This window comes from Schistocerca gregaria, chromosome 4 (assembly GCF_023897955.1).
Source record: "Schistocerca gregaria isolate iqSchGreg1 chromosome 4, iqSchGreg1.2, whole genome shotgun sequence".
In the NCBI taxonomy this organism is placed as follows: Eukaryota; Metazoa; Arthropoda; class Insecta; order Orthoptera; family Acrididae; genus Schistocerca; species Schistocerca gregaria.
In genome coordinates, this window is record NC_064923.1 from 751,305,971 (window position 1) to 752,459,403 (window position 1,153,433).

The following is a 1,153,433-nucleotide window of genomic DNA, read 5'->3' on the forward strand; positions in this document are numbered from 1 at the left end:
AATACCCTCTTCATAGAAGTCTGCCGCCTGACTTGTCAACCACTGCATCACCACTGTTTTTGACTTCGTCATCGTTTTGAAGACGCTGACCACCCAGGTGTTTCTTCAAGTGCAGGAACAGATGATAGTCACTGGCCGCAAGATCGGGGCTGTACGGAGGGTGAGCTAGAGTTTTCCAAGGAAAAAATGTGATGAGATCTTGGGTCTGATTTGCCACATACGGGCGGGCATTGTTTTGCAGCCGTCCGCGGTGGTCTCGCGGTTCTAGGCGCGCAGTCCGGAACCGTGCGACTGCTACGGTCGCAGGTTCGCATCCTGCCTCGGGCATGAATGTGTGTGATGTCCTTAGGTTAGTTAGGTTTAAGTAGTTCTAAGTTCTAGGGGACTGATGACCACAGCAGTTGAGTCCCATAGTGCTCAGAGCCATTTGAACCATTTTTTGGGGGCATCTTAAACACTCACTACACAACGCAAGCAAGGAACAATCAGACTGTAATGGCGTCAGTGCGTAGATCAAGGTACAGGCTTTCATGTGAAAATAAAATTATTCGGATATCTTTGCACGTCTTTTTTAATTTCAAAACGGTACTTACTAAAACACGCCTCGTAAACTTGCTTCGATTAGAGTAGTGGTAGTGGGGGAGGCGCAGTTGAGCAAGGGGCACAGTGCATGCTATTAATTGTGTGTTGATAGGCAGGTGGAATATGCTGTAGGCGACGTATGTCCACAATCACAGCTACAGCCATCCAGCTCTACGTCAAGAAACATCTAGGCTGCTTTTCAGCAAACAGGAATACAGGATGTGGTCACACTCTAATATAAAAAATTCTTTCATAGCTTTCCATTCTACTTTGTCTATTTTTGAACTCTGGATGCCACAAATTGAAAAACACTTCATCTGTTTCGTGTTTTTTTTATTAATTTTGTAGTTGTAGGAACATTAATTTCATTAATTAAATTATTAAAAAATAAAAATAATTCTTATTGCCCATATAGTGTACTAAACATGTCTTTACCTTTACACATCCCCCTTCACAGCTTTATAAATCACTTCACATGTTTCTGGGATTATTTTGGGTAATGTGCAATGTTATATTCGTGTGCTATCTTGTAAACTATAGTAACTCTTTCCTCTGTCAAGAAATCCCAGTGTAACAATTTGCCTGTCTGCAAGTAGTATAGCAGTTCTCAAGAGAGTATTATGTCTTGTAATATGATAAGCCACTTTACAGAGAAAATACTGAAATACATTCTCATCCAGTCGTAAGTAATTTATATGTGACTTGACGTCCTTTAGTTGCAGCTCACGTAGCAAATTTTGCTGAATGCTCTTATTATCTCGACGTAATACCTATGGCTTCATCCAAGTGTGTTTCCTTTTTTTCCCGCCGCTTTTTTTCCAGATACACACACAATGCAATTGTGGTACCATACTCCGTTCATCATAAGAATAAATCTGATGTAAACAAACACAAACGCGATGATTGGTCAGAAGCCGTATTCATGTATACCGGCATTTTTACGCTCTTGGAAGTACGTCCTACTTATGTACTAGATATATTGTTACTAAGTTATGTTAAATGAATCTTTCAGATATGCAAATGTATTAACAGCCATCATTGTTTTTCTTAGTCACGCTTTAGCTGGTGTTGTTGTGGTCTAGTCCTGAGACTGGTTTGATGCAGCTCTCCATGCTACTCTATCCTGTGCAAGCTTCTTCATCTCCCAGTACCTACTGCAGCCTACATCATTCAGAATCTGCTTAGTGTAGTCATCTCTTGGTCTCCCTCTCCGATTTTTACCCTCCACGCTGCCCTCCAGTACTAAATTGGTGATCCCTTGATGCCTCAGAACATGCCCTACCAACCGATCCCTTTTTCTAGTCAAGTTGTGCCACAAACTCCTCCCCAATAATCGCCGTTGAAGTTATACGAGGGACTGTATTATAAACAGTTCAGACGCAGGTGTGCTCACATTGGAGGGCCAGCTGGGTCGGTGGCGTATATATATATGATTGCGGTTGGTGGTAAGCTGGTTCATATCTTGCCTGAGTAGTTTTTTTCTTCGTTCAATTTGAAATACCTGTATCTCGTAATTGTAAAACCAATCATCATTTTTTATGAATAATGTCTTATTTCTAATTACATATCGCACGCGAAATACCCGTTTTCTTTTCAAATATAAGTTGTTAGTTATCGATATTTTATGAAAGACTGTTAATAAATGTTGCTTAAATTAAGAAAACAAAACAATTTTATTTTTTAAGCCAAACATGTCCATTGCTTTATACCACAGATGAACGTAAGTGTCGAGCAAACATGAAAAACAATCATTTTCACAACATCAAGCACACCATACAAATGCTTCATTTTTTACATTTGCCACAGTACAATCAGATTAAGAATCCAACAGAACTGATCTGGAGCCACGTTAAGGGATTCGGCCCGAGAAATAACAAGGCTGTTAAGCTGCCAGACGTACTGGAACTAACGCACACAGCTTTTCAAGTGTCACTGCCGGTCGCTGGCGAGACGAAGAACGACACGTCGTAAACGAAGAGGAGAAAATGCGGCACCTGGTTTGCTTCGTGGATTCTGTTGTTGATTGACTCGTTCTCAACGTAGCAGATGACAATTCCAGCACTAAAACGTATTTCTCGAATTCGGATAAGGAAGGAGCTACGAGATTACCAGACGACTGACTGTAATTAATACCTTCTGTGGCGTGATAATTCTATAGTACGGTGAAATTCTTGCAGTATGCTTTTGCATCACACATAGCTCGCTCAGAAAAATTACCCAGTGTTTAAGTTAGGAATTTTCATCACTCTTGTTTGTAATTAGAATACTATGTCAGGTGAGAACGAGAGCATTTTACGTTTTCTGTCAGGTCAGCTAAGAAGCACGCTGTAGAGCTTGAGTTTTGCCAAATATTATTTCATTATCTTTAAAAACTGAATAACATTAGAAGCTATATTGTTTCTTTGTTCATCTCTTTTTACACACACACACACACACACACACACACACACACACACACACACTCACGCAAACCAAACACTACAGACGCCAAATACACTTCCAACTCACGCACCTCACCAGGCCAAACGCGCTACGAAACAAATGAATACTACAAAGCCACAACAACACGCAATGGTGGCGAAAACTCTGCCTATGTTTTGAAAAATCGGAGGAAGTGCAGTGCCAAGCGACCATAGGTCACGAAATCTACATATTCACTTCGCCAACAACATACAAGAAAGCACCACAATATCAAAACCGTAAGTTACACACGAAAAACGTGATATATACTCATTCCCGTTTGTGAATGCATAGTGAATAGAAAAATAAAAATTACGTTTTGTTATTAACAGATGAGTAGTTGTAGATTGTGTAGCAGAATAGCTACCAAAATAAATGTCCAATAGTATGTACAGTAATGCATAAATCCAGTCTTTTTCCCAATTAGCTATATATAGAACTTTGACATTATGTTGTGAACAACACATAGTGCATCAGGTCGCAACAATTATTCATTCACAAACGTAAATATTATGTACCAAAAGTTTCACTAAATGTTAATATGTAACAATAATTTTACTGTTAGAAAATAAAAAAATAACCCAGTGCTGATAGCGCAAAATGTGCTGAAACATGCCTGTGTGAAACAAAAACAGAAAACAGGTGTATTGCATAAGCCAGGCAGAATTCCTCTTGCCATTTCGTAGTGAGCACGGACATAACAAGAAGAACTACAACATCACAAGATGGTTATTTCTATGCCAAGCCAGGTATTTCCTTTGCAGCTCTTCAACAAATTCCAGAACACAACCATCAAACTTCAAAGAATCGTACTCGTCACAAAATTCAACCAACTATGTTTGGCTTATAAAATAGTACCTAACTATGTAACCATAACTGTAAACAACATGTCATCAGCAGCACAGCAGACAAAACGTAAGGCTGAAATCATGCGGAGAGAGCAAGAAAACCAGTCTTTGTATTCCAAAAAACAGGCTCTGAATATTGAACTATACAGATTCCATATAGAACTAGCAAATAACATTAAGTATGCAACATTTTATGATGAATTAATGCACAGGGTTAGGAAATACACAGATACCATAATAGGCATAAAACAGACAATCCAACAAAATAAATTCCCCAAACACCTATCAATGTCACCATCAATACAACAAACATACCTTTCACAAAAGAGTGATTACTCTAACAGGCATAAAATTGTCTGAACAAGAAAGCAGCCTATTTGAAAAGGGTCCCATATATTACATAAACACAATGGTGTCACACAGGACAGTAGAAAACATCATAACAGAAACTAAACACATCATAAAACAACAAGAACAACGAAACACACCTGAATTCATTGCAAATCTAACAAGAGAACTAGTTGCTGAGGAAATAAGAAACATAACCAAAGATAACAAATCCACCATAAAAGAGAAAACAAGAACTGCTGAAGAAAAAACACACACAAAACTACAAAACGAATAAACACAAGAAATTGCCATCATCACAAAATCCAACAAAGGTAATTCAATAGTAGTCATAAACAAACAGGAATACGTTGACAAAACATTACAATTCATCCAAAGCAACAACATCACAGAATTAAAAAAGTATCCAACAAACCGAAACCAAAGTAAGTTAGAGAAAAACCTGAAAAACTTAGAAACAATTTTCACAGAAACGCAGATTAAAAGAAGGATACAGAAAAATCACAAGGCCCTCACCCTAAAATCATTGCCTAAAGTTCACAAACCCCGAGTATCTGTGTGTCCATAGATAAACTTTACCAGAGCACCAACATACTACGTACCAAACACACACACTCTGCTACAGACAGTATACTAATAGACTGAAAACAGAAGCCTAAAGAACTCAAGTGACTTAATAGAAAAAATAAGAAATGAAAACATGCCAAACATAGCAATGCTGATTTCATTTCACATAATTTCCATGTACACCCACATCCCAACAGAAGAAACCATCAACATCATAGAAAGAAACCTTTATCTACAAGGAAAAGTACCCACAACAAACATACCAGAAAGATCAGCCATCCTCAGGCTCATTCAGAGCAAAACTACTTCACATTCAACAATAGATTTTACTCTCAACCTATGGGATCCCAAATCAGTGGCCTCCTAGCTGACATTTTCCTTAATCAGATTGAAATACAAGTCTTTGACAAAATAGTAATAACAAAACAGTACAAAATAATATATTGGTACAGATATGTAGATGACATAATTTGCTTAAGGGATAAACCGCAGCCTCAGATAAAAGAACTTCATGACAACATAAACTCCATCCATGCACAAATACAGTTCACCACTGAAACACAAACACATGAAACACTTTATTTCTTAGATCTCACCATACGGAAAATAAACAACAAACATAATTCACAATCTACAGAAAATGCACAATCACCAGCACCATTATTCATAACCAATCCAATCACCCCATAACTCACAAGTAAACCACCTTCAGATATATGCTACACAGACTGAACAAAATACCCATGAACAAACATGATTACACACAAGAACTGAACACAATGAAACAAATTGCACAGGAGAATGGATATGATGCAAAGAGAGTAGACAAAATAAACCACAAAATAAAAAACAAACGACACAACACAACACACAACAAATCAGCAGACAGTAAGCAACAAATGGTGCATAATGACTCACAACAATGAAGTCACACACGGGGTGGGTAATATACTAAAAAAAAGGCAGTCAACATAGCATACAGAGGCAACAGCACAATAAAAAGCAGACTTGGAAGAAATACCACCAACACTGACATTTACAGCCAATCCAGTATATACCAACTTACTTGCAACTGCGGTCAATCTGTGTATGTGGGCCAAACATGCAGGAATTTCAGAACAAGGTACACAGCAAGCCTCAAAGCACTGAAAAAGCAATAGCTCGCAGTGAACATTTGCAGACCATCAAATAGCACACAATCACCACCCAACAAACTGATTTACACATCCTCAAAACTATTAGCAGCTTATACCAAAAATTAACTATAGAAGAAATCTATCACATCCAAAAATCAATAGCCCAAGGAAAGAAAGTACTCAATGAATACACACACACACACACACACACACACACACACACACACACACACACACACACACACACTCAAGCAAACCAAACGCTACAGACGCCAAATACATTTCAAACTCGCACACCTCTCCCAACCAAACGCGCTACGAATCAAATGAATACTACACAGCTACAACAACACGTAATGGCGGCGAAAACTCTGCCTATGTTTTGAAAAATCGGAGAAAGTTCAGTGTCAGGCGGCCATAGGTCACGAAATCTGCCTATTCACTACACCAACAACATATGAGAAAGCACCACAATATCAGACCCATAAGTTACACACGAAAACTGTGATATATACTTATTCCTGTTTGTAAATGCATAGTGAACAGAAAAATAAAAATTATGCTTTGCTGTTTGCAGATGAGTAGTTGTAGACTGTGTATCAGAGTAGCTACCAAAATACCAATAGTATCTTGTAAGGTATGTAAACTAATACATAAATCCAGTCTTTTTCCCAATTAGCTATATATAAAACTTTGACACAATGTTATGAACAACACATAGTGCATCAGGTCATTAATACATATCTCAACTGTGAGCTATGAAGAAATGAATAATATTTTACAACAATTATTCATTCATAATTGTAAATATGTTTCGCTAAACGTTAACATATAACAATTATTATTTGCGGGGACTTCAATGTAGATTCTTTGAAAGAAGGTAATAGGAAAAATGACCTTGAAGTATTACTCGGTTCTTTCAATTTGACACCTTTTCCTGATTTTCCTACTTGGGTGGTAAAGGATAGTAGCTCACTGATAGATAACATCTTTATAGACCAAGATAAGTTTAACCAGATAAATGCTCAGCCTGTTGAGAATGGTCTTTCTGACCATGGTGCACAGCTAGTTACAGTATATGACATAGCTCCATTCAGCAGTACTAAACAGGCCTCCAAAGTAGTACGTTCAGTCAACGATTTAACAATTGCAAATTTCAGGGAAAGCCTATAGCAGTTAGACTGGGATGAAGTGTACTGTGAACCCTGATGGCAATTTAAAATATAATTTATTTCATGACATTTTTGTAAATGCATTTGAAAACTGCTTCCCCAAGAAAATAGTTAAATATACTCGTAAGAAACCTTGTAACAAACCATGGCTTACTAAGGGTATAAAAATATCTTGTAACCAGAAAAGGGAAATGTATCTGACAGCAAGAAAGAGTAGTGACCCAGAAACTATCAAACATTATAAAAACTACTGTGTTATATTAAGAAAAGTTATTAAAAAATCCAGAAGTATATGTATCATGTCTGAAATCAGCAACTCTGATAATAAAATTAAAACAATTTGGAATATTATTAAAAGAGAAACAGGTCAACCAAGAGCACAGGAAGACAGTACTACCATCAAATCGAATGTAAACTTTACGAACAAAAAGTAAGAAGTTGAAAATATTTCTAATAATCATTTTCCAAATGTTGTGGATATAGTGGGATCCAGGTGTTCATTAGAAGATGCTATGCTGTTAATGGAAGAGGCCATACCTATGCAATTTGATACAATTGAAATCTCACCCACTTTTCCCTCTGAAATTAGGAAAATAATAAACTTGCTTAAAAGCAAAAACTCACATGGAATTGATGGCATTTCCAGCAAAATACTAAAAGCTTGTTCTCAACAGATAAGTAAGATTCTCAGCCACCTGTGTAATAGCTCTTTGGAGCAGGGCATTTTCCCTGATAGACTGAAATATGCTATTGTTATACCTTTGCATAAAAAGGGGGCTATATCTGATGTCAACAATTACTGTCCAATCTCCCTTCTAACAGCTTTATCCAAAATTTTTGAGAAAGTAATGTATTCAAGAGTAGCTTCACATATCTGTAAAAATGAAGTACTAACAAAATGTCAGTTTGGTTTCCAGCAAGGTTTCTCAACAGAAAATGCTATATATGCTTTCACCAATCAAATTTTGAATGATCTGAATAACCGAACACCACCTACTGGAATTTTTTGTGATCTCTCAAAGGCTTTTGATTGTGTAAATCATGAAATTCTGCTAGACAAGCTCAAGTATTGTGGCATGAGTGGGACAATGCACAAATGGTTTAATTCGTACCTAACTGGAAGAGTGCAGAAAGTTGAAATAAGCAGTTCTCATAATATGCAAAGATCAGCACATTCCTCAAACTGGGGAACTATCAAGAATGGGGTTCCACAAGGGTCAGTCTTGGGTCCTTTGTTGTTCTTAATATATATTAATGACTTGCCATTCTATATTCATGAAGAGGCAAAGTTAGTTCTCTTTGCTGATGATACAAGTATAGTAATCACACCTGACAAACAAGAATTAACTGATGAAGTTGTCAATACTGTCTTTCAGAAAATTACTAACTGGTTCCTTGTAAACAGACTATCACTGAATTTTGATAAGACACAGTACATACAGTTCCGTACAGTGAATGGTATGATGCCATTAATAAATACAAACCTTAATCTGAAGCATATAGCTAAGGTAGAATATTCCAAATTTTTAGGTGTGTCCATTGATGAGAGATTAAATTGGAAGAAACACATTGATGATCTGCTGAAACGTTTGAGTTCAGCTACTTATGCAATAAGGGTCATTTCAAATTTTGGTGATAAACATGTTAGTAGATTAGCTTACTACGCCTATTTTCACTCATTGCTAGCATATGGCATCATATTTTGGGGTAATTCCTCACTGAGGGATGAAGTATTTATTGCGCAAAAGCGTGTAATCAGATTAATAGCTGAAGTCCACCCAAGATCATCCTGCAGACATTTATTTAAGGATCTAGGGATATTCACAGTAGCTTCTCAGTATATATACTCTCTTATGAAATTTGTTATTAACAAACAAACCCAATTCAAAAGTAATAGCAGTGTGCATAACTACAATACTAAGAGAAAGGATGATCTTCACTATTCAAGATTAAATCTAACTTTGGCACAGAAAGGGGTGAATTATACTGCCACTAAAATCTTTGGCCACTTACCAAATAGTATCAAAAGTCTGACAGATAACCAACAAGTATTTAAGAAGAAATTAAAAGAATATCTGAGTGATAACTCCTTCTACTCCATAGAGGAATTTTTAGATATAAATCAAGGGAAAAAACAAACAAACAAAAAAATTATAAAAAAATAAAATAAAAAATAAAAAACACAAAAAATAAGAAAGTTGCTATATTAACTTAAGTATGTTGTAAAATGAACTTAATTATGTCATGTATTGGAAAATTTGACTCGTTCCACATCATTGCGAAATATTGTATTCATGATCCATGGAACTAGTATTAATCTAATCTAAGCAACAATTTTACAGTTAGAAAATAAAAAATAACCCACTGAAGATAGCACAGAATGTACTGAAACATGTCTGGGTGAAACAAAACAGAAAAAAGGTGTCTTACATAAGGCAGAATTCCTCTTCCCCTGTTGAAAAATGTTGACAACAGTTTCAAACTCTTTTGAAGCTCGCATTCGGCGTTTGTATTTTGTGTTAGGAGCAACGGAAATGGATTTGCCACTTGTTACGGTGGCAGATGAGCTTTTTCTCTTTCAGAATACATGATGAAACCATACGCTGGATGACAAGAGTAAAGCAGCCAGGAAAAATGTTTAATTACCGAATATCTCGCGCTAGAATAATTCTGGAGAATTTTTTTGGAATATTGTAAGCAGTTTTTCGCTATCTTAGAACAACTATGCACATTTCAAAACAATCAGTTTCAAACAGAAGCTGGTAGCTTCAATGTGGTGGACATCCTTCAGTGTTGCCCGGTTTTCGAACTAAAAATATGGCTTGTTTTGGAAATGATGACCAAAGTAGTCGTTTTGTGGCACTGTCGGCTTTTTTTACCTAGAGGCCCTTCTGCATAAAGAATAAAATGCTTTGTGCTTGCTATTTTTTTATTGATCCCCCCCCCCCACTCCTCCCCCAAAACAAGTATTTTACCAGTTGGGCAGATACACGAATATACAGCGAACCTTCTGCTTTGGTGGTATCTTCGACTGATCCTCGTCGTCACTTCGCCTACCCGTAGTTAAGCAGATGTGCTGAATAAATACAGACAGCACACTGACCCGAAATGGAGCTACGCATCTACGCGCTAGCGACGCACTAGACGGAAGTTTCTTCATGGAAGCTTAAAACCTGACAACATGAAAAAGAGAGGTTTCACAGAAGATAAACTGGAAGTATCGATTGTGGGTTTGAATCACTGTCTTAACACAACAGTCGCGACACTCCGTCTCGTTTTTGTTATCTCCAGCGGTAGCGGCGCCCCAAGCGGCTAGCGAGCGAGGCTTCTGGTAGGATATCGAATGAACGGGAATACTTACGTTCATACTGATTTTTAACAGCTTTTTACAATAGGGGGTATATGTAGTACCATAAAAATCAACAGTAACTAAAATATTACACCACATTTCTGATTACTCAGTTTCCTAAAGGCCTTGGGAGATACGAAACGTTACATTGTGGGACAATTTACGATTTTCTTGTAACATACAGACATTTACTGAATAATATCGTTTTCCTTTAATAACAAAAATTTGTTAGTAAACAACACACTTGACCTTTTACAGGAATATGTCGTATATCTATCTAACAAAGCAGAGTTTTATTCGCTACACTTTCAGCCAGGTGAATGAATGTGTGACTCAGGAAACCTGTATGCAGTGCAAAACCTACATTTACGTATCAAATAAGCCAGCACAACTGCAGCTTAAAGGAAAACCATTCAGACGTTATAATAAATCGCCAAAACAATAAAACTGTTTCCCAACACTGGAGAAACCGATTCTACAATTGTTGCTAAGTCTGAGCCACAAATGGCAACAATCTTCAACCGCTTTTGAAGCAAGAGCAATTACATTTACAAAAAATTTTGTATATTAGATGTTGAATGAAGTGTAATGAAGGGCGAATCATTGGACCCCATTTTTAAACTCAAATTCAAATGGCTCTAAGCACTATAGGACTTAATGTTTGAGGTCATCTACTTAAACCTAACTAACCTAAGAACATCACACAAATCCATGCCCGAGGCAGGATTCGAACCTGCGACCGTAGCAGCAGCGTGGTTTCCGGACTGAAGCGCCTAGAACCGCTCGATCACAGCGGACGGCTCTATTTTTTTAAAAAGAAGTGTCAACGAAAGTGCCTATGATAATAACAACAGAGATATATATGCTTCTCATGCGTGAAATGTCTTTATATTCTCTTGCTTCCGGCGGAATAAGCTACAAATATGGACATAATTCCAAAGTATTCTTCATCAGTGAGTTGTAGTTTTATTATGTCACTGAATCAATATGATTCGGCTGTTTTTACATGTATTTCACCTTAATTCCTGTCTTGTGGTAACTTAACTAACGCATGGAACTCTAAAATATAACAACTATTCCGTTATTTAAGTATAAAATAATTAAAAGCAAACATTCTTACGACGCATATGACTGCTTTCTCACCACTTGGAATGCTAGTAACGGCTTTCGCGCCAGAGAGTGTCGTGCGTGCATTTATTAGCTGTGCTTTAAATGATACGGAAATGTTAACATAAATAAATAAAACTTCACGAAACACGAGAGCAAACATTGTCAAATCCGTCAGGTTTGTGAGATGGGCAAAATACTGGAAAATTCATAAAATACGGGAGCAGGAGAAAATATGGGTAAAATACGGGAGACCCCGTAAAATACGGAAAACCTAAGAAACCTTCTGAATCGTCTAGTACAGATTCAGCAGGTAGCGTAGACTGGCTGTGCTTTAAGAAGTATTTCATGAAAGTCGCGCAACTGACTCTGATACTGCAATGGCTGCAAATGTAGATTAATATGCATGGTCTAAAGTTGGCAGTGAGTCCCTTTCCTTTGTGATATGTCTTCCTATTGAGGTGATTCGTTTACTAAGGGAAGCAGAGTCTGATAATTTCCTGCAGATTTTCTTTTTCAAACTTACCAGTGAAACTACCATATATCATTTTAAGGCCCTGAGCCATTGATATGAATATTTACCACCACATAACTCATGGTGGACTTGGAAATGCCCAATAAAGTGAGCAGTATTACTGATTATTATTCCCATAGAGTACATATTGATATGTATTTCATTTTCTTTGCTGGCTAGGCCATTTTGACACTTAGGGGTTGATGAGCCAAAACATTTTGACCACTGCCCACCACGTCACTGATCGCCGCCTGATGACGTTGCAGCCACGTGACGCGGTAGTGTTTCGGAACTCGCCGTTCAGCGTACTTTGTTGAGCAAATGTGTTGTCTGGCCGGATAAATCGAGTGAAAATGGTCTTGTCCGGATATGCCGCCAACTAGAACAGCTGGGTTCAAACACACACCGCTCCATGGACGCTGGACGGTGACGGCAGTATTATGCTGTGGAAGACACTCACCAGGGCCTCCATAGGGCCTGAGGTAGTAATCGAAGCCACCATCACAGCTGTGGACTGCGTGAACATCATTGCGCACCACCTGCAGTTCTTCGTGCATGATGGTCTCCCGACAGCGATGGGATCTTCCAAAAGAAAACTACCCGTGTCAAAAGCCCAGGATCACGCTACAGAGGTTTGAGGAGCATGACAGTAAACTCATGTTGATGAGTTAGCGACCACATTCGCCTGATACGATCTAGGACGCCAATTTTTTTGGCTCTATAGAGGATTAGCGACTTTCAATCGCCATCTGCATGTGTTTTTTTACGCAAGAGGTAAAAGAATTAAGAGAGTAGAAATTAATTATTGACTTTTTTCCCTATTGCGAATAAACTGCTGTTGAACAGTACTGAGAAAGAGTTGGCCTATATCCGAGAAAACAAGGCGAGTGCCATCTGGCAGTGAACGATGGACACTTTAAAGAGACAGAAGAGAATTAACGATAGCTTAATTACCCATCAGTGTAGTGTTCCTTGATGTATAGTGTTAATTGATTTTGAGCTATTAACAATCATATAGAATTTCTGTGTCTGAAAAAGGCAGACGGACACTGAAAATAGTTGTTCGACGTTGTAGAGATGAGTCTTGTAATTTGATCTAGACTGGAACAAGTGTATGTTCGCGAAAGGAGATATTCTTTATGATACACACTGCAGCACATTATTTTGAAAAAAAGGTTTTTTTACGGAGAAATAAGTATAAGATTTAGGATTTGCTGTGAAAGTCGATGTGATTAATTTCGAGTCGGGGTGCCACACTGCAGCTCCGTGGGGCCAACTGCGACATTCTTCTGCAGAGAGCAAAGCTTGTCATTTTCAAGTAAGTGAAGAACAAACCGACTTCACGAGATTTGATTAGAAAAAATAACCTTTGTTGTCGCATTGGTGGTACAATACTCGTATTCAGTAAGAAAGAGTGTACTAGCTGTTGCTTTCTGTCCAGACATCCGCGTGCTTTTCGATGTTAGTGGAAATGGTTGCCTCTTAAGAGTGGCCCCGTCTCTTCGTGTGTGACGCTGGACGTGCAAACACGTTTAAACTTTAACGCATTTTTGAAGACACTCTTTCAAATTCTAAAGGTGGCAGGGGTAAAATACAGAGAGCGAAAGGCTATTTACAATTTTGTACAGAAACCAGGTGACAGTTATAGGAGTCGAGGGACATGAAAGGGAAGCAGTGGTTGGGTAGGGAGTGAGACAGTGTTGTAGTCTCTCCCCGATGTCATTCAATCTGTATATTGAGCAAGCAGTGAAGGAAACTAAAGAAAAATTCGGAGTAGGTATTAAAATCCATGGAGAAGAAATAAAAACTTTGAGGTTTGCCGATGACATCGTAATTCTGTCAGAGACAGCAAAGGACTTGGAAGAGCAGTTGAACGGAATGGACAGTGTCTTGAAAGGAGGGTATAATATGAACATCAACAAAAGCAAAACGAGGATAATGGAATGTAGTCGAATTAAGTCGAGTGATGCTGAGGGAATTAGATTAGGAAATGAGACACTTAAAGTAGTAAAGGAGTTTTGCTATTTGGGGAGCAAAATAACTGATGATGGTCGAAGTAGAGAGGATATAAAATGTAGACTGGCGATGGCAAGGAAAGCGTTTCTGAAGAAGAGAAATTTGTTAATATCGTGCATATCTTTAAGTTTCAGGAAGTCGTTTCTGAAAGTATTTGTATGGAGTGTAGCCATGTATGGAAGTGAAACATGGACGATAAATAGTTTGGACAAGAAGAGAATAGAAGCTTTCGAAATGTGGTGCTACAGAAGAATGCTGAAGATTAGATGGGTGGATCACATAACTAATGAGGAAGTATTGAATAGGATTGGGGAGAAGAGAAGTTTGTGGCACAACTTGACCAGAAGAAGGGATCGGTTCGTAGGACATATTCTGAGGCATCAAGGGATCACCAATTTTGCATTGGAGGGCAGCGTGGAGGGTAAAAATCGTAGAGGGAGACCAAGAGATGAATACACTAAGCATATTCAGAAGGATGTAGGTTGCAGTAGGTACTGGGAGATGAAGAAGCTTGCACAGGATAGAGTAGCATGGAGAGCTGCATCAAACCAGTCTCAGGACTGAAGACAACAACAACAACATAATACTACACGAAAGAAAGATACTGTTAATGAAACAGGCATCAGTGAAAGTCTGACCATCGCTGATCATTCCAGGGTGGAATTTGTACTTTCCACCAACAAAACTATATTATTTCGGATACAGGTGTTTTGGCCATTTGTACCCTGGCGTCCAAATCGTTGATTTCAATATAGTTTATTTAAAACAGTACTTCGTTCGCTTCACAGACAAGGCCGATTCATGTAGTTACTAGCATACAATCAGCTGCTGCATGTAGTAGATTTACAAGCTCCGCGTCAACAAACCACCGGCCCGCAACTTACGGGGATTGTATACCTCTGGAAACCTGCCAAGAACTTGTTGAACCCAAGCCACGTAGAAGCGCTGCTGTATGTTTTTCCAAATTTGGACAAACACACTGATAAGCACGTGGTCGTAATGTTTGGCTCCTCAGTGTAGAGGATAAGGCATAGCTTCCGTATGTTAGCGCCTAGACATAGCACCAGCCTATGAGGTGTGCTCACGGCAGTCCACCACGGAAGCATGTGACAAGTTGCCAGACGTATTTTTAAACATGGCTCTGATCTTTCTCTTTTGGCACAGGAAAATCTTACTGCCGGTTCAGTTTGTGCAACAAAGCCACTGCAATTGGACAGTCTACAGCGAAATTTTACCCATGAAATAACTGTCTTCATAATCAAGCCGACTGCTCCCCTTGTAAAACACCAAAGCCACAGATACAAACAGCGTATGGTTATTCAGTGATACTGCTTTAATGGCTAGCTCATGTTTGTTGCCTTCATTAATACACAACACGAATCTTTCAGAGGTGCTGTCACGGAATTCAGGTAATTTTTGCGTGGATTATGTTTGTAAATCAGTTCTTTCGTACAGAATGTAAAACTATCATGAGGGCGTGGTTCTGTATTTTAATTTTTGTTGTTGAAATTAATGCGCAGATGAATTTAAATGCCAACGAACATGCCAGACATTCAGTTCGCAATCTGAATTGTGATTTTCTTTTTCAGTGTTGGCAACTTGATCTGATTCGGGGGGGAGGGAGTGAAGGGGAAGGCGGTGGTGCTACAAGTACCCTCCACCACACACCGTAAATTGACTTGCGGAGTGTACAGGTGTAGATGTTACGAACTAATACTTGTATTCATAATCGCTACATGGTCAAAACGCTGGAGAACCAAATTTTATGAAAATACAGTGAAGATGATTTTTAAAAATCCTATCGCCTACCTTCCACCATGAAAGCTGGAACGCACACCAGTGAGCGTTAGAGTGCATGTTGAATACCACTGCTCTAGGTTTAGAGATATTCCCCTCTCGACCATTTCAGCTTTTGTTCAAGTTTTATGTGCAGATTCACTGAACTATGAAAGGAAAAATACATATTTCTCGCTCACAAATTTTATACGTTGATAGTACGAGCTTTAAAGTAAAGGTCAGCAAAATGCCGCGATGACATTTCAGATCTTTTGACCAAGTTTGAAGTTCTGAATTTTAGCGCATTGGTATGATGCATCTGTAAAGCTTCGCAAGATGATTCAACAAGTTGCCCTGTGTCAATTCTGATCATTATTTCTTGTTCCGAGAGGCATTCAAAGTCGTCAGTAAATTTGCCGCGGCAAAATTTCTTCCAAGTTGAAGTAGTTTGATCTCTTTACATGTCTTGTTTAGAAAGCTCTCCTTCTGTGACCTTTTAGTTTAGTGGTTCATTTGTAACACCTTAAAGTTTGATCACATCAGCGTATATATATTTTGAGGTGTTTGGTGATGAAGTTGGCGGAAAAAATTGCAGTAGATTAGATTAGATTAGATTAGATTAATACTTGTTCCATAGATCATGAATACGACACTTCGTAATGATGTGGAACGTGTCAGGTAAAATAAGCGCACTGAAAGGGAAGGCTGAACCATACTTGGCGTAACCACCATTTGAAGGTCACTCTGTTTGTATGACAACAATGGCAAATACATGGACAAATGTAATATGCCTTCAATAAAAAAAATAAAGCATTCACTATAACTGTGTGTAAATGAGTGTTGTGTAACTTCGATTTGATAAAAATTTATCGTTCTATGCTGCGTGTATGTATTACAGTGCACAGTAAAATATTTGGAAACAAGATCTTGCTGTGATACGGATGTATTTTGTTTCATTTACGGCCGCAACGTAAAAGAATAAAGGCATATACGTCAACGTAAGCGACTGTTCAGTGACTCTGGAAAAGGACATTTGCTTTTTACTTTTTCACTTTAATTTTTTATCAGCCTTCTTCTGCAAGCAGACTGGCAAACATCAGGTAAAGAGGATGGTATTGGAATAGGAAAGATGAGATCACTGTCAATAATCAAATTTTCCTCTGGAACTGGAGTCATGTACAGGGAAGGAGTTCTCTCTGCTCCCAATAGACATGTTATTGAAACGTAGCAGGAAGTAATGAGGCCTTGATAGGTCGCTGGAGGGAGTTGGCACCACCTCAATGCTGACACGGTAATAACTACATGTCTGTACACATTTGAGTAAGGACAATTGAGTTTGCAGTAAGTCTCCAGCAACAGTTATTATATTGAGGTTTCCACTGGTTAGAAAACGACAAGCTCTGTAGACCTTGTCTCTAGTAATGGCAACGAGTAATAGTTGATATTTTCTTTGAGTTGTAAACAGAGCTCTGATAGTGAGAGGTAGAACTCAAGAACCAAGAGTTGCTAGAAAGTACTGACATATAGAGCAGTGGTCGTCAAAAGTTTTTTGGCTAATACTGACATTGTGGCGTGGCGCCTCAGGCTGCATGTCTACTGAGCCTATTGTTATTTGGTAATCTACGTGAATTAGTATGTTACGATACGACAATAGACCTGCTATAGTAACTGAGGAATAAGTTGGCTGCTGGCCCGAAGTACTGACCGTTAAAAGTCGGCTCCATTCAGAACGCTTCTCGTTGACTGTTTTCTGTTTCAGGTTGTTGTGACCCGAAGCAACCTAAAGTTGCGGCTCTGTAATTGCCCAACTAAAGTGTTGTTGCATGTCTGTGTGTGGATCATTAGTTGATTAATTACGTTAACCGTACTTGTTTTTGAATCCATTATGCATTATGTGAGATATGACCAAAAATGTTTACAAAGTGTTTTGAATGTCATTTTTCTTTTATTTATTGCATTTTATTACAAAAGCCTTAATTTAATATCATATTTCTTGCTACAAACATTTACTGCATGTGAGGATGACTGTCTCTATTATGCACATTCACAAATCCATGTTACTTCCACATCCAAATTTATACCATAGCAGCTGATTGGTCGAAGTCATTCTCTTGTGGATCCTGTCTCCTGTGCAGAAAGTCAGGATCTGTCATTATTCATCCACTTGACTATGAGTGGCATGTCAGTGGTAGGTCTAGGCGTCCTGTACAGTGTGAGCCAGGGAGGACTCAGGGTGTTATGTCAATCCCTCTAACCAACAAGTTTGAAGTGCTCTGTCTCACTGGAACTGAAACTGAGCCACTGGGACTCACTTCACCTGTTTTGGGGAAACCTGTTTTGTCCGATGTCAGGAGGAGGCAAATGCAAAAGGATAGGGGCCTATTAATCACTGACAGTTCAAATGTATGGCAAATGATGGTACCTTTAGGGAAATTGCAGCAAGGCAACAGGAAAGGACAACAGGTGCACTCACTGTGTATGCCTGGGGGCCTTATTCAGCATGTTGGAGAGACTATTCCAGCAGCTGTTGAAGGAACAGTGCAGATTGTGGCACACACTGGAACAAATGATGCCGGTCATCTGGGCTCTGAGGTTGTACTTAGGTCATTCCAGCAACAGGTTGAGAAGACCAGCCCTGCATAAGAAGTTTCAGTGAAGCTCACAATTTGCAGTATTGTCCCCAGACCCGATCGTGGCCCTTTGGTTCCGAGTCAAGTGGAAGGATTGAACCAGAGACTCTGGAGGTTCTGTGACAAGGTAGGCTGTGACTTCCTGGACTTGTACTATGGGGCTGAGAACTATGGGATCCCCCTAAATGGGTCAGGTGTGCGCTACACATCAGAGGCTGCCACTCAGATAGCTGACTGTGTGTGGGGTGAACACAAGGGTTTTTTAGATTAGGTGACTCTCCGCCCAATCCATGTAACAATAGCTGTAAGAAATCCAGAAGTATCAGTGAAAGATTGAAAGAAATGCCTCCCACAAGTTAGAGCATTAAAATCCTAATAGTAAACTGCCAAAGCATTCACAACAAAGTGCCAGAGTTTGTAGCACTCATGAAAAGCGGTGAAGCTCGCATAATAGTAGGTACAGAAAGCTGATGGAAACAGTAAGAGTTTTTGGGAGAATTTAAGTGTATATTGATAGGATAGGCAAATGTGAAATGGAGGCAGTGTATTTATCAAAGTAGATAAGAAACTCAAATCGACTGAGATAGAAATTGAAGCTTCGTGTGAGATTGTTTGGATAAGACTTAGTTTGAGGGGTGGTCATAAAATGGTAATTGGATCCTTCTATGGCCCACCAGACTCATTTCCTGACATAACTGAAAACTAAATCTCAGTTCATTTGTTTGTAAGTTCGCCAAGCACACTTCAATCACTGCTAGAGACTTTAATCACCCAACAATTAATCGGGAAAAATTACAGTTTTGTTAGTGATAAGACATCCAGTGAAACAGTACTAACTGACAACTACCTAGAACAGATAGTTAGGAACCCCTCTCATGATGGAAACAGATTGGATGTAATAGCAATGTACAGACCTGACATCTTTGAAGATGTCCACAGAGAAACTTGTATCAGTGACCATGGTTGAGGAAACCGTCATTAGCGAAGTACAAAGGTCAACTAAACCAAGAAGAAAGACATACATGTTCAGTAAACTGGATAAAAAATTCAGTAGTGTCATAGATCAATGAGGAACTTGAAACTTTCAGCGCAAGGCAGGGGCATGTACAGGAACTACGGCTCAAGTTTAAAAGAATAGTTGGTCACACACTGGATGGATATGTAGCCAGCAGACCAGTCCATAATGGGAGGGAACCTTCATGGTATACAGTTACTGTGAAGAAACTTCTAAAGAAACAGAGACTACTGCATAATAGATGTAAAACAAAGTGTAGTGCTATAGATAGAGAGATGCTGAATGAAACATGTTTGGCTGTCAAGAGAGCATTGTGTGATGCCTTCAGTGACTACTGTAACAGAATATTGTCAAATGATCTTTCACAGGACCCAAAAGAAATTCTGGTTACCAAATTTAGTGTCCAGCCCCTATCGAATGAGACAGGAGCTGAAAATGTGGGTAGCAAATCAAAATCTGAAATGCTTAACTCCTTTTTCAAATGTTCCTTTACAAGGAAAAACCTGGGACAATTGCCCCAATTTAATTCTGAAAAGTTGAATAAAATAAGTATTAGTATCAGTGGTGTTGAAAAACAGCTGAAACCGTTAAAACGGAACAGACCTCCAGGCTCCCATGGAATCTCTGTCAGATACTGTACTGAATTTGCAGCTGAGTTAGCCCCTCTTATAACTATGATTTATCGTAGAGCCCTAGAATCTTAGAAAATATTCTGAGCTCAAACTTAATGAGGTATCTTGAATGGAATGACCATCTCAATGCCAACCAGCATGGATTCTGAAAACATCAATCATATGAAATCCAATTTGCACTCATCTCACACGACATACTGAAAGCTTTGGATCAAGGCAAAGTCATCATCAGATGTAGAGGCAACTTTGGTTGTGCCCCAGGGAAATGTTTATATTAGTGACCTTGCAGACAATATTAATAGCAACATGAGGATTTTTGCAGATGGTGCAGTTATTTATAATGAAGTACTATCTGAAACAAGTATCATAAATATTCAGTCAGATCTTGACAAGATTCCAGAATGGTGCAAAGATGGGCAACTTGCTTTAAATGCTCAGAAACGTAAAGTTGTGCACTTCACAGAATGAAAAAAAACATAGTATTTATAATTATAATATCAGTGAGTCACTTTTGGAATCAGCCAACTCATATAAATATCTAGGTGCAACACTCTGTAGGGAATGGAATGATCACATAGGCTCAGTCATGGGTAAAGCAGGTGGAAGACTTCAGTTTGTTGGTAGAATACTGGGGAAGTGCAATCAACACATCCAAAGAAGGGCAGCACAAATCATCACAGGTTTCTTTAATCTATTGGAGAGTGTCATAGAGATACTGAAGGGACTGAACTGGAAGACTCTTGAAGATAGATGTAAATTATCCTGTGAAAGTCTATTAACAAAGTTTCAAGAACTGGCTGAAAAAAATGGTTCAAATGGCTCTGAGCACTATGGGACTTAACTTCTGAGGTCATCAGTCCTGTAGAACTTAGAACTACTTAAACCTAACGAACCTAAGGACATCACACACATCCATACCCGAGGCAGGATTCGAACCTGTAACCGTAGCGGTCGCACAGTTCCAGACTGTAGCGCCTAGAACTGCTCGACTACTCCGGCTGGCGGGAACTGGCTGACTCTAGGAATATACTACAGTGTTTACTCTAGGAATGGGCCACAGTCTCCTATGTTTTGTTCACGTAGTGATCATGAGAATAAGATTAGAATAATTACTGCACACACAGAGGCATTCAAACAGTCATTCTTCCCCTGCTCCTTAGGTGAATGGAACAGAAAGAAACCCTAAGAACTGGTACAATGGGAAATACCTTCTGCCATGCAACTCACATTGATTTGCAGAATATAGATGTAGATGTAGTTGCTCTGCATTGTCAGTAGTGGCAGATGATAAAGATTCCCTCTTACACCGCCCATAATCCCACAGTGCCCATGTTACTTACCCTTCTACCCACTGAGATAAGTGGCCAACTTTACTTAGCTCATGGCTGAATTCACCAATGTTAATTAAAATCAGGTGTATCTTAAAACATTACTGTCTGTCAGTATTTTCGTTTGTTACAGAGCAGGAAAACTACTCCCTTGTAAAGTTACTAACATTAGTTGATGTTTTTGGATTTGGCTGTTAGTTGCTTGATGCACAATGTTATAAAATATGGCTGAGATCCATGGGCCACATAAATATTTGATTTGAGCTGCATGCACCCCTTGAGCCACAGTTTGATGACCACTGATACAGAGAGTAGTAGAGTGCACTCATTGATTTGCAAAGATATAAAGCCACTGCATGACACCTCTCTTAATGTGGTTGAACTGTTTTTCTTAAATTGAATCCTTAAGTGGTAGCACCCTTATTCACTTCTTACATAGCTAACAACTTCTCCCCTCTATTCCAAAATCACCTGTGCTAAGCATCCTGGGAATCTTTCTCCCCCTCACTCCATTGAAGACAGCTCAGTAGGCCTCAGCCCACATTGTCGTCAACATCCTGGTTGCCCCGTGCACGCCACGCCTTTGTCCAAGTGGGTGATTGGGCCTGTGCTGAGATGTGACTTAAAATTTTTTATGTCAGATGTGTGGGCTATGTTGTGTAGAGGCAATCCAGAGTAGGAACTTAGGTGACAGAATATTGGAGGAGAAGTAGGAAGGCTATCAGAATCAGTCTCTTGATTTGTGTACAGAAGGAAGATCGATGACCAGGCCTGTGAAACAGTTCAAAGGAAGCAGGAGCTGTCCTGAGACCCCAGCAGATACATGGTGAACTTGTCTGGGCCAGACACGTTGCAGGGGAGCCCAACATAGGAACAAATATTTGTAGAAGCAACTACAAGGGAAACCTGTTGAACTATAGCATCATCAACACAAAGAGTCTGGGAAATTGTTTTAAGACTCTTTGTATGACACTGTATAGTACTTCAGACATTACAGGCATCAGCACATAGGACGCTCTTCTATTGGCCAGTAAGTCATTTAGTGGGGCTAAGTCTGAACTGAGACAGTTCATTGAGAAAGTGAACGTGACATTCAAAGCAAACCAAATGGATGACAAACCATTGATATTTCAATATATCAAGTCCAAAACCATGGGAGAAGCTAGGGCAAATTTAAATCTCTGGGATATAATTAGAACCAGAGGGAGGCAATCTTGGAAGAAAATTATTCAGATAAGCTCACAGTAGACTATTACGTCTGTTGGATGTTTTAGGCCAGACAACAGCCAGGAAACCAATTGGATCATGGGAAAAAGCGAACATATGAATTATCAAAATCATTTCAGAGAGGCACTTTACAGCCCCTGTTCACTGGACTTTTTTTCTTGTTTTGATCCATACTTCGTCCTCCAAAAATATGGAAAGCAAAGAGCAAGCAGTAGAAGAGGTCCACTGTTAGAGGTATCACAATGCTTATTGGTTATAACTCTTGACCCAGTCATTTTTCGACTGGGGTATTATATGGATACCCTTCTTCATCACCCCTGAAAGTTAATAACATCATCATGGAATCACCCTGTATAAATGAGTTGGTCATTTTTTAGGTGACACAAAAAATAGTTGTATCACAGAGAACTGACTATCCACTCACATCTAGAAGTGTATAATTCTATATTGAATAAAAACTCTGTACTCCTGATTTCACAGAGGGAGGGGGGGGGGGGGGGTGAGCACCACTGACAATGCATGGGCAAGACATAAATATTGCCTTCATCATGCAATGTGGGTGAGAGTAGACAGCAAGAGAATCCAGTGAGTGAAGCTTCACGGTGTACTTAACAAGAGGTTGCATTTATGTGAGGTGAACAGCCAAACAAATTTATACCCTATGTGGCTACACTCTGCCAGGAGGTGCAGAGGTAGGTTTGTCTTGGTGTTGGGAGCAATCCCATGGTACTCCACTGACCAGTTCTCGTAAAGAGTGACTATCCATACATTTCTGTGTCCATTCCATACTTCTGTTAATTTGCGCCGGTAGACAGGCACAATAAAATAACACACACACAAAATTTCTAGCTTCTTCAGGAAAGAGGGAAGGAGAGGGAAAGACGAAAGGATGTGGGTTTTAAGGGAGAGGGTAAGGAGTCATTCCAATCCCGGGAGCGGAAAGACTTACCTTAGGGGGGAAAAGGATAGGTATATACACGCGCACACACACGTGTGTGTGTGTGTGTGTGTGTGTGTGTGTGTGTGTGTGTGTGTGTGCACACGCTAGTACATACCTACCCTTTTTTTTCCCCCCTAAGATAAGTCTTTCCGCTCCCGGGATTGGAATGACTCCTTACCCTCTCCCTTAAAACCCACATCCTTTCGTCTTTCCCTCTCCTTCCCTCTTTCCTGAAGAAGCAACCGTTGGTTGCAAAAGCTAGAAATTTTGTGTGTGTGTTTGTGTGTTATTTTATTGTGCCTGTCTACCGGCGCTTTCCCACCTGGTAAGTCTTGGAATCTTTGTTTTTAATATATTTTTCCCATGTGGAAGTTTCTTTCTATTTTATTTACTTCTGTTAATTTGATTTGACAGGATTCTGCAGACTGCAAAAGTATGATGAAATATTCAACGATCTACCAGATCAGTCTTTATATGCATTTCATTTGGGAGACAAGATGCAATTTCCCAGAAGTGTATTAAATTTAAATGAGTGTACAATAAAGGAAAGCAAACCATTCACCCATTGCTGACTGACGTGTGGCATGTAGAAACACTCAATACAATACTGTGTTTACATATGATTTTGTCCTATTGCTCTTTCCCAAGCGAAAGTACACACATTTACATTCACATGCGTAACCACACAGACTCCCAAGTGCTCAGTTCTGTGGCTGTGGCAAGACTGACAACCATCGCAATTTTTTATCATCATCAGCTTCAGCCACTTCACATGCACTGCACCAAATAAAGGTGTATTCCAAACTTTTCCATGCATTATGGTACTCAGCTACATCCACTCATGTTGCTCCTGCAAGTGTTGTAATGTTATCCATCCACATTACATTTCAGTGCAGTCTCAGATTTTTCTTATCTCTTGGAGTCCAACTTCCTTGGTCCATCTAGCATCGTTCCAGATGACCTCCAATTCATTTTAATTACAGTCAAGGTTATATCTTACACTTCAGTATGTTCCCTGATTTGTAAGTTCATTTTCCTATCTTCCTGTCTTCCCTAGAAGTTCCTATTTAAGGATGTGCTCATTGAGGGTATGCCCTTATAGAAAATATTTGCAAAATGAACTTGTATCTGACCTTATCAACAAGACAATGTCAATATGAAGAAACCAGAACATTTAATGAATACTGTGTAGTACCAAGTCAACCCAGAGCCATTGGTCATGGAATCCCAAAACTATTTCTTCATCCACCACAAAAATAATATTAGTTTGCCCTCTGGCCCCCTCTGCCCCCTGTCTCTCACTGCCAAAAGTCAAAACTAGTAATACATAGTGATTACTAACTCTCCGTTGCACTTGCATTGAAAGTTTAGTTTCGGAAACACTTTTTCATTTACCAAAAGCACTCCCTGTCATTTTTATTCTCCTGTACATTAGATCCTTATCTGAACAGAAAGCTCATGAACTGCTGCTATAATTTCATTTTTAATTTGTGCTATTTATCTATTACACTTAATGCCACTACTCATTATTAGCCCTTATATTGCTACCACATAGTGTTTCCATTGTCTACTGATAATTGTGACTGGTAATTTGTATTTAGACTGCTATGTTCAATGTAAAAGAGGCTCTTCTATTTCTGTATGTCAAGGCCCATTAAGGTTCATTCTTCAAACAAAAACAAGGAAAAAAGGTTACTTTCAAAGGAACCATCATCACATTCATGCTAAGTGCATTAGGAAAATTAAGAAAACCTAAATCTGATGTGCCAGTTAGGAATCTGAAGCACTGTCCTTCTGAATCTGAGTCTAGTATCTTACATTGCACCACACCGCTCAGTGCATTCTTTGATATTATATTTTAGGTTGTTTTTTATCAGTGGCCCCTACATTAGGCTACTGTTGATGCTGTATCAAAAGCAACAGATGTAGAGCACTTCGAAATGTCCGTACAGTAGGCCTGGGTTAACTTTCACGTTTGTTCCTAAGCTCCCCTAGAGGTACGTAACTAATCTCTGTCACACCAACAAATAGTTAGCCTAATGTCTGGTTTATCAGTTATTTTGTTTTACATATTGTTTCTTTGTTCCTCTTTATGCCGCTGAGTGTAACAGTGTTGTGGCATATAAAACACTAAAACTCATAACAGAGAAAGCTAACAAAACTCTCAAGAATGACTTCCGTTGATCAAAATGCACTAAAGCAACTCTGTAGATAATGATAACTGACTACATGAATTACAGTTAGACAAGGGAAATGTTACGTAAATCAAGCATAAACATAACCCTGTATATTACTTAAAAAGCTGGTAGCTGAATGGTCAGCACGATAGAATCTCAATCCTAAGGTCCCAGGTTCGATTCCTGGCTGAGTCAGAGATTTTCTCCGCTCAGGGACAGGGTCTTGTGTTGTCCTAATCATCATCATTTCATCACCACTGACACGCAAGTCGCCAAAGTGGCGTCAACTCGAAAGACTTGCACCAGGCGAATGGTCTACCCGGCGGGAGGCCCTAGTCACACGACAACTTAAAAAGCGCAAGATTCTCCGCTATGAATATTGGCAGCCAGCTACATTTGTGTGAACATGCAAAATACCCTAACAAAAAGAATGTCATCAGTATTATGTAGCACTGGATTTCTATGACTGAAATTATTAATATTTTTACTGTATGCATGCATTTAAGAAGTTGTAGATATTAAATACATACTTAAGAAGTCTGTATCAAACAACACTTTAGTGGTTGACTGTGTTACAGCATGGTGTGGTACACATGTTTCCACAGCTGAGTATGGGAACCAACCACCTGTCATAAAACATCGGCCAGAAGGTGTACAAATGATACCGACACAGCTGATAGCATCATTCCTTCAGGATCGTGCAGCTGAACAACACAGTCTCTGGGCCAGTCATCTGTTGGCTGTGCGGCTGAGCTCCTCCGGCCTCAACAAGCAGCATCACTGACTAGATGAAGCTGCTTATCTACAAGCCATCACTATCCCTGACAGTTCCGAACTTCGAACTGGGTGTGCTGAGGTGAGGCTGCCTGGTGGGTGGCGTCACTTGACATTCCAGCAGTCTCCGAGGAGCCTGAGTTTGACACAGGGCCTGTGCGTCTCAGAGTGCTGGCGGTACCTGGCCACTGCCTGGCTTGGCCTTAGGTCACCAAAGTGGCAAAGTGACTTACATCAGCAAAGTCACTGCCCATCGCTAGCTGCTGCTGTCTCAGCGTACCATTCGTGGCCTTGCCTGCTGCCAAATGGTCAGATCTGACATCTTGGCCACTACCATCTAACTACTGCCTGGAAGACATCATCAATTAATACAGAATGTTCCTTTTCAGTAACCATTCTTGATTCCAAGCTCTATTGGAAACTTGTATTATAACTTTCTACACACGCAACTCTGCAGCCAGAACCAACCAGGCCATCTCATAACCTCAGCTGTGGTTGAATTAAATGAGAAAATTTACTCATTATGCATTTTCAGTGATTTTGCCAAGGCCTTGTACTGGGTGGATCATAAAATTCTACAACAGAACCCAAAATTCTATGGTAATAAAGGTATTCCTCTCACAAGGTTATCTTAACAATAGAAAATGGATGGTCAAATTAACAGATGTTTTGACACGAACAAGGTTAAAATCAGAGTTAGGAAACCATCAAATATGGTGTTCCACAAGGTTTAGAGCATGGCTCGTTCCTGTTCTTGAGGTAGACAAATGATTCGTCCAGGACATTCAAGGACTGTACAGAAACAGTGGCGTTTATTGATGGTACACATATTGCTCACATGTAGAAATTCAGGTGAGTTCAAAGTGTTTACAGAAGCCTGCAATATGAATATTGGGTTAAGTTGATAACTGAACATTTTGCACAAGCATCTTTGGGCACCTAGATATTATTACACTTACGTGCCAATATATGTACTTGCTAATGATAATCTGTTATTAATAACAGGACTGAATTTAGGATGAATGATGCCATCATTTAATCAGGAGACTCATGCAAACATACTGTCATTTGGCCAGCGGACAGACTCCCATACGGACAGTACAGTAATAAGTATTCGTGGCATAAACAAACAACTGAAAGATTTGAAAGCACATAAGTCATCAGGTCTGGATGAAATACCAGTTTGGTTTTACAAAGAGTACTCTATGGCACTGGCCCCTTACCTAGCTTGCATTTATTGCAACTCTCTCATCCAGCACAAAGTCCCAAGCAATTGGAAAAAAGCACAGGTGGCTCCTGTGTATAAGAAGGGTAAAAGAATGGATCGCAAAATTATAGACCAGTATCCCTAACTTTGGTTTTCTACAGAATCCTTGAACATATTCTCAGTTTGAAAATAATAAATTATCTTGAGGCTGAGAAGCTCATGTCCCAAATCCAGCAAGGTTTCAAAAAGCATGACTCATGTGAAACTCAGCTTTCCCTTTTCTCACATGATATGTTATGAACCATGGATGAAGGGCAACAGGCAAATGCCATATTTCTAGATTTACAGAAACCATTTCACACAGTGCCCTATTGCACGCTGTTAGAGAAGGTATGAGCATATGGAATTAGTTCACAATAATGTGAGTGGCTTGAAGACTTCTTAAGTAACACAACCCAGTGTACTGTCCTCGAAGTGGAGTGTTCGTCAGAGACAAGGATGTCAACAGGAGTGTCCCATGAAGTGTGGTAGGAATGATGATGTTCTGTATATGCATAAATGACTTGGTGAACAGAGTGGGCAGCAGTCTATGTTGGTTGCTGATGATGCTGCAGTGTACAGTAAGGTGTCAAAATTGGGAATACAAGATGACTTAAAAAAAATTCTAGCTGGTGTGATGAATGGCAGCTAGCTCTAAATGTTCGAAAATGTAGGTTAATATGGATAAGTGGGAAAAACACACCTGTAATGTTCCGATACAGTATTACTAGTATACTGCTTGACACAGTCTCATTGTTTAAATATCTGGACATAATGTTGCAAAGTGATATGGAATGGGAAGAGCATATGAGGATTGTGGTAGGGAAGACAAATCGTCAACTTCAGTTTATTGGGAGCGTTTTGGAAAAGTGTGGTTCATCTGTAGAGGAGACCACATATAGAATGTTGGTGCAACCTATTCTTGAATATTGATTGATTGTTTGGGATCTGTATCTGGTTGGATTGATGGAGGACATCGAAGCAATTTGGAGATGAGCTGCTAGATTTGTTACCAGTAGGTTTGAACAACATGTAAGTGATAGGCGATGTTTCAGGAACTCAACTGGGAATCCCTAGAGAGAAGGTGATGTTCTTTTTGAGGAACACTATTGAGAAAATTTAGAGAACCAGCATTTGAAGCTGACTGACTCTACTGACACCAACATATATTGTGCATAAGGGCCATGAAGATAAGATATGAGAAATTAGGGCTCATATGGAGACATATAGATAGACCTTTTTCCCTCACTCTATTTGCAAGCGCAACATGAAAGGAAATGATTAGTAATGGTATAGGGTACCATCCACCATGCACTACCAGAAGTAAAAGTAATTTCCCTATAGATCATACATCAGATCTAAGTTTCAGAATGGAGTCTTATACTCTGGTGCAATAATCTGTAACAGGTTGCTGGTAGACATCAAGCAGAAATTGACAATCTCCTTGTGAGCAGAGATGACATGGAAGAATACCTTATTAGCCAATCTTCCTGTAATTTATGATAATATTAGAACCCAGTGACGTAAATTCCATTGAACTCTAATGTTTGTATTAAACATGTTTTAACTTTGCCAGCATATAGGTAATTGTCAGTGTTATTTGTAACGCAGCATAAATGTTTTGGTTAAAGTAGCAGAAAAATAGCAACATAGCAATTTAAGGTAAATAACTGTGCCTTTCTTCAAAGTAGCTTTTTTTCCTACTAATATAAATAGTCTAAAAGTAATTCCCATAATTATTAGTGTGAGCAGATAAGCACTATTCATAATTTGTTGTTAGCACACTTCAAAGTAGTAGTCTGCAAAGACTGTCTATGGCTTTTAATGCTCCATGATTTCAAAAATTTTACTCATTCCACATAATTGAAGACCTTCTTTGATGATGCAATTTATGGAACACCATGTACGTATGCATGAGGGGTCACTCCAAAAAACTACACACTATTTTTTTTTTAATCCATCTTTTATTCTACACGTTTGAAAGGTTTACAATGTGGAGATACATCCTTTAGGAACCATATTTTCATTTCTCCACATAATTTCCATCCCTCTAAACTGCCTTATGCCATATTGGAACCAGTGCCTGTATGCCAGCACAGTAAAATTCTGGACCAACCTATTGGAGCCACTGTTTGGCAGCGTGCACAAGGGAGTCATCATCTTCAAACCTTGTTCCACGAAGAGTGTCTTTCAGTTTGCCAAAGACATGATAGTCACATGGAGCCAGGTCAGAACTGTAAGGCGGGTGTTTCAGTGTTGTCCATCCGAGTTTTGTGATCGCTTCCATGGTTTTTTGACTGGCATGTGGCCGTGCATTGTCATGCAACAGCAAGACATCCTGCTTTTGCTGATGTGGTCAAACATCACTCAGTCGAACTTGAAGTTTCTTCAGTGTCGTCACATATGCATCAGAATTTATGGTGGTTCCACTTGGCATGATGTCCACAAGCAAGAGTCCTTCGGAATTGAAAAACACCGTAGCCATAACTTTTCCAGCAGAAGGTGTGGTTTTGAATTTTTTTTTCCTTCGGTGAATTTGCATGATGCCACTCCATTGATTGCCTCTTCGCCTCTGGTGAAAAATGATGGAGCCATGTTTCATCACCTGTCACAATTCTTCCAAGAAATTCATCTCCATCATTCTTGTACTGTTCCAAAAGTTCGCTGCATACCGTTTTTCTTGTTTCTTTGTGAGCCACTGTCAACATTCTGGGAACCCACCTGGCACAAACCTTTTTTAACGCCAACACTTTCAGTATTCTACAAGCACTTCCTTCCCCTATCCCAACGTAGTGTGACAATTTGTTCACTGTGATGCGTCTTGTCAGCAGTCACCAATTCATTAACTCTCTGCACATTGTCTGGAGTGTGTGCGGTATGAGGCCTGCTGCTGCGAGGACAATCCTCAATACTGCCGTGCCCGCTTTCATCACGTAACCTGCTTGCCCACCGACTAACTGTACTGCGATCGACAGCAGCATCTCCATACACCTTTTCAACCTCTTGTGGATGTTTTCTACTGTCTCGTTTTCACAGTACAGGAATTCTATGACAGCACGTTGCTTCTGACAAACATCAAGTATAGCAGCCATCTTGAAGATATGCTGTGTTGGCACCACTCATGGGAACAGGTTGAACTAAGTTTGAAAACAAGTGGGAAGGATGTATCTTCACACTGTAAAACTTTCATACATGCAGAATGAAAATTGTATTTTTACAAAAACAGTGTGCATTTATTTTGGAGTGACCCTTGTATGTACGTATGAATGAATGAATGAATGAATGAACGGAGACACAGTTTTATGTAGTTCAGATTTGAGAGAGTGACGATCCTTTCATTTCTGTTGTTACCCTAATCAGTATGATCAGGAAATGTGAAACATCATCATTGGCTGAGTAATTGAACCACACAAATGAAACCACTGAGAACTTCATAGTGCAAGGATAGGGAGAAAGTGTATTTTAGATGAAAACTTGGAAGATGAAATACTGTAAAATAGTGGACAAGAGATTTTCTTGGTTTATTATCAACAGACATTCTAGTGATTGCATATCAGTTAGCTGTCGAAGACACTCCGAAGCACCATTTTGCAGTTAACAAGTGATTCCATAAACCCCAGTTAATTTCACCAACATGTGCCAAAGGCTTTATACAGAGAAAATGCAGGTTCTTTTCTTGTCATCCTCAAAACAGAACAACACCAAATTAACTTTGATTCAATCAGAATATTTAAACTGAGTGAGTCACGCCCAGTGGTGTACACAACAAGTCAACAGTCACAAATGTGAGAGGCAAACAGGCAGTTTGTAAATTATTGTATAACTGATGCTGGGAATTACACATTTCCACATATACTCCTGGAAATTGAAATAAGAAGACCGTGAATTCATTGTCCCAGGAAGGGGAAACTTTATTGGCACATTCCTGGGGTCAGATACATCTCATGATCACACTGACAGAACCATAGGCACATAGACACAGGCAACAGAGCATGCACAATGTCGGCACTAGTACAGTGTATATCCACCTTTCGCAGCAATGCAGGCTGCTATTCTCCCATGCAGACGATCGTACAGATGCTGGATGTAGTCCTGTGGAACGGCTTGCCATGCCATTTCCACCTGGCGCCTCAGTTGGACCAGCGTTCGTGCTGGACGTGCAGACCGCGTGAGACGACGCTTCATCCAGTCCCAAACATGCTCAATGGGGGACAGATCCGGAGATCTTGCTGGCCAGGGTAGTTGACTTCACCTTCTAGAGCACGTTGGGTGGCACGGGATACATGCGGACGTGCATTGTCCTGTTGGAACAGCAAGTTCCCTTGCCGGTCTAGGAATGGTAGAACGATGGGTTCGATGACGGTTTGGATGTACCGTCCACTATTCAGTGTCCCCTCGACGATCACCAGAGGTGTACGGCCAGTGTAGTTCTCTCCCCACACCATGATGCCGGGTGTTGGCCCTGTTTGCCTCGGTCGTATGCAGTCCTGACTGTGGCGCTCACCTGAGCGGCGCCAAACACGCATACAACCATCATTGGCACCAAGGCCGAAGCGACTCTCATCGCTGAAGACGACACGTCTCCATTCGTCCCTCCATTCATGCCTGTCGCGACACCACTGGAGGCGGGCTGCACGATGTTGGGGCGTGAGCGGAAGACAGCCTAACGGTGTGCGGGACCGTAGCCCAGCTTCATGGAGACGGTTGCGAATGGTCCTCGCCGATACCCCAGGAGCAACAGTGTCCTCAATTTGCTGGGAAGTGGCGGTGCGGTCCTCTACGGCACTGCGTAGGATCCTACGGTCTTGGCGTGCATCCGTGCATCGCTGCGGTCCGGTCCCAGGTCGACGGGCACATGCACCTTCCGCCGACCACTGGCGACAACATCGATGTACTGTGGAGACCTCATGCCCCACGTGTTGAGCAATTCGGCGGTACGTCCACCCGGCCTCCCGCATGCCCACTATACGCCCTCGCTCAAAGTCTGTCAACTGCACATACGGTTCACGTCCACGCTGTCGCAGCATGCTACCAGTGTTAAAGACCGCAATGGAGCTCCGTATGCAACGGCAAACTGGCTGACACTGACGGCGGTGGTGCAGAAATGCTGCGCAGCTAGCGCCATTCAACGGCCAACACCGCGGTTCCTGGTGTGTCCGCTGTGGCGTGCGTGTGATCATTGCTTGTACAGCCCTCTCACAGTGTCCGGAGCAAGTATGGTGGGTCTGACACACCGGTGTCAGTGTGTTCTTTTTTCCATTTCCAGGAGTGTATATTATTTTTCAGAAAAGACACGAAACAAGAATTATGTGATGAATGTCTCCTGTGGAAATAATTGTGTGCCGTATTTCTGGTTGGACCCAACATCACTTATTTCCTCAAGGACTGTAAAATTTTATGTCAAAAGTGAAACCAACCAAAGACAAACCCATAGTTTTAATACTGAATGGATATTGCTCATATAAAAAAGAAACATGTATAGCAGCTGATTCTAATGTCATGGAAAGGAAGAGTTATTTTTGTATGCCTCTCACCCTACACTTTGCATTAGTTAGAACCCTTGGATGTGGTTTTCATAATTGTGATGAAAAAGTTGTGTTTATGGAGATGCACTCATGGACAAAAATTCACCCTTTCCTAACTCTGATTTTCTATAAATGTTGGAACATTTATAGTCAGATTGCATTTGAGAGCATCATCTTCAGAAGCCAATGTGAATAGGTTTCAGAAGATTGGTATCTTCAATTTCAATCCACTTGTTTTTGGAGCAAACGGTTGATGGCCATCCAACAGTGAACAAATCCGACTCCACATATTCTCAGCAATTGGTTGGCACGGAGCTACACTAAGCAGTGTATTGGGTGACAGGCAGTCTGTTTAGGTGAGCTGAAGACTTAGAAATGGGTGTGTCAGTGGGCTCAAATGATCACATTTGTGGTATAAGTCCACATGTTCCTAGGCCTTTCATGTAGTTCACACACAGTCAGTTGGGTTTACAACATCCAGTTATTCCAAATAAACATCGCATTTTGGTTACCATCTTGCAAGAACTGCTGAATCCACTAAGTGTATCCAGATGGGGAATGGTCACTAGAGTGTAAATCCTTCACCAATTACCACTGAGAATTAGGTGTGAAAATGAGAGTGAATAATAAGAAAATGAGGCCAGAGCAATTCTGACATGCATATTCTTCCCTCAGTTAAGGAGCCTTTTTTATGCATGTATAATGAATGATCAAGAGTTTAACTTCAGGTGCATGTTGTTAAGGAGGTCCAAAGCACATTGTGTGTCGAAGATTAAACAGACAAAAAACGTTTTAAGGAAGTTCTATGATAACAACAGTAAATGCCTCATATTGTAGGGGTTAAAGTAGTGAAAGTAAAGAAAACATCACATTATTATGGGGCCTTTAGTTCGAAGACTTGATTGATGTAGCTCTCCGTGCTACTCTATCCTGTGCAATCCTCTTTGTCTCCAAATAATTGCTGCTATCTACATTCATTTGAACCTGTCTAATCTCCAGCACTGTTCTGTGCCACCACATTTCAAAGGTTTCCAGTCTCTTATTGTCTGAACTGCTTATCATCTATATTTCACTTTTGTACAAGGCTACACTCCAGGAAAAACCTGCAGAAAAGACTTCCTAATACTTAAATTGGCATTAGATGTTAACAAATTCCTCTTTTTTCAGAAATGCTTTCATTGTTGTAGCCAGTCTGCATTTTATATCCTCTTACCCTGCCCATAATCAGTTACTATATTGTTCAAATAGCAAACCTCATTTACTACTATTAGTTTCTAATTTCCTAACCTAATCCTCTCATCATCACCTGACTCAGCTCAGTTAACTTTATTTGCTTTTGTTGATGTTAACCTCATATCCTCCTTTCACGACACTGTCTATTCCATTCAACTGCTCTTCCAAGTCCATTGCTGTCTCTGATAGAATTACGATGTCATCGGAAAACATCAAAGTTTTTATTTCTTCTATATAAACTTTAATTTCTTCATCACATTTTTCTTTGGTATACTATGGTGCTTTCTCAGTGTACAGATTGAATAAATATGGATAGGCTACAACCTTGTTGCGCTCCCTTCTCAAACACTGCTTCCTGCTCATTTCATGTTGTCTGGTTTCTGTACAAGTTGTATGTAACCTTTCTGTCCCTGTATTTTATGACTGATACCTTCAGAATGTCAAAGATTGTATTCCACTCAATATTGCCAAAAGATTTCTGTATCTATAAATGCTGTAAACATAGGTTTCCATTCCTTAACCTATCTTCTAAGATAAGCCAGAGGAAAGAATTGTCTCATGTGTTCGTACATTTCTCCAGAATGCAAACTAATCTATCCTAAGTCAGCTTCTATCAGTTTTCCCATTCTTACATGAATAATGTATGTCAGTGTTTTGCAACTATGACTTGTTAAACTGGTAGTTTGGTAATACTCAAACCTGTCAGCTGATTCTTTCTTTGAAAATGAAATTATTTCTTTCATCTTGCAGTCTGAGGGTATCTTGGCTGTCTCATACATCTTGTGCAGCAGGGGAAATAGTTTTCTCATGATGGCTCTCCCAAGGCCATCAGTAATTTTGAGAGTATGTGGTGTATTCCAGGGGCATTGTTTTGGCTTAGGTCTGAGTGCTCTGTCAAATTGTTCTTGTATTATCATATTTCCCATTTCATCATCATCTACTTCCTCTTCTCTTTCTATAATATTGCCTTCAAGTTCATCTCACCCTCTATATACTCCTTCCACTTTTCAGTCTTCCCTTCTTTGCTTAGTACTAGTTTTCCGTCTGAGCTCTTGATATTCAATACAGCTGCTTCTCTTTTCTCCAAAGGTCCCTTTAATTTTCCTTTTCTCTAGTTGTACATGCTTTTATAGCCTTGCATTTGTTATCTAGCCATTACTGGTTAGCCATTTTGAATTTCCTGTCTCATTTTTTAGACATCTGTATACTCTTTCATCTGCTTCATATGTTGTATTTTTATATTTCCCCCTTTCATCAGTTAAATTCAGTATCTCCTGTAATATCCCAGGATTTCTAATAGGGTTTGTCTTTTCACCACTTTGATTCTCTGCTGCCTTCACTATTTCATCTCTTAAAGCTGCCTATTTCATCTTCTGCTGTATTCCTTTCTGCTGTTTCAATCAAGCATTGCGTAATGCTCCCTTTGAAACTCTCAACCACCTCTGGTTCTTTCAAATTATCCAGGTCCTATTTCCTTAATTTCCTACCTTTTTACAATTTCTTCAGTTTTATATATGTATGGGCTTTCTATAGTGTTGAGTAGATGGAATAAGGTGCACGTACTGATTTCACGAAATACAAACACTTTATTAAACATGAATAGTATCATGAAATAAGATGAGTGTTAGCACAAACAGTCCAAAACAAACTAGACAAAGACCAAGAATAATACAAAAGTCATGACACATTCAGCAAAATAAAATCAGAAAAAAAGTTTCTCCTTGACAAGTCCTTCTGTTCCATAAAAAAATACCTATTACCATATTTTGTGGACTGTGAGGCGCACTTTTTTGTTCAAAAAATTGCCTTCAAAATTCAGATGCATCTTATACTCAAAATTAATATAAAAATGTCCAGTGTTTGATTTAAAATTCCTGGCGGTTTTAAAAATGGCCATGTATTTGGTACCATGCGAAACCTCTCTCTATCTGGCAACAACGGATTCAATTGACAGCAGCATTGCACCAATGTGACAAACTTGAGTTGTGTGGATTCACAAGTTTGCTATCACTGTCTCCTTCCCACCCTGCCATCACATATGCAGAACACTGTCTGACCTATGATATACCATTGCAGTCTATGGTGCCAGTGAACTTGAACTGAAAGTGGTTCATGTTATCAGTAACAGTATGACATTTTTGTTAGTAGCTAGTATCATAACAGAAAAAGTGAAAGTTTGCATATGATGTGGGCTACAAATTGAAAGTAACAGCATATATAGAAGAACATGGAAACAAAACAGCGAAGTGGCTTTTCAACCCTCCACCAACAGAAGAAACCGTTCACGATTGGTGGGCAGTTAGAGAGGAAGTGAAACAAAATGAAAGTACTAAATATGCAATAGGGGACTAAATGTAGAATGGCCAAAACTAGAAGGTGATTTATTGAAATGGATTCAAGGACATTGTAAAAATGGCTTTGGAACTAATACAGAAATGATTCAAATACATATTCATAAGCTAGCACTGCAGTTGGTTGACGCTACATGTTTATGAAGCATTGTGGACTTAGCATGCAAACCAGAAACAAAATATCTCAGGAAATTCCACAAGATTTGAAGATAAAATATTATCTTCCCATCATTTTATTATTCAACACTGAAAGGAAACCAGTGTGGAAATAAGACAAAGAGTGAATATAGATGAAACTCCTCTGATATTTGATGTGCAGAGTAACAGAACTTTTGCCATGAAAGGTGCTAAAACCACAACTGTAAAAGCAAGTGAACATGAAAAAATGCACTAGTGTTGAATCATCATTTTTAAGTGCAAGACAATGCCAAAACCTTGTGAAATACCACCAGGTGGTGTTGTTCATGCACACGTCAAGGATTCAATATGTGAGGCTGTTATGAAATTATGAATTAACAGAATGTAGGAGAGAAGGAAGGGTCCTTTATTGAAGAAAAGTTCTCTTCTTATGCTAGATCAAAGATAATATTTTATCTTCAAATCTTCTGGAATTTCCTGAGATATTTTGTTTTTGGTTTGCATGCTAAATCCACAATGCTTCATAAACATGTAGCATGAACCAACAACTGCAGTGCTAGATTATGAGCATGTATTTGAATCATTTCTGTATTAGTTCCAATGCCATTTTGACAATGTCCTTGAATCCATTTCAATAAATCATCTTCTAGTTTTGGCCATTTTACATTCATTTGAAAAATTCTGTGAAAGAGAAATTGCGACAGCGCTTGCTGTTATTCTTGGAGTACTTACTTCAAAATTGCAACCTCTTGATGTCTCGATAAATAAACCATTAAAGTGTATATGAGATAGGAATGCAACAAATGGATGATACTTGAGACCCAACATCAATTCACACCAAAGGGAGCTGTAAAATGACCTACAATCAAACAAGTGCATCAGTGGATAAAATTGAGAAACGTTATTGATAAATCTTTCATGAAGTGCGGCATAAGCAACACTCTCGATGGCAGTGAAAACCATCTTATATGTGAAGCGGGCGATGATGATGAAGAGGAAGAAGAAGAAGAAGAAAATTCAGATGGCAATTTTCAGGGATTTTAAAGGTCAGTTCGGCTTTACCAACTTTTTTTTTTTTTTTTTTCCCTGGCTCTGCAGTATAATAAAAAAATTGTAAAAATATAATTTTTAAAAAAATTGCTTAAAATTTAAGGTGCATCTTATAGACCATGAAATGTGGCAGTGTGCTGTGTAAAATGTGGCGAGTAGGACTAACTAACTCATATCTCTAAAAAAAAAAAGACTCTCATAAAAATTCAGCATGTAGCCATATTCACATTTTAATTTTCAATGTGAATGTAAAATGATCCATGGAATATGAAACTGCCTGCTTACCTACCTACCTGAAACACACAATATTCTTAGGACTCAATTTTGCATGCTCAAATAGACCTCTGCAGGTCAGTGCCGTCACAGAGACCACCCTCCAATGTGAAGCACAGGAGACAGAGTAGGTGGAAACATCACTAATCCCAAACATACTGCAGGCTGTAGTGGTCAGCCATAGTGAGAACGGGAAGATGTGCCATTGTTGTTACATCAGTTGTCATCTTTCTGTTCCTGCAGCATCCGAGCTGCTTAACATGCGGAATGGAGACAGTTGTTTGTCTGCCTTTACCCAGGATACAGAACATTTGGTCGCCACACTGTAGCACCTTGTGATCTGAATATGGGTGTTGAAGAGCTGCTCGTATTTTACCAAGCTCTTATGTACATAAATGTGCTGTATGCCATGAGGTTGGGGAGGCAGCAAACACACATGAGCTATATGTTGTTCAACCCTGATGCTAGGAAGAGGCCTGCAGGAAGCATTCGCCATACAGTATTTCAGCTAAAGACAATTTCAAATTTTTCTTATATGCAGTGCAAACTCCCAAAAAAACCCACAGTTGCACTTCAGTCCAAAACGAATTATGGAACAGCAGTGCCACCTTTAGTGTACAACACCAGCATTCACTAAACTGATGGTCTAAGGGTAGTATGCTGTAGTGTGAAAGTGTTGCACACCATGCACTTTACACAATTGTTTGAAAAGATACGACTCAAACTGATGCCCCTAGTCAATAGTAATCCATGACAGGCAACTGAAACAAGCAATCCACATGTGAATGAAGGGCAAAGCAGTATATTCAGCTGTCATCATTTAAAAGTACTGCTCAAATCTACTACATTGACCGAGCGAGGTGGCACAGCAGTAGTGCACTGGACTCGAATTCAGGAGACGATGGTTCAAACTTGCGTCCGGCGCTCCTGTTAGAGGTATTCGATGATTTCCCTAAATCGCTTCAGGCAAATGGTTTCCTTTGAAAGGACCTGGCCGACCTCCTTCCCCATCCTTGCCTAATCTAATGGGACTGATTACCTTGCTGTTTGGTCCTCTCCCCCACATATACTAACTGGCCACCGCAATGTTCTGTCATTTGTGAATATCAGAACCCACTCAACACAGCTAGTGGACCAACCGGGTCCCAATGGATGTATTGTAATCTGCCTGCAAGCATGTCAATTCTCTGTTGTGGGAGAGCATGGCGCCCTATCTTGCTGCATTGGCAGGTGAGACAGGCATGCCTCCACTTTCTGTAGTCAGCTTTAATACTCAGCCACACAAAGTGCTCAATCACTAACTTTGTGATGGGACAAATAGCACAGTAGGTGATAAATTACACAGACTTAAAAATAGTCCTGCAGCATTTGACAGAGACCAGTGGACATAATCTGTCCTGCAAGGTATCATACCACAGGAGTAAGTTAGTGTCTGGGACCTGGATATGTTCCAACTTCAGACCAGTGTCAGCGTCTTCAAAGAATGCAGATAACTCTTGATCTTGTTCCTGCTCTTTACCCAGTTCTCTGAAATCAATCGGTGCACTGATGCACAACAGGTAATCTACAACCACACTGTCTACCCTGTTCACATTTCAGTAGTAAACTGACCCGTGTAGTCCATGTTTCTGGTATGATGGGACATAGCGTTCTTACTCAGGTTGCTTATCAGGTGGACTAAAGGGTGATGGTTGGTAAAAATTGTGAAGAGACATCCCTCTATACCCTGTCTAAAGTACTTCATTGCTTCAGGTAGGACTAAATGTTTATGCTTATAGGCTCACCGTAACTGTTGGTTATCGGTCAATTTACATAAAAAGGAACACAGAGACTGTTAATGTCCGTTAATATTCTGTTGCAAAGGTGCACCAATAGCTGTCTCACTTGCATCTGCTGCATGGATAAATGGGCTGAGTTTTTGGGATAGGTCACCTGTTAAAGTTAATCATCCCCAGAGTCCTTCCGAGTTCTTGAACCACAGTAGCTCGTGGCACCTATTTAATATGCTCAACTCTCACTGCCATAAGTCTGATCCCAGCCTGGGTCACTGAATGTCTTAAGAATGTCAGTGATCTCAGTTGTAACTGACAATTGTCTTCATTCACAACAATACCTACTTTGTCCAATGTACCAAAGACCTGAAAATGATGTTCCTCATGTTGATGAGGAACATCAACCAGGAAAGCAGACCAGAAAGGAAATTTTTGAAGAGCTGGATCAATAAAGCATTGCCAGTTCTGTTCAGCATTTTTAAACTGAAGTGCTTGTGCAGGAATTCAAAGAAGCAAAAGGAGTAATTATGGCCACCTTTGAAATGTCCTCCTTAGCCATAAGTATCTTTAAATAAGCTTTTTCTCAGCCAATCACACTAAAGACCAAAGCAGCAGCCAACGAATGGGCGAAGTTCTGGATGTTTGGGATGGGTATCTCTCTGGTGAGGTTCGTGCATTCAGTGTCCTGTAGTCCTCACACATGCTATATGTTCCCACTTCTTCGAGTGTGTTGGGGAAGCCCACGGACTATCTGAGGATGTACTATACCCTTCTTTACTAATTATCTACAGCTGTTTATGCAAACTGTAATTTAGCTGGGGCCAGTCACTGCAATTTATGGAAGACAGGCGGTTTTTCAGTAGTGATTATCCTGCGAACTGTATTTGCTTTGACATCACAGTGTACATGAGTTGGAGAGGCATTAACCACAATTAAGCTGAGGGATTATCACTGAGTGCACAGACACCGACCTATAAGTGTTCCTTCAGATCTGGTTGAATGTTGTATAGAAGAACTTGTGCAGCCACCAATGATTCTAGTTGATCGGTGTGCACTTGTGGATGCTATGTACTGCCTCTCTGCACAATCAATTTGCATCCTTGTTGCCCTTACTGACCACTGCATTTACGTCCAATAGAGGTTGAATAAACATCTCCTGCTAGTACACCACCACACCATGTTGGGTTGGGTTGTTTTTGGGGAAGGAGACCAGACAGCGAGGTCATCGGTCTCATCGGTTTTAGGGAAGGACGGGGAAGAAAGTCGGCCGTGCCCTTTGAAAGGAACCATCCCGGCATTTGCCTGGAGCGATTTAGGGAAATCACGGTAAACCTAAATCAGGATGGCTGGATGCGGGATTGAACCATCGTCCTCCCGAATGCGAGTCCAATGTCTACCCACTGCGCCACCTCGCTTGGTCCCTGCTAGTATTTGAATTCTCTATTGTCCTTGGAGCTGTCTGAAGTTGTTCATCCTACTCCATAAGCTCTCCACAAGTTGCAGTTGAGATTGAAATTGGTGGATGAATGATGATTAATGTTGGTAATTGAGGAAATTCTTAATGATGATAGCAGATGTTTTAACTCTGCATGTTTGTTGCATCGATCATGCAAAGTCTCTTCTTGTAATGCTGGACAATCCCTTTTAGTGTCTATGTAACTTTTGAAGCTCATTTACTGAAGGCATTAAGGACTCTGTTTGCCAAAATGGAGATCTGTCAACAATACCTGGAATGTCTGTTTAAAAGTAGTTCTCCTCTTAAATCAGCAGACAAGTTATAATAATACAAAAAACAGTCCCAACATAAACTTTTAATGTCAGCCACCACCAAAAACCTTGTAAATGTTTTGCTGAGACTTACGCCGATGGTGCAGGTAGTGCAACCGCATGTCTTTGCAGGTTAAGCACTCACAGCCCGGAGCTGTAGCAGAGTTCATGAAGTGTGAGAACTGACAGCATTTCTCGGGATCTTGCTTATCTCAGAGCAAGAGGCTGTTAGAAAACTTTGGTTTGTACTCTTGTTGAGAATATAGAAATGGCCACTGTGTTCGGAAGTGTGAAAAAAAAAACTAGTTTGGTTTACACGCATGGGGTCTAGGTGTACTTTCTTGATCCCACAATCTGTGATGCCTACTGAAGATCCTGAGTAACATTTTGGTACGTGCACCGGGAGGTGCATTTGAGTGCAGCGGCACTAAAATATGAGTGGAACCAACACCAGTGCACACACTGTTGGTTGCTGTTGAAACACTGAGTGAATCTGGCTTTAGATGGTCCATTATTTGTAGGTGGTCATATTGAATCTTGGGAGCCAGGAGGCGTTAATATGTGGAGTGTGTGATGTGATTCACCGTATGCATTCTGGTCAGCTACCAAACACCGTGTCATAGTGCAATGTGGCTACCATAGATGTGGCTCACTGATGGCTTCTGACCAGCGAGTGTTCACGTTGTACTATGAAAACAGTGTCGGAAATCTGTAGTTTGATATCTTGCACGAGTCCTGTATTCATAATTGAGGATACGTGAATAACATGAGGCACTTTGCTCTCCCACACTGTCCATTTGTATTATGCAGCATTAACTTCAGATCCATTAAGTTCAGTAAGTGGCACCAGAACTGTTAAGGGATCCTTCCACTTAATTATTACGAGTAATTTGTATGAAAAATTATTGTTCTGTTACATAGTAATGTAGAATATTTTTCTGTGTCATTGATGACACTGAAAGTTGAAAGCATAGATTCCTATAATGGTGAACCAAGTTTGTGGTAGTTACAGCAGAAATTGTGGAAATTTGGGTAACATGCTGTACTGTTTGAACATTGCTGTAAATGTGTACTTATAGCACCAAGTACTTTAACCCAGGGGTGTTGTCCAACAAAACCCCACTGATCGACTGCAACATGGAAGATAACCTGGAAATCTTCATGTGTGACCCAGTTAGCTGGATTCCATGAGGGGGAAGGAACCTCAATAACCAGCATGACCAGGATGATTGGAATTGTAAGAGGTGTGGTCACAATGATGTAACTGTGGACAAAAATCTGACACCAGTCCAGGAAAACCTGTTTGTATTGGTCTCTTTGTTCATCTTCCATAAAGAAATCCGTACGACCTGAAGAAGGTAACAGTGTTGTGATATGTATCTTGACGCTATCTGCCCAGCTGTGGCTGGTGGATGACATAGAATTGGTAATAAAGGTAATCTCCATGTCCTTGTACATGAGTACATATGTATATGTGTATATATCTAAAAACAAAGATGATGTAACTTACCAAACGAAAGTGTTGATATGTTGATAGAGGCACTAACAAACAGACACACAAAATTCAAGCTTTCACAACCCACGGTTGCTTCATCAGGAAAGAGGGAAGGAGAGGGAAAGACGAAAGGAAGTGGGTTCTAAGGGAGAGGGTAAGGAGTCATTCCAATCCCAGCAGCGGAAAGACTTACCTTAGGGGGAAAAGGGACAGGTATACACTCGCGCGCGCGCACATACACATATCCATCCACACATATACAGACACAAGCAGACATATGTAAAGGCAAAGAGTTTGGGCAGAGATGCCAGTCAAGGCGGAAGTACAGAGGCATAGATGTTGTTGAATGACAGATGAGGTTGAGGCCTGGTGGGTAACGGGAAGAGAGGATATATTGAAGGGCAAGTTCCCATCTCTGAAGTTCAGATAGGTTGTTGTTAGTGGGAAGTATCCAGATAACCCAGACAGTGTAACACTGTGCCAAAATGTGCTGGCCATGTACCAAGGCATGTTTACCCACAGGGTGATCCCCATTACCAACAAACACTGTCTGCCTGTGTCCGTTCATGCGAATAGACAGTTTGTTGCTGGCCATTCGCACATAGGAAGCTTCACAGTGTAGGCAGGTCAGTTGGTAAATCAAGTGGGTAAGTGGGTGCTTTCACACGTGGCTCTGCCTTTGATCATGTACACCTTCCGGGTTACAGGACTGGAGTAGGTGATGGTGGGAGGGTGCATGGGATAGGTTTTACACCGGGGGCGGTTACAGGGGTAGGAGCCAGAGGGTAGGGAAGGTAGTTTGGGGATTTCATAGGGATGAACCAAGGGGTTACGAAGGTTAGGTGGACGGCGGAAAGACACTCTTGGTGGAGAGGGGAGGATTTCATGAAGGATGGATCTCATTTCAGGGCAGGATTTGAGGAAGTCATATCCCTGCTGGAGAGCCACATTCAGAGTCTGATCCAGTCCCAGAAAGTATCCTGTCACAAGTGGGGCACTTTTGGGGTTCTTCTGTGGGAGGTTCTGGGTTTGAGGGGATGAGGAAGTGGCTCTGGTTATTTGCTTCTGTACCAGGTCAGGAGGGTAGTTGCGGGATGCAAAAGCTGTTCTCAGGTTATTGGCGTAATGGTTTAGGGATTCAGGACTGGAGCAGATTCGTTTGCCACGAAGACCTAGGCTGTAGGGGAGGGACCGTTTGATATGGAATGGGTGGCAGCTGTCATAATGGAGGTACTGTTGCTTATTGGTGGGTTTGATGTGAATGGATGTGTGAAGCTGGCCATTGGACAGATGGAGGTCAGTGTCAAGGAAAGTGGCATGGGATTTGGAGTAGGACCAGGTGAATCTGATGGAACCAAAGGAGTTGAGGTCGGAGAGGAAATTCTGGAGTTGTTCTTCACTGTGAGTCCAGATCATGAAGATGTCATCAATAAATCTGTACCAAACTTTGGGTTGGCAGGCCTGGGTAACCAAGAAGGCTTCCTCTAAGCGACCCATAAATAGGTTGGCGCACAAGGGGGCCATCCTGGTAGCCATGGCTGTTCCCTTTAATTGTTGGTATGTCTGGGCTTCGAAAGAGAAGAAGTTGTGAGTCAGGATGAAGCTGGCTAAGGTAATGAGGAAAGAGGTTTTAGGTAGGGTGGCAAGTGATGGGCGTGAAAAGAAGCGCTCCATCGCAGCGAGGCCCTGGACGTGCTGAATATTTGTATATAAAGAAGTTGCATTAATGGTTACAGGGATGCTTTCCGGGGGTAACAATTGGGTAAGGATTCCAGGCGTTCGAGAAAGTGGATGGTGTCTTTGATGAAGGATGGGAGACTGCATGTAATGGGTTGAAGGTGTTGATATACGTAGGCAGAGATACATTCTGTGGGGGCTTGGTAACCAGATACAATGGAGCGGCCGGGGTGTTTGGGTTTGTGAATTTTAGGAAGTAGGTAGAAGGTAGGGGTGCTGGGTGTCAGTGGGGTCAGGAGGTTGATGGAGTCAGGTGAAAGGTTTTGTAGGGGCCCTAAGGTTCTGAGGATTCCTTGAAGCTCCGCCTGGACATCAGGAATGGGATTACCTTGGCAAACTTTGTATGTAGTGTTGTCTCACAGCTGATGCAGTCCCTCAGCCACATACTCCCGACGATCAAGTACCACGGTTGTGGAACCCTTGCCTGCCGGAAGAATGACGATGGATCGGTCAGCCTTCAGATCACGGATAGCCTGCGATTCAGCTGTGGTGATGTTGGGAGTAGGACTGCATTATAAAAATCACTCCTGATTACACACTAATTTGCCATTTAAAAACATCACATTAATACTTATTAATCATATTATACATGAAACATAATTCACACAGAAATTTGAGGAAGTTCTTGTGTAGTTTATCCAAAAAAGAATATCCTTCTGAAATATTTAGGTATATCACTGCAGAAAATGAGGTATGCAGACAATCTCCAATGCATGGAGATAACTGCAGAAGTACAATCAATTAATTCTAAAAAAACATATAAGAAAAGGCACTGTAATGATAGTTAAGTTGGGAACCTTGAATGGAACGAGTCAGGAGTGAATTTTGTTGTGCAAAATTAACTGACAGCTAAAAAAAAATCAAAATAAAATACCAAAACTTTTTAGTTTTTGCAGCTGAATATCCCTATAAATTGTCATTTCCGTATAAATAACGAATTGCAGAACTGTTAACCCTAGAACATGTAATATTATGTGCTACAGTTAGCAAATAATGTTGCGAGAATGTAAAAGGTGAACGACATGTGATGTAACTTGTTTATTGTCGAAGCGCCGTCAGAGATACAGTGAGTTATTGACTTTGAAAACTGTGGCGCGAAAAACGGACAGAAGAAGAACACTTTTACACCTTTTTTTTGATGTACAAGATATTCTCGATGAACAGTTACTCATTCTTCTCTTGTCTCTTGTAACTTGTGTCGGATGCGCATGTCTTGCAGCCGTATTATTATCATTAAAAATAATGTTATTTTAGTGTAAAGTAAAAGTGCAATACTAAAAGTGTAATACTGCATAGCGACGTGTATGTGAAAACGTCAAAGGAATTATTTTCATTACGAGAAGAGAAGTGCCAGCCAAAACGGCATCCATGTAAAATCTTTCATTACAGTGTAAGTTCATCTATTAATTGCCATAAATTCAGAGTTAAATGGAACTGGTGTATGGGCTATTTACTTAATATAGAATCTATGTCTCACTCCTTCATGAAGTTATTTAATTTTCTTTATGTTTCTGCCAAATAGAGTGTTCACAGTCACGAATTCTTTCGTCGAAATCGGACGGAAGTTGTATGCGGCGAAATATTTTCTTTGTGCCATATTCACTGGTAAATGCATAATAAACTACGGTCCCTTAGGAAATTCATGTTGAGCTATCCAAAAATAATTATATTTTGAATAGGCATTTACTCTCCAATGCAATGCAACTTCCGACTGATCAGACGATCCAACAAGAAACAGCCGCACAAGGTCGGCGTTCGTAAATATACTTCCAACACTGATTATAGCTATATGTTACAGCACAAAAGTAAACATATTGTTATAATTAGCGACTACGAACGGGGACATTTATAACTTTATGTTTATGTATACACATTACGTAAACATATCGTTATAATACTAAAGGAGGGAATATTATATTGTTACCAAACCAATGTAAATTTTTATTCAAAGGAAGTCTTAATTTATAGTTTATGTGCCAGTTAATCACAATTATGAGGTCTCCAATGGTGTGTCACATACAAAATAAGTACAAAATATCCTGTTTCACACCCTATACTGACAATAATAGATTGGTGGGAACCACGAATTGGGACCAATTGCCGTCATAAATTTTACAAGTGTTTTATACTCTAGGGTTAATGAACCAATAAATAATATCCAGTTTCATTATTTGTTTATCTAATATATTTTCTCTTAGATAAAAAGAATATTTATTCATAAAAACTGATACAATTCTCTATGCATGGAGAGCTGATTTTATACAAAAGGCATTATTTTTCACATATAATTTAAAAGTCTTGTACTAAGTGCACTTAAATAGTAATCTTTGGTAATTGTAAAACAAGTTTCAGTACAACAGAAATAAGATATAGTTGGAATAACTAGTAAAATTAAAGTTCTTCAGAAGCAATTTCTTACTTAAAATTATAAGAATATAATAATTATATTCAGTAGAATATAAAAGGAAAACACATAACATAATAATTCTGTAATATTCCAAATACATAGGTAAACCTGAGTCACAAGATGTCTTTAAACCAATATATTGGCAGTAGTTGATGGAATGTTATATTTGTATGTAAAACTGGAATTAACCTTCATGCATATACAATTCAGTTATAATACAGTGCGGCCACCTGGCCAAAAGAGAATTTTTCCAAGTTAACTACACACATTATGTGTGTGGCTATAAAAATAATTTTGGACAGGATTCTTCACTGTAATTTTAGTAATTTTGTCAGTTGGACATTATGTGAACAAGAATTGATTTACATGAATTTTACAATTTGAACATTTTGAATCCAATAACAAACAGTTTGTTGGCAGTTTTTCAGTATAATTTTTTATACCTGAAGCCTGTAGTAGTGTGTACTATTCACTCCCTCATGAAAAAATGAATACTAAGGATACAACTGCATTACTTTTATTATACATGAGTTGAACTTAGTCTCACACTCACAAAAGAATATAAAGCTGTAATGAAGGCATTCTGTGTTCAGTTTCAAATTTTTTCAGGAATCTGTAATCATAATTGGATTCCTTTTTAAATAAATACAAAACTCTGGAAATAAACGAAACACTTGCCAAAATCTATTCTGTCCAACAGACATAGCCAGTGGTCCCACATCAAACTGATATTTATTTATACAAATAAAAAAAAAATCAGTTGATAAATGAACATGTACAAAAATCACACACACACACACACACACACACACACACACACACACACACACACACACACAGAGAGAGAGAGAGAGAGAGAGAGAGAGAGAGAGAGAGAGAGAGAGATAGAGATAGATAGATCTGACAACTGAGCATCTATTTACACGCTGTGTAACAAATAACAAATATTAAGTACAGTTTAGAACTAAGTGATGAATGCGGACAATAATCACAAAAACTTTGAAACTCAATTTCTGACTATTTTCTTGGTTATCGACATAATAGTATGTAAGCTATCTGTTCAATGTCTTCATACTGCTAAATGTATTAAGCATGAAAAACATTACATGTACAGATACATGACTGCTTCCAGAGCAGAGTATATGGTCAAAAGTATTATTTTTATTGCTGCTGAGTACAAATAAAAAATAAATTATACTACAGTTCCTATCAAGCAAGTATGAAATTTAACTACATATTTGGAAAAGTTACTAACACTTACTCATTCTCTCTGGAATGCAAAACACAGCCAACAGTACCTCTTGTAAAACAACTTACTTTTCTACAATTATGCTGCAGTATTCTGTTGATGGGCTAATGCATAACATTGTTTACGTTAATCTTGGTATTTTCATGAAACATCTCCAAAAGAAAATTTCAGGCTATAAAAGAACATGTTTCCCCTAGGCATGTTTGTTTGTTAACTGCAGTCATTCCTTCATCCATACTTGTATAGTCACAGCCATTAAATTTTACAGAATATCAAACATAAAGTAATTACATGGACGGGAGGATTGTGATTTGATAGCACACACTTATAATGGCACTACTGTGGGGTTTTTGCTGTTCTTCATACAGTTTATAATAAGAAATTTTTATAGAAATGGTCCATTTCAGTTCAAAGTGCCACGGGTTCAATGTGTCTTATGTAAATAGAACAGGAAACATTTTAATTTTTTACAGGTAACATCTGACCATATTTTCAATAAAAATATCATTTCCACACCATGTATGGAATACAATCACAGTAAAAACACCATAGGAGCTAACTGTATTGTCACATTACAAATGCCAAGAAGGATGCAGCTAAGAAGACAGTTAATTCATAGCACCTCTGACATTCAATGACAACATTCTTGGCCTCTGTGTGACTGTCCACAGAAAAGAGGCACAATGTGAGTCAATCATTGACAATGCGTATTTAGAATTCAATCTCTGTGCATCATCAGACCAACAAGTCAGCAACTTTACCATCTGACAGCTGCTATCAACACTAGCAAGAACAGTTGCATACTTCTACTCTGGAATGCATGCAATTTAACGCCTCCACATGTCAGTTCTTCCTTGTGATATGTGAGCCACTGAGGAGGTTGTGATTCAGATTTGCAGTATTCTCCAATATCTTTTAGCTGTTCCTGTAATGATATGATTTTATATTACTACATCATCTGCCATAATAAAATGGTGAAGCAATATGACCCCCAGGTAACAAAAAAGTAAATTCTAATTTGATTTATCAATAGTCTTAAGACCTATTACAAAAATTGCTTAGTTCAAAACATTCCATTAGATTTTAAAATGCATATTCCAGTAACCAAGCATACACTTTAATTATAAAAATAATATAGCGTTACAACAAAGCAGATTTTGGAAGTTTATTAAAATAATTAAACATGTATTTTGTGTGAATTTCTAATCTTTCAAGTGTTTATTTCAGGACATAATGGACCAGTCTGCTGCTTCTGCCCCGTTGTGTTGACAGATACTATCACTGGTGTCAAAAATTCAATTAAGCTGCATTTTTTTTTTATAAAGTAATGCTGTATGTTCCTTGGGATTAAATAGGTTAATTCTTCTAATTACACTTTATTTAAGTTTTCTGAATTTCAAAGATGCAACAGGACTGTCTCCATATTGATAGGCAATACAATATATGTTACTGAAAGAGACATCTTCCATCTTCGGATACTCATTTCACAAGAGATGACACAGATGATTTATTCTCTTGGCGAATAGCTACCATGTTTCTCTCAGTTTAATTTGGAATAATAATGAAAGCCTAACAATTTTACTTATTTGTTTTGTACTTCTTTATTTTAATCGCACAATTAATGCCTGTGTTTTATTCAGAGTTTATTACAAGAAAATCAGTTAATTCCTGGTACTAACTTTTCACGAGTTTCCCCGATTTATTTCTGTGGTTTGATGGTATGTGTTAAGCAGAGTTGGCACCGTCAGTGCATAGATGAATTGTTTTTCAGCTATTTTCAGGAGGTTCAAATGGCTCCGAGCACTATGGGACTTAACATCTGAGGTCATCAGTCCCCTAGAACTTAGAACTACTTAAACCTAATTAACCTAAGGACATCAGACACATCCATGCCTGATAGAGGATTCGAATCTGCGACCGTAGCGGGCGCGCGGTTCCAGACTTTTCAGGAGTTCATGAAGTAATTATTCTCTACTTATGGGTCAATCAGTACATCTTGTGAGCTGGTTTGAGAATTTTATTATTTGATAATATGCCATACCAGTTCACACTTGTTGGGAGCACATTCACGCTGTTGTTAAAATGCAAATTTTATGGTAGAGTTAATCTGTTGCTGTATTTTTTTTAAATAAGTGTCCCTAGCCTAATATGTACCAGACCATCTGTATACCACACTTCATGCTTTTATTTGTGTTACAACTACCTTTGGTTAATGATGACCAAAAGTGTCTCAAATTATTGGGGTTTCCTTAGGCCATCTCTTAAAAGCTATTTCAACAGCATCAGTTCTAATTTGCAAGCCACACACAAATTTCCAGATTGCATCTATTAAATGGTTACATGGGGGCAATACAGTGGGGATGACTCAGGAGAGATCTCTCACACCATTTTCTGGAACTACAAAATATACAGCAGGAAAAGGAAGCGAAGATAGATATTTGCCCTTCAGGCACAGTTGGAGCAAGCTAGGAGAGCTGGTGAGGGTGAAGGAAGCCAGTGGTGAGGAGTTTGGTTGGGGACTGGCAGCTGATAGCAGTGCTTGCAGGAGGAGGATGCACTCTGACAATTTCGTTGTGGCACCAGCAAAAGCTTTCTGCTGAGAGTTGAGGTGAAAGGAGCATCAAGATTAGGCAGGACAAAGATATGTGCAGCAGACTCTGACCATGATTAGGAATGTCAGAAATAACACTAATGTTAGGAAGAAGAGAGTACTGCTGCTAGGTAGCAGTAATGGCAGAGGTGTAGGTTCTCTGTTACAAGAGAAGTTAGGGGAGGAGTATCAGGTCACCAGCATTTTTAAGCAGAGTGCTGGGTTGGATCAGGTGACTGAGGGTTTGGAGCCTCTGTGTAAGGATTTCACTTCCTAGCAGTTAGGAAGGGAATGAGACAGGGTTGTAGCCTCTCTCCAATGTTATTCAATCTGTATATTGAGCAAGCAGTGAAAGAAACAAAAGAAAAATTTGGAGTAGGTATTAAAATCCACAGAGAAGAAATAAAAACTTTGAGGTTCGCTGATGACATTGTAATTATGTCAGGGACAGCTAAGGACCTGGAAGGGCAGCTAAACGGAATGGATAGAGTCTTAAAAGGAGGATATAAGATGGACATCAACAAAAGCAAAACAAGGACAATGGGATGTAGTCAAATTAAGTCGGGTGATGCTGAGGGAATTAGATTAGGAAATGAGACACTTAAAGTAGTAAAGGAGTTTTGCTATTTGGGGAGCAAAATAACTGATGATGGTCGAAGTAGAGAGGATATAAAATGTAGACTGGCAATGGCAAGGAAAGCGTTTCTGAAGAAGAGAAATTTGTTAACATCGAGTATAGATTTAAGTGTCAGGAAGTCGTTTCTGAAAGTATTTGTATGGAGTATAGCCATGTATGGAAGTGAAACATGGACGATAAATAGTTTTGACAAGAAGAGAATAGAAGCTTTTGAAATGTGGTGCTGTAGAAGAAAGCTGAAGATTAGATTGGTAAATCATATAACTAATGAGGAAGTATTGAATGGGATTGGGGAGAAGAGAAGTTTGTGGCACAACTTGACTAGAAGAAGGGATTGGTTGGCTGGACATGCTCTGAGGCACCAAGGGATCACCAATTTAGTATTGGAGGGCAGCATGGAGGGTAAAAATCGTAGAGGGAGACCAAGAGATGAATACACTAAGCAGATTCAGAAAGATATAGGTTGCAAGCAGCACAACCGGCCTCTTCTCGCCTTTGCTGTAAGGCGTGTTAATGTGGAGCTGGAGATTGCGCTGATGGCTGCTGGCCAGGCACACATCACTGTGGTTTCGGTGGGGCTATCGATAGACGGGCTACACTAGTCATGGCCTACACCTCAATAGGTTTGGTAAAGGGAGGTTGACAGAGTTGATTAGTGAGTGTGTAATGGGTGGGTTTGGGGCCACAGATGGTCAGATATTTGTTATCATAGGTACAGAAATTAGGCCTTTCCTTTCTAGGATATAGCATGACTACAGGCTCCCCTTACTTAAAAGTATCTCAACCAGCTTAGGGACTTCTGCATCTTGTATGCAGAAAATAGACTGTACCATACTAGAGTTTGTGAGCACCAAAGAAATTTTCTCAGAATTACCTATTATTAATCAAAATAAGCAGTCTATTAGAAATAAAGTACACCAACTTGAAGTTGAATTACAGTCTTTGTGCAGCATGGTAGTACGCATTATGGAGCACTGGTGTAGAGATAATGAATTGTGGCATATAGTTCTATCTGATATGAATGTGGAAGTTGCTATTATAGGTCTGCTTAAATGTTATCGTCAATCTATATCAGCGGTGGCACTCATTTCAAAGCTAGAGAAGATCTGACCACAATTTGTGTAGAGACTCATTTTGAACTGTCAGTCACTAAATTAACAAAGCTAGACAAAGCCAGATACGCATAAAAAGCTGATCATTCGGTGTGTTTATCACTTACTTAGTGGCAATGTGGACACTTTCCTCAACAAATTAACTGAAGTCATCAAAAAGGGTCTCAACTCACGAAACTAGCATAATAATAGCATAACACAGGCATTGAGGATGAAATTAGTAAGAATGCCCTAACCAATTTGAGCACTTTTGGCATAATGCAAATGGTAAACATTGCTATGAGGGTTTCGTGAAGTTCAGCTACAATATTAGACAACGTATTTATGGACACTGACAGGGAAAATTGTAAAATATTTATAAGAGATCTTGGCATTTCGAGTAATTACTGTCAGTTAGTAAAGCTAAAGACAAGCAGAGTGAAACTTTCAAAACTGCAGGCCTACGAAAGGATTTTCTCAGACTGTAACATATATACGTTTTCTAGGGAATTACCAAATCAAACCCAGCATGAAGCATACATGGAAAGCACTGTAGATGCTACATTCTCCAAATTTTGCACATATTTCTGAGGTGGCATTTCCAAAAGTAGCCTTGTTTATGGCCAGAGCTAAGTAAAATAGATGGATGCTTAAATTTCTCAGTTCTTCCAAAAGCACTGCACTAATCCACAGTTCCTCGAGTGCCATCACAGGTACTGCTTGCAATGAATCTTTCAATTAGGAATTAATATACAATGCAGAAAATAAAAACAAAGTGGTGTGGGACACTATAAAACAAGAACATGGAAAATGCAGACCAAGCACAAAACATACATTTCAAAGATGGGGATAGAATAATACGAAGTCCTCAGGAACTTGCTAATTTTGTAAATGATTACTGGTACTGTGTAGAAGTTGCAGCAAAATCTTCCTAAAACACATGTAGCACTCATAATGACTTACACAGCAAGCACAATGATGATGTTTCCCACAACGAACTTGCACTGAGGCAGACATTACAACAATTAAAAATTAAGTCTGCAGGCACAGGTGAGGTTCCTGTCTCTATTCTCGAGGCGTGCATAGATAGTGTACAAGCCCCATTAACAAAAGTAATAAATGAATTCTGTATTTCAAGTGTTTTCCCAGAGCGCCTAAATCATGCACAAGTGTTGCCCTCACTAAGTTAGTTAGTTAGTTGGTTGGTTGGATGGTTAGTTAGTTACATGTTCCGTAAATCATTTTGAAGTGCTTTTTTGGCAAGGATAACTACAATTTGAATGATTCTTTTATCGAAATGGATGTGGAACAAGTCAGTTTATATGATATGTCTAAATGAATACTGCTAACATTAATGAACACTTTATCATTTTTCCCCACTGAAGACACCACAAAAGTGGTGCAATCTCTCTCTCTCTCTTTTTTTTTTTTTTTTTTTTTTACACAGGCGTTTTCTTAAATTTGTCGAGGGCTTTTGACACTAATGACCATAAAATTCTATTGAGTTAGATAGAAATTTGAGGTATAAGAGGAGCAGCGAATTAGTGGTTTCAGCCTTACTTCGAAACCAGGTTATAAAAGTGGAGATTGTTCACACATCTGCTGATGATAAATCTTTGCTGAAACAATTGTCAGACAAGGAATAAGTAAACACAGGTGTTCCTCATGGTAGTATATTCGGTCTGTTTCTGTTCTTAATATATGTCAATGACTTTCCAGACAGTGTAAGACATGAAGAAAAGGTTTTCTTTGGTTATGACATCATAACAATCACTGATAAAACATGAGAACTTTTACAGGATGAGGCATAATAAAGACTGATTTTTAAAGATTAGAGATTAGATTAGATTAGATTAATACTTGTTCCATAGATCGTGAATACGACACTTCGTAATGATGTGGAACGTGTCAGGTTAATAAAAGATGTCTGTACAAGAAATTACATTACACAAAATATTGCATGACACTAATGATTAAGTTTTTTTTTTTTTTTTTTTTTACTTAGTTTATATCTAAAAATTCAGCCAATGAGTAGAAGGAGTTGTCATCTAGAAATTCTTTTAATTTATTTTTAAATGTTAGTTGGCTATCTGTCAGGCTTTTGATGCTGTTTGGTAGGTGCCCAAAGACTTTTGTGGCAGCATAATTTACCCCTTTCTGTGCCAAAGTCAGATTTAACCCTGCATAGTGAAGATCATCCTTTCTCCTGGTGTTATAGGTATGCACACTGCTATTACTTTTGAATTGGGTTGGATTATTATCAACAAATTTCATAAGGGAATATATATACTGTGAGGTTACTGTGAGGATCCCTAGATCCTTAAATAGATGTCTGCAGGATGACCGTGGGTGGGCTCCAGCAATTATTCTGATTACACGTTTTTGTGCAATGAATACTTTTCTACTCAACGATGAATTACCCCAGAATATGATGCCATACGAAAGCAGTGAATGAAAGTAGGCATAGTAAGCTAATTTACTGAGATTCTTATCACCAAAATTTGCAATAACCCTAATAGCATACGTAGCTGAACTCAGATGTTTCAGCAGACCATCAATGTGTTGCTTCCAGTTTAACCTCTCATCAATGGACACACCTAAAAATTTTGAAAATTCTACCTTAGCTACAGACTTCTGTTCAAATTCTATATTTATTACTGGAGTTGTGGCATTTACTGTACGGAACTGTATATACTGTGTTTTATCAAAATTTAAAGAGAGTCCGTTTGCTGAGAACCACTTAATAATTTTGTGAAAAACATCATTTACAATTACATCACTTAGTTCTTGGTTTTTGGATGTTATTACTATACTTGTATCATCAGCAAAAAGAACTAACTTTGCATCTTCATCAATGTGGAATGGTAAGTCATTAATGTATATCAAGAACAGTAAAGGACCTAAGACCGAACCCTGTGGGACCCCGTGCTTGATAGCACCCCAGTTTGAGGAATCAGCTGTTGTTTTAACATTACACGAACCACTTATTTCAACTTTCTGCATTCTTCCAGTTAAGTATGAATTAAACCATTTGTGCACTGCCCCACTCAAACCATAATGATTTAGCTTATCTAAAAGAATTCCATGATTTACACAATCAAAGGCCTTTGAGAGATCACAAAAAATACCAATGGGTGATGTCCGGTTATTCAGAGCATTTAATATTTGATCAGTGAAAGCATATATAGCATTTTTTGTTGAAAAGCCTTTCTGAAAACCAAACTGACATTTTGTTAGTACTTTATTTTTACAAATATGGGAGGCTACTCTTGAATACATTACTTTCTCAAAAATTTTTGATAGAGCTGTCAGAAGAGAGATTGGGCGGTAGTTGTCGACATCCGACGTATCCCCCTTTTTATACAATGGTTTTACAATGGCATATTTCAGTCTATCAGGGAAAACACCCTGCTCCAAAGAGGTATTACATACGTGGCTGAGAATCCTACTTATCTGTGGGGAACAAGCTTTAAGTATCTTGCTGGAAATGCCATCAATTCCGTAAGAGCTTTTACTTTTCAGTGAGTTTATTATTTTACTGATTTCAGAGGGAGAGGTTGGTGGAATTACAGTTGTTTCAAACTGCGCAGGTATGGCCTCTTCTATTAATAGCCTTGCCTCTTCTAGTGAAGATCTAAATCCTATTTTCTCCACAACATTTAAAAAATGATTATTCAAAATATTTTCAATTTCTGATTGTTTGTTAGTGCACTTGTCATTCAGTTTTATTGCACTAAAGTCTTCCTGTGCTCTTTGTTGCCCTGTTTCCCTTTCAATAATATTCCAAATTGCTTTAATTTTATTATCAGAGTTACTGATCTCAGACATGATACACATGCTTCTGGACTTTTTAATAACTTTTCTTAGTACCGCACAATAGTTTTTATAATATTGAACAATTTCGGGGTCAGTACTCCCTCTTGCTGTTAGATACAGTTCTCTTTTACGGTTGCAAGATATTCTTATTCCTTTAGTTAGCCAAGGTTTTTTATATGTTTTCTTGGAATTATGTTTAACTATTTTCTTGGGAAAACAATTTTCAAATGCCCTTAAAAATGTATTGTGAAATAAGTTATATTTCAAGTTTGCATCGAGTTCCTTATACACTTCATCCCAGTCTAGCTGCTGTAGGCTTTCCCTAAAGTTTGCAATATTTATATTGTTAATTCAACGCACTGCTTTGAAAGTCTGATTTATTATACTGCATGGAGCTATGTCATGTACTGTAACAAGCTGTGCACTATGATCTGAAAGACCATTCTCAACAGGATAAGCATTTATGTCCTTAAACTTATCTTGGTCTATAAAAAAGTTATCTATCAATGTACTGCTGTTCTTTGTTATCCGAGTAGGAAAATCAATGACGGAGCTCAAATTGAAAGAACTGAGTAATACTAAAAGGTCATTCTTCCTATTACACTCTTTCAGGGAATCAACATTGAAATCCCCACAAATGATAATGAGGCTGTTGAGTAAAAATACTTTGTTAATTTTTTTTTATTTCACAATCTTAAAATACACGAGAAAGTGTTTTCTGCAATAGTAAAACATCGGTTATTTTTTGAAGATAACTCTGGTAAGACGGCGTCTGCTCGGATGCACAAGCTCCTCCAACTAGACCTTGAAGTGGCTCGGCACATTCTGTAGCATTCACAGTGGGATCTGCTCTTTCAGGGCTTCAGTTGTTTCAGGAGGGTTATCTTAGTAAACTTTGCTTTTCACATAATCCCACAAGAAAAAGTCACACGTTGTGAGGTCCAGTGAATGAGAGGGCCACGCAGTATCCCCATTTCGGGAGATCACATGATCTGGAAACAAACGATTGACAATATTCACACTTACTTGAGCAATGTGGGAGGTTGCTCCATCCTGCTAGAAAAACGTCTCATTGCTCACTTCCTGGTGTGCAAGTTGTAGAGCAAAAATGCTTTCCAACACACCTACATACCTCTGTGAAGGCACTGTTACAGTATTGCCTAGGCCATCTTCAACAAAGTACAACCCTATGATCCCTAATGAAGACACGGTGCACCACACAGTAACTTTTGCAGAGTGCAATGGTTGCTGATGCAGTTCTCTAGGATTAACGTCACTCCAAAATTGAAAGTTCTGCTTGTTCACATAACCGGAGACGTGGAAGTGGGCTTCATCGCTCATCCAAAAATGATTTACAATGTCCTTGTCTTGATTAATCGCGTCCAGAAATTCTAAGCAGAACCAGCTTCAGCTAACATAATCTGTTTCCTTACGGGTGTGAGCCATTTGGATTTTGTAGGGGTGAAAGTGCAAATCTTGGTGCAAAATTCTTCTTACTATTTTGTTTGAAATCCCAAGTGTAGTTTTCTTCTTTGTCACTGACACTGTCTGATCAAAGTTCTCAACCCACTTTTTAATCGCACAGGCAGATGGCACCGGTCGATTCTGATTAATGTTGAAGTGGTTGTGGAAAGCTGGTACGATCTCCATTTAATAAAATGCTCTTACAGTATACGCACTATGCTGTAGGGTCCAGCGCTTCATTATGACTAAGTGCTATTTTGCGCCAAAAGTTACTTGACACTATACCCTCCACCTCTTTCCGATGCAGCTCAATTCGTGTGCTTTTCAAAATAGCTTGATATTATGCCTCACCCTGTGCTAGAAAAACCCTCAAAGATATTTACAATTGGCCAGTATGTAATAAATTAATGTTGAACATATAGAAAATGAACAGCATTCATTTCAGCATAGAGAGAAATAGCAACTTTGGCATTTTAAGCACATATAGTAAATCTATAGGTTGTGAAGTAAACAGGAAGTCTTTAGGAATGAACATTGTCAGCTAACTTGGAGTGAACATACAAAGCAAAGCAAAGAAAAATGTCATCAGCATGCTACACTCTTAAGGTATTAGCGTCAGTTTGTAACAGCTGATGTGTTGCAATGACATACTATGCCTACATACTCTCAGTTCTTAGTTATAGGATTCTTTTCTGAGGATTGAAGGCACAAAACAGGGACATACAAGGAAACAGTTTTAAGAATAATAACTGTAAGTAGTAACTGGGCTCATTGTAAACAGTGTGTGTGTGTGTGTGTGTGTGTGTGTGTGTGTGTGTGTGTGTGTTATTTTATTGTGCCGCCTGTCTACCGGCGCTTTCCTGCTTGATAAGTCTTGGAATCTTTGTTTTAATATATTTTTCCCATGCGGAAGTTTCTTTCTATATATATATATATATACTCCTGGAAATTGAAATAAGAACACCGTGAATTCATTGTCCCAGGAAGGGGAAACTTTATTGATACATTCCTGGGGTCAGATACATCACATGATCACACTGACAGAACCAAGGGCACATAGACACAGGCAACAGAGCATGCACAATGTCGGCACTAGTACAGTGTATATCCACCTTTCGCAGCAGTGCAGGCTGCTATTCTCCCATGGAGACGATCGTAGAGATGCTAGATGTAGTCCTGTGGAACGGCTTGCCATGCCATTTCCACCTGGCGCCTCAGTTGGACCAGCGTTCGTGCTGGACATGCAGACCACATGAGACGACGCTTCATCCAGTCCCAAACATGCTCAATGGGGGACAGATCCGGAGATCTTGCTGGCCAGGGTAGTTGACTTACACCTTCTAGAGCACGTTGGGTGGCACGGGATACATGGGGACGTGCATTGTCCTGTTGGAACAGCAAGTTCCCTTGCCGGTTTGGATGTACCGTGCACTATTCAGTGTCCCCTCGACGATCACCAGAGGTGTACGGCCACTGTAGGAGATCGCTCCCCACACCATAATGCCGGGTGTTGGCCCTGTGTGCCTCGGTCGTATGCAGTCCTGATTGTGGCGCTCACCTGCACGGCGCCAAACACGCATACGACCATCATTGGCACCAAGGCAGAAGCGACTCTCATCGCTGAAGACGACACGTCTCCATTCGTCCCTCCATTCACGCCTGTCGCGACACCACTGGAGGCGGACTGCACAATGTTGGGGTGTGAGCGGAAGACGGCCTAACGGTGTGCGGGAGCGTAGCCCAGCTTCATGGAGACGGTTGCGAATGGTCCTCGCCGATACCCCAGGAGCAACAGTGTCCCTAATTTGCTGGGAAGTGGCGGTGCGGTCCCCTACGGCACTGCGTACGATCCTACGGTCTTGGCGTGCATCCATGCGTCGCTGCGGTCCGGCCCCAGGTCGACGGGCACGTGCACCTTCCGCCGACCACTGGCGACAACATCGATGTACTGTGGAGACCTCACGCCCCTCGTGTTAAGCAATTCGGCGGTACGTCCACCTGGCCTCCCACATGCCCACTATACGCCCTCGCTCAAAGTCCGTCAACTGCACATACGGTTCACATCCACGCTGTCGCGGCATGCTACCAGTGTTAAAGACTGCGATGGAGGTCCGTATGCCACGGCAAACTGGCTGACACTGACGGCGGTGGTGGATAAACGCTTCGCAGCTAGCGCCATTCGACGGCCAACACCACGGTTCCTGATGTGTCCGCTGTGCCGTGCGTGTGATCATTGCTTGTACAGCCCTCTCGCAGTGTCCGGAGCAAGTATGGTGGGTCTGACACACCGGTGTCAATGTGTTCTTTTTTCCATTTCCAGGAGAATATATATATATATATATATATATATATATATATATATATATATATATATATAGAAAGAAACTTCCACATGGGAAAAATATATTAAAAACAAAGATTCCAAGACTTACCAAGCGGGAAAGCGCCGGCAGACAGGCACAATGAACAAAACACACAAACGCACACACAGAATTGCTAGCTTTCGCAACCGATGGTTACTTCTTCAGGAAGGAGAGGGAAAGACGAAAGAATGTGGGTTTTAAGGGAGAGGGTAAGGAGTCATTCCAATCCCGGGAGCGGAAAGACTTACCTTAGGGGGGAAAAAGGATAGATATGTACTCGCTCGCGCCCACACACACACACACACACACACACACACACACACACACACACACACACACATATCCATCCATACATACACAGACACATATTTAAAGGCATGTGTCTGTGTATGTATGGATGGATATACGTGTGTGTGTGTGTGTGTGTGTGTGTGTGTGTGTGTGTGTGTGTGTGTGTGTGTGTGTGCGCGCGCGCGCGAGTATATACCTATCCTTTTTTCCCCTAAGGTAAGTCTTTCCGCTCCCGGGATTGGAATGACTCCTTACCCTCTCCCTTAAAACCCACATCCTTTTGTCTTTCCCTCTCCTTCGTGAAGAAGCAACTATCAGTTGCGAAAGCTAGTAATTCTGTGTGTGTGTTTGTGTGTTTTGTTCATGTGCCTGTCTGCCGGCGCTTTCCCGCTTGGTAAGTCTTGGAATCTTTGTTTTTAATATATTTTTCCCATGTGGAAGTTTCTTTCTATTTTATATATATGGGAATTCTTACTGCACTAAGTATGTATGCCAATCCATGCTGTGTATCAGGGAACACATTATTAAATACTGCACTAATACAATAGTTCTATAAATAATCATGGAACAAGAGTCAGTTTGGAGTTACGTTTTCCCATGGAAAACAAACAAAAAAAACTCAAAACAGCATTTGTATCAGGGGATAAAATTGCGTAATAAGCTGACAAAGAAAGGGAGAAAGATTACTAAAGCACTTTTCTTTAAAAAGGCAGCTACAATGTTGTTCACAAATGATGCATATTACACCATTAAAGTTTACTTAAAGGACTCAGAGTATGGATAACAATGTAAGGGGGTAGCTACAGCATGTTGTCACATTGCAGTGCATGATTATGATTCACTGCTTTCAAAAGGATCATGTCTCAAGATGTATAACACATGATAGTAATGTCTTTTGGCTTAGTTTTTCAGGTGTACATCAGTACACATTCCCATATGGAGTCTGGAACTGAGGCACAGGGCAGAGGAGCACCTTCTCAGTGGTCATTAGTGGGTATATTAGTGTGAAGTGTCAGTGAAAAGTGGAATTATGTTTCACATTGCACATGACTGGACACCCAGAAGTCATCAGCAGATGTCTAGAGAATTACCGAGTGAAGCAGTGCAGCTGTTAGGATACTGAACTACATTCAGGAGGATGGAGCTACTCTGTCCAACCATCCTGATTTGGGTTTTCCTTGGGTGTCCTAGACTGCTAAGGCAAATACTGGGATGGTTCCTTAATCAGGGTCACAGCTGACCAACTGTCCTATTCTCATAGTCTACCCTTTACATCCTCTCTAAGCATGTTTTATATGCAGTGTGTTATATTTTGGCATATTGATTGGCAGTGTATGACCTTGACAAATCCTATATCATTGTGAGATGATCCATGGACGAGTAAAGATAAATAAATAAATAAATATTAATAAATAAATTAATATATGCTTCTTCTTTCCCTTTTATGCATCCAGCACTAGGCTCTCTGTTGATTAATAAATCTGACCAACACTTGTTGAAGCAGAATGGGAGAAGTAACGGTTCATCCAATCTTCTTTAGATACTGAAAAATGTTCCTGGAACATACACACACACCAATTTTTTTTAATTGATTTTTTATTTTTATTTTTTGCATTATACTGGTTCTCAGAACTCCTGTAGATAGTCCCTTTGACTCTTCAGAGATGCCACTAAACCCACCCAAAGCTGTAAGCAACCATGCATGAGCAGGGCCTATTAGATGGGGGGGGGGGGGGGGGGGGTGGTCTGCCAGTCGATCAGCTCCAGTCATTCCACCAGAAAGGAGGTACATGGCTCGTGTTGTCTGTAGTTCAACCATGCCTAGATGGTCAATACCGCAGTTCGATTGCATCTGCATTGTTACGGAAGGGCTCTGAACAAAGGAAGTGTCCAGGTGTGTCTGAGTGAACCAAAGCGATGATGTTCGGACATGGAGGAGATACAGAGAGACAGGAACTGTCGATGACATGCCTTGCTCAGGCCATCCGAAGGCCGCAGTGGATGACGGCTACCTATAGATTATGGCTCAGAGGAACGCTGACAGCAGTGCCACCATGTTGAATAATGATTTTCATGCAGCCACAGGACATTGTGTTGTGACTCAAACTGTGCGCAAAAGGCATGATCTGCAACTTCACTCCCGATGTCCATGCCGAGGGCAATGTCCATGCTGAGGGCAATGTCCATGCCGAGGTCCATCTTTGCAACCAAGACACCATGCAGTGCAGTACAGAGGGCCCAACAACATGCCGAATGGACCGCTCAGAATTGGCATCATGTTCTCTTCACCGATGAGTGTCTTATATGCCTTCAACCAGACAAGATGAATTCCTTAGATACACTGTCCAGCAAGTGCAGCAAGGTGGAGGGTCCCTGCTGTTTTCGGGTGGCGTTATTCGGCGCCAACGTACGCCACTGGTGGTCATAGAAGGTGTCGTAATGGCTGTACGATACGTGAATGCCATCCTCCGACCGATAGTGCGATCATATCAGTAGCATATTGGCGAGGCATTCGTCTTCATGGATGATTAACGTAAAAAAGCTTCCAAAATAGAAGTTTTATTGCCCAGATCGCAGTTCATGACTGGTGGGGCAATATGACCACCAGTGAGAGAAAGCATCATCTGCTTCATATGCAAGCCATCTGCCATGATACCACCCAATCCAAATGGCTCTTCCCATGGGCACCACCTAGCCTCAGCGATGGCTATCTGGCTAGTAATCTGTCGCTCGGAGTCCCCATGTCAAGCACCAATAATGCCATCTCTGCATGGTCAGGGGCTACCACTGTCAGGTACTTGACGACCTCCTCCCCGCAGAAGGATGGCTACCATTCTGGGTTTTGGGCATACTACCTTATTAGAAAGGAAGAATGATAAGGTGGAAAGGAACAATGGTGCAACATACACAACATTGGCTGACCTTCTCTGCACAATTCACACTACTGGAAAATTTGAAAAGTGGTGGCAGGTCAAACCCAACAGTGGGGACCACATACTGATTAACGATAAGGTGTAGAGAGCTGGAAGTGAAATGGGAAACTAGAGTCCTTCTGAACTACCTGTCATCGTCTACAGTTTCAACTGCTGATGTCTGGCCTGAACGGGGATTTTTCATTGGTCCACAAATGTTATCTGATAAAATATGCTATTCCATCTATTCTGTATTTTCTCTGATCTGTTCCCAAGACTGAAGAGAGAGATACAGATTTTTCCGTTTTTGAAGCAAATCATCAGAAATTTTCCTGTGATAAGTGACAGATAGGACAAGACCCTGTACACAGTGAAGATTTTACAAATACGCATATTTCCTGTGGAATGTGGTGCTATCAGATGTTTCGCATGCTGTGGCAATGTGCCAGCTGCTTATTGACACCTAGAGCCTTTTCTACAGGCTACAAGATGCATTATTCCTATTCAGGGATATGAGTAAATCTCGGTCTACCGAAGGTTGGATGACTTGTCTGTCTGGTCTCTGGCAATGCATTTTAATGCATCCATGCTGCATTGCATCCATTCCCATTAATGCAGTCATGCATAAGAATGAAATCTGCTGGCTCACAAAATGGACTGCCTGTAATACACTTATGAAATGTTCAAGACAGACTAACTTAAAATGTATACAGGATGTTAAAAAAATGTCAAATACTTAGAGAGATGGTAGTACTCATTGGAACAAGAAAAATAAATCATATAGACATGGGTCCAGAAATGCATACTTTCTGTGATAAACACAAGTTTACAGGAGGTATTCAATGTGGCATCCATTCATGACAATGCACCCCTCTGCCCTCTGGCATAAGGAATGATGCATCCTTTGACATATACCCAGTTGTTGTACCTGCTGGCACACATTGAAGATGCGACCCTATAGTGTCCACACATTGTTGATTAGCATGGTGTAGACCAATTCCTTCAAGTGTCCCTGTCAGCGAAAGTCTAGGGGATTGAGACCTGGGGCATGAGCAGGCCATGGTATCTGTGTCCCTCAGATGCTGGAAAAGTCTACTGTTCAGCTTATCAGAGGGCAGTCTGCACTGTAGATATTTTTCATCGTAGAGGGAATGGGCTCGCAGGTTATGCCCATTTAGTAAACCATAGCAGAATATCATATCCACCATTTCACTTGTCGAATATTAGGCTTCCATTACTAACAAGTGATGGAAGGGAGAAAATGTAAATGTACTACTCCATTTGTACATACAAACAGCGCAATAACTCTAAACACCTATGTGAATCCACATTTGGAAGAAGGCAAAATACCATGATATGTAAACAGTGTTGAAAGTACTGTACAATAAGCCACAAAAACATGACAAAAAATGTAGTCTACAACGAGTTTGAACCACACAACGGACTGCAAACCACCTAATAGTAGGCAGGCCCGCCTGGTTGGCCGTGTGGTCTAAGGCACAGGTTACTGGGTGGGAAGGAGCTCCTTGTCCCCGGCACGAATCCGCCCGGCGGATGTGTGTCGAGGTCCGGTAAACCGGCCAGTCTGTGGATGGTTTTTGGCAGTTTTCCATCTGCCTCGAGAATGTGGGCTCGTTCCCCTTGTTCCGCCTCGGTTACACTATGTCGGCAGTTGCTGCGCAAACAAGTTCTCCACGTACACGTACACCACCATTACTCTACCACGCAAACATAGGGGTTACACTCGTCTGGTGCGAGACATTCCCTGGGGGGTCCATCGGGGGCCGAACTGCACAATATCCCTGGGTTCGGTGTGGGGCGGCGGAGGGGTGAAGTGGACTGTGGTAGACGTCGTGGGGTTGTGGACCACTGAGGCTGTGGCGGGGACGGAGCCTTTCCATCGTTTATCGGTCCCCGGTTAACATAGAATACAATACAATGGTAGGCAGAGTACTGGGAGTAAGACGTCACAATCCTCTCCCAACATGTATGACAGAGCTCCAATGAAACAACTGTGCCAATCAATATCCACAGCCAAGTGTTTCACATTCCTCCCTGTAAACACTTTTTTCATCTCAGAAAGTATATGGTTCCGGACCCATGTCTGTTGGACTTACTTTTCTTGTTTCAATGAGAACTACCAACTCTCAAAGTATTCGATACTTTTATCTGAACATCCTGTATAGACACCAAATGTAAACATATCTTAACAGTAATATGATACCAGGGATTTTATCAACAATATCAGTAGATCATCCAACAAAATGAATTATATCTGTTAGTTACAAACTTCAGTTGCTGGGTTTTACCTGAATTTTTTTTTACTTTAGTCCTTGTGTTTCTCATTTATTTGGGACAATAAGGCAGGCCATTAATGGTATATCAATCACAAGACATCCGAACAAATGACATTTCTTTCATATTCCATTAGATGAATTAAATTTTCTCTCATAAAGAAAATAAATACATTTTTATATAAGAGCTAATTCTTATTTGAGCAGAGCTCTCAATTTTGTACAGTCCAGTCACACATCACCAAATACAAGTGCAATAGTAAAACAACAGTTACAATGGACAAGTGGTTTATCATCATGACCAGTTCTGATGTTTAAACCTCTTCAGTGTGCGTGATGGAATATCATAACCTAAACACAAGGCTTACGTATATAAAATATTCATGTCACTGCATATTGAACCAAGTTTTGATGTACAAATCTTGTGTATATGCACAAAATTCAATGATATATATCTGAATATAATTTTACATTAATCAAACCTAGTAATGCCGATGAACTGTTTATACAGTAGATACTTCTTGTTCACTATTAATGTAATTCTACAGTTGTGGTATACCCTACTATCACAAGCAAATGAGGAACAAAATGTGTGTGTAATGTGAAATTTCTTAATGCTTACCTCACAAAGTTCTTTGCAAGAAGGGCACACAAGGGCCCCTCTATGCAACCAGCCATCTACATTTATCTGAATGGGCAATTCTTGTTTTTCATGATAACAAGTATATGTGTAATTAGACACCTGCATAAAAAAACAGTATGGTCAGTGAAACATATATGGTGTAACTTCATTCAATGTAAATATGTAATAGTTGTTACAACATTCAATGTTGATTTGAGCTCTCTGAATGTAACAATATTGTTATGCAGTGTCTGCACAAGTAAATTCAATGTAATTATTTGGTTGTTTATTAGTGGGTACAATCTGTTTTCTACTGACTCACTTTCCTTTTCATTAAACAATGGAAAATCCAGTACAGAATAACCTCTTGTACCTATCTGCAACCCAGCATCTCTGCCATGTGGAGAGTAGCAACTGTCCTTAGTGTCCTTAGTGCTTTCTTAATAACAGGTTTTTACAACACTGGCAGTAACTGAGTTTTTACCCTTGACCAGAGTCTGACCTCATCACTAGGTAGAGTGCTCTTTTCCTAGCACTGGATACTTAAATCCTTGGGGTTATACACCCCTCACCCTTGCTTCTGTCCAATTTTATCCTTGTCTGCTTCAGCGGAAAATAAGACTCAACATGCTGAATGAATATGTTTCAGAAATCATTAAATTTTTTTCCAACTACACTGATTTATACATTTCCCCCAAGCATCCTTCCCATAATTCCTCTCGAAACACTGTGACTAAGTCATTGTTCATAATTCTGTAATAGAAATTTTTGTTTTATGATCTGAACCTATTGGTCAACATATTTTATTATTAACGTTTCCATTGTAGTCACTCTTACCTCTGCAATAGTAAAAGTGCCTAAAAACAAATTGTCAATGGTCATTGCACTATATCCTTCAATTCTTGTAGGAATTTTTTCTGCAGCAAATAATCCTAACCTGGACATCAATCACTATAGGTGGTATAGATTAGTACTATGTAACAAGATCAACATTAAAATCTCCACAAGAAACGCTTCACCAATTAACTGTCACTACCTGCTTTAAGAAGCTTAAGATGTTTCCTTTGATGGCTTGTAAACTGTCTATACTCATAGCTTGTATATATTCTAATTCACCACTGTAGTATAGCATTCTAAGAGCTGTTCAACACAATACTCATTAACCTAGGACAGCACTCCTCTATTGGGTCTTAATGGTTTTACAGGAGTATGTTATTGGCTTGCACCCTTCAAGACATATCTGTTTGATGTCAGTGACTTCAATGTGATATTCTGATAAGTGCAATATACCTACTGACATTCTATCCACCTTCCGTTATCTTATGTGGCTGTTAGGGGCTCACCCATTTTGGGGCTCCTAATGTTTTGATGAGAGATATTAAATACATGTTCTTTAATATCTATGGCTTCAGCCTTGAGTATTTCATTTTATGAGAAAATAGATATTGATGTTATTTAAACTCGTTCAATGTATAGATTACACACAGTAATTCTTCATATGTTCATATTTACTCACCAATATATGCAGTCGACCACCACGACAAAGATACTGATAACAACCTGATCCCCAATGTTGCCACTGACGGACCTGTCTACATGATCGCTCTTCCCACATCTGGTCAGTGTGTTCAAAGCATTTTGAATCAGGTCCATAACTCTCTAAGGCAAAGTTCTTCTCGGGCTCTGCAAATAGTGAGCAAGCCTATCAAAAGAAAGCTCAAGCAAATGGAAACAAAATACCCTTTCTTATACCAAATATAAAAAACAATATAAATAAAAAGATTTACTCACCAAATGGTGGCAGGAGAAAACATTTAAAGGTTAGGTAAATGAGTAAGCTTTTGGAGCCAGTGGTTCATGCAGATGGATTAAAAGGGAAGGAAGAGGGATAAAGGAAATGGACTAGCAAGGTTTTTAGGAAAGGGTAGAACTCGGACAAGTCGTCCAGAACCTCAGGTTAGGAAGGCTTACCATCCAGGTTGAAAAGGAAAGACCGATAGTTGGGGACTGCACCAGATGATATTTGAAAAACTGTGAGTTTGAAAGTGGAACATATGATAATAAGCCAGCCAGAAATTACTGACAAAACATTTATGCAAGAGTTAGTAAGAGTGAAAAGATAAGTGAATTGTATGAGGAAGAGGTGGGAGCTGGGGAAAAATAGACAGTTCAGAGAATAAAAGATATGTAAAACTAAAAAGGAGTGGAGAAATCGTTACCAAAATGAAATGCTGAGACCGAATAAACTAAGATAAATTTACAGTAAGGTGGGTGGTGAGAACCAAGGACATGTTGTAACACCAGTTCTTATCTGCAGAGTTCTATGGAACTGGTGCCTAAGGAAAAAATATAGGTGGCATGTTTAGTGAAACAGGCACTGAGGTCACAATTGTCATGTTGTAGAGCGTGCTCTGCAACAAGATATTGTGTGTTGCCAGTATATACCCTATGTGTATGTCCATTCATCCTAATTGATAACTTGGTGGTAGTCATAACAGTGTAAAAGACTGAACACTGTTTACTTAACAGCTGGAACATGGCACATGTCGTTTCACAGGTGGCTCTCCCCAAGTTGCAGGGCTGGTATAGGTGCTGTTACAAGAGTGCATAGGGCAAGTCTTACTGTGGGTCTGATCACAGGCAGTCTTACAGTGGGTCTGATCACAGGCAGTAGGAGCCATACAGTAAGGAAATTAGTACAGAAGGAGCATTGGTCTGACCAAAATATTCCTGGAATCTGCAGAATTGGGGGTTGGGTGGGGGTGAGGGTGGGGGTGGGGTGGGGGGGTGGGGTGCAAAAAGCTATTCTAGGTGTGATGGGCAAAATGCCTGACAGAATGGACCTCATTTCAGGGCACGATTTTAGGAATTCATACCCTTGTTGAAGTAGCTGATTAATACACTCAAGACCAGGATAATACTGAGTGGCATTAACAGTACCAGGAATGGATGTGATGTCCCAGGAAATCTCCTCCTGAAATAGGGTGGTGGGGTAATTATGTCCAGTGAAGGGTGAGGTGAAAATGGTGGTGTATTGCTGTAAAGAATCTGCATCTAAACAGATACCTTGCCCCAAATGCCAAGGCTCTATGGGAGGGAAAATTTGACATATAAAGGATGGCAACTGTCAAAATGTAAATACTTTTGTTTGCTATTAGGTTTAATGTGAACAGCTGCAGCTGAACTTCGGTGAGGATGAAGTCAACGTAAAGGAAAGTGGGCACCGATTCGGAATAGAACAATATGAAATTCAACTGGGAGATTGTATTTAGATATTCCAAAAATTTTCACAGGTCAGTCTCAACTTGAGTCCATATGGCAAAGACATCATCAATGTATCTAAACAATACCAGCAGCTGAAGGCTCATGGATTCCAGGAAGGCTCCCTCCAAGTGACCCATGGAAAGGGTTGGCATAGGAGGGAACCATCCTGGTTCACACGGCGGTACCCCTGGTATATTTGTAATTCTGACCCTCAGTGGTAAGATCTTTGTTTGTAAGCATTAAGGCTGATGAAGGTGAGCAGGAATGACAGTATAGGTTTGGAACCGGGTGGCCAATGGTCAAAATAATGTTCAGCAGCAGACAGACCATGTCCATAGGGGATTTTGCTATAAGGGAGGCGGCATCAATAATGACAAGAAAGGTGAGCGATTGGAGTGGGATGGGCACAGATTTCAGATGATAGAGGAAATGGTTGGTGTCTTTAATATAGGAGTAAAGTTTTTGTACTACAGGTTGCAGGTGTTGATCAACTAAGCCAGGCATATGTTTGGTGGGTGCTCTGAAGCCAGATACTACGAGACGGCTATGTTAATTGGATTTGTGGATCTTAGGAAAAAGGTAAAAGCTGAGGGTGCATGGTTTGGGTCGAGTAGGAAGTTCTGTAGATTGAGGTGTTAGTCTTTGTGAGGGGCCTGAGGTTCTAAGCGGAGACTGTAGGTCAGTCTGTATCGCAGAGATGGGATATTGTGGGCAGATGTTGTACAAAGAGGTGTCTGATAGCTGGCATGGTAGATCCCTTGTCCACTGGGAGGATAAGGATGGAGTCGTCATTTTTTAGGGAATGAAGAGCATGGAGTTCTGCAGACAACAGGTTAGAATCATGGTTTGGTTTAGCTACAGTGATGACACCTTCGCCATATGGCCTCAGAGCTGTTAAAATTTTTGGAATCTCTAAATACATTCTCCCCATTATATTTCACACAGTCCTATTCTGTATCCCATCAGACTTCCCTTGATGTTGACCTGTTCCTCACCGAGGACGACTACACGTTTCTGTTCGCAGTAAACTTACTAACAAACAACACGACCAGGTGTACTGGTATGAAATGAGCGTTAAGATACAAATGTGTCGATAGGGAACATTTGTTGTGAACGAGCCTTAATTTTTTTTTTTTGTTTTGTTGGTATGGCATCTGTCAAAGATATTTAGTATACATCATGTCACGGAACAAACATCATCATATGTTTTCATCGTGTTAACAATGTCAAATTTTGTACCAGAAAGTGATGATTTGCAGAAAGCATTAGTTTCTTGTTTACATTTGAAAAAAAGTGCTGCAGAGTCGCATCGAATGCTTGTCGAGGCATATAGTGATCATGTTCTATCAGATGCAACATGCAAAAGATGATTTCAACGTGTCAGAAACAACGATTTTGATGTAAGAAATGAAGAACGTGGAAGACCACCAAAAAAGTTCGAAGACACCGAATTGAAAGCAATATTGGATGAAGATGATACTTTGAGAGTCAGAAGCAAATGGCAGAAATGCTAAATGTTGCACAATAAACCGTTTCTGACCATTTGAAAGCTATGGGAAAGATCCAAAAGTGTGGAAAATGGATACCAAATGAACTGAATGAAAGACAGATGGAAAACCGAAAAACCATTTGTCATATTTTGCTTCAAAGACATGAAAGAAAATCAATTTTGCATTGAAATGTTGCTGGCGATGAGAAATGGAATTACTTTAAGAATCCTAAACGGAAAATATCATGGGTTAATCCGAGACAACCATCAACATCGACTGCAATACCAGATTGATTCGGCAAGAAGACAGTGCTCTGCGTTTGGTGGGATCAGTAAGGTGTGGTGTATCATGAGCTTCTAAAACCCAGTGAAACTGTGAAAACTAATCGCTACAGACAGCAAATGATCAATTTGAACTACGCATTGATCGAAAAAAGACCGGAACAGGCCAGAAGACATGGCAAAGTAATTTTTTTTACACAACAATGCACCTGCACACAAAGCAAAACTGGTTGAGGATACAATCAAAACACTTGGCTACTCCACCCGCCATATTCACCAGACTTGGCCCCTTCCGACTACCATTTGTTTTCATCAATTGGCTGATGAATACTTCGATTCCTATGAAGAAGTCGAAAATTGGGCGTCAGATTGGTTTGCTTCAAAAGACGAACATTTCTATTGGCGTGGTGTCCACAAATTGCCAGAAAGGTCAAAATGTATAGAAAGCAATGGTCAGTACTTTGAATAAAATGTTTTTACTTTTCAATTCAAAATTAGTGTTTCATTTTCACAAAAAAAAAAAAAAAAAAAACGCTCATTTCGTACCGGTACGCCTGGTATTTATATTTTGACAGCTGCCAGCATTTCTAAATCAAATGTTCCCTTGCATACAGCCTCGGTATGTCTGACTTTTGCCCACCACCCCTGATTCCACAATATCCTGGTCAGACCCTATGTTCTCTCTGCGTCCATTTCTCTACCCTAAGACTTCTACCCCTGTAACCAGCTGTACTGTTAAGACTTGCTCCATGCACCTCTGATGCCTATACAAACCCTGTAACTTGCAAAACATATACTATCAAAGGGAAAGCCACCTGTGACACAACACATGTTGTGTGCCAGCTGTTATGTAAACACTGTTCGGCCTCAACAATGGTACAACTATGCCCAAGTGATTGGTTAGGATGAATGGACATAAACAGAGGGTGTATATTGGTAACACACAGTATTCTGCTGCGAAGCACACTTTACAATATGACAGTCATGACATTGGTGCCTGTTTCACAACACTTGCCATCTGAATTCTTACCCAAGACATCAGTTTCTCAGAACTCCACAGGTGGGAACTGGTGTCACAAAATATACTTGGTTCTCACCACTCACCCAGCCTTTTTTAGTTAGCTACATCTTATATTTTCTGATCTGTCTATTTTTCCCAGCCCTCCAACTCTACCTCATACAATGCCCTTAGCTTCCCACTCTAACTAACTCTGATGATTTGTTTACATTAATCTTTGTCTCCCTTATTATCCTGTCTTACACCTTTTAAGCTCTCAGGTTTTCAAATATCATCTGGTGCAGTCCCCAACAATCAGTATTTCCTTCTCATTCTGTCCAGGAAATCTACACAAACCCGGGTTTCTGAACAGCTTTTCAGAACTCTCCCCATTTCCTACACCTTGGCAGTCCTTTTCCTTCATTCCTCTTCCTTCCCCTTCAACCCTTTTGCCAGAATGAGTTACTAACTCTGAAAGCTTGCAAATTTTGTTAATCTTTATGTATGTTTTCTACTGCTGCTGCTTAACGAATACATTTTTTATCTGTCCAATTACATTCTATTTTTAAAAATTGGTTATATTTGTTGATGTGCAACATAAAAATGTAATACAACAAGCATTACATTACAAATGGTATGCTCAAATACCTGTCATATTTTATTTAAGATCAAATGACACAGATAACATTTACTTACGTGGATTGTTCTCTATATACTGGCAATGCGAACCTCTGACCACCACATTTTTAGACCTCCACGTAAATTCTTGTATGTATGGACAGTAATCTGCTAATGATACAGATCCACCATAGTAGGATACTCTCTCCTTGTCTACATGTGGTATGGAGTCAAAGTTCTGAAAGAAAAGAGATTTTGTAGCTTTTCTCCATCTGATCAACAATTTTATTGTTCGGTGCTGAAGATTATGAGTCCTTTGATACTAGTTTACATTTAAAATTAAACTTATATTCTCATATTATTTTGCAGTGATGCAGTTCACCTTCTACTAGCAAAAATTAAGCTTTCTGTTAGCTTTATGATGTACAATCAGCTTTTATAACTAACTGAAACTACTATAATTTTTATGATCTAGGGAGATGAAATTTTTCATTCCAGGAACAATAGCTTAACTGAAAATTGTTTTTGTCGGTTTAGAGACTGCTACTGAAATGGCTAGTAGAAAAAAAACAGGTTATTCAATTAAGAGAGAAAGGAAAAATACAGCAAATGTGTAAATTTTGCCATGAATATCAATTATGCCTCTAAGTAAATTGACTACATATGAGGTTTACCCGAAATGCCCCTGCTTTAGAAATTGACACAAAAATACTGGAAAGGATGCTGCAATACAGAACCAACAGTGAGAAGTGAAGTCACTATAAGACCAGGATCAGCAGTGTCAGAAACTGAAGCTGAAGCTGAAGACAGAACTGCAATGAAGGTATTTTCCCTATTATTTCATTCCTCAGTGTCCTCCATTTCCCCTTGTATATAAACTTTGGTCTCAGAGTTGGAGAACTGTTTTGCCCATCACCTATAATGTTGTCAACAACATCAGTGTTATTGCTTTCAACAAATGTGGCTTTTTTATCTATCTTATGGCTGTTGACAGTTATCTTTTTTATCTTATTCTGTTATGTAGCAGTGATGTTTTAAATCCACAACTAAGTGAACTAGTACCTTAAAACACAAGTTTCTTATCCTCGAGTAATTTCAGTATTACAACCATCTAACGTGATACAGTTCTGCCACACTGGCTGTCACTGAATGGATGAAGGTACCTTTATATTTTGCATTCAGTACTGCACTGTTCTCTATCTACACCTACACGCTACAAACAATTGTGAAGTGCTTCCCATTCTACCACCTATTATGGTTTCTTCCTGTCCCATTTGTGTATGGAGTGTGGGAAAACTGATCGCTTAAACACCTAGGTGTGTAATTAGTCAAATCTTATGTTTACAGTCTCTACAGGAATGATATGTGGTGTGGTTACAGTATATTCCTAAATTTCTCATTTAAGCTTTTATAAGCAATATTTTGTGGGATAACGTCTGTCAGTTCAAGTTGTCCAGCATTTCCATGATGCTCTCCCATGGATCAAATGAAGCTTACAGCCGATTGATCCATTTTGTGTTTCCAAAAATTGTCACACATAGTTGGTTGTGACTCATTACAGTCATAGTATACTAGTTTTTGGATTTTGTGAAGTGCACTATTTTACATATCTGAACACTTCAAACACGTTGTCAGTCTTTGCACCTCTTTGAAATCATATCGAGATTTGACAGAATACTTGTGTACCTTTTTTCAGATTGTACTTCCTTGACTGTAACTGCATAATTTGAGGTAATTACTTATATTGTCTGCCAGATCATTAATATACAGCATCAACAGTGAGGCCCCCAACAGACTTGCCTGCAGCATACCTGACGTTACTTCTGTGTGACTATACATAATACCCATGAGCCACAGCTGGAATCTGTCAACTCGTACAAAAACATGGCTACAGTACTTTGTAGGGCCATGAAATGGATGATCACATAGGCTCAGTGTGGCACTGTAAGCATCTTATCATAATGGTGTCAGCTACAAATGACAAATGAATTGCAATACAATGGCTATGGTTTTGAGTTGCACACTACGCCATCCATACTGTTCGATGCGCTTGGCTGCACAATTTGGTCGTCAACAGTTATGGCACTGTCAGTTAGGTAAGCCCGTCCAACAAGATCATACCACATTGGATGGAAAAAATCAGTTTTTTAATTGTCCTGGGGCCAAAAACCTCATAAATAGCAAAAGACATCAATTTCTAATTGTCGTGAGACTGGATGACATATTCAATATGCTGTCCACCATTTTCTGTCACAGGTTAAAATCAAGGAACATCCTGTTCCACAACAGATAAGTGTTTTTTTTCTATTTTCTTTTTTCCTCTTTTTTTTTGTTGGGGGGGGGGGGGGGAGGGGGGTCAGATTCAGAATGTGTTGCCCGATGCATGCCTGCAATTCAGTTATGTTCGCAATTGGATGGCTACACTGAGGAGAAATGGTGGCTGATAATTCTAGAAATCCTGAAATGCCCCTGCAGCACCTGCTTCACTTGTGGAGGAGCACCATCTTACATAAAAATGATCCTATCCACACTGCTGAAGGGTCAGAATGATGGTGTGTGAAAGACTCTCACAGCATTTACCAGTGATGGTACCTGAATGCCCATCTCCTTGAAGAAATATTGCCCTACTATAAATGATGACACCAGCCTGCACCATACAGTTACCTTTGCGGACTGAAGTGGCACCGGTTGATGTGTGAGCAGATTTACTGTTGCACTTCTGTGTACTGACATGTCATTTGACATGGCAAGGGGCTTTGTCTGTCCATAGAATGTTCCATGGCCATTCATTGTCCATTTACTTGTGAGCATGAAATTCCACAGCCAACATTTATTCTGCTGGCAGTTCTGCAGAAAGCAACTCCTAAAGGTGGGCGAGTTTGTATAGCTAGCAATGCAGAATGTTTTGCGGGATTTTATGCACCATGCTCGGAGGCATGTCTAATGTTCGGGTAGTTCCCCACACCTGCATGTTTGGATACCACCACTCAACCCCTCCTACAATGCTGCGGCCACATCGACACATGCTGGATCAACTACTTTCCTCCCTCTACCTCACCGCACTTCAAAAGAACCTGTCTTTTCAAATTTTTCGGTAATTTTCTCCCAGACTGTAGCAGACATCAGACCAATACTTATTTCATACTTCGAGTATCTGGAACTTCTGCAGAGCTTCTGGTGCCCAGTCACCGTTGTTTTAAAATAGCTTCATGCGATCCTTCATGGAGACAGTCACATTGGGTATTTTGGACTCAAACTGAGGGGTAGTTGTGTGCTGCGCGTCTGTTGGAATGCATATTCAGAGGCTTATAATGCAATCGATTGGTAAATTTTTCTTTAAACTTTTTAGTTCCATGACAATTTCACCCTCCGTCAGCAACATGCTGTTCAAATTTGACATCATTCTGAGCAGTGGTTCTCTTTCTACAGTGCTTTGAAAGTGGAACATTATTTATGGACATCCTGTATGTTGAGTTTCTCAAAGAGATATGACACTATCTCCTCTTTATCTAGTTTGCAGAACACGTACATTTTTTCTGTTCTTTAGTTGCCCTTTTTACTTTGGTGTTCATTGTTACTACAACTGCCTCATTATCACTGATACCACTTTCAACATGGACAACCTCAAAGAAATCAGGTCCTTATTTTACACATCTAGGACTAAATGGAGGAGCTAATCTCCAAGGTCATGGAACGTGTCAGTACATGAAATTACAACATATAAGTAATAACAGATAAAAATAAAATGTTTATGAATCCCAAAACAGACAAGCCATAAGTTTATGTGAACACGATCAATAAAACAACACAGGAATCAGCTTAATTTTTCCGGGAACTTCTCAACAAAATAGAAGGAGTAACCCATGGGGAAACTCTTCAGTTTCAATTTGAAAGTGTATGGATTACTGCCAAGATTTTTTAATTCTTGTGATAACTTACTGAAAATGGATGCAGCAGTATACTGCACACCTTTCTGCACAAGAGTCAAGGAAGTGTGATCCAAATGCAGATTGGATTTCTGCCTAGTATTAACTGAATGAAAGCTGCTAATTCTTGGAAATAAGCTGCTATTGTTAACAAGAAACAACAGTAAAATACCTGAACCTCCCATTTCTGAGCCAAAAATATCCTTTGAGATTGGGAAGACTTACCCCAAAATATAATACCACATGTCATAAGCAAATGAAAATAGGCAAACTAGACTAATTTTCATGTTGAATAATCACATACTTCAGATATCGTTCAAACAGTAAAAATGACAGTATTACGTCTTTGAACAAGATCCTGAATGTGGGGTTTCCATGACAGTTTACTAACACATACCAATTTGAAGTGTTCAGTTTCACTAATCATATACCCGTTCTGTGAAATTAAAACACTAGGTTCTGTTGAATTGTGCGCTAGAAACTGTAAAAACTGAGTCCTCCTATGATTTAGCATTGGTTTATTTTCTACAAGCCATGAACTTCTGTCATGAACTGTACTATTTGAAACAGAGCCAATGGTGCACACAACATCCTTTAATAACAAGCTAGTGTCATCAGCAAACAGAAATATCTTAGAATTACATGTACATGTAATACTAGAGGGCATATCATTTATATAAATAAGGAGCAAGAGTGGTCTCAGCAAACACCCCTGGGGCACCAAGCCATTTGAAACTGCCCCCCCCCCCCCCCCCCCCCTCAGATTCCTCTCCATAGCCACTCTCAACACTCCGAATAATGACCTTTTACTGTCTGTTGGTAAAGTAAGAGGTGAACCAATTGTGAGCTACTCCCTGTATTCCATAATGGTCCAACTTCTGGAACAATATTTTCTGATCAACACAATCAAGCGCCTTATTAAATAAAAAAAAAGATGCCTGGAATTCAAAACTTTTTGTTTAATCCATCCAGTTCCTCAACAGAAAAAAGAGAATACAGCATTTTCAGTTGTTAAACCACTTCTAAAACTGAACTGTACATTTGATAGCATATTATGTGAAATAAAATGATCAATTATCCTTACACACACAGCATTTTCAATAACTTTAGCAAACACTGATGACAGAGTAATATGTCTAAAATTGTCTACATTATCCCTTTCTCCCTTTTTATAAAGGGACTTTACTATTGAGTACTTCAGTCGTACAGGGAACTGACCATTCTTAAGGGAAAAATTATAAATATGGCTAAGTACAAGGCTAACATGTGCAGCACAGTACTTTAATATTCTGCTAGATACTCCATCATATCCATGAAAATCCTTAGTCTTTAGTGATTTAATTATTGACTCAATTTCCCCCTTATCTGTATCACAGAGAAGTATTTCAGAATCTATCTTAGAAAGGCATGTTCAAAGAGAGTTCAGGACTCTTTGTTGAAAGAAAGTTTTTATTTTCACCAGCAATGCTCAGAAAATGATGGTTAAATACTGTAAATATATCTGACATATCAGTAACAGAAATATTTTTACTATTTATATCGTCAACCTTGTGCTACTGATTATATGTTTTTAATTTTATCCTGTGAATTAGCTATTTTATTTGTGTGCCACATACTCTTTGCCTTCCTAGTAACATTTTTAAGAACATTACAATACTGTTTGTAATGGGCTACTGTAGCTTGGTTGTGACTACTAACACGTTGATATAATTCCCATTTGATCTAAATGATATCCTTACCCCACAAGTCAGCCATCCAGGCTGCCTTTTACTGGTAGTACCCTGTTTAGAACGTTCTAATGGAAACTAACTTTCAAAGAGCATGAGAAATGTGTTAACAAAAGAATTACATTTGTCATTTATGTTATCAGCACTATAAACATCTTGCCACTCTTGTTCCTTAATGAAGCTTAAAAAATTTTCTATTGCCACTATACTAGCTTTTCTACATAGTTTATGTATATATCATTTAATTGAATAAACCTTTTAGAGTTAAAATTTGTGCAACATGATCTGAAAGGAAATTACCCTTTACTAACAGAATACCCATCTAGTAATGAAGAATTAATAAAAATATTGTCTATGGCTCTACTGTTCCCTTGCACCCTTGGGAAAACCACAGTCTGCTAAGATCATATGAGTTTAAGAGATCTACCAACATCCTTTTCCTTGCACAATCATGTATAAAATTAATATTGAGTCACCAAAGATAATTAATTTTTGGTGCGTCTTATAAAGTGAACCAAGAAGCCTCTCTAGCTTGAGCAGAATGCCCTGAAGTCAGAGTTAGGGGACCTATAAATAACAACAATTACAAGTTTAGTTTCATTAAATTCAACTGCCCCTGTACCACATTCAAATAATTGTTCGTTGCAACATTGTGATATGGCTACACACTCAAATGGAATAATGTTTTTTTATGTATATGGCCTCTCCTTGTAAAGCAGCCAGCTAATCTGTATCCTCGTAAAGGAAGCCTCTGAATTGTCAAATTATTTAAGTGGTTTCTCCAATATACCAATAACGTCAGTGTCCAATACCTATAAGCAGTTCACTAAATTGATCTGTAATATCTCTTATATTTTGATGAAATATGATAATTCTTCTCTACTCGGATACCCGACCTATTTGCTGCAATTAGATCTAATATATTTTCATCAATGTAGGCTTCTGAACGGTAGCGTTTCCTGCTGGGCTTTTCCACAATGCTTCATTGACACCAGACATTCTGTCAGGAGCTGGCTCAGTGACTCTGGGCCCTTCAACACCGGCACCCCTGACCAAGTGACCGCTGCCTTCACCGTCAATACAGTTCTACCACATCAAGGAAGCGGAAATCGAGATGCTACCAGAGCCCTTGTCACCGGTACCTATTATACTACTTTTTGTGGGAATGGCTGCTGTGTATGTCCACAACTATGCCACTTCTGCCCCTACTCATCGGTTCAGGCCCGCAATTTCCTTCTGCCGCCACTGGTGTCGACTTCAACATCGGCAACGGATGTTTCAACAGTGCCCTGAAGTCCGCATTGGTAGAGTCCGTTTTCCCTAAGTGGAGAAGGATGGTATAAGCCTGTATATAATATGTGGATATGCACCATAGCACCAGACCTATGGTGCACTATACTTCGAATATTCTGCCAATGGGATCTGCGCGGGCCGGCGACCAGAGGTCACTTGCGATGGCAATGATTTGTGCACAGGGCACGGCATCCACTGCGCCGTCTACCAGAGCTCTCATCTTGATAAGTGCAGTGCAGCACACACTTGCCCATATATTCCATTCATACTTATTGTCAGCACCTGCTTTTATCCGTAACTACAGTGCATGCTTCTGTTTGAGTCTATGTTCTCAACTGTTGTTCACTTGTATGCAGAAGAAGAATAAACTTCAGTTCATTTTGGCTGTGCTATTATTTGTATCTTAAAGTATGGCACAGAAATAAATGCAGAAGATGGGAGTGAGAAGTTTAAATGAAGGAATGGTAGACTGAAGTCTAGTAGGCAGAATCAGACTATGAAGTTAATGTAGGTGTAAATGTTATGAAAGGATCTCATGAAATGTCAGCATAACCCCACTGCTAGAGAGTGCATGGAAATTTGTAAATTATTTTTTGAAGAGTGGAAGGAACAAGCAAGAGTAAGGAGCAAACAAAGTCTGAAGAAACTGCATCCCAATAGTTAAAAACGCACAATTGTCATCTAGGCACAGTTTTTGTATTTGTATTATTTGCTTGAGAGAAACTCAAAAATGTGGCACAGTTAAAAGATTTTTTTAACTTTATTTATTTATTATAGCCTGTTAATTCCTTGTGTCTCCTCAATTCTCTTTTAGATGGAATCTGGATTCCAGGAGGTTAAAAAATGACAGCATTTGTTGGCTCTAGAGATACATTCAGCCTATCTTTCAATACCCATTTTGTGTTACATTTTGCATTGGTAGAAGCATCCTCGAGATTAGTTTGAAGCAGAAAATACTACATTATACTTTTTTCTCTTTTAGTATGAACAAACTTTTGTAACAAAGTGGAGACCACATGGCTCACACACATTAAAACAATATTTTAATCAAAATATTGTAATTTGATGTGCAGCACAATTTGTCACATAAAAATGAATAAAATCTGAATCCAGTCCTACCTAGACTATGGAACATAAAGGATTTCAATAAAAATATTCAATGATACTCCATAAATGCGTTAAAAAAAGTCTCTACTGCACAAAAGAAGGGTAAAATCAGTACAAGAGAAAAACTCTAGATTAACTATTAACGGCAGTCTGATCTCAGGTTATAGATTTCTAATAACCATACTTTCACCTCCTTTTGTTTTTGTCATCCCCTTTTAATCATCCTTGATTAATCACCTGATGCAATAACTTCTATCTTTGAGACATAACAAGTTGGAATGCTTCCATCTGCTATATTTTCTACACACTGAATAACTAAATTTTTTTCTGATTTTTTTTTTGGTTTTGATACAGTAATACTGTTGTACAGGAATATGGAGTACATCCATAAATAGTTTTACAGGAAGTTCAGTTAAAAGTTACAACTAATTGAAAATTATACTATAGAAGCTAATGGAAAGACATTTTGAGTTAATAGGCAGAATACGAAGTGCTGTTACCATTAATTCCAAAGGAAAAATTTAACTCTTTCTGAAAATGTACTTTAAATTACCTGAAACTAATTAACTTACAAAATAAGTATGGACCCTCATAATTTCAACTGCTTATTTTGTCACAGTGCTTGCTCGACTCTGAACTTGATCAGTGTACTTTTGCTATTCTATTTTTTTTTCCCAAATCAGATAATACTCATTATTAACTGATCAGCCCTCTAATTAAGATTCTGAATCGTTTATCATAATGTAAAATTATTTTCAAGATTGATATAGCAAAGTTCCATATGCTTTTATAATTTACTTACTTTCAACATTGTCCATAAACCAAACAACGGTCCAAATTCATAGGCCATTCAAAGAAGCAGAAATTAACCTAGCCACTTTTCAAAACATCATGTAATTTCTAAGATCAACAAATATCTGTATGCCAATATTTAAACAGCTAACACCACCATAAAATCTCTAGTCTCGGCATGCTCTTGAACAAGTAACATCTACACATCTGAGAGTCGAGCTAATAATAGTGTAACACCTCCGTGACAGCCCGGCTTCAGTTACAAAATGAGTAATACTTATGTCAAACGAGGCTGTGACCCAGAAATAAAAGTAATAACTAGTACTCTGCAAGCCACTTATGGTGTGTGGCAGAGGGTACTTCTGGTACCACAATCTGATTCCCTGTTCCCCATTTCAATCAAGAATGATGCGTGCGAAAAATGACTGTCAGTGTGCCCCTGTATTAGCTCCAATTTTTTGAATCTTCTCATTTTAGTAATTTCACAAGACACGTGTGGGAGGAAATCTGACTCTTCCCAGAATGTACTCCCTCAGAATTTCAATAGTGATCCACTCTTTGATTCACAACACCTATCTTGTAGTGTGTCTGCCACTGGAGTTTGTTGGGCAGCTCTGCAATGCTCTCGTGTCAACTAAATGTGTCTGTGCTAAAACACGCTGCTCTTCATGGACCTTCTCTATCTATTATATTAGTCTTACATGGTAAAGGTCCCAAAGAGATTAGCAATACTCAAGAATTAGTTGAACAAGCGTTTGAGAAGCCACTTCTTTCATGGCTGAGTTACATTTCCTTAGGACTCTTCCTAAGGATCTCAGCCTAGTATCTGCTTTTCTACTATTAGTTTCGTGAGTTCATTCCACTTAAGGTCACTCTGGATGGTTAATCCTAGATATTTTATGGTAGGTACTGTTTCCAGCAATTTGTCATTGATGGTGCAGTTGCGCAGTATTGGAGTTCTTCTCCTATGTATGTCAAATATGTTCAGGATCAACTGCCACTCACTGAAAGTCCTTTTGCAAATTGCTACAGTCTTCTGATGATGTTACCTTCTTGCAAACCACTGCAGCATTTGTCAATAGCCTTAAGGAGTTTCCAACAACTTCTATTATATCATTTATATAAATTGTAAATAATAGCAGTCTGATCACATTTTATTAAAGTACTCCTGCAACTAACTTTGGATCTGTCGATTTTGTTCCTTTAAGAATGACATGTTGAGTTCTCTCTGCGTGAAGTCTTTAATACAGTTGAAAATCTGCCTAATACTCAGTAAGCTCATGTTTTTTTTCACTAAACAGCAGTGTGGTACAGTGTCAAGTGCTTTCATGAAGTTTAGGAAAATGGCATCACTCTGAGTACTGATGTAGCAGTGCTGTGGATCTCATGCAGGAACAGAGTGAGCTGAATTTTGCAAGATCCCCATTTGCAGAATCCATGTTGATTTTTACGGAGGAGATTTTCATTCTCCAAAAATATCATAATACACGGGCACAACACGTGTTTCACAATCTTACAACTTACTGATGTCAGTGACATATGCCTATAATTACATGTATCTGGTCTAGAACCCATTTTGAAAATGGTAATGACCTGCACTTTTTTTTTGCAGTCACTAGGTGCCCTTCATTACTCAGTGACCTACGCTGTACTGCTGCTAATATGGAGGCAAGTTGTTTCACATCAGCTATGTACATTTTCACAGGTATCTCATATGGTACTGACACCTTTCCCTTACTGAGTGACTGTAGTTGCTTTCCTATTTCATGATTGCTCCCCTCAATATCTACCATTTGAGTGTTCATATGATGATTGAAAGTAGGGACCAAATTATGATTCTTCTGTGATGAAACAATTTCAGAAGACCGAAGTCAGTACTTCAGCCTTCACTCTATCATCTTCCATTTTGGTGCCAGTATGGTCCTTGAATGAATAGTTACTTTTGATCTGCTTACTGATTTTATATAAGACCACACCCTCCCTCTTAGGGTTTTTAAGTCAGATTGTTTGGAAAAACTTCACTCTAACAGCTCACAAACTGTACTGCATTTGAGTTGGATCACATGGGTCATGTTATTTACTAACTCAATGACGAAGTCACATCAATGACGATGTGTTTCAATTACATCACATTGTGAATTTGCATTCAAGATGGACAACAGTGATTAACTTTGATAATGATGTACTGCTAAGATAACAATCCAATACAGCAATAGACAGTGCTGATTAGTATGAACATACTTTTACTGTGTATCTCATATAAGTGGGATGTTTTTGCTCAATCTGAAAAACAGAGCATTATTCTGGTGAAATTATTCTACCACTAATATTGTGACTTATGTTGACTGACCTTTTGCCACACTAGGCTATTGCTAATTATTTTGTTGAGAGTAAGTCTATTGCAATAAAACTGGATAGAAAAAACTGTAGACAATTGCAGTATGGAATGTTGCTGTTGTTACTGCTGTTGTGGTCTTCAGTCCAAAGGCTCGTTTGATATAGCTCTCCATGGTAATCTATCCTGTGCAAGCCACAGGTAACTGCTGCAACCTAAATCCCTCCTCATTAGTTACATGATCTACCCATCTAATCTTCAACATTATTCTGTATCATAAGATTTCAAAAGCTTTTATTCTCTTTTTATATAAACTGTTATTATCCACATTTCCCTTCAATACATGGCTACATTCCAGACAAAAATCTGCACAAAAGACTTCTTAACACTTAAATCTACATTTGATGTTAACAAATTACTCTTCTTCAAAAACGCTTTCCTAGCCATTGCCAGTCTACATTTTATATCCTCTCTACTTCGACCATCATCAGTTATTTTGCTCCCCAAATAGCAAAACTCATCTACTATTTCAATTGTCTTGTATCCCAATCTAATTCCCTCAGCATCACCTGATTTAATTCGAATACAGTCCATTATCCTCGTTTGCTTTTGTTGTTGGTCATCTCAAATCCTCCTTTCAAGACTCTGCCCATTCCATTCAACTGCTCTTCCAAGTCCTCCATTGTCTCTGACAGAAATACAATGTCATCAGCACATCTCAAAGTTTTTATTTCTTCTCCCTGGACTTTAATTCCTACTCTATATTTTTCTTTGGTTTCCTTTACTGCTTGCTCAATGTACATACTGAATAACATGTGGGTAAGCTACAACCCTGTTTACTTCGTTCTCAAATGTTTCCCTTCCATACCCTTCGACTCATAACTGTCATCTAGTTTCTGTACAAACTGTATATAACTTTTCAGTCTTTACCCGTGCTCCCTTCAGAATTTCTGAGAGAGTACTCCAGTCGACACTCAAAAGCTTCCTCTACAAAGTCTACAAACATAGGTTTGTCTTTCCTTAACCTATCTTCTAAGATAACTCATTAAGATCAGTAATGCTTGCATGTTCCTACAATTCTGTAGAATCCCAACTTATCTTCCCCAAGGTTGGTTTCTACCAGTTTTTCGATTTTTGGTAAAGAATTCATGTTCGAATTTTGCAACCATGACTTATTAAACTGATAGTACGGTAATATTCACACCTGTCAGCACCTTCTTTCTTTGGAATTGGAATTATGGTGTTCTTCTTGAAGTCTGAGGGTATTTTGCCTGTCTCATACATGTTGCACACCAGATGGAAGAGTTTGGTCGTGGCTGGACGTCCCTAGGATATTAGTGGCACTGAGGGAATTCATCTACTCCATGCGCCTTTTTTCGACTTAGATCTTTCAACAATCTGTCAAATTATTCTTGCAGTATCACGGTATCACGGCCCCTTCCATTTCTGTAATACTGCCCTCAAGTTCATCTCCCTTGTACAGACCCTCTAAATATTCCTTCCACCTTTCAGGCTCCCTTCTTTGCTTAGGACTGTCAGGCTCCCTTCTTTGCTTAGGACTGGTTTTCCATCAGTGCTCTTGATATTCATACAGCTGCTCCTCTTTTCTCCAAAAGCCTCTTTAATTTTCCTGCAGGTAGTATCAATCATTCCCCTAGTGATATAGGCTTCTAAACCTTTACATTTGTTATCTAGCCATTCCCACATAGCCATTTCACACTACCTTTTAAACCTCATTTTTTAGACATTTGCATTCACTTTTGCCAGCTTCATTGGCTGCATATTTTATGTTTTCTCATTTCACCAATTAAATGCAATATCCCTCATGTTATCCAAGGATTCCTACTAGGCCTTTTCTTTTTACTTATTTTATCCTCTGCTTCCTTCACTATTTCATCTCCCAAAAATATCCATTTGGCTTTTACTTTTCCCTTTCCCCTGTAATAGTCAACTGCGCCTCATGCCAGTCTGAAACTCTCAACCATCTCTAGTTCTTTCAATTTATCCCTGTCCCATCTTCTTAATATTCAACCTTTTTGCAATTTCTTCAGATTTTTGAAGTTCATAACCAATAAATTGTGTTCAAGAGTCCACATCTACTACTGGAAATGTCTTGCAATTTAAAATCTGCTTTGAAAATCCCTTTCTTATCATTACATAAGCAATGCGAAACCTTCGTGTCTCCAGGTTTCTTCACTTATACAACCTTCTTCCAATGATTCTTAAACCAAATGTTAGTGATGATTAAATTGTGCTCTGTGCAAATTTCAACCAGCTTCCTCTTTCATTCCTTGCCCCCAGTCTCCATTCACCAACTATTTTTCTTTTTGTTTAATTCCAGTCCCCCGTCACAATTAAATTTTTGTCTCCCTTAACTATCTGAATAATTTCTTTTATCTTATCATGTCTTTCTTCAATCTCCTCTTCTGTCAAACTAGTCAGCATATAAACTTGTTCCTGTACCTCCATTCAAAAGAGAACTTTTAATGCTGAGCTGGCCACAGACCATTAATATTTCAAAAGTGTTGTTGAAATTTACTAATTCTCAACATTACATACCGTGTGGGCTTTATTAGTGGATTAGCCTTCTCTCACTGACAATTTTCAGCCAGTCACAACATTGAGAGAAGCGAGACCAGCTGTCAAGAGCAGCAAAATAGGTGAAGTGAATTAATTACACCTTCTTCCTATTCTACCTCGACTCCACAAATGGCTTTTCTACAACAACATATTTGTGTATTGTGCTTGCTTAAGTGAAGCAAAGCTTGTCCTCAGCCTGAAGTTTGGTTTGAACACCACACTGCTTTACAGGCATGATCCTGTTGAAAGTGGTGTGCCTTTGCCTTCCTCTGACCTCTGAAACAGGCAAACTCAGCCTCTTTAATATGGAAGCTGAGTCATGGTACAACTCAGCATTTTTCACATACACAACTCACTGCCAGTGGAGCAAAGAAAAATTCTAGACTTGTTGTTGTTGTTGTTGTTGTGGTCTTCAGTCCTGAGACTGGTTTGTTGCAGCTCTCCATGCTACTCTATCCTGTGCAAGCTGCTTCATCTCCCAGTACCTACTGCATCCTACATCCTTCTGAATCTGCTTAGTGTATTCATCTCTTGGTCTCCCTCTACGATTTTTACCCTCCACACTGCCCTAAAATACTAAAGTGGTGATCCCTTGATGCCTCAGAACATGTCCTACCAACCGATCCCTTCTTCTGGTCAAGTTGTGCCACAAACTTCTCTTCTCGCCAATCCTATTCAATACCTCCTCATTAGTTACGTGATCTACCCATCTAATCTTCAGCATTCTTCTGTAGCACCACATTTCGAAAGCTTCTATTCTCTTCTTGTCCAAACTATTTATCGTCCACGTTTCACTTCCATACATGGCTACACTCCATACAAATACTTTCAGAAATGACTTCCTTACACTTAAATCTATAATCAATGTTAACAAATTTCTCTTCTTCAGAAACGCTTTCCTTGCCATTGCTAGTCTACATTTTATACCCTCTCTACTTCGACCATCATAAGTTATTTTGCTCCCCAAATAGCAAAACTCCTTTACTACTTTAAGTGTCTCATTTCTTAATCTAATTCCCTCAGCAGCACCCGACTTAATTCAACTACATTCCATTATCCTCGTTTTGCTTTTGTTGATGTTCATCTTATATCCTCCTTTCGAGGCACTATCCATTCCATTCAACTGCTCTTCCAAGTCCTTTGCTGTCTCTGACAGAATTACGATGTCATTGGCAAACCTCAAAGTTTTTATTTCTTCTCCATGGATTTTAATACCTACCCCGAATTTTTCTTTTGTTCCCTTTACTGCTTGCTCAATATACAGATTGAATAACATCGGGGAGAGGCTGCAACCCTGCCTTACTCCCTTCCCAACCACTGCTTCCGTTTCATCTCCCTCAACTCTTATAACTGCCATCTGGCTTCTGTACAAATTGTAAATAGCCTTTTGCTCCCTGTATTTTACCCCTGCCACCTTTAGAATTTGAAAGAGAGTATTCCAGTCAACATTGTCAAAAGCTTTCTCTAAGTCTACGAATGCTAGAAACGTAGGTTTGCCTTTCCTTAATCTTTCTTCTAAGGTAAGTCGTAAGGTCAGTATTGCCTCACATGTTACAAAATTTCTACGGAATTCAAACTGATCTTCCCCGAGGTTGGCTTCTACTAGTTTTTCCATTCGTCTGTAAAGAATTCATGTTAGTATTTTGCAGCTGTGGCTTATTAAACTGACAGTTCGGTAATTTTCACATCTGTCAACACCTGCTTTCTTTGGGATTGGAATTATCATATTCTTCTTGAAGTCTGCGGGTATTTCACCTGTCTCATACATCTTGTTCACCAAATGGTAGAGTTTTGTCAGGACTGGCTCTCCCAAGGCCGTCAGTAGTTCCAATGGAATGTTGTCTACTCCGGGGGCCTTGTTTCGACTCAGGTCTTTCAGTGCTCTGTCAAACTCTTCATGCAGTATCCTATCTCCCGTTTCATCTTCATCCACATCCTCTTCCATTTCCATAATATAGTCCTCAAGTACATCATCCTTGTATAGACCCTCTATATACTCCTTCCACCTTTCTGCTTTCCCTTCTTTGCTTAGAACTGGGTTTCCATCTGAGCTCTTGATGTTCATACAAATGGTTCTCTTATCTCCAAAGGTCTCTCTTAATTTTCCTGTAGGCAGTATCTATCTTAACCCTAGTGAGATAAGTCTCTACATCCTTACATTTGTCCTCTAGCCATCCCTGCTTAGCCATTTTGCACTTCCTGTCGATCTCATTTTTGAGACGTTTGTATTCCTTTTTGCGTGCTTCATTTACTGCATTTTTATATTTTCTCCTTTCATCAATTAAATTCAATATTTCTTCTGTTACCCAAGGATTTTTACTAGCCCTCGTCTTTTTACCTACTTGATTATTTGCTGCCTTCACTACTTCATCCCTCAACGCTACCCATTCTTCTTCTACTGTATTTGTTTCCGCCATTCCTGTCAATTGTTCCCTTACGCTCTCCCTGAAACTCTGTACAACATCTGGTTCTTTCAGTCTATCCAAGTCCCATCTCCTTAAGTTCCCTCCTTTTCGCAGTTTCTTCAGTTTTAATCTACAGGTTGTGGTCAGAGTCCACATCTGCCCCCGGAAATGTCTTACAATTTAAAACCTGGTTCCTAAATCTCTGTCTTACCATTATATAATCTATCTGATATCTTTTAGTATCTCCAGGGTTCTTCCATGTATACAACCTCCTTTCATGATTCTGAAACCAAGTATTAGCTATGATTAAGTTGTGCTCTGTGCAAAATTCTACAAGGCGGGTTCCTCTTTCATTTCTTAGCCCCAATCCATATTCACCTACTACGTTTCCTTCTCTCCCTTTTCCTACTGCCGAATTCCAGTCACCCATGGCTATTAAATTTTCATCACCCTTCACTATCTGAATAATTTCTTTTATTTCATCACACATTTCTTCAATTTCTTCGTCATCTGCAGAGCTAGTTGGCATATAAACTTGTACTACTGTAGTAGGTGTGGGCTTCGTGTCTATCTTGGCCACAATAATGTGTTCACTATGCTGTTTGTAGTAGCTTACCCGCATTGCTATTTTCCATTTCATTATTAAACCTACTCCTGCATTACCCCTATTTGATTTTGTGTTTATAACCCTGTATTCACCTGACCAAAAGTCTTGTTCCTCCTGCCACCGAACTTCACTAATTCCCACTATATCTAACTTTAAACTATCCATTTCCTTTTTTAAATTTTATAACCTACCTGCCCGATTAAGAGAGCTGACATTCCACGCTCCGATCTGTAGAACGCCAGTTTTCTTTCTCCTGATAACGACATCCTCCTGAGTAGTCCCCGCCCGGAGATCCGAATGGGGGACTATTTTACCTCCGGAATATTTTACCCAAGAGGATGCCATCATCATTTAATCATACAGTAAAGCTGCATGCCCTCGGGAAAAATTATGGCCGTAGTTTCCCCTTGCTTTCAGTCATTCACAGTACCAGCACAGCAAGGCCGTTTTGGTTATTGTTACAAGGCCAGATCAGTCAATCATCCAGACTGTTGCCCTTGCAGCTACTGAAAAGGCTGCTGCCCCTCTTCAGGAACCACACGTTTGTCTGGCCTCTCAACAGATACCCCTCCGTTGTGGTTGCACCTACGGTACGGCTATCTGTATTGCTGAGGCACGCAAGCCTCCCCTCCAACGGCAAGGTCCATTTTTTTGAATAACAAATATCCTTAAAACTAAAGCATGTAATCTAAGGTTGGTAATTACATTATGCAACATTTACAATCTAGATTATATAGTTTATTTTTGAAGTTGATTGTGGGTGTGTCAAGTATTATTTAGCAAATGTTATCAACATTATCAAATGGAAGATGCAAATGTTTCATACAGAGAATATAAATAAATAAATACAGAAACAAGAGCAAGATAATTGCATAGCACTCTTTACTTACTATAACATGGTGTTATTGTGAACTTTTCCATGTATTGTGCTCTTTCTTCCCCTCTTTACAAACCCAACCCACCACTCTTTCCAATCCCTCCAGCTACCATCACTAATTCAATTTTTTTTTTTTACTTTGAAATAAAACTGCTGTCTGTGAAAGACTGTCACATCAGTCACTATATTCAGAGAATGTGCACTTTGTTAGTGTTTTTGTCTAAGAGACAAATGTGAGGCAAATACACATACAAATGTAGATTGATCCTTACTCATTAGAATTCAAAATCAATTACTCGAAGAACTCCCTAAATCTTGGATGTGATTGCTTCTTATTAAGTATTTTGTCATTCACAACAAAAGTTTTTCCCCAGTCACATCCCCTAGCTTCTCTTACAAAGACTTACATAAAGTACAGCAAGAATAAATTAGTTGCTGCTTCAGTGTCTATAAGGGAAAGAAAGTTATGTCCTTCGGTGTACTTGTTCCACATTTCATAGAGAGGGTTAAGAAAGACGACATATAATATGAAAAGAATAATTACTACTCACCATATAGCATAGATGCTGAATCGCAGGTGGGCACAACAAAAAGGACTTTCAGAAAGTAAGCTTTCGGCCAATAAGGCTTTCATTGGAAATAGACAACATACATGCATGTACAAACACAAATACAACTCACACGCACATGACCACAGTCTCTGTCTGCTGAGGGGTTAAATAAGACTCATTTCTTACTACCTGTACATGAAAACTGTTGCCTGTGATGGAAGACAGCTTTTTAAATTTCTGACCATATATGAAACAGAATTCACTTGGATCAGAAAGACATAACAATGTAATTAGAAGTTACATAAATAAATTACAACTCTGTTGATTAAACATTTGTTACCTGATAGAGTTTAGGGAGTGTGTCCTGATGTTCCACAAGGTTGCACAATGCTACAGAGCTACGATCCTCAGTACATTCTGTTTCCAAGGGATCTCTCTTTACTTTGTTGCAGAAAGGATGTATTGATTCCCCTCTGGAAAAGAAAAATTAATATTCCTATGCATCTGGATGTGTCAAAAACAAATAAGTGTATCTAATATGCTAAGCTACAATATACGCATATGATATGCAGCCAGAAAATGAAATACCATTTAAACAGAGTACTACATTTAATGTGTGCTGGTATTAAAATAAGTCCTTATATAAAAGATTTAATTTTTATTACTCTTTATTGCCTCTCTTTTTTGAACAACTCATTTCCTTCCTCAGACTTATTCTAATCTGCTTCCAGTTCTTCCACTTATATAACACCATCAAGGACAAGGTCATTTGACAGGTAAGTAAGACAGATAATTCATCATTGTACGAGTATATGATGACAAATGCATATCAAATAAAACACACAGATCAGTAAAGGCTGCCCAGACAATCACATCAGTACACAATGTAACACCCCACCCCACCCTCCCTCAGTCTGGCAGCAATGCAGGTGTGTCCAGAATGAGATTTTCACTCTGCAGTGGAGAGTGCACTGATATGAAACTTCCAGGCAGATTAAAACTGTGTGCCAGACTGAGACTCGAACTCAAGACCTTTGCCTTTCACGGGCAAGTGCTGGACCAACTGAACAACTCAAGCCCGACTCGTGGCGTGTCCTCACAGCTTCAATTCTGCCAGTATTTTGTCTACTACCTTCCAAACTTCACAGAAACTCTTCTGCAAAACTTGCAGAACCAGCACTCCTGGAAGAAATAGCGCCCCTTCTTGCAATTCGACAATGCTTCTTGCACATCCTGGAGAACAAGTAAGTTCCCACTTCATCATGTCCTATTCATGTTGACTTGGGGAGATGTCTGGTGACGTTGCTGGCAAGGGTAGTTGTATGCCATGAACACCCCATTATGTCACACCAGCAACCTGTGAACACACACTGCCCTGCTGAAAAGATACATTCCTTCCTGTTGAAGGAATGGCATTAGTATGGGGATAATCGCCTGTGAAATGCAGTGAGCCACTGTTTACTTTACTCTGCAGACACACCATGGGTTGCAACTGATGGCCCTCTACACCACGAAGCCTGGGAATGGATCTGTGTTCAACCTGGAATAGGCAGATCACCAGGTGAATGCCTGAAACTCTATGCCCATCACTCACATACAGACAGAACCTACTTTCATTACTAAAGACAACAGAGTGACATTCCACTTTCCAGTTAACTCTTTCATGACGACAGAGTAACCATGTTTGGTGGTGTTGTGGTGCCAGTGGTAGCCTGGCAGAAGGTACACTTGATCTTAATCATGCTGCAAGCAAACCGTTTCCAACGGTTCCCGATGACACAGTAGGTGCGACATATGCCTGGGTTTCATCCCTGGATGTCAGTCAATGGTGCTCGCTCACTGCAACAATCTTGATACACATCTGTACTACGCAGACATCCAGAACGTTGTCTACAGGTGTAGAAATGTTCCACAGACTGCTGTTGAAAGCAGAAACACATCACTGATACACTGTGCCCAGCATGTGCACCAATTTAGCAATATATTCATCCAGATTGTTGCAGGCCCACAGTGCAACCCTGTTCAAATGGTTGAAGCTGTGCAACAAAAGTATGTACTTGTCTGTGGTGTATGGTTGTCCCGTAAAATGAATGTTGCTATATTCTTCACCTTTAAACTCAGCACATTTATTATTTGCAAAGTCAAAACAAAGGGTGCACAGACATGCCTCCTAAGTGCTATCTGAACAGCGATGACTGTGACAAATGAATCACAAACACTAAAACCCCTCTGTATGCAAATATTATATCCTGTTGTCACTGAACACAATTCTTGAGTGTGTTGAATTTTTTTCAGCATTGTAATTGTTTGACAAAGCCGCACACTATGAAGGAAAACGGGTCAATGTGTGCGAATGAGCCGACCTTAAAGCTCAAGCAGTTAGCTGACTTAACAACCACCGAGCTTTTTCCCACCGAACAATGCCACTTGATTATTTTCCGATTTCATTCACTGTCATCTATTTCTTTAATGTTGATCACTGTTTCCTGTCCATTTGCCGATTTCATTCTTTGTTTGAAATATCTCACTTCCCCTTCTGTTTTATGAATCCTTCATTCTGGCATCAAATGTATTTTGTTTGGCTAAAAATATCAGAATGCAGTTATTGGATCTGTAAGAAGGAATACAGGGGCAATTTTACAATCATAATGAAACATCACAGGGAAGTGGGAAGGATCAATCTGTGAGGATCATAATACTGAAAGAAGTGGCTTTGCAAAATCGTAAGACTTGACATTGAGGGAAAGTCAATGTGATTATGTTCCACAGAATGCAAATTCTGCCTTCAGGTAGAAGCTACAAGAGCATTTTTACAGGTTACTTTCTGCAGTATTGGTAGCAATATGACACAGCATCCACTGATACTTGGTAGTCTCTGGGAGAATTGTTCTGTAACATCAAAAAATCATTGGCCTGCTCAGAGCACTCGATTTAATACAACAGTATGCGTCCAACAGTTTTATAACTCAAACCTATCTCCAGATCACAATGGCATCCCTTCTTGTTACAGGTTTCTACAAAGAATGGACTACCACACACTTTGAATTTTTTTGTCACCTTATCACAAGTATGCTCATGGAGAGCAAGAAGTTGACAGAATGTGTGTAACAGACTACTATGTGGGATAGCTGCAGGAAAATCTTCAAACAGTAAGTCGTGAAGGTCAGCTGATAGTTGCTTACAAGGGCTAGGCCTCAGACGAGTGATAGGGCACATTCCAAGACAGCAGGGGATCACGAATTTAGTATTGGATGGAAGTGTGGCCAGTAAGCATCATAGAGGGAGACCAAGACACGAATACAGTAAGCAGATTCAGAAGGATTTAGGCTGCGGCAGTTACTCAGAGCTGCTCAGTTTTGGCAGGTTGCTTGTGCACAACCTAAGATGAAAGACTAAGATATTTTCATTCAACATCCTCCCACCATCCCCTTCTGTTTTTGATAAAACCTACCCTTATAAGTTCATGAGCCCAATCAGCAGGATCAATAGAGAATTGAAAACTGAGTTTTTTTTATCAACATGTGTAGGGTCTGCAAATTCTTATTTTCCTTGAAATTGAAGATGGAAACTTTTCCAACAGCCGCTTATGTACACACAAGGTAAGAGCTGTTCAACAAAGGCACCGCTGATGTACCAACCAAGGTGTCTGGCTGCAGAACGGAAGACCTGTGTTCAATCCCCAATTGCGTTTTGCAGATTTTTCTTTTATTTGTATTTTTTTCTGTTTCAAAATTGACAGGCATAGGAGGGTCAATAAGTTAAATAACTCAATAGGGAATAATAACAAGGTAGGTAAATAAATTTCTCCTAGAACCTGCATTACTAAAGAATTAAAATTTAACCCTGGCCAATTGACAATGTCACTTTCCCTCACTCTCTACAGTAGTTGTAATATAAACATTTGAATCAAATATACTTGTAGTACCAAGAACATTTTATGAAGGCAATCGTCCATACCTACATCATTCCTTCCAAAGATTTGAAGGAAAACAAACTATGTTTACATTTAAAAATATTTATTTTATAGAAATTATCTGAAAAATAGGTGCTGAAAGTTGATCATGAATCATGCTGTGAATCATTATTGCATCCACTCAGTTGCACAATTTGAGCTGTGTTCCCAGAAGCAAACTGTAAGTTTGAAGACTTGAAATAATGTTTTTAAGTTGGCGATAAAAATAAACATCATATGGCTAGCACACAGGTGTGTTAGTTTGGCAGTATTACTTCTACTGTGCAAGTCAGTTGACCATAGTCGTCTATAAATATGGCATTGCATACTATGGTTTTAGTTTGTCCATCTCAAGAATCCATTACTGAGACAAAACTTGCTATCAGCAATGAACGGTTTTAAAATGCTCTCAAGATATATTTTGTAACTCCCATTATTCTATTTCCCAAATTTGTAGCAAGTTAAGTTTATTTAATAAGTTTGATAAACAATTGACCTCTTCTACATGCTGAGGGCCAAATTAATCATTAGTTTCTTGCAAGCAGGGAAAACTTTAAGCAACAATTTTACAGATGCTGTGATGGAATACTGCACTGTGTATGAATGCTTTATTTTATGTACATTACCATCTGCTACACGGGTTAGTTTTTCTATCTTATGCAACAATGTGCTCATCTTCACACCAATCTTACTTGGAATTGTTTCCATACAAGAAGGCTTGAAACTTTAATTCTTCACTAATCCAAGTTGCTCAAGAAACTTATTTGCCTTCTTTGTTATAGACTTACTTACATTATTCACCCACATGTTCCAACTCGTTTCAATGTACAAAAAATTGTAGAATGTAAATGGTAATCATATACAGGGTGTTACAAAAAGGTACGGCCAAACTTTCAGGTAACATTCCTCACACACAAAGAAAGAAATTATGTTATGTGGACACGTGTCCGGAAACACTTACTTTCCATGTTGGAGCTCATTTTATTACTTCTCTTCAGATCACATTAATCATGGAATGGAAACACACAGCAACAGAATGTACCAGCGTGACTTCAAACACTTTGTGACAGGAAATGTTCAAAATGTCCTCCGTTAGCGAGAATACATGCATCCACCCTCCATCGCATGGAATCCCTGATGCGCTGATGCATCCCTGGAGAATGTCGTATTGTATCACTGTCATCCACAATACAAGCACGAATAGTCTCTACATTTGGTACCGGGGTTGCGTAGACAAGAGCTTTCAAATGCCCCCATAAATGAAAGTCAAGAGGGTTGAGGTCTGGAGAGCGTGGAGGCCATGGAATTGGTCCGCCTCTACCAATCCATCGGTCACCGAATCTGTTGTCGAGAAGTGTATGAACACTTCGACTGAAATGTGCAGGAGCTCCATCATGCACGAACCCCATGTTGGGTTGTACTTGTAAAGGCACATGTTCTAGCAGCACAGATACAGTACCCTGTATGAAATCATGATAACGTGCTCCATTGAGCGTAGGTGGAAGAACATGGGGCCCAATAAAGACATCACCAACAATGCCTGTCCAAACGTTCACAGAAAATCTTTGTTGATGATGTGATTGCAGCAAAGTCAACATTACCTTCCTTCAATTGGGCCAACTGGCGGTGAATCGAGGAAGTACAGTGCATACTGCTGAAACTAAAATGAACTCTAACATGGAAATTAAGCATTTCCAGACACATGTCCACATAACATCTTTTCTTTATTTGTGTGTGAGGAATGTTTCCTGAAAGTTTGGCCGTACCTTTTTGTAACACCCTGTACAGGTTTTCTATTTCCCACCAAGATGATTTGGTGATTACACCTGTGGCACTTTTCTTTAACAGCACACACCTTATAGATAAACTGGCAGCAGTTGAAAAAGTTTATTTCCTCAATTCCTAGAAGAATATGCATTTGCAGAACCCATATTTGATGATGAAAAATGTTAAGTTTTCAATTATCTACTGATCCCATCAATTCTGAGTTGACTGTGTGTCTTGAACTTTAGTGCTTGTTTTCTCAAAGATTGGAGGAGGGAGGGGAGCATGGAATTTCGAACCAAAATCCCTCACAGTCTTTATTTCAGGTTGTACACAAGCAACAGCCTAAATTGGTTGGCCGTGTCTGAGGCCTTCGTCTCATTTGTGGAAACTGCACAAGTACTTAAAATGACGTTTAAAAGTTTCAAAAATGTGAATTGTTTTTTTACACTCACAAATATTATGGAACAAACAGGAATTATTGAAACTATAGGTAGTGGAAGGTGATTTATTAAATACAAGGATCCAGATGTTACAATAACAAAACTATGACAACGAAACCACTGTCTTACATTTCTGTGCAGTCCAAACTAAATGCAGAATTGAGGAAAATGTTACCCCCCCGCCCCCCCCCCCCCCCCAAATACGAGCAAACAAACATGTACTTGGCTTATCTGATAAAAAATCGCAATCCTTTCCACTACTTTGTACAAATTCTGTCCAAGTGAAGGAAATTAAATGTACCATACAATGTTTATGCAATAATTTGTGGTAATTAATTTCGCCAGTTCTTTAAAAAATCACAGATGTGTAAGAGCAAGTAAAAATTTATCAAAAAATTGAAATTGGTATCTAGGTACACAGTAATCGAGCTGCTTTCTGATGTGCTACAACTACAAATTATACATTCAAAACACGCGTTTTTGAGAAATCATCCTCACCCACAAAAAATCAAATATTGATGAACATGTTCAATTAAACCAAAAACATCACAGCAGCTAAGTGGTTAAACCATAAGCTTAAATGCAGACATCTGCTTAATGACATACTTTATCACCACTGCTGTTATTGTTTAATGATTTTCTTATGAGCTGCACTTCATATCCTCACCACTGTTAAAGTGTTACTTTAGTCTTGATGAGAGAAACAGAGGTGTGAAAAAATGAGTTTACTTCCCCAGTCGATGTTACCAGCTTATTAGAAGTCTGCTCAGTGAATTTCTGTACACTGTGTAAAATGTAAAGTCGAAAGAAAGCTCAGGCGCTACAGTTTCACTTCATGCTCTCTATCACTGCTGCTAATCTTTACAATCTACAGTGTGTGGTGCAAAGTACATATACGAGTAGTTTGTGTAGTCGTTGGAATTGTATCATGTCAGATTTGAACACAAAGTCTCTAAAATGCGCAATCGCAAAATCCTTGTTCTACTTTCATGTGACATCTCTGCCACAGACCATCATCTGCACAAGGAGTATATTTCCAGCATTTCACAGAATGCTTTCATCCCTACTTGCATTTCCCTCACAGAAGGGCCACTCCCCCTCTTCACAAATCCAGTAGGCGAACTCATTTTGTGAGTGTTAGTGTGGTGTGGTGGCTGTGCTGACTATTGGGAGACTTTAACAAGTCACCAGCTAATAGCAGTTCTCTAGCCAAAAATGGGTGATGTTTCCTTGATTATGACCGAGCATATTCTTCGAGACTAAGTGTTCGAATTTAAAACGCTGAGGGTTGATATTGTTGCTGAATACGGTACATCAGAAATAAATGTAAAAAGATGAGACAGGCACAGCAATAGGTGGTGGCTTGCTTGGCCTCTTCGTTACATACTGGCTCGGTCCAGAACATTTCGCTTCAACTGTCTTGTTTTTCCATTACCGCTGCAACCTGTATCATAACTGCACAGTGAAGCTAAATGTTGCAAGTTGTGCTGGCAAGCAATCCTCTCTCACATCTTCCATCTCCACAATGGCTTAAAATATTCCCTTAATTCCACCATCACCCGTGGTGTGAACCACTTGTCTTTTGAGCCACTTATAATTTGTTCAGTCACATCAAATGACCACAGGAAGAAAACAGGACAAAGTCAAGGAAGATGCCAAGTAAGGATTTAAAACTGAGGTAAATGTTCCTAGAAAGAAATGTGAAATTGGGGAATTTTTAGCATTGGTCTTATAGATTTTTCACAGGGGCTACATATTTATGACAAAAGCAATGGGCTGGAAGCAAAGAAGGATTTAAACAGGAATATGAAGTGATACTATCTGGTGGACCTGAATGAGATACAAAGCAATTAGAATTATGATGAAGACTATGGTTACAAAGATATATGAATCATAAGCCAACTGAAATTGTTTAGAATGGGACTGACCTTGCAGACCTCTTGTCCATCCATTCCTTGCAGCTCTCAAGAGCAAATTCACAGCCGAATCCTCGACCCCAGTTTAATAGCTGTGCCACACTGTAGTTAGCTCGGTACCAACCTGTATCTTCCATCAGTGCCAGAGTGATGCGAGAATACACAGGATTCTGTGTATGTGTACCAGTCATTGCTTCATTCTGTTGAAATATTACAGAAAAATTACTTAAAATGATAATCAGGAGAACAAAAGTAGAGGAGTAAAAGAAAAGACATACTGAAGAGAAGAAGTGAGCAATTACTAAATCCTCAGTTACTAAAATCTACCAAAACTAATCATCAGAGGCAGGACCTTTTATGAGGTAAGTTGTTGATCAGAAATAACAAAGTAGTAGCAACAGTATGCAAAACTAAACAAACTTTCTTCTGCTTCAAATAATGCATTGTAATGTGCAGGCTCTGTCAAACAATTTCCAAGAATTAGAAATAATACTAGGTTCTGACGTAAATGCTGATGTTATCTGCATAACAGAGAACTGACTAGAAAAAAAGTCAATAGAAACAGTAAAAATCCCAAGTTTTCTGCTATGTAGTTCAGTTAGCATACTGTTTCTTATAGACATACACTCGATTATTGTGTGAGTAGCTGTACAATCATTGCAGTTGACTTCCATGCAGAAGACCCAGGTTTTGATTTCTGGTACTGCCACGGATGTTTCCTTGGTGGCAGGATTGGTATAGGGTGTGCTCAGCTTCACGATGCCAACTGAGGAGCTACTTGACTGAGCAGAAGCAGATCTATATCACGAAAACTGGCAATGGCTGAGAAAGCAGTGTGCCAAGCCCCTCCATGCCACATGCAATTACACCATTGATGAAGTATGACACGGTTGTCGGTCAATACTGATGAACCTACTGGGGCCTGTGAATGGAGTTTACATTTAGTTGGTAACTGCACATTATACAGACCTCTGGTAGAGACTTTAAAGGGAAAGAAGGCCACTTTTGCTTACTTTAACATTGATTTTTTAAAATCCTCAAGTTGCAGAGATGAATTACTATATGACAGGGAGTCCCAATTTAATACTCATAGTAAATACAATGACAGAAATTTCTATGAACTGCAAAACTGCAAGAGGCCATTTTTTTAATTCAAGGAACCTACTTCCATGCAATAATAAAATGCCTTGTGGAAATAGTAAAACAGTAAATAAGGGGTACAGACATGAGGTTCTGTTGGTAACCTTGAAATTATGTTCAGAAGAAGGGCCACTCATCAAAATGACGGAGTGCAGGCATCCCAGTGATGGTAATGTAACAGGCTTCTGCATCTTGTTATGATGGGAAATACAAGATGAAGTGTTCCATGAAACAGATGTAAACAGAATGTTCAATAGCTTTCATGTAACATGTAATTATTATTTTGAAATGGCCGTCCCACTTAAGCACTGCAGATTAAAACCAACTGGAAACAAACATTGGGTTACAGCTGGTATAAAAATATTCATAACAAAGAAATATTTCTCTACTCATACAAAAAAAACACAAAGTACAGTAAAATCTATCACAAAGTTATTAAGGATGCAAAAAAGAGGGGTAAGTTACTCATGAAAATTAACACACATGGGAGAGAGAATGCAGGGACTCCCCTCATGGATTCTGTGTCCACATTCACCGCCTAGAGGGTCCATTGTACAGCGGAAAGACGTGTCAAAACACACAATGAAAACATCTCATGGGTATCAGTACGCAAAGCTTTAGATCACCCTGATAACTCATAACTTTGACCTTTTCCAGGAGGAAATTGGCCACAAAAGCCAGAATAAAGGTGCCGGTATCAATGCAATTATCCTTAAAGTCTTTCTCAACATGTAGATCAAAATGAATGCCCATCCTTCAAGATTGGCCCAGAGTTCCTCATCAGTTTGAAGGATGAGGTCTCTTTGAAAAATGACTTCCTGAACCACTCTATGAAAAATCCCTGAATCATATTCAAATACTGGTGTGGAGTAATGGACACTGGGATGTCGCCATGACGATCACAGGCACGAATGGCTGCAGACTGGGTGGCAAAAGTAGTTTTAATCAATAGTGATCCCAACCACATATTACACTTCACCAAATTTGTCTTAAATAGTTTCCATGAAAAATAACGGCTGTGGCACTGAATTTGTCCACATCAGTCCTGGTGCAGGGTTAAATGATTCATTACCAACTAAAGAGATGGCCTTAGAGAAAGGGTCAGTTTTTTTGAAGATTCGTATGCTTTATGTGCAAAACATCTGCCCTTACATCACCCACTCCAGTTAGGGGCTCGACCCATGATTGACTCCCAGCTAAAACAGAGGCTGTCTGGTTTGGTGGCCATTGTCAGGAGTTCCAATGCTCCAGAATGACAAGCAACCACTCCTAAATACACACAAGGAAAGTATTTGCTCAGGTATCAAAAGTAAAGGACAACGGTGTCTAGGAAAAGATGGAAGAGGCAGTAAGGCCTTGTGCCAAAGACGTTAAGTGAGATGTTCTTCCCCCGTTAGCTCACACTACAGAGAGAAGGGGAGGAGACACCCCAAATGGGACCAAAAATGCCAGAAAAACTGAAAAATAAAAGCAAGAGGAACGAAAACCAGAAGGAATACCCGAAATCAGGAGGATAGCCAAGCTGATGCAAGTGAAGACACACAGAGAGGAAAGAGGGGGCAGAGGGGAAGGAGCAGGGACTAGGAGGGAGGCGGGGGGAGAGGGGCATGAGGAAGGGAATGCAGCCCCAAAAGGAAGAAAGTACCACAACAGCTCGGGGCCCTATGAGCACCATGCATGAACTTGCTTAAGAGCCACGAGACCCCTGGAGGTGGAGGGGGAGAGGAATTTTCCATATATCTATTACAAAAGCAGCTTTGTAACAACAGCACACATAAGAATCCTCCAATGAAATTATTGTAAATCATATACCTCAAACAGTCTCTTCTCCCAATGCGTGAGAGCAGTACCCTCTTCACCCTGGTCCTCCAGTTCTGCACCTTCTAAATCATCACAGCCAAAATGCAACCGAACTTCTTTGGCAACTCTGGGAGTTACCATAACCTGCAACTCACGCTTCACTCTACCACCATGCACAAGCCAATCCTCTCGGGTGATATTGCGAATTACTCTGTCACTCCATTGTCTTGCCTGTAACCTGAAAGTACAAAACAGTTTTAATGGCATTTCAATGCAGCAGCTTACTTGAATACCACTGCAAGCATTAAAATTGTAGTTTCAACATCATCAAGATCTACAAAATGGAATTTTCTAAATTAAAGTAAAAATGTCACTTTCTATTAAATTTCTGCATTTCTTGAAATTTATGAAACTTAATATCTACAGTTACTTGTTAACTACAAACCATCTTCACACTTTATCATTGCAGTTGTTCACTGGGGAGTTATGCAGTTTTTTCTGACACATTTTGCAGACAAAATGCAAAAACTGTACCACATGATACACAAACCCTCTCGTTTATCGAAAATATACTGTCAAGTATGTTAAATAATCTGTTACTTGTCTTGAGGTCCTCCTCTCCCTTTCCTAATGAGTATCAAGGGCAAAACCAATAAACCAATCCACAGCAGAATTTGGTCTGTCTGGATGAGCTCTTCCTAAATGTCTAAAGGCTATTGCAAATCCTGCCTGTAGGATTAGAACCACTACAGTTACAAGCAACATTGGCATGAGAAACTGCAAAGTAGCTGATACTTTTAAGACCTACAAGCTGTAAAAATTATATATAAAAATGAAGGCCATCAAGAGAGAGAGAAAATAAATTGTAACTGCACATGTTAGTGTCATTGTTCCTTCAGAGTGAACCAGTTCCATCAAATACTAAATGTGGTGTAATATTCATATTATCAAGACACACAAATTACGAAGTATGTCAAACTTTCATGCAGTAAAGGTAAACCACCAGCAGAAAACCTGAGCACTGCTAACATCAAGATATAACAAATTTTAATAATATAATGTGACTCACTCACTTCTCGTTGAGCAGTGGTTTGCCAGTTTCCAGTCTCGGAGTTAGCGGGTTGCCATCATCATCGCGGTAAAATGCATACAAACTGACAGAGAAACCCAGTGCATGAAGGATTTCGTGCTTCACTGTAGACAGAAGAATTTCTAGTTCTTGTGGTTTTGTGCTGATGCTACTGGGACACAGATTTGCATGGCCTGCAATTGGTCTGAAAAAAAGAAACAGTAATTTTCATTGAAAATATATGCTGTTGATATTAGACTACGATGTTGGTGGAAAAACATTTCCTTACACCACCTCAAGTAATTACAACGAACAAGTTATCTTTTTTGTTTCTTTTCTTCCGTGAACTGTAGTTGGCACTTAGCAAAGTTGAATCAAAGTGTCATGTAAATATGACTTAGAGAAAGATTGTTAGAATAGTCAAGTGATAGTCATCACTTTAAAAGTCTGTTAAATAACAGACGTATTCCAATGAATCTACAAAAAATAAACCAATTGATGGTGAGTGTCTCACCTGTCAAGTGCAGCTTCCTGCTGACAGTGAGCAGCATACGCAACAGTCATACCCTTGTGGCACCTCGTCGTCTCCATCGCAGACACGTAGAACACAAAGTCTGCCCCTGATATGCCTGGGCCTGGAACAGCAGCTGTGCCGTTGCCAGTCACTTTACAATCTTGTCCTGTGGCATTGCATGTACGACAAGCCTGATGGGGAAAGAAAATAATGATGATAGCATGCAATGATGTTTCACTGCAGATGTACTCTATCTTTCACAAGTTTATGATTTTAAGTGCTGATATCTCAATGAAAACACAATGCATATACTATAAATTACAAGTTACGCGTCATTAACCAAATGCTCCTACTAGGAACACTTACTTCAAGATGTTCTTCGGGTACAACAACTTCTCCACACATTGTTTTGGCTTCACACGAGTTTTTGCAGTACGGATGTGGGTCTCTCTTACGATAAAAAACTTGATTATTTTCACATTTCCTGTTAAAAAAATATGTTTCTATAGAAAATTTAAAAGAGTCATTAATTAAAATTAAAAATAGGAGTTTAATACTGCAGGAACAAATTGTAATAAGCCATTAATTAATATGTAATAACAAGTAAAGCCTTCCTATTTAAATAAAAAAGTAGGGAAAGAGCACCGATTCATCGAGAGGAGGACATAAATGATAATGAAGACTTTGCTAGGTCTTTACTCCTACATTCTGTGAGAATTTTCTTACAATCAGTACCTGAGCTATTTCTAAATAACCACACCAACTACAATGACACTTCTGGTGACATTATGTATGGAATGTAGCCTTAGAGATGGACACTATTCCATCAAACTCTACATTCATCAGTATGTGCACAGGGATTTCTGGAAAGCAGCCTACATTGAATCTGTAGTTGCAAGAGAATATAAGAGGATGCTGATTTTGTTGTTCCTCCTCTACACACTCTAAACAGAGCATGATATAGTTTGAAAAAAACATAATTCACTTGAAAGACCACTATTTGTAAATCTGTTATACTTGCTCAATAATGAAACTTTCCTCTCAGTTCACTTGATTTTAACTCAGTGTAACAAATATAAAAACAATTGAAGTGCCTCAAAATGCTGATGCTAATGTTTCCCCCCCATTCTCCCCACAGAGAACAGGACACAAGAAAACATAACATTTAAAATATAGCTCTCAGGTCTGCTTCCAGACTGTGTTATAACATTTCCACAATGTTTCATCAGGTCTCTAGCCTCACTGATGTTAGACTGCTGCCAAGCCTAATTGTCATTATTTATTCTGTGATATTTTTCTTACAGAATTACTTCTGAAAGTCATAAATGTGTTATTCTCAGCCAGATGTCAGGTAGAGTTTTGAGAGCACTGAAGGAGGGTTTCCAAGAGAGTGCAGAATCATTTACCCTGCTGCCACATACGCCTGCAGCCAGTATCCAAGGCAAAAATTGCTTCACTTTGCTGTTAGATGGACACAGTTTATAATTTTTGGTGGTAGAATGCAAGTGTTCCAGACTAGAATCCAAAAAACCATTGACAAGATTGTCCATTACGCAAATACGTACCATTTCCTTTATAGGTCAATACCAGAAGTAAGTAATTATGTCCAAAATCTTTTGACATGTAATATAATACTATATACTAAGGCAATGTATGACTAATGTATATTTATTGGGTTGATGGTTGGGTGGTTGTTGGGGGAGGAGACCAAACAGTGGGGTCATCGGTCTCATTGGATTAGGGAAGGACGGGGTAAGAAGTCAGCCATGCCCTTTCAAAGAAATCATCCCGGCATTAGCCAGGAACAATTTAGAGAAATCATGAAAAAACCTTAAATCAGGATGGCCGGATGTGGGATTGAACCATCGTCCTCGTGAATTCGTGAATGCAAGTCCAGTGTGCTAACCACTGTGCCACCTCACTTGGTAAACATATTTATACATTTAACCAGCGTGTGACAAGTGATAATCAAAACAGTTTTGAGCCATGAGGCACCCATGGGGAATACATAATGTCTCTCACTGGCACTAATTTTCATAAATGCCTTTTTCCTGAGACTAAGATCATCTTTGACAGGATGCATCAAGTTATTCAGTTTCACTGGGGCATGAAAGGCAAATTTACTGTTCTCTGTTACATACTCTTCTGAGCTGTAAGAATCACCCTAGAAGTATGGTAAGAAGTGTATGGTGATGAGTGCTTTTGAATCTCCATGCTGCCCCTTGAATTGGCCCGTTTCAGATGGAATGTGCAAGGAATTTACTTCTCTGAATACCACAATGCTTATACTTATTTTACTACACGTGGCTGGTACTTTTCCCATTCAAGCATGACAAGTGAAATTGCCTGAAGGGTATAGTGCCCCATGTTCTAAACTTTTCCTCCATTCATTTCAGCTTAAGGCATTTAAAAACCAACCCAACAGCTTGTGTGTCACTGTCAACCTTTGACTGTGACATGTAATACTTGCACTAATTTGCCCATCTTCACTCTATGAACTTCATGTAACACTGACCTCTCTGGTCACAAAAGAGGCAGTGCTGCTAAATTGAAATGCAGGCCATCTTTCTGTAATCTTATTCACTTATTACTGGTGTACTATTCTACACATCCTCCAAATTGGGATTCCTTTTAGCGTGGCTTTCTATGAGTTGCAATTTCTACAAACATTAGTGAACTTATATTTTGAGTATCTTGTTTCGAAACATACAATGTGCAATACAGTGCCAACTGTCTGCTTCATGCAAAAAAAATGATATGCTCTGATGTTATCTATCTTGAGAACACTCAACGCGCACGTCATACACTCTTCATGTGTGTTATTTTCTCATGTGACTTATTTTTCTCCTATTGAGAAACAAAGCTACATGCAGAGCATTTTGAATCCACATACTATTTCTGAGGAAATGGCAGAACATTGTTTTCACCAAATCTTTTTTGGTTGGCTATCACAGTGGGATTATGACACCCCACAATCTTGACCTGCTACATTATTTATTCCCTGCCAGACTGGGGAACACAATAGGAACAGTGGAAACATAGATTACTGTTAAAATATTAACTATTTGTTATTGTTTTGGAAACTGCAGCAAATGACAAGTCTAAATATTTGTTTCACACTCTAAATACTGTGAAACACTCACCTGTTTAGTCTTATTACATTTTCAGTCTTTCGGACCATTAGGGCTGTCTCCCAAAAATGGATGGCCTCAGGTAACACAGTGTCCTATAAAAACATAAAATGTGTTTAAGAAAACAAAAATCAGAAGCAGGCGGAACAACTGCATAGTGACCTACAATTTGTCATCAAAACCCAAGACCATGATGTTTGATTACAACCAAGCTCATACTTATTCTATTTCAAACACCCTTAACAGTTGTGGTATTATGAATATAGTTGCACAAACATTTCAAAATAAATTAATGAATTAAAAACAGATGTAGGTACACCATTCAGAACTATATTTAGAATTAAGAAGTATACAAAATTATTCTGCCTTTGCATATTTAGGCTGCTTCTTAGTACAGTTTACAAAAAGGTAAAAAAGATGAAGTATTTAGAGAATTTTGAGAAAGAAAATACAAACTGCTTAAATAAAAGAAATGCAGACTTTATCATGTGGCAAAGCTGACCTGCTATTTAAGGATCTGATTTGGAATGGGAAAATCTTCATTTTCCCTTAGGGCTATGACTGATTGTTTCCGATTCTTTGACTTATAAACAGATTATCTACTATCAATAAACGTTTGCTTGTCTAAGCTCATGGAGGTAAAACAGCTGCCTGCTGAGCAATCTCAAAAAAAAGAAAAAAAAACATTAGCCCTTATTGTGCAGTCATCTACATCTACATAAATACTCCACAAGCCACCAAATGGTGCATGGCAAGGAGTACTATGTATCACTCTACTAGTCATTTCTTTTCCTGTTCCACTCGCAATTACACGGAACACATTTTACTACCTAATAACATTGTCAATAACTGGAATATTTCTTATAATGTCTAGAATCAAAAACAACAATCACATAACAAGAAAGACCGGTCACAAGATATTTAATGTGGAATAACGTATTAATCTAAATGTTGGGAAGACACATGCGAGACTTTGATTTTTCAGATGAAGCACAACGAAGAATGATTCAGCTGAGAAAAGCATCATTTGCAACAACCTCCTTCAATCCACCCTTGAGTATTGCTCATTAGTATGTAATCCACACCAAGTTAGATTATGGGATAAAGTAGTGAAGGTTTAGGGAAGAGAGAGGCACTTTGTCACAGGTTTATTTAGTCAGAATTAAAGCATTACAGAAATGTCCAACTAAGTTCCATGGAAGAAGTCCATGCACAGCTAATGTAATGACTACCAAGATAAAAAATAGGAACATTTGAATTTGGCGTTGTACAGACACAGACAGTAGATCTTTTCACATAATGTCAGTGAATGGAATAGGTAGCATGGATATAATGCTAGCAGACAATGTACCATCCACCATGTACAGTACACTTACCTGTCAAGTACATATGCAGATGTAACTCAACATATGTTAAGTCCATTGTTAATTAGATGATTTCAGTTAATCAACCCTTGGAGTACGAGACCCATTGCACAGTGAGTGCACAGAAGTCTCTTACAAAGAGGAACAGCAGGGGCAACTGCATGATATAAAGTCTTCAAATTCCTTGCTCTTGAGTGCTTTGTTAATTGACAAATATGGTGTGTACATAAAACTGTCGGTTTTGGCAGGATGAAAAGGCTCCAGAAACATATATTTAAATATTTTCTCCACTCCAGGACCTTCAGTTCCTCCCTTATCCCCCCCCCCCCTCTCTCTCGTTACTGTACTCCCAGATTTTACATAACTGATTTTTGTATTTACTACTTCTCACCAGAAGAGCAGTACAATGAAAGTGGTGGTAGATTAACTTTGTGTGCTTTGCTAAAGCAGTACACTTCATATTCAGCATATTCACACAAGAGAGAAAAGATAAAAACTTGTCCCTATGATGCCTTAGAGTGAAGGGATAATGTTGTCTACATACAATATACATTTGGTGGCATGTAGCTGTGTTATTTTCCTTTCTTCACAAAGTGATGTGGCAGAGTAATTAAAATGCTACACTCTCATTCAGATGGACAGCAGTTCAAATATCTGTCTGGTCATCTACATGAAGGCAATGGGCTTGCTGTAGTGGATACACTGATTCCTGTCAGATCACCAAAGTTAAGTGCTGTCGGGCACGGCCGGCACTTGGATGGGTGACCATCCGGGCCGCGCCATGCGCTGTTGCCACTTAATCTCTTGATACCAATTTAGGAGCTACTCAACCAAATAGTAGCGGCTCTGGTAAAAAAAACATCATAATGGCCGGGAGAGCGGTGTGCTGTCCACACGCCTCTCCTATCTGCATCCTCAGCTGAGCATGATACGGCAGTCCTGATGGGCCACTTGTGACCTGAAGACGGAGTGCATCTACATGAAGGTTTTTGATAGTTTCCCTAAATTGCTTAAGGTAAATGCTAGAATGGTTCTCTTCAAAAGGACATGGCCTTCCCTAATCTTAGCTTGTGCTCTGTGCCTTAATCATTCTGTTACTGACAGACACTGAACACTAACGTTCCTTCCTTTTCCTTTCTTCAACAAAGAAGGTGCTGTGTATCATGACTGTTGGAAAAATTCTCTTCCAAGGATTATCAAACATTAAATGGTAGAAACAAAACCAAATAAAATTTTATGAATTTCCATCATCCTGATGGGGCACCTTGGGTTATTAAAAATATTTATTTTTCTTCAGTATCCATCACAGTTGCAATAGTAGTCATTTCTTTGTGGTGACTAATTTTGGACTAACACATACATTTTCAAACCACGGCCTTAGACGTAAGTGTAACCATATAGGTGCCATCAATGTATGTGTGAGTAATGACATATGCATTATTCCTCACTATTAACAAATACACACACAGGAAATGGTGAACCTCGTACGAGCATACAACGTGAATTCTTTCCTATCGACTGCAGCAAACTGTGCTTCTAGAACCAAAATACATTATATGCTCATGTGAGGTTATCTGTGTAATGGTTAATGGTGAGGCATAATGCATATTTGGTTACTCAAATGTACATTAGTGGGAACTGTATGATTATGCTTACGTCTAAGGCATAGTTTGAAAATGGAAATGATTGTCCAAAACTAATCATTATGAAGAAATGACTGTTATTGCAACTGTGATGAATTTGAAGCAAAATAAAGATTTCAAATAACTAGTGTTTTTAGAGCATAAGTACACATTACCACAGTGCCTGACGAAGTGAGGCACCCCGAATGCATAGTTATTTGACAGTGTAAGATTGTGCACTGTTGTGGCACAGAGATAAACTGGGTGCCTGTAAAATTTTTTAAAGGTTTTGCACAGCCAGTACTGAGCCATACCAAGACAGACTCGAGTGCCATGTCGCAACTGGTATCAGAAAAAGGAAGGAGAGCTGGTACTGAAGTATTCTGGTATACAACAGAGGCCATAGCCACACATCGTTTGGGCAAGATGTCTGAATTGCCAATTCAGTAAGATGACCTCAGAGTGGAAGGAACATAATGTCACTTTTACAGCTCTGCAAGGTGCCCCGCCAACACACAAATCTTGCTGAATAACACCTTTCAGCCTGATGACATTGTAGATATGTGCCAAGCTGAAGATGTGAAAGCCACAGTTTAATCACCAAGATGTGGTGAGAATCCTTCTGATCTTGCTGTAGCCATTACAATCGACACACAGTTCGAAGAAATCGACATTGCTACAAAAGGGCGCAATGATTGTTGAGTCTTTGTCTCCAAAGTGAAGTGTTACAGATGTGAACATAAGAGTTATCTGCAAAAGCAATGTTATCATCCAGAGTGCTACAAGCGTAGGTTAGTCGATCATACGGCATGGGAATGGGGGAGCAGGAAACAAGGAGAACAGCAACTGAAAGACCATCTATTAAACATAAATGTGAATGCATCACCCACCAGAAAGTATTCCCTGTAGAACGTTACACTGCACAGACATATGCAGACATAGAATGCTGCTTGTTAGGCTTAATACAGGGCAAGAAACTTAAGTTTTTAGTAGACTCTGATGCGCATGTTAGACTGGACCTCTTAGGCAGAAGAGACTCGTGTCTCCACAGTACAGATTGTACAGGATAACTGACGATGACAGTAAGTCATTATGGACAACACTGCTAGACTTTAGCATTGAAGCTAAGAGTATATGAAAGTATTGAGCAACTTAGAGTGTTCCCACATGTTGATGAAGGGTATTCTGCAATTCTCTGACTGTACTTCCTTGATAAACATTATACTGAAATTGATCTTTTGCGGTATGCAATTGCACTCACTGAAGCTTTCTTTCCACTGGGAAGATCAACTGGAAGCGAGGCAAAGTCGCAAGATGCACTAATCATAGAGGTGTCACCAACTTAACTGCGAACATGGATGCTAAGTGACTGGTTCTCATGATAACCTACCATTAGGTACAGCGAAGTTAGTTTGGATTCTTGTAGACAACAGTTTACTACAAGAGGGACTGTGTGTGGTAGAACCTCTAGAGTAATGAAAAATTGGATAAAATGAGTTGTTTTGGGCACAGAAGTGTGGCACATATTAGTAACATAAATGGTGAGTTCACGGTTCCTGATAGCCTAGATAATTTTGGCGTGGACGAGCTTAGTCTGCCAAAGGGCTTAAAGTTAGTCACTTTAGATGTTCTGGATAAGGAAGATATTAATAGGTCACGTGATGAAAAGGATTGCTTTTAAACTGTGAGTGGATCTGCATTCCACAAAAAAATTAATCATTTGCAAGGAGTGATTAGCACGTGATGGAAGCTTTACTATTACAATTCATAGATTTGTTTAGTATAAATGGTCTACCAGTTACATAACCTCATACACTCACAGGTAATACTACTCCAGTCAATAGGAAGCCATATCGCACACAAAAGCATCTGTAACCATTAATGGGGGAATTCGTGAATCAGCAACTGGCAGAAGAAAAAATAGAACATAGTGATAGACTATGGGGTGTAAGTGACGTCATCGTTCGCTCGTGCGCCATCTCTAACACCACGTTCAAACTCACTTAAATCTTGGTAACCTGCCACTGTAGCAGCAGTAACCGATCTAACAACTTCGCCAGACCCTTGTTTTATACAGGCGTTGCCGACCGTAGCGCCGTATTCTGCCTGTTTACACTGAAGCGCCAAAGAAACAAAGACAGATACGTAGTTACGCAGTCTACGAGCCAGGAGTGTCACATGGATTCATGGCCTATGACTGACAGCATTCGTGGGCAACGCGCTGCATTTTCAGAGAGTCCTTTGTTACCATAAATGTGTTCTTGTGTTGTGCACCACCACCGCTAACTGTTGGCCGTATTACGACATGTACCAGCATATAACAAACGAAATGACTGATATACTTCTTGTTTATGGCATACTTGCTGCATCACATTATGTGGAAAGACAGAAATCATTGGACATCCACAGCAATTGACAAAAGACTTCGACAGAACTGAAAATCGTATTTAGGAACTACATTTACCATCTGGAGTTGTTCTAAAATTTTAGTTTGTATGTACACCATCTTTTATGCTTTACACACTTTTCTACATGTACTGTCATACTTTGTGGCGGGAACGAAGTTGTTCGCGACGGCACTTATATGTAAAACATTCTCGGTATTCTTGCCGCGTCAGTTCTGGATAAAATCTCCATCTTTCGACGATTACCTCCATCGCCATCGTCAGGAGCTGACTGTCTTCACTGCTTTTTTTATACTGTTCATTTCCGCTCCTAAAGGGAGGCGGATGGGCTGCTGGAGAGCTTATTGCTCTATTGGGGCCAGAGATGAGGGTATTTCTTTTTCTTTTCTTTATTTATTTTGAACTTATTGCTAACCTACATACTAATTACAGTTTTTCTTAAATAGCATTTAGCAATATATAATTGTTTTGTTAACTTAGAGACTAATTACAATTTTTCAAGAAATAAGTAGTTACCTAGTTACTGATTTTAATAAGTGATTTCGTTTTTATTTTACTTAACCCTAACTTATAAGCTAGTAGTATTTTACTTAATGTGGAAATTGAGTTTTGATGGTATATTACAGAGGTACTTTGTACCCGTGGCCTGAGAGGGGATAGGAATGGGTTAACAATTGTGTGATTGGAGTGCTTTGATACAACTTTACAATGACTTACTTTATATTTTTATGTGGCCTCAGGTCACTATACGTGTTGAGTGATGGATTTTGTTGCGTTGTTGCTTTGTTGCTAGGGTGACAGTGGAAGCGGATTTATTTGCCGTTTTTGTTGCAACCGACTAGGTCGGGTTTATGGTGGTGGGCGGTTCGGGTTCATCGCCTGGAAGTGGGGAGGTGCACAACACAAAAACACATTTATGGTAACAAAGGACTCTCGGAAAATGCAGCGCGTTACCTTCTTGGAAGATCATCCATCGCTTCATGTGGTTTGCGCCACACACGATTCCTCCCATTGGGACGGTGCACTTGGAACAGTGATATGTCCGACCATATGACGCTACACCGTTGTTCTAGTGTCCATCCCTGGCGACTGGTGACAAACGTAAACTGTTGTGCCTGATGATGCAGGGTTCGCAGTGGCAGGCGGGTGCGTCGCCGGCTGCCATGCTCCACGAAACCATGCCTACCGGGAGATGTCCTGTGTTGAGTGGAACCGTGATTTGTTGCGATTTCGCCCTTCGGTCACTATTGACGATACACCTCAGATGGCGACGGTCGCGGTCATCGAGGGAGGCTGGACGCCCTGTAGCTCGTTCGCTGTGGACTGTGACACCCCGTATCAACCATTCACGATATCCCCTGGACCACTGCCGAAATAGAAATTCCCATCCGTCGGGCACCGACCACCATAACCTGTTCGAACGCTTCGGCTCTCACAAAGACATTGCATCTTACACAAATCACTTCACAACCACTTCTCAGAAGCTCTCCCATACACCTGCAGTTGGCACAGGGAGGCGTGTGCTGCATATACAACACACATCTGTGCCCCACTATTCCATGGCATTTGCTAAGTCGGTGTTGAGGGGTATTAAATGGCGACATGACTATAATATTTTTTATCAATGAAATTCACCAACAGCCTTGGCATAGTGGAATACCGAAACAGGTAGTCAAAATAAAATAAAATGCTTCACCAGCCGATTGGGGGCGAGGTAGTTTGTGTGTGTGTGTGTGTGTGTGTGTGTGTGTGTGTGTGTGTGTGTGTGTGTGTAAAACAGTATTTCATATGTAAAACAGTATTTCATGAAAAACGATTTCTGGCTGTAAGCTTTATCACAAAAATCGGAACTTGTGATTTTTTGTGGCTGGGGGCAGGACGCTTGGGGGTGGGGGACAATTGTATGATGGCTGAAGAGGTGCATTCTGGCACCTAAAGTTATACAGACTAACCACTGCTTCTGAGTACTGTATCAATTGCTTTGCACCTATGTTTGGTAGTGGGTGTCAGAAACGGAGACCCTCCATCGATGCTTCGATGAATGGTTGCCTTAAAAAGAGTACGTTTTGAAACATTGAGGAGGAACTCTGCACCAACATTCGCCAACTGGAGCAAGTATTGAGCATATCTCACGCTTATGCGAGGCGAGTTGTCTGTGGACAAGAGCTACATCCAGACCACCTGCAAAAGGTCTGAGAAATAGCAGTGGAGGATGAAATGAAACTGGTCAACGGTATTCTGCATTTGTGTGGCCATACTGTCTGCAGTTGCTTTACAATTCCTCAGGGTATTTTCAAATGGTTCAAATGGCTCCAAGCGCTACGGGACTTAACATCTGACGTCATCAGTCCCATTGACTTAGAACTACTTAAATCTAACTAAACTAAGGACATCACACACATCCATGCCTGAGGCAGGATTCGACCTGCGACTGTAGCAGTAGCGCGGTTCGGGACTGAAAGGCCTAGAACCGCTCGGCCACAACGGCCGGCAGGGTATTTTCATTCCGTCGTTACACCTACAAGAAAATGCATGTTTTTCTCACCAGACGCGTTTCGCTTTATTGAGGTGAAGCATCATCAGTGATCTGTAATTACATATATTTACAATTTGAGTTGTTTCTAAGATCGAAAAACAATTCATTAACAGAATGAGATTTTCACTCTACAGCGGAGTGTGCGCTGATATGAAACTTCCTTGCAGATTAAAACTGTATGCCGGACCGAGACTCGAACTCGGGGCCTTTGCCTTTCGCGGGCAAGTGCTCCACCAACTTTTTTTTTTTTACTCGCTTTCATCGATATAGTTCGTTGCGTTTGGTCGGAGCGGATGTCACAAGACATCCGTTCAAATTGATCATTGGTTCCTTGACTCAGTTTTTTATTGCAGAGAGCACGCAGCCCTCTCACCGAACACGCTGAGCTACCGTGCCGGCTACCAACTGAGCTAGCCAAGCACGACCCACGGCCCGTCCTCACAGCTTCACTTCTGCCAGTACCTCGTCTCCTACCTTCCAAACTTTACAGAAACTCTCCTGCGAACCTTGCAGAACCAGCACTCCTGAAAGGTAGGAGGTACGAAGAGAGTAGTATGAAGATCAACTAACATCAATGCCTTACGCATTCGCATAGAATTATGCCGACTGTTAATCTGGATGGTAAATTGGCTGGAAAGCTATTTACTGTGCTGCGAGAAGTCGGAGGTGCTTTGCCGCGTACGATTCTTTCTCGTGTGAGCAAGGAAGAGTGGGAAAATGGGCGTAACAGAACTACAATTACGGCACGAGCACACAGTGCTTTTTGGCAATAGCTGGTCAAAATAACTTGCTCCATTCCTGTTCGGCGTATAAAAATCATACTCCTTTAGAGCAAACTGTCCCTCCTGAAAAGTGTGCGAAATTGCAGCTCACACCACCTGGAGCCACTGGGCAGATACAGTCTCTTTTTTTTTCCCTTGGCTGTAAAACATATTGTCGCATTATGTGCAGCTCCACCTTAAAGGACAGCCAGTTTCACAATGAGCTCCACCACAGGCTGTTTCGCATTCGATCAGTTCTCATCACCCGTTACACCAGTATCATTCTATATGCATTCTTTATGAGTGGATACTTACCGGAACGTGCCACACGGTTTGCTACTCCCAAGCAGTTCGCCTTAGATGTTGATGGCGCGAACCTTTATTATCACTGTGGCGCGCAATTTTTCATTCGATGTTAATGGTGCAGGGTAACAGTTTGTTTCGAACATTTCTTGAAGGCCGACGATGTCCATTTTGTGAAGTGTGCTATATACATCTCATAGGAGGTTGAACTCTGCGCCTCGTGGACACATTTTCTGCCGCGCTCCTGATGCACACGGTGAGTGGTTAGCAGCTATTATTTTGCCCGTCGTAACTGCTACCAGGACACTTTCAAATGAGGCTTACTAAAGACTGAACTTGCGACCTCGCAGTCAAAGGGTTCCTCGTGAGTGAGAAATCGCCTGTGTAACCTTTCCTCACCAAGAATGTAGATAGTTCTCTTCTTGTCTGCCTCGTTGGTCACACTGAAACGCTTATCATTTACGGTTCTAAGCATGTGGTACGATTCATGCCGATATGACTTATCTCATGCTGTCTTCATGCAGTTGCAATTTTAATAGCGAGATCACCAGTCCCTCGGTTAAGAGGCAGTTCATTGGAGTTACTATCGTCCGCCGGGAATTTTATCGAGTCATAAAGTACGTATGAATGGTAAAATCGAAATGACCAGCGGTGTATTGTGTTCAGACAAAAAGCAGCAGATCAGTTGGGCGGTAAATCACGAATAACTGTCAGTTCCTGCAAGTAATCGCCTCTACCGTTCAACAAACAACGAGGTGACAGAAAGTCATACGATATTTCCTAATATCGTGTCGGACTTCCTTTTGCTCCGCGCAGTGTAGCAACTCGACACGGCGTGGACTCAACGACTGTTGGAAGTCCCTCGCAGAAATACTGAGCCACGCTGCCTCTATAGCCGTCCTTAGTTGCGACAGTGTTGTCAGTGCAGGATTTTGTGCTCAAACTGAGCTCTAGATTATCTTCCACGAATATTTGATGGGATTCATGTCAGGTGATCTGTGAGGGGGGGAGGGAGCGCAACCAATTCGCTCTAACTGTCTAGAATTTTCTTCACGCCAGTAGTTGTCTGGGAAAGTGACGTCCATGAATGACTGCAAATTAACTCTAAGTAGCCGAACATCCATGAGATCCAGTCCATTCCGTTCCCTGTAAACACAGCCCACACCATTATGGAGGCACCACCAGCTTGCACAGTGCCTTGTTCACAACTTGGGCCATTGGCTTTGTGGGGTGTGCGCCACACTTTAACTGTACTGTCAACTCTTACCAACTGAAATCGGCACTCATCTGACCGTGTTACGGTCTACATCTAATACATACTCCGCAATCCACCATACGGTGCGTGGCGGAGGGTACCTCGTACCACAACTAGCATCTTCCCTCCCTGTTCCACACCCAAACAGAACGAGTGAAAAATGACTGCCTATATGCCTCTGTACGAGCCCTAATCTGTCTTATCTTTGTGGTCTTTCCGCGAAATGTAAGTTGGCGGTAGTAAAGTTGTACTGCAGTCAGCCTCAAATGCTGGTTCTCTAAATTTCGTCAGCAGCGATTCACTAAAAGAAGGCCTCCTTTCCTCTAGAGACTCCCACCCGAGTTCCTGAAGCATTTCCGTAACACTCGCGTGATGATCAAATCTGCCAATAACAAATCTAGCAGTCCGCCTCTGAATTGCTTCTATGTCTCCCTCAACCCGACCTGATATGGATCCCAAATGCTCGGGCAGTACTCAAGAATAGGCCGTATTAGTGTTCTATAAGCGGTCTCCTTTACAGATGAACCACATCTCACCAAAATTCTACCAATGAACCGAAGACGACTATCCGCCTTCCCCACAACTGCCATTACATGCTTGTCCCACTTCATATCGCTCTGCAATGATACGCCCAAATATTTAATTGACGTGACTGTGTCAAGCGCTACACTGCTAATGGAGTATTCAAACATTACGGGATTCTTTTTCCTATTCATCTGCATTAATTTACATTTATCTATATTTAGAGTTAGCTGCCATTCTTTACACCAATCACAAATCCTGTCCAAGTCACCTTGTATCCTCCTACAGTCACTCAACGACGACACCTTCCCGTACACCACAGCATCATCAGACAACAGCCGCACATTGCTATCCACCCTTTCCAAAAGATCATTTATGTAGATAGAAAACAACAGCGGACCTACCACACTTCTCTGGGGCACTCCAGATGGTACCCTGACCTCCGATGAACACTCACCATCGAGGAGAACTGGGGTCATCCAGTCTTCTAGTATCCAACCGATACGGTCACGAGCCCAGGAGACGTGCTACAGGCTGTTAGCGAAGGCACTCGCTTCGTTCGTCTGCTGCCACAGCTCATTAACGACAAATTTCGCCGCACTAACCTGACGGACACGTTCGTCTTACGTCCTACATTTATTTCTGCAGTTATTTCATGCAGTGTTGCTTGTCTGTTAACACTGACAGCTCTACGCAAACGGCGCAGCTCTCGCTCGGTAATTGAAGGCCACTGCGTTGTCCGTGGCGAGAGGCAATTAATGCCGGACTTGTGGGGGGTTCTCGGCACACTGTTGACACTGTGGATCTCGGAATACTAAATTCCCTAACGATTGCCGGATGGGTGTCCATGCTTCTAGCTCCAACTACCATTCCGCGTTCAGAGTTTGTTAATTCTCGTCGTGCGACCATAACCACGTCGGAAACCTTTTCACATCAGTCTCCTGAGTAGAAATGAGAGCTCCGCCAACGCACTGCCCTTTTACGCCTTGTGCGTGCAGTACTGCCGCCGTCTGTACATGTGCATACCGCTATCCCACGACATGTCACTTCAGTGTAATACGAGAAACCAGGCTCAGCATGCCCTAACTAAGCTTTCAATAATCGCCTGCTTTATGAAGTCAACCGCGCCGTTGCACGCTGATTATCGTAGTTTCATTTTTTTTTTTCCAGTAGTCTTGCGACTGCTTTGAACTGGCCTGCCACGACTTCCTCTCCTGTGACCACCTGTTATGTCAGAATAACACCCTCGCCCTACAGCTCCAGTTATTTGTTGGTTATTTTTCCACCTCTGTCTTTCCCTAAAGTTTTTGCCCTCTACGGCTTCATTCAGTACCATGGTAGTTATTCGCTAATGTTGGAAAAGTCCTATCAACCTGTCCCTTCTTCTTGTCAGTATTTACCACATATAGCTTTCCTCGCTGACTCTGCATAGAGCCATCTCGTTTCTTATTTTACGAGACAACGTAATTTTCAGCATACATCCCAAACACTTCCTTTCTCTTATTCTGTTTCCCCGCTGTTCTTGGTTCATTTCCATTCAGTGCTGTGCTCCAGACGGATTATATCTTGCTCAAATTAAGGCCTATGTGTGATAACAGTACACTTGTTTTAGCTCTCTTCGCCGTAGATAGTATGCTTCTTACGTCCTCCTTGCTCCATCACTAGTCTATTTCTCTGCTTCCGAGGTAGCAGAATTCCTTCACTTCGTTTGCTGCTACAGGTCTTTACTTCCGCCACTGCTTCTTCGCCGTGCAGGTTGAACACTAGTCGGATAAGACAGCAACTGTGCCTTACGGAGCTTTTCATCTGACTGCTTCTGATCTGCTGACCCGTTCTTACTGTTCCCTTTTCTTGTACATATTGTATGTTACCTGACTTTACCCATAGCTACTGCCTATTTTCCTGAGAATTTCAAACAGATCGCACAATTTTACATTGTCGAATGCTTTTTCCAGATCGACAAATCCTATGCTTTGTTCATGTAACAGGGTCTTATTTACCGCCACATCACGTGAATTGTTCACAATGCTTCATATTCATTCAAGACGTGTTGCTAAAGTTTCCGAGGACTGTACCTTTAGTTAACTCTAGAGGATGTGGTTTCAGTGTAACAGAGCACCATCCCACTTGGATGAGCAAGTCCCTGAGCACTGGGAGTACAGATAACCTCACCAGTGGATTGGGTGGATGGAGAGGTCCAATCCCATGGTCAACGAGATCACAAAGTCTCACTTCTATGGTATTTTTCCTGGGTGTGGAGTCGGTTTATCCGATTCCAGCAAACATTGAAGGAGAGAGTAGTTGGTGCCGTGCTAATCGTCTGTCTCATCGCACTGTAGACAACAAGAAGAGTAGAGATACAGTGCATAATTTATGCAACATTGTAATGCAAGCACCGAGACTCGCGTTCATCACTTTGGACATATACTATGAGCTTAATTTATTGCTTTGAGGTGTAAGTTATGTCAATAAGAAACTAAATATTAGTTCCTTCTCCAAAACGTATTCAACCTAGGATTTTCTGCTATATAACTTTGATCATAAAGGTTGGAGACATACTACACAACAGGGCACAAATAGTTAGAACAAATTTTAAAACAAAGGTAATACAGAGCGTATTAAAATATACAGTACATTTACCAATCAGTTATACGCATTAAAAACAACATTGATAATCACTAAACAAACAGCTCTATTCATGACAATGGGACAAATATATACCGAACTTTTTGCCAAGAAAGGATAAACATAAAACTCAAAACAGCATTTTCTATAAGGAGTAAAACTGTACAATAAATTACCAATAGAGATTAAATACACTTCTAAGACAAACTTATTTAAAAAGGCAGTTAAGAAGTACCTATTAAGCAGTACATTATATACACTAAAGGATTACCTAGACAACAGAAAGTGAGGGTTTGGTAGGAAATGTTACAGAAATAATTAGTAATAACGGTAATAATTCATAACACTCCACACTACAATTCCACAGAATATATTTTTGTCTCTCTTTTTCCTTTTCTTGAAAAGCTTTCTCCCAAACGCTATGCAATGTATAACACTAATACTTTAGCCCCTTCCAGAGTTCAACATCTCACTTATTATAAAGGGATGTTGACTCAATTTTCTAGGCTAGCAAATGGGAATTTGTGGTGTAAAAAATGGTTCAAATGGCTCTGAGCACTATGGGACTCAACTGCTGTGGTCATTAGTCTCCTAGAACTTAGCAACCTAAGGACATCACACACATCCATGCCCGAGGCAGGATTCGAACCTGCGACCGTAGCAGTCGCACGGTTCCCGACTGCGCGCCTAGAACCGCGAGACCACCGCGGCCGGCAGTTGTGGTGCATAAAATGGTTCCCACATCAGCTGACAGTGTTTACAGTGACTGGGAGTGAGAAATGAATGAGCAGCGCAGCATTAGCCTCTTTCATTATTCAATAACTTATTTGTAAAACAGTATTGTACACTACGGGCAACCAAATTAAATAGCAAGCTATTAAAAAAACTGGCCGTGTTTTCGAGAGTGTGGAGGTTTCTACCATCATCCGACCATCCTGATTTAGGTTTTCCATGGTTTCCCTAAATTATGCCAGGCAATTGCTGGATGGTGCCTACTACGCCGAGGAGAGCCAAAGAAACTGGAACACCAGCCTAATACCGTTAAGGGCCCCGCGAGCACGCAGAAGTGCCGCAACATGACGTGGCATGGACTCCACTAGTGTCTGAAGTGGTGCTGGAGGGGATTGACACCTTAAATCGTGCACGTCTGTCCCTCAATCCGTATGAGTTCGTGTGGATAGAGATCTGTTCTGAACAGTACGTTGCAAGGCATCTCACACATGCTCCATAATGTTCATTTCTGGGCAGTCTGGTGGTCAGCGGAAGAACTTAACACTCAGAAGAGTGCTTCTGAAGCCACTCTGCAACAATTCTGGACGTGTGGGGTGTAGCATTGTCCTGCTGGAACTGCCCAAGTCCGTCGGAATTCACAAGGGACATGAACGGATGCATGTGACCAGACAGGATGGTCACGTACGTGTCACCTGTCAGAATCGTATCTAGACATACTAGGGGTCCCACATCACTCGAACTGCACGCTTACACCATTACAGGGCCTACACTAGCTTGAATAGTCCCCTGCTGACATGCAGGGTTCATGGGTCATGAGGTTGTTCGTACACGTCCATCCGCTCGACACCTTTTGAAACGAGACTCGTCCGACCAGGCAACATGTTTCCAGTCATCAACAGTTGAAAGTCTGTGTTGACTGGCCCCGGAGAGGAGTAAGCCCTGCGTCGTGCAGTGATCAAGGGTACACGAGTGGGCCTTCGGCTCCGAAAGCCAATATCGATTATGTTTCTTGAATGATTCGCACACTGACACTTGTTGATGCCCCAGCATTGAACTCTGAAGCAATCTGCGGAAGGGTTGCACTTCTGTCACGTTGAAAGATTCTCTTCAGTCATCGTTGGTCCCGTTCTTTCAGAATTTTTTTCCGGCCGCAGCGATGTCGGAGAATTGATGTTTTACCGGGTTCCTGACATTCACAGTACACTCGTGAAATGGCCGTACGGGAAAATCCTCACTTCATCGCTACCTCTGAGATGTTGTGTCCCATGGCTCGTGCGCAGACTGTAACACCACCTTCAAACTCACTTAAATCTTGATGACCTGCCGTTGTAGCAGCAGTAACCGATCTAACAACTGCGCCAGATACTTGTTATCTTATATAGTTGCCGACCGCAGCGCCGTCTTCTGCCTGTTTATATCTCTGTATTTGAATTCGCATGCCCATACCAGTTTCTTTGGCGCTTCGATGTATAAAGCCATGGCCAACTGCCTGTCCCATCCTTATCTTACTAGACTTGTCTGTGTACGTGGATTACTTTACTTTTTGTTGTTCTTAAATTGTAATGTTAAGAAATGCGATCTACTGACGAATAAAACAACTACAACTATAAAAATTACTATTTGAATCAAATACTCACATTTATTAACTCAAATTTTTCCTTGTCAAGCCTGAAAAAGAAATTAAACTCGGTTTTAATATTTTTGTTAGAAAATTGTAATCCATTTCTAATTTTAATTTCACTATTTATTTTAGTCCACTGTCAGTTATACCACGAATAAGGCAATATTGCACAAATAAGATTAATAAGATAAGGGAAACTCAGAAAAGAGTTTCTCCCGAAAACTGTTATAATGTCACCTAAAATATGTTACGTCTCTTTGAAGTTAATAACACAACAACAAAACACAGCTGAAAATGCGACATAGTGTATATCAACATTCATACCTCATTTTAAGTGCTGACTGCATACAAACGGTGAACATAAAATAATAATAGACGAAAATTTTTAAATTCCAAAATACAGCACATGCAAATTCCACAAAATCCAAGTTAACAGTAAAAACAATAATACTTAACGATAACAATGAACAATATTTTATTCTTTATATTTCTGAAGGCACACTTCTTATTCATACCATGTAATTAACGATACCTCAGATTAGACAAAGATGGCTGTGTCTAAGAAACTATTGTACTAGCCTGTTTAAGTTACTCACTTTTCGGGGAGCCAGGCTCTGTCCATCTCCTTTCCGCTTTCTATGTCAATTTCTTCCCTCCTCTCTGTCCATCACCCCTTCCCAACTCTCTCTCATCTTGAGCCTTGTTTATTGTTATTGCAAATTCAGATTCTGAAGTAGTATTGTAATCATAAGCCGTAAGGCAGAAATACAACTTCCCTGTTTGCTAACAATGTTTCTCTAAAAATATATATCCTATGTCTGTCCGAATACTCATTGGAGTATTATGCAAAAGTTTGAAGTATTCAGTTAAGAAATTTTCACGACTTTTTTGGTAATAACATTTCCCCTTTACATATTACATATTTATTTAAATATGAAATGTATTTAAAAACAGTTATATAAAAACATGCACGTACTGAAATGCAATATTGTGTCAACATTTCAAAACAACTGGTGAAGAGCATACGGAGATACATGATTTTGAACAAACGAGCATTTATGTTTTTATTTGTACCACAACTATATTCCTTCCGTGTACTGCCCGTTCAATTTTTTTTGTTTTTGTTTTTTTATTCTCCTAATGTCCATGTCATTTTAGTATCACTGTGAAGATATCTTCATGAATTACTCACACAAAGAACAAGCTGCCACTGCCGAACTGATCTTCTACGGATGCAGGGCAGCCGCTGGTTAAATATTTAACCCGGAAAATCACCAAATAATCGTGCTATTTGAGAAGTAATTTTATTTTATTTTCAAAACCAGTTTCGGCAATTCAATATGCGATCTTCAGACCCCATATGCACCTCATGTAGACATTCAAACATATCAATATTGGCATTTTGCAGTCATATCTGGCTGTCCATTTCAAGTACTGCCTCCGAAGACTTGACAACGAGTCAAGTTCTTAAGCGCTGTCGAGCTTGGCTAACACTCGGATGGATCACCGTTCGGGTCTGGTGAGGGCTGTTTGCAAAGCGGGGTTTATTCATCTCTTATGAGGCTAATTGAGAAGCTACTTAATTGAAAAGTGGCTTCGGTCACGAAAACTGGGAATGGCCAGAAGAGCTGTGTGCTGACCACATCCCCCTTCATATCTGCATCCTATGACGCATATCGGTGAGGATGTTACGGCGGTCGGTCGGTGCCGTTGGTCTATCAGAGGCCTGTTCGGACGGAGTTTAGTTTAATTACACTTTAGCTTTTATATGAAAGACATTTTTATGTATCACCGTTTCCGGGATATTGCCTCTAAATGTACGAGGGTCGGTCAAAAAGCAATGCCTCCCATTTTTTTTCTACTTAAAAAATTAAGTTAAGTGAAAAATTTGAATTTGGCGCCATTCCTCAAACCTTCTTCTGCAATCCACTGCAGTAGTAACTTTCTGTGTCAACAGGTGGCAGCACAGCAGAAGTTTGTAAGATGGCCGACATCGATGTTCGTTTGAGACAGCGTTGTGTGATTGAATTCTTGAATGCAGAAGGTGAAACGCCCATACGCATTCATGAAAGACTGAAGAAGGTGTATGGTGTTGTGACAGTGGATGTCAGCACTGTTAGACGATGGGTTCGTCGTAAGGAAGCTGAAGGGCAAACACCGTTGACTGATGAAAAGCGGAGCGGCAGGCCGGTGAGTGCAGTGACTCCACACAACATTCAGCAAGTTGATGACATCATTCGTGGTGACCGTCGGGTGACTGCAGATGAAGTGTGTCGCATTATTTCTCTTAGTAAAGGCAGTGTGATCACGATTATTAAACAATTGGGGTACTCAAAAGTTTGTGCACGGTGGGTTCCAAGAATGTTAACCGATCAGAATAAAAAGGCAAGGAAAACAATAGCCTCCCAACACTTGCAGCCCTTCCGTTTGGAGGGAGATGAGTTTCTGAAAAAAATTGTGACCGGGGACGAAACATGGGTGCATTTTTTTGAACCCGAATCAAAGAGGCAGTCAATGGAGTGGCGTCACACAAGCTCGCCGAGGAAGAAAAAATTCAAAACTGTGCGATCGGCAGGGAAAGTTATGGCAACAGTTTTCTGGGATACAGAGGGTGTGATTCTGGTTGATTTTTTGGAGCAGGGATGCACAATAAATTCTGTTCAATACGTCACAACCCTCAAAAAACTTAAAGCACGTCTTCAGCGAGTTCGCCCAACAAAATCAATGGCAGATGTTCTTCTTTTGCATGACAATGCAAGACCACACACCAGTCGTCACACCTCTGACGAGATTGTCAAAATTGGATGGGAAGTTTTGCCTCATCCCCCATACAGCCCTGAACTGGCACCATCAGACTTCCATCTGTTCGGGCCACTAAAAGAAGCTCATCGTGGGATTCATTTTGAAGATGAGGAGGCCGTCAAAACATCCGTGCGTCCATGGCTTAGGAAGCAGAGCTGTGATTTTTACCGTGCTGGGATACATGCCCTTGTTCAAAGATGGACCAAAACTGTAGAGATGGGCGGAGATTACATTGAAAAATGACAAAATGATCCTCAATGTTGTGGTTTTCAACCTATGTAATTGCAATTAAATTTCCTGACAATTAAACGTAGAAAAAAAAAAAGGAGGCATTACTTTTTGACTGACCCTCGTAATACGACAAATTACCTTTTGGACTGTTTTACCCCTTAAAAGTGATATTGGGGAAAAATGAACAAATACGGATAGCATTATTTTCATCCCTCTACGTGCCCATCAAGTTTCGACAAGATCGTGTATTTACACCTGGGAATGTTCCCTTTTAAGTACTGGGCTGTGTCGTACGTTAAATTGACAGCACTGCGACCAGGTAGTATTTTTATACAGGTTTTTATTTGCTTTACATGTTATTCCATCTGTGCTTTGGTTTGTTTCTAGATTTCTTGACAGCGCCTCAAAAGCTGAAACTGATCAACAGCAAATGAAATTGGAGATTGTAAAACACATAACATACAATTTTTTCCATTGAAAAACGCTTTGCTTTAGCTGATGACCGTCTCTGATAACTTCACACTGTGCTTCGAAAAACTGGACTCCACCGGAGCTGACTCACTTGCAAATACAACAGAAGTGACTGACATTTGGATAGGTTGCAATATCTCGATTAATGAGTAATTTCGATATGAAAATTATTGTCGATTTTGTACTCTTGATTTAAGCATCTTATTAGGCCTTTATCGTCAACACCTTTACCTTCACCTTATTTATAAGCTGATAAACATGAAGTTTCAGTTGGTATTCGCGAAACAGCATTTCTGGTATACCACCGAGTGAGGCTGTACACATTTTAGCGCGACGGACTGACATTTGCGAAGCGCGGTGTTTCGGTTGGGGAACGACATGACGCGCATATTTGGGATTCAGAACCCCTCCACGCAGAACTCACCACAGGAAGCTCGAAGTCTGCTTCATTGATGTGACTTTTTCTGGACGGTGGTGAACACCTCGTGAATGCTGGGTAGTTTCGCTCCCGTGTTCTCTGGGAATCAGCCGACAAGCAATTGCAGTTATTTTCAGTGGGACTGTTATGGGGTTGTGAACCACTGAGGGCTACCTACAGCAAGGACGAAGCCTCTCTGTCGTTTCTAGGTCCCCAGTTCCATACAGTACAATACAATGCTATACAATGGCAACGAAAAACTCCTGCACTATATACTGAGACGCTGAAATAAAATATATCCATAATCATTGCATTGGTTCCTCCTGTGCTGATGGCTAAGACACGAACTGCGACTGAACATCGAGTAAAAGTAGCGCCCTATCAAAGGCGATCACGTAGACACTTACTGTTGTATTTTACTTCGTCCGCTAAACTGGGATAATTATAGCGTAACTTTTACTCCAAAAGTAAGGAAACAACTGCAATCAAGAAGCGACTTTCCAGATACCACGTACATATCTCAGACACTTACTAAATATTGACAATTTAGAGGCTGAACGTGGGCACGTAATGTACCTGTGACGATAGTGACTCACCTGTTGTGAAAGGAACAGAGTCACGAACGTTTTCACAGTGATCTCTATTTCACGGTCCATGTGTAACATCTTGCGACGTGTTACACTATCTGATGACGTAAGTGGCTGATGTAAAGCATCCTATCCGAAAACGGCAACAGTGTAACGCACACGTTTTTTAGTATTTTCTGAAATGTGCGGCCCATTACCTGAACTGCTGGATAGAGGATGTTAATGAGCTATGAGTGGATGACTAGGACTCTTTCTTTTATTAGGAGTATGTGATCAGCCATCAACATGTTCCGGGCAGTTTTAACATTGTTAGTCATGTGACTATCGGTGCATTAAGTCGCGTATCTAATCAGGACCAGCAGAGTTTTGTTCAATTACAAAGAGGTGTGCGTCGGGACATTAATTAACCACGCACAGTGGAAGCAATGAACTGAATGCTTCTCCACAGTTTGGTGGACATAAGGACACTTTATCAAACAACTGGTGGATTTTAACACATGACAGGGCAGCTGTGACGACTGCTAATATATGCCCTTGGGGAATCGTCGCAGCATTCATTCAGGCTTGTCAGAAAAAAAACAGACTTCGCTTAAACCACGAGATACTGTATATGTACTGACATCTAGTAAGGAAGCTAATGACGATTTGTCGAGCGCCCGAAATCCATAACACCTTCTTTAATATTACTACAAAATTCCACACGTTGGCAGAATTCTAGTGCACGAAAAAAAAAATGGAAGCCACATTCCTAGATACCCTGAGAACGCAGCACTTCTGTTCAGCAAGCACTACGCTCCCCTCTGTTTTCCAGTGCCACAGCCAGCAATGCATTGCGAAACGAAGACGACATGAGTGGCGTGCGCAGTAGCCACTCGACTGCTGTACACAACACTCGCCTCTCACAGCGGTAGTCAAACCGTCGTCTCTCCGTTGCAAAACTGAGAGGGGGAAAGTATACGCGTGCGCACGCACACGCACTTTCTGCGTCAGGCGAGGAGCTCGGGAAAGCCGCCGCGCATACGTACCAGCTACGGGTTACTAGTCGCCTATATCGAGCTTTGGGACGCTTCTTCATGGACTGACAGGCGTACGTGCAAACACCGTGACGGGATCAAAGGAATACAATTACTTTTTGTTACACCAGTATATTCCAGCCTCGTGTACCTAAAATGTTTTCGTTACATGTTTGGACTCATTATCAACTCGTCATCATCACCAGTTGATCTCAATCGGTTGAGCTTCAAGGAACTGTGTGCATTATCCCGAACTGTGTGGCTCCACACAAAGATCAGGCACGGGATACCGCGCACAGTTGCCTGAAGCTGTAGTTTGAAGTGATAAAAATCATCTGATGATGACTTGGTAATAAGTCCAAATCGGTCATGATACCATCTGGCTGTCCTGAATGTGGAATATATAATAAAAAATGTACAAGACGGTCGCTTTGTTTCCACAAGACAGTATGACTGTGTAATAAAATTGATGCTACGAGGGTCGTTCAATAAGTAATGACCCACTTTTTTTCCTCAGAACATATTTATTGTTAAGAGTCAGTATTTGGCGAAAGCATACATCGACATGTCATGTCGATATCTAATTTTTTTACGTAGTCTCCACCACATTTTATGGACCTACGCCAAAGTTGTGGAAGAGCATGCATTCCCTGCTGCTAAAAGCTCTTGTCCTGCAGGTGTAGCAATGTTTTCACTGCACGACTGACACTCTCGTCATCTTCGAAGTTTGTTCCCCGTACAGAATATTTAAGCGACCCAAGGAGATGGAAGTCCGAGGGTGCCAGGTCCGGGCTGTAGGGTGGATGAGGCAATGATGTCCACCCAATTTGGCGATGTGTTCCCGGGTTCTCAGATTTGTGTGTGGGCCTGCATTATAGTAGTGTTGGAGCAAGATTTCTGCTGGATTCTTGTCCGATCGAACACGTCGGAAACGGTTCTTGAGTTTATTCAGAGTCTTCACGTATGCCTTTCAATTGATGGTTGATCCTCTTGACATCACATCCACGAGAATGACGCCATCGCAATCTCAGAAGACAGTCACCATGACTCTTCCGGCAGAGGGGGTTGTCTTGAATTTCTTCTTTTGTGGTGAATAAGGATGATGCCACTTCATGGACTGCCTCTGTTTCAGGCGCAAAGTGTTGCACCCAGCTTTCGTCTCCCGTAACGGTCTGTGACACAAAGGCCTCTCCGTCGGTCTCAAAACGCTCCAACAATTCAGATGAAATGGCCTTTCTCTGAATCATGTGGTCCGCTGTGAGCATTCGTGGAACCCATCGTGAACATCTCTCTGAATATCCGAGAGTCTCGATCATTGCGGACGCACTTCCGATGCTGACCGACAACTGCAGAGCCAATTGTCGAGTTGTGATGCGCCGTTCGGCACGAATAATGGTATCCGCACGATTCAGCATGTCTGCAGCAGTGGCTGTGAGAGGACGTCCCGAGCGTGGCTGATCACGGAGCTCTGTTTCTGCATTTCCTGAGGGTTTAATTATCTCTATCCATCGTCCGACAGTACTCGTATCAATAGCAGGATCGCCATACACTGCACACAAACGTGTGGTTGTTCACCGCGGTTTCTTTTTCTGCAGACATGAATTCAGTAACAGCACTCTGCTTCTAAGGTGAGTCGTATGTAGACGCCATTTTGACGCTGTGCTACGCTTTGCCATCTGCCAGAACGGTTCGAAACTTCACCGGCGCACACAATAAACGTCAAATGTGAAGCACCAACAAGGACGTTTGTCTATGTCTATTAATGGCTTTTTCAAAAAATGGAGGCATTGTTTGTTGAACGACCCTCGTACATGTTTAATATTATGACGGACTAACGTGTGCAGTTCGGGGTTATGAAACTGCTACTGACAAGGAATGAGTACTTAGAAAAGGTACGCCGAACCTCGATACAACGTTTTTACTGAAGGCATTAACTGAGAGTTATGTGTGGCGTGTTTATGAATCATTACGTGCCTCGCTCGCTCGATTTAAGTCCTTACTTTATTGGCATCGGATTCTGCGAGACAGCTTACTTCATTTACTGAGTCACAAGACAGTCAATTAAGAAATTTTCGACTTTCTCGACAAGAAGTGAAGAGATGCTTTGAAGTACAAGCTCTAGTGTGAGCTAAAGTACGCATATATGTCAGCGATCTGCCAATATCGAAGACACAGCAACTACCAGTGGTTAACAGATACAGCCCGTAATTGCCCACCTCAAGAAAATTATCGTGACAGCGCTGTGTAAGGCGGCACCGGCCACTAGATGCCACGGGAGGCGCGTTCGCCAGTATAGCAGAAGGAGACGGTCGGTAGACTTCAGTAACTCCACGTGGACCAGTCATTGGATGTTACCTGCGGGGAAATATGCATCAGGAAGATTCCGCCCCTTCTAAAGCTTCCCAAACCGACTGTTGGTGAATTGGCTGTGATGCGGAAACGTGAAGCAACAACCAGAGCTGCGCCAAGACCAAGCAGACGTCATTTAGAGACAGATAGGGACAGTCAATCATTGCAGAGGATGAGTGTAAAACATCGCACGAAATCGGAGGAACGAAATCACTCGTGGCTTCCAGAGTGTTACCAGCGGTCCACGTAGCAAAATGGCCGCGCGTAGGGAGTTAAGAAGGATGGGGTAAAACGGTCGCGTGGCTACTCGCAAGCCAAGCGTTTCCATTCTCAACGCTTGAGGTTGCTTAAGGCACGACACCACTAGACAGAAACCAGTGGATGGCGCTATACACTGTGACAATCCAATGGAAGGGTTTGGGTGCGGCGAATGTCTGGGGAACGTTATCTGCCGTCAAGTGTAGCGCCAACAGTGGAGAACAGAGAAGCTGGTGTTACTGCATGGAGGTGTTTTTCGTGGGTAGGGTGTGGTCCGCTTATTGTGCTTGAGAAAACGCTAAAATGAACAAATTTCGCAGCATTGTGTACTGCGTACAGTACAGTCTGGAGTCGATCAGTGTGTGTCAGCACGACAATACGACCTGTCACAAAGGAACACCTACGAGGCAATTGTTTATGGACAATAACATTGCTGAAATCGACTGGCCTCTCCAGAGCCCCGACGTGAGACCAAGTTCGGGGTCAAGTTAGAACGTTTGACTTCAATCCAGACCCCAGCGTCCAACAGCACCAACTTCTCTCATTTCGGCTCTTGAGGACGAATGGGCTGCTATTCTTCCACAGACAGTTAAACACCTCACCTCACCTCACTGAAAGTGTCCCCGGCAGAGATCAAACCGCCATAATGGCCAAAGACGGGCAAACCGCATATTAATGTCCTCAGGAGTGCGGATCTCAGCCCTTGTAAGGCAAACTGAGGAGCTACTTGATTGGGAAGCAGCGGCTCCGGTCTCTTAAACTGACATGCGGCCAGAAGAGCGGTGTGCTCACCACATGACCCTACACATCCGCATCCAGTGACGCCTGTGGGCTGAGGATGACACGGCGGCCGGTCGGTACCGTTGGACCTTCGTGGTCTGTTCGGGCGGAGTTTAGTTTTTTAACAGGTGTCCGCATACCATTCATCTGATAGTGTATGCAGTAATATTGGCAAGGACACTGTAACATTTCCCGGAAACCTTTCGTCCATTGTTAAAGATCAAATTGTAGCACAAATGTTGTAGATGCCCAAGCTAGCTCTTGCGGCCATTTTTGTAAGCGAAGATGAACGAGAAATTATTCGAGAATGAAACTTACTTATATATTCATGTTCGTTGCTAGAGCTGTGCAGGTTCACGGTTATATTCCAGCGTGTGATGCGAAGTATTGTACGTTACTCCGCGCCACGGACATTGCAAAGGAGAAGTCACATCCTTCCTTCGGCACACACCTGGCCCCCAACCTGACAGGTTCGAATTCTGCTTCGGGCATGGCTGTGTGTGCTGTCCATAGGTAAGCTAGGTTTAAGTAGTTCTAAGACAAGGGGACTGATGACCTCAAATGTTAAGTCCCATAGTGCGCAGGGCAATTTTAACCATTTAAACCCAACCTCACAACGCTCAGAATGTCCAACTGTTGTTCGGGGGGGGGGGGGGGGGGGGGGACCAACAAGCGCTTGTTCCTCTATGTATCCATGCTTGCGAATCATGTCGACGAATGCCGCCGCCCCCCCCCCCCCTCCCCCCCCCCCCAGTACAACCACAGGCACCTTTGCCTGGAAGTACCTTCCAATAGTGCCTAATTGCGGTGTTCCGCGTCTCGCATCTGAAACGGCGTAACTACCGGTGTTGTTTATTTATTGTTCTATCCTGAGACATGTAGATATCTTTCTAGAACGAACAACACAGCTATGTCACTCAAAAGTGATCCGTCAGTCTCCTACAGCAGCGAACGGTGAATCTGTCAACTTAAATTGAGCCTGCCCACCGACCAATACCCCAGAAACTTACGAAATGTTTCTGATTCTAAGCCATAACTCTGAGTCCCTGTGTCAAATCTGATACTATAGTTACGAAAGAAAGGAAGGAAGGGAGGGAGTAATGTTGGAGTTTAAAACACCGTCGATACTATGGTAATTACAGGCGTATCACACACTAAAATGGCAAGCATGCAGAATTCAACAGTCCATAACCTATTAGAGGAAATCATCACATCATGTGCCTGAAGTAATTTAGAGAATCTATTCAAAATTGGAAACTGTATGACCACCGCGGAATTTAAATCCTATTGCTCCCCAATGTGAGTCATGAGTTTCAACAGCTGCGTCATCGCACTCAGTACTTTAGTTTGGAAGCCTTTACTACGATCTGTCATTTACACACTTCTTAGGTATTAGTAGTATCGTTTCAGTCTCTCCTTCTCACTTCTTCGTTCTCTTATTTTCTTCTCTTAGTGGTATATGAGGAACGAGACATTTCCTTTTAGATATATTCTCTCGAGAGTGGAATAGTTACATAACCATTGGGCAGAACTGGTTTACAATTTTTACTCTGCAGTGCGCAGAAAGTACAGAGAAAAATCAGTCCTGCCTTATGCGCACTAGATATTATCTATAAATTAAGTTGGACTTTGCTACAATGTGCTCCGCTTTGTCAGCCTGACGATACCGTGTACTGAGAAGCAAGAACCTAGACTGTACGCCTAAATGAGATATCACTTACTGTGCTATTCTTACTGAATAACTTACGGCGATGGGTGCAGCTTTCAACCTTTAACGTGTTGCCACCAGCGCAATGAATATTTTAAGTTGTTCTCATTCGCACAGTGAAACTAGTAATAAAACAAATAGGCTCTGGGGAATGATTTATTGGAACACAAAAATATATAAAAGTCGTCTGATTAAAACTTAATGTGATTGGTTTTCGTACAATTAATATTAAATAAAATGCGTGGACATTATAATCTTCCTTTAAGGAGTTAAATTTCTCCTTATTTCAAGTCTTGTGTCACGTACCTGGTTGACATCGCGTTCACGAAATCTTGTAGAAGCAAACAGATGCTATCCACCTGTCAAAAGGTGAGCATGGGTAAATGTGTTGCAGTGTATAACGTGACACATCGTCGTGACTGAAGAAAGTTGTCAAAGTTGTCCGGGTACAGGAAACTAGTACCATATTCAGCAGCAGCGAACGAGAAAATCTCGAGAAAGCCCACCCAGTTTATCAGAGAGATATTACTTTTAGTCTCTGCGAAACGTATCTTTGACGTTCTTCAAGAGCATGGCACAAACAGAAAACTGTAGACGGAAATTTTCCAGTAGGAGAGTCTGAAGTCGCAACAGAAATTAAACGTAATTTACAGTCATATCATGGTGCAGTCTATATGGAATTGTATTCGTATTCAGGAGGAACGGAGTTCATATCCAAGTGCGACCAAGTCTTTAGTCGACCACAGTTTCGATAAATCGTTTAAAATGAACACCGGGATAGTTTCTACAAAAATGACACCATCCACGTAACAGTTGGAAATATTTTCGGAAACGTTACATACGGTATCATATTGGCGAAGGTATGTCATTGGAAAAAGACCACGGATTAACCTGTAAAAGAAATGGCGTCAGCAGCATAGAGGTGCCACCGTGAACTGACTTCTGGAATTACTGGTCGCTCCATTACTGGAGCAGGACTGGATCTAGAAATTTTGGTTCATGACACACAACGGGAATCATAAAAAATTCACTATCAACAGTTTTAATGCATAGAATAACTTCACCTTTGATCTCAGCGACCCACGAAACAGTTCGGAGTACGGTGTCCATTAAGCCTGACGGCAAAAAGCTGAGAAGTGCTGTTACATTATCGCTCCCAGAATAATTATTCCCGTCAGTTCTACTGCTTGCACATAAATCATTTGCTTATAGCTTTAATGCTCAAAGAACTACAAGTTGGAAACGGAATTTTAAAAGCGCCCGTCACGCCCTTTTAACGCGTCATCTGCAATCAAAATACAAAAGATGTGCAACAGATATTTTGGCGTGTCCGTCGATGGCCGTTGAATAATGTGGTTGTGTTCCTCGTCCACTAAATGTGGCGAACTGGGAAGTTGCGTTACTACCGATTAATTTGTTCACAGGAACTGCTGCGGCCTATGTACCCTCGTAGTTACGTGGTGAGGGACTGTGCATGTTTTTCTGTTGCTATTCTCGCTGGAGTGCGCCCTGCAATTGTGTAGGCTGCCATTTGGTGTGGGGTTGTGGCTGTTTCAGTGCGTTACCCTCCTACGATAATTTCTTGTCCGGTCAAATTTTGCTTCGTCCTCGCCATCTTCAAGAAACATAGTTTTCGCTCTTCTGTCACATTTTCTCCATTTCTATCGACTTCGAATTCAAGACCTTATGTCCTTCGAAAGCGGCTGACTTCCGGGCGGCATATTAAATTAGTTTTAACAAGGAAGTTAGGCGGTTGTAAATGCCCGTTTATATGATAAGATACTTGCGTTCTAAAGCAGCTGCGCGCCCACGTTTAGGCAGAGGACCGCCTCGTGCTTTCATTTACACGAAGCGGAACTTCGTGCGTAGGCAAGGAAGGGCTGAGCGCTAAGTTTGCGCAAGGCAAACACGCCGACGTGCTCTGTCGCGCCTCTACCTTCACCCCCGTGACGGTGCAGATCGGTATCGAGGGGTATTCCGTTCGGCGGTGGCAATGTGGGAGCCAGCTTATGGGGAAAACGGCTCTGCAGCCTGCTTAAAATACCATCAGCAACTTCTTTGGCACGGCAGCAGCAGATATTCAATATCATGTATCACTGACCAGTCGGGAAATTGACGCGAAGCTGAGAGAAGCAACTAACTGAGCAAGGCTGGCCGTGACACGGTGTTTCGTTGCGAAGGCGTTCATACTCATACACAAGTTTAAAGTATCTGTCCAAACCGGCAAGAGTACGATACCCATCAGTTTGTGATGCTTCGCGTTGGGGCCACATTTATACTACGCCAGGCTTGCCTAGCGGAAACGCCATTTGAACCAAACATTTGAACAACTACTGCTATTAGAGTAGTAGCAGATCCGCAGTAATGACGTTCAGCTGTGGTTGGGTACAGTCTGCCCAAAATAGTAAACGGCAGTTCTTAATGTAGTAATATAATCTCTTGAAAAATGGTTAGTTTTAGGGTAAATCAGGGCGATATGGTTAACAAAAAATTTGGACCTCGTAGAAGACAAGAAATTGTTTATTTGAACAAAATAAAAACACTCTCCTTTTACAAAATACATAAGTAACACATTAACAGTATCACATCCTCTTTAACGCACTACGAAAGTAAAAAAAAAAAAATACTTATTTTTATCAGTTTCACCATTTCACCCATATATGTGTGATTCATATTTTGAACAGTCTTCATGCAGCCAACGTTGGCAGCTAATACATTTGATCCAACCCTCATCCTTTTTAGTGCAACTGTGCAGTTCGCCGCACCCTACACAGCAGCACTCTTCATCATCCGCGTCGTCATCATCGTCTTGCAATTGGATATCCAGTGACGAGTCGGATTCGGTGTCAGTGGTAGACGCTTTAGGTTTCTTAGGCTGCATCTTTTTGATAATTCCTTTGGAGTCTCTTTGGTTACGGTTTTTCCTTTGGTCCTCTTTTTAGCACTTGCTCTACTCTTTACTGACTCGTTTTGTCGTTTTCTGTTTCACAGGTTGTCGATGTTTTCTGGAGAAGTCAAAACCTCAGCTAAAGCTCTGAACTTCTTCCTTGCAGATGCAACTTTATCTAGGATAGGTATCGGCGAAATATGGTCCAAGAATTTGAGGGGGTTATTTGAGATTCTTCTTTTGCCACTGTCCAGGTCATATCTGTTGCTTCTGATGAAGACTGCATGTTTTCCTGTGGATTTTCCGACCGTTGCGAACAGCCCAGTTGTGGTGAAGCTTGTATCTGTTCAAATCCCTGAACGTTATCTTTGTCTGCAGTTGCTTCTTCCGAGGGATTAGGTCTCTCCTGTCAGTGCGATCAACTTGGTCGAGGTGAAGTAGGTCTGTTTTCGTGTCGTTCGTTGTATTCCTGATGTTGAGCTGAAGCTGATGTTAAAAATGCGTATTCGGGGATGACACCAGGATTAAACGGGATGATTCCTGTGCTTCTGAACCCCGATATTGCATTCCCTGTCGTAGCTGCTTGTACCCATGCCTCTGTAAGCAGTACTCCGAACACTAGTCTGGAAATTTTTCTATTTGGATTCATTTTACTGTACGAATTGCAAGCATTGTAATAATAGGATTTCATCCGGAGCACAGAGTTATCGCAACTGTGCGGACAATCTGACCACGATTCAAGGCGGACGGATACTCTCAACGAGCGCAACCCACCCGCGGTTCCTCTCCATTTCCTGCAAGCACGCTATTCCGAGGCTGCCATAGGAGGTCGGACGTATGTGTGCATCCGCAGTGAAGAAGGTGGGTAAATTGCCATCCAGGCGAATCAGTTATATGAATGCGTGGCGCGTGTTCTTTCGGACATGTCCGAAACGACAGACACCGTGCGTTCATATAATTGGGTAGTTTTACCCACACACAACACGTGTATAGTAACATTTTTTCACAAAACTTACAGCGCAATGATCCCACGCAAACAAAAGTTTGTTCGACTCGAAGAATCCACCAAGAAATTCTGAAAATACGTATGAGAGTGTTAATAGAACGTGCTCATATCTGCACATTAAGATGACGTAACATCGGAATGGCGTCTGCTCACAGAATGAAAACGAAAATAAACGAGTTCATATACAGGATATCGTAAGATGTCTGCTTCTCTAGCGGAAAGGCACACGGAATCATCTTTACAGGGAGGTTTCAAAAGATTATTCAGCGCAGTACTGCACTGGCGAACACCCTACATTTTCTATTGTTTACGGATGAGGACTCTCTCAGCCGTTATAAACTGCTGCAACAGCCGTATCTGGAATGATGAAAACTCATGCACCGCGCTCGTTTCACGTCAGACCTCTAACGAATTCTGTATTAATTTTTGTGTTTTAGCTTTATAATATAAACTAACAGACCTTATGTCTAGTTATTGCATTTGAATAGTTCACTTGACATGTGGCGTCACCTGTTTTGGAAACTGTACGTCTTGTTAAACGTGTGACGATTCGATTTTAACACGATGGTACACCTTCAACTTCGACATTAACATGAGTGCGCATCTGAACAACCATTACCGACATCATTAAACTGGGCCATCGTGGTCACCGGATCTCGTCGGTTATGAAATTAAAACGTGGTTGGTAGGATCTCATTGTACGATATACAGTCGGAAAATTTAAGAGAGTGGGACAAAATTCTGTGCGCCGTTGTAATCAAAGTGTTAGTCTAGCGGTCGCCAGTGTTGAAAGACGGTATGAGCTTAAGTAGTTGTCGTAAGGTACATTGTTTCGGTAAAAAATTATATAGTCATTCAGACTCTTATTTCAAAATATTCCGTTTAGCTTATGGTTACCCTGTGTAAGAATACGGGCTGAAACAGCAGACTGAAAGCTGGCACTGGCCTGTACTCTCAGATGCGCCCAAACCGAGCTCCACGTCACCATCACACGGACGGAACAGGCCAATATTTCGTGGTATTCTTCACAGAGGTTTTCGGAGAGATGAAGTTCCACCAGCGCACTGGTGCACGGTCCGTCGACCAGCGAATGAGCACTGCCAGCCCCCCTCCCCTCACCAGACAGATTTTGGTGATTGCGGCCCCCCCCCCCCCTCCAGAGCTGTCGTTAGAGCGTTCTACCGCGCTCCCAGCGACATTGCATTTTAACAGTTTAGTGACCTCTCTCCCGACATGGCTTTATACTTGAATACATCTCGTAACCATAACATGAGGGAATTCTGTAAAAACAACAACAACAAGACGAAATCATCCTAAACTGAGGATGTTTTTGATTGTGAGCAGTTTGGCTTTAGAAAAAGAAACTGTACCAGAGACGTAGCTATGACGTTAAGAGAAATCACCAATCCTCCAAAGTACTTGTCAAACTATAAAAAGCGTTCGATGAAATGTGCAGAATGTTTGAAATTTTCAGGAAAGTACGTGAAAGCTATAACGGAAGAAGGGAAACATACAAAATGTATAAGAACCAAGCGTGAGCAGTTACAACGGAAGACTGAGAGAGAAATGGTCGAATTACGAAAGCGTAAGGCAAGGATGTGGTTTTTCTCCACTACTGTTCAACATGCACAGAGAGGAAGGTTCAGGTGCCGGATTAAAATCCACGTGACTACGTATCAGTGGTACGCTTTCCTGTTGCCACTGCTAACCTCGGGGAAAGTACGGAAGAATTACCCGACGTGTCGAAGAGAATTCACAATCTAATGACCGCAGAATACCAACAGAGTGTAACCACGTGTCCACAATCTAGTCACTTCCTACAGTAGGTGTAATCACATAAGCAGCCAGAATTCGCATCGGTCTCTAGTTCCTCCGAACCAGGAGAGGAATGACGGAAGATAGAAAAAGTCCTAAACCATGCCCTGGGCCATGACCAAGAATCTTATACAGAGATACAAAACTTTGTTAACAAAAATTCTTCAAATTTAAGCAAAACTGATACAGATACTGCAGAACTACAAAAGTCAAAGTTACATAATGATGACAACATCGTAGACGGTGTGGATAATCATTCATGCAGCATATCAGTCATTATAATACGCACAATGGAAGGCAGTCTCTCCCCTAACAACGGGGAAAATTATTGGTTTCCATATTCATACCCGAGTCACGTGTTGTTCTGGTTGTGACCTCTCGATTACGTCCCGTAAGTGTTCGATAGGTGGCCAGATCATTCGATCGAACTGTCTAGAATGTTCTTCAAACCGGCCGCGAATAGTTGAGGCCCACTGATATGGGGCAGTGTCATCCACAAAGATGCCGTAGTTGTTTGGGAACATGAAGTCCATGAATGGCTGCAAATGGTCTCCGAGTAGCCTGACACAACCATTTCCAGTCAATATACGGTTCGGCTGGATCAGAGGACCCAGTACATTCCATGTAAACACAGCCATCACGATTGTGGGGTATGCACAGTGTCTTGTTGACAACTCTGGTCCATGGCTTCGTGGGGTCCGCGCCACACACGGACCCTACCATCAGCTCTTACCAGCTGAAATCGGCAGTCATCTGGCCAGGCCACGATCGTCTAGGGTTCAACCGTCGTGGTCACGAGCCCAGGAGCGGCGCTCGCTGTAGGTACTGCCATGCAGTCAGCAAAGGTATTCGCGTCGGTCGTCTGTTCCCACAGCCGATTAACGACAGATTTCGTGGCACTGTGCTAACGGATACGTTGGTTGTACGTCCCACATAGATTTTTGCCGTTATTTCACTCAGTGTTGCTTGACTGTTAGCAGTGACAACTCTACGCGAACGCCGCTGGTGTCGGTCGTTAAGTGAAGGCCGTCGGCCACTGCGTTGCCCGTGATGAGAGGTAACGCCTGTAACTTGGTATTTGCGGCACGCTCTTGACACTGTGGACCTCGGTATACTGAGTGCCCTAACAATTTCCGAAATGCAATGTCCACCCATGCTTACAGCCCCAACTACCATTCCGCGATCAAAGTCTACTAATTGCCGTCGTGCGGCCGTAATCACGCCGAGAACCTTTACACGTGAATCACCTGAGTGCAGGTGACAGCCCCGCCAACGCACTGTTGTTTTGTACTTTTGCGTACGCGATGCTACTGCGCATATCGCTGTCCCATGATTTTCGTCACCTCAGTCTGACGCGTCACATCTGTCCAAGGACTAACACATTCCTCTAGCTCTGATATATTTCAACCCCACCTGTTGGCACATGCATAGTCGTTAGTCTACGAAACAGAAAAGCCTGGATTAGACAAGTGTTGTTCCAGGGGCTTCCTCCGCCTGTTGACGTGACTTTCACTCCTAGAACGTCCAAATCGTTCCGCTCCGTCACTGGCACACTCCCGCTCCGTGACTCGCACACTCCGAGTTAAACTGAGCGTCTCTCTGCGACCGGCGAGGGAGCCCGGCTCTCAGTTAAAGAGGACGGCCGGAGTCGGTTGCTCGATTTGGTGGAAGAGACCAAACAGCGAGGTCATCGGTCTCATCGGATTAGGAAAGGATGGGGACGAAAGTCGGATGTGCCATTTGAAAGCAACCATTCCGGCATTTACCTGAAGCGATTTAGGGAAATCACGGAAAACGTAAATCAGGACGGACGGGCGCGGATTTGAACCGTCGTCCTCCCGAATGCGTGTCAAGTGTGCTAACCACTACGCCACCTCGCTGGGTGAGGAAGGCCGGAGCGTACCGCCTTCCAAACGGCCAAGCCTACCAAAGCGCACTGCTGTCCAGAGCATCCTTCGGTCTGAGAACTGAAATGCCGTGTGGTTAGGGCCTCCCGTCGGGTAGACCGTTCGCATGGTGCAAGTCTTTCGACTTGAAGCCACTTCGGCGACTTGCGTGTCGATGGGGATGAATGATGATGATAAGGACAACACAACACCCGGTCTCTGAGCGGAGGAAATCTCCGACCCACCCGAGAATCGAAGCCGGGCCGTTAGGTATGACATCCTGTCGCGCTGACCACTAAGCTACCAGGGGCGGACGGTCAGAAAACTGATTGGCTGTCTGTGATCTTTATGTGCCACACGTGAATCCAAGACAATTATCAGCAGCTGAGTACTTGTTACTGCTGCTTACATTAAGCAGTCTGCCTTTGGAGCAAGAAGCAGGGGTGAAACAGCGCCGGGAATTTCTGATAGGTTGCGTGTCAGACAGCGCGTTCCGTTGTTTCCGGCCCCGGCGAGAGTTTTCCAGCGAAACGCAGGCGTGCTGCCGCTGCCGCTGTGGGGCGGCGACCCCTTGGCCGTATTCCAGTTCCGCACGTTATATGCCGCACAGTGGGTGAGCGCTGTGCACACGGCGGGGCCGGTCACGCGACCGTTTTTTATTCGGAGCAACCAGCCACGTTCCGCATCAGTTTTATGCGTAGGATGCCCTCATTGCACCTCGTTGCCGTGGCTCCCCGATATGCGCGGTATTCCAGCTAGTTCTTTTTCTCTCTTGGCAATTTGTGAGCAGTTACTTTTTATCTATTTTCCTCTCACCAGTCTTCTGATTGGTTCGCAGCAGCCCACCACAACTCCCTTTGCTGTGCGAACCTCTGCGTCTCACACTAACACCTACCCCATACCTCTAAACTTGTTTCTGCCCCTACAGTTTTTATGCCGATTGCGTCCCACACCCTTCACCCCCCACCAGTACCTCAAGTACAGCGGTTCCCAACCGGGGTCTAACTACCCCTTGAGGGGTAAAATGTAATTTTCTGAGCGATAAAAAACTAACAGATTCAACTACATTTCGGTCGCGAAACTAAATTTTTAACAGATAATTACTCTGAAGAGCCAAAGAAACTGGTAGACCAGTCTAATATCGTGTAGGGCCCCACGACGTGGCATGGACTCGACTAATGTCTGAAGTAGAGGTGGAGGGAACTGACACGATGAATCCTGCACGGCTGGGGTGGAGATCTCTTTTGAACAGCACGTTCCAAGGCATCCCAAATGCCTCTATGCACTATCGGACTTAACATCTGAGGTCATCAGTCCCCTACAACTTAGGACTACTTAAACCTAACTAATCCAATGACATCACACACATCCATGCCCGAGGCAGGATTCGAACCTGCGACAGTAGCGGACTGAATCGCCTAGAAGCGCTCGGCCACAGCGGCAGCCCGCGGCAAGGCATTCCAGATATGCCCCGTAATGTTCATGTCTGGTGAGTTTGGAGGTCGGCGGAAGTGTTTAAACTCAGAAGAGCGATCCTGGAACCACTCTGTAGCAATTCTGGGCGTGTGGGGTGCGCATTGTCCTGCTGGAATTGCCCAAGTCCGTCCGAATTAAGAATAGACATGGGTGGATGTATGTGATAAAACAGGATTCTTGCTTACGAGTCACCTGTCAGAATCGTATCTAGACGTATCAGGGGTCCGATATCATTCCAACTGCACACCATCACACCATTAAAGAGCCTCCACCATCTTTAAGATTCCCCTACTGACATGCAGGGTCCATGGATTCCATACCTGTACACGTCCATCCGCTCGATACAATTTCAAACGAGGCTCGTCCGACCAGGAAACTTGTTTCCAGCCATCAACAGTCCAATGTCGGTATTGACGCGTCCAGGCGCGGCGTGAAACTTTGTGTCGACCACTCCTCAAGGATACACAAACGGGCCTTCGGTTCCGAAAGCCCATATCGATGATGTTTCGTTGAATGGTTTGCACGCTGACACTTGTTGGTGCCCCAGCATTGATATCTGCAGCAATTTGCGGAATGATTGCACTTCCGTCACGTTAAACGATTCTGTTCAGTCCTCATTGGTCGCGTTCTTGCAGGATATTTTTCCGGCCGCAGCGATGTCGGAGATTTGACGTAATAAGTGATTCTTGAGGTTCACGGTACACTCATGAAATGGTTGTACGAGAAAATCCTCAATTTATCCCTGACTCGCAGATGCGCGTCCCATCGCTCGTGCGCCGACAATAACGCCGCGTTCAAACTCACTTTAATCTCCATAGCCGGCCGCGGTGGTCTCGCGGTTCTAGGCGCGCAGTCCGGAACCGTGCGACTGCTACGGTCGCAGGTTCGAATCCTGCCTCGGGCATGGATGTGTGTGATGTCCTTAGGTTAGTTAGGTTTAAGTAGTTCTAGGTTCTAGGGGACTAATGACCACAGCAGTTGAGTCCCATAGTGCTCAGAGCCATTTGAACCATTTTCCATAACCTACCAGTGTAGCTGAAGTAACCGTTCTGACAACTAGGCCGGACACTTTTGATCTTATATAGACGTTGCCGTTTCTTTGGCGCTTCAGTGTATCATCACTATTTCGTAAGACTGAAATACTGATTCCATAAGTTAACAATAATTATATTTTCTTTCCCAACAGGTAGCACGATGTGACTGAGGGTTGAGACTACAGCTCGTGAAATGATTGTACCAACACCTTCCTCACGTAGTCGACCCACCACAAACACACTTTTCACAACTCGTCTACTCTGACAGAAAAAAAATGTCGCAACACCAGGAAGGAGTTGTGGGGCTTAAACAAAAATTAGTAGCATCATTCCTATTCAGATTTCGAACCCGTCGCATAAGAATGGCGTTCGTAGCGCTCTTTGAGGATGCAAATCAGATTTGCTTTTCACACATACGGTTCAAACGGTTCTGAGCACTGTGGGACTTAACATCTATGAGAATCAGTCCCCTAGAACGTACAACTACTTAAACCTAACTAACCTAAGGACATCACACAACATCCAGTCATCACGAGGCAGGGAAAATCCCTGATCCCGCCGGGACTCGAACCGGGAACCCGGGCGCGGGAAGCGAGAAAGCTACCGCACGACCACGAGCTGCGGACTTCACACACACCGTAACAGTCGTGAGTGTTCGTTACCTTCGAGACTGGGCGTGGTGAGTAGTTGTTAGTCAAGAGTGGCGTTAAGGTGGCGACAAAGATGCGACTATCAACACCTCACTGAGTTTGAATGACGCCGCGAGTCACGAGGAGGTGGTTGTTCCTTTTACGGTATTACAGAAAGACGTCACAGGAATGCAGCCACTGTACCTGACTGCTCGCAGCGACGGTCACGAAAGTGTACTGTCATAAGGTGACCGGGCTCTGGACAGCCACGTGGCACTACCGAGAGGCAAGACCATCGTGCTCGGCGTATGATTAGCGCATCGTACTACGTGCGCGGCAACGATCTGAGCAGCAGTCGGCACCACACTGACACAAGAAACTGTTACAAATCTGTTACTTCAATGAGAGCTTCGAGCTAGACGTCCTGTAGGGTGGAATCCGCTGACCCCAAACACCCCACCCCCCCCCCCCACCCCTAGCAACTTTTGTAGTGTGAAGCGAAACCTCGTGGAGGGAAGGATAGAGATCTGTTGTGTTCTCTGATGAAAGTTGGTTCTGCCTCAGCGCCAGTGATGGCCGTGCGTTGGTTAGGAGGAGCCCAGTTGAGGGCCGGTAATCAAACTGTCTGGGCGTGCAACACACACTGGATCCACACCTTGAGTTATGATCTGGGGTGCGATTTCCTGTGACAGTAGCAGCACTCTCGTGGTTATCCCAAGCACCCTGACTGCAGCTTGTACGTCAATCTGGTGACTCGACTTCTTGTGGTGCCATTCATGAACAACATTCCAGGGGGAGTTTTCCAACGGGATAACATTCGCCCCTATACCGTTGTTGTAACCCAACATGCTCTGCCAGAGTGCCGACGTGTTGCCTTGACCTGCTCGATCAACAGATTTGCCACCAATGGAGAACATCCGACGCCAAGTCCAGCGTCCTCCAAAAAATTGTTCAAATGGCTCTGAGCACTATGGGACTTAACAGCTGAGATCATCAGTACCCTAGAACTTAGAACTACTTAAACCTAAGTAACCTAAGGACATCACACACTCTTCCATGCCCGTGGCAGGATTCGAACCTGCGACAGTAGTAGCAGCGCGGTTGCGGACTGAAGCGCCTAGAACCGCTCGGCCACAACGGCCGGCCCACTGTCCTCCACTAGCAACATTAGCCGTCGCTTTGTCGACGGATTAAGTGGATCAGGCATGGAACTCCATCCCACGAACTAACGTCTGACATCTGTACAACACACTGGTTTGACTCGCGCTTACATTAATCTGTGATCTTGCAATGTTAACCACTTAAATACGTTACCTAGACAAATGTATTCCCGAAATTTCATTACTCTAGATTAATTAATTATTTTTATGTTGTGATTTTCTTCCATCAGAGTATCATCATTATTTCGTAAGACTGAAAGACTGATTCCATAAGTTACGAATAATTATAATTTTTTTTTGTCAATGTGTGGCACAATGTTGCTGAGATTACAAGTAGTGAAATGAATCTATGAACATATTCCTCACGTAGTCTACCCACTGCACATGTTGTTTGCACTTGTACACTGTGTATCTATGACAGTAAAAAGAGAGAGACATACACATGACAAACGCTTAAATATCCCATATAAAGCTCCCACTGAGTTTTAGGTTATTCCCGAAACAGCCTACAAATTGCTTCATTATTCACTATAATAAACGACATAAATTACAGCGCAACAGAGCAGTAACTACGTGACGGCTACTACACTGCTATAGAGCCTACACATTGATGATATTATTATTATTATTATTATTATTATTATTATTACTGACAGTGGTAATTTGTTTCAGTTTATAAATAAGGACTCCAGTTGTCAAGTGATTCATACGCAGAAGACCCAAGTGTAGTGCACACATAAAAATTGATTTTAAATGGTGTGGATGAAGTACAGGGTGACAATTATTAAACTATATGAAATAAAATCGTCATAACTTGTGAACGGTTTGCGTAAGAACGTTCAAAATACACGGTTGGTCGCGGGCATGATGGAAATTAGTATGCGCATGGTCTGATTTAGCCCACTTTCATTTGGGTGGATTCATCAATAAGCGTAATTGGCGCATTTGGGGGATTGAGAATCCGCATTTCGCGATCGAGAAGTCTCTTCGCTCTCAATGCATGTGATGTGGTGTGGTGTGCAGTGTCCAGTCATGGAATAATCGGTGCGATACTCCTTCATGGCACGATGACTGCCGAGGGGTAGGTGAAGGTTTTGGACGATTATTTCATTTCGCCCCTGATTTCGACAAGATGCGGTTCGCGCAAGATGGAGCTCGACCCCATCGAAGCAGGAGAGTGTTTGATGTCCTGGAAGAACACTTTTGGGGACCGCCTTCTGGCTCTGGGGTGCCCAGACGCCTCTGGCATGGACCGCGATTGGCCGCCATGTTCTCCGGATCTGAACACGTGCGACTCCTTTTTGTCGGGCTATATTAAAGACAAGGTGTACAGCAATAACCCCAAAACCATTGCTGAGCTGAAAACACCTGCTGAGGAGGTCATCGACAGTATCGATGTTCCGACTCTTCAGCGGGCCACGCAGAATTTTGCTATTCGTCTGCGCCACATCATCTACAACGACGGCAGGCATATCGAAGACGTCGTAATCTAAATCCGAATATCTATAGTGTCGTTTACAAGTTGAATGAAGTATGCGCACGCCGTTGTTTGTAACTAATTTACTTTTCTTTTTCATATAGTTCAATAATTTAACCATGTAAGTGTCGCAAGGGAGATAAGTGTTTGCAGAAGCAGCATGTTTTGTAACAAGCGGCTACTCTCAATTTGGATAGTTAACATTTATTTCTGAGGAGCTGTAACTACCGGTCTCTTTTACTCATTAGTTCACGCTTTAATAAACACACACACAAAGAAGCGAAATATCATGTACTGAATAATGAAAAGGTTCAAAGAAAATTCTTTTCCATTCTGAAGTTTTATTAGGCGCTAATGTTGATGATGGTGAGGAATCGGAGGATTTGGCGCACGGGAATAGCCAATATCTGATTGTTCTTGGGAACAGCAAGTGTACAGGCAGTACAGAAGTCACGATCCACATGCTAGAGCGCTGCCGTGATTATGCGTGTTACCAACATATCAGTCTTCACTGTTCTACGTAACTGTGTTCCCAGCAGCTAATTAAAGGCGCGCGCGTGTAAGAGTACAGCCGATTTCATTACCTGGAAGATGCTATTTACAAAGCGTGAGGCGCCCACATTCAGACTTTTTGAATACCACGTTGCAATGCGAGCAAGAGAAAAAAAAAAGCGCTTTGCCATTCAACTGCGATTTGCAGGCACTTTCAGATCCAAGGATTCCTGCACCATGTGGTAAAACTGCAACTCCTTTTCATGATGCAAGTATTCTCTCTTCAGTGATCTACCAAAAGGGTCGATCTGGGCGGGAAGGTCCCTCTAAAATTATGCGATTCGCTCTGAGTATGCTAGAACAATATGAACAGCAGCGTAAGCATTTCCTCGCATCGCAAATCCACACTGTGTTAACGAGAACAAGATATCGGTATCGCAAAACAGCTGCCAACGTTCCTTCTTCCGCTGTTGTGTCTGCTGACGTCAACCTGACATCATCTCAACGAAATTCATAGAAGGATATCAAGTTCTTGACTGCAGTACATACAGTACACAAAAGCATGGGATTGACATGTTCATCTGGAGTACTTATTGAAGAGCTCTGCACTTGTCCACGATTATATTCCATAATGGCAGCACCTACTAGCAGAAAACAAGTCGTGTCACAAACACACTTGCATTGTGTTACAATTTTCCAGTGCAAGGCTTACGACCCAGGTGTTAAGGGGTAAGAGGACGTCATGCGCTAAACGAGTTGTGCAGTATGTTGTGCGTCTTTTCTAAATCCTTTTTAACGAAGCACTGGATTTGGACTTTTGTAGTTGCCCATTCATTCGGCCGACTTTCATGGCTATCCAGATGCGAGAATTATAACGAGTTTTCGGGTAAGAATGCCACATACGGTCATCGCGTGTGACATCACAACACTGCAATGGGACCTAATGACACCAGAAGATATCTAAATAGTTCTACTTCCAGGCTGAATACGAAGCTCATTCCTAAGGGGGTAAATCCCGATACAAAGTCATTTGCTGGCAATATTATGACTCTCGCTACGCCCTCGCCCGCAGTGAGAACCAGTACCACCAAAGGGTGCACAGCACCGTGTCCAGAACATAGAGAACATGCGGGAACTGTCGGCAAGAAGGATTGACCACTTCCTCTGGACGACGCGACGCCATGGGGACTTGGTTCTTGTCTGCGCAGACTATATGTGACTCTTACAGAAAGCTTAGGGCAAACGAGTAAGGGCTACGTCCAGATACTTTTTAACGTCGTTCGGGTAACACCCAGCAGCACGGAAGCGACGTGCGTCTAAGGCAACGCCACTGATCCAAAATCTGTTTCCAAAAAGGAGAAATGCAGTTACCGACGAACATAACTACACAGTTCAAACACTAGTGAACTCCAAAAGGTCGACATCTGTATTTTCCGGTAAAGGAAAGGAGAAACAAAAATTCCAACTACCGTTTATTTCAGTAGCTGACAAAAAATGCAAGGCATTTTGAACTGATACCGTTTTGATCCTACTAAATTTTCCAGTATTGTCGTTATACGTCAAAGCATCTGCAGGATAGACTGCAACCAGATCGCAATACGAACACTGTGAATTGTGTTGATTTCCGTTCTGCCGCAGAAGGTCTAGTACTGGAAGAAGTGCACTTCGTGCGGTAGATCCACGCGGCTGCCATGGCCGGTCACTTAACGTAATTACTTAACGTAATCCTGTTCACGTTTCTACGGCAACAGCGAAGAGTAGCCGCAGTTCTACGCGAGTGTTGTTTTCCGTAAGTGTCGCCAGCAGACCTTTGCACTTAGCGATTGAAAGTCTGCAGCAGGGACCGTCTCTCGCTGAATGGAGTATAGGACATGTTTGTCAAACTTAAGACGCGGGCTGGTTTACAAATCAAATGGCGAAAGGAGTGTGGTCAGTAATTCCTCAGAGAACTGGGAGTTACAATCGGACAAACAGCGATCTTTTATCGAAACAGTAATTGTAGGAGTAGTGCGGTTATTAGGGCGCTGGGCAGACAACTGGGTATGGCGTTTCACTAACAGTGCCAACCGAAACACCTGTGACTCAGATAAGACTTTCTGAACGCAAACACATTCAAAAATTTCAAGGATTCAGATGATCCAGCTTTTAAGACCACAGAAAATATACGAGGTGTTTATGCAGCACGCTGAATCGTATTTTTCGCTGGCGGAATGAAATTCTCGCCTTTGTAAATTCTTCGCGTACAAAAAGAATCCGTAATTAGTCGTGTCGCATCTTTCAACACGGGAGCTTAGAACCTTGCTCACCATGCTGGCTGCGTATACCATTTCAGAGAAAAGGTGGCGGGGAACAAAGATAGATAGAGAGAGAGAGAGAGAGAGAGAGAGAGAGAGAGAGAGAGAGATAGTATTAGTTGTAGCCCCACTGCTAAGTAAGACTCTCGAACAAAATAAAATGTTTTGCATTCGATTCATGGTGTAGTATAACACTTTTTTGCTATCTGAAGTGACTTTAAATGGTTCAAATGGCTCTGAGCACTATGGAACATAACTTCTGAAGTCATCATTCCCCTAGACGTAGAACTACTTAAACCTAACTAACCTAAGGACGTCACACACATCCATACCGAAGCAGGATTCGAACCTGCGACCGTAGCAGCAGCGCGGTTCCGGACTGAAGCGCCTACAACCGCTCGGCCACAACGGCCGGCGAAGTGACTTTAACCTGTGCTAAGAAATTGGTATGTCTCAAAACTGATTATCTACGCAATCTTCATGAAATCTGTTCAGCAATACTTGCTTTCATCCCTACTCCTCCATTAGCAGCCCGACCGGTGTTAAAAGTGAGGAATTCAAATTCACGGCTCTCTCCACAATAGGATGATTTGTAAATAACATCGACATAGAACTGTTTTCGCGATTATCAATAAATGGCTCTTTCACTCCAAGGCTATATCTGGAATGTTGTGCAAATCTTCGTTCGTAAGATCGCACAATAGTGGCACAGTGATGGAGGTAGAGAGCACTTTAGCCAAATTGCAGTATGGTTTCTGTAAAAATGGCGTGGTGGATTCCTGTCCACTATCAACATGAGACATGTTAAACTTGTTATAAACAAAGGAGTGGTCATTGAAGAAAAAAACTGTTTTCGTTACGTGTTTACGCCAGCGACACAATATGAACTACTTAATTGAAAATTTTATTTGCAATACGAATACTGTGTCGCCCAATTTTTGCAATATTCTGAATATGAGGAACCTTCTGGAGCAAAGCGTTGAGGTGAAAAAGTATTTTTACTGCGGAAAGACACTGCGAGGATGTTGCGTAAAGTTGATAACGGAATACCTTGTAGAAGCTGTTTCAAGGATTAACAACAATATTTTTCTGCATAGTTTCCAGGAGATTGTCTCGGAGGTGAGTGAACTAGAACGTGGGCGGATTGTTAGTGCACGTATGGTGGATGATTCCGTAACCAATGAAGATACGTCAACCCGTTCCTGGGAACAGGTGTTCCTAACAGTCGGTCGGATAGACAGACAGACGGAGAACAAAGCGATTATATAAGGGTTCGATTTCTACAGACTGAGGCACGAGACCCTAAAAATAGGTTCCGCACTCAAAAGAGTGGGTAATAATACGGTGTACTGGACTCCTAAATGAAACTGATCTGCTTTCAGGAGAAAAAAATGTGTTGCATTCCTTATTGAAAGCCCTCGTGCACATACACAGTAACCCAGAAGTAATTCCCACAATTATCAGTGTGGTTCAATTAGCACTAGTAATAATTTGTTGGTACTATGATTTAGAGAACTAGCCAACCTGTTGACTCATTCTACACACCTAAAGGTTCTCCCTTCATGGTAGAATTTATAAAACATGTGAATGAATAAATTAATTAATGTTGGGCTTGTCTCCAAGTTCATACTTCATGAAGCTACTCACGAATAACTAAAAATATATTCCAAAAAACCATACATGGCTACGCAAAAAAGTAGTCTAGTGTGTTAGCATTGTCTGGACCGCCTATAACAGCATCCTTGCTGGTAGCACATTAAACCGCACGGAGAAAAAGTGAAATTAAATAAAACAAAAAAGAGAGGCGACAGCAAAAAGAATGAAAAAGTAAAAGAAAGAAAGGGGACAATACTTGTGGAAGGAACGCCGCAGTTAAGTATACTAACTGGGTTACATAGAGCCCTTTCGCATATACTGTGTTTTGCTACTATTTATCTCCATACCCCACTCCTCGAAGAAAGGAAGATTAGTGATTAACAGTCCATCGCCAACGAGATCATTAGAGTCGGTGCACACGCTAGGACTAGCGCAGGATGGGACGGGAAATCTGTCGAGCTCTTTGAAAGGAAGCAACCCAGCATTCGTCTAATGCGTCTTTGGAAAACCACGGAAGACCTGAACTGGATAACGGGCAGGAGACTGGAAGTGTCGTCCTCCCGAACAACGCAACAGTCCGGTGTCTTAGCCCTTCACCATCTCGTTCGCTAGGCTCTCATAGCATGTAACATAATTGTGCCTTCTTCAAAATGAGCTACAGTTACTTGGTCGCTGGCATAGTAAAACTGGTCCGGAAAATGCACTGCGCAACAGAATTAAAAGGATCACCTGTTGCGACGCGTAAGTTTGAACTTCGGCTCAAAGATGTCTACAACTTTCCTCCGTAACGTTGCAAAAGCGTGTCGCCCTGTGACGTCCCCCTCGGTCTTGCCCCACGGTGGGAGGGTCGTCACATCCCCTCTTTACACACACTTCACGCCACCTTTTGACGCCTCTGCGGTGGAGGTCAGAACCGTGGCGCTCTGCGTTGACATCACGCAGTTTTCTTGTCGGTGGCTGAGGACAACAATTACAGACAAACCGTGTCACAGAATCGACACGAAAAGACCTTAACGGGGGACATATAGAGCCTCAGCGAAACCACCCTCTCTCTTTGGGTTTGAGTTTCGACGCATTTCGCTGTCGAAAACGACAGTTCGCAGTTCTTTGAGCAACAGGTCGACGTTCTTTACAACCTTGGGCGTCGATGACACTCCACGAACTATCCTGTCCTCCCCTGAGGGCACCGTGGCGCTGCAACCCCACTGAAGAAAGTGATCGCGCCCCTTTAACTGCAGTGCGACCGGAATTTCTGCCCTGATGTACAGGGTGGAACCACTAGCGACTATTCAAAAACACTTGCCGAAATTTGAAAGAGATCCGATACAGCAAATGGTTCTTATGCTTGTTCAGTAGTCCTGTTTCACGTTTCCTGAGGCGTTATCATGGAGGGTTGCGACATTCATACAAGCGTGAATAAAGCAGCGAAATGTCCCTCTAAGATTAGATTATACTCAGTTTTCGTTCCCTAGATCAAAAATTAAATGATTCTCGTGGGTGTGGAACAAGACAGGAAGTATACCATTAAAAACCATAATACATTTGAATATACTACTCACTACCATTATCATTTGTCAGGACATTGTAAAAATAGGTGAATACATTACAATAAACTGGAGCTGCTAATATTTACAGAATCAATACAATGTCAGAATGAAACATTGTTATGCGCTATTAATAAATTTATCATACACAAAATACCTGATCTTGACTGTTGTGACCAAGTGCTGTCAAAACTTAAGACTAACAGACATTTTTACGACAGCTGATCTAACAGTCCCTGTTAAGATATTCATTAGTAGAGCACAATGAGCTGACTATCAAAACGTCTTTCAAACTCTGTTTACACTGTGCTTTATATGAAACCAAGTTTTTAATGGTTGCTGACAATTTATTGAAAATGTGTGTTCGTCAACAGTGAACCCCTTTTTGGCCCAAAGGTATGTGATTTTAGGTCTGTTATTCCTAGTATTGACACTGTCTACTGAGCTACTGAGAGACATTACTTGCAACAAGTTTCATTAAGGAATAAAACAGTGGTCAGAATACAAAGAAACCTGAACAGGTTTCTATATGATTTTTCTGAATTTACACCACAAATGAGTCTTATTACACGCTTTTGCACTATAAACACTTTTGCTCGGTGACGATTCACCCCACAGTATGATCCCGTATGACGTAACAGAATGAAAATAAGCCAAGTATGCAGATTTTCTTTAATACTTGTTTCTCCTACATCTGACATCATTCTCACAGGAAATACATACTTGTTTAGGCGCTTCAGCAATTCTGTGAGGGCAACGACGATACTGACACCCACGTGAATGGAAGAGCAAAGGGTCCCTCTAAGACCATCCAATTCGGCAACAACTTCAGTGACCGCTCGATTTTGTTGAACACTTTAAAAATGTAGCTGTACAGAGACAACCTGTGGAAAGTCCCTGCGGTATGCAGACAGATAACCCCTTCGATGCACCTTCAATTCAGCAGGCGTGCAGGTCCCTCGCCACTGCTCGTCTCCGTACAGACACATTTTTACGGTCCTCAACGACAGCCGGCAGCTGGCACCGAGGGTGCTACCAAACCGGCTGATTTTAGACGGAGTCTTTGCCGTTTCATTTACACACGTGTCAAAGTCGCACACTGCTACTCCCCCCAAGCCGCGTCGACAGAAAGAGTGAAGAAAGGGTGCGACGACCTTCCAATGCGTGACACGTCCACGGTGGCGTTGAGCACAACTGTGGTGAAATTTGGCGCCACTGTGGCACCACTAACCCACCTTAAGCCGTCGGCACACAGACCGTGATGTCGAACGTCGACCTTGTGCGTGCCAAGTTCAACGTGCTGCTGAACGCTCAGAAATGACGCGACTTGTGCACACGGCACGTGCGCCCCAACGTGGTATACGGGATCACAACGCACACCAGCGGCAGCTGCGGGATGTTTCTAGTTCGTAAACCACACGGTTTACTAAACGGGCGCGCGTAAAACTCGCAAGTTAGCTCCATTAAAAGAGCATTTCCTCCATCGTCCACTAAAAGGAAAGTACCATGTCCAATCAATAACGACACAAGCATATAGAAGTTTCATTACAAACAGTGCGGTACAAATTTGCAGTACTTCTCCACATACAGGGTGTTTAAAAAATGACCGGTATATTTGAAACGGCAATACCAACTAAACGAGCAGCGGTAGAAATACACCGTTTGTTGCAATATGCTTGGGACAACAGTACATTTTCAGGCAGACAAACTTCCGAAATTACAGTAGTTACAATTGTCAACAACAGATGGCGCTGCGGTCTGGGAAACTCTATAGTACGATATTTTCCACATAAGCGCCATGCGTAGCAATAATATGGCGTAGTCTGTGAATGAAATTACCCGAAACCTTTGACAACGTGTCTGGCGGAATGGCTTTACATACAGATGAGATGTACTGCTTCAGCTGTTCAATTGTTTCTGGATTCTGGCGGTACACCTGGTCTTTCAAGTGTCCCCACAGAAAGAAGTCACAGGGGTTCATGTCTGGCGAATAGGGAGGCCAATCCACACCGCCTCCTGTATGTTTCGGATAGCCCAAAGCAATCACACGATCATCGAAATATTCATTCAGGAAATTAAAGACGTCGGCCGTGCGATGTGGCCGGGCACCATCTTGCATAAACCACGAGGTGTTCGCAGTGTCGTCTAAGGCAGTTTGTACCGCCACAAATTCACGAAGAATGTCCAGATAGCGTGATGCAGTAATCGTTTCGGATTTGAAAAATGGGCCAATGATTCCTTTGGAAGAAATGGCGGCCCAGACCAGTACTTTGAGGATGCAGGGAAGATGGGACTGCAACATGGCGCTTTTCGGTTCCCCATATGCGCCAGTTCTGTTTATTGACGAAGCCGTCCAGGTAAAAATAAGCTTCGTCAGTAAACCAAATGCTGCCCACATGCATATCGCCGTCATCAATCCTGTGCAGTATATCGTTAGCGAATGTCTCTCGTGCAGCAATGGTAGCGGCGCTGAGGGGTTGCCGCGTTTGAATTTTGTATGGATAGAGGTGTAAACTCTGGCGCATGAGACGATAAGTGGACGTTGGCGTCATTTGGACCGCAGCTGCAACACGGCGAACGGAAACCCGAGGCCGCTGTTGGATCACCTGCTGCACTAGCTGCGCGTTGCCCTCTGTGGTTGCCGTACGCAGTCGCCCTACCTTTCCAGCACGTTCATCCATCACATTTCCAGTCCGTTGAAATTTTTCAAACAGATCCTTTATTGTATCGCTTTTCGGTCCTTTGGTTACATTAAACCTCCGTTGAAAACTTCGTCTTGTTGGAACAACACTGTGTTCTAGGTGGTGGAATTCCAACACCAGAAAAATCCTCTGTTCTAAGGAATAAACCATGTTGTCCACAGCACACTTGCACGTTGTGAACAGCACACGCTTACAGCAGAAAGATGACGTACAGAATGGCGCACCCACAGACTGCGTTGTCTTCTATATCTTTCACATCACTTGCAGCGCCATCTGTTGTTGAAAATTGTAACTACTGTAATTTCGAAAGTTTGTCCGTCTGAAAATTTACTGTTGTCCCAAGCACATTGCAACAAACGGTGTATTTCTATCGCTGCTCGTTTAGTTTTTATTGCCGTTTCAAATATACCAGTCATTTTTTAAACACCCTGTAAGATAAACATTATTTCATCAAAATGGCTCTGAGCACTATGGGACTTAAACACCTGAGGTCATCAGTCCCGTAGAACGTAGAACTACTTAAACCTAAGTAACCTAAGGACATCACACACATCCATACCCGAGGCAGGATTCGAACCTGCGACCGTAGCGGTCGCGCAGTTCCAGACTGTAGCGCCTAGAACCGCTCGGCCACTCTGGCCGGCTTATTTTATCGTTCCCACATTTCAGTAAGGCCCCAACGTCAGTCTCACTTGATCACTGTTCCTACCCATTGGCAGAATCTTTGCAACATATGAATTACGATGCAAAAGAAAAAGGAGGAAAATACGTGTATACAAGTAGCGCAAGCTCTCCTGTAGATTAAGCCAATAGAACAAACTCAGCCCTCGAAAAAAGGTGAACTTGTATTTACATAACATCAAATATTATAGTATATACTTATACTAAGCTAATAAGAAAGTATCAGAACCTAATAAAAACGCAAATGTTAGGGAAAAAATTTTGGATGCTACTCACTACGCTAAAACAACAACAACACTGCTTGTAATAAATCATAGCATGTTACTACTTACTAAAAACTTTAATCGTAGATATGTTAATAATTGAAATTTAATTACAACAATACCAAGAACAATGGTTTTTGGGTGGATCTTCCGTGTGTCGCTGCCTTCAAATAGCATACTCTCATAATACGCAAGTTACAATAATTCTTTTGCCAAGAATATGATGTTTCTCATTAGTCTATTGGAACGGATCACACAGTTAACAATGGGTGTTCCAGTGATTCTCAATTTTCTGGTGCTCAGAAACGGCATGTATACGTATAAGCTTGAAATCAATGCCAATATGGCGCCTCACAACTCAGTGCTGAAGGGAGTTGGCGGACGTGTGACGTAGGTGGCGTTGTGCCATCTCATTGGTCAACGCTCAGACGCACGCTCAGAATATCTGACATGCCAGATATTGCTCTGCACGTTCGGAAAGACTCCCGAACGTGCTGTTGCAAGGTATGACGTCAGAAACTCGTCACGCTCAACGCTCGGTTGCACGGCCCGTGTGCCGGCGGCTGAAGGGTGAGGTAGCTGCGCGCCACGCTATTCCACCATTGCAGAGGAAGGTTGGAGGCAACTTTGGGTCAAATTTCAGACTTATGCGTGCAGTCGGAGCCAATTACGGGGTTTCGAAGAAGTGATCCTTTAATTATGTCGCACAGGGTATTTTCATGCACCTAAGACAGTCAACTCAACTTACATTACTCGCTTGTGGGAGGGATGATACAAATACGGTTGCTCATTGTAAGGTCCAGTTCCACTCTGCCCAAAGCATACAATTCTCCTTCCCACTCGCAGACTTTTTTTAACGGCGTTACCTACATATATCTTCAAGAACGTCAGAGATATGCAACAACCTTGTAGGAGCCTTGTTAACTATAATCTGTTCTGACACACGGTTACCTACTTTAACACTACGTGTATGATGATTATAAGTCTGTTTCACGAATAGACATAAATTTCAGAAACTTTTCTGTATTCCAGTGCGACCCATACTTTTTAATGGCACAGTTATAACATACGGATGCGAAGCGTGGACGCTGGAAAGGCAAAGAAAAAGAGACTGGAACCAATGGAAATGTGGATACGGAGAAGAATGACGAAAACAAGCTGGGTAGATAGAAAAAGTAATGAACAGGTCTTAAGAGAAGTGAATAAGAACAGAAGGCTGCTAAATTACATAGGAAGAAGAAAATAAAAAATAATAGGGCACATAATGAGACGCAACCAGTTCCTAAAGAATGTATTTGAAGGAAAAGTTTTAGAGAAAAAAACCAAGAGGCAGGCCAAGGGCAATGTATTTTAATAACATCAAAGAAGATATGGGGCTAAAATCGTATGAAGATTTGAAGAGGATGACAGTGGAGAGAGGGACGTGGCTAAATCGACAAGGTATAGCCTTTCGTTTATGATGATGACTCATAAGCCTTCCTCACATCAATAAATATTATGTGCTTCTCACTTCCGCAAGCTGTTACCTTTTTTTGGTAACTATTTGAGGCAGGATATAAATGTTTCGATTGATCCCTGGGCAAAGAACTGAATAGAGACAAGGGAAATATCGAAGTTGCAGGATTATTAAATTGCACTTCGTGAAAATATAAAGTAAAACCAGTTCACTTGTTTTTAAATATAACGCTCAATCTACAGTTTCTCCAAATGGAGTATCAAAAACAAGTAAAGAGCAAACATTCAATGACTATTAGGGATGTAATCGGCGATTTGGAGTATTTATTACTTGATTATTTCTGTAGCGTCCATGGGTTAAGATTATTCTGTCCTGCCGATGACTACATAAAATGTGCAGGCATAAACTAACCGGAGAGGCATTTTAATTTATCCTCATTCTCTGCTAGTATTCGCATTTTCGTTTCTTAGTAAACGTTTTGAGTTGCTGCGAAATAAAACATATAAAGACCAGAAGAGGACGCCTTTTATATGATACTAAATTGCTCTGTTCTTTAGGTCGTGGATTTCCTAATTTTCGTAGAACAAAAAGGCCTTATTCTTTGGACTACTACTCAATAGAGTTCCCACTTCACTGGCCTATGAGCAGTGGCGAGTTACATGCTTGTGGCGTGCGGCTGGAGGCAGGTTGCCTCACTGTTTACTACCGTGACTGGGAAAAGTCGATGTGGAACTTGCGGAACGGCTCACCTGGTAGCGAAGACGCATGCATAACTCTTATCGCCTGATATACTTCAACAAGATACACTATCTGATCGAAGTATCCGGACACGCTTATGTAATGTAGCACTGACCACTAGATGTCACGAAAGGCTGGCCCGCCAGTATAAAAGGAGGCGGGGTTATTGTGTTGTCAGTGACTTCGAACGTGGACTAGTCACTGGATGTCACCTGAGTAACAGATCCGTCAGAGACATTTCACCCCTTCTACAACTGCCCCAGATGACTGCTGGTTATGTGACTGTAAAGTGGGAACGCGAAGCATTAGCGACGGCTAATCAATGACCAGGCAGGCCTCACGAACTGACGAAGAACCGTTGACCATTGCGGAGGATGGCTGTAAAAAAAAAATGGCACGAAGTCAGCGGAAGGAATCAGTCGTGAGTTGCAAAGTGTTACTACCAGCCCACGTAGTACAACGGCTGTACATTGGGAGCTAAATGGAATTGCAGAACAATGGACAAACAGCTCCTGATAAGCCACATATTCAAGCACTCGGTTCTTAGCGATGCTTGATGTATTCAATTATTCAAAAACAGACTTAATCGCATTTATTATTATTATTATTATTATTATTATTATTATTATTATTATTATACCGCCAACCGGTTTCAACCTGACGTAGGGGTCATTTTCTGGGCGTTTACACTGTGAAATTATGAATATCCATGAGAAAGACTCCATTACACAACAGTTAAAATTACGTAAATTTGTAATATGTTACCATTGGTCGACTGCTGGTGGTGTCGCCCCTGTCTACGTAACGGCGGGAAACTAGGGCGTCTGATACACGCTTTACAATCCATGGCAACGGCGTCCTCATCACAAGGAGTAGAGAGCTCTGTAGTCCTTCCATATTAGCCGTTGTAGTAAATTGACTCAAATGTTTTCTACGTAAATATATTATAATACAACGGCGTCCTCATCACAAGGAGTAGAGAGCTCTGTAGTCCTTCCATATTAGCCGTTGTAGTAAATTGACTCAAATGTTTTCTACGTAAATATATTATAATACAACGGCGTCCTCATCACAAGGAGTAGAGAGCTCTGTAGTCCTTCCATATTAGCCGTTGTAGTAAATTGACTCAAATGTTTTCTACGTAAATATATTATAATACAACGGCGTCCTCATCACAAGGAGTAGAGAGCTCTGTAGTCCTTCCATATTAGCCGTTGTAGTAAATTGACTCAAATGTTTTCTACGTAAATATATTATAATACAACGGCGTCCTCATCACAAGGAGTAGAGAGCTCTGTAGTCCTTCCATATTAGCCGTTGTAGTAAATTGACTCAAATGTTTTCTACGTAAATATATTATAATACAACGGCGTCCTCATCACAAGGAGTAGAGAGCTCTGTAGTCCTTCCATATTAGCCGTTGTAGTAAATTGACTCAAATGTTTTCTACGTAAATATATTATAATACAACGGCGTCCTCATCACAAGGAGTAGAGAGCTCTGTAGTCCTTCCATATTAGCCGTTGTAGTAAATTGACTCAAATGTTTTCTACGTAAATATATTATAATACAACGGCGTCCTCATCACAAGGAGTAGAGAGCTCTGTAGTCCTTCCATATTAGCCGTTGTAGTAAATTGACTCAAATGTTTTCTACGTAAATATATTATAATACAACGGCGTCCTCATCACAAGGAGTAGAGAGCTCTGTAGTCCTTCCATATTAGCCGTTGTAGTAAATTGACTCAAATGTTTTCTACGTAAATATATTATAATACAACGGCGTCCTCATCACAAGGAGTAGAGAGCTCTGTAGTCCTTCCATATTAGCCGTTTTAGTAAATTGACTCAAATGTTTTCTACGTAAATATATTATAATACAAGACGACGCCAGTTTTTGTGTGACACAAATTGTTTTACTTTATATTATGGCACAATGTAATATACTTTTATAAATTTTACGAGTTGACTACGGAACATTTGTTATTATTTTATAATTAACACTATAATTGTAACTCTTTTTAAATGGAATGGTCCCGTTTTCTCTTATTTACTGTCACTTAAATTTATGTTAAACCAAGGTGACTACTAATTACACATAATAAAACTGTATTAAATGCCGTTGATCGCCGCTGGGGGTGTTGCCGTCTATTCACGTGACCTCAGCACGCTATTTAAGCCCAATCTCGCATAGTTTCCTGCCGTCATGTAGACAATAGCGACACCACCAGCAGTCGACCAATGGGTAACATATTTTAAATTTACGTAATTTTAGCTGTTGTGTAATGGAGACTTTCTGACGGATATTTATAATTTCAAAGTGTAAACGCCCAGAAGATGACCTCTACGTCGGGTTTATAACATCCCAGCTCTATCCACCAAATTATAACATCCCAGCTTCCTCAACCAAATTATAACGTCCCAGGACTGTCTGCGCCAAATTATAACATTTCAGCTCCTCAACACCAAATTAAAACGTCGCATTAGGAGGTGTCTGCTTCGTGCAAAAGGTCTTGAGTTCATATTGAAGACAACAAGTAATTCTTCATTACCGACGTTTATTTACAAACAGAACTGACAGACTTCACAGACTCAACAACTGACTCTCCGAGCTAACCGCACTGCATATCCCGAACTTCCGAACTGGCTACTGACAACTCATACGTGTATTAATATCTTTCCAAACAATGAGAGTCTTTGACAATGTTTTGTTTACAATACGATAGCAATTCACGACTTTAAACTAAATTAGACATTACAGAATTTTAGTACAGATTAAAGTAAGTAAAAGGATCAGTACATATAAATTCTTACAAGCATAATTTCCAAATAGATTTTATAACATTTTTCTACCAGCTTCTGGATAACCTTCACCAGATTTGTACCGATGTTTCCAGAAATATCTTGACATTTGATTCTGGATATTTCTTGAGTGATTTAGAACAACTATTTATATGTAAAATGATTTAAATCGTGTTTCAAAACGTAAATAAATCCCTTCAGAAATATTTCTTGATACAAATCGTCTTTCGAAACTAGGCCATGAAACAGCTTTCACAAGTTTTCGCATTTTTGCGATCATAATACAGAACCTCTCCATAGAAAGCTCCAGAAGTGCGCATCAAACGCTCATTTACAGATTTTCTCCTTAGCTGGTGAGTTTTTAAAAGTATCTTGTCCATATTATACGAAATAATTTAGCTCAAAACTGATAATTTATACAATTAATCAGAGCTACAGCAAACAGTGAGTCTTTCTTTTACAAAATGAAATATAATTACAAAATTGAATGAAAATAGGTTACTAACACTAATATATATTTACATTAATTCTATTTTTGTTCTTTCTGTGCAAAATGTCCTAATATTGACACAGTACAATATTTAAACATCACCAAAGTTTCCCTTTACATTTTGCATATCTGTATCGACATCCCCTAAAAGTCTACAGTATATGTCCCAATATGTCCCGTAATGTTACAGGTTGAAACCGGTTGGCGGTATAATAATAATAAATGCGATTGAGACTGTTTTTGAATAATTGATTAATCATATTAATCGCTGCTTCATCTCCACAACTATGTTGTCCAAAAATCGATGCTTGATGTGGTGTAGAGGGCGGCGCCATTGAAGAGTCGACGACTGGAAACGAGTGGTCTGGAGTGATGAATCGCGCTACACCTTGTGGCAGTCCGATGAAAATGTTCGGAAAGGTTTGGATTTGGCGTATTCCTGGAGAGCGTTGCTTGTCATCACGTATAGTGCCAACACTGAACTATGGAGGAGATGACGTTGCGGCATGGTGGTGTTTTTCGTAGTTAAGGGTGGTCCCCTTATTGCGCTTACGAAAACGCTAAATGCAGAAGGATATGAACACATTTCGCAACATTGTGTTGTGAGCATACAAGCTGTGGCTGCAGCTCAGAGCGGCAGTTTCTCGCCGCAGAGCACGTGGCTGGCGGTTGCTACAGGGCCGTGGCGATCAGCTAGCGTCTACGCGGCGTTGAAAAAACCCGACGGGAGTTGGCAGGGGCGCATATGGCCGTGTTTGCGCGCTTGGAGAAATTTATATTCCGGAGAAAAATTGTTAAAAAGAAAACTAAGAGTGATACGGAGGTGCGAGTTGGCACGCATGGACAGAAACATGTGTAAAACTAAATTATCTGGACGCGCCACAAAAATATACAGTAGTTTAAAAGTTATTGTTGTCTTGAAAATTCTAAATTTATCGAAGTTCAAAAGCTAATATCTCGGCACTGCGTTGGCCGATTAATATGAACATAGTGTCTACAGATGCGGCTAGTAGAGCTGCCTCAAGCAATCATAGCCGATTTGGCTGAATATGTACCAGTTTTGAATGAGAGGTCGGAATATGGAATTCGACTGAGAGAAACACTGTTTCTAGTCATAAATAAATTTAAAGACACGAAAGTAGTGGCAGCATTCTAAAGTTTAAAGACGTAGACGAGCAAAAAAATGGCTCTGAGCACTATGGGACTTAACATCTCTGGTCATCAGTCCCCTAGAACTTAGAACTACTTAAACCTAACTAACCTAAGGACAACACACAACACCCAGCCATCACGAGGCAAAAAAAATCCCTGATCCCGCCGGGAATCGAACCCGGGAACCCGAGCGCGGGAAGCGAGAACGCTACCGCACGACCACAAGATGCGGGCCGTAGATGAGCAAGTATCCATTTTTACTTGTTTATTTATGTTTAGTATCAAGAAATCCGGAAAAAGCAAACTCAACCCCCACAAGAACATTATTTGTGAAAAAACGGTGTTAAAGACAAAAAATTTGACTTTAAATTATTACTGCCCGGAAAATTTCCATATTTTTCAATATACACTCCTGGAAATTGAAAAAAGAACACATTGACACCGGTGTGTCAGACCCACCATACTTGCTCCGGACACTACGAGAGGGCTGTACAAGCAATGATCACACGCACGGCACAGCGGACACACCAGGAACCGCGGTGTTGGCCGTCGAATGGCGCTAGTTGCGCAGCATTTGTGCACCGCCACCGTCAGTGTCAGCCAGTTTGCCCTGGCATACGGAGCTCCATCGCAGTCTTTAACACTGGTAGCATGCCGCGACAGCGTGGACGTGAACCGTATGTGCAGTTGACGGACTTTGAGCGAGGGCGTATAGTGGGCATGCGGGAGGCCGGGTGGACGTACCGCCGAATTGCTCAACACGTGGGGCGTGAGGTCTCTACAGTACATCGATGTTGTCGCCAGTGGTCGGCGGAAGGTGCACGTGCCTGTCGACCTGGGACCGGACCGCAGCGACGCACGGATGCACGCCAAGACCGTAGGATCCTACGCAGTGCCGTAAGGGACCGCACCGCCACTTCCCAGCAAATTAGGGACATTGTTGCTCCCGGGGTATCGGCGAGGACCATTCGCAACCGTCTCCATGAAGCTGGGCTACGGTCCTGCATACCGCTAGGCCGTCTTTCGCTCAAGCCCCAACATCGTGCAGCCCTCCTCCAGTGGTGTCGCGACAGGCGTGAGTGGAGGGACGAATGGAGACGTGTCGTCTTCAGCGATGAGAGTCGCTTCTGCCTTGGTGCCAATGATGGTCGTATGCGTGTTTGGCGCCGTGCAGGTGAGCGCCACAATCAGGACTGCATACGACCGAGGCACACAGGGCCAACACCCGGCATCATGGTGTGGGGAGCGATATCCTACACTGGCCGTACACCTCTGGTGATCGTCGAGGGGACACTGAATAGTGCACAGTACATCCAAACCGTCATCGAATCCATCGTTCTACCATTCCTAGACCGGCAAGGGAACTTGCTGTTCCAACAGGACAATGCACGTCCGCATGTATCCCGTGCCACCCAACGTGCTCTAGAAGGTGTAAGTCAACTACTCTGGCCAGCAAGATCTCCGGATCTGTCCCCCATTGAGCATGCTTGGGAATGGATGAAGCGTTGTCTCACGCGGTCTGCACGTCCAGCACGAACGCTGGTCCAACTGAGGCGCCAGGTGGAAATGGCATGGCAAGCCGTTCCACAGGACTACATCCAGCATCTCTACGATCGTCTCCATGGGAGAATAGCAGCCTGCATTGCTGCGAAAGGTGGATATACACTGTACTAGTGCCGACATTGTGCATGCTCTGTTGCCTGTGTCTATGTGCCTGTGGTTCTGTCAGTGTGATCATGTGATGTATCTGACCCCAGGAATGTGTCAATAAAGTTTCCCCTTCCTGGGACAATGAATTCACGGTGTTCTTATTTCAATTTCCAGGAGTGTATGATATGTGTTTTGTGTTTATTTTAGAATATTCATAATTTTTGTCAAACATTGTTTTCAGTTAGGCAGTCGTTTCGAGGGTAGATAGGGCGGCCATCTTTGAGGGTAGTGGGTTCTGAGCGACCCTAAGAGCCGCCCATCTGTGGCTAGTAGTGGGCTGGTAGCCACGTTCGAAAGCGATCAAGTGGAGTGCAACATAGTGCAGTATGTGACTTGTGAACAGACTGTCGAGTGCCGCGATCGCAACTTATGAATTATAGTAAAGTGTTGTAGCATCAGTGCTTAAAGGCCGCCCTTACGTAAAAGCCCCTCAGACTGTATTTTAAGCGTGCAGTGAATATATTGAAGAAAAATAAACTACCTGTTCAAATCATAAATCAACGTGAGTGACTCAATATTTTAAATTTCACCGCAATACCTGCCTGCATTGTTTTGTTATATTTTATTTCAGCTTAAAAACTGAGTTTACGGCAGGTGTGAGCTGGCACCCTATGACGAAAAACGTAGCCAAACACTGAGACCAGCCACATCTCTGGGCCCCTCAATTAAGCTGAGTGTAACAAAGATATATTCGTGCCACAGCACTTGGGGGCTCGATGCAAACTGTTCAAACTTCAGTGTGTAGTGCCCAGTACCGTCGTAGTGTACTTCGTACAGTAAAGGAGCAGTTGTTCAGAGAGGATGACTGTACCAACATGACACCGCAGACTGTCACAAAGCAACAGCTGCGAGGCAGTGGTTTCCGGACAGTGACCTTCTTGAAACGGACTAGTCTGTTTAGAATCCAATGGCACACCTTTGGGACTGTGATACAACACTGTCTTCACTGCAGACCCTAGCGTCCAATACCACTGCCTTCTACCGTTTCCGCTCTTCAAGAAGAATAGGCTGCTGTTCCTCCACAGACACACAAACACTTCAATGAAACAGTCTCCAGCAGGGTTCAAGCCGCCACACAAGCGGAGGGTGGACGCACGAGATATTACTGTCAACCAATGGTTGACAGATACTTTTGATCACACTGCTTATGGCTAGTACAGAATCTGTTAGTATCGTGAATGTTAGCCAGAAGTTTCAGCACTATCAATGGTAACTGTTCTAGGCTGCTGTCAATGCAAAAAATTTACGAAATGGTAGGTGACGCTTCTTATGAGGAGCACAGGATTTTCTACGCTGTCGAAAGGAAACATCAAATACTGTTCTGCAGGAATCCGTTCTGCAAAACTGTGAGACAACTTCTACAACAATGACTGAACATGTCTACAGCAATGATTTTAAATACATTCCGTGCACTACCATTTACACCCACAGAACAAGGTTTTAGCAGTGTAAGGATAATAACAAAGTATGAAGAGTATGAAGAGAGGAAAAATCACTACTAATTGTCCATACTGATACGACAACTTCAGTATTAACGTACTTTTGTGATGTTAACGCCACACGACATTTTCACAGACAGCTGCCGCGGAGGAGGAAGAGGAGGAGGAGGAGACTCTCCTCTGTATTGTTTCATCTCGTGGATGTGATGGAGCTTTAATGCACTGGTTGTTCCTCCAGTTAGTAGCCGGGAGGCAAAGCGATACATAAACAGACCACACACGCAAACAAAGAAACAATTTATAAATGAAGGAACAAATGGTAGCACCGTAGGAAATCAGAACGAGGAGAAAAAACAATGCAAAATCACTAACAGAGTTCAGAATGTTCACATAAAGGAGGTGAGTTTGAAGTTAACGACAGGAGTTGCAGCCACCATATATTTCTTGGGAAAGATCCGTTTGTCAGAGTAGACGCTGAACAAATCACTAAGGAAAGCAGCTCTGCATTTAGTTCGGGATGTTAAGAGTACGGACTTTATAACCATACGCAAATGTAACAAATTCACTTACACGTCGTAGCCTCTCTAAGAGGTTTGAATGACAAGACCCACGGGTAGAAGCAGGAAAGTTATTTTTTCTGTTCGGCTACTGAAAAGGAAAAACTGTGAGATGGAGCATGCAAGGAGAAAATCTGTTACGAGGAATTTGGAGCAGCCGTTTTAACTGAATATACATCAACGAACAATCAAAACGAGACTCAGAATTCATTGCTGAGCAAGCTCCATCAGAGCAGGAATCACGATCTTTCCAGTATTGCGTCCGAAAGACTCAATATTGGATTGGTCACTCAAGAAAGACTAAAAGATTACCAGAGAAAGTGAAAGCAGACTTGGCAGCAACGGACGCTGAAGATTAGGTTCACAAAAATCCTCGCAGGCAGGTTTAAAGTAATAATGTTTACGAAGTAGCCTACTGTGCTGGTGACGTAACGGCCCAACCAACAGAGACCAAGAAAGTTCGGATATCGGGAACAGTTCGTGGTCCGAACGTTTCGCACAGTGGTAGGAGGGAGTGGCACGAATAACGTAGTACAAATCCTGAGTGGTGTGGGGGGGGGGGGGGGGGTGAAGGTGCGTTTGAAAGTCACTTGTGAACGTTTCCTTTGATTAAAATAAAATCCGCGGCCTCCAGCGGAAACGCATCGCTGCATAAAATTTAACGATATTAAATTTCCTACAAAAAGGTCCTGTTCATTGTTCCTGTAGGACTAAGCGAACGAGACGATATGAAAATCTCCCGCACGCTTTATGAAGGGTCGATATAGAATTACTGCGGGCTGCTTCAAACAATATTCGCAAGGGCAGCTGGATCGCCTCGTATATTTAATATTGACCAACATCACTGCAGGTCTTCACAGCCCAACACTGTTCCAAGTTCAAATATAGTAAATCTAAGCCCGTCAAACACCCGATAAAAGGAGTCCAAGTGTCGACCACTGCTAAAGTAATCAGATTTCCCACTAAACAGACTGAGTTAGAGTTCCACTCGGTACGAAATTAATCTAAGTAGGAAGCAGCCGCAGACACGAAAGATAGAAGTTCCAAGAAACTACAGGCAAAATAATTTTCCATGTTCGACACTGTGAAAGTAATCAGAGTTCCCACTGAACTACCGTGTGAACTATTTCTAAGCGCCGCGACCGTCACCTCGGAAAAAAAAGACTTCCAAGTTCTTAAACATGTGTGGCTTGATGGCTGCCCAGACCACCATAGATCCTGTCCGTGCAACTGTGTCCAACGAACTGCGAAAGAGGCAAAATTGCCACTGTCTTTTATAAGTTCGCTCCCCCCTACTTCCGGAAATTTCAAGAATTCACGTCACTCAACGTGCTTGAAAAACACGTCTTTTTTACGCCCTTCTACACAAACATCCAATCCACAAACTAGCCGTGTCATTAGAAGCAAGCTAAGAACCTGATTCGAATGGAATATTACATTTAATAATCAACCGGTACGTACTGATGAGCACTTTGATCGGTCAGTCTCTTTTGTTTGATTCATAATTGCAATTATTGTTATTAAATATCCAGTGAAAATCCTTTACAGAAACCACCTTGGCCCTATACCTAATTACACAGATCACTTTCATAGTCTATCTACACACCAACTGGATCATCTCTTTCTCCTCATTAAAATGGCGCATCGTCCTTCACTGTAAATACTATGGCTTGCGCTGCACGTGCGCAAATGTAGATAGAGAGAGATATTCCTTTGTGCGTGCTCCCGTGGTGGACATGACGCAACGTCCGGGCCTAAGACTCCTATAACCTGAGTCGAACTATCCGCCTTTTTGTCCCCAAAGTATAGGATATTCATATTTCTTACATATGAGTCACGATGTGGTTGGAGATTTTAATTACATGTATTGAAGTATTCGCCGTAAATATGGTGGCCGCTCAGCTGTGAACTGCACTAACTACTGCAAAAATAGTTTTGGCAATTTTAGATTTCCAAGTGACTTCGAACGAAGAAAAATATGGGCCATAAATTGCAGGAGACACAACTAGGAATTAGGATGTGGTGCTCAATTGTACATTGTAAATATACGTGAATAAAAGTAGCTATGAACAGCTACTGAAATATTAGTAGTTATCAAACGGTCTGCCAAATGAAACTTCCTGGCAGATTAAAACTGTGTGCCCGACCGAGACTCGAACTCGGGACCTTTGCCTTTCGCGGGCAAGCGCTCTACCATCTGAGCTACCGAAGCACGACTCACGCCCGGTACTCACAGCTTTACTTCTGCCAGTATCCGTCTCCTACCTTCCAAACTTTACAGAAGCTCTCCTGCGAAACTTGCAGAACTAGTACTCCTGAAAGAAAGGATATTGCGGAGACATGGCTTAGCCACAGCCTGGGGGATGTTTCCAGAGTGAGATTTTCACTCTGCAGCGGAGTGTGCGCTGATATGAAACTTCCTGGCAGATTAAAACTGTGTGCCCGACCGAGACTCGAACTCGGGACCTTTTCGCAGGAGAGCTTCTGTAAAGTTTGGAAGGTAGGAGACGGATACTGGCAGAAGTAAAGCTGTGAGTACCGGGCGTGAGTCGTGCTTCGGTAGCTCAGATGGTAGAGCGCTTGCCCGCGAAAGGCAAAGGTCCCGAGTTCGAGTCTCGGTCGGGCACACAGTTTTAATCTGCCAGGAAGTTTCATATCAGCGCACACTCCGCTGCAGAGTGAAAATCTCACCCTGGTCTGCCAAATATTTACAATTCTGTCCTACATATAAAGTGAACAGTGAAATCATAGCAGAGATGATGGATTACTTCAAAAACAAATGCCTAGGAAAGTGGATACTCAGTGAAAACTTGACGAGAGGTACATGAAGAAAAATGGTTCAAATGGCTCTGAGCACTATGGGACAACATCTATGGTCATTAGTCCCTAGAACTTAGAACTACTTAAACCTAACCTAACCTAAGGACATCATACCACACCCAGTCATCACGAGGCAGAGAAGGCACATGAAGAGAACAGAATAAAGCAGATGTTTATGCTTCAGTATGAACTTGCAATAAATGAGTATAAAGGGTTCTGAAAGACAGGGGTCTATTGCGTTCAGGCTACTGCAGTGGGATGTATTGTCCATGGAGGCAGTTTTCTGCATACTTGGGGAAATTATTAATAGCATACTAAATAAAGAACTAGAAATAAAGAGAACACTGACATTTTTTCAACCTATATACAGGATGAGTGACAGTAGGCTTGACAAAACATATCGTCAGGGATCTCTGGAAAAAGAAATTTACATCATGTTGAAGACCAAAAATTACAAGTGATTAGGAAAAATATAACATAAAAGCAGAAGAAGCAGCAGCAGGAAGAGAGATTTCGGAAGGAAAGTATTAAATTTATAAGAATGTGAGAAATGATGTGAAGTGTCCCGAAGAAAGAAAAAGAAACATGAGATAGGGCGAAAAGCTGGAAAAAAAGGAGCAATTAAGGAGGAACCTAAATTGTGACGTGGCCCTTGCTGGCCGAAATGGACGAGACCTACACTAGTGGAAACCCTAACAGCACCAGACAGCGTTATTTGAGGAGGTATTACGCACCATACCATCGCATTCTCTAACATGGGAAGAAGTAGCGCTGATGTAAGTTAAGAACGCTGACTCTACAATGGCAGCATAGGATCGATGTACTATCCTATGGTCTAATGTACGGGATTCCGTAATCATCAGAATACATTAGAGGTCTCGAAATGTGGGGGCGAGTGAAACGTTAAGCAGGTGTGCTTGCGACGATACCGCATCATTGGTAAAGAAAACCTGAACATTGTAAAAATGAGGTGTGCAAGATCCATTCATAGAATGCAACAGGTGAAAAACATTTTTCATTAGCATTTATAACAATAGCAATAATAATAATAATAATAATAATAATAATAATAAAGAACAAGAAAATGGTAACGATAGTAATTTGCTGATATAGCTGAATGGACAGCTAAAAACGCCTTGTGACGAAAGTCATTGTGCAGCAATACGTGAGGTGATGCTTTTAAAAGTAAAGTATGTGCCAGGTAGAGTGTTTGAACTGTGTAGCACGGACAGTGCGGTGCTATTAGAGTGTGCCTTGGTCGACGTAGCGGCTTTGTTGTGTACCACATCGCGGAGCTAAAAGAAAGTATGAGCTATTTTTCGACGCCAGTTTCCAGACAGCGGAGGAACGCAGCCAAAGATGACGTTGTTGGCGCCACCGTCATAGCACACACCACTCCAACATCAGTGCCGAGGGCAGTTTTCTCTGCCCTGTGAATCAGCTGAGCGAACGTTGTCACCGCAGAGGCGGCATGGAAAGACTACAGCTGGTAACACCGCCACGACCCAGTGTTGAAGTGAAGTAAGTACAGTGCACAGTTTCGTTTTACTGCAAGCCTTGACAATGAATTACATGTACAACTAAGATCTTTCCCAATATAATCAACTGGCTTAGCGCCCGCTGTTTCGCTCGCGCAGACTGTATGGTCTGCACAGAGGTTTTTGATTTTCTCTAATCGTTTTTTTATGTTTTCACGAACCGTAACACCACCTAAACTTTTCACTCTAATCAAGGCCATAGAAGCATGGTTTTTTCCCGAATGTACTTTTTCCCAAAAAGCGATTATGGTAGCTGCTGTCCAAGATTTTTATTAAGCATGCCTTTTGTATTCTTAAGTTATTGTTTCTATAGAAACTTTCATCCCCTAGGACAGATTTTTTTTTACACCGAACCGAGGAATGGAACGCGAATTTTCATAGATTTAGCTTCAAATTTTTTTAACATAATGAAATATTTTCTTAAGAATTTACATCTGCTATTTCATCCCCTTAGGGATTCAGTTTCCAAAAACAGTGAAAGACGTACTTTTTTAAAAAAATTTAACAAATAAGCCAAATACAAATTTTCATTGGTTTAGTTTTGAAAATGCTTTCATATTGAAATAATTTCATAAAAAGTTTAATGCCGTATTTCATTCCCTTAGATAGGTGAATTTCCGAAAAACTCAAACACGCCTTTTTCATTTCCAACCGAAAAGTCAAATACCAATTTTCATAGACGTAGCTTTAAAAGTGCTTTGAAGTTCTTTAATAGCGACTTACTTTCAAAAAACATTCGCCCACTATTTTATCCCCTCAGTGGTTGAATTTGCAAAAATACTAAGACTGGTATTATTTCATTTCTGACTGAGAAACGAAACACCAATTTCCGTAGTTCTAGGTTCAAAAATTTTAGCCTCTTAGGAATGTAATTTCGAAAACAGCGACAGAGAGAGAGAGAGAGAGAGAGAGAGAGAGAGAGAAGTCAGCAACTTATTAAAGCTTTATCACTAAAGTCGTTGATGTGTTTACTTCACAGTATTTTCTTTATATTGAGGCTGAATATTGAAATGAAACGCTCTTTGTGTAGAAAAGAAGTGGTACACACAAACCTATAGCGATGGCTGGATGGATATTGTGTGTTATACACAATTTTGTAATAGTGTGCATGAAAGTACGAGTAAAGAATTGATTTCATTTTTGATGAGAATTTTTCTTTTTGCAGTAATTTGAGGAAGCATTTATATTTTACTTTTCGTGATTGCTGGTAATTTCGAAAAAAAGTTGCTGAGTACCATGTCTTACGCTCTTTACTGAAAGGACTCTTACTTGAGAAAATGTTTCTATTTAAAATTTGTAGTTTCGTTTGCGCGCTGTCTTGGCACGGCTAACCCTCGATAAAGTAATATTTTAATTCACAGTTCAGCAGTTTTTCAAATCCCGTCGTGTCTATGATAGCGCACGTATTGTTTTATCGGCGCGGTGTAAATGTGTAAGCCCCCAAGGGTATCGATATTATTAATGGAAATGTGAATGGAGTTCAGGGCTAGAGCGGCGAGTGAATCTAAAGTGGAATTAACTAAAGTGGAATTACAATCATCGGATGACGCGCGAAATTGGAAAATGGAACTTTATGTTATTAATCCATGTAACACCATAAATTTAAACGGTGGCCAGAACAATAAATTCAGGCATTGTAAATTATCAAAAATTCAGCGCGTATTTATTAAGTGAATTATCCTAGTGTGGATACAGAGCGATTGTAAATAAGCAGTGTGAGAAAGATTACAAAAATGTCAGAATTATTACCGCAATAAAAGGCGGATATTAAATGTTTTATTCCGAAACACGTGAATCAAATGATGAAAACAAAGAATTGTCTGTAATACTGGGTATGTTGTAGTGTTCAGGACATACGGTCCGGATGCCATGTTGAACTGTAGGTGCGCTTACTACGGCAAGATTTTCGGGGTAGGTTAAGGTTCAAATGCCTCTGAGCACTATGGGACTTAACATCTGAGGTCATCAGTCCCCTAGAACTTAGAACCACTTAAACCTAACTAACCTAAGGACATCACACACATCCATGCCCAAGGCAGGATTCGAATCTGCGACCGTAGCAGCAGCGCGGTTCCGGACTGAAGCGGCTAGAACCGATCGGTCACAGCAGCCGGCGGTAGGTTAAGGACGCTCAAGTCGCGGAAGTGGCTTCCAGCAGGAAGAACTTTCTAACAGGCGGCTGAACATCCCAGACAACCACAACGCCACACTAATTTACTTTTTTTATCGCTTTCATCTTACATTTGCGTGGGAAGTAAACTCTCACCATCCTGAAGATCGGCTAGTACACCACGCTGCTTCACTAGGCGTGGTCCTACTGTTCCGTTACCTCCTCCCCCCCTCCCTCCCCCCCCTCACCGAACTTTCCAAATGACTTACCCTGCTTGCTATAGAGGGGGCTACAGTTCGACGTGGTCTCGGCGTTCTTAAGCTATTTACACCATTCTCAGAGGTGAAAGAAGTAATGCGCGACAGAAACAGCTGTATGGCCAATTAATGAACTTAACAACATACCACAAGCTTTGCAGTCTGACACCCACTGCAGCCACCCTACCGCACTGTAGGCTATCATTTCTGATTTTACCTTCGCGACTATTTCGAGAGATGTACGTATGTGTGAATATGTGATGTGTCGCCAGACTGTCCCTGTAAGGTAGCGACGCCTCTCCTTCAGCGTGTAGCACTGGAGTTCGGGGACCATTCACATTACGCTCTCTTGCTTATTCAACCTACCGGAGACGTAATGTGCCAATCTTCTTAGCAACTTCTAATTATATTCCCTCTATTATGCTACGTGGGAAGACTACCAGACTAAAAAGAACAGGTGTTTTATAAGGCACTTATTCCGTGGATGAATTAAATTTCCTCAAATTTCTTCCACACTGACCATGTACAGGGTGGTCCATTGATAGTGACCGGGCAAATATCTAATGAAATAAGCATCAAACGAAAAGACTACAAAGAACGAAAGTCGTCTAGCTTGAAGGGGGAAACCAGATGGCGCTATGGCTGGCCCACTAGATGGCTCTGCCATGGGTCAAGCTGGGCACAAACGTATAAGTACATTATGGTGAAGACTGAACTGAAATTCAAGAACATTAAAAAAAGAAGTACATGTAAATGGGATTTGACAAACCTGAAAAACGAAAATACGCTGAAGCACAATCAACTAGAAACAGACAAAAAAACAAATACACAGCGCTGCAACGACATCCAAAGCAGCTGGGAAGAAATAAAAAGTGGTATTTTAGAAGCAGCAGAATAAGTCATAGGAAAAGAAAGGACAGAGAAAAGGAAGGAATGGATCACTAACGACCTACTAAATATGATGTACGAAAGAAGGAAATTAAAAAATTCTGTGCAGAAGGAAGACCAAGAGAAATACAAGAGTCTGAAAAACAGAATCAACAGAGAGTTAAAACAAGCAAGAGAAAAATACCTTGATGATCTCTGTATTTTAGTTGAGGACAACATGAGCAAGGGAAATATCGACAAGGCATATAAATGTGTGAGACATTGCTTTGGAGACAGAAGAAACAAGTGTAGGGCTGTGATGGATGAAAATGGCAATATGTTGGATGACGATGATGAAGTTGCAAGAAGATGGAAACAATATACAAGAAAACTGAACAGCGGACCAGACCTGTCTGAAAACATCATGGAAGAAGAAACAGAAGTAGACGCACGCAACATAGGTGAACCTATATTAAAGGAAGAGTTTGAACTAGCTCTGAAAAAATTGAAAAACAAAAATCGCCTAGTATAGATAATATTCCAGCCGAACTTCTGAAATCTGGAGGAGCAAAACTGAATCAGGAGTTGTATAATCTTGTTTTAAACATGTACCAGCAGCGTAAAATTCCTACAGACTTTGAGAAAAACATTATGATCCCCATTCCAAAGAAGGCAAATGCTACAAGATGTGAAAATTATAGGACGCTGAGCCTAGTTACTCACGCCTCTAAAACATTAACCTCAATTATCCTAAAACGCATAGAACAAAAAGTCGAAGCTACACTCTCCGAAGACCAGTTTGGATTCCGGAAAGATAGAGGAACAAGAGAAGCAATATTTGCTCTAAAACTAATAATAGAGAAACGACTAGATAAGAACCTGAAAACATACATAGCTTTCGTAGACGTAGAGAAAGCCTTTGATAATGTTAAATGGGATAAGATGTTTGAGGTACTCAAAAAAGTAGGAATAGACCATAAAGATAGAAAAATTATATGGAACCTGTACAAAAACGATACAGCAGTTATCCGTGAACGGACAAAACAAGAATAGGTGCAGATACGTAAAGGTGTCGGACAAGGTTGCGCACTATCCCCTGTTATCTTTAACGTATACATTGAAGAGGCGCTGAAAAAAGTAAGGGAAAATTCACAGACAGGTGTAGTAATTCATGGCCAACGAATAGATATGATAAGATACGCCGATCATATAGCTGTCCTGGCTGAAAGTGAATATCTTGTAGTCCTACTGAATAGAATGGATAAAGTTATGGGTGAAGAATATAATATGAGAATTAATAAAGCAAAAACAAAAGTAATGGCATGCGACGAAGAAGATCAAGTAAAAGTCCAAGTTCATGTAGGCAATGAACTGCTTGAACAAGTTGATACATTTACTTATCTGGGCAGTAATATTACCAGGGATGGAAGGGGCAAGGCAGAAGTGAGAAGCAGAATAGTTCAAGCAAAGGCTGCTTTTAAGAAGAAGAAAAACATATTAACATCTAAGAGCATCAGCCTTGAAATCAGGAAAAGATTTTTGAAATCACATGTGTGGAGTGTGGCATGCTATGAATGTGAAACTTGGATTCTCTGGACAGAGCAAGACCAGAAGCTAAATTCTTTTGAAATGTGGTGCTACAGACGCATGCTCAAAATAAAATGTATCGACAAGGTCACAAACGAAGTGGTTCTGGAAAGAGCAGGTGAGAAGAGAAGCTTCTGGAGTTTCATTGTTAAAAGAAGAGTGCAATTTACAGGTCATCTATTAAGACATGCAGGACTCCTGAACACAATCATGGAGGGATATGTCGAGGGAAAAAGACCAAGAGGAAAACCACGACTGAGGTACATGGATCAAATCGTGAAAGATGTGGGATGTAACACCTACAAAGAAATGAAGAGAAAAGCTGAAAGACGCACAGAATGGAGACAAGATGCCATTGTAGCTGTTGCAAACCAATCCTTGGATTGACCACTACAGAAGAAGAAGAAGATCACGTAACATTCCGCCAGTGCGAACGGTATTTGCTTCGTGATACATTACCCATGTTAAAATGGACCGTTTACTAATTGCGGAAAAGGTCGATATCGTGTTGATGTATGGCTATTGTGATCAAAATGCCCAACGGGAGTGTGCTACGTATGTTGCTCGGTATTCTGGACGACATCATCCAAGTGTCCGAACCGTTCGCCGCATAGTTACGTTATTTAAGGAAACAGGATGTGTTCCACCACACGTGAAACGGCAACCACGACCTGCAACATATGATGACGCCAAAGTAGGTGTTTTAGCTGCTGTCGCGGCTAATCCGCACATCAGCAGCAGACAACTGCACGAGAATCGGGAATCTCAAAAACGTCTGTGTTGAGAATGCTACATCAACATCGATTGCACCCGTACCATATTTCTATGCACCAGGAATTGCATGGCGACGACTTTGAACGTCGTGTACAGTTCTGCCACTGGGCACAAGAGAAATTACAGGACGATGACAGATTTTTTGTACGCGTTCTATTTACCGACGAAGCATCATTCACCAGCAGCGGTAACGTAAAGCGGCATAATATGCACTACAGGGCAACGGAAAATCCACGATGGCTGCGACAAGTGGAACACCAGCGACGTTGGCGGGTTAATGTATGGTGCGGCATTATGGGAGGAAGGATAATTAGCCCCCATTTTATCGATGGAAATCTAAATCGTGCAATGTATGCTGATTTCCTACGTAATGTTCTACCGATGTTACTACAAGATGTTTCACTGCATGACAGAATGGCGATGTACTTCCAACATGATGGATGTCCGGCACATGGCTCGCGTGCGGTTGAAGCGGTATTGAATAGCATATTTCATGGCAGGTGGATTGGTCGTCGAAGCACCATGCCATGACCCGCACGTTCACCGGATCTGACGTGCCCGGATTTCTTTCTGTGGAGAAAGTTGAAGGATATTTGCTATCGTGATCCACCGACAACGCCTGACAACATGCGTCAGCGCATTATCGATGGCTGTGCGAACATTATGGGAGGCGAACTACTCGCTGTCGAGAGGAATGTCGTTACACATGTAGCCAAATGCATTGAGGTTGACGGACATCATTTTGAGCATTTATTACATTAATGTGGTATTTACAGGTAATCACGCTGTAACAGCAAGCGTTTTCAGAAATGATAAGTTCACGAAGGTACTTGTATCACATTGGAAAAACCGAAATAAAATGTTCAAACGCCCTACGTTCTGTATTTTAATTAAAAAAAAAACTATCTGTTACCAACTGTTGGTCTAAAATTGTGACACATATGTTTGTGGCTATTACAGCGCCATCTATCACAAAGCGAAAACAGTGGTCCAATTACAACATTCATATTTCTTTACGTTCTACACGAATATGTAATGAAAAATGGGGGTTCCTATTTTTAAAAAACGCAGTTGATATCCGTTTGACCTATAGCGGCGCCATCTAGCGGGCCAACAATAGTGCCATCTGGTTTCCCCCTTCAAGCTAAACAAGTTTCCTTCTTTGTAGTTTTCTCGTTTGACGTTTATTTCGTGAGATATTTGGCCCGGTCACGATCAATGGACCACCCTGTATATGTGGCATCTGCTTTTCCGGAGCTCGTCCCACTTATGTCGCTCCGAGTGGTTGCTACAAGATATTTTACGACTGTTATTGTTTCAAGTGATTTATTACCAATAACGTCGCCGATCCGCCCTCACTTTTTGAGAAAAATCCTGCATCAGGACACCTGGAAAATTTCCCTGTAAAATCGACGCGGTCAAAGTACTACGGTTCGTTAGAGGGATTTTCAGAGGAAAGGTCTCGACGTGTCTGATATCGTTGTACGGTTGGGTCACACGGTCACTGCATTTGGCCCTGGGAGGTTTTAGTTCAGGGAATACATAAACTATAAGGCACGTCACTCTCGACTAATGAATAGTTAAAGGAACCAACACGAGAGGGCGTCGGAAACATCTACCTTCACGGTGACCCGTAGAAGCCCGGACAGCTCGTGGAGGGCTTCCACAATATCTCATGAGTAATTTTTTAAGTGAACTGAAAACTGATCTCTTAAATAAATTTATTCCTTCCTTGCATGATTTATTTTTACTGTCCTTCAAATGGGAGACTCGTTCCAGCTGAAATGTGCAAGAGTCACGGGACACCTCTCTGCGTTTACTGAAATCTCCCTATCCGGTCCTTTGAAAACTCTCTGAAAATAAATAACCGCGATAACACGTGATAAAAAGAGACTGGTGCAAGCTGCTTCGCAGTTGCATGTCAAAGTTTCTGTTAAGTGACACTGTTAGCCTGTTGTCTTGTATAACGCTTACACCTGCCGTAAAACGGAGGTCCGAAAAAGCAAGAGAAAATGAATTTTTTCGAGGACACAGCTAAACACTTCTTTAGCATCAATGTAAGAACAGCAGTGGCTTCCTATACATGAGACTGCAGCTGAGTTTCTCCTCACAAACCACAAGTTGCAGAGAGAGAGAGAGAGAGATTTACGTGTGTATGATATCCCTCGAAAATTTCCTTCCTGCATACCTCCTCCGTGTTACCACAGGTGACGCGTCACTTATCTCATCTGTACTGAGACTGCAGCACGTGCGAGGTGCCTAGTTGCTTCCACCGCCCAGTGGGAAGCGTAAGTTCTGAATAATGTTCACCAACATGGTGTCTTCTGTATTGGTTGTCCCCTGCGCAGAAAACGGCACACAGGTCGTGAATCAGTTATATTGAGGCTGTAATAAATTCTTAGCGTGGAACTGGCATTGCATAAATAATTTAATTTTAAATTGTGTTGCTCGCTTTTGTTGGCAGAATAAGAAAAAAGTGCACGGTTATAGTCCAATTTACGGCTCACAAATAATTTCCATTCTTCACACTTTCAGAGAGAATAAACGAAATAATGAACTGCGTAGTACTATCAAACTAGCTCTCAATTACGTGTTCAAAAACCAGAGATCGCTTATTAAGTTCTTAACCGATACCGACCGCAGCAGACAATCTCTTTTGACGTCCGAGACTGGCGATCGAGTTCTCTGACCTGTCGGCAGAACCGCTTCGTCCGCCATCCAAGTTGGGCGCGACCTTAATAAGTCCGAAGTGCTTCGTCTGCCTTCACGATTCGCAATTGTTTAGCCTGCTACTGAGAGAGGCTTTTATATTAAATGCAAGTAAATTCGCTCTTTAGTTTTTCTAATATTAATGACAGAAGTTTATCATTCTGGTGCGCCACTTCCGAAAACAGCGGACAATCTCGGAGAAGGACCAAAATTTGGGCTGTCTTTCTCGCGATACAGGTACCGAATAAAAACCATCTGTCACCGTTACCTCACACCACAGTGCGCCATCTTCCCACTGCTGCCTTCTCACCTATTCTAAAAGACCTTCTTGTAGCTGCATATGACGGGTGTCAAATCAGAAATATTGTAAAATGGGAAACAGAATTACACTTTAAAAAGACTGTGTATATGATTCACTTATTACTGAAACAACAGTAACCATTTAAAGAGTGCACATTAAAGTCAAATTCTTTTCATGAAGTGCTGTATCCACCCGCTACTGAGCGTTCATTATATTAAAAAAAAATTAAAAAATGAAAAGGTGATTATTATTGCGGGTGGCTCAATCGTCAGGTGCGAGTCTCTTCAATTGTCTAGGGTAGACCTACTCCCGTTATACAGCGAGGGAAAGCGCACTTAAAATTTAACGTCGAAATCTAGCCAAGTGTCACTTCTAGCGAATCTTCCTCTCGTTCAGAGATGAAGGGTAGATATAAAAAGGGTTCAAATCGCTCTAAGCACTATGGGACTTAACATCTGAGGTCACAAGTCCCCTAGACTTAGAACTACTTAAAACTAACGACATCACACACAACCATCTCCGAGGCAGGGTTGGAAACTATTACCGTAGCAGCAGCGCAGTTCCGGACTGAAGCGCCTAGAACCGCTCAGCCACCGCGGCCGGCGGTGGATTAAAGGCTGACAAAAAAGTTCCATGGTCCGACCGAGAGTGGATCCCGTAAACCCTCGTTTTCAGACACGTGTTTTTCTCCTAGGCCGTCAGGCCCGACAAAGCGGAGATAAACGCTGCAATCAAGCGCTAGTACACTCAAGCGCCGCTGTCTGTGTTCGCCGAGCGGTTCTAGGCGCTACAGCCTGGAACCGTGCGACCGCTACGGTTGCAGTTTCGAATCCTGCCTCGGGCATGGGTGTGTGTGATGTCGTAAGGTTAGTTAGGTTTAAGTAGTTCTAAGTTCTAGGGGACTGATAACCTCAGAAGTTAAGTCCCATAGTGCTCAGAGCCAATTTTGAACTGAAGCGCCAAAGACACTGGTATACGCATCTGTATTCAAATACAGAGATATATAAACAAGCAGGATACGGCGCCGCTGTCAGCAACGCCTATATAGGACAAATACCGGCCGGAGTTGTTAGGTCGGTTACTGCTGCTAGTTTGAACGCGGTGTTATAGTCGGCGCACGAGCGATGAGTCGCGCATCTCCGAGTTACCGATGAAGTGAGGATTTTCCCGTACGACCATTTCACGAGTGTATAGTATCAGGAATCCGATAAAACATCAACTTCCCGACATCGCTACGGCCGGAAAAGACCCTGCAAGAACTGTAGTAACGACGACTGAAGGGAATCGTTCAACGTGACAGAAGTGCAACCCTTCCGCAAATTGCTTCACTGGGCGATCAACGAGAGTCAGCGCGCGAACCATTGAACGAAACACCATCGATATGAGCTTTCGGAGCCGAAGGCCCACTCGTGTACGCTTGATGAATCCACGACATGAAGCTTTACGCCTCGCCTGGACCCGTCAACACTGACATTTGACTGTCGAAGCCTGGAAACACGTTGCCTGATCGGATGAGTCTCGTTTCAAATTGTATCGAGCGTATGGAGGTGTACGGGCATGGATACAACCTCATGAATTCATCATCCTTGCATGTCAGTGGGGGACTGTTCAAGCTGGTGGAGCCTCTGTAATGGTGTGGGGCGCGTGCAGTTGGAGTGATATGGCACCCCTAGTACGTCTAGGTACGGCTCCGGCAGGTGACACGTAAGAAAGAATCCTGTCTGATCACGTGCACCCCACGCGTCCAGAATTGCTACAGAGTGGCTCCAGGAACACTCTCCAGAGGTTAAACACTTCCGCTGGTCACAAAACGCCCCAAACATGAACATTATTGAGCGTATCTGGGATGTCATGCAACGTGCTGTTCAGAAGAGATCTCGACCCCCTCGTACTCTTACGGATCTATGGACAGCCCTGCAGGATTCACGGTGTCGGTTCCTCCAGCACTGCTTCAGACATCAGTCGAGTCCTTGCTACGTCGTGTTGCGCCACTTCTGCGTGATCGCGGGGGCCCTGCACGGTATTACGCTGGTGTAGCAGTTTCTTTGGCTATTCAGTGTAAAAAGTGCGTTCACCCTATGCACAAGAAAAGTGTCTCGAAAATTACGTTGCATACCGTTAGTAAGGTCGCGAAGCAACAGGGAACTTACACGTACCTGCTGCTGGAATGCAACACGAGCAATATACGTGTGTATGTTACCCAGCCGCTTTCGTGTGGCTGACGCGGCTGTTAAGAGACGTCGTTCTCTTCATACACTCCTGGAAATGGAAAAAAGAACACATTGACACCGGTATGTCAGACCCACCATACTTGCTCCGGACACTGCGAGAGGGCTGTACAAGCAATGATCACACGCAGCGACGCACGGATGCACGCCAAGACCGTAGGATCCTACGCTGTGCCGTAGGGGACCGCACCGCCACTTCCCAGCAAATTAGGGACACTGTTGCTCCTGGGGTATCGGCGAGGACCATTCGCAACCGTCTCCATGAAGCTGGGCTACGGTCCCGCACACCGTTAGGCCGTCTTCCGCTCACGCCCCAACATCGTGCAGCCCGCCTCCAGTGGTGTCGCGACAGGCGTGGATGGAGGGACGAATGGAGACGTGTCGTCTTCAGCGATGAGAGTCGCTTCTGCCTTGGTGCCAGTGATGGTCGTATGCGTGTTTGGCGCCGTGCAGGTGCGCGCCACAATCAGGACTGCATACGACCGAGGCACACAGGGCCAACACCCGGCATCATGGTGTGGGGAGCGATCTCCTACACAGGCCGTACACCTCTGGTGATCGTCGAGGGGACACTGAATAGTGCACGATACATCAAAACCGTTATCGAACCCATCGTTCTACCATTCCTAGACCGGCAAGGGAACTTGCTGTTCCAACAGGACAATGCACGTCCGCATGTATCCCGTGCCACCCAACGTGCTCTAGAAGGTGTAAGTCAACTACCCTGGCCAGCAAGATCTCCGGATCTGTCCCCCATTGAGCATGTTTGGGACTGGATGAAGCGTCGTCTCACGCGGTCTGCACGTCCAGCACGAACGCTGGTCCAACTGATGCGCCAGGTGGAAATGGCATGGCAAGCCGTTCCACAGAACTACATCCAGCATCTCTACGATCGTCTCCATGAGAGAATAGCAGCCTGCATTGCTGCGAAAGGTGGATATACACTGTACTAGTGCCGACATTGTGCATGCTCTGTTGCCTGTGTCTATGTGCCTGTGGTTCTGTCAGTGTGATCATGTGATGTATCTGATCCCAGGAATGTGTCAATAAAGTTTCCCCTCCCTGGGACAATGAATTCACGGTGTTCTTATTTCAATTTCCAGGAGTGTATTTCCTCGCACTGCTCGTACGCAGAGAAGTGTCCACGACAGTCAGTGTAAGGAATGTCAGTTTCTAACCTCAAAAAGAGATCGACACTCTGACAAGGACAGTAAAAGGTACTCTCGTTTCTGATGTCCTGAGACTGGTTTGATGCAGCTCTCCATGCTACTCTATCCTGTGCAGTCTTCTTCGTCTCCCAGTACCTACTGCAGCCTACATCCTTCTGATAGCAGCAGCAGCAGCGCCGGCTGCTTGAATTTCTTCTCGCCTCTGCTCTCCTTAGACGGCGAGCTCATTACAGACAATTGCCAGCTCCTATTTCCCACTGGCTCTAGCTAGGACGAGGACGCCGTTCATTGAATGGTTATGCAAGTACGGTTAGCAGAGTAATACCGGAGTCGGGAGCAACAGCTGCAGTTATCGGATCCGTTGCGCAGCTTCTGAAAATCCACAGCCCACTCACTGATGCTGAAATGGCTGCCTTCGACACAGCTGCTCACGCGTAATCGCGGGCGCCCGCATAAATATATCCGAGAGCGGATGAACTGTTACTTCCTTTCCGTACATAACCTATTCGATGAGTCTGAGGACGCGGCCACGCCCAACAACTGAATCTGACAAGAAATACCAAAGTTTATTATACACAGCACACCACAAGTAAACGGTCACATTTGCAAAAGGCAGTAAGTGTCTCCCATTGTTACCCAGAAGTTCGAAATTTGGCTCAGAGGTGCCCACAACATTCCTCTGAAATGAGGCACAAGCGTGGCGCCCTGCGACTTCATCCTCGGACTCGGCTACAGCGAGGTGTCGACACATGTGGAAAAAAAAAAAAAAAAAAAAAAAAAACAGGGCCACTGGTCAGAAGTACATGTGTTACTCACTTCACAATGGCATCACGTTTCACCACAGTTCTGTCCAACTTCACCGTGCACGTGTCACACGATGGGAACTTGGTCACACGCCTTGTTACCCAAATTTGGAGGAGGTCAGGACCGCGACATCCAGCTGAAAGTATGCTGTTTACGTTTTATGTTGGTAACACCTCGTAGCGCTCTGTATGAAAATCAGTGACAGTGCTGTGTGCAGTCTGTGGCTGGTTAGCATTGTTGGAATATTCGCTATTGCAGTCTTGGGCAGTTGGCTGTTAACAGCGCGTAGCGTTGCGCAGTTGGAGGTGAGCCGCCACCAGAGGTGGATGTGGGGAGAGAGATGGTGGATTTTCGAGAGCGGACGATCTGGACGTGTTTCCACCAGACAGTAAATTTGTAAGACTGGATGTCATGGACTGATTATATATATGACTTTTGAACATTATTAAGGTAAATATATTGTTTGTTCTCTATCAAAATCTTTCATTTGCTAAGCATGCCTATCAGTAGTTAGTACCTTCCGTAGTTTGAATCTTTTATTTAGCTGGCAGTTTTGGCGATCGCTGCATTGCAGTAGTTCGAGTAACGAAGATTTTTGTGACGTAAGTGATTCATGAGAGGTATAGGTTACAGTTAGTCAGGGCCATTCTTTTGTAGGGATTATTGAAGGTCATATTGCGTTGTGCTAAAAATATTGTGTGTCACTTTAGTGTTGATCAGAATAAGTAAAGAGAGAAATGTCTGAGTGCGTTCAGTTTTGTTCAGCTGTTTGAAAATCAAATAACGTAAGGGGTTGATCGGCACAATCATTCATAAATTTTTCTAAGGGGAGATTTCACAGCTTTCAGGTCACGTGATTTTCTTATGTGTGGCCGAGGAAAGCACTTCAGACACATTGCCGCTCATACTCGACACGAAAAGATCTCAAGGGGTGGCATAAAAGCGATCAATGTAATGATCCCTTCCCTCTGGACGTTGGTACCCACACATTCAGAGGTCGAAAACGACAGTTCGCGATGCAATGAGATACAGGACGAAGTACTTGACAACTTTTGGCACTGCTGATAGTACCTGCAGTAGTCGAGAAACTGCATCATTACTCACTTTGAAACAAATTTGTGAAGTAAACTCCTGTAGTTGATAGTACAATTGGTATAATGTCAACTTTATCCTGATGCCACATGTCCTTGACTTCCTCAGCCAGTTAGATGTATTTTTTTCAATTTTTTCTCCTGTTTTCTTCTGTATATTTGTTGTATTGGGTATGGATATTTCGATTATTATTATTATTATTATTATTATTATTATTATTAGTGGCTGTGGTCAGACAAATCATTAAATACCTGAGGTCTTTCTGCCAGTTCAGAAGTAAGGAGTGCAGCAATGAAGTGATTTACAAAAGCTAAGTACAGTGCACACATTTTAACTAGGTTGATTTTAAATCAGGTTGCAGTGTCAGGTCAAGCAAATGCCGCAATGGAGAGTAGTGATGCAAGGGAGGTATCTTTTGTAACAAGTGTTTCCGTGGTAGCGAGAAAATGGGTATTTTCCTGTACGACCACTTCACGAGTGTACTGTGAATATCACGAACCCGCTAAAACATCAAATCTCCTACATCGCTGCAGCTGGAAAAAGATCCTGCAAGAACGGGACCAACGAAGTCTGAAGAGAATCTTTCAACGTGACAGAAGTGCAACCCTTCCGCAAATTGTTGCAGATATCAATGCTGGGCCATCAACGAGTGTCAGCGTGCGAACCATTCAACGAAATACCATCGACATGGGCTCCGGGAGCCGAAGGCCCACTCGTGTACCCTTGATGAGTGCACGACACGAAGGTTTCGGCCTCGCCTGGGCCCACCAACACTGACATTGGACTGTTGATGACTGGAAAGATGGTACCTAGTAGTGCGAGTCTCGTTTCAAATTGTGTCGAGCAGATAGACAACTACGGGTATGGTGACAACTTCATGGATCCTGCATGTCAGCAGAGGACTGTTCAAGCTGGTGGAGGCTCTGTAATGGTGTGGGGCGCGTGCATTTGGAGTGATACGGGACACTTGCTACGTTTAGATACGACTTTGACAGGTGAAACGTACGTAAGCATCCTATTTGATCACCTGCATCCATTCATGTCCAATGAGCATTCCGACGTACTTGAGCAACTCCAGCAGGACAATGCGAGATCTCACACATCTAGAACTGTTACAGAGTGGCTGGCTCCAGGAACATACCTCTGAGTTTTAACACTTCCGCTGACCCCCTACGAGTTCCTTCGCCAGCCATTCTAACACACACACACACACACACACACACACACACACACACACACAAAATATAATTCATATTTCATCATTTTAAAAGGTGTTTCATTCTACACTTTAGTTAGGTGCCAAACTTGCTGACAATGCCGAGGTGGGCGCGGGAGAGGGGGGTGGGGGTGTTGGGGGAGGGGGAGAGGGTAGGGGTACTAGATAATGTTTTGCTGTACTGTCAGACCCCGAGATCATGCCACAGGCGGGCTGAAAAGGCTTTGTTGCTTCGGATCCGTCGCGCTACACTTCAGAAGGGTTGTATCACGTTCATTCGTGTTGCAGGTCCACAATGTCCTCAGAGAATGTTGAATATATAAATCACATACTGCCTTACGGTATGGATACTCATCATCAGAAACCAGTTACAATAACTACCGACTCCATGACAAATGTTTTTTAAGACCAGGTTACAAAAGCTGACCGGGGATAAAATTTATGCTACCATAAAATTTAACCTATTCCATGATAAACTCGCATCATTATTTGAAACTGGCTTTCTACATAAGCTAATCAGAAAGGTCATTAACCTGCTACGCAAAAATCCATGTAGCACTAGAGGGATTAAAGTATCTTGTGACGGAAAAGAGATACATATCTGTAGGCAAGTACAATAGAGAACATGCTACAGCTGCCAACTTCCAAAACTACTCAGAATTACTCAGGAAGGTTATCAAAAGTCAAGGAACATGTACATAATGTCTGAAATCAGTAATTTTGACAACAGACTTTAGGCTATATGGAATGTACTGAAACTAGGGACATCGCTATTGAATTGAATGGAAGGGCTATAAATGATAAGTCACAGGTAACAAATATATATGTAATAGTCATTTCTTAAACATAGTAGAAAGTATTGGGACAAACAGTTCAAGAAAAAAAAATCACACCAGTATGTTGAAAAAGTAACTCTCATAAAATGCAGTCATACGAATGTGTCTGAAGTTAAAGTTCATTTGGTTTAGAGTACTGAGGATTTGTTCGTATAGAATAAGGCCGGTTTCATTACTGTAAGTAAGGTATCGCTAACTCTAGGCACGTTTCCAGGCATGTTTTTAAAACCCTATTCAAGAAAGATGATACGAGAGATGTCAATAACTACCGACTATATCATTGTTGACATCATTTTTCAAAATATTTGAGAACGTAATTAAGTATCTCATCTTAGCAACAATAATATTCTCAGTAAATCACGGGTTGGGTTTCCAAAGAGTTGTTCACTCACCAGATTTTACAAGCATGAAATAATAAAATACGGCCGGGTGGTATTTTCTGTGGCGTATGTAAGGAATTTGACTGTGTGAATCACAGTATACAGTGAATCAGTAAATTGAAGTTTTACGGAACTGATGGTATAGCCAACCAATGGATAATGTCATATCTAACTAAAGGAATGCAGAAAATTGTTCTTAGTAATATAACCAACGTAGTGCAGAGACATAATTTTGACTGGGTATAAATCACGTAAGTGGTTTCTCTAGGCACAATCGTAGGTCCACTGTTGTTCCCCATATACGTAAACGATCTTCCGTCTAATATACAACAAGCAGAATTAGTTGCTTTTGTAGATGACACTCTTTTTGTAATCAGGGGAGGGGAGGGGAGGGGACGGGGGGGGGGGGGGTTAGCAGTATCAAAAGTCGTCAACAACGCCGTCCAGTTCCTCAGCGCACTGCGAAACGTCCTCGTCCGCGGAATGTGTAGCAACTGATGCCCCAAGGGAAGAGTGAAGCGTTGCCATGTTTACCTGCGCAACAGTGCCTTCGGCAGATGCGACTTGGTCGAATTTGGCTGAAAAGTGATTGTTCCATGTAGGCTATTTTAAACTATGTGATCCACACCAAGTTTTCAGTCCAAATACTTTAACTGCACGTTGTTGTTGAATAAACTGCGGTTGACGGCCACATAGAGTCTCATTGGATAAAATTTATGCACAGATAAACAGCTAGCCACATACCAGACTCTATACATGTCCTACATCGTAAACTCTTGGAGTGCTAACGTAACACACGAAGTCATATCAAAATGAAAAATGACGTGTACAGTAAATATCTGGAAATAACACAGTCCACTGTTCAGTACTATTGCATTACTGAAGTTGGACACAGTTCTTGAGATTAATTGCAAGCTCATAGTAAGTCACTGGGAAACGGTCACTGCATCTCTGTGATGCAAAATTTAGACGAAACTCGGCACACTGTAGAAGTTGTAATTTGTATGTTGTGACTGGACGCGGAATGGAGACGCATGGGACATTCCACTTCGGAAATCATTAGGGAACTAAATATTCCGAGCTCCAAAATGCCAAGAGAGTGCCGAGAATACTAAATTTCAGGAATTACCTCTCACTACGAAAAACACACAGGTCGACGGTCTTCATTTAACGACCGACAGCCAAGCAACGCTGAGTGAAATAACCGCAGAAATCAACGTGGGACGCACGATGGACGTGTCCGGTAGGACAGTGCGGTGAAATCTGGCGTCAATGGGCTACGCCAGCAGACGACGGACGCGAGCGCCTTTCGTAACAGCGCCATGGGCTTCATGTTCCCGAACAACCATGGAATTTTTATGGATGACAGTCAGCTTTGTCACCGGGCCACAATTTTTCACGACTGGTTTGAAGGACACTCTGAACAATTCGAGCGAATGATATGGCCACCCATCGAACATTTACGGGACGTAATCGAGAGGTCAGTTAGTGCACAAAATCCTACACTGGGCAACGCTTTCGCAATTATGGACGGATATAGAGGCAGCATGGCTCAATATTTCTGTAGGGAACTTCTAACAACTTGTTGAGGCGAAGCACCGTCGAGTCGTTGCTCTACGCCGAGCAAAAGGAGGTCCGACGGGATATTAGGAGGCACCCCATGACTTCCGTCACCCAGATAGATTGCTCATCTGTGTCAGACACTAGATCTGCTTAAACAGCAAAGGGGCCAGCTATGGAAATGTTTCATTGCTACCTATAAGTGAAAACTACAGCTATTTTGGGAATGTTTTTCCCCTGTGAAAACTTTTTCAATGTTTTGCTGTAAATGTTGCATGAAGCTACTGACAACGCACTTCGAACTACCAATTGTTGATGTGTTTTGTTACTTTTGGAACCCGAGATCCTTCAGTTCTTCGAAAAATCAGGCAGATTCTTCGTAGAAACTTTGAAGTAAATACTTTAACTTTCAATTTTAATTTAAAAGTTGAACCAGTTATCTCCGAGTTTAGTTCCACCTGAGACGTAAGGGAAGAAACAAGGTACGAGCGTATCTGAAGGACAGGGTTCGAACCAACCACCTTCCTATTAGTAAAACTATCCTTAACGTTCTAGCATAAAACGTAGTATATTTGATATGGTTTGTACAATATTTAAAAGGTCTTAATTTTTGTAATTTGTTTCATATATATAAATAATTTTATTCACTGCATTTTGATTAAGTTGGTGGACTACTATTTTTACCTATACTCACTACAACAATATAGAGATGTTTCTCACGTGAATAACAACGTCTTTTCTATCTTGACAATTCGATGAAAACACCACTAGACGCTCTCAACCCATACTTGCTCAGATCTTGGCAGCTAGCGCGGAAGTATATTGTTTCTATCTGGATCCATTAATGGACGTCAACTAGGATGATGCAGGCTCACCTGAGAAACAAAGCACGGTTACGGGATCGTGTGAGCGCTGCGATAGAGTGTTTTAGCCTAATCTATTCAGAAGGCACTCACGAAGCTATTATATTCATGAAGCACCCCAGTAAGCTCCCATTACGTGGCCACATTACGTAAGGCGAGGTCTATCTCCAACAGGAATCTTAATGAGAGCGAAAGACACTTCCTATGCAAAGGAGAATGTGCGAGAGAATAGTGAATGCTCAGGTCAGTCACCAGAGCTGCTAAAAATATTCCAGGATTCCTTACCAGCGGAGGAAAAGAGAAACCAAACGAACGAGTGACACTAGTTTTTAGTAAAAACAGCAGCGGATATCAGAATGCAGATTTGTGTATAGCTCATTTACAGTAGAAGATTGAGAATACACAATTCGTTTCGGATAGCCCCATATTTAAGGGTAGAAACAAATATAATTGGTTATGAGAACAGTAGTTCTGAAATTTTTTTCTATCACTGCTGAACTGTAGAGGAAGTAAATCGCTGAAGGTGAAATTGCCTGTTGAACATCGAAAGCAATCAAAAAGATATAGCGTCACTGAAATCAATATTACTGAAAATATTGTATAGTTGAGGAAATAGGACTTTCTCGTGATATTATAGCCCCACTGTTCCATTTTTGCTCTAAAGTTGACGTACTGATTACGGTTATGATCGAAGGAGGTACCAGGTTGACAGAATTCCATACGTTATCACTAGGCTTGAGTCGTGCACTCAGCGCAAGCTGTGTACATTACACACTCCATGGTCCACCATGTGCCGGTGTTAGCCCGAGAAAATACTCCTTCCATTCTCGGCGGTAAACTGTCTCTTACATTCCATGAGAGTTTATTTTGTTTTTACTTCCGTACTTTCGTTTCAGCCGTTATTTTCCACAAATTCTACGTATACGGAATACACCGGAGTCACCACGGAATTAGAAACATTTCTGCTGTGTCGACCATAGGATCTCTCATGTTTCCTCGGCGTGATTCGGTCGAATTACAAAAAAATGGTTCAAATGACTCTGAGCACTATGGGACTTAACATCTTAGGTCATCAGTCCCCTAGAACTTAGAACTACTTAAACCTAACTAACCTAACAACATCACACACATCCATGCCCGAGGCAGGATTTGAACCTGCGATCGTAGCAGTCCCGCGGTTTCGGACTGCAGCGCCTAGAACCGCACGACCACCGCAGCCGGCGCCGAATTACAGTTTGCATGTTTACGCAATATATTTCGGTGATAGAACTATAGTCCGATTAAAATTACTTAATAGCAGACGGATATCAGTTGGTGCTACAGTGTTGTCACTTGGATCCCGGCCACCGCTCGGTTATCTATGATACACAAACACGCTGGGATACTTAACACATGCTGTTTGTTAATCTGTAACCCGGAGCATTGTTGGGAGCGGCCGCTGCGAGGTATGTGACAAACGCGAGATACTCTGTCGACAGCTCATTTTAAGTCAACAATGGGTGAACTGCAGCAGACAACGTGTTCTGTAACTCTGAATTTAAACTCATGTCCTACGCTAACAACAATCTCACAGTTGCTAATGTCTGCAGTGGCATATGCGAAGGTATAAGAGATGTTATTGAACCACGTATGGGTAAGATGCTAATAACGTAAAATTAAAACCAAGGTAAAACTCTCATCCAACATGTCACACAGGCTACTCGATAGAACTTGCTACATACTTTAGTTTGTTGGAGGGGAAGGAATAACGGCTTTATACAAACGGTTCCTAAAAAAAAAAAGTGATACATCTCACCTTCGAGGTAAGCCTTTTTATACGACGGTAAGTCAATTATTATCAGACATTTCATTATATTTTGGTTTATTTTGGTAGTACTGTCGTTTCAAGTTCATGACGCATGCTTTATTTGTGGTTATACCTTTGCAATTTTCAAACTGCTAGGTTAGTTTCGTTATTGCTGCCGTGCTGTTAATCGTGGTTGCTCCGCTATCTATGCGACCTACCATGCAAGACCTGGAATACTATCAACAGAATCCGTACCGGCCATGGCCGATGCAGGGATGCTCTCTTTAAGTGGAAGAAGCTGCCTGATCCAGCCTGTGACTGCGGGGCTCCATACCAGACTGTTCACCACATTGTCAGTGAATGCAGGATTCCAGCCTATCACGGCGCCAAAGAGGACTTCCTGCTAGCAAGTCTAGATGCAGTGCGCTGGGTTGAAGGACTGGGTATTCAGTTGTAAAGACAAACTTAAACTTTATTGTGTGTCAATATGTACATATGTATATGTAATTTAATTTCATGATATGTCTGTATTAGCCATACGCTAAGTAATAAATAATAATGTGGTCGGAAGGCGTATCAGGGGCCGAAGTTCATCACAGACTTTCGGTACAGTATGGGAACAATGTTTTGCCACAACCGAGTGTCTACGAATTCTCTGAAAAAATTCCGAAATGGTCGCACAAGTGTTACGCACGAGGAAGGAGCCAGGCGACCGTACACCGCCGCAGATGATGAAACCATTGAGCGTTCACGTGAAATGATTCTCTTAGAAAGACGATTAACTACTGACGAAGTGGCACATCGGCTGCAAATTAGTCATCCACAACAGCTTAGATTTCATAAAGTTTGCGCCAGATGGGCCCCAAAACAACTCATACAGTTGCACAAACAGACGCGCTCGGACATCTGCAAAAGACATTTGAATCGCTATGGTATCGAAGGGGACAAGTTCTTAGACAGGATCATTACTGATGACGAAACATGGATCCATCATTACGAGCCGGAGAGTAAACGGCAGAGTATGGAATGGAAACATCCAAATTCGCCGTGCAAGAAAAAGTTAATAGACCCAACCGCCCGCAGGAAAACTGATGCTTGCGGTTTTTTGGGACGCACAAGGTCCAGTGCTGGAACATTCTGGGGAAAGGGGCACAATAATAAACGGTGTACATTACAGTGAGATGCTTACTGCCAGGGTTTGCTGTCAGAAGGTGTTGTGTTGTTGCACGAAAGTACCCGTCCGCATACTGCTGCCCACACTGCTGAAACGCTCCAGGAACTCAAATTTCAAGTACTGGGTTATCCTCCATACAATCCCGATCTTGCCCCTTCTGACTGTCACTTGTTTGGCCCACTCAAACAGGCATTAAAGGGCCGTCGATTTGTCTCGGACGAAGCAGTGAAAGAAGCGGTGCGTTCCTGGCTCGCAGCTCAACCGAGAACCTTCTTTTATGTGAGCATCAGGAAGCTTGTAAAACGATGGACCAAGTGCGTTGAAACGCAAGGAGACTATGACGAAAAATGATGTTCTTGTAAGTTTCCTATTTGATTACAATAAAGTTTTATAACTCCTCTGCGGATAATAATTGAGTTACCCTCGTATTTTTAATCCGGTATTAATCCGGATGGTAAGTGCACTTGTACATCCTTATTTTTTTACTTCCAAGATAATATATCTTGATGTTCCCTTTTAATAACAATAAATACAAAAGTTGTGCCTCTTCGCTCCGTCCACGCCTGATGACGGGAAGTAATGAATTGATCTTCAGTCTCACGTCCAATGTTGATCCTTTAAATGCTTCGCCAATCTCATCAATTTTCTACCAAGCTTTTTGTTTTTCGACATTTAGTCATCTGCCTTCCTCTGTTAGTAAGGCTCTTTCTCTTCTGACCACTCCGTCGCTCACTCAGCACAATTTCAGTGGCAGGATTTGTTACAGTAGGCGGCCGCCCTGTATGTTGCCAGAACCGAAGAGGGCAGCAGGCGAAATGCACATCACGGTTCGCTGGGGCCAATGCTCGTCCGCCTGCCTTTGCACTGGTGTGTGAAACACGCTTTACACGATCGCTGCTCATTTTCGACGTGAACGAGGAATCACATGAAATGTCCAACTTTATGTGCTCCGTAAACATACGAATATTCTTGCTTGCCAATAATTTATTTACAGAGTTAGTTAGCTAGTTATTTAGTTTCGTATTCCATAAAGCAGTTTGAACGATAAATCTTAATGGTGTGGAACAATTTATTTTGCATACATATCGAAAATTCATTTTTAAACACGGCTACAATCTGAACATTGTAAGGTTTCTTGAATATTCGGAAGTGAAGTACTAGACTAACTCCTGCCCATCACCGTTTGCGCACTACATTAATAGAAATTCTTCTACGGAACAGATGGAGTTGCCAAAAAGAAACTTTTTCAGTTTGTTTTCAAATTTTACTTTGCTGCCTGTCAGACATTTTGTACCACTGTGTAAGTGATCAAAAGTTTTATTTCCTCTATTGTGCATCCCTTTTGTGCGAAAGATTACCTCATGTGGAGTGACGAATGTCATTTTTCCTTTTCGTATTGTAGTTTTGAACTGCAGTTGATTATTTTCAGTAGACTTCATGAGGAAATAAATATACTGTGGAACAGTAGTCATATATCCAACTCCTTACACAGACGTCTACAACATGATCGTGGATTAGCACCACGTACTTTTCTTATGGCACATTTTTGAACAATGAAGGTTTTCTTTCTTAAAGATGAATTACACTGAACATTACTCCATAAGACATTATTGAATGAAAATATGTCAACTTACTAATTTGTCTCTCCCCAAGTATTGCAGTGATTTTAAGTGCAAATTTGGCTGATTTGAGGCGTTAAAGGAGTTCCAAACCGTGCTTTTCCCTGTTTAAATTCTCATCAATATGGACACCTACGAATTTTAAAGTTTTGACCCTATTATTTCCCCTTGATGTGTTACAATTATTGTTGAAATACTAACCCTAGATGTGCAGAAATGAATATGGTGCCTCTTTTTAAAATTGAAGGTGAGACTATTCGCGGAAAAACAATGATACTTTTAAGGACTTTTTTTACCATTTCTTTTTATATGTATCCTTGGACTGATTACAAAAAGAGTGTCATCTACCAAAAATAAATGTGCTTGTTGTATATTAGACGGAAGATCGTTTACGTATATGGGGAACAACAGTGGACCTAAGATTGTGCCTAGAGAAACCACTTACGTGATTTATACCCAGTCAAAATTATGTCCCTGGACTATTGGTTATATTACTAAGAACAATTTTCTGCATTCCTTTAGTTAGTTATGACATTATCCATTGGTTGGCTATACCATCAGTTCCGTAAAACTTCAGTTTACTGAATCACTGTATACTGTGATTCACACAGTCAAATTCCTTACACACGCCACAGAAAATACCGCCCGGCCGTATTTTATTATTTCACGCTTGTAAAATCTGGTGAGTGAACAACTCTTTGGAAACCCAACCCGTGATTTGCTGAGAATATTATTGTTGCTAAGATGAGATACTTAATTACGTTCTCAAAAATTTTGAAAAATGATGTCAACAATGATAGAGTCGGTAGTTATTGACATCTCTCGTATCATCTTTCTTAAATTGGGTTTAAAAACATGCCTGGAAAAGTGCCTAGAGTTAGCGATACCTTACTTACAGTAATGAAACCGGCCTTATTCTATACGAACAAATCCTCAGTACTCTAAACCAAATGAACTTTAACTTCAGATACATTCGTATGACTGCATTTTATGAGAGTTACTTTTTCAACATGCTGGTGTGATTTTTTTTTTCTTGAACTGTTTGTCCCAATACTTCCTGCTATGTTTAAGAAATGACTATTAAATATATATTTGTTACCTATGACTTATCATTTATAGCCCTTCCATTCAATTCAATAGCGATGTCTCTAGTTTCAGTACATTCCATATAGCCTAAAGTCTGTTGTCAAAATTACTGATTTCAGACATTATGTACATGTTCCTTGACTTTTAATAACCTTCCTGAGTAATTCTGAGTAGTTTTGGAAGTTGGCAGCTGTAGCATGTTCTCTATTGTACTTGCCTACAGATATGTATCTCTTTTCCGTCACAAGATACTTTAATCCCTCTAGTGCTACATGGATTTTTGCGTAGCAGGTTAATGACCTTTCTGATTAGCTTATGTAGAAAGCCAGTTTCAAATAATGATGCGAGTTTATCATTGAATAGGTTAAATTTTATGGTAGCATAAATTTTATCCCAGGTCAGCTTTTGTAAGCTGGTCTTAAAAAACATTTGTCATGGAGTCAGTAGTTATTGTAACTGGTTTCTGCTGATGAGTATCCATACCGTAAGGCAGTATGTGATTTATACTACCTAACCGTGCATTTGATCAGAGAGAGCATTTGTTATTGGGTAATGTGTGACGTGGTGTCACCGAATACATCATCTAACGTGTAAAAACATAGCAATGGTCTTCGCTTGGCGTCCAGGACCTTCCTCACCGTAACATGAGAGCGAGAAGGCTCGCCGTTTTCCGAGAACGCTGGGGCCATTTAGTGACTCACTTCACACAGCGGCGCGCTTGCAGCGTGGAGCACAAGTTCAGAGAAACAGCGCCGGCTGTGTCCGCTTCAAAGATGGCCGCTCTGCATGCCAAAGGCAGAAACAAAAAGCGCGCGGAAGTGACTTCATTACACTGCTGACCCAGTTGTAGGACTCGGCCGTCAGCTGTTACTCCCTGCGGGACGAGAAGAGAAAAACAGCAAGCTGTGTCCCTGGGGTGGGGGGGACGCACCTCATAACTCTCATTTGCTTCTCGACCTGCGAGGCGCCTGCACTGCCGCACAACTCGGCGGCAGTCTTCGCGCAGGAACGGCGCAGCACGCCGACATGGCGGATAGCCGTAACTGGGTCGCGCCACTCGACTCCCACTTTAATCTTCTGCGCTTATCTCTCCACGCTTGATAATAGAGCGACGCAGCTTAATATCCGCCCCTAAATGCTGCGAACTCAGCTGGAAGGATTAGATACGTTAAAATGCAAACGCACACTGCAATGACTCCTTCTTCGCATCGCTCCTGTCACTTGTTAGGACGATATCGTTATAGACATGAGTCATCGACAAATGTCACCAGCTCACATGGACCTGAATTACAGAGCTGCATGTAGTTGTAATAGTAGGCGGCAGAGATCAGCAGTTGACGGACAGTGCTAGCAGTCGTAGTCAAAACAATGTTGTAACGTTATGTTTGACTAATATTTAATGTATTTGCATAATTATAATTGTTTTATATGTGTAGTAATAAGCAGTGTGAGTGTTGTATGAGTGAAGAAGAACAGAAGTAAATGAACATTGTTTTGTTTATTCACGAAGAACCAGTTAAACTATACAAGGGATGTACTATAATTAAATGTGCAGTCAGTTTATGGTACTAATAAATCGTGAGTAGAGCACAAATTGATTGGTAATTTCAGAAGTAGTAGTTTTATATTTGATACTTTTCTAAATTTATTTATTTATTTAACAATTGCCATTGAAAGAAATGTTTTACTATGATTGGTCATTGAAGTAAAGCGCTGGTTAGCGCGGGATAATACTGCAACCTGTCTTGCTGTTTGTGATATCAGCCAATCAGAAAAATGCAGGCTCGCGCCAATCTATGCTGGGAACAAAGCCTTTGGTGTGATCTAGGTAAGTGGGGGCTGAGGGTTCGAACTAGTAACATCTCACTGACAGTAGCTCCGACGAAAGTACTGTAAAATCGCGGAAACATGCTAATTACGAGTTCGCGAAGTAGAAGAAAGTGTATTTAAGTGATCGGTATAGTGGAAGTCGTGTGGAACTTCGGACGGAACATCAAAATTATTGCTTTTGACTGTTAGTTAAAACCGCGTGGCGTGTTGTGCGATCTAAGCCTGTAACAGGTATTACGTGTAGAGCAGAGTGCACAACATTTGAGCGAGCATTTTCATAACTAAACGATCCGGTGAATTCTATTAACTTCGGTAACAGGTGTAAATACCATAAACTGGCTACATGTGTGATTGTGGTGTGCGTGGGTAATTTACATTGTGTAGACACTTAGAACGGACTTGGCAGTATTAACTGTGATCTTTTTCGTAAAAATCCACCTGAAAATTTACATTGCCAAGTTAAAACTTTTATTTCAGTACTAACCACATCCCGTTATCGGACAATTCTGTGTATGTTGCGACTTGCAATAGACAGTAGTGGTCTAGTATTTTCTACTACAGCTTTTAGCTAGACAAATGAACATTGCTGGACACTGGCAGGGCGGTAAAAATGTCACGTGCCACGCCGCACTTCTGGCGCCACAGCCACGATAATCATCAAAGAAAGACATCGTTTCCGCCACGCTGTCAGTTTCAATAACGACTTTATCAACCTTCACTCGCCAGTTTCGAGCTGGTGCTTGTTTTGGAGTGTACCTGCAAACACGACATACTGTTTCACGTGCCCAGTGAGGATCAGTAAAGTGATCATCAAAACTGACAGGGTGATTGGAAGGTTGGTTGGTTGGTTGGTCTGTTTAAAAGAGGGGGGAAGCGACCAAACTACGAGGTCATCTGTCCCTTGTTCCCAATAAAACAATGCCACTAGTGTGAGAATAAAACGGACTAGACATTTAACACAAAATGGAAAGAAAGGGAAAACCACAAGAACGAAGGAAAGGCAACGAATACCAAAAGGAACAAAAGGCCACCAAGAAAACGCTAGACGATTACAGTGGCTGCCGACCACAAGCGTAAAAAGGAAAAGCCAGCCACTCTGCAACACATTAAAACCTCCACCCTAAAAGCACTTGGGTGGAGGACACACAGGGACAAAGGACGTGTGCTAAAACCTACATAGAAGTATAAATTGTCGCCCGACACCGAAGGTAGGGTGCTAGGAAAGGTAAAAGAGCGCCGCAGAGCGGCTAAAAGTGGGCAGTCCAGCAAGAGGTGGACGATTGTCATTTGGGAGCCACAGCGACATTGCGGTGGGTCCTCGCGACGGTGTAGCTAATCATGCGTTAGCCATGTACGGCCAATTCGGAGCCGGCAGAGGACAACTGATTCCCTGCGAGAGGCCCGCATAAAAGACTTCGACAAATTCATAGTCTCCTTAACGACACGCAGTTTGTTGTGCGTACTGTTATGCCATTCCGTCTCCCAAAGCTGGGAAACTCTGCGGCGTAAGACAGAACGCAAGTCAGCTTCGGAGATGCCCATCTCCAGAAGCGGTTTCCGCGCCGCCTGTTTGGCCAGCTTGTCGGCAAGTTCGTTGTCGGAGATTCCGACGTGTCCTGCGGTCCACACAAACACCACTGATCGGCGGGACCGTCCAGGGCAGAGAGGGACTCCTGGATGGACGCTGCCAGAGGGTGCCGAGGGTAGCACTGGTCGATAGCTCGTAGGCTGCTCAGTGAGTCAGTGCTCCGGAGAAATGACGCGCCAGGGCACGGGCGGATGTGCTTCATAGCAAGAGATATGGCCGCCAGCTCTTCAGTGGAAACACTGCAGCCATCTGGCAAGGAGTGCTGTTCAATACGTCCTCCATGAACATACGCAAAGGGTGCGTGTCCATCAGCCATCGAGCCGTCGGTGTAAACCACTTCAGAGCCCCGGAACAAGTCAAGAATCGAGAGGAAGTGACAGCGGAGAGAAGCGGCGTTAACGGAGCCCTTAGGGCCATGCAAAAGGTCCAGACGAAGCTGCGGCCGAGGCGCACACCATGGAGGGGTACGTAAACGGACCGCAAGTAGAGGTGGTAAAGGGAAGGACTCCAGATCGGACAGAAGGGACCGCACGCGAACCGCAATCGTCAGCCCCGATCTGGGCCGCCATTGTGGGGGATGGACCGCCGTGGGCGGGAAAAGTAGACAGTAATTCGGATTCTCAGGGGAACTATAAAGGTGTGCTGTATACCTGGCCAGCAGTTGCGCACATCAGATTTGCAATGGAGGGACACGAGCCTCCACCAGTACGCTGGTCAACGGACTCGTCCTAAAAGCTCCTGTCACTAATCGACCCCCACGGTGGTGCACAGCGTCGTTAAATGCAATGCTGAGGGCGCTGCCACACTCCCACAGTCAATTCGGGATTGGACAAGGGCTCTGTAGACCTGCAGCAGCGTGGAGCGATCTGTAGCCCAGTTGCTGCTGCTCAGGCAGCGGAGGCCATTGAGGTGCTGCCAACATTCCTGTTTAAGTTGACGAGGATGAGGGAGCCAAGCCAATTGAGAGTCGAAAACCAGACTTAAGAATCAATATGTCTCCACTACAGTGAGTGGATCGTTATTAAGGTAAAGTGCTGGTTCCGGATGAACGGTACGACGCCGACAGAAATGCATGACACGCTTCTTCATGGTGCAAAACTGAAAGGCGTGGGCTAGAGCCCATGACAGCGCCTTGTGGATTGCTCCCTGCAGGCGACGCTCAGCAACGCCACTACTGGAGCAGCAGTACGAAATGCAGGAGTCGACTGCGTACAGAGAAGGTGAGACGGAGGACCCAGCAGCTGCTGCTAGACCATTAATGAGCACTAAAAATAGAGAGACACTCAATACAGAGCCGTGCGGGACTCCATTCTCCTGGATATGGATGGAACTATTGGAGGCGCTAACTTGGACACGTAAAGTACGGAGCGACAGGAAGTTTTGGATAAAAATCGAGAGCGGCTCCCAGAGACCCCAACTCATACAATGTGGCAAGGATATGATGCCGCCAGATCGTGTCGTATGTGTTGGCGTCTGGAAAAGACTGTTCAGATGGCAGACTCGAGGGACACAAGATTATCAAGGGAAGAGTGACCCTGGCGGAAGCCGCGCTGACATGGAGCCAGCAGGCCACGTGACTCCAGGGCTCAACCAAACTGCTGACACACCATACGTTCCAGCAGCTTACAAACAACGTTGGTGAGGCTGATGTGCCGATAGCTACCCACATCAAGCGGGTTTTTACCGGGTTTGAGCACCGGAATGATGGTGCTCTACTGCCATTGGAGTGAAAAGACGCAATCGCACCATGTCCGGTTGAAGATGACGAGGATATGTCGCTTGTAGTCAGATGAGAGTTGTTTAATCATCTGGCTATGGATCCGACCAGGCCCAGGAGCTGTGTCGGGGCAATGTGCGAGGGCACTGAGGAGCTCCCACTCTGTAAATGGGGCGTTATAGGATTCACTGTGGCGTGTAGTGAACGAGAGGACTTTCCCTTCCAGTTCGAGAGTGCGAAGGCGGGGCTTTATTCTCCGAAGCAGGTGCTCGAGCAAAGTGCTCGGCAATCGCGTTTGCGTCGGTAGAAATACGCCATTGATGGTAACACCAGGAACACTTGTTGGGGTCTGGTACCCGAAAACATGTTTGATCTTTGCCCAGACTTGGGAAGGTGACGTATGGCACCCAGTGGTCGAGACGTATCTCGACCACCATTCCTGCTTCCGCCGTCTGATAAATTGCCGAACGCGGACACGGAGCCGTTTAAAGGCTATGAGGTGCTCCAGGGAAGGGTGCCGCTTATGCTGCTGTAGAGCGCGCCCATGCTCCTGAGTGCTTTAGCGACTTCCGGCGACCACCAAGGGACTGCCTTACACCGGGGGCATCCTAAAAGAGCGAGCGATGGCAGTTTCTGCCACAGAAACAACTGTTGTTGTCGCCTGCTCAACCATCACATCGATGTTACCGTGTGTGTGTGTGGGGGGGGGGGGGGGGGGGGAGATTCAACGGTGGCAGCAGATGTGAAAGTTTCCCAGTCCGCCTTGTTTAAAACCCATCTGGGCAGGCGTCCGTGGAACTGATGCCGGGGCAGTGACAGGAAGACGGGGAAGTGGTCACTACCACACAGGTCATCATGTGCTCTCCACCAGATGGGAGAAGTCCTGGGCTGTACATTCATAAATCAATGGCCGAGCCACACTGAAATGTGTGGCGGCCGCAGTATTTAAGAGGCAGAATTCGAACTGAGACGCCTGCAGTGTCCTTATTCTGACCGCCACAGCTTCAAGAGGAGTTTGAAGGGGGATAGTATCACCACAGTCTGAGTTCAGGGCATAAACGCAAACTCCACCTAACACTCGATTACAGTCACTACGGTTCCTGTAGTATCCCCTATAGCCACGGAGGGCAGGGGTCCGCATTGCCGGGAACCAGGTTTCCTGGAGGGCAATGCAGATAGCAGGTGTAGAGCTTAGGAGTTGCCATACTTCAGCCAGGCTGAGGATTACGTCATCGTGAAACTGGGAAGGCATCGAGCATTCAATGATGCAGAATGAAATTTTCCCTTTGCAGCTGAGTGTACGCTGATATGGCAGATTAAAACTGTGTGCCGGACCGAGACTGGTGCTTGGGTGGCTCAGTTGGTAGAGCACTTGCCCGCGAAAGGCAAAGGTCCGGAGTTGGAATCTCGGTCGGCACACAGTTTTATCTGCCAGTAAGTTTCATTCAATGAGGCAGTTTACGCCTCAGAGTCACGTGCTGCCACTGACGTATTGCCTGAGCAGTCTATATCCATTATGTCTGAGGGTCTGGCGAGATTTATTTCCTTGGAGGACGCCTGAATCTCCACCCCGTGCTCAGACTCAGATTTGTAGGTGGGGTGGGTGCCACTGCAATTTCCTTGGTCTTATGGGTCTTCTTTTTGGATTTCTCTCGCTGCTCCTTGGGTTTCTCTGGCTGGGAAGACTTCACTGACTCAGTCTCTGGGACTGAGGATGAGCGTGAAACGCTACAAGCCGCTTTTGAGCTCTTCAGTCACACGGAGTATTTTTTGCCCGGTTGAGGTGTTCGTCCATCGATTTATCCCTCTTACAAACTGGAGGTGCCTGCACTCACATCCAACCATTCTGGATTATTAGGTAAAAAACTCAGCTGGGAAATGTAAGCTTACAAGAGGGTTAAATTAGCAACTTACTAAAGGTAAAAAAAAGTTAATTTGTTTTAGTACTTTCAACCTGCTATCACTAATGAATAATTGACATCCAACATTTTTATTGTTGTTTCTCAAACACGAGCAACCTTAACAAAAATTTTGCTTTTCCAGTGACATTTCATTCAGCTTTCATTTCTGTGTCTCTGAATGGGAGCAAGAGTCTGTCTTTCAATATAACTCATTTCGTCAAGAACCTATTTATATGGTGCGTTCTGTCTGCTTTAACAGCCTCATGCGGCCTTCTCTATCGGAACAGAAAGAGAAAAATCTCGATTTATCGAATTAGGGCCTGAGCGGAAATGAGAACGTTTTTAAGTTTTCAGTATCTCTCTTTCTTTCGTTTTGAAATCAAAGGGTTAAACAGGCTGAGGGAAAGGGGTGTGTGTGTGTGTGTGTGTGTGTGTGTGTGTGTGTGTGAGTGAGAGAGAGAGAGAGAGAGAGAGAGAGAGAGAGAGAGAGAGAGAGAGAGAGACTTCGTCATTCCAATCGAAACACGTGTTGAAGTACACTCTTGATCGGTACTAGCAGTCACGCCTGTGCCAGCTTAATTAGATACCGCGAGAGCATCGCTTCGGGCTGAACTTACGAATGAATATTACGGACGAATACGGCAATGAAGTAGAGAGCTGTTGCTGCATTTAAGTGCCACGGTAGAGCCAAAACGGGGTAATTGCCATTGATTCAAAATTAATTTCACCGCTTCTACATACTGGATCGCCAATCATCGAAAACTGGTGCTTAAAAACGTGCCGTTTTTACTGCCGTGTGTGTGGCAGAATGCAATATCTTTTGCCACGGTTCTATGACTGCTTTTCCCTGCTTTACGTCTGCATTGCTTGATAATTGTTACGTGCAGAAGAAAAGTCCACTCTCCACGAAGCACAGTTCGAATTAGAAATTGTTTACATGTTTGTTAAGGAGGTACGAGGGAAAAGTTCAGCTTCAGAAGCGACTTTGTACGCTGACGGACCATAGGCGGAACGGTTCGCAGTGCTGTTTGTTATTCAGTCATCGCCACAATCGCCAGGGGCAAAGATGGAGCTACTTGCTGCGTAGACATGCCTTGTCTCCTATGGGTGCAACTATTTGTTGTCTCTGTGGATGGCAGTTTCGGACACAGGTTTCCATCCGCAGTAAAATAAACTGGAACTATCTAAAATCTCCTTGCTTTTCGGTGAACTGGAGAAAATAAACTACGGATAGAAACCCGTCATCTGTCGGGGCAACAGAACATCGTATTCGTAGTAGACATGGTATGTCTATGCAGCAGGTAGCTCCACCTTCTCCACTTGTGATAGCGGCCATCAGTCGCGATTGCTGAATAACAAACAGCACTGCGAACCGTCCCGCCTATGGTCCGTCAGCACGCAGAGTCACATTTGCTGCCGACTGGGTTGCCCAGCAGCAGGTGCTTCTGCCTAGAACTTCGACTCTACGTAGCGTCGTTCGACTACTTTTCTGGACACGGGCTCCTATCCTCAATTTATTCCTCATGACTCCCGCGACAGTTCCTCAAATTATATAACGGTGATAACGACCAAAGATCCTTTATTTCAGTGTCGATGCACACCATGCCCGATCTCTTGGCAGAATCAGGGACTGCGAGTAAGCATTTCACACGCAGATCTCGCTACGTCAGTGGGCGGTAACAGGCTGGGAATTTGGGTCGGAATGCAAGCGTGCCTTGACGACCGAGGCAGTTAAGTCGACTGCTTGAAATCCGGGTTCAAGTCTCAGAGCGGCACAAATTTTCACCTGTTGCCATTCATACATTTCCATACCCAAATGCAGCTAACTCATTAAAATCTTTGAATCTTTGACCAACAGCAACTGCCCTTGCTGTGCACTTATCACATCGCTGGCTTTTTTTGTGGTTTTAGGGCGCACAACTACAGTGGTCCTTAGCGGCCAGACTAAGTTGTGAATGCAGTGCGAGGCACAAGGTTAAAACAGCAACTAAAAGGGACAGCACTATAAAAGGTACATTAACAGACAAGGGATTAAAAGAAAACAGAATAATCAAATGTCCTTAGACAGGTTTGTCAAGTGGATAAAACGAAGAACGCGAGCACCTGCCCCTGGGTCATCCGCTAAAATGGCATCCAGAGTACATGGCAGGCCAAGATCAACGCGCAGTGTATTAAAATTCGGACAGAACGTTTTCGGACGTGGCGTACAGTCAGCAATTACCCACACGGGCAGAACGGTGCCGGCGCAGCCGTCAGCACATGGCGATGGCTGAACCGGCAGTGTCCAATTCGTAACCGGGCCAAAACGACCTCCACCCGCCGAGAAGGGCGTGAAGAGGTCGTCCAAGCCGTGGGGAGAGGTTTCAAGGCCGGAAGCTTGTTGTCAGTAAGTGTAGCCCAATCGGCAAATGACCCTGCTAAAATCAGATGAAGGCACACAACAAGAAGCTGTCCGGGCACAGCCAAGGGACCAGAGTTGAAATATCACCAACTCACCAAGCAGTGTTGATAGCCCTTTACTTCACATTGAAATAGGGACTTCTTGTTGTTTATGAAATCGAAACATACGCTGTAGCAAAACAAGGACAAGCCAGGATTACACACACACTCGTCACTTTTGCCAGAGTTATCGTTTTCTACCAAACGCCAGCCCGGAGGGCGCACCTACATTGGTCTACGAGTCTACGTGTCGGTTCGGTCACCCCCTGTGGACTGTTCCGCTGCTAGATGCGGCCCTGCTGCTGTGGCCTTAGCGGGCCACCTGGGGCCTACTTCAGCTGCTGCCAACCGGTTACCCTGGGGGCCTGCGGCTACAGCCCGGAGCAGTGCATGGGCCGAGCAGGCAAACTCCGTGCTTCCTGCCTCTGCTCGTGAGGGCAGCTGTTGCTGCTGCTGGGAGCCATCTGATCCACCCTGCAGCCACCGCACGGTTCTGTGCCCTGCATCCTCGGCTGTCGGGCACTCTCCAGTCCGCAGTACAAGCCCAACACGTGCCACAGCGGCCGGAGTTCTTGCAGGAGTGCTGCCGCCACCTGCTGCAGCGACCCGACACTGCAGGTTGTCCGACTGTGTGCGCGACCTCACAGGTCGCACACAGCTTACGTCCTCGGAGCGTCGACTTCACCGAGTATCGAAACGATCGTTCTTGTAGGTGATGAACAGTAAATGTTCTAGCAGCAAGCTTTCTATCACAACATGTCGGACGGCTACCAGGCACCCCCTGACCACTCCAGCGCTGCCCCACCCAGGGTGGTGGAATACCGGCATCCTGACGTCCAACAACTCTGTTTCACCACCCACCATAGACGTTTAACACCGCGGCCTCTACAGATTCTTCAAATTTACTTTCTACAGTGGCGGCTTCTGAAAAATGTCACTAAAGGGCTACAATGTCGACACCTATTTTGACATAGAAGATAGTAGTCGCAATTACACTGCTGGGAAAAAATTAGTACACCTGGAAAGACGATGTCGATTTTGATTGGATGACGCCATATGCCACCTGGGGTATAGTAGATGTACTAATAGTGATTTCGACTTCGTTCGCCAATAGGTGGCGTAGTGGCAGAGCTACCAGTGTGCCGTCTGTGTCTACCGTTTAACAGGGATTGCTCACAGCCAGGAGGCTCAATGCGGTGCAAACGTGTGAAGAAAGAAGGAACCACGCCACGAAGCCGCACTAAAGATTTCTACAGCCAACTGTGCGTTTTTGAGGGGATCCAATTGTGGCTCTCCGAGTGGCAGGATGATTTTTTTGGAGAACTGGCACAGTAGTGCAACGATGCTGGTATCAGTGGTCACGCAGACGAGGTTCTGGATGTCCACGAAAAACAGACGTCCGCCAAGATGGTTGAATTTTAAGGGCAGCAGTGTCAGATCGTACAGCTATCACAGCGCAGATAAGAGGGCTTCTGAGACCAGATTTGTCAACAGGAACTGTAGGAAAAGTTATCAGCGGGCTTCATTGGAAGAATCCTAAGCAAATGCAGTCCGAAAACAAAGGAAGTAGGTTACAGTACACTTGTTCGCCTACTGCTTGAATACTGCTCACCAGTGTGGGATCCGTACCAGATATGGTTGATAGAAGAGAGAGAGAAGATCCAACGGGGAGCAGCGTGCTTCGTTACAGGAGCATTTAGTAATCGCGAAAGCGTTACGAAGATTATGGATAAACTCCAGTGGAAGACTCTGCAAGAGAGACACTCAGTATCTCGGTACCGGCTTTTGTTGAAGTTTCGAGAACATACCTTCACCGAGGAGTCAAGCAGTATATTGCTCCCTCATACGTGTATCTCGCGAAGAGACCACGAGGATAAAATCAGAGAGATTAGAGCCCACACGGAGGCATACCGACAATCTTTCTTTTCATGAACAATACGAGACTGGAATACAAGGGAGAAACGATAGAAGTACTCAGGGTACCCTCCGCCACACACCGTCAGGTGGCTTGCGGAGTATGGATGTAGATGTAGCCCAGCTCCCACTCACGAGACAGCACCGACGTGCACGCCTCGAGTGGTGCCACCAGCATTAGACGATCACTTGGAAGACGAAATGGCACCCATGGTCTTTGACGACGATAAGAAATTCTGCCTGCGCGCAAGTGATGTTTGTTTGCGCGTACTGGCCTGGGATACGTTGTGCCACGCCTGCTCGACCTGTCCACGTAGTTCAGTAAGAGTAGTTCAGCGCGAGCGCTGTCTCGTGTAGTGAATTCGTCCGTGACAAAGTCGCGCCACCCCGGGCCTTATGGTCTGGTCTGCGTTAAGTCACAGCTCTCATTCACCTTTGGTGTTTCTGGAGGGGACGCTAACCGGCACTCGGTACGTGCACAATGTCGTTAGACCCGTTCTTTGGCTGTTCTTGCCACAGGAAGGTGGTGTGTTGTTCCAACAGGACAATGCTCGCCTGCACACTGGCCGCGAAACTCGACGTGCTCTGCAAGACGTGCGGTACTTCCCTGGCCAGCGCGATCTCCGGACCCGTCTCCAACCGAGCGCGTGTGGCATGTGATGGGATAAGAAGTCACCCAACAACTCTCACTGCACTACTTAAACAGGTCGAGCAGGCGTGGCACAACGTATCCATCAGCACGATCGACTAGATGCCAAAGTCGACGCATGCTTTCCGCCGGTGGAGGCTACACCACCCACTAATGTGAGTGTTCCAGCATGGGTCCATAACTGAGACCTCAGATTATTTCTAGTTTCATTCTTCCACCTACGCTCAATGGAGCACGTTATCATGATTTCATAAGGGATACTCTACCTGTGCTGCTACAACATGTGCCTTTACAAGTACGACACAACATGTGGTTCATGCACGATAGCGCTCCTGCACATTTCAGTCGATGTGTTCGTACGCTTCTCAACAACAGATTCGGTGACCGATGGATTGGTAGAGTCGGATCAATTCCATGGCCTCCACGCTCTCCTGACCTCAACCCTCTTGACCTTCATTTATGGGGGCATTTGAAAGCTCTTGTCTACGCAACGCCGGTACCAAATGTAGAGACTCTTCGTGTTCGAATTGTGGACGGCTGTGATACACCATACCCATATAAGTATAACTCTACATCACGTCTACAGTTATGTCGTGATGTCCCTCGTACCCCTGTTCCCTGCTACAACTGAGAATGGTGCGTGCAAACAACAGCCAGTTTAATTTTCTCGTCCCATCCAATTGCACGAGATGTTTTGTTCGATGAAGTCAATAAATGAGTCATATTCATCTGTTGTGACTCTCGACTGTCTGCCGAGACGCGGCTGCTCGTGGATGCTGCCATCTTTCATCTCCTTTTCCCTGCCCTTAGGGTTTCGCAAGGTTAGTGGTAGAGGACGGCTAGATCAGCCTCCCTGTCACCACCTCTTCCCTACCTTCCCTCTCCAGGGCGGAATTCGTGTATCCCATCTATCTGAACCTAATGTTGTCCAACGCGAACGTGTGAGAGAATTTTTTCGAAAAGTTTGCGCAGTGCGTAACTGAGACAGGACGTGGGTACCAGTTCACCGTTCACGTAGTCGGACGTACAGCTCACTACTCACACAGTCGGATGTAGAAATCACCTACAAAACACACACCGGCTGACCGGCTGGCCCTCGTCGTTAATCCGGTCGTCCTCAGAATGTCGAAAGTGACGTGCTAACATGTGCAGTTTAAAACTTCTAAAGTCATAAAAACCTACTATCTCGATCAGTTGTATTGTCTCCATAAACTACCTACAGCTTACCGTGAATTATGCTCCGAGTTATTCCGACATTCGAAGAGGAATTAGGTTTCTGGATGTCGATGTAGTAGGTTGCCAGATCGATCTTCAACAGTGGCTTACCTGAAACAACAGAAAACAAAACTTAGTTGCACTGAACACGGCAACGGGCCAGAATTTGATTTCTTTTGGGCTTTCTATTACCTAGCTACAATAGGTTCGGAGTTATTTTTCACTGGCCCGTACATAAGCTTCGATTATTGCCTTGAGACGATAATACACCACAAAATTACTCAATTGAAAATAGCTTCCTCTTCTGTAACTCGACGGAGAGATTTGCGTGAAAAACTTTAAAGGGGATAGATTTTTAAGGATACAATAACCTTCTTAAAAACTGTACATACTCTGCAGTTTCCAGCTGCAAGTCATACAGTAGTGCATTCGAAGATTTAACTTTTGACTCTTCTCCTGTCACTATTTTTCTGTTTTCATATACTTAAGTGAACGCTGCAAAATTTTTAATAACTTAGTATGGTGCATTTGGCTTGTGCATGCAAATTTAGTAACATTAACAAAATGCTGGTTTATGCCAGGGCACGTCCTGGAGCAACTGACTTACCAAATGGCGTGAATTGGCCATATGCCTACCATCTTTGATGTGTGTGTAAGTGGAAGCGGGTCTTCAACTCAGTATCAATACTGTCTTCAGTTAACGTTTGACTGACGCAAGTAACTAACTGACTTGTAAGGGGAATCTGCCATAGGTCGCTCTCCAATACGTTCTAAACTTCCCACGGTGAGACAAGGGTGAAAATAAAGGGACGCATTCCTGGAAACTGTTACTTCTACAAGAAGTCAGAGGCAAATTTGGTACTTGAGTCCAACAAGACATAAAACTGTTAATGGAACAGTATCACGAAGTGTACACAACAGCCACAAAATCTGTAGTGGTCACAGAGAAAAACTATCACTTTTCTGGACAAAGTTTTGCGACATTATAATGACAATGGAGTCGTTTCTCTACATTACTGACTCGTGAGGTGGGCAAATCGATCCCTCCCTATACTATGCGCCGCTTGTCGATTAAATCAGAATACCGAAGTGTTCCTTAAAAGTAATTCCATCGAAGTGAACTCCGTTCTGAGAGTCCTACGATGTATGCTGTTACCGACAGGTGAGGAATTTCACTAGCCGATTACAAAAATGGCCTGTTCTCATAGCGCAGTAAGCGGAAGACACAGATAGAAGCGTTAGATGAGTATGTGCCAAGCAAGATCGTAAGAGATGGAAAAGAGCCACCGTGGTACAACAACCGAGTTAGAAAACTGCTGCGGAAGCAAAGGGAACTTCACAGCAAACATAAACATAGCCAAAGCCTTGCAGACAAACAAAAATTACGCGAAGCGAAATGTAGTGTGAGGAGGGCTATGCGAGAGGGTTTCAATGAATTCGAAAGTAAAGTTCTATGTACTGACTTGGAAGAAAATCCTAAGAAATTTTGGTCCTATGTCAAAGCGGTAGGTGGATCAAAACAAAATGTCCAGACACTCTGTGACCAAAATGACACTGAAACAGAGGATGACAGACTAAAGGCCGAAATACTAAATGTCTTCTTCCAAAGCTGTTTCACAGAGGAAGACTGCACTGTGCTTCCTTCTCTAGATTGTCGCACAGATGACAAAATGGTAGATATCGAAATAGACGACAGAGGGATAGAGAAACAATTAAAATCGCTCAAAAGAGGAAAGGCCGCTGGTCCTGATGGGATACCAGTTCGATTTTACACAGAGTACGCGAAGGAACTTGCCCCCCTTCTTGCAGCGGTGTACCGTAGGTCTCTAGAAGAGCGAAGCGTTCCAAAGGATTGGAAAAGGGCACAGGTCATCCCCGTTTTCAAGAACGGATGTCTAACAGATGTGCAGAACTATAGACCTATATCTCTAACGTCGATCAGTTGTAGAATTTTGGAACACGTATTATGTTCGAGTATAATGTCTTTTCTGGAGACTAGAAATCTACTCTGTAGGAATCAGCATGGGTTTCGAAAAAGACGGTCGTGTGAAACCCAGCTCGCGCTATTCGTCCACGGAACTCAGAGGGCCATAGACGTGGGTTCACAGGTAGATTCCGTGTTTCTTGACTTCCGCAAGGCGTTTGACACAGTTCCGCACAGTCGTTTAATGAACAAAGTAAGAGCATACGGACTATCAGATCAATTGTGTGATTGGATTGAGGAGTTCCTAGATAACAGAACGCCGGATGTAATTCTCAATGGAGAGAAGTCTTCCGAAGTAAGAGTGATTTCAAGTGTGCCGCAGGGGAGTGTCATAGGACCGTTGCTATTCACAATATACATAAATGACCTGGTGGATGACATCGGAAGTTCACTGAGGCTTTTTGCAGATGATGCTGTGGTGTATCGAGAGGTTGCAACAATGAAAAATTGTACTGAAATGCAGGAGGATCTGCAGCGAATTGACGCATGGTGCACGGAATGGCAATTGAATCTCAATGTAGACAAGTGTAATGTGATGCGAATACATAGAAAGATAGGTCCCTTATCATTTAGCTACAAAATAGCAGGTCAGCAACTGGAAGCAGTTAATTCCATAAATTATCTGGGAGTACGCATTAGGAGTGATTTAAAATGGAATGATCATATAAAATTGATCGTCGGTAAAGCAGATGCCAGACTGAGATTCATTGGAAGAATCCTAAGGAAATGCAATCCGACAACAAAGGAAGTAGGTTACAGTACGCTTGTTCGCCCACTGCTTGAATACTGCTCAGCAGTGTGGGATCCTCACCAGATAGGGTTGATAGAAGAGATAGAGAAGATACAACGGAGAGCAGCGCGCTTCGTTACAGGATCATTTAGTAATCGCGAAAGCGTTACGGAGATGATAGATAAACTCCAGTGGAAGACTCTGCAGGAGAGACGCTCAGTAGCTCGGTACGGGCTTTTGTTAAAGCTCCGAGAACATACCTTCACCGAAGAGTCAAGCAGTATATTGCTCCCTCCTACGTATATCTCGCGAAGAGACCATGAGGATAAAATCAGAGAGATTAGAGCCCACACAGAAGCATACCGACAATCCTCCTTTCCACGTACAATAGGAGACTGGAATAGAAGGGAGAACCGATAGAGGTACTCAGGGTACCCTCCGCCACACACCGTCAGGTGGCTTGAGGAGTATGGATGTAGATGTAGATAGAAGCACACGCCTTGGTTCACAGTTAATTGCAGGCTACAACTGTCGAGAAAACGGATCGATATGGGCGGTGTGGCACGAATCGCCAGATTTGACGTAGGTAGTAGTGTTAATGAGATCGCTATCCCTATTTATACCCACACCAGAAACTTTGACTGTGGCACATGCGCCTTAGCACATTGCTCACGATTGCTTTGAATGTTTTTATGCAGCAGTGCTCGCACAGCAGCACTTTTGTTATGATGAATCGTGGTGAGTAAGTAAGCTGCTGTAGGTGCAATAGCGTCAGCTACCCTGACGCGTTTGCCCGTCAGGATAAGCACAGGTCGTGATGTGCGCCCCTCTCTCCCAAACTGTCCCAGCTTACGATGCGTCGGCATGCGCACCGACGCAGCCGAACACTGCGTACAGAAGGGGCCGTGGGCAACAGCGCGCATCTATGCGTCCTGCTACGGAAGTGGCTGTGCATTGTACAATGTTATGCGACAAATAGTGGAGAAGTGCGGATTAAACACGTTTAACACTGCATCAGCATGGTATTTATTACTTTGCCCTGAATCACATCACATACCACGTATCAACCAATAAAAGCATTTATGCAAATCGGTAAAGTTCACAAATCTGCCCAGAAGTTTCATATCAGGCTGTGGCTAAGCCGTGTCTCCGCAATATCCTTTCTTCCAGGGGTGCTAGTTCTGCAAGGTTCGCAGGAGAGTTTCTGTAAATTTTGGAAGGCAGGAGACGAGATACTGGCGGAAGTAAAGCTGTGAGGACGGGGCCTGAGTCGTGTTTGGGTAGCTCAGTTTGTACAGCACGTGCCCGCGAAAGGCAAAGGTCCCGAGTTCGAGTCTCGGTCCGGAAGTTTTAACCTCATGGGGTTTCCTACGTTATCCACTAAGTCATTTATATACTACACTCCTGGAAATTGAAATAAGAACACCGTGAATTCATTGTCCCAGGAAGGGGAAACTTTATTGACACATTCCTGGGATCAGATACATCACATGATCACACTGACAGAACCACAGGCACATAGACACAGGCAACAGAGCATGCACAATGTCGGCACTAGTACAGTGTATATCCACCTTTCGCAGCAATGCAGGCTGCTATTCTCACATGGAGACGATCGTAGAGATGCTGGATGTAGTCCTGTGGAACGGCTTGCCATGCCATTTCCACCTGGCGCCTCAGTTGGACCAGCGTTCGTGCTGGACGTGCAGACCGCGTGAGACGACGCTTCATCCAGTCCCAAACATGCTCAATGGGGGACAGATCGGGAGATCTTGCTGGCCAGGGTAGTTGATTTACACCTTCTAGAGCACGTTGGGTGGCACGGGATACATGCGGACGTGCATTGTCCTGTTGGAACGGCAAGTTCCCTTGCCGGTCTAGGAATGGTAGAACGATGGGTTCGATGACGGTTTGGATGTACCGTGCACTATTCAGTGTCCCCTCGACGATCACCAGAGGTGTACGGCCAGTGTAGGAGATCGCTCCCCACACCATGATGCCGGGTGTTGGCCCTGTGTGCCTCGGTATGCAGTCCTGTTTGTGGCGCTCACCTGCACGGCGCCAAACACGCATACGACCATCATTGGCACCAAGGCAGAAGCGACTCTCATCGCTGAAGACGACACGTCTCCATTCGTCCCTCCATTAACGCCTCTCGCGACACCACTGGAGGCGGGCTGCACGATGTTGGGGCGTGAGCGGAAGACGGCCTAACGGTGTGCGGGACCGTAGCCCAGCTTCATGGAGACGGTTGCGAATGGTCCTCGCCGATACCCCAGGAGCAACAGTGTCCCTAATTTGCTGGGAAGTGGCGGTGCGGTCCCCTACGGCACTGCGTAGGATCCTACGGTCTTGGCGTGCATCCGTGCGTCGCTGCGGTCGGGTCCCAGGTCGACGGGCACGTGCACCTTCCGCCGACCACTGGCGACAACATCGATGTACTGTGGAGACCTCACGCCCCACGTGTTGAGCAATTCGGCGGTACGTCCACCCGGCCTCCCGCATGCCCACTTTACGCCCTCGCTCAAAGTCCGTCAACTGCACATACGGTTCACGTCCACGCTGTCGCGGCATGCTACCAGTGTTAAAGACTGCGATGGAGCTCCGTATGCCACGGCAAACTGGCTGACACTGACGGCGGCGGTGCACAAATGCTGCGCAGCTAGCGCCACTCGACGGCCAACACCGCGGTTCCTGGTGTGTCCGCTGTGCCGTGCGTGTGATCATTGCTTGTACAGCCCTCTCGCAGTGTCCGCAGCAAGTATGGTGGGTCTGACACACCGGTGTCAATGTGTTCTTTTTTCCATTTCCAGGAGTGTATATATTGTGGACACAGATGGTCCTGGAACAATACCCTGAGGAACGCACGAAACTGTTTGCTTTTATGTCTGTTGATCTCCCGCCTTTAAGACTGACATACTGTTTTCTACTCGCTAGGAACTCTTGAATCAAATTACGCGTATGGTCTGTTAAACATACTCTAGTATCTTCGTCATTTGGCGACAGTGCGAAACTGTGTTATCTGTGGTTCTGCCTAAGTTCATTAGAATCTGGGTAATAGTGGAAGATGGAACGCCACAGATGGCGGCTTGGATGGTTCTAGGGTTTCGGTTTGAGTTCCTAGTAACAAGCAGCTTGGTCCGAGTGACGCTCAATGGCAAACGCCAACGTGCGGCACGTCCGGAAACGGTTTTTGCGGGGAAACACAGTGGCTCGGTGGCCGTGTTAGCTGAGTGTAAGTGCCCCTGCAGGGTCAGGGGACGCAGCCTCGTGCAGGGCTGGTATTCGCAGGAGCCGAGGTTCCGTCCACGCCGCGCTAATTTGCGGAATGCGGGCGTGTAACAGGTGCTTTGAAGAGCCGGAGCGCTGCAAGCGCCGGGAAGCCGCCTTCCTATCAACCAGGCCATCCGATACCACGGCCACACACCTTTAATTAATTTCCAGTCGACGCGACAAAGAATGTCACGTTCCGCGCGCAAGGGGCTTTCACCGGAACGGGAAAAGAAACTGCTTCAGCGGCCAATGACTTTTTCCACCACGTGTGACAGCCTAGAGTACATTAATAAAAGAAAAAAAGGTCCACAGCGATGTACCAATTGCATCTTCCACAGTCTCAAACTTTAATCGGATTATCAGCTAATCGCGACGCATATATCCCAGTATCTAGTGTCACCAGCTGCGACAGTCACGAATGTGAACAGTGGCCCAATACTGTGAAATGTTTTCTATTCCAGTCTTTGATCGCAATATCAATTCCTTTGACGATCGGTATTAGTCAGCATTGACCATCTTCAGATCTGTTTTACACCATGTCGTAATGTGATAAGGCCGTAATGCCATCGTCAAAACATATAAATAGACTCAGCACAACATCGTCACATTGATCTAAAATATGGTATAAAATAGGCCATATCGTCCACACTCATTTTGCAACTTCAGTAGCCAGTTGCAAAATGACTGTCTGGACGATGTGGCCTATTTTATACCATATTTTAGATCTATGTGACGATGCCATTACGGCCTTATCACATTAGGACTTAGTGTAGAACAGATCTGAAGATCGTCATTACTGACTGAAACCGGTTATCGTCAAAGGCATTGATATTGTGACCAAAGACTGGAATAAAAAAAAAAAAATACGTATCTGGTGCTTTTCCTACAGTGTCAGAAACTTTAAACTTATTCTAGGTATGAAGCAATATAATGTAGCACACTTTTACAAATAGCTTACACTGAGGTGGCAGCAGTCATGGCATAGCGCCGGCCGGGGTGACCGAGCGGTTCTAGGCGCTCCAGTCTGGAACCGCGCGACTGCTACGGTCGCAGGTTCGAATCCTGCCTCAGGCACGGATGTGTGTGATCGCCTTAGGTTACTTAGGTTTAAGTAGTTGTAAGTTCAAGGGGACTGATGACCTCAGAAGTTAAGTCCCATAGCGCACAGAGCCATTTAAAGTAGGGAACAGTTATCCTGAGAGATACAACTTTGACAATAATATAGCACCTTAAAATTTGATGAACACCAATTTCAGTAATTAGTGAGTATGTCATGATATAAAGGTAGAAAGAAAGAAAGGTTATTTTTAATCAGCTATCAAACATCTCAGTAACAACTGCAAATCAGTACGACGAAAGTTAACTCCAAAGTAATATGTCGGTCATTGTAAACGCGACAAAAAGGAAATGCTCAATCATGAAAATGTTAGTCGGTTGCTAGCTATGAAATCGTGAGAGAGCACCGTTTGTTACAGTACTGCAAACGGAAAGCTACGAGATTGTTTCTATTCAAAAATGTACTATTGCGTGATAGAGATGCGCGGATTTTGTTCTCAGTTATTTTGACTTGATAAATCGAACTGAAGTGATATTCTGAGAGTGCACGACGAGTTAGTGAACTTTAATTATTGGAGATATTGTTGTTGGACTCAAACTTAATCAAAGTGAACGGTTACAACGAAGAATGGACATAGTGTCGAAGACTGCAATACCTGATTAGCCTTGAGTAGGAAACATTAATACGACCATACGAAGATAATACAAATATGCCGACGGTAAGAGTTGTAACTGTCACGATCACCGAACTGAAAAGAATCTTAACTGATCTGATCCATCGGTGTGCGTGTGGTGTGATGTGATGATAATAAAGTAACTGCTAAGAAGGAACAATAAAAACTGTTCGTCAGTAATGGAAATCTCACGTGTTGGCACCATCATTAATTGAACTGTGCGGTAGCTGATGATCAAAAGTAATTAACAATGAACATTTTAATTGAAAGAGTGACTTGATGAACATTGAGCATAACAGACAATTAAAATCAGCAGCTCGCATCGCTGAGGAGACTGTGCGGACTCCCAAACGGACTTTCATACATTACGCGAGGCACAAATTCCTTTGGTGCTGTTCCACGTTATCCGACGCGGACAGCATCACTGCGCATCGCGTCTCCATTCCACCGACGTGGCTGTAGCAGTAGCGGCTCAACGTCGACAGCGACAACAAAAGGGGAGTCCCGATTTCAGTTGCTAAGAGCTCGCGCGTCCCCACGAAGCCACAGACGCAGGGTCTATAAAGTTCAAATGGCTCTGAGTAGCCACAGCCAGCCAGCCAGCGGAGAGAGCGGACGTTGTTATCACAGCGCTCGCGTGTCTTTGTGTTGTTACGGCTGGGAATACTCAGACGGCTGCTCGCGTCTCTTCTAGACCGAGCCGCCTTCGAAGATTGGAGATTGTGTACTTGGTTACCGCCCTGTCGCGATTATGCCTCCGGGCTAGCCGGATGCTAGGAAGATAGAAGAAATCACCACAATCATAAAGGATTGCAGCAAAAGATCTACAACAACAATAACCCTCACCACAGGAAGAGACACACTACCCCCACACATCCGGAACCTAATAGAGGAAAAAAGAAACACCAGAAAGAGATGGCAAAACTACAGGGACCCAGCCGACCGACGAAAATCAGAACAATTGGCCAGGAGGATCAAAAGAGAGCTCCAAAACCACCGTAGCGAGGCGTGGGAGGAAACGTTACGAGAAGCAGAAAGGAACCAAGAAAAATTCTGGAAAATTCTTAAAACTCGTAAACTAAACGAAACATCTATACAGCCGCTCCATGGGGAACGTGGAATAGTCTACGACCCCACAGACCGTGCTGAAGCACTGGCGGATTCACTAGAAAGGCAATTCCAAGCACCAGAAGCGGTAGATGACGGAAGTGATGACCACCAGGAAATGGTACTCAGAAGGGTAAACCGCATCCTAAGTGCCCCGATCAGAACATCTTTCAATCCAATAAACGCAGAAACCATATCTTATCACATCAGAAACATACATCCTAAGAAGGCATCAGGCCCAGATTCCATCAAACCACAACTACTACATCATCTACCTCCAGCAACTATCAATTATCTAACATCAATATATAATGCTTGCTTAAGACTAAACTACTTTCCCAAAACTTGGAAACAGGCCCGAATCATCACATTACCAAAGCCAAATAAGGACTTATTATTTACGCAAAACTATAGGCCAATTTCCTTGTTAGACTTCCTTGGAAAGGTTCTCGAAAAGCTCATTCAAACGGAACTGAAGAAATTCCTAAAGGATAACAACATAATCATCCCAGAACAATTCGGATTCCGCGAAGAACACAGCACCATCCACCAGGTGACCAGACTCGTCGAGCACATATGTCAGGCCAGAAACATTAGACACAGTACTGGAGCAGTCCTGCTTGACATTGAAAAAGCATTCGATAAGGTATGGCATCAAGGCCTTATCTACAAGCTCCACCAGTACAACTGCCCCAACCACATCATCCACATTATTGCTTCTTTTCTCCGCAACAGAGCATTCTATGTCCATGTACCAGGAGCGGCAAGTAACACTAGATCCATAGAGGCTGGAGTCCCGCAAGGCTCAGTGCTGGGGCCCATCCTCTACTCAATATACACAAATGATATCCCCAAACAGCTGGGAGGACACTTGTCACTATTTGCAGACGACACTGCAGTCTACCGCAGCAGTTCAAACCTGCAATATATAGTCACAAAAATAGAGCAACACCTACAATCCATCCAGAAATGGGCTAACCAATGGAAAATAACAATAAACGCGGAGAAAACCCAAGCAATACTATTCACATTCAAAAGAATACCTCCTAACCTACATATACGCTTCAGAAATAACAATCTTCCATGGTCAGACACAATAAAGTATCTAGGCATCAAGCTAGACAAGAGGTTGACATTTAGAGACCATGTTACACACATTTGTAACAAGGCTGCAGGAGCAATTTTCAGACTGTACCCAATCATCAAAGGAAACAGAATAAATATGCGCGCCAAAAAGAAAATCTTCAAAACCATCATAGAACCAGCCATCACTTACGGCTCTGAAATCTGGTCAATGGCCGCAGACACCAACATAACAAAAGTACAAAGGGTGCAGAACAAATACTTCAGAATTGCTGCTGATGCTAGCCGGTACCAGACAAACCGAGACATATACACAAATCATAACATACTCAAAATCCCGGAAATCATCCAACGAAAATCCATAAAGTTTTTCCACCAAACCACGGATTCGAACCACCCACTCATCAGAAATCTGGGACAAAATCCACCCGACCCAAGAACGAGATTTCCCATCACGACAAACACCAGAAACTACAACATACCATGATAAACAGTATACAAAACAAAAATAAAATAAAATAAAAACACCATAACACTCACTTAAGCAACAAACATCTACACACACTCAAGACCCTATCATCCCATCATTTTGTTACCCAACATAATCAGACAGAAGGCAGGGATCAAGACAGATCCGGTCCTGGGTTAAATACCCATCAGACCAGCTCTCTCTCTCTCTGAGTACTATGGGTCATCTGAGCTCATCTGTCCACTAGAACTTACAACTACTTAAACCTAACTAACCTAAGGACATCACACACATCCATGCCCGAGGCAGAATTCGAAACTGCGACCGTAGCGGTCGCGCGGTTCCAGACTGAAGCGTCTGGAACCGCTCAGCCACACCGGCCGGCCGCAGGCTCTCAACAAGGCACTGTGCAAGATGGTCGTGGCTCCGTCACGGTGTGGGCAGTGTTTACATGGAATGCACTGCGTCCTCTGGTCTGACTGAACCGACCGCTGACTGTAGATCCCTACCTCGAGGCCATCTGCGGCCATTCGTGCACTTCACGTTGCCGAACAAGGACGGAAATTTTGTGGATGACAATGCGTAATGCCACAGGACCACAGTTGTTCGCGACTGGATTGAAGGACATTCTGGACAAATCGAGCGAATGGTTTGGCCACCCAGATCGCCCGACATGAATCCCGTCGAGTATTTACGGGACATATCCGAGAGGTCAGTTCGTGCAAAAAATCTTACACTGGCAACAGTTTCGTAATTATTATGGACGGCTATATAGAGACAGCAAGGCTCAATATTCCAGGAGGGGGCTTCCAACGACTTGTTGAGTCCATGCCTCGCAGAGTTGTTGCACTTCACCGGGGAAAAGGAGGTCCGGCAGGATATTAAGGGCCGCGCGGGATTAGCTGAGCGGTCTGAAGCCGCTGCAGTCCTGCACTGTGCGGCTGGTCCCGGCGAAGGTTCGAATCCTCCCTCGGGCATGGGTGTGTGTGTGTTTGTCCTTAGGATAATTTAGGTTAAGTAGTGTGTAAGCTTGGGGACTGATGACCTTAGCAGTTAAGTCCCACAAGATTTCACGCACATTTGAACACAGGATATTAGGGGATACCCCAATATCTTTGTCACATCAGTGTATTTCTGATTTACTCGTATTGCAATGACGTCTCTTGTTTTCTCCTTGTTCTTTAACGTGCCTCTTAAGGTCGAGGCACAAGTAACCAAGTGGAAGACATTCCACAGCGCTTTCAAATAGCGGCACTCACACTTACCGACAACGGAATGTAGCGACAGGGAATGGAACGTAACCGTCGAAGACTCTCGGGGAGAGAGGTTTAATGTTGACGTTGCTGGCGGTATCGTGGCGTCCCTAACAAAAAAACAGAAGTTCACCTAATGCTGTCGCGCCTTGTTACTTCGTTTTCCTGACACTCAGGAATTTGCTCGAGGATTATGATATTTATCCTTTGAGTGTTCTAAGGGCCAAACATCTGAAAAACCCAAATCGCTAAGAATTTTGGCTATCTACGAGGGGGAGTCGGAAAATAAGTTTCCGTTGTAGACTGCGGTCAGAGTTGGGCGTGAAAGGAAAAAAAAAATAGAGAATGGGACATTAAAGATTAGACATATCTTTATTTTTCTACATAATTTCGAAGTACATTGAGACATTTGTCATACCGCTTTATAAGCTTCAAAAAGCCTTCCGGGAAAAAATCTGGGCGTTGCATACGGAAGAAGCGTTGAACGGCTTGTTTGACGTCAGCATTGCTGCCAAAGCGCTTTCCGCCGAGAGTCTTCTTCAAAGCAGGAAACAAATGGAAGCCACTTGGTGCGAGATCCGGACTGTAAGGCGGATGGTGTAGGCGCTCCCAACCAAGACTTGCAATATGGTTTTGCTTTGGCGTCGCCGTGTGCGGTCTCGCATTGTCATCCCACAGCAGAACGCCAGATCAGAGATGGCCAGCATTGATGGTTGCATCCTCCAGAAAGTCCAGCAGCAGAACTCCTTTGAAGTCCCAGAAAACGGTGAGTAGCACTTTACCTACCGACGGAGTGCTTTTGGACTTCTTTCGGACAGGTGATGACGGATGCTTCCACTCCATGGATGCGGCCTTCGATTCGGGCGTCTAATGGTGGACCCACGTTTCATGCCCCGTCACAATCCGAAACAGAAGGTCATTGCCATCTGTTTGATCGCGGTCGACCTCTACCCAATGCTGTTAGACACTGAACTCGCATTCGGGAGGACGATGGTTAAATCCCGCGTCCGGCCATCCTGATTTAGGTTTTCCGTGATTTCCCTAAATCACTCCAGGTAAATGCCGGGATTGTTCCTCTGAAAGGGCACGGTCGACTTCCTTCCCCATCCTTCCCTATTCCGATGAGACCGATGACCACGCTGTCTGGTCTCCCTCCCCACACAACCAACCAACCAACCAACCAACCAACCAACCAACCAACCAACCAACCAACCAACCAACCAACCAACCCACCCAATGCCGTACCGGTGTCTTGCACGTGCGCGTTCACCTGACGTGTCGTCTTTCGCGCATATCACACAACTCTGCCCACAGTCGACAGGGGAAACTTATTTTCCAACTACCCCTCGTACATCCTCATACATACTCTACAAACCATTCTGAAGTGCTCGGCAAAGGGTATTTAGCATTGTAGCACATGAGAGAGTTTCTTCCCGTTCCAATGGCGCATGGCGCGTGCGCGAGGAAAGACTGCTTCAGTGTCCCTTCCGTGATGCAGTTTTTGTTGTTCTGACTTCACGGTCTCCTCCCCCCCTCCCCCCCCCCCCCCATTGGAGCGGAAGTATGGACCGAGGAATAGCTCTAGATTAATACTCACTGTGGAAACACCTTCGCGGGACAATTTGCATTATCTTCAAAAGTCTACCGATTCAGGTTTTTCAACATTTTGGCAACGCTCTCCTGACAGTCAAACACTCCTGTGGCCGTTCGTGCCGCGAGTCTTTGCAAATGTTCACAATCCAGTGATCGCCCTGTTTGGCACGGCTCCCAAGCACTTTAACAATATACTGAGATGGGGCGCCTAATCATTTCGTAATCAGACTCGTTAGTCGATTGACTATATTTTCTCACTTTCAGTGAACCAAAGTCAGCCACCTGCCTTATTGTCTGAGTGCGTTTAAGCATTGCATTTCGTATTCTTATAAAGTTTTATACCCAGATATTTGTATGAGTTATCAGACCTTAGTCTGAATCACTGCCATTGCATAGATGACTTCTCTTGCGTACTTCGTGGAAGAATTAACCGGTTCGTAACTGTAAATATTGGCCTACCTCAGCGATCAATCCTGACCATCATTCTGTTTAACCTGTACACCCATGACATTCCACAAGCGAACTCCATGAAAATCTACGAGGGCTATGCCGAAAGTTTTTAGCAGCCCGTAAACCGTAAGGCGGAGGACAATGAGGTTGTTTTCATTGGAAAGAGCGATGTTTTTCGACCTCGGGACGTGCGCGCGCAGTCCCTGGGTAGCGGTGATCTCTCCCCCCCCCCCCCCTCCCCCCATGCGCAGTAAGAAAGCACAGGCAGTGCTGAGTCAGAGACGGTGCAGGATGGAGCTGTTGCACCGCGACTTTCGCGCCATAATTTTTTACCATTATAAAAAGGGGTTTAATGCCGAAGAAAGCAATTCTTCTTTGCTGCGTGTTTTTGGTGAAGCTTCCCCTTCTAGGGCCACAGTTGGAAATCGGTTTCGATTTTTCGAGGGGTCGGCAGTCAATTGAAGATGCACCTCGGTCAGCAACAGCTGTGACTCCTGAAAACATTGATGCTGTGAGGAAAATGATCAAAGAAGATCCACATCTTACATTTTGCGACATTGAAGGGACCCTAAATATTGGATCAACAGCAGCACAGACCATCGCTAATAGTCACTTAGGAGTTACTAAGAAATGTGCCCGTTGGGTGCCACATTCCTTGACAGAAAGCCAAAAGGAAGCGAGAGTGGACCGGTGTCATTTCATGCTCGAAAAATTCAATGGAGGGAAGTCCCAAGACACCTGCAATATCGTCACAGGTGATGAAACATGGGTCTACCATTATGACCCTGAAACAAAAAGACAGTCTTCTGTGTGGTTCTTTCCAAGGGAGGAACCACCCACAAAAGTTCAACGAAGTCGGAGGTCTGGAAAAAAGATGGTGGCAAGTTTTTTCATAAAGATCGGGCATCTCACCTCTGTGACCTTGGACACACGTCGTACAAACAATGCTGAATGGTACGTGAACGATTGTTTTCCAAAAGTCATCGCCACATGGAAGTCACAGCATCCAAAGTCCAAGAGTGGGCACCTTCTGCTGCATCACGACAATGCATCTGCGCACAGGGCAGCCAGAACGATGGACTTTCTGGAGAAGGAAAAAGTGCAAGTGTTACCCCATCCCCCCTATTTACCTGACCTGGCCCCCTGTGACTTCTTTCTGTTCCCTAAGACTAAGGAAAAAATTCGAGGGCAGCGATTTTCATCAGATGAAGAGGCCATTGTAGCGTTCGAGAGTGCACTAAGTGACATCCCAAAAGAAGCTTGGACTGACACATTTTCTAAGTGGTTTCAGAGAATGGAAAAATGTATACATGCTAATGGAGAGTAAATTGAAAAGTTGTAAACGCTTTTATGCAAAATAAATTTTTTTCACACATTCTGCTAAAAACTTTCGGCATAGCCCTCGTATTATGCAGACGACCTAGCATCAGTCTTTCGGAGTAGAGATCTTGTGCACTGTGAGAATATGCCGACAAGTGATCTGCTGAAACAATTATTTCCATAAACGCAGACTTAAGCCTAACCCATATAAAATTGAGGTATTGCTTTCCATCCGAATAATAAAAAGCCCAAAGAAGCTTTTTGTAATTTAGGTGGCAAACAATATACCTAGGAATCACACTGGAGCGGTCCTTGACATTCGAGCAACACTGCACTAAGTTATCTAAGTTATTTGGTTCAAGAGTAAATCTACTTCTCAAGATTGCCGGAAGCAGCTGGGGGTGCGAAGCCTGCTGCGCTCGGTCTTGTGTATTCTGCTGGAGAACATTGCGCTCCTTTGTAGGAGAACAGCACCCACACAACAAAGATCGATGCGCTGCTTAATGAAGCCACTGGAGCTATCACTGGTAGTGTTACATCTATTTCCACTCGGTAGTTACCTGCTAATGTTGCTCGTTAATATCTGAGGAGGAAAGCAACTAAGATAAACTTGCTCGCGAAAATAACTTCTCATAAGGGCTCTTTCTTGTACGACGCCCAACAAAATCCACCCACAACTCGTCTGGAATCATGCAAATTACCCTGGGTTAATCAGTGGCGGATACAGAAAAACCTCATGGAGGAAGCGCTAAAGATATCTTGAGCTACCTTTACTTTTACCGTAATAAAATATAATCAAGTCACATTCAAAGTTTAAGACAGTTTTATTTAAACTGATTATATACATATAGAAGACACTTGCTACAATTAGGACTTTTTACTTATTTGAATATTTTTACCGTGGTGCGGCAGAGTCAGCAACTGTATAATGTAATTATATTAATTTTCAACCTCCAGCTGCATGAGCAAAGAAACTTTTCCTAGGTTTCGGCTATAATAATGTAACCTTCATTGTGACATTTCTAAAAAGGCTACATTATTACAGCCGAAACCTAGGTAAAGTTTCTTTGCTTATGCAGCTGGAGGCTGAAAATTAATATAATTTTTACTTATTCATTCTTCAGTCTTAATATTTCTGCTTCTGAATGTAAACTAGCTTCCTAGTCGGCGAATAGTCCGCATTTATAACGCTACGTATCGAAGGTTCTCTTTACAACGAAACAACTGAATATTCGCGACTTTTCTCGAACACATGCCAAACAGAATAACGTATCAAGATCACTAGAATGGCTGCGACTTTTGGCTACAATGTGCCAGACAGAAATGTATAAAATGTGATGACCCGGACGCGCGTGGCACATAGGAAAGTACAACTAGTCGATAACTCGATTCAGTCGAGTCGATTGACAAACGAAACGAAAGAATAGCGTGTGGGCTGATTGGCGGGGGCGGCGTGATGACAATGCAGGCGGCCCGGGAAGGTGTGGGTGGCGGTGGGGGGAGGGCAGGGAGGGGGGCTGAATGAGAAAGTACACATTAGTTCTTTCCAAGTGACCTACAAGTGTTGACAACGCTGGAAGGACCATTCACGCAAACAGCGCTCATCTGGTACCAGTTCCATTAACGAAGGTTGAGGGATCCCAAGTGCCGAGCCAAATGTGGTCGAGGATGAATGCATCAGAAAGAGCCAAGGGCGGTGCCATTACTCTTTGAAGAAGGGGCTTTCCGTTCATTTGCTGACTGCGGAGTGGGCGAGCAAACAATAGAACAAATTGTTGAGGAGTGCCCGTTTCGAGCGTTGTTAAATTCGGTGATCTATGGATCTACATAACTCGACTCCGAGTGCTCTAGACTGCTTCTCACATTTGGACATTTTTATTTGATGGCAGATACTTTTGTCTCCTTGTAAAACCATACGATAAATAAATACTAATTGACATTGTAGTCATAGTGTTTTTCGTTTTGTGATGTGCACAATTCTACATTTATGTACAATTAAAGAAAGTCGTCAATCGTTGCACCACTTCGCAAATTACCAACATCTCATTTGATATTTCTGCTGCTTTCCGCAGATAGAACTGCATTATAGATACCGCTTCGTCTGTGGTAAATCTGAGGTTCTTGTTAATATTGTCTGACAAGTTATTAATATACGTACACCATATCCAATAAGTGCCTCATACGCTTTCCTGGGACTCGCTTGAACTTAATTCCAATTTGACCGGTTTTGCTTTGGGTATAGTGAATGATCTTTCGATAAGAATCTGCGACTGTAGTCGTTGAAGGCTTCACGCACTGCCCTCTATCTATGGCTCTGTGTTTTGTTCTTACACCAATTTATCAGAAGTCAATGTTTCTTTAGAAGTTTGTTTACAGTTACTGCATACCATCGAGGGTCTCTGTCATCATTGACGGCTCTACTGGGTACTTATGTAGCAATTTACGGACAACATTTTTTTTTTTTTTTTAATTTGAGCCACAGTTCTTATACTAGCTCCTGTCCAGTGGTAAATGTTTTGAGTTTCTCTTTGAGATGTGGCACGACTGCCACTTTATGGGACTTAGTCCATAAGCGAATTGTCCTACTTGGCTTAACTGAGCTTTGTATTTTAGTGATCAGTGTTTATACACTCCTGGAAATGGAAAAAAAGAACACATTGACACCGGTGTGTCAGACCCACCGTACTTGCTCCGGACACTGCGAGAGGGCTGTACAAGCAATGATTACACGCACGGCACAGCGGACACACCAGGAACCGCGGTGTTGGCCGTCGAATGGCGCTAGCTGCGCAGCATTTGTGCACCGCCGCCGTCAGTGTCAGCCAGTTTGCCGTGGCATACGGAGCTCCATCGCAGTCTTTAAAACTGGTAGCATGCCGCGACAGCGTGGACGTGAACCGTATGTGCAGTTGACGGACTTTGAGCGAGGGCGTATAGTGGGCATGCGGGAGGCCGGGTGTACGTACCGCCGAATTGCTCAACACGTGGGGCGTGAGGTCTCCACAGTACATCGATGTTGTCGCCAGTGGTCGGCGGAAGGTGCACGTGCCCGTCGACCTGGGACCGGACCGCAGCGACGCACGGATGCACGCCAAGACCGTAGGATCCTACGCAGTGCCGTAGGGGACCGCACCGCCACTTCCCAACAAATTAGGGACACTGTTGCTCCTGGGGTATCGGCGAGGACCATTCGCAACCGTCTCCATGAAGCTGGGCTACGGTCCCGCACACCGTTAGGCCGTCTTCCGCTCGCGCCCCAACATCGTGCAGCCCGCCTCCAGTGGTGTCGCGACAGGCGTGAATGGAGGGACGAATGGAGACGTGTCGTCTTCAGCGATGAGAGTCGCTTCTGTCTTGGTGCCAATGATGGTCGTATGCGTGTTTGGCGCCGTGCAGGTGAGCGCCACAATCAGGACTGCATACGATCGAGGCACACAGGGCCAACACCAGGCATCATGGTGTGGGGAGCGATCTCCTACACTGGCCGTACACCTCTGGTGATCGTCGAGGGGACACTGAATAGTGCATGGTACATCCAAACCGTCATCGAACCCATCGTTCTACCATTCCTAGACCGGCAAGGGAACTTGCTGTTCCAACAGGAAAATGCACGTCCGCATGTATCCCGTGTCACCCAACGTGCTCTAGAAGGTGTAAGTCAACTACCCTGGCCAGCAAGATCTCCGGATCTGTCCCCCATTCAGCATGTTTGGGACTGGATGAAGCGTCGTCCCACGCGGTCTGCACGTCCAGCACGAACGCTGGTCCAACTGAGGCGGCAGGTGGAAATGGCATGGCAAGCCGTTCCACAGGACTACATCCAGCATCTCTGCGATCGTCTCCATGGGAGAATAGCAGCCTGCATTGCTGCGAAAGGTGGATATACACTGTACTAGTGCCGACATTGTGCATGCTCTGTTGCCTGTGTCTATGTGCCTGTGGTTCTGTCAGTGTGATCATGTGATGTATCTGACCCCAGGAATGTGTCAATAAAGTTTCCCCTTCCTGGGACAATGAATTCACGGTGTTCTTATTTCAGTTTCCAGGAGTGTAGAACTGCATCATGGTCACTGGTAATAGTTTCAATATGGACATCCTCAAAGACGTCACGTCTATTTGTTGCTGTTAAGTCGAATATCTGTTCTTCACGAATTGGTTCCCTAACTATCTTTCCTAAGTAGTTTTCAGAGAACACGTTTAGTGATTTTGCAGTGAACACCCAGTGCGTAGTGGGGCGATCACACTGTTGTAGAAATAATTCAAAAGCCAAGATGGCTTAAATACTGTTTACTGGATAACCGGTTTCAACACAATAAAGGTGCCATCATCGGATCTGAATTTAGATTATCATTTATAAACCATTTGGATATAGCAATACATGAGACGGACCAGCTGATGTAAAATCACTGTCACATGACCGCCGCCCGGCTAACAACGGTCGTCATGTGTGATGCCGACCGTTGTTAGTCGAGCAGCGGTCATGTACCAAATAGTTTTATCTTGCGATTTCGGTTTTACGTATCTTATGCAAAAGAATGACCGTGAAAGCAGTTCTTTTATTTTTTGTGACAATGATTTTATTGTAAACCATCAATGAACTGTTAGGTTTTGCCTTTTCTTGTTATACAGGGTGATTCAAAAAGAATACCACAACTTTAGGAATTTAAAACTCTGCAACGACAAAAGGCAGAGCTAAGCACTACCTGTCGGCGAATTAAGGGAGCTATAAAGTTTCATTTAGTTGTACATTTGTTCGCTTGAGGCGCTGTTGACTAGGCGTCAGCGTCAGTTGATGCTAAGATGGCGACAGCTCAACAGAAAGCTTTTTGTGTTACTGAGTACGGCAGAAGTGAATCGACGACAGTTGTTCAGCGTGCATTTCGAACGAAGTATGGTGTTAAACCTCCTGATAAGATTAAAAGAACCGATTTTTGTGATTTTATCCTTGCTCAAATGGAAACAGATGAATCTTTCGTTTCAAAGATTGTGTTTAGTGATGAAGCAACTTTCCACACTAACGGGAAAGTCAACCGTCACAATGTCTGTATATGGGGCACTGAGAATCCGCGGGAAACAACTCAGTATGAACGTAACTCGCCTAAGGTGAACGTTTTCTGTGCCATTTCAGCCAATAAAGTTTTTGGTCCCTTTTTCTTCGAAGGTGCTCCTGTAACTGGACTACAGTATCTGGAGATGTTAGAGAATTGGCTGTCCCCTCAGCTCGAACAAGAAGCACAACAATTCATATTTCAGCAGGATGGAGCGCCACCACATTGGCACTTATCTGTCCGTAAATACCTGAACGTCGACTACCCGAGGCGATGGATCGGCCGCCAGGCAGCCTGTGACAGAGCACTTCATCACTGGCCTCCAAGAAGCCCTGATCTTACCCCTGCGATTTTACCTTATGGGGGTATGTTAAGGATATGGTGTTTCGGCCACCTCTCCCAGCCACCACTGATGCTTTGAAACGTGATATAACAGCAGCTATCGAAACTGTTACGCCTGATATGCTACAGAGAGTGTGGAACGAGTTGGAGTATCGGGTTGATATTGCTCGAATGTCTGGAGGGGGCCACACTGAACATCTCTGAACTTGTTTTTGAGTGAAAAAAAACCTTTTTAAATACTCTCTGTAATGATGTATAACAGAAGGTTATATTATGTTTCTTTCATTAAATACACATTTTTAAAGTTGTGGTATTCTTTTTCAATCACCCTGTATTACGCCGGCCGCGGTGGTCTCGCGGTTCTAGGCGCGCAGTCCGGAACCGCGCGACTGCTACGGTCGCAGGTTCGAATCCTGCCTCGGGCATGGGCGTGTGTGATGTCCTTAGGTTAGTTAGGTTTAAGTAGTTCTAAGTTGTAGGGGACTGATGACCACAGCAGTTGAGTCCCATAGTGCTCAGAGCCATTAGAACCATTTTGTTATATTAGGTCACAAGTTTGTTGTGGTTCCCCCGTCCTTAATCTCTTAAAGCAAGTGGAGTATTGTACTTCACTGCTACCTCACTTCGTAAAATACTTCCACACTAGGGATGGTGCCATTCTGTACTACAACTAATCTCCGACGACGACAGTGAGAAACCATCATTTGTAGACCAGACTGGGCAAGTCTTGCACACGGCACGTACACGGTAGATGGTGACAGTTGCATTATTGTCTCAGCAATTCTTATCAATTCTTACACGATATTCTTGTTGTTGGTTTTTGTCGGCATTGTTATTAAAACAGCACTGACCGTTTTTCCCCATTTTCTATAATAATGCAATATTCCAAAGGAATGCAAATTTTACAAATTACCTGTTCTATAACTAAGGTTTATTTAAAGACGCGTTACCGTAACACTACTGCTGTGACTAATTGATATTTCGTTTTTTTTACATGGCTATCAGTTAAAAAATAAAAGCACCTGTTCAATCGAGACCAAACAAATACCGAAAAATAACAGTTACTCCGAGCTTAAATACCGGTATCGGTTTTAACCGGTCGCTTTTCCCCACCTTCACTCTGGGTCCACCAAAGCGAAGTGCAGTTACGAGCTAAATTTAATACGACTTCAGTTGCGTTTAACGAATGCTGATACTGTACGCAATTAGATTCCTATCCACAACGAAGGAGTTTCATTTGTGTGAGTGAGGCAAATAGATTCATTGGAATTTTGTTGTTATCGGTGAGAGAACATGCCTTTGTTGGTCGCAGGACTGAAGTCTGCGGATTCACAGACGAAATGCATTACCGCGCAGGCGCACTACAAACAAACCCTGGTGTGCGTTCACGCTCGAGGTAAACAGTAACAAGCTAGCTACTAGGTAAACATTTCGACGACCGCTACTCCAACGAAGCAACATCCATTACATTTCGGTGTTTCCCAGTAGTCAATATTGAACATTAAAGAGCGTCGCCGCACATGTTACAGAAAATTCAAACAACCCTAACTCTGAGGTAACGTAAACACGTTTGATTTTGACCGATAGCTATTGTCACTAATTTGAGTCTTTGAGAATACGTAAAATTAAGCATCCCCACTGAACTTCGACGTGGCTGTCTTTCTTACTTTTTCTTTTAAGATAAGCTCTCTTTACTTATCATGTTAGTACCGCACAAATGCTACGTCACTGAGCCTCTGACTTTGCTACATGTAAGTGTTCTGACCTCGCGCAAAAAGCACTTAATGTAACACTCCACCAAACGTATGTTTCGTTTTACGAGTCACGTGTTAACTGAAGTTCTCAGCAGGCTCTTAGTAAATAAGAAAAAAATACCGCAATGGACTTATATACTCCCTCATTATTGCAAGTAGACGTTCTTATATACGATCGGAGCAAGAGCCATTACGTTCCGGTATTTCAAAATAGTCAGTACTGAATATTTGCAAAATGCGTCATATATGTAATCAACCCGTAACTGGTACATCTGGGTCCTAGGGACCCGAGAGAAATTTATTTTTTTCCAGCACTGCAATGTGTGCGGCTGTCCTGTGTACTCTCCCAGCATTCAGTTGGCTACCAGCTCCCACCATTGTCGTAGGTCTCTCTTTGCTAATTTTGCATCTATAAAAGCACACGGGTCCGAAGGACCCAGTTGTACCTGCAGTGAAAGTTTTTCCCCCTCAACAGCACTTGCAATATTTTGGATTTATTGTACTAGATTTCATAAAAATGAGGGGGGAGGGGGGAGACACCATCGATACTCAACGAACCAGTGGACAGTGATGGTGATACAAGCGGAAGTGACAGTGTGTTTCGTGCTCAGATCAGGTTTGGACGAGTAAAAATACTCAATTTAAGTGGTAAAAACAATAAATTATCTAAAACCTTCTGTAAATGGACGTTCATGCCACTTTTTTGACCTTCATTGACCTTCAGAGTCCTTACTATTACACATGATAGGATTCGTCTCGATAGCCGCTGTCAGAAAATAAGTACCAAACTATAGTATCCCATTTCTGTTCCTATCATACTTTCGTAATTCCGTATAGCTTACAAAATCGCTGTTCTCCGAAAATGTTGCCAAAAATTTAGAATCGCATGTACCTCTCGTAAAATTGTTTGGAAATAGTTTTCGGTGTTATGGCGCCACATTACTTCTGAGCAGTTGTTGCAAAGCTCTTAGGTATATAGTCGTCTTTAATGTACATATACTAGGAAGAGTATAATTTTCTTTCACAGATAATTCGTTAACGGTGCATTATGGCATACAGGTCTTTACTCTTATGTATCTGTAATTAGCATACATCGTTGCTGCAAGTATGACGCCAACTCAAGTGGCAGACATTCGAGCACCCCCATAGTCCTTATCTCTCCCCATATGATTATCACGCCTTCGATCTTCTCATTCAAGTGGCTCTTGAACTGATCTGACTAGGCTGACTACAAACCGTTCTAGGCAACCTGCCTTAGAAAAATCCGTAGCAGTGCCAGAAAAATCCGTAGCAGTGCCGGGCACTGAACCCGGGTATTCCACATGGCAGTCACAGACGCTGACCTGCTTATCATGACCAGCGGTCAGTTTAATAAGCGGCTTTTAAATGATCTCGTTTGGCCCAGGGAAGGAAATTCCACACTTATTCTACCGCAGAGACGTCCGAGGCGGACACCAGGAATAGAACATGGGACCTGCTCGTACTCACACAGTAACGCTGGGCGACGGTCCAAACAACAGATGACTTATCTATGATTAGAGATGGCGACCGTTTAATGTGTTCGTGAACCGGGACCTTCCTAAGTGGTTCACTTCCCTTGCATGCATTAGCTTGTTCTGGAGGAGGGCGACATAACGCTTCATCGAGTTCCTAAGAGAGCTTTCTGCTTTAGCCCATGAGGATACTGAATATTACCAGACTGCTCCACGAAGCTGCGAATCTACATCTACATGTAAACCCATACTCCGCAAGCCACCTGACGGTGTATGGCGGAGGGTGCCTTGAGTACCTCTATCGGTTCTCCCTTCTATTACAGTCTCGTACTGTTCGTGGAAAGAAAGATTGTCGGTATGCCTCTGTGTGGGCGCTAATCTCTCTGATTTTATCCTCATGGTCTCTTCGCGAGATATACGTCGGAGGGAGCAATATACTGCTTGACTCCTCGGTGGAGGCATGTTCTCGAAACTTCAACAGAAGCCCGTACCGAGCTACTGAGCGTCTCTCTTGCAGGGTCTTCCATCTCCGTAACGCTTTCGCGATTACTAAATGATCCTGTAACGAAGTGCGCTGCTCTCCGTTGGATCTTCTCTATCTCTTCTATCGACCCTATCAGGTACGGATCCTACACCGGTGAGCAGTATTCAAGCAGTGGGCGAACAAGTGCACTGTAACCTACTTGTTTTGTTTTCGAACTGCATTTCCTTCTTCCAATGAATCTGTGTGGCATCTGCTCTACCGACGATCAACTTTATATGGTCATTCCATTTTAAATCACTGCTAATGCGTACACCCAGATAATTTATGGCATTAACTGCTTCCAGTTGCTGACCTGCTATATTGTAGCTAAATGATAAAGCATCTTTGTTTCTATGTATTCGCAGCACATTACACTTGTCTACATCGAGAGTCAATTGCCGTTCTCTGCACAAGGCGTCAATTCGCTGCAGATCCTCCTGTATTTCAGTACTATTTTCCAGGAGCGGAGCGGCGAAGGATCTCGGCGGCGACTGAATGGAGTCTCCGTCGGCCGGCGGGAGGGTGGGAGTGAACTGCCGTCTGGCCCCCGGTGACTGCTCCGTGCTGCCTGCTGCCTGCTGTTGCTGTCGTCCCGGCCTCGCCCGAGGTGGCAATATCCCGGGCCCGGCGCGCCTCAGCCTCGCCAATAAGCTACGCCCCGCGCGGGACACAGGTGCCGCTCTACACGTAACATACGGCACTGCCTCCTCAGGAGGCAGGAATTCGTCTCGCAGCCTAATGGACTCTGTCTTTAAATGCAAGCGGGGATCGCTCGAAAGTCCGACGTAACAAAACTTCCCTACCGTCCGCCACGTAGCCTCTTCCTGTGCAGGCGGTTGTCTTACTCCCCCCCCCCCCTTTCAGAAACAGCGTACACTGACGGAAAAACTTGCAACAAGTAGTTCCGCGACATACAGTAAAAGTTGATAAGCGTGTTTCTACATTTGAACGATTACGTCTATCCCGATTTCGCGCCAGTCGGCTCAGAGCGGTGCTATTTGCGCCACTATGAGGATGCAGATCAGGTTTGTTTCAAATACACGCTGTAACGGTCGTGGGCGTTAGTTACCTTTGAGATTCAACGTGGTGAGCTCATGTTATTCAAGAATGTGCGGCGGCGCGGCTGTTTCCGTCCCTTTACGACGAACCTGCACCTACCTGTGAACATTGTCTCGGCATATCATCAGTAGGGAAGCCGAGCGAAACCTACTCTACTTCGACGTGAACCAGGCTCCAATTAAAGTCACTAACCTACGTTTCGAGAGAAACACGAAATGAAAGGTTGGAAATTTTTGTCCTCAATTAATATATTCTGAAACTTAGGTGAACAAGTATCACTGCCAAGCCCGTGCTAGTCTTAACACAGTCACTCATAATCCCTTTCACACACGTTAGCAAATGTATGGTGTTGCATTTCACGAAAACATAAGTTACAAAAATATTGATTGCTTTTGATTGAGAATGCTCGCCAAATGTTAAGTCTGTCAGTACCTAATGCAGTCACAGTTTTTAGCCACCGATGCTCAACACGCCACGCGGAATATATGTCTTTTCTCGTCACAAAATTCGCTTAAAAATTCCGAAATGTCTGCACACCCATCGGAATAATTATGCCGTCACTTGACAACACTTTTGATGTATGAAACACTGGTAGATCCGGCAACTTATCATTTTCATCGGAACTACTACTGCACACGTCCGATCTGTTGCACGGCTAGGCTCCGACTCCTCTCTAGAATACTCTTAAGCCTTCTCTACCAGCAGGCAAAGGCGCGCAAAGAACATTGCTTTACTATTGGTCAGTTTACTCAACAGCCAATAGCGAAACAACATTCTCCCGCGTCAATCCGCGCTTTTCATCAATAACCAACCGCAAAATAGTAAACCCAACGACTGCTCTTTTTGCCGACGTAATTATCTAATATGCTGAAGATTTGCTTATGCATAAAGTTATTTACTATTGTTATTTATACCTGAATTAACTTTCCCTTTACCATAAACTTACTTTACAAATCTATTCTACAAAAAATCCCCTTTGTCCATATCCGTACTACTTCGAAATGTTCCCACACTAAATGCTACTACATAACTCGTTAAACAGTTATCTTCATATTAACCTTAAACCACACTCACGCATCATTCATACTGCTAAAACACATTTATAACATTTCAAATACACAAGAAGACACAATAACACTTTATGAAAGTCCTAGAATAGTTTATGAAAAACATTATATTACTTCAGTGCACTCCAGTGGGCACAATCCAAACTAAAATCACAGTCCCCCTATCCAATATTGCCCTCTATCGGCTGAAACATAAACTACGTGCACGTCCGGTCTCGCGTCACCATCTGTCACTATCCAGCTCTGAGACACATCTCCCACTTAACCGCCTCCAAGGCAAGATCGTTATATGGCGCTACGCCTCAAATCCATTGAAGAAAAAGACGACGTTACCACTGAGTTTGAAGGAGGGCGCGTAATAGGGCTACGAGAAGCTGGATGTTCCGTTCCGCGACACTGCAGAAAGGCTTTGTAGAGATGTAGCCATCAGATGCCGGCAGAGATGGTCACTAGAATGTACGGCCACGTGTAGTGCCACGTGGCACTATCGCAACGGAAGACCATCGTGTTCGGCGTATGGCTCTGGCGCATCCTACTGCATCTGGGCAGCAGTTTGAGGATCACTTGCGAACACAGTGACACAACGAACGGTTAACAAATCGATTACGTAAGTAAAGCTCCAAGCCAGACCCCTGTAGCGTGCATTCCACTGACCCCACACCACCGCCATTTGCGACTTCACTGGCTTAGTTATTTCATTTTACACATCTGTTTCCGTAGGACCAAACTGACGAGCAAATCTGCATGGACATGCAACGTTTCACTAAATAAACTTACAACAGAACGGTAATATCAGATAAAATAATTTATTTAAAGACACTTTTGGAAGGTTACTTTCAACAGCCGTTAAGTAATGTATAAAATGCATATCTGAACCATTAGCTGTTTTTGTTTTACACCCAAACATCTACTGGTTTCGCTCGTGCACCATCTTCCCGGTGAAGGGTTAAACTTGTGTAAGCCACCATATTCCATTAGTCATTACTTAAAATGTGTAGTGCATGCCATGAATGTAAGTATATGACACAGGACTTTAAAAGTAAACATGCGAATACCAAATGTATACAGACCAGTACTGCTCTGTATACATTAGTATCCATACACAACACATTTTAAGTAATGACTAATGCAATATGGTGTCTTAAACCATTTTAACCCTTCAGCCGTGAAGATGGTCCAAGAGCGAAACTAGTAGATGTTTGGGTGCAATAGAAACACAACTGATGATTCAAATCTGCATTTTATACATAAAATAAAATGTTTGTGCGTCCTAAAAACATTGGAGCTGTAAGTCTATGCAAACTCAATCAACAATATATCACAGTAATCAGCTTAATTTTTCATGGAATTCCTCGACAGAATAGAAGGTGTGAGACACGAGGAAGCTCTTCAGTTTCGATTTGAAAGCGTGTGGATTACTGGGAAGGTTTTGTAATTTTTGTCGTAGCTTATTGAAAATGGTCGTGATGTTGAGTGGGGGCTCAGTGGGGGCCAGGGTGGGAGTCTGCTGTGTTTCCTGATGAAAGCTGGTTCTGCCACGGTTCCAGACACACCGGACCGACACCTGGTGTTATAGTCTGGGGTGCGATTTCGTATGACAGCAGGAGCACTGGTCATCCCACGCAACCTGACTCTAAATTTCTATGTCGATGTGGTGATTCGACCTTTTGTGCTGTCATTAATGAACAGTATTCCAGGGGGTGTTTTCCAACATGATAACGCTCAGGCTGCCACTGAGGCCGAGCGGTTCCAGGCGCTCCAGTCCGGAAACGCTCTACCGCTACGGTCGCAGGTTCGAATCCTGCCTCGGGCATGGATGTGTGTGGTGTCCTTAGGTTAGTTAGGTTTAAGTAGTTCTAAATCTAGGGGACTGATGCCCACAGATGTTAAGTCCCATAGTGCTCAGTGCCATTTGAACCACCATCTAATAACGCTCACTCACATACCGCTGTTGTAACCCAGCCTTGGCTAGCTCGATCACCAGATCTGTCTCCAATCGAGCAAATATAGGACATCATCGAACGGCATCTCCAGCGGTATTCACACCCAGCATTAAGCGGCCCTCTGTAGCCCAACCAAGTTGCGACGGGCGTGGAACACCATCTCACAAACCAACTGGCCTCTATACAGTACAGTGCAGCCTCGTTTGGATGCTTCCATTCAACACACTGGCGGTTACACCGGTTATTAATGTGCCAGCATTTCATGATTGCAACGTCTTATCTCGCACTTACTTCAACCTGTGATCTTGCAATGTAAATCACTTAAATGTGTTACCTGTTGTTGTGGTCTTCAGTCCAGAGATTGTTTTGAAGCAGCTCTCCATGCTACTCTATCCTGTGCAAGCTTCTTCATCTCCCAGTACCTACTGCAAACCTACATCCTTCTGAATCTGTTTAGTGTATTCATCTCTTGGCCTCCCTCTACGATTTTTACCCTCCACGCTGCCCTCCAATACTAAATTTGTGATCCCTTGACGCCTCACAACATCTCCTACCAACCGATCCCTTCATCTAGTCAAGTTGTGCCACAAACTTCTCTTCTCCCCAATCCTGTTCAATACTTCCTCATTAGTTATGTGATCTACCCATCTAATCTTCAGCATTCTTCTGTAGCACCACATTTCGAAAGCTTCTATTCTCTTCTTGTCTAAGCTATTTATCGTCCACGTTTCACTTCCATACAAATACTTTGAGAAACGACTTCCTGACACTTAAATCAATACTCGATGTTAACAAATTACTCTTCTTAAGAAATGCTTTCCTTGGCATTGCCAGTCTACATTTTATATCCTCTCTACTTCGACCATCATCAGTTATTTTGCTCCCCAAATAGCAAAACTCCTTTACTACTTTAAATGTGTCACTTTCTAATCTAATTCCCTCAGTATCACCCGACTTAATTCGACTAAATTCCATCATCCTCATTTTGCTTTTGTTGATGTTCATCTTATACCCTCCTTTCAAGACACTGTCCATTCCGTTCAACTGGTCTTCCAAGTCCTTTGCTGTCTCTGACAGAATTACAATGTCATCGGCGAACCTCAAAGCTTTTATTTCTTCTCCATGGATTTCAATACCTACTCCGAACTTTTCTTTTGTTTCCTTTATTGCTTGCTCAATATACAGATTGAATAACATCGGGGACAGGCTACAACCCTGTCTCACTCCCTTCCCAACGTGTTACCTAGACAAATGTATTCCCGAAATTTCATTACTCTACATTAACTATTTGTTGTTGTTGTGATTTTTTCCCGTGAGTGTATTGACAGTTGTGGCGAGTAGTTCATCTGGCTTCAACCAAACCGTTCTGTTCCTAAATTTACTTTATTTGAAAGTTAAAGTTTAACGTGGTGTCTACGACGATGTTATTCGAGGCTGGGTTCATGCTCGCATTGGCGAACGACGGGAGCAGATGTCGGCTCGGTCCTAGGCGATTCAAGAAATTCACGCAAAACCTTACACACACAATTCTGCGTATAATTGAGCATCTTTGATTCTTTGGCTTTAACAGCCACTAAATGTACAATACAGGTTAGTGACTATTTTGAAGAAATTATCTTAGCATACTGTTATGATAAACCTCAAGATATCACCTGTTCACAAAACAGATTTTGGAATAGCTTGACTTAAAAAAAAGAATACCTGAAAAAAAGAAAGAAAGCACAGATCACACCTGTTTACAAGAAGGGTAGTAGAAATGATCCACTAAACTACCGTCCAATATCCTTGAGATTCATTAGTTTGAGAATCTTATAACATAATCCGAGCTCAGATATATTGAGGTATCTAACAGAACGACCTCCTCCATTTCAACCAGCATGGATTTCCTGAAAGCCATGGATCAATGCAGTCAGGAAGATGCAGTATTTTTCGATTTCCGAAAAGCAATTGACTCTGTTCCACATCTACGCTTATCATCGAAAGTGCCACAATATTACATATCCCACGAAATATGTTACTGGACTGAGGACTTTTTGGGAGGGAGGACGCAGGATGATTTCTTGGATAGTGTGTCATCGTCAGATGTAGACGTAACTTCGGCTGTACCCGAGGGAAAAGTGTTGCGCCCTTGCGTTCGTGTTGTATATTAATCATCTTGGAGACAATGTTAATAGTAACCTCAAACGTTTCGCAGATGGTGCAGTTATAGATAATGAAGTACAGTCTGAAAGAAGCTGTCCAGTCAGACCTTCAGAACATTTCAAAGTGGTGCAGTGACTGACAATATGCTTTGTGTGTTCAACAATGTCAAATTGTGTACTTCACAAAACGAAAAAACAAATATCCTATGTCCAAAATATCACTGCGTCTTAGATGGAATCTAAATTTAGCTTATACAAAAACTTGGACACTTTGTAGGGACATGGATGGAATGATCAAACAAGTTCAGTCATGAGTAAAGCAGGTAGCAGACTCTGGTATACTGTTAGAATACTAGGTGAGTGCTCACAAATTACTCGTGCGACCCATCCTACAGTATTGCTCAAGTATGTGGGATCCGCACCAAATACTTCTAGGACTAGCAGGGGATACTGAACGTATACAGCGAAGGGCAGCACAAATAGTGGCAGGTTAGTTTGATCCGAGAGAGCGTCACCGAAGTGTTGAAATAACTGAACTGTCAGAATCTTGAAGATAGTCGGGAACTGTCCCAAGAAACTCTACTAAGAAAGTTTTAGGAACCGGTTTGAAATGATGACTGTAGGAATATACAACAACATCGTAGGTATCGCTCACATTGGGATCGTGAGGGCAAGGTTAGATTAATTACAGCATGCACAGAGGCATTCAAACGATCATTACTCCCGCGCTCCATAGGTGAATGGAACTGCAAAAAGCCGTAAAAACTAGCACAGTGGGACGTAACCTCTGCCATGCACTTCACAGGGGTTCGCAGAATATAGATGGAGGTGTAGTTAAAAATAAAGTGACACACGATGAAGTAAAGCCGTATGAGATGCATGAAGAAAAGGATGTAACAGGGAGCAGCCGATGTTCCGATACACGTTATTAAAGCTCGGGGCCCCAAGAGCTACACAAGGAACGCGAGATATTATCTATAGAATGTCCTCAGACAAAGATCCTTCTCGGAAACTGGAGCAACGCTATTATTTTCCTCTTTAACGAGACATGATACGGAAGAAATACCGGATATGAAAAGCTGTAGGCTCATTAGCCTTGAGATGCCGCCCCCTCTACGGATGGCGGAATTTAATTATTAAGGGTGGTTAGGGTAATTAAAGGATAAAAAGCCTTTGAGGCAAGAAATAACAGAAATTTGAATTTATTCATTAGAACTCAATTTTTATTATTAATTTCATGTGTAATGCGAGAGTAGATGAAAGGTACTACGTCGTAAATCTGTTTACGTGTCTGTACGAAACTATGTATCTGAGTTATTGAGACCGCAGTCGACGCTTATTAAGGTAGAGTAGTTATATCCCCCCCCCCTCCCCCCTGTCCTTATTTTAATCGCGCTTGGCCATTGTCATTGCGATTAAGCTTGAGGCCAAGACGAGTTAAGCCAGCAGTACGAAAGGAGTCTGGCGTTTTAGACAACGGCCGCGACGGCGAACTGGGAGGGCGCGATGTTCGTTGTAGGCTGAGCCAGTACGTGCACGCTCGTTTCCACAGCCTTATCTCTCTAATGTAGCCTATACGTTATTCACTAAACCCGTCGAGGTACTCACAGAAAAACATTCCATTTTAATCAGGCAAACAAAAAAGTGGGCTTTTGAAGTGAATATAACAGTATCGACCAGCTGCAAATATTGAACGAAATTACAGAATCAGAATGAAATTACAAAATCACAATCATTCATCACTCTGTCTGGAATTCACAGATTTTTAAGAAGCTTTTGGGTAATTTTTTACAAGATCTGTACTTACAGCCGTTGGAACAATGAACCACTGTTTCAACCTATGTCAGTTTAATGAATACAGATACACCAGTGCTACAGCTTTTGTAAGACCTAATATGAACAACGAGAAGTTTGGAATTCAAAGGAGTCAGGCGGAGAGATTCCCCGTCACTAGAACTAGGCTGTTCACTCCCGCAACAAGTCCTTCGACGGTTAGACTGAGAATCGAAGAAAGAAAGCGTGTTATGAAACGTATCCGAACAACCTTTCTTTACAGGATGGGATGACACCTTACTGTTTGCTTTTACTGTAGATGAACTTAACGGAGCAAGTTCAGAAGTATCTCTGAAAGTAATTATAATAAGGCAAAGGAAATGGAAGTTCTGCAAGTTAACAGTGAAGCCTTACAAACAGTTTGAAAAACGCATATCTGAGCCATCAGCTGTACACGTGTATGTTTATTCTCTAGCAGTTTCGATTGTTACAATCATCTTCATACAAGAAAAACAGAGTACACCAATGGGTCAAACATACATTTTCGTCCTCTGATGTACGCTGTTTTTGTCCTGTGAAGATGATAACAACAATCGAAACCGGTAGAGAACCAACATAGAATTGTACAGTTGATGGCACAAATGTTTGGTTTTTCATATTATGTAACAACTATAAGCAGCCACGTAAGAAAAGATATATTATAAACTGTTGGTGAGGTTTTTATTTCCAGAATGAGATTTTCACTCTACAGCGGAGTGTGCGCTGATATGAAACTTCCTGGCAGATTAAAACTGTGTGCCCGACCGAGACTCGAACTCGGGACCTTTGCCTTTCGCGGGCAAGTGCTCTACCAGGCAAAGGTCCCGAGTTCGAGTCTCGGTCGGGCACACAGTTTTAATCTGCCAGGAAGTTTCAGGTTTTTATTTATTTATTTATGTCAGTTGAAGAAAACGACTGGACAGACAGCAAAAGATATAAAAACACGAGTAAAAATGTCCTGGAGTTCATTTTAGCGTTTTAAAACCTAATATTCCAATTTGCACGAAAATAAAAGTTTACAACTATTGTATCTTACCAATTTCGACTAGTAAAAGCAAGTCATGGACTGTTAATGCGAAAACCATTCAAAATCTAAAGGCTGCTCAGGGAGAAATTACGAGAAGAGAAGAAAAAACAAATAAATGGATCACGAAAGAGCACGGAGTGCAAGCCGTGAGTGCGGCTGTGATGAACATGAAATTCAACTGGGCGACACATATGGCAGGCGAATGGACTCTGGAAGGAGTGTAGAGGGTGCCTTTATCCGACTTGGCGTGTAAAATGGCTGCTAATTCTGAAGACAGAATATTTCAAGAACGATAAGTTTGATATCAGACATCCATGCTTAGAGGACTGCAATTGGTGTACTCACCACGACACGTCACGTAGTTCTAGTTGCTATATGGAGATAAGAAATCTCCTACTCGGTCACCATCGTTGGCCAGTGTTTAGATCTGTCCTGCAACTTGCCTGCAGATGTCCCACCAGCACCCGGTGCTCGTAGTGCATGTGAAATGTGGCTGTCAGTTCGGAAATGGACAGCGAACAGTCGATCACATCGAGCGGAATGCCTTTTAGACACTCTATTTTTTACTCAGAATCGCTCGACTTACCACAGGTGTATCCAACATACAAAGCCGACCTGCGGATTTGCACAGGCGATCATTACATTCAGAAGTGAACAATTATAAATGTATAGTGCCCCATCTCCATTGTTAGGACACCTGTTCGAGACCAAAGGCGACTAGCCAAATTATGAAAGAGATTCTGTAGAACATGAAGCTTCCCTAAACCGCTTCAGGAAAATGCCGGGATGGTTCATTTCAAAGGCCACGGCCGACTACCTTCCCCAACCCCATGGGACCGATGAACATGAACCAATTAACCGAACATGAAGCTCCTTAGGTTTTATAAGAACCGGGCCAAATATAAAAGAAAATAGAATCAATAGTGAAATATCGACCAATACTGAAAAGATGATTAGCTAGAACAAAAAATATATGCGGAGACCAGAAAAGGAATTGTGTGTGTGTGTGTGTGTGTGTGTGTGTGTGTGTGTGTGTGTGTGTGTGTGTGAGTATGAAATCTTATGGGACTTAACTGCTAAGGTCATCAGTCCCTAAACTTACACACTACTTAACCTAAACACACACACCCAAATGTAAGCAGTTCAAAGCATGCTGCTAGAGTAAAACGGTCTGCCGGTCGACGTTCAGATCCCAACGGATACCTTTATTAGACACTGTCCCTGAGACTGTGAAGGTTGGTCGTGAATGGTGCTTGAACACCTCGGAAGGCAAGGTTATACCTCGAGAATGGAAGGGATCGGACGGAGGTCGGTGACTTGGAGCGGCGAACAATTCAAGAAGTCTCTATGTTGAAGACCGTTTAGGAGTGTTCAGTCGCGCGAAGTAGCACGTGTTCCTTCGCTAACAATGAAGGGATACGTAATGGATGGAGACAAGAGTGACGTCCACCTCTTGAAAAACTTCGTACAAACATTTGCGATATTCAGTCATATGCATTCATGTGGAACGAGAGATAAACGGTTATCCGAGTTGTTAGGCAGTACAGTATAACTTCCTTTATCTTATGCGAAATATTCGAGTGTTGCAGGCTCTTCCTCGAATACCTGTTCTCTGATCTGTGTTTGGACTAAACAATGGTAGGGTAGTGAATCATGGACAACGGGAAAACAGGAACAGAAGAGAATCGAAGCGTTTGGCATATGGTGGTACAGAAGAATGTTGAAAATTGAGTTGACTGAGCCGGCCGGTGTGGCCAAGCGGTTCTAGGCGCTTCAGTCCGGAACCGTGCGACCGCTAAGGTCGCAGGTTCGAATCCTGCCTCGGGCATGGATGTGTGTGATGTCCTTAGGTTAGTTAGATTTAAGTAGTTCTAAGTTCTAGGGGACTGATGACCTCAGATGTTAAGTCCCATAGTGCTCAGATCCATTTTTTGTTTTTTGAGTTGACTGATAAGATAAGGAATGATTGATAATCATTATGATAATAAGGCGTACTCAGTGACTGATACCTAAGATTACGTACCGCACTGTTGGGCAATGTTGTCACTAGAATGTGTGTGTGTGTGTGTGTGTGTGTGAGAGAGAGAGAGAGAGAGAGAGAGAGAGAGAGAGAGAGAGAGAGAGAGAGAGGGGGGGGGCAGAAAGCTACCTGTATAGCGCACGTGGTGACGTGGTATAACGTCATCCACATAATAAAGGGGCGACAAAATGGAGGGCTCTGACTGGCCCAAAACACACGGAAGTACTTTCCTGCCCTGTGTCAAGGTAACAAAGCGGCAGTCGGGAAGGACGGTAGGGGTCAGTTAATTGTGGCGCTGTTTACAGTTTTTTAAACGTAACTGTGTTTTGGATCGATACACCAGAATAGCGCCGTTGTAATCTGCGTACAGCACAGGTGGATGGTTAGAGACTGTGTTCATTTGTTTTGTAAACCAGCACAAAGGAAATTGGTAGAATTAAAAATGGCATCCCTTCAAAAATACGTGCGCCGTATTATTCGACCACTATCTCCTGCCAGTCTTCGCATCATTCTACACTGTTAAAAGCCATTCATCCAGATCATGAGTCTGGCGAAATAAATGGCTCAAATGGCTCTGAGCGCTGAGGGACTTAACATCTGAGGTCAACAGTCCCGTAGAACATAACTAAACCTAACTAGCCTAAGGGCATCACGGACATCCATGCCCGAGGCAGGATTCTAACCTGCGACCGTAGCAGTCGCGCGGTTCCGGACTGAAGCGCCTAGAACCGCTCGGCCACACCGGCCGGCTTTCACATATGCCCACAACTAGAAGTCACTTGATTTAATCGCCCCATCTTCCATGAAAATAGTGGTGTGTAGACAGTTGGGTTGCTCCAAAGCTGGACTCACGTGTTGCCCAACGACGTCCTTATAACTCCTGGATGTCAGTGTACACCTAACAGGCCTCTTAGGTGTCGTCTCCTCGAAGAGAAACAGACGAAGAGAAACGTCACACAGTCACGTAAGCTGTCTAAATGGATGTTCCTGAACAACATGTGGCGGAGTAGAGCCCCATGAACTGTTGACTAGGAGAGAGAGAATTCCCGTGACACAGCTCAAACACTGGCTGCAGAATTTGAGGCATGTGTTGCACACTTGGGTATAGCTACAGCATCTTCATCAACAGCAGCCATGGGAATGTGCCACGTCTCTCTCCCTGTTGCACCACCCAGTTCAGCTGTTTCTTCAAATTTCCTCACCACATTCTTTAGCCCATTTTGACACGGGGCCTCTTCGCAGCTGTTTCTGTCGGCTGTTTCTCCGCAATGCAACGCTGCTGCTACTGCTGCCGTTCTGATAAAAACAACATTACCAGCAGAGAACGGTCTCTCCTCTCAATAACCATTTCGTTTGGTACGAAAAACTTCAACTTTGTTAACCCTTTACACCAACAGTAACTTTACGAAAGATATAAACACGCGTCGCCAAGCGACAAGCACCATAATGACGTCAAAGCAGGGAAAACTTGACATTCTGACTGCTTATAGCGCCATATTTACACCTCTTGGCGGAAAGTGGCACTATCGTTTTTTCAGCATCTTCCGCTAGCGCACCGATTACTGAGCACACCTGCGATATTTCAGCATCCTGCGATGGATACAACCCGCAATGCAACACACTGAACACAAACAGTCTAATGAAAGCCATCCGGTATTTTAACGATGTAACTGCCTCCCGAAGCTTAAGAGTAATCTTGTTATTAGATCCTAATCGGTTCTCTCTCTCTTATGGACCACTTTACCACGTTTAAAGGTAGTTACTTCCGTGACACACAAATAGTGCCTGAGCGTTGAGGATTTCCTTATCATCATTCGGCGGCAGTACTTTTCTGCAGATAACACCATCTTCAGCAAAGAATCTGACACTGCTGCTGACTACCTGACTCTCCCATGAGAAGAGAGAAACAGCAGAGAGCGTTCGTTTGGACAGCGCCTATTTGTGTTGTGGAGAGCAACCGGCGAGTGCGGACAGCTTAAGGAGCGGCTGCGGCTGCGCCAGACACAAACAACAACACGCGGGTGCACACAGGCGGCGCTCCAGCCGGCGGCCGCCGTGCTCTGGAGGGTAAGAGGGGTTCCAGCGGCGCCGACGCCGGCGCACGAGCACGAGCACGGCGGCGACGTACCGGGCGCGTGGCTGAGGGAGTTCCCGCCCGCGGGCGGCGCTTTCTCCGCCGTTGTTCCAGGTCGCTCGTGCACACACGCCCTCATAAGCGGGCCCGGGCCCCGCTATCTGCGCCAGACACCTGCCGCTATTCTCCGCAGAGTGTACCCCGCAGCCGAGGAGCACCACTGCAGCAGCCCACGCGGTACCAACTGAAGCCTCCAACAGGAAATAAAACTACCTTAGCGTACCGCGTACACTGTCGCGTAAGCTAAGTGGTTTCATTTCTAGGGTTTCGCAACTCAATTGGTAACAGAGGAACCGTTATAGCACGTCTTTGTCGTCCGTCCGTCTCTTTCTCTCGGGAGCGACCAGGCGTACCAAGCTGAAATTTTGTCACGGTCCTTTGGAAATGTAAAAACGCGAAGCTTCTGACTCAACGCACTCAAAAGATACGACCATATTAAAATGACCTCGTGGCACTGACGACCGGTGGGCCCCATCGGCGGAAGTTCGGCAGCCGCGTTGCAAGTGTTATTTCAGGTCGACGCCACATTGGGCAACTTGCGCGTCGCTGTTAATAAAATGACGATGAGGACAACGCAACACACAGTCCACAAGCGAGCCGGGAAGCGAACATGGGCCCGCTGCATGGTAGGTAAACACGTTACCACTCACAATAAGCAGACGGACTACGACCGTATATGTTACATATTTCCATACTCACAACTCACTCGTCAAAACCTGCAAAGTGGTTCCCGTTGACCCATAATCACGAAATTTGGTAAGAGGTAAGGTTTCGCAGTATAGGTACAAAATCTGAAATTGTTAATGTGTAATTACATCACACAAAAATTTTTTTGTCGTTTGTTATCCGACTTCGAACTTGAAACTACAACGTTCTCTAAACACATTCCCTCAGCAAGAGCCGGCCAGAGCGGCCGAGCGGTTCTAGGCGCTTCAGTCCGGAACCACGCGGCTGCTACAGTCGCAGGTTCGAATCCTGCCTCGGGCAAGGATGTGTGTGATGTGCTTAGGTTAGTTATGTTTAAGTAGTTCGAAGTTTAAGGGACTGATGACCTCAGATGTTAAGTCCCATAGTACTCAGAGCTTGAACCATTTTTGAACCTCAGCAAGACTTTGCGATCGAAATTTTCATGTTTGTTTTATGCTAAAAATTTTGGGACCCAGCGAGAAATATAATATGGGCAACAAAATCTAAAACTGTATTAACATTTCAGTAATATAGGAACCAAAGCATTACGCGACCGTATCTTAAGATATTGACTGCTTACATATTTCAAATCTTTACTTGGACTCAAAAATAGAAGACCTAATGTGGGAATTATGCTATATTTTCATGAACCAGTTTGGAGAAATATTCCGAACGATTACTGAAAAACAGGTAAATGCACAGATTTTAAGAACGTGGCAAAAATAGGAATTTCGGTATGTTTGAATATGTAACAAGGGTTTTAAAACAGTACTCGAAACACTTGACAATGGAGTAATAAATATTTAAAATTTACGGTTGTATCCCGCTACAATCTTACACGTTCATTAATTACATAGGTGACTAAAGTCATGGCATAGCGATATGGACACATACAGATGGCGGCAGTATCACACCCAAGTATAAAACGGCTCTGTATTGGCGGAGCTGTCATTTGTACTCATTTGTGATTGATGTGAAAAGGTTTCCGACGTGATTACGGCAGCACGGCGGGAATTGATTAACACTGAACGCGGTATAGTAGCCGGAGCTAGACGCGTGGGACATGCCATTTCGGAAATCGCTTCTGAATTCGGTATTCCGAGGTCCACAGTGTGAAGTGTGTGCCGAGAATATCAAACTCTCACCACGGACAACACAACGGGTTCGATTCTCGGCGGGGTCAGGAATTCTCACCTGCCTCAAGATGACTGGGTGATTGTGTTGCCCTCATCATTTCATCATCATTCATAAAAGTGGCGAGATTGGACTGAGCAAAGGTTGGGAATTTGTACAGGCGCTGATAAACGCGCAGTTGAGCGCCACACGAACAAATCATCATCATCATCTACTACTACTACTACTACTACTACTACTACAACTACGGACAACGCAGTGGTCGATGGCTTTCACTGAACGACCAAGAGCAGCGGCGTTTCCGTAGAGTTGTCACTGACAACAGACAAGCAAAACTGCGTGAAATAACACCGCAAATCCGTGTGGGACCTGCGATGAACGTATTCGTTAGGACAGTGTGGCGAACTATGGTGGTAATGGGCTATGGCAACACACGACCTATTCGAGTGCCTTTGCTAAGGGCATGACGTCGCCTGCAGCGCCTCTTCTGGGCTTGCGAAGATATCGGTTGCACTAGATGACTGGAAAACGTGGCCTGGTGATATGACTGCCGATTTCAGTTGATGAGAGCTGGTGGCCGGTTTGGAGTGAGGCGCAGACCCCATGAAGCCACGGCACTGTGCAAGATGGTGGTGTTCCGTAATGGGGTGGGCTGTGTTTACATGGAGTGGACTGGGTCCTCTGGTCTGACTGACTGTATCATTGCCTGGAAATGGTTATGTTCGGCTACTAGGAGACCATTTGCAGCCATTCATGTACTTCAACTTCCCAAACGACGGAATTTTTATGGATGACAATGCGCCTATCGTTCGCGTTTGGTTTGAAGAACATCCTGGACAATTCGAGCGAATGGTTTGGCCAATCAGATCGTCCGGTACGAATCTCATCGAATATTTATGGGACATAATCGAGAGGTCAGTTCGTGCACAACATCGTACACCGGCAACACTTCCACAGCTATGGATGGCTATAGAGGCAGCATGACTCAATTACTTCTGAAGGTGACTGCCAGCGACTTGTTAAGTGCGTGTCACGTCTAGTTGCTGCATCTACCGGGCAAAAGGAGGTCCTACACGATAGTAGGAGGTATTCCATGACTTATCACCTCAGTGAAGAGGCCAAATCGAACGCAGATTTTACTGTTGTTCTTGTGTTTCTTAGATTCTGTGCAGATACTACTATCATTTAAGTACCACTGAAAGGTAGTATTTTCTCCGCCACTATTCAGTATTTCCAATAGCAGGAAACTTATCTTTCTTTCGATACTACGAAATTATCGAATACTTTGTGTCAATACCTGTTCATAACACTAACATAGGAACGTGCCTACTTATGAGGTTCTGCCATTCAGCAGAACTCAGTAACATTAGAAAGTATTGTCTCGGCGCCTCTGTCCGATGTTTAAAGTAGTCTCGTTTTACCCCTCCTATTCCGTGCGTGGACGATACAAGGATTGGAAGACAGTCCCTGCCCCTCCGCGGAAGTCCTATCTGGCCTTATTAAAACGTCGCGCTGAGATTCTGACAATCTCCCCGTCACTCTCACGTATTTAAATCGTGCAGCTTTTCTTTTTTTCTTTCTTACTTATCTCTCTCGCTAATCCAACTTGGTAATGATCCCAGATCGACAAACAATACTGTCTTGCGAGCGATATATTTCGTGTGCGAATTACACATGCTCATGAGTCTTCTAGTGAATATGAGTTTGTTATCTGCCTCCCGCAAGTGATCGTTCCGCCACAAATCGCACCCCTGAATATTTCCAGGCTACGAATGATAGCCGAACGCTCAAACAAACATTATCTGCTTTTCGGCTATTAGTAGGATTACATTATGCCAAAGGATCATAATTCTGGGACCAGGCGCAAGTGTATCTACATTTCCTACAAAATTCTGACGACATCTCTTCTCTCAGCAACAACTGCGTCGTTTGTTGCAGGTGCTACCCATCAGGTAATTTATCTTTGTGATCAACAGCAGCACCCTTAACACGTTACATGGCGTCCATAAAGTCCAGCTATGAGTTCAAATATTCATAATTTGGAAATTATTAAACATATACACCCCTGGTGTTTGTCAAAAAGGTTAGCAGCACTCACAATTTTTTCTTCCTTTACCCTTTGTTGCAGATCTGACTTGCAGTGATTCAGAACGGCGACAGATTAGAAGAAGTTGCAACGTGTCGTCTGGAGTGCAGAGTGCAAATCTGTGACAACGGTATTACTGAATTATCGACGCCAGTATGAGAGAGCCTCACCGGCAAAAACAAGCGTAATGACGTTGTTCGAAAGCTTTAAGAAACCTGTATCTCAAGCACGTGTTAACACTGGAAGCTGCATTAGAATGCAGCCCCCAGGAGTCTATTCGTCATACATCGAGAGAACTGCAAGAAGTGTTACAGAAGAGGTTACGCGTTAATAGTCCACGCATTGCAGCCAAAATGATCACCATCTGAGGTATGTATTCGAGTGTTCGATGCTGGCCTTTAAGATGCTAACAATGATTACCTGGAAAAGTGCCAGTTTTCAGATGAAGCAACGTCTCACATTTCCGAACACGTGAATCGCCACTAACATTTGAATCTGGGGGTCCGAAAACCCACACCACACACGTGAACAAATTCATAATAGCCCGAAACTTAATAGTTGGTGTGCTGTGAAGCACGATAGGCCCATTTGTTTTCGTAGATGAACTTGTAACGGAAGATGTTTACCTGGACATGCAGTAACAGTTCGTGCTACGACGGATCGGAGGGCTGCAGCCCTCCATCACCTTCCAGCATGATGGTGCAGCGCCACATTGGAGTTTGAATGTGCGGGATGTGCTGGATGGCGCATTTCCTGAGAGGTGGGTGGGTCCTGATGGTCTCGTCACAAGGCCCCCGCCCTCTCCCGACATCGTGGATCGCGTGACGATCGTCGTCATCGTCAGCAGCAGTAAACCACATTGTTATCCTTCGTGCATGAATCAGTGATGCAAACAAAACTGTTGATGTTGCACATCTGACCAGTGTATTGACAGAACTCGAGTCATGTCTTGATGTTCAACGAGTGACCCAAAAATTCCGGCGTAACGGAAACACATTTTGAGAGCTGCTAAACGTTTTACAACTAACCACAATGCTTTAGTGGTTTCCAAGTTATGATTTCCTAAAGTTTTTTGAAGGACATAGCTGTTACCCGTTTACGCGCCAAAACGGTTGTTAGTAGAATGAAATTTTCACACTACAGCGGAGTGTGCGCTAATATGAAACTTCCTGGCAGATTAAAACTGTGTGCCGGACCGAGACTCGAACTCGGGACCTTTGCCTTTCGCGGGGAAGGCAAGGCAAGGCAAAGGTCCCGAGTTCGAGTCTCGGTCCGGCACACAGTTTTAATCTGCCAGGGTGTTTCGGTTGTTAGTAGCCTGCAAACAGTACTCTGCAGCTGTGGTCTTATGCATTTGTGACTAGTGATGGGTCAACGAACATGTGCACTTACAGATTATGTTGTTTTACGATGTCTGAATACGTGTGCTCGCACTGTGTAACAACGTCACGAATATATTTAACAGTATTGACAACGACATACAAATGTGTCAGCTTACATTAAGTTGACATGGCTTAAAGCCATAATATGTAAGTAACATGGCTACATAGTTAAAATGTCTTGTGTAATCGGTACTACGTCGAGATACATAATGAATCTGTAAAATAATGTTTTAAACATTCTGTATTTTTCAGCAGCACTTGATAATGACCCAAGGCCGAAATTGCAATAGTGTAATGAAATGGTTCAAATGGCTCTGAGCACTATGGGACTTAACTTCTGAGGTCATCGGTCCCCTATAACTTAGAACTACTTAAGCCTAACTAACCTAAAGACATCACTCACATCCCTGCCCGAGGCAGGATTCGAAGCTGCGACCGTAGCGGTCGCGCGGTTAGTGAAATAAAAACTTATAACAGACACTGAAGATGTCCTTCAAAAAAAATTTTAGGACTGTGAATCCCAGCTACAACAAGTTTAAGTGATAGCAGAATTTACCGACAATCTGTATGTCGACAGTACCACCCCTTCTGACGACGCCTTTGTTAAGACGTCTAGAATCCAACTGCATATTTGCGCGGTTATTGGGGAAGCTTTTTTTTTTTGCTGTGTGGGAGAGCGGATTTCTATCGATGATTCCTGAACGTCAAGATACATGGTGTGACATAAGAGGGGAGTTCAATAAGTAATGCGAAACATTTTATTTGTCAGTCAATTTGGGTAGCAAATTGCCCAAGTTGTAGTGGGACTTCGTGGAATATTGCCGCTTTAGCTCCTATAGTTTCTGATGTCCCGATAGGTGGCGGTGCTACACTTAGCCTCCAAAATGGGGTCTGTAACAGAGGTGCGTTGCTAGCAGAGAGCTGTCACTGAGTTTCTTTTGGAGGAAAACCAGGGCAACGCAGATAGTCATACGCGCTTGCAAAATGTCTACGGAGACCTGGCAGTGAACAAAAGCACGGCTAGTCATTGGGCGAATAGTCAGTCAACATCGCAACAAGTCGCGCAAGCCTGTACGATCTCCCGCGAATACTCTCCGGAAGTATCCGGTGATCGACTGATCATAATCAAACAACTCGCTGCATAACTCGACGTCTCTGTTGGTAGTGCTGACACAGCCGTCCATAAATTGGGGCACTCAAAGGTGTGTGCCCGCTGGCTTCCTCGCCGCCAAACAGAAGACCATAAGGAGCAACGACGGACCATCTTTCCGCAATTACTTGAGCGTTGCGAGGCTGTCATGAGAATTTTTTACCTCACCTACGAAGAAAAAGTTCAACGGTTCTAAGCTGCACTCTCAGCCGTTAAAGGCGTGGCGTCGGTCTTCCGGGACGCTGAATGGGTTATTCTGTCTGATGTCCTCCCTCATGCTGCAACGATCAACTCCGAAGCGTACTGTCCTACCATCAGGAAACTGAAGAAACGACTTCAGCGTGGTCGTCGCCCCACAACAAAGCAAAAAACTGCTACTTCTCCATGACAACGCAAGACCTCATACGTTTGCGAGCGCGAGAGGAGCTCACAAACCGTCATTGGACTGTTCCTCATCGTCCAGCCTATAGCCCTGATCTCGTACCTTCCGACTTGCATCTGTTTGGCCCAATGAATTACGCACTCCGCGGGAAGCAGTACGTGGACGATGGTGAGGTGGTTGATGCAGCAAGACGTTGGTTCCGACGTCGACCAGTGCCATGGCGGCATACAGGCCCTGCCAGTAAGGTGGCGTAAGGTCGTCGCACTGATCGGAGATTATGTTGGAACATACGGTTTTGTATCCAAAAGAGTGTGTACGAATGCATGCTTTCGCGGCGATACAGATTAAAATTTCTGACAGCAGAGACGGTGGATTGCAGCTGAGTACAGCGTGGGATCCGGTGTTGAGGAAGTTTAAGCGGGCCCGGCGGTCGCGCGGCCAAAACATTACCACATACGGAGCGGGACCGAGCACCAGTGACGTCACGAGCGACGGCGCGGCTATATAAGCACGGCAGTGACAACCGCGGCTTGAAACCCGAGAATGTTTTATTAATAACATTGTGCATTGGAATCCTGAATAAAACCAACAACCTTTCAGACAAAAAAGTGTTGCATTATTCATTGAGCGCTACTCATATCACGAAAATGTTAAGAGTTTTTGTGTGTGCCGGAAAAAGCTATTGTGCCAGAGGTGGCGGTATTAAGCAGCGGTCGTGTATTGTTCTCTCCGCTAAAGTCCATTTGTTCCGCAGTTCTCATCAAAAAGCAGAGGATTCTAAAATAATCACTCTGGTTTTGTAGATCGTTGTAGTGAAACTTTCATTAGCCACGAGAAACGCCATTGCACTTGTATTTCATGTCGTGACGGATTTAATTATTCTAGGCAAACAATAAATGGCATCATATGGTGACAATAGAAATACATAATCTATTGTATTCATACTAATTATCCTGGATATTAATTCTTTTATGTTTAAAGAGAATTACTGCCTGGTGTGCCGTTTATTGCCGGTTAATGGCGAGGCGTCCAAGAACCTGCTGCTTTTGCAACAATTTAAATTAATTAACTGCTACTATTTGGAAATTCCAACGCCAACCATTAGCCAGGCAACTGAGCACGCACTGCATTACGTGCAGTTCTATACCAGCCAACAGTAAGTTAATGGGAAAGAGAGAAGCAAATGAGAGTGTCTGTTTCAAAATCATAATAGGATAAACTCTCTAAAAGCCATATTTCAGTGGCTTCAACCTGAGCTCCGCTATATACTGTCTTCTGCACCTCATGAACGAACAGAGAAATCTGCGTTTCCTACAATTAGTCTTTGCGGAAGCCACATTGGTTCCTACACACGAATTGTTCGTCTCCAGCGAAGTCGTGATAAGAGAGCACAACGTAAGTCCACAATTCGAGGAATAATTGGCGTCGCTGAAATAGGTGTTTAGTTCCTGGCGTCTCTCTTGCGAGCCTCTTTACAGGAACGACCTTCGCCCCTTTTGAGGCATGTGTGTTACGCCTCGTTGTCCACATGACCTACAGTTAATTGATGTTATATGGGGGAACAGTTCCTCCGCATATTCAATTCGTAATCTACCGAGCACAGCATCAAGTCCTATGGCCATTCATGTATCATGTGATTTCAGCTGAAATTTCAATTCTGCTCTCCCTTCTTTATATATCTCTTCTTATTGAATCGGTGTCCATTCCAAACGTAAGAACTGCCTTATAATGATATTCGGTGATAAAATATCGCAGAGTTTTGTCTTTGGGCCTTGATTTTATCATGATCAGTTTAGGTTCCATTAGGATCAACGAGTATTTGGACATGATGGGTTACCAAAATCACCTGAAAATTCTAAGCATGATCAATGAGCTACATGAAATAAATTGGTCTCAATTTCTACGCATGAAAAACGTAAATTGTCCACCTTTTGCAGGAGATGACATTAATCAACTTTTTACTTGCAAAACCACCACGAAACAAATGACAATCGACATCAAACAGAATGTCACTATCCCGTGAAAAAGTTAAAAGCATCCAAAAAAACCGAAATTGATAGTTACTATTGATTTTGGAATCACGGCGGTAATAGATAACATCAAAATTGTCTTTTTTTTCATTTGTTCCTTCTCCGATACTAGGTTCAGCTCCTAGTTGTATTTCCATTTTGAGGAAAACAGAAAAAAAGGACTGAAAGTCTGACATACTGGCGTCTTCGCTGTTGTTAGAGAGGAAGTCATAGCTTGGACGGGGTAATAAACAGGATAGAAATCGACTGTGTATTCTTCTTTAGCTGCAAGACACCTAACTTTATTGTGTCCTTTAATGAACTATGCCACCATTCCCTTGAGGTGCTTAAGAAGGAATAAAGATTATGATTCAGAGCCCCACCGACGACGAGGTTATCACAGGTGTTAGAGACGGGGGAACAGAGGCTTCGACTGCGGAAAGCAACCACTCGCGACCTACGAAAGGAGCCGTACGGGCAGTTGCGTCAAGCGTTGTACGGAAAGCACGGAAAGCTTGTGTCTGGATGGCCAGGCGGGTATTTGAGCTGATGTCTTCCAGAATGCGGTCCCAGTGTCTCACGACACCACCCTCGATGTTGTCATTGTGGTGGGTGAGTTTTCTGCTACACCCGTACGGCTAACTTCTTATTGTTTGTCGATAGTTGACAGTTGTCTGATGACGGAAAGATAAGAACCATTAACAAGAAATAATCACGAAGCGATGTTAACAGTAGTGAGCTAGGAAGAATGTTTTCATCTCAGCTCGTAAGATGTCCGCCCCCCGGTAGCTGAGTGGTCAGCGCGACAGAATGTCAATCATAAGGGACCGGGTTCCATTCTCGGCTGGGTCGCAGATTTTCTCCGCTCAGGGACTGGCTGTTGTGTTGTCCTAATCATCGTCATTTCATCCCTATCGACGCACAAGTCGCCGGAGTGGCGTCAACTCGAAAGAATTGCACCAGGCGAGCGGTCTACCCGGCGAGATGCCCTAGCCACACGACATTACATTAGCTGGTAAGATCCACACTACAAATACAAAGTACAGATTTCCATTCCTCTTCTGCCGTAGAATTTCTTTACCTGCCCTTATCGCTTCTTCCACCTCTTGTCAATGAATTATTATTGTCGGAAGTAGCAAGTTGCACCGTGGTTTGGAGCCCACGTGGAACTGAAGATCCATCTTTAACTGGTTGAGTAGCCAATTCAAAGGTAAAGGTAGGAAGGCAACCAAACCTAGAGATGCACTGCGGTGGTCCAGACCAACCTTTCCACGAACAGCGGAACAGACGTAAAAAAAAGAAGTATTCTGGAAATACCTAAGCGGCTCTAGGCGCTTCAGTCTGGAGCGGCGCGACCGCTACGGTCGCGGGTTCGAATCCTGCCTCGAGCTTGGATGTGTGTGATGTCCTTAGGTTAGTTATGTTTCAGTAGTTCTAAGTTTTAGGGGACTGATGACCTCGGCTGTTAAGTCCCATAGTGGTCAGAGTCATCTGAACCATTTTTTGAAATATCTGAAAGTCGGCATATTTTGGCAAGGAGCGAACCACCTCATTTTTATTCTCTGCAAAAAGGTGAAAGAGAAACGAGGTGGTATAGATGAAACGGCTGCAGCAAAGCAGAAATGAATGTTCTGCTCCACTGTGATAGTAATATCCCTATATTTTGTTGCTGAAGAGTTTGGCACGCAGATTTCACTGTACATCGAAATCGCCATAAATAAGAGGTGCCTTCAAGTAATGCAACACATTTTTGTCTGAAAGCGGGTTGGTTTTATTCACGGTTCCAATACACCGTATTATTCCGCACTCGTTCGGCTAGAAAACTTTATTTTTGAACATAATCTCCGTTCAATGCGACGGCCTTACGGCACCTTGTGCAGCGAGGTGTTTGTTTGTGATACGTCGATGACATGGAATGACTGCGCCTGCACTTTCCGAAATTGCAGAAGCTGTGTGCAACCGCACGTCGGACAGTTTTGCACGACCTTGTTGCGACAATGACAGACTCCATGCTCAACGAGTCACCGTGCTTTGCTTACTGCGAGGCAACTGTAAACACTCAGCAATCGCGTATGAATATGCTCTGGTTTTCCGCCAACCACACTCAGTAACAGTTCTCTTCTTGGGACGCACGTCTGCTACAGGCGCCATTTTCAAGGCCACGTATAGTGGCGCCTGCTATTGCAACTTCATGAGAGTATAAGAGGTGAAGCGGCAATATCCGACATATGTCCCACAACAAATTCCGCATTTTTTTTCCCTACCGAAATTGGATGAGAAAAAAGTGTTGCATTACTTATTGACCGCCTCTCGTATAACAAAGAATAAAGTATCAGAAGATGAAAACAAGAAGAATAGGAAGTTTATCATTCTACTAGCACGCGTCCTGCTCGTTATTTGAACTTTCTGTCCAGGGAGTAAACAAACATAGATGTCGTCTACTGTTTTCGGAACCGAGGAGCAATCAGTTGTCGTCTTCCTTTTCTTTTGTTTTTGACAAGTGCTGTTCTCTGAGCCGATTCCGTCGTCAGAGAGCGAGCTGCACGAGCAAATCACGTTTCGATAGCCTTCGCCTGTCGTATACGGGCAAGCAGCCATACGCGGGACAAGAGAGGAACTTGTCGCGCTGGGAGACGCGTGCAGGCCGCGAGTTGCGCCACAGAAAGAGTGTCGCAAACCGCAGCAGAAGCGTGTGCTGCGTGGCGCAGCAGCCAGGTGCACGGAGGAACGGCTCGGCTCGCGAGGAATGCCTCGAGACGTGGTCGGCTCAGCTCTAGGTCTCACCCCTCTGTTTCCTCTGGCTATTCTCGCACAACGAATTCGCACATACTGGATTTGGCACTAGTGTTAGTAACAATTGTAATAACACTGAACTATACAAGAAGCTAGGAACGAGAAAGGCGTCTAGAGCTAACCAGAAGGCCATAAACAGAATGCAGAAACAACTACTGGCTTACCTACCTCTGTAAGTCAGCCCTTCTTAGCGTCCTATGGCGAAGGGTTAATGTAGTGTAATTTCAGTATTTCGGAGGCCTGTGAGCTGTCAAAGACCATCTGCATGTTGGTAAGGTAGGCAAAAGTCTTCCCCCGGCGGAAACAATGTGTTAAATATTGGTCTCTGCTGAGCGCGGCAATCTGAACTGGCTGTTGAGCAGACCAGCTCGCGTTTGGGCGTATTCATTGACTTTTGCTGCCATGTAATGATGAGCCCAAGCACAATCAAAAAAATGGTTCAAATGGCTCTGAGCACCATGGGACTCACCTGCTGTGGTCATTAGTCCCCTAGAACTTAGAACTACTTAAACCTAACTAACCTAGGAACATCACACACATCCATGCCCGAGGCAGGATTCGAACCTGCGACCGTAGCAGTCGCACGGTTCCGGACTGCGCGCCTAGAACCGCGAGACCACCGCGGCCGGCCAAGCACAATCAAGTCTTTTATTGGAACATGACATTGAAACAGAATTGTATCCGTTTATGAAAGTCATGTTATCACGAAAATGGTTACAACAATGCTGATTGTGAAATAGGACATCAAATTATCTTTCCGTCACCATCCGCATCCTCTAGAAAACCCGTGCTATTGTATTTCAACAACCGAAGAGGAATACTGATTCTGTAACCGTGAGCGGGTTACAACCGCGAAGTATGAAACGTCATGACATCCATTAACTTAATGCCGTCTCAGCTTTGTCGTACAGCTTCGCAAACATCCGTTGGATAAACGCAGAACTCAGCAGTAAACAAACACTTCGTAATAGCCACCACGACAAACGGAGTCGTCACCACCCTAACTCCTGTATACAGAGAAAAGTGCTGTCAAAGAACAAAGGCATCGTTGGAATAGTTCTCATTATCCAAAGTGGTCTGAATTACTTCGAAAGTACCACTAATAACGCTCAAACTTCAAAAATAATGCAAATGACTGTAACTGTCAACAAGATCTACTGCTTGCTCAAGCCAGCCACTCGTACTGAAGTTTGTCAACCGAGCTGATACAGAAGAACGATGGAAATGCAAACTACTGCATTGGAATTTTTTCTGCCATGCTCTCGATCAACCACGCGTGGAGACCGAATGAGCAGAGAGCCGTTCCTCGAAATGACGTTTATACCCACTAACTCGCGATTTCATATTGGTTGTTTCGGACGAGGTGTTCCAAGCAACAAATCACCAGTAACTTAACCAGAAGCTCGAAGTTAACTTCAGAAGATGCGGCGCTCTATTTGAAATGATCACATCGCTTGGCCACTAAGACTACTTCAACAGACGGGATCGAACATTTTCAACACACTCCATCAAAAGATCTTTGAGAGTTCAACGCCAGGGAAAATTACAATGCCCAGAGCCTGAGTGCTCATATCTTGTAACACAAGGTGAGCGAAAGAAAACTGGTCCGGAAAATGTTTACAGTAAGACTGGCGCGGAGTTGACCGTCGTCAATGAATATCACTAAAGACACAGGAAATGGCCACCGCTGAGGTCGATGCAACGGTTTCCTCGATATATCAAACTGCGAGACACAGGGGGTGACAGCAGTAGCATGCTTTACGTTCTGTTGATGCTCTTCCAGTGTGTGAGGATTGTTTGAGTACACCTGATCCTCCAGTTAGCAACATCAATCTTCAATGGGCACATATGACCCGAGCTGATTTTTGCCCCCTAGAGCAAAACAAAAGCAAATCAATCTTGAAATTATGCAACGGCTCTTGAAAGTATTGGTGGGGATTTCTTAAGTGCAAAAGACACATCTCCTGTGGGATCACATACGCCACCATGCTGCACCAAGCATCATGTGAAGAAATGAAAAACTAAAGATCTAAGACGTCTGATTCCGCTTTCACTTCACTGGGGAACCGCCGGGACAGGTGAACACGCTAAACTTCGCCTAGACGGCTTAACTCGTGCACAACAGTAAATTTGATAGAATACAAATGCGGTTTCTTTCTGATAATGTTTCGACACGACGATCTCTTAACATCCACTTGCAGCGTTGAATTTTTGTCGAAATTTGTTCTAGCCTTCCATCTCTCGATCAATGTCTTGAGGTGTTCGAACTCTTTCCGAATAGTTTCGGGTCTTTATTCGCCCATAGCCCGTTTCGTGCAATTTTGCCGTTAAGGTTTGAACTGCACACTTTGCTGGATGTTTTTTGCTGTTTTATCGTGAGCATCATTTTGTCTTGCATTCAGCTAACCACTAAACACGTCCGCCTCTGACTCAAACGTAACGACACAATGAAGAACTTGGAACACAGAACGCAGACAGGTAACGCGAACCGGTGGAGCATCGAGATCACCGTTTGCGGCATTTTCTGCGACGGGCACTTCTCCTGTTCATCAGCAGACGTCAATTCCGGGTCAGTTTTATAAATATTTTACGGAACAGTTCTATTTTGCGCAGTCTGTATATGCCGAACGCACAGTTCTAACCCAGAGATTTGTAGAACACAATAGTTGAGATGTCGTATGAACAAAAACCACGGAAGTGCAAATCACTTTGATGTAAGTAGACCGGTTAACAGAAACATGTAGAGAACTTACTATGCAAAAAAGTCTGAAATTGTACGACCTATTCTTTCTCAACAAATCGTCAGTAGAAGGTAGGCAATATTGGAATCCGGAAAATCGTTGGAACAGTCGTAAAAGGCTTCCAAAGAGGAATAAATTCTTTTCACTATTTTTTTTATAAACGCTGTATTGCCTTGAAAATGTAACTAAGTAATAATAATAATAATAATAATAATAATATTGTATGTACAATGACGGGAAAAAATAGCAACACCAAAAATAATTAATGTCGAGTGATGAAATTTCGGGAACGGATTTGTCTGCGAAACATATTGATGTGATTAACGTAGGTACCTTACTAAACCGGTGTAGCCGCCAGATTGTTGAATACAAGCATTCTAACGTGCATGCATTGTGTTGAACGGGAACCGGATGTCAGTTTGTGGGATGGAGTTCAATGCCTGTTGCATTTGGTCTGTCAAGAGAGGGACGGTTAATACCGGTTGTGGATGATGCTGGAGTTGTCGTCCGATTGTGTCCCATATGTGATCGATTGTTGGAGTCATATCTGGTGATCGAACAGGTCAAGACAACATGTCGACACTCTGTAGAGCATGTTGGGTTACAACAGTTTGCGGGCGTGCGTTATCCTGTTGGAAAGCACCCTTTGTACTGCTGTTCATTAATGGCAGTACGAGAGGTTAGAGTAATACATTACCGTACAAATTTGCAGTCAGGGTGCGAGGGATAACCACGAGAATGTTCCTGCTGTCACACAAAATCGCACTCAATCAGTAACTCCATGTGTAAGTCCAGGGAATGTAGCACGGAGACAAGCTGCTCATAGGCCCTTGAATGGTCTCCTCCCATCAAGCACACAGGGCCACCACTGGCACCGAGGCAGAACCAGCTTTCATCACAAAAAACAACAGACCACCTCCATCCTGTCTTCCGATGAGCTCTCGCTTGAGACCACTGAAGTCGCAAATGGGACTGGTTTGGGGTAGGTGGAATGCACGCTACAAGGCGTCTGGCTCGGAGCTGTTCTGGAAGTAACCTAATTGTAACAGTTCGTTCTGCCATGCCAACTGCTGCTGAAACAGCTGCTGCAGATGCAGTGCGAAGCGCCAGTCATGCACCGAACACGGTCCCCTTCCCTCTCTGCAGTGCCACGTGACACTCCGGAGCCACGTCTTCCTGCCACCGTACATTCCCGAGACCACCGCTGACAGCAATCATGTACAGTGGCTACATTTCTGCCAAGAATTTCTGCAGCATCAGAGAAAGACATCCAGCCTCTCGCAGCCCTATCACACGGCCTAGTTCAAACTCAGCGAGGTTTCGATAATAGCGTCTTTGTCGCCTTAATGCCGTTCCTGACTAACATCGGCTCACCACGCCCAGTCTTTAAGGTGACTAACGCTCACGAGCGTTACAGCGTGTGTTTAGAGCGAACCTGATTTGCATCCTCATAGTAACGCTACTTATACGACTGTCGCGAAATTTGAAGAGACATCATCTTTCAGATGTGAAGAAGCCTACCAACTTTCGTTTATGCCACAAAACCCCTGCTTGGTGTCGCGATTAGTCCCTCGACCGTTAGGGGTAAAACCCAATGGGACTCGGGGCAAGTAAGGCTAGCAACCTGCCTCGGACCTTTGGAGGTGACGGAGTCCCACCTCTAACTGACAAACTGGGGACTCCTAAGATACGACTCGGCAAACAAATGGTAATGAGATGGGGAGCTATTAAAATTAATGGGGGCTACTCTGGGAAGAAGGTAGAGCTCGCTGAGGCTGCAAGTAAGATGGGGCTGGACGTTTTAGCTGTTAGTGACATTCGGGTAAGGGGTGAGAAAGAAGAGGAAGTGGGAGAATACAAGGTCTACCTGTCAGGAGTCAAAGCAGGAATAGCACAAAGGGGTGTAGGGCTTTACATCAGGAAAGAAATGGAACCCAGTATAGTTGCAATAAGGTATGTAAACGAACGACTGATGTGGAGAGATTTGACAGTGTCTAGCAAGAAAATTAGGGCAGTGTCAGTATATTCGCATTGTGAAGGGACAGATCAAGATAAGATTGATAGCTTTTATGAGGTACTCAGTCATGTAGTTGTTAGAGTAAAGGCCAAGGACAGTGTTCTGCTCATGGGTGATTTTAACGCCAGGACTGGAAATCGAACAGAAGGGTATGAAAAGGTTATGGGTAAATTTGGAGAGGATATGGAGGCCAACAGGAACGGGAAACAACTCTTGGATTTCTGTGTCAGTATGGGCTTAGTAATCACAAACTCCTTTTTTAAACATAAGAACATTCACAGGTATACTTGGGAAGGCAGGGGAACCAGATCTGACATTGACTATATAATAACAGATCAGGAATTCAGGATGGCTGTGAGAGACACACGTGTATTCAGGGGATTCTTTGATGACACTGATCATTATTTAATCTGCAGTGAAATTGGGATTGTGAGGCCGAAAGTGCAGGAGGTCAGGTACATATGTAGGAGGATAAGAGTGGAGAAACTTCAGGATAAGGAAATCAGGCACAAGTACATAACAGCGATCTCAGAAAGGTACCAGTTAGTTGAATGTAGTCAATTACAGTCATTGGAAAAGTAATGGAAAAGGTACAGGGACACAGTACTAGAAGTGGCTAAAGAATGTCTGGAACAGTAGTGTGTAAAAGTAGGATGAAGCAAACAGCTTGGTGGAATGACACAGTCAAGGCAGCCTGTAAAAGGAAAAAGAAGGCGTATCAAAAATGGCTACATACTAGAACTCAGGTAGACAGAGAAAGTTATGTTGAAGAAAGAAACAAAGCCAAACAGATGATTGCAGCATCCAAGAAGAAATCTTGGGAAGACTTTGGAAACAGGTTGGAGACTTTGAGTCAAGCTGCTGGAAAACCATTCTGGAGTGTAATTAGCAGTCTTCAAAAGGGAGGTAAGAAGGAAATGACAAGTATTTTGTACAGGTCAGGAAAACTGCTGGTGAATCCTGTGGATGCCTTGAGCAGATGGAGGGAATATTTTGAAGAGTTGCTCAATGTAGGTGAAAATACGATCAGCAGTGTTTCAGATTTCGAGGTAGAATGGGATAGGAATGATGATGGAAATAGGATCACATTTGAGGAAGTGGAGAAAATGGTCAATAGACTGCAGTGCAATAAAGCAGCTGAGGTGGATGAAATTAAGTCGGAACTCATCAAATACAGGGGAATGTCAGGTCTTACATGGCTACACAGGATAATTGAAATGGCCTTTGAGTCGGGACAGGCTCCATCAGACTGGACAAAAGCAGTAATCACACCAATCTTTAAACATGGAAACAGAAAAGATTGTAACAACTACAGAGATATCTCTTTAATCAGCGTTGTGGGTAAAATCTTCTCAGGTATTGTTGAAAGGAAAGTGCGAGTATTAGTTGAGGACCAACTGGATGAAAATCAGTGTGGATTTAGGCCTCTTAGAGGTTGTCAGGACCAGATCTTTAGGTTACGGCAAATAATGGAGAAGTTTTATGAGTGGAACAGGGAACTGTATTTATGCTTTATAGATCTAGAAAAGGCATATGACCGGGTTCCTAGGAGGAAGTTATTGTCTGTTCTACGAGATTATGGAATAGGAGGCAAACTTTTGCAAGCAATTAAAGGTCTTTACATGGATAGATAGACAGCAGTTAGAGTTGACGGTAAATTGAGTTCAGAGTAGTTTCAGGGGCAAGACGAGGCTGCAACCTATCTCCACTGTTGTTTATATTATTTATGGATCATATGTTGAAAACAATGGACTGGCTGGGTGAGATCAAGATATGTGAACACAAAATAAGCAGTCTTGCATATGCGGATGACTTAGTTGTGGTGGCAGATTCGATTGAAAGTTTGCAAAGTAATATTTCAGAGCTAGATCAGAAATGAAAGGACTATGGTATGAAGATTAGCATCTCAAAAACGAAAGTAATGTCATTGGGAAAGAAATATAAACGGATTGAGTGCCAAATAGGAGGAACAAAGTTAGAACAGGTGGACGGTTTCAAGTACTTAGGATGCATATTCTCACAGGATGGCAACATAGCGAAAGAACTGGAAGCGAGGTGTAGCAAAGCTAATGCAGTGAGCACTCAGCTACGATCTACTCTCTTCTGCAAGAAGGAAGTCAGTACCAAGACTAAGTTATCTGCGCACCGTTCAATCTTTCGACCAACTTTGTTGTATGGGAGCGAAAGCTGGGTGGATTCAGGTTACCTTATCAACAAGGTTGAGGTCACGGATATGAAAGTAGCTAGGATGATTGCAGGTACTAGTAGATGGGAACAATGGCTGGAGGGTGTCCACAATGAGGAAATCAAAGAAAAACTGGGAATGAACTCTATAGATGTAGCAGTCAGGGCGAACAGGCTTAGATGGTGGGGTCATGTTACACGCATGGGAGAAGCTAGGTTACCGAAGAGACTCATGGGTGCAACAGCAGAGGGTAGGAGGAGTCGGGGCAGACCAACAAGAAGGTACCTGGATTCGGTTAAGAACGATTCTGAAGTAATAGGTTTAACATCAGAAGAGGCACCAACGTTAGCACTGAATAGGGGATCATGGAGGAATTTTATAAGGGGGCTATGCTCCAGACTGAATGCTGAAAGGCATAATCAGTTTTAAACGATGATGATGAGATAAAAAAAAAAAGAAGTCAAAAACGTAATCATATTTATACAGTAATCTTTATCCGTTGGCGACACACAATGGCTTAAAATCGATCTAAAAGTAGCACATCAGATTTATCCTTATCGGAATTTAAGGAGCGGAAACGTTTAAAGCGAAGAAAATAAATAAAAAATGAATTCTTAAGATAAAATGGAAATTTACCTTATTTCGGATTTTACGTGCAAAAACAACGTTTTTTTTAGAGTAGTCTTAAGCGCGCCACGTCTACGTTCCAAACTTGTGCGAATCGGTTCAAATTTTGTAACATTGTAGACAAGCCCTTCTAACGTTGTTTCGCGAAAGCTTTATCCGTTGCCACGACACAAGCAACGAGGCTCCAAATACAATAAGGAAACCTATACCGGGTCATTCGTGGCCCGAGTCAACGAAAATCGACGTTGTTTATCCTGTCAGAAAGCACCCCCTGCAGTGCGGCTCATGAATGGCAGCACAACAGGTCGAATCACCAGACTGACGTACAGATTTGCAGTCAGCGTGCGTGGAACAACCACGAGAGTGTTCCTGCTGTCATAAGAAATCGCACCGCAGTTCAAACTCAAGGTGTAGGCCCGATGTGTGCAGCACGCAGCCAAGTTGGTTGTAGGCCATCATCTCACCTCCTCCTAACCACCACACGGTCGTCACTAGCACCAAGGTAGAACCAGCATTCATCAGAAAATACCACAAAAGTCCACTGTGCCCTCTAACGAGCTCTCGCTTGACACCATTGAAGTGTCAAATGGCGGTGGTTTGGGGACAGTGGAATGCAAGCTCGGAGATGTCCTTGAAGTAATCGATTTAAACAGTTCGTTCTGTCACCGTGACGTCTGTTGCTGCTAAGACTGCTGCTTCAAATGCAGTATGATGCGTGAGAGACATACACCGAACACGGTGGGCTTCCCTCTCGATACTGCCACGTGACACTCCAGTCCCGGTCTCCTTGAGATCGCACATCCTCGAGGTCACCGCTACCAGCAATCATGAACAGTGCCTACATTCCTGCGAAGATTTTCTGCAATATCGCCGAAGGAACATCCAGCTTCTCGTAGCCCTATTACACGACCTCGTTCAAACGCTGTGAGTTTCTGGTAATGGCGTCTTTGTCTTCTTAAAGCCATTCTTAACTAACATCAACTCACCACCTCCAGTCTCAAAGGTAATTAACACTCGCGTCCCTTACGGCGTGTATTTAAAGCAAAATATAATTTGTTTCCCCGACCCCCGGGCGGTACGTATCGCCACTCTTATGCGACTGGCGTGAAGCTTGAGTAGACTTTGTCTTTCGGACGTAGAAACACGCCTACCGTACAACTCCTCCTTGTTGATGTGATTTTTTTTTTGTTAGTGTAAATATACTTAAGAGCCAAAGAAACTGGTACACCTGCATAATGTTGTGTAGGGCCGCCGCAGGCACGCAGAAGTGCCGCAGCACGACGAGGCATGGTCTCTACTAATGTCTGAAGTAGCGCTGGAAAGAATTGACACCATGAATCCTGCACCACTGTCCATAAATGAGTAAGAATACGAGGGGGTCGAGATCTCTTTTGAAGAGCACGTTGCAAGGCGTCCCAGATATGCTCAATAATTCTCATGTGTGGGGAGAATGGAGGCCAGCAGAAGTGTTTAAACTCAGAAGGGTGTCCTGGAGGCACTATGTAGCTTGGTGGATGTGTGAGGTGTCGCGTTGTCTTCCTGGAATTGCCCGAATCCGTCGGAATGCACAATGGACACGAACTGACGCATGCGATCAGTGAGGCTGCTTACGTACGTGTCACCTGTCAGAGTCGTATCTAGGCGTATCAGGGATCCCGTATCACTCCAACTGCACACGCCCCACACCATTACAGGGTCTCCACCAGTTTCAAAAGTCCCCTGCTGACAGGTCTACGGATTCATGAGGTTGTCTCCATACCCGTACACGTGCATCCGCTCTATACAATTTGAAACGAGACTCGTCCGACCAGGCAACATGTTTCCATTCATCAACAGTCCAATGTCGGAGTCGATGGGCCCAACTGAGGCGTAATGCTTTGTGTCGTGCAGTCATCAAGGGTGCATTCGGTCCCGAAAACCCGTATCGGTGATGATATGTTGAATGGTTCTCACGCTCACACTTGTTGACAGCCCCGCACTGAAAAATGCAGCACTTCGCGGAAGGGTTGCACTTCTGTCACGCTGACCGATTCTCTTGAGTCTTCGTTCGTTCCGATCTAGCAGGATCTTTTTCCGTCCGCGGCGAAGTCGGAGATTTGATGTTTTACCGGATTACTGATATTCACGCTACACTCGTGAAATGGTCGTATGGGAAAAACTACCACTTCGTCGCTCAGACGCTATGTTCCAGCGCTCGTGCGCCGTCTGTAACACCACATTCAGACTCACTTAAATCTTAGTAACCTGCCACTGTAGCGCCATTCACTTGTGTTACACAGGCGTTGCCGACCGCAGCTCCGTATTCTGCCTGTTGACGTACCTCTGTATTTGAATACCCATCCTACACCAATTTCTTTGGCACTTCAGTGCACAAGGTAGACCGACTGCGAGTGAACTCTCACGAAACTCCGGTTTTCCAGGGGCGGCACGGCGCAGCCACACAGTGACGGTGCTGTATTCGGAAGTCTGGCGAAGAAAGTGGATACAAACATCCGTCTGGCACTTCCTGCTTCAAATACCGGACTTTCACATTCGTCCGACTGTTGCTGCGGCGGGCGGAAAAATCTGAAGGGGCTACACTTATGAGTGTAGAAAGCAAAACGGTACTACAGCCGAGTTTCGCAGGAGGAGGGAACCATTACCGTGCTCCTCGACGTTATATAACGGAAGATGAAAAGTTAGTTTTAATATAGCCTACTACGAAGCACCTGGCTATACTTGTATGTGCTATTGCTGATCTGAGGGTTCCTGCTGAGCTAAGACTGACATCGTACACGGTAACACATGGCATGATGCCTAGTTCATTAATCTGTTCAAGACCGTGTCAGAGTGAACATATGTGCTGCACATATGGTCAGTAAACTACCTCACCATATGCCGTTGTTAATCCAGCATCTGCGTAACCGACGGACCGGTTTAAATGACAGAAATACGCTGACCACACGGAGAATAGACCTACTGTCAGCTGCTCCCACGTCATAAACAGCACCGGCGGTCGTGGCAAAAGTTTAGATCTGTTGACGGTACCTCTGGATCGACGATCGCGCGGGATATGAAGTAAAGTTTAAGTTGTCCAGTCCATTAGAGGTGAAACACATCGGGGATAAGCACAAGTATAGGGATGGAATTTGGCTGTTTCTTTTTCTAAGGAAAGGTGCTGGCATTTCGCTCTAAGCAGAATAGGGGATGCATAAACAACTAGATAACTGCAGTTATCAGCGCAAGGCGAACTGTTTCCAGGCGCTATATGCGACAATCTTCAGATCCATTGTTAGAAGAGAAGAAACGAAAATCATTATCAGAAAAGGTGGATGTGTTAAATTAGCCATAAAACTGCACGAAGAACATACTGTACAATAGTTACTGCAGCCAAGTTGGTGCCACCCAACACCACTTGGCATGCTGAACGGTGTTCAAAAGATGGAGGTTAGTATAGTAACCATGCGTTGTCCGCATAGAAACGCAAAGGTATGAACAACTTACGATCCCAATGACGACTTCCAGAAGAGAATTCCTTACTGCACTGCCAGGTGAGTGGCTGTTTCTCCTGGTAACCGAGGTGACGCTGGAGATACAACCGGTAACGCGGGCACTTTCTGATAGATGAAATGAAGTTCTGAGCCGTCGCGCTTTTTGGTAACAGAAGCTTTTTGTTCTAACTATGCTACGTAATGTGTCCTCTACATTTTTCATTGAATTTGCATTGTTAATAGCAATAACGTCTCTTCTTGTGTTTGATCTATACGTTGTTCAGTGGCTATTCTGTTGTTGCTTAATTTAAGGAACTTACTTTGTATTGTCATCGTTCAATACCGTGATCTTTTGTTTGCCGGCTGGTCTTTTAGTTCGGCTGTTGTCTCTACTTTTCGGATTTCTCGCATGTATTTTCAGTAGGTACGCTCAAGCATGCGCGCCACAATGCCGGCAGTGCACCTTTACTGTATTAACGCGCGAAGTACTGTACTGTACTGTACTGTACTGTACTGTACAGTGTTCAGTGTGGCAAATGGTGAACATACAAGTGCGTCGACTTGCTGCGGTAACTGGGTAACGCTTTAATCCATTGACTTTGTCTGATAAATTTCGTTTATCTGTTTTATCAATAGCCTTGAACAGCACAGTTGATAACATATCCGTATAACGATATTTTTTAGAAAAAATATAGCTATATATACGCTATCTTTGTTTCCCGATATTCCGAGATCGAAATAGCACTATCAAATGGCGATATTTTTATTTCGCATAATATGTTTTCGCAGTTTTCAGTAAATATTTGAAACTGTTCTTTTGAAATTATAGAAGATCATAATTTTAATTTCCCTGCGTGAAGCAGTCTGACTACTTTTTCAACTTTCCTCTGACTGTGTGAGCTACTTGTCAGTGTAAGAGGCACAGAGTAGTAAAATGTTTCAAATGGCTCTGAGCACTATGTGACTTAATATCTGAGATCATCAGTCCCCTACACTTAGAACTACTTAAACCTAACTAACCTAAGGATATCACACACATCCATGCCCGAGACAGGATTCGAACCTGCGACCGTACCAGTCGCACGGTTCCGGATTGCGCGCCTAGAACCGCGAGACCACAGCGGCCGGCCACAGAGTAGTAGTCCGAATGAAACAACAAGATTTCAATTATTTATTCACGTTGCTAGTATGATGTTGAGGGATTGAAACGCCCCCTTGAAAAGAAACAGTTTAATATTTCTCAATGAATACCTCTGAAACGGCAACACACATAAGAGTGTCTCAAATAAAAGTTCAATAGTATATAATGTACCTTATAACCTAGATTTCTCGAAAAAGTTATTCGTTTCAAAATCCTTTCCCTCACTCCCACTATTATTTTTCTTTTCATTTCAACATTTGACTAAAATGCTGAACATATAGCATCCTTAAATGCACATAGTACAAAGTTTCGCTACATTAACTTTGCTACAAATAAAGTCCTGTTCATTGTTTCTGTACGAGTAATAGTTCGGCAGTAGCAAGCGAGAGAATACGAAAATCTCTCGTTTTGTTGGCCAGATACAGAACTGCGGGTTGCATAACACGACGGCGGTCCGCGCAGCTGAATCACGTGGTTTACGACTGAGTTTGGTATTAACAGTGCTATACGTTATGCTATTAGTCAAATGTCGAAATGAAAAACAAAATAGTGGATTTTTCGACAAATATGGATGTATCGTTGCAAGGACGAATCAAGCCGACAGAAATCTAATTTCATGTTTTTTTTATATATCTGTTAGCGTTTCAACGGTATTCATTCAGAAATATTAAACTCAGATTTAGTTATAGGGTGTTTCACTCACTCAATTGCCGTATTGGCATCTATACAAAAATGTGCTCTTATTTTCTCTACATTACAACATATTCAAAGCTGATCAAAACTGAAGCGTATGTATGGATAGGTCCACTTGTCAGTTGGTAAGAGTGCCGCTAACAAAAGGCGGGCATGATGGAGTCCCGATATGGGTGACGATATTAATCATTCAGCAAGTATCATTACTCATACAGGATACAATAGTTTGCCGCAGTGATGAAGACGTATTGTTAAAGTATCGTCACACAGCTGTCTCCAGACTGACTGCCCAGCTCAACTCACTCCTCATGAACAGTACTAGTACTTCTATACTGAAACGTCTCTTGTAAAATATGTATTGTCTTTTTTTTTAATTCTCACGATGAAATAATTAAACTGAAAGAGAACCGTGTCATATAATGTGTGTATAACGTCAATAACTAGATAATGAGTATTGGCTGCGATTCAAAGAATGTGTGTACGAGAAATATTAAAAAAAAATTCAAATCCCATTCAATTGTTTTTGGTAAAACTAAAGATTCCGAAGCGAGACCTTCCTCTTCTTGTAATACGCTTCAGATGTTTCCTAGAGCTATGTGTAAGTAAGCTTTGTGATTTACCTCCTTCATTGAATAATAATTTTCATACTGACAATAAATGTCTCTGTATGTCCATCTTTATACAGATGGTTGACGGACCTCGGCTGTTGAGTACAGAATGCCGAATCAAAACACCTTTAATCCGTCTAAATTTCTAAATTATTATTTTATGGGGCAACAAGTTTCGGCGATTTATTACGCCATCTTCAGGGCCCCTGACCGACGTGTAGGTATGAAGATTACCACCTCTAGTCCAGTCAAAATAGGGGCAGCATTCAGTGACTGGTATACGTAGATTTTTGACACGGCGGTCGCTTCTATCGTAGTTTCTTTTCTTTCTTGAGAGCCACTGAACTGACTTTCTTCCCGCGATAAGAGCGCTCATCAGTGTGCCGATAACCTGAAATATCAGGATTTATTGCGGAAATAATTGTGTCAGATATTTTGCTGTATGTACGAACCAAAGACGTTACTCCCTGCATAAGAAAAGCGAACATCATCATTGCATTATCGATGATTTTTTACCTCTGTTGTTCACTGTAAGATTAATGACTCCGATTTTCCTTTTTTTCTTGCTCTAATGATATACACGAAGAGAACTTCTAACTGTGAGTAGGGAACGAACTTGCAAATAAACAAGGCGACTTTCTACAGACTCTAGAACACGCAACAAGAAATCTGCCACAGCTCATATAACCACCACGACAAACACACACACACACACACACACACACACACACACACACACACAAGGGGGCACGCTTGCGCGATCCTGATTGAGATAGTGTTTCAGTATATCTCATGGGCGAAACCCGATTAGTATCCTCAGACACAGCGCGGGTATTGTAACTTTAGAGAAAAATAGGATGATGCTCAAAGAAACGGTCTCCACATCTTTTAATCAACTCCATGTCTTGCGCAGATAATTTCTAAGACAAGCTTTACACTGAAGGAGCCCTCTCTGCTACAGGCGAAAGTGACGGGCTGGAAGCTGGTTGAGCGTTACTTTCGTGGTGGGAACTGGTGGTTGTGGCCTTGGAAGCTAAGGTTATTCTCTTAACAAATTTATTAGAGAGAGAGAGAGAGAGAGAGAGAGAGAGAGAGAGAGAGAGAGAGAGAGAGAGAGAGAGCATACCGACTCGTGATTAATGAACAATTTCCGAAAAACTATGCGACATCTGATGTCCGCAACATGGCTGTTAATTGTCACTTCGAAACTGAATTCTCGCTGTCGTGCATCGGGCCGTTGCTACATCGCACTAGAAACGTTACTTACCTGCCACCGTGTCTTACCATCCAAATCCGCAATTATCCTCTAAACGCTCACGATGAGCTGTTAAGTGTGACTGTCGGTCCCTGCCGTTTCCAAAAAAATTCCATTCTGTAAGGAAGCTTGTTTTCAGCCGATAGAGTCGTCTCAGATCAAACAGTGATAACTATGTCGCTGAAAAATCGGATAAAATATAATTACTGAACCTTTAAAAAAAACAGTCTTGCTTGCAAAAATATTGTTTTAACGACGCCTTTCGCCTTTGTAGGGCATCCTCAGATCATCATAGACTGAGAGACAATCGTAGAGCTATTGTGCTGTGGAAGATCGAGCTAACCGGGGCATGTGGCTCGGATACAGTCATGACGCCAGACGCGATGGTACAACGATAGAACCACACTCACAGAACTACACACGTTTTATTAAATGGAAGGTCAGCGTTGGCCGTAATATTGATGTTTTATTGATAGCAGAATCGATTTTCGATCACATGGTGATCATCTTCAGTGCTGTACAAATTAAACTCGGAGACTTGTAACGCCGGAAATGCATATCCTCCTATTTCCATCTACTGCACTGCAATTTTTTTCCATGTTTTGTTACCTCAAGATATTACATTTCTGTGTCTTTATATATTGTAATTGTTTTACTATTTGTATATGTATGCATTTATGTCGATGTATAATTGGTTTGTTTTGTAAATATTATTTGTATTTTTACGCTGGGTCTTGCCTAGGGAATACTAATCTATCGAACGAATACATCGATAGGTCGTGTGGAGAATCAAAGTGTTTAGAATCTTTGGTAGTGTGAACTCGGCCGCGTGGAGCGCGGGCAGAGCAGAGGGAGTATGGCTGGAGGAGGGCAGTGGAGCAGGCGTGTTGTGTGACGCTCCCGCGAGTTGCTGAGCTTTCGCGGTTTGGCTGCATGTAATTGCGCGCGACTTGCTATGATCGTTTCTGACACGGTGTCGCGGACGGGAAGCATTAGCTGGCGCACATCCAGAGCCCGTTTCGCCTGGTGACAGTGTCCAGAAGAAGGCGCGCCAACATCCAGCTTCTGCAACAGCGACGGCCGACAATGGGTGACTGTCGCCACCTCCTCGATCGACGACTTCAAACCTTCAGTCAACCAACAAGGAAGACTGGAAGCATGTAAAGCTTTAGAATTGTATGGCAGACCTCAGCTACTCAAACTGTTAAATTTTTCTCACTAAATTACAGCAACGTTGCATGAACCTTAGTTACTCATTGTCCCAATTTCATTACCACAACACGCGATCTAGTGTTCCGAAATGAACCCGAGTGTCGTTGAAATTCAAACGCCAGCGTTGAAGTAATATCATTCCATTTCACTGCTTTAATTTCAAAGTTCAGTTAATGTATTCATAGCTGGCTACCGTATTTAGATTACGCAAGCACAAATTAAAAGTGCGAGTTTTGTTACCATATTTTAGCTTACCTGTGACTGCAGCTCGGCTCGGTACGTACTAAATGTTACTATTGTTAATTGTTCAGAATCATTTAATTCAAGTTCAAAGTTAAATCTCTTATTTCTAAATTGCGTAGATTCAATTAGCTTTTGAGATGATTGTTGAGGTAGCCCAAGTCTAACCTTATTTTACTGAATTTCGTAGTGCTTCAGAAACAAAATTCACTATTAATTTCAGTCACTAAATTAACTTTCAGTTTTCCGATTTTATTGTTTTCCTAAATTAAGTCAGAGTGTAGCGAAATTTATTACCTCTGACAAACTTTCAGTTTTCACACAACACGTGTCAACCTTCAGTTGCCACGCTTTTAGTGCTAATTATATGTGCAACAACCTTTCTTTTTCAGTTACTATAGTAATTGTCCATAGGACTGGCGACCGTAATTTTCCCCAAATCTCAAACGTCCATTTAACGCCAATTAATTGTTAACGTAACGACCGCACATTTACTTTCTTTATTAATTTTACCCTTTTCAAAATTAATTTCCACCAATTTCATTTGCATGTTTCCTTTCATTTAGATGTAACCCTTTCCTCCCTCTTTACCGACAGATTAACTTCGGTGACGATTGCTTTTTCCCAAATTTCCATTAGGTACATGCGGTTTAATTTTTCACTGTCAATAAGGTCGGTAAGTGAGGGGGAGGTTACACACTGGTATCAAGTTACCAGTAACAAAGACTGAGAAGCGATCACAATATTGTGATCGCTTCTCAGTCTTTTTTACTGATAAGTTAATACCGGTGTCGGAGTTTAATTTGTACAGCACTGAAGATGATGACCATGTGATCGAAAATCGATTCTGTTATCAATAAAACATCAATATTACGGCCAACGCTGACCTTCCTTTTAATTTAACATATATGGTCGCTGTGCACACAGCACTCCATGGAGTCGCCAATCAATACACTCGTTTTACTACTTCGAACATACTGCAATGAAAGAGAAGACGTCGACCATGCAACTGTGTAAGTGCGTTCCTGTAGCTGCACCACTACAACTGCCGTCATCTACAGCTAAATGCATCCTCTGCAAATCACGCTTAAGTGCCTCGCAGAGGGATCAGTTCGAACCACGTTCACAATAACTCTCTATTAGTCCAGTATCGAACAGAGCGCGGAAAAAACGAACACATGATTTCCCTTATTTTATTACGATGATCGTTTCTCCCCATGTAGGTCGGCGTCAACAAAATATTTTCGCATTCGGACGAGAAAGTTGGTGAGCGAAATTTCGCGAAAAGATTCCGCCGCAACGAAAAACGCCTTTGTTTCAATGACGTCCACCCCAAATCCTGTATCATGTACCTAACATTATATCCCCTATTTATCAATAATAAAAAACGTGATTCTACTCTCCGAACTTTCTCGCTGTACTCCGGTAATCCTATCTGGTAAGGATCCCACAAAGCGCAGCAGTACTCCAAAAAGAGGACGGACAAGCGTAGTGTAGGCAGTCTCCTTAGTAGGTCTGTTACTTTTTCTAAGTGTCCTGCCGATAAAACGCAGTCTTTGGTTAGCCTTCCCCACAACATTTTCTGTGTGTTCCTTCCAATTTAAGTTGTTGGTAATTGTAATTCCTAGATATTTAGTAGCATTTACGGCCTTTAGATTAGACTGATTTATCGTGTAACGGAAGTTTAACGGATTCCTTTTAGCGTACATGTGGATAACTACACACTTTTGATTATTTAGGGTCAATTGCCAATTTACGCACCATTCACATATCTATTCTAAATCATTTTGCAATTTGTTTTGATCTTCTGATAAGTTTACTAGACGATAAAGGACAGCATCCTCGGCGAACAACCTAAGACGGCTGCTCAGATTGTCTCCTAAATTGCTTATATAGGTAAGTAACAGCAGAGCGCCTATAACACTACCTTGGGGAACGCCAGAAATCACTTCTGTTTCACTCAATGACTTTCCGTCAATTACTACGAACTGCGACTTCTCTGATAGGAAATCACGAATCCAGTCACGTAACAAAGACGATATTCCATAAGCATGCAATTTCGTTGGAAGCCGCTTGTGTTGATTTTGGAAATCGAGAAATACGTAATCAATTTGAAATTCCTTGTCAGTAGCACTCAACACTTCATGAGCTTAAAGAGCTAGCTGTGTTTCACACGAGCGATGTCTAAACCCGTGTTGATTGTGTGTACAATAGAACGTTCTCTTCGAGGTAATTCATAATGTTCGAACACAATGCATGTTCCAAAATCCAGGTGCATATCGAAGTTAATGATATCGGCCTATAATTTAGTGGATTACTTCTACTATTTTCCTTGAATATTGGTGTGACCTGTGAAACTTTCCAGTATTTGCGTACGAATCTTTCGTCGAGCGAACGGTTGTATATCATTGTTAAGTATGGAGCAATTGCATCAGCATACTCGGAAAGGAACGTAATTGTTATACACTTTGGACCGGAAGACGTGCTTTTGTTAAGTTATTTAGGTTGCTTTACTTCTCCGAGGGTGTCTACTTCTAAGCTACTTATGTTGGTAGCTTTTCTTCATGCAAAATTCTGGGATGTCTACTTCGTCGTCTTTGGCGAAGGAATTCAGAAAGGATGTGTTTAGTAGCTCTACTTTATCAGCACTGTTGCCGATACTATTTCCATTGCTATCGCGCAGAGAAGGCATTGACTCAGTCTTGCCGCTAGCATGCTTCACATTCGACCAGAATCTCTTTGGATTTTATGCCAGGTTTCGAGACAAAGTATCGTTATGGAAACTATTGTAAGCACCTCGTGATGATGTCCGCGCTAAATTTCGAGCTTCTGTAAAAGATCGCCAATCTTTGAGATTTTGCGCTCATTTAAATCTGGCAAGCTTTTTTCGTGGTTTGTGCAACAGTGTTCTCACGAGTTTTGTGTGCCAAGGGGGGATCAGCTCCGTAGTTTGTTAATTTATTTGGTATAAATCTCTCAAATGCTGTCGATACTATTTCTTTGAATTCAAGCAACATCTGGTTTACACTTACACTGTTAATTTGGAAGGAGTGGTGATTGTCATGACTCTATCAGAGGCGACGTGTGCTCATTCCACAGCGTAATAGTTGCACGAAGGTCTCTCAATGCACGATAATCGAGGAAGCCCTACAAAGGCGAAACGCGTCATTACAGCAACATTTTCGCAACGAAGACTGTTTTATTCAAAAATAATCTTTGTACTATAGCTGTACTGGCTGGCCTGATGAAGTGGGTGATGTTTTATAGCAAAATAATCATTTCTTATAGTAATGTGAGAAGCGGAACACGCACAGTAAGGCAAGACGAAAATTATCTCTTCTCAGAGTGATAGACCAACGGGTGAAGAAACAAAAGACGGAAGGGAAAGGCCAGTAGTCTGCTAAGTGCAGAACTCAGCCGCGAGAGGAGCTAAGCGCGCTCCCTGCTTACCACTGTCGTTGCGTCACGTCGGCTTCCGCTTTTATACGAGCAGATAACTCCCCCATTGTGTGGTTCGAAACCACAAGCCGTGGGGTTGTGTTATCCGGTGACGTACAGACCATTTCTAAACTTAAGTATTTCCACTACCGTCAAGGCACGTTTTCAATACGATGAAACTACATACGAAACACTTTGCTCTTTACACACCTTGTGATTTACACCGAGGAGACAAAAGTCGTGAAATACCCCCTAATATCGTGTAGGACATCCTTTTTCCTGGCGTAGAGCAGCAAACCGACGTGGCATGGTCTCAGAAAGTCGTTCGAAGTTCCCTGCAGAAATATTGAGCCATCTACGGTCGTCCATACTTGGCGAAGTATTGCCAGTGCTAGATTTTGGGCACGAACTGACCTCTCGATTAAGTCTCATAAATGTTCGATGGCATTCATGTCGGACCATTTAGGTGGCCAAACCATTCACTCGAACGGTCGACAATGTTCTCCGAACCAATAGCGAACAATTGTGGTCTAGTGACATGGCGCATTATCATCCATAACAATTCCATGTTTTTTTGGGAACATTAAAGCTATAAATGGATGCAAATGGCCTCCAAGTAGCTGAGCACAACTATTTCCAGACAACGATCGGTTCAGTTGGACGAGAGGATTCAGCCCATTCCATGCAAGCACGTCCCACACCAGTCTATAGCCGCCACCGTTACCACCAACAGCTTGCAAAGTGCCTTTGCTGACAACCCGGCTTCTACATCTACATTAATACTCCGCAAGCCATCCAACGGTGTGTGGCGGAAGGCACTTTACGTGTCACTGTCATTACCTCCCTTTCCTGAAACTTCCTGGCAGATTAAAACTGTGTGCCCGACCATCTGAGCTACCGAAGCACGACTCACGCCCGGTTCTCATCGCTTTACTTCTGCCAGTATCTCGTCTCCTATCTTCCGAAGTTTACAGAAGCTCTCCTGCGAACCTTGCAGAACTAGCACTCCTGAAAGAAAGGATACTGCAGAGACATGGGTTAGCCACAGCCTGGGGGGATGTTTCCAGAATGAGATTTTCACTCTGCAGCGGAATGTGCGCTGATATGAAACTTCCTGGCAGATTAAAACTGTGTGCCCGACCGAGACTCGAACTCCCGAGTTCGAGTCTCGGTCGGGCACTCCCTTTCCTGTTCCAGTCGCGTATGGTTCGCGGGAAGAACGACTGCCGGGAAGCCTCCGTGCGCGCTCGAATCTCTCTAATTTTACATTCGTAATCTCCTCGGGAGGTACAAGTATGGGGAAGCAATATATTCGATACCTCATCCAGAAACGCACCCTCTCGAAACCTGGGCAGCAAGCTACACCGCGATGCAGAGCGCCTCTCTTGCAGAGTCTGCCACTTGAGTTTGCTAAACATCTCCGTAACGCTATCACGGTTACCAAATAACCCTGTGACGAAACTCGCCGCTCTTCTTTGGATCTTCTCTATCTCCTCTGTCAACCCGACCTGATGCGGATCCCACACTGATGAGCGATACTCAAGTATAGGTCGAACGAGTGTTTTGTAAGCCACCTCCTTTGTTGATGGAGTACATTTTCCAAGGACTCTCCCAATCAATCTCAACCTGGCACCCGCCTTACGAACAATTAATTTTATATGATCATTCCACTTCAAATCGTTTCGTACGCATACTCTCAGATATTTTACAAAAGTAACTGCTACCAGCGTTTGTTCCACTTCATGGGGTTTGCGACGCACTAGAACCCTACACCAGCTCTTACCAACTGAAATCTGGACTCATCTGACCAGGCCACGGTTTTCTAGAGTGCAACCGATATGGTCACGAGCTGATGAGAGGCGCTGCAGGCGATGTCGTGGGCTGTTCACGAAGGCAGTCACGTCGATCGTCTGCAGCCACAGCCTATGAACGCCACATTTCACCGCTCTGTCCTAACGGATACGTCCGTTGTGCGTCCCACATTGATTTCTGCGGTTATTTCACGCAGTATTGCCTGTCTCATAGCAATCACAACTCTAAGCAAACGCCGCTGCTCTCGGTGGTTAAGTGAAGGCCGTTGCCACTGTGTTACCCGTGGTGAGAAGATATGCCTGAAATTTGGTGCTCTCGGCACACTCTTGACACAGACGATCTCGGAATACTGAATTCCGTAACGACTTCCGAAATGGAATGTTGCATGCGTCTAGCTCCAACTACCATTCCGCGTTCAAACTCTAATTCCCGTCGTGTCGGCTATAATCACTTCTGAAACCTTTTCACCTGACTGCAAATGACATCTCCGCCGACGCACTGTCCTTTTCTACATTGTGTACACGATACGCCCTCCATTCGTAGATCTGTATTTCGCTATCCCATGACTTTTGCCGTCTCAGTACAAAGGAAAGGAGCTTCTCGTATTGATGAATCGTGAGGAGATACAACGTGCTAACTATTCATTAGTTCAAAGCCGACTTTTAATCCATTCGTATGCGTTTTCGTTCTATAAACTCTGAACTCTCCTCTCCTGTAAGCAGGGTGCCACATGTTTACCCATCTCTTGTGAAGAACTGTGATGAGAATTTGTGTCGCATACTGCAGCGTAAATTGTTCGCATAGCGTAACGAGCACCGCGCTAGTTTGAGAGACAAGTAGATAGCCAGCCAGACTATGATCGCATCCGCACGCCCTATTAATGACCGGGCAGCATCAGTGTGATTTCGGGCGGTTTCGCACGCTCGGTGAAGCAAATGCTGGGCTGGTCCCCACTTTACGTCTCAGAAAACACTATTCACAGACTGGTGGAGCACGTGGCGTCCGTATATTAGGTTACCTTCGCAACTCCACCAACAGGAAGGCCACACGGTCGCAAAATGAAATAAAACAATTTTGCTAGAACTTGGGCGCAGCGGAGTTGATGCTAGACGGGCTAAACGGTAACCAACAGAAGAATAAAGTAGTAGTTTAGTGTAGTCTGTCGTAGGACAGTGTAGCGGTAGCCTTGCGTAACGTCGCGTAGTGCGAAGTAGGCTTATGTTTGGTAATGGTTGGTAATGCACTCGAAGGCAAGGGACACGGTGAATCCTGTGGTCGCGCAGACGCTGATGTGGAATTGCAGGAAGGGGACCACTCTCCATCTGACATCTGACGCTCGCAACAACGTCCACAGTCATTTGTTCTGACCCTATAGACTTCGCGGGCAGGTGTGGGTTGCACAAATCTTTACTTATGTGGCCACTATCGAATCATAACGATACGAATACTTCAGGGACTTAATAACTGATTCCGTTTATTTGTATTTATATGACAGGCGATGAAAAAAGCGATGATGGACTCCTCTTAATTCACGAAAATAAATGCAGTTTTCGTAAGTGAACATTACCGCTGAAAACTATTCAGAACTGTTCCAGTGCGGCTGTCCAATAAAGAAGCGTGGTTGCGTGTTACAGAAAACTGAAAGCAAGTGATTTTCCCGCTTTGGTCGATTATCAGCCACAAATATAAATGTCTACATTTGGTTCGTCTCTGGAATCTACGATATGTTTCTTGATGTATTCGAAAGGATGAATACAAAAAATTATATACACAAAAATAATTATTTCCAAAGATTTTAACAACATAGATACATACTGTTTATCCAGAAATGAAAATATGGATCTTTAACAGCTGCTTACTCAATGATTGCTCTGAACTTGATGCAGACGTGGCAGCTTGTAACCCGACCGTTGGCTCTTACAATATACGCAAGCAGAAGCGATAGTGGTGGAAAAATCCCTGTGGGACGTAAGCAGGTGCAACACATGCACAGAAATCCATTGCTGACTCCGGATAAAACGAATGGGGAAAAATGCTGTTTTAACTATTTCGGGTAAAACACACATTTTGATGACCTACCATCTAGAATGTTGATGTAATGTCAGTAGAAGGTAAATGAATGAGTATGAATATGTTGGCGGCCAGGCGGATGTATAAGAGACGGAACCAGCTTTGATTATTTCTGCGGGGATCCATTATCGTGTACTATGTTTAAGCTTCCGACGGAAGCCTGCATCTTCACTGCTGAAGCCCTCGCAATTAAGGCAGCCGTTCGATATGCGGTGAATCGGTTCGACGACATCCTTATTATCACAGATTCGAGGAGTGCACTGGAAAGCCTGGGGAAGCAGCAAAGAGACCCCCAACACTAACCGTCATGTACTCGATGTCATTAAGTTACTATGTCAGTATGAAAGTCAACATCAAAGTGTCCAGTTATTATGGATCAAGGGATACACTTTTTGGCCATTAACGAGATGGCGTGGCGAAACAAATTGTGACTGATGGCCAACGTCACTACGCTTGCCTTCCACATGAAGATTTTGCTGCTCGTGCAAAGAAAAAGGTCCATCGAGAATCCGTACAAAGGAAGACGTCACGCCGCATTAAAGCCAGGTATTCCGCGACAAACTTGGTTCCCCAGACACCACATCACTAGGCACATCCGGCTGGGTCGCAGATGTTACCTTCACATCTTTATAGAATGAAAGTTCAGCCACCTCTGTGCAGCAAAGTCCACCCAGCTGACATTGCAGACTTCACGCATATGATACTAGGGTGTTCACGCTATGACAGAAAACGACGCAAGTTTCTTACTGCCTTTATCAGAGCAGGAATTCACCAATCTACATCTGTGACGGACCTGTTTGGACAGCTGTCCACAACGGTCTAAGTCATTATTGCCCGGTTTCTTCAAGAAGCAGATATCCAGTTATAAGTCAGACACAAAGGATCCAGAGTGAGAAGAGGTGATATAGGGTGTGTGTTGAGTGTGTGAATATACAAAGTGTACCGTGAAGTTTGCCTGGTATTAATGTAATCACTCGTGCCTGTGCTGTACATATGATATTGAATACCAACTGTGTAATTACTAACGCCTCTGGCTACATGGTTGACGCCAAAGGCCAATAATTTTTTTAAAAAAGTGGATGGATTGCCTTGCGCTCAGGTCATCACAGATTTTTACGTATGGCAGTCTGTGTCTTGCCACTGACCCCACAGATGTTAGTTATTACAGGAGCGAACACGTAACTTCGTGACTGGACCAAACAACAATGAAAATGTGTTTTACAGTCCGGCAGAGGCACGATGCCTGTTCCATCGCGCATGCAGTCGCGTCCAAATAGGACCGTTTAAATCATCAGCTGAGCGGGACGCAACGACACAGGGCGACTGCAGAATTAATGTCTTAATGGCGACACAGGGAAATCTCTGCTGACGCTTTCAGCGACTCACAGGTGTCGTCCTCCCCACTGATGACGGCGTCTTCCACCCGGACCAGCTCGCATCCCTCTCTGTTAATGATGGCAGCGAGTGAGGCCGATTTCCAGTTGATTTCCTGCCCTCCAGATTCGCCGGATATGAACGCTATCGATCACGTCGCGGACGTCATGCTGTGGAGCCTCCGCGCTGCAAAGAAACTGCGGGGCCAACGCACGGGTATCAGGTGTCAAGCACCTCCAGCCAAATGTCAAGGACAGCTGGGGTTCTATGTGGCCCAAAGGTGGATGATCATTTTGACAGGAATGATCAGCATAGCAAAAGGAACCAAACTCGGTATAGAACTACTATTTTGTAAAATTATCTTCGTTAGCTCCTTTCTCTAACTTCAAGATGAGAAAAATATAGCAATAAATATTTCTCAAAATATGGATTAACAGAAATCACAAAAATTGTGTGTGTGTGTGTGTGTGTGTGTGTGTGAACTCGTAAGGGACAAAACTGCTGTCATCGGTTCCTAGACTTACACAGTACTTAACGTAGTTTAAACTAACTTATGCTAAGAACCCCACACACACCCATCCCCGAGGGAGGACTCGAACCTCCGGCGGGATGGGTCGCGCAATCAGACTTTTTCTGTGTGTAGAATACAATTCGAACGTAAAGTAACTATTTCATATTTTATCCCTGGTCCATAGGCGAAGAGGACGTTACCTTAACTGATTTTTAGAAGACGTGGTTCCCGTGTTAATTTCTGAAGACTGCGAATATCGTGTGGTTGTGAATTTCGATATGTATTTTGTAACTCAGCGGGGTTAAACGTTCCATGGACGACGAGGTAATTAGATACGGATTACAAAGTCTGATGGGCGAAGGGTGGCAATGAAAATCGGCTATATCCTTTCCAAATGAACCATCGCAGCTTTTACATTTAGCGATATAGGGACACAAAGAAAAAGCTAAAAATGGATATCCGGACCGAGATTTGAACCAGCGTTCCCTCGACTGCGAGTTCCAGTGTCGAGTCACAATGCCGCACCGCCAAGTGTGACTCACAATATTGGTGCCAAGCTTCGCTCCGTATCTACGTGGACTTACGCGAAAAATAATGTCACCATCATACAGGCACGCGCCAGTTCAAAACATGTTGTCACTTATCGGAACTTTGTTTATGTTAATTTTTTATATTTTTTTCCTTGTAGAGGACACCATATACCGAGTGAGGTGGCCCAGTGGCTAGCACACTGGACTCGCATTCGGGAGGACGACGGTTCAATCCCGCGTCCGGCCATCCTGATTTAGGTTTTCCGTGATTTCCCTAAATCACTCCAGGCAAATTCCGGGATGGTTCCTTTGAAAGGGCACGGCCGACTTCCTTCCCCGTCTTTCCCTAATCCGATGAGACCGATGACCTCGCTGTCTGGTCTCCTCCCCCAAACAACCCAACCCCAACACCAGAAATTAAAATCTAGTGTAAGTCAATTGTAATAAAATTAAAAGATTAAATATTTTTTGTCCAGTGAACAGTTACACAGATGGCTTTATCATCAGCTAGCTGTAAACATACAGCTTGTACTGAGGTTTGGGCGCGTAAGTTGGTGGTCTTCCTTTTGGACATTCCCGCTGTGGTTCCCCATCGAGATAGCCCCATCGGGCAATGTAATACTTGCAATTTGAGACCACGGTCCTCAGCCTGTCGAGAGGCTTCCAGTTTGTGAAGGATTTGTTACTTCCAGCCGCAAGTTCTTTCTTCAGCTCCAGGATAGGATTTAGTGTTGCCTCTTTTCATTGTTGAAATCTCCTCTCTTCGGCGGTGATGCAGATTGGCTCTGACGTCCAAAGGAAGCTCCTTCTTGAGCGGAACAGCCTCGACTATTGTCGGTGTCCGTGTAGAGGGCGACGATTATCTGTCGTCTGCTACTTCCTCTCCACATCGGCAGCTACTTGCCACCATATACCAGATGGAGGTATCACTATGACAACGCAGATCATCCCTGCAGGCGTGGGCCTCGATCATCGTGATATGGTGCGGGATGACTCGTTTACGGACACATCGACGTGTTGCAAGTGGGCCGAATTCTTCGACACAGGCGCGGCATATATTCAGCTGCCAACTGACAGTGCAATGGCTGCTGTTCGCACCACTTGTGCGTCGGCACCCCAGTTTGCGTTGATCAGGTTACGCCCTGGCCTTTTGCTCAGTGTCTCAACAGTGCTGTTTAAATGACAGAGTTCTGTCCAAACTGACCCCTCACTATCTGCGAGTGTAGCAGTGGTCTAACGCGTGCCCTTCTCAACTCACACGGTGTCTTCTCTTGGCTTCCTTATCCCTCAGGTGGAATCTGAGAACTTGCGTCTTGGCTGCGTTCGGTTTCAGGTGGTTTTGGAGAGAGTAATCCTCCAGTATTTCAAGGCTGCTAGTTAATTTCTCCTCCACTTTCTTGAAGATGCTCCCTTGGGCAGCCACCGCCGTGCCATCAGCGTATATGAACTGTCTGCCATCGGGACGCGTTGCCCTGAGCGAGACCTTTTTTTTTTGGCTTCTCCACCCACTATTTTTGTTTCCAATAATGGTAACACAGAAGCGCCTATTCTGTAGTACACCCCACACAAATCTGGAAAATCCAAAATCGTTAGTCACCTGGTAAACCTTGTATATCAGTCTCCTGTGGTTATCCCGCGTCCGGCCATCCTGATTTAGGTTTTCCGTGGTTTTCCTAAATCGCTCCAGGCAAATGCCGGGATGATTCCTTTCAAAGGGCACGGCCGACTTCCTTCCCCGTCCTTCCCTAATCCGATGAGACCGATGACCTCGCTGTCTGCTCTCCTCCCCCCAAAACAACCAACCAACAACCAGCCAACCTGTAGTTAACAGTATCACAGGTTGCGCTGAGATCAACGGAAGCCAGCCAAGTCACCTTTCATATCCACTTTAAATTAAAAATCTGCCCAGTGCATGAGCCTCCTGGTCTAAAGTCAGTTTGTTCAGGCCTTAGCAGAAGAAGAGGGATAAATAAAATAATAGAACAGATTGCATGAATGGTGAAATATTTACTTCTCGTTAATTTCTGTCTTCTTCATCGTGAGTTCTTGGGAAATGTGGTTGTAGGAAAGATCACTTTTCGCTACTTGTTTTAGTGATTAGTTGAACTACTGGCAGAAAGTGTGTTTCTGTGCTTACTTAATGTTCTCTTTTACTTACAATCTTTCACAGTTGCCTTATAAAAATGGGGGAAAATGCTTTTCTTTTCTTATAGTGGATGCTGGACTTGAAGAGACCATACGGTCATGTAGAGAAAATGAGTCTTTAGTCATAATATACTTTCACTGTCTGCGTTGGGTACAGGGCTACGAAACACGGAAAGTTAATTTAGGAAGGGAGGGAGGGAGAGAGGGAGGGGGAATGGCGTCCTCGACGAGGACATTAACACATGGAACACGAGCTGCGGGAAGTACGGTGCAGGAGATGGTCTGCGTTCTTGTCCTTGGTATCATTTTGGCATTTTACTTACTGTTATGCGATTTAGGGAAACCGAAGAGGACCTTAATCTGCACACCCGTCTAAAGAATCACCGGTCGTACGAATGAAAGTCCAATGTGTAGCCCAGACGGCCAACACGTACGTCTGTCAAACATTAACGATTTATGGCAACCGCCACAGGCGTGTTGTTATACATTTATTTCGTTAAGACCAATTTCTATCTTCAGATCGCTTGCAGTTCAACAAAAGAAAAAAATAGGGTAAACTGGAGCGTCTTATTTTAGAATCATTAATCACTAAAATTAATGTCCAGTTGTCGTGCTCAAGATGAACAAGACTATTTTCTTGTGAACACGTGTCCCTCTCCTTTCGTCTGATGTCCTCCCTCAGAAAGGCACTCGTTTATGAGGGGCTAAAAGTATAATTACATGCACTGAAGCAGTATGTTTTGTTCATAGAAACATGTTGCTAAATCAACATAGATGGTTTACATAATCAAAACAAGAATCATCAGGAAAGATCAACCTAGGCAAATCTTATTGGTCCGAATCACAGTTTTAAACACGACTCCGAAAAACATCATGGAATCAATGAACCGCACCGCACGTACAGGGGGTGGAGAAAGGAATGGAAACACTACGGGAAATGCATGCGTGAACATCAACGCCGACGCCAGCCATGCCTTGCAGGCTGCGCTGTTTTGTCTGACCGCGAACGGCGCCTATGCGATGTGCTCGGCACTTCGCAAGCGTTAGTTGTGGTCACAACGGTGTCGTGTGCAGTTGTGACTGCATTGTGTCGGAGATAAGTGAATTAGAACGTGGGCAAATTGTAGGTGTCGTGTGGTGAGTGCTTCCGTGACCACGGCAGCCGCAGTGTTTGGTGTTTCCACAGGCACCGCATCGACGAAGACTTACACTTTTCACAATATATATCTAAATGACCTAGTAGAGTGTCTGAAGTTCCATGCGGTTTTTCGCGGATGATGCTGTAGTATACAGAGAAGTTGCAGCATTAGAAAACTGCAGCGAAATGCAGGAAGAACGGCAGCAGATAGGCACTTGGTGCAGGGAGTGGCAACTGACCATTAACATAGACAAATGTAATGTATTGCAAATACATAGAAAGAAGGATCCTTTATTGTATGATTATATGATAGCGGAACAAACACTGGTAGCAGTTACTTCTGTAAAATATCTGGGAGTATGCGTACGGAACGATTTGAAGTGGAATAATCACATAAAATTTATTGTTGGGAAGACGAGTGCCAGGTTGAGATTCATTGGGAGAGTCCTTAGAAAATGTAGTCCATCAACAAAGGAGGTGGCTTACAAAACACTCATTCGGCCTATACTTGAGTATTGCTCATCAGCGTGGGATCCGTACCAGGTCGGGTTGAGAGAGGAGATAGAGAAAATCCAAAGAAGAGCGGCGCGTTTCGTCACAGGGTTATTTGGTAAGCGTGATAGCGTTACGAAGATGTTTAGCAAACTCAAGTGGCAGACTTTGCAAGAGAGGCGCTCTGCATCGCTGTGTAGCTTGCTGTCCAGGTTTCGAGAGGGTGCGTTTCTGGATGAGGTATTGAATACATTGCTTCCCCCTACTTATACCTCCCGAGGAGATCACGAATGTAAAATTAGAGAGATTCGAGCGCGCACGGAGACTTTCCGGCAGTCGTTCTTCCCGCGAACCGTACGGGACTAGAACAGGAAAGGGAGGTAACGAGAGTGGCACGTAAAGTGCTCGCCGCCACACAACGTTGGGTGGCTTGCGGAGTATAAATGTAGATGCAGATGTAGGTACAGCACGCACGAAAAGCGGGGAAAAAATCTGCTAAGTCAGAATGCGGACGGAAGAGCGTGTGTAGTGATGGTGACGCACGGCGATGAAAAGTACTGAGAAGGAAAAGTTAATTTGGCGGGATGATTGTTGTTTCGCACTGTTTCCAACTTCTGGTCGAGCACTTTTCATGTGTTAAACGTGGTCATAACAATGTCCTGTGCAGTTGTGGGTGCATTGTGTCGGTCCAGATCTCTCTCCAGACAGTTCAAGATTCGACTGTACAAAATCCTGATCCAGCCCGTTGTTCTATATGGCTGTGAGACATGGAGTATCCGGAAACAGGACTCCATAAGCTCCTTATTTTTGAGAGAAAAGTGCTTCAGAAGATGTTCGGTCCGGTTCTGGATGCAGATACAGGGGAATGGAGGATCAGATACAGCCGAGAGCTTGAGGAACTATACCAGCTGCTCAACATAGAAGGAGCTGTCAAAGCGAAACGAATGCAGTGGGCCGGCCATGAGGCCCGGATGGAGGAACACAGATGGCCTCGGAAGCTCCTGGGTTTTACAACTACAAGAAAGAGACCGCCAGGGAGACCCAAGAAGCGTTGGAGGGATGGACTCTGTGAAGATTTAAACCAAGTGTCAATAGAAGTGAACGGATGGAGGATAGCAGCAATGGACGGAATACAGTGGCGGGGGAAACTTGTAGTTGCGTGCGACCCACTGGGCCTGACCACGTAGTAGCAGCAGTAGGTCGAGTTTACGTCCCAAGTAGGAAACTTGGCGGGGCTTGGGTGGTGATCCGGGCAGCCGTTCGTGATGTTGCAGTGCCCCACGGTTAATCTGCAAGGTCGGCGACGAGTCCCTGTTCACACAGGTCGCAATGTCCAGGACTGGTTTTGTGAGCATTAAGGATGGATTGTGGCACCTCTCCATTGAGCGGACCTGGATATTATCGAGCCTTCGTGGTGTACTTTGGACAGAGGTGTGCGCGATCGCTGACCACCTCCATCAGCATTAGCTGAACTTGGCACTATTTTTTGCATGGAGAATAGTGTAAGACTGGATACATAAAGGTTGCGTACGGCTTTCAAGGCATTCAGAAACGACTGGAAGCTTTTTTAAATGCAGCGGATTTCCAACGCCGTATCAGGCGTGGTTGTGTTTTGTGTTTGTTGTGTTCCCATATTCTTGTCTACCCCCTGCAAAAAAATTCAAATGGCTCTGAGCACTATGGGACATATCATCTGAGGTCATCAGTCCCCCAGAACTCAGAATTACTTAAACCGAAGTAAGCTAGGGATACGACACACATCCATGCCCGAGGCAGTAGTCGCGCTGTCCCGAACTGAAGCGCCTAGAACCGCTTGGCCACAGCGGCCGGCGTAACCCCTGTACCTCCGCAAATATTACGACTGTACTGTTGTGGAGTAGTGGTTCTGGGGGTGTGCAGGTGCACGTGGCGCCTTCTCTATCCCGAGTAACATTTGCGGAAGTAATGGAACTGCTGTTTTCCGCCAGTTAGTCCGCGTACTGTGTTCTGCACATTTTACATCACACGCGACCTCCACGATGCAAAGGCACAGCTGCTGGTCTGGGAAAAGCGGGTTTCTTCAGAAGCGAGGACACACTGCTCACACTTCCTTTTCATTCGTAACGACGGTAATAAGTGGCCGAGCTAAAGCTTGTAGGTGTGATTTCACCGCCATAAACACCCCCTCTTCGTTCTCTAAGAGAATTATGACTTGCACTTAACACTGCCGCTCTAAGGACGTTTGCAACCGCCTTTGACGACTCAGCGCATCGAGGCTTACTCGCTCGCTGCTGCAGGGCATTTTCCCACGCTGTTGTGTGTACCGCCAGCCAGGGCCGTCTATCCACAAGTACCTCCATGCGCACACCAGGAGACTGGCCACTCCATGTAATAAAAAAACTGGCCAGGTACGAGCAGGTCTCGCGCGCTGAGGGTTCCGTACAAACCAAATTATGTACGAGGGTTGTTCCGAAAGTAAGGAACGATCGGTCGGTCGCGAAAGGGAAACCACAGTGAAAATAGATATTGGTTTTTTTTTTTTTTTTGCACATTTAGCTACACCATCCAGATAGTTCTCTACATAGTCGCCGCTCCGCCTTAGACATTTGTCAGAACGTTATACCACATTTCCAACATCATCGTCATAGAAGTGCTTTCCGATAATTCTCTACGCTGAGAGAAACAGAGATGATACTCAGGACGAGCCAATTAGGGCTGTGTTGTGGGTGATCGAACACTTCCCATCGAAAAGGCTGCAGGATCGTCTTCACTGCCCCTGCAGAGTGCGGCTGAGAATTGCCGTGAAGAAGGAAGTGCGTGGCAGTTGTGTTAGGTGGGCTGCATTCATTAAGGCGAAGCCTCTCAGCGGGCGCTCCTACTTGGTGGGAGACATCGTTGTTCTAGGCATCTTTATTCACTCACAGTGCCCTCACAACTGAAAAGAGCGTCTTGATACGACCGACGGGCATACCAGACACACTGCCCAAAACGTCTGTGAAAAGCCTTGCCGGGTTTTCACAGTAGTTTCCATTTCGCGACCGATCGTTCCTCACCTTCCGAATAGCCCTCGTATACACACAGGACGTCCATACCGCGTATAGAGGATCTCTACGGTTTGTGCCCGATATCAAAACTGATACTGGCAAGATATTGGTCAGGGGAATTCCAAAGCTTTCGAGATTGCTTTAATTTCAAGTTTGAAGTGGAATAACGAATGACAAAAGAAATATTTTTCGTGTGATTTAATTACAAACCAACATTTTTTTCTGATTTTCTGGGTTTTCTAGCTCAATCGTTAAAAACGGAAACCTTGTAGGATCGCTTTGCTGTCTGTGTCTCTCACACTGTTAACAAACCTCTGTCTCAGGGACGGGTAGATGTCTGAAGTTAAGATTTGTGTCACGTAGTAAGGTCTACGGTCCCAAGGCGGTGTAAAAAAAATTTAAGCTTCTAAGCCAATCTCATCAAAAGATAAGGCTATTTATGTCATGTTAAACACTGTGACACTCGCAAACTACTCATGAGAACCTTCAGGGAACTTCCCATCGAGTTAGAATCATGAAATAAAATGGCTCTGAGCACTATGGGACTTAACATCTCAGGTCATCAGTCCCCTAGAACTTAGAACTACTTAAACCTAACTAACCTAAGGACATCACACACAACCATGCCCGAGGCAGGATTCGAACCTGCGACCTTAGCAGTCGCACGGTTCCGGACTGCGCGCCTAGAACCGCGAGACCACCGCGGCCGGAATCATGAAATATCTTTTGCTTATGCTTACATTGCATTCATCATCCGTCAAAAGCATAACAGAAAAATATTACAGCATGCAAACTTATAAAGTATGTTGTCATATTTTAGTAACTTAGTAAGTAAAAGATATTTTATTAAATCTTGTCACACTACATACACAGACTTCAGTTACCTGCTCGCTACCTTTTGTATGCTCTGGCTACTCTCAGGAACTATTATAGAGTTTCTGATACGGTCTTGGAATTCCCGGGACCTGTATCTTTTCAGTACCGATATCGATAAGAGGCAAAAATCATCTAGATTCTCGATTTACGGGGTGGATAGACTGTGTATATGCATTATTAAGTTTATACGCAACCCTCAATACGTGTGTTCCCTCGTACTTGCTCACTTTTTTGTTTACTTGTACTGCGAAACCTCGCTTCTAGCCAAATTTCATGATTCTACGTCAACGTGAAGTACCCCACACGTTTTGATGAGTTGCGTGTATCAAAATATACTTCATAGATGTCCGTATGTTCTGATTGCATTGACTTAAGAAAGCTAAACTAAACTCGGTCCATACAAGCGCCTGTAGGCAGCGCAGTACCGACCGACCGCCGTGTCATCCTCAGGCGAGAGGCATCTCCGGGGCATGCGGCTGCACTCCGCCCTGCCGACCGTTGTTAATTTCCGTGACCAGTCGCAGCTTCTCACTTAAGAAGCTTCTCAACTGCTCTCATAAGGGCTGAGTGCACCCCGTTTGCGAACAGGGCTCAGAGAAGACCAGGAGGGTCACTCATCCAAGTGCTATCCCAGCCCGACGGCGCTTAACTCCGGTGATGTGATGGGAACCGGTGTTACACCTGCGGCAAGGCCGTTGGCGCATTGACTTACCAGGTAACGTTTATTACACAGCCAAGTGACAATAGACCACAGTATGTGACGTCTTTTTCAACTTGTTACGTCTACCCGTTTCTGAAAAAAAAGGGGTTTTTAACAGTCGGACAGACAAATTGATCATACAACAGTTCCGTTTATAGCGAATGAGGCACGGGAGCCTAAAAAACTGACTAAAGTTTCACCGTTGGAACGTGACAGATGACGTGCGACGGCCACACAGAGCTACAGAAGAGAAACGACGAAAGAGCAGATAGAAGAACAGAAGGGAAAAAAAGTGGTCAGTGTGTCTGACTGCAATGCAGAGGAACAATTATGCGGGTTCGAGTCCGGATACTGCCTGCGATTCTTCTTTGTTCAGCAGACTGTATTAAGGTGCACACAGCTTCGTGATTCCAATTGAGGAGCTACACGAACAAGTAGCGGCTGCTCTGTCTGGACAGCGGTGTGCTGACTCACACCTTGGTGGCCACACGGCAGAGGGTGACAAGGCTGCCCGGCGCCATCCTCTGGGCCTGCTAGCGACCTCTTTTTCATTTTCTACAGCGAAGGATATTGAACTGTCATTATCGTTCAAAGGTTCACGTCATTTATAATCAAACGAGGTTAATCAGGACACCACAGCGCGACAACAGTAGCCTCATTTTCCGACTAACAAGGGAACTATCAGACCTGTTAACCACGGGTTACGACGAAGCTTAAGTATATTGTGGATGGACCTGTCTTGAGTACTTGGCTAGCGCCTTTCCATGCGGCGGCCCCTAATTTCCCAGAAAATGGCGTTTGAGTTTCGTATGTATTTCCTTATACCCATAACATTCGTTATGTTTCGGAGAAGCGAGAGCAGCGCAGTGATTGAGGTTATTGCGTACTACGCTGGAGGTTGAGGTTCAAATCCTGCCTATGCACCCCGTTTTTCAATTTCATTGTACAGAATTCAATCAAGTAGTGTACGTCATGCAAAATTCCTTAGAACAATTCATTTCCGCCTTAGTAATTTCTGTAATAAATCAGTTACTACAGCAACTGTATTTAAGTATGTATTCCGTTTGTTACAGAATAGACTACAGAATTGCCTTAATCGCTATGGCTTGGATGGCAGTAGGTTCCATTAAATGTGCGTAGTGCTTTACGCATTTGCGTGCTAGCATAGAATCCTGGGTGGTACTTGTCCTGGAAACAACCGAAACACAAATTCGCAGAGCACCACGCCCGTTTAGTGAAAACTAGTGCCATGCCGGCAATGGATTTTTTAGAAGCGATTTGGGAGAAACGCAGTTCGCTTAAATTGAAAGAGATTAATTTTGGTGGAAACCATGCGTAATTGCACATTCTTCTGAAAGCTGGAGCATTAATTTGAGGCAAAATGAAACAGTACGTTGTTGTTTCTATAGAATCTTTCCTCCAAATCATTCCACTATCAGTCCTAAGCAAGTCGGGAGCATTTTGAATTTTTTCATGAAAATTTAAACCTGTCTCTGAAAGTGAACACCGCAGATGGCCAAATCAGTACGGCCAACATTCTAGCCATGAATCTTAGCCGCTGCGCCACGCTCTCTTGGTCGACAACTGGACGAACGTTACGGCTGTAGGAGATACGCATAAAACGTCAAATCTGTTTTCCCGGAAACTACGGCCTGTCGTATGAAAGTCCGCGAGCAAAGTACTCGCGACAGGTCCCTCCGTAAAATGTCTGAGACTCGTCTCTTGGTGTCCTCTTGTTACAGAATTCTTGCAATGACGGGGTCAGTAACTGCGTGAGGTAGCCTGTTGCTCAGCGACATAATTACGACTGATGTAGCACCACTTGGGTGCCTACAACGAACGGAGCGCTCACCAGCACGGATGAGTGCCTGATCGTCTGAGGAGTGCATCGCCTGGCTATAAAGTAAAAGAAAGGAACATTAATGGTAACCAGTCAGTTGACGACAAGGTTATCGGAGCAGAACAGTGGGGAAGGAAACCAGATTCGACGTTTCCAGAGTGAGATTTTCACTCTGCAGCGGAGTGTGTGCTGATAAGAAATTTCCTGGCAGATTAAAACTGTGAGGACGGGGCGTGAGTCGAACTGGGGACCTTTGCCTTTCGCGGGCAAGTACCATCTGAGCTACCCAAGCACGACTCACGCCCCGTCCTCATAGCTTTACTTGCACCAGTACCTCGTCTGCTACCTTCCAAACTTTACAGAAGCTCTCCTGCGAGCCGAACATAACCTAAACTAACCGTAACAGGAGAGATTGAAGTTTGGAAGGTGGGAGACGAGGTATTGGGGGAAGTAAAGCTGTGAGGACGGGGCGTGAGTCGTGCTTGTGTAGCTCAGTTGGCAGAGCACTTGCCCACGAGAGGCAAAGGCCCCGAATTCGAGTCTCGATCCGGCACACAGTTTTAATCTGCCAGGAAGTTTCAGATTCGACGTTTTTAAAGGAAAAAAAAGGCGACGTTTATGCGATTTAGTGAAACCAAGTAAAATTTAAATCTACATGACCCTAGGAGGATATAACCGTCGTCCTCCCGAAATGGAGACGAGCGCCGTACGTCGGTGATTACAAACCAGACTGAGCTGATGTCATGTCGACAGCAACTCTAACTTCATGCCAAGCACGTCGCTTCCTGAACGCTGTCTTCATGCTTTAACCAGTCCCCATTGTTCACAATATCGATTCTATAAGGATGTTTACTCAAATAACAAACGTCACCTATTTTCTCTAACAAGTTACATGTAAAGTATTTGCTGCAACTAAAAAAGCTCAACATGCTACTATATATGTTAAATTAATGTAGTCATTAATCCGAAAGCTTCTAGGCGCTTCAGTCTGCGACCGCGAACCGCTACGGTCGCAGGTTCGAATCCTGCCTCGGGCATGGATGTGCGTGATGTCCTTAGGTTAGTTAGGTTTAAGTAGTTCTAAGTTTTAGGGGACTGATGACCTCGGCTGTTAAGTCCCATAGTGCTCAGAGTCATCTGAACCATTTTTTGAAATATCTGAAAGTCGGCATATTTTGGCAAGGAGCGAACCATATATTTTACTTGGTATGCACCTACTAGAAGAGCTAAGCCGTTACCTTCCTCCAAACTATCAACTAATTGAACCAGCCCGTTATAAGGGGAACCTACAGTTCAACAGTGCAACTCTCGAAACGATGCATTTACAGAGAACTATGCTACTGGATGTTACAATTAAGGTGACGATGTCACGAAGTGCTGTAGTGCGGGCTGTATAATCACAGGACGCTGAAACGTCGTAGCTATGTTCATTGACTGGTGCGCTCGCGCAGTATGCTGAAAAAATAATAGTTCCACTTTCTGCCACTTGGCGAAATATGGCGCTGTAACCACACAAATGCGACGTGTTTCCTGTTTTCACGTCAGTATGCTGGCGACGCTTGTTAATTTCCTTCGTGGAGTGACTGTCCCTGTAAGGGGTTAATAATGCTGCAATGGCTACTGAGAAGAAACATTGTGCGCTGCTCGTCAAGTTGTTTCATCAGAACAGCAGTTGTAGCAGCGCTGCACTGCGGGAATATCGCCGACAGAAACAGCGCGCAAAAGCCCCATGTCAATAAATGGTCTAAAGAATATGATCAATAAATTTTACAAAACAGTTGTATCAGGTGGCGCACCAAGGAGAGGGATACAGCCCATTCCCACGGCAGTCTCTGTAGCTATACCCAACCGCGCATGACGTGCCTCAAAAGCTGCAATCAGTGCTCGAGTTGTGTCATGAGAATTGTCTCTACCCCCTGGTCAACAATTCAAAAGATTTTGCAACGCATTTTTCCACCGCTATCCCTACAACATTCAGAATGTATAAAAGTGCCAGAATCACCGTTATCATGCATGTGATCGTACCTCCCATTTTCTTGCATACACACCACATTCCGACTGCTTACAGCGCCGTAATTTCATCTGGTGGCAGACAGTGGAACTATTATTTTTCAGCATACTCCGCGGGCACACCGATAAATGAACACACCTACGATGTTTCAGCATTTTGCAATTTATACAGCCCGCACAAAACCACTCGGAACATCGTCAGTTTAATTGTAACCACCCGGTACAAACCAAAACTAGTCGCAAATATCTTCACAACAATCTGGTATTAGCTATGCAATCTGGGGGAAAAAATGGATCACAGCGTGCTTGAAAGTTCTTGGAAAATCACAGTTTTGCAATAGGTCAAGGGCGCTGCCCTGCCGTGAGAGATCTACTCGCCGAGAACAATGAACAGCTCCTTCCTCGGAGCAATAAATTCATTTCGTTCGTTTTTGGAACAATTTGAAGTTATCAGCTGGCTCGAGAATTGCGATGACTATAGCGAGGCGCCAGCAATTTATTCGACGAGGAGACCCTGGCACAAATCCGGCGTGCTGATGCTAATGTGCCTAACGGCGAGCGTAATGCTCAGGTACCGCTCCGTGACTCAGCAGGCAGCTGTTTCAGCCCACGGTTATCTCTGCTGCGGCCTTCGCTACCTGATCGGGTTTACCAGCACCGGAATGCAGAAGGCACTTGCCTCAACCATCGACGACAAAAACATTACAAAAGAACTCAAGTTGCTCGGAAGGCACCAGCACGTATGCATTTTCAGCGTACTTGTGAAGTTCACAAACGAGAACGAACATCCCAGACTCTCAGTTCTGTATGTAAGAAATACTGTGCATCACATATACAAGTGAACACAATGAGCAGGTCTTCCTACAGTCCCAAAAGGCCTTCGACACTATATGACAATCCCCACAAGGCAAAGAGGTTAAAATTAGAAGAATCTTTCAAAGTATTTACTATCTGAAGACAAATTGTTGGAAATGACATGTTAATTAGAATCAAACGCAACCTCACCTGTGTCCTATGGAAGTACAGTAGTATGCATGAGGTATATTCTTTTCTGAGTTAAGGAGGACGTGAGGAGAATCATAAAAATAACGACGGCTTGGATTGTTTCAGCTGCAACCTCTAAAAAAATTGTTCAAATGGATCTGAGCACTATGGGACTTAACATCAGAGGTCATCAGTACCGTAGAACTTAGAACTACTTAAACCTAACCAACCTAAGGACATCACACACATCCATGCCCGAGGCAGGAATCGAACCTGCGACCGTAGCGGTTGCGCGGTTCCAGACTGAAGCGCCTAGAACCGCTCGGCCACAACGGCCGACCCGCCTCTAAAATCTCTGAGCTTGTCAAGTCAGTTTGATAACACATTTTCAGCTTTAAAAATGTGAACTGCGCTTCAGATACAAAGTGTTTTGAAAGAACTTAGGAGGGACGCAGTACAGTCATTAAGAATCGTTTACCACTGGGCAAATGAACTTCGTACGTCCCTGATGCTAAACTCAGGTTTTTTCCTTAGGTAAAAATCTACGTTACTGGTATCGTCATAGAAGACTGTCTCATGAAGCATCATAATATTTCTGAGATGGTGCACACGTCTCATATGAACAAATGCGTGTTTTCTTGAATCAACTGTTGTATTTGAAAACGGAGGTGATTGCCTTTTTTTCTTTCTTTCTTTTTTTGCTCCGAAAAACCTTTCAGAATCTTGTACCAAAACGCTGAAGGAATATCCGAAATAATTCTGGCGTCGCTGTGTGACTTCATACGACACGTGGTTTCGCTACTGTACCCGCAGCGACAAAACTAAGGTAATGGAGAGGTGACAGTGACCCGAAAATACTGATAATTGTATCAACGGAGAGATCTAATATTCTACGATAATGAGGATCTTCGAGTTCACTTTTCCCGCGAGCTGTTCTAGAGCGGAACTTGCAGATGGTTCAATGAATCCTCTGCCAGGCACTTAATTATGAATTGTAGAGCAATAATGTAGATGTACTGATTTTTTTATCACTGTTCCATATAACTTTTCTTTTTCCATGATTTGGTTCAGTACATTCTATAATTCAACTGAACCTCGAACGCTTTCGAGAAGACTTCCAGGAATAAAACAGTGTAGTTTCCCTTAAAGCATCAAATTTGGAAACAAACAAAGCTTTCGACCACGCTTTTGCCTGTACAATGTTACTGTGGGCGCGGACTTGGACTTTATACGGGATGTATAATGGCTGCCACGACCAAACAGTACACCGAAATTGCAGTGTATACCGACAGTTACGACGGGGCTAGCAGGCACATTTTCAGGTGTGCATCAGAACAGGTAGCTCGATGCAGGGCGACCGCAGCGGTTTACGCTAATCAGTTTACGTTCCGGCGAGCGCGCTGGCTGTGCAAGCGACCGCGTATCACAGGCGCCAGCGAAGTCTGCGGTAACAGGGCTGCGCCACATGGTAACTAAATTCCGCACCACTCGTTGACGTCATTATGTCATAACCCGTTGACCCTGTAGCCACGGGTAGCATTTTTCAGCTGTTTGACGTTTGCTCCTGACCAATAGGAAGCGCATGCAAGTTTGCGGTTGACCAACAGAGATAGCATTATAAAATATTTTTGAAGTTATTTATTCGCTTGGCTCACGGTGTAGTAAAAACATTTCCTGTTGGAGTCACTTCGACAGATTACGCATACTGTGTAGCTTGAAAGTATGTCACTGTGCTGCCGCTAATGTTGTTGATGATGATGATCGTCAGCGCCATCTAGGATGAGCACAGAGAGGGTGAAACTCCGTAAGTTTTCCAACAGCACCTACAAGGTTTACCACACAACCCTCCCATAACAGAAAGCGAGTTCATCATTATAGGGAAGGGACAAAAATAGTAAAACGGATTTACAAAATCAAAGAACTGCTTACCGACCGCTTTACTTAAGTTACCTAGGAGGGTGGATCCTACAGCATGCTTCACAGCACCTCTTACACGGTTTCATTCTGACTGGTTGACAGCAATGTAGCGAAAACTTTTCGATAATGCCCTATCGGATTACTTTCTTGTAACATGGATTTCTCAGGTTTTATAAATTTTTTGAGTGGCATGTTTGCTCTCAGCTCTTACAGCTTTCGTTATACTTCTTCAATTTCGGCATTTGTGCCATTTGCGAGCGTCTACAAAGCATCAGTGCAACATATTGAGGACGACGCAATATGAGACTAACAGTTTCTTAACATTCACGTGCTTACAATATTTTTTCGCACTGGATGACGCTGGGCAGAGATAATACGTAATACATACGCACATCAAAGAGCAATCAGCAATATATTACTGATCATGACATATAATCTTATAAAATTACCAAATAAGCAGCAACCAGTCGCGAAAACCATTTTTTTATTCACTTTTGCAAATCGATTTCAACTGATTAACAGCCATCATCGGTGCTACAAATACAAGAATAAAAATAATTAATAACAGTGACCAAATGAATAAATATACATAAAGCAACGTAAAACCAATTAAATGTATGTAGACGCATTAGACCGTTTAAAATGCACATACAAATGTACCTTTCAACGAATATGTGCCCTGAGTAGTAATACTATCTTAAGCAGAAGTCAAACATAAAGTGATACATAGAGAATTCACTATGAGAACGGGAAATGATTAAATCATGACATACAAAGTGAAGTAAAATATGATGATATAATACTAAAATATTTACATAAAATGGATATATTGACAAAGATTTTGTCAGCTACATCGTACAGTTATATATGCCAAAAAACGCCTGTACAAATTAGTAAAAAGCAACAAACCTAGATGAGAAGCACACCATAGAAAATTATTAAAAAAAGTTATTTACCATCTTATCGAAGAGCAAAAGTTTAATCATAATGCCAAAACGTAAAACGGTGTTGGCATCCATCTAGCGTACAGTTAATGATATTCAGAAAAATAGGATTTTTTCGGCAGATGGCGCCACATTGCTGAATGCACACGTAATGTAAACTAAGTTGAGATAAGAAAGTTACGGACAGGAACGAAACAGACGTATTAAAGAAACAAGACCAAATGCAAAAGTAAAGTGCAAGCGCACTTCATACAGGAGGAAAATTAAGACAAGATCGATAGGATGAATTAAGAACTCGGGGCTCTTACGGTGTGCTCGTATCTCATGAGACATAGATCCACACCATATGTCTGTTGGTGCAGCCGACAAGACGGCAAAAGCCCAATTAAAGGGCGTCAACGCAAACAAAGTCACAATATCATTCATATTACCAATCTATTTATCTTCCTCCCCCCCCCCCTTTCGCTCTTCCCTCCTTCAACCCCCCCCCCCCCCCCCCTCTCGTCTTTCCTTGTGTCCTATGGTTTCCATTCCCATCAAGCAAATGCTCGGCGAAGAGCTCCCAAAAATGAACTCCCTCACCGTCACCTGCTCATTTAGATGGCACATGCTAGCTGCTCTATGATGTCAAAAGATCTCCATATCCTCTAGCAAATCAAGGTAATTTCCCTTTTCCGCTCTATGTAATAACCTCACATGCGTCTCAATTCGAGGAGGTTCGTTTCATGTCCACTATTTATAATGTGGGCTACAAAATTCGACCTATCAGACGCGAACTTTCTGTCAACTGCGACATGTTCAGCGAATCTAGTTTCAATTTTTCGTCCAGTTTGACCTACGTAACATGTTATATATCAGAGTAAATGCCTAAAACAACCCAATTTTTTTTATTTAGAGGTAAAAAGCTCGCTACACAGCATTCGTTATCCAGAAAAGAAAGACTACTGAAAGGTGGTATGTCATTGGATAAAACAGCTGGGGGATGGATTGCAATCCAATTTGGTGCATAGGGCCACTGCTCTGGTCTGTACAGAACTGCTGAGCAGGGAACATGATTGCGTCCTGTGGCAATGCTGTTTGTAAACGCCTGGAAGGAGATGTGGAAATTGTGGTATCATGTATCGATGCGACCCGATGGGCGTGAGAGAGTTGTGAACAGAATTGCAAGTTTCCATCAGACAGTGAGAGTGGCCGTGCGGGGTCTGCGCGCCCGCTGGGCCACGCCTGCAGCGGCTCGGCGCCACGAGCGCCCTCTGCCGCCCCAACACAGGGCAGGAGGGCGCAGCCCGCCACCACACTCCCACCTGCAGCCCCGACACCATCCTTCGTGCTCACTTCGGAGAGCCTCATCCTTGTTGATAATTGAGCCGTGGCGCTCGTTACTGGCGCGCCAGTCTCTTGGATGTCCATTATCGATCCTTCGATGTTTCTTATCCTTGCTTGCCTTGTTGTTTTCCGCATTCGTGGGGCGAGTGGCAGTTGACGTTTGCTGGGGCTTCCTGCTGGGACGCCGCGAGGTACGAGGTGGAAGCAACCACGTATATGTGGAGTTGGTTGTACGCGGTCTTCCGGTTCAGCATGGAGCATGTGTGTTGGCTAACTGCCTGTCTGCTCTCCCGATTTTGCTCGCCGTGCCTTGCGACCGCCTAGCTTGGGTTTCTGCCTGGTGTATCGCACACGAGCCATACCGGACGTCCAGCACAAGTTAAGCAACCTTCTGTTTCTTTAAAGAAAAGGAGCAAATGTGTAAGACCTTTTTGTAACCAATTTTGGTGACCTCTTATGTGTGGCCTTCGCGTTTACACTGCCTTTGGGGAGAGCCAATTCTTTTAAATTTAAATAGTTGGGCTTCCCTGGCCTTTATAATCTTTTGGGGTTTTATTTGAATTTTCTCTTTGGGGTTCCTTCCTTGTGCTTGGTTCAATGTTTACTTGTATAGCGGGAAGTGACTCCTGGTTAAAACTCGGAGAAGGTGTTTCATGTTACTGCCGCTTCCCGCATTTGTCTTTTCAGTTTTGTGTAGTCATCCCTTCTAGCGACCAGGTGTCACTCCTCGTTGATTAATGCTGGTTTATGTGTACTTAATTTTGAATTGGCCATTTGCATTAATATTTTGGAGCGCATTATAGCACTAAGGCCATCTCATTGTATACCACCTTGTGCCCTGGTCTAGTACCTTAATTTTCAGTGGCAAGAGTTAGCTCCACTACAGGTTTTACTGAAGTGTTCCCTTAAAAATCTTGTCTTGTATACGTTTGCCCCATGTGTGTCTGGGAACACAGAGATGAGCTTTAGTGTGACTGCAGTGCTAGTCAGTTAATTTCATTTTGGCTTGGCTTCCACTCAAAAGTTTGAGTGGAGCGTAGTGTGTTTGATTTGTTATTCATTTAATTACTGTAAGTTTGATTATTTAATGGGGATCAAGACATTTAAAGACTGTTGGTATTAACTGGCCTTGTTGCGGGGTGTTGCTAATTCGTTCCAAATGGCCTACTACTTATTCAATGGCAAGGCTGTTGATTAGTTGGTTACTGTGAGTACAAATTCACACTATCTACATCTACGTCTACATTTATACTCAGCAAGCCACCCAACGGTGGGTGGCGGAGGGCACTTTACGTGCCACTGTCATTACCTCCCTTTCCGGTTCCAGTCTCGTATGGTTCGCGGGAAGAACGACTGCCGGAAAGCCTCCGTGTGCGCTCGAATCTCTATAATTTTACATTTGTGATCTCCTCGGGATGTATAAGTAGGGGGAAGCAATATACTCGATACCTCATCCAGAAACGCATATGTCTGTGTGTTCATATGTGTGAAATCTTATGGTACTTAACTGCTAAGGCCATCAGTCCCTAAGCTTACACACTACTTAACCAAAACCATCCTACGGACAAACACACAGAGCCATGCCCAAGGGAGGACTCGAACCTCCGCCGGGACCAGCCTCAAAGACCATGACTGCAGCGCCCAGACCGCTCGGCTAATCCAGCGCGGCTCCAGAAACGCACCCTCTCTGAGCCTGGACAGCAAGCTACACCGCGATGCAGAGCGCCTCTCTTGCAGAGTCTGCCACTTGAGTTTGCTAAACATCTCCGTAACGCTATCACGGTTACCAAATAACCCTGTGACGAAACGCGCCGCTCTTCTTTGGATCTTCTGTATCTCCTCCGTCAACCCAACCTGGTACCGATCCCATACTGATGAGCAATACGCAAGTATAGGTCGAACGAGTGTTTTGTAAGCCACCGGCTATGTTGATGGACTACGTTTTCTAAGGACTCTCCCAATGAATCTCAACCTGGTACCCGCCTTACAAACAATTTTATATGATCGTTCCACTTCAAAAATCGTTATTTATTTGTTACCGAAATTGTTGAAGCGTCTGTGTCGTGATTCATTCACTAGCTACGTGTTTGAGGTAAATTGATATAAACCTTACATTGCCTCCTTAATATTTGTTGCCAGCAGAAACCCTTAAGACAACTAAGTTTTGTCACTGCTTATGTTAACCTTTACTGGGAGCAATATTTAATGTAGTTATAATTTGTCTTAAAATGTGTATTTCTGTGATGTGATAAACGAGTGATAAAAGAAAAAAGCAAAGGGGCGTGGTCCTTCCCAATGTGTCCGGTTTGTAACACGTATCGATAATGATAGCTGGACTCTACTTCTGGCTGCAAACTTTGTAAGTAGTCTTATTTCGCTTTGAGATATACAAGTTGAGTAAGTCTTGTGTTTACTGAGTTAACTTTTTCGTTACTCATTTCTGCTCCTGACCCGATTTCCTACGACAACAGTTGCTGCACCGCCCTGAAGGCCATTTCTCCTTACCACTGCGTACGAAGTCGCAAAAAACAAAAACCGCTGTCAAAGAAATGATGGCCATATTCTACGACGCCGTTTAATATCATTTGTAGTTGGTTGCGATAAAGGCAATTACGCTGTGTTGTAGCAGTGCGTGTTCCTTACACGGCTCTACGCATACATTACCACCTCCTCGACAGCAGTTGCCTACTTCACATTATTTAAGCGCTCCGCTGCGGCTTCGGCTACGGCAGTCCACGAGCTGCCGCCAGCTCGGGAAATCTTCCTTCACAATGCACGCGGAGAAAAGCTACTTTGCGGCTAGCGCCAGCGCCGCGTTGCCTCGGGAAGCTTCCCAGGCGCTCGCCAGCAGCCGACTGCATTGTGTGTCGCGCTTGCGGCCAGAGACCCGGAATGCCGCCCCGGGCTTCGCTAAGCATCGCGTGAACGCAGGTCGCTCGGTCTCGACAAAAGCGGCGCGTGTGGCTTCCCGCGCAATTAATGCCGAGCAGCGGCCGTCGTGCCGTCCCCCCCCCCCCCCCCCCGAACAACAAAGCGAGTTTTTCTGACTTCACCGCACGAGAAAGCCGACGCATAACGCCACCGCAACCACCCCCCCCCCCCCCCCCCCCAACACAAACCCACTGCCAGCCACAATAGAGGCGCCGCGCCGATCACACAGCAGAGCCACGGCTGCGGCTGCGCCGCTCCACCGGCGGCACTTCCGACTTGGCCCCAGAAACGACGGGTAGGATCTGCACACCAGCATGTACACACTGACGGAAAAAATAGCAACACCGTAAAGTAATTAATGTACAGTAATGAAATTTCGGGAATACACTTGTGTAGATAACTTATTTAAGTGATTAGCGTTGCAAGATCACAGGTTAATGCAAGCGCGAGGTAAGCCTCTGAAAAGTGAAATTTTGGTATATTATTAAACTGTTAAATTGTTAAGACTTTCGTCGTCACTTGCTGACACGCTGCCTATTGGCTTCTGTCTCGGATTCTTCGGCCGACGTTCATTTGGTGATTTTACTGACGTTTCGCCAGCACGAGTGTCTGGCATTGTCAAAGCTGCACCCTCTATTGTTGGTGGTGAACTGGGTGAAGCTTTGAAAATGCCAGACACTCGCGCTGGCGAAACGTCAGTAAAATCACCAGATGAACGTCGGCCGAAGAACCCGAGACATAAGCCAACAGGCAGTTTGTCAGACTGTTGAATGTCAGCATGCAAACGTGCACGCGTCCTGTTGTTCAGGTGCCGGATGTCAGTTTGTGGTATCGAGTTCGATGCCTGTTGCACTTGGTCGGTCAATACAGGGATATTCAATGCTATATTTATTTAGCTTATGGCGCTACACACATGGTTTACAATTATTACATTATGAATTTACATGATAAAATACACTATAAAATACATGCGAAGGATACATACTCAGATAAAATATAATACATAAACACAATAAAAAGCAACATCACAGCAGATATGTTGCGTTACACAAGTCTTCAAATTCTGACGTCCAAACTGGCGATCCATTCGAGGCAGGGCGGTGTACCACACTGCCTCGGAGCCACTTTTGGATAGCGCCACTCCGCGAAGCACGGTATGTCTTAACCAGGGCGACACGCGAACAGTTTACAACCCTAGCCGTCTCGGAAATCCTTCCACCCTTGGCCCGTATGCCAGTGATCAAGCCCTTTCGGGCATCAGATAAATCGCTCTGTTTCGGCATTACGACAACGACTCAATTTTTTTAATAAAATAATTTTGGGTTTTAGGCCACGCCACTGTGAAATAGTAAATCAAACAATGGTCAACAGACTTGCTGTGGTCCTCTTGAGGACGGTGAAGTGCACTGAGACCACAGTAAGGCAGTAGACACACCGGCAGTTTAGCTCCTCTAGGGTTTTACAGTGACGCGCCTTAACACCGAAAATTATTTTATTCAAAATGATTCCGACCGCAGCAGCCCGCAAACCTATAAAAACGCACTCTTCATATACCCTTAACTGCTGGTGCTGCCACCTGCCGTTACTGCACGTTGACGTCACATGTATGTGGGCTACAGTGCAAATGTTGACGGTATGCGCTGTATGTCTTGTTCCAAACAAAATTTTTCAGTTCACTCACGACACTTTCAGTGAACAGTAACATCCAATGCAGTCATCGCGCTCCAGTTTGCATTCAGTACTGCTAGGTTCAGCCTCTTTTTCTTTTCTCGGCATTGTTACTTGTGCATTAACAGTAATACACAGCAGTCTCCATATGTTTAATACATTTATCGATGAGGAGCTGCCGGGCGCCGTGACCGAGCGGTTCTAGGCGCTTCAGTCCAGAACAGCGCAACTGCAACGGTCGCAGGTTCGACTCCTGCCTCGGGCATGGATATGTGTGATGTCCTTACGTTAGTTAGGTTTAAGTAGATCTAAGTTCTAGGGGACTGATGACCTCAGATGTTAAGTCCTATAGTGCTTAGAGCCATTTGAACCAATTTGACGAGGAGTTGGCCGATATGCAGCTCGTCTAGTGTTTCACTGAATGCAATGGAAGAGCGGCGCAACGCCGTCCCCGTCACGGTACTTTGACGTATCCACGGCGAGTCGAACAAAACTGGCCCGGAAAGTATTTATACGATTGAGCCTTGCTAATGAACAGGAGAACTACCCATCATAGAAAATCCTGTAGACCCCGATTTCGATCCACCAGTCGGTTACTGTCACATGTCCGCCGGTGGTTTCTGAGCGAAATGGAATCGGGACTTTCTGATCCTCATATTTTCATTTCTTGAAATGATACCTGCCAGGGTGTGTGTACAGATCATGCACCATTATGAATTAGAAAAGCCCCACTAGCACGAGCATTATACCGAGACTGCCCTTCGTGCACAGAGTCTGATGTCCTCTTCATAAAACACGGACTTTACACCGTACTGGTAACGCTAACCTCCATGTCCAGGAGCTGTGTGATCCATATGTGGATCAATTCTCAAAAAATGAACAATTGTATGGATATTTTAAGCAGGACAGAGCAGCAGCACACACTGGCTTCACAAATTTGTCGCGGGTGTCTGAGATGTTCGTGAGGAGGCCCACTAAGATAATCCTTACACACCGTAAGAGCTACAGCGGAACACTGAAAACTCTCCTGCAGCTGTCCCTCGGGCACAGCAACTACGCTCGTCACACAGATTGCTAAATTGAGTACAGTGCTGCATCTACGTCAACGGCGGCCATTCCCAGCATCTTGTGTTACACTCATCACCAAGTGTCAATACTGCGTCGGTCCTATTGTCAGTATTTTTTGGGCAAGTTTGATTTTGCCCAAAAGAAACGCATCTGAGGACTGTATGTGTCCCCAAATCATACCCAAAACATTATTACATTCTCGATTCCTTACTTAGAAAGAACTTAAATGCCCGACAGGCAACATAAACAAAGTGGAAACAATGATTCATCCCGTCATCTTGGTTGTTTTCATTGGACTTTGAAATCTTCAATTATCGTGTATGCCTTCCATGCGTATTTATTACTGCCTGATACCTAGATCGCATGCTCCATCCAACTCTACGGAGGTCACCCTGTCGCATCCGTTTCCACTCTTCAATGAGAGCCAATTGGAGGCCTTGGAGAGTATGCGGTGGAGCAGAATTACCGCCAATACGTCTCTCAAGCATGTCTCACATATGCACGATGTGCCTTAGGTCGCGACTCACCGGTGGCCATCCCTTTACTTCAAGATCCAGGCTTCGCGAGACATCCCCGTTGATGCCCGCCACATGGGCCCTGGCGTTAGAAGGAATTCAGGGCGACCACCGTACGTAGCAGCCTCCGCGCGGTCCAACAGGATCTGTTCGATCGTGGCGGTAAGGCGACCATGGAAACAAGATTTGGAAACCTGTCGATTTACTTGACAACATTTGGCAGGTACCGCACACCACAGATTTCTGCACAGGAACACAGCCATCACCTTGCGTCAGAGGATATCTGGAGTCGCCTGTGAATAACACGTTTAGGCTTTGACGCAGCTGCCAGTTTAAATGTCAGAGGCAGAACTGACGGAGATCTGGAAGGTGGTGTCGCGTCAAGGGGGTACTCGAACAGGATACCTGGTCGTAAAGTCCTTTCTCGTGCCAAGTTTATTAAACTGTGTCTGGATAAAAAAAATACCGCCCTTGCAACTTGCACTGCATTGAGATGTCGCATTGCAAGTACTCAGTTGAATACAACGTCCACAAATCACAACTACTGTACGTGTACCTCACTAGGAAACACTGGGACACCGGTATTCAATTCCTTCCGAGGGGTCACCTGACAGTGTATGCATATCACAGTCAACAGATGGTGAATGACTAATTGTTGCCTACTCTGAAAGCAAGGATACCATGCCATGCTATAGGGCAACAGGTACAGCCTGTATCAAAACGTTGATACTCGTGTTCCCACAATTCTTTTTAATAAGATACATAGGTATATCTGACCGAAAATATCCGGAATCCTATTAGTGGACACTAATATGGGGTAAGTCCACTCCTAGCCTTTATGATGGATTGAACTCTCCTGGGGACACTTCAAATGAGGTGTTTGGAGGAATGGCAGCGCATTCTTCGTCGAGAGTTAGAAACCAGACAAGATAGTTATGTCGGACGCTGTGGTCTGCAGCGGTCTATGTTCTAACTCTTCCCGAAGATGTTCCACTGGCTTCAGGTCGGGAGTCTGGACAGGCCAGTCCACTTCAGGAATGTTGTTGTCCACACAATCGCTCCTTTTATGGCAAGGTGGATCGTCACGCTGATACAAGCAACGGTCGTCTCCGAGCTGTTGCTCGACTGCTCGCAGCACACGGTGCTGTAAGATGTGTTCATATCCATCAGCATTCAGGGTTTTCACAACCACCTGAGTACCAATCGTTTCAACCTCCGATCACCATTTTATTAATTTTTTTAAAAGTAAGAGTGCCTTTAGCGTGAAACCACAGATGGTGTTGTAAGACAGACATATCTAGTGCTACACTGAGGTACCTCTACGATACAGCGTTCAAAGATACAGTGTACGCGGAAATTGTACGACGTGGTTACAGCAGATTTTGTTATGAGCCTTTTTTTGTACTGAGGAAGTCACTGCCGGTGAAAGTAAGAACATCTGGAGTAAATTAGAATTATATATTAATACCTTCAGTTGCTGAGGGGCGTTGATGTATATCAACTGGGACAGGTGAAAATGTGTGCCCCGATCGGGACTCGAACTCGGGATCTCCTGCTTACATGGCAGACGCTCTGTCCATCTGAGCCACCGAGGGTACAGAGGACAGTGCGACTGCAGGGACTATCTCGCGCACGCCTCCCGCGAGACCCACATTCTCACCTTGTATGTCCACATACTACTTTCGTAGTGTCCCAACCCAACACACTCATTAGTCGTGGAAGAGTTCAGGGAATGTGTGTGCATCCGGACAGAAGGAGGTCATAGTCGGTATTGCCAGAACTATGTACTTATATGGACATGGTGCCTGTTCTTTCGGACATGTCCGAAAGAACAAACACCATATCCATATAAGTAAATATCTGAAGTTATTCTATCGTAATCTGAGTTTGTACAACTGTTTTGTGAGTGGTTTCGAAATGAAAGTAGTTTTGACAGAAAATTTATTAACTTTCAGGTCAATTTTTGCTTGTTACTTCGGACTACAACTTTTTTAGGCATAATGAATTCATGGAAATTTATAAATGTCGCACTTTTTCTACGAAATGAGCGACATTACTCTCAAGTGTGTCGCAAGAAATGTTGGGTAATTGAAAACGTAGGTCCTCGCGGATCCGAAGTGAAACCAACTCCATAAAACAACTGATTATTTAGTTTTGCGGATTTATTATTGTATGTGTTGGTTACGACGGCCGGCCACGGTGGCCGAGCGGTTCTAGGCGCTTCAGCCCGGAACCGCGCGACCGCTACGGTCGCAGGTTCGAATGCTGCCTCGGGCATGGATGAGTGTGATGTCCTTAGGTTAGTTAGGTTTAAGTAGTTCTAAGTTCTAGGGGACTGATGACCTCAGACGTTAAGTCCCATAGTGCCCAGAGCCATTTAAACCATTTGCTTACTACGTTTGTTGAATTCTGCCTAGTCGGCAAATGTGGGGTGTCTAGGAAACCTGCTGTCCCGAATCGCTAGGCCTACAATTCAAAAAAAATCATGTTATGAGTTTTTAACTACGGAAAGTAAGTGACACTACTTAACTTCGAGAACTACATACACGTGATACACGTGTCGCAAGCAAATACTGACATCCGAAATGAACAATCTTCTTCAGCATAACAATTCTAAGTTTGAGCTACATAGAATGTACGAGCAAAGTAATGAGCCTTGACGCTTTTATTCAGGTCGCCAGTTTTGAAGCTTCTGTAGAACTGGGCCGCGACCAGTCGCGCGCGGCACTTACGTCCTCTTCGCAAAGACGCAGCTGCTGTCGCGTTGTCGTCCTGGAGAGGGGTGGGTCAGCGTGCAATTGGCTGACATCTTCTTCACAGCCCTCTCTGCTCTATCGTTCCCGACTGGCATCACGGCGCTTGACTTTACACCGTAACAACGGTAATAAATTTTAATTCTGTGAGAACTTTCAAAATTGTATTTGTCTTCATACGGTTGCAACTTAAAGAGTTAATCGCAGTAAGGGAACCCCATGCTCATCACGAAGAACACCCGCATACCATGACACCACTTCCTCCGTACCGTACCTCCACTGCTGGCACTAAACATTACGGCAGGTAACGTTTTCCGAACCCCAAACTCCTCCATCGGACTGCCACATAATAGAATATAGCACGAGTCGCGATTCATCTCTCTCTCTCTCTCTCTCTCTCTCTCTCTCTCTCTCTCTCTCTCACACACACACACACACACACACACACACACACACACACACACACACACACATATTCCTGGTCTGTTTCGCCTTGGGCAATAGCCTAACGAGAGATCGATATGACCATGTAGTCAGCCTCAAGCGTACTCGTGGGTGCGAGACAAAGTAGGCCAAAACGTTGACAACGGCCACAGCAAAATACCATGGCGGAACTTTGGAGATTCAGTTACAGTCCACTTGTTTTAGCGATGACGTCTAATCATGTTTAATGAATTAATTAATCAAGGTGTAACATCATTGTTACTCGATTGTCACGTGTCAACATATTTTGTAACAATTATTTTTATTAACATAATGGAATTTTAGGCTCTTTTTTATTATTTCCAGTACTCCACTTGTCCGGTAACCTGCATATGGCCCCTTTAATTACGAACGAAATAACGACGTCTATTATACTACTGTCTTTTTTTAAAGGATGTATCCTGCATATATTTATCGTGTGCCCTTAACACAATGATTTATCTTTTGCTTGTTTACATTTACAAATCCTTCAAAGCAAGAATGAAAACTGAAAGTACATTTGAGTTCATAAAAGGCATTTTGTGGACAATAATAAACGATTGGCACAGTTACATATCCCCCTCCCCCCCCCCCCTTCCCACACACACACACAGACACACATTGTATCATAATTCATGGCGTAAACGCATACAGTTGAAAGTACACGATACTAGAAGCAAAAAAGTCTCAGTAAACACAGGATCGAAAATGCATACCTCTAGAACTACGAGGAATTTTTCATCTTCGATACTGTGAAGCAAATCTCTTCTACTGCAAGCTCTTTGGTTTCCACATTTTTGGAAGTAGTAGTAGGCACCAAAACAAAAAAAATGTCCGGTAAACATGTGCTCTAAAATGCATACTTTAAGAGCTATGAACACCTGCTCATCTTCGCTACTTGGAAACAACTCTTCTAATGAACAATTGTTCATAACGTTCGGTCTGTGTTTACTGAGACTTTTTGCTTCTAGTATCGTGATCGTGTACTTTTAACTGTACGCGTTTACGCCATTAATTATGATACACCCTGTATAGGTTGGCAACAAATACAAATAGGTAAACATACCAAAGATGATGAATCACGTAATGGAGTCGCAATATTTACGCTGCGAAAAGCAGTGTACGATGAAATAGTTGTATCGAGTGACAAAAGAACAATAGTCCACCACAAAAAAGTGAGAAACATGGTGAACAGTGTGTGGAAGGCGAGAACACAAAGATGTGATTATATGCCGGTGATAAAAGTGGTAGTGCGACCTCCAGACCAGATGTGAAGAAACGCATTTCACCAAAGTATTTTTTTTTTACAAAAAATCGCGAAGTGAACTGTTTGATAATCTATAACTAACAAAACTGTATCGTTATAGATCCCACTGATGATGCCTTAGAACAAGAGAAGCCGAATAAATAAAGTAATTAGCAGCAGGAAAAGGCATTTTATTTACAAAACACGTATTTAAAAAATATAAGCTTCTGCGTCAACGCAGTCAAATATTGGTCACTTAAATAGTACAAGCTTCTGTATCAACGCAATATAAAGATTTTGGTCATTTATATCACATATTCTGATAATCGCAAACTCACTCAACAAAACATATCGCCGGCCGTTGCAACCGAGCGGTTGTAGGCGCTTCAGTCCGGAACCGCGCTGCTGCTACGGTCGCAGGTTTGAATCCTGGCCTCGAGCATGGATGTGTGTGATGTCCTTAGGTTAGTTACGTTTAAGTAGTTCTAAGTCTAGGGGACTGATGACCTCAAATGTAAGCCCCATAGTGCTTAGAGCCATTTGAACACAACCTACAGATCAGCTATTTACACACGCAGGTAAGTTTGTACGGAACACGCAAGAGCTCGCGTCGTACCCGCTTTCTGTCCCGTTTTTTCATTATGTAAAAGAAAACTACAACAAATATCAGTGTTCTTGGTCGGTACACTACTGGGTCGACTTTAAGTATTGAAATAATATTGCTATAACACACTGCTGCCGGCCGGAGTGGCCGTGCGGTTCTAGGCGCTACAGTCTGGAACCGAGCGACCGCTACGGTCGCAGGTTCGAATCCTGCCTCGGGCGTGTATTTGTGTGATGTCCTTAGATTAGTTAGGTTTAATTAGTTCTACGTTCTAGTCGACTGATGATCTCAGAAGTTAAGTCGCATAGTGCTCAGAGCCATTTGAACACACTGCTAGGGGGTTTTCAGATTCAAGTGATTGGGCTGCGTGTTCAAACTTGATATAAATTGCCGATAACTTTCAACAGATAACGTACAATTGTAAACAAAGATTTTCACGGCGCGTCCCTACTAAGACAAAGGTTCTTCGGATTCATACTGTGTGATTTCGAAGCTGTCTGCCGCATTTTGAGAAGCAGCTCGCTGACTTATTTCTCGAGAAGGATGTCGTCAGTAACAGGAGGTACAACAAACAACTGACGGTCGTCATCGTCAACATTTTCTTACCTAATTTTTCGTGTCATCATTTTACAGTGCGGTTGCTGGTTGTTACAGGTTGAGAAATATCGATACGTCAGGCATCACGTTAATAAACGAAGAACTGAGGGAAAAAAATGTTTCCGCCATAGATTGCACTTCGTGACACGCGTGCACACTGCGCTGCGGCAAATGGGGCCACGCCGCTTATCTGAGCCCTCACACAGCCTGCTCGAGCGAACTGCGGCAGAAAAGTTCCTGAATCGTAGTACTGGACCCTAACTGCGGAAAATGAAGAACATTACAGATTTTCTCCGATAATTTTTTTTTGGCTCTACATGTTGCACTTCTGGCAAATTTTTACAGAATCAGTTTCAAGTAGTTCTTTTAGGTACGAAGGCGAACAGAATGAGTGAAAAAGAGAGAAAAAGGAAGATGCAGAGACGCTAAAGCGGTACAATATAGAAACAGCGACGACGAGCATATAGTATGTGAAATCTTGGAAAATTGTCATAAATACTCGCGTTTCGTAGTGAAGTGTAAACAACGGTGTCAGAGCATTCCAATCATATTACTGAATAACGTCATTGAAGCATGTAAGTTGCACAATTTTCTCGTATTACGGTTCCAGGTGGCAAATATCGTTTGCCATCTCTGACTGATCTCGCGTATACTCGTTAGAAACGACAGGGGATTCTTACTTAGTCTCTTCATTTTTTGCTAATCTCCGCATATATCCTTATATCCTTCGGATCTTAGGGCGTACTCACAGAACAAGGGTTTAAATAAGGATTTCAGCCGTAAATAGAAATATTAAAAAAGGTAGGAAGATTTTTCTGTTTAGCAAAAGTGACAAAAAGCAGATTACAGAGTACCTGACGGCTCAACACAAAAGTTTTGTCTCAAGTGCAGATAGTGTTGAGGATCAGTGGACAAAGTTCAAAACCATGGTACAATATGCGTTAGATGAGTATGTGCCAAGCAAGATCGTAAGAGATGGAAAAGAGCCACCGTGGTACAACAACCGAGTTAGAAAACTGCTGCGGAAGCAAAGGGAACTTCACAGCAAACATAAACATAGCCAAAGCCTTGCAGACAAACAAAAATTACGCGAAGCGAAATGTAGTGTGAGGAGGGCTATGCGAGAGGCTTTCAATGAATTCGAAAGTAACGTTCTATGTACTGACTTGGCAGAAAATCCTAAGAAATTTTGGTCCTATGTCAAAGCGGTAGGTGGATCAAAACAAAATGTCCAGACACTCTGTGACCAAAATGGTACTGAAACAGAGGATGACAGACTAAAGGCCGAATTACTAAATGTCTTCTTCCAAAGCTGTTTCACAGAGGAAGACTGCACTGTGCTTCCTTCTCTAGATTGTCGCACAGTTGACAAAATGGTAGATATCGAAGTAGACGACAGAGGGATAGAGAAACAATTAAAATCGCTCAAAAGAGGAAAGGCCGCTGGTCCTGATGGGATACCAGTTCGATTTTACACAGAGTACGCGAAGGAACTTGCCCCCCTTCTTGCAGCGGTGTACCGTAGGTCTCTAGAAGAGCGAAGCGTTCCAAAGGATTGGAAAAGGGCACAGGTCATCCCCGTTCTCAAGAAGGGACGTCGAACAGATGTGCAGAACTATAGACCTATATCTCTAACGTCGATCAGTTGTAGAATTTTGGAACACGTATTATGTTCGAGTATAATGTCTTTTCTGGAGACTAGAAATCTACTCTGTAGGAATCAGCATGGGTTTCGAAAAAGACGATCGTGTGAAACCCAGCTCGCGCTATTCGTCCACGAGACTCAGAGGGCCTTAGACACGGGTTCACAGGTAGATGCCGTGTTTCTTGACTTCCGCAAGGCGTTTGACACAGTTCCCCATAGTCGTTTAATGAACAAAGTAAGAGCATACGGACTATCAGATCAATTGTGTGATTGGATTGAGGAGTTCCTAGATAACAGAACGCAGCACGTCATTCTCAATGGAGAGAAGTCTTCCGAAGTAAGAGTGATTTCAGGTGTGCCGCAGGGGAGTGTCATAGGACCGTTGCTATTCACAATATACATAAATGACCTGGTGGATGACATCGGAAGTTCACTGAGGCTTTTTGCAGATGATGCTGTGGTGTATCGAGAGGTTGCAACAATGGAAAATTGTACTGAAATGCAGGAGGATCTGCAGCGAATTGACGCATGGTGCACGGAATGGCAATTGAATCTCAATGTAGCGAAGTGTAATGTGATGCGAATACATAGAAAGATAGGTCCCTTATCATTTAGCTACAAAATAGCAGGTCAGCAACTGGAAGCAGTTAATTCCATAAATTATCTGGGAGTACGCATTAGGAGTGATTTAAAATGGAATGATCATATAAAGTTGATCGTCGGTAAAGCAGATGCCAGACTGAGATTCATTGGAAGAATCCTAAGGAAATGCAATCCGACAACAAAGGAAGTAGGTTACAGTACGCTTGTTCGCCCAATGCTTGAATACTGCTCAGCAGTGTGGGATCCGCACCAGGTAGGGTTGATAGAAGAGATAGAGAAGATACAACGGAGAGCAGCGCGCTTCGTTACAGGATCATTTAGTAATCGCGAAAGCGTTAAGAAGATGATGGATAAACTCCAGTGGAAGACTCTGCAAGAGAGACGCTCAGTAGCTCGGTACGGGCTTTTGTTGAAGTTTCGAGAACATACCTTCACCGAAGAGTCAAGCAGTATATTGCTCCCTCCTACGTATATCTCGCGAAGAGACCATGAGGATAAAATCAGAGAGATTAGAGCCCACACAGAAGCATACCGACAATCCTTCTTTCCACGTACAATAGGAGACTGGAATAGAAGGGAGAACCGATAGAGGTACTCAGGGTACCCTCCGCCACACACCGTCAGGTGGCTTGCGGAGTACGGATGTAGATGTAGATGTAGATTAACAGGCATGGCAATGTACGGCGATTATGTGAAAAGAAGTTTCGGGGCCAACGCCGTGTTACGATTTTATTTTTAAATTTTTTGCACTTTTAGGTCCCAACTGGCGAGATCCACAATTTGCTCTTACGTCATCAGAAATAGTACCGTGTCCTACACCTATTTATTCAACTAAAAAGTCACGTGTTCCCCAGTGTCGAAGGGAACTTAAGAAATGGCGAAATAAAGTCATATCTTAGGAATATGTCAAAAATACTCGTAATTTTGTTTCTATAATCCCTGAATATCGACCGTGAAATAGCGCACTGCATAGCAAATATTAATGCAATGTTGAAGCAAAATATTGATGAGACTGATCTCAAAAAGAAAATTAGTTTTTAGGCTACTGTAGGTGACTGTTGATAGACTACCAAAGTCAGTCTCACCGATTCGTTTTGTAGCGCTGTCTGCGCCAATCAGCTTGTCTACATATCCGGACTGTTACAAAATAACTTATTTTACATGCCATGCACGAACAAATGACTATGCAAGTTCGAGCGGTTCACTTAAAGTCGAACATGTTGCGAAGTGTATTGTGTGAGGAATCACACTATCGGCAGTAACGCTCACCGACTACAGATCGGCGTCATCACAGGCTACCAATTTTCTCAGATTATTGGGGACTGCGCGTAATTACGAACTGTTTACAACAGAATACGGGGAAACACTCAGACGGGCTACTAGCGCAGCTTCAACTGAGAAGCTGCAGAGGTCGCAGCGATATTGAAGCCGCACTCATGCTATCGGTCTCAGAAGTAGAGCGGTATTCACACGGTATCCCTAAAATGCTTGTGACAGGCTATGTCAACAAACAAGGCTGAATGGAGGTGAAAAAAAAAAAAAAAAAACTATTCACGCCGGCGAACTAGGGCTGTGGTTACCGTTAACGTTTCGATGACGTTCAGATAACGCTGCGATTCACGTAGGAAGTTTCAAACATCGCGATACCGCCATTGCAGTGTAGGATCTGACAGTTTGTTCGCCCGTGAAAATTGTCACTTCGGCCGATGTGTGCACACGTGCACCAAACTTTCGGGGGGCTTAAAACTTTGCAACATCACATTTTGTAAACAGGAAACAAGGAACGAATACGGTCACTATCAGGATGTTTGCAGGGCAACTTTACTTACAGATACTTACGCCGTTACCACCATAATTATTGACAGTTTCTGGAGTTAATTTTCAGTCTTTTTACAAGCAAAAATCCAATGAATATTCAAACGGAACACTCTAGTTTAGGGATTCCCAAACTTCTCCTCTGATGGAACACTTTGAAAATCTTGGTACTCTGATAGAATACCTTGTTTATTAAGAAGGTTAATAAAATTTTTAAAAAAATGAAAGAAACTAGTTTAATTCAGTGATTACATCAGTTTTAAACCATAACTAATAACATGGAAGTCGTTATAAAATTTTAAGAAACGATTGGTATCGTTAAAATGCCAAAAAACGCCATGTTATTATTAGTTTTTCGCGGAGCACTTACTCACTTCTCGTGGAACACGTTTTGGGGACACCTGCCCTAGTTAACGAGTCACGCAAATCACAAACTGTTTAAGATCACCGAGGAGGAGGTTGTAACGGCACTGCGTCATGATCCAAAACTAGAAGGCCCTGATTTCAGCGAGAAGACCGAATGGAGGTCAATTCTATCCCTCGGGAGCGTCTCTCACCCCGTGAAGAATGCCCTCTATTTCTCAGCGAAAATGAGGCGAAGGAACAGCACGAACCTCACGCTGAGGTGCGCTGGGAAAAAAACTTCAGCTCGTTCGTGTATCGCCGAGGACAGAAGTAATTTCACTGGAGACAGTATTAGTCACGCCATTCAAACAGGACACCAGTCGATTTGGAGCACTATAGGTGATGTAGAAGTGGCACTAGGTGGTCTTGGATCCTCCAACGCTGTCCGAAGCCATGGGAGAGAAGTTGTGGTCGTGTTCCAGTCGGTTGTCCGGAAACTGCGACTTCAACCTGGTCTACATGGAGACGTCAGAGAGTCGCAGAAGGAGCTGTCGTGTCTGGACGTGCCCAAGTCCGTACTGTGGACGAAGCTGCCCGATTTGTCGGTGTGTCAACGCAGACAGTCCAGCGCGTCTTCGAGGCATAGTGTACCACTCTCAGCCATGTAACACGGCGTAAGAACAGGGTTGCTAAATAGATCCGAACCGACATGGTTCGAACAGGAGTCACACCTTGTCGATCAGAATCGCTTTAAAACCCGAGAGAAATCGCTGCTATCGGCGAATTCTGGTCCGTCTCAGACACGTTCGCACCAAACATTTCGATGGTACATGGTGGATCTGGTGGTGGTGGTAGTGACACAATGGCACAGCCGCACGGCAGTAAGGCCTTTAGCGACCGTAATAAAATTTTATGAGATGAGTGTGGATGAAGGTTACAAAATTATTAAAATGTTAAAATTTAAAGATTAAAAACAGTCTTGATCGCAACTTTCTATTTTTATTGGAGTGACCGGTTTCGGTTCTATTTAAGAACCATCTTCAGACTCCGGAACGGTGGGTGGACTCCGTTGAGCAAGGTGCGCCGACCTTCGACGCTGGAATAACTGAGTCACTCCAATAAAAATAAAAAGTTGCGAACAAGAGTGTTTTTAATCTTTAAATTTTAATTTTTAAAGAACCCTGATAATTTCTTAGACTTTCCCGGCGATTTGATGACATCTCGTGGAAATCAGGTTTTCTGCCGGATATCAGCGTCTTCCAAACACGATATTTCGACGTCATTCAGGGAACACCTGATGAAGACGTCAAGTAATGACGTCGAAATATCGTGTTTGGAAGACGCTGATATCCGGCAGAAAACCCGATTTCCACGAGATGTCAACCCTGATAATTTTTTCAAAAATTTATATTAAAATGTTAATTGCAAATAGAAACGTAAAGAACGTCCTAAAACACACACGCACAAACGAAAATCTTGTTGCCAGATCTACGAGGGTAAATCAGAGAGACTTTGCCCCTATTTTTTATTAGCCAAAGTAAGGCACTTACAGGTGATGACCAATATACATCCTGTTCTACGTACTTTACATTATTTTTCCACGTAGTTCAAAAATGGCTCTGAGCACTATGGGACTTAACGTGTGAGGTCATCAGTCGCCTGAAACAAACCTAAGGACATCACAAACATCCATGCCCGAAGCAACATTCGAACCAGAATCATTAGCAGCAACTCGGTTCCTGATTGAAGCGCCTAGAACCGCTCGGCTACAGCGGCCGGCTTTTCCACGTAGTCCCCATACCGGTTCACACATCTATCCCGTCGCAGCACTAAATTTGAGGAGCCCCTGAGGTAGAATTCATCCGGCTGACTATGGAACTACTGTCGCACTGTTTGCTTGGTCTCACCGTTACTTGTGAATCGCTGTCCTGCCAGGACAATGTGGAAACCACTAGCGGCGAGGTCTGGACTGTATGGTGGGAGGTCCAGAATCTCCAGTGAAATGCCCACAGCTTTCCGGCACTTCTGATTGCCCCATGTCGTCTCGCATTGTCGTGGAGCAGAATCGCGTTGTCCACAACGAGAATCCCTCGGCGCCTTCGCAGCCCTCAGACGTGACGTTCCATCGCCAGTAACAATACGGTCCAGGAACCCTACACCCTCCTTGGAGTACCGTTCCAGATAATTCAGTGGAGACATCATTCGCTCGCCTTTCATCATGTCACCCACCGACATGAAACCTTCCCGTACCCTAAGGAACCGTGGATGTCGTAAGCACTCCCATAAGATACACCAAGCTCCCGCGAAATGGCCGTGATGTGCACACGCTGATGTGCTTTGACCACTGCATCCACGGCGGGAAATGTCGTCAGTCAGGAACGAACGCGGCCTACCCGACCACTCACTGTCAACGCAAGACTTCACGGCCTACGTCGAATTCACAACACTACTACCACACAGTTCTTAAAGTGAGACAGTTTTCCCCATATGTGCGCTGCATTTCCCTGTACATGGGCGTTCGTCCCTTGCTCCGTAGAAAACGAGTCACACTTCGCTGCTCTAACGATACGGACGTGTGGAGCAGCTGGAGCTCCGCAGGTAAGGCCGCCACGAACCACGGAAGGTTCAACGCTGGGAATGGATACGAGGTGCGACAATAAAGTAGTGAGACTGATGCGAGAAAAATGTTGCTACCGTTTTAGTCAAGTTTAGTGTTGTCGCCTTCAAAGTAGTTCCCTTCTGATTGCACACACTTTTTCTAGCGCTTCTGCCATTGACGGTAACATTTCTGAAACTCATCTTCTGTAATATCCTCCAAGACCCTCGTCACAGCTTTTTGGACATCTCATGTTGTTTGAAAATAGTGTCCCTTGACTGCCTTTTCGACTCTTGGAAATGCAAAAAAGTCGCATGGAGTGATATCTGGTGAATAAGGTGGCTGTGGTAGTACTGAAATTTGTTTTGAGGTTAAAAATTGCTGTACTGACAGAGCAGTATGGGATGGCGCATTGTCGTGATGCACAATCCAACTAGCAGCTATGTTGGCATGGACCCGAAGAACTCTTTTACAAAGTATTTCTAAAATTTCTTTGTAGTAATATTGGTTAACTGTTTCTCCAGGAGGCACCCATTCTTTATGAACAATTCCCTTGCAAACAAAGAAGCACACAAGCCTTCATTTCACTTTTGACTTTGACATGCGAGCTTTTTTTGGCCTGGCTGATCCCTTTGAGCACCATTGCGAACTTTGGCGTTTTGTCTCTGGATCGTACTGAAAAAAAAAAACAACTTTCATCACCAGTGATAACATGGCTCAAGAATTCCGGATTGATTTCCGTTTGCTCTAACAGATCGGCTGCCACATTTTTCCATGTTTCTCGCTGTTGTGGTGCGAGATATTTGGGGACCATTTTTGCACAAATCTTTCTCATACCAAGATCTTCAATTATTATTAGACGAACCGTTTCTCGATTGATGTTCAGTTCTTCTGCAATCATTTTCACGTGTAATCTTCGATCAGATCGTACGAGTTCACGCACCCTGGCCAAGTTGACATTCGTCTGTGAAGTTTATGGTCTTCATCTCCAACATTCGCTCTGCCTTCACTAAACATTTTATGCCAATGAACAACTTGAGCTCTTGACTTAACCTCCTCTCCAAAAGCCTTCTGAAGCTTACCGTAAGTTGACGTCACGTTTTCACCCAATTTAACGAAAAAAATGGCATATCGTTGCGCAATATTATGCAGTTCCATTTTCGTGACGAGACGCAAACACGTTATTACAGCACAACTCACGACTGAGCAGTTGCATCGATGTGCAGCTTGGACTAGAAGCAGCTTATGCACCGAGGTCAAAGATATTGTGCCTACGCGAACCTGCAGCGTTGCCATATCTTGCAAAGAAAATCAGTCTCATTACTTTATTGTCGCACCTCATATGTTGATTTCGCATTTACAGCCGTAATTTGAGTAAAGAAAATAGGGGTAATGACTTTCTGATTTGTCCTCGTGAAACAAAGGAAAAAGGGAAAGGGCAAGAGAAAGAATTAAAATAATATAACAGATGGCTGCAGATAGCTGACCGCTGGAATAAAAGGGATGAGCAAACTTTACTACACAGTAAAAGCTCCAGCCTACAAGCTTAGGCCAGAGTCGAGAGTCTTAACCGCTTGACAAGATTAATCTCATCCAGCTACAACAGAGGCCACGCATCCACCTAAATTTGTTTCTCCTGCTTATCAGAATATAAAATGCACTCACAAGGGAATCACCCATCGCCCCCCCCCCCCCCTCCCTCGGATTTAGTGGTAAAATGGGCCAGCGGATAGTACGTCAAAAACGAGACACAGGTCAAGCATGAAAACAAGGTGGTGTACTGAATTGCGAAAAGAAAGAAAAGAAAAAAGTAAAGGTTTAAGCTCAAGATGTGCAATATCGAACGAACTGCAAGAATCACGGCGTCGTGTTTGTCCAGTCATGGTGCTGGACTGCAAAGCAGAAGATCCAAGTACAAATCTCCCGCGTATCCCCCTGTTTTTTCACGAAATTATGAACTTTCCGTCCCATCATTGACCCATCTGTTCTCTTCCTATAGTCTTGGCAATTTTCATAATATACATTGGTTACGCAAGGGTGAGTCAAATGAAAACCTTAAGTTTTTTTTTATATTATTCATTGTGCAGAGGTGGTACAAAGTTGTATCACTTTTCAACATAATCTCCCCCACGCTCAATGAAGTCCTCCAGCGCTTACAAAGTGCATAAATTCCTTTAGACAAAAATTCTTTTTGGTGGTCCGCGCAACCACTCACGCATCGCGTGGCGTACCTTTTCATCAGAACGGAACTTCTTTCCTCCCATTGCGTCTTTGAGTGGTCCAAACATATGGAAATCACTTGGGGCAAGGTCTGGTGAGTATGGTGGATGAGGAAGACACTCAAAATGCAGGGCTGTGATAGTTGCAACTGTTGTATGGGCAGTTTGGGGCCTTGCATTGTTATGTTGCAAAAGGACACCTGCTGACAGCAATCCACGTCGCTTTGATTTGATTGCAGGCCGCGGATGACTTTTAGAAGATCTGTGTATGATGCACTGGTGACAGTGGTCCCTCTAGGCATATAATGATCCAAAATGAAGCCTTTTTCGTCCCAAAAGAGTGTCAGCATAACCTTTCCTGCTGATGGTTCTGTTCGAAACTCCTTTGGTTTTGGTGATGAGGAATGGCGCTATTCCTTGCTCGCTCTCTTCGTTTCCGGTCGGCGGAAGTGAGCCCAGGTTTCGTCCCCAGCAACGATTCTTGCAAGGAAGCCATCACCTTCTCGTTCAAAGCGCCGAATAAGTTCTTCACAAGCATCAACACGTCGTTCTCTCATTTCAGGAGTTAGCTGCCTTGGGACCCATCTTGCAGACACTTTGTAAAACTGGAGCACATCGTGCGCAATGTGGTGTGCTGACCCATGACTAATCTGTAAACATGCTGCAATGTCGTTCAGTGTCACTTGGCGACTTTCCTTCACTATGGCTTCAGCTGCTGCAATGTTCTGTGGAGTCACAACTCGTTGCGCCTGACCTGGACGAGGAGCATCTTCCAGTGAAGTCACACCATTTGCGAACTTCCTACTCCATTCGTAGACTTGCTGCTGTGAGAAACATGCCTCATCGTACTGAACCTTCAATCTTCGATTAATTTCAATAGGTTTCACACCTTCACTACGCAAAAACCGAATAACAGAACGTTGTTCTTCCCTGGTGCAAGTCGCAAGTGGGGCTGCCATCTTTATACTGATACTGCAACGGTATATGTGCATCTGCATTATGCTGCCACCTACAGGCCATTCTGTACGCTGTTTGTAGAGCGCTTACAAACTTACAGGATAACGGAGCGAAATTTCGATATGTTATTAGAAGTTTAAGGTTTTCATTTGAGTCACCCTCGTAGAATATGAGTCATGTGGTAAGAATATATTACCATCGCAAGCAAATGTGATGAACAAGCAGGCGGCACGCTGCATCGACTTCTTATAGAAATGAAAACAAAAACAAAAAATGGGTGTGCACTATATTACAACAAAGGAATTCAAGAGTCAAAACTTCCAAGACGAAACGCAGGAGCCATGACTGTGGTACTTTTGTACAACTATTAGGAGGTTCGTACGTCTGGGGTCCCTTCCTTCCCCCTCACTGTTGCAAACGGGCGTTTGACTACACCATCACACACACAAATTTCAATACAGCGAACAAATACGTTAATGACCGGACGGACAGTTCATAACTTTGTGGAAAAAATATGTGGCACGAGGGAGATTTGAACACGGATCTCGCCCTTCGCAGTCCAACACCGTGACCGCATAACCACGACGGCGTGGCTATTCAGTTTCGCTCGATGTTGCACGTCTTGAGCTTGGACCGTTCACTGATTCTATTTTCCTTCTTTTTTCGCAGTTCAGTACTACACCTTCCAGTCTTCATCCTTAATCAGCGTTCATTTCTTGACGGGAAATCCACTGAGCCATCTTACCACTAAACCTGAGAGCGATGCCACGGGGGAGTGTGGACACGTCTGTGACACGTGCGCCACAGTTATCACAGACATGGCAGCCCTCTCACCGGACTAAAATGTCACGCGTTAGGGCACGGTGTCCAGTGCGAAGGCGCGTCAGGGGTAACCGGCAGGAGGGTTGTCTGCAACTCACTGTCCTGCCGACATTCACAAATGAACTGCCTTTACAATCGGCTACCCCCGCAGAAAGCCATTACTCGGAGCGGCACACAAACCTGCAACTCTTCAATGGGCCAAAAACACACAGACTGGACAATGGCTAACTGGGGCAAGTAGCGTGCTTCGTAAGTCGCGACTTCCTCTCTTTTTACTTTATTTACGGCGCGTGGTGCACCGATGGCCCAATGAGGCGTTAACCCACAGAGTACGGAAATAGTTGTTCACTGGAGGCGGTTCTGTGATGCTTTGTGCTGTTGTTGCTCATACTGCAAATTTAGTGTATTGCAGAGTGGCTGACTCCTCCCCTTTTTTCCTTGCGGTCAGCCAGCCACTTCCATCTGCTACATTGTTTTAGCTTCCTCCATCATTTTCTTCTTGTGTTGTCCATGTTTTACTGCTCACGCACTGCTTCATTCCACGATTTGGTGTGGGTGAGCACATGTTTTTCAACGATTGTTACCCATGTTTTCCGTTCCGTTTTATATTCCTGTTCTGGGATTTTTCTTGACACCCGTCTCACTAAGTTACTGAACGGGCGCTGAAGACCTTGCTGTCGTGCGCCCAAAACCTCTCTACTACAAATTGGGCCCACACATTCCGGTTACCGTCAATATGAACTAGTATATTTATTTGATCATCATCAGTGACCAAGTGTTGCCCTTTCTTCTACATGTCTCTAAGTTGAGAGTGCTGTGGCCATTCCGCCTTTCAAGCCAAGAGTCGTGTTCGAACGGCTGCACGCAAACGTTCCTGGTTTGACAAACACTCCGACACACTATCCCACATCGAAAGGTCGGTTAAAACGCGCGATGTTAATCCCACAGAAAATGCTGGGGGCCATTTGTCACAGCGGGTGAAACGTACCAATCAAGTTCACCGCAGTGCGGCACCTGAGTACTCGGTGCAGCGCAACATTTCATTTCGTACTGCGGCTTGGCATTTTATGGTCGGCAGAGTTCTATTCAGCTCAGCAGAATTCTGATGTCAGCACTGTTTACCCTTCGATATTTGTCCGTTCTGTGAAGGACATTCACAAGTTCAGCTGATGTCTGAACAAAAAGAGGCAGTCTAGTGATCTATCGTTACAAGCCTTAAAAATGAATGGGAATGACAGACCTATGAGAGTTCTCAGTATCTATTATACCGTCGCATAAGTGATGGATACTGCGAATTTGCTATGAAATGATATTGCAATACCTCGCGGAAGGAATTTACAGATGTAGCTGACAACGAAAGAGCAAAAAATTACAACGATCGACAGACGATATTCATTGCTCTGTACACTAAGAAGCTAAATATGCTAAATACGCAGGCATGCAGCACGTGAACCGCTACGGTCGCAGGTTCGAATCCTCCCTCGGGCATGAATGTGTGTGATGTCCTTAGGTTAGTTAGGTTTAAGTAGTTCTACGTTCTACGGGACTGATGACCTCAGATGTTAAGTCCCATAGTGCTCAGAGCCACTTGAACCATTTTTGATTAGTGAGGTTGCACGCATTATTCCACTTTCAGTTGCAACAGTTTTCGATTGAACTGAAAGGGGTGAACCAACGACTCTCCAACACAGCAGGATCACCAGCCTAAAAGCTTAGGCCAAACACCAGACTCTTCACAAAATTTTAAAAGTTTGACAAGAGGGCATGTGCCCACCTAAATTTGGAGTATGGAGACTTTATATATGAGGCCTACTGCAAAATACTTTGGCAAAGTCATGGGACATTTGAAGCTCGGTATTGTTGAATTTATGAAGGAAAAGGAAGAGCATCCAGAACGGATTTCAGACTTCGCATTTTAAGTGCACTTGACTGCACCCAGCTCACAGGGTAAGATATTCCACGGCGAGAAACAACTTATTTCTGATTTCGCAGGAATACATTTAAAAATAAACTCGCCTTGTACAAGGGAAAAACTCTGCCAAACACAGTTCAGATCCCTAATAGGCTCACTAACATTAAAGAAAACGCGAAGTTTGAAGAATTCATTGTACCCCTGAGTGATTTACAAGGATATTTTTCTACACGTTTTGAGAACACTGCCAATCTTATATCTGTTTTTGAACTGTAATCGACGCCATTTATCGTTTCAGTTCAATGTGCCCCTGCGCAGGTGTAGATGTAACTGATTGACCTGCAAGGTAAGTCCCGTTTAATGACAAACCATTTTATGTTAAGACTGTCTAAATTGCTTTCCTCGGAGTTTGCAAGTCTTCATAATGAGGTTGCTATTTCGACTGACGTATTTGTGTGAAAGACTTTTTTCGATTGTGAAACTGCCGGCCGCTGTGGCCGAGCGGTTCTAGACGCTTCAGTCCGGAACCGCGCTGATGCTACGGTCGCAGGTTCGAATCCCGCCTCGGTCATGGATGTGTGTGATGTCCTTAGGTTAGTTAGGTTTAAGTAGTTCTAAATCTAGGGACTTGACAAGAAGAAGGGACCGGTTGGTAGGACATGTTCTGAGGCATCAAGGGATCATCAATTTAGTACTGGAGGGCAGCGTGGAGGGTAAAAATCGTAGAGGGAGAGCAAGAGATGAATACACTAAACAGATTCAGAAGGATGTAGGTTGCAGAAAGTATTGGGAGATGAAGAAAGTTGCACGGGATAGGGTAGCATGGAAAGCTGCATCAAACCAACCTCAGGACTGAAGACCACAACAACAACGCAAGTCTAGGGAACTGATGACTTCAGATGTTAAGTCCCATAGTGCTTCGAGCCATTTGAACCATTATATTGTGAAACTAAATGCCACGATTACATGGCAACCTAAGAGCGAAAATCTCTGAAGGTGTATGCGTCTGTCTGTATGCCGGCAGTTTGTACCAGCTAAAAATTATGTTATGTCTTCAGTGCGCCAATAATAACTAAACAACACTGAAAATGAAACTTCCTGGCAGATTAAAACTGTGTGTCCGACCGAGACTCGAACTCGGGACCTTTGCCTTTCGCGGGCAAGTGCTCTACCAACTGAGCTACCGAAGCACGACTCACGCCCGGTACTCACAGCTTTACTTCTGCCAGTACCTCGTGTCCTACCTTCCAAACTTTACAGAAGCTCTCCTGCGAGACATGCAGAACTAGCACTCCTGAAAGAAAGGATATTGCGGAGACATGGCTTAGCCACAGCCTGGGGGATGTTTCCAGAATGAGATTTTCACTCTGCAGCGGAGTGTGCGCTGATATGAAACTTCCTGGCAGATTAAAACTGTGTGCCCGACCGAGACTCGATCCGAGTTCGAGTCTCGGTCGGGCACACAGTTTTAATCTGCCAGGAAGTTTCATATCAGCGCACACTCCGCTGTAGAGTGAAAATCTCATTCTGAACACTGAAAATGTTTGTTTGTGGCCTATATTGTTGAGAAGTTTGAAATATGGAACAAAGTCATATGCAGTGCGAGTGGACTGCCATTTAAATGCGGTGCGTTCGCAGTTTTCCCCTCTCCCCATTCCAAGTCGTCGGACAGCACGGCGTGGCGACGGGGTAACGGGGGAAGTGTGCAGCGAGGCTGTGCGCCATTGCACACGTGCCAAATTCTTGGCTGTCCCTGCTCTAAGGGAACTAACCAACCATGACTGGCGTCAGCTGATCGTGACGTAGTACCTAAAGGAACCTGTTATCTCCTTGCTGCCGAATGGAGACCAGCAGCAAGCCTAAAGTTGGTCTCAGACAGTCCTAGTGTGGCGTTTCCTGGGGCTATCTAACTTCTTGTCCGATTTGCTTACTTGCTTCGGTGTTTAATGCACAGAACACCAGAGTTGGGGCTGACGTGAAACACATTTAAATGTTTCATGAAACTGAAGCTAAAGGTGTCTTGTGAAATGACATGAGCATAATGGTAAACACTGTTGTTACGAAATAGTAGTTTCCACAAAAATACGAAAAATTAGCAATGTTCGATAATGACACGAACAAGGTCACTGCGAGCTTAGGTAGATGCTACGGCAGACATGATAGTCGACCAAGATCTTCAGCCGTATGTTCATTACATACACAGAAACACAGAAATGTTATAGCAAAACTGTTCACTTGTGGTTCTTCTTCTGCGACATCCCTTGAGGGTAACAGACCAGCATCTGCAGGGAAACTGAAGGCAGCAACTCTAACCACATGTATATAGTGCTTGAATGAGAAGATTTAAAAATGCCACGAATCTGTTACTGCTTTATTCACACGCGAACCAACAGCGCAAAATTTTAATACTGTTGTTGTTGTTGTTGTTGTTGTTGTTGTTGTTGTGGTCTTCAGTCCTGAGACTGGTTTGATGCAGCTCTCCATGCTACTCTATCCTGTACAAGCTTCTTCATATCCCAGTACCTACTGCAACCTACATCCTTCTGAATCTGCTTAGTGTACTCATCTCTCGGTCTCCCTCTACGATTTTTACCCTCCACACTGCCCTCCAATGCTAAATTTGTGATCCCTTGATGCCTCAAAACATGTCCTACCAACCGATCCCTTCTTCTAGTCAAGTTGTGCCACAAACTTCTCTTCTCCCCAATCCTATTCAATACCTCCTCATTAGTTACGTGATCTATCCACCTTATCTTCAGTATTCTTCTGTAGCACCACATTTCGAAAGCTTCTATTCTCTTCTTGTCCAAACTAGTTATCGTCCATGTTTCACTTCCATACATGGCTATACTCCAAACAAATATTTTCAGAAATGACTTCCTGACACTTAAATCTATATTCGATGTTAACAAATTTCTCTTCTTCAGAAACGCTTTCCTTGCCATTGCCAGTCTACATTTTATATCCTCTCTACTTCGACCATCATCAGTTATTTTACTTCCTAAATAGCAAAACTCCTTTACTACTTTAAGTGTCTCATTTCCTAATCTAATTCCCTCAGCATCACCCGATTTAATTTGACTACATTCCATTATCCTCGTTTTGCTTTTGTTAATGTTCATCTTATATCCTCCTTTCAAGACACTGTCCATTCCGTTCAACTGCTCTTCCAAGTCCTTTGCCGTCTGTGACAGAATCAGAATGTCATCGGCGAACCTCAAAGTTTTTACTTCGTCTCCATGAATTTTAATACCTACTCCAAATTTTTCTTTTGTTTCCTTTACTGCTTGCTCAATATACAGATTGAATAACATCGGGGAGAGGCTACAACCCTGTCTCACTCCTTTCCCAACCACTGCTTCCCTTTCATGCCCCTCGACTCTTATGACTGCCATCTGGTTTCTGTACAAATTGTAAATAGCCTTTCGCTCCCTGTATTTTACCCCTGCCACGTTTAGAATTTGAAAAAGAGTATTCCAGTCAACATTGTCAAAAGCTTTCTCTAAGTCTACAAATGCTAGAAACGTAGGTTTGCCTTTTCTTAATCTTTCTTCTAAGATAAGTCGTAAGGTCAGTATTGCCTCACGTGTTCCAACATTTCGACGGAATCCAAACTGATCCTCCCCGAGGTCCGCATCTATCAGTTTTTCCATTCGTCTGTAAAGAATTCGCGTTAGTATTTTGCAGCTGTGACTTATTAAACTGATAGTTCGGTAATTTTCACATCTGTCAGCACCTGCTTTCTTTGGGATTGGAATTATTATATTCTTCTTGAAGTCTGAGGGTATTTGGCCTGTCTCATACATCTTGCTCACCAGCTGGTAGAGTTTTGTCATGACTGGCTCTCCCAAGGCCGTCAGTAGTTCTAATGGAATGTTGTCTACTCCGGGGGCCTTGTTCCGACTCAGGTCTTTCAGTGCTCTGTCAAACTCTTCACGCAATATCGTATCACCCATTTCGTCTTCATCTACATCTACATCCTCTTCCATTTCCATAATATTGTCCTCAAGTACATCACCCTTGTATAAACCTTCTATATACTCCTTCCACCTTTCTGCCTTCCCTTCTTTGCTTAGAACTGGGTTGCCATCTGAGCTCTTGATATTCATACACGTGGTTCTCTTCTCTCCAAAGGTCTCTTTAATTTTCCTGTAGGAAGTATCTATCTTACCCCTAGTGAGATAAGCCTCTACATCCTTACATTTATCCTCTAGCCATCCCTGTTTAGCCCTTTTGCACTTCCTCTCGATCTCATTTTTGAGACGTTTGTATTCCTTTTTGCCTGCTTCATTTACTGCATTTTTATATTTTCTCCTTTCATCAATTAAATTCAATATTTCTTCTGTTACCCAAGGATTTCTAGCAGCCCTCGTCTTTTTACCTACTTTATCCTCTGCTGCCTTCACTACTTCATCCCTCAGAGCTACCCATTCTTCTTCTACTGTATTTCTTTCCCCTATTCCTGTCAATTGTTCGCTTATGCTCTCCCTGAAACTCTGTACAACCTCTGGTTCTTTCAGTTTATCCAGGTCCCATCTCCTTAATTTCCCACATTTTTGCAGTTTCTTCAGTTTTAATCTACAGGTCATAACCAATAGATTGTGGTCAGAGTCCACATCTGCCCCTGGAAATGTCTTACAATTTAAAACCTGGTTTCTAAATCTCTGCCTTACCATTATATAATCTATCTGATACCTTTTAGTATCTCCAGGGTTCTTCCACGTATACAACCTTCTTTCATGATTCTTAAACCAAGTGTTACCTATGACTAAGTTGTGCTCTGTACAAAATTCTACTAGGCGGCTTCCTCTTTCATTTCTTAGCCCCAATCCATATTCACCTACTATGTTTCCTTCTCTCCCTTTACTTCACTCGAATTCCAGTCACCCATTACTATTAAATTTTCGTCTCCCTTCACTATCTGAATAATTTCTTTTATTTCATCGTACATTTCTTCAATTTCTTCGTCATCTGCAGAGCTAGTTGGCATATAAACTTGTACTACTGTAGTAGGTGTGGGCTTCGTATCTATCTTGGCCACAATAATGCGTTCACTATGCTGTTTGTAGTAGCTTACCCGCATTCCTATTTTCCTATTCATTATTAAACCTACTCCTGCATTACCCCTATTTGATTTTGTGTTTATAACCCTGTAATCACCTGACCAGAAGTCTTGTTCCTCCTGCCACCGAACTTCACTAATTCCCACTATATCTAACTTTAACCTATCCATTTCCCTTTTTAAATTTTCTAACCTACCTGCCCGATTAAGGGATCTGACATTCCACGCTCCGATCCGTAGAACGCCAGTTTTCTTTCTCCTGATAACGGCATCCTCCTGAGTAGTCCCCGCCCGGAGATCCGAATGGGGGACTATTTTACCTCCGGAATATTTTACCCAAGAGGATGCCATCATCATTTAATCATACAGTAAAGCTGCATGTCCTCGGGAAAAATTACGGCTGTAGTTTCCCCTTGCTTTCAGCCGTTCGCAATACCAGCACAGCAACGCCGTTTTGGTTAATGTTGCAAGGCCAGATCAGTCAATCATCCAGACTGTTGCCCCTGCAACTACTGAAAAGGCTGCTGCCCCTCTTCAGGAACCACACGTTTGTCTGGCCTCTCAACAGATACCCCTCCGTTGTGGTTGCACCTACGGTACGGCCATCTGTATCGCTGAGGCACGCAAGCCTCCCCACCAACGGCAAGGTCCATGGTTCAATTTTAATACTAAATTTTGTAAAAGGTAACGTTTACATGCTGGTATGTCTGTGTCTTAATGTTATGATCTGGATAAGCTCATTACTATAGCGAATTAATAGTATTGTTGCTTATATGCAGACAGCACTTCATTCTGATTCCAAACCGAATGGAGATCCTTTCGTCAATTCATCTATTGCTTCATCTGCTCAAATTAACAACCAATATGGGCTGTATCATTCCTCATTAGATCAGTGCCGATGCGACACGGCATCAAATATATTCCACGTGTGACAAGTAGTAGATGGGAAACCTTCGTTTCAGAACGTGGGAACTGTAGCAAAATCATCACAGATATGAAACTTCCTGGCAGATTAAAACTGTGTGCCCGACCGAGACTCGAACTCGGGACCTTTGCCTTTCGCGGGCAAGTGCTCTACCAACTGAGCTACCGAAGCACGACTCACGCAGAAGTAAAGCTGTGAGTACCGGGCGTGAGTCGTGCTTCGGTAGCTCAGTTGATAGAGCACTTGCCCGCGAAAGGCAAAGGTCCCGATTTCGAGTCTCGGTCGGGCGCACAGTTTTAATCTGCCAGGAAGTTTCATATCAGCGCACACTCCGCTGCAGAGTGAAAATCTCATTCTGGAAACATCCCCCAGGCTGTGGCTAAGACATGTCTCCACAGTATCCTTTCTTTCAGGAGTGCTAGTTCTGCATGTTTCGTAGAAGAGCTTCTGTAAAGTTTGGAAGGTAGGAGACGGATACTGGCAGAAGTAAAGCTGTGAGTACCGGGCGTGAGTCGTGCTTCGGTAGCTCAGTTGGTAGAGCACTTGCCCGCTAAAGGCAAAGGTCCCGAGTTCGAGTCTCGGTCGGGCGCACAGTTTTAATCTGCCAGGAAGTTTCATATCAGCGCACACTCCGCTGCAGAGTGAAAATCTCATTCTGGAAACATCCCCCAGGCTGTGGCTAAGACATGTCTCCACAGTATCCTTTCTTTCAGGAGTGCTAGTTCTGCATGTTTCGTAGAAGAGCTTCTGTAAAGTTTGGAAGGTAGGAGACGGATACTGGCAGAAGTAAAGCTGTGAGTACCGGGCGTGAGTCGTGCTTCGGTAGCTCAGTTGGTAGAGCACTTGCCCGCTAAAGGCAAAGGTCCCGAGTTCGAGTCTCGGTCGGGCGCACAGTTTTAATCTGCCAGGAAGTTTCATATCAGCGCACACTCCGCTGCAGAGTGAAAATCTCATTCTGGAAACATTCCCCAGGCTGTGGCTAAGCCATGTCTCCGCAATATCCTTTCTTTCAGGAGTGCTAGTTCTGCATGTCTCGCAGGAGAGCTTCTGTAAAGTTTGGAAGGTAGGACACGAGGTACTGGCAGAAGTAAAGCTGTGAGTACCGGGCGTGAGTCGTGCTTCGGTAGCTCAGTTGGTAAAGCACTTGCCCGCTAAAGGCAAAGGTCCCGAGTTCGAGTCTCGGTCGGGCACACAGTTTTAATCTGCCAGGAAGTTTCATATCAGCGCACACTCTGCTGCAGAGTGAAAATCTCATTCCCATCACAGATATTTTTAAGATTAATTTGGGGTGGTATCTACTGCAGACATTGATTCGTTTATCAGAAACAGCTTTAAAAATCACAGTTCCGTCCTTGTCAAACTTCTGACAAATAAAAGGGAAAGAACAATAATTTATTTCTTTAATTCTAATACTAACGCGAATTCTTTACAGACGAATGGAAAAACTGATAGATGCGGACCTCGGGGAGGATCAGTTTGGATTCCGTCGAAATGTTGGAACACGTGAGGCAATACTGACCTTACGACTTATCTTAGAAGAAAGATTAAGAAAAGGCAAACCTACGTTTCTAGCATTTGTAGACTTAGAGAAAGCTTTTGACAATGTTGACTGGAATACTCTTTTTCAAATTCTAAAGGTGGCAGGGGTAAAATACAGGGAGCGAAAGGCTATTTACAATTTGTACAGAAACCAGATGGCAGTCATAAGAGTCGAGGGGCATGAAAGGGAAGCAGTGGTTGGGAAAGGAGTGAGACAGGGTTGTAGCCTCTCCCCGATGTTATTCAATCTGTATATTGAGCAAGCAGTAAAGGAAACAAAAGAAAAATTTGGAGTAGGTATTAAAATTCATGGAGACGAAGTAAAAACTTTGAGGTTCGCCGATGACATTGTAATTCTGTCAGAGACGGCAAAGGACTTAGAAGAGCAGTTGAACGGAATGGACAGTGTCTTGAAAGGAGGATATAAGATGAACATTAACAAAAGCAAAACGAGGATAATGGAATGTAGTCAAATTAAATCGGGTGATGCTGAGGGAATTAGATTAGGAAATGAGACACTTAAAGTAGTAAAGGAGTTTTGCTATTTGGGGAGCAAAATAACTGATGATGGTAGAAGTAGAGAGGATACAAAATATAGACTGGATATGCCAAGGAAAGTATTTCTGAAGAAGAGAAATTTGTTAACTTCGAATATAGATTTATGTATCAGGAAGTCGTTTCTGAAAGTATTTGTTTGGAGTGTAGCCATGTATGGAAGTGAAACATGGACGATAACTAGTTTGGACAAGAAGAGAATAGAAGCTTTCGAAATGTGGTGCTACAGAAGAATACTGAAGATAAGGTGGATAGATCACGTAACTAATGAGGAGGTATTGAGTAGGATTGGGGAGAAGAGAAGTTTGTGGCACAACTTGACTAGAAGAAGGGATCGGTTGGTAGGACATGTTTTGAGGCATCAAGGGATCACAAATTTAGCATTGGAGGGCAGTGTGGAGGGTAAAAATCGTAGAGGGAGACCGAGAGATGAGTACACTAAGCAGATTCAGAAGGATGTAGGTTGCAGTAGGTACTGGGAGATGAAGAAGCTTGCACAGGATAGAGTAGCATGGAGAGCTGCATCAAACCAGTCTCAGGACTGAAGACCACAACAACAACAATTCTAGATGATTAGAAGCAGTACATCTCTACTGTTTTTGAAAGAAAGGAGTTTTCGTACCGCAGCTGCGTATTTTGTCGTCTCTCGCCGAGGCAGAACGCGAACGCCGGACGGCGTGAGCTTTCGTAATTAGGTATGGCACTGAAAGTCCAAACACAGGGGAACTAATTGTGAATGTCAACACACTCCGTTTTCATTCATCGCTGCAGTTATGAATGTAAACACAATCCCTCCGCGTTGTATTCACGCCTGTCTCTGCGTGAATCCAGTTAAAGCGAGCGCGACTAATAACGAAGTTCTCCGTTCCCTTCTTGTCGTAATCCGGTTAATTCACGGGCGTACTCATCCCAGCGAATACAATTTTATTAACCTTTTATCTGTTGTTCAGCGTATACGGGCTCTTTTGTAACTTTTAGTTGGAATCTCTTTAAAACTATGTGACAGCCTCAAAATTTGGAAGGCCGACAAGTTTGCTTTCACGCTGTACATTTTGTACAGCTGAAGGTGCAGAATTTGGAACCGAGAGGGGCTACGGGAAGTAAGCTTTTGCCGCATGCTGGTCCACATTTTACGAACGTTCTCTTATGAAGGCTGCGACATGTCGAGCGCAGTTATGAAACATTTAGAAGCAGCAGGTTGAAAGAAAAAACACGAAAGCAAAGTTAACGCTGACCCGGCGACGTTTCTTATGAGAGTAACCTGAGAAACTGTTGTTAGAACCTTAACGATTAGTGCTCTGGCACATCCGTCCAAAACGATGGGTAATACAGAGTTTTAATTATCATCTCAATACATAAGTAAAGCTACGTATTTGTGACGGTAGGCTTTCCCGGCTTAAACTATTGATGAAGGTTTGTCGGGTCTGCAGCCGGTTGGTAGCGTTGATATCTCGCGACGTTTCGGGAAGTCTGCCCATCTTCGCCAGAAGACGGGTAGTATGACAGTTCCCGAAACTTGGCGAGATATCAACGCTACCACCCGGCTGGAGACCCTAGAAACCTTCATCAAACTACGTATTTATTTATTTATTTATTGCTTTTTCTGCTTGCAGTTACATGTATGCTGTCGTCGTGCACACTGACTTTCCCAGCCCAATTCAGCAGGCCGCTAGTGGATCCCAGCTCACTGATAAAGAGCAGTATCGTGCGGTATTTCGTTTTCAACTTTTGAAGGGGGACAACGCCGCAACAAGTCGATGTTGAGTTGGTGTGAGAATACGGCAACAATGCGCCATTACACGACGCAGGGATTAGGTGGTGCAATGGTTCCAGCGGCGTCAAATAGGTCTAAATGACGGCGGAAGAAGTGGCAAACTATCTCTCTGTGAAGACCGATGAGAGCCCTAGTTCTCAAAGACCACCGCATCGCAATCGACGCGATAGTGAGGAAATCGAAAATTAGGTTTCAACAATCTGCTCCACACCCTGAAGCTGAGAAAGTTTACCGCCCGCCGAGTTCCACGGCTGCTCACACCTGTTCAAAAAGACCGACGGACGGCCACAGCACTGAAAATGCAGCCGCGTCAGTCTAATGCAGATGTCTTCTCCAAGCGTCTTATCGCCACTGAAGAGAACTAGGTGTACCACTACGAACCCCAACCAAAGGAGCAAAGCAAGCAGTGGAAACACGTGTCTCCACTACCGGCGAAAAAGGCGAAGTGTGTCTTTTGGGCCTGCCAGGATGTGGTGCTATCAGATTAACATTCGCAAGGGGGCAAACGATAACAGAAGTATACTATCTGGCGAGGTTACGGTAGACTGTCCTTAGGGAAAATGAACCACTTATCGGTAAACTTTTACAGCAAACCTGACTGGCATCCAGCTGCGGCCATACGGGCAACTAGCCGGTACAAACAGGGAAGCCGAACACGCGAAACACAACCACCCTCCCTCTTCCTCACGACTCCTACACAACGAGCGGCCGGTTTTACAATCAAAGTAACCTCTCTGATGACGACTTTGGCATGTTATAGGTTAACTGACGCTACAGCAGGACCAGGAAACCACCTACAGTGGCAACACCTCTGTACTAACATTTGCTAATACTCACGTAACAGTTGTCGCTATTGGCAGAAATCTGCCGGTAGCCCTACCACTCGCCCTGACTGCTGCAGAGGTTTTTTTCCGTCTGCCCTTAAATTCGCTACCCTTCAATCGCTTGGTGACTTACTGTCTCCTCGATGGGACCGTATAAGTGGGTGATCGCACCCACAGCACGGACATCGTCACAGGCACAAATCTTGTGACTCCTTTAGCGTACTAAAGCTTTCGCAGAGCTGACGGTAGAACTTACTATGTTCGGCAACATGCTAAAGTAAAAAAAATAAAAAAAAGAGTACGAGGTGGTGTTTTTGCTGCACGTCGACACGTCAGCTTATTGTGCTCAGGTAACTGCCACACATGCTCTTTTTTGGGGCTATGGAATTGTTCCCCCCCCCCAATACTCCTCGCTTGGCGCTCCTATTTCCTCGGATGAAGAAATCATTACAGCCGCGCGGGGTAGCTGCGTGGTCTAAGGCGTCTTGTCACGGTCCGGGCGGCTCTCCCCTTCGGAGGTTCGAGTCCTCCCTCGGGCATGGGGGTGTGTCCAATATCCATGACAGGCACTTCAAGAACGACGACACACTGATTTTTGACGTCGGACATTTTCTAAATAGTCGAAACGTAGGCGTCTACAAATAAGGTTTCTACCAAGTCGCCGCATTGAGGGGTGAATATGCAGAGAAGAACCAACACCGTGACCAAGTTTCATGGTCCCCAGATGGATTTTTCTGGGTAATAATTACAACACTGTGACTACCGCTCGTAGTTACGTCAGGCGTCGCAAAGCATTGTGCTTTAGGCAGCAGTAGATTTCATCGCATGTCTGAGAAGCGTCAGAAACGAGAACGAGCGCCTGCAGACCTGAATTTTCCACACACGAAGGGTCTCAGCACTACTACCAAGAAACTTTTCTTTCAGAGATAAAAAAATAATACATATTGAAGTCCATCATTTATCTTCACAGTTCCTGTGCAGTTATCATCTAGTAAATAGTCTAGGCTGTAATGGAGAAGGGCGACGTAGAAATAGCTCGTGTTCAAAGTACAAGTCCTAGACAGATACACTGAGCTCTCTTCTCGGGAGGGACTGACTTGGTTTATTCTTGATCGGATGCTCTTCCTTACGTCAGAAATGTTAGTGATCCAAATAGAGGGTAGCGTGCGTCGTGTGTCACTCGTGTCAACAAGTGTTCTGTGCGTGTTTATAGCCTAACGGTATCTCTACAGGGTGGAGACGCGGATCTAGCCGGACATTTTCCAACAGAACTGGGGAAAACCACCCAAAGAACGCCACTCAAACTGGCGGATGATCCTCAGGACGTCGTGTGGATTTCTGCTGGCCTTTCTCTCTCTCTCTCTCTCTCTCTCTCTCTCTCTCTCTCTCACTCACTCAGCCAGAGCTGTGCAATTTGCATTCCGGTCGATTTTCAGGGGAAACGACATTTAACTGTACCCTAGAAATCGGCACAGCGCTGTAAAAGAATTATGTCACCTTAACATCCAACAATGGAAGCAATGGTAAGCCCGACGCTGGACAGCCTGTGACAAATATGAAGTGGCGGTGCCTGACGGGCACATTGGTCTTGTAGCGAAAATGAGAACCTTTTATGGTAAAACATCGAAATAAAATACGAGTTTTTAGAGCTTTATGGTCACAAACCGACGCCGGGATTTACCCACTGCCATCAGTCGAATAAAAATTCTACACGAAGAAACTTATTTCACAGAGATTACAACAAAATGTGAATTTTACAACGCACTTGCACACCTTTACACAGAAATACACGCTGCAGCTTCTTTAACATTCATTCACCGTCCCGTGCGAGGACAACTCCTGAAAGTAAGCATCAGTTCCTACTTCACGGATAAAATGTCAAATTTAAAATGCCCTACTTCTCATACTCAGTATGACGACGTTTTGTAAAAAAATAGAACAAGTTACAGACAATTGTTTTGTTAAATTTTATGTTTTTAACTAAATTTCCTTTGAGAAAACTGCAAGCATTTATAGCTGATACACAAAAGTTGAATTCACACAGCTTTCGAATAAAATTCCAGAGTTGTCTTAGTCTTCATACCAAAGAAAGCTGGAATAAAATGAAGCCATTTTATCGCTTCATAATGGAAATCGCTATGTGAAGAAAGTTCTGATTGATGAAAACAAAGTGAAACTATGGTTTTTTCCCTTGATTTCAAACTGTTACAATCGCACACCTAACCTGTAAATCATGGTTGTTCTTTAGTTTTTAGAACAAAGAAAATCTATATTAATTTTTACATTTTATTTTCAAATTTACTGCAGTTGGTTTTACCCGATATATCCCCATCTCCACCAACACCACACATATTACGTCCGATAACTTTATATCGTAAAGAGTGAGCAATATAATAGGACAAATTATGAACTGTAGTGAGTGTGACGTGCTGGTTACACGAGTAATCGACTGTAACTACAAAGGTTCGGTGCTCAGTCGCCTGTAAGTTTTCCTACACCTCTGGCAATTATTTGTACATCGCAAAACGCCAAGCGGCACCGTGGTTCAGCGTCCAGTTTAAACTGAAGCCCCCAGCTGGTTAATGAAGGGAGCAGCACACCGCCTCCAATAGAACCCCTGACTGGCAAAGTACTGCAGTGAAAAGCTTACCGGCCAACTGTTATGATACCTCCTAAGTCTCTTAGCTCTTGTGCGTCTTCCTCTATCCTACTAACGATTATTACGTGCTTCGAAAAGTCACAACACTGTCGAGTTTACTTTTCATTTCCTCCATGGCCATCTTCTACGTAGTAACTTCGACAGATATAATCATACAGGTAAAGACTCACACGAGCTCTAACTGGCCTAGCAACATTTGACAAGTGGCTACTGAAAAATAACCAAGTGGTTGAGTAATAGACTTTGGCTGCAATATTCATTGTAACTGAACAAAGCGAACTGATATTCTGACTGAAACGGAAATTTTTTAAGGCGCCCTGAGCAGATTAACGCAGCAACTTCGCTCCTCGAATGCCAGGCGACTGAGTGGCATACAAGTTCGCCTACTGAACGACGACCGACTTCTGTATAAAGACGCGCGCAGTAGCTACATTACAAAATGGCAAAATACACAATAATTAGATTTTCAGCTATCACAAGACAGAAAAAATAGGTAATACAGTTACGCACTAAACAATGAAGTAATTTGGGTTAACTACAAGCTATATAACGTAAAAATGACAAAATGGTGGGTATTAGTTTCTGAAGAAAAAGTTTTAATACGCACTGAGATTTCCAAAGCTGGGCAAGAAATTTCTGAAAACCCTAATTTCCTAATGGGAATATTTCACAGGCAATCATGTTATTCTACGAAATTTATACACATTCGAAAGCAGAAAAATTGGGCTTACAAAAAAAAAGTGGAATTTTGACAGGATTACATTTTACGATTCGAACATTCTGGCATACGAAGTATTTGAATATGAATAACTTTTGACTCGCATTATTTTCAGAAAAGATGCGACGTTCTTCAGAAAACGGGAATGAGGGCTTTTAAAAATGGTAAGTAAATCCTAAAAAAAATTGGTGGAGCCCAATTTTGAGCGACTTGTGCTGTAAGTTAATTCTTGATTACTTCTTAAAATAAAAGGTTTTGCCACACGGTTTACGCCGTTACCACCGTTGACCTAAAAACTATACACTGAATAACAAAGTTCAGTGAAATACAGCACGGACAAGAGTTTAGCTATTTCAAGCATTCATGGTATATCCATTACGAATGAAAAGACGGAAACAAAAGAAAAAGAAATAGTATTCGCGTCAGGATAGAACAAGCAGGGCAATACAGCTCGCTCTCTTACATCTGTGTTCAAATCGATGTCCGGGTTCTGGACGGCTTTGGTACAAACAGTAACGCTGTGGTTACAGCTGTCACAGAAACCACATACAGGGACAGATGTTCGTATTACACAAATGTTAGACGAAGAGGTCAGGAGCTACCGTTTCATGACGGGTAAGAAAGGACGCCGGAACTTCCTGACATCTAGTTACCAAACAGAATTTTTCCTTCTCCCCACCAGGCCCATTGCCACCTGCAGCAGGGTGACAACACAGATGCGAACCTGAACCATGCGCCTAATTTCAGTTGTCTCTGATCTAGTCGTCGGCATTTCACTTCACCGCATCTCCCGAGTCAACTGAACAGTTTGGAAGAGCGTTCGCGTACTGCAGCACTCACTGGATAGCAGATCCATCAAGTGTTTTGCATAAAAACAAGTATAGAGAAGATCTCACAAGGCAGGCTTACACGGCCAGTGGGAAAATCTTCGGTTACTTTTCACATTTCATTCCCTTTTCCAGCATTCGCATCATAACTAATGGAAACTTCCCTAAAATCTTCGTCGGCTGTGTTTCGGGAACAGGACTCCAGTTTATTTACCATACGTCATCTGAATTTGATGACTAAGGATAGCGAAATTTCTTCCAGGCATATTGATAATTTTTACTTATGGACCGTCTGACAGCAACTGAATAAAACACAATTTTAGTGCCATACGCCTTTCGCCTTTATTTTCTGCAAGGCATCATCAGTGGCCTGGAATATGTACATATATTAGCTAATTAATTTAAATTTTTTGTCACTGTGCCTATAGGTTATAAGCAGTTCTGGTGGTAGGTATTTCCTATTAAGCAGTAATGTTTTGAACTGTACTTACAGGTTACGTGGACAATTTATTACATATTACGCTCCTGTTGCATTTTTGGTGGTGTTCTTGTTATGAATGCCGATCTGCGGTTTTTTCCCCCGCATTTCACAGCACTATGAAATGAATGCTTGTTTCAATGCAATGTTTTCGTTTCTGATGATATATATTTTGTGCTGTGTGTGTGTGTGTGTGTGTGTGTGTGTGTCTGTGTGTGTGTCCAGATGGTGTAGGGAAGAATTTTATGTTATCATTTTCTTTATTAAGTGTAGTAGGGAGCCTGTGCTGATGTGTGTGTGTGTTCATTTATCACATGTTTCAGGCAACTCCTTTCGGTGGTACTGCATACGAATACATGTGGTCACACTGACAGCTCGTCCTTGGAGCCATATTCAATCAATGTTTTATTTCACATACCACTGTTAACACTCGATTTTTATTATACAGGGCGACAATTATTGAAATATACGAAATAAAATCGTCATAACTTCTGAACGGTTTGCGTTACGACGTTCAAATTACATGGTTGGCGACAGTACAAGATGGGAATTAGTATTCGCAGTATGGTTTAGCGACGAAGCTCGCTTCCATTTGGATGGGTACGTCAATAAGCAAAAATGGCGTATGTGCGAGATCGAGACTCCGAATTCCGCGATCGAGAAGTCCCTTCACCCTCAACGGGTGACTGTGTGGTGTGCAGTGCACAGACACGGAATAATCGGTGCGATATTCCTTGATGGCACGGTGACTACCGAACGGTACGTGAAGGTTCTGGAAGATGATTACATCCCCATTAACCAAAACGACAATAATTTCGACGTGATGTAGTTCTTGCAAGACGCAGCTCGACCTCATCGAAGAAGGAGAGTGTCTGATGTCCTGGAGGAGCACTTTGGGGACCGCATTCTGGCTCTGGTGTGCCCAGAGGCGCCTGGTAAAGGCCTCGACTGGACGCCATATTGTCCGTATCTGAACACATGCCACTCCTTTTTGTGGGGCTGCATTAAAGACAAGGTGTACAGCAATAACGCCAAAAACCACTGCTCAGCTGAAAACAGCCATTCAGGAGGTCACCGATGTTCCGACACTTCAGCGGACCATGCACAATTTCGCTATTCGTCTGCGTCACATCCTCGCCAGTGATGGCAGGCATATCACACACGTCATAACCGAAATCCGAATGACGCCATAGTTTGTAACTAATTTACGTTTATTTTCATATACACTCCTGGAAATTGAAATAAGAACACCGTGAATTCATTGTCCCAGGAAGGGGAAACTTTATTGACACATTCCTGGGGTCAGATACATCACATGATCACACTGACAGAACCACAGGCACATAGACACAGGCAACAGAGCATGCACAATGTCGGCACTAATACAGTGTATATCCACCTTTCGCAGCAATGCAGGCTGCTATTCTCCCATGGAGACGATCGTAGAGATGCTGGAAGTAGTCCTGTGGAACGGCTTGCCATGCCATTTCCACCTGGCGCCTCAGTTGGACCAGCGTTCGTGCTGGACGTGCAGACCGCGTGAGACGACGCTTCATCCAGTCCCAAAGATGCTCAATGGGGGACAGATCCGGAGATCTTGCTGGCCAGGGTAGTTGATTTACACCTTCAAGAGCACGTTGGGTGGCACGGGATACATGCGGACGTGCATTGTCCTGTTGGAACAGCAAATTCCCTTGCCGGTCTAGGAATGGTAGAACGATGGGTTCGATGACGGTTTGGATGTACTGTGCACTATTCAGTGTCCCATCGACGATCACCAGAGGTGTACGGCCAGTGTAGGAGATCGCCGCCCACACCATGATGCCGGGTGTTGGCCCTGTGTGCCTCGGTCGTATGCAGTCCTGATTGTGGCGCTCACCTGCAAGGCGCCAAACACGCATACGACCATCATTGGCACCAAGGCAGAAGCGACTCTCATCGCTGAAGACGACACGTCTCCATTCGTCCCTCCATTCACGCCTGTCACGACACCACTGAAGGCGGGCTGCACGATGTTGGGGCGTGAGCGGAAGACGGCCTAACGGTGTGCGGGACCGTAGCCCAGCTTCATGGAGACGGTTGCGAATGGTCCTCGCCGATACCCCCGGAGCAACAGTGTCCCTAATTTGCTGGGAAGTGGCGGTGCGGTCCCCTACGGCACTGCGTAGGATCCTATGGTCTTGGCGTGCATCCGTGCGTCGCTGCGGTCTGGTCCCAGGTCGACGGGCACGTGCACCTATCGCCGACCACTGGCGACAACATCGATGTACTGTGGAGACCTCACGCCCCACGTGTTGAGCAATTCGGCGGTACGTCCACCCGGCCTCCCGCATGCCCACTATACGCCCTCGCTCAAAGTCCGTCAACTGCACATACGGTTCACGTCCACGCTGTCGCGGCATGCTACCAGTGTTAAAGACTGCGATGGAGCTCCGTATGCCACGGCAAACTGGCTGACACTGACGGCGGCGGTGCACAAATGCTGCGCAGCTAGCGCCATTCGACGGCCAACACCGCGGTTCCTGGTGTGTCCGCTGTCCCGTGCGTGTGATCATTGCTTGTACAGCCCTCTCGCAGTGTCTGGAGCAAATATGGTGGGTCTGACACACCGGTGTCAATGTGTTCTTTTTTCCATTTCCAGGAGTGTATTTAAATGATTGTCACCCTGTATGTGGATATCGTTATCTGTAACGGAGGAATCTCTTCCTGTGATGTGTTATCAATAAGTTCGGTCACTTACAACTGTTTGCAGATCGCAAGACTAATCAGCTGCCATGTCTTTCTAACTGAAGACGGCACGGTCAGCGAAACCTTCCTGCCGACATTCGCAGATCAGTGCGTTACTAAACCTCAGTCGATGCAGATGTTTGGGATAAGGACCGTGCCTAGTTAGTAGGGGCGCCATACCTCGAGCAGGGGCAATGACGCGCAGTTTGAGCCTGTACCTTGTGCTTGGGAACGTGCAGTGAACACGCCCCGCAGTGCTCCTAGTGTCTCAGTCAGGCTGCCATTCACGTAACTTCCAGGCTCGTAAAAGTCCCGTTCCTGTGATGTCGCACACATCATATTGCTCAGCCCCAACCAATACAGCGCTGCCCTGTAACGTACGGCGATATCCGTCGGACGTATCCCGAGGATTACCAGTAAACCCTCTACAGGTTTAGTGCGAAAGGCACTGGTGAGTTCGTGACGTACGCTCCGCCGAATTCGCCGCAGCATTGTTTTGTGGCTGCCTGGCCGAAAGCGCTGCGCCCAGACGTCGGCAGTCGGCAGCGAAGCGCCCTGCGACGCTGAAGACAGCTTCGTGGAATGAGCGCACCACATGCAACGGCAATTCATAGTCGGGCGTGCCAGCACGGGCAATCTCGTGCACAAGTTTAGCCGCTTTCTGAGGAACAGATTTTACGTGTTCTGGAAACTTTCCTCGTGCGGAAGAAAGCCTAAATATCTACAAACAGCGTTGCGTTTTAGAGGGAGTATTCCCTCCAGGAGTACGTATGTCGTTTTATCAACAGCTACAGTTAGTTTGTCGTCTTTGTGCCAATTCTGCATCTAAGCATTAAAACTATAAGGACTCTAAAAACAGATACCGATAACATTTTCGACAGATTTCTTGATACCTTCAGGGGCCGTTCTCTTTATTGGATGTGTAAGTGTACAACATCGGCCTTAGGCCATTTTGAAGTATTTTACGTACGACTGTTTAATTATATATTATGCCATGTACGTCCTATGACTGCATGTAAATGCTCGTAAAATAGCGAAAAATTGTTTCTAATTTATTCTGTGACAATTACATACAGTAATAAGAATAAGGACGTACATGGCATAATATACCATTAAAGAATCGTCCAGAAAATACTTGAAAATGACCAAAGGCTGAAATTGTACAACGGTACATCAAATAAAGAGAATGGTAGTTGAAGACATCAGAAATCATTCAAAACATTCATCGGAGCTGCAGGCCTTGCCGCAATGAAGCTTACAGACACCGATAAGTTGAAGCTCGTTACCGACGATGCGAGAGTGGTCTCCATCCTAGGAAACTCAGGTCGCCGGACAAAGAATTCGTCATCCCTCCTGAAAGAAGCGACTGTTACACTAGTTTCGGAGTGATGTACTTGACGCAGTAGTGGTACCAGCTGGTAAAGTGCTGCTCCACTGCTGAACGAAGTGATGACAGCGGAGTGATGTATACGTCCCAGATGGTGGTGTGGAACCGGTGCAGTTAATAGACCCGACGTGCAAACGTGACAATGGCAGAGAGAAGCTCTTGTGTTTGGAAGAGCCCGTGACCATGGTGTGAATGAAGATGTCCGATTTGTTGGGCTATCAATGGGGACTGTCCAAACAATTGCAATAAATTAATTTTTATCATTTAATTAATTACTATGCAGAGATATATGTATGTCGTTGATCTCCATGTATTGAGGTATTAATTTCGTTCTTCTCTTATATGAAACAAAGGGAAGTTCAGAAGAATCCTACTTACTTCCCACACCTCCTCATGTCTAGGTACACGTAAGGAAGCCATATTCTACATCTACATTCATACTCCGCAAGCCACCTGACGGTGCGTGGCGGAGGGTACCCTGAGTACCTCTATCGGTTCTCCCTTCTATTCCAGTCTCGTATTGTTCGTGGAAAGAAGAATTGTCGGTATGATTCTGTGTAGGGTCTAATCTCTCTGAATTTATCCTCATGGTCTCTTCGCGAGATAGACGTAGTGTGGAGCAATATACTGCTTGACTCTTCGGTGATGGTATGTTCTCGAAACTTTAACAAAAGCCCGTACCGAGCTACTGAGCGTCTCTCCTGCAGAGTCTTCCACTGGAGTTTATCTATCATCTCCGTAACGCTTTCGCGATTACTAAATGATCCTGTAACGAAGCGCGCTGCTCTCCGTTGGATCCTCTCTATCTTTTCTATTAACCCTATCTGGTACGGATCCCACACTGCTGAGCAGTATTGAAGCAGTGGGCGAACAAGCGTACTGTAACCTACTTCCTTTGTTTTCGGATTGCATTTTCTTAGGATTCTTCCAATCAATCTGTCTGGCATCTGCTTTACCGACGATCAACTTTATATGATCATTCCATTTTAAATCACTCCTAATGCCTACTCCCAGATAATTTATGGAATTAACTGCTTCCAGTTGCTGACCAGCTATTTTCTACCTAAATGATTAGGGATCTATCTTTCTATGTATTCGCAGCACATTACAGTTGTCTACATTGAGATTCAATTGCCATTCCCTGCACCATGCGTCAATTCTCTGCAGATCCTCCTGCATTTCAGTACAATTTTCTATTGTTACAACCTCTCGATACACCACAGCACCATCCGCAAAAAGCCTCAGTGAACTTCCGATGTCATCCACCAGGTCATTTATGTATACTGTGAATAGCAACGCTCCTACGACACTCCCCTGCGGCACACCTGAAATCAGTCTTACTTCGGAAGACTTCTCTCCATTGAGAACGACATGCTGCGTTCTGTTATCTAGGAACCCCTCAATCCAATCACACAATTGGTCTGATAGTCCATATGCTCTTACTTTCTTCATTACATGACTGTGGGGGAACTGTATCGAACGCCTTGCGGAAGTCGAGAAGCACGGCATCTACCTGTGAACCCGTGTCTATGGTCCTCTGAGTTTCGTGGACGAATAGCGCGAGCTGGGTTTCACACGACCGTCTTTTTCGAAACCCATGCTGATTCCTACAGACTAGATTTCTAGTCTCCAGAAAAGTCATTATACTCGAACATAATACGTGTTCCAAAATTCTACAACTGACCGACGTTAGAGATATAGATCTATAGTTCTGCACATCTGTTTGACATCCCTTCTTGAAAACGGGGATGATCTGTGCCCTTTTCCAATCCTTTGGAACGCTTCGCTCTTCTAGAGACCTACGGTACACCGCTGCAAGAAGGGGGGGCAAGTTCCTTCGTGTACTCTGTGTAAAATCGAACTGGTATCCCATCAGGACCAGCGGCCTTTCCTCTTTTGAGCGATTTTAATTGTTTCTCTAGCCCTCTGTCGTCTATTTCGATATCTACCATTTTGTCATTTGTGCGACAATCTAGAGAAGGAACTACAGTGCAGTCTTCCTCTGTGAAACAGCTTTGGAAGAAGACATTAAGTATTTCGGCCTTTAGTCTGTCATCCTCTGTTTCAGTACCATTTTGGTCACAGTGTGTCTGGACATTTTGTTTTGATCCACCTACCGCCTTGACATAAGACCAAAATTTCTTAGGATTTTCAGCCAAGTCAGTACATAGTTATGTATTTAAGTTGATTATGAATAATTATCTTGATATTGTGTTAAAATGACTATTGAATACGTACCTTAAATATCAGTTAACTGTCTGTACAAGCGTGTTACATCTTTCAGCTTTTTAATTCCGCTGGGAACCGAAAGTTCGTGATGTGACAATTATGCGCCATATGCTTATTTGCATCCTTCGTCTTAGAACCTGCAGTCTACTGTTCGTTGTTCGAAGTCCGATTATTGTTGACACATTTCATCGCACTATGCTGCATTTCAACACGGTCAACTATCACGCAACTTATATCTCTGCTATAGCGAATTCAGCGCCTGGCTTCATCACAGCGAGAAAAAATAATAGTAACACGCGCATGTGAGGATTGTGGCAGGGAAGGCTAAAGGTCGACTTCGGTTTATTGGGAGAATTTTAGGAAAGTGTGGTTCATCTGTTAAGGAGACGCATGAAGGATGCTTGTGCGACCTATTCTTGAGTATTGCTCAAGTGTTTGAGTGCCGCACCAGGTCGGATTGTAATTAGACATCAAAGCAATTCGGAGGCGAGCTGCTAGATTTGTTGCTGGTAGTTTCGATCAGCATCCAAGTGTTATAGGTATGCTTCGGGAGCTCAAGTGTGAATCCCTGGAGGGAAGAAGACACTACTGACAAAGTTACTTATAATCCGTCTTGATTGCATACGATGTGACGCAGCATGTGGGGGTTGCGGTGTGTGGACGGGTTACTCCTGTAACCGAAATTGCAGATCTGAAGATGGTTCTAAAGCAACCGAAACCGGTCATGTGAATAAACATTTTATGCAATCAAGACCGACTACAAGTAACATTGTAAAACCACTGATTCGGTTATCCCGTCAGACATTATGTCTGTTTTTGCAATCTACTGAGAAAGTTTAGAGAACTGACATTTGAAGCTGACTGCAGAACGGTCTTACTGCCGCCGACATAAATTGGTTGTACGGACACGAGAAATTAGGACTCATACGGAGGCATCTAGCTACTCGTTTTTCCCTCGCTCTATCTGCGAGTGGAACACGAAAGGAAAAGAATAGTTGTGGTAAAGGGTACCCTCCGCTACGCAATTGCTGTGGCTGTGGACTCGCTGCGTATGGCCGTGCCTGCAAGTAGGCAACCCAACAAACAGATTTGAGAAGCGGGCTGCTGCCGTTACGCCTTCTGGGGCGGCAGCAGCAGCAGCAGCCACTTCCGTGAATCGCACTTAAGTACTCACGTTTGCTGCGTCATTAACAGCGCCCATACTGAGCACCTGTAATGTGGGTTCATATCTCTGGAAGATGCTCAAACCACAGATATATTTTTTATGGTTTTTCGCACTGTCATCTAGTGACAGCCCAGAGGTATTAAAATGCTGCGCACTCTCCCGTCTTCCAAGTTCGCAACAGCTGTGTTCACAAGGCTTGACGAACAGTGAGGTACGCTACTGCTGCACCTCTACTGGCTCCCTAAATCGCCCGATTTAAACCCCTCTGACAGCGTAAGGGACTTATTAGTATTATGAATTACCTGCTACTTAGTAGCTCCACGAGATCTAACCATCAATGAGTAGTTTCAGATAGATATGACATAGCTAAAGAAACTTTTGGACTCTCTCGCTGAATTGACACGGCAGAGGTGGTATCAGCGTTCTTCTCAAGGAAGTGTCTAATTGTTGGTCTGGTGTATTTATTTGTGGGAGTATTAGTGTGCGACTGCTTTGCGGACATCAACTATGTCCTAACGCAGTGACACGTTTCTTCAAAATTAATGATTCCAGTTGCACTACACCAAAGATACACTGGAAATGTGTTCCTGTGTCCAGCAGGAAGGCGGAGTCTCTGCATATCCCCACGGAAAGTGAGGCCCAGAAATGTTTTCAGCTTGAGAAGGAAGGGTTGCAGGGCTGTGTGGAGTCCAGTTGTTCCAACTTTGAATGCGGCGACCACAGACTTAGCTTAATGAGTACACAAACTTGCAGTGTCATTCTGAAATTTTGCCACACATCGCACACGACATTTTCGCACTGTGCTTAAGAACTCAGCAGTGTAGAGCTGCTCGTCTACTACTACCACCAAATATATTGTTTTTGTTGAGACTCATCACAGCTTCAGGACGCGTTTCGATGTGATGTTTTATTTCCACTTTGGTGCATAAAATATGGCTGTTGTTGCTTTATAAGTTACTTTCGTTCTGTGGTAGATATTATTTACTCACTGTGAACAACGTACAAAGACTGGCCACAGTTTATCCCATCCCGTACGCTGTCTCAAGCAAATACCGTGTAGGCAAGCCCAGTCTCTGTTAACGTTATTCCACAATTAGTACCTGAAATGAATGTATTTTGCATATTCCTTGAGACCAATAACAATGCTGTTGCATGAATCAGGTGATAACTTCAAGTCACGGAAAGATTCGTTCGATAGGGTAGCGCTGATGGCATTTAATCTGCACATTCGTGCACAAGTATATTTACGTCACTGATGATGTATCGATTAACTGTACCCCTTCCTCCACCTCCATGAGAAAAACAAAACCTTTGGTGATGTATCCCTTATAGTTTGGTTATACTAATGGAGATTCAGCTTCAATCATTCGATGTTAAACGCGAAGTTAAACATCAGGAGACAGAAACAGAAGCGTACAGGGAATTTAGGGCGCTCAACATCGAGGTCATCAGAGGCCGTACTCAACCAATTGTAGACGAATGTGGATTTGTTTTGTGAAAAAATGCACCAAAAACGAAAAAATAAAACGAATTCCTCAGCCATCCTCTCCCTCCCTCACTCTCACACAGAATACCAAAGACTTATGTATGCTTCAAGGCACTTTGTAATTAAAAATTGCACAGACTGTAACTGCAGAATATCTAAAACAGTGTAACAGGAGACCGTGCGTGATTGAAGAATGAAAAAATATTAGACGAAGCAGTCGCCTTGTTAACACATTACAATCTTTTAACTGAGGTACTTCTGAGAAAATCGGACACAACACAAAACACGGACCACAGTCTATTGATCATCTCCTAAAATAGAGAGCGGGTGATCTGGTTGCAGCCGTCATTGTGCAACGACAACCTCTGACTACATACAGTGTGTGTGTGTGTGTGTGTGTGTGTGTGTGTGTGAGAGAGAGAGAGAGAGAGAGAGAGAGAGAGAGAGAACGAACTGGAGGTACACAACTACACGTCTTCTAGCACGCAAGCCTAGCCCTAAGACGACGGTGATTAACCGCAGCCCCATTCTCCAACCGCCACCGCGCACTCACCTGAAGACGCTGTCGTCGTAGTGGAGGACGATGCGCAGCGGCTGGTCGATGCTGCGCTTGCGCAACACGTGCGCCGGCTCCAAGTGAATCGGATTCAGGATCTGCAAAAGAAAGAGGGAAGCCGTCAGCAGCCAGCCCACGTGCCCACCACGTGCGATCCACAGCGACCTGTACGCCCTCTCCACCGGTACCACGCTGTTACAGAACCAGCCAATCTACTGACGCGCCCACTGCAAGCTACACTTTATTACAGCTACTGCTTCCGTTTATTTATTCGTTTACTTTGTGTTTTTGTGTAGGTTTCTGACAAGGGGGGGGGGGAGGGAGGGGCGGAGGCGCTACTACTGAAGGATGTTCCAGCCCGCTTTGAGAGGATGGAGGAAAAGCGTGAGATCTCGGAATCTTTCCTACCAGATGGTGGTGTTGGCGCTATTCTTCTTTAGATTGTTGTTTTTGTTGTTGTTGTGGTCTTAAGTTGAAACAATGATTTGATTCGGCTCTCCACGCAAGAGTATCCTGTCCGAGCTCCTTCATCTTCGCATAAATATTGCATCCCCAATCCATTCGAACCTGTTTATTGTATTCATGCTTTGGTCACACACGACAGAATTTTTTAACCCCCCCCCCCCCCTCTCTCTCTCTCTCTGGCAGACAGTTCCTTGCAGTACCAAACTGACGATTACTTGGTGTTTCAAGATGTGCCCTATCGACCGAAACCTCATTTTAATCAATTTCCTTTGTCGCCATTTAGATTCGGTACCACCTTATTAGTACCCGATCTACCCACCTAATCTATGGCAAGCTCCTGTAGCGCCACACTTCTAAAGCCTCAAAAAACTACTTATGCCCAAGGTAGCATTTCAAATGGCTCTGAGCACTATGGGACAATACCAGAGGTCATCAGTCCCCTAGAACTACTTAAACCTAACTAACCTAAGGACATCACTCTCATCCATGCCCGAGGCAGGATTCGGACCTGCTACCGTAGCGGTCGCGCGGTTCCAGTCTGTAGCGCCTAGAACCGCTCGGCCACTCCGAGCGGCGGTGTAAGCTGAGAATTTGGTTCTGGCTGGAGGTATGCTAGGGTAGCCTCAGAGGTTGTGGCGACCAGTGTCTGGACGGCGTAGTAGTCAGAGCATCAGCCTAGTAAGCAGGGGACCCGGGTTCGAATCTCTATACGACACAAATTTTGGACTCGCCCCCTTGGTGTAAATCAATGCCCACCGGCAGCTTTTAGTTTTGTGAAAAGTAAAACCATGTACAGAGAGAAAGCACCTCGTGGAAATTGGCCTGTTCACACAGCGAGCATTCCGCTGAGACTTGACGCACTGTAAGAAGCAATCACCTTCAGTAGAGCACTACGTGCGTGAAGATGTCAGCCTGCACAAGTTGGTTTTTCCCCGCACACACTCTTACTTTTGACAAACCTATCTATAAACTGCTGTATATTCTGCATCAAAATGCCGGCATTTCACCAGTGTTAAACTCATTTTTGAAGGTCAGAATATGTCAGTTTCAACTGCCGAAACCGGCCGTCAATAATAAATACTAATTAATGCGGCCGGGACTATAAAGAGCTTTTTCACGTTAAATATAGTTCGCTCCTTCCAGTTCAAATTCCTAAAGCTTCTACTGTCTTCTTGACTGAACTGTTTATCGCCCCCGTTTCACTTCAGTACAAGCCCTCGCTTCACGAAAATCGTCTCAGAGAGCACTTCCTGAACTTCAATTATATTTAGCGTTAACAACTCCCTGTTTCTCAGAAATGCTATTGCCGATCTGCTTCTGTATCTTCTGTACTTGGGCCGTCGATGGAACTGTTTTCGGCCATGTCTCTGGGAACGACAATGCCGCACAAGTCGAGCGCGCGAGTTGCCATTAGAGGCGGTGTCGCTACTGGTTTCTGCAGTCCTGCCGTCAAACGGCTCCACTTCCACACGTCGACCAGCTGCTTCCCTCACACACACACACACACACACACAGCCACCAGGTTCCCTTCCACTCCCCTCCTCTCCCCTCCCATCCCATCCCTCCTCTTCACTCCCCCCCCCCTCCTTCCGCTGGAGAAACAGCCCGCTGTGCGCCTTGCGGAGATCATAATTTAAATCGAACGACGCCCTAGCCCCAGACCACTGATAGAAACGAAAAAGGAAATAGAATATGAAAAAATAGAAATACGAATAGGAACCGGAACGTGAAAGCACAGCAAATCGGGTGCTGTCCTTCGCCGAAAAGAAATATGTACATAATAAAGATCAGACGTTCTCTGCTGTTATTTTTGCGGTATTTTCAACGACTGAGCATCTGCGTACAGAACAGGCCTCTTTCGGCACGCAAAGTCAGTAAATCGCAATAAACGGATTGCCTTTTTCATAACCACTACTGAAACAACGAACCCCATTTACCCTCCCGTTAAGACGCATTTTAGCTTTAATATTCTGAACCAACGAACGACAGTCTAAGTAATACATTACAGCTCTTTACGAAATGGTGGCAAAATCCAGAAGACTGATGCCTTTATCTTCTGTACTCTTAACACGTTGTTTGTGTGTCCAGTATCCGTAGTTCCGTTGTAATTAATGAATAAGCTTTTTTAGTTGCAAAGACTCCCCAAAATTATGGAAGAACTAAAGATGGATGGGAAAAGACCTAGAGGGTGCCCAAGAACACGGTGGAAAATGGGAGTGAGAATATCTGTTGAAAGGAGAGGTGTGACCTGGCAGCAAGTGGAGGAAGAAAAGTGGTGGGAGGACCGAGCCAAACGGAGAGGACTCGTCAGCTCCCAGACCCGGCAGTAGCTGGAGCGGGATTCGGATATAGATAGTTGCAAAGACGGATTTCAGAATCTGTAAACTATTTGTAGCAATATGAGACATCAAAATAACGCAAGTCAAAGGTGCGGAATTCATATTGGTCACAGCGAAGAAAAACGCAACATGCATATAAATAACAAACGAGAATAAAGTTCCGGATAAACAATTCCTGGTGGAACTTAGAACACGACTGATTAGCTACAAAACGGATACGTTATTCTGATATACAGGTAGCACAAGTGGCGCCATCAAGCAGCGGAGGAGGGAACCGAGCAAGCTGGGTTATCCGCGCCCACTCCAATACACGAAGGAGCGGAAGGAACGGGCGACGTGAAGCAATGGTTTCGACAATGAACTTGTATTCGTTGAGCAGAGGGGGCGGGCATCAAATCTGCGTCCGTCCATCCAGATTTAAGTTTTACGATATTTCTCTTCAGGTGAAACCGAGGTAGCGCAGTGGTTAACGCACTGGACTCGTATTCGGGAGGACGACTGTTTAAACCTGCGTCCGGCCATCCAGATTTAGGTTTTCCACGATTTCCTTAAATCGCTCCAAACAAAAGGCATAGCCGATTTCCTTCCCCATCCTTGACATAATTCGAGCTTGTCGACGGGACGTTAAACCCAATCTCTGTAACACTTTGCCCTGCCCGCAACGTAATAGCATACTATTTTCCTTTCCTATCGAAGTATCGAGAGTTAATGATACAATTTAACCACTGAGTCAATGAACTACGCTGCAAGTCAACGAATATGTACACCCAGGATAATGAGAGCGGCGTAGCATCATCATCTGTATTTTGTTCTACATAAGAATGCGCGCTCGTCTTTTCTTTCTCTTCTTTAGTCGCGCGCCTTTCCGACAGCATCTTACTCTATGGGACACTTATTTTCTTCCATTGTGTTCAGATGAACTGAAATTGAATTCCTGTTAGGAATTTGTTTAATTGTGCCATTATTATACCCAACTGCGATTACTGATATGATTTTACTATGAATACTTTTTTCTTTCGCTCCAGAGTAGGTCTAAGGTTATTGTAATTTCTACGTATTTCGCTGGAATACTGCAAAAACTCTTTGTTATGTTCAAAACTGTTAGATTAATGCACGAGATGTCAGATGTGTGTATAAAAGGCTTCTTTCGTTAAATAATAATTGTTTAATTTGGAATATATGCTTTCATTTCATAGTAACGATCATGAATACCCAATTTATAAATGTTACAGATTTTGCTTTACTACATTTTTTTTGTTACGTTGCCTACGCTATACCCACGAAATTAAACTAATTTATTCTGAATCTTCTCGCGGGGCGACAAGACAGTTATTTCCCCGAGATTGCAGAAACCCAAACTAAACGTTTTTCAGTACTCCACGAGATTACCGACCTTCACTTCAAACAATAAAAAAGGTAAAAAAGAGTAGAATTAACTAAGGAGTGATTTTTGTACGTAGTTGATAATACCGTGTACATTTTCTGACAAAAAAATTTCATTATCGAGACTAAGAAAGTGGCGCGCGCGCACGTGTGTGTGTGTGTGTGTGTGTGTGTGAGAGAGAGAGAGAGAGAGAGAGAGAGAGATTTAGGTTCATTTTACTTTTCCATTCAGTATATTTCCTTTTAATTATTTATTTATTTACTTATTATCTATTATTATTATCATATATCCTTACTTTCCTTCTTCACTTAGATGTACAGGGGTTGTTCGAAGAAATAAAACCAGCCACTTTCGTAATTTATGGGAATATTCATTTCAGCCCTTGGTCTGTTTTCAAGTGGCTTAACACATTCCATTAATATTTCGTCAAGTAAGTTAATCCACTATCACAGTCTTCAACCACCAACACCATTCATTATGAAAAAAAAAGTAAGGACGTTTCCTTTGATAAAACCACAGGCGACACCTTGTACCATCTGAAATCGATATTAGTGACATGTTAAACTTCGTCTCATTTTTTTTTTTTTTTTCCTCGCTCTTATAGCATCAACTGGCGTCCTCTCAAACTGACAGTTGCAGGTAATTATTGCCGTAGATGGGGAAATAATACTTACAAAAACTTAGCCATGTTTTACTGGAGGGCGCTACGGGATGTTGCGCCTGGAAATACGAACAACATTTTGAGTATCGCATTAGGCGTCTTTGTAACTGGAAGAGTTGACGGTGGCTCCAGAGACAGAACTTGCACACGAGTTAACTGTGTTGGGCCACGTGGGAGAAGGTTCCCCGATAAGCACCCGTCAACTTGCCCGCGAGACGCACACTTCGAAAAATACGGTATGAGCAGTACTGAAGGAGCAATTACACCCTTGTTGACAGCACGTAAAAGCTACGCATTCGAATGATTTTGAACCCGGAGTTCAACCAATTATCTAGCGCGGAACTGCAGACCGCGTGGTTCACGTTCCACAGTTCACACAAGCGTATGTTTATCACGTCAATAAAGAACTAAATGCTCATTTCATACCATTGTTCCTCACCTATATGACTGAACGGTTGAAACGGTGTACAATCCTAATTGCACGTTTCGTAACTAACAGATTCCAGGCCAACATAAATTTCATTTACAAGGTTCGTGCAATTATTGATATTATTGTTGTGGTCTTCAGTCCTGAGACTGGTTTGATGTATTTGATGAATTTCTAAAAATTTGATGAATTTAAAAAATCTACTCATTACGAGGCATAATTTTATGATAAAGGTTTAGCAAACGAAGAGAAGTACTACAGTGAGAAACTTTGAGTGTAGTCTTGAAGCAGCGTCAACACACTACGCTAAAATTACACATACTACTATATTCATCCAGTATTTGAAGAGAAGAGCACACAGCGATTCCCAAACAAACTTCATACATTATTTCAAACCTAATGAAATTTTTTTCTCTGACAACCCACCCACGCTCCCTCGCTTACTATATTTTCGCTTTTCACGCAATAAAACAAACTTCAGCGTAATAACACACATATTAATTTACTACTTCTTTACTACTAACTCCATTCGCTACAGATTTTACAGAGGGTATCTATCCACTTATACCACTGTGTGTACCTCCATAATATTGTTACACGACACATGGTTCAGGAGGTATTACTTCATAAAGGGTGAGATGCGTGAAAAACTAGGTTTTCTTAAAACTGGGTGCATAGGCCGAAGGAGGGGGGGGAACTAACTGGTATCAGACCATTCAGTTTAGGATCCTCAGAAAAGTGGTTAGTTCTGACCATAAAATTTTCCGACATGCTGTAACTTCACTGGTAATCTGTTCCTAAAGTGTTTCTTCTACTCGATACTTAAGTGGCCTTAGTAAGTGCTAATTTATAGCCTTGATGCTTGATGGATTATCGGCACGACTACAGTTTTGTGTGCTAAGAGTATGGCTTCCATAATTTTCGAAAGACTAACGGAAAAACCGAAGTCATTCTGCATTTTAATATTCTATTTGGACACAGTTATTTTAGCGTCTTTAGAAGATCTGCCACAGCCGTAAAAAAGGAACTGAAATAAATCAAACGTCGGGTCATCATAGTTATGATATTGTCTCGTTAGTAATCTTTCTTCTCACAGACTACATGCAGACAGCAATATTTTAACACATTTGCGACTCGGAGGTATCCTATAGCTGCCTGAAAAAAGGAAATGGAAAATGGCTGACCACTGATTAGCAGTTGCCAACTCTTAAAGGAATCTAGTGGCCACCGGGGAGTAATATCTAGATTCTGATACGTGGTGCTGGAAGCGATATAAACTACAATGAAACATTATCAGCTGAGACCGCTATGACGGTGCTACAGAGAACTGGATTCTTGAAATGTGCATCCTGTTTTCCAGCGTAGGGCGGACGTCAGGGCACGAAATCTTTAGGACTCTAATTGGCTTGAGTGACGTAATTTAGTGGCTGGGAGGCGGACCGATGATATGCTCTAGTTGTGGACTCAACTAGAGCGACGAAGGCCAAGCTTCCAGATCTAGGAACGATTCTTGCTCTGGTTTTCTGCTGTTTCACATTTGCACCACCTGTTCACTGTAATCGCTTTTGCAACATATGGTCCACCCGTTCTGTGGGTGATCCGGGCAGACTTTGGGGAATATACAGTAATCGTCAGCTAAAAGAGACAGGAAGGAAAATCACTTACTCTGGGTACTTTCGCAAAGATTACGGATGTATTCCGCTCGCAAAAGTGTTCATTAAAACAAATCATGTTACTACCAATAGGAAACAAGGAACGGGAAAAGTTGATGCCATAGAAACTGCATATGATCTGTTTAAGACGCCATTGTTTGCCTTCGTGGGAATATTGTTCAGGACATTTTGTACGCGGGATAGACATAATTAAGAAAGTTTCTAATATGTTATCATTGCCTTGACTGCGAGTATGTACAACGGATTACTAATTTTGACAAGACTAAGTTGTCACCTTCAAATCTACAGGGTACAGGTTACGAAATTTCTTCCGACCCACAACCTGTACTTTGAGGATGTGAAAATGGCAACTCAGTTCTGTCGAAACTAGTAATCCACTGTACATATATGCGATGAAGGTAAAAAAAAAAAAAACTTCTGTACAGAAACGTTCTTTAACATTGAATTAATTCACCGCTCTCCAGCCGACAATGTCAAGTAGTTATAATTTTTAATTATGTCCTGGAAAAAAGTTACGTATGTAATTTTTCGTCTGTTTGCAGGTGTATGAATGCGTAACTTTACTTTTTTCGGGGTGATGTTAAAAATTTCATGATAATACCTCATACGCAGACAAAGGCAACTCCGTGGCTTTTGGAAAGAGACAGAAATTACGTGGGGGAAGGAGATGAACAGCTGAGAAGTCTGTATTTCAGAAACTTTACATTGCAACTGCAAGCTTCTGCTTCTTTCAAAATCATTTCAGTCACTCCACTGTCCTATTTAGAAGAACTAATTTAACGGTGCGCTTTGTGTTGGTCTGAAATTATAACACCAAATAATTTATACTCACAAGAAAAAAAATTATACAAATAAAAACGTAAATGTTAGTTTGTTCGGAATCTTATATCTCTGAAAGTTCTTCATCGGTTGCTTTGAAATTTTGAAACAACGTTGCACTCGAATACGAGTCTCTTTTTATATGCCTACTAGAGCGCCATCTTACTCTAATAAACGTTTGGATGGACGTAGTCTATACATTTTTTAAAAGCATATACTATATACATGTATATATTATACACTAATAAACATTGATATAGACATAGGCTACATATTTTTTACTGAACAACAATGTACAGGTCTTCTATTAAAACGAGAAAGAAACCACGCCGTTGAATGGCCATAAGCTCCAGGAAATGCTGTGATTTTCTCTGCTCTGCTGTGATTGTGTGGTTTTGTTTTCTTCCTTCCAATCAATTTTAACTATAATCATAGGAAATTTAAGCAATTGGAAAAATTGTTTCTCCCATACATGTTGCTCTAGTATATAATTTTCAAACAAAGCTGTATAACCAACAGTATGCTGTTTTCTTTCCTTCTTCACAGAAAACACAAGTGTTGTACTTATTGCTTATTACATATCAAATTACAGTTAAGAATACTGCCATAGTCTGACATAGTCAGCCGCGATTCTCACTGCTGTGGAAACTGTTATCATCTGACAGTTGAAACGACACTAGCGCCTCTAGCAGCGAGAAAGGCAGCTGTAAGATTGTTTTTTAATTACTTTTCAAGTTAATTAACGAACTACTTATTAGATTTTTGCGTTCTGAGCCTTAGTTAATTATCAAGAGAAATGAATAAACGTGAAATAAATGTAAAAAAGGGCGAATCGCTCAGATGTAATTGCAGCTTACTCTACCGAAAGGAAGAGGACCATACATTTCCGGTTTTATCTGTTCTATTATCATAGGGACTTTGACACGTAGCAGTTTTGTATGGAGTCCAATGATTCGCACATCCTTACACTTCACTTTATAATGCTCGTATATTTTTGTAAATGGAATTATTTTTGTTTCAAAAGCGAGCATATTGAACATTGTTGCAGTCTGTGTGATTTTCCGTTCATATACAGCTGTGGTGGCCAATTTGGTACGTCAAATAATATACGTATTGCATTCTATGCATTCACGTATTTGACTGGTAGTTACTGGACAAAACTTCACGTCTTTGAGTAGACACAAAACGTCTTTCCGTAAAAGATGAGTCTTCTGAAGTTTACTATACTACCCCTTCAGTACACATCGGTATGTTAAAAGAGAACCGCGAATGAATTGTCCTCTAATGTGCCGTTTCATATCGCCCAGGTTCCTTGGGAAACCTTAGGAAGATATATGGGGTATAATTCTTTCGTTAGTGCGTACTTTCACGGCACTAGATACGCCCCCTCTTATAAAAACTACGTCGCAGAACAGTATACACGACACTATCCGTACTCATTGGAAGCAGGTCAGACATGACTTACTACTACGGAATCTGAATTTGCAATAACAGACAGAGGGGGAGGAGTAGGTGGACAGAGGATTTGACCTGCTTTTGGATGAGTCCACTGCACACGGAAATTCAGGCATCAATGATCGGAAATTTTCGTTTTACTTATGTGCCCAGTTGCTGCAACAAAACTATTGGATAGGTGATTTCACGCGTCTGTCTGCACCAGCTGACTTGTGTTAGCTTCAGATTCCTAGATGCATGAACGCTGTGATACGCAGATGAGCCACGTTAGCTGCTTCAAACAAGCATTTGCGGTAATGTAGCAGCCTATAGGAAATGTGTAAAAACTACTCACTAAAAGAAATCACCTCGTTTGCACTACGTAATTATTTAAATATGTCTAAACTAACGAAATTTGTTTTCAGTTTCCTCTTTTCATATACGTTGGCACCGTGGACTTAAAACGATTGTACTTGCTGGTACGTGACTGACACAGTAGCAATCGTTAACGCAAAGACTGTTTTAAGCTTCCTGATACACTGAAACTGTGTGTGTGTGTGTGTGTGTGTGTGTGTGTGTGTGTGTGTGTGTGTGTGTGTGTGTGTGTGTGTGACCCCGGACAGGGATTCAAACCCCAGACCTCTGACTTTCGCGGACCACGTTCTTCCCGAGTGAGCTATTCAGGCAATACGCGTGACTCGCCCCTAAAAGGTTTACTTCCGTCAGTACCTCCAAATCCAAAACTATCGTGTACACTTTGCTGGAAGAAAGAAAAAGTGATGCTTACGTCTCACGGGATAGACTAACATAACCAGTAAGATGAAGGTGAAAATATGGCGGAAGATATAATGAACTTACAAACACTGTAATGTGATACTTAAGCTTTCAGCATTGTTGAGACAAGCGAGCTTCAGACTACTTCTTCGAATGAGCACCGTGTGACTTTAAAAGAGCAGTTAAGACCATCTACCCAGTGCTATCGGCTACCGTAACAATAGTAATGAAGTTACAAAAATTGGCAGTGAATGGTGAAAAATCCAAGATGGGGGAGGGGGTGAGCACCGATTGTTGTTGTTGTTGTTGTTGTTGTTGTCACCAATTCCACGACTGATCTGATACAGCGCTCCATACTACTCTATCCCGACCATGCCTCTCCATCTAGGCACAAATACAGCAACTTCGGCCATTCGGTTCCCTATATTCCCCCTCTCCCCCTACCTACCTACCTACCTACCTACCATCACCCGAGAGACAATTTCTTGATGCCTCAGGGTGTTTCCTTTCAACTGATCTCTTCATTTTGTCACGGTCTCCCATGACTTTCTTTCCTGCCCAGTTACAGTTTCGCCAGCCGCTCTGGCCAAGCGGTTCTAGGCGCTTTATTCAGTCCGCAACGGCGCTGCTGCTACGGTCGCAGGTTCGAATCCTGCCTCGGGCATGGATGTGTGTGATGTCCTTAGGTTAGTTAAGTTTAAGTAATTCTAAGTCTAGGGGACTGATGACCACAGATGGTAAGTCCCATAGTGCTCAGAGCCATTAGATTTGAAGTTACAGTTTCATTAATTTTACGAGCTACTTATCTAATCTTCACATTTTTCTGTAGCGCCACATTTCAAAAGCTTCTATTCCCTTCTTGCCTGAATTGCTCATCGTGCACGTTTCACTACCGTACAAGGCTACGATCCAGACAAACAGATTGAGAAAGGTCTTCCTAGGAGTTAAATTTATAGCAGACGACGACAAATTTCTTTTTTTCAATACTGTTCCTCTTGCCATTGTCAGTTCACATTTTATGTCCTCTCTGCTTCGGCCATCACCAGTTATTTTGCTGCCCAAATAGAAAAACTCATCAACTGCTTTTCGAGTCTCGTTGTCTAATTTAACTCTCTCAGTACCGCCTGATTTAATTCGATTGCATCACATTAGCCTTGTTCTACTTTTGTTGATGTTCGTCTTAGTTCCATTATACATTCAAAAATATCGGAAGAATGCGTGTATGTTTTCTACAAAACCGTCACTATCGATTCTTTTACGGACTAAGAATGCCGGTACTCTTCCTACAACGTCGTCACTATCGATTCTTGTACGAACTGTGATCTGCATCGTTTACGATCCCCCAAACGACAACCTTACTGCCTTACGTATAGAGTATGACGAATAGTCTTTTGTCCATGTTTGTTTACAAATAAATGCGATTGGCATTGATCAACTAGAGTTTTTTTTTTAATTTACTTCCTATTGAGTAACAGGAAAATTTCTCGTATCTCCACATATGAATTTGAATTTTAAGCAAATACCCACGAATATGTATATACACATACACCTTATCTTTTATCAAATTCGTAAATACTTCCTTAAAAACTCAAATTTATATGCGTACGGGTAGTTAAACAGAAATTTTCCTTTTATTCGATAGAAATATGATTAAAAAATCACTGATGCTAGAACTACGGCGAAACATGGTTGGCTAAAACAAGAAAGATCTGCTGGCTCAACGCGAATCACATCCAAAAACAAATTTATTCTCAAAAATGGTTGAAATGGCTCTAAGCACTGTGGGACTTAACATCTGAGGTCATCAGTCCCCAACTACTTAAACCTAACTAACATAAGGACATCACACACATTCATGCCCGAGGCAGCATTCGAACCTGCGACCGTAGCAGCAGCCGCTCCGGACTGAAGCGCCTACAACCGCTCGACCACAGCGGCCGGCATTTATGCTCAAACACTGTTAATTATGAAACCCGAGTGGATATCACAGTTTCTAAAAGCACTCGCCTGTGTGTGTGTGTGTGTGTGTGTGTGTGTGTACACAGAGAGATCTGTTGCGTCGAGAACACGCCGTCTGCTAATACAACTGTAGCGCGCTTCCTTGCCGACACACGGTTACTCCGCTCTCGCTAAGGATATGCAGCGCATTGCCCTGGATCACCGGAACGGTACATCTCTTTTCCCAGGAGCCTGCGAGTCTCTCGCGTATTCATTCAAGCGGAGGGCATCTATCCGGAAAAGCTTTTAGAGCTCTAATTCCCGTTACAAGTTTCTTGCATTAATATTCTGTGACCGAGTCGCAATGTATCCCGAGGAGAAGCCATTCGTATTCATTCGCTGTCGGAGGGCCGAATGCAAAAAAATATCACCGCTCTTTCCGAAAAGGACAAAAAATAATTTTATCTCGGGAACGAGAACTTACAAGTACCGCACAACACAATGCGGTTCCGACATTTATACCAAAGCAAAACAACAGACAGGAGCAATTCTTTATAATTTCGTAATGGCCCCGACGATGCGATTAATTCAGTGTCTCTGTTTTAAGTGGTGTTCACCTGAGTCGCAGGAAACTGAAAACTAATTCACCACTGAGACTGCAGGTAGACGCTGCTGTAAATTTCGTGCACGAGCCGTTATGACACACACACACACACACACACACACACACACACACACACACACACACAATCGCCCGCTTTTAACAAAGCTTCGTAATGTATACAGGCTGTACACGAAAACTCTTCCAACGTACCCCAGGTGTGTAGGGAAAGTCGAAACGAACAGTTTGATGTATGACATCGTGGTCTACCAAGCCGGGAAACATCCCCAAATTTTCCTACAAAATCCAGCAAGCCACAGCGCATGCACGCAGCGCGATATTTTGAGTAACCTCTCGACCTCTGGCCGCATCGGTCCAGTCAATCTTAACCGTCTGAAGACAATTTTTTTCTCCTTAAAATAGTCTTAGAATATCAATTACACCTTGTTCTTGCACATAAAATCTATAAAATTGACGTTTGTGTAAATTTTATGTCAAAATTTTCTCAGTTCATCAGTGTAAATCAATAATTACATCGTTGTGTTTCTCTGGCTTTCTTTCTGCGACATTAATGTGGTTGTACAGGACAAGTTTAAATCGAATTGTAGACGTAATTAATTTCTGCGTAACGTTTACAAAGGAATGTTTTCTTTCATTATGCTCATGAGAAAGTTTCAATTACGAATGTTACCAAAATAAAAACAATTCAAAAATCTGTCCAAGACATGTCTGATTATACTGATGACTTGTTGGCTTGTACACTGTTATGTTTAAGGCTGTTGCAAGCCAGCGAGGACATTCCGAGATAGGAAGCCAGAGAGACAGTGCAGAGAGAAGGCAAATTTACCGACGTTTAGGTTACAACAGATAAACAGTGTAACAGTAGAGCCGTGACATTGCAGACGCTCTAGGCAAGTGTCCCATGACAGAAGCTTCACGCAGAGAATTAATTGGTAACTCCAGACAACGCGAGCACGCTACTGTTGAGCGTCACATGAGAAAACGGTCGCAAACATGCACGCCTTAGCAGGTGGTTGAACCTTGCTAGTGGCTAGGTACGACTGACGGAATGCAATTTTTTTTCCTTATTTTGATTTCATTCCCCTGCCCCATATGGGCAAGAATAAAATGTTAAACACATAAGGCGAGTAATGGGAGAAAATGGAGGTAAAAAATAGACTAACGCGGAGACGTTCATGGAGGACAGTTAAGTCACTAGAAAGTTAAAAAACAAAGTTGGCGAGTCTTCAAAACTCAGAGAAGACACTGAATGGACATGCACACGTTAAAAGTCGGCCACAGTAGTAAGAACACTCCGGAACAACATACTTAAAACCCACTCGGAACACACACGACAAAGAATAAAATTTCCAGGTGGGACCTGCCGAGGGAAAGGTCAAAGAGGATGGAAAAAGGAAGGGAGAGCAAGGGGTAGCAGGGGAGGAGATGGGATGAAGAGAGTAGGTGCGTCAGCAGGTACACGAAGAGTCAGGAGACACGTGGAGCAGGAAATGAAGAGGTAAGACAGGGTAGGAGGGAGTGCAGAGACACTGAAAGGGGGCACAACGGAGGAGGGGAATAGGAGGGGGAAGCCGCTCAGGAGGAGGGAGGGGGAGGAGAGGGAGCCCTGAGGAGGAGGCAGGAAGATGGGGTTAGAGTTGGTATGTAGGGTAGATGTCAGGGTGAAGCTCATCATCCAGGAGGGGTAGATGGTGGAAGTTGCGTTGAGAAAGAAGATGGAGGGTGTGGAGATGGAGAGAGGGTGGGACACAGCGGTAAAGGCGCGGCAACTGGCTGGGGGTGGAGAGGAAGGGAGACACCAGGGGGTGAGGGGGATCAAGGCGGCAGACAATATAGAGTGTGTGGATGTGTTCAAGGAAAAGGAGAAGGTGGGGGAAGGGGATGAGGTCGTAGAGGATGCGCGTGGGGGACGGAAGGCAGATGCGGAACGCGAAGGGGAGCGCATGGCGTTCGAGAATTTGGAGGGCTTTATAAAACCGGGGAGGGGCGGAAATCCAAGCTACGCTGGCATCACAGAGGATGGGGTGGATCAAGGATTTGTAGGTGTGAAGGATGGTGGAAGGATGCAGACCCCACGTCCGGCTGGACAGGAGTTTCAGGAGGTGGAGACAGTTGTGAGCTTTCTTTTGGATGGTAAGGAGATGGGGAGTCCAGGTGAGGTGGCGGTAGAGTGTGAGGCCAAGGTATTTGAGGGTAGGAGCGAGATTGATAGGACGGCCATAAATGGTGAGGTAGAAATCATGGAGGTGGAACGGAATCCACATGTCGACGCCCCTATATAGAACACGCGCACCAAGAAAACGCGGGCGCGGAAATCACGGATGCTCTACGATTTGCAGATAGATGGCGCCATAGTCAATCGCCCTCTAATGAAAATCACAGAGCGGCCCTCCTGCATGTGCGTTGTACGCTATGTTTACCGATAGTGCGGCCAGACGTTACTCACTACACAACCGTACTAGAACAATGTTATCGAAAAATCATTATTTTCACGTCGTGATTTAATGGCAGCAGCCGATGCAGGGTTCCAAGCTGAGGAAATCCCATATCCCTGTTGATGAGATTATCAGCTGTACGGATATGTATTGCTTCTTTAATGACGCAGTCTCAGAAAGATGACGCCAGGGATAAAACTTCCGTCTTTTCATAAATCATGCGATGTCTGACATTCAGAAAGTTTTCTGCAATTGTCGACTTCTCTGGTTGGCGTACGCGTCTATGACGCTGATGTTCATCGCAGCGTTCTTGTACTGACCGGCTGTGCGACATGTCTGGCCTCTATACGCCGCCCCATACTGACAAGGAATCTTACACACACCACGTTTCCCCAGGCCAAGATCATACTCAACCGAACCCAACAGGTTCCACAGTTTTGCAAATGGTCGAAACACTCACTCAATGTCATATCTTCCGAGGAGTCTTCCGATTCTTCACGACATGGCACCTAAATACGGCAGGAAGGTCAAAGTGGTGTGTGTCTTCGTATATTCATTCTGTTCCACGGATTGAACTCGCTTGGGCCTGAATGCATTACGCATCTGTCTTCAAAAGTTGCATCTCACTCCACAGGCTTTCAGGATCAGATACCACACGCGCTCAATGAACTAACGAATGCCGGACATTTGCCACACTTGCCCCTTCGCCAGATAGCTTGAGTAGCGACCCGTCAGGCAAGGGACGCCCTTCCTCGTACTACTTCTGTCCGCTTCCAAACCGCCGTCCCCACATCTTACTTGACATCTTGGCGAAATACAGAGCTTCTTTTCCGAAATCGAAATATTTGTAACTTTTGGGAAACAATAGCAATACCGACGATTATGTCAGAATGTAATTAGTTCTGCCAAGTATAAATATAGATCCCACTGTCTGTAGGGTAGCTTCCTGTCACGCTTACTGTATGCGATAGAAACAGTCCATCGGCTTGGGAGCAACAAGAAAGGAACGATGCAAAGACAATGCCAATGTACGCTAATCATTTCTTTTTGATCGCTGCATTTGCGCCTACTGTAATTACTACAACGGCATGCCCAAAAGATAATAAGGAAAGAAGGAATGGGAATGTTTGAAAAAAGAACGACATACTCCATATTAATTTACTCTCTAAAATCCGATATCCCTTGCGGCGAAACATTAGTTAATAAAGTGTAGAGGAACAATGTTCAAAACATGACTGAATACGTTCACTAAATAGAGATAAGAACATCTATGATTTATAAGTCATCTAAAGAGCACGTACAATTTTAAAATGCTAGAAATAAGGAAATGAAACAAGAAGCACAACTTAAGGATAAATTATGTAATGTGTGTTTCAGCTCACAAGCGACCTAGTATGGGCAGAGGATATATTCGACAACCGGAATAAATTAATAACTGGCTACTTTTACCGACCCCCAGTCTCAGATGAAACAGTTGCTGAACAGTTCAAAGAAAACTTGAGCCTCATCACAAATGGGTACACTACTCATACAATCATAGTTGGCAGTGACTTCAATCTACCTTCCGTATGCTGACAATAATACATTCAGACCCTACTGTACATAGAAAACAACTTCCGTAATTGTTCTAAATGCTTTTTTTTAAAATTATTTTGAACAATTAGTTCACGAGGCCATTCAAATTGTAAATGGTTACGAAAACACACTTGACCTCTTAGCCACAAATAATTCTAAGCATCACGACGGATACAGGGATTAAATAGTATCAATAGCACTCGAGAGATTCATACCACATAAATTAATAAGAGACGCAACTGATCCCCCATGGTACACAAAATGCGACAGAAAGCTGCTGCAGGAACACCGAAAAAGGCACGTATAATTTAGACGAATGCAAAATCTCCAAAATTGGCGAAGTTTTACTGAGGCTCGAAATTTGGTGCGGATTTCAATGCCAGATGCATTTAATAGTTTCCAAAACGAAAGTTTCTCTAGAAATGTGGCAGAAAATCCAAAGAGATTCTGGTACTACGTTAAGTAAACCAGCGGAAAGACTCAGTAAGTACCTTCACTGAGCGACAGAGATGATGATGATGATGAGGACGATGATGATGATGATGATGATGATGATGATGATGACGACGAGGGGGGGGGGGGGAGAGAGAATGGACCCAACCCTTCGGACCCAACGTCCGCACACCGAACTAACTACCGCATTGTGCCGGGTGATGACTGCTTGTGGGCTACAGCAATACATCTGCACGCATTGGCTTGCGATAGACGCTGTGTCCCAAGGTTCCATCTGTTTTCCTTCGTACCGAAACATGAAGGAAAGGTAAAGTACCATTTTTTTCCACTTCCACTGCGAAGTTTATATTCGGATAGTGCAAATTTATGTGCTGAAGGAACATAGGTAGAGTATCAAGTCCATGTGTCCATACCACAAACGTATCGTCCACATAGCGCAGAATACAAGAGGGTTTGAGACTGTAGTGGAGACTGTAGTGCTTTTTCTTCAAAGTCCTCCACGAAATAAGTGGCCACCACAGGAGACACAGGGTTTCCTTTGAATTTGCATGTCATCCGACGGCAAACCTGTGAGGACTATTTAAACATAGTCGCCGGGAAAGCTTGAACCAGATTCATTTAAATAACTGGTGTATTTCAGCCCTGTCGATGGCGTCGATGATCTCCGGGAACGCATTGTGGTTGGTTGTCAATGGATTCCGTGCACGTGTGGGATTTATGAGGGGACTTCCTGAAACCTGCCATCATGTCCGTGTGTATCATTTGCTGTCATGTATTTGTCCTCAAGCGCATATCTGCAGTTTGCTCCCTCGAGGGCTCTGTTACGAGGCGTTCATTTACACAGCTGTAAACCGTCGTATCAGGCAAACCATTGGTTGCCGGACCTAACTCTATTAGCGTTATTTGCTTGTTCGATTGTCTTTTACTTGCGCCTTTCTTTTGTACCTGTAATAGTCAAATAGTCTGCAGAAGCTCTATACAGTGCTATTTTAATTATTTCACGTACTGTCTTATGGCTCTTGTTTGTCTGATGGGCAGTTATCATGTATACTAAAAGCACGTACTGTGTGTGCACGGATCCCGTTTGGTCCATTAAGCCTTCTGGGCAGCAGTACTACTGTTTTCCTGACAATTCTTCAGTAGCAAAGTTCAGGGGCGGCGTTGAGTCCGCTGTGATTTGTCGCTGCTCGGCAGGTCTGTTCCACAGAGAGCGCCCACGTGCATTGCTCGCGTCCTTCGGGCTTCACCCACCGCATATGACCCCACGTTCCATCCCGCCCACTGAATTCATTACTCTTCTCCAGCATTAGGCGTTTAGGTATCACCCAAACCTGCCACGTTCCACAACTACCTGGATGCGGGCACGTAGTAATTAACACGGCCATAACAGCTTTGCTCTCTACGCTTCACGACAGCTACAATTTTGTCTCATACTCCCCCCCCCCCTTCTCTATCTATCTATCTCTCCCTCCCTCCCTCCCTCCACCCCCACCCCTTCAACCTTCAACTTCGTCGTTGCATGGTGCGCATTTATCAGTCAAAACTACTTTCAACGGTTATCAGGCTGTTGGCACAGGCGAAGATCAATACTGGGCTTTTAGCCGAGCAGACGTTTTCAGTGTTACGAAGGTTTCTTCTTATTACATGTGGTGGCTGTGAAATTTATATAAAATTTTATGCCTGGACCTTAATTTGTTCCTTGATACCGATATTGCCATCATCAGATCAAAGGCATTAGTTAAAAATCACTACATCGTACCACGTCGAGTATCATTATCGAACCAAGCATATGCTGTATGACGTAGTACAACACATTCATTCTTCATTTATGTGTTTGATCTGAAGATGGGAGACAGTCGAAACGTGTTATCCGTATGAGAATAAGGAAATATGATTAAAACAATAGAAGTGCATCACTATCGCAGACCTATACGAAGACTTCCTGTCTTTCAGTATCCATTATAGCTCCGAAAAGCAGTGTTCTTAAAATTATAACTTACCCATCACAGGGTAAAAGGAGGTCACGTATTCGAGTCGCGCCTGGGCAACTGCTACGGATTTTAAATGTAGCATTAGTATGTATGCCATATGTATACATCCCAGTGTCCACAGAGAACGTTAAGATAATTTTGTATCTATCCTACCAATACGTGTCAACCTGCCACATCGCCAGATCGGAAACCTCTGTACACACTGTGTACGCTTAGTGCAATTTCTGTTAGGGGTCGAAATTCTATTTGCACTGCCTCATCTGTTGCCTTGCAGGCAGCGTTAAATTCGTAAAAGCAAATAACGTAGTGTGTGTTCCGACATCAATAACAATTGCTACACCTTACCAGTCAGCCCTCTTCTGTTTCCTTATCTATGGTGTTTCAAGTTCCCGGACATAAATTTCATAAACCAAGAAGCCGCAGTTTAAAAAAACCAGAAAGCCTTTGAAGATAAGATTTTCGAGCACCATCAAAAATTCGTCGGTAGGTGAACTTAACAAGATAGTAACTGCGAAGTCGGTAGCTAGAATCTCACAAGCGGCATCTTTTTTTTTTTTTTTTTTTTTTTACTTCTGTTTAAATCCAATATTTATTAAAAAATGAAAATGTTACTTAATTATCATCCAATAAACTTAAAATAAAATTAACATTCTTTGATTCTTAGTAAGTATTTGTGTGAAATAGGAGTATTCACAATAAATGAAAACAGTAAAAATACGAAACATCAAAAAGGAAAGAAAAGATTTTTATTTGTAGAGAGTGAACAATATCATTCATGTAAACAGTTTCTCTCATTCAATAAAACGTATTTCACTTGTCTGTGGGAAATTTAAGTATTTTCGTAGGACCTGTAATTAAATTAAATGTGTTGTTTTTACTAAAAATTTATGATTAAATATGTTACTTGATAATCCATTTGTTAATGAGTACAGAATTTAAAAAACTGTGAAAATCGATGCAACTCTCAAAAATTCTCGAGAAAATCGTCACAGAAGTTTTGCGACAATGTTCACCACGTTAAAGTAAGATAACTTTTTCGACAAGCAGTGTGGCTCTCTGGCAAAACGCTCGCTTGATATGTGGGGCGGGAGGGGGGCTTTGTTTCGGTTACGGCGAAAGTGGAACTTCAAAACAAAGGTGCATGCTCTACGAGCATTTCCGTGAAGAGTAGAACACAGAGGTGGAAGAATCGGCAGCGCTCGAGGCTGGAGAACGCTGGATCGGTTTTCTTTCATTCATTCAGTCCGAATGCCTACGACATTTGCGTATATAATGCGTCTAATATGTGCTAAATAACACATTTGTCACTTTTATGAAAGATGCATGGCTTCCTATTTGTTATTACATATCGCACCCAAAAATCCAGTAATCATAGCAAACATGAATCCTTAATTACCGACCTTTAATAAACAGATTGTTAATCAAGATGATTTAAATATAAAAAATCGTTACAAATTAATTTTTTTCCGGTTTTATGTATTTCAAGCTTCACGACATGTACCTTTGTTTAAAAATTCGATTCCACTAGGAACTTAATCGTCCTCTTTCCCCACACCTCAGGCGAGCACTGGGCCACACAGCGACACTGCTTGTTGGGAAAATACGACCCTGCTTTAGAGCATTAAAGATGGTCGAACAACTCTAAAGTCGATTTTCTCGATAATTTTTTGAGAGTTGTCTCGAACTGCTTTAGGAAATTGATATTTGAATTCTGAGTTTCCCATACCATATATATACAAAAAAAATACAATTGCCGTATGGTCTTACTGCTACATGTTGGGAACGCTTTGAGGTCCATGTGCATAATTTTCTTACTGTTTACTTCGTTGACAGTCGTTGATAGCTAACTCGCTGATTATCAGTTTCCACAACCCGGTAATTTTGGAGCAATCTGCAGTTTGTTGTATGGCAGTGTCAAGCATTCCATGGTACTGGCAGTACACACGGCTAGTCAGTTTTATTCCGTGGCGGCGTGCAGCCGTCGGGATTAAATCATTTATAGACAGAGCCCAACCTACCGACGAATATATTAACAATACAACAGTACTTTACACATACCAGCGCTCCGAAATGTTCTAATTTTAAAAGGAAATTTCTCCGCGTTTTCATGTACATCTACACTTACATCAACATGATTACTCTGCAATTCACAATTAAGTGCCTGGCAGAGGGTTCATCGAACCATCTTCAAGCGCTCTACCATTGCACTCTCGAACAGCGCGCGGGTAAAACCAACATTTAAATCTTTCCTTGAGAGCTCTGATTTCTCTTATTTTATTGAGATGATCATTCCTCCCTATGTAGATGGCGCCAACAAAATATTTTCATACTCTGAAGAGAAAGTTGGTGATTGAAATTTCATGAGAAGATCGTGCCGCAACAAAAAATACCTTTTTTTTTTTAATGACAGTCACCACCATTCGTGTATCGCACCTGTCGCGCTCTCTCCCCTTTTTGGCGATAGTACAGAACGAGCTGCCATTCTCTGGACCTTTTCGATGTCCTCCGTCAGTTCTATCTGATGCGGATGCCACACCGCACATCAGTCCCCAAGAAGAAGGTGGATAAGCATAGTGTAAGCAGTCTCTTTAGCAAACTTGTTGCATTTTCTCAGTGTTTTGCCAATAAATCGTTCTCTTTGAATTGCTTTACCCACAATATTATATATGTGATCGTTTCAACTTAAGTCATGGTAACTACCGGACGAGGTGTTTCCGGAGGACGACGGTTCAATCCCGCATCCGGCCATCCAGATTTAGGTTTCCCGTGATTTCCGTAAGTCGCCTCAGGCGAATGCCGGGATGGTTCCTTTGAAAACGGCAGGACGGACTTCCTTCCCCACACTTCCCTAATCCGATGGGAGCCGTGACCTCACCGTTTGGTCCCATCCCCAAAATAAACCAACGTATTCGTAAATGTAATTCCTAAGTTACTTGAATTTACAGCCTTTAGATTTGTGTGATTTATCGTGCAACTGATATTTAGCGGGTTCCTATTGGTACTCATGTGGATTAATTCTTCATCATTTACAGTCAACTGCCACTTTTTGCACCAAAGCCATCGCGAGAGCGTTACAAATATCATAGAAAGTTTGAAGTGGGACACTCTTGCAGATAGACGGCGCGCTAAACAGAAGAGGCTGCTCACTAAATTCCGAAATCCGGTCGTCACCGAGGATGTAGAGCATATATTATTACCAACTTTCAAATCGCGCAATGATCACCATTCAAAGATAAGGGAAATTGGAGCTCGTGCCGTGGCATTCAGACAGTCGTTTTTCCCTCGCGCGATCCTTGAGAGGAACAGGGGGGTGGGGGTGTATGACTTTGGTGCGAATTGTGCCCTCTGCCACACACTGCTTGGTGGTTAGCGGAGTATATATGTAGATGTAGATACAGATATCTTGGCGGAATGGTTTTGCAGTTTTTGATCGTCTGATGACTGTATAAGAAGGCAAAAGACACCATCATCTGCAAACAGTATAAGACGGCTGTTCACATTGTCTCCTATACCGATTTTGTAGATTATAAACAACAAATGTCATATAACTCTTTCTTGGCGAACGCCTGATATAAGTCGCGTTTTATTCGCTGACTTTTCGTCAATTACTAGGGAATGGGACGTTTCGGACAGGAAATCACGAATCCAGTCGCACACCTGAGACGATAGCCCATAGGCACGGAATTTGATTTGAAGTCGTTTTTGAGGTACGGTATCAAAAGCCTTCTGCAAATCTAAAAATATGGAATCAATTTGAAATCCCCCGTCAGTAGCACACATTACTTCGTGAGAACAGAACTAGTTGTGTTTCCCAGGAACAATATTTTCTGAATTCGTGTTGGCTATTTGTCAATAAATCGTATTTTTCCAGAACTGATAATGTTGGAACACAGTACATGTTCCAAAATCCTACTCCAAATCAAATTCCTTGAGAATTGCATCGTGTTGTGTTTGGGAAATTGATGTCCGGGCACTTGACAAGGGGAGGCCACGACGTTTGGAACGCAGACATACTGCAAACTTCGCACACTCTTAGTACTCCACGGGGACAACAAAACGTGTAAGCAGTAGCGCGTACTTCTCAAGCGTTACTGAGGAAATGGCAAGATAATTTCCGTCGTCAAATGTATACCTGTGAGTTGCCATTTTTACATGGAGCGGCGCCAGCAGAGTGGTTAGCGTTCAAGCCCCGTAATTGCTAGATCGCTGGATCAAGTCCCGTTCGTCAGTTCTTTTTTTATTTTCAACGCAGCCATTTCCTTTACTATTTATATTACAATTGATATAATGGGAAACATACGTGTAATCGGATGAACTTTTAATAAATTTACAATGTTACTTGGCAGTCTACAAATTTTTACTGTCACAAATAATATAAGATTCATAACTATCGACTATTGAACGACCAAACGCATAAACTGATAATGAAAATGTATGCTTGTCCGTTATTTGATAAATCCCTTATACCTGGAAGGAGCCCGAAGCGTTTCCTCCAAGTTTTGACCGGCACAATTAATCGTCGCTATCGAAATTAGGAGTACAAGTTGTAGGATGGTGTTTTCCTAAAAACATGGAAAACAAAGTTACACTGTACCGGCTGCATTGAATAAATGCTACGTTTCCGCATACGCAAAGTCCTTTGAGGTTTTCCGTGGGGAAACAAACCTCGTTAACATTTTCAAAAACCTCTCTTTCAGCCAATAATTTGGAAGCAAACCATGAATATCGCAATATTTCATTGAATATCGGCGCTGATAATTGGTCATGCAGATCTAGCGATTGCGGGGCTTGAACGCAACCATTTTATTTTATTTTTTAAATCTCATTTTGCTCCCTCCCTTCGTTCGATGCATCTGCTTGTGGCGGACGTCGTAAGACACCCGTGTTAACCCTCTGACCGAACACGGTGAGCTAACCACTCGGCTGCCACGCTCAGGCATATATTTGAAGACCGAAATTATCTTGCGATTTTCTCAGTAACTCCTGAGAATTACGCGCTACTGCTTACACATTTTTTGTCCTCATGGAGTACTACGAGTGGACGAAGTTTGCAGGAAATCCGCGTTCCAAACGTTGTGCCCTCCCCTTGTGAGCTTCAAATACTTTAACCCTAGGACGCCCAAGCCTTTTTTTCTAACTTGGATGCCTAAGGGAGAAAAGGGGGGGCGGGGGTTCGGCGAGTCCACAGGTATTAAAAAAATTTACTGACGAAAAATTACAACTTTCGAAATGGTTTATGAATTTTAACTAAGGCATCGGTTTATAAATGTTGTTAATTGATATGAATATTGGATTGAGTGAATAAAAAATTGACATATTACAATACACAATACAGGTGTGTTCATATACAATAGACTACTCTGAGTCCTCAACTTCAAGGCAAGAGACACACTTCACAATTTTTTTCTGAATGTGTGTTACACACATGTTTATAACAGTGTCAACAATACTGTTTTGGTTTACTTAGATTGTTGTACTTCTGCTTCTTTGTTTTAGCTTTTCTGACACAAATATGGCACCGACCTTTCCCTGCAGGAGGCTGACGTGCTTCTGTTGTCAATTATTTGATTTTCTTTTGTCGAATAGTCTCCATTGATTGAACAACTTGGTCAGATAACCCTCCTGCATTAGCACTTCGTTCTTTTACCTGCAATTTCTCTAGTTCCATCCCAGCTCGCAGAAGATAAAGTTTCCGTATGTTGTGTTTCTTTTCATTCCATCTTGGATGTTGCATTGATAGCACAAATGTCGATGAGAGAGTAAAATACAGATGGAAGCCATCTCTTTCTTCCCCTCTTGCAGGTGTGCATACGCGCCATTTGATCAATGGTATCAATTCCACCTTTAGTGGAATTATAATACGCATTTATCTCTGTTTTATTCTTCTTTCCTCCAACAGTGCCTTTATCTTGGTGCATTGTTGACAACATCAGTAAGTTTTTAATTGATTTCGTTTTTGCTGTGTAGGACACCAAAATTACTGGAGGCCTACGTGTTGGGAACTGCACTAACTCACTGAAAGTTCAAAAGATAAATAACAGCTGACTGAAAACAGTCACTTCCTCTGAAAGTAAACCAAGTGTTGTGAATATATAGGATACCAAACAACAAGAAACTAACTTGCATTGTTGTAGAGATGAGAAATACGAAATCTTTCTAAGGGAAATTTTCTATAGCATGGAAGCCAAAGGGGGGGGGGGGGGGGGAGGTTGTTGGACCCATAATTTGTTTATTTTTTCTTTCAAAGCAGTAATTTTCTATAATATATATTGACCAAACGTTTCATAAAATAGCCAACAAACAATATTTCAGAGGGAATATGTAGTATGAAAGCTACTTGGGCAAAAGTAGGGGACATAAAAAATTGTGGGTTCAACGACCCCCCCCCCCCCCCCCTTAGGCGTCCTAGGGTTAAGTATGGAGAACATCTAGTGAGAGCGTATTTACCATTCGCCAACGTGCTCGGATATTTTGATCTTTCTTTCGGATGCGGCTACTGGTACAGCGGTGTTTGGAAACAGCCAGGTGACACCGTGTGGAAATGCGACAGTTGGTGGCGAGATGCGCTGCGCAGCGCTGCCGTTTCTACGAGACCTGCAGAGTACCTGGCTGCGTTGCAGGCAGAAGCGACCTCGCTTCGCCGAAAGGTCTCCGGGGCGTGATGGCGGCTGGCGGACCTTACAGAGGAGGCGTGTGCCGTGCTGTGTGCCGGCAGTACGGCGACGCCCGCCTCTGCGGCGAGGATGCGCCAGGGGCGTGGGCTCCGGCTGTCCTCTGCACGCCGCATACCGCGGCGGCTGCAGCCCCTGCCTAACGACGCTCACCTGCTTGCACGTGTTCGGACGCACTCGTCTTCAGACCACCATCGGGCACACGATCCACCCTGACCAGACACGTTTACATCTACATCTACATCTACATCTACATGACTACTCTGCAATTCACATTTAAGTGCTTGGCAGAGGGTTCATCGAACCACAATCATACTATCTCTCTACTATTCCACTCCCGAACAGCGAGCGGGAAAAACGAACACCTAAACCTTTCTGTTCGAGCTCTGATTTCTCTTATTTTATTTTGATGATCATTCCTACCTATGTAGGTTGGGCTCAACAAAATATTTTCGCATTCGGAAGAGAAAGTTAGTGACTGAAATTTCGTAAAAAGGTCTCGCCGCCACGAAAAACGTCTATGCTGTAATGACTTCCATCCCAACTCGTGTATCATATCTGCCACACTCTCTCCCCTATAACGTGATAATACAAAACGAGCTGCCCTTTTTTGCACCCTTTCGATGTCCTCCGTCAATCCCACCTGGTAAGGATCCCACACCGCGCAGCAATATTCTAACAGAGGACGAACGAGTGTAGTGTAAGCTGTCTCTTTAGTGGACTTGTTGCATCTTCTAAGTGTCCTGTCAATGAAACGCAACCTTTGGCTCGCCTTCCCGACAATATTATCTATGTGGTCCTTCCAACTGAAGTTGTTCGTAATTTTAACACCCAGGTACTTAGTTGAATTGACAGCCTTGAGAATTGTACTATTTATCGAGTAATCGAATTCCAACGGATTTCTTTTGGAACTCATGTGGATCATCTCACACTTTCCGTTATTTAGCGTCAACTGCCACCTGACACACCATACAGCAATCTTTTCTAAATCGCTTTGCAACTGATACTGGTCTTCGGATGACCTTACTAGACGGTAAATTACAGCATCATATGCGAACAATCTAAGAGAACTGCTCAGATTGTCACCCAGGTCATTTATATAGATCAGGAACAGCAGAGGTCCCAGGACGCTTCCCTGGGGAACACCTGATATCACTTCAGTTTTACTCGATGATTTGCCGTCTATTACTACGAACTGCGGCCTTCCTGACAGGATATCACGAACCCAGTCGCACAACTGAGACGATACCCCATAGCTCCGCAGCTTGATTAGAAGTCACTTGTGAGGAACGATGTCAAAAGCTTTCCGGAAATCTAGAAATACGGAATCAACTTGAGATCCCCTGTCGATAGCGGCCATTACTTCGTGCGAATAAAGAGCTAGCTGCGTTGCACAAGAGCGATGTTTTCTGAAGCCATGCTGATTACGTGTCAATAGATCGTTCCCTTCGAGGTGATTCATAATGTTTGAATACAGTATATGCTCCAAAACCCTACTGCAAACCGACGTCAATGATATAGGTCTGTAGTTAAATGGATTACTCCTACTACCCTTCTTGAACACTGGTGCGACCTGCGGGTTGTATATGAGTGCTAAGTATGGAGCTATAGTATCAGCGTAATCTGAAAGGAACCTAATCGGTATACAATCTGGACCTGAAGACTTACCCGTATCAAGCGATTTGAGTTGCTTCGCAACCCCTAAGGTATCTACTTCTAACAAACTCATGCTAGCAGATGTTCGTGTTTCAAATTCTGGAATATTCCATTCGTCTTCCCTGGTGAAGAAATTTCGGAAAACTGCGTTCAATAACTCCGCTTTAGCGGCACAGTCGTCGATAACAGTACCATCGGCACTGCGCAGCGAAGGTATTGACTGCGTCTTACCGCTTGTGTACTTTACATACGACCAGAATTTCTTCGGATTTTCTACCAAATTTCGAGACAATGTTTCGTTGTGGAACCTATTAAAGGCATCTCGCATCGATGTGGAGACAACAGCATCCACAGGGCACTTGGCGCCTACCGTGACGTCACGGCACTTGGCGCCTACCGTGACGTCACGGCGCTGGCGGCCTCCGAGGCGCTCCTGTCGCCGTCGATTTCGATCACGCCTTTGATCGTATCGATCACAGCTTCCTTCGCGCCGTGCTCGAACGCGTGGGCCTCTCGCAGGCGTCAGAAAGGGTGATCTTACCCTTAATCCACGGGGAGCGTTCCCGCATTATGATCAACGAACACCAGACTGAAGACATCACTGTTCGACGATCGGTGCGGCCCTGGCACCTGCACTGTACGGCCTCGGCAAACGACTGGAAAGCATCAGCATTCAAGACGTGAGCTGCCGGTGTGCGGCCTTCGCAGACGACTTGGTGCTCCCGGTGCGGTCGAGCGACGACATCCAAGCGACACTTCAGTGGTTGTTCCGCTACGGCGCGGTATCGGACAGCCCCGTCAACATGCGCAACACAACATACATGTTTGTCTGGAGACGCCTTCTACAGCGCCGGCCGCGGCGGCCAAGCGGTTCTAGGCGCTTCAGTCCGTAACCGCGCGACTGCTACGACCGCAGGTTCCAATCCTGCCTCGGGTATGGGCGTGTGTGATGTCCTTTGGTTACGTAGTTCTAAGTTCTAGGGGACTGATGACCTCAGATGTTGAGTCCCATAGTGCTCAGAAGCATTTGCACCGTCTACAGCCAGCAGCGATCCCCTTCAGAAAGGTTCCCTCACTGAAAGCACAGTTCGCTGAACTCCGACAGCCACATGTCGCCGACTGCTACAAAGGGCACTGGCGCTGCTCAATGACAGCAGATACCGCAATACGGACGCGTTACGTCAACACTTACCTAGCGTCCAAACTTAATTATTTCGCGCGCATTTTACCCCTAACAGCCGCCATGGCCCGCACTTTCCCGGTGGCGTACGGACAATTTGTGAGCGCCGGTCATACAGGGTGTTTCAAAAATGACCGGTATATTTGAAACGGCAATACAAACTAAACGAGCAGCGATAGAAACACAACGTTTGTTGCAATATGCTTGGGATAACAGTACATTTTCAGGCATACAAACTTTCGAAATTACAGTAGTTACAATTAACAACAGATGGCGCTGCGGTCTGGGAAACTATAGTACGATATTTTCCACATATCCACCATGCGTAACAAAAACATGGCGTAGTCAGTGAATGAAATTACCCGAAACCTTTGACAACGTGTCTGGCGGAATGGCTTCACATGCAGATCAGATGTACTGCTTCAGCTGTTCAATTGTTTCTGGATTCTGGCGGTACACCTGGTCTTTCAAGTGTCCCCACGGAAAGAAGTCACAGGGGTTCATGTCTGGCGAATTGGGAGGCCAATCCACGCCGCCTCCTGTATGTTTCGGATAGCCCAAAGCAATCACACGATCATCGAAATATTCATTCAGGAAATTAAAGACGTCGGCCGTGCGATGTGGCCGGGCACCATCTTGCATAAACCACGAGGTGTTCGCAGTGTCGTCTAAGGCAGTTTGTACCGCCACAAATTCACGAAGAATGTCCAGATAGCGTGATGCAGTAATCGTTTCGGATTTGAAAAATGGGCCAATGATTCCTTTGGAAGAAATGGCGGCCCAGACCAGTACTTTTTGAGGATGCAGGGACGATGGGACTGCAACATGGCGCTTTTCGGTTCCCCATATGCGCCAGTTCTGTTTATTGACGAAGCATTCCAGGTAAAAATAAGCTTCGTCAGTAAACCAAATGCTGCCCACATGCATATCGCCGTCATCAATCCTGTGCACTACATCGTTAGCGAATGTCTCTCGTGCAGCAATGGTAGATGCGCTGAGGGGTTGCCGCGTTTGAATTTTGTATGGCCAGAGGTGTAAACTCTGGCGCATGAGACGATACGTGGACGTTGGCGTCATTTGGACCCCAGCTGCAACACGGCGAACGGAAACCCGAGGCCGCTGTTGGATCACCCGCTGCACTAGCTGCGCGTTGCCCTCTGTGGTTGCCGTACGCAGTCGCCCTACCTTTCCAGCACGTTCATCCTTCACGTTCCCAGTCCTTTGAAATTTTTCAAACAGGTCCTTTATTGTATCGCTTTTCGGTCGTTTGGTTACATTAAATCTCCGTTGAAAACTTCGTCTTGTTGCAACAACACTGTGTTCTAGTCGGTGGAATTCCAACACCAGAAAAATCCTCTGTTCTCAGGAATAAAGCATGTTGTCCACAGCACACTTGCACGTTGTGAACAGCACACGCTTACAGCAGAAAGACGACGTACAGAATGGCGCACCTACAGACTGCGTTGTCTTCTATATCTTTCACATCACTTGCAGCGCCATCTGTTGTTGAAACTACTGTAATTTCGAAAGTTTGTCCGCCTGAAAATGTACTGTTGTCCCAAGCATATTGCAACAAACGGTGTATTTGTATCGCTGCTCGTTTAGTTTTTATTGCCGTTTCAAATATACCCGTCATTTTTGAAACACCCTGTATATTGAAAGTTCGCTACACTACATTAACGACGCCTCCACTGCCAGGGGGCCTGCGGTTGACTCACGTCCACAACCGCGCGCCGGCGCTGTACCTACGGACGATGCGGCTCGCACGGACCGCGACCAACAGCAGCTTGACGGGGACGCCGCTACAGCTCGTCGCGTCGCGAGATCTTCGTCCACCGGTCGCCGTGCGCCACGTAGCCCCGTATCTCGTCCGTATCCGCGATTTTCAGGTCGCTCTGAGTTACGTGACCGACGATCTACCGGTGACGAGGACGCAGAGCACGAGAGATTACTACCGCATCTATCAGGCACGACAACCCCGTAACAACGTCGAACAACAACACCCAATCATCCGCTGGACCAGAGTGTGGCGAGCAGCCCACACCCCATACCTGCCCACGTACGCTCGTCCCCATGGTATATGGTGGTGAACGGCAAATTAGCCACACGCCAGCACCCCCATTCCTTCCATTTGTGTCCGCACTGTACCGTCGTCGATTCGCACGTGCACCGCCTAACATGTGCTGTGACAGGCAGATGCTGGGATCTTGTACAACGTATGCTGGCGCTCCTGTTGCCACGACAGGCAGAGCCTGTCACGCCGGACGAACCCTTACACCCAGATACCACTTACTTTCCCACTACAAGAACGAACGCCGCCAACTGGTCCTGTATTACATTTTGCAAGCAGCTCCTGAAAACGCTCTGGACTTGTGGGTCCACCTGACAACGACTCATGAGGCGTTCCGCAACCATGCATTGTACCGCAAGCGATTATCGAACTGTTTAGGAGCATTATTCCAGGATCCTCCTGCCCGTCGGTGAGTTCCGAGTACTAGAAGGCACACTTAAAAATGGTTCACGGCACAAGACTGATCCTCACAGCAAACGGTTTAGACGCAGTCCCCCTTACATTCATTACGCGAAGACGGAAGCTTCTGGTGACGGTAGTAGGTATATATACAAATAAATAAATACATGGGAAACATACGTATAGATGTACACTCATAAATAAGTGAAATTGATAACTGAATTTTATCCAATCAAGTTCTTTAGATCCTATCGAACCCCTTTCCTTTGCTTGGCGCTGGGAGGGCGGGAACGGGACACTGAGGCCAGGCCTCGGAAGGCGACCCCTGTTCTCTTTGCCCCCGACCCTTCTTTCAGGCCCTGACATTTTTTTTTAAAAAAAAGCTCCCTCCTTCCGCACATCAAAGTTCCGTGGTGCGGCGCAAACTCACGCTCTCGCAACGATGGCTCGAATCCACGCACTCTTGGTGATGTCCGGTGTGTGATTATCACGCGATGCACTGCTCCATATATTAAATCGGGAACGTTTTCTGGCGGACCCAGACAAATTCTCTGCTCTACTACGAAATCAGTCTAAATAAAGGTCGCCAGACTCGCTTTGACCCGCGAGGCACGGTTAAATGTCTCACTGGCTCTGAGCACTATGCGACTTGACTTCTGAGGTCACCAGTCCCCTAGAAATTAGAACCAGTTAAACCTAACTAACTTAAGGACATCACACACATCCACGCCCGAGGCATGATTCGAACCTGCGACCGTAGCGGTCCCTCGGCTCCAGACTGCAGCGCCTAGAACCGCTCTGCCAATCCGGCCGGCTAAATGTCTCACTGCTCCAAAGTCAATACTCAAAGCAGTGTAGCTCTCCCACTCCTTTCAGGTAGACTCTGACGTCCGGACTGGAATGTGTTCACCGCCAACAGTTAAAACAGCCACTCCTGCCGATAATCACCGCCACAACGTAGCGGGGGAACAGTAACACAGAAACCTGTCATGTACGCCTGCATTCCTGGCTTCTACCGCAGTTTCGGATGCGTCGTTGAACCATTTCTTCTTCTTCTTCTTTCGTTCTATTTCTGTCAATGTTTCTGGCTGAGGCTTGAACCATTTTTTTGAAGTCAGACCGCAGGTCACCTGTAGCTTTAGTCTCACTTTCATTCATTCTCCAGATCCGGACTTCAATTTACCTGCTCGGTGCGACTTTACAACTTGGGTTACTGTCGGAGGTTCATAATCTGAACTACTACTCATTCGCAGGCTGACAACAAAATCGACCGCTTTGGAGGAGTGATTTACAGTACACCTAACGTAACACGGTGGTGCCCCCTGATCTCCGGCTACACCAAGTTCAGTCAACAGCAGCTGCACGCGAGTTTCTTTCTGACTTTTAGGCACAGAAGAAAGTAATTAACGCCAACTAACAGAAGCTGCAGGTAGGCGGGTCGCCTGGGTAGGTGGGAGACGGGCCCGAAGCTTTGATCAGCGTCTCCCGAGGCCCCTCACCTCGAATCGATGATACGCCGCACACTGCTCGCTTTTGCGAAACGCACCATCAGTGATCACGCCGAGGCAAGAACTCTATATTCACAAAGTGCACTGTTCGTTGTAGTACTGCCTATTTCCGCTGTGTACTTCAATGTATTTACGACAATTACCTTTCTGTATATTCATGCGAAGGGAGAATCAAACACTGACGCAGGGCAGAGGAACAGAATAGAAGATGAATGGGTAGCTTAAAGAAGTGAAACAGTGACGGCAGGATCGAATCAAATAGGCAAAAATATAGGGCACAGTAGAAGCTGAACTGAAGTGACGAAAGGAGAAAATATTATGAAGTAGCAAATGAAGCAAACAGAAGAGAACAGACGTAAAAAAAGGCTGACTGGAGTGTAAAATCGCGAAGCAGAAATGGCCTGAGGAGAAATGGAAAACTGTAGAAGGATGCATGAGTATGAAAAAAATACAGATGGCACGTATAGGAAAATTAAAAAGTCCTTTAGAGAAAAAAGGAACACCTGTATTATATTTCCAGCCCAGAAGGCAAGTTAGTGCCGAGTAAACAAAGAAAAAAGAAAGGAAGGAAGGGTAGATGGGAAAAAAAGCTCAAAAATGAAGCGAATACATCGAACAGCTACACAGGGGTAACGGCAGTGAAGGCATGAAGATGAGATGGGAGTTAGGATACTGCGAGAAGATTTTGATTTAATGATGTAATACCTATGTTGGAACAAGGTTCATTGTTTCCACCTGGCAAGAAAGATATATGAGACGAAATGCCGCCACTTCTCACGAAGAACGTAATAATTCCAATTTCAAAGACGCCAGCTGCTGAAGGGCGAGAATAGTACAGAACCATCACTTCAGAAAGTCATAATTGCAAACTACTGATACGAACTTTTTCCCCCTTTCGTGTCTTCACGGAGTCCTGTTCTAATCCTCTATTTTTCCTGTCATGTACACCTGTCTTCCTGGCTTCTACCGCTGTTTCGCATGCGTCGTTGAACCGTAAGTCACACAAGAATGAAAAAACGGGTAGAAGCAACATCGGTGAAAATCAGTTTGGACTTCGGAGAAATGTCGAAACACGCGCTGCAATAACGACACAAAGACTTGTCTCAGGAGACAGACTCAACAAAGCTATGTTTATAGAATTGACAGATTTATTGCAGGTTTTTGACAGCGTCGACTGCAATACTCTGAAGTTTTCGAAGTAGCAGGAGGGAAAATACAGGGAGCGAGATGTTATCTACAACTTCCACACAACCCAGGGTGCAATTCAAATACATTGACGTGTCAAATGCCTGCGATAGCGATACGCACGTATACAGATTGCGACAGCAACGCGCACTCATGGTATACAAGGGCAGTGTGTTGGCGGAGCTGTCATTTGAATTCGAGTGATTAAAGTTAACAGGTTTCCGACCTGATTATGGCCGCACGACGGGAATTAACAGACAGTGGACGCGGAACGGTAATTGCGTCTAGATCCACGAGATATTCTTAGGGAATTCGATATTCCGATATCCAATGCCTCAAGAGTGTGCAGACAGTACCAAATCTCGGACATTACCTCTCATGACGAACAATGTAGTGGCCTAGAGGCTTCACTTAACGACCGAGAGAAGCGTCGTTTGTATAGAGTTGTCAGTGCAAACAAATAAGCAACATCGCGTGCAATAAGCTCAGGAATCAATATGGTACGTACGACGAACGCATCCGTTAGGACAATACGGCGAAATTTGGCGCTAATGGTCGATGACAGCAGACGACCGACTCGGTGGCCTTTGGTAACAGCACGACATCGTCTGTAGCGGCTCTCCTTGGCTCGTGACCATACCGGTTGGACTCTTACGACTGGAAGACCGTGGCATGGTCAGATAAACCCCGACCTCAGTTGGTAAGGGGTGATGGTAGGTTTCGAGTGTGGCGCAGACCCCACGAACCCATGGACCCAAATTGGTAATAAGGCACTGTGCAAGCTTGCGGTGGCTCCAAAATGGTGTGGGCTGTGTTTACAGTAATGGACTGGGTCCACTATTCCATCTGAGCCGATCATTGACTGGAAATGGTTACGTTCGGCTACTTGGAGACCATTTGCAGCCATTTATGGATTTCATGTTCCCAAACAAGGATGTCAAGTCACAGGGCCACAATTGTTTACGATTGGCTTGAAGAACATTCTGGACAACTGGAGCAATGATTTGGCCACCCAGATCACCCTACGTGAATCCCATCGAACATTTATGGGACACAATCGAGAGTTCAATTGGTGCACAAAGTCCTCCATTGGCAACATTTCAGGAGTTAGGGACGGCTGTAGACGCAGCATGGCTCAATATTTCTGCAGGCGACTTCCGACGGTTTGTTGAGTCCATGGCAAGTCCAGTCGCTGCACTGTACCGGGCAAATGGAGGTCCGACACGATACTAGGAGGATCCCATGACTTGTCACCTCAGTGTGCACGACAGGGCGGCCGTAGCTGAGAAGTGAGCGACATTGGTCTGTCGCCTGTCTCTGGAATTCAGTCTTTACACTGAATAAGCGGTGAAGATTACCAATGAGAAATTCTGAAAAAGGACTGGAGTTCATGGAAAAGAAATAAAAACGCTGAGGTTTGCTAATTCCTTGAAAGACAGCAGAGGATGTGGAGTGGCAGTTGAGCGGAATAGATAGCGTCTTGGTAAGAGGCCATAAGATGAACACGAACAAAAGTTAAAAAAGTGTGATGGAATTTAGTCGAAGTAAATCAGGGGATGCTGAGGGAATAAGATTTTGAAATAACACACTAAAAGTACTAGATGAGTTTAGATATTTGGCTAGGAAAACAAATGGCAATGTAGACAGGATATAAAATGCGGCCTGGCAATAGCAAGAAAAGCTTCCCCGAAGAAGATAAATTTCTTAATGTCGAGTATAAATTTAACGTTCGGAAGTCTTTACTGAAGGTATGTCTGGATTGTAACGTTGTTCGCATGTGAAGTGAATAATCATTAGCTCAGACAAATGAGAATGGAACCGTTAGAAATTTAGTGCGTCAGGAGAATGCTGAGGATTAGATGGGTATACCGGATACGTAATGAGGTGGTACTGAACCGAATTTGGGGGGAGGGGAGTTGTGGCACAGCTTGATTAAAAGAAGTGATCTGTTGGAAGGAGGCTTCCTGCGGCACCTACGAAAGGTCAACTTGGTAATGACGGGAAGTTCATGTGGTAAAAGTTGTTGTTAGAGACCAAGGCATAAATATAGTATACAGGATGTAGGTGTATGTCGCAGTAGTTATGCTTACAGAAAAGGCTTGCACGGGACAGAAGAGCGCCGATAGCTGCATCAAACGAATCGCCTGGCTGAAGGCAGAGGCGGAATCCACTTATGGTTTGAATATATTCGTGCAAATGTGTTTATTGCATGTGGAGTTAATGAGAATCGTGACAGCGCGTTATTGTCTTCTCACTTTCACTTCGCAGTGCCAGGCAGCTCATCCGCTCATCATGCATGCGGCGACCAGCGACCGCGAAAAGACGAAAGTCGTACTGTGAAGTTCTCTCGCGAGTGTCACTGTGGAAATAAGAAAATTAAACAATATCTTGTTACTGTAATATGATGAAAAAGTACTGATCGGTTGGTGACACAAATTATTTGTAATGAGAAAGCGAACAAACTGTGATTCAATACGAATAAGGCGGCCAGTGTGTCCGAGCGGTTCCGGGCGCTTCAGTCTGGAACCGCGATACAGTCTGGAACCGCGCCACCGCTACGGTCACAGGTTCGAATCCTGCCTTGGGCATGGATGTGTGTGATGTGCTTAGGTTAGTTAGGTTTAAGTAGTTCTAAGTTCTAGGGAACTGATGACCTCAGAAGTTAAGTCCCATAGTACTCAGAGCCATTGCAATACGAATAATTTTAAAAAGAAATATTCTGGAACTGCGTGTTGTTCTTTTATGTAGAAATTTATTTATTGTACAAAACTCAAATCCTACTACAGTCCGAGCCACGAACAATGGCGGTTCGCGCTTGTCGAGGCACGGGCGCGGATTGTAATATTGTCGACCATTGTAAGCGACGGCTGCGGCGTGCGCATGGGCGTGCTTTTCGCGTAGCGTATGTCCCACAAATTATGGCTCTGGCTTGCTTACGCAGAATTTTCGGCTTACCACCACAGTCAGCGATGACAACTCGCAGCAAATGTAATCGAGATTCACTAAACAACACGCCACGACCGCGTCTAATACTCGCATTAGCTACGGTATTCACAGCAGAGCGCTCAGAACATGCTGTACGGTCACTGGCTGTCCGAGAATGCGTGACGTAGGTGCGCAGAACAAGCGTAAACTCGACCGCAATCGTTAGTGCCTCCAACTACAGCTGAGGTCTGAGACCAAGCTGAAATGATAATCATGAAATGAACTGTACATACAGGGTGTTTCAAAAATGACCGGTATATTTGAAACGTCAATACAAACTAAACGAGCAGCGATAGAAATACACCGTTTGTTGCAATATGCTTGGGACAACAGTGCATATTCAGGCATACAAACTTTCGAAATTACAGTAGTTACAATTGTCAAAAACAGATGGCGCTGCGGTCTGGGAAACTCTATAGGACGATATTTTCCACATATCCGCCATGCGTAGCAATAATATGGCGTAGTCTCTGAATGAAATTACCCGAAACCTTTGACAACGCGTCTGGCGGAATGGCTTCACATGCAGATGAGATGTACTGCTTCAGCTGTTCAATTGTTTCTGGATTCTGGAGGTACACCTGGTCTTTCAAGTGTCCCACAGAAAGAAGTCACAGGGGTTCATGTCTGGCGAATAGGGAGGCCAATCCACGCCGCCTCCTGTATGTTTCGGATAGCCCAATGCAATCACACGATCATCGAAATATTCATTCAGGAAATTAAAGACGTCGGCCGTGCGATGTGGCCGGGCACCATCTTGCATAAACCACGAGGTGTTCGCAGTGTCGTCTAAGGCAGTTTGTACCGCCACAAATTCACGAAGAATGTCCAGATAACGTGATGCAGTAATCGTTTCGGATTTGAAAAATGGGCCAAGGATTCCTTTGGAAGAAATGGCGGCCCAGACCAGTACTTTTTGAGGATGCAGGGACGATGGGACTGCAACATGGGTCTTTTCGGTTCCCCATATGCGCCAGTTCTGTTTATTGACGAAGCCGTCCAGGTAAAAATAAGCTTCGTCAGTAAACCAAATGCTGCCCACATGCATATCGCCATCATGAATCCTGTGCACTATATCGTTAGCGAATGTCTCTCATGCAGCAATGGTAGACGCGCTGAGGGGTTGCCGCGTTTGAATTTTGTATGGATAGAGGTGTAAACTCTGGCGCATGAGACGATACGTGGACGTTGGCGTCATTTGGACCGCAACTGCAACACGGCGAAAGGAAACCCGAGGCCGCTGTTGGATCACCCGCTGCACTAACTGCGCGTTGCCCTCTGTGGTTGCCGTACGCAGTCGCCCTACCGTTCCAGCACGTTCATGCGCCACGTTCCCAGTCCGTTGAAATTTTTCAAACAGATCCTTTATTGTATCGCTTTTCGGTCCTTTGGTTACATTAAACCTCCGTTGAAAACTTCGTCTTGTTGCAACAACACTGTGTTCTAGGCGGTGGAATTCCAACACCAGAAAAATCCTCTGTTCTAAGGAATAAACCATGTTGTCCACAGCACACTTGCACGTTGTGCACAGCACACTTGCACGTTGTGAACAGCACACGCTTACAGCAGAAAGACGACGTACAGAATGGCGCACCCACAGACTGCGTTGTCTCCTATATCTTTCACATCACTTGCAGCGCCATCTGTTGTTGAAAATTGTAACTACTGTAATTTCGAAAGTTTGTCCGCCTGAAAATGTACTGTTGTCCCAAGCATATTGCAACAAACGGTGTTTATCTATGGCTGTTCGTTTAGTTTTTATTGCCGTTTCAAATATACCGGTCATTTTTGAAACACCCTGTACAATACACACAATTTTTCGTCGAAACGAGTGCCAACTATTTTGAGTCAGAAATTTTTAAAATAAATTTCGCAACTAATTCGTCTTTCTGAGAACTCTTCTACGAGAGTCGTTCATTAAATAATATAACACTTTTTTCTGAAAGCAGGTTGGTTTTATTCATGATTCCAGTACACCAAATTATTCGCCATTCTTTTGGCTTCAAAACGCAATTTGTCAATGTAATCTCTGTTCAGTGCTACAGCCTGCCGCCACCTTACTGGGAGGGCCCATGTATCTGCATGATACCACTCTACTGGTTGACGTATCAGTAAACTTCCTTCATCCACACACGCGAATGCAGTTCCGCACAGATGGTCCTTCGCTGCTCTTTATGGTCTTCTCTTAGGCGGCGAGGACTCCAGCGGGCAGATACGACTGGGTATCCCAACTGGTGGACGAGCATGTCAGCACTATCGACAGAGACATCCAGTTGAGCAGCGAGTGTTTGTTTGTAATCCATTGATCTCTTCGAAAGAGTGTGTCCGCACGTTCCAACATAACATGAGTTAGAGCTGTGTGCGGCTGGCTGTCAAGCGGGAGACAGGTTTGCGGGCCCTTGTTGCGATGATGACAAGACGCCTCGCGCATCCACTCACCGTGCTTTTGTTCACTGCCAGGTCTCTCTAGACGGTCTGCAAGCGCCTATTAATATCTGTGATGCTCTGGTTTCCCCGCCAAAAGGAACTCAATGACAGCTCTCTGACTGGAACGCACCTATGTTACAGAAGCCGTTTTGAAGGCTACGTATTGCGCCGCCACCTATCGGAGCTTCATGAAACTACAGGGGCTCAAGCGAAAATATTCACCGGCATTTAAAGCCTATTAAACATATGGATTTTCTTCTTTTGTCAATCAGCATATATTTTACTTTTACAGGGCTTCTCGTGCCAATAATCTCTTGTGATGTACAAATCAAGTATGAAGTAAAGGACATTTGTGTTTTCAGGTATCAGAATTGCTGGCCATTTGCCATCTGGTTCTCGAGGAAATTGAAGCCACTGAATGTTTTTCTAAGTTACTATAGCTTCAAATACAGACGGGATTTAGAGGGGGGAGGGGGGGGGGACTTGAGGAACAAATTTAGGTTAGCATCCCATCTTCGGAAACTTCATCTAGTGATACTGCAAAGCGTCCAAGCCACAGGGGTGAACGGCCGCCCGTCATTAGGCCACGCCGGGGCAGCAAAATGAGTTAGTGCAGTGACAGGACGCAAGCGGACCTCGCCGCAGTGGACATGGAGGCTGCCAGGACGTTAATTATACAGATGGCGGTGTGTGCGCAGCAGCAACAGCTCTGCAGGGTAGTGTTGCGTACACAGCGTGGAAACTGGCGTTTACTGTCGCTGCGGTGGCAGGCACTGACTGCGTCGCTTTCAGGTGGTGTTGGATGACGCTTCCGGACACGGCGTCCTGTCCTCAATTCATTCCTTAAGCTACTGTCGTATTTTTAAACTTACTCGTTCAAGTCACCTTCGACAGCTTGGGTTTTGGAACCGAACAACCATTGTCCTAACCACATTTTAATCACATTGCAAGCAAGTTATGAGAAGACAATTAGAGGTCGCCGCTACCAGCGAGTCAATTTTGTTGACTTTCGTAAATTATTTCAAGAAGCACGATGTTTCGAGATATAAACGTCCTCTTCAGGCTACAAAGGCAATACAAAAACATTTAGAAAAATTACTCACAGGTAATTGAACTACTACTGTAGTCTTAGCGTGTGATGTGATCATTCTGCGGAGAATAAAATACGAGGGAGTATTCAATTTCTTTGTTGGTCTGATGTTCGCGTAAATAATTTTAAGTAATCATTCACTCTGTCCACATGATGGTTCAAATGGTTCAAATGTAAGCACTATGGGACCCAACATCTGAGGTCATCAGTCCCCTAAAGGTAGAACTACTTAAACCTAACTAAGCTAAGGACATCATACACATCCATGCCCGAGGCAGGATTCGAACCTGCGACAGTAGCAGCAGCGCGGTTCCGGGCTGAAGCGCCTAGGACCGCTCGGCCACAGGGGCCGGCTGTCCACATGAGTTGGCTGTTTTCTTGTGGTGTGTTCAGTTGTTTCCATTGCCATCGCTCCGTGGATCTTGTTAATGCCTGTCTATAAACTTGTAAAGAACATTCCACAGCCACCTCCACTGCGTAGTGTTTTAACTATCGATGTGGCAATCCTGGTGATATCAGTTAGTTGCGATGTCTCCTGCCCATTCTGAAGTCGTGTCTCTGATGCTGATCGACGAAAATACTGTGACAATTTGAAATGATAGTCTAAAATGCATTTTGAAGAATTACGAACACATTGCTATTGGAATCAACACTCATATACCAGGTGCGACAATAAAGTAATGAGACTGATGTGAAAAAAAAAGTTCTTTACCGTTTTAGTCAAGTTTGATGTTGTCTCCTTCAAAGTAGTTCCCTTCTGATTGCACACACTTTTTCCAATGCTTATGCCATTGATGGTAACATTTCTGGAAGTCATCTTCTGTAATAATCTTCAAGACCCTCGTCACAGCTTTTTGGACGTCTTGTGTTGTTTGAAAATGGTGTCCCTTGACCGCCGTTTTGACTCTTGGAAACAGAAAAAAGTCGCACGGAGCGATATCTGGTGAATAAGGTGGCTGTGGTAGTACTGAAATTTGTTTTGAGGTTAAAAATTGCTGTACTGACAGAGCAGTATGGGCCTGGCGCATTATCGTGATGCAGGATTTTTGCACAAATCTTTCTCATACCAAGATCTTCAGTTATTATTAACGAACCGTTTCTCGACTGATGTTCAGTTCTTCTGCAATCATTTTCATGGATAATCTTACATCAGATCGTACGAATTCACGCACCCTGGCCAAGTTGACGTCCGTCCGTGGGGTTGATGGTCGTCCACTGCGTCTTCATCTTCAACATTCTTCCGACCTTCACTAAACATTTTAAGCCAACGAAAAACTTGAGCTCTTGACATAACCTCCTCTCCAAAAGCCTACTGAAGCTTACCGTAAGCTGTCGTCGCGGTATCACCCAATTTAACGCAAAAAGAAATGGCATACCGTTGCGCAATGTTATGCAGTTCCATTTCCGTGACGAGAGAGACAAACACGTGTTAACTTATTACAGCGCAACTCACGATTCAGCAGTTGCATCGATGTGCCACAGACTAGAAGCAGCTTATAGACCAAGGTCAAAGATATTGTGTCTACGCAAGCCTGCAGGGTTGCCACATCTTGCAAAGAAAATCAGTCTCATTACATTATTATCGTACCTCGTATATCCTTACCTGTCACGTACCTCGTCTTAACAAAATTGAGTTTAAGTTGGTGAAAAGATGTGCATTCTTCAAACATGTAATTTCGTTCTGGGTCTCGTTTCCCACTTTTGGATAAGAATGAATATATTCATTTTATGTAAGATGTCCATTTTTCCGCTCTCCAGCGTTGCTTCGTCTTTACGCTTCGCTTCAGCCTAATTGTTAGCTTTATGAATTACGAAACTGCCAGTATGACTTGAAACAAGTAACGCAGTTCCTGCAGCTGCCAGAATTAATGGAACATCTAAAAAATTAGGCATTTGTGTGGCTTGCATTGAGGGGGGGGGGGGGGGTTGTTTCTACGGGGAGGGAGACCAGACAGCGAGGTCATCGGTCTCATCGGATTAGGGAAGGATGGGAAGGAAGTCGGCCGTGCCCTTTCAAAGGAACCATCCCGGCAGTTGCCTGGAACGATTTAGGGAAATCACGGAAAACCTAAATCAGCGGGATTGAACCGTCGTCCTCCCGAATGCGAGTCCAGTGTGCTAACCTCTGCGCCACCTCGCTCAGTGGCTTGCTCTGACTGCCTTTTTGTATGGAGTTGGGACATGGTGGCGATTTTGATAATATCAAATACACAATTTCCAAATTAGTAATTTCCGTTATTAACGAAAGAGTTTCATATAAATTTGGATTAAGAGACCTTGATAAGAATGTCACTGCGTTCGTTGTCAATTTTAAATTGCCATTGTCACTTTTGACAAGGGAATTTTGTGCTAATTTCATTTTATAATTAAGAGAATGAGTGAAACCTGCTGTAGCACGAATACCAACATTCGTCGAAACAGCTGATTGTGAACAAAATACTCGATATCGGTTATGTTATTGACAAATATTATTCCATGTGACCGCTAGTCGATTCTTTACGAGTTTTACTGTGAAGAAGTAAGGAACACAAAAGTATTGTATTGTGCGTTCTCCGATAGCTTGAAAAGGAACTAAAAAATGTTGTAATTTAATCTCAAACATACAAGAAGAAAATTTGTATTTACCTTTTTTGTTCTGATGTGCTGGCGTAAAGACGTACTGTATACTTTCATGTCTATGTGTGTGTTAAATGAAGGTGTTAAATGATGAAAAGTGTGTTTTATAATTTCTGTCAAGATCAAGCCTGAATCCCATACCAATGGAATACAAATTATTCTGTTAATTCGAGAAGGCGAATTTTAGATGGAGGCGACGATCTTTACGACGGCGCTGCTCAACAATAAAGGTACTTCTTTCCTTTGGTGGCCACTAAGATTAATGTCGATGTGTTTTTGCCGAGACATTCAGAACCAGCGATCTTCCTTTTCGTATAAAAATAGGAGTCCGATTGAAAAAGAAATATTTTTAAATTTAAATAATTGCAATTCTTTTATCCAGGCCACGGGGAATGATAGAAAGTACGTGCCTCTACCCCGACTGTTCGTTCGCAATCTCCGAGTGTGTTACGACGTAATTACTTTACACAAAAAAAATTAATATAGCTCTCTCTCATCAGATCGCAACCACTCGGACGCGAATGTACGTACTCTCTGAATGTGTCTAGTCAGTCGTGCGCAATGCTCTAAAGCTTTTCTCTTAATATTCTGTGGGTTGCATCTCCGCAATTAATTTTTGTTTATGCCGCAAATCGCACTTCACGCGAAGTATTTATTACGCAAGTTCCAGGCTCCATTTAATGTAAAAAAAAAATCCGAAGTACGGCCGACTAAGCAAACCGCTACAATAATTTCATATCTCTACAACTACAATAACAAAAAAAAAACAATAACAGAGGGAGGGTACGTTACAAGCTGCAATGATACGAAACATGTAAGGGGCGATCAAAAAGTTTCCGTTCGAACGCTGTACTGAACAGGATCGGCTTGCCAATCAACCAAAATACCGCGTGCTTTGAGACGACCGTCCCATCGACGCACCAGGCGGAAGACACCCAATGGTGAAACATAGTGCCATGCTGCGAAGAGAAGTGCGTAACTGCCTACCGCACATCCTCGGCCGACAGGAATCGTTGACCCTTGAAGGACTTTTCTAAGCGAGCGAGGGCGCGATAAGAGCATGCGGAAGGGTTTGGATGACAGGGCGGATGGCCCCACTTTAGTTGGCCTAACTTGTACGTTACGTCACACATCGACCGGCGTCTTGTGTCAGATCGCAACCAACACGGAACTCGGCGCAACTTCCCACAACAGTGGTTTCCACAGATACGTTGCTCCATACTTGTACACATGCTATATTCCCCGCCAGAAGTCTACCGGTGTTTGTCCTTCGGCAGATACCGAAGGAACAACAGGATGTCGGTCCTGTTTGGACACATTTGGCAGTAATGTCACCATATTCACGTTTCCGCATTTACTGCACACACGTCGGAAAGACACGGATGCCACACTAATACTTTGCTTACATGTTGTTGTTGTTGGTTTGATGCAGCTCTCAAAATGGTTCAAATGGCTCTGAGCACTATGGGACTCAACTGCTGTGGTCATCAGTCCCTAGAACTTAGAACTACTTAAACCTAACTAACCTAAGGACACCACACACATCCATGCCCGAGGCAGGATCCGAACCTGCGACCGTAGAGTTGCAGCTCTCCATGATACTATATCCTGTGCAAGCTGCTTCATCTCCCAGTACCTACTGCAGCCTACATCCTTCTGAATCTGCTTAGTGTATTCATCTCTTGGTCTCTCTCTACAATTTTTACCCTCCGCGCTGCCCTCCAATTCTAAATTGGCGATCCCTTGATACCTCAGAACATGTCCTACCAACCGGTCCCTTCTTGTCAAGTTGTGCCACAAACTCCTCTTCTCCCCAATTCTATTCAATACCTCCTCATTAGTTCATTAGTTATGTGATCTACCCATCTAATCTTCAGCATTCTTCTGTAGCACCACATTTCGAAAGCTTCTATTCTCTTCTTGTCCAAACTAGTTATCGTCCATGTTTCACTTCCATACATGGCTACACTCCAAACAAATACTTTCAGAAACGAGTTCCTGACACTTAAATCTATACTCGACGTTAACAAATTTCTCTTCTTCAGAAATACTTTCCTTGGCATATCCAGTCTATATTTTATATCCTCTCTACTTCTACCATCATCAGTTATTTTGCTCCCCAAATAGCAAAACTCCTTTACTACTTTAAGTGCCTCATTTCCTCATCTAATTCCCTCAGCATCATCCGATTTAATTCGACGAGATTCCATTATCCCCCTTTTGCTTTTGTTGATGTTCATCTTATATCCTGCTTCCAGGACACTGTCCATTTCGTTCAACTGCTCTTCCAAGTCCTTTGCTGTCTCTGACAGAATTACAATGTCGGCGTTTACATACCGGCATCAGAGTCGCGCTACGTTGCCTATACCCTTCAGCAACGGCCTCATACGAAAACTTTTTGATCGCCCCATTACACATGTTATTCAGCTGATGTTGTGTATCCTGTAATTAAATTCTCAGCCGCGCGGAGTGACTGCGTGTGGTTTGAAGCGCCGTGTCACGGATTGCGCGGCCCGCTTCCACCGGAGGTTCGAGGCCTGCCCCGTGTGTGTGTATGTGTGTGTGTGGGGGGGGGGGGGGGGGGGGGTGTCTGGGTGGGTGGGTGGGTGTTATTCTTAGCATAAGTTAGTTTAAGTAGTGTGTAAGCCTAGGGATCGATGACCTCAGCAGTTTGGTCCCTTAGGAATTCACGCATAAAATTCTCAAACTTGTGTACACGTGTCGAGACAATAGAAAGCGTTTTGTGTTCTACGTTTTGCGCAGTGGTAACTGTTCAGTGCGTGCTAGGTACGGTGTGGATCCTCCTACAGGACACAACATTGGACGATGGCATGAACAATTCCGATAAACAGATTGTTTGTGGAAAGGCAAATCGCCGGGCCGTCCCCGAGTGTCTGGCACAGACTTCGAACGCATCCAAATCCATTCGCCGTGCAGCTCGACAGCTCAAAATGCCCCGATGTTTGCCTGGCGTGCGCTGCGTCGACTTTTATGCATGAAACTATACAAAACTCAGCTACCGCAAGCTCTTCGTGAAGGAGACAAACGACAACGTGTGGAGTTCTGCAATTTCGTTCTTGGCAAGATGGAGAATGATAGTTTTCTTCCAACAGAACAACTACATAAACCTGTACAACGCGGATGGGACTCTCCTACATTGTGCAGTTCCACGGGAAAAGGTGTACGGTCCATTTTCTCTGCCGAAAACACTGTTACAGAAACCACATGCCTCGATATGCTTGAAAGTTTACTTTTCCCACAGTTGGAGACTCAGGCTTACATTACAGGCCTCCAAGGTCACCGGACTTGACTAAATATGATAATTTCTTGTGGGGGTTTATAAAAGACTGTTTATGTGCCTCCGTTACCAACAACAATGAATGAACCGAGACATCGAATAACAGCAGCTGTGGAAGCTTTAACTCAAGACATGTTCGCTGCAACTCAAGACATGTTCGCTGCAATGTGGGAAAAATTTGAATACCGCACTGAAATACGCTGTGCATCTCGGAAAAAAGACAGTTTCGCGTCCACCAAAAAAATCCATTGTATATGTTTATTAGTTTCAGAAAAATAAACGAGCCAAATCGGATGATCCTTTCTGATACACCCGGTATTATATTGGCATCGAGATGACGGTTACAACTTGATGAATACCCTTCTTACTGCAGTGGCGTATTGAGGATTTAGCAGAAGGCGGGTATGGAGCTGGGCAATTGTTTAACGAGACCAAACAGTGAAGGTCACCAAGCTCTTATTCAAACCGCCCCCTCCCCCCCCAAAAAAGAAAAATGTTCAAATGTATGTGAAATCTTATGAGACTTATCTGCTAATGTCATCAGACCTTAAGCTTACACATACTTAACCTAAATTATCCTAAGGACAAACACACGCTCTCATGCCCGAGGGAGGACTCGAACCTCCGCCGGGACCAGCCACAAAGGTCATGTCTGCAGTTCCTTACACCGCTCGGCTAATCCCGCGCGGCGCCCCCCCCCCCCCCTCTCCCTCCCCTCCACTCCCCGCAACGGAGAGAAGGGTATTGAGTAAATTCCGTATGCAAGTGAGAGAAAGTGTACTAATTGTTGGCGTAATGTACACGAGGCGAAACATGGGAACTAGCCAGTTATTCACCTAGTGGGAGGCGGGAAACCGCCTAACAATCACATCCATACTGGCCGGTACACCGATCCCTCGTTGTTAATCCGCCGCGCCGATTAGATTCGGTCACAGCACAACTCCCCGTCAGGAAAGCGGTTGCGTTAACGTGCGCGGCTACCCGAACACGTGTGAGCAGAAGGAAGAGGAACTGCAAAGCTGTGTGATCTGCTTCGTATATTTTTCACATTAGAAGACATTCCGTTAAGATTTCAAAACTGTCATCATACTACCGAATCAAGTACGATTCGGTAAGTACTGCATCATGAGTTTGACGTCTCCCTACTACAATCTGCACGAGAATAAACAGAAAAATTGAAAAGATACTACACTAAAATCAAACTTCCTGGCAGATTAAAACTGTATGCCAGACCGACACTCGAACTCGGGACCTTTGCCTTTCCCAGGCAAGTGCTCTACCAACTGAGCTACCCAAGCACCACTCACGCCCCGTCCTCACAGCTTTACTTCTGCCAGCCTCATTCTAGACTAAAATCAGTTTGTTATTGGAATATGCAAAATGTATCAGAATAGTAGTAACTACCATGCGCTTGGAAACTGAAGAGAGTCACGAACATCTTGAAGACCTAGCGAGAGTCTCTGACTGTGTAATTTAATGTAGCACAGAAAAGAGAGTGTCAGATATGGCGAAAAATCTACAATAACTATAAACCGAAAATAAAAAGTCAAGAAATTCGTTGCTTAGCAGAGTGCAAGGGAAGGTTGCTGCTTATTGTCACACTTCCTTGTGTTTCATATGGAGCAAGCAGTAAAGGAAGAAGAAGTTACAGAACTAAAGTTAAGATGCCCCGTGGAGTAGATACCATTAGCACAGCATGCGAACATAGCCTTTCTCGCTAAGAGTGAGGGAGGCTTGCTCCTGTCGAATGGAATGGACAACACACCTAGCACGGACTAGCGGGGCAATCAAACGTTGTACCGCAGCTCCACTAACGACGAGGACACGAACAACCGCGGTGCGTACCAGAGTACTCACCTGCGAGCTGTTGGCGCAACGCACACTAGTAAGTGCGTGTGCGGGCCTGCCCGTCGGTCTGAGACCCGTTTAATTGGCACTGTAAGGAGTGAGAGCTACCAGTGTCAACAACTGTTAAGTGCGTGGTTCCCGCAATTAGCAGGCGGCGCTCCCAGCGGGCGGCAGCGCAAACACTGCTCCCACACCCACATCAAGACCACGGCGCGCGCCTCTTCTGGTCCGGCAAGCCGCCTCCTAATTGCGGCGCTTCCCCCGCAGACAAGCGCGCGGCGAAATCTCTGTTCACACTCGCATCCCACGAATGAGGCCGACCTCACTCCAGTAGGCCGAGTTATTTTAGCAGTCCCAATATTTGCTCCGCTGATGTACGGGAAGGTACTTGTGTAAATTACTAATATTAATTAAAGCAATACATACGCCGGCCGTTGTGGCCGAGTGATTCTAGGCGCTTCAGTCTGGAACCGTCCTGCTGCTACGGCCGCAGTTCCATTCCTGCCTCGGGCGTGGATGTGTGTGATGTCCTTAGGTTAGTTAGGTTTAAGTAGTTCTACGTCTCTTGCACTGATGACCTCAGATGTTAAGTCCCATAGTGCTCAGGGCCATTTGAACCATTTTGAGCAATACCTACTTCATATGGTAACTTACTTACTGACTGGGTTGGATGCAGAAGCTGTTCTAGAATCATACAAAAGAATAACTGCTCACTGACAGCGCCACATAAGTGTTTAAATATATTTGGGCAAAGAAAAAAAGTTTAGTTGTAAAAGCATAGTGAGTCCATTCCTGTAACTATTTCTGTGCTGTACGGAACAAATTCAGTACAGATAGTGATCATCAGTTAATAGCAAGATCTGAACTGAATCCGAAAGAAGAAAGACAAACTACCTAAATGAAAACGAAAATTTTACATTTCAAAAATATTTACAAATAGAAAGAGGAATTTCAAGAAGGAAAGAAGAGACAATGGAAAGTATGTGAAGCAGAAGAAGTAGCAAAGGTACTAATCACTAAAGCTGACTGAATGGGTGGCTTCTGCAAATCTCAAAACTAACCAAAGAAGCTGACAAATAAAACGATAAGTTTGATCCACAACAGACGAAAACTGAATGTAGAAATAGACAAAAATAAGATATAATATACGGAACTGTTGAAGTCTCTGACAAAGAGCATGAAAAAAACACATCAAGAAATATGAAGAAGATACGCCAAAGCAAGTCTGAAGTTTAAATATGCCCAATCGGAAGCTTACGACAGAAAGGAATCAGCTAATAGCGTTAGACAAATACCAAGGCCGAATTACAGATAAAAACGAAATACTCGAATATATTGAAAGGTTTTATAGTAACTTGTACAGTAAAGGCTGTGAAAATACCTTAGATAAGTTGGTTACTTAAGTTTCTAAAATACTCTCACCTTGGAAGTCAAAAATGCCTCAGACAAGATGAAAAAATCAACTGCTCCATGTAGTGACGACTTCTCAGTCGATATTTTGAAGACGATGGATGAGCAATCTATAAAGTATTTAGCTAAAATATTTTCAAGATGGTTGTACACTGGAAAATTTCCAAGGGATTTGAATAAAGCCACAATAATCCTACGACATAAGAAACGTAGTACTAAAGATATATAAAGAACTATCGCCCTACCAGCCTCTTGACCACATTGTACAACAGATCGTACCTTTACTCTATGCAAATTAATTAGTAGGACAAATGAGTACCATCTACCTATTGGCGTTGCCTTCATAGATTTTGAAACTGCATTCCATTCGATAAGTCACCCAGCTATGTTTGAGGCTTTAACAGGACAGGAAATAGAACAAGCCTATATGAAAGTCTTATACACCACCTCCAAACCATATGTGAATGTAGTTGCACCAACCAACGAATTTACTACTGAAAAGAGTGTACAAGAAGGTGATTATATCTCCAAAACTATTTTCAGAAGTCCTAGAAAAATCAATGTTTAAATTGGTGTGTAAAACAAAGGGAATCCGAATTCTGGGAAAGAGATTAAGTAACCTGACGTTTGCGGGTGATATTGTTATATTTGGAAATAGTGTAGAGGAACTTCAAACACTGGTTAGCTGGCTTCTGTAAGCTCTGAAGTTGTTCTAAAAATGAATTACGATAAAACCTAGATCATGATGAATTAATGGACACCGTAGAGAAATATATTTGTTGGAAGTACGCAACTGCAAAGGGTCACAGAATATGTCTGGATCAACTCGTAAATATAACAGAAAACTTAAACGAGAAATATTTCCACGTATTAAATTAGGCTGTAGAATACGTGGACAATGATTGATCCTTAGGCCACGTCACGCAGGCATGGTTTTTAACTGAGAACAACATGGCTAAATCAGTTCGTTTCCGTTGTTCCACATATACACTCCTGGAAATTGAAATAAGAACACCGTGAATTCATTGTCCCAGGAAGGGGAAACTTTATTGACACATTCCTGGGGTCAGATACATCACATGATCACACTGACAGAACCACAGGCACATAGACACAGGCAACAGAGCATGCACAATGTCGGTACTAGTACAGTGTATATCCACCTTTCGCACCAATGCAGGCTGCTATTCTCCCATGGAGACGATCGTAGAGATGCTGGATGTAGTCCTGTGGAACGGCTTGCCATGCCATTTCCACCTGGTGCCTCAGTTGGACCAGCGTTCGTGCTGGACGTGCAGACCGCGTGAGACGACGTTTCATCCAGTCCCAAACATGCTGAATGGGGGACAGATCCGGATATCTTGCTGGCCAGGGTAGTTGACTTACACCTTCTAGAGCACGTTGGGTGGCACGGGATACATGCGGACGTGCATTGTCCTGTTGGAACAGCAAGTTCCCTTGCCGGTCTAGGAATGGTAGAACGATGGGTTCGATGACGGTTTGGATGTACCGTGCACTATTCAGTGTCCCCTCGACGATCACCAGAGGTGTACGGCCAGTGTAGGAGATCACTCCCCACACCATGATGCCGGGTGTTGGCCCTGTGTGCCTCGGTCGTATGCAGTACTGATTGTGGCGCTCACCTGCACGGCGCCAAACACGCATACGACCATCATTGGCACCAAGGCAGAAGCGACTCTCATCGCTGAAGACGACACGTCTCCATTCGTCCCTCCATTCACGCCTGTCGCAACACCACTGGAGGCGGGCTGCACGATGCTGGGGCGTGAGCGGAAAACAGCCTAACGGTGTGCGGGACCGTAGCCCAGCTTCATGGAGACGGTTGCGAATGGTCCTCGCCGATACCCCAGGAGCAACAGTGTCCCTAATTTGCTGGGAAGTGGCGGTGCAGTCCCCTACGGCACTGCGTAGGATCCTACGGTCTTGGCGTGCATCCGTGCGTCGCTGCGGTCCGGTCCCAGGTCGACGGGCACGTGCACCTTCCGCCGACCACTGGCGACAACATCGATGTACTGTGGAGACCTCACGCCCCACGTGTTGAGCAATTCGGCGGTACGTCCACCCGGCCTCCCGCATGCCCACTATACGCCCTCGCTCAAAGTCCGTCAACTGCACATACGGTTCACGTCCACGCTGTCGCGGCATGCTACCAGTGTTAAAGACTGCGATAGAGCTCCGTATGCCACGGCAAACTGGCTGACACTGATGGCGGCGGTGCACAAATGCTGCGCAGCTAGCGCCATTCGACGGCCAACACCGCGGTTCGTGGTGTGTCCGCTGTGCCGTGCGTGTGATCATTGCTTGTACAGCCCTGTCGCAGTGTCCGGAGCAAGTATGGTGGGTCTGACACACCGGTGTCAATGTGTTCTTTTTTCCATTTCCAGGAGTGTATTTATTGGAGGAGGATTGGAATTTAATGTTCCTACGATGAAAATGTGTTTCAAGGCACAGCCTGAAGTCATTCAGTGAAACTATGGAAACTTTAACCTGGATACTTGGAGGTGGACTTCAACGCCACCCCTCTCACAGGAATTCAGTTTCGTTTAGTCATACATAGAGAGACGGTAGTTGCATCCATAGTATGCGCAGCTGAATCCATGTCTGTATCTATATTCAGCATGCTGTCTTACGGTGTGTGGCGGATAGTATTTTGGGCAACGCTATCTTCCCCCGCCCCCTGTCCCGTGAGAGTTCGAATGTCCCCATTTTCAGTCACGGTCATTTTGCGATACGCATGTAACAGGAAGTAACACGTTGCCTACCTGAGTGGAACGACCTATATCGGCACTTTCACAGTACACCACTCCGTCATGGGAAGTGCCCCTGCAGCGTCTAAAATGGAGCTTATTGGGCACCTCTCTGGTGCTGTCGCATTATTTACCAAATTCGCACAGAAGTACGGAAACCTTCTTTGAATGGTCAATCACTTTTATTAATTCTATCTGGAAATATCTCAGAGTGGCGAGCACCATTCCATAATACACCCACTAAGATTTTGTAAGGCGCCTATTGCGTAGATGAATTACATTTCTTTAGGATTCTTCCGATTGATCTCTCCCACTGAATGATGCAACGAGTTGACCCTACCAATAATTCCCCGCTAAACTCAATCCACACCGTTGAGTTACGGTAAAGAACGAATTTATGGTGTCGATACAGAGCCTAGGGTGGGGTGTATTCTGGCCACTATTTTCTCTTTCGCTCTCGCAACGCACTAGGCGAAAATCTGACTGCTGCACGAGACGAACATCGAGAATAGCATTCGTCATAGAGATGCCAGATCCAAATATTGTAATGGTACGTGGTCTATAGCAGAAAACCTCACGTTCACAATTTTGATCAACAGGTGTTTCCCTTTACCCTATATTTAGATATCTAAGCACAGAATGCAGAAGTTCGGTCAGCCGTATGCACCACTGATGAAAAAGCACATCTGAGACATCAACGTTCCAACTCTGAACAGCGACTGACGCGACTTTCTGCTCTTCAGTGTTTGTGGTGCGTGGTGCCTAAGATCGCCTGGTGAAGGGCGACGAGGAATAGGTTTCCCGGGAAGCTATAGTACAAAATTTTGCGTTTTATTACTGTCGCCGTTCTGTGCGGAAGGCCTTTACTGTGTGGAGACTGAAGGCCACTGTGTTCTTCCGGGTTCCGCAGCCTGCCTGCAGCGCGCTCCTGCCGTTTACACATATGCTTTGCGCACATGGAAGACATAACTCAAAACTGCACTTGCCATCAATCGTGATGTCAATTCTTATGGCCAGGTTTTTCTTCCTCGTTTGCATCTGTTCTCTTTCTTCCCTTTTCTCAGACTGTAGCCGCACGTGATTTTAACTACATGCAGTTCCTACCTCATTTACCAGACGTTACCAATGAAGTGGAGGATAACGAACCCACACCGAGGAGTCAAAAGCGAATAGGCGCCAAACGAACGTCGCAGTGACAACGTGGGCAGAGCAAGAGGATCCACCAGCGGTGCCACACGACGTGAGACCAGCGGCCAGTGCCGAGGCACACGTGACTGGTTAAACCTTGCAGATGGCGCAGTGATCGAGCCACGTACTCAACCGAGCGCGCACTGCCTCTGCGTAAGGAACTAGCGACTACACACTGTTATCCGCATTTACGTACGGTGTCCATCTGAAATATAAGTAAGAGCGTGACAGACTGGCGAAACGGGGCAGCCGTGTTTGGCCGTGCCCATGGCCATACGGTGTGTGAAGTAGTTGGACACGTTGGTGCTTCGCGGCGGACTGCCCAACAGTATGTAAGGCCGGTATTACACTATCAAATTTCTTTGTCCAATATCTTTGTCAAAGAAATTTGGTGGTGTAATAGAGAACTTCGTCAAATGTCGTCAAATATTTGATCAAATCTAGGGACTCGCTGTAGATTTGATCAAAGAAGTCGCTTGTCTCATAGCTGCAGCGTTCTGTCATCTGTAGTGTTTTTATAAACATTGCCGGTAAATACAACTGGTGTGTATCGACAACTACAAAATTAAGATAGATTTATGAAGCTGGTGAGGCGCTTTACAACGTGAGGCACCCTGAATACAAAAATAGATTAAGAAGATTGGAGACCTGACCTGACCTAACCTAACCCAACTTTCTCCTATAGCAAGGAATCTGAGTGTTACAGTGAGCCTGTTTTCTGCAGATATACAGGATGTTACAAAAAAGTACGGCCAAACTTTCAGGAAACATTCCTCACACACAAAGAAAGGAAATATGTTATGTGGACATGTGTCCGGAAACGCTTACTTTCCATGTTAGAGCTCATTTTATTACTTCTCTTCAAATCACATTAATCGTGGAAAGGAAACACACTGCAACAGAACGTACCAGCGTGACGTCAAACACTTTGTTACAGGAAATGTTCAAAAAGTCCTCCGTTAGCGAGGATACATGCATCCACCCTCCGTTGCATGGGATCCCTGATGCGCTGATGCAGTCCTGGAGAATGGCGTATTGTATCACAGCCATCCACAATACGAGCAAAAAGAGTGTCTACATTTGGTACCGGGGTTGCGTAGACAAGAGCTTCCAAATGCCCCCATAAATGAGTCAAGAGGGTTGAGGTCTGGAGAGCGTGGAGGCCATGGAATTGGTCCGCCTCTACCAATCCATCGGTTACCGAATCTGTTGTTGAGAAGCGTACGAACACTTCGACTGAAATGTGCAGGAGCTCCATCGTGCATGAACCACACGTTGTGTCGTACTTGTAAAGGCACATGTTCTAGCAGCACAGGTAGAGTATCCCGTATGAAATCATGATAACGTGCTCCATTGAGCGTAGGTGGACGAAACTAAAATGAGTTCTAACATGGAAATTAGCGTTTCCGGACACATGTCCACATAGCATCTTTTCTTTATTTGTGTGTGAGGAATGTTTCCTGAAAGTTTGGCCGTACCTTTTTGTAACACCCTGTAGAAATTCTTAAGTGAGTATTGTGCTTTGTGATATGACGATACGCTTCACTGAGCACATACAGAAATGTATGCTCATTCATTCTTAAGTAATTGATTTACGAGTTGACATCCTTCACTGTAAGCTCACTTATCAAGTTTTGTTGAATGCTTTTATCGTGTCGTCGTAAAACCCACGGCTTCACCCAGGTACGTTTCCTTTTTCCCCCTGCTTCTCTTCCGCATGTGTACAGAGTGCAATTGTGGTACACGCAACTGCTGCGGTTAATAATAAGTTGTTGTTGTCAGCCATCTTGAACTTTGACGAAAAATATGATGACAGTGTAATACCCCTTTTTAGGGCTACGTCAAAGATCTTTGTCATATATATTTGACGAATATTTTATCACATCTTTGATCAAATCTTTGACACAAAAATATGAGAGTGTAATACCGGCCTAAGCAATGGTGGAACACACGTGGCCACGAAACACGAACAACAGAACTGTGTTCGTAGCACATCACGACTGCGAGGAACCGGAGAGGCTTTTCACGGCTTGTAAACCGAAATCGCTTCCAGTCCTCACGGGAAATTCCACAGGCAATGAACGAACGTACAGCCCCACGTGTTGGCGAGAGAATATTGGGACGGGAACTGTATGCGATGAATACGTAGAGTCTGTCACCTCGCACGAGGACACATGCACAAAAAGCTGCGCGTCTTCAATGGGCTACAAATGTTCGAACGCGGACAGAAGCTTACTGACGGAACGTTAAGTGGTCGGACGAATTAGGTTTCTGCAGGGAGTCAAATGACGCACGTCGCCGACTGCACCGAAGGCGAAAGGAGGCATTTGATCCCGCGTGTGCGCTAGCTCAGGTGTAAGCCGGAGAACGGTGTCTGATGTACATCTACATGACTACTCTGCAATTCACATTTAAGTGCTTGGCAGAGGGTTCATCGAACCACAATCATACTATCTCTCTACAATTCAACTCCCGAACAGCGAGCGGGAAAAACGAACACCTAAACCTTTCTGTTCGAGCTCTGATTTCTCTTATTTTATTTTGATGACCATTCCTACCTATGTAGGTTGGGCTCAACAAAATATTTTCGCATTCGGAAGAGAAAGTTGGTGACTGAAATTTCGTAAAAAGGTCTCGCCGCGACGAAAAACGTCTATGCTGTAATGACTTCCATCCCAACTCGTGTATCATATCTGCCACACTCTCTCCCCTATAACGTGATAATACAAAACGAGCTGCCCTTTTTTGCACCCTTTCGATGTCCTCCGTCAATCCCACCTGGTAAGGATCCCACACTGCGCAGCAATATTCTAACAGAGGACGAACGAGTGTAGTGTAAGCTGTCTCTTTAGTGGACTTGTTGCATCTTCTAAGTGTCCTGTCAATGAAACGCAACCTTGGGCTCGCCTTCCCGACAATATTATCTATGTGGTCCTTCCAACTGAAGTTGTTCGTAATTTTAACACCCAGGTACTTAGTTGAATTGACAGCCTTGAGAATTGTACTATTTATCGAGTAATCGAATTCCAACGGATTTCTTTTGGAACTCATGTGGATCATCTCACACTTTTCGTTATTTAGCGTCAACTGCCACCTGACACACCATACAGCAATCTTTTCTAAATCGCTTTGCAACTGATACTGGTCTTCGGATGACCTTACTAGACGGTAAATTACAGCATCATCTGCAAACAATCTAAGAGAACTGCTCAGATTGTCACCCAGGTCATTTATATAGATCAGGAACAGCAGAGGTCCCAGGACGCTTCCCTGGGGAACACCTGATATCACTTCAGTTTTACTCGATGATTTGCCGTCTATTACTACGAACTGCGGCCTTCCTGACAGGAAATCACGAACCCAGTCGCACAACTGAGACGATACCCCATAGGCCCGCAGCTTAATTAGAAGTCGCTTGTGAGGAACGGTGTCAAAAGCTTTCCGGAAATCTAGAAATACGGAATCAACTTGAGATCCCCTGTCGATAGCGGCCATTACTTCGTGCGAATAAAGAGCTAGCTGCGTTGCACAAGAGCGATGTTTTCTGAAGCCATGCTGATTACGTGTCAATAGATCGTTCCCTTCGAGGTGATTCATAATGTTTGAATACAGTATATGCTCCAAAACCCTACTACAAACCGACGTCAATTATATAGGTCTGTAGTTAAATGGATTACTCCTACTACCCTTCTTGAACACTGGTGCGACCTGCGCAATTTTCCAATCTGTAGGTACAGATCTATCGGTGAGTGAGCGGCTGTATATGAGTGCTAAGCAGGGAGCTATAGTATCAGCGTAATCTAAAGGAACCTAATCGGTATACAATCTGGACCTGAAGACTTGCCCGTATCAAGCGATTTGAGTTGCTTCGCAACCCCTAAGGTATCTACTTCTAACAAACTCATGCTAGCAGATGTTCGTGTTTCAAATTCTGGAATATTCCATTCGTCTTCCCTGGTGAAGGAATTTCGGAAAACTGCGTTCAATAACTCCGCTTTAGCGGCATAGTCGTCGGTAACAGTACCATCGGCACTGCGCAGCGAAGGTATTGACTGTGTCTTGCCACTTGTGTACTTTACATACGACCAGAATTTCTTTGGATTTTCTACCAAATTTCGAGACAATGTTTCGTTGTGGAACCTATTGAAGGCATCTCGCATTGAAGTCCGTGCCAAATATCACGCGTCTGTAAATTTTAGCCAATCTTCGGGATTTCGCGATCTTCTGAACTTCGCATGCTTTTTCCGTTGCCTCTGCATCAGCGTTCGGACCTGTTTTGTGTACACTGGGGGATCAGTTCCATCTCTTACCAATTTATGACGTATGAATCTCTCGATTGCTGTTGCTACTATATCTTTGAATTTGAGCCACATCTCGTCTACATTTGCATACTCAGTTCGAAAGAAATAGAGATTGTCTCTTAGGAAGGCTTCTAGTGACACTTTATCCGCTTTTTTAAATAAAATTATTTTGCGTTTGTTTCTGATGGATTTGGAAGAAATGGTATTGAGCCTAGATACAACGACCTTGTGATCAATAGTCCCTGTATCAGTCATGATGCTCTCTATCAGCTTTGGATTGTTTGTGGCTAAGAGGTCAAGTGTGTTTTCGCAACCATGTACAATTCGCGTGGGTTCGTGGACTAACTGCTCGAAATAATTTTCGGAGAATGCATTTAGGACAATCTCGGAAGACGTTTTCTGCATACCACCGGTTTTGAACAAGTATTTTTGCCAACATACCGAGGGTAGGTTGAAGTCCCCACCAACTATAACCGTATGAGTGGGGTATTTATTTGTTACGAGACTCAAACTTTCTCTGAACTGTTCCGCAACTGTATCATCGGAGTCTGGGGGTCGATAGAAGGAGCCAATTATTAACTTAATTCGGCTGTTAAGTATAACCTCCACCCATACCAATTCGCACGGAGTATCTACTTCGACTTCACTACAAGATAAACCACTACTGACAGACACAAACACTCCACCACCAATTCTGCCTAATCTATCTTTCCTGAACACCGTCTGAGACTTCGTAAAAATTTCTGCAGAACTTATTTCAGGCTTTAGCCAGCTTTCTGCACCTATAACGATGTTTCCGGGGTGCGTCTTTCATCATGACCTGGTCCCAGCCCTTGAGGTGACCGTCAACATGAAGTAGCGTGTTTCTTTAAGCATTCTGGATGATCATGTGTCGCCATGCAGTCAACATCTGCACGATGAGTACGCTATTGATATCCCTGTAGAGCTGCATCCCTACCGAACGTGACTGCACCCCTTTGAATTGGAGACACTTAGGATCGTTCACAACCATTGGGCTAAATCTGAACGTGATCTGAAACACAATGGCAGAACGCCTCTCTAAGACCCCGAGTTTAACAATACTCTTGGCTGGACCTCCCCTCTTTTCTTGACAGTTTTAAAAATGTGACTTTATAGAGAAAACCTACAGGCAACTGGCATCAGAAGGGCGTGCTCTGCAGAGGCACATTTTTTAAATGCTCAGTAAAAATCGGATAGTGGAGTGTGTAAGCCTTGCAGACGACATGGTTGTGATGGCAGGGAGTGCAAGAGAGATGGAAGAAATGTTAAATGATCTAAACACAAAATTAGAAGAATATGGAATGAAATTTAACAAGAAGAAAAAGAAAAGCATGGCAATTGGAGTAAAGGAGAGAAAATGCCGTATGAAAATAGGGCGGACAGAAAGTAGAGTAACTGAATAACTTCAGTTACTTGTGAAGTGTAATAATGGATGATATGTATTGCTCAACAGAAATTAGGAAAATAATTGCAATGGCAAAAGGATTCAAGAGGAAACAGAAATTACTTTGTGGACCACTAAATAAAGATCTGAGGAAAAGACTTGCCAAATGTTACATCTGGAGCGTTGCACTGTATGGTGCGGAGACCTGGACATTGAAGGAGGAAGGTGAAAGAAGATTGGAGGCACTAAAGATGTGAATACGGAGAAGGATGGAAAGAGTGAAATGGGTAGACCGAGTAAGGAATGAAGAAGTATTAAAAAGAGTTGGAGAAGAAAGGAACATGCTGAAAGTCATCAGAAAGAGGAAACGGAACTGGATTGGACATTGTTTGAGGAGGGATTGTTTACTGACGGAAGGAATAGAACGAATGGTGGAGGGAAAAAGGGGAAGAGGATAAAGAAGATATCAAATGCTGGACAATATCAAAGGAGGCAAATATTCAGAAATGAAAAGGCTAGCTACGGACAGACAAAAGTGGAAGAGGCTTAACCCACGACAAGACGTGCCGTAAGGCAGATTACCATACTACACTACAATAACAGTGGGCAGGTGCAACGAAGATGTTGCTGAACTGAGGGTCTTAGAGAGTCCCTCCGCTGTCGTGTTCACGCATGTGTCAATGTCACTCGCTTCCGTGAGGCGTGAAACACAAGGTTGAAAAAGCCGTAGCACCATTTGCTACTTCAGATCACGTCGAAATTTCGTGGAATGACGATCCGTCGTGGTACCTACCTGTACGAGAGGAAAAATTGCGGTCGCGTTGTGCTCCAAAGTGGCGCGACCACAAACAATAGGACTGACGCTTCTGACACCCTGGGACCTTTCAATCCCTCTTTAAGGACACTGCGTGACTGCAAAGACTGTCAAGAGCTCCGTTATGTCGCTCATCGCACTGATAACTGTCGTTTGGAACAGCGAAATGTGCGCGACTCAACGCGCCAAGGAAAGGGGTGGTTTGACTGACGACATTTATACCACAGTCTGAGGCATTTTCGAGTCGACTCTGACCGGCGGTGTGTCTGAAATGTTTCCTCAGTTACCCGTAGGAAAACCGCGTTATTTCAACGCTGCAAGACGCCGTTCAGACCTCGACTGCAGAGGCGTCAAGAGAAGGGATGAAATGTGGCTAAGAGGGGCTGTAACGGCATTCCCGTCGTGTGAGACGTCCAAGGTAGCACTGAGCAGAATTCTGGTGAGATTTGGGTGCCAATGCGACGTCATTAACCCGAGCTCTGGCCTCTTTACATGTGTCGACACGTCGTTTGAAGGGTCGTAGATCTCGAGGGTTACGTCTCAGGGCTTTCCCACCATTACAGAGGAAGAGTGTAGGCACCTTTGAGACAAATTTCGTAGGTCTGCGTAGCAATGAAAGACAAATGTGGAGTTTCGAAAAAGTGATTTTTTAATTCCGTTGCGCAGTGTACTTCGTTATCTGTATGTAAAACAGTTCGATGAAGTTCTCCATATTTTCGTTTCTTGTGTACCTCTCACCGTCTATCTCCTTGACGATCGACTATGTCTTCGGCAACAAAATTTCCGCTCTATTTCCCTTACGTAGGTCTGTATTGTATAAGCACATGCTTTAGCTAACCTGTACTTCCTTCCCGTAAAAGGAGACACATGCTAATTTAATTTTGCACGGCATCTTATTGCACTTTTAACATCCTTGTAAATGTCTTTCGATTTCGGAATTTACCTTAGTTGTTACAGTTTAGGAAACTTCTGGTAGAACGGCGAAAAAAAATGATATAATTATGCTTCCACCAGTTTTTGGAAACTAATAGTTTAGAAAATAGTCTAATTATAATAATAATGATGATGATAATAATAATTTCATGAGGCCCAATGGCGTGGCACAGGTGCTCCTAACATACCGCAGCAGTTCCCACCGCGGAGGGGAGACCTACTGCTTAACGCGGCTTCCGGACCGCTTGCCGTTCCTCGCATATCTTCACGTCACTGAGAGAAGGCTAGCGTAAAGGCAGACTGAAAAATTCCCGTGGTTCGAGCCCACTATGCTTTACCACTAAACCACCAAGCGCTACTGGAAAATAGTACGTCGGCCAAACACATTGCGGCAATGAAGAATGTCAGTATAACTGACATTTGTACGGAGAGGATCAGCAACTTTAATACTATTTAAAACAATTTTGATTTATTCTTCAGAACTAATTGCATATTTTTAATTACACGTCATGGCTATGACAGTCTTAATCATCTTAACACCTAAAACAAAGTAAAACTAAATATGTACCGTCTTATATTTTACAGTAAGTTCAGAAGAATTGTACATACATGTAGAATATATCTAATTAGTTGCTTCAGCAACCCGTCTTGGCTGTTTAGAGAGTACTATGTTTTGCAACTCGGGTCAATGTTTTCAAAAGGTATCTTGCGCTGCAAATTTTTTTGCAGTTTTAGTGTAAGACTGACTGATGTTAAATCCACAAGCCCCCTCCCCCTGCATTTCTTTCCCAGCTGTCAATACTACATGTTCCAATTTATAATTTCACTATTTTCTGCCATTAACAGTTTACACACCCATTGATTTAAACTTTTAATATTTTAACGAGAATTTTTATATAATTATACTTTTTAGGAAGACCCGTCTTCTTCAACTCATTACTTCCATTCCACTTCTCTAGCCAGCTCTATTTTCTCCGCTCTCAAACAGCCTAGCTCTATTTTTTTACCTTTATCCACCGCTTCGCCCCCCCCCCTCCCCTCGCCCCCACTCACTTCCAACCTACCACCACCAGGTGCCTATATAAAACACTGACAGCAGTTGCAAAACACAGTACGTTCATAAGAGGTTCTGAAAACACAGTTGCTGACGCAACTACCTAGGTAAATTCTACATATACGTACTATTCTTTTCTGATTATTTTAAAATATTACACAAACTTTTTAGTTTTACTTTGTTTTAGGACTGGAGATCATCCCGAGTGATATAGACGCGTCGTATAATTTAAAATATGGCACTGAAACTGAAGGGTAAATAAGAATTCTTTTACTAGGGCCATTCAACAATGACGAGCACTACTAGTTTTTGTGTTCACAGGAACGACTTACTGAACAAACGAATACAGAGTATAATACAGGTATTCCCCGCCAATGTCTGTGTACTTCTGCCAGCGATGTGGCAGCTTCCGTATTTGTGCAGTAAACCACTATTTGCGGGTATCCCGGCGCCACCTGTGGACAACTGCATGGAGCTCGTCATTGGTGGTCACTGTTTAGGGTCGCACGGAGCGGGAGCCAACAAACCAGCCGTATCCATTCCTTATCCCAAAACGCAGCTGCCGTTTGTTTTTCCGCGAATGGTCCAGACCGTGACTTCTTGGGACGAGGGTCCTCAGTATGCTTGCACTCCGTAGACAGGCGTTTCTTTTATGGAGTCTGGTGGAAGAACCGTGACTCGGCAACAGCGACCAGACGCTCAAAGAACTCCGCTGCATCTGCGCAGTACTGCTGCACCAGCTGCTGGCACATCTTCCCACGCTTCTGTTCCTGCGCAATGAAGGATGGGGCACCCATTATGCACTAAACGTTTTCACCTTCAAATCCTCATGAATGATGGCATGAAAGGTTCCCCGTGACAAACCTGTTGCCTCCTTAGTTCATCGATCGTGATTCGCCTACGTCCCATTATCAAAACTCATTAACATCCTGGAATTGTCTGGTTTTGAATAAACAAGACCGCTGCGACTGTTAGAATTCTTTACTGGAGATCACGACCGGTTTCGCAAATTAAATTTTCATCTTCAGGCGCTTCGAGTCAAAGGATTAACATCGTATTTAAACCGGATAAAGCCGTTGCCAACGTTTAGATCCAGGTATTTAATACTTCTGACTCACGAGTGTGCGAGCGTCTATAAAATGTATTGGGGGGGAGGGGGGGCTAAGCCATCCTCAGCCTCATTGTAGACGGCCCTGGGAGGAAGCGCTTTATCATAGACGCTGCTACTACGCTTTACCCGGTTTAAATAGAACCTTAGTCTTTTGACTTTAAGCCCCTGAAGATGCAAATTTAATCTGCGAAACCTGTCGTGTTCTCCAACAAAGAATTCTAAAATTCGCAGCGGTCTTGTTTAGTCAAATCATGAAATATTCCGGCTGTGATTGGCCTACATTCAAAGTATTGTCTGGTTTTGCTTGCAGCTGCCGGACGTCCAGTGCTTTTGCGTTCCCCAGCGCAGTCCCCGCCATCTCTGAATTCTGAAACGGGGGTCTGCGACTAGGTTCCGTTTCCCCACATACGGCTACTAACCTTTATCGGACATCTGAAGCAGTCACTCGTTCCCTCTAGAGAAAGCACACTGCCTGCTTCCATGTTGTCTTATCGATGACCACCAGCGTACTCGCAAGCTGTACGGAGTGCTACTGCAGCGACAACATGTGGCGGCGGTAGACAGTGGTACAGTCTGTCTTCACGCATCCATCGACGACGATTTCGAACTGCTGCTCTGCAAGATTTATAGAGGGGGCGCGGCAATCAATACTGAACGAACTAAATAAATGAAGAGAATGCTGAGGAAGATAAGCAGTCACAAAATTAGCCCGCAGTAGACGAACACGTCAACAGCGCTTTTAGAATTGATATTGGCCTCAATTCGGCGATGAAGGGACTCAACGGGTTTCTTCACGTTTGCCATATCCAGTAGAGGCTACTGATTTACCATCAGATCCAGCAGAGCTACCCAATTGCTTCTATGCTGACTGCTACGTTTCGTCCGCTGTTCCAAAAAGTTGCAGACATCTCCAGTGGGATGAAGACTGCGTCATTTAGCTAGTGAGTCGAGGTGCGGAACGATGCCCCAGTGTTTGTCAAACCAGTAACGTAAGCGTGTAGCCCTTTGAATGTATTGGAAGACGGGAGTGCCCACAGCGTATTCGTCCCAGAGTGGACAAAGGGCAACTCCAGCGCAGACACACACAGAAGCACAACGGGGACTGGTATGGCCACACTACATAATCATGACCGTGCGACTGCTACGGTCGCAGGTTCGAATCCTGCCTCGGGCGTGGATGTGTGTGATGTCCTTAGGTTAGCTAGGTTTAAGTAGTTCTAAGTTCCAGGCGACTGATGACCACAGCAGTTGAGTCCCATAGTGCTCAGAGCCATTTGAACCATTTGAACATAATCATGATTCCTCTTCCTCTCTTCCCCACCCCCTCCCTCCCGGTCAGCTACTGTACGGTTTGTGATGTTTAGTCCACTGAAGACGTGCTGCCATATGTCCTCCAGGTTTGAAATCGATCGGAACTGGTAAGACGTGACACCCTTCTGCGGTCATTTCGGTTAAGTAGTAGTTGTTTTTTTTTATTATTTTACGACCACTGTTTAACGCCGTGCACGCACGCACGCCAGTGCTGACCTAATGACCTACCTCACAGCACTAGATACCAGATGCTTGAATCTGCGACAAATTATAAAATCCATAAATTGTATAAAAACTAATGGATAAAGTAAGAGTGGCTGTGCCACATCACCTAAACCACTGGGCCGATCTCAACCGTACTTGGCACTCCTATCCCTCATTGTTGGCGACAATCGGTTGCGAGCTAACATCCCAAAGATGTTCGGGCTCACATGCGGTTCCTCTTCGTCGAAATGTCTTGGCTCAAACTCGTCTACGGGTTGCACCGCACGTGTCGCATTACACGCCCTACATTACACACTTGTGACTCTTTGGTTAAATTGTCTGGCTGATGGCAGGTTTGCGAAAAATTGTATGAAACTTCCAAAGCTAGTGTAACATATAACAGTAATAAAATTAACGACCCATAAATGGTGTAGGCCACACAGTTCCGATTTGGTTAGATTAGTGTTTATTCAGAAAGAAAACTAATAGCGAATGTGGTCGTGTTAAGAATTACTATTACAGTCGAGTGCATATCCATTTGACAGTTCGATCATTCCAATACTCCACCTCGTTAACTACGCGAAAAGTTACGAGTGTTCACGCCAGGCGCGCGGCTGCTCACCGCTCAGACACTAAGCCCCGCGCCACTACACAACGCGAAATTTTTTAAGTCGTTACACTTGCTAGCTGCCTAAAGACCGACCGCCCGCTTTCGCGGCTCCGCCAGAACTGTCCCTCTGCCCGTCCCCAGCCGCGTTTCCCGCACGACGAACATTCTCGCTCAACTGAATAGGGCACTTTCCTTTCCTGAAGCCGTCCATCTGATTGTCTACAACTTATTCTACATTATTTTACATATTTAAATATTCAAACTTTGACCACTTGCACGTTCTAAATAATGTAACAATAATATCAATTACACAATAAACGTTAAATTCTTTTACATAAAACAACTTAACTTTGAATGTAGCCTTGCATGAATGCGCTTTCTGATAAATACATAAATAACGAAAGTAACTATTATGCACAAAACAAATATTCTGTTGCCTAATGATTCAATAAGATGTCATCCTGTCATCGTTCAATGTATTTTGTGGGGAGGAAATGAGGATCTGATGCTTAACTGAAAATACTGGTAATTTAAATTTACTATATCTTTTAAACCAATAAAGTTACAGAGTTGATATTTACAACATTTGTCATTTTAATGCTGCGCCTCTATATGGAATGTCGATCGTTAAGATCGACCAAAGCGTTCAGATTTTAGCACTGAGGTCTTTGTAACAAAACTTGTTGATTTCACTGTAACTGTAAATCTTAAACTATTATAGTATGATCAATATTCAAGTTTTATTGGGTTCACCATGAAAATGTATCGAGGATAGTAGATTGAAAGTAATGTGTATTCATTCCCTGCACTACTAAAGAATTAAATAGTTTCCACAAATGTTTCCCTTTATGGCCAATCTTAGGTCCGCCATATTTAACACTGCTACGTCTCCCTGGCCACAAACGGCTTCTACAGGACGTAGGTTCGCGTCTGTCTCACTCGCACACTACAGCGCTTAGGCCTCATTCAGATCAACAGACGCCTGTGAATTTCCCCATCTCGTGGCGCATCTGCGCTCTTTGTGGCACACGGTCCTGGACGACAGGGTTCGTTTCACAATTCCTGAACTCTGACTCTTTCGGCCATATATTTAAATGAGAGCGAAATGCTCGTTAACTCACATGGTGGGGGGAAGAAATAGCTACGTACCATGGTTCAACAGAGATGATGTCATAAACACTGCGATGGGTGAACAACTTCCGCATCATACATGAAGTTTCAATACATTTATATCATTTACTGCTAAGACACTCTTACAGTCGACTCAAAGAAATCCCTGACACCTGGCAGCGCTTTTGACAGCTTTGAACTGCGAAGCGCAAACGGCTGGACGAGGGAAGAACGGTCCTCTATAGAACTATGAGCAGGTATTGCCATAGAGACGTTTACAAAAACGCACTGCAGACACACGAAGCTGCTGCGCCCAGCGTACAGAAATGGTGTCATAATTTCAAAGTTGTCGTCACGAACACATGAAAAAGGAAATTTTCGAGAATACATTGCGAACAAGATTCATTTCTTTGTTTAACAGAAAACTGGCAAAATTAATACCTGGGCAACGCCTGGGTTGTTAGCTAGTAGATGTATACAGACGGTGTGCACCGACTGCGATTATTAGACGTGGATCACTGATTTAGCTAGAGGGCAAAGGGAAAGACAAGGCTGTGGCTGTTCAAAGAACCGCTCCAACATTCTACGCAACTCTCGGATAATCGGCGTCACTGGACGGCTATTCAACTCCAGAGGTTGACACAGTAACGCGTTTAGGAAAATAAGTAGTCTCACCATTTATAGAACGAAAATAGCGTCCCACAAAAAAGCAACTGTTTTGTAAATACAGGCAAACCACACTTCGACAGCGTAACTATTCAATAGGCACTGAATAATAACGAACTAATAAAATTAGTGACCGTCTGACGGGAGAGAGTTTAATTTAGCCACGCTGTATGGCCTGCTCATTAACTGCCCGCGTTGTGGTGTTTTCACGCTCTGCTTGACAAAACACAATTTGATTAGCTCTGTGGCGCCCACAAATTGCGTTGCTCCATTTAATTTATGAAGTCACAACAAAACCATCCTCCCGCGGATTTGTTAGAGATTAATTGGCAGCACCATTAATAAAGATTGAAAGGCGTTATTTAAATGCCAGATAAAAATATAAACGTTAATTATTATAACTATTACTATAACGTCTGAGGCTTAGACCCAGGCGCCAGGCGGTGCGCCAATGGTGAGCTCCCTAAAGTTTGACAAGTGTGTTACCGGCAGTTAAGTGCCTGCTGGGATGCGATGGCCACTGTGCTTTACAAGCGGACTCCAGTTTCAAAGTATTTGCTGACAAGCTCATGGCGGTTCTCCAGGCTCGTAGACGAGACTTCGAAGCTGTTCAGGAATACTGTCGGAAAATTGAGTGGGAAGAGCTTGATTCTTGACCGTAAGCTAGCGAGAGTAGTGAGTCTGCTTCTACACGAAGCTGTTATACTGTTTAGTACCGATGCACATCGAAAAGAGGTACGCGGAAGCACCCCGGATATAATTTACGTGTCTCGTCTGAGCAGAAAACTCATCAGCTGCCGGTGGGAAAGTGTTGGCCACTTTCAGGATGGATAAATTTAAGGCTCGTGCTGAAACTTATACCATCAGGTTTCAAAGATTATCTACATAGCACTTCTACGCGATGTTTCCGAAAGATTCATCAGATTTCACGAGACTAATTCTTCCACACGCAATAAGACAGAAAGTTTGGGGAAACTGTACCTTACGCATATTTTTAGAAGCACGCATGTTCGCACAACTTTGAGGTATTTTGTACGTTTAGGACCAATTCTCTTTCACCTTTCACGAATGCTCGATGTGCCCTCAGCCGTACACTCGACAAAGATCCAGGCGATGCTAAGACTCGTTCCATACTTTTGCGAGTTACTGCGTACACTGTAATTGCTATGCGGCAGTTTACAACTGGCGTCAAGGTAAACTTTTAGTTCCGATATGTAAGTTAGAATTTACAAGTTCCACCTTTCATTCATGTAGAGGATATATCGAGCCGATGCTCCAGGCCGTCAAGGCCGAAGGGATGCCAACCGCAGAAAGTATATAGATATATAGATATATAGATCACTGTGGCTTTTCATTGTGGCTATGTCATACATTTATGTGCAGAAGTGCATTTTCGTGTACGTGTGGCGATAAGTGGCGTGCACTTGGACACGAACAGGGTGTGTCGCAGCGTTGTTCACGCACGAGCCACGTTTCCAACTTAGACACGCAGGTGCCAACATGCGACAACTTTGGCTAACCGGTGGCCCTTTTTGCCGCATACTATTCGCGAACGGAACTGGAAAGGCGACGTACCTTCCGTCACACACCGTTTAGTAGAGTGCGGAGTATAGATGTAGCACTTCATCGGGATTCGTTCCACAGCAGAATTTCTTGAAGAAATGGTGGAACAGCCACAATTTCTCAGCCTTCTAATGCTGCCATATTTTTATTAACAGGACACACATTCTGAATCAAAAATAGCCGGAAACCAAGGGAGGGTAGAATTCCCATGGGACGGGTGCGCGGCCTCTACAGCTACAGTGAGACAACACGAAAGGGCAAAGCAAACCTTTCACGACGCAGCATCATCTTCACCAAGGTGAGCTTTTCAGCCTTCGCGGTCACAATACGTCTACTAGAGCTCATTTCATGACGAAGTTGAATCGTCTAAGGCTCACACGATAGCAGGCACACAACCCGTTCCGGCCTCCAGAGCAATCCCTTTTATAAACTTATTCTGACAAATCACCGAAGATCCATCTGCAAAAAGAACCCATTACGGTCCCTTGCTTGTGAATCTACTGCACAAAATCATTTTTTTAATTTTAGATCCTAAAGCGAGGTTTAGAGATTTTCAACGAAATAGTACTTCAAAGAATTGAAATGGACATCGGGAAGTTGTTTAGAAACCAACTTAAACATCTCTCTCCGTGCAGCCACACACATATCAGTACTATGTTGTAATTAAACTCCCGTTCGAGAAAGACATACAACTGCTTTTCGAGTCGGCAACCCTGTTCGAAGACACGCTTTGCGATGCTATTATGTTTTCCTTCCTGTATCTTTCGTTTTAGAGCGTTGTTTGGCTGATAAACTTTTCTGTAGTTTGAGTTGATGCTATTTTCTCATTCTCGAAAGTTATGACTCTAAAAAAAGTGTTTTGGAACTGGAAAACTAGTTATACAACAATCGGTTTATTTTGCAGGAAGTCGACACCGTGTAAGCACATCTAGAAACCAACTGGATGTTAGGACGACTCCATCAAGCGCCTCGAGGCACAATTGTCACTCTGGGTCGCTCTGCAAAAATGCTTCTACGAGAACCCATTGAGGCAATGCAACTGAATGTGATTCCATAAAAATTGCTAAACTATGTGATTTGTGTACCCTTGTAAATGATATTCCTCTGCGTGCACCCCATGAAACGAAAAGTATTAAAATACACTAAAGAGCCAAAGAAACTGGTACACCTGCCCAATATCGTGTAGGGCCCCCGCGAGCACGTAGAAGGGCCGTAACACGAAATGGCATGGCATGGCATGGCATGGACTCGAGTAAAGTCTGAAGTAGTGGCGGAGGGAACAGCCAATATGAATCCATAAATCCGCAAGAGCACGAGAGGGAGTAGATCTCTTCTGAAAAGCACGTTGCAAGGCACCCCAGATATGCTGTTCATTTTTTGAACACAACCTAAGACCAGCTCAGAGATAGAAGTGATCACAATTTCTGCACGACCTGACCATCATTTTGCAGGACAATGCTCAAGCACGTACAGTGAAAGCTGTTACTGATTTGTATGACTGATAGGGCTGCTAAGTATTATACCACCTACTGCTCTCCCCTGACTTAAGCCCTCTTGAGTTCAACTCTATTTCTAATCTGAAGGAAACACTTCACGGCATTCGCTAGAGAACTGCTACAAGTTTGTCGGGCTATACACCGCGCCGCCCGAACTGTCAACACTACTGACACTTCTAAGAGTATCCCACGACTTCCACATCGCTGGCTACGGGTTATACACAATGCTGGTGACTACTCTGAAGGTCAGTAAAACTTTCAAACACACATCTACACTACTGGTCATTAAAATTGCTACACCACGAAGATGACCTGCTACAGACGCGAAATTTAACCGACAGAAAGATGATGTGATTTGCAAATGATTAGCTTTTCAGAGCATTCACACAAGGTTGGCGCCGGTGGCGACACCTACAACGTGCTGACATGAGGAAAGTTTCTAACCGATTTCTTATACACAACAGCAGTTGATCGGCGTTGCCTGGTGAAACGCTGCTGTGATGCCTCGTGTAAGGAGGAGAAATGCTTACCATCACGTTTCCGACTTTGATAAAGGTCGGATTGTAGCCTATCTCGATTACGGTTTATCGTATCGCGACATTGCTGCTCGCATTGGTCGAGATCCAATGGCTTTTAGCAGAATATGGAATCGGTGGGTTCAGGAGGGTAATACGGAACGCCGTGCTGGATCCCAACGGCCTCGTATCATTAGCAGTCGAGATGACACGCATCTTATCCGCATGGCTGAAACGGATAGTGCAGCTACGTCTCGATCCCTGAGTCAACAGATGGGGACGTTTGCAAGACCACAACCATCTGCACGCACAGTTCGACGACGTTTGCAGCAGCGTGAACTATCAGCTCGGAGACCATAGCTGCGTTAACCCTTGACGCTGCATCACAGACAGGAGCGCCTGTGATGGTGTACTCAACGACGAACCTGGGTGCACGAATGGCAAAACGTCATTTTTTCGGATGAATCCAGGTTCCGTTAACAGCATCATGATGGTCGCATCCGTGTTTGGCGACATCGCGGCGAACGCACATTGGAAGCGTGTATTCGTCATCGCCATACTGGCGTATCACCCGGCGTGATGGTATGGGGTGCCTTTGGTTACACTCTGAACAGTGGACGTTACGTTTCAGGTGTGTTACGACCCGTGGCTCTACATTTCATTCGATCCCTATGAAACCCTACATTTCAGCAGGATAATGCACGGCCGCATGTTGCAGGTCCTGCGCGGGTCTTTCTGGATACAGAAAATGTTCGACTGCTGCCCTGGCCAGCACATTCTCCAGATCTCCGACCGAATGAAAACGTCTGATCAATGGTGGATGCGAAACTGGCTCATCACAATACACCAGTCACTACTCTTGATGAACTGTGGTATCGTGTTGAACCTGCATGGGCAGCTGTACCTGTACACGCCATCCAAGCTCTGTTTGACTTAATGCCCAGGCGTATCAAGGGCGTTATTACGGCCAGAGGTGGTTTTTCTGGGTACTGATTTCTCAGGGTCTATGCACCAAAATTTGCATGAAAATGTAATCACATGACAGTTCTAGTGTAATATATATGTCCAATGAATATCCGTTTATCATCTGCATTTCTTCTTGGTGTAGCAATTTTAATGCCTGGTAGTGTATTTTGTACGAGCTGTAAATAAATACACTCCTGGAAGTTGAAATAAGAACACCGTGAATTCATTGTCCCAGGAAGGGGAAACTTTATTGACACATTCCTGGGGTCAGATACATCACATGATCACACTGACAGAACCACAGGCACATAGACACAGGCAACAGAGCATGCACAATGTCGGCACTAGTACAGTGTATATCCACCTTTCGCAGAAATGCAGGCTGCTATTCTCCCATGGAGACGATCGTAGAGATGCTGGATGTAGTCCTGTGGAACGGCTTGCCATGCCATTTCCACCTGGCGCCTCAGTTGGACCAGCGTTCGTGCTGGACGTGCAGACCGCGTGAGACGACGCTTCATCCAGTCCCAAACATGCTCAATGGGGGACAGATCCGGAGATCTTGCTGGCCAGGGTAGTTGACTTACACCTTCTAGAGCACGTTGGGTGGCACGGGATACATGCGGACGTGCATTGTCCTGCTGGAACAGCAAGTTCCCTTGCCTGTGTAGGAATGGTAGAACGATGGGTTCGATGACAGTTTGGATGTACCGTGCACTATTCAGTGTCCCCTCGACGATCACCAGAGGTGAACGGCCAGTGTAGGAGATCGCTCCCCACACCATGATGCCGGGTGTTGGCCCTGTGTGCCTCGGTCATATGTAGTCCTGATTGTGGCGCTCACCTGCACGGCGCCAAACACGCATACGACCATCATTGGCACCAAGGCAGAAGCGACTCTCATCGCTGAAGACGACACGTCTCCATTCGTCCCTCCATTCACGCCTGTCGCGACACCACTGGAGGCGGGTTGCACGATGTTGGGGCGTGAGCGGAAGACGGCCTAACGGTGTGCGGGACCGTAGCCCAGCTTCATGGAGACGGTTGCGAATGGTCCTCGCCGATACCCCAGGAGCAACAGTGTCCCTAATTTGCTGGGAAGTGGCGGTGCGGTCCCCTACGGCACTGCGTAGGATCCTACGGTCTTGGCGTGCATCCGTGCGTCGCTGCGGTCCGGTCCCAGGTCGATGGGCACATGCACCTTCCGCCGACCACTGGCGACAACATCGATGTACTGTGGAGACCTCACGCCCCACGTGTTGAGCAATTCGGCGGTACGTCCACCCGGCCTCCCACATGCCCACTATACGCCCTCGCTCAAAGTCCGTCAACTGCACATACGGTTCACGTCCACGCTGTCGCGGCATGCTACCAGTTTTAAAGGCTGCGATGGAGCTCCGTATGCCACGGCAAACTGGCTGACACTGACGGCGGCGGTGCACAAATGCTGCGCAGCTAGCGCCATTCGACGGCCAACACCGCGGTTCCTGGTGTGTCCGCTGTGCCGTGCGTGTGATCATTGCTTGTACAGCCCTCTCGCAGTGTCCGGAGCAAGTATGGTGGGTCTCACACACCGGTGTCAATGTGTTCTTTTTTCCATTTCCAGGAGTGTAGTTGCCACTATTAAGGCTCAAACCCTCGTATTTTCGTGTTATAGCTGGTGTGTAATGTGTGTAAGTCGTTTTAAAGGAACAACTCATTCAAGGATCTTGAAAACATGTTCTTAATATGATTTATTATGTAATATGTGTGTTCTCTCTGCTCGAAGTGAGTGTGATTTGGTGAACTTTCATAAGCTGATGTCTTTCCTGAGTGGACAGGTATCTTTACATGTTTGTCTTATTACACGTTAACAGAAATTAAGATTTTTATTTATGTATACCACAGGTCTACGCGCGTCCATTTTTGTGAACGAAGTCTATGGTTTGCGAGCCAAATAAATCCGACAACCGCCAATGGAGAGCGCAAAACCGCTTCAACCAGCTCGTGCCGCGTGCCGGCGTCGTGTCCCGTGACGCTGGATATACCGCCAGCGTCGGCTGCCTCGTCCCGTGTGCCGTCGGTTAAGAGGGAGCGAGCCGACGAGTGTGAAGCTACCGCAGCGCCCCAGTTCTCAGAACGACTCGTTTCTGTACTCGCGGAACTGCAGCGGCAACGGAGGAAGCCCGTTAGCACTGACGTAACAGCGGCGCCTTGATCTGTCAAGTATGCAAGCCGCAACATTTGTTTCGCTCTCGCTCCGTTTCTGACCCCTGCTGTCTGAATGGCTCTGCGCGCCCGTCTAATGTGTCTCGCCTTACTCTCAGGATCTCTGCGCGCGATGGATGCTGGTGACAGCATAGTGGTTCTTCAGACTTCTTCGATTAAGTTCTCTGCATTAACGCAACAGGGTTGCGCGGGAAACGACATATTCCTTAAAGGGATTTCCATTTAAGTCTCTCGAGCATGTCTGTTACACTTTCCTATCGGCTAGACCGATATGTTAACCACTTGCAGCACGGCTCTGAATCGGTTACGTATCTGCTGTCACGCTTATTCCATAAGAACCAGAAACAGTGGAGCAGTAACGCCGTTCATGCAGTTTCCTTTACAGAGGCTACGCATTTTCCCAGAACTCTTCAAACAAATCCTAGTCTTCCAATCGCCTTCCATAAGACTGATTTTTCTTGACAGTCCTGCTTCACAGGTACGTGCAAATGGAAAATAATGCGCAGAAATCTTAAAAGGGAACCTCCTCATCATACCCTCCTCAGATTTAGTTATAAGTTGGCACAGTGGACAGGCCTTGAAAAACTAAACACAGATCAATCGAGAAGACAGGAAGAAAATGTGTGGAACTACGAAAAAAAAAGCAAAATATACAAACTGAGTAGTCCATGCACTGGACCGGCAACATCAAGGATAGCGTGAGCTCAGGAGCGCCGTGGTCCCGTGGTTAGCGTGAGGAGCTGCCGAACGAGAGGTCCTTGGTTCAAGTCTTGCCTCTCGTTCCGCAGCTGCTCACGCTAACCACGGGACCACGGCGCTCCTGAGCTCACATTACTCTTGATGTTGCTTATCTTGCGCCTGGACTACTCAGTTTGTTTATTTTGCTTATTTTTTTCATAGTTCCGCACAACTTCTTCCTGTTTTCTCGATTGATCTTGTTCAGTTTTTTAAGATCTACCCACCGCCAACTTATAACTAAATCTGAGGGGAGTGCGATGGGGAGGTTCCCTTGTTAGTAGCACACCCCTACACACGATCACACTGATTAATTTAAATATTTAATGCGGAAATACGTAGCGTCATGGACGGGAACGAGCGTACAAGACTACTTGTTCGACAAACAAACGAACAATTTAGATTTATTTGGAAACTTCTTCAGTGGAGTAAACTGCTACCTGCAAAGTAGAGTGCGTGCAAAAAAGTATTGTGGCGTATTCTTTAGTACTGCCCCATACTGCGGACCATTAGCCGTTCACAAAAAACTCAAAATTCGTGTTCGCAGATTTGTAACGGTTTGATTCACCTGGTACCAAAGCGTAAAGCAGATTGTACGAGTACCGACCTGTATCTTCGATTGCTTTTCTTGCCACTATTTGGTTTAGTGACCAGATAGCTAAATGGTGAAGAAGCAGTAATCTGAGGAAGACAACATTGAGCCGTATTCAGAACCACAAACAGCGCTTTGAGGATAGCGACAAAGAATGTGTACGTTTGCAACGGAGTCATCTTTGAAAATATCATACCTACGGTCGCATATAATCAAGCTGAAACTTAAAACTAATATGGGAGTTCTGTCTTCCAGAGAAGATAACATACATTTTTCTAATAAGTTGCTCAAACCAGCAAATAGTCAATTTCAAGCAACAAACAGATGAAACCTTAATAATGTCGGCACCAAATATCTCGGAATTACTTGAAAAAGTATATCTGGGTGTCCACAACATGTCTTGACATTTAATTATTTGCAGGAAAGGGCTGTAGTGCCACCTACAAATGAACGAGTCAATAAAGTAAATGACTTGATTCACTACAAATTTGAGGCCGCCATCGCAAATTTATTGCTCTGTTCGCTTGCTCTTATATAGAGAGGAAGCAGTGCATTGTAATATTGAATTTTTAAAATCACTGATGCTTCCTGGACCTCTGGCGCCTGATTAAAAAGAAGTGGCCAGATCGTTACATGGCGGAGAAGCAGTAACACGAGGAAGAGGACAGTGAGCAAGATTCAGAACCACAAACAGCACTTTGAGGACAGCGATTTAAAAAAAAAAAAGGTGTGGATTTCCAACGGAGGAAAAAGAAACAGATTTCCGTTTTAAGTAAAATATACAGCTTTGAATATATGCCCTATACTACGTATATACTTTACAAGTAATTGCTACGAGGTTAGCAAAGGTTGACGAGGTATCAGGTATCGCGCAACTGGCCAGGAGAAATGCGAAGTGCAGAACAACGGTTTCGATGTTCTGCTAGGCATCTGACGAGGTACCAGCAGTGGCGCAGTATTAGTTGTAGTGGAATTTGATCAGTACACCAAATTGTGCTGTGAATGCTGCCCTTTTGCTCCTTTATCCTTAAGTAACACTTCAGGTCCTAGGCAACGTGGAATCGCCCAGAAAATTAAACTGGTTTTGTACCAAGACAAAAGAAAGATATGGCAGGCGTGCCAGTCACAACACCTCACGTAATTACATAGCCTAATTATAATAACGACGCAATCTAATTTAACTGCCACGCCGTCCGAGAGCAAAATGTCTGCAAGCGTGTTTTCGTCGTGCCGACCAAACACGTTATCGGAGCACCACAAAACTGAGTAAATGTGAGCCACGAGACAGAACATGCAGGCTCGGTTTAACTGAAGAAAGGATTTTTTTTTGGAATGAACAGCAGTACCGGAATGCTTCTCACCGACTGCAAACGAAGATAAATATAAATAAGCGAAGTTCCGTGCCAGTGTCAATCTCAAAGACCTTCTGGGACCGCTGCAGCCTTTCTTATTATACACTAAAATGTCGCATGTTTCGGGTGTGTAGTAGCTAAAGCCTTCCTTACGTCGTAGGCGAGTCTGGCTGGAGATGATGTTATGAGAGCGTAAGAAAGGCAATATACTGCAGCACACAGTACCCGTCAGAACTAGTTTACGAGCACACCTTGAGGAAGGCTCCTACGACGTCGGATGCCATTTTATCACGTCAGTATTTTATAAGATGACACGGCCGTGCACCCAGGAGGAGTGTGATACGGAAGATGGCAAGGATGCCTCGACACGTTACTGATGCTGATGATGTAACGTTTACGTACGAGTAATAACATCCTAGGAAGACCTTGAAGACTTACTCAGTCGTCGTGTTCATTCGAATATTCTAGACTCGCTCATAAACAAAAGACGGAGGTGAAACCTTCGGCGAGTACATAAGGCCATGACGTAATGTTTCTGCATACGTAACTGCATGCGAGGAAAATCCTTGGAAACGCGCTCTGCGTGGTCTTATTGTCTTCAGGTGCTAGGTTCGCCAGACAAGCACCTGGATGCGTCCGTCCCTGCTCGTTTACCTTTGTTTTCCACTACGCGCAAGAAATTTTTATCTACACCTGTATTATCAGTTAATGACGCAGCTGCGCTTTTAGGCGACTGGAAAACCGTGATTATCGTAAGAATGCCACACAAAGGAAGGAGAATCGCGCGAAGAATGTGGACAAGGAAACGTGAAACGTGAAACGTGCGAGTATTATGGAAAGTCTGCTGCAGTAAGTGGAATTCCCTTCATAGAAGTGGTTGCGTCGCATGGGACCCAACGAGCTATATCTAGCTGATCCGCAACTCAGACCTGCGATTACAGCAGACGGGTCACGCGAACTGAACAGATTCGTTAATATGTCACGAAAACACGGCCGTAATCTGCACTGTGTGTGAAACTACTATTGCTGGTAGGGGTGTGGAGAAAGTAGCGCTTTGCTTTGGTAACCGGTTTGATACTGTCATTTATATTGCTGGCGATACAAATCGCAACATCGGGAAGAATACGAAGGAAATGAAGTTCACTTACTTTGTGTCTACAGGCTGCTAGGAAGAATATATGATTAAATGTGTAGGTAATTAGGGAGTAACAGGGTGTGAAATCTAATAGGCACAAGTTTAATACGACTTCCCTCTTCAGCAGTGTTTTCAGACAGTTGTTGCTACGGCTATGTCCCTGCACGGCGTTCGCTTCGAATGCTGTAGACTGCAAGCCTAGCGTAGCTTTACGTAATGGTGTGTTTATGTCACGCATACGCGGGAAGCATGATTACTCCGCGCTGGCGCCACCTGCGCACGGCCCACAGAGTTACGAAGCTCCGGGCAGGTCCATTACTGGAATAAAAATTGTGTTCACAGCACACCAAAAACATTTCACAATCGGGAAACATAAGAGACTCATCCGCGACCCTGCATCAGATGCGTTCTGAAAACAAACCCTTTGCATCTCAGGCAGTCAATGTGCTCACGCTGAAAAACATTCTAGAACAACGATACCACGATGTAGTACGCACCTACGGGATAGCCTGGTCGAATCAAAGTGGTATTCTCCCCACCGAACCATGTGCAATTTCCAATGCGGATTTCGTCTTTAGGATAATAAATTCAGGAGCTACGTGCGGAAACCATGATTATTAGTGGTAAAAGTGCGTTGTTATCGTGACACTCATTTGTCAAGTGAAGTATAACATATAATGCGTCAGTGCTTGTGCTAACAGTTGATATTATTATTATTATTATTATTATTATTAATTAGATATTATTGACATTATACGCAGAATATGATATCACTATGCTAAATTTCGTATTTTATTACTAGTCGGATACTTACTTAGTATCTACGACTGCGTGGTGTACCGGCGGATGATTTGTGCACATCCTACTAAAGGACCTTTTTGTACTTGGCAGATGGGTGTTTTCTCAATGCCATTGGTATTTTAGTACCCACAAAGATATTTCGGTACTGCTTCCAGTATGCTAAGAACCCCTGGAAAGATGATAACTGCGGCACAATATCCAGTGGACTGTTTATGCCACCGTTTTTTGCCTCTTCCTGCAGCCATCTGAGCGATCTTTTTGAAAGAGCTGAAGATGCGGTCGATTCTTTCCTTAGCTTCTTTGCAAAGTTTCTACCGATTTCTTCATTCTGGCTTTGATGGCCATAGTGCTGATGGCTTACTCCTGTACAGTAAAGATCGTTCAGTTACGTCCTTTATGGGCGCTAATCTTCACTATTTTGTTCTTGTGAGGTGAACGCTGGAGACAGTAAATTCTTTCTGCACTCTGCCACAAATGCCGCTTCCCGAGCCATACGACGATGAAGGGTAATCGTGTGATGTCGAGTTCAGTTCCTGTAAGGGCTTTCCATCCTTCTGACAAACAGTTCTAATGAACAGCAAGGCGGTACCTCCATTAACTTCGAATGATCTATATATAGAGACATATTACTGATATTTTATCGGATCCTCGCGGTTGAACGATTTTTACAAATATCTTGTGAGACTAAACTTAACCGTTACGGATGCTTTAGAACCCGTGACCGTTTATTCGACGTAAATACATAAAAAATGCAACCACTCTCTTTTCTGAAACAATTACTTATTCATTATTCATGATAAATAACTATTACAAAAAAGTGACTGGTTGCAGTTTTATGTATTTACTCCCTACGTATATATCTTGAGAGTTCCGAGACTGAAGGTGCGGCCACTTATGAATTTTAGAACTACCTTTCCAGAAAGCTGTACGAATGAGTGGTATTCACAGTACAAATTTTTGACATTATCGTGAGAGTAAACTTGACAGTATTGGGTACTCCGACAATGAACTAAGGCGCGACACACCACATACTTCCCGCGCCTGCGACGCAATCGTTTAGTTCTGTGGTTTGAAGTAGCTATATGCTTTTATGTTTTAGTTTCGTAGATTTTTACTCGATTAGGTACGGACTAAGCAAAACATATTTCTGCTGCAGTCATTTTTCACTTATCTATCAGGAAGAATGGAAAAAAAGAGTTAAGTCTCTCCTGGTTTGCTACAGTCTTGAAGTGCAGGCGCAAATCGAGAAGTGCACTTTTAATTGGTTCAGAGATTTCAAGAATGTACGGCGAGTTTTATAATATTTGCATTGCTTGTATCATTTACAATACCGATGACGCAAATTTAACTTCCGTTAACAAATAGTAGCAGTAGCCCCAAAACTTTTTGCAAAGAAAAAAAGGGAAAGAAACTATAACGACATAGATTTTTTGAAATTTAATTATAACTTCTCTTTTACAACTGAGTTCTGTTCGCAGGAATTAGTTTACGGAGCGCAACGTTAGTTGCTGCCTTAGCTGTGTAGATAGTTAATTGGTGACAGCCGCTTTATCAAATATTCAAATGTGTCACGTGAATAGCAACACGCGCTTAGTAGCTGGTATGAGCTCAGTAGCAACGGTAGCCGAGAGATTAGATTTAGATTAGATTAGTTTTTCGTTCCATAGAGCCGTGTTGAGGAGATCCTCGTGGATGTGGAACATGTCACCTTTTTTATTTTTTATTTTTATTTTTTTTAAGCTGAAATAACAATACTAATAGTATAAATATATACAGCACATCATTTGTTTCTATTAAAAAATTCGTCAATGGAGTAGAAGGAGTTGGCCACTAGTAAGTCTTTCAGGCTCCTTTTAAACTGATCTCTATTTGTAACTAAATTTTTTTGTATGTTTACTGGCAAATTATTGAAGATAAGTGTTCCTGAGTAGTGGATCCCTTTTTGAACTAAAGTAAGTGCTTTTAAGGCCTTGTGCAGATCATTTTTGTTCCTGGTATTGTATGTATGAACTGAGCTGTTTGTTGGAAAAAGAGATACATTATTTAGGACAAATTTCATTAAGGAGTAAATATACTGAGAGGCAGTAGTTAGTATACTCAGTTCTTTGAAGAGGTTTCTACAGGACATCCGTGAATTTACTCCACAAATAATACGTATTACACGCTTTTGGACTCTGAAAACTTTTGTTTGACTTGAAGAGTTATCCCAAGATATTATACCATATGACGTTATGGAATGAAAGTAGGCAAAGTATGCAAGCTTTTTCATTTTTATGTCGCCTATGTCTGCTAACACTCGAATTGCAAATACAGATTTGTTAAGGCGTTTCTGCAGTTCTGTGGTGTGCTCCTCCCAACTGAATTTATTGTCAAGTTGTAATCCCAGGAATTTAAGACTGTCAATCTCTTCTATCTGCTTTTCTTCGTACTTTATGCATATGCTGGGTGGAAAGCTCTTACAGGTTCTGAATTGCATATAGTGAGTCTTTTCGAAGTTTAATGTTAGTGAGTTGGCTTTAAACCATTTATTAATATCCATGAAAATATCATTAGCAGATCTTTCTAGAACTACACTCGACATACTATTTATTGCAATATTTGTGTCATCTGCAAACTAAACGAACTCTGCTTCTGGCAGTGTAACTGATGAGAGATCATTAATGTACACAAGAAAAAGCAATGGCCCTAAAATGGATCCTTGTGGGACACATGTAATTTCTTCCCATTCTGATGTTGACTGATGACTTAATTCACTAGTCCCTTGCACTGACTCCCTTTGTTTCCTGTTAGCGAGGTATGACTTGAACTATTTTGCAGCAGCGCCCGTGACACCATATAATTCTAATTTATTTAAAAGGATATTGTGGTTTACACAATCGAATGCCTTTGACAAACCACGGAAAATACCTGCTGCTTGTAACTTGTTATTTAATGAATTAAGTACATTTTCACTGTATGTGTAAATAGCCTTTTAGATATCAGAACCCTTCAGAAATCCAAACTGTATTCTTGATAATATGTTATTTGTGGTCAGATGGTTGAGAAGCTGCCTGTAGATTACTTTTTCTAAAATTTTTGAGAATGCTGGCAAAATTGAAATCGGTCTGTAGTTTGATGGCATCTCTTTATCCCCTTTCTTGAATAGAGGCTTAACATCTGCATATTTCAGCCAGTCAGGATAAGTCCCAGTTATAATTGACTGGTTACACAAGTAACTTAGAATTGTACTAAACTCACAAGAACATGCCTTAATTAACTTTGTTGATATTTCATCGTAACCACTAGAATGCTTTGTTTTTAAAGATTTTATTATGGAAGTTATTTCCTTTGGTGATGTGAGTGACATATTCATGTACCTGAAGCTATTTGTAAAGGCTAGTTTCAGATATTCAAGGGCATTATTTACTGATCCTGACAATCCCATTCTATTAGTAATAGATATAAAGTACTTGTTAAATAGATTTGCTACACTATGCCCATCGGTTACTAATGTGTCATCTACTCTTAGTGCTTTTTGCTCCTGTTCCTTTATGGTTCTACCAGTCTCCTTTTTCACTATATCCCATACTGTTTATTTTGTTCCCTGACATTGTTATCTTCTTCTCGTAGTGTATTTGTTTAGATGCCTGAATTACTTTTTTTAATATTTTACAGTATTCCTTGTATTTAGCTAAGTCATCAGCATTGGAGCTATTCTTGGTCGACAGATACATTTTCCTTTTTGTCTTACAGGAAATCTTTATTCTTTGGGTGATCCATGGTTTTATTATAGACGAGACGTGTAGTCACCCCCTCCCTTCCACCCCTTCCGTTCCGTCCCTCTCAGCTTGTGAACTAAGCGGTTCACTGCCTCAAGTGTCCGAAGCTGCAAAGGTCCGGCTACTGCCGACACGCTATTACGTTTCATGTAACATTCACTGAAGGGGTCGGCTGAATTATGTACGTGGCAAATGGGCATACCAGTATACAGGCATGGTCCATCAGGGGTAATTTCCTTGTATTGACGTTATCAACTACGTTACGGTGTGGTGGGATACTGGATGGCACAGCAGTCAGCCACGACCAGGGGAGTGAACACCTGGCCACTGCCATCGTATAGCCGAGGACCGGTCAAGGGAGCTACTGACGCTGTACTGGAGGATTATCGACGTCCGCCGCTCACAGGAATCCTGCAGTCTAACACACACTATGGACATACATTACTAGAATGTCAAAGACGTAGCTTTTACTGAAGCCTGACGTTTGCCGACGAAAGATGGCGGCGTCTAAAAGTTGGTGTATGGTACAATCACGATTTTCTGAAACGAAATGGCGTTGTAAGCCTTGCGAGATTGTTTAAAGAATTTCTGTAGTTGAGCAAATATTTGCTTACTAGCTGATTTTAACACATTCAACGTAGAATCGCGTTGGAGATGAGCATCAAGTTACATATATACACGTTTAAAGCAGACTAATTTTACTAAGAACACTCAAATGAACTAACACACTTGTTATCAACGACAAATAGCACGCCTGCCGGACTGGCCGAGGGGTTCTAGGCGCATCAGTCTGGAACCGAGCGACCGCTACGGTCGCAGGTTCGAATCCTGCCTTGGGCATGGATGTGTGTGATGTCCTTAGGTTAGTTAGGTTTAAGCAGTTCTAAGTTCTAGGGGACTGATGACCTGAGAAGTTAAGTCCCATAGTGCTCAAAGCCATTTTTGAACAAATAGCACGTTCTACTTGTAAAAGCACTTCCACAACGAGCATACTACTCGAAAAAAAAGCCCAAGTTATCAAAAGTGATTACAAGCACATCCTTAAGCTTCGTCTGTTAATACTAGATTATTAAACCCCCTAAAATATACATACACTATTTAAATATAGTCGACATTTCGGATAAGACAAACTGCAGTGTAATTATTGAGGCTTACATATAGTACAAAAGCAGAAACGCCTACGATCTTCCTAGTTATGCTTGTATTGAGAAATGTTCCTTTCCCTGCAACTTCAGTCTGTTGTATGAAAAATTACAGCTGAACGCGGCGCATGTATTGATTGATCAGTATGTCAAAACTTTAAAGGTAACGTTGTTGTATCACTTTATGCCCATACCAGTGCTTTATCAGTAAACAAACACATGAATCCGCTGAAAATGAATATAAAACATAAAAAGTCAGTCCTGTTAAGTCATCATTCCCGCAATAATCGTAAGGCGCTGTCATTTTGTTTAGTTGAATTTAGATTGTGAATTTCAAAGTAGTGAGGGATTTGACGGGGCAGTTATATGGCTAACGTGAAAATACAGAAATGTTGTTAGTTGCTTGTGTAGGTGATTTGATGGTTTAAACAGTACTGATGTGACGAGGTGAGCCGCGTGATCTCTCACGTTCGGGTTTTTTTAGTGCGGTTCTACTGAATGTACCCACAATAACTGATTAATTTGGTTTGCATGGATGTATAATATGGGAATATGGGACTGTACATTGCTTTGAAGCCTGCGCCACCATGTTACTAGCCCCTAAACGATAGCAGACCATTGTTTGCAATTGCTTCTTGTTCTTAATTTCTGTCGTGTCCACCCAACAGCTGTTTTAAATAGCAAATATCGCGGTGCTTTCGTGAATAACACTCCGTCAGGCGGGCGTTTTCGGAGATTTTTCTAGTCTTAAACACACGTCTGATCCAGTGATACGACACGTTTGCAGTCGCAAACGTAACTTACTTTTGGTTACACGTTTCGAATAACCGAGTAGGGAAGTATGTGATGTGGAAAAACTGCTTTCGTAATCAAGAATATTCCTTACAGCGGGAATGACGAAACTGATGATCTGTATGTGCCTTCTTCCCGAAAGTGCGGAGAACATATTTTGTGGACGGTTTCCAATCTTTCTACAGCTTCAACCGGAGCGCTCATCGAGTTCTACTGATAATAAATGTAAAGTCAAATTATAGAAATAAAACCACCAGAATAAAAGTACGAGTGCAACTGAAATTCATGTATATACAAGAAAATATGCTGGAATGAGTCCGCTCACGAAAGAAATTTGATTCCTTTACAATCAGAACGACTAGTACACCTGTAAATGATGCAAGCTGGCCGTTTTTTTTTTTTTTTTTATCAGAGCATTTCCACTATAACGTCACAAACTTTTAAACAAAATTTACCCAGAGTAATGTAACTATACTAAAAATCTCTGGATAATACATCGGTGATCACACAATGACCATAATGTGTAATTAGTATAAATAGCCGTGAAACAAGGGCACCGCTCTCTTTTGTTCTTTTATTTTTGCTCTTTAGTCTCTTGCCATTGTTAGCTTGATTGATGTTACGCAATTCTGCGGATTTGATGAAAAGGTCATAGGAGATCTTTCCTGGACTGTTAGTTAATTACTAGTAATCAGATATTAAGTGCGTGCGTTTGAATATCGCGCGTTTCATGTAGATGACCTTTTGTTTTAAATATTACGCTTCAAATGTTTAATGTGAGCATAAAAAATATACTGTTAAAATACACTACTGGCCATTAAAATTGCTACACCACGAAGATAACGTGCTACAGACGCGAAATTTAACCGACATGAAGAAGATGCTGTGATATGCAAATGATTAGCTTTTCAGATCATTCACACAATGTTGGTGCCGGTGGCGACACCTACAAAGTGCTGACATGAGGAAAGTTTCCAACCGATTTCTTATACACAACAGCAGTTGACCGGCGTTGGCTGGCGAAACGTCGTTGTGATGCCTCGTGTAAGGAGGAGAAATGCGTACCATCACGTTTCCGACTTTGATAAACATCGGATTGTAGCCTATCGAGATTGCGGTTTATCGAATCGCGACATTGCTGCTCGCGTCGGTCGATATCCAACGACTGTTTGCAGAATATGGAATCGGTGGGTTCAGGAGGGTAATACGGAACGCCGTGCTGGATCCCCACGGCCTCGTATCACTAGCAGTCGAGATGACAGGAATCTTATCCGCATGGCTGTAACGGATCGTGCAGCCACGTCTCGATCCCTGAGTCAACAGACGGGGGTCGTCTGCAAGACAACAACCATCTCCACGAACAGTTCGACGACGTTTCCAGCAGCATGGACTATCAGCTCGGAGACCATGGCTGCGGTTACCCTTGACGCTGCATCACAGACAGGAACGCTTGCGACGGTGTACTCAACGACGAACTTGGGTGCACGAATGGCAAAACGTCATTTTTTCGGAGGAATCCAGGTTCTGTTTACAGCATCATCATGGTCGCATCCGTGTTTGGCGACATCGCAGTGAACGCACACTGGAAGCGTGTATTCGTCATCGCCATACTGGCATATCACCCATGCGTGATGGTATGGGGTGCCTTTGGTTACACGTCTCGGTCACCTCTTGTTCGCAATGACGGCACTTTGAACAGTGGACGTTACATTTCAGATGTGTTACGACCCGTGGCTCTACCCTTCATTCGATCCCTGCGAAACCCTACATTTCAGCAGGATAATGCACGACCGCATGTTTCAGGTCCTGTACGGGCCTTTCTGGATACAGAAAATGTTAGACTACTGCCCTGACGAGCACATTCTTCACATCTCTGACCAATTGAAAACGCCCGGTCAATGGTGGCCGAGAAACTGGCTCGTCACAATACGCCAGTCATTACCCTCGATGAGCTGTTGTACCGTGTTGAAGCTGGATGGGCAGCTGTACCTGTACACGCCATCCAAGCTCTGTCTGACTCAATGCCCAGGCGTACCAAGGCCGTTATTACGGCCAGAGGTGGTTGTTCTGGGTACTGACTTCTCAGGATATATGCACCCAAATTGCGTGAGAATGTAATCACATGTCAGTTCTAGTATAATATATTTGTGCAATGAATACCCTTTTATCATCTGCATTTCTTCTTGGTGTAGTAATTTTAATGGCCAGTAGTGTATAACATGTTTCATTTACAAACGTGTTGTTCCCTTGCAGATTCATAATTTTGTGCGTTTTTTTTTAAATACGGAAGAATTTCTTTTGGTTATAGTCTGCGTGCATTATTTCATGCGTCGTAGCCTTTAGTTTGAGAAATACAACAGAGCCTACAATCATATTAATATTACGGAGTCCGCTAATCAATGTAATGCTAATTTCCGGAAGGACGCATATTTAAACTTTTTTACCAAGAGATTTGCTCACCAAGCCAAAACTGTGGGTCGTTTCTACTTTGAGAAGAAATTGCATTAACTTTGGAAAAAGTTCAGAATTGAGTAAGCCCGCGGCTCCCGGCAGCCTCGCCAGCGGTTAAGTCCCCTTCAAGGTCACCTGCCTAGCGAGCAACCTACAGAGGCACTGCCACCAAAACAAAGTTTTTTTTTTTTTTTTTTTTTTTTTTTTAAGGAAAAGGGAGGGAGATAAGGAAAGGCGATAAGGATTTTTGTCTATAATACAACATACAATCACCACTGATCTTTATTTTGCAATTGCCATTCCCTACTTTGGCCCATATAAACAAGTACTGGTCAGCATTCAATATCTTCTTTCTTCTACTAGACAATACAAATGGCATGCTGGGAACAAGAGTACCATAAGGAACTTTCGACAGAATTCCAGTTGTTTCAGAAATACTCCAAGTTTTCCATGCCAAAATATTAGCATCTGGAAAAGCTTCAAGGCCACCACAATCAGCGTGATTGTCTCAAACAACAGCCAAGGTCAGCCATGTCGAACTGCCAAACACAGCCTGTACATGACAAGTGAAGTTCAGGTGCAAAACCACGAAAAACATTCGTGCCTCCGATCAACTGCTGTTTCGAAAACTGCCCTTGAAGGTCAACATTAATCGTCTTCAAACTGCGGTACACAGGCACACTGCGCCGCCAGCGACGACGGTAACCACGTCGCAATGGCACTGCTGTGGCACGGTACGCTGCCGCCGTTGCTTTTCATTTGAATATGAGAATAGTTCAGAACCCAAAATTCCCCTCCATATTAATTGCAAATAAAATAACTGAATCCCAGTTAACGGGCGCTGACGTTAAAACACTCGTGTTGGGCGCTACTAAAATGGTAGACCTCGACTCAAAGTTTGTCACGTTATGACAACTCCCCTTATTAAACCTCTGTTTTAATTTACAAGTTACATTTGATTTATTCTGAGAAAGTGAATTATTTGTTGACTTTTGTGAATTTTTCCTGACGTGTGGTTAGACTAGTAAGGTATTGCACTCGACTTCTTTCCATAAACCGGTATTAGTCAGGGTCTGTTCCCAACTAATAAGAAAATCGCTAATGAGTAGAAGATTACATTTTTGCAATTAAGCCCCTGGTGTGTGTGTGACTAGAAGCCCTCTGTTTGAAGCAGGTCGAATTGGTAGGCGGAACGACTACGCATGAAGCTTACGCAAGACCGACTGATGCCGGAATCGCCACAAGGTGCTGAGTCTCGGTCAGTGTGGGGGCAGCGCGCCAGCCGTGGTGGCACTGCGGCATTCAGATCGATGTCGAGCATCGAAATGATGCGATCCGCATTCCACGCCGCGAGGCGGAGAGAAGGGTGCAGTTAATACACCGTCATCGCTCTACCGATGGCAAACCGTGTTCGTTTAGCGACTATGTTTTTACTAACAAAAGTAGCGAGATACTGCTGCTCATCTCAGACTGAGTATCTGTGAAGAGAGCTTAGGTACCCGAAATACTGCGATTATTGGAGTTTCTTATGTTCACTCGCTGCCTGTTAGGTGGTACGCATATGCACGTTTTCGCCAGACTGCGAAAATCGCACTGGAAGAGACAAATACATTAACATCGAACACGAAAGTCTTCTGGACGTATCTGTTGGAGTGTTGCCTTATATGGGTGTGAAGCGACTTCTGGCATTCCCCAAGGTGGCGTTATAGGCCCTCTGCTGTTCCTTACCTATATAAACGCTTTAGGAGACAATCTCAGCAGCTTTCTTAAGTTTTTTACAGATGATGCTGTCGTTTATGGACTAGTAAAGTCGCCACAAGACCAAAAAAAAATTGCAGAACGATTTAAAAAGATGTCTGTATGCTGCGAAAATTAGCAATTGACCCTAAATAACGAAAAGAATGAGGTCATCCATACGATTGCTAAAAGGAATCCGTTAAAATTTCGGTTACACCATAAATCAGTCAATCTAATGGCCTTACATTCAACTAAATACCTAGGAATTAAATTTACGCACAACTTAAATCGGAAAGGACGTACGGAAAATCTAGTGCGGAAGGCAATCCAAAGACCGCATTTTATTGGCAGGATAGTTAGAAAATTTAACAGATCTACTAGAGTGAATGCCTACACTACGCTTGTCTATCCTCTTTTGGAGTACTGCTGTGCGGTTAGGGATCCTTACCAGATAGGACTGACGGAGTAAATCGAGAAAGTTCAAAGGAGGGCAGCACGTTTTGTATGATCGCGAAATAGGTGAGAGAGTTTCACTGACGAGGTAGAGGATTTGGGGTGGACATCTTTAAAACAAAGGCGATTTTCGTTGTGATGGAATTTTCAAGAAATTTGAACCACCAACTTTCTCCTCCGACTGCGAAAATACTTTGTTGACGCCGACCTATACAGGGAAAAACGGTCATAATGATAAAATAAGGGAAATCAGAGCTTCGCACGGAAAGATATGTTAGTTTTATTCCAGGCGCTGTTGGAGATTGGAATAATAGAAAATTATTGTTACTATCCACCTTCAACACGGAGCACGCCATATCTCACCACTGATTTCTAGTATCAGCCGTAAGCAGTTGACGTCAACAAGTGTATCGATTTGAAGATGACGTTGTTACAACGTTGAAACTAGTTGCCAAAATAAAATCGACACCTTAAATACAGCTGGAGGAATTTCATCATTTGTAATATAAATTTTTATCAGCTGGCGTCCCACTGTCCTCCATTTCAACTATGGGTGTACGAAAGTTATTGTTTAAGTAGTTCGATGAACCCCGTGCCAGGCACTTAAGTGTAATTTGCAGAGTATCCGTGTAGATGAAGTATGGCGATAAAGGTGCAGTGAAGAAGGAAACAGAAGCTTTTAAAATGTGGTGCTACGGAAGGAATGCTTAAGATCAGATTGGTGGTTCGAGTAATGAATAGGATGTGGGGCAAAATTCTTAATGGTAGAAACTGACTAAAGGAAGGAATAGACAGGTAGGACACATGTAGGGAACACGTTCAAATTTATGATTTGAGCATGTGAGACTACGAGAAAAGATGGCATATTCAGTCTTAGCGAAACTATAAACGCGAAGATACGAAAACCATCCAGTAATTTGATAACACTTGCATTACTCGCCCGAAATCAGATAATTTGTGCATCAGTTAGCTGACTCTTTGAAGTCAATTCAAACACACACCTTTTTAATCTTTCTTCGATTCCTAAACGCCACGTCAGAACTGCACACGCTATTGTAATAAGGAACTGAGTGAGGTGACGGGCTAGTTTATGCACTGGACAGACATTACGGAGGTCCGCGATTCACATCACCCCCCGGCCATCAGGTTTCAGGCTGTCTTCGCGTTCACTAAATCGCGTCGCTATGGTTCCTCTGAGAACGACACGAGCGGTTCCCTCGCCCACCCGTCCACAGTACGAGACTGTGCGCCATTTATATCGACCTCGCTCCTTGTCATGCCGTTAAACTTTGATCTTTCTTTCTTTCCTTCCTGCCTTATTCCCTCCCCTACTTCCGATACAGAAGGTATAAAATCTGTCTGCATACTGGAGAGCGGCCAGCGCTCGTGGCGGGGAGTGGGTAGGGGGGGGGGGGGGGGGGGGAGAAGTGGCCTTTCCCAGAAGAGCGCTGAGCGCTGCAGGATGACTAAGGAGTAATCGCTCGCCAGCCAGTGCAATGCGGCTTTCTTTGTGTTACGTAAATTCTGCCGTGTGCGTTTCTCGCATTACCTACAATAGTTAATGATGTCTCTATTCCGTATTGTGTTTACACATTTCACGGAAAATAAACCCTACCAGACCATGCCTGCATACTGTATCGCCATCGATTCCAGAGCCTGGCTGAGGAAAGGTCGGTGTAAGCTTGCAGAACAGCGTTTAGAGATGCAGACGTATCAGAGGCCCTAGCGGTAACAAATACTTTCGACATACAAGAACATACATCCGGTATTCACAGTGCGGCCATTATTTATACAGACGGAATCAAGAATTGATATGGCAAAGGCAGTGCATATTGGGATAAGACAAGGCAATGCGGTGGGAAATTTCAACTAGAAAAGGGTAACACAGTCATGACAACGGAACTATTCACAACCTGGATGCTGTTCCTTCTATTCATTACACTACCGAAAGAAATAAGATTAATTTTTCTTGGTACGACATCTACAACTGTTATATGTAATTTTCATGATTGAAACATCCGCTACAGTTGTACAGTCATTTATTGATTGAAGTCTTTACACTACCACGTTTGAGTGACTCAGCCCCGCCTTCAGGTATGTCTTTAAATAGTAGGTCGAAGCGTCCATGTAAAACGTGTATGCCGGCTGGTCTGGCCGCGCGGTTCTAAGCCCTTCAGTCTGAAACCGCGCGACCGCAGGTTCGAATCCTGCCTGGGGCATGGTTTTATGTGATGTCTTTAGGTTAGTTAGGTTTAAGTTGTTCTAAGTCTAGGAGACTGATGACCTCATATGATAAGTCCCATAGTGCTCAGGGCCATTTGAACCAAAACGTGTATGAAGACTTCAGTCAATAACTACACATCTGTAGCGGATTTTTTAATCACGAACATTATAAATAACACTATTCTTCCAGACGCCAAATCTTCCTTTGCTCTGCATAAAAAAAGGGTCGGAAAAATGAGTGACCTGCATACCCACAGAATAGTAGACATTTTGAGAGGAATCCAAAACAAAACGGATGTCAAAAATATATTGGATCAAACGCCACTGTGGGATAAAAGGAAACGAAATTGTGGACAGTTCGGTGAACAGGCGAAGGAAAATGTCCGAAAGTATCAGAGAGCAAGTCTGTCCAAAAATATAGAAGATAAACGAAAAATGAATGTAATTAAGAATGAGAACTCTCGTGGAAATGAAGATGTCGATACTATGTCAGTATATCAGTATTACTAGCAAGCAGACCTTGGTACACTAAGTGCCTTTGTAGGAGAAATTTTGTATTCGCTATGGCACGACTGCCTCCGACAGCATCTACACCGCGATTACGCTGTTGTCTGTTGTCAGTACTTTCTGAATGTAGAATCGCGAAGGACGTGAACCACTTGTTCTTTCTATGTGATAATCGAAGACAATCCGCAACACTGATTCGGTCTCTGGTGGCGGTAAAATGTCGTTCTCCAACATACGTGCTGATACACCTGGGGACGATAGATTCCGCAGTGCATATACCTTACTCAAAATTTCTTTTTCAGCTGTCGATGATACCTCAGTTGTGTGGAGTAGAAAAACTTACATACTAGGACTAGACAAAGATACGAAAACACTTATGAATAAATATGAACACCTTTTTGAAGCTGAACCATTTGCTGAAGAAACAATACAGGTTGGTGAACAACTTATACTAGCCACATCAGCTAGAAAGAAAATTTTTGAGATCTTATGACGCAGTTCGATATGAAAGAAAATAGTAGAAAGGCATGGCAATTGCTGAAGAACCTTGGAAACGACCCAACAGCTATTCCCTCGGCCATCTCTGATGTAACACCTAACAAGATAGCACATCAGTTACTGCTGAATAGCAAAATTAATAAAAAATCGGTAACTCCAAAGATCCGGAGAATTACTGAGGAGAGTAACTATATTGACACACCATTCTCATTGGAAGAATTAGAAACCGCAATATGCTCAATGAAGAATAATAAAGCTGAGGGGTTAGATGACTTGAGGACGGAATAGATAAAAATGTTTGGACCAGCAACCAAGAAGTGGATTCTAGATATGAACACCTGTGTCTCAAAATTGCAAATACCAAAGATCTGGAGAAAAACTAAAGTTGTGGCCCTACTGACACCGGGGAAACAGCCAACAGATGCCAAAAATTTCCGACCCATATCACTCTTATCTATACAAAGTTTTAGAGAGAATGATCCTCAATCCAATCTCGGACCAAGTCGATCAAACACAGATCAGAGAACAATCTGGGTTCCGCCCAGGGAGGCCGTGTTGTGGACAGATCTTGAGCCTGCTGACAGAGGATGGGTATGAACGCGGGCAGATCACCGGTGTCACCTTTGTGGATCTTACTGCTGCATATGACACCATTCATCACAGGAAAATGTTAACAAAGATCTATGCCATCACGAGAGACTTCACCTAACACAGTTTATAAGATGCCTGCTACAAAACAGACGTTTCTTTATTATTCTACAAAACAAGAGGAGCCGGTGGAGGGCACAGGGAAATGGATTGGATTGTTTGGGGGAGGAGACCAGACAGCGAGGTCATCGGTCTCATCGGATTAGGAAAGGATGGGGAAGGAACTCGGCCGTGCCCTTTCAAAGGAACCATCCCGGCATTTGCCTGGAGCGATTTAGGGAAATCACGGAAAACCTAAATCAGGATGGTCGGACGCCGGATTGAACCGTCGTCCTCCCGAACGCGAGTCTAGTGTGCCAGCCACTGCGCCACCTCGCTCGGTACAGGGAAATGGTATCCCCCAAGGAAGTGTGCTACCCCCACTGCTGTTTAATATCTACACTAATGACCAGCCAGTCAATCCTGTCACAAGATCTTTCATTTATGCAGATGACACAGCACTTGCCGCGCAATGTAGAAGTTTTGAGAAGGTGGAAGAAAAACTCACAGTAAGTCTTGAGGCATTATCTAACTACTACGATAGCAACTACCTGAAGCCAAACCCCTCCAGAACACAAGTGTGTGCATTCCACTTACGGGGGAGAGAGGCACGGAGGGAACTGAGAATAACCTGGAGAGGTCAACAGCTGACTTACTGTGACTCCCCGAAGTACTTCGGAGTGAAGTTGGACCGGTCCCTGACCTTCAAGGACCACAGATACAAAAACGAAAGTCACTGCAAGGAACTACATTATTAGGAAATTGACGGGAAACAACTGGGGAGCACACCCACAGGTCTTCCGCACATCTGCCCTCGCTTTGTGCTTCTCCACTGCTGAATATGCAGCACCTGTATGGCAGAACTCCAGCCATGCCAAACAGGTACATATTGCCCTAAATGAAACAGGACGAACTGTAACCGGCTGTTTGCGGGCAACCCCTGTTGACAAAATCTACCACCTCATGGGCGTAGCACCTCCAAACATCCGAAGGAGAACAGCAGCTGAAGTGGAAAGAAAGAAGCAGGAGACGGATCAGAGACACCACCTGTCTGGATGCGAATATCAAACACCAAGACTCAATCCGAGAAAAAGTTTTCTCTGGACAATGCAACCAATCCAGACATCACCTGCAGACCATAGGATACAACTCTGGCGTAGCTCATCATCAGAGAAATATTGGGACAACACCAAGGAAGAAATTGCTACAGGTCATCATCTGCCATACACGACGTGGAAGGTACTCAACAGACTGAGAACTGGAATATCTCGGTGTAAGGTGAACATGAAGAAATGGGGATACATCTCAGGGGACGAACTATGTGAGTGTGGTGAACCTCAAGACGATGAGCGCCTACTCAACTGCAGGAAACTGTCACAACCTGTGTGCATGGACGATCTGATTATCGCCAGTGATAAGGCAGTCTGTGCAGTGGAATTCTGGACACCACACGGAATATAAATATGTATAAATATGCACGGATTCCCTGTAATACTTGTAATATATATGGACGATATGCTATGTATGATAAATTATATTTAATATATTATGTTCTGGACACGTATAAATAAATAAACTGCGAAGAAGTTTATGTTGGAATGACTGTATGGTCACTCAACACCAGAATAAAAGAACATATGCGACATTGCACGTTGGGGCAGGTGGAGAAATCGGCCGTGGCGGAGCACACGCTGTGGAGGCCGACCACCAAGTGAAATTCGCCGACACGGAAGTTCTGGCTGTACAGAAGAGCTATCATATCCACTTGTTCAGAGATGCTGCAGAAATAAACACAAGCATAGCTATAACAAGTAGAAGAAAGCCTCAACGTAAACGGATCCTGGGTTCCGGTGCTGCAGCGAAAGACTGTCGCAGGCAGCAGGAGAACCTCACCGGAAATGACGGCGAGAAAGCCCGTGGACGCTGGCGCGCCAGGCATACATCTAAGCTGCGAGCGCGAGCTCGGCTGCAGTCCACCACCAGCAATGGAGGGTGAAGCTTTGGCAATGCCAGCCACTCGTGCTGGCGAAACGTCAGAAAAATATTCAGACGAGCGTCGGCCGAAGAACCCTTAACAATTTTGAATTAGGAGCTGTATTTAGACGGCTGTACGGCGAGACGCCTGGAAGGCTGCGCGTGACGCGGCTGGGTTCCGGGCTGCAGGCGCCGCCGGCAGCGGCAGCGCAGTTCCGCCGAGGTGTTTCCTGGCGCCCTGCGCAGGTGGCGGCGGGGTCGGCTCCCACGGCCGCGCGACCCCTCAGTGAAAGTGCGACAGGCGGCAGGCGGCAGGCGGCAGCCACACAGCAACTCGTCTGAGTGGAGCCCAGGGACTAGGGCCGCTGATGGAATTACACTTGTCAATACATTTCCAAAAAGTATCTACATCTACGTCCATACTCCGCAAGCCACCTGACTGTGTGGCGGAGAGTACCTTCAGTACCTCTACCGGTTCTCCTTTCTATTCCAGTCTCGTATTGTTCGTGGAAAGGAGGATTGTCGGTATGCTTCTATGTGGGATCTAATCTCTCTGATTTTCTCCTCATGATCTCTTCACGAGATATACTTAGGAGGGAGCAATATACTGCTTGACTCTTCGGTGAAGGTATGTTCTCGAAACTTCAACAAAAGCCCGTACCGAGCTACTGACCGTCTCTCTTGCAGAGTCTTCCACTGGAGAGTATCTACCATCTCCGTAACGCTTTCGCGATTACTAAGTGATCCTGTAACGAAGCGTGCTGCTCTCCGTTGGATCTTCTCCATCTCTTCTATCGACCGTATCTCGTACAACACCGGTGAGTAGTATTCAAACAGTAGGCCAACAAGTGTGCTGTAACCTACTTCCTTAGTTTTCGGACTGCATTTCCTTAGGATTCTTCCAGTGAATCTCAGTTTGGCATCTGCTTTACCGAAGATTAATTTTATCTGGTCATTCCATTTTAAATCACTCCTAATGCCGACTCCCGGATAATTTATGGAATTAACTGCTTCCACTTGCTGACTTGCTATATTGTAGCTAAATGATGAAGGATCTTTCTTTCTATGTATTCGCAGCACATTACACTTGCCTACATTGAGATTCAATTTCCATCCCCTGCACCATGCGTCAATTCGTTGCAGATCCTCCTGCATTTCAGTACAATTTTCCATTGCTACAACCTCTCGATATACTACAGCATCATCCGCAAACAGCCTCAGTAAGCTTCCCATGTTATCCACAAGGTCATTTATTTATGTTTTGAACGGTCCTACGACACTCCCTTGTGGCATACCTGAAATCGCTCTTACTTCGGAAGACTTCTCTCCATTGAGAATGACATGCTGCGTTCTGTTATGAAGGAACTCTCAATCCAATCACACAATTGGTCTGATAGTCCTTATGCTCTTACTCTGTTCATTAAACGACTGTGGGGAATTGTATCAAACGCCTTCCGGAAGTCAAGAAACACGGCATCTACCTGGGAACCGTGTGTCGTGGACGAATAGCCTGGTTGGGTTCCACACGATCGTCTTTTTCGAAAAACATGCTGATTGCTACAGAGTAGACTTCTAGTGTCCATAAAAAAGGGCACATCGATATCGAAATGGCAAAACTGAGTGCCGGTATTTTTATTTTATCTTTTTCCCCATAAGATTATACAGCCAACCAGTTGCACATAACTGGTAGGTACATTGTCCTAGTTGTCGATACCTACTCTGGAAGTCTTTATTGGAATGAAATTTTGCAAAATCGTAAAACTACATTGCTAAGAAGCAATGGTCAGAATTGTCTGACGTCGTTCCCAGGTGGGCAGACGTGGCAAAGGCTAGAACATTTTGTGTTCACTTTTGAATTCAGCATAGCTGCTCTAAATTCTGACCACTCCTTTTTCAGCAATGCAATTTTTCGATTTAGCAAAATTTCATTCTGACGAAGACATCCCTAGTATGTGTCGAAATCTACGTCAATGTTATGCGCAACTCGTTGACTATATAATCCTATGCTGTAACTAGTGTACGGTTGCTAAGTAACAGCCATGTTCAAATCTGTTTTTATCTTATATTTCTTTCACAACTTTTCGTAAACATTTGAAATTTCTCTTGAAACTGTGGTAGAGCATAATTTTAGTTTCACTGTTTGAAGAAGTCTTACTACTTTTTGAGCTTTCATCACGCGCCCCCCTTCCCCCCCCCCCCCCCTCTCTCTCTCTCTCTCTCTCTCTCTCTCTCTCTCTCTCTCTCTCTCTCTCTCTCTCTCTCTCTCGACTATGTGAAGGAAGTACAGGTAGCACAAAGTAGTAAGTAGTCCGATTGCAATGGGGGGTGACGCTATGAATCAAATACTGTAACAAGATTTCCTTTGTGAAGACATAGCACACCATTTGCGTTAAAAACACTTTTTAACGCAACTACTGTGCTATTTTTTCAAACTAGCATTCTTCAAAACAATCTCTGAAAGTGATGAGCAAAAATATAAATGACAGGACTGGTCTTTGCAGTGGGCGGAGACGTATGAGGGGAAAATGCTGACGTAATCGGCGCTCGGCGCGACTAACGGAAAATACAACGTTTAACTTCGCCACGCAATTTTGACAACTGCTAGATAGCTGGCGTTTGCAGAAACGAAAAATCGGGGAAGTCGACGTGAAGTGTTCCGGACAAATCTGACGTGTGACGAAACCGAACGACGGACACATCAACACCTTTTATTGTGCCACTTACACGCTGTTACCATTGCTAGCAAAGCGGTTACCGCCAAGCGTTAACGTGCAACGTTTTCCTTTGAATTCTTGCTCGAAGGTGCGTAAACAGGCTGCTAGCTTGTTAATGGACATAATATCTAATAATATATCAATACTTAAATATACAGCTCTAAAACCGGTAGTTATTTACAATGTACAGCCAATTCTTTTATTGGCCAGTACGTCGATATTTCTTTCGTCGATGTATCGACACTTTTTCTCGATACACCGAAGGCCGATAATGAGATTTTTAAATATCAGTACATCGGATTCACGACATTTTTAAAAATATTAACAGTCCTACATCGATACCGGTTGTTTACTTCTGAATAACCGGTATTTTTTCGGTATTTGTTTGATGTCCGTTATAACAGGTATTATTTTTTACTCATAACCGCGTAAAGAACCGAAATACCAATTAGCCATAGCAGCAGCGCTAAAATTGTTCATTTTTAAATAAACCTTTAAGAAACGAGTAATTTGTAATCGCAGAACTTGCATTACTTTGAATACTGCGTAATTATAGAACACGGGAAAACTTATCAGCGCTGTTTTAATAACAATGCCGTCAAAAACGAGCAACGAACACATGGCGTAAGAATGGGTGCAGCAGTACTGAGACAACAATTACCTGACACAACGTGGCGTGGACTGATAGATGGCACACGTGTGTACACGGATTGAGCAAGACTTTCCTCACCTGGTCTTTACGGTAGTTTCTCACTGTTGACGCCGGACATCTGTTGTAATACAGAATGGCACCATGCCTAGCCTGGACGTATTTTACAAAGTGCGGTATCACTGAAGTACTACCTCCATTTGCTTTACAGCATTACGGACGGAAGTTACCACAACCAACTTGTGACATAACATAAGGAGGAAAAAAAAAAAAAAGTGGAACTTAGCAGCTGACTGCTATCTGTATGTACTCAATATGCCTTTGCCTGTAGCGCCTGAAAACGCGCACGCAAATTAAGACGAAAAATAAGAGTTCAGCTTTCAATGTTTAGCACTCACTATTCGCAATGGCCAAATAGTGCTACTATACCAGATTACAACATGGCTTTTGAGCAGTTTCAAAAAATTAGAATCAACTGATTTTTTGTAGCAGTCCATCACTTATCACTTTTCGAGAAAAGTAGCGAATGGTAGACACACTAACTTTTCTCTTATTTGCAAATTTATCATTTTGATTCTTTGTATCTTGGAACTGATGGAATGTTTTTTTTTTCAATTTTTATTCGATTTCTACGTTTATTACAGGAAATAATAGGCATAAATTAACGAAAATAGGTTTTTTTGAAATCAGATTTTTCTTCTGTTTTAAGAGACAGGTTAAACTGGCTTTGAAAAAAAAAAAACAAAAAAAACAACGATGTGGTGGTAAACCGGTGGTTTCGGCGACAACCGGCATCCCTGCCTGCCACAATCAACAGCCCGACTGCTGGTCCGCTCCGCTCAGACAGGCTGACAGCCGCCGCAGCTAATGACCTCCGAGTGAGCCTGCCACCAGCAGCGCAAGAAGTTCCTGCCTTGTGGCGGGAGTGGGGGAGGAGGGGAGGAGGCGGGCACTCCAGGCCAGGGGCCAGCGTCCTATTCCCTGTAGAACGTACACTACTACTGTTCGTGAAAAGTAGAGGTGTCATTACGAGAAGTTTATTATAAAGATTAGGGAACTGAGAAGTCAGCACAGTATGGTGTGACGAGCCACGTGTTGCAGTCTGTGCATCTAGGGAGCATGATGAGGCACGGAGTCAGTGAATGTCCGGATATCCTGCTGGGGGACGCACTGCCACGTGGTTCGTAGGCGCATCCGCCAATCACCGACAGCCGTTGCAGGAGGACCGGAGCCAACAGCTCGTCGACCAGCTACATCCCGTACACATTACACGGGCAACGTGTCAGGCGAACCTCCAGGCCAGCGAAATGGTACTGCCCGTTGTAAAACAATCTTCTTATCTAACTGCTTCGTCTGTTTTTACATAATTTCACCACCGTATAACCATGCTCTTTGATGTAAGAGCTATGTAGATGTTCTATTAATTATTTATCATCATTTATGTACTTGTAATTAATCTGCGGATGTTATTTCAGAACTTATATACTGTGAGAGAATGGAATTGCTAAAAGTTTATCTGTAATACTAGTTCATGAGTAGGGCACGTAGATTTGTAATCATGTGAAATATGGACGGAAGCCCCTCTGCAACGAAACTGGCTTGGCGGGAATAGAAAATGTGGATATTGGCGGTCGAATTGAAAAGTTCCTCTGTGGCACGAGTTATTCGGTGACTAACAGGCGAAATATTCGGATCTCGTGAACTGAACGAGGAAAGAAGAACTGCGAGATTATACAATATAGCCTCGGATGTAGACGTAATTTGGCTCGTTATTCGAGGCATCTTTGGTTAACCCTGTACTACCAAAGTCCGACGCTAAGAAGAAAGTTTTCTGGGCTTGTTACGCAGCAAGAGCAGTGGATACTTCTGCCGCCTTTTCTGAATTGCACAAGAGATCGACACGGCCTCCACCTGTATCTCAAATAATCACCAGAGTACTGCATAACTGCATGGACCAGTAATGTGGTCTCTTTTTCAATAATAAGTCTGTGTTCTGTAAACTTTGTGTTGAGCCCCCGCACTTTATCCTTAATCTTTTGCCTGGACAGTGTCCTATCCCAAGTGCTACGATATTTCCGAGTATCCTATTTTATTGAACTGGCGACTCATTTCAGTAAACTTTCACTACAATTAACAAACTTCGTGCAGAATTAAATTTCATAAATAATCAGGAAGCCTAAGTTTTGAAGTATCTCACGTGATTTTCATAAACGGATAATTAACGTTTCATCAAAGTACAATTGTGAAGGAAGGATGTAAAGTATTGAGCTTAAAGATAGTTCTTATTGAAATCTCAGAACGTGTAACGCCGGAAATGCATGTCATCCTATTTCCATCTATTGTATTATAATTTTTTTCCCTTATTTTGTTACCTGAAGATATGACGTATCTGTGTCTTTGTGTATTGTAATTGTTTTATATACTCGACTTGCTATGAGAGTTTCTGACACGGTGTCGCGGACGGGAAGCGTTAAGCTGGCACACATCAAGAGCCCGTTTCGCCTGGTGACAGTGTCCAGAAGAAGGCGCGCCAACATCCAGCTTCTGCAACAGCGACGGCCGACAATGAGTGACTGTCGCCACCTCCTCGATCGACGACTTCAAACCTTCAATCAACCAACAATGAAGACTGGAAGCACGTAAAGTTTTAGAACTGTATGGCAGACCTCAGCTTTTAAAATTGTTGCATCACGAAATTACAGCAACTTAGCATGAACCTTTGTTGCTGATTGTCCCAATTGCAATACCAAGCAGGGTCCCTTCCTTTTCCGAAACGAACCCGAGTGTCGTTGAAATTCAAACGCCAGCATTAAAGTAATATCATTCCATTTCACTGCTTTAATTTCAAAGTTCAGTTAAGGTATTCATAGCTGGCTACAATATTTAGATTACACGAGAACAATTTAAGAGTGCGAGTTTTATTACCATATTTTAGCTTACCTGTGACTGCAGCTCGGCTTGGTACGTACTAAATGTTGCTACTGTTAATTGTCCAGAATCATTTAATTCAAGTTCAAAGTTAAATCTCTTATTTCTAAATTGCGTAGATTCAAGTTACTTTTGAAATGATTGTTGCGGTAGCCCAAGCCTAACCTTATTTTGCTGAATTTCGTAGTGCTTCAGAAACAAATCTCACTATTAATTTCAGTCACTAAATTAACTTTCAATTTTCCGGTTTTATAAATTCTTTTGCTAAATTAAGTCAGAGTGTAGCGAAATTTATTACTTCTGACAAACTTTCAGTTTTCACACAACACGTGTCAACCTTCAGTTGCCACGCTTTTAGTACTAATTATATGTGCAATAACCTTTCTTTTTCAGTTATTATTGTAGTTGTCTGGCGACCGTAATTTTCCCCAAATCACAAATATTTAATTAACGCCAATTAACTGTTAACGTGACGACCGCACATTTAGTTTCTTTATTAATTTAACCCTTTTCTCAAAATTAATTTCCACCAATTTTATTTGCATTTTTCCTTTCGATTGCTTTTCCCAAATTTCGATTAGGTGCACGCGGTTTAAATTTTTCACTGTCATTAAGGTCGATAAGTGAAAGAGCAGGTTACAAACGGTATTAGTATTATCTGCAAAAAACGTGATAATTCACAACAGTTACTGGCTAGTACCGTTTGAAAGACCGGCATAAGGACAATTATGGCACAGGTTTGTAGGCATGCGTGTATAGCTAGCAGTTCTGGTATTGTGTTGTGGCTAAAATATTCAGCCTTGATCTGAGTCCACTGACAGATTAGTTTCTGGGTCCACATGCTAATTGTTGAGCCGGATTTAAGTTTCATATTATGATTACAGCACTATGAAGTGCAGTTGCCAGCTATCTAAGGTTGGTTGGTTGGGTGTGGGATTGAAGGGACCAGACTGCTAAGGTCATCGGTCCCTTGTTCCACGATAAAGTCACACGAAATAAAAACTGTCAGTCGTTAAAAACGGAGAACTGAGACAAGGGACGACACAATACAAGAAAGACAGACAAAGACCAGACAAACGGAACTAAAATCACACCGAGTGTGAAGGTGGTTGGCCGACCATGAAAATAAGGAAAAGCCAACCACCAAATGACATTAAAACCCACAGTTATAACCACAGGCCAAAGGCCCAAGTCAATACAGGAAATAAAAGGACAAACACTCAAATCATACGATAAAAACCCCCTGCCCGAATAAAACTCAACACGAGGTCCGCCATAGCAACGTCATCACATAAAAGGGCAGGGAGGGTATCAGGCAGCGCAAACGTCTGCCTGAGTCCTGTTAAAAGCGGGCAGTCCACCAAAATGTGGACCACCGTCAGAGCTGCCCCGCAGCGACATAGCGGTGGGTCCTCCCGGCGCAACAAATGGCCGTGCGTCAGCCACGTGTGGCCAACGCGCAGCCGGCAGAGGACGACAGAGTCCTTCCGAGAGGCCCGCATGGAGGAGCGCCACACACCGGTCGTCTCCTTCACCTCCCGAAGTTTGTTGGGCGTGGGAAGGGTGCGCCACTCGTCACCCCAGGCACCAAGCACTTTCTGGCGCAAAAGCGACAGGAGATCACACTCCATAAGGCCGAGTTCCTGAGCCGGTGAACTCACTGCCTGTTTAGCCAGCGTGTCAACCCGCTCATTGCCCGGGATGCCGACATGACCTGGAGTCCAAACAAAGACCACGGAGCGGCCGCAACGGGCAAGAGCATGGAGCGACTCGTGGATGGCCATCACCAGACGGGAACGAGGAAAGCACTGGTCAAGAGCTCGTAAACCACTCAGGGAGTCACTACAGATGACAAAGGACTCACCTGAGCGGGAGCGGATATACTCTAGGGCGCGATAGATGGCAACCAACTCGGCAGTGTATACACTGTTCCCGGGTGCCAGCGACCGTTGCTCACAATGATCCTCTAAAGTAAGAGCGTAACCAGTGCGACCAGAGACCATCGAACCGTCGGTATAGGCCACGGCAGATCCGGGAAACTCGGCAAGGAGAGAAACAAAGCGGCGACGGAGGGCCGGAGGAGGGACCGAGTCTTTCGGACCCTGTGCCAAATCCAGCCGAATGCATGGTCGGCGCACACACCAAGGGGGCAGACGGAGATTGGCCCGGAAAACAGGCGGGAGAGGAAAAAACTCAATCCCACACAGTAGAGCCCGGATGCGAACCGCGATGGTACACCCTGACCGGGGCCGCCTGTCTGGAAGATGGACGATCGAGTGCGGGAACAGGAGACGGTAGTTGGGATGCCCTGGCAAGCTACAAACGTGGGCAGCATAAGCGGCCAGAAGTCGGTCGCGCCGGATCCGCAATGGAGGAACACCAGCCTCCACAAGTAAGCTGTCAACAGGGCTTGTCCGAAATGCTCCTGTGGCGAGTCGGATCCCGCAGTGATGGATGGGATCCAGCAATTGCAAAGCTGATGGCGATGCCGAACCATAAGCCACACACCCATAATCAAGGCGTGACTGGATCAGCGCTTGATACAGCCGGAGAAGGGTGGACCGATCGGCACCCCATCCGGTGTGGCTAAGGCAACGGAGAGCGTTTAAATGCCGCCAGCATGTTTGTTTAAGCTGCCTAATATGAGGCAGACAAGTCAACCAGGCATCAAATACCAGTCCCAAGAACCGATGCATCTCTACCACAGCAAGAGGTTCACCGTCAAGGTAAAGGCGTGGCTCAGGGTGAACCGTGCGACGCCGGCAGAAATGCATAACGCAGGTCTTAGCGGCCGAAAACTGGAAGCCGTGCGCTACAGCCCACGACTGCGCCTTGCGGATAGCGCCCTGCAGCTGGCGCTCAGCAACTGCAATGCCAGCGGAGCTGTAGTAGAGGCAGAAGTCGTCTGCATACAACGAAGCTGCGACGGACGATCCCACCCCCTCAGCGAGCCCATTGATCGCAATTAAAAACAGGGAGACACTGAGGACAGACCCCTGTGGGACCCCGTTCTCCTGGACCCGGGAGGAACTATGGGACGCAGCAACTTGCACGCGGAAGGAACGAGACGACAGAAAATTCTGAATAAAAATCGGGAGCGGGCCCCTAAGACCCCACCCATGAAGTGTGGCCACGATGTGATATCGCCAAGTCGTATCGTACGCCTTCCGCATGTCGAAGAAGACGGCAACCAGATGTTGGCGACGTGCAAAGGCTGTACGGACGGCAGACTCTAGGGAGACCACATTATCGACGGCAGAGCGGCCTTTACGGAACCCACCCTGAGACGGAGCCAGAAGGCCTCGAGACTCGAGGAGCCAACTCAACCTCCGGCTCACCATACGTTCTAGCAACTTGCAAAGAACGTTGGTTAGGCTTATGGGGCGGTAGCTGTCCACCTCCAGCGGGTTCTTGCCAGGTTTCAACACGGGGAGGACGATGCTTTCTCGCCATTGAGACGGGAAGACACCCTCAACCCAGATGCGATTGAAAACTTCTAGGAGGCGTCGCTGGCAATTCACAGAGAGGTGTTTCAGCATCTGGCTGTGGATGCGGTCTGGCCCAGGAGCCGTATCAGGGCAAGCAGATAGTGCACTCTGGAATTCCCAGTCGCTGAAAGGAGCATTGTACGACTCCGTGTGGCGCGTGTGAAAGGAAAGCCTCCAACTTTCCAACCGCTCTTTCCGGGAGCGGAAAGCCAGTGGGTAATTCGTAGATGCGGAACACTGAGCAAAATGCGCTGCTAACCGGTCCGCAATCGTGTCGGAGTCAGTACACACCACTCCATTCAGCGAAAGCCCAGGGACAGAGACAGGCGGCCGATAGCCATGGAGTCGCCTAATCTTAGCCCAAACCTGCGATGCAGAGGTACGGACGCCAATGGTGGAAACATACCGTTCCCAGCACTCCTGCTTCCGTTGGCGAATAAGGCGTCGGGCACGGGCACGGAGCTGTTTAAAAACGATGAGGGTCTCCAAGGACGGGTGCCGCTTATGGCGTTGAAGAGCCCGCCGGCGATCTCTAATCGCCTCTGCGATCTCGGGCGCCCACCAAGGCACAGTCCTCCGCCGAGGGGACCCGGATGAACAGGGAATCGCAGATGCCGCGGCAGAAACGATGCCGGTGGTGACCGACTGAACCACCGCATCAATGGTGTCATGGGAAGGAGGTGCGATAGTGGCGAGAGAGGAGAACAAGCCCCAATCAGCCTTATTCAGAGCCCATCTGGAGGGGCGTTCAGAAGAGTGACGCTGTGGTAGTGACAGAAAGATGGGGAAATGGTCACTACCACATAAGTCGTCATGGACACTCCAGTGGATGGATGGTGAAAGTCCAGGGCTGCAGATAGAAAGGTCGATGGCCGAAAATGTGCCATGGACTACGCTGAAATGTGTCGGCTCTCCCGTGTCTAAGAGGCAGAGGTCAAGCTGCGAGAGAAGAGTCTCGACATCTCTACCCCGGCCAGTAATCGCGGCGCTACCCCACAGGGGGTTATGGGCGTTAAGGTCGCCCAGTAACACAAAAGGAGGAGGCAGTTGTGCTATCAATGCAGCCAACACATGACGAGAGACATCACCATCTGGCGGAAGATACAAACTGCAGACAGTAATAGGCTGAGGCGTCCACATCCTTACAGCGACAGCCTCTAAAGTTGTGTGAAGAGGTACACATTCGCTGTAGACAGAGTTAAGGATGTAGACGCAGACTCCACCAGATACCCTCTCATAAGCTGCCCGGTTCTTGTAATAACCCCGATACCCACGTAGGGCAGGGGTCCGCATTGCCGGAAACCAAGTTTCCTGTAGGGCAATGCAGAGGAAAGGGTGACTGCTGATGAGTTGGCGAAGCTCAGCAAGGTGGTGGAAAAAAGCGCTGCAGTTCCACTGGAGTATCGCTTTGTCCATGTCCGAAAAAGGCGTGAAGGGACCGAGGAGGCAGATCACGCCACTGGGTCACCTGCTGCCACCGATGGAGGACCAGTACGATCTGCTGCCATGGTGTCTGAGGGTCCGGCGAGATCCAGGTCCTCAGCGGACGCCCGGATCTCCACCTTATCCTCGGACGCAGGGCCTGTAGGGAGCAGTGGGGTGGATGCCACCGCGTGGTCCTTGGCCTTAGAGGTCTTCTTCTTCGTCTTGTCTCTCTGGTCCTTGGGTTTCATTGGCTGGGAGGGCTCCAGCGAGTCAGTCTCCGGGACGGAGGAGGAGCGGGAAGCCCTGCGACCAGCCGCTGGTCTGCTTTTCTTCCATTGGCTGACGTCACCCTTCCCAGAGGCGGAAACCTGGGAAGGAAGGGACCCAAGGGACCCAAGGGACCCTTTCCGTGCTATTCGAGCCGGGGAAGTTTGAGGCTTCCCCAGCTTAGAAGTGGGGACTGATGTCCCCGATGGTTGGGGGGTTGCTGCTCCTGAGGCAGGTAGTGCAGGAGCAGCAGGGAGTGAAGTGCCCCCCACCATTCCGGCTCTGAGAGGTGGCAGTCTGAGGGAGAGCTAATGGGGCCATAACAGTAGTAGCCGCGGCGTAAGAGGCAGTCATTCGAACAGGATGGAGGCGTTCTAACTTCTGCCTGGCCTCAGTGTATGTCAGGCGGTCCAGGGTCTTATACTCCACGATTTTGCGCTCTTTCTGGAAGATCCTGCAGTCCGGCGAGCAAGGCGAGTGGTACTCTCCGCAGTTTACACAGATGGGAGGCGGGGCACATGGAGTATTGGGATGTGATGGGCGTCCACAATCTCGACATGTGAGGCTGGAAGTACAGCGGGAAGACATATGCCCGAACCTCCAGCACTTAAAGCACCGCATCGGGGGAGGGATATATGGCTTGACGCCACAACGATAGACCATCACCTTGACCTTCTCAGGTAAAGTATCACCCTCGAAGGCCAAGATGAAGGCACCGGTGGCAACCTGCTTATCCCTTGGACCACGATGTACGCGCCGGACGAAGTGAACACCTCGCCCCTCTAAATTGGCGCGAAGCTCGTCATCGGACTGCAATAGAAGGTCCCGATGGAATATTATGCCCTGGACCATATTAAGACTCTTATGGGGCGTGATTATAACCGGAACATCCCCCAGCTTGTTACAATCGAGTAACCGGCGGGACTGGGCGGAGGACGCCGATTTGATCAAAACCGAGCCCGAGCGCAATTTGGACAAGCCCTCCACCTCCCCGAACTTGTCCTCTAAGTGCTCGACGAAGAACTGAGGCTTCATGGATGTAAAGGATTCACCATCAGCTCTCGTACACACCAGGTAGCGGGGCGAGTATGTTTCGCTGGCATCCTTAGTCTTTTGTTCCTCCCTTGGTGTAGCCAGGGAGGGGAACGATTTGGGGTCATATGTAGTTGCGTTGTATTGAGCCCTGGAACGCTTAGAGACTGCTGGCGGCTGGCCGCCAGCAAGAGATGATGTACCACCCTTCATTGCGGGTCATCCGCCCTGATGCCACCTACTCCGACCAAGGGCCCTCCCCACGGGCGCCACCCAGCCTCAGCAACGACCACCTGGCAGGATGGCCATTGCCGGGAGTCCCAATGCCCCAAGGAGATAGGCATCTACTCCTTGGCATACGTGGGGAGTTAACGGCGCTGGCATCAGAAGAGCGATCCCTGTGTAGTCAGGGGGCTACAACCACCAGGGTACATGGCGGCCCCACCACAACGGACTGGCTACCGTGCTGGATTTCAGGTGATGTAGTCCAATATCGTCATTGGCGCATAAAGCGACACAGCATAGCAGACTGCAATAAACTGCACCCAAGAACAAATCCACGCCCAAGAGATGGTAGGTGAGCGGGACTGCTAAGCGATGACGACAAACCTGGCTAGAGATGGTAATGCATGATGGACACATCGCTCCTTGTAAGGCGCCCTTCCCCAATCGGCTCGCTCTTCGGAAAATTTAGAAGGATGGAGGTCAAACCCGTTAGGGGACCATCTCACAAGGCCAAAACGTTTGAGACTCCTTTTAGTCGCCTCTTACGACAGGCAGGAATACCGTGGGCCTATTCTTACCCCCGAACGCACAGGGGGACCAGCTATCTAACATTTGTTTACTAAAACAATTGGCTACAATTATTCAAACTATACGAGACCCAAGTACCACATGATCCATATTAGCTAAATAGTGTACAATTACCAGTAGGAACAGAGACATACTTACCTGACAAACATTTCGAGGACAATATTTTCCAATAATTAAGCTAATGAAAGAACCTCTTGTCCAGCTTAACAGTGCCCCACAATTAGTAATTATTTGCTTCTAACAATCATTGGCTTCGGGCTTTAATATACAGAGTAAGTGTTATTGAGAGCCAGTTTTTGCATAAATTATTAATATTCCTTCTGCGTTGTTCATGACAAACTACTGTTACACTGCTTAATAAAGTGCACTACAGCTTAGTATCCCATTTGCAAAACCAAGTTCGGTATCTAGTATTGTCAGTCAACTTTCTTTATGAACCGTGCCATTACTTCCTACAACTTTGCCTAACTAGTATGGCGACTGTGTTCTTTTGCGTAACTTCAGTTTACTTTATTATTAATAGAACCTTGGTTCGATTCCCGTTTGTTCTGCTACTGCTTCTCTTCATGAGAAATCTTCAGAGAACAAAAACAGTCCGATAGCTTTCCATTGCGCAAGATCACGGTCAAATAAGTATCCTTTCACAGGCGTAACACTATCGGTGTATTGCTAATTCAATAGTTGCTTTCAGTGCTACATCTTAGTTCTCCGAAGAAGGCTTTACATACTGCAGAAAGCAATTAGTCCAAAGTTTATACATTTCCATTTTTTAAAGATTATGGTTCTGAGTGTTTCAACGCATTATTTACCGCAAAAAGGAAACTTGTTTGCACGATGACAAGGGACCCGCAACGACGTCATTTTCCCGGTTACTGCAGGTATAGAACTAGCCCAGATTAAAAAAAAAAACATTCCTCAGAACGCGATAACAGATTTTCCATTGTTCAAATGATGTTGGATTATTTCATAGACTACAGTTCATGCCAGCTTCCATTCAATAAAAGAATCTGCCTGAGCGATGACTCTTACAGTGAAGTCTTTCCTAGACTCCTGAAATGGATTCTCATTATGTCAAAATACCATGAGATGAACTTTTCAGCCACAAATCCACATGGTGTTACGTGCAACACAAATATTGCTGGCTTGACGATGGACATTTATAGACTGAGAAAAGATGTTGAACTTTTAGAAATCCCTTCAGAGAAAGCCTACATATCTGTGCTGCCTATAAATAACAACAAAGTGGATGATGTCAAGAAATAATTTGTCCATATCCATGGAGATCCTGTAAGATGCAGCTTTGGAATTCTGCAACATCATATCCGACACCGACACCGACACCACCACCACCACCACCACCACCACCACCACCACCACCACCTCGTGATGCAGATATACATCCACATGATTGCTGTGCCATTCACAATTAAGTGCGTGGCAGCGGGTTCATCGATGCACCTTAAACCTAATTCTCTGCGGTTCCACTCTCTAACAGCGTACAGGAAAAAAAAAAAAAAAAACGAACACTCAAATCTTCCCGTGCGACCTCTGATTGCTTTTATTTTATCATGATGATCATTTCTCGCTGTGTAGGTGGGAGCCAACAAAATATTTTCGCATTCGGAGGAGAAAGTTGGTGCTCGAAATTTCGCAGGAAGATTCTGCCGCAACGGAACACGCCTTTGTTTTAATGACTGGCACCCTACTTCATGCATGATGTCCGTTGTACTGTCTCTCCTATTTCGCGCTAATACAAAACGAGCTGCCCATCTTTGAACTTTTTCATTGTCCTCCGTCAGTGACATCTGATGCGCACTGCAATGTTCCAGAATATAGCTGACATGTATGGTGTGCGCAATCTCTTTAGCTGATGCAAGTGTTCTGCCAAGAAATCGCACTGATTGGTTTCATTTACCCACAACATTATCTATGTGGTCGTTCCAACTGAAGTTATTCGAAACTGCAATCTCTAAGTATTTAGTCGAATTTACAGTGTTTAGATTTATGTGACATACTGTAACCGAAATTTAGAGTATTCCTTTTAGTTCTCATGTGGATAACTTCACACTTTTGATTATTCAGTGTCAATTGCCAATTCAGGTATCTTGTCTAAATCATTTTTCAGTTGGTTGTCATCTGATGACTTTACAAGACGGTAAATGATTCCATAGAGACCGGCCGCGGTGGTCTAGCGGTTCTAGGCGCGCAGTCTGGAACCGCGCGACTGCTACGGTCGCAGGTTCGAATCCTGCCTCGGGCATGGATGTGTGTGATGTCCTTAGGTTAGTTAGGTTTAAGTAGTTCTAAGTTCTAGGGGACTGATGACCACAGATGTTAAGTCCCATAGTGCTCAGAGCCATTTGAACCATTTGACTGCATAGAGAGGATAGCTGAGTAACGCAAACATGCAAAACGTAATATATTATACAGAAATACAAACAGTGTTTCTTACAATAAATAGAAGACGTTTGTAAAATGTAAATTTTCACGACCGGAATTGTCACAATTAACAAAATATTCCTGAATAGTATGTCATGGGCTAAGGGATTTTACTTCAAAACCCGACCTTTCGTCCCCATTTGCGGAGGACATTTTCAACGGGGATCGTAGCTTTGTTGAACGTCCGATTCACACCCTGGCTCGTACTCAACGGTAGTCAGTAGGGAGCCAGGGTGTGAATCGGACGTTCAACAAAGCTACGATCCCCGTTGAAAATGTCCTCCGCAAATGGGGACGAAAGGTCGGGTTTTGAAGTAAAATCCCTTAGCCCATGACATACTATTCAGGAATATTTTGTTAATTGTAATAAAAGACGTTTTCCATTTTTAAAAAAGTAATATGACCGTAACATTGACATGACAATCCGGTGTACTGCAGAAATGGAACATGTCCAGCACCAACAATGTCTCCCTCCTCTTTCTCTTTATGTCATACCTAACTTAAATTTATATAAGCTATTATATGCAGTCAAGTAAGCAGAAACAATACATGTCAGGAGAGAGATTGTGTTAAATTGGTTTTATACATATTTTGATTTGCAGCTCCTTGTATTGGCCGTGTTTGCAGTTAAACATTTTTGGATTTGACGTCCGCCAGTTATGCAAAACACCGTTTTTCTCAGTACCCAAATATGCTTCGGCACCACTGCGCCATCGTCAGTGGATTTTCGTTTTTATTTATTCTGCAATGTGAACATTTTTGTTAAATGATTATAAAATTATGTGCATTTTTAGTTCAAACAACAGATCGTTGTATTCTTGTTAAAGTTACGTGTGCGCATCGCATCATCTCAGCATGATGCGGAGATCGGAAGTGCTTGCAACGCTAAAACGTAAGTAAATACGAAAATAAGCGCGAAAACATCGCGAAAAACTAAATTACATTCTAGCCAAAAAACCTCAACATCGTTTGGTTGCAGATGACAAGCTACCTGTAGTAATTAACACACAAGTGATCCAGAAAATTCATGCACACCAAATGTAAAGGTATTTACAAAAAGAAATCATCTTTTGTTTGAACTGAAAATGCACACAATTTTACAATCATTTAACAAAAATGTTCACATTGCAGAATAAATAAAAACGAAAACCCACTGATTATGGCACAGTGGTGCCGAAACATGTTTAAGTACTGAGAAAAACGGTGCTTCGCATAACTGGCGGACCTCACATCCAACAATGTTCGTTTTATACAGTTTCTTGTCCAATGTAAAAGTAGACACTGTGGACATGTTGCCATACTGTAGTAAGCGGTTCGTTTGTGATCGGGCATTGTCCTGCTGAAATGTGGCATGTGGAGTAGCCAGCAGGAGCGGCAGTGCCTCGGGCTGTGAAACCTTGCTAGTTTAGGGGTTGCTGTCCAGACAGCCGCAGGAGGCGAGATCGCATGTCGTGGGCAACGGCGCCCAGAACCATCTCTCTCGGCGTTTGTCCGCTGCGTCACCCAGCAATGTTGTCTGCCCGACTGCGTTCACCACTGCAGAACGAGCTGAAGCGGTGACTCGTCCACAGGAACTGCACTCTGCTTCCCAGCACGCCAGTGGCGGCGTTCAAGTGAGCACCGCACTCTGGGATGGCGATGGTGTCTGGCCAATGGTGGCCAACGCAGCGGTAATGCTTACAATTGCGACACCAACTACCTGGATTCCAATGCAGTGTTACAGGATGTTGTATACGGAAAGTTCGGGTATTATAGAATACCACATACTTTTGTGGTTTTATCTCCAAACTGAACTCGTTCTTAGTTCGCAAAACGCACTTTATCATAAATTTCAACTATATGTAGTTCCCTTAATAAAGTTGTAAAAGCTAACCATGGAAAAAAAATTAGTAAAATTGCACTTGGAGGTTAATACGGAATAGACTTTGAAACATCCCCTTTGAAAAATTAATGAATTACTGTGATGATAAATCTCTAAGTTATTTGATTTTTAAACAGCTGAGCAAAACTGAACGTACTCCGACATTTCTCTCTTTACTTATTCTGATCAACACTAAACTGACACACAATATTTGCGCAACACAATCTGACTTAATAATCCCTACAAAAGACTGGCCCTGACTAACAATAACCTACACCTTTCATGAATCACTTCCCTCACAAAAATCTTCGTTACTCGAACTACTGCAATACAGCGAGCGCCACTACTGCCAGCTAAATAAAAGATTCAAACTACTGAACACACTAACTACTGATAGGCATAGTCAGCAAGTGAGAACAATGTATTTTCCTAGAGTAGCATGGAGTGCTGCATCAAACCAGTCTCAGGACTGAAGACGACAACAACAACGTTATATATATTACTTCATGATATCCAGTATTACAAATTTACTCTTTCTGGCGCACACACGTCCAGATCGTACGCTTTAAAAACTCCACCATCTCTCCCCACATCCACCACTGCTGGCGGCTCACCAACTGCGCAACGCTACGCGCTCTTCACATACAACTGCCCAACACTACAATAGCGAATACTCTAACAAACTCCAGCCACAGACTGCACACAGCACAGTCAGTGATTTTCATACAGAGAGCTATGGCGTTACCAACATAAAAACCTAAACAGCCCCATGCTCCCACAAAACATTTTACAAATTGTTTTGGGCAGTGGCCAATAATGATTTGATAAAATTTTTGATAATTACAATAACAAAGATATCCAAAGCGCACACTTATTGATGCAATGTTGCTCAAAAGCAAAAATTGTTCTCATAAAGACGGTCCTGATCATTCATCACAATAGTAATTACAGTTTTCCTTATGTTCCCAAAGTCTGAGCAGTAAAAGAAAATCCAAACGGAAGTAGTGGATTTCCATGCAGTCTTGAAGAAGTAGTGTTGTCCTTCCAACGGAAAGACAGTGCTGTCTCTTGACATGCAGACAGGTAATGGGCCACAACAGAGCAAACCCACCACAAAGTCAGTCGAAGTTTTGAAGAATATTGGTTGATAGGTCATCACATGGCAGACCCACTGTACTCCTGGTAGAGAGTATGGTATTGGTGGGCCATCAAAGGTGCAGACCCACTGCAGTCCTTGTAGCGACGGGTAGCAGCCATCTGGTGCGCTTGATCTACTATTCTTTTTGTTTAATCGTGTCCTGTAGACTGGTAATTGCAAGTACATTGACCGAAATTGATAGCGTTACACCATGGAGCACCTGTCCGGTAGTAATCAAACAGTAATGAGATTTTCGTCGCGTAAGGGGAATTAAATGAACAACTTCCATTCCATTCTGAACTGATGTCCATCACCAACATCTCTGTGTAACAGAGCAAACAGCCTTCAAATGTCATCTTGAGGAAATTCTTGTCGTGCGTGAAACACATGAAGATTGCCAGCCAGAGGCTGGTATGACAGTACATGCTTTCGCATCAGATCACACATATACTCTATTGGTGAAAAATCAAGGGATCGGCAGGCCAGTCTAGGGTGCATCCATTCTTAAAGGCATTTGTCGTGTAAACTGCACAGTGGCGTCTTGCGTTATCCTGCTGGAATGAGTCGTTTGGTAGCCTCGTCACGAAGGGACTGAGAACAAGATTTACTATTCTTGCGACATACTCTTCACCAACTAGCAAATCAGTGCTACTGTTAATAGCCAAAAGCTTCTCGTACCATAATCCCAAGAGATAGACGTCTATTGGTCCCTTGCGATCTTTCACCACTTCGTCTATGGAAACGTTATCGTCGCTCCGACCGATATAAACATAAGCAAAACTCATTGCCGAACACCACAGAACGGTACTCAGTAATCCAGATAACTCTGGTCCTAAACCGTGCAGGTTTATGATGTCTTTGATAACGGCAGACGATGCGTGGCGATTCGAGATGTTAGCTCAGCTTCCAGTTATTCGTGTCACTAAACTAGTCTAATGCCAAGTTGCCTGCAATCACGGTACTCCGTGATTCTGCCAAGCGGTCGACGTAATTTTTAAATGATCCTCCTGTTCCAGAAGTCTTTAACGTTACGTAAGAGGTTAGACTTCTTAAGTCATAATACTGGCACAATTCTGTGCAGGTTTTTATGAAAGATCGTTGGCACTGTAATCTGTTGATCTTTCTTTGGAATGAAATTAGTCTAGACATAATAAATGTGTACTAGCGCAGCTGTGGTGGTTCCTTATTTGTATTAACAAGAATCAGCTTGGGAGTCCAAGATGGTTATTTTTTGTTCGTTTGTAAGTAACACGTCTCCAGACCTGGCACACACGGTAATCCCGGTACCACAGTACCGTCGCACCAAGCTAGAGGGCGCGAAACAAATCGTCACAACCCACTCCACCTCATCAGTGGGCTGCGCCACTTTGTTCTGCAGTTGCCAACATTTCTGTAGGAGTCTGGTTTGACCACTGGACCGTCGTTGATGCAATAGCAGCAAATCAAGTGTGTGTGCGCGACCACGGAGAGTGTCTTTCATCGCCGGAAGCCGCCACACGTCGCTAGTAACTGGGTAAGGTGAGTATGGAACTTGAGCAATCACTTCAAAGTAGTTGTCACGAAGAAACTGCAGCGTCATGTTAGTCCGATGAGCTGGTGCGTTGACTTGCTGAAATAGCAGGCGTGCGGCTCTTTCCGGCTGTTTTTCACGCAACGCGGGAAGGAGTTTATTCACCTTGGTAGTAAGCACCTGTCACCGTAGCGCCCTCTGGAACGCAATCAGTATGGACTGCGCTATCGCCGTTCAGAAGATTGTCAGCATCAGTTTTTTTTTTTAAGCACTGGCGCTAACCCTGATCTTTTTTGGTTGCATTGAGTTTGTGTGCTTTCACTGAGCTGCTGCCTGCTCGCATTTCGTTTCAATATTGATAAACGGCATCTATGTGTCATCCATTGCCACAATCGATGAAACTGAAGTCGTCTTCAGGTCATCATCGCACATTAACAGCTGCGCGGTTTGAGGTCGGCCCCTCCTTCCGCGCGCGCGTGTGTATGTGTATGTGTATGTGTATGTGTGTGTGTGTGTGTTGTTCTTAGCGTAAGTTAGTTTACGCAGTGTGACACACACACACACACACACACACACACACACACACACACACACACACGCACACACACACACACACACACGCACACACACGCGCGCACACGCACACGCGCAAACGCGCACACACACATTGCCCGGCACCACGCCACGCGCGTAGCCTTGTTGTCGTACGTCAGCATTCGTGGCACCCACCTGCCGGATACATGTCGCATTTTTGGGACTTCATGCAGGATTGTGTGCATTGATCTCCCAGAAATGCTATCTTTTGAGGCAAAGTTTTGGACACTTATTCGGAAATCCTCCAAAACAACCTTCTCCACATGCTCGATGTCGTCAGCTCGACTGGTGTGAGGCCGAGATTGTTTTCGTTTGTTGTCTCACGACGTTGTACCTTCTTTGAACTGTCGCACCCACGAACGGACGTAAAAACAAATCTGTGGCCCTAGCACCACATGTACGACGACTTTCAGCCCGTGTCACACTAAGCAAATGGAGAAAACGATGATCATCAGACGCTGTTCTTGTAACGGAAACGCCGCCACTTGGGTATAAAAAAAACAATCCTTCCTTTCGCCGCTGCCGCTAAATTTGTGTTCAGTACAGTGCTGCCATCTCTGTCACGCCTTCACACGATTATTTTAAAACAAACCGCATGTTTCTGTTTCCAGCCCTGAGGAAAACAAGTAGACGTGTTGTAACTTTAATGCCTCTCGTATGTAGGGTACTGTAATGCCGGGATTACAATGTATACCAGGAGTTCAGAAATGTTGCCTACAAATATAAAAAAAGAGTAAATTATTTCAGTTTCTAGAGGTGTTAATTAAACCTTTATGACTAACCCTCTGTTATGGTTTCCGAACATCAGAGAATTTGTCACAGAGTGCTTTGAAACACCACTGCTGCGATAACGACGACGTTGGAGTAGCAGGAAATCGCTCCGACACGGTCCTGTTGAAGACGCTATAACGTCGCTTTCCTCCTGTCTCTGAACTGACTGACCGAGCCAGTTATACAGAAGGACTTACAGTTAAACATTAACTCCAAACCGCGACGCAACAAGTCACTTTTCACATTCCTCGTCACTTTCCAGGTTAACAAAGACTGTCAGACATTACCGAAGTGCTAAGTGACGGATAAAAAACCTGGGACTGCGTGGAAACGAACCCGAGACGTTTGGATTAGTAGCGTGGCACTTAAGCTCTACGCACTCTTGAAGACGAACCGAACGAGTTTTGCCATAGCCAGCAACGTCTTTTTTTTTATTTTGAAAGAATCATTTCTAAGCTCTCGCGCAATGGAACATACAGTTCAAGACACACTCTCTCTCTCTCTCTCTCTCTCTCTCTCTCTCTCTCTCTCTCTAGATCTCTCCAGTCTAAGCACATCATTTCCTTCTCCAATCGTTATAAAACTGATAGATTACTATGTTTCTACCTACGTTGGACCGGTCGCTTTTACTATGTACTCTTCAGTCAGCCATACACAATCTTAACGAAGGATCCAGCCTTGACTGCAGTCCCTTTTTGTAGCTGACGCAGTATTCTTATCATTCCTGCTCGATTATTTCGGAACTTCCAAATCCCTTCTAGGACTCTAGTGAAAGTCAACGATAAAAATCCTTTTGTAACATATTTTCGAGCTACGATGGTACTTCAAATTTCTGATTTACGAGTATGTGCATCACACTGCTAACGTTCTCCTCCATTTCTATTCAAATGAAGTTGTGCTTCACCTCCACTGCAGCTATCATCTGCAAGCCAGCACAGGAGTATTATGGCCTACCAACAGGCAACAACAAAATGTGACGGTAAATTCGGCCTTCTGCAAGGCATATTTCTTTTCTTTCCCTGTAACGTTAAAGCATTTCATGTACGTTACTTCGCATCAGAAACTGTAACACGCTTAAATAAAATGCCGAAAGAATATAGCGATTCTGTAATCTAAATTAAATAAAAACTAGAAAACTTTATCGTTAGCACATAAGCTTTCAAAACTATGTTCCACGCGACACTACCAGTACAAAATACATCTAAATCCATACTCTGCAAGCCACCTGACGGTGTGTGGCAGAGGGTACCTTGAGTACCTCCATCGGTTCTCCCTTCCATTCCAGTCTCGTATTGTTCGTGGAAAGAAAGATTGTCGGTATGCCTCTGTGTGGGCTCTAATCTCTCTGATTTTATCCTCATGGTCTCTTCGCGAGATATACGTAGGAGGGAGCAATATACTGCTTGACTCCTCGGTGAAGGTATGTTCTCGGAAACTTTAACAAAAGCCCGTACCGAGCTACTGACCGTCTCTCCTGCAGAGTCTTCCACTGGAGTTTATCTATCATCTCCGTAACGCTTTCGCGATTACTAAATGATTCTGTAACGAAGCGCGCTGCTCTCCGTTGGATCTTCTCTATCTCTTCTATCGACCCTATCTGGTACGGATCCCATATCGGTGAGTAGTATTCAAGCAGTGGGCGAACAAGTGTACTATAACCCACTTCCTTCGTTTTCGGACTACATTTCCTTATGATTCTTCCAATGAATCTCAGTCTGGCATCTGCTTTACCGACAATGAACTGTATATGATAATTCCATTTTAAATCACTCCTAATGCCTATTCGAAGATAATTTATGGAATTAACTGCTTCCGGTTGCTGACCTGCTATATTGTAGCTAAACGATAAAGGATCTTTCTCTGCATTCACAGTACATTACACTTGTCTCCATTGAGATTCAATTGCCATTCCCTCCACCATGCGTCAATTCTTTGCAGATCCTCCTGCATTTCAGTACATTTTTCCATTGTTACAACCTCTCGATATACTACAGCATCATCCGCAAAAAGTCTGAGTGAACTTCCGATGTTAGTGTTATGCACGATAAATATAGCAGTGTAACTACCTCACTTTCCATGATAGGTTAGCAATCCATTTAAAACTGTTAAATTACGATTTCTATTTATACATAAATAGATTTAACTCTAATTATCGGAACTTCCACAGCTGTGAGTCAGGTAACAAAAAATTTTTATAGCACAATTGAAAGAAAAGGACAAGCTTTGAAGGTTAAACATGAAGGGCTGGAACATTTGCGGTTAAATGAAAAATATATTAATTGAATAAAAACGGAAAATTTCCTGTTTTCCATCCCAGGAACGGGCTAGAAGAGATCTAAATACGCAAAAGAAGATTGGATTATCGTGACGGTAAGAAGTCATTAGTCCATATGTGGTCGCTGTTAAATTTCTTACTTGTGCGCGGGTATAGGAGAGTCGCTGCTATCCTTAGAGCTGTTTCTCTGTTGTGCCAGGGCTTACAACAGCCGCGCTGGGCGCGGGCAGATAGTGTCACTGTAAATGAGAACCTTTCTGACAGCGTCATGTTTCGCGGCATCGGAGCCACCACTCATAACGACAAAACCGCGCCCCCTAACCAACTTTTATAGAGGCGCTGCAGCGTAAGAGCGTACCGTGACGCAACGGGTTCTGCGTTTCCACAGCAGCAAAGTCGACACGAATAAGCCAGGTCCACCGCACTGGCCCAATTGCAACCACCACCGCGATTGGGAGCTCTTCGATAGCATCGGCCGTGTGGATCGGCGGATTATGCCCATCGAGCTGTGTAAACGGCTTAATGTCGGCAGTAATGCGCCAGAAACTATAATAGCGACTGGCTTATCACGAAATGTGCGCCGCACAAGCCTCGCGGGTCCTTCCATAGGCTCCGTACAAAAGCCGCGTGGAGCGGTCTTCCGTAAGAACGCGCAGGACCGAGACGAAACAAAAGACAGTTACATGGGCAGCATCGTCTGGGGGTGTAACACTGGGTATAACCATAGAGTAAATATCTCTGGAGTGAGCATTCACATGCGCAGAACAGATTTTGTGTTGTGTCAACATACATTGCCGACCTGGTCACGTGTTCTCGGGACGTCGTGTGTTTTTCCGTATTGCGTCCTGTATATTTAAAATGTCACTACATACCTAAGAAAGACGGATTCTTTCCGTACGTGTCGTGGATTATTTATACAGGTTGCGCAGATATTTTAACAGTGTCCATTGGATACCAGGAATCATCTACGTAACTTTTAAGGGCAAGTGATTTTACATCCTGCTTCTTAGCGATAGGTATTGCAGTTCAGATGCACTCGATTTATGTAGTTTTCGATATGATACGGAACTTTATAGTATTACAGAGCCTGACGTACATTTTTGCAGCGAGTCTTGCAAAACGACTTGACAGTACGCTAGTACTTTTGCAAGTGTCCGAAAAACACCAAAATTGGCACACATTAGCGATTATATCCCTGCTAATTCGTTCTTTTTCTGCTATTTCTGCGTGTTTATTTTCTCGTTTTTGCGACCTAAAGCACAATATTTCGTACTGGTGACACTTTGAAGTATTTATTTAAAGCATTTTACGTACTTGCTCCCAGTTTATTAAATAAATAGTAGACTGAGTAATCTATATACATAATCGAAAAGTCACTGATAAATGCATGGAGGATTGTATTTGCTGAAACAACTAACCATCCCCTTTCCTGTTCCATTAGCAAACTTACGAGAGGACGCGATTGTTTGTAAGCTTTTGTACGAGCCGTAATATCTGCTGTATAGTCATAAAATCGTAGAAAAATACGTCTACAGAATCAAGCCTTGATTATAATGCGTCTCGAAATTATTAAACATAAACAGTCTCTTACTAATATGATAACTATAATTAGAGCTACATGTTATGTACCTATGAAAAGTTACCATCCCTCCTTTCATATATTTTTCTTTGCATTCGTATCAACAACAGTAATTCTCCATCGCTATAACACTATCAACAAACGGTGAAAAACGACAAAAACTCTTGATATTATGAACTTCAAACGCTGCAGAAAACACAAAAGCACGGCGAAGTCCTGAAAACACGTGAAATCCTAGTTTAATGTTGACAACATGCGCAGAACGCAATGCTCACTCCAGAGGTATTTACTATATGGGTATAACCGATACTAATTGGCAGCTAAAAGATAGTATGAAGAACCTTTGCATAAAAGTAACCACATTTTTTAACCTGATGAGATGTTTATCTTCTCGCACGTCGTATTTTTATCAAGTGCTGCAGAGATTCTACGACTCAAACACAACACAGATGCTCATGTTTCTAATGCCACAGTCCATAACGAAAAAGAACAAAAATAAAGGCATTTTCACACGAGGCTGAATGTAAATGTGGAACGTAACAAATGGCTGTAGTTGTAATGCAAACACGATTCTGTGAGTAGCCTGTATCGATCGTTGCTTCAGTGTCACGAAGAGCTCTGATTCGTGTAGAGAAAGCCAAGTGTAAGACTTACAAGTAAGCACCAATGGTGTTCGCTGAAGAACCCTTTTGGACAAGTTGCTTCATGTCATCGAATCTGTGGGACAAAGAAGCAATGGCAGCTGCCGTTATCCGAACGACTACACATTCTTCGCCGAAATCGATAGGCATTGTCGTATTGAAAAATAGCAATTAGAACGTGCTACACCTGTTGCCGAAAACATTTTTGAGAGTGCAATTTCTGTTGGTGTTACGCTCAACAGAAAAAGGATTTTTTTTAACTTGAATAGGCACACCGTCACATCGTACCAATGTTTTACACACAAAGTAACTTTCACGTGACAGCAACTTGGAGAGGGGTCATAGTTATGTCATAAATAGCAATAAAACGAAAGTAATAGAAGTGAATAACTGATCTGAAATAAGACATAATTTATGTAATGCCATCTGCTGTAACAGCATTAACTAACAATTAACAGCAATAATACTATCGGCGCTACTTTTCACTCTGCAGCGAAGTGAGCATTGACTTCAAACTTCCGGCAGATTAAAACCGTGGGCTCGGCCGAGACTCGAACCTGGGAGCTTTGCCTTTCGAGGGCAAGGAAGTTTCGATGCTACAACTGCTGTAGCCAATACTAATAGCAACAGTTGGAGGTACAAACTGCAAAACTGAAATTTTATGACGCAGCGGGTTCCGTGGGAGAGAAATTCAGATAAATTCCGCTATCAGGAACTTTGAAAAACGAGGATGGTCTGGTAGATACGAAGGGGACTTGGTAGTAATGGAGTGAAGGGTTTGTACAGAACAAAAGCAGACGTTATTGTTTTAGTAGGTAAGTCTTAGCTATCCTCTGAAGCTGGAGATATTAATTCTATAACATAGTGAGGGGTATCATTCCAAAGCTTAGTTGCTGCTACCGGAAAGGACCTGGAGAAAACGGCTGTGAGATGATGCGGGGAGAAGTATTCAGCTCTCTCGCGGACGAGTATTTCTGCCTTTTTTTGTCATAGAAGACCGTGACGGTCGAGGAGAGATGGGTGATGTATACGTTGAAAATACGAGAAGGATTGTATGTCTGGAAACATGTGCGCTTGTCTGCTGATGGCCAGGTATCAGACGGTGAAATAAGATCAGAAAGTCTGAAATGAAAAATATAACTACGTAAGCTAGTATCACCAGCTCCGAGCGCCGCAAACTTCCACTACTATCGTAGCATGATAACATCGCTGTAATCAGGAACTGGATGTACATGGGCCTGTTGTAACCATAGGTGCACCGAAGTATTACACCTGGTGACTGTGCGCTCTGTTGTTCAACAAGGTGCGTTTTTAGATTTTGGGTGCGTCGTACGAGGAAATCGCTGGAGGCCAAGTAGGAGCAGGACTTATAAAACACTTCATATCCCACACTCTTCACTTTAGCAACACCGTCCATGCGTTCGTTATAGATACCTTCGTGACTTATAAACAATTGAAACGTCATGATGTGACTAACACTTTTATGAACTTCGCTCATAATGCTACGTCCGAAGCCACAAGGTTTTCGTTGATGCTGACGAAGTATTCTGTCACTTGCTGTGAGGTTCCAACTCAATCCGGAGACATTTCACTTGCTGGCTCTCGACGCTGCCGTGTCTGCAGGCACGCCGCCTCTCAGCTATTACCACAACTCATCCGCTCTTCACATTCTCCAAGTCTGCAATGAATGGAGACATTCTTTTCTGACGTTGCCATTTTCACAACTTTTAGTGAACGAAAGCAGAGACCGTTGGTTTCTTTTCCGCGTTAACCTACACTACAGTAACCGCACGACGTGAAGAAGCATTAACACTAAGTTAAAACAAAGTTTACTCCATGCAGCCTTTAGTGCGGGCCGTTCCAATCGTCAGAAGCGCATCTTGCTTACAGTCGCAGGGTTGAAATCAGCATAAGAAATGGGTTGTCTGCTAGCTGCGATAGCTTGGATCATGCTAGTGAAAGGAACAACCTTAGCTAGCGATCTTCGTTTCACTTCTTTCCATAATAATATTCACGCAATATTTCGTCATGTTTGGTGATAAACATAATTAAAGTGAGAAAGTTGTAAGGGCTTACGCTGTGCCGTTACACAGAAAGGCAAAATTTATAGGTACCCAACAAGCCTTGTCCAGCTAGAACTGCAATATGACTAGATGTTGGTCGGTTTGTAGATTAGAGGGACTAAACTGCAAGGTTATCAGTCTCTTTCAACTATAGCATAGTGAATAAACACTAGCGTGGATTTTCCAGATCCTGCATCTAAACTGTAGGCACATTAGTCGTGCCATCGTCTGCATACACGAACCACGCAGGCCCGCACTGCTAAGAGAGAGAGAGAGAGAGAGAGAGAGAGAGAGAGAGAGAGAGAGAGAGAGAGAGAGAGAGAGAGAGAAACAACAGTCTGTGATAAAAATTATTAGAAACGAACAGTAATTTATGACTCCGAATGTTGATACAACTTTTTGAATCTGCATAAATTTCCTGCCCAGAGCTGGTGAAACCATCAAGCAAACTTTATTTTATATATTAAACTTCGTTGTTCAAGGAATTCCCTCTGAGGTTATTGGATATAGACCAAGACGGTTTGGCGTTTGATGACAAAAGACTGGGAGAACACAGAGGATATGCGATTACCTCACAACCAAACTCATGGATAAATGTTTTCGTCATTCTAACGATGTGCATCACACTGCGCATAATATGGTTTCCTCGGTCGTTGTACTTTGTTTGTGACGGTATTAGATTTATGTAGATGGGAATATATGTGAAGGATTATGATCAGGTTCTCATAAGGAAACAATTCACAGAACGTGACCACATCTTTATCTTGTCTTACGAAGTAATACCTGCGGCAGGGGAGAGAAATTTCTACAGGCTTTATTTTAAAAAAGATCAGCCATTCCATCCTTTTTGATGCTGACGTAAATCTTTAATTTTATGCACAATTAACAAACTCGAATAATAATGATTCATATTCTTGACGATCCTTAGGTTACGAGGAAGCAGAGACGCCGAAATGCCTTTTTCTCTCGTTTTCACTGACTTTTTTAGACTTCACTTGAAGGTTCTGATATCCAAACTGCACATGTTTAACTGGTCACCACAGCTGTTTATAATTGGGCAGAGTTCCAGAGATCACTGGTGTAGCTGAGCGTGATTAATCTTTCAGAATGAGCTCACCCGCTTGAATTTTACGATTATATTCTTTTGGTGAGTCCTTCTACTGGATTATCCTCGCAGGATCAACAACGTTTGGAGCTGCTTCCAATTTCTTTGCTCCTCTGTTGATCACACAGTGTAGAACACGACGTATTGCCTGTTGGCTTTCATCTCGGGTTCTTCGTCTGATTTAAGGATTTTTCTGAAATTTGACAATGACAACCACTCGTCAAAAAGTCGCTAAACTAACGTCGTCCAAAGGGTCCTGTAAGCCTCAACAATTGTGTAATGTAGAATAGGTTGGAGATGATCGTTCTCTGTCACTTGTTATTCAATTTGTTTGCATCAAAAATGTCCGCAAACTTTCTTCGAGTCTGCAATATTTCGACACCCATTTTGTAGCGTAACACAAAGTAAGAAGTAGTGCACAACAAGGAAAGACGTCATAGAAACACCTTGTGATCACGAACCAGTAGTGTCATCTACGAGATCTGCAACGTATTATTATAGAACTGGCACCTTCTGGAGAGGGAGAGAGAGAGAGAGAGAGAGAGAGAGAGAGAGAGAGAGAGATAGAGAGCGAGAGATAGAGAGAGAGAGAGAGATAGAGAGCGAGAGATAGAGAGAGAGAGATAGATAGAGAGAGATAGATAGAGAGCGAGAGATAGAGAGAGAGAGAGAGAGAGAGAGAGAGAGAGAGAGAGAGAGAGAGAGAGAGAGATAGAGAGCGAGAGATAGAGAGCGAGAGATAGAGAGCGAGAGATAGAGAGAGAGAGATAGATAGAGAGAGATAGATAGAGAGCGAGAGATAGAGAGAGAGAGAGAGAGAGAGAGAGAGAGAGAGAGAGAGAGAGAGAGAGAGAGAGAGAGCGAGAGCGAGAGTTTTCTCGAACTTCATGTACTAATAGGTGGTGATTAATGGTTCTAGCAGTAAGAAACCAATATTTGAAATCTTGATAGTAAGCTCATTGAAACGGACGACCGTAAACCCTAGTGTTGGTTGAATGGGTGCACTAACCTAACGTCTTCGTTAAGAGAGTGACATTGCTTGCGATCCCATTTATTTCTGTGACTACGTAACACCACAGCTCTAATACTCTACTGATCTATTTTGCCTTTTGTTTTATTTAATGTTGTAACACTGAGTATCTGTAAATGTGTGTGAATCGGTAACACAAAATTGTATACTCCTTTCTTTGTTAAAACTTTGATGTCGTGGTTGGATTCTATTCAATGTAGTATATCTGTCATTGAAATTCTTTGTCCCATTTGGAGGGAACAAAACTTACTATATACAATAGTAATTTCTGTGAGATCATTTTTTTGTAGAAATGTCAATATGTGCAAATGTTCTATTTTGTTTAAAATGACTGTTTGCTGTAATGTGAACTGCTGATCCTCACTTAGGGTTCTAAGTTTGTATGTAAAAGGTGTAGTGGTTCCCCTCGGGAAAGCAACTGTGTAGCGCGCGCAAATTGTGGTTGGCCTAGGTAGAAAAGGTGGAACAAGAGTCAGCCGGGGACGAGTTGCCAAACTGTGCACTGCCATGTAAAATTTGTATATTGTGTTGGTTTCGAGAGAGGCTCTTTCTGCCACTTTCCAATGCCTCGGTTGGATGGATAAATAACTGGAACGATTCTGGAATTGGTATTCATCCTCGTCACCAACAAGGGCCAAAGTCCAGTAATTCTGTCTGCAAATCCGCCTACCAACGTGCAGTTGCCACCACATTGCGCAATCACTGTAAAGGAGTACTATAATAATGTACAGTGAAGGATCAGCTCATTGGGCGATTTAGTGTACACAAATATAAGGTAACGTATAACTGAATTTATGTACCTAGCTTGATTTTTTCCTACCACACCACCTCTCAGGTTCCTCTCCATTTGAATTATGATTACCGAGTGTCCTATGTTGTGGAAAAAATGAAAGCCTCGAAGTTAGCCAGTTAATTACATAACGTTATTTGATCTTTGATGAGAAGGGCATATTCAGATTTACTGTGGATTTAGTGAAATTGTGGGAGGCAGTAAATGTAGTTTTGTGAAGTGTCGAAGTCCCCTATTTAATCATTTACTTGAAAGTAAAATTTGCAGTTCTTTTAAGGTTAAAAGCTCTTAAAACTGAGGCTTATAAAGTTTTCCTTAGTAAATGATCACATTGCTGCCTGTAGTAAATTTTAAAAGGTGAATCACTTTCTTGTAAATTTGTCAACATCCCGTCTCACTGTAGTAGAAGTCGTGAACTGCACTTATGGAAAGTTATATACTCATGCTTGCTAAGCACTTGTTTCTTTTGGGTATTGAAAGTGCATACTAATAGTGTAATAAAATCCTTTACCATTATTTATGAAAACAATAATTTCTTTATTAAAAAGGCAGTAAGAAATAACCTGTTAGTGAATTCCATGTAACTTTCATTCTAAACAGAATAGTATCTAGTTGAGAGATACTTAACCTGTGGCTAGTTCATAATATTGCAGTGAACTACATTTATAATTTCATGCCAGCTAGGAAAAGGATGAATATTAATACTGAACCTATGTCCAATTAATGATCCTGCAGTGAATGTTAGTAGTTATGTTATAAAGACCATTCCGTTTGAACAAGCCCTGAAAGTAATACTGTTTCGGTATCGGTTATAATTTTGAAAATAGTTTGTGCTGCTCTAACTGTTAGTTTCAGTCTTACCGTAAACTATGTATGTGTCAGAGTTCATTGCACTCGCGTGTGACAAAGTATAGGTTGTGTTTATCCATTAAAGTTACTAATAACTATTTTCTTGAACGAGAATGTTAATCATTCTCTTGCCTAGTTAGGCTGGCGACCGTTTTCTTTGTCCGTTAAACAGTGCAGATAGGCAAAATTTTGTTTGTTACTGTTCAATTATTTACGTAATTCTGACTCATTTCCGATAAGCCACCTCCGTTAGTTACAACACGGTCAAGATAACAAAATTCCTCTCCGAGGGTAACACTGCTCTGTTGCTTTATACCATAATTGTTTTAACTAGATAGTTTTATTTCACGACCTGCCTCCTACTTTAGGGTTATGGCATAGCAGGAGCAGACGGTAGTGTTGTAACTAGATCAATCGAAACATGAACACTTTTCGAACTAGCTATGAATAACTTGGTAGTCCGAATTACAATCAGTCCTCTAACAGAGTGGAATCAAGCTTTACGGAGCGCACACACTGCGTGGCCAACCGTTAGCCATAGAGCAGATCCCTGGGAGGTATGCAGCTCCGTAACGCAGACGCCACTTCACCGTCTGGCGCTATTAACCACGCCGCAAACGTGCTGCCCCGTTGCGCACAGCTCACGTCAATTTGCACGCCCGGTGAGCACACTGGGGCTGCAGTGCGTTCGTGAAGTGAGCAGCCGTCGCCATTCGCGCGTAATGGCCGAGAGCCTGCCAATCTGTACAGCTGCGCACGCACCCGAGGTCCCACTGCTCGTCTCGTGCAGAGCGCCTTACACAAGCGCACGCACGTCACGGCTGTTTTACCCGTACACGGGAAAAAACGCCTTATGCGGGGTTACTATAAGTGATGAAACTTTTTCGTAATAATGACGCAAATATTTAAGACTTTTATTACGAATGCCAAAGCATTCACTGATACAGGGTTGTAATTTCTTCATGTACGGGTCTATAGTCTCAATGTATTTCTAAGTGATGGAACAATTTTTACCACCGTAGGCTGTCAGTTTCATCCATTTACGTAAATAACATGCCTAGTTAATTAAAGGTATAAAACTAATAGCCTGCGGTGGTTAAAATATTTCCATCATTTGGATAATACAAGGTATTTAAAAAACGTGCGATTTCAAAGGACCGCATCTTGTACATGGCTGAATATAGAACCTAGGGGCCAATTTTAATTTCTGCATCGACCGTTGCACCCATTGTAAGTTGCCGGTTCGTTTGGTTGTCATTAAGTAGTAGCTGCCTCGCTCATTCATTATCCGATGTGCGTCGACTGGAAGTGAAGATAACACAGCACAAGAAGGCGTATTGGCGTTCTCCTTTTCAACAGGTGCAGTGTCGGAAGTACGAAACTGCACCTCGCCCAGCTCACAACGTATGCGAAAATGGCTACGGTAGTTTCACGATACTGCATGTTTACGTATGGTGAACTCCACAGGATCCCAGCGTAATCGTTCAGGGCAGAGAGCACTCAACAAAGTTTTGCACAAAGTCCAAAAAAGTTTACTCGTTCCAGCCAACAGAGAGCCAGTCCTCGTGTGTCTGCCCAAGTGTTTTGCGGCTATATTTGTGTTTCAAACAATATAGGATTAGTCGGCCAAATAACGAACGCTGCGCTACATCAGTGCTACAGTTAAAGTATTTGTGCTAAGCGTACAAAGGCAGAAAAATACGCAACAAATTACAGAACAGAAGGAAGGCACAGCGTTCAAAATGCAGTCTACAAAAACTTCACACTGACGAAGATGCAAACGTACTACCACAAGTGAAGATGAAAAAAAAAAAAAGCTGAAACCATCTTGGCATAAAAAAGATACACAAAAGTGAATGGTTGCAGTAATTCTACAAGTAATTCAGTAGTAAATTGATTGTGATAATCAACAACTTGTAGAGCTTCATTAAAGCATTCTGGGCACAGAGATGGAAGATAATGTCCTTTCACGTTTAGCGTTCAGTGATCAGACTATGTTCCATTTAAGACGAGAAGTGAACCACCACAACTTAATAGTATGGGGAATACAAAAGCCACATACCGCTCTTGGACACGAGACATGCTGTCCAAAGCTTGATGTGTGTTGGGTTCTTTACCGCAAAAAGATTTACGGCCTCTTTTGCTAAAATCACGTACCTAGATCTGTTGGAGACGAGATCTTTTACACAATTGCGAGTACATGGCGGAAATTTCGTTGCTAAATAGAATGGAACATCGACGCATTCCTCAACGAGTTGCCTCAACTACGAATCGGCCGTAAGCGGAGTACATACCTCACTGTACAAGGTCACCTACTCAGACGGTACGTGAAATTTCTGTTTTATAGGAGTTTGTGAAAGACTCCGTCCACCTACCTTCCCTTCCAAAAACTTTTGCTGGACTCCGACACCGTACAGCAACAGCTGGGAACGCAGTTAACTTCGGACACAGTCGCAAAAGTATGGGCCGAGTTTGAGTATCATCTGGATGCTTGTCGTCTTTCCTGTGGCGGGCACACTGCACATTTGCGAAGCGTAAGTGAAAAGTTGATCCTGAACGTAATTGTAGAAAGTACCTTATAGTTGCCAGTACAAGCAGGTAAAAGATATACCTATGGAAATACGGATGGTTGTTATGAACTTTTTAGTCCCATGCCTAAGTTAAAATTTACATCAGGTTCCTATCTCCAATCATGTACAAGATAGTCTTGTGAAATCAGAGAAACCTTTTTGAGACACCTATTATTTGAAGAAAACTTATAATATATGATAAATATATGCAAATGTCTGAGTTAGTTCCTCAAAATTGACTAAAGGAAGCAAGGGAGGTTTGTGTTTAACGCCCCGTCGACAGAGAAATCATTGGAGTGGGAGGGGTAAGCAAATGGCCAGGTCGATTTCAAAGGAACCATCCCGGCATTTATCTTCCACGATTTAGGGAAACCGCGACTCTGGCGTCCTCCCGAATCTCCGACGGAGTAAAAGTAAGGTGTTCCGGGACGGAGGATCGCTATCTTGTACGGTATTCATGACGTCTCCCGGATATACTCTACGCTCAGAGATTAATCACAGTCCACAATATGTTGCCGAGATTTTCTGTGTAACAGTTTGTCCTCTTGTTAATCGATTTTAATATTCGATATACGACTGATAATAGTTGAGTGTGGTGTAGCTATTCTGTGTTTTGTATGTTACCGTGTGATCTATAATCCATGTCAGTGCAACACTTGTTCTCCATGTAGATCACAGTCTCCCTTTCCCACCAATGGCTTTCGCGGACTCTGCAATCTGTATGTGCCCGCTCATGATGCAAATACTGTCCATGTGTAAAGTTCTGTGTATGAGGATATTCACCTGACTGCTTTTCACAACATGGTCGATGCTATGCTAAAAGGACCAAAGTAATTTCCGGTGTCAATCCTTCCTTCCTTCCATCCATCCACCAAATTGGCAGTGAAGCACTGTTTCTGTTTACTGATGGCCTTTGGTAACAGTTTTACATCGCGGACACGGTTTGGTGATGTTCAGATGTTCTTTCACTGCAGCCGAGATTCATTCTGGATATGTTTCCTTTCATCACAAACCAGAAAGCGTTATACACTGTCAGTGATGTGATTTGAGCTTTACAGAATCTGCGCATGTAACACAACCTGGCCTCTGCCGCAACTTTGACAAATTCCCCTTCGAGACGTATCATTCTTAGTGCGGACATTATTTAGTATCTGCTTTCCGTTGCGGAAGTAAATCCTGTCTGGCACAGCCACAATATACAGGCCGAGAGACTTCTTTCAAGCTCTCGTATCGCACCAACAGCACATACGCTAGGCCCAGCCGGCAGCCTCACGGCGTGTGGTGGAGGGCACTGCGTCTATTTACTCCATCAGAGCTTCCTCGTCAACGTCCCATGCGGAGGGGCGACACTCAAGTATCTGTCGGATCAGGCTTTGCAAACTACCTCCTCCGCCGGAAGACTGCTCTTCTTAACGACTGACTTTTGCAGTTGTCCCACATTAAATCGCTCGGTGTGAGTATTGCCAACTATTGAGTGCACGTTACTGCTTCCAGTGGTTGTTCGACAATCGTATAATCATGAAACAACAACACATCCGCCTATACATGCGCAATACGAAACACTTGTTTACGTCGACTAACAACCGCCAACCGTCGGTCCTCTGCATCTTTTGCTACATCTCGCTACAATTTTGTGGTGTTGTGACTTCTCTGTACAGAAGAGAATCTGCCGCGAAAAGCCTCATGGTACTATCGGTGTTGCCCACTAAGTCACATATATATACTGTGAACAGTAATTTTCCTACAACACTCCCTAGTTATACGCCCGCAGTTACTTTCATGTCCGAAGATATCTCTCCGATGATAATTACATGCTATTTCCCAGGAACCCTTCAGGCTTATCTCAAAGCTGGCCTGGTTTTCGGTATACTCATGCTCCCCACAGCAGGCGACAGCGCGGAACTTCAATCGAGCCACTTCCGAAAGTCAACAAAGACTACACTAGTCGGCCCAGCGGTAACAACTGCGTCCTGGGCCTCATGGACGAAAAGTGTGTGCTCTGGCTTTCGCAAGATCTTTGCTTATGCATTCCTACCCAGGAGATTTTCTGTGTACAGATACGCGAGCAGAATACATTTTAATAAATTCTACTACATATTCACCTCACCGATGTAGTTCTGTAGATGTACGCGTCTGTTCAACAATCCCTACTGAAAGGCAGATTCATTTTTCCCCATTACTAAGAATACTTGGGTCCCCCTACGAACTACAGCAGACTGCTATTAGAAAAGGAGCCAGTTCTTTGTTATACGCTGTGTACAACAGTCTTACAGATATTCCATCGAGGTTTCTTTGCAACTGTACTCGCGCTCGTTGACAACCTATTTTTCACGTGGCTCATCTGCAAGTGGGGTTGGTGGCGAACGGTTCCCTTTACGCCCCCAACACTGACTCATATATTGGCTTGCCTTTGAACAGCAGTGAAGTGAAAACGCTGTTGTCCAAAGCACAACCTTGCGCAAAATGAGGTACACTACACAAGTTCAAATTAAAACTTATTAATTCATTTAAAAAAACCACACTTCTAACTTTGTGGCCATGGACATTAAAATTCACAAATCCGCTCTGGATAAATAATAATCGGTGCAATTCGTACACATGGTTTATTGTCTCACACCTACACACTTTCACAGTTGATTCAAATACACTGGCGTCCATGCTTACACTCGCGGCACTTTGCCGCTCCGAACATAACGACCACAACGGCCGACGACCAAAGACCTGCTTTTCCCGCTCATATCCCCAGTCCTGAGTCGCGTCACGTGACACTACATTAATCAAAATAATTCCGAAACATGACCACAACTAGTTTACAATATTTATAAGATTTAAATACTGAAACCTAAATACATTACTTGATTTTACACACATTAATCACCACATAATTTTATAATTCGTTGCAATAATAAAAAAACACTACGCAACGGAACTACGATGCTCATCAAAACACAAAACAAGTATTTTCACGTCCATTTTGCATTACACTATTTTCACTCTAATACATAATTTTATTCTTAAGCACAGAAAATTAAAATTAGAACTAATCTATGACATGCTATCAGATTTACATAATTATGAATAACTACATGTTTTGGTACAGTCTCGACCTCTCCCTTCATTTAATGACGTCTTTGCACGAAATATGAAACATACAAATACTAAACTGGCACTACAAAGATCGTAACTGAATGGTGTCTTCATAATAAAATAACGATTTAATTTGCAGTTGTTCTAAACATCTTTTTAACTTAATTCTACTATGAAACATTTTGATTGAAGTACACCAGGCCAACATATTTCTGCTGCTGTGCTTTAAATTATGAACTACTTGGGAGAGCTCCATATTATCCCCCGTTACCTTACACCTTATTTTCACCTTATACTATTTTCTATCTGCTGTAAGGTAGTCTTCGACTTCTTTAATTAGGCGCCTGTGACCGCTGCCAACTACTACAGAATACGCGACGCCTTGCTCGGTGGAGACAGCTACATTATACGACGTCATCGGCATTCGCGATACAGGAGGTGGCCGTTCTGAGCGGACGCCGGTTTTAGTCGGTGGACGAAGTGCAGCAGTGCGTTGGGTTGTGCATTCGCCAGCGGCCGACTGCGTTGTGCGAAACAGAGACCGATCGTCTCGTCTGCCAATGGGATATACATCTTAATGTGTGCGGTAACTGCTTCTGAATGTGTGGCGGGTGTTCCCGTTTCATTTGACAGTCCATTATGTATTCGAACATGGAATATGCGCGAGAGTTTTGCAGCGAAGACGTGCACCCGTGTTTGTGCGCGTCGTTCTTCCACCCTTGTTAGATACGGGGCTGCCGCTCGCGCTTTTCGCCAGTCGCTTGGAGTTTATTATTTTTTGAATTCTTTATTACAAACCATAGTAATTATACAATGTTAACCCACTTCCTTATCTGATTAGTGGGTCATAATAAGAATAGAACTGATGTAATTATGTTGCAGCTAATTACAATTTTGAAGTGAGCTACAGTTGGTATTACATACAATGGGCATTTAATATCTCATACCTACGACTTATATCTATTTCTTATAACTAGTTCCTATCGCCTGCAGCGTCACTTGCGTGCCAGTGAGAGATATAAACCTACTTTGATAGCCTTGCTCATCGAGCTAAACCCGAAGAGCATGCCCCTGGCACTGGACAAGCCAAGATGTTTATTCGCTGCAGTTCCCTAACTTAATTTTCCTAAACTAAGTCCTACAAAATAACTTATCCTACGTCATATCCGGTGCATGTCCTTATCGGTAGCATTGACCCCCACTTCCTCTAATCCTGCGCGTGGCGTATTCCAACTATGACGGAAAGTCGGCTAGTCCACGCACAGGCGGTATGGGAATAGGGCTCTGGACGCAATCGGTGTTGGTTGTGTCAGTTATGTCACTCAAGTATTCTGTTAAAACTTTCCGCGATACCTCGTTAGCCAATGTATTTAGCAGTTGGAAAGTGTCTTCACGCCTAAGCAGTTGATGTGTGTCATGGTTTGGAAGTCTGTCTCGAAGTGTAGTCGCATCATCATTGAAGAGGGGGCACCCGCTTGGGAGTTTGCGACTAGGCGGGGAAGCGCAACGCGCCGCCTTCCGGCGACTGCCTCTCGCACAGTGCAGCGTCTAAGGCCGCGCTGCACTTTTCCCGCGCCCGTGGCTGCAGCTCGCCGCCGTGGGATATTCCGCCGCTTCCCACGAGCCCGCCAGCTCATTCCACGTAAACGGCCGAAGCTGGTTACACCTTTCACCGAGCTCTTCGTCCGACGCTCGGAACATGCGAACACCATCTACACCTTCAGAAAAAAAAAAATCCTGAAGCAAAACGAAATGTCACCGACGTAACCGCACCTCGTAAAATATCGACAAGTACTCTACTGGAACAACGTTTTGTAACACTCCAACCCTAACAGTGATGCCCTTCCAAACTTACCTAATCCTTCCGCAAACAGAAAGTCAAACACCATTTTGATATACGAGGTGACAATTACTGAGCTATATCAGGTGTCCCCAAACTAATGCCCGCGGGCCGGCAAACCGGCCCGCGTTAGCTGGCCGGATATCCCCGGTATCCGGCCCGTCAAATATTTGAGGTGGTACCTATACTGCCAACAATTGAGTTTCGAGGAGTATCGCGACCAATACACCGCGACATTGGCTCTGCTACTCGCTACAAGACCACATAACTACACTTATTGTTGCGCCGCTTGAAATAACAATCCGTTGACATACTCTACCTCTGTTACGTCTTGCAGTAATAGTGTTGCTAACAATGATTTTGAAATTTCCGTAACTTTGCAGGACGCTTTCGTGAACAATGTGCAGTGACATACTTTTTTGGCGGTGAAAATACGCCAGAATTTCGGTCAGGTACGTCCACCAATCAAAATTATGTAATTAAATAAAAATGGTAGTTCGTTTCAGTGCTAGCTACTCCCACAACCTTAGATTTTTGCGATTTCATCTTTCCTTTAGCCTTGCATTACGGTGATCATCGAGTGCTTTAATCCCACTAGGTAGATCTTGGCCCTTATGACTCCGTGGAGGAGTCAATGTGGCCCGTGGACTAAAAAGTTTGGAGACACCTGAGCTATATGAAAAAAACGTAAATTAGTTACAAACCACGTACAACACTATCGTGCCGTGAAACATGCTGATGTTATCCTCTGAGAGGCTTTCGAAATTCGACCGTGCGTATGTTTAATGAAAGGGGTATCGGTCTATAATTTCGAATTTTTATTAACAATGACGTTTTTCCAGCTGTACTTAAGATTTTATATTTACTTCGCTATTAGTTTTATTAAAATGAAATTGCTCCAGCTGTACTTAAGATTTTATATTTACTTCGGTATTAGTTTCGACGTTGCGTCAACGCCATCTTCAGGCCCGTACACTTTGATGAAATCAGTTGGGTGTGGCTCAGTGGAGAAGTCCAACAGGGGCTCCACATGGATCCATGTGGAGCAGGGGTTGGTGTCACCGCGGACGTCTAGACTGAGCCACAAACAACTGATTTCATCAAAGTGTACGGGCCTAAAGATGGCGTTGACGCAACGTCGAAACTAATACCGAAGTAAATATAAAATCTTTAGTATAGCTGGAGCAATTTCATTTTAATAAAAATTATACCAGCTGCGTCCCACATTCATCCACTTTAAATGTGGATGTACGAACAAAATTTCGAACTCTGTGAAGCTGACAGTAAAACCAAAAGGACCTTGACCTTGAGATTTACCAGAAGTAGTAAAATTATAAGTGAATGAAAAAGAAATGAACGGTCGCCAGCCTAACTAGGCACATTAATTTTATAGAGATTTCCCTTTGAGAAGCTAACAGGATACGAACTGATACAGTGCACTGTGTACTGCGTGTAGCAGCAGTTACCAATAAAACACACACACACACACACACACACACACACACACACACACACACACACACCAGTAAATTATGTGGGACAAAATTACACCCAGCTCATGCTAACGACGGCCACAACCATTAGCATTACTTAATCAAAATACTGAAACATCACTGCATGAAGTGCAGAATATGAGGGGCTTCTATCTTGACTGAAATGAATAACATGAATAAAGATGAGTAACATCTTAAATACACTGTTTAAACTCCTCTGCATATAGCAGTTTTCCTTAGTAACAGATATAGTTCACTTTTTCTTAATAGGAGGACAATGTGACGGGGACCCATAAACAGTTATAGTTTCACTAGCCAAGGTTCTCTGATTATTATAAAAATAAGAACTATCTCTAAAAGCTAGTCATTCACTTAAATTACTTTGCAAGGTAATAAAATACAAAACTACACACGATTGTCTCAATGGGAATTCCGCGATCGTTCATTACATAAAATATGGCGTTTCAGTCTTCGATCGCTATTCTTTATTTTCAATTACCGGTTTCGGGCTAGCTGCCCATCTTCAGATCTGTTAGACAAAGTTAAAAATGTAATTAATAAGAGAGATACAGTTTACGACTGAAGTATCTTAGTTCACAAAAAGAAATTTTGGAACGTATTAAATGCCAACATACCATATATTGTACTTACAGAGTAACTTGTCCGTACAGAACACTCGGTTCGCTGTCATAAGTAAATTTCAATCTGTTAAAACCTTATATCGCAGTTTTTAAGAGTAACCTGATTGGTAAAAGTAAAAAGTGCCCTTTACCTATAACATTGTGCATCTGTTATTATTTCACCGTATATATTAATGGGGAATATTCTTTTTAATAAAACAATTTTTAAGGTAACAGCATATGAATAATCTTTTTTGAGTGGATCACGAGAAACACAAAATATAATTAAAATGTTGATATTCTTCCGAAAACGTCCGTTTCCTCTTCTTTGTTTTGATTGGTGGTGGAGTGGATTTCCCTGCGTCAGAACGTATACAACGCCACGCCGGGTCCTCTTCTGCCGCGCCCAATTCACGTCGCCGCCAGTACGCTGAGTGCCGTTCCGCTGCAGCTGTTTCTTACTGGGGCGTGCTGTTGCGTTCAAGAGTAAGCCTACAACAGGTCTTTAACAATCTCATAGTAATTCCTGTGCATAAAATCACTTTGCTCATTAAGTAGTAGGCCTGGGGTTTTTCTTTGATGAGCGAGTATTTCAATCTCTTCGAGCACGTTGAGATAGAGACTTTTTGGAGCTTTATGTAGCACCTCCATTTGTTCATTTATATTACTCACTTCATGTCTACTCTCTTTTACATGTGCTCCAAATGCTGTTCGATTGCTATGACTGCAACGTTCCCTGTTTGAAATTCGATACAGGGAACATTGCAGACAGCAAGACTATTACGAAATAGTTTCCTCGCTGCTTCACGTGGTGAAAAGCAGTCAAATTAAGCAACGTATGTAACAATGGAAAACAGATATAAAATCAACTAGAAATTGGGGTAGCAACGAAGCATCTCATGATACATATGCTAGCGTTTTCTACCGCACAGAGAGAAATAATCGAGGATCACCAGCCGAATGACACCAACATGTCAAGGTATTTACGGCTCTTGTGCTTCAGGGGAAGTGTCAAACTTCCTGTGGAATCTGATGTTTTATAGTTACTGCCGACGCAGTTGGTGCCTGAGGGGGTGGGGGTGGGGGGGTGGAGGTCTCTTCCTGCCTTAAGACCCTTCCTTCTCAGGACGAAACCGCTTTAGCTGAATCATCTATCTATTGCTGATGGCCACTCACTGTGACTCATTGTCTTATTGCCGCGATGTTCCAGGACGAAGAACGCTTCACTGGCTGCGCGCGCCGTAACGGCAGCGCCTCCTGCCCATAATCGCGGTGTCAGTCGCCGGTGCCGGCGAGCCTCGTTACGCAAGGTTTCGTTAACGAGGCGATTGCGTAACGGCCGTCGGCGTCGTCGCAGCCTGCTTTGTGACAAAGCGGTGCGGCAGCTGGTCGCTTTGGCGTCACCTGAAGCGAGGCGAGCGCGCGCTAACGGAAGGGGGACGGGAAGCTAGCCCAGCCTCCTCCAACCGGCCGCGGACAGCTGAAGGCGACGCCGACGCCACGCGCAGCAGCTCTGCGGCCGACAACCCCTCATCTCCGTCTATACCTCGCAGACTACAATGGGGTGTCTGGCGGAGGGTTCTTCAGCTATTTCCTGCGCCAGTGGACAGAACACCTGTCAGATCCGTAGCGGACCGAATTTTACAAATTTTAACATCCTCCGTTTTTCTCGAGAACACCCAGAAGGTAGCAAAGTACTGGCTGAGTACTAAATTGTTGAGTCTTTTGTGCCCACTTGCTGGAGTACTGCCCCTTGGCTTTCTTAATTGGTATCTTTCGTCGACGATATCTTAATGGTTTTCCTTGGCGTTTCGGCAATAGTAGAGACTGTCTTTGACAAAAATTGCTGACGGTGCATGTAAGATACCACTAAGGCTCTGAGTTGCCGTTGTACAACATTTTCCAGTACTCAGAATGTTAAAGCGCTACGTATTTTTTGAAGAATTAAGAAAACGAAGATTTTTGCATTTTATAATGTATGTTAATTGTCGTTGTAACTATTCTGTTGCATGTACTATATGATGCCTGAACGAGATGGGGCGATAGCAGAGCCACCTACCAACGAGAACCTGGGCCACAGACGCTGACGGTACGCCAAAGTTAAACCGCCGAAAAATTATGTAAGTACGCGAGGAGATATTATAGGGACCGCATTTTAATTCTCAGCTTAGACGTGGTATGTGACTACGATTTACGGAATCTTTGATATTATCATATTGGGTGATGTTTCAGTTAGTGGCAACTCATAGAGAGAAATTTTTATTTTTTTGTTTTTATAGAATAGGAAGTGGCGGTGCCAAGTAGGACTAGAAATTTTTATCTTATGTTTATGATGATGAAGTTTACTGTCGAGACAGTGCACAAGAAGTTAGATTATTTTTTCTCAACACCACGCCAATCGATCAATAAAATTAGAACGAATATCTTGACGCTAAGAAAACGCTTTCAGTACCTAACTAAAACAAAAGTCAGATGACATGGAAATTTCCAGTAATCATCCAGTAATGAATCTTCCCAGCTATTTATGGCCAGTACGTTGATTTGTCTATGTTCGAAGCTAACACCCCATTCCTGCACGAAGCGTCGATGCCCCGCAGCTCTTAATGCATTTGCCTACAATTTCCTAGCGTCGCGACCTACCTGAATTTTATGACAACATAATCATGGAGCTCCGGACGTTATCCACTAGGTCGCTTATATTCTTAGTAATGGGCCTGTAACACTTCCTTGGAGTAGACCCAGATCTACATTTACGTGTGAAGATTTCTCTCCGTTAATAATTGCTGGCTGAGTTCTGTTTGCTAGGAATTCTTCAGTTCGGTAGCACAAAACGGGTCCGATATTCCACAAGTTGTCCACTACGCGACGCTGCGGAACTGTATCGGATGCCTCTCAGGAGCCAGGGAACATGAGCGACTTCAGGTTCTCATTGTCGAACAGTTTCTTGTATAAACTCTTTTCGCACTATAAAAAAAAAATCATTGCCATTAACTCTACTCTGGACCACGACCGCTTTAGGAAGCCACATGCCTGTCATTTTCCCACTCCCGAGATCTGGAACGCTACAGATTAACGGCGTCAAGTAAATCACCCTTTCTCGACTTTTGGGAGGCATTCTCACGCAACGTATTCCCCCAGCATCGCAAAGTGGACCCACGGGTTCGACTCTCTGCAAGTATGGTTGTAGGTTTCAAATCTACCGGATATGCCCGAATGCCAGCGACGAATCTTCGGAGGTTGTTCAGGTATAGTTTCTGGGTTATTCCCGTATAAGGGACTCTTGCTCTGTTTTGGTTCTTTACAGCCTATAGTCCGATCCACGAACGATGGCGGTTGACGCATGTCGAGGCGTACGGGTGGGGGATGGCTTTGTTGGCGATTCCTAGCGACAGTGGCGGTCCGTGCTTTCCCCTCGAAGGAAGCGTATATCCTTAAAATTACGCCTCTCGCTTGCTTATGGAGAATTTATCACTTATCACCATCAGCGATAACAACCCGCAACAGCGAAATAGAAACTCACCAAACAACTCGCTACGATCACGTTTGGTGCTCGCCTCGGCTACGGCATTCAGAGCAGAGCACTCGGAACACTGCTGAACGCTCATTGCCCCTCTGAGTATACGTGACGTAGGTGCGCAGAACACTCCAACTATAACACATTAATAACTGTTTATTGAGCTCGTTATTCGTCACCTTGACAACAGGCAAACAGCCTATGATACACTATCGCCACAACGTGCAGAGCGGCGCAAGAGTTCCGTGACGTGACGTGACTGCCGTAGCTGCCGGAACAGACCGAAATAGCGCCGTTTAGCCGGTGCTCCTCCGCACTCGCAAAGAGCCGCTTCAGTGCGAGGTCGTCAAAGGCCAATGGCATTCGACGCTCCACGCTGCGTCTACCGTGCAGCCGCAATGGCTGCAGGGGGCGGGACCGGAGGAAACCGGTGGTGCGCGCAGCACGAGGCTACGGAGCGCACTTCTTAGCAGAGTTGCGGCGTTCATTTGAACGACTCTAAATAGAGAATCGTAAGAATCGAATCGTGATACGGACGAATCGTCGTTCAAAAGAATAGTAACGACGATTGTGTGTTTCCGAGTCGTGACGATTCCAAGTTCCCACGATTCATCGATCCTTAGCACGCTATGCTTCGAAGGCAACTTCCGATCATGCCGAGTCGTGCCGAATAATTACGACCGCCAGATGCTTCTGCCACTGCTATTTATGTGAGAAAACGACGTACTTCTAAAGTGTAGGATACAATCGCATACAGCTACATTACTTCACTGCTAATTTGCTAAATCTGTTAGTTCCAGCATTGCTGCCACTAAATGGCTGTCGCACTAGGCCAATATTGGTTCAAATGGCTCTGAGCACTATGGGACTTAACATCTTAGGTCATCAGTCCCCTAGAACTTAGAACTACTTAAACCTAACTAATCTAAGGACATCACACACATCCATGCCCGTGGCAGGGTTCGAACCTGCGACCGTAGCAGTCCCGCGGTTCCGGACTGCAGCGCCTAGAACCGCAAGACCACCGCGGCCGGCAGACCAATATTACAGAGCTCTCTAACCAATACCTTTCCTGGCGGATGGCCGTGTAATACCGTCTTCAAACATAAGCTTTTTAATTAATAATTTCAAGTTCGAGTTTTCGAATGTTATCGTGTTCAGATTCATATTAAATTTTAGTGAAGTAATGTCGCTGTATACGATTGAGTCCTACTGTTCAGAAGTATGTCGTCTTCTCACGTAAATAGTAGTGACAGCGGCAAGTTCTCAGACAAATTAAAAGCAAAATACCTATGCTTTGTATTTAGAAGAAATGAAAGTTAAGCTAAATTTGCTGTGTGGGAGGGCTGTCAGCTGCGTTATGAATTACAAGGGTGATGTGGACTTCGAAAGACATCTTAGCACAGAAAAACATAGGATGATATGAGCCAAACCACGTCTGCCTCACTGCTACATTTTGTTAATAAAAAACAGACCTCTGTAGTTAGGCACGTTCAAGCCACACCACCAAACTGGCATACCATACAATTTTGTACCACCTTTCGCACAAATCGACTCCTCTTTCCTAGTATACTGAAATAAAACAATAGATGCAATCAAATCAAACGTGACCTTTCATCAATTAAGGCATTACACGTATAAATCGAGAATCACACTTGTGATTGCATGTTTACTCATAAATAAACTATTTCTGGCATATCTTATCATGACACAGTTCGATTCTAACCCCATTGACAATTTCAGACATGTCCTGCCAACTGTGAGTAAGATGTAGAACTTTTTGCATTCCGTAAGAATCGTGCCATCGCAGACTACAATGAATCGTGAAAGAATCGTAGGCGAATCGTAGGAATCGATCCGAGATGTGAGATTGAATCGTAGGAATCGAATCGGGAAAAAGAATCGTGTTGCCCAACTCTACTTCTTAGTTAACGATTAACTCACAACAGTGCAACAGTGCTAGTGGCGTTGATACAAATCTGAACAATGGCAACAAAAAACAAAGCAAACATTGTTGTACATACACAACAACAGTTGCCGAAGCAGACATTTCGGCAGAACGGAACCCAAGGACTTTGGCACACTGAGAAAGAAGTGCCACATGAAATATTGTCGTTTATGCAAAACGAGTCAGTGGAATGTGTGGTGTTGTATAGGCTTGACTGTACGGACAATATACATGAGGAATGCAGTGATGGCTACGCGAGGTTAACAAGTGAAAGTAATATGGGAACAAGTGTAGAGCTACGTTGTTCATCATCCTCGTCGTTCAGAGATGCATAAACCTCGTCTCCAGTGAAAAGTAGTAAAGAACAATCGATGTTCACGGGGCAGACACTACACGTAATTACGTACCCGGAGATCATCCGCAGCATACTAAAAAACAATTATGAATAGAACAAAGCTGATACTGAGCGAGTGTCGCACACGGCCGCTGCAAACGGAACACCTCATCTCTACACTGTTGGCTTGTCAGTAAGACTCGTCTCCCCACGCTCGTAACTCAGAAGACGAATCATTTTCATGAAACCACGGAATAGTCACCCGCTCTACAGATTCTTCCGAACGCCGACGAACCATATTTTAGTCTTTTGTCGTCCAGCACGGAAAGTGTGCGAGGAAATACCTACACTCATACAATCAAGAAGAATATAATAATTCCAATCCCAAAGAAAGCAGGTGTTAACAGATGTGAAAATTACCGAACTATCAGTTTAATAAGTCACAGCTGCAAAATACTAACGCGAATTCTTTATAGACGAATGGAAAATCTGGTAAAATTAGACCTCGGGGAAGATCAGTTTGGATTCCGTAGAAATGTTGGAACTCGTGAGGCAATACTGACCTTACGACTTATCTTACAAGAAAGATTAAGGAAAGGCAAACCTACGTTTCTAGCATTTGTAGACCTAGAGAAAGATTTTGACAATGTTAACTGGAATACTCTTACAAATTCTGAAGGTGGCAGGGGTAAAATACAGGGAGCGAAAGGCTATTAACAATTTGTACACAAACCAGATGGCAGTTATAAGAGACGAGGGGCACGAAAGGGAAACAGTGATTGGGATGGGAGTGAGACAGGGTTGTAGCCTCTCCCCGATGTTATTCAATCTGTATATTGAGCAAGCAGTAAAGGAAACAAACGAAAAATTCGGAATAGGTATTAAAATCCATGGAGAAGAAATAAAAACTTTGAGGTTCGCCGATGACATTGTAATTCTGTCAGAGACAGCAAAGGACTTGGAAGAGCAGTTGAACGGAATGGATAGTGTCTTGAAAGAAGGATATAAGATGAACATTAACAAAAGCAAAACGAGGATAATGGAATGTAGTCGAATTAAGTCGGGTGATGCTGAGGGAATTAGATTAGGAAATGACACACTTAAAGTAGTAAATGAGTTTTGCTATTTGGGGAGCAAAAGAACTGATGATGGTCGAAGTAGAGAGGATATAAAATGTAGACTGGCAATGGCAAGGAAAGCGTTTCTGAAGAAGAGAAATCCGTTAACATGGAGTATAGATTGAAGTTCAGGAAGTCATTTCTGAAAGTATTTGTATGGAGCTTAGCCATGTATGGAAGTGAAACATGGACGATAAATAGTTTGGACAAGAAGAGAATAGAAGCTTCCGAAATGTGGTGCTACAGAAGAATGCTGAAGATGATATGGGTAGATCACATAACTAACGAGGAGGTATTGAATAAAATTGGGGAGGAGTTTGTGGCACAACTTGATGAGAAGAAGGGACCGGTTGGTAGGACATGTTCTGAGGCATCAAGAAATGACAAACTTAGTACTGGAGGGCAGCGTGGAGGGTAAAAATCGTTGAGGGAGACCAAGCTATGAGTACAGAAGGATGTAGGTTGCAGTAGGTACTGGGAGATGAAGAAGCTTGCACAGGAGAGAGTAGCATGGAGAGCTGCATCAAACCAATCTCAGGACTGAAGAGAACAACAACAAACAATGGTACGCTTCCAAGTAAAAATCCTTGGAAATAACCCAGCCTGCGTGATTTCCGAGGTGACACTTCCTCGTTCCTCTCAACTGCGTCCAAGATTTGCACAGTTCCTGGCTATCCTTCCGGTCCCGCTACAAAACCGGCCGACTGCCACTCTATTGCGCTGCCGCACTCAGGTGTCCAGACTGCCTTGGCACTTCCTCTGTCAAGCAGGAGCAGCACACCTGTGCGGTCTTTTTCCACCCAAGGCTTTAGTTCCGCCTGCCGTTTCATCTCCATTGGCGTTCCAACCTCTACTAGTATAGGCAATCATTCATTATATAAGAATATACAGCCTACAGTTGCAGATTAACTTTATCGTTTACCTAGGTTTCAACGTTAGTAATAACGTCTTTTTCAGAACATAAATTATTATTAAAATGTTTGGCCAAAACAGGCCATGTCCTAAGTCTACTTCATAAAACTTGATGCATAACCATAAGGTTTTGTCACTTCTATTACACCAACTGTAGAAATTCACTTTAAGCTCGTTGTATGGGCCTCGTCGTGTGACTAGAGACGTGACAATGACAGTCTCCTTTAAAGATTCATATATACGATGTACAAACTATCAAATGATATGTAATTGTGGTTGTAGATCACGGCAAACTATGTAGATGAGTGCTTGTGAGGGGCAAAATTATAGCCAGCTTACAAGGTGACAGTCTGACGTAGTATGCGTCATCCTGACCACACTACCACATACCAGGACAAGCAACTCTGAGACACCTCTTTCCCCTCAGCAGACAGCAGACGTGGACGCGTTACCATACGAACTAAAACCGTCGTAGAACGGAAACGGTACGTTTGCAGATATGGGATCTTATTCAAAATATTGTGTACTCACTCCCCTCGACACATCCTAGACATTTGTAGCGGATATTTTCGAACACCCTGTAGCGGTGCTGAACAATAATGAGGCACGTATAACAGAGATCGAAAACTAAATGTTCTGACAATGGCAGTACCCAAAGACACGCAGTTGTACACCATTAGTAGCAGCTACTGTTACCTTCTTTATGCCAAAAATAAAAAATTTTCGATTGAACATTTTTTGTTTCGTGTCAAACAGGAAAAAGGTAAGAGACTGCATAGCACTTTGTCACGACCGCAGCAATATTTCGCTTCAACCGTTTCTTCGTCTAAAGCGTTTTCGTGTCAGCTACCTGACGAATCTTTTGAAACAGACATAAAAAACGGAACAGCATCAGAGGCAATGAAATGCACATATCGGCGATTTTGTGTTCACAGCGGTTACTTGAAGGCTTCCTTGTAGGACATCAGATTTCAGAAGATAGAATCAGTACGATAGGGGGAAGAGTGGTATTTTTAAGGCGCTAAGCTGATCGGATAAACACGCTACTACAGGCTGGAGCAGTTACACCAAAAACCTGTGAAACTCGTGGCTTTTGCGAATTGAAACAAATGTTGTGACTTCTTGTGGCAACACGGACGTCATTGCATATATTTAAAGCAGGGTCTTTAGCCGTGCTGATTTTGTGGTTACGCGGGAAATCAGGTTTCACTCTGAGCGCCTCTCCAGCTAACTGGCGCGTCCGCGAAGCTCTCACTTGTGGTAAATATTATGGAAAAGCGGGGAAACTCTCCGCCACGGAACTCTCGTAAGGCAGTATTGAGTAATGGCAATTTCTGCGGTCTACCCCCCCCCCCCCCCCAAGCTGCAACTGTTATGACAGCATATTTTTTAACACTTAACTGTGACTTGCACTAAATAACACCGAACTGTAAACTGAATTGCTCTATGGCGCTGATACAGTTAACGAGAGCGATTGGTGAGAATTATTAAAGGGTGCACTAGAGAATGAATTTTGTGTTATAGTTTCAGAAACAATACGTCTTAAGATCAGGCAGAGAATAAGATATTCTGTAACAGGGGAATCATAGAAGTCCGAATCCAATGCGATATCTTTTTTCAGGCTGTTTTAAACGTCATCTTTGATTTTATGTCAATTTTTGACAACAGCAGGTTTCTTACGCCAAAGAATAGTTTATTTGCCTGTAGCAGTCTGTTAATTACCTCTTCTCTGCCGATGTCAGTTTCACCATTTAGCACTAATTTACCTAGTGTGTATGAGTTAACAAGTTGTCACTGATGTTTGCTTTCTGTTTTATTTTAGTCAGCTTTAAAGTAATTGCTTCAGTCAATTTAACGGTTCTCATTTGTCTGTCTTTTCGCCAAAATGATAATGCCATCCGAACATTTCGCTATTCCTGGAATCCCCTCCTCGGATATTTTCTACTCTCCAGCGGTAACTTTCGAGGCCTGTGACAGCTACCACGTAAAGCAGGTCGCTTTCCTGCCAACTGTCAAGTGGCATTTCCTGCCTGCGTGGCTGCATACCGCGTCCGGGCAGCAAGAAGAGCCGCATACAAGGCAGGAGATATGAGGCCGCAGCCTGCCACAAGAGGACGAACATACGGCGCTCACAAAAGGCAAAGGGGACAGTGCACCAGCTGGCAGCGGAAGTCTGCGTTTCCACGTTCTGAATGCACTTTTAGACGTAGACTCATTTCAGCTCACTGCAATTTTTCCTACGTTTTACCACCGAGTAGATCATCAAATGGAAGTTACATAGTGACAAATCTAACGAAGAGTGTATCTCCTAGCAGTTTATATGTAAAGGTCCGAAGCACCTTTGCCGGAAGTACGGGAGGTAGTCGAAGATTCAGTAATCATAAAGGGAAAAAAATGGTAGATCATGCAGGAACGCAATGAGAAACTCGCACAGACCAATACGTGATGACATTAACAGTGGATAGCGTCTTGGTCAGGATGAAGATGATCGTAACATTGAAACTAGCAAAAAAAAAGCATACACAGTAAAGACATCGAACTTACAAATAATATGAGGAGGACTGAAAACACTGGGAGGGACGATTACTTGAAGTATAAATAAAAAACGAAGAAAAGGAAGACGCTGAGGAAAGCTGAGCAAAATTCGAATGTGCTATAACCCAAACACCATAGGACAAATAGGATGCTTCCACGAATAAATGTTCGAATGTGTATGAAATCTTATGGGACTTAACTGCTAAGGTCATCAGTCCCTAAGCTTACACACTATTTAACCTAAATTATCCTTCGGACAAACACACACACCCATGCCCGAGGGAGGACTCGAACCTCCACCGGGACCAGCCGCACAGACCATGACTGCAGCGCCTCAGACCGTGCGGCCTTCCACGGATACCTGACGTTTTAATTTCGCAGTACGGGCATATGATTACTGAAACTGAACAGTTCAAATTCCTAGGTTTTCAGATAGTAAACCGTCGTGGAAAGCCCACGTTCAGGATCTTGTTGAAAGACTTAATGCTGCCATTTTTGCTATTCGAACGGTATCTGAAGTGAGTGGTCGGTCGACACGAAATTTAGTCTACTTTGCTTATTTCCATTCGCTCATGTCGTATAGTATTATATTTTGGGGTAACTCTTCCCAAGGAAGGATATTTTTGGCTCAGAAACTGGTGGTTAGGGTAATACACTCCTGGAAATGGAAAAAAGAACACATTGACACCGGTGTGTCAGACCCACCATACTTGCTCCGGACACTGCGAGAGGGCTGTACAAGCAATGATCACACGCACGGCACAGCGGACACACCAGGAACCGCGGTGTTGGCCGTCGAATGGCGCTAGCTGCGCAGCATTTGTGCACCGCCGCCGTCAGTGTCAGCCAGTTTGCCGTGGCATACGGAGCTCCATCGCAGTCTTTAACACTGGTAGCATGCCGCGACAGCGTGGACGTGAACCGTATGTGCAGTTGACGGACTTTGAGCGAGGGAGTATACTGGGCATGCGGAAGGCCGGGTGGATGTACCGCCGAATTGCTCAACACGTGGGGCGTGAGGTCTCCACAGTACATCGATGTTGTCGCCAGTGGTCAGCGGAAGGTGCACGTGCCCGTCGACCTGGGACCGGACCGCAGCGACGCACGGATGCACGCCAAGACCGTAGGATCCTAGGCAGTGCCGTAGTGGACCGCACCGCCACTTCCCAGCAAATTAGGGACACTGTTGCTCCTGGGGTATCGGCGAGGACCATTCGCAACCGTCTCCATGAAGCTGGGCTACGGTCCCGCACACCGTTAGGCCGTCTTCCGCTCACGCCCCAACATCGTGCTGCCCGCCTCCAGTGGTGTCGCGACAGGCGTGAATGGAGGGACGACTGGAGACGTGTCGTCTTCAGCGATGAGAGTCGCTTCTGCCTTGGTGCCAATGATGGTCGTATGCGTGTTTGGCGCCGTGCAGGTGAGCGCCACAATCAGGACTGCATACGACCGAGGCACACAGGGCAAACACCCGGCATCATAGTGTGGGGAGCGATCTCCTACACTGGCCGTACACCTCTGGTGATCGTCGAGTGGACACTGAATAGTGCACGGTACATCCAAACCGTCATCGAACCCATAGTTCTACCATTCCTAGACCGGCAAGGGAACTTGCTGTTCCAACAGGACAATGCACGTCCGCATGTATCCCGTGCCACCCAACGTGCTCTAGAAGGTGTAAGTCAACTACCCGGGCCAGCAAGATCTCCGGATCTGTCCCCCATTGAGCATGTTTGGGACTGGATGAAGCGTCGTCTCACACGGTCTGCACGACCAGCACGAACGCTGGTCCAACTGAGGCGCCAGGTGGAAATGGCATGGCAAGCCGTTCCACAGGACTACATCCAGCATCTCTACGATCGTCTCCATGGGAGAATAGCAGCCTGCATTGCTGCGAAAGGTGGATATACACTGTACTAGTGCCGACATTGTGCATGCTCTGTTGCCTGTGTCTATTTGCCTGTGGTTCTGTCAGTGTGATCATGTGATGTATCTGACCCCAGGAATGTGTCAATAAAGTTTCCCCTTCCTGGGATAATGAATTCACGGTGTTCTTATTTCAATTTCCAGCAGTGTAAGTGGTGCGAGTTCACGAACCTCTTGTGGACCTCTGTTCACGAGTCTGGGTATTTTGACATTGGCCTCCCAATATGTATATTCCTTATTGTCGTTACTTGTTACCAATATTAGTTTATTCCCAAGAATAATCAGCTTTCACTCAGTTAATACTAGACATAAACCAAACCTGCATTTGCCTCGCACTTCCTTAGCTCTTGTGCAGAAAGGTGTGCAGTATACTGCTGCCTCCATTTTCAATAAGCTACCGCTCGAATTCAAAAATCTTAGCAGTAATCCACGCGCTTTCAGATCGAAACTGAAGAGTTCCCTCATGGGTCACTCCCTCTATTCTGTCAAGGAAATCCTTGAAAAATTAAGCTCATTCTTGTTGTATCGTTCATTGAGTTTACTTAAACTTATGGCTTGACTTTTTCGGGTTCATAAACATTTTGACTTTATCTGTTATTACTTTTATGCTGCAATTTCATGTACGGACACGTTCCATGACCTTGGAGATTTGCTCCTCTGTTTGGTCCTACGGAACTTTACGTGTAAATAAAAAATTAATACAGAGCAAAGAAACCATGGGTAACAACAGAGACGATAATGAAGATTAAAGAAAGGTAAAAACATGGAATCCACAAAAACTCTGCTATCAAGAAATTCACAGAATAGAGAAAAATGAGTGTAGCATTTTATGCTGTCAGAATTATGCGGAGAGTATTTAACAGCAGACTGGTACGTATAATGGAAGAATACGTCGGAAGAGAGTAATTTCGTTTCAGAAAACAGACAGGTACAAGAGATTCTACTGAGCAAATCAGAATGATTGGTATATAGCAAGGGGGGAAAATGAGTGTGATTCATTGATCTAGAAATGCCTTTGACCGAGTCAAATTGGGAAAGATGACTGAAGTTCTAAAATTCAAGAAAGTAAACAGGAAGGACAAGAGCCTTATTAAAACCAAAGATAGGAGACTAGTACTCAAGCCAGCTAGCATTCCTGAAGCTACGACACGCCAGATTTGTTTGAAACTGGAAGAGGAATAAGGCAAGGTTGTTGTCTTTTACCAATTCTGTTTACGAAACAAATATATCGAAGACTTGATGATGGAGACGCTAGAAGTATATAAGAAGAAATAGGAGACCGGAAGATTAGCTGCAACATATTTGTTGATGACCTGGAACTGCTTGCACATAAAACAGTATGGTTTCGAAGAACACTATCCAGACTATTGCAAATTTACGGAATGAAAATAAACACAAAGAAATTAAGGTGATGAGAGCACATGACATTGATGATATGAAAGTGAAAAGAACAGAAGGTGAATTTGAACATGTGGGACATTCCAGATATTTAGGGAACATGTTAACTGGTAACTCAAGAAATGAATAAGAAGTAAAATCAACTGCAATGGCAAAGCAAGCTTTCCAGAAAAATAAACGTTTATTATGCAGAAAATTGTAGTTTAGAGTTGATAGAAAGGTTAGTTAAATGCGTCGTGTGAGATGTTATTCTTTACGGCTCTGAGAACTGGTCACTGCAGGAGAGAGAAAGTTAAAGCATTCGAGAAGTGTATTTGCAGGACAATCTTGAAAATAAAATGGGTAGCTAAATACACACTGGTAATCAAAATTAAAGAGAAAACCGTTAGTTCCCTTTCTGTGTCTGACTTACGATATCATAAAAACTGTCAACCATGTGTCTGTACGATCTTGATCTGCACAGAAGATTGAATTCCGGTCAACGGAGAACCACGACAACGATGACGTCAGGGCGCCTATGAAACGAGTTGGTGTTTGCCAGGTGGCCCCACATCCACATTCGCTGTTTGCACATTCACAGACAGAGAAAATGTCTACCAGACACTCCGCGGAGGAGAGCTATGGAAAGAACGGAAGCAGGACAGTCGCTATCTGATTTGGCCAGAAGCATTAGTGTGAATCGTTCTGTTGTTTTTCGGATGTGGCGACAGTTTAGAGAGACAGAAACCGTATCCCAAAGACCTGGGCAGGGCCGGCCACGTGTGACTTCAGAATAGAGGACCGTCATTTGGGTGTATGAATATCTTCACAAGAATTATACCTCATAACTCTGAGGCCATCGGTCTCTAGGTTTATACACTAGCATGGAGAGCTGCATCAAACCAGTCTCAGGACTGAAGACCACCACCACCACCACCACCACCACCACCACAACAACAACAACAACTGTCTGCGTTAGACTTGTACAATACCATTGTATCTGACTAAAAAACTGACTCTTTCCACATCCCAGAAACTCCTCTCGAAGGGATCCACGGAAAACGATAATGTATGTGCGTGACAGTACCGCCTTTGTACTGCACGGCAACTGGCATGTGAGCTCGTAGCATTCGCAGGACGTGGAGGCAGAGGGTGTGCAGATGGTTTCGGTAGAGTGGCCTTTCTTGTCGGAGATCTGCTGCTGCATGTGTGCCTACGACGGGAATGTCTACTAGAGTCGAGTCATCAGCATGCCACCTGAGCCGTCGAACAGTGGGCCAATGTTTTCACGGATGAGTCCCGATTTATCCTGGGGTGTGTTTCTCGTCTGGAGGGAACGTGGAACACAATGTTGGGACCGAAACATCGTGGAAAGAGACCAACATCGAGGAGGATCCAAAAAGGAGTGGAAAGGGGTTATGTTTACCGCTAGAACCGCTGTTCATGAAATTGTACAGAATTATCAGGTATTGTGACGGGATCTTGGAACCTCATTGGCGGTTGTTTCTAGGTGCTGTGGACCCAAACTACGTAATGGCTCTGAGCACTATGGGACTCAACTGCTGTGGTCATTAGTCTCCTAGAACTTAGAACTACTTAAACCTAACTAACCTAAGGACATCACACACATCCATGCCCGAGGCAGGATTTGAACCTGCGACCGTAACAGTCGCACGGTTCCGGACTGCGCGCCTAGAACCGCGAGACCACCGCGGCCGGCCCCAAACTACGTATTGATGGACGATTGTTGGTTGGTTGTTTTGGGGAAGAAAGTCAGACAGCGAGGTCATCGGTCTGATCGGATTAGGGAAGGACGGAGAAGGAAGTCGGCCGTGCCCTTTGAAAGGAACCATCCCGGCATTTGCCTGGAGCGATTTAGGGAAATCACGGAAAACCTAAATCAGGATGGCCGGATGCGGGATTGAACCGTCGTCCTCCCGAATGCGAGTCCAGTGTCTAACTTGATGGACGATAATGCTCCACCTTATAGAGCACGGGTGGTTCCTATGGGACCAACCTGTTGAGGTCATCGGTCTCTAGGCTGACAAACTACATAATATAACTTTAACTAACTTGCGCTAAGGACAACACACACACCCATGCGCCAGGGAGGACTCGAACCTCCCCGACGTGGGGAGCCGCGCGAACCGTGGCAAGGAGCGCTAGACAGCGCGGCAGCACGGGTGGGTGATATTTTCTTGGAAACGGAAGATACTGCACGCATGGCGTGGCCTGCTCGCTCTCCCGATTTGAACCCCATAGAGTATGTTTGGGATGCACTATGGAAATGGCTACTATCACGTCAGCCTCCACCAACCACTCTCCAAGACAACGAGCAGCTCTGCAGGAAGTATGGGTGTTATTGCCTCAACATGGGGCAATTGGCAGAAAATCCTAAGACATTTTGGTCTTACTTCAAAGCGGTAGGTGGATCAAAACAAAATGTCCAGACACTCTGTGACCAAAATGGTACTGAAACAGAGGATGACAGACTAAAGGCCGAAATACTAAATGTCTTCTTCCAAAGCTGTTTCACAGAGGAAGACTGCACTGTAGTTCCTTCTCTAGATTGTCGCCCAGATGACAAAATGGTAGATATCGAAATAGACGACAGAGGGATAGAGAAACAATTAAAATCGCTCAAAAGAGGAAAGGCCGCTGGACCTGATGGGATACCAGTTCGATTTTACACAGAGTACACGAAGGAACTTGCCCCCCTTCTTGCAGCGGTGTACCGTAGGTCTCTGCAAGAGCGAAGCGTTCCAAAGGATTGGAAAAGGGCACAGGTGATCCCCGTTTTCAAGAAGGGATGTCGAACAGATGTGCAGAACTATAGACCTATATCTCTAACATCGATCAGTTGTAGAATTTTGGAAACCGTATTATGTTCGAGTATAATGACTTTTCTGGAGACTAGAAATCTATTCTGTAGGAATTAGCATGGGTTTCGAAAAAGACGATCGTGTGAAACCCAGGTCGCACTATTCGTCCACGAGACTCAGAGGGCCTTAGACACGGGTTCACAGGTAGATGCCGTGTTTCTTGACTTTCGCAAGGCGTTCGAAACTGTTCTCAACAGTCGTTTAATGAACAAAGTAAGAGCATACGGATTATCAGACCAATTGTGTGATTGGATTGAGGAGTTCCTAGATAACAGAACGTAGCATGTTATTCTCAATGGAGAGAAGTCTTCCGAAGTAAGAGTGATTTCAGGTGTGCCGCAGGGGAGTGTCATAGGACCGTTGCTATTCACAATATACATAAATGACCTGGTGTATGACATCGGAAGTTCACTGAGGCTTTTTGCAGATGATGCTGTGATGTATCGAAAGGTTGCAACAATGAAAAATTGTACTGAAATGCAGGAGGATCTGCTGCGAATTGACGCATGGTGCAGGGAATGGCAATTGAATCTCAATGTAGACAAGTGTAATGTGCTGCGAATACATAGAAAGATAGATCCCTTATCATTTAGCTACAAAATAGCAGGTCAGCAACTGGAAGCAGTTAATTCCATAAATTATCTGGGAGTTCGCATTAGGAGTGATTTAAAATGGAATCATCAAATAAAGTTGATCGTCGGTAAAGCAGATGCCAGACAGATTCATTGGAAGAATCCTAAGAAAATGCAATCCGAAAACAAAGGAAGTAGGTTACAGTACGCTTGTTCGCCCACTGCTTGAATACTGCTCAGCAATGTGAGATCCGTACCAGATAGGGTTGATAGAAGAGATAGAGAAGATCCAACGGAGAGCAGCGAGCTTCGTTACAGAATCATTTAGTAATCGCGAAAGCGTTACGGAGATGATAAACTCCAGTGGAAGACTCTGCAGGAGAGACGCTCAGTAGCTCGGTACGGGCTTTTGTTAAAGTTTCGAGAACATACCTTCACCGAGGAGTCAAGCAGTATATTGCTCCCTCCTACGTATATCTCGCGAAGAGACCACGAGGATAAAATCAGGGAGATTAGAGCCCGCACAGAAGCATACCGACAATCCTCCTTTCTACGAACAATACGAGACTGGAATAGAGGGGAGAATCGATAGAGGTACTCAGGGTACCCTCCGCCACACACCGTCAGGTGGCTTGCAGAGTATGGATGCAGACGTCGATGTAGACTGGTGACATCACTCACAGCATGTCGAGTCGTTGTCAGGCCTGTATTGCTGCCAGGATCGTCAGCACACTAACCAGTATGTGTAAATCCGTTAAGCTGGAAACAAACGAAGAACATTTCTGTATACCGTTATGCGTGTTGCAGTTTTTTACGTTCTTGTTGTTGGGTTGTTTTGGGGGAAGAGACCAAAGAGTGAGGTCATCGGTCTCATCGGATTAGGGAAGGACGGTGAAGGAAGTCGGCCGTGCCCTTACAAAGGAGCCATCCCGGCATTTGCCTGGAGCGATTTTAGGGAAATCACGGAAAACCTAAATCAGGCTGGCCGGACAAGGGATTGAGTCCTCATCATCCCGAATACGAGTCCAGTGTGCTAACCACTGCGCCACCTCGCTCGGTAGTTGTTTACGTTCAAAATTCTTTGCATTGTTTCTACTTTACTACCTCTTGTTTATACTGTTTCGTGGCACAATAAAATCAAGTTTGCAAAATTTCCGTTTGTTGCTTTAATTTTTGACACCAGTGTAGTTAACTAAAGAATGGGAGGGGCATTACTGCGAGGAAGAAGAGGTTCAGTGGATGGACAGAAGAAAATAGGAAGGAGGGGAATAAAAATACTTGTTAAGTGAAAACGAGAAGCGGCTGTCCCGGAGGCGGATCCGACTGAGGCAACAACGGTGCCAGGAACCTGCCGATGCACACACCACCTTACGATGGTGAAGACGATTGCGTCTGTAAGTACTGTACAGCGGGGCAGGGCCGCCTCCACCGCATACCCATATGGAATCCTATCAACACGGCACTCAGGCGTGACGAGAATTCGTACCTTAGCGCCTCGTATGGAAGGAGAAAACAGCGCCTTGCTGGCAACACTACCTTACTGGCAGGCACGTCGCATTTCGAAACTGAACATTAAGGACACGATAGCGACGTAACGCCGGCTTATGCAAGGAAGACGCGTCATTTTCAACGATGAGTATGCGGTCTAGCTGTAATATCTATTTGTCATGCCGCTCAGCAACTCCACATCACCAGCCTGCAAACCAATGTCCCTCTTCTCCTAGGGTTTTCTCCACCAGAGATGCAAAATCTCGGAACAACTAAGTGCGCCTAACGTTCTATGTACGTTCCGTGCTCACGTCTCTAACCTAATCACCATCTGAGATACACTTCATATCGTGTCAACATGTTTTTGGGAGCAGCGTCTTATCAAGCTTGCAACAAAACTATAGATAAAAAACAAAGCCACAGACACACCGTTTTACATAAATCACTGGATGAATAGACATTTTTCAGCTAAATCGATACTACCTCGATTATAACGCCCAGAATGTTATATCCTGCAGGGACATACATCGATAACACAGCTGAACAGTGGAGATTCATAGTTACAAAAGCAAGGAAAGTCTGTCTTACAGTAGGGCACTATAGCATTAACATTAGGAAAAGAGGCGTACTTTCAACTCGCTATTAGTAACGATTTTATAATTTTAAATGGTATTGTTTGTAGAAACGCAGTGTCACTGAAAATGTCCCTACCGGTTACGAAATATCATTGGATAACATACTAAAATACACCGAAGCGTCAAAGAACCTGGTATAGGCATGCGTATTCAAATATAGTGATATGTAAACAGGCAGAATACTGCGCTGCGGTCAGCAACGCCTATATAAGACACCAAGTGACTGGCGCAGTTGTTAGATCTGTTACTGCTGCTACAGTGGCAGATTATCAAGATTTAAGCGAGTTTGAACGTGGTGTTATAGTTGGCACACGAGATATGGGACACAGCATCTCCGAGGTAGAGAGTAAGTGCGACCATTTCCCGAGTGTACGGTACCAGGAACCTGGTAAAACATGAAACCCTCGACATCGCTGCGGCCGGAAAAAACGTCCTGCAAGAACGGGACCAACGACGACTGAAGAGAAACGTTCAACGATACAGGAATGCAGCCCTTCCGCAAATTGCTGCTGATTCAAATGATGGGCTATCACCAAGTATCAGCGTACGAACCATACAACGAAACATCATATATACATAGCTTCCCCACACGATTAAAGATAACACATGAATGTTTTCATTACGTCATAGCTATGTTATATTGTTAATAATGAATTTTTTAACCTGTGAGGTTCCTAGGGAAGTACTAGTCTTTTTTTAAAACTGAATGGTTTATTTGTCATAATGGTACCCGATAACCCAAGAAAACAACATAGAGATGAATGCCCGTGCGCTCTCTAAAATGTTTACGAACTATTATAGTCGAAACGAAACTATGAAGAGAGCTGGATAGCTGAAAGAGGTACCATCAAAACTAATGACTTGACACGGTTACTGAGTCCGCCAAAGTTCATATTACTCGAAGCTTGAATTAATTCTCGCTGTCGACGAAGAGAGGCAGTAGCTGTACCAGTGCAGCACAGCCGACAGCGACACGAGGCCTATTTAACAACAGAAACATTAACTTTTCCGATCTGTGTGTGACTTTCGAGTGGAGTGAAAAGAATATGTGTATTTAGTGCCTTGAACGATTCGTGTTTAGTGCTTAACAAAAGCATTTGAAGGAAGTAGCACTCTTATGCAATCAAATCAACACGTCAGCTGCGGAAATGCATTGTTTGCTAGTGGAAGCGTATGGAGAACATGCTCTGTCGGAGACAGCTCTGACGATTCAAATACAACGGTTCTGAGGTGAATGACGGATGCGTCCTTGTCGGTGTCGCGTGCCATGAGCTGATGCAGCCGGGACAAACGGTGTGGACGCTGAACGCTACGAAGCGCAGTTAATCTGAATCGTGGAATATCCACAGAGATAAGACAAAGTCAATCTGCTTCAAGACAACGCCACACCACACGATGGAAACCGAGTGGAGGTAGCCCTGATGTGACTTCGATGCGATGTCTTACAATCCCCCCCCCCCCCACCTCTCTCTCTCTCTCTCTCTCTCTCTCTCTCTCTCTCTCTCTCTCTCTCTCTCTCTCTCTCACCACGCGCGCGTACACACACAGCCGTATTGCACATGACACCACTTGTGTCGCTCCATGCAGCATGAGCCTTCTGAACCACACTTCACACCCTTGAACGATCTCGAAAACTGGCTCCATGAGAGGATCACCTCAAAAGAACCTTAATTTATTTTTTTTATCGCGGTATCCATTTGTTACCCGAAAGGTGGGGAAAGATTGTAGCTGTCGAACGATACTAATTTCAGTAAATTATCTTACAAATTCGCATGTGTATTCTGACCAACAAACAAAAATGGTTCAAATGGCTCTGAGCACTATGCGACTTCTGAGGTCATCAGTCGCCTAGAACTTAGAACTAATTAAACCTAACTAACCTAAGGACATCACACACATCTATGCCCGAGGCAGGATTCGAACCTTCGGTCGTAGCGGTCGCTCGGCTCCAGACTGTAGCGCCCAGAACAGCACGGCCACTCCCCCCATGAACCATGGACCTTGCCGTTGGTGGGGAGGCTTGCGTGCCTCAGCGATACAGATGGCCGTACCGTAAGTGCAACCACAACGGAGGGGTATCTGTTGAGAGGCCAGACAAACGTGTGGTTCCTGAAGAGGGGCAGCAGCCTTTTCAGTAGTTGCAGGGGCAACAGTCTGGATGATTGACTGATCTGGCCTTGCAACATTAACCAAAACGGCCTTGCTGTGCTGGTACTGCGAACGGCTGAAAGCAAGGGGAAACTACAGCCGTAATTTTTCCCGAGGACATGCAGCTTTACTGTAGGATTAAATGACGATGGCGTCCTCTTGGGTAAAATATTCCGGAGGTAAAATAGTCCCCCATTCGGATCTCCGGGCGGGGACTACTCAGGAGGATGTCGTTATCAGGAGAAAGAAAACTGGCGTTCTACGGATCGGAGCGTGGAATGTCAGATCCCTTAATCGGGCAGGTAGGTTAGAAAATTTAAAAAGGGAAATGGATAGGTTAAAGCTAGATATAGTGGGAATTAGTGATGTTCGGTGGCAGGAGGAACAAGACTTCTGGTCAGGTGACTACAGGGTTATAAACACAAAATCAAATAGGGGTAATGCAGGAGTAGGTTTAATAATGAATAGGAAAATAGGAATGCGGGTAAGCTACTACAAACAGCATAGTGAACGCATTATTGTGGCCAAGATAGATACGAAGCCCACACCTACTACAGTAGTACAAGTTTATATGCCAACTAGCTCTGCAGATGATGAAGAAATTGAAGAAATGTACGATGAAATAAAAGAAATTGTTCAGATAGTGAAGGGAGACGAAAATTTAATACTAATGGGTGACTGGAATTCGGCAGTAGGAAAAGGGAGAGAAGGAAACATAGTAGGTGAATATGGATTGGGGCTAAGAAATGAAAGAGGAAGCCGCCTAGTAGAATTTTGCACAGAGCACAACTTAATCATAGCTAACACTTGGTTTAAGAATCATGAAAGAAGGTTGTATACGTGGAAGAACCCTGGAGATACTAAAAGGTATCAAATAGATTATATAATGGTAAGACAGAGATTTAGGAACCAGGTTTTAAGTTGTAAGACATTTCCAGGGGCAGATGTGGACTCGGACCACAATCTATTGGTTATGACCTGTAGATTAAAACTGAAGAAACTGCAAAAATGTGGGAAATTAAGGAGATGGGACCTGGATAAACTGAAAGAACCAGAGGTTGTACAGAGTTTCAGGGAGAGCATAAGGGGTCAATTGACAGGAATAGGGGAAAGAAATACCGTAGAAGAAGAATGGGTAGCTCTGAGGGATGAAGTAGTGAAGGCAGCAGAGGATAAAGTAGGTAAAAAGACGAGGGCTGCTAGAAATCCTTGGGTAACAGAAGAAATATTGAATTTAATTGATGAAAGGAGAAAATATAAAAATGCAGTAAATGAAGCAGGCAAAAAGGAATACAGACGTCTCAAAAATGAGATCGACAGGAAGTGCAAAATGGCTAAACAGGGATGGCTAGAGGACAAATGTAAGGATGTAGAAGCTTATCTCACTAGGGGTAAGATAGATACTGCCTACAGGAAAATTAAAGAGACCTTTGGAGAGAAGAGAACCACGTGTATGAATATCAAGAGCTCAGATGGCAACCCAGTTCTAAGCAAAGAAGGGAAGGCAGAAAGGTGGAAGGAGTATATAGAAGGTTTATACAAGGGTGATGTACTTGAGGACAATATTATGGAAATGGAAGAGGATATAGATGAAGACGAAATGGGAGATACGATACTGCGAGAAGAGTTTGACAGAGCACTGGAAGACCTGAGTCGAAACAAGGCCCCCGGAGTAGACAACATTCCATTAGAACTACTGACGGCCTTGGGAGAGCCAGTCATGACAAAACTCTACCAGCTGGTGAGCAAGATGTATGAGACAGGCGAAATACCCTCAGACTTCAAGAAGAATATAATAATTCCAATCCCAAAGAAAGCAGGTGCTGACAGATGTGAAAATTACCCAACTATCAGTTTAATAAGCCACGGCTGCAAAATACTAACGCGAATTCTTTACAGACGAATGGAAAAACTGGTAGATGCAGACCTCGGGGAGGATCAGTTTGGATTCCGTCGAAATGTTGGAACACGTGAGGCAATACCGACCTTACGACTTATCTTAGAAGAAAGATTAAGAAAAGGCAAACCTACGTTTCTAACATTTGTAGACTTAGAGAAAGCTTTTGACAATGTTGACTGGAATACTCTTTTTCAAATTCTAAAGGTGGCAGGGGTAAAATACAGGGAGCGAAAGGCTATTTACAATTTGTACAGAAACCAGACGGCGGTCATAAGAGTCGAGGGGCATGAAAGGGAAGCAGTGGTTGGGAAAGGAGTGAGACAGGGTTGTAGCCTCTCCCCGATGTTATTCAATCTGTATATTGAGCAAGCAGTAAAGGAAACAAAAGAAAAATTTGGAGTAGGTATTAAAATTCATGGAGACGAAGTAAAAACTTTGAGGTTCGCCGATGACATTGTGATTCTGTCAGAGACGGCAAAGGACTTGGAAGAGCAGTTGAACGGAATGGACAGTGTCTTGCAAGGAGGATATAAGATGAACATCAACAAAAGCAAAACGAGGATAATGGAATGTAGTCAAATTAAATCGGGTGATGCTGAGGGAATTAGATTAGGAAATGAGACACTTAAAGTAGTAAAGGAGTTTTGCTATTTAGGAAGTAAAATAACTGATGATGGTCGAAGTAGAGAGGATATAAAATGTAGACTGGCAATGGCAAGGAAAGCATTTCTGAAGAAGAGAAATTTGTTAACATCGAATATAGATTTATGTATCAGGAAGTCGTTTCTGAAAGTATTTGTTTGGAGTGTAGCCATGTATGGAAGTGAAACATGGACGATAACTAGTTTGGACAAGAAGAGAATAGAAGCTTTCGAAATGTGGTGCTACAGAAGAATACTGAAGATAAGGTGGATAGATCACGTAGCTAATGAGGAGGTATTGAATAGGATTGGGGAGAAGAGAAGTTTGTGGCACAACTTGACTAGAAGAAGGGATCGGTTGGTAGGACATGTTTTGAGGCATCAAGGGATCACAAATTTAGCATTGGAGGGCAGCGTGGAGGGTAAAAATCGTAGAGGGAGACCGAGAGATGAGTACACTAAGCAGATTCAGAAGGATGTAGGTTGCAGTAGGTACTGGGAGATGAAGCAGCTTGCACAGGATAGAGTAGCATGGAGAGCTGCATCAAACCAGTTTCAGGACTGAAGACCACAACAACAACAACTCCGGCCGGCACCAACAAAAACAGAGAGAATTAACTGAAATACACAATAACTTTTGATGTCGCACTCTGTGACGACTGAAACAGAGATAGAATTATAAGGTAGTGACGAGATGGTGAGGTGGGCGTGTTTATTTCGGTTGTCCTATCTCTGAGGCGTGTACCGGCAGTATACCTAGCAGTGCACCACCAAAGGCAAAGATTCGCGCTCGAATTTCGGCACTAAGTTTCGACCTGTTACAGACGGGGCCACGGCTTTGCTACATGTCTTATGTGAGGATAGTGACACTGTGCAACATATTTTTTTTTTACGTTGCACGCGGAATTCTCGGTGCATTTGTTTCTCTTCCGACAAGTGAATAAGTAAAACAAAACGTAAGCGAAATAAGAAACGTTAGTTTTTCTGAGAGTAATTATTATAGAAGTGTTTTGCTACTGCAATGTCATTGTCGTTGACATTATTTTCGTGTATAATTGCGTAGGCTTCCGCGGCCGGAGTCAGTCGACATAAAAGTTTTCAGGGTTTGGTACCGCGTCATAATGTAAAAACTACTGCTGCTGCTACAGAAAAACCAAGACGACCCAGAAGTTGGCCGCTGCAATCGTGGCAGAAACGTTGGTTTTTCTAAAGACCCAGAAGAAGACCGCTGCAATCGTGGCCGAAGCGTTGGTTTTTCTATAGCAGCAGTAGTTTTTACATTATGACGCGGTACCAAGCCCAGAAAACTTTTATGTCGACTGTTTTCGTGTAGTTGAATAGTTGTATACTTAACAACAGAACCATTCTCAACTGGTTCACCAATTGATACTGGATCAGTGGGAATCTGAAAATCTGGACGCTTGGAACATAAAAAAAAGAGAGGAATAGAAGTTCTGCTGTGACGAGTGAGATTGTGAAGACCAAGCAACTGGCCATATTCTAATAAACACAAGTATGCAGCGAGTGAGCTGAGCACATGCACATACACATGACAACAGTACTAAGTACAATAAGGTGAAATATCCGTCAATTCACTGAAAGATTGTGAAATCAACCGCTATTTTCATTTGACATTCTTTCTACGATGATTCTGATTATTTTTGCTGAAAAAATAGCTATTTGTTACTGCTTTATGTCTTAAGGGAATCACAGAAAATTGCTAAGCTACTAAGCGTCAATCTAAGTAGTGTATGTACGTGAACTGTTCATGTCATCGTATGAAATTCTTATTATTGGGAAATTAGCGGAATGAAGTTGAAATTAGCTATCACCCATTTAAGTGATGTACTTCTATTTCTTTGAAATGTCACAGGATATAAATTTATAAGATCGTCAGAATAATTTAAAGTGAGCACACTCGCTAATTTCTGCGACTACTCTTGTATGCTCATTATCAACAAAGAATACATTAGTCTACCGCAATATTCGTATCGTTGACTTATTTTTCAATTCATATGCAAAACGCTTTCGACACTAAAAATGGCTCGAGAGTAATATGGATGTGATCACCGACAACGGACCCACTTGGATGTAAGCTTCAACAGTTATTTCCTGACAAACTCATTCTCCAACAACTCATACTCTCGTGGGACAAAACAAAAATATCGACGGATCTTTCCAACTGGCAAGTTTCGCCGCATACCGCGGCCACTGTCTCTTGGGAAAATGTGGAAAGGAAGAGTCAAGCACAAACTACACACCAGTGTATTTTATACAGAAACGGAACTAATGCATGTTTTAAATTCCACGTTTAAGAAATCATTCACGCAGGAGAATCGTACAAACGTACCTCCGTTTTGACCATCGAACAGACTCCCTTATGGACGACACAGTATTAAGCCTGGCGCAGAAAAACAACTGAAACAGTTGAAAATAAGTAAGTCGCCAGGTCCAGATGGAATCCCAGTTCGGTTTTATGAAGAGTAGTCTCTCATAAACAAGAAGGGTGAAAGAACGGGCCCAGAAAATTACATACCTATATCCTTAACATCGGTTTGCTGCAGAATTCTAGAGCATATTCTGAGTTCGAATATAATAAATTTTCTGGAGACCGAAAAGCTCGTGTCCACGAATCAGCGCAGCTTTAGAAAGTATAGCTCCTGCGACAACCAGCTTGATCTTTTCTGACATGATATACTGTGAGCTATGGATGAAAGGCAACAGGAAGATTCCACATTTCTAGATTTCCGGAAAGCGTTCGACTCGAAATCCCACTGCAGGCTCTTAACGGAGGTACGTTCATAAAGATTAGGCTTGCAGATATGTATGTGACTGGTTCGAAGACTTCTACAAGGTGTACAACTTTGCTTCCGCCCTTTGCCGATAGGTGGCGACAACGGTAAGCAGCGGTCGAAAGAAATAGATTGCAGGCGTCAGGCAGTTAGCTTGGACCTCGGTCAACATAACCTCATTCAAACAGTCTATTTGTGTCTGCATCACGAAGTTGTTCTTGATTGAAAATATCAGTTTACGAGCCTAATTCTCGTCATTTGCGAAAGTTGTTAGTGTTTTGTTTCAATATGAAGAAAACAGTGGCCGAGTCTCATCGAATGTTCTAAAGTACGTATGGCAAGGACGCTAATAGTGGAGGAAAGTGTCGCGAGTGGTTTCAACGCTTCAAGAACGGTGATTTTAACGTCGTAGACCGGCATAGTGGCGGAAGAGAGAATGTTTTCAAAGATGCAGAACTGGAGACATTGCTAAGTGAAGACTCGCGTCAAACTGAAGAAGAATTGGCACGATTAGTGGGAGTGACGCAACAAGCCATTTCAAAACGTCTCAATGCTATGGGCATGATTCGGAAAGAAGGAACTTGGGTCCCGTAAGAGCTGAAACCAAGAGACGTTGAACGGCGTGTGTGTGTTTGTGAACAGTTGCTTCAGAGGCAAAAACGGAAGGCTTTTCTGCATCGCATTGTGACAGACGACGAAAAATGGGTTCATTACGATAACGCTAATCGCAAAAAATCATGGTGATATCCCTTGCCATGCTTCCACGTCGACGGCCAAACCGAATATTTAAGGCTCCAAGATCATGCTCTGCATTTGGTGGGACCAGCTCGGCGTCGTGTACTATGACGTGTCAAAACCAAGTGAAACTATCACAGGTGCCCGTTATCGAACACAGTTAATGCGTTTGAGCAGAGCATTAAATGACAAGCGGCCGCGATACAGCGAGTGGCACGATAAAGTGATTTTGCAGCACGACAACGCTCGACCCCACGCCGCAAAAGAGGTCAAAAAGTACTTGGAAACGTTAAAATGGGATGTCCTAACCCCACCCACCGTATTCTCCAGACATTGCTCCCTCTATCATCTATTTATATCAGTGGCGCATGGCCTGGCTGACCAACACTTCCGATCTCATGAAGAGTCACAAACTGGATCGATTCGTGGATCGGTGCACAAAATGAACAATTTTTTCGACGCGGGATTCGCCCACTGCCCAAAAGATGGGACAAAGTAGTGGCCAGCGACGAAAAATAATTTGCATAATACGTGTGTAACCAATTAGCTTAATTAAAGCCTAAAATGTTGGGGGAAAAACCGGGGTAGCGAAGTTGTACACCTTGTAATAGAACCCAGTACGTTGTCCTCGATGGCTAGTGTTCACCGGAGACGGAGGTAACATCACAGCTGTGCGACGGAAGTCTCAAACGACCGTTACTATTTTCTATGTACATAAATGATCTGGCAAACAGGGTGGGCACGAATCTGCAGTAGTTCGCTGATGATGCTGTGGTGTACAGGAAAGTGTCGAAGAAAAGTAACTTTAGATTGATACAATATGACCTAGACAAAATTACTAGTTGGTGTGATGAATGACAGCCGGCTCTAAATGTAGAAAAATGTAAGTTAATGCGGATGTGTAGGAAAAATAAGCCCGTAATGTTGGGGCACAGTATAATTAGTGTCCTGCTGGACACAGGCATGTTGTTTAAACATCTGGGCGTAGCGTTGCGAAGCGATGTGAAATGGAACGAGCGTGTGAGAACTGTGGAAGGGAAGGCGAAAGGTCGACTTCGATTTACTGGGAAAGTTTTAGTAAAGTGTGGTTCATCTGTAAAGGGGACCGCATGTAGGACGCTAGCACGACCTTTTCTTGTGTACTGCTCGTGTGTGTGGGATCCGCACCACGTCGGACTGAAAGAAGACATCGAAGCAATTCAGAGGCGAGCTGCCAGATTTGTTACCGGTAGGTTCGATCAGCATACAAGTGTTACGGATATGCTTCGGGAAGTGAATTGGGAACCCCTGGAGCGAAGAAGGCATTCATTTCGAGGAACACTGCTGAGAAAGTTTGCAGAACCAACTGCATGAGAGCTGTGCGTGGTTCGGACACTGTAACGGTAGCCAGCTTATTGATTACATCGTCCTAGTTTTCGCCAGAACTGATAAGAGAAATCACGTAAAACATAAATCAGGATGGGTGGACAAGGACCTGAAGACAGTGCCTAGAACACCCATATGTTTTGAGGTTACGCCAGCTCACTAAGTAGAGACATTTCTAAGTGTCTACTGATAATGATACCATTACTTTTAAGTAGCGGCTCATGCACTTTATACCCAGCGTCACAAAACCTAACGGTAGCTGTCGGTAACAATAAAGTGGAATGGTTCGCAAATTAAACCCCCACATTGACGGAACGGCGTTGCTTACCTTCACATGCGTTTTTGCACTCTTTTGCATGTGCAAGGACCTCATAAAGCCTTTGAATGTTATTTACATAACTGCACAGAGTCAGTACGAGATTTGGCACAGATGATCATCTCCCGTGGCCTGATCCTTTTTATCTATAGGTTACCTTTCTTTGAAGTATCAGTGTCGGCGACACTGGAAAATCCTCTGCTGCATGCGTTAGGATTGTTCCTCCTCCTCCTCTCCAGAACGACAACGTCGGTCGAACGAAATGGAAGAACAGGAGGAAGTTGCAGCTTACAGGCCCGTCGACGATAAGGTCATCAGAGGCGCTTAACTTGTCAAGGGCAGCAAAGAAAAACGGTAAAGTCCTTTTTCGAACGATGAATCCTTGCATCCACATTCTCCCGGAATGTATCTTATATGACCTGCCAGATGCATTTGTAGCTCAGGAGGAAATGGGAACGGCAGTTTTTCGGCGACCCCCGTCAGATGACACCGCAAAGTCGAATTTCCGAATCCAATTTCAATCTAATAGACTGCGCTTTCAACTATGGTGCAATTATTTTTGACTGTCGCGAGAGTTTTCAGTACTGGGAATGTTATCACCGCCTCCACTTCCACCTTCTTACTTGCCTTTATGATCTCTGGATATTTAGCATCACGCCGGCAGCGTTTCCTCTGCGCTCTCCTGCACAAAGTCTTCATTCACGTTCCTTTCGTTACACCAAATTACACAGAGATTTCTACTTCAAAGGGAAATTACATTTCCATTGAAATAACGACAACTCCCCCAGCGTTCAGAGGGAACACTCCGTACTGAATGACCTTTTTTGCTCTCGCATTCTATTAGGTTTCGCGTCTGCTTCCAATGAAGACGTAACCGATTTTCAGATACACTCTGCATGTTTGCAGCAAAACTAACGAAGAAAATAATATAAAATGCTTATCCAGTAAATGAGCTAGAACTTTTTAATTTTTTTTATTTACGCATCAAATAACCTGTGTAATGTAATTTCCATACGTACACAGTGTGTCATTCTGTACACATTATGCCTGGAAAACAGAGGTGGGGAGACAGTTATTTCTGATCGTCATTACAGAGTAATCTTTAGCACAGGAGCGTCCATGTAATTAACAACAGGGACGTTGCTAGTTCATTTCTGCAACGTGCACCAAGCGGTTCTATGGTTTAATGTGGAAATCGAGTAAATATCTTTATTCGCGAGAGCGGGGACAGGAAAGGCATGGACGAAATTCTTCTAACAAGAGGGGGCAAGACTTCGAAATTATTTTTTTATATAAATGCTTTGATGAGTTTGATGAGACGTCGTGCCCCCACAACTACGTTTTACAAGACCTACTCAAAAGTTATTTTATCTCAGAACCGCTCCTCCACCCAATATGTTTTGAAGGTAGGTACGTAGACTACATTACCTTGACACGCATGAGTCATTTCATTAATATTTGCCAATTACATCTTTCTATGTCATTAGTACGGTTATGGATGACACCTCTCTGAATTAACGTGTTAAATTATATATTACAATAAAAAAGATATTTTTATTCATACACCTTCTGAGTCGGTTCACAAACGAAATTACAAATCTGAAATACAGAAGAGTCAGCAAGGTTGAGAAAATCGTATTCGATACCCATAAACATAACGAGAAGAAGTACGGAAACAAGAAATGAACTCCAAAAACGCTTAGAAACTGATACGCATCCATTATATTATTGTCATATTTATAACGCCGATAGTTTCACAGCTTCTGTCCATAAAGGTTAGTCTATATTAGATAGGAGACAGGGGAACAACATTCGAGACATAACCTCAAAAAATCTTTTCACGCATCGCGTGAGGCTGTAATTTAACCAACGGTGTGTAAGAAACATCCACCTCATGAAGACGCATTTTTCTGAAACGCGTTGTGCCAGTAAATATTGCAAAATGATAGTGACTGTTTCCAGACATGCTGCTTAGGAATGCTTGGTGCGCAACTACTTAATAACGAGGAAAATTTGATAAATCTTTATTTTATTCGTCTGAGTTGCATGAATGTACAATTTACTGCTGCAGTGGTTACAGGTTACGGGCTGACTCGCCCATTCTCAAAGCGCGCACCTTCTTATTAACCATAACTAGTTACGCAACGTGGTGCCAAAAGGCACGATCTGCTTCATACAACATAGTCAAAACTATGAGCAACAGATACGCTCATTGATGCGAGAGCCTCTGTTTCACCTGAATGACCGTCAAACGGACACGTAGGCTGTTATCAATGGGCGTATCTGTTGCTCACAGTTTGACTATCTTGTATGAAGCAGCTCGTGGTTTTTGGCACCATGTTATGTAACTAGATACGTTTAACAAGAAAGTGTGTGGTTTGAGAATGAGCGATTCAGGCCGAAACCGGTAACCACACGGCAGCGTTAAGTTGTATATTCATGCAACTGACACGGACAAAATTAAAAGTTATCAAATTTTCCTGAAAAAGTGTTTTTATGAATTTCGCTATACAGTCGCAGACCGAGGAATTCCGCGCAACATGGACAATTTAAAAGCATTCGCACATGTTCAATTTTTTTATGATGACTGGCATAATTTAGGATTGAACAAATGTTTTGAAAGCCACATTTTTTTAGTTGTTTGTATCTGGTGTAGACGAAAGTAGAAAAACGTCCGAAAGCTACACTCAGTTGGGATAGTCTCATGGCCACAGTAACAGCCTGGGACGAAATGGAGACCGTCTTCGTCTGCCCAGTTTGAGAGCGTATTGCGCAGAAATGCCAGCTGAAACGCAGGAAGACTGAGCTTTATCACAGCTGGTTCCGCTGTGTTACAACACCAAGGAGATCCGAAAGGTGCCAATACGTGCAACACATATTTACGGCACCGAAGTTTCGCGGTATTTTTACCGCTCTCTTCTAGGCTAGAGCAGGAAATGATGATGTCTATCTTCGCCTGATGATTTTTTGACTACATAGGAAAGTGTCTACAGTATAGCGTGGTGCCATCCTTCACAGTCTTCTATAATCTCTGCCGTGTAAAACTGAAGGTAATCTCGCCAAGCCGTGTTGTCTGTCCATGGACAAAATGTAAACTGCTGTTATGAGTTTCTGTCCATCGATGGCGGGGGAGGGGGGATGTCCTTTGTCGTTGTGGTCAGTGGGGGAAGATGTACAGGCCTCGTTCAAATGGCTCTAAGTACTATGGGACTTAACATCTGAGGTCATCAGTCCCCTAGACTTAGAACTTCTTAAACCTAACTAACCTAAGGACATCACACACAACCATGCCCGAGGCAGGAATCGAACCTGCGACCGTAGCAGCAGCGTGGTTCCAGACTGAAGTGCCTACAACCGCTCGGCCACAGCGGCCGGCTGCGGCCTCGTACAGTAGAGCCATGTGTATGTTGTAATGTTGAGAGACGAGGGGATGTCTAGCGTACCTTACGGCGTTTTCCAAGCAGCCGTCTGCTAGATCAGTCGATTTCTGCAGCTCGACGAGAGTTGTATTAGAAAGCGGCAGTCGAAATATTTCAGCTTTGTTTTCCTGCCTTGACTATAAATCGCCCACCGCACCATGGCAACGGCACAATGGCCTGTGAGCAGCGTGGCCAACCAAGCAGACCTCATCTCATCTCCCAAATATCTAGAACTGACATGTCTGCCCATGATATAATTTTCGTGACTACCTAGAATGTTCCAGAAAAAAGCCACAACTGACTATATACCGGCATTTATCGGATCTTTTAACTGAGGGGCAAAAAATAGTTTGGGAGACGACATCTGCTCCCTTCTCCGACAGAAACAAAAAGCTTCATCGATTTATCAACAAACTAGCTTAACTATATGAGAAATATGCTCGCCTAAAGACCGGAAAAGTGAAATGCAACATAGGGGCGCACGAACTACGTCATATAACAGAAAATCATATTGCAGCAGCGGAAGAGTGACTGTCAAGCTGTGAGAAATTCTGAATTCAGGCATGCCCGTACATGAACTGACAACAGATATAGACCAGCCGTCCTGCAGGAAACCTGCGTGTTCTGCGTATAGGCAAAGTAAAACCTGCGCCTGATCCGATTGCCCAACCGCAAACGAACCAGAGACGCACTGAGTACTTCATGAGGATACACGACAGCAGCCACCAAAAAATCTATCTGAAACATGTTACTTTGCAAAACCGTCAAAAACGCCACAATGCGTATCAGATCAGCAACTACTGGTCACGATGGCACCACAGTCCAAATGATGAACATTATTATTGACTCACTACTGCCCCCTGTAACATATTTTCGAACACTCCTCAACGACAACTGCTTTCCCTGTGGCCTGGAAACGGGGGCTAGCTAACGCACCATCTAGAAAAAACGTTGCTACAGCATCCTTTGATTATAAACTTATCTGCATTCTTTCTGCACTGTCTACGGCCATAGAATACATAGCCCACAACCAGCTAACAAATTACTTAACTACAAAAAACTTTTTTGAAAGTCGGATTTTATTATTTTATTATTATTGTTAATATCAGAATCCACGCCATTCGAGATGACAGCACTATGAATTAATGGTCTTCCACGCGACGCACTGATCGTTAATGCTAGTTTAAATATAGGTGGTAATCTTGGTCAGAAAAATGGAAAAATGACATTAATGAAAATCTATAAAAATGATTCTAGTACGGAAAGGAAAGATTGTAGATGAACATATGAAAAAAAAAACTTTTAAGGAAACTCCGCAAGACACTGTTCACCGTGTGACCCCCCTTAAATAAACTGTCAACACCATTCCGACCTCCCCCTTTCCCTATTCCATTCGCTGACAAATTTAACTACTCGACAGTTCTTAATCCAACGACAATCGAAGAGCTAAGAAGAAAACAGAAAGCAGGGAAAACAAGGTCTATACGACGGTTGGTAAAATAAATTAACTGTAATGATAAACAATGCAAGATCACAGGTTAATGTAAGCTCGAGGAAAGTGACTGCAAGTATGAAATGCTCGTACATTGACAACCGATGTAACCGTCAGGATGTTGAATGCAAGCGTGCAGAACGTGAATGCGTTGCGTTGTACAGGTGCCGGATGTCAGTTTGTGGGACAGAGTTCCATGCCTGCTACACGTGGTCAGTCCACACAGGGATGGATGTTGATGGATGACGCTGGAGTTGTCGCCCGATGATGTCCCACATGTGCCCGACTGGAGAAAGGTACGGTTATCGAGTAGGCCACGGCAGCACGTGGGCGCTCTGTAGAGCACGTTGGATTAAAACAGCGGTATGAGGGGGAGAGTTCTCCTGTTGGAAAACACTCCTCAGAATGATGTTTACAACAGGTCGAATCATCAGATCAAAGTACAAATCTGCAGTGAGGGTGCATGGGATGACAAGGAAAGTGCTCCTGCTGTCACACGAAATTGCACCCCAGGTGACAGCTGCAGGTGCAGGTCCAGGTCCAGCGTGTTTAGCACGCAGACATGTTGGTTGTCGGCCCTTAACTGAACTCTTCCTAACCAGCACCGAGGTAGAACCAGTTTTCATTAGAAAAACAACAGACCTCCACCTTGCCCTCCGATGAGCTCTCGCTTAAGTCTGAGATGGCTGTAGTTTGGGGTCAGTGGAATGCGCATTACGGGGCGTCTGGCTCGGATTTGTCCTGAAGTACCCTATTTGTAACAGACCGTTGCGTGACTGGTGCCAACTGCTGCTGCTCAAGTTGCTGCTACGGATGCAGAACGTTTACACCGGAGCAATACGCCGAACACGATTGTCTTCTCTCTCGGTAGTGGCGCCAGCCAATGTGGCCGAGCGGATCTAGGCGCTTCAGTCAGGTTAGAATCCTGCCTCGGGCGTGGATGTGTGTGATGTCCTTAGGTTAGTTAGGTTTAAGTACTTCTAAGTTCTAGGGGACTAATGACCTCAGATGTTAAGTCCCATAGTGCTCAGAGCCATTTCGGTAATGGCATGTGGCCATAACCCAGTCTTCTTGCGACCGTACATTCTCGTGATCGCCGCTGCCAGCAATCATTACAGTGTCTACATTTCTGCCAAGTCTCTCTGCAGTATTGCAGAAGGAACATCCAGCTTCTCGCAGCCCTGTTACACGGCCTCGTCCAGTGAGGTGTTGATAATGGCATCTTTGTCACCTTGAAGGCATTCTTGACTAACATCAACTCACCACGCTCAGTTTCGAAGATAAGTAACGCCAATGACCGTTACAGTGTTTGTTTAAAGCAAACCCGATTTGCATCCTCACAGTGGCACGAAAGTGATTTTCATTTTTTTTTCTCTTTTTTACGTCAGCGTATTTGTACGAGGAATAAAATTAGACCTCTAACGTTCGTCATTGGGGAACCGATGTAAGGTATTAAAAACTACTTCGTAAAATCCATCTTTGATTTGCAGCTCCTTGTATTGGCCGTGTTTGCAGTTAAACATTTTTGGATTTGACGTCCGCCAGTTATGCAAAATACCGTTTTTCTCAGTGCCCAAACATGTTTCGGCACCACTGTGCCATCATCAGTGGGTTTTCGTTTTTATTTATTCTGCTATGTGAACATTCTTGTTAAATGATTAAAAATTGTGTGCATTTTTAGTTCAAACAACAGATCATTACTTTTTGTAAATACCTTTACATTTGGTGTGCATGAATTTTCTGGATCACTTTTGTGTTAATTACTACTGGTAGCTTGTCATCTGCAACCAAACGATGTTGTTGAGAAGGTTTTTTGCTGGGAGTTAACCTATATTCTAGAATGTAATTTCGGTTTACCCTATGTTTTCGCTCATTTTCATATTTTCTTACGTTTTCGTGTGGCAAGCACTTCCATTCTCTACATCATGCTGAGATGTTGTCATGCGTACGTAACAACAAGTATTTTCTACAAATAACGTAGTAAAACAATTTTTCACTACACTAGAACACAGTGTAAGGCACACAAAGAACGGGAAATATCGCCTTTGCAGAAGGCGGTATTTTGAAAAACCCAAATCTAATTCGCAAATACAGCAAAGTGGCATCAGAGGTTTGCAGGCGCGGCAGGATGATTACGGGGGCCACATTCTCGGCAGCGAGTGTCGCGCGCGGCGAAGCGGCAGGTGGCGGCGGCGGTGGCGCGCCGAATACAAAGCAGCGGGCCTCTAGGAGCCAGGCGGGCTGTATAGGCAGGCCTTCCTCACGGGCTCCACTCTGCCGCCGGCGGTCACGCTCTGGCTGACTCACGCACGCCACAGACCCAAGAGACAACCGCGCCGACAGCCCACTGATAACGTCGACAATCGTACGCTGTTTTGAGCGAGCTGTGTTCAGACACCAATGGACCACCTTCAAATGAATACTTAAATGGAAACAGAAAACTCTGGTTTCACCAACTGCTACATGGTTGCGTATACGAACAGTGATCCAATACTGTCAAATGTTTTTTATTCCCGTCTTTGATCACAATATGAATTCTTTAGACGATGACCGGTTTCAGTCCGTAATGACCATCCTCAGATCTATAATATACGAGTATATACACCTAGTGAGCAGTGTGTCTTTCAATATAATACAGCAATACGTATCACAATATACTATCCTACAACCAAGGAAATGTACAGAAATACGGTGAAACGTACCTTTTTTTCCACCATTCCTAAAGTGATAATGGCATCGTCAAAACATATAAATATAATCAGCATAGCATCGTCACATATCTAAAATAAGGTGTAGAATAGGCCACATCATCCACACAGACATTATTGCAACTGGCTACTGAAATATAGTAGCTACCAGAAATCTGGCTACATCCTCCCTAGATGTCGCTACTATCGGCTTAGATGTAGTCATCATTTACGCAAAAAACATAATCTGATAAAAACACGTTATGTAAAATACACATAGCAGACTTTTAAAATTGATAACAATCATAGAAACCAATTGTCATACATTAAAAGACGAATACAGTTATCCATAAAAAATTATTAAAAGGAAATACATGAATAGAATAGGGCCGATCCTTTTTATAGTGAATTTACGTTTAACAAGTAATATACGTATTACATATAAATTGTCTATGAAAGATAAAATGTCTATATGACAACTGAAAAAAAGGGCAGATCAATGATCAGCGCCCTCTGTTGGGTCGGCCGCCAGGATGTTATTTAGGCGCGCACCGATCGTAACTTAACCACTAGACGGCTTTACATGCAACGTGATATGTCTTCGGCAGAAAACTTTTAAACAACATATTAACAGTCAGTAAATAAAATTATATAGTCTGGTTATACATTAAATGAGTAAGTAGGACAATCAGTTACAGGATTAGTGCGATTAATGTATGGAAGTAAGGCAAATACCTACTGTTCTCGACATAAATCCTCAAGTAAGGCTTGGTATAAATATGCGAGGCATTATTTGGTTATCGTAGTACGTTATCAAACAAAGCAAAGTAGGCGTTGTGCACAAAATCGCTTTGTCCATTGAGCACCCTGGTGGGCTCATGCTTTTTCGCTTTGTAAATCTTCAACTCCTCCAAGATTTTTGGTAGCTACTGTACTTCAGTAGCCAGTTGCAATAATGACTATGTGGCCTATTCTGCACCTTATTTTAGATCTATATGACGATGCTATGCTGATTATATTTATATGTTTTGACGATGCCATTATCACTTTAGGGCATGGTGAAAAAAAGGTACGTTTTACCGTATTTTCTGTACATTTCCCTGGTTGTATGATAGCATATTGTGATACGTATTGCTGCATTATGTTGAAAGACGCACTGCTCACTACGTGTATATATTTGTATATTATAGATCTGATGATGGTCATTACGGACTGAAACCGGTCATCGTCTAAAGAATTCATATTGTGATCAAAGACTGGAATAAAAAACATCAGAAAACTCTGGGACAAATCGCCATTTTCCTTTTTCTCTGTCCGGTTCTTCAACATTACAATTTCTTTTATATAAACAATACTTAATATCACTCTTACTTTGTTTCCGCAGTGTCGACATCAGTGTCGTACCTGCCAGAAAACGTCATCAATTTTCTTTTCTCCGCTGGCACTTGGGGCAGCTGCCGTGCCTCACTCTTGGGTCTTACAAACTCAGTCATTACAGTTTCCAGCTTGTTATCGGCGCTTCCATGCGAGGACGAAGACCGTTTCCTTCTGTTTATCTGGCCAGCACACCTTGATGTCGTACGACTGGCAGGGAAGGAGGTCCTGCGATACACCGTGGATGGACCAATTTCAACACCATCGTTTTCTTCTCCATTTACACCAGCATCTAGAAAACTTTGAACGTTGATAAAAGACTCACGGTTTTTGAGGAAACTGCATTAAATGCTGCATTTCATCTTCCAGTCTCCGTTTCTTTACCTACTTTGCAGCCCGGCCAGAAGTGGTTCGGCGTCTAGTACGAGCTCGAATATAATACGATCTCACTAGAGCCCATTTGGCTCAGCATTCATCACTTACAAGTAACCAAAGTTACAGCTGAATGTCAAAAATGTTGTCACCGTTACCTTCAGGAAGCACAATAAAACTTAACACGAAGAGGGAAACAAAACGTATACTTACTGGATTTGTTAAACATCTTACCGATGTCCCTCCACGTATTTTCTTTGACAAGAGTATTGTCGTAATTATGCGACAAATCGCAGAGTTCTGGACGCTGAAGAACAAGTATTACAAGCTCCGCGTCCGTGTTCACGAAAAACATGCAGAGCCTAGTGTGACGTCAGACAGGACACGTGCGTTCCAGGGAAATTGGTAGCAGTTCGGGCAAAGCCGGAAAGAGCCGAACACCGAACGACCACCAAAAGGTGACGTACGGGCGCCTTGATGTAGTTCCACAGGAACGTACAGTGTTTGCGGTGTGTAGCGGTCGTGGACTCGCTCGCCCGACAGCCAGCCTACAGCCCTACAGGCGCAACGCATAGACACAGCAGCGACGCTGGACACGTGAAAACGAGGTGTATGAGGCCTGTGCAAACTGAACCGGACGCGTGCAGTCGCAATCCGCTGCGTCATGACACAGTCGCAGCACAGTCAGAACACGGACCCCATCATGTGGAAACCTGCCTCTATGACTCAGTCACGCGGCGCAGACGCTTTCAGTGTGGTCTAACAGGGTCTGAATCACGAAGAAAAGACTGGCAGACTACCCACACTTCTCTGTGAACAACAGGGAGTTGCAAGAGAAGCGCTCCACTTTTTCAACATCTTGCACGCCATTTTGAACATGACAGAGCCAGCACCTGCTGTGTTTCGCGATTTCCATATTAAAAACCTTCCAACCGATGCAGCAGCTGAAATATTGCACCTGTGTCCGACCAATAAAGGCAACTCTTTAGGCGCTTATCACCATTATGTCTTGCTTTATTTTTATTTTACACGTGTAGTTCCGTAGCACTAAATAGAAGAGAAAATTTGGAAGGTAATGGAACGTGAAATTACGACACAGATAAAATAAAACGTTCATCAACCTACAAAAAAAAGAGAAGCCGTAAGCTTAAGTAAACGTAATCAACATGTAACATAGGAATCAGCTTCCTTTTTTCCAAGTAACTTCTCGAAAGAATAGAAAAGTGACCCATGAGGCAACTCTTCAGTTTAGATTTGAAAACGTGTGGTTTACTGCTAAGATTTCTGATTTCTTGTGATAGCTTACTAAAAATGAATGCAGCAGTATACTGCACACCTTTCTACACAGGCGTCAAGGAAGTACGATGCAAATGCAGATTGGATTTCTGCTAGTACGAGAGTTGAACTTTAATAGTGGCAACTATTTATTTACAGCTCGTACAAAATAGATACGTGTTTCAAAGTTTTACTGACCTTCAAAATAGTCACCAGCATTGCGTATAACCAGTTGCCAGCGATGTGGAAGTCGTAGGATACTCTTAGCAGTGCCAGTTGTATTGGCAGTTCGAGAGGCGTGGTCTATTGCTCGACGAATTTGTTGCAGTTAACGCTCTTACTGAGTTGTATGTATTAAGCAATTAAGGCATTCCACGCTCGATATGTTAAAATTTTAGCAGGGTACAATACAACAACAGGTAAGCGAGTTTACCTGATTCACCTTCATTTTGGACTTTTCCTTTTGCTGTTAAAATTTCAGTAATTTTAAACAAGTCAACACCATTGGTGTGGTGGGCAGCCTCAGAGTCGCGGCGCAGATTGCTCTGTGCGGTCACGGTGTTACTCGCGCGCCTGCACCGGATGTCCCACTGCGGTTTGCGGCTGATCCCCGCGACAGCTGCCACTCACCGGTGGCTCCATTCGGGCAGGGCGCAGCAGGCTGCAACTCGCGGCGGGGAGGTATCCCTTCCCCGGTAGCGGTCGTGACAGGGGCACACTTTAGACAAGCAGATGCGCGAGCTGCGCCGACGTTCCACAAAGCGGATGCACACCTACATGACCCGCAGAACACCTAAGTGCATGGCACAGGCTACTTAGCACTGTACATTTGTTAGTCTTTCTCCCCATTTTTGTAGCGTTTCGAGAGCGATAAGAAAGAATGCTCGGATACCTGAACGCACGCTGTAATTGTCTAATTTCGTCTTCGCTGTCCCTACAGCAGCAGCACCTACGGGCTGAAGATACACCAAACCAAGTAGGCTTTTGTGATGTAATTGCAAATTCGTATTTTTCAGTATTTCCGTTACGTTCCCCTTCAAGTCTTACAAGCCTGTGTACATTCGCGCTGCCCTCTCTTAATATTAATTTGCTATGGATGTAACACACTTCACCAATATTCTAGGTTGTGTCGCACGGGAGTTAGAAGGGCACTGTGCTCTGTAAACTGACTGCATTTTCCCTGTTTCTCACCAATGAACCTAAGTCTGCAACATGCTTTACCAACGACTGGTCCCGTGTGACATTTTCATTTCATATCCCAGTAAACTGTTACATTTGTATAAGTTGACTAATTCTAACTGCGAGCCATCGATAGTCTTTCTAGTCACGGGTTACTCTATTTCTTTTATTTTGCGAAGAGTACAATTATAGATTTCTGAACATTTAAAGCATGACATTAAGCTTTCCTCCACTTTGAAACCTTATGCTCTGACTAGATATAAACGCAGATATAATTACACGCATAATCTGCAGAAAGTCAGGGCCTACTGATCACAAGTTTTTCTCTCCGCGACTGATTATTGGTGTACTTCCGGAAGAACACCACCAGTCAGAGGTTATTTTACAAGGATGGTGTCAGAAAGGTCGTAAATATTTCAACAACGTCATGGCTCTGAGCACTATGGGACTTAACTGCTGAGGTCATCAGTCCCCCAGAACTTAGAACTACTTAAACCTAACTAACCTAAGGATATCACACACACCCATGCCCGAGGCAGGATTCAAACCTGCGACCGTAGCGGTCGCGCGGTTCCAGACTGTAGCGCCTAGAACAGCTCGGCCACTCCGGCCGGCAACAACGTCATGAAACTTTGCCACGAGCTACTCATAAAAATTTTTTATGGTGCAATCATCGGTCAAGAGACCACCAGGTTCACTTTATTATTTGACGCCGTCGATTGTATTACCTAGTATCACGAAAATATGTTTAGAAACGTGGTGGCGGTCTGTGGAGCGGAACTGGTTGTTCACTCATGAAATGTTATCAACAGCTCTTGGCGGTAAATCATGAGTCCTTCGTTCAGACGTTGCTATTAATACTGTACCTCATGTCATTAACATACATCTTGAAGAGCAAGAATCCACACACTTCCCTGGGGCATGATTAAAGTTACTTCTACTTCTGTCAATGAGTAACATGCTGTTTTCTCCCTGTCAATAACTTAATACTTCGAATAATCTTAATTTCTGTCAATAAACAAGTTACGTGCATTCTTGACTACAGTCCTGTACCCCCACATTATGCAAATTTCATGAACTATAGGAAAGCAAAGTGTACAAGATTACATTCAGTTTTGTAATTGTATGAGGTCAACAATAATGAACATAAGAAAGAAAACTAATTCATTCAGACCTTTTTCCTGTTAGAGACGAAGCTAGCAGGTGCACAGTGCGATAGTAGTAATCAACCACTATGTTTCAAAACATGGGTCAAATCGGTTGTGAAAGGTGTTGTCACAACAGAACTTTTATTATTTTTTATTCGTCCAAGTATCTGTGATCCTCATTTAGCTTTCTCATACACTTATGTTCTCACTTCGTATTTTACAAGCTTCGGCGTGTTTCACGGCCTACGTGAAACTTGTCAATTAGTAGGATTGTGGAACCTATTATTTGCTTGGAACCGGGACGTTGTAAACTATTACTAGTACCATCCCTAAAGAATCGTTAACTTTGTATGTTGAGGATTACGCTTGGCTGACTTACACTCATATGAATTGAGGTATTGGAGGAGACAAGACACTTCACGTAAAGGCAAGTTCCGCTACAAAAAAAGGTAAATTTGCCAACAGACACTGGACTGGTTGGAACACAACAGTGTAGAACTAGGCACGGCGTCACCGGCTTCCTCTGGCCTTTAAACTGACTCGCCCAGGCAGTTGTCTAGAAGGACAAACAGCTTAACGTGGGCGCCGAACCACCGTGCAACTCGGCATTGTTGACATTACTGCAGGTGTGGCGGAGGAGTGTTGTGGGGCCATTGCTTTACACCGTATATATAAATGACCTAGTAGGATCATTTAGTAATCGCGAAAGCGTTACGGAGATGATAGATAAACTCCAGTGGAAGACTCTGCAGGAGAGACGCTCAGTAGCTCGGTACAGGCTTCTGTTAAAGTTTCGAGAACATACCTTCACCGAAGAGTCAAGCAGTATACAGTTCCCTCCTACGTATGTCTCGCGAAGAGACCATGAGGATAAAATCCGAGAGATTAGAGCCCACACACAAGCATACTGACAATCCTTCTTTACACGAACAATACGAGACTGGAATAGAACGGAGAACCGATAGAGGTACTCAGGGTATCCTCCGCCACACACCTTCAGGTGGCTTGCGGAGTATGGGTGTAGATGTAGATGTACATGTAGGCAGTGTCGGAAGTTCCATGCGGCTTTTCGTGGATGATGCTGTAGTATACAGAGAAGTTGTAGCATTAGAAAATTGTAGCGAAATGCAGGAAGATCTGCAGCGGATAGGCACTTGGTGTAGGGGGTGGCAACTGACCTTTAACATAGACAAATGTAATGTATTGCGAATACGTAGAAAGAAGGATCCTTTATTGTATGATTATATGATAGCGGAACAAACATTGGTAGCAGTTACTTCTGTAAAATATCTGGGAGTATGCGTACGGAACGATTTGAAGTGGAATGATCATATAAAATTAATTGTTGGTAAGGCAGGTGCCAGGTTGAGATTCATTGGGAGAGTCCTTAGAAAATGTAGTCCATCAACAAAGCAGGTAGCTTACAAAACACTCGTTCGACCTGTACTTGACTATTGCTCATCAGTGTGGGATCCGTACCAGATCGGGTTGACGAAGGAGATAGAGAAGATCCCATGAAAAGCGGCGCGTTTCGTCACAGGGTTATTTGGTAAGCGTGATAGCGTTACGGGGATGTTTAGCAAACTCAAGTGGCAGACTCTGCAAGAGAGGCGCTCTGCATCGCGGTGTAGCTTGCTGTACAGGTTTCGAGAGGGTGCGTTTCTGGATGAGGTATCGAAAATATTGCTTGCCCCTACTCATACCTCCCGAGGAGATCACGAATGTAAAATTAGAGAGATAAGAGGGTGGACGGAGGCTTTCCGGCAGTCGTTCTTTCCACGAACCATACGCGATTGGAACAGGAAAGGGAGGTAATGACAGTGGCACGTAAAGTGCCCTCCGCCACACACCGTTGGGTGGCTTGCAGAGTATAAATGTAATGTAGATGAAAGAAATAATAAGGGGCAGATAAACATACTTGAATTAACCCGAGACCTTTGATCACGCACTTATCATTCCTTTACCTCTGGCAACGTTTGAGAATGTGAGAAATACCGAATTGCACTGGGCTTCTAAGTCCACTTTAAATTGTAGTTCCCCTGAAATTGGCTGTGTCAAGTCTGTTCAAAGGTTGTAGGAAGGCAAAAGCGTAACACCTCCAGTAGCAACTCGTCCCGTAAAGCAGTGAGTGGTGTGTACAAGCTTTTGGATTGACGATAGCTTTACCTTAAGCTCAGGTGCCACGTGCAAAATCCAATGACGGGGGACATTATTTCTCTGATCTAGTGACATAAGGCAGATTGTGGTGAAGAGCTACTAATTCATTCGTCAGTTCTGTACGGCCCTCGGCAGGGACACGCTGGGGCACCGAGATCACTGCTCCGTCAGCCTGCGGGAAGTGCCTGGTGACGGGTTACCGCCAGCTGGCGGCAGAGCGCAGCAGCAGACACACAAAGAGCGCCGGCGGGGCTGCCCTTGGCTCGGCTCGGCCCGCGACCCTGGCCGCCACTTTCACTCGCTCCTCCAACCAGTTCGCGCGCGCGCACAACCTGTCGCTGTCCTCAGAGCGCTTGCGGCCGCAGTGCATCGCAGGCCATCTGGTTCCACACTGGAGGACGATCGATCTCCGGCACTTCCTCCGGTTCGCGGCACAAGTAGCGCGTCACGCATCTACAGCTACTCTGCAATTCACACTTAAGTGCCTGGCAGAGGGTTCATCGAACCATTGTCATACTACTTTTCTACCATTTCCCTCTCGAATGGCGCGTGGGAAAAAGGAACACCTAAATCTTTTTGTTCGAGCTCTGCATCTACGTGATTACTCTGCTATTAGCATAAAGTGCCTGGCAGAGAGTTCAATGATCCACCTTCGAGCTGTCTCTCTACCGTTCCACTCTCAAATGGCACGAGCGAAAAGCGAGCACATAATTTTTTCCGTGCGAGCCCTGATTTCTCTCATTTTATCGTTATCATCATTGCTCTCTATGTAGATGGGTGCCAACACAATGTTTTCACAATCGGAGGAGAGAATTCGCGATTCAAACTTAATGAGGAGATCCCGTCGCAACGAAAAACGCCCTTGTTTTAACGATTGCGACTCCAATTCACGTATCATGTCTGTGACACTATCTCCCCTATTTCGCGATAATACAAAACGAGCTGCCCTTCTTTGTACTTTTTCGATGTCATCCGTCAGTCCCACCTGATGCGGATCAGGAGAACGTACCTCGTAACGCATGCATTCTTGATCCTGGTCTCAAGCGGAAGGAGAGTGTCACCATTAACCTGTTAAGAGCAGGCCAACGTCGCAACCGACGAAACTAACCACCTGCTCAAGTCCTCTCCGAATTGCGATTTCTGTTATACATTACCGTTTTTGGAAATTTGCCACACCAAGAAGCAAACGCCTGAATTCAATTAATTTAATACCAGAGGTTAGGTACATTGCAAGTCACAAATGATTACCTTTTCAAAACTGTACATGTCCTTAAAGCACTACTATTCAGTATGTCGCGTGGCCGCCATGCGCTGCAATTAAGAGCTGTCATACGCCGCGGCATTGAATCAGTTTGGTTCTGAATACGTTCCTGAGGGATTTCCCTCCACGCTGTTTGTATCCGAGCCCACAAATTCGTGGCACCAGTTACTGGAGGGCCGTGACGCACCAGGTGCCGACCAACCGTATCCCAGACATGTTCAATGGGCGACATGTCTGGCGAACGTTAAGACCAGGGAAGCAATGGTTACCCCGTCGCTCTTCGAAGAAGGCCCGTACATTCCTCGAAATATGTGGCCGGGCATTGTCCTGCTGAAATGTGGCCTGTGGAGATGCCTGAAGCAAGTGGGAGCGGGGTGGGTACCTCAGACTCCACCACCTCCGTTACGTACCGGTTGCTCTTTAAAGTGCCCTCAATACGTACGAGGCGAGATCGGTTACTGTAACCAATGGCGGCCCAAACCATCACACCTGGTTGTCCGCTATGCCGCTCCACAATGCAGCCCTCCAGGTTCCGTTCACCACGGTACCGCCGGACACGTATGCCGCCATCACTGTAGGACACGATGAAGCGGGACTCATACGAAAAGATTACATGTTGCTACTCAGCACCTCAGCGACGGTGTTCACGCGCCCATTTCAGTCGGAGGAGCTTGTGGTTTCTGGACAATGGAAGCCGACGCAAAGGCATGCGTGCAATCAGTCCAACCTGCAGCAGAGGGCGACGAACAGTCGATGTAGACGAGTTCATACCTGCTGCAGTGCTCCAGCGATGAACCAACACTGTGGCAGACGCTGTACGGTCCGTAATGGACATGCAGTCTAGATGACGGTGATCCCGTGCTGTGGTCATGTGTTCCGTGGCCCAGTTCCCGCTCGTCAGTGCATACCGGCCTTCCTACCATTGCTTCCACACACGCATCACTGCCGCAGCAGCATGCCCTGGGCGAGCCGAAATGTCACGTATGACAACCCCGTTTCCCGGAGACCGGTCATTCTGCCCTCTTCGAACTCGCTCACACGCCGATATGGCACCCTTTGACGTCTACGAGGCGCACTGCCACTCACTGTACTGTTTCCACCTTCTGTGACCTCACTGCACCGACTACACCAGGCGCAACACAGACCCTGTCGGACCGACACGAGGGGGCTCAGTTCAGCCTACGTGTACCCCATCTCGCTGCAAAACGTATTAAGTATTGAAACTTCCTGGCAGATGAAAACTGTGTGCCGGACCGAGACTCGAACTCGGGACCTTTGCCTTTCGCGGACAAGTGCTGTACCAACTGAGCTACCCAAGCACGAATCACGCCCCGTCCTCACAGCTTTACTTCTGCCAGTACCTCGTGTTCTACTTTCCAAACTTAACAGAAGTTATCCTGCGAACCTTGCAGAACTAGCACTCCTGAAAGAAAGGATATTGCGGAGGCATGGATTAGCCACAGCCTGGGGGATGTTTCCAGAACGAGATTTTCACTCTGCAGCAAGGTCCCGAGTTCGAGTCTCGGTCCCGTACGCAGTTTTAATCTGCCCGGAAGATTCATATCAGCGCACACTCCGCTGCAGAGTGAAAATCTCATTCTGGTGCATTCGATGTCGAAACGCGCAAACGGTGCGACTTGCTTGAAGTCCAAAGAACATTTGCTTTCGGGCCAACAGTGGGAGCTTTCCGAGATAGTTAACTTTGTAAACTGTTCCGGTACCGCCGTGGTTGAAGCATACCGGGCACCGTCGAAGCATACCAAGCATGGTAAAACGGCGCTAGTGAAAACCGGCGTCGAGGCAGCTGTGGTCCACCACAGGTATTAACATGACAGGGGCGAACGACGGGGCCACCGACACACTGTCTCCTCGGCGAAAGTCGCAGCGTTTGGGACTCCGCGGCACGCGTTGAGTTCAAGCAAACGCGCTGATTGCCGTTTACAGGCGACGAAGGCTGGAATCTGCACGCGACTACCGCAACTGGACGTCCTCTGGGTGGCGGCAGGTGGTCTTTTCAGATGAATCACGTTTCGTGCTCCACCGGACAGATCGCCGTTTATGTGTGGCTCTGCAACAATAGTGGGGAGGTTCCTGACCGGAGGTGGAACCGTTATGGTCTGGGGGACCGTTGCCGTGGTATTTCCTGGATGATCTAGTTATTCTGCAAGGCACAATGGATAAACAAAACTATGCTTCTATCCTCGAGAACAACGTCCATACCTACGCGCGGTCTGTTATTCCACGGCACGAAGGCAACTACCGGCCGTCTGTAAGTGGTTGACGTGGAACAGGGGGCGGTGGTCTCAGTAGCGTGACTGGGCCGTGTAGCCAGGTACACATCAGGGGAATCACGTGGAGGCTGGCGCGACCCCCTCTGGCTCAGACGGTTAAGCCTTACAAAAGCCCGCCAGAGTACATTAAGCCGTCGGCACAGGGACCGTGCTGTCGAACATTAAAATTGAGCGTGCCAAGTCAACGTGCTGCTGAACGCTCAGGAACAACGTGACTTGTGCATACGGTATGTGGGCCCCAACGTTGTATACGCGATCGCAACGCACTCCAGCGGCAGTTGAGGCATGTTTCTAGTTCGTTTACTCAACGGGCGCGCGTAAAATTCCCGTGTTTGCTCTATTAAAACGCACATTTCCTCCATCGTCCACGAAAAGGAAAGTACCACGTCCAATCAATAAGGACACATGCTTAAAGTTCTATTACGAACAGTGAGGTACAAATTTGGAACACTTCTCCGCATAAGATAAACATTATTTCGTCATTCCCACATTTTAGTAAAACCCCAAGCTCAGCCTTACTTCAAAAAATGGTTCAAATGGCTCTGAGCACTATCGGACTTAACGTCTGAGGTCATCAGTCCTCTAGAACTTACAACTGCTTAAACGTAACTAACCTGAGGACATCACACAACATCCAGTCATCACGAGGCAGAGAAAATCACTGATCCCGCCGGGAATCGAACGCGGGAACCCGGGCGTGGGAAGCGAGCAGCCTTACTTGATCACTGTTCCTACCCAGTAGCAGAATCTTTGCAACATGTGAATTACGAAGCTTAAAAGAAAAAGGAGCTAAATATCTTTATACAAGTAGCGCAAGCTGTCCTGTAGATTAAGCCAATCGAACAGTCACCCCTCAAAGAAGTTGAACTTGTATTTACATAACATCAAATGTTATAGTGTATGCTTATATTAAACTAATAATAAAGTATCATAACCTAATAAAAACGCGACTGTTGGGGGAAACATTTGGAAGTGTCACGATGCGAACTACTGCCCCCATCAAACTCTCGTTACTGGGCGGAGACGCTACTCACTACGCCAGACCAACAACAGGCTCCTTGCATCTAATCATACTATGTCACCCCCTTGCTAAAAACGTTGATCGTAGATAATTATGTTACTAACTGCAATTTAATTATAACAAAATGTACCGAGAACAACGCGTTTTGGGTGGGTCGTCAGTGTGTCGCTGCCTTCAAATAGCCTACTCTCCTAATATGTAAGTTACAATAATTCTTTGGCTTCGCATATGATGTTTCTCATTATTATCGAATCACACAACTAACAACGGGTTTCCCAGTAATCCTCAATTTGCTGGTGGTCAGAAACGGCATATATACATATAGGGTTGAAATGAATGCCAATATAGCGCCTCACAACTCTCTACTGAAGGCAGACGGCGTGCGTGTGACGTACGAGGCGTTTTTCCATCCCGCTGGTCAACGCTCAGACGCACCCTCAGAATATCTGACATGCCAGATATTGCTCTGCACGTTCGGAAAGCTCACAAGTCGGCACTACGAAATATTTCTATCTCCCGCACCACGTGCAAGCTGCTCAACACTCTCCGAGTATTTCCTGCGACCGTCCGTCCCGCCTTCCTGTCCAACACCCCCCAGTGTCCTGTGCGACCGACCGACGCGCCTTCGTTAGTCGCCTACCGTAGTGAAGAGCGCTGTGACTGGCTAGAGCGCTCCCGCCTTGTCTCAAAGCCAACGCACACTCACAAACATTTTGAAACATATACGAAACACTTGATTTACATTTAAATATCTTGAAATTAAATAAATATTCCTACAGTTGGACCATAAACACGCTCTAACACACATTATTAAATACATAAACAAATCAAATATACATATATCAAAGGAGTAGAAACAAAAGTAGGAGAGTAGCCTAACAGCTCTGTGCTTTCTAAAACGCAGTAAATATCTGACCAATTTCTTCATGAATAGTATATATCGGATATAACCAAAGACATAGACGAATAAATATATTCATATGTCGAGGGACACGAAAGGGAAGCAGTGGTTGGGAAGGGAGTGAGACAGGGTCGTAGCCTGTCCCCGATGTTATTCAATCTGTATATTGAGCAAGCAGTAAAGGAAACAAAAGAAAAATTCGGAAGAGGTATTAAAATCCGTGGAGAAGAAATAAAAACTTTGAGGTTCGCCGATGACATTGTAATTCTGTCAGAGACAGCAAAGGACTTGGAAGAGCAGTTGAACGGAATGGACAGTGTCTTGAAAGGTGGATATAAGATGAACATCAACAAAAGCAAAACGAGAATAATGGAATGTAGTCGAATTAAGTTGGGTGATGTCGAGGGAATTAGATTAAGAAATGAGACTCTTAAAGTAGTAAAGGAGTTTTCCTATTTGGGGAGCAAAATAACTAATGCTGGTCGAAGTAGAGAGGATATAAAATGTAGACTGGCAATGGCAAGGAAAGCGTTTCTGAAGAAGAGAAATTTGTTAACATCGAGTATAGATATAAGTGTCAGGAAGTCATTTCTGAAAGAATTTGTATGGAATGTAGCCATGTATGGAAGTGAAACATGGACGATAAATAGTTTGGACAAGAAGAGAATAGAAGCTTTCGAAATGTGGTACCAATTTGGTACTGGAAGGCAGCGTGGAGGGTAAAAATTGTAGAGGGTGACCAAGAGATTTGAATACACTAAACACATTCAGAAGGATGTAGGTTGCAGAAGGTACTGCGAGATGAAGAATCTTTCACAGGATAGAGTAGCATGGAGAGCTGCATCAAACCAGTCTCAGGACTGAAGACCACAACAACAACAACAACAACAACAACAAGCATGCTGCTACCGTTTTTTCGTGTAAATGTGGAGTACTCATGGCCTGACTCAATCAATAGTCATCAGTGACATGCTTGTAATTCACACCAATTGAGGTTTACACTAATAGACACGTTGATCGACAAAATCGAATGAACCGCTTAGATTTTGGAAATTCGTTGATGTGTGTTACTTTTATAATTTACAGTCAGATACCAAACTTTAAACTAATAAAGATATTGAAAATATGATTACACAATCAGAATCGTCGTGCAAATAATGGTAATGTACATGTTTCTTTTTGAGGTATCATGATTCCTCTGGCTATTATTAATTTCTACATGAACTGTGAAATGTCTGCCATTATGGTTTGACGAAGTCCGCCATCTTTGGCACTCCCGGCTAACAGATCTCCTTGGATTGGGTTGGCTTGTTTGGGGGAAGAGACGAAACAGCGAGGTCATCGGTCTCACGGGATTAGGGAAGGACGGCATGCCCTTTCAAAGGAAACATCCCGGCATCTGCATGGAGCGAACAGATCTCCTTCATCGACACAAAGCACATCCCTTGACACAGCGTCAACATGGAATTCCCAGCCACGCGGTCGTCCTGGACCACATGCTGGGGCCAGCCCTACTGCTCCAGCTAACGTGCGGCACCACACGGTTGCTAACGAGCCCCGGCTTGCCGAGCGGCCCTTGCTGCCATGCCAACTCCTAACTCGGGGACGCCACAGCTCGCCCGTCACCTCACTTCACAACACCCACTCGCGCCGAAGCCCCGCCGGCGCCGCCCGATACGCTTCCACGCGCCAGCATTGCTGTCGCCTCCTCATTCCTAAGAATTCCCTCCCTCGGCGGCAGCGTTTGTACGGTGATTCTGCGTGTCCCCACCCACGTCCTTTCTACTTTGTCAACAACTAAAGTGAAAAAGCAGCAGAAGCCCTTATACACAATAATCAATTGCGAATTGCGACGAATCATTTTGAGCTTGAAGACCTTGTGTCCATGTTTGCTTACAAACACAATTGTTTTCGAGGAGGTGAGTCTCGAGCAAAACACAATTTCATCTTTTATTTCCCAGACATGTTTCGCTGCAGTTTCAGCATCATCGGTGAGCTTTTATCATCTCCCTTTCAAATAGAAAAAAATGCTCTTCACTACTTGTAAACATACAAATTTGACATTTTAAGACAGTATTTACAAATCTGAAGAAATGGTTTTCTACATATACCTTGTCACTAAATATTGTTGTTTTCCTGGATTTTTATGGTCTTTTTTTACAACTGTTTTCTTTCACAGTTTCTCATCTGCAACCAGTTATTTACTTCGAAATTTTACGACTGAGAATGTTATGGTTTGCGAACATGAACTAATTCAATGTGGAAGGGTGTGTGTGTGTGTGTGTGTGTGTGTGTGTGTGTGTGTGTGTGTGTGTGTGTGTGTGTGTGTGTGCGCGCGCGCAGAGAGAGAGAGAGAGAGAGAGAGAGAGAGAGAGAGAGAGAGAGAGAGAGAGAGAGAGAGGCGCAGGGAGGGGGAGGTAAGAGGGTTGGCCCGTTTACGGGTTGGTGACAGGGCACAGAACAGTATATTCATTTATTACTTGTTTTCGTTCAAATGCGGTTTTTTCTATGGGGACACCTAACACACAACAATAAACAGCTCGTCACCAACTTACAAATACAGACACACAGACAACAAAAGAAAAAAATATAAACACACAAAACACACGCAGGAGCACATATGAACAAGAAACACCCGCAACAATGAGCACAGAAACACAGAACATGAAACAATCATAACAACAAACAAATAGTACAGACTCACAACAACAAAGCAACATACTAAAAAGGCAATGGCAACAAACAAATAGCCTAGACGACAGACAACGCAATACAAAGAAAAATAAGGGCAGCCAATACAAGCACGGACTAACCCAACACATTTGGTAGCCAAACAACATACCACCAACGGTGTTGCCGCAGACGTAACACCGCTTCCCGTCAGATCAGCCATGTTAATCGGTGTCGGGCTGGGTTAGCACTTGGATGGGTGACCACCAGGTCAGCCGAGCGCTGTTGGAAAATGGTGTGCACTCGGCCCTTGTGAGGCAAAGTCAGGAGCTACTTGATTGAGAAGTAGCGGCTCCGGTCTCGTAAACTGACATACGGCCGGGAGAGTGGTGTGCTGACCACGTGCCCCTTCACATCCGCATCCAGTGACGCCTGTGGTCTGATGTTGACACGGTGGCCGGTCGGTACCGTTGGGCCTTCATAGTCTGACCAAGCGAGGTGGCGCACTGGTTAGCACACAGGACTCGCATTCGGGGGGACGTGTTCGGCCATCCTGATTTACGTTTTCCGTGATTTCCCTAAATCGCTCCAGGCGAATGCTGGGATGGTTCCTTTGAAAGGGCACGACCGACTTCCTTCCCTCATGCGATGAGACGGATGACCTCGCTGATTGGTCTCCTTCCCCAAAACAACCCAACCCAACCTAACCTTCATGGTCTATTCGGGCGGAGTTTAGTTTCTAACTGACATGCGAGGACTGCGCACCAATCTATACAGGGCAGACTAACAGAAACCTTAATTCCAGACGCACAGAACGTAGAAGAGCGTTAGAAAGTAACAGCCCTCATTCCATTAATTGTTGAACACCTTATGGACATGAAACAGTCCAGCAAACGTCAATACTTACTTGAAAATTCTCAAAGGCAGCAACAGCCCCCACAAAAACGAATAACTGAAGTAAGCTATCAAGCAAACAAAGCTATAGCTGAAGGAAAAACAAATGAATACACAGTTCCCTGCAATGGAACTCGGTCCGCTGTCCTCAAAGATCAAAACACACACACACACACACACACACACACACACACACACACACACACACACACACACACACACAGAGGAAAGGAAACTGAAAAAATCCAGGAAAAGCCCAGTAAGTGGTAACAAGGTATCACAGGCCAACAGAAACTACCGATACCAAATCATGAAACCCAAAACTACAATCACGTCCACAATCATCACTGCCTGAAAAAAAAAACAACAAACCAACAAAACATTCTCTTCCTCAAATTTCGAAATCAGGTTAGGGTTCTCATTCTTTAATTTGCTCAAATTCGTCTTGGTTTGCACGCCAATAAAACTAGCAGTCTTCCTTTCAGTCAGGCATCACTTATCGAGACTTTATTCTGCATGCTTTTTATATATATTTTTTTCAAACAGAGTCAAGTTTCACTGTAGAAACATGACGCAAATTTCACTGATCTGACTACTGAAAAACTCTGAAATTATTGTAGGTGACCTGTGTTCGGCATCAAAATTTGTTTTAATCAAATCCAAAGCTTAAGAACGCTCGGAACTGCGGGAATTAATGACAGCCATCTTGTTTTTGAGTGAGGTAGAAGAGTCTTGATGATTGTCATCAACGTGTAACTACAACTCTTTCAGCTTCTTTGTTCTTACTGTGTATACCGAAAAATAATTAAATATTTTCATGACGATTACTTCAATGTCGACAGTTAAAACTTCGGCAGTGCTTGATATAGTATTGTGGAGGGCATGGGCAGGGCATCCATTTCACTCTGCATTTTTTCGTAGTTCTTTAATTTGGTGAAACGCATCCCGTTAGCAGCGTCGATGAAACCTCCGAAGTTGGTATTGTTGCCGACTCCACAAAAAGCGATTAATTTATCAAATGGAATTTTCAGTTGTATTAAACTGGCTAGACAAAACTTTGCAATTGCCCCGATGTTTCGTTGTTTAGCACATCGAACTTCAACAGCTTCTACTGGATTCCGTCAGTTTCAGCAAAATATTGAACAACCAAAGGAAACATTTTTTCAGTTTTGTGGTTCGACGCCTCGATGTCTATGCCGTAAAATGAAACTTCTTGCAATTGTTTTAGGTATTCGCTCACGTTGCGTGGTGCGGGAACATTTTTAACAATCGCTGTAGCTTTGGTCCAGACTAGATATTGCTTTGCGGCGACTTTGGAGTCAGGATACATGGCGGCATTCAGTTTCACGGTACACTCAGGACAACTGAAGGACTAATAATGCCTGAAATCCTTATAAGCTGCTGTTAGTTCTGCAGCAGCCTCGACCAATTCTTCCTGGGATCGTCTTTAATTATTAATGTAGAAGTAGACTTAGATGTCGATGCCACCGCGAATCTATTCCGTATTATTCTTCGTAGAAATCTGATGCCTCACATTTGCCTTACCGCCGTGAGTTACTAAAAAGCTACAAATCTCACACAACGCTTCCCAACCTACAAAAGAGACTGCCTACACTACGCTTGTCCGTCCTCTTTTAGAATACTGCTGCACGGTGTGGGATCCTTACCAGATAGGACTGGGAGTACATCGAAAAAGTTCAAAGAAAGGCAGTACGTTTCGTATTGTCGCGAAATGTGGGCGAGAGTGTCACAGAAATGGTACAGGATTTGGGCTGGAAATCGTTAAAAGAAAGGCATTTTTCGTTGCTACGGAATCTTCTCACGAAATTCCAATCACCAACTTTCCCCTCCAAATGCGAAAATATTTTGTTGTCACCGACCTACATAAGGGAGGAACGATCACCACGATATAATATGGGAAATGAGAGCTCGTACGGAAAGATATAGGTGTTCATTCTTTCCGCGCACTATACGAGATTGGAATAATACAGAATTGTGAAGGTGGTTCGATGAACGCTCTGCCAGGCACTTAAATGAGATTTGCAGAGTATCGATGTAGATGTAGAATCCGTACTTCCTTTCTTGACAGAACACCACTCTTTTGTGTTATCACCCGAAAAGTGGCACTTCCTCTTTCCAGCCTTAGGCAATTTCCCAAGATATAAGGGGCGCTCAAAAGAAACGAGCCGGAGTCTGGAATGCGCAAACCGGTGACAGGAGGGTAATATCGGGGCGTGTGTTAACGAGGGGTGGTTCCGACCAGAGCGTGGAAGTTCACCGCCCGTCGCTAGAGGGCACGCGTGCACGTCACGTGACTACTCAGAACTAGCAGCAATTATCGAAGGCTGCCAGTGGCATTGCAAACAGTGACACGGAGGCGTCAAAAGAAGAGCAAAGAGGTGGTGTTCGTTTTCTGACAGCGGAAGGAGGAGGAGGAGGAACGGACATTCATCGACGAATGTCACAAGTATAAGGCGTACACTGCATGTCCCTGGCACGGGTCAAGGCGTGGTACAAACGCTTCAGGGAAGGACGGGTGTCGTTAGCCGATGATGCACGGTCTGGAGCACCACACTGAATTTCCGATGACATCGTCCATCGAGTGGATGCGCTCATTATCCAGGACCACCGAGTGACAGTGAAGGCCAAGCCACGGACTAAGCGACGGAAGTGTTTAACACCATCATGAAGGAACGACTGCACATGCGCAAAGTGTGTGCCCAATAGGTGCTCCACAGCATTCATGTCCGCTTCGAACTCGAATCAAAACGACAGTCTCCAGTGGAAATAAAAAAAAAAAAAAATAGCTTCTTTGACCAAGATGACCCCACTTCTAAATCACTACCTGCAGCACGAGACAACAGTGAACGCCCAACGTTACACACCTCGACCACCTTTCGCAAAGCAATCAAATCAAAACGACCAGGAAATCTCACCCGTGGGGTCGTTCTCCTCGACTACAATCCAAAGCCTCATACGGCCAACACAGTTCCGGCACTTCTTCGGAAATTCAAATGGGAAGTTCTCTGCCACCCTCCATACAGTCCGGACCTTTCTCTACCTGTGATTAGGCTATTTTTGGTCCCGTAAAAAGACTCTGAGGGGGGGGGGCAAATGATTCACCTCGAACGACGACGTCCAGCTCATGTGCAGAACTGGTTAACATCGCAGCCCCGAGAATTTTATGAGACAGCCATTCGCCACCTCATGTCACAGTGGGACAAGCGTCTCAACAGCCAGGGTCAATACTTCTAACATACAGGTACTGGTTTCTGTAACTATGTCTCCGGCTCGTTTCTTTTTGAACGCCTCTTATATGATAACTTTATTAGACGGTAAATAGTCGACAGTAACACTATAGTTATGTAAGTACACTTAACGCTCTATATACCTGCAATGAACTCTTCAGACATGACTAACTTGGTCTCGTTTTTTGCATTATGTTCAGACAGAATCGTCTTCTCAGATCGCTATTCAAATGGGAACTGCGATTGTTTGGCGAGGGCGCTGCTTAAATAGTTCCAGCCCCATACTGCTGGAGAAATCTGGTATTTTCTCGGATAATGGCGCTAGATGTAGAAAGTGTGTGCATCATCGATACAGGATGCACAACATGCAACGCCATCTGTGAGGTGATCTTGCTAATATGAACTTGTTGACATAAATAAAACAAACTGAGGCTGCATTTACACGTTGCGCTAACAGATAGCGTTACTTCAGTACCTGAGCCAAGCTCATAAAAATATTTTGCAAAATCGGGACAAATATTGGATCTTGTCAGGATGTCGGGACAAGAAGGTCCACAACGATGACGGTTGGTTTGTTTAAAAGGTGTGTGTTTGTGTGTGTGTGTGTGGGGGGGGGGGGGGGGGGGGGACCAAACTGCTAGGTCACCGGTCCCTCGTTCTGATTAAAATAATTCCACAAGGGTGGAAGAAAAACAAACGAGACAACACAAAACAAAGCTGGAAGAATGGAAAAACCACAAGAACGACAGAATGGGAATGAACACTAAAATAGACAAAAGTGGACAAGAAAACCAGAGAAAGACGCAAGAAACAGGTAGAAGGGATAAAAAGAAATGTGTCTGGCCAACCACGAGAATAAAAAGGATAAGCCAGCCACTCTGCGACACATTAAAACATTCAGCCTAAAAGCACTATGGTGGAGAACGCAAAGGGACAAAGGACATGCACTAAGACATCAAATGACAACACCCACCCTCACGTATAAAACGTAAAACTGAATTAGACGGTGAGGTGTTGTCAGTTAAAATGAATGGTAACGAGTCCGGTAACTGAAGAGTCCATCACAGGGCTGCCAAAGGAGAACAGCTCAACAAGACATATGCCACTGTCAGCCGGGTGCCACACTAACACTGAGGTGGGTTATCATGCAGGGTGTCACCCGAGCATGGCCGATGCGGCGCCAACAGAGAACCACCGAGTCCCTGCGAGAGGCCCACATGGAGCTCCTCCACACATTCGTAGTCTCGTTAAGGGCACACAATTTGTTCTGCGTACTGAGATTATGCCATTCTGTCTCCCAAAGCTGAAAAACCTTGCGGCGTAATAATGATGGCAGGTCAGTTACAGGAGTGCCGATCTCCAGAAGCGGTTTCTGTATAGCCTGTTTGTCCAGCCTATCGCCAAGTTCATTTCCTGGGATTCCGACGTGGCCTGGGGTTCACACAAACATCACAGAACGACTGGACCGTTCCCAGGACATAGATGGACTCCTGGATAGTCGCTACCAAAGGATAGCGGGGGTAGCACTGGTCGATAGCTTGTAGGCTGCTCAAGGAGTCAGTACACAGAAGAAACGATTCCTCAGGGCATGAACGGATATACTGAAGTGCAGAAGATATGGCCACCAGCTCTGCAGCGAATACACTGCAACCATTGGGCAAGGAATGCTGTTCAATATGGCCTCTGAGGACAAAGGCTCAAATGTCTCTGAGCACTATGGGACTTAACATCTGAGGTCATCAGTCCCCTAGAACGTAGAACAACTTAAACCTAACTAACCTAAGGACATCACACACATCCATGCCCCAGGCAGGATTCGAACTTTCGACCGTAGCGGTCGCGCGGTTCCGGACTGAAGCGCCTAGAACCGCTCGGCCACAACGGCCGGCGAGGACAAAGGCAAAGCCAACATTACCATCAGTCATTGAGCCATTGGTGTAAACCAGAGCCCTGGAAACTACAAGAATCAAGAGGAAGTAACAGCGGAGAGTCACAGGGTTAACGGAGTCCTTAGGGCCATGCGAAAGGTCCAGGCGAAGCTTTGGCTTACAGCTACAACACGGAGGAGTATGTGAATGGACCTCGACGAGAGGTGGTCAAGGGAAGGGCTCCAGTTCTGACAGAAGCGAACGCACGCGAACTGCAATCGTTAGACCTGACCTAGGCCACCTATGCGGGAGGTGACTTCCTTCATTGGGGAAAGGAGACAATAATTAGAATGTTCAGGAGAGCTAGGAATGTGTTCAATGTAACTGGCGAGCAGTTGTGCACGTCTGATCTTCAACGGAGGGACTCCAGCCTCTACCAGTATGCTTGTCACCGGACTTAGCCTAAAACCACCCGTCGCTAGTGGAACGCCACAGTGGTGCACTGGATCGAGTAAACTTAGTGCTGAGGGCGACGCCAAACCAAAAACCAGACTTCCATAGTCAAGGCGGGTTTGGACAAGGGCTCTGTCGAGCTGCAGTAGCATAGAGCGACCTGCACCCCAGTTGGTGTTGCTCAGGCTCAGTGATCAATCGCCAAATATGTGCCATACTGAAATGTGTGGGGGAACCTTTATTTAAGAGGCTGAGGTCGAGTTGTGACAATAAAGCCTCGGCCAGTAAGCATGGTGCCACTCCACAAAGGGTTATGGACATTGAAATGTCCCGAAAGTAGGAAGGGTTTAGGGAGTTGATCAATCAGTGCAGCCAATACGTTCAGGGGTACTGCACCATCTGCAGGGAGATATACGTTGCAGACAGTTATTTCCTGCGTCGTCCATATCCTGACAGCTACAGCATCAAGATTAAATTGAAGGGGCACGTGTTCACTACATACCGAGTTCAGGACAGACGCAAACTCCACCTGACACACTATTATAGTCGCTACAGTTCCTGTAATATCCCTTATAGGCACAGAGGGCAGGGTTTCATATTGCCGGAAACCAGGTTTCCTGGAGGGCAATGCAGAAAGCAGGTCTAAAGCTGAACAGTTGCCGTAGCTCCACCAGGCGGTGAAAAAAAAGTTCCACTGGAGGATGATGTGATCATGAGGCTAGGTCACCTGCTGCTACCGACTTATTGCCTGAGCAGTCTTGTCTTGTGTCTGATAGTACAGCGAGATCTAGGTCCTCAGCGGACGCCAGAATCGCCACCTCATCCTCAGATGCAGATTGTAGGTAGCGATGGTGTGGGTGCCGCCGCAATTCCCTTGGTCTTGGGGGTCTTCTTTTTGGATTTCTCTCGCTGCTCTTCGGGTTTCCCTGGCTGGGAGGGCTTCACCGATTTAGTCTCCAGGACTGAGGATGAGCGTGAATCCCGACAACCAGTTGCTTTTGGGCACGTCACCCACTGGTGGGTGTCATCTTGCCCACTAGCAGAAACCTGGGAAGGATGTGACCCAAGGGACCCCTTCCTAGCGAGATAAACCGAAGAAGACTTATGCTTCTGACTTATGCTTCTCCGGCTGAGATGTGGGGACTGATATCTCCGTTGGTTTGGGGGTGCTGCTCCCTAAGTAGGTGGTGTGGGAGCAACAGGGGGCAAAGTGCCACCCACCATCAAGAGGGCTGGTGTGGTCTTACTGTGCTGAGAGACGACTGGAATTGGTGCAACGGACGGGGCTGGAACAGTAGTTATAGCAGCAGCGTAAGTTGTCATGCACACGGGGTGAAGCCTTTCAAATTTCCTCTTAGCCTGAGTGTAGGTTAGTCGGTCCAGAGTCTTGTATTCCATTATTTTCCTTTCCTTCTGTAGAACGCTACAATCCAGCGAGCATGGGGAATGGGGCTCTCCGCAATTGACAAAGATGGCGGGCACATGGAGTATTGGGATGTGATGGACGTCCACAATCTCGACATGTGACGCTGAAGTACAGCGGGAAGACATATGCCCGAAATTCCAGCACCCCATCGGGGGAGGGATATATGGTTCGACATCACAGTGGCAGACCATCACCTTGACCTTCTCGGGTAATGTGTCACGCTTGAAGGCCACCGGTGGCAACCTGATTATCCCTTGGGCCCGCTGGACGAAATGGACATCTCGTCGCTCTAAGTTGGCACGCAGCTTGTCATCGGATTGTAAAAGAAGGTCCCTGTGGAAAAGAATACCCTGGACTGTATTTAAGCTCTTATGGGGTGTGATGGTGACAGAAACATCCCCCAGCTCGTGAAAAGCGAGTAATGCCCGTGACTGGGCAGAGGATGCCGTTTTTATGAAGACTGACCCTGACCGCATTTTGGACTAGCCCCACTCCTCCCAAAACTTGTCCTCTAAATGCTCTACAAAAAACTGAGACTTCACTGACAGGGAGGATCCCCATTAACTCTCATACGTATGAGGTATCGGGCTGAATAAACTTCGCTGCCATTCTTAGCCTGGAGGATTTGAGGTTGTATTTCTTAGCATTGAAGTTAGCCCTTAATCGCTTAGAGACTGCTGGTGTTTGACCACCAGCAAGAGATGATATACTACGATTCATGGCGTGTCATCCGCCCTGATGCCACGCATTCTTACAAGGGGCCCTCCCCACAGGCGCCATCCATCTGCAGAAAGGCCACCTGGCAGGATGACCATTGCCGGGAGTCCCAATTCCCCAGGGTGACGGGCATCTTCTCCTTGGTATATGTGGGCAGTTAACGGCACAGGCATCAGCAGAGCAATCCCTGTGTGGTCAGGGGGCTACAACGAACAGGGTACATGGTGGCCCCCCCACAACAGACTGGCTACCATGCTGGATATCAGGTGCAAATGAGCTAAGAAGGCCATTATTGTCGTCAGCATAGAAAGCGATACTGCACAGTAGATGGAGGAAAACGCACCCAGGAGGGTGATCTCACCCAATAGCTGGAGAATTGGCAGAAGTGCAGATCCACTTCGACAAAGGATGCGAGAGACCTCAGTGCATGATGGACACGATGCACCATGTAAGGCGCCGTTCCGCAATTGGCTAGCTCTTCAGGAAAATTCAGGCAGAAATACCTCCGACTTATTGTAACCCCCAGACCCGCAGGGGGACAATGGTGACGGTCCCAATGTATCGGAAGGGATGGCAGCCCTACCCCCAGTGGAAAATAAGCATTAATGGTATGCTCTTCCCACACCTACTTGGAAGCAGCCTGATTCAACAGATGGGGACGTTTTCAAGACAACAACCATCTGCACAAACAGTTCGATGACGTTTGCAGCAGCACGGACTATCAGCTCGGAAACTGTGGCTGCGGTTACCCTTGACGCTGCATCACAGACAGGAACGCCTGCGATGGTGTACTCAACGGCGAACCTGGATGCACGAATGGGAAAACGTCATTTTTTCGGATGAATCCAGGTTCTCTTTACAGCTTCATGATTGTCGTATCCGTGTTTGACGACATCGAGGTGAACTCACATTGGAAGCGTGTATTCGTCATCGCCAGACTGGCGTAACACCCGGCGTGATGGTATGGGGTGCCATTGGTTACACGTCTCGGTCACCTCTTGTTCGCATTGATGGCACTTTGAACAGTGGACGTTAAGTTCACATGTGTTACGACCCGTGGCTCTACCCTTCATTCGATCCCTGCGAAACCCTACATTTCAGCAGGATAATGCACGACCGAATGTTGCAGGTCCTGTATGGGCCATTCTGGATACAGAAAATGTTCGACTGCTGCCCTGGCCAGCACATTCTCCAGATCTCTCACCAACTGAAATCGTCTGGTCAATGGTGGCCGTGCAACTGGCTCGTCACAATATGCCAGTCACTACTCTTGATGAACTGTGGTATCGTGTTGAAGCTGCATGGGCAGCTATACCTGTGCACGCCATCCAATCTCTGTTTGACTCAATGCCCAGGCGTGTCAAGGCCGTTATTACGGTCAAAGGTGGTTGTTCTGGGTACTGATTTCTCAGGATCTATGCACTCAAATTGCGTGAAAATTTAATCACATGTCAGTTCTAGTATAATGTATTTGTCCAATGAATACCCGTTTATCATCTGCATTTCTTCTTGGTGTAGCAATTTTAATGGCCAGTATGGTTTCACTGTCTTCGGGCAACAGCACGAATCTGGACGGGTTCTTCTGTAAACACTTGTGCGGACCGGTCTGGGCACTACCTGACAAGCTACAAGGGCTCCGCGGTATATTTGGTAAGGGCAACGCGTCTGTTATTTATCAGCTGAGCACCGTACTCTGCTGCACAGGTCAGAACGGTTCCAGCGTTGCGTCAGCGCGGCACAGAGAAGTCGGAGCATTCCGCGGCGCGGAAGGATCCAACGGAAGCGGGCAGCACCAACCAGCCGAGCCGGTCTGTCGGCCGGCAAATGTCACAGGCGTGGGCGGCGGTCACGTGAGGCGCGCACGCGACCGCCACCACAACAACAGGTGAAGGGGCAGCGGAGCGTTTCCAGCACTCGCTCCGTCCCATCGCCGTCAACAGAGTTCTTAAACAATGATAAGAAATAATTTTGTAATCTTACCTAACGACGTTTCATCAACCGAAAATCTGACGGGTCTCCAGATATCTTTTGAAAAGACAGACTACATGACCTGCAACAAACAAGCGTCAGAAATCATGGAGATGAAAGATTACTCAATCAAGATTTCCCACATGTTAAACATCTCGGAGAAACCATTCAGGAAAACTGAATGTCAACAAAAGCAAACGAAATTAACTCTCAGAAGATGGAAACTGCATGCCGCTTTACCAAAAACATCCATAACATGAAGTGTATCTCCATGCACACAGACCCGAGACATTACAACAGAGCTACAAACCAGACTGCGTCTATGCGCCAGAAACAATTATTTTGAACGCAAAAAAAAGCTACTGAGTAAAAGGAACGCCAAAGTCCAGAAAAATTATAGGCCCAAAATTTATAGACGAACAATCGACTCAGAGGCAAACAAGAAATTAAACAATACACACACGTCCTTGATGATAGAAAAAACAGGTTACGATTATATATAAACATTGAAAGAATTAAGCCAGACATGCTGACAAAAAATAGTCGAATTCTTTGACAGGAGGAGTAAAGCCAAAACGAACACGATGAAATTGATTTGCGGGATCAAAACTGACCTGAATTTGGCACTAACTACATCAACCGATTTCCAAAACCGTAAAAATCTTGATGTCCTAAATTAGCAAATGGCATTTTGAACAAGAGGAAAAATCGCAGAAGAAGACTGCAACAACATGGCCAGAAGACAGAAAGGAAGCGCAAAGGGTGGGAATGAAATAGGGGTAGAAAGGAAAGCAAATTCTCACGTTTATTAACTCTGCCTAGGCCTAGTCGTAATGGGCTTATTCGCAAATAATAATAACAACAAGGTCGATGCCAACAGAAAAACCGCCGCTCTGTTGCAGTAGCTAAGAATGCACTAAAAGCCTTCCATTGTTCATCCACTTCATGCTTTCAGGGTGACAGTATGGCAACAAGTTATGTTAGGGACAGACAGGCAAAGAAAATTTAATTTATAGAGTGATCATTATAAAATATAACTTCTTCCTTTGTGTTCTGCCTTACGGCGGGTCTTGTCATGGGGGAAGCCTCGTCAGAGAGGTCCACCGAATGAGCGTCTAGGGAAGTGATTTCAGTGGTGGTCTCCCGTTGCCTTCCATTGATGGTGATGAAATGATAATAAGGACAACACCACCCAGTCCCTGAGCGGAGAAGAATCTTCGACCCAGCCGGGAATCGAACCCAAGCTCCTTGCGTAACAGACCGCCGCGCTGACCACTCAGCTATCGGGGCTGACAAAATACAACAGAAGCGTAATTTGCAAACTCGAACAGAAACGGCTCTAATTAGCTCAGTTATTATCTGAAAAAAAAACAGCATTTTATATCCTAAACAAGACCCATTACAAGCATGGAATCAGTCATCGGTGCTATCAAAAGCTACGAAAAGCTGAACTAAAGTACAGGGTAATTCAAAAAGAATACCACAACTTTAAAAATGTGTATTTAATGAAAGAAACATAATATAACCTTCTGTTATACATCATTTCAACGAGTATTTAAAAAGGTTTTTTTTTACTCAAAAACAAGTTCAGAGATGTTCAATATGGCCCCCTCAAGACACTCGAGCAATATCAACCCGATACTCCAACTCGTTCCACACTCTCTGTAGCATATCAGGCGTAACAGTTTAGATAGCTGCTGTTATTTCTCGTTTCAAATCATCAATGGTGGCTGGGAGAGGTGGCCGAAACACCATATCCTTAACATACCCCCATAAGAAAAAATCGCAGGGGGTAAGATCAGGGCTTCTTGGAGGCCAGTGATGAAGTGCTCTGTCACGGGCTGCCTGGCGGCCGATCCATCGCCTCAGGTAGGTGACGTTCAGGTAGTTACGCCCAGATAAGTGCCAATGTGGTGGCGCTCCATCCTGCTGAAATATGAATTGTTGTGCTTCTTGTTCGAGCTGAGGAAACAGCCAATTCTCTAACATCTCCAGATACTGTAGTCCAGTTACAGTAGCACCTTTGAAGAAAAAGGGACCAAAAACTTTATTGGCTGAAATGGCACAGAAAATGTTCACCTTTGGCGAATCACGTTCATACTGAGTTGTTTCCCGCGGATTCTCAGTGCCCCATACACAGACATTGTGACGGTTGACTTTCCCATTAGTGTGGAAAGTTGCTTCATCACTAAACACAATCTTTGAAACGAAAGATTCATCTGTTTCCATTTGAGCAAGGATAAAATCACAGAAATCGATTCTTTCAATCCTATCAGCTGCAGACAGCGCTTGAACCAATTTCAGACGATAAGGTTTCATAACTAACCTTTTTCGTAGGACTCTCCATACAGTTGATTGTGGAATTTGCAGCTCTCTGCTAGCTCTGCGAGTCGATTTTCCTGGGCTGCGAACAAATGCTTGCTGGATGCGTGCTACATTTTCATCACTCGTTCTCGGCCGTCCAGAACTTTTCCCTTTGCACAGACACCCATTATCTGTAAATTGTTTATACCAACGTTTAATACACCACCTATCAGGAGGTTTAACACCATACTTCGTTCGAAATGCACGCTGAACAACTGTCGTCGATTCACTTCTGCCGTACTCAATAACACAAAAAGCTTTCTGTTGAGCGGTCGCCATCTTAGCATCAACTGACGCTGACGCCTAGTCAACAGCGCCTCAAGCGAACAAATGTACAACAAAAAGAAACTTTATAGCTCCCTTAATTCGCCAACAGATAGTGCTTAGCTCTGCCTTTTGTCGTTGCAGAGTTTTAAATTCCTAAAGTTGTGGTATTCTTTTTGAATCACCCTGTATTTCAACTGCATAGCCACATGGCCAGCTGCAGAAACATTGTTCCTCAAAAGCAGGATGTCCAACTACGAAACAGACTAAGAGGATACTTCTCTTGAAATGTTTTCGCACTCTGTAGACAAAAAGTTGTGGGATACGTAATGTAAACTGATGCTGTATTTATGGGTTAATAAATGTGATGATATACGTATTTGTATCAGGCATTCTATATATTCATCATTTAACGTCGATTTTCTGGCGTAAGTTATCATCAGCCACCAGTGTTTAGACGCCGATATGAAATCTAAATCAGCATCCACATGCGATTTGTCAACATCGCTGGTAAGTACCCCTGTTTTCGACCTGCTACGCAACGTGTAACGTCTCGTCGATGGTAGATGAGAACATTTTGATACGAATGTGCAAACTTCCACAACTCTTACGTGAATCTCGCCAACTTATCGCCACCGCTGTGCTGCCATACGGTCACTAAATACACCGGTGGGCAAAACTCAAGGACCAATGTAACTTTCGCCTGATGTGTATCTACCTGGTAACTCGATGAAACTTGTGCCATACATGTAACTATTACAGTACAGCACAGAAAGGTAACTGAAAGAAATAGCTACGCAATGAAACTAACAGGAATAAAAGCACTCCGTCTTCAGTCCACGAGTGGCCTACAGGGACCATCCGACCGCCGCGTCATCCTCGTGGAGGATGCGGATAGGAGGGGCGTGGGGTCAGCACTCCGCTCTCCCGGTTGTTATGATGGTATTCTGGACCGAAGCCGCTACTAATCGGTCGAGTAGCACCTCAATTGGCATCACGAAGCTGAGTGCACCCAGAAAAATGGCAACAGCGCATGGCGGCCTGGACGGTCACCCATCCAACTTCGGTGATCTCACGGAAACCGGTGAAGCAATTGCGGCAAGGCCAGGAGAGTAACAGGAATAACATTTTTATTTAAAAACAGTAAGTAAAGCTGTGAGGACGGGGCGTGAGTCGTGATTGGGTAGCTCAGATGGTAGAGCACTTGCCCGCGAAAGGCAAAGGTCCCGAGTTCGAGTCTCGGCCGGGCACACAGTTGTAATTTGCTAGGAAGTTTCAGTAATTACACTGATGTCACAGCGATTTTTGATGGTCCCATGGATATTGCAAAAGGCGGGACATGGTTGTTAATAGACCACGGACGGCAGTAAATGCTCTGTAACGTCCTGCCATGCTAGCCACAAAGTTGGTAACGGGTTTTTGCGGTAAGGCGTTCCATTCCTCCACCAGTGCGGTCTTTGGTACTCGTGGATATGCTGCATTACGTCCCTCCAACGATCTCTCACGCGATCGATGGGGAAAGTGGAGAGAACGGGCAAGCCGGTCCATTTGCCAGAAGTCCAAGAGCGCCTCTACCCGCGCAGTTCGATGCGGCCGCGCGCTGTCATTCATGAAACGATGTCAGGTAAGGATGCGATCCTCAAAAGACGCTCATGGAATGGTAGTCAAGTTTCACAATAACACTGATCAGTGAGTGTAACATGTTTACAGATCTGGGGGCCAGTAGGCCCACGTAACATTATGCCTCCCCACACCATAACAGCAGGACCATCAAAACTATCATCTTCAACAATGGTCCTGGGTGCGTTAGGTGCTCCACCTATCGCCCTATGACGGTACGTCCAGAATCACTATTCAGACTGTATCTGCCTTTCACCCGAGAACAGCACGAGACCGCACTTCCTCGTTATCCAGTCGCTATGCTTTTGGCACTATCGCAAACGCTGCCGCCGATGTCTGTGTGTCAATGGAATACAACGTACTGAAGTCGTCGGGCAAGAGAGACCACCCGCGTGCAGTCGTCGCGCCAATGGGGAGCCTAAGACTGCAACTGGAGCCGCTGTCCAAATAGGTCCCTTCTAGCCTGTTGCATAATGCAGCTCTAGTTGTCCGTGGTCGACCACTTCCTCTTCTCCTGTCAGCAGTGCCTGTGATTCGGAACGCACGTGAAACAATGCTGCGAGCAATACCAAACACGAGGGCTGCACTCGTGACGCTTAGTCCTCCTTCCACTTTCCAGACGATGCTTCCCCGTGTGAAGCCACCCAGCTCTTGTCTCCGGGCCATGACCACCACCACCACCACTGTGCAGTGCACCGTCATTGCTCCCCGACTGACAGACACTGTCTTTTCCCTCTCCTTCAACTGCCTCGTGTTGCGGGGCCAGCCCCATTTGGCTCTATTGCCACGCCTTCTGTGCATGACTGCGAGACATCAGCAACACAATCCCACACAGTCATTCACTTCCACCGAGTAGTTAACACATATAAAGGTCGTAAGGACAGCACTGTAAATTATATCTCTGGATTTTGTGTAGTTTTCTCTACTAGCATTGCTTTCTGTACTTCATTTATCTCGTCCTTATGTTTCGATGAGTTGAAAAATTCCCTCTGCATAAAATTATCTCTCTGAGATTGTGACCAGCTCGTGACAACATTTGAAGCTCATCAGTGTCAAAGCGTTAGCAGCCAGTATAGTTTATCCTGTGCAAGACGAGATTGTGAGACAGCTGAGTTAGACGAAAGGCCACCTTTCACGATCTTCTCGCCGCGGTCACTTCCGTCATTGCAATGACCGTTCGGTCTCAAACGCTTTTAAGTGACGCCACTGTCGCATGACAACTTCAGTCTTCTCATTCGAGCCGTAAACGGCACAAATTTCGCGACGAATGTCAGTAGCTTTAAGATTTTTTTTTTTACCCCTATAAACGGCAATGCAGATTCGATTTCACATTCTGCGTGATTTTAAATTGTACCGCTCGTTTAGGAACAGCTACTGTACCGGAAGGTTTCAGGTCGTATAATGGTAAGACAGATTTCGAAACCGGATTTTAAACTACAAAAGATTTGTGGCTCTACATTTGAACTCCTCACGCAGTCAGATGGTGCTTGACGGAGGGTACTTCTGGCACCACCATATATATAATCCCCCCTTCCTCCCTCTTCTCTGTTCCATTCGCGAGTGGTACGTGAAAGGAGTGATGGTCGGTAAAAATTCGTAATAAGCTCCGATTTCCCTGACTGGTACATGTATGGCATGAGAGGTTGTAACGTTTGTGATGTCGATCTATTACCAATGAAATAATGGAACATGAAGTCTTTCTATCTGTAATGTTAAATTATTTGATATTACGGTGTGTGATACGTAATATCACACATCTGCTTCAAATGACTTACAGTCGAAATTTGCTAATTGCACGATTTAAATAAACATCGTTTGCACCACAGCCTCCTGCGAACCATGTTTTCTTTTATTAAAAACTAGTTAGTTTTGTAGTTCTTAGATTACTAAAAACTCTGCACAGTTATTCCTTGCTGTTTATTTTTTCTGCCCACTCAGTCATCATCCTAAACGACCATCATTTCCTGCTATCCTGCGTCAGACTACATTTTTGTGCATGCGATGAATCGCCATCCCTCCCTCTCACTTACAGAAACTTCAGAAAAAAATATGTCCTTCGAATATTTTAGCACTGTTTTTGCGCCTTACACTGGCTTAATATATAAACTTTTGCAGTCTTATATTTCGGATAACTCCATTTCTCTTAAGTTTGTCCAGATTTCACTTAGTTCTTTACAACGGAAGACAGTCTTTACGGAGACCTGCGAATTCTGTAGCGTCGTTGGATGACGTTTCCGCACACGGCTTTCTATTCTCAGTGTTTTCCTCAAGACACCCTCCATGTTTGTCGCAATATTTCTGGGGCACACTGTAGATCAAGGAATACGTGTCCTCCGTTGTAACGACCTATTAGAGTTATGGCCAAAGCAGCAACAAAATGTAATTTTTGCATAAAAGGAGGTAGCTGAATACTGCTAGTGGAATAAATTTTCGCCTCTCTCTTGCAGCAGGAAAGGAAACTTGTGTTTGTCGTCAATCTGTAGAGCAGTGGCGTTAATGTCGATTTTTGTGAGGCGGAATTGGGTTTTATAGGCCTACTCTCCTGTGACTTCATTCCATATTCCAGTTTTAAAAAAAAATTGTCGTCTGCTTTCACTAGACATAGAACTGACGAGTTTTCTTTACGAGCAAACAACTTCCTCAGGAGAACACAGCAGGAATTCCAAATCACGAACACCGAAGGTCAGCATGCTTTATTCGTCCAAGAATCACTGGAGGCTTTACATCGGTGTTAAAAGTTGAAACAGCGGTTAGTTACTTTCGGAATACCCGGTCGGCAATGGGAGGGGGACTGAGGATTTAGCGACAAACAGAAGCATAAGCATAAGCGTAATTATGTATGAACTTCATTCACTCTATGACTAACATACATGGGATCTTTAACAAGTGTTGCCAGATTTTTAACCTTCAAGAGACAAATGTTCAGTTGGGTAACAGAAAAGGGCGTTTCATTCTTTTACTAGTGAAAAATGAAAAGTACATTTTTCTGTGATTTATTGGCCTTCACTAATTTTAATGACGAATTTGTAAGGCTTAAAATGCTTTCGTTTTATTTTACATATTAATATATATATATATGACGTGAAAAATACTTGAGGTTCTATTCTTGGAAAACCCATCATTTCCTTCAATTTCTCAATCGTACCCTTTTTTGTCATCAAAAGACTGTGCCACGTTCAGGCCTCTTAATTATTTAAAAGTCTTCGTATACGGTGTCCATCTTCAGTTGCTCAATCCTTGCGTTAGTGCTTAATTCACCCATTGTTTCTCTTGTCTTACTTTTATTCTTTGCTCAATCGTTTCGCGAATCCCGTGCATTTCAGCGACTGATAGAGAATATGATCCAATCTTCTTCCTTTTCGTTTCTACCTATAACATACCGTTAGGCAGAAACGAAAAAGACGCCGAAGTTTTTTTTCTCCTCCTGCTCCTCCTCCTTCTTAACAACATGTGATTACCTTTCTTGATAGACGAGAACATTCATCGCGGAATTCCAGAAAAAATTAGATTTTCGCGCAGGTCAAATTGTTAATATCATTTAGACAGCAGGCCCAAGAGATAAAAATCTCGTGGCATCTTCTTTTATTATTTCTTCCCATTGCATCTCATGCGTTCCAAACTGGAGTTGCAAGTCCGCTCTTAAGTTTCGCAGATCTACTGAAAAGACTCCATATTTTTGGTATCAAGCTTTCTACATCCTCTTCCAGTGTATCATTACTGTATTTTGCAGCACTGTTGAGAGTATGGACGGCGCAATCGGCCTTCGACAATATATCTTTTTCAGCCAAAAGAAGTGTATAAATGGAATAGTTTAGGCTGAAATTTACATTTGTGTAGTCGGCGGCGAATGCCGAAACTTTGCAGAACAATCTGTTCTTCTTCCATGTATCTTCGAAACTTGATGAGCACATTCATCTATACATTCTGCATATTCCAGTAGACGGTTTACAACCCCAGTATCATTATCAAACAATTGGTTTTTTTTTATTAGTGGCATCTGTCGCAAGAGAAAGTATAGAGTTTTTTGGATGGTCTTTAAAATATTCTTCGACCATTACTTCGCATACAATAGCTTCCGCTTTTTTCTTGCGCAGCTAACATTTTAAGCGATTTCTGAATCACTGCAGATATATGGTAATAATTCGTGTGAACAAACTATACTGTTATAACTACGAGAATACTTTACCGTGTGATAAGACGAGAGTTGTCCAGAAGTAATCTTGTATGACTCCCAGGCATATGGTTCAGGCTTCGAGAAATATTTGGATAAGGTACTTGACACTGTCTTCAACAAGTCACGTGAGATTTAGTAAATGTGCGTTGCTTTACATCAGCAACGTCCCATAAGCTCAAGAGAAATGTTTATTGCATAACCATTTTTCTAGTTCGGATTGTATTTAGTAAGCCTTTTGGCTTTCTTAGAAGGTATTCGACCACTTCTAGATGAAGTATCTATGTCACTGTCACTTAAACCGCTCGTTTTGTCTAAACGTTTAGAAATAATTCACAAGCGTAACACGTTTAAACTCAGCAGTTTTGCAAAACAATGAACAAAGTGTTACACTAGAATGACAGTCAAGAAGGGAATTAAAAAATCGTTCCACTATTTTTGACATGTGTTGTAGAAAGAAAGCGAATTGCATAATAAACAACGAGAAGAATGTAAAACAGATGGCCGCGCGAAAGGGCGGGAATCGAAAATAACGGCCGCGCGACGGCACTCTCAATAGTGTACACCTCTGAAATTGTCACATGAACTGTACTCCAGGGTCGCAAATTATTTACTGGAGAAGTTGCCAGGGTACAGGACATTTTCTAATGAAATTAGACTCTCATACACTGAACGCGTTTTATTTCACCTCTGTCATGTACTGCTCCGAACAGTATTAATACCTCCAAAATTGGAGATTACGTAAAAACTGAAATGGAAGCTTTTCAGTGAGGTATCTTAAAAGTGACCCGGATTTACATCCACGTGGATACTCTGCAATTCACTTTTAAGTGCCTAGCACAGGGTTCACCCATCCACCTTCACAATAATTCTCTATTGTGCCAATCACGTACAGCGCGCGGAAAAAACGAACACCTGTATCTTCCCAAGAGAACTCTGATTGCCCTTATTTTATTATGATGATGGTTTATCCCTATGTATGTTGGTGTCAACAAAATATTTTCGCATTCGAAGGAGAAAATTGGTGATTGAAATTTCGTGATAAGATTCTGCCATAACGAAAAACGCCTTCGTTTTAACGATGTCCACCCAAAATCCTGTGTCACTGCAGCGACACTCTTTCCCCTATTCTCTTCTTGTCTAAACTATTTACCGTCCATGTTTCACTTCCGTACATGGCTACGCTCCATACAAATACTTTCAGAAACGACTTCTTGACAGTTAAATCTATACTTGATGTTAACAAATTTCTCTTCTTCAGAAACGCTTTCCTTGCCATTGCCAGTCTACATTTTATATCCTCTCTACTTCGACCATCAACAGTTATTTTGCTACCCAAATAGCAAAACTCCTTTACTACTTTGTCTCATTTCCAAATCTAATTCCCTCAGTATCACCCGACTTAATTCTCCGTTAGGGACAGCAGTGATCCAACAATGACCATTCTTTCTTCATTGCTGTCAAATTCGGCAGATTGATCATTTTCGACACTGTCGCAGGATCATCAGCTTAAGAATGACTATCATCACGAAAGTCACTTTTCATTATTCTGTTGTTCTAACACCGTTTTCAGTGTAGCATCTTCCGTTAGTGAAGTGCCATTCCAACATGGCATTTTCATTTACACTCGGCGATAAAATAGTTATTACGATGTGTACTCAAGTGTCAAATTAATTACATAATGTCTCACAATTTCGATCGCCCGTCCTTTTACTAGGTCTCACTCAAAGCTGAATTTACATTGGTGGCGGACTATTTATGTGCAGTAACAAACAAACTCCAGGGTCAGGACGACACCGACGTACACTTCTATCTGTTCGATCAGACTATCGTTCCAGTTAGCATTACAGAGTCAGTTGTTATACCGTTGTGGAATCTCTATAAGAAAGGTATTAAGTATAACGAAAAAAGGTCTGAAACAATTATCATTGAAGAAGAGGACTGGAAAAATTTAAGTTCATACTGAAATGTCCAAGCAGCTGTATTTTCCACCCACCATAAACAACGTAGGAACGATAATATTGGGACACTATATACGCTCCATCACACGCAGATGTGAGATGCATACGTACGTTAGGGCTCGTAGAGGTCTTACCCCCATAAATAAATATTTTTCTTTGTTACGTACGTGAGAAAGTGGTCCTTGATACTAAGGGAAAAAAATTCAATAGCTATTAATGGAAAAGCCGACCTCGGGGAAGATCAGTTTAGATTCCGTAGAAATATTGGAACACGTGAGGCAATATTGACCTTACGACTTGTCTTAGTTGGAAGATTAAGGAAAGGCGAACCTACGTTTCTAGCATTTGTAGACTTAGAGAAAGCATTTGACAACGTTGACTGGAATACTCTCTTTCAAATCCTGAAGGTAGCAGGTGTAAAATACAGGGAGCGAAAGGCTATTTACAATTTGTACAGAAACCAGATGGCAATTATAAGAGTCGGGCGACATGAAAGGGAAGCAGTGGCTGGGAAGGGAGTGAGACAGGGTTGTAGCCTCTCCCCAATGTTATTCAATCTGTATATTGAGCAAGCAATAAAGGAAACAAAAGAAAAGTCCGGAGTTGGTATTAAAATCTATGGAGAAGAAATAAAAACTTTGGGGTTCGCTAATGACATTGTAATTCTGTCAGACAGCAAAGGACTTGGAAGAGCTGTTGAACGGAATGGACAGTGTCTTGAAAGGAGGATATAAGATGAACAACAATAGCAAAACGAGGATAATGGAATGTAGTCGAATTAAGTCGGGTGATGCTGAGGGAATTAGATTAGGAAATGAGGCACTCAAAGTAGTAAAGGAGTTTTGCTATTTGGGGAGCAAAATAACTGATGATGGTCGAAGTAGAGAGGATATAAAATGTAGACTGGCAATGGCAAGGAAAGCGTTTTTGAAGAAGAGAAATTTGTTAACATCGAGTATAGATTTAAACGTCAAGAAGTCGTTTCTGAAAGTACTTGTATGTAGTGTAGCCATGTATGGACGATAAATAGTCTGGACGGGAAGAGAATAGAAGCCTTCGAAATGTGGTGCTACAGAAGAATGCTGAAGATTAGAAGGATAGATCACGTAACTAATGAGGAGGTATTTAATAGAATTGGGGAGAAGTTTGTGGCACAACTTGATGAGAAGAAGGGACCGGTTGGTAGGACATGTTCTGAGGCATCAAGGGATCACCAATTTAGTATTGGAGGGCAGTGTGGAGAGTAAAAATCGTAGAGGGAGACCAAGAGATGAATACACTAAGCAGATTCAGGAGGATGTTGGTTGCAATAGGTACTGGGAGATGAAACTTGCACAGGATAGGGTAGCATAGAGAGCTGCATCAAACCAGTCCCAGAACTTAAGACCACCACAACAACAACATTAATTACGACACGCAAGAACGCAGTAGTATATATTTCAGCCATTACCATAAGTAAAGGCAGCGAAATATTCCATCTCTTGCAACTAGCAACTATGAAATTTGTCTGCGCAATATTCAGTAAGGCGCGCACACCCATCAGCTGGGTTACTTCACGTATTCACAATGCTGCAACAGGCTGCGGTCCAAAACTGCATTATAGATGCAGCTTTCACCAGAAGTCTTAAGTAGCTGGTTATTGTAGACTGTTCTGCAATTTCGTTCTATGAGGGTAAAAAAAGGCCCATTAAGAACGAATTCAATTGTTCAATAATGGTAAAATTAAAGCAGCATAGACTGCGCGCCCATTTCGACAGCAACAAAACTGTTAGCTTGTAAGTTGCGTAAATATTGACAGGAGTTTTTTTTTTTTTTTTTTTTTTTTTGCACGAAAATCTCAATCTTTAGTTACCTCCGTATTAGCGAAGCAAAGCGGCAACGCGTTCATTCATGTTCCACAGAAAGTAGTACTCTATGGCTCTACAGCAAATGAATCACTGAGCAGGGAGGGAGACCGCTGGATCAGAACGCCGTGGACGTGAACAATTGAAAGTAGTAGAGCGGGAAATCTTGATTTCCATATACAATAGTGCAGGGCAAAATCAAATTAGCTTAACCACCATATTCAAAGAACTGTTACGTATTGGTATTTGGCAACGAGTGTAAGTCTTCGAAGCTATTTTCTAATCAAATCACATATACGGAATAACCTAATGCTATCAAAATGTGAGAACCAAATTGCTCGTGGCACTGGTTGGACTTATTAATTCAGACCTTCATAAGTTGATACTTTGCTAGAGAAACGCGACAATGAACAAAAAATGTGTATAATTTTTACATGTTACTTCAGCTTTCTCGGCATTAAGTTATTTACTGAATGTTTGACAAGCCGCTTTTGCTGTCGGATGTTTTACATTTATATAAAAGGCCTAGTTTCTGTAAATTTAACACTGTCCTGTCTCAGTTTGAGCAATAGTTCATCGCAGTTTCATTTAGACATAGACCGAGTATTATGGTAAAGAGAATACATTATTCTTGTCGATTTATATCAAAAGTGGTTTCCAATAGCTCTCTCCGGTACCTTTCACAATGATTGTCTTGGGGTTATCCCCGAATGCTATTGACAGGTAGGTGGGAACTGCAATAATTCTTAGTGTTTACATTCTGGCAACCGGCGCGGGACGTTAAAACTGCTTTTTCGATAGCCACATTACTTTCACTAAATTTAAATGACTTATGATGGACACAGCTTCCACAATGTTTACGTTGCTTCAGCGAATACGCACTGATAACGGATTCAGGCCCGGCGTTAGTTGTGTACATGAGCTGTCAGATCCATTGTTTTGATCACATACAAGGTTAACGGAGCACAAATGAAAGTGAAACATAGTACTCACGTCATCTTCCTTTGGGTGTACGTGACTGCACTGACGACGAATAAACATTCCATTGACAGAAAACATCCACACTAAAACGAACAGTGAGAATACTCTACACACACATCCTCCACCTGCCATATTCACGAACCGACTGACGCTCTCTGACTGAAACAACCGCATGAGGCCGCTGGCAGCTGCTCTCGCGCCGTCCTCTGCTAAAGATGGCAGCGAAATCGGCGCGGCAACGCGGGAATTACAAACTTGTGGAACATCTGATAACTCGTTACAGCGCAGGGTGCGGTGTACCGTTACCGTCTGTTCGTACGGTCGTTCATCTCTCTATGATATATAATGCGACATTAAATAAATGATTTGCAGGTAATTGGGATGGTTATCCGTAATTATGTACTATGTGGAAAAATCAGCACGAATACCCAGTAAAAATCTGGACGATTTCAAAGTCATACAAAGATTAGCAATGGAATTCTCACGTAGGCTGAGTCTTAGGTAGGGCAGGTGACAGACTTCATTTAGTTGGCAGGTTACTGGGAAAATACAGTCTACTATGGAGACTGCTTACAAAATACTTGTGCATCCCATCTTGCTCAAATGTATGGGGCCCATACCAAAGAGGAGTAACAGGGAGTGCTGTACATATTCAAAGGACAGTATGATTGGGCATTGGTTTGTTTGACTCACGAGAGAGGGAACAGAAAGGGTGAAAAACACTAAATGGCAGACGTTTGATTACGACAGATCTACTCTGTCTCAATTAAATTACAGCAGCCTATAATATTATGAGGAAGCTGTCCAGTGTCACTCAGTAAATGTAGAATGCAGAAGAGAGCCATTAAAATAGCGAACTGAAGTAAAACAACAGAATCATGCAAATGTGCTTCCACAGTGTTTAATATACTCCTTCTAGTACAAATCGGGGGGGGGGGGGGGTACAGTTGACATAGGTTTCAAGCTTTTTAACAAACTCCTTGATGGTATAAAAACACACTGGAGACATGAAGCTCTTTGAACAATTCTGAGTCATATTTACAGTGCCACTGCTATTGCTCAGTGACTGAGTATAATGGATTTGTAAAGTACTGAATTGTAGGCCATTTGCTACCAATGTATCATGGGGTTATAATTAAAGTGCAGCTACCCACGGAAGTCCAATGGCATGGCAATGAAACTTTGTAGATATGCTCATATGGAACCAAATTATACTGGAAAAATTTAATTCCAATGTTAACCACCCGGTGCAAATTTGACACTTTACAGCATATCTTTGACATATTCAGTACTCATATTCAACAAATAGTGTAATCAGCAGTTAACAATAAAAATCAACATTATGCCTTTCTCACCTGTGTTACCTTTTCCGCACATATCCTGTCCCTAATCCATAACGTATGAATCAAACCTCTATGCCTTTCCTGAATTCACAGTGCCAGGTTTGTACATGGTGGCCAAAACTGGAACTAATTTTTTTCCAGTGTAAATCAATTCCACATTAATGCATTAGAATATCTACCAAGTTTCACTGCCATACAATAGTTACAGCCCACACTGCAGGTCTAAGTAGCTGCACTTTAATTATAAGCACCCAGTACATTTCATTTAAATATGTATGCTAAGTACTAATATTAGATTTAGAATTGTACTAGATGTTTAATTCATGTAGCAATTTAAAGAATTACCTATGAAAAGTTGTGCACAATTTCAATGTATTAGACATGTCCAACATCCATAGCACTCAGTGCTGTTACAGATAGAAATGATTAGTAAAATAAAGCAGAATCATGCGAAAACCTTCTTACAAAGTTTCAGGAACTACTATTAAGTGAAGAATCTAGAACAGTACTTCAGCTGTAATAACAAGATTGGACTAATCACAGTATGCACAAAAGCATTTTAACATTCCACACGTAACTAGAACAGGAATAAATCCTAACATGTGGTACAATTTTAAGAACCCTCCGTCATGCATTTCACAGAGGTCTGAAGAGTATGTGTGTTGACACAGACTGTAAAAATAAATAAATAAATAAGGAAACATATAGCAAGAAAGACTTACAGTAGTGTTTTGAAATTACAGAATAGGACATTTTAAAAATCAAGAAGAGAGATGGAAATGGTCAAAAATTAAATCTGTATAAATCACATGCAAACAAATCATAAAATGAATAACAAATACTGTTGCTTAGAACTGAGATTCATGCTTCTAAAACCAGAGACTTATTCTGAAAAACTGAAAAAGAAAAACTAAAATTATACTGACTAGAATGACAAGATACTCACAAAATATTGGATAGTTGGATGACAAGACTGACTTCTTTCATTCAGTCATCAGATTCTGTATATTCCATCACAAAGGACAATATTATGGATGTGGAATGGTCAAGGTATACATTAACAAGACAAGTGCATAATAGAAACTTCACCTGTATATTTATACTAACAACAAAATATCGCAATACTGCTTAGTGCTATTCATGTTTACGGTAACTAAATTTAATTCTGTAAATTAGAAAGAAAGCCAATATTTTGAAAGGAAAAAAGCTGTCTCTTCAACTATAGCTGCTGTTTATTTCCTAATGGTCACTTAATATTTAATTTATTACACTGACATGTACCAGAGGTAATTACCCACATCTTGAAATACAGAGTTCTGCTTACAGTATATTAATATGTCATTCAGCTTAACAATGAACACTGCTACTTGCCACATAGTTAACAGAACTTTACAATCTTTGAATAAAGATATTCAGATAACTTGTAGAAAGACTGACCAATGAAGTAGGTTTTAGTTTTCTTTTAAATTAGTAGTGACCCCACACAGGCCTCGGGCGGCACTGCACTCCCATTGTCGAGAGCTTCCTGCTCTGCTCCCACGGATCTCCATCTGCCGCTGCTGCATCAACATGTGTTACCCGGCAGGTTTCCTAAGCTGCTTGCTTGCAAAAAGATAACCCAAAGACTTGGTTCGTGTTAGTGGATCACCTACTGGATATCCACAGTATTTTGGATGACGATGCACGTTTTGTCTGCCTGGTGAGTCACCTCCATGCTCATCCGGACCTCATCAGCGATGTGCTTCTCTCACAGCCTGCCTCGCACAAATATTCAATGGCAAAATCACTGCTCATCGAGCACCTTTATCGCCCCCTGGTGGAGGCTACCCACCACATTATTCATGACGAGCACCTCGACAGCTGCACACCTTCACAGATATGGTGGCGCCTCTGAGCATTACTTGATGATGAAGCATTACCTGATGCCGCACTTTGGACATTTTGGATGGTCAAAATGCCTTCAGATCTACAACTTCACCTGCTGTAATACATCGCCGAACCACTCGAGGTTCGCTTACGCACGGCTGATTGAGCTTACGCTATCATTTGTCACCAACACTGCCTGTCACGGACGATGCCTCCATCACCATCAGTTGGCACACCTGCACCTTTGCTTCCACACCCTGCCGACAGAGGTCAGCATGCTTGCCTCAGCACCTCAGTTGCCAGCTCGAGCTGCTACCAGCAACGATGCAGCCAGGTGCAGCCCCTTCCCTCTCCACAGTGCCTTCCCTCTCAGCCTAGCCACTGTGCTGGTACCATGCTACTTTCGGGGATGTCGCACACACCTGTAGCGTGCCTTGCGCTTACTCAAACAATTCCAGCGGGCATGTTTAGGCACCACATTTCTTCATGGTTCCTTCCGTTTGATGCAGCTCCACTTGCTTCACCGATGCGACATCTCTACGCCACTGACTTGTCTTCGGTGCCAATGTCAGTGTTATTCCAGCCAAGCATGCAGGCAACATAATTTCACCTGTTAACCTCACCTTGATCGCTGCAAATCATTCTCCTATTGGGGTCCTTGGCTCCATCAAGATGTCGCTATGCCTATCACCAGTCCACACCTTCCCTTGAACTTTCCATGTTGCTGACATGGATGAACCTGTGATCGGGTTGGACTTTCTACACCATTACGAACTGTCAATGGACCTGCAGGTCGCCACGTGTCTAGTTCCACTGTTCCATGCTCAAACGAGTTCAGCATGACTTCAGTCTCCACCTCCTTGGCTATGGTTTCCAAGTGTGCATCTCTGCTCGAGCGTACTGCTACACGGCTCTCTGATTTGTCAGACGTGCACACATATATCGACGAACTCCGCACCTAGAACAGTGCGTTATGTGCCGACATGCCTCTACCTCTGATGAATTGTCACATGCATGGCATACGATACGTCGCCTATCTGCAGAACAGCAACGAGGTGACCCATAACAAGCCTCTACTGCATGTTCTCTGCATTCCACCACCTGCTGCCATTTTTACATCGCTGTGGATGAATCCCCAGGATGCACCTGTTTGTGCTACTTCTGATTCCTTGCACTGCATGGCTGCTGCACCATGCCTTCCTTCGATGACTACAGCCGACACCCTGTCGACGCTTGCCCCGATCCGGCAAGGTCAGTGAACTGACGTTGCTTCCGCACCCTCTCTCGACCCCTCTTGCGGCCTCCCTTCGTGAGTGTCGGCCATCAGTAATGGCACTTGTCATAGGATTCGTACCACAGACAGCCCACCTGTACGTCATAAGGCCATGTGCCTTAACACTTCTAAACTTCTGCATGAAAAGAAATTCAGGATTTGTTGACTTCGGGCATGCTCTGGCCTTCCAATAGCAACTGGTCTTCACCTATCCACCTTGTTCCTGAAAAGGATGGCTCCTTACGCATGTGCGGAGACTACAGGTCTCTTAATGCTCACACAGTTACTGATAACTACCCCATTCCTCATATTCAAAATTTCACGCAATTGCTACATGGTTCTAAGTTTTTCTCTGGTTTACATTGTTTGAAGGTGTAGCATCAAATTCCTATGCATCCTCTGGATACTCCAAAGACAGCTCTGTGGCATCTCTGGTTTGGAGCGCCCTATCTTTGACTCTGACCTCTTTGAACTGCTTTGTTCTATGTCTCTTTTTTGTCATGTAACATTATGTATTGCCGTGCTTTGTTCTTCTTGTTTCATATCTCATAAATTAACTTATGATATTGAAAGTGTGTTATTACTGACTGGCATAATGTGATAACAACAACTCCATCAAACGGAACGTGCAATGACGTCCCTAGCTAGAAATCCTAAATCCACTCACAGTCTCTCCTGATACACAAATATGATCGTACATTCTATAATTAGCATGTGTGAGGTATTGAGTCAAATTTTTTTTTGGGCGTCAGGAAATACTGCATCTATGTGACTGGCTTGATGTAAGGCTTTCTGGATGTCATGTGGGAGAAATTCTGGGTGGGTTTTTCATGACTGATGTTCTCAGAATGAATGCTGATTGGCATGTAGGGCTTATTCTGTTCAAGTTACTTTGTTACATTTGAGCTCAGAATATGTTCCAGCATTCTACAACTAATAAATGTTAAGGATATTGGTTCGTAGTTTGGCAAGTTACTTTGGCTGTGTTCCTTGTAGACAGGTGTAACTTTTCTTCCAACCATTACAAATAGTTTTTTGTCCAAGAGATCTACATTATATTACTGTTAAAAAAGAGGGTCAAGCTCAGCTGCAAACTCATATAGAATCTGATAAGGATTGGGGTTCAATCAATCCATGAAGCTTTGTTCAATTTGACCGATTTCAGTTGTTTCACAACACCACTGTCACTAACATATATTTTGTTCATCTTTGTCTTGAACAATAATTAACTTGGAGCTATACTCCTGAATTTTTCATTGTGAAGGAACACTCATTTCTCCTTCTTGTTTTGATGCCCTAATTTCAGTTCCTGTCTCATCCATGACTGTCAGAACATTAACTTTGGCGCCACTAACACAAAAACAACAAAAATAATCAATTTTTGAAAATACAGTGTAATTGCTCCCCCTCCCCCTATCCTCTCCCATGTACCATGGACCTTGCCATTGGTGGTGAGGCTTGCATGCCTCAGTGATACTGAGAGCCGTAATGTAAGTGCAACTACAGTAAAGGGGTATCTGTTGAGAGGCAGACAAATGTATGGTTCCTGAAGAGAGGCAGAGCCTTTTCAGTAGCTGCAGGGGCAACAGTCTGGATGATTGATCTTGCTTTGTAACATCAACCAAAGCTGCCTTGATGTGCCGGCACTGCTACAACTGAAAGCAAAAGAAACTACAGCCATAATTTTTCCAGAGGGCATGCAGCTCCACTGCATGGTTAAAGATGATGGCATCCTCTTGGGTAAAATATTTCAGAGTAAAATAGTCCCCCATTCGGATCTCCAGGTGGGGACTAAGCAAGAAGATGTCATTATCAGGAGAACAAAGCAGGCATTCTATGGATCAGAGAGTGAAACTTTAGATCCCTTAATTGGACAGGTAGGTCAGAAAATTTAAAAACAAAAATGGAAAGGTTAAAAATTAGATATAGTGCAAATTAGTGAAGTTTGGAGGCATAGTGAACACATTATTGTAGTCAAATGGACGTGAAACCCACACCCACCACAATACTGCAAGTTATATGCCAACCTGCTCTGTGAATGATGAATAGGTTGAAAAAATTTATGATAAGATTAAAGAAATTATTCAGATATTTAAAGGAGATGAAAAATTAATAGTCATGTGGACTGTAAATCAATAGTAGGAAAAGGAAGAGAAGGAAAAATTGTAAATGAATATGGACTGGTGGAAGGGAATCAAAGAGGAAGCCACCTGGTAGAATTTTGCACAGAGCATAATTTAATAATCACTAACACTAGGTTTAAGAATCACGAAAGAAGGTTGTACATGTGGAAGAGACCTGTAGACACCAGAAGGTTTCAGATTGATTATATAACTGTAAGACAGATTTTGGAACCAGATTTTAAACTGTAAGAAATTTCTTGGGGCAGATGTGGATTCTGACCACAATTTACAGGTTATGAACTGTAGATTAAAACTGAAGAAATTGCAAAAAGACAGGAAATTAAGTGGATAGGACCTGGATAGGTTGAAAGAATCACAGGTCACTGAGTGTTCAAAGGGAGCATTAGGCAATGACTGAGTAGAACAGGAGAAAGGAATACAGTAGAAGATGAATGGGTTGCTTTGAGAGATGAAACAGTGAAAGCAGCAGAGGATCAGATAGGTAAAAAACAAAGGCCTGATAGAAATCCTTGGGTAACACAGGAGATATTGAATTTCATTGATGAAAGGAGAAAAACATAAAAATGCAGTAAATGAAGCAAGTAAAAAGGAATATAAATGCCTAAAAATGAGTCTGACAGGAAGTTCAAAATGGCTTAGCAGGATAGGCTACATATTAAATGTAAGGGTTTAGAAGCATCTATCACTACGGGAAAGGTAGATACCAACTACAGGAAAATTAAAGGGGCTTTTGGAGAAAAGAGGAGCAGTTGTATGAATATCAAGAGTTCAAATGGGAAATCAGTCCTAAGCAAAGAATGGAAATCCGAAAACTGGAAGGAATATATAGAGCCTCTGTATAAGGGAGCTGAACCTGAGGACAACATTACAGAAATAGAAGAAGACATAGATGAAGATGAGATGGGAGATGTGATACTGCGAGAAGAATTTGACAGAACTCTGAAAGGCGTAAGTCGAAACAAGGCACTTGGAGTAGATTATATTCACTCACCATGCTAATATCCTCAGGAGAGCCAGCCAAGACAAAACTCTTCCATCTGCTGTGCAAGTTGTATGAAACAGGCAAAATACCTCAGACTTCAAGAAGAATATAATAATTCCTATGCCAGAGAAAGCAGATGCTGACAGGTGTGAATATTAATGAACTATTAGTTTAATAAGCCATGCTTGCAAAATACTAACACATATTCTTTACAGAAAAATGGAAAAAACTGGTAAAGCTGACCTTGGGAAAGATCAGTTTGGATTTCAGAGAAATTTTGCAAAAACAGACATAATGTCTTTTGGGACAACAGCAATCAGTGAAATTATAATGTTACTTAAAAACCGGTTTTTAAGTAACATTTCAGAGAAATGTAGTAACACTTGAGACAAACTGACCTTATGACTTATCTTAGAAGATAGGTTAACAAAAGTCACACCTATATTTATAGCTTTTGTAGATTTGGAGAAAGCTTTTGACAATAATGAATCGAATATACTCTTTGAAATTCTGCAGATAGCAGGGGCAAAATACAGGCAGCAGAAGGCTATACACAACTTGTACAGAAACCAGAATTATAAAGAGTTGAGGGGTGTGAAAGGAAAGCGGTGGTTGAGAAGGGAGTGAGATGGCATTGTAGCCTATCCCCGATGTTATTCAGTCTGTACAGTGAGCAAGCTGTAAAGGAAACCAAAGAAAAAAATTTGAGTTGGAATTGAAGCTGAGGGAGATGAAATAAAAACTGAATTTTGTTAGTGTCATTGTAATTACATCAAAGACAGTAAAGGACTAGGAGGAGCTGCTGAATGAAACGGACAGCTTCTTGAAAGGAGGATATAAGGTGAGCACCAAAAATTCAAAACAAAGACAAAGATGTACTCGAATTAAATAAGGTGACATCGAGGGAATCAGATTGGGAAATGAGACAATAAAGTAGTAGATGAGTTTTGCTATTTGGGCAGAAAATTAACTGATGAAACTTCCTGGCAGATTAAAACTGTGTGCCCAATCAAAAATCGAACTTGGGACCTTTGCATTTCGTGGGCAAGTGCTCTACCATCTGCGCTACCCAAGCACGACTCATACCCTGTCCTCACAGCTTTGCTTCTGCCAATACCTCGTCTTCTACTTTCCCCTAGAGATTCTGTAAAATTTGGAAAGTAGGAGACAAGGTACTGGCAGAAGTACAGCAGTGAGGACGGGGCGTGAGTCGTGCTTGGGTAGCTCAGTTGGTAGAGCACTTGCCCACGAAAGGCACAGGTCCCGAGCTCGATTCTCGGCCCAGCACACAGTTTTAATCTGCCAGGAAGTTTCATATCAGCGCACACTTCGCTGCAGAGTAAAAATCTCATTCTGAAAATAACTGATGATGGCCAAAGTAGAGTGGATATAAAATGTGGACTGGCAATTGCAAAGAAAGTGCTTCTCAAGAAGAGGAATTTGTTATCATAGAGTATATATTTACGTGTTAGGAAGTCTTTTCTGAAAGTATCTGTATGGTGTATAATGAAATATGGGAGGGAAATATGGACAATAAACAGTTTAGGCAAGAAGAGAATAGAGACTTCTGAAATATGGTACTTCAGAAGAATGCTGAAGATTGGATGGGTACAGCACATAGCTAATGAGAGGGTACTGAACAGAATTGGGAAGAAAAAAAAAATCTGTGACTCAACCTGACCAGGAGAAGGTATCACCAATTTAGTATGGGAGGGAAGTGTGGGGGGTAAAAATCATAGAGGGTGACCAAGAGATGTATTGTGACTCGCCAATCTTTCAAAGTGCCACCGCACAATTACGCGCGTCCTCTACATGCGGTGCTGTCTGCCAGCCATGCAGCAGCCACGCCACCTAAGCGGCCAGCCAGTCAGAGGCCGCTAGAGTTGGACTCAGTACTGATTTGACTGTTACCATGCACATGTCGTACTTTTGTCTACTTGTTCTGTGACTTACATGTATTCTGTTGTCTTGGAAATATATGTGTTCAACTTGATGTTATAACAAGACGAATACAGTAAGCAGATTCAGAAGGATGTAGTTTGCAGTAGCTATTCAGAGATGAATGGGCTTGCACAGGATAGAGCAGCATGGAGAGCTGCATCAAACCAGTCTTCAGACTGAAGATCACCACAAAGATGACAACAATGAAATTGGATAGATAAAAAATCTACTCATCAAGTTGCAGTGGGAGAAAACATAGTAAATGTGCAAGCTTTCAGAGCCAGTGACTCCTCCTTCTGAAAGAAGGGTTGAAGGGGAAGGGAGAGGCCTGAAGCAAAAGCACTGGCGAGGTTTAGGATATGGGGAGAGTCTCAGTGAAGTTCCTCAGAACCATGGATCAGGAGAAATTCCCGAATGGGACGAGAAAGGAAGACTGCCTGTTGGAGACTGCACTGGATGAGACTGGAGAATCTGATAACTTAAATGTGGAAAAGAAGCAGAGATTAATGGCAAACCATCATGCAAAACTTCACAAGAACATAAACCTAAGTGAGGGGAAAAATAGAAAGCTCAGAAAATAAAAGGTATAGGTGACTAAAAAGGAGTGAAGAAAGACATAGTTTCTGGGAAGAAATGCTGAGGCCACAGAAATTAGAAAAAAAATTAACACAAATTAATGCCAGGTAGTTGGAGAGAACCAAGGACATGTTGTAATGACAGTTCCTGCCAGTGGAGTTCGCAGAAACTGGTCTGAGGGCAAGAATCCAGGTGGCACATGTGGTGACAAAGGCACTAATGTCATGATTGTCACATTATAGAGCATGCATCTGCAACAGGATATTGTGTGTTACCAGTATACACCCTCTGTTTAAGTCCAATAATCCTAACTGATACACGATGATTGTCATACCAATGTCAAAGGGCAAATAGTGTTTACATAACAACTGGTAAATGGCTTGTGAGATTAGATTAGATTATATCAATTATTCATTCCATAGACCCACAAAAGAGGGGATCCTCCTGGGTGTAGAACATGTCAGATAAACACATTACAAAAACGTAGTTAGAAAAACTTTAGTTTTATTAATTTTAATGATTCTCAGTAAATGAACAGTAACATTGTGTACATGAATTAAAATTAAACTTCTAATCTTTACAGGTTTAATACTTACATCTGCTTTCATTACATCCCTCATTCACACAGTAGCAAGTTACTTGGCTGTTACAATCAAGTATTGTCAAAAATTAAAGTATAATAATTTTTCATTAAAATGGTCCACTGCACTTGTTGAGAAATTCGTGGCTGGAATAGAAGGAGTTGGCCACCAAAAATTCTTTTAAATTTTGTTTAAATTGTGCCTTGCCTGAAACTAAACTCTTAATGGTTGCTGGTAACTTATTAAAAATATGCATTGCTGAATACTGGACTCCTTTCTGGGCAAGAGTAAGTGATTTTAAATCTTTATGTATGTTGTTCTTATTCCTAGTATTGATACTGTGTACTAAGCAGTTAGTTGGAAAAAGAGATGTATTATTTACAACAAACTTAATTAAGGAATAAATATGATAAGAAGCTGTGGTTAGTATGCTCAATTCTTTGAATATGTTTGGACATGATGTTCTTGGATTTACACTATTCATTACTCCTATTATACACTTCTGTATTCTAAAAAGTTTTTCTCAGTTTGTGGAGTTACCCAAAATATGATACCATATGACATAATGGAGTGAAAATAAGCAAAATATGCCAGTTTTTTATATTTATATGTCCTATATCTTACATCATTCGCATTACAAACACAGACTTGTTTAGGCACTTTAGCAGTTTGTTAGTATGTCGCTCCGAACTGATTTTATTATCAGGTTGTAATCCCAAGAATTTTACATTCACAACTTCTCCTATTTCCATGTCATCATACGTTATGAACACACTAGAAGTAAATCTCTTGGAAGTTATGAATTGCATACAGCGGGTCTTTTCAAAGTTTAATGACAGTGAATTGGCTATGAACCACTTATTAATGTCAGTAAAAATTTGATTAGCTGCCCTTTCTAAATTTATATTTGATTTACTATTTATTGCAATGTTTGTATCATCTGCAAATAAAATAAACTTGGCATCTGGTAATGTAACAGATGACAGGTCATTAATATAAACAAGAAAAGGTAGTGGACCTAGTATGGAACCTTGGGGAATGCCACATGTAATTTCTTTCCAGTCAGATGATGTCTGATTGCCTACTGCTAAAGTGTTCAGTAATGACACCCTTTGTTTTCTATTAGTAAGATATGACTGAAACCACTTTGTTGCACTACCAGTGATGCCATAACATTTTGATTTATTTAAAAGAATGCTGTGATTCACACAGTCAAAAGCCTTTGACAGGTCACAGAATGTGCCAGTTACCGCTAATTTTTTGTCTAATGAATTAAGGACATTTTCACCGTAAGTGTAAATAGCCTTCTCAATATCAGAACCCTTAAGAAATCTAAACTGTGACTCTGACAGTGTGTCATTTCACAAGTAGCTCTCACTTTGATAACACACACACACACACACACACACACACACACACACACACACAAAAGATGCGCCATGAAGGAATATTCCGAACCTGGTAGATGTGATGTATGTGTACAAACAAGCAAATGATTACAAATCAAGAAACATTGGATGATTTATTTGACAGAAAGAGTTTCACAAATTGAGCAAGTTGCTAACACATTGGTCCTCCTCTGGCCCTTATGCAAGCAGTTGTTTGGCTTGGTATTGATTGATAAGAGTTGTTGGATATCTTCCTAAGGAATACCATGTCAAATTCTGCCAAACTGCTGTGTTAGATCTTTAAAATCCTGAGCTGGTTGGAGGGTTGTGCTCATAATACTCCTAACACTCTCAGTTGCGGAGAGATCCGGCGACCTTGTTGGCCAAGGTTTAGTTTGGCAAACGCAAAGAAAAACTGTGGAAACAAGCACGTGTGGGTGGGTGCTGAAACGTAGGCCCAGGATAGCTTGTCATGAAGGGCAACAAAACAGGGCATAGAATGTGGTCGATGCACGTCTTTGCTGTAAGGGTACCGCAGATGACAATCAGAAGGTCCTGCTACAAAAATAAATGGTGCCAGAGATCATCACTGCTGATTGTGGGGCCGTATGGTGAGCGACAGTCAGACTGAGGTCAGACCATTGTCTGGGGCATTTCCATACATATCTTAAGCCCCAAATCTCATAGACTTTAGTAGAATTATGTTCAGTGATGAGTCTCACTTCAAACTGCACCCTGATGGCCAATGATGACGTGTCTGGAGGTGCTAGGGGCAGCAGCGGGATGCCGACCTGACTGTCGCTCACCATACGGCCAGACAACCAGGAATGATGGTCTGCTGTAACATTTATTTTCATAGCAGGACTCCTTTGACTGTCATCTGCAGCATCCTTACAACAAAGTGGGTTGTCGGTAGTATTCTATGCCCTGTTTCATTGCTCTTCATGGTAAGCCATCTTGGGCGTGTCTACTGCTTGTCTACGTTCCTCCAAACCCTAACTAGGCCAGCGAGGGCACCAGATCCCTCCACAACTGAGAACATTTGGAGCATTATGAGTAGAGTCCTCCAACCATTGTGGGAATTTAACGATCTAACACACTAGTTGGACAGAATTTTGCTTGGTATTCCTTGGGAAGACACCTAACAACTCTATCAATACCAAGCCAAATAACTGTTTGCATAAGGGACAGAAGTGCACCAACTCATTATTGACTTACTCAATTTGTGAAGTTCTTTCTCCCAAAAAACAGCTCTTCCAATTTTTCTGAAACAGTAATCATTTTTTGTCTGTACATGTACGTCACATCAGATGTGATTTCTGTCCGATTCCCATAATTCCTTCATGGGCAATAGTTTTTTTGTCTTAGAGTCTGTATGCTTTGCGTTACAAGGGTGGCACAGGTGGTTGTAGGAGTGTGCATAGAGCAAATCTTACGCCAGGGATGCTCACAGGGTAGGAGCCACAGGGTAGGGAAACAGGAGCAGAAGGAGCATGGGGTCTTCTGATGAGGATATTGCACAGATTGGGGAGAGCGGGGTGCTGAGAAGCTATTCTATGCATGGTGGACAAAATGTCAGACATAATGGACCTCATTTCCTGGCACGATTTTACAAACATATTAATCAAGTACTTCAACATGGCTATGAGTATTAATGAGCTAGAATGAAAATTTCTGCTTTGCATCAGAGTGTGAGCTGGTATGAAACTTCCTGGTAGATCAAAACTGTGTGCCGGACCGAGACTGGAACTCGGGACCTTTGCCTTTTGTGGACAAGTTACCTTTTGTGGACAAGTGCTCTACCATCTAAGCTAGCCAAGCACAACTCACGACCTGTCCTCACAGGAGAGCTTCTGTGAAGTTTGGAAGGCAGGAGATCAGGTACTGGAGGAAGTGAGGACAGGTCACGAATCATGCTTGGGTAGCTCAGATAGTAAAAGGCAAAGGTCCTGAGTTCGAGTCTCAGCCTGGCACACAGTTTTGATCTGCCAGGAAATCAGCTACTCCTGTGAATCATGCTCTGTAATCAGGTGCACCCTATGCTCCTTCTGCACCCATTTCCCTATCCTGTGTCTCCTACTCTGTGACCATCCCTGTTGTAACACTTGCCCTATGCACCCTCCTACCAACTCCTATAGCAGCACTGTAACTGGCAAAACATATTACTATCAAAGGGAAAGCCACATGTGAAACAACACAGGCGGTGTACCAGCTGTTATGTAAACACTATTCGGCCTTTTTACATTGGCATGGCTATCATCAAGTTCTCAGTGAGGATGAATAGTTATAGGCAGAGGGTGTATATTGGCAACACATAATATCCTGTTGCAGAGCATGCTCTACAATATAACATTTGTGACCAAGGTCCTGTTTCACCACACGTGCCATCTGAATTTTTCCCCCAGACATCAGTTTCTTAGAACTCCACAGGTAGGAAATGATGTTACAACACGTCCCCATTTCTCGTCACCCACCTGACCTTAATTTATGTTAATACCTTTTACTTTCTGAACTGTCTGTTTTTACCCTGCCCTCCACCTCTACTAAATTTAACGCATTTAGCTTTCTGCAACACAATATTTTGTCAGTAATCTCTGTCTTGCTTATTACTCTTTCTTCCACATTTAAGCTCTCAAATTGTCAAATCTCATCTTGTACAGTTCCCAAAAATCAGTCTGCATCTGCATCTCATTGTATCTGTAAGTCCCTGACCCAAGTTCTGAGCGACTTTTTCTTAGCTCTTCCCATTTCCTAAACCTTGCCGTACTTTTTCTTCACCTCTCTTCCTTCCCCTTTTGCCATCTTCAAAGAGTTCATGTCATTTGTTGTTATTAGATACAATTTATTCCCGTATTGATTGGGAGCCTTAGTTAACTGTTCTATGTAGTTTTCAGAGAAGCTGTTTAACTTTGTTTTGCAGGATCAGTAGTCATGCCCTCCACTTACACACTGATGCACCAAAGAAACTGGTATTGGCATGTGTATTCAAATACAGAGATATGTAAACAGGAAGAATAAGGCACTGCAGTCGGCAAAGCCTATATAAGACAACAAGTGTCTATCGCAGTTGTTAGATCAGCTAATGTTGCAACAATGGCAGGCTATCAAGATTTAAGTGAATTTGAATGTAGTGTTATAGTCTGTGCACAAGTGATCGGATACAGCATCTCCGAGGTAGTGATAAAGTGGGGATTTTCCTGTATGTCCATTTCACGGGTGTACCATGAATATCGGGAATCCAGTGAAACATCAAATCTCTGACATCGCTACGGCTGGAAAAAGATCCTGCACGAATGGAACCAACAGCAACTGAAGAGAATCCTTCAACGTGATAGAAGTGCAATCCTTCTGCAGATTTCTGCATATTTCAGTGTGGGCCATCAACAAGTGTCAGTGTGCAAACCATTCAACGAAACATCATCAATATGGGCTTTCGGAGCTGAAGGCCCACTTGTGTACCCTTGACGACTGCATGACACAAAGCTTCATGACTTGCCTGGACCCGTCAACACTGGCACTGGCCTGTTGATGTCTGGAAACATGTTGCCTGGTTGGACAAGTCTCATCTGAAATTGTATCGAGTGGATAGATGTCGTGTACGGATGTGGAGACAACCTCATGAATATGTGGACTCTGCATGTCAGCAGGGGACTGTTCAAGCTGGTGGAGGCTCTGTAATAGTGTGTGGTGTGTGCATTTGGAGTGATATGGGACCCCTGATACGTCTAGATACAACTCTGACAGGTGACGCATACATAAGTATCCTGACTGATCACCTGCATCCATTCATGTTCACTGTGCATTCCGGCAGGCTTGGGCAATTCCAGCAGGACAATGAAACACCCCACATGTTCAGAATTGCTACAGAGTGGTTCCAGGAACACTGTTCTGAGTTTAAACATTTCTATTGGCCACCAAACTCCCCAGACAGGAACATTATTGAGCATATCTGGGATGCCTTGCTAAATGCTGTTCAGAAGAGATCTCAACACCTCTTACTCTTACAGATTTATGGACAGCCCTGCAGGATTCATGGAGTCAATTTCCTCCAGAACTGCTTCAGACATTAGTCGAGTCCATGCCATGTCGTGTTGTGGCACTTCGGCATGCTCGTGAGGGCTCTACACGATATTAGGCAGGTGTGCCCGTTTCTGCTAGTGACACAATGTACTATTGAACTGAGGTTTTCTCTCAAACTCGCAGTTACATCTGTTGGTTGCTAGAAGGATTCAGTAAGTTTGTGCCCACCACTGTTATTGAGTATTGCCAAATAATCTTGCATGCAATTTCAATTTCAATTTTGGTGGATTTGAATTTCTTGTTGACTGTGACAAATACATCATCTCCATTTACCTTTAGCCTATGTTTTCAATACACAGTTAAAATTTCCCCAGAAATCTCTGAGCTTTCAATTTTGGGTTTTAACCAGCTTTCTGTACCTATTATTGTGCGAGCTCCACTGCTTTTTAAGAGCATTTTGGCATTTTGTTGCGAATGCTTCAGCAGTTAACTGTTAGGAATTTAAAATTCCCACATGTATGGGACATTTCTTTGTAATTTACCCCTGCATTTTACATTTTTTCCTTCTCGGCACACCAAAGTACATTTCCAACTTTCGTAAGAGTCCTACATGTGATTTTTTTCCTAGATGCAAAAAGCTAACATGTATAGTACATACATTTCTTATTATGGAATGATTACAAATTACAAATCTATCGTGTAAGATTCTTGAATAGGAACATAAGCATAAGGCAAGCAATAAATGAAACTTATTACTCTTAAGCAGGAACTTAAAAATTCAACATTAAAGCTGGTGTGCCTTATCTTAGTCTCCCACCACTTCTGAAAGTCCCACTGTCCAGCCACAGAGGAGCATTCCTCTTGTAACTCAGTACCACACAGGACTGAGAAACTGAATTACTTTCTCCACCAGGATTTTGACTACTTCTCGTTGTGTCCTGAAATGATGAATGTCCTGCCCACTATCCTTCCAACCCCTCCCACAGAGGTATTCCACCGTTCACTGCTACTACACAATATACTCATCCATCCATACACAACCCCTGCTCCCAACCCCTTACCTTGTGACTCATATCCCTGTAATAGACATAGATGCAAGACCTGTCCCATACATTGTCCCACCACCACCAACTCCAGTCCGGTCACAAACATCACCCATCCATCAAAGGCAGGGCTACCTGTGAAACCAGTCTTGTGATCTACAAGTTAAGCTGCAACCACTGTGTTGCATTCTATGTGGGCATGACAACCAACAAGCTGTCTATCCACATTAATGGTCACCAAGAAACTGTGGTCAAGAAACAAGTGGACCACCCAGTTGCTGAGCATGCTACTACCAAACATGACTGCTTCATAACCTGTGCCACATGATTCTTTCCCACCAACACCAGCTTTTCTGAATTGTGCAGGTGGGAACTTTCCCTGCTATATGTCCTACGTTGCCGTAACCCTCCTGGTCTCAACCTTCGATAGTCATTGTTCTCACCCATCCAGACTCCCTGTTCCCATTCCAGCACTATACAGCCCTCATTCCACCATCATATACAGTCTTCTTACTTCTCTCCTTTTCCACTCCCTCCCCTCCCCCCTTCCCCTCACCCCTGCCTACTGTCTAACCTCCCGAGTGCACTTAGCTGTCCTACCCTCTCTCCACCTAGTCCCTGCATGCTCCCTAGCAGCTCTGCACTGTCTGCCACCCCTACCCTACTATACCTCCCCTTTCCCACCTCAGTCTCCTCCTTACCTCCACCCAGTTGCCACGCCCATCATGCACTGGTGCTGGGCTTGCAGTGTGGCTAGAGTTCCCTAAGATTGCACACATATATGTGTAGTTGCATGTGTGTGTGTGTGTGTGTGTGTGTGTGTGTGTGTGTGTGTGTGTGTGTGCGTGGTCTGCTTTTGATGAAGGCCTTATGGGCCGAAAGCTTTATTTGTGACAGTCTTTTTGTCGTGCCTATCTGCGATTCAGCATATTCACTGTATGGTGAGTGGCAACTTTCATTTTTATAATCTTGTAACAGTCCATGCTGGATTTTCCATTTTTTGATTAAACATTAACATCTGAAATATGTCGTTGTTGTTGTTGCTGTCTTCAGTCCTGAGACTGGTTTGGCGCAGCTCTCCATGCTACTCTATCCTGTGCAAGCTTCTTCATCTCCCAGTACCTACTGCAACCTACATCCTTCTGAATCTGCTTAGTGTATTCATCTCTTGGTCTCCCTCTACGATTTTTACCCTCCACGCTGCCCTCCAATGCTAAATTTGTGATCCCTTGATGCCTCAAAACATGTCCTACCAACCGATCCCTTCTTCTAGTCAAGTTGTGCCACAAACTTCTCTTCACCCCAATCTTATTCAATACCTCCTCATTAGTTACGTGATCTATCCACCTTATCTTCAGCATTCCTCTGTAGCACCACATTTCGAAAGCTTCTATTCTCTTCTTGTCCAAACTAGTTATCGTCCATGTTTCACTTCCATACATGGCTACACTCCAAACAAATACTTTCAAAAACGACTTCCTGACACATAAATCTATATTCGATGTTAACAAATTTCTCTTCTTCAGAAACTTTCCTTGCCATTGCCAGTCTACATTTTATATCTTCTCTAGTTCAACCATCAGTTATTTTACTTCCTAAATAGCAAAACTCCTTTACTACTTTAAGTGCCTCATTTCCTAATCTAATTCCCTCAGCATCACCCGATTTAATTTGACTACATTCCATTATCCTCGTTTTGCTTTTGTTGATTTTCATCTTATATCCTCCTTTCAAGACACTGTCCATTCCGTTCAACTGCTCTTCCAAGTCTGTCGTCTCTGACAGAATCACAATGTCATCGGGTAACCTCAAAGTTTTTACTTCTTCTCCATGAATTTTAATACCTACTCCAAATTTTTCTTTTGTTTCCTTTACTGCTTGCTCAATATACAGATTGAATAACATCGGGGAGAGGCTACAACCCTGCTTCTCTCCCATCCCAACCACTGCTTTCCTTTCGTGCCCCTCGACTCTTATAACTGCCATCTGGTTTCTGTACAAATTGTAAATAGCTTTTCGCTCCCTGATTTTTACCCCTGCCACCTTCAGAATTTGAAAGAGAGTATTCCAGTCAACATTGTCAAAAGCTTTCTCTAAGTCTACAAATGCTAGAAACGTCAGTTTGCCTTTTCTTAATCTTTCTTCTAAGATAACTCGTAAGGTCAGTATTGCCTCTCGTGTTCCAACATTTCGACGGAATCCAAAACTGATTCTCCCCGAGGTCCGCATCTACCACTTTTCCATTCGTCTGTAAAGAATTCGCGTTAGTATTTTGCAGCAGTGACTTATTAAACTGATAGTTCGGTAATTTTCACATCTGTCAGTTCCTGCTTTCTTTGGGATTGGAATTATTATATTCTTCTTGAAGTCTGAGGGTGTTTCGCCTGTCTCATACATCTTGCTCACCAGCTGGTAGAGTTTTGTCATGACTGGCTCTCCCAAGGCCGTCAGTAGTTCTTGTTTCGACTCAAGTCTTTCAGTGCTGTGTCAAACTCTTCACGCAGTATCTTACCTCCCATTTCGTCTTCATCTACGTCCTATTCCATTTCCATAATATTGTCCTCAAGTACATCGCCCTTGTATAAACCTTCTATATACTCCTTCCACCTTTCTGCCTTCCCTTCTTTGCTTAGAACTGGGTTTCCATCTGAGCTCTTGATATTCATACACGTGGTTCTCTTCTCTCCAAAGGTCTCTTTAATTTTCCTGTAGGCAGTATCTATCTTACCCCTAGTGAGATAAGCTTCTACATCCTTACATTTGTCCTCTAGCCATCCCTGCTTAGCCATTTTGCACTTCCTGTAGATCTCATTTTTGAGACGTTTGTATTCCTTTTTGCCTGCTTCATTTACTGCATTTTTATATTTTCTCCTTTCATCAATTAAATTCAATATTTCTTCTGTTACCCAAGGATTTCTAGCAGCCCTCGTCTTTTTACCTACTTTATCCTCTGCTGCCTTCACTACTTCATCCCTCAGAACTACCCATTCTTCTTCTACTGTGTTTCTTTCCCCCATTCCTGTCAATTGTTCCCTTATGCCCTCCTTGAAACTCTGTGCAACCTCTGGTTCTTTCAGCTTATCCAGATCCCATGTCCTTAAATTCCCACCTTTTTGCAATTTCTTCAGTTTTAACCTACAGGTCATAACCAATAGATTGTGGTCAGAGTCCACATCTGCCCTGGAAATGTCCTACAATTTAAAACCTGATTCCTAAATCTCTGTCTTGCCATTATATAATATATCTGATACCTTTTAGTATCTCCAGGATTCCTCCATGTATACAACCTTCTTTTATGATTCTTGAACCATGTGTTAGCTATGATTAAGTTATGATCTGTGCAAAATTCTACCAGACGGCTTCCTCTTTCGTTTCTTAGCTCCAATCCATAATCACCTACTGTTTTCTTCTCTCCCTTTTCCTACTGATGAATTCCAGTCACCCATGACTATTAAATTTTCGTCTCCCTTCACTACCTGAATAATTTCTTTTATCTCATCATACATTTTATCAATTTCTTCATCATCTGCAGAGCTAGTTGGCATATAAACTTGTACTACTGTAGGAGGCATGGGCTTTGTGTCTATCTTGGCCACAATAATGCGTTCACTATGCTGTTTGTAGTAGCTTACCCGCACTCCTTTTTTTTTATTCATTATTAAACCTACTCCTGCATTACCTCTATTTGATTTTGTATTTATAACCCTGTATTCACCTGACCAGAAGTCTTGTTCCTCCTGCCACCGAACTTCACTAATTCCCACAATATCTAACTTTAAAATATCCATTTCCCTTTTTAAATTTTCTAACCTACCTGCCCGATTAAGGGATCTGACATTCCACGCTCCGATCCGTAGGACGCCAGTTTTCTTTCTCCTGATAATGACGTCCTCCTGAGTAGTCCCCGCCCGGAGATCCGAATGGGGGACTATTTTACCTCCAGAATATTTTACCCAAGAGAACGTCATCATCATTTAATCATACAGTAAAGCTGCATGTCCTCGCGAAAAATTACGGCTGTAATTTCCCCTTGCTTTCAGCCGTTTGCAGTACCAACACAGCAAAGCCGTTTTGGTTAATGTTGCAAGGCCAGATCAGTCAATCATCCAGACTGTTGCCCTTGCAACTACTGAATAGGCTGCTGCCCCTCTTCAGGAACCACATGTTTGTTTGACCTCTCAACAGATACCCCTCCGTTGTGGTTGCACCTACGGTACGGCCATCTGTATCGCTGAGGCACGCAAGCCTCCCCACCAACGGCAAGGTCCGTGGTTCATGGGGGGATCTGAAATATAAGAAGACATAAAACTTAATAACTAGAGAGAGATTTGTTCCTTACAATTTTTGTGAAGTAGATTCTATATGTGGACGAAGTCTTGACGCATGCACACTCATCTTGTTATCCACATTCTTCAATGTAGAGAATCCAGATTCACAGAAGTAGGATGTTGAGAAGGGAAGTAAAAGATATTTTGGTTTATTTGTGTTATCCAGATAATCACTTTTGTTTTGACCCCAAAAAACATTGGGAGCATTTTCTTTAAATTTCGGTTTCAGGGTTATATTCAGTAATATTACAGTAAGTTACTCTTTTTTTGGAGTTGTTTAATTCTGCTTTCAGTACGTTCTCCTCCTCATGTGCTATCAACCACTCCAAGCCAGTAGTCAATGTCGAGGGAAAGTATTTGGATATACCTTTCTGCAATTCAGATAGGTGCCCTTTTGTGTGTTCCTTTATCTGATTTTTTTAACCTGTATTCAGCTCAGCTGAGGTGGTAGCTGTAGCCCTAAAAGTGGTTAGCTCTCTCCCATGGCTGAGATACAAATAGTGTTTAATTTTTTTCCCCTTTCAAAAATGTCTTGCTTTTATCACTTAATGACATGATCTGTAGTGCTCTACTATGGATGGGACATGGAATGTACAATACTACCACCTCTTCTGAATAAGCACACACTTCATTATAACAGAGATGGTACAACAGATATAACAGAGCTATATCTGCACTGACTGCAGTTATTAGCCAAACAGTGTCAGAGATTGCTCGTGTGTGGTCCGCGTCAAGACTGCCAGTGATGTTTATTGTCACAGGTCACAGAGTTCGAAAAGAGAAAGACAACCCCCTCTCCCCCAGAAGTTAAGAGCACTGTGAGGGGAGGTATGTATAGTGCAGAAGGCAGTGGGATACTGTGGTGGCGGAGAAGTCGTAAGGGTGCCGTGTGGATGTCAGGGGCGTGTGTCATCTCCACTGGAGTCAACATGAGGATGTGGTGTACATCACATGGCATAAAGGTGATAGTTGTAAATATGTGCTAGTGGACGGCCGGGGTGGCTGAAGCGTGATTACATGGTGTCGTAAGAGATAGGAGGGGCGGCGGAGAGGTCACTGGAGCCGGAAGGTGCCAGTGAGGGTTTGAAGAGGGCAGGTGGGGAGGCAAGATGGTGTGGACACCATCAACAGGGAATCAGGAGATTAAGCAGAAATAGCGACATTGTGTGTTATCTTGAAGTTTCTCTTGAAGTGATGGCAACAGAGCTGTCTGCGGTCACAATGCTGTCCCTAAATGAGGAGGCTGTTGTCAGTCAAACTGAAATTAAAGTCGTCAGGAAGAAAATCATGATCATCAAGGAGCAACTCGAAAGCTGGATGTGGGTCATGGGATGAAGTAATGGAGGGTAACTGGAAGGGATCATCGTCTGGTAAAGGTTCTTGCAGAATACACGCTGGTTTAAGGCATTAGGCAGTCAGTTTCTTAAGTTTCCCATGTAACAGTATCTCAAACTGCAAGGCTGGTTGGATGGTGTCATTGCGTGACATCACACTCACCATCTTTTAGAGCCTTGTGGAAGAATATCTTAGGCACAGAATGAGGAAAGAGGAGAAGGTACACGGGAGTGGGTGATATGGCGCTTTACTCATGAAACCAGGTTGAGGAAATCAGGAGGAGCAGAATGAAGTTAGTGGACAAGGAGAGCACTTCGCTGTACAAAATTTCAATAAGAGAAGCTCCGAGGTCACGTTTTTAGACTGTATGCACTCTCATGAGTACCCACGGGAGGGCCTCTGTCCAGTGTCCATAATAGCATATGAGAATCACCTTTAAGGTGTGATCCTACTGCCTGATGAACCTTTTGCTCTGTGAACAATATACTGCAGCTCTAAACCTGCAGGTGCTGCCGATGTTGCACAATTCGAGGAAAAGAGTCGATTCAAACTGCCGAACTTGGTCAGTAGTTATGGACGTGAGACAACCGAAGTGTGAAATCCATGTCGATAAAGGCGTTGGCAGTGGAGTCAGCCAAAACATTCTTAAGCGGTACCGCTCTTACCCATCAAGCAAAGCAGTCGATCACCAACAGGACGTATCAATGAGTGTCAGACATGGGTAGTGGGCCACTGAGATCTATGTGAACATGTTGAAAACATACTTTTGGGACTTCAGGGTCACCCAGAGGTGGTTGAGCATGATGTGATACCTTGCTCTTTTGGCACAGAATGCACACATAAGTCAAAAGTTTACAATCCTACTTCACATTAGGCCACACAAAGTGGTCCATCACCAGGCGGATATCCAGACGTACACTGAGGTGTGAATGTAAGTGGTCAACGCCGACACTGTGAAACGTTTGAGGAACAGGCATCAAGACTGTTTTTATAAGATGTCACAGAGGATCAAACAGATCACTCCAAGAATAGCCCAAAGTTTGATCTAAAGATTCGTGAAGCTGTTGTAAAGAAAAACCTGTCACTACTGGTCCGACTGTTGCACTTCTGTGAACTGGTCATAGTGGATTGACACAGCGTAGATGCGTGACAGATCACCTGTCAGGATGTTTTCCACACTTTCATATGACAAATGGTGGTGGTGAAGTATGTGATGTATTCTAAGTACTGAAACTGTTGAAGGGGTAGGGGCGCCCCTCAATGTCTTGCCAGAAGTAACATGCTACTTTGTAAATGTGCAAAAATGAGAGCCTGCATGAGAAAAAATGGAGTGGCTATTGAACATGCTTCATCTCTCATTGAAAGATAGTGCCAATAGTTGAGTCGCTTGCATCCACTGTTTCGGTGAACTGTGTGTCAGAAACGAGGTGTGCGAAAGTAATGGTTTGAACAAGACAGTCTTTAATATGTTCAAAAGTAGATTGCAGTCCATGTGAATTTATGTCTGCTGGTAGTGTTCTTGCCTTTGAGGGCTTGAGTGAGTGCTGCCTGAAGAGTAGCTGTCTATGGAAGGTGCCCGGGTAAAAATTAACCATGCTTATAACTGGCATAGTTCATGGTAGTCCTGCAGTAGCGTCAGTTGTTGAAGATCTCTAAGCATTGTGACATAGGGCGGATGCTGTAGCCATTTACTGTGTGCCCGAGGAAAATGACTTCCTTTTTTGTAGTTGCCACTTTTCTTCGTGGATTACAAGTCCACTGTCAGAGAGCTCATTGAAAACTTGTTTGAGATGCATATTATGAGGGTCTTCATCTGGTGAGAATATAACAGTATTGTTGATGTAAGTACAACAGAACGGGAATTTGAATAGCACACCTTCAACCTTCAATAAGGCATTGCTAGGTTTGAGTGGTATACTTGAATCCATATGGCATAAACAAGCCAGAAGGTGTACTAGTAGCCATTATGTGAATATTGTCAAGGTACATAGGGGTTTGCATGTATGCTTTCTAGCAATCAATAACACAGACACATCGGCCAGATAATGAGTGAAGTCTCAGATGTTAGAATCTGGTGGATACAGTCAACAAAGTTGGTCCAGATGACAGTAAGCCACGTGGAGTTCCTCCTCAACTTTGTGTTGCAGTTGGAGTCAAAATACAGCTGCTGTAGTTTGTGAATGCAATCTACATCTACATCTACATTTATACTCCGCAAGCCACCAAACGGTGTGTGGCGGAGGGCACTTTATGTGACACTGTCATTACCTCCCTTTCCTGTTCCAGCCGCGTATGGTTCGCGGGAAGAACGACTGTCTGAAAGCCTCCGTGCATGCTCTAATCTCTCTAATTTTACATTCGTGATCTCATCGGGAGGTATAAGTAGGGGGAAGCAATATATTCGATACCTCCTCATCCAGAAACGCACCCTCTCGAAACCTGGCGACCAAGCTACACCGCGATGCAGAGCTCCTCTCTGGCAGAGTCTGTCACTTGAGTTTGTTAAACATCTGCGTAACGCTATCAAATTTACCAAATAACCCTGTGACGAAACGCGCCGCTCTTCTTTGGATTTTCTCTATCTGCTCCGTCAACCCTATCTGACACGGATCCCACACTGATGAGCAATACTCAAGTATAGGTCGAACAAGTGTTTTGTAAGCCACCTCCTTTGTTGATGGACTACATTTTCCTAAGGACTCTCCCAATGAATCTCAACCTGGTACCCGCCTTACCAACAATTAATTTTATATGATCATTCCACTTCAAATCGTTCCGCATGCATACTACCAGATATTTTACAGAAGTAACTGCTACCAGTGTTTGTTCCGCTATCATATAATCATACAATAAAGGATCCTTATTTCTATGTATTCGCAATACATTACATTTGTCTATGTTAAGGGTCAGTTGCCACTCCCTGCACCAAGTGCCTATCCGCTGCAGATCTTTCTAAATTAGGCTGCAATTTTCGAATGCTGCAACTTCTCTGTATACTGCAGTATTGTCGGCAAAAAGCCACATGAAACTACCGACACTATCTACTAGGTCATTTATATATATTGTGAAAAGCAATGGTCCCACAACACTCCCCTGCGGCACGCCAGAGGTTACTTTAACGTCTGTAGACGTCTCTCCATTGATAACAACATGCTGTGTTCTGTTTGCTAAAAACTCTTCTATCCAGCTACACAGCTGGTCTGATATTCCGTAGGCTCTTACTTTGTTTATCAGGCGACAGTGAGGAACTGTATCGAACACCTTCTGGAAGTCAAGAAAAATAGCATCTACCTGGGAGCCTGTATCTAATATTTTCTGGGTCTCATGAACAAATAAACCGAGTTGGGTCTCACACAATCGCTGTTTCTGGAATCCATGTTGATTCCTACTGAGTAGATTCTGGGTTTCCAAAAACGACATGATACTCAAGCAAAAAACATGTTCTAAAATTCTACAACAGATTGATGTCAGAGATATAGGTCTATAGTTTTGCGCACCTTCTCGACGACCCTTCTTAAAGACTGGGACTACCTGTGCTCTTTTCCAATCATTTGGAACATCTCGTTCCTCTAGAGACTTGTGGTACACGGCTGTTAGAAGGGGGCAAGTTCTTTCACGTACTCTGTGTAGAATCGAATTGGTATCACGTCAGGTCCAGTGGACTTTCCTCTGTTGAGTGATTCCAGTTGCTTTTCTATTCCTTGGACACTTATTTCGATGTCAGCCATTTTTTCGTTTGTGCGAGGATTTAAAGAAGGAACTGCAGTGCGGTCTTCCTCTGTGAAACAGCTTTGGAAAAAGGTGTTTAGTATTTCAGCTTTACGCGTGTCATCCTCTGTTTCAATGCCATCATCATCCCAGAGTGTCTGGATATGCTGTTTCGAGCCACTTACTGATTTAACGTAAGATCAGAACTTCCTAGGATTTTCTGTCAAGTCAGTACATAGAATTTTACTTTCGAATTCACTGAACGCTTCTCGCATAGCCATCCTTACTCTAACTTTGACATCGTTTAGGTTCTGTTTGTCTGAGAGGTTTTGGCTGCGTTTATACTTGGAGTGAAGCTCTCTTTGTTGTTGTACCACGGTGGGTTTTTCCCATCCCTCACAGTTTTACTCGGCACGTACCTGTCTAAAACACATTTTACGATTGCCTTGAACTTTTTCCATAAACACTCAACATTGTCAGTGTCGGAACAGAAATTTTCGTTTTGATCTGTTAGGTAATCTGAAATCTGCCTTCTATTACTCATGCTAAACAGATAAACCTTCCTCCCTTTTTTTATATTCCTATTAACTTCCATATTCAGGGATGCTGCAACGGCCTTATGATCACTGATTCCCTGTTCTGCACATACATATTCGAAAAGTTCGGGTCTGTTTGTTATCAATAGGTCCAAGATGTTATCTCCACGAGTCAGTTCTCTGTTTAATTGCTCGAGGTAATTTTCGGATAATGCACTCAGTATAATGTCACTCGATGCTCTGTCCCTACCACCCGTCCTAAACATCTGAGTGTCCCAGTCTATATCTGCTAAATTGAAATCTCCACCTAAGGCTATAACATGCTGAGAAAATTTATGTAAAATGTATTCCAAATTTTCTCTCAGTTGTTCTGCCACTAATGCTGCTGAGTCGGGAGGTCGGTAAAAGGAGCCAATTACTACCCTAGCTTGGTTGTTGAGTATAACCTCCACCCACAATAATTCACAAGAACTATCCACTTCTACTTCACTACAGGATAAACTACTACTAACAGCGATGAACACTCCACCACCGGTTGCATGCAATCTATCCTTTCTAAACACCGTCTGTACCTTTGTAAAAATTTCGGCAGAATTTATCTCTGGCTTCAGCCAGCTTTCTGTACCTATAACGATTTCAGCTTCGTTGCTTTCTATCAGCGCTTGAAGTTCCGGCACTTTACCAATGCAGCTTCGACAGTTTACAATTACAATACCGATTGCTGCTTGGTGCCCGCATGTCCTGACTTTGCCCCGCACCCTTTGAGGCTGTTGCCCTTTCTGTACTTGCCCGAGGCCAACTAACCTAAAAAATCGCCCAGCCCACGCCACACAACCCCTGCTACCCGTGTAGCCGCTTGTTGCGTGTAGTGGACTCCTGACCTATCCAGCGGAACCCGAAACCCCACCACCCCATGGCGCAAGTCGAGAATCTGCAGCCCATACGGTCGCAGAACCATCTCAGCCTCTGATTCAGTCAATGATGAGAAGACAGTAGCGTAGGTAACAGTGACCACTGAGCCATCAGGTGAGCAGTGGACACTATTGCGTAAAGTAGGCAACTCTGTTGTGCCAGGCTGCCAAAGGGACGTGGTCCCTGACACCTGTGACAGAGTGACCAGTAGCAATGTGAGTCAAAACGCTCCCATGCAGATAGAGAAGCAAGTGGAAGTACCGAAGGAAGTCTGTGCTGAGTACTGGCTCACTAACATCTGCAACAATGAATGTTCAGATGAAAAGAACCTCAAAATCCATGTCCAGTGTACAGCTCTGATATCCTCAGACTGAGTTTGCTGCACAAAGTTGGATGGCTGAGTATTAGGCATTGGGGATGGAGAAGAGGATGGTAAAGTACTGATTTCTGTGACAGAGTCGACAAGGAAGTGTTGGCTTCTGATGTGACTGAGAATGAAAAGCCTGTTGCCTCAATGAGAGAGAGGCAGGAGAAAGCTGACATCATTGTTCTGTGACAGAGTCGACAAGGAAGTGTTGGCTTCTGATGTGGCTGAGAATGAAAAGCCTGTCGTCACAATGAGAGATGCGCATGAGAAAGCTGACATCACTGTTCTGAGAGTCTGGGTGGATTAGATATCCTGCATGGTTCACTGGGCATCTTGGGAACCATGCATCAAGTTTGGGTAGTTGCACAGTGGACAACAGTTGTGAGCAGAACCACTGAATCATTTTTGGTACCAGCAAAAGTGGTTCTGCGCAGGCACTGATGTGGAATGTGGGTGGGTGGAGGGTTTGTTGTGACAGTGCCTATGTAGATGCTCATGCCAACAGCAGTGATACCACAGTCTGCAGAGGTTGGGTGAGATTTGCTTGGCTTGTAGTAGGTAAGACATTGGTTATGCTCCTGGTACGGTTGTAACATTCAATGCCACTGTTGTCTGCATTATTAATACAGCATCGATGTTGAATGATGGAAAGTATGGCAACCACGGCCAGTTGAATTAGTGGTGGAAGCTTGATGACCATAATGTGTGGTCAGGAATGAAGTGTAAACCCGAGTGTGTAACCCACATCATAGTTGCAACAGAGTCCCATCCTTGAAATATTCATCAGATAACATGGTATAATTGTTCTTCCGGGGCAAGGAAAAAGTGGCAGAGGAGTGGTGTTATAGTAGGCTCTTATTTATTGGCTATGGGTGAGAGGATTACGATATCACTGATCGGTTCCATGTGTTCACCTGTTCACCCTACTGACTAAGCAGAATTACTAATTGTGTGCTGTCACTAATGATGTCACTCAAAGCAGTAGTGCTCTCCATGATGGTTCCTAAGAGTAAATATTAGTACGTATGTGTTTATTTTTAGTTAGTTTGGGTGTAAAAGAAATAAAAATCATAAGAAAAATACATAAATATGTGCAGTTTTTTGGAACTTTATGGGAAATATTTTTCTTGATGGACTATAAAGGTAACACATATTATACAATGGAAACTCCAGGTTGGAATATCAACCATGCAGGAAAAGATAGACTGGTACTTGCCATAAAGATGACATATTAAGTTGCAGACAGGCGCAATTAAAAGGAAGTTGCACATAAACTTTTGGTCACAGCCTTCTTCAGAAAAAGAATGAGAAACACACACCATTCAGTCATGCAAGCAAGGACACCTCACACACACATGACAGCCAACTCTGGCAACTCGGACCAGCATGCATTTTCACTGTAAGTAGTCATCTATATTTTCCTACATTGTTATTTCAAATTATAGTCTGACTTATTATGCAGTTTCTTTTATTTATTGGTTTATTGCAACAAAATATTACGAGTAATACAAAATTATGAAATACAAATACCATATTTGCATGTTATGTGCTGGTAAACTGTTTTGTACCAATACGTGTTTTTTTTTTTTTTTTCTTTTTCTTCCCCCCAGTCGTGACAACAGTGAGCCTTGGCCACTGTCAAAATGCATAATTATTAGACTTATTAGACCTTGTGCTTTGTGTTGGCAATACTTAAGGCTGCTCGGAAGCAGTATTTTCACGCATTGCGCTTCATGCAACTTCACGTACATATGAGGTTTTAGCATAATGCTTTACAGTCAGCCTCATAGCATGCTTTGTGCTGATCCATGAGGTTGATGCTGCCTATATGTTTATTTTAGCATATGACGACTTCTGGACAAGTAACATTTATTTTTTCACCAGTTCTTGCCTGCCTTCTGTTGACTGTGCCAGTCACCACTAGAGAATTAAAACTAGTCAACTTATGAACCGATTCTGTGTCCATCCATTTTACAACTGATATGCCATTTGGATTTTCCGCATGAATGTTATCCCTTGTGCATTTCTGTACAGTGGCAAGGACTTGGGTGCATTTTTCCTATTAGTGCAAACAGTACTAGTACCACAGGCTTTAGTATTTTGTTTTTGTAGCTTGTATGTAAAGCTAGAGAACTGAAAAGGTTACCAATATACACTTTTTGGGTACTTGCATTGTTTAATTCATAAATTTTGGTCGTATTATAGTATTTGAGAGTTGTAGCATTGCGTTTTAGTACCTGAATGGTGTAAAATCGCGTAGTCTCCTTCTGTCGTCGAGCAGTGTGTCAGCAGTGCACAAGTAGCAGCATTAATGTATTTACTAGGCAATCTTGTATTTTAATAACCATTTAAATTTTGTGTTGAATTGTTTGTACTCTCTGTAGATTAGTTCAGACGTTCTTTGCACAACAGTAGTTAGCATCGATAGAGACTGCAACTGCTGTGTTCGGATGCGGGCTGAGTTGGCATCCCTTCCCTCTCAGCTTCAGGCAGTGTTGGCTTCGGTCACACAGCTTGAGGCTGTTGCCAAAGGACATCACTGTGGGGGTCCAGATGGGGGTTTGTCGGGGACAGCCAGCTCATCCCACGCATCCCCCGTTCGGACTACAGCTGTGGCTGCCCAGGATACTGCCCACATTGAGGCTGACCCCTCACCCGTGGTAGAGTGGGAGGTCGTCTCGAGGTGTGGCAGGGGGCGAAAGACATTCCAGACGTTCTTTGACAAACAAGTTTCAGGCTCTGTCTCTGGCTGATACTGATCTTTGGCCGGACATGGCTGCTTGTCCTGTACCAGAGGTTGCCCCTCAGTCTGCAAAATCCGGGCGGCTGCAGAGGGTGGGCTTACTGGTAGTTGGGAGCTCCTATGTCAGGCGCTTAATGGGGCCCCTTAGGGATACGGCACCAAGAGAGGGGAAGAAAACCAATGTGCACTCTGTGTGCATACCGGGGGGAGTCATTCCAGATGTGGAAAGGGTCCTTCCGGATGTCATGAAGGGTACAGGGTGCACCCATCTGCAGGTGGTCACTCATGTGTGTCGCTATGGATCGGAGGAAATCCTCTCTGGCTTCCGGCGGCTATCTGATTTGGTGCAGCCTGCCAGTCTCGCTAGCGGGATTAAAGCAGAGCTCACCATCTGCAGCATCGTCAACAGGACTGACTGCGGACCTTTGGTAAAGAGCTAGGTGGAGGGTCTGAATCAGAGTCTGAGACGGTTCTGCGACCGTGTGGGCTGCAGATTCCTCAACTTGCGCCATAGGGTGGAGGGGTTTCTGGCTCCACTGGATAGGCCAGGAGTCCACTACACACAGCAGGCAGCTACACGGGTAGCAGGGGGTTGTGTGGCTTGGACTGGGTGGTTTTTTTAGGTTAGATGGCCTCGGGCAAGTACAGAAAGGGCAACAGCCTCAAAGGGTGCGGGGCAATGTCAGGACATGCGGGCACCAAGCAGCAATTGGTATTGTAACTGTAAACTGTCAAAGCTGCGTCGGTAAAGTACTGGAACTTCAAGTGCTGATAGAAAGCACCGAAGCTTATAGGTGTGGAAAGCTGGCTGAAGCCAGAGATAAATTCTGCTGAAATTTTTACAAAGGCACAGACGGTGTTTAGAAAGGATAGATTGCGTGCAACCGGTGGTGGCGTGTTTGTCGCTGTTAGTAGTAGTTTATCCTGTAGCGAAGTAGAAGTGGACAGTCCCTGTGAATTATTATGGGTAGAGGTTACACTCAACAACCGAGTTAGGTTAATAATTGGTTCCTTTTACTGACCTCCCAACTCAGCAGCATTGGTGGCAGAACAACTGAGAGAAATTCTGGAATACATTTCACATAAATTTTCTCAGCATGTTGTAGTCTTAGGTGGAGATTTCAATTTACCAGATATAGACTGGGACACTCAGATGTTTAGGATGGGTGCTAGGGACAGAGCATCGAGTGACATTATACTGAGTGCACTATCCGAAAATTACCTCGAGCAATAGGATTATTAAAAAAGGGAGGAGGTTTTATCTGTTTAGCAAGGGTAATATAAGGCAGATTTCAGACTACTTAACAGATCAAAATGAAAATTTCTGTTCTGACACTGACAATGTTGAGGGTTTATGGAAAAAGTTCAAGGTAATCGTAAAATGCGTTTTAGACAGGTATGTGCCGAGTAAAACTATGAGGGATGGGAAAAACCCACTGTGGTTCAACAACAAAGTTAGGAAACTACTGCGAAAGTAAAGAGAGCTTCACTGCAAGTTTAAACACAGCCAAAATCTCTCAGACGAACAGAATGTAAATGATGACAAAGTTAGCGTAAGGAGGGCTAAGCGTCAAGTGTTCAGTGAATTTGAAAGTAAAATTCTATGTACTGACTTGACAGAAAATCCTAGGAAGTTCTGGCCTTACGTTAAATTAGTAAGTGGCTCAAAACAGCATATCCAGACACTCTGGAATGATGATGGCATTGAAACAGAGGATGACACGCGTAAAGCTGAAATGCTAAACACCTTTTTCCAAAGCTATTTCACAGAGGAAGACCGCACTGCAGACCCTTCTCTAAATCCTCGCACAAACAAAAAAATGGCTGACATCGAAACAAGTGTCCAAGGAATAGAAAAGCAATTAAAATCACTCAACAGAGGAAAGTCCACTGGACCTGATGCGATACCAATTCGATTCTACACAGAGTACGCGAAACAACTTGCTCCCCTCCTATCAACTGTATACCGCAAGTCTCTAGAGGAACGGAATGTTACAAATGATTGGAAAAGAGCACAGGTAGTTCCAGTTTTCCAGAAGGGTTGTAGAGCAGATGCGCAAAACTATAGACCTATATCTCTGACATCGATCTGTTGTAGAATTTTAGAGCATGTTTTTGCTCATGTATCACGTCATTTCTGAAAAACCCAGAATCTACTCTGTAGGAATCAGCACGGATTCTGGAAACAGCAATCGTGTGAGACCCAACTCGGTTTATTTGTTCATGAGACCCAGAAAATATTAGATACAGGCTCCCAGGTAGATGCCATTTTCCTTGACTTCCAGAAGGCGTTCAATAGAGTTCCGCACTGTCACCTGATAAACAAAGTAAGAGCCTATGGAATATCAGAAGAGCTGCGTGGCTGGATGGAAGAGTTTTTAGCAAACAGAACACAGCATGTTGTTCTCAATGGAGAGACGTCTACAGACGTTAAAGTAACCTCTGGCATGCTACAGGGGAGTGTTATGCAACCATTACTTTTCACAATATATATAAATGACGTAGTAGATAGTGTCGGAAGTTCCATGCGGCTTTTCATGGATGATGCTGTAGTATACAGAGAAGTTGCAGCATTCGAAAATTGCAGCCTAATTTAGAAAGATCTGCAGCGGATAGGCACTTGGTGCAGGGAGTGGCAACTGACCCTTAACATAGACAAATGTAATGTATTGCGAATACATAGAAATAAGGATCCTTTATTGTATGATTATATGATAGCGGAACAAACACTGGTAGCAGTTACTTCTGTAAATTATCTGGGAGTATGCAAGCGGAACGATTTGAAGTGGAATTATCATATAAAATTAATTGTTGGTAAGGCGGGTGCCAGGTTGAGATTCATTGGGAGAGTCCTTAGAAAATGTAGTCCATCAACAAAGGAGGTGGCTTACAAAACACTCATTCAACCTATACTTGAGTATTGCTCATCAGTGTGGGGTCCGTACCAGGTCAGGTTGACAGAGGAGAGACAAGATCCAAGGAAGAGTGATAGCGTTACGCAGATGTTTAGCAAACTCAAGTGGCAGGTGCTCTGCATCGCGGTGTAGCTTGCTGTCCAGGTTTCAAGAGAGTGAGTTTCTGGATGAGGTATCGAATATATTGCTTCCCCCTACTTATACCTCCTGAGGAGATCATGAATGTAAAATTAGAGAGATTCGAGCGAGCGAGCACGGGGGCTTTCCAGCAATCGTTCTTCCCGCGAACCATACACGAGTGGAACAGGAAAGGGAGGTAACGACAGTGGCACGTAAAGTGCCCACCGCCACATACCGTTGGGTGGCTTCTGGAGTATAAATGCAGATATAGATGTATCCTCGTTTTACTTTTGTTGATGTTCATGTTATATCCTCCTTTCAAGACACTGTCCATTCCGTTCAACTGCTCTTCGTAGTCCTTTGCCGTCTCTGACACAATTACAATGTCATCGGTGTACCTCAAAAGTTTTTATTTCTTCTCCATGGATTTTAATACCTACTCCGAATTTTTCTTTTGTTTCCTTTACTCCTTGCTTAATATACAGATTGAATAACATCGGGGAGAGGCTACAACCCTGTCTCACTCCCTTCCCAACCATTGCTTCCCTTTCATGCTCCTTGACTCTTATAAATGCCATGTGCTTTCTGTACAAATTGTAAATAACCTTTCGCTCCCTGTATTTTACCCCTGCCATCTTTAGAATTTGAAAGAGAGTATTCCAGACCACATTGTCAAAAGCTTTCTCTAAGTCTACAAATGTTAGAAAAGTAGGTTTGCCTTTCCTTAATCTTCCTTCTAAGATAAGTCGTAAGGTCAGTATTGCCTCACGTGTTCCAACTTTTCTACGGAATCCAAACTGATCTTCCCTGAGGTCAGTTTCTACTAGTTTTTCCATTTGTCTGTAAAGAATTCATGTTAGTATTTTGCAGCTGTGACTTATTAAACTGACAGTTGGGTAATTTTCACATCTGTCAACACCTGCTTTCTTTGGGATTGGAATTCAAATTCTGAGGGTATTTCTCCTGTCTCATACATCTTGCTCACCAGGTGGTAGAGTTTTGTCAGGACTGGCTCTCCCAAGGCCATCAGTAGTTCTAATGGAATGTTGTCTACTCCCAGGGCCTTGTTTTAAGTCAGGTATTTCAGTGCTCTGTCAAACTCTTCATAGAGTATCGTATCTCCCATTTCATTGTCATCTACATCCTCTTCCATTTCCATAATATTGTTCTCAAGTACATCGCCCTTGTATAGACCCTCTATATACTCCTTCCACCTTTCTGCTTTCCCTTCCTTGCATAGAAATGGATTTTCATCTGAGCTCTTGATATTCATACAAGTGGTTCTCTTTGTCCAAAGGTCTCTAATTTTCCTGTAGGCAGTATCTATCTTACCCCTAGTGAGAAAAGCCTCTACATCCTTACATTTGTCCTCTAGCCATCCCTGCTTAGCCATTTTGCACTTCCTGTCGATCTCATATTTGAGACGTTTGTATTCCTTTTTGCCTGCTTCATTTACTGCATTTTTACACTTTCTCCTTTCATCAATTAAATTAAATATTTCATCTGTTACCCAAGGATTTCTACTGTCAGCTCTCGTCTTTTTAGCTACTTGATCCTCTGCCGCCTTCACTACTTCATCCCTCAGAGCTACCCATTCTTCTTCTACTGTATTTCTTTCCCCCATTCCTGTCAGTTGTTCCTTTGTGCTCTCCTGAAACTCTGTACCACCTCTGTTTTAGTCAGTTTATCCAGGTCCCATCTCCTTAAATTCCCACCTTTTTGCAGTTTCTTCAGTTTTAAACTACAGTTTATAACCAATAGATTGTGGTCAGAATCCACATCTACCCCTGGAAATGTTTTACAATTTAAAACCTGGTTCCTAAATCTCTGTCTTACCATTATATAATCTATCTGAAACCTTCTAGTATCTCCAGGATTTTTCAATGTATACAACCTTCTTTCATGATTCTGGAACCAAGTGTTAGCTATGATTAAGTTATGCTCTGTGCAAAACTCTACCAGGCGGCTTCCTCTTTCATTTCTGAACCCCAATCCATATTCACCTACTATATTCCTTCTCTCCCTTTTCCTACTCTCAAATTCCAGTGATTATTAAATTTTTGTCTCCCTTCACTACCTGAATAATTTCTTTTATCTCGTCATACATTTTATCAATTTCTTCATCATCTGCAGAGGTAGTTGGCATATAAACTTGTACTACTGTAGTAGGTGTGGGCTTCGTGTCTATCTTGGCCACAATAATGTGTTCACTATTACCCCTATTTGATTTAGTATTTATAACCCTGTATTCACCTGACCAAAAGTCTTATTCCTCCTGCCACCGAACTTCACTAACTCCCACCATATGTAACTTTAACCTATCCATTTCCCTTTTTAAATTTTCTAACCTACCTACCCGATTAAGGGATCTGACATTCCACACTCTGATCCGTAGAATGTCAGTTTTCTTTCTCCTGGTAACGACGTCCTCTTGAGTAGTCCCCGTCCGGAGATTCGAATGGGGGACTATTTTACCTCCAGAATATTTTACCCAAGAGGATGCCATCATCATTTAACCATACAGTAAAGCTGCATGCCCTCGGGGAAAATTACTGCTCTAGTTTCCTCTTGCTTTCAGTCGTTCGCAGTACCATCACAGAAAGGCCGTTTTGGTTAGGCCAGATCAGTCAGTCATCCAGTTGCCCCTGCAACTACTGAAAAGGCTGCTGCCCGTCTTCAGGAATCACACGTTTGTCTGGCCTCTCAATAGATACCCCTGCGTTGTGGTTGCATATACCGTACGGCCATCTGTATCAATGAGACACGCAAGCCTCCCCACCAACAGCAAGGTCCATGGGGGGGGGGGGGGTTGACATTCTGTTTAAAAAAATGTGGATAAGATTATGATAAAATACAACAGTTATCCATTTTAAAATGGGGAAAAATATTTCCTTTGGTCATTATAATGGTTGGGGAGGGAGATAATGTGAATTGTTCAGAGCTGAAATAATTATGCTAATGCATGTTTAGCCACACCAGAAACTGTATGCCCAGAAATGCACATTGGTATGGATGTGTGCAGCTTAAGGAGCGTTGCTTGAAGATCAGTTCCTTTGAGTTCTGGTGTATGGCTTGAAATTACACAATTACATACATCTTTATTGCTCCCAGCTCAAAATGCCGACAGACACCGAGATTTGTGAAGAAAAACAGGTACATAAAACAATTGATAGTTTAGCTTTAAATCTTCTGTCATCTTACTTGGATATAATTATACCTCCCTACATCTTTGCTTCTCAGGGACAGCGCGAATATATATTTTATGTGCAGGCCATTTAAAGAACCTACGCAACTGACCCCCCCCCCCCCTTCCCCCACGTACTGCAGTGATCCGTATCACTGTATATCAGTACATACACTGGTGGTGCATTACATCTGCACCTTTCTTGTATTTTAAACTCTTTGCCTGTCAGGGTACTGAGACCTTTATTCGTGGTCAAGTTTACTTTGTTTGCTCCCGAACATGTCATTACATAACATGATTATCTAATTTTGTTTAATGTACACTTTAAAAATTATTGGTCCTACTATTTACAAAATTTTTTAAGGTTGTGTCAACAGACACATTTGAATTGAGAGTCTGTAGTTTGATTGTCAGAATCTAACCGCTGCTACTGCGGTATTGTCAGCGCATGCACCTCATGACATATACTGTGCGTGCACTTGATTTTGTTAACATTGCAGTTAAGTTGAGCTGTCAATGAGTGTGCTACAATTTCCTTTATACACTCAAAGTCAATAAAAGTGTTCACTCCAACGTGGTGTGCTGAGGCTTGTGTGTAGTGGAACCACTGATGCTCTGGTGAGGAAGTTCATCATTTACGGTCCAGGCATTTGTTCCTGTCCTAATCCACATGTTTCAGTGGTTGCACCAGGCTCAAGCTGTCAGCATCCCAATGACACTTGAATGGGTTCAAGGTAAGCCTCCAATGTCTTTATTTATTTCCATATCCTATCTGTGGTAGAATGTCTTGTCAATAACAGAGTTCATAAAGGATATAAACGTTTGTACTATCCCAGCATTGGCACACTTTACTTTTTTTTCAACAGAAACATAGAGAATTAAAAACACATTCAGCGTTATACTGCATCATACTTTTTACATTTCATCATTGTTACAATCACCTAAGTGTTAAATTTTAAAATGTATTGACCCACAAGGTTTGCATATTTCTTACTCCGTACATATACCTTTTCATGTAGCATTAACATTTCTTTACATAAATATTGTACAAAAATTTACATAAACTCTGCACAGAAATTATACATACTAGTCAGTTAATATTAGTACATTTGTTGGGATTTTAAGTCATGTAACGTCTTTCAGTTCTTACGTCGTCATTCTCATTACATTTTGCTCTTTGGTATTTCCCTTCTGAATGTTCATTCGTGAACAATCTGTATTCATAGTCTCATCTCACTTTAACATTACATAGGTTTTCATTTGGTAGCATGAGACCTAAGTTCAACCTTTTTATAAATTTGGTGCACTGTAGCTTTTTACACACACATTCACACCATTACACTCACATATTTTTGTACATATAATTATTTATTTTCGGTGCGGTCCTTATGCTTTGGCACTAAATGCCTAACTATTGTCTTCCCTATCCTACCCAGGACATGACTCTGCATCAGTCGCTGTAAGGACGCTTAAAAACTAACTTAAAACTAAGTACGCAATTGGTCACTGGCTACTAATTCATCACACTTTCATTATTCATATTTTCAATTTCTATCAGTGTGTAGTTTATTCTTTATCAATTCTTTATGAGTTGTAAGAGAAAACATGTTCATACTGTGGTTGTCATTTTGATTTGCCTTTTCGTACCCGGAAAGAAAGGTGATGTCATAGGCAGGGCACAATCCCATCTCTCGTAGTATATTCCAGACTTAGTTTATATTCCTTCATTCCTCATGTAGATATTTCCTTTCATGTAGTGTGCAGATAGCCACTGGTGTAAATGTGAACAGTTTGTACTTAGTATCACAATGTGTAGCTAGTTTTCTGCAGATAGTGTTCACTTCGTCCTCTGTGTATATATTCCTTAGCTTTGTTCTTCCTAATTTCTTAATCTTAGTTTAGTTCTGTAGTGCAGACATTTTATTTCCCTGGTAGTCAGCTCATATTAGAAAGTTTTCTCTAAGCGCAGATTGTCTGGCATTTCTTTGCTAAGCTACGATCATTGTCTGGCACAATTTGCGACTTACACTGTGTTGGATGCAGTTCTGTCCCACTCCACTTCACCATTTACACATGCTGCGTCTCAATTGCATGCCTACTGTGTGTTTAAACAATACAGTGAAAAATTAAATAGTTTCTCACACTCAGTGAGGCTAATGTTTTCTGAGCTTTTTGGCTTGTAAATATACTATGAAAATCTTACATAAATAAAACTTAATCCTAATAAGGCATACACATGAAATAGGCCAAATGAAATATTTCCTTACTACTAAACATCAATGGTAATAAGTCTATTCAAGTGGACAGTATGTCATCTCTTATATACATTGATTGCCCCAAGCCGTCAGTATCAAATTGTGTTGATTGCACAAATTCATGTATATCTTTGTTCGGTAGAGCCATTTTCCCTTACTGCTATTTAAGTAGAGTTTTTGATATAACAAATGGCCCTATGTAGAGCAGTTGCCACTTGCGATTTAACTTACCGTACTTTGTTGATTTTGGATGAGTCCTCTGGAGAACTTCTTGTCCTACATGGTACTCTGCAGTGCCTCTTTAATTTCTTATCATGCAATTGTTTCTTGTATTTTGCTTTTTCTTCATTGCTAACCAGTGCCCAATATATTTTCTCCTCATGCAATATTTCCTTCCTAGGGACCCTGGGTGGAAGTTCTTCCTGATTGTCTTTTGTCAAACAGCAGTTCTGTAGGTCTAAAGCCAGTTAAGCTATGTGGGAGATTGTTAATAACTTGATGCAATGGGGTAACATATCCCATTCACCTTGTGTGTTTGTGCGGGCTCAGATAAATCTGTTACAATCCTTAAATATCCTCTCTATGGGACTTGCTTCGTTCATGAACTCTTTCCAATGCTTGCCTGCAAAATATGACATTTTCTCCATCATCAGTATTTCCGGCTTGCCTACTCTGGGTAGATAATCCGTTGTAACCCTTCTGATGATGGTGCTCGCAGTCACTGACTGCACTGCATACAATTTGACATACTTGGGGAAAACATCATATAGAGCAACAACGTATCTTTCACCTCCTTTACCTTGTGGATATTTCTAGCTGTGTCCAAGGAAACTATCTCCAAGGGTCTTTTACAAAATATTGGAGATAGTTCAATAAGTAGTTTTGACTTATTTGAATGCTTAGCCTTCTGACAGACACCACATTTCTGTATAACCTGCAGAACTTTTATCTTAAATTTGGATAGTAACAATAAGTGCTTGTCTTACTAAGGCATTTGGAGATGCTGTAGTCTCCCCAAATATTGTGTGTGTGTAACAAAGTCGTTAACATGATCCTCTGGTAAACAAACACAGCACTGGCTGTGCTCTGGGTGAAACAATACACCTTGTTAAATAATGAGAAAATTTGTTCAACCTGTCATCTATGTTCTACAACAGTTTTAGCCTCACCTTTTGCCACGTAGGATCCTTCTGTTGTAGCTGCTCCTTGCTTTTTAAACATCTTAACGTAGTAGGGCTGTTGTATTTTTATCTTTCATCAACAGGAGCCTGATTTCATAACTGTTCTCCACGAATTCCAAGAATTCATCTAGACCTTGTGGAACCCTCGGTAAGGCATTGGCAATTACGTTTGATACAAGCAATTTCAAAATTAAAAATGGAAAATCCAGGATGGAATGTAAGAAGGAAAGTTGCTACTCACCATATAGGGGAGATGCTACAAACACACACACACACACACACACACAAAAGCTACACAAAAGCTCACACACACACACACACACACACACACACACACACAAGCAAGACAGCACGACTGCAGCCTCTGGCAACTGAAGCCACTCACTCACACACACACACACACACACACACACACACACACACACACACACACACAAGCACGACTGCAGCTTCTGGCAACTGAAGCCACTCTGTGAGCAGCAGCACCAGTGCATGATGGGAGGTGCGAGTAACAAGGCTGGGGTGGAGAGGGGGAGAGATAGTAGGGTAGGTGTGTGGGGGACTGTGAAGTGCTGCTGGAGAGCATGGGGACGAGGTGGAGAGATTGTAGAGCAGCTATGTGGAGTCGGGAGGTTAGACAAAGGGCAGGGGATAGGTGTGTGGGGGTGGGGGTAGCGGAAATGGAGGGAAGTAAAATGACTGGGTGCAGATGTGGAATAGGGGCTGTGTAGTGCTGGAATGGGAACAGGGAAGAGGCTGGATGAGTGAGGACAATGACTAATGAAGGTTGAGTTCAGGAGGTTACCTGGAACATAGCATATACTGTAGTGAAATTTCCCACCTGTGCAATTTAGAAAAGCTAGTGTTGGTGGGACAGATCCATATGGCACAGGCTGTAAAGCAGTCATTCAAATGAAGGAAGTTGTCTTGGGCAGCATGCTCAGCAAGTCTGGTCCACTTATTTCTTGGCCACAGTTTGTCAGTGGACATCCATCCAGACAGAAAGCTCGTTGGTTATCATGCCCATATAATGTGCAGCACAGTGGTTGCAGACCCTCAGTAAATTTCAAGAGGGACCACACTGAGGCCTTCACAGACTGTATTTATCCTCCCAACTTTGTACAAAAACAAAGCTCCCATGCCTTATCTTTTCAGTCTCCCACTATCCCCCAAAGTCTCACCGTCCGGCCACAGAGGAGCATTCCCCTTATAATCAGTACCACCCAGCGCTGGAGCAACTGAATTACATTCTCTTCCAGGGTTTTGACTACCTCTCGCCACACCCTGAAATAAGAAATGTCCTGCCCACTATCCTTCCCACCCCTCCCACAGTGGTATTCCACCATCCACCAAACCTACAAAATATACTCGTCCATTCCAACACAACCCCTGCTCCCAAACTCCTTACCTCAAGGCTCATATCCCTGTAATAGACATGGATACAAGACCTGTCCCATACATCCTCCCACCACCACCTACTTCAGTCTGGTCGCAACATCACTTATCCCATCAAAGGGAGGGCTACCTGTGAAACCAGTCATGTGATCTACAAGCTAAGCTGCAACCATTCTGCAGTATTCTATATTGGCATGACAACCAATAAGCTGTCTGTCTGCTTGAATCTCCACCGACAAACTGTGGCCAAAAACGAGGGGACTACCTTGTTGCTGAGCATGCTGCCAAACATGGTATCCTTCATTTCAATGACTGCTTCACAGCCTGTGCCACATGTATCCTTCCCACCAACACCAGGTTTTCTGCATTGCACAGGTGGGAACTTTCCCCACAATATATATTACATTTTTGTAACCCTCCTGGCCTCAACCTTCGTTAGTTATTGTCTCACCCATCCAGCCCCTTCTGTTCCCATTCCAGCACTACACAGCCCTCATTCCACCCAGTCTTTTCACTTCTCTCCTTTTCCGCTACCCCCTGCCCCCCACCTCTCCCCTGCTCACTGTCTAACCTTCAGACTGTACACAGCTACCATACCCTCGTGCCACCTTGTCCCCCAGCAGCACTTTCCTGTCCCCCATCCCTACTCTACTATTCCTTCCCCTCCCTGCCCCAGCCCCCTCCTTATCCCTACCCCGTTGCCTCCCATCATGCACTGGTGCTGCTACTTGCAGTGTGGCTTCAATTGCCAGAGACTGCAGTCGTGTGTGCGAGTTGCACGTGTGTTTGTCTGTCGTCTATTTTTGACGAAGGCCTTGCTGGCCGAAAGCTTTTCTGCTACCCCCTGCCCCCCACCTCTCCCCTGCTCACTGTCTAACCTTCAGACTGTACACAGCTACCATACCCTCGTGCCACCTTGTCCCCCAGCAGCACTTTCCTGTCCCCCATCCCTACTCTACTATTCCTTCCCCTCCCTGCCCCAGCCCCCTCCTTATCCCTACCCAGTTGCCTCCCATCATGCACTGGTGCTGCTACTTGCAGTGTGGCTTCAATTGCCAGAGACTGCAGTCGTGTGTGCGAGTTGCACATGTGTGTGTCTGTCGTCTATTTTTGACGAAGGCCTTGCTGGCCGAAAGCTTATATGTGACTGTCTTTTTGTTTTCCCTATCTGCAACTCAGCATCTTCACTATATGGTGAATAACAACTTTCTATTTCATAATATTGTTACAATTTTAAAATTAAATTCCTGTAAATACAAACTACACCTAGGAATCCTTCCGTGTGAGTTTACAAGTTAGAAGGAAGGAAAAAGACTGATGGTTGCAATACATCTTGGTGTGCTTTCCCCACAGGTAATATTCGAACTTTTTGAACACTCATATTAACATGAGAGCTTCCAATTCAGTCACGGAATATGCTTGTTCAGCTTCAGATAGGGTTCTACTAGTGAAATTAATTACCTTGGTGGTAACTCCCTATTTGTGTCAGTTATTTGGAATAAAGAAGCGCCAAGTCTAAGGATGGTGCGTCTGTACACAGACAAAAATCCTGGTCATGTCGGGATAATGTAAGATGCTGGCATTCAAAGGAGCTTCTTTAATGTCAAAGTCAGTTTGGCATGCAGGGATGGTTCTTCTGAAAAAGATTCAATAGAGCATCACTGTTTAAAAGCTGCTGTGGTATAAATTTTCTGAAGAAAGATACTAATCCCAGATATCCCTTGACCTGTTTCTCATTTTGAGATACAGAGCAGTGTCTGACACCATCAAGCTTCTTAGGGTCTGGAAGTATGCCTTGAGGTGATATTATGTGTCCAAGGAATTTAATCCTTTCCTTGCCAAAATGTGACCGCATTAGGTTGGCTGCGACTCCATATTAAGAAAACCTATACAAGACTTCAGCTAAGTGCCTTAAGTGAGGCGCAATCAGTAAATCAAGTTTAGCAATCTATTCATCTCTTTCCTCATAGACTGCTTCTTGGCCCATGGAATGGGATAAGATGAAAAGCAGAAGGTTTCGTGTGGGGTACATCTCCATTTTGTATCTGTAACCTTTGATTATGGCAGGGTGTAGCATTCATGCAGTCTTCAGGTGGCAAACATGGGGCAGCCATGTCAGATGAAGGTCCAAGTAATGGACTGAGCTACACATCTAGGTGCTGGTTGCCTAAATAAAGTTCTGGATTGGAGTGTACTATAGGTTTACAGCAATAAACGCATAACTCGCATTTTGGAGGGAGAAAACTGGAAGCCATGGGAAAGGACCCACGCAGAGACCCATTGGATGGTGCTTTGGAGCTGGCATTCATCAGATGCTACTGAGAGGGAGCTGCACCAGATGCAAAAATCATTGACATGCAATGCTGGGGTCACCAGAGACCCAAAAGAAGATACACAAGCCCATTGACGGTAATGAGGAAGAGTGTGACACTTAACACAGAAACCTGTGGGATACCTTTTCCTTGGACTTATATTTCTTCTTCTTCTTCTTCTTCTTCTCCTCCTCCTACTGGACAGGCTTCTGCCAGGTCTGGGACAGAAAGACAGTGAGTGACTTTGGGGCGCACAGATGTGCCTTGTGACCGAGTTGTGGTAGTAGGCTTCCAGCCAGAGAGACATTGGGAGGGGGGGGGGGGGGTGTCCACGGTGAGGGGGGGGGGGGGGCAGGAGCCCCATCACCAGTGGGTGCCGAGCAAGGGTGGGGCATTTCTTCGGTTAGGGAGGGTGAGTAGCAGCTGGAGGGACAGGTGTGAGAACCACAAGGGAGAGGGCGATGGGGCTGGGGTAAGGTAGATGGAGGAGCGGAAAATGATGTATCAGAGGCAAAAGTTGAAGAAATCGACACTGGGTGGACTCGGTCATATTTTTAGCGAGCCTCAGCATAAGATAGGTGATCTCGGTATATGTACTCTGGATTTTCTTTTCTCTCTCATAAGCTGGGCAATCTGGTGAGTGTGGAGAGTAGCGGTCATGGCAATTTATACACACAGGTGGTGGAACACAGGGGCTTCCCTCATGGAGTGGGTGTCCACCGTCACCACACAGAGGGTCCACCTGCGGGCACACAAGTGCCCAAAAAGCAAGCACCAAAAGTACCTCATCGGTGGCAGGACATACAGCTTGAAGTCACATCGGTAACACATGGCCTTTACTTACTCTGGGAGGGATTCACCTTCAAAAGCCGAATAAGTTGTCTTTATGACACTTCCTACACATATAGAACAAAGTGAATGTTGCATTACTTCAGATTAGCCTGGAGTTCATCAGTTTGAAGAATAAGGTTCTGATGAAAAATCACTAAATTCCTGGACCATATTCAGTGACTGGTCTGGCATAATAAACACTGGGATGTCGCCAAGACTATCACAAGCATGAGAAGGGCTACGGACTGGGCGGAAGAAGCAGCTTTGATCAGCAGGGTGCCCGAACGCATGTTACTGAGGGACTCCATTTCACCAAACGTATCCTCAGTATTCTCCACAAAAAACAATGGCTTTGTGGCAGTGGATATGTTCCCATCCATCCTAGTACAGACCAAGTAGCAGGGAAAGTGTTTCATCCATCCCAAGATGGCGAACCTGCCATTCCTCCCATGGTGCAGCCAGGGAAGGAAAGGCTGCAGGGTCATATGAAGCAGCGTTCAATGAGCAATTACTACTCAGAGAGACGACCATTTGAGAATGGCCAGATTTTTGCAGCTTGACACGCTTCATGCGACAAGCATCCACCTTGACACCACTCACCCAGCCAAAGAAAGGGCTGCCTGGCATGGCACTGCTGGGAATTCCAATGCTCCAATATGACAAGCAACCACTTCTTGGTATACACAGCAAGGCAACAGCTCACTTATCAGTAGTGTGATCCCTGTATTGCCAACGGACTGTCAGATGGGTACATAACAGCCCCATCACACAGACTAGCTACAACTGCTGGTGACCTAGTGGGGTGAAGAGGGACTGCCGCAGGGAATGAAGAGGTGACAGAAGAGGGAGGGAGGAGGCAGAATCCAGCCACACATGCTACGATAGGAGTCCTTCCCCACATGGGTCATGCTAAAGAAAATTTAGAAGTGGAGGTCAAACCCTAAGGGGGACCAAATGCCAAAAACGATGAAAGAGAACAGGCAAGTGGAACAATATTGCAAGGAATACAGGGATAGCCAGGTCCACATTAATCAGAACACTGTGAGAGTGGAAGGGGGGAGAAGTGGGGAAGGAGTGTGGATGGGGGAGGGAAGGGCATGGTGAAGGAAATGCAGCCAAGGAAGGACAAATGGGCTGCAATAGCTTGGGGCCCCGTGTGCACCATGCACAAATTCATGAAAGAAAAATGAGCCTCCTGGGTGGGGGTATAAAAGTTTGTGTATGACAAAACCCAAAGGTTGAGTTGGTTAGTAATTTTCAATAGCCTTTGAACTAATGAGATAATGACTAAATATGAGAATATTTCTGGGAGAGGTTGTGTTTGTGTGTGTGTTTTATACAATGGGAAGGGAGCATTTTCCATAAACATTTTCATCGATAATTGGGTAACCAACTTTCTCCATCCTAGGAGCCAATAGCATATATGACTTAAGGTTGGTAATTGTGGGGGACCAAACAGTGTTGGTGGTGGTGGTTAGTGTTTAACGTCCCGTCGACAATGAGGTCATTAGAGACAGAGCGCAAGCTCGGGTTAGGGAAGGATTGGGAAGGAAATCGGCCGTGCCTTTTCAAAGGAACCATCCTGGCATTTGCCTGAAACGATTTAGGGAAATCACGGAAAACCTAAATCAGGATGGCCAGAGACGGGATTGAACCGTCGTCCTCCCGAATGCTTGTCCAGTGTGCTAACCACTGCGCCACCCTGCTCGGTCCAAACAGATTTTATAGCAATGAATATTAGGGTATGTATAATCCTTGGTGTCACACTGCAGTGCCATTTGTACTATAGATTGAGGAATACACCACAGGTCACCTCCATCTGTGCGGTAAGCAGACAAGTTATTGAGGGAAAAAGAACTCCCAATGAATGTCTCTTAGGCTAAGCACCGTTATTCTATCTGTTTTAAATGATTTATAATAATACATATGTTGGTATTCTGGAATTGCAACATGGAAATGGCGGAGGTAACCTTCTCTGTAGCAAGACCTGAGGTGGATGGTGGGACATCTGGCAGCATTAGCTGGGGGTATTCATCAATGCAGTTTGGTGATGTTCAAAGGAAATACCCACTTCTCCCTCTCAAAAGGTTTGTTGATTTAGGAAGGGGCCCACAACTTTGAACAGAGGTGGTGTTACCTGGAACTTTCACAGAATTTGTTTTCATGCCAACTGGATGAAGCCAGCCCTTTTTTTCCAGTCTTCGAAGTATGACAGATGATTGAAGGTCTCATATGGACAAACTTTCTATTGCTTAAAAAAAAGAAATAAAGAAAAGGGGTGAGGGAGGGAGGGGGTGGCAAACTTGAAACTTGGGATGGAGATGGCTCTAGCAGTTTGTAGACAGTTGTGATTATTCATATTAGTAATCACCCTGAAGATTTCTGCCACCATTTCAACACACAGTTCTGAACTACAGTAAGGAAAGCTTAACAACACAACTATGTACCATGACTTAATTTTGTTGAGAATACTTGTCCTTCAGATGCTGATATGAAGGTACCTGTTTTCCTTTGGCAATCTCTACATGCACTATATGAAATGACTGCTGCAGTGTTCCAGATTTGATTTGATTTTGGCAGGGAAGCTAACACAGTTTTGGTCTAACCCACCACTGCCCACACCGAAACTGAATTTATTGTACGGTATCACTCCCTGTATATCTAGCAAAGCCAACCAATGCCCTTAAATAGTGCAAGGAGTCCCTTTACCAGTTTTTTGTTAGACACAATTTCTTCGGGTGTAGTTGTCCTGAAAATTCTCTCTCTCTTGCTCTCCAATGCCATGCATTTGAAGATTAGGTGTGATGCAGTTTCTTCACTCCCATCACAGTTCCTACATTTAGGGTCTTCTTCTGTTATACCCTTTGTATGTAGGTGTTTTTTGAAATTCCCATGGTCGGTCATCAGTCCAACCATGAGTTTAATCTCTTTCCTGTTCAAGCCCAGGATTACAGAGCTTCTTTTAAAACATGGCTTTGGCATCATTATCTTACCATGTTTTTGTTTATAGACCTTGGTCCAGTATTCTATGTGTTATTTTGTATGCCCGTTCCATGGTTCTAGTTTGATCATAGCTTTGGTGATTGTAAGGACAGGTTCCAGTCCAATGAATGAAGTCTTTCCCCCATCCTGGCCAATCTATCAACTTGTTCATTGTCACCAATCTCTGAGTGGCCAGGGACCCACACTAGATTTACCCTATTGTTTCCCCCTAGCTCTATCAGAGCCCTGTGACATTCTGCAACAATCTTGTTGCAGGAGCTGCCAATGATTTCAGGGCTGCATGAATAGATGTAGATGCTGTGGTCTTTGTAGCACCTATGCATATTCTCCTCCACACAAATGATCTGATTGCAATGATTTCGGCTTGGAATTCTGAGGCCAGTTTTCCTAGAGAGATGATGCCCTCCAGTCTTGGCTGAACCCCGTACACCCCAGCCCCCACACCTTGGACTGATCTGTCAGTGAACCAGACATGTCCCTTGTACAGTGTCGAACTGTTTTTCCCACTTTTCCCTGCTTCCAATTATTATACTGTAAGGCTTGCTGAAGCAGTTGAGAGTTGTTATATAGTCGGCCGGCATTTCCCCAGCCATTCCTATATTTACCTCACTCACTATTTTAGTGTGTGAATCTGGATAACCCAATGATATCCCATTTTTACCAGTTTTGAGTCTGTATGCACCAGCTGCTGCCTTCATCTTGACTCAAAGGTGTAGTGGAGGCATGTCCAGCATGGTTTCCATCCCAGAGGTTGGTGTGCTACTAATTCTGCCTGTTATGGCTAAGCAGGCTAGTCTCTGCACCTTAGCAAGCTCCTTAGCAGCAACCTGCTGTTCTACTTTCTTCCACCACACTACAGACCCAGAGGAGATACTAGGTTTAACCACCGTGGTGTATGTCCAGTGCATACCTCTGGGGCTTAGGCTCCAATTTTTGCCACAAGCCCTTCTGGTACTCACTAGAGTACCTTTCACCTTGGAGCAGATGCTCTTAATGTTAGGGGTCCATGTTAGTTTCTAATATAAGGTTACCCCTGGATATTTCACTATCCCCTTCACAGGTAAAGTTTCATCAAAGAGCTTTAGATTCCAACTTGAGTGTTGGATATGCTTCTTCATGAATGGTACCACAACAGTCTTTTTAGGATTAACCCTTAGATCCTGTTTAATGCACCAGTCTTGCACAGTGTCCAATGCACCTTGTGCTATATTCCTAACTTGTCAGTAAATTTACAAAATATTACTATGACACAATCATCTGCGTAACCTTGGCAATAGCACTGTCTGGAATTTAGTTGCTCAATGAGTTCATTCACCACTAGATTCCACAATAAAGGGGCAAAAATCCTCTTGTGGACAACCTTTTGTGGTGTTAATTACCATCTTTTCATTCATCATGGTAGCCTCTGCCTTCCTTCCACTAAACATGGTCCTAGTCCACCTAAATATAGCGGTCCCTAGGTCATGCACCTCTACTGCCCTAACCAGGGAATCGAAGGTTGTGTTACTAAATGGCCCCTTGGTGTCCAGAAAGATGCAAAGGGCTATTTATTGAAAGTGGAGAGCTTTCTCCACCCTCCCAACGAGTTGATAGGGAGCTGTCTCACATGATTACATGGTTGATGTACATGTCGGTTTGAATGTAGAGGAGCCCTAATTAGCCTCCTCTGCCCAACATGTATGTTAACCAGTTTTCCCAACGTTTTAAGAATGAAGGAGGACAGCCTGGTTGCTCTCATATCCTTGGTCTTGGTTTGATGTTCCAGTTTTCCTCTGAGGTCTTTGTCAAATTGGAGCATTATACGTCGACACAGATAATGCCATGGATCATATTAATACCCTCCCCCATCCCCAGGCATGGCTATGGAAGGAGGTAGGTTAACGGATTGTAAATTTCCACATTAAACTTTCTTCTTCCAGTCACAGACAGATGGTATTACACAATCATCATCTGGTGTAAATTTAATTCTTTTCACTTGCAAAGTGTCTATCATCATGCCACCTACTCCAGTCAAGTGCGCTCTTCCATGAGCATCACATCAAGGTCCAATCAACTAAGCAAGGTCTACAGTTTTGACGGTGTATGATGATCCCATCACCTCAGACTGGCTACCACACAGTTGACAGGAGCAGTTCATGCACTGAGGTTGTGTAGGTGGCCACTGTATGCCATAGATGGGGGGAGGGGGTCTCATCTGAAATGTCATGCTCCAAAGGTGCTAAACACTATGATAAAAATTTGGGAAAAATAAAAGTGAGCCAAACCCTGAAGTGGGAACAACTCTTGAATATACCTAAAGATGATAAAAGAAAGCAATCTGAGCAATCACATTCAGAACCTAAGAGTTGGAGGAGGGTGGGAAATGGATTGCAGCACAAGAACTGAGGAGAAAAATGGTGCTTTTCCTTGTGGACACATGCTCGCTATGCGTATACTCATGTAAGAGTCATAGCCTGCAGAGAGGAAAAGATTTCCAAATGAACTTCCCAAATTTTTGACATCTATAGAGTTTCAAGTAGCCTATCTAATGATGAATGTCAGATTTTGAAACATTAAGATACTATGGGAGGAAGCACCACCAATGGACTTAACTTGCAACTTTGCGACTTCCAGTCACAGTTGCAACGTAATGCTACAGCCATCCAAAGACTAATTTACATACACAGGCACAAAACAATGATAAATTCAATGCTCCCATTTACTTTTTACCTATACAAATTTCAGAACGAAAATATCTATCTTCATGGTTTACAAGTTTAATTCTAGATTTTCCATTGTGCCCTGGTGAAGCAGCCACACTTGTAGGAGGTTGTAATGCTAAAAGTTGCTTCACCATTAATGGATGATGAAGTTACACTATTTTATTTGAATTTTATCTCACATGACACACTGATGTGTGAGTGCACTGGTCACATAGAATACTTTAAGTGAATGCTTTGAAAGTAAGCGGCCTATTTTATAAATATACTACATTGGGGAAGTAGGACTACTGTCAAGTAAAATAAGGAAATGAGGCAATCAAGATTTCTTATGCAAGTACTTTCAAAAATTAGTGCCAAATTGTTTTTATATAATGAATGGAAGCAGATAAGGAATCCATACGACACCACACCGTAATGGGTACGATTCTTCAAGCCCAAGTCTCTAAACTAGTATGAACTGTGGTATATTCAGTGAATTCTTTTCGTTAAGCACCTACAAACATTTGTCATTTTAAGAGGTAGCTAGTACATTCTAGACTAAGTTATATTTTCCTGTTACTGCCAGAGTGTGTGAAGTATGAACTGTCATTTCATATTGCAATTTTGTATTAGGTCTGACTCCGGTTACATGTATCCACTGTTTAATAATGTTTATTTCTTTTTTCTGAACCTGCCAGAGACAACTGTAATTTGTTCAGCCTGTGTCTCATGGATCTAAAAGGAGTAAATTTGTGTGATGCACAAAATGCTGGTAGTAACTAATTCCATACACACTGATAAGAAATGCCACATTTTACTTGACTGTCTTTTATTCTCTGACCAGAGGGCGGTGGTTTCTTTGCCACCGGATTTGCCCTCTATTTTGCAAGACGACGCAGCGACTGTGGTTAAGGTCTTACGGTTTTGTGTCCTGTCCAATCTGTTGCCTCGGATTTTAGAGAGAGGATTTTAATGTGCTGCTGGGTGACTGGCTCACCCAGGTTTTAGGTAAGAGGTCCGCCAGTCACGATTACCTCCTTGTTTCCCTTCGGTATCTGTTTTCTTTTCCTTGTTTCCTTTCCTTTTTTAGTGTGTTTCTTCTCCTCTTGTTTTGCCGGTTTTCTGGGTTACCACTTCCTCCTGTTGACCTCTTCAATTACTTCTTCATACATTATTGTTCTTGAGATTCTCAGCAGGTGCAAGATATTTTACACAGTTCCTTCAGTCTTTTACATAAAATAAAAACACTAAATCCAATACAGTTGCATTGTTTTCATATCTGTCTTTCAATAGTGAGGAGTTGATTTGTGAATGATATGTCTATAACATAATACAATATATTTTTGAGGATGAAAGTAATTTGTTTGTATTCCTCTGAAACCACATTACTACTTTGTCAATGAGAAAATCCCGCTCTCCTTTATTAATTCCATTCTATCCCATGGCTGTCAAAAACTTAATTAAAAAACTTACAAAATGTTGGTTATTTGATATAATTTTAAAGCCACAATAACAGTGTCATTTTCTTTTCCAAATACACACCAAATTGTTGCTGGTCACAGCTACCATACAGTTTCCAGCATAATTAATGGCAACTTTGTTTATTACAGTAGTGTCATATGAATCCAAATTACATTTATGTCTTTTTATCACATTGTTATCTACAACATCAGGCCACTGGAGAACACACACTGGATTAACTTCTGAGTGGTTCGTTATTTCAGTATTATCAAATAAGTTTTTTGTGTCATACAACCACAGTCTCCCTTCGTCATCACCACATGCTAGTACACCTGATCCTATGACAAAAAATAAGAGAAAAATACAAATTAACACAAATGTTCATGAACTACAGAATCAGCCACTAAATACAACTTAAATGCAGAGAGACAAAGTCCATGTTCAGGACACAAACTTACTACACTAGCACTTTTTATGGAGTTAGGACACAAAAGAAAGAGAATAAATTGTTTTTAATGTTTGACCAGCTGTATTGTGTTCTACCAACCGTGTTTGATTTCAAATTACAATGCTTAAGAGTGTGTTGGTCTACCTTTGAAGTGCAATACAACAGTGATTCTGAATGACATGGATCTATCAAGCCCTCAGGAGGTTACCAGCAGTATGTGGCACCAGATGTATATGTACAGGTCACACTATTTTTATGAATTCTGGTCTAGCGGTTTATCGCCACAGATATGTCACCCGACAGTGTCCAATTTGCGCTGCATTGGGTTCAGATCAAGAGAATTTGTTAGCCAAGACACGAGCTCCCTATCATGCTCCTCAAATCACTGCAATTCTGACCTTGTAACACAGCCACCCACCTTCCTAGAAGATGCAGTTGCTGTTGAGGAAGACTGAGCATGATGAGCAGCAAGTGGTCCACAATGTTTGTGCAGTTGTCAGCTGTCATGGTGCCCAGATAATGTCATCCACAGTACAAAATTTAATCCACCAGCTGGCATCTGTGGTGCAGTTTTGTTTTGAGCAGCTGTTTGTGTTGATGTAGGTGTATCCAGCACTGTCACCATCATTTAACCACTTTCCATCAAGCTCATGACAATAGCAAATGAACAGACAACCAGCTTTGCAGTTTCAGAGATGCTTGTTCTGAGGTGCTGGTACATATTGACCTACCTTTGTCAAAGTGGTTACATCAATGGAGTTTCCGATGTGCAGCCCGTATTGTCATTAGAGAGATTTCCCCATTTGTCTTTGCTCCACTTGTACACTTCTCTTACAGCTTTGCTTGCTCACACCATCAACAGGTGGCACACAGCTGGGTAATGGGCTTTGGTCATTTCTGTGGAATTACATCTGGGATTTCCCCCTTAGGAGTCAGATGTACAATTTTCAGTACTCTAATTGTCTATAAATGAATATATGTTATTTAATTTTATGTTGAAAGTTATGTCTTTCTTAAATATTGCCCAGATGTGTATTTTTATACATATGATATTATGTGGTAGTGCAAATATTTATTTTGGATTGTATTATTTGTTTGAGGTCTCCTTGGGTGGCATTCAGTGGTTGGATGTCACCAGCAGACACCTTTGTATGGCAGCAAATATGACTGACTTTTCAACTCTGCTTGGGTAAAAAATGCCTTCAGTTTGTTTCAATGTTAATGAGGTCTCCACTTCGAACTTATGTGATAAATGTTCATGGTTATAAAACTCATCTGAAACTAATTGAAAAATATAGAAGAATAAGTAATACACTGAAATCAAGACTGTTTTAGGATTTTGCCACCATGAACCCTCCATTTGATGACCCTAGAATGTAAAACAAATCTGCAAGAAACAAGTTTTAATTGAAAATTGAAGAATATGAAACTTACTAGGGAGAATCCTACCACATTCAAAAAAAGAAAGGACATGAGTTACTGAAGAATACGTTAATTACGACTTGGTTACTCAAGATCCAAGAATAGTTTGCTACTTTCAACAGAACAGTGACACAGAACTTACAAATGTGGATAATTTCATTATGTTTGTGTACACTGTTGTACAATGTGCAAGACAAGGCAACTATACAAAATAAAAGAAATTAAAGACTTTATGAGTACTTCAGGTGAAAAATACAATTAAATATTGTACTTCATGTTCCACTGAAAGTGAATTAACAAATTATCTGGAACTAATATTGAATAACTCTGATTATGTGGTGTAATTTACATGTAGATAAGATCTACATCATAGAAGAACTGGAAGTGACATAAATGTTTACTTATTGAGAAGTTATTAAGAGCTGCATGTTGGAACTGAAAACCTTTTTAAAACAGTTATCGTCATTTGAAAAGAAGAAATAATAGTGCATTTTTCCTTGACAACATTAATAATTTGCAAAAATGAGAAATACATCATTAAACATTATACCACTTTTAGTAACAAATATCTTTTATCAAGTGCATTTTCCGTAAATAGAGGCAATTTAAATTGTTCTAAAATGAAAGTTAATCAAAAGTTGCATATGACAAGCAAATATAGAAGATTCACATGCACTATAACGTTACTGGATGCCAGCTCAGTCTGTTGGAAGGCTAATTCAAGAAAGCAGCAACAGAGTGTGCAGCAGACTTGCTCCGCCAACTTAACAGCGATTAGCAGCCTCCAGTTCAATCAACAGTTCCTATACAACAGAGCCAGGCAGCACAGTTGGCAAGCAACACAGAGTATCTATGAGCTACAAATCGAGGAAGTCGGCAATCACCAACCCTTAATCGGGGCGCATGACAACAGCAGATGGTGAGATGCACACTATGTCTGATATATGATCATTTAGCAAAGTACACTATCAAAATCTTGTAGGTTCTGTTTCTTTAATATATATTTTGTTGTAGAGTGATCTTTCAATTCCAAATCCTACAGTTGTTTTGACAGTCAACAGAGCAAATGTGTTGGCTAAATACCAAGATATACACTGAATCAGCCAAAACATTATGACCACTTCCCAGCACAATACTGTTTGGCACCTGGTGGCAGTGTGGGTATGTGACGCAGTAACAAAAGTATGTAAGAGGAGCATGGACAGCATATTACTCTAGTGAAGCTGTAAGCTGCAGGTGGGGAAATGCTTTGTGATTGGTGACTTTGACAAAGGGCTGATTATTATTGCTCTGTAAAGCAGTATAGAGGGTGATATGCGACATCTCTGCCAAGAGAGAGCAACACTAGTGCATGCACAAGTGTTTAGGAACACACTGTTCATTGTACATTGTTGAACACAGAGTTCTGGAGCGACCACTCCTGTGTGTTCACATGTTGACCCAATGACAATGTCAATTACGGTTACAGTGGGCATGGGACTATTGTGATTTAACTACTGATCAATGGAAACACGATAGCCTTTTGGGTGAATAACATTATTGCTACACTAGGTTGAAGGTCATCTCCACAAACGTCGTCATCGAGGTGAACAGCAGCTCAAAGTGTGCAGTGTGCCATGTATGTAGGCTGGTGTGAGCAGTATTATGCTGTGGGAGACATTCTCCTGCACTTGCATGGCACCTGTGGTAGTAATTGAAAATAGGCTTACAGCAACGAACCATCTGCATCTCTTCATGTGATATAACTTTTCAGCAGCAGGATATTTGTCCATGTCTTGCAGCAAGAATAAAGCTACAGTGGTCTGAGCAGCATTATAGTGAACTATGTTTATGTCTTGGCGACCAAATTCACTTGATGTAAATTTTATGGAACTCATCTTTGTCGCTAATGGGTGCCGTCACCACCTACGCAAATCAGCAGCCCGTTATTTATGTGAATTACTCGACCTGTGTATAGACATCGAATGCTACATAACTCTATGTACCTACCAACAAACTGTAGGATCCTTAATATTCAGAATCAAGTAACAAACAATATTCAATTGTAATAGAAAGTTTGTTCAGAGATTTTAGTTAATTATTAAATGATACCGATAAAGGGAAAAATATACGAGTTATTAGTAGTACATTGATCAGTTTCCATAGCAATTTTGAAACTATTTACGTTAACATTTGTTCAGAGGTTGACAAAATGGCTTTCACATAGGGAAGGTAACTCTAGAAACAATTATGCAGTCAACAAAAACAGAAAAAAAAGAAGAAGTACACCAATAAAGGCCATGTTTTCTCAAATGAACAAAGAATTTTATCAAATAGGTAAAGGATTATCTAATTTCAGAGATAAACTTTTAGATTTTGGTTCTCACTTCAATACAGATAGACAGTGAAGAAAAAACAATATATTTACGAAAAAACAAGGTAGAAGATTTCGATGATCATTTAGATACAGGGGAGAAAAGACTGACCGTGTTAAACATGCAGAAATTTGTCATAGTGAAACTGATCATAATGACAGCAATTTCTTCTCTTAATACCAATAAGTTAAAACTTCAGATACTAAAGAGAAATTTCAACTTTCTGTTATACAGAAAAGTTGCTGTATTAATACTGAGAATTTATCATCTTCTGTTACTACTTATAAATTACTACTTTTATTAACCCTCAAGCGGTAACACGAGCTGGCAGGCTATGCACTTTGTACACACGTAGTCAAAAACTGTCATTGTGCTACCAAGGGAAACAGGTATGAGCTATATCACAGTTCAGTCTTAGTTTATTTAAACAACAATACAAAAAACTCACATTATGTTGCTAATTTACTATTTCATTAAACAAATAAGAAACTTTCATATCATTCTATTGTTGCAGCTGACATATCAATCTATTCCAACATTTTTTTTAAGCACATACTGAACAAAAACACTCATTGAGATATAAAAGAACAAAGGTTTATATATTGAAGAAAAATCAGTTATCACAAAGTTCCTTCCATCTACACAGTTCATTGTCTTGCACATTTTCGGGAAATGTTATACTTTTCTCACATGTATGCACTGTTTTTACATGTCCTTTGCAAACAACGCTATGGCACAAATTACACCTTACGGTAATAGACTCGTTTCTTGCACATCCACATGTCACACAGAAACCTCCTTTCTAGGTAGTAGCTCCTCAGTTCTTTCAACACGTTGATCTTAGTATTTCACGAGGAAAGTTGCAATGTTGGCAGGAAGTTAAGGAATATTAGCTCATCCAGAAGTTGAGCCTTCATAAGGGGCAGAGGTAAATATTCCAAGAAAATTCTTCTCTTTTCTTCTGGATTTGCCTCATTTGCATGAAAATGATTCTTGCTATATCCATCACAGCATAGAACACAAGCAATGGCTATCTTCTTGTCACCTGTGCGACGGTATACGAACCTTCCAGTCGATAAACTATGTCGACTCATTGCTTTGTTATATTGTAACCCAAAACTATCTCTGGTCTACCTGCAACTTTGTCAATGGTTCCAAAATCATGCGTAGCTGAAAGTAATGTAACTGCCATGTTTTGTTTCAGCACATACAAAACTAGCATCATATCATTCTGAAAACCAAATAAAGAGGAGTGGATAGCCCTACATTTTCCAGGTAAAAGTTCTTGTGGGATCTTGCGTTTGTTTTTTCTCAATGTGCTGATGCATGTTAGTCACTTTTTCGAAAGGGAGTTGGCTAAGGAATAGGTAGTGTACCAATTATTCATTGTAACGTTTCTTCCTGAGCCTTCAGTGTGAGTAACTAGCCTTCCTACAATATCATAGGGAAAATTAGAAACATCGTGTGGTCTTCTAGGTTGTTTTCCACAATATACTTCAATATTACTAGTGAAGAATATTTTAGCATCTGCTTAAATAAAAATCTTAATCCCGTACTTCGCTGGTTTGTTCGGGATGTACTTAACAAAAGAACAGCGACCCCGAAAAGCTCGATTCTTGCTGTTCACCACAAAGGCATCCAATATTTGCCTTATAGCAGTAAGTGTATCAGTTACTCTTGTCACCAAAAAGGATACATCGTAAAAGCTACAGAAATCTTCTGTAGCTCATCACAGCTCACGTAATCTCCAACCAGCACCATCTATTGTCCACAGTTCAATGACATTTGTGTGGTTTGCTTTCTTAGACCCGATGAGATACAGCAATTCCAACAATGCCATTATTTCATGTCTTGTAGTTTCCTTAGCCTCCCTTTCTCTGGAATATTGTGCACATTCTTTCTTAGATTGAATGTATATGTTCGTTTATTTTACAATTTCATCAATCATTTCCAGGCTGAGTATTGTCCATAAAGCCTCTGTTTCTTTTTCTTTTCAAAGTCGCAATAGGACATATTTTATTCCATTTACACGTTTTGTCCCTCCCAATAAAAATACCACCAATGGAGATTGGCTCTTCACAGTCATCATCTAAATCATGGACTTGATCAGAATCTGAATTGTGGTCACTTCATATGATAAATTCCTCTTCTTCTTCAGAGTCATCATCGTTTTCATTGTCTGGTACAGAGTTGAACTCTGGATCCTCGATGAGTAATTAATCAAGTTTGTTGTCTGTCAGCTTTGATCCCACCCTGCACAGTTATATACCCACTTGTTATATGTTATCTTTTGATTTGATTAAAAAGGAACGAAATAAAAATGAAGGAAATATTACTTACATGACCGGGCAAGTGAACTTATGACAACACAACTTCTCACTGTGCTAGCTGAAACATTGCAGAAATAGGTAGGGACTTGCTATTGTAAAACAACAATGGAACTGTGCATGACAATGCTATTTGTGGGTGGTGCACTTTATACGCAGGGGCACCCACTCGAGAGTTTATAATGGGAAAATGCAGTCTTAGGTTAGTATTGAGAAGTCCTACTGCTGCTATTAATAATATGTTACTGCTGTACAAGTTTATAACAACAGATCAACTGTAAATAAACGACATATTAGTAATTACTTGTGCTTTGAATTTGTTAAATATGAGTTAAGTGAACAATTACATGGTTTATATTTTGGTCCAAAGAAGTGTGTACATCAGAAGAACCATTTTTACTTTAAGGTTATGTTTAGCGTTACAAAGACAGTGAGGATGCAGAAAGTGAGAGATACTGCAGATGTGTATAATATTTCATATTTAATAGTACCAGAGGCACTTTGAGATTTTGTGTCTGTGAATCAAGTTGGTCCACTCCCTCGTGGTCAGGGAGAAAAATGGCACACTCCCATTAGTATTTTACTGTGTGTAGCTGACACACAGTGACATGAAACAATATCAAATACGACACAGAGATAATAAGAATTCATATTATAGAATGGCACAGCTATCAAGAAAGGTTGACCAAGTAGCCAATGTGCTAATGGCTGAATTTTTCGTATTGAGGTATCTCCAGGATCTTAAAACTATGACTGATCATTAAAGGGAAATAAACATTTAGCAATGCAACAATCAAAGAAAATATTTTTGAGAATCTTTCATATCATCATCATCATCCCTTTTTTTGTTTTGTTTTTGAACACGAAGAGGTGATTAGATAATGATAGTGTGAAGAATGCAAATGCGAACTAGCAGTAAATGAAATGAAAGTAATACTTATATGGAATTATAGATAATGTGTAGTGGTCTGAGAACCTTTTGTGCTCTAGCTATTGGGGGGGGGGGGGGGGGGGGGGCAACATCAACTACAAAATCTTAATAGATTTTAAAATGGCCAGACTCATGAGAAGTTGTAGCACTAATTACCAATTTTAGGTTTAATTTATTTAATACCGAAATCTGGTGGGAGTTGCACAGTTTTCTACTAACTGGTTATGATAAATAGCATAGGTTTTTATGCAAAGGAAATTCAACTATTCTGAAGTCACTGAATGATTAAATGATTGAACTTTAATAATTTTCTGAAGATGGTTAAAGGATGTGGTTAGGAACTTATGTGAAGACAGTTACCTTATATAATATAAATAGTAGAGTTTATTATTATTATTTTGGTATACCCAAAAAATTGAAGCCATCTCTTATGTAAACAATTATCTGCCTTTTACATTGGCATAGGCAGAGAGTGTATACAAGCAAGACTCACTATCCTGTTGCACAGTATGCTGTACAATGTGATAGTCATGACCTAGGTGCCTGTTTCACCAAACGTGCCATCGGGATTCTTCCCCCAGCTCCAGTCTCTCAGAACTCCATAGGTGGGAACTAGCACTACAACATGTCCTTGGTTCTCGCCACCCACCTGACCTTCATTTATATTAATTCCTTCTGTCTCAGCATTTCTTCACAGTATCTACTCCTTTCTTCACTCCATTTCAGTTTTCTAAGTCTTTCATTTACTGACTTGTATATTTTTTGCCGTCCCCTCTCCCACCTCTGTTATGTACAATGCACTTGGTTTTTCAGTCTTATTAACTCATGCACAAAGATTTAGTAGTAATCTCTGCCTTGCATATTACCCTGCCCTTCCACCTTTAAACTATCTGATTTCCAAGTTTCATCCAGTACAGTGCCCAACAATCAGTCTTTCCTTCTCACCCCATCTGGTAAGTATTCCCTGACCCAGGGTTCTGGGTGACTTTTCTGAACTGTACCCCTTTCCCTAAACCTCTCTAGTCCTTTTCCTTCATATTTCTGAATTTTATTTTGAAACGAATAATTATAGAAATTATGTCCGTAAGAGAGATGACAAACACTACAGTGAAAAGTTAACAGTCTTATCTTGTTACAGTACGTGAAAGATTGTAAGACATCAGATGCTACAGGTCCCTCAAAGCAAGACCCAGTTGCACTGATAGTAAGCTTCAATGATGCAACAAGGATGGAGATATATATCTGTGTGTGTGCACCTGTGCGTCAGCTTTCCAAACTGGAGCGTCGCCTCCTGGCAGCAGGGTTGAAGGGGAAGGAAGAGGGATGTAGGAAAGAGATTGGTGTGGTTCAGGAAATGAGGAGAGTTGGAAAATGTCAGCCAGAACTCCGGTTCAGGGGAGACTTACTGGATGAGTGAATAGCAAACTGTCATGAATGTACTGGACAAGATTTAAGAACCTGACAGCTTAAAGTTCAAAGACAGAATAATATGTGACACAGAGATTACTACAAAGCCTCACACAAGAGTTAATAAGCACAGGAAGTTAATTGTCTGAAATTTGTGCCTCTGCCAGTCCCATTCCCACCACACACCTTACTTGTCACCACTGATGCCTCCTCCCTCTATACCAACACTCCCCACGTACATATTCTGTTTGCTGCAGAACTATGCCTCAATAAGCACCCACTCAATTCTAAACTTGTGACCTCCTTCCTGCTCATCTCAATCAGCATTATACTTATGTGTAATGATTTTATCTTGGAGAGCCATACATACAGACAGATCAGAGCTAGTTGTGTTTCACAGGAATGAAATTTTCTAAACCCATGTTGACACTGTCAATAGACCGTTTTCTTCGAGGTAATTCATAATGTTTGAACACAATATATGTTCTAAAATCCTGCTGCATATGGACATTAACAATATGGGCCTGTAATTTAATGGATTACTCCTACTACCTTTCTTGAATATTGGTGTGATCTGCGCAACTTTCCAGTCTTTGGGTAAGGACCTTTCGCCAAGTGAGTGGTTTATTTATTTATTTGGTCCTGTTGATAACATATTGTACAGCCAGTGTACAAGTAATATAGGACAAGTCAATTGATGCAATTACAGTAATACATGAACATTTATACATCACATTGCACAGACATTGTTTATTTAACAAGAACAATTACTTATATGCAGTATTAAAGCCTGCATAATGCCAAAAACAGTTTAAGTGACTGTTTAAAATAGTAGAGTAAGTGACAGTGCATATTTTTATGCGACTGATATACATAAGCAAGTAAATTTTCTGCATGGTCATGGTTTGAATTGAATACAAATTATAACTGCATTCCTTAAGAAGAGGTTTAAGTGAATGCTCAAGAGAGTGGGATACATTGGAGTTCACATTTTCTCATAATGAAACAAGACAAATTTACATTTTATCACCACAATTTCAGTTAAACTACAAATAACAGCATCACAGTTTATCTTTAAGGGAGTGCTTTTCATAGGCAGTTTCTCCCTCTCTTGTACCTTATTACTCTAAGTATTTATTCATTTTATAGAAGGTTTGTTCGATGAGGAATAAGTTTAGTTTCCTTTTGAAAAGCTGTGCATTATTTCCTTTTTTATATTGACAGGGAGCTTATTGAAGACCTTTATACCTGACTCAGTAACTCCCCTATGTACTTTAGTGAGAGTTGCAGAGCTTTGGTGAAAATTTTTCCACCTGTCTTGTGTCATGGTTGTGGATGTCACGATATTTTTGAAACAATTCCCTGTTGTTGACTACAAATACCATCAGTGAGTATAAATACACTGACCTGTGATGGTAAGTATCCCGAGATTAATGATGTAAATAAAATAGAAAGAAACTTCCACATGGGAAAAAATATATTAAAAACAAAGATTCCAAGACTTACCAAGCGGGAAAGCGCCGGTAGACAGGCACAATAAAATAACACACACACAAAATTACGAGCTTTCGCAACCGGTGGTTGCTTTGTCAGGAAAGAGGGAAGGAAAAGGAAAGATGAAAGGATGTGGGTTTTAAGGGAGAGGATAAGGAGTCATTCCAGTTCCGGGAGCGGAAAGACATACCTTAGGGGGAAAAAAGGATAGGTACACACACACACACACACACACACACACACACACACACACACACACACACACACACACACACGTCTGCTTGTGTCTGTGTGTGTGTGTGTGTGTGTGTGTGTGTGTGTGTGTGTGTGTGTGTGTGTCCCTTAAGGTAAGTCTTTCCACTCCCGGGACTGGAACGACTCCTTACCCTCTCCCTTAAAACCCACATCCTTTCATCTTTCCTTTTCCTTCCCTCTTTCCTGACAAAGCAACCGCTGGTTGCGAAAGCTCGTAATTTTGTGTGTGTGTGTGTGTTATTTTATTGTGCCTGTCTACCGGCACTTTCCCGCTTGGTAAGTCTTGGAATCTTTGTTTTTAATATAAGTATCCTGAGAAACGTATATGATTGTTACGTATGGAGCTAATGCATCAGCATACTCCGAAAGGAACCTAATTGCTATACAGTCTGGACCAGAAGACTTTTTTGTTATTTATATCCCATAAATCCAACACTGCGAGGCATTCGCATGGATGTAGAACAGGTCAGAATTATTATAAAAGGAATACATGAAAGTACCTCTTGCAAGAGGATATCTGGTATAAGACAAAATACACATTAATAGGTATAGAAAAAAATTACATTAAAAATATAGCTAAATGAAAGACACAGTAATGTTACCAGTGATGTTACCAGTGATTGTGAGTATCATAATGCACAATAGTACATCGCATTAGTAAATGAAAAATCAATTACAGTTAACTCTACTGAAATATTCTACCGAATAGAAGGAATTATCTAATAACTACTGTTTGAGCTGTTGTTTAAATTTGGGAAGCTCGTGGATAAGTAATTTCAGTGATGGTGGGAGAGCACTGAACACCTTGCAGCTCATGTAATGGAATCCTTTTTGTACAATAGTAAGGTTTTTTGATTCATAATGGAGGTCCATCTTCCTCCTGGTATTGTGGGTATGGTATGGATCATTAGTCTTGTACGATTGTCCATTTTTACCAACGAAACATAACAGGGAGTATATGTATATATTGGCATGTGGTTGTCAGTATCCCTAATTTTCTGAAAAGGTTCCCACAAGAATGTCTGGGCTGGACTCTGCTCATTATCCTAATAACTCTTTTGGGCAATGAATATTTTTTTGATAAAGGCTGATTATCCTAGAAAACTATCCCATACAGCAATCATGCATGGAAATAGCTAAAATAAGCAGTTTTGTGGTGTCTCAGTCACATGCAGTGGGAATAAATACAAACAGCGAATGTAGCTGGGCTGAGTTTCTTGTGGAGGTGCAAAATATGTTCAGACCATTTTAGACTCTTATCAAAGTGTACACCCAGAAAGTTGGTTGACTCAACTTGTAGTAACTCACTACCATTAAATGTAATACTTAATTGATCCTCAGCTTTTTTCCTTACTGAGAAATGCACAAACTGGGTCTTAGTAACATTTAGTGATAACCCATTATTTACAAACCAATTACATACTACACTAAAGACAATATTGGATGATTTCTCAAGATTGAGGTTGGGAGTTTTGTTGATGAGGATAGATGTGTCATCAGAAAAAAGAGTAAAGTGAGTTTTAATCTACTATGCAAGGGAAGGTCATTGATAAAGATGAGGGAGAGAAGGGGCCAAGTACAGAGCCCTGAGGAACACCACAGCCAATAGAGCCCTAGATAGATGACACGGAGTACCTCTCAGTCGTTTAACATGACCTTCTGCTTTCTTCCAGCTAGGTAGGATTTAATCCATGAGCCAACTGAGCCACTTATACCATAATATTCAGCCTTTGCTAAGAGGATTTCATTATTAACACTATCAAATGTCTTAGAAAGGTCACAGAAGATACCAACAGGAGATAATTTATTATTAAAAGACTAAGATTTGACGGGTGAAGGAAAAAATAGCTTGTTCTGTTGATACACCCTGTTGAAATCAGAACTGGCAACTGTTTAATACCTTATAATGCATGGGGTGTTCAGTAAGTCTTTTCTGAACCAATTTCTCAAGAATTTTAGAAAAGGTTGTTAAAAGGGAGATAGGCCGATAGATGGTAACGTCCGCTTTATCCCCTTTTTTAAAGAGAGGTTTGACAATAGCATACTTCAGTTTCCAGGAACAATCCTGTGCTGGATGGATTCATTGAATATGTGGCACAGTATTTTGCTTATCGGCTTATAGCACTCCTTCAGTAATCTTTAAGAGATACCATCTATGGCAACAGAATTCTTGCTCTTCATCTCTCTAATTAGATTCTCAGTTTCACGTACTGTGACAGAAGACACTTTAATCTGCTTGGTTTTTTTATTAACAGCTTTTTGAAGGGGTAACATGGCTTACTTTTACTAAGTGACTAAGTTGCTTCACTACTCCAAGGATATTTACTTCTATGTCACTCATGTTGGCAGCTGTTCTCGATTTCGAATTCTGGAATATTTACTTCATACTCTTTTGTGAAGGCATTTCGGAAGGCTGTGTTTAGTAAGTCTGCTTTGGCAGCACTGTATCGATGTGAGCAACCACCTGGAACTAGCTGCAGCCTGTGCTCTTCAGGAGATCCAGGAGGACCCTTTCCACATCTGGGATGACTCCACCTGGTATGCACACGGAGTGCACATTGGTTTTCTTACCATTCTTGTCAGTCAAGTCCATAAAGGGCCCCATAATGTGCCTAACATTGGAGCTTCCAACTAGCAATAATCCCACCCTCTGCGATTGTCCAGATCTTACAGGCTGAGTGGTTTTCCTCTAGAATAGGACAGGCGACAGCATCTGGCTCAGCAACATTGTCAGCCATAGACAGCACCTGGAACTTGTTTGTCACACAAACCAGAGGCCTCACATGCGGCTGCCTGGGATGTCTTTCGCCGCCTGCTTCGCCCTGGGGTGACCTCCCACACGACCACAGGTGCGAGCAGTAACAGGACTGGCCACCGTGAGGACCGAACAGAGAGCTCTGATGTGCTGGACGTCCGTTGGATCCTCACGGGCAGGCCAAAACGGCGGTGACCATCCACTGCAGCCTCAGGTGTGTAACCAAAGCCATCACAGCCTGAAGCTGAGAGCGAAGTGTCGCTAACTTGACTCGCATCCGCACACAACAGTGGCAGTCTCTGTCCATATTAAAGACCCTGGAAAACTAAACTATGCAGATAACTGGACTATCGGCACATGCTGCGCAACTCTACTGTAGACCCCCAACGAAAACACATGAACTGTGTCTAGTAATATGCAGATATTCAAAAACCTAACTACTGAAGCACTCAGGTGAAACTAAATAATTTGCACCTGATTAGGAACATGTAATATGTGCAAAATCGGTTTACTTTCTGATGCAAACGAAAAAAATAAAGTACACAGATGATACAATAAAATTTGTTCTTGGTTAGGAACTTGTAAATGTAACAAAAGCGGTTACTTCCCTGTTGCTGTGTAAGTCTCAGCCAGCTAATGCTGCCCGACTCATGAACATTTTGTGTACTAAAATCAAAAGCAAAGCATTGCGCAGTGAAGACATTCTTGTTATCCTTTATGTCGATCTTCATGAGGGATTTATCGTTTGCCAGAATGTCTCATCTGACGACTTGCTACATTAAAGAGGTGTTAAGAATGAACAATTCACTGAGGGGAAGGGGGGGGGGGGGGGGGTGAAGGAGCCATAGGTATATCACTTTGGAAATCCCAAAAAAGCTTTGAATGCATCTGCAGTTGCAGCAAAAAATACCAATTTTGGACCTAATAATTTGTCTTCAACAGCTTCAGATACGGTTTAAAAACTTGCTGAATTAGAGTTTCATTTTAAGCCAACTGAGAAACATAATTTCTTAGATGTGGAAGAATTTTTTTGAGCTCGTTCAGCCATATTTGGATTTTTGATCCATCTTGTGCCACAGAATTGCAAAGAAAAATCAGAGGAGACTGTATATTCTGTATATTGACTTCTTCGCGTGGGTGAATCATGGAACAAATAATATAAAAACTGTGCACTTTCCCAATTTGTTTGTGACATGCCAATTTTGAAAGCTCCATGAGCTACATGCAGGCTGCAACTACATAGCTGTAAGAATTCTGTGTTCTCAGAAATTTCTTTTAGCCCATTATTCAAGTCCTTCCAAATTGGTCAATCCATCGACAACTGCAAAATTTTTGGGAGATTCTGTAAACCAAAAGATCCTTTCAAAGGATCTAGTAAGTCACTTGCCCTTGTGCACTGAATAAAAGAATCAAAATATTGGGTTGTAACCTGAAACTTATTTTGATTCCAAAATCAAACATGAATGTCCATTTGTGTTTTTCAAGAAACAGTGTTTAAACTCTTGTCATATTTAAGAACAACATTGTCACATTATCTAATCATATCAATAAGTTTGCCATGAACATACAGAACAATACCCTAAACAACACTGTAAGTAATTATTGTTATTTGCTATTGCATTTTTGCCGCAGGGAACATTTCCAGAAACGATGATACATAAGCAGCAGAACTTTGGATTGACAAATGATTTATAAATCGCACATAAGCACCATAACATTTCAGCTTTTGTGACTTTTGTGATAAAAATGGTTGCACTGAAAATTGCTTAGATTGCCAGTTTTTTTTAAGTTGAAGGCCTTTCCTCTTTTGAGCGATTTTAATTGTTTCTCTATCCCTCTGTCGTCTATTTCGGTATCTACCATTTTGTCATCTGTGCGACAATCTAGAGAAGGAACTACAGTGCAGTCTTCCTCTGTGAAACAGCTATGGAAAAAGACATTTAGTATTTCAGCCTTTAGTCTGTCATCCTCTGTTTCAGTACCATTTTGGTCACAGAGTTCCTGGATATTTTGTTTTGATCCACCTACCGCTTTGAAATAAGACCAAAATTTCTTAGAATTTTCTGCCAAGTCAGTACGTAGAACTTTACTTTCGAATTCATTGAACACCTCACTACATTTCGCTTCCTGTAATTTTTGTTTGTCTGCAAGGTTTTGGCTATGTTTGTGTTTGCTGTGAAGTTGCCTTTGTTTCCGCAGCAATTTTGTAACTCGGTTGTTGTACCACGGTGGCTTTTTTCCATCTCTTACGATCTTGCTCGGCACATACTCATCTAATGCATATTGTATGATGGTTTTGAACTTTGTCCATTGATCCTCAACACTATCTGTACTTGAGACAAAACTTTTGTGTTGAGCCATCAGCTACTCTGTAATCTGCTTTTTGTCACTTTTGCTAAACAGAAGAATCTTCCTAACTTTTTAATATTTCTATTTACAGCTGAAATAATTGATGCAGTAACCGCTTTATGGTCGCTGATTCCCTGTTCTGCATTAAGTGTTTCAAACAGTTCGGGTCTGTTTGTCACCAGAAGGTCTAATATATTATCGCCACGAGTTGGTTCTCTTTTTAACTGCTCAAGGTAGTTTTCAGATAATGCACTTAAAAGAATTTCACTGGATTCTGTCCCTGCCACCCATTATAAACGTTTGAGTCTTCCAGTCTATATCCAGCAAATTAAAATCTCCACCCAGAACTATAACATGGTCAGGAAATCTACTCGAAATATTTTCCAAATTTTACTTCAGGTGCTCTGCCCCAACGGCTGCTGAGCCTGGGGGCTTATAGACACATCCAATTACCATGTTCGAGCCTGCTTTAACCGTGACCTTCACCCAATTTATTTCACATTTTGGATCTCTGTCAATTTCCTTCGATACTATTGCACTTTTTATCGCTATAAACACGCATCCCCCTTCACTGTCCAGCCTGTCTCTGCGGTATACATTCCAATCTGAGTTTAGAATTTCATTACTGTTTACATCTGGTATCAGCCAACTTTCTGTCCCTAGTACTATGTGGGCATTGTGTCCGTTTATTAATGAGAGCAGTTCTGGCACCTTTCTATAGACACCCCTACAGTTTACTATTACCACATTAATATTGTTATTCCCTGTCGCGTTTTGCCTACTACTACCTTGTCACGACTCAGGAGGCGTCTCGTTGGGCCTGTGCATAGCAGTGGATAAACATCTGATATGCTTATCCTACTATTAACAATGTAGTGTTAACATGAAATAGCCAATTGCGGGAACTGCAATAGCTTTGAAACCATTGAAAAATGTGCAACAAACAAAACATGAGTCATGTTAAGTTTCACCTTGCTCTAACTCAGAGTTATGCGCATGCACGATTCTGGCAGCGCCAGAAAAAAAAATTTCCAGTTGATGTTTGCTGGCTAGCTCTCACTGGTCATATAACAAACAGCCACACTCGCAGTAGCCAGAAGTAGGAGAAGGCGCTGCTTATACGCGATTTTAGCTCCACACATGCATGACATGCTGTCCGACAGCTGTTAAAGGAATTATTCAGAGCTGCACAAAACACACCTTTCCACTGAATTCGTATATTTTCAAGGTTATGCTCACATCGTTTATGGCTGATAATCAGCATGTTAAAAAATTGCTACTAAGACAACACAAAATTATGTTTACAATCAACACTACCAATGTGAAGTCATCCACAGGAACTATTGATCATAATTACTAACAAAACATCAATACCAACTCGTACGAAGTTTTAAGTTTGAATTGTCAAAATGCTCGCAAGCGTGTTTCCTGGAAGAGATTTTCCTACACAGAATGAAGTAAAAGAAAACTCACTTCGGAAGAATAGATCTCATATTGGGGCGATATTTAATATAGATCTGTATGGGTCATTTATTGAAATGTGAGAATTTAGTGTGGATAAATAAAGCCTTTCATTCAAGTTGCGATTTCCCACAAACGGACACTCCAATAACATAGTGTTTCTTGAACAGAGAACCATGGTGGACCAATTGTCTTGACTGTTCTCCCTGCAACTACTGAAAAGGCTGCTGACCACCTTCAGGAACCACATGTTTGTCTGTCCTCTCAACAGATACCCTTCCATTGTGGTTGCATGTCTGACACGGCTACCTGTATCACTGAGACATGCAAACCTTCCTGCCAATGGCAAGGTCCGTGTGCGTGCGTGTGTGTGTGTAAGTAAATACCGGTACTCATAATTAAATTAATAACACAATTAATTTTGTAAGTACATGCTCATAATAAAATTTCACATGGTCCTATTCTGAATCCTATGTCACTTTCCTTGATGTTGACCTCATTCTTACCAAGGGTCAGTCACACACCCAGTCCTGGTACTGCTGACCCCTTTAATAAAACACTTACACCTGTAGTCACTCAGTACTATTCTTTTCTTTGAATGTATTAATTAGCTACTTTGACAGGGCTACGACTTTGTGACTTCATACTCTGAAATGAGGTCCAATCTGTCAGACATTTTGCCCATCACAACTGAAGTAACATGTTATGACATGTGAAAGCACCAAATTTTTGTCAAATTAAATCTGGGATTTTTCCCTTAAGAATCAGATGTGTGAAGTATTCTATAACCTCATTGTCTATAAATTAAGAAATATGTTGTTATTAATTTTATGTTAGCAGTCATCTTGTAAAAATTATACTTAATTACTTATACTGGCCACACAAACTGCAGCTGGTCCTTGGCCTCACTCAGTCCAGCCTTCCACACTTTCCTGTCATCTGCATCTTCATCTCCCAGACCCAGTATCTGCATTTCTCCGATGGTATTATCCTTCTACCTCATTCTCGGCAGTCTCAATTGCCTCTTTCCTTCAGCTTCTCCATACATTACAGGCTTTATTACCCTGTTCTCCCCTCTCCTCCTCTTATGTCCGAACCATCTTAGTCCCCTTAATTTTCACAATCACTAGGGCGTCAGCCAGTGTGTATAATTGTCTGAGTTCTCTGTTTTTCCATTATTCTCCACTGTTTATTTTCTTTCACTGGTCCATATGTTTTTCTCAGTACTTTATCCTCAAAAGTGAGGAGTTTTTCCTCTGTTTTCTTTGTCAGGGTCCATGTCGCACTTGCATAGCACACTATTGGCTTGATGATGGGCTGCTATGTTCTTATTTTTGCCTGCCTGGATAGTAACTTTGATCTTATGATGTTGTGCATAGCTCCTAGGTATCTTCCCCAGCTTGAATTATTGTTACTGTCTCTTGTTATATAAGGTTTTGTTGGCTGATGTTGACACCGAGGTACGTGAATGTGTCTGTCTTCTGTATTGTTAGATTTCCAATTTTTAGATGGTTTGGTCCTAAATGAGCTCTTCTTCCTACCACCATGAACTTCTACTTTCATTTACACTTCGGCCTACTTTTTTTAGCTTCTTTCATTAGCACAGTCCCCATTTTCTCCACGTCGTCCATGTTCGTTCCTATCAGCACAATATTATCCGCAACAGCCAGGACGTTTATCTTTTTTCGTATGGTGACTCTTGCACTTTTCCATGTTATTCTCCTCAAGGTGTTGTTGAGGGCCAACGTGAACAGGGTTGGTGATATCTCCCTGTCTCACCCCTGTTTTTACTTCAAATGTTTCTGAGAACTCTCCCTGTACTTTCACTCTACATTTTGATTAGATTAGATTAATACTTGTTCCATAGATCATGAATACGACACTTCGTAATGATGTGGAATGTGTCAGGTTAATGAAAGATGTCTGTAAAAGATATTACATTACACAAAATATTGCATGACACTAATGCTTAAGTTAGTTTTATTCCCTCCCTTAATTTATATCTAAAAACTCAGCCAATGAGTAGAAGGAGTTGTCATCTAGAAATTCTTTTAATTTATTTTTAAATGTTGGATGACTATCTGTCAGGCTTTTGATGCTGTTTGGTAGGTGACCAAAGACTTTCGTGGCAGCATAATTTACCCCCTTCTGTGCCAAAGTAAGATTTAACCCTGCATAGTGAAGATCATCCTTTCTCCTGGTGTTATAGGTATGCACACTGCTATTACTTTTGAACTGGGCTGGATTATTAACAACAAATTTCATAAGCGAATATATATACTGTGAGGTTACGGTGAGGATCCCTACATCCTTAAATAGATGTCTGCAAGATGACCGTGGGTGGGGTCCAGCAATTATTCTGATTACACGTTTTTGAGCAATGAATACTTTTCTACTCAATGATGAATTACCCCAGAATATGATACCATACGAAAGCAGTGAATGAAAGTAGGCATAGTAAGCTAATTTACTGAGATTCTTATCACCAAAATTTGCAATAACCCTAATAGCATACGTAGCCGAACTCGGACGTTTCAGCAGACCATCAATGTGTTGCTTCCAGTTTAACCTCTCATCAATGGACACACCTAAAAATTTTGAAAATTCTACCTTAGCTACAGACTTCTGTTCAAAGTCTATATTTATTACTGGAGTTGTGCCATTTACTGTATGGAACTGTATATACTGTGTTTTATCAAAATTTAAAGAGAGTCCGTTTGCTGAGAACCACTTAATAATTTTGTGAAAAACATCATTTACCATTACATCACTTAGTTCTTGGTTTTTGGATGTTATTACTATACTTGTATCATCAGCAAAAAGAACTAACTTTGCATCTTCATCAGTATGGAATGGTAAGTCATTAATGTATATCAAGAACAGTATAGGACCTAAGACCGAACCCTGTGGGACCCCGTGCTTGATAGCCCCCCAGTTTGAGGAATCAGCTGTTGTATTAACATTACATGAACCACTTATTTCAACTTTCGGCATTCTTCCAGTTAAGTATGAATTAAACCATTTCTGCACTGCCTCCCTCAAACCATAATGATTTAGCTTATCTAAAAGAATTTCATGATTTACACAGTCAAAGGCCTTTGAGAGATCACAAAAAATACCAATGGGTGATGTCCGGTTATTCAGAGCATTTAATATTTGATCAGTGAAAGCGTATATAGCATTTTCTGTTGAAAAGCCTTTCTTAAAACCAAACTGACATTTTGTTAGTACTTTATTTTTACATATATGGGAGGCTACTCTTGAATACATTACTTTCTCAAAAAATTTTTATAGAGCTGTCAGAAGAGAGATTGGGTGATAGTTGTTGACATCCGACGTATCCCCCTTTTTATGCAATGGTTTTACAATGGCATATTTCAGTCTATCAGGGAAAACACCCTGCTCCAAAGAGGTATTACATACGTGGCTGAGAATCCTACTTATCTGTGGGGAACAAGCTTTAAGTATCTTGCTGGAAATGCCATCAATTCCGTAAGAGCTTTTACTTTTCAGTGAGTTTATTATTTTACTGATTTCAGAGGGAGAGGTTCGTGGAAATACAGTTGTTTCAAACTGCACAGGTATGGCCTCTTCTATTAGAAGTCTTGATGCCATCACACTCATTTTAGCTAGCTTTATCAGCTTTTCAGGTATCCCATACTCTGCCATTATCCTCAACATTTCCTTTCTTACTATGCTGTCATATGTTTTGTTGAAATCTATAACAGGCAAAAGGTATCATGATTGTGCTCCCAGTTCTTATCTAATATTTGTCTTAGTGTGATTATTTGGTCTATTGTTGAATTAACTTTTCTGAACCCTGCTTGTGCTGTGTCTAATATTTTGTCATCGAAGGCTTGAGCCTGTTCAATGTAATTCTTGATATTGCTTTATAGCATGTGCATAAAAGAGAGATCCCTCTGTAGTTCTGTGTCAGTACTTTGTCTCCTTTCTTGTATATGGGACACACAGCAGCAGTTTTCCATTCCTCCGGCAATGTTACGTTTCTCCATACCTCTTATCAGTTTGACTAACCATTCATGTATCTTCTCTGCCCCTCTTTGAGGAGCTATGCTGATATCATGTCTACGCCAGGGGCCTTCCCATTTTTTAGTCTTTCTTATTTCCTTCTTTATCTCCATCACAGTTGGTTCTTCAACTAATGGTTGTACGTTCTGATTGTTTTCTGCCTTGTTTTCATTGTGAAAAAATATGCTCGAGCATATTTTTATATGTATGATATTATTTGGTGGTACAAATATTCATTTCAAACTATATTATTTGTTAGAGATACTCCTTTGGGAGCGTGTGGCAGTTGGAGTTCGGCAGCGGATGCCAACACATTACACAAGCTTCCAATACTGCATGGGCTACTTAAGGGGAACCTCAGTGTAAGCGATTTAAACTTCGTCTGTGAAAAACAAAGACATGAATGCACATATCACAACTCTACATCTACATCTATACTCTGCAAACCACAGTGAGGTTCATGGCAGAGGGTACGCCCACTGTACCAGTTGTTATGGTTTCTTCCCACTTCATTCATGTATAGAGTGCCAGAAGAATGATTGAATGCAGTAATTATTCTAATCTTATCCTTATGAGAGTTATACATAAGGAATTGTTGTACATTCCTATTTATCATTTAAAGCTAGTTATTCAAACTTTGTAAATAGACTTTCTAAGGATAATTTACATCTATCTTCAAGAGTCTTCCAACTCAGTTCTTTCAGTATCTTTGTGTTACACTCCCATAGATAAAGTAAACCTGTGATCATCCGTTAGTCCTATTTGGTACAGGTCCCACACACTAGAGCAATATCCTGGAACCGCCTTCTTGGTTGATCTGTAAGCAATCTCCTTTGTAGACCGATTGCAGTTCCCCAGTATTCTACCAACAAACCGAAGTCTACCACCAGCTTTACCCATGACTGAGCTTAAGTGATCATTCCTTTTTATATTCCTACAAAGTCAGTTGGCTGTTTTTAGCAGTGACTCATTGATATTGTAGTCATAAGATAGTATGACTTTTTTGTTTCGTAAAAGGCACAATTTTACATTTCTGAACATTTGAAGAACATTGCCAATCTTTGCACCACTTTGAAATCTTATCAATATCTGACTGACTCTTGTAAAAAGAGCCTTTAGTGTTGCAGTGTTAACTATATCTCCACTCAATGGAAGTCTAAACGTGGTTACATATTGAATGTTCATAGTTGTATAAATAAGTTGAAAGTTAATTTAAGTATATGGAAGAATAAATAATATGCTGAAATTAAATCTACATTGAGACTGTTGAAGGATTTTATCACCCAGAATGTGACACAGACCACATCATATTGTAGTGAGCATCTTCCGAAAGTGGTTGAAGAATGGTGAAACTACGTATATGAGACTAGCTGTTGGACACCCACACCTCATCACAGAATGTGAAGATCAGAAGACTGCCCATTCAGTACAACAGTGTTGCACATATGGATAATGCAACACCTGAAAGGCAAAGAGCAGAAGCCAGAATTAATGATTTTTGTACAGAGTACAAAGAAAACGCCTCCAGAAAGGCACTGTCTTAGGCATGGCTAGATGCCATTGTAGAGCTCATATGGAATTGTGTGATAAGCTGCTAGGCTAGATGTGGCACTTGGTGGCATAGTGTGCTGATCATATACAGTCACAATAGCCTTGGAGAGCAGCTGATGGAAAAGCCAATGCGGAAGAGGGTATATTGCCTGCTGCACAATATAAAGGCAGAGTTGATTGTGCCTGCTGGAGCAGTTACAAGTTTACCATTCTGCAGCCTGGATTTACAGAGTTCGCTCTGTCTCTGCCGTTCTCAATAGCTGCATGACCTCCTTCAATATTTGTGCTATTTAGCATCTAGACTTCTCGCTCGACATGACACTGGTAAATATTTTATGGTGCCAGGTGTGGGGTTCTTCATGGATTAGTGTGCCATAGTATACAGGGTGTTACAAAAAGGTACGGCCAAACTCTCAGGAAACATTCCTCACACACGAATAAAGAAGAGATGTTATGTGGACATGTGTCCGGAAATGCTTAATTTCCATGTTAGAGCTCATTTTAATTTCGTCAGTATGTACTGTACTTCCTCGATTCACCGCCAGTTGGCCCAATTGAAGGAAGGTAATGTTGACTTCGGTGCTTGTGTTGACATGCGACTCATTGCTCTACAATACTAGCATCAAGCACATCAGTACGTAGCATCAACAGGTTAGTGTTCATCACGAACGTGGCTTTGCAGTCAGTGCAATGTTTACAAATGTGGAGTTGGCAGATGCCCATTTGACGTATGGATTAGCACGGAGCAATAGCCGTAGCGCGGTATGTTTGTATCGAGACAGATTTCCAAAACGAAGGTGTCCCGACAGGAAGACGTTCGAAGCAATTGATCGGCGTCTTAGGGAGCACAGGACATTCCAGCCTATGACTCGCGACTGGGGAAGACCTACAACGACGAGGACACCTGCAATGGACGAGGCAATTCTTCATGCAGTTGACGATAACCCTAATGTCAGCATCAGAGAAGTTGCTGCTGTACAAGGTAACGTTGACCACGTCACTGTATGGAGAGTGCTACGGGAGGACCAGTTGTTTCCGTACCATGCACAGCTTGTGCATGGCACTATCAGCAGCTGATTGGCCTCCACGGGTACACTTCTGCGAATGGTTCATCCAACAATGTGTCAATCCTCATTTCAGTGCAAATGTTCTCTTTACGGATGAGGCTTCATTCCAACGTGATCAAATTGAAAATTTTCACAATCAACATGTGTGGGCTGGCGAGAATCCGCATGCAATTGTGCAATCACGTCATCAACACAGATTTTCTGTGAACGTTTGAGCAGGCATTGTTGGTGATGTCTTGATTGGGCCCCACGTTCTTCCACCTACACTCAATGGAGCACGTTATCATGATTTCATACGGGATACTCTACCTGTGCTGCTAGAACATGTGCCTTTACAAGTATGACACAACATGTGGTCCATGCACGATGCAGCTCCTGCACAGTTCAGTCGAAGTTTTCGTACGCTTCTCAACAACAGATTCGGTGACCGATGGATTGGTAGAGGCAGACCAATTCCATGGCCTCCACGTTCTCCTGACCTCAACCCTCTTCACTTTCATTTATGGGGGCATTTGAAAGCTCTTGTCTACGCAACCCCGGTACCAAATGTAGAGACTCTTCATGCTCGTATTGTGGACAGCTGTGATACAATATGCCGTTCTACAGGGCTGCATCTGTGCATCAAGGTTTCCATGCAACGGAGGGTGGATGCATTTATCCTCACTAACGGAGGACATTTTGAACATTTCCTGTAACAAAGTGTTTGAAGTCACGCTGGTACGTTCTGTTGCTGTGTGTTTCCATTCCATGATTAATGTGATTTGAATAGAAGTAATAAAATGAGCTCTAACATGGAAAGTAAGCGTTTCCGGACACTTGTCCACGTAACATATTTTCTTTCTTTGTGTGTGAGGAATGTTTCCTGAAAGTTTGGCTGTACCTTTTTGTAACAGCCTGTAGATTATTGCAACCACAGTACAGACTATTGGAACAGGTCACCCTTCTCTGGAATATCAAACCTACTCAGCCCAACACCAAGTAAAATGAGAGAACAGCTTTGAGAACTCTTTCTGTTACCTGAACAACAAATACGCAGGCCAGTGCCAGAGCCTGGAGAGCAAGTGGCCCTCCTGCTGAGAGAGGAAGAGGAACGGAGTAGAAATAAGAGGAACCTGGGACTAGCCCAGTAGACAAATGGCACATGGGAATAGAGCAGGAGTCACAAAAGATGTCCTGAGACTGTATCACCTCAGCAGTTGTGGATAGACAGAGCTCGGGGTTGATACAATCACCTCGGAAAGGCAGCCAAACATGGCGCAAGGTCACAGACAATGCACAGAAACAGTAAAGCAGCATCGACGGTGGCAGATGGTGGCGCGAGAGCAGCCAGCAGCAGCACCAACAGCAGCAGCAGAAGAAGAATGCAGTGCAGGTCGCAGTAGTGCACAGAGGCGGTTCATAAAGAGTGGCTGATGGCAGTGCAGGGGCAACAGAGTAATCTCTGCAGTAGAAGGCAAGAGTCAGCAGCAACAAGAATTAATATGGTGAGTGGAACAGCTTAGCCCATGGCGGAGATATTGTTTCAAGTGTCAGCACTGATGTACAAGAGCCCCCAGTAGTCAAGTTATTAGTTCATCACAAGTAATCAAATTAATACCGCAGTAATACACTGGCAGTAAGAATACTCTACTCAAGATCCTCAGCAACTGTGATATTGCATTTGAACTCATACAACCAGAGCAACCTGACACTTTGTCAAAATTTGTATTAACTATAAAAAGTAAGTTTAGCAGGTAGCAAATTGCTGTCCGAAACCTAAACGCCACTCACTGAAACGTGCTTGCCATACCAGTACAAATTATACCAGCAAAAAGACACTATCACTGTGTATGTCAGATATTTGCGAGTCCACAAGAAAGAGGGAAAGCATAGCACAGTGGGTCTTGTGGTTAGATGCAATGCAACACCACTTCACAGAAGCTGTCAGAGGAACCTTGAGAGAACTGATGGCAAAAGACAGCCTTGCACTCATCTGGCAGTTAAGCAGAGCTGTGTTCATCCAAGAGATTTGCGATGATAGTATAAAGACCACAGTGCATGTGCGTGTTAGCAGAGCACAATAGCCTTGGTCTGAGTGAAGACGAGCACTAAGCCGTATAACAACCCCATAAAACGAAAAAAAAAAGCAACAAAGTGATTTGTCTGTGGGAAGCCAGATCACATGGTGTGAGATTCTCGCACAGTGAAAGAGTGAGGAAGGACCAGCTGTATCGGGAATGTAGGGAAACTGACAGAATACGGCCGATAAGATGATAACAGTGAAACCAGTCACTATGCAAGAGACTCCACAGAATGTGCATAGGGAAAGTAAAGGGCATGGAAACTAAGAAAGAGCATAATAAAGCATTGTCTTACCCCTCGCCCAGAAAGACACTGACAGTCAATCATGAAATATAAATGAGTTTGTAGAATTGTAATGGCAGGAAGACACAGAGAATCAAATGAGATTTCTTGTAGGTAGTAGGGTGCAGATAATCCTAGAGTGAAGAAGCCATTTGAAGGACAGCAGAAGATGAAAAGTATTAGCGTTTGGTGAATAATTAGTATGCCCGCAAAGACCGAGGGAACTGTAACCCTCGGATAAAAGACGAGAAGTGGAAAGCAGTGAGGCATTGCTTCCTTGTAATTGGGGAAGAAGTGGATCTTCCATTTCATGGGTTGGTGGGCTGATCAATTACACCTCTGTAAGCCTGTGGATCTCCAGTTCATTGAAATAAAGACAGCAAGAGTGAGAGCTCAACAATACAGTCAGGTATTAGAATTCAGGGAATTACTAACATGGTTGCACAGGTACAGAAAGAGAAGGCTCTTTCTGAATAGCCCAAATGTGGAGCAAAAAGTGCATAGAGAAAATGAAGATGGAGCCACAAGGTGAGCTCCACAGAGTGCATTTACAGGAAAAAGAAAGCTCTTTTCAAAGAGACTTGAGCATGAAGCAAGAAACACAAAGAAATGCGAGGGAAGTAGGGACAAAGGAAACCGTCTACCTACAACAGAGGCAGGCAATACAGATTTCCATAGACACAAGCAAGGCTAATACTAGGCTCTCAAGGTGTGGTGGATTATAACAGAGGTGAACAGAATTGGAGAAGCTATCATTCCAAGCCAGGAGATTGCGAAGAGCATGTATCTATCTGAGACATTAATGAAAGTGCATTTGGGTGAATGTGTAACAGGTGTACGAACACTATAAATGAGAATGTGTCACTGAAATTCCAGGACTGCTAGCTGAAGCAGCATCAGAGTGGGAATCATTCAGAGTGAGTCATACTAGTGACGACAAGCCACAGTTGAAAGCTCGAATAAGTAAAATAGAAGGTAATATCCATATGAGCTGTTAGAATGTGGAAGGGCAGGCAACAATTTTAAAGCTGCATACCACATATAGCAATATTTTTCTATTTACCAGGAGACAAGATGTTGTACACAGGTAGCACTGGGCACAAAAGCAAGCTGCTACTCAAAGTGGGCTGACTGACTGAGGATGGTTATGGGACTAAACAGTGAGGTCATCAGTCCCTCAATACAAAATCTATGCGAGTAAAATGAGGCGTCTGCATAAAGTTGGCAGATCCAGCTAGAGGGGTCAAACTATAAAGTGGGGAAGATAAAACACACACACACACACACACACACACACACACACACACACACACACACACACACACACACAGAACAAGTCATAAAAGAGTAGGTCAAATCTAAAAACTGGAAAAAAAGAGGGATAAAAGAGCAGTCTTTGCACAGGGGAATAATCATGAATCCCAGACCCAGAAACACGAAGAGAGGCCCCAACCACAACTACCCCGCCCCTCCTTTAGGAGGAAAGTAAAACTTATAGCTGGAATTAAAAACAATTTTCACAAAGGAAAGTGAAAACCAGGTCAAGCAACTGCAAATCGTCTGCTAATATTAAAGACAAAGAATTTAGTATAAAGGGCGAAAAGAAGCAGACACTGTACCATTATGTGGGATACAGTCAGTCTGGCTCCACAACCATAATGTGGGGTGGCTTGTTACTCAAGAGCAAACAATGGGTGAGTCTAGTATGACCAATTCTTGGACTGTTTAAGACAGTGGACTCCTTCAGAGAGGAGAGGAAGGAAGTAAAAGCTCCACACTGCAATAGTCTCCTTGATTATGCGGAGTTTGTTACTAAGGGCAGTAGTGCACCAGATGTCATTCCACTTTAGGCCAAAAAGAGATGTGATGCGATTCCACATATCTGCACCTGGAACCATGAAAGGGAATGGGTGGTTATTAAGTATCTGCCTCTCTAGCCAAATGCTCAACCAAACCATTCTCTGGAATGCCCACATGACTTGGGACCCGGATAGCAGAGACCAAAGGGTGGTGATAGTAGCGTCAGTCTATAGCCTTCATACAGCTCATTGAGTTGGTACGTATTAAAACACTTTGAAGGGATGCCCGAGTAGCAAAATGGAGGGCCCTGTTATTGGCTAGCAGGTCTGTTGTGTACACACTGCATGATCCCGGCAGTAAATGATGTTCCATGGCAGTAGGAGATGTATAGCCATACCCCATATTATCTATCATTTTAGAACCACCAGTGTAGAAGATGGTAGCACCATGCTATGTACAATACCATAGGGGCGAGAGAGACCTTAGGACCCTGGAACGGATCAGTCCTAATCTGTGGTCGAGGCACCAACCAAGGGAGGGTGCAGAAAGAAATACAAGAGGCACTTTTCAGGGAGAGGAGATGGAGATGGAGATCCCAACAGAGGGAAGTGAGAAGCATTCCAACCGGCAATCCCACCGAAGGGATGGAGGGAGACATCCCTCGTTTGCAAAGAGGATGGGATAAACGGGATGGTAAGAGAATTGTCAAATGGCAATTACATAAGAAACCAGGAGTTGACTCTGTCATATTTGTAGAGGAGGAATCCCCAACTCTGCGAGCAGGCTGTTGATGGGACTATTGTGAAAAGCACCAATAGCCAGACACACACTATAATGATGAAAAGGGTCAAGTAGTTTCAGAATGGAAGGAGCTGCTGAGCCATAAACTTTACAACCATAATCTAGTCTGGACAAAAGCAGAGCATGGTAAAGATAGAGAAGAATAGCACATTCTGCACCCCAAGATGTGTGGGCCAGGAGGCGGAGAGCATTAAGCTTCCACATGTGTGTAGTCTTCAGGTGGCAAATATAGGGCAGCCACATCAGCCTAAAAAAAAAAAAAAAAAAATAAAAAAAAAAAAAATAAAAAAAAAAAAATAAAAAAAAATAAAAAAGCCCAAGAAATGGAACTGCACAACATCCAGGTGCTGGTTGCCTAAACAAAGTTCTGTATTGGGATGTACTGTATGTCTATGGCAAAAATGCATAACATGCATTTTTGAGGGGGAAAAGTGGAAGCCATGGGAAAGGGCCCACACAGAGGAACCTTGGAGCTGGTGTTCAGCATATGCTATCGAGTGGGAGCTGCAACAGATGCAAAAATCGTCGTTATACAACGCTGGGGTCTAACAGAATGTACAAGCCCATTGATAGCGATCAAGAGCATGACACTTAACACAGAATCATGTGGGATACTGTTCCCATGGTTCCAAGGCGTGTTGAGTGAGGTGCCAGTCTAAATCTGGAAGAGGTGGTGGAATAAAAACTCGCAGATAAAAATCTGAAGGTGGTTGCATAAGCCCATCATGGAAGGTAGCTAAAATGTGACGGCACCAAACTGTGTTGTATGTTTATGTAGATCAAAAAAGACCACAACAAGACAGTGACAAGGTATCAGCGGTAAGTAAAAGGCTGTTTCCAGTCTGAGTACATGGTCAGTTGTCGATCATCCTGCCCGGAAGCCACTCTTATATAGTGATACAAGGCCCCGAGATTCGACTACCCAACATAATCTGAAGTTAACCATCCTCTTGAGTAGTTGACTAAGTGCATTAGCAAGGCTAATCTGTCAGTGGCTGTCGAGACATGTGTTCTTCGCTGGCTTAAGGACAAGCTTAACTATGCTGTCTCGCCATTGCAAGGGGAAGGCACACAAGAGTGAAATGTGATTCAAAACCGTGAGTAGATGTTGCCTCTGGGTAACGTCCATGTGTTGGATCAACTTTGTGGGTGGAATCCAGGCCTGGGGCTGTGTAATGTGAAGAGGTAAGAGCCTGTATGAATTCCCATTCAGTGAAGGGTTCATTACAGGCTTCAGCTTGGTGGAGGTTACAACAGAGGAAGGTTTTTACAACTTGTTTCTGCTGGAGAAATGTAGCACGTAGGAAGAAGATGCCAATGCTGTCGCAAAGTGTGTCAAAAGGTGTACTGCAAAGACTGATGGATCAGTACACAAAGCACCCTGTAGGACCCTGGACAGCTGCTTGTCACTGGTGGCCCGGAAGGCAAAGGAGCTTGGACCAAACATGCAATGAAGAGGAATACATTCCCAGGGAGGAAACATAGCACTCCCAGCATTCCTTTTTACTCTGCTTAATAAGGTAGTGGGCCTTAGCATGAGGATGCTTTAAAGTGATGAGGTTGATTTGTGAAGGGTGCTGTTTAAACCATTGCAGCACCCATCAGCAGTCCTGAATAGTGACTGCTACATCCTTGGTCCACGACGGTACTGGTCAGTGACACAAGGGGGATCTGTTGATAGCACTGCAAGCGGCTTGAAGGACAGAGTCTGAGACATAGTCACTATCCCAAAGATCATCATGGAGTAACCAATGTAGTGAAGCCATAAGAGCAGGGGAGGAGATCGTGAGAGCGATAGCAGAAAGGGTGCCATGAGTGGCACTGTTGTGGGTAATGGAACCTTCATGGCATAGACACAATTCAAAGTCTGTAAGAAGTTTGTCAATTAGAAGACCCCCTACTCATTGAATTGGCTCTCCTCCACAGGGGGACTGAAGTCCCCGAGGAGGAGATATGGGGGGTAGGAGTTGCTGTATTAAGGTAGGCAGTTCAACATAAGGAAGTGGCCTACCTGGAGGGATGTAGACATTGCAAATGGTGATTTCTGGGATAGTTTGCATTTTTACCACTATTGCTTCCAGGTTGGAATGAAGGGGGATCCAGTCACTAATCATATCAATGTGACCCGAAGTGCAGACCCCTCCAGAAGCTATCCAAAGGCCAACACCTTCCTGACAGAACACCCGATAACCACGAAACATTGGAAAGTGGTCATCATGGAGGTGCATTTCTTGAAGAGCAAGACTGAACGCAGGATAAGAGGAAACAAAGCGTATTTTTGGTAGATGAAAATATTCACTGCAATTCCACTGGGTTAGCGTGTGGCTGGAGTACAGGATGGACAGAAAGAACCCAAGGAGAGGTCCTGTCAATCTGTCAGTCATCGTCACAGACAACGGTGGGGTGACATCCATAAATAGAGTCTGGTTGCTAGGGGAGAGATGATACCTCTGGAAGCACCAGGGGGGTGGGGCTTGTCCTGGGACTTACGTTTCTTCTTCTCCTCCTCCTCTTCCATAAGATTAGGAAGGCAGGGCAAAGAGGAAGAGCAGGTTTGTACAAGATAGGAACAAAGAGAGCAAGTGACCTTGGGGCTCACAGATGGTGTGTCTTGTGGCTGAGTTATTGTAGCAAGCTTCCAGCCTGAGACATGCAGGCGAGAGGGGTCCTGTGGGAGGGGATGGGAGACTTATCACCAGGGTGTGCCAAAGGAGGGGGAGGCTTCTTTGGTTGGGGAGAAGGAGTGGCATCCTTAGATGAGGGTGTGGGAATGCAGGTGGGGAGCAGGGGAGAGGGCGACAGGGCGAGGTAAGGAAGGGGGAGGAGGGAGAAAGGATCTAACACAGCAAAAGTTGAAGAAATGAACAATGGATGGAGTCTCATATTTTTGGCGAGCCTCAGCATAAGATAGGTAATCTCGTGAGTTGTACTCTTAGATCTTCTTTTCTTCTTGTATGCTGGGGAATCTGTCAAGCATTGAGTGTGGCAGTAACGAAAATTTACACACACAGGTGGCAGGACACAGGGGCTTCTCTCATGGAGTGGGTGGCCACATTCACCATGCAAAGGCATGCCATACAGTGAGGTGATACATACCCAAAATGCAAGCACCGAAAGCACCTCACGGGTGATGGGACGTAAGGCTTCACATCAGTTCGGTAACATATGATCTTTAACTTCTCTGGGAGGGTATCTCCTTCGAAAACTAGAATGAAAGTGCCTGTATCGTGCACTTGTCTTTATGACCCTTCTGCACATGTCGAACAAAGTGAATGACGTATCATTGAGGATTAGCCAAGTCCCTTATCTGTTTGAAGGATCAGGTCCTGATGAAAACTCACTCCCTGGACCATATTCAGTGACTGGTGGGGGTAATAAACACCAGGATGTCACAAAGATGATCACTAGCCCGACAAACTGCAAACTGGGGACTCCACTTCGCCAAACTTGTCCTCGATATTCTCCACAAAAAACAATGGCTTTGTGGCAGTGAATGTGGTCCCATCCGTCCTACTACAGACCAAGTAGGAGGGAAAGCGTTTCCCCCCAAAATGGCACACCTGGCACTCCTCCCAGCATGCAGCAGGGAAGGAAAGGCTGCAGGGTCATACAAATCAGCACTTAAACATTTACCGCTTGGAGAGATGGACGTATAAGAAAGGCCAGATTTTTGCAGCTTGATACAATTCATGTGCCAAGCATCCACCCTGATACCACCCACTCCAATCAGGCGCTCTCCTCATGGGTGCCACCCAGCTACAATAAGGGCTGCCTGGCACAGCAGCCACTGCCAGGAATTCCGATGCTCCACGATGACAAGCAACCAGTCCTTGGCATACATGGGGACGCAATATCTCAGGTATCAGTAGTCTGATTGCTGTGTTGTCAGCAGGTTCAGCCAGATGGGTACGTAACAGCTCCACAACATGGACTGGCTACATGTGCTGCTGGTGACAGAGGGGCTATGGTGAGGAAGGAAGAGGGGGAGAGGATCCATGCCGTAGACACTCGGGAGGGAGTTCTTCGCTAAATGGCTCACACTGAAGACAGAAAATTTAGAAGTGGATGTCAAACCCCAAGTGGGGACCAAAATACCATATACGATGGAGGAGAACAGGCAAGAGGAACAAAATTGTAAGCGATACATGATGAAACTACGTGGATTGTCAGGTTGACATAAATCATCAAAAGGGGAATAAGGGGGCAGCTATGGAGGACTGAGGATGGAGGGAGGGGCACAGTGAAGGAAACACAGCCAGGGAAGGACAAATTGTTTACAATAGCTCGGGGCCCTGAGCGCACCACACTGCAACTCACGAAAGAACTGTGAGCCCCTGGGGGGTAGGGAAAGTGGAAAGCCGGATAATTTGTTCGTGAGCCTACAGAATACCACAAACCCAAAAAGAGATGTTCAGCAAGAGATTAAAAAGATGTCAGGATGATATAGTACCAAGGAAAGTGGTTGGAATTTTCCATTGATAATGATTTTGAAAAATGTGGATGCCAGCGAAAAGCAAAAAGACATAGCCTCTGAACTGTAGGCGACAGTGTAATCTCCCTAAATTCTGTTTATCCAATGCTGAGGATAGATGAAACTTCCTTTTGTTTTGTTTTGTGCTCAACGCAGGGGGGGGGGGGGGGGGGGGGCGGCTAGGGAAAGCAAATTGCTTCGCAAAACTTGATTTAACGAAAGATCGTTACCAAGTGTTATTAGAAAATGAGGCTTGGGGGAAGGACAGTTTTCAGTACGCCATACAGGCACTACAAATACAAGTGGATGCCCACGGGCCAGCAAGTGACAAGGGTGTATTTTCATGAAATGTGCTATTTGGACCATAGCTTTATCAGGTGCAGGCTTGATTCAGGCCCAAATAAGGTTGAGGTTATAAAGAAGTAGCCACAACCTAAAACACAGAAACAACTAGGGGATTATCTAGGTCTTTTTAGTCACTGTAGACATTTTTATAAAGGAATTGTGAGGTCACAACATAAACTATTAAAGAAAGCAATTCCTTACACCTGGGATGTTGCGTACGAAAACAATTTCCAGCATGTGAAGGAGAAGCTGATCAGTCCACCAACACTGCAGTATACAGTTTTGAAAAGGGCTTTGTTATCATCAGGGACTGAAGTTGGACATCTATTGGGGCCATTTGAAGTCGTGGAAAAATCTGAAGCAACTTAACTGTTGCTTATGCCCTGTTGTTGTTGTCTTCAGTCCTGAGACTGGTTTGATGCCGCTCTCCATGCTACCCTATCCTGTGCTAGTTTCTTCATCTCCCAGTACCTATTGCAAGCTACATCCTCCTGAATTTGCTTAGTGTATTCATCTCTTGGTCTCCCTCTACGATTTTTACCCTCCACACTGCCCTCCAATACTAAATTGGTGATCCCTTGATGCCTCAGAACATGTCCTACCAACCGGTCCCTTCTTCTCATCAAGTTGTGCCACAAACTCCTCCCCAATTCCATTCAATACATCATTAGTTATGTGATCTACCCATCTAATGTTCAGCATTATTCTGTAGCACCACATTTCGAAAGCTTTTATTCTCTTCTTGTCCAAACTATTTATTGTCGATGTTTCACTTCCATACATGGCTACACTCCATACAAATACTTTCAGAAATGACTTCCTTACACTGAAATCTATACTCGATGTTAAGACATATCTCTTCTTCAGAAACACTTTACTTGCCATTGCCAGTCTACATTTTATATCTTCTCTACTTCGACCATCATCAGTTATTTTGCTCCCCAAACAGCAATACTCATTTACTAATTTAAGTATCTCATTTCCTAATCTAATTCCTTCAGCATCACCCGACTTAATTCGACTACATTCCATTATCCTCGTTTTGCTTTTGTTGATGTTCATCTTATATACTCCTCTCAAGACCCTGTCCATTCCATTCAACTGCTCTTCCAAGTCCCTTGCTGTCTCTGACAGAATTACAATGTCATCGGCAAACCTCAAAGTTTTTATTTCTTCTCCATGGATTTTAATAACTTCTCTGAACTTTTCTTTTGTTTCCTTTACTGCTTGCTCAATATACAGATTGAATAACATCGGGGACGGACTACAACCCTGTCTCACTCCCTACCCAACCACTGCTTCCCTTTCATCTCCCTCAACTCTTATAACTGCCATCTGGTTTCTGTACAAATTGTAAATAGCCTTTCGCTCCCTATATTTTACCCCTGCCACCTTTAGAATTTGGAAGAGAGTATTCCAGTCAACATTGTCAAAAGCTTTCTCTAAGTCAACAAATGCTAGAAACATAGGTTTGCCCTTCCTTAATCTAGCTTTTAAGATAAGTCGTAGGGTCAGTATTGCCTCACGTGTTCCAACATTTCTACGGAATCCAAACTGATCATCCCCGAGGTCGGCTTCTACCAGTTTTTCGATTCGTCTGTAAATAATTCGTGTTCGTATTTTGCAGCTGTGACTTATTAAACTGATAGTTTGGTAATTTTCACATCTGCCAACACCTGCTTTCTTTGGGACTGGAATTATTATTTTCTTCTTGAAGTCTGAGGATATTTCGCCTGTCTCATACATCTTGCTTACCAGATGGTAGAGTTTTGTCATGACTGGCTCTCCCAAGGCCATCAGTAGTTCCAATGGAATGTTGTCTACTCCTGGGGCCTTGTTTTGACTCAAGTCTTTCAATGCTCTGTCAAATTCTTCACGCAGTATCGTATCTCCCATTTCATCTTCATCTACCTCCTCTTTCATTTCCATAATATTGTTCTCAAGTACATCGCCCTTGTATAGACCCTCTATATACTCCTTCCACCTTTCTGCTTTCCCTTCTTTGGTTAGAACTGGGTTTCCATCTGAGCTCTTGATATTCATACAAGTGGTCCTCTTTTCTCCAAAGGTCTCTTTAATTTTTCTGTAGGCAGTATCTATCTTACCCCTAGTGAGATAAGCCTCTACATCCTTACATTTGTCCTCTAGCCATCCCTGCTTAGCCATTTTGCACTTACTGCTGATCTCATTTTTAAGACGTTTGTATTCCTTTTTGCCTGCTTCATTTACTGCATTTTTATATTTTGTCCTTTCATCAATTAAATTCAATATTTCTTCTGTTACTCAAGGATTCCTACTAGCCCTCGTCTTTTTACCTACTTGATCCTCTACTGCGTTCACTACTTCATCCCTCAGAGCTACCCATTCTTCTTCTACTGTACTTCCTTCCCCTATTCCTGTCAATTGTTCCCTTATGCTCTCCCTGAAACTCTGTACCACCTCTGGTTCTTTCAGTTTATCCAGGTCCCATCTCCTTAAATTCCCACCTTTTTGCAGTTTCTTCAGTTTTAACCTACAGTTCATAACCAAGATTGTGGTCAGAGTCCACATCTGCCCCTGGAAATGTCTTACAATTTAAAACTTGGTTCCTAAATCTCTGTCTTACCATTATATAATCTATCTGATACCTTCTAGTATCTCCAGGATTTTTCAATGTATACAACCTCCTTTTATGATTCTTGAACCAAGTGTTAGCTATGATTAAGTTATGCTCTGTGCAAAACTCTACCAGGGGGCTTCCTCTTTCATTTCTGAGCCCCAATCCATATTCACCTAATATGTTTCCTTCTCTCCCTTTTCCTACTCTCAAATTCCAGTCACCCATGACTATTAAATTTTCGTCCCCCTTCACTACCTGAATAATTTCTTTTATCTCATCATACATGTCATCAATTTCTTCATTATCTGCAGAGCTAGTTGGCATATAAACTTGTCCTACTGCAGTAGGTGGGCTTCGTGTCTATCTTGGCCACAATAATGCATTAACTATGCTTTTTGTAGTAGCTTACCCGCACTCCTATTTTTTTTATTCATTATTAAACCTACTCCTGCATTACCCCTATTTGATTTTGTATTTATAACCCTGTAGTCACCTGACCAAAAGTCTTGTTCCTCCTGCCACCGCACTTCACTAATTCCCACTATATCTAAGTTTAACCTATCCATTTCCCTTTTTAAATTTTCTAACCTACCTGCCCGATTAAGAGATCTGACATTCCACACTCCGATCCGTAGGACGCCAGTTTTCTTTTTCCTGGTAATGATGTCCTCTTGTGTAGTCCCTGTCCGGAGATCTGAATGGGGGACTATTTTACCTCCGGAATATTTTACCCAAGAGGACGCCATCATCATTTAACCACACAGTAAAGCTGCATGTCCTCAGGAAAATTTAGGACCGTAGTTTCCCCTTGCTTTTAGCCGTTCGCAGTACCAGCACAGCAAGGCCGTTTTGGTTAGTGTTACAAGGCCAGATCAGTCGATCATCCAGACTGTTGCCCCGGCAACTACTGAAAAGGCTGATGCCCCTCTTCAGGAACCACACGTTTGGCCAACCTCTCAACAGATACCCCTCTGTTGTGGTTGCACCTATGGTACGGCCATCTGCATCGCTGAGGCACGCAAGCCTCCCCACCAACGGCAAGGTCCATGGTTCATGGGGGGCTTTGAGTACGTTTAATAAAGTTTAAAGAGCATGCAATACTATTGAGATGGAGAGGTTTGCTATTTCATAGGCAATCAAATACCTTAGACTGTACATATTTGGCAGGAAGTTCCTGATAGGTACTGACCATAAACCTGCGACACGAGCAGGTAGAATATCAAATATGTCATTCAGATTAATTAAGTTTAGGCTAAAGCTGGAGGAATATGATTATCAGATAATGTTTAAGGGTGGCAAACAAAATCACACTACTGACTGATGTAACTGTGTGTGTGTGTGTGTGTGTGTGTGTGTGTGTTGTGTGTGTGTGTGTGTGTGTGAGAGAGAGAGAGAGAGAGAGAGAGAGAGAGAGAGAGAGAGAGAGAGAGAGAGAGAGAGAGAGAATAAATAAGTATATCATTACATTTCAGGATGCGCTGACCACGTTTATGGTAGCTTAATCTATTGGATGGCATGATGCCAACACGATAGCAAGACGTATGTTAAGAAAATTAAACTGAGGTATGAAATACCGTACCTACTGGTGACTGACATAGAAAGTAATGTCAGAGAGGTGGCATTCAGCATTAACTGAGATGCTATGACATTACATTAACAGAGCACAAACACGTTGCGACAGTTAATTTCCATATGCATTTTATGACATTGCACAGCATGACAGGATACACACCACATGAATTTTTATTGTGAAGAACAAGGAACATTCCAGAGATACTATAGAAAGTGCCAGCTGAACTGAGGTATAATTTTGATTATGTAGCATAGTTAAAAGACTGCTAGCAAGAAATGCATTTATGTGAGAGAGAACAGAATGCACAGTGTAAAATAGGGAACAAGGAATATTGTGATAAAACACAAAACCCAAAACAATTCCATTTTGGTAACAGGTTTTGTATGATGAGAGTAAACAACAAAATCTACAATTGTGACTTAGATACACTATGGTGAGGCCTGTACACAGTAGGGTGAATGATGGGACCTAACATTGTGATCTGCCTGAAAAGACAAATGTCTTACGGTACATGCCACTAGACTGAAAGAGATTTTCTTATTCCATATGTTAGCGTTGTACTGCATTGTCAGCGTAACTCTCCTGCTAATTGGAGGTGAGCATGTGGGAAAAGAACTCTACATGGAGATAACAAAATTCTAGTCGTCACACAAACTCCATTATGACAACATGGGAAAAGTGAAAATTTTCAGTACCACTTTAAGGAATGCGAGTCATTTAATTTGATACAGCAGAATGAGACATTTGAACACAATGAAGTTTTCGCAAGGCAAGTGAATGGATATTGTAAAGATAGGCTGACTTTATTGAATATCAGGAATGTTAAAGTGTGTAAGTTGTGTTACATTGGCACGTAGGAAAAACTGAAAAAGCACAAGGTTTAATTGGACCTTTAGTATGAGATGAATCCCTTATAAGGAAAGAAGGGACATTAAACTATGTGGGTGAAGTCAGTAAAATCCTGTTTGGTACATTAAACGGAGAGGACACTGTATTTTAAAGTGAAGATAGGTGTGTTGCAAGGGGGACACAGATACTCACACTTTCAAAGAAGCTAGTGACTACAGAAAAGCAAATTTAACTAGTTTTAATCAAACTGTAAGCCCCATAACGAAAAATGGAAGGTATCACGCAGGGAATGAAGCAATTGAGGCTACACACAGTAGAATATGAGAGCACCACAGACAGATGGTTGCAGACAACAGTAACTTCGATCATCATTAATGAACAGCTAATATAGCTTATAGGCATTTTCAGTCAGAGATAGAATGCAATATGTTAATATTAGCAATTATCAACACTCAGAAATGTTTCCTGGAGTTGCATCTGATCAATCCAGATTGTGAAGTATCTACAACTGATAACATCAAGGACAAGCAGCTCCCTGTTGCCCTTACAGCAGACAGTGGTTGCAAATTGATTAGATTATTAATCTGGATTTTTTCAATGCTAAGACAACCTAAGCTGTGTGTTAAATATTCTGCTAGCAGAGAGGAGCTACTGATAATTGATGACACAAAATGGTAGTATGAGCAGCTATGTAGTGAAGAGAGACATTGTACGAAAGTACATCAGAGCCTAAGAATATCAAACAAGTATTTATACTATTATTCACACACAACATGAGAGGCGTGAGCTAAGATGCTGCAACAAGCCCTAAAATTTCTGAAGGATTACATGTAGAAGCTAATAGTGTTGAAAAAAGTATGTGAACGCTACTGAGTAACAATGAATGGCTATTTGCTGTTCTGATGGATGAAGGCTGTCATGAGCGAAGACCCGCCAGTGTTGTGCGTTGTAGCATATACAAATTAAAATTTATAAGTAAATACCATGAATATACTGCTCAATTAGCAATTCAGTCTGAGCATACAATATTAACAAATATCATCAGCAGTCTAACAGAAAGAGGGAGGTTCTGTTTGTAGGCAGTTCGCACGGTAGAGGTGTGGGCCAGGTGTTGCAGGAAGTGTTGGGGAGTTAGTAACAGGTTACCAACATTCTGAAGCCTCGTGCAGGGTTGGCTCAGGTGACTGACTGCATAGGGGAGATGTGTAAGAATTTTGCAGAAGAGGATCTGGTAGTGACTGTGGGTGGAGCAGGGAGTAGTCTTGGTAGGGATGGGTAATATGATGTAGATGTTGACCTGGTAAAGATAGCTGCTCAAACTGGTGGCACTAATGGGCACTTTGTGCAACTGTTTCAACTTCATGATCGGTCTCATCTTAATGCAGCTGTTTGGTGTGTTAACATGGGGCTGGAGAAGGCACTGATGGCAGAGGGCATTGTTCAAATTTCAGTGACACCAGCTGAGTCCATCAATAGATCGAGTTTCACTGGGAATGGTCTGCACCTCAATAGGTATGGGAAGGGGAGGCTGGCGAAGCTTATAGGCGACGGTGTAGTGGGTGGTGGTGGGATCACTCATGGAAAAATTCCTCTAGCAGTTGTAATTAGAGCTGCACCTTTTTAGATGAAGTCAGCTGATAGGTATACCTATTCTCAAACTAAGGAATCACCTTCAGAGGTGATGAGGTATCCAAGTAAAGAAGAAATTAGCATATTTCATCCAAATATAAAAGGTATTAGAGATAAACTTAGAGAACTGCTTATATGTGTTTACTCAGAAATTACTGGTATATCGGAGCACCACTTAAATAATTTGACAATTCAGAGGCTTCTTTTACCAGTATACAGATCAGTGTTGAGGTCACTCCTCTTCTTTATTTATATAAATGGTATGCCCTCTAGTACTACGGGTAACTCTGAAATATTTCTGTTTGCTGATGACACTAGCTGGGTAATAAGGGATTGTGTGTGCAGCACTGGCTCAGTTTCAAATATTGCAGTTCATGACCTAAGATCATGGCTTGTAGAAAATAACGCTAAATCACAGTGAGACTCCATTTTTCAGTTTCTAACATACAGTTCAACAAAACCTGACATTACAATTGCACAGAATGGGCATATGATTAGTGAAACTGAACAGTTCAAATTTCTAGGTGTTCAGTTAGAACTGTTGTGGAAAGCACACATTCAAGATCTTGTTTGAAGACTTAATGCTGCCATTTTTACAATTCAAACGGTGTGTGAAGTGAGTGAATGTTTGTCATGAAAATTAGTCTACATTGCTTATTTTCATTTCCTGAGGTCATATCATATTTTGGTTAACTCTTCCAATTCTAAACGGATATTTTTGGCTTATAAATGGGGTGTTCAGGCAATAAGTGGTGTAAGTTCGCAAACAGCTTGCAGACCCCTGTTCAATATTCTGGGTATTTTGACATCACCCTTTATGACCCATCAGTATTCTTTACTGTTATTTCTTGTTAACAATATCAGTTTATAGCCACGAATTAGCAGCTTTTACTCAGTTAATACTTGGCAGAAATCCAATCTGCATTTGGATAGCACTTCCGTAACTCTTGTGCAGAAAGGTGTGCAGTGTACTGTTCCATTCATTTTCTGTAATAGAAAGTCAGGCAGACGTTTAATTGCTAGAATGATAAGCTATTATTTGAAAGTTGCTGCATTGAACTTTTGGAAAACTGCAAATTAATTATTAGTATACATCATATCCCTTATAAGGGGGCAATTGAAAGGAATGGGGGAAAGAAATACAGTAGAAGAAGAATGGGTAGCTTTGAGGGATGAAGTAGTGAAGGCAGCAGAGGATCAAGTAAGTAAAAAGACGAGGGCTAGTTGAAATACTTGGGTAACTGAAGAAATAGTGAATTTAATTGATGAAAGGACAAAATATAAAACTACAATAAATGAAGCACGCAAAAAGGAATACAAACGTCTCAAAAATGAGATCGACAGGAAGTGCACAATGGCTAAGTAGGGATGGGTAGAGGACAACTTTAAGGATGTAGAGGCTTATCTCACTAGGGGTAAGATAAATACTGTCTACAGGAAAATTAAAGAGACCTTTGGAGATAAGAGAACCACTTGTATGAACATCAAGAGCTCAGATGGAAACCCAGTTCTAAGCAAAGAAGGAAAAGCAGAAAGGTGGAAGGAGTATATAGAGGGTCTATACAAGGGCGATGTACTTGAGGACATTATTATGGAAATGGAAGAGGATGTAGATGAAGTTGAAAAGGGAGATACGATACTGCCTGTAGAGTTTGACAGAGCACTGAAAGACCTGAGTCGAAACAAGGCCCCCGGAGTAGACAACATTCCATTGGAACTACTGACGGCCTTGGGAGAGCCAATCCTGACAAAACTCTACCATCTGGTGAGCAAGATGTATGAGACAGGCGAAATATCCTCAGACTTCAAGAAGAATATAATAATTCCAAACCCAAAGAAAGCAGGAGTTGACAGATGTGAAAATTACCAAACTATCAGTTTAATAAGTCACAGATGCAAAATACCAACACGAATTATTTACAGACGAATGGAAAAACTGGTAGAAGCCGACCTCGGGGATGATCAGTTTGGATTCTGTAGAAATGTTGGAACACTTGAGGCAATACTGACCCTACGACTTATCTTAGAAGCTAGATTAAGGAAGGGCAAACCTACGTTTCTAGCATTTGTTGACTTAGAGAAAGCTTTTGACAATGTTGACTGGAATACTCTCTTCCAAATTCTAAAGGTGGCAGGGGTAAAATATAGGGAGCGAAAGGCTATTTACAATTTGTACAGAAACCAGATGGCAGTTATAAGAGTTGAGGGAGATGAAAGGGAAGCAGTGGTTGGGTAGGGAGTGAGACAGGGTTGTAGTCCGTCCCCGATGTTATTCAATCTGTATATTGAGCAAGCAGTAAAGGAAACAAAAGAAAAATTTGGAGTAGGTATTAAAATTCATGGAGAAGAAACTTTGCGGTTCGCCGATGACATCGTAATTCTGTCAGAGACAGCGAAGGACTTGGAAGAGCAGTTGAACGGAATGGATATTGTGACTTCTGAAATTTTCCCGGTGTATTTGTTGTTCTAATAATTTCTGGGTATTCACCCGGATCCCGTCGACATTCTGCCACGATATTTCGACCCAGAGACGTCCGGCCATCATCAGGTGAGTACACAACTACTGAGGAGCCCAGGTGCAGTTGCGGTATTTATGCCGAATCTCGCGCATGCGATATGTACTGGCGTCCTACAGCGCATGCGTCATGTGTTGACATGCACGGCATAGCCGAGTTGTACGTGCTGCCCTCGGTGGTGAAAGTAAAAGATCATCTAGTCATTGAGTATCGAATGACGCTGTCTATTCCGCTGTGAATGTATAATTTTAATAACAGGATTCCAATTTTTATCCATTTGAAAGCCGTTGTTACGATTTATAAGATTATCGGCGAGACGTATTTCCACTGATTCCTTGATTACGGAATCATAAAATCCGGAAACCGGAGCTAAAATTTTTGTTCCATTGTATTCCATTGAATGTCCCAATGAAATACAGTGCTCTGCTACTGCCGATTTTGACGGTTGCCGCAGACGAGTGTATCTTTCATGTTCTGTATATCGTTCATGGACAGTTCTTGTCGTCTGGCCAATATATGCAGAGCCGTATTCACAGGGAATTTTGTACACGCCTGCTTTCTTCAGTTGTAAATCGTCTTTAACGGATACAACCAGGGCCCGGTTCTTTGCTGGTGGACGGAAGACAACATTGATTTTATTCTTCTTCAGTAATTGGCCTATTTTCGACGACACATTCCCGGCATATGGAAGAAGCGCATGTTGATTTAAAGTCATCAGCGTCCTCAGTGTGCTGCTTCTTGTTATGACATTTGCACATGGCCTTTCTTATTTGACGTGAAGGGTAGCCATTCTCTTTAAAAACCTTCTCCAAGTGATCTAATTCTGTGTGGAGGTTTTCATCATCCGATATTACATGCGCTCGATGTATTAAGGTACTGAGAACACCGGCTGTTTGTGGTGGGTGGTGGCAGCTTGACGCCTGGAGATACAGATCTGTGTGAGTCGGTTTCCTGTACACAGAATGTCCTAATGACCCATCATTTTTACGGCGTACTAGCACGTCTAGAAATGGTAAAGTGCCATCTTTTTCAATCTCCATCGTGAATTTGATGTTCTCATGTAAAGCGTTTAAATGGTGAAGGAATTTCTCCAGTTCCTGTCTGCCATGAGGCCATACAACAAAAGTATCATCTACGTACCGCCAGAATACCGTAGGCTTTAAAACAGCAGACTCAAGTGCTTTCTCCTCAAAGTCCTCCATAAAGAGATTAGCTACCACAGGGGACAAAGGGCTCCCCATGGCGACGCCGTCTGTTTGTTCAAAGAATTCGTCATTGAATAAAAAGTACGTTGAGGAGAGTATATGTTCAAACAAGGCCGTCATTTCGGCACTGAATAAGTTACCAATAAGATGTAACGATTCCATTAAAGGCACTTTGGTAAATAGTGAGACCACATCAAAGCTGACTAATAAATCCGAGCTGCTAAGCTTAACTTCCTTCAAGTGACTGACAAAATCCTCGGAATTATGTATATGGTGGCAACAGTTACCCACATACGGCTTTAGTAGTGAGGCCAGATATTTTGCTGTAGAATAGGTGGCAGCACCATCCTTGTGTATCTTGGGAAGACCGTAGAGTCTTGGTGGTACTGCATTGTGTGGTCTCAATCTCTTGATAACTTGCTCAGGTAGAGAACAGTCGTTCAAAAGGGTAGCAGTTTTCCTTGATATTCGGCTTGTTGGGTTGTTTTCAATTCTGCGGTACGTGGAATCATTTAGCTGACAATATATCTTCTCATTGTAGCCTTCCCTTATCAGAAGAACTGCGGCGTTACCCTTATCCGCAGGCAGTACGACTGTGCTAGTATCTTCTCTGAGGCTGTGGAGAGCAGCTCTTTCAGTTGGCGAGATGTTACTCCGTTGTGGCACACATTTCAACAACGTTCGGCAAGATTCATGTCGAACTTCGTCTGCATTATCCGCAGGGAGACGTCTATGGCTTCCTCAATGGAACTGATGAAATCCGTTAAAGGCAGTGAAGCAGGAGTAGGGGCGAAGTTTAAAACTTTCGCAAGCACTGACATCGTCGCATTGTCAAACGATTTCTCCGTAAGGTTCACCACGGATCGTCCAGAGATAGCTTCTTGCGGCTTTCGTGTTACGAGTTGGCTAAACTTCGCACTTTGCCTGTTCGTACAGTTCCTGTGAGCTGTCACTGTCAACACGTGACGCATGCGCTGTAGGATGCCATTACATTTCGCACGCGCGAGATTCAGCATAAATACCGCGACTGCACCTGGGCTCTTCAGTAGTTGTGTACTCACCTGATGATGGCCAGACGTCTCTGGGCCGAAATACTGTGGAAAAATGTCGGCGGGATCCAGCTGCATACCCAGAAATTATTAGAGGAATGGATAGTGTCTTGAAAGGAGGATATAAGATGAACATAAACAAAAGCAAAATGAGAATAATGGAATGTAGTCGAATTAAGTCGGGTGATATTGAGGGTATTAGATTAGGCAATGACACACTTAAAGTAGTAAAGGAGTTTTGCTATTTGGGGAGCAAAATAACTGATGATGGTCGAAGTATAGAGGATATCAAATGTAGACTGGCAATGGCAAGGAAAGCGTTTCTGAAGAAGAGAAATTTGTTAACATCGAGTATAGATTTAAGTGTAAGGAAGTCATTTCTGAAAATATTTGTTTGGAGTGTAGCCATGTATGGAAGTGAAACATGGACGATAACTAGTTTGGACAAGAAGAGAATAGAAGCTTTCGAAATGTGGTGCTACAGAAGAATACTGAAGATAAGGTGGATAGATCACGTAACTAATGAGGAGGTATTGAATAGGATTGGGGAGAAGAGAAGTTTGTGGCACAACTTGACCAGAAGAAGGGTTCGGTTGGAAGGACATGTTCTGAGGCATCAATCCAATTTAGTATTGGATGGCAGCGTAGAGGATAAAAATCGTAGAGGGAGACCAAGAGATGACTACACTAAGCAGATTCAGAAGGATGTGGGTTGCAGTGGATTCTGGGAGATGAAGAAGCTTGCACAGGATAGAGTAGCATGGAGAGCTGCATCAAACCAGTCTCAGGACTGAAGACAACAACAACAACAATCATATCCCTGACTATTCTGCTACACATGAAGTTTTAGACAAACTTCAAACCTTGCTGTATAGATTGCAGGTAGAAAAGTTATGTAAAAAGGTCATAATTTGTGTTGACTTCAACATAAATGTAGGAGCTGATGACAGGACATGTTATCTGCAAATGGCTTAACATTAAACTTTAGTGAGTACACTGGAATAACAGCATCTTCTGCAGCATGTATAGATAATACAGTGAGCAGCATCAACTACGGTGCTACAGAAAAGTTCATCTTAGAATTAGGTGTATCTGACCATTCAGCCCTTTTTATCTCATTTCCAAATTTAGATAAAACTGTAACAGTGAAATGAGTCAGGAACTTCAGGCAACACAATGTGAATACACTTGCCTCAACACTAAATAAAACATTCTGGTCCTTCATCAAGTGGTACTCAGTAAACAGAAACTACAATGCTTTCGTATCAGAATTCAGGATTGTTTTCAATGAATGCTTCCCCTTCATAACAGCATGTGACAAAAACTGTAAAAAGAATTCCTGGATAATTGAAGGCACCAGAATCTCTAGTATTAGAAAAAGGAAACTGGACATGCAAGCGAAGAGCAACCATGACGCAGAGTTTGTCAGCTATGTAAACAAATACAAAAGAATATTTGGTAGAGTAGTTAAACAGGCAAAACAAATGGCAAACAGTAAATACAAATTGCCACAAATAAATCAAAAGCTGTATGGCAAATTGTCAGGAGTGAAATAGGTGCACAAAAAACAAGAAGTTTTAATCATAAATTGATAGGGAAATGATTACAAACTCCAGACATATTTGGGAAGAATTCAAAAGGTATTTCATAAATTCTAACAAAATTGACAAACTCCCTCCTCCACATGTAAGTCCTATTATAATGCAGCACAGATCAATAGAAGTCAAATTCACTCATGTATCCTGCCATGAGGTGGTTAACATTATAAAATCCCTTACAAAAATCTCAAATCTGTGGGCTGGGATGGGCAGGATGTAATAATATTGCACCCCCAACTCAGTTACATAATAAATCAATTGTTTGATGAGGACTGCTTTCCAGATAGGCTGAAGTATGCGGAAGTTCGACATATTCACAAAAAGGGCAGACAAGAGCAGATAGGCAATTTTTGCCCAGTATCAATACTACCAATTTCTAAAATATTTGAGCAAGTAGAGTGTAACCAACTAGAAAAATATGACAAAAAATGTAGCATTATTCTTAATAATCAGCATGGATTTAGGAAGGACCGATGCACTGTGCATGCTATTAATGAACTGATAAGTAAAATAAGCAAATGCCTTGATAACAAGGAGAGTGCATCTGGTAACTTCTGTGACCTCAGTAAGGCATTTGATATAGTAAACCATAAGCAGTTGCTCCTCAAATTAGCTTCAAATCAAATGGTTCTGAGCACTATCGGACTTAACATCTGAGGTCACGAGTTCCCTAGAACTTAGAACTCCTTAAGCCTAACTAATGTAAGGACATCACACACTTCCATGCCCGAGACAGGATTCGACCCTGCGACTGTAGCAGCCGCGCGGTTCCAGACTGAAGTGCCTAGAACCACTCTACCACACCAGCCGGCTCAAATTAGCTTCTTATGGCTTCCTGAAAAAATCTTTAAATTGGTTCAAGTCGTATCTCAAAAACAGGAAACAGAGGATAGTTATACAACGTAAGGGCGAGAAAGCTTGCTCTAGTTGGAAGGTGAAAGGAAATACAATCAGGTGTACCCCAAGGGTCCATACTAGGCCCATTACTGTTTCTATATTATATAAAGGACATGCCACGTAAGGTAACTTCAGATATGATTCTGTATGCAGATGACTCAACAGCAGTAGTCTGCTGTATAAACACTGAAGAATTAGCATAGAAAACAAAACAGACTCTTCAAGAACTAGAAAACTGGATAAATAATAATGCTATGAAAATAAACAATGAAGACGGAGAACTGATAACTGCACATTCTGTCCAATTTCTGGGAGTGATTATAAACAAAAACTTGTCATGGAGTGATTATGTGGATTTCTTACTGAAGCAGTTAAATAGTTTTGTTTACATAATGAGTGTTCTGAATAAAGTAACCGACTTAGCAGTTAGGAAAATCGTGTATTGTGCATATTTTATATCAGCTGTAAGATATGGCATAATTTTTGGGAGTTGAAAAAGGAAGCCTTCTCGGAGTGTTCAAGCTACAGAAAGGGGGGGGGGGGGGAATCATCATAACTATGACTGGAACAAACAATAGAAAATTATGCAAACCTTTATTTGCAAGCCTTGACTTACTGACAATTCCTTCTTTGTCTCTAAGTGAAACACTTCGCTATGAGTTAAAAATTCCACATCTTCTGGAGGAAAATTCATATACACATACTTATGAAGCAAAGCACAAACAGGATTACATGTTACCTTGCCACAGACTAACATTATTTGAAAATACTCCGTATTACATGGCTTTGAAGCTTAGCAATAAAATCCGTTCAAAGTTGAAGGACTGCAAGCTAGAATCCACCTGCACAAACATTGAAAAATATTTAAAAAGCAAATGCTACTACAGTGTGGATGATTTTATAAATGAGGAAGACAAGGAGATATTACATTTGTTCTGTTTTCCTGTTTTTACTACATTATGTTCCATGTGTCTGCTTATGTTCCCTTTTAATGGAGGTATATGTTCTTTTTTATGTTTGTCCATACTTATAAACTATGTATCATGTGAACTATGTATCTAAATATCTAGATGTAAACAAACATACTACTTTTATGAAAGTATGTGGTCTTTGAAGTACGTCCATATTTATAAACTAATGAAACAAAAATACTTTAAAAGAATGATTTCAAACCACTGTGGAAATTTTAAGAAAAATCTAACATGTAATTATATTTTTATGTTGTAATGTGCTTCTGGGAGCATCCATATGCGTTATTTTAATGTATCTTGTTTTAGGTATATTTAGGTAGGCACAGAATTATTCATTGGCAAGTCACCAATGTTTCAATCAAATGATTCTATATAACATGTCACGTGACAAAGATTTGATTGTATTCTGTTCTACCACAAGAATTAAAAAAAATATTTGCAGTAATCCACAACCTTTCAAATCTAAACTGAAGAGTTTCGTCATGTGCCACTCTTTCTGTTCTGTTGAGAAGTTCATTGAAAAATTAAGCCGATTCTTATGTTTTATTGCTTACTGTGTTTACTTAAACTTATTGCTTGACTTTTTTTGGGCTCATAAACATTTTATTTTATCTGTTATTACTTTTATGTTGTAATTTCATGTACTGACATGTTCCATAGCCTTGGAGATTTGCTCCTCAGTTTGGTCTAGGCGTGTAAATAAATAAATAAATAAATAAATTCAGCAATTTCTGGATAAGTCATTTTTCTTTCTGGAAACACACGTGCTGTGGCTTAGTAATTATTATATGCTGTTCACATGAATACCGTTAAGTGTTCAGAGACTGCTTTAAATCTGTGTTCAGAACAATTGGTGAAGATTGCTGTGAAAGAATGTGTGTTAGAAACACTACTACCAATCAGTACCCAGATAGGGAAATAGTGAGGTGCCATCATACTTTAAGGGTATCGGCAAATTGTGAAGAAATTATTTTTGATAGATCCCATATTGTGTTAGGCATGTGCAAAATGATGTTAGGTACTTGAGAAATGAAGGCAAAATACCATACTTAAGTGTTGTAAGACTGGACAAATGCTAAAAGCAAATTGTAGCCATAGTAAGTGTGAAATAAATGTGTCTTTCTTTCAAGTATGAAAATTTTACTTATTTATTAAGAAGTGAAATCATTGTTAAGTCAACTGTACTTAAAGAGCATACCCTTCCTTTCCAGTTGTAATAATCACAAAAAGTGTCCATTTATTGAAAAGCAAATGCGCATTTCTTCCAGCAGACTTAAGTGCAAACCAATAATCTAATTCTTTTGTAAAGCAAATATGTTCTACTTTCAAATAACTGTAAACGTTCTTCATTTGTGTGGCCATATCGTCCGTAATTGATTTACAATTCCTGAGGGTATTTTCGTTCTGTCATTGCAGCTAAAAAAATTGTGTTTTTTTCCCCATCAGATGCATTTTGCTTTATTGAGGTAAAACGTCATTAGTTGTCTGTAATTAAGTTATTTACATTTTGATTTGCTTTAAGATCAAAAAAGAGTTTGTTAACAATATGTTGTTTTTACTTACGCTGATTTCCGCTTGATTTCTCACCTAAATCAGGATACGGTGTCTGCTAGCACATCATTGATGCTTTTCTTCTTTCGACACTGATAGTTCTAGTCTAATTTTTAATTGCTCTACAGAACTATGCATTTTTTTGTTTTACGCAGCACACTTTTTCATACACCACTGGTTTCTGTTTGTTTATACTTCTACATATGTATTGTGGTTTGTTTTGTAGTGTTGCTAACACACTAGTTAGCCATTGATTTATACTCTTTTTAGTTTATTGTATGTGTGTAAGTCTATTTAATTATGTTGCTTTGTATTTATATACAGTGTAAGGATAGTAAAGGAATAGTGATGGAGTGTTTTTTTTTTTTTTGAGGGGGAGGGAGAAGCCATGAGTGGACAAGTGTATTGTAGTGTGATGGAGTGCGAGTTGGAGGAGAAGATGAGGAGCATGAGGTGAACCTAAAAACAGAATACAGTAACTACATAAAGACATAAAATACTGTACACAAAAACAAATTTCACAACAGAAGAAGAACAAGAAATTTACTCAACTTTCTAGGCATAACCATAAGAAAAGACAATAACAAACACATATTTAACATATACAGAAAACCTACAAAACAAAAGGCTTTAATCACATACATGTTAAACAGAATGAACACGATTCCCCTAAACACTTCTGATTACCAGAAAGAGCAAGCCATTACAACACAAATGGCATTTACACAAAGAAACAATGATAAACAAACTAAAAAGAAAAATAAAGACACAAATAATGAACGAACTAACCAAACCACACCAACACACAAAACATGCACTACTACAAAAAATGGCATACACTAACCTAACACAACAAATTCACACATAAAATAAGTAATATATTTAAAAATGGGCAAAAACATTTCTTACGAAACAAGCAACTCAATACAAAAGCATGTCCCAAAACTGAAATCAAAACCAGACAGGTACCAACGATTTGGTATCTATCAGCTCCAGAGATTGTGAAAAATGTGAGAAGATATACACTGGAATGACTCGGAGAACATTTGACCCAAGATATAAAGAATACATCAGAGCATTTAAATACAGTTGAAATCATTCAACATCTACTGATCATTTAAAACAAGATCATCGTGGATGAAGCAATATTGAAAAGCTATGAACATCATAAGAATCAGTGAAGACAGACACCACCTCCCTTTCTGAGAAAATTTCCATATACACAAAGCATTAATGTAAAATAAACAGTAATGACCAAATAAATATTGGAAACCCAGCTGATGAAATTACATGAAAAGAAAAGATCCTTTTCCATCCTTCGCCCTCTCCCACTCAACCCCCACATCTCCCAATTTAATTTCACTTCTTGCTCGTCACCCAAGTCGCACTCCATCACACTTTTGTCCACTCATCATTGCTTCTCCCTCCTCCACACAAAACCCTCCTTCACTGCTCTTACACAGTATATGAATACACAGCAACATAATGAAACAATTACACACATACAGTAAACTAGAAATAGAATAGGTAAAAGACAAACTAGCAGTAATGTCATGTTGGCAACACTACAAAACACAAAAAAATGGTGTGTGAAAAAGTGTGCTGTGTAAAACACGAGCAAAGTCCAGTTCTCTAGAGTAACTAAAAATTAGACTACAACTATCAGTGTCTAAAGAAGCAAAACACGAGAGGAAATCACCATAAGGAAAAACCAACATACTGTTAAGGAACTGTTTTTCAATCTTAATGCAAATCAAAATGTAAATAACTTAATTACAAATGCGCATGGTAAAAAGAACACACTTTTTTTGTAGTTGCAACAACAGAACAAAAATACCCTCAAGAACTGAATACAACAACAGAACGAAAATACCCTCAAGAACTGAATACAACTTATACAAAAATTTGTTGTTGTTCAGGATAGTAGTTACAAGTTTTTTTAGTCTTAGAGTGGTGGAAGGGTGTAATGGTATCGCATATTAGGATAATACAAAGCTTGGAAGGCAAAGAACAAAACCCAAAAATGAATGATTTTGGTGGAGAGAGCACAAAGAAAATGCCGCCAGAAAGGTATTCGCATAGGCATATCCAGATACCAATGCGGAGCTCTTGTGAAGCCACTAAGTGCAGCAAGACACGAAGTGTAGAATGCTGACCATATATGGTCACAGGTGGTCTTGCAGGGCAATAGCCAGAAAAGCTAACATGGAAGGGGTGACGTAGCCTGCAGGAAGAAGAGACAGCCCCTGACAGGGCAGTTACAAGTTCACATTTGTCCTAGAGGGACCTCCCTATAGGTCAGGTTCAGGGCCACAACTTGGAAATTTGCTCTGGCTCTACCATGTTCAGTAGTTAAATGCATACCTTCCTTCAGTGGAACTTTACTGTCTGTACAGAAAGAAATACGTTGTGCTCTGACGAGCATTAAAGGTGGTTTTTGTTCAAGCATTTTGTCTTTGTTCATATATTTTTTGACCAAGTTCCAAAACTCCTTCAAAACAGTTAGCTGGCTGAATGGACATTCCTCAGTATGGATGTCATTTAGAATCTAGACTGCTCATTGGATGAAACAGCAGGACAGGTGACAACCTGTGACAATGTGATGACAGAATAAAATGCAGATGCAGCGACAAGTGTTTCAAAGCATTACATTATGTGTACATTGTTTAACATAAGGTTCCCAGCAGATGACTCCTAAGTGCTCCCAAGTTGACTGAATATCACCATCAGTTACACCATCTCGAGATTGGAATGTGGATCAATGGAGACCTGTTACACGGTTAGATGAATCTCATTTTTTGTTACACCAAGTCGATGCTCATGTCTAGATATGCTATCATCCAGATGAGTAGCTGCTCAAAACAAGCTTCGCATGAAAGACACAGGTTGGTGACGACAGTATTGTGCCATGGAGCACATTGACATCTGTGAGATTTGTAGCACCAATCTAAGGCAGCACCACCACAGCTGCAGACTACATGAATATTACTGCAGACCAATTGCAGCCTTTCATGCTCAATGTCTTCCCCAACAACAATATAGGCTGATTTACCAAAATCCTTATTAGCTAATTCAGATATATGGTAAGTACGAAAAGCAATAACGTCTCTGTCCACAAAGCTTTCAAGTCCAGGAACATTTGGTACTCCAGTACCGCCACGAACAATGGCTACGGTAAACCATCCGTTACCATGGCCAAATGAATCATTTATATCTAAACTAAAATTAAGTCTCCAGACCCGAGAAACCTTCATCTACAATGTAGGTGTCTTCCAGAAGAAGAACTGTCCATGTCACAAGACCAAAATTCTGCTACAGTGGTTTGAGGAGCATGGTAGTGAACTCGCAATGTCTTGGCCATTATATTTGCCAATCTTAACATGTTGGAACCTGGAATGATACCGGGCACCAGCTCCGCACTGACATCATTGGCCCTTAATTCGTGGGAACTTAGTGACCTGTGTACAGACATCTGGTGCCATATACTTCTGGAAACATACCAAGGACATGTCGAAACCATCCCACATAGAATGGCTGCTGCGTTGCATTCAAAAGGTGGACCAACAAGCTAATAAGCAGACATCTGCACTTAATGGATAATAAATGGTGAAGCTTTAATTGACGCTATCTTGTTGATTCCATAAAATAATTGTTTTTTAAACTTGTAGCTACTGAGCCCCCATGTGCATCTGCATGAATAATAAATTGTAAATTTGAAAGTCAGTGTCCACAGGGTCTCCGAATAAGTGCTGGATTTGTAAGTGTTGGCTATGCTACAGTCTAGGGGCCAACCACAGCACCAAAAATCCAGTCACAAACTTCAAATACACTCCTGGAAATGGTAAAGGAACACATTGACACCGGTGTGTCAGACCCACCATACTTGCTCCGGACACTGCGAGAGGGCTGTACAAGCAATGATCACATGCACGGCACAGCGGACACACCAGGAACCGCAGTGTTGGCCGTCTAATGGCGCTAGCTGCGCAGCATTTGTGCACCACCACCGTCAGTATCAGCCAGTTTGCCGTGGCATACGGAGCTCCATCGCAGTCTTTAAAACAGGTAGCATGGCGCGACAGCGTGGACGTGAACCGTATGTGCAGTTGACGGACTTTGAGCGAGGGTGTATAGTGGGCATGCGGGAGGCCGGGTGGACGTACTGCCGAATTGCTCAACACGTGGGGCGTGAGGTCTCCACAGTACATCGATGTCGCCAGTGGTCGGCGGAAGGTGCACGTGCCCGTCGACCTGGGACCGGACCACAGCAACGCACGGATGCACGCCAAGACCGTAGGATCCTACGCAGTGCCGTAGGGGACCGCACCGCCACTTCCCAGCAAATTAGGGACACTGTTGCTCCTGGGGTATCGGCGAGGACCATTCGCAACCATCTCCATGAAGCTGGGCTACGGTCCCGCACACCGTTAGGCCGTCTTCCGCTCACGCCCCAACATCGTGCAGCCCGCCTCCAGTGGTGTCGCGACAGGCGTGAATGGAGGGACGAATGCAGACGTGTCGTCTTCAGCGATGAGAGTCGCTTCTGCCTTGGTGCCAATGATGGTCGTATGCGTGTTTGGCGCCGTGCAGGTGAGCGCCACAATCAGGACTGCATACGACCGATTCACACAGGGCCAACACCCGGCATCATGGTGTGGGGAGCGATCTCCTACACTGGCCGTACACCTCTGGTGATCGTCGAGGGGACACTGAATAGTGCACGGTACATCCAAACCGTCATCGAACCCATCATTCTACCATTCCTAGACCGGCAAGGGAACTTGCTGTTCCAACAGGACAATGCACATCCGCATGTATCCCGTGCCACACAACGTGCTCTAGAAGGTGTAAGTCAACTACCCTGGCCAGCAAGATCTCCGGATCTGTCCCCCATTGAGCATGTTTGGGACTGGATGAAGCGTCGTCTCACGCGGTCTGCACGTCCAGCACGAACGCTGGTCCAACTGAGGCGCCAGGTGGAAATGGCATGGCAAGCCGTTCCACAGGACTACATCCAGCATCTCTACGATCGTCTGCATGGGAGAATAGCAGCCTGCATTGCTGCGAAAGGTGGATATACACTGTACTAGTGCCGACATTGTGCATGCTCTGTTGCGTGTGTCTATGTGCCTGTGGTTTTGTCAGTGTGATCATGTGATGTATCTGACCCCAGGAATGTGTCAAAGTTTCCCCTTCCTGGGACAATGAATTCACGGTGTTCTTATTTCAATTTCCAGGAGTGTAAATGCAGGTAGGAGTTAGCAGTGAAAATAATGTTCAATACTCAAAGCATTTTAATTTGTAACAAAACCGAGTTTATTGGATCACTGTAATTTATCACAAGCTAATAATGAAACAATGGAAACTCTGAATGTCAACAACTTAGGAAAAGATAGATCGCTACTACAGTAAAGAAGACACGTTAAGTTGCAGACAGGCACAATTAAAAGACATTTACACAAAGCTTTCAGCCACTGCCTTCGTCAGCAAAAGAGAAAGAGAAAAACACACACTATTCATACTTGCAAGCAAGTAAATCTTACACACACACACACACACACACACACACACACACACACACACACACACACACACACACACACACAGACAGACAAATAAACATTCTGGAAAAATTCGCAAACAGAACTGGTCTCAAAATTTCAGCTGAAAAAACAAAATTCATGACAAATATAAAAAATGCACCAAAATACATAGAACCAGAAATAGGTAAAATAGAGCGAGTAAATAAATTTAAATATCTTGGAGAAACTATGCAACAGAATGGACTAGAAAAATCTGCAGTAGATGTAAGAATGAAAACTGCAGATGGTTGGATAATAAGAAGTAATGAGGATATCTACAAAAATATAGAGAAAATATTTGAAGTAATGGCCAAACGAAGATTAACCTTTTTGGACATCTCTACCGAATGGATGGAAATAGACTAACGAAACAAATGCTCCTATATTTCTGGAAGAAGAAGAAACAAATACTCCTATATTTCTGGAAGAAGAAATCGACAATAGCATGGATTACAGAAGTAAGTAAAGATCTTGAAAGAAACAACATCAAATAATCAAAAATAGCAGAAAGAAACAGTTAAAAAATACTAAATTTGGAAGGCTTTCAAAGCACAAGACATAAAAAACTGGAAACAACATGGACAGAAGAAAGGAAGAGACTTCACTGGGAGAAAGTGAATACTGGAAAAAATAGGAAACAACAACAAAGGAGGAAGGGAAACTGAAGTTGTTAAACGTAGTTGGTCAATATGATTGTAAAATAAATTGACAAGAATATACTAAATAATTGACTACGGTTCTCCTCAGATAGAGAAGAACACATTCTTTTGTTGCAATGTAATTTCTATGAGCATCATTGACTTCTTTTTTGTTATTTCTCTCTCTCTCTCTCTCTCTCTCTCTCTCTCTTACTCATAGAACTTCTGTATTCTTTGACTTTCATTCTAGAAATTTTAGCTTACTTACTTTGTTTCTTTGTGATATAGTTGGGTCTACCTCACTTTTTTGCATGCACTGTTATTTCATTACCTTCAGTCATAGGTTCTAGCTTCACAGCATTATTCAAAATGTTCACACGTTCAGCTTGTCTTCTACTCTGTTCTGATTGTCTAACACCACTTCATTTTCAACTGATTTTAAACTATTTTCTCCTGTTTTCTTGTCTCTTACCCTTTTTGACATTTTGGTACCAACTTTATTCCCCCATTTCCTTGTTGGGTTCAGATCATCTACTACTGAGCCTTCTCAAGCCTGTTTTAACAGGTCATAACGTGTTTCCAGATCAACAATATCACTGTCTTCTGAATTACATACATTTCAATTATGAGATACTGATGGTTCATTTGCGAGTGAGAATTTTGCTGGCGGTACAATTTAAAATTTTGAGCAGTCAATGTCATAATTGTTGGGCAGCTTCAAAATTTTACTTCGTCTTGTTATGCAGTTAATTGCTTGTATTTGCATTTCCTGCAATATTAACAGAAACCTCCAGAAAATTTGCTGCTTGGATGTAAAATTTGTGCACTATGTGCCACTCTGTATAATTATTATAGGTCTATAGCATTGTGGCAGTCGCCAGAAGAACCTCTGTGAATGCACAATGAAACACATTATTCTGTGGCGACGAGTGCACGGACAACCTACTTTACTTTTTGATTTTTATAAGTATTCTTTGTATTGACTTATGTTTTTCAGTTGATTGGTGTTTTAGCTTTAGTAAATAAAAAAGTTATTGCTTGACTACTACGTTGTATCTCTTCAGCAGACGAGGAGAAGCTGTAGTTGACCAAAGCATAATACCATCTATGCCTACAGATTTGGCACATTAACATATAATAAGCCAGGAGAAAGAATCGCAATACAAAGCTAAGCAAGCCTTAATTGTATTGGTGAATTTTGTTTTAATATAGGTTTACACCTGCTTGTTTTCTTACTGAAAACAGGATGCTTTATTGTTTGTGGACCCCACCATTTTTGCATAGTTCATTTAATCTTCTACACACATTAGTTAATCACTTGAACAATTAACTACTTATATTATCACTACACTAGAAAACCAGTTTTATAGTTTTATGATAGTTTTGTTAAATTTCAGAAATAATGGTATAAATATTGACAACAAACAAAATAATTATTACATTGGCACAACAATGAAGAAAGTGTGGTAAATTTCCAAACAGAAACATTCTTCTAAGGTATGGGGTTTCATACCTTAAGATCTGAATGTTATAAGATACGAGTTTTCAATCCTTTGCTGCAGAATGAGCAAATCATACCTGTACTGCAACATAGGGTTTTTATGCACGACATTTCTTAACGTGCAGTAACACACAACTCAACATTAATAATTTGAGTTATGAGGCTTTTGTTACCTTGACATTATGCTAATCATATCTTAAATATCTTGACATATAAAAGCTATGCCCTAGGTCTGATCTGGGAATTTAAAGTTGAAGCACAACTTACACATCATGGTTATTACTGTATTACACAGCCACAAATGTACCAGGTTATCATAAGGCAGTTGTAAAATAAACAAGTATCAAGTCAAAACCCTGAAGACGACATTGGATGAACTCAATAGCGACTTCTTATAAGCATGACAACTTGTTACCACTGACAGTAATTTTAAGCACTGAAGGTGATGGCAGTGATAACTGTCAAAAGCTCAAAGATTGTAACTCAAATGATATTTGAAAACAGAAGATTTTAGTGACTAAAAGTCCAGATTTTCCACTTTTTTATTAGACGTTTCATAAGCTGCAAGAGAAATACAAGTAGATATAGATAGAACCTAGCATAAATGTCCAAACATGGCACAACTAAGATGTGGCAGGTCCCCTAAAGATTAGCCATTCATGACAGTATTGCCTCAACTACTTCATTAGAGCACTTACCTGAACTGTTGTTGCTTTTTAACAGGAGTTTATACTTCCCTTACAATCCAGTAAAGCAACGAAATATCCTCACTTGTTTCAATGCACAATGTTCCATAGTCACAACCATTAGTGGGTGCTGAAGCAGATATTTAGTTGACAGTAAATGATAACAGACAAACAGTTGCAGGATAAAGATTTATTGAAATCCTTGACCATGGTTTTGGTATATCTAAATATACCTTCATAATTATGCTGTACAGATGGAGGTGATATTTTAATTTTAACTACTGACAATGCCTTTGGCATGATTGTTTTATGTATCTCCATTGCAGGATGTGATTTTAGTGTATTTTTGCTTCTGATGAAGGTATATTTAGATATACTCAAACCGTGGTCAAGGATTTCAATAGATCTTTATCCTGCAACTGTTTCGTTGTTATCATTTACTGTGAAGATTTTCAACAGTTACTGCTTCAGCCATGTTTATAATTTTGAGATATTCACTTCCTACTGACTGCACCCACAGAGGGGTTTATAGATCTAGTTCAAGTGATGAAAAGGCATTGTAGGGAAAATGATGTAAGAAACAATACAATGAACAATAAGTTGGATCTGCCATGCATTAATAAATTCACAACAATTTACGATTGTGGGAGGAAAACAATATTTACCTTTGCTAAATCCCATGTTCATGAAGTAATTATCTGTGTTGCTCCATTTTAATGTATACGCTGGAAGTATTTTCACAATGTGTCTACTTTTACAACTTTTTAAAGTGTCTGCTAAGCTCCATATATAAATGGCGCCATGCAATGCACATTTTGCAGCAATTCTTCCACAACCTAGAACTTCAATTGAGTCAACCAGCTGTGGACTATTGACATTAATACTGCCAGGCATTGGTGGCATTTTCAGTTCTTTCTCCTGGAGACTAAGAGAGATTATATATAATATCACATATATTTTACACTTACATATCTGTCATCATTAATCAGCACTAAAGTACCTAGTATCTCTGACATCTCCGGACCATACACAAATACCATCTGCACATGATACCAGGAGAGATTTAGTCTCCAAACAGTACGCAAGTTGAAATACTTCATGCTTTGATGATAACTGATGGAGTGTAGTAAATTTCACTGCATACTTTGGAGGTACTGGGTATCCAATGTCCCACACTAGGATAGTGCCATCACTCTTTGCTCCTGTAATGAAGACTACCTCAAAATACATGAAATAACATATTTATTAAAATGTAAGAAATATTTCAACTGAAAAACTTATTACTCATTCATATTTGTTACACGCTAAACAAAAATCATTGGATGACTGGAACACTCACTGAAACTATAAATCCCACATAAATATACACCAATTGTTTCAAAAACCATCTATGAATGAGATTCCTCTGTTTATTTATCTTAATGATCAACACTGTGAACAGATTCACAAGAAACAAGACGTTTCTTGTGGAAACTGGAGTAAATACAACACAAGCAAAATTATAAAACCTTCCAAAATCTCTTGATTTAACTTTTAATAGTTATTCTGCTAAAATCCTACATACTGCGTGTCACGTGTGTATGTGTGAGTGTGTGTGTGTGTGTGTGAGTGTGTGTGTGTGTGTTGAAAAAGTAATCTTGAAAACTCTTAATCCAGCCTTGTTAGAGGCAAGACTTTTTTTATGATGACAGCCAGCCAAGAAGATCGGCTTTGAATCTCAGGTAAGTCACGTCGTATAAAAGAAGTGGGAAGTTTATCGTCTACTTTACGCTTTAAATCGGCATTAGAAACATTAGAGCATGCAATAAAATCTACCTCAGCTATTGTGCATTCTTCCATTTTTTGTATGTGCTAGACATAGTAGCAGCATGTTTAGATATAAACTGCTTAGCAGAGCTATTTATTTTGGTGGCAATTAGTTAAATCAACATTGCAGTGAGAAATGAATTGAAATATTCAGCTGCAGAAGATTCCATTTGTGGCGTGTTCTTTGGTCCAGGCATCTCATGAAATGGATGGAGTAATGGCTGTAGTGTTTCAACTGCAATCACTGCAGTGTACTGCGTATTTTCCATTCTTTCTTCACAGTCAATCAGTATACCAACAAGATCATCACTGTCACTTTCTGAACCACTACTACTTTCACTAAAATATTCTATCACTAATACAGTCCTGGAAATGGAAAAAAGAACACATTGACACCGGTGTGTCAGACCCACCATACTTGCTCCGGACACTGCGAGAGGGCTGTACAAGCAACGATCACACGCACAGCACAGCGGACACACCAGGAACCGTGGTGTTGGCCGTCCAGTGGCGCCAGCTGCGCACCATTTGTGCACCGCCACCGTCAGTGTCAGCCAGTTTGCCGTGGCATACGGAGCTCATTCGCAGTCTTTAAAACTGGTAGCATGGCGCGACAGCGTGGACGTGAACCGTATGTGCAGTTGACGGACTTTGAGCGAGGGCGTATAGTGGGCATGTGGGAGGCCGGGTGGACGTACCGTCGAACTGCTCAACACGTGGGGTGTGAGGTCTCCACAGTACATCGATGTTGTCGCCAGTGGTCGGCGGAAGGTGCACGTGCCCGTCGACCTGGGACCGGACCGCAGCGATGCACGAATGCACGCCAAGACCGTAGGATCCTACGCAGTGCCGTAAGGGACCGCACCGCCACTTCCCAGCAAATTAGGGACACTGTTGCTCCTGGGGTATCGGCGAGGACCATTCGCAACCGTCTCCATGAAGCTGGGCTACGGTCCCGCACACCGTTAGGCCGTCTTCCGCTCACGCCCCAACATCGTGCAGCCCGCCTCCAGTGGTGTCGCGACAGGCGTGAATGGAGGGACGAATGCAGACGTGTCGTCTTCAGCGATGAGAGTCGCTTCTGCCTTAGTGCCAATGATGGTCGTATGCGTGTTTGGCGCCGTGCAGGTGAGCGCCACAATCAGGACTGCATACGACCGAGGCACACAGGGCCAACACCCGGCATCACAGTGTGGGGAGCGATCTCCTACACTGGCCGTACACCTCTGGTGATCGTCGAGGGGACACTGAATAGTGCACGGTACATCCAAACCGTCATCGAACCCATCATTCTACCATTCCTAGACCGGCAAGGGAACTTGCTGTTCCAACAGGACAATGCACGTCCGCATGTATCCCGTGCCACCCAACGTGCTCTAGAAGGTGTAAGTCAACTACCCGGGCCAGCAAGATCTCCGGATCTGTCCCCCATTGAGCATGTTTGGGACTGGATGAAGCGTCGTCTCACGCGGTCTGCACATCCAGCACGAACGCTGGTCCAACTGAGGCACCAGGTGGAAATGGCATGGCAAGCCGTTCCACAGGACTACATCCAGCATCTCTACGATCGTCTCCATGGGAGAATAGCAGCCTGCATTGCTGCGAAAGGTGGATATACTCTGTACTAGTGCCGACATTGTGCATGCTCTGTTGCCTGTGTCTATGTGCCTGTGGTTCTGTCAGTGTGATCATGTGATGTATCTGCCCCCAGGAATGTGTCAATAAAGTTTCCCCTTCCTGGGACAATGAATTCACGGTGTTCTTATTTCAATTTCCAGGAGTGTATTTTCCAATAACACACAAACTTAATTATTGAAAAATGTTATGAAAAGGATAGTTGCTACTCACCATACAGCAGAGGTGCTGAATTGCAGCTCTCTCTCTCTCTCTCTCTCTCTCTCTCTCTCTCTCTCTCTCTCTCTCTCTCTCTCTCTCACTCACTCACTCTCACACACACACACACGACTGCAGTCTCTTGAAACTGAAGCCACGCTGCAAGCAGCAGTACCAATGCATGACGGGAATGGCTACTGGGTGGGGGTAAGGAGGAGGCTGGGGCAGGAAGGGGGAGGGATAACAGGGAAGGGGTGGGGGACAATGATGTGCTGCTGTGGAGTGTGCAGGGATGGTGGGGAGAGGGTAGGGCAGCTACGTGCAGTCAGGAAGTTCGATGGAGGGCAGGGAAGAGGTGGGGGGAGGGGGAGGGGAGAAGGGGGATAGAGGAAAAGGAAAGTAGGAAAGACTGGATGCAAAGGCGGAATAAGGGCTGTGTAGTGTTGAAATGGGAACAGGGAAGGGGCTGGATGGTTGGGGACAACATTTAACGAAGGTTGAGGACAGGATGGTTATGAGAACATAGGATATACTGCAGGGAAAATTCCCACCTCTGCAGTTCAGAAAAGCTTGTGTTGGTGGGAAGGATTCCTGTCTCTGCACGCTCCCCGCCAGCACGTAACTGTCCCCCACCCCTATCCTACCATCTCTCCCTCTCCTCGCCCCAGCCTCCTCCTTACTCCCACCCGAGTCACCACTCCCATCACGCCCTGGTGCTGCTGTGGGAACAGAGTGTCTGAGCAGAGAAGGCTATAGGAAGAGAATAACAGACTCCAGGGTAACAGAAGATCAGATAATAAGCGAAATGGACGGGGAAACTGAGGGCCATCCCGTTGGGGGCAAGTCAGTGAGTTGGTAACTGGTATCAAAAATCAGGTTAATAACTATTGAAGGAGACACATTGGGAGGACATACTCAGAGTTGTACAAACAAAATATTTGTAAGACACACCAGATAAATAGAATTCATTATGACAATAAATTTGGGGGGTTAAGAATGTTAGGGTAGAAAACAAGAAACAGTAATCAAATATGTATTGTGGAGTTTGGATTAGATTAGACAAATTTTTATAAGCAATCAAAAAATGTTATGTGAGAGGTCATGCCAGGCAGCAATTGTGACGAATTTGGGCTACATAGGCTAATGGAAAGGATCGTGGAGAGGCAAATTTGCTGATCCTAATTTAAATACTGACAGGACTGATAACTAAGAGGCAGGAAGAAGTTTTGACATGTAACAGCAATGATGATGTAGATGTTTAATTTTAGTGTACGGAATGATGATTCTATCAGTGAGGATGATTATGAAATTAGCAGAAATGGATAGTGGAGATGATACAAGTTGTGACAGCAACAACATTGGCAGTATAACTTTTTAAAGTCAGATCTTGTCGATAAATACTAGTGAAGGGGGATAGAAGCAAAAATAATGATAAGCAAAAATAATTATTTAGCTGATACCTTGTGGGCAGTATGGTTAATTACGAAGACCTTAATGAGAACAAGGGAATTAAGGATAAAATATAAAAGTTTTGTGAAAAACTTCATCCTGACTGGTGGTACGAATCAAACCACAGGTCAGGTGATGAGGGAAACTCTGTAGAAGTCAGTCAGCATGTTAATGGGAATTGTGTAACTTTAAATGCGAACATTTTTAGGTTAGGCTTTACCGAAACTGTTACTGACATTAAATGAAACAACAAGTTCACTGTTACCATCTCCACAATATCCTTTCTTCCAGGAGTGCTAATCGAGCAAGTTCAAGTTTCGCAGGAGAATTTCTGTGGGGTTTGCAAGGTAGGAGATGGGGTACTGGTGGAAGTAAAGCTGTGAGGGTGTGCTGTGAGCTATGCTTGGGTAGTGCGGTCAGTAAAGCACTTGCACACGAAAGACAAATGTCCAGAGTTCATGATTCGGTCCAACACACAGTTTTAATCTGCCAGAAAGTTTGGGAAGGCAATTATTGTTCACTCAAAACGGATTGTACAATCTATGGGATTACCAAAAATTAAGAGAAAACACCAAACAGTTCTGATTTTGTTGAAATGCTTTTTGTATGTGTAAAAATAAGGGGAGAAACTGGTGTGTATAGTAACATTGTGAAGAAATAGATACTTTTTACGTTCTCTTGGGTATGTAAAGTTTACAGAAGGCTGCCTTGTAATTCAAGATGTGAGTGAAAATGCCATCTTGGTGATAGACTGAATCATGAGCGTAGAGGTAAGATCCTACTTATCTAATAAAAAATTAGTCTTTACTATGTAGCGGATTGGGGTTTAGTGACTTAAGACTGAGTGTCAGTGACAGAGGGGAGCAAAGGTCATTATTTTGTCAGGGATGATGGGACGAAAAGCGACACTTTGTGGAATGGGTTCTTTCCTTGGCTCAGAGGGCGAGATATGAGTGAAATATTAGTGGTTCCCCTAACAGTCATTTAGTATTTATTGAGACATACGACCCTTTAAGCAAACAGAGTAATATAATGTGTTTCAATTTGATCAATTCCTCATGGAAGCAGAGCGGTGGAATCATAGCAGGCAGGTTCCAGTGGCTGCTGACGTGGCGGGCTCTTGTTGCAGTAGTGTTCCGGTGGCATAATCTTCCATTCAGTATTGTACCCATGACCTGCAGCAGTGCACCAGCGGCATGCTGTTCTGTTCAGTATTATACCCGTGACCTGCAGCAGTGGCGCGCCAGCGGCATCATGTTCTGTTCAGTTCCATCCTGGTGACCCACTGCGGTGGCGGCAAGGTCTTCTTGTGAATTCACTCGTCGTGTTATTAACAAGTGGCTACAACATGGCTTAGAGTCCTCTGTCCCGGAATTGAACAAGTAGCCCTCAGGTTCGGCTTCTTCAGGCAGAATTCATTAACCTCTAGGTTCCCAGGTGACCCACTGGGTGAGGCTGCAGTCCTTTCGTCCTCACCAGCCATCTGGGTAAGTACCACATGAACTACTTTCTGGTAACATCTGGGATGGCATCTTCTGTGTTCACATATTGGCGCAGTATCGACATCGTCCTCTGTCGAGTAGCAAAGCAGCTAAGTTGTTGTAACGAAGTAAGACGGCCGCTGACTAACCATCAGTCTGTCTGTCTGTCTGTCTGTCCAGGTGGCGTTTCTTCATATTTTCTTTCTCCCCTCGACGGACCTTCTCAAAGGACAACCTCATGCCCGTTTGCTTTCGCCAATATCATGAAGTTTCTAGGGCGGCGAGTGACTTTGGTTGTTGATCTATGCTTCTAACATTGGGCAGAAATGTGACCAATGTTGACAAATGTGCTGGCTTTCCATTGTTTTGCCTCTATGCTGGCATGGTTGGGCATTGCCCTGTCATCCTCCTCCCTATTGCCCGATACGTCACACACTTTAGTTCAGTATGCTGGCAGTTCATGGAGCATTGACTGTTGATGTTCGACCTGTGATCATCACCGTTCACCTTGAAAGCATTGCCCGTCCGCTCGGTTGTTGATCTGCTGAAGGGCTGATTGCTGCTGCGCAAACTCTGCTTGTCATTGGTCTCCTCATGTTGGGCAGAAACGTTACCAATGTCGAGATACATGTCAGTTTTCCTTGTTCAACTGCTACCGCTTATGAATATTGTGGCTTTAGGTGTCAAAGCATCTGAAATGTTCACTTAACCTATAATAAGTCTTAATATATTTTTCTACTTTGAACAACCGTAAGTAACACACAATTATTATACATGGGTCAATCCATACCAAGTGGTCCAAGAAAAAAATAATTGGTTGCTTGACAGTCTCAGAAAAATTTTATATTTGCTGGGTGAATTCCCCAATGTTTAGTAGTCACAGAAATATTTTTAAAAATACATTCTTTAATATTTTGAAATTGCAGTCATATTTGTTCCAGGCTGCATGCGTTTTTTCGTTTTTGCAAGTATCTAATTTTTTTTTGCAATTCTTCAGTAGTGGATTGTCCTAAGTCTTTCAGATAAAATTCATTTAATTCCACACACTCTGCACTACAAATTAACATTATTATCACTTAGCTCAATGTATTCTTTAATATTTTTTAATAATTCAAAGTTATCAGCTGCAAATTAAAAAAAAAAAAAAATTCTCAATTTTTGAACAGTAGTTTTCCAAACAAAAATTAATTTCTCAGCTTTAATATTTTTTCTGTATTACACTGTATAGTATAATTATTAGACAATCTGTGTTGGAATGAATGACTTCAATGTCCATTTCAGAGAGGCGTACAGACCATCATGTCAAACGACTTGATGGACTGAAACTTCCTGGCAGATTAAAACTGTGTGCCCGACCGAGACTCGAACTCGGGACCTTTGCCTTTCGCGGGCAAGTGCAAGTTTTAATCTGCCACGAAGTTTCATATCAGCGCACACTCCGCTGCAGAGTGAAAATCTCATTCTGGAAACATCCCCCAGGCTGTGGCTAAGCCATGTCTCCGCAATATCCTTTCTTTCAGGAGTGCTAGTTCTGCAAGTTTCGCAGGAGAGCTTCTGTAAAGTTTGGAAGGTAGGAGACGGATACTGGCAGAAGTAAAGCTGTGAGTACCGGGCGTGAGTCGTGCTTCGGTAGCTCAGATGGTAGAGCACTTGCCCGCGAAAGGCAAAGGTCCCGAGTTCGAGTCTCGGTCGGGCACACAGTTTTAATCTGCCAGGAAGTTTCATATCAGCGCACACTCCGCTGCAGAGTGAAAATCTCATTCTGGACTTGATAGATTGTTTAGCCCAAGTAACCTCCTTAGGGCACCATGGTCCATGATTATCTTGAATTTATTCCCACACAGATAGCACCTGAAATATTTGATACCATGACACTCAATAACTCCTTTTCTGTTGTTGAGTAATTCTTTTCTGCCATATTTAATTGTCTGGATGTGTAGGCTACTGGATGTTCTGCACCATCAATGTTTTGACCCAAACCTGATCCGACAGCATGTCCAGATGCATCACAGGACAGGATGGCTTCTTTGCTGAAATCTCGATTGGATTAATACAGGACTGTGTGTTAATTTGTATTTAAATGTTTCAAATGCTATGTTGCAATCGGTTGTACAGGGAAATTTAGTACCTTTTTTCAATAACTGCATGAGAGGTCATGCTATTTCGGCATAGTCTTTTACAAATTTTCGATAATAATTTAAGAGGCCTAGAAATTGGTGTACTTCCTTGGTAGATTGCAGTGTTGGAAAATCTAACTGCGGTTATTAGCTATGAATCAGTTTTGATTCCGTGTTCACTGACAACATGGCCTAAATATGTTACGTCATTTAGTGTGAAGTGATACTTTCCAAATTCAATGATAATTTAGCACCTCCATTATCATCATTTAAGACTGATTATGCCTTTCAGCGTTCAGTCTGGAGCATAACCCCCTTATAAAATTCCTCCATGTTCCCCTATTCAGTGCTAATATTGTTGCCTCTTCTGATGTTAAACCTATTACTTCAATATCATTCTTAACCGAATCCAGGTACCTTCTTCGTGGTTTGCCCCGAACTACTCCTACCCTCTACTGCTGAACCCATGAGTCTTTTGGATAACCTTGCTTCTCCCATGCGAGTAACATGACCCCACCATCTAAGCCTGTTCGCCCTGACTGCTACATCTATAGAGCTCATTCCCAGTTTTTCTTTGATTTCCTCATTGTGGACACCCTCCTGCCATTGTTCCCATCTACTAGTACCTGCAATCATCCTAGTTACTTTCATGTCCGTAACCTCAACCTTATTGATAAGGTAACCTGAATCCACCCAGCTTTCGCTCCCATACAACAAAGTTGGTCGAAAGATTGAACGGTGCACAGATAACTTAGTCGTGGTACTGACTTCCTTCTTGCAGAAGAGAGTAGATCGTAGCTGAGTGCTCACTGCATCAGCTTTGCTACACCTCCGCTTCCAGTTCTTTCACTATGTTGCCATCCTGTGAGAATATGCAACCTAAGTACTTGAAACTGTCCACCTGTTCTAACTTTGTTCCTTCTATTTGGCACTCAATCCGTTTATATTTCTTTCCCACTGACATTACGTTCGTTTTGGAGATGCTAATTTTCATACCATAGTCCTTACATTTCTGATCTAGTTCTGAAATATTACTTTGCAAACTTTCAATCGAATCTGCCATCACAACTAAGTCATCCGCATATGCAAGACTGCTTATTTTGTGTTCACATATCTTAATCTCACCCAGCCAGTCTATTTTTTTCAACATATGATCCATAAATAATATGAACAACAGTGGAGACAGGTTGCAGCCTTGTCTTACCCCTGAAACTACTCTGAACCATGAACTCAATTTACCGTCAACTCTAACTGCTCCCTGACTACCAATGTAAAGACCTTTAATTGCTTGCAAAAGTTTGCTCCCTATTCCACAATCTCGTAGAACAGACAATAATTTCCTCCTAGGAACCCAGTCATATGCCTTTTCTAGATATATAAAGCATAGATACAATTCCCTGTTCCACTCATAACACTTCTCCATTATTTGCCGTAAGCTAAAGATCTGGTCCTGACAACCTCTAAGAGGCCTAAACCCACACTGATTTTCATCCAATTGGTCCTCAACTAATACTCGCACTTTCCTTTTAACAATACCTGAGAAGATTTTACCCACAACGCTGATTAAAGAGATACCTCTGTAGTTGTTACAATCTTTTCTGTTTCCATGTTTAAAGATTGGTGTGATTACTGCTTTTGTCCAGTCTGATGGAACCTGTCCCAACTCCCACGCCAATTCAATTATCCTGTGTAGCCATTTAAGACCTGAAATTCCACTGTATTTGATGAGTTCTGACTTAATTTCATCCACCCCAGCTGCTTTATTGCACTGCAATCTATTGACCATTTTCTCCACTTCCTCAAATGTGATCCTATTACCATCATCATTCCTATCCCATTCTACCTCGAAATCTGAAATATTACTGATCGTATTTTCACCTATGTTGAGCAACTCTTTAAAATACTCCCTCCATCTGCCCAAGGCATCCACAGGATTCACCAGCATCTCCGACTCATTGAAAATTTCTCGTAAGTGAATCACATGATCTTTGATGTCCTTTGACAATACAATTATTTCATTGAGGTGCACACGCATTGTCAAATTTTTAACCCATGTAATGCACCATCTAGTAATCTTTGGAATGTTGTGGCGACATTCTTTAATCCAAAAGGCATCCCTAAGAATTTCTAATGGCCTCAAGAGGTGGAGAAAGCAGTTCTATGTCTGTACTCTGGTGCAACTTCTATTTATTGGTACCCACTCCCAACCTACTGTTACCAAGATGGTCAACGTTATCTACGATGTTTGGTAATGGATACTTGTTCGAAATTTTTTTGCTATTTAAAAGCCTGTAATCACAACAGAATATATAAGATTTTGCACCATCAGCAGATTTCTTTGGCACAACTATAACATTTGCACTGTATGGCCAATCCGAATACTCTATTATAACGTCCTTTAATTGCTGATCTATGAATTCATCAAGTCACAGTTGTAACTGGTGAGGAACTCTGTATGGTATCCTATAAACTGGCATATTATCTCTTGTTGGAATCCTGTGTTGTGTGATATTCATTGCTGTTAGCAGTCACCATGAAGTAAACATATCCTGAAAGTCATTCAACACTGCTTCTATCATATCCTGTACCTTTTAAGCGTGATATCTTCTGGCGCAATGCAGTTTTGTAGGTGGCTGGTTTGTCGCTGTTGTCTACATCTGACCAATCAAAATCATCTCCTCTAAGGCACTTACGTTTGCAACTAACATTCCTTTCATAATTCTTTGTCTTCTGTCCCAAAATTATCTACATGCACTGATATCTTCTGTACTACATCATCAATTATTGCAGTATGAACTATACTCCAGTGCAAAAAACAATATACTGTGTCTAATTCATCATTTTCCTCAAGCAATCCATTGTCTATATAGAGTGTTTGCGGGTAAGGCAGCATTGAAGTCCACCCAAAGTAGCTTACCTGTTTCCAGATGGTATTTTATCCCGCAAATCTACCTCCAATGACCTTGCTCACAGTTCAGTTGATTCATCTTTCCAGGGAGAGGTATCTTGTGCCAGAGGGTCCTTGGTACCTGTGTCACCTAATTGAAACAATGTTCCATTAAGCTGCGCTGTTTGCTGCCAAAGATTACGGCGCATCCAACCACCCGGTGGCCACCTTTCAGGAATTACTTACCTCCAACTTAGCCTCACCATCCTTCCTCAGAATACTAACCTTTCAGCAGAAGAAAGGCAGCCATACAGAAACTCAAAACTAATCGCAGACAAATGTTCCCCCACAGTTGTTATAAATTTCAGTGATTACCTAGCAGTAAGCCTCTGCCAGTTATCTGCCCCCCCTCCCCCTCCCCCTATAAACTCTGCCATAGTGATCCCATCCCAGAAGTCCAACACAGTCACCAATTTCTGCTTAAAGCCTTAGGCCCTTTCCAGAATCTTTCCCTTGAATCCGCTTTCTCTCCTCTCCCCTATGATACCACATGCGCCCACCTTCTACAAGACCCCCCAAAATCCACAAACCCAACAATCCTAGTTGTCCCATTGTGGTTGGTTATTGCACCCCCAATGAAAGAATTTTGACCTTCATTGACCAACATTTCCAATCAACTGCCCGTAATCTAGCCTCCCATGTCGAAGGTACCTACCACTTCACTGACTCTCCACCATCCTCACTCCTTTACCTCCTGGATCCCTACTCGTCACTATTGGCATCATCTCCCTATACACCAACATCCCACATGCCTGTGGTCTTATCACTATTCAACACTTACCTTTCCCAATGTCTTTAGTCCGAAAACACTAACTCATTCTTCACACACTTCACTAACTTTATCCTAACACATAAGGGAATGTATACAAACAAATCTGTGGCACAGCCATTAGGCCCACATGGTGCCCTCCCATGCCAACCTGCTTATGGGCCATCTAGGGAAGTCCTTCCTAGCCTCCCAAATTACAAACTCATAGCCTGGTTCAGGTCCACTGATATCTCAATTATCTGGACTGAGGGTCAATATATCCTGTCTTCATTCCCTCACAACTTCAACACTTTTCCTCGCATCCACTTCACTTGGTCCCCCTCAACTCAGTATGCCACCTTCTGAGATGTTGACCCCTTCTCTCTGACAGCTCCACCCAGACCTTTGTCCACATTAAACCAACCAACCACTAACAGTACCTGCATTTCAACATCTGTCATCCCTTTCACACCAAAAAATTCCTTCAATACAGCCTGGTCACCCGGTGATGGCATATCTGCGATTACAAGAACTCCCTTGCCCAGGATGCTGGGGGTTTCACCGAGACCTTGACAGAGAGAGACTGTTCCCCAGATCTAGTCCACAAACAAATCTCCCATGCAATTCCCCTTACACCCCCATTCCTCATACCACCCTCAAGAACCAGCCACAAAGAACTGCCCCCTTTGTTACCCAATGTCAATCTAGATTGGAATAACTGAACCACATGCTTCACCAGGGCTTTGATTGCCTATCATGCCCCAAAAAGACGGACATCCTACCCGAAATCCCTCCTTCCCCTCCTGAAGTGGTGGTCCACCATCCTAGTTCATCCATATGTCACTTCCAATCCCACCCCATTGCCACAAGGATCATCTCCCTGTGGAAGACTCCGGGCAAGACCTCTCCCAGTCCACCCATCCAGAAGTTCCTATTCCAATCCTATTATAACTTTATCCTACTGCATCAGGGGCTGGGCCACCTGTGAAAGCAGCCTTGCTACAATCACTGCACAGCTTTTTATATTGGTATGACTGCTAACCAGCTACCCACCAGGATGAACGGCCACCGCATAGCTGTGGGCAAGAGCAATGTACAGCTAACACTATTTCAATGGTTGCTTCACTACCCAAGCAGTCTGGATCCTTTCCTCCATAAACATCATTTCTGAACTGCACAAATGGGAGTTAGCCTTACAACACATTCTCCACTCCCATAATTATCCTGGTCACAAACCATGGTAACAATGTTCCCACACCATCAACCTGACAGCTTCCTACCCCCCCCCCCCCCAATCCTCAGTTTGCCACCCTCTGCCAGCGCACCTGCCCCTCTTTCCCCACTCCTCTTCTTTTTTGTTCCGTTTTCCCCACCTCCCTGCCCCACAACGTCCTGTCACTGTGCCTACTGGCATTCTAGTCCCTGCACACACTACCAGACAGCACTCCTCTCTTCCCCCACACTTTTACACTGCTATCCCTTCCCCTTCCCTGCCCCTCCAGACTGCCACTTCCATCCCACATGATAGCTGCATTCTGGCCCAAGATGTCAAGAGTTGGTGGTCATGTGTGCGTGAGATGTACTTGCTTGGTTGAACGAATGGTGAGAGTTTCTCTTTTTCCAACAAAGCTGTGACCGAATGAGTGTATGTAAGTGTCTTTAAATTGTGCCTGTTTCTCAACACCACTGACACAAATATTTAGTTTGCTCATATTTTCAGTGGTACGACAAATTGGGACAGTTCTCCTGGGTTTTTCTTTGTAATGGAACACCTGAAAACGGAGTTAGGCATTTCAGCTTTTGCTCTGCTACCCTCAATTTCAGTTCTTGTCTTACTCACTAGGGACTGGACACTTACCTTTAGTGCCACCAACAGTCTTCACACATAACCAGAATTTCTTTGGGTTTTGTGAAATATCATTTGACGATATTCTGCTATGGTAGTCATTAAAGGCTTCATGCACTGTTCTACTGGATACATATCTATCCAGTAAATGGTCAATTATTCTTTTAAACTTGAGCCATATTTCCTCTACATGCTCCTGCCCTGTGCTGAAAGTTTCAAGTTCCTCACTGAGGTATGACACTACTGATTTTTTAGTTTCCTGAACATATGTATCTTTCTGCTTGTGTAGTTGTCTTTTGTTAGTCGTTGCCACAACCATGTCATGGTCACCGATTCTAGTTTCGATGTGGACAGCCTCAAAGAAGTCAGGTCTATTTGTTGCCATCCGATCCAATGTATTTCCATCATGAGTGGGGTTCCAAACTAACTGTTTCAGGTAGTTCTCGAAGAAGGCATTTAGTGATGTTTTACATGATGTCTTATCACTCCGAATCCCCACAAAAGTTTAATTTTCCCAATTGAGTGTTGAATGATTAAAAGTCTCCACCAATGATTGTAGTATGATTGGGGAACTATGTACAAGTAAATTGAGGTTTTCTCTGATGTTTTTGATTACATCCGGAGACAAGTCTGGTGGGTGACAGAAGGTTTCAATCATCATTTTATGCCCACCCCTGATACTGAGTGCTGCCCAAAAAAATCACATACACTGCTTTAATTTCTATCTCTGGGGATTTGAGTTTCTTGTCTACTGTGACAAATACACCACCTCCATTTTCTATTTGCCTATCCTTTCAATATACATGCACATTTTCCCCTGGTAATTTCAGGTTTCAACCAGCTTTCTGTACCCATTATTACATGAGTGTCACTGCTTTTCAGTAGCACTTCAAACTCTAGCACTTTGTTGCAAGGTCTTCGGCAATTAACCATTAGGATTTTAATATTCTCACCTGTGGGAGGCATTTCTTTTGATCGTACACTGATACTTCTGGATTTCCTACAGCTATTGTTATTTAGATTGGATGGAGAGTCACTGATTATAAAACAACCCTTGTGTGCAACCCACACAGTGTCAGCTGTCTGATTAGCGGCCTCTGATGTGTAGTACACACCTGGTCCATTTAGGGGACACTACAGTTCTTAACCCTATTGCACAAGTACTGGAATTCGCAGCCTATCTTGTCACAAAACCTTCAAAGTCTTTGGTTCAGTTTTTCCACTCGATTCAGAACCGAAGGGCGGCAATCATTTCTGGAGACAAAGCTGCAAATTGTGAGCTTCGTTGAAACTCCACGCGTAAGGCTGTTCCCAACCTTCTCTGCCAGTCGTTGGAATAACCCAAGTGTGACCTCAGAGCCTAGATGACAATTATCATTTGTTTAAATGTGCACCAGTCATAATTTGGTTGCTCCCTATTTCCTCAATGGCTGCTGAAATAGCCTCTTCAGCGTGTTGAATGAGGCCTGTCCCTTGCTGCCACTTCCCTGAAGGGTACCATCATTCGCCCTATGTTTGAACTGCCGATCATTAATAGATCCCTGCCCTTTTGCGATTGCTTCCTCCTGACACTGTACAAAACAGGTTTCCCCAAAACAGATTAAATGAGTCCCACTAGTTCAGTTTTAGTCAAAGACAGAACCTCAAACTTGTTGGTTAGGGGGATCGATAGAACACAAAGTCCTCCTTGGTCCCTGTCCACCGTGTATATAATGCCTAGCTCTACCATTGAAACATCACTTGCAGTCAAGTGGACGAGTAAAGACAAGTCCCATATTTTCTACTCAGGACACAGGATCCATAGGAATAGATAGTATATGAGGAACCTCTGGTGCCGATATCAGAGATACACGACTCTCGGGAGCTCTTCGAACACGACGACTTGCAGCAGCTACCAATTGTTTGACAGTAGTCAGAATGACTTCCAGCTGCTTAAGAATGTCAACCAATTCGCCTCATGTTTGAGAACAGCATTCACAGTGAGGCTGCATTTTAGGTTTTGCGACATGTTACAGGGCAGTGATCGACTTATAAATTAAGCCCACCAATTATCTTTTTGTCTGTTAAGCTAAGAAGTTGCTAGTTCCCTACAAGAATTGAAGTGAATGCAGAAAACAAGATTTCTATTAAGGCATCAGAAAAACCTGGGGTAAAAATTACTACTTTACTAAAACTTTGAGTTTTATTACAGTTGTTAGCAAACTCAGAAACAGAGTTAATTTATGATAAATGTGACTATAGGCCTGCTACTCTTTAATGGAAAACTAGATTAAACACAGTATGTTGGTTAGAACAGCTGCTACAGTTGCTAAATCACAAACATCAATTTACTACAAATTAGATTATTCACAGGACAATGATAGCTTCCAAAACCTCTAAAAACTGCACATTTATTTGCGTTGATATAAAATGAAATTCAAGAGCGATCTGCTACAAAATAAGCTTCATATCCAAAACACTTGTACCAGTAACTTACGAAAATATAGGTTTGTAAAGCATCCGAAAATTCTCAAAAATAACCTACTTCTCATGTAATTATACAACGAAATTGGAGGATTGTTTTGAATGAGGATAGGCCAACAAAATTTTAAATGAGCACAAATAGGTTTAAGCCTATAATTGACAATAACAGTACGAGTTTATTGCAGCAATCGTGAATGTTCAAAATTTCACAATACAAAATATGTGAATCTAGAATTTCAAATATGCACAGATCTTGTACATGTGATCTCACAAAGGAAAATTTCAATGTCTGATTTTATATATAAATAAACATGTGAATTGCACAGATTTTTCACTTATCTGTTTCTGTGCCAACATCTACACTGGCTTGCTGAAGACCAACATTGCAGCCTGAGTTTATCTACATCAAAATTGCTAAAAAGTGCAGCATTAACAAAGCACCACCCCCCCCCCCCCTCGGCCCCCTGTCTAAGCTTAAGCTCCCAACTGAACCTAGCCGCCCTACCCTCACCACCTCATCCCTGTATGCTCCCACAAGCAGCACTTTACAGTCCCCAACCCTAACCTGCTACCCCTTTCCCTGCCCCTCCCCGCCCCAGCCGCCTCCTCACTCCTGCCACCCAGATTGCATCCCCCATCATGCATAGCTGCTCACAGTCTGGTCTCAGCAACCAGAGACAGATTGGTCATGTGTGTGCAAGTTGTTTGTGCCCGTGTCCAGAAGAAGGCCTGTTGGGCGAAAGCTTCCTTGCTTAGCTATCTTTCGGTTATGCCTGCCTGTGACTCAACATCTACACCTGAAAAAGAAAGCCCCATAAACTTTACTCTGGGGTATAGCACAAAAAGGGGACTCTTGTTGCAACTGGACCACCTTGTAAGGATTTGCTGACCCCAAATTAGCACATTGTGGGTGTCCACATTTCCTTTTAAGTGCAATGTCAATCCATCACTTAAGGGAACATGATCCAGAAAATCTTCATCATCATGTAGCAATATTTCATTTTCAAAGTTTCTAATGGAAGAGACAGGAAATAGTGCATGCCCATGTGCACAGGTATATAAACAAACTGCTTGAGTCGCTCTTTCGTTTGACGTATTATTTGTAACTGTACATTTAATGTAATAAATGTTACAAAACCTTAAAACCTTTATATTTATTTTGAAACATATGGTATAATAATGTAAATGTTCCACATATTAACCCTTTGACCGATCTGTTTGAATTCCTTGAATTCACAACGGTTTGGGGCCCAGTGTGGGGAAATTTCACTTGTGATGGGCATGTCAAATTTTGGAATTCACTGCTGAATAGACTATATTTTCACATTACAGAGGATTTTGGAAAAATATAGAAAAACATAAAAAACTGGGTTAGTTTTGATAGATTTGAATATCTGTTATTTAAAATATTACAAGAAATATATAATGATAATAAATACATGTCAGAAAAGAAATCGGTAATATACTTTCACAGAAAATTAGGACAAGCAAAATCATGTTACAAAGCTGTCCCATGTCAGTAGTGCTATTCAAAGCATATATTCATATTAGTCTCACAAATGTAGAGATTGTAGATAGCACATATTTGCACCACGTATGATTTGCTGATGACTAAGTCTTCAAGAAGAGCGGTATGTGGATTATACAGGGTTATTCTAAACGACGGACCCATTTTCAAAACTTCATATTTATTGAATAGTGTCATATGAGTGTAGGGGACAAAATAATAGCAACTGATTAATAATTGCCACTTGAATAATTAAAAAGAAAATTGATTGGAAGGAATAACTGAAAGAAATTGGAAGGTAATTTATAAATCTGTACACATACCCTGGGTGAATTTTAATCGGTACTAATATTAACAGACCTTCAATGGCAATACATTTAAGATCAGTATTCAGATTTTGAACTTAATCTCAATTCGAATACAATAAATTTTTTTGATACATAGCTACTTACATCCATGAATCTGCACAGTTTTAGAAAGCATTGATCACGCGAAACTCAGCTCACATGATAACCTGCAAGCTATGGATGAAGGGCAACAGGCAGATTTTTTTTCCAATAATTTCCGGGTATGCAGCCGGATCCCGTCGACATTTTGCCACTGTGGCAGAATGTCGACGGGATCCGGCTGCATACCCGGAAATTATTGGTAGAACAAATACGCCAGGAAAATTTCAGAAGTCACAACAGGCAGATTCCGTATTTCTAGATTTCCAGAATGCACTTGACACAGTGTCCCATCACAAGCTTTTAACAAAGGTATGAGCATGTGGAATAAGTTCATAGATATGTGTCTCGAAAAGTTCTTAAATAATAGAAGACAGTATGTTGCTTAACAGCGAGTGTTCATCAGAGACAAGGGTATCATCAGCAGTGCCCCAGGGAAGAGTGGTAGGACCACTGTTCTCTATATACATAAATGATTTGGCGGACAGGGTGGGCAGCAATCCACAGTTGTTTGCTGATGATGCAGTGGTGCACAGTGAGGTGTCGAAGTTGAGTGACTGTAGGAAGATACAAGACAACTCTGACAAAATTTCCAGTTGGTGTGATGAATGGCAGCTAATCCTAAATGTGGAAAAATAAAGTTAGCACTGATGAGAAGGAAAAAAAAAACCACCTTAATATTTGGATAAAGCATTACAAATGTACTGCTTGACACAGTCATGTCGTTTGAATATCTGGGTGTAATGGTCGTTTGAATATCTGGGTGTGATGTTGCAAAGTGATATGAAACGTAACAAGCACGTGAGGACTGTGCTAGGGAAGGCAAATTGTCAACTTCGGTTTATTGGGAGAATTTTGGAAAAGTGTGGTTGACCCATAAAGGGGACCATTTACAGGACACTAGTACACATACAACAGGATACTAGTACAACCTATTCTTCAGTATTGCTCAACTGTTTGTTATCCATAAGAGGTTGGATTGAAGGGGAACATTGAAGCAATTCAGAGGTGAGCTGAGATTTGTTACTCATAGGTTCAAACAACACGATCCCTGGAGGGATGGCAATGTTCTTTTTGAGGAACACTATTTACAAAATTTAGAGAACCGGCATTTGAAGCTGACTGCAGAACAATTCTGTAGTCTCCAACACATTGTGTAAGGGCCACAAAGGTAAGATTTGAGAACTTAGGGCTCATACAGAGCCATATAGACAGTCTTTTTTTATCTTGTTCTATTTTTGAGTGGACCAGGAAAGGAAATTACTAGCAGCGGTATGGTGTACCCTCTGCAACACACCAGAATGTAGATTGTGGAATATTAATTTAGAAGTAGATACTTTGAACAGTTATCAGAAAAATGATGAAGCAGCATTTTCAGGGGTGAAAATGCTTTCCCAAAATAGGAAAAGTCAGCAGAAGAGCCTGTCACTAGCCTTCTCCACTCACACAAAAGGAACTCTAGTAGCTTTTGTGTCAGTGAAGAAACAGTCAAGTATTAGTGTTTAAGCATGGGGATAGTAATTTCTTTCAGCATTGCTGTTTATCCTCCTGCACTGACAGTAATGTGCTATCACCACTCCCTAATATGTTCACATGTCAATGTTATTGAAATTTTTTTTTAAAGTTTCAAAAAGATAGAGTGAAGAAGCTGGTACCCCACTTGTCAGAGTCTTTTAATAAAGGGGAGGATATTCACCTTTTTTGAGCTCTGAAACGAGCATTTTTCCACTGGTACACTGTTATTCCTTGACAGTATTATGAGCTTAAATATGTGTCACCAAAAATCTCTTATCTAATACATAACAAATCCTCCATTGCACAATTTTAAAAAACTGGATGAAGGATGGTCAGACATATACAAACTGAAGTAAACAAAGTTATGAGTTCAAATGGCTCTGAGCACTATGGGACTCAACTGCTGTGGTCATTAGTCCCCTAGAACTTAGAACTACTTAAACCTAACTAACCTAAGGACATCACACACATCCATGCCCGAGGCAGGATTCGAACCTGCGACCGTAGCAGTCGCACGGTTCCGGACTGCGCGCCTAGAACCCAGTTATGAGTTAAGAATTATAAAAAGACATTACTGCTGGATTACAAAGTATCATCTCTCTACTTGATGCTTTCTCCTTTAAAATGGGGTTAATTTTATTTGGCCTCTGATGAAATATGAGACACATCCAACTCTTTGAAAATGGAATTAAGTAACAGGCTATAAGTAAAACATACATTATCCTTACCGAATAGGATCTCACAATGTTCTTTGTGGAAAAGCAAACTTGTTATGGCAACACTGGAAGGGCATTTGAGCCTGTGAGTGTAAAAAAGTGCACCATTTTGTGGATGTAGCAGATGAATGATACATCTAGTACCTCCTGCAGCCACAATGCTAATTTTCCCACTCCCTGAGCATTCAGGTGCAATCCAAGACCATGAGACAGTATAAAAAATTTCCCTGTAATAGAAACATTTTATTAAAACTAAAATTAAAAATCATATATGCAACTGCAATACTATGACCTTTCTTAAACAAGTATCTACTATGATAAATTAACTAGTTATTCAAGCAGCCATCTTTTCTTAATCATAAATTAGAATATATGCAGTTTTAGCTAACATCCTTTACCTATTAATTTGTGATCACTCTCTATTAATATCATAAAATCAAATTCAAATTTTTACATGCCAGTATTACTTCTAATTACTAATTTATGAGAGCTATTTGTAATTACACAGTTTGCTTTCCTGTTAACCGTACTTCACTTAATTTAGTAACTGGGAAATCAACACTACTCTAGTCAGAAAATCATGTAATTAGGTATACGTGCAACACAACCAGTAGACTGAACACATCTTTACTCCACATAAGCAGTAACAACTTGAACATAGTATTTAAATAACATCCAACAAGAACCAATTGTGTACATAGAGAGAATTGAGGCCACCTTCAATAGATTTGAGCCCATGGCGCTCTCTCTCTCTCTCTCTCTCTTTCTCATGGATTCTTGAGTTGTCCATGCTGTCCCCGTCTGCTGGACTCTGGCTAAGGCGGCATGCTAAAATGGAAGCATACAGTCTGAAATGCTTCAGGCACACATGCATTCTGTAACCACTTTCCCGTGTCAAATCAAAGAGCAACACCGGCCATGGAAGGGCTGTTTAACCTCAGGCATCGGCTGGTGACGGTGCTCGTGGTGCTGATGATACTGGTATCAGGAGTTGCTCAGGAATGCGTGACAGAACCCCTGATAATGGTCTCGGAAGCAATAGAGGAACTGCTGGTTTGGCCACTGAGGAAAGATACCTTTGCCTGGGCAGGAGTGGAGAACCAGGAACAGCAGGTAACGTGATACCGATGTAGACTGGCTCGGTGATGGTGTGACATCAGGTGGTGCCCAGCCGTCCGTGCGAAGGCAAAGCTTAGATCATGGTGCCTCAAGCAGAGGCTGTTCTCTGTGTGAAAATCATCACAGAGATACCGCCCCTGGCATCTGGTGCTGACAGCTGCAATCTATTTAGGACAACAGCGTGCCCAGATAACCACACCCGGCCGGAAGAAGCACAGCATCTGCCTGAACTGACATCCAGATGGAGGACACAGGAGTGTAGCAGTGTCCTCAGCTGGTACCCCTGGGGTGGCTCTGCCAGCCTCCTCTTGCTGAACGGCATAAAACAGTACGAGGAGAGAAACTGATCTAAGGCAACTTCAGATGAAGAGTTGGGAACACATTTTCTCATCTGAGTTTTGAATGTCTGCACTAGGCATTCTGTCTCACAATTAGGTTGTCGATAGAATGGTGGGACGAAGATGTGATGGATACCGGGAGAATCGCAAAGTGCCACAACTCTTGCAATGAATATTGTGGAACATAATCTGACACATGTAGGTAAAAGATGACCACCAAGACAAACAAATGCGACGAAAGTGTGACAGAGTTAAAAATGGAGGGAGGGTGGCGACCCGAGAGAGAAGGCTGAATGCCCACCGTTAGATGGTATGATAAAAAATCTCCCTCACAAATAAAATGTAAAACTAAATCAACTGTTGAGGCATTGTCACCCAACACCGAAGGTAGTACACTGGAAAGGTTAAAAGTCGGCCACAGAGCGGCTAAAAGTGGGCAGTCCAGCAAGATGTGGACAACAGTCATATGTGAGGCACAGTGACACTGAGGTGGTTCCTCGCGATGGAGGAGGTAGCCATGTGTTAGCCACATATGGTCAATGCGGAGCCAGCAGAGAACCACAGAGTCCCTGTGTGAGGCCTGCAAGGAGGTCTTGCGCACATTCGCAGTCTCCTTAAGGGCACACAGTTCATTGTGCATAGTGAGATTACACTATTCCATCTCCCAAAGCTGAAAAACCTTGTGGTGTTATAATGATTGCAGCTCACTTACAGGGGTGTGAATCTCCAAAAGTGGTTTCCTTGTAGCCTGATTGGCCAGCCTGTTGGGAAGTTCATTTTCTGGGATTCCAACGTGGCCTAGGATCCACACAAAAACCACGGTACGACTGGACCATTCCAGGGAACAGATGAACTCCTGGATGGTCGCTACCAACATATGGTGGGGGTAGCCCTGGTTGATAGCTTGTAGGCTGCTCAAGGAGGCAGAACAGAGAAGAAGCGACTCACCAGGGAATGAGCGGATGCGCTCAAGAGCACAAGAAATGGCTGCCAGCTCTTCAGTGAAAACACTGCAGCCATCTGGCAAGGAGTGCTGTTCAATATGTCCTCCATGAACATACACAAAGCCAATGTGACCATTAGCCATCAAGCTGTCAATGTAAGCCACTTCATGGTCCCAGTACATGTCATGAATCGAGAGGAAGTGACAGCGGAGAGCTGGGGGTGTTAACTGAGTCCTTAGGACCATGCAAAAGATTCTAGAGAGAAGCTTCAGTGTAGGTGTACATAAAGGGACCTCGAGTGTAGGTGGTAAAGGCAAGGACTCCAGTTCAGACAGAGGAGATCGGACGTGAATCTTAAGCCCTGACATGGGCCTCCACTGCAGGAGATAAAATGCCATGGATGTGAAAAGGAGATGGTAATTTGGATGCACAGGAGAACTATGACTGTGTGCAACGTAAATGGAGAACAGTTGTGCACGCCTAACCTTCAATGGAGGGATTCCGGCCTCCACCACAATACTGGTCACCAGACTCATCCTAAAAGCTCCTGTTGCCAGTAAACGCCACAGTGGTGCACTGGATCAAGCTAACTCAACACTGAGGGTGTCACCGAACCACAAACCAGACTCCCATAGTTAAGGCAGGATTGAACAAGGGCTCTGTAGAGCTGCAGCAGCTTAGAGCGATCTGCACCCCAGCTGGTGTTTCTCAGGCAGTGGAAGGCATTGAGGTGCAGCCAGCACTTCCATTTCAGCTGACAAAGATGAGGAAACCACGTCAATTGTGCGTCGAAAACCAGTCCTAAGAATCGATACGTCTCCACTACAGTGAGTGGATCATCATTAAGGTAAAGCTCCGGTTCCGGATGAACAGTACGATGCCAACAGAAGTGCATGACATACAATTTCGTGGCTGAAAGCTGGAAGCTCTGAGCTAGAGCCCATGACTGCGCCTTGTGGACTGCTCCCTGTAGGCGCCGCTTGGCAACACCAGTACTGGAGGAGCAGTATGAAATCCATAAGTCGTCTGCATACAGAAAAGGTGAGCCCGATGGCCCGACAGCTGCTGCCAGACTGTTAATGGCCACTAAAAATAGAGATACATTAAATACAGAGCCCTGGATATGGGGGGGGGGGGGGGGGGGGGGGTGAGACATGGGAGGCACCAACTTGGACACAGAAAGTACAGAGCGATAGGAAATTTCGTATAAAAATCAGGAGTGGGCCCTGGAGATCCCACTCATAAAATATGGCAAGGATATGATGTTGCCAGTATGTGTCTTAAGCCTCTCACAAATCAAAAAAGACGGCAACCAGGCGTTGGCGTCTGGAAAAGGCTGTTCAGATAGCAGACTCGAGGGAAATAAGATTATCAGTGGTAGAGTGACTCTGGCAGAAACTGCCCTGGAGTGAAGCCAGTAGGCCACATGACTCCAGGCCCAACACAACCACCGACTTACCGTACGTTCTAACAGTTTACAAAGAATGTTGGCGAGTCTGATGGGCCGACAGCTATCCACATCAAGCGGGTTTTTACCATGTTTGAGCATCAGAATGATGGTGCTCTGCCACCATTGTGATGAAAAGATGCCATCGCACCAGATCCGGTTGAAGATGATGAGATGTCGCTTGTAGTCGGATGAGAGATGTTTGATTATCTGACTGTGGATTCGATCTGGCCCAGGGGCTGTGTCAGGGCAATGTGCAAGGTCACCGAGGACCTCCCACTCTGTATACGGAACATTATAGGGTTCACTGTGTCGTTCAGTGAATGAGAGGGCTTTCCTTTTCATCTGCCGTTTGAGGGTGCGAAATGCTGGGGATAATTCTCCGATGAGGAGGCTCGAGCATAGTGCTCAGCAAAATGCTCGGCAATTGCATTTGTGGTGGTAGATAAACACGTCATTTTAGTTAATCCCAGTAACATAGGTCGGGGTCTGGTACCCACAAACACATCTGGTCTTCGGCCAGACTTGGGAAGGTGATGTATTGCACCCAATGGTCGAGGCGTACCTCTCCTAACACTCCTGTTTCCATATTTTTATAAGCTGGTGAACGTGGACACAAAGCCATTTAAAAGCTATTAAGTGGTCTAGGGAAGGGTACTGCTTATGTCGCTGTAGAGCTCGCCGACAATCTTTAATGGCCTCAGCGATTCCTGGCGACCACCAAGATACTGACTTTTACCAGGGGCATCCTAAAGAACAAGGGATCATGTTTTCTGCTGCAGAAATGATCGTTCTAGTGACCTGCTCAACTACCACATTGATGGTACCATGTTGTGGACATTCAATGGTAACAGCAGAGGTGAAAGCTTCCCAGTCTGCCTTGTTTAAAGCCCATCTTGGTAGACATCCAGGGCAATGGTGCTGGGGGACTGACAGGAAGATAAGAAAGTGGTCAATGCCACACAAGTCATTGTGGGCTCTCGAGTGGACAGATGGGAGAAGTCCTGGGCTGCAGAAGGATAAATCAATGGCCGAATAAGTGCCATCAGCCACACTGAAATGGGAGGGGGCCCCAGTATTTAACAGGCAGAGGTCGAGGTGAGACAGGGAAGTTTCAACATCTCTACCTCGGCCCAGTAAGCACAGGGCCACCCCACTAGGGGTTATAGGCATTAAAACCTCCCAAAGTTGGAAAAATTCAGGGAGTTGACAAAGCAGTGCAGCCAATGCATTCAGGGGTACTGCACAATCTGGTGGAAGATATACATTGCAGACAGCTATTTCCTATGTTGTCCTTATCCAGACAGCCACAGCTTACGAGGGGTTTGAAGGGGCACAGGTTCACTTCATATTGAGTTCAGGACATAGATAGAAACTGCACCTGACACACTATTATAGTTGCTACAGTTCTTTTAATATCCCCTATAGCCACGAAGGGCAGCGGTCCGCATTACCGGGAACCAGGTTTCCTGGAGAGCAATGCAGAAAGTAGGTGTAAAGCTTAACAGCTGCCGTAACTGAGCCAGGTGATGGACAAAACTGCAGCAATTCCACTAGAGGATGGTGTTATCGTGAGGCTGGGAAGGCATGAAGCATGCAAGGAGGCACGTTACGCCTCAGGGTCACCTGTTGCCACCGATTTGGTATTAGTATCCATTCTTATTGTGGATGAGGCATCAGTGAGAGCCAGGTCCTCAGGGGACACTGAGATCTCCATTTTATCCACAGTTGTTTTTATTTTTATTTATTTTTTATAATTTGTGTGTGTGTGTGTGTGTGTGTGTGTGTGTGTGTGTGTGTTAGGGTGCAAAGCATCTACAGTCGTAAGTTCCCAGTATAGAACCATAGAATGCTAGGACAGTGAGGATAAAAAACCGTTGCGCGGTCCAATGCAGAAAGGAAAGGGGGGGGGGGGCAAAAAATCTTAAACATCAAGACTTTACAGAAGAGTATATAGAAGACGTCGACAAGACACCGGAGTCACCAGATAGAAATCAAATCTGTCATATTACTGCTTTTTAAAAAACTAAAAACGCGAGCCACAGCTCGCACGTCAACCACTAAAATGTCCAACAAAGCGGGCGGCAGACCGACCCTGAAGCGTAAGTGGCTAAAATACGGGCAGAGGACTAGGAAATGTCTGACTGTTAATGGCTGGCAACAGAAAGGACAGCTGGGTGCAGGGTCGCTCACTCAACAAGTGGTGATGACTAAAGCAGCAGTGCCCTATTCGCAACCGAGCAAACATTACTTCCTCACAGTGAGACAACCAGGAGGAAGTCGACCAGGCTGTGGGGGAGGGGGGGGGGGGGGTTAAATTCTCCGAGTTTGTTCCCATGAAGGGAGCACCAATGGTCATGCCGAAGTGATGTGATACTCTGATAGAGGTAAGTACAAATATCTTGCAAGGAAACAGAGTAACAGGCGGGCTGACCGAAATGGACTGCAGCCTTGGCTACAGCATCAGCAGCGTCATTCCCAGGCGCACCAACATGCCCAGGAACCCACGTGAACAACACTTGGGCTCCCCATCTGGGAACAAATGGAGGCAGTCAGAGCAGATCACACAGCGAGTGAGCCAGTGCCTCCGGACGTAGTGAACAGCCTGATAGAGGGCAAAAAGCTCTGCTGTAAAAATTGTACACTGGTCAAAAAGCCAGTATTAAAACTTATCAGCTCCGACGACAAAAGCACAGCGAACACCGTGGGCACACTTGGAATCAGCAAGTTGTCAGCGAAGTTCGAGAAATTTGCAGCGAAAGATCAGCTCGAGAGTCGAATCCTTCGGGAACGAGCAGAGGTCAAAACAAACACACACCTGTGCCTGAAGCCAAGGTGGTGAAGGACTCTCCCCCATTCGGAAAGTGGTAGGAAGTGTGAACTGCAGCTGCTGAAGCAGATGACGAAAGCAGATGCCGGGAGGCCATAGAGAAGAAATGTACATCTCGTACTGGTGGTCAAGAACGAACGTCTTCAAAAAAAAAAAAAAAAAAAAAAAAAAAAAAATAGGCCAAAGGTTGGGTGGCCTGGCATGGAAGAAAGCCGACACACGTACCTACTGAGTAGGATGTCGCGCAGGTATGAGAGTAGTAGTTCACCGGCTTCTGCGTAGAGACTCTCAACTGGGCTACTACGGAAGGCACCAGTGGCGAGACGGATCCCCAAATGGTGTATTGTATTTAGACGGTGTAAGGTAGACGGCTGTGAAGAGGAGGAGACAATGCATCCATAATCCAACTTTGAGCAGACAAGAGATCGATAGAGGCGGAGGACAGTCCAGTCAGCTCCCCAAGAGGTACCACGCAATACACGAAGTACACTGAGGGACCGCGTGCAGCGTGCAGCCAGGTAGGACACTTGGGGAGATCAACAGAGTTTCCTATCTAACGTAAGCCCTAAGAACTTCATTGTAAGCACAAACGGGAGAGCATTTTGGCCCAGTTGCAAAGACGGTGGAAGAAACACCTTCTACCGCCAGAAGTTGACGCAAACGGATTTGGTAGCAGAAAAGCAAAAACCATTTGTAACAGTCCACGAACAGAGACGGTCCAGACAACGCTGAAGACAGCGTTGCAGGAGACACGTCTGCTGGGAGCTGCAATAAATAGCAAAGTCGTCAACGAAAAGAGAGCCTGAAATGCCAGCTGTAAGGCAGTCCATAATTGGGTTGATGGCTATGGCGAAGAGGATGACACTCAGTACGGAGCCCTGAGGCACGCTTTTCTCCTGTGAAAAGGTGTGGGATAAGAAGGAACCCATACGTGCTCGGAAAACTCAGTCTGTTAAAAATTCCCAGATGAAAGTGGGAAGACGACTGGAAAGGCCCCATGTGTGCATAATACGAAGAATGTGTGTCCGCCAACAAGTATAATACGCTTTCTCCAAATAAAAAAAACAACAAAAAAAAGACAGCCACTGTTTGTTGCTTCTGCAGAAAATTATTAATGATGAACGTCGACAGGGTGACGAGATGATCAACTGCTGAGCAGCACTTTCGGAAGCCACACTGAACATTAGTGAGAAGATGGTATGACTCCAGCCACAACACCAATCGACCATTGATCATGCGTTCCATCACCTTACAAACGCTGCTGGTAAGGGAAATTGGACGATAGCTTGAAGGAAGAGATTTATCTTTACCAGGCTTAAGTAGGGGAACAATAGTAGCTTCACACCAAAGTGTGAGAAATACACCGTCAGTCCAAATGCAGTTGTAGGTATCGAGAAGAAAGCGTTTCCCTGCAGGAGGAAGATTCTGCAGCATGAGGACGTGGATTGAATCGGGGCCAGGAGCAGAAGACCTGGATGAGGAGAGAGCATGCTCGAGCTCCCTCATAGGAAAAGGACTATTGTAGCATTCTTGATTCAAAGAGAGAAAGGAGATTGCACGAGGCTCCTCCGCCTGTTTCCGAGGAAGGGAGGCAGGATGGTAGTGGGTGGAGCTTGAATCCTCTGCAAAGTACCGGCTTAAAGCATTGGAAACATCGACAGGGTCGACTATGACGTTTCCTGCCACAGTCAGACCAGGAATCAGGGAGTGGGCGGTAGTCCCGGAAAGCTGGCGCTGGCCTCCACAAACAAGAGAGGACGAAGTAAATCTGTTGAACAAGCTGGTGAAGGAAACCCAGGATGCTTTCTTGCTTTCCTTAACAGTGCGAGAGACGTCGTGTAGCGGATGCAGTTCATGAATGTAGGATGACAGTGAAAGACACGAAGTGCACGTATTCAGGCACGAATTGCACTTCCGCACTCCACAGTCCACCAAGGGACCAGGACCCGATGGGGAAAAGTAGTAGTACGAGGGATAGAGGATTCGGCAGCCAAGAGAATAACGTCCACAAGGTTCTCGACCTGATCATCACAGCTGGAAAACGGCCGTTCGTCGAAGACTGCCGAGGAGGAATATAGCCTCCCAGCCAGCAAGACAGCAGTGGGCCACTGTGCCGGGGTATGATTGTACAGGCGAAGCACACAAGGGAAGTGGTCACTCGAGTAAGTATCAGAAAGAGCACACCACTGGAGACGTTGAGTGAGCTGGGAAAAGCAGATTGAGAGGTCTAAGTGGGAATACGTGTGCGTGGAATCACAGAGACACGTGGCTTCGCTGGTGTTAAAGCACACAAGATTAAGATGATTAAGAAGATCCGCCAAAAGAGAACCTCTTGGGCAGGTGACAGGCAAGCCCCAAAGAGGATGATGGGCACTGGTGTCACCGAGGAGCAGAAAGGGTGGAGGAAGCTGAGCAAGAAGCTGCATCAGGTCCGCCCTAGTGGCAACAGAAGATGAAGGGATATAAATGGTGCAGAGGGAAAAGGTAAATTCGAGAAGGAAAACATGGGTAGTAACTGCTTGCAGGTGGGTGTGCAAGGGGCTAGGACGATAAACATCTCGTAGAAGAAGCATGACCCCACAACGAGCAGCAATCCCAGTCGTAAGGGGAAGGTCTATCCATGGTAAAGAGCAAAATTGCCTGCGATTGCAGGAGCAGCTGGAGGTCCGCCCTGTTAGACCGAAGGTCACGGATATTCCATAGTAAAAGGGCCATAAAATTTAGGAACACTGGAGAATGAAGAAGAAACACTCACCTCGACAGCCACTTAGGGCGGGCCGTCAATGGAGGATGGCCACTAGAATCTAGAGGTGGAGGATCTCTGTCCATCAACTCAGCAGGATCAATGGAGCTTCCCTGGTGTTGGTCAGTTGAAAGGGACCAATGAGTTGAACAGGTCCAACAAGTCGGAGAGGGAGGAGACTGTTTGCCTTCGGATGTTTGTTTTGGCTTTAGGTGAATGGCAGAAGAGCCAGACGGCTGCGAACTCTAGGTACGCAAGAAATCTTCCCGGGCATAATCCTTTTTGAATTGACGGGTCACTGGCTGCGTTGCAACCGTCTTCACCGCTGAGGGCGAAGAATGGGTAGCAGAATCTACAGTCCGGGAAGCCGGAGTGTCAGACTGAACTGTAAGTCACAAGTTTGCGTAGCCATCTTTTTTGTGGGACAGGGAGAGGCTAACACGTTGATGGAGCTTGCAGACAAAGGGACATTCGGTTTATGGCTCGCCAACGGTTTCTGGGCAGCAGGAAAAGGTACCTTCTGCCTCACCCTTGTCTCCCAAACAGCCCGCTCGCCTTGATAGATGGGACAATAATGAGAAGCAACAGCATGTTCTCCATGACAATTAACGCAGCGGGGGAGGATGTGGACAGGCACCCTCGTGTGCATCCCTAGGGGCGGGGGGTTATCCGCGGCAGAATTGATAGGGAGTGGTGGTGTTGGGGCCACTGGAGGCTCCTTTTTCTTAGCAGACTTTTTCGTATGCTTGCCCTCTCGCTTCTCGTTAGGGGCTTGCTGGGAGGACTTCTGTACCTATACCTGAAGCTTCAAGTACAGAGGAAGACCGTGAAGCTCTCTGTCCAGCAGCTTTTGGCTCCTTCAGCCACTAGCAAGTGTCTGCTGTGACATTAGTGGAGACATTGGGAGAGAGGGTCCGAAGGGACCTCTTCCACACGAGAGGAGCTGGAGGAGGCTGTTGCTTCTCCGACTGGGGGAAGGCGACCAATGTCCCTGCATTTGGGGGGGGGAAGGGGGGGGAGGGGGAGGGGGGGGAGGGGGGGGGGGAGTGGGTGGGCGGCCTTGCTCCCGAAGTAGGTACTTTGGGAGCAATGGAAGGAGATTTTCCCCCTACCACCCAGGGGGCAGATGTATTTCGGAGGGCCCACTGTTCACGGCACAGAGTGTGGTACGACAGGTACTTGTGATGGCGATGGAAATGTAGCTCCAGCTTATGTGGACGTCAACCGAACAGGGTGTAATCTTTCACATTTACGTTTAGACTCTTGGTAAGTCAATCAGTGAAGGGTAATGTATGCCATGATTTTCTGCTCCTTTTGGAGTCCTGTGCAGTCAAGTGAGCACGGGAAGTGCTGCTCTCCATAGTTGACAAGTGGGAGGAAGCGCACAGGGAGTATCTGGATGCAGTAGGCGTCTGCAGTCTTGACATGTGGCATTGGAAGTCATGTGCCCGAATTTCCAGCACTTAACAGTGGTAAACCATCACCTTGACCTTTTCAGGCAATGAATCACCCTCAAAGGCCAAAGAGTCCCCCCCACCATTCTGCTACAGACTAAATACCGAGGCGAATATAGCTCTCTTCTTTCTGTAGCCCTACATTCCTCCCATGGTATAGCAGGGACAGAAACAATTTAGGATCATATTGGTCAGCATTGTACTCTGTCTTGCCCTTCTTAGAGACTGCTGGCACTGTACAGTCACCAGCAAGAGATGCCTTAGTTCACTTCATTGCAGGTCATCTGGCCTGATACCACCCACTACAATCAGGGGCTCTCCCCACAGGCGCCACCCAGCCACAGCAAAGGCCACCTGGCATGATGGCTGTTGCTGGAATCCTGATGCCCCAGGAAGACAGGCATCTATTCCTTGGCATATGTGGGGAGTTTACAGCTCAGGCATCAGCAGTGCTATCCCTGTGTTGTCAGGGGGCTACCACCAAATGGGTACATGACGGCCCCACCACAACGGACGGGCTACCATGCTGGATATTGGGCACAGGGAAGTCCAATACTGTCATGGTGGTGAAAGAGGACAGGAGACAATGGAAGAAGATGACAACCCAGAAAGTGTCCTAGTCCAAATAGTTGAATTGCAGGTGGAGAGAGAAAGCCATGACAAGAGGTTCAGGAGATCGAATCTAAGGGCACTATGGATAACTCGTGCGCCACATAAGGCGTCCTTCCCTATATGGCCCACACTTCTGTAGAATTTGGAAAATGGGACATGAAATTTTAGGGCAAAAAGTGAGAGACTCTTTTTAGTTGCCTCTTACGACAGGCAAGGATACCTCGTGCCTGTTCTAATTCCCGGACCCACAGGGGGAGGTTGGCAGGTGGGACAAAGCATCAGCATTTGCATATTGATTTGTACGGCGGAAATGAATCTCAAAGTTGTAATGCGAAAGGAAAAGAGCCCAACATTGAACGCGATGTGCCTCTTTACCTGTTAACAAGTCAGAAGAGCTGAATAAGGGAACCAATGGTTCATGCATAATCAGTGAGCGTGAGGTATTTAGTGCCACAGAGAAAAACATGGAATTTCTTCACAGAATTTACAATGGCCAAAGCTTTCTTTTCTATGTGAGAGTACCTAGTTTGAGCAGGAGGCAGCATTTTTGAGGCATCAGCAACAGGCCGCTCAGACACATTGGGTTATCTATGAGGCAGTACTGCCTCCAACCCATACAGCAGAACGTCACTAAGCATGGCGCGGACTGCAATGTAGTCTTAAGGGGAGAAAACGCATTTTCGTAAGCCAGTGACCTGGAAACTGAGCCCTTTACACAGCAATGCATGTAACAGCTGCACAATTTTTACTGCCCCAGGCAAAAATTTAAGTTAGTGGCCAACTTGGCATGGAAAAACCTGAAGTTCTTTGATTGATGTGTGGTGCCGAAGTGACACAATAGCAGAAACATGGTGACGCAGAGATTTGAGACCTTCATGGGAAACCTCACACCCAAGATAAATGATAGAAGTTTGAAAAAAATGAGTACAGATATTGTGTATGTGTTCTTCAGTGGAGGCATCAAAAATTACAATGTCATTCAAATAGTTTGCATAATCTGGCACAGTTGCTATAAGTTGTTCCAAGAAACATTGAAAAATAGTGGGAGTGCTGATGCTTCCAAAAGGCAACCACAAGTATTGGTACAATCCAAAATGGGTATTGAAACTTACTTACATTGTGAGTCTGTATCTAGGAAATTCTAAATAGGCATGCTCAATTTTTGAGAAATATTGACCACTTGACAACTTTGCGAAGAGTTCGTTTGGTCCCGTATCCATTTTAGATTGTATGTTCACAAAAACTTTAAAATCGCCATAGAGGTGTAATGGGCCCAATGGTTTCTTTACTGTAACTAAGGCTGTAGCTCATTCACTTGATGCAACAGGCCGAACGACGTCGGATTCAGTGAAGCAATCTAACTCGTCTTTGACTTGTTCCCTGAGTGCCACTGGAACCAGATAGGCTTGGAAATAATGAGGTCAAGCAGAAGGTTTCATGGTAATGTGTGCTTGAAAATTTTTGGCAATGCCCCAATCCAGGAGAGAACAAAGAGGAAATCGTAAAGCATGTATCTATGTATATAGCACTTGTTTAGGCACTAAATTCACTTCACTTGAATTGGTAAAACCAAGGAACATAAAAGCATCTAATCCAAAAAGATTCTCCTTACATGGATGATGGGTCACTGGGGCAGAGAAATGGCTGAGAATTTGTATTTACTAACTTCTGTGACAAAGGGAGAAGTGGAGGGAGCCCAAGTCCATATATGTTTGTGAAGTTAACAAGTTTACCGCAGCTCCTGTGTCCACGTAAACGATCAGAACTTTACGAAAAACCATAACATCAATAAACTTGTTTGGTGCTACAGAAATAGCTGATAAAATGTTTATGTCCATATCTGCATCAGGGTCATTGTGCTGAATTTTTGCGCTACAAACAGAAGTGATGTGATCTTTTTGTTGCAATTATGACAGGTAGCACAGTGTTTTGGGCAGGCTGGGCACACATGCTTAATGAAACAATAATGTCAGGAGAGGAATATGGAACATGTACATTGCTTTTTACTGGCCAGATAACCTTGTTGGTGTGAATGCTGCTGGGAGCTAGGCCAGCCCCCTTGATGCTGTGATCATGTGCAGACGGCAACCGTCTCCTCCCTCTCACACTATGATTCAATCTAGTTACCTGCTGTTTGTAACACCTTGAACGACTGTACAATAGCTAAAACTTCAGAGGGGGATGGATTTTCACATTGGAGGCCATGTTCTCGCACCTCACGATCCGGAGCTAAACAAATGACGGCATCTCTCACCATCGGGTCAGGTACAGACGGCTCTTTATGCATATTGGATACAAAATGATGACTTAACCCATGGAGTACAACCACCCATGCTCGACAGGATTGATGTCATCACTTCCAACAGCGGTAAAACTTAACCCAGGATGCAATAACGTGGGTGCGCTTACAGTAGAATGTTGAAGGAAATTCACATACTTGGTCAAATGTTAAAGAATACAGACCCTGCAAAGGGGATCCTGGAAAGAGGCAAGCTGACATAGGACTTGATATGTCTTGGTGATATCCGTGAAAGGAACAAGGCAACACACAAAATACCATCAGTAATCCCAGAAGCTTGAAAGTGTTGTCACAGGCATTTCTCATATGCGTCCCATTCCTCTATGGACTCATCGTGTATATAAAAGGGAGGTGGTTAAACTGTGAGTGTCATGGAGGGTGAAACAGCAGGTGACACAGACAGAAGGATATGCCAACTAGACAAAACGGTAGCCAATGATAGAAGTACCTGAGCTGATTGTCCAATGCCTATGATTGGTCATGCAATGCCATGGCGAATGATTCTTGCTGTTCGACCAAACAATGTAGAATGTCCTCCGTATCATCATCAGTCATCGTGAGAAACAAAGGACCAACCGAGGCACTGACAACCTGAACACAGTATTTAAGTAACATTCAGCACGAACCAGTTATGTACACACAAAGAGCTGTAGCAATACACACAGTAAACTGAGGCTGAGCATAGTTTGGCTAGCGTTAAACAGATTGGAGCCCAAGGCCGGCTCCGATAGTTCTCTCTCTCTCTCTCTCTCTCTCTCTCTCTCTCTCTCTCTCTCTCTCTCTCACACACACACACACACACACACACACACACACACACACACCACTCACACACACACACACACACACACCACTCACACACTCACACACTCTTCACTGCACAAAGGAGCAGGTCTAATGCTTAATTTCTTCAATAAACCTTTTAGCAGTCTATCATTTTAACAAAATGCAGTTGACTTTTTTCAAGGTTTCAAAATGGAAGAGAGACCTTAGATTTGCCACCATCTTCTGTACATCTGCACAGCAACACTCAAGTTTCAACAGCTGGCTTCAACCAATGCAACCTGCATTAACTGTAGTATAGAACTTCCGAATTACAACACAGCCATTAAATACAAGGTTTCTGTAGATTGTAGTTCACTACGGAGCAGCTAAGCTTATAAATTCTTCTAACCTTATGGAAAAAGAATTATCAATGACCTAAAATATTTTGTTTTGTGAAACAGTTCACTGCCATTTGAATGACACCAGAATACAGCACTGAAGAACTATGTGCAGAGTACGTGGAAAAGGTTGGAAAAGACTCACTGTGGTTTAATAAGAAAATGTTGTAAATGCTGAGGACGCAGATAGTGCTGCACTCTCAGTTCAAAAAAAAGAATGCACAGATGCTAGGCAAAAGTTAGTAGAAAATCGTACACTTTTAGAAAACTCGATGTGTGAAGCATACCACTTTCAGAGTCATACCTTAGCACAAGATCTTGCTGAGAACCTGAGAAAATTCTGACCCAATGTAAAATAGCTAAGCAGGTCAAAGGCGCCTAAGTCAGTCACTCATTGACTAGTCTGGTGTCGCAGTACAAGATAGCAAAAGAAAAGCTGAAGTGTTAAAATTTATGTTTAAGAAAGCATTCTCACATAGGGAATGTATAAACAAAGTCGTTTCGACACTGCACAGACTCCCTTACGGAAGATGGAAGAAATAAGAGTTGAAAACCGAGAAGCTGCCAGGTCCAGGTGGGATCCCAATTCAGTTGAACAGACAGTACTCTGTGGCACTTTTCCCTTATTTAGCTTGCATTTATTGCAGATGAATGAGAAAAATGACCTCATAATATTTGAATTCAGTGTGGTAGTGTGCTGCTTCACCTCCGTGTAACAGTGCAAAGCAACATGAAATAGAATGAGCGCAGAAGAGTGGTAGTAGGGAACGTGAATGGTAGACTTCGGTTTACTGGGAGAATTTTTGGAAACTGTATTCATCTATAAAGGAGACCACTTATGAAACATTGGTGTTCCCCATTCTCAAGTACTGCTTGAGTGTGCGAGAACCCCACCAGGTTGGACTCAAAGACATCAAATCAATTCAGTAATGAACTGCTAGATTTGTTAACAGTAAGTTTGATCAACACCCAAGTATTACGGAGATACTTTAAGAAACCAAATGTGAATACCTGGGGGTAAGACAGCTTTCTTTTCACAAAACACTATTGAAGAAATTTTAGAGAACTGATATTTGAAGCTAACCGCAGAATGCGCCTACTGCCACCATCACACATTTTGATTACGGACCACAAATACATGGTAAGAAAAATTGGTGCCAATCCGCAAGGTCATAGGCAGTAATTTTTCCCCTCGCTCTTCTTGCGAGAGGAACAAGATAGGGAATGACTAGTAGTGTTACAAGATACCCTCTGCCATGCACTGTATGTTGGTTTGTGGAGTATTTATGTAGATGCAGATGTGCATTTTTTGCTACATCATAATTTTAGGCGGCTAGCTTCGAGCCATTTGGAGTGCAACAGTCATATAGAGCTCTGGATGTCATCTCCTCATAGTTTTAGATGTTACTTCTCAATTACTCGGGTTAGTACACTTGCGCCTCATATTTTTACATGTTACTTCTCAATTACTTGGGTTAGTATACTTGTGGCAATTAAAACAGAAGCAGTGTGAACACAGCACAAAACAAATGATAAATTGGCAACAAAGTTTATTATGAGCAAAAGATTAGCATTTCAGCACAACTGGCACAAAACATGTATGTTTAACACCCTCCACATTAAAGGAAAGATTATGCAGCAGTTTCCTCAATTTGATACTGCATTTGAAAGTTAGTTCTCAGTGAGGAAATCTTATTATGCCTCATCTAAGAAGGAGAAATTCCAAATTGGCCACGTCAATTTGACAGCGGCAGATCACAGACTGCTGAGACAGCAGTTTTTTTTTGTTCTACAATATTGTTGTTCACATTAGACAAGATACCACAACCCTCATGTGAATCTGGGATCCTTGGGTACATGTGGCCACCATGCATGTACTGCCCAGGAGGACTTACATACTGTTCACTCGGCCGTGCACGGTTTTACAGCCGCATCGAGTATCTAGAGCCAGGAAACTGGTTTGTTTGCAGCACGCTAAGTATCCTCACAGATAGTGCTACAACATCTGTAGCACCACCCACTCTTACCAAGACGAGCAGTGTCACAGCTTCACTTGACGCAGCAGTGGAGTGAGTCACACAGAGAGCGCTGCGCCCAATGACAACACTGGACATAGGGGTGGCACAATGTCATCTTTTCAGACAAGTCGTGGTTCTGTGTGTACAGCGTTACAATGAACATATACATGTGTGAAGGCTCTGAAGAGAAAAAACGTTGCCAAACTATATTTGTCATCATCGTACGGGCTCAGCATCTGGCAAAAGGTAACAGCTTGAGACAATTATAGTTCTGAAACTGGTCATCTTAACGAGACATCCTGTAAAACAGTACCAAAAGGCTTCTCCGAAAACTACATAAAACAGGTAGTTCGAAAGCCTATTCGTGATGGAAATATATTGGATCTTATGCCAACTAGAAGATTTGATGTCTTTGAGGATGTTCAAATAGAAACTGGTATCTTTGACCATGAGGCGCATCTATTAACAATAATTACCAAATACAAAGGGAAGCTATAACAAGTAGAAAGACTTACATGTTTGTTCACACCACCAGTAAACTAGGTAATGAGGAAGTAATTCTATTTCAGGACGAAGAATACTTTACCGAGTACTAGAAAGAAGCCTTCAATTCTATGACTACTGTAATTTTATCAAAAAGACCTCACAGTACCAAAATAAATTATGGTCAAATGTCAAGGTTGTTAGTGGCACCAGACACTCCTGAAGAGAAAGGAACTGAAATTGAGGGTAGTGAAGATTTCAAATATTCCTGCACAAAGGAAAATCCACAGATACTGCTCAAATTTAATTCTTGTACCACTGCAAAGGTGAATGGAACAGATGTGACAGTGGCCCTATAGAACAGCTCGCAGGCCCACTGGAGTTAGTATGTATTCTATATAGAAAACAGGCTATATGGTGTACAGGTATACACAATTTACAGCAGAGTCAACCCTTTTTAGCCCCAATACCTTGTAGTTCTCTCGAATTACTTTGCCCAACAGTTGGGTGAAATTATTGATTCCCTCCATGTACAAGAAGGGTATTAGAGGTGAGCTTCAAAATATCAATAATATCACTGAAAAACAACAATCTGAAACAGATAGGTTACTAGTCGAAGAAAGGCACAATGAAAAGAAATGCTATAAATGTTTCAGCTTTCTGACAATGTCCTTTTTCATCAACACACACACACACACACACACACACACACACACACACACACACACACACACACACACACACACAAGACCAATGTCTCCAAGCAACAAGGCCCAGTTGGACCTCCAGTGTAATGAAGTACCTCATACCGAATGATTCTCATGCTAACCAGCAGGGCCACCAACACTGGTCATCCAAAATCTAACACGCACTTTTCAAGCGTGATATCCTGAAAGCTATGTATTAAGGCACTCAGGTAGATGCAATATTCCTTGACTTCCAAAAAGTCATCGGAATCAGTACCACAGAAATGTTTATCAAAGAAAGTTTAGTCATATGGGCTTTCAAATGTAATTTGTGACTAGACTGACAAGTTTCTTAGTAGGACTGATATAATGTTATCTCAAATAGAGAGTTATTGACTGATGGAGTAGCCCAGGATTGCTTCAGGGAGGTGTAGTGAGATTCTCTCTGTTCCAGTTGTATATTACTTACCTGGCGAACAATATTAGTAGCAACTAGAGACTTTTTTTTGTAGACCATGCAATTATTCATAGCAAAGACTATCCGGAAGAAGGTAAAAAAAAATCAACTTTATCTTGCAACAAGTTATAAATTGTTATAAGGTTGGTAATTTTTTTTGTTCAGAAATTTAAAATTGTGTACTTCATAAAAAATAAAAAGGGAGAGGCCTATGACTACCGTATTAATCAGACACAAATGGTATCATACATGGTGTGAGAGGGAGGCTGGCGGGGGGGGGGGGGGGGGGGGGCGAGTTTAACTATTTATGGGGACAAAAAACATCAGCACAAAGTCCCAGTCATAAGTAAAGTAGGTGGAAGACTTCCGTTCATTGGCAGCACACTGGTAATACTCAGCCACTCTACTACAGAAACTGTCTACAAAACACTCATATAAATCAGCAGCCTAAAATATTGCTCAAGATTGTGGGACTAAGTTAAACTAACACAGAATATCAAACATAAAGAGAAGGGGGGGGGGGGGGGGGTGCGACAGCAGGGGAGGGGGGGGGGGGGGGAGTCGGGGGCCTAGAGGGGGGGGGTGCAAGAGTGATCTTAATCCTATAATACACAATTAACAAGCCTGTGTAATGGGTGACCTGATATAAGGTGGAAAGCTCTGCATTAAAAATAAATAAATAAAAAAATAATCGAGTACTATTCTAGAAGCCAGTATCTAAAATGTATATTGCTAACAACAAAAGTGCCTCCGACACCACAGTCTGTCTTAGAGCCATCAGTGTAGCTGAGGGTGCTGTCTTGAAGTTGTGCGCAAAGTTTGAGAAACTTACAGTATAGGTCAAATCTAGAGTAGTGTCCTTCGGAAGGGAACCAAGTCCAAGATGAACGCGGATCGCTGCACAAAGCCAAGGCAGTGAAGGTCTCTCATCCGTAACTCCAAGATGCAACGAGGAAATTGTACTTACCCTGTACTAGCACTCAAGGGAGTTATCGAAAAATGATGCACAGGATGGATGGTTGGGCATAGAGGACAGACATCATGCATATCTGCAAAGGAGAGTATCATGGCTGTTTAACAGTGGTAGTTTAAGATAGACGCCAACTATCTTCATAATGCCTTATAGCGATGCAAGGGGTACCCAAATTTGTTATAGAAGTCAGTAAATCACTCAACGTACAGTATTTTTCAGTACAGGTATTTCATTCATTCCAAGTATCAATTCGTAACGTCATTGTCCAGACACGAGTTGACTAATCTGAATCCGTTTTAGGAAACTAATAGTTTCTCTCAGGCTATAAATGTTACTGATTATGAAATACAGGTTCTCTAAGTTCATTCAGAATCGAAAATGTTTAATTAGTAATTGCATGCCATAATTTATCTGTTTAATATAAAGGTGTTTTGATTTTTGTATGCATGAAAAAACAGCGTGAATTATGTGCGGTTTTTATTCTGAGACAAGTTATCACTAGGAGTTCGAAAGTGTTGACCAGTGCGGTGAATTTTATTTTTATGATTTTGACTTGGATCAAGACAAATCCAGTTCCAGTTACCCTTTTCGTGGGATCGCTTTATTACAAAGAAGTCATTTGGCCCATTAGGGATGACTGAAGCTTGTGCGCTCGACTTAAAGTGAGTTACACACCAGTGAGTAATCAGGCTGTCCTGTTAATCACATGCAATGTTTGCCAATGCGTTTGGACTTAATGCACTAAGATGGAAGTTTATTTTGAGGCAAGTACCGATTTTGACAGGGGGTGGACTGAAAATTTATTTAAAATGTCAAGGTTCAGTTTTAATTGAGACACGTATCACCATGTTGATTACATTGCCTACCAAGACTTTAACGCGGTTTAGTTAATTTATCAGAACGATTTGCCACACCGTAAGTCCCACCACACACACAAAATGTTATATGTGACCCCACGAGAGTATGAGTGTTTTTCTTTCCATAAATGCCAATAAAATCGAAGTTTCTTAAGTTAAATCACCAACTGTTGCATCAACTTCATTGTATCACTACAGAACTTATTGTCTCTCTTCAGCAAGAGATCTCAGGAAGCCAAGACAAATAAGAAGACGACTAAAAGGAGAGGCATCGGTAAAGCCTCCTTACAAATATTCAACCACCAGCATTGGGGCAGGAAACTAGAAAGCCCCATACATATTGCTCCTGGAGGCACTGAGAAGTAGGTAAAATTATATCCTTGGGGAACCCCAAATGTAACTTTTGTTTCTGTATATTATTTCTTGTATGCTGCGAAAAATGTGTCTTTACTGTTGAAATAATGAAAATGTACATTACTATACGAGTCAACCAATATACGAGTATTGCTTCCCCATACGTATACCTCATGGAAGGGCAATGAAAGCAAAACAAAAGAGATAGAAGTTCACAGTGAGGATCCCACATACTAATCATGCCTGGAACAGGAAGTGATGCACGAAGTACCTCCTACCACACACAACATGATGTGGCTTGCGGAGTGTAGATGTATGTGGGCTGGGTACTATCACAAAAAAATACGATGAGGTAATCACACATCAGAGAAGATATTCTGCACTCTGTTATTAATTGACAATTCTGTACAGTATCTAGCACCTTTCGGAAATATGGGAAGACGTTATCTATCTGTTCTACTTTCTCTGCAGACATGCCAACTTTCAAAAGTGAAAAATCAGGAGAATTTTAGCGGTGTACTATTGTGAATTACAATACATCCCTGACGATTAAAGTTGCAATAATTCAATAACTGTAACAATTCATTTACATTTGCTTTATCATTTACATGTAAATACTAAATAATGGACATACCTGAGCGTTTGCACTGTATAATTTATCATTCAGCATACTGAACAATATGAATAATGAGCTCTGCAGGTTTCTTTGGGTTCACACACATTCAAATGAAGCACTCTCGAGAGAAATACAGTTCGAAATTACGATCCGAGGAAACAAATTAACATATATTAGATTTTTGTTTGGCATTAGCACAGTTTTTGCATGAATAAATCACTGTTAAATGATCACACATTTTCATTTCATAATGCAACCCATATTTGCATGACATCTTATATCCGTAAGACATCTTTCCCAAATTTAAATCATTTTATACAGGATGTAAATGTTAGGCTTAGCAAATAATCTGAATAGTTTATCAGTCTGAATTTGTCTGATTACGGTAGTAACTTAATTCAGCACACCCGTAGCTTATTTAGCCTTCTTCAAAAACTCTGAACTAAATTTCTGCTCAAAGCACTTGCCTTTTTGAAGTGATTTTAAAATAAAAAACACGGAAACTCTTCCTTATACACATTTCTGAACACTGCATCATATTTCTTCGCCATTCTGCACGAAAAATAATCAACACCTCCAAGATACACATCCAACAACTGCTACTGAGTACACAAATCGCGCAACAGAACTGAGAACACAATGATTCTACATTCTAGAGAACGGTCTTGTAGCAGTTATGCCAACCCTCGTGCACAGTTTCCCCCTATATTGCACTTCAAATTCCCCTATATAATTTATCACACCGTCGGGTAAGCAAGCAGGATAGTGGGGGTGGTAAAAGAGAGTCAAGAATGAAATTGTCGAGCGGAGGGGTGGGGAGGGGAGGGTAGTAACCCTAAATATTTTTCCCCCTCAAACATTTCTCTCTCTCTCTCTCTCTCTCTCTCTCTCTCTCTCTCTCTCTCTCTCTCTCTCTAACTTCCCCCTATGCAGCTTAATTCCCTCTAAATTTAGGGGGAAATCCCCTAACTTGGCAACACTCCCTTTTAGACACAACAATGCTAATCACTTCGCTTGGAACAACTATCGACTACTCCTTGTCCACGATAACTTTACGATTGCGCTGGTGCTACCAGAAGCGGAGGAAATTTGAACTAGTTTAAAGATATTCATTTGTCTCCAAACGCTGCCAATGGTAAGTTCCTTACTTCCTTGTAGATACGAAGTGCGAGCTACGCCTACTGCCATTCCTGACAGCCACCGCACCAATCTACCAAGTTAACACAGACAAGTAGCAGCCATACCTTGTCATCCACCAATATATCGAAAGCGCAGGATTTTCAAATAGTAAGGAAAGTATTGAAACTGCTATGAAAATCGGGAGATCGGTCTTCACTGTCGGGAGATCGGGAGGAAGAAGAAAAAAATCGGGAGTCTCCCGCTTAAATCGGGAGAGTTGGAACGTCTGCCTCTGTCATGTATGAATAAAACAAGTTGAGTTCCACATGACTTTTTTACTGCATCTGCTTGGATTCTTTGAGAAAAGTACTCTTTCTTCCACAAAATTCCTATTATTTGAGAACAGAATATGGTTTATGACCCTCCAATAAACATACAGAGATCTTGGTCTGTAATTCTATTCATCCACTCCTTTACCCTTTTTCTTCTCTTTTCCAGTAACTAATGACCACATTTTCAAATGTGAAAATTATTGACTTGCTATTAAGCTTTTGAATCAGTTTCCCTGGAGTCTTTTACTTGGCAAGTATTTAAACAAATGGCAATTTACATTGTATTGCTGGATTTGAACTAAAGGCTTTCATTTCATCACAAGGTTATTAGTGACTTGCAGGGGAACACACACACACACACACACACACACACACACACACACACACACACAAAAGGTTTAACTTTTACAAACTTTCAGAGTCAGTGGCTCCTTCTGATGACACAACAGTTTAAGGGGTGAGAAAGAGGGGCGAAGGAAAAGGACTGGAGAGGTTTAGGGAAAGGGGTACAGATAAAAAAGTCACCCAGAACCCCAGGTCAGGGGAGACTTAGCAGATGTGATGAGCAGGAAAGACAGTTTGTCGGGGACGGCACAGGACGAGATTTGTAAACCACATACTCTAATCACGTCTGGTGCAGTCCCCAACAATCTGTCTTTCCTTCTCATTCTGTCCGGTGAGTCTCCCATGACCTGAGGTTTTTGGTGGGTTTTCTGAACTGTACCCCTTTCCCTAAACCTCTCCAGTCCTTTTCCTTCATCCCTCTTCCTTCCCCTTCAACTATTCTGCCATTAGAAGGAGCCACTGGTTCCGAAAGCTTGTAAAAGTTGAACCTTTTGTGTGTGTGTGTGTGTGTGTGTGTGTGTGTGTGTGTGTGTGTGTGTGTTCTGCCACCGCTTGGTGAGTAGATTTTTTTGTCCATCCATTTACATTTTATTGTCAATAACTAATTATGTCTGTTGTTCTATTAGTGACTGGGCGTCAGTTCAACCACATACACAGTCCCAGATTTCTTTATGATCTTTTTGCCTTTGTTACCCGCTGTCTCTGTAACACCATTGTCACTAATATTTTCTCTAATCTGCGACACACTTTAAAATACACTCCTGAAAATGGAAAAAAGAACACATTGACACCGGTGTGTCAGACCCACCATACTTGCTCCGGACACTGCAAGAGGGCTGTACAAGCAATGATCACACGCACGGCACAGCGGACACACCAGGAACCGCGGTGTTGGCCGTCAAATGGTGCTAGCTGCGCAGCATTTGTGCACCGCCGCCGTCCGTGTCAGCCAGTTTGCCGTGGCATACGGAGCTCCATTGCAGTCTTTAACACTGGTAGCATGCCGCGACAGCGTGGACGTTAACCGTATGTGCAGTTGACGGACTTTGAGCGAGGGCGTATAGTGGGCATGCAGGAGGCCGGGTGGACGTACCGTCGAACTGCTCAACACGTAGGGCGTGAGGTCTCCACAGTACATCGATGTTGTCGCCAGTGGTCGGCGGAAGGTGCACGTGCCCGTCGACCTGGGACCGGACCGCAGCGACGCATGGATGCACGCCAAGACCCTAGGATCCTACGCAGTGCCGTAGGAGCCCGCACCGCCACTTCCCAGCAAATTAGGGACACTGTTGCTCCTGGGGTATCGGCGAGGACCATTCGCAAACGTCTCCATGATGCTGGGCTACGGTCCCGCACACCATTAGGCCGTCTTCCGCTCACGCCCCAACATCGTGCAGCCCGCCTCCAGTGCTGTCGCGACAGGCGTTAATGGAGGGACGAATGGAGACGTGTCGTCTTCAGCGATGAGAGTCGCTTCTGCCTTGGTGCCAATGATGGTCGTATGCGTGTTTGGCGCCGTGCAGGTGAGCGCCACAATCAGGACTGCATACGACCGAGGCACACAGGGCCAACACCCGGCATCACAGTGTGGGGAGCGATCTCCTACACTGGCCGTACACCTCTGGTGATCGTCGAGGGGACACTGAATAGTGCACGGTACATCCAAACCGTCATCGAACCCATCGTTCTACCATTCCTAGACCGGCAAGGGAACTTGCTGTTCCAACAGGACAATGCACGTCCGCATGTATCCCGTGCCACCCAACGTGCTCTAGAAGGTGTAAGTCAACTACCCTGGCCAGCAAGATTTCCGGATCTGTCCCCCATTGAGCATGTTTGGGACTGGATGAAGTGTCGTCTCATGTGGTCTGCACGTCCAGCACGAACGCTGGTCCAACTGAGGCACCAGGTGGAAATGGCATGGCAAGCCGTTCCACAGGACTACATCCAGCATTTCTACGATCGCCTCCATGGGAGAATAGCAGCCAGCATTGCTGCGAAAGGTGGATATACACTGTACTAGTGCCGACATTGTGCATGCTCTGTTGCCTGTGTCTATGTGACTGTGGTTCTGTCAGTGTGATCATGTGATGTATCTGACCCCAGGAATGTGTCAATAAAGTTTCCCCTTCCTGGGACAATGAATTCACGGTGTTCTTATTTCAATTTCCAGGAGTGTATTTTGGAATGACTACAAATAAAGCGTGATGCTGGTTTTCAGTAAAAACATCCCATTATTAATTTAACTTCACCAGCTCTGGTTATTAATGTCCACATTTGCTGTCAGATTCATTTTGAACATTGTTAGACCTAAAGTATCTGTTTCTTGCTATGAGAACAACCCCCCCCCCCCCCTCCTCCTCCTCCTGGAGACTGTACAATTCAATTGTAGATTCCACATGTTGTCAAACATTCTACATCTACATCTACATCCGTACTCCGCAAGCCACCTGACGGTGTGTGGCGGAGGGTACCCTGAGTACCTCTATCGGTTCTCCCTTCTATTCCAGTCTCGTATTGTACGTGGAAAGAAGGATTGTCGGTATGCTTCTGTGTGGGCTCTAATCTCTCTGATTTTATCCTCATGGTCTCTTCGCGAGATATACGTAGGAGGGAGCAATATACTGCTTGACTCTTCGGTGAAGGTATGTTCTCGAAACTTCAACAAAAGCCCGTACCGAGCTACTGAGCGTCTCTCCTGCAGAGTCTTCCACTGGAGTTTATCTATCATCTCCGTAACGCTTTCGCAATTACTGAATGATCCTGTAACGAAGCGCGCTGCTCTCCGTTGGATCTTCTCTATCTCTTCTATCAACCCTACCTGGTGCGGATCCCACACTGCTGAGCAGTATTCAAGCATTGGGCGAACAAGCGTACTGTAACCTACTTCCTTTGTTGTCGGATTGCATTTCCTTAGGATTCTTCCAATGAATCTCAGTCTGGCATCTGCTTTACCGACGATCAACTTTATATGATCATTCCATTTTAAATCACTCCTAATGCGTACTCCCAGATAATTTATGGAATTAACTGCTTCCAGTTGCTGACCTGCTATTTTGTAGCTAAATGATAAGGGACCTATCTTTCTATGTATTCGCATCACATTACACTTCGCTACATTGAGATTCAATTGCCATTCCGTGCACCATGCGTCAATTCGCTGCAGATCCTCCTGCATTTCAGTACAATTTTCCATTGTTGCAACCTCTCGATACACCACAGCATCATCTGCAAAAAGCCTCAGTGAACTTCCGATGTCATCCACCAGGTCATTTATGTATATTGTGAATAGCAACGGTCCTATGACACTCCCCTGCGGCACACCTGAAATCACTCTTACTTCGGAAGACTTCTCTCCATTGAGAATGACGTGCTGCGTTCTGTTATCTAGCAACTCCTCAATCCAATCACACAATTGATCTGATAGTCCGTATGCTCTTACTTTGTTCATTAAACGACTATGGGGAACTGTGTCAAACGCCTTGCGGAAGTCAAGAAACACGGCATCTACCTGTGAACCCGTGTCTAAGGCCCTCTGAGTCTCGTGGACGAATAGCGCGAGCTGGGTTTCACACGATCGTCTTTTTCGAAACCCATGCTGATTCCTACAGAGTAGATTTCTAGTCTCCAGAAAAGACATTATACTCGAACATAATACGTGTTCCAAAATTCTACAACTGATCGACGTTAGAGATATAGGTCTATAGTTCTGCACATCTGTTCGACGTCCCTTCTTGAGAACGGGGATGACCTGTGCCCTTTTCCAATCCTTTGGAACGCTTCGCTCTTCTAGAGACCTACGGTACACCGCTGCAAGAAGGGGGGCAAGTTCCTTCGCGTACTCTGTGTAAAATCGAACTGGTATCCCATCAGGACCAGCGGCCTTTCCTCTTTTGCGCGATTTTAATTGTTTCTCTATCCCTCTGTCGTCTACTTCGATATCTACCATTTTGTCAACTGTGCGACAATCTAGAGAAGGAAGCACAGTGCAGTCTTCCTCTGTGAAACAGCTTTGGAAGAAGACATTTAGTAATTCGGCCTTTAGTCTGTCATCCTCTGTTTCAGTACTATTTTGGTCACAGAGTGTCTGGACATTTTGTTTTGATCCACCTACCGCTTTGACATAGGACCAAAATTTCTTAGGATTTTCTGCCAAGTCAGTACATAGAACGTTACTTTCGAATTCATTGAAAGCCTCTCGCATAGCCCTCCTCACACTACATTTCGCTTCGCGTAATTTTTGTTTGTCTGCAAGGCTTTGGCTATGTTTATGTTTGCTGTGAAGTTCCCTTTGCTTCCGCAGCAGTTTTCTAACTCTGTTGTTGTACCACGGTGGCTCTTTTCCATCTCTTACGATCTTGCTTGGCACATACTCATCTAACGCATATTGTACCATGGTTTTGAACTTTGTCCACTGATCCTCAACACTATCTGCACTTGAGACAAAACTTTTGTGTTGAGCCGTCAGGTACTCTGTAATCTGCTTTTTGTCACTTTTGCTAAACAGAAAAATCTTCCTACCTTTTTTAATATTTCTATTTACGGCTGAAATCATCGACGCAGTAACCGCTTTATGATCGCTGATTCCCTGTTCTGCATTAACTGATTCAAATAGTTCGGGTCTGTTTGTCACCAGAAGGTCTAATATATTATCGCCACGAGTCGGTTTTCTGTTTAACTGCTCAAGGTAGTTTTCAGATAAAGCACTTAAAAATATTTCACTGGATTCTTTGTCCCTGCCACCCGTTATGAACGTTTGAGTCTCCCAGTCTATATCCGGCAAATTAAAATCTCCACCCAGAACTATAACATGGTGGGGAAATCTACTCGAAATATTTTCCAAATTATTCTTCAGGTGCTGAGCCACAACAGCTGCTGAGCCCGGGGGCCTATAGAGACATCCAATTACCATGTCTGAGCCTGCTTTAACCGTGACCTTCACCCAAATCATTTCACAATTCGAATCTCCGTGAATTTCCTTCGATACTATTGCACTTCTTATCGCTATAAACACTCCTCCCCCTTCACTGTCCAGCCTATCTCTGCGGTATACATTCCAATCAGAGTTTAGGATTTCATTACTGTTTACGTCTGGTTTCAGCCAACTTTCTGTTCCTAGTACTATATGGGCGTTGTGACCGTTTATTAATGAGAGCAGTTCTGGGACCTTTCTATAGACGCTTCTGCAGTTTACTATTAGCACATTAATATTGTTATTCCTTGTTGCATTTTGCCTACTCCTGCCTTGCCGCGTCTCAGGAGGCGTCTTGTCGGGCCTAGGGAGGGAATTCTCTAACCTAAAAAAACCCCATGTGCACTCCACACGTACTCCGCTACCCTCGTAGCCGCTTCCGGCGTGTAGTGCACGCCTGACCTATTCAGGGGGACCCTACATTTCTCCACCCGATAGCGGAGGTCGAGAAATTTGCACCCCAGCTCTCCGCAGAATCGTCTGAGCCTCTGGTTTAAGCCTTCCACTCGGCTCCAAACCAGAGGACCGCGATCGGTTCTCGGAACGATACTACAAATAGTTAGCTCTGATTCCACCCCGCGAGCGAGGCTTTCCACCTTCACCAACTCCGCCAACTGCCTGTACGAACTGAGGATGACCTCTGAACCCAGACGGCAAGAGTCATTGGTGCCGACATGAGCAACAATTTGCAGTCGGGTGCACCCAGTGCTCTCTATCGCCGCCGGTAGGGCCTCCTCCACATCTCGGATGAGACCCCCCGGCAAGCAGACAGAGTGAACACTGGCCTTCTTCCCCGACCTTTCCGCTATTTCCCTAAGGGGCTCCATCACCCGCCTAACGTTGGAGCTCCCAATAACTAATAAACCCCTCCCCCCGTGTGCCTGCTCGGACCTTGCTGAAGGAGCAGCCACATGTCCACTCACAGGCAGAGCGGGCGATGCCACACGGCCAGCCTCCACATTGACCCTCCGCCTCGTGCGCCGCGAACGCCGCTGAACCCGCCACTCCCCTTGGGGAGAGGGTGGCCCAACCGCGCCCGGCACCCGCGAAGATGTCTCGACAGCAGGGACAGTGGGTGAAGCATCTAACACCTGGGGTGCACCATGCGACGCACCAGACTCCCCACTGCCGCTACACTCCGAGGCAGCAGCCTGAAGACGGCTGACCGCCGTAAATTCTACTTCGGGTTTCACTCAACTCTCAGTACAATAGGGAGCCGAGTGCCTTCTATAAGAGATTAAGTTGTGGGGCTTTCCTGTGGACGTTCCAGCAGTTAGAAACCATTGCTTTTAAGATACACATACTGTGCATTTGCTGTTTTATAAGCTGACTTAATTGCTTATATGGTGTTTGTTTTTTAATAGGTTTTGAGGTTTGTAATTTTTTTTAAATTTAACCCTCTCATGCACTAATTATCAACCCAACATTGAAAAGAATTCTAATACATTATTTGGTTTCTTAAGACCTATGTTACACAGAATTCATCATAATTTACCTAAAAAAAAAAGTTTCATAGACCAATATGGTGGTGTCCAAATATGAGGACAAAGAGCATGAAAACTACTACATTTTACATGGAACATTTATTAGTAATATCAAAGAATACATGAAGAGTGTACACTATTACAACATTTATCAGTAATATCAAAGAATACGTGAAGAATGTGCACTATTTTGTATTTTATCTACAATGAAATTGTTTCATGGACTCAGGGCACACAGCAACTTAAGACTTTTCACAAATGTAATGGGCTTTCCGACGGCAGTCCCGAATGTGACACCTGTTTAATTCGTTGGGTATCACATGACAGGCTCTATTTTTTGATTGTACAGACAGCAATGGGCTTTCATCTGAAGGCCTGCCTCTATACTTTCTCGTAATATCTGCTTTCACTTTGTTTATTAGCCCAGAGGCAACTCTACTTTTGAATGCTAACAAATGCATATTTTATTTTTCACTCATCCTCCAGAGTATCCGACCAATTACTACAGTCACATTTAACATGTGGTAGAAAATCCTCATGTATCACCTAAGATTATAGAGGACCACTTCAGAATCCATTAGGTCAGTTCCTCCCATGTGATTATAATAAATTCCAATGCAGTGGGGTCTTTTGATCTCTATACACTTCTTTTCCTTTTGACAAAATCGGGTAGCAGCCCCTTCAGGTTCTCTTCCAGCACATGACGATGCAACAGTTACAGGTGAATTGTCAATCCATCTCATGACAGTAACGCTTTCTGTTGATGTCACTACTGAACTGCCACGTTCCTTCTGTAATTTTTTTGCCGACGTCAGTTTTTTTATCTGCTCCCTCCAGTCTGTTATTGCGAATGGTACCAACATACCATATGTTTAAGTCTTTCAGTTTTAGTACCAAGAGAATGATACTGAAGATATTGTCAGCATAGACTTTGTGGTTCTTTCCATGAATGTCATGACACAGATGGGGCACAGCATCTTCTGCTGCCCCACGTTCAGAGATATTACTGCGTCCTCCTCCAGCACCTTTAAACAGTTCAGAGCAACACACATAAGAAGACACACCTGCACACACTCATTTTGTAGTACCATTTCTTGGGCCTTTTGGGAAGGTACTGCTTCAATTATGATCTCCCTTTGAACGGAATCAGCACCTCATCAACACTGAAATTCTTCAGCTTCAAGAGCCTTGTGATAGTTGTCCTACAAGGCTTCCAAAATTGGTCATACTCTGATAGCTTTGTCAGTATTGCATGGAGGAATTGTAGGAACATCTTTGAAACATAGGAAATGGTGTGGTTCTTCATATCTTCTGCAAAACATAGCATCAGCAATCAAGTTCATGCGCAAACCGGTTTCCTCAGACCAATACTGACATACTCTCAGATATCTGAAGTATGTCATTACGTGTGTTATTCCAAAATATATCTTCAGTTCAGAAACAGAAGTAGAGAAATATTCTTTTCTGTTCTCATCTGCATATAAGTTGCCCTGCACAACTATTTCAGTAATGAGTTTCTCCAGTAATGCACACTTTTGTGGCACAATAACTAAATTTTCCAAGTCACTGAATCAAATCGCATTGCTTTTAGGACATTAAGTTGATGTTCCTGGTTCTGAAAGAGCTCTTCGAATTCCACTTTCAACCTCAGTATGATCTGTTCCACTTGTTTCATTGTTGGCAATATTTTCATTGTCAGTGTCACTTGTTTCTGAGAATATATTACAAGTATTAGTGATGAGGTCCACTTCAAATGGTGGCTCGTTGTCAGAATCATCACTCCAACCCAAATCATGATCATCTGAGTCAGCTTCCAAAATTTGTAGAATTTCTGCATCACTAATAATCTTGCAAAAGTTCTTAGTTCATTCTTTATTTGAATGAATTCTATCGTCCTCTAATATCTTGGCTGATGAATGTGGCCTGTGTCATCCTAAAGGAATAATATAGATTTACTCACTTTTTGGAAAGTAACTATAAAATCGTGTATGCATACAAAACTAATTTTCTGATGCTTGGCTACAGCCACTATCTACATTTGTATATATCAGAACTGACTATATGACCGAGTGCTACATACAGTAATAGGTACTCTAAAACAACAGAGGGGAAGAAAGTCAATATTCTGTATGTAATGAAGACAGTAGTGTAAGGTCATCTTAACAGATAAAGTTCTCAAACGAAGACACAAGTAATTTTTATGACAAAACATTTATACGATTCAGGTATGCGCAAAAAGTGTCAATCTGTAATAACCATTAACAAGCTTATTATAACACATACCTCTCCAGAGACAGCAATACTTTCCTCACAGAACAATTTCAAACTTTCACAACACAGCTCTATGGCTATACCAAGACTGGGGTGACAAATCTAAGGTTCCCCCACACCAACCACCAATACTGCCATCTAGGAGACATTCTTGCAATTATTATTAGTCCTCATATGAGGTACCAGTGATTTTACTGTCACTCAGATGTCAAAGATGACAGAAATTAGCTGAAATTAAAGTGTCCTCATGTGAGGATGTGACGCATGAAATGGTTAAGCTATCTTTTATGAAAGAATGTTAATTAAGAATTTATATTTGCAGTGAAAACTGGATTTTTGTGTGTGATATGCAATTAGGAATAAGATGATGACAATCAGAGGTGTGTTAATTAGCATACATTTGATTAATTGTATATTGGCCAGGAACTGACCCATGATCTGTACATGGGCAGATGAGCATTCTACTACCCGACCATGATGCTTGTAAAAGAAGAAGAAGAAGAAGAAGAAGAAGAAGAAGAAGAAGAGAGAGAGAATTTTTAAGAGTTGCATCAAATTGCTTTGGCTGGTCTACATTTGAGTTCTGGACTTCACATATCAAAAAGATAAAAGAAAATTACAAAAATCCAATTGCTGTGTAGTCTGATTCTCATAAAGAAAAGAGTAAATAATTACAAAAAGAATTAAATAAAGAAAAACACGTTTTACTCATCAAAAGAGTAAGAGCGAAAATAAATCTAACATTATCCATGATAATACAGTAATCACTAAGCACTTACAATATCAATTAATATACCTTCCAGCTATGTGCCCCAGCAATATGCTCTAGAAGAAAGTATACAGTAGTGCTTACCTTGGATCTTCAGCATAGTATTTACTTTTGACAAAACCGCTATTAACATCTATAAAACATATGCTATTTCCTCCACAAGTTGCAATCACATCTGTTGTCTGTTCAGGATGTCTTACATCCGATTCAAATGCGCAATGCCACACCTAAAACAAAGAAAATAATCAATTCTTAGAGATAAGGACATGTCAGACAAGGAGACTGACTTCTTTTTATGTCAACTGTGTCTCCGGTTTTTGCAAATGACTTTTTGCCAACAGCTATCAGAGAGAGAGAGAGAGAGAGAGAGAGAGAGAGAGAGAGAGAGAGAGAGAGGAGGAGGAGGAGGAGGAGGTCAACAGAGAAAAGAGCTACCAAACTTCTATGTGAAAGTGAAATACAATCAGGGGTGTTTACTTATAAAAAATATTGGGGGGCCCGTACTGCAGGTCTTGCTCCGGGAAATTTTCTAAATTTCAGATGACAAGTTTTTTAAACATTTTAGAGTCATATGATCAACATTATAATGCTGAAAACTGGACTCGCAATAACTTCACTTCAGGAAACTCAACAAGCCTGACTTTTTTGGCTTTGAAGTGTGCCGGACTGAGACTCAAACTCGGGACCTTTGCCTTTCGCGGACAAGTGCTCTACCAACTGAGCCATCCAAGCACAACTCTCAACTGATCCTCACAGATTCAGTTCTGCCAGTACCTCCTATCCTACCTTGCAAACTTCACAGAAGCTCTTCTGCAAACCTTGCAGAACTAGCACTCCTGGAAGAATTGATATTGCGGAGACATGGCTTACCCACAGATGGGGGTGAAAATTTCATTCTTAAAATATTGCTGTCGCACAGTAATAGTACTTTGATCAATAAATGAAATAGCTTATATGAGCTTATTCTGAACAAGGCTCAGGGTTCATTAAATAAAAACAATATCTCAAAGTTAATGCTTTAATATAGTTAATAAAGTTAATACAGTATGCCTAATATTTTCAGTCAAAAAGTATGTAAATAGTGAGTTTTAATTGGGTCTTACACCCTAAAATTAATTAAGTATTTGAAAATAACTAATACAGTACTAAACTAATACCAATTTTTCGAAACAGAAAATTTAACATTATGTACGTATTTTAATTCTCTGTTTTATAAAGATTTTTTATATTGCTCTAATGCCATTATTAGGGCTAGAGTGTCTTTAGGAAGGTGCAAATGTCGACCTTCTGACTGTATTACTGAATATGAAGTCATTGATGACTGGTAGGATATCCAATTCATCCAAAACATCTCTGACATGAAGAATAGCCAAGTTGTTCAATTGCTTCCGTCCCATTGTTGATCGGAGATACGACTTCAGACGTCTATGGGCGCTAAATTGGAGAAGCTTAATGCACTTCACTATTTCACATAATATTTCTCTTGTGTAATGTACTTTCTTACATAACACATGTTTTTTTTAAGACCATGTTTTTATTAGTGATATCAGTTAACAGTCAAGTGCATGCAGTCTCTCAGTGTCTAGGTCATTTTTGAAAAACTCGGTTGATTTTTCCAAATTAGTTTCACCTCTGTTTACTAAAAGCAAGCATTCTTGTTCACCTGCAACGACCTATGAGAGTCCAGTTGAAGCAAACCGCTCAGTAATGCAAGATTGCACTGTTTCACAAACTTCAACGTAAATAGCTTTGTAGTATTCCTTTGGGGTTTTGAAAGTGTGCGGTGAGCTGGCTTTGTTGTTTTCATACTTCTTTGGTATACTCTGATTCCGAGGAATCGAAGGATCATCAACTTGTGAAGGTTTTTCTTTTAAACACAATTCCCAAAAGAGTTCAAAATTATCATGCTTTCATTCAATATACAAATCAAGCTCTCACGTTTTTTTTCAGATCAGCAACACTTAGATGTTGTTGTTGTAGTGGTTTTCAGTCCTGAGACTGGTTTGATGCAGCTCTCCATGCCACTCTATCCTGTGCAAGCATCTTCATCTCCCAGTACCTACTGCAACCTACATCCTTCTGAATATGCTTAGTGTATTCATCTCTTGGTCTCCCTCTACGATTTTTACCCTCCAGTACTAAATTGATGATCCCTTGATGCCTCAGAACATGTCCTACCAACCAATCCCTTCTTCTCGTCAAGTTGTGCCAAAAACTTCTCTTCTCCCCAATCCTATTCAATACCTCCTCGTTAGTTATGTGATCTACCCATCTAATCTTCAGCATTCTTCTGTAGCACCACATTTCGAAAGCCTCTATTCTCTTCTCGTCCAAACTATTTATTGTCGATGTTTCACTTCCATACATGGCTACACTCCATACAAATACTTTCAGAAATGTCTTCCTGACACTTAAATCTATACTCGATGTTAACAAATATCTCTTCTTCAGAAACACTTTCCTTGCCATTGCCAGTCTACATTTTATATCTTCTCTGCTTCGACCATCATCAGTTATTTTGCTCCCCAAATAGCAAAACTCCTTTACTACTTTAAGTGTCTCATTTCCTAATCTAATTCCCTCAGCATCACCCGATTTAATTTGACTACATTCCATTATCCTCGTTTTGCTTTTGTTGATGTTCATCTCATACCCTCCTTTCAAGACACTGTCCATTCCGTTCAACTGCTCTTCCAAGTCCCTTGCTGTCTCTGACAGAATTACAATGTCATCGGCGAACCTCAAAGTTTTAATACCTACTCCAAATTTTTCTTTTGTTTCCTTTACTGCTTGCTCAATATACAGATTGAATAACATCGGGGAGAGGCTACAACCCTGTCTCACTCCCTTCCCAACCACTGCTTCCCTTTCATGTCCCTCCACTCTTATAACTGCCATCTGGTTTCTGTACAAATTGTAAATAGTCTTTCGCTCCCTGTATTTTACCCCTGCCACCTTTAGAATTTGAAAGAGAGTATTTCAGTCAACATTGTCAAAAGCTTTCTCTAAGTCTACAAATGCTAGAAACGTAAGTTTGCCTTTCCTTAATCTTTCTTCTAAGATAAGTCATAAGGTCAGTATTGCCTCACGTGTTCCAACATTTCTACGGAATCCAAACTGATCTTCCCCGAGGTCGGCTTCTACTAGTTTTTCCATTCGTTTGTAAAGAATTCGTGTTAGTATTTTGCAGCTGTGGCTTATTAGACTGATTGTTTGGTAATTTTCACATTTGTCAACACCTGCTTTCTTTGGGATTGGTATTATTATGTTGTTCTTGAAGTCTGAGGGTATTTCGTCTGTTTCTTACACCTTGCTCACCAGACGGTAGAGTTTTGTCAGACCTGGCTCTCCCAAGGCCGTCAGTAGTTCCAATGGAATGTTGTCTACTCCGGGGACCTTGTTTCAACTCAAGTCTTTCAATGCTCTGTCAAACTCTTCACGCAGTATCGTATCTCCCATTTCATCTTCATCCACATCCTCTTCCATTTCCATAATATTGTCCTCAAGTACATCACCCTTCTATAGACCCTGTATATACTCCTTCCACCTTTCTGCTTTCCCTTCTTTGCTTAGAACTGGGTTTCCATCTGAGCTCTTGATGTTCATACAAGTGGTTCTCTTGTCTCCAAAGATCTCTTTAATTTTCCTGTAGGCAGTATCTATCTCATCTCACCCCTAGTGAGACAAGCCTCTACATCCTTACATTTGTCCTCTAGCCATCCCTGCTTAGTCATTTTGCACTTCCTGTCGATCTCATTTTTGAGACGTTTGTATTCCTTTTTGCCTGCTTCATTTACTGCATTTTTATATTTTCTCCTTTCATCAATTAAATTTAATATTTCTTCGGTTACCCAAGGATTTCTACTAGCCCTCGTCTTTTTACCTACTTGATCCTCCGCTGCCTTCACTACTTCATCTCTCAAAGCTATCCATTCTTGTTCTACTGTATTTCTTTCCCCCATTCCTGTCAATTGTTCCCTTATTCTCTCCCCGAAACTCCGTACAACCTCTGGTTCTTTCAGTTTATCCAGGTCCCATCTCCTTAAATTCCCACTTTCCTGCAGTTTCTTCAGTTTTAATCTACAGGTCATAACCAACAGATTGTGGTCAGAGTCCATATCTGCCGCTGGAAATGTCCTACAATTAAAAACCTGGTTCCTAAATCTCTGTCTTACCATTATATAATCTATCTGATACCTTTTAGTATCTCCAGGGTTCTTCCATGTATACAACACTTAGATAAGGGAATTGAATTTTTACACTGACGTCCTCCACTGGCTTCATTGTATGGCAAAAATGTAACAAGAAATAAGAAAAATTGTAACATTGACTCAAGGTAGCCTGCACATTTGTACCTGCCTCTGTTTTGTTGCCGAAAATGTTTCAAAAACTCTAGAAGTTCTTCAAAGTTTTTCAATATTCTCAACATACTAGAAACTCCCACAGTCCACCGAGTCAGACAAAGGGGTCGTTGGCACACTCACAGCATATGCTTCTGGAAAGTCTCATCCTTTTGTTGGATTCCCTTACGGTGTTTATTAAGTCCTTGGCTAAAGCCATAATATCCCTCGCAGATGTAAGATGGCAGAGACTGTCTATAACTGCCAAGTCTAAACTGTGAGCAGTGCAGTGCACATATCGTGCTTTTGGTTGTATATACAAAACTAACATTTTTTAGTTCTTTGAACTTACTTCTCATATTCGAGGCACCATCATAGCACTGTCCTCTTAAGTTATCCGCTGACAAATCAAAATGAGCAAAAACGTCTTAAAATACTAAACAGAGTTTGTGATTCAGTGTTGGGGGTCTCATATAAGCCAATAAAGTCTTTGTTGATGATTAAGGAATCATCAACAGAAAGAATACAAAATGACACTGTTTGTGAATCCAAGAATCACATGTTTCATCAACCATAATATAAAAATGTCCAGTCTTCTTGATTGAAGCCAATAACTTTCAAAACAGACTTTCCTTGTAGATCAATGATCTCGTTTTGAATATCGTGGGACATCCACTTATACTTCTAACGCCCTAACCAATCATTAAACTCAGGTATGTCATTCTTTCCGAGTTCCAAAAAAATTTGAGTTTCCATCTTCATTCCCTCCAATTGCTAGTCCTTGTCGTCATAGAAATTGTCTCAAGAGCTAAATGGCCTTCCTTCATATCACTATTTAACTGTTTATTCAATTGGGAGGCCACACTTCGGTTAGTGATAGAATTTAGTTTCAGAACACCTTCTTTACGCGTAAACGTGTTTTCATTAAGTTGGAATTTTTCCAAAGTCTTTTTCCAGTTAGAAAACCCTATGGAAATAAATGCATCTTAATTTTAAGAAAATTTTAATAGATTTTCAGCATCTGCCTCTTTACAGGTTTTCCACAAAAAACTTTTTTGGTAGATACTTCATATTCTAGCCATGTATATCTGATCAACCAAGACTTCTGAAATGATCTTCCTTACCGGATTGTCCAGGTTTCGATTGAAAGGTTCTCACCTGAAGACGACGAAGCAATTGACGACACAATAATTGTTGGAGGTCGACTGGCAGTATCATCAACTTCAAAGCACGCCTTTTTGGTAACAAATTTATCCATTGCAAACTTAATTCGTAATAAACGAAGAGACTAAAGTAAACCAATTAAATATAGTCATATAAAATAGTCCACTAGACACTAAAGTCAGAACACTAAACATGTCTGCAGCAAGCACTGAACAAAACTATCCACACTGAGTGACTGTGACAGCAGGGTGGCTTTATATAGCCGCGGCATTGTAATGTCACTAAGCATCAAGGCGACACAAGGCATAGGGTTCCAGGCACTTCTGCTCCAATCCTTTTGATGTTGCTGCGGCCACACCGCTGGCCCACAGGCACCAAACTTTATACCTGAAGATTCACGCAACAGGACAAATTGTAAGTGTGCCCACAGCACCGTAACACTATCATGATTCACACGACTTTTCAGTTAACTTGCTTACTACCTCCACCCCCCCACCAAATGAATTTCTGAAGGGGCTCAAGCCCCCTCAGGCCCCATGGAGTCAGTGCTTGTGAAGACAATATCAACATCAGTGAGGGACAATAACTGCCCATGAGAAGATTGGAAGAGTAAAAAAGTTTAAGTACCTCGGTGAAGAATCCCAACAGAATGGGCTAGAACAAGGATAGCGATGGAAAAAACCAAATGAAAACAATCCATTTAGTTGGTTACTGGGTAACAATCAACCTATTTGGTTGTAGTTTTACATATTGGTTGGTTCTTTTTATTTATTCATTCTCTTTATTAAAACCAGTGTGTGGGAACAAATTAATAAAAACTATGTATAGTTTTGTACATTGGCTGAATTATTCCTTCTCTCTTTTTACATAGACAAATTCTGCTGTTTTCATGTTGGTTAAACCACATACTCTTTTTTTCATCTGAAAACAATCACCTGAGTTTCAGATAACAGAGCTGTCCATTCATTCTTCTGAATGAAACTAGCCTACAGGACTTTCATTGGGTGAACTAATGTGGATATATACTGGTGTAGAGGGTACCCCATAATCCTGGTGGCATGTGAAGACATCTCAGGTTGTAGGTTGTCACTGTGGTCTTCAATCTGAAGACTGGTTTAATACAACTTTCCATGCAACTCTGTCCTGCACAAAACTCATCATCTCTGAATAACTAATGCTAACTACCTACACCAGAACTTGTTTACTATATTCATCTCTTGGTCTCCCTTTTACTATTTTAACCCCCCCCCCTCCTTCTCTACCCCAAAACACAAGGATCATTCTGATCCTTTGTTTCAGTCAAGTTATGCCACCAATTTCTTTTCTCACATAATCCACCAGCTATGTGATCTACTCATCTAATCTTTAGCAGTAATCTGTAGCATCACATTTCAAAAGCCTCTATTCTCTTGTCTGAAATGTTTGTCATCCATGTTTCAGTTCCACACACTGATGGCTACACCCCACACAAATACATTCATAAAGGACTTCCTAACACTTAGATCCATATTCAGAGTCAACAAACTTCTCTTCTTCACAAAATTCCAAAGAGAACAGGTGCTGACAAGTGTGACTACTACCAACTACCAGTATAGTAAGTCATAGTCGCAAAATGCTAATTTTTTGTACAAAAGTACAGAGAAACTGGTAAAAAAATTACATCATGGAAGATCACCATGGATTCTGGAGAAATGTAGGAACATGCGAGGCAATACTGACCCTATGACTTATCTTAGGAGGTAGATTAATAAAAGACATGCCTACATTAATAGCTTTTGTAGATTTGGAGAAAGCTTTTGACAATGCCAACTGGACTACACTCTTCAAAATTCTGGAGGTAGCGGTGATGAAATACAGGGAGCAAAAGGTTATATGCAAATGTACAGAAACCAGACAGAGTTAGGGGGAAAAAGGGAAGCAGTTATTGAGAAGTGAATGAGACAGGGTTGTAGCCTATCCCAGATGATGTTCAGTCTGTACACATAGCAAGCAGTAAAGAAAACCAAAGAAAACTTTGTAGTAGGAACTGAAGTTCAGGGAAAAGAAATAAAAACTGAGGTTTGCTTATGACATGGCAATTATGTCAGACAGTAAAAGACTTGGAGGAGCAGATGAATGGAATGGCCAATGTCTTGAGAGGAGGATAAAAGATAAAGATCAAGAAAAGGAAAATGAGGATAATAGAATTTAGTCACATCAGATCAGGGCATGCTGAGAGAATTAGATTAGGAAACAAGACACTAAAAGTAGTAGATGAATTTTGCTATTTGGGTAGCAAAGTAACTGACGGCAAGTGAAGTAGAGTATATCAAAAGCACATGTTATAGCAAGAAAAGTGTTTCTGAAGAAGAGAAACATGTTAACATCGAATATACGTTTCAGTGCTGGGAAGTCTTTTCTGAAAGTATTTGTACGAAATGTAACCACATACGCAACTTCCTGGCAGATCAAAACTGTGTGCTGGACTGAGGCTCAAACTTGGGACCTTTGCCTTTTGCGGGCAAGTGCTCTACGAAATGAGCTACCCAAGCAGGACTCACGACCTGTCCCCACAGTTTCAATTCTGCCAGCAGAGCACTTGCCCGCGAAAGGCAGAGGTAATCAGTTTGAGTCTTGGTCTGGCACACAGTTTTAATCTGCCAGGAAGTTTCGTATCAGTGCACGCTCTGCTGCAGAGTGAAAATCTCATTCTGTAACCACATATGTTTAGATTAGATTCAGTTTTCGTTCCATAGACCCAAAAAAGTGAGATGATTCTGCTGGTTGTGGAACATGTCAGAAAATGCATAAAAACATAAAACATTTGAATATAATACTTACTAACCAGATAATTTGTCAGAAGATTGTCAAAATAGATGATTACAATGCGGTAAACTAAAACAGCTAATATTTGCAGAATTAACACGCTGTCAAAATGAAACACTGTTATGCACTGTTAATAAATTTATCATAAAGAAAACACCTAATCCTGAATGGTGTGACCAAGTATTGTCAGAACTTAAGTTTAACAGGCATTTTTACTTACGCTGGCTTAACATTCTCTGTTAAGATACTGATCTATAGAGTAGAAGAAATTGGCTACCAAAAACTTTCACACACTGTTTAAACAGAGCTTTATCTGAAACCAAGTTTTTAATGGTCGCTGCCAATTTACTGAAAATGTGTGCTCCTGAATATTGGACGCCTTTCTGGACCAAGGCAAGTGCTTTTACATCTTTATGTAAATTGTTCTTATTTGCAGAATTTATACTATGTATTGAATTATTGGTTGGAAATAGAGATATACAGGATGATTCAAAAAGAATACCACAACTTTAAAAATGTGTATTTAATGAAAGAAACATAATATAACCTTCTGTTATACATCATTACAAAAAGAGTATTTAAAAAGGTTTTTTTTCACTCAAAAACAAGTTCAGAGATGTTCAATGTGGCCCCCTCCAGACATTCGAGGGATATCAACCCAATACTCCAACTCGTTCCACACTCTCTGTAGCATATCAGGCATAACAGTTTGGATAGCTGCTGTTATTTCTCGTTTCAAATTATCAATGGTGGCTGGGAGAGGTGGCCGGAACACCATATCCTTAACATACCCCCATAAGAAAAAAATTGCAGGGGGTAAGATCAGGGCTTCTTGGAGGCCAGTGATTAAGTGCTCTGTCACGGGCTGCCTGGCGGCCGATCCATCGCCTCGGGTAGTTGACATTCAGGTAGTTACGGACAGATAAGTGCCAATGTGGTGGTGCTCCATCCTGCTGAAATATGAATTGTTGTGCTTCTTGTTCGAGCTGAGGGAACAGCCAATTCTCTGCCGTACTCAATAACACAAAAAGCTTTCTGTTGAGCGGTCGCCATCTTAGCATCAACTGACACTGACGCCTAGTCAACAGCGCCTCAAGCGAACAAATGTACAACTAAATGAAACTTTATAGCTCCCTTAATTCACCGACAGATAGTTCTTAGCTCTGCCTTTTGTCGTTGCAGAGTTTTAAATTCCTAAAGTTGTGGAATTCCTTTTGTATCACCCTGTATTACATGCAACAAATTTAATCAAGGAATAAATATACTGAGAAACAGTGGTTGGAATACGAAGTTCTTTGAACAGGTTTCTACATGATGTTCTTGAATTTACACCACAAATGATTCTTATCACGTGCTTTTGCACCCTAAATACTTTTGCTCTGTTCGACGAGTTGCCCCAGAATATGATCCCATATGACAACAGAATGGAAGTAACCAAGATATGCAAGGATTTTTTACATTTATGTCTCCTACATCCGACATCATTCTCACTGCAAATACGGACTTATTTACGTGATTAAGCAATTCTGTAGTTTGCCTGCCCAACTGAATTTCATTATCGAGTCATAATCCCAGAAATTTAACATTGTCAACCTCTTCGATCTGCATGCCTTCATATGTTATACACATGCTCTAAGGAAATCTCTTACAGGTTCTGAACTGCTTATAATGGGTCTTCTCAATGTTTAATGGCAGTGAGTTAGCTTTAAACAATTTATTAACGTTAGTGAAAATTTGATTAACAGCTATTTCTAAATCTCTACTTGACTTTCTACTTATTGCAACTGTTGCATCATATGCAAACAAAACAAACTCAGTATCTGGCAATGTAACAGACGAGAGGTGGTGGTGCTGTTTGGTTTGTGGGGCACTCAACTGCGTGGTCTTCAGCACCTGTACAAAGTCCCAATTTTGACACAGGGCAATTTTTACACAATCCAATCGAGCTACAGTTACGAATGATGATGATGAAACGATGAGGACAACACAAACACCCAGCCTCCGGGCAGAGAAAATCTCCAACCCATCTGGGAATCGAACCCGGGACCCCACGATCCAGACGCAACAATGCTAGCAAATAGACCATGAGCTACAGACAGATGAAAGGTCATTAATGCAAATAAGAAAAAGCAACAGACTCCAGATGGGACCTTGAGGAACACCACATGTAATTAATTCCCAATCAGATGAAGACTGACTGCTTACTGCACAGCCATTATGCTGCAACATCCTTTGTTTCCTGCAAGATTGATAAGACTCAAACCATTTTGCAACATTGCCGACGACAACGTAACATTGTAACTTACTTAGGAGAATGCTGTGGTTCAAAGAGTAAAAGGCTTTTGACAACTAACAGAAAATTCCAGTAGCCTCTAAATTATTATCTAATGAATTAAGAACATTCTCAATGTAAGTGTAAATAGCTTTCTCTATATCAGAATCCCTAAGAAATCCAAACTGTGACTTGGACAATATATTATTTTCAGTCATATGCTTAAGGAGACACTTGAACACAACCTTTTCAAAAACTTTTGAGAAAACCAGCAAAAATGAAATTGGTCAATAGTTTGATGGTGCCTCTTTATCCCCCTTCTTGTAAAGAGACTTGACTTCAGCATATATTAGCCAGTCTGGAAATGTTCCACTGATAAGAGACTGATTACACAAATAACTTACGATAGAACTAAACTTGTATGGGCACTCTTACTCCATTGATGTGTTATCATATCCACTGGAATAGTTAGATTTTACGGATTTTATGATGGATGATACTTCTTTGGGAAAAAATGAGTGTCATTTCCATTTTACTGACATTTTTAAAGACTGGTCTCAGATATTCCATTGCACTGTTCATGGAACCTGATAATCCCAGGATTTCAGTAACAGAAATGAAGTACTTGTTTAAGAGGTTTGCAACACTGCATGCATTTGTTACCAAAGTCTCATTTATTTTTAGAGCTACCTGTTCCTGTTTGGCCCCACCTGTCTCTTCACTAGGCCTATACCCATCAGTTTTTATTTTGTTGCCGAATGTAATTATTCTTTCCTCATAACAAAACCGCTTCAATCTCTGGATTACTTGCTTCAATATTTTGCAGTATTCTTTGTAATGCATTACAATTCTAACACCAGAGCTGTTCCTAGGTAGTAGATAGTCTCCTTTTTGTCCCACATGATATCTTTATTCCCTGTGCAATCCATTGTTTACTCAAGGAATAAAGATATCACGTGGGACTAAAGGAGACTGTATTACTTTTTGACAACTGTATGATTTGAGTTCCTGTACTAAGATTTAATACATTTTTATCCTGACAAGTTTAACATTTAACACAAGATGCTACATGCTTGCCATTGCCAGTACACATTTTATTTCTCTACTCCTGGCATCATGAATTATTTTACTACCAGTATAGCAAAACTCGTCTATTACTTTAAGTGTTCTAATTCCCTCAACTCTCATCTGATTTAGTTCGACCACTGTACATTCCATGACCACTATTTTGCTTTTGCTGATATTCGGCTTGTATCCTCCTCTGAAAACCCTGTCCATTCCATTCAATTGTTCTTCAATGACTTTTTCTGTCTGACAATATTGCAAGGTCACTGACAAACACCAAAGTTTTTATTTCTTCTCCAGTTTTTCTTTGATTTCCTTTACTGCTTACTCAATGTACTGACTGAATGAAGTTGGGGATAAGCTACAATCTCTCTCACTTCCTTTTCAACCACTGCTTCCCTTTCATACCTGTGAACTTAACTATCATGTGGTTACAATACAAAATGTATATATCCTTTTACTCCCTGCATTTTACCCCTGCTACCTTCAGAATTTCAAGGGCTGTAATCTAGTGAAAATTAACACTATCTTTCTCTAGCTCCACAAATGCTATAAACAAAGGTTTATTATGTAAAATTGCGGAGGCAACACTCTTCTATAGCAGACTGATGCGTGAACCATAGAAATACCTAACAGAAATGAGTAGTCACACTAGCTTTTGAGCACCTGCACTTTTTCTACTAAAAAGTATGCACCTTGGCAACCACACAGACACCGGACTGCACATCTCCATTACTGCTAAGATATTAGTTTTTGTTTATCTGTTATTGACAGCAGTAGCCTGGGCTGCTGGAGGCGGGGGATAGTGTAGACAAACCTTTCACCGTATTATTAGAGAAGAAAGAACTTACAATATCGACGATATGGCGGATTATTGAACAAGACAAATTATGATTGCCGTTACTTCGTTTTAATACGCGATTGCACGGATGACGTTACATGCAAGGGCTGAAAGCAAAAAAGAGTTCGCGACTGTTCATTATGAAATGACACAAAGCCTCCTAGCATCAGTGAACTGAGAAATTAGTTCCATCTACGAGATTTATAGGGCAGCTTGAAATTGTTACAGTCTGCACTCCTTCTCTCCGAAGACAATAATGACATTGAGTTCTTTGTGCCCTTTGCTATTGTGCTGCACAATAGTAACCACTCAATTTGTTACCTTAACATGTTACAATTTCACTGACCCGACCCGTGTCCGTAAATCGGCCAAAACAGCTTTTCTCCAAAAATTGTATCATTAAATTTCTTACCTTGTAACGTTACATTTTCACTAACCTGTGTCCGTACATCTGCCAAACCAGCTTTTCTCCAAGAATGGCACCTAAAGAAAACGCTAGGTTCAAAACAAGGTCCTGTTAATCCATCAGCTTTCTCTCTAGCATCACCGTCGCAATCTAACAATTCACTTTCCAGCCCCCTGAACTGCGCTCTCTTCATGATTCCCGCGATGATCAGTGATCACAATACAAACTGCGTAAGATGAATTACATTGGTAAACCCAAAGAGATTCAGTCAGGTTTCCATGGGAATGAGTCACATGCGACACATCATCTGAAATACGAAAAACAAATTTCGGAAAACGTTTTTCGCTGTCGTGTTCACATGTTAAGGTCTGAAGTGAATTTGCTAGCTCAGTTAAATATGACGTCTGGAAAATAGCTGTTCCAGTTTCCGATTTAGTCAGCGCAATCGCAATTTCTTTTCATTTCAGTATTATAGATATACTGTTTCACGCTCAGTCCAATATTTCAGGTTCTCCTTCGCCTCGCTCGTATTAGTCAAATATTTTGGCAACAAGATGTAGCCTACCAAATCCAAGTACGTTTATACTTGGGAGCTAAAATCGAGTGTGGAAGTGGAAAACTGGCAGCTAGAAATGAATTTTCAGAATCGATTTTGGACCAACCAGAAACGATACTGTGGAATATGTTTACGAATTCCGATTTTGGGAGCTTTATGTCAACAGTTGATTTCACATACGGACCAATTATGTCGCAACGTCTAGTGGCAGCCTGCAGTAGCATATGTGAACTCTCAGTTCTTACTGACACAACGTAAGAGACGGAACTTTAATTTACATCATTGCGCCACTTTACTTCCACAACTGCTCGCTGGTGGCAGTGTTTCGAAACAAGCACTGCCGCAGTTATCGTGAAGCAATTGCAGCTGTACTCCATTCGATCTCAATGTTTTAATTTTATTACTGAAAAAAGTGGACAGGTGTCGTTAGGTACACTTTCGCAGCTTCTGGTACGACAAGAACAGCAACCTACATTTGATTTTATACAGCAGTTAGTGGAGAGAGGGCAATATCTGGAATACGTCATTGGTTTGCACAATCTAAAGAATTTTTTTTTGATGAATACATAAGTAAACAGTAATTTCCAAGAAACGGTGCCAATTGAAGTTCGGGCATCACTCGGAGCGATATATATCGAACGCTCGACTCTCCCAGGGGGAAATATGAATATTGTTTTCTGTTTTGATAACGGAACATAGGATGAGAATAGAAGTAGTTAGTGAATCTAATGCACTGCCTGTGTCCAGTTCTGTTACGTAGAAGCAGTTGATTCCCCATTTGAATGATACAGAAAACTGCCTAGGAATCTGTTTGCATGGTGCCCATTATCTAAATTACACACGATATTGTGCACGAAAGTTAATACATGCAACCAGATAAGCGAGTTGTATAAACTTCGTGATTTGTGCGTCGTATAAATTGAGGATTACATGCAGGAAATAGCTCCAGAGTGTGACGTGGCAGCTGTTAAACTATAAAAACTAGTTATTCGAAACGCCTATATCGACGAAAACAATAAAATCTTGGAGGTGTGACGATCCTGCAGATGATATTTACATGTTAGCTTTTGGTTCGTTTGCCATTTTCGTTTCCGAGTGTTATTTCTTTTATAAATGTGTTTGTGCCCCCCCCCCCCCTCCCCCGATTTACCCCTGTGCAAATTCGAATTCAACAAAATTTCATCTATTTTCGGATCCAATATTTGGGTTCCGTCTTCCATGCCTTTGACCCTTATTAAATCTCCATAACATTCGTACCCGCTCATATAATTTCAGCTGACACCATGGGGGCGAAATCCAAAATAGTACTCTAGCCCAGATATGTGTTTTTGACAGTCCGTGTTACCGATATGCTTAAATTTTGATCGTTGTTGTACTGTAAAGATACAATTATACGCCAATCATATCTTCCTATATGTAGTTTCAGAAAATCCAGTTTATTTTCATGTGATTTTTTGATAAAGAAATAGCCGAATGAGGGATTATTAATAGATCTAAATAATTATTTACTTTGTAATTTTTTTAATATCTTGCGATTTCCGGTTTTCTACTTGATGTCTAGCAGCAACCTGTTAAAGACTTTTATATCAGAATGTAAATTTCCATTCTAAATTATAGAATCCAATAGTCTACATGGACATTATTTTTACTTATAGTATTTTGGAAGTTCCTTCCACTGGGCATAGTAAAATTACACCTGTTATTAACAACAAATACTATTAGGGAGTAAATATATTGTCATGTAAGTGTAAGACTTCCATGGACCCTGAAGAGATTTCTGTAAGATGCTGAATTATCAGTTTTACACAATAATTGTTCTTGCAAGGATAAAAAATTCTGTTAACTTGCCACATCAAATTTGTATAAAATCTCAAGCTTTTCACACCATCCCCTATCACCATCAGTAGGGACTAAGTCTGGCTTAAAACTGGCGAGGCTCGTACTTTTATGCCCAGTTGATGGCACCTGATTGGCTAAATTACATCATGATGACATTATGGAGATGGCATATGCTAAGGTGACGTCCTCTGCATTCATAGGCTACATTTGTGTTGCTATCCAGCATAGCTTGCAGCACCATCACTCATACTGGATGATGGATATCATAAAGAATAGGTACCCAGATATGAGTGGCTGAAGACTTCTTAAGTAATAGAACCCAGTACATTGTCTATGACGGCGAGCATTCATCAGACACAAGGGTTTCATCAGGAGTGCCCAACGGATGTGTGATAAGACTGCTATTATTCTCTGTATACGTAAATGATCTAGGAGTCAGGGTGAGCAGCAATCTGCAGCTGGTTGTGGATGATGCTGTGCTGCATGGGAAGGTGTCTTTGTTGAGTGAACTTAGGAGGATACAATACGACTTAGACAAACTTGCTAGTTGGTGTGGTGAGTGGCAGCTAGCTCTAATGTAGAAAAATGTATGTAATGCAGATGAGTAGGGAAAACAGTTGTGCATTATTCAAAATACAGCATTACAGTTATGTTGTTTAAATATCTTGGCATATGAAGCAAAGCAATGTGAATTGGAACAGACATGTAACAATTGGATGAGATTGTTCCATAGATCATGAATACGACACTTCGTAATGATGTGGAACATGTCAGGTTAATAAAAGGTGTCTATACAAGATATTACATTACACAAAATATTACATGACGCTTAATACTTTTAATTTTTTTTTTGGGGGGGGGGAGGGGGGGGGGGGTTAAATGCTATATGGCTATCTGTCAGACCTTTGATGCTGTTAGGTAAGTGACCGAAGACTTTTGTGGCATCATAAGTTACCCCATTCGGAGCCAAAGTTAGGATGATCTTCACTACTCAAGGTTAAATCTTTCTCCTAGTGTTGTAGCCATGTACACTGCTATTACTTTTGAATTCGTTCGGTTTGCTAATCACAAATTTCATAAGGGAATATATATATTGTGAGGCTGCCGAATGGTACGTCCCCCTTGTTGCTCATAATAATGGATATAAACCCACAATAATAATAAAAAACTCCACAACAAAATGCAGACAAAAACCACAGATCCACTTTACAGCAGTCACTTCAAGCCAAATCAGTGTGCCACTGAAGCCAAACCTAAATATGCTACTCTTCCATACATCGGTCCACTTTCATACCAAATAGCAAACTTATTTAAAAAGAATAAAAATATCACAATCAGCGTTTCCACAAATAATAAATTACAACAAAAAGTAATCCATGATGTAAATACCTCCAAGAGTCCCTACTGTAAATCAGGAATATACAAACTCAAATGTGATACATGCCCAAAATTCTACATTGGACAGACAGGCAGAAGTTTTGAAATCAGATACAAAGAACATATTGATGCTCTAAGAACAAATCAGCATTTGCTGCTCATATTGCTGAGGAAAACCATTCAGTGGGAAACATTGAGACAACTTAAAAATTTTGCATCTAGCAGAAAAAGGAGCCACTAGGAGTATATTAGAAGAATTAGAAATACACACACACAAAAACAGCACCCCAGACTATATCTTTAGACTATATCTTAAACGAACAGGGTTGTTAGTCAACACTCCTTTCCCGAAAAATTTCCAAAAATTACTTTCCAGCTTCCAAAGCAAATAATATTAATACACCTATCTGCAGATCAAGTAGCAAATTTATGTGTTTCTATAATTCTCATGATGCCAAATGTAATAAAATAATATACTATTTTACCTATACAGTTCTAAATATATATAAAGACTGTATAATTAATTTAGCAATATCAACTCAAAAATACGATGTTTCTGTACTAACCGAAAAGGCATTACAGTTGTGTAAATGAAAATATGATCCTTTCCAAACATAGGACATCGTCGTCAAATGTTACGATATATCATAGCATCTGTGATACTCATATGTTTGTAAGCTCTTTGTACATATCAAAACATGTGGTGCATGGTTGAAATGATCTCAGTGACAAATCTTAAGTGTACAGTGAGAACTATTTATGTGTGCAACAACGAGAATGCAGTGGGAATGCATTTACATCTGTTGGACGAATGTTATGAAAACAAACACTCGAAACCGACGTTTCACCTAAGTCACACGCAACGAAAATCTGTAACGCAACCATCTGTGTGTGGCATGTTTATAATTATGTTTTATTTATACACTCCTGGAAACGGAAAAAAGAACACATTGACACCGGTGTGTCAGACCCACCATACTTGCTCCGGACACTGCGAGAGAGCTGTACAAGCAACGATCACACGCACGGCACATCAGACACACGAGGAACCGCGGCGTTGGCCGTCGAATGGCGCTAGCTGCGCAGTATTTGTGCACCACCGCCGTCAGTGTCAGCCAGTTTGCTGTGGCATACGGAGCTCCATTGCAGTCTTTAACACTGGTAGCATGGCGCGACAGTGTGGACGTGAACCGTATGTGCAGTTGACGGACTTTGGGCGAGGGCGTATAGTGGGCATGCGGGAGGCCGGGTGGACGTACCGCCGAATTGCTCAACACGTGGGGCGTGAGGTCTCCACAGTACATCGATGTTGTCGCCAGTGGTCGGCGGAAGGTGCACGTGCCCGTCGACCTGGGACCGGACCGCAGCGACGCACGGATGCACGCCAAGACCGTAGGATCCTACGCAGTGCCGTAGGGGACCGCACCGCCGCTTCCCAGCAAATTAGGGACACTGTTGCTCCTGGGGTATCGGCGAGGACCATTCGCAACCGTCTCCATGAAGCTGGGCTACGGTCCTGCACACCGTTAGGCTGTCTTCCGCTCACACACCAACATCGTGCAGCCCGCCTCCAGTGGTGTCGCGACAGGCGTGAATGGAGGGACGAATGGAGACGTGTCGTCTTCAGCGATGAGAGTCGCTTCTGCCTTGGTGCCAATGATGGTCGTATGCGTGTTTGGTGCCGTGCAGGTGAGCGCCACAATCAGGACTGCATACGACCGAGGCACACAGGGCCAACACCCGGCATCATGGTGTGGGGAGCGATCTCCTACACTGGCCGTACACCTCTGGTGATCATCGAGGGGACACTGAATAGTGCACGGTACATCCAAACCGTCATCGAACCCATCGTTCTACCATTCCTAGACCGGCAAGGGAAGTTGCTGATCCAACAGGACAATGCACGTCCGCATGTATCCCGTGCCACCCAACATGCTCTAGAAGGTGTAAGTCAACTACCCTGGCCAGCAAGATCTCCGGATCTGTCCCCCATTGAGCATGTTTGGGACTGGATGAAGCGTCGTCTCATGCGGTCTGCACGTCCAGCACGAACGCTGGTCCAACTGAGGCGCCAGGTGGAAATGGCATGGCAAGCCGTTCCACAGGACTACATCCAGCATCTCTATGATCGTCTCCATGGGAGAATAGCAGCCTGCATTGCTGCGAAAGGTGGATATACACTGTACTAGTGCCGACATTGTGCATGCTCTGTTGCCTGTGTCTATGTGCCTGTGGTTCTGTCAGTGTGATCATGTGATGTATCTGACCCCAGGAATGTGTCAATAAAGTTTCCCCTTCATGGGACAATGAATTCACGGTGTTCTTATTTCAATTTTCAGGAGTGTATTTTAGGACAATTAATTTGTAAAAACACACCCAATGTATAAAGAAAGCGTGTAAACTGTCTGAGGATGAATTACAACAATCGAAACCGGTAACGGTTTCCTTTGAATAAAGGAACTGAAAGTAAATTTGTGGCTGATTGCTGTCCTAATACCATCAACATTAGTCTTCAAAAAATAGCCACGTTCTCCATCATGTCGTCATATGATGAAATTGCATTAAGCTTACCTTGCCAGGTAATGAGAAGCATACATGCTTTCAAGAAACATAAAATTAACCTAATGAAAACGTCCCTTTACATTAAATTCAACAAAGAGTGAATGTCACTTAAAATAGTTCCAAAATATGTCAAAGTCAAAATTAACTGCAAAACTAAAGCTGCCAGATTTGCGTAGCACAAATGTGAAAATATATGGCTAAAAACAGAGATTAAAATGCAAGACAAGAAAAAAAAATCACTTAAACAATGTCATGTACAACTTGCATCTACAGCTAGGACACAGCCTCTCACCTTTACAATTCTCACACATCCTACAGCACATAGACGTTAAAGTAGATAAAGAACAAAAGATTATCTTATCCAAACACAAAAAGAAAATGAAGCCTTAAAATCTATGAACAATTCAGAGTTAGATAAAAACAAACAGCTAAGCCAACACAAATTTTTTGATAGAGTCATTAATACAATTGACATCCCATTTAGCAGCAGCGAACTTACTTTATTAAATAAAGGTCTGAAACATAATATTGGTACAAATCACAATCGCACCCGAGGTGCAGGACATAATCACAACACCGCCCCAGACTGGAGCTTATGCCAGGCTAAAATCAGAGTTGATTCGACAGGTGGCCGCTTCCCAGGAGGACTGGATATGTTAGGTTCTGTCACATGAAGAAATTGGTGAAAGAAAGCCTTCTCAATACCTAAGACATCTACACAGCAAAGTTGACACTGTTACTGTGCCAGACAGTCTGCTCAGAATGCTATGGAGCAGTAGGTTGCTGCCGCAAATAAAAGCCATAATCGCCTCACAAACAGACATGCCGCTGGATGACGTGGCGCAGCTAGCAGACCAAACTCAGGACGCAATGACACCGGCTCAGGTCAGCGCAGTCGCGGCATTGGACAACAGTGCAAACAGTACCGCGTCTGTAGCAAGGGGCAACTACGATTCGTTTGTGGCCAAGGTTGAGCTTTTGTGCGCCCAGGTCAGTGCACTGGGACGTGACGACGACAACAATAGAAGAAGCCGAAACAGACGGCGGCACTCGAGAAGCAGATCTTCCGGCGTACTACCACTCCACAAGGCAAGGTACCGTTGTGCTAATACCACCGACGATTCGGCGATCAGGCAAGGAAGTGCACACCGCCATGCTCGCACCCCAAACACCACGGCTGGCCAACAATAAGCCCAACTGACTGCCAGTTTTCTTCCAAGCGCCTGTTCGTTACTGATAGGAGTTATAGCATAAAGTTTTTAACTGACACTGGGTCGGACCTGAGTATCATACCACGAACAGCCATACATCGTTGCCGGATGTCAACTGCCTTCTGTCTGACAGCTGCCAACAATTCTTCCATCGCAACATATGGCACACAGAGGATGGAGCTTAATCTCGGCCTACGTCGCCGGTACGAGTGGAATTTTACAGTGGCTGATGTCACAGAGGCGATCGTCAGGGCTGACCTCCTGGCGCACTACCACCTGCTGTCGGACGTCGCGAACGCACGCTTGGTAGACAGCGTCACTGGCTTAGCAGTCACGGGTTTCCATCGCAACACCACAACGCGCAGTGCCAAGTTGGTCCATGCTACGGAGCGTGAGCATACTGAATTACTGCTTAACTATCCAAACTTGACCAGGCTGCCCGGCACTCCCAGGTTCATACCACATGACACGGTGCATCACATTCAAACGACTGATGGTCCCCCAGTGGCATGCCGACTTAGGCATCTTGCTCGGGACCGATTGTCGATAGTGAAGGCAGAATTTGACGCCATGATTCACGAGGGCATAATGCGGCCATCTAAGAGCCCGTGGTCCTCTGCATTACATCTTGTTCCTAAGAAGGGTGGAGCTTGGCACCCATGCGGTGACTGCCGTGCACTTAACGTACGAACAGTGCCGGACAGATATCCCATTCTGTTACTGAGGGATTATAATCACACTTTACATGGTGCCACGGTGTTCACAGTTCTGGATTGCGCTAAAGCGTATACACAGACTCTGGTGGCCAATGATGACATTCCAAAGACTGCAATAATAACGCCTTTCAGTTTATTTGAAAGCAAATTTATGACTTTCGGTTTACGCAATGCCGCTCAGACCTGGCAAAGGTTTATAGACTCGGTTCTCCAGGGGCTGCCGTTTTGTTTCACCTACCTGGACGATGTGTTAGTGTTCTCTGCTGACCATGAACAAAACCAACAACATACGCGAGAGATATTGGAGTATTACGGTGTCGTCTTTGATGTAGACAAGTGTGTTTTTGGGCAGTCAGAGGTGACATTTCTTGGCCATAAGATTTCTGCTGAAGGCTCTTTTTCTCTGTCCGAGAAGGTGGATGCTATCTTGCAGCTACCCCGACCAACTATGATCAAAGAATTACGTCGTTTTTTGGGGATGCTCAATTTTTATCGACGACACCTTCCCCACGCTGCGGAGCTGCAGGAACCTTTGACGGCGGCATTATCAGGCCCTAAAGTAAATAGCAAGTCTCTGATACAGTGGACAGAGGACATGTGTTCTGCATTCGAGGCAACAAAAAAAGAAAACGACTGACGCGGAGCCCTCGAACAGCCACGGCTCGACGCGACATTAGCAATTGTTGTAAACGCAAGCCAGACGGCGATCAGAGCTGCGTTACAACAATGGTCGGACAACACATGGCAGCCACTGGCGTATTATTCCCACAAGCTTCCGCCTGCACAGAGAAAATGGAACACATATGACTGTGAGCTCCTGGCAGTATACCAAGCAGTGAAATAATTCCGCACCCAAGTGGAAGCGCAAACTTTCACGATATATGCAGACCACAAGCCACTCACATTCGCCTTCTGTTGGAATAGTGTCAACTACTCCCTCTGTCAATTTCATCACCTTGAGTTCGTGGCCCAGTTTACTACTGACATTAGACATATTTCTGGGATCGACAACATTGTTGCGGATTCCTTATCATGGATCAGCAGTGTTTCCAGTACCATAGACTTTCCTGCATTGGCAAAGGCACAGAGAGACGACAAAGAACTCCATGCCCATGTTAAAGATAAGGCTTCCACATTGCAACTGAAACTCTTTGATGTTCCAGGAGAAGATACACAGCTATACTGCGACATTTCTCGTCGCCAACCTCGTCCCTTTCTGACGCCGGCTTTTAGAAGATGAGCCTTTGATACAGTACATGGATTGTGCTATTGAGAGGTACGCCCAACATTCCGCCTAGTATCGCAACGTTTCATGTGGCCGGGCATGCAAAAAGAATGCCATGAGTGGGTCCGATCTTGTCTTCTGTGCCAATGCTGCAAGATTAACCTCCATGTACACACTATACACACCAATCGGCGATTTTCCTGATACCACCTCCCGGTTTGCCCACGTTCATTTGGATGTAGTCGGACCACTTCCACCTTCGAACGGACAAAGATATCTGTTTACAATGATCGACCATTTTACACATTGGCTGGAGGCAGTGCGGGTGGATAATATCACAGCACACACATTAGCTTCCACTTTTGCAATGACTTTGTTGGCAAGATTTGGGTGCCCACTACATATTACCACTGACTGCGGATGGCAGTTTGAATCAGACCTGTTCTCACAGCTGGCCAAGTTCTGTGGCTACACTCACCATAAGACCACAAGTTATCACCCTGCTAGCAATGGAATGATCGAACAGTGGCACCATTGTTAGAAGGCCATGCTGATGTGCCACAAAGAAACCTGGACAACTGCACTACCAGTGGTCTTGTTAGGCTTACGGACGACTTTCAAACCAGACCTGGGGTCGTCAGCAGCAGAACTGGTTTATGGAGAAACACTGTGCCTTCCTGGTGACTTTGTAGACGTTGATTCCATAGAGATAGTTGCTACTGGCCAGCCGGATTTCTTGCGACGCTTGAGGGACCATGTATCAAAGATTCGCCCTCCGAAAACCACACGTCATGGCAAGCTGCCCACTTTCGCGCGCACCAGGACCTGGAACAATGTCGTCACGATCATTGCTCTGCACTGAGGGCATTAAACCGCTTCTACAAGCTCCTTATTCTGGTCCATATGAAGTGCTACGGCGCAGTGCCCAGATGATGCATAGCCTACTGAACAGCAAAACCATGACTGTTATGTTGAATTGGGTTAAACCTGCGTATGTTTTCCCCACTAGTGGCACCTCGTCGTAGGCATCCACCTACCACTGTTCCAGACACTGACGCCACATCTCTGGTGCCGGGTGTGTGTGTGTGTTGACGAGTACTGTTTTCTCTCCAATAACTATGGAAGTTTTCCGAGGATTAAGGATCCTTCTGTAGAGGCCGGAAGCAAATTTTGTCCATGAATGCCGGGCGTCGTCAGATACATGCTCGCAATAAAGTTATTGTTGCTGAACTGGTCTTTATTCTTTTGAATCACGTTAAGCAAAGGTCGGACAGCCACCAGTTTAGCTGGACCTGACACATGCTATTGGAACAAATGTCAATAATCACAGTGTTAAAAACCTCATAGCCTGCACAAAACTTGCTTGTGACACAGCAAAACTAGACACGTGAGAAAAATGCAGTTGCACACAAGACAAATAAACTGATAATGAAACAACTGCAAACAAATAATACCCACAAAAACACTGAACTTAAAAATTTGAAAAATATTAACAGCAAACTGTCTGAAAGTAAAGCACTCATAGTAAAAGCTGACATAGGAAATTCTTTAATCGTAATGCATGAGAGAGAATACGGAGAGAAAACCTTGCAATATTACTGAAATAAAGATAGATCCTACAGTAAAATTCCAAACTAAACTCCGAAAGCTACGACAAAACGTAACTTTTTACTGAACAAATATGAAATACGTAACTGCATAACAATGAATCCCTCGGCACCAAAACTGTGTGCACAGCCAAAGGTCCGTAAAGAAAATTGTCCCATTCGCCTGATTATTAACTCGAGGAACAGCCCTGCATACTTCATAAGCCGTAAATTAAAAGACCTCATTACCAAATACTGTACATTTGAAAATAACTACACCATACATAACACACATGAACTCATAAGCTTAATTAAAGACACCCACATCCCACCAACAGCTAAATTAGCATCACTAGACATAGTCAACTTGTACACGAACATCCCTGTCAAAGAGACTATTAACATTATAGGAAACAACCTGCTTAAATATAAGAAAATTAGTGTTGCAGAGATCTGTGAACTCATAGAAATACTTTCACTTATTCTAGAGCATAATTACTTTAGCTTCAACAACAAACTATACCAACAACATGATGGTTTGGCAATGGGAAGTAGCTTAGCTGGGATACACAGACAGTGAGTGACACAGACCAACAAAATGAAATCAATATAATTAAAACAGTTGCTCATAATAATGGATATAAACCCACAATAATAGAAAAACTTCACAAAAAATGCAGACAAAAACCACAGATCCACTTCACAGCAGTCACGTCAACCCAAATCAGTGTGCCACTGAAGCCAAACCTAAATATGCTACTCTCCCATACATAGGTCCACTTTCATACCAAATAGCAAACTTATTTAAAAAGAATAAAAATATCACACTCAGCTTTTCCACAAATAATAAATTACAACAAAAAGTAATCCATGATGTAAATACCTCCAAGAGTCCCTACCGTAAATCAGGAATATACAAACTCAAATGTGATACATGCCCAAAATTCTACATTGGACAGACAGGCAGAAGTTTTGAAATCAGATACAAAGAACATATTGATGCTCTAAGACTTGGTAACTTGAACATATCAGCATTTTCAGCCCATATTGCTGAAGAAAACCATTCAGTGGGAAACATTTGTCTTCAAACAACAGCCACGGTCTCCATCATGTCATCGTATGACAAAATTACATAAAATAAATCTGTAAGCCAACTGAACTGATCATATTAATGGACTTTGCTGAAAATTATTCCTTCATTGTCCAGGATGCAGCTCAGGGTTTTCACTGGAATAACAGCCAAGCAACTTTACAACCATTTGTTGTGTACTTCAGAAATAACTTGGACATCAGCAGCAGCAGCAGCTATTGTATAATAAGTGACAGCCTTAAACATGATGCAATCACTGTACGTGCTTTTATAGTGAAATTAATAGAAGATCTTAAGTGTCTCCTTGCAAAAATCACACACATTTACTGCTTCAGTGATGGATCAGCAGTGCAGTGCAAAAACTTAAAATTTTTTCTGAGTCTCTGACACCATCAAAATGACTTTGGAATATCAGCTGAATTGAACTTTTTTTGCTACAAGCCATGGAAAATCTTCATGTCATGGAATTGGAGGAACTGTAAAGCACTTGCCAGCAAGCAAGCCTTCAAAGACCAACTGAGGACCAGATTTTGACAGCAATTGATTTGTTTAGTGCAAAGAATATCGGAGGAATCCAATTCATTTTTGTTTCAAAAGAAGAAATTGATACATTAAAAACTGAGCAGGAAGCAAGGTTCAAAAATGGCTGCACAGTATCAGGAACAAGAGAGAACCACCATTATGTGCCATTAAATGAAAAGCAAGTTTGTGTTAGAATAGTATCCAATGACACAATTTTTTTTGTGGCAAATGTTGACCAAAGTCAAGCAACAGTTTCGTTGAGAAATATTACAGCCTTACAACTGGGCCAATACAATGCCTGTGTATATGATGGAAAATGGTGGATTGGTAACATGTCTGAAGTTTCAGAAGAAGAAAATGATGTTTTAGTCAGTTTCATGCACCCCAATAGACCTGCACATTCATTCTATTGGCCAGCTAAGCAGATGTTTGTTGGATTCCTAACCAACACATTATTTCTGTCGTTCCAGCTCCTTCAGCAACAAGAATGGGCCAACATTATAGGTTGTTAGAATAAACTGGAACTGCTATTAGTAAATTTCAGCAAATGAACTGAAATATTTGGCTTGGGAATCATAAAGAGTGTGACTGGTACTCGTATTTTTTAATGTAATATAAATGTAAGATTTATGTACTGCTTTGATAGCACACTATGATGAATTTACCATAGTTTGACCTTTTGTTTTACAAGTAGGATATTGTACCCAAAAAGTTGGAAAGGATCAAAGTTTCAGCATGGCATGTCTCTTAGATCCTGAGTAATGGTAAATCAAAGTTGATCATTTATTCATTTACATCACAATGTTAAGAAATGTAATGTAATGAAAATATAAGTTTATTTGTACTTAAATGCAGTCTCCAAAATAAAATCAACTTTTTCTGATCAAACAAGGTGACCTCTTTTCAATGGTGCCAAGAAAAATCAAATCTGAGTGATCACTTTTGAGATAAGACCTGTTGAAAGTGAGCCAAAATTGGCTGATTAAATTTTTAGCACACTTTGAACTTCAATAACTCAGTTATTATTTGAGCAATCTGGGTGCTACTTGCAGAGCTTTATGACATGCTGGCAGGCTGCAGATAAATAAAGTATTTACTTCAGAAAGTTACTCTTTCAGTAGATACAAGGCAATAAATTATAGCCAAAATTTTGTATAACATGATTTATGAGCCACTTTGATAGCACACAACGATGAGTTTGCCATATTTTGACCTTTTGTACTACAACTAAGCTATTGTACCCAAAAAGTTGAATAGGATCACGAAGTTTCAGCACGACAGGCCTCTTAGATCCTGAGAAATGGTAAAACAAAGTTGATCGTTTATTCATTTCAGTCACAGTGTCAAAAAATGAGCCTTTACAAAAAGGTGGCTAGAGGCCCCACCATACTACTTATGAAGCTGTAATTTGGCAGTGCTTCATGTACCGTCTATATGTACATCCTGTAAAAGTTTCATCAAAATTGGAGAGGGTCGAGTGGGGAGCTTGTCTAAATTTAGGCCACTTGACATGGAATGACCCTATACGCAGAAAAGAGATGCTAAACTACGAGATATTTACTGAAGTTACGCTACTATATATATTATAACTATACATTTAAAAATTTAGGTATTAAAAGTACATGCACTAATCATATTTGAGCGACCAGAAAACTCTTGCTGCGAATAAAGAAGCCAGTACAGTATACAGTAAGAGGTAAACTGAATGAGAGGTCGCATCACGCCTATAATACATTTTGTCTTTCAGATTTATAAGGTAAGTAGAGATGCACATATGACTTTAAATAAGTGAATGAATACATGGTTGTATATATGAAAAAGGTATTAGTAGCCACGAGCCACTATGCAGCTATCTACGAAGATTTAGTTTTAAGTTAGTATTTCTTTTCTTCCAGGGAACGATGTATTGACACATCCAAGAGTGAAGAAGGATAAATGCTTGTAGTGTGCTAGGCACCATGTAAACATAAGAAAGGACTGTATCGCAAGTAAATATAGTTGTGAGTTTATGATACTTATGAATGTTATTGTGTGTAAGTATGTGAAGAGAAAAACAGTTGCAGTACATGACATATCATAATGCTGAAATAAGGTTGAGCGCTACCAAATAATCACAAAACCTAACTACTATGAGCGTTGAATATCCATGAAAGTGTCAAACACCTGATTTATACTGAAATTTTTATGCACATTTGTTACTAATGTAAACACTGTTTTATGCTCATTGTACATAACATATTGTATTGATGATACAAGTCTGTATACCTCAGCACATGTCGTGGTTATCCTTTACAATGAACATCACAAGTAAATACTGAGCTGCAGTTTTAAACACTGAATAAGTATTTGATATGATTGGTATCATCAAATTTGAGTTTTGTTTATAAACAATAAAATCTTTTGTTCATGGGAACACAGTTAAGACCAGTAACGAGATGTAACTGAGCATATAAATTTTTTTCCATGAAATTTCCTCAATCCTGTAGTGTGTAGATCATCCCTGGGGAATGCTGGAGAGGCGAGGCCATGTGTAGTTATCTGAGCTGTGCATAGTATCTATTGTAGCAAATATTGTTTACTTCTTTAATTCTTTGGGATTGATAAATATGCTCTGACAAGAAGTCAGTGTGATTGAAATGAAATGTATGTCAGTTTATGCCATAAAGTAAAGCAGAATCCATTATTGTATGAATGTTATGTAAAGGATGTAAAACCAAATGAGATTAAAAAGTGTACCCATATAACTGGAACTGAACATTGTAACAAAGTTGTAATTTAACAAAATGTACTGAAACAAAACAACAAGAAGGTCATAATGTATATAAGCAACGATAATGGCATGTCAGCAAATGAACAGGAGAAGTGTATTATGTAATTGTGTCTGTACTTTTTTATGTTATGTGTATAGTGTGTGGAAAGGACACTACAGAAGCTTATGTAATGCATCTATGAAAGACGCTCAAAAACATCCAAAACCTGGCTGCAAAGTGTTAAGTGTGATACACAAGGATGTGCGTGTGATGAAGTTTCTGTGCTCGACAACGTCGTAAAAACGTGAATTTTCTGTACTCAAAAATGTTGTAAAAGCGGCAAGAAACTTACCATGTCAATGGATGTTGGATGTATGGTTGGTGTCCCCACTGAATAAGTGAGAGTAACGAGGTGAAATACATTCCTTAGGCAGCTGATATGGAAACCAGTTGTCACCGCATTGAAGATTTCACAAAGGATCACGCCACTGAACACGAGCTTCCAGAATGTGTGCAGTCATAGGTACTGTAAGCACCCGACATGGGCACTCGGAGCCTCGTATTAAACATGTGAGAGTGAGCTGGGACGGTAACGGATGTCATGCTGCGCGTGCATGCTTCACAAGCTAAACACTGTGCAGATACTGACTGACAACAATAGGACTATGCGGTTACAGTAAGCACGCTGTTATGAAAGAATACTTATGTATGTATGTGTTAAAGGAAGCTGACACGCATAAATTGATAGCCGTATAGGATAACTCCAATGGCTGAAAATAAAGGTTATGTGCATACCGGCCAGGATTATCAACCCTCAAACAGGAAATAAGCTCATACACTGTGCACCTCCATACGATGTCAATGTCAATGCACAGTGGGGGGGGGGGGGGGGGGGGCAGTTGTAATGCTCTTCAGTTGATCAGTTTTGATATCTTCACTTGTTTGTCTCTAGAAATGGTAGTGGGTGGACACAGAATGAATTCCACAGTGCCAGTATTGTTCAAAAATGTGTATTCCAACCATACATTTAAAAAAAGTGTTATAAATGTTATTAGGGAGACCAAGTGTATATATAGATATTTATATAAATAACTCCATCTGTTCATCATTTCGCCCGCGCCGAGATTCCTGCATCAAGAGGATCACAGCAGACAAGAGAAATTTGCGTGAGCAGTGGAGGGGCTATCCAGTAACAGCATTGTCATAACTAGCTCTATGCACAATGGAGATAACAAGAAGTAGTATGTAAATTTAAATAATGAACGTTGATCTTAAGTGTATTGACATTGTAAGTCTGTTTATATTAGTGACAGTTAAAATTCACCCATGATATGTGTACCTTCCACTTTCTTTCAATTAATCTTTCCAATTTTTTTTTTAGTTTTTCAGTCAGCAATTATTGATCAGTTTCCATTATCTTATTTTGCCTGCCCCTCCCTGTATGCCACTATTCAGTGTGTGTGTGTGTGTGTGTGTGTGTGTGTGTGTGTGTGTGTGTGTGTGTGTGTGTGTGTGTGTGTGTGAGAGAGAGAGAGAGAGAGAGAGAGTGAGAGATATCTATTTTTGATGAAGGCCCTAAGGGCCGAAAGCTTTATTTGTGACAGTCTTTTAGTTGTGCCTATCTGCGACTCAGCATTTCCGCTATATGGTGAGTGGCAATTTTCCTTTTCATTATATTTTTACATTCCATCCTGGATTTTCCATTGTTTGATTTGTACATTAAAACCTGCTTTCTGCTTGTTTTATCAACATGAATGTCATTGGCAACCTGTCTCCGAACATCTCGCTTCTGCTCTCTCTACCCAAAAGAATTGCTGTTCTGTCATTTATGACTACTGGTACTTTACCACATGTGATACTGCCCCCCCCCCCCCCACCCTTAAGTTTTTTAAGTTATTTGCTATTAGCCCAGACAGTTTTCACTTCCTTTTCCAGTTGAGGTGAAGGCCGTGCCTAGTATAGTGCTAACTACTGACAGAGTCAACAGGAACCATACTGATATGAGACCCCATACCTGATCCAAGCAGCCGTTCCACCTTTAAATTAACTCTCCTAACACAAGAGTTTAAATAAGGCTGGTCATGGTGCCTCAGAATAGATACAAGCCCAACACCAATGTGTCTTTTTGATGCAAAATCGCTGAGATCTGTCAGTGTATTGCCATGAAGACATAGCAAAATCAGTATTTTTGTTTTGATTACTATCACTTCAACCAAATAATCCAGTGTCTGGTCATGTTTTCCCAATAAAGTGGATCATTACTAGAAATGGGAAAATCCTCTGCTTTAGACTGTGCAGATTCTTGACTTCATCCACAACTTCAAAAGTTAGTACACCTGCATTCAGTTTACTGTTTAGAACTCTAATTTCAACTGCACTTACAGAGCCACATTGTTCATTCTTGTTTTGAACTGCAACTTCATCTGAATGTTCAGAGCCACACGGTTGACTTTCACTTTTACCTCTAAAATATGTGTCCAGCGTGGTACTTTCTGTAAAAATTTTGTTATCTCTGTCTTTTTCCTTCAGCTCGTTTTCATTCTTCAGCTCTTTTTCATTATGGTGCACCACCTAACATAGACCATCCATCCCCTCTGCCATCGTGAGCTGAAGGAAAAAAAAGTGTGAGTGTTGGAAACTGAACATACAGTAGACTCCTGACTATCCAACATAATGTGGCAGAAGGTAAAGTTGGACAACAAAAAAACTGGATAGTCTGAAGGTTTATAAATGTTCTCTTCCGACCCTAGCAGCACCATCAAAAACTCCCTTTTTTAAATCCTAAAACCCAATTTTATTAACATCTTCTGACTTCCATAATCACTACAAGTTTTTTTGTTTATCACCCATTTCAGACTCTTTAATCGAAACACGAAGGACTGCACAAAATAACTATCTAACAACAAATGCACTCTGGCCATCTGATATGCAGATTAAGAGATGAAGAACACAGGGCTGCAAAGGGAGCTGCTCTTTACATGTTTTCACTGTTGCTTGTGAGCTCTTATATGTATCATTTTTTGAAGAATGGTTCCTGTAATTTATTCAATATTATAATTGTGACTCCAGGTGTGTTATAAGCACAAAAGATGTTAAAAAAAAAAAACAGTTTGAAAGGCCACTCAGCATTAAAGCTGGCGCCTACTTGCTGAGACTTCGAAAAAGTACAGTAATACAATAAATGAATCATCATTTTATTATAGAGAAGTATTATTATGATATTAATGAAATAGGTCAGGTAGTCCTCAGACCAGATGTCATGAGCCAGATAGTCAAAAGTCCACTATACTTTGCTTATTTTAAAAGTTAACGGGGAGCGGTTTGGGGATAGTGGGGGTGGGTCACAGTTGTATGGAGGAGTAAACTGTGTCAAGCAGGGTTCAACATTAATCTCTGATTGGTAGGGTTGGTGGCGGGAAAGTGTTTCCACTGTAAAGTCCTGCATGATTGAATTTTGAAATGGGGCAGAAGGTGAGGCCTTTGGAAAGGACTGATACTTCCGTGGGGCTACGGCCTTTGAAGGAAAGGTTCATGGCTGTATTTTGGGTCTGTTTAGGTTCTGGATTCTGTGTGGTGGAAGGGAGTTTTTGAGGGTGGGGTAAATGTGGGAGGTCTGCAAAACAGGGTTTGTGAGCTATGAGGACATGTGGGGAGGGTTTGGAGGTGGTTGTAGACGTGGTGGACATTGGTAGTCCAATTTAGGAGCACGAAATGAACAGACCAGCAACCCACTTTGCAATTATTTTATTTATTTTTATTAGATGTCATTGTGTCTTTGTGCGAATTTCAGTTGGTTTTCGCCTTTCACTGTCGGCCTGCTTCCTCAGATTCATCTTATTTCCCCATATTTCATTTGTTTCATCCTTTTCATGATTTTCCCCACATTTTGGGTGTATTTTAGAGAATTTTTTCAGGCGTAATTCTACATTAATTATGTATATTTTTACGCATTTTTGTCCACCACTATGGATCCTTGCTCCTCCCACTTGCATCAATATAGAAAAGCTTCCTTATCTCTAGCCATAATCTAGTCCCACATACTGTTCTTGCATTGTTGCTTGGTTCTTGGAATCTCCCCAAATGGCCTTACCATCAAATTACCCATCTCTGGCTGCTATCCCTGGAGCCCATTTGTCTCCTCACCCCTACCATGCCCTGCGTTCCTGCCTTCCACATGCTTCCTAAAGACCATCAACCCAACCATCCAGCACACACCATTGTGGCCAGTTTCTGTGCCTCCACTGAGAGAATCTCTAATCTCATAGACAAACACCTTCAGCCCTACCCTCTTATACAAAAGATACCAACCATTTACTCCACTGACTCTCCACAGTTCCTACTCCTTTACCACATGGTGCCACATTCATTACTGTGGATGATCCCTTTACACTAACATGCTGATTTCCCATGGCCTTACTGACATTGAACAATAACTTTCCCAATGCGCAACAACCTCCTTCCTAGTCGCCCTGACCAATGGTATCCTCACCCACAATTACTTCTCCTTTAAGGCATTACCTACAAACAAATCTGGGGTACAACTATGGGCACCTGCATGACACCATACTATGCCAACCTATTTGTGGGCCACCTTGATAAATCCTTCCTAAACACACAGAATTCCAAACCTGTCACATGGTTCAGATTCACTGATGAAGCTTCCTAATCTGGATCGAGAGCGAATACACCCTATCCACATTCCTCCAAAACCTTTGCACCTTCTCCCCGTTTGCTTCACCATGTCGTATCCAATTCAACAAGCCACCTTCCTTGATGTTAACCTTCACTCAAAGATGGCTACATCAGTACCTATGTCCATATCAAACATACCAACCACCAGCAATACTTCCACTTCAACAGCTGCCACCCATTACATACCAAGAAATCCCTTCCATAGAGGCTAACTGCCCATGGCTGTCAGATCTATAGTGATGAGTAGTCCTTCTCAACATGTACCGAAGGTCTTATTGAGGCCTTTACAGGCTCTAATTACCCTCCCGACCTTGTAGAAAGGCAGATCTTCCATGTCTCATCTTTCCACCCACACACCTCTTCCCAAAGTCCCACTGTCCAACCACAGAGGAGCATTCCTCTTGTGACTTGGTACCACCCAGAACTGGAGCAACTGAATCACATTCCCCACCATGGTTTTGACTACCTCTAGTCATGCCCTGAAACGAGAAATGTCCTGTCCACCATTCTTCTCACTCCTCCCACAGTGTCTTCTGCGGCCCACTGAAACTACACAACATCTACTTTTATCCCTACACAACCAGTGCTCTCAACACTTTGCCTGTCCCATGCTTCCCCCATCACCACCTACTCCCATCTGGTCTAAAACGTCACCTATCCCTTCAAAGGCAGAGCTACCTGAGAAACCAGTCCTGTGATCTACAAGCAAAGCTGCAACCACTGTGCTGCAGTCTATGTGGGCATGACAACCAACAAGCTGTCTGTCTCCATGAATGGCCACCAACAAACTGTGGGCAATAAACAGCTGGACCATTCCATGGCTGAGGATGCTGCCCAACACGACATTATTCATTTCAATGACTGCTTCACAGTCTGTGCCATCTGGATCTGTCCCGCCAACACCAGCTTCTATGAACTGTGCAGGTAGGAGCTCTCTGTGCAACATATAACATATCCTGTTTCCCTGTAACCCTGCTAGCCTCAAGTTTTGTTATCCATCTAACCCCTTTCATTTTCCCATCCCAGTGCTACACAGCCCTCTATTTCACCAACCATCTTTTTACTTTCTCCTTTTCAGCTATTCCCCCTGTCCCCCTGCCCATTGTCTAACATCCCAATTGTATCCAGATGCCCTACCCTCTCTCCACCTCATCCCCATATGCTCCCACAAGCAGCACTTTTCTGTCCCCCACCCCTACCCTGCTATCCCTCACCTTCCCCCCTTTGGCCTCCTCCTTACCTCCGCAATCTGGTTGCCTCTCTCCTCTCTCGTCATGCTCTGTTGCTAGCTGTCTGGCTTCAGCTGCCAGAGACTGTGGTCATGTGTCTGTGGGCCTTGTTGGCCAAAAGCTCACTTCCGGGCAATCTTTCTGCTGTGCTTATTTGCGATTCAGGTTCTCAGCTATATGGTAACTAACAACCATCCTTTTCATGATATTGTTAGATAGGATTTCATTATAGATAACTCCATCATCTGCAAAAAGTCTGGGATTACTGTTAATATTGTCTACATCATCATTAATATGCAGCGTGAACAGCAAGAGTCCTAACACACTTCTATGGGGCACACTCAACGTTACTTATACATCTGATGATGACTCTCCATCCAACACAATATGCTATGTCCTCCCTAGCAAAAAGTTCTCAGTCCATTCACTTGGTACCCCATATGATCATACTTTTGATAATAAGTATACATAGGGTACTGAGTCAACTGCTTTTTGGAAATCAAGAAATACTGCACTACCTACCTGCCTTGATCCAAATCTTTCAGTACGTCATGAGAAAAATGTGAGCTGGGTATCACATGATTGATGTTTTTGAAATCCATGCTGGCTGAGATGATGAAGTCATTGTGTTCAAGATACTTCATTATGTTTGAGCTCAGAATATGTTCTAAGATTCCCAACAAATTGATGTCAAGGATATTGGACAGTTGTTTTGTGGATCACTTCTACTACCCTTGTTGTAGATGGGTGTGACCTGTGCTTTTTTCAGGAACTGGGCATGGTATTTTGTTCAGGGGGATCTATGATAGATTAGAGTTAGAAGAGGGGCAAATTCAGTATAGAATCTGATAGGGATTCCACCAGGCTCTGGAGCTTTGTTCAGTTTTAACAATTTGAGCTGTTTCTCAACACCCCTGACAATAATACATATTTCATTATTTTTTTCACTGATACAAGGACAAAATTGGGACCAGTCTCCTTGGTTTTCCTTCCTAAAGGAACATTTGAAGACAGAGTTAAGCATTTTGGTTTTTGCTTTGTTACACTCAGTTTCAGTTCCTGTCTCATTTGCTAGGAACAAGACACTAACTTTGGTGCCACTAATAGCCTTTTGATACAACCAGAATTTCTCTGGGTTTTGTGAAACATCTATTCTGCTATGGTAGTCACTCAAGGCTTCACACATTGCTCGTTGGACAGCCAAATGTATTTTGTTCAGCATCTCTCTATCTATAGCTCTACACTTAGTTTTACACATTTTATGCAGTAATCTCTGCTTCTTTAGGAATTTCTTTACAGTGACTGCATACTACGGAAATTAACTCGCATTATGAACTGTTCTACTAGGTACATTTCTATCCAGTGCATTCTTTTATACTTGAGCCATAGTTCCTGTACATGCTCCTGCCCCGTGCTGAAGGCTTCATGGTCCTCATTGAGATATGACACTACTGCTTTTTTATCCAACTTACTGAAAATGTATATGTTTCTGCTAGTTTTAGTTGTCCTTTGTACTTTGGTAATCATTGGTATCATAGCCACATCATGGTCACTGATACCAGTTGCTATGTGGACATTATCAAAGAGGTCAGGTCTATTTGTTGCCACTATATCCAATATATTTCCAGTGTGAGTAGTGTTTCTAACTATCTCTTCCAGGTAGTTTTCAGAGAAAGCGATTAGTAATGTTTCACAGAATGTCTTATCACAACCACCACTAACTAAATTGTAATTTCCCTAATTGATTGTTGGATGATTAATGTGTCCACTGATGATTACAGTGTGGTTGGGGATGTACAAGTGAACTGAGGTTTTCTCTAAAATTTCTGGTTACATCAGAGATGAGTCTGATGGGTGGTAGAAGGATCCAGTTATCATTTTATGGTCACCCATGATACTGAGTCTTGCCCAAATGATCTCACATGCAACATCAATTTCTATCGTGATGGATTTGAGTTTCTTGTCTACTGTAACAAATACACCACCTCCATTTTCCATTTGCCTATCCTTTCCATACACACTTAAACTTTCTCCAAAAATCTCACTGCTATCAATTTCAGGTTTCAGCCAGATTTCTGTATCTAATATTATGTTAGCTTCACTGATTTCCAGGAGTGCTTCAAACTCTGGTACTTTGTTGCAAATGCTTCAGTAGTTAACCATTAGGTTTTTAATACTCTCACCAGAGGGAGGTATTTCTTTTGACCTCATGCTGATACTTCTGGGTATCCTATAGCTAATGTTATCTGATTTGAATGGAGAGTTACCTAATCTAAATACCCGTGTGCGCTCCCCATATGTAATCTGCTACTTGAGTAGCAGCCTCTGATGTGTAGTATTTTGAGGAACTGTACAGTTCTCAACTCTATACAGCCAGCCAGCAACAGGAATCACAGCTTTTTTCTTGTCACAGACCCTTGGAAGTCCTTGGTTCAGCTCTTCCACTTGACTCAGAACCAAAGGGCCACGGTTAGTTCTGCATACAATGCTGAAAATTATACCCAGAATTTTAAGCAATCAGACATGCTGTGCAGGCATTCTTTCTGTGTCTTCTGTTGTTTTCGATATGCATACCTGATTTTCTACCTGTATTATCAGAAGGTGCAAATTTTTGTCCCCTTTGGAGATAATACAAGTACAGGAATGAAAGGTAGTACCAAACCTTCTACTGAAAATACAACTAATGAAATATTTGAAAACATCAACAAATGGTTGAAGTAAAATGATTGTCACTAAATTTTGTCAGTGCTCACTACATACAGTTCAATACTTGTCATAGAGCTCTTCAAGCTATGAGTAATGTACTCAAAATAGGAATTACAATAAGTACATAGGGTAACATTTTTGGGATGTCATAAGGATCACAACATTTATTATGTGACAGATTATAAACTTCTTAATGATGTCCTTTGCTGATGTTGATTATGCAAGGAACATATATGATTGATTACAGGCTACACTTTCCTCCATCCGATGAATCTGGAAAACCAGTCACATATAGAGGGTGATTATAATTAAAGTTAAACTTTCAAAATGCTGTAAAAATAACACCACTAATCAGAACGATGTCAAATTGCAATGGAATATTATCGGAGAAGGGGGAAAATGTATGGCAGAAGAAAAAAAACTAGTGTGAAAATTGATCAATTGATGGTGCTGTCTGTATGTGTCATAATATGTAAATGAAAACACCTGTCATGTGTATGACCCATTGCAGTTGGTATAAACTTACCAGGTACACGGCTTTTCCTCCTTTCGTGTCTGCGACGTTCTCAATGCAGGATCGCTCTCTGCTTGTAAAGCTGTATTACCAGAATGATGACTGTGCACTCATCGATCTACAGAAGTTCTAGACACTGAAGGGTTTGAAAAAAGGGTTGGTACAATGACTGCCATGGGCCTGGAGAAAATGATTCAGAAATTCGAAAAGACGGGCTCCTTTGGTGTGCAGTCGGGTAGAGGGAGGAAACGAATTGACTCAACATCAGTGGAAGCAGTGGCCATAGCAATGCAGGAGGAGGCGAGTGATGATGTGCAAATGTGTAGTGCATGAAGAATTGCCTGAACATTGGACATACCTGTGAGCATGGTGCATAAAACCCTACGAAACATCTTTCTTTGCTATCCATTCAAAATTACCAATGTGCACAAGTTGGTTCCTGTTGACCTGCCAACAAGAGAGACCTTTGCTTTAGATTTCTTGCTTGCATGGAAGTGGATAATGATTGGCCTTTGAAGATTCTGTGGACAGACGAAGCTCACTTCCATCTGACAGGATACGTCAATACACACAGCACTGTTGAATATTGGCAACAGAAACTCCACATACAAATCAACTGGTACCACTTCATCCTGAAAACATCACTGTATGGTGCATGTTTACAGCATCATTTATCATAGGGCCAAATTTTTTCAAAGAGACAGCTGCTTCCGGTCCTGTTACCTATATCATCACTTGTAAGCAGTATGAGTGTCTTTTGCTCAACCATGTCTTTCCAGCTGTCCAACAGCATGGATGTGTGGATGGGATCATTTTTATGCAAGATGGCACACCTCCACACATTGTGAATCCAGTTAAGCAGCTGCTGAAGCACCATTTCAGAAATGCTAGAATTATCGGCCACCATTTCTCTACAGCCTGGTCATCCCAATCATCTGTGAGACTTCTGGCTGTGGGACTATCTGAAAGATGTTGCTGTGTTCAGTGTTCTGATTGCAAACTTAGCTGCATTGAAGGCACACATTGAACAACACATTCTGAATGTGAGCGCAGAAACACTTCCATCAGTTGTGGAACATGCTGTTTCTCAATTTCAACTTGTTGCAGAAAACGGTGGACAGCATACTGAACATTTTTGTGCCAGATCTGATTTGATTTTTATTGATGCTTTTTATGTAGTTTTTGGCCTCAAGACAATTAAAAATCGATGTGATTGATGCTTTTTAAGCGGTTTTTGGCCTCAGGATGATTGACAACTGATTTTTCCCATCCATGATTGTGCTGTGGTGACTGGGCTTATGTAACTAACAGTATCACCCCAGTACACCCATGCACACTGAGTAGTACAGTTTGCTTAACATCAAATGTTCATATTAGACATTGTTGTATGATTCATATGTCATTTGTAGTCAATCACTATTAAATTATGATGCTTACAGTGCCATCTATTGCTACACTTTGTAATTATTTATTTTTCTTCTGCCATACGTTTTCCGCCTTCTTTGATATTATTCTGTTGCAATTTGACATCATTCTGACCAGTGGTGTTATTTCTACTGCAGTTTGAAAGTTTAACTTTAGTTATAGTCACTCTGTATATCAGTTCAGTGGTATCTTTTATAGCTGATTTAAGAATGAAGAAACTAATTTATTCTGCATATCTCATGTGCTAGTAAGTTTTGAATCATTTTTTTGGGAAACTTGTAGAGGTAGTATTTCCACAATACAAAAGCATATTGTAAGAATTGTGTCTGGTTTTAGTTCTAGAGCATCCTCTTCAAGAATTTTTTGGTTTTGAGAACTTTAACCAATACATATCTTCAATTGTGCCATTTGTTGTTATCAGGATCCGTCCTTTTTTATATGCTAAGAAATGAAAGAGGAAGCCGCCTAGTAGAATTTTGTACAGAGCACAACTTAGTCATAGGTAACACTTGGTTTAAGAATCATGAAAGAAGGTTGTATACGTGGAAGAACCCTGGAGATACCAAAAGGTATCAGATAGATTATATAATGGTAAGACAGAGATTTAGAAACCAGGTTTTAAATTGTAAGACATTTCCAGGGGCAGATGTGGACTCTGACCACAATCTATTGGTTATGACGTGTAGATTAAAACTGAAGAAACTGCAAAAATGTGGGAAATTAAGGAGATGGGACCTGGATAAACTGAAAGAACCAGAGGTTGTACAGAGTTTCAGGGAGAGCATAAGGGAACAATTGACAGGAATAGGGGAAAGAAATACTGTAGAAGAAGAATGGGTAGCTCTGAGGGATGAAGTAGTGAAGGCAGCAGAGGATAAAGTAGGTAAAAAGACGAGGGCTGCTAGAAATCCTTGGGTAACAGAAGAAATATTGAATTTAATTGATGAAAGGAGAAAATATAAAAATGCAGTAAATGAAGCAGGCAAAAAGGAATACAAACGTCTCAAAAATGAGATCGAGAGGAAGTGCAAAATGGCTAAACAGGGATGGCTAGAGGATAAATGTAAGGATGTAGAGGCTTATCTCACTAGGGGTAAGATAGATACTGCCTACAGGAAAATTAAAGAGACCTTTGGAGAGAAGAGAACCACGTGTATGAATATCAAGAGCTCAGATGGCAACCCAGTTCTAAGCAAAGAAGGGAAGGCAGAAAGGTGGAAGGAGTATATAGAAGGTTTATACAAGGGTGATGTACTTGAGGACAATATTATGGAAATGGAAGAGGATGTAGATGAAGACGAAATGGGTGATACGATATTGCGTGAAGAGTTTGACAGAGCACTGAAAGACCTGAGTCGGAACAAGGCCCCCGGAGTAGACAACATTCCATTAGAACTACTGACGGCCTTGGGAGAGCCAGTCATGACAAAACTCTACCAGCTGGTGAGCAAGATGTATGAGACAGGCGAAATACCCTCAGACTTCAAGAAGAATATAATAATTCCAATCCCAAAGAAAGCAGGTGCTGACAGATGTGAAAATTACCGAACTATCAGTTTAATAAGTCACAGCTGCAAAATACTAACGCGAATTCTTTACAGACGAATGGAAAAACTGATAGATGCGGACCTCGGGGAGGATCAGTTTGGATTCCGTCGAAATGTTGGAACACGTGAGGCAATACTGACCTTACGACTTATCTTAGAAGAAAGATTAAGAAAAGGCAAACCTACGTTTCTAGCATTTGTAGACTTAGAGAAAGCTTTTGACAATGTTGACTGGAATACTCTTTTTCAAATTCTAAAGGTGGCAGGGGTAAAATACAGGGAGCGAAAGGCTATTTACAATTTGTACAGAAACCAGATGGCAGTCATAAGAGTCGAGGGGCATGGAAGGGAAGCAGTGGTTGGGAAAGGAGTGAGACAGGGTTGTAGCCTCTCCCCGATGTTATTCAATCTGTATATTGAGCAAGCAGTAAAGGAAACAAAAGAAAAATTTGGAGTAGGTATTAAAATTCATGGAGACGAAGTAAAAACTTTGAGGTTCACCGATGACATTCTAATTCTGTCACAGACGGCAAAGGACTTGGAAGAGCAGTTGAACGGAATGGACAGTGTCTTGAAAGGAGGATATAAGATGAACATTAACAAAAGCAAAACGAGGATAATGGAATGTAGTCCAATTAAATCGGGTGATGCTGAGGGAATTAGATTAGGAAATGAGACACTTAAAGTAGTAAAGGAGTTTTGCTATTTGGGGAGCAAAATAACTGATGATGGTCGAAGTAGAGAGGATATAAAATGTAGACTGGCAATGGCAAGGAAAGCGTTTCTGAAGAAGAGAAATTTGTTAACATCGAATATAGATTTAAGTGTCAGGAAGTCATTTCTGAAAATATTTGTTTGGAGTGTAGCCATGTATGGAAGTGAAACATGGACGATAACTAGTTTGGACAAGAAGAGAATAGAAGCTTTCGAAATGTGGTGCTACAGAAAAATACTGAAGATAAGGTGGATAGATCACGTAACTAATGAGGAGGTATTGAATAGGATTGGGGAGAAGAGAAGTTTGTGGCACAACTTGACTAGAAGAAGGGATCGGTTGGTAGGACATGTTTTGAGGCATCAAGGGATCACAAATTTAGCATTGGAGGGCAGTGTGGAGGGTAAAAATCGTAGAGGGAGACCGAGAGATGAGTACACTAAGCAGATTCAGAAGGATGTAGGTTGCAGTAGGTACTGGGAGATGAAGAAGCTTGCACAGGATAGAGTAGCATGGAGAGCTGCATCAAACCAGTCTCAGGACTGAAGACCACAACAACAACAACAACAAGTAGAAATACAGTGTCAGGGGCAAAACCAACCTCTACAATGAATTCAAGGTCTTAAGATGGGCACAGAGGAGTCAGATGAATGGTTACACACACATTCACCAACCTCTTAGCACATACACTATGTGATCAAAAGTATATGGACACTGACAAAAACATATGTTTTTCAAATTAGGTGCATTATGCTCCCATCGACTGCCAGGTACACCATATTGTCGTAACTGCCATCTGCTTCACATTTCCTGTGCAGCAAACTACGTAAATTTAAGTATTAACTGTGTTTTCCTTACTTGTCACTTCTTTCGTGTGTTTTTGCTTTTATTAAGCTTTAATTTTTGAGTACTAGTAATAGTGTTTCATAGATTTCGTGCTTGTTTTGAAAACTGTCCAGACACAGTTAGTGCTTATTTTCATTGTTTTCAACAAGAAGTGTCTAGTAACCACAGTTTAGTCAGCTTTCAGCCGCCTTTAGTGAATTAGCAGTCTAGTTAAAAGATGATTACTCAACTCTCTACAGTAAATTGTTGATTGCTTAGGTTGGATATGATGTGTGACTTCTGTGTATGGATGCAGGAGCAGCTGGCCACCATTCGCGAACAGCTGAGCTGAGCGTGCTGATGGCCGTGGTCAGCTGTCTTCAGGCTGCTGCATCAGAGTGTAACAGCAGTGGGGAGTCTGGGGCATCGCATGGTACACCCCAGCTGTTACATGCTTCACCCACAGTCCCTGCTGTTGAGGCCTCTTCATGGGTACTGGGGAGTGGCAGGTTAAACGGTGTTCGCGTTGCACGAGGCAGAGGTTCAATGTGGAGGCTGGCCATGTGGCATCGCCCGCTCTGCCTGTGAGTGGACATGTGGCCGCTCCTTCAGCAAGGTCCGAGCAGGCACACGGGGCGAGGGGTTTATTAGTTATTGGGAGCTCCAACGTTAGGCGGGTGATGGAGCCCCTTAGGGAAATAGTGGAAAGATTGGGGAAGAAGGCCAGTGTTCACTCTGTCTGCTTGATGGGGAGTCTCATCCGAGATGTGGAGGAGGCCCTGCCGGTGGCTATAGAGAGCACTGGGTGCACCCGACTGCAAATTGTTGCTCATGTCGGCACCAATGACTCCTGCCGTCTGGGTTCAGAGGTCACCTTCAGTTCATACAGGCAGTTGGCAGAGTTGGTGAAGGTGGAAAGCCTCACTTGCGGGGTGGAAACTGAGCTAACTATTTGTAGTGTCGTTCCCAGAACTGATCGCGGTCCTCTGGTTTGGAGCAGAGTGGAAGTCTTAAGCCAGAGGCTCAGATGATTCTGCAGAGATCGCGGTCCTCTGGTTTGGAAGCAGAGTGGAAGTCTTAAGCCAGAGGCTCAGATGATTCTGCAGAGATCTGGGGTGCAAATTTCTCAACCTTTGCTATCAGGTGGAGAAATATAGAGTCCCCCAAATAGGATAGGCATGCATTACATGCAGAAAGCGGCTAAAAGGGTAGCGGAGTACATGTGGAGTGCACATATGGGTTTTTTAGGTTAGAGAATTCCCTCCCTAGACCCGACAAGATGCCTCCTGAGATGCAACAAGGTATCAGTCGGCAAAACGCAACAGGGAATGACAATATTAATGTGGTAATAGTAAACTGCAGAGGCGTCTATAGAAGCGGTTACAGCATTGGTGAAGTATTAAAAGAGGTAGGAAGATTTTTCTGTTTAGCAAAAGTGACAAAAAGCGGGTTTCAGAGTACTTGATGGCTCAACACAAAATTTTTATCTCAAGTACAGATAGTGTGGACAAAGTTCAAAATGATCATACAACATGCATTAGATGAGTATGTGCCAAGCAAGATCGTAACAGATGGAAAAGAGCCACCTTGGTACAACAATTGAGTTACAAAACTGCTATAGAAGCAAAGGAAACTTCACAGCAAACATAAGCATAACCAAAGCCTTGCAGAAAAAAAAAAATTACACAAAGCAAAATGTAGTTTGAGGAGGGCTATGCGAGAGGAATTCAACAGATTCGAAAGTCAAGTTCTATGTACTAATTTGGCAGAAAATCCTAAGAAATTTTGGTCTTATTTCAAAGCGGTAGGTGGATCAAAACAAAATGTCCAGACACTCTGTGACCAAAATGGTACTGAAACAGAGGATGACAGACTAAAGGCCAAAATACTAAATGTCTTTTTCCTAAGCTGTTTCACAGAGGAAGACTGCACTGTAGTTCCTTCTCTAGATTGTCGCACAGATGACAAAATGGTAGATACCGAAATAGACGAGAGAGGGATAGAGAAACAATTAAAATCGCTCAAAAGAGGAAAGGCCACTGGACCTGATGGGATACCATTTCGATTTTACACACAGTATGCGAAGGAACTTGCCCCCCTTCTTGCAGCAATGTACCGTAGGTCTCTAGAAGAGCATAGCATTCGAAAAGACTGGAAAAGGGCACAGGTCATCCCCGTTTTCAAGAAGGGACGTCGAACAGATGTGCAGAACTATAGACCTATATCTCTAATGTCGATCAGTTGTAGAATTTTGGCACATGTATTATGTTAGAGTATAATGACTTTTCTGGTGACTAGAAATCTACTCTGTAGGAATCAGCATGGTTTCGCAAGGGACAATCGTGGGAAACCTAGCTCGCACTATTCGTCCATGAGACTCAGAGGGCCATAGACACGGGTTTCCAGGTAGGTGCCGTGTTTCTTGACTTCTGCAAGACGTTTGATACAGTTCCCCACAGTCGTTTAATGAACAGCGTAAGAGCATATGGACTATCAGACCAATTGTGTGATTGGATTGAAGAGTTCCTAGATAGCAACGCAGCATGTCATTCTGAATGGAGAGAAGTCTTCCAAAGTAAGAGTGATTTCAGGTGTGCCACAGGGGAGTGTTGTAGGACCATTGCTATTCACAATATATATAAATGACCTTGTGGATAACATTGGACGTTTTCTGAGGCTTTTTGCGGACGATACTGTGGTATATCGAAAGGTTGTAACAATGGAAAATTGTACTGAAATGCAGGAGGATCTGCAACGAATTGACGCATGGTGCAAGGAATGGCTATTGAATCTCAATGTAGACAAGTGTAATGTGCTGCAAATACATAGAAAGGAAGATCCCTTATCATTTAGCTACAATATAGCAGGTCAGCAACTGGAAGCAGTTAATTCCATAAATTATCTGGGAGTAGGCATTAGGAGTGATTGAAAATGGTATTACCATATAAAATTAATCGTCAGTAAAGCAGATGCCAGACTGAGATTCATTGGAAGAATGCTAAGGAGATGCAGTCCGAAAATGAAGGAAGTAGGTTACAGTACACTTGTTTGCCCACTGCTTGAATACTGCTCACCGGTGTGGGATCCGTACCAGATAGGGTTGATAGAAGATATAGAGAAGATCCAACAGAGAGCAGTACACTTCATTATGGGATCATTTAGTAATTGTGAAAGCATTACAGAGAGGATAGATAAACTCCAGTGGCAGACTCAGTAGCTCGGTACGGGCTTTCGTTGAAGTTTCGAGAACACACCTTCACTGAGGAGTCAAGCAGTATATTGCCTCCTCCTACCTATATCTCACGAAGAGACCATGTGGATAAAATTAGAGAGATTAGAGCTCACACAGAGGTATACCAACAATATTTCTTTCCATGAACAATACAAGACTGGAATAGAAGGGAGAACTGATAGAGGTATTCAAGGTATCCTCCGCCACACACCATCAGGTAGCTTGTGGAGTATGGATGTAGATGTGGATGTAGATATAGATCAGTGACCTCAGTAGTCAATAGACATCATGAGTGAGCAGAATGGGGAGCTCCGTGGATCTCATGGACTTTGAACATGGTCAGGTGATTGGGTGTCACTTGTTTCATACGTCTGTGAGGGAGATTTACATCTGTATGTGACATTTCCACACTCCTAAACATTCCTAGGTCCACTGTTTCAGATGAGACAGTGAAGTGGATACATGAAAAGACACATACAGCACAAAAGCGCACAGGCCAACCTTGTCTGTTGACTGACAGAGACCACTGCCAGTTGAAGAGGGTTGTAATGTGTAATAGGCAGACATCTATCCAGGCCATCACACAGGAATTCCAAATTCCACTGCAAGTACTATGACAGGTAGAAAGGAGGTGAGAAAACTTGGATTTCTTGGTGGAGCAGATGCTCATAACCCGCACATCACACCGGTAAATGCCAAACAACTGCTCGCTTGCTGTAAGGACTGTAAACATTGGACAATGGAACAGTGGAAAAACATTGTGTGGAGTGATGAATCATGGTACACAATGTGGCGAACGGATGGCAGGGTGTGGGAATGGCAAATGCCCAGAGAATGTCATCTGCCATCGTTTGTAGTGCCGACAGTAAAATTCGGAGGCAGTGATGTTATGGTGTGGTCGTGTTTTTCATGGAGGGGCTTGCACCCCTTATTGTTTTGCATGGAACTATCACAGCACAGGCCTACATTGAAGTTTTGGGCACATTGTTGCTTCCCGCTGTTGAAGAGCAATTTGAGGATGGTGACTGCATCTTTCAACACGATCGAGAACCTATTCATAATGTACGGCTTGTGGCAGAGTGGTTACATGACAATAACATCTGTGTAATGGGCTGGCTTGCAGAGAGTCCTGATCAGAAACCTATAGAACACCTTTGGGATGTTTTGGAATGTCGACTTCATGCCAGGCCTCACCGACCGAGATCAATACCTCTCCTCAGCGCAACACTCCCTGAAGAATGGGGTGCCATTCCCCAAGAAACCTCCCAGCACCTGATTGATTGCGTGCCTGTGAGAGTGGAAGCTGTCATCAAGGCTAAAGGTGGGCCAACATGTTATTAAATTCCAGCATTACCGATGAAGGGCGCCACAAACTTGTAAGTCATTTTCAGCCAGGTGTGCGGATACTTTTGGTGACTTAGTGTTAAATGTGAGGGGTAATATGGTGAATTTTTTGTGTTTGGAAACTCTGACACCATTGAAGAGTATCTTTAATAGTAGTAGTAGTAGTAGTAGTAGTGGTGGTGGTAGTGGTAGTAGTATTAGCAGCAGCAGCAGCAGCAGCAGTGTTAGTAGTAATTTTATTCATCTGTAGATATCTTTACAAGGATACTGGACATGTCTTGATAGTATAATAATTTAAGAACAATAAAAATAAAGTAATTCACTTATGCAGACACTTATAGACTTAGAGGTCTAGTATGACAAGGATGGGATAAGTAGTTGGCCATAGCCTTATAGTAGGAATCATCCCATCATTTGCCTGCAGTAATTTAGGGATGTGATGGAAAATGTTAATCAGGAAGGTTGGATGAAGACTGGAGCCTTCACTCTCCTGAATACAAGGCCACTCTTTTTACAACTGTGCTATCATTTGGCTTACCCCTAGTATGCAATACCATTTAACAAATACAGTGGAAACTCAATCAACCAGACTAATTTTTGTTGCAAGTCATTCAGATAATTAAAAATCTAGGCAATTGAATGTATGAAGAAAAGAGATTTTTGTATTAACAACTCTAGAAAGATAAGCAATGTAGCTCGTGTTTAGTTATTTTTTAGGTACGTTGTCATATGGCTATCTTTCTGAAATTAATATGTAGTTAGGTATTTATTCAAAATCACAAAAACAAATTAAAATTATTAACATCCATAAAAATAAATGTTTATTAAGAGATTAGAGACACATTTTCATTTGCATGTACATATTTTCTTAAAATGAACACAATCATGCAACCTTAATCATGAAATACCTAACAAAAGTCACATAGGACAGGCACTGTAATTTAATTTTGTTTGAAATATTTGGTAATTGTCATGATGTAAACTTTTTTTCTCTTCATTGCTGCTACATCACAAATTTGTTTTAACTGTAATAAACTCTTGGTTTGTTTTTCAAACTATTTGTAAGCCCTTTCCAGGGCTTGAAATGCTTCCCCTTTCCAGGGCTTGAAATGCTTCTGCATGAGACATTTCTGTATCATTTTCAGCTTCATATTCTTCCATTTCATACTGTTCATTTGCCTGCAATATGTGTTCAACAATTTTGACATCCGACATGATATGAAACCCTTGATCATTACTGTCACAGGTAAGCCACTCTTTCATATCATCAGCATTGCATTCCTGGCATATTTGTATGTTTGTCATTAGCTCATTTATATCCTCAAAACAGAATCATCTGTATCAGTTATTGAATTTATTTTAACTAATTTTCAACTGATATGAATTTCAAAGTTAATTCCAAAAGTGCACAGCTTAAACACTGCATTAGCTGTAACTACTCTTGTAGTTAATGGAAAATGTGGTGCTAAGATTCTCAGTGATTAGAGAACATAAGGACATAATATTTTACAAATATTTATTTGGGTGGATAAAAAGTCTATTCACCAAGTGGTGGCAGAACACACACATAAAAGACTGTTGTGATTAGCAAGCTTTCAGAGCCAGTGGCTCCTTCAGGCGGAAGGGTTGAAGGGGAAGAAAGAAGGGTAAAGGAAAAGGACTGGAGAGGTCTAGGAAAAGGGGTAGATTTTGGGAAAGTCACCCAGAAGTGCAGGCCAGGTGAGACTTACTGTACGGGATGAGAAGGAAAGACTTATTGTTGGGGACTGCATCGGATGAGATCAGCACCTGCATCTCGTATACAAAAACTCCCTTCCTACATCAAAGATACCAACCACTTCCTAGATCATCTGAGATCCATGCCGATCCCAGTCCCACCACACACTTTGCTTGTCACCATCGATGCAACTTCCCTCTGTACCAACATCCCCCAAGTACATGGTCTGTCTGCTGCTGAACATTTCTTCAGTCAGTGCCCACCTGATTCCAAACCTATCACATCCTTCCTGCTCACTGTAATCAACTTTATACTTACCAACAACCACTTCACCTCTGAGGGCAGACATACAAGCAGATCAGCGGTTTGGCCATGGGAACCAGGCCTTCCTGTGCCAACCTTTTCATGGGTCACTTGTAAGGGCTTTCCTGGGATCCGTAAGTCTTCAGCCTCTGGTTTGGTTTAGACACATTGATGATATTTTTACCATATGGACTCATGGTGAGACTGACCTGCTAAAATTCATGGACTCCCTGAATATGTTTTCCCAATTAAAATTCATACGGTCTTATTCTGAATCTGATGCCACTTTCCTTGACGTTGATCTCGTCCTCACTGAAGGCCAGCTACACCCTTCTGTCCACATTAAACCTACCAACAAACAACAGTACTTACATTTTGACAGTTACCATCCTTTCCATGTCAAATATTCTCTTCCATACAACCTTGGCATCTGAGGCAAATGTATTTGTTAGGATGCAGTATGCACCATTCTCAGCTCAGCCTTCACTGCACATAATTACCTCACCAGCCTAATTAAAAATCAGATTTCCCAGGCCATCACATCCACTGGTACTGATGATCCCTCCACAAAACAGCTTCGGAGCACCATTGGTGACTCAGTATTATCTTGGTCTGGAATGTGTTAATCAGCTACTTCAACACGGCCATGACTTCCTAAAATTGTACTCTGAAATGAGATCCATTCTGTCTAAAATTTTGTCCACCACACCTAGAATAGCTTTCGGTCTCTCTCCCAATCTCTGCAATATTCTTGTCAGACCCTAACTGCAATATTCTTGTCGGACCCTATGCCCCCTATGGTATGGGTCCTATCCCTGTGACCATCCCCACTGCAAGACTTGCCCTATGCACGCTCCTGCCATCACCTATTCCAGCCCTGTAAATGGCAAAACGTATACAATCAAAGGGAGAGCCACCTGCAAAATGACACATACACTAAATGATAAAAGTATCTGGACACTCCCAGAAACTTTTTCATATCAGGTGCATTGTGCTGCCACCTACTGCCAGGTGCAACTTATCAGTGACCTCAGTGGTCATTAGACATCATGAGAGAGCAGAATGGGTTGCCCTGCAGAACTCATGGACTTTGAACATGGTCAGGTGATTGGCTGTCACCTGTGTCATATATCTGTATGTGAGATTTACACACTTCTAAACATCTCTAGGTCCACTGTTTCCAATGTGATAGTGAAGTGGAAATCTGAAGGAACACTTAGAGCACAGAAGCATACAGGCAGACTTTGTCTGTTGACTGCCAGAGACCACCGACAGTTGAAGAGGGTCATAATGTGTAATACACAGACATCTATCCAGACTATCACACAGGTATTCCAAACTGCATCATGCCTCACTGACCAACATTGACACCTCTCCTCAGTGCAGCACTCCATGAAGAATGGGCTACCATTCCCCAAGAAACCTTACAGCACCTGATTGAACGTATGCCTGCAAGAGTGAAAGCTGTCATCAAGGCTAAGGGTGGGCCAACACCATACAGAATTCCAACATTACCGATGGAGGGTACCACAAACTTGTAAGTCATTTTCAGCCAGGTGTCCGGATACTTTTGTATACGTAGTTACATAGTGTATCATATACCAGCTATTATGTAAACACTGTTCAGCCTTCTACATCAGCTTGACTACCACCAAATTATCAATTAGGATGAATGGACATATGCAGAAGGTACATACTGGGAACTCGCAATATCCTGTTGCAGAGCATACTTTACAACATGACATTTCAAAAGCTTCTATTCACTTCTTGTCTAAACTGTTATCATCCATGTTTCACTTCCATACATCACTACACTCCATAAAAATACTTTCAGAAAGGACTTCCTGACACTTACATCTATACTTGATGTTACCAAATGTCTCTTCTTCAGAAGTGCTTTTCTTGCTATTGCCAGTCTACATTTTATATCCTCCCTACTTTGATCATCATCAGTTATTTTGCTTCCCAAATAGCAAACCCCATTTACTACTTTAAGTGTCTGGTTAAAATTGACTACATTCAATTATCCTCATTTTGCTTTTGTTGATGTTGATTTATGTCCTTCTTTCAAGATACCGTCCATACCGTTCAACTGCTCGTCCTAGTCCTTTGCTGTCTGCGACAGAATTACAATGTCATTGGCAAACCTCAAAGTTTTTATTTCTTCTTCCTGGACTTTAATTCCTACTCCAATTGTTTCTTAGTTTCCTTTACTGCTTGTTCAGTGTCCATATTGAATAACAACCGGGATTTGAATCAACCCTGTTTCGCTCACTTCCCAACCACTGCTTCCCTTTCATGCCCCTTGACTCTTGTAACTACCATCTGGCTTCAGTACAATTTGTAAATAGCCCTTTGCTCCCTGTATTTTACCCCTCCCACATTTAGAATTTGGAAGAGAGTATTCCAATCAGTGTTGTCAAAAGCTTTCTCTAACTCTACAAATGAAGAGATTCCGTAGTATCAGTATTGCCTCATGTGTTCCTACATTTCTCCAGAATCCAAACTGATCCTCCCCGAGGTTGGCCTCTACCAGTGTCTCAATTCTTCTGTAATGGATATGTGCTAGTATTTTGCAGCTGTGACTTATTAAACTGATAGTTAGATAATTTTCACACCTGTCAGCACCTGCTTTCTTTGGAATTGGGATTATTTTATTCTTCTTGAAGTCTGAGGGTATTTTGCCTGTCTCATACATCTTTCTCACCAAATGAAAGAGTTTTGTCATGGCTGGCTCTCCAAAGGCTACCTATAGCTCTGATGGAATGTTTGCTTTGTCAAATACCTTACAGTGACAAATTCATCTAAAGAACTAAAAAAGAGCTTTCTCACCTAAGAAATAACTTGCTTGATTAATTGGCACACAGACATAGGCCAAAGAAATACAGTAAGCTTTAACAATTGTACCCTATATAAGACTAACAATTATTATTTGGGATAAATGAATCTTGTGTACTTTGACACGTTCCACATCATTACGAAAGAATCGTGTTCATGATCCATGGAACAAGTAATATAACTAACTAACTAACTAACTAACAACAAAGGAGACTGCACATAGCAGAGAACACACAGTGAAAGAATATTTTAATCCAGCCAACAACAGGTAGTGCAACAGATTGTTATCATTCAAATGACGCACAAGTGTGTTGTACTTAAATAAAATGTACACCTTTGACTTCCGTTCACGTCTCAGAAGCCTCTCCCACAGGCATATCACGTCTCAGAGGCCTCTCTCCACAGGATCCATGGCATATGACTGATGCCATGTATTTGTAACAGATGTACAATTTACTTATGAAAACTATAAAGTTGCAGGGAGACAGAATGACTGGCGAATATACTGTTCGAGGAACTGGGGAATAAACTGGAGACTGTTTGTAGATAAATGCAGACAGTACTTTTTCCACAATTCTGGTTATGTATTCTATAGAGATCTGGAAGGAAAGTACTAGAGATCAGTAAGATTCTCTTGCTGACAAAAACCTGAAAAAAAGACAGTTAAGCTAGTACACTTTTTTTGAATAAACCTGTATTTCATGGCATTTTAAGTGATATTTTCTAGAACATATGGAGAAATATTAGGGACTCAAGATGGGGAAATACAAGAGAAAGAATGCTTGAACAGGATACAATGTCTCAGCAAAACCAAAGAAATGGGTTCTGTATGATCACTATGTTTTCCTGGACACAGTTCATCACGAAAGACAATAAGTAAATATGTTGATTTTAAGCATAAGGCTTTTCAGCTAGCTATAGTTTCTGATTCTTTGCCTTTTGGAATAATAAATTTGGCTGTTACAGTGCTTGCAGAAAGTTTAAGGACAGGTCTAAATTTCATTGAATCTGCGTGTCCCCAGGTAACAGCATTTCAGTCATTACATGATGTTATTACAAATCTTAATTATGGATATTCAGTTAAAATTTCACTGCTGTAGCTCTAATACTTTGAGAGATGGAACTTTTTCCGTTTTGTAAACGGAGCTAAAAAGTCAGACTACAATGTTTCCGTTCTCAAAAACTGATACTCCTACAGCTATATTGTATTGTATTGTATATTTATTGGTTCTGTGAATCATACACTGTACAGGGGTACGTAATGATATAGGACAAGTCAAATAATTTGCAATAAAGTTTAACAGAAAAAACTGTTGTATAGTTTTCAGTATATACATATGGGAATAACATTTCACAAATAAATTTTACACGCACACATTTCATACTTTTGGCCTTGATTATACAGACACACATACATGTAATAGACTACATATAATACACAAATAAATCTACATGTACACATTTCTTATTTTGGCCTTAATTGTATGAACTATTTAAATTTTTCACATATTTACATTGTAGATAGAAATTCATCAACACTATGGTAGCAATTCTGTAGCAAATAGTCACTCACTGCAGTTTTGAATTTATGCATGCCAGTTATTGCCTTAATTTCTTTAGGTAGTTTGTTATACAGTTTTTTTCCTGCTTGCACGGGTCCTTTTTGTTTTAGTGTTGTATGTGAAAACTGCATATGTAAATCTTGATTATTCCTTGTGTTGTATGAATGGATATTTTGGTTTTTTGGAGCAATCTTGCTATTTTCGTCTACGATTTTCCTTATAAACATTAGTATTTCTAGGATATATAGGCATGGTAATGGAAGAATATGAAGCTTTTTAAATGAGTGTTTGTATGAAGATTGAGGTGCTAAGCCTTCCATGGCTCTTATAGTTCTTTTTTGTGCAATATAACAGCTTTTGCTGGGTGGTGAATTTCCCCAGCCAATTAAACCATATCTTAGTAGTGATTCTGCTTGGGCATAGTACACATTTTTTATGGCTTGCATAGATGTGCATCCAGCAAGAATTTTTATATTATAACAAATGGTATTTAATTTACTACATAGGTGTTGTGTGTGTTTCTGTCATCTTAGGTCATCTTGGATCCAAACTCCCAAAAATTTGGCGCTATTTACAATTTCAAGTCTTTTGCCTAACAGTTCTATGGTTGCAGTTAAAGGCTGTTTATTCTGCACTGTGTGTAGATGCATATTGTTTGTTTTATGTGTGTTTATTATTAAGTTGTTCATTGCAAATCATTTTGATACGTGTGTAGTGCTCTTTTTTATTTCATTTGGAGCTCTTCTGGGATCTTTTCTTTGATAAGTATATTTGTATCATCGGCATATTTAATGTACTTATAGTTAGGGCTGGATAGTTACAGGTCATTTACAAACAACAAGAACAGGTTTGGTCCCTGTACGGAACCATGTGGCACACCGTATTTAACACACTGTTTTTCTGATTGATAGGAAGTTAATTTTTTTCCTTCTTTGTACAAGACTTCAACTATTTGGTGTCTGTTTTGTAGATATGACTTCACCCATTCATAGGCTGGGCCCCTGACACCAACATTTTCTAGCTTTCTAAGCAATAGACCATGGTTAATGATGTCAAATGCTTTTGAAAGATCTAGGAATATTGCTGCTATGTGTTCTTTTTTTATCTAATGCCTTTAAAGCTTCATTTAAGAAATCGATAATAGCTGTCTCAGTGGATTTACATTTTCAGAACCATGCTGTGTAGCTGAGAAAAGTTTATTTTTTCAATGAAATCTACGAGTCTTTTATAAAAGATTTTTTTCAAGTATTTTAGGAAAAACAGATAATGGAGAGACTGGCCTACAATTTGTAATATCTGTTTTTTCACCCTTTTTGATCAATGGCTTCACTTTAGCTATTTTTAGCCTTTCTGGGAAGATTCCCTGAGAAAGTGAACTATTGCATATGCCTACCATGGGCTTAACTACTAAGAGTACACATTTTTTAATGATATGGTCTTGTATGTTGTCAGTACCAGAGGAAAATTTTGATTTTAGCTCCCCTATTGTTTTTAGCATTTCCTGTTCATCTATTGTGTGTAGGAAGAAAGACTTGTTACTTGGGATAGTTTTAATCTGATTTGCAGTGACAGCATTTTGCAAGTTTTGCTTCACCAGAATCTCAGCTGCCTCAGAGAAATGTGAGTTAAAATTATTTTGCTATCTGCTGGGGATCAGATATTACAGAAGTGTTTTCATTCAGTTTGATATTATGGTATTCTCTCTGTTTTACTCCTGTTTCATGCCTTACAATCTCCCATATGGCTTTCATTTTATTTTGTGCTTTTGCTATGAAGGAACTATTTGCCATTTTTTTGCTTCTTTTATGACTTTAGTTAAAATCTTTTTGTAATTCTTAAAATAGGAATCAAATTCTGGGGATGTGGTGTGATGTCTAGATATTTCATGAAGTAGTCTCTTTTTCTTCACAGATATTTGTATCCCTGTTGTGACCCATTTTATTTTCAGATCCTTTTTTGTGACTGTCTTTTTATGGAGTGGAAAGCAAAGTTCAAAATAATAGGTAAAACTATTTAGGAATTTGTTGAACTTATCATTTGTACTTTCACATTCATAGATGTCTTCCCAAGTTTCTTTACACAGATAGTTAAGGGAATGTTGTATATTCTGGTCATTATACTTCCTAGATGTAGTAGTTTGACATTCAGTTGAACTAAATGGTTTTCCTAATCTTATACTAATTTCTTGGGCTGTGTGGTCCCCAAAGCCTGTATTGTGGGTTTGTGTTGTATGTTTCAAGGGCACATTTGTAAATATTTGATCAAGGATTGTGGCTTGAGGTTTTTGTGATGTGTGTTGGTGTTTCTGTAGTAGCCTTTAAATTGAAAGTTGCTAAGAGGTTCAGTAAAGCAGTTTTTTGATTAGACTCACTTCCAAAGTCAATGTTGAAATCCCCACACATAATTAGTTTTTTTTTCCTTGTCTTGTGTAAGATATTTTTAAGGTTCTTTAACATAATGTTAATATTGCCATTTGGCACCCTGTATAGACACATTATAGCAATTTTTTCATCTGTGATTTCAATTCCATTTACCTCAATATCTTTCTCTATGGATAATTTTTCTACATATGGCATACATTTAAAATTTATGCTATTTTTAACATAAATGCAACTACCACCACGTTCATACAATTTACGACAAAAATAACTACCCAATACAAAATTTGGAATGCATAGCATATGAAGTTTCTCTTTGTCAAGCCAATGTTCAGTAAAACATAATACAGAGGTGTTTTTCATGTCACTTTCCAACAAAATTTGAAATTCGTTTACTTTGTTGGATAAGGATTGTACATTTTGATGAAATACCGTCAGGTTTGGAGTTAAACACAAGTTCTGAAACTTATTATCCTTAGTACTTATATTTGTATTGGAATTTCTGCCTGGAAGATATTTTTTATTTTCAAATTTCACTTCTGAATTTTCACCCCCTCCACACGGTATCAGTTTCCCTTGTTCTTGATGATTTTACAGATGTCTATAACCGTTTTACTGAAATTCATTGAGCCTAGTCTGTTTAAATGCACGCCATCCTTTCCCAAGCATTTGTCACTTAAAAATTTGTTGGGGTCAACAAATATTGTCCCAAGTTCGTCGCACTGTTCCCTGATAGCATTGTTTATGTTGCTTATATAAGAACTGCTTACTGACCTTCTGTGCAGAATTCCACTTATAACCAGTCTTGAGTTTGTGTACAATGCTTTGGCTGAAAGAATGGTGTTTCTCGTCTCACTTACAATTTCTTCCTGACTGCTTCATATTGAATTCGTCCCAGAATGGGAGGGGGGGGGGGGGGGGGGGGGGGAACACCTTTGTAATTGGTCTTTGGATCATTTCCATTTTTAGTTGTAGACTGTTTTGCACTTAAGAGATTTTTAAAATGTTTGTTGAGCTGATGAGGTTGGATACCAGGGCGAATATCGATTTCACAGTTTGGTGAAACTACATTTTTTAATATAGAATCACCAATAACAAAGAACTCCTTTTCGTTACTCTGCTGTTGTGAGGCAATTTCACATTTCACCCTTTTATTATATGTCACTGTTTTCCAGCTGTATTTACTTACAGATTTCCCACAGTTTAAAAACCCTGCATCTTTTTCGATTGTATTTTGCCCATGATAATTTTTGCTGTTCCTTCCCACACTAGGCACAGGATTCGTAGATTGCACACTAGAATTTTCACAGTTTTTTCCGTGTTTGGTACTGGATTCCCACAAATAGAAATCATACAAATTCTAATACAATTGGGAGAATAAGTTCCTACCCATTTAGTCATGTCTCAGACAAAAATTTACCCCAATAAATTCAGTAGCACAGTTGGTCAGTTTCATTTCCTCATAAATCCTGACTAGCAACATTTAGACCTTTTTTGACTGAGGATCCATCACAAACATGACATGGAGAAAACAACCATGCAGTTGGAATTTGAGCAATTGCTACCAGTCAGTAGTTATAATGGAACAAAACTAACGAATTTTATAACTTAATTTAAAATAGATAAATAAGTTTGTTTGAGAGATGACCAAGTATTTCTTGTGATTGCTATGGCATTAAAAACTTCATAGATGTAGAACTTACAGTTTTAGAGAAAGAAAACATTTTAGTCACAAAAACAGGATTCTCTGGCTCTGTTTATAAAAGAGAAAAACATTAAATCTCCAAAAGTATTTGGGACAGAGCAGTGAAATTTTAACTACAGACTCATAATTCAGACCTCTTATAACACTGACTGAAATATTCATACTTAAAGGTCTACATGGGGATTCAACAAAATTTAGATGTGTCCTTAAAATGTCTGTGAGCACTATATATTTGATGAACTACAAAAAGAAATATTTTATTGCAGATTGTCTCCAAAATATGACTCTTTCTGTCATATGATTAGACCAAAAGTATTGTTTCAGACATTGTGACTGATCCCGGAGACAGTACAGAAGTCAAATCCATATCACTTAACCTGGAAGAGGCTAAGATGACCCAGAGATGCAAGCTGCATCAAACGACTGAGATGAACATACAACTCCCATGCATATAAACAAAGGTCCTGATCTCAGTCCCACCGATTTATGAAACAGGAAGAAGGTGAGTGTTGATGAAGAGATGGCTCTCCTGCTTTGAAGGAAAAAAATGTAAATTTATTTCTACTGAGCATGGCTATGGCTATGAGAAACCTCCACCCCACTATTTTAGTTGATTCAAAAAAGCAATTGAAATTTAGTAATGAAGTGAAGGATATACAGCTCAAAAATGAGATGTTTGAGTATGTCAGAACAGACTGATATTTTTTGAGCCTAGTGATCTTAAGGGTATTGATAATTTTTCCTTTTAATGTAAAATTAAAGTGTTGTTTAATTTTTTACTAATTTAGTAAGTTTCTTAGCAGTAGCTAGCCATTCTAATGAATACTATTTTTATTAAGTACCCTCTCTCTCTCTCTCTCTCTCTCTCTCTCTCTCTCCCTCTCCCTCTCCCTCTCCCTCTCCCTCTCCCTCTTTCTCTCTCTTGCTGTAATAATGGGTGAGTAAATGACTTTTATCACAGTGAGTCAGATAAGTTATTACTCGAAGGCAACAAAGTCAATAAACAGCTGTCTCCCAAACATTTCACTGTCTTCACCTTAAAGGAGAAATAGGACAGTATGTAACAGGAAGGAGTTCAATTACCATCTGAAAACTTTTGCTCTTAATAAGAAATGAGGAATTACGTAATGTTCCATGATGTGTAAAAACATTATAACAGTGACAAAAAGAAAAATTTTAGGCAAAAATTTGTCAATTAGGGAAGAAAATTAGCTTCACTGTGAGTATTTCAGCTCCACTGATGGGTTTCTTGAAGAAGTTGCACTTTTTTATTGTAAGCTGCAAAAAATGCACCAACTAACCTACAATAAAGTCAGTCATTAAACTTACCTTGAGATTTATTTGCCTTTGTTCAAGCCCAGGACTGCAGAACTTCTTTATAACCATTGTTTTCGCATCATTAGCTTACCATGTTTCTGTTTTTACGTCTTAGTCTGAAGATCTATGTGCTGCTTCTGATAAAGCTATGTAGTTTTGAGTTTATCATCAAATGGCTCTGAGCACTATGGGACTTAACATCTGAGGTCATCAGTCCCCTAGAACTTAGAACTACTTAAACCTAACCAACCTAAGGACATCACACACATCCATCCCCGAGGCAGGATTCGAACCTGCGACCATAGCGGTTCCAGACTGAAGCGCCCAGAACTGCTCGGCTACACTGGCCGGCTGAGTTCATCATCATCTTAGTGATATATGGGATAGGTTTTGGCCCACTGCCCCTGTCCTGGTTAGCCAGCTTGTTCGTTACCAGTAATACCTGAGAAACCAGCGACCCTCAGCTGCTTTATCCTATTTCTTTCCTCTAACTCAAAAGTAACTTCTGGCATTCTGCAATAATCTTGGACTTCATTGCAGGAGTTGACAGAGATTTCAGAACTGTTTGGCTGACTGAATTAATGTAGATGATCCTTGTAGGACCTATGTAGACTCTCTTCTGCACATACTCTGATTGAAAATGTCTCAGTCTGGAATATTATTGCCAGCTTCCCTAGAGAGATTGTCCTATCTAGTCTAGTCTGTACCCCGTATACCCTGACACAAGCAGCCTTTGCCTGTATTTGACCAATCAGTAAACCATACTGTCATGTGAATGGTATTGTGGTTCATTCTTCCACTACTTCCTTCTTCCATTTGTTACACTGGAAGGTTTGTTGAAGCAGCTGAAAACTATTGTACAGTCAGCTAGCACTTACCTGATCATTCCTGTATTTACTACATATGTTATTTTTTGTGGGATACTGGATATTCTAAATATTTCCAGTTTTGAACCTGATGCCACTGCCTCCATTGTAAACCAAAGATGTGATGAGGACATGTTCAGTGTGGTATGCATGGGTGTGCTGCTAATTCTGCCTGTTATGGCTAGACAAGCCAATCTCTGCACCTTCTTGAGCTCCTTAGCTGTCACCTTCTGTTCTACTTTATTCCATCATAATGTAGCCCAGTAAGATGTTATAGATTTTATTATATAAGTGTATATCCAGACCGTGCTCCTGACACTTAGACCCCAGTTTTTTCCTCAGTCCCTTCCAGTGCACATGAGAACACCTTTTGCCTTCACCTTTTGCCTCGGAACTTATCGAAGGGTCCACATTAGTTTTGCATCTAGGATTATGCCTAGATAGTTTATTACCACCTCTGATGGTAGAATTTCATCAAAGAGCTTAAGCTTCCAGTTCTTGTCCTCAATATGCTTCCTTGTGAACATTACTGCAACAATTTTCTTGGTAATGAACCTTAAGTACTGTTATTACACCAGTTTTGCAGAATATTCAAAGCACATTGCACCATTGTTCTAACAGTCCCCACAACTTTGCCAAGTATTATTATCTGTGTATCCTTGTCAAAAGTTATCTCTAGCATTTAACTCTTTAATGAGTTCATTACACTACAGCAGGGACAAACCCATACCTTGTGGACCCCCTCTGATGGTGTTGATAATAATTTCCATATCCATCTTGCTAGCTTCTAACTTTCATTTATTTAGCTTGGTCTTAATCTGCCTACACATGTCTTGCACTTCTGCAGCTTTAACTATGGATTTGAAGGTCATGTTGCTGAAAGCCATCTCAATATCCAGGAAGATACAGGGTGCCATTTTCTGAAAGTGTGGTGGTTTTCCTACCTTGCAAACAAGTTGGTGAAGGTTTATTTCACATGATTTTCCTACTTGTTATGCATTTTGGTTTTTGTGTAGAGGAACCTGAGTTAACTCTCTTTCTCTAATGGGCATGCCAATCAATTTTTCCAATATCTTCAGTAGAAAGGAGGACAGACTGATTGGTCTCATGTCCTTAGCCTTGGTACGATCAGTTCTCCCTGGCTTCAGAATGAAAACAGCCTTCATAATCGTCCAAGTATTAGGGATAACTGCTGTAGCTAAACTGACTCAAAACTGTCTGCCTAGGACTCTGATTAATCCCTGTCCTGCTTGTCGCAGCAGAGCTGGAGAGGTACCATCTGGACCCACTGACCTGAATGGTTCCAATATTTCTAACACCCACTGTACTTTCTTGCACTCCAACATTCCTTGAGAGATTCACAGTTCTCCTACTAGTTACCTCTAAGTCAGTGCCTCACAGGGACTGAATTGTCCGCCAGGGTGCACGGGAACAAATGAGTGTTCAGGTGTACTTTGAGTGTCTGTGCTGACCTGCTATATTCATCAACCTCTCTCCTTGGTGTATGTCCTGGATTATTCTTGTGATGGTTTTGTGAAGTCTGGCTCTGGCGGTTATACCTTATACCTCCTCCCAGAATACTTTCCAGGATGACTGTTCTGATTGGTTAACATTAAGATTGTATCTGACAAAGGGCCTTTTGATATTTTGGCCATTGTCCTACTGTTCTCAGAGTTAGACAGTCCTCTTACCTGGTTTCTTTCCAATTCTAGATTATTTTTCTGCCAAGGAACATTCTTGTTTGTGAACTTCCTAGTGATTTGACAGTTTTCTAAGTATGAGGTCATAATGGCAGATGTCACTTCATCTGCCATTTCCTCTAAATCTGCTAGATTTCTTATTGAAGTTTTTCTTCAGATAAGTTCACTTCTGTGTTACTCCATTTTTACATCCCAGTCCATCATTTCTGCAGTGCTTATCAATCTACTACATTAGACCTTCGACTCTTCCTGATGTTTCTCTTTAGATTTTTGCCACCTCTTGTCCTCACAACAGGTGGACAAGGGTACCTCTCAATGTGGGGTGTGGGTAATTTGGCCTTCCTTTCTAACTTTCCCCAACCTGCCCCTCTTTATTCCCTGGACAAGTATATAACAGTTTCAAAAGCTTGGATAGTAATTTTTTTAATGTATCGTAAAGAGCCTCCCTTAAATTTCAATGTGGCAATATTAATTTTAAACAGCAGTCTTTCCAAATGTAAACCACTTCATATGCAATGTATGTACACAAAGTTCAAGAGAGGAACCTTCACACATATTAGTAATTATTTACTTAACTTGCAAACAGTGTCAGCATAGTAGTTTTAAACCAACCCATTAGGTCCTGGGTTGTGCAACTGACACAGCTGAAGCATAACAACTTGTTTCCAGATTGTGATGTTTTATTTCCAATCATTATTAATTAGCACAGAGTCATAGACACTGTGAAGTTTCACATGTAATTTGTAATTTCTGCAATGTAGCATGTCATGGTTTGATTGTAGCACTCTAATATTTTGTAGACTGCCTGTAAACAGGATAAGTTTTCACTTTTCTCTATATAATGTTATATTGCTATTTCTGAATATTTTTTGTATTATTTAGCTTTTACTGACTGTTGTTTGGAATAAGAAATAGTGGGAGTTAACTTTTTGGTCATTTCTGCAAGGTAAACAAATGCTTGATTTCTGCTGCAATTCATGGTATTCATTTTACATATTTATTGGCCTGGATCATTTGTGTTTGCGTAAATGTGACTAAAGGAGATACGATGTTCATAGACTTTTATAATGACATTTAGGCTATATTCTATTTTTTGTTTGTTGAAACTTTAGTGATACCTTTTACATAACAGTTATGTTACTTTGTTATAATCTAATTTTGACTATAGGGTTTTATTGTAACAGATTTTTAAGAATTGACCAGAATACATCTTAGTTCCTTTTTTGCAATTTTCATGGAATGTGTTCATTTATGGGTGCTTGTAATGACACAAGTACGTCAGACAGTGAAGGAATATAGTTCCATTTTATTTCGTAAAAGTTATTTCATTATTCTCTGCCATAACTTAAATAAAGTATGATCAGTAGCAGAGCAGTTGCAAAAACTTGTATAAAGCAAGCAGTGAACAGTATAGCACTGAGGGCACATATGCCATCTAATGGCAGCAGGGTACAGTAAAGCAGATTAGCAGATTGCCACCAAGGTGCTGCCACCAGCCTGTGAAGTACACAACCAATAATCTGTAACTGTGTGTTAAATTTATAACTCTAATAATGTTTTTTTTATTAATTTTGGTGTCATCACTGCTACTATAGAGTTTTATACCATGGGAAGCAAGGAGAGGATGTCATTTGGTGACCAGTATCGCCGGCTGGTGTGGCCGAGCAGTTCTAGGCACTTCAGTCTGGAACCGCGTGACCGCTACGGTTGCAGGTTCGAATGCCGCTGTGGGCATGTATGTGTGTGATGTCCTTAGGTTAGTTAGGTTTATGTAGTTCTAAGTTCTAGGGGACTGATGACCTAATATGTTAAGTCCCATAGTGCTCAGAGCCATTTTTTGTCCGGTATTCTCTTTCTATAACAGAACTCCACACATGTTTTGACAGGGTTCTTTATTCATAAGAACAAGAACCTACTTATCTTTTAGCCACTCCATGTGTTGTGGTACGTGCTCTTCTGTAATAGTCCACATTAGCCCCACTGCTAGTGAGGTACAAGTCCTGCTATAAACACTCCACTCTCATAGCTGCTGACGTGAACTGACAGACATCAGCTAGAATAGTGACTCAGCTATTAACTGAGGATGATGGAAACTGAGAGACTATGACTGACTGACCGGGCCCTCCAGTCCGCAGCAGTGATTTAAATACTTTCAGACGAGAGGGCGTTAGTGGTGCGTTGCTTGCAAGTCTGTCTTTGGCCTCTTTCGCAATAGGCGTGCTTGATTCAGCGCCTATTATCAGTTTTATTGCAACCTCTTTGCCAGCCGGTGTGCTGGCCACAGCTTACACCAGCACATTAATCTCTATATATTGTTAAGTAGGTCTTAGTTTTAAAAGTAATATGAATCTTTGTAATTAAGGCTGTAATGAGTCATGGCTTTAGGCTTAAGTTAAAATCTAAAGGGACTCCCCTGTGGAAGGATAAGACAGGTGCAAAAAAGAAAAATAAGAAGAAGAAGAAGAAGGAGAAGAGTTCCAGAACAGTTCTCTTTGTGAGTCGGAAAGGTTGTAAAGTAGCGAGTGGTGCAATGCCCACATATAGTATTGTGTGGTAATTAAAGTGAGCACAATCACTATTAAACAGCCTTGAATGGATGGGGAATTATTGCTACACATAATTATACAGTATTTAGCAGGTATTAGTCAACCAATCAGAAGTGGCAATGTTATTATGAGGACCAGTGTGAAGTTGTCGTTTGCTGTGATGGGCATTAAGATTTGGAAGTCACTGCGTAAAAGCTGCTAAACCAGCCATGGGTAGCAAAATCTTCTCAGAGGCTGCAACATGTTGCTCAATACCAAAAAAGACTGAAGTATTTATTTCTATAGTGAAGTTTAGTATATTCTGTTTGCCATAGCAACAGACATTGTAAAAGCCATGATTCGTTGTCCTCTCGTACAAGTTAATACGAGATAAGCGTTTAAAAGCAACAAGCTTTATCACAGCGTTGGTATTTCAGTAGATGTTTAGTGTGTCCTTTTCACATACTGTGATATTTAATCAGCATCTCTTCAGATCATAAGATGAGTATACATAAGCTTATACAAAGTGCTTCAAGTTATTACTGCCATATTAAGCAAAGCATAGATAGTGTTCAAAGTACCAGCTATTGTATTAAACTGACAAGCATAATACAAACTGTTGCAGAAGAAGACAACAAAAGGCATTGTGCAAATTTTCATTACTGCAAGAAAGAATATTACTGTGGTGTTCAGATCACATGGTTTTACTGATTCATGGCATGTATCAAAATAAACAGATGTTTCAACAAAAGTGTAGGAAATTGTTTTTGTTACATTGCATTGAAGTATTATCTGTTCAAAAATTCTTCACATTGAAAATTATCAAGTAATATCAGTTAAAAACTCATTTTCAGTCAGTGGTCAATTCCGTGTAAAAATATTGTCAAAGAAATATGCTTTATCAGGTACAAAAACTACAAATAACACCACCACCACAGCCATGGATCTTTACTGCTTAGCAGGATCTTTTCACTCAACATTCAAGTGTTATTTTACATAAAAGTGTCTCAAGTTTTAAAATAGATGTATTCTGTACTGATGAAAGTGTCTTTTTCTGTGGCAATGAAAGTGATACATATGTAGGATGCATATCGTCCATATGCAGTGTATGTCGCTATTTCAAAGTCATTATGACTTATTTTGTGTGCTCTCTTCCCCCTTGTTTGCTTGTCAAGTTACTATATCGGTTCAAATTATTCGAAAATTAAAGATTGTGTGGTAAGGGCTTAGCTCTACAGTGCTTAGAGCGATTAGTGAAATCAACACTGAGGTCTTACTGCACATGAGTGTCCACCCATTATAATTACAAGTCCGATCACCAACCACGGTCATTTGCAGGCGAAAATTGATCCATATAAGGATAGAACAGGATGGGGCATTACAAGCTGGAATATTAGTGATGTAGACAAATTGAATTTGATGGTGGTGATGTTTGGCTTGTAGAGTGCTCAATGACGCAGTTATTAGCGCCCGTACAAATTCGCAATCTTTACTCTGTCCAGTCTTGCCATTTCCCTGAGTGACGATGAAATGATGAGGACAACACAAACACCCAGCCCCCGGGTGGAGAAAATCCCCAACCCGGCTGGGAATCCAACCCAGGATCCTGTGATCCAGAGGCTGGACGGTGAGCTGCGGCTGAATTGAATTTGATCGTGTAGGATTACATGGTATATAGTCAAGCACGCTGTCATGCAGTTTTTAGGCAGACTTCTTAGTAATTTGATACCTGAATAATGGGGTCCTTTTAGAAGCATTGTCAGTCGGTGAGGTATGCTTCTTATGTCATTCTTCCTCTGTGTGTTGTGGGTGTGTACACTAGCATTTGTAGTCTAGTATGCACTATCTTTTGTGACATATGTTATTGTTTTATGTATGTACAAGGATGTAAAAGTTAAGACACCTAGTCTTTTGAATCATTTTTCTGGGTTTTTCAGAAGTCTTTCTTGTTAATATAGTCCTGACTGTTTATTTATTTTTTTATGTGAACATCCTTTTTACTCGTGAATGTTTGAGTTTCCCCATATTATTGCTCCATACTGCAGATGTGGTTTGAAGAGTCCATGGTATACTGTGCACATAAACTGTTTGTCTGCACACAGTGATACTTGCCTCAGTACGAATATGACGGAGCTGAGTTTCTTACAAACAGAATTAATATGTTGTTTCCATTTCAGCTTCTAAACCACAGTGATACCTAAGAATCTAGGGAGATTCTACGTCTCAGTCTTGTTTCATCCACCTCTAAAACCATGTGCACAGCACACCTTGGCCTTTTTTCAGTTTATAACAAGTTCATTTTCCAGGAGCCACTGAGCTGCGGTGTTCACAGATATGTAAGCTCTTTTCTCAAGCTGTACCACATTTTGGTCATTCTTCAGTATTGTCATGTCATCTGCATACATTACTTTCTTGTTCTTCTCTTTAGCACCCATGTCATTAACAAACAGATTAAACAGCAATGGCACCATTGCAGATCCCTGTGGCACTCCATATTTGATGGCTTTGGTTTCTGACTGATATGCATTTCCTATTGATAGATATTGTTTCCTGTTGCAAAAGTATGGTTCTATCCACTTGCCTGCTTGCCCTCAATTACTATAGTTTTCCAATTTTCTTATCGGTATTTCATGGTCAATAAGGTACAATAATTTTAAAGAAAGACAGAAACATTGCATATGTAACTTGTTTTTTATCTAAGGACTGTATAATATTACCCATAGATATCTTGGACTTCAGCTTTAGTAGTTTTCCTCAGTTCATCTTCTGTGACTGGTTTCAGGAACGTGTTTCTGCTTGATTTTTTTGAGAATTTAAATTTATATGCAACAGTACTACGGATTTGAAACTTTCAAACTAATCTTAAAATTCATTCTATATCTAAGAATATAATTTTGGATCTGTTAATGCTGAATGCATGGACACCCATTTTTTATACTGTTTTTGTGACTATTTATAATTAGAATTTTGATTAACACTAACTAATAAAATTAAAGAAAAATATTACTTACAATGTTCAGGACAGTATCTAAATGCCATATTAATTTATAAGTTCCTCCAAGGCCTCCTTTAATATTAGTCATGTGAGTGTTGTAAATGGCTAGCAATAACTATTGCTCATATTACTCAACTGCTGTGGAGGGTGGATAGCCAGTAACATCGCCTCTCGCATCCAGCTATAACCACAGCACCACCTAGCCATCCTTCAGGCCAGTCAAATTTGTATGGTGAGCTAAGCCGACCAGACTTTTGTTACGCTTAACTATAGGCCCCCAAATGCACCACCCACTTCTGCTCCCATCTCCCAAGTGTACATGGATCTTTCAGTAGGGTAGGAAGTGTGCAAGTCTGCTTGTTATTTAAAATTGTTATTTTATTTCTTATTATTCTCCTGCAATGTTCAAGAACAATTTGTTATAGCCTATGAGCTGAGTAGGATCACCACTTCAGCAAAGGTTGTGTGTTCCCATGTGACATGCTCATGTTCACCTGCTTTCAGTAGCCAATAGGAACGATGAGAGAGCAGCCATATGTTGACTGTGTTGACTGCTAGCTGCTGCTGAATTACAACGGCTTCAAGCATGAGCTCGCTCTGGCACTGGCTTTCAGCTAGTGGCGAAGTTATCACTCACATACTCCCCCTGTTTCTTCTGACTTTGTTCCGACACTGAAATTACATCTTCTCATGATCTCTATGACTGGCTGATGGTCTTACAGGTACACACACACACACACACACACACACACACACACACACACACACACACACACACAGTCTACTAAATATATGAGTTAATTTTTAACTAACTCTTTTATTACCAAAAAAGTCCTTCAGATGCCCACATCCTTGACTATTCTGGCCATGTTGCCTTCTGAATCTGCACGTAATGTTCCATCCTTTGACGTATGTATACCCTATTTGTTTTTTTGTTTTTTTTTTTTTCTCCCTGATGAGTAATCCCCAACTGGAGATCCAAATGGGTGACTATTTTACTTAAATAATCTTTGGCTAATGAGGAGGCCATCATTATTAAATCATACAGTAAACATGGAAACGTAACGGTTGTAGTTTTGGCTAATGTTACAAGGTCAAAACAGTCAGTCATCCAGACTTACCCCTGCAACTACTGGCAAGGCTGCTGCTCCCCATCAGGTATTAGTCTGGCCCCTCCACAGATACTCCTTCGAAGTGGTTGCACTTAGAGTATAGTTACTTTTATCAGTGCAACATACATGCAATCCAACAAGAGTAAGGCCCAGGATTTGTGGGCTTGGCAAGTCGTTATCAGTGTGAAATCTGTACTTTCCATCAACACTTCAAATTCTAATAACGCTACTTCTGTTGGGTTTTCTTTTAGACATGATGAAGCTTTTTGGTATCATCCTTGTACCTAATATTTAATTAGAAACCCACCCTGGTCTTGCACAGGCAGCACGAAGTATCTGCAGCCAGATGACTTTTTGCTACTCATTAATTATGCTCGTTTATATTTTGAAACAATTAGTGTTCTATGACATCAATTTTTATTACACAGCACTGTGTGAATGCAGAGTTATATTGCTTCTTTATTTGCATTATCAGGTGATTTCAGCTGTAGTGTACAAGGAAAAGTATTTAGCATACAAAACGAAACTATCAAGAATACGTGACTCATTCCATGTCCTTGAAGTTTCTACTTCTTGATCAGATCTACAGAACACAATAAATAACTGAATGAATGAATGGAGGACGGAAAGAAGGAAGCCACACAGAGTGGCCGGCACAGTTTGAGGTGTCATGTTATGGATAGCACAGTCCCTCCCACTGGAGGTTTGAATCCTCCCTCGGGCATGGATGCGTGCGTTGTTCTTAGCATAAGTTAGTTTAAGTAGTGTGTAAGTCCAGAGACTGATGACCTCAGCAGTTTGGTCCCTTAGGAATTCAGACACACATAAGGAGCAATGGATTGGAAATAACAACATTGCAAGACAAAGATATTTTTTTAGATTTATCTCCAGGAAGAAGAATCATTCTCTGCAAAAAGGTTTACAATATAGAAAACATTGTTGATGGTTCATCTGATAAATTCTAAACTAGCAAGTTAATTAAGGTTTCCTTTTTTAAATAAAGTGTTATGCTTATGACCAGGCTTTTAATAGGGTGGTATGTGCAGCTAAATTTCAAGAATGTAAAATAAAAATAAATATTTTTTTTTTGGTACCAAATGTAAATATGAAACTGACTCTGGTATGTGTGAGCACTAATTTTCTTTATGGTTATTTGAAGGACATAATTTAGTGAGTTTAGCTTCAGGTGCTTATGAGAGACTTGACAAGAGAATTCAAAATCACTTTAAAAGAAGAAGGAGCAGGAAGGAAGGGAGAAATGCCTTAATCACTGCACCACTTTGCTCAATAAAATCACTTAATATTAGTGTCATTGTACTTGGGCCTATGAATTTATAAAAGAAGATGTGAATGTGTACAGGTTGGTCAGATTCATCATATTTGTGATGTAAAGTAAATATTCAAATACCTAGGTATGAGCGACTGCACGGTTGGAACAACTCCAAATGATACAGAAGGGTCACCCAGCGCTTCATTACATTACAGGCAAACAGGGTAATATTTGATTTTCTTAATCGTGGAACTAGACTTAAAATAGCAAGTGCAGTAGAAGTAATATCATAGAAGCTACAAAATGCTCATATCATGTTATAATATGACTGAAATAAATCTTTAGTATCTCAAAAGAGATTCTAGGTATAGTGTTATTTAGAAACATAATTTGAAAATAAATAAGTCTTTACTCAGATGCACATATTTAGTGGATTAATTGAGGTCAAACAGGAACTGCTATCTCTACAATGAAAGCAAAGATCGCTGTGGCTACTGGAATGGCCACAGAAATCATGTGAAATCCTTTTAGACTCCTAAAAGAGCTAAATCTGCTGATTTATGAGTTGACAACGAAGTTACCAATACCATACCTTGTTATAAGAATATTTTAAATGTGTCAATAAATTACTAATTCACTTTAAACAGTAATATTCCCAGCACAGAACACTAACAATAAAAAGAATCTGAATGTTTCATGTGTTCCCTGCAATCTGTGATTGGCTAGGGAGCTGTTTTATTACTCATTTTCACATAAAATACATGACATATAGCACACACAAAAAAAGTAAGTTCAACCAAAATACTGTCCCTGCTACAATGTACCAGTATTGCTGATCATTATGTTTCTTATAAATGTTTTTTAAGTGGAAAACATACATAATAAGATTATTTTGAATTTTCAGGCACTTAATATTGTCAATGAATCAACATTTTAGGAAGGATACCATAAACCAAAGATATTACAAGCTTTAAAAACACTACACTAATACAGTGGACTGAAACAGTTACATGTTTTAATGGAAATGGTGCAGTGTTTGTGTGCTGTTAGACTGCATAGTTTATCATCACTGCTGACTCTTTTACTCAACTACGGATTAAATAATTCGAGAAAAAAAGGATACACTGACCTACTTTACATGACAAAAATGGTATCAATATGAAAACAATCAGATACATACTCTACACAATGATGTCTAGTCAGATGATTTTGTTCAATTTTTGTCTAAATGAATTGGAAGAGCACATATTGATCATAAATTTTAATACTAAAAAAACTCATAGTTCTAATATAGTGACTAGTTATTAACATTATTTGCTATACACCATTTTGACTCACTACCTAAAAGCAAGTACTCATTCAGAAACAACAATGAAAATACAGCAAGCATTGTGCCATATTCTAAAATGCTAGGTTACCATTGTGAATCATGAGGCATACTTATACTAAAGCTAAGGACATCTGATGGCACAAATGGAAGTCCAGAGAGACATTGGCAGTAATGTTATTGGGATCTGATCTGGCCAAACAGTGATTCAGGACAAAGAATTGAAGGTGACCAGAACTTTCAAGCATTTTAAGTTTCAATCTTTCAGTGACACCAAATTATACGAAATCACTGTTTTGGAATTTTAAAAACCTTGTGAATTATTCTATTTTATAAAGGCACTTTATATGAGCTGTAGATGTGACCTGAGATTAAGGTAAAACATGGGCAAAGGCTGACACTCACAAAATTCTTATTACATCTGGCAGCTTCAGCAATAACATCACAGATATTTCTTTTTGTCCCCAATCACGGACTTTCACAAAACACTGAAGTACATCACTGTGAAACTGTTCTGAAACCAATAGTTATGCATGCAGCCAAAATCCTATCCATAATGCAAGACAATCTGCAAGATAACTGTACAATTTTACAGTCACCTCAAATGAATGGACGGGAACAGGTTGAACAAGATCTTCCTGTCTTTTTATTCAAACCCTAACACCACAATACCCTAGTTTAGAAATACCAAAGATCTTCAGTTCCCACAAATCAAACTTGAAGATGCCTGTGACAAGAATCTCTTCTGCAAGAAGATAGTTATGAATGGGATACACAGAGTTGAGCAACCAAAAAGAAGAAACAATGCTCCTTGGATGGAAGAGGGTAAGCAAACCTGCTCACAAAGAATGCTTTCTTTGAAAGCCAGATTTCTTTCAAAGTTCCCTGCCAAATGTAAAAAGACATAATAATAATAATAATAATAATAATAATAATAATAATAATAATAATAATAACAATAATTTGCGTATAAAGACCAATAACATCAATAATATTTCTGTTTGTCACATAAATTGACATCTAAAAATGAATGACACCCATTTACGAAACAAGATTCCACACTTAACATGAATAATTAAATAATTAATCTTCAGTAGTATGCAATTAAAAACACAATATCGGTGGATGGCAAGCTGATGTTTGTGATATGCGATACTACTTTGTTTCCCAACAATGATATAACAGCGTTTTATATTCATGGCTTAATGTATGAATATCAACACGCATGATTTGTCTCCTGTAACCTGTTCACTTACAAGCAGAAAAAGAAAATGGAATCAAACATATATAATTTGTAGCATAATGTGCAATATACAATACAATGCACTGCTATACAAGAGACATGAGTGGCGAACAGCTACTTGAGCCCAGATGTTTTTAGTTTTGCCAACAATGATTACTTTTAACATGTCAGAGGCTATTACACAAACTTTTCTGAAATGAAAACCTCTCACAGATTCTTGTATATACTTTTTGTTCACACATTACATGGAAAAATTATAACTTATTCTGTCGTCATTTTAATAGTATTCTGAACTTAATTTGTGTTTGTCTTTTCAAATCATAAAATTACTAATTTAATATCACATATCAACAACTGTGTCTGAGATAGTTTTGAAACAATATTCCTTCAAATAAAGCTGGCTGTTAGAGGCCTTTGTTGAAATAAACGTACTCTGGAATTTCTAGTCCAGATTTCTTCAGTTTGTTATATTCTTCTGGCTCAAGCAATGCTAGGGTGCTCATTTTTAAGGAACTGAAAAATAAACATTACATGTAAATGCTGTTACAAGAGATAAGTACTTGCGATATGGATAAAGATTCTTACTTACCATTTTTGTGGAAATAATGCACAGGCAACAGGTACCATGAATGTCAAACTAAGAGAAAAGAAAGATAGTGAATGTTAAATAATTATATGTACAAAGTAGAATCTCTATTTTTAAAGCTTAATGTGATGAATACTCACAAGCAACCTACAAGTACAACTTGTATTGGTGCATGGAGAGGTTTAATTTTTTGCATCCATGGGTACTTTTCCAGGCGTTCCATCACTATTGGTAGAATTGCTACAAAAAAAGATGTGATACTTAATATTCATTACTAATGTATCAGATTAAACAAGAATTGGATTTGAATTAACAGTAACAAAATGATTCACTGAAACATTTTTTACATATTGCAATTCTGTTATACTAAAATTCTGATCCTTGTGATGTGGAAATGTTATTTTTGCAGACTGATATGAACTTTCTTTTCATTACTCAAACACATGGCAGCACAGTGATCTTAGTACAATGTGGCTGTCCAAAATTAAACTATCACACCAACACAAAGAGATTCATGATTCTGGTTAACTGTATCCTTGAGTGGCATACTTTAAAAGTTAAGCTTCATTATCCTTGTGAAATTCCACTGGCACCATGCCATTGTGGAATTAACTGAGGTAAACTGTATTTTCTGTCTGTTGAGAATTGAACAATTGAGGAAAATGAAGACAACAGAAAAGCAACATATTTCCATGAAGTTTTAAACATTCTTTTTTGAGTACATCTCACAAGCACTCCCCAAAAAATGATGGAATATTTGATCTGACAGGAAAACTTCAAGAAGCACATTGCATAAAGTTATTTGTCAAATAGCAAAACATTCACAAAAACTTTCAATAAGTTACAAGAATGGAAGCCTGAGATAGTTATGACAAATATCAACACTTCTAACAGTGTGGAAGATTGCACACAACTGCAAACTTAAGGTGGCCAACAGCATCATCTATCTACATTCATCTTGAGGCTCATAATTAACTGTTTGCGAAGCAGCAGAAGTAGAAATCAGTAAAGGTTCTGTTCATTCACTTTTGTTAGAACAATTTAATTTACTTCCAGTTGCCTCAAAGATCTGTGCCACAGTTATTCACCTATGAGTACAGTCAAGTAATAAAATGTAGGTTGATACCCAGCAAAATAACAAGTGATTACACTTGTATCATCAAGCCTGATTATGAAAAATAAAAGCAAATGTTTCTTAGCTTATTGTAATTGCTGACACAGAAAATCTACCCAGCCCATAACATTACTCACAAGTGAAAGTGATACTGCAATGACAAATTCAGACCAGACAGGAAGCTGAATCCCCACCTTTCCCCAGCACTGTGCTGGCAGCTATAATATCCCTGCCCACCTCATGGACTGAGTTAGATTTTCAGCTTGTAAGTACTATTAAATTTTCTGACACCAGCTGTGACAGCAGAGAATAAATTTATTAAGTGTAATTGTTTAGGATATATGAGCTTAAAGGTGAAGTACGTACCAAGTCTCAATATGCTGTCTCACGCTTAGAGCGAAAAAGAGGACATTTCATTTGTAATTAGTCATTCAGTGGGCAAGCTTGGTACACAGATGTCACCGCTTGTGGAAATTAGAGAGCAAAAAAAGATACAGGTAGTAATATGTCACATCATGGGAACCTTAGATCATCTCAGCAAGGTACTGTGCACCCTTCAGTCACATGTTTTCAACAGTTAAATTTTCACTTAAATGGTTATTATACCAATTCATTTAATGAGAGAGCATAATTAGGCACTAACAAAGGCATACACATTCAGACTTTACAATTTATAGTACACTCTCTTAAACGAACATCTTTACTGTAAAAATGGTGGCTCACAGGCCACTGTAATGGTCTCCTATCATGTACCTCACATAACATGCCAACTTATTTTATTTATTTACTTATTTATTTATTTAACCTGATCTGCTTAGAGTCATCATGGCCCCTCTTATATTGGGCCATGGTTTCACACATGCAGTACCTTTTTTTACATCGTAGTTTTGTAAGAAACAACAATTTTAAGCAGGTGCTGCTACTGATAGTGGTAATAATAATAATAATAATAATAATAATAATAATAATAATAATAATAATAATGACGATGATGATGATGATGATGACAATAACAACACTAATGATAGTGGCAGATATACAAAGAATTTGTGGGTGTACATAATAGATGTTTACTGATATAGCGAGTTCTGGGGAGAGGAAATCTAAGGACAATCCATCAGCTAAGAATACTGGAAAATGAGGAAGATCTATTTGGAAAGCAGAATGTGCAAGGGTAACTAGTGCAAACAGTCACAATGATAATTCTTATTATTGCTTCAATAGATGTGTTATTAACAATCTTCTGCAGTCAGAGATGTTACTCAGTTCTCTAATACAGTGAGGGAGGATATTCCAGAGTTAGGTTCCTGCTACAGAAAAGGACTTCAAGAAAGCACTTGAATGATGGAGTGGGAGAGAAAGGATTTTGCTCTGATGGAAACGGGAGTTTCTGCCATGCTGTTCAGATTATGGTTGAGGAGAAATGAGAAGACAGTATTTGTTAACATGAAAATAGAGAAGACAGAGTGTATGGAAATGTCTGTGCTTGTCTGCATGCAGCCAGGATAGTTGCACATACGATGGTGAAATATGATCAAAGAGTTGAACATCACAGATATACCAAACACATACATTCATAACTATTTCCATGTGCTGTGAGCTCTATTGGGAAAGACCTTGCAGGATAACATCACTGTAATCAATAATTAGAATTAAAAGTTTCTATTTCAGGTCAAGAGGGAAGAGCTTTTTGTTTGTTTTTAGGGCACAGTGAGATGCTGATGTCTTCTTGCGTATGAGGATATTGTTTCAACATAGCACTGCGTTGTATGTGCAAAAAACAGCACCATGGAAACCATGTTATGACCACAAAATGGTGCCAGTGGAAGGCAATCTGAGCACCTACATACTGATTTAATAGTTACTGTTCACCAGATTTTAACTTTGTGTGTGTTAGTTATAGAAAATAAATCCAGATGCTGGCTTCTTGTTAGATACTTACCACTATTTTAATTCATAATTTGGATCTCTAATGTCGTAGTTATTTCTTCAGTACAATGTTTAAAACTAAGATTTAGCAGCTTCTTCAGAATTAATTAAAATAATTATATTTGTCATTCTAATGTTTTACATATGGAATGATTTTTTTGTCATTCTAACATTTTACATATGGAATGATACCTTAAATCAATGTTTCAAGCATTTTGTAATACAATTAGGTCCAAGAAAGTATTTTATGACACGCAACACTTATGCTATCAGCTGAAGAATGACATGAAAAATTACCAATGGCAGAATACAAAACCCAGGAGTAAATCTACAAAATAAGAGCATGCAAACTTCAAAGAGAAGTACAGCACTGATGGAGGCACTTCGAGTGACTTAAGTTTCACAGTATCTCCACACCAACTGTGCAAACAGTAGACTGCTGCAGTGCCATTCTATCTGATTGTTTAACAATTTTGTGAGAGTGCACAGGAGATAACAGCTTGTAATTTAGCAGCATGCAACCTTCTTCCTATTATACAATTTTGCAGAATGTAACTGCTTGTAATATTGATGAAATAATCTATTCAGTTATCTGCCAAGTCGAGGTTTTGTGTTGCCACAATGTTTCGACAAGTTTGCTATTCATCATGTTCAAGCAAAGTGTTGGGTTCATGTGCACTTCATTCCTTTGTAGAAACTGGACTGCAGGCTCCTCTGCTGAGGACCTAATGGACGGACCAATTGCATTCCTTCGGAAGAGATGTCACAGCAGGCGATGGCAGGGTGGGTGGGTGGGTGGGGGGTGAGTCCAGGCATTGAGTCCTCGTGCTGCATGTCTATTCTACCCATATCCTGTGCTGGTTTCCAATCAGTGTGTTCCTGACGTACTTTTTGTAATACCACAGCCCATGCAATGCTCAGTTAAGAGACCACTGTCCTGGTTTGAAACAGAGCAAGCTGGAATCTTTCCATCAGCTTTTATTGCAATCCCACAAACAAATATAATTTTTTCCTTAATTTCAATCTAAATCTACACATAATACAGTGTGTACATAAAGTCAGGAAACACTTTCAATTATTTATTGCACAAGAACTAAACATTGTACAGATGTCACACATAATGCATTTTGAAGAGAAACTCTGAAAGTTTTTTTTACAAACATTCGATATGCGAACCACGACTGACCTGGTAAGCGGTAATCGAATTCTTGCCATACCCGTTCCAGCATGGCTTTGTCGACTGTGACAACCACTTCCCGCATTCTCTCCTGGAGCTCTGCTACATCATGTGGTAGATACGGTACATACACCAGGTCTTTAATGTGTCCCCACAGAAAAAAGTCACACGGAGTGAGATCTGTTGATCAGGGAGGCCATTTCATGAAACAGCTGTCCCCTTCTGTAGCAAGGCTGATCCATCGATGCGGCAGCTGAGTGTTTAGGCACCCACGAACATCGTGATGAAAATGGGGTGGAGCCCCATCCTGCTGAGAGGTGAACGGGGAGTCCGACTGCATTTGAGGCATCAGCCATTGCTGCAACATGTCCGAGTAGGTTTATCGAGTGACGGTGTTCTTAGCGAAGGAGAATGGCCCATACAGTTTTTGATCTGACAAGGCACAAAAAACATTTACCTTTGGGGAGTCATGCTCAAATTCAATGCATTCGTGTGGATGCTTTCTACCCCAGATTTGACAATTATGCCTGTTCACTTTTCCATTAGTGTGAAAAGTGGCTTCATCACTAAAAATTAAGTGACCAACAATGTGATCCCCATCCTCTTTCAATTGTTGCAACTGTGAACAAGACTCAAAACACTTGTATCTGTTGTCGTCACTGAGCTTCTGCACTAGTTCCAAGCTGAATGGTTTCATAGACAGCTTCTGTCGCAGGACTTTCCACACTGTCATTGAAGCCATTTCGGGTTCACGGGATGCACAACAAACAGACTTCTTTGGAGTCCTTATGAATGTCTCTCATACGCGCTCCACATTCACTTCACTCACACTGGAAAGTCCGCTTCTCTTTGCTGGGCACGAGCAACCCATCGTAACGAATTTGTTGTGCCAGTGGAAAATGGCCATCTTTGTTGGTGGCTTCTTACCGTACTTGGTTCTAAACATCCATTGAACAGCTGTAGCACACTTGTTTTTGTCGAACTCCATCACACAGAAAGCTCGCTCCGCACCTGAACTCGCCATGTTTGCGACTAGCGCTGACTGTCGGCAAATTACCAAACTATATAGGGGAGAGAGAGACAGAGAGAGGGAGGGAGGGAGGGAGGGAGGGAGGGACGGAGAGAACTTCCGGGTTTCTCTTCAAAATGACATATGTATGATACCTGTACAATGTTTGGTTCTTGTACAATAAATAATTGAAAGTGTTCCCAGACTTTATGTACACCATGTATACATGTAGCATATGCACAAATATATCCAAATATTATTTGGGCATCTTCCAGGCAAATTTATTGTTCAGAAGATAACTTCCATGATTATAGTAATGTATGTAGTTTTTCTAGGACCCATAATAACTAAAAGTAATGAGTAATTGAAAATGTCACTACAGCTCATAATGATGAACTTCAACTGAACTAATCAACCATTTTCGATGTATTGACACCTATCATTAGAGAGCTAAGAATCCAGACTCCACAGTCAAACGTTACAGGTTTTCTGAAACTAAACAGTTAGTAATTATGTTTGTTACCCTAACTTTTCAAGATCAAATGACACCTGACATTAATTAGTTAAGCTACTAATTAAGCTTTTGAATAACTTAGCATAATTCTAAACATGGCAACAGTACTTATAAATAGGGACTTCATGACAATGGTGTACAAAATTATTTGTAACCTTTCATATTTTGTTAACTAACCAGTTATTCTGTAAATCAAATTGTTTTCTGAATGTATGGCTCATCCACAATAGCAGATTGCAACTATGCATTTCAATAAACAAATATATAGTTTCCTAGATTCCAAAATATCATTATGTCAGCCTGTAGGTACCCCTCGACTCCCAAAAATTTTCATTCCCACATGAGCTATTACATAAGCCACAACTATATAATGAATCTGCTGGTAGCATGAGTACCAGCAACATCAGGAATTATGCCACCGGCAGTCATACATGCTATGCCTATGTTTCAAAATCAAAGGCCAGCACTCAATGTGTAAACATTGTGTAATCTCATATGTTGTTTCTTTGTGAACATCTTTGGTCAAAGTATTTTGTAAGGTTCAAAGGCTTTGTAGTGGATCTGCTGCCTCTATGTTAACACACTATTGGCAGCGTAGTGCTGTGCAGCAAGCTTCGGAGAGTCATATTCACCACCAATTTGCATGGATGATACAAAGATGTTATCAACTGTGTGCATGTTATCAACTGGGCTTTTATCAAGGTATATACATGTGTGGAGTGCCTCTTATGTTTTGACTTTACACAATGTAACATGCAATTTTACAAGTTCCATAAGGTATGTGAAATTTTGTATTTTATGTAATTGGTGAAATTAATTGTAGTTGCCCCGGCCCCTTATCATCTTTACGTTTTCCTCTAGTTCAGATGATGGCAGCCTAATACTGTTGAAGCTAATCATCTTTGAACAATAAAAGTGTCTACACTGTGATTGAAGTAGATGAAGTATGTCCTTCATTTCCTTTTGTCAACTGTATCAACTATCCATCAACTGTATACTGCTGCAAGGTTACTTTCTGCTTATACCATGGTGTTAACTTTTCTCTATCAATTATATACATTTCTGTACTTTAATATCACTTAGTTTAAATCATACTGAGTCCACAGACTGTGTAATATGACACCAACTGTGTGATGTTTATTTGCAGAAATTCATATGTGGACGTGCACAGTAAACATTTATCTACTGTCAGACTGTTTCAGAGATCACTGTAGGTGGCCATGTGTGATTTTAGTGCTACATAGTAATTGAGATTGGTCATCACATTGATGTGAGTACTAATAAATATGCAAAGCAGTGAAAGTGCAAGGGTGGTCAGAAAATTTCTCTGAATGGAATAGAAAAAAGTACTTACAATCTGAAACTTGTTTTATTTTTCGATGTAGTCTCCTTGTTGATTAATGCACTTGTTCCAACGATGTGTCCAGTGCTTCGATCCCATCTCAAAAATGTGTTTCCTCCAGGCCTGCAAAATAGTTGTCAACTCCGGCTATCAATTTTTTGTTTGAAGTGAATCTTCATACACCAAGAAAAATTTTCAGATTTGGGAAGAGATGGAAGTCTGTCGGAGCCATATCAGGTGAATAAGGTGGGTGTGGCAACAATTCATACCTAAGTATGCGAAATTTTCCCATGATAACACCACCTGTGTGCGGGCGCGCATTATCTTGATGGAAGATGACTTTCTTCCTTGCTAAATCTGGCCTTTTTTCATGTATCTTTTGTTGAAATTTGTCCAGGAGCTTAGCATAGTATTCTCCAGTAATTGTTTGCCCAGTGGGGAGATAATCTACAAACGGAATCCCCTTGCATCCCAGAACACTGATGCCATGACCTTTCCGGCTGAAGGAATTGTCTTTGCTTTCTTTGGTGGCAGAGAATCAGCATGTTTCCACTGCTTTGACTGTTGTTTTATCTCTGGGGTATAGCAGTGCACCCAAGTTTCATCTGTGGTTACAAATCGACGCAAAAAATCTTGTTCATTTCTCCTAAAACGGGCCACACATTGTTCCGATATGTCCATTCTCATGTGTTTCTGATCCAGTGTCAAGAGTCTTGGCACCCATCTTGCAGATGATTTGTTCATTTCTACTTCTTCACTTAAAATGAGATATATCCTTTCAGATGACATCTGGCAAGCATGAGCAATTTCACACACTTTCAATCAGCGATTCTCCATGACCATTTTGTGCACTTTTAGAATGATTTCTGGAGTAGTGACACACCTTTGCTGACCACTGCATAAATAATTTATTTTTCCACTTTTTTTTCCACACAGTTGAATATGAAGGCACAGAGTCCCCCAGTGTATCCTGGAAACTGGCATGAATGTCCTTTGCTTTCACACCTTTCTTTTCGATTTTTTCCATCTTCGCAAATTACTACGCGGGCACAACAACAGAGTCATGTCACCACCACAGCTCTCTTCCAACAGCACTGATGTGGCACGTGTTTACAGGCAACAGTCCAATGAATATCACGTGAACAACACATTGCACTAGTGCTGACCTCTTGTGGTAATTCCAAGAACTTTTCAAACCACCCTTGTAATAAAAAACAGTGTTGTGTATGTTACTTGAGAATCTACCACAAAAAACATTTTACAGCAATACAATGAAATTCCACTGAATGAGACACTGAGTTTACTCCATTGCTCACAGATTAGTACACTTACAGTTTGACAAGATCACAGAAATCTTATTTCAACTGCTTCTTTGATGGCCCAACTCTGGAATGTGTTGGTGCAGCACAGCATCTTTGTCTGTTCAAAAACGTATGAGTGGCCTTAGTTGCTGTGGACTGCCAATGCTGGCTTGTCGGTCTGGCCAAGTTGAATGCTCCTCACATGTTGTGTTCAGTGCTATGAGATGCATCATTGCACCTGGCTGATGTACTGCAAGCCACCCTCATAACTGATGCCATAGGTGCCATGTGCCCGAAGCCCTAGTTGGTCTTTGACTGACCCAAGCATGTTCTTGATTTTAACCATTGAGCAGAAAATGATTTTTATGTTGTGCTTCTCTATTGTTCTGGCACTCTTGGCAGTGGACAGCCCTAAATATGAAAATAATGCCAGCCACTTGGATTGTTAATCTCAATTGTTTTCTTTGTTCTCCTTGCTTGGCTGGAGAGTGGCATCTTACTTTGCATCTCCAAGTAGCTGTTTTTGCAAAAGGTTTCGCAGATGCTGTAACCTGAAAGGTAGACTGTCCTTTTCACATATGGCTTGCACTCTGTGTACAACGATGGTGAGCAGAGATTTGCATTGCTATTGGTGTTTTGTGTGTGTTTATTTCCTGTAGATGGAATGTCCCAGTACGCCATTAGGGTTCTTCTTTATGTCTACAAACAGAAGCCAACCGGTTTCTTCCATCTGTTATTCTCCTGTATGCTACTGAAGTGGCACAGTTTTCCTTCGTCATGTGGCCAAACCACGAATGTGTCATCCATATACCTGTAGAACACCTTTGGTTTCAGGCGTGTCATTTCAAAAATTGTTTCCTTTAAGTGTTCTACGTACAGGTTGGCAATGCCTTGCACTTGGGAGGATCCCATGGCAACTCCGTCTATTTCTTCGTAGAACTTTACACGCAATGAAAGCGGGTGGTGATGAGTGAACAAGTTTCACTGTGTCACTATCAAAGTGACTCCCCAGCAACATCATACAATCTTCTAGCAATATTCCTGAGAGGAGAGATGTGACGTCAAAGCTGACTAGGTGCTCACCCTTCACATATATGTTGAAGCACATTCATAAACTCTGTAGTTCTTGACATGGTGGACAGTAACCCATGAAAGTTTTTGGTAACTGTGCCAGGTGTTCCGCTAAGCCGTACATTGTGTAAGGGTATAGATACATTGGTTAACATTTCAGGGGTTTTGTGAAACACTTGTACTCTTGGCAGTTAGTTCAATTGAGTAATGAATCATAATTGGCATTCATCTATGTTCAAGCAAACATTATTATTGTTATGTAAGCTATTAGACAATTCTGGGTTTCTTGGGATTGGATTTTTATGTTTGAGGTGCTCCTAGGGAGTAGTGCAGCAGTAAAAGATACACTTTTGACAAGTTTCAGTCATCACAAGTAGTCATTTTGAGTTTGCAGCACCATACATCATGCCATGGAGCTCCTCCCTGGAAAAGTTCTATGGTTTTTGTCAACACAGAGCTACGAATCTAGAACGAAGAAAAGAGAGGAGTCTGATGACAGAAATCTGTCAGATGAGATGTACTTGTGAAACAAATTGATATAATCTGAGTTGTAAATTGAGTCTGAGATGTATCCCAACCAATAAACCAGATTGTGTCCAAAGTACATAGCCTTTTCTCCTTCACAGTAAAAGCAGCTTTACGGAAAGAACAGCTGTAACTAGTTGGGGTCCCCTGTTGCATAAGGTGAAAGCATACTTCAGGATAGTGGAAACCCTCACACTTGGTGACCATATTTTTGGAAACTGCAGAACAGTGGAAAAAATCACTATGAGATTAAAATGCAAGAGGATCATACAGGGGCAGGACTCCAAAAGGCGAACACGTTACTGAAGAAACAGTACAGATAATGATAACAAAAATAAGCAAAATAATTAGCAGAAAATAAGGACATATGGGCAAATATGATGCCAGTGCAGTGTTAAAAACTGTGCCACATAAACTCAGAATTAAGATGGCTGCATCTAATAAATAGCAGTGTGCTTTATTAACAAAAACAGTAAGGTTAAGTTCGGCAGGTGAAGTTAATTTAACATCAAACATGAAAAGCTTCACAATGGTAATAAAATGGCATTGTTAGGCAAAGAAACCAGTACAAACAAGTCTTTAAACAACATACTGAGGAGATTTCATTAAAAATAACTACCAAGATGAGACCAAGATACCTTTCAGATCACTTATCAATTGCAATGTACATTTTCAAGTCAACATTAAGAGTGACTTCTATGGAGAAGAACTGGTGCCTACAGGTACGTCTCCTACCCATCACACACGCAATTACCTCAGCAACAGTTGACAGCGTTCACTGAGAGCCATGCCTCCATAGCATGGCATTACATCACACTGCACTACTCCAACAACCGGAGCACAGCCACACGCAGTAGCAGCAGTCACCATTGAACCTAGCCTGCTATCCAGTAGGCCACACACAATTACATTGTCAATAGTCATAAACACTAATTAAATTTCCTATCAGTCAATATCGTGAAAGATACACTTGTACATTTAGTGAAATTAAGGATGATAGTGTAAATAGTACGGAACATACTTGTATTAATAACAGACAAGTAACACTTATAAGTAACAGCATACTAAATGTAGAGTACACAAGTCATAATGAAAGACAGAGACATGAGGAAGAGTCAATTAAAATCAAATTAAATTATAATTCAAATGAAGACTTTACAGTTATATTTAGCAAATGTGTAAAACATAAGTTTCCTAACTTCACACCATCTGGTGGTTTACGTCCTATTTATTCCTGAAAGCATTTGATGGCATGTAACCAAATAACTGGGCTGACAAACATAAAATTAGATTTGTTGCAAATCATCTAACAGGAGAAGCAGCACAATGGGGTTTGTTAACCACAACACTGGACTGAAGGAGGCTAGAAAAAACTTTGTTTGGAGTTATTGAAAGCAAAACCTAGCAACAGAAAAAACTGAAAAGGCTATAGGGATTTTGAAAACTATCAGCTGAACAAAGTTAACTACTTCAGATGACCCAATACCCAAATTGAGAGGAACATCTCTTAGATGTTATTATAAGCTGTCTACCATGGAGTGTACAGAATAGGCTGATAGGAAAAAACTGGGGAAAGATAAATAACCTGTAAGAATACCTAGATCACCAGTTGGACAACTGAAATGCACTACAACAACATAAATAGAAGTAACAATAATGGAACTATATGGACAAGGAATAGCAGAAATGATAACAGTAAGCAGTAAGGTAATAGGGCAAGACAAAAGTGGAGAGGTAATGGTGACAACAGACACCAATTCAATAGGATTCTTGACAATAATACCAATATTATAGTAAGGTTCCAGCGAAGGGCTCGGTCCCCAGAAAATGAGCCACATCAGATAAACTCTCATTTGTTAAGGTACAACAATGTGATTAGTGGAGACCGCATAATATGCATTTGCATTTTACATGTGAATTCACATATTTGGCTCCTTTTCACTGGTTATTGCATATTTTAACTAAAACTTATTGTAAATTTTCGCCCTGTTTACAATATTTTAAAAATTTTAACGAGCACTCTCTAGCTTAATCTAGTTTCGATGTCTCACAGATTGACTGTGACCTATAACTGCGTGTAATCGTTAACCGAGAGGCCACTGCCTAGTGAAATCATTACTGAAGAGGAACAGGAACAGGCAGACAGAGTCAATGCTCCTGCACCCGAGCCACCGGTTAATCCCCTCCGCTGTCATACTGTATGCGTAGGCAGCAATTAAACTACGCAAGCTTTTAGTCACACATCCATTGTTCCAGTTTAACTTTCTATTTACTTGTACACAGTCGAACATGTTTACGATTTATAGTGTGTAACATGTTGTGCGCCATGCCGTCCAAAAAAAAGAAACATCGTTATGTGGATAGCTGTTCATCTTGGAACATTTACATATGACGGAATTGTTTTATATTCTTGAGTTGCAAGAAAAACGTCTTGCGGAAAATAAAAAAATAAAATAAAAATTAAAAAAATCGTTTCAAATAGACCAGCAAGTCAATCAGAAATGCAGAAAGGACCTTCTGACAACAGGCAAATTATAGTAGCATGGATTTGTCAAAAGTAACCAAAAAAGTCAGTTTAACATGTACCTATGTGAAGCATTCACTGCAAGCAATATTCCTCTTCACAAACTTACAAACCCTATCCTCAAAAGCTTCCTGCACAAATGTTGCTTAAATAAAAATATACTAGATGATCAACACTGCATAAAACTTACATACCAACAACTCACCTAAATGTTTCAGAAGAAATACGCAATGAACTCAAGGATAGCATTATCTACAAAGGGGTAGAATTACAGAGTTTCAGATGATTCAGATTGCATAGTAGTATTCAATCATAAGCCAATACGCCATAAATACAAATTTCCTAATATGCAGGTTTTCTATTAAAACTGACTAAGAAGATGAAAACAAAACAGCACACTGTTATGCATGAAATTTTTGTTTAAAATTATATATATGAAGAAACAGTATATGTTTGCTGACAGATGTTTCCCTGTTTCATTAGCTTTTCGGAATGACGGAGGTGGAAGTTATCCTTGCTACACATCTTTCACTCCCATAGTCCACCTTGCCTTGATCTCCACTAACCCGCTGCACACACACCCTGTATCCACCAGTCCCGTAATCTTTGTCCTGTCATTCCCTCTCGAGCCACTCCTCTGTGTCATCGTCATCGTGTGCTGCACAAACTCACTGGCTCTGGTGCATCTGTTACACTTCTAATCTGCACATGCTGCCTCTCCCTTTCACATTCCAGTCCCGTGCAGCTGCTATCCTCCTCCAAGCTATCGGCTGCTCTTCTCCAAACCTGTCTCCCACTTCCCACCTCTGTCTACCTCTACCACCCACACCTGACACAACCCATCACACCAGTCTACCTGCCAAACTGCAGTCCTGGCTTTGTGTGTTCAGCCAGTACAGTATAGCTGCAGTGGTGTACGTGTGCATGATGGAGGGATGGCAGCTGCGGATGCATGTGTACTTGTGGAGGTTTGTCTGAAAGCTAGCAAAGATTTCTGTCTTTCTTGTGTGCCTGTTGACAGCTCCACAATTCTACTGTCTCCTTTAGCCATAAATTAATTATATTCAAAAATATGTATCATGGAGAAGAGTTGTCTTGCAGCATGATAAGAGAAGAGAAGGAACTTGACAATAGCAAATGTATGATTCTGCAAAGCAGCCAGATTTTGACAGAGTGCTCAACAATTTGAGCTCAGATATGTCAGTAGGAGTCAGTGATTGGAAGTAATAAAACCAATATAATTTTAAAGAACTAGAAGGTTATTTAATCAGGTGCCCAAAGTCTATTAAATGGGGGTTTACTTACGTATCTGAAATCATTAGTCTAATTCTGTTGACAAGAAACTAGCCAGTTGTTTGGAGTCCTCTGATGAACACTTACCAGACAATATGCAGAGAGTGATATCAGAGCACGTACAACGTGAAGACATTTTGACCGCCAAAATTTTAACAGTTAATTGTCAAAGTATTCATAACAGACTTGCTGAAATCTGAATTGCAAAAGTCTGAAATATTTAGTGAGGCATGAGACATTTATTAAAAAGACAGATTAGATGCCAGAGTAGGGGAAGTGGTCTTTGCACTCACCAAAAATATTGTGTCTGTCTAGGCTGAAATTAAGTCTAACTGTAAAGTCATTTGGATGCAAGTAAATGGCCCAGGTGATGTTTTTACTGTCCACCCAATTCTGTGGTGACAGTTTTAAATTTATACAAAATGACCCTACACTGGGCTCAGAGGAATTATGGTAAAAGTTTAAAAAGATGATAAATCACACTTTGGAGAAGTATGTGCTGAGTAGTGGATTAAGGAGAGAAAAGAACCACCAGTGGTTTAATAACAAAATTTGGAAAATGTTGAGGAAGCAGAGTCTGTTCCCCTCTCAGTTCCAAAAAGAATGCAAAAATGAAGGAGGGCAAAAGATAGTCAAAATTTGTGCATCAGTAAAAAGGTTGATGCATGAAGCATATAACCTCTTCCATCATTACACCTTAGCAAAAGATCTTGCCAAGACATGGAGAAAATTCTGATCGTACACAAAATTGCTAAGTGGATCAAAGGCTTCTATCCAATCACTCATTGCCCAGTCTGACGTGACAATATAAGAGAGAAAAGGAAAAGCTGAATTTTTAAATTTCTCATTTAACAAATGATTCATATTGTACAAACATACCAATTTTTGACTGTCAACAGACTCCCATATGAAGAACATAATAACAGGCATACTGGATGTAGAGAAGTAACTGAAAGAGTTAAAAGTAAACAAGTCACCTGGTCCAGATGACATCTCAGTTTGGTTTTACAGAGAGTACTCTAAGGTGCTGGCCCCTCACTTAGCTTGCATTTGTCATGAATCTCTCACCCAGTGCATGGTCCCAAGCAACTGCATGTAACACTTGTATATAAGAAGGGTAAAAGAATAGACCTGCAAAATTACAGACCAATAGCCTTAACATCAATTTTCTGCAAATTTCTGAGTTTGAATATAATAAATTTCCTTGCGACAGAAAAGCTTCTGTCCACAAATCGGCATAGATTTAGAAAGCATCACTCATGCAAAACTCAGGTTGCCCTTTTTTCAGGTGATATCCTGCAAACCATGAATGAAGAACAACAAGCAGATTTCATATTCCTAAATTTCCAAGAAGTTGTTGGTACAATGCCCCACTGCAGATTTTTAGTGAAGATCTGATCATGTGGATTAGGTTCCCAGATATGTAAGTGGCTTCAAGACTTCTTAAGTAATAAAACCCAGTTTGTTGTCCTCAATGGCAAGTGTTCACCAGATGAGGGTATCATCAGGAGTTTGTCACCCCCATTTCAACTAAGATGTGTCATTCAGACACTAAATAAAAGTAGACATTTCCACAATTTCAGCAAGGTATAACATATCAATGTTCATAATGCAGTATGACCAGAATATGAGCACAAAGTCAGGGATCAATAATGATGAATTGGATAACAACTTGAAGAAGGGATCAGTTGATAGAACACAACCTGAAGACTCAAAGAATCATCAATCTGATAATGGAGGTTGGCTGGTTGATTTGGGGGAGAGGACCATTGGATTGGTAACAGAGGGAAGTGTGGAGGGTCAGTCTTAGACGGTGACCAAAGCTGAAACTCAAATGGATGTATGTGGCAGTAATTATGCAGAGAAGAACGAGTTTGCACGAGACAGATTAGCACGAAGAGCCACATCAAACAAGTCTTCAGACTGACTGCAACAATAGCAACAGCAACAATAACAACAACAATAAGATCCAAGCATGTTTCTTTATCTCACTTACTATATTTGGAGCACATTGTCGACTTGTGAAAATGCTTTCTTTACAACAGCTTCTTTAAAAGTTTTTCAAGAACAGAGTATTACTAAAATGAGAGAGACAAATGCAGATTCAAGCTCTACATTAGACTTGTGGCAGTTATCGACTGCAAGTGTCGACCGCCTCATCTTTGAGAACAAACTTCTTTGAAAACTGTTGATCTCAGTGTGTTCCGAACACTGTATCCGAGAGGACGTGTTTGTACCAACATGATCAAAATAAAGTTAATTCATTATAAACGACCAAACACTTAATGTTGGGTTCGATATTATCGTACGTAACATCTCGATCCCCACAGTGGTGACACCGACGCCCACGAACACTGCTTACGATGCCAGAAATGTGTACTGGAACTTCGCCATGGACAAACACTGCAGCAACCCTTTGTCGGATTTCTACGTCCATCGACTTCGCATCATGCCGCATCTGGGTTCAGTGTACAGGCAGTGTAATTAGTGTGTAAATTCCCGACTCTTGTGTGAATCGTGCTTTTTGGTAACTTTCATCACCTTCTCACACATCGACAATGCAACCGAGGCGCACACGTCGTCCGTCAAAACCCGCTCAACGTGTCGGTAATTTCACTTCCAGACAGTTCAGTGCTCCTTCGCCAATTAATTTGGACAATTTTGACTTGCTTTTGTGTAAGGCATTAACTTTGTGCAGTGCTTCAATGCTGGGCAATCATGCCAAACAATGGACTGCAACAAACGGGGACTATGTTACAAATCCCAGTTCCAACGAACTCCGAACTACAGCTAAATCGCATGCCTGGTCGAATTCACAGGAACAATTTCATCAAGGACATCCTACCGATCAACGACAATGCACCAATTACACCGACAACAATGTCAGCTCTTTCTCAATGCAACACTGAACGTGCCACACCACCTTCTACGCAGCACCCGAGCCACACCGACTCTGCTCGACCGCTACCGACAGCGACGTCACGGCCGCCGCCTGCTGGCTCACTGACCTCGACCCAGTCAAAACATACAGCTGCACGACATACGAACAAGCCACAGCTACCGCACCCGCATCCTGTCAACATCTCACAGACACTGTGCACACTTACTGTCCAGCCGTTCACTACTGGATCGTGCCCGCAACTTGTTCACCCACCCCAGAAGACGATTTCAGCCATATCAATGCTTCATACAGCAGTGAACGTGTTCTCATTCTGCCTCCGCCGAGTACTGAGTTTCACATTCACGATTGCACACACGATCTCTTCTACTCAAACTGTTATGTCAATACTGTGCCGCCGGCCTCGTCTTGTATGCCAGGTTACCCTTTGATAGAGACAGATTCTGATTTCGACCCCATCTTATTCAGTGATACACAGCAGACTGCTTCACGACATACATTTTTACCTGAATGACTGCAACAGCTATGTGAGAGAATTGCAAAATACAACTTGTTGGTACAAGATCAGTTACACATAGTGCAGCTGATACTGACAGAGCACGACATGCAATGAGATGCCTCTGTCTTGTTCCACCTCCGACTGCTGACGATCCTTTGCCTTTACTACCAGCTACAACTAATACCCTGACAATCACACTACAGGGATCTATGTCCCAGATGTCACAACTGTCATCATCACGCAGCTTCAAGTGGAAATTCTATGTTACTGTTGTGATACAAGCAACTTATTTACACCGCTGCCACCTTACCTCGGTAGTTCCAGGCACTTCGTATCTGCACCACGGCATAACCAGCCACATTCCAGTGCCGCTTGCTTTGCCGCCCTCTTCACTACCTTCGCAATGTACGACCAACACATCTGCCATTTCTGCTTCCACGAGTGAGCATCTTTCCATTCCGACACATGACCGTGCAGCAGTTTCGCTCGAGCAGCTTGCAGCCTTACGACTCGACTGCAGCGCTGACAGTGACAGCACACACACAGCTCCAGCTCCATCTAACTGTGTCGCCTCTCCGCCAGGGACCAGTAGTTCATCTGCTGATTCGACTTCTTCACTTTTACATTACGTCTCATCGCCTTCCTACTCCGACCACGGTTTCACAGACCACGTCCACCTTCCACCACCTCTCGCTGTCGTCATGCCTCATGCACAGGGCTCACAGCCACACCCCACAACCTTCGATGACGGCTGTTTCGCACATCAAAACACCGACACTATCAACTCCGCTCGGAACATCCTGCCATCTACTGCTGTGACACACTCACTGTCCACGGACTCTGAGGTGACGCTTCCGTCTACACCGAAGCCATCCGCCGCCAAGGTCAGTCATGTGCAAGTTGCTGTTTTCTCCCCTGCTGCGACATCAAGCGCCTGTATAATTCCATCATTACCGCGAGTGTTGCTCATTCGACATCTTTTATGCAGCCTGTTAAGCCACAGCATACTTGCTTCTTTATGTCATACGGTCAATAACAAACTGTTACCAAACATGCTGTACCTACCGTGGTGCTCGCCGGCAAATACTTTGGCAATACATCGCAATATACCTTCGACGCACTCCGTGCCTTTGATCGGATCAAAACCCCGCTGCGCCACACGGCCTCGGCACGACAATGTTTTCCCCACCGATACGCCGCCGCCTTCTGCTTCCACCGTGCCAGCAGCAGCATGGCACAGTCAACCTGTGGGCACCTTCCGCGCCTCCTTCCCTTCGCTGGTTGTGCATACCAAGACATCGAGAAACGGTCCGATCGCGCCTCGCACTAGCGCCTGCCACGACACAATTGGTCACATGCACCTGCGCCATCAGCCAGCCGGGTGCACACACGGCTCTTACCATCCTTACCGTGCTCCACACTACTGGCAGGAGCTCTGTGGCGGTTATCGACTGCAAGAGTCGACCGCCTGATCTCTGAGAATGAACTTCTTTGAAAACTGTTGATCTCAGTGAGTTCCAAACTCTGTATCCGAGCAGATGTGTTTGTACCGACATGATCAAAATAAAGTTAATTCATTATAAATGATTGAATACTTAATGTTGGGTTCGATATTACTGTACGTAATATCTCGATCCCCACAGACAGTTCAAGTGGTAGAGATACAGCTTTTGGTCTTCAGTGGCACACAAAAATTAAGTTGGTTTAAATCTTCTGCATTGTGTTCACTTGTCTAAATTCTTCTTATACACTATCTAATCAAAAGTATCTGGACACCTTTTAGTAGACATCAACATGGCATGTGTCCACACCGCACCTTCATGATGGCTTGAACCCTGCTGTACCATTAAATGGCGGAAAAACATGTCTGAATGTCTGTGGGGCATTGGCAGCCCGTTCTCCCTCAAGAGCCAAAACCAGAGAAGACATTGACCTGTTATCTGGAAAGCTAAAATAGGCCAATAAAAACACATCTTTTGGATAATAATAAATTTATATATTACTGTATTTATTTCTAGTACTTCATCTTTACGTATACAACTACTACTAATACTACAAAACCACAATAAAACCCTTAACTAGTTACGAAACTACTAAAAGCATGATTTTTTTTTTTTTTTTTTTTTTTTTTTTTTTTTTGTGCATTTAACCTGTAGATGGTTATTTCCATTACTGAATCTGCCCTCATACTACCCCAGTCAACAGTTATTGTCTGCTGGATTCCTTGGCCATTGGGCAGCACGACAGAGTGTTACAGTATAACAAGCAGTTCTACTATTCACTGTTACATCTTAAGAGTTTACAGTTCCATGATCAAGTCACACAATGTGTATTCTGGCATGCCCACACTGCTATCATTCATCTGTCTATTGATTATGTAAAGAAAAGTGACATACAGGCCATGAGCAGTCAGTTAATGTATCAATCTCTTCAACGGGTTAAGAAATCTCATTTTCAGTCCCTCCCTGATTTTAGCAAGAGACTGGTATATTCCCCTGCCTGTGTCTGATGTGTTCCATTCATTTTGCAACAACTGTAATCTTTTATTAACTTTTTCGCATTGGTCTCAGTCCCTTCGTACTTTCATTTGATGGTCTTTCTTTAACCAGTATAGCAGTCCTCTTTTTTCCATTTCCAAGTCCAATGGCCATATTCCTACAATTACTATTGAAGCATCATTTGGGGTGAAATTCGGGGTAGTGCAGGAGGCACCCATTATTCTTAGTATCACTCCTTGTTGAACTCTTCTCACTAATGAGGATACCTTTGCTAGATACAATCTATGAGCCCAAATGCTTTTACCGTATTTTATGACTGATGATACTCTGATTGTTTTCAAGGGAACTGAAATTACCTATCTGCAATGGTTATAGTTTTATTTATCACATTTGAACATTTGTTTCCTACTCCCTCTATATGATGTACAAAGTTGTGAAATTCATCCCCAAGTATCTCTATATATACCATTAATGTATCTCTAGATATACCATTAATGTGCTTCTTCTAATCATCATTTTATATTATTTTTGGGTTCCCTGCTACATTCCATTTCAGCAATAAGTACACACATTTAGAGGTGCTAATGACAATCTGACACTTCGACACCATCCCTCAAGTTCATGGAGCACCACATTATGTTTGTCTTCTATAATTCTTCTGGAATCAGCTTCCAATGAACAGCACATCATTTACAAATACTACCAGTCTGCTTATGTTACTGCTATCACGCAACTCATGTAAGTATGGGCTGCAGTGCTACATCCTAAAAGTCTGAATCACACACTGATCCCTGCAGACAGCTTTTTGTTATTGTCTTCATTATTTTATTTTCTGGTCAAATCGAAGGAAGACAGCCCCTGCAGCAATAGTCTCTCAGGAAATTGTACAGTGTTCGTGGATATGCCAAATCTCTAAGGTAACCAAAGACTACTGGCCACCAAAGGTAATTGAAAGTGTCTGCAATATCGATCACCATCATTAGTACCTGTTGCTAGTGAGAATGCCTTATTAATTGTACCTTCAGTTGACTTGGCCGTTCTAACCCCACGTGATGAGGTCTCGTCCTGTGTAGCAGTCTATGATTTTTTAATCTCTCGCATAATAGTTTTTAAAATATCTTGCTGAGAACGTTAAAAGATAAATTCGTCTGTAGGATTGGTTATTACTGGATTCTTGCCTTGTCCTTTACTCATTAGCACCACCTCAGCATTCTTAAATTGTGCAGAGACCTTTCCTTGCAAGAGAGGCTCATTGTATGGTTTGCACAGGAAATATGTAATTGGTCACAAAGGGTTTCTATTACATTAGCTGGAATCACATCCAGTTCTGGTGATTCCTTTTTTTTCTTTTTCACTCTCTTAAAATTATTTGCCTTACTTCTTTTGTGCAAAGGGATACATACGTTTATTATTTCTACAGTTCTTCAATAAAATTTTTCATAATGTATGCTGATCTTCTGTATCACCTTCTTCTCTGTCGTCAGGAAGCAGTGTTTCCATAGGCAGGGCAGTTGACTGTTCCCAATTTTCTGTTACTGTTTCACCATTTCTTCTGAGCACGGATAAGACTATTGGTGAATGTATCTTCTTGGAGACTATTTTATACAGTATGTCCAGGGATCGATTTCTAAGTTAACCTGCACAAACTGCAGCCACTGTCCATTTTTGTTTCCCATAACTCTTCCTTAAAATGTTGTTTAACAATCTGTATGTACCAAGAAGGTAGTAATGTCGGATGCTGGGGAATGGAGCAAAGTCGACATTTTAACTCATCCCAGAGGCATCTCATTGGGTTTCAGTCATGACTCTGGGCAGACCAGTCCATCTCAGGAATGTTATTGTCCACAAACCATTGCCTGACAGATACACCTTTATGGCACGGTGCATTGTCATGCTTATACAAACAGTCGTAGTCTCTGAACAGTTCCTCTATTGTACACAGTACATAATGCTTCTAAACGTGTTCATATTCTTCTGCAGTTAATGTTTTATAAAGTGCAATAAGAGGACCATACCCTAGCCACAAGCAAAAAAACATACCATTACACCAAATTTCCCTACTTCATTGTCAGCAGTGCACAGGATGGCAGGTAAGGTTTTCAGGCAGTCACCTAATGCAAAGCCTCCCACCACATTTCTGTACGTGACAGCACGATTCATCACTCCAAATCAGCCATTTCCAGTCGTCAAACGCCCAGCAGAATCACTCTTTACACCACTTCAAGCATCACTCGGCACTGACTACAGAAATGCGTCATCCTCACAGGAGCTGTCGTCCATTCTTTTAACTCCCTATACACAGTCATTGTGTTAGCTGTTCTGCTAGTATTTCTCTTTAACTCACAAGTGATTCCTTCTGCTGACTTCAAGTGGTTTCTTTGTTGTCACTCTCAGCAGTGCTCGACGGTTTAATGGTAGTTGTTCCTTCACTTTTCTACTACTCAGCCACATCGACGACAGTCACTCTGGTCAGCTTAAGAAGGGCTGAAAGGTCCTAGATGGATTTGTTAATCAGGTGACATCCAGTGACTAGTCAACATTGAGGAAACTGAGCTTTCTTGAAGGACTAATTCTGCTGTTACTGCTTCTTTACTGACAACACAACACTCTCCATCTCCTTTTATACTGTCTGACAGCACGACCGGTTAACTGGATACTTTTGATCGGGCAGTGTATATTATATTTATTTCTTGAGGAAAAAAAAAAGATAACTTACAGTTATCTACATAACTTTTCCACTATTTTCATATTTATTTCAGTTTTGTTAGGAAGCGTCATTTTATAAAAAATATTCATTTCATGTACTTTAAAGACTGTTTGCATTTACATATTTTGTTACCTACATATTTCCCAAATTTAAAGCATTCCCTGGTTTAAGAAACATGGCGAAATTACTTGATCTGTTGTTTTAATAACAACATAACAGACACAGTCTTGTAACTAATTTTGTTTTATTAGTAACTGAATAAAATAAACTTACTCATGCCTGGTGCACACATCACAATCCGAGATATGACAACCTGAGAAATCCCTTTGGCAGCTGCAATCTGTAATGAAAATTATAAAAGCTGCTTATCTGAGACATGATAATTAATAATCAGGATTCTTAATGGAGATTCATTTCTTTATAGCCACTCAAACAATCAAAACTCCAGGTTTGAATATCAACAATCCTAAGAAAAGGACAGATTGCTGCTCACCATAAAGATGACCTTTTGAGTTGCAGACAAGCACAACAAAAAGACTGCTACACATTATAGCTTTTGGTCAAAGCCTTCTTTTTTTTTTAAACAAAAAAAAAAAAAACCCATGCATTCATCATGAGCAAGCACATATGGCTGCTACCACTGGCAGCTCTGAGTGGAATGCGACTGTCATATGAATAGCAATCTTGAGTGGGATGGGGAAGGGGAGTGATAGCAGGGTATGGTGGTGGTGGAGGGGGGGGGGGGGGGGAAAGAGTGCTGTCTGGTGGGGATATAGGGACTAGAGACTGCCAGGCTTAGTGTTTGGAGATAGGGCACGGGTGGTTGAGGGGTGGAAAGGGGAAAGGAAAAGTAGAGGAGTAGGAAAAGTAGAGGAGTGGGAAACGAGAGGAGCAGGGAAGGGGAAAGGATGGGCAGGTACATTCGCAGAGGGCAGTATGCAAGGAGAGGGTAAGGGAATGTGGAAAGAGAAGATATGGTAGAACAAGGGAGTGGAAACCGTTGGGTGGAGGGTTTGGGGACAATGGGTTAATGTAGACTGAGGACAAGACAATTTTGGGAGTGGAGAATGTGTTGCAAGAATAGCTCCCATCTGTGCAATTCATAAAAGCTAGTGTCGGAGGAGAGGATCCAGATGGCCCGGTTTGTGAAATTAGTTGTGTTGTGCCCAGCTGCATGTTGTACCACAGAGTGGTCTACTTTGCTCTTGGTCACAGTTTGGCTGTGGACATTCATTGTGGTGGACAGTTGGTTGGTAGTGTGGCGTCGCAACTAGTGCGAGCGCACAGTTTTCTATCAAATATTTACTGTGAAATGTAGACAGACTGTAAAGTAGCCATCAGATTAGCATATGTGCTGTAGCGGGCAGATTACCGGTGTCCGTTCGTCTGACGTCACGACCATATGGCATGTCTGTACCGTGAGAATGTAAGACCTGTGCGCTAACTAGCCGCGTGTATAACGTGGAACTTTCATCTTTAATAACTTCTAACTGAGGAACCTGAGGAAATTAAAAGTTAATATACTAGTTTCTGTTATGAATAAAAATAAGTCATCCAAATTTGAGCTTTGAAACCTGCATATTTTGGAAATTAGAAAAATCTTACAGAAAACGCAAATTTCTACAATTTTCGAGTCTAAATAAATACCATTATGTATAGATCACCTTTAGTGACCATCCAACTATGAAACAAAATCACCTTCCGTGCTTTTGTATTTATTTTGAGAATTTTACTTTTAGAAATTCACCTATAACTTTGTTAAAACCATAAATGTTTTGAATTTTTGTGAACAGTTATTTTATATGAGTAGGTGAGAGTGAATGAGTGTGCCTGAGTGAATGAAAGAGGGACATTCGCCATTCTTTGCAAGTGTATAAAATCTAGGTTGGAACTCGCAAGTGTTCAGACGATGTAACCGTGGGAACAGAGTCGCCAGTGGTTCCCCATCTTAGTGAATGTCGGATGTCCAAGAGTGTATGGTATTGTACAAGCAGCCAGAACGTTCGCGAGTATTTAAATAATTTCTGGAAATAAAGTAAAGTCTAGTTTTCCTTTCGGTTTGTTAAATTATACAGTAAATTTTGTGTAACAAGAAATCATGACGTAAATGATTCAGAAGTCATGACTGGTGCGTGCTAGATTTTGGCGCGAGGCGCACCCAAAGAGTTAATTCTGATTGGCTGTGTGATGTGTGAGCCAATGAGATGCGAGGACGGTTAGCAGACTAGGAGAGTGAGTCGCGAGTGGATGAGGAGTCGCGAAGGAACTGTGATCGAGAAGAGACATGCTTGATGTGTCCTCGCGAATAATGTGTAAAATGAAGTCATAAAACGGCTTCATCGGTTCGGTACTGTGCGATTTGAGACTGGAAGAGTCCAGTAACGCGTAGTGTGAGTTTGAGCGAGTTGTGACTTTTCGTTCCGCGAAAGACGCGAGTAACTTTAATAATTAAAAGTGTGGCGGTACTTCGTAAACTTTTACTAAGTGCTTATGGCGAGCATTAACGTTAAAAAACGAACTATTATTGAACATCGACTGCAAACGTGTATGTTAGAAAATCGTCTGTGTTGCAGTTAAGTAAATTCCGTAACTTTGAAAGCTAATTCTGGCGGGGTTTGAGTGTGGATAGAATTGTGAACTGAACTTTCTTCAAACGTAGATTAGCGGGCTGATGATCAGGCTTAAAGACAATAAAGAGCTTAAATAGAATTACCAACTTCGCGTTCTCGTTTGAGTAAACAATTACTACCATTCCAATAACTCAATTTATTTAGGAAGATTGCTCATAGATTGTATTTCAGCAAACATGTATCGCGGCCTCCGGTGAGCGGCTATTAAATTGCAGTTTCTTCAACACTGCTTTTCTGCAATTTTTCCAGTAGCTGCTATCAGGAGAGGCGAGTGCAGCAACTACCTAAGAAACGAGGTAGGTGGATTTTTCTTTCAGGGAAAGGAAACTGCGCGATAAGAGCCTGACCCGTCGCAAGTGGTGCATCGGCCGGGAAATAAAAATAGTAAATTCCAGTGAATTTCAAAAAAAAGCAGTAGTGACAATTATCGGACAATACAGAAGTGCTCGCTATGTGTAGGAACTGTGTAGCGTACAAATTGATATCGCCACGTGAATAGGAAGGACAGTGAAAGTGTCCGTGAACTGTAATGTGTTGTACGGAACGGAAGAATTTTTCGGTGACTACGCGCCGATTGGAATAGCAGTCTACGACGGCGTCTGGCAGACGACGAGCTACGGAGACTACGCAGAGGCGACGACAGCAGTGGCAGTTGGCAGCGCTGATTCGAGCGGGGGCCCGGAAACTGGTACAGCATTGCAGTGTATGGTGAATGGACCCGCAGTTTCATCTAGCAGCAACGCAGCACGCCGAAGCACAAAGTTAAGTACAGTGCTTTTGAAAACTTTGTGTGTTTGTGGAGTCAAACTGAGAAAAATGGCTGAGTTTCAACCAAGTGACAAAAAGGCGGAACTAAGTTGTGATAGTGGGATGGAGACAGGGGAAAATGACCCCATGAATTTTAGTTTAGACGTGTCTCAACCCAATTTCAGTAGTAGTTTGACTGATTCATCCTATGTTAATTATAGTTTGGAGTCAGATCCAAATATGTCAGTGCCCAGTGAGTTACAGTTACCCATGCCGGTAGTTAATGTTAATAGGGACATTGTATCAGCAAATGAGGGGGCGAAGGATAATGTCGCCAGTATGCTGATGAATCTATTAACTAAGATGAACGTGTTGGATTCCAATATGTCAAGTAAGATGGATTCCAGTATGTCAAAAATGGATTCCAGTATATCAAAATTGGAAACTAATATGTCACAAATGGATTCAAAAATGTCTAAATTAGGATCTGATTTAAGTAATGAGATGACTAAAATGGGCGCTGATTTAGATTCCAAAATATCCGATCTCAGAGACTGTTGGAAGCAAGATTTAGCAGTGCTCAGTAGTAAAGTAAATGTTGAAATACAGCAGGTTAAACTAGAATGTACAGAAAATATTGTTCAAGTGCAAAGTGAATTGACGACACGAATCGAACAGGTTACTGAGGATCAACAGCAATTTAAATCCCATGTTGATGCAGAATTAGATAAAGTATGTGAGCACATAAAAGTGGTAGAGAATTCCAATGAAATTAATCATGCCACCTTAGAATGTAAAGTAAATGATACCAAAATTCGGTGTGAGAAACTTGGAGAGCAAGTTGTAAATAAGGTCAATAATTTAGAGACTCACATAAGCCATTTCAGTGAAAGTGTGAATGAGCAACTTTGTGGGCATGAATGCAGACTAACCAAAGTAGAACAGTGTGTTTCTAACCATAGTGGTAGTATAATTTCCAGTGGAATAATTGAATCTACCGAGGTTGCGTATGTTACCCACAGACAGTTTTTAAAATTTGACCCAAGTAAGAACATGCACCCCAGAGAATTTTGGAACGATTTTGAAGACGTTTTGCCGAAAGTATGGAGCGATAAACAAAAGATAGGCTTTATCACTTCAAATTTGATGGGAGAGGCCAGAGTATGGGGGAATTTAGCCTCTGAAAAATACGCGAAATTGTCAGAATTTAAATTAGCGTTCTTTGAGGAATACTGGGGAAAGAGAAAGCAGATGGATGTTCTTAATCGGTTCTGGTCGGGAGAGAAGTATGACCCCAAGAGAGAGGGCATCAAACGATTTGTTCAAAGGTGGGTAACAACTCTGTCCTACCTTAGTAATAAGTTAGAAACAGAACAGATCATATTAGGGGTAGAAAATAAGCTACCGTGGAACTGGAAGACTAAGATCATATCTGCGCCCCGAGATAACATTGACAAGTTCGTACAGTATTTAGAAAGGGTTGAATCCGTCCAAAAAGAAGAAGAAAACATGAGGAGGGAGCATCGCCCGCCTGCTAGGCAGAATGACAATCGCGCGGATGTAAACATTAATAGGATGGGTGTTCAGAGAGGCGGCGGATACCGTGGCAGTTCACGTGGTAGAGGAAGAACATATGTTAACAGGTTCAATGAACGCGAGCAGTATGACAGCGGCCGACAGATGTCAGGAGGTGAGGCGGTCAGCTGGAGGCATAGTGATGACGCACCGCGCTCGGAAAACCATTAATTGTCTACGAGTGTGCTGGCGATCGTAGGCAACAGCGTTTAAAGTTAAATCCGCTGGCAAAACCATTCATAAGAAAGCAGCCTGAACGACCACCTAACATAAATGTTGTTGCTACAAAATTTAGGGAGGATAACGTAAAACAGACAGAGATAGTAGCTTTAAGTCAAGTGGAGGTTAATGAACCAATTAACTGTAAGAATAATCATAAGAAGCCACTTATTGAAGAACTAAGTACTAGTTATAAGGGTAATAATCAGAAAGACATTATGCACAGTAAAACTAATGAAGAGCTGTCGGATAGGGGTGAGAACAGTAATAATGGCAGGGTTGTGACTGTGCTTGATAAGATAATTGATGTTGTAGATAGTTACGAAGAAGAGGATAGATTAGAGGAGGAGGTAGAGGTTAATGACGACGCCTTGGATAGGGTCGTAGAAAAGGAGGTTAATGAGAAAGAGGGGGAAACATTGGAAAAATGTTTTGACTTAGCAATAGTGGATAGGCTGATAGGAGCTGCCACTAAAATTGAGGGTGATAATAAGCATGAAATAAACCCTGTAAGTGTGAATGTGATTGCCACCCAAAAGACAGGTTTCGAAAGGAGAGAAATTGTGCAAGATTTATTGGAGGAAGCAGAACCCAAAATAAATAAAGAGTACTTAGGGCAACCGATAGTAGAGCTAAGAGTATTAAATGAACCAGTTAAATGTTTGATAGATACTGGATCGGAAGTCTGTGCAGTATCCCAGAACTTGGTAAATGAACTCCCTAACAGTAAACAGATTGTTAAGATGCCAGTAAGTGGCTTGAACATTGTAGTAGCAACCGGTAAGACTAAGAAGACAGTAAAACAGGAAGTGTTTCTACCCATAGCATTTAAGGAAGTAGAAATAAGACAGAACTTCTTAGTTATAAATGGACTGAGTGTAGACATGTTGGTGGGGGCTGACTTTTTGAATAAATATGAAGGATGGGTGAATTTTTCTACCAATGATGTTATGGTAAAAATTAAGGGTAAACTAATTACTATACCTTTCATCGGTAAGCAGCTATGTGAGGATCCTGAGCAGAATGATTTTCCTATATGTATTTGTAAAACAGAGAAATTCTTGGAGGGCTATAATGAGTACGGTGGCAAAAAAGTAGAGGATCCGTCTGAGCTTGTGAGTGTCAGAAATAGGATCGAGGAGAAATTACTAGAATTAAAGAGAGACGTGGCCAGGAGTGAGTAGATACCTCAGAGAGCTTTGCACTCTTTGCAGAGCTAAGTGCGTGACGAGCACTAGGTCTCGAGTCGTTTGACAATATTTCTTCCACTTTCTTTTCCGTATTGTCAACCTACCTCTTCTTTCATTCAGAACTAAAATTCTATCGTCTTTCCTTCTTCTCTATCGTAGTTTTTAAGTAATAAAGTGTTTAAGTAATGAGTAGGAAAGAACCTCAGTGCAGTATAGGTTAAGCGTAAGGAATGAGTGTAAGAGAAAATCAAAAAGGATTAAGATACCTCAGATAAGTAATAAGTCTCAGTAAAGTAAATGTTTGGCCTAAGGTGTGAGTAATGCCCTTAGAAAGGTAAAATAACTAAGAAATGTAAGAGCCTCAGAAAATATGGTGACGAACATTGAAGCTGTTTGTTAAGTAACAGAACGATATGTTAAGACGTAGCATTAAGCTAATGTTTAGGAAAGGAAATGGAGCAGTACAGCAAAACTGTCTGTTCAATGAAGTCAGAGCCTCAGGAGGTGATTTAGTGGTAAAATGAGTAAAGGTACAGTGCAACAAGGTTGACTGTCAAAGGGGTAAAGGAAGTTAAGTTAAAGGGACAGTGCAGCAGGACTGACTGTCAAATGAAGAGAAATATGTGAGAAAAGGAGAAAGAATGAGCTTAGTGTTTGGCTAGCTCGATATTAGGAAAAAGTGAGGCTACGAAGTTGAGTAAATAAAAAGCTTAATGTTGGTAACCAGAGGTGGCGTTTGTTGGTAAACAGAGGAGATGTTTGTAAACAAAAGGAAGTGAGGCTACGAATGTAAACAGAGATGAGGCGACGTTGGTAACTCAGGAGGTGGATGTATGTTAGAAAGTATGGGTAACGAGGTTTCGCAGATTAGTAGGAAACGCTTTAACAAATACTAACCTGAGTGTGTGAAGTATGAGTATGAGAGTTGTAAATTAAACCCGAATGTGACTAGAGAAAACCTGATGTTGACAAGAAATTGAAGTAACTCCAGATATGTGAGATGAGGAAAGTACCCATGACATCGATTCCATTTTTGACCAGAGACACACAAAGCTCCCCAAGTTTGTCGTAGAGATTAGTATAAGGATTGTAGTGTTGATAAATGAATAAGTAAATATGTATTTTTCAGTATTTAATTTATGATACAGGACTACAGGAGATTGCCTGGAGACAGAATTGTAATATTGATAATTTTGTGTATATTTTATATTGTTGTGTATTGTACAGGAACTGGAGAGTCACCAGTGCTGGCGGAGATTTATTATGTATTTGTGAACTATTTGTAGGAATTGTTTTTCTTAGTATTTCTTATGTAACCATAACTTGTTTGATTATGAGATGAAGAAGTAATTAAAGAGTAAATGTGCCACTTCGGTACTGCATTAGGAAAGTCAATTCACTTTTCACTTAAAAAAAAAAAAAAAAAAAAAAAAAAAAAAAAAAAAAAAAAAAAAATTGAAAATTGTACATACTGTAAAGTAAATTTTATCAAAAATATGAGACTTTAGAGTCAAGCAGATAGCGCCATTTATCGCTGCTGTAGGTTAAGACGTAGCAGTTAGAAAGGGAACTGAGGCCAGCTGATGTTTCAGGTGCGCCGAAGTAAACAGAGGTGGTAGCACGAGACTTGAAATGGACCTCCCAAGCAGGACCCGGTCGAACTACGAGTGCTATCAAAATCTTAAGTGTAAGTGGTAAAAAAGTGACGCTCACCATAGCGATAGTAGTGTTAGTGTGCGTGTGACGTACATCAAGATAGTATTTAGGTTTGTTTTCTCTTTCAGGAATTTGTAAATAGAATTTTGTAATCTGAAAAATTTTTTTTTGAATGATGATAAAAGTGCATGTTTAGATATAAGATGTTTTGTAGGTCGTCAGCCCTAGGTATAAGTGGATGATTGATGTACAGGAACTATAAATGTTAAATAGCTGTTTGAGTAAATCTTTAATAGAAATTTTTTTAGAAAACTAAAAGTTTGTCATGAATGAAAAAATTTAGTTTCCTCAGGAGGTGTGTGGCGTCGCAACTAGTGCGAGCGCACAGTTTTCTATCAAATATTTACTGTGAAATGTAGACAGACTGTAAAGTAGCCATCAGATTAGCATATGTGCTGTAGCGGGCAGATTACCGGTGTCCGTTCGTCTGACGTCACGACCATATGGCATGTCTGTACCGTTAGAATGTAAGACCTGTGCGCTAACTAGCCGCGTGTATAACGTGGAACTTTCATCTTTAATAACTTCTAACTGAGGAACCTGAGGAAATTAAAAGTTAATATACTAGTTTCTGTTATGAATAAAAATAAGTCATCCAAATTTGAGCTTTGAAACCTGCATATTTTGGAAATTAGAAAAATCTTACAGAAAACGCAAATTTCTACAATTTTCGAGTCTAAATAAATACCATTATGTATAGATCACCTTTAGTGACCATCCAACTATGAAACAAAATCACCTTCCGTGCTTTTGTATTTATTTTGAGAATTTTACTTTTAGAAATTCACCTATAACTTTGTTAAAACCATAAATGTTTTGAATTTTTGTGAACAGTTATTTTATATGAGTAGGTGAGAGTGAATGAGTGTGCCTGAGTGAATGAAAGAGGGACATTCGCCATTCTTTGCAAGTGTATAAAATCTAGGTTGGAACTCGCAAGTGTTCAGACGATGTAACCGTGGGAACAGAGTCGCCAGTGGTTCCCCATCTTAGTGAATGTCGGATGTCCAAGAGTGTATGGTATTGTACAAGCAGCCAGAACGTTCGCGAGTATTTAAATAATTTCTGGAAATAAAGTAAAGTCTAGTTTTCCTTTCGGTTTGTTAAATTATACAGTAAATTTTGTGTAACAAGAAATCATGACGTAAATGATTCAGAAGTCATGACTGGTGCGTGCTAGATTTTGGCGCGAGGCGCACCCAAAGAGTTAATTCTGATTGGCTGTGTGATGTGTGAGCCAATGAGATGCGAGGACGGTTAGCAGACTAGGAGAGTGAGTCGCGAGTGGATGAGGAGTCGCGAAGGAACTGTGATCGAGAAGAGACATGCTTGATGTGTCCTCGCGAATAATGTGTAAAATGAAGTCATAAAACGGCTTCATCGGTTCGGTACTGTGCGATTTGAGACTGGAAGAGTCCAGTAACGCGTAGTGTGAGTTTGAGCGAGTTGTGACTTTTCGTTCCGCGAAAGACGCGAGTAACTTTAATAATTAAAAGCGTGGCGGTACTTCGTAAACTTTTACTAAGTGCTTATGGCGAGCATTAACGTTAAAAAACGAACTATTATTGAACATCGACTGCAAACGTGTATGTTAGAAAATCGTCTGTGTTGCAGTTAAGTAAATTCCGTAACTTTGAAAGCTAATTCTGGCGGGGTTTGAGTGTGGATAGAATTGTGAACTGAACTTTCTTCAAACGTAGATTAGCGGGCTGATGATCAGGCTTAAAGACAATAAAGAGCTTAAATAGAATTACCAACTTCGCGTTCTCGTTTGAGTAAACAATTACTACCATTCCAATAACTCAATTTATTTAGGAAGATTGCTCATAGATTGTATTTCAGCAAACATGTATCGCGGCCTCCGGTGAGCGGCTATTAAATTGCAGTTTCTTCAACACTGCTTTTCTGCAATTTTTCCAGTAGCTGCTATCAGGAGAGGCGAGTGCAGCAACTACCTAAGAAACGAGGTAGGTGGATTTTTCTTTCAGGGAAAGGAAACTGCGCGATAAGAGCCTGACCCGTCGCAGTAGTCATAGCAATATAAAAAGTTGTGCAATGGTTGCAGCAGAGCTGGTATACAACATGGCTGCTTTCACAGGTGGCCTGGCCTTTGATGGGCAAGATAAGCCAGTGACAGGACTGGAATAGGAAGTGATGGGTGGGTGGACTGGACAGGTCTTGCACCTGGGTCTTCCTCAGGAATATGATCCCTGTGATATGGGGTTGGGAGTGGGCATGGCACAGGGATGGACTAGGATATTGTGATGGTTGGGTTGGTGACAGAACACCACTTTACGAGGGACGGGAAGGATCTTGGGTAGGATGTACCTCGTTTCAGGGCATGATGATAGATAACCATAGCCCTAATGGAGGATGTGGTTCAGTTGTTTCAGTCCGAGGTGGTACTGGGTGTTGAGGGGGGCATTATTTTGTAGCTGGTTCTGGGGGTTGGTGGGAATATTGGAGACATTTGGGGAAATGGCACAGGATATCCGTTTGCGGACTAGGTCCAGAGGATATGGCAGTCTGTGAAGGCTTGGTGAGACCTTCAGCATACTGGGAAACTGAGTTCTTATCACTGCAGAAATGCCGTCCTCAAGCAGCAAGAATATATGGGAGGGATTTTTTGATGCGGAAGGGATGACAGAAGTTCAAATGTAGGTACTGTTGGTGGTTGGTGGGTTCAATGTGGACAGAGGTCTAGGAAGGTGGCTCAACTGGCGCGTGTTGGATTGAGGAGGACCAGATGAAGCAGAGGGGAGAGAAGGTGTTGGGGTTGTGAAGGAATGAGGGCAGGATCTCTGGTCCCTGAGTCCAGGTCATGAAGATATCATCAATGTATGTGAACCAGACCAATGGTTTGAGGTTTTGGGAGACCAGGAAGGTTTCCTCTAGATGGCCCATAAACAGGCTGGCATAAGAGGGTGCCATGTGGTTGTGTTGGGTGTGTCATGGTTTCGTTAGTATACCTTCCCTACAAAGGAGAAGTAGTTATGTATTAAGCTAAAGTTACTTGGGCAAGTGAGGAATGAGATAGCGGATTTGGAGTCTGAAGGATGTTGGGAAGGTGGCGTTCATTCATGGCAAGACCATGGGCATGAGGGATGTTGGCGTATAGGGAAATGGCATTAACAATGACCAGAAGGTAATCAGGGTGCAAAGGGGTGGAAAGTCAGTGAAGGAAGGGTTTGGTAGCTTTGATGTGAGACACTATATTACAGGCAACTGGAGTGAGGTGTTGGTCAATGAAAGAAGAAATCCTTTTGGTGGAGCCACAATAACAAGCTACAGTGGCACATCCAGGGCTGCTAGATTTCTGAATTTTGAGGAGCAGGTAGAACGTGGGCATTAGGTGTCTTCCAGGGTGAGGTTCTGGGAAGAGCCCAAGGCTTTAAGCAGGGATTGGAAGTTATGCTGGACTTCTGAGATGGGATCACTCTAGCAGAGTTTACAGGTGGATAAGTGAGGCAACTGGCAGAGGCCTTCCACTTGGTAGTTCCTGTGGCTCATCATGAAAGTGGTGGAGCCTTTATCTGCAAGGAGGATGATTATGTCAGATCTGTTTTAAGACTATTTATGTCTGTACTTCCCTCTGGTGTTCTGAGGAAGGGAGATGGGAATAGATGGACACGCCAAGTTGGAGGTAAAGAATTCCTGGAAGGTGACCAGGAGGTAGTTAGGTGGAAGTGGGGTAGGATCATGGCTGGATGGTGATATGAACTAGGAGAGCCAGGGTTTAATGTCAGAACTAGGTGGGCTTTGGCTGGAGGGATTGCTGAGAAAGAAGTGTTTCCACTGCAGGGATTGAGAGAAGGAGAGTAAATCTTTGACAAGTCCATCATGGATAAATTTGGGTGCAGGGTTAAAAGTGAGGTCTTTGTATAGGATAGAAACTTCTCTGATGCTGAGGATTTTTGTGGAAGCGTTAAATACAGTGTTCTGGGATTGTCTGGGCTCTAGATTTGGGGTGTTGGTAGGGAGTTTTCAAACAGGTGGCAAGATGAAAAGCTCTGTTAGGCACGATCTGAGTGCTATGAGTGTTTGATGAGGAGAAATACTGTGGTTAGGATAGGAGTTAGATAGTGTTGCCGCAAGGAGGCAGAAGGATGTCAGAAGGTTGGATTACTTTATTGAATTGGTGTTTGGAACACTCATCCATGTGCTGGAGAGCAAGGGACGCAGTTTCAGAGATGTAGTACAAATTGCGAAGTAGCACTATCTTGCGAAGGGAGCAGATGTTGTTCTGGGATGCTTGTGTCATGTAAATATTTTTTGAAGTTCCATGTTTGTGAGGAACAGGAACTGGTAGAATCTAGGAAGTTATTGTCAAACTAAGGTTGGGAACAAGAAAAAGGAATTTTTATGGCCAGGTAGTTGGGTGGGGAATGGTAGGGGGAGGGTGTGTGTATGGTTCCAGGGGTTATGCAACATTTATGGAGCAGGGTGTGTGACTGCGTTTTAGTCTGGAAAAGGGATGCTATATATCCTTATGGGAGACACAGGTACGAGACCTGCCCAGTCCACCCATGCAGCACTTCCTATTCCAGATCTGTCATAGGCTTATCTTATTGCATCGAAGACCAGGCCACCTGTGCAAGAAGCCATGTTGTATATCAGCTTTGCTGCAACCATTGTACTGCTTTTTATAGTGTTCAGTTGCAGCAAGACCATGGGCATGAAGGATGTTGGTATATAGGGCAGTGGCATCAATGGTGACCAGTAGGTAATCAGGAGGTAAAGGGGTGGAGATGGTGGAGAATCAGTGAAATAAAGGGTTTGTATCTTTCGTGTGGGAGCCTGTATTACAGGCAGCAGGATCGATGTGTTGGTCAATGAGGGACAAAATCCTTTTAGTGGGGACACAATAACAAGCTACAATGGCACGACCAGGATTGATAGGTTTGTGGATTTTGAGGAGTGAACTGGTATGACTACCAAGCACCTGTCCACCAGTATGAACAGTCACTACCAAACTGAGGCCACAAGCAAAGTAGACTACCCTGTAGCACAACATGCAACTGAACACAATATGATTGATTTCAATGCTGCTTCACAACCCGGACCATTTGGATCCCCCACCATCACCTGCTTGTCTGAAATGTGCAGATGGGAGTTATCCTCACAACACATTTTCCACTGCTAAGGTTCTCCTGGCCTCAACCTACAGTAACCTACTGCTTTTCTCACATCTCTCGCCCAACAGTTTTCATACACTCACCCTATTGCTCCCTCCCTTTTCACATTCCTCACCCTCTCTTTGCGTGCCACCCTCTGCCAATGTACCTGGTTCATCATTTTCCCTTCCCTGCTCCTCTCCTTTCTGCTTCCTCCTTCTGCCCCCTTCACCCTCCCCACCCCCCATCCATGCCGCACCTCTCAACACTGTACCTGGCAGTCTCTAGTCCCAGCACACCCTGCCACACAGCGCTCTTCTCTCCCCCCCCCCCCCCCCACCCATATACTGCTGTCACTGCCCTTTCCCCCCCCCCACTCCAGATTGCTATTCACACGGCAGTCGCATTTTGGTCAGAGCTGCCAGTGTTAACAGTCGTGTGTCTGCAATGTGCTTGCTTGAGTGAATGTGTGTGTTTTCTTTGCTGAAGAAGGCTTTGGCTGAAAGCTACAATTTATAACAGTCTTTTTGTTGTGCCCTTTTGCAACTCAACGAGTCATCTTTAAGATGAGTAGCAATCTATCCTTTTCCTAATATTGTTTATCACCACTTGTACTTTTTGAGCATAGTATCTTTTAACTCTCCATTTTACACCACATTTTTTAAATAGTGTTCTATAAACTGCTTCCCATTACCATATTCTCAAAACCCTATCATATAATTGGATGAAATATTACAGAAAAATATCAGCAAATATCTTAACAGTGAATTGTGATTTATGTGTCTCATAACATACAATTATTAATATTATTAATAATACTTATCAAGGTTCACTAATGTAATTCACTTATATAAAATTTAAACTAATTACATGGAGCAATATTTTAAAACTAATAATTTTTTCCTCAGGGTTAATGATCAATGACAGTTATCAGTTTCACCCTTCATAATTTCTTCCACCAAACAGTAATATTTCTATACAATAGACGTAGCTTCAGGATCAGAAATGTCTTTGTTGGTCACAAATTTCTTTGTCGTTTTGTCTACATAAGATTTTCATTCACATGTACTGAAGAGTCTGAGAACACAGTTTTAACTGATGAATAAGACATAGCTTCAGGATCAGAAATGCCTCCAACTTTTTTTAATATGTCGAAGGTTCTCATTCACATGTAATGGAGAATCAGAGAACATAATTTTAACTGGTAAACAAGAAGCACACAGTTATCTTTATTTATTGACTAAATAAAGGATTAAAATGGTTTATTGTGAGTAATTTTGGTTTGCTGCATAGAAAATGATTATCTTGGGGGGTATTTAAAATTTCCAGCTTCTTAAACAATGGACGATGTGATTCCCTGGGACGTGCAGCATGATTTTCTACTGTCACTGCTGATTCAAGATAACTGTGGTATGCACTTTTCTGTGTGTCATGTCAGTAGCACAGGGCAATTTTTGCATTACAAATACAAATGTACATAATTTATTTCGTGGATGAAATGATCATATTGCTTTATTCATTGGGAGACCATCTCTAATGTTGTTCAACCACCTGGTGCCTGTTTAGACATTGCACATTGATGAAGATGAGATAAAATGATTAAGACAACACAAACACTCAGTTCCTGAGCAAAGAAAATCTTCGGTCCAGCCAGGAATTGAACATGGGACCCCACAATCTAGGGATGGCAGTGCTAACGACTAGACCACAAGCTGCAGACTGGACAATATACGAGGGGGTACCCAAAAAAATGGAATAACATTGCTGTCGATGGGGCTCGTGTAGTATGCATTTCTGCCGATGGGTGTGTATAGCACAATTCACTGTCAGTTCAATGTCGCCTGTGTTGTTGACCTGGCTTGTTCTGTTCATCTGCAGTGATTGTTTTTGCTAGCACTGTTTTGTTCTTGTTTCGTTTTTCATGATGGCAAGTTTAAATGAACAATGTGCACCTGTGAAATTCTGTTTACAGCTTGGTAAAATTGCTGTTGAATCTGTTTTAATGTTGAAAACAGCTTCCCAAGATGACACTATGGGAAAAATTCAAGTGTACGATTGATTTGCTTGATTTAAAAATGGTGACTTGTCGACTGATGACAAACATCATTCTGGACATCCATTAACAGCCCAAATTGATGAAAAAATTGAAAAAAATTGAAAGCTTGTGCTCACATACCATCAACAGGCAATTGATCAACTGTTAGGGATTATTTGGTTATGTTGGAGCTCAGTTCAGCAAATTTTAACAGAAAATTTGGGAATGGAAAGGGTTACTGCCAAGTATGTTCCTCAGGTTCTGACTGACTATCAAAAGGAACATCAAGTTGAAACATTTTGTGCTGTGAAACAACGGCTTGAAACTGACCCAGATTTTCTGTCAAAGGTCGTTTCTGATGAGTCATGGTGCTGTGGTTACGACAGAGAAACAAAGCAACAATCAAGGCAATGGAAGACGTCACAGTCACCCGGTCCAAGAATATTTCATCAAATCAAATCCAACATCAAAACGATGCTGATTTGCTTTTTTGATGCCAAGGGCATAGTTCATTCAGAGCTGGTTCCCCCAGGTCAGACCATCAATCAGACCTTTTATTTGGAAGTTTTATGAAGACCACGCAACAGTGTTCATAAAAAAAGATCTGATTTGTGGCAGACAGGAGACTGGTTCTTCCACCACGACAATGCAGCTGCACACACAGCCACCTCTGTTAGACAATTTCTGGCTAAAAATGGCAGGGTTCTGCTGCCCCACACATCTTTCCCACATCACCTGGCTCCCTGCGACTTTTTCGTATTTCCATGCATGAAAAGGGGTATGAAAGGACACTGATTTGACAATACTGAAGAAGTTAAGAAGAAATGAGGGACGAGCTGTCAGTCATTCCTAAAGATGACAACAAAAAATGTTTGAGCAGTGGAAGCACCTGTGGGACAAACGTATTAGTTGTAATGGATAGTAAGCGGATAAGGTACTTTCGTAAAGAATTTGAAAATATACAGCTTTCAAAAAAATAATTCATTCTTTTTTTTTACCACTTGTACACTCTCCATTTCAAATTATTGTCTTGATCTAGTCCTAAAATGTGAGGGATCCCACTTTTGCTATGTACTTATTTTTATGGTTTAATTTAATTTCATGGCATTGTGACTGTTGGGTCCAGCACTGTACTATATGCGCACTTCTGAAATATTTCAAGTCCACACATTTCGCTGAAACTAGGTTTCTGATCTACAGAGTTTATTAATGATGCAACCATGGACTTTTTCTGTTTCATTATTTTCCACCAGAACAAACCATTCATCCACAAACAGAGAGATGGAGAGTTGATACTGACAGGCAAATCAGTAGCAGAGATCAGGGTGAGAATAGCTACAGAGAAGTAAGCATTGAGGAACACTTGGTGGTACTGCTTCACATTATGGAAAGAAAAAAATTAAAAACTAAAACCATTGTGTTTAAGAGCATACAGTAATTACTTTTTGCCTTCTGTTAGAAAGTTATGAAGTGATCCACGGCAATGTACCACCATTAAACCAACACTTATCCACTTTGTGGATTAGTAAGGTATGGTTTTCTGCGTCAAAGGGCTTTTGGAGGCAAGGGAGATCCCTACTCCTTTTATTCTTTCCTAATGATCCAGTCAGCAAAGTATTTATGGCATCTGCAGTATTTTCTTCTTGCTGAAAATAAAATTTGTTCAAAATAATCAAATTTTATATCTGGATAAAAGCTACTTTCTCATATGCTTTTGAAGATAGCACCTTAATTTCCCACTTCCTCCTTTGATCCTTTCTTAAAGAGAGGTTTGATTTCTGCATATTTTATTCTATCTGGGAAACAACGTTGTTCAAAAGTCTTATTTATTAATGCAGCTTGCGGATGAGCTATTATTTTATATACTGATTTAATTACCTTTATCGGTATCCAGTATCAATATACAGCCTTTTTTTGTTTTAATCATAATGTAATGTTTTCTATGGCGACTGTCAAAACATTTCTGAATTTTGTGAATCACCAAAACTTTTGATTAATCCCAAACAGATTCATTTTTTCTGGTAGTCTGCTAAACTGACATCTGATTTCATTATATTTGTGAAAAACTCTTTGAAGTACTTTAACAACATTATGAAAAGGTTAGTTGTTACTCATCATACAGCGGAGATGTTGAGTTGCAGAAGACACAATAAAATACTTCATTGAAGTACTTTACATTTATCCCATTTTCATGCTTCATTTTATAAATTCAAGGTTACAGACTTTAAGAGCTAGTTCAGATTTAAAGATGAACTACATTCCCTTTGAATTATTTTTGTATCTTAAAATTAACCTGTCCTTAGGAGTGTTCCAAAACAACAATTAGGGCCTAGCATTAAATAAAAACAATATTTCTGTTTCATTTTACTGCTTTGTTTGGAAGCCTTTTCCTAGCACTAGAGATCTTTATTCTCTTAGTGATCCTTATCAAATTGCTTGACACTTTGCTATAATAGGTTTTAGATGTAAACATTCTGTTGAACACATCTACAAAACTGTACAGAAATTTATCAAAATTTGTCCTATTCAAAATATTATTATAATACAGAAAATCATTTTTGTTTGATTTGCAACTGAACACAGTGAAATTTTATCAACTGAAGTTACTTTTCACACTTTTTTTAAACTGAGGCTTCTCTATTTGTCCTGACAGTTTAATAAACAATGCTGAACGGTCAGAAATTTCTAAGGCTATACGTAATCCGTATCGACCAACACAAAATTTGTTAAAAAATTGTCACTATGTTGCTGATTTAGCATTATGTCTGGTGGCTTCTGAAAACTATAACCTGAATTCATTTTTTAAAAAAATCCATGAATTTTAGTGTCTTACTGCTTTCACTAAGTACAGGGTTATAAATACGAAACCAATAGGTCTAATAATCAATGATAAAATAGGAATGTGAATAAGATACACATTATTGTAGCCACAACAGGCAAGAAGCCAACACCCACCACTGTAGTAAAAATTTATATGCCAACTGACTCTGCAGATGATTAATAGATTGAGAGAATGTATGATGTGATAAAAGAAATCATTCAGGCAGTTAAGCAAGGAGAATGAAATCGTGACAGGAGACTGGAAGTCAATAGTAGGTAAAGGAAGAGAAGGAAAAGTAGTAGATGAATATGGACTGGAGGAAAGGAATGATATAGGAAGCTGCCTAGTAAATTCTGCACAGAGGATAACTTAATCACCGCTAATACTTGGCTTAAGAATCGCGAAAGAAGGTTGTATACTTGGAAAGATATGGAGATGCACGAAGGTTACAGATAGAATATATAATGGTAAGACACAAGATTTTGGACCCACATAGTAAACTGCAAGACATTTCAAGGGGAAAATAGTTGCTTTGATTATAATTTATTGGTTATGAGCTGTACCGCTATTGAATTTAATGGAAAAAAAAGAGAAAATATAAAAATGAAGCAAGCAAAAGAGAATACAGATGTCTAAAAAATGAGAATGGCCAAAAGCGTGAAATGGAAAAGCACGGTAGCTTCATAAGAATTTTAAGGCTGTAATGTCATGAATGACTACAGGAAAGATGCCTGTAGCCTATATGAAAATTAAAAACTTTAGGAGAAAAGAAAAGCAGTTATATGAACATTAAGAGCTCAGATAAGAAGCCCCTGCCAAGCAAAGAAGGAAAGGTTTGAAAGGGTCTATATAAGGAAAATAAACTTGAAGACAATATTATAAAACCTGAAGTGCAAGTAGGTGAAGATGATAAGAATCTGACAAAGTACTTAAATACCTTAGTCAAAACAAGGTCCCTGGATTAGATGACTTTCCTTCTGAATCTTCAGTCTCAAACACTACAGATGCTGAGACATGTGAACAGTGACAAACCATCACTTTAATATGGCATGCTTGCAAAGTACACCCATAAATTATTTACAAAAGATCAGAAAAGCTTAATCAATTCACAGAAGATCATTTTGCTTTTCAGAGACATGCAGTAGTATGTGAGGCAGTTTATTGATTATGAACTGCAGATTAAAACTGAAGAAACTACAAAAAGGTAGGAAATTATGAAGATATGATCTGGATAAGTTAAAAGAACAAGAGGTTGTTGAGAGTTCAGAGGGAGGATTAGGCAACAATTGACTGAAACAGAGAAAAGAAATACAGTAGAAGATGCATGAGTAGCTTTGAGAAATAAAGAAGTGAAGGCAGCAAAGGGTCAAATAGGTAAAAGGATAAGGCCGAATAGAAATCCTTGAATATCACAGGAGATACTAAACTTAACTGGTGAAAGGAGAACATAAAAATGCAGCAAATGATGGAGGTGAAAGAGACTAAAAACGTCTAAAAAACGAAAATTACAGGAAAAGCAAAATGGCTAAGCAGGAATGGCTAAGAGGACAAATCTAAGGATACGAAAGCATATTTTACTAGGGGAAAGAGAGGAAACTTAAAGAGGCCTTTGGATAAAAAAAAAGAAGCAGCTGTATGATTATCAAGAGCTCAGATGAAAACCCAGTAGTAAGCAACAAAGGGAAATTTGGAAGAAATATACGCAGGGGCTATCAAGGGAAATGAGCTTGAAGGTGTCATTATAGAAAAGGAAGAGGAAACAGGTGAAGACAAAATGGAAGATATGGAACTGCAAGGAAAGACGTAAGTCAAAACAATATCCCTGAACTAGACGACATTCTCTCTGAACAACTGATATCCTTGGAAGAGCCAGCCATGACAAAACTATTCCACCTGGTCTGCGGGATATATGAGACAGTGGAAATATCCTCAAGGCAACAAGAAGAATGTATGGTCCCAATTCCAAAGAAAGCAGGTGCTGACACGTGTGAATATTATTGAACTATAAGCTTAGAAAGTGATGCTTGCAAAATGTTAACCCAAATTATTTACAGAACAATGGAAAAACTGGTGGAAGCCAACTTTGGAGAAGACCAGTTTGGTTCCGGAGTAATGTAAGAACGTGTGAGGCAATCCTGACTCTGTGATTTATCTTAGAAGATAGGTTAAAGACAAGCAAACCTATGTTTATAGCATTTGTAAACTTACAAAAAGCTTTTGGCAATGTTGAATGGAATACTCTCGTTCAAATTCTGAAGGTGGCAGGAGTAAAATATAGGGAGCGAAAAGCTATCCACAATTTGTACATTAAACCAGGTGGCAGTTATGAGAGTTGAGGGGCACAAAAGGGAAGCAGTGGTTGAGAAGGGAGTGAGACAGGGTTGTAGCCTATCTCTGGCTTTATTCAATCTGTATGTTGAGCATGCAGTAAGGGGCACTAAAGAAAAAATTGGATTAGGAATTAAAATCCAGGGAGAAGAAATAAAAACCTTGAGGTTTGCTGATAACATTGTAATTCTGTCAGGGCATATGAACGGAATGGACAGTGTCTGGAAAGGAGGATGTAAGATGAACACCAACGAAAGCGAAACAAGATTATTGGAATGCAGTCAAATTGAATCAGTTGATGCTGAGGGAAGTAGATCAAAAATTGAGATGGTAAAAATAGTACATCAGTTTTGCTATTTGAGCTGTAAATGTAAGACTAGAAATGGCAATAGAAGCATTTCTAAAGAAGGGGTATTCGATAACGTTACAAATAAATTGAAGTGTTAGAAAGTCTTTTCTGAAGGTTTTTGTCTGGAGAGCACTATTGTATGGTACTGAAATGTGGAGGATAAACAGTTCAGACAAGAAAGGAATAGAATATTTTAAAATGTGGTGCTACAGAAGAATGCTGAAGATCACACAGACATAATTGGGGAGAAAAGAAATTTGTGGGACAACTTGACTAAAGGAAGGAATCAGTTAATAGGACAGGACACATTAAGAGGCATCAAGGAATCATCAATTTCATACTGGAGGGGGGGGGGGGGGAAGAGAGAGAGAGAGAGAGAGAGAGAGAGAGAGAGAGAGAGAGAGAGAGAGAGAGAGAGAGAGAGAGAGAGAGAGGGGGGGGGGATTATAAAAGCAGACCAAGAGGTGAATACAGTAAGCAGGTTCAAAAGGATGTATGTTGCAGTAGTATTCACAGACAAAGAAGCTTGCACACAACAGAATAGTGTGGAGAGCTGCATCAAACCAGTCTTGGAACTGAAGACCGCCACCAAAACAACAACTACAGAGAAAACTTTTTTCCTTGTTGACGAAGCTACACTATTTGACATGCAGAAGGTAGTTGGGATAAAGTGCAGACAGTGAGCAGTTTTACACAATTCGTACAGAAAGCAGGTGGTAGTTATAAGAGTTGGAGGACTTGAAAGAGAAGCAGTAGATGAGAAGGGAGTGACACAGCATAGTAGCCTATCCCTGATGTTACTCAAGTTATACACTGAGCAAGAGGTATAGGAAATCAATGAGAAATTCGAAAAGGGAATTAAAAGTTCTGGTAAAAGAAATTTAAAAAAATGATGTTTACTAATGACATTGGATTCTTCCAAAGATGCCACCTTGGGAGATCAGTGGAATGGATTGAATAATGTTCTGAAAATAGATAATAAGATAAACATCAATACAAATACAAGGATAATGGATTGTAGTTAAATTAAATCAGGCAGTGTTGTGGAAATTTCAATCATAAATGAGACCATAAAAGAATAGGTGTGGCTTGCTAGCTGGACAGCAAAATAACTGAAAATGACCAAAGCAGAGAGGATATGATGCAGGGTGGTAATTGGAAGAAATGAAATATATACAAACAAATTAGGTAAGTTTGAATAATTGTTATAACACAAAATGACCATTTAGAATGAGTAAGACAAGAGTTGACTTAATATTAGCATAAAAGTAGTATAAAAAAGATGAGTGTGTCTATTCACAAAGGCATGGCAAAATCCCAGGCTCAAAACATTAATTTAGTTCTTTTTTTATTTCAGTAAAGCCAAATAAATTGTCATTGTGGTTACACCGCTTGGAGGTCAGTCCAGTCATAGACACAGCTTACAGTACTCTGCTGTTACTGAACAAGTTACGCTTAATGTCTGCTACAGAAGTGTCATTTACAGTTCTAGAAGACAAAAAACAAGTGGAATGTATTTTGATGTAGCCAGAGCAGTGTATAAAGAACAAAATGTGAAAGACAGTGCATGGGAAGGAGATTGGAGAATCTGTCCACATACATGTTGACCTTTTATACTGATGACGTCACCACCCCTAGTAAGTGGTTAAAGACTTTAAGATGGTTGTAGCTCAGTTTGATCTACCTGTATGTCATAATGTGGCTTGTTGCTGTTCTTCAGGAAAGGATATCCTTATGTAGATTGTGCAGAAAACAAGTTACAATGATTAAGCCCATTGTTGCATTGGGCTTTACAGCAATCAGCATACAAAAATTTGAAATTCCTGACTTAATAATACAAATGTATTTTGAGGCACGCTGCGAGCTCAGCAGACACAGTAATTGAAAACTGCTTTCTTGCTGCTGATACTCACAGTTGGTCAAGAATATGGTTTCACAATGTCTGCACTGAATTTAAATGCCTCATCCCCTACAAGAACATATGACAAAATGATATCAGAATGGGGCAGCGTGCAAGCAGGTGGAAACACGGCGCCACTTCTGATATGTTGCCCTGTATTGCTTTTGTAAGAAATTCCACTGTCTCCTCCCCTCCCACAGGAGCCAATACGAATGAATATGAACTTATAGTTAGCTTCGATGCTAGCAATCAACATAAAGGAGAAGAAATGTTTGTAATTACTGGGAGTAACCGTGGGCAAGGAAAATACTTTGCACATCCTTTCCACCAAGAACTACAACACTATTTGGGAAATTCCATTACACCATTACACTCAAATTTCTCAGGCATCACCTTGAAATCATGAGACAAAAGTGGTTGTAGAAGCAGAGGCATTAATGTCTTTTGAAGTACTGACAGTGTGCTTTGTACTGTTCTGCCAGATTAACTGTGCAATATTCTAAATGTGAACAATGTAAATTATTCTTCTGTTGTTATGACCAAAACGAAACTAGAATTCAGAAAAATAAACACTTGAGGAGTAAAGGAGACCACTCACCGAAAATCAGAAACATTAAGTAGTTGACAGGCACACACAAAAGATGAAGGAAACTAGAGTAATCCTGTTTCAAGCTGCAACACACACACACACACACACACACACACACACACACACACACACACACACGTGGCTAGATGCACAATGACATGCCTGGAACTGGCTAGAGATAGAAAGAGAGAGAGAGAGAGAGAGAGAGAGAGAGAGAGAGAGAGAGAGAGAATGGGGGGGGGGGAGGGATAGTATTTGTATTATAGCCCAAAAAAGGATTATCCCAAAAGCTAGTAAGTCTTCTTTCTTTTTCGTATGTGCCTGTCAATGAATCAAAGCCTCTACTTTTTGGTGAATGGCCTCCTGTATTCCTAAAGTATTTACATCCTGTCAGAACTTCCCAAAAAATTCAGAAAATAATACAGTGATGTACTCAGGATTGAAAATTATACATAACTACTACTGTCTAATTTAGAACAGAATGCAATGATTCACAAATAATAATTGGCTGATGAATACTGTCAGAGAGAATGGAGGAACATTAAAGATACCTAACAGAAATATATAAAAAATGGAAAAGCAACTTGATTTCCACTTCACTTTAATGCAAGCAATGGCCACTGAAGAAAGGACCAAAAAAAGAGTAAATTACAGTTCACCATTGTTTCTACCCTTTTTTGTTTGACTCTTTATCATGAAATTGCAGTTACCTTCATTAGCAAATGAATTGTTAATTTAATTTGAGTTCACAGGCATATACTGAACATTCAGCATTCTGGTGTCAGTACGAAGGAAGAAGAAGATGATGATGAAATCACTAAAGTGGAGCTCCCTTTGACAGAGAACGAAGATATAGATGATTCCCTTCCATCTACCAGAAAACAGCAGAAATGAAGTGAAACTTGGCACATTGAAAGAGAAAATATTATAGCAATCTCTGTCAAAAATGTGAGACCAGACTTAATCTAAAAGCAAAAATTATGTCATTGTATTGGGTTTTCCACCTGGAAAATTGTAATGAACAATGAGTATGTTCATCATCCCAAACTATTAACACTGACATGCATTTATAACCACAAAATGTGGATTTTATGCAATTAAGTACAACTGATTATTCATAATCTGACAGGGTAACAAATTTTAGTTCATTGTTACTGGTTTCCATTATATCACAACAGAACAAAGGTTAAATAATCCACTATAGCCTTCAAAGTATTTAGGCTTTACTTAACTTAGTGTAATAGCCAATTTTTGTCATGTGTCACTATATACTAATGTGTATTTGATGAAACCTTCATGAGATATTCTTTCACCAGATCTAGGATTAGATTAGATTAGATTAGATTAATACTTGTTCCATAGATCATGAATACGACACTTCGTAATGATGTGGAACGTGTCAGGTTAATAAAAGATGTCTGTACAAGAAATTACATTACACAAAATATTGCATGACACTAATGATTAAGTTTTTTTTTTTTTTTACTTAGTTTATATCTAAAAATTCAGCCAATGAGTAGAAGGAGTTGTCATCTAGAAATTCTTTTAATTTATTTTTAAATGTTAGTTGGCTATCTGTCAGGCTTTTGATGCTGTTTGGTAGGTGCCCAAAGACTTTTGTGGCAGCATAATTTACCCCTTTCTGTGCCAAAGTCAGATTTAACCCTGCATAGTGAAGATCATCCTTTCTCCTGGTGTTATAGGTATGCACACTGCTATTACTTTTGAATTGGGTTGGATTATTATCAACAAATTTCATAAGGGAATATATATACTGTGAGGATCCCTAGATCCTTAAATAGATGTCTGCAGGATAACCGTGGGTGGGCTCCAGCAATTATTCTGATTACACGTTTTTGTGCAATGAATACTTTTCTACTCAACGATGAATTACCCCAGAATATGATGCCATACGAAAGCAGTGAATGAAAGTAGGCATAGTAAGCTAATTTACTGAGATTCTTATCACCAAAATTTGCAATAGGACACAGTTAAACTGTGAAACATTCAACCTGAAGAACTCACAGAACTTTTTCTACTCACCTAATAAATCATAACTGATAAGCAGCACAAAGAATCCATTGTCAAGACTTGTCCAAAAGATGGTATGTTCCAACTTTTCCATTCTATAACTGATGCAGCAGAATTTCTTCTGCTTAATCACTTTCTTCCAGCAGTAAATACAACATTATCACTTTTTTGAGAAATGTGTGTGTACTTTCACAACCATGCTTGACTGATGCTACGTTGAACACTGAGCCACAGGCTACTTGTGTGAGGTATGCTTAGCACCATGCCCTCCAATAAAATCGTGCAATTTCTGTTTTCTCGATATTGTAGTAAGATACGGCTTACGTTCCTGCTTTAAAAACAATTTTGATATTTTAGCTACATTTACTGCACAGAAATGTATCACCTAAAAAGAACCGAATGTAAAGTAGCCAGTGACCACATTTTTCACCAAATGCTTCAAAATTTGTGAAATAATTTTACTTAATTTCCAAGTATCACATGACAAATATTGAGAAAATAGATGCTTCGTCATCAAGCTGTAAAGTGGAACTAAACGATAAGAAAAAACGAATTTTGTGTGCCACTTAGTTTCCTCGGCATTGAATGAGAATTATTACACAGAGAAGAAAGTGTGCAAATCCAATTTTAATTTCTTTTAAGAAGAAGGAGAACCTCTGCCAAAAAAGGCTAACTCTAGGATTTGACGTCTCTTTGCATTGTTTACAGACAGTATTTTTTACAGTAAGATAACCAGAAAACTTACTTTTCTCACATACACAGATGCTTTTTGAGAACTACTCATCAATGCATCTTCTGTAAACGTCATTTGCACTGTGATGACCAGCCAGCAGCCAGTCATATATGGAATGAGGGCATTTGAAGTGTTATTCCCTGAGTGGTGCCACTCATAACCAGATTCCCAGAGCAGTGGTTACATGGACCAATCTGATTGCCACTAGGACGGCTGAAGGCAACACAAGAAGCAGCACTGTGGCACAGACTTGCAGTATTGTATGAGCAGTGACACTACTTTTACTGGCAGATCTACTACAATGAATTTGTCAGTGGACTTTTACTGTGTTTCATGTATGAGCTGGATGAACTTGTTATTCAGTTGCTGAGGCCAAGTTAAGTATCCATTTTGTAAGGAGTTGATTGTAACTGTACTGTACTTTGTTCAATACAGACATTAATTGGTAATAGGCAACAATTGCAGTGTGAAAACTGGAACAATATGCAGGAAGAACCTCAGAAAATAGATCCTTGATGCAGGAGCTGACAGTTGAAAAAGACCCACTGTGGTTCAGTAAGACAACTTTCAATCATTCACTGAAAACAGAAAAATCGTTAAATGCACGTGGAGCAATTTAAAGAACAACAACATGAAATTAGTTGAAGTAAGGGCATGTGGCAGAATGATATTTACCTGAAGAATCATGAAATGTAAATTGTTCACAAAAGAAAATTAAAAGAAAATCTATTTAATTCACAAAAGAGGTATCCTGCAAAACCCTCTTTTGACCTGTTTTTCAATCTGGGATGCTTAAATGATAGGATCTATACAGAAGATAGACAAGATCAAAATCAAAAGAAGAGCAGGACATTTTTAGTCCTGGGTTCATTTACTGAGAGCAATATCATATGATAATCTTTGAACTCCAGTTAGTTAGTTTCATGTTCCAGGGATCATTTGCACGATAAATTGTAAAGATGTGGAATGAGTCATTTTATATTCACATTATAAATTTAAATATGCCTACTCATTGATCATTTACAATTCAGAGGTTTACTGTTAAAATATTGAGGACACATACTGCAAACAACATATTATAAATGACAGTCAAATGAAAATGAGGCAGCTGGAAAAAGGAAATAAACTGTTTATAATTTCAAAAGTAATTGCCATAATTATTCAGCTTTGCCTCCAGTTTCCCCAGGTGAAATTTCCTGATATTTCCCTGTTTTCCAGACAAGTTTTAGCATTCTTCCCTGACAAATTTTGGGATCTCAAGGGTTAGTCAAGACATAAGTTGACAAAAAAATGTAAGGACTTCTGTGTTTCTCCCTCATGTGAGCAAATACCTTAAGTACTAACATCAACATCTTTTGTAATGTACTGTTTTTAGATGGAGAAAGCAAACTAAACGGTAAATGCATTTCATCAAGACCACAGTTGTTATTTTATTTTGGTAAAACAAAAAAAGTTTGGTGACAAAAATACATAATTCTTTGGAGTTGCGAGACAGATTTAGAATACCTGATTTCCGAAATAACACCAGAAAAAAGTGGGCCTCTTGACAGAAGTAGGTAAGGCAGGGAAGAGTTGTGCAAACCAACACTGTAGGTGACCACCAATAAAATGTTGGTTCTATTATGTTCATTACTGTCAGTTACTAGTCACTTTGTTATGTCTATTATTTTACAGAGATTGTCGATTTTTCTTTCGAGAAGTTTACAAGTACATAGCGTACAAACCACCAACGACTGCCACTATTTTTTTCTATAAAATGCCGCCCTGTACACTGTACTTGTGGTGACACAGTTCCAATTCCTGAAATCCTTCCCCAAAGGCCTCTGGTCTGCCGAGGAGCACCACAGTCCTAGGTCCTCAGATAAACCACGAAAATCCACCGCATTATGCCCCACGAGAACAGATCCAGCCTGTAGGCAGTTCGGTGAGACTAGATCCGATCGGCAGGGCTTGCACATTAGTGGGAACTGTGGGGTTTCAGATCGGCAGGCCTGATCTGCTAGAGATACCTGAAGAAATGGCCTGTGGTTTTGGCCTGTCATGAAAGTCCACTCGTGTCGCCAGCTATCCATGTATCACAGACACCATGTTGATGGAATGAGACTGTGGTGATCAATCCATGCAACAGATAACTTGCACAAATACTCTGAGAATCAATACTAATGAGCATAGGTAGCAACTCAGTGTAAAGATGATATCTACAGACAGGAACATACAAATGACAATCACACTCTCACAACTAAATTTTCGGCCATAGCCTTTGTCAGGAAACGAGAGCATACACACATTCACACAATCACTCAGACACAACTCATGCACATATGACCACTCTCTCCGGCCACTGCGTCAACAATCTCTGAGAATCAGATCTGAACAAACCACTCCTTACGCCTCCCTGTCTTTCATCAACAGCTGCTAGGCTAGTGAAAAAATGTGGTTGCAGCACTGACTGCAAGCTGAGGGGAATGGTAGGAAAGGGAGAAGCAGTAAGAATGAAGGAGTAGGGAAACGGCGTACATACTCAGCTGTGTCCAGCCTGCAATGATGCATAACATCTCAGTAAACAAACCATTTCATCTACTGAGACAAAAATGAGATTTTTCCAATGTTTTTTCAAATTTCCCTGACTGATTTCCCTGACACGTTTGAAATTTCCTGATTTCCCAAACTGGTGAAAACCCTGCTGTTATAAATTTATCCCACTGTGAGACAATACAATCAGTACCTCGTGGAAAATTGTTTGTGATTGCCCAAGGAGCCATGATTGTACCCACACAAGCACTTCTTCATCCGTATCAAATTGACATACACGGCTATCTTTCTTGAGGGGCCTAAAAATACAGACATTGCATGGGAAGGGACCAGGACTGCAAGAAGGAGGTGTAAAGGCTTCCGAGTGAAACTTATGCAGCATAGTCAAAATGACTTTGGCAATATGTGAGCAGACACTACCCTACAACAGAATGATGCTGTACATCAACATGCCTGGGCTTTCGAAATTGATGGCACACATAAATTTCTGCAAAATGCCCATGTACTGCTGTGCATTAATTGTGGTCAATGAGCAGTGGGCTATTGCAGTCAAAGAAAAAGCTCATTGTGACTTTACTGGAGCTGGTGTGCAAGGCTTTGGATATTTTTGGTTGGGGTGAATCCATGTGGTTCCACTGTTGGCTCTGATGCTTTCTCTAAGGCTCAAAATTATGACACCATGTTCGATCTCCCACAACAATACAAGACAGGGCATAACATTCTTAATATCATGATACCATCTCAGGTGCTGCAATTGTGCAGACATTCTCTTCAACTTCTGCTCCTCCATCAGGCTGTGGGAAACCCACTGCACACAGATTTTCCAGGCCTTCAGATGCTCTGTCATGACGACATGAGTGGTACCATGAATAATGCCCAACACAGTCTGAATTTTTCCCACTGTCTGCCAGTGGTCATTTCTGATGGCAGCATCATGTGCATGTGTGTTCACCATACACAGCAGGCATTTGGGCACAAATTTCACTTCCCAACAACCCTTCTGCAGTAAAAAATCAAACTATACTTTGCTGTTTCTCTTTCCTGGCCTCAGTAGTGAAACTGGATGCATGCACGACTTGTTGACCTCACATCAAGCAAATGGCACAGAAGTGAAAGTCTGCACTGTTCCTTCCAGATTCCCAATAGAGGCCACTTCTATACACAACTCCTATCTACATTACCAACATCTGTGCTAAGCTTGTTACATGTTCTGCCTCATTTTCATTTCACTGTCCCTTTTTGCCACTTTCTCCCATATATATGTTGCGAAATGACTGAAATGGTGAACTCAAGCTCATATGTAGGCTCAATGTACGAAACAGGAATATGGGGAAACAATTGTGGGATCTGAACGATTTTTTTACCACTCTGTAACATGTCTTCTGGGGTGTAGATGTAGAAAATACTCAAGTGATAGATAAAATCTGAGGAAGAAGGGTGATGATATAAAATTATGAACAAATAAGTACAAAACCAAATTCACATTAACAGTTTCTACTTAGCAGTATGAGAACTTGATTTAAATCCATTTTTAAACTTCATCAATATACAGCTCACTAGAAGAAAAGGGCTTTTCTTTCTGCAGAAATATCCAAAAACTATTATATATAGATATTATATTAATTATTTAAAATTCATAAATTATACTACATCAGCTGGAGAGGCTTACCTTTGACTTGGCAATTTTGTTCCCATTTTCATCATAGACATCTATACCATGAATCAGTTCATTCTGCCGCATTAGAGGAATGTTAACACAATTTGCTGCAGCAACAGCAGCAAAAGGCACGTACCGCTAGGGGTAAAAGATTGTGTTTCAATACACAACTTAACTTTATTGTATTCATTTTAATTAGTGAACATGAAACACAAGAATCCCGCTTGGTACTCACCTTCATGAAACACAGCTAACACTTAAAAAGTTGATAGAAATATACAATGTAAGCACATCAAGAGCAGTGGAATACGTTAGGGTAGATAGGAAGCCACATCAAGGGGGTAACAGGTTACATGGAGTAATTTTTATTTTTTTATTTGTCTTTCGACAGCTTAGGGCTGTTTAGCCAATACACGGAGGATGGAAAGTGAGAATGAAGTAATCTAATCTGTGTGTTGGTTAGATTAAATGTTATAAATAGGCAAACGTTAGACTAATTCAGTATCAAAAGTGGCAGGAAACAGAATTGTATCATGAACTAGACAGCATAGAATAAAATATATATAAGCAAAATATGATCAAATCAATTATAGAGAAGAGAGAGTGGGTGGGATGAGCACAAAAGGAGAGGCTAACTTATGCTTCAATGCTAGTAAATGAAAGAGCAGAGAGGAAAGCAGTAAAGGAGGGAAGTAAGATAGGGGACAGAAGTAAGTAAAGAAGTGTGTGAGGAGGAGTTCAGGTGAGAAAGAGTAAGAAAATGGGTAGTGCGGGACACGGTTAGTAAACAGGTGGAAGTAGGGGAGAGCATGGAGCCTGAGCAGGAAGTAAATAAAAGCAAATATTCAGAGGGCAGACACACATAATGAATGGAAACAGAAGGGGGCAGTGGAAGATGAAGGTTGTTACAAGTGAATCAAAGCTTCTAACAAAATCTCCAATGTGAGTAACTATAAGAAACAACATATATGTCACTGTTTCAAAATCCCATGAAGTCTCATGCATTAGTCCCCTTGCATGCCATAGGGAGACAAGAGGCAGTTATTTCTGCCACTTCTCTTGGATACAAGAAATCAAACGCATGCACTTTGTGATCCATAGTTGACTGGATAAGATCACTGTTTACTTATGAATCAAGTGTCAGCAGGACTGGGAAATTCATGACCAGTTACATTTTTATCCTAGCCATATTACAACTGGAGTTTTGGAATTTAATTATTCTTGGCAACTGTGTGTACTGGCCATTTGTTATGTGCTCAAATTTTCCAAATACTCCAATGAATGCTCAATGTGACTTCCAGCCACCCATCTGAATGCGTAGTAGTAGTAGTAGTAGCAGCAGCAGCAGCAGCAGCAGTTTATTCATCCATAGATCACTTTTACAAGGATATTGGAAACATCTCAGAATTGCAGTTTAAGAAATATGAAAGCAACATTATTCATGGATACACCCATTTACATACTTACAGGTCTAGCTTGACAAAGATGGGACAGGTAATCAGTCGCAGTCTTCTAATATGAGCCATCCCTGAAGTAATTTAAGGAAACCACAGATAACCTAAATCAAGATGTTCAGATGAAGATTGGAGCCACCATCCTCCCGAACATAAAGCTAGTCTGTTTAAAGCAGTGCTACCTCATTCACTTTTTATATCTAATGTACAAGACCATTTTATAAAGAAGTAATTTAATAAGATAAAATGATAGTGCTACATTGCTCATTCGTTTCTCACTTCCAGTCACAGCAAATTTTTTCATAACCAACACAACACACCCTATCACATGATGTTAGGACCATTGTGATGATACCTGGTTTCCATTTTGTCTACCACAACTTTTCAATTATTAGCCTGAAAAACTTAGTCAGCATCCCTCTATAACAAGTGAGATGTTGAGCTCAGAAAAAAGGTAAGGTGTCAGTATTATATACACTGCATAGAGTTGGCAGTAATATTTAGCAGAAAAAAGGGAAAAAAACATAGTGTGGAAATGTTATGTGAAATAATATATGTTTTATTATTGTCTATTATTTACATGTGTTACATTTTTTACCAAATCCCTACTCTGTGTTACCTAAGTAATCCTCCAGTGTTTATAATGTATTGCTTAATAGGTATTTTTAACTATCTTTTTAAGTAAGTTTGTTGCACTAATCTCTGTAATCTCCTTAGGCAGTTAATTATACAGTTTTATTTCTTGATAGAAAATGATGTTTTGAGTTTTATAATTATTCTTTTTTAGTAAGCATAAGTTCACTCTAACTCCTGTTCCAGTATCATGGGCAAAGCTGTTTATGCAGTAAATATCAATGTCATTTATGATGTGTACAGCTGATTGTTGATATGGACTCTGACTACAGTTGATTGGTTATGGACTGTAGATTAAATTAAACTGAAGACTGCAAAAAGGTAGGAATTTAAGGACATGAGACCTGGATAAAATGAAACAACCAGAGGTTGTAGAGAGTTTCAGAGTGAGCATTAATTAAGGAACAATTGACAAAACAGGGGAAAGGAATAAAGCAGAAGAAGAATGGGTATATCTCAGAGATGAAATGGTGAAGGCAACAGAGGATCATCTAGGTAAAAAGACGAGGTCTAGCAAAAATCCTTGGGCAAAACAAGAGATATTGTATTTAACTGATGAAAGGAGAAAATATAAAAATGCAGTAAATGAAGCAGGTGAAAAGGGATACAAATGTCTCAAAAATGAGATCAACAATAAGTGGAAAATATCTGCACAGGAATGGTTAGAGGACAAATGTAAGGGTGTAGAAGCACATATCACTAGGGGTAAGATAGATGCCGCCTACAGGAAAGTTAAAAAGACGTTTGAAGAAAAGAGAATCACATGTATGAATATCAAGAGCTCAGATGGAAAACCAGTCTTAAGTGAAGAAGGGAAATCAGAAAGGTGGAAGGAGTATATAGATGTACTTGAGGGCAATATTATGGAAATGAAAATGATGTAGATGAAGGTAAGATGGGAGACGAAATACTACATGAAGAATGCCACAGATTGCTGAAAGACCTATGTTGAAACAAGGCCCCAGGAATAGACAACATTCCGTTAGAATTATGATAGCTTTGGGAGAGCCAGCCATGACAAAACTCTTCCATCTGGTGAACAAGATGTATGAGACAGGCAAAATACCCTCATTCTTCAAGGAGAAGATAATAATTCCAGTAAGAAGCAATACTCATTCCTAGAAACTTTGTGTTACACAGTCTATAGAGGTGCCATATACATTTAATATAACAGTTTCATTTTCCATCTTCAAACAGAAATTCATGCCACTTGTTTTCTATATGTTTAAACTATTTTACAGCATACTGACCAACAGTAAAACTTCCTCAAGAATTTCATTTTCTTTCTCTGTGACTTCTCTTATTTTCTCAGTGAGAGTGGAGTTACACTCTTTTCACAACACTTCCTGCAAATTTGACATCATTTTTTATGTCAAACACAATATCGATTATTGCAGAGACTAATATAAACTTTTGTTAATGTTCGATGTGAGTAACAGCTGACACAAGTCGTTAGTGGCAGAAAAATAGCAACCAGAAATGCCACTGGTTTGCATGAAGTCTTGTAAGATGAATGTTACTTCCAAAATATTTTTGACGAGGAACAATAATAATGTTGTCACTTATCATTTCACTCGCATCAATTCAAGTGGGTCAATTCTATTGTCTGATTCCACTGGTCAGATTTGTGCAATGACGTCATAGATAAGGCAAAGATCGTACATATAGGCACTCTTTGAAATCAATTTGTAAATAAACAAATGTATCATACAATCACGGTTCATTTGATTAATTACTTAGCCATGAATTACACCCAAAGGAACTGAAGGCAATGAAAATAAATAAGAACAGAAAAAGGGAAATATACATGTCTCAAAGAAATTATTATCGTAATTTATGTAAGAAAAGCACTGAAATTTATAAAACCACTATAGTACAGCGCATGGTGCATGGTGAAATCTTAATGATGTGAAATATCATTATTTTTTTAATAATAATTATTGAATCTAATGGGACAAATGCAGTAAAGTGGGAGTCTTGGGCAGGGAGAAACTGCAATGCAACAAAACGTGGGAAATGGGGTACCGGAACTGTGATAGCAGAATAGTGACACAGCGTAGAAATATGACTTCCACATTTTTTTAGTATGTACACATATATAAAACACATGTAAGTGTTACAAGCATATAGAGGATACTAACTCCCACTGCCTCATGGGGCAGCAATGATCGTTTTACCAAGTCAGTGATGTTATACCACCACAAATCAAACTGAACAATATGCTATCAATAAATCTTCGCCATGTCTGTGCCACATTTTTTAGTCCATACCACATGTACAGGCACTCAAAGATACTGAATGGCATGATTATTACAGTTTTTGGCACATCTTCACCTGCCAACAGAATTTGCGGTATGCTGTTATGCAGTCAATGACGCTGAAAATTTTTGCCCCAGCCAAGACATGGGAAAAACTATGCAAACTAAGAAGGGGCTAGCTGTCAATGATTCTACAGGTGTTGAAGTAGTGGTTGTCACTGATTAGGCACAAAGGACCATTCCTTTTAGGAATTAGTTAAACTGGGGTGGCTCAAGCACTGTCTGATGCCCTGACTATGCCACCCCACCAAAGGTTGCCCACCACAGGTTTAGCCACTTTAAGTTTGTGAGGAGATAGACAGCAGGGGCAGTGACGGACTGTGGGACCTCGTGTGGTTGTAATGTGATGGACTGTACTGAGATTGTATGTGGTCTAACAGGGGAGCATGGAGTGAGTCCAGGATGTGGGGTGTGACATGATTCATGGCCATAGTTACCGTCACATGGCACTGTCTCAGCAGCACACTCATGGGGGCTATGATGCTTCACTGACCTGAGAAGTGTCTGTAGTAGTGGCACCTCAGTAGCAACCGGTGTCGAGACGACATAGGTTCTTGAGATGCTGTTGAGCTGCTTGTAGTGATGCAGTGGTGTCCAAAATCTGTCTCAATAGTTGTTTGTTTTTGAGGCACGTGATGTAATAGCGAGTACTCGGCTACCTTTAGAAATAGCTGGTTGAAAAGTGCTTTGCTTTGTACCATCAGGTCAAGTGCTGTGTCGAGCAGTTGCAGCATGACTAAAGGTGTGACAGTACTAGCAGGTAGTGAATCGGTGAACACACCATGGACCGGCTGCTGGTCTTCCCACATTAATATGAGGGCATGATTAAAATCTGGTAATAGTTTTTAGTGCCGGAGGAAATCGGCTCCCAGGACTGGTTTAACTGTTTCTGTCACTAGGAATGTCAAATGTATCAGAGTACCTGTGCTGAGGGCGAGCATGATTTGTGCAGTTCCAGCAACTGTGATTACAGGGACACTGGTCACGCCCAGTTGCAGCGGCGATGGTGACAATGTAACAGGCACGAGAGCAGGTGGCAGAGTGCTCACGTTGGCCCCGGTATCATCGAGGAAATAAGTCTGCAGGTGCCTGTCATGGATGAATAGTCAGGAACTGTCTGCCCGTTGAAACACTGCATCAGTGTTGTTTTGTTGTCATGTGGAGAGACATCTTATTAAGGAAGAGTGCCCTAGTGGGCCTACATCAGGTCACCATTGGAGTTTGGATAAGTGCAGGGTTGTCTGTAGTGCTGTGCATCCTGCCCAAATCTGGTGTGAAACTAGCAGTAGTGTTGTTGGGTGTGGAAGCAGGTGATGCACTTGGTCAGTGTGAGTTTTGTTTATACACAGAGCCATGGCGGTGCCCAGTTGGAGTTCCATCAACCTCGCACGTCGCAGTAGCTGATTGTTGTCTGCTGGAGATATGAAAGGTGCTTGGGATGGTAGAGCCAGAGGGCACGCTCCGATTCAGGTTGGTCCAGCCATCGTGGGGCAGCCTGTGGCTGTGTGGAATGTTGGGGCAGCTCAACTGGGATTGGGCAAAATCAGTTTTGGTGCGCAGGCATACTGGGCATATCAACTGCAGCTTAGCACTGTTGGTCGTTGATTAATATGCGTTGTTATGACAGTGCCTGCATTCTGTCAGTGAGTCGAAGTTAAACTCCAGTGACGCCTCCTCATGTGCTAGCATCACTGTATGGATGTTCTCTGGCAGTTTTAGGAGTCAAAGTGTCCATAGCATGCAATCAGGCAGAGCGTTGGGGTCATTAGATCTCGCAGGCAGTGCCAGCGTGAAGATGGCACGGCATTGCCCAAAGTACTCTCATTGATGGCGATATTTACTGCTGGTCAGATGCGCATGTTAGTAGTTGTGGCAATAGTGTCTCGGCAGTTTTGTATTTATGACGAGCCATAATATCTTAAAGCAAGTAGCTAATAAGGTCTGCACTGTCTCCAAGGGGGTTAAGAAGGCGGCAAACTTCTCGTTGTCCCCAATGACGTCACTGGCTGACATCAGACACTCACTGACAGCAAACAGCATTGTGGGAAAATCCACGTGGAACAATGCTAATTTCAAATGGTGGTGGATGGTATGATGGCCATCAGTGGTTTTATTGTTAGGCACCATCGTGAGGTGGGAGTGGCACGGTGCGGGAGGCACGGGAGCATCAGTGTGCAAGACAGACAGGAAATGTAGCTCAATGTAGGGAGGTGCGTGATGAAGTGAGTCACATTGTGCTGCGGGCGGCTTTGGCGTCACGCAGCGATGTGCGTAAAGCTGTTTGAACAATGGCTGTGCATGCGACTGAAGTTCCGGGGCCAATGCAGAAGGTATGACTTTCCCAGTGTCAGATGTCTGAGATGGTGGAAAATGTACATGAGAGAGCTTATGAGGTCCTGGCACCATAAAGAAGGAAGGCGTGGTCATTTATTATCCAGTTGCACTGTCTGTGTCTCATGGATTTCATGGGGACATGCTATCATTCACAGCATGGACGATCTGGGTGTGACACCACCCAAACCGGAAGGCACTGGTATCTGTTTTGGTGCTGGGTGCGGTTGATGTAAATTCACAGCATGGTGCTGGACCGGAAGCGAGTCAGCTGTGATGCCTGGTGCGGGTGGGATATGAGTGATGTCATAGTCTGTCTAGCGTAACTCGCATTTAGTCTCAATGGTCGAAGAAGAATCTGGAAAATCGGAATGCACAAGTACTGAAAGGTGATGTAAGCTTTGATTCTGTGGTCCATTGGCAGATGGATGGCAAAACTTAACAATGGGGTGGTATGTTATGGGCCATTGTTATTCAGCCATAACGGCACTGTGGGAGGCGTCCATATGCTTCAGGTCGTTAATACGAGTGTCACAAGGCTCATAATCACTAGCACTGGAACACGCAATGTTTTGTCTTGTTCGAAAGTCAAAAGCACATACATTAATGCCTGTTACAAAGGCGAGAGCCCATTGTTTTTATTGTGACAATCTGCTGCATTTTTGTCTAAAATACCAGGAATAGATTCAGTTGGAGTCAAATCTGGAATGTTTATTGTGAAGTCACTCAGTAAATTCAACATTCGTTGTGGCGCAGTTCGCTGCTTGGCATTGGCAACAATGGGATGCTGGTTCAGAGATACGGAAAACAATGAAGGCATTGTTGCTCTGTCATTTGGCACTGTAGTATTGTCCAGATCTTGACAAATATTTAGCGATTTTGTACACAGTATGTTCATGGAATTCATGAGCAGTTGTTGAAAGATGTAGTTGATGTTGTCAAAGAAACGGTGATATTTCACCATTTTTAACAGCAGCATTCTTGATGGTGTAACTGGTGCAGCAGATTTTAGACTTAACAGCAAAACTACAGGGAGACTTGGAAATTCAGGGTCACCACCGTGGGAAGTGGGGTACCATCAATGTGAAAGCAGAATAGTGACACAGTATAGAGATATGATTTCCACACTTTTATTAGTATGTACATATACATAACACATGTAAGCATTACAAGTATACAGCACATACTAACTCCCACTGCCTCACGGGGGCAGTGATCCTCCTTTTACCGAGAAAGGTATGTTATGCTGCCGCAACAATAATGGGCAAGTGAAATAAGTAATAATATATATATGTAACATAAAAATAACAGTAGCATGGAATGTGAACAAACAGGCACAGAAATCCTAAAAGAAAAGTCAGTAACAAAAATTTACAACAAGTAACAAATATCGGAATTGATAATTAGAATTAAGCTATATGGGTTAATCCTAGTTATCGATTCCAACACTTTCATCGTTCATTATTCAGTTCATTTCTTCAACAGGTGTGTTAATATTGGAATTGGTAACTAGAATTGACCTATATACGTTAATTCTAGTTACTGGTTCCAAGCACTGCACAGTTCATTATTTAGATCGTTATTGCAGCAGGTGCCTGCACTGAAATGTAACAGAATTTTTGCACTTGTAATTGCTTTCTGAACTGATGCGAGAAAGTACCAAATATTGGAATTGGTAACTAGAATTAATGTATATAGGTCAGTTCTAGTTATCAATCCCAATATTTATCTGCTACTTTTTTGTCAAAATTTGTTATTTGTGTACTGGCTTGCCCTTTTTGGGGGGATTTCTGTGTCGGTTTTCCACATTTCATGCTATTCATTCAAATACATTATTATTTATTTCATTTCTGTGTCAGTTTACCACATTTAATGCTATTCATTCAAATACATTATTATTTATTTTATTTCTGTGTTGGTTTTCCACATTTCATGCTATTCATTCAAATACATTATTAGTTATTTCATTTTCCCACTGTATGTTACATTTTGGTTTCTACCCACCCATGACAGCCAGTTTCCTGTAGTAGCTGTGTTACATTCAATAATTAAAGCTATTTTATATTATTTCAACTCCACCGTGTGCTGTACCGTAGTGCCATTTAAAAGCTTTTCTTACAAACATTAATTGCAACAGTAATGTATTTCTCTCTCTCTCTCTCTCTCTCTCTCTCTCTCTCTCTCTCTCTCACACACACACACACACACACACACACACACACATTTGTTCTCTCTCTCCCCCCCCCCCCCCCCCCCCCCTGTACCCTTTTTAATGACTCCTTGCGCTGATTTGGTTTTATTATCTACAGTGTATATTATTTTGTTATTAACTGACCTTTTTTCTGCAGCCAGCATCTTCTCTCTCTCTCTCTCTCTCTCTCTCTCTCTCTCTCTCTCTCTCTCTCCCCCCCCCCCCCCCCCCCCTTGTACCCTTTTTAATGACTCCTTGCGCTGATTTGGTTTTATTATCTACAGTGTATATTATTTTGTTATTAACTGACCTTTTTTCTGCAGCCAGCATCTTCCTATAAATAATTTTGTACGTATCATAGAAATTTAAGAACCCTGAATCACAATGACTGTTTTTAATGAAGACGTCTTAATACCTACTATTATTCTTTTGCTACTGATTTGGGTACATTTCGAAATATCTTTTCAAAGTTTAATTTAAATAATGTTAAAAATTTAGACAGTTTTGCACTTACTTTAGTTTCTCTGTAATTGTAAATCAATTTTGATTTTCTAGATCTCTTGAACAAATTTGTATTTTGATTTATGATAACTGTCTTTTTTGGGCCTGTAGTTAGGTATTTTTTCCATGCCTGACATGCCACAGGGACACGCCAGAACTCTAACCGAGCAAGATGGCACAGTAATGAGCACAGTGAAAAACTGGAAAAAGTGTACGCACTACCTCCGGCTGATGAATATATCATAGAAAATAATTAATTTCTTGCTGATGTCAAGCCCCATTAATTCAATAGCTGATACTTGTAAGTGTTTGTCTTTACATACTGCACTAATTTCATGTCTTGATTTAAACTGTCTTCCTTTGTTATCTAAATGCATTACCTTCCACCCTTTGAAGTAGACCTACAGCAACAGTTTACCAATTCATAAAGTGATAATACTACATGTTTTTATTTCTGTCTCTCTACACCAGCACTCAGTGGCACAAACTACTATGCAGTTCAGAGATTGGATTTCAACTTCGAGCTGCTGTATTTATTATTGATTGTATCGTCTGATGAAGGACTATTAAGTATGTGAAATGTCCTGTACAACTTTTTTCAATAGTTTTTTTTTCTTTGTGACATGTAGTGTATGTGTCATTTGATGTTTCAGAATCTGTCGTGTGAGTGATTATTTCAGAATTTTTTAGACTGCTGGGGATACTCTTTAGGCAGGGGATTTATCCTAAAGAAGAAGGACCTACTTGTCCTTTGACTGTAAATAACGTGAGATCCACACACTATGCTTTAATGAATCAGCTGCACCAATCATAGCTTCTGAGTCCTGTTTAAGTGTAGGCCATCCCTGGTGAAGCCCCATCTCTTAATAGTGCTGATTGGTACCAGAGCAACATGCACAAAGTCAGCTGCCATCAGCAACATCTGTAACCCCACATTAACCCATCTCACATCTCCATTAAGCCATGGACATCATGATGCCAGAACGGGTCAATAAAGTACGCAGTGGTGTCACAAGTTAGGGACGCTACATTGTCCACATCACCACCTGTGTCATATGCCCCATCCCTATCCAAACTGTTTTTTGTCCCACCTATTACAACTACAAGGTCTTCTTCCGAAAATTCCTTACGTGTATATCCTAAGTCTTCTATCACTTCACTTAGCCCAGCATTTGGCTTGAAAATTCTGGTGGTACACTGCCATTAAGCTTTCCTGAAACTGAGGGCCTACATCTTGCCCATGGCTACCTACTACCTAGCAGTAACATTTTGTTCTCCCTAAAATTTTACGGATTCTTAGACTTCCTGATTTCAGTTGAAGTGTGTTGCACATTTCTTGCTCCTATCTGAGGCGCTTCTCAACTTAACTCTGGCAGTGGTAGGTACCTGTTTTTAGTGTTAATAATAAAACTATCAAATTGTGTTCTCTTTCTTGCTATCTTGCTACAACTTGTCAGTTCCTAACAACCCTCCTCCCTTCTATCTCCCTTAAGGGCACAGATTTTCCCTTTCTGCTCCTCAATCAAAATGTTTGTTCTGCATACTCTGCCGTTCCTGAAGAGAGTCTTTTCTGTTTTTCCAGTTTTCTGTTTTTCCAATTTTCTCCACACTACGTCCTTCCCCAGTGGAAATGTTTTCTACAAGATTGGCAATAAATCCCCTTACTCAGTTCCTTATTACAGTTTTCACATTTCTCACTCATGGGAAATTTTGAAAGAAGAATTAAGTTTAATTTTAAAGAAAGTATTAAGTTTATCTAGTACAGGAGTTTGTCTGTATGTATACAAAAATGACACTAAAATGATTTGTGCTGTTACCACTGTTTTTGTACTGCTAATACAACTAATAAATAATAAATGTGTACAGAAAAATGATTCATAAACGTTTAATTATAGTCATATGGTGACAGTAGACACCAGCGGAACTAGTAGCTGCCTTGTTTTAAGGAACTGGATTAACATTAGGTGTATGTTTTCTATCAGAATATGTTAACAGGTCAGTCAGTTGGTTGTCTGTTGGGGGGAGGAGATGGGGAAGGGACCAAACAATGAGGTCATAGGTCCTGTGATCTAAGAACGCAGAAATCAAGGGAGGAATAACACAAACAGCACAGTCATGAGAAAGGCATATTATGCCAACCAAGATGGGAAAGGCATGTCAGGGCAGCAGAAAGAGGAAAGAACAGGTGTGGGATGGATGGAAATGAGGAAAGCAGGGGCACCCCAGAAATCTACACACAATGGGGCACCAGCAGCGTCACCAGTCCATCTTGACACCCTTGTCATATCTTTATCACAACAGGTACAACACCAGTGGAAGAAGACACAAGAAAAGGGGAAACAAAAAAGCACAACAGACTGGACAAAATTTAGGGAAAAAGCAGGGAGAACCTAGGTGATGGAGAAGAAAGGTCAAGGTCTCCATAACCAATGCCTGTGCTAACTGAGGGACTCAAATTCCAAATGAAAATTCAAGGACTTATACCTGAGAGAACAAACCACTTTTGCAAAGAAAACTGAGGACAGACATAACTGTGCAGGTGTCATACGCCAAGACCCAAGACAAGAAAGATGGGAGGGCACATTAAGTGTGAAGGGCCCAAAGGCGTGGGAAGAGGGGGGGTGGGGGGCAGGCAGTCCAGCAAAATATGAATCTCCATGTGGGGAGCTCCACAACTGAAAAGGGAAAGGGGCTGAGGTACTAACCAAGAGGATCAAGAGGTTGGTGGTCAGGAGAATATGTGGGGAAGAGGGCAAGGAAGAGAGATGGAAATCACAGCCGAACCCAACCAGTAAACCCATCCAAGATGGCGGGGGGGGGGGGGGGGGGCAGCAGATAGACAATGGCCTGAAACCACAAAAAGAACAGAATAGGAGGGGTGAGCAGGGGAAGAGTGAATAGTGATGGCATATGACACCAGGAGCTGGAACTACGGAACTAAAGGGGGAGGATCCCAGTGTCAAACACAAGACTATCAACAGAGTTTTTGCAAAAGGCATTGGTAGTTAATAGGATACCATGATGGTGAACCGGGTCCAAAATGAGCAGTGTAGCAGTGTGCAAGGGGAAGCTGATCCATAAACTTGACAACCATAGTCCAGACAAGACAGAACAAATGCCCGGTAATGGAAGAGAAGGGTTGAATGATCCACACCACAAGAGATGCAAGCAAGGAATTGAAGAACATTGAGTTTATAAAAACAGCCAACCTTCAGATGACTGATACGGGGCAACCAAGAAAGCTTGTTGTCAAAAAGAATTCCTAAGAATTGGAATTGGGGGACCATGGTCAGCTGTTGGGCATCAAGGTAGAGCTCTGGATAAGGATAGACTGTAGTATGGAGGCAGAAATGCACCACCCCTGACTTGAGGATAGAGAATTGAAAACTGTGTGACTGTGTCCACAAGGAAGCACACCGGATGGCACCCTGGAGCTACTATTCTGTAGAAGCCAACAAGTGGGAGCTAGCCCAAATATAGAAATCATTCACATGCAGAGCAGAGTGACCAACTGTCTGGCAGAGGCCAATAGTCTATTAACAGCAATGAGGAAAACGAGGACACTTAACACAGAGCCCTATGGAATGCTATTCTCCTGGTTCTGCAGAGAGCTGAGAACAGTGCCAACCCAAACTCTGAATGACCGGTGAGACAGCAACAGGCAAATAAAAATCAGTAGGGGACCCTGAAGACCCCAGTACGTTAACAGGGATAACTGAGTGTGTCAAAACAACATCATCAAGGAGGCAATAACCTAATCTTTGATATGGTAGGTCTAATACCTGATACCAACAAAGTGTTGTATAAAGCGATTGTCAAACATCCACATCAAGAATAGCAAAGAAACTACAATGGAGCTCTAGCAGAGAGGGCAGTGGCAGAGCATCAGCTGATACATGATAGGATATAAATATTACGGTCATGTTGCTGTAATGAAGTCATCTATTGGTAAAATAAGTATAGGTGTTGATTAGATTTTGTTGAACAATGTCATCACAGGACTGTGCATCAGTGGAAGGTTTCATGGAGTGATGTATCATGGTACATTTTGTGTGTGTGTGTGTGTGTGTGTGTGTGTGTGTGTGTGTGTGTGTGTGTGGAAAATCAACCACTCACTTAGAGCTGATGGATGTGTGGCACATAGAAACATGCAACAGAAAAAGTATTCACACTAGCTTTCAAGCTCTTTCTCAACCGAAAGCCCCCCCCCCCCCTCCCCCCACATGTATTGGTCAGCATTGCTGCGACCGCTGCTGTGTGTGTGTGTGTGTGTGTGTGTGTGTGTGTGTGTGTGTGTGTGTGTGTACTTTTGCTAGAGAAGGATCACGAGCTTGAAAACTAATGTGAATACTTTCTCTGTTGCATGTTTCAATGTACCAAACATTAGTGAGCTTTAGGTGAATGGTTGGCATTACTTTATTTTATGTATTATACAATCTAGGGATTTCCAGTTTACAAATTAGCATGAAAATGAAATTTTCCATGAAAAGTTGCATTTGGTGAATTTGAAGGATTTATCTGCTCAAATATGTCCAAACACTAAGCCAAAAATGTGTACCATGTTTTTTGATTAATGGTAACTAACTATAGCTTTGCTGAATATGAAATACTCTTAACACTAGCAGCAAGAGGTCATAGACCCCATTAATTATATGGTTCACATGTTTAGAATAAAAACCAAGGGAGTTGCGACACTTCTAATCAGTATATAAATATTCAAACATTACAACTTGTTTACTGGCAACACTGGAATTCTGGGAACAGACCATAAGATATGAGGAAATTGGTATTCACAATGAGATGTGGAAAGTAGCCACAATGAAATATCATGAAATTTTTAACATGAATCAGACTTGAGTACCTTCCCATTATGCTTTATCAGGTGACCTTTCATGTAAATCCTTCAGAATTTTTGTGGTTGAAATTTTTTAAGGCATTCCACTAGCCAACAAGAAAGTAGGCATCAGTGCTGATGAGCAAGGGACCTTTGATATTTGTTTGCTTTAGAAAAAGATAATGGAAAGTTACTGGGAATACAGGGTTCTGTTACATCTCTCACCCATTCAGATCAGAGTCTGAAACAAACATGAGTTTGTCCAATGGCAGGAAATGGTACTGTTTATTAGCAATGAAATCTGCCACTGATGAATTACATACTTTTCTTATTTTTGTTTTCAACATTACTTCATCTACATATCCCATACAAACAAAGAGAAATCAAAGATGTATACAGGATAAGCAGACAAAATCACACAGATTTCTAAAAAATAAGCCTGACTGGATGTGCAGAACAGCATAGAAATAATAGCTAGAGGATAAATGCAAGGCTGTAGAAGTATGCACGACTATGAGAAAGATATATGCTGCCTTAAGGAACATTAAATAAACTTTCACAGAAAAAAAGAAACACCTGTATGAGTATTAAGAGCTTGGGTGGTAAACCAGTACTGAACAAAGGGAAGGCAGAAAGATGAAAGGAATATTTAGAAGGGCTATGCAAGGGAAATGAATTTGAAAACAATATTATAGAAAAGGAAGCACATGAAGTAGAGATGGGAGATACAATACTGCAAGAAGAATATGACAGGATACTGAAACACTTGCATCAAAACAAGGCATCTGGAGTAGACAATATATGCTCAGAATTATTGAGATAGAAATGATGAAACTATTACACATGCTATGCAAGATTACATGAGACAGGTTAAATACCCTCAAACTTCAAGACGTATGCAGTAACACCAATGCCAAAGATGGCAGATACTGACAGATGTGAATGTTACCAAACTGTCTTTTCAATACATCATAGTTGCAAAATGCTAACACACTTTATTTATAGAAGAATGGAATGACTGATGGAAGTTGACCTCAAGGTACGAGAGAAATATAGGAACACACGAGGCATTAATGACCCTACGATGTATATCAGAAGATTGGCTGAAGAAAAGCTAACAAACATTTCTAGCATTTGTAGATTTAGAGAAAGATTTTCTTGATGCCATCTGGAACACCCTCTTTGAAATTATTATGGTAGCAGAGATAAAATATATGTAGTGAATTATTATCTGCAACTAGTACAGAAACCAGACAGCAGTTCCAAAGCTTAAGAAAAAAAGTATTCATCACCTACAAACATGCTGTAAGAATAATATATCATACTGATCCACAATGACTGAGTAGATATCTTTTTGAGGAGTTAGGCATTTGGACTACTGCTTCAGAGTATATTTATTCCCTCATTAAGTTTGTTGTAAATAATCCACTGCAGTTCAAAAGGAACACTTATGTACAGAATTACAATACTAGAAGAAAAAATTACATTCATTACTCCACATTAAGGTGTCCTTAGTAGAAAAGGCAGTGCACAATACTGCAACCAAAATTTTTGATCACTTACCCAGAGATATAAAATTTCTGACAGACAGCAAAGTAAAATTTGGAGAAAAACTTGCTCCTTGATTACACTTTCTATTCTGTACACAAATTTCTATTACTGTAATGTGTAAAAGGTGGTGGGTGTGAACTAATAATCACATTTTTATATTAAAAAACAAAACAAACAAAAAGCACTTGATGAATAGTCAGCATGATGCCATATTTACAAATTAATTCTTGTTGTATATGTAAAATGACATATCCCATTGTAATTTATTGTGCAAAAGTTCCATGGAGCATGAAACTAACTAACTAACTAAGTAAGAACTTGAAATGGAAGCAACAGCTGAGACTGGATTGAGATAGGATTATAGGCTATCCCTGATGGTATTCAGTCTATGCACTGAACAAGCAATAAAGGAACCAAGGTGAAATTTAGAAAGGGAATTAAAGTTGAGAGAGGAAAAATAAAACCTTTGAGGTTTGCCAGTGACGTTGTATATCTGTCAGCAATGGCGAAGGTCCTGGAAGATCAGTTGAACAGAATGGTAAGAGTACTGAAAAGAGGTTACAACATGAATATCAACAAGAGTAGAGCAAGATAAATGAAATGTAGGCAAATTAAATCAGACAATGCTGAAAGAATTAGGCTAGGAAAAGAAACATTAAAAGTATACATCAGTTTTGATATTTGGGCAGTGAAACAACACACAATGGCTGAAGAACAGAAAATATAAAATGCAGACTGACAGCAGCAAGGAAACCATTTTGAAAAAGTGAAATCTGTTGATATCAAATACCCATTTGAGTGTTGCAAAGTCTTTTCTGAAAGTATCTGTGAGGCTTGTAGCCTTGTACAGTGTGAAATGTGGATGCTAGAAAGTTCAAGCAAATTTTGAAAGTTGGTGCTATATATGAATGCTGAAGATTAGATGTGTAGATTTCATTATTAATATAGAGGTACTAAAAAGAATTTGAGCGAAAAGAAACTTGTTGCACAACTGGAGTAAAAGAAATTATAGGTCGATAGAACATAAACTGAGGCATCAATAAATAGTGAATTGGTTATTGGAATGAAGTGTTGGGGGGAGGGGGGGGGGGGGGGAAATTCGTGGATGGACACAAACTAACTATCTCTCTCTCTCTCTCTCTCTCTCTCTCTCTCTCTCTCTCTCTCTCATTCCTCACCCTAATTTATTTTTCTACCACTCTCCTTTCTCTCTCCATTCTTTCTCTCCCTCTTCATCTCCACCTTCCTTTCCCCTATCCATCTGGCTACATCACTCTTTGCTCCACCCTACGTAGGCCTACCCCTTTTGTCTTGTGCAGCCACAGAGTCATCTGTTGATAGACCTGCCCCTTTCCCACTACCTACCTACCTACCAACCCCCCCCCCCCCCCCCCCCTCCCTCCCCATTTGTGTCCTACCCTATCCCCCATTGCCTCCACCAGCTCAGGCAATGGCTTTCAGTTATTGAGTATCAACAATCAGTTTTTCCATGGCCACAGGAGTGCACATTTGTGTGTGTGTGTGTGTGTGTGTGTGTGTGTGTGTGTGTGTGTGTGTGTGTGCTTTTATTGATGACAGTCTATTGTCAAGTACATCTAGGACGATAAGATGTCCATATTATGTTGCTATTGAACTGGCAATAAAGGGCAAAAAAAAGTCTGTCATTAATAAAGATTAATTACTATAAGCAGCTACTCTTGTGCATATTTCTAATAATAATGTCATTATCTGACATGTATTAAAAAGTGTTTTGCTACAAATAGTTTCTTGTAAACAAACTTAACAAGAACTAACTATTTTGGTAAAAAATAATGTATTATTCTTATTTTGATTACACTGCAAATATGTACTTTCTATTGCATACAATATTTATATTCCAAGTTGTAGTGCAAATTTGCCACTGAAAAGAAATTTGCTAAAATTTTCCTGACCAATAGTAACTGTATATGTACAGGAAAAGCAGTGTATATGTTATAAAGCTGAAAATTCTGCTTTTTTTGCAACAGTATTGTACTGAACAGAATAAAACTGAGATTCTAAAGGCTTGCACTTTTATTGGGCATTGAAATTAAAATGACTCATGAGATAATGTATTGCTGTGGTAGTCAACAGAGTAGTAATATCTTTCCCTATTTTTTAACTGCATCAAAATTCAGTAACACATTTTAAATTCAAATACAACCTGGAAGCTGCTATGATGCTTAGTTCTGATTATTGTGCTATACAATGATGCGTACAGCCATCACAGTGCTGTAAATGCGTCACACATTCCATCTGGAGCTCACTGCTTGCTGTAGTAGTTCTGTTACCATACTGAGACATGGCACAAATAGTATATCTGTGGAATTCAGTCCATAGTCTAAACATACAGGCCTTTATAATAATAATGGAAATTCCTGGATGGAGCAATGTGTAAAATAATGGGAAGGTAATCACTCACCTATACCGGACAGATGCATGTCAAACGAAACAAGTGACAGAAAGAGCATATGCACTAGCTTATGGAGTCTTGTTTTATTTGGAAGAAAATAATTTTAGTGATCAAGCAATGGTGAAAACTTAGACAGTGAAATGATACATCAGAGAATGATGAAAACATTATTTTTGAGAGTGGGAAACTGAATGTAAAATACAAACAATGCTTACATGAGAAACATGAGACACAAAAAGGCTACTGCAGACTGTTCACAGGCAAATGAATGGCATTGGGGCAACATACTGTTTAGTGTTTGCACCATAATGACATCATCACTACTCTACACTGTTGTCCCATGTACTTTACCGGCCAATGCCCCATGAGAGGAATCGAACCCACTATGTGAGGCTACCTTTGGGAAGCGTAGCATCTGAACCCATGTGAGATGTGCATGACAATAAACTCAGCATGTGGTTGGTGCAGGCGGCTAATGACTAAGCACACAACAGCAGCAGCAGCAACAACAACAACACTTGGCACAAAGCCAAGGTGAGGTCCAGAGTAGTTGAGCTCAATGTGAGCACCGCCCACTGCATTTACTGCTGCTCACAAGTAGACACTTTTGTCAGTAAGTCTGTCCATATTACATGATGCACGTCCCCTCTATGGTAGGTTTCTGTGTTACTCCATGCTCTACCGATGCCAACTCATCTGCCTCCATCGTGATGTGTGCTTGCAGAGATACTAAATATCTCCCCCTGAAAAGGTCATGTAGGGCTGAAAATGGTCTGGCTCGGGCCACGATCTCTGGTGCAGAACCAGAAAGGCTACCAGAGAACCCGGCAATGTACTGACCACCAAAGGAGGCAATGTTGATGGCATCGGCTCCATCAGAAGTGTGGAGGGACACAAGGCTGTGGCAACAACAGGTCCACTGGCAATAGAGGGTATAAGGCAATCGCCATCAATGATGGGGAGGAGGTGGCATAATGGGAGGGAGGCAGGTCAGAGGCCACTGGCCACGGAGAAGTTGAAACCTCACTGGGACCTGAGGCTGCAGGCGACAGGAGGATAGTGAAGGACGCATAGGGGTGGCAATGGGGAGGTGTGCCGCAGTGAGTTGGAGACCGCCAGTGGAACAATTTTGTGACAACCCTGCTGCTCAGCTGACTGGGAGGCCACAGTGGCAGTGCCCCATCAGGGTGTGGGCACAACAGACTTACACGATGAATCAAGTGCTCCCCACAAATGTACACCATAAATAACCGCCTACCTTATTGCTCACTGCGACACTCGACAGCCACCCTTACTGCTGGCTGAAGTACTGGGCCCAAACAGCAGTTACAGCACAGGCCACTGTGTCTATGGAATTTGACTCAGGCTGCAGAAAACCCACAAGTCCCCATGGCTAGCACCAGTGCAAATGTTCTATTGGAATGCACTAGTTGACCGTCTTTCCCTGCTAAGTAGTCAGAAAACTCAACAAGAGATTGTTGCAGGAAGAGGCAGACATAGATTTCTTCATTTGGCTTTTGAATCTATGCACAAAGCACTCCACCTCTGAGTTACATATGGGCTGGGAGTCAAGAGGATCAATGCCATTGTGGGCATAAAAGTCTTCAAACTCCCATGACACAAATTGATTACCATGACTGGGTCCTAGGAGATTGCTCAATGAGAAAAATAACTGAGAATGTATGAACACGGTAGTCTCAGTGTATAGGACAGCTCGGCTATATTCGGGAAATTGGACAACGAATCGACCACCGACAACTACATGTTGCCCAAAAATGGACCAGGAAAATCGTCATGAAACCACCCCCAAAGGGTGCTCCACTACCAGCCAAGGAATGAACTGGCACAATAGTGCAGCCTGGTTTGGTGCACGGGCCTTACAAGCCGGCATCAGACAGTCAATGCCATGAACGACTGACAGCCACCTAATGTGATGCAGCACCAAAGCCTTCATACAAGTCATACACCAGTGAGGCCAAACCGGCAACTGGAGTATGTGAGGCTGCAGGACGGGGAGAATGACCACTCAGCAGCACTACTCTGCCATGGAAAACATGAGGTTTTCCTGAACAATTCTGAGCCAATCACGTAAGAGGAAAAACATACGTCATGCCTGATCTGCACCCGAAGATATGCACTCCGACCAACTCAACTGGACAGCTGAAATGATTTTCTGAAAAAATGGGTCAGCTACTGTGGTGGTCACAATGTCACATGCTCTCTCAACAAACAATCCGACAAGGTCTGGTGCAAGGCATCAGCCAATGTGAACATTAGAGCCTCCTGTGAATCAAACTCTGGATCAGGCCTCAACAATATCTGCAACTGCTAGTGTGCAGGTCTATCACATAGCTTGGAATGCGGGCCCAATAAGGAAATCAACAACTTGTGGTCAGTGATGAGGAGGAACCTCACCCCATACACGAAGACATGAAACTTTTTAACCCTGAAAATAATAGCAAGCACATCCTGTGAATAATTGTGCTGCGCACCAGACATCATCTTCAATGTGTAAGCGATGGGCTATTCAGTACTGTCTTGGTTCTGATGGAACAGAATGGCACCTATGCCATACTGTGATGCATCACAGCCCAGGGTAAAAGGTTTACCTGGCTTAAAGGAAGCCAGACAGAGAGTTGAGCACAAATACTGTTTGAGAGATTGAAAAGCCCATTGAAAATCTCAAACTCAATGTCCTTCTGGGAAACCAGTTAAGAGTTTGGCAGATACACACAGCTTGAAGAATGAACTGAGCATAATAAGAAATCTTACCTAAAAAAGATCTTCAGGGTCTGGGGTGCTGGCAGGTTGATGATGGTTTTGATGCGGTCATCTGTAGGGACGAGACCATCCGTACTAAGCATATGACCCAAAAAATGCAGCTTTTGGGACCAAAAAACACATTTTCCCAGTTCATAATGAAGACCACTCTCCAGAAGACATTGGAAAATCAACTGAAGGTATCAAAAATGCTCCTCACAAGTCGAGTCTGTGACCCAAATGTCATCAAAAGAATTGTCGCAACAGGGGGTGTCTTGAATCAACTGCTACAAAGACTGCTGCCAAATTATAAGTGCAGATGAGATCCCAAAATGCAAGTGGTTGAAATGGCAAAGCCCAAAGAGAGTGTTGATGACCAGGAAAACTTAAGAAACAACCGCAGGTAAGCATTGTGCAATCCAGTGCACAAAAAATACTGGCTGTCCAACAACTTCACCAACAACTTTGCCTGCAGTGGAGTGACATGAATCTGTGACACACAGCGTGTTGACCATCAGCTTAAAATCATCGCTGAGGTACATGGTGCCATCAGGTTTCTGAATCACCACAAAAGAGGTGGTCTACTGGCTTGGCAAAATAGGAGAAACAACACTTTGATACCTCCAAAACTGCAGCCCTGCCTTTACCTTGTCATGCGTGGATAAGGGAATGGGATGTGAGTGACAAAGTTTAGATACAATATCAACAGCTTAAGAGAAACATGTGATTTGAATTTTTCAGCCCAGGCCAAGGTATACTGTATGACTGCAGTAACAATTAAAAAAAAAAATCGTTGAGCCAAAGCATATTTTGCACCAATAGTGAAATGACCACTAAGAATGTAAGTTGCCATTCCACATTCTTGTAATGTTGTCCCCACAAGCAAATGCACTGCTTACTGTAAGGCACAGCCTGACAGAGTGGCTGTTGCAATGCCAGGCACCTCTAGAGCTTGTATGTAAGTAAATTAACCCTCTAACTACAGGCAATTATCTGATGTTCCAGAGCAACAGGAAAAGATTTAATTGGAAAATAGTAGCCTGTTATGTTCCAGAGCAACATGACAATAATTAACAGGAATTTCCAATGTGCAAACAGCAGAAATTATGTCTGATGTGATAATTGTGGGCACTGTGGATGTGTCCACAAATAGCAATACTGAAGGCACAAGTCCGCATCACCTGTGGCTGGAGAGTTAATGATGCTAACTGATGCACCTACATCTACTTGAAATTCAACCGGCTGCCTATCTGCTACCAGAGTCAGCAAAACTTGGCAGAGTCAAGAAAAAACACCCGGGCGTCCAAGGACTCATGGCCCTGAGCCACCATAAGCTCATACAATTCCACCCTTTGGACTCTGTTATCTAAAGAAGGATCAGGTAAGGTCAACGTCCTTTTCAGAATCACAGGATCAGAAGCTAACTGGGCAGTTGTGTCCTCAATTAGTGAGTCTTCATAAGTAGCAGCACATTTTGTACACTCAAAATGATACTTGCATGAGACGCCCTGCAAACTGGCAATCTGGGCTGCTTATGGTCGCCTCTAGCTATTGCGTGTTGGTTAAATTGCATTTGTGCCATCACCACATGGGTTTGATGACCAGAATACAGCAAAAGAAACTGACAAACTTTGTCAAAGGGAAGTTTCTCAGGCTCAATGGAGGGCTCCATACTTTGGACAACTTTGTATAAACCCACATCACTGGACAACAACAAGGCTGCCTTATGAACAGGATCACTGATATGCTTTGCCTGACAGAGCTCTTCCAGCTCCTTCTGTATGTACAACTGTTCCTGTCAGCACTCAAGAAACGACAGGCCCATTGCAGCCCAAAGTTAACACTACGACAAGGGGACCACAGGGCGACACACTTTGGTATCTACGCCATCATGACAATGTCACTACTCTGCACTGTCAGCACGGGTACTTTATGGACTGAAAGCAGCTTGATAAAATCCAAACTTGTCATGCCACTCCATCTTTAGGCGGTAGAGTGTCTGAACACATGTAGAGACATGCTCAGCATTAAAGTTGACACATGGCTAGCACGGACGGCTAACATTTATGCTCACAACATCAACATTTGGCACAAAGCACAAGACAATTCTACAGTAGTTGAGCTCAGTGTGAGCATTGCCCATTCCACTTTGCCACCCACAAATAAACACTTCTGTCAGCAGGTCCGCCCATGCTACGTGATGCATGCACTCTCTGTGGCAAATAGGTCTCACTCTGTGATACAGGCAATGAACCTACAGTAGTATGGTGTCTGGGACAAAATCCTACAGTTTCAAGTTGTATATGAATGTCTGATATCACAGTTTTGTGAGTCATTGCAAGAGAAACAAACTCTCATGCAGTCAAAATACTGGTGTCTGATTTAAAACAGGAAACTGCATGGTCTGTTGTAACAGTGATGTAACTGAAAGTGCACTCTGCCCTCAGCATCCTTACATCTGAGACAAGGAAACCTCCCATTCAGGATAAACTGGTGAAAAGGAAGAGTGATTGGGACTCAAGATTTTGCTGAGTCAGTGAAACCTCAATGATTCACAGCCATTTCCAGGCATCTGCACTTTTCTACAGGTTCACCAGATGCATTACATGTTATACTCAGAAAAGTAAGACCAGTCACTTCACAATTGTCAGTAGGTTTTCAAAGAGTATATGTCCTTCTTCTTCTTCTTCTTCTTCTTCTTCTTCTTCTTCTTCTTCTTCAGTAGTGCTACAGCCCTTAGTGACCTTTGGCTTCTTCAATGATCTTCCTCCACATTTCTCGGTTGTTTGCTGCTCTTTTCCACCACTGGACTCCCATACAAGTAGCTCCAATATTACATCTTCAGTCCATCTTCTTCTAGGTCTCCCTTTTCGCATAACTGAATGGATCACACCTTACATCATTTTCTTTGGAATTCTATCCACTGCCATTCTCTCCACGTGTCCTAGCCATCGAATTCACTGTGATTTGACAAATTTTACTATGTCCGTATGTTGTATTAACACTTCTAATTCAGTGTTGTAATGTATTCTCCAGCCTTCTTCCTCCCTTATTGGGCCACAGATTTTGTGTTGTATTTTCCACTCAAAGGTTCTTAGTGCATTTTTGTCATGTTCTGTCAATGTCCATACCTGTGACCCATATCTGATAACTGGGTGGACTGGAGAATTACATATTTACATCTTTGTTTTTCTTGTAACAAAACTATTTCTGAAAAGTTGCATATTTGCAAAGTAAGTTCTGTTTCCTGCTTGTATTCTTTCCCATATACTCTTTCCAATACTGTTATCATTAGTTATTAGGGCTCCCAAGTAGTTAAAAGAGGATACTCCTTTGAAGCATTTCCCACTGATGTTTAGGTGTTCAGGGGTTCTTCTGACCTCATATTGTGACATTACCATATATTTTGTTTTGTTTACATTTACTATGAGGCCAATTTTTAAAGCGTCTGTTTCCATTGCCCAGAATGTTTCTTGGAGTGTATTGATATTTCTTACTATTGTAGCAATGTCATCAGTGTATGCACATGTCTGATTAGTTTTCATACATATGGTGCCTCTTTTGTTGATTTTATTTACTACACTATGCAGGGCTATATTGAATAGACAATGTAGAGACTATAACGTTGATTCACACCTTCATTAAAGTCAAAGCTTTCAGTTATTCTACTAAGAACCTTTACTTTTGCTCTTGTCTCTGTCGTTGATTCTGATTAGTCTTATTAGTTTAGCACATACACCAAGTTCTTCCAGTACTCTGCGTAGTACTTGCCAGCTTATGCTGTCAAAGGCTTGTTTGCAGTCGATGAATAGGAAATACAGATCTGTATCATATTCATGGAACTTTTCCATCATTTGTCTTATCAGAAATATTCGATCCGTTGTTCCTCAGTCTGGTCGAAAGCCATGCTGATATTCCCCTAGTATGTCGTCTGTGCGCTTCTGTATCTTCTCGTTTAATATACTTGTGAAGATCTTACAAGCTGAGCTTAGAAGTGTTATACCTCTATAGTTTTCACACGCTGTTCTGTCCCCTTTCTTATAAATAGGAATTATTATTCCAGTTTTCCAATTATCTGGCATAGTTTCTGATATTAATGTGTGCAGTTCCTTTATTACAGCCTCACCACCAGTTTTTATTAATCCAGGAATTATGCTATCTTCCCCAGGGATTTGGTTGTTTTTTAACTTTTGCACAGTCTGGGAGACTTCTGGTAGTGTTGGCTTTCTTGTCTCATTGGCACCATTGTCTACTTCCAGCTCCACTCTTTCCTCCTGTGGAGCTGTCTCTTCATCTTCTAGGCTGGTGCTTAGTGTATCTTTGAAATACTCTTCCCATCTCCCCACTATCTGTTCTTCCTCCCTTATCATTTTCCCATCTTTACTGGAACATGCCATTATTTTTAGCTGAAATATATTCTTTATTTTGCCTACAGTGTGACAGAACTTTCTTATTTCACCCTGATCCTTTAACTCTTCTAGTTCTTGAAATTTCTTCTTAGTCCACTCTCTTTTCTTTCTCTTGCACAGTCTGTTAGCTCTTCTCCTTAATTCTCTATATTGTTCCACATTATTTCTGTTTTCTCTTTGCAGCACTTTTGTTCTTGCCCCATTCTTTTCCTCTATTGCTGAGCTGCAATCTTCGACAAACTGTTCCTGGATTCATCTGTTTTTTCTTATGCTTCTTATTTCTTCTGCAGCATCTTTCATTAAAGATCACTTTCTCAATCCTCCTCTCACCTTCTTCTACTCCTACTGCAGTCTCTTCATTGCTCAAATTTCTGCTTAGCATTACTTGGTATTTTTTTACTTCTTCAAGAATTTTCAGTTTGTCAGTATTCCATTTCATCTTCTTTCCTGTTGTGTTGCCATTTGTTAGTGACAGTTTCTCTCTCAAGACTGATTTTATCACAAAGTGGTCTGAGTAATAGTTTGGATCTATATAGCTCCATACATCCATAACAGACAAAGGGTGGCATGCAATCGCTAAAATATGGTCATTCTGATTGACTACTCCATTTACTGCAGACTTCCAAGTACCCAGGTGGCTCCTCTTGCGTGGAAAGCCAGTATTTTTAATAATCATATTCCTTGCTGTAAATTGGCATAGTAAATCTCCATTCTCATTGTTTTCTTCTGGTAGTGAATATTTTCCAGAAACTCCATATGGATGTTCAGTTCTCCATATTTTTGCATTGAAATCTCCTATTACTAGCATCAAGTCATATTTAGGCACTGTGTAGCATACTTTTTCCAAATCTTTGTAGAACTGTTCTTTAACTACACCTTCTTTGTCCTCTGTTGGTGCATGTGCATTCACTATGGTATTTCCTTCTTAGTGTGAGTCTGCACATCCTTTCATTTATGGGTTTAAATTCTAATAGGCTTTTCCTAACTTCCCTAGTTATTATAAGCCCTGTTCCAAGTTGGCCTGTTCCTGCTTCTGGTCCACTGTATGCCAATGAGTACGCAGGTTGTTCTTTCCTTGCCATCTTATTTCCTATAGGTCTACATCACATTTAAATTTTAAAAATTCACTGGCTATTTCTTTCATTTTTCCAGGCTGAAGCACTGTCATCACATTCCACGATGCTACTGTCAGATCCTTTATCAGTTTCTTTTACCGGGGTAGTGATACATGTTTTCCATCCAGTTCCCAATGCTTCAGTTGAATTTCCATAATATTCTTATTTTTACAGTCTGGGGTTATTAGCATCAACCCAACCCCCAACTTGGAGGACCAGGATTTATATTAGTTTTATTCCTTTAGGGAAACTGGCTTCACTATGCATCTAAAGCCCTCCCTGATCTATGTTGTTGGACACATTTTGTCTGGCTCCTCAGTCAAGACCAATGTGGCTTGCGTGACACTGCTAGTAGCTACGCTACTGCCGGTACAGTTCTCGACTTCAAACAAAGAATGCAAACCCTCCCACCCGACACTGAAGGTGCCTACTATCAGGCGGTGTCTCCTGGGAGGGAAATTTTACAGGCTAAAATGTCGGCATTGACAAAAGTCTGATGAAATTTATGGGTAGACTTTCATATGTTTAGTACAGTCCATCAAATAGAGATAAATTTGGCATAAAGATACATGAAGTATCTAGTTCAGAAAATGGATGCAGCCAGAATGTGAAGATATATACTGGAAAGGCAAAAGAGAATGGTAATGTGGCTGTGAAATCTACAGTCAGTAAAAAGGTTGTTCTCAACAAATGACGCAGATCTTTTTAGGATGTCAAGAATTTTTTACATGGTAAGGTTTTCTCAACTTGTTTAGGAAATGCTGTTGGAACTGTAAGCCTAACTAATAAAAAGGAAAATAATCTTGACAGAAAAGAAAACAAAATAATGTTGACTGAAAAGAAAATCATTCCCTATAAAAATGCAAGGCCTGTTGTGATTGCAGACAATGTGGAGAACCGTGATTTGAATGTAGGAAATGTAAAAGTGTACTTCATTTGGACAATTCCTTCATGCAGAACCATACACAAATGGACTATCTGTGAGTATTTGTTGTATTGTAAGCACCTGGAATGAGTATACTTGTCCATATTTTGTAAATAATCCTGTATGCATGAAAAACTAAAATATATGTTAACAATAATCACAATCATATGGTACATTTTATTTCAAAAAACTGTGAGCAAATGGGTTAATGTGAGCAGAGTGAACATTGATGAGCAAATAGCTAGCTGCAGTCAGACACCAATCAAGAAGCTTAAAGAGTGATGATATGTTAATTTCATCTGACAGACATCATGATTAGGAAGCGATCACACATGAAAGTAAGTATTTTAACTCAATCAATACTACAATACAATTTAATCAATTGATTGAATAAACAAAATAAATGTGTATCACTACACACACTCTTGTAACTTTTATGTTTTACTACATCATATTACCATATTTACAATAATTACCTTTTTGCTTTATTGTTTTTATTCTTGCCTGAACTGACTACCTTCCCTTGTACTCTTTTTTCCCTGTTCACCCTTACTTGCCGCAAGCCAACATAATATTTTCTAACTCCCCTTTGTGCCTATTTTCCACCTTGTCACTCTATGCCATTCAGTTTCCCCATCATTCACCATACAATTTCTGATGATTCTCACTATTTCTGTAAGATTCATTTCCTTCCGATGACCTATTATAGTCTGTTCCTCAACAAAGGTAATCAAATCAATAGCTTTAACCATTCTCTGGACATGGGCATACTTTATGTGGCATCAACCGAAGAGTGAGGCGTCATAAAGAGGTTGATATCTCGCAATGTCACCACAGGTAACGATAGTTGCTGCAAACCACATCAACGAGTGACACCATTGTAGATACACCCACCGCCATTTTGCTACACCACTTCATCCACTCATCTACATAGGACTTCTCTGTCGCAGTCCATGATCATTAACTAAAATGACAGCATGTGTTCTAGAAGGCCAACTGTGTGTTTAATATCTTAGGTAGAACTATAAGTAGCTATGTTAATGTGCCCTGATGGAGAGTCTTTCATTTTTCAGAAACAGTTGTAAATAATCACGACATTCTCATGGAAATGGACTGTACAAAGTTAAGCAATTGTTCCTGTCTAATTTGTAATAAAGTGAACTAATATTTTATGTGTTATAGTACCCACTCAGTCTCCCCCAAAGCAAATCAAAGTACATTCCGTTGTACCAGTGGGTGTATTTATATACAACTTTACATCCCCTCTATGTAAGGTGGACAAAGTCACTCCCACATCAGAGGTGTGACCATAATTATCTGACCAATCAGAGTATGTTTTTGAAAACAGAAATTCATAAGAAACAAGCATCTTTCCAGAATGACAAAAATTTTAAAACAAAATTTGGAGTAAATACCACATGGAATCTAGACAAATCAAAATTTATATAACAATGATGAATTTGGTGAGTCTATATAATTGTCGATCTGTAACACAAGCAGGTAGAACAACTGCTTCAGAACATGCCTATAAATTCTAATTATGACTAATGTCATTCTAAAGTGATTTGTGGATAGAAAATAATCAGCTAGAGTATTTAACGCTCCATGGGTGCACACATTATCACAGAAAGATTACTGACTCAGGCTATATTATTAAACAGCAAAATCAGCCACCAGGTCCCAGTAACACTTATCTGTCTAATAATTTCCAGGGGTAACAAGAATTTGATTTCCAGTATTTCATATAATTACTAAGAAAATGCTAAAAAAATTATAATGATGTCATAATCTACACATTCTACATCTACATCTACATTTATACTTCGCAAGCCACCAAACGGTGTGTGGCGGAGGGCACTTTACGTGCCACTGTCATTACCTCCCTTTTCTGTTCAAGTCGCGTATGGTTCGCAAGAAGAACGACTGTCTGAAAGCCTCCGTGCACGCTTGGATCTCTCTAATTTTACATTCGTGATCTCCTCGGGAGGTATAAGTAGGGGGAAGCAATATATTTGATACCTCATCCAGAAACGCACCCTCTTGAAACCTGGCGAGCAAGCTACACCGCTATGCAGAGCGCCTCTCTTGCAGAGTCTGCCACTTGAGTTTGCTAAAAATCTCCGTAACGCTATCACGGTTACCAAATAACCCTGTGATGAAACGCGCCGCTCTTCGTTGGATCTTTTCTATCTCCTCCGTCAACCCGATCTGTTACGGATCCCACACTGATGAGCAATACTCAAGTATAGGTTGAACGAGTGTTTTGTAAGCCACCTCCTTTCTTGATGGACTACATTTTGTAAGGACTCTCCCATTGAATCTCAACCTGGTACCCGCCTTACCAACAATTAATTGTATATGATCATTCCACTTCAAATCATTCCCCACGCATACTCCCAGATATTTTACAGAAATAACTGCTACCAGTGTTTGTTCCGCTATCATATAATCGTTCAATAAAGGATCCTTATTTCTATGTATTCGCAATACATTAAATTTGTCTATGTTAAGGGTCAGTTGCCACTCCCTGCACCAAGTGTGTATCCGCTGCACATCTTCCTGCATTTCACTACAATTTTCTAATGCTGCAACTTCTCTGTATACTACAGCATCATCCGCGAAAAGCCGCATGGAACTTCCGACACTATCTACTACATTAAGAGGTATATTCTTACAAATGGTTTAACATAGTCAGTCAAGTTCTACAGTTAGAAACTGTGTACATGTCTTGAGGCAGTGTAATTCATGGCATGCAAATTACCCAGACTATATTCAACCTTTATTTGTGAATCAGAGCACTTACTGACTTCCAACAAACTTTACACATAATTTCAAATCTTTTTGAAACTTTTTCTCAATATAACCCCCACAAAATAGTTAAAGGAAAACTGCATTTTCGTTGTTGGTGCTGTACAATTTCAGCATCAGGCATTACATTTTAATTTATTACTGCTTCTTACTATTTCTGTAAGAATCATTTCCAGCTGATGATCTATTATAGTCTGTTCCTCCAGAAAGGTAGTCAAATAAATAGCTTTAACCATTCTCTGGACATAGACACACTTTATGTGGTATTGCCCCGAGAGATAACGCCCACAAAATAGTGTACGGAAAACTGCATTTTTGTTGTTGATGCAGTACAATTTCAGCATCAGGCATGACATTTTAATTTATTACTGCTTTACTGCGAATTCTATTTGCAACACATTTTGCAGATGATATCTACAAACACCGCTGTAAGGACAGAAAAAATTATATCATTGTACACCTCACTGTTAAAAGAGATATGACACCCTAAACATTGAGGTGTATGATAGACTAGCTCATTTTAAAAAAATGGAGCTGTTTTATACATGGTAGTTCTATTCTTTAAAGAATCATGTAATCATGTGAGTTTGTGTGTGTGTGTGGGGGGGGGGGGGGAAGAGGGGGGAGAGGAGGTTACTCTGATTTTACAAGAATACGGAAAGACTTTTCTTTCAAACCTGTGAAAAATTTATACTGTTAATGACGATAGTGCACTCCGACTGAACAATAATATACAAGTTTACACAAGTTTCAGTCCTTGCTATAGCCTGTTATTATTTTCATTCTCTTCACACCTGTTCTAATGTACTTTTTACATCCTTGTCAACATGGTGCACATTTATGAAAAAAATTATATGTGAGGCAGACAGAATGGTGTCAGTAACTAGTAACAGTCAACATTAAAAGACACTGCAACAGCACATGTCAGCCAATTCCAGATGACACTAATATACAGGGTGTCCACAGAAGAATGCTAAATATTCAGGGAAATGATAGGAACAATCATTTGAAGCAAAAGGTCTAGTAAACATGGGGTCAAAATGCATCTTTGATGCGGCAAAACGAATCTCTTTTACTGCAAGCTCTTGATTTCCTTGTTTTCAAAGGTGGTAGTAAGGACCAAAATAAGAAAACTTTCCTGTAAATATGGTTTCTAAAGTGCATATATTAAGAGCTAAGAGCACTTGTTCATCTCCACAACTGTGAAATTCATCTCTTCTACTGAACAAATATTCGTAACACTTAACATGTCCATTTTCGAACCCAAAAATCAAACAATAGAAAATCCAGGATGGGCAAAATCAAACAATGGAAAATCCAGGATGGAATGTAACAATATTATATTAAGGAAAAGTTGCTACTCACCATACAGATGAGATGCTGAGTCGCAGATAGGCACAACAAAGAGACTCTCACAATTAAAGCTTCCAGCCATGGACCTTCATCAACAATAGACACACATGACTCTGAGAGTCTTTTTGTTGTGCCTATCTGCGACCCAGCATCTCTGCTATATATTGAACAGCAAATTTCCTTCTCATAATACTGTTACATTTTAGAACCCAAGTAAAAGAGACGGTTTTTTCTTGTTTGGTATATACTACCTCCTCCACAAACATGAAAGGGAAGAGCTTGCAGCAGGAGAGACTTGTTTCACAATACTGAATCTGAAGAAGTGCTCACAGTTCTTAAGAAATGCATTTTAGAGCCCATGTTTACTAGACTTTTTTGCTTCAAATAATTGTTCTCGTGGTATCCTTCAATACTGACCATTCCACCTGTGACACCATGTACATAATTAGAAATAAGTCACACGTAGAAGTGTGATCTGCTACAACACAACTGATAAGTTTGTGACATTAAAACTACAAAAATAGTTTTTGGATATATACTGATGCATAGCAATACCTGCAAGAGGGAGCTGGCTCGTTTCTCCCAGAATGTACGGCATCCTACAGCTGTAATCATAGCTGATGCAGTTGCTGACACATAAGCAACACCTAGCTGTGTTGTTGTCACATCAGAATTTGCATTTCTATTTGTGTAGTTAACAAGAGCATTGAACGACTGGTTCACCCACTGCCAAAATACTACCGCAGTGGATGTCCTGGAGAAGAACAATGGGGCAGAATTGATTAAAATGTTATTTTAAAAGAGATATAATAAAGTTATTACATAACACAGATTTACATTAACCTAATCAACAATCTACAAAGGAATGAGCCCAAAATATACACAACAGTCCAATAAAAATTTAATAAAGTTTTCAAACAATGGAAACTCCAGGCTGGAATATTCACAATATAGGAAAAGATAGAATGCTACTTAGTGAAAAGATGACTCGTTAAGCTGCAGACAGTAACAACTAAAAGAAACTTACAAATAAGCTGTTAACCAAAAAAAGAAAGAGAAACACTCACTATTCAATCACACAAGCAAGCACACCTCAGGCATCTCACAATGTGCTCGCATCATGTGCTTGCTTTTGTGAATAAATGGTGTGTGTTTTCTTTCTTATTCTGACAAGGGCTGTGGCCGAAAGCTTATGTGTAAATGTCTTTCAATTGTGCCTGTCTGCAACTTAACTTGTCATCTTTACAGTAAATAGGAATCTACCTTTTCCTATATTGTTAATGAAATATTTAGCTAGCCAAGCAACAACACATATACAAATGAACAAAACATATCAAATGCATTACTTATTTAGCCAGTGGATTGTGGAAAAAGAGCGGAAATAACAGGAAAATATGAGATTGCTGGGGGCTCAAGTGGAAGAATTAAGAAATATTAAAACGAACAAGACAACTGAGAAACAGATAATGGAATTATAACAACCGAAGGCTTTCAAAAAGCTGAGAAGCAAGTGGGGATCCGATAAGTTATATATAAAGGAAGTATGAATGAAACCAAAACTGTGAGCAACATAGTGGGTTAAGAACTGAAGTACTACTGTTACAGGAGGGGAGAGGAGAGGGGTGGCAGCAGGTAAGAAGCCAGCTTTCCTACATAGTTAAGAAGCCATCATGATTATCACTATTGTGTTGTTGTATAGGGTGAGAGAGAAAGGATGGACATTTTTAGAACATACAGTATTCAGGCTCAGGCAGTAGGAATGGGGAGGACTGATGTGATTATGTGTTTGGTAGCTCCTGCCATTTTGTTTAGTTGAGGTCATGGATCCTTTGGCTGTGCAGCACCGCGGGTTTGCTTACAATAGTTTTGTGCGTAATAATGAGCCTGTCGTTGCAGTTCAGCACGAGTTTGATCGCCATTTCAGTCTTATGAGACATGATAGGGTTCCCACTTGTAACATCTTTTTTCATTGGGTTGAATCATTTTGTTTATGTGGAACAGTGATGAAAAGAAAACCACCAGGGGCTCCTCACTTAGTACGTGCTGCAGAAAATGTTGAAAGAGTTCAGTCTGTAATCCTGGTCAATCTGCTAGGAGACATTCTGCTGAACTGCATCTCAGTAATCATTCAGTAAGTTGTATTTTGCATATTGATCTAGGATCAGAACTGTCATTATTGGGCCACTGAAAATCCAATGAGAGACCATTATATAGTTCCAAAATGACTGCTCAGTCTGCTGTGACAGGTATAGATGTTATTGGTCCATACTTTTTCCAAGATGATAAAGGGAACACTGTAACCATAACCTCAGAACATTATAGACAGATGATCACTGAATTCTTCCTAACTTAACTACAAATAAAATGTATTCCTATCAGGAGAATTTGGTTTGAGCAGGATGGGGCCGTAGCTCATACAGCAGGAATGTCAATGGAAGCTATTTGGACTGTTCTTCATGACTGCGTCATTTCCCGGTTTGGTGACATTAGTTGGCTTCCTCATTCTCCAGGCCTGTCCATGTGCAACAGCTTTTTGTGGGGTTCCTACAAGTCATGTGTATATGGGCATAAACCACATACACTTGAAGAACTGAAGGAAACAGTTCGTGTGGAAGTGAGTGAAAGACAACGTCTGAGAGCGGCTTGAGGAATGCATTGCCGAAAATGGCTGCCACCTGTGAGGCATTGTTTTCAAGCAGTAACATGGCAACATCATTTGAGTATTATTCTGTAACTAAATTTGTTTTTTGAAGTGTAACTAATGGTATATATATATATAGGGAAACATTCCACATGGGAAAAATATATCTAAAAACAAAGATGATGTGACTTAGCAAACGGAAGTGCTAGCCGGTTGATAGACACACAAAGGGTGGCAGCTGTAATAATGGAGGTACTGTTGTTTGTTGGTGGGTTTCATATGGACAGACATGTGAAGCTGGCCATTGGACAGGTGGAGGTCAACGTCAAGGAACGTGGCATGGGATTTGGAGTAGAACCAGATGAATCTGATGGAACCAAAGGAGTTGGTAATGAGGATCACCCTGTGGCTAAACATGCCTTGGTGCACGGACAGCACATCTTGGCACAGTGTTACACCGTCCGGGTTATCTGGATACTTCCCACTAACACCAACCTGTCAGAACTCCAGAGATGGGAACTTGCCCTTCAGTACATCCTCTCTTCTCGTTACCTGCCAGGCCTCAACCTCCGCTAATTTCAAGTTGCCGCCGCTAATACCTCACCTGTCATTCAACAATTCTTTGCCTTTGTACTTCCGCCTCGACTGACATCTCTGCCCAAACTCTTTGCCTTTACAAATGTCTGCTTGTGTCTGTGTATGTGTGAATGGATATGTGTGTGTATGCGAGTGTATACCTGTTCTTTTTTCCCCTTAAGGTAAGTCTTTCCGCTCCAGGGATTGGAATGACTCCTTACCCTCTCCCTTAAAACCCACATCCTTTCGTCTTTCTCTCTCCTTCCCTCTTTCCTGATGAAGCAACCGTTGGTTGCGAAAGCTTGAATTTTGTGTGTATGTTTGTGTTTGTTTGTGTGTCTACCAACCTGCCAGCACTTTCGTTTGGTAAGTCACATCATCTTTAGATATATATATTAAAAACAAAGGTTCCAAGACTTACCAAGCGGGAAAGCGCCGGTAGACAGGCACAATAAAATAACACACAAACACACACACAAAATTTCGAGCTTTCGCAACCGGTGGTTGCTTCGTCAGGAAAGAGGGAAGGAACCCACATCCTTTCATCTTTCCTTCTCCTTCCCTCTTTCTCTTTCCTGACGAAGCAACTGCCGCTTGCGAAAGCTCGAAATTTTGTGTGTGTGTTTGTGTGTTATTTTATTGTGCCTGTCTACCGGCGCTTTCCCGCTTGGTAAGTCTTGGAACCTTTGTTTTTAATATATTTTTCCCATGTGGACTTCCACATGGGAAAAAAAATATTAAAAACAAAGATTCCAAGACTTATCAAGTGGGAAAGCGCCGGTAGATAGGCACAATAAATAAAACACACACACACACACACACACACACACACACACACACACACACACACACACACACACACACAGAATTTCTAGCTTTCGCAACCGACTGTTGCTTCTTCAGGAAAGAGGGAAGGAGAGGGAAAGACGAAAGGATGTGGGTTTTAAAGGAGAGACACAGACACAAGCATAATGTCTGCCTGTGTCTGTGTATGTGCGGATGGATATGTGTGTGTGTGTGTGCGAGAGTACACCTGTCCTTTTTTCCCCCTAAGGTAAGTCTTTCCGCTCCCGGGATTGGAATGACTCCTTACCCTCTCCCTTAAAACCCATATCCTTTCGTCTTTCCCTCTCCTTCCCTCTTTCCTGAAGAAGCAACCATCGGTTGCGAAAGCTAGAAATTCTGTGTGTGTGTTTGTGAGTTTTATTTATGGTGCCTATCTACCGGCGCTTTCCCGCTTGGTAAGTCTTGGAATCTTTGTTTTTAATATATTTTTCCCATGTGGAAGTTTAAAACAAAGAATCCAAGACTAACCAAGAGGGATGGCACCGGTAGACAGGCACAATAAAATAACACACAAATACACACACACAAAATTAAAATTTTTCCCATGTGGAAGTTTCTTTCTATTTTATTTACAAATATAAAAAATCCTTTTTGCCTCACCCAATATTTTCACTACAAAAGCATACTGAGCGTTTATATAAATTTGCAGGGTGTCATCAATAGTCGCTACCCATCAGTGTTTCTAATCTTGAAGAATTGCACACACTTTCATTGGAAATACTGTTCATTTTTACATAAATATTGTGACTGACTGCCTCAACTATTGATAGTAGGTTGGTATATGTACACAATTTCTGCCTTTTGAATGCTGGTGTTCATTTTGTTGTTGATATGTGATATCTTCACTTTAGAGCATTGTCTGAGGCATACCTCTACATCAAACTGGGAAAGACATTGCCGTATGGCTTAGAGAGAGATGGTAAGAATTACCAACATTTGTCACTTACAAAAGGCATATAATTTGACCACTTCACCGGTACAGCAAGATGAAACACCCAGACTGTTTATTTACAATCATACAATGATCACTGCTCCCACCATTGGCCTAAGTTTATCAGAGACCACGAAATGGAGCAGAAGTTAAGTAATTACGGAATTAGAAGCAAGTTTAACAGATGGATCCAATCATATTGTGGTGAAACAAGGACTGTACAACTGCGAGAGATACAGAGGCGAGCGAATTTGCCGGCACCACATCAACATAAAACACCTGTGCTTAACAAAGGAGTGAACCATAAACCTAAGAGCGAAATTACAAATTGAAATAATTTTTCCAAACTTTGTCAGTGTATGCTTCAGTATATTAATATTAACAGTGTGGAGTCTCAGAATGATCAAATGAATATGTTTCACTAAAAATATTATTTTAAGAAAAAAAATAAATGATGCTAAATAATGAAGCTAGAAAGCTGACAATTGTTCAGAGGGTGAAGTGTATGTCACAATCAAAAGTTGGAACGCTCAACTTGATATTAGAGCAATAGGGTGAAGTGTATGTCACAATCAAAAGTTACAATGCTCAACTTGATATTAGAGCAATATTTTGGTTAAAATTGACATTTTTTTTTTCGAAAAATTGAAGGCACTAAATATTAGACTCAGAAAGGTGAGAATTCGTATGTAGTCTCAGTTTGATATAAAATCAATAAATACATAATACCAATAAGCTATCTATATTAGTTTTCAAGTAATTTACTAAAAACTAAATTTGGAATCAAAACTTCCCTATTCATAATAGATTAAGCATCATTTGCTTTTCTTATAAGAAGTTCTAATTACAGCACTTGATTACACTGATGAAATAATACAGCTGTACCAAGTTTCAAGACTTTAGTGTAAATAACAATCAATACAAAGAATCTAAAAGACGCAGTTCAGATGTTATGTTCTATTATTGGTTATGTTCTAAAATCTGTAGCAGGCAAGATTTGAATTTTTCAGTAACTAAAGCACACACACAACTAGACTGCAGCCTCTGGCAGCTGAATCCACACTGCGAGCATCAGCAGCAGTGCATGATGGGAGAGGCAACTGGGTGAGAGTATGGAGGAGGCTGGGGCAAGAAGGGAGAGGGATAGCAGGGTGGGGTGGGGGACAATGAAGTGCTGCTGGGGAGCACAAAGGACCAGGTGGAGAGACGGTAGGGCAGCAGTTGGGATGTTAGATAGAAGGCAGGGGAGGAGGGGGGAGGGGTGCAGAAAAAGGGAGAAGTACAAATACAGAGTGTGTTGGTGGAATGAGGGCTGTATGCTAGAATGAGAACAAGGAAGAGGCTGGATGGGTGAGAAAAATGACTAATGAAGGTTGAGGCCAGGAGGGTTACGGGAATGTAGGATATATTGCACAGAAAGTTCCATCAGTGCAGCTCAGAAAAGATGGTACTTGTGGGAAGGATCCATATGGTGCAGGCTGTGCTCAGCAACACAGTGGTCTACTTGTTTCTTGGCCATAGTTTGCCATTCATGCGGACAGGCAGCTTTTTGGTTGTCATGTCCACATAGAATGCAGCACAGTGTTTGCAGCTTAGCTTGTAGATTACATGACTGGTTTCACAAGTAGCTCTGCCTTTGATGGGATAGGTGATGTTTCTGAGCGGACTGGAGCAGATAGTCGTGGGAGGATGTATGGGCCAGGTCTTGCATCTAGGTCTATTACAGGGATATGAGCTATGAGGCAAGGGGTTGGGAGCAGGGGATGTGTAGGGATGAATGAGTATATTGTGTAAGTTCAGTGGACAGTGCAATACCACTGTGGGACGGTGGGAAGGATAGTGGGCAGGACATTTCTCATTTCAGGGCATGATGAGAGGCAGTCGAAACCCTGGCGGAAAATGTAATTCAGTTGCTCCAGTCCTGGGTGGTACCGAGTTACAAGGGGAATGCTCCTCTGTGGCCAGACAGTGAGATTTTGGGAGATTGTGAGAGACTAGAAAGATAAGCCAAGGGAGATTTGTTTTTGCACAAGGTTTGGAAAATAATTATGGTCTGTGAAGCCCCCTGTGAGACCCTCAGTATATTTTGAGAGAGACCACTTGTCACTGCAGATGCGACAACCACTGGGTGTATGGAAGGGACTTCTCGGTATGGAATGGGAGGCAGCTGTCAAAGTGGACGTACTGTATATGGTTAGTAGGCTTGATATGGATGGAGGTACTATGAGGGCTGCTATATATATTTCTGGCCTTGGCAACACTAAGTGTTGCCAGGTGCAATCTGACATTTCCATTGGAAAGTTTGACATTTTTTAGCATAAATGTACTCAGAACTTTTTGACTTACGACAATTTTTTTTTCTTTTACAGGGACTTGAAGAAATCAATTTGGCACAAAAATGGAATTAACTCGTGAACATTTTCGTGCGATCATTTTTCACAACTTTCAACGTGGATTATCACGACAAGAGTGCATCGATGAACTTAAATCTTTGTATGGCGACGAAGCACCATCCTATAGCACTGTGAAAAACTGGTACAACGAATTCAATCGTGGTCGACGCTCGCTCAAAGACGAATTCCGTGAAGGTCGTCCAAAAACAGCCGTTGTGCCAGAAAACATCGATGCCGTACGTGAACTGATAATGCAAGACCGTCATGTGACATACCGTGAGATAGAGGCATGCCTAGGCATTTCTCCCACCAGCATACATTCGATATTGCATGAACACCTGGCCGTAAAAAAGGTTTGTTCTCGTTGGATCCCGCACAATTTGACAATCGCTCAAAAGAAAGCTCGTGTGGATTGGTGTAAAGAAATGCTGAAAAAATACGATCGCGGTGCTTCAAAAGACATTGATAAGATCGTCACAGGTGACGAATCATGGATCTATGCGTATGAGCCCGAAACAAAACAGCAATCGACCGTGTGGGTCTTCCAAGATGAGCCAAATCCAACGAAAGTTGTTCGTGGAAGAAGCACTTCGAAGCAAATGGTCGCCTGTTTCTTCGGCAAAACTGGTCATGTGGCGACTGTTCCGTTTGAGCAACGTAGGACGGTCAATTCTGAGTGGTACACCACCATTTGTTTGCCTGAAGTCTTCGGAGAAATTCGAAAAATGAACAAGAGAAGACGAATCATTGTGCACCATGACAATGCGAGCTGTCACACATCGGCTCAAACCAGCGCCTTTTTGACCGGCCAAAACGTCGAAGTGATGGGTCATCCGCCGTACAGCCCTGACTTGGCACCCAATGACTTCTTTTTATTCCCACACATCAAGAAAAAAATGCGTGGTCAACGATTTTCGTCGCCAGAAGATGCTGTTGCAGCATTCAAAAACCATGTTTTGGAGGTGTCTCAATCGGAGTGGAAAAAGTGCTTCGAATATTGGTTTGAGCGCATGCAAAAGTGTATAAATCTTGATGGAGAATATTTTGAAAAACAATAAACCATTTTCGTTGATAAATATTCGTATTTTCATTATTAGGCCAGAAATATATATAGCAGCTCTCGTAATGTAGCCAACATCTATGAAAAGTGGTTTGTTGGGTTGAGTAGGACCAGGTGAAGCTAATGGGGCAGAAGCTGTTGGGGTACTGGAGGAATGAGGATAGGGTGCCCTCGCCGTCAATCCAGATCGCAAAGATGTCATCAATGAATCTGAACCAAGTGAGGGGTTTAGGATTCTCGGTGATTATGAAGGATTCCTCTAGATAGCCCATGAACAGGTTAGCATAGGATGGTGCATTGCACGTGCCCACAGCCATACCCCGGATTTGTTTGTAGTTAATGCCTTCTAAGGAGAAGTATTTGTGGGTGAGGATATAGTTTCTCACAGCAACTGGGAATGAGGTTGTTGGTATGGTATCCATTGGGCATTGGGAAAGGTAGTGTTCAATAATGGTAAGGCCAGTGGCATTAGGAATGTTAGAGTAAAGAGAGGTGGCATCAACAGTGACGAGCAGGGCACCGTGTGGTAAAGGGGCAGGTGTGCGTCGTCTCTTTCCAACAAAGGCCTTATTGGCCGAAAGCTTATGCTGTGCATATCTGCAACTCAACACTCCTTTCAGAGTATGCTGATGCAATAGTTCCCTACTTAACAATCATTTACAACCACTCACTTGACAAAAGATCTGTACCCAAAGACTGAAAAGTTGCACAAGTCACAACAATATTCAAGAAAGGTAATAGGAGCTATCCACTAAATTAAAGGCCCATAACATAAATGTCAATATGCAGCAGGATTTTGGAGCACATATCGTGTTCGAACATTATGAATTACCTTGAAGAGATCGGTCTATTGACAGATAGTCAACAAGGATTTAGAAAACACCGTTCTTGTGAAACACAACTAGTTCTTTACACACGCAGAGTGTTGAGTGCTACTGACAAGAGATTTCAAACTGATTCTGTATTTCAAGCTTTCCAGATGGTTTTTGACACTGTAACACACAAGCAACTTTTAATAAAATGGCATGCTTATGGAATATCATCTCAATTATGTGACTGGATTTGCGATTTCCTGTTAGAGAGGTTATAGTCTGTAGTAACTGATGGAACGGTTCTGCTGCTAGGTAGTTCTCATGGTAGAGGTGTGGGCCAGCAGTTGCAGGAAGTGTTGGGGAGTGAGTACCAGGTCACCAGCACTGTGAAGCCTAGGGCAGAGTTAGCTCAGGTTATGTAGGAATTTTATGAAGGAAGTCCAGGTAATGATAGTGGGTGGAGTAGGGAACAGTCTTGACAGGGAAGGGGAATAAGATGTAGGTGGTGACCTGGTAAAGGTAGCTACTCAAACTGGCGGCACTAATGTGCATTTCATGCAACTGTTTCAGTGTCATGATTGGCCTCATCTTAATGCGGCTATTAGGTGTGTTAACATGGGGCTGGAGAAGGCACTGATGGGAGAGGGCATGGGTCACATTTCAGTAGTGCCAGTTGGGTCCATCAGTAGATCGGGTTTCACCAGGCAAGGCCTGCACCTCGATAGGTATGGGAAGGGGAGGCAGGCAAAGCTTATATGTGACAGTGTAGTGGGTGGAGGTGGGATCACTTGTGGAAAAATTCCTGTAGTAGTTGGATTGGACTTTTTTTTTAGATTGAAGTCAGCTGATAGGTACACCCACTTGAAAGGGAGACCATCTAACTAAGGGCTCACCTTCAGAGGAAGCCATGTTTCCAAGCAGAGAAGGCATTAGCATATTTCATCAAAATATAAGGGGTATTAGAGATAAACTTAGTGAACTGCTTATAAGCATTGACTCTGAAATTATTGGTATATCTGATCACCACTTAAATACACTACTGGCCATTAAAATTGCTACACCACGAAGATGACGTGCTACAGATGCAAAATTTAACCAACAGGAAGAAGATGCTGTGATATGCAAATGATCAGCTTTTCAGAGAAACGGTGTTGTGATGCCACGTGTAAGCAGGAGAAGTGCGTACCATCACGCTTCCGACTTTGATAAAGGTCGGATTGTAGCTTATCGTGATTGCGGTTTATTGCATCGCAACATTGCTGCTCGCGTTGGTCGAGATCCAATGACTGTTAGCAGAATACAGAATCGGTGCATTCAGGAGGGTAATACAGAATGCCGTGCTGGATCCCAAAAGCCTCGTATCACTAGCAGTTGAGATGACAGGCATCTTATCCGCATGGCTGTAACGGATCGTGCAGCCACGTCTCGATCCTTGAGTCAACAGATGGGGATGTTTGCAAGACAACAACCATCTGCACGAACAGTTCGATGACGTTTGCAGCAGCACGGACTATCAGCTCACAGATCATGGCTGTGGTTACCCTTGATGCTCCATCATAGACAGGAACACCTGTGATGATGTACTCAACGACGAACCTGGGTGAACAAATGGCAAAATGTCATTTTTTCAGATGAATCCAGGTTCTGTTTACAGCATCATGATGGTCGCATCCGTGTTTGGCGACATCGTGGTGAACGCACATTGGAAGGTGCACAAGAAGGTATGAGATAGATTATATAATGGTAAGACAGAGATTTAGGAACCAGGTTTTAAAATGTAAGACATTTCCAGGGGCAGATGTGGACGCTGACCACAATCTATTGGTTATGAACTGTAGATTAAAACTGAAGAAATTGCAAAAAGGTGGGAATTTAAGGTGATGGGACCCCGATAAACTGACTAAACCAGAGGTTGTACAGTGTTTCGGGGAGAGAATAAGGGAACAACTGACAGGAATGGGGGAAAGAAACACAGCATGGGTAGCTTTGAGGGATGAAGTAGTGAAGGCAGCAGAGGATCAAGTAGGTAAAAAGACGAGGGCTAGTAGAAATCTTTGGGTAGCAGAAGAAATACTGAATTTAATTGATGAAAGGAGAAAATAAGAACAAGAGTGGCAGGAAGTTTATAACGACGATAACATAGATGACAAATGTCGTGCTTTCCTTAACACATTTCTCATGCTCACTGGGAGCTGCTTCCCATTAAAATGTTCTAAATGGGGTACTAGCAGTAAAAGGCAGCCTGTGAGGCTGACTAGTGGAATAAGAATGTCATGTAGAACAAAGTGGGAATTATATCAAAATGTTAAGAGTAATCACAATCAAGATACAGTAGCGCATTACCAACAATACTGTAAGGTGCTTAAAACATTACTGGGAAGGCAAAAAGTATGAAGTATGCAAATAGAATAGCTAATTCACAGAATAAAATTAAAACCGTATGGTTAGTAGTGATGGAAGTGTCTGGTCAGCAGCACAAGGTCGGTGATATAAAGTCAGTTCGTAGTAAAATATTCCTGTTGCTGATAAATCAGATATAAGTCAGTATTTAACAATAATTTTTTTGAGCATTGCTGGTGAATTAAATAAAAATTTAGTTTCTACAGGGAATCATGTAACTCTTCTGGCAAATGCCTTTCCAAGATTGATGTCTGAAATACTCCTCTGTGATACAGACAAGGCTGAGATTGAGTCAACAACTGAATCACTGAAGACTAAGGACTTTCATGGATATTATGGAGTGCCTAGCAGAATATTAAAGTACTGTGCTGCACATGTTACCCCTGTATTTAGCCATATTTGTAATTTTTCCTTTAGGGATGGTCAGTTTCCTGAATGATTAAAGTACTGAGTAGTAAAGCCACTTCACAAAAATGGAGAAAGGGATAAGGTAGACAATTTTAGACCTATTTTTATGCCATCACTGTTTGCTAAAGTTATTGAAAAGGCTGTGTATGTAAGGATAATTGATCATGTTATATCACATGATTTGCTATCAAATGTACAGTTCGGTTTTAGAAGTGGTTTAGCAACTGAAAACACTACATTCTCTCTTCTCTGGGAGGTACTGGATGGATTAAACAAAAGGTTTTGAACACTAGGCAAATTTTTGATTTAACTAAGGTGTTTGATTGGGTTGATCACAAAATATTGCTCCAGAAGGTGGACCATTATGGAATATGTGGAGTAGCTCACAATTGGTTCACCTCTTACTTTACCAACAGACAGCAAAAGGTCATTATTCACAGTGTTGAGAATGGCTGTGATGTGGAGTTTGAGTGGGGTACAGTCATGTGGGGGGTGTTCCTGGGATCAGTGCTGCAGCCATTCCTGTTCCTTATTTATATACATGATATGCCCTCTAGTATTACGGGTAACTCTAAAATATTTTGGTTTGCTGATGCTTGGTAGTAAAGGATGTTGCGTGCAACATTGGCTCAGTTTCAAATAGTGCAGTTCATGACATAAGTTCATGGTTTGTAGAAAATAAAATAATGCTTAATCACAGTAAGAAACAATTTTTACAGTTTCTCACACATAATCCAACAAAACCTGACATTTTAATTTCACAGAATGGGCATACGATTAGTGAAACTGAACAGTTCAAATTTATAAGTGTTCAGATAGATAGTAAACTGTCATGGAAAGCCCATATTCAGGATCTTTTTCAAAGACTTAATGCTGCCATTTTTATGATTCGATCGGTATCTGAAGTGAGTGAACGTTTGACACGAAAATTAGTCTACTTTGCTTATTTTCATTTGTTTATGTCTTATGGTATTGTATTTTGGGGTAACTCTTCCCATTCTAAAACAATATTTTTGGCTCAGAAACGGGTGGTTTGGGCAATAAGTGGTGTAAGTTCATGAACCTCTTGTCGACCCCTGTTCATGAATCTGGATATTTTGACACTGGCTTCTCAATATATATATATATATATATATATATATATATATATATATATATATATATATATATATATATATATATATTAAAAATAAAGATTCCAAGACTTACCAAGCGGGAAAGCGCCGGCAGACAGGCACATGAACAAAACACACAAACACACACACAGAATTACAAGCTTTCGCAACTGGCAGTTGCTTCGTCAGGAAGGAAGGAAGGAGAGGGAAAAATGAAAGGGTGTGGGTTTTAAGGGAGAGGGTAAGGAGTCATTCCAATCCCGGGAGCGGAAAGACTTCCCTTAGGGGACATATGTCTGCTTGTGTCTGTGTATGTGCGGATGGATATGTGTGTGTGTGTGTGTGCGAGTGTACACCTGTCCTTTTTTTCCCCTAAGGGAAGTCTTTCCGCTCCCGGGATTGGAATGACTCCTTACCCTCTCCCTTAAAACCCACACCCTTTCATTTTTCCCTCTCCTTCCTTCCTTCCTGACGAAGCAACTGCCAGTTGCGAAAGCTTGTAATTCTGTGTGTGTGTTTTGTTCATGTGCCTGTCTGCCGGCGCTTTCCCGCTTGGTAAGTCTTGGAATCTTTATTTTTAATATATTTTTCCCATGTGGAAGTTTCTTTCTGTTTTATATATATATATATATATATATATATATATATATATATATATATATATATATTCCTTACTGTCATTTCTTGTAAACAGTATTAGCTTATTCCCAAGAATAAGCAGCTTATACTCAGTTAACACTTGGCGGAAATAAAACCTGCATTTGGATTGGACTTCCTTAACTCTTGTGCAGAAAGGTGTTCACTACACAGCTCCATCTATTTTCAATAAGGTACCACTAGAACTCAAGAATCTTAGCAGTAATCCATGCACTTTCAAATTGAAACTGAAGAGTTTCCTCATGGGTCACTCCCTCTATTCTGTCAAGGAAATCCTTGTAAAATTAAGCTTATTCTTGTTGATTGAATTTACTTAAACTTATAGCTTGACTTTTTTCAGGTTCATAAACATTTTATTTTTATCTGTTATTAGTTTTATGTTGTAATTTCATGTACTGACACGTTCCAAGACCTTGGAGATTTGCTCTTCAATTTGGTCCTACGGAACTTGAAAATATTTCGAGCAGGTAGTTCATGAGTCCACGCGAATAGTAAACAGTTATGAAAACACACTTGACCTCATAGCAACAAATAATCCTGAGTTAATAACCAGCATCAAAACCGATATAGGGATTAGTGAACACAGGGTTGTCATAGTGAGATTGAATATTGTAATCCCCAAATCCTCAAAAAATAAGTGAAAAATATACCTATACGAAAAAACATATAAAAATTCACTTGATGCCTTCCTGAGAGGCAATCTCCACTCATTCCAAATTAATAATATAAGTGTGACCAGATGTGGCTTAAATTCAAAGAAATAGTATTGGCAGCAACTGAGAGGTTTATACCAAATAAACAAACAAACGACGGAGCTGATCCCCCTTGGTACACAAAACGGGTAAGAACACTGTTGCAGAAACAACAAAACAAGCAAGCCAAATTTAAACAGACACAAAATCCCCAAGATTGGCGATCCTTTACAGAAGCTCGAAACTTAGCACAGAGTTCAATGGGAGATGCCTGTAACAGTTTCCACAATGAGACTTTGTCTGGAAACCTGGCAGAAAATCCAAAGAGATTCTGGTCGTATGTGAAGTATGTTAGCGCCAAGAAACAATCAATGCCTTCTCTGTGTGACAACAATGGAGATATTATTGTAGACAGTGCTGCCAAAGCAGATTTACTAAACACAGCCTTCCGAAATGTCTTCACAAAAGAAGATGAAATAAATATTCCAGAATTTGAATTGAGAACAGCTGCTAACATGAGCAATGTAGAAGTAAATATCCTCGGACTAGTGTAGCAACTCAAATAACTTAATAAAAGCAAGTCTTCAGGTTCAGACTGTATACCAATTACGTTCCTTTCAGAGTTTGCTGACGCATTAGCTCCATACTTAACAATCACATACAACCGTTCGCTCAACGAAAGATCCATACACAAAGACTGTAAAGTTGCACAGGTCACACCAATATTCAAGAAAGGTAGTAGGAGTAATCCAATAAATTACAGGCCCATATCATTAACGTTGATATGCAGCAGGATTTTGGAACATATACTGTGTTCGAACATTATGAATTACCACGAAGGAAACAGTCTATTGACACACAGTCAACATGGGTTTAGAAAACATCGTTCCTGTGAAACACAACTAACTCTTTATTCGCAAGAAGTGCTGAGTGCTATTGATGAGGGATTTCAGATCAATTCCGTATTCCTGGATTTCCAGAAGGCTTTTGACATTGTACCACACAAGTGGCTCGTAGTAAAATTGCGTGCTTATGGAATATCGTCTCAGTTATGTGACTGGATTTTCGATTTTCTGTCAGAGAGGTCACAATTCGTAGCAATTGACGAAGTCATCGAGTAAATCAGAAATGATTTCAGGCATTCCCCAAGGTAGTGTTACAGGCCCTTTGCTGTTCCTTATCTAGATAAACGATTTGGGAGACAATCTGAGCAGCTGTCTTTGCTTGTTTGCAGATGATGCTGTCATTTATTGACTAATAAAGTCATCAGAAGATCAAAACAAACTGCAAAATGATTTAGAAAAATATCTGAATGGTGCAAAAAGTGGCAGTTGACCCTAAATAACGAAAAGTGTGAGGTCATCCACATGAGTACTAAAAGGAACTCATTAAACTTTGGTTACAAGGTAAATAAATCTAATCTAAATGTTGTAAATTCAACTAAATACCTAGGTATTACAATTACAAACAACTTAAATTGGAAAAAACACACAGGAAATGTTGTGGGGAAGGCTAACCAAAGGCTGTGTTTTATTGGAAGGACACTTAGAAAATGTAACAGACCTACTAAGGAGACTGCCTATACTACGCTTGTCCGTTCTCTTTTAGAATACTGCTGCGCGATGTGGGATCCTTACCAGGTAGGACTGACAGAGTACATAAAAAAAGTTCAAAGAAAGGCAGCATGTTTTGTATTATCATAAAATATGGGAGAGAGTGTCACAGAAATGATACAGGATTTGGGCTGGAAATCATTAAAAGAAAGGTATTTTTCGTTGCGACGGAATCTTCTCACGAAATTCCAATCACCAATTTTCTCCCCCAAATGCGAAAATATTTTGTTGACACCGACCTACATAGGGCAGAATGATCACCACGATAAAATAAGGGAAATCAGAGCTTGTATGGAAAGATACAAGTGTTCATTCTTTCCACGCAATATACAAGATTGGAATAATAGAGAAATGTGAAGGTGGTTCGATGAACCCTCTGCCAGGCACTTAAATGTGATTTGCAGAGTATCCATGTAGATGTAGATGTAGAGGGACTGTACACCAACCATCTTGGATCACTTAGTTTTCATGGAAGTAAGTGTTTGTGTGCCGCCCGTAATGTTGACAAAACTGTGTGGCAAGTGGCGAGATTATTTTCCACTTTTAAGGTGAGCAATTAACTTTTGGTGTTTGGAAGTCAGAGTAATAGACCATTTTACTTGGAACTTACCACAGAGGTGGCCTCTAAACTACTAATAGTGCTGTTTCCATTAGGGACATTATTATTGTTATCAGGAATATTATTAGTTTGTGCATGTGACCTTTTACTGAATATATTAATCAGTTACAACTCAAAACTTTTATTTACAAATCAGTGAAGTCGGTAGGCACTAACATGATAGCGAAGTGAAATATGCCGAAACTATTGTGTGAACAGTGCTAACATTTGCTCATGACTGTGGAATCTAAAGTGTGAAACTAGTGGAAGCTTAATTTACATGTAAACACATAAAGTACAAAATTTACGCAGAAAAGGAGTATACATACTGCAGTTATGTTACATAACCGTACACCTTCTTCTTAAAATACATACAGACATTAAATACATTTTAGGTAAAGTTGAAACAGTTCTTGCTTCACAAGTGCTTCTACTCTCTCTCTCTCTGAATTACTGGAGCAGCATAACAAGTAAACCTCATTTATCAAATCAGCAGTTCCAATTACTAACATCATAACTTCACATTGTCAGCTTTACAGGAGAAGCAAAAAAAGTTTAAAATGAACAGAATAAATCCAAATTTATTTCAGTTTTATTGAAACTTCACAAATAAAAATTTAAATATTCTATACTAATATGCTCTGTCTGTATTAAAAAATGGGCATTGTGGTCTTACAATGTTTTTCTCTGGAAAAAACTACAGTATATTTCTGTTGTAAGTTATGCTAATATAGCTTCATGATAACAGAAACTGGGAAAATAAGTATTATGATTATCTTATGCACTTTTCATAAGACATCCTCTTTCAGCAGTATTTGATACATCAACATCAGTATATGCTGCTGTACCAGTTTGTGCTGAACCCAGACTTTGATAAAAGTGAAGATAAGCAGCTGGGGTGCACTAGCTGTCTTATAAGGACGAGAGATCCTTCAGCCTCTGTTTGCTGACCGGCAAGAACCCCTGATATACTTGTTCACGGATATCGCAGGGTGATAGCTACCTTCATTCTAGATTGCTTCTGGACAAAGATACACCTTTCTTCTTCCTGATAATTGTACTTGAAGTACACTTCAGAAGGTCATCCTTCTAAGAGAGCAATGTCCCATACTTCACTCCACATCAGCTTATTTTTATTGGTGCTGTACAGCCACCATTGCTTCTGCACCACTTTCAAGTAAGTCCTGACTCATTTCATTAACTGTGTATGGCTTGCCAGTGACATTACTCATTCTAATTAAGATGAATCACTGATCCAGAACATATGAGGATTGGTCCTTCTTTTGATCAGAGTGTACATTGAGTCACCTTCATTCTGGGAGTGCCCCCTTTCTAGAAAGTGATCTGTGATTGATATGCCAAACTTATTAGTTGCAATGACAAACACAGAAAATACGACTCTGTTCCTATTTTTCCACTGCAGCTATCCGAATAGAGTTTGAATATTTTGCTACCTTCACCAGCTTTCATCTAAAACAAATGGTAAAGACATCTAGCTATTTCATTTGGATCACATGGGCAATGGCCTCGTGTGAAACATAGCACTGTCCTTCCTATTTTTCCATGTCATACACTGTGAAATTGAAGCTGGAATATTTACATTTGAAGTAATAAGGCTCATATCAGACTGAGGAGTAGCCAATACTTTCTGCAGATCAAAACATGCACACGTAGACCTGTCTGAGATTGAAGTGACTTTGTTTTTTTTCTTTCAGTTCCCTGGCAATAGCTTAATTTGCAACGTGAGAGGCGAATTTCTCTGCTGGCTTTGCTTTCTCCTCTCCAGAAGAAGTAGTGTAAAGCTCACATAGTTTACACTTAGCCTTTTTAGGTGAAAGAATGACAAATTATATTATTGGTTGAACATATCAATGCGTTGCCTTAATGTGGCAGGGTTCAAGGAGACATATTTACTTTCCTTGATCCATTCTTGGTACATACTGTGCACATTTTCAATACTCAATTCAGCATCAAGGTACTTTCAGCATGTTTCCTTGCTTGTGTAAAGTAACTCTACAAACCTGAAGCTGTTATACACTCTCACAATGACTCCTGTATTTCAGGTTGTGTTGTATTTCCCCTTTTCAAATGCTTTCCTCTCATATCAGGCAACAAAATTCCATCTGCTCCCAGCTTTTTCATGGCAGTCCTCACCCATATATTTGTAATGGCATGCAGAAACATTTTCTGCCATACCTTAATGTTATTGCCATAAACTGTTAGAGAATACAGTCTCAAAATTTTTCTTCTTGAGTCAGGTATATTTCAGGTCTGTTTACCACTAACATTTATCACATGTTGACAGATGAATTTTCACTGTCTGCTATGATCTCCCATATGCCAAAACTGTTAAAAGATATTCTGCCTGTTTCCTTGTGTTAATTTGTTATGACATTTCAGTTAGCATGAGTTGGGATCGCATCTAGCTTACATTTCAGCATTTGTGCCAAACCTCTGTTGAGGGATTCCTTCACTCTGTTATCCATGGGGATTGATTCCTATCATTTTATGGTTCTTCCTTTCATCAATTGAGTGTCACCGTGTTCTGACTGTGTCTGGTGAGGAGGGTGTTGCATTTCATTCTGCTGTGGATATGGGTGAAGAACCGTTTAAGGGTTGCGCATTATCTTGTAAGGAGTTTTCTCCTGCAATAAAGATGTCTGTCTATCTATCTATATCCGAATCCCGCTCCAGCTACAGCCGGGTCTGGGTGCTGATGAGTACTCTCCATTTGGCTCAGTCCTCCCACCACTTTTCTTCCTCCACTTGCTGCCAGGTCACACCTCTCCTTTCTACAGATATTCTCACTCCCATTTTCCACCGTGTTCTTGGGCGCCATCTAGGTCTTTTCCCATCCATCTTTAGTTCTTCCATAATTTTGGGGAGTCTCTGCCCATGCATTCTCTTAACGTGCCCATACCATCTTAATCTCTTTCTTTCAATTTCTTCTCTAATACTTTCTTGTTTAAGCTCCTATCTAATCTCTACATTCCTTACTCTGTCCATTCTTGTTTTTCCCTTAACTGCTCTAAGAAGTTTCATTTCCTCTGCTTGCAGTCTGCTCCAGTCACTTTCTGTCATTGTCCATGTTTCTCCGCCATAGGTGACAATAGGAATGTAATAATTCTTATACATAAGAAGTTTTGCTCTTTCTGAAACTTCCTTATTCCAAATCAAGTGTTTCATTGTTTGGTAGAAATTGCCTCCCTTCTATAACCTCCTATTAATTTCGTTAGTTATTCTTCCATCCCTAGATATTTCACTCCCTAAATAAGTGAAACTTTCTAACACTTTGAGGGATTCTCCATTCAAGGTAATATTTCCGTTGATCCCTTTCTCTCTCTTCCAAATACCATTACTTCACTCTTATCTTTATTTATTTTTAATCAATACCTTTCCATTATTTCCTTCCACGCATCAAGCTGTAACTGTACATCTACCTCTTTATCAAATGGTTCAAATGGCTCTGAGCACTATGGGACTTAACTGCTGTGGTCATCAGTCCCCTAGAAGTTAGAACTACTTAAACCTAACTAACCTAAGGACATCACACACATCCATGCCCGAGGCAGGATTCGAACCTGCAGCTGTAGCAGTCGCACGGTTCCAGACTGTAGCACCTAGAACCGCTCGGCCACTTTGACCGGCACCTCTTTATCACCACTTATTACCATATCATCTGCAAAAATCATCTTTTTGTCTTTTTCTTTTACTGAATCTTTAACTGCCCTATTCATTCCTTCCATCACAACATTAAAAAGTGCAGGAGATACAATGCTTCCTTGCTTAAGTCCTTGTCTTATTTCAAAGTATTCCGAGTTCCCCAGTGGTGTTCTAATTCTACTATTGTGCTCTCTGTACATTGTCTTTATTACATTAATGTATCCATCTTGTATACCTATCTTCTTCATTTCTTCCCAGAGTCTTTCCCTGTTAACAGAGTCATATGCCTTTTGTATGTCTATAAAAACCATTATCACCCTTTTGTATACTCCCAACTTTTTTCCCTCAGTTGACAGATAGAAAATATCAGGTCAATCATGCTTCTTCCTTTCCTAAACCCATGCTGTTCTTCACTCGGCTGCTTTTCTATCTTTTCACTTATTCAATTTGGTAAAATTCTTTCAAAAATCTTGGCTGTATGACTCATAAGGGTTATTCCTCTGTAGTTTTTACAAAGTCTTTTGTTGCCTTTCTTGAAGATGGGTACAATGTCTCCTGTTCTCCAGTCGTCAGGTATTGTACTATTTCTCCACATGCTTGATAGTACTCTATACAGCCGGTGCAGTCCCACTGGACATGATGCTCTTATCATGTCCACTGATACTTCTTCAGGTCCTGGGGCTTTCCCCCCATTCACCTTCTTCACAGCTTTTTCCATTTGTTCCCGTGTAATTTGTCCTAATTCTGCTTCCCAACTTATCTCAATTTCTCCATTATTTGTTGTTTCCTCATGTACCTGCTCCTCAGCGTTTAACAGCTTCTTAAAATGTTCTTTCCAGAGATCTTTTATATTCCCTGGATCTTCAATAATGGTACCATCCTCTGTTTCCATCTTTACTGGTACTTCAGAAGCCTTCCTTTTATTTTTCATCATTTTATAGAACATTTTCTTATTGCTCTTCCATCTTCTTCAAGTTTTTTTTTTTTTGTAAACTCTCCCCATGCCTTTTTCTTTGCTGTTTCCACTATTTCTTTGCACTTCTTCTTTTTCTCTATATATCTTTTATGGTCTTCGTCATTTTGAGTTTTCCAACACTTTCTCCATGCTCCATTTTTTCTTCTAACAGCTCGGATTGTGGTATCATCCGACCACCTTGTCTGTCTTATTTTTTCCTTTCCAGATGTTCTGCCACATACTTTTTGTGCTGCTTTGACTAAAGGGTCTTTGAATAAACTCCATTCTTTTTCTACATCACAGAAAACTTCTTTTGGAAATTTTTGTGTGATTAATTCTCTGTACTTCTCAGCACATTCACTCTCCTTCAGTTTCCAATCCCGTATCCTCATCACTTTCTTCTGTTTTCTATTTTTCACACACTGATTCATTTTCCATTGTCCCACCAATAATCTATGGTGTCCATCTGCACTCACACTTGGAATTACATTCAAATTTGTTACTTTATCTCCCCACTCCCTATCTACTAGAATATAATCAATTACACTCTTGGTTCTTCCATACCAACTGTATCTGGTGATAACATGATTTTCTCTCTTCATAAATCAGCTGTTTGCTATTTTCATTCCATTCCTCTGGCACAAATCCAGGAGTATTTCCCCTTCTTCATTTCTGCCTCCATGTCCAAAACATCCCAATACTTGCTCAAATCCCTCTGTCTTTTCATACCTGTGCATTAAAATCTCCCATCACTATATTAGCACACTCTATATGGTTTTGTAACACATTTTCAAAGTCCATCTTCTCTTCTTCGCTACATTCCACTTGAGGTGCGTAAATCTGGATTACTTTTAGTGTTTCGTTTTGGAATCTCAGGTTTAAGATTATGATCCTGTCTGATATATATCTCACATTTTCAATACAGCTTTGTACATTCTTATTCACCATCACTGACACACCATTTCTTCCAAACCTGTTATTCTCACTCCAGTACAGTTTTCCTCCTCCTCTCAAATTCTTCTCACCTTATAATATTGGCACCCTTAATATATTAACCCTCAACGGAAAAATGGAAGAAATGACAGATGTACTAACAGAGAGAGTCAGATATTTTGGGATTAAGCAATAAAGGTGCGTAATTTTAAAATTAAATCCTTAAATTATACTGTTTCCTGAAACACATGCGCTACAAAGTCTGTATCCTCACCTTTCCTATATTTACCTTTCAACTGTGTTCTCTTTTTCTTGTGATAAACTATCAGCTATTATGGAAAAAAAGGGGAGGATAGCAATAGAGTCATCACTGTTATCCAAGCATAAGGAATGAATAATTTTTGCCCACTTTCCCACTGTCACCACTTCAGTTATACAAAAGCAAAGCTTTTCTAAGAATAGGTGGAACGAACAAAACTATGAATTAGCATTATCTTGATACAATAATGTAAATAAAATACATAAAAAACCTTGCCTTTTGATACTAAATCTGTGCCATTATTGAGATGATCATTTGGAAATCACGAGCTACAGCCTCCAGCACCACTGGGAAATTATTCCCTTATAATTATGCTTCCCTACCTGTAGAAAGAAATTGGTGATTTCAAATAATAATTATTGCTGCAACAACGCAAATTATTATTTGTGGCACTAAATAGAACTATGCAGCCAAGAAATTATGAAAAATATTCTTAACCTGTATACAACACAATTATGTATCACTATTGACAGAATTCCAGTGCTCTTACCCGTTTTCAGTTCTCTGTATGAAATGCTGTTCTTTATCATTGTTCATACAAGAAAAATTGAGTACTTACATCCATTAGCATTCATTCATTGGTTTGAGAACCATGCTCATTATTGTTAATGTCTGACTTTAGTACATGATTAGTCAACAGCTTAATTACTGATATCAATTATAAAAGTAGTGAACTCAAAACCCATTCAAACAGCTGTTTATCAATTATTATTCTATGCGAAATCACTGGTTAAACTTGTACTGATGACTACGTCTACAATCAGCATTGATATTATTGGCTACAAGCAACCCTAGATGACAATGCTTCCTACTTAACAGTGAGATTGACGAATGTTGCTCTAAACATCCCCTGTACAAATGTCATAATTACAGTTATAATTTTAACTATGCTTCATTATCCCAGGAAAAGCATCAAAACATAAATTGTGATTCTTTTCAGAGGTGCATGAGTTACTTAGAGGACTTAACAATATTCTGAAGAGTGGTATTGCTGTGTATGTTGCGGTGTTAGAGATAAGATTTTCATACAGGAGAAAAATAGTGAAACAATAATTCTGGCAAACATTGTAACTCAATGCGACCATTTTTGGACTTACAATGTTAATACTTGGAACTGTCAGAATATTATTAATTACGTATTATGTCTCTTTATACTATAACTTACTTTGATACTCTCACTTAATAACTACTGCTATCATATGTAAAAGCAATGCCGTATGTCAGTTGATATTACCATGTACTTTGCGTTGATATTAATCCCTGGACCAAACAAAAATTCATAGCATCTTTCTTAACATATTCCACCTGAGTTTGTTAAGCATTTGTGTAATGCTCTCATCATGACTAAATAAGCCCATGAGGCATACCACAGATATTCTATGATTTTTCTCAAATCATTCTGCTCAGTCTGCTTGAAAGTGTCTCAGATGGTGAACAGTAATCAAGAATTTCCAAATGAAAGGTTTTATATAATGTCCTTCACTGGGAAGTTATTATTCCTATGGGTATCAGCTGGGTACTTATTTATTTTTTTAATTTTTTTTTAATTGCTAGATTTATATGGGCCAAGATAGACACGAAGCCCACACCTACTACAGTAGCACAAGTTTATATGCCAACTAGCTCTGCAGATGACAGAGAAACTGATGAAATGTATGATGAGATAAAAGGAATTCTCAGATAGTGAAGGGAGACGAAAATTTAACAGTCATGAGTGACTGGAATTTGATAGTAGGAAAAGGGAGAGAAGGAAACATAGTAGGTGAATATGGACTTTGGGTGAGAAAAGAAAGAGGAAGCTGTCTGGTAGAATTTTGCACAGAGCATAACTTAATCATAGCTAACACTTGGTTCAAGAATCGTCAAAGAAGAATGTATACATGGGAGAATCCTGGAGATACTAGAAGGTATCAGATAGATTATATAATGGTAAGACAGAGATTTAGGAACCAGGTTTTAAATTGTAAGATATTTCCAGGGGCAGATGTGGACTCTGACCACAATCTATTGGTTATGACCTGTAGATTAAAACTGAAGAAACTGCAAAAAGGAGGTAACTTAAGGAGATGGGACCTGGATAAACTGAAAGAACCAGAGGTTGTTCAGTGTTTCAGGGAGAGAATAAGGGACCAACTGACAGGAATGGGGGGAAAGAAATACAGTAGAAGAAGAATGGGTAGCTTTGAGGGATGAAGTAGTGAAGGCAGCAGAAGATCAACTAGGTAAAAAGACGAGGGCTAGTAGAAATCTTTGGTTAGCAGAATAAATATTGAATTTAATTGATGAAAGGAGAAAATATAAAAATACAGTAAATGAAGCAGGAAAAAGGAATACAAATGTCTCAAAAATGAGATCGACAGGAAGTGCAAAATGGCTAAGCAGGGATGGCTAGAAGACAAATGTAAGGATGTAGAGGCTTATCTCACTAGGGGTAAGATAGGTACTTCCTACAGGAAAATTAAAGAGACCTTTGGAGAAAAGAGAACCACTTGTATGAATATCAAGAGCTCAGATGGAAACCCAGTTCTAAGCAAAGAAGGGAAAGCAGAAAGGTGGAAGGAGTATATAGAGGGTCTATACAAGGACAATATTATGGAAATGGAAGAGGATGTAGATGAAGATGGGAGATATGATACTGTGTGAAGAGTTTGACAGAGCATTGAAATACCTGAGTTAAAACAAGGTCCCAGGAGTAGACAACATTCCATTAGAACCACTAACAGCTTTGGGAGAGCCAGTCCTGACAAAACTCTACCATCTGGTGAGCAAGATGTATGAGACAGGCGAAACACCCTCAGACTTCAAGAAGAATATAATAATTCCAATCCCAAAGAAAGCAGGTGTTGACAGATGTGAAAATTACCGAACTATCAGTTTAATAAGTCACGGCTGCAATATATTAACGCGAATTCTTTACAGACGGATGGAAAAACTAGTAGAAGCTGACCACGGGGAAGATCAGTTTGGATTCCGTAGAAATGTTGGAACACGTGAGGCAATACTGACCCTGCGACTTATCTTAGAAGCTAAATTAAGAAAAGGCAAACCTACATTTCTAGCATTTGTAGACTTGGAGAAAGCTTTTGATAATGCTGACTAGAATATTCTCTTTCAAATTCTAAAGGTGGCAGTGGTAAAATACAGGGAGTGAAAGGCTATTTAAAATTTGTACAGAAACCAGATGGCAGTTCTAAGAGTGGAGGGACATGAAAGGGAAGCAGTTGTTGGGAAGGGAGTGAGACAGGGTTGTAGCCTCTCCCCGATGTTATTCAACCTGTATATTGAGCAAGCAGTAAAGGAAACAAAAGAAAAATTCGGAGTAGGTATCAAAATCCATGGAGAAGAAATAAAAACTTTGAGGTTCCCTGATAACATTGTAATTCTGTCAGAAACAGCAAAGGACCTGGAAGAGCAGCTGAACGGAATGGACAGTGTCTTGAAAGGAGGATATGAGATGAACATCAACAAAAGCAAAATGAGGATAATGGAATGTAGTCGAATTAAGTCGGATGATGCAGAGGGGATTAGATTAGGAAATGAGATACTTGAAGTAGTAAAGGAATTTTGCTATTTGGGGAACAAAATAACTGATGATGGTCGAAGTAGAGAGGATATAAAATGTAGACTGGCAAGGGCAAGGAAAGCGTTTCTGAAGAACAGAAATTTGTTAACATCTGATTTAAGTGTCAGGAAGTCGTTTCTGAGTGTGTTCGTATGGAGGGTAGCCACGTATGGAAGTGAAACATGGACGATAAATAGTTTAGACAAGAAGAGAATAGAAGCTTTCAAAATGTGGTGCTACAGAAGAATGCAGAAGATTAGATAGGTAGAGCACATAACTAATGAGGAGGTATTGAATAGAATTGGGGAGAAGAGGAGTTTGTGGAACAACTTGGCTAGAAGAAGGGATCGGTTGGTAGGACATGTTCTGAGGCGTCAAGGGATCATCAATTTAGTATTGGAGGGCAGCATGGAGGGTAAAAATCATAGAGGGAGACCAAAAGATAAATACACTAAGCAGATTCAGAAGAATGTAGGTTGCAGATGGTGCTGGGAGATGATGAAGCTTGCACAGGATAGAGTAGCATGGAGAGCTGCATCAAACCAGTCTCAGGACTGAAGACCACCACCACCACCACCACCACCACCACCACCACCACAACAACAACAACAACAACAACAAACATGGGCATTCTACTTCAAATCACTTGATATAGTATGGGTACTTGACATTTCCAAGTGTCTGAAATAATGTGATTTATCGATATAGTCTTTTGTTTTAATGTTTGTAGTTCATAAATTTAAAATTCAGTGTCAGCTGCCAGTCTTAGCACCATACATTAATTGTCTTCAAATCTTCTAGTATTTCAAACAAGTATTTTATGAATGTGACTCTCTTTATAAAACTACATCTCAGGGCAAGAACCTCAGTCAACTAAAAACAATATCTGCAAGGTTGTTTATCTATCATACACATAATTCCTTGAGGTAAGCCTGATAAATACTTTCATGTAGTATTCTTTCACAAATATTAAGTTTTAGCCTAAGTTTACTGTTTTCCAGTGTTAGTTACTCATGAATAAAACTCATTTTGTTTTATTGTGAGTATTGAGAAGTTTGAGGTTACGATGTAAGTAAATGGCATCAGCATGCGATCCATAAAATCCAGTCCACTCTATGAATCTGGTATGTTTTATGAAAGTATGGGTACACACGATTGAGAACTATTAAATGCAAACATTAATATCTTTCATTTGTTGTCAATATTAAACTTGTTGGTCTTATCTGATGATTAAACTGAGACTAATAGTGGGAGATGAATCTGGATTTGCCACTCAAGAGTATTTAAATAAAAAAAAATTGTTAGATTACTCTGTACTTATTGCAAAATGCTATAACCTATTCAGATTCACCCTATAGTGCACAATTACATTAAACACAAAATACATAACAAAAATGTCACCTGTAGAATTGTAACATAGCTCCTGTGATTGCCATACCTCCAGGGACCTGGAAAGACATTCTGCCAAACACATTTTGTTTCTCACCAGTGTCCGGATGGAATGCACTGTCATACAATTTTTTTGCATATATGATTTGCTCTTGATTTGTTCCTGGAGGTTCCTTACCAACCCTGGATAGAAATAAAATAATTGTATTAAATCATGCAATATATTTGACAGAAAGGCAGTACTACTAAAAAGCACAAACTAAGAATCTGAAATATCACTAGAGAACAGTTCCAACTGTGGGATACTCTTACCTGTAGAGTTCTATTAATTTCTTGGCATCATCTAAAGCTGTATCAGAAGCAGTGCATGTTCTTGGATCTGTCACCCAAAAAAAGTGTTTCAGTCTCCCAAGGAAAGTTGATTGGTCCCAAAGAGGACTATCCACATCTATGCGTTCATGTAACATATCTGCAAGTAAAGCCTCCCTTTCTCAGTGTGCCACATTCATACGTAAGTTCACATATTATAATTATTATACTACAGTGAACTTTATATTTAATAGTGAAGATAAGTAGTATTCTCAGTAGAAGTATCTCTACACCACAGACCTTTAATGTATATAATCAATAACTAAAAAGTAATAACAATGGATATGATATTGTGTTTGAGTGCATGTGTAACATTTGTAGGCTTCATAAAAAATCACTTTTCAACAGTGTCTGAAGTAAAGTATGACATTATTAACATACATGATAGCAGCAAGAATCTTATCATTTACTGTGTAATATCAAATCACTACACACTTCACAACAAGATATAGAATCAATTATACTGGGGAAGTCCTAGGAAACTAAGAAATTGGGAGGGGGGAATTAAGAGAAGGTTTATCTGACTATGATTACTGTACAATACACAGTCAGTTACTTATAAACAAAACATGGCATTTTACACATAAATGCAGGATCAGATATCTGGGACATCAATTATTGTTACATCTTGAATGTCACTGTATAATTTTGATATCAGTAGTTGCAGTTGTAAGAAGTCCCCCCATACTCTGGTACAGATTGGCGCCACACAAGAGAAATAAAGAAACTAATGTATTGTAATTGCCTTTGATTGTAGCACCATACGCAATCATTAACCTGGCTCCAGGGAGGTAGAGTCCTCTTCCCTATTCCTCCACTGGGGTAATTCCTGTCTGGTGCATCCACGTCATGGGGGTGGGCATCCTACACTTCAGAAGGCTGAAGTGATAGGATGGCTGAGTTCAGGCAGGGACCCAAGCCCGTGGGGTATAACATGGACCCATGCCCACGGTTACAGGTTAAGGGGAGTCACACCATCCAAAATGACAAAATTAGACATTTTTACTTTTATGCAAATTATGAAAATATGGATTTTTATGCTTAATTTGGTGTTGGTTTTATTGAAATATTCGATTATTTACTATTTTAAATAAATATTTGAAAATAATCATGCAATGACATTTCCAAGAATTTTGTTTTCCGTCATTCCACATATTGGCATTTTTCTCTGGAGCTATATAGTCTAGAAGACTGTGGTTTCTTTTGTTTTGTAGAGTACTGTCCGTTTCATAAGTTGCCTACACTGGTGGTTCTTCGCAGTAAACTCTTTGAACTGTACATTTGTTTGTGTTTGTCAACAACAGTTATCCACTAGCTGTGTTTTAGTTTCTTTGTTTCCTGTGATAGTTTTCGTCATGACTAAACCAATAGGAGTGTTTAAAAAAATACAAAACAAAGGTAACAGATACTACAGATCAAATATAACAGCAGTAAAAAGAGTGGTTAGCACTGAAGGGTGTGATAATTTGGTTGTAAATAGTGACAGTCCTTCTACTCCTCTGAGTGCTCCCATGAAAAAACTGCTGGGTAATGATGTAAAATACAACACAGCTTCAGACAGTGAAACAAACTGCAATATTATTATCAATCTCCATATACTATATGTGGAGGGGAAATTGAAATTACTGAAAAGCTATCTCAGTGCAATGGTCTGGTGTGCACTTTACAAATAATGTGTTTGAACTGTAAATGCGAAAATACTTTCAAGACTTTAGAAGTAAGTGTAAAGAATGGACTTTTTGATACTAATCTAAGATACTTCTATGGACTTAGATGCATAAAATTTTGACACTAATCTAAGATACTTCTATGGACTTAGATGCATAGGAAAAGGCCATTATGCTGGTAATGTTCTTTGTGGCTTGCTGCACCTGCCTAGTCCCCTTACAAAATCTATAAAATACAACTCCATAGTAGGAAGTAGTGTCAAGGCATGTGCTATGGAGCCAATGACTACAGTAGCAGAGCAGGCTGTAGCAGAAAATGGTAGTTCTGACATAGCAATATCATTCGACGGATCCTAGCACAAAAGAGGTTTCCAGTCAAAGAATTCATGTGCATCTATTATCAGCGTCAACAATGGGAAAGTGTTGGATGTTGATGTGTTGACCATGTACTGTCAGGGTTGTAGGCAAGCAGGCCAGAGTACTGAAAAGCAAACTGAGCATGAAATGAATTGTCAGAGAAACTATGAAGGAACTAGTGGAGGGATGGAGGTTGCTTCTGCAGTGAAAATGTTCCAACGTTCCCAGCATGACCGTGCTGTTTGCTACATGAGTTTTCTTGGGGATGGAGACTTACGATCATATAAGGCAGTGGTGGAGAGCAAACCCTATGGTGATTTGTCAATTACAAAACTAGAGTACATTAATCATGTGCAAAAGAGGATGGGAACGAGACTACGTAGACTCAAACAGTAGTTGGGAAGTATTTGTTATCTGATGGTCTAAGTATAAGATGTCGACTGACTGATAAACAAATTGATCAGATTACACAATATTATGGTATGGCTATTAGAAGTAACAGAGATAATTTAAATGGTATGAAGAGAGCTGTTGGGGCAATTTATTTCCACACGCTCTCTACAGATGTCGAAATAATACACAACCTGTTTTCCACTGAATGGTGTAAATACTTGAAGGCAAAAGAGGAGGGTAAAGTAGACACTTTATCGCACAAAATTACTATACCACAAAATTACTATACCAAATGCTGTTATGCTTGCCATGAAACCTGTGTTTCAGGATCTTGCCCAACCAGAGCTGTTGAAGAAATGTCTCAAGGGCAAAACACAAAATGTGAATGAATCATTTAACAATGTTGTATGGTCAAGGACACCAAAAAATGTTTTTGTTGGAAGGTCAGTCTTTGAACTTGGTGTTTTGGATGCTGTTCTTACTTTTAATGATGGCTATTCTGGAAGACTACACATTTTGGAATATCTTGGCATTCATAAAGGTTACAACACCACTAAAAGTGGGATTGACTTGGACCAACTGTGAATCATGAAGGCAGAGATTGCAACAAACAATATGTCAAAAGAAGCCAGATCCAAGAGGAGTGCAGCACTGGGTAAGGAAGATGAAGGAGGAGATCAGGACTACCATCCAGGAGGATTCTAACATATTTTTTATGTATCAGTTGGCTGTGTATTAATTTTTTTTCTTTAAATACAATTTCCTCAACATGACATTTTTCAGTATAAAAAGCTCTTTTTTCTCAGAAACTTCTGAATCTACATCAATGAATTATTTACCACATAACATAGATGGTACAATGATGTTGTAGCTCTACTTTAGTAGTATTTACTGAAATAGCTAAAATTCAAGAAATTAAAATTGGTAAAATTTACACCAAAATGTTATATGTTTAGGAAAAAAATCATAACTTTTTCTCCAGTTGTTATTTTGAAGTGATTGTAGGACAATACAGTCACAAAACATGGGAGAACACATGATAAAAACACCACATCTATATACTCAACACTTCCTGAGAAAACGGGGCATTTATACAGCCAATTTAACATTGTCAAGACAGGGCAGTACGACTCCCCTTAAGACCTTAAAGGCAGCAACGGTGGAGAAGAAAGATTTCAGAACAGCGAAGCTGGCAGATGGGGCAACCCTCCATTCTGGGGATTAAATGAGAAGGGAACCACTGCCTTGTGCAGGAGGAGAAACTCCAAAGGCTAAGGTAGACAACCCCAATAGAAAATCCTTTGTTGCATTAGGCCTAACAAGCCAGTAGGAAAGTCTTCATATACTGCTTTCAAAACACAGATGAGCTTCGGAATGAACCACTCGGGGTTTGACTCTACTGCTTCTTCAAGTACTGGTGCAAATGATGGGAGGTCTGATGATATTCATCAGTACAAGAAGATGAAACCAAATGGACTAAAAAACAACCTAAATATTGGCACCGTTAATATTTTAACCCCGAATGGAAAAAATTGAAGAAATAACAGATGTACTAACAAAGATAAAGTTAAATACCTTGGGATTAAGCGAAATGAAGTGGAAGGAAAAAGGTGAGAATAATTTGAGAGCAGGAGGAAAACTGTACTGGAGTGGGAATAACAGGTTTGGAAGAAATGGTGTGGCAGTGATGGTGAATAAGAATGCACAAAGCTGTATTGAAAGTGTGAGATATACGTTAGACACGATCATATTACATCTGAGACTCCACAAATAACACTAAAGTTATCCAGATTTATGCACCTCAAGTGGGATGTAGCAAAAAAGAGAAGATGGACTTTGAAAATGAGTTAGAGAACCATACAGAGGTGCTAATATAGTGATGGGAGATTTTAATGCACAGGTATGCAAAGAAAGAGGATTTGACCAACTATTGGGATGTTTTAGATATGGAGGCAGAGATGAAGAAGGGGCAAGACTCCTGGATTTGTGCCAGAGAAATTGAATGAAAATAGCAAATAGGTGGTTTATGAAGTGAGAAAGTCATGTTATCACCGAATATAGTTGGTATGGAAGAACCAAGAGTGTAATTGATTATATTCTAGTAGACAGGGAATGGGGAGAGAAAGTAATGAACGTGAAGATAATTCCAAGTGTGAGTGCAGATGGAGGCCATAGATTACTGGTGGGACTATGGAAAATAAATCAGTGTGTGAAAAATGGAAAACAGGAGAAAGTGATGAGGATATGGGATTGGAAACTGAAAGAGAGTGAAAATGCTGAAAAGTATAGAGAATTAATCACACAAAAATGTCCAAAAGAAGTAGATGTAGAAAAAGAATAGAGTTTATTCAAAGACCCTTTAGTCGAAGCAGCACAAAAAGTATGTGGCAGAACATCTGGAAAGGAAAAGTAAGATAGTCAAGCTGATGGGATGATACCACAATCCAAGCAGTTAGAAGACATATAGAGGAAAAGAAGAAGTGCAAAGAAATAGTGGAAACAGCAAAGAAAAAGGCATGGGGAGAGTTTACAAAAAAAAACTTGAAGAAGATGTGAAGAGCACTAAGAAAATGTTCTATAAAATGATGAAAAACAAAATGAAGGCTTCTGAAGTACCAGTAAAGATGGAAACAGAGGACTGAAGATCCAGGGAATACAAAAGATCTCTGGAGAGAACATTTTAAGAAGCTGTTAAACGCTGAGGAGCAGGTACATGAGGAAACAACAAATAATGGAGAAATTGAGATAAGTTGGGAAGCAGAATTAGGAAAAATTACACAGGAAGAAATGGAAATAGCTGTGAAGAAGATGAATGGGGGGAAAGCCCCATAATAAGAGCAGTGGTTCCAGTGGGAATGCAGTGGCTGTATGGGACGTTTGCAAGACAGCAACCATCTGTACGAGCAGTTCGACGACGTTTGCAGCAGCATGCACTATCAGCTCTGAGACCATGGCTGCGGTTACCCTTGACACTGCATCACAAAAACGAGCGCCTGTGATGGTGTACTCAACGACGAACCTGGGTGCGCAAATGGCAAAACATCATTTTTTCGGAGGAATCCAGGTTCTGTTTACAGCATCGTGATGGTCGCATCCATGTTTGGCGACATCGCGGTGAGCGCACATTGGAAGCGTGTATTCGTCATTGCCATAGTGGCGTATTACCCGGCGTGAGGGTATGGGGTGCCATTGGTTACACATCTAGGTTGCCTCTTGTTCGCATTGATGGCACTTTGAACAGTTGACATTATATTTCAAATATCTTACGACCGGTGGCTCTACCCTTCATTCGATCCCTGCGAAACCCTACATTTCAGCAGGATAATGCATGACCACATGTTGCAGGGCCTCTCTGGATACAGAAAATGTTCGACTGCTACCCTGGTCAGCACATTCTCCAGATCTCTCACCAATTAGAAACGTCTGGTCAATGGTGGCCGAGCAACTGGCTCGTCACAATACGCCAGTCACTACTCTTGATGAACTGTGGTACTGTGCTGAAGTTGCATGGGCAGCTGTACCCGTACACGCCATCCAAGCTATGTTTGACTCAATGCCCAGGAGTATCAAGGCCGTTATTACAGCCAGAGTGGTTGTTCTAGGTACTGATTTCTCGGGCTGTATGCACCCAAATTGGGTGAAAATGTAATCACATGTCAGTTCTAGTATAATATATTTGCTCAATGAATACCCATTTATCACCTGCATTTCTTCTTGGTGTAGCAATGTTAATGCCCAGTAGTGTAGTTCCACAGTAATTACCAACTTTGCAAGTGTCAAAAAGATACTATTGTCACTAGCCTTTATATGAAAATTTTGTAAATTAGAATAATAATAATCCTAAATGTAAATTAAAATTTCTAACATTATCTGGATACATTATTTTCTTTAGGAAATATAGGATGTGGATGCTGAATTAAAAAGCAAGCCAAACCTTTGAAACTGGTTGGTTGTCTACAAATTTGATTTTCACAAACACCTATTCTTCTCAAAATTTCGTCTATGTTCTTTGAGCCTTTTTGGTTCTCAGTACCACAATTATCTGCACTAAGAACTCAAGCCTTCTCCTCGTTCCGGTTGTGGTCTTCGCTCTGAAAACTGTTCGATGCAGCTGATACTTGATCCTGTGCGAGTCTCTCCACTTCTAAATAACTACTACACCCAACAGCTTTATGAATCTACTTACTGTATTCATCTCTTGGTGTTCCCTCCAAAATTTTTGCCACTACACTTCCCTCCAGCACTAAACTGACAATCCCTCGATGTCTTCAGTTCAGCTACATTTGTAATTGAAGCACTAAATACATCTTTCAGATAATACCACAGAAGTCATACGGATTAAGATCAGGTGATCAGGACAGACAGGCTGCAGGGAAATGACGGCTGATAATTCTAGCATTTCCAAAACGCCTCTGCAACAGCTGCTTCATTGGCGGTGGGATGTGTAGAGGAGTGTCGTCTCGCATAAAAATGATCCTACTAACATATCCGTGTTATCAAAGGGTTGGTGTTTACCATTGACAGTACAGGTAACAGGACACACAGGACTAATTTCCTCGAAAAAATACAGTCCTACAGTAAACGATGCCATCACCCTGCACTGCAACACACAGTCACTTTTGCAGAATGAACTGGTACAGGTACATGTACACACTGATTTTCTGTTACCAATATTCTGCAATTCTGTATGTTGACATGTCTTTGGAGATGAAAATTGGCTTTGTCTGTCCACAGAATGTTTCACGGGTACTCACTGTTCACTTCCGTGCAAACAGGAAATTCCAGAGCGAATGTTTGCCTTGTTGGCATGTCACCAGGAACCAACTCCTGAACACGGGCAACTTTGTATGTGTGACAATGCAGAATGATTCGTAAGATTTTGTGCACAGTGTTCACAGGTGTGTTCAACATTTGTGCAGTGCAATTCCCCGTGCACTTTGTGCATCCGGACCACCACTCGACCCCTCCTGCAGTACTGTCGCTACATCTTCGACAGACGTCACGTAAGCCCCTTTACTGCCTCGGCCACATTGCGCACCAAATTTTGTAATCATTTTTTCCAGACCCTTAGCACACATCGGACCGATGCCTTCTTGCATGGCTACTGGTGCAAAATCACCTTTCTTGTAAAAGTGCGTTACCAGCAGTGAGCAATCCTTAATGGAGACAGTCGTGTTGGGCATCTAGGATGCAAAATGTGGAACAGCTGTGTGCCACATGTCTGCTGGTGAGCATACTCTAACAGTTAAAGTGCCATCTATTGGTCAAATTTTTATTAATTCTTTTTTCTCTCTTTCTGTAGAATTTTGAAACTCAAACTTTAACTATGGTCACCTTGTACTACTTTTACTGTCTAATTTCAACATCTAACCCCCTCAGCATCATCATTTAATTCAACTACATTTCATTACCAATGTTTTTCTTTTGTTGATGTCCATCCTACATCCTCCTTTTAGAGAAGTCTGTTCCATTTAATAGCTTTTTCAAATTTTTTTTCTACATCTGACAAAAGTACAAAGTAATTGACAAACCTCAAAGTTTCTATTTCTTCTTCTTCTCCAAATTGTTCTTGGGTTTCTTTCACTCTTGCTCAATGTACAGATTAAATAACATTGGGGATAGGCTACAACCTGACTCCATGCCTTCTCGGCCATTTCTTCCCTTTTATTTCCTTCAATTGTTATAACTGCCATTTGGTTTCTGTACAACATGTAAATAACCTCTTGCTTCCTTCAGAATTTCAAAGAGTGTATTCCATAAAACATTACCAATAGCTGCCTCTAAGTTGACAAATGCTATAAACATAAGTTTGCCTTTACTTAACACATTCTCCAAGAGAAATGAAGGGTCTGTGTTGCCTCGTATGTTCCTATGTTTCTCTGGAGCCTAAACTGACCTTTCTTGAGGTTGGCTTCTGCCAGTTTCTTCATTCTTCTACAAATAATTCACATTAGTATTTTGCAACACCGACTTATTAACCTAACAATTGGCAATATTCACCTCGGCTGTCTTTGGAACTGGAATTATTACATTTTTCTTGAAGTTGGAGTGTATTTTCCCAGTCTCATATAACTTGCACACCAGGTACAACAGTTTTCTAATGGCTAATTTTCCAAAGGATATTAGTAGTGCTATTGGAATGTCATCTACTCTAAGAACCTTGTTTCAGCTTAGGTCTTTCAGTGCTATGTCAAATTATTCTCGCAGTTTCATATTCCGCAAATCATCTCCATCTACTTCATAGTCCCTTTCTATAATTTTATCTTCAAATTCATTTCCCTTGTATAGCTGCTCTATACACCCCTCCCACCTTTCAGCTTCCCATTCTTTGCTGATGACTTGTTTTCCATCAAAGCTGTTGATATTTATACAGCTGCTTGCCTTTTCTCCAAAGGCCTCTTTAATTTTCCTGTAGGCAGTATCTATTTTTCCTCTGGTGAAATATGTTTCTAGGTCCTTGCATTTTCCACTGGCCACTTCCACTTAGCCATTTTTCACTTCCTGTCAATCTCATTTTTAGACATTTCTATTTCCTTTCACCTTCTTACTTACTGCATTTTTATATTTTGTCCTTCCATCAGTTAAATTCAGTACTCCTGTATTATCCAAGGATTTCTACTAGGCCTCGCCATTTTACCTATTTGATCCTCTACTGCCTTCACTATTTCATCTAATTAAAATACTCATTCATCTTCTGCTGTATTCCTTTCCCCTGTTATTGTGCCTAAAGCTCCCTCTGAAACCCTCAAAAACCTCTTTTTCTTTCAACTTACTGAGGTGCTATTTCATACCTTCCTTCGGTTTCTCTAGTTTTTATGTACAATTCATAACCAACAAATTGTGGGCAGTGTCCACATGTACCCCTGGAAAAGTCTTACAATTTCAAATCTCTCTCTTACTATTAAATAATGTATATGTGAGGACAATGAAATCATTCAAAAAATTCACTGCAGCTGCAGACCCTATCACAATCAAGATTATATTACACAGAGTGAGTCAAAAAAGACTTGACAACTTTGGAATTATACATAAATTGATTGAGACAACTTACAGAATCGGTAGATGTGTAATTTTGAAGCAAATAACCTCATGTTTGATTCACATAGTACATCAGTACCTCCATTCCGCCACCAGGAGCGTCATTGTAGTGCACAGTTAAAATGGTTATTTTTACAATTGCACAGTGTCTGCTTGTGTCTGTGTATGTGCGGATGGATATGTGTGTGTGTGCGAGTGTACACCTGTCCTTTTTTTCCCCTAGGGGAAGTCTTTCCGCTCCCGGGATTGGAATGACTCCTTACCCTCTCCCTTAAAACCCACATCCTTTCGTCTTTCCCTCTCCTTCCTGAAGAAGCAACCATCGGTTGCGAAAGCTAGTAATTCTGTGTGTGTGTTTTGTTCATGTGCCTGTCTGCCGGCGCTTTCCCGCTTGGTAAGTATTGGAATCTTTGTTTTTAATATCTGAATAATTTGTTGTATTTCACCATATATTCATTCACTTTATTCATCTGCGGTGTTATCTGGCATATAAACTTGTATTACTGAAATGGACATTCATTTTATGTCAATCTTGACTACGATAATGCATCCACTACGCTGCTCACAGCAGCTTACCAGCATTTCTATTTTCTTATTCATTATTAAATCTAGTTCTGCATTACCCTTATTTGATCACATACATTAAGCAGTTTTGCTTTTACAAGGCAAATACTACTGGCATGAGAGATGAAAAATCACAGTTACTTTGAATCTGTCATTGGGGAAGGTATAGTATTCTGGGAAAGTTCAAATGGCATGTCTCGAATACTGAAGCTGCAGAAGAGAACTGACAGTTACATGTGTAGTACACAGCAAAAATACTCTTGTCACCCCTTTGTCTTGGAAACTACAAATCCTAACTGTTCCCTCCCTAGGCATTCATGAAATTATAATCTCGTTTTGTAGAGGGCAAAAATTATTTGACAAGAATCATTTTAGCTAAACACGTAACACAGGAAACAATGAACTTATCTAGTATCACTGACATAGCAGTTAAAAAAATGTATATTATGTATATTTTGTTTCAGTAGTTAAGTATAGCATAATTTTCTGGAGGTATGGGAAAACTAATCTGCTCAAAGCCTTTCGACTATGAAAAAAGATCATTCAAGCAATGGTGGAGCGAAAAAGAATCAACATTGCAAACCTCTATTTGAAAAACAGGATCTGATGTCCATTCCAAGCATGTATATATATGAGATTCTCATTTTCACAAAGAGAAATCAAAACTTTTTGAGGACAACTGCTTCCTGCATTAGTATGAGACTAGATGTAGGGCGAGTTACATGCTACCTACTCACAGACTCAAACTATCTAAAATAACTCCACACTATTTGGGCACGAAATTTGTAGACAAAATCTATAAGAGTGATCCAGATCTAAGAAAATGTTGAAGGAGATCTAGAAAAATATTTTCAAAGTAAATGTCACTACAGTGTAGAAGATCTCTTGAATGATCATGTAATGTAGTATCTCTCTAAAAAGTAGCACCAAATATATTATAACCATAGACTTAAAAAAAATGATAACCATGTAATACATATGTATCTTCACCCTAGATTAGTTCATTAGTCTGTATCAAACAACAGAAAATCCAGGCTGGAATGTAACAAACAACAGTATGGTTTCAGTTGTCTGAGACTGCAGTTGTTTGTTTGTGTGTGTGTGTCGTTGACGAACGCCAACGGCCAAAAGCTTTAATTGTGAGAGTCTTTTTGTTATGCCTATCTGCAACTCAGCATCTCCACTTATTAGTCTGCATGTTAGTCTTAAAGCCAATAAGTCACCTATGATTGTATGAGGCATGTTACGTGGTAATAATAAAAAATGATCTGAAGAGTTTTATGCTTCCCACACACCAGCTATAGTTATGTGCACAGACCCAGCAGTATAAGGGCATGAAAATATATACTTGAATTAATAGGCAAAAATGTAATATGAAGCTACATTCATGATCATAAATTAAGGATAATGCTGATACATGGTGAAACAATGCTATGGTGGGTGGTTTGCGGGTTTAAATCACCTCAGGGTATGACCATGCGGTGCATCTGACCTGCAATCGTCGCATGGTGGCGTTGGCAGCAGTCCACATACGAGTAAGTGTGCAGATGTTTTCAGATGTGCTAATAGTGACTGTGTGTTGCAAATGGCTCAAAGAACACATATTGACGACATTATGAGGGGTAGAATACTAGGGCAACTGGAGGCTGGTCAAACACAGCAGGTCGTAGCATGGGCCCTCCGTGTGCCACAAAGTGTGGTCTCAAGATTACGGCAATGATTCCAGCAGACAGGAAACGTGTCCAGGCACTACAGTACGGGATGTCCACAGTCTATAACACCACAAGAAGACCGATATCTCATCATCAGTGCCCACTGACGGCCATGGAGTACTGCAGGTAGCCTTGATCGGGACCTTACCGCAGCCACTGGAACAGTTGTCTCCAGACACACAGTCTACAAACGACTGCATTGACATGGTTTATTCACCTGGAGACCTGCAAGGTGCATTCCACTGATCCCTGGTCACAGGAGAGCCTGTAAAGCCTGGTGTCAAGAACACAGTACATCATCAGTGGAACAGTGGTCCCAGGTTATGTTCACAGACGAGTCCAGGTATAGTCTGCACAGTGATTCTCGCCGGGTTTTCATCTGGCATGAACCAGAAACCAGACACCAGCCCTTAATGTCCTTGAAAGGGACCTGTATGGAGGTCGTTGTTTGATGGTATGGGGTGGGATTATGATTGGTGCACGTACACCCCTGCATATCTTTGACAGAGGAACCGTAACAGCTGAGGTGTATCGTGACGTCATTTTGCACCAGTATGTCCACCTTTTCAGGGGTGCAGTGGGTCCCACCTTCCTCCTGATGGGTGATAACACATGGCCCCACTGAGCTGCCACCGTGGAGGAGTACCTTGAAACAGAAGATATCAGGTGGATGAGTGGCCTGCCTGTTCTCCAGACCTAAACCCCATTGAGCATGCCTGGGATGTTCTCGGTCGATGTATTGCTGCACGTCTTCAGACCCCTAGGACAGTTCAGGAGCTCCGACAGATACTGGTGCAAGAATAGGAGGCTATACCCCAGCAGCTGCTCGACCACCTGATCCAGAGTATGCCAACCCGTTGTGCGGCCTGTGTATGTGTGCACGGTGATCGTATCCCACATTGATGTTGGGGTACATACGCAGGAAACAATGACGTTTTGTAGCACATGTGTTCTGGATGGATTTCTCAACTTATCACCAATACCGTGGACATACAGATCTGTGACGTGTGTGTTCCCTATGTTATTAGCACCAGTTTTGTGTTCAAAATGGCTCTGAACACTATGGGACTCAACTGCTGAGGTTATTAGTCCCCTAGAACTTAGAACTAGTTAAACCTAACTTACCTAAGGACAACACACACACATCCATGCCCGAGGCAGGATTCGAACCTGCGACCATAGCGGTCTCAGACTGCAGCGCCTAGAACCGCATGGCCACTTCGGCTGGCCCAGTTTTGTGTAGTGCCACATCGTGTGACACCACATTCTGCAATTATCCTTAATTTATAAGTGTGAGTGTAGTATATCTTGGTGAGTAGATTTTTTATCTACTAAATTACCCTATATTTTCACTTAATATGAAGCCAGACACTTTTAAAATAAGGCTGCAGCAGAATCTATGGGAGAAATGTTACTATTCAGCAGAAGAATTTAAATTCATGGAAAATAACAACTCTGAATTATTAATGTTACTATTATTATCAGGATACCATTTAGGCATCAACTGTTTTATGTTTAATACGAAGATTTATTACAGATTTTTAATCAAATTCTTTAGATTATGAACGTTATGAGACTAATAAATCTCATTTCATTCAGCTTAATGACACCAAAAGTGAATACAATAAAATGAAGGATGAAATATTCATCCACATCAATCTCTAGCCTCGGCGTACCATTGCAAAGTACACGGTAGAGGGCACTTCCCATTGTTCCATGTATTAGAATAGAAGTGAGATTGTGCGGCAGACTTTTCCCATGATCATGGAAATAGGAACACTGCTAGTGTTAGGAAGAAGAAGAAGAAAGTACTGCTGTAGGGTAGCAGTTGTGTCAGCCTTTGGTTACAGGAGAGGTCAGGATCACACTGTCACGTCATCAGCTCTTTGCAGCCAAGTGCCGTGCTAAATTAGGTGAAAGTGCCTAAGGGCCTTTGCAAAAGGATTTAACTAAAGATTTTCAAATAATAATAGTGTGTGGAGCAGGGAACAGCTCATTAAAGGGCAGGGAATACGACATAGGTGGTGATCTGAAAAAAGGTAATCTCTTTAACTGGCAACACAAATGTCCTCATGGTCAAGTTATGTGGGTGGTCTCACTTTGGCAGTGCCGTATGTTAAGTTAATGCAGAGCTAGAAATGGCACTGAGGGCTGCTGACTGGGCATGTGTTGCACTGGTGCTGGTTGGGACTACTGGGAGATAGGATTTCACTAGCCACAGTTTGAACCTCAATAGAGCTGGAATGGTAAAGCTTGTAGAGGTAATTAATAAGACTGGGGATGGGGCAACATGTGCTCAAACTTCTGTTGTCTTGTGCAGAAGAACTAGGTTTTTTTTTGGAATAACTACTCCTGCCTAAAAAGTGTCTCGACAAGTTTAGAGGTTTTTGCAAGATAGAATGTGCCACACTCACCAGTAACAGGAAATAAATCTATTAAAAATGAAGTACTTGAGGCTGAATTAGTCTTAGACCGGAATAATGGTATGTATTAGAGAGCATTGGTGTAAAGATACTGGAATATAACTTACAGTGCCCCTGTCATATGAAAGGGCACTGTAGAACTACGGTAAAAATGTCAGGCACTGACCTGACAATGCTTGAAATCCCCAAAATGTTAATCATTTTGTGCTAGTGGCAATGTGGACACATTTTTCAATAAATTAACCGAATCCCTGGACAGAATCTCAGCCCTCAAAACTAACAAAATATCATATGCAGATGTCAACCCAAACACAAGTGTAAAAGATGTAATCACTAATATTATGATTACTTTTGGCATGGCACAAGCAGACGATATTACTATGATGGTAACAAAAAATTCAGTATCAGTCTAAGACCATGTACTTGCATATATTGGCAGGGAAAATTGCCCCCCCCCCCCCCCCCTCCACACACACACACACACACACACACACACACACACACACACACACACACACACACACACACACACACACACACACACACACACACACATATCAGTGGCCTGAAAGGAGGCACAAGATAGACATGCAGGAGCCAGAGGCAGCAGATGCACAGGATAGGAATGCGAGAGCACATGGGCATCAGAGCTGGTGAGTCCGTGCAGGACACTGTGACAATGCCATGGAGGCATGGATGGGGAGGAAGTATCAGGGCAGGGGAAGGGGTGTCTGTTGGGTAAAGGTGTGAATGCAGTGCGTTAGTGGAGGTCGAGGCCAGAAGGATTCCAGGGGTGATGGGTGTGCTGCAAAGATTTGTCCAAAAGGTCGCAAAGTTTTTATTACTTTTTGTGTGCCTGTTTCTACTATTTGGTGAGTGTTTTCCTTTACTCCTAAATTATTTATATTGTGCTAGAACTTTCCATTCCATTTTACTTTTGACACATTTCCAAAAGTGGTCACTTAAGCACCTGCCATTGAAAATTCACCTCTGTTCTTTATAAAAAAAACCACTCTGCTAATCCTGAGTTCCTAATTATTAAAACATATTAAAAACAAAGATTCCAAGACTTACCAAACGGGAAAGTGCCGGTAGATAGGCACAATAAATAAAACACACAAACACACACACAGAATTTCGAGCTTTCGCAACCGGCGGCTGCTTCGTCAGGAAAGAGGGAAGGAAAAGGAAAGATGAAAGGATGTGGGTTTTAAGGGAGAGCGTAAGGAGTCATTCCAATCCCGGGAGCGGAAAGACTTACCTTAGGGGGGAAAAAGGATAGGTATATACTCGCGCGCGCGCACACACACACACACACACACACACACACACACACACACACACACACACATCCATCCATACATACATACACAGACACAAGCAGACATATTTAAAGGCCCATGTGGAAGTTTCTTTCTATTTTATTTACATCATCATTAATTATTAAAACAGTTACATATAGACACTGAGGAAACCACAGATTCCTTAAAAAAATGTGTAATGGCAAAATAATGTACAGTGAGAAGCCAAAACATTATGACTGCTGCCCACCATGACATTGGATACTGCCCGGTGGCTTTGCAGGCATGTAACGCAATAACAAAACTATGTAAGCAGACCAGACACAGATGAGGGATCATCCTAGTGAAGGTATGGGCTGAAAAGGGGGGAATCCATTGAGATAAATGACTTTGACAAATGGCAGAGCCTGTAAACGCGTATCTCGGAAACAGTGAAGCTTGTTGAATGCTACTGTTGTGAGCATTTATGGAATGATGTAGGACTGTAAAACTACCACTAGGTGCTAAATGGTTGGAGTCCACAACTCATCACAGAATGTGGACTTCGTAGTCTTGTCTACTTGGTAAACTAGGATACATGCTGACCTGTGGCATCTCTGCCAAAAGAGCACAATGCTGGTGCACGCACAAATGTTTCAGAGCACACCATTCATCGTACATTGTTGAACATGGAACTCCACAGCAGACCACCCCTACGTGTTCATATATTGACCCACCAACACCATCGTTTATGATTACAATGGGCCAGGGATGATCAGGATTTGACTGGCGATCAATGTCAGCTCTTCAGATGATAGACATTTTTGCAACACTTGGTCGATGGCCGTCTCCACAAACGCCATCATCAAGGTGAATGGCAGCTCGAAACCTGCAGCATGCCTCAAATGTGGGCTGGTGGGAGCAGTGTTACGGAATGGGAGACATTTTCCTGCACTTGTATGCAATCTATGGTTATAATTGAAGACAGCTGCAAACTACCTGCTGTCCTTCATGCCTGATGTCTTCCCCAAGGGCGATGTCGTCTTTCAGCAGTGCAACTGTCCACAACTTGGAGCCAGAACCATATTACAGTGTTTGGAGGAACATTATCATGAACACGCCTCGATTCTTGGCAAACAGATCTGCCTGATGTAAATCTTATACGGCCCATTTGAGTTGCTATCAGGCGCCATCACCACATATGCAAATCAGCGGCCCATTATGTACACAACTTGTGTGACCTGTGTGCAGACATCTAATGCCTGACACATGGATCAGTGCTGTATTTTGTTCCAAAGATGGACAAACAAGCTATTAAGCGGGTGGTCATAATGTTTTGGCTCATCAGTGTATGATGCAGAGAACAAAAATAAAGTAATATGAGATGTCAAAATAGAAACCAGAAAGGGCACACATAAGTGACTATTTTGCAACTAATGCAAAGAAGCTGCAAAAAATGTAGCGCCCACAACGATTCCACAATATACCTCACAAAACAGCGAGAAATCAGGAAAACAGAAGGGCTCGATGAGGTGCCAAACTCTTTTTCTGAAGACGTGTATGAACAGCATAAAATATTTCTTGTTGAGAAATGTTTTGAATGTGTCAACCTGCAGAAACACGAGGTCCTTATTTGCAGTTGATGAAAATGCAATTAGTCTAGTATGGAGATTGGGTAAAAGTGGATCTACTTGGTTTTTTTGTTATTTATGTGCAATAGATGTTCATAAGATGCATCAAAATACTCATCTGACGCTTGTCCATTAACTAATAGAGGTATTCTGAATTTATTGTGCAGTTTTAGATTTTGCAATGGTAAGTGTGTTGTATATTGGAAAGTGCATAGAAAGTGGTGCGAATGTGGTCATCAGGCTATGCTACAGATTCACGTGTAACCACAAACTTTATTTTACTTCTACATTCATTGCCTTTGCGAACTCAATTGACAACCATATTATCACTTTCCAACCTAACCTAGCCCTTCGACTATGCTAACGATCCATACCAAACACGATTAAAAATAAATGTGTCAGATTTTGGGTTGTTGTTGGGTTAATCATAAATGCAACAAATCTACAAAGGAGATTGCTTCTTGTGTGTCCCATTTTAGAATATTGCTAAACTGTGCGGGATCCATATGGAATGATACTAACAGGGGGTACTGAAAATATACGCAGCATGAGCTGTGTTGGTCTTTTTGACCAACTGGAGAGAGTCACAAAAATATTGAAAAAACTGCCTCAAGAAACTAAGAATATATTATAGTCCTCTATGTACTTCTTCCTTAGGGACCATGTTTAGACTAATTAAAGTGCACACATGAAACACAGACCACCTCTTACATATTACAGTAATAGAAATTGTTCTGCAGAACAGAACTAGTTTTCTTTCAAGGAGAAAATTTCTTAGTTTATCAAATTCTACTTCGCTGTCTTTCAGACATTTTGTATCACAATGTAAGCGATCCAAAAGTTTTGTTGCAGCATGTGCACCCCCTTTTGGGCTCAACACATCCTTTATGTGGAGTAATGAATCTCATTTTTCTGTCTGGTATTGTAATTATGTATCTCATTGATCCTTTTGAACTGTAATGGATTATTTACAACAAACTTCTTGGGGCAATAAATATACTGTGAAGCAGTAGTTAGAGTGCCCAACTCCCACTCCTTAAACAGATGTCTACAAGATGTTCGTGGGTGAGCACCACATATTATTCTTACAGCACGTTTCTCCGCAACGAAGATTTTCTTTCTTAAGGATGAATTACCACAGAACATTATTCCATACGACATTACTGAATGAAAATATGCAAAATGTCAATTTACTGATTTCTCTCTCCCCAAGATTTGCACTGATTCTAAGTGCAAATATGGCTGAACTAAGTTGATTTAGGAGCTCCAAAATGTGGTTTTTTTCTGATTTAAATTCTCGTCAATATGGGTCCATATGAATACTTCAAGTTTCATCCTATTTATTATTTCCTTACAATGCATTACACTTATCATTGGTGTAGTACCCCTAGATGTGCAGAAATGAACAGTTGCGCATTCTGAAAATGGAGGCCGATACCATTTGCAGAAAACCAGCCAACAATACTTTTACAAACTTTGTTTACCATTTCTTCTGTTTCTGTATGTATACTTGGATTGTTTACAAAACTAGAGTCATCCACAAAAACAACTAATTTTGCTTGTTGTATACTAGACTGAAGATGGTTTACGTATGTGAGGAACAGTACTGGACCTAAGACTGAATCTTGGGGAATCCCATACGTGATTTCTCATGTCAGACTTACATCCCTGGTCTATATTGCTTCAATTACTGAGTAGAACTTTCTGTATTCTTTTGGTGAGATATGACATTAGCTATTGGTAGGCTATACCATCAAATCCCATAAAACATCAATTTATCTAGAAATATACTGTGATTCACAAAGTCAAATGCCTTAAACAAGTTGCAGAAAACACCAACCGACGCAATTTTATTATTTAAGGCTTGTAAAATCTGGTGAGTGAACAGTAGATCTACCCTTCTGAAACCCAACATATGGTTTGCCACAGGTACTATAATTGCTAAGGTGAGATGCTATTCTACATATCACCTACCAAAAATTTTTGGAAAATGATGTCAGCAGTGAAATAGGTTGGTAGTAATTGACATCTCTCTTATCGCCTTTCTTGAAGAGAAGTTTAACAATGGCATATTTCAGTTCCTATGAAAAATACCTTGAGTTAGTGATTCATCATATATTTCATAGAAACAAGTTTTTAGTACTCTATTGAAAACACCATCAAAACCGGATGAGATTTTATTTTTGAAAGCATGTGTAATTTTCATAATTTCAGAAGATGAAGTTGGTGATACATTTATTTGACTGAATTTTCTGCTCTGATTTTGCTCTTGAACTGTTTCTGGCTGTTTTCTGCTATATTTAAGAAATGATTATTAATACAAGATAGTTGCCACTCATCACGTAGTGGAGATATTGAGTCACAGATAGGCACAGGAAAAAGACTGTCAGAAAGTGAGCCTTCAGTCAACAAAGCCTTCGTAGGACACACACACACACACACACACACACACACACACACACTGCTCTCAACAGCCAGAGACTGTGTGTGTGTGTGTGTGTGTGTGTGTGTGTGTGTGTCTTGTCTATTTCCAATGAAGGCTTTGTTGGCTGAAAGCTCACAATCTGACAGACTTTTAGTTATGCCTACCTGCGACTCAGCATCTCCGCTATATGTTTAGTAGCAACTACCCTTTTCATTATATTGTCATGCCCCATCCTGGATTTTTCATTGTTATTTTGATTGTTAAACACATTTGCTACCTGCAACTCATCATTTAGAGACGATACATTCAGTTCAGATGTTATATCTTATGCTGTGGCTGGTTTTCTTGTCTCTTGTTTCACTGCACACTATATAGCCTATGTCCGTTGTTCGAAGTATTGATTTTTGACATAATGTGCACGTTCTTTGATTTTTTTAATAACCTTTCTCAGTAAATCTAAGTACTGTTTTGTACTGTGCAGCTATTGCACGACCCCTACTTGTTCTTGCCAAAAGATACATATCTCTTTTCCTTTCACAAGATGCTTGAATCCCTCAAGTGATCCATGGTTTTTTACACTGCTGTTTAGTGTCCTTTCTGATTAGCTTATGCAGAAAGATATTTTTAAATGATATGAATTTATCATGGAATAGATTAAATTTTTTGTTAGCATTTGGTTAATTATAAATTACATCCCATGCTAATTCCGGTAAACTATTCGTAAAAACATATGTCCTATAGTCGCTAACTGATTTCCACTGAGGAGTACCCGTACGTACTGTAAGGCGCTACATCATATATCCTAACTGTGCATTATGATCCAAAAGAGCGTTTGTTATCGAGTAAACAATTTTTTCTTTCTTTTAGCTTCTTCATAGAAAACATTATCAATTACAATCTTACTGCTTTCATCCACAGGTGTTGGAAATTTAATTACCGAGATCAAATTGTAGAGTCCAAATAAGATTTCCAGGTAATTTTTCCAATCAGAAACCCTTAGGAAATCTACAATGAAGTCACTACAGACTATTAACTCCTGATGTCTGACAGACAGCATAGTCAGGAATGAAAATTCCTCATAAATATTTCAAAATTTCCCAGTGGTGTTCAATTACAATTAAAAGTGACCTATTTTTCACCATTAATTCACAAATGCAAACTTCTATGTGCTGATCACTACAAAATCTAGCTGTCTCAATGTTTTTGAACTTGTGTTCCGTCTTAATGTATGTAACAACTCCTCCTTTTCCCATGTCACTTCCGCATGAGTAAGCTACGACAGTGTAATCTTTTACACATAACTTATCCAGCCCTGTGGTTACGTGTTGCTCACATTGGCACAGAAGGTCAATCTTTCCTTTCCAGAGCTCTCTAAATTTTCCACACAAGAAGCTCTTCTACCTTACCTCTCAATCCCCTAATATATGGATGAAATAAGCTAACCTTATGTGAAGATGGAATCTGTTCCTTCGTACATATCCGAAAGAACAGATATCATCTTCATATAGTTAGGCTAACCGGCCATTGACCTCCTCCTTCTGTGCTGGATGCACATGCATTGCCCGAACTCTTGTAATATTGACTGCCGCGATTAATGAGTGTAATGGGCAGGGGCACTACGAATGTAGAATGTGGACATTAAGTTGGGAATGTGGGTCTCATGGGGAGCGTGCAAGGGATAAATCCCTACAGTCGCAGGGTAGCTCAGATGGATAGAATGTCTGCCACATAAACAGGAGATCCTGGGTTCGAATCCCGATTGGGGCACACATTTTCAACTGTCCCCGTTGATGTATATCGACACCTGTCGACAGCTTAGGGTCTTGATTTAATTATCATCTAAGCTAACTTTACTTTTCTGTGCATTATTAAGCATTTTATGGGGCTCTTCTGTTGGGAGAGCCAGTCCTGATGAAACTCTACCATCTGGTGAGCAAGATGTTTGAAACAGATGAAATACCCTCAGACTTCAAGAAGAATATAAGAAGTCCAATCCCAAAGAAAACATGTGTTGACAGATGTGAAAATTACCGAACTATCTTCTCCTTTTGAAATAGGGTGCCTGAATCTTGGTTATAACCTAAAAATGGTGCCACTGACATCAGTAACCAGAGATCTTGTTGGGATGTGTGATGATGCCCCCCCTCCACACACATACAAACATCTGCAAGAAGCTCAGAAACCTATTTTTCCCTCTCCTATTCAAGTGTAGCCCATATATATCTAGTATGCTCCCATGTCCCAATTGTAGCATTTGGCACTGCACTCATATGAGATTTTGTTTTGGTCAACAGCAGCCTGCTCAACTCAGTGTTTATGCAGCTCACAGCAATGTTCACCCAGGGCTGGTCATGGCTCTGCAGGACCTCCACAAAACTCATTTGTAAGCAAAGTTGCTACTCCTATTTTATCAAGGACACACCAATGCTGTAATTACTGATTTTAGCCAGGCTGTTCACCTTTGTACTGACTATAATAACCTGATCTTCTTAGCGAAAAACTTTGCACAAATTCTCTCTGTCCTCGGTCACCTGGCTAAGGCTAGCACTTGGCTTCACAATGAGTGTGACGATGTACCGTGTCCCTACTTTTTCCTGTTCCATCTGGGCTACACCCCTCCCACAGCTCCTACACAGCTGAGGGTGTTATAAAATTAAAATAAACATGATGCTACAGCAACATTTATATAAAATACATTGCTTCTCGAAGTTAAATATTAATGATGACCACAGAATAAGGAAATGAAATCAGAAACAGGACTAAAATGTGCATACTCTTCTAGATTTTGTACATTTTATCCTACAACACAATGAAACAATTAACTGATATAATGGAACGATATTAACATCTAATGTAATGCAAATGAACATTAGATGAATGGCCAACAACAAAACTAACCTCTGCCCACGACTTAAAAAAAAAGCATTTAAGAAATCAAAATGTACTGCATAAATGATGAAAGCAAAATTTTGAACAGGACGTGGGAGAAATGAAATTGTCGTATGGGGACCTTTGCACTCTGAGGAACCAAATTATAACTTTAAAAGAGCAATGCTGAATGTATTTATTGTGTTATACAAGTTCAAAATAGTAACAAATGATGGCCAATATTAGCATCTCACAGCCACCATCTTTACATTAACTAAAAATTAATTTCTGCACATGCAGTACACATAGAAAAGTACACGGCAATAAAAAAGATCTGTGTGTGCTATGACATTTTAGCTGTCTTTTGTGATTTGAAATTTAATAATTCATCCCAACTTGGGTCCACATAGCCTGTATATAGTTATTAAGTAAAATCATTTTTCCTTTATTTGTCTTACTATTTTATATATATATATATATATATATATATATATATATATATATATATATATATATATATATATATATATATATATATAATTGGCTTTGAAATGGTCTTTTTTGTTCCTTCTTTAGATTACTGTTTGAGAGTAAATGTAGATAGTACTATCAAAATACATGACTCATGTAACAGGCAGTAGATTTGGGGAAAGAGACCAAACAGTGAGGTCGTCAGTCCCATGCAACAGGGTGACTCACGTGTTGGGTGTAAAATGAGTACGTAAATAAAAATGGGAGAGTAAGTGACTTTTTCAATTATCTGAATCTGTATTACAGCATTGTTTGAAGCAGTGATCAATGATTAGAAGCAGTCCATGAACAAAATTCACACACACATTAAAGGATGACAGCTGAAGCACACATTATACTCCTAATGTTACATTAAATAAGTGGCAAAATGTCTTAAGCATTTCAAAATGCTCCAACAGTATGGAAAGAACTGTAGGGTCAATACCTTAACCATACCTAAGCAAAGTGCATTTGCACATTAAAAACCTAAGAAGATATTAGCTTTATGAATGGAACTAAAGCTATGGAGTAATACACGACTGTATTCAAAAACCTTAATATTTTTTCACTCTCATAAATTTTCATTCAGAAAGATGTTTCCTTCTCTTAAAAGGTTCATATATATGTCACTAACAATCTAAATTTGCAGTTGCTATCAGGTTAGAGATGTTCTTTTGTATATTCTACATAGTGATAGTTTCAGAAGTGCACATTTTATGTGCTAGAAGCATTGCTACAGGCTTCTTCAAGATACAGTAATGCCTACACAGCAAGCTTTTTAAGTAGTATTTAAATTAATGTGTACAAAGCAGATTTTTTTATGTTGGATTAAATTATTTATTTGGTCTTCTAGAGTACATGTTATACAAGAAGTGTACTTATACTGCGTGGCAAGTCATGACTTCGTCCACATTCGTCATTATTCAAGAGAGAGTTCAAGGCAATCTTCGAAAGCAAGCAATTAAGGTCTACAAAAATTAGTGACACATTAAAGAGTATATTATTTTGTACAAGACATGAAATAAATAAATTATATATGGTCTAAATTTAGTTAATGTTAAATACTGTTTACAGAACACGAGAAAGATCAGTCCTTCACTGCAGAGGTTTCTTTTGCTTGTTTTGACTACTGTCTAAGAATCTACTTTTCTATATCTAACTAACTAACCAGTAAATAGCAACAACAAGGAGGTTTTTATACTCGTCTCCGTGTTGTTAACTTCTTACTACCCAAACGCAGGGAGGGGGGTTTGCGTTTGCAAAAAGTTAGGTAGCTGTTGTCACCTTGCTGAATATTAGTACTACGGTTATTTTAGATTCAATATTTCCTTTATATCAATGCTTTGAAATATACTGAGCCGCTAGTTTGTTGCATACATGGAGACAATGCTAAATAACACTGGAACAAGTCTATACGAGCAGATATATCACAGTCTTTGAAATTTACGACGGACAGTTCCAACTACTCCTGAACAATACTGCCAATGAATGACAGTTCTATATATTAGGCTCCTTATTTATGTATTTTTTTTATCAGAACCACCAGGCGCACTTTTCCAGTTGACATTTGCTGCTTTCACACCTATCCAAGTACAACGAAATACATCCTTTCAAATTTTCGTAGTTATTTCCATGGAGGTAAAAAATAAGGGGCAATCTGAAATCTATTGCTGAATTATAATAAAATTCTCACCGAAATGCAAAATACCTATCTATCGATAGCACACACGTCCCTTCAGTGTATTAACTATTAACGCTTGTATAACGCACACTGCGCATGCTCAGAAACGAACTTCCAGCCTCGCGGGACGAAATGCGTCCAAGACAGCTGGGTAATAATTCTACTATTCAATATGGCGGACACAGAAACCATTTCACTGTCGAAAATATTGAAAAATTCAAAAATATTAGTGAATGTTGAGGAAGCTCTGCAAGACATACTAGTAGTTTCCTTCGTTTATGAAACTAAGTTATATCAAGGTGTATTGCTGGATTCAACGAAAAAGTAAGTGTACGATTGGTTTATAGCTCTAGTCGTAGCGTGCCAACACTGCATAGTATTGGAATAATGTTCCTGGTTTTAATTAAACATAAATACATGAAGCTCTTCGCTAGAAATAATGTGAAGGCTCTCTTATAACGTTTCATACATGCTAGGCACAGGAAATTGCGGTCGAATAGTCGCATTTGTTCCATTCTTATTGTTTGTGTTTTCAACAGCACTATTGGCATATGTGCGTTATGTATTAAAATATTTACCCTGGCAATGGACAGCCGTGTCGCAAGTAATCCTTACCTTTTACTGTGCGATACGTGTACCGAAAATTTCATAAAACTTTTGTTATTTTACTCTACCATCGAGGCCAGAGAGTGCTGTGTAATAGAGAAGAAAGTCAAATGGAGCACTGATTCCGAATTTTTTGTTCAGTTGAGACTTACTTGAGCGTGAAACTTCTCTTAGAAATTAATAATTGGGTTTGATTGGGAGATATGTAAGATGTTAATTCCTTGAGGTCTCTTATGTAATGTCACTGGGGAATAGCATCATCTTGTTTCCTTAGCTCACGTGCATAATCAGATTGCTCTCCTTAGAAACGAGTGATATAACATAGTTAAGTTATATCACTAGTTACTGAGGAGGAGTGGTTCGTCACACACACACACACACACACACACACACACACACACACACACACACCCTTCCAAGGGTCAGTAGCTTTTTGGATTGAAATTTGCCACACAAACGAGTTTTAGTTGAACTGAAAGTAGGTTAGTATGTGGTGGATTCTTTCATCACAGCTTTGGATAATAAATTCAAGAAAAAATGAGACTCATCAACTTACTCTCCGTCTAATATTTACAGCACATGTTTGACGGGTCTTGTGACTTTTGGTATGCCAAACCCTAGACTCCCATCCATTTATTTCGAATATCAGTACCGTACCCTGGACATATCTCTGCTCTTACTTTATACCAGATAGGCCTATTTCCCATCATGTTTTATTTTTTTTATTTGCACATGAAAAAAATACTGAATTTTGATCCAGATTGCAGTTGGTTGTGTAAGAAATGTGTGGCGTAACCTTACTAGAAGGATGGATCGGCTGGTAGGGCACATCCTGAAATATTAAGAAATGACCAATTTAGTTCTGGAGGGAAGTGAGTGGGACAAAAATCGTGGAGGGAAACCAAGAGATAAGTGCAGTAAGTAGATCCAGAGAGATGCGGGTTTTAGTAGTTACTTGGCAATGAAGAGGCTCAGACAGGATAGAGTAGTCTGGAGAACTGCAACAACAGCAGCAACATGTATTACAGAACTTTGTGGAATTATTCAGTACAAATGAGACATTCCTAACCGAATAACACGAACATTATTTTGGACAAAATAATTTAATTGAATAGGTAAAATATCTAATCGCCAAATGCTGGCAGGATACACACATAAGTGGGTTGTAATCGGGCAAGCTTTTGGAGCCAGTGGCTCCTTCTTCAGGCAGAAGGATTGAAGGGAAGGAAAAGAACTGGAGAGGTCTAAGAACAAGGGTGGATTTCAGGAAAGTTATCCAGGTCAGGGGAGACTTACCACACAGGATGAGTAGTAAAATGTTTTACTTGTTACTTAAAGGTGGCTGGTCAAGGAAACTTTTGTGAGACTTTTTTCACCTCAGGTGAGAGAAACCTGCTGTAGCAATTGTTTTGTGTCACCAAACTGATAGTTTACTAAAACAGAACAAGGAAACAAATATTTTTTGGAGTGTTATAATGTGCTGGTTAATGTCAGTAAACATATTTAATGACACAGTAATGTCCTGCTGTGAAGAAAAGCTGTCCTTTGGGTACAGAACATTAACTTTCATACAGGCACAGAATCTACTTGATGATTAATTGTAATAATTCATTGTAGTAGAACATGAAAATTATAAGTAATGTACTCCGTACATCCTGGAGCAAAAACCAGTGAGGTTGAGCCTATTGACACTGGATGTCAGCTTTGACCCTTGATGTAATGATGATATGGCATCTGATGTCATATGTGTACAAACAAACAACGCAGAACACTGACATTGTTTGTTTCTGTATTAGTTTTTGGAAAGTAGATTTTTATTCATTTATTTAGATGCAAATGATTTCTATCATATAAATGTTGTTAAAAGTTTCCCTTACATCTGTGTATGCATTTCACAAGCACATACTAATCCTGCCATAACAATAGGATGTCGTTCTTGGATGTATGCATCAATTCAGTGCAAGATTTCACAAGCAAGACAGAAAACATAATAATACTGTGCTTGGATGCTTATAATTCACTCATGAATCTTCACTAGTTTACTCTTTGGCAGCTTCACTTTTGCATTGTGCCTCGTAAGTTCTGAGATATGGTGTGAAGGAGACACTTTGTGTATGCTTCTAGATGCAGTAATTTACGAACAGCTGTATGATTTGTAGAAGTTTATTTTATTTTATTTTATGAATTTCTATGTGCTACCAGTTTCGGCATTACATTGATGCCATCTTCAGGCCCCCACTCGTCATAGTCGTAAAATCGCTATACACGGAAGGAACCATATAACTGGATCCGTGAATCAATCATACTGCAACAGAGCATTTTTACGACTATGACGAGTGGGGCCTGAAGATGGCATCAATGTAATGTCGAAACTTGTGGCACATAAAAGTTCATAAAATAAAATAAACTTGTGCAAATCATACTGCTGTTGGAAAATTATTGCGTGTAGAAGTTCATGCCAGCCGACGTGCCACGATCCATAATGGATCATCAAAGACTTTGCGTATGAGTTGGCCCGGGCAATCAATGTCATGTCATAGAAATAACTACAGTTCTTGTTAACACATGTCTCCTAGCAACTAAGCTTCCACAAGTTAATGAAAACAGTTTCTTGCATATTATGTACTCCCATATTTGTAACTGGCTTGAAGACTAAGAAATAATAGAGCTGAATATTTTGTCCTGGATAGCAAGTGCTCATTGGAGATGGGAGTAACATGGAGTGCCCCAGAGAAGTGTGATGTGACCATTGCTATTTTTTGTAAACATAAGTGATCTGGCAGACAGGCAGTTGTTTGCTGATGATGCTGTGGTGTACAGGAATATGTTAAAGATAAGTGACTGTAGGTTGATACAAGATAACCTAGACAAAATTTCTAGTTGGAGTGATGAATGGCAGCTGGCTCTTGATATAGAAAAATGTAAGTTTGCACAGATGAGTAGGAAAAAACAAACCCATAATATTTGGATACAGCATTGGTAGTGTCCTGCTTGACACAGCCATGTTGTTTAAATATCTGGGTGTAACGTTGCAAAGCGATACAAAATGGAACGAGCATGTAAGGATTGTGATAGGGGAAGCAAAAGGTCAACTTCGGTTTATTGGGAGAATTTTAGGAAAGTGTAGTGTAAAGGAGACCCCATATAGGGCACTAGTGCGACTTATCCTTGATCACTGCTAGAGTGTTTGGGAACTACATCAGATTGGATTGAAAGAAGACATCGAAGCAATTCAGAGGCGAGCTGTTAGATTTGTTACCAGTAGGTTTGATCGGCGAGTTATGGGTATGCTTTGGGAGCTCAAGTGGGAACTGGAGAGATCACGAAACTCATTTCAAAGAACACTAATGAGAAAACTTAGGGAACTGGCATTTGAAGCTGACTGCAGAGTGATCCTACTGGCACCAACATACATCTTGTGTAGGGAACACCACAATGATAAGATACGAGAAATTAGGGCTCCTATGGAGGCTTATAGATAGTAGTTTTTTCCCCCGCTGTATCTCAAGTGGAATGGGAAAGGAAACGACTAGTTGTGGTACAGGGTACCCTGAACTGTACAGTGGCTTGCGAAGTATGGGTGTAGATGTAGATATACTTGTTGAACTTGAAATATGCCGGGAGTTCTTCTCAAACTTAGAGAAGTTTTGTGTGTTCAATACCACTACCAAAATGTAAGTGTCAAAAAGGTGAATGACACAATAAAATGACTCAATAACAAATATACCATGGGAAGCCGTAAACATATATACTTGGTCTCCGTCAGCCAAGGAAGTGCAAAAAAATTAACTGGTTAATTTGTTTCAGCAGAAGGGAAACTAGAATGGCAGTAGAAGTGTGTTTAAATCTTAGTATGAACATTGGTATATTACACATGTAATAAATAAGGTTTTCAAAAATTGAAGAGTAATTGAAAGACTCTCTCTTGCTGCATTTTTGTATCTTGCTTTCAATTGCATTACATTGTAGTAAAGGTTGTCTTATATTAATTAATTCATTATTGTTTCTTGGTAAATATTTATGCCACTGTATTCGTTTCTTCACCTAAACATTTCTTTTGTTTTCGTCATGATTTTCTTCAGTAATGGTAATAATAATAATAATAATAATAATAATAATAATAATAATAATAATAATAATAATAATAATTATTATTATTATTATTATTATTATTATTATTATTATTATTATTATTATTATTATTATACATAATGCAACAATGGTGACAGCTGCTTTGGTTTTTTGAATCACACAGTAAATTTCCTCTTGCCAGTCTCTAGTGGAAAAACTTTTGCAAGTACTTGCAGGAAGTTGCTGAAATTAACTTGCCCAAGCAACTCACAGAAGTAAACTTGTAAAAAAGAGTTTTTAAATGTAAATACCTCAACAAGTGCTTGCAGAAGTTATTTGCTGGTGGACACTTGCATTTAGGGCTCATATTTTATGCACATTGGAATTCAATTAGTTGTTTATGCCTGCCATTCTGAAGATATCATGTGTCAAAGCAGACCAGCAGTACCCACAAGTTCAGTATTTCCCAAAAGTAGCAGGGAGGTAATTGGAAAACCCCAGGTATTAAAAATTTATGAAGAGAAGTACCTTATTAGTCACACACAATTCATCAGATTAGCAAGATGTTCAGATGTACTTTCCAGTTAATATCTGTGTTTGTATTAAGCAGGCTTTAACATTTTTTATATTGATAGCTGATAATGTTCTCTGAAGTCAGTAAAGTAACACAGTTGAAAGTGTCCTGAAATGTGAAAAAAGAAGCAAAATTGAAACATTGAATGGCCTCAGCTCAAGACATGCTACATTGAACATATTTGGACAGCCATGGCGTCGCGAGTATATGGTGACGGTGTTTGACTGCTAAGATGGCAATCTGTGTTCAAATTGTCGTTGTGCCTTCTGTATGATATATAAAGAAACTTCCACATGGGAAAAATATATTAAAAACAATGATTCCAAGACTTACCAAGCGGGAAAGCGCCAGCAGACAGGCACAATGAACAAAACACACACACACACACACACACACACACACACACACACACACACACACAGAATTACTAGCTTTCGCAACCGATGGTTGCTTCTTCAGGAAGGAGAGGGAAAGACGAAAGGATGTGGGTTTTAAGGGAGAGGGTAAGGAGTCATTCCAGTCCCGGGAGCGGAAAGACTTCCCTTAGGGGGGAAAAAAAGGACAGGTGTACACTCTCGCTCGCGCGCGCGCACACACACACACACACACACACACACACACACACACACACACACACACACACACACACATCCATCCGCACATACACAGACACCTGCGGATGGATATGTGTGTGTGTGTGTGTGTGTGTGTGTGTGTGTGTGTGTGTGTGCGCCCATTTTTTTTTTCCCCTAAGGGAAGTCTTTCCGCTCCCGGGATTGGAATGACTCCTTACCCTCTTCCTTAAAACCCACATCCTTTCGTCTTTCCCTCTCCTTCCTGAAGAAGCAACCATCGGTTGCGAAAGCTAGTAATTCTGTGTGTGTGTTTGTGTGTTTTGTACATTGTCTGCCGGCGCATAGTTCACACCCATTTATTTGTTGTTTATCTGTTGTTTTCATGTCTGTGAGAAATCTATGTGGCATCCTGCGTGCTCTCACTGTTCATCACTTTTAAGAATGATGGTGATACATTCGTAGCACGTAACTCATACTCTATAACCAGTGTATAGTATGACAACTGACAAAACCACAGAACAACAGACATATCAGAAACTAGACAGAAAGGTCGTAATTTTGTGGGGGGACTTGATGCACATCTTGAGCTTGGACTGTTCACCGTTTCAATTTTGCTTCTTTTTTCACAGTTCAGTACTTCTTCTTCTTGTTTTCACGCGTGCTGTGTGTTTAGTCTTTGATGGGCTATCCATAGGGCCATTTTACCACCAAATCTTAGGGGATTGCAGTGATGAGCTTTCCTTGTTAGAATGAAGTAATGGTGCACAACTAAAAAAAAAGCAGGTGAGTGATCCAAGAGGAAGGACAGAATTTTTTTTCCTTTCTTTCCCCCTTCCAAAGTAGATTAATGGCTTCAATTAGCCAAAATTGTTAGTAGCATGAAGAGCTGTACTATGGAAGTCTTTGAATTGAGGTTATAATCATCACCATCATCATCATAAACAACAACACTCCTTTGAACACAATATGTGGATGAATGAATAAATGTATCTCTTTTGAGATTAAAACAGTTATTAAGGGACTGATTTATTGATCTTGTTTGATAAATAAGTATCAGATGTGTGCCAAATGCTATGCATGGTATGTCAAAACTTTAGGGTCAAAATTATACAGATGCTAGATGATCCTAAACTGAATATTTGAGATCAGAAATGAATATTTTATTTGATGTTGAAGATGACAACTTACAGAATCAGCTTAAGATCATGCAGTAACAATTATTCAAAGTGGCCATTACTAGTTCTCAACGCATTTGCTCAAAATTTTACTACTCTAAAAAATTATTCCTGTTTGCCCCACAATGAGAGAAGCCACTTGTATCCTACCAACCATTTAAGCTTTAGTTTCTAATGGGGTTTTGTACACCATATACCTGGTGTAACCTCATTTTCCATTGCACAAGCCTACTTGAGTCAGAAACAGTTTTCTGTAAAGTATGTTAATCAACGTGGTTTATTTAAAGTTTCTACCCAGCCCCATGATCCATTGTCAGAGATCTTCATGAACTGTAAAAAAATGGTAGTGGACAACCTGGGAGTATCCCAGACAATTGTATATTGTTTTTCAAGGTACTGCTACCAATGTCAAAGTGCCCTGCATTAGTTTGTTATAAAACATTAGCAGTTGACAACACATGGCTCAGATGTAGTGGTCATTTAAGGCTTCCTAACACGTCAAGAAATAACTGTCAACCATTTGTTCCTTATCTCAAAATACTCAATTTAGCATCTTCTGCCGTCTCTGTGAGTGACTCTTCTTTGGACAAAGTGTATTAATGCAGAGTAGGAAAAACATGGGAGAGTATGACACTCTTAAAGAGAATAGTGCTAACTTTGAGTAAAATGGTATAAGCCTGTTTTGAATACTTTTACGGTGACCTTTTTTTATACATTAACTTGCTTAAATACAAGTAACATGGAGGAGGATGTAAATGTCTCCTATTAAATTGCGGAAGCTGGATTTATACACACAATACAAAAAAACAGCTAATTTTGACCCTAAAGATTGGGGCGACCCTGTATATGGATTTACGGACAAATCCTGATGTCAGTTCTCAGAGTGAGCTATGAACATTCGTTTCTGTTAGTACGTACAAATGACTGTTACAATGCTATGAACACAGTGTAATATAACACTCTCATCTAACTTGTGCAAAGGAGGGCAATAAGTAGAACTGTTGTCATTGTGGCAGTCACAGTGAACAGGGGATTAAGGAACAAAATAGACGAACTAATAATTTGTTTTGAGAATATTAAAAATACAACAGAAGTTGATGTACTGTGCCTGTCTGAACATCATATAACTACACAAATGGAAAATGTAAATATTAATGGGTATCAACTAGCAACTTTTTTTTTGTAGAGACAATATGGAGAAAGGAGGAGCTGCCATTTATGTTAAGGGGGAACATAGTTTTAAAAACATAGAAACCGCAAAATTCTGTGTAGAACAGCACATTCAAGTATGCGCTTGTGAGCTTAAATTGGACAGTGGTAAATTCATAATTGTGACTGTGTATAGGTCCCCACTTGGAAATTTTCAAATGTTTCTTAAAAACCTAGATCTCTTGCTGCGTTATCTGTCAGAAAAGGGAAAACACATTATCATTTGTGGAGATTTTAACGTAGATTTTCTTAAACACTCAAGCAAGAAGAACGACCTTGAACTATTACTTTGCTCTTACAATCTGACATCAGTCATTGATTTTCCTACTCGTATTGTACAAGACAGTAAGCACCCTGATAGATAACATTTTCATAGACCAAGATAAATTAAAAGAAGTAAGCACCTATCCTATTAAGAACGGGCTTTCTGATCACAATGTACAGCTACTTTCAATTCATGACTTTGCTCCATACAGTAATGTGAAAAAAACAAACAAAATAATCTGCCCAATTAACCATATAACAATTCAACAATTTAAGGAAAGCTTGAAAAGGGTAGACTGGGAGGATGTTTATCGGGAACCTGATGCAAATGTTAAATTTAACTTATTCCATGATAAACTTGTGGGTATATTTGAAAACAGTTTTCCTAAGAAATTAGTGAATCATAATTCAAATAAACTTGATAAAAAACCATGGCTGACTAAAGGGATTAAAATTTCTTGTAGCCGGAAATGGGAACTATACCAAGACACTACAATAAGTCGAGATGAAGAAAAGCTCAACCATTATAAGAAATATTGTAATATATTAAGGAAAGTTATAAAAAAATCCAGAAGTATGTGTATCAAGTCTGAGATTAGCACCTCTGATGACAAAGTTAAAACAATATGGAATATAGTTAAAAGGGAAACAGGGCAACCAAGGTCACAGGACAACAGTATTACTGTTAAGCACAATGAAAAGCTTATAAATGAAAAATCACAGGTTGAAAATATTTTTAATATCATTTTATAAATGTAGTGGAAAATATAGGCACCAGCTGCTCACCAGATAGGGCAGAACTCTATATGAAAGAGGCATCCCGGTGCAAACAAATGAAATTGAAATCCTACCCACCTCACCGTCGGAAATTAAGAAAATAATAAATTCACTTAAGAATAAAAACTCACATGGAACTGATGGTATCTCCAATAGAATACTAAAATCTTGTCCGCACCTGATAAGTTGAGTTCTTAGCCACATATGTAATAGCTCATTGAATCGGGGAATATTTCCTGACAGCTTGAAATATGCCATAGTTAAACCCTTGTATAAAAAAGGTGACAAGACAGACGTCAACAATTATCGTCCTATTTCACTTCTGACATCCTTCTCAAAAGTGTTTGAAAAAGTAATGTACTCAAGAGTAACTTTACACATTAGTGGGAATAACGTTTTAACAAAATGTCAGTTCGGTTTTCAGAAAGGTGTTTCAACAGATAGTGCTTTACACCCTTTCACTGATCAAATTTTAAATGCTCTGGATAGTAGGACATCACCAATTGGGATTTTCTGTGATCTCTCTAAGGCTTTTGACTGTGTGGATCATGAAATCCTCTTAGATAAGTTGAAGTACTATGGAATGAATGGTTCAGTACACAGATGGTTCACTTCATATTTAACTGGTAGAATGCAGAAGGTTGAAACAGTAAACCCACATAGTACAGAAAGGGCAGCAGATTATTCAGACTGGGGATGTATAAAGAATGGGGTACCACAGGGTCCTGTCTTGGGGCCTTTATTGTTTTTAATATATGTTAATGACTTGCCTAATTATATTCATGAAGATGCAAACTTGGTTCTCTTTGCAGATGACCCAAGTATTGTAATCAAGCCTAAAAAGCAAGAATCAGCTGAGGAAAATGCAAATAATGTTTTTCAAAGAGTTATTAGGTGGTTTTCCGCAAATGGACTTTCATTGAACTTTGAAAAAACACTGTACATACAGTTCAGTACAGGGAAAGGCATAAACCGGAAATAAATATAGAGTGTGGGGGAAAATCTTTAGCTAAAGCAGATTGTTCAAAATTTCTGGGTGTCTGTATTGATCAGAATTTAAACTGGAAGACACACATTGACAATCTACTGAAACGATTGAGCTCAGCTATTTATGCTATTAGTGTCACTGAAAATTTTGGAGACAAGCACATCAGTAAGTTAGCTTACCATGCATATTTTCATTCGTTGCTTTCTTACGGAATCATCTTTTGGGGCAATTCATCACTAAGAAAGAAGGTATTTATTGCACAAAAACGTGTTATCAGAATAATGTCTGGGGCTCATCCAAGATCATCTTGTAGACAATTATTTAAAGAATTAGGGATATTGCCAGTAGCTTCACAATATATATACAGCCTAATGAAATTTGTTGTTAGTAACCCAGATCACTTCAGAATTAATAGCACAGTCCACAGCTACAATACTAGGAAACAGAGTGACCTTCACTACCGTTCATTGAATTTGACATTGGCACAAAAAGGGGGTGAATTATACTGCCACAAAGATTTTTGGTCAATTGCCAAACAATATCAAAAGTCTCACAGACAACCAATTGGCATTCAAAAGTAAGTTACGGGAATTCCTGAATGACAACTCCTTCTACTCCATAGATGAATTTTTAGACATAGGCCAAAGAAATACAGTAAGCATTAACAATAGTACCGTATATAAGACTAACAATGATTATTTGGGATAAATGAATCTTGTGTACTTTGACACGTTCCACATCATTACGAAAGAATCGTGTTCATGATCCATGGAAGAAGTAATATAACTAACTAACTAACTAACTTTGCACTTCCTAGGGACGTCCCAAGAGGGCATAATGCTTTGTAAATTATGGCAGATATGATAGGAATCATTCAAAATTAATGTCACGACATGGAGCTATATGAAACTTATGGTTAACTCTTTTCCAAACATATGGTAAATCCGAGATTCCAGTAAGTGAAGTTTTTGCTGTTTTTCAATAGGAGAGAAAAGAGGGAATGCTTCTCCTCCCAATGTGGGAGACATCTGGAAGAAGAAATAACTGTAAATGTTAAAGATTGATGCATAAGAATGCTGAAACTTACCACAAATCTAGTCTCTCTCTCTCCTTTTTTTTCTTTTTTTCTTTTCTTTTCTTTTTTTTTTTTTTTTTTTTTGAACTTTCCGTCTATCTTTCTTAAAAGTGCATGCAATTTGATTTAATTTCATTCTTCTTTATCAGTGTTTTTAGAAAGCCTACAAATGTATCAGTCATGGTGTAAATAGTGAAACACGGCAGCAATGTATAGTTATTTAAATCATGATAATTTGATTTTGACATAAAAATTCGAAATTCATAATTCAGTTGGTGCTGAAAAAACTGCGAGCATCACTTTAGCATTGGATTGAGCCTGTCATACTTTTTGTAAACAGAGATGTGTTACCAACCCACTATGATGATTACTCAGTGATCAGCTTATTCAAGAAATTTGTCACAAAATTTTTGCATAATTTGCCTTTTCAGTGATCAAATAAGGAACAAACTTGTCTGTATCACAAAAGATGTTTAACTTTTAGCTAACAAAAACCTGTTTAACTTTCGGTTAACATCTGCTGACACAAACCAGCTGCGTTTCCGACCTCTTCTGCAAGTTGTTTGTTACTTTGTCTGCTGACATACACTAGATCCTCAGTTTTCTAACCGTGAGCACCACCAGCTGAGGTTGAAGGTCTTCCCAAATTTAGGGTCATTGTCAGTTGATTGATGACTTTTTGTAAGTTAGTGTCATCATAGTGACTCATTTGAAGAGACACTGTATACCTGTAGATCTATAGTTTGATCCCCTGTCTGCCATAAGATTATTATCTGTTGCTTATCATGCCTTGCAGCTCTGGCTATGTTTGTTATTGTGAAAGGTGCCATTATTAGCAGCTTGTGTTCCCTGTAAATGCATAAAGTCAAATCACAGAGCAAAAGAAATGGCAGACCACCTCCAATAGGATCGTGACTAATAAAGGGCAATTTTGTTCAAAGCAACCTTCAGGTTGATGACAGTATACCTCTTTGCAACCATTCATTACATAGCATTTAACCAAAGGCATCATCTCCACAAACTTGCTTTTAAAGTTAAGATTTTTCATAATTGTTTAGTCCACTTTCATACAAATTTCACATTGGATTGTTGCTCCTGTGAATCAAACATTGTGGAAATCATTATGAACACCTTATCATCTATCACTACAATAACAATAGCTTGGAAACAAAACAAAATATTTAAAAAAAGAAAAAAAATGAAGAGCATGGCTATTTTTAAAAACAAAATTGATAGTGCTGTCGGTTTGATGTCACTAGACACTTTGTGTTTCTGAGTGGTGTTTAATGTATTATCTTCGCGTGGTGACTTGTTTTTTAGTTTTGCAGTATATTGCTCTACTTGTTGCATTCTATGAGATTTTGTGTGGGGTTTTTCCTCTTGTTGCTGTGTAAATGTATTTGTTCTGTTGATTTCTCACAGTGTATAAGCTTTATAATATTTGCCTTGCAACCCACAGTGGGTTCTGTTGTTAGTATCTGGTCTGCCTGTGAAATCTCTAAAGTGGTGGTTAATCGATTTGAACCCTGTCACCTCATATCCAGATATTTTGTAAGTTCTTAGTACTGTTCTTCTTGAATTCAGTATGTATTGCCTGCCACATTGCCTTGTTGTACTTTTCACTCTCATCCTCTTTCCTGCTCTCTATGAATGTGTTTGTCTCTCTGTTTTTCTTTATGAAAAAACCGTTTCATCTACACTGTCAGTCTATGCTCTATCATTTCATCATCCCATGTTCCAGTGTCTTTCTCTTCTTTGTTGTTGTCCTGGTACTTTTACTGTTCCCAATACAAATTATTTGATCACGACCAAATTTCTTATCTTTCTTGCGATCAATTTCTAACATTTATTATTCAAGAAGGAATCTATGGCCAGAAGATTGAAATTAATCTTTCACAACTTGCTTTTGAAGCTGGCATTTTTTATTTTCTTGTGAGAAACTTAACTTAATCAAAAAATCAGCTGTGTGCCTTCAAGTTTTCTGATAGGAAAGTTTTGTATGTTCTAGGATTGTTGAAGAGTTTGGCTTTAGCCTGCTATGCAACCTTTAGTAATCTATTTCAAATAATGTGATTCTTTGCCATTCCTATTAGAACATTACTTAAAAGGAACGTGCTTCACATGATCTTCTTTCATTTGTTTTCAGAATTCGGGGGAAAAAAATTACACACACAATCCTCTCATTTCTGTATCATCTAATTTATTCAAAGAGTGTTCTTGTAAACTACATTTAATAAGGAAAGGCAAGCACTCACGTATAGTGGATCGGTGTGTGGGGTTCAGAAACCTGTAACAGAAAACAGCATTCACACTAGCTTACAATAATCACTAGTCTTGTTTGTGTGTGTTTGAATGCATGTGTGATTAAGTGTGTTTATGTGCATACTGTTAGCAAAAGTATTAGTGTTCAAAAGCTAGTGTGAATACTGTTTTCCGTTATGTGTTTCTATCCTCCAAGCATTGATGTGCCATAGGTGAGTGGTTCCTTTTTCTTTATTTTACATTTTGCTCCAACCATGAATTTCCATTAATGTTATTTAAACTACATTTTGTGCAAAAATGAATGTTTTTTGATGGTTTAACAAAAAAAGACCTGCTGTGTATAGTTGTCCATGTGAGAAGACACTTCCAGCATTAATGTTGAAGCCTCATCTTTAATTATGTACCTTTTTTTGCTCCTGTACTATTATTGCTGCTATGGATATTTTATTAAGCAACATTCACGAATTTAACAAACCCAGGTGGAACTATATTATTGTGATTAGAGGTGTTCTCAGTATGTCGATGAGGCTTATTTGTGGGGAGATCTGAGAATCTGAACATGATAGCTAGTTACCGTAGAAACTGGCCATGAAATACACTATTTCACATTAAGCAGTCTTGGCTTCTAACAAAATAATAAAGATGTTTTGCAGGCTGGGACAATCCTAAATTATTTGTGTTTGTTGAAAATTAAGTTACAGAGTAGCAATAGATAAGAAGCTACAAAAGAAATAAACTGTACATTGAGAATTGTAGATGTATTCATTATGAGAATTACAGTGTTATTGAATGCTGGTATTGTAGAGAGCAAGATTTTGAACATTATTCAAGGAGGAGTCTATGGCCAGAAGAAAGAAATTAAGCTTCCATGCCTTCTGAAGCTGGCGCTTTTTTTTTCCTTTTCTTGTGAGAAACTTAGCTTAATCAAAAAATCCGCTGTGTGCCTTCACTGATTCGAGAAACAAAATTACTTCACAATAAATATTCAGACTCATGACCACAATTTTCAATACAGATAATGTAGTATCAAAGTGCATTTTATTATCTCTGCAAGATTCCACATTCTGTTCTTAAGTTACCAAACATAGTACAGATGTTCTCAGTAAGCTCATTACTGTTCCTACCAATGTGAGGTAGTACTACACGATGGCCTTTATGTACCTACATAGAAAAAAGTCAGGAGTGTTACGTGAAGGGAATGTGTAGATCAAGGAAAAGAAAATAGCTTTCCAGTTGCACTCTTCTTGAATGTGCCTGTGAGACATGCTCAGGCAAGGTGATCCACACACAGCGGAGCTCCATCATGCTGGTAAAAAAAAAAAAAAAAAACAGGCATTATGTTGCAGGGGAGTGTCCTCCAGGGGTTCATGCAATACATTTTCAGAAAGTGCAAATGCAGTGCATCATTCAAACAGTCGGATATGATGTTTGGTCCAATAAGATGATCTCCAAAAGCTGCACTCCAGATGTGATAACCTCACCTGATACCTACTTCTTGTATGGGTATTGCATTGATTTTTAATGGCTCATATATAGTTAACTGTGGGAGTTCATTGCTTACGAAGGAAGCACTATTAGTGGGTTGGTTATTTTAATGTTTTTAAGAGTGGCTAGTTCATTCTGTTTTAGTTATTAATCAAAGTAACCACAATTTCTGAATTATGCAGTGTAGGCTTTCACAGATAGTACAGTGCCACTATAAATGAATTATTTGTGTTCAAAGCTCCTATTTTTTCCAAAGTATTACATGTAAAAATATGATTTATGCAGGAATAGAACCATAAACACACCAAACTTGCATTTTTCGCCACTGTAAGTTTTCCAAGTGTGTCCTAGTTAACATGACCCACGTCCAAGTGGTAGTAAAGTTTGTTCCATTCCTTATCTAGCAACATCCTGATAGTGGGCATATTTAAATGTGGGCTTTAATATACCCCTAAAGGATAAAGGTCTCGAGGCATTAAGTCATTTGACCTGGGTGTGGTGTGGGGGGGAGGGGGGGGGGCAAGGGAAAGGAAGGGAAGGGAAGGGAAGAGGACAGTGCCACATCACCTTCTTCACCACTACACCCAATCCAGTGATGCAGAAATTCGTCATTTAGGTATTGACAAACATCAATGCTTCAATAAGTTGGTGCCACATCCTGCAGGAATATGAAAATCTCAGAATCAGCAGTCAGTTGCAGAAAGAACCACAACTGCAACATATCAGGGAAAGAGATATCTGTCAGTCTTTTCACAGAAGAAAAACAGCCCATACAGCGCTGTCTATGATACTGCACAGAAAACCTTCAACAAATCTCTTTTGTGCACCACAATTTCACGAAAATGTTCAGTGCCTCACACTCTCATATAGTGATGATTAACCTTTCCAGATAAATGGAAGATTTCTTTGGCACTGAATATCAGCTTGGAGGTGAAATGTGCATCCTCAAGTGCATCCTGCAGTGCAATGCAAAATTGGAGATGCCAGCCATAATCTTCCAGTTTTAATTGATGCACGACCTGCAGACGGTACAGCTTGAAATGTAACGACGATTGCAAAATTGTTCCACACAGTTTGCTGTGTTATTCCAAGTTCATGCCATTGTAGAATGTCGACTTTTTTTGGGCTTCATATGAAACTTTCCCTCGCCCTCACCACAGTGTTGCATCTGACACACTTGGTTCTTTCCCATTTACAGAGACAAGTGTCCGCTAATTGTAGATACCAATGCACAATAATCTGTTTACTTGGTTGCTGTTCTCAGTAGTTCCTTTCGAATGCACGGCGAACTGTTATTAACAGATAAACATTTCACATATTCCAGCACACAAAAATTCTTCTTGCTTTGTATCTATTTTGTCAAGGCACTGCACTCATAATACCAAGCTGTTGGTACAATGTGAATTTGGTGAGTTTCTGGTTCTATACAGGCATCAGTCATATTTGTACGTGTAATATTTTGGAAAATATGAAACTTTGAAAATAGATAAATAATTTGTAGTAGCCCTGTATTCCCAACGTTGGTGATTTTGTTATACGGGCATTAGACTACCGTTCAAGCTTGTGTCTGTGACAAAGCGTTAAGTGCAGGAACATTTTTAGACCACAGCCTAATGTCCGAATGCAAAAAGCACCAAGAATATGTTTAAATCGTAGTTCAACAATTTTCCATTGCATGTCCATTTCTCTCTTAATATTAGGTTGGTGCATAAGTTCATAGCATTTTTGTTGTGCACATTGGGTTTATTTTTAAACTGTCATTTTTTATTTGTAGTTCATTGCTGCTATTGGTGTTAGATATTGTCATTTGGAGATAGAGTGGGGCTGTGTATGCAAGAAAATGGAGCGCCAAGTGGATAAATTGGAACCTTTCTGACATATTCTTCTGTTTGAGTTCAGTAGAGGGGTGACAGCAGTGGAGGCAGCCAGAAATATTTGCGCCACACATGGGGATAATGCCATTGGACAGAGTATGGCGATATATATATATATATATATATATATATATATATATATATATAAAAGCAAGACCGTCTTGACATTGGTGACTCTCCATGTTCAGGAACACATACAGGATTTGACGAAGATCTTTTAAATGCAGTAATCCATGATGGTCCATGTCAGTGTATTCGAGAACTGGCAGCTTTGATGAACTACAATCATTCCACAATCATCTGACATTTGCATGCAGTGCAAACGGTTCACAAATGATGTTTATGCATACAGCTTGCTATAAGCCAAAATCACAAAAATCAGCAAGTAGCCATATTTGCATTTCGGTATGCTCGTCATCAGTTGACTCATGATGATTACAAACCATTCCTATCCTGTATTATTACTGGTGACAAGAAATGGTGACCTAACATAAACATAATGAGAAGAAAAGAGTGACTGAGCCCGAACAAAGCAGCAACTCTCCGTACACAAAGATCTGTGCAAATCCTCAAAAGATGATGCTATGCATATGGTGGAAAAGCCACAGTGTGGTGTACTACGAATTGCTTCCCTGTGGTGTAACCATCACTGCCGACATTTATTGTTAACAACTGAGACATCTTGCAGATGCAATCCAAGAACAACAACCAGGAAGATTGTGTGAATTGGCGCCACTCCATACCAATCGCCTACATTCTTCTAGACTGACAAAAAAAAACACTATACTGGAGTTGGATGGGTAAGTCATTCCACATCCACATTATTCCCTGATCTTGCGCCCTCAGATTTTCGTCTTATCAACTGTCTGTCAATAACCTTGAAGGAACTTCCTTTTGGAATGCAAATACTCTCCAAGCATGGCTTGACAATTTCTTCCCCTTAAAACCACATGATTTTTGTAGTCGTGGAATCAGAAAGTTACCACAGTATTGGCAGACTCTTGTAAATAGTGAAGGAGAATAAATGAGAATATGTTGAGTTAATTAAACTAAATGGAAAAATGCTACGAACTTACGCACCAACATAATATATTAAAAAAATGGAAATTCCTGGATCTACATCTGTATCTATACCCACTCTGAAGTGCATGGGAGAGGGTACGCCCCATGGTATCAGTTATTAGTGTTTCTTCCCATTTCATTCTCATATGGAGTGCAAGAAAAATGATTCTTTGAATGGCAGTGTGCATGCTGTAATTATTCTAATCATATTCTCGTGATCCCTTTGTGACTGATACGTAGGAGATTGTAGTGTAATCCTAGAATTTATTTAAAACCAGCTCTTGAAACTTTGATAGTAGGCTTTCTCAGGAAATTTTACATCTATCGTCAAGAGTCTACTAGTTCAGTCCCTTCGGTATCTCTGTGACACTGTCCCATGGATCGTACGAACCTGCAAGCATTTGTTCTGCCCTTTGTATACTCTCAATGTCAGCTGTTAGTCCTACTTGGTATGGGTCCCCCACATGTGAACAGTATTCTAGAACAAGTTGCAGGAGTAATTTGGAAGCAGTATCCTTGCAGTCTCCTTTGTTGACTGATTGGACTTCCCTGGTATTCTGCAAATAAACTGAAGTCTACCACCTGCTTTAACCACAGACCACAGCTGAGCCTGTGTGATCATTCTATTTCATATCTCCACAAAGTGTCACACCCAAGATTTGTACAAGTTGGTTGATTTCTACAGTGACTCATTAATATTACAGTTGTAGGATATTATGGTTCTTTCATTTTGTGAATTAAGTGCAAATCACCAGAAAGCAATGTTCTGACTCACTGTTCACATGTAAACTGTGTGTTAGAAGACCAGAAATGTTTGGAACGTTTTGTTAACTTATTCTAGGTCTCAGAACCAAACTACCGGTGTGTCTGAAATGGCAACTGTTCAATTAGTGTATGTTGGTCATTTTGATTGATTGCAGTGAGACATTGGCTTCTAACATGAAAGCTATTCAGTAAGTGAGGGTTGCTCAGTGAAGAGTAGTGATATGAATGTTAGGAATTACTGAGGGGGGGGGGGGGGGGTGAATTACAGGTGACAGGGATACAAGAGATTTTCTTGCATTGAAACTATTAATATGAAGTTGGTGTGTGTTTCTTGATCTTGAAACAGTGAACTACTCTACTTAGTGCTTTGGCCCGTCGGCCACTTTATTCAAGGGGGTGGAGTCCCCAAGGCTTGTGCTAAGATACACACTGTGTCCAATAGCTAGCTACTTGTGACATACAGGGTGCGTTCCGAAAGTACTGCAATTATTTTTTTTTAAGTAATTTATTGAACAGATTTGCACAAACACTTAAAATTCTTCAAAGTACTGTCCTTGGGTCTCTACACATTTTTTCCAGCGACTCTGCCATGACCGGTACGCGCCCTGGAAGGCGTCTTCTGGGACCTCTCGCAAGGTCTTCGTCACGGCGGATTGGATCTCGTCTATGGACGAAAAACGGGTTCCTTTCAGGGCTGACTTAATCCTAGGAACAAAAAGAAGTCAGCTGGGGCGAGGTCAGGACTATAGGGGGGTGGGGCAGCGTTGGCACCTGGTGTTTGGCCAGGAACTCGCGGACTCGTAGCGCGTTGTGGCAAGGCGCGTTGTCGTGATGGAGTTGCCAGGTAGCGGAGATGTCCTTTCTCGTCCTGATGACCCTTTTGCAGAGTCTTTCCAGCACATCCACGTAGTAGGCAGCGTTAACTGTCTGTCCTTGAGGAACAAACTCCTTATGGACCACTCCTTTGCTGTCGAAAAAGACAATAGGCTGGTTGACGGCCGCCCAGAGCGTTGTTCGTCGTGAACCTCGTCCCGGCCTTCCTTAAAGGCCTTTAACCACCTCGAAACTTGTGAGTAGGACAGAGCAGAGTCCCCGTAAGCCTCACGAATCATTTTGTTAGTCTCCTCAAAAGATTTGTTCAGTTTAGCACAAAACTTAATCGCGTAACGTTGCTCGATCGTCGATTCCATTTTTTCCGTGACACGGTCGGCGCGCAGAAGTTTACAATAACAGACGTCCTGCCGCTTCCACAGCTCGGAGAGCACTGAAACCGGTTTCGCGGCAAAGCTTAGCGTCCCCCCCACCTACTCCATGTGGCCCGCTCCCACTCCGACTACTAGGAGCGGCGCGGGAAATTCAATTGCATTACTTTCGGAACGTACCCTGTATCTTCTGGATTCATTAACCTGTTAAAAGTTCATTGTTTGTGGATGACTCCACAGTTTTCTATTCCTTATGTGATCTTAGGACAACAGCAAGACAACTACATCTGGACATCAGGAAACTGTAGAAATGGGCTAATAAAAATAGGTTTACGGTCTTATCAAAGAAAACTTAGTGCAAATTTTAACTGTGTGTTGAAGTTTTAACCAACCAGAGCTCACAATAATGGACAATATTTTAAATTTTTAGGAGTATGTTTGCTTTCTGGGCCTAATATTTGATAAGGAATTAACTTTGTTACTGCACTTGACAGAACTTTTTAACAAATTGCATAAAATCAGTGAATATTGTGAAATGCCTCAAAATGTAGGTAACCAAGTGATGCCCAACTCCTGCAGTTTTATGGAATATTTTTCAGATTCTAACAGTGAGGTGTATGATTCAGCGTGTGCCTTCTACCTCAGGCAGATATGCCCGGTCTACTATGATGGTATTTGATTGTCAGTTGTAGTGTATCTGAAAAGCCCAGTTCAGAGTCTTGTGTACAGATGACGGTGGACCACCACTCCAAATACATAGCATCTCCTTATGCTAAGACAGGCCCTGAAAGTATTAGCAGTGCCTCAGACATTGGCATTTAGTGTGGTGGATCAGACAGACCTTAAACAGATGTTCATGAATTGAGCATACGCGACCAAATCATTGGGATACATGTTAAAGACTCTCAGGAATCAAACCTCAGATTAAGAAGCCAGCGATAGAACGGACTGTTGCCTTGATGTCTTCAGAGATCTACATGAATTTAAACTTGACAAAAAAAAGTATAGGTAGGGTGATGTGGTTGGCTGTCCAGTAGTTTTTACGGGTAGAGCTTTCAGAGTTTCCCTTCTGACACTATGATGCAGAGTTGCAGACTCCTAGGGGCACTGAAGGGGTTGGAAACAATCACAGCACGAAGTTTCTCATCTGCCGTGACTAGCTCATTGCTCTACAAGTGATACAGCAAATGTGTCCAGTAGAAATGATTCAGACTATGCACAATGCCTTACAAAGGATACAGAACCAAGGCAAGGAGGTAGTTGTTGCTGGGTACCAGGACTTGTGATTATATGGGGGACGTTACACAGCTGCTAAAGTAGTCAGAGAGGCTCGAAGAGACTCGTTTTGGCTGTTCTGTATCCTGTCCAGCCGCACACCAACATCTTTTTGTTTTGACACAGAAGAGTCATGACTCAATGGAAAAGTGAATAGCTGGAAACGGTAAACAACAAACACAGTCAAACTGGCCATCCAGGTGTAGTAAATCTCATACCAGTCATACCATAGGAAGGAATTGATGCTCACCTAACTGAGAGTAGGTCACTGTCCAGTGATGCAGTATTCTTTCTCTGGTGGAAAGATCCATGAAAATCTGAAGCTGTTAGTATACCACTTTTCAGTATAGCATGTCTTAAGTATGCATGTTTCATATACTGACAAAGGGCAACCCTCAGTTTGGCTGGAGGCTTGCTGACCACCCTTGCCAAGGCCAAAACCAGTGTTACTGAATTGAAAATTCTGTTGTGAAATGTCAGACTCCGTCCCTAAAATGTTGGAGGGAGGAGTTCAATGAGCACTCAGTGGATAGCTTGAGCTGGCATTTCCCTAGCATTCTTATTCATTGATTTTAAGTGCCATAGTTAGTGAATCAAAAAATATACATAACATATTATGACATTTCTCGAGAACAAAAAAAGCCTTTGTAGGAATCCTCAAGGGTTCCAAAAACAATGATCGTATGAAACCCAACTGTCTGTGTCGAAGGAATTCGATAGAGTTCTACACGGCCACCAAATGAACAGAATATCAGTATACAGAATGCCAGACCAATTGTGTAATTGGACTGAAGAGTTTGTAGCAAACAGAACATAGCATGTCATTCACGACAAGTATTCAGGCATAAAAGTAACTTTGGCTGTACCCCGAGGGAGTTTTATAGGACCATTACTTTTCACAATTTATATAAAAGACGTAGTAGATAGTGAAGGGGAAGTTCCATGAGGCTTTTCACAGAAGATGCTGTTGTACTCGCATACAGAGCAGTTGCGAAACTACAAAATTGTAGTGAAATGCAGGACGACCTGCAGAGGATCTATGCTTGGTGCAGGGAGAATAACACAAACAAATGTAATGTATTGCAAATGCATCGGCAGAAAGGTGCATTATTGTGTGATTACGTGATTGCAGTATAATCATCAGAAGCATTTACCTCATAAAGTATTTAGTTGTATGTATACATGAGGAAGCGGTAGAGACTTGCAGGAAAGCCTGGAGTGACTGGAGCAGCAAGGAGGACCCGGAAAAATGCGAAGTTTTCTTAGGAGCAAGAAAGGTAGTGGCTCGAACAATAAGATGAACCAGAACACAGAAGATGTAGCAGGAACTGGAAGAGATTGAGACCAACTTCAGGAAAAACAACAGCAGACACTTTTTCGGGAATTCAAAAAGAGTCTGATTGGATACAACGGTAGAGAACTGTTTATAAGAGATAAGAAAGGGGAGCTGGCTGTTAGTGCGAAGGAGAACTGTCGGATTTTTGCAGAGCACTTTCACAACCTACTGAACTGTGAACCACCTGAAGAAGAGCTGGGACTGGGGACTGACACACACACACACACACACACACACACACACACACACACACACACACACACACACACAGAGAGAGAGAGAGAGAGAGAGAGAGAGAGAGAGAGAGAGAGACGCCCTCCAACCAGGGAGGAAGTAGCACATTCTAAAGAAAAATAAAGCAACTGGAGAAGATGGTGTAGCAGCAGAGATGATAAAGTGGGGAGGCAGCAGAGCAATAGACAACATGACCAACATAGTTCACCAAGTCCGGAGAACAAATAAATTGCCAGAAGGATGAAAGAATGCAATTGTAGTACCAGTACATAAGAAGTGGGACAAGAGAGATGCAAAAACTACAGAGGAATATCGCTACTAGAGGTCGGATACGAGGTGCTGTCGAAACTATTGGTCAGTAGAGTAGAACAACAGGTATAAAGTACAGTTGGCGACTACCAAGCGGCATTCAGGAAGGGAAGAGGTTGTATAGAACAGATATTTATCCTGAAGCAACTGATAGAACATAGGGCCTTAAAAACAAAAAGGCAACAATAACCTTTGAGGACTTCACAAAGGCATACGACTCCATCGACAGAAAGACTCTTGTTAGGTTCCGGAAGAACAGAGGACTTGATGGAACTACACAAGTACTCATAAAAGAAATTCTGACAGGCACAAAAGCAAGGGTGAGATCCAGAGGAGCACTGTCAGAAGAATTTGAGATCAAGACTGGTGTTACAAGGAGATAGTCACCATTGTTGTTCAATATAGCACTGGACGAAGTTATCAGACAGTGGAGAGCAATAAACGAGGAAATGGGAATACCAAAGACCCATGTGGCGGACAAAAAGGACAATACGCCTCAAGTGGACTGCCTAGCCTTAGCCATAGCAATAGTGAGATGGAAGGAGGCACAAAGACACCACTCGACAACTTAAGTAACGTAGCCAGAAAGGTGGGACTGAGGATAGCCTATAATAAGACAAATACATTAAATACCACTGCAGACTGGGAAACACTGGAAGGCACTGTGGAAATGGTGGACAAATTTAAATACCTGGGAGAATTTATAACAGGAAGGAACAGGAGCAAGGAGGGAATAACAGAGAGGATAAAGAAGATGAAGTCAGCCTTCTGCATGACGGGAGAGAGATATATACAATAAAAAGAATATATCCACAGAGGCAAAGATAAGCCACTACAAGGCAACGGTGGGGAACGCAGTATTATATGCTGCTGAGACGATGACACTAGGAAGAAATGGGGCAGAACAAATAGAGAAAGCAGAGAGAAAAATACTGAGAAAATACTAGGTCCCAAAAGAGGTGGATGCAAAGATCTAGGGAAGAACTGTACCGGAACATGAGAACAATATCCGGGGAAATCGGACTCGAAAGGGCAAGGTTTGCTGGACATGTAGTTAGGATGAGTATGGACAGAATGAGGAAGAGAGTGTGGAAAACAGCAGGGAGGACAAGGGGAAAGACAGGAACCAAGTGGGTTGTTGAACTTCGGAAGGACTGGTTAGAATTGGGGACCAAGGTCGAAGGAAAGGAAAATTGCAGGAACAAATATACACTGAGCAATATGCCGGAGATCAGTGACACAGAAGAATACAGAAAAAGATTAAAGTGTCACCAGTGGAGCCAACAGGAGAAACGGACACTGAAGATCTTGGAAGAAGAGCGGGAGAGAAGAAGAGAAAGAATGAACAGGTTCTGGGAGAAGAGGAGGAGAATGCAGTCTACGAAGAGGTTATCTGTGGTCCTACAGAGACCGTAACGCAGGAAGAAGAAGAATACAGAGCAATTTAAAGTAAAATGACCACATAGAATGAGTTGTGAATAAAGCAGGTGCCAAACTGAGATTCATCGGAAGAATCTTCAGGGAATGTAGTCCATAAACAAAGGAGATTTTGAGTATTGCTCGTTGATCTGGGATCTGTACCAGATAGGACTGAATGAGGAAATAGAGGATCCAAAGAAGAGGAGCACTTGTTGTTACATGTTCGTGTTGTAAGCATGAAAAACTTGGGTTTTTCAGCTAATTCCAGCGATAGATGCTGCAAGAGAGGCGTCCTGCACCAGGATGTGGTTTACTGTTGAAGAGCCGAGAGAGTTTGTTCCTGGAAGAGTCAATATGTATATATTGCTTCATCTACACACATCCCCCGAAAAAAATGAAGAAGATGAAATTAGGCAGCCCACACAAAGGCTTATCAGCAATCGTTCCTCTTGTGACTAGACACTCGTCCACAACGCACCCTCCACTGTACACCATGATGTGGTATGTAGAGTGGAGATATAGATGTAGATCATGGATGCAGTTGACAGGTAAGTTTTAGTACATGACAAGCAATGTAGCCTCGTAGAACAGCCATAGTTCCCTCACGAAATTTGCATGCTTACACCCAGTAAGGATTCTGTTGACCATGCTGTTAAGCGTCCCATATGCATTACTAATCCAATCAGTTCATCAAATTTGTGTCTGGGCACAGCTGAAGCTTTTGTAATACTTGGTTGAAGAATTTCAGTTGTTGAATTTCCAATGACCGATCTCTCCAAGGTTCGTGATAACTTTTCTTTGGGACACTATTGTAAGCCTTCACTATGTCGAGCAGTATCATCATCATCATCATCATCATCATCATCATCATCATCATCGTCGTCGTCGTCATCATCGATCTTTCCCACACTCCCAATGCCTTTATGTCAATTGTCTCGTACTAAAGATTGGGACCACTATTGGTCTACCATGTCCGAACCCATGCTACTTCTCTTTGAACAGAGCTTCCACTTTTACACTCAATCTCCTTTTCATCTGTTGTGGAAATGAGATGGTGAGTTGGACATGAAGCCACAGAAATGAACGGTTGATGAACAAAAGGATGTTATTTGCTGGATTCCAAGTGATAAGGAAAGGCAGATGACAACTTAATGAAAAATAGGTAGATTGCATAAATCATGTAGCAATAACACAAGTCGCAATAGCGGGAGAGAATGATGCATGAGAAAACTGTAGTGGCGGCCTTTATACAGCAGTGGACGTCAAGTTAGTGATGATGATGATGATGATGAACACAAATATTTTAAGAACAACTTTGCTATTGACATTTACATATATAGTAAAACTGTATCGTGGTGTAATTCGGAAATATGGCCGAACCGTACAGATATTTCAGTCGTGATGCATTCAGTATTCTTTTATAAGATAGTTTTTTTTGTACAGAGAGGAACGTGCCTAATGCGGGAATGGACTGCAAATTTTAAGACATAATAAATAATTCTTTGTATAATGCGGAAAAATAAGGTAATATAGTATTGCTGTACACGTCATTCACATCTACACAACGACGACTCATGAAGTTTGAGCCCTGACAGTCAATGTCGCCAAGTCTGTCACACGTATTTCACCTAACTAACTTTCGAAATCTGTTAGAAATGAGCTAGAAAAATATACTTGTATGATCACCATACTGTCTTCTTTTTTATACATTGCCTGAAAAAGTTAATACACCCTTTTATAGGTTTCCAGTTCACTCAAAGATTTAATATTGCAAAAGTGCTTATGGAATACATGAAATAATTATATTTGCAGATCAATAGCATAAGCGATTCTAAGGTATCAGATGTCCATATACAAGGGGCGTTTGAAAAGTCAGTGCTAAGTCCGAGAGATGGCACCACCGACGCGTATCGAGGTCATGTTTAGTTAGTAGCATCTTTGGAAAGAACACACACCAAGTTTCAGCCATATAGGTCTATTTCTTTGTGTTTGACATTCTAAATGAAGGAAGTCGAGTGAGTGTCAAAAAATGGACGAAAAAGTTTCGTTTGGTGACTAAACATTACTTTTTGAAGGGAAAAACGCCTCAGGAGACTAAAGAGAAGATTGATAAACATTACGGTGACTCTGCACCTTTGATTAGAATAGTTTGTAAGAGATTTCAAATTTTTCAGAGTGGCCTCATGGGCACAAGTGGTACTGAACGTTCTGGACGCCCTGTGGTGATTACGACTGCAGAAGTAATTGATAAAATTCATGATAAGGTGATGAATGACAGAAGAGTTGAGGTGTGTGATTGCTACTGTTGTGGGCATCTCGAATGAACGGGTACATAATATTTTGCATGAACATTTGGACATGAGAAAGCTATCTGTAAGATGGGTTCTGCAATTGCTTACGCTTGACTAAAAATGTGGAATAGTGTGAAGTGTTGCAAGGATGGTTTACAGCTGCTCAGGCAGAATCTGCAGACTTGAAGCATCGTTTCCTCACTGTGGATGAAACATGGATACATTACTATACTCCTGAGACCAAACAACAATCTAAACAATGGGCTATCAAGGGAAAATCTATACCAAAAAAGGCGAAGACCATTCCTTCGACTGGAAAGGTTATGGTGACTGTCTTTTGGGATTCACAAGGGATAATCCTCATCGACTATCTGGAAAATAGTAAAACTATAAAGGTGCTTAGTATTCATTGTTATTAGACAGTTTTAAAACCGAGCTGCAAGAAAAACACCGGTGATTGGACCACAAAAAAGTCCTTTTCCATCATTACAATGCACCAGCACGCACCTCAGCAGTTGTGGTCGCAAATCTGATGGAAATACGATTCCAACTCTCTTCACATTCCCCCTCCCCCCTATTCTCCAGACGTGGCTCCCTCGGACTACTGTTTGTTCCCCAATTTGAAGAAATGGCTGGCAGGAAAGATTTTATTCAATTCCTGTTATTCGGAACGGATCAACAAATTAGAACAGAGTTGGACGAAACGTATAAGTCTAGAAGGAGGCCATGTCGAAAAATAAAACAGGTTTACTCCAAACATGTAAGTAGTTTTTATTTTTGCATGGACTTTTCAAACGCCCCTCCTAACACTTGGTCTGTCCTCCACGGTCGGCAATTCAGGCGCTGACTGTGGCAGCCAGTCGGCTTTATAGATGTCTAATATTATCCTGGGATACATTATGCCATGCCTGCTCCACCTGTGCACGTAGTTCTGCAATGGTTGTTGGCTGACGAGACGCACGAGTCGCTTCTCGTCCCATCATATCCCACACGTGGTCGATGGCAGACAAGTCTGGAGGTCATGATGGCCAGACACGTATTGCAGAGCGTGTTGAGTTTCACAGGCAGTGTGTGGGCGAGGATTATTCTATTGGAACAACGTATCGCCTTCTGTTGCAAGAAGAGCTAAAGAATGGGTGTAACAACATTCTGTATGGTCAGAGTGCTAGTTAGCGTTCCCGTCAGAAACACCAAAGGGGTTCAAGAGTTGTAGCTCATTGCACCCCAGATCATGATGCCTGGTACGTGGCCAGTGTGTCTTTGGCAAACCTACATTTACGATACAGCGCACACCAGATCTACGTCGTACGCACATGCAGGCAGAATCTGCTTTCATCGCTGAAGACTGCGGTGTGCCATTTCATCTTCCAGGCAATCCTCTGACGGCACCAGTTGAGCCGTGCATGTCGATGCTGTGGCGTAAGTGGAGTGTGAGCATGCCCGCAGGCCCACTACAAATTACCAGTTCCCAACAAATCGTGTTGACAAGTCCGGTCTCACAAGCCCGCTTGCTCTTATATTACGATGATCCTTACGGGGGTCTGTGCCCCGTGGACGTCCAGAATTTCATCTACGGTCGTGAGAATGCTCACGTTACCACTGATACCAGCATCGTTGCACAAGTGACGTAGCACGTCCAGCTTGTGTGACAATTATCCGAAAGGAACATTCCGCCACTCGGAAGGCCACAATTTCACACCTTTCAAACACACTCGGTTGGTTGTAGTAAACACGACTGCGTCTCCGTAGCATGGTTGCCTGCAGTGGTGAGTATACATGCTGAGTGTTCACAAATTTTTGGATTCAGATAAATTATTAGAATCTACTGTATAACAGTTGCGCTTATCAACAAATTTATACAACTACAGCCACTGCCAATAATAATTATAATAATGAGATGCATAACTTATCTGACATAAGAAAGAATTGTTTTTGTGGAATTTTGTTGTTTGGTCCCTAATTAAGTACAGTTTAGGGCCGTAACGAAATAACTTGTAGGCTTTCACAACTCGCCATTCCTATTCTTTGTGTAAGTGGGAGTTTTTGTGCTTTTCCATTTTTTTGGACAAATTTACAAGGTCCTTAAGAGATGTATTAGCCCACGAACTTACTTCCGCGCAGAAAATCAGATATTCTTAACATTTTAACCCAAACAACAACTTGTGCCATTTGTACACTTTTGCTTTTAAATGTTCACTTCATGTCACTCTTGATTTCGTCATTCTCTCAATCAAAGACCTGTTTTCGGAGGCCCTAGTTCTTTTGCGGCTAACTTTTCCTGGTAATTTACTTTTCTGTTCCCAGAATAAATTTTTGACTCCGCAGCGGATTGCGCACTGATATGAAACTTCCTGGCAGATTAAAGCTATATGCCGGACCGAGACTCGAACTCGGGACCTTTGCCATTCGCCGCCAGGTGTAGACGCGCGGTGTCGGGCGCCTTTTCACGGTTCGCGCGGCTCTCCCCGTCGGAGGTTCGAGTCCTCCCTCGGGCATGGGTGTGTGTGTTATCTTTAGCGTAAGTTAGTCTAAGCTAGATTAAATAGAGGACGTTAGGGGCCGATGACAGCAATTTGGTCCCATGGAGATCTTACCACTACCCACTACCTTTGCCTTTCGCGGGCAAGCTCTCTTCCGACTGAGCTACCCAAGTACGATTCACGACCGGGCCTCACAGCTTTACTTTTGTATTGGCATTTAAAATTGGTTTCTACATAGTTCCTGTTTACACTGCACATGAAAGCCGATTTCCCTACAGTAAACAACAAATTCCAAACACAAAATGCCGTTTGTGGAAATGATTAAATCCAAGTAGTGATGTCTACCAACGCGGTCACGTGATTAGAATACAAATGAAATCCTGAGATCCGTAAGGGCCTAAAGCACACAGCTGTCGATCGCACATTTAAGTGAATATCAGAGAAACCAGCGATACAGCTTTTCTTGGATTTTTATATATGCAATGTGGGCCTGCAGCACAGGTAAACCTGACTCACCACAAGATCAACAGATTTCAGAAGCGTGACTGAATGCTACAATCTCACAATTAACAGTGATGTGATGTGCTTTAGGTCCCTATGATTCTCACGAGGGAAACTCCCCATCGCTACCCTCTCAGATTTAGTGGTAAGCTGGCCCAGCGGATAGCGTGCCAAAAACTGAACACAGATAAAGCATGAAAATGGGAAGAAATTGTACTGAACTGCGGAAGAAAAAAAGGGGGGGGGGGGGGACTTGGAACAGTGAAAGATCAAAAAGCCCAAGTGCAATACAGAGAGAAGGTGAACAGTCGTGGGTAAGTGGTCACGGTGATTGTGTTATGCGGGCGAACTGTGTTCAGAAGTCCCTCATTAACACACACGACTTCATCCTCGTTTTTTTATACAACATTGTGAACTTTCCGTCTAGTCTCATTGAGATATTCGTTCTCTTTCTGTAATCGGTTGTCATAGTATACATTGGTTCTAGAATACGAGTCCTGTTGTAAGAACACTTTACCTTTGCAAGTAAACACAATGAATTGTGAGTGCCGGCGAGATACCACATACAAGTCTCACAGAAATAAATGGGTGTGAACTATGTTACAACAAAAGAATTCAAGAGTCGAAACGGAACACAACGTCGAAAAAGATAAAAACATCTGTTTTGACAGAACACAGAGAAACTGAGAGATGGTGAAACTGTTGTGCTCATTGTTGCAGCTTTCGTGACATACTATTGTGTTTCCATCATTTACTTGGGAATGACCACATTCACAGAATATCTAAATCGGGAAAGGAGACATATCTCTCACTCACTTACAAGGCTACAAATTGTGTTGGTAAGAGATTCCTATCACACATAACACAAGTATTGTCACTAATTCCATGTGTGACACAGCAGACGTGTTTTCTAATGGAGGTTTCGGCTGGCTTGTCTCCTTGTCATCAAACTTTTTGCGGTTCCCATTTGAAAGCCACTTAATCATCTGTCATTATAGGTCCCTTCCTTACAAAATGGTTCAAATGGCTCTGAGCACTATAGGACGTAACATCTGTGGTCATCAGTCCCCTAGAACTTAGAACTACTTAAACCTAACTAACCTAAGGACATCACACACATCCATGCCCGAGGCAGGATTCGAACCTGCGACCGTAGCAGTTGCGCGGTTCCGGACCCTTCCTTACACCTTGCTGTTGTAAACGGATGTTACACCTCGACACAGACACAAATTTGAGTACCGTGAAGAGGGGGAAAAAATTGAGACAACGTATTTCGAACAGCGCTCGCCCACCGGGTAATTAACACCATATCCACTTAACCATAACGCCACTGGCGTGGTACTTCCTCTATACTGCACTTCTTGTTCTTGGACCGTTCACTCTTTCTATTATGCTTTTTTTCACTCCTTATTGTCATGCTTCACCTATGTTCAGTTTTTGATGGGCTGTTCACTGGGTGCTCTTACCACTAAATCAGAGAGGGGTGCCATAGGAGTTTCCCTTGTCAGCGTCTCAAATGGATTAGGGTCATTCCATGTTAAGTGGCGACCATCTCCAATTTAGATGAAATTTTTACAGGATGTACATAGACCTAACATGAAGCACTGCCAAATTACAGCTTCATAAGTAATATGGTGGGGGCACTAGCCACCTCTTCGTAAAGGATCGTTTTTTGACACTGTGACTGAAATGAATAACTGATCAGCTTTGTTTTACCATTGTTCAGGATCTAAGAGACCTGTCGTGCTGAAGCTTTGTGATCCTGTTCAACTTTTTGGGTACAATAGCTTAGTTGTAGTACAAAAGGTCAAACTATGGTAAATTCATCATAGTGTGCTATCAAAGTGGCTCAAAAATATTTATTGCCTTGTATCTACTGAAAGACTAACTTTCTGAAGCTAATTTTTTAGTTATCCGCAGCCTGCCAGCATGTCATAAAGCTCTGCAAGTGACATCCAGATTGCTGAAATAATAACTGAGTTATCGGAGCTCACCTTGTTTGATCAGAAAAAGTTGTTTTTGTTTTGGAGACAGACCAATTTAGTGTCAACAGTAATGGAGTTTAGAAATATGCTTCAACAATCAGTCTGAAGCACACTGTTGTGTAGTGAAGAGTGTTCAGATGTGTGTGCTTTTTTAAATGATGTAAAGTGTGTTGTCATTACTGGATAAACACTAATTTTCAGTAAGTAAAAATTATTTCAAGGTATGGGGTGACTTTTGAGAAATGTTTATCACGTTATTTAATTGTTTTCTGTTGTATTCTCAAGGAAGTTCCCGATATCAATGATAGTTTAACATTTTTCAGTTGGAAATATACACCACTTCCACTTTATCTACTATTTAAACAGCCGGCAATTGGAAGCATAAATTTAATTGTAGTGTAATGGATATCAACGAGGTTTCAGTACCATGTTTCATTGGCCTTGCAGATAATTCTGCATGTCATCTGAAAACATACACACATCAACACGGCTTCGTTCCAATGAAAGAATTTTCGGTAGAGCAATAGGAATTATAAACCGAAGAAGAGAGGTACGTCTTACTGAAAGTGAGCAAATATGCTTTCATCACAAAGCAGTACTGGTGGACAAATATGAATTTCTACAGAGATCTTGTTGTAATCCTTTTGGCGCAAAGAACCATTCTGTTAAAAAGGGTTTACGTATTGTCAATGTGGAAACAGCTAAACAATTGCAAGCCATGATTTAAGAGCAATGTGAAACCTGGTCAGAAGATCGGTCCAACTTGCAGAAAACAATTTTTAGCAAAGAAAGTAGAATAATCACAGTCAACTTCAAACCAGTCAGAAGATGAAGCATATCCTGAAGTATCAATCGATTCAAGACTGACTGCGTTTGGGGTCTCCCCTCTAAAATTTCAGAGAGTATCAAAAAGGTATGTGAAAGGTTACACAAAACGAAAAATAAGCGAAGCGCTAAGAGGCGCTTGCGTATAACATTGCTGCTGTCGGAGGATTCGCCCCAAAAGATCTACAGACACCTAGTACAAGCAAGAAATGACATTTCCTGATTGTGAAAATTATAAGCAGCTGATTTAAGAATTGAAAGAGAAGTTGCAATTGTCAAGGCAACCTGAAAAATTGCTAATACTGACATCAGTACCACAAAGCTGGACAATAAAAGAAACAATGCAAGAATTTTGTGTTTCAGAGAGGATGGTAAAAACAGCTAGCAAGTTACTGGCAGAAAATGGCGTATTAGCTCCGCCAAAGAACAAGTGTGGCAAGAAGATTCAAGATGCCGTAAAAAAAAGAGTGCTAACATTTTTTCAGAATGACGAATTTAGTCGAATTTGTCCTGGTAAAAAAGACTATCACCGTCATTTTTCTACAGAAATGACATCGAACATTTGCCTTATCTGTCGGCACCCTTTGGATACAGTCTGTTAACTCATTCATCTTTCAACCATTCTTTTCTAAATTATTTTGTACATGAATGTTTCTTTGTCATTTTTAACAAAAAGTACACACGTCTAAGAAAGCTGACTTCTTATTCAAAGCGAAAAAGTTAAATAAATGCTGTGAAAACTATTAGAGATTGCTTTCAGTGTATTCTTGATAATACAGGTGGCCGAGCGGTTCTAGGCGCTATAGTCCGGAACCGCGTGACTGCTACGTTCGCAGGTTCGAATCCTGCTTCGGGCATGGATGTGTGTGCTGTCCATAGGTTAGTTAGCTTTAAGTAGTTCTAAGTTCTAGGGGAATGATGATCTCAGATGTTAAGTCCCATAATGCTCAGAGCCATTTGAACCTTTTTGATGATAATAATAATGACTGTAACAGTACTGCAGGAGCCGGCCGGTGTGGCCGTGCGGTTCTAGGCACCTCAGTCTGGAACCGCTACCGTCGCAGGTTGGAATCCTGCCTGGGGCATGGATGTGTGTGATGTTCTTAGGTTAGTTAGGTTTAAGTAGTTCTAAGTTCTGGGGGACTGATGACCTCAGATGTTGAGTCCCATAGTGCTCAGAGCCATTTGAACTTTTAAAAAAAAAAAAAAAAAAAAAAAAAAAAAAAAAAAAAAAAAAAAAAATAGGAAGTGCGATTGTTTAGCAAGTAACCCAGTGTGATCCCACTCCAGTCTCTTCTTGGGCAGACGTCACGTAGTAGGCAATAATAATCAAAATACTACTTGTTAAACTATGTATTGAGCTATCTATCTACTTCAGAAGCCCATCCAAATGTTAATCCTGTTATTAACTCAATCTAATTTATTGTTTGGACGTTAATATTTTAATAACAATGTGAATTATTGTATAATTGTATTTAATTTATTAAAATACAGAAATACGAGAAGTATGCCAGATTTTTGGCTGCCTGCTGAAAAGAATATTTTCGTGCTTTAAGGAAATCAATCTGCCGGAACCACTGCCGACAATGCTGTTCGTGAAAAAAGTGATTGTTGATTCGTTTAACAAAGATTTTCCCCGCAAGACCAAGCACTCCAAAGAACGCACTACGTGCATTATTTTCTGCCAGTTTCAGTTGACATGTAGCACTTTTAAGTGAGAATATGATTTCGAACAAAAATGTGTGTCCTTAATAGGAGACTAAAGTAATCGACGTGAGTGAGAAAGATAGACTTTTTCTGCGCAAAATAATGTTGCGTTTCAAAATACGGTAAAACACAAATGTATGGAACTTAAGAAACAAGGATAAGATACAGGATGTGTGGATGAAAGGGAACGAGCAAGTGTGAAGAAACGCCAAGAAGACGGGGTATGAAAATTTAGCGACTTCAAGTGGGAATGGTTCTTAAGCGCGCAGAAAAAAAAATACGTTTGTGTTTATTTATGTTGCAGAGAGAGGCCCTGAAAGTCGCTAAAAATTATGGGTGTACGGATTCAACGCGTTCACGGGACGGCTGGACAGGTAAAATGCTAGACCCAACATCTTGTGGAATTAGTGTGCGAGGAAGCTGCGGACGCATAGGAAAGTGTAACAACAGAATATATGACAATACCGCACAACCTAATTTCAAATTAGGAGCCGAAAGATGTGCCAATGAAACGCTACTGTTTTATCGCGCACTACCGTAAAAACAGTCTCCAGTAATTCGAAGTGGACAGTGCATCGGCCAAAAAATATTCCGAGGAAAACACTGCTGTGTGGGAACGTGTTAGGTGAAATGGAGAAGCCTTTGATGACTGTAAACGCAGCAGAACCCGTTGTTTCAAAAATATATAGGCGTCACTGAGTTTTCAGATGGCGAATCAAAAATAACCGTGGATGGTGAGTGGTATTATGGGAGATTGGCTGGGCTCTGTGTTAGAGTGAAAAAGGAAATTGCCAAATTCTCCTTTCGCTTGAAAACGCAACTTGCCACCCAAAAGTCAAGTTATGAGATGCAAAATTGGTTTGGTTCTCTCCATGTTCAACCAGACTCTCACAGCATTTTGACCCAGGGGCTATTTACACATTCAAGCCCTATTATAGGCGATTATTGATGTATAGTATTCTTAGCACTGAAGAAGGCGAATGTGCATTTGTTGTTAAACCATCATTTTCTGTCCAGGATGCAGTAAAGTCGTTTGAATTGGCTTGATAGTAAATCAGATAAAGCCCAAAACTATCGTCAAGTCTTTGAACAAAGTGAGGTTTGGAGGTGGTGAAGAAAATTTTTTATGTACTCATTGAAGCTCAATGTACAACAACAGTAGTGGCATTCCATTGTAACGGGTTTTACATTTCCAAGAATAAAAAGAACAAAATTATCGCATTTAAAGTAAGGTGATTCACAGGATGTGCATTAGTAAGTAGAACTAGACTATGTAATTGAGTTTTGATGAGAAAGGTGCACAACTTTGCGAAAATAATGTTTTCTTGATGGAGAAAGTAGTGTAACGCATGTTACATCTACATCTGTATGCTGCAAACTGCTGTGAGGTGCATGGCATTGTACCTCTTCCCACTCTTGATGATAAAATTCTGAGGTATGAGTGAAGAATAAACAGATTCACCCATCAGTGCAGAGTAAGTAATTTTAATACTTCACAAAATGCTTCATCATTCTTATGAGTATACTCGTTTACATTGTAAACTGTAAGTGACAATCTTTTTAACATTAACATTCTTAATTCAATGTTATGGAAGAAATAATGTTACTTTTTTTTTTGAGGTTCCGATTGCAATACAGTTGTACTAAACTTATTTATCTGTAACATCAATATTTTTGTCAAAGTCATAAAAATGTCTTCCTCTTTTCATTTTAGTATTTGGCACAGGTACGAGGGTTGGAACTTTAATTGTGGCAGCTATTTGTTTACAGCTCGTACAAAATAGATACATGTTTCAAACTTTTACTGACCTTCAAAGTAGTCACCAGCATTACGCATAGCCCATTGCCAGCTATGTGGAAGTCGTAGGATACTCTTAGCAGTGCCAGCTATGTTGACAGTTCGAGCGGCCCGATCTATTGCCTGACAAATTTCTAGAAGTTCTGAAGCGAATGCTGCGAAGTGTTCCCTTCAGTTTAGAAATCGAGTTGAACTCGCGAGGGTTTAAGTCAGGGGAGTGAAGTAGGTGTTATAGCATTTAACAGCTCCATCAGTCAAACATCAGTAACAGCTTGTACTGTATGTGCTTAAGCATTGTGCTGCTAAAAGATGGTCAGGTCCTGCAGAATGTGTCATCACTTCCATCTCTAAGCTGGTTGTAGGTTGTGTTCCAAAAATGAACAGCATATAGATGGAAGTGATGACACTTTGTGCGGGAACAGACCATCATTTTGCAGGACAGTGCTCAAGCACGTACAGTGCAAGCTGTTACGATTTGACTGACTGATGGGGCTGCTAAATGCTATACCACCTACTGCACTCCCCTAAGAGGAAGTGTGAACCACAACATCCTTTTAAATAAATTAGAATTCTATGGTGTCACGAGCAGTGCTGGTTCAAGTCATTCCTCACTAACAGGAAACAATGGGTGTCAGTGCAAGGAACTAGTGAATTAAGTCATCAGTCATCATCAGAATGGGAAGAAATTACATGTGGTGTCCCACAAGGATCCATCGTAAGGCCATTGCTTTTCTTGTGTACATTAATGATCTCTTATCAGTTACACTGCCAGAAGCAGAGTTCGTTTTGTTTGTAGATGACACAAGTATTGCAATAAATAGTATGTCGAGTGTAGTTCTAGAAAGATCTGTTAATGATATTTTCATGGATACTAATAAATGGTTTAAAGCCAACTCATTGACATTAAATTTCGAAGAGAGTCGCTACATGCAATTCAGAACCTGTAAGAGGTTTCCACCCAGCATATGCATAAAGTATGAAGAAGAGCAGATAGAAGAGGTTGACAGTCTTAAATTCCTGGGATTACAACTTGATAATAAATTCAGTTGGGAGGAGCACACCACAGAACTGCAGAAACGCCTTAACAAATCTGTATTTGCAATTAGAGTGTTAGCAGACATAGGCGACATAAAAGTGAAAAAGCTTGCATACTTTGCCTACTTTCATTCCATAATGTCATATGGTATAATATTTTGGGGTAACTCTTCAAGTCAACCAAAAGTTGTCAGAGTCCAAAAGCGTGTAATATGTATTATTTGTGGCGTAAATTCACGGACGTCCTGTAGAAACCTCTTCAAAGATCCGGGTATACTAACTACTACCTCTCAGTATATTTACTCCTTAATGAAATTTGTCCTAAATAATATATCTCTTTTTCCAACAAGCAGCTCAGTTCATACATATGATACCAGGAACAAAAATGGTCTACACAGGGACTTAAAAGCACTTACTTCCGTTTAAAAAGGGGTCCTCTACTCAGGAACACTTATCTTCAATAATTTGCCAGCACATAAAAAAAATTTAGTGACAAATAAAGATCAGTTTAAAAGGAGTCTGAAAGACTTACTAGTGGCCAACTCCTCCTACTTGACGAATTTTTTTAATAGAAACAAATGATGTATTATATATACTCGTACCATTAGTATTGTTATTTCAGTTTTTTTTAAAAAAAAATCATGTATTGTATATACTCCTACTATTAGTATTGTTATTTCAGCGTAAAAAAATAAAAAAATGACGTTCCACATCCACGAGGATCTCCTGAGCACAGGTCTATGGAATGAAAGACTAATCTGATCTAAACTCAAAACAAAGTTTGGGTCTTTGAAGATGATGACACACCCATAGATATTAGAAAATCCCGATTGCTAAAGAAGAAAATTATAGGTGTTTATTTTTTCAAATCGAGTGGAGTTGTGGAGCACACAGGAAACAGTCACAGTTAAGTGGAACCGTGAGCTGTGCAGTCGTCTAGTCTTTGAAGAACCTGTGACTGAAACCAAGAATGGGCACTTGTTTCCTCCATCATGACAACACTCCAACTTGAAATACTTTCATGTAACCATAAATCACAAGTAAAAATGGAAATTTGATTATCACACCAATGAGCAGATTAAATTTCGTTTTGTGATAATATCGAATAATTTTCTGCAAATTCTACCCAAGGCACTGCTCTTTTTCAGTTAAGTCTTGCTTCTGTTTTTTAAAACATGCAGCTTGGCCCTAACTCACATGTTCCATCAGTATTCTTCACTTTAGAGTGACCATCGACATTAACATCACAATGTTGCCAAGTAATAATTTGTTTTAAATTGGCATTGGACTCAATTAACTTTTAGTGTAGAAGTTAATGCCAAAACATTCCAAAGATACACTCATCATACATATGTCGCCGTCTAAATTGCATGTTACAGCTGATAATAGTTATTTATGGATTCCCAGAAGCCCTATATATGTTTTGAAAAAGCCTCTACAAGATTAATGAAATTGTTGTGGTGCTTTCAAAAATAAACATCATGAGAAGTTTTATTTACTGGAATAATATGTTGCGGACACAAAGAAAATAATGAGGACTTGCAATGTTAACTTCTGGATGAGAGGCTTTAAATTCTTCATATGCTCCCCTCAGATACATCACTAAATATCTCTTCTGCATGTGGGATGTTTTCCATATACAAGGTTTTTGGCAGATTTACCATCATGTCTGCCAGGTGCTTGCTATCAACTAATCATCATTGCAGAACAACTCTTGAACGGCCAATTTGTCTTCATTTGTCATAGTTGGTGATTCCCTGGTTTTCCTATGGGCTTAAGACATTGAAGGTCCAGCAATATAACCTGCTAATTTTTAAGAACAGCTATTTACTCACTAGGACTAATTCACAAAGATATTTTACCTTTATTCACTGTTATACGGAGAGATTGAGAATATTTAAAGCCTCAATAGATGAGTTAGAAGTATCTGTAGTTGAAACTACACCTTTTCTTTTTCTGCCTCTGATAGTCTTTCTTGAATCTTTCTGCTGTTTTATCTTCAAGCTTTATATTTGCAATCATTTTTTCCTACACTCTCAGTCTCTTAGCTTTGTCAAATTCCTTTTCTTTTATAAATGTTGTCTCCACTTCATTGGGTCAGATTTCAACTTTTCCCTGTACTTTGTCATTTGATTAAACTTATCAGCTGTTGTTGGAGACTCCATTGTCTGAACATATAATGTAAAATAGCCTTAAATTTGCAGAAATTGCGCAATTAATCACCCAGTTTCAACAATTTTTAATTAAAATTCAAACTTCATGTCATTCACTGTAATATTTTTAGGTTATGGAATATTTCACCTGGAAGCCCATTTAGATACTACGTAATTCTCAACACAAAACCAATGAACGCCCAGTTTTTTTTAAAAAATGTAACATCTATTACTGCAAATTATCAATAATAATAAAATATTTTTACAATTGCAGTGTGGTTTCTTACATAACACGCTTAGTATAACTTTCCGAAAATGCAGTATCCTGTGATTTTAAATTAGGAATTCAGAGAAACTTTTCTCAGTTTTTGTAACAGGTGTTACAGTAACATCATACTTCTAAAAAGATTATAGTTGGCTTTATATCCTTCATTTCCTTTTCTTCACAATAACTGTTGTAATGTTCTCAACAAACTTCTCGAACTTCCTGTTGCAATAAAATAAGCATTGTTACAGCTGATTTGAGTTAAGGGCAGACTACATTATGATGTCAGATTTACTGTTATTTATCTTGTTAAATCCTTACCAATAAGAAATATTTCTAGAAATTAAAATTATACTTATTTTAAAAACAAAGCATATTTGGAAGAAATACACTGTTTAAGCTATTGTGATTATCATTTGTAATTATGTCAGTTTTAAAAAGTCACCTATAGTTCCACTTTAAGATGGAATCCGTGAGTACATGAATGTAAGGTTACAGTAAAAATACAGACATGCCATATTATGGATCACTTTGTGTAATAGTCTAGCGTTGTATTGCACGGTATAAGGTAAGTGTGCATCTACTGTAGAGGAGTAAAGGTGTATAAATACCTGTATAATTACAAATTTGTACTTTTGTGCTTGGTACTTAACAGAATTTATGTATCCTGGCGTGTGTTGTGTAATGCAAAAATGTGCAATTTGGAAAATTGTATTGTCATGCAATTCTGTTTTGAGCAAGTTCTAATGTATTTTATGAAAATCTTAGATCAGACACTTTCTCAGAAAGTAGAATCTCTCTCAAATTGCAGTTCTGCAATATTACCACCTTTTCCTGTGGCCTCTTTCGGTGTATGTCTTTAATATCACCCAGCATAGACTTTTTGTACTTTTTTGTTGATGTACATACATATTGTAAAAGTGTATGTGTAAGAAGCTGTCAAATAAAAACCGAACACCTGCTACAATGGAACTGTGGAATGGTTGCATTCAAAAGTAATCACCACATGTGTTAAGACATTTATCTCACTGAGAAATGAGATGATCAATTTCTGTTTCATAGAATGTGGACGGCATCTGACGGACCAACAACTGCACCCCACTCTTGCACTTCCTCGTCCTGACGGAAACCGACTTCCACGTATTTATTTCTTCAGGTTGCCAAATATATGAAAAACACACGGTGAAATATCTGGACTATACGGAGGATGTTGCAGGGTTTCCCGACCAAATCGCTGAAGCATGGCCCTCATTCAATTTCCAGTGTGGGGGTGGGCGTTATTGTGCAACAGGATGAACCCGTCAAGCAGAGGGCCCTTGCAGTCGAAAAGGAGGACATTACGACCTTGCCGGAACTTGTTTGAGCAGCTTTGGACTTCTTTGTGAAGGGAGGTGTGGTATGGTTCAAGTCCGTCGGCCGTTCCGTTTATCCTTGGGCTGTTGCAATGCTGTTGGATGGAATCGTCCTGTTGCACGATAATATCCGCTTCCACACCGCCACTTGGATGAAGCCTACACATCAGAGATTTGGTTAGGAAACACTGTAACATCCTTCGTAGAACCCGGATCTTCCCTATCTGATTTTGACGTCTTCGGCATCCTGAAGAAAGATGTGTGTGGACGTCAGTTTCAGTTGGATGCGAAAATGCAAGATAGGCTGTGGTAGTGGATCTGTTAGCGGCTGAGCACATTCTACGAAACAGGAATTGATCGTCTCGTCTCCCAGTAGGATAAGTGTCGTAAATTTGGTAATTACTGCTGAGTGGAGTCATTCCGTGATCCCACTGTGGCCGGTGCTCTGATCTCGTTTGACTGCCCCACATATGTATGTACCACTTCTCTTCCTAAACCACTGCATCAGTTTCAACCATTCTTACTTATTGTCTATGGGAGGGGGGGGTTAAGAACTACTTACCTCTCAAGGGCTGGGAGTAAAAAAGAAGCATCATAACGTGACACATAAGCAGCCAGACCATATGTGACTTGCAACCAACTTTTCACATACTGCGTTTCAAACCTTTATGAGAATTTGTCTCACTGACACCCCCTACAGAATAAAGGAAAGAAATTAAATGCTTAGTATATGTTCGCTGTTCTTACAGTAAAGCTGCCACATCAGGCTTGACATTTTAATTAATTATTTCTTTAGTACTAACTCTATTCACAACACATTTGACAAACAGTTTTGACAGTACTACCAACTTTCCAAAACATGAAGTGAGGGTGAATAGGGAGACCTCTTTCCACCAGTCTGCCCTGATGTGCCACTCCATTCTATTCATTGCTCCTGAGGTCAACACAAATGACAATATATCTTTATACTATTGTTCCTGAGCAAAGAATGTGTATGTGGAGCGGCTCTAATGTTTTTGTGAGATCCCTCGAAGGCAAGACAACCACCTGAGACATGTCAGTTGAAACTAGAAAAACGGCTGCATATTCTAGTGGTTAAGCTAGTAGCCGTAAGACATACTCGACTTCCTACAAAGGACTTTTACAATATTACAATAAATTTAAAATGCTCGCCATTTGATGTCATCAAGTGGTGGCACGTGGGAGGTCTCTCACCATATGCCACCTAATACGTTGTTCCTACTTGAATCCTACTTAAACAATAAATTAACTTAATGTAACTATTTTTGAATATAATTGATACAAATGACATATTTTGCAATTTAACTAATTAATGGAAAATCTCATAAAGATGTGGAACAATTACTAACAAAGAGATAGAGGGCTGGCCAGTACTTACCTCAGCTCAGTACAGCCGATAGAAAAACAAAAAACAAACGAAAATTTAAGTTCCTAGCTTTCGGAATAAATGTTCCTTCATCAGGGAGGAGAGAGGGGAAAGAAAGGGAAGAAGGGAAAGTGGATTTAGTTACTCACAACCCAGGTTATGAAGCAACAGGGAAAGGAAACAGAGAAGGTAGCAAGGATGGAGGCATGGTTGTCAGAGGGAAGCCAAATATATATAAAGAATATCTTTGGCTTCCCTTGTACTAGACCCACATGTTTGTATTCAGAGCAGTATGTTTAGAATTATTATGCTGCCAGATGATAGATATTTTAAAAATAAATTCTTGCCCACTTGAGTGTGTGAATTCACAGTGGAAGAAAATGTGATGCTGTCCGTTGTTTCTTCAGTGATATGTAAGGAAAGGAAGAAATAGTTTTATTTTATGGCCATATTTGGTGCTATCTTTTGCCAGATTCATTGCTATCTTTGCCAGATTCATCCTTAATTTTTTTGCCACAGTCCTTGTTCTTTTTGCCAAATTCGGCACTGTCATCATTGTCACCTGAAAATGTGATATGTGAGAAATGGAGTGTTGTTTTAAGATTATACCCAAAATTCAGCCTTGATGAGATTAGAAGTCAAAATGCAATTTTAACATTCAATATATCTCAGTTATGAATATCATTAAACTGCTATTTTAGATTTAAAATTTTTGTAATACAAAATTGCAAATTTTGTGGTACGTCGTAATATTCATAGATTTCACATCATTTCACTAAAAACTAATAATTTCATATTGTTTCCCACCTTAAAACTTTTGCAAAGCTCTCCTGTCCCCAGTGATAAGAGATCTCTCAACTTCTGCCAAATTTACACATCTGTAAACAAGCTCTGTTGGATGGATACATCATTACAAAAAAAAAAAAAATACATATTTACAAAGTAAAAGATAGCTGATGTAATTTTCACAGATCCTATGTGAAATGAGGATGTACCATCCTCTGTGGTTAAGATTGGCTTCCTTTTTTTATGTTCTTGGAGAATATCTCTTGTACATGTCAGTTTCTATTAATGCTTATTATTATTATTATTATTATTATTATTATCCTGCATTATTTCTATAGAAATGCCCGTGGTGTGCTGTGTATGTTATATTTTTGATAGATTAGAAGAAGAAAAAATTGAAAGAGGTCAGTGTTACCCTGTGACATTGGACTACACTGACAAATCAAATTTGTTTTATGATAAACACTTACAGAATAGTCCAGGGATAAATAATAGAGTAGTGCAATGTGAGAATGACTTTTGTAAATGGATCTCAGTGATGCGCATTGAAACTGGGTGTTTGGTAAAATGATAAGGTAGATGTCAGTGAAACACACATATAATTATCAGTCCTCTTTTCAAACACACTACAAAAATCTTTTACTGAAAAAAATTAAACTTATTTTACAAATAACCGTCTCTGTAAATTAATTCAGAATTCTATGCCTATCAGCCTGTAGCTTAGGTGGAAGCAGCTTGCTGATCATATAACAGAATGGAGCAGTGATGAACATATATCGTGCTCTTTTGGAACAAATGTAGTTTTCATTGAGTTAGCGGAGTGAAGCCCTATTATTTCAACTAGATTTTCCTCTTTTGCAACTTTTTGAATAATGCAAACATAGCAAAAAGCTTGCTTCCCACTTTTACCCCCACCTACTTTCACCATAATGAAGTCGTTCGGAAAAAGATACTGACACGCATACTTAGTGAGCAGCAAATCTTCAAAAACAGGATTGTCTGAAGGATAAAAATCACTTGCATCAGTTTCCAGAGCCTAACAATTTCATTACATCAATTTCATCCTTTGACAAAGAGTTGTCACACTTTTTGTAGAGATTTTTCTTGGTCTTTGAGACTTCTTCTTTAGCTGTGGATGATTTGGAACAATAAGGCGGAGCATATACTACCGTTTGTACCTGTGGATAATTTGAACTTTTTATGTAGTGCATACACATTTTCATTTCATGACCTTTTTAGTGATTTTGGATCAGCACTCAATGCGTAAACATCTAAAACATTTTTACCAGGGCTTGCATCAGTTTTTTTTTAAAGGCCTATTGATTTTTTCACATGAAAATTTCAAATAAGAAAATAGTGATTCCGCTACAGCTTCCTTTTTCTCTTCCATATCATGTTCACCTGGGAGTTTAGGGAGTACAGCATTTTAAAAAGTGACAAGATCACTTCTAATGTTCCCTTATCCACAGCTAGGTACCATCTTGCACCTGGAGACCTGTGGTAAGTTCTAAGCATTGCAGTTCAATTTTTAATTTAGTTATGGCTTTACTGTATGTATTCAAACTGACGCTTTATTCTTTTCACTTTACTGTCTAATAAGGCTATAGCCTATTGTGTCTATTCTTCTGTCTATTCTTCACAGTTAAACACCAGACTCCACCTAAAACATTCAGTAAACAGAACACTTGTAACAAAGACCGTCTAGGACCAACAATGAATTTAAATTCATTGTTGCTCCAATGTGAAAAATGCTAATAAATCACACTTCTGTTTTACACCATATTTAGGCAAATACTTGTGGATTAGTGGAAATTTAGTGATGACATTTAGAGGGTCAGTGTTACCTCTGAGGGAAAGAAGTTACAGAGTCAGTGGTACCCTTTTGTAAAGAAATGTATGTTTTTTTATTGTTAAAGTTGTTTGTACTTTAACAAGTCAGACAATTTTATTGAAATATGTGAATTTGAGGATATAAGAACATGATGATGATGATAGGATTAACCATTTCATGTGGGCCAAGGAAGTTTTCCCAATTGAATTTATATGCAGATATGTATGGCTTGCATAACATTTTTTTAATTATAATATTTTTTTAAAATTTTATTTTAAAGTGTGTGAATTCAAATCAACAAATTCCATTGCATTATATGATAATTTTCATTTTCAAGAAGATTTATAAGTTTCTCCAGAAATGGAAAGAAAAGGGTGAACTTGACCCAGGGGTCGTCGTTATCCCCAGGGGTTCAGAACAACAAGGTTGATGGCAAGAAAAAAATATGAAACATATTTTCCATTTAAAAGTTAATAAGAAAGCTACATAAACAACAAATGTATGTCCACTAATAAAGTCCATAAGATAAATTTGCAACAAATACATACTCATGCAAGACTTTCGGGGGGAAAATGCCAAACATTGTATGTACTTACAAAACTCCTTTATTTTATAAAAGGTCAGTTAAAGTAGTTTTATATGTACAGCGTATGCTGTTTCTCCAGGGTGTCATTTATTTAATTAATTAGGTCTGTTAACAACTGTTATCACACACACATTATATAAACTACCACATCTCTGCTCTAGAGATGTGCAGATGTCAGATTTGTACACTAATGATATTTGATTTTTAATAATATAAACAGCAGATGATTCGTCTAAGAATTTTTTTCACTGGAATAGGAGGGGTTGCCCACCATTAAATAGTAGCTTTTAATGGCTGCAGGAACCTTATTGAAAATCTATATTCCGCTACAACAGATATCCATCTGAAGAACAGTAAGGGTCTTCAGGTCATTACGTAGTCGGTGTTATTTCTCATACTGATTCCTTGCACTGAGCTATTGATTGAAAATAAGATATATTTTATTTACTACTTGGTGGTCAGACAGATATAATCCATTGACTTACTTGTGACCTAGATTGTGTAAACAGATAAAAATGTCATCAACTTTTTCTTTAGCCCTCTAACGTTGTAATGCATCACAGTAAGTGTATTCATATTGGACCTCTTTTTAAGGCATTCTGTCAGTGGTATTTGTACCAGAAAAGGTTTACCTCTCACTGCTTCATTTCTGTTTCATTTTATTCAGTATTTTTGCAGTATGACATATACTGTTACCATTAGTCCTCAGTGCAGTGATTGTTCATATGTATGTGGCGACCACCGGCTGGTTGCTCCAGTTGGGGGATGCATGGGCATCTGTGTGGAAGTGGACATTAGTTTAATGACTTTGTTGATACTCTTAATATGCTGGTGTACATTATCCAGTGGAGGCAACTTTCTTTTCCCTTCTGTCACCTCATTCTAGGGTGAGAAGCTTGGTATGGCAGCTCCAAAGCTTTGCACAATGAAACAAATCACAAAAACATATTGTGTCGTGGCCAATATGTGAAAACAAACGTGGCTGGTTTGTTGTGACTTGGGGCAAACATTGGTTGCAAGTCTTCCATTATCTTACAGAGGTTCGTCGCGAAATAAGGTATGTGCAGGCAGTTGTGATGATGGAAGGGAGAATAAATCACTTGGTAACTGCAGAGTTTGTCATAGGGGCTATTCCATTCCAAGTGATATACTTTCAGAAAAAGTTCCCACATTATCATCACAAATTTTGTGGAATTCCATGTAAACATTCTCACGTATTCCCAAATGAACATTGATTAATACTTCCAGAGACAATCATTCATTTGCCCTTATTGTGCAACTATCTAAAGTGTACCTCTGACTTTTCAACAACTTTGAGATATAATCTCTCCTGTAATATATTCTTCGAAGAAACAAAACTAGGCCTTCTTGTACAACCTTTTGTACTATGTTAAGGGAAATAATAATAATAATAATAATAATAATAATAATAAAGATGACTTTTAGAGCAACTTTCGTGTGGATAATTTGATACAAACTAGACCAAAAAAATAAATGCATGGAAAATAGGGAAGTTAACGTTTTTATATAGCCAGAATTAATTGCAGGTTATACCTGAAACCTTGCACATAATAATGGAACAAAGCAAGGTTCTGGAATATTAAATTTCATTCTTTTACTGATTTCCAGTATTTTAGAAATTGAGGGCAAAGTTGACATTATTAGTAAAAACACCAAAAACTATTTTTGTGTCTCCTCTTCACTGAGAAGCTATAATGGCAAAATATTACTTTTATTAGGAAAGAAGAAATTGAGCAGACGAAAGTGTTACAAGAAGAGTGGTTTGAACATGGGAATACTTAAGCAAAAGCTAAAGAAAATAATCTTTTTTGCCAGTTAATGAAAAAGCTGATATGTCATAATGAGTCCATGAAAAACACACTCCTTGATTGAAGTTTTTTGAGTTGTTCTGACTCAGCACTTCCTAGTTATCAGAACTTAGGATATTACCTTCCACAGATAGTACTAAACAATTGTGGAACATAATGAAAGACGTCTGATTTGAACGTCAGCGGAATATGTCCGAATTTTAAATGCATCTTCACTTTGTCGTTTTTTAATGGCCTTATATGCTTGCGTTGGAAAACCAAGTGTATTTTTTTAGGTGGTTTAGTACATGGTCTCTCAAATGAATACGGTTTAAAGCAGTTTGCAGAAGACTCATACTTTTTAAATATAGGAAAATCCACTATGGTATAGTTGACAAGATTATGAAAAGGATAGTTGCTACTCACCATATAGCGGAGGTCATGATCGGAGTGGGTGGCATCTGGGTGGATGACCTTTCAATGAAGTGGACTAAGTCAACTCTTGCAGGTGAACGTACCAGCAGTCTCTAAGAAGGGCAAGATAGAATACAATGCCGACAGATAAGATCCTAAATCGTTTCTGTCCCTCGTAACACCATGGGAGGAACGTAGAACTACAGAAAGGAGAGTCATATTTGCCTTGGTTTTTAGTCTCTAGCAGAACCGATGGGGACTCTTTTCTACCTACGAAGCCTCAGTTTTTCGTTGAACACCTTGAGTATAAGTTTGGAGAAGTGACAGCGCTGTCCAAGATGTGAAACAGCGCAGTCTTGATTCAGACAGCATCCCCAGCCCAATCCTGAGCATTACTCGCCTGTGAGAAGCTGGGTGGTAGTCCTGTTTCCATCACTCCCTATAAAAGCATCAACATGGACTAGGGGATTATTCTCCATCGTGACCATCCCTTGCAGTCTGACGCCGAGCTCTCCACCAATTTAGAATGACGGGGTGTTTATTTCATCCAGTGCCTTTACAGGGGACCCAAGGACAACACGGTTGCTATTGGTGCCTTCGTCTTGGCCTTTGAAGATGATTCTTTGCCTGAAAAGGTCAAGGTGATGATTTGCCGCTGTTACGTTAAACCATACGTCCCTTCCCCTATGCGGTGCTTTAAGTGCTGGAAATTCGGGCATGTCTTCCCACTGCATTTCCAGTGCCACATGTTGAGACTGTGGATGTCCATTGCAGTCAGGTACTCCATGTGCGCCACCTCCTACTTGCATCAAGTGTGGGGAGCACCACTCCCCCAGGTCACCAGACTGCTCAGTACTCCAAAAGGAGAAGAAAATTATGGAGTACAAGACCCTGGACTCGTTGACTTACACAGTGGCTAAATGTAAATTTGAAAGATTACACCACATTCGGTTGATGTCGACGTACTCTGCAGCTACATCACCATTGCCGTCCCAAGTGCCAGTGGTTCCTCACTCTGTGCCATGAACAGTGGGTGCTTTGGGCACAGGAATACATCCGCCCCCTCACATCAGTCCCCTCCCCCCTGCCGGAGAAGCAACAGCCTCCTCCGGCTCCTCTCGTGCAGAAAGTGTTCTTTGGGGCCGTCTCTCCCAAGGTCTCCACTGACGTCACAGAGGACACTTGCCAGTGGCTCAAAGAGCCAAAAGATGCTGGACGAAGAGCTTCGTGGTCTTCCTCCATGCCTGAAGCTGCTTCGGAGAAATCTTCTCAGGAGGCCCCTAAAGACAAGTGAGAGAGCAAGCAAACTAACAAAGTATAAAGTAGTCTGCTAAGAAACAGGACCCTCTGACAGTTCTCCAGCATGGAGGGTGTGGCACTGCGTCAACCACTAACCCCTTTTTTTCTGCTCTGATTAATTACTCTCTTTCTTTCTAACCATTTGCGACAGTCATCTGATTTACATTTCTCAATGTTTTTACAGACAACTTTATTCCTGCTGTGCGATCTAGCGGTAGAAGGGTAAAACTACGAAAATTAGCAGACACGCTATCCGCGCGCCAGGATAGAGTGCAGTTCTAAGGCCGTGTCCTACGTGAGCGACAGAAGCTAGCGACTTCTAGATACGGGACACTCCAGCGACAAGCAGCAACATCGGCCAACAACCTTGGGTGTCTGGCGCGTGCGAACGACCATGTCGCGCTACGAGCCAACCAGCTGTTTGTATAAAACGGCGTCCTTAACCTGTAGTATACTGTAGCTGGAGAGTAAGGCTACAGAATTAGGTTTGCTTAAGAAAACAAAGCGAAAAGGAATGCTCTGCAGGAAATTTACAAATGGCGGAATCTCCATGGAGAATTTCATAAGTATCGTCAAGTACGAAGGTCACCAGACAGGTTCTTCGAATACACGTGAATGAGCAGAGGAGCATTCGACTATCTCATCAATAAATTAAAGACGAATGTTTTTTACATTTTCAAGAACTTTTAACAAACAGTAAATGCGGAGGAATAATTATTACATGACTGACTACGCAGAATACAAACTTAAGGACAAGACTAAGGTGTGTGGGCAATAGGTAGCTGTGGTGTAGGGGTAGCGTATACAGTTCGTAAATATGTGCGAGGATAAGGTCCTGAGTTCGATTCCTGCCAGTTCTTATACGTATTTTTACTGACTCAGTCACGATTCTGTATACTAAGTTTTTGGAATACTGTGTACACTGCATTGCTAAGTATAAGGTCTTGCCAAAGAACTTGATCTTCACACACATTTAATTCCTAATAAATTACAATGTACCATGAAATTTTACAGATATTTCATGTTGCGAACGTAATTCATCAGCAGTCAGTGTTAAGGTCAAGCGTTTAAATTGCTCTAAATAGCCTGTAAAAGTAAAGCTTACAAAATTTTTGGAAAGAAAATCAAACTTTTGTGTAATGATTTGTCTAAAAGTATGAAATAAAAAATATTAGGGAAACGTTTGGTGCACCTCATTTTCTGTTAATGATTTCGAGCAGCATGCAAAGGCACGTAGAACGTTTCTCTGAGCTACTTCTTTCAGTTACACAAATAATTTCTTAAAATATCTGAGTGATTTCTTCCGTTTTTTAATTTCAAGTTTCATTCACAAAGCATGATCTTACTGACTCCTCTTTTGCCTTCCTGACGTACTTGATTCAAAGGAAACCGTTTTGACATTTAAATACCGTACCCATGTATCTTTTTATGTGCAAAATAGCTAGGCCTTGAACAGATGACATTTTTGACACTTCATTTAAAGCAGCTTTGCGTGAAATATTTCAATTTTTCCTCAGCTTATTAATCAAGTATTCGTTCATTACCTTGATTACTTTCAAGCAGTTAAATATTTTCGTGCCAAACTAGACCTCATGCTGGTCACTTTGATACCCCGTTTACCTGTTTCTCTCCCTTTCTATGCCTATTAATATTTGGACAAAACCTCATGGTGTAAGTTATAGGGAGTCTTGAATACGCTCTGCTTAATCATACGATAAAATAGCCCTTTCTGGGTGCTGTGATTTCCAATAATCGTCATTTCGATATCTTGAACCTTTTATGAGATATGACGATTTTTACGATCAGGAAAGGTTCGGACTCGACGCGAGCGACCCGTCCGCGGTTATACCAACCAATATCTCAAGAATGAAAAGAGACATCATTCCGGTCTAAACTTTAAATACAATTTAGATATATTGGTTACATTTCATACGCAATAATGATGGCAGTAAATGAACTATACGGAAAGTCTACACAATGTGATTTTACCTCTGCAAATTCTTAAAAATTTCGTGCAGCCATGTACTCAATTTCGTGGAGCACAGTAACTATGACGAATAACGAAAATAATTTCCGACCTTTATCATTTAATGGTATCAAGCTATAGGTTGCGGAGGAATAATTTTTTTTTTCACCGAATAATTTTCTTAAAATTAATTCATAGCTGCCGTCGCGTCCGCTCCACCGCTTTTCCCAAGAAGACACGTGGCTGTCGCTCTGTGTCGCGCGTGCTGCAGCGACAAGATTCAAACACGTATGAATTAAAACGTCGCCAGTTGCAGCGGGAGACAAGCAGCAACACATATTATCGGTCACTTAGGACACTTCCATAACTACACCTGCGGTTGTGTTTTGTCGCCTGAAGCTGTCGCTCGCTTCTGTCGCTCTCGTAGGACACGGCCTATAAGTTTCATAAACGCAGAAAAAAAAGTTGACAGTAAAGTCTTTCATACTAGCTGTTTGTGAAAGCATTTTTTCTATTGATTGTTTCATATTCTAGAAATGACACGGTGCAAAGAGGCGTTAAGCGTCTTAATTCAGGCATATAGCGAGGAAAGGTGTACGTATGACCCTTTGTGTCATAATAATGTATGTCGGCAATCGTTTCTTTCTGAGTAATATGCATATAACGTTACAGTGTGATTCTCGATTTGTATCGTAATGCCTTACTTACGGAAGTTCATATTTGATTGCGTATCTTGGGTTATTGGAGAATGCCAGAAAGTAGAAACTGCAAGTGATAGGGTAGAAAGTCGCCCGGAAACGTAATGTTATAACCAGCCTGCAACATAACAGGGCTTTTACCGGTATTTTATTCGTGATTTGGGCTGGTATGACCAAAAAACATATGATTTAATTCTTACCTTCGAGAATATGAGACAGCCTCCCCCACGACTGTGTCACACTTGTTACTTTCATCAAAGACAGCAGCTTCTCGAAACAGGCGATGTCCATGCTCACGAAGTTTTTCGTAAACAGTGAATATAATTCTCTCCCCTCTGTCAGCCAGGGTCGAACCCAACAAACTCCGGCATTTCGTCGTTATTCTGCCATAATTTGAAGATTTACTGTCACTGCCAGGACAGTAGCTCTAAAAACAAGTGGGTCCTCTATGTGCAAAAACATATGCTGTGTAAATACATATACTTTTGTAAGCAAGTGTCGTAATATAAAAGTAACTATGAATCTGTAATTCAGAACAGTAGTAACCTACATTCGAGAATAACAATTACTTAACAAATAATAATAAAAAACAATTTCTTATTAAATAGCAGCCTTTAGCTCACATAAATAACTTGAACGAATGACGTTCCAATAAGTCACACAGCCCCCCCGCTCCCCCCCCCCCCCCCTCCCCTCGTGTTTTGCGCGGTAGAACAAAAGACTTTCATCTGCGTTATGCGCGTTATTACCGTCTACAGCGCATGTGCACCAGAAACATCCAGGGTGGATGGTGTAATAGGTCTACGTGAACCAGCCTGTAATTGCCGATATGCACACTTGGGGTGCATAGGTATACAGTTTAGGCACACCATGTAATAGGGGCTTAACACAGCGGGTGCTTTTGGAGTACTGAACTTTAGCCACTTTTAATGAGCTGCGAAATGAACACTTTGTCTTTATCCTTGAGAAAAGGGTGCTTTCCTTTTATTGTGGGGTCTACTTGACAATCTTACACTAATGGAGCTACATTATTATGGAAGCAAATAAAATTTAGCTTTTATCTGACTCAGTTACTGAATTCAAATGGCTCAATTACTGCCTTAGTTTATGATCAGAGAGTAGAGCAGCCATTGCCACCTCCAACCAACCAGCCAGTGTTTTTTCTCGTAAGCCCTTAATAGTGCTGCACATCTGTACCAGACGGGTGCTTATGATCGTGTTTTATTTGAGGCAGTATACACACACTATTTTGGTTTTATGTATATATTCTTGCAAATAAGTATCACATCACCTAGAATTTTCATCCTTCTCTGTATTTTGATGCTGAAACAGTAATTCATTCCCAAACATTATTTATTTTAAGATGCCTCACAAATGAAGATATAATTTATTTGTAAAGGACACGTCCTCTTCTAATCAGAACTTGGCCTCCATCTCTACTGCCCTCTTCATAGACAAAATGTGAAACTCTAATGTTCCTTCTTTTTTTCATAGTGACTTAGTGTCAGACCAATTTAAAATTCCTTTGCACATTTGATGATCCATCCAGTTCAATATTATATCGTTTAAAATATAGTGATTGTTCTCCTAAAGAAATTCAAAAGTTGAGACCTGTAGGTATCTGGCTCTGTATCTGCATGATATGTGTAAAGAGAGGACTTTGAAAAATGGTTAAGAATCACAAGCAGACGAAAAGGGAAAGTTAAGTGGAAAAAGGCACATGTTAGAGAGAGCCAGCCCACATTCATGTAGCTGTTAAATTGTTGTGCTTGTATCCTTTATGAGAGATATAACCCTGATTGCTTCCATTCAGGCTTGGGGCAGAAGGATACTACACGATAAAGTGTGAGAAAAAAACCTATGTTTAGTGAATCCACTGCTTAGCTGTGGTAACTACTTTGAGCCACTCACTTAATGTGTTCTGGTTCCAAAATTACCCATCCAGCTAGAGGATCTATTAATGTATGGGGCTTGTTGTATATGGCTATCAGTACACCATATTGTGAAAGAATGTAATTAGTCTGTACAGTATGAAGGAGCAGTACCTAGTTTGGTGGTGCTTGCCTTCGGTTTCAGATGGCAACACAGAAAAGTTTGTCATGTGTGCTGAATATTTATATGAATTAGTGATTTGTGCCCAAAGTCATATTTGGTTCCATTTCAACATGCTCAATCAGACAAGCCAAACAGAAATGTTTTCAATTGTAGAGTCACTTTACACACTTTTACATCCCATTTTATAGCATTTTCATTTATTGTTGTTGTTGTTGTTGTTGTTGTGGTGGTGGTGGTGGTGGTGGTGGTGGTGGTGGTGGTGGTGGTGGTGGTGGTCTCCTCCAGCCCAGACACTGATTTGATGCAGCTCTCCATGCTACTCTGTCCTGTGCAAGCTTCTGTATCTCCAAGTACCTACTGCAACCAATATCCTTCCAAATCTGCTTAATGTATTCATCTCTTGGTCTCCCTTTATGAATTTTACCCTCCACACTGCCCTCCAATACTAAATTGGTGATACCTTGATGCCTCAGAACATGTTTTACCAACCAATCCCCAATTCTGTTCAGTACCATCTCATTAGTTACATCATCTATCCACTTAACCTTCAGCATTCTTCTGTAGCACCACATTTTGAAAGCTTCTGTTCTCTTCTTGTCTAAAGTATTTATCGTCCATGTTTCACTTACATACATGACTGAATTTCATACAGATACTTTCAGAAAAGACTTCCTGACACTTAAATCTATACTCCACGTTAACAGATTTCTTCAGAAACGCTTTCCTTGCCATTGACAGTCTACATTTTATATCCTCTCTACTTTTACCATCATCACTTATTTTGCTCCCCAAATAGCAAAACTCATCTACTATTTTAAGTGTCTCATTTCCTAATCTAATTCCCTCAGCATCACCTGATTTAATTCAACTACATTCCATTGTCCTCGTTTTGCTTTTTTGATGTCCGTCTTATATCCTTTTCAAGACACTGTCCATTCCATTCCATTCAGCTGCTCTTCCATGTCCTTTACTGCCTGTGACAGAATTATACTGTCATTGGCTAACCTCAAGGCTTTTATTTCTTGTCCATGGATTTAAACTCCTGCTCCTATTTGACCTTTACTGCTTGCTCAACACAAAAGATTACATTTTCATTTAAGCCTTAAAAATATTGTCCCTTTTGGCCAGTCATGTAAATAATCCATAAGAAGTAAAATAATCTACAGCTCTATACTTGTTAATACTTGGGTGTTAATGAGTGAAACCACATGCCATAACTCAAGTAACGATAGTAAATCAACTGTCAGGTACACGTGTTGCTGTTTATCTGTAGAATACAAAACCTGTGAAATTTATGAGTATGATGATAACTTTCATGTGTGATATTCATTGGGTGCCTTCTAATACTCATTACCCATATACCATAAAAATAATATATAAAACAGTAATTATATACACCGATTAGCCGGAACATTATGACCACCTACCTAATAGCTGGTACATCCACCTTTGGCACAGATGACAGCGGCGATGTGTCATGACATGGAAGCAGTGAGACCTTGGTAGGTTGCTGGAGGGAGTTGGCACCAGATTCGCTCATGCAAGTCACCTAATTCATGTAAAATCCAGGAAGGAGGATGTGCTCTGACACCATGTTCAGTCACATCCCAGATGTGTTTGATCGGGTTCAGATCTGGTGAGTTGGAGGGCCAGCACATCAACTGAAACTCGCCACTTTGTTCCTTGACCCTCTCAGTTACGCTTTAAGCCTTGTGACATGACTCATAATTATTATAAAAAATTCAACTGCAATTGAAAAACATTATTGTCATGAAGTAGTGTACATGGTGTGCAACCAGTGTATGATACGTCTTGGCTTTCATGGTGCTTACACGAGCTTCTCTGGACCCATGTAAATGTCCCTCAGATCATGATGGAGCTGCTGCCAGCTTGCATTTGTCCTGTAGTGCAGGTGTCGAGGAGCTGTTCCCCTTGAAGGTGACAGATTCGCACCCTCCCGTCGGCATGATGAAAAGGATTCAGGATTCATCAGACCATGCAATGCTCTGCCACTGCGCCAGCGTCCATTGCCGATGGCCACGGCACATTTCAGTCATAGTTGTTGATGTTGTGGTGTTAATATTGGCACATGCATGGGTTGTCGGCTGTGGAGACCCATTGTTAAGGATGTTTGGTGTACTGTGTGTTCAGGTGTACTTGTACTCTCTCAGCATTAAAGTTAGATCTGCCACAGTTTGCCGCCTTACCTGTTTTACCAGTCTGCCCAGGCTATGACATCTGACATCTGTAATGACGTGAACATGGTTTCACCACATGTTGAAGACACTCACCACAGCACTCTTATAATACCTGACAATTCATACAGTGCCAAGCCTCTGGGCCATCACAGTTAGTCCTCAGTCAAACTCGGATAGATTGCATGCATTCTCCATTCTACACATGGACTGATCATGCTTGTGTCTGACTAGCAGTAATTCCTTGTCAGTTGAAGCTGCTGTCACCAGGACTGGTTTGTATCAATAGTAGATCAGTGACCATAATGTATAATATTTGACTGATTAGTATATGTACAATGATTCATGTACATTGCTACCCACCAAGCAGTTTTACTGAGCACGTGTTTCAATTCTAGCCAATGATTTGGCAGCACTTCAGAGAATAGAAACTACTGTATTTACTTAGGCATTTAATTATTCTGTGACAATAATGTTTTGATTCAGTTGTGCTATTTTTCTCATTTCTTCTTGTGTTCTATTTTACAGACAGCTTCCATGTGGTGTAAATATTCCAGTATCTGGGAGTGCATGTGATGAGGACAAGCTTTTTAGCTTGAGCCAACGCTTCACATACTTCCAGGAAAAAGCAACTCCACCTGCAGCATTCCATCATGTACGGAGACCTGTACGACCTCCTGCTCGTCACAAAAACTCTCGAATGACTGTCCGATTGCGGCCACGGCAAGTTCTTTGTTCGAAATGTCGGTCTATCTGCAATGAGAACTCAGAAAATGTAGATTTATCAGGGGGAAAGCACTCTACGGGTGTTGGCACAGAACGGACTGGAGGAGACCCACCATCGAGGAGTCCACGACCTCTGTTCTCAGAAAACCAAAGGGACAACCAACCCAAGGTAAATAATTCCATTTAAAAATTATTGCAAAATGAAATGTTGTGTAATATAATTTTTACAATTTATGTTGGAAATCTTAAGGCACACAAATTCTCAGCAAATCAGGGAAAGATGTAAACATGTTGGAGGAATTTTCAGGAGGAAATAGTTGGATGCATGAAGACCTAGTATATGTTATGCAGTTAATTGTAAAATACTTGTTATTGAATTCTAGTGTAACATTTTCTTCTATTTTGAACTATATCAAATGTATATATGATTAAAAATAGATCAACAGATATAAAAGACTACAAAAATATTTTTCAGTTATACAACAAATCTGCATGTAATGTAGTTGTGCCCTTTTCTTTTTTAAAGGGGGCAGTTAGTTAATTCAAATTAAAGGTAGCATAGGGATAGTGGTGGAGAAGATGGGTGTCAGTTTTAAAACAACTCTAAATTACAAGAGGGGAACACAGAGCAGAAATGAGAATTTTGCGTGAATAACTCTTGACGATGTTAAAACGTTTGTCCTTTTTCATTTACTGTCTAAAGGTAGTGGTAATTACTATATGGGGCCAAAGAGTAACCATACATATCCAAACTTTTTTCATGTTTTCTACAAACCTGTCATTAATTCACTTCTTGGCACTGGTAGTGTAGACTTCTCTCATCTTATTGATATTTGCAGTTATAGTAAATGATCATGAAGTACATCTGTAGTATCTCAGTCTCTCTGAGTGTTGCTACAAGCAGTCTGTGAGGTGTAATGTTTTTGAGTTAACTTCTTTAACTTCGATGAAGCATCAGTTTAATTGATTTAATGGTAAAAACAGTGTCACCACAAAAAGAGGCTGCTGCTGTTGTTACAGGAAAGAGTTTTGACTTGTGGATATTTATCAGATAAATAAAAAATCTGCTCATTGTGCATGGTAGGAGAACACACCTATAACTATATTAAATTTGCAAGCTTTTTGAGCCAGTAGTGGCTCCTCCTTCTGACAGAAGGGTTGAAGGGGAAGGAAGAAGGGTGAAGGAAAAGGACTGATGAGGTTCAGGAAATGGGGAAAGTTTGTAAAGGTCATCTGGAACCCCAGGTCAGGAGAGACTTCTTATATGAAGGAAAGGCTTTTTATACGTGTATTCTACTCCCGCTGCTTGGTGAGTAGATGTTTTATTGATCTAGTTACATTTTTTTTTTCAAAAATTGATTATTTTGTTGGTAGATATTTATCAGATATTTTCCATCTGAATGTGTTTGTGTAATAATTATTATAGGTTGGAAAAAGATAAAGAAAAAAAAAAGGTTACAACTAGAGTAACTGATTTTCACCTAATTTACGTTTTAAGGGGCACTACAAAACTACTTCATATTTGGGAATGATGATGATGATGTGAACTGCTTGCATAGTAGTCACACGTGCTTGCTGGCTCATGTCTGCACTTAGAAGTATTCTATCTGTCTGAGACGTCAGATGGGGATGGGCAATTTTCAGTTGATTGTAATTTAGTGATAGCCAGTTATTAATTTCACATAATCAATTATCCTAACAATTAATTATTTTAATTTTTCCTTTTTTGTTTTAAAGTCTTTTGACTGGCTTCTGTTCCTTTATTATGGAAACAAGTTCGACTGTCCTCTAGTATTCGTCATCTAATGTCAGAACAAAACTGAGCATTCGTATTGACTGTTATGTTTATTCTTGCCAACATCAGCAATCTAACAGTAGTGACTTATTTGACTGAAGATGACCAGGCAAGCAGTGCAGTAGCTATGCACTTGGCCCTGTTGCAACATAGAATCACATGACTGTTGGCAAAATGTCTGTAGGAGCTCAAGGTAGCATTCTGATCTCTCTTCCGATGTTTTGCAATGGTTTTTGTACTAACTTTAAATCAGGACTGGCCAAATGTTGCACATTGTGCAAAAGTGTGGAAGTGAGGCACAGGTGCACACATTTTGGTCGTCGGGGAAAGCGGAACATTGACATCTGTGACTAGATGTAAATAACATATGCGGGGCGACGGTTCTGCTTCCTTGTTTACACGGTACCGGGAGGACCAAAGTACAACCCATCTTGCATCCGTCTGGTGACTGTAGCCTTGCACAAGACATACTGAGAAATAGCGAGTATTGCAAAAAAGGAAAGAATGAGAGTTCAGCCATTTAAACTCAACTGGGAACTGCAATTCTCCTTAAACAGCAGTAGGTGAAAACGTGCAGTGTGTGCTGTGCTGCCAAATAATAGGCGGCCTGTGGATGTTCACGATTTGGAGAAACTACAACTCATTTTGTAAAGACAAGTGTAGTGCACTGAACAGTGAAGGACAGCAAGGAAAATTAAGTGCGTTTGAGAAAATTGGTGTGGTACATCGACAGCATTTTAATGTAAGTCGTAATAATTGATACCTCTTCAACTCTTCATTTCTTGTGTTCCATTCATTTGTTTTGCTGTACAGTGTACTGTTTTCAATTTTCCAGAATTACAGTCAGAGTACATCCGCACAGTGAACAACTTTCAAAATTGCATTAAGAATTGGGAAACGGTTTTCCGAAGGGAAATATGTAAAAGATTGTCTCGTTGATGCTGCAGAACTTTCGTGTATCACTAACAGGAGGAGGTTTCAAGAAATTGGCCTTTCCAAACAAGTAGTGACACAGATGTATAGGTATTATGGCCAGTGATGTGCACAGGCAGTTAATAAATAAGGTTAACAACTATGTTGCTGTAGATGAAGCAACAGATCTTACAGATGTGGCTCAGGTAGTGATATACAAATGATGTGTAGATAACACTCTATGTGTAACAGAGGATAGTTTGGACTTGGTGCTTTTGAAAGGGACTGCAGCAGGTGTAGACATAATCCGAACTGTCCAGCAAGCAATTGATGTTGTCAGTATGGATTGGAATCGGTTAATCTCAGTGACCACTTGTGGAGCACCTGGCAATGTGAGGCTATCAGAGAGGACCCATAACACTGATGCGTACATAAAAAGCTAGGATGCACAGAAAATACTTTGTATAAAATTCACTGCATTCTATATCAAGAGGTGCTTTGTGCAAAATCAGTAACTTTACGAAACGCCATGCAAATTGTTGTGCATAGTGTAAACTATCTGAAGACACATGGGCTCACACATCACCAGTTTCAACCGTCCTTGGAGGAATTAGGAGAGGCATTTGCGACATACCTTCCTATACTGAAGTACGCTGGCTTAGTTGAGGTAAAATGTTCAAAAGATACTGCAATTTATGTTTGGCTGTACTACATTTCTTATATGATAAGAGTAAGAGTGAATCAGAATTAGAAGACCTTTCCTGGCTAATGGCCCTTGCATTTCTCATCGACATTACGTCTTGTACCGACAGTCCGAACATTAGTTTGCAAGGTGAAAATAATTTTATTTCAGAGATGTTGGGAAAATTAAATTCTTTTGAAAGGAAGTTTGCTCTTTGTGAGACCCAACTATTGTCTGAATACGCTGCACATTTCACTAACCTTTGTGTTTGGCCCATGAAAGTACTAGATTTTAAGAATACATATCAGTAATTTAAAAATAAAGGAGCAAATTTCAAACATGATTTGCAGATGTTAAGAAGTGTGTCTCCTATCATTCGTTGCTTTGCACAGTCGTTTTCAGCATCAGTTGAAGATGCTTTGAATTATCTATAGATGGAACTGATCAACCTGCATTACAATACATAGCTGAAGAACAAGTTCTTTGCAGTACAAAGTATAAAAGAATTCTACAAAAATTTTCCACAGCAAGAGTTCCCACACGTACATCACAAAGCTGCAAGAGTTAAGTCCTTGTTCGGACCTACTTACGTGTGTTAAAGATTTTTCTCTGTAATGCCAATGAGTAAATCAAGGTTTCGATCAAGTATTAGTGACGAAAATCTTAGCAACTTCTTGTGTTTATGTATATGCTGTGCTTTTGTTCGCAACAACATCTTTATCATCTCTCATCATCAATGATAAACAGTTTCACTATTTTTTTCCTGGATTTAAAATTATTATTTATTAACTGTGCCTCATCCTGTTCCTTGTTAAATAGGCAAACATTGTTATCTGAAAAATTTGATATTAAACCGGTTCTTCAAGGGGTATACTCACGTGCCTAAAAATCATCCTTTAGTTATTGAGAGGCACATGCCTTCCCGCAAAGGATATTTCAGTACCTAACATGGGCGTGAAACTAACCCAGGATATTTATGCACCATTTGTTTTAGAGCCATGACGTTTGTTGATAGGATGATGGTATAACATGATACCTTCCCATGATTGCATTATTGTGAGAAGAGCATGCGAGTGCCCTAAATACAGTGCTTCACAGCTAGTGGGTAAAGCAAAGCAGTGAGATCTGTGCTTAGAAGCCTACACTGCATGAGCAGTGGTTGTTCCCTTTTCCTGTTTACATTTGTGGCATGTGTTCTCACTGTGACCAAGAAGGTGCACATGTGCAGCAGCTTTGCATGTGTGCAGAATTTCTGGCTGACCCTGGTTTAAACAAAACTGGTAGTGATAAATTACTGTTAAAGCATTGTACGAATGTAGCTTTACTACGGTTACTTCTCAGTGAAGTTGGTGAGACTGCCAAAGCACGTTCTGTGTTCTGTTAGGTCTTGTTCCCTCTATATAAAGGCAGCAATACATTTGCTGTGTATATTCCTATTTTACCAATTATGAGGTGCATACTACTGACATGCATTATGCACAGTATAAAATGTGCACATTACCTATGAGTAGAGCATCAATTGAAGAAAATATTTGTTACAAATCTGTAAACAGTACTAGAGCTTCACGGCTACACTAAGTGACATAAATAAAGAAGTCTGTAATGTAAACACATGTCTTCTCATTGCATGCAACAAATTCAACTATTTTGTTCGCCCATTAAAGCTAAAGCATGTCTGCTTGTGTCTGTGTATGTACGGATGGATATATGTGTGTGTGCGCGCGAGTGTACACCTGTCCTTTTTTCTCCCTAAGGTAAATCTTTCCGCTCCCGGGATTGGACTGGCTCCTTACCCTCTCCCTTAAAACCCACATCCTTTCATCTTTCCCTCTCCTTCCCTCTTTTCTGATGAAGCAACCGAAAGCTTGAATTTTGTGTGTGTGTGTGTTTGTGTTTGTCTGTGTGTCTATCAACATACCAATGCTTTTGTTTAGCAAGTTACATTATCTTTGTTTTTATATATATATACCGGGTGATCAAAAAGTCAGTAAAAATTTGAAAACTGAATAAATCACGGAATAATTAGATAGTGAGGTACAAATTGACACACATGCTTGGAATGATATGGGGTTTTATTAAAACCAAAAAAATACAAAAGTTCAAAAAAGTCCGACAGATACAGGAAATGCTCAATATGTCCACCATCATTCCTCAACAATAGCTGTAGTCGAGGAATAATGCTGCGAACAGCACTGTAAAGCATTTCCGGAGTTATGGTGAGGCATTGGCATCGGATGTTGTCTTTCAGCATCCCTAGAGATGTCGGTCGATCACGATACACTTAGAACTTCAGGTAAGCCCAAAGCCAGTAATCGCACGGACTGAGGTCTGGGGACCTGGGAGGCCAAGCATGACGGAAGTGGCGGCTGAGCACACGATCATCACCAAACGATGCGCGCAAGAGATCTTTCACGCGTCTACAATATGGGATGGAGCGCCATCCTGCATAAACATCGTACGTTCAAGCAGGTGTTTATCAGCCAGGCTGGGGATGATGTGATTCTGTAACATATCGGTGTACCTCTCACCTGTCACGGTAGCAGCTTTGCCGTCCAGTGCCATTTGTCGGACATTTTGTGACCTTTTTTTCTTTTTTTGTTCTAATAAAACCCCATGTCATTCCAAGCACGTGTGTCAATTTTTACCTCTCTATCAACATTATTCCGTGGTTTATTAAGTTTTCAAATTTATACTGACTTTTTGATATATATGAATATAGACACACACACACACACACACACACACACACACACACACACACACACACACACACACACACACACACACACACATTTATTGCATTAAATCATTAAATGGTACAAAGTTTTGAAGCTCAAACATTTTTCTATCTTCCCACGTAATTGCTATTTTGTTTGATGAATTTTTGTAAACGCTGTAGCAGTTTTTGTGTGCCCATGTCATACTGGTCTGTCAACATGCATTTGAAGAAGCATCAGATCTCATCTTTCACCTCGTTGTTGTCTTCACTGAAGCGTCTTCCAGCCAAGTGTTCTTTCAACTTGGGAAACAAATGGTAGTCACAAGGTTCTAAGTTGCGACTATGGGTGAGTGGGTGGTGATGTCCCATCCAAATTGGTCTTTTGTCAGCATTCTCGGAACCCATCTTGTGCACACCTTCCGAAATTTCAATGCTTTAGTCAAGGTCCTGTGATTGGTGCTTCAAAAATCCTCTGGAACATTGCAGAGCTCATTGAGAGTGATCCGCCAATCTTTGAAACATGATTTGTTCAACCTTTTGCAATTGTCTCTGTGGAAATGGGCAGTCTCTCGGTTATTTCCTCATCGTGAACTTCAGTACAATAGTCTGCAAACTCTCTAAACCACTTGTGGACAATTTTGACATCCATACACGACTCGCCATACACTTCGGTCAATTGTCGATGAGTGTCAATTGGTTTAAAGCCTTCTGCACTCAAAAACTGAAAACTGTGTGAATTTTGCACCTGGCAGTAGTGGCTAACTAGAGATCCATCACAACTGGCTGCCAAGCCAAGACTGAAAGCTCAAACAGATGTGTAGTGGTTTCTGTATAGAGTGGACTGAGCAAGGAGAAAAACAGTGTGGCCAGCAGGCACTCAGACAGATTCCCTGCCACCCCAGTGCTTTGGAGACCTTACTCTTGGGATTACCTTTGTACCTTATTTATAGACAACAAACAGGGAGGCCAAAATGTCCCTTGAGTAATACTGTTTCTGTAAGCAAGTTTCCTAAACACCCTTTATGGAATATTTCTCCCACTTTCTCTCTCAAATTGTGATTTCTTGTGACGAAACTGTATGTCTTTTGGCAATGGATATTAAGAGTTAAATCTAGATCTGAACAGCTGATGAATACTTTTCTGTTGTTCAATTTTTGTTCATAGAGGTACCAGTTGTGGCAGCACGTTAAAAGTGCTTACTACGCTATTGCTTTGGCATAGGTATCTAAACTTGCAAACTATTATTTAATCTGCATGTTGTGTAGGTCCCACCATGGAAGAGAATCTTTGTTGATGAGGAATGGGAAGGCAACAAATCAGAATTAACAATTAAAAACTAAATATGTTTACAGTGGGGGAACAAAGTCATCATTGTTTGTTTTTACTATTTGTGCTGAGTCATGCTAAATTTGTTACAGTTAGCAAGAAAGCCTCCACCTTCTCATTTGTATTGAATAGAGAGTGTTTATCCTTTAGTGTTTTGTAGTTAGTATTTATATGGGCATGTTGATATTTGTCAGAATATTGCTTACATCTGTGGTATTACAGACTTGCTCACAGTCAGCTGTGCTACTTGTCTGCAACTAACAGACAGTTGGAATATTAGACTCTAGATAAACAGATAATTTATAAAAAGAGTGCCGTATTTGGTGGGTTTTCAGTTCCACATTTCAAGAAATTACAAACACTGTAAGTGCATAGGAACTTATGTTTTGAAGGTAACATACTAATGATTCCAAATCTAAAATTTTCTTCTTCGTTCTGCAAGCTGGTCACTGCAAATTATTTAATGTTGTTGTTTCATTCCCAAACTGCTTTTTTGCTATGCTTGCCGATTTTATGGCTGTGTCAGGGATAGCTAAATCTTTTTCAGTGAAGTCCCTAATATATTTAAAACATTTGTTCGTCCCAGGATTCATTTCCAAGTTTGGTTTAGTGACTGAAAACAAAAAAATGTACTTTCCTACTGTACTAGTCCATTAAACAAAATGTAATTTTTGTGACAGTGCCTTTCTGAGTATTAAAATGATTAACAGCTGTTCCACAATTTTAAGAAGTGCTTTTATACTAAACTAATAATACTTCCTTTCACAAAAGGCTCTGTACAACAAAAAAGTGCAGCAAGAGACCACAACTGTTTTACCTATTGTCATGAGCTATAGTTGTAGAGAAGTTGGTGCCAAGGTATTATGTCATCCTCAGTCTAACACATTATCTGTGGTCTGAGAGTTGCTCTTAAGTAGTGTGGCCAAGTTTTGTGTTGTTGTGTCAGTTCAGAAATAAATAACGCAACAAGATTATTTGAACATGAACGTCTCTGTGATGTGTTTTTACCAAATCTTGTTACTCCTGTAGTGAGTTATACCATAGCTGCTGATTAGCACAAAGCATGCAAACTCCTGAGTTGAGTTGTCAGCACTGGGCAGAAATACTCTAAGTAAGCATTACCCCCTCTCACATCCCTTCACCACTCAGCAACAGTGTCACCCTTCATCTGCACACTACACACCTATGAGCCGCTCATAACCCAGCTATAATGTTGTGTCTACTTATGAGCTACAGTATGTGATACGTCAACTTTGTAGTAGCAAAGAATAGAAATATGTAGTGAAAGGTGGTAAAGGTTCACTTTCTGAAGAATTTTGGTTCTTGTTAACACATTCACTACAGTATAGATATTAAATATACTTCAGCTAAAAATTTTAAGAAAACTTTATTTTAGTTACACGAAAAGAAATAAAACTTTGATAGCACTGCTTCAGTTTTTGTGTAACTAACCTTTACATCATAAAAATACTTTTAGGGGAATACTTAATGTTTTAAAATAAATGTGTAATGTAACACAGTTAATTGAATGATCAACTATTAAGAGACAATTAATCAATATGATTAATCAATTCATTTAAGGGCAATTAATTGATTTGTGCTCATAATTGCCCATCCATAATAAATAATAACAGTAACTAATTAAAATTAGTAATAAATTAAAAGCATGTTAAATACTTGATCATCCACTGAAAAGCAGAAGCGGTGAGTTCACTGAAAAGCAGAAGCAAAAGAAAGAAAACGTGCAGGCTCATCATTGTAAATGATTTAATATTAAGTCATTTATGTGGGTACCATTTTTCCATTCTTTATTCTTGATAGTATCTTATTGTTTTTCTCCAGATAAATGTCAAATCATTGTTAGTGTCAACAGCAAATTGAAGACACAGATGTATGGAAACTGATTTGAGAGATGTACACATGCGAGATAATATTAGGATCTACTCCTTTCAGTCACACAATTGTGTGTCTGTATTTAAGATAATGCACTAATAAGTCGTTTCCGTGATAGGGAGCTGTATGACATTTTTCACAGTCTGTGTACTGGCATGTCAGTGGCTTGTACAAAGTTAGTCTTTGTGCAACATTGTTTTAGAATGTAGCATATTTTGAAGCAGATTGCAGGAGCAGGAGAATGTATACACCGTGCCCCAAAATTTGCGCCTGAGCCTTTTGCTCAGTCAAAATGTTGTTCAGTCCATTGTTTGCAGGGGGATCTAAAAAAGTATGTGATGTGGCAATGCTGAACAATTAAGAGCTACTTATTAGGGCAAAGAGAGAAGCAGAATTACTGGATTTTGAGTCTTAGGGGGTATTTCGTTACATTAGCAGTCTGAATGTCCAAGGTTCAATTCCCAGTTGCTCCTCCCATGTCAGTGGCTTGTTAATGTGAAAAATACCAAACTGCTGCAGTTCAGAGTGAACACTAAACTAGCTGGCTAATTAATTTCAAATGTCAAAGGAAAAGAAGGACACAGCCTCTAAAAGGACTGTGCCTGTAAGCTTTATTTTGAGCCCATTTTGGAACATAGAATTTCTTTAACAATGCGTTTGAGGCTACAAGAAGATCCCATCAGGCACTGTAAGCAGATATGACACACGAGGTACTGTTCGTATTCAGTTGCTTCAGTGATCAGAAGCATAAACTACCACCCAAGGTATCCATTTTGATCTTCAAGTGTAATCTAACGCAAATAATTTGTCTTTTTTATTGTAAATAGCTATGCTGCTGTTATAGTAACACTGTAGATGTGTATATTGTTCTTTATCTCTATATGTAAAAGGAAATGTTATAACTGACTCACTCACTGGCTCATCATCACCCAGCCCAAACCCCTAATGATAGGAACTTGAAATTTGGGAAGGGTTTTGAGATTGTACTGTAGGTGTTGTTTAATAACAACTTTTTCAAAAGTTCCCACCTAAAATGGTGAAATAAGGAATGAAAAATTGTTTTATTTTGTTTTTTATTTATTTATTTCTTAATGTGTTGCCATTAAAGCAGTTTTGAAGCTACAAGTGCAAAAACTGGAATTTGGTTTCTTGGTTAGAAATAAAGAAATATGCATTTCAGCATTTTTGGAAATTTAACCACTATGGGGTGAAATAGTGGGTGAACTTTTTTGAAAATAAATCATTTAAAGAAGTACTGAGGCATTTTTAAAGCTGCAACAATGAAAATTGGCATTTGACTTCTCAGTTACAAATAAAAAATGTGTTTGAGGTCTTGGAAATTCAACCCCTAAGAGTGTAAAATAGGGGATGAAATGTTTTATGAAAATACTTCATTATGAAATCATTTTTATAGCTAAATCTATGAAAATTTGGATTTGGCTTCTCAGTTTGAAATAAAAAATTAAATGTTTCAGTGCTCTTGGAAATGCAACCCCTAAAAGGGGTGAAATAGGGCCTGACTCATCATCACCCAGCCCAAATTGCTTGAAATTTGGAAAGGGTGTTGATTGACAACACAGACGTCATTTAGTAATGAATTGTATGAAATTTAGTCCCTAAGGGAGTGAAGTGGCGGATGAAAGGTTTTCTGAAAATATGTCGATGTTCAAGCTATTTTGAAGCTAGAACTACACAAATTGGTATTTACTTTCTCGGTCAGAAATAAAAATGTGCTTCAGCATCTTTGGTAATTCAGCTGCTAGGGGACTAAAATAGAAAGTGAAATTTTATTTTCAAAATAAATTATTTTGAACTAACTAAAGCATTTTTACAGCTACATCCATGAAAACTGGTGTTTGACTTCTTAGAAGTATGTGTTAGAGGATGAATGTTTTTATAAAAATATAGTTATAAGAACTCGAAAGGCAAGACTGACAAAGAGCTCAGACTCCAGCTACCAGGACTGCTTTTGGCTCGTGAGTACATTCGGAAATAACGGCGCTTCCATGGCTGCAATTAACTTGAAAAGTTTGGAAGGTGGTGCAATGTGTGAACAATATATATATATATATATATATATATATATATATATATATATATATATATATATATAAAAAAAAAAAAAAAAAAACAACTGTGCAGACCGCTCTATGTGAGCAAAGCAGTGGCCACTAAGCTAGTATCATATATATTGGAAACAATGTACCATCTGAACCAGCAAAGGGGAATGAAATAATCTTGGATTTAGAAACTTGTGAAATTTTTGTGCATTGGTGATGGAAACTTTCCTGTATAGCATTGTCACTTCTCAGTGTGTTGTGATATGAAACTCCTTGACTGGTTAAAACTGAGTGCCAGATTGAGACTTGAACTCAGGATCTTTACCTTTCATGGTGCAGACTCCACTGCAGAGTGAAAATTTCATTCTGCATACATCCCCCAGACACTTGCTGAGCCATGTCTCAGCAGTATTCTTACTTCCAGGAGTACTAGCCTCATGTTTTGCAGGAGAGCTTCTGTGAAGTTTGGAAACCTGGAGATGTGGTATTGGCGGAAGTAGAGCTGTGAGGACAAGTCATGAGCTGTGCTTCGGTACCTCAGTTAGTAGAGCACTTGACCATGAAAGGCAAAGGTCCCAAGTCTGAGGCTCAGTGTGGCACACAATTTGTCTGCCAGGAAGCTTTAAAAACATTCCTGTTTGGTGTCATGGGATAGATGAGAGCATTTATTGCTCTTAATGGTATCCAGAAATTCCACTCAAACTCCACTTTGTGTGTGGTATTGAACTTCAGCCCGTGATTCCTAATCATCTCAGGTCTACCTCTTCTAGTAAATTGTGGTTATCTTTATGCAAACTTGCTGTTTGTGAATCCATTTTCTCCTGGCATCTAATTAAATCGCAGTTGCAGTAACAGCACCTTATGATTAAATTGTCCTTGGTATTCAACTGATTTGTAATTAATGTCACAGAAACAATTTTTTTACGCACATAGTTACTGTAGTTGCTTTCAGTTTGAACATGTTTTGATGATGTTGTGGCAAACTGCTCACTAAGTTGTTTCTCATTTTATCAGTTAGTTAGCATATCGTTAATACGCCTCCTTTATCTCGTTTTCCATCAATCAATTAATAAGTAGAGATTTGTCAAATTTAAATGATTGTTTATTGTGGTATGATGGCTGGATAAATGAGGTTCCACAGTATTTCATTAGCAAACCTATCATTAATTGCTGTGCTCACTGTTATATTAGCACAATAACATCAGAGAACCTACCTCTACATGGATATATGCACCATTGTGAACTATATTTTAGGACGAATTTATATTTTCAGCTATCAGCTTTGTGAGTGAATTAGAATTTAACTTCCAGCTTAGGTGAAGAAAGTTCTCTGACAGTGTCCAGAAAATGTCATATCAAGTAGTGGTAACTCAATTTATGTACACTGAAATGCAAAAGAAACTGGGAGAGGCATACATATTCAATCACAGAGATATGTAAACAGGCAGATTACAGCACTGTGGCCGGTAATGCCTATGTAAGACGACAAGTGTCTGGCGCAGTTGTTAGATCTGTTACTGCTACTACAATGACAGGTTATCAAGATAAATGAGTTTGAATGTGGTGTTATATTCGGTGCACGAGTGATGAGACACATCCTCTCTGAGGGACCAGTGAAATGGGGATTTTCCCACATGACCATTTCAGATGTGTACATGAATATCAAGAATCCGGCAAAACGTCAAATCTCCATCATCACTGCGGCCGGAAAAAGATGCTGCAAGAACAGGACCAACAACGACTAAAGAGAATCATTTAATGTAACAGAAGTGCAGCCCTTCTGCAAATTACTGCAGATTTCAGTGCTGGGGCATCAGCAAGTGTCAGTATGCGAACCATTCAACGAAACATCATTGATATGGGCTTTTGGAGCTGAAGATTCACTCGTGTACCCTTGATGATTGCATGACGCAAAGCTACACTCTTAGACTTCGTTCCTGTTCTTGCTGGATCATTTTCTGGCCACAGTGATGATGGAGATTTGATGTTTTGCTGGATTCCTGATATTCACATACACTATAACACCACATTCAAACTCACTTAAATCTTGATAACCTGTCAATGTAGCAGCGGTAACCAATCTAACAACTGTGTAAGACACTTGTCTTACAGAGGCGTTGCTGACTGCAGTGCCGTATTCTGCCTGTTTACATATCCCTGAATCTGAATATGCATGCCTATACCAGTTTCTTTTTACGCATTTAAGTGTAGATAAAATCAGTAACTACTACCTGATATAACATTTGCTACACATTGTCAGAGAACTTCCTTCACATATGTTGGACTGTTGATTGGAAACACGTTGCCTGGTCGGACGAGTTTCATTTCAAATTGTATCAAGTAAGATGGATGTGCCCGTGTATGGAGACAAATTCATGAATCCATGGACTGTGCATGTCAACAGGGGACTGTTTAAGCTGGTGGAGGCTCTGTAATGGTGTGGGACATATGCAGTTGGAGTGATATGGGACCCCAGATGCGTCTAGATATAACTCTGAAAGGTGACACTTACATAAGCATCCTGTCTGATCACCTGCATAGATTCGTGGCCGTTGTGCATTCCGATGGATTTTGGAGGTTCCAGCAGGACAATGCGATGCCCCATGCCTCCAGAATTGCTACAGAGTGACTCCAAGAAAAGTCTTCCGATTTTAACCACTTCCACTGGCAACCATCCTCCCCAGACATGAAAATTATTGTGCATTCCGATGGATTTTGGAGGTTCCAGCAGGACAATGCGATGCCCCATGCCTCCAGAATTGCTACAGAGTGACTCCAAGAAAAGTCTTCTGATTTTAACCACTTCCACTGGCAACCATCCTCCCCAGACATGAAAATTATTGAGTGTATTTGGGGTGCCTTGCAACGTCCTGTTCAGAAGAGATTGCCACCCCCTATTACTCTTACAGATGTATGGACAGCCCTTTAGGAATCATGGTGTCAGTTCCCTCCAGCACTACTTCAAACATTAGTCAAGTCCCTGCCACGTCATTTTGCGCCACTTCTGCATGCTTGCGGGGGCCATGCAAGATATTAGGCAACTGTACAAGTTTCTTTGACTCTTTAGTGCATTTCTCATCAAGAAGTTTCAATATTTAAAACGAGAGCCATTTCAGAGAATGAGATACACTTGGACAGTGCCTAGTAAATTAATTACTGGATGTAAGTTGTTGTTGCTGTTGTCACAATAATTAGAAATGGCCTGTGAGTATATAAAATGACAAATAATTGGATATAACTGTTTGTCATTACATTTACATTTAATAATGGATGAAGTGACAGTGTCATATGACAATTAACTCCAAACCTGTGTTGCTAAATTTTCAAGGAGACATTCTGATTTAGATTTTTAAACAGTGGAAGTTCCAGTATGGTACTATTCACGTTGAGGAGGCATTGAGTTTTAGATTGGCACAATGAGAAACACTTCTATATTTATGCTTTTGGACAAAAAAATCTACATCTACATCCATACTCCGCAAACCACCTAACGGTGTGTGGTGGAGGGTACTTTGAGTACCTCTATCAGTTCTCCCTTCTATTCCAGTCTCGTATTGTTCATGGAAAGAAAGATTATCGGGATGCCTCTGTGTGGGCTCTAATCTCTCTAATTTTATCCTCATGGTCTCTTCGTGAGATGTACGTAAGAAGGAGCAATATACTGCTTGACTCCTTGGTGAAGGTATGTTCTCGAAACTTCAATGACAGCTCGTACTAAGCCACTGAGCATCTCTCTTGCAGAGTCTTCCACTGGAGTTTATCTGTCATCTCAGTAATGCTTTCGCGATTACTAAATGATCCTGTAACGAAGCACGCTGCTCTCCGTTGGATCTTCTCTCTCTTTTGTCAACCCTATCTGTTACGGATCCCACACCAGTGAGCAGTATTCAAGCAGTGGGCGAACACGTGTACTGTAACCTACTTCCTTTGTTTTTGGATTGCATTTCCTTAGGATTTTCAATGAATCTCAGTCTGGCATCTGCTTTACTGACAGTTAAGTTTATGTGGTCATTCCCATTTTAAATCACTCCTAATGCCTACTCCCAGATAATTTATGGAATCAACTGCTTCCAGTTGCTGTCCTGCTGTATTGTAGCTAAATGATAAAGGATATTTCTTTCTATGTATTCGCAGCACATTACACTTGTCTATATTGAGATTCATTTGCCGTTCCCTACACCATGTGTCAATACATTGCAGATCCTCCTGCATTTCAGTACAATTTTCCATTGTTACAGCCTCTCAATATACTACAGCATCATCGGCAAAAAGCCTCAGTGAACTTCTGATGTTATCCACAAGGTCAGTTAACAAAAGTGCTGGCAGGTCGATAGACACACAAACAAACACAAACATACACACAAAATTCAAGCTTTCGCAATCAGCGGTTGCTTCTTCAGGAAAGAGGGAAGGAGAGGGAAAGACGAAAGGATGTGGGTTTTAAGGGAGAGGGTAAGGAATCATTCCAATCCCGGGAGCGGAAAGACTTACTTACGGGGAAAAAAGGGCAGGTGTACACTCTCGCGCTCGCGCCCCGCGCTCGCGCGCGCGCGCGCGCCCGCGCGTGCGCGCGTGCGCGCGCGCGCGCGCGCACCCACACACACACACACACACACACACACACACACACACACACATCCATCTGCACATACACAGACACAAGCAGACATATTTAAAGGCAAATAGTTTGGGCAGAGATGTCAGTCGAGGCGGAAGCACAGAGGCAAAGAAGTTGTTGAAAGACAGGTGAAGTTGAGCGGCGGCAACTTGAAATTAGCTGAGGTTGAGCCCTGGCGGATATCGAGAAGAGAGGATATACTGAAGGGCAACTTCCCATCTCTGGAGTTCTGACAGGTTAGTGAGAAGTATCCAGATAACTCGGACGGTGTAACACTGTGCCAAGATGTGCTGGCCGTGCACCAAGGCATGTTTAGCCACAGGGTGATCCTCATTACCGACAAACACTGTCTGCCTGTGTCCATTCGTGCGAATGGACAGTTTGTTGCTGGTCATTCCCACATAGAAAGCTTCACAGTGTAGGCAGGTCAGTTGGTAAATATCATGGGTGCTATCACACGTGGCTCTGCCTTTGATCGTGTACACCTTCCGGGTTACAGGACTGGAGTAGGTGGTGGTGGGAGGGTGCATGGGACAGGTTTTACACCGGGGGCAGTTACAAGGGTTGGAGCCAGAGTGTAGGGAAGGTGGTTTGGGGATTTCATAGGGATGAACTAAGAGGTTACGAAGGTTAGGTGGACGGCGGAAAGACACTCTTACTCTTGGTGGAGTGCGGAGGATTTCGTGAAGGATGGATCTCATTTCAGGGCAGGATTTGAGGAAGTCATATCCCTGCTGGAGAGCCACATTCAGAGTCTGATCCAGTCCCGTAAAGTATCCTGTCACAAATGGAGCACTTTTGTGGTTCTTCTGTGGGAGGTTCTGGGTTTGAGGGAATGAGGAAGTGGCTCTGGTTATTTGCTTCTGTACCAGGTCGGGAGGGTAGTTGCGGGATGCGAAAGCTGTTTTCAGGTTGTTGGTGTAATGGTTCAAGGATTCCGGACTGGAGCAGATTTGTTTGCCTCGAAGACCTAGGCTGTAGGGAAGGGACCGTTTGATGTGGAATGGGTGGCAGCTGTCATAATGGAGGTACTGTTGCTTGTTGGTGGGTTTGTTGTGGACGGACGTGTGAAGCTGGCCATTGGACATACGGAGGTCAACGTCAAGGAAAGTGGCATGGGTTTTAGAGTAGGACCAGGTGAATTTGATGGAACCAAAGGAGTTGAGGTTGGAGAGGAAATTCTGGAGTTGTTCTTCACTGTGAGTCCAGATCATGAAGATGTCATCAATAAGTCTGTACCAAACTTTGGGTTGGCAGGCCTGGGTAACCAAGAAGGCTTCCTCTAAGTGACCCATGAATAGGTTGGCGTACGAGGGGGCCATCCTGGTACCCATGGCTGTTCCCTTTAATTGTTGGTATGTCTGGCCTTCAAAAGTGAAGAAGTTGTGTGTCAGGATGAAGCTGGCTAAGGTAATGAGGAAAGAGGTTTTAGGTAGGGTGGCAGGTGATCGTCGTGAAAGGAAGTGCTCCATCGCAGCGATTGGGTAAGGATTCCAGGCATTCGAGAAAGTGGTTGGTGTCTTTGATGAAGGATGGGAGACTCCATGTAATGAGTTGAAGGTGTTGATCTACGTAGGCAGAGATACGTTCTGTTGGGGCATGGTAACCAGCTACAATGGGGCGACCGGGATGATTGGGTTTGTGAATTTTAGGAAGAAAGTAGAAGGTAGGGGTACGGGGTGTCGGTGGGGTCAGGAGTTTGATGGAGTCAGGTGAAAGGTTTTGTAGGGGGCCTAAGGTTCTGAGGATTCCTTGAAGCTCCGCCTAGACATCAGGAACGGGATTACCTTGGCAAACTTTGTATGTGGTGTTGTCTGAAAGCTGACGCACTCCCTCAGCCACATACTTCCGACGATCAAGTACCACGGTCGTGGAACCCTTATCCGCCGGAAGAATGATGATGGATCGGTCAGCCTTCAGATCATGGATAGCATGGGCTTCAGCAGTGGTGATGTTGGGAGTATGAGTAAGGTTTTTTAAGAAGGATTGAGAGGCAAGGCTGGAAGTGAGAAATTCCTGGAAGGTTTGGAGAGGGTGATTTTGAGGAAGAGGAGGTGGATCCCGCTGTGACGGAGGACGGAACTGTTCCAGGCAGGGTTCAATTCGGATAGTGTCTTGGGGAGTTGGCTCATTAGGAGAAGGATTAGGATCATTTCTCTTCGTGGCAAAGTGATATTTCCAGCAGAGGGTACGAGTGTAGGACAGTAAATCTTTGACAAGGGCTGTTTGGTTGAATCTGTGAGTGGGGCTGAAGGTGAGGCCTTTGGATGGGACAGAGGTTTCGCATTGGGAGAGAGGGTTCGAGGAAAGGTTAACTACTGAATTAGGGATTTGTGGTTCCAGATTGTGTTGATTGGAATTTTGAGGTTTTGGATGGAGTGGAGCTGGAAGTGGGAGATTATGGGAGAGACTGGGTTTGTGTGTAATGAGAGGAGGTTGAGGTTTGCTGGAAAGGTTGTGAAGAGTCAGTGAGTTGCCTTTCCGGAGGTGGGAAACCAGGAGATTGGATAGTTTTCTGAGGTGGAGGGTGGCATGCTGTTCTAATTTGCGGTTGGCCTGTAGGAGGATGCTCTGTCTTTCAACAATTTCTTTGCCTCTGTACTTCTGTCTCGACTGACATCTCTGCCCAAACTCTTTGCCTTTACAAATGTCTGCTTCTGTCTGTGTATCTGCAGATGGATATGTGTGTGTGTGTGTGTGTGTGTGTGTGTGTGTGTGTGTGTGTGTGTGTGTGTGTGCGTGCGTGCGTGCGTGCGTTCGTGCGAGTGTACACCTGCCCTTTTTTCCCCCTAAGGTTAAGTCTTTCCGCTCCCGGGATTGGAATGACTCCTTACCCTCTCCCTTAAAACCCACATCCTTTCGTCTTTCCCTCTCCTTCCCTCTTTCCTGAAGAAGCAACCGCTGATTGCGAAAGCTTGAATTTTGTGTGTATGTTTGCGTGTCTATCGACCTGCCAGCACTTTTGTTTGGTAAGTCACATCATCTTTGTTTCTAGATATATTTTTCCCACGTGAAAGTTTCCCTATAATAGCAATGGTCCTACAACATTCCCCTGCGGCACACCTGAAATCACTCTTACTTCGGAAGACTTCTCTCCATTGAGAATGACATGCTGCGTTCTGTTATCTAGGAACTCTTCAATCCAATCACACAATTGGACTGATAGTCCTTATGCTCTTACTTTGTTCATTAAACGAGTGTGAGGAACTGTATCAAACGCCTTGCAGAAGTCAAGAAACATGGCATCTACCTGGGAACCCATGTCAATGGCCCTCTGAGGCTCATGGACGAATAGTGCGGGCTGGGTTTCACACGATCATCTTTTTCGAAACCCATACTAATTTCTACAGGGATTTCTAGTCTCCAGAAAAGTCATTATACTCGAACATAATACGTGTTCCAAAATTCTACAACTGATCGAAGTTAGAGATATAGGTCTATAGTTCTGCACATCTGTTCGACGTCCCTTCTTGAAAATGAGGATGACCTGTGCCCTTTCCTTTTAAATAAATCCTTTTAAATAAATAAGAATTCTATGGTGTCACGGGCAGTGCTGCAAAGTGGTTCAAGTCATACCTAGCTAACAGGAAACAAATGGTGTCAGTACAAGGGACTAGTGAATTAAGTCATCAGTCATCATCAGAATGGGAAGAACATTAATGATCTCTTCATCAGTTACACTGCCAGAAGCAGAGTTCGCTTTGTTTGCAGATGACACAAGTATTGCAATAAATAGTATGTCGAGTGTAGTTCTAGAAAGATCTGTTAATGATATTTTCATGGATACTAATAAATGGTTTAAAGCCAACTCATTGACATTAAATTTCGAAGAGAGTCGCTACATGCAATACAGAACCTGTAAGAGGTTTCCACCCAGCATATGCATAAAGTATGAAGAAGAGCAGATAGAAGAGGTTGACAGTCTTAAATTCCTGGGATTACAACTTGATAATAAATTCAGTTGGGAGGAGCACACCACAGAACTGCAGAGACGCCTTAACAAATCTGTATTTGCAATTAGAGTGTTAGCAGACATAGGCGACATAAAAGTGAAAAAGCTTGCATACTTTGCCTACTTTCATTCCATAATGTCATATGGTATAATATTTTGGGGTAACTCTTCAAGTCAACCAAAAGTTGTCAGAGTCCAAAAGCGTGTAATATGTATTATTTGTGGAGTAAATTCACGGACGTCCTGTAGAAACCTCTTCAAAGATCTGGGTATACTAACTACTACCTCTCAGTATATTTACTCCTTAATGAAATTTGTCCTAAATAATATATCTCTTTTTCCAACAAACAGCTCAGTTCATACATACAATACCAGGAACAAAAATGATCTGCACAAGGACTTAAAAGCACTTACTTTAGTTCAAAAAGGGGTCCACTACTCAGGAACACTTATATTCAATAATTTGCCAGCAAACATAAAAAATTTAGTTGCAAATAAAGATCAATTTAAAAGGAGCCTGAAAGACTTACTAATGGACAGCTCATTCTACTCCATTGACGAATTTTTTAATAGAAACAAATGATGTATTTTATATATTCATACTAATAGTATTGTTATTTCAGCTAAAAAAGAGTTGACATGTTCCACATCCATGAGGATCTCCTTAGCTTGGATCTATGGAACGAAAAACTAATCTAATCTAATCCCATCTTTTGGAAAGCTGTGCTCTTCTAGAGATCTACCGTACACCGCTGCAAGAAGGGGGCCAAGTTCTTCCACGTACTCTGTGTAAAATCGGTATACCATCAGGTGCAGCGGACTTGCAACTTTTGAGCGATTTTAATTGTTTCACTATCCCTCTGTCGTCTATTTCGATATCTACCATTTTGTCATCTGTGGGACAATGTAGAGAAGGAACTACAGTGCAGTATTCCTCTGTGAAGCAGCTTTGGAAAAAGACGTTTAGTATTTCAGCCTTTAGTCTGTCATCCTCTGTTTCAGTACCATTTTGGTCACAGAGAGTCTGGACATTCTTTTTTAATCCACCTACCGTTTTGACATAAGACCAAAATTTCTTAGGATTTTCTGCCAAGTCAGTACATAGAACTTTACTTTCGAATTCACCTCTCGCATAGCCCTCCTCACACTAAATTTCACTTCGCGTAATTTTTGTTTGTCTGCAAGGCTTTGGCTATGTTTATGTTTGCTGTGAAGTTCCCTTGCTTCTGTAGCAGTTTTCTAACTCGCTTGTGGCTCTTTTCCATCTCTTACGATCTTGCTTGGCACATACTCATCAAATGCATATTGTACGATGGTTTTGAACTTTGACCACTGAGCCGTCAAGTACTCTGAAATGTGCTTTTTATCACTTTTGCTAAACAGAAAAAATTTTCCCACCTTTTTTAATATTTCTATTTATGGCTGAAATCATCGATGCATTAACCGCTTTATGATCACTGATTCCCTGTTCTGTGTTAACTGTTTCAAATAGTTCGGGTCTCTTTGTCACCAGAAGGTCTAATATATTATTGCTACGAGGTGGTTCTCTGTTTAACTGCTCAAGGTAATTTTCAGATAATGCACTTAAAAAAATTTCAGTGGGTTCTTTGTCCCTGCCACCTGTTGTAAACGTTTTGAGTCTCCCACTCTATATCTGGTGAATTAAAATCTCCACCCAGAACTATTACACGGTCGGGAAATCTACTTGAAACATTTTCCAAATTTTCTTTCAGGTGCTCTGCCACAACGGCTGCTGAGCCAGGGGGCCTATAGAGATATGCAATTACCATGTTTGAACCTGCTTTAACCATGACCTTCACCCAAATTATTTCACATTTCGGATCTCCGTGAATTTCCTTCGATACTATTGCACTGTTTATCACCATAAACACGCCTCCCCCTTCACCGTCCAGCCCGTCTGTGCGGTATACATTCCAATCTGAGTTTAGAATTTCATTGTTTACATCAGGTTTCAGCCAGCTTTCCGTCCCTAGTACTATGTGGGCATTGTGACAGTTTATTAATGAGAGCAGTTCTGGGACCTTTCTATAGACGCTCCTGCAGTTTACTATTACCACATTAATATTGTTATTCCATGTTGTGTTTTGTCTACTACTACCACCTTGTCGTGTTTCAGGAGGCGTCTTGTCAGGCCTAGGGAGGGAATTCTCTAACCTAAAAAACCCACATGTGCACTCAACACGTACTCCACTACCCTTGTAGCCATTTCCTGCGTGTAGTGCATGCCTGACCTATTCAGGGGGGCCCTACATTTCTCCAACCGATAGCGGAGGTCGAGAAATTTGCACCTCAGATGTATTCAGAATCGTCTGAGCCTCTCGTTTAAGCCTTCCACTTGGTTCCAAACCAGAGGACCGCGATCGGTTCTGGGAACGATACTACAAATAGTTACCTCAGATTCCACCCTGCGAAAGAGGCTTTGCGCCTTCACCAACTGCCCCAACTGCCTGTATGAACTGAGGATGACCTCTGAAACCAGACGGCAGGAGTCATTGGTGCCGAATGAGCAACAATTTGCAGTTGGGTGCACCCAGTGCTCTCTATCGCTGTCGGTAGGGCATCCTCCACATCACGGATGAGACCCCTCGGCAAGCAGAGAGAGAGTGAATACTGGCCTTCTTTCCTGACCTTTCTGCTATTTCCCTAAGGGGCTCCATCACCCGCTAACTTTGGAGCTCCCAATCACTAATAAACCCCCTCCCCCGTGTGCCATCTCGGACCTTACTGAATGAGCGGCCACATGTCCACTCACAGGCAGAGTGGGTGATGCCACACAGCCAGCCTTCACATTGACCCTCTGCCTCGTGCGATGCAAACATCGCTGAGCCCTCCACTCCCCTTGGGGAGAGGGTGGCCCATCCATTCCCAGTACCCGCGAAGATGTCTCGACAGCAGGGACCGTGGGTGAAGCATGCGATCCGCCACTCTCCCCACTGCTGCTACACTCGGAGGCAACAGCCTGAAGAAGGCTGACCGTGGCCATCAGCCCCTTCAGCTGTTCGTGAACAGTGGCAAGCTGCTCCTGCGTCTGTACACAGCCGTCACACATCCTATACATCCTAAGAAATCAACAATTTACTGTAGAGAGTTAATCAACTTTTAACTAGACTGCCCCCTGAAATTGAATAGGGACACACATACACACAAAACACTACTCTCTCGCACATGGCCACTATCTCTGGTCACTGGGGCTTGGAGACAGTGGCGAGGTGCTAGGGAGTTGTGTTTACTTGAATGTGTGTCAGTTTTCAATTTCAGGGGGAAGATTTTTTTTGTCCAAAAGCACAAATATACCACTGTTTTTCATTGTGTCCATCTACAGCTGAATGCTTCCTCAGTGTGGTGAGTACCAATCTATTCTTTTCATTTTGCTGATATACATTTTCCTTGTTATCCCTGAAATGAGACTCTGTACTCTATTATTATCTAAACTGGAAAGTATTATCACTAATAAAATATTTCAATTTTCGTAATTCTGCTGCTTAAAGAGGGACCATGTTGGACTTTCAGCTATGTTATTGATTGCTGGGGATAGGTCCTTAACCTATGGGACTTAGCGTCAACTACAATAGACAGCTGTTAATGATTGCTTCCTTGGCATTTTCAGTCAGTCCTGAGGCTGAAAATGCACTCCGCCCACTGCACTGGGCACTCTTTACAGTTATTGTGCCCTGCATGTATTAGCAGCCTCAAATGCCAGAAAGTGAGCCTTAAAAGCTGTTAAAGGCAGTGAAAAATCATGTACTACAGGATTGAAGTCTTAAGAGTTTCTCACCACCTCTTCCAGGGATCAGTGTTATGTATATTTTGTACTTTTATGCGTCATTGGATCACTAAATGAAGTGTCCTATCAACAGCACATTCATTAGCAGGATTAGAATTTTTACGTAAAAATTTCAGATGGAAAAATGGAGAGAAAAGGTGCTAAAATAAAGTAAAAAATGAGAAAAAGGTGCTGATTAACTCAGCTATTTCAATAAATCCTCTTTCTTCTGCTCTAGTTTACTGAATTGCAAACAAGTACACCAAATCATCATTTATCAAAAGAAGGAAAAAAACGTGAAGCTGTTGTACATATTTTTGTAGATGCTAATGCTTCTTTCAATGTCCACAGAAATCAGTGGGGCACAAATGTTGTATTCACTCAGAATGGCAACCCTAAAGATGTGGTTCCATCTGAAGATTGAACTCAAGTTTGTCTTTGGCAAAGCCATCTAACTGCTTTCTTATGAAAGTAAAAACATCCCGTATTTTTTTCGCTTCAAGACTTTGTTCTTCTAATTGTTTAATACCTCTATTCAGGTACTTATTATGGACACACAATTGTGAATTTTCTCCAGTAGCAGAAGTTGCTATGCCTTGGGAATTGCACCTGCATCAGCTGGACCTAAAGAAACCGCAAACTCTTCAATATTCTCAGAATTCTCACACAACATAGCAGCACATTCAATCCAAGATTCCCAGTGAGTAATGACTGAGAAATTTGATAGTCAACAACATGGCTCAGAGTTTCAGTAGAATCTTCTTCAGGGCAGAGATGAATTGATTTGCAATGTCTCATTTGTTCCTTATGGATTCACAAGCCCTGTGAAGGGCATGCACAAAGCATTTCACATGCTTCAATTGAGGGAACAAAGGTTTCACATGGTTACCAGCTGAAACCATGTATCAAGCCTGGCCTGCAGCCACCAGTAGAACTTTTTCAAAGTTGATACCGCTAGACCGCAGATTTTGACAGAAGTCTGTGATTGATTGCCTTATTGTGCTAGCATTGGCTTTCTACAGCTCATACATTTTTAACAACATGGACTTATCTTTCTCTCATGCAAAGAGACAAAGTAAACTGTTCAAAACATACAGTGCCATTGAGTCTTTGGTTTCATACAGAATAATTGTCACATTGCAGTAAGACATTTTCTCCTCAATTCTGTCTGTGGTTAACAGGCTCTGTGAAGTTTTTCTGAAAGTATTCTCATCGGGAAATCCGTTGAAGGCTGGGTGGTTCACCTTATTGAGTGAGTGCTTGTGTAAGAAGTGCATACAAATCAATGTTGAATTCCTTCAAAATTTGGCCTTTTGAAAAACGTTCAAGTGCATTCTGTAATAGATATTCCTGTGATATGTTTATTTGAAGAGTCTTATTCTTTTGATGCTTAGAGCTGGAAATGTGTTGTTTGATGCATTCTTGATGAGGTTCTTCATCAAGAAAAATTTCTGAATTGCAAATAGTACGTCGCATAACAGTCCCATCTGTTTCGTATAAATTGCATTTGGATTCCCGAGCCAGGACAAAAACTCGATCACTGAACACCCTTGGCATGGTAAAATATAGTAATACACTTGTTCAGTGACAATCACATTAGTGAACAGTAGGGGATAGAACAAAATACACTCATTTGTGATTTGCATTACAGCAGGTTATTTATAGCATTAAAGTGAGAGAAAGAGGATTTGTCACAAATGCAATTATTTTCCATTTTTGCAGGTGTGCTTTCAGTCCACATTTACTGAAAGAGGTAGGCTTACTATTTGCATATTCAATGCAACCTGAGAAGACGACTTTAACTGAAATGTAAAATATTTAAAAATTGAAACCTCTATACAAATAGAATTAAACCCACAAGTTATTTGTCTTCTAAGTAATAAAATGTGCTGCAGAAGGTAACTGAAAAGCTACAGTAAAAGAAAAAAAGGGAAGGGGGGGGGGGGGATATGGACACACTTGGAGGAAAAAGGAGGCAGAAGTCCCAGAAAAGGAGCATGAAAAAAATGTCTCTTTTTTGCAACCAGAGGCAAAATTTTGCGCACTGTTATGTCTTTCTGAGCAGCTTTAATTTACTGTGAGGAAAAAGGTGTGCAACTAAAAAATTCTAATTCCGTACTTCAAAGATGAATCATTAGTTCTGTTTTCCTAGACTTGAAATGCACCAGTCCTTATGTTAGCCAGACAAAGAAAGAGATAACAAAAAAGTTATAAATGAATAAAAATGTTTAAAATTTTGCTGAGAAAAGAGGAACTGACAAAAGGTATAAGTGCTTTCTTTCAAGAGAGTGGTACCCCTCCATTCCCGCACTTTCCTCTTGTCACCTCTGCCATTCAAAAATTAATCTAACTACAATAGGAGTCAGAGGCTGCAGATCTATGATTTTGTCTCCATGTGATAGTTTTAAAACCCATTAATGTGATCCATTGTAGAAAAAAGTTGACAGAAAATGATTTTTAAGAGTGATTTAATGATAAGGCATCACTGTCTTAGAACATCAAATGTTGGTTTCAATATCTCCACACAAAACAAAGCTATCTATTCTTAATTTACTGTGTGAACAGCCTGCCATTTGTTCCCTGAGCATCTGACATAAGCTTCAATAATGCAGAGAATTTATATTAATCACATCCATATTGCATTGAGGTACAGGTGCCTACTGGATCTGTTTAAATGGTATTGCATAAAGGAATCAGACATACAATTGCCGAAAATAGTTTTGGTAAATATGCAGTTTCCGAACTGCATCATCATATCTCTCATTTTTGTAAACTCCATACATGTGTCAGTGACCACTCTTTGTTTGCGACAGTGAAACATAGTGTATTTCAAAGGGGTTGGGATTCATGTAACCATGCATAGTACAAAATATTACCAGCATCTGTTAAAAGGAAAGAAAGGGGAGATGTCAGCAAGCCAGAAGTCTTTGTGACTATGACGTAATGTTTTCAACTGCAGCCAGCCGGAACAATCAAACAGTAGCATTCTAGCTGCTTCTTGAAATGCAAGTATAGGGCGTACACTTGTATCCCTAAGACCAGAAAACTCAGTCCAAATTTTTTAGAAACTTAACTTTTCTGATTGAAATATTTCATTAACTTACATGTAATGGATAGGTTAAAGTTAGATATAGTGGGAATTAGTGAAGTTCAGTGGCAGGAGGAACAAGTCTTTTGGTCAGTCGAATACAGGATTATAAATACTAAGTCAAATAGGGGTAATGCAGGAGTAGGTTTAATAATGAATAAAAAAATAGGAATGCGGGTAAGCTACTACAAACAGCATAGTGAACGCATTATTGTGGCCAAGATAGACACAAAGCCCACACCTACTACAGTAGTACAAGTTTATATGCCAACTAGCTCTGCAGATGACAAAGAAATTGAAGAAATTATTCAGATAGTGAAGGGGGACGAAAATTTAATAGTCATGGGTGACTGGAATTCGGTAGTAGGAAAAGGAAGAGAAGGAAATGTAGTAGGCGAATATGGATTGGGGCTAAGAAATGAAAGAGGAAGCCGCCTGGTAGAATTTTGCACAGAGCCCAACTTTGAATCATAGCTAACACTTGGTTCAAGAATCATAAAAGAAGGTTGTATACATGGAAGGAACCTGGAGATACTGACAGATCTCAGATAGATTATATAATGGTAAGCAGAGATTTAGGAACCAGGTTTTAAATTGGAAGACATTTCCAGGGGCAGATGTGGACTCTGACCACAATCTATTGGTTATGAACTGTAGATTGAAACTTAAGAAAATGCAAAAAGGTGGGAATTTAAGGTGATGGGACCTGGCTGGATAAACTGACTAAACCAGAGGTTGTACAGAGTTTCAGGGAGAGCGTAAGGGAACAAATGGCAGGAATGGGGGGAAAGAAATACAGTAGAAGAAGAATGGGTAGCTTTGAGGGATGAAGTAGTGAAGGCAGCAGAAGATCAACTAGGTAAAAGGACGAGGGCTAGTAGAAATCCTTGGGTAACAGAAGAAGTATTGAATTTAATTGGTGAAAGGAGAAAATATAAAAATGCATTAAATGAAGCAGGCAAAAAGGAATACAAACGTCTCAAAAATGAGGTCAACAGGAAGTGCAAAATAGCTAAGAAGGGATGGCTAGAGGATAAATGTAAGGATGTAGAGGCTTATCTCACTAGGGGTAAGATAGATACTGCCTACAGGAAAATTAAAGAGACCTTTGGAGAAAAGAGAACCACTTGTATGAACATCAAGAGCTCAGATGGAAACCAAGCTCTAAGCAAAGAAGGGAAAGCAGAAAGGTGGAAGGAGTATATAGAGGGTCTATACAAGGACAATGTACTTGAGGACAATATTATGGAAATGGAAGAGGATGTAGATGAAGATGAAATGGGAGGTATGATATTGCGTGAAGAGTTTGACAGAGAACTGAAAGACCTGAGTTGAAACAAGGCCCTGGGAGTAGACAACATTCCATTAGAACTACTGTCGGCCTTGGGAGAGCCAAAACTCTACCATCTGGTGAGCAAGATGTATGAGACAGGCAAAATACCCTCAGACTTCAAGAAGAATATAATAATTCCAATCCCAAAGAAAGCAGGTGTTGACAGGACGCGAATTCTTTACAGGCAAATGGAAAAACTAGTAGAAGCCGAGCTAGGGGAAGATCAGTTTGGATTCCGTAAAAATATTGGAACATGTGAGGCAATACTGACCCTACGACTTATCTTAGAAGCTAGATTAAGGAAAGGCAAACCTACGTTTCTAGAATTTGTTAGTTTTTGACAATGTTGACTGGAATACTCTTTCAAATTCTGAAGGTGACAGGGGTAATATACAGGAAGAGAAAGGCTATTTACAATTTGTATAGAAACCAAATGGCAGTTATAAGAGTTGAGGTGCATGAAGGGGAAGCAGTTGTTGAGAAGGGAGTGAGACAGGGTTGTAGCCTCTCCCCGATGTTATTCAATCTGTATATTGAGCAAGCAGTAAAGGAAACAAAAGAAAAATTCTGAGTAGGTCTTAAAATCCATGGAGAAGAAATAAAAACTTTGAGGTTCACCGATGACATTTTAATTCTGTCAGAGACCGCAAAGGACTTGGAAGAGCAGTTGAACGGAATGGACATTGTCTTGAAAGGAGGATATAAGACGAAAATCAGCAAAAGCAAAATGAGGATTACGGAATGTAGTCGAATTAAGTCTGGTAATGCTGAGAGTATTAGATAAGGAAGTGAGACACTTAAAGTAGTAAAGGAGTTTTGCTATTTGGGGAGCAAAGTAACTGATGATGGTCGAAGTAGAGAGGATATAAAATGTAGACTGGCAATGGCAAGGAAAACGTTTCTGAAGAAGATAAATTTGTTAACATCGAGTGTAGATTTAAGTGTATGGAAGTGTATGGAAGTGAAACATGGACGGTAAATAGTTTAGACAAGAAGAGAATAGAAGCTTTCGAAATGTGGTGCTACAGAAGAATGCTGAAGATTAGATGGGTAGATCACATAACTAATGAGGAAGTATTGAATAGGATTGGGGAGAAGAAGAGTTTGTTGCACAACTTGACTAGAAGAAGGGATCGGTTGCTAGGACATATTCTGAGGCATCAAGGGATCACCACTTTAGTATTGGAGGGCAACGTGCAGGGTAAAAATCGTAGAGGGAGACCAAGAGATGAATACACTTAACAAATTTAGAAGGATGTAGGTTGCAGTAGGTACTGGGAAATGAAGAAGCTTGCACAGGATAGAGTAGCATGGAGAGATGAATCAAACCAGTCTCAGGACTGAAGACAACAACAACAACAACAACAACAAGTAATTCTAGATACACAGTACCTCGCCACCATGCTCCTTTCCATCCCATCACGTTGATCCTCCATCATCACATTCAGTGGTGCTGATGCGGCAGTAAATGATAGTTAAATTGTGATTTAATACATGTACTATTTTAATAAATCTCCGGTGCCTTATTGTTCCAGTGAGAGAGGGGGATCCCTGTGAAGTGCCGGAATGCCAGTCTGTTATATTTTAGCCAAAATTAACCCCGAGCACGAGATGATGTGTTCACTAGTAGGGTATATGGGCGTTCAGGAGAAACAGCCATTAGTATATAACATATGCAGCTCTCCTACTTTAGTGGCAGCATGAGAAAATAATTTGAAGAACTGAAGAATATAAAGAAGTGAAACAAATAAGTTTTAGAGTAAAGTGCCTCATTCTTTTTTTTTCTCCATTTTTCCAATACATATTGATTTTAGAGGTATCTGTTTAAAAGTAAAACCTTTTGCATCTAATTTGGCTGGCAATGTTTTAACTGCCAAAGTCATGGCCACACAATTGTTTGACTGCAAAAGCCAAGCAACCTGTGGGAAGCAAGGTAAGGTCACACATGGTCCAAAAATTCTGTGTTCTTTGCCAGTTAAGTGTGTGTCATTTCCTGTGATAACAATCCAGTTTTGATCAGCCAGTATTCAGTTTTATTGAGAAAAAGGGAAAGATAAGAAATAAGAGTAACTAAGTAAATTTATTATACGGATGAGAAAAAGTCATTAACACAGGGTGTGTATGCCCTGAGACAACTGGGAAATCTGGAAAAACCTGGAAATTTTTTCATGTGGGAAAAATCCAGGAATTTCTTGGAGCCCAAGTATTTTTCACTTTGTTAGTTTTCAGTTAAACTTGTCTAATTTTGATCGGTTAAACCCGATACTCTGGCAAATAACTTTACTTTAACCTGACACTGCAGAGTAATGTTGCAGCAATAAAACATTAAAAAGAGAATAACACCAAAACTTTAGTTGCAAAGAAAATGCACCATTTACAACAACAACAAAACACAGTACAACACAAGTGTCTGCCAATAGCAAAATGTATTAAATTCTGCACAATAATATGTAACAACAAACTGCTTTCAGTCCCTCATTTTGACATGTGTGACATCACAACTGTGTACTGTTCCAACAGATAACAGGGAAAGTATTGCCAGTGATAGTTTCAGAAGTGTTACTTTCAAAGTAAATTTCCATTTACACAAGATGAATTGTGTTATTTGTGAGAAAGTGTGATGAATTTCCTAAATTATGGAATGTTTGGCTCATTCAAAACTTAACACTTAAGACCAGTCACTTAGAAAAATATTTGGCCCAGAAGACCAGCCATTGATATCAATATTTGAAATTTTACAGGCATGTTTGTGTTTGATGTATTATAAAAAGGTAACACGCTAAAAAGTTTCAAGGTTAGTTTTTCACATTTATTTTAGTTTTTTCATATATTACAAGTTGTGCAATAAAAATGGTAAAAAGTATAATTATCCTTAAAAAAAAAGTGTTAAGTGAGTTCTTGAGCACTTTCATATTTATTTGGCTTTACGATGGAAAAGTCATTGTGCTTGATGGAACATATATTCAGTCACGTAACCCATGAAAGGTTCGATGCACAGTAGTGAAACATATAATCATGCTTATCAGAAAAATCAGCTGCTGCAATTTAAGCAATGCTCTTAGGATCCTGCATAACAACACCCTTGGAGAAAAACAGCAACAAATTGTTGACGATCAGTATTATATGTGAAAGCTTAGCTTTTGTTTTAGCTATACTGTATATATATATAAATTTATACTATTAACTTTTTCTGTTTGTGTGTTCATGATACTTAACAATAACGTTGCTATTGGGCGGCAAGATGATGTGACATGAGCTATGATGGGCTGACAAATGTGCATCACAATCTCGGTTTCAGTAATTTGGAAGCTAGCATGCTGTATTTGGTGGACTTCTTATTTATTCTTTCGCGATATGAAAATATGCAGTGTAAATGTTCCTGTACATCAAAGCTCTTTCCAAAATGTGTTGTTTTTTGCTGGGTTTCGTTTCCTAAGTGCCGGGAAGTGTACAAAACCTTCGCTACTCAAAGGACTGATATGTTTTACAGCTCTGAGGGAAAGTATAGTAAGTATAGTCTCACTTAACACGGAAAAATGTATTTTACCAGGGCAATAGTGTATTTTAATCCAGAAAAAAAGTATTTTCACCCAAGGTAAAGTGTATTTTTAACTGGGAAATCCAGAATTTTTTTTGTAGTCCACATATAGACCCTGTCATAACCCTTCAGTCTGTTGATATTTAACACAAGTTATATGCCTCATTAAATAAGAATCTAGTCCCTAATCTGAGCCCATTAACAAAGACATGCTATAATCACACACATGAATGCCTAGAATTGTGAGTGCGCATGTAGTAACATAATTGATAACAAATCTATTGTTAACTCCAGATCAGCTGCAGTAATAAGTAAGCGTAGCTTCCACAAATTAGCAAATCCATTGGGACTATAGCAGGCTGAAATAAGGCCAACATGCATATGCCTCTAGGAGAGACATTTCAACACGAGTGCCTCTTTGCTGAGAAGTTAAATCTTCTATAGGAAGGTGACCTGAATGGGAAGAAAACTAAAGGTATTGCTTCCATATCCACAAGCTCTTAACTGTAATGGTGCTCGTGCTGTGTAGGGTGAATATATGTTATGTACTCCTCCTGCTAATGAAACGGCAGACAATGAAGCCCTCAACAGTCTTACTACACAGCTCACCCAACAATTTCTCCTGTTTATACATAGAGACACCACTAATTTGGTATGGGATTTGATGTCATCTGTCACCGGAGGTTCTGTGCCTTCTCATTGTAGGACAGAGAATACACTTCATTCCTGCTATTAATTTCTTGACACGTTCTCTTGCTTTCATAGACTCTGTTTAGTGTAAAACCACTGGAATGGATGCTAAACATATCAACAATATGCTATTGCCAGAATGAGATTTTCACTCTGCAGCGGAGTGTGCGCTGATATGAAACTTCCTGGCAGATTAAAACTGTGTGCCCGACCGAGACTCGAACTCGGAACCTTTGCCTTTCGCGGGCAAGTGCTCTACCAACTGAGCTACCGAAGCACGTGCTTCGGTAGCTCAGTTGGTAGAGCACTTGCCCGCGAAAGGCAAAGGTTCCGAGTTCGAGTCTCGGTCGGGCACACAGTTTTAATCTGCCAGGAAGTTTCAATATGCTATTGGTTGTTTTTTGCTTTCGCAACTGTGCCTTGGCTTGGGTAGATGACAGTTGTAATGCCAACACTGTAGCTATGTCGCTTGGAGTTGTGGTGTAAGCTGAAAATTCATCCTGTAAATCATTAATTCCATTGCACATTGTAAGTAACAAGGAGATTTTGCAAATCTAAGTTTATTTTTTTGTGGTAGGTACAGTATTCATAAATTGTATTAATATTACTTTCTTTTCGCATTGGATTATTTTATCATTGTAATGAGGTTCTTGGAAGCATTCATTATAGAAAACATGTTGATTAATTCTTTGTAATAGTTTGTAATTACTGAGTGACACATGACTGTCATTCACTGATGATAAACAGGAAATATTAGTGCTAGATAATACACAATTAATAGCCTATTTTTTGTAGTTCTCACTTGAACGAATTTCCAGTAATTTCAAACTTGAGGCTGCAAATAAATAATTCCATTTGAAATAAAAAACTCTGAATTCTGTAATATTTTTTCTCATATATTTATTGCATTACAGTTTATCAGATATGGGTTAATATGTTGATGATTATGTAGATCGATCCCCATACAATGTTCTGTTAATCCAGTTCTAATGGACTATTTCCATCATCAATCAGATACAAAGCGGAACTGAGAGTTTGCATTACATTAATTACAGAGATCAATTACATGGCTTTCGATATACAGGGTGGTCATCTGAAGTTTCGGATGAGATTATCTCGAAAACTATACATTGGGTAAAAATAGTAGGTAAGACAAGTTTGTAAGCTCAAAGGGGGAGATTAAGGGGAGCCAGAGTGATGAAAATGACAAAATTAACATTTTTTTTGTTTTTTTATTATGAAATTATTTGGAGTGTTCTGAATAAAACAAATAAAGTTTTACCCTTCTAAGTGAATTGTAAGTTATCACTGCAAAGGTGCCGTGCCATGTAAACGGTTGTAGCGACTTGGTGTGTCACCTCTGATGGCGCCACTCGCTAGCTGCAAGCAGGATATCTTTGCGGAATTAGATAGTGTTTTGTGTTCCAACATTGTATGGCTTTATCTCTGTGACAAGTGACTGTTCATATTGGTAAACACGATAAACATAAACACTATACCGTGTGTGTTGACTTGTGGAATTTGCTTTGTGTTGTTTAGCTGTTCAATTTTGTGTATTTGACGAATTTTGCTCTTACCTGTTTTATGTATTTGGTTTGTGGATATCAATATGCTCCGTTTCAGCAATCGAGTGTTTTAGAAAAGGCACAATGAGTGTAAGAAGAAATCTTTTGTTGTTTCGAAGGGAGATGCTGCTCAGACTGCTTCACCCACTACTCCAAATGAATTGGATAGAACTTCTTCAAACAAGAAACTTTGTGACAGCAAAGAAAAATTTGAAAACTGTGAAAGTGACAGTAATGATGTGAATGAAATAATTAACATTTTCTTGCTCTCTAATATTTTGAAACATAGCGTATTATGCCAAGTTTGTGAAAAGGGGACTGGAATTGAAAATAACTTCACACATTGGTTTGGCATATAAAATGTTACTGAAGTGTAACAAATGTGCAGTAGAAGTTTCGTTTTCTAATTCTAACAGTATTCCTCGTAGTGGAAATAGTGGAAAGAAGGTGTATGATACAAATGTTAAGCTAGTGTATGGCTTGCGTTGCATTGGCAAGGGCAATGCTGCAGGGATAATGTTATGTGGAATTACGAACTCGCCAAAACCACCAACGAAGTTTGGATTTTATAATGAATTGGTGGAATCTTCTGCTGAAGATATTGCTCAAGCAACAATGAAGAAAGCAGTTGAAGGAGCTGTGACAGATACTGGGAATCGCAGAGATTTAAATGTTGCTTTAGATGGATCATGGCAATGTAGAGGGCATAAATCTCTAAATGAAGTTGTGACAGCTACCAGTGGAGACAGTTGCAAAGTAATTGATGTAGCCATTCTCTCAAAACATTGTAGATGTAAAGGCAATACCAAGGACAAACATAGTGAAAGTAGTGAAGCAAATTTTCACGGCATGAGTGGAGCGATGGTAATAGAGGGTGTGAAAGCAATTTTTTTTCCAGATCACAGGAGTGATGTAATGTGTGATACACTAAATATCGGAGATTGTGATTCTAAGAGATATAAAGCTGTAGAGAAACTCACACCTTATGGCAATGAAATTCACATTAAAAAACAGGAGTGCATTGGGCATGTGGAGAAGCGCATGGGGCTCGCTTGTGCAAACTAAAGCAGACATTAGGATCCCAGAAAATTAGTGATGGTAAGACCCTTGGAGGAAGAGGAAGATTGACAGATGAAGCAATTGATCGATTGCAGAGGTATTATGGGTGTGCAATTAGGCAAAATACAAGAAACGTTGAGCATATGAGTAGAGCAGTCTGGGCATTATTTTTTCATACTGTAGCAACAAATGAGCACCCACAACATGCACTGTGCACCTCAGGTGATGACTCATGGCGTAAGTACGAATCTGGAAAGGAATATGCCCATAAAAACAGTGTGCCAAATGCTGTAATTGATGTAATTAAGCCCATATACAGAGATTTATCACAGCCAAGTTTATTGGAGAAGTGTTTTCATGGAAAAACACAAAATCCAAATGAAAGTGTAAATAATTTAATTTGAATTAAGATTCCCAAAAGAGTGTTTGTACAGATAAAAACATTGCATTTTGGTGTGTATGATGCAGTGGCAACATACAATGAAGGAAACAGTATCAAATGTGATGTGCCGAAACGTTTAGGTTTCCAACCAGGACACAACACCATTTCCACAATGCGCCCAATAGATGAAGAAAGATTAAGAGGTACAGGAAGAAGAGACAAAAGCGTACAAAATGCAGCAAAAGGGAAGAAAAGACCAGTGAAAAGGAAACTAACACTGGAAAAAGAAGAGGATGCTGATAATCCATCAAATGGGGCAGGAATGTATTAAAAACCTTTGGGAGCCATTTCCCGTAACTTTAAAATTTTCATCTTTGAGGCACATTTTCTCAAAAACTGCTAACAATATATCAATGAATTTTGTACACAATATTGTTTACTTCTTTTCCTTTATATTTATAACAAATTGTAAAAAAATATTGTGTAATTCAAGAGTTATAGAAGAAAAAGTGCAAAATTTTAGAGAAAAAAAAAGAACCTGTTTAAAAAAATTGTAAAACAAAAACCAATAAATATATCTTAACATGTCATTATAACTTTGTAGAGAAATATTCACTGAACATGTAGTCCAAATTTCAGAGCAATATGTTTAATGGTTTTAGAAAAAATGTTCCTTCTATTTGCTAAAATTAACATGGAGGAGATGGATTGTTTCGGCTCCCCTTAAATGATACCATGACCCCCAGCCTCCACCCCCTTGGCTGGGGCAGGGGCAAGCTTGCTTTTTTATTTATTTATTTTGGGAGGAGGCTGAATGGTATTAAAATCTCGTTACGGAAATCTTCACACTTGCATTACTCACACGACTGTGGCACTACCGTGGCCAAACTGTGAACTATGGCGCAGTATAAATGTTGGGACAGTGCGATCAGACGTCAGTTCACTTTCAGATTGTGAACTGTAAACATCAACTGACAAAAGTAAATTATTCTATAGCAAAACATGGCTCACTATCCTCCTACAGCGATTGTTGATATGATCTTAATTTTAGGTGAACGCCATAACAATTTTGCTGCAGCTGCGCAGTTGTATGCAGATCGTTTCCCAAACAGACAACATTCAAGCGAAAACATTATTTGAAATTGCACTCGACAAGCTCGAAATGGATACCTCATCATCGCGAATACAGTGAAAATGACACTCACCCTTTCCGTTCTTGCCTGTGTTCAACTGGACCCCGAAATTAGTAGTCGTGTGATTCAGAGACAAACTGGAATACCGCAATCAACTGTTTTGAGGATTTTGAAGGTACATAAATATTATGTGTATCATATCACACTGACACAGGCATTAACTCTGAAAGGTGTGCAAATACGCGTGCATTTCTGCCAGTGGGCCTTGAAAATGATAACAGGTGACAATGATTTTTTTTAGATACGTTGTGTTCACCAATGAATCCACATTCAAAAACAATGGCGAATTAAATCGTCATGATTGTCATTATTGGTCCCCTGTCAATCCACACTGGCACAGACCCGTTGACGATCAACACAAATGGTTGTTAATGGTCTTGTGTGGAATTTTAAACGGTTACTTGATAGGACCGTATTTTTTTGACTGAAATGTTACTGGGGAATCTTATTTACAACTTCTCTGTGATGATTTGTTGGAGCTGATGGAAGATGTTGACTTAGAAACTAGGCAATAAATGTAGTTCCAACAGGATGGAACAGCTCCCCATTATGCTAAAAATGTGCAGAACATTTTAAATTGGGCTTTAGTGGATCACATTACAACCACCAATGCATCCATTCAGAATTCTTCAGACTGTCTATGAAGCGTGCCTGTTTCCCTAGTGGATTGAGCATTGCCACTTCACAATCAGGAACACACACACACACACACACACACACACACACACACACACACACACACACACACAGAGAGAGAGAGAGAGAGAGAGAGAGAGAGAGAGAGAGAGAGAGAGAGAGAGCAGTAACCTCACAATCTTTCATGTAGTCATGACAATATATAACTAAATTGAGAGATATTCATGATAGAGACAATTAAGAGGATTTATGAGTGACATTGGAGGTCCCAGTTACTTGTATAATTAGTGGCCATTATCAGATTAACTGAAGAGGGACAGCCCAGATAACTGAAGTGTTTATTTCAGAAGGCAAGTGTCATTCTTTCGTCACCAGAGAACCATCTATCAGAGAGGCAATTGATGCTTCAGTTCCAAAAGTGAGGAACTTTACAGCTGCTCATTCTAAATGTTGGAAGTTGTATCCAGTATTTGCTGTGTTTCAAGAGACACAACCAGGTTAAGATACAATCCTTGAGGCAGTGTTGTTCCACTTCACAGAGCTAGCTAAAGATCTCTTCATCCTTTTCAACCTAATTTGATATGGTACAGATACCCCTTCTGAAACTAGAGGAGGACAATGCATGCTTATACCTCTGTTGTCCTCAATCACTGTAGATGAAAGAACTTGAAAGAAATGGGCTACCACTATCTTCTTAGGGTTGCTGTATTCAAGCACCTTGTTAGTGACTTCTAGTGTGGGTTTTATGGAGGTATCACTCCGCAATAGATGCTCTGATCATTCCAAAGCTAGCTACAAAGAAAATTCCCTGCTCAAACATCACCTAATAGATATGTATTTTGATCTTAGATAGGTCTATCACACCAGTTTGTGCATAATATTCTTCTCTCCAAGTACCCCATCAGTGGTACTCTGAGTGCATGTCTACATATGTATATGGTCCTCTGTTGGATCACTACTTCAGATACGAAGTTGCTTTGTCAATCATGTTTGAACAGGAGAATATTGTTCCTCAGGGGAGAAGCCTAAGCATCTCTGCTACCACCTTCTACACAGTAATGCTCACAATTTGGTGGTCAGTTCACACTCTCTGTTGATTGGCCTGCTGTGTTCTATTTTGCTTCCCAGTTGTAAGACATTTCCAGAGTAGACTCTGACCACAATTTATTGATTACAAATTGTATATTAAAACGGAAGAAACTGCAAAAAAAGTAAGGAATTTAAGGTAATGGAACCTGGATAAACTCAAAGAATCAGAGATAGTAGAGAGTTTCAGAGGGAGCATTAGGGAATGATTGACAAGAAAAGGTAAAAGGAATATAGTGGAAGAAGAATAGGTAGCTTTGAGAGGCGAAATAGTGAAGGCACCAGAGGATCAAGTAAGTCAAAAGATGAGGGCTAATGGGAATCCTTGGGTAACACTAAGAGATTTGGAATTTAATCGATGAAAGGAGAAAATATAAAAACGTAGTAAATGAAGCAGGTAGAAGGAAATACAAATGTCTTAAAAAAATGAGATTGACAGGAAATGCAAAATGGCTAAGCAGGAATGGCTTAGAGGACAAATGTAAGGCTGTAGAAGCATGTATCACTAGTGGTAAGATAGATACCGCCTACAGGGAAATTAAAGAGATGTTTGAAGAAAAGAGAACCATCTGTATGAATCTCAAGAGCTCAGATGGAAAACCAGTCCTAAGCAAAGAAGGGAAAGCAGAAAGGTGGAAGGAGTATATGTACAGGTGTCCACAGCCAGAGACTGTGGTCATGTATGTGGGTGCGTGTCCGTTGTCAAATTACAATGAAGGCCTGTTTGGTTAAAATCTTACGTGTTTGACAGTCTTTTTGATGTGCCTATCTGCGAGTCAGCATCTTCACAGTATGGTGAGTAGCAGTTTTACCTTTATCATAATATTGTCAGTTCCATCCTGGAATGTCCATAGTTTGACTAAAAGATTTTATTATGCAGGTTCTTAATGGGGTCAGAATTTGAACCTTTTTGTGGATACTCACAAGTCACCGTTCACCTTCAAAAATATTAAAAATGTCTTTGGAAGGCTCACAGATCTGAAAAATCATTGACATTTTCTGACTGTGAGTAACTTAGATTGTCTATAGATGACGATATCGGACAAATCTTACACTTTGATTCAGTAGTGATAGTGATGAGTTGCCAGTAACCTTCTGGTGTTAGCTCCTCATTGTGCAACAAGCATTTTTCCTCTTGCCTCTACTGACTTCTCTGGTTTATATGTGATTGTTTGCTCATATTTGCTAATAAAATATACTAACTGTTTACAAGTTGTAAAGCCATTGCCATTATTCACGAAGTATGACATTTTGGAAATTCCTGTGGGTTCAACAGTTCAGGTCTTATTCAGAAAGGAACTGTCTTGACGGATGCTAAAATTATACATTGTTAGAAAATGGATGCAACATATTACATTTTTAAATTAAAAATCCCACACATTTTATGCCAGCACCAAGGTAATACACCAATCTACATAGACATATCTAAGGGGAGTAAAACCTTGGATAGTCTGCTCTTCACCATGTTTCATACTTCATAATATGATAACCAATTGAATAAATCATCTTTGACACTTAGATAAATGTGATCTTTAGAATGAATGGGAGCTATAGTATAATTACAGTTCCTTGGCATTTTATTCTGAGTGCACTATGAGCCATGCAATTCCTACATCCTTCAGATAAGGGATTTGACAACACCCTGGACTTAAGTCTTTGCCAACATTGTCTAGAGAGAGAGAGAGAGAGAGAGAGAGAGAGAGAGAGAGAGAGAGAGAGAGAGAGAGAGAGAGTAGGAATTTGGAGCAGTGAGCCATTAGAGATAGCAGGCAAAATGGGCAGTATCCCTCCTGACACATGATACAAATGTATAATTATGAAGATAAGTGACCAGATGCAGTTCCGTCAGTGAAGCCAAATAACCAGCTGCAGCTGTGGTGAAGTTTTACACAGATGGGATGCTTTTAATTCACCTTCAGATTGAACAGTGTTCCATGACATAAAAATTCCTATGCCTGCAGATCTCTATGCCATGTTTTGGAAAGGAGCATGGAGTTTGCTTAAGAGAGTGGTCAATAATTACACTGGGGACATGCCGTATTTTTGGGGACCACATAAAGTGCTGCTAAATTTAGGTTTATTGTCACATCTTCAACATAAAGTTTCTCACCTTGAACATAAAGTTTTAGAGTTGGTTATGAAACTTGCTTTAAAAAACCACCCTGACTGTATACGGAGGTCTTTACAATTATGATTTTACAGTCTTTGTGCAGCTTCTATTTTCTAGCACTTCTGGTGTTGTATTTATTTTGCTGTTTTGTATTTTGATTACTGCGAAGTTAATTTGGATGCTAATGACCAATGTTTTAATTCAAGTAGTGTTTAAAAATATCTTGTGTGTGGGTTTTGTCAAGTGGTGGTTGTGTACATGAGGCATGAATGATACAATTACTCTTTGTTCTGACATTTTATTTCTTGTTCCTAAACTTGTTAGTCTTTGGTTCTTGATATATGTATTTAGTTTAACCCTGCCAGCCAGCCATCTTATTTTGATTTAAGAAGTTAGGAGGACATTAACTACAACTCAGTACACTGTTCATGAATACATCATCATTGAAGAATAATGAAGAAGTAATAGCATTACTCAAAAGATCATGAGTACAGAATTTCCTAATGATGTGGAATGTGTCAGTTTAACAGAAGATTTCTTTACACAATATCTAAAAATTCTGCCACTGATTGGGAGTTGTCATTCTGAAATTCTTTTACTTTTATTTTTAAATGTTGATCGGCTATCTGTCAGACTTTAAAAGCTATTTGGCAAATAACCAAAGTTTTTTGTGGCAACATAATTCACCCCTTTCTGTGCCAAAGATTTAACCCAGACTAGTGAACATCATCCTTTCTTCTAGTGTTGTTACTATACACTTCGCTATTATTTTTGAATTGAGATGTGTTGTTAATAACAAATACTCATAAGTGAGTGCATGTATTGCAAAGCTACTGTGAATATTCCTGATTCCTTAAATAAATGTCTGCAAGGTGATCTTGCGTGTAATCCAGCTATTATTCTGATTGCATGCTTTTGTGCAATAAATGATTTTTTCTCTTCATGATGAAATACCCCAAAATATGAAGCCACATGAAAGCAGTGAATGAAAATGACATAGTAGGCTAATTTAATGATATGTTTAGCACCAAAATTTGCAATAACCCTTAAGGCATATATAGCTGAACCTAACTATTTCAGAAGATCATCAATTTGTTTGTTTTGGTTCAATATCTTGTCAATGCTCACACCCAAAAATTTTGAATATTCTTCCTTGACTTCTGTTCAAAGTCCATATGTATCAATGGTGTTATGCCATTTAGTTTACAGAACTGTATATACTGCATTTTCTCAAAATTTAGTGATAGTCCATTTGCAGAGAACCACTTAATAATTTTCTGAAAGACTTAATTTACAGTTTCCTCAGCTGATTCTTGTTTGTTGGGTGTGATTACTATACTTGTATCGTTATCAAAAAGTAATAGCTTTCTATTTTCATGAATATAGAGTGGCAAGTCATTAATGTATATTAAGAACAGTAAGGAACCCAAAACTGAACCCTGTGGGACACTGTTCTTGATACCTCTTCAGTTAAAGGGCTTTTGCAGACTGTCTGTACCATTATTTCAGCCTTCTCCATTCTTCCAGTAAAAATATGAACTAAACTACTTGTGCACTGTCCCACTCATACCACAATACTTAGCTTATCTAAAAGAATTCCATGATTCACACAGTCAAAAGCCTTTGAGAGATCACAAAATATCCCAATGGATGATGTTGAATAATTCAATGCATTTAATATTCAATCAGTGAAAGCATATATAGCATTTTCTGTTGAAAAGCCTTTCTGAAAACCAAATTGACATTTTTTTTAGTACTTCATTTTTACAAATATGTGATGCTACTCCTGAATACATCACTTTTTCAAGAAATTTGGATATAAGTGTCAGAACTGATATTGGGTGGTAGTTGTTAACATCAGACCTAACCCCTTTTTTATGCAATGGTTTAACAATAGCATATTTCAGTCTATGTGGAAAAATGCTACGACATATGTGGGTGAGAATTGAGAATCCTACATATCAGTTGGGAACAAGTTTTTAGTACTCTGTTGGAAATTTCATCAATCTCATGTGAACATTTACTTTAGAGTGAATTTATTTTTTCCTACAGGGTGTATACTCTCCGGGACAACAGGAAAATTCGAGAAAAACTGGGGAATTTTTTATATGGGAGAAAACCCGTGAATTTATTAGAATTCTGGAAAATTTTCATTGTTTGAGTCCTGAGTTAAATTTTGTAATTTTGACTGGTAAGAACTGATAGCCCAACAAAGAATTTTACTGTATCCCACTACTGCACAATAATACTGCAGCAATAAAAGGTAAATGACAGAATAAAACCAAAATAAAATATAAGTTTCAATGGACCATTTATAACAACACACAGTGTACACACAAGCACCTGCCTAAAGCAAAGTGTTCCAAAGGCTGTAGGATGAAGACAATATAATGTTTCATAATAGCAAACAACTTCCGATGAGTGTGATGTCATAACTGTTTAAATTAAGTTCGTTTTGAGCAGTTGCCAGCTGGCTCCTGCGCACATGCACAGTTGAGTTGCATGTGAACAGAACCTTCCGCTTCTGGCTATTTGAAGTGTGGCTGTAGCAGTAGCAAGAAGCAGTCACACCATCCAGAAAAAAATTTTTGCCGCGTTTAAGCTGCCGGATGGGAGCACGCGCAGAGAAGTCTGGGTTGTAGTGGGGAAGGGGATAGTGACCCGTGTTTACGTTTGATGATTTTGCTGCTTTCTCTTCGTTTACAGTACACACATCAAATGGAAGCAAAACGGATTTCTGTGGCCGGCAGCTATCAAGTGACCCCCCTGCGGGTTCGGGGTTTGAATAGGCCCACGGTATTTGTGCCTGTCGTAAGAGGCGACTAAAAGGAGTCTCAAACGTTTCGACCTTATGTGATGTTCCCCTGTCGGGTTTGACCTCCATATCTCAAAATTTTTCCGAACAGCGAGCCGATTGGGGAAGGGCGCTTTACTTGATGTATTGTGTCCATCTCGCGATGAGAACTTTCGCCAGCTTATTCGTCGTTGCATTTCAATCCTGCCTGTTCTCCATCTGTTGGGCATGGATACATTCCACCATGCAATGTGCAGTGCCAATTTCTGCACTGACGGCAACCATGGACTACATGTCACCTAAAATCCAGCACGGTAGCCAGTTCGTTGTGGCAGGGCCGCCATGTACCCTGTTGGTTGTAGCCCCCTGACAACACAGGGATCTCTCTACTGATGCCTGCGCCGTTAACTCCCCACGTATGCCAAGGACATCGGGGACATTTGTTTCCCCTTCCCAGCCGGAGAAGTGTAAGACTTCTTCGGCTCCTCTCACCAGGAAGGGATCCCTTGGGGACTTCCCTTCGCAAGTTCCAACCAGTTTAAAAGTGGACATCCACAAGTGGCTGAAACAACCACCAGTCGCTGGTCATAGGGCCTCACGGTTGTTGTCCGTCTCAGAGACTGACCCAGTTAGGCCCTCCCAGCCTGAACCACCGAAGGCACAGCGAGAGAAACTGAAAAAGAAAAAGGTTCCCAAGAATCCCAACATTGCGGTGGCACCCGCCCCACCGCTTTCTCCAAGCTCAGCGTCTGAGGACGAGGTCAAGATTCTGGCGTCTGCTGAAGACCTGGATCTCGCCGGTCCCTCAGACGCCATGGCTGTCACTCGCACGGGTACTGAATCGGTAGCAGCGAGTGAACAAGCAGCGTAAACTGCCTTCCCAGTCCCTTCACGCCTTTCTCCAGTGGAACTGCAGGGGTTTCTTCTATCATCTAGCTGAGCTGCGACAACTTATCAGCCTTCACCCTTTCTTCTGCATTGCTCTTCAGGAAACTTGGTTTCCAGCGATGCAAACCCCCGCCCTCCGTGGCTATCAGGTTTATTATAAGAACCGGGCAGCTTATGAAAGGGTGTGTGGTAGCGTCTGAATCTATGTCCTTCACTCTCTTCACAGCGAGTCTGTAACTCTACAAGCACCTTTAGAGGCTATCACTGTTCGGGTGTGGATGCCACAGGCTGTTACTGTCTGCAGTCTGTATCTTCCACAGGATGGTGACGTCCCACAGCATGTCCTGGCTGCACTGATAGCCCAATTGCCACCACCTTTCTTGTTACCGAGCGACTTCAATGCCCATAACCCGCTGTGGGGTGGGTCAGTGGCAACAGGTCAAGGCGCCACCGTTGAGAATGTATTGGCACAGCTCGACCTCTTCCTTTTAAACAATGGTGCCTTCACACATTTCAGTGTGGCGCATGGCTTGTACTCTGCCATCGACCTTTCGATCTGCAGCCCTAGCCTCTTACCGTCTGGCCAATGGAGTGTGCATGATGACCTGTGTGGCAGTGACCACTTCCACAACGTCATTCTTCTCGGCACCCTTGCAGATGGACTATGGATAAGGCCGACTGGGACTTGTGCTCCTCCATTGCCACTATTGAGCCTCTTTCTAATAACGCCATTGATGCGGTGGTTCACTCAGTCACCACCGGCATCATTACTGCCGCAGAATCTGCCATTCCCCGTTCTTTTGGGTGCCCACGGTGGCTGATTGTGCCTTAGTGGTCGCCTGAGTTTGCTGAGGCGATTAAAGATCGCCGGCGGGTGCTCCAGTGTCACAAACGACATAGCTCCCTATAACACCTCATCACCTTCAAACGGCTGCGTGCGTGGGCCCGCCGCCTTATCCACCAACGCAAGCAGAAGTGCTGGGAATGGTATATCTCTACCATTGGCCTCCATGTCTCTCCATCACAGGTCTGGGCCAAGATTAGACGCCTCTAGCTATCGGACCCCTGTCTGCGTCCCTGCACTCTCACTGAATGGAGCAGTTTGTACTGACTCCGACGTAATTGCAAACCGCTTGGCAGAGCATTTTGCTCTGAGTTTCGCTTCTACGAATTACCCACTGGCCTTCTGCTCTATTAAAGAGCAGAAGGAACGTCGGAGCCTTTCATTTTACACCGACCATCCTGAATCCTACAATGTTCCATTCAGTGAGTGGGAATTTCACAGTGCCCTAGCCGCTTGCCCTGATACAGCTCCCGGGCCAGATCGCATCCACTGTCAGATGCTGAAAAACCTCTCAGTGGACTGCCAGCGATGCCTCCTCGACCTTTACAACCGTATTTGGGTCGAGGGGGAGTTTCCGTCGCAATGGCGGGAAAGTATTGTTATCCCCATTTTGAAACCTGGCAAGAATCCATTGGAGGTGGACAGATACCGCCCCAGTAGCCTCACCAACGTTCTGTGCAAGTTGCTCGAACGCTTGGGGTGCCGGCGGTTGAATTTTGGTACTCAAGTCTCGGGTCCTTCTAGTTCCGTCTCAGGGTGGGTTCCGTAAAGGCTGCTCTGCCACTGACAATGTGGTGAGCCTGGAGTCAGCCATCCGTACAGACTTTGCCCGCCGTCAGCACCTCGTCGCTGTATTTTTCGACATGCGGAAGGCGTACGGTACATGTCGCCATCACGTCCTCTCTACACTTCATGGTTGGGATCTTCGGGGTTCACTGCCGATTTTCATCCGAAATTTTCTCTCACATCGAACCCTCCGCGTGCAAGTCGCGGCCTCCCATAGCTCCTCCCTAGTTCAGGAGAACGGGGTGCCACAGGGATCTGTTTTAAGTGTCTGCCTATTTTTAATTGCAATTAACGGGCTCGCTGCGGCGGTGGGAACGTCTGTCTCAGCATCCTTGTATGCTGACGATTTCTGCCTCTTCTATAGCTCCATTGGCATTGGAGCTGCTGAACGTCAGCTGCAGGGCGCTATCCACAAGGCGCAGTCTCAGGCTGTCGCGCATTTCTTCCAGTTTTCAGCTGCCAAGACCTGCGTTATGCACTTCTGCCGGCAACAAACAGTTCACCCTGAGCCGCAGCTTTATCTTGCCAGCGAACTTCTTGCTGTGTTGGAGACACATTGCTTTTTGGGTGTGGTTTTTGATGCCCGGTTGACTTGGCTCCCACATATTCGGTAGCTTAAACAGATGTGTTGGCGGCATCTTAATGCTCTGCGATGCTTGAGCCACACCAGGTGGGGCGCCGACCGCTCTACCCTCTTATGGCTCTAGCAGGCATTAAGCCAGTCTCGTCTGGATTATAGGAGCCTGGCTTATGGTTCTGCCTCCCCATCTGCGTTGCGGGTGCTGGACCCAATTCTTCACAGCGGGATCCGCTTTGCCACTGATGCTTTCCGGACCAGCCCTGTGGACAGCATACTTGTGGAGGCAGGTGTCGCTCCACTGCGGTTACGGCACCAGCATTTACTGGCCGCTTATGCTGTGCATGTTTGTACCTTGCCCGGGCATCCTAATTATCGTCTCCTGTTCCCGCAGTCAGTCGTCCATCTCCCAGAATGTTGGCCCCGGTCGAGCTGTACGATCGCCGTCCGCGTCAGAGAGCTTCTCTCCGGGCATGGGGTTTTCCCTCTTCCCCTCCTTTCCGGGCTCCTCTGTGTGCACCCCCGTGGTGTGTGCCTTGCCCTTGCCTTCGGCTCGTATTGGCACAGGGCCCGAAGGTCCCTCCATAGGCCTTCCGCCATCATTTTTATTCCATCCTAGCCACGTATCCCTCCATGCTCTTGCCCGTTTCGGCCGCTCTGTGGTCTTTGTGTGGACCCCAGGCCATGTTGGGATACCTGGCAATGAACACGTACACCGCCTGGCGAAAGAGGCTACCAGTAAACCATCTCTGGACATTGGCCTCCCAGAGACTGATTTGCGAGCTGTCATATGCTCCAAAGTTTTCGCTCTTTGGGACGCTGAAGGGCGCGATCTGACCACGCCCAATAAACTCCGTGCTATCAAGGAGACGATGACTGTGTGGCGCTCCTCCTTGCGAGTCTCTCGCAAGGAGTCTGTCGTCCTCTGCTGCCTGCGCATTGAGCATCAACGGATGATGCACAGCCACTTATTGCGCCGTGAGGGCCCCCCCCCCCACTATGTTGCTGTGGGTCGGCATTGACAGTAGTCCACATTTTGTTGGCCTGTCTACTTTTAAATGTGCTCATGCAGATGTTTGCACTGCCTGATACGCTCCCTGCCCTTTTAACTGATGAAAATGTTATGGCAGGCTTAGTTTTGTATTTTTTTCAGGCAGGGGGCTTTTATCACTCAACCTAAGTGTTTGTCCTTTTGTATTGATTCTGGCCTTTGGACAACAATTTTAGTCTGAGTTTTTAGTGTCTTTTTTCTTTCTGTGGTTGGCTTTTCCTTTTTTTGTCTCTATGGTCGGCCAACCACTGTCACACTCTGTGTGATTTTAATTCGTTTTGTTTGTTCTTTGTCTGAGTCTATCTTGTCCTGTGTCGTCCGTTGTCTCCATTATTCGTTTTTACTCTGTGTGGGTGTTTTTAAGCTTTGGAACAAGGGACCGATGACCGTAGCAGTCTAATCCCTTTAATCCCATAAACCAACGAACCAACCAGCTATCAAGTGAATTAAAATACATTCACTTAATTATATGAGGCTGAAATTGTTATTAGTTTCAGTTTTCTTATTTTATTTCGACATTTCTGGCAGTCAAGCATTAATCGCCTTGCACAACAGCGAAGTTATTTTTGTCGGTTTGCTAAATAAATTTCACACTTTTGGCTAGTTTCAACTGTTCACTGAATTTTAAAGTGCACATTTTCATCTTCTGGTACGTATTGCATTATGCCTTAATACAGAACCAAATATGAGACAATACAGTACTCCAAGAAAATTTGGATTCTGAAAAAGTGCACTGAAAAGCCTCATATCAGTTAGAAGCTTACTTCATTGTAAATCTGGACATACAAATGTGTCCATTAAGAATTATGCATTTTAGTATGGTTTACGAAGTTCCTATGGAGTATCCTCTGATGTCCTGTTTCTTTTATGACGTCGTATAAAAACTCTTAATGCCATATGTGTATGAACATTCGGTTTCCTACATCATTGTAGCTGCCTACGCGCCTGCTGAAATGAACACATGTGGAAGAGGTCTCGGGAAAATATTGCGAATGGTTCTTTGAAAAGCGTTATTTTCAAAGGAAATTTCCTTTTACACGAGACAAATTTAGTTAGTGTGAGAATGTGCAATGAATTTCTTAAATCACAGAGCGTTTGCCTCTCATTTAAAACTTAACACTTTGAGTACCAACCAATTGGAATAGTTTTGAGCCCAGAAGACCAGTCATTAATGTCATTGTTAAAAATTTTACGGGCTCATTTGTGTGCTGTATCCTTAAGTGTAACATACGCTAAAAAAGACCAGTATTATATGTGAAAGCTTAGATCAGTATTACTCATAAAAGCTGAGCTTTTCACGTAGCTACACAATGTATGTTAATTTAAACTATTAACTTTTCCTATTCGTGTGTTCACACTGCTTAACAGTGATAATGTTATTGGCTGCCTACATGTGGTCTCCTATGCTCTGAATATCTGCTGTCGTTGGCTGGCTAGATCATGTGGCATGAGCTATGATTGGCTTACAAAAGCGCATAGGAACCTCTATTTCAACGCTTCGGAAATTAACATGCTGTGTTCGGTAGAATTCGAGTTTATACTTTCGTTATACGAAAATAAGCAGCATAGCGTAATATGAAAATATGCTGCGCACATATTGGTGCACATCAGAAATCTTTCCAAAACGCGTTTTTTCCCCCCTTTGCCGAGTTTCATTTTCTAAAGTGCCAGGAATGTTTTACGCCGACTTATAAAACCTTTACCATTCAAGGGATTGATGTTTTTACTGCTCCAAGGGAAACTACACTGTTGCTTATCGTGGAAAAAGTGTATTTTCACCTTGGAAGAAGTGGATTTTCACGTGGGGGAAAAAGTGCGTTTTTAACCTGGAGATCAGGGAAAAATTTTTTTCTTGTCTGTGTATACACCCTGCCCTAGTATCAGTTGCAGAGGTGGGTCGAAATTCAGTTTTACTAAATTACATAGGTATTCCCTCTTCCACATACATTTTCTAATGAATAGCTGGATCCTATTTTCTCTATAGCATTTATAAATGATTACTAAAAACCTTTTCTATTTCTTACTTTTTGAAAACAAACTTTTCATTGAGTTTGATAGAAATACGGTTTTCCTCTGCTCTTGGTTGACCTGTTTCTCTTTTAATAATATTCCAAATTATTTTAATTTTTTTATATGAGGTGCTAATGTCAGGCATAATACACATACTTCTGGACATTTTACGAGGTTGGTACCAAAAGTAAGTTTCCCATATTTTTTACAAATAGAAAACATTGTTTATTGTTATTAATTTATACATTGTTGAAAAACTTGTACTTTTGTCTATTTTTCAACATAGTCTTCATTTTTTTTATTCACTTTTAAAGGCAGTGCACCAGCTTTTGTATTCCTAAGTTGAAGAGGTCTCCTGTCAAACTGTTGAGGAAGCGTGCGACTTCTGCTCGGACTTCATCTTCGCTTTTGAAGTGTTTGCCACCTTATCTTGGGGGGAGAGGTGATAATTGCTGGGGGCTTAAGTCCGTTCTGTACGGGGGATGGGGCATAACAGTCCACCCAAGTTTCTTCAAAATCTCCTGTGTTAGACAAGCGATGTAGGGTCAAGTGTTGTCGTGAAGAAGCACTACTCCCTCCTTCAGTCGTCCTCTCTGGCGATTCTGGATTGCTCACCAGAGTTTGCTCAATGTTTCACAATATCTGTCCGAGTTTATTATCGTCCCAGGTTGCATGAAATCAATGAGGAGTATCCCCTCCCGATCCCAAAACACTGTCGCCATAACTTTTCGTGTCAACTGCGTTCGTCTGAATTTCTTTGGTGGTGAACCGGAGCGATGCCTCTGACGAGATTGTTGTTTTCTTTCAGGGGTGTAATGAAACACCCATGTTTCATCTCCTGTGACAATAGTCTAACAACTTCTCCTTGTTGTCTCCCCCCTCATTGTTGAAGAAACTTGCAGGCAGTCAAGTCCTTGTCCATCAGTCAGCATCCAGGGAACCCCGCGAGCACACACCTTGCAATAACCCAATGTATCTGTAAAGTTCTTTCAATTGTGCTGTGGGAACTTCAAGAATGTGTTTAACAAGTGGCTCTCCAATCTTTGAGCAGCTCGCAGTTGATCTTCTGGACAATCGCTTCTGAAACCAGCAGTCTTCCACTCCGTTCTTCATCGTGAACTTCTATGCGATCCTCAGCAAATGCGCTGTGCCATTTATGGATGTGTTGAATGGACATGCATCTCTTCACCATAACTCAGTCAGTTGCTGACGAATCTCCAAGGGCGGTAACTTCCTTTTGTGGAGAAAGAGGATTACTGCTCGAACCTCGCACTTGTTGGGAGCAGTGATCTCTGACAGCTGTGAAGCCAACACTGAGCGGCATAGCGAATCGTGGATGGGTGGGCTCAAGAGTGGGGGAACCACTGCACATAGTACTGTCATCAGACTTAGCCTAGCACCTTCCCTCGCGGTTGTAGCTCATTGGGAACCTTACTTTTGGTACAACCGTCATAATAGTTTGTATAATGTTTGACTGTTTCTGGATCGTTCAAGCTATAAGATACATTTTCCTTCTGTGCTTACAAGATATTATTATCCCTTTAGTAAGCCATGGATTTTTAAATGGTTGATTATAATTATATTTCACTGTTTAAGAACTGTCTTCAAATATACTCACAGAGGCATAATGAAATACGTTACTTACTTACTCACTGGTCATAGTGGACTCGAGAGTCCATTACCGCAGCAACGTATTTTCGCCATCTGTCCCTGTCTTGTGCTATTTCCTTCCATTCACCTTCAATACCTAGGCTCCTCTAATCAGCCTTCACATTGTCCTCCCATTTACGCCTCGGTCTCCCCACAGGATGTTTTCCCTCTAGGTGCCCTACCAGTACTCTGCGCACTGCCCTGCCCTCATCCATTTAAGCTACGTGACCTGCCCATTGCAGCCTATGCGATTTAATAACACTGATTATGTCGGGGCTTGAATAGAGTTCGTGAACCTCTTCGTTATGCAGTTTTCGCCACTCTCCGCTAATGTCATCCCTTTTTGCTCCAAATATTTTCCTCAAAATTTTGTTTTCAAATACTCGAAACAGCTTTTCATTTTGCACAGTGAGAGACCAAGTCTCACACCCATACAGCATAACTGGTAGAATAATAGTTTTGTATATTCTAATCTTTAAATTCCTAGACAATATCCGTGATGAAAGTAATCTATTCAGTGAGAAGTAAGACGCATTTCCCGCCCGTGATCTCTTCTTCAGTTAGGATTCAATCTCATTTCTCGAAGTGATGTCCACGCCTAGATACTTAAATGTGATCACTTTTTCAAACGGTAGAGTACGCCGTGGGGAAATTGGAGTCATCTTCACCAGCCTTTATTAATGCACTCGCATTTGCTGTTACAGATTCTTTCCTGTCGCTAATGACGCTTAGATCATCTGCATACCCTAATATCTTAATATTTCCATTTAACTCCACACCCTCTGAATAATCTGCTGCCATTCGTACAATATATTCTAGGACTAAATTAAAAAGTAGCGGAGACAGGGCATCATGAAATAGGTTAAATTTTAAATTAACGTCAGGTTCCCTGTACACCTCATCCCAGTGTATCTGTTGCGAGCTTCTCTAAAATTTAGTTAAATTGCTAATTGAGTGCATCATTTTGGAGGATTGTTCTGCATTACTGTATGGAGCTATGTCATATACTGTAACTAGCTGTGCATCATGATTAGACAGACCATTCTTAACAGGAAAAAATCTTATTTGATTAAATTTATCTTGATCCATCCAAGTAGGAAAATCGATAACTAATGTCAAATTGAAAGAACTAAGTAAAACTTCAGGGTCAGTCTTTCTATTGGACTCTTCCAGAAAATCTACATTAAAATCCCCACAAACAATATGAGGCCATTAACGTGGTGTTATGGAAGCTGGAAATGAAAAGAGTGGTTCCAGTTCACTCTCATACTTCTTGGAAGTATTTGTTTGACTCAGACATTCTCTTTAGCTACAGTAAGAATAATGTGTAAGTCTTCATTGCCAAATACATCCAGATGAGAATATGTTCAAACAGACCTATTTCTCTTCTGTCTGCAATGCATTTGTCGTACTGATATTTGTTCCTTTTCCATATACTGGTGTTGAAAAATCTTTTATTAATAAATATGTAGTTCCCCGTTATAGACGTGCCATTCTTGTATTATATTTATAAATGGCAATTTTGCTCAATGGGGAGAAACTAAAACAAAACAATCGCTGAGAGGATAAGGAGGAGTGGAAATGCACGGTGTCTGTGTTACAGGGTATTTACTAATTCATCGTGCTCATACAGTACAGTACAGTACAGTACAGTACAGTACAGTGCATTGCTCGACATGCTGTGATGTGACCACCCTCAGACGAGGTGCTCAAAGTGATCCCCATGGCCCTCTAAGTGTGCGCAAACATGGTGTAGCAGTAACTAAAAGACATGTTCAAATGTGCAATACTGTAAAAACGGTGTCACAGGCAGCACAAATGCGTTGTTTCTGTACCTGCATAACCAGGACAGATGACTTCTTACAGATGTCCCGAGAGGTAGAAACCTAAACGCTCAAGGTCCTATGACTAGGCGGACCTTGTGACTGGACTACCTTATGTGATCTGTTGGTCAGGTTAGATGTTGAGATCCTCCGCATGAAAATGCAGAAGTGAGCTGTAGCTCCATTATGTGGCAACCACATTAACCTTCATACTGTCAGTGCAACCCTTCCAACAGGAAACACAGGGTCACCAGCAGGAAGTGCAGGTCGCCTCACCTGTGAAGCATTGTGGAATGATGACTGGTCCCACAAGGCAGTTACAAATAACCCACACCCAGACTGAATTGCTACTGATGGTTCACTGCCACCACTGTAGGGATTCTCCGTAGCTCACAGATGGAAGGTTCATATACATCTATACCCCGCAAACCACTGTGAAGCGCATGTCAGAGCATCTTCCCACTGTACCAGTTGTTAGGGTTTCCTCCCATTCCTTTAACATATGGAGCATGGAAAGAATGACGGATTAAATGCCTCTGTGCGTACTGTAATTATTCTAATCTTACCATCACGATCCCTTTGTGAATGATACATAGGGGGTTGTAGTGTATTCCAAGAGTCATCATTTAACTCTGTTTCTTGAAACTTGGAAGTAGACTTTCTTGGGATAGTTTGTCTGTCTTCAAGAGTCTGCGAGTTTAGTTTCTTCAGCATCTCTATGACTCACTCCCATGGGTCAAACAAACCTGTGACCATTTGTGCTGCTCTTCTCGGGATACGTTAGATATCCACTGTGAGTCCTATTTGGTACAACTTCCCCCCACTTGAGAAATATTCTAGAATGGGTCACCCAAGTGATTTGTAAGCAATCTCCTTTGTAGATTGACTGCATTTCCTCAGCATTCTACCAATATACTAAAGTATACCACCTGCTTCACCCACGACTGAGTTTACGTAGTCATTCCATTTCATATCCCTACAAAGTGTTACATCCAGATATTTGCAAGAGTTGGCCGATTCCTGCTGTGACTCATTCATATTATAGTCATAGGATACGATGTTTATTCATTTTGTTAAGTGCACTGTTTTACATTTCTGAACATTTAAAGCAAGTTGCTAGTCTTCGCACGACTTTGAAATCTTATCAAGATCTGACTGAATATTTATGCAGCTTCTTTCAGATAGCACTTCATTATAGATAACAGCATCATCCACAAAAAGTCGGAGATTATTTGTCCAAGAGTTTAGTGAAACATAACGTGAACGGCAAGGGTCTCGACACACTTCCCTGGGCCACACATGAAGTTCTTATGAGGACTCTCCGTCCAAGGTAATCTGCTGCATCATCTTTACCAAAAAGGCCCTTAATTCTGTCACAAATTGCTTTCGATAACCGATATGATCGTACATTGGACAGTGAATGTAGGAGTAGTACCGAGTTGAATGCTTTTCGGAAATCTGCATTTCCGAAGTTTTCAATATGTCGTGTGAAAATTTTGAGTTGGGTTGTGCATGTTTGATGTTTTCGGAATATGTGCTCTTTGGCATGGAAATACACAATTTTGTTTGAGCTCAGAACATGTTTTGAGATTCTACAACTAATAGATATCAAGGATAACTTAGTCTACACTGGCAGACAGCCTGCCTAGTGCTGATACTGGGGTTATATTCTACAGTGCTCATGCTCAACATGAGTTCCTCAAAGGCTTATCTGCGTACTGGGAACATCTGCCTTTCGTGGTTACCCATTCCTTTCACCGTTACCCATTCCTGTAAATGCGCCTGCCTCACACAGGTGATGAAATGCTATTGTATACAGTTTATGGTGCAGTTATTATCAACAGGGGTACTTTTCCTGGTACAGTCGTGCTGCTGCCTCCTCATTACCATTTGCCTTTTCCTATGTTAAGAGGGGACGAAATGCGTCCAAGACAGTTGGGTAATAATTCTACTATTCAATATGGCGGACACAGAAACCATTTCACTGTCGAAAATATTGAAACCTATGTTAAGACTGTGTAGGCCTGTTCCTGGTTGGTGCACTCGTGTCCACAACATAATGAGCTGCCAAAAACAATAAAGTTGACTCCCACTAGTACCAGTTTGGAGCACGCAGTTGTGTTGGGCAACATTACTGCCCTCTTGAGAGTAGAGCTACAAACACAGTACATGCAAAACTTTCTCACTTGCTAGGTGTGTTCTCATGTGCCATTTCAACCATTAAAACCTACATTGTCAAATATCTTTTATCACCACTCTTAATTGGTAAGCATTTCTGGTCATATGTCCATACAACCTCTTTTGCTTCTTATTATGCCAAGGACTGTTGCCTGCAGTTCATTGCCTTCTAGCAAAATCATCCTGAATAAGCATCATTAATGCTTACATCCAACTGAATATTTCCACAGAGTGTAATGATTTGGTTATTGACCTCTGGAAATCCTTTCATAAGATTAATCTTTCAGTAGCTGGGGTTGCTGTTCAAAGACCATACATTTTTTGACCGTTACTTAACAGATAATGTGTTTGAGTTTCTTTGCAGCCATTGTCTGATGGCATTTAATAATTTTTTATGGAATATTACATTTGTGCTCCCTACTTTGACACTAAATTATAAGTTGCCTCATTATGAAGCCTTAGAAAAAACTTTAATATTCGTTGTTACATACTATAATGCTCCATTGCCTGAGTTTTGTTTAAGTAGGGCCTACTTTTATGTTTGTTTTTGACCTTACCGTTGGTGAGGAGGCTTGGGCGCCTCAGCGACACAGGTAGGCATACCGTAGGTACAACCACTATGGAAGGGTATCTGTTGAGAGGATAGACAAAATATGTGGTTCCTGAAAAGAGACAGCAGGCTTTTCAGTAGTTACAGGGGCGACAGTCTGGATGGTTGATTGATTTGGCCTTGTAACATTAACCAAAACAGCCTTGCTGTGCTGGTACTGTGAACAACTGAAACAAGGGAAACTACAGCCGTAATTTTTCCCAAGAGCATGCAGCTTTACTTTATGGTTATATGATGTTCGCGTCTTTTAGGGTAAAATATTTCTGAGGTAAAATAGTCCCCCCATTTGTATCTCTGGATGTCATTATCAGGAGAAAGAAAACTGGCATTCTATGGGTCGGGACGTGGAATGTCAGATCCCTTAATTGGGCAGGTAGTTACGAAAATGTAAAAAGGGAAATGAGTAGGTTAAAGTTAGATATAGTGAGAATTAGTCAAGTTCAGTGGTGGGAGGAACAAGACATCTGGTCAGGTGAATTCAGGATTATAAACACAAAACTAAATAGGGATATAATGCAGGAGAATGTTCAATATCGAATAAGAAAATAGGAATGCGGGTAAGCTAGTATGAACAGTATAGTGGACACATTATTATAGCCCAGATAGACATGAAGCCCGAGCTTACCACAGTAGTTACAAGCTCCACAGATGATGAAGAGATTGAAGAAATGCATGATGTGATAAAAGAAAGTATTCAGATAGAAAAAGGAAATGAAAATTTAATAGTCAGTGGGGTACTGGAATTTGATAGTAGGAAAAGGAAGAGAAGGAAAAGTAGTAGGTGAATATGGCCTGGGGGGGTAAGGAATGAAAGAGGAAGCTGCCTGGTAGAATTTTGCAGTGTGCATAACCTAACCATAGCTAACATTTAGTGTAAGAATCAGGAAAGAAGGTTGTATACGTAGAAGAGGCCTGGAGACACTGAAAAGTTCCAGATGGATTACATAATGGTAAGACAGCGATTTAGGAACCAGGTTTTAAGTTTTAAGATATTTCCAGGGGCAGATGGGCAAATGTGGACTCTGACTACAATTTATTGATTATGAACTGTAAATTAAAACTGAAGAAATGGCAAAGAATTAGGAATTAAGAGGAGATGACCTGGATAAACTGACTAAACCAGAGGTTGTACTAACACGAATTATGTACAAATGAATGGAAAAAAACTGGTAGAAGCTGACCTGGGGGAAGATAGTTTGATTTTCGTAGAAATGCTGTAACAGGCGAGGCGATACTGATACTACAACTTACCTTAGAAGATGGATTAAGGAAAGGCAAACCTACATTTCTAGAATTTGTAGACTTGGAGAAAGTTTTTGACAATGTTGACGGAAACACTCTCTTTCAAGTTCTGAAGGTGGTATTAGTCAAATACAGGGAGCGAAAGGCTGTTTACAATTTGTACAGAAACCAGGTGGCAGTTATAATAGTCGAGGGGCACGAAAGGGAAGCAGTGGTTGGGATGGGAGTGAGACAGGGTTGTAGCCTATCCCCACTGTTATTGTATCTGTATATTGAGCAAGCAGTAAAGGAAATGAGAGAAAAATTTTGAGTAGGAATTAAAATCCATGGGGAAGAAGTAAAAACTTTGAAGTTTGCCAATGCAATTGTAATTCTGTCAGAGACAGCAAATGACTTGGAAGAGCAGTTGAATGGAATGGACAGCATCTTGAAGAGAGGAAATAAGATGGACATCAACATAATGGAATATAATTGAATTAAATCAGGTAGTTGTGAGGGATCTAGATTAGGAAATGTGACACGTAAAGTAGTAGATGTGTTTTGGTGTTGGGGCATCAAAATAACTGATGATGGTTGAAGTAGAGAAGATACAACATGTAGACTGGCAATGGCAACGAAAGCGTTTCTGAAGAAGGGAAGTTTGTTAAGATCGAGTATAGATTTAAGTGGCAGGAAGTCTTTTCTGGAAGTATTTGTATGGAGTGTAGCCACATATGGAAGTGAAACACGGGTGATAACTAATTTAGACAAGAAGAGAATAGAAGCTTTCGAAATCTGCTACAGAAGAATGCCGAAGATTAGCTGGATAGATCACATAGCTAATAAGGAGGTACTTGAACAGAACTGGTGAGAAGAGGAATTTGTTGCACAACTTGACTAGAAGAAGGAATTGGTTGGTAGGACACATTATGAGACATCAAGGTATCACCAATTTAGTCCTGGAGGAAAGCTTGGATGGTAAAAATTGTACAGGGAGACCAGGAGATGAATACACTAAGCAGATTTAGGAGGATGTAGGTTGCAGTAGTTACTCGGAGTTGAAGAAGAGTGAAAAGGATAGAGTAGCATGGAGAGCTGTATTAAACCAGTCTCTAGACTGAAGACCACAGCAGCAGCAGCAGCAACAACAACAACAACAACACATTTGACCAAATAATTTTTCCACTGTTCAAATAGTAACAACAGTTTATCTGTATATTTGCATTATTTTTTGTTGTATTTGGCCACTATATTCCTTGTACTGTTTGATACTGCAGTGGTGAAATAATATTTGTTTGCAAACTGTGGTACGTTATACCATAAAATAAAATTCAGGGGGGGTTCTGTATTCTGTCACAGTATAGCAGTCAAAATATTCTTGAAAGCACAAGCGTCATTGAATGTTTGATGCTGCTGTGATCGGTGATCAGTGATCAGTAGGGAAGTTAGTATTATTGTAGAGGGACTATGGCTCAAGTTTAAAAGAATAATTGGCCGTGTACTAGACAGATACATACCCAGTAGAATAGTTCATAATGAGAGGGTCGCTACATGTATACAGTAACAGTAAAGAAACAGAGACCGCCGCATAATGGGTGTAAAATGAAACATAGTACCCTCGATAGAGGGTCAAGAGAGCAAAGCGTGAAGTCTTCAGTGATAACTGTAGCAAAGTATGATTAAGGGGACGTGTATGTGAATAACTGTCAAAAAACCAATTTTTTAATTTTGCCTTAAGAAATTCTCAGTAGTTTTCTGAACAAGTAGTAGTTTACTTCCAGGAAAATGGACCACAGAAAGTACCATAATTAGAGGAATTTAAAAGTGGCTGCACGCACCACGACGTCCCCATGGCACACAGTCAGCTCTGTTAAATATAAAGTTTTGCTGTTACTTGGTTCATTTGTATGACTTTTTAGTCCTTAAGTTGGCTAAATTGCAAAAGCATTACAGTGGCTTATCTTTTGTTTATGCAAAGATTTAAGTCATTGTTTACTGCTGTTTTGGTGCAAATATTTTGTTTGCAGTGCAGTAACTGCGTGCGTGAGTTTCTTATTCCACTTGAGAGCACTGGGAAGAATTAAGGAGTTCGGTGTTAAACAACATAAATTTTATCGAAGTCAGTTCACCGTATGGATTAACTCTGCTGATACCAAAATACAATGTGATACAACACATGAATCATCTTCAATTACTCCATGTGCTTTGAAGCTCAAACTGAAATATTTGGACATTGGGCTTGACAGTATTAATGTTGACAATATAGAGACGCCAGCTGTTGTTTCAGGTTGTATTATTGTAGAATTCTCTGCTCTATCTGAACCCATAAATGAAGCAATGCAGTGTAAGGAATGTGGTAATAGTGGTGCGAAGGTAGATGAGGAAATATGTGCTAGAAGAGGTTATGCATCAAAAGTCAGAATTTTTGTAAGTTTTGAGATATAAGCGAATGTGGCTATATATAGGTGTATAGGCAAAGTGTACAGAAGTGCACAAATTTTCTGTGCTCATATGGACTTACCTCCTGCTATAAGATTTGATAGGTACAATAAAATTATTCAACAGACTTTCGAAGAAACAGTAAATGATAGTACAAAAAATGCTGTTAAGGGAACTGTAGACATGAATGACAACAATGCACGTATGTCTGCAGTCCTGGATGCATTCTGGTAACAAAGAGACCATAGTTTCCTAAATGGTGTAGTGACAGCTATCTCTTTGTACTATGGTAAAATCATTGGTGTGGAATGTATTACCAAGTACTGTTACGGCTGTACTAGTGGAACTGAAAATAATAGATGCTTGATTAATTTTAATGCTTATAGTGGAGGGATGGAATCTGGAGGTGTTGTCAAGATATTTTACAGGTCAGTGAAGAAATATGGTGATCTATACAACTTTCCTAGGAGATGTAGATTCAAAATGGTACCAAAAAGTATGTGAATCCAAACCTCATGCTGACACAAAAATTGGAAAAATGGGATGTGTTGGATACGTCCAGTAAAATTTAGACACAAGATTGAGGAACTTGGAAGAGAAATTAGCTGATGGTAAGTGCATTAGTGGACATGGTTGGCTTACAGATGAAGAAATAAACAAGTTACAGTATTATTACGAACAAGCCATAAGACAGAATAAAAATGACCTTGATGGAATGATACAGGCGCTATGGGCTACCTTCATTGATAAATCCTCCACAGATGACAGCTCATGTCATGCTCGCTGCCCTCCTGACAGTGATTCATGGTGTGACTGCCAGAGGGCTGTTACTTAAGGTGAGACCTACAACCATAAACATTCTCTGCCATTTGCTATAATGGGAGTTATAAAACCTATATGTAGGGATCTTAGTGACACAAGATTATTAGAGAAATGTTTACATGGTAGGACTCAAAATCCAAATGAAAGTTTCAACAATTGTACATGGGAACAGATACCAAAACTGTTCTAGCAGGACGAAATACTTTGAAAATAGGTGTGCTAGATGCTGTTCTATGTTTCAATGATAGTGCAGTGTCAAGGCTTAAATGTTATGGAACTGATGGGAGTGCCTGGTGGACTAAATGTGCATAGAGCTCTAATAGCCATTGACTGAAGGAGACTCTCTGAAGCAAAAAAAATCAGTGTTGGAAGCCACCAAGCAAGAATAAGAAGAAATGTGAGAAAGAGAAGGGAGGAAGAACAACACAGGAAACAAGATGAATATGGACCTGTGATGCATTAGTGCCATGCCAGTTTAATAGAAAAAGCAAGTTTTAACTTTAACTTGAATTTTTTGAAACTTAAATTATTTTATGTTTTGGTACACTTGGGCTAAAAACTATTAGAGATAGAGATGAAATTTTGTATACTGTCTTAAAACATACTTAACTAAAAAGTAGACTACTCTTGTGACTTAACTTAGAAAATAAAATGCTTTTTTGATGAAAACCCAGAATTCATTTCCAAAATTTTTGATATCATACTTAAAAAATGTTTTTGTACCTTAATTTATGACAGCACCATCTTTTCATTGGTCTGCTTTAATGGTAATAGTGTAAAGAATTTACAGGGAAAAAAACCTTCTACTTTGTGTGCATTTTGAGTTATGTGTACGTATGATGTAGATAAATAATCAGCATGGTTTATTTCACTTGAAACAAAAAAATACAATTAAAAAACATGAGAGAGCTAAAGCTGTGGTTCATACATAAAAATGTTCCCTAAAGATGTCTTAAAAGATGGTAACCATTATATGAACAAATCTTATTCTTTGAGTTACACTGTTTTGAAAACTGACATTTTTTTCAAGGTTTCCCCTGGTATTCATGGACCAGTCCCCATAAATGATCTTTCAAAAAACAGAAGGAAATTCCGTTTGTATGTAAAGGCTGCTAGTGGCACAAAAGTTAGTGTCCAGTCCCTAGCGAATGAAAAAGGAACTGAAATCATTTGTAGCAAGCAAAAGCGAAAAGAGAATTGCACCAGTTTAATCCTCCCACCACTGAAAGGTGTTGAGAAACAAATTACAGCATTAAAATTGAACAAAGCTTCAGCGGCCTAAGATATCCTTGTCACATTATGTATTGAATCTGCGGCTGAGTTACCCACTTTTTTTAGTATAATCGATCGTAGATCCCGTGAACAAAAAACGATGCCCAGTAGTTGGAAGAAAGCACAGATAACACCTGCCTACAAGAAGGGGGTAGTATAAGCGATCTACAAATTTACCATCCAGTTTCTTTGACATTGATTTGTTATAGAATCTTACCTCAGACTGTTTGCAGATGGTGCGGTTATCTATAAGGAAGTACTGTCTGAAAGAAGCAGCATAAATATTCATAAATCTCAATAAGATTTCAAAGTGCAGGAAAGATTGACAACTTGCTTTAAAGTGCAGAAATGTGAGAATGAATAACATAGTATCCTATGGCTATATCAATGAATCACAGTAGGAATCAACGAACTCGTAGCAATACCAGGGTGTAATACTTTGTAGGAATATGAAATGGATTGATCACATAGGGTCAGACACGATAAAGTAGGTGACAGACTTAAGTAATATTTGTAGAATGCTGAAGAAATGCAACCACTGTACAAAAGAGATTGCTTACATATCACTCGCGTGTCCCATTCTAGAATATTGCTCAAGTGTGTAGGGTGCATATCAAATAGGATTAATAGGGGATATTGAATGTACACAGAGAAGGGCAGCACAAATGGCCACGGGTTTGTCTGACCCATGGGAGTCACAGAGATGCCAAAGAAACTGAACTGGCAGACTCTTGAAGGTAGATGTAAACTATCCTTAGGATGTCCCTGCTATTGCTCATGTAGGTATCATGAGGATAGAATTAAAATAATTGCAGCATGCACAGATACATTCAAATGACCGTTTTTTTCTGCTCTCCATGCATGAATGGAACAGGAAGAAACCTTAATAACTGGTACAATAGTACTTGCCTTCTGCCACGCACTTCATGATGATCTATAAAGTATGGATATAGATAGATAGATATGGTGTGGTATTCAAAACAAAAAGAGATAATGTTACATATAAAATGATAGAGAGAACCTCATTAAAAGGGAGGGAAATGGGAGTAGATGAAAGTAAATAAATAACAGCACAGTTAATGGGTATTACAGTGATTGACACTTTAATGCCAACCGGCCTTTCACAAAAAACATTCTGCATATTTCCATTAGTATTTTTATTCAGCATTGTGTGCTGTGTTGGATTCTCCTCTACATAACCCTGCCATTCGTATTTTTCTTTTCCTTATTTTTCTGAGAGCTGATTCTCTGTTTTCTAAATTATAAAAGGTAATTAAGTTATCACTGAATTTGTATAACTTTACTTCCACGTGTATTTTGATGTTAACACATCTATCTCTGGTATGAATACCATTTGTGAATAATGCCATCTCTTCATAAAGAAATTTAGTTTAGAACATTAATATTTCTCAAATGAAGCTATATGTTTCCAGAGACCTTTCCAGCTGTCAAACATCTATGATGTATGTATGTATGTAAATTGAAGTGATGAATTAAAATTTGTACCAAGGCCGGGATTCGAACTTGGGTCTCCCTCTCACTGGGCAGATGTGCTAACCATTACGCCACCCTGGCACAGTGGATTTGCACAGCTGCGTGGACTACCCTTGCATGCTTCCCTCCTTAATCCAAATTCAGGGTTCCCAGTTGTGTTCAATGATGGGGTGCTATTCCAATAGAGCTGGAGAGCTTCTGCAAAGCTGTTCAAGTTTAGGGGGAATAATGAGTGGGCTGTCGCATGAATGAGAATTTGGGCTGAGGAGGGAGGTGTGCTGGGTTGTCTGTGTAGTTGTGTAAAACCAGTGCCCCAGGGTGGTGTAGTGGTTAGTGCATCTGCCTAGTGAGCAGGAGACCTGCATACAAATCCTGCACTTCGTGCAAATTTTTGTTTGTTGTTTCCGTCTGCATGCATACATTAATATTACTTTTTTATTGCCGTCATTTATTTTTCGTTATGTTCTCTAATCAGTATATCGTTTTTGTGAACATTACACTGTGTATTGCTTTGACATGAATCATTCAGTGTTGAAACGACTGATGCTCTCTTGAAACTTACAATAGTTTACAGAGAACATTACTATTATAATATTTCTATCCTCCAAGATTGATGTGGTTATATCAATGCTTATATTTGCCAAAGTAGTACAAAAATAAATTTTGGATTTTGCCAATTCCGATGGCAGGTGATGACTTCAGCTCCATCCGAGTCTCCAAAACAACAGTTTCCTCCACTGGTGGCACGACTGGGTGAAGGCAACAACAAAATCAAGCTGGGTGGCTATTGGGTGAGCAGTAGACCACCATCGGGGAATGATAAAGGTAACACTGAGGCATCAAGTGATGGTGGTGGAGCCATGTACTGCCTCTCCCTTATGGACCGTGAATCGTCAGCAACAATTCCACCACTGCCACCACCATCGCTGCCGCTGCCCCCACCTCCGCCACCATTGCCGCCGCCGCCACCGCCACCACCGCCACTGTCTTCAGCCAGTGCACTTTCCAGTGCACATCCGAGTGATGGTGATGCAACAGATTCCAACAGTGACGACTCAGAAACAGACGATACTGATGCTCGCATGGTACTTCGCAAGAAGCGCAGTGTCGGTTCGATGGAAGACTTGTGGGATGAGAGTGTATTTGAGGATCGTCTGAAGCGAGCACGCACTGACGCTGAAAAAAGAGTGGCAGCAGCTGCTGCGGTTGCTGCTGTTGCAGCATCTGCAGCAGTAACTGTGAATACTAATGCAGTTGTTAGTAACAGTACGCGTACTACACCAGTAATAAAAATTTCATTTGGTGGTTCCAGTGGTGAGGGTACAGTGTTGAAAATTCCAGCCAAAGTGCAAGGTTATACAGCTCCTAGCGAAAGTGAGACCGAGACAGATTTGGTAGCAAAACAAGAATCCACCGGTGTTTGTGATAGTGATAGTGGGGAATGTAGTAGATTTGTTGGAAGTATTGTATCGACAGGTCAAGCTTTAGGCACCAAGGCAGCAAGACGAGCACTTCGTAAGGCAAAACGTGAGGCACGACGCAAAGTTCTGCCGCAGCCACCTATTTGTACTCCTGGTCCAGAAAACCCCTCTCCACAAACAGCTTGTGATGCCACGGTTACTCTGTATCGTCGCAAGCATAAACATAAGGTGAAACACAAGAAAAAGCACAAAGAAGATCGTAACAGGCACAACAAGGATGAAACTGCAGCAGACAATGTAGGAGGAATGCCGGGTGATGATGACAGGTTATGTATCTCAGTGGAATACAATATGTTAAGAGATATTAAGGAAAATGGGTTGTGCTAACTGCTTCAAGGTGGTGGAGTAGTTCCTTAATAGTCTAGTTCTCTTTATTTATACTTGCAGTTGCCTGCACACATGCTCCACTGATAACAGATTTTTGAAGAATGATACAACACTTCAGTAACACATTCCTTTCATTTTATTAAACAATAATGGGCTTATGTTTGCAGCATCTCTTATCAAAACACTGTCCTCTGGTTGCAGCAATGGCATGTTTTTTAGTATTAATTATATCATTGTTTCACATTTTTAATTATATCATTGTTTCACATTTTGCTTCTGATGGACTATCCTCTATAGCTATCAGCCCTCCTAACTTAATGTTACTACTTAATTGTTGTACTTCTAGTACTATTTGTCAGCCCATACCATTTGCAAGCCTTCTTTTGGATACTGTTTTTAATTCCCAATTTTAATTAGCTGGCGTCTCCTATGAAATATTAGTGTTTTACAAAGGTAAAAGGAGTGATTTATATGTGATTTGCGTTCATTTGTATTCTACTGCTCTTTCTCTTGGTTGAAAATATGTACACAACTTCATCTGTTTTCTTAATTACTACAAACATATTTTTTATAGTTTTGTGTGGAGTAAATATCCTTATATACCAATTGCCCAGTTGTATTTTTGTTTTGCATTTCTTTTTATTTGATTGCGACATAAAATGGCTGTGCTTGTGGGTGGCATCACTGGCAAGACTAGAAAACATGCAGTGTGTCACCAGAAACACATCTATACAGGGTGATTTTTCCATAATAAAATACTTTAATAATGAATTGTGCAAATTTTCTTCAGAACTTCTACAAATAGTTACCGCATCAAAAAGTTGACAGTAATTGAAATTCAACAGTGTTAAAAGAAAGTTCACTTCAAGTGCAGATGTAAATAATTTAGTTGAACATTAAATGAGAACTGTATAATTGCATGGAACGAAAGCTGCTCTCGGCTCCACAATGTATTTAGTGAAAATGCATTTGAAGTTGCAGTTTCATGATATTTAATCCATACTTATTTTAAAAATGTCCAAATACTTATATGCAGTTAATTGCTTAACGGCAGTATATGTAGAATTCACAGCCAACTTATGTTGGTATATCCGTGATCCTCCATTGATTTTAAAAAAATTGTACTATCTTTATGGTTTAAAGAATAATGGCAAGAACTTATTAAGCTGTCCCAATACCTTTGATAGGTATAGACCATACATAATATTTGACTGAATTGTTTTATGAACCACGAGTGTGCACAAATGTCTCGATGTAAGGTGTATATAATTACTTTTGGAAATTTTAATAAAAAAGTCAGTCAAACTGATTACCTTTTTTATTCTATGCTGACTGGGAGAATAGGTCACCCTGTATTTATTTTGTTTTCATGTATCTGGTGACACACTGAAAAAAACCTTATATATAAATGTTCTTGGTTAGGTTTTTAGAAACAGCCAACGCCAGTGATACACTCAGTGACTGTAAGTAATAAACAAGGTTACAATACAGTTTTAATCAAGTCTTTCCTCATGTATTTTTATTTATTTATTTTTGTATGGAGCCCATATAAAAATTACACTGGAAACTGTAGTTCCTTAAAAATTCCCTGCCAAGCTGATGACCTGGAGGGACGGCTATGTTTATGAGTGTTATTTGCAAAATGGAGGTACAAAACACAGAAATAATTTAAGCAACACGACATTTCTATATAAATTTCATGGGTATTTGAAAGATACGTGTAATTATTTTGCAGATAAGCGCCAGTCCCACACATTTTACTAGTCTGTATGCAATGATGTTTATTCCAGTAATTTCCTTCTAGTCCCATGTGCACTTAATCACTGTCTCTAAAACCTAACTGTCTTGTGCAAAAGTCTTCACTTACCTTACCTTGTAGAGTAAGTGAAGCTCTCTCTCAGTAAAAACATAGACTATACAACGTATGTTACCAAGTACTACAATATATGAACTGCAACATGCGTGTTAAGTGTCATTGCCACACAGTTTAAAAATTATCCAGGACAGTATTCTTCACTGTATGGTTACAATATCTATCTCTAAGATGATGTTGCACGTGCTTGCAATGGGCATGCACATGCCAAGTTGTCACCTGCGTCACTAGAGCTCACTAAAGTCATGTGCTCGTTTTTCATTGTACAAAGTTTGTTCTTGGTGAGATTTGAAATTGACATCACCTTTTTTAATTGGTAAAATGTGCCCAGTTGTGCATTCTGACTATTAAGCACGGAAAATAAATCACAATAAAAGAAGATAATTTAAGGATGACAAGAAGGAATTGTACTGCGTATTAGATAACAGAAGCAAGCAAAAAGTAAATACTTCAAAAGTCACCAAAAAAGAATTAAAACCTGTGTGGGAGGAAGAAATAGTTTTGAAGGTATGGAAAGAATACTTCCAAAATTATATGAAGGGCAGAATGGAACAAATACACATGATGGATAGAGAGAGATGAAAGAAATGTCACTATTACAGAAAAAAGAGAAAGAGAAGATCTGCAGTTGTTGAATGTCAAGTAAGTCACATTAGAAATGTCACAGTGAAACTAATCAAAGCTGCAAGACCTATCGGAATTCAGTGGCTTCATAGGATAATGAGGATAGGATGGACATATGGAAAGCTTCTTGTCATTGGACAAAGACAGTTACTGTACCTATCTTTAAGAAGGATAGCAAGATGCTCTGTGAAAGTTAGAGGAATAGCGCTACTGTGGCACTGCATGAAAATTTATGAAACGTTAATTTTAGAAAATCAGGCACAAGATAGAAAAACAATGAAGATAACAACAGCAAGGATATTGACCTGGAAGAAACAAAGTTCCACATGGGAAAAATATATTCAAAACAAAGATTCCAAGACTTACCAAGCGGGAAAGTGCCGGTAGATAGGCACAATAAATAAAACACACACACAGAATTTCAAGCTTTCGCAACCAACAGTTGCTTCATCAGGAAAGAGGGAAGGAGAGGGAAAGACAAAAGGATGTGGGTTTTAAGGGATAACAGAGACAATAACAAATGTAATTGTTGGGTTCAAATTAATGATGATGTAAATAAAATAGAAAGAAACTTCCACATGGGAAAAATATATATGGCGGGTGAAATGTGAATCGAACAACAAGATACCTGATATGAAGAAATAGCATATCAGGGAAGTCTATGTGAAGCATTCCAGACAAATTCAATTTGTGATGAAACTGAACAACAGACCCATTGGACACCTTTTATTGTGCCACTTACCTAAACTTACCATTGTTAACAGAGGGGTTATTGCAGAGCATGAACGAGCATCATTTTCCTTTCAATTCTCACTCTAAGAGGATAAGCAGGCTTCTAGCTTGTTGATATACAGAGTATTCAATAACAAATCAATACTTAACTATACAGCTCTGAAACTGGCAATATATTTACAATGTGCAACATATATATAATATCGGATTTCAAATAATTTTTAAAAATACTAACAGTCCTTAAAAAAGCATATGACACTGTTGAAAGGGAAGAAAGATTGCAAGGTCTAAATAGATTGAAACCATCAAAAGAAATGCAACTGACACTCAAACCTCCAGTTGTCAGACACACAGATTGGTACCAAATGTTGTATATAGATAGAGTATCAACCAAAACACCGATTTAGTTCGTGCTATGTGTTGTCCAGTAGAACATGTATAAATGGTAATTAAGAATAACACCAGAACTACAGAGCACAGGAAGGGCATATCTGTGAGTGATAGTTCTGTAGATCTCGGTGGGTGTGTGGTAGAATGTGAGGTTGTTGTGCCAAAGGTCCCATTATTCAAATCCCACTGATGACAATTTATTTTAATTGTTTACGTGTGAAACTGTTATATGGGAGAACATTTTTCTAACATGTAAAAGGACTCTGTGGAGTTTGTAGCAATGTTTTTTTTGCAGTCTGCTTTCGCTTCGTTGGTTGAAAGTAGCAAATCTATAGAGTACGTCTGTGTACGTAGGTGTTGCCCAAGTAGGTGTTGCCAAGACACCACACATGATAAGCAACTAGTGCATATGTAGTTACACAGAATAAACAAACAGTCAGAACAGTAGAATAAATAAACAATTGCATCACACATGCAGAAGTATTAATTGTCCTGTTCATCAACTTTCCCACGGAAGCTGTACATATTTGTTACTTACAGTTATGCTTTTCATGTGCTCCATTGTTCTGATTTTACTTTTAATCAGTGTTCACATCCATTCTGCCCGATGACAGCACATAGTATGGACTAAATTGGAGATTTTCTTGATAATGTATCGACATACAGTGTTTGGTAGCTATCTCAGTGTCTGAGGTCTAGGGTTTGGGTGTGAGAAGCAAGAACATACAAAATATGCCTGAATTGTGTTATAATAGACGACTAAGAATTGTAATGGTTTATAACGGACAGAGTGTTTCAGCAAGGAAGTGTGCTGCCACCAGCAGTTTTTAATATAGTCACGTACAACATTAGAAGGAAAATTTGCCAAGGGTTAGGAGCAGATGATATGAAGATCTTAGCATATGTGGATGATGTGATGATTTGAGAAGAAAAAGAGCAGAAATTGGAAGAAGAACTAAATACATGGCAGAGAGTAATTAAAGGAGCAACCACGGAAATAAGCTTGACAAAAAGTGAGGTAACAAAAATCGTCAGGAAAAATGAACATGTGGTGAAGGATGTAACTAACAGTGAAAATATTATTGAAGAACTAGATGCTTTCGAGTATCTAGGAAGTAAATTAATCAAGAAAGGAAGCAAGGATGAAGTTTTGGTGAGAATAAAAAATTGTTTGAAATTTTATTATTATGTTTCGGACATAATTAGGAATTGGAAAATACCTCCCAAAGCAGTGATCATAATGTACAAGTTATATTACCTGCCAATATTGACCTACGGATCAGAAAGTTGTACTTGGACAAAGAAAGATATGAGCAGGATACAAGAAACAGAGATGCACCTTCTATGAGGGATCCTGGGTAAGATGAGAGGGGGCTGTATAAGAAATGAAACAATACCAGACACCCTGGAGACCAAGCCCCTAAAAGACACTACAGAAAGTAATAGACTTAAATGGTTTGGCCACATTAAAAGAATGGGACAAGAAAGGCCTCTAAGAAAAGCCCTAGGATGGACAGAATCTGGACAAAGACCAATTGGAAGACCACAAACGAAATGGAGAGCCAGGTGAAGGATGATGTAAACTGAAGAGGATTGCAGTGGTAGGAGATGCTAAATGATAAGACTGTTGAAGAAAAGAGAAGCTTGTAAGAGGCTCTGTGAATGATCTGCATAGTAAGAAATGTTCCAGGAAGACGAAGAATGAGAATAAGAAGAAGACAGCAGACAAATCAACTTTGATGTATGCTGTGAAGAAGTAACTTAATTCATTTTATTGGGTGGGGGGTTAAGTTGTTAAGGAACAAGATATGGACTTCTGTGCAATGATCTCATTCTCCAGTATTTTTATATTGGTTTTTTTCATCTATAACTTGTCTAGTATGTATGTCATCTGTAGAAGTTGGAGGATTCTTCACTGTTGCCTTAGTAATTTTCTCCACAGTATTGTATATTGATACTTAATTTGAGAATATTGAAGTACCTGACGTTAACATCTAATAGTATTTATGACATTGAAAGAGTTCATTAAAGGGTACAAAAAAGGAAAATTCTTAGAACTTTTTGTGCGCAACTTTATTAGGCTTTTTTCTATTATCTTTTACTCCGCAGTACATATATGTTTTGCATATCTCTTCAGTTTGGACAGAAGGATAATCTTATAATGGGGTTAGTTTTATGCGAAAGCAGTTTGTGCTCTTCAGATAGAAACGCAGTTTCCCTCATCAGTATTGCGAAATATTCTACACATTAAATTAAGCTATGATAGTATCACTTCTCACGCTGTGCACTTTATTTCATTCAAAATATGTTATTTATGTTTTATCATATTGATTACAGTTTGCTCCTATTAGTGTCACACCACGACGTAGATGCCAAGGAGTACTACAGAAAGCTTTTTAAATTATAATTACCCAGCATGACATTTCCTTTTTATATGTTTATATTTTGCTGGAGTATGTTTTAAATTGCATAGTTTGTGGAAAAGATTTGTTACTATCCACTCAAGCATAGTATTGTAGTATACTGCATATTGTGACACCCTGTGTAAAGTTCATCAAGAATTTCACACACACACCTATAATGTATTTTCCTTTAAGTTTACAGTGCTATAATATTGATAAGTGTGAAAAATCACTTGCTGTGTGCTCGTGCACATTTTAATTGTTACGGTATGTCTTTCCAGAATTGCTAAGTAATTTTACACACACACACACACACACACACACACACACACACACACACACACTCCTAAGTTAGAAATTAGAAGAAAACCAAGAGAGCATAAAAAATTCAGCTTCAGGTTTTATTTATTAGTGCTTTATTCCCTATCCTTGAGCTCTGTGATTAGTATTATCTTTTATATACTGCTCTTTGTGTAAAAAATTACTTTTTTTCTGATACCTTGCCAGCCTCAATGTTATTGATATATGCCATTGAATGGCCAGAGCTTCAGTGCTTGTCATTTATAAAATATATTCACTTATTATCAGATTCAGTAGCAGTTTTATTAACACTGTCACTATGTGATCAGATCTCTTCCAATAATAATAATAATAATAATAATAACAAAAGGTATTGTAGAGGCACCACTGTGAAGTAAGAAATATTTTCTTCGGTGAATAAAAAATAAGAGTTGAAATATACAGATTGAATTGTAGTACATCATGCAGACAATAAAGAAATGTGAAGAACTTTGTGCACCATAATAAATTAAATAAAGAAAAATATATCTTAGAACATATAGCTCTATTTGAGCTGGTACTGAAGTATTATGTCTATATTTAACAGCAGATCGTACCAGCAGAAAGATAGGCTTGCAACAGTCTGTGCGATCTAGCAGAAATGACTGCAGATATTTTCATTAATGACATGTAACATAAATTTCTTAAAAAAATGTTGAAGGCTCAGGAAAGATCATCTGTTTCCAGAGATATGTCAAAAACTTTATTTTGTTACATAAAGGTTCTTATTAAGAAATTATCAAGTTTGCAGAAACATTAAGTAACACACACTTGGAAGTTAATTTCACAATGAAGCACAAAGAAGATGGAATACGTTTTTGTCTAGACATATGGTAGAACAAAGGCACTCTTTGATTTGGCATATTCAACAAGCAATAAGTGCATGCTCAATGCTTAACTGTGAGTCTCAGTGTGTATACCACTACTGATATTCATCCTTCCCTAGCAGGATTTCAGAGTGCTCAAGCTGCTGAATAGTGATGCTGAGAGAAGGTGGAAATTAATGGTAGTCAAATGGGTCAAAGTAGTGTGTAATTACAACACATACTGAGAAACTTAACACTAAATATTAACGGAGAGGAGCATAAAAACCCTACTAATGAAGTTTGGGGTGTGTTATAAAAAGTTTGGCGTAAGGAGCCTTTTAGCACAGAGAACAGTTTCAAAGGAAAACTGAGATATAACATTGGGAAAAAAACAACACCAACAAAAAAAAAGTTTAGATTATGATAAACTATACAGTGAACAATTCCGAAGATGTTTCACTACCAGGAATAAAAAGTGCACAAGGAACAGGAGACATGATATGCACATTTGGTGCTCATTTAAAAATGTTGAATCACTGTAGAGCAAGCCCTGTTAATAACAAATGTATTATTCACAAGTGTATAAAGAAGATTATATGAATTATTTTGAAGAAATTGGAATTTACCGTGCAAATAAAAAACACCTAGTTTTGATTAATGAAAGACACTTGTTTTCTGATGTAATCTTCTATGTTTTGACTTAAGGTGTGTTTTAGAAATGTTGCTTTCAGGATCTGGCTCTGTTTTTAATGTATTGATTAATATGGTGCCCTTATGTTACACTTAATATTATACATTATTTAGCTTCCTTGAGTGATGTTTCCTGGGTTATACATATCATGTTAATTGAAAATTACTTGGCAACATGATGTAAACAGTTTACATGTAGACATTTTGGCAGCGAGCTGTCGTGGAAGACAGTGCTGTTTTGAAGAACAGAATTATATTCTATCCACTCTCGTATTAAACATATTTTATTTTTAATTGTGTTACAATTTTTTTTTTCTGCTAATGGGTGATAGGTGTTTACTCTGGTGCTAGATGCAGCCATGTGAACTTCAGTGGTCACTAGCCATTACATAAGGCCTGACAACCTTGGAAGAATGCAATTCGTCATTCACCTACAACTTTAGATTTTTTTTTGCAGTTTTCCTGCTACACCATGTTAGTTGATTATTACTATCAATAATGATAAGTGTAATGTAATTGAATGGATAAAAAAAATCTACTTAACAAACCGTGGCAGACCAACACACATAAAAAATATATGTATACAAGCTTTCAGGGCCAGTGGCTCCTCCTTCCGGCAGAAAGGTTGAAGGGCAAAGTAGAAGGATGAAGGAAAAGGACTGGAGAGGTTTAGGAAAAGGTGTAGAGGTTGGAAAAACTGCTCAGAATCCCGGGTCTTGGGACACCTACTGGGCAGGATGAGAAGGAAAGACTGATTGGCGGGGAATGCACTGTGACAAGATTTGAGAGCTTAAAGGCAGAACACAGGGTAATATGAAAGACAGAGATTACTGCAAAAACATCGTGCACAAGTTAATAAGAGTGAAAAGCTGAGTGCATTATATATGTAACAGAGGTGGGAGGTGGATGGCGAAAAATAGATAGGTCAGAAAATGAAAAATGTGAAAAACTGAAATGGAGTGAAACCCAGATGACGTGTGTTGTGAAACAGGCACCGAGGTCATAACTGTCATGTTGCAGAGCATGCTTTGCTACAGGATATTGTGAGTTGCTGGTATACACTTTGTGTCTATACCCATTCATTCTAACTGACAGCTTGGTGGTAGTCAAACTGATGTAAAAGGCTGAACAATGTTTACATAACACCTGGTATAAGACATGTCATTTCATGATGGCTTTCCCTTTGGTACTATATGTTTTGCAAGTTACAGGCCTGGAATAGGTGGTGGTAGGAGGATGCATAGGCAAAGTCATGCAGTGTGGATGGTCCTAGGGGTAGGAGCCATAGGGATGGGAGATGGGTGGAGGAGCATAGGGTCTGACAAACATATAGCGGAGACTGGGAGGGCAACGAAAAGCTGTTCTAAGTGTGATGGGCGGAACTTCAGACAGAATTGATCTCATTTCAGGGAATGATTTTTGGAAGTCATGGCCTTTTCAAAGTAGCTGAGTAATACATAAGTGTGATTGATTAAACTGGTAGTAAAGGAAGTATAGAAATTGCTCACACTTGCAAGATCAGCTTTCCAACAGCCTACCAGTTTTAACATGATCAGTTTGTGACTAACTGCTATTTGGTTAGTTTGTCTTTTATGTATGAGGCTGTGTCTGTGGACTGATCCTGGTTAACAATGAAAAGGAAAAGATAATTAACTTCTTGCTTCATTACTAGCATAGTCCAAGTTTTCTTTTTATTTCAAAAAATTATTTCTGGAGTCATGTGTTGTGATTCCTCTGTTGTGACATTTAATATTTTATCTATTATTGTAGGCCATCCAAAGGTGACATTAATAAATTGTCATTGTCAAGATATCTCATTGTAAAATCTGGGTATTGTTTCTCATTGGTTCAGACTTCTTTTCTTAAAGAATACATTGAAGCATGTAGCCACAAAGAACAACAAGCTTCATTTTTAACATGTTTTTTTTTTTTTAGGTTGCATTCATGTCTATCTGTTTGTCTGTTTGATACAAATTTTGCAATAAATTTTAATCTAACTTCATGATGAGATGGAGACATTAAATTTCAAACAGGGCTCAGAACTGGATGACAACGTATATTAACTCGCTTTCTCGTCTGTCTGATCCACCTAGCTGCTGTGGTGGTGGGGATAAAAGGCTTGGTAACACTTGATGTCTTGACTGTCCTGCAGGACCCTGCATCCCATGTGCTGTGTGTGGAACTCTGTGATGTCTGGTAGAAGGTCTGCTGTATCATCAAGTGCTTGTATTGCCTCTGTGGCGCTGGCTTTGGAGAGTTGCAGGACCACACCTACCATGCTCTCCAATTATTACTCACGGCGACACTATAAAGCTAGCTGCCCAGCGCCTCTGTCTGCAGTTGTGTATTGTGCCCTTGTATTGTTCTCATTACACATCATCGGTTTGGTCTCAGATTTTGCTGTGCCTCAGGTTTCTGTTCTTGGATTACTAGGCTGAACTTTGTTATTCTGCAGTGTCTTCTCCATTGTCCATTATACTCTCACGGCTGTCCTCCTGTTCACACTCAGCTAACTGCTGTTGACAGTCCATGGGCAGTCAGCCAGTCTCTCCTGGCTCTGTTGAGACATTCACAATTCTTACCAGAGTCTGGACACAATAGTTTGAAACAATGAAATAAAAGTACATAGGTATAACATTATTTCAAATATGATCAGTTTTTAAAAGACATTGTAATAAACTTGAAATTTAACACATCTCTCATATAATTACATTGAAATGTTTAAAATCCATTTAGAAATTTCACACATACAAAACTAAAAAGCAGAAAATAATCATTTAAATAAAAATAAGCTTGTAGTATAACAATTTTTAAATTGGACTAAAAAGCATAAGTAATTTCTACAAGTCCAATAAGAACTCTAACCTGATGTGGATAGCTATGAAAATTGGTGACCACGAATTTTTAATTGCTGTGAAAACACTCATAAAATTTATAATGAAAAATACAGTGTGTATGCAATAGATAATAGTTTAGAAAATCAGTCTTTTAAAAATAGTACTTGGGTGAGGTTTAGTTAGAAGAACAGCAAGGTGTTCTCGTGTTTAAAAGTATTGTGTGTTGAACCAGCAGTGATTCAATTCATCAGTGATGATACGATACTTCACATCAGTGTGCTTGCTTCTTGACATTTTACATGATTTTATCATTGCTGTTGGACTCTTGAATATACTCACAATGTATCATTTTCGTGATTTTATGCAGTGATTCTTCTATGAAAGTCTTCACAACTTCAGTTTTTCACAACATTAAGCTCCAGCTATGTTTTCTGCTTCAGTATTAGGTAATGCAACCACACACTGTTTCTTGTAACAACAAGTGACTGGGGCATTACAATTATTGTACAGAATGAGAAATCTGCATCACAGTAAGCCACTTGTTCTTGTTCTTCCTGATATTCCACTCGCTGTAGCTGAATTTAGGTAGTTTAAAATTCTCCCCATTGTTTGGCTGACTGTGTGATCTGGAACATTCATTGATCTGCTTTCTATGTTCTCTGACAATGCCAAGTCCAGTCTTGATTTACATGCTAAATACAGTTAAGTGCCTATCGCTTGGCAGTATGGAAACTGTCTCTGCTACACCGATTTCTTGAACTTCTCTTTGTATTGAAATTGTAATAGTTAAAGTTTGTAGTTTTTAATTCTGTGCCTTTTCGCCGCCTTTTGTTCTTTTCATTTCAAGTTCAAGACACACTGTTGGTTCATCATCAGTTGTCACATCAAAATTTTTCTTCAATTTTTGCAGGAGATTTTTCATTTGGCGGATGTGGTTTCCAAATAGAATCCACTCATGAGCATGTAGAGCAAGACATGTTTTATTTCCAGTATCAGATTTGTAAACACATTGGTCAGATTTCAGTTGGAAGAGTTTTTCATTCTTAAGGAATTCATTCAGTTTCTTATTACATTGTAAAAGAGCTTGTTTCAATCCATACAGTGACTTTTTGAGTAGAGAAATTTTCCCAGCTGCTTTGTATCCCTCTGGAACTTCCATGAAAACCCATTCTTTCAGATCACCATTGATAAAGGCTGTTCCGACATCAAATATCATCATCATCATCAAATCTTCTTGTGCAATGAATAGAAATCTCATGGAATTAATTTGTGTAACATAACTAAAAATATTTTAAAAATACAATTCTCTCTGATCTTGCTGGCATCTTCTTGTTGCTAGTTTAGCTTTGTACTTTCCACACTCCTTTGTCATCAAAAACCATTTTCCTGTAATTATTTCTGTTTCATGAGCAGTTCCTTTATTCATTGGAGTCTATGTTTCATTTTTCTTCAAGGATACTCTCTCTTCATTTGTAGCCTTTATCCAATTTTCCTAGTTTTCACCTTTGGTACATTCCTGGTATGTGAACATTACATAATCATCTATCTCTTTGCAAGTTTATTTGATGTCTTGCTTTCTGATATGTTTTTAGACCTTCTTCTAACCTTCTAGAGTTTCTCTTCTGCTTCTACTGGACCTTTTTTCTTGTTATTCAAAATATTCTCTCCTTTGTCTTTTATACACTTTAATAATTTGGCTTTCCAAAGTCAGATTTATTCCTTCTTCTTTAGTTTCCTCATTTTTATGTTCATATTGATGTGTAAACTCCATCTCTTGTTTCAGAAAATTTTCCAATCTTTGGATTCTATATGACATGACTTTTGTCCTACAAGACCCTCTCTTCCACCTCTGAGTTTTTTTAAACACCGAAGTTCTTTTGTGAACACCATAGATACCAAAATAAGTAGTCTTGACAAATTTGGTCTTCATTTGTTCCACATTTGAGCTGGAGTCCCATCAATGTGGTTAGCACACTGGACTCGCATTTGAGAGGAATTCCATCCTGATTTAGGTTTTCTGTGATTTTCCTAAATTGCTTAAGGCAAATGCTGGGATGGCTCCTTCGAAAGAGCGTGGCCGACTTCCTTCACCATCCTTCCCTAATCTGATGGGACCGATGACCTTGCTGTTTGGTCCCCTCCCCCAAATCAACAAACCAGCCATTAGATACACTACAGTCAAAACTGCATGGTCCCAAATTTTGTTTGCAACTTTTGAATCAAACAACATGGCTCTTAACTCTTTTCATGATTGTAAGGTTTATTTTGTATGTTTTACCATTCATTTGAGGTGGCTAATTGTGTAGTCACTCCTATATACCCTTATTTTTACACTATTCCTTAAAGTCAGTACTTCACTACTCTCTTCCTGTCACATCTTCTTCTCTGTCTTTCACAGTGTAGGAAAAGATAAGATTGCTACTTACTGCAAAGATGAGACGTTAAGTTGCAGACAGTTGCCATTAAAAGTCACCTACATATTAGCTTTCAGTCTCGGCCTTCATCAGGAAGAGGAACACGCACCATTCATTCACCCAAACAAGCGCACCTCATGCACCCATGACTGCCTACTCTTGCAACTTGGTCCAGAATGTCTTTATATTGAAATGAGCTTCACTTTCATTTACAAATTCCAGGATGTGGTCTTCTGTTTCCCCTTTTGTGTGTAAAAGACACAGTTTCAATAAATGTGTATAATCATCAAGATTATTTTTTTCTTCATTGAGATAAGTAGGTGTCTTACACACCTTGCACATTCATCAGTGCGAATAATCTCAAGAGGTTTTATTGCTCTGTGTTGCACATTGTGGAATGGTTTTCATGCTTGGTTTGCCTTGATACGTGTTTCATAGCAATGCATGTCCTCTTCTGCCACCATCACGCATTTCTAGTATTTTCTTCAAATATGTTCTAGTAGTTTCGACTACCTCCAGAGTCGAACAGTTAGCAATTCAAGTTCCATTCAGTTCAGAGGCTGGTTGCTAGATTTGTTACCATTAGATTTAAACATCACACAGATGTTACAGAGATGCTATGGGAGCTCAAGTGGGAATCCCTGGAGGACAGGCAATGTTTTTCTGAGAAACACTATTAAGAGAATTTAGAGAATCAGCATTTGAAGCTGACTGCCGAATGATTCTACGGCCGCCAACATACATTGTGTGTAAAGACCACAGAGATAAGATACGAGAAATTATGGCTCATAGGGAGGCATATAGATAGTCGTTTTTCCCTCGCTCTTCTTGCGAGTAGAACAGGAAGGTAATTGACCAGTAATGGTACAGGGTACTGGCTGCCATGCACCATATGGTGGCTTGTGGAGTATCTGTGTAGATGTAAATGGTATTTCCTCAGATTCTTTCTGATATGGGGTGGTTGTAGTAGGGAGTCCACTCAAACCGTGTAAGCCAGATGAAGAGCTGCTTGAATAAAGGAGCAGCAGCCTCATCAAATTCATCTACTGGCTATAATGGCTGGAAGTTGGCAACCCCATGATCATGTATCTCATGACGGTGCTCATACTGTCTTTTAGGCATCAAGTCGGCCGTTTGGAACAGGCTTAATGCCTAGTCAAGGTTTACTTGTTTACTTTACTTGTACTTTGTGTCACATTATTTGTGCCACTGAATGGTTTACTTTATTTGTGTCATTAGTGTTTCCTTCTTCGGGTCACTTTGATGTCAGTGATGTACGGTCCAGTTTGTGGTTTGTTGATTTCCACGTTAACGTTCCACCTTTCGCAGTCTTCACCTTTTTCTCATGAAACTTTGCCACTCCTCTTTCAGTAATGGCATTTACTGATAGTAAATTTCTTGTCAGTTCAGGGATGTTTGACGCATTTGTCAATGACACCTGTTGTGGTTGGACTTCACCAACAATATTAGGACAGATGAAATTTCCATTTGCAATCTTAGTATTTGTACCTTCATGGCTATGCACATTTGACCTAATTTTCTTTTCATATTAGTTACACTCATTACTACCACTGCCTACAACTAACTTGGTATCTATTTTATCAGTTATCTTTTCTTGCTTTTCGGTCACTAGTACTTCTGTAAGAAAAACTGTCAAAACTGTCTTTGATGCTGTTTTTATGTTCTCATGTTCCTCTTTATTGTCACAGTTTTCAGAAGTCTCGATTTCAGAATTTCCATGTTTTCTCCTTCTTAGTAGTAGAGTCCCACATACTTGCAAAATGTTTATATTCATCCGGCAGCTTTGTTGTTATCATGGTGTTCAATGCTGTTTCTTCCCAGGCAGTTCAGTCTGAATGCTAGCATTTGGATCGTAGCAATATTGGACATCATTTTTTTGGACAACATGGTTGTGGAGAGAAGCAGCGATTAGTATGATTAATCAATAATACAAGAACAGTCTTAATTGCGTTTATTATCGTTATAATACCGCCAACTGGTTCAACCCGACGTAGGAGAAGCTATACGAATAGTTTCCTGCCATTATGTTGACAGGAGTGACATCATCAGTAATCGACCAATGGTGTAAATGCCCAGAAGATGACCCCTACATCGGGTTGAAACCATTTGGAGGTATTATAACAATAATAAATGTGATTAAGACTGTTCTTGAATTATTGATTGGACATCATATCTAGATTTCTGTCATATTCAAAATTGTAGAACCATCCCTATTATTGAGGTATCTGTTGGTCTGTATTCTTATGATGTTATCTTCTCAAGTGTGTCACACATTTCCTTAGATGTTTCACAGGTAAGGATGCGTGTTTTAACATTTATACTTATGGTTCCCAAAGTATAGTGCATCGTTTTGTTTCCACTTGGATGTCTTTTTGTTTTCGGTTTACTTGATATTGTCAGTGACGTACCCACCAGACCCCTTGGCACGATCATCACATTTATTTCCAAATCCTCTAACAAAAAATTGCAGCATCTTTTACTTCCTACACACTGTTTAACACTATATCTTCTGCAGATGAAGCCGTATTTCAGCACACGATGTACAAATCATCACTTTTTTACTTTGTCAGATTTCCAGCTCTACTGGCTCCATAATATTTACCAAGAATGACAGACTTCATTTTTTTATGCAAACAACAACCAGTTCATGTTGTCAGGTTATTAGAGAAACAAGGCACCAATACCAGCTGCGGTGTTATATTAAGAGGCACATGTTGTTTCTGTTTACTATAATATTTTCAAATCTCAGCAGTCTGAACTAATAGTGCCAATGATGAAAAAGTGCCATTGTGACTGATACATTAAAGTTAATATATTTAGCTTCAGTATCATATCATTCTACTTTGTATTCAGTACTTTATTGACAAATGTTTATGGATTGTGCTGTAGTCAGTATTCTTCTAGAGCAAAGCAGCATATGGAGGCTCCTGTATGTGGAAATTGTAATAACTGGAAACCATTGGCTTTTGAATGTAGACCTTTATAGTAGGTTCACAAGATTGACATGTCCAGGTCTCAATATTATTTTTTGTTTGGTTGCACCATAGTAACTTCTGAACCAACTCAGCTCAGATAAATAGCACTTTATAGAGGAAGCTGCGTGCAGTGAATAGCAAGCCCTCATATTACAAAAATCCCATTATTGTCACGTATTATTATGTTACAGCCAATGTGGGCCATTGCTAGTGGCACAACTCATTGCAAGAGCCTGTTGTCATGTTACCATGTGGAGACTGTGATCAGCTGAGCGCCATGCACGTTAATGGAAAACCTCAGAACATTGTAACTGAAACAGAGGAAATTATGAGTTTGAGGTTCCAACAATGCACTCCCTGTAACATTGTTGTGGCAGAGCACTGCAGCAGGATAATTTCTATGTTCATGTCACCTGTGTGATCCAAGGAGTCGTACACAAATTCTGAACACTATTCCTTTGTTGACCTCATCAGAGATACTGTCTGTCTGGCATATGTGAATCAGTTAATGTTAGTGAAAAATAAGGATTCAAAGAAAGTGACTAAATTAATGTTACAAAACTACTGGAAAATTGACATTCTTTCAGAAGGATGTTTTTGGAATATAGTTTGTGGAGTCGCCAGATAATTATCATGCCATGATCAGGCCGTGAATTCATGTCTTTTAACTGCTAACTTTGATGGAAGATCATGGATGTTGTTTCATTTTTATTGTATAGGCAATATATCGTATCATTAAAATATGAGAGGTCAGTAAATGTGGATATCAGGAGAGGTCTGTAAATATGGAGACAAAGCAAGCAGACAACTCTGCCTTATGTTTGTACTTATGTAGATACAGGAAGGATCTATTAAAGGTTTTACTTTGTAATCATATTCTTCCTGTCCATTTTGATTCTAAGCCATGAGTGATTACTTTATTGGAATGTTGTATATTGTTTCACTTTTAACTTTGTGATAATTGTTTTAAATCATATGATAAATAGTTTTCCCCATTTTTAGTATTTATGTTAAACGGCTGAAAGCAAGGGGAAACTACAGCCGTAATTTTTCCCGAGGACATGCAGCTTTACTGTATGATTAAATGATGATGGCATCCTCCTGGGTAAAATATACCGGAGGTAAAATAGTCCCCCATTCGAATCTCCGGGCGGGGACTACTCAGGAGGATGTCGTTATCAGGAGAAAGAAAACTGGCGTTCTACGGATCGGAGCGTGGAATGTCAGATCCCTTAATCGGGCAGGTAGGTTAGAAAATTTAAAAAGGGAAATGGATAGGTTAAAGTTAGATATAGTGGGAATTAGTGAAGTTCGGTGGCAGGAGGAACAAGACTTCTGGTCAGGTGACTACAGGGTTATAAACACAAAATCAAATAGGGGTAATGCAGGAGTAGGTTTAATAATGAATAGGAAAATAGGAATGCGGGTAAGCTACTACAAACAGCATAGTGAACGCATTATTGTGGCCAAGATAGATACGAAGCCCACACCTACTACAGTAGTACAAGTTTATATGCCAACTAGCTCTGCAGATGATGAAGAAATTGAAGAAATGTACGATGAAATAAAAGAAATTATTCAGATAGTGAAGGGAGATGAAAATTTAATAGTAATGGGTGACTGGAATTCATGTGTAGGAAAAGGGAGAGAAGGAAACATAGTAGGTGAATATGGATTGGGGCTAAGAAATGAAAGAGGAAGCTGCCTAGTAGAATTTTGCACAGAGCACAACTTAATCATAGCTAACACTTGGTTTAAGAATCATGAAAGAAGGTTGTATACGTGGAAGAACCCTGGAGATACTAAAAGGTATCAGATAGATTATATAATGGTAAGACAGAGATTTAGGAACCAGGTTTTAAGTTGTAAGACATTTCCAGGGGCAGATGTGGACTCTGACCACAATCTATTGGTTATGACCTGTAGATTAAAACTGAAGAAACTGCAAAAATGTGGGAAATTAAGGAGATGGGACCTGGATAAACTGAAAGAACCAGAGGTTGTACAGAGTTTCAGAGAGAGCATAAGGGAACAATTGACAGGAATAGGGGAAAGAAATACAGTAGAAGAAGAATGGGTAGCTCTGAGGGATGTAGTAGTGAAGGCAGCAGAGGATAAAGTAGGTACAAAGACGAGGGCTGCTAGAAATCCTTGGGTAACAGAAGAAATATTGAATTTAATTGATGAAAGGAGAAAATATAAAAATGCAGTAAATGAAGCAGGCAAAAAGGAATACAAACGTCTCAAAAATGAGATCGACAGGAAGTGCAAAATGGCTAAACAGGGATGGCTAGAGGACAAATGTAAGGATGTAGAGGCTTATCTCACTAGGGGTAAGATAGATACTGCCTACAGGAAAATTAAAGAGACCTTTGGAGAGAAGAGAACCACGTGTATGAATATCAAGAGCTCAGATGGCAGCACAGTTCTAAGCAAAGAAGGGAAGGCAGAAAGGTGGAAGGAGTATATAGAAGGTTTATACAAGGGCGATGTACTTGAGGACAATATTATGGAAATAGAAGAGGATGTAGATGAAGACGAAATGGGAGATAGGATACTGCGTGAAGAGTTTGACAGAGCATTGAAAGACCTGAGTCGAAACAAGGCCCCCGGAGTAGACAACATTCCATTAGAACTACTGACGGCCTTGGGAGAGCCAGTCATGACAAAACTCTACCAGCTGGTGAGCAAGATGTATGAGACAGGCGAAATACCCTCAGACTTCAAGAAGAATATAATAATTCCAATCCCAAAGAAAGCAGGTGCTGACAGATGTGAAAATTACCGAACTATCAGTTTAATAAGCCACGGCTGCAAAATACTAACGCGAATTCTTTACAGACGAATGGAAAAACTGGTAGATGCAGACCTCGGGGAGGATCAGTTTGGATTCCGTCGAAATGTTGGAACACGTGAGGCAATACTGACCTTACGACTTATCTTAGAAGAAAGATTAAGAAAAGGCAAACCTACGTTTCTAGCATTTGTAGACTTAGAGAAAGCTTTTGACAATGTTGACTGGAATACTCTTTTTCAAATTCTAAAGGTGGCAGGGGTAAAATACAGGGAGCGAAAGGCTATTTATAATTTGTACAGAAACCAGATGGCAGTAATAAGAGTCGAGGGGCATGAAAGGGAAGCAGTGGTTGGGAAAGGAGTGAGACAGGGTTGTAGCCTCTCCCCGATGTTATTCAATCTGTATATTGAGCAAGCAGTAAAGGAAACAAAAGAAAAATGTGGAGTAGGTATTAAAATTCATGGAGACGAAGTAAAAACTTTGAGGTTCGCCGATGACATTGTAATTCTGTCAGAGACGGCAAAGGACTTGGAAGAGCAGTTGAACGGAATGGACAGCGTCTTGAAAGGAGGATATAAGATGAACATTAACAAAAGCAAGACGAGGATAATGGAATGTAGTCAAATTAAATCGGGTGATGCTGAGGGAATTAGATTAGGAAATGAGACACTTAAAGTAGTAAAGGAGTTTTGCTATTTAGGAAGTGAAATAACTGATGATGGTCGAAGTAGAGAGGATATAAAATGTAGACTGACAATGGCAAGGAAAGCGTTTCTGAAGAAGAGAAATTTGTTAACATCGAATATAGATTTATGTATCAGGAAGTCGTTTCTGAAAGTATTTGTTTGGAGTGTAGCCATGTATGGAAGTGAAACATGGACAATAACTAGTTTGGACAAGAAGAGAATAGAAGCTTTCGAAATGTGGTGCTACAGAAGAATACTGAAGATAAGGTGGATAGATCACGTAACTAATGAGGAGGTATTGAACAGGATTGGGGAGAAGAAAAGTTTGTGGCACAACTTGACTAGAAGAAGGGATCGGTTGGTAGGACATGTTTTGAGGCATCAAGGGATCACAAATTTAGCATTGGAGGGCAGCGTGGAGGGTAAAAATCGTAGAGGGAGACCGAGAGATGAGTACACTAAGCAGATTCAGAAGGATGTAGGTTGCAGTAGGTACTGGGAGATGAAGCAGCTTGCACAGGATAGAGTAGCATGGAGAGCTGCATCAAACCAGTCTCAGGACTGAAGACAACAACAACAACATGTTAATAATTTCTTCTTGATATAGAAACATTCACATTATGGTTGTTGCCTCCAAAAGTCAGTCATGATCTTCAAGTGCATATCTGTTTCAACCATTCCCCTAAGCAATCATTATTTTTCAGTTACAGCTATAATAGTTTCCATGAATTTGTCTCTCTGTTTATTCCTGCCCTTTTATTGCTCTCTCTCTCTCTCTCTCTCTCTCTCTCTCTCTCTCTCTCTCTCTCTCTCTCTCTCTCTCTCTCTCACACACACACACACACCTTTTTTGATAGTAGGTGAACTACAGAATATGTGTGTTAATACTAGAGGTGTTCAGTAAGTAATGCAACACTTCTTTTTTTCTCTACCAATTTTGGTTGAAAAATTGCAGACATTGTGGAATATTTCCACTTCAGCCCCTATAGTTTCAGGAAGTTACAATAGGTGGCAGTGCTATACATAGCCTTCAAAAAGGCGCGTCTGTAGTGGAGGTGCATTCTAAGAAAAGAGCTGTCTACATCTACATTTATACTGCGCAAGCCACCCAACGGTGGTGGAGGGCACTTTATGTGCCACTGTCATTACCTCCCTTTCCTGTTCCACTCGTGTATGGTTTGCGGGAAGAACGACTGCCGGAAAGCCTCCGTGCGCGCTCGAATCTCTCTAATTTTACATTCGTGATCTCCTCAGGAGCTATAATTAAGGGGAAGCAGTATATTTGATACCTCATCCAGAAATGCACCCTTTCGGAACCTGGACAGCAAGCTGCACCGCGATGCAGAGCGCCTCTCTTGAAGAGTCTGTCACTTGAGTTTGCTAAACATCTGCGTAACGCTATCACGCTTACCAAATAACCCTGTGACGAAATGCGCTGCTCTTCTTTGGATCTTCTCTATCTCCTCTGTCAACCTGACCTGGTACGGATCCCACACTGATGAGCAATACTCAAGTATAGGCTGAATGAGTGTTTTGCAAGCCATCTCCTTTGTTGATGGACTACATTTTCTAAGGATTCTCCCAATGAATCTCAACCTGGCACCTGGCTTACCAACAATTAATTTTATATGATCATTCCACTTCAAATCGTTCCGTATGCATACTCCCAGATATTTTACAGAAGTAACTGGTACCAGTGTTTGTTCCGCTATCATATAATCATACAATAAGGGATCCATCTTTCTATGTATTCGCACTACATTACATTTGTCTATGTTAAGGGTCAGTTGCCACTTCCTACACCAAGTGCCTATCCGCTGCAGATCTTCCTGCATTTTGCTGCAACTTCTCTGTATACTACAGCATCATCCGCGAAAAGCCGCATGGTACTTCCGACACTATCTACTAGGTCATTGAGTTTCTTTCTGCAGAAAATCAGAGCTTTGCAGATATTTATAGGTTTTTGCAGAATGTCTATAGAGACCTGGTAGTGAAGAAAAGCACAGTGAGTCATTGAACAAGGTGTCTGTCATCATTGCAACAAGATTGTGCAAACCTGTCAGATCTTCCACATGCTGGCCAGCTGCACGTAGCTGTGGCTCCCGCAGTATTGGAACATACAGACACATTCATTTGTGATGGTTGACAGATTGCAGCCAAACACCTTGCTGTTCAACTGGATGTCTCTGTTGGTATAGCTGACACATTTTTCCTCCAGATGGGGTACTCAAAAGTGTTTGACCGCTGGGTTCGTTGCTGACTGACAAAAAAATCAGAAAGAACTCGTATACCCACTGGGTTGTTGCAGACTAGCAATAGGACCGTCTTTGCAGAATTGCTTGCACATTACGAGGTTGATCATGACAATTTTATTTTCAAACATTGTCCCAGGCAATGAAATGTGGGTTCATTACTTCAAACTGGAAATAAAATGGCAGTCCACAGTGTGGCACCACATCACCTCTCCTCCAAATACAAATTTGAAAACTGCACCCTGAGCTGGTAAATTCATGATGATCATCGTCCTGGACTCTGAAGGGGCTATTTTGTGTGATGTGCTTGCTCATGGTGCAACAGTCTACTCTGAAGTGAAGTGTATTGTGCTATTCTCAGAAAATTCTATTCTCAGAAAATTGAAGAAGCGACTTCAGCACAAAAATGCAAATGCACTTCACCTTCTCTGTGACAACATATAGCCTCACACAAATCAGTACATCCAAGAGGCACTCACAAAACTTCATTGGACTGTTCAGTCCATGTCTTGCACCTTCTGACTTCAATCTGCTTGTCCCAATGAAGGATGCACTCCATGGGAAGCAGTACATGGACGACGGAGAAGTTATTGATGCAGCAAGATGTTGGCCCTGACGTCAACCAGTAGAGTGATACCATGCGGGCATACAGGCCCCCACAGAAGGTCACACAAAGCCGTTGCATTGAATGGAGATTGTCGTAAAAAAATAAGGTTGTGTAGCCAGAAGACTGGGGAATAATATGATGTATTGGAATTCTGAATAAAAGCAACCAGCACCCTGCTTTCAGAAAAAAAATGTTGCTTTACTTATTGAATGCCTCTTGCATTTAAGTCCTACACATCAAAACTTGAATTGATATTACTGCAGAGTACACACTGAACAAAGTGGCACAGTGCTAAGATGCTGAACTTAAATTTAGTAGGATGGTGGTCCAAATATCTGTCCAGTCATTCAGAATTATGTTTCCATCATTTTTCCAAATCATTAAACAAATACTATGACATTTCCTTGAAAACATATGTGGCTGACATACTTCCCCAATCCCATCTTCTACTCTGTCTGTAATGATCTCTCTGATTGGATGTTAAACTATAATTTTCCTTACTTTCTCTTTTGTTTCAGTACACAGTTAATACAGTTACTATCAGTGCAATTGCATTGGGTTGTCGTGTTGTCTTCTTTATTCTGTAAAGCATTTGTTTATTTTACCTGCTTTGTCTCAAAGTTGTTTTGTAACTGGCTCGAGAAATAAACATCTTTCTCTGAGTCTAATTGCAGAAAGTTGCATTAGTTCCCTGTTTTAAAGTGATGACCTAAAAACTATGAACTGTGCTCAATATTATGAATATAATTTGGGCTGAATTTCTTTCAGATTTAGATCATAAATGCTCATAATGTTACAACTACAGCAAATGTAATGGAAACACAACAGTGTGGGCTGTCTGCTCATTGTTATAGTGCTCAGGTTAAATTTAATATATCAGTTGCAGCTATATGCACCAGTAACGCTCACGTAACATCCCTGATAATAACTTAATATTTTGTGGTAAAAGTCAAACTTCTGCTTGACATTTGTAAATTCATTTGTGTTTATGTTCTTACCTGTGTATAGCATTGTCCTTCCAGTTGCCCTATTTCCTGATGCATAGTGTGCTATTTAATTACACAGTGATGTCCACTTATTGCATCTTCTATGAGACAGGAAAAAGAATCAAATAAATCTATTGTGTTAAAAGAAAGTTTCACCATGTGGACCAAGGACAAACAAGATTTTATTGAAAAAATGAAATATACAAAAGTGTGTGTTGTGTGTGTGTGTGTGTGTGTGTGTGTGTGTGTGTGAGAGAGAGAGAGAGAGAGAGAGAGAGAGAGAGAGAGAGACTGTTGAACGAATAACTGTTGGAACGAATCAACTGTGACAAGTGCCATCCTCCCTCCCCCTTTTTTCCTTGATTCTGTACACAATTGTGTATTTAAGCATGTGTGTTTGTAGGAAGATAATTATTTCTCTTAATGTAAATGCATGGAAAATATAGTGAGAATTCTAAAATGATCCCTTTTACTTGTTTTTACCTTAGATGCCATTAGAACTGTCAACAAAGAACGTAGTGACACTAAGACCTGAGAGGTGTTGATAATGGGGGCATTTTTCATTATTTTTGTCACCTCTTTTTCACTCCCTCATCCACCCTTGGGGGGAGCTTGCATTGTGTTGCCCCCATGGCCACATTGTGAGTGAGTGAGCGAGCGAGCGAGTGTGTATTAAATTTGCTTGGAATATTCCAAGTGTTAGATTTCTGACACAGTCTGACTTACAGAAGATATCAAACAATGGAAATCCCAGGTAGCAATATCAACAACATAGGTAAAGACAGATTGCTACCTACCATAAAGGAAAAATGTCATGTAGCAGATTGGCACAATTAAGACACTTACATAAAGCTTTCGGCCACAGCCTTGATCAGTAAAAGAGAGACACATCCCGTTCACACACACATGCAAGCACACTTACACGCAAACATGACCGCCAACTCCAGCATCCCGGGCCAGTGATGGAGTAGGTGGTCTTGTGCTGAAGTGTGTGTGTGTGTGTGTGTGTGTGTGTGTGTGTGTGTGTGTGTGTGTTTTACTTATCAAGGCTGTGGCTGAAAGCTGTATTTAAGAGTGTTTTATTTACCTTTTATGCAGTTTGAGATTTCTTCTTTACAGTAAGTGACAGTCCGTCTTTTACTACATTGTTACAAAAGATAGCAGTTGATAGGACACATTCGGAGGCCTCGAGGAACAGTCAGTCTGATAATAAGCATTGAGTAGTGGACGACGGGGGGTGTGATTGCAGTGGGAGCAATGACCTGAGTGTAGGAAGCAGGTTCAAATAGATGTGGGTGGAGATGAAATGAATGAGAATGGACTAGTGTGTAGGGCTGCAGCAATCCCATTTTTGGACTCAAGACCACAACAATTAACAACATCAGTCCCTCCATCTATATATTTTGTTTTCCATGTTTATGTAACTCAAAATTTACTACATAGTTGCCTGATTATTTGCTGGAATAAGTGTATTGAGAAAATTTACTTAATGCTATTGGTGATACCTATAAGGCTAGATAGGTGTAACACCACTCATTTTTACTAACTATTTTGTTGTTACGATGAAACAGTCATGACAGTTGACAGGACAAATATAATCCTGTTAGTTTGTGTTAATTGTCGGTAGATGGTGTGGCATTCCCTTCTGTCCCACTATGGATAATATATCTCCAGGAGAAGTGGGGGAGGGTGGAGGCGCAGGGGAGACTACCAGATGACAAACACTGAGAATGAAGAAAAGTATGGGACAGTAAGCCCATCAAAAATCACCACTGTGGAAAAACTGTGACAACAGGTGCTGCTACTTCATGATGATGTACGTTTTTATATCATGAATATTGTAAAGCAGAAGTTACGCAAACTCAAAGTGGCAGACATTCTCATATCCACCCTATAGCCCTGATCTCCTCCCATCTGATTATCGTGCCTTTGGTTTTATCTGAATGGGTGTCTTCAACTTGTTGTGTCACTGAGATGATTGCCCCACTGCTCTTGGTGATTTTGCCTGATTGGCGTACCGCTTCTGGACTATGTAGACTCTGAACAAAAACATTTTCATTGCCCCTTATACATAAACTGATAAAGTACAAAGTATTTAAAAAAAAGTGTTTTTTATTATAATATGCAAATTGTTACAGATAACAAAAAATTAAAGATAAAATTGAATTTGGTTTTTAATACTAACATGTATGTAACTGAAACTTATATAGCAATAGGGAGGTAAAGAAAAATGTTTGGTCATTTGAAACTACACTGGTATTCTTTGGTATAATTAGAGCTCGGATTTCTGTGCACTGTGAAGTATGAATATAAGCATTATTTTAAGCACTAAAAATCTCATAAATATACTCTCAAAATTTTAAAATATGCGTTAAAAATAAAATACACGATTTCAACTTTCTCACATTTATTAATTTTGTTGAACTAATCAAATTGTAAATTTATTCTTAAACTCAATCATTGTTGTTTTTCAGATTGTCCTTACATCACCTTACTCACATCCATAAGAAACATTAAACCTGGATTCCTTGCTTCTGTTTTCTCAGTTTTATTACAAAAACACTTTCCTATTTCTCCTGGCACGCCTCTATTGACAGTTGTTTCACATACCTACAGGGCCAAAGAAAGATGCATCCTTTTATCCAAACATGAGATTGTGGCTGGGAGTTTATTAAAATAGCTGCTAATAAATACTGTAATTTACTCTGGAGACTCTTCCCATTGCAAGCACTAATTGCAGCAGGGATACTTGTGGCTTCATCAAGCACCTTTTTCACACAGTCTGTGAATAATCATTGTAACATAGAACTGCTTCAATCCATGTCCCCCATCTCATGATGGTGGAGCAGGGAGTAAATTAGTATCTTGCATCATATCAGTAAATAATTTCACTCTTGATGGTACTTAGCTAACACCTTTTTCTCAGAGGAAATAAGGCATTCACTTCAAGAAAATTCCTTCGATACTGTGCTAAATAAATCATTGCACTGCCTTAGAATAAAATACCCACAAAGCTTCAGCAACCTTAATCCATTATACTACTGCACCTATAACTACTGTATCACCTACAGTTTTTTTCTCATTTTCTTTGGAAGGCCCCAATACACATAATGCATAACGAACAACCATAACATTGAATGGTCTATTTCTCCATTATCCTGGAGGCAATGGGATGGGTTATTTCTAGTTCATATTCAAGCATTTTTTCCTCAAGATGACAGTGCCAATAAATTTCCCACTTGAGTTCATCATTTCATCTACAGATAACCATAAGTTTGAGTTGTTGATATCATCTTCTATTACCTGAAAATATTTATTTTATTGAAAATTAGTGAAGATCAGGGGTGTAATTTGGGTTTTACATTTGGAGTAACAAGTTTAAAAAATATTTCTTGATATAAAGCCAAATAAATCAAACTCAATGGCGCTATAGGCCACACACAATTCTATGTTTCCATTTTAAAATATACTTAAATAATACATTTAAAAATTTTAAATAATTGATAAGGTTTTATAAAGCTCAAATTACTATATTGGAAGGAGGAGGAGGGGGTAGTTGACAAACAAACTAATTTTATTATATAAATTTTTAAACTTACCTCTTCATGAACTTTACACAGGTATTTGTTCTTGATTGTTGATTCATGAAGAACTTTTTGTTCCAATTATTTTTCCAGGTACATTTAAAATTCTGCATTATTTAACATTTTCAAAGAGATGTTGGCTGAAAGTAATGGTTTGCAAATATCTTTTCGAAAAATTATCACGGCCACAATTTCCACTCCTACTTGCAGAAAATGTTGCTGGTAAGGTTGCTTCGATCTTGGAGACAGATTTATTAATAGGATTTCTGTGAGCAACTCTTTATAAATGTTGTCTAATCTAGAATTTTGTGTCACAGGGCACATATAACACTGGTATAAAAATAATTGAATTTGTTTCATGTAAATAAAATGACCATTTTCAAATCAAAAAGTGCAGTCATTTTTAAAATATTCGGACAGTACAAAAATAAAACTTAACTGTTATTCACACTCGTGGCACAGTACAAAATTTCCAGCTGTTCCTAGAGAAGGTTTTCCATCAATCCATTTTCAAAGCAACCAACTTTACTGCTCTGCTCCTTCCTCCTCTTCCTAACACTTCAGAAGTTTATAGTAACAACACACTATTTAAAAATTTATAACTTAACTGAAAATGGCACTTTGTAATTCTTGGAAGTGATATCTTGCATCAGCCAACTTCGTTTCTAACATAATATAAACCGTGTCAAGTTTTGTGATGCGACAGCTGCTCCAAACTTTAATAATTTGCCAGATGATTATAGAACACTGTTTAGTTTTGTATTAAGCTGTTGCGTGGCATATTTTTTATGCTACTTAAGGAACTGCTTATTGTTGGTAGCTATGTTGTCCTCATTTTTTGGTGCCCTTTTATGGATCTAGGAACATGATCAATAACAGTCCTTCTACACAGAGTGATTATGTGCTTTGGCTTTCCCTTCTTCTGAAGGTACCACAGTGAAATATCTGTATTTCAAAAACCATTGCTGAAAAAGTAAAATATTTACATAAATATGCAAAATTAGTTAAATGTGCACTAACTCGCAAATATGCAAAAATCTGAGCTCTAGTCATAAACTTATTGATCTCAAATATTTCTTGTTGTGTAGTTTTTCTGCTTTTCTTAACAGTGTGTAAAATATTAGAACCTTCTTGTATCGATGGTTTTCTGTTGAAAGGTGTTTTGCAATGATTGTCTTGTCTTCCCTTATCAAGAGCTTTTCTCATGTTCCAATGCCACAATTCTACCCAACATACCAGTGTAAACTATTCTACAGTGCTTGCTATTGGTTTTATACACACCATTATGTGCCAAATGATTCATTGTGTTTTTACTGTTGAAAGTAATGTAGCTGACATACAATGCAGGCTTTTACGGCTGGTGTTTGTGTCCTTCGTGATTTTTGTTTCATGAGCATTAACCATTTAAATATTATGAAGAGGGAGTATTGCACCATCTGACTTAACAAAAAGTAGATTGTTTTCCATTATGCAAGAGAGGAAATGCAACCGACTGTATAAATTACAGAACACTATCTCTTCTGTCACATGCATCAAAAATAGGTATGTAGTTAATGATCAGTTTGGCTTCAGGTCAGGGAAAGTAAAGCAGTATTGGTACTACCGGTTCTTCAGTTCTTGGAACAAATATTATAAGTAAACAGAAGAAACATGTATAGCATGTATATAGTATTTGATATGGTTGATGGGAAGTTACTATTTAAGCCAATGCAAAAAGTAGGAGTTGAATGGAAGGACAGGTGATTAATTTTGAATATAAACAAAAGTCAAGGTACTGAACTGGATATTAATAACAGCAAGAAAGAAACAAAAATCAGAAGGGGAATATGACACAGATGCCCTCTATCACATTACTTATTTTATTATGAGAAGGAAAGTTGACACTAACCATATAGCAGAGATGCTGAGTCGCAGATAGACACAACAAAAAGGCTCTTACAGTTATAGCTTTCGGCCATTAAGACTTCGTCAAAAATAGACACACACATGCACACGCACACGCACTCACACAAATGCAACTCATACACACAACTGCAGTCTCAGGCAGCTGAAACCACACTTCATGCAGCATATGGTGAGTGGCAACTTTCCTTCTCATATTGTTGTTACATTCCATCCTGGATTTTCCATTGTTTGACATTACTTATTTTAATATGTTCAATAGGGAGACAATAGCAATAATGAAAAAAAGATGGCTGGAATCGAAATTAGTGTTATTCATATTCACTGCGACAGATTTTCCAGTGACATTCAGTAATAACAGACTCAGTGAAAGAAATGCTTATGGTCTTAAATCAAGATGTAACAAAACTAAAGAAAAAAAATGCCAAGAAGACAAAAGTCGTTGTTATGGACAAGAAAGGTGCTGGGAGTAAGACTGACATAAAAGTAGGCAGTGAGAAACTTGTGGTAATCAAATTGAACTATCTTGGTAACAGGAAAACAATAGATGTTTCTAGGATATCAAGAGAAGAGTAACACTGGCTGAGAGTGCCTTCCAAAATAAGAAGATTGTAATACTGAACAAGCACATCAGCCTCCACTCTAAGAATACTTTTATTTGGAATGTTCTGACATATGGGTGTGAAACCTAGATTTTAGTATAGTGAAGGAAGCTCGTTTCAAAACTGTAGAACTGGGAGAATTAAAAGAACTATCTGGACTGACAGAAAAATGAATGAGATGGTTCTACCGAAATAGGTGAGAAGAAAGAACTACTGAAAGTTGAAAGCCAACACAAAACAAAACTCATTGGACACTTTATTAGACATGATATTCTTTTATAAAAAATTCCTAAGGCAAGATCATAGGGAAGAAAACAAAGTGACAACCATGAACAACCTATTTAAAAAGCCACAGTCAGTGAGATGGGATGTTCTTCATACAAGGTGACGATGAGGACTGCTGAAGAGAGAGAAAGCTGTGGCTGCAGATACTAGGCTTAGCCTTTAGAAAGAAGAAGAGCATTAGGTTGTGATTCATGGCATATTTACCTGCCTAACATTTCATCTTCCAGTGCTGGAGACATCATCAGACTGTAACAGCTCAGAAGTTACAGTCTTACAGCATCAGCAACTCGAACTGTTTATATGTATCCATGCAATGTTTGGTTCGTGTCATCATCAGACCACTGCCCAAGACAGCGGAGTCATACCAACTTGTGTTACTGAGCTTGCAATGGTGAAGAGTTGGTGCTGTTTGTATTATTTAGCTCTGCGGCTCACAATTTTTTAAATTGTCTTCAACCTTTTGAATTTTTAAGGCCTCTCTGAGCCTCCTAGCATTGTAATGATCGAATCTTGTTAAAACAGTAATAATTGAGAAACAAATTTGGTGTTTCCTTGTTTTCAGTACTGCTGATTTGTCCGTGTTGGCCAGACAACAACAGTTATTATAGCTTTTGTTGTTGTCTTCAGCATTAGGTGCAGAAGTATGCCTTGGACCACAGTGTAAAGCCCATAATATAGCTACACTGTTACTGTGAAATGTAAGTCTGTTGTTGTGAGACTAAAATTTTTTTGTAAAACAGTCTTAAACTTTGCTAGTGTATGCGATAGTGCACCAGTTTTTGTGATTACTGACTGCTTCCTGTGGGCAGTGTAAAACAGTGATGCAATTTTATCCCCTTTTTTTTCATCTACGAATGCTATAAATCAGGTCAGAGATATAGCTATTACTGAAAGCAACAAGTCTGATTGTCTGTAATCTGGTCTGATAGGGATTGATGCAAGGTGATGAATGATGGGATCGAAAATTGACTTTGTGAGTGCAGGCAGCTTGTGCAAGGATCACGTTATTGGTAGCTGTTGTTTTTTATAAATGACACACAAGATTTTATTTGTGCTGAAGTGTTTATCAAGCTCCAGGAAATTTAATGAAGAGACTCCCAGCACCATTGTATACTGAATTTTATGATGTTAAAATGTTGTAAGAATGTGTTTAATTCCCTAATGCATGTTGTTGTCACTGCTGCTGCTACTGCTGTTGTTTTCGGTGTGAAGACTGGTTTGATACATCTCTCCAGGCTATTCTATCTTGTGCAATTCTCTTCATCTTCGAATAAGTACTGCAACCAACATCCTTCGGAATCTGCTTACTGTGTTCACCTCTTGGTTTCCTCCTACACTTCCTTCCAGAATTAAAATGGTGATCTGTTGATGATTCAGAACGTGTCCCACCAACCAATCCCTTATTCTGGTCAGGTTGTACCACAAATTTCTTTTTTCCCAAATTCTGGTCAGTACATCCTTATTAGTTACGTGATGTAATCATCTAATCTTCTGCGTTCTTCTGTAGCACCACATTTCAAAAGTCTCTGTCTAAATTGTTGATCATCCATGTTTGACTTTGCTCACGACTACACTCCACACAAATAACTTCAGAAAAGACTTCTTAATACTTAAATGTATATTCATTGTTGACGAATTTCTCTTCTTCAGAAACATTCTTCTTGCCATTGCCAGTCTGCATTTTATATCATCTCTACTTTGGCCATCATCAGTTATTTTGTCACTCAAATAACAAACTTCATCTACCACTTTTAGTGTCACATTCCTAACCTAATTCCCTCAACATTTTTCCATTATCCTTTTTGTGCTTTTGTTTATGTTTGTCTTACAGCTTCACTGTCCATTCCATTTAACTGGTGTTCCATGTCCTTTACTGTATCTGACAGAATTACAATGTCATCAGCAATTCTCACAATTTTTATTTCTTCTCCTTGAACTTTAATTCCTACTCCAAAGATTTATTTTGTTTCCTTTACTGCTTGCTCAATGAACAGATTGAATAACATTGGGCAATGGCTGTAACCCTGTCTCACTCCCTTCTCAACCACTGCTTCCGTTTCCTGCCTCTTGACTCTTATAATGCTATTGGGCTTCAGTGTAAGTTGCAAATAGCCCTTCACTCTCTGTATTTTATCCCTGCTGTCTTCAGAATTTCAAAGAGATTATTCCAATCATAGTTGTCAAAAGCTTTCTCCAAGTCTACAAATGCCATAAATTTAGGTTTGCGCTTCCCCAACCTATCCTCTAAGAGAAGTCGTAGGATCAGTATTTCTTCACGTGTTCCTGCATTTCTCTGGAATCCAAGCTGATCTTCCCCAAGGTCGGCTTCTACCAGTTGTTTCATTCTTGGGTAAAGAACCTACAAATATGACACAACATCCACATACCTGATTCAGTGTTTAATTTTGCAACTGAATGGAGCTTTCTTTCTGTAAGGGAATCTATTCAAAATTATCTTATGACAATTTCTGGTAGTATAGGACTAAGAGGGGGGAGCCCATCGCTAGGCAGACTGTCTATATTGTGATTGATTAAATTCCATGATAAAACATAAAATTGCAGCACTTTTGTAGACTGGACAACAGAATAAAGCTCAGTAATTATGAAAAACCTTGTGCATTACCCCGTATGCTGGCAAAAAATTCAGATAGTTTTACAACAAAGATAGTCTCATGGCAGTGTAAATACTACCTAAGCAGTGGCAAAGACACAATGAAGTCTTTGGTACAGAGCGGTATGTATAAAACATACTGCAAGGACTATGGAATAGTTCATGGGTAGAACTGTGGCAGTTGGGTTATCAGAACATGAGAGAAGTTGTAGACGAGGTAAGACAAGACTCAAGCTTTACAGAACATCTTTTAACAGAAAACTACCTATATAATGTATATTGTGTTGTTTCATAAACTGTTAGGAGAAATAGGAAGACGACACCACTTGAAATGCTTGTCATAAATGTGTGAAACTGAATTAGTTTTAAACGACCAAATGTACTTCTTTTTCCCCTCTCTGTTATATGAAGTTTCAGTGAAGCAAATGTTAGATTAAAATAGCAAGTCCAACTATATTTTTAATTCTTCATTAGATGCAATGAATTCCTTAAAATACTTTATATCTTATCAGTTTTATATATCATCTGCATGAGAATAGTTGTGAAAGTCACAAGTCATTTTTATCTATCATTGTTATATTGTTTATTTATTTTTATTTATTGTGATGGATGTTCCATAGATCCATTGGTAAATGGTGGCACATGCATGTAGAATGGGTCAAAACATTTAATTCATTATTATATTCATGTCATTCGCAGTAATTACATACAGAGGTTAAAAATACAAATTTTGGATATTATTTAGACATAGAATATGATTTGTGAAGTACAACGATCATTTCCATGACTTTACTGGACAAAAAATAATATGATTCCTAAGGTATAATTAAAGCAGTAAGAGACAGTAAAATGACAAAACATAGAAACATGTGAGAAATCTCTCTCTGTTAAAGAATGCTAGCTTTGTTTTAAATGAGGAAGCATATTTTCCTTTTTTTCCCCATGGAATAGACTCTAGAGAATAAAAATTACAAAACTTCTTTAGCTTATGGCTAAGAACTTGATTATTACCATGTGATGTAGTATTACTTAGAAGTGAGTTTAAGATTTTTAGCTATGGTGTTTTACTAATTTTTGCACCAAGAAGTAGTTCTTCAGGTTCCAACATACGTCACGTTTCCTTCCTGTGTTACGATGGTTGTAGGGCTCATTTGTTTCATATTGAGAAGGATTGTGAGGTGCAAATGTCAAGATCGAAAAGAGATATTGTGAGGTAGTGTTTAGCTTCACCCAAAACTCTGACAATCTTTTTCTCAGCAGGAAAGGCTTTTTTCAGGAAAGGTGAATTGTCCCAGATGATGAGTCCACAACACACCATTGAATTGAAGTTGCCAAAATAGGCAGATTTTGAGACAGTGATGTCTCAGATTTAGAAAATTATCCAAATGGCAAGTGTGCTGAGCTAAGCTTTTCAAGGTTTTAAAAATGTGGTGTTCCCAGTTAACCCTGTTATCTGTTTGAACACCTGAGAATTTCAGTACCTGCTGCCTCTTGTTTGTAACATTAATCTCCTGTGTGATTTTTGTGAGTAGAATGGAATTGAATGTTGTCAGTCTAACAACCCTACCACAACAAAGGTCAAAATTTTAATAACGATTGTGGTGTTGCTTATGCTGCTAAATACTGCATTATCGGGCAACAACAGTTATATTATGTGGCAGGTGTGATTAGAGCACAGTTAATAAAGTCATTTCATGTAATAATAAAAAAACCAGGCACTCATCTTTTTGTGTTCCCCATGCTGGTCTCGTCGTAAAAACATGGCTCAGTCGATGAAAATCTAGGTGGTTATGATTCCAAGCTCGGATGCAAAGAGGCTTAGGTTTTATTCTGCTATATTCAAAAGTTTTGTAGATGCGCTTCACAAACCATTCTTGGAGATTACACTTTTGCTGGACAATGGTGATGTAAAAAATAATCAGCACTCCAAAATTAAGTTACACTTCCTTTTAATTGCTTTTATTGCAATATCACGTAAACACAAAACATCACTTCATAATACAAAACATACTTCACATTCCTCACAGTCACTATTAAAGTTCACATTTTATAAGCAGACTACGTTATGCGTCTTTCCAACATGACGTCCAACGCTTGACCTTCTTAATGTCCGACACACTAACAACTCAACAACTAACTAACCGCTTATGCGCCCAAAAATCAGAGTTACAAGTACGTCAAAGATCATAGTGACAAAAGAAAGAATACACATAAGAATAAGATCTTTGCAATATAAACATATCGATGTATCACAAATGAAATCAAATCTGAATGTTGTCTCAGAAATATGTCAACTACTTTACAGAAACACAGTAGAATATTACTGGTATCGAGAGGTTCAGGTGAGGTACCATAATGGTTACGTAATTCAAGTACCATTACATCATCTAAGGAGGGCCTAAGTATCTGGCAAACATTAATGGAGAATACAGTAAATGTTATTCCACCAATACTTGAAGTTTCCAGGGATCATGAGTACAAGATTAGAACAATTCATGCACACACAGAGGCATTCGAACAGGTCATTCTTCTCACACTCCTTAGATTAATGGGACAGGAAGAAACCTTAATAATTGGTACAATAGGATGTACCCTCTGACGTGTATGTCTGGTAGTCTGACGTGTATGTCTGGTAGGATCAGCATTGGGAGGCTGTGTTGGGGGGAGGGAGGGGGTCAAAAGGGAAAGGCGAGAAGGGGAAAGGACTGTGCAGGTGCACTGGATTGAGCCCTACACATGCCTTCTATCCCACCAGTGCACCTGCATAGTTCTTTCCACTTCTCTACATCACATCCATGTGTGCTCCCCCAGACAGCACCTTCTCACATTCCTGCCCTATCTTTGCTGTGTCACCCTCTCCCTGCCCCACACTATCTCTGTTTCCCTGCAGTGTCACTTAACACACATCATGCAAACCATTGTTAAATTGTCTCAGAATTCTAACCCTGCATCATTGTACATTGTACATATCTTTGCTATCTCTCCTCCCTGCCCCACACTACCTCTGTTTCCCTGCAATGTCATTTAACACACTTTATGTACACCATTGTTAAATTGTCTCAGTATTCTAACCCTGCACCATTGTACATATACTCCTTCATGTATTTTTTTAATAATTTGAGCTCATTCAAAAAGAAATGCAACACGCACTCAGTGAACACCTAACAGAAATAGTTTACGTTCTATTGGGCCCACAGCTTGGTATATGTTGGTATAAGATATTATGGAAATGAATGCTCCAAATCACCTGCAATAAGGTAATACATTTTTGTAATATTTAAATGACAGGCCTGTTTCAGCTTATGGCCATTATCAAGTGACATCTAGTTGGAAGTGAAGACCTTATTGCATCTATAGTAAAGTCTTTCTGTCCTTTCTTGGTAATTATAATAGGTCTTGTAGTTATGAAACGTAAAATACATTTTTGTCAGGTACCTTGACAGTTGAGTTTTGACGAAAACATATTTTACATTTTGTAACTACAAGAACTATTATACTTACCGAGACATGACAGTAAGATTTTACTATAGGTACAATATGGTTGTCACTTCCAACTAGATGTCGTTTGATAATGGCAATAAGTCAAAACAGACCTGTTGTGTAACATCTTAAAAAATGTATTACCTTATTGCAGTTGGTTTGGAGCATTTGTTTCCATATTTAACAGAAAAGTGATTGCACTTGTATAATACTTCCTTAACCATTGTGGAGAGAGATCTGCACTACTTCACAGGTTCCCTTTTCAATAGGTTTGTAGCTAAAAGTGAAAATTCTAGACTTTCAAATCTAAGGTGAAAGGCTTCCTTCTGCAACTCTTATTCTTTCTGCACAGGAATTCTTCACTGTAATATGTAATGTATTATATAATTGTCATAGTCATGAGTAATTTGGCATCCACTGACTGATGTAAACTTTTCCGTGTGTTGAGGCTTCAGTAATAAATTTTGCTCCTGCATGTTTTCTAGAACCATCTATCCATCTTCTGCTATATTCTTCTTTGTTCCATTTGTTTATTTTTCTCTCCCTCCTTATGACCCCAACATGTATTTCTTCACATTCAGTTTTTGAGTGTCCCTGTTTCAATGCCATGAGTTAAAATTGGTAATACACACTGATACCATACTTCCTGATTCATATACTCAGAAATCATTGATTTGTAAACTATGCTGATTTCACAGAAATCACTCCAGGCCATTTTTACTCCTTGTTTATTGCTATTGCTGTCCATCAAAATGTCTTCAGTTATCCTAAATATAAAAACTCATTACCTGGTTCTACGGCTTATTAGTTTGTACAAAGCTTTTTCCCATGTGTAGATTATATATTTTTATGTTTATTGGTTCATAGAATAGCTGCAGGTATTAACAATATTATGTATTTGTTTGTATCATAATTAAGTTTGAGGCTTAATTTCAGTCTTAACATTTTCCCATTAGTTGTTGAAGTTTAAATGCACCTGAGGGAAACAGGCGGATCATAGATCATGCCTGGGTAGTGCTTGTGGAAGAAAAGAGGTCAATTTGATCTTTAATCTATTGGGAATTACATGACATCACACACTCCACTGCAGACTGAAAGATTAAATTCATAACTTCACTGTTGGTTCCTAAATCTTCTACTGTGTGTTGATGGATGATTTATTATAATATCATGGTGTAATTTGGAATATTACCCTCCATACAGAGGAAAATGAAAGATAGTTACAGTAGCTATATACAGGTCATAAAAAAACATAAATTCATTGTTAAAATTTTATTTATTTGACCAATTTTGTTACAATAAGTTATGGATGTAACGTTTTTGAGACTTAATGTAATAGTGATTTCGTTTTATTGTATTTGAAAGGAATGTTTGTACAGTGCAATGATGCTCCTAAACCAGTAATGTACTCTTGATGAGAAAGTAAAGTGTATAAAGTTAAAACTCAAAATTGTTCTCCTGATAAATAAATTTAACATAGGAAACTAAGGATTGCATAGTTACAACATTGAGCATGCTACAGTCAGGGCAATTGTTCATGAAACAATAAAAATTTAGTTACTGCACACTCCCATCAATATCCAGTTACAAAGCTAAATTTTTGTTTCGGTCTGCGGGCCTTTGTATGAAAATGGGTTGCATGTGTAATAATCAAGCCATGGACAGGACTTAGTTGGCTTTAATTCACTCAGAAACTGAAGATAGTGATATACTCTTGGTGCAGGTGGCCTAGACTGCAGTTGTGTGACTACTTAAATGGTTTAAGGGAAGTATGGCCTCTGGCCACAAATAAGCAGAAAGATCAGAAGCATCAATACAAAGGAAACAACAAAAAACAAAGTAGGTATGAAGTGCCACATGTGGAAACTGTAGTGTGCTGCAGTAACTTGCTTGCAGGAAAAAACTTCCAGCTAATAATTTTATATCACTGAGATTGATGGCAAGTTACACTGTATACTACGTTCGTATATTGGCTTTTTGTGCAAGTGATCAATTTTGCGTTTTGGGGTGTAGAAGGTTTCAGCTGCGGTGATTCTGCTTGCGACCATGTCACATTGTCGACCCCTTCTCAACAATTTGCAAAGAGTTTAGATGACGTGTAAAGATGGAGATGGAGACAAGATACAGGAAGCCATACTGTAATTAATCTCATTGACAAACATCTGTATGAAGATACAATGACTATCCTTGCTAAAGGGCCAAATTTTGTGTCCAGTCCACAAAATGCCACCAGTATCTGAATACATCAGCTCCTTGAAGCATGTTGTTGCTTCTCTACCACTGGACGCAATGGAAGAAGTTCGTCACAAAATCTGCAGAGCACTTAGGAAGCACTTAGGAAGGCACCAATGCTAAGATGCAACAGTTGTAAGGGAGAACAAGCACCATTGAAAAATTTGCGAGAGGGCAAGGAAACTGTAGTCTTGAAAGACCAGTACCAGAGTCCTAATGTCGTGTGGATTGCAATAAAAATATATTTGATCTTTTGAATAACTTTGCTTATAGATAGATAAATGTTGATCCTATGATTAAATATGAGAGGAAGATGACATTTATTCTCATTCATGGTCCTAAAACATGAGTAGCAGTGTCACTGTGAATATATAGATTTCTTAAGGTGCGCACTGAAGGAATTCCTTTCTATGTCAGTAGTATTGGTGCACCTCAATACCAGCTAGCAAAATCCTGAAACATATTGCCAGAGAAAATGTGGGTTAGTGGAAACTCCTCATTCGCAACTGTACATCTTCTTAGTCAATTGCGGCTTCAGGATGTGGATATTATGGTCAGTTTCGGTACAGTCTCTGTCGAGTTCCACTTCTTATTACTTGGCACTTAATCACTGAAAATTTCATTGCTTGTTTTACAGGACTTTTTAGTTAGGCATGTTCTGACATCTACTTATTTCCTGTTTAATGGAGATATGATGAACAGACTGATAGTGTAGTGACAGGTAGTGTATTATTGCCTGTCATGGCAAACCTATAAAGGGAACACTGTGAAGATTCGCCAAGTTTAAACCAACGTGGTTCTGTCAGCATGTGGACCATGTGTTTGTGATTTGGTCACATGGGGCCAAAAAGCTCCAAGAGTTCCTGGAACAGGTGAACTGTATCTGTCAGAATATTAAAACTCACAAGGAAACTTGAAAAAGAGGACCTTTCCTCGACATGTTTAAGAGAAGACTGGATGGATTCCAGGGTCACAGAGTTTATAAAAAACTTGGTTCACAGTGACTTCTAACTTCACGCCTTGAGCAATCACCATCTGTCACAAAGAAAGACTGTGGTCCATAGAGCTCGAACACTTTCAGACAAGGAGAGCCTCTTCAGAGAATTACAATACCTATGAATAGTGTTCTGAAGGCATGGGTATTCAGATTTTCAGAATGAATGGGGATTGTAGCCAATGTCAGGAGTGCCTGAGAAATGGTTGAGGCTGAGGAAGAAGAGTCAAAAATGCTGGCTGAATATCCAGAAAGATTGGTGGACCCCTATAGAAATACAGCATACAGTGTACTTCACTCTGTTCAGTGAAGATCAAAAGTATTCTTTGTAATGTTGAAGACAGTTTAGGTCTCCAAAAGCTGAGTGTGCCTTACTTTCTTTGCAAATGTGGTGTGTCTTACGTGGGACTGAATGTCAGAATAGTTCATGAGAAATGCAGGGAACATCAGCAACACAGCCAACTAGAACAGCTGTGCAAGTTGGCTGTCACCACGTACTGCCTCTAAATAACCACAAAATGAAATATGGTGAGACCAGTAGTGTGGTACTAGGTACTGATGTCACAAGACCAACAGTAGTTCAGAGTCTGTTTGAAGTCCAGGCAGCAAGTACACATAACAGCACAACTTGCAGCACCTGAAGAAGACGGCTGGGATGTCATCGAAATATTGTGTAGAAAATGGAAACAACAACTTGGCAGAAAACCCAAATGTTAACTATTAATCAGTTGCATCAAGAAACTGAGAAATCACATTGCTTGAAATAGTTTGGTGGGGTGGGGGTGTGGGTGTGGGTGTGGGTGTGCATGAGAGAGAGCTTCAATTACTGCATCATGATGCAAACCATATTCCTAATTGCTGTAACTGTTTTAGATTGTCTCATTTTGCCCTGAAGAAGATAGCAGAATTTTGTAATGTCCTGGGGCTCCATGAGAGACAAAAAGTGTTTAAGAGTCAACCTGATCCATTACTGCTCAACAGCTTCAAATCATTAATGGAACTTTGGCAGAGGTGGGTCCGAGATGCTCATGTCACATTTTATGGTGTCCTAGAGTTGCTCAGCAGGTTTATGTTCAGGTATACTATGATATGCTAGAAATAAACAATAAATAGACATGACAGGACAGTAGTTTCATATGTAGTGGAAAATTCTGGATAGAATGTAACAATACAATGAAAAGGATTGTTGTTCCTCACCATATAGCGGAGATGCTGAGTTGCAGAAAGGCACTACAGAAAGACTGTCCGAAAGTTAGCTTTTGGCTAACAAGGCCTTTGTCAAAAAACACACACACACACACACACACACACACACACACACACACACACACACACACACACACACACACACAGGCAACTGGGTCGGGTAAAGAGGAGGCTGGGGTGGGAAGGGGAAGGGATAGCAGGGTAGGGGGTGGGAGATGGTAAAGAGCATGCAGGGACGGTGGAGAATATGGCAGCTGGGTGCAGTCGGGAGGTTAGACAGAAGGCGTGGGAGGAGGGGCGGAGATAGCGGAAAAGGATAGGAGTAAAGAGACTGGGTGCATAGGTGGAATAGACGGCTGTGTAGTGCTGGAAGAGGAACAGGAAAAGGGCTAGATGGGTAAGGACAATGGCTAATGAAGGCTAAGGCCAGGTGGGTGATGAGACCGTAGGATACATTGCAAGGAGAGCTCCCACCTGCACAATTGAGAAAAGCTGGTGCTGGTGGGAAGGATCCAGATGGCACAGACTGTGAAGCAGCCATTGAAATGAAGGACATTGTGTTGGGCAGATTGCTCAGCAACAGGGTGGTCCAGCTGTTTCTTGGCCACAGTCTGTCGGTGACCATTCATGACAGCTTGTCGGTTGTCATATCCACATAAAATGCAGCACATTGGTTGCAGCTTAGCTTGTAAATCACATGATTGCTGTCACAGGTAGCACTGCCTTGATGGGATAGGTGGTGTTCGTGACCGGAGCAGGTGGTGATGGTAGGATGTATGGGACAGGTCTTGCATCTAGGTTTATTAGAGAGATATGAGCCATGAGGCAAGTGGTTGGGAGCAGGGGCGGTGTAGAGATGGACAAGGATATTGTGTTGGTTTGACAGGTGGCAGAATACCACTGTGGGAGGGGTGGGAAGGATAGTGGATAGGACATTTCTCATTTCTGAGCACTATGAGAGGTAGTTGAAACCGTGCCAGAGAATGTAATTGAGTTGCTCCAGCCCTGGGTAGTACTGAGTCAAGAGGGGTCTGCTCCTCTGTGCCCAGACTGAATCTACACAATATCCTCATCCATCTCTAAACAGGCCGTGCTCCCAACCCCTTGCCTCATGGTTCATATCTCTGTAATAGACCTATATGCAAAACCTGTCCCATACATCCTTCCACCACCACCACCACCTACTCCAGTCCAGTCACAAGTATCACCTATCCCATCAAAGTCAGGGCTACTTGTGAAAGCAGCCATGTGATCAACAACCTAAGCTGCAACCAATGTGCTGCATTCTACACGGGAATGACAACCAAAAAGCTGCTTCACAGCCTGTGCCATCTGGATCCTTTCCACCAAAACCAGCTTTTCTCAGTTGTGCAGGTAGGAACTCACTCTGCAGTATATCCTAAGTTCCTGTAACCCTCCTGGCCTCAACCTTAGTTAACATTGTCCTTACCCATCTAGCTCCTTCTGTGTTCCTATTCCAGTACTACACAGCCCTCTATTCCACCAGTGCACTCAATCCTTTTGCGTTCTCCTTTTCCACTATCTTCTCCTCTCTTCCCCACTCTCAGTCTAACCTCCCAGCAGCACTTTTATGTCCCCCACCCCTACCTCACTATCCCTCTCCCTTTCCAATACATATATAAACCAGCTCTTTCACCTTGTGTAAACAACATCCACATGAGAACACGTTCTCCACTGGCCTGAACAGTGCAGTTAACAAACAAGATGGTTTGCCTTAAGATCATACTTTGGTTAGTGTTTGGATGCTCATGTTAGTCTTTGCCCTGTTGTGTGTGGCGAGCAAAATTACAGGTATTGAGCAGTGACTTTCTCTGCCCCTTAATAAGGTGATAATTCTGGATTATTTAGTAGCTAAAATTTGCCATTTTCGTCAGGAGCAACAGCAAATGGTCAGAATATAGTAAGTAATATAGTCTCCATGCAAGTGAGACTGTATACTGCATAGTTGCTCATGGATTGTAGTGCAGCACTAAAATGGCAAGTGCCTTGCTACAGTAGACCTCATCTATCTGCTTTTACAATTTGCAATAGTCAGTGGCGATTGCTGTTATTATTGTCCGTAGCAGTTGATTATAGCTGTGTGGATTTTAAACAAATTGTATTACTCACTCTATTCCCTTGTCATAGTGAAAATGGAAAACTTGAAGAAATGCGATTAGTGAAATATTCTGACTGAAGAAAGTATTGCTAAAGCAATAGAGAATTCATTAGTGAAGTTAATACTCTGTATTCTGAGTACTGAAAATAGAAAATACAGTAAAAATATTTTTAATGTGTCTCAAGAGTACATGAAACATGGAGGACAATTATTGGGAAAGTTCAAAGTGGTCCCTAGTAACACTAGGCATAATTGAATTGATTTCAGACTGCTACACTGAATTGTTTGTAATAAAATGATACCCAAACATATCAGCAGTTGTATGTGGAGTTGAACTTGATACTGCAGGTGACCATATGATGATGACTTTTTTCAAGATTTAGACAAACATTAGGAATTTATTTAATAATCACAGCCATATTATGAAAATGTGTGTGACAGTAACACATCAGTTGTAGCTACTCTTGACAATGCTTCATGTTTCAAGGATCAATGAAGTTTCTCTTTGACATGTTATTTGAATCAGTGAATTTAGGAAAATGAGAATGAGCCTTTGGACACATTACTGACAGAGCAAAGTATATTTCATTACTGAGTGACCTTTAGAAATTTTTTGTTAAATATGTGCATCTACTGAAGAAACACGTTACTTGGCGCAGTTGGTATATACCTCATGCATAGTAATTTTATGCTGCACATTTACATACCTGCTCTGTGGAAAGTCACTGTAAATAAGTTGCCTACTCTCCATTTTGTAAAAGCTTTCGAATGCAGAAAAGGAAAGAAGAAACTCACAGTGGGAAAGGAAATCAACTGTATCCTTTCAAGGGAACCATCCCAGCAATTATTTGCTTTAAGCTATTTTTGGAAACCACAGAAAACTTGAATCCAGATGGAAGGATGGAACTTGAAGCACAGTCCTAAGTATGAGTTCATTGTCTTACCACTGCATTACCTCACCGTAACCTTGATTTGAGTTGTATTAACACAAATCTATAATTAGCATGTATCCATTGAAAGCAGAACTGGTGTAGATTAGAAGCCTTCTTCAATAATGTGTATCATGTTGCAAAAAGAACTGATCTAAGAAGTATTTTGTAGCAAAATCAACTAAAGCAGCTATTGAAAAGTGTCCTGAACTACTCATTTTTACTTATGTAAATTTTAGTGCTGTGAAATTTTATCAGAAAATGGAAGCACTGTTGATGGCTACTTTCTCAGTTTGTATGGTTGATGGTTTCCAGTATTGAAACTGTGCAATTTTTCAGTGAGTTTCATACCCATCGTCTTGTTGTTAAACATGTGGACATTGTGGATGCCTCACTATTAGTATGTTGAGAGGTACCAACATGTTCCCACATTATGTGGGTGGTATTGTACCTGTTGGAACAGAGATGGGGTAGGAGTCCATACCCAATTCTCTGGAGGGGCATTGTTATTTTAGTCACCTGCTCAATCACTGTCAGGTGTGTTCTAACATATAAACACTAACACAGGACTCAGGGGCAAGCTTAGATGAAGCTCTTGTTCATGTTGATGAATTTGTTGTCAATCCTTGTTTCTATTAATTCTTTATTGATGCCTTTCCAATAACCAATAGTTTGGGATGCTGTAATAGTGCATATACCGTATATGCACTGGTGTGCAAAATTTAAGGATGAAAGTTACTGTTGCATGAAGTTTCACTGCCAAGTGCCGGAGATAACTGAAAGAAGTACGCAATGAGACAAACAGAAATGACGTTTGTATTCAAAATCAATAATTATACTATATGGTGCTGGTGGTGTGTGGGTGTCAAAAAAACACAGTATACTGGTCATTGAGCAAGGAATTAATCCTGCTGCAGTTGCCATGCCACTGTGGAGTGTGAAATTGCATGCCTTGCAGACCTGTTACATTTGGTTCCAATTGCACCTAGTGTTTGGCATGGAACCCTTCTTGCCAGTTCCACTACCTCTTCTCCATCAGGCAGCAGTGTCTGTGATTCAGAACACTCCCCTTATGTGTGAAAAGATGCGGTTAATGATACCAATTCCTGGGTTCTTTCAGTTACCTGATGATTTTTCCCCATGTGAAATCATTTAGATATGCCTCCGGGCCTTATTGTAATGAAGACCACCACCACAGTGCACTATAACTGCTTGCTGATGGACACACACACACACACACACACACACACACACACACACACACACACACACACACACACACACCAGCGCGCGCGCGCAGAGGCACCATAGGCGTGCTGGCTTCGTGCCATGTGACATCCAACTATCAGTGCACAACTGGGAGACATGTGGCAATATTCTCCCACATTGTCTATCATTACCCCTTAGTAGTTGTATTGCTTTATCTACACTCCTGGAAATGGAAAAAAGAACACACTGACACCGGTGTGTCAGACCTACCATACTTGCTCCGGACACTGCGAGAGGGCTGTACAAGCAGTGATCACACGCACGGCACAGTGGACACACCAGGAACCGCGGTGTTGGCTGTCGAATGGCGCTAGTTGCGCAGCATTTGTGCACTGCCGCCGTCAGTGTCAGCCAGTTTGCCGTGGCATACAGAGCTCCATCGCAGTCTTTAACACTGGTAGCATGCCGCGACAGCGTGGACGTGAACCGTATGTGCAGTTGACGGACTTTGAGCGAGGGCGTATAGTGGGCATGCGGGAGGCCGGGTGGACGTACTGCCGAATTGCTCAACACGTGGGTCGTGAGGTCTCCACAGTACATCGATGTTGTCGCCAGTGGTCGGCGGAAGGTGCACGTGCCCGTCGACCTGGGACCAGACCGCAGCGACGCACGGATGCACGCCAAGACCGTAGGATCCTACGCAGTGCCATAGTGGACCGCACCGCCACTTCCCAGCAAATTAGGGACACTGTTGCTCCTGGGGTATCGGCGAGGACCATTCGCAACCGTCTCCATGAAGCTGGGCTACGGTCCCGCACACCGTTAGGCCGTCTTCCGCTCACGCCCCAACATCGTGCAGCCCGCCTCCAGTGGTGTCGCGACACGTGTGAATGGAGGGACGAATGGAGACGTGTCGTCTTCAGCGATGAGAGTCGCTTCTGCCTTGGTGCCAATGATGGTCGTATGCGTGTTTGGCGCCGTGCAGGTGAGCGCCACAATCAGGACTGCATACGACCGAGGCACACAGGGCCAACACCCGGCATCATGGTGTGGGGAGCGATCTCCTACACTGGCCGTACACCTCTGGTGATCGTCGAGGGGACACTGAATAGTGCACGGTACATCCAAACCGTCATCGAACCTATCGTTCTACCATTCCTAGACCGGCAAGGGAACTTGCTGTTCCAACAGGTCAATGCACGTCCGCATGTATCCCGTGCCACCCAACATGCTCTAGAAGGTGTAAGTCAACTACCCTGGCCAGCAAGATCTCCGGATCTGTCCCCCATTGAGCATGTTTGGGACTGGATGAAGCGTCGTCTCACGCGGTCTGCACGTCCAGTACGAACGCTGGTCCAACTGAGGCGCCAGGTGGAAATGGCATGGCAAGCCGTTCCACAGGACTACATCCAGCATCTCTACAATCGTCTCCATGGGAGAATAGCAGCCTGCATTGCTGCGAAAGGTGGATATACACTGTACTAGTGCCGACATTGTGCATGCTCTGTTGCCTGTCTCTATGTGCCTGTGGTTCTGTCAGTGTGATCATGTGATGTATCTGACCCCAGGAATGTGTCAATAAAGTTTCCCCTTCCTGGGACAATGAATTCACGGTGTTCTTATTTCAATTTCCAGGAGTGTATAAAGTCCGTAAGTTTTGCAGAGCCGTGCATGATACAGCTGCCAACATGTTGGGCAAACACAGCACTGTGTTTTGCTGTGCTACATGGATGAAACACACCAGATGCAGATGTCTAAGACAGGGAGATATCGGCAGTGACAAAATGAAGCCTTAATGAAAAATACTCTGGTGGAAAAAGAAATTAGTACAATTTGGAAAGTGACGTTGATTTTGATCCAAAGGAGGCATATGCCACACGGGGGATAGTAGATGTACTACTGACGTTTGCAACGTCATCCACTGACAGGTAGCTTAGTGGCTTAGCTACCAGAATGCTATCTGTGAATAGTCTTTAATAGGCAATGCTCACAGCCAGAAGGCTCAGTGTGAAGCAAGCAAGCAACTGTGTCACAGAGACATACTCATTCTTCCTACAGCCAGCAGAGCAAATTACCACAAAAGTTGGATGTGCTGTGTCAGTTGTCCAACAATGGCAGTACAAATGGTCATGTGAACATTCTTACATCTGTAGGTGAGGTTCTGGATGTCCACGCAGTACAGATTCTTGCCCGGATCATCATATTGTAAGGGAAGCAGTGGCGGATTGTACAGCTACCACAGCACAGATAAGAGGTCTTGTGAACCAAGACATGTCAACACAAACTGTTGAGATCCAGTGATTATCAGCTGGAGTACGGGCGCGTGCGCGCACGCACGCGCCCACACACACACACACACACACACACACACACACACACACACACACACACACACACACATGCCTGGATGCAACTGTTGGTTGTTTTTGTGTACAACATAGACCTGATGAGCATGTCTCATAGGGTGCATTCATCCAAGACACCCTGGCACCATCTCAGGACTTACGGTCTGAGGTCGATAAGCTACAACACTGTCACCTTTGGTGTTTCTGGAGGGTACACTAGCCAGTGCTTGGTATGTGCAGAATGTTGTTAGACGAGTTCCTTTGCCATTATTGCAACAGAAAGGTGATGCATTGTTCCAACAGGATAGTGCTCACCCACACACTACTTGTGAAACTCAGCATGCTCTGCAATAAGTGCAGCAACTTCCCTGGCCACACAACCTCTTGACTTGTCTCCAGTCGAGCACATGTGGGAATTGATGAGATAGGAAGTGACTCATCTAACATGTCAACCAACGACTCGTATAGAACTACGTAAACAAGTCGGGCAGGTGTGGCATAACATTTCCCAGCACAATATTTGCTGTCTGTGCGATTGATTGGATGCCAGTTCAGCGTCTGCATTGCTGCCATTTGAGGCCACACCATGTACTAATATAGCTTGGTACCGGGGACTCAGATCCACTTGTGCTGTTGATCTGTAAATGTAATGATTTCATGTTGTGCATACACACTATTGCAACAGTAAATAGAGAGTGAATTGGAAACCTCTAAAAGGGTGTACTTCCCACGGCCATGTACATGCTTGATTTTTAGAAACTTGCACTGCTGTGTTGACCTACTTTTTATTTAGAGCTGTTATTTTTCAGCAACTGTAGTATATATTTCAGAAAAAAATTCAGATGTCAGTTGCTCAGGGACTTATATTTTGCTTTACTGGTTTCGGCAAATTAATTTGTCATCTTCAGAAGCCTACAAAAGCAGGAATGTTATAAATCAGTAGACTTTGGCCATTAAGAAGTGTATTACAGAAACTTACTTAGTGTTTGTTTTGCAGAAGCAGTGTCTTCTTCGTAGACTCATAATACCATGATAAGTCCAGAAATGTTCCTTGCCGCTGGCACAACAGCTTGACATGTACACAGAGATGATACATTAACTATAAATTATCAAGCCGCTTTTACAATAATCACATACAATATGCACGTTTTTGAACATTTCAGGGCATTATAATTCTGTGAGGACGGTATTGACATCTGCTAAGCCAGTATTAAGTAAGTTCCTGTAATACACTTCATATACTTTACATAAATGAATGGCCAAGGTTTAATTATTTTTAATATCTGTAGGCATCCACATATGACAGATAAATTTGTCGATACCAGTAAAGCAAAATAAAAATATCTGTGGAACTGAAAACTGAATTTTATTCTATAAAGTTGTATCTTTGCCTCTTTTTTTTCCCTTCTTTGTTGGTTTGTGACAAAGGATGATGTGTGTTTAAATTGGCACTGCTGACTTTCTTGACTGTCTGTTACATTTGAACATTTCCTCAATCTCAAAGGAAGTCTCTTGTTTCATATTTCATATCTCAGAAGACATGTCTTACTGAAGCACATTTATGAATATAACAGGCCCATCCCAAAAAATATTCTCCATTTTCATGAAACATTTAATAGTTAGGGAAGCAATGGTCGCTACAGTGACTCGTGCTTATAACTTCCACAGATTTATCATTGTGTTTTGCATGGGAGCATGATTAAACAATTAGGGTACTACAAGGTCTGTATTCAGTGGGCTCCAAAACGTCTTTTCGGGAATCACAAAAACTAAATGGCTGCGTGTCTGGAGCGAGTGTTTTTGTTATGTTTCTGAAGCAGAAGTCCTACTGAACAGAACTGTAACATTTGATAAGACTTGAGCTAAGACAAAATACTTCACAAGCTAATGGCTGGATGTCAGTATCCAATGTGCACAATATTTCATAAAGTAGTTTCTCTGATCTGCCTTTCTATCTGCCATCAGCAACAAGCATCTCCTCCTGCCAACACATTGCTTTTTACTAGGTTCATGTCCAGGTATCCGTGCTGGTGGCAACTCTGCGTGGCCACCTGCCTGCCCCTGAAGTCAGTTCATTGTGGGAATCTCATTTATTTTCTTAATCGTACTAATGGCAGATTCCCAGGACATACTAAGGATGTAAGAAAATGTCCATTGGACACAGACATGTGGCCATTCACCCGTGAACTATTTTGCCATAAAATGTGCTAGGAGAAACTGAAGAAGCTCAAGATTCATGTTTCTTATTCTAACGTAGAAGAAAAAAAGCAGCCACTGGTGTGGGATCAAACCACTTCACCTCACAAACAAGTAAATAGTACACCAAACTCTCAGCTAGGAAGGTTACCGCTACTGTTTTTTTGTATGCTAAAGAACTCTCCTTTGTAGGTGTTTTGAAAGGTGGAAGGCCAATAAATTCTGATGCCTACTGAGAAAACATCCAGAGAACAAAGAAGAGCCATTCAAAGCAAATGGCACAGGTTCTTGACCACTGATATTGTGTCTTTGCATGACAATGCTTGGCCACACCCTGCTCTTCTACTGATAAAACTATATGTTTAGTTTGCAAAACATAGTGTTGCAGTATTTTCAGTATGTTAATAAACATCACAGTTTAAGAAACATGGTTAGTTCTCAAACCAAAATTACCAAAATGTTAATGCTAAGGCCTCTGCTGTACTATATATAGCATCAGTAAGTATCATTAGTCAGTGAAACATGTTGCACTGGTTATTTTTGACAGTTCTAATGCAGTTGTACAATGCCGTCATGGAGTTCAGGGTAGCTGTAACTTAAAGCAGCCTGTTTGGACATGATTTGTGTTTTTTTTCCCCTCCTATGAGGATGTGAAGATTAGGGAAAATAAATAACCTTAAAACTATCTGCATTCAAAATACTGTAAAAAGTATCCATGTCACAAAAGAGAAATGGAACTTCTTCAGTACAATGACTGCATCACTGACCGTGAAGCACTTGTCATTTCTTTTTAACCATGTTTCTGGAATAAAGATACATGCAGTTTTCCTGTATGCTGTTTATTAGTGAAAATCATATTGTGATTCACAGAAATATTTGATCTGATAAATTCCCGTTGGTGACACAGTTGCTGAGCAAAGGGTTTTGCAGGCAGTGGGTGCAGAGTAACCTCAGTTAAATTACAAAAAAGTATTTTGTACAAACATCCAACTTAACATTAAATGATATAACAAGTTTACTGTTGGCAATCACTGTTTCATTTAATGTCATTAACAGTCGCAGTAGAGCCTAACTTAAAATGTTCTCTATCCAACTTGAATTAAACCTCATCTATAATGTCCATTATGTAGCATATTTTTATTTGGGCAAACTAGATGTATGACTGCTCACTTATGGCCACATCTTTAGTACTAATTTGATACACAGCAGTAGATGTAGTAAGGTGAAAAGTAGTTTCTGACACAATAATTTGCAATTTGCAAAGTTGATGAGAATTATCAGGCAGGACTTCCTGGCCTCCTGAAACTTATGGCGTGAGTATTCCACCCATATATTGTGTCCGTACAGACCTTTTTAGTCTTTAGTTGTCTATATTGACAGCAGATATCACCAGTTAGTACAAATTGACTACCTTTTATAATGGCTGATATTGTATTTCCACTGATACCTTAAGGCAAAAGCATATACATCGTGCTCAGTATGGTCCTGAATTTGCTGTCAGAGGCACAATGCTCAACAGTTCAAAGAGTTCACTTCACCACATTTTGTTATTTTAACATTTAATTATGCATGCAAATTTATAATTAAATATATTGTGGACTGAATAAACAAAATTGGTAATGTGCTATACAGGAGACAAGACAACTCGTACAGCGCTATCAAGGAACGGTGTCTGAAGCAGAAGCTGTCCATCAGTTTAAAGAGGCTCAACGCAAATGCATACACACGTTGTGACTATCCTGCAATGGACACAGATGGCAGTGGTGCGAAGAGTCCAGCAGGTAGCTGTACCAATTCAGAAACGTCCGATGATATGACAGATTTTCCTCCACCAGGAGTTGGTACTGTTACCAGTGCTAGTTCTTCTCAGCCTCTCACAATGCGCATCTCAACACATACTGTACCTTCGTGCCTTACCAGTGATGGTCGCAAGATGGCTGTAGGAGATGTTGTCTGGGGGAAGGTACACGGCTTTCCGTGGTGGCCTGGAAAGGTATGACATTTATGGGCACATGTGTTTACAAAAGCATTACAGATTTGTCATTATTGATTATTAATGGGTGCTGTAAAACTTACTAAGTTCTTTATCCCACTTACATTGCTTTGATGTCTTTCATACTTAGCTATTATGCTTTATAAAAAGTAATTTACTGCTTCAAATAAAACTACTATATGTTTCACTTTAGAATAAGTAGAGCATAAATAGCACATAAATCAAGGAATACCTGAGTTTTAATGTGAACTTTGATACTTAGATAAGCACTTGCACACATTTCGTGCAAGACGACACAAAGACATAAGAAGACCAGAAGTACTCTATAAGTACCACTTTATGATTTCTTCTTGTCAGTTATTAATAGAAACAGGGCACACTTAGTTCTGATTTGAGGGAAATGTGCGGTTCCTAGGCTAGGTATGGTCAGCTCCATCACTCCCCTATAACTACTAGGCCATGAATGGCTCTCAGTGTCCACTGCTTTATGTGATGTAACATTGTAACTATGCTTGGCACAGGAATTGGAGAATTCAGCTTAACTGACAGGATTGCATTGTACTTCTGCAAACAAACCTCAACAGAGAGGGAGCTATGTTCAATAGTGTGGATGGCTATTGAGGTCAAGATATTGTTCTGCATCTATATGCAGCCTCCACAAGCCACCACACTACTGTGCATGGTGGAGGATACCGTGTGTCACTGCTAGTCATTACCTTTCTTGTTACACTTTAAAACGTCGTGAGTGCTTCCATGCAAGGCCAAATTTCTCTTTATCTTTTCTTTGCAGTCATTAAGCAAAATGAATGTTGGTGGCAGTAGAATCATTCTGCAGGCAACTGCAAATGCTAGTTTTCTAAACTACACCGCAAAGATTCCCATTTCAGTTAACGGAGCATTTCCATAATACTCTTGTGTTTATCAAACCTACTGGTAAAGTATCTAGCAACAAGCCTGTTAAGTGCTTTGATGTCTTGCTTTAATCAAACCTGATGAAGATATCTGAACACTCTTGCAGTACTCTAGCATTGATCACACTAGTGTTCTATAGGCAGTCTCCTTTATAGATGAGATACTTTTTCTTACAATTCTTACAATAAACCTATGTTAGTCATTCGCCTTTTCCACTACAGACCTTATGCACTCCTTCCGTTTCGTATTGCTTTGCAACGTTACAGCAAGATATTTTACCAATGTGAATGTGTCGGGAAAAATTACACTAACACCATATTCGAACATTAGAGGATTGTTGTTCTCTACTCATTTGTATTAACTTAAGTTTTTCTACATTTAAATCAAGCTGCCATCCATCACACCAAATAAAAGTTCTGTTTAGAATGTGTCTTCTATTGTTCACTGATTGCTCTTAGCACGGTTATTCTCTTGGCTGCTGCTTGGCTTTCCCTTATTGTGTCCTCAGCACCTATGTATCATATGAATTGAATGTGTTTGATGAAGAGTTACTTGCAACCTTGGAAGGCATTGGGGTGGGCAGAGGTTGTGGTTACACTGTAAAATTTCTCATCTCTTGCAGTGTTTTGAGTGCCGTGCAAGCACTGCAGCTCTGTGTTCCAAACAAATAAACTAATGCAGACTATCAGAACTCCTATCTCTCCTTACAAAGGCTTGGAAAAATGGTGTCATTATGCTGGGCACTAGGGAATATGTGTAAGCAGATATGGCAACCAAGGAAGCATGTGTGGAATGTCCCATAGGTCATCGTGCTGTCCCCTTACAATGATGACCCTTTCTCAAACACTACAGTGTCATTAACAAACAGTTGTACATTGCTGCTCACCCTATCCATCAGATCGTTTCTGTAACAATGGAAAAATCCAGGATGGTCTAACAATAGTATTATCAAAAGGACCAATTGATACACACCATACAGGGGAGATGTTGACTCACAGACAGGCGCAACAGAAAGACTGCTAGACACATGAGCTTCCAGCCAAAATACCTTCTACCCACATAGAGAAAATACAAACACATTCATACAAGCATAACTCGTACACACATGACCACTATCTCTGACCACTGAGGCCAGCTTCAGTGGACTTTTGCTGATATTTGACATGCATAGCGGTCTTTTTGTTGGGCCTGTGTGTGGCTTGGCATCTGCTCTATATAGTAAGTAGCAATCAATCCTTTTCATAATATTGTCGTATAGATTTTTTTTTGTGTACATAAAAGATATGAGTTGTTCTTTCACACTTTCCTGGGGCGCTCCTGAAAATACCCTTGTCTCTTACGAACACTCGCCATTTAGGACAGTGTATTGGGTTCTGTTACTTAAGAAGTTTCCAAGCTACTCACATATCGAAGAACCCATTCCGTATGCTGAGACCTTTGTTAAAGACCAAACCTGACCACATTCTGGCCACAACTCTGTGTTAAAAAAGACCACAACCGAGTATATGTCAGGCTGTGAATTTCTCAATGCACGAGCCATCTGTCGCTCAAAGCTGGACTCATTTCATCTGAGAACAATGTATGGATGTCTTGCTACATGTCCCTTGACTGGTGCTGCCATTTGTTGTCAATTTCTGAATTATTTTGAAAGAAACGTTACATAAAGAACTTAACAACTACTGTTGTGAATGGCTAATCATTGATATAATTTTGTGTGTACTCATTAGGATTCATAGGTTGCTGTAATTCTGCTACAAATACTTCACATTTTTTCGTGAGCAAGAAATTTTGGGAGATCAACAGGAAGAAATTACTCAATAGCTTCACCTTGCCTTTTTTTTAAATCTTGGTTTTTTAAAGTATATATTACTCTTGAAGATACAGCAGTTACATATGTGCTAGTAGCATTTTAAATAATGGCATAAATGGCCAGTTTCCTGTACCTAATATTCATCTTAGTGACTGATTTCTGAAGAGTTAATAGTCTGTACTGTCAAATTATTTCCGGAAATCTGAGAATATGGAATCATAGGATGCAGGTTTTCACATTCGGTTTTGTCTCGAGGGAATTATTATATTCTAACTTAAAATATGCTCAATAATACTGTAGCAAATCGATGTTAAGGACATTGGTCTGTAATTTTGCAGGTCTATTGTTATGTATGACAGTCACCTGCAGTTTTTTTTTCCATTTGCATTAGTTTTTGTGCTGGATAAGAGATTTGAGATAAATTCGAGCTAAGTAAGGGACCAGTGCTAAAGAGTATGCTCTGTGAAACAAAATTGGGTATTTCATCGAGACCTGGCATCTTACTTGTTTTCAACTCTTTCATTTGCATTTCAATACTAGGGATACCTATTTTTATATCCTCCATACAGGAGACAGTGCAACAGTCAATCAGTGGTACATATCTATGGTCTTCCTATGAGAATAATTTTTTTTAATGTGAGATTTAGAACTTCAGCATTCCTTTTACCGTTTTCTATTGCAACACCAGAGTGGTTGATGTACGACTGAATAGAAGCCATTGACCCATTTACTAATTTTATGTAGGACCAGAATTTTCTTGCGTACTTACCAGTATCTTACACTAACATACAAGGCAGAAGTTGTTGAATGCTTTGCGCATTTATCTTTCTGTACAGCCTTAATCCACTTACTTGGCACGTACTTCTCCAGTGCATGATTGACATTTAGTATAAACTTTATCCATAATTCCTCTATGTCCATCATATTGGAGCTAAATTATGTACTCTCATTGTCTAAGTAGCATGGTAACAACTGCATGTCTGCTCTTTCCAGTATAAAAACTATCCTCGCTCTCCTGATGGATTTATTAACTTTAGTAACTATTGTTTCAATGATGAATCCCTGTCTATATACTAACACTATTGATAAGGTGTTTGTACCTAAAAGATCTAATATATTATCACTGTGTGTATGTTGCTGGACTAACAGCTTGAGACAGTTTTTGGTAAATGTGTTCAGGACTATGTCACAAGACTGACTATATGCCCCTGCAAAAATCCATCTACAGTAACCTCTGGGATGCCTGTCACAACTCATTTGTATTGGACGTATCCAGACAAATGATGCCCAAATAAATGGGTTTTTGTATCTCCAAGTTCGTATGGGAATTCAGTTGAGTCTATTGTTTTATAAAAAGCTTTCCAGAGTTTGGGATGTACTGTTACATAACATTAACACCCAATGTAACTAAAGAAGTGAAGGGTGCAGCCCTCTTGAACATGTGCAAACAAAAGTAAGCATTAATGTAACAGAACATGTATCAAATATCAGAATGTGTTTTAAAACATAAAGAGAGAAGAAAGTATATTAAAACAATGTTTCCTTTCTCCCCAAAGAAATTGTTGGATGGGACAGCAAGATGTCTGAAATGGGACTTCGCCAATGGGAACTCTCACACCACATCAGACCACTCTGTTGTAGAATGTACGCAATTCTGACTGAACTGTGTCAAGGTGTTTTAATTTTAAGAAAGTGGTTTGGGACTTAATGGATCTAGGCACAAGTGAATTACAGGAACAATGGGAGCCTAATTGTTTCAGTAAGATACAAAACGTAATGAAAAAGTAATGCTGAATTGCAAGGGAATACTTTCACAGTATGTCAAAGCAGATTCTCTCCCCTAAAAAGCTTAGCTGTGTGTACCAAATCATTTAAGATGTTGGTCAGTTTTCTAAGGGTCACGTAACAGGCAGAAATTTTGACCAGGTCACCCATAAGCTTCACACCTCTTTTCAGTGTTCACTATTGTGTTAGTTGGAGTACAAGACATTATGTAAGTGATTGGGATTGTATTGTTTTCTTGGAGGAAAAGAAGATACAGGAGGGGCGGGGGGGGGGGGGGGGGGGGGGGTGGAACACGTGAAATTCAACAGCTGCTAACTGTTTCGAAGTTACTTGCTGCTGCTACAGTGAAGAAACTAGTGCAATAATATAGCGTGTCAAAACACAAGAGGTAAATGACGAGTGTGTAAATCTGCCTATGTGTGAGCAGTTGTTGGATCACATCAGCTGCAATGTAGTTCATGTCTTCCATGCAACTAACGAAGCTTACTCTTAGCTGTGCAAAACAAACTGTGTGCGAGCAGCTGACATATAAAGAAGACTAAAGTATCAACAACAGATAAATTTCCATCATCGCCAAAATCTGATGTCTTAGGAAACTGCGACCACACCTATTAGACCAGTCAACCTTACTAAACAGTCTTTCTGTAGACTAAGCTCTCCAGCTGCATGCCGGAGTGCAGGCAGCCAGGCCCCCATTGGTGGGCAAACAGCAGGTATGCAGGCATTTAGACAGTCGGGCCATAACCTACTTCAGGGATGGTCAAGTGGTTGAAACGGGCACAGAATAGAATGTTTGGCAAGTACTACTTACACCTGCCTTCAGGTGAGCCGGCGGGTGCTTGGGGATGCCTGTGCGCCGAGGGCCAGCGCTGGAGCGGCCTTCTGTAGCTGTGCAGTCTGAGGAAACCACTGAGCTCTTCTCCGAATTCCTTGTCTGTTATAGATTTCCCAAGCTGGTGAAAAGATACAGGGTAAGACACAGAAAAACGTCAGTGCAAAGATGGACTTCATATTGCTGTGGAACACTGGGCTTAGGACACACATGGAGGAACTACTCGCTTGGGGTACAACTGTTGTGATTGTGTAGACAAGAAATAAATTTTGCTTACTACCTCAAGAAGAGGCTTTGAGACTAGTAGCCTCTCACTAATTTTACAACATAACTTCATTGCAGATTCCTCCTGCTGGGTGACTTCACTGCACAAAGCATGCTGTGGCACTGAACATCTGGTTGCTCAGAGATCTAATTCTTGAGGGAAGCGTGACATGTCGAGAATTATTGAGCGAACTACTACTTCGGCAGTGTTACTGTACACGAACTATTGCTTGGCATCTCCTGCGCGCAGTGCAGGCGACACGAACGTGTTTCTTAAACTTCCACAAAAGCAGCGATATAGAGTTAACAGTCAGTTAAATACTTTGTGCTATCTAAATTGAGATCACTGTTTGCACTGACATATTAAATAAAGACATTAACGTCTTACATTATCAGTTACTGTATCAAAATAAATGTGAATTAGAAGTATGCAAAAGAACAATTTACGGAACTAAGTGTGGCAGATAACTTAGAGTTTATTTTTTAAATTTACTGGATGTCACACGTTTCAGCAAAGCAGTAATAAGATTCAACACAAATGTATAATAAAACAAGAATGAAACAGGCCAATTTTGATGACACTTCTGATAATTCCGATGCATTAACAGTTCCACTTTCGCACGTAATCGTTTTCTCTGACTCATCACTGGTATCTGAAGTGCCAACGTCGACAGTGAGGTTGTCGAAGGCTATTTCCATCACACCGTCATGCCTCCAGTACTCCTGCTTAAGCTGTTGTACCTTTTTGCAGTAGCCTTTCCAGTCTTTCTCAGTAACAGCTAGAAAACAAGTGCTCGCAAGGGTCAACAGATTTTCAGATGACATGTCACCTGTAGTATTGTGCTCCCCAAAGAGACTTTTTATTTTTGCCCACACTAGCTCAATGGCATTCAAATCGTAATGGTGTGGTGGCAAGTGAATTACTTTGTGGCCCTTTCTTGTTGCCAGTATGTCAACTGTACACGACTTCGCTGCCGCCCTATTCTTCTCCCGAACCCAGGAGTAGAGTGCCTCCTTTGTCACAGTATCGTTACATTGGATTTTTCTATTCTGTAGCCGCTGTATCATAGATACTTTCCTATTGTATTTGGTGGGCAGTTTGCTGAGTTGTATGCTGTGATAAGGTGCATTGTCCATGATTACTACTGAGTGTAGAGAAAGATTTCGTAGTACAAGCTCTTTAAAACATTTTTCAAAGTTGGGAGAATTGATTTGCCCGTGGTAATCTCCCTGGCTTGATTTGGCTCAGAACTTGAGCTCTGCCTGCCTAACGAATCTGTTTTTAGAACCCACACTTCCAGCTATTAGTTTTCTGGAGACACTTCCCCACACAGTAACACCTACATCACCTTTTTTTTTGCCAGCATCTGGTGCATGTTAGGTTACTGTCCATCCAGGATTCATCCAAATAAATTTCTGTGCCAGTTTCCCTGATATTTTTCAACTCTATGAGGAACAGGAACCGCCAGTGTACAATGTCGATACGTTCTAATCATAAAGTCCTCTTGTTTTCAACTTTTCTCCACATGAAACCAATGGGCTTCAACATTTTCCTGATAGTGGTTGTACTTCATCTCCAACCAATCTTCTGTTCAAGAACTGGCAGAAGTTTTCGCACAGAGGGCACAACCTTTTGCACAGTGTAAAACTCTTCTGTTGTCTCCCTGATGACTCATTTGTTGAAGTCATCAACAACTGCTTCAGTTTGCACACTTTTTTTACAAACTGAAATTGCATTCAAATATTTTCAGAAATGGGTAAAAGTGTACGATTAGTCATTACTGTAAGCATCTGACTTCCTACTGGCTCTCTCAGTAAAAGAGTACACATTTTAAATTAATTACAACCAAATGTAGAGCTATTTAGAAATATTCTCTAAAAGGATTATAATTGAAAGTAACCTCTTTTTGCTAGGAGTTCCCGGGGATACGTCTGGGTGATTACTGGAAAATTCTCTAACTCTTGCAATACTACGGAGGCTCTTACCAGTGTACACAGCAACTCTGAGGGAAGGCTGCCATATCGAGTATAACAGAGATTTTTTATCATTGTAGCACATCACTACATTCATCATCATTTTATGACAAGCACTCCTTATAACCGAATTCTTTTTCTGAACTGAAGTCGACAGTAACTGCCCCGATGGGCCATTAACAGGATCGTCTCTCATTTTTGAAACAGTGAAAACACAGCTACTACACACTGACAGCAATATCCCTGCTAAGCGACCGACATAGCAGGCAACAAAGCAGATGACAAATGCAGTCTGCACCACACAGTTGGCAACATGTGCAAATTGCCACACCACAGTACAAAATCTTCTGACTGGCGCCGACGGTTTCTGATCTGAAACCAAGGGGCCTGCATGCCAAGTTACAGTTCCCATACAGTGCAGGGTCCTCCTACTTGTTGTGCTCATCAGTCCCTGCAAGTTCTTCTCAGTTCTGTAGTCACAGGTGATCTACATTCTAATGACAACTTTGTGGGTCTGAATCAACTACCAAACAGAACAGTCTTTGAAAGCAAGATAACAGCATTTTCAAAGTTAATGAAAGGAAATGATTGTTGAAAGTGCTGAAGAACAGGTAAAAAACAATGTTTGCTGTGTGCGTTTTTAAGGGCTGACAGTTTTGAATGTCTGTGTGGTCAGTTGTTGTAGCAACATAGTAACTTATGTAGTTTCTAATCTGTTGTGTGTGCTGTGATATTTCCAATAAAGTGAACTCAAGGTAATAAAAAAAAAAAAACTCAGCAGACACTGGACCATGCTTTGAGAAAAATAAAAATGAAATAAAATCCACTTAAAAGTAGCTTCAAGAAACAAAGAATTTCACAATGTACAAGTGCTTAAAGACAGTAGTACATTCTGCCTGTGGGATGTTGAAACTAGAATATTATTTAATGTGCAGTATGTCATGACTTTGTGGATGGAACTGAATGTTAGGAAATTGTGAATCGTGTACCGTGTTGTGAAACTTCCAAAGGTATGTATGATAAACTGCAAGCAATTTATGAAAAAGATGCTTCACAAAGAACTCAGTAGTTGCTGCAAGAATTTTATAGTTTCTTCAAGTACTATAAAAATAGAGACATAGCTAATAATATAAGTGCATTGCAGAATATAGCATTTGAACTGAATCGTCTCCAGTCAGAAAAATGGTGACAGGCACTATGATCGTACCCAAGACACTATTTTGCTAGATGAATTCAAACACTTATTGCCCAGTGGTGAGAAGAAAATGGTAAATCTAATTGGAAGGCTCATAAGAGAAGAGGAACGATTAAAAGTCTCATCCTCACTGCAAAAGGACAAACCACAAAGAAGAAAATTGTTATTTTAAGAAGAAAGACAGCACAAAAATATAATTTTTCCCCATTTAAAGGCATTAAAGGAGATCTAGACTCTCAAGAAAACAATAAACAAGACATCAATAAAGACACTGCATTTATTGCATGTGTATGTAACAAAGAATCGTTTCACGAGAAGCCAGCAAGAAGAAGATGATATTGTGATGGTTGTTGATATTCATGACATAGGTCTAATGAAGGGAGAAGTTAACAAATGTAAAAGGCCATGATAGCATTGTAATAGTAGCCAAACAAGGCGGGCCAATTATGGGTGTACAGAATGAGTTTTTCGACGAAAAAATCGATTTTTGGGTAAATGCATTTTCGAAAAATTTAGACTCTCCCATTTAATACCATGTATAAAGTATTTGGATGACGTTAATAGAACTATTTTAAATAATTTTTTAAAATAATTTTGACACACGATGTTCCGCACCTTGTATATGAGACGCGAAATATACCTGATATAGACAGCCTTGCCAGAGATATAATTGAGCACAAGAAAGTTAGCTCTTGCTCTTCTGTTGGCTACACTGCTAGACAGTTGACAATAGATTCTGTACCATTTGTATTGTTTCCTTTATGAGTACATCCATGTCATTGTTGTGAAACTCGTATGTGGAGAAGTCACTGAGTTTTCTTTATTTCAACATGCCAAGACCTAGTCTGAAGGTATTTAGAAAGTGTGTACGTTGGCGCAAGAAAGTAAAGTGTACTAAAAATTCGTCTGATTCATCTTCATCAGTATCTGATGTCTTAGTAGCGACTAACCTCAACACTGGTAGTGATACATTGAGTGATGCTGCTGCTGCCGCCACTACACCGGAAAGTGCTTCAAGAAGAAAACTAGCTGGAATTGAAGAAGAATACAAGAAACTAAATGCTGGGACTACAAAATATGAGGTAATTAATGTCTCTTTATTATCAGACGTTTTGGAGAACAATGTGCTGCAAACAATGTGGTGTTTCATTGAAAACAAACTTACATGTAGGACTTGCTTGTGAATTTGATGTGCAGTTATTGCAAACACAGTGTTACTTTCTTCAATTCCTCACATGTTACTGCAGATACAGGTAAACTATACGATATAAACATTAGACTGGTTTATGGATTATGGTGTATAGGAAAGGGCAAGGCTGCAGGTGCCATGTTGTGTGGTGTGATGAACCTCCTCCTCCACCTTCAAAATTTAACAAACACATAATTGCTATAGGCTCTGCTGTAGAAGATGTGGCACAGGAAAACATGAAAAATGCTGTTGAGGAAGGAGTTGTTGAAAATAATAATAGCAGAGACTTGTCCATAGCTTTTGATGGAAGCTGGCAGAAGAGAGGCCACACATCTCTGAATGGTGTAGTAACAGCTACAAGTGTGGACACTGGTAAGGTAGTTGATGGCAATACTTTCCAAGCATTGCAGATGCAAGGAGAAAATGAAAAGTAAACATGAAGAGGAGTGCATGGCAAATTACTATGGGTCAACTGGTGGTATGGAAGTTGCTGGTGTAAGAAGTATTTATCAACGCTCAGTAAAATGGTACAACATTAGATACATAAATTATCTTGGAGATGGTGACTCGAAGGCTTTCAAAGAAATTGAGGAACTGAGACCCTATGGTAACGATGTGAAATTTACCAAACTGGAGTGTGTTGGCCATGTTCAGAAAAGGATGGGATCAAGACTTTGACGGCTCAAAACTAGCATGAAAGGCAAGAAATTGAGAGATGGAAAAACTTTAGATGGGAAAAATAGACTGACAGATGCTACAATACATCATATTCAGAAGTGCTATGGTCTAGCAATAAGACAGAATACAGCAGGTGAAGAATTAATGAGAAGAGCAGTCTGGGCTCTGTTTTTTCATACAGCTTCAAACAATGAGAATCTCCAACATGGGCTATGTCCAAAAGGAGACAATAGTTGGTGCAAGTACAACAGAGGCAAGGTAACTAAGAAACAATACAATCACCTGCCATAATGGATGAAATAAAACCAATATTCCTAGACCTCGGAGATATTAGTCTACTAAAGAAATGTCTTCATGGCCAGACTCAAATTCCAAATGAGTGTGTGAAACGTGTTATATGGAATAGACTACCTAAAACTGTTTTTGTGGGTATAAACACACTTCACTTTGGCATTTATGATGCTGTTTCATCATTCAATCAGGACAATATAACAAAGTGCAAAGTTCTGCAGAAGTTGGGGCTCTGTGTAGGACTACAAACTGCCGCAGCTATGCTTTGTTTCGACAAGGAACGGCTCAGCTCTTCAGATAATGCGATAAAAGTATATTCAAAGATGGCTAGACAGCATAGCAGAGCCATCAAGAGGAAGCTGTTGGACGATTCTGATGATACAAGCTATGGAGCAGGCTTGTACTGAAGTAAAAACTTGGAAGCTAATTTCCCGTAACTTCAGTTTTTTTTGTGTATAAGGTACATTTTCTCAGGGCCTATTTATAGTAGAAAGATGAAATTTTCTGTAGTTGTTCCTTAAGACCTTCTAATATAACTGAATTAAAAGGTATGTGGAATTATTTTGTATTAATGGATGCAACTTTTAAAATACTTGTTAAAATGTATAACTCTTTTTAACATTTACAAAAAATAAAATATCTGAAAAACTATACATTATTTTTTTTTTTCAAAATAAATAATTCAGCATAAAAGCAGAACATATCTCTGCGTTCTGTGAAAAAATCAAGAGTATCGTCCAAATAACAAATGAGAAAATGTTCCTAACTTTTAGCTCAATTTAACATTGTAATCATAGGGCGTTCCGTATACCCTTAAAATGGTAGCAACAGACAACTTTGTCAGTGATAACTATGTTCCCAAAGACATTACGCATGTTCAGCCGAGTAGACATCTGATGTCTGCGAAAGCTATCTCTGGAAATGGTTGTACAGCTGTGTTTACTGAACACTTAAATCTATAAAGTACACATTTTGGAAGGACAGAAAACAAGAAATGGAGTATATTTAAGAAATGGAGTATGTTAAGTGAACACTAAATCAGAAGTACAATTACTACTGAAACAAGAAGAAAAACAAGAATGGCATAAGAAGCCATGTCATCCAGGTATAAACTGTACATCAATGACTTAGAATGTGCAATGAAGTTCATAATACACTCCTGGAAATTGAAATAAGAACACCGTGAATTCATTGTCCCAGGAAGGGGAAACTTTATTGACACATTCCTGGGGTCAGATACATCACATGATCACACTGACAGAACGACAGGCACATAGAGACAGGCAACAGAGCATGCACAATGTCGGCACTAGTACAGTGTATATCCACCTTTCGCAGCAATGCAGGCTGCTATTCTCCCATGGAGACGATCGTAGAGATGCTGGATGTAGTCCTGTGGAACGGCTTGCCATGCCATTTCCACCTGGCACCTCAGTTGGACCAGCATTCGTGCTGGACGTGCAGACCGCGTGAGACGACGCTTCATCCAGTCCCAAACATGCTCAATGGGGGACAGATCCGGAGATCTTGCTGGCCAGGGTAGTTGACTTACACCTTCTAGAGCACGTTGGGTGGCACGGGATACATGCGGACGTGCATTGTCCTGTTGGAACAGCAAGTTCCCTTGCCGGTCTAGGAATGGTAGAACGATGGGTTCGATGACGGTTTGGATGTACCGTGCACTATTCAGTGTGCCCTCGACGATCACCAGAGGTGTACGGCCAGTGTAGGAGATCGCTCCCCACACCATGATGCCGGGTGTTGGCCCTGTGTGCCTTGGTTGGTCGTATGCAGTCCTGATTGTGGCGCTCACCTGCACGGCGCCAAACACGCATACGACCATCATTGGCACCAAGGCAGAAGCGACTCTCATCGCTGAAGACGACACGTCTCCATTCGTCCCTCCATTCACACGTGTCGCGACACCACTGGAGGCGGGCTGCACGATGTTGGGGCGTGAGCGGAAGACGGCCTAACGGTGTGCGGGACCGTAGCCCAGCTTCATGGAGACGGTTGCGAATGGTCCTCGCCGATACCCCAGGAGCAACAGTGTCCCTTATTTTGCTGGGAAGTGGCGGTGCGGTCCCCTACGGCACTGTGTAGGATACTATGGTCTTGGCGTGCATCCGTGCGTCGCTGTGGTCCGGTCCCAGGTCGACGGGCACGTGCACCTTCCGCCGACCACTGGCGACAACATCGATGTACTGTGGAGACCTCACGCCCCACGTGTTGAACAATTCGGCGGTACGTCCACCCGGCCTCCCGCATGCCCACTATACGCCCTCGCTCAAAGTCCATCAACTGCACATACGGTTCACGTCCACGCTGTCGCGGCATGCTACCAGTGTTAAAGACTGCGATGGAGCTCCATATGCCATGGCAAACTGGCTGACACTGACGGCGGCGGTGCACAAATGCTGCGCAGCTTGCGCCATTCGACGGCCAACACCGCGGTTCCTGGTGTGTCCGCTGTGCCGTGCGTGTGATCATTGCTTGTACAGCCCTCTCGCAGTGTCCGGAGCAAGTATGGTGGGTCTGACACACCGGTGTCAATGTGTTCTTTTTTCCATTTCCAGGAGTGAATTTTATGATCAGCAGAAACATTGTGTAGGAGCTAGGCTAACAAGCAAGTTATTTTTTACAGTAAGAGAAAGAGCAACAAGACAACTTGAAACAGTACCTACTGATATCTGTGGAGAGGTAGAACCGCCAACATTTAATGGATGATGTCACTCATTTTTGTGTAACCTATTTGTTAAGATGCAAGTCAGAGGCTGCAAGATTCATAAGAAAATATATGTTAGAAAATGAATATCAATTCAGTCTGGAAGTGTCAAAGGCAAGACGTGATGAGATTAAGAATTGATGTGAAGGAAAAGGAATTGTGATAGACTATAGTATTCCTTGTAGTCCTCAACTCATTGGGAAACCAGAGAGACTAAATCTGACAATAATGCACAAGGCAAGAGTTATGATATTTTATAGCAAACCGGAAAAAAAAAGTCTGGGAGAGGCAGTGCTGACAGTTGCATTCTTGATCAGTAGGAGCCCAACTATCAGTCAAATTGACCCACCTGCTGAAAGTGATTTAGGAAAAGATCAAATCTGTCAAGACTTCAGATTTTTGGATCAAGAATTTTTCCAAAAATCTAGGCCACTTGAAGAAACTAGATGAAAAAATAATTCATACATTTTTGTTGGTTATGCCCCAAATCACTACAAACTGCTTTATGCATAAAGAAGAAATAATGTTGTGTCAAGAGACGTTGAATTAGAGCTGTGAGTTACAAAAGAAACTGTACAGAAAAATCTTGTGATTGGTGGGCTACCAAATGACACTAACAACCAAGTAAATGAAATTCAAGACCAATAAAATGAACGAGAAGAAAATCGAGAAGAAAGAGCATTGTATGAAGGCACAAGAAACTACAATCTGAGGGATAGAACCAGTCTGAAGAAAACTTTAAAATATTATGATTTTGAAACAGCATTACTTACATATGAAGAATGTATTAATGGCCCAGACAAAGAAGATTGGCTAAAAGCAGTAGGAGACAAAAAGAAATCTCTTGAACAGAATGAAATATGGAAGTTGGTGAGTCCACAGGAGGCATAAGGGAAAGAGATCTTAACAAACAAATGGTTCTTTAAAGTGAAATATGATGGTCAACATAAGACCAGACTGATTGTCAATAAGAAAGGATATAGATTTCAAGAAATTATGCAGCCCAGTAATAGATATACATTCATTAAGACTTGTTTTCTCTGGCAGCAGATAAAAATTTCCATCTCAGAGTCTTTGTTGCAAAACAGTATTTCTCTATGGGAAGTTGGATGAAGAGATTTTTATGAAAATACCTGAAGGATACAAAGAAGCTGGAAAAAATTGTGTTTTGAAGATAGCTCTGTGAGGACTTAAACAAGCTCCATTCAGATGGAACTAAACCCTCAGCAGATTTCTTGAAAACAAGACTAATTCAGTTGCCGTCAGGTCAATGCATATTTAAAGATGTAACTGAAGAAATGTACATTGCCATACATGTTGATCATGGAATCATTATATGAAGAGGCTTGGGGAGAATAGAAAATATACTTAAGAAGAATTTTGGAATGGTTGTGGTAGAAAATCTAGATATGTACATAGTGATACAAATAATGAAGACAGAGGATGGAATATTTGCACATAAAGAACGGTATGTGAAGGAAATATTAGAAAAATTCAGTATGAGTGACTGTGAAGCCATGAAGACTCCATTAGTTCCAGAGGGTAAGACAGGAGAAGAAAATCGAGAGATGTACACATTACATTTCCATATCTTGAAGCCATAGGAAGTCTTATGTATTTCTCATGTAAAATCAGACCAGATCTTGATTTTACAGACAATTATGAGAGCTATTTAACAGAAAACACTAAGAAAATGGATTACCAAAATGTAAAAAGAACTCTGAGATACCTACAGGATATCAAGAATTATTGCCTTTTCTATAAGAAGAAAGAAGAAAATGACACTATTCATCTAAATGTCTATTGTGATGCCGATAATGCACAAGATATAAGAGACAGGAAGCGTAAAAGTGCATACATTGTTCTTTATAATGGTGCCCCCATTAGCTGGTGTTCCAAGAAGCAGGAAGTTGGTGTTCCAAGAAGCAGGAAGTGTAACAGCTACTTCATCAACTGAGGCAGAGTACATCTCAGCAGCAGAATGTAGATAATCAAAGTGCTATCCAAATGGTCAATCAGGACATTTAGTTACACGAAGAAAAGATATAGATGTGAAATTTTGCTATGTTTAGTGAAGGGATAAATTATTGTAGTATAGGAGAACTGTTAGCAGATAAACTGACCAAAGCTCTGCAAAGATCAAAGTTTGAGAAATTTGGATATCGTGAAATCAGATGCCATAACTTATTTGTTGTAGTAAAGTATTAAGTGACAACTGGATTAAATAAAATTGTGAAACTCATGATTAAGATTTATTGAAAACATTGAATTTTAAGGGGGGGATGAGGAAATTGTTGAAAAACAGGGAAAAAAATGGTTGCTATGTGTCTTTAAGGGTTAGCAATCATAAAAAGAATAATATGAGTTGTCAGAGTGTACATATGAAAAGAATATCTGTGTGGTCATTGTTATGGCAACATAGTAACTTATGTAGTTTCTAATCTGTGTTGTGTCCCTTTTTATATTTCCAATAAAGTGAACACAAAATAACAATAAAACTCAACAAAGTATTAATGTGCTGCATAAAAATAAATAAAAAAATAAATGTGGCACTAATTGTCTATGGTTACCTTTTCAGTGTATTAGAAACAGGACATTGCTTCTTAACTGCTCTGTGGGGGTTAATGACATATTGGATCTACTATTTACAGTCAGAAGTAAGCCAGAGTAGCTATACAGCAAGCTTTTCTACGAGGCAGCAACTACACAACTGGAGGCACAATATTCTCTGCCTGGTGTGTTTGTAGAGTTTGTGCCTATATTCACACAGTCATAGCTCACCAAAGCTTCTCACAATATTGTTGGAAAAGTTCCATCTGATAGATAATGGTTCCTCTCAAGAAAGTAGTTTAAATGCGATCCTTTTTTACATTACTATAAGTAGTATATTGCTCACAAATAAAAACATTAATATTGCTCCTTTCTGGATACCTTGTCCGTTTTTGTTCTTTGTTCCTTCTCCAGCATCAACACAGCAGCCTATCACTACATATCATCCAGAATTACATCAGTCACAGGTCTTGGAGAATATTGCTCCTTTCTGGATACCTTGTCCGTTTTTGTTCTTTGTTCCTTCTCCAGCATCAACACAGCAGCCTATCACTACATATCATCCAGAATTACATCAGTCACAGGTCTTGGAGAATAGACGTCCACTCTAGTTTTATATAGTATTTGTACAATCTCAACTAGATTATTGGTGCACAACGTATGAATCAGGGAAAATTTCATATCCCAAGACAGTTTTATGTTTTCTACCATGAGGGAGGATTAAGCTAGTCACTTGTGCATTAAAGAACTCCTGTACTGCTTATGGTATACCGGGCGTACAGTTGAAATTGGAATATTGGTACTAGCAGATACATTTTTAATTCATGTTCACAGATGGCTCTTAGCAGGGCTATTCTCTTGGCTGCTGCATGGTTTTCCCTTATTGTGTCCTCAATAACTGTGTACGAAATGAATTGACTGTTAGGTGAAGAGCTACTTGCAATCTTGATGGCATTGGGACAGACAGGATGTATTGTACTGTAAAATACTTCATCCCCCAACTTCTCGAGTGCCGTTAACCACTACATGTGTGTACCAAACAGATCAACAGGTGCAGACTATCCAGAATGCCCTTCTCTGCTTATGAAGGCCTGGAAAAGTGGTGTCATTTTGTTGGGTACCAGAGCAGACAGGTAAATAGATGTGGTAGTCAAGGTGGATTTCATTATGCAACATTTTAACTGGGTGTATTTTACCAAGAAAAAATGGTAGGAGTTTCTTTACCAACTGATTTCGCCACACAAAGAGACAAATCGTGATAAGACTTGATATTGACTGAGGAATATGGTGCAGGGATTAAGTAACAGGAATCACGTTCAGGAGCAATATGACTCAGATGCCCATCCACGCAGACAAATTTAAATTTTCAATAGCTTCTCTAAATCTTTTAAGGCAAATGGTGGAATAGCTACTTTGATAGAAAATACAGCAGACATGGGGAGTGGGGAAAGAACTGTTTAATCAGTTTCCTAATTTGTGAGTATATTGCAAAGTGGGAATCAGGTCCTTTTTTTTAAAAAAAAAAATTGATCAGCCAGATACACTTACGTGGCTAGTTGCTGTAGCCATTCTTTATTGTTCTGTATGGTATGGAAGTTTTGCCAGAATTTATATAATTTGGTAGTGAAGGTAACTACTCACTAAATAGGAAATGTGTAGAGTTGTCAACAGGCATGTAAATAACACTCAAAACCTTGCAAGGTTTTGGGCAAATCCTGTTTCAAAAAATTAAAGTGTGTTTGCCCCCCCCCCCCCCCAAAAAAAATAAAATAAAATACACACACACAACCTGTGCACTACATTATGCTACCTGAATGCACAATGCCATTGTGTATTTATCCAGTAAAATGTGGCTGTACACATTGTGTGTGTGTGTGTGTGTGTGTGTGTGTGTGTGTGTGTGTGTGTGTGTGTGTTATCACTTTAAGCAGAAAGACAGTGATGTTCTTGCATTTCATACACACTTGTCACTGGGAAGTGATGTTATATTAGCTAAGGCAGTATAATTCCTTTATATATTTCATTTGCTCTCCTTTGTGCTTTTCACACCAGATTCTTAAATGTGTTGAATTCTGCTTTCGCACACCCGAGAAATGTGGATACCTTGTAAAGTTAGCTTTCTGTGCTTCCCTGTTAGATGCCATTATTCTCACAGCATTGACTTGCACATTGTTCAGGTCTATTCTCATGAAATATGAAGTGAGTTCAATAGACATTTTCCTATTAGTTATCTGGCAAACATTGTTCATATGCAAAATTCTGTATATAAAGGTCCACCTCTATTGCCACCAAAGGAGATTTACAATTGTGAAAAAATACTGTTTTTATTATGACGTTATAAAGCAGAGTCCTTTTTTTAACTTTTTTCTTTTCAACTGTAGCAGCAGTAAGTCCCATCTTACTGATGGATCTTGCTGCATTAAGATTTTCCACTTCCATGTAACTGCAGTAATCTTGTCCATTTTTTGCTATACTCACATTTTTCACACTACCTTTAAGTTGTGTGCTGTTGTTAGACTTTGATGCTGTAGGAAAGTTAAGAGTGTGTGAGTGAAGTTATCTGTTACGAGGCATTTTTGATGGCCTGTAGCTTCTCTCTCTCTCTCTCTCTCTCTCTCTTTTAAGTGATGAATGGGATCCCCTGAAGACAGCAAGCATCGCAGGAACACAGTAGTATGTAAACTCGCATTGAAGTGCCCAGTTGGGTGAAAGGTGTTGATAGGAAATCCCACCAAGTGCGAGCCATGTGCTGTGATTGGCTGCCTACTTACAGAAAGAAATTTTTTCATGAATCAAAAAGGTTTATGCTGAAGGTGTTATGAACAGAACGAATGTGTTTAAGTGGTATAGGGAGTTTAGTAGAGGCAGAACAAATGTTCATTACAAACAGTTTAGTGGAAGACCACCAATTGACAGTGGATAATTTCTGTGATGTTTCCACATCTCTGTTGTACAAGACATCTGTGTGCAAGATGGACCCCCAAAACAGCTGACAGAGAAGCACAAGAATAATTATGCCAGTAGTGCCTGCTAGTTTCTTGAGCGATTTGAATAGGAAAGTGAGGATCTTCTGATTTATATTGTGACTGGAGACAAAATGTGGGTGTCTCATTACACACCTGAGACCAAAAGACAGTCTTCACAGTGACATAACACCAATTCCCTGTGTGTCAAAAAATTCAAAACTACAATTTCAGGCATAAAAATCATGACCTCAGTGTTTTGGGATCGAAAGGGCAGCATATGATCAAATTTCTGCCTCACTGGAGACCATCAATGTGCAACAATATTGTGGGATTCTGAAAAAACTCAAATGGAGCATTAATAACCAAAGATGTGGAATTCTGATGAGAGGAGCCAGGCTTCAAGTCATGTCAAGCGGTTAAAACACCAGTGGCAGTCTAAAGCCACATCATCAGGTGCAATCTACATGGTAAAAAGCAAAGTACATTGTAACCACATTTTGTGGATATTACAATAAATAAAGGATTGTCTAAAATTTACTCACAACATCAAAAAATCATAGGCGTACCCATCACTCCTAGTCAGAATTTACTATTCAGTGAATATTCTCAATACTATGGGGAGTGAAAGAAAATGAATATGTGCTTCAGTCTTTTAAGACAAATTGTGTTGCTACTAACATGATTAGTCGTGGCACTGTGTGAATTACTATGTTGAATGTATCAGCTGACAGTCTCTTACTAGTTTGATGGCAGGGCAACCCAGTTTTTTGCTAAGTAAAAGTGGTCCATATGAACGACAAAGAGAGACTAGCTGGCTGGTGGAACGGAAGTTATCCATGTGGTCAGTGTGACATCATATACTCATAACTAGGAGTGCTGGATTGCTACCTTTACAAGCGGGAATAATACAGAATTTTATTACGACCTAATACCCAATCATATAAACAATCAAAATTAGCCAGAATGCTGTGGTACTATAATTCTAACTGGCTATTCAACATGAACTGTGCATTTTCTGCCCTCTGGTCTCTGTAACCACTAGTTTCATCTATCAGCAATTTGTCCTAATGAATAGAGCACATCTTTGTTACCTTTTGCCCGCCATAGTATTGACAATATCCACAGCTTTAATAGTAAATTTTGACTAGAAGCGATGGGTATGCCTGTGATATTTTGTAAGTATATTTTAGACATTCCTTTATTAACAGATGTGGTGAGACTTTACTGTGCTTTTTACCATGTATCTACATAGATACTCTTGTAAGGCACCATACAATGCATGATGGGGGATACCCTGTACAACTACTTGTCATTTCCTTTCCTGTTGGGCGGTGGTAGAATCATTTGGCAGTCAGCTTCACTTGTTTGTTGTCTAAATTTGCTCAATAGTATTTCTTGAAAATAATGTCACCTTCCCTCCACAGATTCCCATTATAGTTCCCATAGCACCTCTGTAACACTTACGTGTTGTTCGAAAACTGAAGTCAACCATTTGCCTTCCCCAGCACATTTCTCACATGCGTATTGGGCTCTGCCTTTTTAGCCATCGTCATTTGCCCACCACTTTGTACGCATTGTGCCGAAATTTTAACTGTCTGTCACTATCTGCTGGAATGCCCTTTTCTTACCAATTTACATTTCCATCTTCGATTTGCCACCTGATTCATCAGCCATTTTAGTGAATGACATGTGGGCTGTCACTCGTGTTTTACTTTTTATCTGCCAAAGCAATATGGTGATGGCCATTTAATTTTTAGTTTTGGATCTCCATATTTTTTATTTTTTTAAAGCCCTTTTTCCACATGCCATGTTTAGATGTCTCCTATTCTGTGACATACAGTTGTTCCCTTGTCTCTGAGTTTGTGTTCTATAGTTTTGACTTGGGCACGTATGACCTCAGTTGTTTTTTGCGCCCTAAAACAAAACAAAACAAACAGTTCTCACATGCTCATTTCATTTCATATTGCTTTGCAATGTTACACCTAGATACTTAAATGACTTGGCTGTTCAAGTAGGACACTAGTATTACTGTAGCCGATAATTACAGGTTTCATGAAATGCAATTGTTGATTCTGATTGTTCCATTGTTGTTGTGTATGGTTTCTGGCAGGATGAGAAAACACCTTGAAACTATTCATAAATGTGATCACTTTTGTCTGTGATGTTTTCTTTTTTAAATACAGGCTGCTTGACTCAATGATTCTGTATGCTTTATCTAAGATTTTCATCTTAGGCCCAAACCACTGACAGGTGGAATTTGTTGTGAGTGTTTTATACACCTTGGGTTGGAGTAGCTGGTGCACACTTAAGATAGCCATGTTTTAATTGTTCATTTGGTTTTTTTTTACAGTGATGTTGATAATGTCTTATCTACTGCTGATTCTTTTTGTGCTGTTCCTTCAGAAAAAAAGATGAAAATGATTAACATCTTTCCTCAGTGTGAATTCGTCAGAAGAGTCAAAATGTTAGACATTGAGTTGGAGACAGACCCAACAAAAAGACTACTAAACAAGTAAGCTTTTGGCCAAAAGGCCTTTTTTCTAAATTATACAACGTAGAAACACAAGTTCAAGCAAACGCAACTCATTCACACATCACCACTGTGTCTAGCTGCAGAGGCAAGATTGCGAGCAGCAGCACATGATGGGATAAGTAGTCTGGATGGTGGTGGTAAAGAGGAGGCTGGGGGAGGCAGGCAAGGTAGGGGTGGGGGACAGTAAAATACTGCTTGTAGGAACATACAGAGGTGAGGTGGGGAGAGAGTAAGGTAGATAGATACATTCGGAAGGATAAATAGAGGGAGGGGGAGGGGGGGGGGCAACGGAAAAGGGAAGAAGTAAAGAGACTATGGGTACTTGGCAGAATATAGGGCTGTGAAGTATAATGCTGGAGTATGAACAGAGAAGGCGATAGGTGGGTGAAGGACAGTGACTAACGAAGGTTGAGGCCAGGATGGTTATGGGAACGTAGGATATATTGCAGGGCGAGTTCCCACTTGCACAAATGAGAAAAGCTGGTGTTGGCAGGAAGGATCCAAGTGGCACAGACTTTGAATCAGTCATTGAACTGATGGGTGTCATGTTTGGCTGCATGCTCAGCAACAGGGTGGTCCACTTGTTTCTTGACCACAGTTTGGTGGCCATTTGTGGGGACGGACAGCTTATTGGTTGTCATGCCCACATAGAACACAGCACAATGGTTGCAGCTTAGATTTTAGGTTGCATTCTCTGCCAGGGTTTCAACTACCTCTCACCATGCCTGGAAATGATGAATGTCCTACTCAATATCCTTCCCACTCCTCCCACCACATTATTCCACCGCCCACTGAACCTACATAACATCCTTGCAAATCCCTACTCAACCCCTGCTCCCAACCCCATGGCTCATAGTTCATATTTCTGTAACAGACCTAGAAGTAAGACATGCCCCATACACCCTCCCACCACCACCTACTCCAGTCCAGTCACAAGCAGCACCTATCCCATCAAAGGTAGGGCTATCTGTGAAAACAGGCATGTTATACACAAGATAAGCTGCAACCTCTGAACTGTATTTTACGAGGGCATGACAACCAAGAAGCTGTCTGTCCGCATGAATGGCCATCGACAAACCGTTGTCGAAAAACAGCTAGAACGCTTAGTTGCTTAAAACGCTGCCCAACAGAATGTTTTTTTCATTTCAATGACTGCTTCACAGCCCATACTGTCTGGATCCTTCCAACCGACACCAGCTTTTCTGAACTGCACAATTGAGGATCTCCCCCTGCAAAGTATCCTACGTTCTCTAAACCTTCTGGCCTCAAATTTCATTAGTCATTTTCCTTCACCCACCTATCCCCTTCGCTGTTTCCACTCCAGCGCTACACTACATAGCCCTCTACACAACAAACACAACCATAATCTTTTTACTTCTCTCCCTTTCCGCCACACCTGCCCCCTTCCATCTAACCTCCCACCCAGCTGCCCTACCATCTCCCCACCTCATCCCTGTATGCTCCCACAAGCAGCACTCTATCATCCCCCATCCCCACCTCTGTATTCAATTCAATTTTATTGTCACATAACATTTCTTATACAATCAAACATTGTGACAAAGGTGACTTTTCAGTTTTACACTATGTATAATAATACTAAACATAGACAATAAACTAATAATATATATGGTGTAACATCTTCAGAGAGATATTTTAATTACAATTATAATGCATTGTTGCCATTCATGAAATCTTCTACACTCTAGTAACATTTATCTTTCAGATATTTTTCCAGGTCTCTTTTGGTACCTTTTACATTTGAGTCATCCATATCTTTCCATATTTTGTTTACAAATTTCATGCCCATATTGTACGGCTTTTTTCATATGATTTTAAACGGTGGGTAGGTAACATGTAGCTCGTTCTATACCTAGTATCATATTGATGCAAGAAGAAGTTGCCCTCAAAAAGTTGTGGGTTTCTTTTTGTGCAAGTGAGAGTTCCATAGATGTATATGTTGGAATGCTCATTAGATCTAGTTTTACAAGTAAAGGTTTGCAATGTTGCTTTGGTTTTGCTCCCACCATTGCTCGGATGATTCTTTTTTGTAGTATAAAAGCTCTAAGTAAATTTGTTTCTTCAGACCCCCAGAAAATTATACTATACCTAATTACTGAAACAAAATATGCATTATACACAGTTTTTCTTACAGCTAAATCATTAACACTGTACAAGATATTCATAATATATACAAGGCTATTTAGTCGACCCAGTATGTTGTCCACATGGTGACTTCATAACAGGTTTTTATTGACTAACACGCCAAGGAATTTGACACAGTCTGCAGTCTCTAATTTTTTGTCCATATACCTTATTTCACTTATAGACTGTGCAGATTGTTTTGTGGTAAAATGAACAATTTCTGGTTTTGTAAAATTTAATGTCAAGTTATTGTTTTTGACCCATGCCTCCACTTCCCCAAGTGTTTGTTCAATATGATGAATTAGGTCTACCTCATTTTACACCAGACTACAGTTGTTGAGTCATCTGCATAGAGGGTAGTATCAGACTGGACCTGACATGGCATATCATTAATATAATACAGAAAAAGCAGTGGTCCTAATATTGAACCTTGTGGAACACCTAATTGAGTGTTTTTTTCCAGCCAGAGCGAAATTTCTTGCTGTTGATGTTAATAAGTACTCTTTGTTTTCTGTTTGCCAAGTATGATGACATCCAGCTAAGAGATTTGCCTTGAAAACCATAGCGTGCCAATTTTTGGAGAAGCAGGTCATGATTTACTGTGTCGAAGGCTTTGGACAGGTCACAAAAGATGCCTGACACACACATTCTATCATCAAAACATCTGCTAACTTTTGTGACTAATTCATTTATTGCATGGATTGTGCTGCGGCCTTTTCTGAAACCATATTGATTGCCTAAGATAATACTGTTAGATGAATTGTGATTTTCGATCTTCCCTCCCCCTGCAGACTCCAGCCTCCTCCTTACCCCTACGACCCAGATTACTTCTTCCATCATGTGTTGTTGCTCGCACTCTGGCCACAGGAGCCAGAGACAGTGGAACAGGCAGAGACAGTGGTCGTGTGTGTGTGTGTGTGTGTGTGTGTGTGTGTGTGTGTGTGTTGCATTTGCATGAGTGTGTATCTGTGTCGTCTAATTTAGAAACGGTCTTTTGCCTGAAAGCTTACTTGTTTATCAGTCTTTTTGTTGTGCCTGTCTGTGACTCAACATCTCCACTGACAATCTATCTTTCTCATAATTGTCATTAGTCCATCCTTGATTTTTCTTGTTTGAGAATGTTGGATGTAATATACATTATTTAATGAGTTTGTAATTGTCTGACATTTTGTATGGGACAACATACATTCAAATGGAAACAGATATATTGATTTAAATGCCCTTTATTTTTTTTATTTTTTTTTTTTACCATGGTAACCTATCATCATCTTAGTGGATTGTGTGTGTGTGTGTGTGTGTGTGTGTGTGTGTGTGTGTGTGTGTGTGTGTTCAGTTCGACGGTGATCCTGTGTCATACAGTGCTTCATGTGCTTTAGTGGGTACCCGATCCCTCTCTGCGCAGCATGGACTCAGTGAGATAATTGATGAATTTCTGGATGGAGCAATCACCAGCTTGTTAACAAATGTGGAATGTGCTGGTCCAGCTGCAGTAATCTGTCCAAATGAATTTAACATATGAGTAACCACATTTTTCATCTTAATCCTCTGCAAAACTGTATTAGTTTGGTCACAGATGAGCTTCTGGCATCTTAGGCTGATCATGGCCTAATAACCCGAAACCCAGTTTGTGGCTAAACAAATATAATTTTCCAGAGCATGAGGAAGTGTTTTCTGTGTAATATTGAATCTAATATATTTGTTGGAGTTTAAATGTGAGCACCAACTAGCCATTATATTGAAGTGGTACCTGCATCATAAGGATGAGCTTTGTTGTTTGTCAAAAAGAATCATCAACAGTACCAGTATTTAGATTAACAAAATGCCTGATGTCTACACTTTGAGAATTTTGTCGGTATAGGTACTGAAAGCAAGCTAAGGCAGGAGATAGTCTAGCTAAAATTTTTACAAAAGACGTAACAGAGTTCAGAAAGGGTCGATTAAATTCACTTGTTGGCAGCATATTTGTTGCTGCTAGAAGTTGTTTATCTTTTAGTGAAAATGAAGTAGTTAGGTCCTTGGGTAGAGGTTATACCAGACAACTGTAATAAATTAATAATTGGTTTCTTTTACGTAGCCCCTCCCCATCCCTCTCCAATGATTCAGATGCTGAACAGTTCAAATAAAACTATAGTCTCATTTCAAATAGGTACCCTACCCATGTAGTAATAGTTGGTGATAACTTCAATCTGCCCACGATATGTTCATGAAAATACATGTTTAAAGCCCTTGGTAGGCATAAATCATCATACGATTTCACATTGAATACTTTCTCAGAAAATTATTTTGAACAATTAGTTCAGGAACCGACTAGAAGTGTGTAAATGGTTACGGAAACATACTTGACTTCTTGCAATAAAGGAAATAGGGCACATCATGACAGATATAGGGCTTAGTGGCCACAAGGTCACTGTAGTGAGATTGACTGTCGCAACATCCAGATCTGCCAAAAGAAAATGCAAAAATGTATCTATTTAAAAAAAACTGATAAAAATTTGTGTGACATCTTGTTGTAAGAGAGAGTTTTCACTCCTTCCAAACTGACTGTGGAAGTAGAGACCAGATATGGCTTCAATTCAAAGAAATAATAGCTTTAGCAAATGAGAAATTTATTTTTTATCCTTGTATGTAAAAGACAATATCCTGACTGACTGATGGACCGACTTATCATCACCCAGCCCAAACCGCTAAGGATAGAAATGTGAAATGTGGAGAAAGGTGTGGATCTTAAACTCTAGGTGTCATTTAAGAAGGGATTTTTCGAAATTCCAACCCTAAGGGGCTGAAGTAGGGGATGAAGGCCTTTTTTTGAAAAATGTCACTATTCAAGCAATCCTGAAGCTAGACGTATAAATATTGGTATTTGGTTTCTTGGTCAGAAATAGAGATATATATGTGTTTCACCATTTTTGGAATTTAACCCTATGGGGGTGAAATAGTGGGTGAAGGCATTTTTTGAAAATATGTCCTTATTTTTAAAGCTACAGCTATGAACATTGGTATCTGACTCCTCGGTCAAAAAAAAAAAAAAATAGTGTTTTAGTATTTCTGGAAATTGAACCCCTAAGGGGATAAAATAGAGAATGGGAGTTTTTATGAAAATATTTTATTATGAAGCTAGAACTACCAAAATTTAAATTGGGCTTTGCAGTTAGAAATTAAAAAATACGTATTTCACTGTTTTTGGAAATTCAGGGGATGGAAGATTTTATGGGAATATTTATTGTGCAAACATTTTTGAAGCTAAACCCACGAAAATTTGTATTTGGTTCCTCTGTTAGAAATAAAAGTTACGCTTGTCACTATTTTTGAAAATTTAACCCCTAAGGGAAATTTAATAAGTCACAGCTGAAAAATACTAACACGAATTCTTTACAGACCAGTGGAAAAACTGGTAGAAGCCAACCTTGGGGAAGATCAGTTTGGATTCCGCAGAAATATTGGAACATGAGGAAATACTGACCTCATGACGTATCTTAGAAGAAAGATTAAGGAAAGGCAAACCTATGTTTCTAGAATTTGTAGACTTAGATAAATATTTTGACAATGTTGACTGGTATACTCTCTTTCAAATTCTAAAGGTGTCAGGGGTTAAATACAGGGAGCAAAAGGCTATTTACAATTTGTACAGAAATCAGATAGCAGTTATGAGAGTCGAGGAGCATGAAAGGGAAGCAGTGGTCGGGAAGGGAGTGAGACAGGGTTGTAGCCTTTCCCAATGTTATTCAATCTGTATATTGATCAAGCAGTAAAGGAAACAAAAGAAAAATTCGGAGTAGGTATTAAAATCCATGGAGAAGAAATAAAAACTTTGAGGTTTGCCAATGACATTGTAATTCTCTCAGAAACAGCAAAGGACTTGGAAGAGTAGTTGAGCGGAATGGACAGTGTCTTGAAAGGAGGATATAAATTGAACATCCTCAAAAGCAAAATGACAATAACGGAATGTAGTCGAATTAAGATGGTTGATGCTCTGGGATTAGATTAGGAAATGAGACACTTCAAGTAGTAAAGGAGTTTTGCTACTTGGGGAGCAAAATAACTGATGATGGTCGAAGTTGAGAGGATATAAAATGTAGACTGGCAATGGCAAGGAAAACGTTTCTGAAGAAGAGAAATTTGTTAACATCGAGTGTAGATTTAAGTGTCAGGAAGCCATTTCTGAAAGTATTTGTATGGAGTGTAGCCATGTATGGAAGTGAAACATGGACGGTAAATAGTTTAGACAAGAAGAGAATAGAAGCTTTCGAAATGTGGTGCTACAGAAGAATGCTGAAGATTAGATGGGTAGATCACATAACTAATGAGGAAGTATTGAATAGGATTGGGGAGAAGAAGAGTTTGTTGCACAACTTGACTAGAAGAAGGGATCGGTTGGTAGGACATATTCTGAGGCATCAAGGGATCACAAATTTAGTATTGGAGGGCAACATGGAGGGTAAAAATCGTAGAAGGAGACCAAGAGATGAATACACAAACAAATTCAAAAGGATGTAGGTTGCAGTAGGTATTGGGAGATGAAGAAGCTTGCACAGGATAGGGTAGCATGGAGAGCTGCATCAAACCAGTCTCAGGACTGAAGACCACAACAACAACAACAACAACAACAACAACAACAAGTGTGATTGACATGGGATCTCAAATTGATTCTATATTTCTAGATTTACAGATGTTTTTTGACAGTGTTTCTCAGAAGAGACTTCTGGTCAGAATGTATTTCTGTCACTTCATCTGTGTGACTGTATTTGTGGTTTCCTGTTTGAAAAGTCACAGCATTAAAATTGAGTAACACGTATCTGGTATTCCTCAAATAAGTGTTACACGCCCTCTGCTGTTCATAATCTTCATAAACAGTGTAGGAGACAATGTGAGCAGCCCTCTTAAATTTTTTGCAGATGATGCTGTCTCCAGAAGATCAAAATCAATTGCAAAATGACTCAGACATGATATCTTAGTGCTGCAAAAAGTGACAATTGTGTCTGCATAAGGAAATGTGGGAGATCATGCCAGTGAGTAAGAAAAGAAATCCGTAAAATTTTGGCTGCACAATAAATAACACAAATCTAAATTCTCTCAATTCAGCTGAATAGGTAGGAATTATGATTACAAACAAATTGGAATGAAGGGACTGTGTGCACTGAACTTGACCATCTTCTACTAAAGTAGTTCTGTGCAGCATGTTATCACTGACATCGAAAAAGTCTAAAGAAGGGCAGCTTGTTTTGTATTATCACAAAATATGGGAGAGAGTGTCATGGGTATGATACGCGAGTTGAAGTGGAAATCATTAAAACAAAGGCAAAGGCATTTTTTGCCGTGGCGAGATCTTTTGTTGAACTTTTAGGCACCAACTTTTTTCTCTGAATATAAAAATATTCTGTTGGCACCCAATGACATAGGGAGAAATTACCATTGTAATAAAATAAGAGAAATCAGAGCATGTGCATTTTTCCAATATGCTGTTAGTGGAATGGTAGAGAAATAGTCTAAAGGTGGCTCAAAGAACCATCTGCCAGGCACTTAAGTGTGAATTGCAGAGTAGAGATGTAGATGTAATTACTTATGGATAACATTGGTCTGGACTTCTGGATTTGCTGTTTTATGAAAGTCTGTGGTTACGTAGTGCCACTTCACAGAACAATAATTGCTTTGGCTGACAGCTTCTGTTCTGTTAATGCCCCATTCATGCCCTTATGTCCTGTTATTGAGATACATCATCATTTCTTCTCGCAGTGAAAGTGAGCACTGTGGTTGTTACTCTTTAAAAATGTGCAGTCTGTAATTACTGATTATAAACTTAGATTCATAATGTTTTCTAAAATAAATATCTGCATTCAAGGACATACCAGTTATATATTTTTACATAGGATTTAATTGGAATAATTTGTTTCTTTAGGTTTTGAGTATTACTGTTGCGCGGAAAGACGATGGTATGTCACTTGCTCCACAAGCTCATGTTGCATGGTATGGATCATCTACCTCATCTTTAATGCCTTGTGATCAGCTTAGTCCATTCTTAGAAACATTCAAGGTATGTATGCTATTTTGTACATGTAGTTATTTTTCAGTAAGAAGGTAGATAAGAACTCAGTTTATTTATGTGTGTGTGGTTTTTTTCCTCTCCTACATCTAGACACGATACAATAAGAAAAAACGTGGTCCTTACAAGGAAGCAATTAGACAAGCAACTTGTGAAGCGAGAAGAGAAGAACAACCAATGTTAGCAGTAACGTCGTCTCCTCGAGAAGTTAATGTTGTCTCATAGTCATTTTAAGATAAATGTCCTTGGTAATGTTACCTGTGATTGTACTTTGTATTTGCCTTTGACTAAGATTTGCAGGGGTTTATTGTATTTAAATGTAAATAATTTCATATTTATTTTAGAAATTTACCCTGTGAGTAACACCAGTTTGAACACTTCTCAGTTCTTAGTCATCACATTAAATGTGAACATTTGCTTTTGTTGTAAGAAAGATATTCATGTATAGTTTGTATGTACATATAAAAATTTATTCTGTACATACATTTAAGAAAAATATGACACATAAGAGATGCATGTTGCCGATATGAATACATATAAATGTAATTAGAACAGTACATTTGAAAGTTACTGTTCTTACTATATTACATATTTTTACAGACTTTTTTTGTAAAAAAAAGTGATTTGCATATATGGCAAAATAAGGAATTCTAAGAGCAATTATTAATAAAATGTTAACTATTTTATATCAATATAGCACAAATTTCTCACCAAACAAGCAATTTACGGATGCCAATATAAATGAATATAGTGCCTATCTTTGCAAGATATTTGCTTTGTTGTCTACAGAAACAGATAAACATTTATCAAACTGACTGAAAATATAGTGTAGAGTGGCTGTGTGTAACCACTGCCATGTGAATAGAAGTAAATAACATGGAATACTTAGCTGAAAGATAGGTTTTTATTCTGATATTGAAACAATTGAAATTACATTCCACATAGTTAAGTGTCATTTTTTGTGATATTCCACACTTAAAAGTCAGTGCAATAATATAAAGCATTTGTGATATTTTCATAATTTCAACTTTTGTACCAAAATAATCTTTGTAATATGTAATGTACATCATGTCTTTTGAAATAAGCATTTTGTTGTTTTTTGTTTTGCCATGTTTAAAAAATTGATGAATACATGTCAGCCATTGTATCCCTGATGCTACAGTGGGAACATGAATGACAATGACCTGTTTAGACACTCTTCTTCCAGAATCCCATGCATTTATGATTATGCACTGTAATTACTTTCATTGAGGGCACAGAAGTTAAATGGACCACCAAAAGTGTTGCTTGTTTTAAAATGTTTAAGTTTCCATAGATATTTATCAAAACTAATATCCACAGCTGTGATGGAAATTATATGCCCATCTTTTGTTAGAAATAGATCTGGTTTTAATTGTAAGGGTTTGAAGGAACAGCAGTAATTCAAACTTTTGATATATTTACTCTGGAGCTGTAGTGCAGGGAGCATTAAACAATCGCATGTCAATTGGAGCAGTTTCAATGGATTTTTTTATGCAAAGGAATTATGCAATCTTTTCTTAAGCTATGGTTTGTCATTATGCACAGATTGACCTTTGCTTACAAGTTACTGTACTGTTATATTCTTTAACAAGTTGTGAAATATATTTTAAACAATGGAAACTCCAGCTTGGAATATCAAGAATGTAAGGAAAAGACAGATTCCTACTTACTGCAAACATGACATGTTAAGTTCCAGACAGGCACAACTAAAAGATACTTACATGTTACCTATTTTATGGACTATAAGACACACCTTAATTTTTAAGCAATTTTTAAATAGCTTTTTGACCATTTTTCGTAGTAGATTGCAAAGACAGGCTTAAAAAAATTCTTAGTTTTATAAACTAAACTGACCTTTAAAATCTCTGAAAATTGTCACCTGATTGTTCTTCTTCTTCCTCTTCATCACCGTCATTGTTCTCTTCATGTATAAGATGGTCTTCACTGCCACCAAGAGCATTGCTGATGCTGCATTTCTTGAAAGATTTAACAAAAATGTCTTCTCTCACTGTAGACCTTGATTGTTTTATCCAGTAACACACTTGTTTGATTGTAGGTCATGTTAAAGCTCCCTTCAGCGTGAATTCTTGTTGAGTTTCATCCATCGTCCGTTTGTTCCATTCTTTTCTCTCACACACTTTAAATGGTTTATTTATAGAGACATTAAGAGGTTGCAGTTGTGCAGTAAGTCCTCATGGAATAACAGCAAGCTCTATATTTCCCTGTCTCAATTTCTTTCTCTTTCACAGAATACTTCAAATGACTGCTAAACTGATATAGCACATGAGAGAACTCTCCATACAGCTCCTTTCCTTCTCTCCCATACACTCTTAATCCATAATTTCATACCAGCCTTGTCCACCCAACCCTTGTCTTGTATGTGAACAATACCTGGAAAAGGACATCAGTGTAGTGTATTTTTTCAATTCCATTTGTTTGCATAGTTACAGTTGTAGCATCTTTCATAGCAACAATTCTGTTACTTGGCACTTGAAATGTTAGGGGGGTTCCATCCTTTTTTGCCATTTGGCTTAGTTCCAAACTGATTTTCTTTCAGTATTGAATAATAAAGTGATGGAGAGAGAATATTTTCTCTCCATACTCTTGTGACACTTTCTGAGATATTTTGGTTTTAGCTCATATGTTAAGTCCATGCTGCTTCATAAACCTGTAGCCCATCAACTCCATCCTTAATATCTGTTAAGTTCTACTGTAGCGCTAGCTTACAAGTGTGTATTTGAATCGTTTTTGTGTTAATTCCAGTGCCCCATTTTGAGGGTGTTCTTGATTCCATTTCAGTGAGTCATCTTCTAGTTTTGGCCATTTTGTAGTCAGTCCTCTATTTGCACACTTAGCAGAAAGAATGGGAATGTCGAAGTACACACAGCGATTTTCACTTTTGTTGATGTTTTCCTATTTTTCCATTAGAAATTACAAATTTCATATTCATTTACTTTCTGACCACACACATTTAAGTTTATATTACGACTATGACATTAGACATGTGGCTAAGTTTAGTATATAATTGCAGTCTGTACAGAATAACCATAGTTGAGTCTTTACAAGGAATGGTGTTTAGGCTTGATTCTCAGAATTCAGTATCTTAGTATCAATATAGTAGTTTTGAAAAGGTGTAACCATACAGACATATTGGATTCTTTTTTAAAAACATGGAAGGATTGGAACACTATTATAATTTCATACACCATGCAGAATCATTCTTTTTTAAGCCAGGCTGACAGTTTTTGGAACTGTTGCACATACTGTTCTCATTATAATACTTTCTGTAGTACTGCAAATAATGAACATTTGATGCAACTTTTACTCATGCAACAGGCCATTTTCCTTTACTACCACCATCCTGCAGTTATGGTTTTTAAGCAACATACTGTCATTGTCTTGGTATTCACAAATGCATATCATTGCATGACTACAGCTAATGATGCTTTCCAATGCTTATTCATAGCTTCTTTACATTTCAAATGATTTGAAGATGGTTGTTGATAGCCCCGAAACTAGTTATCATACTTTAATAATTGCAATAGGAAATTTGCAGTTTAAGCATTAAAAGTTTCTTACTGTAAAAAGATTTTATTGAATAAAACCAACTTAGGTTGGTCAGATACTTGATTTTATCAGTTAAGGTGGCACAGTAACAAGAGAGAGAGAATTGTAGAAGCATTTATTTTGAAACACCACCAAGTGGGCAGTGTGGATACATCTATCTGTGGTCTGTTCATTCTCAATGGGTTCGGCAAATATATCTATCTGTTGTATTCTGTAGCTTGAAGCTAATGGGAATGCTATTAGTTAATGCATTCTCTACTAAATGGTACTGCTTGTCAGTCAATATAGTGTATTCCCAGTTTGTTATAACATTCATCTCACAAGTACTGTAAATGTGAGAGTGACAGTCAAATACTTATCTATTTTGCACTGTTAGCGGTGTGTTTTTACTAGTTGGCAAAAAAAGAGCCATTTGTTTAATTCAGAAATAGAATGGTTGCTTTTAGAAAGTAGTGATGACTTGATGACACAACACTGCAACAGATGCCACAAAATGTTTTTGTGCAATTTAGTTTAGCTCAACAGCAGTTTTTGTTCACTGGTAAGAGTGGCATAAATGTGCCACTAATACAGACTGATGTGATAAATTGTTTAAATATTTATTTTGAAGTTGACTGTGCAAAACAGTAACTGGTCAGACAAACTTATAAGCACATCAGTACATAGCTTCTTATTCCAATTTAACTGCATGATCTTGAGTTTCCTGCTGACAATACACAACAGGTGATAACTTGAAGATACTGACTGGAATATTCATGCTTCAAGAAATTTTGCACGAGCCAGAATGCAAACTGTACTTTTCGAAGAGGAAGTCATTTGACACATCATTCTTTAATAAACCTGTTGCTGTTGTTGGGGTCTTTGGTCCGAAGACTGGTTTCATCTAGCTCTCCATGCTACTCTATCCTGTGCAAACCTCATCATCTCCAAGGAACTACTGCAACCTACATCCCTCTTAATCTGCGTACTGTATTCATCTTTTGGTCTTCCTCTACAATTTTTACCACACACGCTTCCCTCCAGTACTAAATTGGTGATCCCTTGCTGTCTCAGAATGTGTCCTACTAACTGACCCCTTCTTTTGATGATGTTGCACCACAAATTTCTCTTCTCCTCAATGCTATTCAGTATCTCCTCATTAGTTAGATGATCTACTCATCTAACCTTCAGCATTCTTCTGTAGCACCACATTTCAAATTCCTCCACTTCGCAGAAGTCCATCATATGATTCCTTAGGTAATGTAAGCAGAAAACTATTTGAATTTCAGCCAATTATGGAACATCTGAAGTGCAGAGTCAGGTCTGTTAATACAGTGCAAAAGGACATTACGGTTGGTGAAGCTCTTCTGAGCTGGAAAGGACATATTGAAAGGAGGCAGCTTATTTCCACAAAGAATAGCAATATGGTAGCAGAATTTATGAACTGTGTGAAAGCTGTTCTGGAAAAGAGTTCATTACTTATACTGGTAAGGTCACAAATTATGGTAGTCATTATACTGAAGAGAAAATAACTTCTTGAATTGTTTTGAAGCTTGCTCATGATTTCTGTGGGAAGAGATATATATAATATCTTGACAACTGGTCCAGTAGTCCAGATGCAATTTACGGATAATGTTGCTACAATGTAGCAAAATGTAAAGGAGCTCTTTGACTTTGTAAAAAATGAAAAACTGGAGATCAAAGATAGGCAGTAGACATCAAAATACAAAGGCAGTCATTATACCAAAGTGAACTCTGTGCTGGTTCCTTAACATTGCATACCCATTGTGGAAAAGTGGTTAAGGGGATGTCAGCCACATCATGTTAGGTTGCATGAACTGATGCAGGGCTACAAGCCACCTCCTATAACGTTTGGTCACCATTGGTTGCTGTTTGTATGTATTGCCATACTGCTCTAGTTGAAAGACTTGAGAATATATTACCCTTTTCTGGAAGAGCAGGTTAACTTTTAATCTAATATTTTAATTATGTTTATTCTGATGTCTTAAACCTTGTCTGTACAATGATGGCTGTATGAGTCTTGCTTGGATGCCAAAAAAAAAAAAAAAAAAAAAAGAAGACATGATGATGGACAATGTGTCTATGGTGATACATTTTGACAAGTAAATTCGAGGAAGGGCATTGTGCAAAAGCCACGAGTTCTCACATATTATAACAACAATATGGAGTGTTTCGATTGGAGCAATTCTCCCTCCATCCAGACCACAATGGAAAATACTTCTTTCCTGACTGGTGGTATGCGTACCAAGTCTGGTTGTGTCTGAATTTTTTTGTGAAACCTTAAAGCTTTTTTAAATGATACAGGCATTATTAACATTCCACATCTACTTATTTATTTCTCAACGTAGTCACCCAGGTGATAACATATTTCTTCATAGGTGTTTTTAAAGTTCAGGAAACAGATGAAAAATCTGGTAGCGCCAAGTTGGGACAGTATGTGGGATGATCAATGACAATGAACCCAAGGCACTTGATTGTTGCAGATATCACGGTGCTCATGTGTGGTCTGGCATTATCGTGCTCAAGACACTGCACTGTTACACACAACAATCTAGAGCCCTCTAGTGGCACAGGGTTTCTTCTTGTATCGCATAGCGGGAAAGTTAACAGAGTAAGGTGCACAACATGTTAATACCTCAACTGATATTGGGAACAGAATAAAAAGTTCAGAAGGCTTACTTTTCACCATGCCCTTGCACATATATCCACTTTTGTAATATATACATGTGTTTGTGCGGATGGATGCGTGTGTCTTTCCGCTCCCGTGATTGGAATGACTCCTTACCCTATCCCTTAAAACCCACATCCTCTCGTCTTTCCCCCTCCTTCCCTCTTTCCTGAAGAAGCAACCATTGTTTGTGAAAGCTAGAATTTTGTGTGTATGTTTGTGTTTGTTTGTGTGTCTGTCGACCTGCCAGCGCTTTTGTTTGTTAAGTCACATCATCTTTGCTTTTAGATATATTTTTCCCACGTGGAATGTTTATATATATATTTCACCCTTAAATGCATAGCTTCTGTTCAGATTGGAATTCTTGATTAGTCTTCGAGAACAGTTGACTGTTTCCTCTTCACAGCAAGCATCATCCATTGGTCTCCCACCACAAACACCAAATACAACTAGTCTTACAGCCAGGCATTTTCCGGACAAAGAAGAAAAGACCAACAACCTGGTTTGCATTATGCATGAAAAGAGCTCTTTCAATAGACGTGTGTTGATGGAGTACTGAAAGTGAAAATCCCCTCTGTGTAGCACCATGTTTTAAAATATTTCACACAAAAAATAACCTGCGGTTATGTGGAAATATAACATCCTCTTCTTCGACATACATTCTATTAGATACCAGTGCACTTCAGTTTGGTTAGGTTAGGTTATGTCCTTACTGAAACCAACAAAGAAACATTCTAATAAGTGAGGAGGCTCACGGTGTGACTGTGCCAGCCGGCATTGTGGAAAACTACCCGCTGAGGCAGAGTAACAGATGAAGAATACTCGTTCAATACAGAGGGGTCCAGAAAAATGTATCCACTGTTTAAAAGCCCAAAATTTGCAAACTAATTGACAGAGTTGTCTCACTTTTGGTGAAAGTGTACTCTACACCACCTCTACGGCCTATCCATCTTCCTGGTGCCCTAACACGATTTTGGTAGTGGGTTTGTTGAAAGTAAACTCTTCATCTCCATACAAGTCTCGGATGGCAGGTAAAATAGATGTCTGAAGCTTCTGAAAGTACACCTCACCGGTAACTGTGTCGTCAAAGAAGAATTGCCCAATCAGTCCCCAGTAAAACAACCCACACCACACATTTACTCCTGCCAAATTCACGGCTTTGTTCAGATTTTTGGCAGCCCAGTAGCTGCAATTGTGGCAATTTCCTGTACCATTGAGTTTGAACTGTGCCTCATCAGACCACACAATCATCTCTGCAAACTCTTCATTGTTGCGGCACCATGTTAATAAACCACTCACAGTACTCCATTCTACGATCTGGGTCGTCCTCGTTCATTGTGTGTAGCAATCGTGGGATGTAGCACTTCTACTTTGCTGTCTTCAAAATTTGCCAAACACTTGAGCGACTCACTCCAGTTTCACGGGTACACTGTCTCACAGATATCTGAGATTGCCGTTAAAACTCATTAACATTTTCATACTTAAAATACAACTTCAAAACTGACTTCCTTTCATCGAGTGTAAGCCTTGCGCCAGCCATGTTTACTCGAGTAACTAGGTGCAACTAAGAACGAAGCACTGACTATATGGCGACTTTCATCTGACTAAACAAAACAACGAAATAAAACACTCGTGTGGCGACTGCCGGAACTACAAGCTATTACACTACCAAAGATAGACAACTCTGTCAATTAGTTTGCCAGTTATGGACTTTGAAACTGGATACATTTTCTTGGACCCTTATGCATACTTACTGCCATGAGGCTGCTGCTGGCCACTGCAGAGGTGATGCCCAGTCATGGGCGTGCCTCCCAGTGGCCACATACTAAACTATGTTTCTTACAGTGTAAAGTGCAATAATTAATATTACTTGATTGAGTTTAAGCTGGCGTATAGATAATAGGGTACATTTTGTTCAGTGTTTGAACTTTTTTTTGTAGTTTTACACACCATCGATACATGTACTGTACCAAACACAAAGGAGTGTGTGGCTGCTGATGGGCAGGAAGGGTCAGACATAAACCTCTGCTGAGTCCGTCAGTGGCCTCGTGGTTGTCGAGGCATTTGAGGGCTAAATCTGAAGCAAAATAATACAAAAGAAACCTGCAATATTATTTACAGCTGAAACTGGAACAATATTTCTTTTCTGTAATGTACAAAATATTCATTAAAATTATTGTCTACCATATAGGAAAAATAAATTGGATTTAAAATCAAGGGAAAGAAACAAGCTGGCTTAAGAAGTGGATAAAATGGAGCAACAAATAAGAACTACCAATTTTTGGCTAGGATACATGTATCCTGAAAAAAAAACTTTTGACCTATTTTCAATTAAATGTGCACTAACACCCCTAAACAAAAAAAAATGTTGATTCCATCTATGTTAGTATGCTAAAGAATATACAGGAAGGTCACAAATAGCCAGAAATGCTTGAAAGGGTGTCGCTGGGCACATTGTGCTGAGAAATAATTGTTTAAACACTACATTGTGCTCTTTGCAGCGTGCAAATTGAAGTGGCCCACCAGCTACAATCAGTGTCACTTGTTCTCATAATGTTGATGGTAGTGCACAAGACAGGTGAGCCTTTGGCTCGGGTTCTATTCTTGCTACTATCCCATACACAGTTCTCATATTACTCTATTGTTCAGTTGTAGGAAACCAAACAAAACACACATTTGGTGTCACTGTCTCTGGCGGCCAACTTGAATTTGCACTCTCAAGCCTGACTGGCTACCTTCAGTGCTAATTAACACAGAAATAGCACAATGTATCTGTTTTTTCCCTTAACAATTATTTCCAAGCATAGCCATACTCAAACACCCTTAGCTTCTCAAACTGTTTCTGATCATCCTGTATATGTAAAACCTATAGCTTCCATTATGTTATGTCAGGATAGCACAAAACTTTCAACTCAATGAGACTGGAGAAGGAACTTCCACTAAAATTTTTCCAGTAATCCTAAGGCCTCGGCTATGATGCAATCGTTGACTAGCAGGCAGTACAGCGGCGCCACTCGTGTTTATGTTTACATTGAATTAAATGGAAATATGGGGCGGCCTACTAGCATAAGCACGAGCGGGAGGGCGAAATATGTTTTCACTTGACCTCCATTGCTCAATCTGGACATTAATTTTCACTTATCACTCGAGAGTCTTTTTGCAGTTGTTTAGAAGCTCTTGTGTAGCACATAACTGAGAGGAGAAAACTGACAGACCTCAAGTGTAAGAATTTGATCTGGGAAGTACAATCCAGACCATGTTTGTGGAATAACAGCTGTATTAATTTCAAAAATATTGTTGTGACAAACAAACTGCGGGGAAAAATAGAAAATGCAATAAACTTGTCAGATAAGGTTATTTGTTAAAATAACAATCAATTTCATACAAATGTTTTCATTTGCTAATGAATCATTGTTTTATTATCACCTACCAGAAGTGGACTAGATATACTTCAGCTAGTAACTAGTAAAAATATGGTCACGTAGGAGAAGGTGTAATGAGATGAATGACAAACACTAACTTCACTTAATGAAGGTTTATTCAGCATTTGCACGTACAAGAGCACAGAGCGAACTGCCTCCGGCCAGAAACACATACAGTATATATACAGCTACAGAACATTCCAGGACAATGATTCTTGACATTTGCGGATACTTCTAGAATGTATCTGAACCAAATATAGAAATTAAAATTGTACAGTCCAAGTGAGTTTTGAACTCAAGACCTTACATGCAACAGTTTAGTATCATAACCACTACACCATGGAGCTACTCAGCTTGTTCTGTGACATCACTCCCTCCTTAAGAGAACAGCATCCCTGTGTTACGTTGTCCTATTCTGGGAACGAGTCATTGGTCCTGCACACTCCAACTCCGGATGACTGATTCTCCCCCTGGCGGTAATCAAATTGGAACTCCTTTTGCCGCTACGTTCTTCGTCACCTTTCCGTTTGTTGCCTGTCACTGGAGCTTCAAATTTACCCTGGGTTGCAGGATCCTTACAGGTCTTCATTCAAAGGACGTGGACTGTATCTCTGATCTTTTGTTATCTTGTGTTGGGGTCGAAATCTTCAACTTCACAAGTACCATCAGACAACTGTCTTACAACCTTATAATGTCCAAAGTAGCGCCTGAGGAGCTACTCAGAGAGACAAACCTTCCAAATAGGAGTGAAGATCCAGAGAAGGTCACCAGGCTGGTAGACAACAGGGCAGTTGCTCATGTCATACCTTCAGCAATCGTTTTCTTGAGCCTGCAGTGTTCAGACTCGCGAGCTAACTGCCGAGCTTCCTCAGCTATGTTTTGGCCGATGTAGTCGTCGTCCACGTCATATGGATGTAACAGAAACACAGTGCCCATCGGCGTAGTTGCCTCCTGCCCATGCACTAGGAAAAACTGTGTAAATCCTATGGTGTCTTGTCTGGCAGTGTTGTAGGTAAACGTCACGAAAGGTACCTCATCCCAGTTGCTCTGTTCAACATTGATAGCATGTCGGCCAAGGTCTTATTAAGGCATTCAGTAGGCCCATAATTTTGTGGATGGTATGTAGTTGTCATGTGATGAGTAATGTTTCACTGACAGTCTCTCTCTGTCACAAGATTCAATTGAAAACCTTTCCCTCGATCCATAATGAACGACCTTGGGGCACCAGGTTTTAATACAATGTCTTCAATGGTGAATTTGGCTATCTCGGATATTTTGGCTGTTTTCAAGACTTTTTCAATGGCATAGCATGTCAGATAATCAGTGCAAACAATAATCCATCTATTTCCACTAGCAGATGTTGGAAATCGTCCGACGAGGTCAATCCCAACGGATTGGTACAAGTCGGCCAGGTGGTTTCTGAGAAACTGCCTTTCTCCTGTGGCACTCTTGACAGTGCGACACATAGTGGCAGACACTCCGAAATAAACTTGGCCAGAAAAGTCTCTTGTGGATTCTATCGTATGTCTTGATAAATCCTACATATCTGGCCTCAGGCGTGTCACGGAATTTCTGTAGAACATCTAAGCGCATTTGTTTAGGAATCACTGGCAGCCACCTCTTTCCAAATGGATCAAAGTTTTTCTTGCAAAGTAATCCATTAATTACCTTAAATAGTCCTTTCATATCCTCTGACCGATTTGAGGCAAGCATAATTTGAGATATCATGGTGTCCTCCTTCTGCTCAGCAGAGAGATCCTGGAGTGCAGTGAGACAGTCACTATCTTCATCAGAGTCTTGATGGTCTTGCACAGGGTTTCTTGAGAGACAGTCGACATCTTGGTGTTTTCTTCCACTTTTGTGCACTATGGTAATGTCATACTCTTGAAGATGTAGTGCCCACCTGGCAAGCCGTCCTGTTGGATCCTTAAGACCTATCAACCAACAAAGTGAATGATTGTCTGTTAACAACTGTGAATGGCCTTCCATAGAGAGACTGTCGAAATCTGTACATGGCCCAGAGCACAGCAAGACATTCTCTTTATGTAGTTGAGTAGTTCCTCTCGGATTTTGTAAGTGTCCTACAAGCATAGGCTATAACCTCTTTTCCATCCGAAATTTGCACCAGAACAGCACCGATCCCATACCCGCTAACATCTGTGTGTAGTTTTGTATGTGCGCTCTCATCGTACAGACCAAGCACGGGTCAGTCGTCAGAGATTTTTGCAGCACATCAAAAGAATCTTGTTGAGCACCACCCCAGATAAATTTAGCATCAGCTTCTAACAACTCTTGGAGTGGCCTGGCTTTGATACAAAAGTCTTTGATAAAATGACGGTAATAAGAACATAATCCGAGGAAGCTTCTCAAATCTCTAAGACTTTTAGGAATAGGAAATTATGTTATAGATGTCACCTTTTCTGGGTCTGGCCGCACACCTTCGTTTGACACAAGGTGTCCAAGTATTTTAATTTCTTTTGCTCCAAAGAGACACTTTCTTGGATTAAGTTTCAGTCTGGCTTTTTGGAGAAACTTAAGAATGGCACTCAGTCTTTTTATATGTTCATCAAATGTTTCTGAGAACACTATAATGTCACCAAAATAACAAAGACACATCGTCGACTTCAGGTGCCTTAGAAGAATATCCATCATCCGTTCAAAAGTTGCTGGTGCATTACACAAACCAGATGGAATTACCTTAAACTAATACAGGCCCTCAGGGGTATGAATGCAGTTTTCTCACAATCAGCCTAATCTACTTCAATTTGCCAGTATATGTCCATGGCTGAGAAAAACTTAGCCCCCTTCAGACAATCTAGTGTATCGTCAGTTCGTGGAAGAGGGTAAACGTCCTTTTTAGTTATCTTGTTAAGCTTCCTCTAATCAACACAAAAGTGCCAATTGCCATCCTTCTTCCTGATGAGGACCCATGGTGACAACCATGGACTCTGCGAAGGCTGAAAGATGTCATTCTCCATCATTTTCTCTAGCTTGTCATGTATTATTCGACATTCCACTGCTGACAAACAGTATGCTCTCTGGTTTATTGGTTGATGGTCTCCAGTGCTAATCCAGTGCTTCACTATTGATTTGTCTAATTTGCTCTTCACCTGTGGATTGAAGCATTCAGAGAACTTTTGAAGAATGGCAAGTAGCTTCTTCTGTTGTTCCTTACTGAGATCTGGTGATAGTCAAGCTAAAAGATCTCGTCTCGTAGTGGTAGCGCCCACAGACTGTACATGAGAGGTTTCTGTGATGAGCAGCTGTTCTTCAATTAACAGCTCAGCGTTTGCTACGCACATGCATCTTGGAAGGATCTGCAATTCTCAGCAACAGTTAACTATCCACAATTCACTGTATCTGTTCTTAAACGAGACGGCAGAGGCTAGGATGACCAAGTTATTCTTCAGTGGTGTGCTTCTCTTACATTCCACTACAAGATCCATGGGTTGATGCATGGCATTACACGTGGCAGTTACCTTTCTAGTACTGACTGCAGGAATGATCACTTCATCCAGCACACAGTTTCCACACACTCGGATGCGCATCTCCCTGTCCACAGTATGTCATCTCATCTAACATAATCTTTGAGTGACCACAATCTATAATTGACTGAGAAGCTTTCAGAAAGTCTCATCCGAGAATGATGTCATGACTACACTCTTGTAAGATGATGAATTCTAAGGGCTGTGCATGGCCACTTATACCCACATGAATCGTACATCTTCCTGTAGGTTTTACATATTTCTCATTAGCCACCTTCAGCAGAGATGTTTTGTTGTTGACGAATATGGTTTTCTGCAACTGGCAACTGTATTTCTCCGATATGACTGAATATGATGCTTCAGAGTCCACAAGAGCTTGGGCTGGTCAGCCATTCATGAGGATATCAATGTAGTTTCCTATCATTTTTGTAGCGATCGGCAGCTCACCTCCAAGGAAGGTTGCACCCTTTAGTTTTCCAGCTTGCAGTGGCTAGGTGATCCGGCTGGAGCTTCTAAACGGTGATGGAGACCTTGGTTGGTGTGTTGGAAAGCGTCTTCTCCAGTGGCTAGCTTGTGGTGATTGTGACCTACGTTGTCCAGCATCCACATCATCTTGTTCATTTTCGTCGTCTCGGAGATGGCGTCAGCTAAGATCGGTCTTCTGGCGTGGGCATCATCAAATATCCGCCGCCTGTCCCAACAATAGCACACCACTTCCCGTCCGTCCATAGTGGAAACATACTGGTTGGTTATCCTGGGTCCTCCAGACATCAGTCTTCCTTGGTGCCCAAACAGGTTCCTCATGCGGCATTGTAGGAATGTAACTCTGCCTTAGCCTCGACTTTTTCACTGTTTTAAAGGGAAATCAAGGACGAGAGATTGGGTTCAATGTCTGTTCCACTTCCTCCCTTATGACCTCTTGAAGTGTGTCGGTTTTTTGCTCGCCATGCAATCCTAGCACCTTCTGAACTTCCTCTCTCACTATATGACAAAAAAACACTTGTGAAATCAGTTGCTTCCTCCATCAAAGACATCAATACAATGTTTGGAAACCGTTCAAACTTCTTGCGTGTAATTCTTTTTTGATGCATTGTCTCGATATACTGGCACAATTTTATGAAGCCGTCTGTTATTAAACCTCATTCAGGAGTAGGGCCTGATACATGTCCTCCGCAACACCCTTCATGAGTGTGCAACCTTATCTTCCTCCCTCATTCTAGGATCCACTATATTACACAGCTCCAAGACGTCTTGAATGTAGGATGCTGTAGTTTCTTCTGGGTGCTGTGCCCTGCACTTTAATTTATCTTCAGCCTTGCGCTTCTGTCACTGTGTGTCACCGAAATACTTGCACAGTTCCGCCTGGAATACTTCGCAGCTTGTGGGAACTTCTCGTTGTTCTCATACCATTGCTTGGCAGTGCCCTCCAAGTAGAAAAATACATCACATTTGTTAAATTTGGCTATATGCTCATATACCTTCAGCCACTTGTTTGGATTTTGGCCATCATCACCAGAGAAACCGGAAGG

General features: G+C 41.7%; 4 protein-coding genes and 2 non-coding genes across 10 annotated transcripts; 1 reads left to right on the plus strand and 5 right to left on the minus strand.

Moving 5' to 3' along the window:
- Positions 1–46,912: 46,912 nt before the first annotated feature.
- On the minus strand, positions 46,913–563,431 carry LOC126267237 (leishmanolysin-like peptidase). The gene is made up of 14 exons (XM_049972220.1): positions 563,285–563,431; positions 351,141–351,241; positions 123,263–123,293; positions 107,513–107,595; positions 104,736–104,853; positions 104,370–104,560; positions 103,860–104,060; positions 102,799–103,024; positions 99,859–100,046; positions 92,112–92,244; positions 73,650–73,809; positions 68,438–68,604; positions 66,922–67,041; positions 46,913–49,766 (listed from the first exon to the last, which is right to left on the minus strand). Exons 1-14 carry the CDS (start codon positions 563,402–563,404, stop codon positions 49,599–49,601), a joined length of 2,007 nt encoding a protein of 668 aa, XP_049828177.1. The 5' UTR covers positions 563,405–563,431; the 3' UTR covers positions 46,913–49,598.
- Trnas-cga (transfer RNA serine (anticodon CGA)) lies at positions 327,348–327,422 on the minus strand. The gene has a single exon. It is a non-coding gene; the product is annotated as a tRNA-Ser (tRNA).
- Positions 332,317–332,391, minus strand: Trnas-cga (transfer RNA serine (anticodon CGA)). Its single transcript has one exon. It is a non-coding gene; the product is annotated as a tRNA-Ser (tRNA).
- Positions 563,432–615,712: 52,281 nt separating the features above from the next.
- On the minus strand, positions 615,713–741,532 carry LOC126267589 (leucine-rich repeat and WD repeat-containing protein 1-like). The gene is made up of 6 exons (XM_049972890.1): positions 740,634–741,532; positions 727,794–727,936; positions 695,037–695,251; positions 675,151–675,352; positions 674,816–675,075; positions 615,713–616,034 (listed from the first exon to the last, which is right to left on the minus strand). The coding sequence occupies exons 1-6, from the start codon at positions 740,793–740,795 to the stop codon at positions 615,754–615,756; spliced, it is 1,263 nt and encodes a 420-aa protein (XP_049828847.1). The 5' UTR covers positions 740,796–741,532; the 3' UTR covers positions 615,713–615,753.
- A 55,713-nt stretch (positions 741,533–797,245) lies between these two features.
- LOC126365936 (sideroflexin-2) lies at positions 797,246–937,203 on the minus strand. Of its 5 annotated transcripts, XM_050008708.1 has the most exons (10): positions 936,385–936,459; positions 930,863–930,969; positions 911,767–911,923; positions 911,467–911,637; positions 884,447–884,645; positions 852,290–852,415; positions 822,385–822,451; positions 799,850–799,949; positions 799,713–799,760; positions 797,246–799,636 (listed from the first exon to the last, which is right to left on the minus strand). In XM_050008708.1, the coding sequence occupies exons 3-10, from the start codon at positions 911,919–911,921 to the stop codon at positions 799,528–799,530; spliced, it is 975 nt and encodes a 324-aa protein (XP_049864665.1). In that variant the 5' UTR covers positions 911,922–911,923; positions 930,863–930,969; positions 936,385–936,459; the 3' UTR covers positions 797,246–799,527. The 5 variants fall into 5 exon arrangements, with proteins under 5 accessions (XP_049864665.1, XP_049864668.1, XP_049864666.1 ...); XM_050008711.1 differs by lacking the exons at positions 930,863–930,969; positions 936,385–936,459 and adding an exon at positions 937,131–937,203; XM_050008709.1 differs by lacking the exons at positions 930,863–930,969; positions 936,385–936,459 and adding an exon at positions 936,988–937,092.
- LOC126365932 (PWWP domain-containing protein 2B-like) lies at positions 936,518–1,139,930 on the plus strand. Its single transcript, XM_050008701.1, has 6 exons — positions 936,518–936,696; positions 992,855–993,221; positions 1,056,622–1,057,679; positions 1,108,498–1,108,858; positions 1,138,598–1,138,732; positions 1,138,835–1,139,930. The coding sequence occupies exons 1-6, from the start codon at positions 936,545–936,547 to the stop codon at positions 1,138,964–1,138,966; spliced, it is 2,205 nt and encodes a 734-aa protein (XP_049864658.1). The 5' UTR covers positions 936,518–936,544; the 3' UTR covers positions 1,138,967–1,139,930.
- Positions 1,139,931–1,153,433: the final 13,503 nt, after the last annotated feature.

Excerpts from the sequence above, each read along its gene's own strand:
- LOC126267237 (XM_049972220.1), bottom strand. The coding sequence starts at position 563,404 with ATGGCAGGTGGAGGATGTGTGTGTAGAGTATTCTCACTGTTCGTTTTA. Across the intron at positions 123,294-351,140 it reads TACGACGACAGCGTCTTCAG|GCTTGACAAGGAAAAATTTG; the intron begins GTGAGTGCGCGG and ends TTTCTTTTTCAG. Across the intron at positions 100,047-102,798 it reads GGGAGAAGAGACTGTTTGAG|AATGAAGCAATGACTGGTAC; the intron begins GTATATGATTTA and ends ATATTTCAACAG.
- LOC126267589 (XM_049972890.1), bottom strand. The coding sequence starts at position 740,795 with ATGAAGAGAGCGCAGTTCAGGGGGCTGGAAAGTGAATTGTTAGATTGC. Across the intron at positions 695,252-727,793 it reads TACTATGCTGAAGATCCAAG|GGAAATTTTTTATACTGTCT; the intron begins GTAAGCACTACT and ends TTTCTATTACAG. Across the intron at positions 675,353-695,036 it reads ACATTGTGAGATCCTATTCG|GAGCAAAGAGTGATGGCACT; the intron begins GTAAGGATAATG and ends TCTTCATTACAG.
- LOC126365936 (XM_050008711.1), bottom strand. The coding sequence starts at position 911,921 with ATGTTACATGAACGCATAGATGTGGATAGTCCTCTTTGGGACCAATCA. Across the intron at positions 911,638-911,766 it reads AAATTAATAGAACTCTACAG|GGTTGGTAAGGAACCTCCAG; the intron begins GTAAGAGTATCC and ends ATTTCTATCCAG. Across the intron at positions 799,950-822,384 it reads GATGTGTGCACCAGGCATGA|CAATTCTACCAATAGTGATG; the intron begins GTAAGTTTATTT and ends CTTTTTTTGTAG.
- LOC126365932 (XM_050008701.1), top strand. The coding sequence starts at position 936,545 with ATGGCGGACACAGAAACCATTTCACTGTCGAAAATATTGAAAAATTCA. Across the intron at positions 1,057,680-1,108,497 it reads ATGCCGGGTGATGATGACAG|GAGACAAGACAACTCGTACA; the intron begins GTTATGTATCTC and ends TGTGCTATACAG. Across the intron at positions 1,108,859-1,138,597 it reads TTCCGTGGTGGCCTGGAAAG|GTTTTGAGTATTACTGTTGC; the intron begins GTATGACATTTA and ends TTGTTTCTTTAG.